The 1,153,433-nt window shown below is 38.6% G+C and overlaps 1 protein-coding gene and 1 long non-coding RNA gene across 2 annotated transcripts; one reads left to right on the top strand and one right to left on the bottom strand.

Annotated features, from left to right (window-relative positions):
- Nucleotides 1-225,866: 225,866 nt before the first annotated feature.
- LOC129658456 (contactin-associated protein-like 2) lies at nucleotides 225,867-1,062,554 on the bottom strand. The gene is made up of 11 exons (XM_055589413.1): nucleotides 1,061,145-1,062,554; nucleotides 854,708-854,818; nucleotides 780,197-780,390; nucleotides 597,912-598,059; nucleotides 534,628-534,831; nucleotides 530,107-530,291; nucleotides 522,993-523,136; nucleotides 518,106-518,370; nucleotides 329,210-329,359; nucleotides 225,939-226,110; nucleotides 225,867-225,876 (listed from the first exon to the last, which is right to left on the bottom strand). The coding sequence occupies exons 1-11, from the start codon at nucleotides 1,061,152-1,061,154 to the stop codon at nucleotides 225,867-225,869; spliced, it is 1,593 nt and encodes a 530-aa protein (XP_055445388.1). The 5' UTR covers nucleotides 1,061,155-1,062,554.
- On the top strand, nucleotides 404,827-488,105 carry LOC129659637 (uncharacterized). The gene is made up of 4 exons (XR_008718165.1): nucleotides 404,827-404,972; nucleotides 477,642-477,674; nucleotides 478,384-478,493; nucleotides 487,969-488,105. It is a non-coding gene; the product is annotated as an uncharacterized LOC129659637 (long non-coding RNA).
- Nucleotides 1,062,555-1,153,433: the final 90,879 nt, after the last annotated feature.

Here is a 1,153,433-nt window from a genome sequence, read left to right as displayed (position 1 = left end):
CAGAAAGTTAGTGGCAACAGAAACAGATTCACAGACATAGAAAATAGATTTATGGTTACCAAAAGGGAGTGGGGGGGGGTATAAATTAGGAGTCTGGGATTAACAGATATGAACTACTATATATAAAGTAAACAACAAGGTCCTACTATATAGCACAGGGAACAATATTGAATATCCTCTAATAAAGCATAATGAAAAGAAAATGAAAAAGAATATATATATATATGCATTTATATATATAAAACTGGATCACTGTGCTGTACACCAGAAACTAACCGACACTTTAAATCAAGTATACTTCAATCAAAAAGAAAAATCTGGAGCCCTTTTCCCTCCTTTCAACCCAAGCACCAGACCTGAAGATATTTTTTGATGATACAGATAATATTTATCACCTAGGAATAAAATCCCCAAATAATCAACTCCTCTAAGTATTTAATTTTCCCCATTAGCTCAGTTTCTATTCACTGAAGCAGCCCCATTGTGAGGAACATTAGCATGACAGTCTGACAGATTAAGTTCCTTGGTGAGGATAATTAGCTAGAAATAACTTTTTAGGAAAAGAACACCCTTAGTATAGCAGAATTAACATATTCAAAGAAACTAAAACTGGCGTTCTCACTTTAGTTTTAACAGAAGTACAAATGTATCAGCTGATTTCACTTAAAAAAAAAAAAAAAAAGACTCTCTAACTAAAATACTAAAGCACCTCTAAAACCCAGCAAATTCTTCCCCACCCTGGCCAAGAACACTCTCACTTGCCCTGGCTCTAAGTCCATCTGGTCTGAGCTTCTAAGTACTTTGCTAGAAAATATCACCCACTTCCCAAGCCCCAGTACCAGACCAAGTTCAGATTGGATATCCATCCACCTCCATCTGCCTCCCTAACAACCCAGTTATCCCTGGGTTTGCATTTCGGGCTACAGTCCAAAGGGTTGAGGAGTCAGACCCAACTGAGCACACAGGCATAGTTGCATTTCTCATATCGCACTTGGAACATATTTGTTGTAACCCCAACTCTGCTGTCCCTGAAGCAATATGGATATCCCTGAAGCCATATCATCTAACCAAGAGCCTGGTTCAGGTATTCAAGGGCTTAATAAACACTTGCTGAACTAACGAAATAGCACTGAGTTCAACACTGGGCTCAAGAAACAGATGCAGCTGAAGGATGCGGGCAGAACTACGGCTGAGGAGTCATTCGGCAAAGAGCATGAGACTGAGGAGCGCGGATAAGAAGCGCAGCATGATAAGCATGACAGGTTCTCAGCAGAGGCAATACAGTCCGGCTTCTGTTTTTAAAAGATGCCTCTGGCTCTTATTTAGAAAGCAGACTGGAGAGGGTTAGGGCAGAAGCAGACTGGCAATGTGTAGCTCTAAATACAGACAATGGCAGCTGGAATCAGGGGAGGTGAGATGGATGAATTTGAACTATATATGATAGAAAAAAGTAGAAAAGAGTGACTGGTTGGATATGGCAGGTAGTGGGCACAACAGTTGGGGGAGAGAGAGTGAGAAGTATGTAGAATGACTGCCAGCTTTCTAGCTTAAGTGAACAGGTAAACGGAAGGACACATTTTGCTGGTTGAGAGATCAAAAGTTCCATTTTTTAACAGGCTAGATTTGAGATGCCCTAGAGACAGTTAAATGCTGGCATCTGGTAAACAATTAGATGTAAACATCTGGGGATTAAGAGACAGGTCACAACTGGAGATGTTGAAGTCATACGTAGCAGATAATTGCATTAAGTGCCATGGAAATGAATGAGATAACCGAGGGGAGATGTTTAGAAAGAGAGCAAGGAAAAGGAAGTCCAGGACAAGGCCTGGGAGCTCCAACTTTTAGAGGTCACCGAGAGAATCTTCAAAGGAGACTGAGGCTATTTTAAATGGTGCTGTAATAAAACTAGAGTGCATGTATCTTTTGGCATTATGGTTTCCTCTGGGTATATGCCCAGGAGTGGGGTGGCTGGGTCTTAGGGTAGTTCAATTTTTAGCTTTTTAAGGAACTTCCACACTGTTCTCCATAGTGGCTGCACCAATCTACCTAGAGAAAATCAATTCCAAAAGATACATATACCCTAATGTTCATTGCAGTGGTTTTACAACAGCCAGGTCATAGATGCAACCTAAATGTCCATCAACAGAGGGGCAGATAAAGAAGATGTGGCACATATATACAAAAGAATATTGCTCAGCTAAGTGGAAGTCACTAAGTCATGCCCAGCTCTTTGAAACCCCATGGACTATATAGTCCATGGAATTCTCCAGGCCAGAATACTGGAGTGGGTAGCCCTTCCCTTCTCCAGGGAATCTTCCTAACCCAGGGATCAAACCCAGGTGTCCCACATTGCAGGCAGATTCTTTACCAGCTGAGCCACAAGGGAAGTCCAAGAATACTAGAATGGGTAACCTATCCCTTCTCCAGAGGATCTTCCTGACCCAGGAATCGAACTGGGGTCTCCTGCATTGCAGGTGGATTCTTCACCAACTAAGCTATCAGGGAAGCCCAATGGAATATTACCCAGCTATAAAAAGGAATGAAATTGTGTCATTTGCAGAAACATGGGTGGACTTAGAGATTGTCATACAGAGTGAAGTAAATCAGAAAGAGAAAAGCAAATATTGTAAATCAATGCATGTATGTGGAATCTAGGGAAATGGTACAAATGAATCTATTTGCAAAGCAAAAATAGAGACACAGATATAGAGAACAAACATATGGACACCAAGGGGTGGGGTGATGTGGGTTGAAATGGGAGACTGGGATTGATATATATTCACCACTATGTATAAAATAGATAACTAATGAGAACATACTGTATGGCACAGGGAAGTCTACTCAATGCTCCGTGGTGCCCTAAATGGGAAGGAAATCCAAAAATGAGGGGATACATGTATACGTATTGCTGATTCACTTATAATGTCCCAAGGTGGTGGAATAGAAGGACATGTGTTCATTTTCTTTTGTGAGAACTCCAAAACTGCAACTCCCCTGCTGAACAACCATTGATTGGAGAATGTTGGATCCCACCAAAGAAAGATATCCCACATTCAAGGGCATAGGAGAAGCCCCAACAAGACTGTAAGAGGGGTGAATTCGTGTTTAGAATCAAACTCCATACCCACCAGAGATGCCCAGAGGGCTCAAACAAAACCTTGTGTGCACCAGGACTCAAAGACCCCACGAGAGACTAAGCCAGACCTGCCTTTGAGTGTCTGAGTGTCTCCTGTGGAGGCACAGATCAGCAGTGGCCTGCCGCGGCAACAGGGGCTCTGGCTGCAACAGAACTGGGAGGTGCTGCATGTGGCATAAATCTTCTTAGAGGAGGTCGCCATTAGCCTCACCATAGAGCCACCAAGAAGAGCCACTAGAGAAGACAATGGCACCCCCCTCCAGTACTCTTGCCTGGAAAATCCTATGGATGGAGGAGCCTGGTAGGCTGCAGTCCATGGGTCGCTAAGAGTCGGACACGACTGAGCGACTTCACTTTCACTTTTCACTTTCATGCATTGGAGAAGGAAATGGCAACTCACTCCAGTGTTCTTGACTGGAGAATCCCAGGGATGGGGGAGCCTGGTGGGCTGCCGTCTATGGGGTCGCACACAGTTGGAAACGACTGAAGCGACTTAGCAGTAGCAGAGTCACCGATCAGATGACCCACAGACTGGAGAGTATTATATCAAAGAATTCCTTGCGCTGTTGCAAAAGTTCTAGGGCCCACAACAGATTCCCCAACCTGGGGATCGGGCAAAGGGACTGGGAACCCCCAGGGAATGTGACTTTGAAAGCCAGTGGGATTTGATTACAGAACTTCCACAGAACTGGGGAAACAGACAGTTGGAGGGCACAGACAAAATTTTGTGTGCACCAGGACCCAGGAGAAAGGAGCAGTGACCCCACAAGAGACTGAGCCAGACCAATGAGTGTCCAGGAGTCTCCGGAGGAGGTGTGGGTTGACAGTGGCCGGCTACAGGGTCAGAGGCACTGAATACAACAGTCCAGGGAGCCACGGGATGTGCTGGCATAAGTCCTTTTGAAGGAGTTCATCTCCCTCAGGTCAAACTAGACAGAGAGAACACAGCCCCAGCCATCAAAAGAAAATCGGATTAAAGATTTACTGAGCATGGCCCCATACATTAGAGCAAGACTCAAATTCCCCCATAGCCAGTCCCTCCCATCAGGAAGTTTCCAGAAGCTTCTTGTCCTTATCTATAAGAGGGCAGACAAAATGAAAACCACAATCACAGAAAACTAACCAAACTGATCACATGGACCACAGCCTTATCTAAATCAAAGAAACTATGAGCCATGCCATATAGGGCCACCCAAGATGGACGGGTCATGGTGGAGAGGTCTGACAAAATGTGGTCCACTGGAGAAGGGAATGGCAAACCATTTCAGTATTCTTGCCTTGAGAACCCCATGAACAGTAAGAAAAGACAAACAGATAGGACACTGAAAGATGAACTCCCCAGGTCAGAAGGTGCCCAATATGCTACTGGAGAAAGTGGAGAAATAGCTCAGCAAAGAATGAAGAGGCTGAGCCAAAGCAAAAACAGCACCCAGCTGTGGATGTGACGGGTGATGAAAGTAAATTCCGATCCTGAAGAGAACAATATTGTATCGGAACCTGGAATGTTAAGTCCATGAATCAAGGCAAATTGGAAGTGGTCAAAAAGGAGACAGCAAGAGTGAGCACTGACATTTTAGGAATCAGTGATCTAAAATGGGCCAGAATGGGCGAATTTAATTCTGGTGCCCATTACATCTACTACTGTGGGCAAGAATTCCTTAGAAGAAATGGAGTAGTCCTCATAGTTGACAAAAGAATGCAAATTGCAATACTCGGGTGCAGTCTCAAAAATGACAGAATGATTTCTGTTTGTTTCCAGGGTAAAAGCATCCAGTATCATAGTAACTCAAGAATATGCCCCAAGCATTAATGCCGAAGAAGCTAAAGTTGAACAGTTCTATGAAGATCTACAAGACTTTCTAGAAATAACAACAAAAAAAGATGTCCTTTTCATCACAGGGGACTGGAATCCAACAGTGGCAAGTGAAGAGATACCTGGAATAAGACACAAGTTTGGCCTTAAAGTACAAAATGAAGCAGGGCAAAGGCTAACACAGTTTTGCCAAGAGAATACACTGGCCATAGAAAATACCCTCTTCCAAAACACAAGAGAAGACTCTACACATGGACATCACCATATGGTCAAAACAAGAATCAGATTGATTATATTTTTTGCAGTCAAAGATGGAGAAGCTCTATACAGTCCACAAAAACAAGACTGGGAACTGACTGTGGCTCAGATCATGAACTCTTTATTGTCAAATTCATACTTAATTGAAGAAAGTAGGGAAAACGACTAGACCACTCAGGTATGACCTAAATCAAATCTCTTATGATCATACAGTGGAAGTGACAAATAGATTCAAGGGATTAGATTTGATAGACAGACTGCCTCAGGATCTATGGATTTAGGTTCATGACATTGTATAGGAGGCAGTGATCAAAACCATCCCCAAGAAAAAGAAATACAAAATGGCAAAATGGTTGTCTGAAGAGGTCATACAAGTAGCTGAGAAAAGAAGACAAGCAAAAGGCAAAGGAGAAAAGGAAAGATATATCGATCTGCATGCAGAGTTGCATTCACCATCAAAGAATAGGAAGGAGAGATAAGAAACCCTCCTAAGTGATCAATGCAAAGAAGTAGAGGAAAACAATAGAATGGGAAAGACTACAGATCTCTTCAAGAAAATTAGAGATACCAAGGGAACAGTTCATGCAAAGAAAGGCAAAATAAAGGGTAGAAATGGTATGGACCTAACAGAAGCAGAAGACATTAAGAAGAGATTGCAAGAATACACAGAAGAACTATACAAGAAAAGATCTTCATGACCCAGATAACCACGATGATGTGATCACTCACCTAGAGCCAGACATCCTGAAGTGAGAGGTCAGGTGGGCCTTAGGAAGCATCAATATGAACAAAGCTAGTGGAGGTGATGGAATTCCAGTTGAGCTATTTAAAATCCTAAAAGGTGATGCTGTTAAAGTGCTATACTGAATATTGCAGCAAATTTGGAAAAGTCAGCAGTAGCCACAGGACTGGAAAAGGTCAGTTTTCATTCCAATCCCAAAGAAAAGCAATGCCAAATAATGTTCAAACTACTGCACAATTGCACTCATCTCACACGCTAGCAAAGTAACGCTCAAAATTCTCCAAGCTAGGCTTCAACAGTATGTGAACTGAGAACTTCCAGATGTTCAAGTTGAATTTAGAAAAGGCAGAAGAACCAGAGATCAAACTGTCAACATCTGTTGCAACATAGAAAAAGCTAGAGATTTCCAGAAGAGCATCTACTTTTGCTTCACTGAATACAATAACACCATTGACTGTGGATCACAACAAACTGTGGAAAATTCTTAAAGAGTTGGAAATACCAGACCATGTTACCTGCCTCCTGAGAAATCTGCATGTAGGTCAAGAAGCAACAGTTAGAACTGGACATGGAGCAACAGATTGGTTTCAAATTGGGAAAGGAGGACATCAAGGCTGTATGATGTCACCCTGCTTATTTAACTTATATGCAGAGTACATAATGAGAAACGCTGGGCTGGATAAAGCACAAGCTGGAATCTAGATTGCTGGGAGAAATATCAATAACTTCAGATATGCACATGACCCCACCCTTATGGCAGAAAATGAAGAGGAACCCAAGAGACTCTTGATGAAAGTGAAAGAGGAGAGTGAAAAACCTGGCTTAAAACCCAACATTCAAAAAACTAAGATCATGGCATCAGGTCCCACCACTTCGTGACAAATGATGGGGAAATAATAGAAGCAGTCACAGACTTTATTTCCTTGGGCTCCAAAATCACTGAAGGTGGTTATTACAGCCATGAAATTAAAAGATGGTTGCTCCTTGGAAGAAAATCTATGACCAACCTAGACAACATATTAAAAAGTAGAGATGTTACTTTGCTGACAAAGGTTTGTCTAGTCAAAACTATCCTTTTTCCAGTAGTCATGTATGGATGTGAGAGTTGGACTATAAAGAAAGCTGAGCACTGAAGAATTGATGCTTTTGAACCGTAGTGCTGGAAAAGACTCTAGAGAGTCCCTTGGACGGAAAGTAGATCAAACCAGTCCATCCTAAAGGAGATGAGTCCTGAATGTTCACTGGAAGGACTGATGTCCAATACTTTGGCCACCTGATGCAAAGAACTGACTCATTGGAAAAGACCCTGATGCTGGGAAAGATTGAAGGTGGGAGGAGAAGGGGGCGCAGAGGATGAGATGGTTGGATGGCATCACAGAGTTGATGGACATGAGTTTGAGCAAGCTCTGGGAGTTGGTAATAGAAAGGGAGGCCTGGTGTGCCGCAGTCCATGGGGTCACAAAGAGTCAGACGCAACTTAGCGACAGAACTGAACTGATTCACTTTGCTGTACTGCACAAAATAACACAAAATTTTAAAGCAACTACACCCCAATAATTTTTTTTTTTTGGAAAAAAAGAGAGTGAAGTCAATGAAATCTTCTAAGAATTTAATAGTCAGACACAGCACAGCCTCAGTATCTGTCCTCTCTACTCCAAATTCCACAACTACAACTTCTGAGGAGAGTCTCAGGTCAGGTAACAAGGTAAAAGGTAAAAGCACCGTAAGACTTGTTCAACTAAAATGCTGTGTGCTCAAATGATCAAGTGCTGGCTGTAATTGGAAAAGCATTCTGAGAAATGAGATAAGGCTGTAAATTATTATGGGAAACAAGATAAAGAATACTCTTCAGTAGATCATTTGCTTCCATCGAATAAGTTCTTTCAAATGAGATGATGTACATCAGTAGGGGATATTTCAAACCACCTCACGTTTTTAAATGCCCCTATAAAAATCCTGAAACTTTTTTCAATTCATAAGTATGAGCTACATATCAGATAGAGAAACATTTATATCCAGACCTGCATAACATTTCCAAAACGATGCTTCTTTGGAGACTGGAAAATAAGGTGTAACAGTACAATTGCATGCATAAATTGGTGAATCATTTGAATGCTGAGGTTAAGAGATGGTAAATACAGATCACAGTTACTAAATCTAGATATGAGTCACAAAGTGAAGAAGGGAATGCATAAAAAGTTTACTGACTGTAGCTGTACAGGAGAGGAGCTGACATTAAGGGTAGAGGAAAATTATGGAAATACTCATAATCTCTTTGTTTGAGAGACTCATTTTGAACTTGTCTCAGACACTTAGTTCCCTGAAAACAATCTGGGTATTTCTACATTCTACCTGCACGTAGGATTTTGACATGAAAGAGAAGGTGGTGGGTGTTGGGTGGTGGAAGGTGGGAGGATTCAGGGAGCTCATGGATTTTGCTTTTTTCTCATCTTCTTGTCTTCTGTCATTTTCCATTTCATCTCAGTCTTGCTGCTATTAGGTTGATTCAAAAGTAATAGTGATTTATGTTGAACTTTGCTGTTTGATATTGGAATAAATTCTTAAATGTGGTTATGTTATACATAATTTCAATGCACATTTCTTGCTTTTTTTTGCTAATGACTTACAAATTGCTGTGTATTTTTTATTAATTTTAGACTAGGGAGATGATTTTAGAAAAAGCAGAGGAACCAGAGATCAAATTGCCAACATCCGCTAGATCATTGAAAAAGCAAGAGAGTTCCAGAAAAACATCTATTTCTGCTTTATTGACTATGCCAAAGCCTTTGACTATGTGGATCATTCTGAAAGAGATGGGAATACCAGACCACCTGACCTGCCTCTCGAGAAACCTGTATGCAGGTCAGGAAGCAACAGTTAGAACTGGACATGGAAAAACAGACTGGTTCCAAATAGGAAAAGGAGTACGTCAAGGCTGTATATTGTCACCCTGCTTATTTAACTTCTATGCAGAGTACATCATGAGAAACGCTGGGATGGAGGAAGCACAAGCTGGAATCAAGATTGCCGGGAGAAATATCAATAACCTCAGATATGCAGATGACACCACCCTTATGGCAGAAAGTGAAGAGGAACTCAAAAGCCTCTTGATGAAAGTGAAAGAGGAGAGTGAAAAAGTTGGCTTAAAGCTCAACATTCAGAAAATGTAGATCATGGCATCCGGTTCCATCACTTCATGGGAAATAGATGGGGAAACAGTGGAAACAGTGTCAGACTTTATTTTTCTGGGCTCCAAAATCACTGCAGATGGTGATTGCAGCTATGAAATTAAAAGACACTTACTCCTTGGAAGGAAGGTTATGACCAACCTAGATAGCATATTCAAAAGCAGAGACATTACTTTGCCAACAAAGGTCCATCTAGTCAAAGCTATGGTTTTTCCAGTAGTCATGTATGGATGTGAGAGCTGGACCATAAAGTGGGTTGAGCACCAAAGAATTGATGCTTTTGAACTGTGGTGTTGGAGAAGACTCTTAAGAGTCCCTTGGACTGCAAGGAGATCCAACCAGTCCATCCTAAAGGAGATCAGTCCTGGGTGTTCATTGGAAGGACTGATGTTGAAGTAGAAACTCCAATACTTTGGCCATCTGATGCAAAGAGCTGACTCATTTGAAAAGACCCTGATGCTGGGAAAGATTGAGGGCAGGAGGAGAAGGGGATGACAGAAGATGAGATGGTTGGATAGCATCACTGACTCGATGGACATGGGTTTGTGTGGACTCTGGGAGTTGGTGATGGACAGGGAGGCATGGTGTGCTGCGGTTCATGGGGTTGCATAGAATTGGACATGACTGTGTGACTGAACTGAACTGAGGGAGATGATGTTAGACAAAAAGCAAATTTGAGTGGATTTTTTTTTTAAATTCAAGTTCAAAACGGGTCATAAAATGGTATAGACAACTTGCAATATCAGCAACACATATGGCCCAACCAGCAATGACCAACTAAGTGTGGGACTGAGAAGAAGCTCCAAAGCACTTCCCAAAGCCAAACTTGTTCCAAAGAAAATGGTCATGGTCACTGTATGATGGTCTGCTGCCCCTCTGATCCACTACAGCTTTCTGAATCACAGTGAAAGCATTACATCCGAGAAGTATGCTCAGCAAATTGATGAGATGCAGCAAAAACTGCAACAGCTGCAGCCAGCACTGGGCAACAGAATGGGCCAAATACATCTCCACGACAATGCCCAAAAAGCACGTCGCACAACCAACACTTCAAAAGTTGAACGCATTGGGCTATGATGTTTTGCCTCATCCTCCATATTCACCTGACCTCTTGCTGACCTACTACCATTCTTCAAGCATCTCAACAACTCTTTGCAGGGAAAACACTTCCACAACCAGCAGAAGGCAGGAAATGCTTTCCAAGAGTCCATAGAATCCTGAAGTATGGATTTTTACACAACAAGAATAAACAAACTTATTTCTCTTTGGCAAAAATGTATTGATTGCAACGGTTCATATTTTGATTAAAAAAGATGTTTGACCCTGGTTCTAATGATTAAAAATTCACTGTCCAAAACCACAATTACTTTTGCACCAACCTAATAGTTCTCTTTCATTTACACTCTTCTGTCTTCTTTTCTCTGCTCATTTCCCCCCCCCCCACCAACACATCACTAACAGAAAAGCTTTCACTTTTAATGTGTGTCAAGAACTTTTGTTTTTAAGCATATTCTTTCTTACTCTATAACTTACTTTAGTTGCTTTCTGCTTCTAACTCTGATAAGATCTAACTTTATGCATTCTAGAAAAATGCTTCTATCTTTAAAACTTCTATCTTGCTAAGAGTTTCTGAAAATGTAATTTGAAACACAAAAGTGAGTAATAACTTTCAGTTCTAGTGAATATTTACCCTCCCTTCACTGGAGCAACATGACTTGGTCTAAAACTTCACCTAATGCCTTAGAAGAGATAGAGATCAGATTGAGATGTGAAGAACCTAGAGAAAAGACATAGAGTACTCCAAACCATTTTCTTGTTTCAAGGGCATAACTTACATATCATTGTATAGACTGTATGTTAATTTATAATTAGCTATACAAGACCTTCATCACAGGCTACATTTGTGCTCTATAAATCCTTGCTCACTGGGGTGCTTGGTGAGAGGTATGATTTGCCAGCCAGAGGGTTTGGAACCTCTCCCGCCACCAGGCAAGCCACTGTCAGCTCTGGGGGCCAAAGATCAGAAACCAAACATCAGATGGTGGCAAATCCTCTTGACTTGTGTTGGCAGGAGCTGGAGAAGTGATGTGTGTGTATGTTCATGCTGTCTTTGCGACCCTTTGGAATATGGCCTGCCAGGTTCTTTTCCATGGAATTTTCAAGGCAACAATACAGGAGTGGGTTGCCATTTCCTTCTCCAGGGAATTTTCCTGACCCAAGGATCGAACCTGCATCTCTTAGGTCTCTTACATTGCAGGTGGATTCTTTACCACTGAGCCATCAGAGAAGGAGGGGAAAGGTGTGGGTGATGGTTATAACATGTCTACACTAATCCCTCTGCATCTGTCTCCTCCCTGCAAAATGGGGACTATCACAGTGCCTACCAACCTGGTGAAGTTATTTTGAAGAATAAATGGGAGACTACACAGAAAGGGAAAAAAGAAAAGAGCTTGTCTCAAACCAGCACTTCTTGTGTCAACTATTGTTGGAGTTTAGGGCCCTCCTCTTCCTTTGTCAGTCTTCAAAATTGCTAAGAAACAGAGGTATTAAAACTGAACACAAAAAAGTCTGAGGCAAGAGTGTTAAAGGGACTATCTTCATCAACTACCAATTTGGATCTTTCAGAATGCCTTATCTCAAATAGTGGAATAAATGAGGACAACAATGAAAATAGGTGAGATCAGCATCATTTATGAACCTGGAGAGCCTTCTAATCAGTTTCTCATTTAACCCTAACATAACTTTACACTACAGGTACTTTGAAATTAGTACTTTATAGTTGAGGAAGTGGAGATTTCCACAGACTAAATAATTTATGCAAGATCACATTGATATGTGGTGAAAGGAATATGCAACACAAGTCTTTCTGACTGCAGAGCTTGCAGACAAATGGAATAACTGAAATTAATGACAGAGAAACGTCACTTATCATGAAATTCATTTCCAAGGTCGCTGGGAGAAAAGGGAATGACTACATTTACCAAGTCCCTTAGCGGCTCTGGGCTTTAATTTCAACCGTAAATGAAGCTATCTACAGGAGATGATCTGTAAGATTCCTTCCATCTCTGAAACGCTACAGTTCTATTATCTAGCCATGAAGATAATCAGCACATGAAAGAAAATCAGAGGGAAGGCTCCCAGAAACCATGCCATTATGATTTTATTCCTTCCTGAAAATTATAATGTCTATTCCTTTTTGCATTTCTCCAAAGTGAAAGTTATTCCGCAAGGTTGCTGTAAGGGCAACATTTTTGTTAGAGTTATAGAAAAATAAAATCATCTAGGTAATAATACTCTGTATGATGTAATTTTAATGAAAATAATGTTTTGCATGAGGGTTAATCTCTTTTTCAGCCCCTTGTCTTGCATCCTGCAGCTAGGCAGTATGTGAGCTGTGTGGAAGATGCTCACTTTTGTAGCAGCAGATGTGACCATTCTGAAGAGTTTTTCTATCACAGTAGATAATTTTAGGTTGAAGTAACCCCTGATCAAAGATTATACTCTTCATTTGTCTTCAGGGCCAAGACCTGGAGAAGTTATGAAGGCCTTAATGGAAATTTCACAGTGGGTTGCAGATATGTATCCTCCAAGTCTTGTTACATGTTTTATTTTGGTTCCCATGAAAATGCGGGTTTGTGGCAGAATAATTTGTTGCAGACGCTCCCCTTTTGTTTTCCAAACAATGAAATGTAAAGAAGAGGAGGATGTTAGGAAAAGGGTAAATTTGTTAACATGAGTTGGATCATGGGACATTTTATAGAACTAAGGCCATTTGAGAAATGCACAAAAGTAGGAAAATGTAAATAAATTCTATAGATTCATCACTTCTAAACAAAGAACACTATTTTAAAATATTGGTGTATTCATTTTCGGTGCCTTTGCTATAGAAATTCAAAATTTTTATGTATGTATGTTCATACCTTGTATGCCACTTTATTTTTAACTATGCATGCTAAGTCGCTTCAGTCTGACTCTTTGGGACCCTGAGGACTGTAGCCCACCAGGTTCCTCCGTGCATGGGATTCTCCAGGCAAAAGACTGGAGTGTGTTGTCATTTCCTTCCCTAGGGGATCTTCCTGACCCAGGGATCAAACTTGCATCTCTTATACCTCCTAAATTGGTAGGAGGCTTACCACTAGCACCACCTGGGAAGCTATTTTTAACTATGATTGATTACTTTCATGATGTTGGCATTAGAGTATTGAAAACACATACAAGAATATTCCTTCCAGCTAATCTTTTATCCATTTATTCATTCATTCGTTCACTTATGTATCAAATATTTACCAAGCACCTAAGAGGAGCAAGCACTTCTCTAGGCACTAAAGTGAAAGTCGCTCAGTCGTGTCCGATTCTTCAACCCCATGGACTATTGCATCCATGGGATTCTCCAGGACAGAATATGGGAGTGCGTAGCCTTTTCCTTCTCCAGGGGATCTTCTCAACCCAGAGATTGAACCCAGGTCTCCGGCATTGCAGGCAGATTCTTTACCAGCTGAGCCACAAGAGAAGACCAAGAATTCTGGAGTGGGTAGCCTATCCCTTCTCCAATGGATTTTCCCGACCCAGAATTTGAACTAGGGTCTCCTGCAGTACAGGCAGATTCTTTACCAACTGAGCTATCAGGGAAGCCCAGGCACTAAAAATACATGAATAAATCAAGACATGGTCCCTGCTCAGGAGGTGCCAATGGTCCAAGGCAGAAACAATTCTACTGTATCGTCTTGGTGATGCGGAAACAGACCGTGATGAGAACACAGAGGAGACACAGCTAACTTTGAGCACATTGAGAATGGTGGTCTCCTAATGTTTTTCCAAGATGATGATACTGAACTGTGCCTTTTGGGATATATTAATTAGTTATGTAAAAAGATTGGATTAGAGCAGAAGTGGCGTTTCAGGCAAAGAGAATTTGCAAAGGCCTGAACTGCAAGCGGTTTACTCTGGCTGCAGCTGAGTGGGTGAGCGTTTACTCGGGAAGAGAGAGGACTGGAAACGAACATGGGCGCCCTTCCTTGTGCACATAATATGGTAGGGGGCATTGTTCTGAAAACTACTGGGGAGATGATAAAGGATTCAAGCAGAATAAAACAAAATTGAATTTTCATTTTTGCATAATTATTCTGCTACCTTTGGAGAGAGTTAATCATGAGACAATAAAGCAGAATAAGGAAATTAATAAATAGAAATTTATTTTTATTTCTTAAGTAAGAAAATGTCATTAAAATGGAGAAGTTAAAATTAAGATCTAAATAAAATATACTGCTACAGGCTGAATTATCTTCTCTCAAAATTCAGATCTTGAAGCACTAATTCTTTAATATCTAAGAATTTGGGCTGATTAAGATAAAATGAGGCTGTTAGCAGGGTCCTAATTCAATGGGACTGGTGTCACTATTTTTACTTTTTTCTTTCCCCCTTTCTTTCCATTTCTTTTATTAAATTGAAGTATAATTGACTTACAATATCATATTAGTATAAGGTGTACAACACAGTGATTTGATACTAATGATCACCATGATAAACCTACTTCCCATCTGTCTCCATATAGTTGTTATGATATGATAACTATATTCCCTATGCTACATATTACATCTTTGTGACTTATTTTATAACTGGAAGTTTATACTTCTTAATCTCTTTCAGCTATTTCACTTATCTCCCAACACTTCTATCTGGCAATCACCAATCTGTTCTCTATATATGAATCTGTTTGTTCTTTGTTACATTTGGTCATTTGTTACTTTTGATTCCACATATAAGTGAAATCGTATGGTCTTTGTATTTTTCTGTTTTATTTCACTTATCATATTATATGCTAGATCCATCCATGTTGAAGCAAATCATAAAATTTCATTCTTTGTTATGGCTGGTTGACATTTTATTGAGTGTACAGGTACTGCATTTTCTTTATTCATTCACCTATTAATAGACACTTAGGTTGCTTCCGTCTCTTGGCTACTGTAAATAGTGCTCCAATGAGCACAGGGGTGTATATATATATATCTTTTCCAATTAGTATTGCTGTTTTCTTCAGAGACATATCCTGAAGTCGAATTGCTAGATCATATGGTATTTCTAGTTTTCATTTTTTGAGAAACCTCTGCACTTTTTTCCATTATGATTGCATCAAATTATATTCCCACCAAGAGTGCATGTGGGTTCCCTTTTTCACACATCCTCCTCAACACTTTCTGTTTGTTGCCTTTTTGATAGTAGTCATTCTGATAAGAGATGGTATCACACTGTGGTTTTGATTTGCATTCTCCCGATGATTAGTGTTGTTGAGTAACTTATCATGTGCCTGTTGGTCATCTGTATGTTTTCTTTGGAAAAATATATTTTCGGGTCCTCTGCCCATTTTTTAATTGTGTTGTTCATTTTTTGTGCCTCGTTTTGCTTTTAGATGTTGATTTGTATGATCTCATTGGAAATTCTGGCTATTAATCCCTATCAGATATATGGTAGTCTGCTGGTAGTCTCTTGTTTCGCTGGTAGTTTCCTTTGCTGTGCAAAGGTTTTTTTTTTGTTTTGTTTTTTTTTTTTTTTTTAAGTTTTATGCAGTTCCATTTGTTTATTTTCCTTTTGTTCTTTTGCCTGAGAGTGCTAAGTTGCTTCAGTCGCATCCAATTCTTTGCAACCTCATGGAGTGTAGCTGACCAGGCTCTGCTGTCCATGGGATTCTCCAGGTAAGAATACTGGAGTGGGCTGCCATTCCCTTCTCCAGGGGATCTTCCCAGGGATTGAACCTGCAGCTCCCTGTGGCTCTTGTATTGCTGGCAGATTCTTTACCATTGAGCCACCAGGGAAGCCCTTTTGTCTGAGAAGACATATCCAAAACATATTGCTAAAACCAATGTCAGACCATACTGCTTATGTTTTCTTCTAGGAGTTGTATGCTTTCAGGTCTTACATTTAAGTCTTTAATCCATTTTGAGTTTATTTTTATATTTTTGTATATAGCGTGAGAAAGTAGACTGGTTTGAGTCTTTTGCATGGAGCTGTCTAGTTTTCCCAATGTCACTTATTGAAGAGGCTGTCTTTTCCCCACTCTATACTCTTATCTCCTTTGTTGTATATTAACTGACCGTATAAGCTTGGTTTATTACTGGGTTCTCCAGCCTGTTGTATTAGTCCATGTGTCCATTTTTGTGCCAGTACCATATTGTTTGCTTATTGTATCTTTAAAGGATAGTTTAAAACATGAACTGTGATACCTCTAGCTTTATTTTTCCCTTCTTAAGATTGTTTTGGCTATTTGAGGTCTTTGGGATTTCCACGTAAATTTTAGAATTTGTTTGTTCTAGTTCTGTAAAAATGCTATTGGTATTTCGGTAGAGATTGCACTGAACCTGTAGATGGCCCTGAGAAGTGCTTCCTATACATGAGATGGTGTATGTTTCCATTTGTTTATGTTGTCTTCTGTTTCTTTCATCAATATCTTCAGATGTCTGAATACAGGTCTTTTACTTCCTAGATTATTTTTATTCCTAGGTTCTTGATTTCTAGTGCAAGTATAAGTGGGATTGTTTTTTCTTTCTGATACTTCACTGTTAGTGAATAGAAATGCAACGTATTTCTGTATATTAATTTAGCATCCTGCAACTTTACTGAATTCATTTATTATTACTAATGGATTCTTGGTGGTGTCTTTAGAATTTTCAATATATAGTATCATGTCATCAAAAAACAATTACAGTTTTACTTCTTCCTTTCCATTTTGGATTCCTTTTGTTTCTTGTTATCGACTTCTTGCTGTGGCTAGAACTTCTAAAACTATGGTGAATAAAAGTGGTGAGAGTGAGTATTCTTGTTCTGTTGCTGACCTTAGAAGAAATATTTTCAGATTTTCACCATTGAGTATGATACTTGCTGTACACTTGTCATACACGGCATTTATTATGTTGAAATCTGTTCTTGCCATACCCACTTTGTTGAGAGTTTTTTTTTTAAATCATAAATGGATTTTAATTTTGTCAAAAGCTTTATCTGCCTCTATTGAGATGGTTATATGATTTTTATTCTTCAACTTGTTAATGCGTATTACATTGAATAATTTGTGGATACTGAATAATCTTTGCATCTCTGGGATTATTTCCAATTGATTGTAGTGTATGTTTAATGTTCTGTTGAATTCATTTGCTAATATTTTGTTGAGGATTTTCTCATTTATATTCATCAGTAATATTGGTTTGTCATTTTCCTTCCTTGTGGTGTCTTTGCTTGGTTTTGGTATCAGGGTGATGCTGGCCTTGTAGAATGAGTTCAGAAGAATTCCTTCTTTTTCAGTATTTTTAGAATAGTTTGAGGATAGGTGTAAAGTCTTCTTTAAATGTTTGGTAGAGTTCATCTGTGAAACCATGGACTTGGACTTGAAACTTGGACTTTGTTGGGACTTTTAAAATTTTTGATTCAATTTCATTACTGATTATTGATTTATTAATATTTTCTATTTCTTCCTGGTTCATTCTTGGGAGATTGCACATTTCTAGAAATTCAGCTGTTTCTTCTAGGTTATTCACTTTATGGGCATGTGATTATTTGTAGTAATCACTTATGATCCTTTGTATTTCTGTGGTGTTGATTAAATTCTTCTCTTTCATTTCTGACTTTATCTGTGCCCTCTCTAATTTTTTGCTTGTTGGGTCTGGTTAAAGATTTATCAATTTTGTTTATCTTTTTATAGAAACAGCTCTTAGTTTCATCGATCTTTTCTATTGCTTTTTTAGTTTCTATTTCATTTATTTCCTCTCTGATCTTTCTTTCCTTCTACTAACTTTAGGTTGCTCAGTCTACTTTTTCTCATTTCTTTAGGTATAAAATTAGGTCACTTGTTTTAAATTTTTCTTGTGTTCTGTTTTTGCTTCATCTAATAGATTTAGGATCATTGTGTTTCTATCTTCATTTTTTCTAGACATGTTTTGATTTCCTCTGTGACTTCTTCAATATTTAGTGGCATATTATTTAGCTTCCATGTGTTTATGGTTTTCACAATTTTTTTCTTTAAGTTGATTTCTATCTCACACCATCGTGGTCAGGAAATACATTTGATATTTTGAGTCTGTAGTAGTTTGTTATGGCAGCCCTAGGAGACCAATACAAATAGTAAGGGAATAGAAATAGAAGTACTTGTTGACTGGATAGATGTTTGGGTTAAAGGGGGAGAAGAGAGGCAAGAAAATTCAAAGGGATTTGATTTGAGTGATAGGTTATTAGAGATGCCTTTTACCAAGTTGGGAAACTCAAGACTGCAGTAGATTGTAAATTAAAATTGGCAAATGGAGAGTTGCAGGCACTTGTGGCAGATTTGCAAAGTGGCCAGCATGGCATTAGAAATACAAATGTGAAGCTTGGGGGGTGGTGTATAGATTTGCTGGTATCTCTACTGAAATAGTTTCTTCTATGATACTTGCATACCTCAATTCCTCATTCAAACTAAGGGATCAGTTCAAATGTCATACTATTAGATAAGAGAACCTGACCATTCTGTCTGAAAAATCACCTCCTATCACCAGTATCCTCTTCCCTTGATTTGTTTTCATAGTACATGGTGGTGGTGGTTTAGTTGCTCAGTCGTGTCTGACTCTTTGTGACCCCATGCACGGTAGCCCATCAGGCTTCCCTGTCCATGGGATTCTCTAGGCAAGAATACTGGAGTGGGTTGCCATTTCCTCCTCCAGGGGATCTTCCCAACCCAGGAATCGAACTCAGGTCTCCTGCATCGTAGGCAGATTCTTTACCATCTGAGCTGTAAGGGAAGCATAACACCATTATTATGTATTTCAGTCACTGACAGAATCCTCAGTATTTGGAACAGTGAATGACATAATCTAGGTTATCTATAATTTTTTAAAATAAATTTAAAAAAGAATAGAGGAAATAAGGTAGGAAGGGAGGACATCAACAGTCTGCCACCTATTTTTAATACAACCCACAAACTAAGAATTTTTTTGGAACTTTATAATAGTAGGGAAGAAAAAGCAAGAATTTTGAAATGTGCAAAATTTATAAAATTCAAATTTCACTGCTCATAAAGCAGGTATTATTGGAACACAGCTATTTAAATGTTGTACTGACTGCTTCACCTATACTAGCAGAGTTGAATAATTGCCATAGAGACTGCATGTGGCTTCCAAAGCTTAAAATACTTATTTTCTAGTCTTTTATAGAAAAAGCTTACTGATCTCTGAGAGAGACTATAAGATATTACAAATTCATGGTGGGAGTCCACAATGGTTCTCCACTTCAGGATACATTTATTATTACTGTAAAAAGCTATATATTTGTGTAGTCTCTTACCTAACAATTCTTGCTAAGTATATACTCCTTATAAATTCCTGAATCTTTAGAACAACATTGACAAGAATATTCAAAGCAGCACTGTTCACAAGAGGAAACTTACAGACAGTACAAAAGCCTATTAATGGGAGAGTGAAAAATATACTTGGCACATACCACAATGTGGATGAAAGTAATATAGTAAGTTATACACAGCATGGTACTGTTTCTTTTTAGAAACTTAAACTGAAAATATATGCTTTTTAAGAACTACATCTACATGCAAGAAAACTATAGAAATGGCATCATGGAAATGGAGGCTTCAGATTGATGATTATCTCTGCGTGGCGGGGAGGATGGGGTAGGAAGGACTGTGAGTTTAGTATATGATTTATCTTTTAGGGGGATGGTGAGTTTTCAGGCCCTTATTATATTAATATTAAATAAAAATTGAATAGTTAGTGATGAATAATAAGAGTGTGGGGCTTCCCAGATGGCTCAGAATCTGCCTGCCAATGCAGGGAATGCAAGAGATGTGGTTTCAACCCACTGGCCCAGAAGACCTCCTGGAGTAGGAGATAGCAACCCACTCCAGTATTTTTACCTGGGAAATTCCATGGACAGAGGGCTGCAGTTCATGGGGTTGCAAAGAGCTGGACCTGACTGAGCACTCACACACAATGAGAGTATGACACAAACCAAGGACTATGATTAATACTATGCATGTGAGGTCCTGCTAGAGGGGCAAAATTCCCCCAAACTTGAGTTCTAGTGTTAACACTTTTAAGAAACAGCTATTTTTACAAATTTGCTCTAGTCTAGGACTAAGTTTCTTATACAAAATAAAGAGTAAAGACTCAATTATTTCTAAAGGGCTATTCAATTCTAAATGTCTGTGTTTCTATAAAATAAGGCAGGAGGAACAGTTGTTTTCAATTCACTATACAAGCAAATGTTAAACAGAAACAAATGGATCTTTTAAAATATTGGGTTTTGGTGGCCGAACATTCACTTAGGGCTTCGAAAACCAATTACCCTCTCTGTGAAGTAATCAACCTACCCCCTTATAAAGCAGAGTGGTACTCTTGACTTAATTGCTGGTTGCTACATCCTTTTTGTAGTCCCTATAATTAAAGAAGCTTTAAAATAAGGCAATGAACCAGTAAAAAGTGTCTCAAACATGAATAAGAGATGAGACCTCTGTCTGTAGACCAGCTGCTTGCCAGTGCTTGTTGTGAGGTTTGAATTAATTATGGATGTGTTACAGTAGCTCCCATAAATGGCATCTGTCTGAAGAGACTCAGAAGGTCTCTCTGTAGGCACCAGGCTGGCTCTTCTGTCCCTCCACTATAGCCTGATGCGATGATGTGAGGGAAAGAACATAATGGAATACATGAATAGTTTGATTCTAATTACTGTATCACTCTTCATGAATCATAGCCTTGTCATGGAAAAGGGACTTATGTAAGCTAATGAAGCTATAAGCCATGCTATGCAGGCCCACCCAAGATGGATGGCTCATGGTGGAGAACTCTGACAAAACATGGTTCACTGGAGAAGGAAATGGTGAACCACTCTGATATTCTTGCCTGGAGAATCCATGAACAGCATGGAAAGGCAAAAAGATATGATGCCATAAGATGAGCACCCCAAATTGGAAGGAGTCCAATATGCTACGGGGAAGAGCAGAGGGTGATTGCTATTGGCTCCAATAAGAATGAAGAAACTGGACCAAAGCAGGAATGATGCTCAGCTGTGGATGTGTCTGGTGGTGAAAGTAAAGTCCGATGCTGTTAAGAACAATACTGCATAGGAACCTGGAATGTTAGGTCTGTGAATCAAGGTAAATTGGAAGTGGTCAAGCAGGAGATGACACGAGTGAACACTGACATGTTAGAAATCAGTGAACTAGAATGGATGGGAATGGGAGAATTTAATTCAGATGACCATTATATCTACTACTGTGGGCAAGAATCCCTTAGAAGAAATGGAGTAAACCTTATAGTCAATAAAAGAGTACTTGGGTGCAACCTCAAAAACAATAGAAAAATCTGTTTGTTTCCAATTTGTTTCAACATCACATTAATTTATGACTATGTCCAAACCACAGATGCCAAAGAAGCTGAAGTTGATTGGTTCTGAGAAGACCTACAACACCTTCTAGAACTAACACCAAAAAAAAAAAAAAGATGTCCTTTTCATCATAGGCGATTGAAATGCAAAAGTAGGAAGTCAAGAGATATCTTAAGTAACAGGCAAGCTCGACCTTGGAGTTCAACATAAAGCAGGGCAAAGGTTGATAGTGTTGTCAAGAGAACACACTGGTCATAGCAATCACCCTTTTCCAACAACAAAAGACATGACTCTACACATCACCAAATGGTCAATATTGAAATCAGATTGATTATATTCTTTGCCTTGAAGATGGAGAGGCTCTATACAGTCAGAAAAAAACAAGACCAAGAGTTGACTGTGGCTCAGATCAACTCCTTATGACAAAATTCAGGCTTAAATTGAAGAAAGTTGGGATAACCACTAGGCCATCCAGACTTGAGCCAAAGCAAATCCCTTATGATTATACAATGGAGGTGAGGAATAAATTTAAGGGATTAGATCTGATAGACAGAGTGCCTGAAGAACTATGGACAGGTTCACAACATTGTCCAGAAGGCACTGACCAAAACCATCTCACAGAGAAAGAAATGCCAGAGGGCAATTGGTTGTCTGAGGAGGCCTTACAAATAGCTGAGAAAAAAGAGAAGTGAACAGCAAGGGAGAAAGGGAAAGATATACCCAACTGAATGCAGTTTTCCAGAGAATAGCAAGAAGAGATAAGAAAGCCTTGTTAAATGAACAATGTAAAGAAATAGAAGAAAACAATAGAATGGGAAAGACTAGATATCTCTTCAAGGAAATTGGAGATACCAAGGGAACAATTTATGCAAGGATAGGCACAATAAAGGACAGAAATAGTATGGACATAACATAAGCATAAAAAATTAAGAAGACAAAAGAACTAAACAAAAATGGTGTTAACACAGATAACCACAAGGTCATGGTCACACACCTAGAGCCAGACATCCTACAGTGTGAAGTCAAGTAGGCCTTAGGAAACATTACTATGAACAAAGCTAGTGGAGGTGATGGAATTCCAGTTGAGCTATTTCAAATCCTAAATGATGATGCTGTTGAAGTGCCACACTCGATATGCCAGCCAATTTGGAAAAGTCAGCAGTGGCCACAGGACTGGAAAATGTCAGCTTTCATTTCAATCCCAAAGAAAGGCAATGCCAAACAAGCTGGATTTAGAAAAGGCAGAGGAAAAAGAGATCAAACAACCAACATCTGTTGGATCATGGAAAAAGCAAGAAAATTCCAAAAATAAATGTAGTCTGCTTCATTGACTACGCCAAAGCCTTTGACTGTGTGGATCACAACAAACTGTGGCAAATTCTGAAAGAGATGGGAATCCAGACCACCTTGCCTGCCTCCTGTGAAATCTGTATATAAGTCAAGAAGCAATGGTTAGAACTTTACATGGAACAATGGACTGGTTAAAAATTGGGAAGAGATTATGTCAAGGCTGTATATGGTCATCCTGCTCATTTAAATTCTATGCAAAGTGTCTGTGTGCTCAGTCGTGTCTGACTTTGTGTGATCCTATGGACTGTAGCCCACCCAGTTCCTCCGTCTATGGGATTTCCTGGCAAAATACTGGAAATACCATGTCCTCCTTCAGGGCATCTTCATGACCCAGGGATCAAACCAGCATCTCCCACATCTCCTGCATTGCAGGTGGTTTCTTTACTGCTGAGCCACCAGGGAAGTCCCAAACTACATCATTCGAAATGCCAGGCTGGATGAATTACAAGTTGAAATCAAGATTGCTGGGAGAAATATCAACAACCTCAGATAGGCAGAAGATACCACCCTAATGGCTGAAAGAGAAACTAAAGAGCCTCTTAATGAGGGTGAAAGAGAAGAGTGAAAAAGCTGGCTTAAAACTCAACTTTCAAAAAACTAAGATCATGGCATCTGGTCCCATCACTTCATGGCAAAAAGAAGGGGAAAAAGTGGAAACAGTGACAGATTTTATTTTCCTGGGCTCCAAAATCACTGTGGATGGTGACTGCCATCATGAAATTAAAAGACGATAGTTCCATGGAAGGAAAGCTATGACAAAACTGACAGCATATTAAAAAGCAGAGACATCACTTTGCTGACAAAGGTCCATCTAGTTCAAGTTATGGCTTTTCCAATAGTCATGTATGGATCTGAGAGTTGGACCATAAAGAAGGCTGAGCATTGAACAACTGCTTTTGAATTGTGGAGCTGGAGAAGACTCTTGAGATTTCCTTGGGCAGCAAGGAAACCAAACCAGTCAATCTCAAAGGAAGTCAACCCTGAATATTCATTGGAAGTAAAACAGAGCAGGACTCTATGGTCCTGGTGCCCCCAGCCCCCGGCTCCATGTTTTCTGTCTGCCTTTTTTTCCATGGAAAACTTCAAAAGAAGTGAAAGAATACGTTTAATCAGGGAAATGAGAAATGCAGAAACAAAGAAAAACAGTCAAAGGGCATTAAATAATAACAATGTAGTCATTAACCATAGTCAAGGACTTTTACTTCTTTCTCAAGGGCTATAGATAAAATTCTGAGCCATATCCTGTGAGCTGTCTTATAAATACTAACACACCAGGTGGAGAAGTTAACTACATGGTGGCCAGACTGCACCCAGGACATGAGCTCTCACAGTTCCAAGAACTGGTCGCAAAGAAATCAGAACAAGTGGACCCTGGAACTGAAGATTAACTGTACCTAAAACCACCAACATAATGCCTGTCAGACCACTGATGACCAATCTAAAGATAACCATTAGAGCTGACTGTGCTTTTTCTGCACGTGGACCCCTCACCCCAACATCTCTGTCTATAAAGGCTCTTGCCCCACTGGTTGCCAGTGCAGGGGGACAAATGTCTACCACCCTTGCCCCACTACCCCCTCCAGTTGCAGGCTTCTGAATTATAGCACTCTTTCGTTTCCACCAACCTGGCTTGTTTATTGGCTTTTGAGCAGCAAGCAGCTGGACCCCACCATACTCTTTGGGTAACAGCGCTGAGCTGAAGCTGAAGCTCCAATACTTTGGCCACCTGATGCAAAGAGCCAACTTATTAGAAAAGACCCTGATGCTGGGAAAGATTGAGGGCAAGAGGAGAAGGGGGCAACAGAGGATGAGATGGCTGGATAGTATCACTGACTCAATGGACATGAATCTGACCAAACGCCAAGAGAGAGTGAAGGATAAGGAAGCCCAGTGTGCTTTGCAAAGAGCTGGACATGACTTAGTAACTGAACACACATATAGTAGTGTTATGGTACATTTATGGTTGGAAGTGATCTTAAGTTTCACGTGGTTCAATTGTCTCACTTTATAAATAAGAAAACAGAGGCCCAGAGAAGCAAACTGGTTTGTCTGTAGTCTTACAGTTATTCAGAAATCAGAAAAATATAGTTCAGAATTTCTGGCTCCTGGTATAGTGCGCTTGCAAATAATGATATTTTCTCCTTTCATTTCATGCTTTATAGGGAACAAACACATACACACAAAGAAATCTAAAGTAATTACAAATACTATGGTGTTCTAATACATTGAGTTCTCTATCACGGGGTCCCAAGTGAAATACCATTATGAGTCTTGTATTTGTCTTTACAAGAATGTCTTATCTTCAGGAGAGAGGTGGGCAGTGAAGAATGGACTGGCAGGATTTCACCAGGTAGCAATAAATCTTTGCTGTAGCTTTTAGATGAATGGTTCTTCAGCAGAGCACTTCCAACTCTGTAAGTCTGATTTTCAGTAGTAGTCTATGTTAGAGCTGAGTTTAGGTAATTTTTAGGGTTACACAATGTTAAATCTATATCAAGCTCAAAAATGAAGTTGAGAAATTTAAAATACACCAAAATGTAGGCATAAGCCAACAAGCAGAAACCAAGTTTGGAGATTCTCTTGTCTCCATCCAGTGCCTGTGGTAACCAGCTAATGAGGTTCGCAGTGAGAAAGGCTTGCCAACTTCATGCTGCAAAGGCATGGGTGTGAAATTCGTCTTGCAAAGCTAGCTGAAATTGTCACTATCATAAGAGCTCTGGACCTGGGTTTTATTCCAGCATCACTTCTGAACAGAGAAGACGCTATGAATGTTTTAGTCATAGTGCTAATTCTCAAGTGCTGACCCAACACGCTGTAAAGCACATGAAAAGTGAATATTTACTGAAGAGATAGCCATCCTCTAGATCCCCAGATGACCCTGAGGAAGCAGGCACACTAGCTTGCAACACTTTTTGCCTTTTTTCTCACTACTTTCTTTGAGATTCCTCTGCCCGAATTCCTTTGGGTTCTTATCTTGCCAGTGCCTACTCTAAATAGCAAAAAACAACCAATTAAGTTCCTTCACATGGAAGTGTCATTGGATTTTAAATGATGTGCTTGGAGATAGTAATGGATAATACAACAGCCTGACTTTCTACGGGTGTAACTCTAGACTCCGCATGGCCTGGGTGGGAAATGTGCACTTCTACTACTTGGGCCAGGCCTTTGTGGTGCCTGTATGTGACTTCAAGAAGGGTCACATTTACCCTGTAAATGCAGACAATGAGCCGGCACATGTTTCTGAGTGGAGCGGGAATTGACTGCGGCTCTGACTCACTAGTCTGGCTGCCTTGTTCAGGGAACAAGCCACACGACTGTATGACCAGCCTAGTGGCCACACGTATGTACACATTACGCTGTCATAGGTACTTATGTTTCTACCTCATTGTCTCCCTTACCCCATCTCTCTCCTTTTCTTTCATTCTACATATATATTGTTTAGAGGAGTAAAACAAAAGAGAAATTTCATAGAAAATATTTAAGATGAATGGTCAATTATTTCCAGTCTAAACCAGTTAAGGACAGAAGATAATAAGCATGCATAGGTTGGACATTACTTTGCCAACAGAGGTCCATCTAGTCAAGGCTATGGTTTTTCCAATAGTCATGTATGGATGTGAGAGTTGGACTACAAAGAAAGCTGAGCACTGAAGAATTGATGATTTTGAACTGTGGTGTTGGAGAAGACTCTTGAGAGTCCCTTGGACTGCAAGGAGATACAACCAGTCTATCCTAAAGGAAATCAGTTCTGAATGTGCATTGGAAGGACTGATGTTGAAGCAGAAATTCCAATACTTTTGCCAGTTATGAGAAGAACTGACTCATTGGAAAAGACCCTGATGCTGGGAAAGACTGAAGGCGGGAGGAAAAGGGGATGACAGAGGATGAGACGATTGGATGGCATCACCGACTCAATGGACCTGAGTTTGAGTGAACTCCAGGAGTTGGTGATGGACAGGGAGGCCTGGCATGCTGCAGTCCATGGGGTTGCAAAAAATTAGACATGACTGAGCAACTGAACTGAACTGATAGTTTGGACTCAAATGATCTCTTCTCATTGCTTATACATAGATTATACAGTAAGCTTATATATTACTTATACAGTAATGCTAGATATTATATTTATATATAAATACATAAATAATGGATATAATAAACAATATATTACCCATATTAAATATATTTTATTTGTATCTATCTATATAACTGGTGAATAAATTTTTATATGTGTAAAAGTTTATATATATAATTATATATTCCATTTAATGATATAATATAGTATACTTCATATACTATATATAATTTTTATATTATGTTGCTTTAAATAATTAGATCAGTATATACAATGATTCAGTATATATGGATATAAACTTAAAACCATACACCTTCATTAAAATCTTTAACTGGATAAGCCAAACCACACTAGTCTGTGAATATATATGTTTCTGACTTGCAAGTGTCATTTGGGGTGTGTGTGCTCAGTCACTCAGTTGTATCCAACTCTGAGACCCCATTGACTTTTGGGGATGTCACCTCAAATCAAATCATAGGAACAAGATTTATTGGGACTGCTTTTGCCTTTATGCCAGTGTTTCTGTCAATTAGGACAGTGCAGGCAAAAGGTCATGGGCAGCACAGAGATTCAGACACTCACTGAAAAGCGCTAGCAGACCCCTGAGGCCCACAGAGTGTCCCTGAGGTTCTCAGTGAGAGTCATGCGATCAATATCTCCCCTGCCTGCAGGCCTGCAAAGCCGCTCACCATCAAGGGCAGCCTTGTTTCCCGGACTGCTGAGCCAGGGGTTCCATGAGTCCTCCCTGTGGAGCCCAGCCCAGCAAAGCATCTTCTGGGAGATGCTTGCCTCCTGTAGTGGCTTCAAGCTGAAACATTCCTTTCCTGAGAACATCTGCCTCAGGGGAGAGGAAGAGGCAAGAAGCCCCACATTTTTCACATAAACAGTAGCAATACTGCCAACCTACTTTTCAGGAAATTCCATTTCCAGATTTAAACATGACATTTCCCTTCCCCTACTGCATTAATTCTCTACTATTTTTTCATATGCAGACCATGTGCATAATGGGTTTGACTATATAGTAATGTAGTAATTAAATAGCTCTTTATCATACTTCCTGGATAAAACGCTTTAATTTCCCATTTGCTATTTGGATAGAAGTTGAAAATATCACTTAAATTTACCCATTATACCTTTCAGAATAGGAATGATGATCTCCTGCCACCTTCCTTCACCAGGGAGTAAAGAAATGGAGATTTGTCCACCTCATAAAAGATGTTGATTCCAGCATAAAGATATCTAAAATGGCCAACATGTAGATGGAGATGGCATACTGCTTAAAATATATATTGCATTTCATAATTTAGAAGGTTATTGATCATAAGATATTCCACTAAGAAGGGAAAATTAAAACATTGCAAAAGAGCTCTAATTAATTTTATTTAATTATATTATCCTTCAGTTAAGTTCAGTTGCTCAGCCGTGTCCGACTCTTTGGGATCCCATAAATCGCAGCATGCCAGGCCTCCCTGTCCATCACCAACTTCCGGAGTTCACTCAGACTCATGTCCATCGAGTCAGTGATGCCATCCAGCCATCTCATCCTCTGTCGTCCCCTTCTCCACCTGCCCTCAATCCCTCCCAGCATCAGGGTCTTTTCCAATGAGTCAACTCTTCGCATGAGGTGGCCAAAGTACTGGAGTTTCAGCTTTAGCATCAGTCCTTCCAAAGAAATCCCAGGGCTGATCTCCTTCAGAATGGACTGGTTGGATCTCCTTGCAGTCCAAGGGACTCGGAAGAGTCTTCTCCAACACCACAGTTCAAAAGCATCAATTCTTTGGCGCTCAGCCTTCTTCACAGTCCAAGTCTCACGTCTATACATGACCACAGGCTCATACATGAAAAGGAAAATACTGTGAAATGAATTGGTTAAGGCTTCCCTCAACTTTCTTCACACTCATGGTCCAAATCTCCTGAAATACTTCACAGCTCAAATCACCAAGGTCCCCACAGAAAGGTCCTCTGTGTCTATAAAAACATTGGTGATAGGAAAGTTCTTAAAAGAGAGGACTCTTCCATTGCCTCTAGAATTTTCTTCTAAGCCACTGAACTCTAATTCGCAAGTTTTAACACTAGTGCCATATACACCCAGGCAAAGAAAACTCATTTCAAAATTGCTTCTTGGCCAAGAGAAATGCCAAGAGCTGTCAACAGCAAGACACGTTCTGACATCAGAGACACTGCAATTGTGGAAAACGGTGTGCGTTCAAGAATCCATGAACTACTGTTTTCACCGAGATTTTGACAATACATAGAATTTTTCCTATTTCAGAATGTTGTCTTACAGAGCACTCCCTCTCAGAGAACATGCTATAAACCCTTCAAGGCATTGTTGAGGACAGCCCTAAAAATGTGAATATGTGAGGGACAAAATTCCCCTCAGTGAGTTAAACTAAAGAACTGAGAGTGAATTCAAGTGGAAAATGCAAACTAATTTTAAGAGATGGGTTAATTTATAGATCTAGAAGCTCTAAGTTTAATGTCTGACATCATTTAAAAGTGAAGAAGAGAGAGACCTGGGTTTGATCCCTGGGTTGGGAAGATCCTCTGGAGGAGGAAATGCCAGCCCACTCCAGTATTCTTGCCTGGAGAATCCCTATGGGCAGAGGAGCCTGGGGGGCTACAGTCCATGGGGTAGCAAAGAGTCGGACAGGACTGGGTGAACTAAGCACAGTACAGCACATATGTAAAGGAAAAAATGGTCAGAATGTTATTCGTCCAATCTCGGAAACTTGGGGAGAGGAAGACTTGTAGAAGCATAAGTTATCAAATGGAGAGGGAAGTTTAGTCAACAAAGAAGTAAAATAATGCAGCCCACAGGCTTAGCCTGAGGTCATCACTTCAAGTGATTTGTGTAATTCCTTTTTATATTGAGCCCAAGCCTCCACATTGCCTGATTATGTAGGATTGCCAATAAGGGAGAAGATAAAACTCAAAAACTATTGAGTATCAGGTTTTTGAGTATCAGGTTTCAGGATAATTATTCCTCATTAGAAATTAAATTAATTGATGTTTTAGTTTTAAATATCAATCTACTGAGTTTTAGATATGGGTCATTTTTCTATGATTTTGCCACCTCTTGTTCAACAATGAGGCTCTCCAGACAATAATAATATAACCAATGTCATGGATATCCCCTTATGCGACTGCCTGGGTGTCTGCTTGTTTGGTTTCCAGGAACACACAAGTGCATCCTTTTTTTCTTTGGCCTACATACCAATTTTTTCAGCAATAAGATAGGCGATAGCAATAGTGATTAAATAGGCTGTGGGGATTAGAGTCATTAGTTAAATGGAAGTGAAAATTGTCTTGCATAAAGTCCAGATTAGTACTGGTAGCTTCAGGGACAGTTACTGTTGTATGTGTGGCTGACTTAGGGTGGGATAAGGCTGAGATCAGAAAGAATGTGTCCAGAACGACTCATGTCTTATAATGGATAATATGAAAATAAGCTGATACAATTAATAAGGGAGGCCAGAAGGAAGACTTATAAGCTTTTCATTTTCTTCTATTGTGATAATTATCACATAAAAGTCACTATTGTCACAGAGGCTTCCTTTACTCTTAAATCCCTGGAGAGAATGACTTATTCATTGTAGAGTCTCCAGAAAGAGTCTTGGAGAAACTAGATGTTGAATGACACTTGTTCTGTACTTTTCAAAGTATAGTCATTTCATATATATATATATATACATATATATATATAAATGTATAAAAACATTTTCATGTGTATCATTTAATTTGATACTTCTAAACAACACCATGGGTTGCATTTGAAATACCCAGAACTTGGGGCCTCAATCCACCTCTAGTCTCTTATAACTTCTTGCTGAGACTATAATGGCATCAAAATGGTATACTCTGTCAAATTTAGATTTGTAGAAACAGATTACATTTTAGTAAAGTGAACCCATACAGTATGATCGATAACCAGCTTAATGTAATCTCTCAATGTCACCTGCAATAAGAACATGCAATCTGCAAGTGCCAGGGTAAGCCTGCCTGGATGAAGAATGGAGGCTACAAAGCTAATTTGTGGCACCACAACTCTCATTATTATGGCTAGCTGGCAATTATATGCACTCACTCGTTTGGAAATTGAAGCTATTATAACAATTCTGTAAAAGTACCAAGTCTATTAGCAAAGAATTTCAATAAACTTCTAAGTTTCTCATAAGCTACAAAATTGTTTCTATCTTACTTTCTCTCCTAAAATCTCTTAGCTCAACTCTTATACACAAAACAACTATTTTGAATTTAGGCTAGCTAGCTAACTTTGCCTTAGTGGCCTCACACAAACTTTCATGTCATATTCCATAACTCATATTATTTACATGTTTAAATAGCTGTACTTTGTGACTATGTATTTTGAAATCAATCAGGAATGTTTATTTAATAAGTTCCTACTATGTATAAGCTCTTTGCTTTATATATAATGCATGCTTTCATAGCACTCATATTCTAGAAACCTTTTTGTTGTTGTTTTATCCCAGATAATTGAGCTGAACACACTGTTATGACTGACTTGCCCTGGAATTAGAATGAGCGATTATTTAGTGGATTTGGATGATAAGGGAAAGTCACCAGATGTAAGTCATAATGTCTTTGCCAGGAGAGTTCTACTCACTTTGACCTGCCGTAACTTGACCTTTAAAGGCTTCTGTCTCTGTTGACCAGGGGATTTAGGTTGCCTTATTTCCAGGAGTAAAAATGAAAATATCAAACTACAAACATTTCACTGATTCTGCAATTGTGCAAAGCAATGTGGGGTGTTTTGACTGAAAATATCTCCATAGAATGGATCATATGTCTATCAACGATTATGAATCTCTCTCTTACGAAAGCAGCCTTAAATTGTGAAAGGAGGCAAACATTATTCAGGTATGAATCTACTGAATAATAGTTTTACTTCTCACTTTCCAAGTAAACTGAAGACTTATTAAAGGTATGATTTGAGTCTTATGCATTTATATAGTGTCTCACCCCTCTAGCATGGCACCAGAAGAAACTGGATGCTATAATGAAGTGACAAAGATGGTGGCCTCCAAAGTCACACTAACCTGGTTTCCAAGATTTCACTTAACTATTTTGAATTTAAGCTAGTTAACTAACTTTGCCTTAGTTGCCTCACACATAAAAGTGGACAATAAAATGACCTAACTCGTGTGAGTTAGTGCACACAGAGCACAATTCTAGCACATAGTAAGGGTTTGCTAAGTATTCAGCTCCGTTCAGTTCAGTGGCTCAGTCGTGTCTGACTCTTTGCGACCCCATGGGCTGCAGCACGCCAGGCCTCCCTGTCCATCACCAACTTCCGGAGTTCACCCAAACCCATGTCCATTGAGTCGGTGATGCCATCCAACCATCTTATCCTCTGTTGTCCCCTTCTCCTCCTGCCTTCAATCTTTGCCAGCATCAGGGTCTTTTCAAATGAGTCAATTCTTCACATCAGGAGGCCAAAGTATTGGTGTTTCAGCCTCAACATCAGTCCTTCCAATGAACACTCAGGACTGATCTCTTTTAGGATGGACTGGTTGTATCTCCTTGCAGTCCAAGGGACTCTCAAGAGTCTTCCCCAACACCACATTTCAAATGCATCAATTCTTTGGTGCTCAGCTTTCTTTATAGTCCAACTCTCACATCCATACATGACTACTGGAAAAACCATAGCCTTGACTAGATGGACCTTGCTAAGTGTTAGTACTTTCTAATTGTTGTTGTTGTTTTAAAATGTGGGTAATGAATGACTAAGATTTTGGATAAATAAGTAATATGAATAACACAAGCAAAATAATTTTGCAAGCTGATTGAAAAAGAGATAGCAATATAAAATGCTTTTAGGAAGTGTTCAAAGTATTATTATTTGGGTCTATTCTATGAGCAAGCACACCCAATTTCAATCAGCATTACAGTTGGAAGGACAGGAAGAGGATGTCGGAAGGTCAGATGTGGGCAAAAAAAGACACATGGGTCAGCATGCATAAACTGTTAGCAGAATAGCAGATTAAGATCCAAGTTAATTATTTACTATGAAATTATATATTTTAAAATAAAGTTCTCTTTCTGAACATTTCCTTGAATTTAGGTAGATTTTGAAAGTTCATGAATTGTGCTAGTTACAGCCCTTGGTCCAAGGCCACGCAAGCTCACGGTTTCCCAAAAAGAAATATTAAATAGGGACAAGGGTTTAATTAAACCAGAATTTCCCAAAGAGTGTGCACCACAGAAACTTTGAGAAATTCTCTATCCTACTATATTAGTTGCATGTCTGCAAAATAATAATGTTTAAACAACCCATGAGGAGGAAAGCATCAAGTGTGCTAAAGACAAAATTTTATGGATATTTTTGTTTTTGATGAGAATACACTAAAAGAAAATGAGTTGACTTAAGGAAAAGTACTAAGTATTGGGTTGGCCAAAACCTTCATTTGGGTTTTTTTCCATAACGAACTTTTTGACCAACCCAATAATTGGTTGTCTGTGGGCTTTGCAAAACTCATGAAGATGGTATACAAATCAGAAAAGTTTGGGAAATGCTGACTTAAAATAATAAATGATTCATTTATAGATAGACTTTTATTATAAGATAATTATATATAAAATGACATCTATCAAAAATCGATATAAACAGCACTTTATAACTTCTCATTTCAATAATTAAATGTCTAATAACAATGACTTGATTACAAATATAATACTCTGTTGGATTATTTAAAATAATAGTATACATATTTATAACATTTTAAGCTCCACACAAACAGATGTCATGTTTAATACGGTTACTATTGTGCTCTTAGTGCCTGGCACATTATATGTGTTAAGAAATATCAGTTAAGGAATAAACAAACAACTATATAAACTTTAGGTAAACACATTAAAATTCTAAAAATTTTACCCAGGGGAAAGTATAGAACAGTAAACAGATATTTTATAAGACTGGCGAGTGATTCTCACTCTGTTAATATCTGATAGAACTCCATTATATTATAACTACCCTTAAAGTTGGAAAAGAAAATGGCAACCCACTCCAGTTACTCTTGCCTGAAAAATGCCATAGAGAGAGGAGCCTGGAGGGCTACAGTCCATGGGGTCGCAAAGAGTTGGACACAACTTAGCAACTAAACAACAAATCCTTAAAGTTGCTGCTAATCAAATCATAGAGTTCATTAACTGAAAAAAAAAAAAAATGACCAGAATTCGAAAGAGATCTAGAATCATGTCAATTAATGATCTACTAAATACCAAAGTAACTGAGAAGTCCAGGTATCAATTTAAAGATTATGTGAGGAGTCTCCACACTGTTCTCCATAGTGGCTGTACTAGTTTGCATTCCCACCAACAGTGTAAGAGGGTTCCCTTTTCTCCACACCCTCTCCAGCATTTATTACTTGTAGACTTTTGGATCACAGCCATTCTGACTGGTGTGAAATGGTACCTCATAGTGGTTTTGATTTGCATTTCTCTGATAATGAGTGATGTTGAGCATCTTTTCATGTGTTTGTTAGCCATCTGTATGTCTTCTTTGGAGAAATGTCTATTTAGTTCTTTGGCCCATTTTTTGATTGGGTCATTTATTTTTCTGGAGTTGAGCTGTAGGAGTTGCTTGTATATTCTCGAGATTAGTTGTTTGTCAGTTGCTTCATTTGCTATTATCTTCTCCCATTCTGAAGGCTGTCTTTTCACCGATCCAGCAATCCCACTGCTGGGCATATACACCAAGGAAACCAGAAGGGAAAGAGACACGTGTACCCCAATGTTCATCGCAGCACTGTTTATAATAGCCAGGACATGGAAGCAACCTAGATGTCCATCAGCAGATGAATGGATAAGAAAGCTATGGTACATATACACAATGGAGTATTACTCAGCCATTAAAAAGAATGCATTTGAATCAGTTCTAATGAGGTGGATGAAACTGGAGCCTATTATACAGAGTGAAGTAAGCCAGAAAGGAAAACACCAATACAGTATACTAACGCATATATATGGAATTTAGAAAGATGGTAACAATAACCCTGTGTACGAGACAGCAAAAGAGACACTGATGTATAGAACAATCTTATGGACTCTGTGGGAGAGGGAGAGGGTGGGAAGATTTGGGAGAATGGCACTGAAACATGTAAAATATCATGTATGAAACGAGTTGCCAGTCCAGGTTCGATGCACGATACTGGATGCTTGGGGCTGGTGCACTGGGACAATCCAGAGGGATGGTATGGGGAGGGAGGAGAGAGGAGGGTTCAGGATGGGGAACACATGTATACCTGTGGCGGATTCATTTTGATATTTGGCAAAACTAATACAATTATGTAAAGTTTAAAAATAAAATAAAATTAAAAAAAAATAAAGATTATGTGAAAAGAGACTGCTTTGTAAGAACATTTCAGAATTGATTTTTTTCTGCATATTTACTAAAGGTATTCGTATTCTTAAATAACTTCAGCTATATAGTTGAATCTAATGTAAAGGTCACATGATTAGTGTTTTCCAAGAACCAGCCTGCCAATGTAGGAGATGTAAGAGACCTAGGTTCAATCTCTGAGTTGGGAAGATACCCTGGAGGAGGAAATGGCAACCCACTCCGGTATTCTTGCCTGGAAAATTCCAAGGACAGAGGAACCTGGCAGTCTATAACCCATGGAGTCACAAAGAGTCAGACATGACTGAGCACACACAGCAACAAGTTTAGTAAAGGTAGATGGTGGAAGAATTACATCTGGGTTGGAAACAATTTTATAAAGAAATGATTTCTTTTGTAAAGGAAAGTTGAGACTTCCATTGCTTATACAATTTTAATGCTTTTATATGTTAGGAGTAATTTATAGACTAAATAATTTCCTACTATGACACAGAAAATTACTGCCTTGTTTAAAACAAGATTAATATCCTCTGGGAACATCTTCAATAGATTTGAGGTCTATAAAAACACCATAATATAGGAATAAGGCAAATGAAAGCCTTAGCAAGTTGACCCCTTTGGATATTGTTTTCTTTCCTTTATTATGCTTCCATGAAAGGAAGAGCGATCGATACAAATAAGGCCATGTCTATAAAGCTGAAGACAGATTGAACGGGCACCAAAAATTCATTTTAATGGCACTGCAACACAGTCAGGTGCTCAGTGGGGCCATAATAGTCCATCCAGATGTTTTCATAAGGTTTCTGCTCAGGGTTTGAAATGGGAAAAAGAAATATCGCTGGTTTTAACAGCAAATTTCTTCTCAACACAGCTTCTATCTTCCTCTTTTAAGTAGCAAAAACTATTATCCCCTTTTACTTTCCACTACTGCCCAAAAATATCTAAACAGGATTGTAATTACTGACAACCAAAACTGTACTGTGCAGACAAGCAACATGATGACAAAATTTCGGCATTCACAGGAGATTCTAAGCATTCAGGATTCTTCAGTTCAGTCGCTCAGTCGTGTCTGACTCCTTGTGACCCCATGGACTGCAGCATGCCAGGCTTCCCTGTCCATCACCAACTCCTGGAGCTTGTTCAAACTCATTTCCATTGAGTCAGTGATGCCATCCAACCATCTCATCCTCTGTCGTCCCCTTCTCCTTCAATCTTTCCCAGCATCAGGGTCTTTTCTAGGGAATCAGTTCTTTGCATCAGGTGGCCAAAGTATTGGAGTTTTAGCTTTAGCATCAGTCCTTCCAATGAATATTCAGGGTTGATTTCCTTTAGGATTGATTGGTTTGATCTCCTTGCAGTCCAAGGGACTCAAGAGTTTTCTTCAACACCACAGTTCAAAAGCATCAATTCTTTGGTGCTCAGGTTTCTTTATAGTCCAATGCTCACATCCATACATGACTACTGGAAAAACCATAGCTTTGACTAGACGGACCTTTGTTGGCACCATCTGCACTGATTTTGGAGTCCAAAAAAATAAAGTCTGTCACTGTTTCCATCGTTTCCCCATCTATTTGCCATGAAGTGATGGCACCCCTAAATACACACAAACTCTCACAATGTGTTGCCATATGGAGGAAGTAGTCAAATGTTGTATGAGAGTCACAGTATTTTACTTTTACATAGGAATGGAATATAGGATTTCAAGTATTAAAAATGAATATTGTACATGGGGATACTGAATCTTTCAATAAATAGCATCTAGAATTTTCAAAGGGAAGACAGAAGTCGGAGAGAATAGTGGTGGTGGAACTATGATGGATAATAGATGATTCTCTTCCCTGAGAGAGTAATTACTCTATTGCACAGTATGTTCCTTTATATTTTGTTTCCATGTAATATTTAATTTGATTTTTTGTCTCTGATCTCATCTTCCTCTAGCGTTTGTTTGTGGAGTATAGGAAATAATAGTGACCTGATGTAAAATAGATGTTGAAGCAAAGGTAAGAGTAATTAGTAATAGAAACAGGGCTTGCCAGCTCTCAAACAAAAACTTCACACGGAAGGTCTTTGAAAATCACTTGGGCTATTGTTTTCTGTATGCACAGGCAGGAATGACTTAGAGAACATTTGAAAATGTTCTGTTTGAAAATTCCTTCTTGATATTTTTATTCTGCTTGCTATTCTCTTTGAAATGGAAATACCATTGGGAGAGGTAACATTACATTAATATGTTAAAGTCATGTCAAATCTCTTGTCTTCTATCCAAAGGAGACCATTGTAGGGGAGGCTGTGGAAATAAGGACATAAGAAAGAAAGAAAGGAACAAAACAAAATGTAAAGGAAAATGGTTTCCATGTTTTCCTAGAACTGCAGTTAATAACCAGAGGCGTGGTCCAGGGTTATGATGCATAAGCATAGGAACATTGCTGATGATAACTATTCTGAGGACATAATGCTATGCTTTATTTACATTTAGCCAGTATATGAACAATGTTTTTTTTTTTTTCATGAATAAGTGGTGGATTTTATTAAATGCTTTTTTTTTTTAATTTTATTTTATTTTTAAACTTTACATAATTGTATTAGTTTTGCCAAATATCAAAATGAATCTGCCACAGGTATACATGTGTTCCCCATCCTGAACCCTCCTCCCTCCTCCCTCCCCATACCATCCCTCTGGGTCGTCCCAGTGCACCAGCCCCAAGCATCCAGTATCGTGCATCGAACCTGGACCGGCAACTCGTTTCATACATGATATTTTACATGTTTCAATGCCATTCTCCCAAATCTTCCCACCCTCTCCCTCTCTCACAGAGTCCATAAGACTGTTCTATACATCAGTGTCTCTTTTGCTGTCTCGTACACAGGGTTATTGTTACCATCTTTCTAAATTCCATATATATGCGTTAGTATACTGTATTGGTGTTTTCCTTTCTGGCTTACTTCACTCATGAACAATGTTAAAGTAACCATCTTTGGCAAGTTTTTTCCCAAATTTACAGCTTATGTCAATGAACTTTCTTTTACAAATTTTTGGTAGGTGACCTGGATGGTTATTCATGTGTTTTGTGGTCCACAAAGATAGTTTGATATAATTGCATGTGTATTAGATAGTTTATACCCAAGAGTTGGCATAGGATTGCTCAAAGCAGAAACACACATGTCATAGGTGGTTGATGAGCATTTAAAAAAAAATCAAGATTTCAGAAGCGGATACAAGTGTATATGTTGCATTTATCACTGCTTAGTACTTGATGCTTTATTAATTAGCCTAAGTTAATTTAATTTTAGTTACAATTTGGGGGATGCGTTTTTATTGGCAGATTACTGAGGTTCACCTAAATTCGTTGGCTAAAATAGAGACTCCTCTCGACTTTTGCATCAGAAGGATAAAGGAATCTAGGGAGACCTTTGTTGTTGTTCAGTCATTAAGTTGTATCCAGCTCTTTGCGATGCCATGGATTGCATCATGCCAGATGTCCCTGTTCTTCACTGTCTCCTGGAGTTTGCTCAGACTCATGTCCATTGTTGATGCTATCCAACCATCTCATCCTCTGTCACCCTCTTCTAGAAAGCCCCTTATCTTTTACTTTTCATAGGACCAAGGTTGGGTTCTTAAATAGTTCTTTTCATCAATTGAATCAGAGGATTCTGGTTGATTCTGATTATAAAGTAAACTCAATCTTGTTTCTAAAATTTTTCATATTTTCTGTGAGAGAAGCATCCACACAAGGAAAAGCTGGAAAGACTCATGGGATAGAGTTTGGACTTTCAAATTTAAAGAACAGGTTGTAAGGGCAACTTTTGAGCCTGTTGCTAATAAATATTTGCCTTCTGGTTGTAGGTGAGGCAGACTTTTGTCTCACACTGGTGTCTTACATAGAACTGAGATTGATGGAGAAGTTACTTAGACCTACTCATGAGTGCATGCTAAGTCACTTCAGTTGTGTCTGATTCTTTGTGACCCTATGAACTTTAACCCACCAGGGTCCTCCGTCCATGGGATTCTCCCGGCAAGAATACGGGGGTGGGTTCCCATCCCCTCCTCCAGGGATCTTCCTGACCAGAGATCAAACTCGTATCTCTTAAGTCTCCTGCATTAGTTGGCTGGTTCTTTACCACTAGTGCTACCTGGGAAACTCCAGACATACTCATCTATCTCTTACTAATGGTAGCTACTTATGTCAACTAAAAAGCCAGAGTGGCACAGCTCTATTTGGAACAATGCATCTATTAGTGCCAACTATATACCAGACACTGCTGGATTCAGGAGTGAACAATATAGACACCCCATCTCACATCCTAGATGCTCGTTAGTCAGGAAAGGGGAAGAAAACTTTTAAATAAGAATAGTAATAATAATTTATATTATGTTAGTTAAAAGAACCAAGGGTTTCTAGAATGTTTCAAGTTATTAAAAAGTTAAAAAGTGATACATTTATGCCACTAAAAGATAAGGAAGCCTCTCATTCTCTCATTGTTGGTATCATTCAAACCTATATTCTTTATGCAAACAGTTTTTTGTAAACTGCATTATAGATGCACCCATGGATGATAAGATGTTTAAACACTCATTAGCTGCTTGGAAAATTTTAAAACCTGTGTGTATCTCAGTTCACCTGGCTTCAAAATTGGAATACTAATACTTCCCCAGGTTATGGTGAGGAACAGATGAAATGGATAGAATACTATAATAGATGAAGGCATCTATCACATTCTCTCTTACAGAGAGTCAACAATAAACAGTTTAAAATGATGACATCTTTTAAACAAATAAGGAAATAATAATTTATATTAAAATTTGAACATTTTAATTTAAAAACGTGTTTTAAAAAACTGGTTCTAAGGCATTAAATCAGAGAATTACAAATGAATATTAGAATTACTGGTTAAGATGTTGAATAAAGACTGGCATCTAACTTTTTCCCTCCTAAAACTCCAGTAAAGCCAGAGTATATTTATGTATACATATACATTCATAAATATATATGATAAATGCATAGACATATTCAAACTAGGACAGTATTGAAAGTAAAAAGGAGAGCTACATCAGGCCAAAAAAAACTAAGATGGGATTATATTGAGCATACAGGACACATGGCCACTCTAAGCAAGTTGTTGTTCAGTCGCTAAGCCACGTCTGACTCTTTGCGACCCTGTGGACTGCAGCTTGGCAGGCTTCCCTGTCCTTCACCATCTCCCAGTTTTTGCTCAAACTCATGTCCATTGAGTCGGTGATGCTATAACCAAGAGTGAAGTTCAAAATCAACAAGACCCTCTAACTCTTAACAATAAACACATAGCTAGAAATTAGTAGGAATCTGTAGGTAACTGAGGAGATTCCAGGACACATAAAAAGGAGAGAAAATGAGCAGAATAAAGGAATTCAGAAAAAACTGAGGGAAAGGAAAAAATTCATTATCCTTAAGATACAATAAAAAGTCTGCCGATATGAAGAACAGTATGCTATTAAAATGGAACTTCCAAAGAACAAAAAGGAGCTCTTTGATTTAAAACCAGGATGAGAATCATTCTAAAAGGAGAAAACAGAGAAATCAATCAGGATTGAAAAATAAAAAGAAATTTGAGGAGTTGCCAGTGTGAAAGTAAGCACCTAGCCCAAGGATGAAAACAGACTTATTCTAATGCCTGTTGTGAAATTTCAGAATATTGGGGAATAAAAGAAAGTTCTTCTAATTTCTAGGGAGAAGGATAGATTTATTAAAGGATCGAGAAACTGTCAGAGAATGTGCTACCCCCAAATGAGGGTGTAAATTAACATGAAAAAGACATAGGAAATGGGAAGCATGAGGTCTGACATAGTGGGAGATGAGGAAATTGTTGGGTGAATAAACACAGGTGGGATGGGAGATTTCATGATGATAGGATGACCCAGATAGAGAGAGCAAGCAGTTTGGATTGGAGCAATGGAAAACATCAGCAAGACATCCTCTATTATTTTATAGTCTTTTAAATACTGAGAGCACAATATGTTGGATTCTACTCTGTACTTGGCTTGCAGCGATAATGCACTAATAAAATTCAAGATCTAACACCTGATGAGATGGCACTGATGTAATAATAGTAGAAATCAAAGCACAATAAATGTAATGCACTTGAATCATCCCCAAACCCTCCTACTACACCGTTTGTGGAAAAATTGTCTTCCGTGAAACCGGTCCCTGGTGCCAAAAAGGTTGGGGGCCTCTGAGCTACTGCATTAGTTCACCTGTCAAAAGTACGCTACCATCTCTCAGCCCTGGCACCTATAGGTAAACCAAGTGAGCTTAGAAATGGAAGGGGCAAATATGGTTCCTGTGAAGAGAAAATAAATTATACATATTTATACATCAAAAAGGGCTTCCCAGGTGGCTCCGGTGGTAAAGAATCCTCCTGCCGATGCAGGAGAGGCAAGAGATGCAGGTTTGATCCCTGAGTTGGGAAGATCTCCTGGAAATGACAACCCATTCCAGTATTCTTGCCTAGAAACTTCAATGGACAGAGGAGCCTGGTAGGCTATGGCCCAGAGGGCCACAAAGAGTTGGCCACAACTGAAGTGACTGAGCACACACATACATCAATAAAAGGAATAACTGTAATGATGATCACGATGAGGATCTAGTAAGTTCTTATATAGTCTTATTTTTCAATGCTGACTTTGTTCAAACATATGAGTAGAAACAGGATATGAGATTAATGATTATCTGAGGGGACACTCAGCCCTAATGACCTCCTCTGTCCATAAATACCACAAGATTTCTGACAACTTCATTCACAGGTATAGCTTTTTTCAGAGTTATTTTGTCAGTTGTCATAAATGAGACAAATGCTGTCATGTGACGTCACTTACGTTGGGCATGATGAGGTTTAGGCTTCTGCTTAAATCAATCCCAGAAGCAGGACTCCAATATTTGCAGTTTAGGCACCATGTCATACTAGGTAGAGTTTATTATTTAAGTTTCTCAGTTGCATCAATTAGACTAAGAGGAAAGATCAAAAGACAGACCCGTTGCTACATGAGATTCTCTTGCTAAAATTGCCAGGAATCTTTTGAAATGGAAATTGATTTACTGAGAAGGAATGAAAGGTGATTCAGCAAACTGGGAAACCTAGGGATTGGAAAGATAGGAGCTCAGGCATAGTGGCTTTAAGTTTAGTCAGAAGGGAAGAATTCCTAGTGAGTAAGTGTGAGGTTATTCTTGCACTTTTAGCTGATTTAACTGGATTTCACAAAGGCTTTTTTTTTTTTCCCCCACCTGCCAGATGTACAAGCTGATATCTGTAGACTAGACTAGAGTTTCAGACCCCAAATGACAGAGGAAGCCAAACAGTAGTCCATTGTCATAGACAGTGTGAAGCCCTTCTCCGTTTTTGAGCAGGTTTTGAAATTGCACAACCAAGATAGTGCTTTCAAAGCACCAAAAACACAGTGTGTTTAAAATTCTGTTTAGATTGGTGTGTAAAAAAGTTTGAAGGTGGGGCATTTGCATTCATGGTAGCATTTTGGAGGCTCAGAGGTGGCTGAGCTGCCTGTTGTAGATCTAAGACCATTCTGCCTTGGTTTCACATGGTGCCCTCCCTTCCCTTCCTGGCTCCTGTCTGACGGCGTGGGCTTCACCAGACCTCCTGTAGCTCCCCTCTCCCTTCCTTGATTTAAAGTTCGAAAACCACTTGAGGACTCTTATAGTATTAACCTATCACTGTGACTGACACACAATGAAGAGATCTCAAAGGAGCCTTGACAGGTAGAAGTCATCCGTGGAATAGGAGTGTGAGTCTGAATAGGAGTCTTGGGTGGGCGGGTAATCAGTTACAGAGAGGAGCTCTCCTTTTAGGCTGCGTTTGATCACTGAGTTGGTTCCTAGATTTTCAATTGAAGCTGTAGGAACAGAATTGAATTCAAAGATTTACACTGATTGTGAGGAACTGAAATAGCTGAGCGCATGAAGCAGGAGTTGCTGAGTGATTATAAAGGTTTATAACAAAGACAGCTTGTGAGAAGGCTATGAAAAGGCGATGATGTGAAAGAAGACAGAGAACTATTCTACGTGAGGGTTAATGTTAACAGCAGAGGAAGCAGACTGGGTTAGGAGACAGAAAGAGGAGGGCAAACACCTTTGATGGGAAAAAATAAAAATGAGTGGAGGGAATAAAATGGAAGAAGACAGTGTTTTGAGGCTTATACTTTAAAACGTGGATACATCAGAGAGAGAGTGCACGACACTCCAGGAACGTGAAGGGGCAGCGGCATCTTCCTGCCTGGCCTGTTGGGTGTTAATAAGCTTTCGGAGAGAAGAAAGCTGCATGTGTCTTCATTTCTAGCCAGTTTCCTTGCAAGAACAGGGAATGAGGCGCTGCAATCATATTAAATATTGCTGATAATACCCAACACAGTTCCATTCAATCTCATTACCTTCTCAAGCCAGATTTTGTTAGACTCAGTTTAAGATTTTTACACTGAAAAAGTAACTAGACATTGGGAGTAGGATTTAAATTGTCCTAAAACTCGGGCATGTATATCTCCTCTTTTTTGGATTTCCTTCTCATTTAGGTCACCACAGAGCACTGAGCAGCTTTCCATGTATACATACGGCTGATTCAGTCTGCTGTACCACAGAAATTGAGGCAGCAATGTATAGCAACTCTATAACAATAAAAAAAGTCAGGCTTAAAACCTAAGGAATAATTAACCCAAGTACACAAGAAATACAAAAGTTATTCTATGAAATCTCTCAGAAATTTGTACTCCTGGCTGAATTAAGAGCTAAAATTGATAATAATTGCTTAATGGCTTATAAACTGATTTCATTTAAAATGTGTTCTCTGATTAAAAACCCCAAGGCATCAGTGGGGCAGTTAAGAAGTAAATAGTTAATGGCAAAAATGCTGTCCTATCACAGATAATGAATTAGTTATGTAAGGAAGTTTTAATGATAATGAAAAGACATGAATAAGAGATGCTCGTTTCAGAAATCATATTTAAATCAGACTACAGAATCCAAAATGAGGAGTATGCACACATCTGGCCATGAGGATGAGTGACACACACACTCAGGCATTCATACACATACATCATGCATGCACACGTGTGCACACACACAGCAGCTACGAACTCTGGCTCCAGATCACACGATGTCTGTCTCCATAACCCACTAGATGTGTAACTTAGGACTTCATTTCTGCTTTAGTCTCCTCACCCAAAAATGGGAATAAGAGTAATATTACATATTCCATGGGGTTGTTGTGAATTATTAGATGAGTCAGTGTGTCTGATCCACTTAGAATAGTGCTCAGCATTTAGTTTCCCCTCAATACTATATGTATAACTATAAGCATAAAATATAAAATCTTATCGCACATCACCTAACCTGTTAGTAATTCTAATCTCAGCTGGTAAGCAATTTTTATTTTTGCAGATCTATATTTTCAAGTTTTCCTATTTGAACAATATGATAAAAACCACAAGTAATAAATAATAAACCTTAATTTTTTACAAACTAAGTTTGGCACTGTTACTCAATAGGTAAGACTCCATGTAGCTGGAGTTATGAATAGTATAAAGAGCGGGAAAAAGAATACAAAGTATTCCCCCAGCATTCCCAAATCCTGGTGTGTACTCCCTGATCCTATTCCTTGAATGTAGGTGAGAAGTGTATATATATATGATGGGTTATCACTACTGCAATTATGTTACCCTATACAGCAAAGGTGTTCTATGCTCTGTGATGACCTAGATGGGTGGGGTGGGGAGGGTGGCTCAAGAGGGCGGGGATATATGTGTACATATTGCTGATTCACTTTGTTGTACAGCAGAAACTAACACAACATTGTAAAGCAATTATCCTTCAATAAAATAAAATGACTAGCTGGTACAAAAAACAAAGCAAACAAACAAAAAAAAAGTGAAGAGATTTTGCTGGTGTCACTAAGTCCCCTAGTTGACTTGAGTTAATCGAACGAGTATTATACTGGGTGATTACGAGGCATGGCCTAATCACTTACACTCTTGAAAGCGAGTCTAGAGGTCAGAGATTCTCCCATTGCCATGACATGGGAAGGATGCACGGCTGGGAGCATCCTCTAGGAGCAAGCCACAGCCAAATGGCCAACAAGAAAATAGGACCCTCTGTCTTAAAACCTGAAGGAATTGAATTCTGTCAACAACCTGTACAAACGTGGAAGAGGATGCCAAGCCTCAGATGAGACCACAGCCCTGCTGACCCCTTCATTTCAGCCTGTAAGACCCTGAGCAGTCAACCTAGCTAACCTGTGCCAGAGTCCTGACCCATGAAAACTATGATATAATAAATTGGTGCTATTGAAAGCAGAAAATAGAGAAGGAACTGCTTTGCTTTGCTGAGGGGTAGGTGGGGGGTGATGGCAACAAGGAGTGTGGGGCAGGTTCATGAGTCTTTCTACTAGAGCCCAAGAGTCCCACCCCAGCATCCCATTGCCACCCCCACCCGCTACACTGCACTACAGAAACTTCTGAGAGGCATGTGATAAAAAAAAATTATACTACTGAGAGCAAGTGCTTAGGAACTTGAGTAACAAGCTCTCTATAAATATTAGATTAAAAAGACATGAACAGCTTTTACCATTATAAAGGATAATAGAATTTGATCAGCTAAATCCCAGGGCTTTATAAAGTACAAATTATGTAAACAAGCTTAATGGTTTTTTGATAAAACTACAAAAGTAGTGCTAGGAAGAATGCAGGAGGTATTCCTTACTTGGGCTTTAAACATCACATCAAACAGCACAGATGTTTACTTAATTTTTTAAAAATTAAATATGAATGCAAAGAGAGTTATAAAGATGAATTTGAGGATAGAATATTGAGGAAAGCACAGTTTTTGATTTAAGGATAAGCAGTAATTTTCCATGGATAATGGCTGGATCTGGCTTTATTTACTATTGATATTATTAATCCCTGGGAAGACAGAACTAAATGAAGCTTTAAATACAAAAACTCACGGTTTCTAGAAAATGTTGATAAGCATCTTAAGAAAATAGAAATAAGCTGAAGTGTTAGAAAAGTATTCAAATGAAAGAGGCAAATATTATAAATATATGATAATATACATTCATTAAAAATTATATCTATGACACCAAATTTTCAGAGAGAGAACAGAAATTGAGAGGGAGGGTGAGGATACCAATGACCACGTTTTATAATGTGCCATAAGATCTTAAAAAGGAAACCAGGCTTTGACTTGGATGGAATGATGAATTCTTCTACAGAAGATTCAATGAATACATGGTCTCCTTAGTGTCAACTGAGCACTTGAGATGTGTCATTTAGGGCACCCCCTAATTTCCAAGTGATGAAGCACTGAAGTACAGATAGCCAAAAGGAGAATTGCATGGCAGAGGAACTGCTTTATGATAAAAAATGAAAGTGCCAATTTACATCAAACATGGCCAAGAAATGAGTAAATTCAAGCTTGTTTGAGGCAAGAGGATTTTGTCTCTAAATTATGTGAATAGTGATATTTTTCTTTCATGTTTCATAGCAATAATAGAATTTTTCAGTTTTTTTAAGTATAGAAGGCAGTGTAGAGATCAACTCATTCCAATTCCTACTCTATTTACAAGGAAACTGAGACAGAGAGATTAATTGGGCTCAAAGTCTTCAGGGAATCTGCACAGTGTATGCCCACAGTACAGCTCTAACAGGCTGATTTACAGCTGCTGAAGGCAACATAGAGTCCCACCTTTTCTTGACCCATACCTGCTCTTCTGTACTCCAATGTATGGGTTTCCCAAGAAAGAAACTTGGGAATTACTTTCAATTCCAATCTCACCAGCCACAGTCTGGTCAACTCAACTTTCTAAATATCTATCAAATTAATCCTCTCCTTTACCTCCTGGCCTCCACCTTAAATCTCAGTTTCAACTCCTGAATTATAACAGTGACTTTCTGATTTGTTTTCCTCTCTTATTGTGTGGGTCTCCTTTGGAACATCCTATTCCCAGTTGCCAAAGCCATTCTTTAAAAATACAGGATCATCAATTGCTTCCTTTTCCCTGGTACCAAATTTCAACTGTTTTGTTACTAAACTAAACTTGTGTCCACTCACTGAATATGTAGCAAAGTTAGTCTACTGACACTGGATCCTAGTGAAGGAAAGTACAGTGTTTATTGCAAGGCACCAAGAAAGGAGTAAGGGCAGCTTATGTTCAAAAAACCTGAATTCCTCAATGGCTTTCAGGTAAGAAATGTTTAAAGGCAACATTAGGGGTGTGGTGCATGACCAGCTCCTGCACAGTTCTCTGATTGGGTTGATGGTGAGGTAACACAGAGATGTTTCAGGAATCTCAATTATCATCCTTTTGTTACAACTTGTCTGGGATATAGATACTGCTGGTCAGCATGCAGTTAACTTTTTTCCATCAGGTGGAGGTTTTAGAATCTGCAAAATAACTCAAGGAGGTGGCTCAGGATATTATCTATAGCCCTTGAAAAAGAACTAAATGTTCTTGGCTTTATTTTAAGGCTAATCTATAAAGAAAGCTGAGCACCGAAGAATCGATGCTTTTGAACTCTGGTGTTGGATAAGACTCTTGAGAGTCCTTGGACTGCAAGGAGATCCAACCAGTCCATCCTAAAGGAAATCAGTCCTGAATATGCATTGGAAGGACTGATGCTGAAGCTGAAACTCCCATACTTTGGCCACCTGAAGTGAAGAACAGACTCATTTGAAAAGACCCTGATTCTGGGAAAGATTGAAGGCAGGAGGAGAAGGGGACGACAGAGGATGAGATGGTTGGATGGCATCACCAACTCAATGGACATGGGTTTGAGTGAACTCCGGGAGTTGGTGATGGATAGGGAGGCCTGGTGTGCTGCAGTCCATGGGGTCTCAAAGAGTTGGACACGACTGAGAGACTGGACTGAATTGAACTGAACCTATTCTTATTTTGTCTTGCTTGAATATTTTCTTTTGTTTATGTCTTTTGTCATTTCTGTGATTAAATTTGCTCTTTGGAACTAAGGGAAGGCATAGGAGGTAAAGCTTTTTTACAAACAAGAGGTGGGGTGCATGGAGGGTGGGAGGAGTCTAACCTAGAAGGACCATGGGGCCTTTCTCAGTCATTATATACATTTCCATTGATTCAAAGTCATTCTCCATCCTCCCAATCTATTTTATAAATTTTAGGATCCAAACAGTCAATTCAACATCCACATGGATGACCCATTTGTCCCCAGAATTCTCTTAGACACTTTTCCTCCACTTATTACATTCTTGACACAAAGAATATTTCATCACTAGAAATCTGATCTACCTACTGAGTTCCTAGGACTACCTTCCTGGGATGACTTTTCCCAGTTTACAATCCTCTAAGTGATATTATCATTTCTCATATATTCATATGCTAACAATTAGCACATTTTAATCTCTAACCCAAACATCTTTTCAGGGCTTATTCAACTGCAAAATTTGCACGTCAACTGAGATGGCATATAGCACTTCATATTTAAATAGGTCAAAACTGAATTCTTGAAATTCCTCTAAATCTGTTCTTTCCTTTATTTTGCATGTCTCCAAAATGGCACTATAATTCACTGAGTTACTTAATCCATATATTCAGGAGTTATTCTTGATAACTCTCTTTAACCATTATTCTCCCATCCTTCACAAATCCTTCACTATTTCCTGGAGTTTGCTCAAATTCGTCTCCATTCAGTCAGTGTTGCTACCTAACCATCCCATCCTCTTCCTCCCTCTTCTTTTGCCTTCAATCTCTCCCAGAATCGGGGTCTTTGATGACAGTACTACCTTCAAAATACATCTGAAATGCATCTCTTTTCATCACTTAAACTATCACCAGCCAAGTCCAAAGAAGCATCTTTTCTTCCCTGGACCTTGACTATAGCTTCAGACCTGGTTGCGGTGCTTTCAGCCTGTCATTCGTGGTGCTCAAAGTGGCATTGATCTTGGTATTGATCTAGGGTGGCCCCGGCTTGCAGCAGCTTGGAGCCAGGTGTGGGTTCCCAGTCAGAGAGTTGCTGAGTCACACCCTCATGGCAGTTTGAATCACTTTTATGGGTCATTTCTTCTGGGTTTCCTTTGGCCAATCATTTTGATTTGCCTGGTTTGTAGTCCACATTTTGTGTATCTCAGGATCCTCCCATGTGCGCGCACATATTTGTTAGCCAAGCTGGACTCTACCAAAGAGGTATCTGGGTAGAACATCCCTTGACATCACTCCCCTTTGGCCTGCAAGGAGCCTTTTCTGTGCATGTGTGGTGGGGGAGGGCTCCTGACTTCGGAAATGAGAGATATGTGGTCTGAGCAGGCCTGTCCTCCTCCTTCAATTATCCTGCTATTCTTGTTTTGGAGTTTCTGTCAATAGAGAATGAATCTCCAACTGCTTTACCCTGGGGGGCCCATCTACCTCCTGCCTCAGTAGTTTTAACTGAGACCCACTCATTCCCCTGTTTAAAACCTTTCCATAGCTTCCCACCCACTACATTGAAATATAATTCAAAAAATAAAAATATTTTCTTCCCCCAGTACCACCATCCTTACTTCCTGATCTGCTCTGCTCCTGCCTGTCTCCTCCACTTCATTTTGGGCCCCTACAGTCTTATTATGCTTCAGTCACTTGGGTTTTAGTTCCTTCAAAGAAAATGACTTTTTTCATGCCTTGGAGTGTACATTTTCAGAGCTTCTCTTCCTTCCACACCTTTTTGAGTGCCTTGTCTTCATCCATATGCTGCATTTTGGCTAAAATGTTGCTTTCTAGGGAGGTTTTTCTTTTTTTAAATGCTCTATCCAAAATAAATCATTCTTCACAATTCCATTACTTTTCTCTGCAGAAAAATTACTTATATTTGTTTACTTTTTTTAGTGCTTGTTTTTATTATAAGTTGTGAACACCATGAAGGCATTTACGATATCGATTTATTCTCGCACAACACAATTTCTGACAAAATAGTAAATATATGAGTGGCAAAACCTAGAAAAAGGATCCTAGAGGTACACTTAAATATTCTTTTTTCTTTTCACAAAGTCTATGAAGAAATTCACATTTTTTTTCTTGTTTCTGTATCCATTACATATTTTAATTGCATTTTATCTTTTAGATAATGTAGATTTTATATATGCTGCTGCTAAGTTGCTTCAGTCGTGTCCAACCCTGTGCGACCCCATAGACTGCAGCCCACCAGGCTCCCCCGTCCCTGGGATTCTCCAGGCAAGAACACTGGAGTGGGTTGCCTTTTCCTTCTCCAATGCAGGAAAGTGAAAAGTGAAAGTGAAGTTGCTCAGTTGTGTCCGACTCTTAGCGACCCCATGGACTGCAGCCCACCAGGCTCCTCGGTCCATGGGATTTTCCAGGCAAGAGTGCTGGAGTGGGGTGCCATTGCTTTCTCCGAGACAACCTCACATTGGTCAGAATGGCCATCATTAAAAAATCTACAAATAACAAATGCTGGAAAGGGTGTGGAGAGAAGGAAAACCTCCTGATTGTTGGTGGGAATATAAAGTAGTGCAGTCACTATGGGAAACGATATAGAAGTTCCTCAAAAAGCTAAAAATAGAGTCGCCATATGATCCAGCAATCCAATTCCTGGGCATATATCTGGACAAAACCATAATTCAAAAAGATACATGCATCCCTATATTCATAGCAGCACTATTTGCAATAGCCAAGACATGGAAGCAAGCTACACGTCCAATGACAGATGAATGGATGAAGAAGATATAGTACACATACAGAATAGTATATTACTCAACCCCAGAAAAAGAATGAAAGAATGCCGTTTGCTGCAACATGGACAGACCTAACGATTATCATACTAAGTGAAATAAGTCCATATATCACTTGTATGTAGAATCTGGCACAAATGAACTTATCTACAAAACAGAAAGAGACTCACAGACATGGAGCACAGACTTGTGGTTCCCAAGCGGGAGGAGGTTGGGGGTGGGATGAATTGGGAGTTTGGGATTAGCAGGTGCAAGCTGGAATTTAAAGAATGGGCAAACAAGGTCCTATGCTATTCAGTTCAGTTCAGTTCAGTCGCTCAGTCATGTCAGACTCTTTGCAACCCCATGGACTGCAGCACGCCAGTCCTCCCTGTCCATCACCATCTCCCAGAGTTTACTCAAGCCCATGTCCATTGAGTCAGCATCACCAAATATGAGAAGGATGCATGTGTGTATAACTGAATCACTCTGCTGTAGAGGAGGGCCTGGAGTGGCCTCTGAGCTTCCTCTCCCATGTGCAGTGTGAGTGCTTTGAGAGGTGACACCAACCTTCCCCAGTCTAGGTTCTTGTGGCAGCTTCTTCATGGGCTAGTTCTTTCTGTGGACTTCAACCTTTCAATTTCACTTTATATTTTTTCCTCTACATGCTGATTTTTTTTTAATGCTAATTATTAACTGTTCAAATCAGAAGGTAGACTTTAAAAAAATAACAACAAAACTCAGTGTCAAACTACACTTCACCATTTAGCCTAACAAACCCAGCAGTATTTAGCTTCATTCATGTGTTGACAAGAACACAGCACAGAAGAAACAAACATCAATGGTGCTATTCATTCTCAACATATAGAAAAGCAATCTTCATGAAACATAAATAGGGCATAGTTACCTGTCATGTTGCAGTAAACTTTCAGAGGCCCCAGTGGTCCACTGCCATCAGGATCTATCCAGTAGTAATTTGAGGTCTGGCCCAGGTGTTTGTATGCTTCACAGGAAGGCTCATAGATGGCTGGAAAGAAATATCCTGCATGAGCTCAGCACCCAAAAAAGAGCCTCCCGAGATCCATGCCCCAGTTACAGACCAAATGCTACCAAACTGCTGATTAGGAGCATATCCTCATGTCAGAATGAGCCCTCTTTTTTCTACAAGTAAACTCACAATTTGATTTTTAGTCCACAAGCATTCTTTCTGACTTAACAAAGACATTGAGTTCCTCCTATGGCTTTATAGTTGGGGAAAGGTCTAAAACAATTCAATAAATTGTTGAATAAATGTAATGTTTGCTTAAAACAGGTGCTCGTGAGCATTGAAAAATATTTAGTTTATACTTATTTACAGATATCTCCTTACTGTAAGGGACTTAACTGAAAGGCCATGAATATTGACTGCACTGTTGGTCTATCAGCTAAGAGATCAGAGAAAATCTGCTCCCCGCCCAACACACACACAGACAAACAAACACACAGACACATTTTTGCGTATTTAGTGTAAATTTCCTACAAATAGCATGTGATTGCTAACCTTCATTTCAGGAAAAAAAGGAAAGAAATGCCCCTGCTTCATTTTGTTACAAGTGCTTTAATTACATTAAATCTAGTTTTTGTTAAAAAAAAAAAAAGATTTATGTAATTAGGTTGTAGCTTTTCATCATGTTCCTTTTTGTTCCCTTGCTCCCAGCACATTTTCTTTTCTCACAGAGAATGCACCTGATTTCAGTGGTGCAGAATGGACACTGACATACCTCCTTTATAGCTGGAACTTCTGAAACACTGTTGTGAAAACTTTTTAAAAATAGCTCTACACTGACTTTATGAAGGATTAGACAGTATTTAGCTAAGAACTACGGAGACAGGAGGTAGATGGCCCCTCACCCCAACACAGGGTAAAGCATTGGAGATTCATCCCCTATGGACGAAATTCCTAGCAGGGCAATTAAGCAAGGAGGTTGGGCCCTGCCCAGACCACATATTTCTCATTCCTGAAGTCAGGAGACTTCCCTGACCACACGTGTGCAGAAAGGCTCCTTAGAGGTCAAAGTGGGAGTAAAGTCAAGGGGTGATCAACCCATATGCCCTTGCGGTAGGATCCATCTTGTCAAAGAGATGCACGCACACACATGGAAGGGTCCTGCTGCTGCTGCTGCTAAGTTGCTTTAGTCGTGTCCGACTCTGTGCGACCCCATAGACGGCAGCTCACCAGGCTCCCCCGTCCCTGGGATTCTCCAGGCAAGAACACTGGAGTGGGTTGCCTTTTCCTTCTCCAATGCATGAAAGTGAAAAGTCAAAGTGAAGTCGCTCAGTCGTGTCTGACTCCTAGCGACCCCATGAACTGCAGTCTACCAGACTCCTCCGTCCATAGCATTTTCCAAGCAAGTGTACTGGAGTGGGTTGCCATTGCCTTCTCTGGAAGGGTCCTGAGATGCAGCAAATATAGACTGTGAACCAGGCAAATCAAAATGATTGGCCAAGGGAAACCTGGAAGCAATGCCCCACGTAATTGATTCAAACTTGCAAAGATTCTCCTTCTGAGTCTGCCTGAGTGTCTATATCCACACATATTGTATTCTTTTCCTCTTAATAAATACTTTACTTGCTTCACTGTTTTCTGTCTTTGTGGAAATTCTTTTCTGTAAAGCCAAAGGGTCAGGGCCCTTGTCACTGACCACTGGTCTAATGGCTAGGATCTGGTGCTCTTACCATTGCGACCCGGCTTCAGTTTCTGGTTGGGAACCCAAGCCCCTCTCTGAGCCATTGCTGGCCGAGGCCACTCGAGATCCTTACTATTGGTAAAAATCTACATACTGATAAGTGGAATCTTTTGGAAAAGTGCTCTTGAATTCAACACTCCCAGCATCTGCCCTTTCCTAAGTTATAAAGCGAAGGTCTGACTCTGGGGCTGCCTCTTTCTACTTCCCTCTCCCAGGTTCTTGGTGCCTCCCTTTGGCTCTCAATGTTTCTTCTTCCCAAAGATGCTAGACCTTAAATTCTATTTCATTTCAGCAAACACAGCACACTACAACAGTTTTGAAATGCTTTGATTTACTCAGGGCTTGCTTTCCACTTGCTTGCTTCCTTCTGCAACTACTCATTGAGGCCATATGATGTGTTGAGCAGTAGATTAGGTAAAACAAGTACAGCTGTGAACAGCACAGTTCAGGGACTTTTGGAGCAGGGGCAGTTCACTCAGTACTCAGCCACTGTTCATTCATGAAGTGCAACTGGAAGAAAATGTGGCTAGAGTGTTAAGCACAGCCACACACTTTTGTCCCAGTGATTAGTGGTAAAGAACACACCAGCCAATGCAGGAGATGAGGGTTTGATCCCTGGGTCTGGAAGATCCCCTGGAGAAGGAACTGGCAACCCACTCCAAAATTTACATGGACAGAGGAGCCTGGTAGGCCATGCCCAAGAGGTCATAAAGAGTCAGACATGACTGAGCGACTGAGCATGCAATTATTAATATGCCACTTTCTGCCTCCCAATTATCAAATTTAGATAATAAAGTATGCTTGCTCTAATTCTGAATGCCATACCAAGTAAAGTAAGGCAATAAAAGACAGTGAAGAAATATTTTTTAAACTTTCAGCAGAAAGATGATATACTTTGAGAGAGGTTTTATAAAGAAGGTTCCTTGTAGCAAAACACAATAGATCTTAGGGAAGTAATTCAGAAGGTAATGAGAGCAGATAGGCTACTTGCCATTTGTGTGCATGCTCAGTCATGTCTGATTCTTTGTGACGACATGGACTGTAGCCCACCAGGCTCCTCCATCCATGGAATTTTCCAGACAAGAATACTGGAGTGGGCTGCTATTTCCTCCTCCAGGGGATCTCCCCAACCCAGGGATCAACCTGCATCTCCTGCCTTGGCAAATGGATTCTTTCCCACTGAGACACCTGGGAAGCTCTGCTGCTGCTGCTGCTAAGTCGTTTCAGTCATGTCTGACTCTGTGCGACCCCATAGACAGCAGCCCACCAGGCTTCCCCGTCCCTGGGATTCTCCAGGCAAGAACAATGGAGTGGGTTGCCAGTTCCTTCTCCAATGCATGAAAGTGAAAAGTGAAAGTGAAGTCGCTTAGTCGTTCCCGACTCTTAGCGACCCCATGGACTGCAGCCTACCAGGCTCCTCTGTCCATGGATTTTCCAGGCAAGAGTACTGGAGTGGGGTGCCATTGCCTTCTCCGCCTGGGAAGCTCAATACTTGCCAAAGGGCTATGGTGAGATGGCCAGAGCTATTATGAGAATGGATAAAACAAATAAGACAGGATAAAATAGACGGAACTGATCACATGTTTAAGATCAGGAGGTGGACATAGTTGGAAAGAAAGAAAGAATGTGTTAAATTCACAATCTCTGAAACCAATTGCCATATTAACTTTTGACAATCTTCCTTCAGATTATTGCAATTATTATGTACAATTCAAAATCACTTAGAAGATCAGGTTTAAATTCTTAGGTTTTCCAATTAGCCTGTTCAGCTGATCTACCATTAAAAACTGTCATCTTTGTTTTCCAGCTTCCCTTCTGTCATTTTCCTTATAATCTGATATCTGGTTTATAGCAATCATTTTATTAACTGACTGCTCTACCCAAATATCGCTTCACTCCCCACCCAATTATGCTCTTTTAATCCAGTGTTGGTCTTGTCCTAATACATTGCTTTAAGTTAAATGTGTAATAGTGCTTCCTCATCTCTGACAGCATGTCCCAGATCACCATCTAAGCATGCAACACCTTCCAAAACCCTTACAGATCTCATTAGGTTTCAGCAACTTGCTGACATCAACCTTGCTCTCTGCTCAGGCGAATCTGACAAAGGAACTTTTTTAACCTATGTTTACCCTTTCTGGGATTGCCTGTGGTTTTCTACAGGCCTTTTTCTCAATCTATAAAACTTCTCAGTCAGAGTTAACTATGAAGGAACAAGTGTTAAGAAACAGGGCTCCAGTCAAACACATCTAAGTTTAAATTCTGACTCCACCAAGCACTAATTATATAACCTTGGCAAAGATATTTAATCTCATTTAGCTTTCATGCGCTGGAGAAGGAAATGGCAACCCACTCCAGTGTTCTTGCCTGGAGAATCCCAGGGACGGCAGAGCCTGGTGGGCTGCCATCTATGGGGTTGCACAGAGTCGGACACGACTGAAGTGACTTAGCAGTAGCAACGGCAGCAGCCTTGTCTAGGAAATAGGTTAGAGAAGGAAATGGCAGCCCACTCCATTATTCTTGCCTGGAGAATCCCACGGACAGAGGAGTCTGGCAGGCTGCAGTCCGCTGGGTCGCAAGAGTCAGACACAACTTAGCAACTAAACCACCACCACCAGGAAACAGGTATCATAGGTATATTAATTAATGGTTATGTGTGCTCAGTCATGTCCAACTCTTTGTTACCCTATGGACTGTAGCCTGCCATGTTCCTCTGTCCATGGGATTTTCCAGGCAAGAATACTGGAGTGGGTTGCCATTCCAGGGGATCTTCCCAAACCAGGGATTGAATTCACATCTCCAGCATTGACAGGCTGATTCTTTACCACTGAGCCATCAGGGAAGCCCCTATATTAATTAATAGGTGAAGTATTTATTGTTAATACAATAATTATTATTTGGGCACCATTGACCTTTTTCCTTTCTTAAGGAGACCTTCTCTAATCAATACATCCTGCTTTTTGTACAGTCCAGGGCTCATCTCACAAACTATAATGCTTAATTATAGTCAATGTAAGACTTGATTGATTGTTGTTAATTAAAACATATATGAAAGTTTTACTTCCTAATAAGATTGTGAACTGTCATGAGGACAGGGTCTAGAAAATGTGCTTTTCCTTTTTACTCTATATTAAGCTATGAATAACCTGGTAGGTAGTTAAGAAAGACTATCCAAATGAAACTTAAAATGTACCTACCCTTCATCCTGTTCTGATTTTGATAAATGATTAGTTGGCTTGCCAGAAGAAGTCTATCCATATGAAAGCACGCTTGGATGATAGTAAGGATAGGGAACTACTAACATTTCTGTGTAAGCGTACAAGCATTTTGAGCACACAGTTGAAGCATGTGGATGAGGGAAATTTGGATAAGCAAGAAGCTCTTTATTTTTCTTCAAAGTGTGACAATTATTCCGCTTGTCTGTAACCTAAAACAGGTTTACTGGCTGCTTTTGCCTCATCAACACAAATAGAAAGGCAAAACTTTAGTCCAAACTTTATCATGTGTGAAAAATCACCTGGAGAGCTTGTTAAGACAAGGATTCCTGGGCCTCACCCCAAAGATTCTGACTCAGTAGAGAATTTGCAGTGCTAACAAGATCCCAAGTGATGCTCATACTGCTGGTTCTGACTTCATTTTGAGAAGCATGGCTCTAATCATGAAAAAATAAAAATTAACTCAAGAAGGGTGGACTAATTCTTTATTTATATTTTAATATAAACAGGAAAAACAGGTCACTGCAAGGCAATACAGTACAATTTTAAATAACATAAGGCTAGACTGCCACCTCACTTCGCTCAGAATAATAAAAATAGAACTCTAAATAAGCTCTAAATAAAAATACATGTCAAAAGAAATATACTTGGATGGATGTGCAGAAAAATATTTGGAAAGAAATATATATGTTTCCAAAATACTGTTGTTACCTCTGTTACCATTGAGTATTACTCAAACGGTCACAGTGGTTGTCTTTCAACAGTAAGATTATGGATGATTTAAAACTTCATACTTTTCAGTGTTTTCCACACTATAATGTGCATAAGTTATAATATCATTAAAAATACACTTGCAAAATATATACATGGAATAATAACATTGAGACAAAATGGCAAGAACAGATATATATAGTGAAATTATATTCATTCTGTTCCTCACTTAGAAATTAAGAGATTTCTGTTCAAATCTCCTTTCTGTCATTTACTACCTAGACACTCCCCTTAACTTTTCATTTTCTCAACCATAAAATGAAGGCAATAGTACCTCCTCCACCAAGTTAGCATAAATATCAAGTGAAATCACACACTTTTTAAACTAAAAAGCATTGAGTGCATGGATATTTTAATGCACAGAAGTATTTAGTATTTAGCTTGCATGCCTCAGCCAGTTAACTCTGTACTCAGTGGAGTCCTGTCTGGGTTGCACAGTTTGTACATATCAAGCCCCAGGGAGATGACAGCACAGAGAGGGCTAAGTCAGCAACCACTGAAGAAAGAGAGGATCTGAGCTATTGCCAACGATCGAGCTTTTCTAGTAGACTGCAGGAGAACAGAAAGGCAATTGAACTGATGGCAAAATAAATAGACTCATCAAGTTCATTGATTTATTGGACGAGTAATTTTTCTGTTTCAACTCTGACTCCCAAACAAAAGTTCTCATATTATTCTACATATTCTTAAATAAATCTCAGGTGTTCAGAAATACGACCGTTGAACACATGATATTGAATTTCACAGCTTATAAAAATCCAGAAAGTGGCAAATCCTAAGTACTTATTCATTTTCATTAAATATTGAATATTGTCTGTGTGACATCATATTAGCTGTCGTGCAAAATGACAAAACACTACCGTACCAGTTTCATAGGGCTGCTGCAACAGTAGCCAAATGCCGGGAGCCGGCATATTGCATATTGAGTGCATATTGCATATTGAGTGCAGCACTTTCCACAGCATCATGTTTCAGGATCTGGAATAGCTCAACTGCAATTCTATCACTGCTGGGAGCCAGCGTGAGGAACTCCGCCCATGACAAAGGTCATGAGGAAGGAGTCTCGGCATACGCAAAGGCGGGATCGAGTCTCAGGAGTCCCCCTGGAAATTCTCGAGCATCTACCCCCAAAACCAGAGTCTGCCTATTTTCTGCTTTGTGCTTTCACCTACACCTCTGACTTTACGGGGGGCTGTCCCCCACTACCTCTCTCTGAAAAAAAGAGTTAGCTTACAGCTCCAGTTAATAATTCCTGGGTGTGGCAGTGTTTCAACCTACAAACTCCTTTGGAAATCCTCTAGCCTGCCTGAATAGGTTTTTCCGGCCACATGTGATTGTTCAGAGCCTCCCAACTGTGAGAGGCAGATGTTCTAAGCTGCCTAAACACAGATTCCTTTGAGTGGTTAAAAGATTGATTAGAAATTGTATTGGTGAAGGGTTTTTCACTTGTTGGGCCAATGTTTGCTGCTAAGTCTCCATACTCCTTACCTACTGTGTCCTTGGCAGTGTATTGATTGATATAATGGGTGTATAGAAATGTAAAATGAAGCTTTGTCCAATGCTTTTTTGGAGGCTGGTGCCTGACTTTGGAATAATCACCTTTAGAGAAAAATAAGTTTCTTAAAATGTTAACAGGCCTCCGGGCCAGAAGATGATGTCAATCACCTGAACTTTTGCATATGATAAGTTTGAAAGCCTGGCTTCGATTAGGACCAGGAACTGCTGTCCTTGCATGACTCCACCCCTTCCCCCATTATCCTCTATGCATAACTTAAGGTATAAAAACTACTTTGGAAAATAAAGTGCGGGCCTTGTTCACTGAAACTTGGTCTCCCCATGTCGCTCTCTCTCTCAAATTCTGGCTGAGTCTCCATCTGGAGCGCGGAACCCGCCATGCTTGCTAATTATGCCTGGGCTTCTAAGATCCGACCGGGGAGGCCTCAGTGTCTCCTCTCCTTCGGGAGAACGGAAGGACGCCTGCGGCCTACGCAAGTGGTGCAAACTTCTTGTCTTGAAGTTTTATTGGTCTCCCGCGTAAACCAAGCTACTCAGCCTCTTTTCTCCACTGAATTTTCCTACTGAGCTACCCTCATTCTATTACTCTTTATATCTTTAATTAATATCTAATTGAAGCTATTGTATCCTTTCCCTCGCCAACACCGTCCCCGCTTCGAATACCCTGGATCAGCCGGGGCTGGACCCCGGCAGCCAAATGCTTAGCGGGTTGAAACACATCTATTGGTCAGATGTTCAAAGTAGGTTTCACCGAGCTAAACAGGGCTGTGTTCCTTCTGAAAACCTCTAAGGGAGAATCCATTTTCTTGCTTTTCCCAGCTTCCGGAGTCTACCTGAATTCCTTGGTTCATTTTCCTATTTCTTCATCTGCAAAGTCAGCTGTAGTTAGTGGGATCTTTCTCATGCTCCACTCTGATTCTCTGCTTGATTGTCACCTCTCTCTATTTTAAAGAACTCTGGTTACATCAGGCCCACCCAGATAATCTGGGGCACTCTCTTCATGAGAAGGTCTTTACTTAATCATAGTCTCTTTGCCATATAAAGTAATATATTCACAGGTTGCACAGTTTAGGATATAGACATGTTTGGTGGAGAGAGGATTATCCTGTCTATCACAACTATATAAAAATACTGTGATTGTTCTATATAAAGAAAAATTCTTATTAAGTACCTAATGTACTCCCAGAGAAGGCAATGGCACCCCACTCCAGTACTCTTGCCTGGAAAATCCCATGGACGGAGGGGCCGGGTGGGCTACAGTCCATGGGGTTGCTAGGAGTAGGACACGACTGAGCGACTTCACTTTCACTTTTCACTTCCATGCTTTGGAGAAGGAAATGGCAACCCACACCAGTGTTCTTGCCTGGAGAATCCCAGGGATGGGGGAGCCTGGTGGGCTGCGTCTATGGGGTCGCACAGAGTCGGACACGACTGAAGTGACTTAGCAGCAGCAGCCATGTACTCCCAGTGTTGTTGATTAGCGAAAGATGTCAACACCTCACATCGGTAGAGAGAAGAGCAAAGAGCTTAAGAGCAAAGATATGAAATAGGTCTAAAGCATTAGTAAAGAAAGCATGACTTAAGGAATGTTTAGCATAAAGATAGGGCACAAACAAGGAGCCACCCCCAGGGAAAAGGATAAGTCTCAATAGTATGAATTGTTTTAGAAAATTGGAATGGGAATCAGGTCAGGGAAATGCTAATACATTTAATGAGCAGATTTGGGTGACTCTTTTAATATTTCTTGGTGGTAGCATTTGTAGAAACTGGATTATAAGAAAAGGAATTAGTTGGTGGAACGGGATGGGGGGTGACCACATTATTGTAGGAATTTAAACCATGAAAGGTAAAAAATTATAAAAAAAGTTGATTGAGATTGCTAAGTAAAAGTGAGGGAATTTTTGTTAGAATATGTGAGATAGATTCGTGTTTTTTTTTTAATGGTATAGTTTGTGGTTATAAAGAAAATTTATATTCCTTGGATTAATCCTGAAAAAATAACAAATAATTAAAAAAAAAAGAAACTTCTGTTTCCCTAGCTCCATAAGTAAACTTGAGGAAACTTGTGTTTCATTCTTTGGAATGCCAGGCCCTTCTCCTACTTCTTTTCTAGACTTTCTTCAAGTGTATGAGATGACCACGTAAACATCAGAATCCAGGATACATAATGGCCAGGTTTTACTAGTGGTTGTTACAGACTCATTACTCTGCTCACTATCGGCCACCGGGGAATAAGCTCTAAATCTGATGGTCAATTTCAGAGTCTTGATAATACTTAAACAACAACTTTGCCTGTTAATGCATCTTTACCAGCACCAGCTATATTGATTTAAAATAAAAGAAAAAGAAAAGTTTCTTACTTGGCAAAAAAAAAGCCAAAACTTTTCATTATTGTTTGATTTGAAAATTTACTTTCACATATACATTGGAAAGATTTAAAAATCTTCTATGAAGTGTATAGTTATGGCTTTTGCCCACTTATTTATTGTCAGCATTTTTCTATTGACTTAAATCACCTAAGATATAAACGCAGATTAAAATCTGCATCATCGTATTTGTCTTCCTTGGTTTTTGCCTTATCACCTTGAATATGTAGTTTTGGATATATAATATGTTGTTACCAACTCTATTAAGATTTCCCCTTTAAAAATGCTTTCAAAACTCTTAAGTGTATACTATTATCTTCCATTTGTGGCAGTAAAATTCTTGACTCTAAGACTAAGGAGTTAGTATTTACTCTGTAAGCATAGGCTAAAGAATTTAAAATAATGTAGTAACATCATCAATTTTGTGTTTAAGAAGTATCTCCTGACACTTGTGTGGACACATTACATGCTCAGTCATTTCAGTCATGTCCAACTCTTGAGACCCTATGGACTGTAGCCCACAAGCCTCCTCTGTCCATGGGTTTCTGCAGGCAAGAATACTGGAATGGGTTGCCATGGCTTTCTCTAGGGGATCTCCCTGACCCAGGGATTGGACCCACGTCTCCTGCAACTTCTGCATTGCAAGCACATTCTTTACCACTGAGACACCTTGGGCAGGTCAGGAAAGTTAATATCAACTAGGAGACTATTATGGGCTTCCCCAGTGGCTCAGTGTTAAAAGAATCCACCTGCAATGCAGGACCAGAGAAGGCAATGGCACCCCACTCCAGTACTCTTGCCTGGAAAATCCCATGGACGGAGGGGCCTTGTGGGCTGCAGTCCATGGAGTTGCTAGGAGTCGGACACGACTGAGTGACTTCACTTTCACTTTTCACTTTCATGCATTGGAGAAAGCAATGGCAACCCACTCCAGTGTTCTTGCCTGGAGAATCCCATGGACGGGGAGCCTGGTGGGCTGCCATTTATGGGGTCACACAGAGTCGGACATGACTGAAGCGACTTAGCAGCAGCAGCAGCGATGCAGAACATGAAGGAGACACAGGAGAAGCAGGATTGATCCCTGAGTCTGAAAGATCCTCTGAAAGAGGGCATGGCAACCCACTCCAGTATTCTTGCCATGAAAATCCCATAGACAGAGGAGCCTGGTGGGCTAGGGTCCATGGGGTTGCAAAGAGTCAGACACCACTGAAGTGAGTGAGCATGAGCATAAGGAGACTATTGCAAGCGGACACAGAAACTAATCATACATACACATATGATTGAGACCTAAGGCCCCTGGGAAAAAAAAAAAGAGAGAGAGAGAAAATCTGTGATTTGTGCCATGGCTTCATTTCTTACATAAACACCAATGCAAGAAGGGCACTTCTATGGGTTGAAATGTATCCCCTAATAGGTGTTGAAGTTCTAAACTTTATTTGCAAATAAGATTTTTGAAGGTGATTAAGTTAAGAAATCAGTCCTGAATATTCATTGGAAGGACTGATGCTGAAGCTGAAACTCCAATACTTTGGCCACCTGATGTGAAGAACTGACTCATTTGAAAAGCCCCTGATTCTGGGAAAGATTGAAGGCAGGAAGAGAAGGGGATGACAGAGGCTGAGATGATTGGATGGCATCACTGACTCAATGCACATGAGTTTGAGTAAGCTCTGGGAGTTGCTGACAGACAGGAAAGCCTGGCATGCTGCAGTCCATGGGGTCATGAAGAATCAGACGCGACTGAATTGAACTGAACTGAAGTTAAGATGAGCTCATTAGGGTGGCCCCTAATCTAAGGGGGCTGGTGCCCCATAAAAAAGGGGAAATTGGGACACACAGACAGATACCTATAACGGGAAGACAACATGAAGGCACAGAGATAGGGACTTGCCTGGCTGTCCAGTGGCTAAGACTCCACACTCCCAATGCCGGGTGCCCAGGTTCAATCCCTGGTAAGGGAGCTATATCCCACATGTCACAACTAAAGATCCCACATACCACAAATAAGACACAAACCAGTCAAATAAATAAATTAAAAAAAAAAAAAGACACAGGGATAATGCTAACCATAACCAAGGGATACTTGAGGCTCCCAGGAACTACAAGAGAAGTATGTAATAGATTCTCTCTCATAGCCTGTAGAAAGAACAATCAAGAAGACACCTTGGCTGCAGATTTATAGCCTCAAAACTGTGAGGCAATACATTTCCCTTAGAGTCATTCTGCTTGTTACTTTGTTACAGTATCTCTAGGTATCTAACACAGAAATACAGTTGCCAACTGCCTGAACTAACATCTCCACTCCCACTTCTGAGCTCCTCCAAGGTTCTTATAGATGATGGGGAGGACTCTCCACCATGTTCCTGAACCACCATTTTAATAAAGAATATCCGCTGATAAAATAGTTGCTTTTGGCCCACTCTGTGCGAGGTCTTAGGCTGGGTGCTCTGAATAGTACAAAGCAACAGCTCTCTAATCTCTGCGATGCTGATGAGCTGAGAAGGCTCTCCAAAACCTCTTCTATGTCTCATGTTTTGAGAGCAGCTATTAAGCATGTGGGATGCATCCCTTTTGTTACTACCTTCTAGAGCATACTGATTGCTTGAAGTGGGCAAGGATGAACCATGTTAGGAAGTTAATTGCAAGTCAAAAATGAACACATACATAAAGGTCACCTTTGGAACATCATAAGTAGTCTTTTCCTAATTGCACAGAAAGGGAAAAGTTCACTTCTAATGATTTGATATAAAACTGGAAAGAAGCATAAAATAACTTTATGGTTCATTTACTAATAAATGCTATAACATGACATTTTGAGTATTGATAGTTTATGAATAGCCTCACTTTCCTGCTCTCTTATATTGGAGGTGACCCAGAACTTATTACAAACTTGCTATGTGGATGTGAGAGTTGGACCATAAAGAAGGCTGAACGCCGAAGAATTGATGCTTTCAAACTGTGGTGCTGGAGAAGACTCTTGAGAGTCCTTTGGACTGCAAGGAGATCCAACCAGTCCATCCTAAAGAAGATCAACTGTGACTATTCATAAGAAGAATTGATGCTGAAGCTCCAATACTGGGGCCACCTAATGCAAACAGCTGACTCATTGGAAAACACCTTGATGCTGGGAAAGATTGAAGGCAGGAGGAGAAGGGGACGACAGAGGATGAGATGGCTGGATGGCATCACAGACTCAATGGACATGGGTTTGAGCAAACTCCAGGGATAGTGGAGAACAGAGGAGCCTGGCGTGCTGCAGTCCATGGGGTCACAAAGATCAGAGAAGACTTAGCAACTGAACAAAAACAGCAGCAATAGGAACTAGGTGTCAGAAGTCCTGAAAAGGGAGGTTGGTTTACTGAACACTCCACTCTTGAATTTAAAAACAAGTATTTTAATGGAAAACATGGATATAGCAGAAACAAACAAAATGGTAGTTGTAAGCCCTTGACAGGGGCTGGGTCATATTTGGGTTGGTGGAGCCCTCCTTATTCAGACCCTTTTTAATCACTGTACCACCTGTGATCTTAATCTGTCTTTCAAAAATAAGTGTCTCCTTTGGAAAAAGACATTTCTCATTGGAAACAATGACACTGACTTTCTGATCTCAATTAGACTCTAGCGGATTTGGTTGGAGAAACTTGTCTTTCTAGGATCTAATTATTCCTGTTAAGGTAACTACTGAGGTTTGTACACAGCCAGACTGGAAATCCAGAGAGGCACAGTGGCCTTGAGAACTTTCCCTGTGAAAGCTCCCTAATTCTAGGACCATGTAATTATTTTTAATTAGCACAATGTAAGCTTTACAATACCCAAGTCCTCATTAACACTTGAATATTAACCTGATATTTTTTCTGTCTCTTTGGATTTTTTTTTTTTAAGCTTGAATGAATGCCCTGAGTAAACTAGATTATTTCCCTGAGGAACTATTGTCTCATAATTGACACACAGCAAATAGTGGTGGGTAGAGAGAGTATGGGTTTAAAAGCAGATAGCCTGCATGCTAATATCATGTCATGATCTTTCCATGAATGTAATTTCTGTATGGGACGTTGTTCATTATCGTACTCTAATGGGATCTTTCACCTGTCCACGTCCCAAGGGAAAAGGGTAATCTAGAGGGAAAAAAAAATCAAGTTTTTACTTCCTCTTAATAAAACAAAAGTTTACAGCTTTCTTACCTGACAAGTCCTTCAAAAAAGTTTTGGAAATCAGAATAAAATCTACTCTCTCTCTCTATCCATTTCTGCCTGTGTTTGATCCTTCCGGAATTTCTCCATTCTTTGCACTGGCTCCAAGGCACTACTTTCCATCCACACCTTTGCAATACTAGCTACAAGACTTTCTACAACTCTTTGTCTCTGTACCATTACAGCTGCCTTATTCCTTGGTTATGTCAATATTTGTTGCTGTTACTCTTTGATTTTAACTTCACAGAACGTCACATTGTCCTTTTTTTAAACACTCCATCTGGACAAGCTGTACTTGTTATTTCCTTCATTATTACCTTTAGATTATAGAAGACTATACGGAGGGAAGAAAAACTATAAAACCAAGCGGGCATACTACAAACTCATGCTTCCTCATTTTAATAGGTCTCTACAGTGGAGCTCAAAAGTGAAAGTGAAAATTGCTCCGTCGAGTCCAACTCTTTGCGACCCCATGGGCTGTGGCCTGCCAGGCTCCTCTGTCCATGGAATTCTCCAGGCAAGAAAATCAGGACTCAGACCCAGATCCCCCACACTGCAGGCAGATTCTTTACCTTCTGAGCCACCAGCCATCTCAAGGACTTACTTAGATCCCATAGAGGCTGCCTACATGGTTTCCTGCTCCATCCATTTAATACCCTGGTCCCATTTTAACCTTTTCACTCCCATTTTTGAGACTAAAAACAGTGACCCAAGATGTGTTAGTGCCTATATTCCCCTCCTTCAATATAACTTTGCACTAATCAGGCCCTTTTTCCTTTCTTATTCCTAATTAATCAACTTATTTATTAATAGCTATTAATATAGTACTTGTCCTAATGCCATGTCTTATACTAGAAATTTGTAAAAATGAATGAATCTTAGATCCTGGCTCTGAGCAATCTGTTATCTAATATTTGGGGATGACATGTTGAAAGATAAAATATTATATAATTTTCTGTTATAAAAAAGATACAAACAAAATGCTCAGACAGGGTGGGCTTCCCTTGGGGCTCAACTGGTAAAGAATCCACCTGCAATGCAGGAGACCTGGGTTCAATTCCTAGGTTGGGAAGATCCCCTGGAGATGGGAAAGGCTACTCACTCCAGTATTCTGGCCTAGAGAATTCCATGGACTGTATAGTCCATGGGGTCGCAAAGAGTTGGACATGACTGAACAACTTTCACTTCACTTCACTTTGGATATTTAGGTAAGGGATTGGATGATTTGGTTTAGTACAGTCAGAAGATTTCACCTGTGAAGCCACCTTAAACTGAGTCGCAAAGGATGACAGGAGTTTGCCAGGGAGAGAACCCTTCTTTCCTGCTATTCCAAGAGTACTCAGGTAATTTAAGATGACTGTTTTCTTGGTTTTCCTTCTCTCTTTTTTCCATTGGTTCCATCTTCTATATCTGATAATATGCATTATCTAATCTGTCTCCACTATCTTGGGTAATAGGAAAGAAAAACAAAAGAAAAATATACATGTTGCTCTCTAGTCCCAACTATAAAGGAACTTCTGCGTCTTCACCACTTAAACCTTAACACCAGAAAGATTGAAAGTTATCATTTCCATTTCACTTCCAAGAATGTCAAGGATGTCTGCATTGACTTTTACTAAGTCCTTGTGCTCTGTGATTTAGGGAGGCTTGGTCGCTGTTGGCCATGTGCTCACGGCAGCTCATTCTTCTCTTACTTTCTGCACCCTACACTTGTCTTCCTTCTGCTGCCCCTCTGGCCACTCCTTTCCTGTGTCCTGCACTGTCCCTTTTCTCCTGACTCTAGAGCGAGTTATTCTCTTAGGGCTTGTCCTCAGTGTTCTGTCTCTGTCATCTGCATGGAAGGATTAGTTATTTTGTCCAAGATTGTTCATCTAGAAAAAGTCGGAACCATAATTGGAATATAGGGTTCTGCTTGCAAAGTCCCTGCTCTTCTTATTTTATTTTATTTTTGGCCGTGTTGTGCAGCTTGCAGGATCTTCACTCCCAGACCAGGGCTCAAACCCAGGCTCCTGCAGTGAGAGCAACAAGTCCTAACAACTGGACTGCCAGGGACTTCCCCAGAGTCCCTGCTCTTAAATTATGCTAAATTGTTTATACTAATCTCATCTTCGAAAAAGGGGTATTTTGTTTTTATTGTTGAAGGACAGCTTAGAGAAAAGTGAAAGAAGTATATTTCAATGTTGAAAAGCCTTTTGAAGGAAAAATAGATAAATAGAAAAAATAAATAAATAAGATTTTTCTTATTTATCTGTGTGTGTGTACGTGTATGTGTGTTGAGAAAACAGAAATGTAATGAGGAACTGCTTTTAGGTAAACAAAACTTTAACAAAAAGTTATATCTGGCTCTGATTAGAAAATGCTAATCTTTTTGGAAATGTCAGTCATTTTGAGTAAAGTTGTCCTGGTAATTCAAATAATAAAAAGATAATTATATTTTATACAGCTTTACAGCTTTAAAATGCTTTACTATAAAAATCTTTAGTATACTTTACCCAATTTAATGAATAAGGCAAAATGACTGATTTTAAATGACAAAGTCATTTGGATTTGACGGAAAAATAAACCATTTAAAAATATGAGCATTAAGGAGCTAGACACTGATGTACAGAATGAAATAAGTCAGAAAGAGAAAAACACATATCATATATTCAATTCAGTTCAGTTGCTCACTCGTGTCTGACTCTTTGCGACCCTATGAATCGCAGCACGCCAGGACTCCCTGTCCATCACCAACTCCCGGAGTTCACCCAAACTCATGTGCATCGAGTTGGTGATGCCGTCCAGCCATCTCATCCTCTGTCATCCCCTTCTGCTCCTGTCCCCAATCCCTCCCAGCATCAGGGTCTTTTCCAATATATTAATGCATATATATAATGTGAGTTAAACAATAGAACAGGAAAGACTAGAGATCTCTTCAAGAAAATTAGAGATAACAAGGGAATATCTCATGAAAAGATGGGCACAATAAAGGACAGAAACAATATGGACCTAACAGAAGCAGAAGATACTAAGAAGAGGTGGCAAGAATACATGGAAGAACTATACAGAAAAGATATTAGTATCCTGGATAACCATGATGGTGTGATCGCTCACCTTGAGCCAGACATCCTGGAGTGCAAAGTCAAGTGGGCCTTAGGAAGCATCACTAAGAGCAAAGCTAGTAGGGAGGTGATGGAATTCCAGCTGAGCTATTTCAAACCCTAAAAGATGATGCTGTTAAAGTGCTACACTCAATATGTTTCATTTTTCTGTTACTCAATGAGTTGCCAGATGACTTCATCTAAATTGCTAGTGATCAAGTGAAATACCATATATACACATTTAATATTGTTCTATTTCTTTCCCTTTGGTGAACACAGAAAGGCCAAACTCATCTTAATCATTAAACACAATATAAGAAGGATAAAAAATATTCTTTTAAAGCATTATATGCATTCCAAGATCAAATAGAAATATGCTGAGTGTAACCAATGTTTTGAATAATTCATGCTCTGCTTACCTTACTTTATTTTGTACAATTGAAAATTGGCCATATTGATTTCTTGCCCAATATACAATGAAACCTTATTTATCTGACATCATTTAGGAATGATCCATTCATAGAACCATAGAGTTTTTGTGCCTGAGAAGACCTGAATCGTCTAATCTATCTCCTTCATTGTGAATAATTATAAGATTTATAATTATATTTATCAATATATTTATAAATAATTATACAGCAACAATGGCTACTTGAGCCCTTATGAAAAATTATATTCTCTGCTGAGTGCTTGTAAGCAGTAGGCCGTTTGTTTTTCACAGTAAGCCTATGAGGTATGCACTATTAGCATGTGTTATTATTTCCATTTTACAGATAAGCAAACTGAGGCCTAGAGATAGTAAAATAACTGAAGGCTACATAGCTTAAAAGTAATGAAGCTGGGATTGTATTTGAGCCCATGACCCCTGTTTTTAGACAAAATATTACACCAGCTCTGAGAATCAAATATGATAATGTCTTACTCACAAAAATCACTCATTTATTTAGCATCAATTACTAGACCAGAACTTGTGTTTCCTGACTATCTATTATCACATTTCTTCTTATCATACAAACTCTAGCATATCTGGATCTTTAATATAAATGAACTGATAAGCTATGTTCCTTCCCTTAAGCACTAAAACTCATTTTATTTTAAATATTATCAGTGAAAATCATTCTAAAAGTTACTGAACAGTTTTCTGCTTCCTTAATCACACTACATTAAATATAAGTGCCATTTCTTGCTGACTCAAGTTTCATAATTACCTACATCAGTCATTGGATTATGTAATAACGACACAAGAGAGTCACACCAAATGATACCAGAAACCTTTATTTTATTGACTTGTTGGTTTCCCTTTTTATAAACTATGGATCTTTGCTGTATGACTTGGGATGTCATCCTGCTATTGTCCAATTTCAAACTGTACTTCTTGTCCAGACACACAGAAATAAAATTATTCTTTATATGATACAGGTTGGGAAACAATGCAGTCATGTTTGTTTATACTGGGTGTTTGAAAAATGAAGCAACAAATCTGACCATTAGAAGTCATATTCCCCTAGGGGGAATTAAGTTACTTTCTGAAGGATAAAGCAGAGGGATTCAGGAGAGGCCAGGGAAAGCACTGTGAAAGCAAAGACATAGGATGTTCAAAGGCTCAGACGCCAGAGTATGATGCTTTGGAAAGTGGGGGTGGGGCCCTGAAAGACCCTAAGTGAGTGGAGTCAAGAGTCCAAGACAAGCAAGTGGGAGGAGTTGAGACTAGAGTCAGTCAGGGGACCAGGTCTTCAAAGAACTGGTGCCTTGACCTCCAGGACTTTGACTGAGTCTGAGGGGTACCTAAGGAGTTTAAAGAAGCAGGATGAGATGATCAAGTTGTATTAAGAATTCTCTTTGGCTGTAATAGGCAGACTGGACATAGAGACCATCTACAAGGCCATGGCAAAGTTTTGAAACAAAATCCTCTCAGCAGAAATCAGTATCCTCATTTCTGTAATGAGAAGGGAGACACATTCCCCAAAGACCTCGTCCATTCTAAACCTATAATTCTGTGGTTCTGTAGCTTATGATTGTTTCCTAATACATGGCCAATGCTATGCAAAGAAATAAAGTCTTTGACCTGGTTTAGGACACTTTATCTCTACTTGACTGCAGCTGGAAGCTGATATCATCACTATGCTGGAGTCATAAATCAAGGAAGATCCCTTGGAAAAGGAAATGTCATCCCTCTCCCATACTCTTGCCTGGAGAACCCCATGGACAGAGGAGTCTAACGGGCCATAGTCCGTGGAGTGTCTAAAGATTTGGACATGACTTAGTGACAAAGCACACACAGTTGCCTTTTAAGGCTGTTCTGACACTGATTTACTCTTGTGGTCTGTAAAAACGTAAAGATTTGTGAAGACTGCGGTAAACACAGCACAGTTCAGTGTTCCAGAATCTCAGTTCATTTAGCCATCTGGTAACGTTCTGAGATTATGCTGGTGGTCCCTCAACAAGGTGCTAGTTAATGGGCAGTGTCATTGTTAAACCTGTCCTCTGACCCTAGAATAGTTTGACTCTTGGCTGCCTTCCTTATTTATGTGCTCTGTAAACTTAGCGCAGGGGCTTCCCTGGTTGCTCAGATAGCAAAGAATCTGCCTGCAATGCAGGAGACCCAGGTTCTATCCCTGGGTCAGGAAAATCCCCTGGAGAAGGGAATGGCTACCCAATCCTGAAGAATTCCATGGACAGAGGAGCCTGGCGCGTTACATCCATGGGGTCACAAAGAGTCTACACAACTGAGCAACTAACACTTTCACAAGCTTAGCACAGCACTTAACGTATAGCAGCTCAGTTCAGCTGTCTACAGAAGGAGGTTTACTCCCGAAGTCATGTCTGACTCTTTGCGACTCTATGGACTGTAGCCCATCAGGCTCCTCTGTCCATGGGATTTCCCAGGCAAGAATATTGGAATGGGTTGCCATTTCCTTCTCCAGAGGTTCTTCTTGACCCAGGAATTGAACCCAGGTCTCCTGCATTGCAGGCAGATTCTTTACTGACTGAGCTAGTAGGGAATCCCTCGTATCTGTAGTTAGTAGTAGTTTAGCCACCAGGTCGTGTCCAACTCTTGCGACCCCATGGACTGTAGCCTGCCAGGCTCCTCTGTCCATGGGATTCTCCAGGCAAGAATACTGGAGTGGGTTGCCATGTCCTTCTCCAGGGGATCTTCCCAACCCAGGAATCAAATCTGGGTCTCCTGCATTGAAGGCAGATTCTTTACCGACTAAGCTATGAGGGAATCCCAATCTGTAGAAGGGAGATTGTTTATCCAACCTCAGATATGCAGATGATACCACTCTAATGGCAGAAGAGGAATTAAAGAGCCTTCTTGATAAGGGTGAAAGAAAAAAGTGAAAAAGCTGGCTAGGAACTCAACATTAAAAAAACCAAGATCATGGTATCTAGTCCCATCACTTCATGGCAAATAGAAGGGGAAAAAGTGGAAGCAGTGACAGATTTTATTTTCTTGGGCTCCAAAATCACTGTGGACAGTGACTGCAGCCATGAAATTAAAAGGCACCTGCTCCTTGGAAGAAAAGCTATGACAAATCTAGACAGTGTATTAAAAAAGCAGAGATAGTACTATGCGAACAAAGGTCCATATAGTTTAAGCTATGATTTTTCTGATAGTCATGTATGGATAAGAGAGTTGGACCATAAAGAAGGATGAGTATGGAAGAACTGATGCTTTTGAATTGTGGTGCTGGACAGAACTCTTGAGGGTCCCTTGGACAGCAGAGTGATCCAACCAGTCAATCCCAAAGGAAATTAACCCTAAATATTTATTGGAAGGACTGATACTGAAGCTCCAATACTTTGGTCACCTGATGGAAAGAGCCAACTTACTGGAAAAGACCCTGATTCTGGGAAAGACTGAAAGCAAAAGGAGAAGGGAGCGGCAAAGGATGAGATAGTTGGGTAGCATCACTGACTCAATGGACATGAATTTGAGCAAACTCTTGGAGATAGTGGAGGACAGGGGAGCCTGGTGGGCTGCATTCCTTGGGGTCACAAAGTTGAACACAACTTAGCAACTGGACAACAACAATAACAAGAGTTCTATGAGTTGTGAACATTTAGCATCTTGTACTTATTGAGCTTTGCATTAGTACTAGCAGTTACTGTTTTAACTGTTATGGTCCTGAGTACCATGGCTCTAGAAGTGAAAGTCTTGTAAGTGCTAATTATAGATGGGAATTTAGCTTACGTTTGTTTCAGGTGTGTGGTTGTTGTTTTTTAATTGTTAAGTCGTGTCTGACTCTTTGTGACTCCATGGATTGCAGTACACCAGGCTTCCATGTACTCCACTATGTCCTGGAGTTTGCTCAAACTCATGTCCATTGAATTGTAGATGCTATTCAAATATCTCATCCTCAGTTGCCCACTTCTGTTTGACATATATAGGCTTCCCAGGTGGCACCAGTTGTAAAGAACCCACCTCTCTATGCAGAAGACATAAGAAATGTGGGTTTGATCCCTGGGTTGGGAAGATCTCCTGGAGGAGGTCATGGCAACCCACTCCGGTATTCTTGCCTGGAAAATCTCATGGATAGAGGTGGCTTGTGGGCTACAGTCCATAGGGTTGCAAAGAGTCAGACATGACTAACACTTTCACTTTCATATATATATATATATATATATATAATCATTCTTAAATCAGAAGGAACATCCTGAATAAAACCTAAAACCAATATTAAGCCTAAAGTTGACATCATTCAGCCGCTGTATCAGTTCTACTGAGAGACAGCTCACCAGCTCACTGTCTTGGAAGGAAACATATTAACTTTAAAGAGTTCTAACTGTTCCAAACTTCATCTAACACTAAGTTGAAATTGGACCACTATATTACAACCGATCTTAATTCTTCCCTTTGATGACCCCAAATGATGCAGACTATTTTTTAATTTAATTGCATGCTTTTAAAATTAGCTTAATATTTAATCCTCATGAAAATGTAAGGGGTTCCTAAATGCTTTGAATAACAATTACTCGCAGTCAGGACTAATCCTAAGTAAACGTGCAAACTAGTTCTCAGTTACCTCCTATTGCCCCACAATATACTACAGGGCGCTCCTGACAGTTGGTATCATTTCCTTTAAAACCTTCCTCCCAGATTAATACCCCAACCCCCAGTAAACCTCTAATTAGCTTTTCACTCAGTCTTTCCTAGTGTTTGTCACAAAGATATGAGTTCTGATAAACTAATTCACATTAAGATGTGAATAGCCCCAGACAACTTTCTTTGGATCTTTTTAAAAGGCTGTGATTTTGGAAAGCAAAGTACTCTTGCTTGCCACTAGTAAATTTCAGGGTTTGGGGCATACAGACTGAAAGGAACATTTAAATGCCACTGGCTTCCTAGGTACCCCCAAAGCTTACTAGTAAGGCATACAACAAAGGCCTAATTATTAGAGTCTCAACACTCTTAAGACCCAGACTCAGAAGGATAGCTGTGAGAGGGGAGGAAGGATAAAGAGATGACCACCCAGATGAAAGAAAACAGCTCAATAAGCAATCTTCTTTGGCCATGGTCTACTATCAATCTACCAAGTGAGAAGGAAGACAGCTGTTCACCAAGGGCAAATAACAACAATGTCAACAACAAAAACAATCCCCCACCACGCACATACCATTAACTGTAAAGCTTTAGTTGAGAAACTAAGTAGTGAAAGATAGATAGTGAAAGTTGCTCAGTCGTGTCCAACTCTTTGCGACCCCATGGACTATACAGTCCATGGAATTCTTTAGGCCAGAATACTGTAGTGGGTAGCCGTTCCCTTCTCCAGGGTATCTTCCCAACCCAGGGATCGAAACCAGGTCTCCTGCACTGCAGGCGGATTCTTTACCAGCTGAGCCACAGGGAAGTCCAAAGGAGTTAAAATATCCAGGAGTGGGGAGAGGGGGAACTGGCAGGCAGGTGATATCAATTCTTTCAGCTGAGAATTATAGAATGTTTTTTACCCTATTTTCTCCTGAAAGCTTAAGAATACAGATTTTGTTATGAAAATTTCAAAGATAGGGAAGCAATTTCTTTTTTACTGAGTTACTAACAGGGCTACTGTCACCAAAGGAGACAATTGGAAAGAGTGAAAAAGATGTGCCCTTCTCATGACTGTCAGCAAAAGGAAACCTTCCTCGGTCAACAACCACATTTCATTTATCATCCTCCAACTATCACTTGACCTTTAGGTTACCTTGATTTTGACTTTCTTATGCTGATCATTTTTCAGCCTTTTTTTGGTCTTAAAATTGGACTTTCTCATTTTGAGGAGTTGTCTGTTGAAAGGTCTTGTGGGACTCTTGTAAATATTCATCCAGAAAATCAGAATCAAGGAATAATCACTAACTCACTTTGCTGAGAGATTTATGGAGGTCTGTGAATTCTGGAATTCATATCAGAAGAAATGATGAAAGAAATAGAAAAAAAAAAAGACCCAAGAAATCTGTTAACATCTGGCATATCTTACCTGCTATGTTAGGTACTATTTATGGGGCAAAGAGAGTAAATGTTAAATACAGTCCTTACTAGCAGTCCATTTTATTTGCTGATTCATATCAGGGTGTCCATTTGCTGAGTCATGCAAATGCATGTCCATTTGCTGAGTCATAGCATAAACTTCTATAGCCTAAAACTATATGGCATGGGCCTCTGGACACATGGAAAACTGAAAATATAAGAGGCACATATGTTTCTGCAAAAATGCTGAAAGTTTTTAAGTTTTATCTTTAAATGAAAAAAAAAAAAATCGCACATGACCTAGATCACTACCCTGTGTAGGGCCCAAACTGCCTGTGTACTGCAGATATTTTTAGTGCAAAGCTACCACAATTTATATTGTTTAGTTGCTCAGTCGTGTCTGACTCTTTTGTGACCCCATGGACTATAGCCCTCCAGGTTCCTCTGTTCAGGGGCTTTCCCAGGCAAGAATACTGGAGTGGGCTGCCATTTCCTTCTGCAGGGGATCTTCCCAACCTAGAGACTAAACTTTAGTCTCTGGCATTGCAGGCAGACTCCTTACCAATGAGCCACCAGGGGAAGGCCCACAACAACTTATCAGTTCAGTTCAGGTCAGTTCAGTTGCTCAGTCGTGTCTGACTCTTTGCGACCCCATGAATTGCAGCATGCCAGGCTTCCCTATCCATCACCAACTCTCTAGCTGCTGCTAGGTCGCTTCAGTCATGTCTGACCCTGTGTGACCCCATAAACGGCAGCCCACCAGGCTCCCCCATCTCTGGGACTCTCCAGGAAAGAATGCTGGAGTGGGTTGCCATTTCCTTCTCCAATGCATGAAAGTGAAAAGTGAAAGTGAAGTCCTTCAGTCGTGTCCGACTCTTTGTGACCCCATGAATTGCAGCACGCCAGGCTTCCCTGTCCATCACCAACTCCCGGAGTTCACTCAGACTCATGTCCATCGAGTCAGTGATGCCATCCAGCCATCTCATCCTCTGTTGTCCCGTTCTCCTGCTCCCAATCCCTCCCAGCATGAGTCTTGTCCAATGAGTCAACTCTTTTCATGAGGTGGCCAAAGTACTGCAGTTTCAGCTTTAGCATCAGTCCTTCCAAAGAACACCCAGGAGTGATCTCCTTTCAAATGGATTTGTTGGATCTCCTTGCAGTCCAAAAGCATCAATTCTTCAGCGCTCAGCTTTCTTCACAGTCCAACTCTCACATCCATACATGACCACTGGAAAAACCATAGCCTTGACTAAGATGGACCTTTGTTGACAAAGTAATGTCTCTGCTTTTCAATATGCTGTCTGGTTTGGTCATAACTTTCCTTCCAAGGAGTAAGCGTCTTTTAATTTCACAGCTGCAGTCACCATCTGCAGTGATTTTGGAGCCCCCAAAAATAAAGTCTGACACTGTTTCCACTGTTTCCCCATCTATCTGCCATGAAGTGATGAGACCAGATGCCATGATCTTCATTTTCTGAATGTTGAGCTTTAAGCCAACTTTTTCACTCTCCTCTTTCACTTTCATCAAGAGGCTTTTTTTAGTTCCTCTTCACTTTCTGCCATAAGGGTGGTGTCATCTGCATATCTGAGGTTATTGATAATTCTCCTGGCAATCTTGATTCCAGCTTGTGCTTCTTCCAGCCCAGCGTTTCTCATGATGTATTCTGTATAGAAGTTAAATAAGCAGGGTGACAATATACAGCCTTGACATACTCCTTTTCCTATTTGGGACCAGTCTGTTTTTCCATGTCCAGTTCTAACTGTTGCTTCCTGACCTGCATATAGGTTTCTCAAGAGGCAGGTCAGGTGGTCTGGTATTCCCATCTCTTTCACAATTTTCCACAGTTTCTTGTGATCCACACAGTCAAAGGCTTTGGCATAGTCAATAAAGCAGAAATAGATGTTTTTCTGGTACTCTCTTCCTTTTTCCATGATCCAGCAGATGTTGGCAATTTGATCTCTGGTTCCTCTGCCTTTTCTAAAACCAGCTTGAACATCTGGAAGTTCACAGTTCATGTATTGTTGAAGCCTGGCTTGGAGAAATTTAAGCATTACTTAATTAGCGTGTGAGATGAGTGCAATTGTGCAGTAGTTAGAGCATTCTCTGGCATTGCCTTTCTTTGGGATTGGAATGAAAACTGACCTTTTCTAGTCCTGTGGCCACTGCTGAGTTTTCCAAATTTGCTGGCATATTGAGTGCAGCACTTTCACAGCATCATCTTTCAGGATTTGGAATAGCTCAACTGGAATTCTATCACCTCCACTAGCTTTGTTCGTAGTGATGCTTTCTAAGGCCCACTTGACTTTACATTCCATGATGTCTGGCTCTAGTAGCTTCCTTTAAAAATGGCAGAGGTAGACTTGATAGCTACGTAAAGACACATTATGGCATTTCCTGAAGAAGCTGCTTGATAGTAGTCAGTACCACATTTACATGAGAATAAACACTTTGCTTTAATGAAACACCATAATCACAATAAATATTGATCACTGAAAATGAATTAGACTTGTCATTGGTTTATATTTCATTTTTAAATATTTCCTTTTATGATTTTATGAAAGCTATAAGCATAAGGACTTATTTATATGTTTTGCAAGTTACTCAGTCTTATCCAGCTTTTTGTGATGTTCCAATGTATATGTTGTGTGTGGTTAGTTGCTCAGTCATGTCTGACTCTTGGCGACCCCATAGACTGCAGCCTGCCAGGCTCCTGTGTCCATGAGGATTCTCCAGGCTTCTCCAAGAATACTGGAGTGGATTGCCATGCCCTCCTCCAGGGGACTTCCCAACCCAGGGTTTGAACCCAGGTCTCCCTCATTGCAGGAGGATTCTTTACCATCTGAGCCATCAGGGAAGCATATGAATGTATATAAGTATACATACATATATTAGTACATAAATATTTGTATTTTTTTAAATTTAGTTATTTGAAAAATACTAGTAGAGAGTGTAACCATCTGAGCCACCTATTAGAAATTCTAAACTGTGCTTTCCACATGGCATTCAAGGCTGCAATAGAAGATCTGTATGCTTCTTCAAAGTCTGGGTGTCTATGGTTGAAAGTGCTAAACTGTGCTATGAAAGGTCAGAGAAGGGAACTCTCAGTGTGGGCTGGGTTTCTAATGAAACAAGGTGTGCAGGAAACTGGTTGAATTTGCAGAGTACAATGCTGGGCTGGAGGAAGCACAAGCTGGAATCAAGATTGCTGGGAGAAATATCAATAATCTCAGATATGCAGATGACACCACCCTTATGGCAGAAAGTGAAGAGGAACTAAAAAGCCTCTTGATGAAAGTGAAAGAGGAGAGTGAAAAAGTTGGCTTAAAGCTCAACATTCAGAAAATGAAGATCATGGCATCTGGTCCCATCACTTCATGGCAGATAGATGGGGAAAGAGTGGAAACAGTAGCTGACATTATTTCTCTGGGCTCCAAAATCACTGCAGATGGTGACTGTAGCCATGAAATTAAAAGACGCTTACTCCTTGGAAGGAAAGTTATGACCAAACTAGACAGCATATTGAAAAGCAGAGACATTACTTTGTCAACAAAGGTCCATCTTAGTCAAGGCTATGGTTTTTCCAGTGGTCATGTATGGATGTGAGAGTTGGACTATAAAGAAAGCTGAGCACCAAAGAATTGATGCCTTTGAACTGTGGTGTTGGAGAAGACTCTTGAGAGTCCCTTGGACTTCAAGGTGATACAACCAGTCCATCCTAAAGGAGATCAGTTCTGGGTGTTCATTGGAAGGACTGATGTTGAAGCTGAAACTCCAATACTTTGGCCACCTGATGCGAAGAGTTGACTCATTGGAAAAGACCCTGATGCTGGGAGAGATTGAGGGCAGGAGGAGAAGGGTATGACAGAGGATGAGATGGCTGGACGGCATCACCGACTCGATGGACATGAGTTTGGGTGGACTCCAGGAGTTGGTGATGGACAGGGAGGCCTGGTGTGCTGCGGTTCATGGGGTCACAAACAGTTGGACACGACTGAGCGACTGAACTGAACTGAACTGAACTGAAAGCTAAATGGCTGGATTTTGTATCAAATCCCTTACCATTATACAATGGAAGTGACAATAAGGGATTAGACCTCATAGACAGAGTGCCTGAAGAACAATGGATGGATGTTTGTAACATTGTACAGGAGGCAGTGATCAAGACTATCCCCAAGAAAAAGAAACGCAAAAAGGCAAAATGGTTGTCTGAGGAGGACTTACAAAGAGCTGAGAAGAGAAGCTAAAGACAAAGGAAAAAAGGAAAGATATACCCATTTGAATGCAGAGTTCCAGAGAATAGTAAGGAGAGATAAGAAAGTCATCCTCAGCGATCAATGCAAAAAAATAGAGGAAAACAAAAGAACGGGAAAGATTAGAGATCTCTTCAAGAAAATTAGAGATACCAAGGGAATATTTCATGCAAAGTCGGGTACAATAAAGGACAGAAATGGTATGGACCTAACAGAAACAGAAGATATTAAGAAGGGGTGATGAGAATACACAGAAGAACTGTACTAAAAAGATCATGAGCCAGATATCCACAATGCTGTGATCAAACTCACCTAGAGCCAGACATCCTGGAGTGCAAAGTCAAGTGGGCCTTAGGAAGCATCACTGTGAACAAAGCTAGTGGAGGTGATAGAATTCCAGTTGAATTATTTCAAAGCCTAAAATTGATGCTGTGAAAGTGCCACACTCAATATGCCAGCAAATTTGGAGAAGTCAGCAGTGGCCACAGGACTGGAAAAGGTCAGTTGTCATTCCAATCCCAAAGAAAGGCAATGCCAAAGAATGCTCAAACTACCGCACAATTGCACTCATCTCACACGCTGGTAAAGTAATGCTCAAAATTCTCCAAGCCAGGCTTCAGCAGCACGTGAACCGTGAACTTCCAGATTTTAAGTTGGATTTAGAAAAGGCAGAGGAACCAGAGATCAAATTGCCAACATCTGTTGGATCATAGAAAAAGCAAGAGAATACCAGAAAAACATCTACTTCTGCTTCATTGATTATGTCAAAATATTTGACTGTGTAGATCACAGAAAACTGTGGAAAATTCTTCAAGAGATGGGAATAGCAGACCACCTTACCTGCCTCTGACAAACCTGTATGCAGGTAAAGATGCAACAGTTAGAACTGGACACAAACAACAGACTGGTTCTAAATTGGGAAAGGAGTACGTCAAGGCTGCATATTGTCATCCTGCTTATTTAACTTATATGCAGAGAATGACATGGGAAATATTGGGCTGGATGAAGCACAAGCTGGAATCAAGATTGCTGGGAGAAATATCGATGCCCTCAGATACACAGATGACACCTTATGGCAGAAAGCGAAGAAGAACTAAAGAGCCTCTTGATGAACATGAAAGAGGAGAGTGAAAAAGTTGGCTTAAAACTCAACATTCAAAAAATGAAGATAATGGTATCCCGTCCCATCACTTCATGGCAAATAGATGGGGAAACAATGAAATGGTGAGAGGCTTTTTTTTTTTGGCTTTAAAATCACTGCAGATGGTGACTGCAGCCATGGAATTAAAAGACACTTGGTGCTTGGAGGGGAAGCTATGACCAACCTAGACAGCATATTCAAAAGCAGAGACATTACTTTGCCAACAAAGTTCCATAGAGTAAAAGCTATGATTTTTCCAGTAGTCATGTATGGATGTGAGAGTTGGACTATAAAGAAAGCTGAGTGTCGAAGACATTACTTTGCTGACAAAGGTCCCTCTAGTCAAAGCTATGGTTATAAAGAAAGCTTAGCGAAGAATTGATGCTTTTGAACTGTGGTGTTGGAGGAAACTCTCAAGAGTCCCTTGGACTGCAAGGAGATCAATCCAGTCCATCCTAAAGGAAATCAGTCCTGAATATTCATTGGAGGGACTGATGTTGAAATTGAAACTCCAACACTTTGGCCACCTGATGTGAAGAACTGACTGCTTGGAAAAGACCCTGATGCTGGGAAAGATTGAAGGCAGGAGGAGAAGGGGATGACAGAGAATATGATGGTTGGATGTCATCAACAACTGGATGGACATGAGTTTGAGCAAGCTCAAACTTGGAGTTGGTGATGGACAGGGAAGGCTGGTGTGCTGCAGTCCATGGTGTCACGAAGAGTCAGACACAACTGAGCGATTGAACTGAAGTTAGAGACCACAGTCCTGCTGGGTGACCCAGAACACAGGAACCAGGGAGTGGTATCCTGTTCTTTTTTTCCCACAAAGGACTCTCTTTTGTTGTTCGGTCATTGTTATTTCCGACTATGCAACTCCATTGACTGCAGCATGCCAGCCTCCCCTGTCTCCTGGAGTTTTCTCAAACTCATGTCCATTGAGTTTGAGGGATACTTTTGAATCATCTCATCCACTGTCATCCCTCTTTTCTCCTGCCTTCAATCTTTCCCAGCATCAGAGTCTTATCATATATGTCTGCTCTTCGCATCAGGTAGCCAAAGTATTGGAACTTCAGTTTCATTCCTTCCAATAAATATTCAGGGTTAATTTCCTATTGGGTTTTCTGGTTTGATCCCCCTGCAGTCCAAGGGACTCTCAAGAGTATTCTCCAGCACCACAATTCTCTGGCGGGTAGTCTTCTTTATGGTCTAACACTTGTGTCTCTCCAACTAGAATGGGGTTCCATGAGGGTAGGGACATTATTTACAGTCTCACTGCTATATTCCCAGGACCCTGTACATGGTAGATGCTCAGTAACTTGTTGAGAGAGTAAATAAAAGGAAATATATATGAACTTAAGCAGATGAAAGATAAATTGGAAAGAAATTTCAAAGAAGGAATTTATTTTCGAAGTACTGGAAAGGACATGAAGTGTTAGTCTAACCATTTGAACAGAGTGAAATGTAGTAATCAAAAAAGCTACCTAGAAAGTCCAGTCCCTGTCTAATTGAGTCGAAAGTTTAAATAGTCAGAGTTTGAGACACCTGTCCCTACCACTGCTGAGAGGAGTTTGCATGGATTTCTGTCTTCCTATCTGGCTAAACTCTCCTTTATGTGAAATGCTATGATCAAGGCTACGAGACTGTCTCTTGATATATTAAATGGGAATATAAAGGAATTTAGAAAACCCTCTATTTCTTAGCAAGGCCTGTTTTTAAGCACGTGAAAGGACATTGTTGGAGATTGGGAAAGCCTACTTTTTCACAGAGAAGGTGAATATTATCAACCTTTTCTTACTATTTGCATTCTTATTCAGAGTGTCTCAGTCCTCCGCTCCTCCACACTCCCCACCCACAAACGGATGCTTTGGGATAATTTAGGAGAAAGTCCTACAAAGAGACACAAAGGACCAAAGCACATTAAGCTATTTCAAAAATGTTTACCTTCACTACACATTCATAAGATCAGAACTTTAGGAGCAGATTAAGCTCTTTATTCATGCATGAGAGACTATTCAAAAAATGAATAATAATTTCATAGAAGTTATTTTGGATTTGAGGAACTTTTAAATTTCTTCTTCCCTTTAAAAATGGTGGAATATTAAAATTTGAGGGAATCTTAGACTTCCAGATTGTCTTCTCCAGCTCCCCATTTTACAGGTGAGGAAATGAAAACCTTGAGATAGTTGGCGTGGCCTGCAGAAATCAGCCAGTTACTAGAAACTTAAGTTCAGTCTTCCAACTCTTTTTTCCAGTAATAATTAGTTTTCCACTGTGATATTTAATTTCTACTTTTAACTAGTTGATGTTAACAGAGCCGCTGGCCACCTATTGTCATCAGATCTTTATTAAGCTGTTGTTGCTGTTGTTCACTTGCTGTCATAGCTGATTCTTGCAACCCCATTGACTGCAGCACACTAAGCTCCTCTGTCCTCCACTGTCTTGCAAAGTTTGCTCAAGTTTATGTTCACTGAGTCATTGACGCTCTCTAACCATCTCATTCTCTGCTGCCCCCTGTAGGTCAAGCTGTAGTTCAGTATTTATTTATTTATTTTAAATGTAAATTTATTTAATTGGAGGCTAATTACTTTACAATATTGTATTGGTTTTTTCCATACATCAACATGAAACCATCACGGGTGTACACGTGTTCCCCATCCTGAACCCCCCTCCACTTTCCTCCCCATACCATCCCTCTGGGTCATCCCAGTGCACCAGCCCCAAGCATCCAGTATCATGCACCAAACCTGGACTGGCGACTCGTTTCACATATGATATTATACTTGTTTCAATGCCATTCTCCCAAATCATCCCACCCTCGCCCTCTCCCACAGAGTCCAAAAGACTGTTCTATACATCTGTGTCTCTTTTGCTGTCTCACATACAGGGTTGTCATTACCATCTTTCTAAATTCCATATATATGCATTAGTATACTGTATTGGTGTTTCTCTTTCTGGCTTACTTCGCTCTGTATAATAGGCTCCAGTTTCATCCACCTCATTAGAACTGATTCAAATGTATTCTTTTCAATGGCTGAGTAATACTCCATTGTGTATATGTACCACAGCTTTCTTATCCATTCATCTCCTGATGGACATCTAGGTTGTTTCCATGTCCTGGCTATTATAAACAGTGCTGCGATGAACATTGGGGTACACGTGTCTCTTTCAATTCTGGTTTCCTCGGTGTGTATGCCCAGCAGTGGGATTGCTGGGTTGTATGGCAGTTCTATTTCCAGTTTTTTAAGGACTCTCCACACTGTTCATAGTGGCTGTACTAGTTTGCATTCCCACCTTCAGAATGGGAGAAAATAATAGCAAATGAAGCAACTGAGAAACAACTAATCTCAAAAATATGTAGTTCAGTATTTAATATCCCCCTGGATATTGACTAAATGCCAGATGTTGGGACTGTTTGGACTGGGTGCTGAGAGATGGCTGGGGAGGGGGGAGATGCTGAGTGGGTACAGAGGCCCCAGGCCCCAGTCTTCCTGGTGCCCACTGAGACTTCTGTTGATGAATTGCTGCTGCTGCTGCTAAGTCGCTTCAGTCGTGTCAGACTCTTTGTGACCCCAGAGACGACAACCCACCAGGCTCCCCTGTCCCTGGGATTCTCTAGGCAAGAACACTGGAGTGGGTTGCCATTTCCTTCTCCAGCTAGCGCCACCCAAGTTTATGTGACTAAGGAGAAATCCATGCTCATAGTCTGTATTCTGAAAAATTTGAAAACCCAACTTAGTATAAGTGAGAGGAGAGCAGCTGAAGGCATCATGAAATGGCACTCAGTATATTTTCAGGGCGAGGATAACGGTGCTAAATTCTTATCGCAAATGTGCTTCACCTCAGCTGTGAGTGTCAGAGTAAATTATCACTTGCTATCACTCCCTTTTGAAATCTGGATTCCTAGTTCTTTTTCCACCTGGAAACAACTTGTCTGTATTTTAAACTCTAAAAGTCAAATCTTTGAAATAGAGGTCCAATTTGTATAAAATCTACCGATTTTGCATACCTGCTAAAGACTCAAGTTTCAGCAATTTTCTTGGGAGCTGACAAAAGTGTCAGTCACTTCACAAGACCATCAGCCTGACAATCTCTTTGGCATTCAGAATAGTATGATTGCTCTGGTTTTGTCCTTTGAATGGGTACTACAGGCTCCTTCCTCCATACCCTAAGGAGGCTTGGGCCAGAGGAAATTGAGCTCTATCTTCTTAACAAATAGCATTCTAAATGGTATCATACCAAGTGATTTAAATAAAACATCTCCTATCATTAGTCAGTCTTATAGGCTTATACCAGGGTTTCTCAACTCAGCACCACCGACAATTTGGGCTGAAAAATTCTTTCTTGTAGGGCTGTCCTGTGGTTTGTAGGATGTTATCAGCATCAGGGGCTTCCATTCCCTACAGGCCAGCAGCATTCCCCCTTCCAAATGAGACAGTTACAAATCTCTCCAGACATGGCCATGTCTCCTGGGGGTTAAAATCACTTCTGTTGAGGATTGTTGTAGTCGTTCAGTCGCTAAGTTGTGTCCAACTCTTTGCAAACCTATAGACTGCAGCACTCCAGGCTCCCCTGTCCTTCATTATCTCCCAGATCTTGCTCAAATTTATATTCATTGAGTCAGTAATGCTACCTAACCATGTTATCCTCTGCCACCCCCTTCTCCTTTGCTTTCTGCCTTTTCCAGCATCAGGGTCTTTTCTTATGAGTCAGCTCTTCGAATCAGGGGGCCAAAGTACTGGAGCTTCAGCTTCAGTAACAGTCCTGTTGAGGACTACTGTTCTGTAAGATGCCTCAAAATCAGGCTGAGCCTCCAAGTTGATGGGGAATTGCATAAGAAAGTTAAGGGCAACACTGATCTCTTTAAACTACCAAAAAGCTGACTTAAAATAGCAAAGTTATTAAGTTCTCTGAACCTCCATTTCTTCATCTATAAGTGATGATAAAAATGAAATGGTATAATGCTAGTTATGGTAGCTTTGGGCTTCCCTGGTGGCTCAGGTGGTAAAGAATCTTCCTGCAATGCAGGACACATGGGTTCAATTCCTTGGTTGGAAAGATCCCCTGGAAAAGGGAAGGGCTACCCAGTCCCGTATTTTTGCATGGAAAATCCCATGGACAGAGGAGCCTGGCAGTGTCTGTAGGACTGCAAAGAGTCGGACATGACTGAGCAACTAACACATTCACTTTTCATGGTTCAGTTCATTCATTCAGTCACATCTTCTAAACACAGCTTCTAACTTCCTCTTTTAAGTAGCAAAAGCTATTATCCCCTTTCACTTTTCACTACTGCTCAAAAATATCTAAACAGGATTGTAATTACTGACAACCAAAACTGTACTGTGCAGACAGGCAGCATGATGGTAAAATTCCAGCATTCACAGACGACTCTAAGCATTCAGAGTTCTATAGTTCAGTTCAGGTCAATTGCTCAGTCGTATCTGATTCTTTGCAAGCCCATGGATTGCAGCATGCCAGGCTTCCCTGTCGGTCACCAACTCCCAGAGTTTACTCAAACTCATGTCCATTGAGTTGGTGATACAATCCAACCATCTCATCCTCTGTCATCCCCTTCTCCTCCTGCACTCAATCTTTCCCAGAAACAGGGTCTTACCAAATGAGTCAGTTCTTTGCATCAGGTGGCCAAAGTATTGGAGTTTCAGCTTCAGCATCAGTCCTTCCAATGAATATTCAGGACTGATTTCTTTTAGGATGGACTGATTGGATCTCCTTGCACCCAACTGACTCCCAGGAGTCTTCTCCAGCACTACAGTTGAAAAGCATCAATTCTTCGGTGCTTAGCTTTCTATATAGTCCAACTCTCACATCCATACATGACTACAGGAAAAACCATAGCTTTGACTAGATGGACCTTTGTTGGCAAAGTAATGTCTCTGCTTTTTAATATGCTGTCTAGGTTGGTCATAACTTTTCTTCCAAGGAGTAAGCATCTTTTAATTTCACGGCTGCAGTCACCATCTACAGTGATTTTGGAGCTCCAAAACATAAAGTCTGTCACTATTTCCATTGTTTCCCCATCTATTTGCCATGAAGTAATGGAACCAGATGGCATGATCTTAGTTTTCTGAATGTTGAGCTTTAAGCCAACTTTTTCACTCTCCTCTTTCACTTTCATCAAGAGGCTTTTTAGTTTTCATGGTAGTTTTGGTTAAATTAGTATTAATAATTAATACTTATTTTGTAATTGTATCTATAGTAAATATAAACTGTTACTACCAGTACAACTATTACCACCAGAACAACTATTACTACAAGTAATTATAACTGTTTACAACTATTACTACCAGTAATTATAACTGTGACTATAGTTAGACACCTTATTAGCCATTCAGTGGTGCTTGCTGTGCCTGGTTATCACTGACAGAATGGGGTAAAGGATAACTGATTTTTTAAAAAGTGATAATTTAATATATTCCTTTAAACATGAAGATTAACTGTGTGAACTTCTTTTTGATTTCTCAGCTGACTTTAAAATCTTTAATTCAATTTAATAAATTTTTAACTATATCCTATGTCTGTATCACTAAAAACATGTACAGTGGGTATTTTTCTGTTCCGCTCATTCTTACTTCTCATTTTCACAAAGTTTAAGGAAGTCAGTTCTGCGAAGAATTTATTCCAAAGGCTTTGATTACAAAGGGAGGGCACTTATGTAGAAATAATCAAGTTATTAATTGTTTTCATGACATTTGGTAACCTTTCAGAATTTTAGGCATGGGGCTATCTAACACTGTTGTTTTTGAGCTTAGAATGAAAGTGAAAATCATTTAGTACAATAACTGCCCCAACCCCTCCCTTAAGATCAAACTAAGATAAAATAACAGATGGTGACTGGAGCCATGAAATTAAAAGACGCTTGCTCCTTGGAAGAAAAGCTATGACAAACCTACACAGCATATTAAAAAGCAGAGACATCACTGCTGACAAATATTATTATACTCAATGCTATGGTTTTTCCAGTAGTCATGAAATGGATGTGATAGTTGGACCACAAAGACTGTTTTCAAATTGTGGTTATGGAGAAGACTCTTGAGAGTCACTTGGATAGCAAGGAGATCAAACTAGTCAATCCTAAAGGAAATTAACCCTGAATATTCATTGGAAAGACTGAAGCTGAATCTCCAATAATTTGGCTACCTGATGTGAAGAGCCAACTCCTTGGAAAACACCCGGATGCTGGGAAAGCTTGAGGACAGGAGGAGAAGGGGGCAACAGAAGATGAGATGGTTGGATGGCATCACTGACTATGGACATAGGTTTGAGCAAACTCCTGGAGAAACTGAAGGACAGAGAAGCCTGGCATGCTGCAGTCCACAGGCTTGCAAAGAGTTGGATACGACTTAGTAACAGACAACAAGACAAAACAATATTCCCAACTAAACTGGATTATGGTCATGGTTTTGTCATTATTATCTGTATGATCTTGCATATATCATTTAAACTCTTTCAGCCTAAGTATCTACATCAGTAAAGAAAGAGTGACACCTTCTTGTTTCCTGAAATTTTTATGAGAAACAAATTTGAATTTGAGAAACTGCTTGAGGAATCCTAGTGCTTTGTACAAAACTAGAGTACTATTATTATCACCAGCCCCATCATCATTAATTATACACTGAATATTCTGAATAACATTTGGGACCTTGCTTGAATAAGTATGTTAACACTAATAGGCAGGGAGATAGCTAAACTGTTATCAGACAGGAGCCTTTTCACCCCCAGGTAAGTCCTACATTTCTTCGTGACTGAAACAACTTTTCTGTGTTCAGCAACATAATGGAACCTTACGGAAATAGTCGGAAAAAATTTTATCCTGCGTACATCATTTTGAGCTCATTTGACAACGGATAAACTTATGTCTTCTTTGAAAACTCTAATAATAAAATGGTGTGGGCATTACATTTTTATTTTATGCAATCCTATAGCCCTAACATACAATAACAATACAAATATACTTTGATTCTTTATTAAAACTTGATTCCTTTGAGTTCCTGGATCTTGCTTAGTAAGAAAGTGATAGCATCACTATAAGAGCTCAATTTAAAGCACCATTATTACCCTGTTCAGGGAATAGGCTGCAATGGGAATAGTTCTCTGAAAAAGCCACAGGGTTCTGCTGTAGCCTCTTGATTACATCCAAGGGGGCAGAGACTTTGTGTCTGGTGTCAACAGCTGAGAATGTGTGGTACAGTGCCTGTAATATGGTAACATGAATGAGTGAACAATGGGGGGAAGGAAGGAAGGAACCAAGAAATGGAGGAAGGATCCTGTCTTACTGTGCTAGGGTTCACTTTAAAAACCAAAGTTAACCGCTAGAGCATTTATAAATATTAGTCAAATATAACTGCTAACTTTAATTTTCATCAGGAAAGAAAAAGCTGAAGCTTTCACTGAGAATCACATGGATAAAGTCTGTCCAAATTTTCCAGTATTCCTTTTCATGATTTGGTGCCATTAAACTCAGAATTTATAAAATATCAGTAGTATAATGTAGAAGATGCTAATGTATTCACATTTTTATGCACCATTTGATTCTGAAATGGACATAGTTCTTTTCCGTTTTAAGATTAACATAACTTTCTTACACTTTACTCCACTTCCACCCTAAAAGGCAGTTTCAGAGCTGTGACCTGGCTCTGTCTTTCTGCTTATCTAGTAGGTTCCAGACAGCTACTGAGTTCTATAGTATGTTTTGGGCTCATCCAATGTGTATTGAGCTTCCCAAGTAGCGCTAGTAGTAAAGAACCCACCTGCCAGTTCAGGAGATGTAAGAGATGCAAGTTCGATCCCTGGGTCGGGAAGATTCCTTGGAAGAAGGTATGTCAGCCCACTCAAGTATTCTTTCCTGGAGAATCCCATGGACAGAGGAGCCTGGCAGGCTATAGTTCAAAGGGTCTCAAAGAGACAGACATGACTGAAGCAACTTACGATGCACACGCGCACACAATGTGTCATTTCAAAAAGCACAGATGATATCCCTTCTTTTCCCTCCATTTGGTTATTTGGTGGAATACTGATCTGTTCTGGTCGACATTCTAGTGGATTTGTGCATGGGGTTAACTCTCCAGCTCTCTACCAAGCCCATTCTTGCAGGATTTAAACACCTCACATCTACCTACTCCCATTCGTGTGCATCAGTCCTAGTTCCTTCACCAGGAATACAGAATTGTTACTCACAGACAAAGGTCATCTTTCCTTTCTTTATGAGACTGGGAACATGTAAGATGCAGACAAAGCTGGTGTGTGTGTGTGTGTGTGTGTGTGTGTGTGTGTGCATGTGTGCACACATGCGTGTGTGTGAAGGAGAATGAGATGCTGGTACACTGAGGGAAGTTGAATTGGAGATAGAACGAGTCTTTACTGTTATGCATCCTTTCTGGGCCCTTCTCTGCCCTCGTGTGTCACAATTCACTCTTGCATCCTTTGAGAGCCATCCAAGTGGCCTTAGCACACAGGATGTTATATTACTGGCAACCAAAATGATCTTGGCTAATACAGTTTGCCTTTCAGCTGTGAGGCCTATAAACAAGGAAGTCCAACTTTATTTTTCTTTTATCCTTTCAACATATCTCCAAGTTCACATGTCACTGAGGTTTATTACTACTTCAACTATATTGACAGCTTCTGCCTCAAGCACCTGCCTCTCTCTGCAGACATTCCTGGGCTCAAAAGGAGCCAGCTTGGCCGCATCAGTCAAGAAGGGTATGAGAGTCAGTGTTCTCTCATTGAGAGAGTCCACCCTGAACCAGTGAGGGGCAGAGTCAGTGAATAAATGCCCCAGTGTCCCATGTATCACAAGATTTCTCAGAGATTCTCCAGGGGACTGAGCCCCAGTGATGACCGCAGTCACTCACTTATCTATGTATCTTTCATTACTCTATCTCTTGTCTCATCATCTCCACTCACTTGGGCTTTGCAGGATAATCTCCCAAATAAACTACCTCCAGCCAAGTCCAGAGTTTGAAGAACTGCTTGGGGGAAAATCTAAACTATGACAAGAGCCATTTTCTGTGGTGAAATGGCTTCATAAGGGGATTGTATTGCTATATGGCTAACACTTGCCATTCACCAATGTTCCTATCTAGTCTCACCTGACACCAAAGAGTAAGTGAGAAGACTCAGGCCATCATAGTAAATTTTGCTACATAATTTGGGCTGTGCTCTAGACCTACAAAGACCCTTGTTGTTGCTGTTTAGTTGCTTGGTTGTGTCCAACTCTTTGCAATCCTATAGACTGTAGACTGCCAGGCTTCTCTGTCCATGGAATTCTCCAAGCAAGAATACTGGAATGTGTTGCCATTTCCTTCCCCAGGGGATCTTCTTGATCCAAGGATTGAACCCAAGTCTCCTGCATTAAAGGCAGATTATTTAGAACTGAGCCACTGGAGAAGCTCTCATAATGACTCTCAGAACACATTTTAAAAATTCATTGAGAGTTTTCATTATTGGGGGAACTTTATACAGTATATATACATTTCTTTGTGATAAATGTTATACATGTGATTATATTTTAGGTAATTGACTTCATACAAATGCAGAGAATACAGAGAGGACTTAAACTGCACTTCCAATTTTGTACCTTTTTACTTTTAAGACCTCAGCATGATCTCTAAAATTTCTGAACCTTGGATTTCTGAGCTATAAAATGTGAAAAGAAATACCTAGCTTGCATAATTCATGGGACTCAGAAGTGTAGTGCTGAATTGGTTCAATAATTGATGGTGCCTAAATGACAAGAAAAAAATTTATGGCATATATTTTAAGAGAATAAATAGAAGTACGTACCAAAAAAGTCCAAAAAACCCACATGAGCTTTTTGGAAACGTCTTTATTCTATCTCATACCACCATGACATACTGGTGAAAAATATTAATTGCAGGCATGAGATTCTTCCATCTTCACCAGTTAGACTGGTTTCATCTACTTTGCCTGAACTCAAAGAGGTTTTCACTTTCATTTAAAAGGCTAATTGATTTGGCGAGCACACACAGAAATACCTCTAAGAATGCATTGACCTATATACTCCAGGTTCTAATTCTTACTAATGTTCAAGGCAAAAATGAACATTAGCCTTGAAAATTATGACCTTGTTAAAAACCATTCCTCCAAGCAATGTGCACTAAGTCATTATTAAAGCATTTCAAGTTGATTGTGTGTGTGTGTATATATCTATATATATATATATCACTTGTCACTGATTTAATCCTTGCGAGTGAAGCTTTACCTCAAGCTTGATATCTATATTCCAGACAGGCTGATTATAGGATATTTTCCCCTGGCTGCTAGAATATTAGTGCTAGAAGGAAGCACAGACACTATTTAATTTTCTCCTAACTTCTTAGTTTGCAAGTAGAAAAAAAAGCCCAAATAAATGAAGTTATTTGCCCAAAGTCACACGGCGAACTAGATGAAAAACCATGTTAAGGATGTAGGTACCTCTGTAAAACTTTCCAAACACAATTTCTAAAGCATGATCTGTGGAACACTGGTCCCTTAAGATTCTGTAACCCCCAGTTCTTTAAGAAAAGGTTTCCGTTGTAAAATAATTTGGGGAAACAAGGTACATGTTGAAATATGAAAGAATTCTTAAACTGATACAGATAAAGAATATGTTTACTGACCTAACTTGGCCATGGGAATTTCTCTTCTCCCCAGGCACAACCTTGTTACATTAGGAAAGTGAAAATGTTAGTCAGTTGTGTCCGACTCTTTGCAACCCCATGGACTATAGCTCACCAGGCTCCTCTGTCCATGGAATTCTCCAGGCCTATTATACAGAGTGAAGTAAGCCAGAAAGAAAAACACCAATACAGTATACTAACGCATATATATGGAATTTAGAAAGATGGTAACAATAACCCTGTGTACGAGACAGCAAAAGAGACACTGATGTACAGAACAGTCTTATGGACTCTGTGGGAGAGGGATAGGGTGGGAAGATTTGGGAGAATGGCATTGAAACATGTAAAATATCATGTATGAAACGAGTTGCCAGTCCAGGTTCGATGCACGATACTGGATGCTTGGGGCTGGTGCACTGGGACGACCCAGAGGGATGGAATGGGGAGGGAGGAGGGAGGGGGGTTCGGGATGGGGAACACATGTATACCTGTGGCGGATTCATTTTGATATTTGGCAAAACTAATACAGTTATGTAAAGTCTAAAAATAAAATAAAATTAAAAAAAAAATTTAATTCTACCCCTAAAAAAAAAAAAAAAAAAAAGAATACTGCAGTGTGTTGCCGTTCCCTTCTCCAGTGGACCTTCCTGACCCAGGGATGGAATCCAGTTATCCTGCATTGCAGGCAGATTCTTTACCATCTGAGCCATCAGGGAAGCCCATCTTAGGAAGTGCTACCCCATGAAATCAAGACCTTCTTGGATAAAGTTCAAAGCCTTAGGTTTAAGATACCCAACTTTGTATCACCAGCTTCTGCCTACCCACCCAATCTCACCCTTGCCAGTCCTCTACCTTCACCAGACACACCAGACACCCGAGTTCTCCCAGGGTGATAACACCTTACTTCTTTCAAATACACTTTTTAATCCACTTGGAAAATCTTTCAAGGTCTATGTGCATTGGTTTGTATTCTTTCCTCTTTTTCTGTTTCTTTGTGTCTTTCTATTCTCGCACACACACACACACACACACACGAATCATCTGCATAGGATAGGATGTGTTCTCTGTCCTTTGACCCAGATTCTCAATTTACATACATATAAGAGAGTTGGTGATAGACACGGAGGCCTGGCATGCTATATGATTCATGGGGTTGCAAAGAGTTGGACACGACTGAGCGACTTCACTTTCACTTTTCATTTTCATGCATTGGAGAAGGAAATGGCAACCCACTCCAGGATTCTTGCCTGGAGAGTCCCAGGGACGGGGGAGCCTGATGGGCTGCCGTCTATGGGGTCGCACAGGGTCAGACATGACTGAAGCGACTTAGCAGCAGCAAGAGAGTTGGTGATGGACAGGGAGGCCTGGCGTGCTTCGATTCATGGGGTCGCAAAGAGTCGGACACGACTGAGCGACTGAACTGAAATGACTGAAGAATATATTTAAAAATTACATTAAAAATGAATAAGGATGAACCATTCCCTGATAGCTCAGCTGGTAAAGAATCCACCTGCAATGCAGGAGACCTGGGTTCGATCCCTGGGTTGGGAAGATGCCCTGGAGAAGGGAAAGGCTATCCACTCCAGTATTCTGGCCTGACAAATTCCATGGAGTGTATAGTCTACGGGGTCGCAAAGAGTCGGACACGACTGAGTGACTTTCACACACACTCATTCCTTGATATATTCTGTCTCCTGTTTGTTGCTGTCATGCCTGCCAGAAATGCCAGTCAAAGCGATCCGCCAGTGTAGTTGCCAGTTCCTGACCATTCCTTCTTTCAGAATTCCACCAACAGAGTAGAAAGGGGCTGAGCATGGCTCTTCAAGGACTATTTAGGGATAGGAAACACTTAAGTAGAACAAATTAATAGGCTAGTGAATCAGAATTTTCTGGAAGTTAAAAACAAAATCTTGTAGGAAGCTTACAATTCTCAATGATATCCAATGCTCTTGACGAGTTTTGTGCCACAGTAAGCTGAAATTGCCTTTGACTGTGTGGATCACAATAAACTGGAAAATTCTGAAAGAGATGGGAATACCAGACCACCTGGCCTGCCTCTTGAGAAATTTGTATGCAGGTCAGGAAGCAACAGTTAGAACCGGACATGGAACAACAGACTGGTTCCAAATAGGAAAAGGAGTACATCAAGGCTATATATTGTCACCTTGCTTATTTAACTTATATGCAGAGTACATCATAAGAAACGCTGGGCTGAAAGAAACACAAGCTGGAATCAAGACTGCCAGGAGAAATATCAATAACCTCAGATATGCAGATGACACCACCCTTATGGCAGAAAGTGAAGAGGAACTAAAAAGCCTCTTGATGAAAATGAAAGTGGAGAGTGGAAAAGTTGGCTTAAAGCTCAACATTCAGAAAACGAAGATCATGGCATCCGGTCCCATTACTTCATGGGAAATAGATGGGGAAACAGTGGAAACAGTGTCAGACTTTATTTTTTGGGGCTCCCAAATCACTGCAGATGGTGACTGCAGCCATGAAATTAAAAGATGCTTACTCCTTGGAAGGAAAGTTATGTCCAACCTAGATAGCATATTGAAAAGCAGAGACATTTCTTTACCAACAAAGGTCTGTCTAGTCAAGGCTATGGTTTTTCCTGTGGTCATGTATGGATGTGAGAGTTGGACTGTGAAGAAGGCTGAGCACCGAAGAATTGATGCTTTTGAACTGTGGTGTTGGAGAAGACTCTTGAGAGTCCCTTGGACTGCAAGGAGATCCAACCAGTCCATTCTGAAGGAGATCAGCCCTGGGATTTCTTTGGAAGGAATGATGCTAAAGCTGAAACTCCAGTACTTTGGCCACCTCATGCAAAGAGTTGACTCATTGGAAAAGACTCTGATGCTGGGAGGGATTGGGGGCAGGAGGAGAAGGGGACGACAGAGGATGAGATGGCTGGATGGCATCACTGACTCTATGGACGTGAGTCTGAGTGAACTCCAGGAGTTGGTGATGGACAGGGAGGCCTGGTGTGCTGCGATTCATGGGGTCACAAAGAGTCGGACATGACTGAGCAACTGAACTGAACTGAACTGAAGCTGAAATTACTTTGTCTTAGGAACAGATGGAAAAACTGATAGCCAATCAATGCAGGTCCTTTGTTTCATTCTGGATTTCCTCCTCTATGTTAGTTAAATATCAGTGCCTGTGTCCTTGCAACTTACAGGAAATTGCCTTCGCATGTCATTCATCCAATAGCCAAAGTATGAAGTTGATGGAAGAAAGAAACCTGGGAGATGGCAACACGGGTATGCTATATCTTCCTTCAAAGGGTTGTGTTTAAAGGGCAAATGTGGTGAATAAAATCATCTGACTGAGTACACTAACTTAAAGTAGGAACCCTCTCTGTTTCTACCTGATTTAATGTTTTACCGGGAGCTAGCTATAACACACCGAGTTCTTCCTATGGCATCCCTAGACCTTTAGAGTGCTCGATCTGAAATACTATGGACATACACTAACTTTCTAGACATATCTTCAAATGTCATACGGACTGCCATGTGTTTGAGTTCATGAGAAAATTGAGTTTTCACACTCAGGCTTCCCATACTCCTAACATTTTGTCCCAAAATACAGTCACTGAATTCTGTGAAAGCAGTGAGGAGAGGAAGCAAGTGAGAAGGAAATAAAGAATAAAAAAAAAATATATTTCAAACTAAAACACAAAACACGTGCTAAAATAATACTGAGAAATCTTAAGATACGGAAGAAAATCTCTTTTCAGCAGGAAAAATGTTGACCTAAGGGTCCTTCTAAAACCTTGATGGTTCTTGGATGGTTATCATGCTTTATAATTTCTGCTTATGCTACACAGCAAGAAAATATTCAGTTTCATGAGTTTATGTTTGTTGTAGGCAGAATAATGCCTCCCCCAAAGATGTTCCCTCACAATCCCAGGAATCTACAATTGTCATACCTTTCCTGGGACTTGGCAGATGTGATAAAGTTAAGGATCTTGAGGTGAGAGGTTATCTTGAGTTATCTGGATGGCACTAATATAAAAACAAGAGTTCCTACAAGTGAAAGAGGGAGGCAGGCAGTCATATGAGAATAATAGGGTGTAAGAAAGACTGAGCCAGCCCCTGCTGGCTTTGAAGATGGAGGAAGGGGCGGCAAGCCCAGGAGTACAAGTGGCCTCTGGAAGCCGCAAAACACAAGAGAACGGATTCTCTCTCAGAGGATCCAGAAAAAAAATGCAGCCTTGTTGACCCCTTGGTTTTTAATCCAGCGGGATCCATTTCAGACTCCTAACCCATCAAACTATAAAAAAATGAATTTGCATTCTTTTAAGCCACTAAGTTTGTCGTAATTTGTTACAGCAGCATTAAAAATATAGAACCCTTCATTTTTTAATTCAGTAAGGTCTTCTTTAAGAGAAGTTGAAGATGAAGGCTCTGATAATGAGATTAGAGCACAGCATTGAAGGCTAGAAACAAGGTTGGCCTCCTCTGTTGAGTGCTGGGCATTTTGGCATTTATGACTTTTATAAAAACACCTGAGAGAGCAACCCACACAACCCTGCCCACCGGAAGACCCGAAGCAAAGTTTCTGGCACAGAAAACCATTGGCCTTTTCACAGAGGTGTTTTTCCTATGCTTGTGTGCTGGACTGCAAAAGCTAAAGGCGTGGTGAGAAGGAGGCCAGAGTGGGTCTCCGAAATCTGGGCTGAGACCAGGGAGTGATGTTGGCATCCAACTCCATTTCCTTCTCCTTTACCCTCCGCTTAAGGCTCTGCCTCCTGCCTGTTCTCACTCATTTTTTCTTTCTCTCTCAACTCACATTCTCTTCTTTTTCTTTCTGACTTCTTCTCCTGGCCATCATTTGGAACTAAAATCTACCTTACTTCTTCTATTTATCCAAAAGGTTGAATTTTCCTTACGTTTAATGTATTTTCATTCCTTTTCAATTGTGATATACTGAAGCTATAAAATAGTTATTTTTGAATATCTTTCCATTCTGTGTACTTAATTTTAATGGTAGCTACCAAAAATGAAATTTGCTTTTAATGAATTGACATATATATGGGCTGGAAAAAAAAAAAGAAATAGAAAGTGTGTCACAACAGATAATAGTGGTTATTTCTAGAGAGTGAGGCAATGGATGACTCTTTTTCCTTTTTTATTCTTTCCATTTCTCCCATATTACATATCCCATCTTGAAATAACATTTTTCTGAAGAGAGACTATCTCTTTTTAAAAAGATAACTTGCCCAAATCCCCCCACAAAAGCCCTATCCCCCTAATTCCATTTAAGTGAAAGTGAAGTGAAAGTGTTAATTTCTAAATAGTGTCTGACTCTTTGTGACCCCATGGACTATAGCCCACCGGGCTCCTCTGTCCATGGAATTCTCTAGGCAAGAGTACTGGAGTGGGTTGCCATTCCCTTCTCCAGGGGACCTTCCTGACCCAGATATTGAACCCAGGTCTCCTTCATTGCAGGCACATTCTGTACCATCTGAGCCACCAGATTAAATCTCTTTTTAGGATTTGAAATCTAAGTTTCTGGGACCTGATTAAATTTTTAACAAAGCAAAACCAATGCAAAATACATTGAGAGGTGAGTCTTATTCCATGCTGTACTCTTATTTACATGTGTGCAAAGAAACCGCAGTTTTTGTTTGCTTTCCTTCTTTATAATAATTTTCTACAGTAGGCTTACACTTGCTTTGCCACTGTAGAGCTACCTACTTATTGAGTGTTTTTAGAAATAATTTTCCTGACATCCATTAGTTGATCTTTTATGTCCCGTTTGATTATCATTTTTCAGCTGCTCACATCTGCCGCTTGCCATGGCATTTGTATTTGAGTTCTATTCTCCATGTATATACCACTGGTTCAGTACACAGCAAAACACGTGACAAAGAAGTTCTTCATACCCACTCCAGAAAGTATTTAAAAGTAGGAGGGTTTTCACTCCCCTCCTGTAGTCAAGGCTGCCTCTGAAGCATTAACAACTCTTTGTGAATACTTACGGGTCCTAGTTCATAACTTTCTCCTTGAATGTTATATTTCAGCAGGATTGATTCCAAATCTTAACCAAATGCATTACATCTTGACCTTGTCTGAATAGAAGATATGTGTGGGCTATCTGACATAGAAAAGAAAGAAGAAAACACTGGACACTGAAAGCTCCGAGTCGGTAACATCATAAATAGATTTGTCTGCATAGTTATTAATTTTCATATATAGTTGTACAGCTTTAATACTAGTTTATAATTTTATGAGCAGAATCAATGCTACTAAGAATTTGTACATATACATTGTTGCTGTTGTTGCTGTTTAGTCCTTCAGTCATATCCAAGTCTTTGTGACCTCCATGGACTGACTGTAGCCCGCCAGGCTCCTCTTTCCATGGCATTTCCCAGCCAATAAAACTGAAGTAGGTGGCCATTTTCTTATGCACGGGATCTTTCCAACCCAGGGATGGAACCCCTGTCTCTTGTATTGGCAGGTGGATTCTTTACCTCTAAGCTACCAGGGAAGCCCTGCATATATGTATGTATATATATATACACATATATTGTATAAATGTATATGTGTATATATATATACAAATACATTGTATAAATGTGTATTTGTATACAGATACATATGTAAGTCAAATGAAAAACTTATACACACACATATCATCAGAATATGGTAAAGCATTTTAGCAGTTTTTCTTTAACCCAAGCAGACTTATAAAAGCTAGATTTGAAAATCAACCTTAAATGCATTTTGTTCCCCTCATGCTTGTAAGTCGAATTTTAATATTAGCCACTAATAATATTTTGTAATTAACCAGCATTTTAACATTGAAATAAGCAATAAACTAACACTTTAACACTTTTTTAATTGAAAAGATTAAGAGAAAGCTAATTAATTTGTAAACTGTACATACTGAATCATTCTGAGTCTATGATTAATTTGTTCTATTTTTTTGTTCCACACATGAGTAGCTTTTTTAAAAAGTACAAAACAAGTAATTAGCAGTAGACAGTTTTCATCAACCCCTGGAAATATTTGTTTGTTCATTCAGTTCAGTTCAGTCACTCAGTCATGTCCGACTCTTTGTGACCCCATGAATTGCAGCACGCCAGGCCTCCCTGTCCATCACCAGCTCCGGGAGTTCACCCAGACTCACGTCCATCGAGTCAGTGATGCCATCCAGCCATCTCATCCTCTGTCGTCCCCTTCTCCTCCTGCCCCCAATCCCTCCCAGCATCAGAGTCTTTTCCAATGAGTCAACTCTTCGCATGAGGTGGCCAAAGTACTGGAGTTTCAGCTTTAGCATCATTCCTTCCAAAGAAATCCCAGGGCTGATCTCCTTCAGAATGGACTGGTTGGATCTCCTTGCAGTCCAAGGGACTCTCAAGAGTCTTCTCCAACACCACAGTTCAAAAGCATCAATTCTTCAGCTCTCAGCCTTCTTCACAGTCCAACTCTCGCATCCATACATGACCTTGACTAGATGGACCTTTGTTGGCAAAGTAATGTCTCTGCTTTTGAATATGCTATCTAGGTTGGTCATAACTTTCCTTCCAAGGAGTAAACGTCTTTTAATTTCGTGGCTGCAGTCACCACCTGCAGTGATTTTGGAGCCCAGAAAAATAAAGTCTGACACTGTTTCCACTGTTTCCCCATCTATTTCCCATGAAGTGATGGGACCAGATGCCATGATCTTCGTTTTCTGAATGTTGAGCTTTAAGCCAACTTTTTCACTCTCCACTTTCACTTTTAGCTTGGTTTATAATATTTTAATGTCAATATACCATTCCGTAACTATATCTTAATACAAGCTCTCAGTATTTTTGAACTGGAAATCTACTGAACTAACGTTTTGTAGGTCTAATTTCAGCCACTTCTAATTGCCTTGCTTCTCCAGCACAAATAAATACATTTATTTAATCCAATAAATATTTATTGAGGCCCTACTTCTGTGACAGGCATTATTTAAATTCTGCTGATATCATAACGAACAAAACAGGCAAAAATCCCCCGAACTCATGTAATCTACATTCTAGTTGCATAGGACAGATAGTAAAGCAAATGGATAAGGCAAGAATACTGTAGTGGGTAGTCATTCCCTTCTCCAGGGGATCTTCCTGACCCAGGGATAGAACCCAGGTCTCCTGCATTGCAGGCAGATTCCTCACCATCTGAGCCACCAGGGAAGCCCCCAAGTAAATCACATGTCATATTAAAGAATGATTAGTGCTATGAAGAAAGTTACATCCAGCAATGGGAGATGAAGACTAAAGTGAGTAAGTTTTAGGTATGATTCTCAAGGAAGGTCTTAGTGAGAAGATGACATCTGAAAAGTGACTTGATGGAGTTGATGGAGATGGCCCTGCTTGCAGATATGTTAGGGGAATAGTAAATGCATGGACCTGATATCTTTGTGGAATACAACATGCCTAGTATGGCTGAAACTGAGTGGGTGAGCAAACAAGTTATGCAGAGGGTAGTCAGTGCCAAGATCAAGACAGCAGCATCTTGGAGGCCATAGTCTTGGAAGTTTGACATGACAGCAACATATATGTTAACAGACTTGTTCTGGTTGCTGTAATGAGAGTAGACTGAGGTGTGGCAAGGGTGAGAGCAAGTAGGAGGTCATAGGAATAGAGGGTAAAACACAGAGGTGTTTGACCTGAGAGGCGGTAATGGCGGTAAAGAGAGCAGAACCAGCTGACGGATGGAGGTGGGGTGTGAGTGCAGCGAGCAGTCAAAGGGAAGTGCCTCCTGCCTGGTATGGAGACATTCTTAGTGGCTTATAAGACCCTCTCCTTTTCACCAATATAACACACTAATTCACTTTAAGTCTCACTTTTCTAAGAATCCTAATCTAATTAACCTCATGTTATTCTAAACAGTCCATTAAACTGCATTCCCTGAGACATATAAATAGGTTTATTTTGTGACTTTGTCCTGATTAAAAGGGTTTGCCAGCTTTGTAACATTATACATGTTATATATAATATATACACATATAAGATGTTAGAAAGCTGGAAAATTATATATATGGTCAATATATGTGGTAGAATATATATAGGGTAGATTTTTAAAAGTAAATTTCACTTTTAAATAATTCTGTAGATCTAACAAATTTCAAGCTACTCAAAAATCTACATATGTGCAAAATACATAAATACATATTTTATGCAAATATACAATCTAAAACAAATAATATAATGCATGCATGTAAAATGTATCTATACATCTATATCTGTCTATATTATATCTTCTTGTATCTAAACAATAAAAAAAATTTATATTTCTACTTAAAGGACTGAATAAGGAAATATGTTTGCCTACTTTTGTTCTCAGTGCCTAATGAGAGTGAAAGTGCTAGTTACTTAGTGGTGTATTTGTGACTCCATGGATTGTAGCCCGCCAGGCTCCTCTGTCCATGGAATTCTCCAGGCAAGAATACTGGAGAGGGTTGCCATTCCCTTCTCCAGGGAATCTTCTCAACCGGGGGACTGAACTTGAGTTTCCTGCATTGAAAGTGGATTCTTTACTGTCTGAGCCACCAGGGAAGCCTTAATATAGCATTATAATTATGATTATGGAAGTACTCTAGCAAAATCTACTATCACTGAATTTTTTTTTTGAATTGTTTCTTATTTTTTAAATGTGACACATGGATAACTCTTAATAATACTTGATATTTTTCTTAAAAAGTGGTGGAATTTTGCTTCAGCGGATTTGTGATTTTTTCCATGGTCATAGCAGAGATATGGTCAGAGCAGCACCTGATGCAAAGAACTGACTCACTGGAAAAGACCCCAATGCCGGGAAAGATTGACGGCAGGAGGAGAAGGGGATGGCAGAGAATGAGATGGTTGGATGGCATCACCAACTCAATGGACATGAGTTTGAGCAGTTTCCGGGAGTTGGTGATGGACAGGGATGCCTGGTGTGCTACAGTCCCTGGGGTCGCAAAGAATTGGACATGACTGAGTAACTGAACTGAACTGAGCAGAGATTTGAGTCAGAAGTACTGCCTTTCAGAGAACTTCTGATGAAGGGAGCTGATGGTTGGCCCTCATTCAGAGGAGGGCAAGCAAGGTAGTGTGATTTCAGTAGGGGTGGGATATGGGTTTGGGGGACTTTGGGGTTGCTCATCAACAGGAAACTCTGTGGCTGGTCATTATTTATCTTGCCTGATAGTTTATCTCTGGTGACAATGCAAATTCCACTCAGAGTAGGTTAAAACATGAGCCACTATTTCCATGAAATTAAATTTGGGTGAAAACTGGAGATAAAACAAGAAGGAACTGGACAATGAGGCAGCTGGCGGCCCTGAAATGAAGCAGGCAGCCCGATGGGCAGAGTGTGACTGCTTCTTGCTTCAGGGTTTTCCTTGAACCTTCCCAAGGGGTGAGGATCCAACACTGGCTCCATTGACTGCCCTGAGTATAACCACTGAGGTTAAAATTGATGTTCCTTTGTGCATGTGGAGTGCTTTTTATAGACAGTATGTCCTCATTTTAGGCTCACAGTAATCTGCAGCAAGAGGGGGAGAAAAACTTTCATTTATTTTATAGAAAAGAAATATGAGTCTCAGAGAGGGAAAATGACATAACCAAGGCTACACATTGATTCAAAATATATTTACCATGTATTCATTATTCTCCCATTCGCAGAGTATTGCAGAAGAGAAACAAATTACTATACTGTCGTTCTCCTTGAGGAGCTCACAATCCATTCAGGTTTTTGTACAAATACATATTTAAATTCTGATTAGGGATTGAAAATAGAGTACAACTTAATACCTGGTCTTTTTCTCCCCCCCCCTTTTTTTTTCTAATTACATTGTACATTACATATACCTGGGCTTCCCTTGTGGCTCAGCTGGTAAAGAATCTACCTTGCATCTGCTTTATTGACTATGCCAAAGCCTTTGACTGTATGGATCACAATAAACTGTGGAAAATTCTGAAAGACATGGGAATACCAGACAACCTGACCTGCCTCTTGAGAAACCTATATGCAGGTCAGGAAGCAACAGTTAGAACTGGACATGGAACAACAGACTGGTTCCAAATAGGAAAAGGAGTATGTCAAGGCTGTATATTGTCACCCTGCTTATTTAACTTATATGCAGAGTACATCATGAGAGTACTGGGCTGGAAGAAGCACAAGCTGGAATCAAGATTGCCGGGAGAAATATCAATAACCTCAGATATGCAGATGACACCACCCTTATGGCAGAAAGTGAAGAGGAACTAAAGAGCCTCTTGATGAAAGTGAAAGAGGAGAGTGAAAAAGTTGGCTTAAAGCTCAACATTCAGAAAATGAAGATCACGGCATCTGGTCCCATCACTTCATGGCAAATAGATGGGGAAACAGTATCAGACTTTATTTTTTTGGGCTCCAAAATCACTGCAGATGGTGATTGCAGCCATGAAATTAAAAGACGCTTACTCCTTGGAAGGAAAGTTATGACCAACCTAGATAGCATATTCAAAAGCAGAGACATTACTTTGACAACAAAGGTCCATCTAGTCAAGGCTATGGTTTTTCCAGTGGTCATGTATGGATGTGAGAGTTGGACTGTGAAGAAGGCTGAGAGCTGAAGAATTGATGCTTTTGAACTGTGGTGTTGGAGAAGACTCTTGAGAGTCCCTTGGACTGCAAGGAGATCCAACCAGTCCATTCTGAAGGAGATAAGCCCTGGGTGTTCTTTGGAAGGAATGATGCTAAAGCTGAAACTCCAGTACTTTGGCTATCTCATGCGAAGAGTTGACTCATTGGAAAAGACTCTGATGCTGGGAGGGATTGGGGGCAGGAGGAGAAGGGGACAACAGAGGATGAGATGGCTGGATGGCATCACTGACTCGATGGACATGAGTTTGAGTGAACTCCAGGAGTTGGTGATGGACAGGGAGGCATGGTGTGCTGCAATTCATGGGGTCGTGAAGAGTCGGACACGACTGAGGGACTGAACTGAACTGAACTGAACTAGATTCAATCCCTGGGTTGGGAAGATCCCCTGGAGAAGGGAAAGGCTACCCACTCCAGTATTATGGCCTGGAGAATTCCATGGACTATATAGTCCTTGGGGTGGCAAAGAGTCGGACATGACTAAGTAAGTTTCACTTTCACTTTCACTTACATATACCTATCTGGTCTTTTTAATCCTATTTAATTTTCTTTACCACAATGTTTAAAAAATAAAAAAGCTTATACTTTGTTGTAAAAAAGTAATTCATGTTTATGTAAATACAAATAAGGCAATATTTAAATATGAAAAACAGTTTTATGATCAGTAATCTCAGTGCTTGACAACAGTAATGTAAAATCATAAAATAACACTTTATACTTTCTCTTTACTTTTAGTTCATTCTGATTTTAAGTTTTATTCTCCTCATAGTGTAGCGCGAGTCTTATGGTTTCTGTGTCAAACAATATGGCTCCAGTTCATGACTTGAATAGTTTCCCAGGATGTCATTATATCATCATTTATTTTACTATACTCTTATTGGTGGATGTTACAATTTGCTCCTATTTTTTTTTCATCCAAGACTACATTGAGATAAAGATTATACATAAATATTTTAAATATGTTTAATTATTTCCTCACTATATAATTCCATAAATAAAATTGCTGGTCAAAGTTCATACTCAAGTTTAAAAATATTGGCCTCTGGAGCATGGCAGATCTTGATTTAAATTCAATTTATAATTCTTTAAATGAGAATGAAAACTTTTATTTTCCCTAATGGCTAATAACTTTTCAAAAAAAGCTAATGTATGAAATTTCTCTTTATAATATTACTAAAAATTGTCCTACAGCTTGGAATTTTTTATTTAGTTATGGGAAAAAAATCTTAGAAAAATTGAACATGGACAGAGTCTGAGATAGGTCTGAGTCTCTGTGATTTAAACTGAAGGCAGTCTGACTGAATGATAAAACGACAACGTGGATTTGTTATGTGGTATGAACAAAGATAAAACCATGACGTGGATTTATGTGGTATGAGCTTTTGTTCCCTACAGAAGCACTTTTCTGACATTGACGATGTGAGTATTCAGTACTGAAGATTTAGATCTGCAAAAATATTTTGAAATTCTTTCCATAAAAATACTCCCTGGTGGTTCCGGAAAAATATCTCAAAACAACGTGTTGGCAATTGGGAGTGAGAACCCTTTGCTGCTACATGCGTGCACGTGTGTTTGAGATCTATGGTCCTGGGTATGGCACAGAGCGTAGCAGACATGCTGTGCGCCTTAGGATATAATGTGCATTAACTGGAATACCCCTCCTGTAATTTTTCTCATCCATCTCATTTTATGTCTTCCCTTAAAATTTGCTGTTTGTCTCTTTAAAGATTCCTCCGAAGTAGTACAGGCTATGATAAAGCTTTGACAAGGTAATTATTTGAATCATGAGGCTACTAAATGGGATTAAAGACAAACATAAGCAAACAGAGTTTACTGAGGTATGCACTGGCACCTGGACCTCCCACAATGCAAACCACCCACAGGCATTCTTTGCTCACGCAAGGTTGAGGAAAATAGGTTATATTTTCTCCAAAGACAACCAGCACAGCAAGAATATTAGAAATAAAAGCTGCCTGGGCACCTCCCATAGTGATTTGCCTCTGATCCTTGTCATTTTGTGGCAGAGAGCTCTTTACCTTTATGTATACAGTGATAAGTATGTTTGGACGCTCTTAAATAATCCTCTTAAGCCCACTGGAGAGCTATGAGTCTGATTTTTTGCCTGTCTTTCTTGCTGATAAAAGTAAAAACAACAACAAAAAAATTAACTGGGCTTAGCTGAGAAACATTATGTACACATAAAAAATACGCACCACACGATGCTAGTTCCTGGATGAAACTCATTAACTTACTATTAGAAAGTTACTAAATTACTTCCTAGTTCTATTACTAAAAGCAAAAAAAAAAAAAAAATGTTGCTTTAAAGGATAATTAGCTTTTTTATTAAAAAAGAAACCAGCTCGAGGAGGAAAGAACATTTCAAGAAACGTAGAATTAAAAACTGTGAAATCATTATGCTATGAATTCTTGGTACTTGTATCACTCTTTAAATAGTGTATGAAGATCAGAACAAAAGGAGAAAGTGCTAGGTATGGTTCAAAGAAGTGCAAGGTTTGGTATTCATGATGTACTAAAATGTACTGCCTTTTGTCACTGACATAAAAAAGATAGCCAGAGGGGTGGAAAACTAAAAAGGCCTGGAGTTGTCTGTATGAACAGTCAGAGCAGTTCACTGTCTATTTGGTCTGGATTCAGAACAATGGAACATAATGCTTCCTCTGTTGTCATTTTTTTTTTTTTTAAGTTGTGAGTATGCTACTGAATGTGAAATCTGAACGTGTCAGAAATTAAGTGCTGTAATAAAACAATGTCTAAAACAATAGCATATATCACGTATTAAAATGTGTACAATGCATGCTTGAGAATTGTGAATTAATAATAATTCCAAATGTATGGACGTCACTTACTGTTAAATAAAACTTTTGGAGATTTTTATTTCTTCCTTCTTGGTATCAGTTGTAATTTTATTTTGAGGGGAGAGTTTTATTCCTGACACCACATGTAGTTATCTCAAACACCTTCAGCATTAAAAACAAAGATTTTGGATTGAAAGCTTCAAAACTTAAGCTCTTCTGTTTTTTACCCATTCACCATCCTCATGGCTGGGGTGTGAGGATTCTGAGGGACTGTCTTTCCTTCTGAGGTCCCCTTGACAGTATGCTCTGCAGTGGCTTGCTTTTTTGTGTGTGTGATTTCTTTGATTTTGTTTTCTGTTTTTTTGCTTTTTTAATGTTTTTAAATTGGAGGATGATTGCTTTATAATGTTGTGTCAGCGGCTTGCTTCTTGACCATGTCCTGAGACCTGGTGAAGATGAGGTGACGTAAGCTCATGATCACGAGGTAATGGACAGCCCATGTGGCAAGGGGCTGAACTGATACTAAGGCTGAAGTAAGACAGTGAATTTGCTCCATCAAAGGTCACTGAGTGATGGGTTTGGTGAACCTGAAGGGAAGGAAAGATAATGAGGAGAACTGAAGAGAGGCTCTATCTTCTGGCTGGAGGAAGAGAATGGAAGGGAAGTATTATCTACTCAAACTGGCAGGAGTCATTGCTCTAGAATCTTCTAGTAAGCTCATTAAAATGTAGATTTCCTGAGTCTGTTACAGACCTTATAAAACAGAAACTCTTGGGATGTTGCTCTGGAATCTGTACTTTATAGATTTACTCAGGTGATTCTTAAATTAAAATGCAAGAACCACTGGCTCAGAGAAAACAAAACAAAGAAAAAAAGAACTGATGGACTGACTGGTGGTCTCCAAGTTCAGTGAGTGAAGCTCAAATACTTCTTCCTTTCAGAAGTACCTAGGGATTAACTGCTAGATGAAAAAAACCTCAGAGAAAATCTCTGAACACATTCCAAGCAGCATAAAAGGATTAAATAGTATGGTAAGGGCTAACTTTACAAGTGAGAAAGCAAGGAGCAGTAAGGTTTTTCTTCCATGAGATTTATTTAACTGGAAACCTATTTTTCCTTTCTCAACTACATATCGGTTTAGTTCAGTTCAGTCACTCAGTCAGGTCCAACTCTGCAACCCCATGAACTGCAGCATGCCAGGCTTCCCTGTTCATCACTAACTCCCGGAGCTTACTCAAACTCATGTCCATTGAGTTGGTGATGCCATCCTACCATCTCATTCTCTATCGTCCCCTTTTCTTCCTGCCTTCAATTTTTCCCAGCATCAGGGTGTTTTCCAATGAGTCAGTTCTTCGCATCAGGTGGCCAAAGTATGAGAGCTTCAGCTTCAGCATCAGTCCTTCCAGTGAACATTCAGGACTGATTTCCTTTAAGATTTACTGATTTGATATCCTTGCTATTCAAGGGACTCTCAAGAGTCTTCTCCAACACCACAGTTCAAAAGGATCAATTCTTAGGTGCTCAGCTTTCATTATAGTCCATCTCTCACATCTATACATGACTACTGGAAAAACCATCGCTTTGACTAGAAGGACCTTTGTTGGCAAAGTAATGTCTCTGCTTTTGAATATGCTGTCTAGGTTGGTCATAGCTTTTCTTCCAAGGAGAAGCATTTTTTAATTTCAAGCCAGCTTAAAGTATAACCATTGGGAAATGTGACAATGATCGAATTCCACACACAACAAAAGAATTTCCAAATAAGTGACTGTTATCAGACCTTCCCTCATTTGACAGAGATTAGGGAGACAAAGGCTGCAGTCCATGGGGTCGCTAGGAGTCGGACACGAATGAGCGACTTCCCTTTCACTTTTCACTTTCATGCATTGGAGAAGGAAATGGCAACCCACTCCAGTGTTCTTGCCTGGAGAATCCCAGGGACGGGGGAGCCTGGTGGGCTGCTGTCTATGGGGTCGCACAGAATCGGACACGACTGAAGCGACTTAGCAGCAGCAGCAGCAGCAGGGAGACAAAGCACAACTATGGGAAGGGACAGAGAAAGAGAAGAACAAAGTTTAGCACAAACCCAGCTGCCTTTCTTCAAGCAAATGTCCTGCCAATAAGTAGTGTGGGGAGTGTCAGGCTCCCTTACACCCATTCACACCTGTTGCATAGCAAGCATTTGTGCCTACTGCACTAGTCTGGTCATGTGATTTAATTTATGAGTCAAATAAGGAGGGTTTGTTTTTGTTTTTGTTTTGTTGTTGTTGTTTTAATATCAAGAAGCTAATATCCAGGATCCAGCCATGCCTGAGGTCTACCCAGGATTTTTTTTAAAATCACATTCCATTTCCAAACTCAATAAACTCATTTCTCAGTGTGAAAAAAAAGACGAACTATCCAGTAAGTCTATATTGCCATTTTGTTGACAGGGTATATACAGTAGGCTGTGGGAGCACAGAGGGTAGGGTCCTAAATTAGATCTGTGATGATGGAATGTTTCCTGAAATAAATGGCATGAGCTGAGTACTACTGAAAACATGTGAAGGATGAGCTGAAGGCTCTCACACCCAGTTGGAAGGTCCCTGCAGTTGCTCAGAAGAGAGGAGAGGCTGAGCTGAGCGTAGCCCTGGAGATGGAGGTGAGGTATGAATAATGTTCCAGAGGTAGAATATATTGGACTTGGGGACTGATTCGATGTGGGGGTTTTAGGTAACTAGTATCAGTGACCGTGTTGGTAATGGACCATTTACATTTACAGGTGATACAGGAGGAATTACAAGTCTGGGTGGGATGAGGGAAAGGGAAAGTTGAATTTCAACCTGCTGAGTTTATTATAGTGGTGTAGCATGGAGGATATTGAGATGTTTGCATAATTCAACAAGTATTTATTAAATTCCTTCTGTATGCCAGTCAGTGTCCATCAGGTTAATCGATCCAACAGAATGTCTTGGCTGAGCAATATAGGTTGAGAAATCTTCATCATATAAACGGGCATTGAAGACATGGTTGGGGGCGTCAAGGGGAAGAGTATAAGTGAGAGGAAAACCTGAGGACCACACTTGGGAACGCTGCCCCAAGGGTGAGGCTAAAGGAAGAGTCCAGGACGCAGACTGAGAGACAACAGCCTCACCCAAACTGAACCCACTTGATCATGGTGTATGATCCTTTAAATGTTGCTGGGTTCTGTTTCCAAGAATTTTGTCAAGGATTTTTGCTTCTGTGTTCATCAGTGATACTGGCTTTTAATTTTCTTTCTTTCTTTTTTTTTTTTGGTGTGGGTGGTATCTGTGGTTTTGCTATCATGGTGATGGTGACCTTGTAGAATGATGACCCTACTTGCAGGGAGTGAATGGAGACACGGTGTAGAGAACGGACTTGTGGACACAGAGCGGGAAGGAGAGGGCGGGGCGGATGGAGCAAGACGCACTAACGCATATACTCCATCAAGCGTAAAACATAGCGAGCTTGGGGGCTGCTGTCTAACCCTGGGAACCTAGCCTGGCACCCTGTGGTGACCTAGAGGGGTGGGAGAAAGGAGGGAGGCACAGAAAGAGGGTGTATATATACATATATGTATCAGTTCAGTTCAGTCGCTCAGTCGTGCCCGAGGCTTTGCGACCCCATGGACCACAGCACGCCAGGCCTCCCTGTCCATCACCAGCTCCCGGAGTCTACTCAGACCCATGTCCATTGAGTCAGTGATGCCATTCAATCATCTCACCCTCTGTCATCCCCTTCTCCTCCTGCCCTCAATCTTTCCCAGCATCAGGGTCTTTTCCAATGAGTCAGCTCTTGGCATGAGGTGGCCAACGTATTGAAGTTTCAGCTTCAGCATCAGTCCTTCCAATGAACACTCAGGATTGATCTCCTTTAGGATGGATTGGTTGGATCTCCTTGCATGTGTATATATATATACACACACATATATACTATTATGACTGATCCATGCTGTATTTCAGAAACCAACACATTGCAAGGCCATTATCCTACAAATTAAAAACAAACAAACAAACAAACAAAACTGAACCCAAGTGAAGACCTTGTTGAGTCATGGGAAACAAAGAAAACTGCTACGAGAAGAAGGAGGCAACATATATTAAGTACAAATGCCCCATTTATGTTACTTAGAACTAGTTTGCCAACATAAGGTCAGTGATGAGAGCAGATTCATCGAAGCAGGGGAGATGAAATCCACATTGAGGGAATGACCGGTATTGGAGGAGGATATAGCAAGGAAGGACAACTTATTCTGGTTCCTTGGCTGCATGTATGAGAAGGGCTGAGAAAGATCTATCGTTTTTAAACACATACCATGCGTCATTCCTACCCTCTCTGCACTCCTGCATTTTAATCTGACATTCCTTACTTCCTTTCTCTCACTTGACTTTTGCTCACCTTCACGTTCAAATGTTAGCTATTTAATGCCCTCCTGAGGATAGATTTGTTACAAGAGGGCATACAGCCCCCCTGGGTGCCCAGGAAGTAAGATCCACCAAACACTGGTGATTGCTATTTCTGAGGGCCCTCCATCTGCCTGGTAATGAGCATACACTTCACACACACTTTAGATTCTTAAAAACAAAAACATAAAAGTATGCTGGGTAAGTATCATCATGTCTCTTATACAGGGAAGGGAAGAGAGGATCAAGAAGGCTAAGTCAACACCTTGGATCACACAGATAATAAGTGACAGAATTGAGGCTGGAACAGTCTTTCTTATTCCAGTATCTACTCTCCTTTTATTTTACTTTTTAACTTTACAATATTGTACTGGTTTTGCCATATATCAAAATGAATCTGCCACAGGTATACATGTGTTCCCCATCCTGAACCCTCCTCCCACCTCCCTCCCCCTACCATCCCTCTGGGTCGTCCCAGTGCACCAGCCCCAAGCATCCAGTATCGTGCATCGAACCTGGACTGGCGACTTGTTTCATATATGATATTATACATGTTTCAATGCCATTCTCCCAAATCATCCCACCCTCTCCCTCTCCCACAGAGTCCAAAAGACTGTTCTATACATCAGTGCCTCTTTTGCTGTCTCGTATACAGGGTTATTGCTACCATCTTTCTAAATTCCATATATATGCATTAGTATACTGTATTGGTGTTTTTCTTTCTGGCTTACTTCACTCTGTATAATAGGCTCCAGTTTCATCCACCTCATTAGAACTGACTCAAATGCATTCCACTCTCCTTTTAAAATCTCACAGGCGGGAAGGAAAAGTTGAATAACAGGGAAGTTAAGAGAGTTGAGAATCAATTTGATCGACACCCCCGTTTTTGTTCTGAATAGCAACAGCAAAGACAGTGAATGGGGCTGGCGGGCCACGTAGCTCACCTCCCAAATGCCAGCTCTGTATCATTTGACCAGATGAGTCACACCTTTAGGAAAGGACAGCTAATAGAATTTTAAAAGAGGCTGTGTTTGAAAGGTGAAGGAGTTGAATATGAGCCATTGGAAGAATATGTCAATATTTAGAACCTGAAGTTCATGAGGCTTCGTCGATGACGCTAGCTCTGTTCTCTCTTACTGAAACGTCTGAGAGTGGTCCCCGTGTTTGACTATGACTTTCTCTACTGCCTTTAGGCCTATATCATAGCGACTGTTTTCATCACAAACAGGAAAGTTGCACCAGAAGTTTCATGACATTTTCTTAGTAAGAACTGGTTTAGTCCCACATTATCATTCAAGTTGTTTGCCCCAGTCTGCTGAAATAACACGAGAGGACTGAGCCAGTTCTCATGAAGCTTCTTCCTGACGTGGGGAGAAGGAACAACGACACGTCCTCATTACAAGGTCTGATCCAGACCCATCTGACTCTGATCTTTCTGCGCCTGCAAAAGATCCATTTGTTAACTCAGATTTTTCTCAGAAGGACACAGCAGGGAGGAAGCGACAATGATTCTGACATGAAAAAGCTTTTACTGACTGTTAGTTTTATTTCTTTTATGATCTTCAACTCTACAGGTGGCAAAATACTTTATACTAGTTGGAACTACAGGGTTTTAGGGTCATTTTGTTTGGTAATCTATAGTGTTACATAAAAAGAAGCTGGGACAGAGAAAAAGTAAACTTAAGGAAATGGATATGTTTACTTCATTTAAATAAATCTCTTTGCTCCTCTGCAGTGTTTCTGTCCCTTACATCCTCTCAGATTTACAGCTAAGTGTTGGTAATTGCTGGAAATAGCCACGAATTTTGCAGAATAATTGGCCCTATTTTAAGACATACATTTTAGTGTGTACACTACATGGTGTGGCTATAAAGTATAAAATAGGTTTTTGCATCTTGCTTTTCAAAATCATTCCCATTATTTTCTGTCACATGTGGTATACATGTGTGAATGTAGCAACATTTTATAGTTTGAAGGTTCTTTATAGTTCTTAGAAGTTACAAAATAATAGAATTAATTGCTTCGAATTTAGTCATTTTGCACTGGGCAAATATTGATTTCTTTCCCAACACCTTTAATTTCTAATGGAGCTTGAAATTAACTTTGGATTTTAATTCTATTTTATTCTGGGTTTGTACATCAGAGCCATTAATAATGTCAGGAGACTGCTGAGAGAACTGTTTCTGAGCCAGGAGCCCCCAGAGAGCTATCAGCATTTGGGTCTCTGTCTTTTACAGAAAGGAAGAAAGTCTGAGTGGGAATGGATATCGTACTAGGATTTTATGGGGTCAAAAAAAGTAGCCTGTAAAAAGTCAGCCTCAGATCACTTGCTGAGGTTTGCATCATCCTGCCTGCATGTATGCATGTTTAATCAGATCTGAAATGGTCAGGGCAGCAAAGGACAGATTCTTTTCACCAAAAATGCCTGGAAGATGGTCTTTCTGATTCTATTATATATGTGTATGGTATATGCAAGTATACCGTAATGACTGACCAAGGGAATTGTTTCATTACTTATTTACTTTACAATCATATAATTTTAAAGTTGAAAGGAATCTTTCAGGTTGTCTAACTAGTGATTTGTCAACAGACTCAAAAACGAGGGCTTCCTAGGTGACACTGTTGGTAAAGAACTCACCTGCCGGTGCAGGAGATGTAAGAGTCGTGGGTTGGATCCCTGGGTCGGCAAGATCTCCTGGAGGAGGGCATGGCAACTCCAGTATTCTTGCCTGGAGAGTCCCATCTACAGAGGAGCCTGGCGGGCTCTACAGTCCATGGGACCACAAAGAGCTGGACATGACTGAAGCGACTTAGCATAGAATAGCATAGCATAGCATGGTACATGCACACACAACTATATTAATATAAATATATCACAAACTAAAAATTTTAAAATCATTTAAGTACAGTCTTTATTTGAGGTTTCAAAATGCTTTTAAATGTTATATCAGTTCAGTTCAGTCCAGTCGCTTAGTCAATGTGTGACTCTTTGTGACCCCATGGACTGCAGTACGCCAGGCCTCCCGGTCCATCACCAACTCCTGGAGTTTACTCAAACTCATGTCCATTGAGTCGGTGATGCCATCCAACCATCTCATCCTCTGTCGTCCTCTTCTCCTCCTGCCTTCAATCTTTCCCAGCATCAGGGTCTTCTCAAATGAGTCAGTTCTTCACATCAGATGGCCAAAGTATTGGAGTTTCAGCTTCAACATCAGTCATCCAATGAACATTCAGGACTGATCTCCTTTAGGATCGACTGGTTGGATCTCCTTGCAGTCCAAGGGACTCTCAAGAGTCTTCTCCAACACCACAGTTCAAAAGCATCAATTCTTTAGTGCTCAGCTTTCTTTATAGTCCAAATCTCACATCCATATATGACTACTGGAAAAACCATATCCTTAAGTAGATGGACCTTTGTTGGCAAAGTAGTGTCTCTGCTTTTGAATATGCTGTCTAGGTTGGTCATAACTTTCCTTCCAAGGAGTAAGTGTCTTTTAATTTCATGGCTGCAGTCACCATCTGCAGTGCTGTTATCTAGTCTCTAGTAAATCGGGTGATTATAATAAGCTGGTCCTGAGGCTCCTTGGAGGCCTATGTGCTCATATCCACTCACAAGCATTGGTGTGTCCCCCTGTTTTGCTCAGGGGCTCCTTAGCTGCTCCCACAGCCGCTGCCTTGAGGCTGATGAACATCAGTGGATGGAGACTAATGTCAGAAACTGTGGGATGTGGTTTCTCCAACCACATCTTTCAATGTAGAATCAACTCCTCAGGATCACTTCTCACAGCAGTCTCCATGTTCTAAGTATTTTAAATGCTCTGAAAATCAAAAAAGCTTTGCCAGAAGGAAGGCAGGCTAGCAAAATACAGATTTCACATAACATACAGTGAGGGTTTGAAATCTTGACCCTGCCCTGTACTTTCAACTTCAGTTTTTAACCTGTAAAATGGTTACACTCAGTTTTGAAGATCATATGACATGGCATATGCAGAGTCCAAAACGTAGCATACTTCCTTCCCTGTTCCCGTTGATTTTCTTTCAACGCACAGTACATGTTCAAAACTAAAGATTCAATCAACATATATGAATTACTAGGTTTCCCAAAATGTATGAGAATAGCTGGCCTCTGCCCACACAATTTACATTCTCGGGAAAAATTATGAACAAACATTTGGAAAAGTAATTAAGAGTATAAATTAAGCAGAAAAATCACATAGATAATACTTGCTATTGAAAAATAAGGAAAAAGGGGAAATCTCTTTTATCTTGAGTGATCTGAGAAAATTTCACAAAATTGAAGGACTTCCCTGGTGGTCCAGTGGTTAAGAATTTGCCCTGCAATGCAGGGGGCGTAGGTTCCATCTCTGGTCAGGGAACTAAAATCCCATACGCCGTGGAGCAACTAAGCCTACACGCCACAACGATGGAGCCCTTGAGCCATAATTAGAGAGTCCATGCACGATAATGAAAGATCCTGCCTGATGCAACAAAGACCCAACACAGCCAAATAAATAAACAGATATTTAAAAAATTCGTAAAATGGAAAGAGATATGAACTGGGATCCACAGAGCATAAATGTAGTGGAAGTGGGAAGAAGGACATTTTGGGCTGGATTTGGGAAGAGAGTGCAAGCAAAAAAAAATAAAGGAGACAGGAAAGCCTGAGGGGACGCATGACGCTAGGTATAGGGCTGGACAAGAGGGTAGAGGTTGAATTGTGTCCAACAAGAATGTGCCTCCACCAAGAAGTTCAGAAAGAGATTGTATTTGGAAAGGTCTTTGTAGATGTAATTACTTAAGGTGAATCATACTAGATGACTACAGGCCCTAAATCCAAAGACTGATGTCTTCATAAGAGAAAAGATGGAGATTAAGACACACAGACACCGAGACACACAAGGAGGAAGGTCATTTGAAGATACAGGTGGAGACCAGATGACAGAAGCCAAGGAGCACTGCCAGTTGCTTGGCAACCGCCAGAAACCAGGAAGATGCAAGCCCAGATTCTTCGCTAGAGCTTCAGAGGGAGCAGGACCCTGTTGACCCTGGATTTCAGACTTTCAGAACTGTTGAGAGGATATCTATTTCTTGTTTGAAGCCACCATGTCCGTGGTCCCTTGTTAAGGCACCCCATCTATTGGAGCCCCTTATAAAGAGAAGGAGAAAAAGTACCCCTCCTTCAATTTGCCTTTGGACACTTTCCTGATTGTGAATAAAGTAGGGGCTTTGCCTCATGTGTAGTTCTCTATAAGAATTTAGAGGGAGTTGGTTTTGTGGATAGTGAAGCCTCCTTTCCATGCAGTTTTCTACAATCTGTATGTTGGCATAAAGAACATTTCATGGACCTAATACCAGTAACATTAGGAAATGAAAAGAAAGTTAGTCTCTTAACTGAAAAACAAAACAGATTTTATTATAAGAAGCTCTTAGAGATTTTCCATCAAGTGGGCAGAGGGCTTGGTATGTTCAGAGCCTGATAAGCATAGTTGTTCAAGAGGAATGCTGTGTGTGCATGTGTGTATGTGTATATGTGTATGTGTATGTAGACACAATCACAGTTTAGTTGTGACTGATGACACAGATAGGGCCGGTGTGAAGTGTGCACCATTTGATTTGATTTCCACTTGAGATCTATCTAGTATGAGAGTTGTGACTATGCTTATCTTTGTGTCATAGATTTGTCAGAAACTTGACTGGTCTATTTTTGCATTAATAACTTTAATGCGAAAATGTCCGTGCTTTTGTTTTATATTTTTGTTTTATGTGTTTGCTATATTTTAACACCTGATTTTTAATCTTATGAATAGAATGCCTTTCTTCATATAAAGGGCTTCTCAGGTGACCCTAATGGCAAATAACCCACCTGCCAATGCAGGAGACTTAAAAGATGAGGGTTTGATCCCTTGGTTGGGAAGATTCCCTGGAGGAGGGCATGGCAACTCAATTCAGTATTCTTGCTTGGAGAATCCCATGGACAGATGAAACTGGCAGGCTACAGTCCATGGAGACACAGAGTTGGACACAACTGAGCAACTAGACACAGACAACATCTCTAATCTCAATACGGCATGATGTTAACAAGTATTTCAAAATATCCACTGAATTGCCCCTTCTCAAAATTTGTATATTTATTCTTAATTTTTTTTAGTCAATGGACAACAAACTCATTTTCCCAACCATCAGAGTTCTATTTGTTGCCCTACAAAAAAAAAAAAACAAAAATTTCCTCAAGATTCAAGCATGATTCTTCACTGGGCTCCTCATTAAAAAAACACAGTGAAGACACAATTTTCTTAAACTAATCAATAGAAAAACTGCTGGAATCTAAATGATCCCAGCATGAAAATTACAGTTTGTACAGATTAAAAAAAATTTACTACCGCGTGTGAAATTGATGTTAGTCAAATGTCAACATGAACACATTCCTTGGCTAAAGAACCACATGTGGTAGAATTTAGGGCCTGATATTCATTTATTTCATCTTAAGAAAGGTGCTACATGAGAAGCATATAGTGAGACAAGTAGCAAAAAAGAAATACTAATCTGAATGAAAACTGAAATCTTAAATCAAGATCTATAAATTTTAATATAGTAAATAAATTACTTGGGTTTTAAGGAAATATGCTTTTACTATGTATGAAAGTGTTAGTCCCTCAGTTGTGTCTGACTCCTTGTGACTCCATGGACTGTATCCTGCCATGCTTCTCTACCCATGGGATTTTCCAGACGAGAATACTGGAGTGGGATGCTATTCCCTTCTCCATGGGATCTTCCCAACCTAGGGATTGAACCTGGGTCTCTCACATTGCAGGCAGATTCTTTACCATCTGAGCTGCCCAAAAAGCCACATAATCTCTTTCAAAATCTAATCTATATGTATAAGGGACAAGGGGAAATGTTGTCTATTAATAAGCTTTACCATCTGAGCCACCAGGGAAACCCAAGAATACTGGAGTGAGTAGCCTATCCCAGGAATTGAACCTGGGTCTCCCACATTGCAGGAGGATTGTTTACCAGCTGAGCTACCAGGGAAGCCCTCTTCTGTGATTGCTAATAGCAATGCAAAGGCTCCTAAATAAATTTTTCTTCTATATTATTTCTGCCATATAGATCCTTTTGAATCATTATTTTTATTTCTAAACTAAAGGTTAGCCCCAAACCCTAGTTCAGGCTGTAGAAATAAAGCTTAGTGAAAATGACCACTTTCACTGGAGCCGTGGCAATGGCACAGAGGCAAAGCCGAAGTTGCAAGACAGGGTTGACAGCAAGTTTATCTGCTGATAGTGGAAAGTATGTGCTAAGTGGTGGATTCGGCATGGATGGGAAGAGGAGGATTCATCCATTCACCCATCACTGATCCTGCTTCCTCTCTCGGTCCCCTTTCACTTCAGCACCCTTTGGACAACAGGCCTGGCCTTGTGGCTAATCAGCTATGTGGCCAGCTGAGAAGAGAAGAAATTTCCTGTAACAGCTCAAGTCTCCCCACTATGTACCCTAATCACAGAGTAGAATATGCTCTTGCTCCAGTATTATGCTCCAGCTATATGCCCCAGTATTAAGAAAGTGTTGCTATGTTGCTACCTGGAGTTTCCTACCCACCTTCCTCAAAGCATCAATATGAGTACAACTTCAGTACTTCTCCCAGACCTGCTACATCACAAGAAGGCAAGACCGTCTCCATTAGTGGCCACTTCTCCCCTGTGGAAGATACTTTCTTCTCTCTCATATAGCTCAACTCAGCTTGATTTAAAAAATCATGCAAAGGAAAAAATAAACCTTTTGGAAAATGAATTAACCAAGCTCATTCCATTCACCTCACTCCAGGCAGTATAGGAAGAATCAATCTGGCCCCCCAAATTCGGGTTTTATTCATTCAGGAAGTCTGTATCCATGTCACCGAGACACAAGGGAGCCTTAATATGTTAGCCTTTTCTGAGTAGGAATGTGCTTTCCACTGAACATTTGAATGTTCTCTAAGTGGGGCAAACTCATCAACAGATGGCCATGTGGAGGAAAATACACACAGTGTTTTTGAGTACTCTGAATTCCATTGCAGGAACATGGATGGATATAATTTCTCTTTCCACAGCCAGACTCTTTGAAGTGTTTCTTTATCCAGTCTATTTGGGCGGCTTCACTTGGCCCAATCCAGCACATAGAACATTGATCACATGACTTGGCAAGCAAGGCGTGTTTAGTTGATGTCTCAACAGGCTTGGATATTGGGAAAGAGAATTATTAGGACATTTTGATGCCTGCTAATGAGTAACGACAGCAATTTTCTTGGTGTCAATATTGTCTGGCACTTGGTGCTGGCATCATGATGTCTAGGAAGGTCTTTCCAGAGTAGGCTTGGTGTGTTTTGCAGACTGGAGCCGCCATGTCAGCTCTGGGACAAAATTCCATGGTGGCCAAGGAACTGCAACCCCTTAGATCTTTCTCTTGCTTTATTTGATAATAAGACCACATTTTAAAACGCAAATCTGTATACATTTAGAGTATTTCACTTTTACTTGGTTTAAGATAAAAGGTTTTCAGATAAAACATTTCACTAAAATTTGGAAGCAGTCATATGTGAAACTACCCAAAAAGTGAGCCAGCAAAATTTTCTTGAAAACTGCTGCACTTTCCATGGGAAACTTTTGTATTAATGGAATTAGCCACTTACAACAAATACAACAGAAGAACATTATTTGGGTGGATGGACTTTTTCATTCCAGATTCCAACAATCTGAACCATACTGTGGTCAACGCTCTTTTGCCAGGAGGGAGTAGAAAGGAGGGAGCAAAGCAGAACGCGACAATGATAAGAAATGAAACGGAGAGAGTTCTTTGTTCACCACCATTTTATAATGATAGAAACAGGGGCCAATGATGCATTCTTCAAATTTCCATCATGTGAGTGGTGAAAAAGAAATCACAAGATTCATTATTGAGTAGTTTTGTTTTTTTTTGTTTTTGTTTTTTTTTTTTTTCACCGAGAGATTGGGAAACAAGACGAGGTATCTCGAATCTGAGGAGTATAAATTTGACTCTGCTGGGCCACAGCTGGAGGTACTCCTGAAGGAAGAAAGCATCTCCTTCTTTAGATTTAGGTTAACAATCACAAAATAATCTTAAAATTAACATTGTAGCCCAAGAGAACTAATTACTCATCAGTTGCTGCCTAACATTATATTATATCCTAAACAGTTGAGGCAAACTTCAATAATGCAGAAACACTTCTATCATTTCCAGTAAAAGAAATGTTGACCGTCGAATTGACATCACACAATCCAATGCCCTCCAAACATTATTTGGCAGTCTTCTAAGATTTTCGTAGTTCAGAGATTATTTTCAGCCAATAGTCTGCTGGGTAGACTTTAATGTCATTTAGGGATTGACCTGGTGAGGAAACTCTACTCTTTTCTTCCAGAGAATAAGTTTGTTTCATGGTAAAACTGAGTGATGAATAACTACATCTGAAGCCATACTTTGGACCTGAGGTACTGAAAGATCACTGTCCTCTGGCCGCTCATCCCACCCACTTGACTCCACATCCTGCTGCCCCGTTGGTGGGACCAGTCTCTTCATAGTGTGGCATTTGTAACTTTATCTATCACCTCTGGAGAATCACCTGTGTTGATTATAACTGTGATACCCCTGATAGCTCAGTGGGTAAAGAACCTGCCTGCAATGCAGGAGATTCTGGTTCGATTCCTGGGTTGAGAAGATCTGCTGGAGAAAGGATAAGCTACCCACTCCAGTATTCTTGGGCTTCCCTTCTGTGGCTCAGCTGGTAAATTCTCCAGCAATGAGAGATACCTGTGTTCAATCCCTGGGTTGGGAAGATCTCATGGAGAAGGGAAAGGCTACTTACTCACTCCAGTATTCTGGCCTGGAGAATTTCATGGACTATATGGGATCACAAAGAGTTGGACATGACTGAGAGACTTTCACTTCACTTCAGAGATTTTACACATCATATGTACCCTTCACAACAATGCTGGTAGGAGTTACTATTATTCTCCTTTTATTAATAATGAAACAGAGCAATGATACTCTGGTGAAACAGTTTTATAAAAAAAAAAAGTCTGGATTTCTAGGGTTTGTCAAGATCCACAGAGTAAATTCTCCCACTGTGCCTGGTTTAACCTACCAAGCTGAAACAACCAGTTCATAAAATTCCTAAACAATAATCTTGGCTGCAGTACACCACTCAAACAGGATGGTGCTAACCAGGGAGATTTAGCAACTTCCCAAGGATCGTATGATATATAGAAATCTAAATGAGTTTTCCCCTTGAGGTCTGGGGACTCAAAAGCTGGGTCTCCTTCCTAGCACACTTCTTCACAGCCTGTGTTTACTTCTGCACTTGGACTCTGCCTGTCCCAACTTTATTCCCAACCAAAGAAGGAATGTAGCCAGGGCTCAGGTCATCCTTGAACCCTTCCTGACCATTTTAGTTTGCATGGTTCTCTCTCGCACATTATCATGTATACACAGTTGCCTTTATACCAGTTTGGCACATCCGTTACCTTCTACTCATATATTAATGTTTTCTGTGTATTTGTCCTGCTTCTTTTTGTAACCACTTCATCTACTTCATAAAGAAGTGGGCTCTGATCTGTATTTCTGTATCCATGCAGTGTGCCACATACAAAATAGACATAATATTACTGAATGAATTGAAATTGTCTATGAATTAAAGATATCCCTATACACTAAGTTTGTAAAGCATAAGACTTGCAAACACAGTCTTAGGAACATAGTGACTAATGTAAATATGAAAGCACGAAAAAGAAAAAGTATGATTTGTGAGATAAATTCTCCTTTCTTGTGTTTTGAGTGTATGTAAACATCTCAGAAATTTCTCTCCTTATATTTCAATTAAACAGCCCTCTATATTCTTCCCCCTAATGGAGAGATTGGAGAAGGCAATGGCACCCCACTCCAGCACTCTTGCCTGGAAAATCCCATGGATGGAGGAGCCTGGTGGGCCGCAGTCCATGGGGTCGCTAAGAGTCGGACAAGACTCAGTGACTTCATTTTCACTTTTCACTTTCATGCATTGGAGAAGGAAACGGCAACCCACTCCAGTGTTCTTGCCTGGAGAATCCCAGGGATGGGGGAGCCTCATGGGCTGCCGTCTATGGGGTCTCACAGAGTCGGACATGACTGAAGCGACTTAGCAGCAGCAGCAGCAATGGAGAGATATGGACGTGGGTGTTTTCTAACTGTTTTTCTCTTCACTCTGAACCTTGGATGAAATAGTCAATGGGGTTCAAACTATAGAGGAGTTGAAGGAATAATGTTAATTCCCTCAAGACCTGGCTCTGGCATTTTATCACCTCTGAGACGTTCAGGATCACAGCTCCTCTGTTTGTAAAGTGGTATGCTTTTCAACATGATTTGCACATCAACTTTTGACAAAGGCTCTTTATTCAAAGAGAAAGACATATTTTTGAAACTATTGAAAGAGTCTCCGTAAAACTGAAATTAAATCCTTTCTTTCTATGTTTAATCTTAGCCATCTTTCCAAAGCAAGGCATGAAAGAAGGGATTAATTTGAAATTTGGGCTGCCTTAGAAATGTAAAGGTCCTTGGGCTGTGTTTCTTCAAATGACCTGCACTATTTTAATCCGATGTAATTTATTTGGCTGTAGCTGAGAGAATGGCCTCTAAATCCCCTTCCAACATTTCTACACAGGTAGCACTCCCCTCTCTCTCCATCTCACTTTATCTGCAGAGGCCAGGTGAAAATGTGAGTAAAGGAGCTGCTGGAATGATTGTTTCTTTTCCTAACAAGTGTGATTTCAGGAAGTGACATCACTTGTCATTCATCTTCTTTCCCCAAGTGCTCCAGCTTGGTGAGAAAGTGAGATTCTCAGCTAGAGAATATACACAAATAAGCACAAGCTTCCTAAGTTGAAACTGTACATATTTTATTGAAAACTGCTTTCTCTACCCAGCACCATACTGGAGCCATCTCACCCTAATTCGTCCCTGTCCATTTGATAAGAAAAAAACACAGAAGTAAACAAGTAAATAATGTGAAAAGATGAAACAGTTGCTTAAATCCAGAAAAAAATCTATGATATAATATTAAATAATTTCCCATACAATTATCTTTATATATATTTTGCAAACATGAAAATTACCAACCTAGACTGTAAAATGTAAACACACAGTTTAATTTACCCTCGGCTCACAATTCACAGCATCACAGTGAGATGGCTAGATAGCATCACTCACTCAGCGGACATAAATCTGAGCAAACTCTGGGAGATAGTGAAGGACAGAGAAACCTGGCATTCTGCAGTCCATGGGGTTGCAAAGGGTTGGACATGACTTAGCGACTGAACAACAGCATCAACACAATTCCAATGGACCAGGGGTGTGAAAATGAATGAAGAATATAAAAACCTGTATTTTTAATGAAATGATGCACTTCATTGGAGGGGGCTGTTTGCCTGCCTTCTTCCTTTCTTTTCTCCATACTCCATACCTGTCCTCTATGCAGGACAGAGTCAGCCCTCAACATACTGATGAATGAATAAAAAATGAACACATGATGCTGAGAATATAGATGGCTGGTTTCCCATAGTCCTCCAGTTTTATCCCACAGACACTTAAGTGACAAGAACAGACTGAACATCTGAAGCAGGTCTTGGTGTAGGGATGAAATGGGAGAACTTGTGGGGGGAGGTAAAATTGGGAGAGTTTGGAAACTGTTCATTTTATTACAAAGAAGCACAGTCTGGCTACTTAATGCCATGTCTAGATTAGAGCAGATTCATCCTGGGCATATAAATCAGTCAGGATAGCCATTATATTTGCTAATAAAGCCTTTTATCTTTTCAGTGAGTATTGGCTTAAATATTTAGAGGCTCTCTGATCTTTTCTTTGAGAATCAACTCTATCAGTATTCAGGCAAATAATTGGCTGGCTGTTTTTTGTTTGTTTGTTTGTTTGTTTTTTAGTTGAAAGATAATTGCCTTAAAGTATTGGGTTGGTTTCTGCCAAACATCGTGGCTGGCTGTTTTTTAAGACTTAGTACAATAAAAGTTACAACAAGATCTAGGATGCTTTCTCTTTTTACAAAGCACATTAAGAGGCAATTTTTCATTGAATATCCCAGAGGAAACTTAAGTTCAAAGAGGTTAAGTGATTGTCCAAAGCTAAGACAGCACAGAGGCTAAAATAAAGGAGGCCAAGAGGAAGTGAGTTAAACCCAATCCTTCTTGTTTAATTGGAGCTACTGACCCGTAACATGTACCTGAAGAGCCGACTTCACCCTCTAGGGGATAGATGAAATCCACACATTCTCTAAGAGGGTTGGAGGAAATAGAGGATTCATAAGTAGGGAAGAGTATTCTTTGCCAGTCTTACAACTAGAGAAGGTGACAAAGAAATAAGTCTGGCTGTACAGCCCAAGGATCTGAGGATTTGACGTTAGATCATCTGATCTCAAACACTGAGGTTTCTTTCCTTCTCCATAGTTTCCCGCTAGTAAGAATGCACGCATGATACTGCATGATAAATTAAAGGATTATGTTCAGCTTATTCACATTTATACTGTTTAAATAAACAAGTTTTTTTGCCATTTAATAGATAATCAATATTGAAACATACCTATATGTATTACTTTGGTCACCGAATGTGAACAGCTGACTCATTGGAAAAGACCCTGATGCTGGGGAAGAAAGAAGGCAGGAGGAGAAGGGGATGATAGAGGATGAGACGGTTGGATGGCATCACCGACTCAAAGGACATGAATTTGAGCAAGCTCCAGGAGATAGTGAAGGATAAGAAAGCCTGGTGTGCTGCAGTCCATGGGCTTGCAAAGAGTTGGGCATGACTTAGCAATTGAAAAACAAAAACAATATTTGTTTTAGAAAAGCTCATAGAATCAGCCACCAGAGTCGGACATGACTGAGCAACGGAACAACAACAAATTAAACAAATTAAAAGCAGAGGGAGCAGTGATAGACACAGCAGCACAAACAATCAAAACAGCCCTTCCCTGTCCCTGAAGGTCTTCCCTGGTGGCTCAGATGGTAAAGCATCTGCCTGCAATGTGGGACACCCAGGTTTGATCCCTGGGTCGGGAAGATCCCCTGGAAAAGCAAATGACCACCCACTCGAGTACTCTTGCCTGGAAAATTCCATGGACGGAGGAGCCTAGCAGGCTACAGTCTATGGGGTCGCAAAGAGTCGGACATGACTAAGCGACTTCACTTTCTTTTCTTTCTTTCATACAATCAGCAGGCACAAGAGTTGACTACAATCTGTTATCAGAGAGAGACCTTTTGCTGCTGTTACTACATTTTCTCACAAGTTTCTTCAACAAATGGTGTCTAAACACAGCAATATTCTCCTCAAATATTATTTGAAACATGTAGATTTGTTGGCCCATATATTGAATCCATCCCTATGATTTCTTGTAATTTTAAGCCTCTTTTGATTTTTTGTGCTGCTGTGTCTGTTACTACTCCCTCTGCTTTTAATGTGTTGTTGTTCAGTCACTTAGTCATGTCCAACTCTTTGTTACACCGTAAACTGCAGCATGCCAGGATTCCCAGTCATTCACCATCTCCTGAAGCTTGCTCAAACTCATGTTCGTTGAGCCAGTGATGCCATTCAACCATCTCATCCTCTGTTGTCCCCTTCTCCTGCCTTCAATCTTCCCCAATATCAGGGTCTTTTCTAATAAGTCAGTTCTTCTCATCATGTGGTCAAAGGATTGGAGCTTTCGCTTCAGCATCAGTTCTTCACATGAATATTCAGGACTGATTTCCTTTAGGATGGACTGGTTTGATCTTGCAGTCCAAGGGACTCTCAAGAGTCTTCTCCAACACCACAGGTAAAAAGCATCAATTCTATGGTGTGCAGCCTTCTTTATGGTCCAGCACTCACATCCATACATGACTACTGAAAAAACCATAGCTTTGACTAGAAAGACCACTGTCAGCAAAGTAATGTGTCTGCTTTTTAATATGATGTCTAGCTTGATCATAGCTTTTCTTCCAAGGAGCAATCATCTTTTAATTTCATGGCTGCAGTCACTGTCTGCAGTGATTCTGGAACCTAAGAAAATAGTCTGTCATGTTTTCCATTGTGTCCTCATCTTTTGGCAAGAAGTGATGGGACTGGATGCCATGATTTTAGTTTTGTTTTGTTTTTTTTTTTGATTTTAGTTTTTTGAATGTTGAGATATAAGCCACATTATCCACTGTCCTCTTTCACCTTCAAGAGGCTCTTTAGTTCCTCTCATTTTCTGGCATAAAGGTAGTGTCATGTGCGTATCTGAAGTTATTGATATTTCTCCTGGCAATCTTGATTCCAGCTTGTGCTTCATTCAGCCTGGCGTTTCTCATGATGTACTCTGAATATAAGTTAAATAAGCAGGGTGACAATATACAGCCTTGATGTACTCTTTTTTTTCAATTTGGAAACAGTCTGTTGTTCCATGTCCAGTTCTAACTGTTGCTTCTCGACCTGTATACAGATCTCTCAGGAGCCAGGTAAAGTGGTCTGGTATTCCCACCTCTTTAAGAATTTTCTATGGTTTGTTGTGATCCACACAGTCAAAGGCGATAGTGTAGTCAATAAAGCAGAAATACATGTTTTTATGGAATTCTCTTGTTTTTTTTTTTGTTTGTTTTTTTGTTTTTTTTTTTAAAAATCCAATGGATGTTGGCAATTTGATCTCTAGTTCTTCTGCCTTTTATAATCCAGCTTGAACATCTGGAAGTTCTTGGTTCAACGTACTGTTGAAGCCTGGCTTGGAGAATCTTGAGCATTACTTTGCTAGTGTGTGAGATGAGTGCAATTGTGCAGTAGTTTGAGCAGTCTTTGGCATTGCCTTTCTTTGGGATTGGAATGAAAACGGACCTTTTCCAGTCCTGTGGCCACTGCTGAGTTTTCCAAATTTGCTGGCATATTGAGTGCAGCACTTTCACAGCATCATCTTTCAGGATTTGGAATAGCTCAACTGGAATTCCATCACTCCCACTAGCTTTGTTCATAGTGATGCTTTCTAAGGCCCACTTGACTTCCCACTCTAAGATGTCTGGTTCTAGGTGAGTGATCACACCATTGTGCTTATCTGGGTCATGAAGATCTTTTTTGTACAGTTCTTCTGTGTATTCTTGTCATCTCTTCTTAATATCTTCTGCTTCTGTTAGGTCCATCCCATTTCTGTCCTTTATTGTGCCCATCTTTGCATGAAATATTCCCTTGGTATCTGTAATTTTCTTAAAGTGATCTCTAGTCTTTCCCATTCTATTGTTTTCCTCTATTTATTGCATTGATCCCTTTGGAAGGATTTCTTATCTCTCCTTGCTATTCTTTGGAACTCTGCATTCAGATATATCTTTCCTTTTCTCCTTTGTCTTTCGCTTCTCTTCTTTTCTCAGCTATTTGTAAGGTCTCCTCAGACAAACATTTTGCCTCTGCATTATTGTTCTTGGGATGGTTTTGATTACTGCCTATTGTACAATGTCATGAACCTACATCCATAGTTCTTCAGGCACTCTATCAGATATAATCCCTTGAATCTATTTGTCACTTCCACTGCATAATCATAAGAGATTTGATTTAGGTTATACCTGAATGGTTCAGTGGTTTTCCCCACTTTCTTCAATTTAAGTCTGAATTTGGCAATAAGGAGTTCATGTTCTGAGCCACAGTCAGCTCCCAGTCTTGTCTTGTTTTTGCTGACTGTATAGAGCTTCTCCATCTTTGGTTGCAAAGAATATAATCAATCTGATTTCGATGTTGGCCATCTGGTGATCTCCATGTGTACAGTCTTCTCTTGTGTTTTGGAAGAGGGTGTTTGCTATGACCAGTGTGTTCTCTTGGCAAAACTCTGTTAGGCTTTGTCCTGCTTCATTTTGTACTCCAAGGCCAACCTTGCCTATTACTCCAGGTATCTTTTGACTTCCTACTTTTGCATTCCAGTTCCCTATAATGAAAAGGACATCTTTTTTGGGTGTTAGTTCTAGAAGGTCTTGTAGGTCATCATAGAACCATTCAACTTCTTCTTCTTTGGCATTAGTGCTTGGCACATAGACTTGGATTACTGTGATACTGAATGATTTGCCTTGGAAATGAATAGAGATCATTCTGTTGTTTTTGAGATTGCACCCAACTAGTGCATTTCTGACCCTTTCATTGACTCTGAGGGCTACTGTATTTCTTCTAAGGGATTCTTATGCACAGTAGTAGATATAATGGTCCTCTGAATTAAATTCACCCATTCCAGTCCATTTTAGTTCACTGATTCCTAAGATGTCAGTGTTCACTCTTGCCATCTCCAGTTTGACCGCTTCCAATTTACCTTGATTCAAGGACCTAACATTCCAGGTTCCTATGCAATATTGTTCTTTATAGCATTAGACTTTACTTTCACCACCAGACACATCCACAACTTGGTACTGCTTTTGCTTTGGCTCAGCCTCTTCATTCCTTCTGGAGCTATTTCTCCACTCTTCTCCAATAGCATATTGGGCACCTACCAACTTGGGGAGTTCATTATTCAGTATCATATCTCTTTGCCTTTTCATACCGTTCACGGGGCTCTCACTGTAAGACTACTGAACTGGTTTGCCATTCCCTTTTCCAGCAGACCATGTTTTGTCAGAACTCTCCACCATGACCTGTCCATCTTGAATGGCCCTACAAGGCATGGCTCATAGTTTCATTGAGTTAGATGAGGTTGTGATCCAAGTGATCAGTTTGGTTAGTTTTCTGTGATTGTGGTTTTCATTCTGTTTGCCCTCTGATGGATGAGAATAAGAGGCTTGTACAAGCTTTCTGATGGGAGAGACTGGCTGTGGGTAAACTGGGTCTTGCTCTGGTCTGCCAGGCAGGGCCATGCTCAGTAAATCTTTAATCAAATTTTCTTCTGATGGGTGAGGCTGTGTTTCCTCCCTCTAGTTTGGCTTGAAGTCAAACCATGGTAGGGATAACAGTGATAATAGTGACCTCCTTCAAAAGGACTTATGCCAGCTGCTGCAACTCCCAGGACTGCTGTAGTCAGTGCCCCTGACCCCGGGGCAGGCCACTGCTGACCCTCACCTCTGCCCGAGACTCCCGGACGCTCACAGGCAAGTCTGGCTCAGTCTCTTGTCACTGTTCCTTTCTCCTGGGTCACGGTACACACAAGGTTTTGTTGTGCCCTCCAAAAGTCTGTTTCCCTGGGGGTTGGTTCTCAGTCCTTTTGCCAGATCCCCAGGTTGGGAAATCCGTTGTGGTCCCTAGAACTTTTGCAACAGTGTGAGATCTTCTTTGCCTAATTGTTCCAGTTTGTGGGTTGTCTGCTCGGCAGCTCCATAGTGGCACTAATGGTGGCGTCCTCCAAGAGGACTTAGGCCACGCGCTGGGCCTCCCAGGCCTGCTGCCGCCAGAGCCCGTCCCCATGGAAGCTCACTGCTCACCCACGCCTCCGCAGCGTCTAGGGGCCTCCTTAACCCAAGTGAAAGCGTATCAGGCTCCTCTGTCCATGGAATTCTCCAGGCAAGAATACTGGAGTGGGTTGCCATTTCCTTCTCCAGGGGATCTTCCCCACCCAGGAACTGAACTCAGATCTTCTGAATTTCAGACAGATTCTTTACCAAGTGAGCTACAAGGGAAATCCCCTGCTTTTAATTACTGCATCTTTTATTCTCTATGCTCCTTTCTCTGTTGTTTTTTTTTTTTTTTCTTTTCCCTTTTGCTTTACTTTCTCTTCATAGCTTTACAAGCCTCATAAACTTGGATAAAAGACATTGACTTTAAAAAGCTCTTGATGCTTCTTGTGTTCCCTGCCACTTATTTACTCTTGGATTCAGTGCGCATTCACTGAGCACATTTTTTTACAGCTTAAAATCTGGTGTTTATTAAATGTGCACAATATTTGGATATAATTGGCATTTTACAAAAATCAGTAATGCCCATTACAAATAACTTATTTGGACAGCCTCAAAAATAGTTGGTTAACCTTAAAATACTGAGCACATATTATAGACTGGCTGGGCTCTAGGAATAAAATCGTGGACAGAACCTGGCACTACCTTTTCTCAGGTAGTATAAGCCCAATGGAGAAGACAGACATTATTAAAGAATCACAAATAATAAATGCAAAACCACAGCCATCACTAACAGTAAGAGGAAGAGATATGTCCTTGAAATAAGAGGATTTGGCCTAATTACAGTTTCATGGAAAGTTTCCCCAAGAAGGTGACTACTGAACTGAGATCTCAAAGATGACTAGGAATATACCAAGCAAAGCAGAGAGAGGAAGTGCAAAAGACCTGCGGTTGTGGTAGTGGGAGGGGGAGAGGGAATAGTGCAAGAATACAAGGCACGTATGGAAAACTGAAAGGAAGCCAGTGGAACCAGCAGGGAGACAGGGAGGAAAAGTATGGCCCACAATCCAGGTTAAAGACAGTCATATTGAGTTCAGTTCAGTTCAGTCGCTCAGTCGTGTCTGACTCTTTGTGACCCCATGAGCTGCAGCACGCCAGGCCTCCCTGTCCATCACCAGCTCCCGGAGTCCACTCAAACTCACGTCCATTGAGTCGGTGATGCCATCCAAACATCTCATCCTCTGTCATCCCCTTCTCCTCCTGCCCCCAATCCCTCCCAGCATCAGGGTCTTTTCCAGTGAGTCAGCTCTTCGCATGAGGCAGCCAAAATATTGGAGTTTCAGATTCAACATCAGTCTTTCCAATGAACACTCAGGACTGATCTCCTTGCAGTCCAAGGGACTCTCAAGTCTTCTCCAACACCACAGTTCAAAAGCATCAATTCTTCAGTGCTCAGCTTTCTTTATAGTCCAACTCTCACATCCATACATGAGCACTAAAAAACCATACCCTTGACTAGACAGACCTTTGTTGGCAAAGTAATGTCTCTGCTTTTGAATATGCTGTCTAGGTTGGTCATAACTTTCCTTCCAAGGAGTAAGCGTCTTTTCATTTCATGGCTGCAATCACCATCTGCAGTGATTTTGGAGCCCAGAAAAATAAACTCAGCCACTGTTTCCCCATCTATCTGCCATGAAGTGATGGGACTGGATGCCATAATCTTAGTTTTCTGAATGTTGAGCTTTAGGCAAACTTTCTCACTCTGCCTTGTAAGCCAACAGAACTTACAGCTGAAGGATGGATTCCAGTTCCACAAGGCCATTCATCTGCCCAATGACTGCCAGGCTTTTTTTTTTTTTTTTTTTTTTTGGTAGCAAAATTCAAATTCCAAATTGTCTTCATTGGTGTCTAAATTTGTGGTAGTTTCAAATGGATGGTGGGTTCAAATATCCTTGTGCCAACAAGTCTAGGATCTTATGCCCTAGGTTCATGTGACTTTCAGCAGGTAGGGACAATTTCTTTTTAAAAAGTTACACTTTGAATTAAGCTACTTAAGGACATAATGGATTATAAATAACATGATGTGAGCTACTGAAAACCACTTTACTTTTTATGTGTGCAGTAATAAGGTGCAGTATAATTTATGGTTTACAAATTTATAGACCCAGAGTCAGAGCTCCAGAATACAGCATGTAGAATAGTTTACTTTTAAAAATTAATTTATTTGTTTATTTGTTTTCCCTGGGGAGCTACACTGAGTCTTCATTGCTGTGCTCGGGCTTCCTCTAGTTCCAGTGAGCAAGGGCTACTCTTTGCTGCAGTGGGTGGGCTTCTTATTGCAGGGGCTTCTCCTGTTGTAGAGCACAGACCCTAGAGTGCATAGGACTCAGTAGTTGTAGCACACGGGCTCAGTAGTTGTGACGCACAAGCTTAGTTGCTCCGAGGCATCTGGAATCTTCCTGGACTAGGGAACCCGTGTCCCCTCCACTGGCAGGTGGATTCTTATCCCCTGTACCACCAGGGAAGTCCTAGAATAGTTTCCTTCTAATTTTCAGTTTTCCTTCTAAAATTGGCTACTGAAAAATTTACTTTTGCATTTCTGTGGCAACACCAGTACCTGTTCTTAGTATATCAGAATTCAGAAATCACGCAATTTCAGAATTGGACGCGATCTCCATAGACCTTCTAGTTTGCCTCCTCTGGAAACAGTCATGTCTATCCATCTGGGCAAGGTGAAAGTCTTCCCTTTAATAAAAAGATATCTGGAAAAATATTTCCTCTCAGAATGAAGGTCTGATATGTAGCAATTCTTGCAGAGTTCCACCCCGAAACATTGCCTGTATTTGTCAAATATCCTCTTGTACTTGTGAAAATAGTCCCAAGTTTTCATATTATTGAGGATACCCTGGGAGTTTTTAGGGCAGTTCCCTAAAGGGGATTGATTGTGTATGTAAAGATGACTAAAACTTCAGCAGCATGAGAAAAATTATCTGCTAAGCCTTGAGATAAGGAATAGGTTTCTGAATTAATTTATGCAAACTAGACCCATAAATATGAAGTGTAAAGAACACATGTGAAAAATGGGATGATAATTAGATCATAAAAAGCATTTGATAGATCAGAACGTAAGCTTGGAGACTGAAAAGGGCAATCTGTCTTGCATCACAAACAGAAAAAGATTGTAAATAGAATAATGAAGTTTTGCTCAAAATAAAGACAAATTCACATACTTTTGAGGGAGTAAAAGAGGAAGTCTACAAGTAATAAATGCTGGAGAGGGTGTGGAGAAAAGGGAACCCTCTTACACTGTTGGTGGGAATGCAAACTAGACAGCCACTATGGAGAACAGTGTGGAGATTCCTTAAAAAACTGGAAATAGAACTGCCTTATGATCCAGCAATCCCACTGCTGGGCATACACACTGAGGAAACCAGAAGGGAAAGAGACACGTGTACCCCAATGTTCATCGCAGCACTGTTTATAATAGCCAGGACATGGAAGCAACCTAGATGTCCATCAGCAGATGAATGGATAAGAAAGCAGTGGTACGTATACACAATGGAGTATTACTCAGCCATTAAAAAGAACACATTTGAATCAGTTCTAATGAGGTGGATGAAACTGGAGCCTATTATACAGAGTGAAGTAAGCCAGAAAGAAAAACACCAATACAGTATACTAACGCATATATATGGAATTTAGAAAGATGGTAACAATAACCCTGTGTACGAGACAGCAAAAGAGACACTGATGTATAGAACAGTCTTATGGACTATGTGGGAGAGGGAGAGGGTGGGAAGATTTGGGAGAATGGCATTGAAATATGTAAAATATCATGTATGAAACGAGTTGCCAGTTCAGGTTCCATGCACGATACTGGATGCTTGGGGCTAGTGCCCTGGGACGACCCAGAGGGATGGTATGGGGAGGGAGGAGGGAGGAGGGTTCAGGATGGGGAACACATGTATACCTGTGGCGGATTCATTTTGATATTTGGCAAAACTAATACAATTATGTTAAGTTTAAAAATAAAATAAAATTTAAAAAAAAAGAGGAATAAGTCAACATAAGCAAATAAACTATCAGTATATAATATGATCAGTCTGCTCTTTGCATCATGATTTTATGATGTGATATGCTACTACTTCGTGCTTAGAGATTTACTGAGAATGGAATGCCTGCACAGGAGGTGACACGAGTCGTAAAGAGCACGCCTGCCAGCGCAGGAGACATAAGAGAGTTGCGTTCGATCCCCGGGTCAGGGAGATCCCCTGGAGGAGGGCATGGCAACCCACGCCAGTATTCTTGCCTGGAGAATCCCATGGACAGAGGAGCCTGGAGGGCTACAGTCCACAGGTTGCAAAGAGCCGGACCCGACTGGAGTGACTTAGCACTCATAAAACTGCAACAATGTGTCTGCATTTTGTCATAAACTAGCCTCTTTAGTTTGGGGACAAGAAAAAAAAAATTGTCTCCTTCTTGCCATCTGTGGCTTTCCCTCTGAGATTTCCTCACTCAAATTATGACACCCTGACTCCTCCAGGGAGTGGTTTGTAAATGACAATCCTCTGAGCCCCATATAGAATTTATTTGAAAATTAATTCCTCCATGTATAAGCAACCAATAAACAGATACAGGTCTAGGACATACCAAATAACCTTTAATGTCATTCAATTCTTCTGAAAAAAAAATAAAAAAAAAAAAAAACAAGGAAACTAATCATTCACTGCAAGCCCAAATATGCCATGGAAACGATAGCAAACAATGAATAGCAGCAAGAAATTACGTGACAGATTGTGTGACAACTATTAGTATAGAAATTCAGAGCAAAGGGATGATTGTTCCAAGGGCATGAAATGGCAATAATTTATTGAGTGCTAACATGTGCTAAAGGGCTTCCCTGGTGGCTCAGTGGTAAAGAATCCACCTGCCAATGCAGGAGATCCAGGTTTGATCCCTGGGTTGGAAAGATCCCCTGGAGAAGGAAATTGAACCCCACTCCAGAGAATCCCATGGACAGAGGAGCCTGGTGGGAGACAGTCCATGGGGTCGCAGAGTGGACATGACTTAGTGACTAAACAACAACATACGCTATGGCCCTTCTCAGTGTTCTCCACAAATTATCTCATTCCGTCTCACAATGGCCTAATGAGATGCTGGTGCTATTAATCTCAATTCACAAAAAAGAAAACTGAAGCTCAGAGGGTTTTAGTGCTCATGGTCACAAGTAAGTTGATCCAAGTTCAAACTCAGACAGTGTGACCTGTCAGATAAGGCTTTTGAGGCTTTATCTTGGACTTCAGCCACCTGGCAACCAGGGGTCACCCAAGAAAGAGCTTTCTCATCCCAAGCCCAGCTTTGGCCAGGGTAGAAAATGTGTTAAATGGTAACCTGACTGTAATGTCTGTGAAGCCCTCCTAAATACTTACATTTACTAAACTTCAGACTTTCGTTAGCTATTCTTTACCTTTTCAAACCAGTACTATTTAAAAATGTCCATAGCTCCTTTTCTTCTCTTTTTTTGTTTTAACATTTTGTTTTGTACTGGGGTGTGGTCTGCTAGCAATGTGATGGTTTCAGGTGAAGAGTGAAGGGACTCAGCCATACACAGGCAGCCACAGCTCCTCTTCAAAAGGTCTTTCACCAGATGATGTTTAATAATGCTAACAGAGTTCAAAACCACAGAATCAACACCTGGAGATCTCAGGTCTTTGACTCACAGAACTGTAAGAGACCTCAGCAGCCATTTAGTGGACAGAAGGACTAAGAATGTCCAGGAGAAGAGAAACGACTTCCTGCAAAGACACCCAGCATGGCAACCTCACAACCATCATTAGAAGCCAGGGTGGCCATCGACGCTGTAAGAATTACAAATTATTCATTCTGTATCAAGCTGAAGGGCATATCTTATATCTTATAATATCTTATATCTTATCTTATAATATCTTATAATTTTCACAGTATAATGTGTGGCGCCAGACCCTCCCAATTTTTAACTAGTTCATGGGAGTAACCAAGAGGTATAACAAGTCTTTTCGCTTATTTGGCAGCATGCACCATTCTATAAGCTACAAGATATATTTTTCATAACAAAATTGTATCCAATCTGTCCTTTCTTGAATTATGCAGGATGGTCTTCTAGCCTCTGTATGAGTTTCAACATTTTCATCTTATTTGGGGAAGACAACAAGCGATCAGGCTTTCATTGTTAAAAATGAATGATTCTACGTTTTGTAGATATAAAAATTAAATAAGCGATAAGTAGAATGAGCAGCAGGGAAGAAATAATTCCCTCTTTTATTTATATTATTTTTTTATTTTGGTAGAGCCCTGAGTTCATCTGAATGAGAAGCCCTGATTTCAGAGGTCTAAACTGCACTGCTTATTGAAATGTTTGGTTTTCTCAGGACAGCCTAAGGGATAGGAGGCTTGGGACTTGAAAAAGAGATGAGAGAGAGGTCCCAGGGTACTGATATAGACCAGCATGGGACAAGATGATCTGTGAGAACTTTCTAGGGGTAGGGGTGGCTGAAGAAATTAAAGACTTGTAGTGGGTAAAATCCATGTGCTGTATGGATATAAAATCCATGTGCCGTATAGATATACTGCTATACGGCAAGCGGGAACAAGGGGGCTCAGTGTCTGGTGAGAAGGTGTCCATGTGTAGGGTGAGCAAGGCAGAGAAACCAACAGCCACAGATGGAAGCAGGAGAGGGAGGGCAGAAGACTGTGCTTATTTCATAACATCAATACTAAATTTACAAGGAACAGGAAGCTTTACAGATGTTTCTGCTTACATTTTAGAATTCATTGCCCACATTTTATTTCTGGGCTGCACTGCCTGGCAAGCAGAGCATCTTAGCTCCCTGATGGGGGATCAAACCCATTCAACTCCTGGGAATTCCCTCCCTTTTTACGTTTATAACTTCCCATGGGTGCCAAACTAAACGCTCTTAGGACATTTCTAATATTTGTAAGTCATTAACTAAAAAAAAAAAATCTCAACTATTCAACCACTGTCATATATCTAAATTTTATTTAAAAATTAACGTTTTTAAATGTCTACTGTGTATTCAATGAAATAAGCAGCTATAGAAAGTTATTTGCTTTTACATTTAACAGCAAAGTGGTCATTGAGATAGGAAGCACTTGCAATCACCAGCAATTTTCTTTAGTTAGAATTTCCATTTTTAAGAAACAAGGTTGCAGCAGTTAAAGGCGGTATTTATAGCACATATAACACATTGTACACATTCTACTGGTGGAGTGAAAGTACTCAGTTTAATCAAAATTTTTTAATTCATCATCAGGTATCATACAATGAATGTCACAGGCTGAAAGTTAACATTTTGATGTGACTGAAAGGGTATATTATTAGTTATAAGTCCTTTATTCTAATTAATTTTAATGTCAATCATTTTTGTTCTTTATTCGTTGAAATATTTTACATACCTATACATAAATCCCTTATAGGTAATGAATCTACTAAGTGTCTGTTTTACCTGTCTTGTATATCTTCCTATTAATGTTAATTTTTCTAAGGGTTCTTTTTTGTCTCTTTTTAAAAAATATCCTCATAAACAAAATAATAAGTGCAGTAAAATAAATTACAGATATTTTTTCTTAGTTGATGTATTATAATACACACTGAACACAATGTCTGATTATACATTACTACTGAGTGACTGAACTGAACTGAACATTACTACAAATAATGATATGAAAAGGATCAGAGAACACTTTTGCATTTTTACTGTCACCAGAACCCTGGTGACAGTAAAAGTTTTGCTTGTTATTGTTTTCTAAAAGTGAAATGAAGAGAAAGCATTCTCTGTAATTAGAGGACTTAGGTATCAGGTTTCATATGGAGAAAAGATTGAAGACGACTCAATCTCTTTCCTCACTCCCTCTAACACACATGCACACACACACACACACACACACACACACTACATAACAGATGACCTTTCACGATTGTTTTATGGCAAATCTGTCTTCAAAAGTGCTTGGCAAGCAGCTATGCATTATTGGAAAATTAACATTACAATTATAAAGTTAATATTTACCTTAATATTTTAACTGCAAAAATTAAAAAAAAATTATTTAACTTTTCAGGGTAAAGCTATTATGTAAAACAAGGCACATTGTGTTTTAAAAGTCATTTTCACATGCTACTTTTTAGTTTTTGATATTTAAAAAAATTATAGTCTTGTGCTTTTACTTTACATATGCAACTCCAATAGACTTTGTTCCACTTTCCAGCTCATTTTTATGATCTAAAAAGTGTGGCCAAACAATCATAAAAGAGCAGGAGACACTACTGTCCAGAAACTAAATGTTCAAATTACACTCTGTCTGCCTTTCTGATGAATTGATAAATGAGAATCCAGTCAGAGACATCACAATAGCACAATTTTCCAAACAATCTATGCAGAAAAGACACTGCTTAGACACATAGAGGCACAGACAAGATCAGCATTCCCATCTCAACTGTGTGTTTACAGAACATCGGAAACACTGATACTTCTTTTTGAGTCATTAGGCTTGAGAGAATATATTTTGACGACTTGAATACTATTCTAGAAAAGCAACAAAATAAAATCTGGGTGCTTCAGAATCAAGTGATTTACTATGTGGATTATTCAGGTTGTTGGGCTTAAAATCGTAGCTGAAGACCTGGTATTGTCACGCAATTACACGTTTAAAGTGAGATAAATTGGCACTCACAGTTGTGGCAGGTGGCCCCACTGTATCCAGTCTCATCGCAAGTGCATTTGAAGCTGTCCCATGTTTGAGAGCACTTCCCACCATGCTCACAGTGATTGGGCACACATCTGTCAGAGAAAGAGACAAACAGAAATAAACCAACAAGCAAATGAGATTTATGAGTGGCCACATTCCAAGCTGTCTGGGCAATATATCATTTCAATGCCAGGTTGCCTTAACAAGGCAATTAATCCTTGTTAGTTTAAGCAGATTAATATGATTCATGATGGAAGGTGCCAAACACACAAAAGATGATGTATCACAGGCATGGTGTTTCCCATTTTTGAGTAAACAGTAGAAATTAACAAACAGTTGAGAGATTCATTTGCATATCACAGATTCATTTTATTTTCTTTTGCACAAAGACACTAGTTAAATTTCCTCCCAGTGAGAGACAAAACATTAACCATCTTGTTTTCTGCACTATCTTTTATCAAAGCCAATAGTACCAAGTGAGAAAGGCTTTTGTTTTTTAACAACAATTTGAGTTTCTGAAATGGTCATAAGAAATAGAATGTACTAGCCTTATAATAAAAGATTTCTAAGTCTTCCTTACCCCTTCTCTTATGCCCTTCTGGCTAAGAAAAACCACATACATAACGAGGTAGCAAGTATAATATAGGGGAAAAGTACAGGTTTGTATTCAAATCTTTGTTTTTGCATTTCCTTGATGGCCAATTGTGATAATGTAATGTAACCTTTCTAAGCTTCACTATTCTCATTTGAAAAATGAAGTAATTATACCTACCTGATAAATCGTTTTGAGGTTAGGAGATAATATTCATAAAGTAGGTAATTAATAAGCAAGAAATAGAGGGCCAATAAGCAGAAGCTATGAATATCTAAACTGCAACTTGCAGGGCACAATTTTATACTTTGCCTGTATCCTACATAGTTAAGTTGGAATCTGCACTGGAAAACTGTTTCAATAGCACAAATTAGTTTCTTCTTATGTATTAGCATTCAAAAAAATTTCTAGATTTGAATGGGAAACTATCTAAAGCAGAAAAGTCCACCCATATTAAAAAGGCAGAACCCATAATCATGGGTCACAGGTTGATTGACAGAGAAACACCCTTCAAACATCAATAATCATAAAAGCCTGGTAGTGTCTTGCTGCAAAAAATACTACTACTGACCGCAGAGATACTATTCTCCATTCCCTGTTCTTAATTTACCATCAGCCATGCCTAAAACTACCCTAGCAGGGCATAGCCCAATTTGGCATGAAATGCTGTTCCTCTCTAACTCTTTACAAATCTTTCATCAGGCAACAAACAATTATTGAGCACTGTGGGAAACAAGATAAATCAGATTCTATTTGCTGCCTTTCAAGAGCTTAAGCCTAGAAAAGTAAAACATTGTATCCACAAAAATCATCATATGAGGTGGAAATAAAAAGTGGCATGAGGTAGGGACTGGTAATGCACTATGGAGTTTCACATGAGGGATCTAGCTTCCAATGCTCCTAGTGGAGCCTCAGTGAATAGACAGACTGTAAGAGAAGAACATGAGAGGAAGAACATTATGAAGGGAAAGTACAGCATTGGAAGAGGATAATAATGGACTTTTATGAGGTGGGATGGAAAATTCACTCTACATTTAATAGGCACTTATATTCCATCTGAATTTGAACTGGGTGTTACTCAGGCTCCAAAGGTGTTTCTTCTCCAAAGACCCTATAACGTACATGGAGGTGGGAGATAAGATTGATGCAAAATGCAATACCAAGATGAATTTGATGAGTCATCAAAGCATATGAAATGTTACAGCAATGTGGAGACTAGAGTAGTTATGGGTAAAATATAAATAAAGGGTCTAATAAAGTTTACAGCATTTCAGTTGTGCCTTAAAAGAGGACTTGCATTTTTTATAATTAAAATGTTGAAAACTGTTCCCAGCAGAGGACTCAAGAAAGCAGCAAGGAGGAGGCAGAACCATGATCAGTGGGTGCGTGCTCTGGGGTTGTTCAGGTCTATGACATAGCAACTTCCCTCTACAGGTGTGCAGGCACAGACCTCAGCCGAAGGCATTCATATACAATAGTCCTGATTCTCCAGACCATGGGACGAAGCAAGGATACCGACACCCCAACATTACATAAAGCTAAAAATCATCCTTGATACTTAATTTGGGATTTCAGTACTTAAATGCTTTTGTATGGTATGTTTACCTTCTAATTTGTTATGTTTAATAATAACTCAGGCTAATAGTGAAAGTAATTTACATCAGATCATTATATCAATTAATTCAGGAGGAAGTAGTACAGAGTGTACTGTGTCTCAAAGGAAAACCTTGCTGGAATCTAAATGTGCTCTAAATAACATACAAATGAGAAAATCTACGTCAAAATGATTCAAATAAAAAGATTGGTGTGCACTCACACACACACAAGAACCATCTAATAGTCAAGTGAGATTAACTGAATATTTCTAAAATTCAGTATTAAGAATTTCTTTAAAAGAGATCTTTTATTCAAATAAAAGTTTAATATTACTAATGTTTGTTTCTTAAAATTTATATTTTTAAATTGACATTACCCTTATGTTGATTACTAGCATTTTAATTCTTAATGGTGATAAATGTTTTATTTCTATATCAAGCTGATTCAAATATATTTCAAACCATAATATTTTATCACTATATTAAAAAAATGTTAGGACCAGTTACCAAGCAAAACAAAATATGAATTAACCTAGCTTCCCTGTTCCTAATTATTTATGTCTTCTCTCACCCTCTTATGGAACCATCCATTTATGTCCAGTATACCATTGGGCTTCACAGGTGGTCACTAGTGGTAAAGAGTTCACCTGCCAATACAGGTGGACTCAAGAGACCTAGGTTTCATCCCTGGGTTGGGAAGATCTGGAGGAGGGCATGGCAACCCACGCCAGTATTCTCGCCTAGAGAATCTCATGGGCAGAGGAAACTGACAGGCTACAGTCCACAGGGTCACAAAAAGTAGAGTACAACTGAAGCGACGATGTGCACACACACACTGGCACAATATACTATTATCATGTTTAGTTATTATTTGTTTGAGCATCAGTCTCTTCTAAAGTGTGAGATTCTTCATTGAGGGATTCAGATCTCTTGTTTCTTAGCATGACAAGGTGTGTAGTCCATTCAGTACATGCCTATTGACAGGCTGAAGGGATGGATGAACTCAGTGTTAGGAATTTACACCAAAGAACTGAAATAATTTCAGAGAAAACATCTCTTTCACTACAAATGATATCGATTATTCCTATCTACGATTATAGTCTTAAATCCAGACTCTTGCTCTGGTGAACTAATTATTTTAGTAGGTCACAGGAAATGTATAATTTGTTTCAGAGCATGTCCTAACTTGAAAGTTTGGTTCACATCAAAAATGAATCAAAATGACTTTGCTGCCCCAACTTGAGGGCTACTTAACCAGGATGAGGAACATACAGGGGAGAAGCTGACAGGTGTCAACTTGCTGTGATCAAGGGGCTCCAGGAGAAGAGGTGGCATTCAGTTAACTCTGTCCTGAAGTTATTTGCAGCTGGCAAGCACTGGGCTGCCAACCGGGCAGTCTCAGAGACCCTGATCCTTCCTACACAGGGGTAGGGGGACAGAGATCATCCTGGGACTTGCAAGGTAGAGGAACATCTGGCCCAGTGGTCTGGCCAGGCATGCGGTGGCTGGCAGGCACTAAGGGAGACAGGACCACGTGCTCATGGATGGCCAAGACACAGCACTTGAAAGATAGGATGAGGGCCACAGGCTGGGCAGGATCCGGCCGCTCGGCCTCCTCTGGCTTGGCTGCCACTCCTCAGCCGGCGTGGCCCTGCCTTTTGAGGGCAGACATCAGGATCTTCTTGGACTCAGGGATCAGGTCACCTGCTACACGACACCACGCTTGTGCTTCATCTTGTACACCTGGCATCAGAGAGTCTTTCAGGCAGAATCCTCCTTTCAATTGTGGCAATTATTTCCAAAATGCTTCAGAACCCACAAGCTATATTTTGGAAGTTCAAATATATAACACCTCAATATAAAATCAATCAATATGAACAGAGGGACTGGACGGATGCAAGAACTCTATCCAGGGTTATGGATGACAGGTGCAGTTTAGTTTACCCTGAGTACTTCTTTTATTTCTATGCTTGATTTTAATTGTAAAGCACTGAGAAAATTGGTGTTCATAAATAAAAGAAACTGAAAATCATACCAGATGTGTCTGTAGCAGCTCACTTTGTAGTCCATGGATACTATTTAAACAGGGATGGTAGAATAAATTTTACTTCAAATCTAAAAAAATGTTAATCTGACAGCATAACTGAGTGCACTGGTACCCTTCAAAGCATTTTGAAGGTGTGTTATTTTATTCTCTACAATATTTTAAAGTTAAAATAGCTGTATTTATTCTTCAAAATTTATTTTATTGAAATATACTTCATTTACAATGCTGTATTAATCTCTACACTACAGCAAAGTGATTCAATTACTGTTGTTGTTCAGTCACTCAGTCATGTGTGACTCTTTGTGACCCCATAGACTGCAGAATGCCAGTCCTCCCTGTCCTTCACTGTCTCCTGGAGTTTGCTCAGACTCATGTCCATTGAGTCGATGATGCCATCTAACCATCTCATCCTCTGTTGTCCCCTTCTCGTCCTGCCTTCAATCTTTCCCAGCATCAGGGTCTTTTCCAATGAGTCGGCTCTTTGCATCATGTGACCAAAGTATTGGAACTTCAGCATCAGTCCTGCCAATGAACATTCAGGGTTGATTTCCTTTAGGATTGACTGGTTTGATCTCCTTGCAATCCAAGGGACTCTAAAGAGTCTTCTCCAACACCACAGCTCGAAAGCATCAACTCTTCAGCACTCAGCCTTCTTTATGATCCAACTCTCATATCCGTACATACATACATACATATATATATTCTTTTTTTATATTCATTTCCATTATGATGTATCACAGGATATTGGATATATTTCCCTGTGCTATACAGTAAGAACTTGTTTATCCTTTGTATATATGAGTAGCATCTGCTAATCCCAAACTCCCGATCCACCCTCCCCACCTCCTTTCCCCTGGCGATCACAAGTGTGTTCTCTCTATTGGTGACTGTGTTCCTGTTTCATAGATAAGTGCACTTGTGTCATATTTAAGGTGCTACTGATGAGCATCTTCTCTTGTTGGACACCTGTTTTTTCTTTAGAGAAATGTCTATCTATGCCTCCTGCTCATAACATAGTTTTAAATAAAATTAAAATAAAAGTTTTGCATTATCCTTACAATTCATGCAGCTGGTCAGAGATCATGGCTTTAATTACAAGCCTCCAGGGATTTCCAGTTTGCCACAGTAGGATCTCAAAGAAGGAGGACACCAGGAAAAGAAACGGCCCAAGAACAGAGGGAACAGAGAGAAGACAGCGTGCGGAAAGGGCACATTTGATTTATGCTGCCATTTATCCTGAGGCTGTACTCTTTGCGTAGGCTCTCCTACCATTTTTTTATATGAAGCATTCAGAGTGACAACATAATAATCTCCTAATCTCAGTTAGTAGGTTTAATCATTTCAGAATCTGACTATAGACCTCATGCAATTTATAGGAAGTCATCACTGACTACAAAGGCAGTTTCATTCCACCTTAAAATGAAGCTCCCTGTTTTTAAACTCAGAGTCAGCTGAGGTTCTCCAGCTGTTTCATGCTTGCAAAGAGGCCAATACCAAGGTACTTAACCTGCTTTCAGATTGCACAGATTTTATACCTGGACATTACATTTGCCACATTCTAAACTTTAGGGGAAAAAAAAAAACTCAGGTTACTTATACAGTATTTTGTGAACTATTGGAAAATTTAAGTGATTTATAAATTGCTACCTTAGCATAAATGAGCTTCTGAATTTATGATTTTTTCTGTTCATCACAGTTCCCAATTTTACTTCTGTTTATCAAGACAAGAAATTCATTTTGAAACTTTGGTTTCTTAAGTGTTATTTTTAATACTCCTGGCTCTCAGAGCTATTTCCGCTATCATGGCAGGGTTTTCTTCTGCATTACCTTCAATATTGATCTCAAAAATATTTTAGTACTTTTATTCTCACTCTAATTAGATTTTAATATTATTTGAAGGCATACTCTCTATGGAGCATATATTACTGCCTTATATTTCTTCTGTTCAAACTGAAATTATATAGAGAAATAATCATAATTTTAGGAACTAATTTAGTATTTCATTACTACATAACTTAGTTTTATAGTTGCATAACCAGAAAAGCTAGTGTTATATTGATGGAGCTCCTTCAACAAGCATTTACTTATAGAAATATTTAAATATAGATATGGGCTTGGACTGCAAGGAGATCCAACCAGTCCATTCTGAAGGAGATCAGCCCTGGGATTTCTTTGGAAGGAATGATGCTAAAGCTGAAATTCCAGTACTTTGGCCACCTCATGCGAAGAGTTGACTCATTGGAAAAGACTCTGATGCTGGGAGGGATTGGGGGCAGGAGGAGAAGGGGACGACAGAGGATGAGATGGCTAGATGGCATCACTGACTCGATGGACGTGAGTCTGGGTGAACTCTGGGAGTGGGTGATGGACAGGGAGGCCTGGCGTGCTGCGATTCATGGGGTCGCAAAGAGTCAGACACGACTGAGCGACTGAACTGAACTGAACTGAATGGGCTTCCCAGGTGGTGCTAGTGGTAAAGAACAAGCCTGCCAATGCAGGAGACTCAAGAGACACAAGTTCAATGCCTGGGTCAGGAAGATCCCATGGAGGAGAGCACGGCAACCCACTCAGTATTCCTGCCTGGAGAATCCCCACGGACAGAGGAACCTGGCAGTCTTACATTCCATAGGGTTGCAAAGAGTCGGACATGACTGAAGCATGCTCACACACACAAATGTGGATATATTTACTATACTTCATAAGTTATAAATTATGCCTAAAACTTCCATTAAAAATTATCAGGTATCTCTGGTTCATATCTGTCTAAAAATTGTATGTTTTTCCACTAACCATTTAAATCATTAATTTTAGCCTTACAATATAAACACCTTAAGAATAATTTATATTATAATAAATGTGAGTTTATTTTATTTGGTAATTTATTTTCAAGTAGAATTTTATAATTTTAAAACATGTTCCCCATAATTTTATGGATATAACATCTTTTAAGACATTATAGGCTCATAGGAGGAGAGGGAGATGCAAGATCATTAGTCCCTGTTTCCAGGGGCTGGAACACTCTGTTTAACCTGAATATACAACAGTAAGCTCTTTATAATCAGAACCTACTCCAGTTACTCTAAAACAAACTATGGAGAAGTAAAGAATAAAGCAAATTTTGTCCTTAAGAAATTGTACTCGCTTTTAAAAAATGTAATTAGCAAGTCAGGTCTCTCTATGCTTAATATTAAAAACTTTGCTACAGGATTAAGGCGATATACCACTATTATAAGAGTATACTGAGGTTTTATGGAAAAGTTCACTTCTTGAAAAGAAATATAGACTTAGCTTAGTCTGGAAAGTGGAGGAGCACCTTTCCACATGGAGGGAATCCAGGGGCCTAGGCCAGTATGACTTAGTACAAAAGGTGGGTATGCAATAATGGATTGTCAAATTTGGCTAGAGAGGAAAGTCTGCATTCAGGAGGGAGGGTTACAGCAGAAAGTATGGCTGTCTGACCAAGCCCTTTCCCCTTTCTTCCTTCCTATCATCACCCTGATATTTTCAGGTATCTTCTCTCCTTCTCGTGGCAGTACACTCTTGGGAGGGAGACTCTCCTAGTCTCCAGGGAACAGAAAGTACAGAGCCAGTCTTCTCAATTAAGTCATCAGCATGTTGCATGTTGTTCCCCAAATCTATGATCCCCTTCTCCTATGTGCATGCGTGAGTGCGTGCTAAGTCCGACTCTTTGTGACCCCATGGACTGCAGCCTTTCAGGCTCCTCTGTCCATGGGATTCTCCAGGCAAGAATACTCCAGTGGGTTGCCATGCTCTTCTCCAGGGGATCTTCCCAATCCAGAGGTTGAACCTGCATCTCTTATGCCTCCTGTATTGGCAGCAGGTTCTTTACCACTAATGCCACCTGGGAAGCTCCCTTCTCCAGTAGCAATGGGATTTATTGCTCTAAGAGCTAAAGATACCATTCTCCAGGCTCTTTGTACTTTAGGGGACAGGTGTTTTGTTTTGCTTTGTTTTGTTTTGCCCTCCTGATCTCCTTCCTACAATGAATCCATGATGGTGAGTGAGACCTGCAGCAGACATCTCAGGACACAAAAGGATGGCACAGGAAAATTGTTAGGAGACTGGGCTCTGGATAACATACCAGCCCTGAGCCACCTATGCAAATGTTGTTAAGAAATATAAGTAAAACAGGTGAGGTGATTTGGATCTTTATTGCAATAGCAGATATATTTGAATGAATACAGACCTTCAGTTAATCTACCCTGAGGTTGACCTACATTTGGCTTTCTAATATACACTTGATAGTTACATTTAAGTCTGTACATGCTGCCTTACACTACTTTAGGTGTAAACAGCCTAAACAACAAATATTACATTTATGAACCTAGTCTTAGTTCAGGTCATAGAGTGTGTTAGTCACAAAGTTAAGGATTTTCCTGGAGAATACAGCCTTGTTTACCCATTCAACATTTATTTATTGAGTGCCTATTAGGTAGAACAATCTGTGATGTTTTATTAAGCTTTCTTATCAAAAAGTTTAATTGCAAGAACTAGTATTTATGGGATATTGTGTGAGGAGGCATAGGCCATCCATTCCCCAAGAGATTCTGAACTTTATCCACATGAAAATAGAACCAGACTGTCAAAGAAATACATGGCAACATTCTATTACTTTGAGCCCTAATAAGATGACTTTCAGTAATTTGGGGACTTTTAGGACACTTTTTTCTAGCAATAAGAGTCATTGAAGACTCTTAAAAAATAACCTTATTTGGCAAATACATATTTTAAGATATTAAAATAGTAAGATTATGCAGAATAGATCGGAGAGGAAAAACTAAAGGCAAAAAAGTCACCTAAATAGCTGTTTTAATGTCCCAAGTAGAATATTATAAACTTCAGAAGTAGAATGAAACTGCAAAGAAGCAAAGGGATTAAAGAGACTATATTATTAGATGATTACTTGGAAATAAAGCAAGCAAAAATGTCTCAGATATTCTGTGTTTAGGAAACAGTGACAAACAGTGACATTTTCAGTTTGAGGTAACAAATTTTCTTATGTAACTAAAGGTAGGTAAATTTCAAATGCTATCAAAAATTTTAAGATATTAATTTTTAAATTTAAATTCATAATTAAAAAGTTTTCCAAATGAGCTAAATTTAGAATGGCTGTCCCCAGGTGGTATTAGTGGTAAAGAATCTGCCTGCCAATGCAGGAGACTCAAGAGGCGTGGGTTCGATCCCTGGGTTGGGAAGATCTTCTGGAGAAGGAAATGGCAACCCACTCCAGTATTCTTGCCTGGAAAATTCCACGGATGGAGGAGCCTAGTGGGCCACAGTCCACAGGGTCACAAAGAGCTGGACACGACTAAGTGCGTGTGTACACACACACACACACACAAATCTTGTTAGGAGAATATTAGCATAAACATGCCTAATGAGAAATTATGAAAGTCATTAAAATTCTAAAATTTATGTGGAAAATATATGCAACAACCAGGAACACTTTGACATTGATGCGTAACAGGGTAAGATGATTCCTAGTGAATAATAAAACACTAAGTGTCTATAATATGAAATTAAGATTGGTGCATTAAGAGAAAGACAAATTGAGAGAACAACTGTGAGAATCCAGAACTAAATACAATGACATATAAATTAAATAGATTAACAGTGGCAATGTTAAATAAGTGGGCAAAATGGACTGCTTAATAAGTAGTGTACAACAACCAACTACTCATTTGAGAAAGAATAAAGTCCTCACTTCATATTTGATACCAGGATAAATTCCACATAGATAAAGCTCTTAAATATGAAAAGGAAATTAAAAGAATAATAAAGTATGAAGGAGTTCATTTTGTAATCTGTAGCTCTAAAAATATTTCTAATGAGGACACAAACCCAGAAACCATAAAAGTGAAGATTAATAGATTTGACTTCATAAAAATTTAAAAATATATCTTTCACAGTCAAACATCACCAAGTTCAAACACTAGCAGCACACTGGGAAAGCTTTTTAATATGGCAGACAAAGAGCCCATTTCTTTTTGATATAAAGAATCCTTATTAATCAATAAGAAAAAAATCAATTAAAGCATGAGCAAAGGGCATGTATGAATGGGGCAGTTCACTCACAAAAAAACACACATGATTTTTAAACATATAGCAAAGTGTTCAGCATCATTCAAAATCAAAGAAGTACAGATTAAATTGGGCTTGCCTGGTGGCTCAGACAGTAAAGAATCCGCCTGCAATGCAGGAGATCTGGGTTTGATTCCTGGGTTGGGAAGATCCCCTAGAGGAGGGCATGGTGACCTGTTTCAGTACTCTTGCCTGGAGAATCCCTATGGACAGAGGAGCCTGGCAGGCTACAGTCCATGGGGTCACAAAGAGCTGAACATGACTGAGTGACTAAGCACATAGATTAAATTAGTGACATTTCATTGATCATATCTCAGATTCTTAAGAAAAGACCCTTCTTATATTCTCCAGAGGGCTTTCATGGTAGCTCAGATGGTAGAGAATCTGTCTACAAAGCAGAAGACCTGGGTTTGATCCTTAGGTTGGGAAGATCCCTTGGAGGAGGGAATGGCAACCCATTCCAGTATTCTTGCCTGGAGAATTCTATGGACAAAGCATCCTGGCGGGCTACATGGAGTCCATGCAGGTCTGTCGGGTCCAAAGAGTGACTAACACTTATGTTTTTTGCTTTCTGGAGCAGACTGCAAACTGTTTGGCGGGTTACTGGCAAATCATTAATTTCAAATTTTGGTTCAGCTAATTTATTTCTAAGAATTCATCACACATATACTAGCACACTTTTTCAAAGTCATATTTAAAACGTCTATTGAAGCCTTATTTATATCAACCAAAAATGGGGGCAAAAGATACTCATTGATTAGGAAGCCACTAATAAATGAAGGTAATACATAATGAAACCACTGAAAGCTGCTAAAAGGACAAGGCAGATCTATGTGCACTGATCAGATGCAATCTCTAAGATATATTGTCAGCAAGAGAAAGCAAGATGTATAGACCAGTGTTTATAATACGCCTCCATTTGTTTTAAATAACGATTGCTGTGGTGTTCGAGTGAATAGTGAAGTGAATATGATGATACATGAAGGTAGGAAATCATCCATTTGCAAAAGTTAGACAGAGAAAGACAAATACTGTGTGACTTAATGTAGATGTGGAATCTAAAAACACTGAACTCGGGACTTCGCTGTCAGTCCAGTGGTAAAATCTTTGCCTTCCAATGCAGGGAATGTGGGTTCAATCTGTGGTCAGGGATCTAAGACCCCACATGCCTCATGGCCAAAAAGTCAAAGCAAAATATGAAGCAATATTATAATAAATTTAATAAAGACTTAAAAACAACAACAACAACAGGAACTCATAGAAACAGCAGGTTAGTGGTTGTCCGGGGCAGGTGTTGGGGGTTGTAGTTAACAGGTGAATATAGTCAAAGGGTGCACATTTCCGGTTATGAGATGACTATGTTCTGGGGTCTAAGTTACAATATTGTTACTACAGTTAACAATACTATACTATATACATGAAAGAGGCTAAATGGGTGGATCTTAAAAGTTTTCTCCACACCAAAAAACTGTAACTATATGAGGTGATGTGTTAATTTACCACACTGTAGTAATTATTTCACACTATCAGTTCGGTTGCTCAGTTGTGTCCTACTTTTTGTGACCCCATGGACTGCAGCACACCAGACCTCCCTATCCTTCACTATCTCCCAGAGTTTGCACAAAGTCATGTCTCTTGAGTCAGTGATGCCATCCAAACATCTCAATATCTGTTGTTCTCTTTTCCTCCTGCCTTCAATCTTTCCCAGCATCAGGATCTTTTCCAATGAGTCGGCTCTTTGCATCATGTGACCAAAGTATTGGAGCTTCAGCTTCAGCATCAGTCCTTCCAATGAATACTTATGGTTGATTTCCTTTAGGAGTGACTGGTTTGATATCCTTTCAACCCCAGAGACTCTCAAGAGTCTTCTCAAGCACCACAATTTAAAAATATCAATTTCTTCGGAGCTCAGTTTTCTTTATGGTCCAATTCTCACATCCATACATGACTACTGGAAAAACCATAGCTTTCTAACACATATATACAAAATCCATAAAAATGCTACTAAAGAATTTATGTACAGGGCAACAATAAAGAAACAGACATAGAGAATAGACTTATGGACATGGGGAGAGGGGAGGAGAGGGTGTGATGTATGGAAAAAGTAACATGGAAACTTACATTACCATATATAAACTAAATAGCCAACAGGAATTTGTTGTATGGCTCAGGAAACTCAAACAGGGACTCCGAATCAACCTAGAGGGGTGGGATGGGGAGGGAGATGGGAGGGAGTTTCAAAAGGAAGGGGATATATGTATACCTGTGGCTGATTCATGTTGAGGTTTGACAGAAAACAACAAAATTCTATAAAGCAATTATCCTTCAATAAAAATAAATTAATTTAAAAAACAAACAAACAAACATAGCTTTGACTATACGAAGCTTTTTCGGCGGAGTGATGCCTCTGCTTTAATATCCTGTCTAGGTTTGTCAAGATTTTCTTCCAAGGAGCAAGTGTCTTTTAATTTCATGGCTACAGTCACTGTCCACAGTGATTTTGGAGCCCAAGAAAATAAAATCCGTCACCGTTTCCTTATCCCACATATATTTGCCATGAGGTGATGGGACTGGATGCTATGATATTAGTTTCTTGAATGTTGAGTTTTAAGCCAGCCTTTTCACTCTCCTCTTTCATCCTCATCAAGAGGCTCTTTAGTTCTTCACTTTCTGCCATTAGGGTCATATCATCTCCAGATCTGAAGTTGTTAATATTTCTCCAGTAATATTGATTCCAGTTTGTGATTCATCCAGCCTGATGTATTGCATGATGTACTCTGCATATAAGTTAAGTAAGCAGGGTGACAATATACAGCCTTGATGTACTCCCTTCTCAATTTTGAACCAGTTTGTTGTTTCACATAAGGCTCTAACTTGTTTTTGACCTGCATACAGGTTTCTCAGGAGGCAGATAAGATGGTCTGGTATTCCCATCTCTTTAGTAGCTTCCCAGTTAGTTGCAATCCACAAAGGCTTTATCATAGTCAATGAAGCAGAAGTAGATGTTCTACTGGAATTCCCTTGCTTCTATGATCCAATGGATGCTGGCAATTTGATCTCTGTTCCTCTGCCTTTTCTAAATCAAGCTTGTACATCTGAAAGTTCTCAGTTCACATACTCCTGAAGCCCAGCTTGAAGGATTTTGAGGGTTATCTCGCTAGTGTGTGAAATGAGGCCAATTGTGCAGTAGTTTGAGCATTCTTTGGCATTGCCTTTCCTTGGGATTAGAATAAAAACTGATCTTTTCCTGTCCTGTGGCCTTTGCTGAGTTTTCCAAATTTGCTGACACATTGAGTGCAGCACTTTAACAGCATCATCTTTTAGGATTTGAAATAGGTCATCTGAAATTCCATCACCTCCACTAGCTTTGTTCATAGTAATGCTTCCTAAGGTCCACTTGACTTCACAGTTCAGGATGTCTGGTTCTAGGTGAGTGACCACATTATTGTTATTTGCATCATTAAGATTTTTTTTTAATCATTCTTCTGTGTGCCAGTTATATTTCAATACAATTTGGTGAGTGTGTGTGGGGGGAGGTTGTACTTCAGAATCACTCTCAATTTTTCTTCACTCTGCTCTCAACTCCGTGAAGCAGATGCACTGAAAAACCCTAACTCCTATGATTTCATATTGGGTTTAACTGATGGGAGTCCATGGCAGGAGTTTGGAGGAAGAGAAAAGCATTGCATCGGAGCATTAATTTTCCTGGTTCTCTCCTTGTGTGGTTGTCGCAGTCTGGCCCTGCCCTTTGAAGATAATGTCCTCTCTCAAGTTTGCCATGTGTACTTCTGAGTTTTCTAACCTCACCCTCCCCTCATCCCTTTGAGTCTAAGAGTGGTGCCAACTATTTTGGTGCCTGGGCTGTTCATACCCAATCCCTTGGCACTCCATACATCCCTTGTAATTAACCATTTCTAAATAAGCGTCCTTTGAATTTTCTTACATTGGTCAGCACTTTCTTTTTGGCACTTTGATACAAGAAAAAATGGAGAAAATATATATATTTCATTTATGCAAAATATTATATATATATATATATATATATAGGACTTCCCTGATGGCTCAGACAGTAAAAGTGTCTGCCTATAATGTGGGAGACCTGGGTTTGATCTCTGGGTTGGGAAGATCCCCTGGAGAAGGAAATGGCAACCCACTGCAGTATTCTTGCCTGGAAAATCCCATGGACAGAGGAGCTTGGTAGGCTACAGTCCATGGGGTTGCAAAGAGTTGGACATGACTGAGCTACTTTATTTTCACTTTCATATATATATATATATGACAGACAAAAGGGACTTTCATGATGGTCCAGTGGCTTAGACTCTACATGTCCAACGCTGGGAGCCTGGTTGGATTCTTGGTCAGGGAAATAGATCCCATATGCCAAATAAGTAAACCAATATTTTTTAAAAAAGACAGACATAAGAATTCATTAATGTGAACAGAATATTTCTGAAATAAATATACTAGCTTCTGTAACAATGGTTTCCTTGAATAGGACCTGAGTTGAACAGAAACTTATATTTCACTAGATACCCTTTTGTATCATTAAATAAAAATTAAATCATAGGTGCTCATTAGTTTCTCTGTGAAGACAAATTCCTCAAATTGAAACAAAAATCAGGAGCTGGATTGAACCACCCACATAAAAACACAATGAGAGCAGGAGAACGTCCCAGGTTTCTGCCCACTGCCCACGTTTGTATGGATGTGCTCCACATCCTGGCTCCTCAGGCTTTTTCAAGGACTTAACACACTGAGTGGGAGAAGGCAATGGCACCCTACTCTAGTACTCTTGTCTGGAAAATCCCATGGATGGAGAAACCTGGTAGGCTGCAGTCCATGGGGTCGCTAAGAGTGGGACATGACTGAGCGACTTCACTTTCACTTTCCACTTTCATGCATTGGAGAAGGAAATGGCAACCCACTCCAGTGTTCTTGCCTGGAGAATCCCAGGGACGGGGGAGCCTGGTGGGCTGCAGTCCATGGGGTTGCACAGAGTCAGACACGACTGAAGCGACTTAGCAGCAGCAGCAACACACTGAGTCACTGCTTTCTCCACAATTATCAACTTTTCCCTCTCCTGAATTATTCCCTTCAATACACAGCAATTCATTTCACCTAAAGCAAAATCATCAAAGCTCTCCTTGTGACTCCATGTGTGTGTGAAGTCACTCAGTCATGTCCGACTCTTTGCGACCGCATGGACTGTAGCCTACCAGGCTTCCAGGCAAGAGTACTGGTGTGGGCTGCCATTTTCCCCTGCAATTCCTGACTGGATTTATTTACTTATCTGATCTCTTTATCCATTTATCTGATCCCTTTAACTACCAAACTTCTTAAAAATTTGTTTAAGCAAGTTACTTGCATTTCAGTCACCTCCTATCTAAATTCCACTCTTCTCTGTTCACAGAACTCCTTTTGTCAAAGGTGGTGTTGTTCAGTCACTAAGTCCTGTCCGATTCCTTGTGACCCCATGGACTGCAGCATGCCAGGCTTCCCTGTCCTTCACTATCTCTTGGAGTTTGCTCAAACTCATGTCCATTGAGTCGGTGATGCAATCCAACCATCTTACCCTCTATCGCCCCCTTCTCTCTCTGCCCTCAATCTTTCCCAGCATCAGGGTCAAAGACATGTATAATCCCAACTTCTCAGCCCATGGATGTATCTGAGCTCACAATATTGGTCTGAGCTGACCCCCACTTCCTGGTCCCACCTGATCTGCCCTGACTCTTAGCTGGGGCTCTTCTCAGTGCTCAGGGCTTGGTTCTGTCTATCTATAATGCCTCCAAGCTTGTAATACTAGCTCATACTTCAGATCCTGTGTCTCTAACTGGCTCTTGACACACCCACTTGTGTGCATCAGGGGCATCAGCATTAGCATGACCAGACATATATATTTTCATTTTACTCCTAGCTTTTTTTACCCCCTGCCCCCATTCAATCTCATCTCAGTTAATGGCACCACCATCTAACCTACCACTCACATCATAAAACTGGAAGTTATTCTTCTTCCTTCTACATCAATCATTAATAAAGCTTGTGAATTAAATTTCGGCAACTTGCCTCAAATCTGTCCACTTCGCTGTGTCTCTACCACCCCAGTTCGAGCCACCATCTCCTTTTACCTGGACTGGTTTCCTTATTCCTCTCCACCTTCTCCATTCTTGCCTTGCTTGAATTCACTCTCAGCAAACTGCCTGAGTGATACTTAGCATGATGTTATTCTACTGGTTTCAGCCCTTTGGTGGATCTCACTTCACTTTGGAAAGCCCTGAGCTCATGTATGCTTCTGCACTATTTGCTCTCCCACTTCTCTGCTGCCATCTCATCTCACGTCCTCCTGCCCACGTCCTGGTGTGGCTGTCCTCCTTTTCTTTCTCCAGCTGGCCATGCTCTTTCCTTTGTGTCTTTACACACACACACTGCTTTTTTTTGTTTGTTTTTTTTCCCATGCAGTTTTTCCTCTATTTCACACACAAAAAGTGTGTGAAAGAAATATCATTTGTGTGAGACAGCAAAAGAGACACAGATGTATAGAACAATCTTCTGGACTCTGGGAGAAGGCGAGGGTGGGATGATCTGAGAGAATAGCATTGAAATATGTATATTATCATATATGAATCAGATCGCCAGTCCAGGTTGGATGCATGAGACAGGGCGCTCAGGGCTGGTGCACTGGGATGACCCTGAGAGATGGGATGGGGAGGGAGGTGGGAGGGGAATTCAGGATGGGGAACACATGTACATCCATGGCAGATTCATGTCAGTGTATGGCTGCTGCTGCTGCTGCTGCTGCTGTTAAGTCGCTTCAGTCGTGTCCGACTCTGTGCAACCCCATAGACGGCAGCCCAACAGGCTCCCCTGTCCCTGGGATTCTCCAGACAAGAATACTGGAGTGGGTTGCCATTTCCTTCTCCAATGCATGAAAGTGAGAAGTGAAAGTGAAGTCACTCAGTCGTGTCCGACTCTTAGTGACCCCATGGACTGCAGCCTACCAGGCTCCTCCATCCATGGGATTTTCCAGGCAAGAGTACTGGAGTGGGGTGCCATTGCCTTCTCCCTATGTATGGCAAAAACCACTACAATATTGTAAAGTAATTAGCCTCCAACTAAAATAAATTAATTTAAAACTAAAGAAATATCATTTGTTTCCTTTAGTTCTCACCTTAAATATAATTTTTCAAAGTGGTCTCCTCTGACTTTCCAATCTAAAGTGGTCACCACCCTCACCTTCACAATCATTTTTTCACTCTTTTTGGAAGAGACCATGCCTTTTTGTTTATCGCTCTTTATCCATTGCCTAGAATTCTGTCTGCTATCGAGCAGGTGCTCAGTAAATAATCATTGAACGGATTTTGAATAAATGCATATCAATCAGTTTAACTAGTTGAAATGCCTTTCAGAACCCTTTTGCTAGTTTACAAATGCACAGAAATAGGGAATGTCTCAGGCTGCCGCATTTTAAGCAAGTTTTGGATTAGCTGTTCCATTTCTTTCAAATCCATCATATAAACGTTATACGATTAAACAATAAGTTAAACCGTCTGATCAAAGGCTTTGCATGATTTCCACTTCCACATCTACCAGAATATTATTTCATTTACAGATGAAAAAACATTATCTAACACAAACCTTTAAATCTGAAAGATTAATGAAGACTTTATGTATAATATAACTTTTAGAAAGCAAATCCAAACTTGGAGAAAGTCGCTAGTCGGGCAAAGACAGTATACTTACAAGCTAATTAATATACAAAAAAAAATACCAAAACAGTGACAAAATAATAGTTAATACAAGAATGAAGTCCCATACATTTACAGGTTTCTTACATTAAAGAAAATAATAGCATGAGTAATCTAAAGGGATAGGATAAAACTGCATTGCTATTAGATTAGGATGAATAAATATTTTAAACAAAGTGATATAATTAATAAAACTACCTTGAAAACAATAATAAATTACTTACAGTTTATGTTTTCCAAGGAATACAAGCAGTTGTCAATATTTTTTTAAAAACTGATGTAAGCTGAACAAATTAGAAAAATTTGCAAAACATTTAAGCTATTTGAAGAGCAATAAGAGAAGTTCACCACTTCTTACAACCCATAAATCAAACTGAAAACATCCTGTTATATAGGTATCATTATCTTCCAAATATTCACTAATGAAGAACATTTAAAATGTACTGTTTCAGTGTGATCAGGTTTAAAAAGTAGCATACAGGTTGAACTAATAGTCTAAAAAATAGGGAGACACAAACAGATTCAAATGGCCAACACAGAAAGCACTCACTTAAAGAAAATATTCCCAGGGCAGAAATGTATAATTAATAGATTCTTGTTTTCTAGGTATAGATATGACAATGTTTTCCCTTAAGCTTCACACACACACACAAACATATACACACACAAACAAGTTAGATGTGGTTAACTTTTTTAAGATGTCTATTCAATGCTGTAACCAGGAGATTCAATAAGTTTTAGATCTCCCCTTATCTCCAAATAATATAAAAGCCCAAATAATTGGTCTTCCCTGATAGCTCAGTTGGTAAAGAATCCACCTGCAATGCAGGAAACCCAAGTTCGATTCTTGGGTCGGGAAGATCTGCTAGAGAAGGGATAGGCTACCCACTTCAGTATTCTTGGGTTTCCCTTTTGGTTCAGCTGGTAAAGAATCTGCCTGCAATTCAGGAGACCTGGGTTTGATTCCTGGGTTGGGAAGATTCCCTGGAGAAGGGAAAGGCTACCCACTCCAGTATTCTGACCTGGAGAATCCCATGGACTGTACAGTCCATGGGGTCGCAAAGAGTCAGACATGACTAAGCGACTTTCACTACACCTTACCTCATATAATAACAGTAACCAGTGAAGAACTGAATCAAAGAAGAGACTTCAGTATTACATAATTTGTTAAATGAAGATGCCCTTGACTTTGGGACACAGAATGCCCACAGCTTTCCTAAGACAGGTAGACATTTGGCTCTAAACTTTGAAAACCAAAACTGACCCTGTCAAGCCAGAGGATCTGATGAATTTTGAAATATTGCTTTACACTTAAGTTGAGCAATTTGTATACCATGTAGACATGTTCTGCTGCTGCCGCTGCTAAGTCACGTCAGTCGTGTCTGTCTCTGTGTGACCCCATAGATAGCAGCCCACCAGGCTCCCATCCATGGGATTCTCCAGGCAAGAACACTGGAGTGGGTTGCCATTTCTTCTCCCGTGCATGAAAGTGAAAAGTGAAAGTGAAGTTGTTCAGTCATGTATGACTCTTCGCAACCCCATGGACTGCTGCCTACCAGCCTCTTCCGTCTATGGGATTTTCCAGGCAAGAGTACTGGAGTGGGTTGCCATTGCCTTTTCCAGTTCAGTTCAGTTCAGTTCAGTCGCTTAGTCGTGTCTGACTCTTTGCGACCCCATGAATCGCAGCACGCCAGGCCTCCCTGTCCATCACCAACTCCTGGAGTTCACCCAAACTCATGTCCATTGTGTTGGTGATGCCATCCAGCCATCTCATCCTCTGTCGTCCCCTTCTCCTCTTGCCCCCAATCCCTCCCAGCATCAGAGTCTTTTCCAATGAGTCCACTCTGCATGAGGTGGCCAAAGTATTGGAGTTTCAGCTTTAGCATCAGTCCTTCCAAAGAATACCCAGGACTGATCTCCTTTAGAATGGACTAGTTGGGTGTCCTTGTAGTCCAAGGGACTCTCAAGAGTCTTCTCCAACACCACAGTTCCAAAGCAGACATGTTCTAAATTTTTAAAAAGTCAACAACATAGAAACAAACTCAAATCTCTGCATGAAAAAGCAATTCATACAATCTCTAGGAGGGACTACTATCACCACTGTATCTACTCTCTGAAAAGAGCTGTAGATAGCAGAGAATCTCAAATGAAACACATATTACTAGAGAATTATTCATAATTAAGCCTCTTTGCCATGCAGATTATTTACACAGTCTCAGATATATGATGTTATTTCCATTTCCACACTGAATATTAAAGACATTTTAATTTTTGTTTCAAACATGAAGTTAATAACTTACTAAATTTACAATGCTATGAAATTATCATAATACATGTGTTGATATATTACTATTTTTTGGACTTTTTTAAATTGAAAAGTATCATCAGTTTATGTCTGCATTATAAGAAATTTCAAACCATTAAAATAGAGTGATAAAAATTTAGCTCTGGAAAAAATTATAGAATTTCTCGTTTAATTCCTTTATTTTTTAGATGAAGGAAATAAAAACTGGGAATTTCAGTGAAATTAAGTAGATCAAAGGTCACAGAGCATATTTGAGGGTTAGTCAGGTCTTGGGCACAGATATTTATCTACATAAATGCTATGTAACTGTCTTAATTTACAATATAGAACAGTAGTTGCAAACTAGATCTTGGGAAAGCACATAATTAACAGATGAGTAATTCTTACTTCCCCTTTTGCAGTGATAATAAGCAATCAAAGAAAGAATATGTATTTGTCTTTAAACAATTGGAGTGTCTGGACACAGTCTCTCCAATGTCTGGCTCTACCAGTCCTTTTTAAAAATTTTAACACTGGATCCATGCAGATATACTATATTTATGCAGATTTTAGTATGTGTACACAGAAGAAATTGAGATGAATATTTCTGACATTATTTTTATAGCTGATTCGAAACAAATACTATGGTAACTGATTTAAACAATTGATACAGTTTTGTTATTAATTTCACTGTTTAACTTGTGAGTTTTTTTTTTTTTTTTTAAATTTTGGAAAATACGCTAGTCTCTTTGGAATGCAGTGTTGTAAATTGAGTGGTTAGAAATCTCTCTATTGGAAGCAGTTTGTGAGAGATACTGTTTGCAGAAAGGCTGGATGTAGGTTTTGGTTCTCTAAGGAGGAAAGAGGGGCCTCTTCAGTGGCTCAGTGGTAAAGACCCGCCTGCCAATGCATGAGACTCAGGCTCGATCTTTGAATTGGGAAGATCCCCTGGAGAAGGAAATGGCAACCTTCTCCAGTATTTTTGCCTGGGAAATCTCATGGACAGCCTGGTGGGCTACAGTCTGTAGGATTGCAAAAAGAGTTGGATACGACTTAGCAACTAAAGAATAACAACAAGAACAGGAGTAAATAAAAATGACTTTCACTAATGGATATGGAGGATTTGGAAAACATTTGAGAGGAAGAAGGCAATTGTCCTTTAGGAGAGCAGATAATAATTGATTAAATGTCCCATAATAGATGGTTTTGTTTTATCCTATAATTATTTTATTGTACCTCAACTGGATTTTAAATATCTTTAGGTCAATTATTTCCATAAAACCTGGGTCAGCCCCTGAGACATAGTAGGCCTTCAAGAAATGAATGGCGATGAATTACTGAATCAAAGAAAACAGTACAAGAAACTTCTCATCTATTATAGATGTTCCAGCACAGAAAGAATCAAAGAACTTTCAGGTTGTAAAATGCTGGGAAAAAAAAAAAAAAAAAAAAAGAGAGAGAGAGAAAGAAAAGAAATCTGTTCTAAACACTTCCTTCAGAGATGCACATAATTCTGGGCAAACATACTAAACAGCTTTCCAAAGGTCTCACAGCTTGTTACTGCCAGAAATAAAATTCTCAGATTGATATCCTCAATCCTCATCTTCTTGGTTCACACTGTTTCTATTCTGTTAAAAAAGATAGAGGATTCCAGAGCACATCTGATATCATAAATGTCAATAAATAGTGGGAGGTGATTTGCACACTGACTCTTTTATCACAGTCTAGGATAATATTTTTGTAAAGATTGAACATAATCTGTTTAACAAGGTGTCAATTGAAATAAAATATTAAAGCATTTTAAAATATACTTCGCACTTTCAAAACCAACATGTTCACTACTGTTGCTGCTCCCCTTCATATGTTTACCAGAAGATACTCTCCAGTTGACTGCCCACTATTATCACCATTTATGTTAATATTCAGCTAAGCAAGAGCACAGAAATTAATCATTTCAAATGTATTTTCATTTAAGAGCTTTCACTTGTCTATAGACATCCTGGGTAGCATGCTGTGGAACAGTTACCTCATTAATCTGATTTTGTTCCAAAACAGACTGCTAAGTGCAGTTCAGTTCAGTTTAGTCGCTCAGTTGTGTCCAACTCTTTGTGACCCTATGGACTGCAGCATGCCAGGCTTCCCTGTCCATCAATAATTCCTGGAGCTTACTCAAACTCATGTCCATTGAGTCGATGCTGCCGTTCAACATCTCATCCTCTGTTGTCCCCTTCTCCTCCCATCTTCAATCTTTCCCAGCATCAGGGTCTTTTCAAATGAGTCAGTTCCTTGATCCAGGTGGCCAAAGTATTGGAGTTTCAACTTCAACATCAGTCCTTCCAATGAACACCCAGGACTGATCTCCTTTAGGAAGGACTGGTTGGATCTCCTTGCAGTCCAAGGGACTCTGAAGAGTCTTCTCCAACACCACAGTTCAGAAGCATCAATTCTTCAGCGTTCAGCCTTTTTTATGGTCCAACTCTCACACCCATACATGACTATTGGAAAAACCATAGATTTGACTAGACTGACCTTTGTTGGCAAAGTAGTGTCTCTGCTTTTTAATATGCTATCTAGGTTGGTCATAACTTTTCTTCCAAAGAGTAAGTGTCTCTTAATTTCATGACTGCAGTCACCACCATCTGCAGTGATTTTTGAGCCCCCCAAAATAAAGTCTGTCACTGTTTCCATTGTTTCCCCATCTATTTCCCATGAAGTGATGGGACCAGATGCCATGATATTAGTTTTCTGAATGTTGAGTTTTAAGCAGAAAAAGTGACAGGCTATAATTTGCTTCTGGTTAGAGGTTCTTGATCCTACTTTTATACTCTCTAAGTTGTTATGACATTACCATTTGTGTCAAAACAGTTGTCTTTCTCAGTGTTTCAGAAAATTAATAAACTATGTGGTTTTAGGGGTTTATGCCTCAGAAGCAAAAGTGTATTCCCAAACCTAATTATTCAAGCCTAAGCTCAACTTTACCACCAAGCATCTTATTTACATTTTTTAACGTTGATTGTTTTTGTTATTACTACAAAGTAGATCTCACAGGCACTTCCTTTTCAAGTCAAGTGATAGGTGTTCATTGTATAGGTATATATTAAAAACTAAAGGCAAGAGGAAGTCTTTAGTGTTTCCCTTTTATATACTTCATTTTTTGTTTGTCATGTTGGGAAGGTCCCCTGGAGGAGGAAATGGCATCCCATTCCAATATTCTTGCCTGGAAAATCCCATGGACAGACGAGCCTGGTGGGCCACAGTCTATGGGGTCACAAAGAGTAGGACACAACTGAGCAACTGAGCAGGCATACAGACATAAAGGCAAGCATGACTGAAGTTAGCTAAGGGTATATTATACCACGAAAATCCCTCCCCATCCCACCCACCTTGAAAAACAGTAAAAACTGTGCTTCAAACTAAAAAGTCAACACATTTAGCCAAGCAAATGCCCAAGTACAAAAATCAAAATTTCTGCTTGACTGTCCTAATCAGATGTAGAATACTCAAAATTCAATTACATATCACCTTGTATCCTTACCTTCCCTGACACATAGGCCAGGTAGGATTTATGGTTAATGCATATGAAAACCTTCCAAATAACCCATCTCCTCTTAGGTGTAACTCACACAGGGAATGAAATTGCAAAAACAAACTGAAACAACTTTTATTAGAACGAGGGCACTGGTTCTTCTCTGATGGGGCAAATCTGAGCTAGGTGCCTCCAACTTTAACTTCAAAATTAAAGTTGGTGGAAAACTCAGCAATGGTCACAGGACTGGAAAAGGTCAGTTTTCATTCCAATTACAAAGAAAAGCAATGCCAAAGAATGCTCAAACTACCACACAATTGCATGTATCTCACACGCTATTAAAGTAATGCTCGAAATTCTCCAAGCCAGGCTTCAGCAATACGTGAACCGTGAACTTCCAGATGTTCAAGCTGGTTTTATAAAAGGCAGAGGAACCAGAGACCAAATTGCCAACATCCGCTGGATCGTCAAAAAAGCAAGAGAGTTCCAGAAAAACATCTATTTCTGCTTTATGCTAAAGTCTTTGACTGCGTGGATCACAATAAATTGTGGAAAATTCTGAAAGAGATGGGAATACCAGACCACCTGACCTGCCTCTTGAGAAACCTATATGCAGGTCAGGAAGCAACAGTTAGAACTGGACATGGAACAACAGACTGGTTCCAAATAGGAAAAGGAGTACGTTGAGGCTGTATATTGTCACCCTGCTTATTTAACTTATATGCAGAGTACATCATGAGAAACACTGGGCTGGAAGAAGCACAAGCTGGAATCAAGATTGCCAGGAGGAATATCAATAACCTCAGATATGCAGATGACACTACCCTTATGGCAGAAAGTGAAGAGGAACTAAAAAGCCTCTTGATGAAAGTGAAAGAGGAGAGTGAAAAAGTTGGCTTAAAGCTCAACATTCAGAAAACGAAGATCATGGAATCTGATCCCATCACTTCATGGGAAATAGATGGGGCAACAGTGGAAACCGTGGCAGACTTTATTTTTCTGGGCTCCAAATCACTGCAGATGGTGATTGCAGCCATGAAATTAAAAGATGCTTACTCCTTGGAAGGAAAATTATGACCAAACTAGATAGCATATTCAAAAGCAGAGACATTACTTTGCCAACAAAGATCCATCTAGTCAAGGCTATGGTTTTTCCTGTGGTCATGTATGGATGTGAGAGTTGGACTGTGAAGAAAGCTGAGCACCAAAGAATTGATGCTTTTGAACTGTGGTGTTGGAGAAGACTCTTGAGAGTCCCTTGGACTGCAAGGAGATCCAAGCAGTCTGTTCTAAAGGAGATCAGTCCTGGGATTTCTTTGGAAGGACTTATGCTGAAGCTCCAATACTTTGGCCACCTCATGCGAAGAGTGGACTCATTGGAATAGACTCTGATTCTGAGAAGGATTGGGGGCAGGAGGAGAAGGGGACAACAGAGGATGAGATGGCTGGATGACATCACCGACTCGAAGGACATGAGTTTGGGTGAACTCCGGGAGTTGGTGATAGACAGGGAGGCCTGGCATGCTGCGATTCAGGGGTCACAAAGAGTCGCACACGACTGGTCGACTGAACTGAAGTGAACTGAAGGAAAAACTGAAACCAAATTGTAAAGCAAAACAAAATAATAAACATGAAGTAGCTTTTCTGCTTGTATTCAACTTATGCGGTTCACAGAGCAGGAGGGAGATGAGTGGGAAGGATGCCCACATTGTGTACTGGCAGATGCCTATACTGAACTGAATAGATGAAAGGCAGGGATAATTTACTCATGAGCATCGTCCTGCTCCAGAGGCATAATGGACTTGGGTGGTACAAGGTAAGTTGGCACATGCGTTACTACTAGGCACATACAGTTGAGTCCTGGCCCCTGGTGTGGAGCATCATTTCATCTATCTGCTCCACTACAGATCAAGGTACTGGGCACAGAAGATTTTCTAGGCAGCATATTAGCTTCCTATTGCTGCTGTACCAAAGACCATAAACACACTGAACAAAGCAATACACGTTCATTATTTCACAGTTCTGGAGGTCAGAGGTCTACAATGTGTCCATAGAACTGCACTCCTTGGAGCTCATAGGGGAGAATTCGTTTCCTTGATTCCCTAGCCTCACAGGAAGCCCACATTCCTGGGCTCACCTCTTCTGTCTCTAAAGCCAGCAGCCCAGGATCTCCTCTCCTGTCTGATTTCTGCTTCTGTCCTCACGGTCCTTCTGTCTTCTCTCAGCTCTCATTCTACTGGGCTCCCTCTGATCAGGGCATGTGATCACACTGGGTTCACTCAGGTAATCCAGAAATACCCCTCCATCTCAAAATCCTCAACTTATTCACACCTGCAAAGTCTTTTTGTGATGTAAGGTGACTTATTTACAGGTTTAGAAGGATGTCCCTGTGGGGGCCATTATTCTGTTTACCACAAGAAATTCTAATGCTTTGAAAACTGAATAATATATTATCAGTTGAACACATTATAATTTATTTATCTACCTGAACATGTTATAATTTATTTATGTAGTTGTTGAAAAGTGAATTTGATTCCATTTTTTGTTTTTAGGGAAAATCAATGGACTATTCTCAGGGCTGAGTTTTATTTCTAATTTCCTCCAAAATCCATAATCAAATTGCAGACTCTTCATTCCTGGGCTTTTAAGCATAGCAGGTGCCTACCTATTGAATTTATGTGTTGTAAACATGACCAAACTCTCCAGCTGCTTCTCTGTACCTTGTGCACTTCAGAATTTTACTTTACAACTGACTACTGCAAAAACAAGAACCAATTCCAAGTAAAAACAAGCCAATTATATTTATTTGTAACTTCCTCATCATTTAATGTGACTTCCCTGATAGCTCAGATGGTAAAGCATCTGTCTACAATGCAGGAGACCCAGGTTTGAGCCCTGGGTTGGGAAGATCCCCTGGAGAAGGAAATGGCAATCCACTCCAGTACTATTGCCTGGAAAATCCCATGGACAGAGGAGCCTGGTAGGCTACAGTCTATGGGGTCACAATGAGGGGAACACGACTGAGTGACTTCACTTTCATCATTTAATAGCAGATGATCAAGGTTTACTAGAAATACTGATCAAATATACAACAAACAAGTAAAAAAAAATGTTTCCTTTTTGTTCTCTTAAATGATTCTATGATTATAAATAGAGTTATAAGGACAGAGTTGATATCTTTATATTGGTGACACTTGAGGTAAAGAACCCATCTGCCAATGCAGGAGACATAAGGGACATGGATTCTATCCCTGGGTCAGGAAGTTCCCCTGGAGGAAGACATGGAAATCTACTCCAGTATTCTTGCCTGGAGAATCCCATGCACAGAGGGCCTGGTGGGGTACAGGTCATAGGGTTGCAAAGCGTTGAACACAACTGAAGCAACTTAGCACACAGCATATTTTAGATCACTTACAAATAGATTTGCACATAAATGATAATGAAATGATAAGGGCAGAGGAGAAATGTCATGAAATAACTCAATCTGGGATGCTACCTGAAAGTTTATATTTACAGAAATTTTTAAGTAATAAAATAAGGTTAAATTGCTTTTAAAATTTTAATTAAAGTTTAGCTCTCTATATGTCTACACAATTGGCACTGTTTCTGCTATATTGGATAACTTCTTTTACTGGAATTAATTGTTATGCTTATTTCTTTTATTGTCACATATATAATTTTATATATATACTAGGCCATGACTGGGCTTCCTTGATGGCTCAGCAATAAAAAATCTACCTGTCAATGCAGGAGATGTGGGTTCGATCCCTGGGTTGGGAAAATCCCCTGGAGAAGGAAATGGTGACCCACTCCAGTATTCTTGGCTGGGGAATCCTATGGACAGGCTATAACCCATGGGGTTGCAAAGAGTCAGACACCACTTAGTGACTAAACAGCATACAACAACAAGCTGTGATTATACACTCTTAAATAGCAAATGACTCTAAGCATCTTTTTGCTCATATGTGCTAAATATGAATACACAGGCTAAATCATGAAAATACTAATATTTTGCAATGGTACAAGGAGCTAATGAAACAGATTTTTCTTTAAAAGGAGTTTTTCTTTGGCTTTAGCAGAGAAGGGGATCCTAATAGATAGGCAAGACAAATTATTTAATGTGTGAAATACTGATAAGCCTATTGAAAGGGTAGCATGTCAAATGTGGATATATCTTCTCTGACTGTCTACATAATCTGCAAAAGGGAATCTTAGCAAGGTGCAAAATGAAATAGACATTTGAAGTCCATTTGAAATGAGAATATTTCTTTCAAAGAAATGTGAATGTGAGATATAAAAGTGTGACTGAAGAATAGTCTTACTCCACGTCTCCTTAGGATCTTTATGGGTTATGCTCTCATCCAGTGTGAAACATCAACTATGTAGATCTGCCAAGGTCCTCCTTTTTGGCAACCTACAACCAAGTCTCTCTTTTGTCTTGTGCGTGGTCATTTGCCTGTGATGATTATCCTAGCGGGACAGAACTGATCTCTACATCTTTCAGAAGTGGGCTATATATATATATCATCTGAGTAAAAGTTAGAAACAAGACATCCTCTCCTTCAAGAATTGGAGGAACCGAATGCAATAATGCAGTTTCTTAGAGCATGTCTCAGATTAAAAGCATAGATAATAAAGCTTTAGATTAAGAAAGATACTTATTTATGATTGAGGTGTGATCATCTAGAAAATTTGACAGAAAATGAGAAAATAAACTCTGATTCTTAGAATGAAGGAAATTCTTTTTCTTTTACCCCAAGGAGCTTGGCATTTTTCTTGCTTTTGTCTCTAAACACTTTTCAGGGATTCAGGCTTGAAATCACAAACATTCTTTGTTCCTTTATAGCTTTGAATCTTCAATAGCCAACATGATAATAGCCCATCACATTCGTTCTATTTCCAATTTTGCATATATCTATTTTTTTTTCACTGTTTTCACTATGTTAAGAACATAGCTTTCAGCAGTGTCCAGTGAATCCTCTTCACTTCTATCCCTAACCATCTATGGTAGGCAGGTTTCTAAACAGCCCCTAAGTAAGGATGTCTTGCCCCAGTTCCCAGATCCTGTGAATGTCACATCAATCCCATTACACTATGTTTTATGGTATGCCTGACTTTAAGATGATCCTAATGGGCTTGGTGTAATTATATGACCTCTTAAAAGCAGAGACCTATTTCCTGCTGGTGGCAGAAGAGGAGGTCACAGAGATTCAAAGCATAAGAAGAACTCAGTTTACCATTGGTGGCTTGAGGATGGAGAAAGCCAATGAGAAGGGACTCAGGTAGTTTCTAGGAGGAAAATAGCCTTAGCTGAATCCAGTGAGGAAATAGCTCTTAGTGTTACAGCCATAAGAACTGAATTTTCCAATAATCCCAAATGAGCTAGGAAGTGGGCTTCCCCTGCAGAGCCTTCAGATAAGAGTCCAGTCCAACCATCTTTGATTGTGGCCTTGAGAGAACCTAAGCAGGGAACCAAACCAAGCCCACATGGACTCCTGAGCTACAGAAACTGCAAAATGATAAAATTTGGGTTGTTTCAAGCTGCTGAGTTTGTAGTAATTTGTTACACAGAGACAGAAAACTAATCAAACTAAACCATATTCATCAGCTTGATCTTCATAAAAGACTATCTTAACTTGTAGATTTTCTGTGTGAAAATCTACAAGTCTTCTTATGACTTTGGATCAAATTCAACACCTTTATTCTGATTTTAAGTCACCTCATTAAATAGAGCCAAATTCCCCTATCTCCATCCTACTATACATTTTACTATTTTTTATTGTTCTTAAATGAACATGTTCCAGTAGTATATTGTTGAATTTGATCTTCCATTTGTTATGTTATTGGCTTGTTATGTTATAATTCTCCATGTATTTGTCTGTCGCCCCACTGCACTGAACACTAATTCTCTGAAGACAGGAACATTTTTAGGGGCTCAGGATCCAGCAGGCCATTTGGCACAGGTAGGTGTCAATCCCTCTCATGGATGAGCTTTAACCAAAATGCACCGAAGCCAGGCAATACCTTTACTGTCCCTTGACTACACCATGTCCATTCCTGCACCTCGGCCTTTGCTCGTGAACTTTCCTCAACTGGAATGTCCTGTGTTCCTTTCACCATCTAACAATGTTTTGAGGCAATAGTTAGTAGAGAACAGTCAATATAGAATTCCTTAGTCAGGTTAAAAAGCTACTCTGGCCTAATACCACTGACATTATTGCAGAACATAATAAGATCTGTGAAGAAATAAGAACACTATATATAATATAGCCAGAGTCTCCTTAATACGAAAAGAATATAAGGCTTTAAGATTCATTTGCTGTTTTCCTAATAAGACTTTGAATTGCTTGAGTGAAAGAACCACATTTTCTGGGTGAATTTGGATATCATTAATACATTCTGTTGCAATAGAATATATGCAAAAGGAACCAAATTTGTATCCAAGTTTCACAAATTTTAGAGAAATTTGTGCTACAACTATCCTACTGTTCATTTCCTTGATATTTCTCTGATTCAAACTCCCTATCTGTCTTGACTCACCAAACTGAGGCTGGGAACAGGAGAAAAAGTGGGAGTAGTAGCACGAAGAAGACCAGAGAAACTGGCCTTGGTCCAGGTCACACAGCTAGAATGAGAGGGACCCAGGATTCAAGGCTGTTCTCCGTGACTTCACAGCCTGTGTTCACCTCATCATCACGCCACACTCTCATTCACCCCGCCTCCACCCCACACTCCAATACTCAGGCATCAGCATCCTTCATATTCCTTCAGAGTGGTCAACACGGGGAGTGGAAAAGTGAGGAAACAACATGAAGAATTGGGTTTCCGTTAAGGATAGCACTGAATGAAAATTCTGGCCAATCCACTGTTTTAAAATGTTTTGACTACAGATGTTAGCATTTGAGACCAAAAAGGATCATGTAGAACTGCCTTTATGTGAACACACACACACACATTCAAACCATCTCCAAATCCTGAATGTTGTTGATGTTCAGTCACTAAGTTGTGTTCAACTCTTTGTGACCTCACAGACTATAGCATGCCAGGCTCCACTGTCCTCCACTCTCTCTTGGAGTTTGCTCAAATTCATTGAGTCACTGATGGTGTCTCATCATCTCATCCTCTGTCACTCTCTTCTGCGTTTGTCTTCAATCTTTTCCACGTCAGGATCTTTTCCAATGACTCAACTCTTCACATCAGGTGGCCAAAGTATTGGAGCTTCAGCTTCAGCATCAGTCCTTCGAGTGAATATTCAGGGTTGATTTCCTTTAGGATTTACTGACTTATCTCGTTGTTGTCCAAGGGACTCTCAAGAGTCTTCTCTAACACCACAATTTGAAAGCATCAGTTCTTTGGCACTCAGCCTTCTTTATGGTCCAATTCTCACATCTATACATGACTACTGGAAAAACCATAGCTTTGACTATATGCATGTGTTTGGCCAAGTGGATGCCTCTCCTTTTTAATACACTGTCTAGGTTTGGGAAAGCTTTCAAGGAGCAAGTGTCCTTTAATTTCATGGCTGCAGTCATCCTCAGTGATTTTGGAGCCTAAGAAAATAAAATCTGTCACTGCCTCCACCCTTCTATTTGCCATGAAGTGATAGAACCAGATGTCATGATACAAACTTTGTCAATGTTGAGTTTCAAGCCATCTTTTTCACTCTTCTCTTTCATCCTCATCAAGAGTCTCTTTAGTTCCTCTTCACTTTTCTGCCATTAGAGTGGTATCATCTGCAAGTCTGAGGTTGTTGATATTTCTCCCAGCGACCTTGATTCCAGCTTGTGATTCATCCAGCCCAGCATTTCACATGATATACTCTGCTCTACATGTAAGTTAAATAAGCAGAGTGAGAATATACAGCCTTGGTGCACTCCTTTCCAGTTTTGAACCAATCGATCAGTTATCCCACGTCCAGTTCTAACTGTTGCCTCTTGATCCAGGTTTCTCTGGAGACAGGTAAGGTGGTCTGGTGTTCCCATCTCTTTAAGAATTTTCCAGTTTGTTTCCACAGTCTTGGATGTATCACACCCTAATTCCTTAGTAGTTTCAAATACTTTCCTAAATAAATCATTTTTAATGTTAAATGGTATATGGCCTTGACAGAGTGCAAACCATATGGCTCTGCTGTTACTGTAATGTGAACTTTGAGATAGATTTCATAAATCAGAAATGACATTTAGATAATGTTTTTTATCAATAAATTTAATATATCTAAAACTACCTGAAGAAATTAAAAAATCCATTCAAAAGCATAATTCCAAATTAAATGGCTCTAATGCTTTTCCCCCGTAAATCAGCCTGATATAGTACAAATAAAAAGTGATAATGAGAAAATAACACACATGATGAAGAAAGGTTAATACTAAATTTTGCAAAAGGCAGTTGTACTTACTAATTGGATGTGTTATTAAGCATAATTTATATGAAATTGACCTTCAGATTTAACCTGATATACAGACTGTTAAGTACATTAGCTAGACTATGGCTAGACTATGGGGGGCGGTGGGGTCAGGTCTGCCTCTGATAACGTCTGAAATAGGAACTAGGAAAAAAAGAGGAAAAGGATAGGCAGAGAGGGAGAGAAAAGAGGAGAGAGGTCAGGAGGGACAATCCAAGGGCAGGAGGAGGTGGGAAAAGGAGACACAGAGAAGGAAAGGATGCTAGCACCTCACCCTCTTTTGCTCCTCTTCTCTGCAAAGACTAGTTCTTAGCTCAAGAAAGGGTTTGTCCTGAACTTGCCAACTTCTTTAGGTCTTACAGCAATCCAAACAGGAAGTGTTCCTCAGTCCCACATTCCAGGAAGATTCTGAGCTATTGTCACTCTGTCTTCCCTAGTTCCTCTAGTCTCCCTGAGAGTGAGGTGTAGGCTTGGGTTAGGAAACTGCTCTCATTCTGCCATAATAGTTCCTTCACTCATCTGTACCCTCCCTGTTAGAATGCAGTCTTCTTAAGGGGGGAAATGGTTTATTCATCTTGTATTACTGGAAGCTTGCATAGGGCTTGGTTCATAGGAAGCACTTGATAATTTTATAAATTGCCACTTCTAATTCTCACAATTAACCATGTGAATTTGGCACTATATTCCTCATTTTAAAAAAGATTAAACCTAGATTCAGATTATTTAAGGGATTTTCCCAGTATCATTAGTATCTGTGAGCCTGAAAATAATTCTTTGGTTTGTGCTAAGATATAAAACTGAGAGAATAATTCTGAGAATTAAAGAACTATTGAAAATCCCTTTGGTGTGTTTTAATCATGAATCTTTTTTTTTTTTTGAGAAATACATTCTTTCTACATATAAATCATAAGAAAGTTAAAACTCATGGTAATTTATGAAATAGGAACTTATGGTACATCATCTCTTATTTGTTATCTAAGAGAACTGATTTACAATACTAGAGCAAAAATAAACTTTTAAACATTCTATAACATAAAGCATTTTGTGCTTACATCAAACTTCCATAATTTTATATCAACAGAAGATTTATTTTTGCTGTGTTCTTTCACATATCTATTCAATAAATGTTTCCTTCCTATATATGCTAAGCATTGACTCTGTTTAATCTTACCTCAGTTTTAAACTTGTTAAAATATTATCCAATATATTTCCAAACCAAACATGAAATTTTCTTTGGTGATGTTTTAGAGTTTTTTTCAATAGTTTTTTTTTTTTTTTTAATTTTGCAACATGAATTCTAGTTTACTTGAAGTATGTATTCAGGCAAGCCAGAGCTGCATTCATCTAGTTTTATGAAATGCCATCAGTTATACAAGGCTTTCCCCTCTTCTATTGAATTATATAGTATTTTGTGATTGTCATTATTTTGTTTTAGAATTATGAAAAGGGGCATATATTCAGTATATAGTTTTACATTTGAGCAAAATCCCGATACACTAATACTGCATGAACAGTTTCCCAATAAAGGTGTGATTTCTGAGCATTTGCCCTCTATCTTCAAGAACACAACAAAATTTAATATAAGGATTTAAAATCTAAGCAGGATTGGTGCTGCTTCATCAGAAGTGCATTGGATGGTTTATAAATCAAACACCAAAATGACTAAAAAAGGCTTCTCCCAGAGCCCATTAACCTTCAAGAAACCTTAGCTTTTCTTTTCTGACACAAGTGAAGTGAACAGGATTTTAATAAAAGTCCTGCGGCAGATACACCTGAAGGGTCAGAGCTCATGGTAAAGCTGCCAACGCTGCAACTTTAAGGAAACATCCTGATAACCTTTAATATAGCACTGGGTCTGCCAGCACTCACGCTGCAGCATCTGCATTTGAAAATTCCATCTGAGAAACTGATCCCCTGTTTGACAGGATCATGGTTTTTAATCTTGTTTTTGGTGTGCAGGAGTTTACTGCATGTCCTGTAGAATCTAGCCTTTTGTATAGTTCTGATGACCTCAGGAAATACTTTTCTGTAGTGATAGACAGGCATTCTTGTCTTCAACTTAGACTTTCTGATCACCTATTTCATTAATACTAAGGGATCAACATCTTCTAAAAGTAGAAGAAACTTAATGTCACAGAAGTAGACAAGGTTCACCAAAGCTTCTGTTCCACATATTTTCATTTTTGTCCCTTAATCTCTCTTCAAATTGTTATAAGTTGAATAACCCCTGAAATTGGGAACTGATGATATACAACAATAATTTCCATATCTATGTCCGCACTAGTGAAACAAAAAGTAAAATTATCACCATAAACTTAACAAATGTTACAACTCCCATGTAATAGTGAGTAAAACCACTTAAAAAATTAAATAATTTGCTCAAGTTACCAGTAATAGTTAACAGTGCCAGAATTCACTGTTTTCAGTTCACTTAGTTTAAGAAACTCATACTATTTACAATCTTCAAGACATATGTCTACATTTATGACCTCATCATCTCAATTTAAATCAATTAAATGAACAAATAATCCTTTAAAAGCTTGGATAACATTATGGGTAAAGAGAAAATCTTGATTTAAATGATTTCAGAGCATAGAAAAAGAGGAAAACTTCCAAATTATTTTCATAATGTAATTTCAGCATTGACAAATCTGACATAGATTTAACCAAAACAAACACAAGCAAAGAGAAAAATAAAAAACAAACAAAAACGTTAGGCCACTCTTAGTATGGGGATCAACAAAAAAGTCTTAAATAATCTTAAAGAGAATTCAATGGCACATTATAAACAATATGTCATGAACAAGTGGGATTTTTCTAGAAATGCAAGACGATTCAATAGTAGGAAGTCTAATGATATGAGTCATCATATTAATAGAGTCAATGAGAAAAGCAGTATGACTATCTTCAGAAATGTTGTAAAGGAATTAGACAAAATTTAATTCAAACTCTCCAAACCACTTAATTAAATGGGAAGTGATGAATGCCTCTTTACTATGATCTTATGTATATGCACTTATATCTATATATCTATATCCATATGGGTTTTATATCTCTATCTCCAAAAGCCAGCACTGAGCCAGCATCTAACAAAAAAGGACACATTCCCACTGGAAGAAGTGGTACTTCCCACTGTTTTTAGTGTGATTTAACATTATATTGTGGAGAAGACAATAGCACCCCACTCCAGTACTCTTGCCTGGAAAATCCCATGGACAGAGGAGCCTGGTGGGCTGCAGTCCATGGGATCGCAAAGAGTCAGACACGACTGAGCAACTTCACTTTCACTTTTCACTTTCCTGCATTGGAGAAGGAAATGGCAGCCCACTCCAGTGTTCTTGCCTGGAGAATCCCAGGGACGGGGGAGCCTGGTGGGCTGCCGTCTATGGGGTCGCACAGAGTCGGACACGACTGAAGCGACTTAGCAGCAGCAGCAACATTATATTGAGGATATATAACAACTACAAAAAAGCAAGTAGAATCTCAGATGAATCCCCTTCTGCCTCTCCCCCCGCAAAAAAAAGAAGAGGTAAAACTACCTCTATTTGTAGCTGATATGACTATCTGAAAAAACGAGAGAAAAATCAATGGAGTTACATGTCAATCCTGGCTGCAAAGAGATAATTTAATCAAATAACAGGGCATAACTTTAACATAGAGAAATCGATAGTCCATATATAATTAAACAAAAACAGGTTTGAAGATATAATGGAAGGGAACAGAAAACTCCTTATTTCAATTTCAGATATTAGTTTTCAAGAATTTTTTCCCTCCTTTGGGAGGTAGGGGCAAATGTGGTTTGTGCAGAGAACAATGCAGAGATTGTGCATTTTAGGGGAAGGGGAAGGAAAGAGAAAGAGAGAAAACCCAATAGAAGACCTTGAATGGTGAAGAGTGAAGAGTGATTCTTATGATGATTGGAACCAAAACACAACTGGTTCTTGGGAAAAATTAACCATGGGAAAAGAAAAATACATCTGAAAAGATGGAAAGTGAAATTTAAAGTATTAGTGGCTTAGTTGTGCCCGACTCTTTGTGACCCTGTGGACTGTAGCCCACCAGGCTCCTCCGTCCAGGGAATTCTTGGGGAAGAATACTCGAGTGGGTATCCATTCGCTTCTCCAGGGGATCCTCCTGACCCAGAGACTGAACCCACATCTCCCATGTCTCCTGAATTGCCAGGCAGAGTAAAGCAGTAGTATAAATGGTCCTACATGTGTTCTTATCTCTTGCCCCCAGTAATTCAAAAGTTAGGACATAGTCAGGGGTCTTGCATGAAATCATAACTAACCAGACCAGAAATCTTTCTTCCCTGACATTGTCCTTCCTTCTTATACTTCTGTCTCCAAAAGTGAAATATAATTGGTTTTGTACAATATTAAGAAATATAAGGTACAAAAGGTGGAGAACAAAGGAAAAGAACAGATGATGTATACCTGTGGCAGATTCATTTTGATATTTGGCAAAACTAATACAGTTATGTAAAGTTTAAAAATAAAATAAAATTAAAAAAAAAAAAAAAAGATGAAAAATAACGTTGGAAGTTCCAAGGGAGTTCTGAAGTTTTTCTCAACCACTCACAAGGTGGAAGATGAAAATCATCAAAAATGTCTTTGATTCTACTTCACCCAACATGCTCCCACTTTAGGCATTTTCAGTTACTACTTAAGCTGGGGAATCTCTTCCTGCCATGTGTCTCAGCCCTGACCACCTGGCCAGATGCCTTGTATTAGAAAAGCTCACCCCTCACGGTTTACTCCCTCAAATTTGCTTTATTTATACCAGAGCACTTACTTGACTATACTTAGTTGTTTATTATTTATCTACTACCTCTAAACTATAAGATTACAGAAGGCTTGGTTTTATTTTTCCTGTTTCCTTTCTTTTCCTTCACTATTATATTCCCAAAGCCTAAAACTGTCTCTGTCACATAGTAGGCATCCAAGAAATAGTGTTGAATTAATAAATGATAAAATGAAGGAATGAGCAAGTTCTGGTAATAGTATCCTACAAAACTCTTGCAACCATATCTTATTTTACCCTTTTGAGAAAGGAAAAATATCTTGGCACATTTTCTCAAAAAAAGAAAAAAAACCTCTATAAGTTTGGCAGATTGGAAAAGACCCTGATGCTGGGAAAGATATTGAGGACAGGAGAAGGGGGCAAACAGGATGAGATGGTTGGATGGCATCACTGACTCAATAGACATGAATTTGAGCAAATTCTGTGAGATAGTGAAGGACAGGGAAGCCTGGCGTGCTGCAGTCCATGGGGTCGCAAAGAGTTGGACATGACTTAGTGACTGAACAAAAAAAAAGGGAAGGCAGAAATCCCTTGAATTTTAGCACAGGGTCTCCCTTTTCAGGTGGAAGCTTTGCTGTTATTTTAATTCATATGTTATTCTATTCTGCTCTATTTTAATTGACAAAGAATCTATTTGTTTAGTATAACATTATTTCCTTGTAGGAAAGTCTCATCCTCCTGATTTTTCCCTGTGGGAACAGAAGCATAAAAGGACAGATTGCAATATACTTTCCAAAATTTAAAACATGTTAATGTCTTATAAGTGCTTTCATCCCTTGCAAGCAGTTTGTTCTTTGTATAAGCAAGAAGGATTCATTTATAGAATAATTTTTAAAATTGTCTAGTCATCTAAGCTGCTGGAGACCTACAAATGATAAAATAAATAATTGCATAAATAAATATATAAATGAATAAGTAAATAGGCAATATCTGTGTTACACATATTTTTTTTAAAAGGAAAATAATATCCTGGGCATCCTTAGTTCTTAAGGTCACTGATTATTCCAGAGAGAGGAAGTTATTCTTTTTCGGGTGGGTATTGCATTTTTGACCGTCTTCTCCAGCCCTGCTCCAGACTGTTCTCTTTATTTTGTGTTTTTCCTTCCTTGAGGAAACATTCAGAACCAAAGCTCTCTATGGTTTTATTATGTTTTTTTTTTTTTCAGTATGGTAAAGAGAGCATTAAATTTTAATAATGGAGATAAAGGTTAATAACTGATACACTGTTTCTATTAATACTACCAGAAAGCACAAATATGAACAATTTTTTTTATGTTGCCCTTAATGTTCTGTATTCCCCTTCCTAAGTGATGGCTCGTCATTTTCCCCTTCATAGGTAGAAGGAGATAATCTGGGGAAAAAATAACTGTTAAAATTTAAAAACAAAATCTCTCTGATGTGAATTTTTAAATTTAATTCAGAGCTGTTAATTCATTCTAATCTAGCATTCTGGAGATACTTCCTATTAAATGTTATGTTTTAAAAATTAAAAAAAGGTTATTTACACTTTCAGAAACAGAGAAGATGAGGAAATAGAATTGCTGCATATCACATTCATTTGCAGGTCACCAACATTAATTTAATTTTGAAAACAGTTACATTACTGAATTCCAGTGTCATTTAATGCAAAGGACATTTAATTAAATAAACTGCACTATTAATTATTGCCTTCTTAATTTTTAAGTGATATACATAATTAATGGAAAAATTGAGAACCTACAACCCAAGAATTTACCTTTTAAAAATTATTTTTTAATATGTTAACCACTTTAATATAGTGGAGAAATGGGGAAGAGTTTAGAATTAGTTATGACTCTTGATACTAGGCCTGTTTATAATTTAATTTACACAATATTTTGTCAATAATTTACTTACCTTTATTATATGTAATATGCATTTAAAATGTTAGGTTATATATTAATAGCTTACTGCAGAATACTAGAAAAAGAGAAAACATAAAGAAGAAAAATTGTCCCAAATTCTACCACCTTTAATACAGTCATGTAAACATTTTGTTGTATTTTTCACACCATTTTCCCTAAATATATGCACAAATACACAGTGTATATCCATACATATGTATTTATGCTATGAACTGAATGTTTGTGTTCATTCAAAATTCAACTGTGTTAAAACTATAGCACCCAAGGAAATGTTTATGAAGGTGAGGCCTCTTTGAAATTGTTAGAAGACTGGGTGTCCACAGGGACAACTGCAAGTACGGTTGAGAGCAGCGAGCCTTGCGTGAAGTGCTCATACCTGAGAAATGTCAAGGGGGTGGGCATGACCTCCGAGATGGACACAGATTGAAAAAACCTATGGAATGTTCTCATCCACAGGCATGGCTCCTCAACAATCTTTCTCTAGCTGGTTTCTTTCCAAGTGTGTTCAGGCCACATATTGTTGCTGTGATTGAACGTGAAGTGAAAGTGAAAGTCGCTCAGTCATGTCCGACTCTTTCTGGCCTGATGGATAGTCCATGGAATTCTCCAGGCCAGAATATTGGAGTGGGTAGCCACTAAGTAGATGTTGACCAAAATAGCCTTCATGTTCTACTCAACTTGACTAAACTTTAGATGGATTTCTTTCTGACTCTGGACTCCTGACCCTGCTTTTCCTAGAGTGCTTACTTTAGAAACCTTGTAATTATAGATTCTTTCTCTGCCCCAAAGAGATGTAAAATTTTTAAAAAGCCTCTTACTAGGGTTTCTCTGGTGGCTCAGATAGTAAAGAATCCACCTGTTAATGCAGGAGACGTGGGTTCAACCCCTGAGTTGGGAAGATACCCTGGAGAAGGAAATGGTGACTCACTCCAGTATTGTTGGCTGGGAAATCCTATGGAAATGCTGCAGTCTATGGGGTCGCAAGAGTCAGACACCACGTAGTGACTAAACAGCACACAACAAGCTATGATTATATACTCTTAAATAGCAAATGACCCTAAACGTATTTTTGCTCATATGTGCTAAATATGAATAAATAGGCTAAATCATGAAAATACTAATATTTTGCTACGATACAGATAGTAAAGTGGCTCAGATAGTCAAGAATCCACCTGCAATGCAGGAGACCTGGATCCTATCTCTGGGTCAGGAAAGGCCCCTGGAGAAGGGAATGGTTACCCACTCTAGCATTCTTGCTTGGAGAATTCCATGGACAGAGGAGCCTGGCAGGCTGTAATCGATGGTGTGCAAAAGTCGGAAATGACTGAGCAACTAAGCATTAAGGTTCAGTTCAGTTCAGTTGCTTACTCATGTCCAACTCTTTGTGACACCGTGGACTGCAGCACGCCAGGCTTCCCTGTCCTTCACCAACTCCCAGAGCCTGCTCAGACTCATGTCCATTGAGACACTGACACCATCCAACCATCTCATCCTCCGTCATCCCCTTCTCCTCCTGCCTTCAATCTTTCCTATTATCAGGGGTTGTTCCAGTGAGTTAGTTTTTTGCATCAGGTGGCCAAAGTATTGGAATTTCAGCTTCAGCGTTAGTCCTTCCAATGAATATTTAGGACTGATTTCCTTTAGGATGGACTGGTTGGGTCTCCTTGGAGTCCAAGGGACTCTCAAGAGTCTTCTCCAACACCACAGTTCAAAAGCATCAATTCTTTGGTGCTCAGCTTTCTTTATGGTCCAACTCTCACATCCATACATGACTACTGGAAAAACCATAGCTTTGAATAGATGGACCTTTGTTGGCAAAGTAATGTCTCTGCTTTTAAATATGCTGTCTAGGTTGGTCATAGCTTTTCTTCCAAGGAGCAGGCATCTTTTAATTTCCTGACTGCAGTCACCATCTGAAGTGATTTTGGAGCCCCCCCCCCCTCCGAAAAATAAAGTCTCTTACTGTTTCCATTGTTTCCCCATCTATTTGCCATGACGTGATGGGACCGGATGCCATGATCTCAGTTTTCTGAATGTTGAGTTTTAAGCCAACGTTTCCACTCTCCTCTTTCACTTTCATCAAGAGGCTCTTTAATTCTTCTTTGCTTTCTGCCACAAGGGTGGTGTCATTTGTGTATCTGAGGTTATTGATATTCCTCCTGGCAATCTTGATTCCAGCTTGTGCTTCATCCAGCCCAGAATTTCACATGATGTACTTTCCATATAAGTTGAATAACCAGGGTAACAATATACGGCCTTGATGTACTCCTTTCCCAATTTGGAACCAGTCTGTTGTTCTATGTCCAATTCTAACTGTTGCTTCTTGATCTGCATACAGATTTCTCAGGAGGAAGGTCAGGTGGTCTGATATCCCCATCTTTTGAAGAATTCTCCACAGTTTGTTTTGATCCACACAGTCAAAGGCTTTAGTGTAGTCAATAAAGCAGAAGTAGATGTTTTCCTGGAACTCTTGCCTTTTCAATGATTCATTGGATGTTGGCAGTTTGATCTCTGATTCCTCTGCCTTTTCTAAGTCCAGCTTGAACATCTGAAAGTTCATGGTTCACTTGCTGTTGAAGCCTGACTTGGAGAATTTTTGGGTAAAGCCAGTAGCAAACACAGGTGGCTTACACAGATTCCCCTAGCCTGTGTTTCAGTGGAGTTGAGCTCAGACTGAGTTCTGCTCTCTTTTCTCTATTGCAATAGCCTTGAATAAAGTCTTCCCACTTGTTTAATTTTGTCCAGTGCAATGTTTCTTTGACAGTGTTAATTTCAATTTTATCTTGTAGTATTTAGATTTGTCTGTTTCTATTTCCATGTAATTTTTTAGTTTGCTTTTTCCTTTGGAAATACGGTGGTTTTGTCAGGTTACATGGTAATAAGCTGTGCTTTTTGTTACCCTAAAATATCATTAACTTTAGCCTTGCCAGGTGGCACTAGTGGTAAAGAACTCCCCTGCCATTGATGGAGATATAAAAGACATGGGTTGGATCCCCGGGTCAGGAAGATCCCCTGGAGGAAGACATGGCAACCCACTTTAGTATTCTTGCCTGGAGAATCCCCATGGACAGAGGAGCCTGGCAGGCTACAGTCCATAATGGAGCTGCAAAGAGTCGGACACAACTGAAGTGACTTAGCAGGCATCATTAAGTTTAAATACTAAATATGTTTTTAGAATGCATTTATTTTAAACTTATTTCAAAGTTAAACAAATCTTTTAAAATAATGCATTTATTTTAAATTTATTTAAAAGTTAAACAAACAAATCTTTTAAAATTGTTTTCAGTGTTACTCGATGGAAAGATTCCATAGCTTGTCACTAAGGATATTTAATCATTTGGCATATGCAATTGTTCCTTTAGTGAAGAATAAATTACATAACGGTTATTGAGCAATGAAATGAGATCTCTCAATTCTGTTAGTAGCTTCTAATCTTATTTCAGTTTCTTTGGATAATGCTGGAGAGTGCATTGTAACTTCTCTTTATCCCTTAGAGCTTGTATAAGTTTCAATTATAAATTAATAAATCGGCATGCTTGGGTGGTAGTGTGTGAGCCTTTAAATCCCTATAACAGCTAGCTATCAAGAAAATTATAATAATAAAAAGATAAGATGGAGAAAGACAGCTAAGTTTTACTAAGTATTTACAGCTTGTCAGACACTTCCAAATGTAGTGTATGTGTTATAAAAGAATCCTAATAGCAACACTAGGGCTAGGTGTTATTATTCCCATTCTATAGGTGAAAAAGCCATTGCTCCCAGAACATATATATTTTGCCCCCGATTGCACAGTTAATAAATAACAGAGCTGAGATTTGATCATCTAAGAAGTGTGGCACTAACCCCAACACATTTAACTATCACACCATATAGCATCGAAGTCTTGCAGCCTGTCAACATCAGTTCAGTTCAGTTCAGTCAGTTGTGTCTGACTCTTTTCAACCCCATGGACTGCAGCATGCCAGGCCTCCCTGTCCATCACCAGCTGCCGGAGTTTACTCAAACTCACGTCCATTGAGTCAGCGATGCCATCCAACCATCTCATTCTCTGTCGTCCCCTTCTCCTCCCGCCTTCAATCTTTCCCAGCAAGAGGGTTTTTTCAAATGAGTCAGTTCTTTGCATCAGGAGGCCAAAGTATTGGAGTTTCAGCTTCAGCATCAGTCCTTCTAATGAATATTCAGGATTTATTTCCTTTAGGATTGACTGGTTGATCTCTTTGCAGTCCAAGGGACTCTTAAGAGTCTTCTCCAACACCACAGTTCAAAAGCATCAATTCTTCAGTGCTAAACTTTCTTCATGATCTAACTCACATCCATATATGACTACTGGAAAAACCATAGCCTTGACTAGATGGACCTTTGTTGGTAAAGTAATGTCTCTGCTTTTTTAATATGCTGTCTAGGTTGGTCAACATCAGATAAGAGAAAATTGATTGAAATATGCTAATAGGCAAAATATGCAAAACCAGCTTAAATGGCTAGGTTTCTATTACAACCATGTTAAGTTACGATTATCCTTTAAAACAATTCTTTCCACTCCTTGCTGCAGTCCTATTTCCTAATCATTCAGAATGATTCTCAGAAGGTGGTCACCACAGCATCTGTATCACTTAGTTGTCTGTAAGAAATGCAAATTCTCCAGCTCCTCCCCAGACCTACTTAATCAGAAACACTCAAGGTGTATCTTAGCAATCAGCTCTACTGAGCCCTCCTGTTAATTCTGATGCTTGCTCAAGTCTGAGACTCACTGGTCTAAGGGGAATCTTGGCAGGGATCCTTATCTTGCTGTTGCTGTGGGCTCTTGTGTAGAATTATTACCTTAATGATAACTTGAAGTGATCTGTAGATTTCCAGCCTGAAGTGGGCTCCATCCATTTATTGCAGCAAAACCTACAGGAACTATATCTTTTCTGGGAAGATTTTGATCTTAAAGATCGAAAGACTCACATTTCAAAATCTTGTCATATACCACATTACCAAGAGCAGAGCACACACAAAGTGCTTTTTTTCAATACTATCTGTTGATGAATCAATAAATTATCTGCACTTCTCCCTCTCTTGTCCCCAGACTAAGACTATAAAGTTATTGAGAGAACTTGCACGAATCCACTGTATATCCTATCCCCTTTCTGCACATGTACACATACCTAGACCACAAATGAGACACAAGATTATAGTGTTTCTAGGTCACTGTCCCAGTTCAAGGAGGGAAAACAGCAGTCTGGCAGCTGTCTAGAACCCTGGCATTTGGTCTTCACAGCATGGCAGACCACAGCTAATTTATCTGAAGTGCTAAAACTTCCCAAGGGTAGCAGGCACCTCCATGTGCAACTGAAGCCACAAAATACTTTACAAGGACTCTGCAAATTTCTTTCTGTTGCACTCTTTCAAATAATAAAAACTAGCTTTCCTACTTGTGCTCATCAGCTTCTCTTTATTAACAGACACATCAATTATATGCAGAAAAAGCATAGCCTTAATTTTTAATATATGTTAAAAGTGCATATACAACCACATGCTAGATATCATGAATACTTATATACTAATATATTATTATTATTATTATTACTGTTGCTTTTTTCCTTGGAAAACATTGGATAATTCCATTTCTCCCTCAATATAAAAATTAGAAGGGAGATTTCAAACATTGAGATAAAATAAATATACAATGTCTAATTATTTTGGTAGGAAAAATTTATATTTGATTTTCAAATAATTGTCAAGGAACTTTTAAAAGTACTCTACATTACAATTATGGAAAAAATAAAAACTTTTTTTTCTAGTAGTCATGCATAGGATTCCATTTTCATGTGGCTACTTTAAATGAACATAAAAATTTAACATATTTATTTGAGGAAAAAATGTTTCCTTAAGGTGTTAAGCTCAGCAACTGTCGCATATTGCCACTGCAACTATTGACAAATTGGCAGACAGCATAACCTTGAACTTGAACCCTAGTTGAATAGTCATCAAGAACATATTTTCTACTTTCTACTCTCAATTTTAATCTTTCAGGCTCTGCGACCTTCAGTAAGTTTCAATTTCTCTCCATTTATTGCTATTAGTTATTCATTATTTTAATGGACTGATAATGTATTTTTAGAGAGTATTAAAAGTTTCTGAGTATTTTGAAATCTACATATTATTTAAAATGACAACAATGCATTACTATTTTAATAGATTCTAATTTCATGGCTCTTAAATATTCAAACACATCCAAATTTTGTCATTTTGCCATCCCAACCTAGGTCATAAAACATGAAGACATATCAAAGAAAACAGGTTGCTTTTAGGTTTTGATATTCCCACTCTCTTTTAGATGTTCACAGAGTTCCAGACATTAACAGAGTCATTGTCTACCCACAGGCAGTTTGCAAACACCCGGAGGCATAGGGCTTTACTGTAGTGTGTAGGACATGGAGGAGAAAGCACATTCACAACAAATTCTAATTGATGTGAAAAATGTGTAAATTTTAAAACAGCTTAAAAATTTCATAGGTAGCATTACATTCCATTTAAAATTCACAACCCATAATGCATAGAAGTGACTCTTGCTGCTGCTGCTGCTGCTAAGTCGATTCAGTCATGTCCGACTCTGTGCGACCCCATGGACGGCAGCCCACCAGGCTCCCCCGTCCCTGGGATTCTCCAGGCAAGAACACTGGAGTGGGTTGCCATTTCCTTCTCCAATGCATGAAAGTGAAAAGTGAAAGTGAAGTCGCTTAGTCGTGTCTGACCCTCAGCGACCCCATGGACTGCAGCCCACCAGGCTCCTCCATCCATGGGATTTTCCAGGCAAGAGTCCTGGAGTGGGGTGCCATCGCCTTCTCCAAGAAGTGACTCTTACAAGAAAGACTTATCTAGCCTGAAATGTCATTAGTGTCATCATTGAGAAACTTTGCTGTAAGTGCTTTAAAAACCTGTAGCAACATGTATGGACCTAGAGATTGTCATAGTGAATGAAGTAAGATAGAGAAAGACAAATACCATATTTGTATGTGGTATGTGCTTGTATGTGGAATCTAAAAAGAAAGGTTCAAATGAACTTATCTACAAAACAGAAATAGAGTTACAGATGTCAAAAACAAACTTATGGTTACTGGGGGGAAGAGGGGGAAAGGGACAGATTGGGAGATTGGGATTGACATATATACAATATGGGCTTTCCTTGTGGTTCAGCTGATAAAGAATTTGCATGCATGCAGGAGACCTGGGTTTGATCCCTGGGTTGGGAAGATCCCCTGAAGAAGGGAAATGTTACCCACTCCAATATTCTGACCTAGAGAATTCCATGGACTGTATAGTCCATGGGGTCACAAAGAGTCAGACATGACTGAGAGACTTTCAGATAACTAATAAGGATCTAGTTTATAGCACAGGGAACTCTACTCAATAATCTGTAGTGGGCTATATGAGAAAAGAATCTAAAAAGAGTAGATATGTATATGTATAACTGATTCACTTTGCCGTACCGTAGAAACTAACACAACATTTTAAATAAACTATACTCCAATAAAAATTGTGCAAAACAAAAAGCTAAAGGCATTTTTCATGGTCTGATAACCTAAAGTATAATAAGGTATTTGTGTACTTCCTATATAGAAAACAATGGGGAGAGCCAGATTTCAGGATGTAAGAAACAGCAAATGTGTTCAGTTTTGCAAGTGTTGCATTTGAGATTCCTATTAAGTAAACCCAGATATATTGAAAGGCAAGTCATGACTGGAAATTTACATTTAGGAATTTTTAAGAATGTGCAGACACTGAATCCATGGGTATGGATTAGATTGCCTAATTCAAAGAGGAAGTCTAAAAGGAGAAAGAAGTCTAAAAGGAGAAAGGAACCTGAGACTGAATTTTCAGGAGTCCTCATTGAATGACTAGATAAAAGAGAATGAGTCCCAAAAGGAAAATTAGTGGGAACAGGCAGAATTCAAAGAAATGAGAGAAAATAAGAAGTGTGTGATGTCATGGAAACCAATGAAAGAGATGATCTCAGGAAAGGAAAATTGATTTCTAGTGTCCAGTGCATCAGAGAGGGGAAGCAAGAGAACAGAAAAGTCCATTTTATTGAGAGATACAGAATCATTAGTGACCTTTGAGGAGGGCTGTCCTGGTTGAGTGATGGAGGCAAAAGCCAGACTGGAGTCACCAGGATTAAGTGGCAGTGTGCAACTAGAGATAACTCTTCTAGAAATTTTCTATCGTAAAGAGAAGCAGAGGTTATAAGGTCACATGGACGGAATCCAGGTTAACACGGACAGACGTGAGTGTGTTTAAAGGATGACAGTGATTTGATGAGAAGCTAGTGCTCTAGTACACGGGGGAGAAAAGTAAAAGTCTACAGTGTAAAGTTTCTCTAAAAATATAAGGGAATAGAATTCAAAAAGAGAGTTTATCTTTACAACTGAGGTGAGAGAAATCACCTCTATTGTAAAATGAGGAAGAATCCATAAATATTTTTAATGATTGGGTTACACAGAATTGACACACGATTTGCACCCTGTTGTGTAGCAATGAATATTTTATTTCTCAAAATAGAATGAGACGGAGTCAACAACACGATCTGCTACTATCAGAATTTCTGTGTTCCCCTAAAATTTGTTATGTTGAAATCCTAACCACCAAGGTCATGGTATTAGGATGTGGGGCCTTTGGAAGGTGATTAGGTCATGAGGGCAGTATGCATGAAATTAGTGCCCTTATGAAAGAGACCCAGGAAGCACCCTTCTTTTCTACTGCATAAGGTTTTCGTGAAAAGATAGGGGTCTCGGGAGCAGGATCTCACCAGACACCAAAGCTGCCAGCACCTTGATCCTGTGCTTCCCAGACTCCAGAGCAGTAAGAAACAAATGTTTGTTGTTCATAAGCCACTCAGTCTAAGGTGTTTTGTGATAGTAGCTTGAACAGACTAAGACATTTATCTTTTCACTTGTTCAAATCAATGTAAAGAGGAATTTCTGGAAGCCATTCATAGGAAATGCCCTGTACATTCCTAACCTGCTCCCCATGCCGTCCCTTGTCCTCTGGAAAGCATTCTTACGCCTGCAGATGGAAGCGGATCTTCCTCCGCCACGCTGAGTAGCGCGCACTACACCGCAGAGTAGCCATTTCGTCACTTGTTGAGCTCCGTCACCAGGTTGGGAGCTGTTCCCAGGTGTGCTTGTGTCACGCGCAGTGCTCGTTTCTTGGCATAAGCCCTTCTTAGAAGATGTGCTTTACTTCTTATTTTTCTTAAAAGTATCTCCCTGGTGGAATGCTATCTTGCACTGGCAAAAAAATGAACTCTAAAATTATACATTGAACGATCAACTCATATTTATATGCACACAGGAGTACCACTGAGAATAACCACTTAGTCAAAAGCTTCTCTACTCTAAACGGCTAAACAGATGGGTTAATCCTGAGTTAATTAGAAAATCCAGTTAAACAGAAATTCTGCTAACTGGAAGCCTCCACTTTATAATCAAGCTAATTAACTCAGTGATTATTGAATCTCTTCCCACACTGTGACCTCATTGAAGGTAAGATATTTTTCTCCATTTTTCTCATTAAATTAAATATAAAATGCATCTGTCAAAAATCCTTACTGAAAACAATAATAGGACTAGGCTTAAAGTACAATGGGGGAGAACAAGGCTTGGAACACCAGAATAAACAAAATGAGGTTTCTGATTCCAAACATCTACTCCCCTCTTTCATCTCTATATACAATAAGGTCAAACAAGCTTAGAAGAGCGGATGTCATAAAAGCAAAAAAAAAAAAAAAAAAAAAAGAAAGAAAGAAACAATGGGAGACTGCTTCTTATCCCTTTTTCTTCCTAAAATATAAACCTATGTTTTAAGTGAAAAGAAAAAAAGGCAATCTAAAAACAATTCAACTCATCAATGGACTCTAGAATTCTGTATAAAAGGGAGTGGCTGAATAAAATTATAAAATAAATGGAACAGTAATAAGTAGCTATTAAGCTCCCAAAGAAGGGTCTACTGTAAATTGGATCCTCTACTTTGAAGTAGAAGAGGGTATCAACTCAGGATACTTTAATTAATGCTATGATAATGGCTTCCCCAATGGCTCAGCGGGTAAAGAATGTGCCTGCTATGCTGGAGATGCAGGAGACTTGGGTTCAATCCCTGGGACAGGAAGATCTGCTAGAGAAGGAAAAGGCTACCCACTCCAGTATTTTTGCCTGGAAAATCTCATGGATAGATGAGCCTGGTGGGCTACAGTCCAAAGGGTTGAAAAGAATCAGACAGCGCCTAAGCAATGATATTGCAGTTTTTGTCATTAAATGAGAAGTTCAAGATTCAAGAAAAGTGTCAGATAGGGCCCTCATCTTATGCTATCTACTTAAGAAATAAGATATCAAATAGCAACACAGAGCAGTTTTATTATTAACTGCAAAATTATGAGGTAAAACTAATAAGAATAAAGCCATTTAGCAATATTGAGTAGGTTATAAGGCTTAATGCTTTGGTGAGGTCTGGAGGGTACATTATGGGCTAGATTTTTCTGGAAAGTCTTCCTGCAAAAATAAACTTGAGGTGGAATAATTGTGACGGGTTCAGTTTTCCCAGTTCACCATTTGTCAAATAACAAATCAATCTGTATTGTTAGTGTTGAGTATTTTTTTTTAAGTCAGCCAATTAAATCAGTATGCACTTTGATTTATTTGCACTATTTGCAATTTAAATGTTCTGTTTCAAAATGAATTTTGCTAAGTCTTTTGTATTCAGTTGCAACCTGAACCTTTGGAATATAACAAGCTCCCCCTGCCTCATGTCCTCTCTTTCATCATTCTCTTCTAAGAATTACAGATTTAAGTTCACCAGTAAAAATCGAAAGCCATCATGAACAAAACAACTGGGCTGTTTCTACCCTTTGATGCAGCTGTAACCTTGCCCTCTTCCTAAAGCCTAGGAAAGATAAAGGCTTGTTGCCTGGAGCCCTCCAGGAAAATGAATCATGGGCAGAGAAGTTCATGCGCCTGCATTTGCGAAGAATAAAAGCAGGAAAATGTCTATTTCCCATTAATACTTCTCTTCATGTACTTTGCTGTGGCCGCCATTTGATTCGACATGTTTTCAATGTGAATATTATGTATTCTATATACTCCCTGCTGTTTTTTCTATTTGTTACCTAGCCAGTAAAATGCCTGATCTCTGACTTAGCATTCAAAGTGCCCATAAAGTGTATCTGGTGGTTTTATTTCTATAGTATAGCTTGACTATTGTTCGAATTTCTCAGACTTGTTCTACATTCTCCCCCCATAGTCATCTTTGCCTCTGTTTCTACTGATTGGGCTCATTCTGCCCATATTCGTTTAATTTATCTTGGCTCATGAAAGAACCCATATTCCATAAAACCTTTCCAGTCACTCTCAGTTATGATTAGATGCTATCTCCTCTGAGATTTTTTTGGATACTTGTTACAAACTGCCTGACATGCATCTATTTGTGAAGATTTAATATCACTTATGTTTAGAGGATGAGTATAGGATCATTCCCTATACTCATGATGATATAGGATCATTCCCTATACTCATGATTCTGGGAAAGATTGCAGGCAAAAGGAGAAGGGGGCGGCAGAGGATGAGATGGCTAGACAGCAGTCCGGACTCAACAGGTATCAATTTGAGCAAACTCTGGGAGATAGTGAAGGACAGGGAAGCCTGCTGTGCTGCAGTCCATGGGGTCACAAAGAGTCTGACACAACTCAGTGACTGAATAACAACAATAACATAGGCTCATTCATCCACTCATTCATTCAATGAAAATTTGTTTTTATCCAATAAAAGTCTGTCAGGAGATTCTCCCCGGGATAGACACCGAAGATGGAATGGTAAACGAAATAGACTCACTCTCAGACCTCTTAAAAACATTACAAATTAATGAAGAGGAGACAGTCTATGAGTTGAAAAAGTTATAGGGCCTGAGGTGTAGTGATATGCCTATGGATACATAATCTTTCTAAACATTTTCTGTTCTATTCCTCTCATTAAAGAAAGAGATTCTGGTTTGTAGGACTAGACGTGTAGGGCACATTAGATGAAACTGACAGTCCTAGGGTGGAAACCTAAGGAGATCGCTTAGTGGAAAGGGGTATCTAGGCATTTTGACTGATGCTGATTTGAGGCTTCAAGCCTCTGGGATCTATGGTCAGAGGAAACATGCTGAGAAACTTTATAGTGCTCACTGTTTAGTGACAAATATTTATTTATCTATATCCATGACAAACCGCCACCTGCACTGCCCCTACCACCACCCAAAAGCACACTCAGCAGGAGAGGGCTTCAATTTTTAATACCAGAATCATGAATGAGTAAGGCTAAAGCAACTCCAACTCAATGGACATGAGTTTGAGCAAGCTCTGGTAGCTGGTGATGGACAGGGAAGCCTGTTGTGCTGCAGTCCATGGGGTCACAAAGAATCGGACACGACTGAGTGACTGAACTGAACTGAAAGCAACTCCATAAAGAAGAATGCAAAATTATAAATATTTATATATTTACACATGAGCTTTCTAATTATTTGTGCTTTTAAAAAACACACTGGGGACTTCTCTGGTGGTCCAGTGGTTAAGACTCCAAGATCCTGATGCAGGAGCCCTGGTTCAATTCATAGTTGGGGAACTAAGATTCCATATGCCACATGGTACGACCCAAAGACAACAACAACAACAACAAAAAATGCTGGCTTAGTAAAACAGGTACTATTATGCACATATCTTTGTATACCAGGCTTCATTGCTGACAGATACAAGGCACATCACTTCAGAATTAATTTTTCAACTCCTAATCTTAAAATAATGAGAACTGAGATATAAATATATGATATGTGCTTATAAAGATATACAATTAAAGGAAATCCTATACTAACATTTGAAATCAATGGACACTGAAGTTTTTGAGCAATAAAATTAAAACAAATTAATGAATACAGCTGACACAGATGGAGAAAACTGAGGGGAGAACATTTGGTTTTTCTTTGTTTTTTAGATTTTTTTAAAAGAATAATTTATCCATTTATTTTTAATTGACATACAATGTTGTGTTAATTTCAGGTATACAGCAAAGTGATTCATACATATATGTCTTTTTTTTATTCTTTTCTTTTAGAGGTTATTACAAAATACCTAGTTCCCTGTGCTACACAGTAGGTCCTTGTTAGTGATCTATTTTCTACATAGCAGGGATTGAGGGTTTGAGATGCCAATTAGATTGTGATGACTGTGGATTGCCAGTTGGATTTGAGGCTCAACAGAGAAGAAAGAGCTAGAGATAGAAATTTGTGAGTCCTAAGCATATAGATGGAAGATCTCCCAAGGAGCAGGTGTAGACAGAAAGAGAGAAACACCAAGTGAACACCAAGAAGACGCTTTAAGAAAGAAGGAATGGTCTGTGTCAAATGCGGATGATTAGTCAGGATGAGGGCTGAGAAGTCCCCACTGGCTTTAGTAACATGAAGACTGCTGGTGAAAAGATGAGAACTGCTCTGCTGTGTATGAAAGAAAGCCTTTTGGAGTAGGTTTAGAAAGAATTAGACAAAAGCAAGTGAAGGCCAAAAATATGACTAATTTAAGAGGGAAGGAAGAAATAAGCTGTTATTTTTAATGAATTGGGAAACAACTAGCTGAAGGGAAGGAGAACAGGTGGAGAGTGAGATGATGGGATGAAAGGGAATGAGGCAGGGTTGCAGCCACGGGATCCCATTTGAGTCAGCAGTCATGAATTTAAAGTTAGACCATCGGGACAGTTGTGCAGTTATCCTGGCTGCATTCCTCAGCCCCCTGGGGAGATACAAAGCACATGGGAACCTGCACTTCACCAGCATTGACATTCTTCTGAGGAAGTATAATGAAAGGAGAGAGGAACAAAAAATTGAGGATGACAGTATTATGTTCCCGGTGACAATGCACAGACACAGAACTAAAGTGAGGGAAAGGGAGTGAGTGCATGATGAAGCAAGTGTAGGAAAAATGTATCTTTGTTATGGTGGCTTTAGGGAACTGGAGATAAGGAGTAGCAAAATTATGGAGCAGTTATAGCTAATGATCATGTTGAGGTCCAAGGGATGACCTTGGAAGTCAGTAGCTATGACACGTTGGAGGATCATATCAATGGAGGAGAGAAAGTCCACTATTTGAGACAGATAGAACCTTGAAAGCTTCAAAGAACATGACAGGGGAGTTATTGGAGCATGTGGCAGTGGCCCAGGTATTGAAATCTGCAAAGATGAAGAGGTAATGGGCCCAACGTTTGTAAATATCCACAGTAAGAAAAGGTAGAATGTAATATCAGTTCAGTTCAGTCACTCAGTCATGTCCGACTCTTTGCGAACCCATGAATCGCAGCATACCAGGCCTCCCTGTCCATCATCAACTCCCGGAGTTTACCCAAACCCATGTCCATCGAGACGGTGATGCCATCCAGCCATCTCATCCTCTGTCGTCCCCTTCTCCTCTTGTCCCCAATCCCTCTCAGCATCAGTGTTTTTCCAATGAGTCAACTCTTCGCACGAGGTGGCCAAAGTACTGGAGGTTCAGCTTCAGCATCAGGCCCTCCAATGAACACCCAGGGCTGATCTCCTTTAGGATGGACGGTTGGATCTCCTTGCAGTCCAAGGGACTCTCAAGAGTCTTCTCCAACACCACAGTTCAAAAGCATCAATTCTTCAGCTCTCAGCTTTCTTCACAGTCCAAATCTCACGTCCATAGATGACCACTGGACAAATCATAGCCTTGACTAGACGGAACTTTGTTGGCAGAGTAATGTCTCTGCTTTTGAATATGCTATCTAGGTTGGTCATAAATTTCCTTCCAAGGAGTAAGCGTCTTTTAATTTCATGGCTGCAATCACCATCTGCAGTGACTTTGCTGCTAAGTCACTACAGTCGTGTCCGACTCTGTGCGACCCCATAGACAGAAGCCCACCAGGCTCCCCCGTCCCTGGGATTCTCCAGGCAACAACACTGGAGTGGGTTGCCATTTCCTTCTCCAACGCAGGAAAGATAAAAGTGAAAGGGAAGTCGCTCAGTCGTGTCTGACCCTAGCGACCCCATGGGCTACAGCCTACCAGGCTTTTCCGTGCATGGGATTTTCCAGGCAAGAGTACTGGAGTGGGGTGCCATTGCCTTCTCCGACTGTGATTTTGGAGCCCCCAAAAATAAAGTCTGACACTGTTCCCACTGTTTCCCCATCTATTTCCCATGAAGTGATGGGACCAGATGCCATGATCTTCGTTTTCTGAATGTTGAGCTTTAAGCCAACTTTTTCACTCTCCTCTTTCACTTTCATCAGGAGGCTTTTTAGTTCCTCTTCCCTTTCTGCCATAAGGGTGGTGTCATCTGCATATCTGAGGCTATTGATATTCCTCCTGGCAATCTTGTTTCCAGCTTGTGCTTCTTCCAGCTCAGCGTTTCTCATGAAGTACTCTGCATATAAGTTAAATAAGCAGGGTGACAGTATACAGCCTTGACGTACTCCTTTTCCTATTTGGAACCAATCTGTTGTTCCATGTCCAGTTCTAACTGTTGCTTCCTGACCTGCATATATGTTTCTGAAGAGGCAGGTCAGGTGGTCTGGTATGCCCATCTCTTTCAGAATTTTCCACAGTTTATTGTGATCCACAAAATCAAAGGCTTTGGCATAGTCAATAAAGCAGAAATAGATGTTTTTCTGGTACTCTCTTGCTTTTTCCACGATCCAGTGGATGTTGGCAATTTGATCTCTGGTTCCTCTGCCTTTTCTAAAACCAGGTGAACATCTGGAAGTTCATGTATTGCTGAAGCCTGGCTTGGAGATTTTTGAGCATTACTTTACTAGCATGTGGGATGAGTGCAATTGTGTGGTAGTTTGAACATTCTTTGGCATTGCCTTTCTTTGGGATTGGAATGAAAACGGACCTTTTCCAGTCCTGTAGCCACTGCTGAGTTTTCCAAATTTGCTGGCATATTGAGTGCAGCACTTTCACAGCATCATCTTTCAGGATTTGAAACAGCTCAACTGGAATTCCATCACCTCCACTAGCTTTGTTCATACTGATGCTTTCTAAGGCCCACTTGACTTCACATGCCAGAATGTCTGGCTCTAGGTAAGTGATCACATCATGGTGATTATCTTGGTTGTGAAGATCTTTTCTGTACAGTTCTTCTGTGTATTCTGGCCACCTCTTCTTAATATCTTTTGCTTCTTTTAGGTCCATACCATTTCTGTCCTTTATTTAGCCCATCTTTTCATGAAATGTTCCCTTGTTATCTCTAATTTTCTTGAAGAGATCCCTAGTCTTTCCCATTCTGTTGTTTTCCTCTATTTCTTTGCCTTGATCACTGAGGAAGGCTTTCTTATCTCTCCTTGCTATTCTTTGGAACTCTGCATTCAGATGCTTATATCTTTCCTTTTCTCCTTTGCCTTTTGCTTCCCTTCTTTTCACAGCTCTTTGTGAGGCCTCCTCAGACAGCCATTTTGCTTTTTTTGCATTTCTTTTCCATGAGGATGGTCTTGATCCCTGTCTCCTGTACAATGTCATGAACTTCTGTCCATAGTTCATCAGGCACTCTGTCTATCTGATCTAGTCCCTTAAAATCTATTTCTCACTTCCATTGTATAATCATAATGGATTTGATTTAGGTCATACCTGAATGGTCTATTGGTTTTCCCTACTTTCTTCAATTTCAGTCTGAATTTGGCAATAAAGGAGTTCATGATCTGAACCACAGTCAGCGCCCAGTCTTGTTTTTGCTGACTGTATAGAGCTTCTCCATCTTTGGCTGCAAAGAATATAATCAATCTGATTTCAGTGTTGACCACCTGGTGATGTTCATGTGCAGAGTCTTCTCTTGTGTTGTTGGAAGAGGGTGTTTGCTATGACTAGTGTGTTCTCTTGGCAAAAGTCTATTAGCATTTGCCCTGCCTCATTCCGTACTCCAAGGCCAAATTTGTTACTCCAGGTGTTTCTTGACTTCCTACTTTTGCATTCTAGCCCCCTATAATGAAAAGGACATCTTTTTTGGATGTTAGCTCTAAAAGGTCTTGTAGGTCTTTATAGAACCATTCAACTTCAGCTTCCTCAGTGTTACTGGTTGGGGCATAGGCTTGAATTACCGTGATATTGAATGGTTTGCATTGGAAATGAACAGAGATGATTCTGTCGTTTTTGAGATTGCATCTAAGTACTGCATTTCAGACTCTTTTGTTGACCATAATGGCTACTTCATTTCTTCTGAGGGATTCCTTCCCACAGTAGTAGATATAATGGTCATCTGAGTTAAATTCACCCATTCCAGTCCATTTTAGTTCACTGATTCCTAGAATGTTGATGTTCACTCTTGCCATCTCCTGTTTGACCACTTCCAATTTGCCTTGATTCATGGACCTAACATTCCAGGTTTCTATGCAATATTCCTCTTTATAGCATCAGACCTTGCTTCTATAACCAGTCAAATCCACAACTAGGTATTGTTTTTGCTTTGGCTCCATCCCTTCATTCTTTCTGGAGTTATTTCTCCACTGATCTCTAGTAGCATATTGGGCATCTACTGACCTGGGGAGTTTCTCTTTCAGTATCCTATCATTTTGCCTTTTTGTACTGTTTATGAGGTTCTCAAGGCAAGAATACTGAAGTAGCTTGCCATTCCCTTCTCCAGTGGACCACATTCCGCCAGACTGTAATATAATTAGCTTTAATCCTGATGCAGTGAGGAGGAAGGTTTCAGTTCAGTTCAGTTCAGTCACTCAGTCGTGTCTGACTCTTTGAGAACCCATGAATTGCATCACGCCAGGCCTCCCTGTCCATCACCAACTCCTGGAGTTCACTCAAACTTACATCCATCGAGTCGGTGATGCCATCCAGCCATCTCATCCTCTGTCGTCTCCTTTTCCTCCTGCCCCCAATCCCTTACAGCATCAGAGTCTTTTCCAATGAGTCAACTCTTCACATGTGGTGGCCAGGGAATTGTTTATTTAACAAATATACACACAGTGGAAAAAACGGTTTTGGAACCACTTCAAAAGATGTAGTATGTGCTTTATAGCTAAGATTATTAAAGGTGTGGTCACTATAGTAAACATTTTAATCGGATTTTTCTTGGGCATATAATACTGCTTGGCTGATTCCATGATTATTGTTGTCGAAAAAAATCAGCCTCACTAGGCTAACTTAATTAAGAGACTCCTGAAATTAATTTCCATCACTTATATAACCATGACAGACATTTCACAGAAAATCTAATTTAGGGATTTGGAACAAGGATCTGAAAGATGGTCAGAGGGTGCCTTTTATTTTTCATTATAAGTCATATTTAGAAGAGGCTGTTAGTGAAAAAAACCTACATATCTCAGCCTGTTATACAGGACATTCAGAACCTGTTCCTGACCTGCCTGTAAAGCCTTAATAAGCCCTATTCAGTGCAACCCAAGCATCTGTTTGCATTCCATGACTGGTAAGAAAGGTAGCTCAGTTGATCCTTATCTACAAGTGATTTCAAAAAGAGTTGAAATATAACTTTTTTTTTCCTTAGCAAACTCATATACAGACAAATGACATTAGATATTTACAATTAGAACACTCTGTTCCAAAGCATTTATAAAAGTGAATTTTATAAGTTTATAAAAATGTGATCAAATATTTGAAGTGTTTTGGGGTACTACATTTACTTCAAATACTATGTTACAGCAGGAATTCTGATGTTTCCATGTCCATGTCTGTGAACTAACAATTGATCTTCTGTGCGAAGAAGGTGTCTCACATTCAAGTACAAGTATGTTTACTAATTATCTGTGACTATTTTCGGCTTAGATGGGGTCACTATTTGTGATTCAGCTGAACCATCCATTTAGCTAGGGTGATATCTTAGTTAAGGAGATTGCATCTGTCAGGGTCAGAAAGGTCTAAACATCCCAGCAATGATGTTTATATCAGTGTATTTATCTATGATTTATATTTTAACATTTCTAAGTAGAAGGATGGATGCTGCAACTATATTTTGAATGAATAGAAATGCTGGTAATCCTTCAATGTAATCTCTCTATACAAGGAACTATCATTTATTAACACTTTGCTATAAAATTGTATCATACCGATCATACAATCCTATTTCTCTAATTTCAATATTTTTATATATACATAGATGAGTCACTAACAGAAACATACTTATTAGAAAATCTTCTCAGTGGAAATCAGCTTTTAAAATAACATTTTAAATGCTACTAAACACTACTTTTCAAAACACTGACTCGTGTTGCTGCTGAACCAACAAAGAGCCAGTAATAGCTTAATTCAAACCAGTGATAAAATACAATTCATAAAGATCAAAACCAAACTCTCTGAGTAGAGATTCCATCTGTGCCCCTCTTCAGTGTATTTCTATACTCCAGGGATAGGCTTTTTTGGTGAAGCTTGCATTAAAATTATTTTCAGTGATGATTTTTTTTCTGATCCTCTTTTGGGAATGAACTAAAAAACATTCACTAACCTCCCTCTTTGCCATGAATTTTGTATTCTCAGAGGACTAGGTGACAAATATTGACACAATTTTACAGTACTCATGTACAAATCCATGTCTGCAACTGAGTTTTGCAATTAGGATTTTTCGTTACTTTTGGAAATTGTTCATAATGTAACATTTATTAGTGTAGAGTAAAATTAACAATATTTACTAATATCAATCATACATAATGTAAACCCTGTGTAGAAAATTAATACAATATTAACATTTCATAACCCCTTTTAAAATGCATCAATTTAAGGAACTCTTTTGAGGGGCTAACTTTCAAACATTCATCCCTGCCAATGGTGACTTGTGGAAGAATGTGACAAAATGAGTTTACACACATGAACATCCTTCATTGCAGCACTGTTCACAGTGGTAAAGACATGGGAAGAACCCAAGTGTATGTTAACAGATGAGTGGATAAAGAAAATATGATACATATCACAGATCTATCTAGCTAGCTACACACACACACACACACGTACAGTACAATATGGACAGCATGTTAAAAAGCAGAGATGTTACTTTACTAACAAAGGTCTGTCTAGTCAAAGCTATACTTTTTCCAGTAGTTATGTATGGATGTGAGAGTTGGACCATAAAGAAAGCTGAGCGCTGAAGAATTGATGCTTTTGAACTGTGGTGTTGGAGAAGACTCTTTAGAGTCCCTTGGACTGCAAGGAGATCCAACCAGTCCATCCTAAAAGAAATCAGTCCTGAATATTCATTGGAAGGACTGATGTTGAAGCTTAAACTCCAATGCTTTGGCTGCCGGATGTGAAGAACTGACTCATTGGAAAAGACCCTGATGCTGGGAAAGATTGACAGTGGGAGGAGAAGGGGACGACAGAGGATGAGATGGTTGGATGGCATCACCGACTCAATGGACATGAGTTTGGGTAAACTCCGGGAGTTGGTGATGGACAGGGAGGCCTGGTGTGCTGCAGTCCATAGGGTCGCAAAGAGTCAGACATGACCGAGCAACTGAACTGAACTGACTGCGGGGCATTATACTAAATGACATAAGACGGAGAAAGACCAGTACACTATGATATCTCTTACTTTTGGAATCTGAAAGAAAAAAAAAAAAGTCAAACTTTTAAAGTGAAATGTTGGCTGCCAGAGGCTAGAGGCTGGGGGAAACAAGAAGATGTTGGTTGAAGGATACAAATTTTCAGCTATGACATGAATAAATTCTAAAGATCCTACACAGCATAGTAACTATAGTTAATAATTCTGTATTGTTTAATTGCAATTTCCTAAGAGGTTAGATTCTAAGCATTTCCACACACACAAGAAAGACAATAATGTGAGGTGATGGATGTGTTAATTAATTTGATTGTGGAAGTCCTTTCACAAGGTATATGTATGTCAAACCATCACATTGTACACTTGACATATAATAAATTTTATTTGTCAATTATATCCTAGTAAAGCTGGAAGAAACACAAACTGGAATCAAGATTGCGGGGAGAAATATCAATAACCTCAGATATGCAGATGACACCACCCTTATGGCAGAAAGTGAAGAGGAACTCAAAAGCCTCTTGATGAAAGTGAAAGTGGAGAGTGAAAGAGTTGGCTTACAGCTCACCATTCAGAAAACGAAGATCATGGCATCCGGTCCCACCACCTCATGGGAAGCAGATGGGGAAACAGCGGAAACAGTGACGGACTTTATTTTTCTGGGCTCCAAAATCATTACAGATGGTGACTTCAGCCATGAAATTAAAAGATGCTTACTCCTTGGAAGGAAAGTTATGACCAACCTAGATAGCATATTCAAAAGCAGAGACATTACTGTGCCAACAAAGGTCCGTCTAGTCAAGGCTATGGTTTTTCCTGTGGTCATGTATGGATGTGAGAGTTGGACTGTGAAGAAGGCTGAGCACCGAAGAATTGATGCTTTTGAACTGTGGTGTTGGAGAAGACTCTTGAGAGTCCCTTGGACTGCAAGGAGATCCAACCAGTCCATTCTGAAGGAGATCAGCCCTGGGATTTCTTTGGAAGGAATGATGCTAAAGCTGAAACTCCAGTACTTTGGCCACTTCATGCGAAGAGTTGACTCATTGGAAAAGAGTCTGATGCTGGGAGGCACTGGGGGCAGGAGGAGAAGGGGATGACAGAGGATGAGATGGCTGGATGGCATCACTGACTCTATGGACGTGAGTCTGAGTGAACTCCAGGAGTTGGTGATGGACAGGGAGGCCTGGCATGCTGCAATTCATGGGGTCGCAAAGAGTCGGACACGACTGAGCGACTGATCTGATCTGAAAGCTAGGAAAAAACATGAAGATCTTAAGCTGTATACAATGAATATTACTGTTTCTCTTCTGACCTTCTAGAAATATTGTTTAATGAATAAATTTATTCTCTGGGAAAAGTCAGGGCGCAGTGTCGAACACATCCTATGTCTAACTTCATTTTGCTCTTCTATTTGATTCCTCTTGAATGTACTGCAATACGTGGTGAAAATAGTTTGGTTTCATATCAAAAATTGCAGTCTTCAATGTGTACTTTGATTATTTTGTTTTCAGAACACCAAGAATACCTTTAAAAACTTAAACAACACTTTAGAATGAATTGACACTGCTGGAGACTTTTTTTTTACAACATCTCAATAGAGATGACATTTTGACATACAGTCCTCTCATTATACTGGAATTAAATAGTAAATAAAGATTACTGCTTTGATTTCTAGCAATATATACTTGGTGAATGGTGCAATTTATAATTTTAGGCAAAATTATGCCATTAGCAAGTTCAAATTTTTTCCCCTTGTCCCAACAGTTAGCATTGAGATTATTCACAAATATTCATTTGTACCTTTTTGTAACTTGTAGAAACTTTGCTTTTAAGGTTCCTTTGATAAAATTACTGGGTAGGAAAATTGCCTCCTTTGTCAGTTATTTTATCTGACATGGCAAGTGGCAAGCAAAGAGTCAAGAGAGAGCTCATGCATCAGATTAGTTAATTGTGAGGGACCACAACTAATGCACTTCTAGGGCTCCAACTCTGAATACATCCCACAGGCTCATGTGCCTCTGGTGGATATCTGAGCCTAGATCAAGAAGAATTCTCTCCAAATCCATGACAGCAATACTAGTTATATACTAAGCCAATACCCACGAAAATGCTGGTAAGCAGTCCTACGGGGAACCCCAGCTGCATGTGTTGGCTAATTCTACATTTCCAACAAATATAATAAAGCTTCTGAGAAACTTCAAGCCAAATTTCAAGCTCAGGCACAGGAAATATATTAACTTCTACCTTCTATTCTTCCCTTCATCTCAGTTTTCAATCTTAATTGGAAATAGTTTATAAGTAGAGTCATTAAATAAAAATATCACCCTGCCAGATAGTGTGTTAGGATGCAGAACACAGAGCTCAGGGCTCTGTTTTTGCTTTTATAAATATTCCTGCTAAACATCAGGAAAAGAATTTCTCCCCACATGCCTGGCCAGTTGTCTGCATCTATGTGGTAGAAAATAGGTCTCACCCAACTGAAAAAGGAAATCACTTTGAGGTTTTAAAAAATAGGAATTCACTCTGATGACCTAGAGGGGTAGGATGACCTAGGAGGGAAGCTTATGAAGGAGGGGATATATATATATATATATATATATATATATATATATATATATATATATACACACACACACACACACACACACACACACACATACAGCTGATATGGGCTTCCCAGGTGGCTCAGTGATTAAAAAAATCCACCTGCCAATGCAGGAGATGCAAGAGACGTGGGTTTGATCCCTGAACTGGGATGATCCCCTGGAGTAGGAAATAGCAACCCACTCCAGTATTCGTGTCTGGAAAATTCCATGGACTGAGGAGCCTGGTGGGCTACAGTCCATGGGGTTGCAGAGTCAGACATGACTGAGCAACTGAGCACAGCTGAATGCTGCCAGGAGCAGCAGCGGGGGTAGAGGGGGGTTGTCAGGGGCAAGTAGAGCATGCCTGTGGTGCCCACTTAAGTCTGAAAGCTTCTCCAGTCTGTGAGATGGTGAGAAGGTAAGCCATAGAGAGTCTGCCTGCAGGCTGGAAGATGCAAGGCAGGCCGTGGGTAGAGTGAAGACAGGATGGCAGGAATCCTCTTTCCTGGGAACTAAGCACTCACCCTGAATCTGCCTATTTGAACGACTAGTTATTTACTTGCTCAAATCACTCATACGACAGTTACAGACTCAAAGTTTGAAAGTGGCTGAAACTTTTTTGTAACACTGGTGTTGAAGGAAATTATTTCTTCATAAGCTAATCTTTTTTAAAGGAAACATGCTTTGAACCACAGCATTTCTGAGTCCATTAAATAATGAGCACTTTCACCAGCAGGTTCAGTAGAATTTTGATTCTCTATCAGTCACAGCAGGTATCAAAGCAAAGGGAGAAGGAAGTGCTTTAGACTCCATTCCCCAAAGCAAATAAAGCTGGTGCCCCCAGATCAGAGGCCCTGCCTAAAGTTTTCCTTTCCTTCAGATGCCAACCTAACTTGTAATGAAGCAGAATATTGGCTATTTATCCCACTTTATTTTCTAGAGAAAGTAACTTGTGTCCTTTGAATAACTCTAAACAATTATGAACAGATGACATTTAAAAGGTCCATTCACCAGTCAATTAAAATGCAGACTACTTTTCCCCTTTGGGTATTAAATATGCTAAAAGTAGACTTGTTTCCCAAGCCAGTCCACAAAGCCTAATCCTAGCTTTGTTACCATGGGGAAATGCATTTGTAAGTTTATAGTAGGGCTTTCCAATGAGTCAGCTCTTCTGATCAGGCAGTAGGAAAAGGAGTGAGAGAGGATGTGAGATGGCTGGATGGCATCACCAACTCAATGAACGTGAGCCTGAGCAAACTCCAGAAGACAGTGAGGGACAAGGAAGCTCGGCATGCTGCAGTCTATGCAGTTGCAAAGAGTTGGACATGATTTAGTGACTGGACACAACAACAACATTAGGACCTCAAGAAAACATTCCTCATTGTTGATGGCCCTCCAAATAACAAACTGTGTCAGAAGGATAAGGACAGATTTTCTTGGAAGCATCTAACCTTATTAGTTCACTGTGCATCTATGTCTATACAAGAAAATGGATACCCAAGGTCATTGTTCTGAATTGGAGAATGGAATTTTCACTGTGGAAATCATCAGGATGGGATGTGTGTATGTGTGTGTGTATGTGTGTGTGTGTGTGTGTGTGTGTGTGTGTTAGTGGCTCAGTCGTGTCTGACTCTTTGTGACCCCATGGACTATAGCCCTCCAGGCTCCTCTGTCCATGGGATTCTCCAAGGCAAGAATACTGGAGTGGATAGCCATTCCCTTCTCCAGGGGATTTTCCTGACCCAGGGATCAAACCCAGGTCTTCTGCATTGCAGGCTGATTTTTTTTTTTTTTTTTTTTACCATTTAAACAACCAGGGGTATTGAAGGGAAATTTTTACTTTTAGAAAATAGATAAATACCATAGAATTATTCCTTTTATTTGTGGGTATTGAAATATAATTCTTATACAGTTGTAAGTGACTTTTACAGAAGAAAGGGAAAAAACTGCCTAGAGCAACATGAATTAACTCTTATTTCACTATGTTACTAATGGACTTCCCTTACTCTTCAAACCAAGTTGATAGGAAACATTTTATAATAATTGCATTAACTTTTATGCAAATTTTAAATGGTACCCTTAAAAAATCTTTCCCTCAGTTTTAATTAATCTTGAATATTTAATTCACTTTTGCATAACTTAAGCAAAGGCTTATCTTTTTTTCTTGCCTAGGGCTCCTTGAACTTTAATTAGTATGCATCATATCTTAAAATTTTGGTGTTGCTTTTAAGGAGCAATAATTTTGATACATTTAAACTCACCATCATCAGATACAGGTTCCATATAATAATAATTACATTGCAAAAGGAAAGAATAAAAGTGAGAAAAATGAGGGAAGTTTTTCAAAATTCAAATTCTTATTTGTAGGTGTTCTCTTAAATGTAACAGATGAGCTATAGTATTTCTAAGTATTTCTATAGTGTTTCTGTGATGTGTGTATGTGTTAATTGCTCAGTCTCCAACTCTTTTGTGACCATCATGGACTGTAGCCTGCCAGGTTCCTCTGTCTATGGAATTTTCCAGGCAAGAATACTGGAGTGGGTTGCTATTTCCTCCTCCGTTTCTGTGATACATATCTGTAATTCAGATGTTCAGAAAAAAAGAAAAAAGCAAGGACTGTAAATAATACAGAGAGTGGAATTGTATCCTTTACAGATGCCCCCAGACCTGTCCTGCTTGTGCTCATGGGCGGACAACCACACAGGTCCTCTGAGGGGACTGAGCCCTCCCACTCAGCCTTCATGACAGGTTCCTACCAGCCACTGCCTTAGGAACAGCCAAACCACAGATTCATAACAACTATAATAACGAAAGCCTTGTGCAAAAAGATAAATTGACCCACCAAGTTTCCTTTCTAGAATTTTAAGAAATATAAACATAACTGGCCAGCTAGCAATGGTAGCTGAAACAAAGCTCATAATAGAGTTGTAGGGCCAAATATGGGGCCCTGTGAACACTGAGGTTACATTAGTTTGAGTGGTTTCACTTGCAAATAACAGAGAACAGCACTGGATCTGCCTTCACAAAAAAGGAAGTCAGTGGGTCCACCTAAATGAAAAGTACGGGGTTAGGTGTGGGCATGATCAAGAGGCTCCAGAAAGTTAGCAAGATCTGGCTTGTTGGTCCCTCTAAGGGCTCTCTCTCCACTTTGTCTTTCACCTAAGGCTGCCCCATCCATCATCTCAGAAGTCTTCCTGGATGGCTGGCCTGGATTATATGCATTTCTGTAAAATAATCTCAGCAGCCATGGGTTGAAATATTGACTGTACATGGAGACAGATGAGCTTGCTTGAACCCAAACAGAAACCAGATTCTGTTGAAAAGGGATGGGGTGGGGTTTGCCCACAAGAAATCGGTTGCTGACAAAGCAAGAAGTGTGTATCCATCACAGAATTTATGAGATTATACGAATTGTAAGCAGAGCAATCCAGTTGGTATGAGGATTAAAAGGGAAAAAAATGAGTGCTCAAATACATGACTGCAGAGCATTTTGGTTGATTGAGTTGTGTCTTTTAAACTGCCTTGAACCAAGAACTCCCTCTGGACCCAGTCTCAGCGAGATCCACACCTGTTAGGCAAGGTGACCATGCATCTCAGCTTGTTCAGCAGAGGACCAGTTCATCCCTGTTATACTCCTTTCATTCTCAAAAATGGCCCTGTTTTCTGGTAAATTATATGGTCATCCTACGGTAATGGTATCTACTTTGGAATTTCCACACATTTTTTCCCCTATTTTCATGCACAGCTTTACAATATGTTGGGTTTACATGGGTTTGTTTGAGGCTGCCTTTGTAGAAGGCATTTCTATCAGGAGGAAATTCCAAGATAAGTGGGAGGCCAGGCAGCACATTCTACTAAGGAGGACTAAGGTGAGAGAGTAAGGGTGAAGGTTCTGCAAGAAATGTCAGCACAGCCGATTGGATGCTCCCACCCAAAACGAAGGGCTTCTCTGGTAGCTCAGCAGTAAAAGAACCTGCCCACAATGCAGGAGATGTGGATCTGCAAGTTCAGTCCCTGGGTTGGGACGATCCCCTGGAGAAGGAAATGGCAACTGACTACAGTATTCTTGCCTGGGAAATTCCACGGACAGAGAAGCCTGGCAGGCTACAGTCCATGTGGTTGCAAAGAGTCAGATACGACTTAGCAACTAAACCACCACCTGAAACAGACTTTGAGGGGTGGGGCATGCAATGCGCAGGGTCATAGAGGATATCTGGGGGCCTGAGAGGTCTGAAACATTATGTTCTGGTGAGAGGTAACTGACCTTGGTTTTTCTTTACCCATCTTGGTTTTGTCTTTCATCAGTTCTGAGCTAGAGAATGACATTTCTTAAATTCACAAGAGTTTAACTTTATTTATTTGCTTGTTTATTTTTGCTAGTTTGTTGATAACCAAGATGCTGAATTGTAGAGTCCCTTGCTATGAATAGGCCAAATTAACACACAGTTGTTAAGAGAGAACCTAGGAATGAGTCAGTCAATAAGTCTGGAAAAACTACCATAAATTTAATTATTGTGTTATAGTATGAATATATTGTTTGTATCCTTTCTGTACATAGATACCAAGAGTGATTTATTTTAAAAAAAAAAACTTTCTGTTTTCCTTTTGAATAGTAATGTAAGTCAAGGAACTCTAAAGAGAACAGGTGATACAGATGAGAAACAGAACTTAAAGTTTTGAGAGAATGATCATTGTTTCTTATGTTGCTCCAAGCACTGTGCTGTCTTATGTGGTATCATTTCTATACCATCTGCTTTTTTTTCCTGGAGAGAAAATAGGCTTCTATCTTTTATAAGCCACAACACCTCAAAGGCCCACATCCCCATCCTTCCTTCTTACCACCTGACCTGTGTTTTCTACGAACTTGGGAGCCAAGGTGCAGAGGCTAGGTCTTTGCTACACTCAAGGTGTGGCCCATGGACCAGAAGCATTGGCATGCTTAGAACTTGTTAGAGATGTAGAAACTCTGTACTCACTACAGACTCACTGAAAATAATTCCTCTTCTCACAAGATCCCAAGTGATTCACAGGCATGTACAAGATTGAAAAGTCCTGGACTAAAACATTCTCTCTCCAAAAAAAAATTTTTTTTGGTCGTACTCATCTCTGTACCCCCGGTTCATCTGCTCATCTCTACCTTGTATCTCCATCCAACTCCACTATCATCCTCTCCTGATATTGAAAGTGCTCCTTCTTGGCACAGATATTCACCCTGTAAATAACTTTTGGACTTCAATTTTTATACTGATCATCTGTGCTACAGTGTTCCGACCTACCCTTTCAGGGGTTCTTTATAAAGTCCTCTTTTAGGGAAATATTGCTGGATTTAAACAAACTCCTTTTCACCTTGAACATTTTTATCCAGCACTTCTGTACATTTGTGACTACAAAATCTAGTTTCTCCATGCAGAAAGCATTCTAGAGTAAACTCAACAACAGAAACAAGTCATTTTCCTACTCTACTCAACTCATGATTAAAGAGAAGAGTTTATAACATTCCATAATTCTAAACCATTATTTTAAAAGATTTTCAGTAAACTCTTTTCTGATGTACCCATTTTTAGGATTTTCTAACCACTGACTCAAAAGAGGATGGGTGGGGAAAAAAGAAGCAGAAGAGTTTTAAGAATGAATGAGTTGAAGTGGGATTTCCTTCAAATGGGTAAAATCTGATGACTCAGTTCCTCTGGGATATACATACAGTTAAAAACAAGCCATGAGTAAGCTCCAAAAAGTTAATGGTTTTTTTGGCCTATGGACTACAGTACACATTCTGAGAATGTTTTTTCAGACATACTGAGAACTTGGGGCACCTTCCTATTTCAGCCATGATACATGCCTTACTTCAGGTTGTCCATTTTCCCAAGATGGTCTTGTTCCTTATCATCTGATGCTGGTTTTTATTGACCTTGAAGGACCAGTTTTAATTCTATATCTTCCCAATGCATTGCTTAACTCCAAAAATTATCCTTTTCCTTCTTTGTACTTCTATAGCTTTGTGTGTGTATGCGCTACTATTGCATTCATTCATTCATTACACACAAAAACATGTATTTAGAGCATATTGCATATCAGGCACTTTGTTAGGCACTGAAGTCAGAGTGGGGAGCAAGCTCAGATCTGTGTCCCAGTCTTATGAAGCTCAAAGTCTATAAGAGAAGACATACATTAAACACAGTCTTGAATGTGTGATTATAAAGAAATTTAAAAGAACCTGGCCTAGTCGTGGAAGACCTGGGATGGCTTCTCTGAGGGAGTCATCTTTGAATTTGCTCTAGGGATGGAACACAAAGCAGGAAAGGACCACTGAGAGCTCACTCCAGGCATGGACCGTAGGCAATACAGCAGGGGGTATGGAGAATGACGTAGGAGGGAGCTGAAGAGGGAAGCAAGGGCCAGGCAGGAAGAACCTTACACACCCCTTGAAAGGATCTAGGACTTCTTCCTAAGGACAATAAGAACTTACTGATGAATATCAAGTAGGAAAAGCATAAGAACTAGAAGTATAACCACCTCTGTCATTTTGCTATAAAACTGTTGACAAATATCTGTGCATAAAATTCCTGAAGTATCTTATTCTGCCTTGAATACCCTAAAATGCCTATTTACCAAAGATTGAAGTTTGGTAAATACATTCATTTTTGAACAGTTAGAGGAAAAATATAAAACATATAGCCTGAGTAAATTATACAAATGCTTCATTATATTTTTTTCCAGAAGCATAATTTTTAATTACGAAGACTTTTTAAGATATCAACTGAGCTATCAACTGCTACTTGTCTCTCTCATTACACCTTTTCTTTGTCCATCTCAGTAATAAACTCCCAAGTCTTAGCAAGAACATTACTACTTAGGCTAGGACAGTACTTCTCAGTCTATCTTCCAACTCACTGTTCAGTTCAGTTCAGTCGCTCAGTCGTGTCTGACTCTTTGCGATCCCATGAATCGCAGCACACCAGGCCTCCCTGTCCATCACCAACTCCCGGAGTTCACTCAAACTCATGTGCATCGAGTTGGTGATGCCATCCAGCCATCTCATCCTCTGTCATCCCCTTCTCCTCCTGCCCCCAATTCCTCCCACCATCAGAGTCTTTTCCAATGAGTCAACTCTTCGCATGAGTTGTGAATAAATCTGGCCAATGAGATGAAAGCGTTGCATAAAACATCTAAGAATACTCATTAAAAGGGGAAGTGGGCCCTCCTACTTTCTTCAGGAGAAAGCAGATGAAATGCCTAGAGTTGCAGCAGTCATTTTGTGACTGGAAGAATGGAAATCCTGAGCAAAGGAAATTAAAGCAGAATGGTAGTCTGGATCTCTGGTTGGCTTCAGGACTTATCATACAAGCTTGAATTATCTACTTCAGAAAATTCACATGTGAAATTAAAAATCTCAGATTGTTCTTAAAAACTGTAATTGATACAATCCAGCAAATCCACTTCTGAGTATTTTTAAAATTTTATTTATTTTTTATTGAAGGATAATTGCTTTACAGAATTTTACTGTTTTCTATCAAACCTCAACGTGAATTAGCCATGGGTATACATATATCCCCTCCCTTTTGAACCTCCCCCCCATCTCCCTCCCCATCCTACCCCTCTAGGTTGGTACAGAGCCCCTGTTTGAGTTTCCTGAGCCATACAGTAAATTCCCATTGGCCATCTATTTTACATATGGCAATGTAAGTTTCCAGGTTACGCTTTCCATACATCTCACCCTCACTTCTGAGTATTTATCTGAAGAAAATATTAACTCATTAAAATTAAAACATACTAAAATTAAAACATAGTAAAATTAAAACTCATTAAATTAAAACATATCTTGACCCCTATGTCCATTGCATTATTTATAGTGGCCAAGACATGAAAACAACCTAAGTCCATCAAGGAATGAATGGATAAAGAAAATGTGTGGTATTTATACACACAATGGAATATTATTTATCCATTAAAAAATGATCAAAATCTTACCATTTTCAACAACATGGATTGACCTTGAGGACATTATGCTAAGTGAAATAAGTCAGAGAAAGACAAATATCATATGATCTCACTTATATGTGGAATCTTAAAACAAACACAAAGGCCAAGAGCTCATGGATACACAGAATGAGTTGGTGGTTGCCAGAAGGGGTGGGTGGGGAAAGGGCTAAATGAGTAAAGGGGTGAAAATGTATAAACTTCCAGTTGTTAAATAAAGAAGTCGGCACGTACAGCATGGCAACTATGCTTAATTACACTGTATTGCATAATTGAAAGTTGATAAGAGAGTAGATCTTAAAAGTTTCATCAGAAGGAAAAAAAAAAACTTCTGTAACTATGTATGGTGAGGAATGTTAATTAGACTTATTGTGGTGGTCATTTCACAATATATTCAAATATAAAATCATTGCATAGCATACTTATGACTAATACAATGTTGTATGTCTGTTATTCCTCAATAGAAAAAGAAAGAAAGAAAGAAGAAACTGTAATTGTGTCTTTGTTCCTATCACTTGAAAGTAATTTCTAATTGAGACCCAGGCTTTTACTTCAGGGATGTTGATCTGTACACATTTGTATGACTGATGCAAGTTTTTGTGGGAGAAATTACTCTTTGAATTTTAACTTGTGCTCAACTGAAACACTGTCTACTTAATTTAGGTCTCATTTTTTTTCCATTGAATACTTTCTTTATTTTTAATGAATAGGGAATTAATATTCTAGAAGAAAAGCAACACATCTGGCTTCTAAGTCTGTAAAGATATTCTCTGGAGATAGTATTGCAAGCAGATTTAGGGATTAAGAAAACCTCTAACTAATTAAAAGGGACTGAGAATTTCAGAATGATGCCAGTCACAGACCTTTAGGGAATCCCCATTGTCTCTGAAATAGAATAATTCTAAAGGGCAACTTACTGAGTCTTATCAGAAGTTGCATGAATTTTTAAACTCACCTTTGGACAAGACCGACACAGAAGCTGGAGTGCTTTATATATAGCTGCACAGTATCCAACAGGATCTATCTAGAGATTCCAGACCAACACTGTTCAATAGAGATATCCCATAATCCACATACTAGAGGTAATTTTACATTTTATGACAACCACATTTTAAAAAGAGAAAAGAAAAAGGTGAAATTAATTTTAATAATATTGTATTTCTTTCTTTATCTCTACTAAGTATTCATGACCTAGTATATATTTTACACTTATGGCATATCTCAATTAGAGTAGTTTTTATATCCAGCAGGCACATTTGACCAGGGACCGATACACTCAACATACTTTGGCTACCTGATGCGAAGAGCCAACTCACTGGAAAAGACCCTGATGCTGGGAAAGATTGAGGGCCGGAGGAGAAGGGGGTGACAGAGGATGAGATGTTTGGATGGCATCACTGACTCAATAGATATGAGTTTGAGAAAACTTTGGGAGACAGTGGAGGACAAGAAGCCTGGAGCGCTGCAGTTCATGGGGTTGCAGAGTCAGACACAACTTTGAGGCTGAATAACAACAATAACAGCTCTTGATCTCTCCTGTCTTTCTCTTTATTCCACAATGTCATTACCTGCATTTCTAACTCAGCTCTTTCTTTCCCATTTTAACTTTCTTCTACCTCTCTCTCATCTTCACATTTGGGGCTTCACTGGTGGCTCAGATGGTTAAAAAAAAAAAAAAAATCCGCCAGCAATGCAGGAAACCTGGGTTAGATACCTGCATTGGGAAGTCCCCGGGAGGAGGGCATGCAACCCACTCCCAGTATTCTTGCCTGGAGAATCCCCATGGACAGAGGAGCCTGGGGGGCTACAGTCCATGGGGTCACAAAGACTCGGACACGACTGAGTGACTAAACACAGCACAGCACTGCTCAACTGCTTCACAATTTTTCTAGGTCCAAGTAAAACAGTATTCTAACTAATATGCAGCAGTTTAACCACAGGGGATACGTTCCAAGGTCCCCAGTGGAGGCCTGAAACTTTGGACAGGCATCCACTGGGGGCCTTGCGGAAACCTGTATATACTATGTTTTTTCCAATACATACATACCTATGATGAAGTTTAATTTATAAATTAGGCACAGTATGAAATCAACAACAACAAATAATAAATAGAACAATTATAACAATATAATGTAATAAATACCATGTGAATGTGGTCTCTCTCTCTCAAAATGTTTTATTGTACAAATTTAACACCTTGCCCAACTTAACTCAATACCTGTGACACAGGGTGGCTAAAACTTCTGCACGTTTGAGGTGTGACAGCAAAGCTACCACAAATTGGCTTTTCCTTCAGTTTCACAGAGGACTCACTCTTACCATAGAGCTTGGCAACTTCAGCAGATAGTTTTGTTTTGTTTTTTGTTTTCATCCCCTATTAAGTGCAGAATGCTGACCTTTTCACTTAAAGGGAGCACTTCATAGCTTCTCTTTGGTGTATCTGAATTGATGGCATCACTCCTCTTGGGCTTTGGGACCATTATTAAGTAAAATAAGGGCTTCCTGAATGAAAGCGCTGCAGTACCTGGCACGACAGCTGATCCGATCACACAGATGGCTACTCGGCGGCTGACGGGGAGGTGCACAGGACAGATACAGGATTCACGGTCCAGAAAAGGGTGGAGCAAGACGGCAGGAGACCTCATCATGCTACCAGAACTATGCCAGTTTAAAACTTCAGAATTGTTTCTGAAATTTTTCATTGAATAGCCTCAGACTACAGTTTACCACAGAAAGTGAAACTTTCACGATGAGAAGGGACCACTGTGCTCACTACTAAGCAGTTAATTAACTTAATATTCATGTCTGAATAACTGAATAACTTAAATATTCAGTTAAGACGTTGTTTAGGAACCAACTGGGGATAACGTGTAATCTTCCGTGAAAGCTTTTTCTCATTCTGAAATCAGTTTTTCTTTCCTGCAATACCTTCCTGACCTCCAGTGAGCTGGAGGTGAGCTCTCCTCAGTCCAGCTACTAAACACTTTGGATTGACCCGTTCCTGTCTTCTTCTATGGCTATGACCACAGCTCAGCCTCTCAGCACCTCTGCTCAGACAAACATCAGTAATGTAGAACTGACCTGCTTACAAATCCTTCAGTGATGCCTTACCACCCAGAGGATAAATTATGGTCTTTTTAGCATGCTTGTTTCCAGCTGATTCTCCCTAGATGTCTAGCCTCAGATCTCTACCCTGACTTTCTAGCTTAACACCAGTAGCTGTTAATCTCTGGAAGACTCTGCGACAAGCACCTGAGTTTCCTGCCGGTCCCCACATCACTCACATCTGCATCCTTTGCCATCTATTTTTTGTCCACCTGGGAGGTCCTTCCTGTATGCCTGTGAACTGCTCCTCCATCCTAAGCCAGATGCCAGGCTGAATCAGAGGTGCCTATGCAAACTTCTTAAGTGAATAATGCAAAGAAATAGAGGAAAACAATAGTATGGGAAAGACAAGAGATCTCCTTAAAAAATTGCAGATACCAAGGGAATCAAGATTGCCGGGAGAAATATCAATAACCTCAGATATGCAGATGATACCACCCTTATGGCAGAAAGTGAAGAGGAACTCAAAAGCCTCTTGATGAAAGTGGAAGAGGAGAGTGAAAAAGATGGCTTAAAGCTCAACATTAGAAAACGAAGATCATGGTATCTGGTCCAGTCACTTCATGGGAAATAGATGGGGAAACAGTGGAAACAGTGTCAGACTTTATTTTTTTGGGCTCCAAAATCACTGCAGATAGTGATTGCAGCCATGAAATGAAAAGACGCTTACTCCTTGAAAGGAAAGTTATGACCAACCTAGACAGCATATTCAAAAGCAGAGACATTACTTTGCCAACAAAGGTCTGTCTAGTCAAGGCTATGGTTTTTCCAGTGGTCATGTATGGATGTGAGAGTTGGACTATAAAGAAGGCTGAGCACTGAAGAATTGATGCTTTTGAATTGTGGTGTTGGAGAAGATTCTTGAGAATCCCCTGGACTGCAAGGAGATCCAACCAGTCCATCCTAAAGGAGACCAGTCCTGGGTGTTCATTGTAAGGACTGATGTTGAGCTGAAACTCCAGTACTTTGGCCACCTCATGCGAAGAGCTGACTCATTTGAAAAGACCCTGCTGCTGAGAAAGATTGAGGGCAGGAGGAGAAGGGGATGACAGAGGATGAGATGGTTGGATGGCATCACCAACTCAATGGATATGGGTTTGGGTGGACTCTGGGAGTTGGTGATAGACAGGGAAGCCTGGCATGCTGCAGTTCATGGGGCTGCAAAGAGTCGGACACTATCACTATCTATCCTTGGCACATGGAAGGAAATCAGTGAATGACTGTGGAATGAATGGATAGGTGAATGAATGAATGACTTATCTTTCCACCTCTTCCTTGATTCCTAATATAAACTTTCTGCTCTATTCAGTCACTTTACTGTTTCAGACATGACATGGTCATCTGTTCCTCCACAATTCTGTTAATGCTTTTGCTTTGGCCTGGCCTGTTCTTTCTTATCTGTGGCTACAGTTTCTTTAAAGGTCAACATATATCTGTGAAGCCTCCATCAGCCTCTTAGCCCACAGCAATTCTCTCTTCATTAATTTTCTATGAAAACCATTATCTGTAATGATTATGAAGCACAAGCTTCTTAATATAGCTCTTAAACTTCTTATGAATGCTTCCTATCTCCATGGCTGAATTAAAACCCCTCCAGTGAGAAGACACCCCATCCTGCATCTCTGGATTTCCTCATTGTGAACCTCAGTACCAGTGTTATTACCTTCTCGGGAGATTAACAAATGTCTTTTGAGTTGATACAGTTGTCCCTCTGTATCCACGGATTCCACATTTGCAAGTTCAACCAACCTCAGATCAAAAATATTTAGAAAAAAATTCCAGAAATATCCAAAAAGCAAAACTACATAGCATTTATGTTGTATGAACAATTGCTTACATTGAATTTACATTGTATTAGGTATTATAAGTAATCTAAAGATGATTTAAAGTTTATCAGAGGATGTGCATAGGTTATATACAAATACTACATCATTTCATATAAAAGACTTGAGCATCCACATATTTTGGTATCCTAGGGCGGGGTCCTGGAACAAATCCCCAGCAGACACAGAGGGACGACTTTACAATAACCAACCATGTGAAAAGAATTTGTGTAGGGTGCTTCCATCTAACTTCAGATATATCTTTCTTTAAGATTTTAAATATATTTTTTAAATTTACTAATTTTCAAAAGCTTGAAGTTTCAAGAAAAAATAATTTACTTTGAATTCATGTCCATTTGCTCAAAGGGGTCTTCACTGAAGTGTGTCCATGAACATCATTGTCATGTTGATGAAGCCTTTCTGGAACTATGCCAAAAGGTCAGAGATCATGAAACTACTGGAAGAGAAGTTTAACAGGCACCACTTGTGTAAGGCAAACTAAGTTAGTCTAATGTGGTACTGTACTTAGAGGGTCTCTCCTTATCACAACTGTAGATTCAATTCACTTCAGTTCAGTTCAGTCACTCAATCGTGTCCGACTCTTTGCAACCCCATGGACCGCAGAATGTCAGGCCTCCCTGTCCATCACCAACTCCCAGAGTTTACTCAAACTCATGTCCATTGAGTTGGTGATGCCATCCAACCATCTTATCCTCTGTTGTCCCCTTTTCCTCCCACCTTCAATCTTTCCCAGCATCAGGGTATTATCAAATGAGTCAGCTCTTCGCATCAGGTAGCAAAAGTACTGGAGTTTCAGCTTTAGCATCAGTCCTTCCAAAGACATCCCAGGGCTGATATCCTTCAGAATGGACTGGTTGGATCTCCTTGCAGTCCAAGGGACTCTCAAGAGTCTTCTCCAACACCACAGTTCTTGGGCGCTCAGCCTTCTTCACAGTCCAACTCTCACATCCATACATGACCACTGGAAAAACCATAGCCTTGACTAGATGGACCTTTGTTGGCAAAGTAATGTCTCTGCTTTTGAATATGCTGTCTAGGTTGGTCATAACTTTTCTTCTAAGGAGTAAGCGTCTTTTAATTTCATGGCTGCTGTCACCATCTGCAGTGATTTTGGAGCCCAAAAAAATAAAGTCTGACACTGTTTCCACTGTTGCCCCATCTATTTCCCATGAAGTGATGGGACCAGATGCCATGATCTTCATTTTCTGAATGTTGAGCTTTAAGCCACCTTTTTAACTCTCCACTTTCAATTTCATCAAGAGGCTCTTTAGTTCTTCTTCACTTTCTGCCATAAGGGTGGTGTCATCTGCATATCTGAGGTTATTGATATTTCTCCCAGCAATCTTGATTCCAGCTTGTGCTTCCTCCAGCCCAGAGTTTCTCATGATGTACTCTGCATATAAGTTAAATAAGCAGGGTGACAATATACAGCCTTGATGTACTCCTTTTCCTATTTGGAACCAGTCTGTTGTTCCATGTCCAGTTCTAACTGTTGCTTCCTGACCTGCATATAGGTTTCTCAAGAGGCAGATCAGGTGTTCTGGTATTCCCATGTCTTGAAGAATTTTCCACAGTTTATTGTGATCCATACAGTCAAAGGTTTTGGCATAGTCAATAAAGCAGAAATCAATGTTTTTCTGGAACTCTCTTGTTTTTTCAATGATCCAGCAAATGTTGGCAATTTGGTCTCTGGTTCCTCTGCCTTTTCTAAAACCAGCTTAAACATCTGGAATTTCACGCTATGCAAATAAATCTATTTACTGATTAAAGATACCACAACTGAAAAGAGAGACCACTTTTCAGATACCATAATTTGCTACAATTTTTTCCCGATTCACTTTTTAACAACATTCCAAACTAATGCACACGTATTTCCCACCTATTCCATCTGCACTTGCTCCTGTTCATGTAACATTCCTTTTGATGTAAACAAAATGAAATTCAAACTCTAATCAGTTCCTCGGTGAATTCATAGACACAAGACAACAAAGAAGTATTTATCTCAAATTTGGCAATAGGTACCTTACAGAATTTAGACAAGGTTATCTAAAATCTTAAGCTTGTTACCCTCTTTAAACTAGTTTTTAGGTAGTATAAATATAATTACAGGAAGAGGAAGTAGTTTTGTTCATTAACAAGTGAAATAATAATAAAGAAATGTTCCAAGTCTTAATAAAACTGTTTTCCTCGCACAGAAATATCTATGACTCCTCTCCCCTTCTTCTCAGGTCGTGGATTATTTAAATAGCAAAGGATAATTCTCAAAGAAAATGTCATTTTTAAACTGCCATAATAAATATTAATAGCCTTCTTTCATTTTTATCCTGATTTCTATTTTAATGAAAGTAGATAATGTCCAATATCAATAAACCAAAGAACAATGTGAATTAATAGTTTTCCCCTCTTTCCTTCCCTTCATCTTCCTTCCTTTCTCTTTTCCCTCCCCCACTTTCTCCTTCCATTATTTGAAATACAGAACACAAAAGAAAAACATGAATTCTACTTTACTTTTCAAATTAGAGAAGTAAAGAATAAAGAAAGTAAACATTAGATAGATACTTACTGTAATCATTTTAAATAACTTAAAACCCTTCATCATATAAATTCAATAACAACTTGCCAGAGCAATTTGTTCTGGAGTCATTGGTTATGGGCTTGCTGATTGAAACTGTACAATCCAATCAGCCAGGTTTTTTTATTTTTTTATTTTTAATGAACCATTTCCATCACCTTCAATTTCCAATCTTGATTTCTTTAAGTGCAGTGAAAACTAAAGTTACCAATGAACCTGTAAGTTTTGATATTTGCCATGGGGTCACAAAGAGTCTGACAGGACTGAGTTACTAACACTTTGTGCATATCTAAACTGATGGTTGGAGAAGGAAATGGCAATCCACTCCAGTATTCTTGCCTGGAAAATCTCATGGACGAAGAAGCCTGGTAGGCTATAGTCCATGGAGTTCCAAAGAGTCGAACCCGACTTCACTTTCACTTTCAAACTGATGGCTTTATTTATTTTGCCTTTCTAAAACCCTTTAATTTGGCTCCAATGGAAATGATTTTTTTTTTTTGTCCCTACCTACGTGAAAGTGTAGTTAATATTTAATTAGAGCATGTTATTACAATAATGAGTATGACTTGCATAAATGAATCTGGGAATGAACACTTGACTCCCACACAACACTTGGGGGAGTATGAGGAGTGAAAAATGGTAGCCTACTAGCTCCAATTCTTCATCCACCAGGCTATGGGATCACTACTTACATTTTAAAAAGCAAACAGTGAGTGTCTATTAATCCATAAAGTCAGTTTAAGGGTAGGGTAGTCAAATGAGTTCTTAGAGTTCATTCAAACTTTTGCAATATAACTAAGAAATTGACAAAAGCAATTATCTTAAGAAAATGTTTGTTAAGAAAGAGGTTTTAAATATATTCTTTAATCACTTGCTTTTGTTTTTAGCCTTCAGGTAATCTAATATCAAAAGCAAGAAATAAAATTTAATGACTCATTTAAATCTCTCTGTAGTTGATTTAGCTACATATTAAAATTATTTATCTTTTTCCTTCCTGCTTATCTTCAAACACATAACTGCTTTCTGACATTGCTTTTATGCACCAGGCCTTCCTTGGGATTCAAATGTCAAAGCATAGCTATATGCCACATCAAAATCAAATTCAGTTTTCTTTGGTCCTCATACATGGAATACATCAAAGAGGAATAAGGGTGCTGTTGAATCTTAAAATGGTTAATTCAAGCTTGTCTTCCCCTTTTTCTCCTGGGAGGGTTATCTCCTCTGACATTTCTCTACTACATTTTCTTATTAAAAACAAGTTTTGTCCCTCTAGTACTTTATTTGTACTTAAAAGTAAAGCCACTCTGAGATCACTTCAGAGAGGCAACTGATTTGAACATGGGTTCACCTGGTGTGTAATATTTTAGGTCACTGAATTTATATATATATATTTTGCTACAATAGATGACTATGGTTTGAATGTTTAAGTATAAACAGGTAACTCCTCTCTGGATCCTTCTAGAAGAAACCAAATGGCTCTGGCAATGCAATTAAAGACCAAAGGGTTACCCGGGGTTAACTTGGGAGTCCAAGAATGTTTATACAAAGAGACATGCTTCTAACACCAAAAATGAATCAGATCTAGCCTGAGAAAACATGGCTTTCCATGAAACTACCAATAAATAATTTTGACTTCCCTTGTGGCTCAGAAGGCAAAGAATCAACCTGTAGTGCAGGAGACCCAGGTTCGATCCCTGGGTCAGGAAGATCCCCTGGAGGAGGGCATCACAACCCACTCCAATATTCTTGCCTGGAGAGTCCCATGGACAGAGGAACTTGGTGGGCTTATGGTCCATAGTGTCGCAAAGTCAGACATGACTAAAGCGATTTAGCATGCATGCAGTAATACATAATTTAGCTCAAAGGAGGAAAGAACACAGCCATTTGCAATATAAAATGGATGGGGTTCCAGATGGGGAGTAAACGGAGATAAGGTGAGAAGACAAAGCAGGTAACAGTAAGGAAACACAGTATGAATGTCATGTAAGAAAATTACGACTGGATTAGGTAACTAGTCTTTTTAGTATTTTTTATTTTGAGCTGGGGATCTGGTTTTAGGACCCTGAATACCTTCTATCCTATGGGTATTTTTGAAGGGGGTTTCCTAAAAAGAACTCTAGCTTCACACCAGGAAAATTGCTTGCTGGCTCCAGTTCTCAGGGAATGAATTCCAGCTGACCTGTTCTTTGCTGCTTTGAAGTCTGATGGGATCAGAGCCACAATGAAGTCAGACTTGAACAGGCGTGAAGTTCCGAATAATGTGAAGTTCATCTGAGAGACTTTCTGCCTCTTTTAAGCACTTTTGCATAATTACTATGAAGGGAAAGTAAGATATTCCTGGAAACCTACACTTTGCTAATAAGAATCTAATGATAGAAGACAAAACGCTTCCCAGTGTAATAGAAGCAGGAGCACAGCTCGACACCAGTCTGATTGACATGAACATTTGTAGAGACGAATGGAAGGCATGGTCAGGCTGGAAATCTATGAAAAGATGTCAGGCCCACTGGGTGGTGATTTGTAGGCAGCAATATCCAGGGGCAACAGAAAATCTGGCATAAATAGTGTCACTACAGAAACACCCATGTTTGTGAGACACACTTTCCTTTTTCCTATAGTGGAAATAATTTTTAGATATTTCAAGTCAAAGTTTTGATTTTATTTATCTTTCTGGTTCAGTTGATCAATGCTATTTTTCACAAAGAGGCGGGGCTGGGAGAATTTACCTCTGGACACTGGAATAGGGGAAAAAACAAAAGCAAAAACTAGCAGATTCAATTTTGTGGATTCAATTTTGTGAATTGGGGTTGAAAGAGCCCTGTCTTTGAGAACAAAAGAGAGGAACGTAGTCTTAGGACAGCATAAGGTCTGATCAATGACCTCCCTCCACTAGCATTAAAGTTCCAGGAGGAAAAGTTCCCCGAGTGAGCCTCAGTGAGTGCATATTGACTGAATGGATCGAGCAGAGACTTACAAATCCTCTGGCGGTGGTGGCCGGTGCCTCCCTTTCCACATTTGGGAACCTGATTTCTAAGAGGCCCATGTCAGCTTGAGTTGTACAGAGTAGATATGGAGCTGAGGCAGAGGGGGCCCTAAGATAGTCATCCCCACTCCCCACACCCACAGCCAGGCACACACCATCATTAATTTCAGCTTGTACACAGTTTGCGAAAGATCTCAAAATCCCTGAGTGGCCCAGTGGGGTATGTGAAAATGCTTGGATGGCCGGTAGACAAGATAAAGGACTCAGGAGAAGATCTTTGCCTGGAGAGGACACAGATCTTGAGAGACCAACCATCTTGGTTTACTCAGAACTATGGGGCTTTCTCTAGGTCAAAGACTCTCAATCCTGAAAGCAAGATGGTCCCTGGCAAACTGGGATGAGTTACCTTCTTACCCCAATCCCCAAACCTGAGCCCAGCACAAGCCAGGGCTGATCCCACAGCCAGAAGGAAGAACTGCAGGGCAGTGGGACTGGCTCCTAAAGACCAAACTGCCAGGGCACCCTCAGGGGAGGCCAGAAGGAGCCTGAGCAGAGCATGTGAGTGAAACCCACTCCTCTGCTGATGTGACATAAGTTGCCTGGGCCTGACCCAAAGCTAAATGGGAAGAGTCAAGGAGAACACATAAAATGGGATAGTAGCCCCAAATGGGAGCTTGGCTTTGACTAAGTTTGAATTACATATTGACTTTTTATATATAGATATAGATGGATATATAGATAGTTATTAGGGCACCTGAATGTATGTGTTCCAATTCTTTTTGCTGCTATACACTGGAAATGGGAGCTTATGAACAAATGAAGATCAATTTTAAAAAATAAAAAAAGATGCTACATGCATTCTTCATCTCAGGACTGTAAATCTCAAACTTGTTGTATAAAGTCATGACCGCCTTCTGAATTCTTGGTATTAATCTACTTATGCAATGTTCACCTTTCCGGCAGAATTAGCTTCGTCTTGAAGCATCTCACGCTGTATCTATCCAACTCTCATTAAAGTGCTCTTATAAAAAATCATATACTTATTCTTTCCTTTCAAGGAAAAGCAAATCAAACAAACTTGGTAGATATTCTGGAAAAGAACGCATTGGATTAAAAAATAAAAACTGGATCTGTGATTACGCCCTGCCATCCAAAAATAAAATGAAGACTTAATTACTAACTCAGAAATAGGATCCAGTCTACTCAGTTTCTCAAGGGGTAATTTTGTGGGCTGCACTTAATCCGCGATGTTTACTCTTCCTTTTCCGCTCTCTGTGCTATCCAGACATTTCCTGGTTTTGTTTCTTAATATATTTACATGGGAGGTTATAGAAAAGGTAAAGAAGACTCTAGTTAACTGCTTTTTCTACCAGATGCTGATTAACAATATGAATTTGCTTTGTCCTCTAAACAGCCATTTAGTCCCCAAGTTCCAATCTCTAAAGGACATCACTGGCATGCAGCTTAATACATCTGAAAATAAATGTAGCATCTTCTCTTTCAAAGTCATTTTCATAATTAGGAATTTGTTCCTCTATGTTCTGGTAAAATGATGGTATTGGTTGATTTTAGACATGGAGGATGAAGAAAGCACAGATGCTTTCAGCTCCGATAAAAGTAATATTTGACTCACGGTGATTTAAACAAACAATGGTTGCTTTTCTTCCAACACAAAAAGGAGGGAAAGTGGTTACGGACTCTGGTTCACTGGAGCTTGGAGCTGTATGATCAAGAAATGGTTTCTATATTTGAACAAGGACAATGGCGGGGGGCTGGTGTGGAACCTCTGTATTAGAAAAACAAACGCTTTCTCAGAACACTTTATCTGACTTCTGCTTACCTGTCATTAGCTAGGACCATGACACATCACTGCTGTGGATGACAAGGAAAATCTCTCTCTCTCTGGCAGCTAACCTATGAGGGTGATCTTAGGTTTGATACAGAAGTCACAGCTAGCAAAACAGTCTTTTCTGCGACTCAAAACAAAAATTTTGTCTAACCAGTCATGAACACCACCTACTTAAACTCAAACTATTTTCACACCAGCTTCTTCACACGATGTGTCCTGAATTAGAATTATAGATAAACAAACCAAATACGAGCTCTACAGGGATTCACAAATTCCACCTTATGGTGCAGCAACTCTTGTAGTTTAAAAATTATGGCCAATACCTGCCGGGACCCTCCTAGGACTTACTCAGGCCCCCAAACCTCTTTCCTCACTCGCTTCCTCCTCCACGTCATCTGAGATGCCCCTTGGTTCTCTTTTGGTTCTCCCTTGCAGGAGGAAGTGCATAAGGCTAACTTTAATAGGGATGTTTCTGAAGGCTTTTTTTGCTCAGATTTTCACACCCAGAAAGAGGATAGAGGGAAGTGGGTGGAGGACAAGAGTTGAGTCGGGTGCCTGGAGATGTTTGCCACAGAGAAGGAAAAATGCCAGGGCACTAGGAACAGATGATAGATGGTACTTGTGCAAGGAGAAGCAAGATTATCTGCTAGATACACTCTGGCAACTGATGGTTTGATGAAGTCCTCTTCCTTAAGAGCAGGGTCTCACTCAAAGGGTAAAGCTACAGGCTTCTGATGTTGGAAGAGGCTTCTTGTCCACTACCTACCCTCTCCCTTTCCAGTTCTACAGCTCTTTATGAAATACAGCTGAAGAAACCAGAGGTCTTCAATAGATAAATGTGATGATCTTATCAGATGCAGCATCTCATTGCTTAATCGGCAGTTATGTGCTTGTGAGATATGTGTATCCAACTGTCTTCTTGAAATGTCCACTTAGATGTCAACAGACCTCTCAACTCATGCCCAGCACTGAATTCCTGATTTTTCCTTCTGCCCCATGACTAATCTTCTCTATCACTAGCCTTCTCATCAGAGGACATGGTAACTCCTTCCTTCCAGTTGCTGTTATCAAATCATTTGGGGTTATGTCTTCTCTTCTTCTCATGGCTGGAATCTAGTCCATTAAAAAGCCCTCCACCGTCTCAGTGTACTCAGAACTGACCACATCACACTATCTCTTGTGCTAGCACCGTGGTCTAAGGACACAGCATCTCTCACCTGGATTACTATCACTGCCCCCCAGCTTCTACCCTTCCTCTTCCCACAGACAAGGGTTAGCCTTCAAAACTATAAGCTAAATTGTGCCACTGCTCTACTCAGAAACCTGCAGTGCCTCCCTACTTCTCTAAGAATAGAAGCCAGATCCTTACAATGACCTGTAGGTCTCCAGGACCTGACCTCTATGATTGCCTTGGCCTCTTCTGGGGGTCTGCTCCTTGTCCTTCCAAACCTGCCACCCAAGCCCCTTGCTGATCCTAGATGATGCCAGGCAGCCTTGTTTCATTGACTAGCCTTTTTTCCTGGAATGGTTTTTCTCCAAATTGGTGAATTCTTTTACCTTTTTCGGGCTTCCCAAGTGATGCAGTGGTAAACAATCCACCTGGTAAACAAGTAGAAAGTGAAGTCTCTCAGTCATGTCCAACTCTGCAACCCCATGGACTGTAGCCTACCAGGCTCCTTTGCCATGGGATTTTCCAGGCAAGAGTACTAGAGTGGGTTGCCACTTCCTTCTTCAGGGGATCTTCCTGACCCAGGGATTGAACCTGGGTCTCCCGCAAACAGGTAAATACAAGAGACCTGGGTTTGATCCTTGGGTCAGGAAGATCCCCTGGAGTAGAAAATGGCAACCCACTTCAATATTCTCACCTGGAAAATTCCATGGACAGAGAGCCTGGCAGGCTCTATGAGGTTGCAAAGAGTCGGAAAACGACAGAATGACTGAGTATACATGCATACTTCTTTCAGGTCTTGAACTCACGAATGAAGCTAACATTAATCAACCTATTTAAACTACAATCCAACACCAATCTCCTTAAAACGCCAGTCCTCCTTGATTAGCCCAACTTTTTTTTAAATGTTAATAGCACGTATTCCTACTAACTTACTATACTATTTATTTATCACAACTTTGCTTCCTCCCCTTCTCCCAGAATGCAAGCTTCACAAGTGCAAGGATCTTTGTTTTGGTCAATGATTTGCCCTAAGTGCCTAGAACAGTGCCTGGAACCATAGATGCACTCAGAAAACACTACTGAAAACATAATTCTGTAGCTTGGCATGCTTGCTCTCTCCTTGATTCAATGTCATGTTCAGAAAATAAACAAAACAAGGTGCATGTAAATCCACTCCCCCCTCCAAAAAAAAAGAAAAAAATTCAAACCATAGAATATTTCAGTATCACACACAGCAAAACTCCTTTAGAATAACCTTCCCAAATTATTTTCCTAAGTTCTACTCATAAAATCAATGCAGCTGCTCCTACAATCTCTAAACATTTTATAAAAATCACACTTGTGATTTCTATTTTTTATTCTGTTTTCAATTTTCCCTTTTTAAATTTTTTTTCAAAAATAGCTCTCAAATCAATCAAGCTGAAATCTGAAAGGATAAAAGTAAGAAAGAGCCAGTGTAGGGCTGCTTAAGGAGAATTTAGGTAGTCTGAAAAGAAAATGGTAGAAAGACAGTTGCAAAGTTTCAGTTAGTAAGGGTGTAAGACCAAACCAGAGATGAGCCAGAGATGTATCATTAAGAAGTAATGGATGGGTCAGAGCTGTGTGAAGACAAGGTAATGGCCCTGGTACTCTCATACGCGAAGAAAGATTAAGGGTGTGCTCAACAATGAGCACCTCGATGATTTGAATAAGGTGAATATAGTTCTGAATTCTACATGCAAAAACACAACACTTCTCAGATTAAGACAGAACTGTGCACATTTTAGGTGAAAAAGGAATCTGCTATTTCATACACTGTTAATTACTGTACAGAAATCACTGCCCTGGTAACCATTTCACTATATATGTTGTACACCTGAAGCTATAATATAATGATATAGGGCAATTATATCTTAAAAAAAAAGAAGTCAATGCCCTCAAAAAATAAGACAAGCAGAGAAGGTATTCAATAGTGGATTTAGGAAACTTGCGATGCATCAGAGGTGATTACTTCTGCATAGGCACTCTTCCAGGTTAGCACCCTGCAGGATAAGAAAGATGTGTTTCTTGTTCTGTCAGCTACAGGGCACTCAGCAACACAGACAGTGGCATGATGCCAGTTTGGCAAAAGAACACTTTGTATATTCCTGTACCTGCCCCAAACTGAAATTTGCATCCCTAGTCTACACTGTCTCTTGTGTTCTTCTCCTTACCAGGAGAGCCTGGTTCATTTACCAAAATCTCACCCATTCTTTTGGAGACATTTTAACTTCTAATATTGCCATGGGTGTACAACAGTGAAATCTCAAAACTTCACCCACACTTCCTCGGTAGCAAACAATTTAAACACAATTCCCAGGAAACATGCTGTTTAGAGTGAAATAACAGCATCACCATAAAACCTAGCCAGTTTACAAAAGCTAGATGAACTAACTTGGGTATTATTGACAGAAATTATTGTATCATTAAAGTTACTGACATAGAAAATGAACAAGGTACTAAAGTGACTCATATACTGTCTATTACTAAGAGGGAAAATCTTCCTGTATGGAAAATCATTATGAAAATTTATGAATACACAGAGAATATCAGAATATTTGTTCTTAGAACATGCATTTTTCAGTTTTTGTGATTATTACCACCACTTGCTTTAGGCAGAAATAACAACTATATCATTATTGATGGTTCAACATTTAGGAGTATATTTTTATTAAAATTGTTTGTTGCTCTGTTTAAGTATAAACTGTTTAGGCTATAAGTACCTATATTTGCATAAATGCAATAAAAATAAGCACTATGCTATGCCTTATTATAAACATATTAAAGCTTTAAAAAGTTACATTCTACAGACATCATAAACTCTAATTTATCATTCACATGAATACTACTTTATTAAGATTATATAAAGCAAGCTTATTTCATAATAGATGATATTTTTAAGATTCATTATATGTCTATACATGACTTCCCCAAGGATCTTCTATTAAATGAAGTAAGGTTAGAAGAGACTTAAGGTCTATATTTTATTGGGGACAGACTGAGACTTATGGAACTTTAGTTTTCAAAATATAAAATTAATTTTAAAAATTTCAGAATAAGATAATCTTCTTATAAAAGATTTGAAAATAGGATAGACCATCACCTAAATCCACCAGATTACATTCAACCCATAGTTAGATGTAGTTTGTTTATGGGAAATACATCTCAAAATGAAATATTTTCATGTTGTAATAAAAGGAACTTCTTAGACGTATCTTATGGTAGTATATGTAACGCTGCCATAATATTTCATATAAAAGTTGTATCTTTCCACCATGTAAGAGGTCAGCTAAGTTTTTATAAAAAGTCACCCCCCCCCAGATTTGCAAAAACTTATAAGGATGAGATCTTGTAATATTTTACTATGTCAATTTTATAAGAAGACTCAACTACACTAAATATCCTACTTCAGTAAATCCCCATATTGCCTGCCAATAATTTTCAACATTTATTTTCCTCTAAGAGGGGGCTTTTTATGGGATCATACACTGAGGATGAGTCATGATCAAGACAAAGAGAAGGGGGACATTTCTGCTGTGGGCATAGTTTATACGCATGCTGCTGCTGCTGCTAAGTCGCTTCAGTCATGTCTGACTCTGTGACCCCACAGACGGCAGCCCACCAGGCTCCCCTGTCCCTGTGATCCTCCAGGCAAGAATACTGGAGTGGGTTGCCATTTCCTTCTCCAATGCATGAAAGTGAAAAGTGAAAGTGAAGTTGTTCAGTCATGTCCGACTCCTAGCAACCCCATGGACTGCAGCCTACCAGGCTCCTCTGTCCATGGGATTTGCCAGGCAAGAGTACTGGAGTGGGTTGCCATTGCCTTCTCCAGTTTATATGCATAGTTTATTTAAAAATAAACTGAATTCCATTCCCAGCTGTCACTTGCAAAATTAGATGCAAAATGATCACATTCACCAAGGAGGGTTGAATGGATTAATATGACATCATAGACTGTCATATATAACCATGCCCTGATATAAACATCACTTCTAGTATCACAAATATATACCACAGGCATGGCCAATGGCTCCTGCCACCTTGCCCCATATAGAGTTATACGTTTCAGAGTTTAACTTGTCCTACAACAAAAATATGAATTTTGAAAGTTTGGCAATTTGAGGTAGGAAGACAAACCACTTACCTGTCTATGATGGCACACATGTCAATGCTGACATTCGCAAAACTTCCAGGCCTCCTTTGCGCCACTTCGGATAAATTTACAAGTTGATCATCCACTTGAATGAGCTGCATGCATCCTTGGAATGAAGGCTGAAGGACAGAGTGACTTGAGTTATTCATCTGGTTCAGATAACCTGTGAGAGAGAAAAAAATGGGAATGTTCAATTCTGTGTGCCGCATGCTTCACCAGAATTCCTCTGGGTGGTTTTCCCTGACCACAGCCATCGCATCCAACTGCTGTGTTTTGTTGATCCTACTCATGTTGTATTCAATGTGGAAGAATGAATTCTTTTGAGAAAATGGTATTATTTCAGGGGAGGGTGCGAGGGTTGAACCTAGGTGAATGTTTGTCTCTGGGGCCTAACATCCTTCATATTTTCTCTTTTGACATCTTTTTCACCGTGTCAGATCTCTCTGTCCCTCCGTTCATTGCTATACTTCCTCATCTGACTCTGTCTTCAGAGATCAGGATGTACAATTTTAGACCTTTCTGAACTATCCAACCATCTTTCTTTTATAGCTTCAATATTTACTTCTGTTTTCTTAATTTCTTGGAGGCCTGTTATTCAGATGTCAAGAAGTTAAAACTTACTGTTATCAACTAAGGTCGGCTTCTTTTATGGATTAATATCTAATTCAATCCAAAGAGATATTTGCATTACAATTAATTTCTCAATTTATAAAACCCAAAGAAACATAAAAAGATAAATTTAGATATAAGGGTCAGTCACCCTTCTCTGAATATCCATCTCAGGTAAGGTACCTAATATGATATAATAGGGAGCAAAAGTGATAAGAAGTAAAACTAAAATTTTTAAAGGATGAATAACAAGGCAAGAAGAGAAAATTTCTATGAGGATTAGAAAGTATTGGTTCTATTATGGAGTAGAACATGCATATGCCAAGGCTGAGATTAGAAACTTTTTCAAAATTTTATTGCAAAGTAACTTTAAAATAGCATCAAAAATCAATTGCCTTATGCCTTTTCAATAGAAAAAATTGTAATACATGTTATGCATAAAAAACCTGTGGGACATATGGAATAAATCTTCTTGATCCCATTAAATATCTCCACAAAGTCCCCCAAAGCTACTTTTCATATTGTCCCCATACAAAATTCACCTACCAGAGCAAATTTAAATGGTAGTATTTTTCTGCTTAAAAATATCAAGTTACTGACAATCTTTTCCATCTAATATTATATTTACTGCAAAAAAAATAATTTATACAAAGTGGGTTGGTATCAAATGAAGTGAAAGTCACTAAGTCGTGTCCAGCTCTTTGAAACCCCATGGACTATACAGTCCATGGAATTCTCCAGGCCAGAATACTGGAGTGGGTAGCCTTTTCCTTCTCCAGGGGATCTTCCCAACCCAGGGATCGAACCCAGGTGTCCTGCATCGCAGGCAGATTCTTTACCAGCTGAGACACTGTATAGTCCATGGGATTGGAAAGAGTTGGACACGACTGAGCGACTTTGGTATCAAGATGTGCCATTAATTGGATAAAAGGGAATTTTCAATAAAAACTTTTTCAGAAATTGCCCATTAAGTGATTTTTTTAAATGTCCTATTTTGTTTGACTAGTAACAGTGTTTTAAAGCAAAAGAAATTTCCCTTTAATAATGGGTTACATAGTTAAAACCTAATGATAATCAATTGATTCCTCTTTAAGGATTAATCACAGAAGTGTACACAATCATTTTCTATCAACACAGTACTAAGTAAAAATAAGGTTATATGTAAGTAAATTTCTTGAGTTAAAAATACATATAAGGCTCTATTTCAATGTCAAACATATGGTATTCTTTTTTTTTTCTTCTTTCTTTTCTGAGTCACTTTCCCCCCCCCCATTTGCACTGACTTAATCCCCTTCAAAAATTGCTGATCTTAGCTAAATTGTCTATGTAGACTAACTGTATGCATACATATGATTTTCAGTCTGTCTAATCAAGATAAAATTGAATGGGGTTTAATGTCTAAACTTAGCAGAGAATAAACATCCAGCTGTAACTTTATTGACTATTATTAACAAGATGATCACTTGATTCTGGTTTTTGAACACTTGAAGTCTCTAAATATCCACACTCGCTTTGAAGTATTCCAAAACGGGTAGATGTATTGCGAGAACAAGATCTTCTCTGAAGCGAGGCAGCTGCATAACACACAGATCACAATGGAATGGGTATATTTAAGTTCATAAAACAAGACTTCTTCAGTTACTCATAACAATGTCATTTACTCCTGGTGAATTTTGGAGTTTGAAGTCATCAAGTCCTTTCGTTTTCCTACATGAGATACATTCTAGGAGAAAATATTTATAGTACAAATTTCTACATGTCCATTAAAATGTAGCCATGAAGATTTATGGCTCTTGAAGAGGTTGTCAGTAATGGCTGAAAGAAAGGTGAGGAAACGGTGTTCTCAGAAATGGAATAAACCTGGATCCTTAGTATGTTGCAGTGAAAAGTTCAGCAACACTGTGATAATATTGAAAGGAAAACACTGCACTTAATGAACTTTATCATCTAGCTGAAGATATTTCTGTGCATTGTATTCTGGCACCTTCTTTCTGTTTATAGGGGAAAAGAAGAGAGAAAAACTGTTAAATATGAGGAAGCCAGGTCTTAATGGATTTGAACATAAAATATTTTCTTAAACTTCAGTCTCTCCAGATGTTGAACAATGCAAAAATTAAGAAATCTCTTCAAGGCAAATTTCAACTACCAGGAAAACATGATCTAAAGATGATAATGAGGTGTGACTATAAAATCCATATTAAGACCTCCAACATATATTAGATAATGCTTCCAAGAACCATTCATTCAGACAAAAGAATCTCTATGTAGCTTAGTGGTGTGTCTTACTGAGCCCCTTATTTAAACAATGAAGATTCTAAAAATAATCTTCTTCAGCATATTAGCAGAAGCCCAATGTAAAAAAACAAAACAAAAAACTTATCTTTATGAAAGTGTGGATAAGGCTTTTGTTTAATGGAGTAAAGCTTAATTACATTTATAGGTATCCTACAAGTTTTTAAGAGAACTATACTAGAACATTGACCACTCCCTTATAGTTGGCAATGGGTTAAAGATGCTGTCTCTGATACTGGAAATTCCTGATACTCTAACCCATTCCCCCCTCCTTGAAATGAAGGACAGCATATAATTTATTTTCTGTATTAGTTCCCTTTATGTCAAATATAATTTCAGTAAAAATCCTAAAGCAATAGTATCTGTGATTCTTTCAATGACTACCCTAAAGTTCAGGATTTAACATTGTAGATTAATATCAGGGTTGTTTGGAGAAAAAAAAATGCATCTGGGATACTGAGGGTCAGAAATGAAGATATAAAATGGATAGAGGGTCAAACTTAATTAAAATTTGCTGTTATTATAAAAATTATATATAGTAAGAAAGTAAAGTAATTTGTTTCAGCTTAGAGCTTAAATTTATTATATCTATGGATTTGAAATAAAAAATGTAATGTTTATATATTGATTGTCATTATTGGGTTCTATGATCTGACAATATGTTGTAACACCCACAGTGAATTTTAACTGTGTCATTATCAATTGCATCTATCAGTGAGCTGGGCCATTGTTACCTTACTGGTATGTCTGAAATTGCCATTTAAATCTTAGCATATAAAACTTTTATACCTGATTTGAAGCTCAACATTTTGCTATTCTTATTGACAAAACAAACATGTGCATTTTCACAGTTTTAAAATTTTAACTCAGATATACATTAGTGAAAAATATGCTGGTATTTGTTTTGACATTGAAATGCCAATTTAACTTTTAAATTATAACGTTAACTTGATGGAACAAAAAACCAAACAATAGGCAACAAGGCTGAATATTTTACATGTCTGGAAGTACACACATACAAGATGACTCTTTACACTTATTTTAAAGTAGGGATGTTTAGGAGGCTGAGAGAGGCTAGTGAAATGCTGTAAAGATCCTCAAAACCATTTAGTGTCTTCCTTTCAGTACAATCTTGTGCAAAATTTCTACTAATCTCTACTGTTTACCAAATCTTTCTAAATAATTCACCCTGGTGGACGTTGGGGCCAAACAAGCAGTGTGTTAGACTGAGCCAGGAGTGAGCCCAGTGGTGGCTAATGTCTGCAGACAGCCAAACACACACCCACCTGGCATGGCCAGGAGACTGACTGCAATACAGATTGATGGAGCGAGCAAATAAATATATTGAAGATAGTGGGAGCCAGGAAAGGAGGGTACAAATGAAAAGTGGGAGATCTTGAGTGGGTCCTATGGGTTTAGATTGGAATTTATAGTGTGCACTTGTGGTTTTCGGTATATACAGATAGATATAGAAATAAATCTAGATGGAACTGTGTATATGGTCAACATACAGGCGGTTCCTACTATCCACTGAAGATGATCCGCAGAAGGATTACACCCAGAAGCAATCAGTGTCTTCTTTGTTAGTGCCCTAATTAAATGCTGCTGCTGCTAAGTCGCTTCAGTCGTGTCGGACTCTGTGCGGCCCCATAGACGGCAGCCCACCAGGCTCCCCCGTCCCTGGGATTCTCCAGGCAAGAGTACTGGAGTGGGTTGCCATTTTCTTCTCCAATGCATGGAAGTGAAAAGTGAAAGTGAAGTCGTTCAGTTGTGTCTGACTCCTAGTGACCCCATGGACAGCAGCCCACAAGGCTCCTCCATCCATGGGATTTTCCAGGCAAGAGTACTGGAGTGGGAATTAAATGCTAAAAGATGTCTATTCTTAACCTCCTCAAAAAAATCTGAATCACTTTGATATAAGCTGGAAACTAATACAACTATAATTAGAAAAAAAAAAAAAAGCTGTCTATTCTTGCTCACTATGCTTCAGCCATCCCATTCTCTTGTCTGTGCTTCAGAAAAACCAAGCCCGTTCTACCTGGAATTTTCTTCCTCTTTGCATTTTTCATGGCTGACTTATGATTCAGGTCAGTTCAAATATCACCTTCTGAGAGGTGACCACTTCAAAAACCATGGTACTTAAAATTATTCTATCCATTTTCTCATTCAAGTTCCTCAGCAACTTATTTCTTGTCATAGAATCTGTCACAATTTGTATTTATCTGAATTGGTTTATTTACTTACATGTGTGTGTGGTTCTGAATGTGTCTTTTTTCTCTTTGGTGTAATAGTTTCATGACATCAATTGTATTGTCTTATTTCTCTATGAATTAATAAAGTATTTGTTGAGAAAACCCCACATATGATAAAAAAATTACCAACCTACTTATATTAAAACAAGCTATGGGATACATGGGAGATGATCAAGATGCAAAGTGTCTTGATCACTTTGCATCCCAAGATACAAAGTATTTGGAAATAAATTACTTTTCAACAGATTGAAGCTCCACTTTATAACAATATAATCTCCATTTTAAGACTTTTATGGGTCCTTCTATACTTGTTAAGTGAATGATCAAGTGAGGGAATATGTTTGAATTTTTATCCTGGAATGAGGTGATATCTGGAGAAGGCAATGGCACCCCACTCCAGTACTCTTGCCTGGAAAATCCCACGGATGGAGGTGCCTGGTAGGCTGCAGTCCATGGGGTTGCTAAGAGTCGGACACGACTGAGCGACTTCATTTTCACTTTTCACTTTCATGCATTGGAGAAGGAAATGGCAACCCACTCCAGTGTTCTTGCCTGGAGAATCCCAGGGATGGGGGAGCCTGGTGGGCTGCCGTCTATGGCACCTTCACTTCCTTCAAGGCTCTATTTCAGTCACCTTATCAGAGAGGCTTTCTCTGATCACCAGTTAAATAACATTCTCCCATCCCTTTGGGATAAGATATCCGCTTATCGGATTCATCATCACATTGCATACTATATGTTTGTTTATTGTTTTCACTCTTTGTACTGGAATATAAACTCCTAGATCTCTTACATAGTAGAGGCTCAACTATTGTCTATTGAATGAACAAAAAAGCGTTGAAGAATTTTGAGCATGGAAATAATTTGTATTATGTTATTTTTCTCCTGGTGAAGATAGGAATAAGCTTATCTTATCAGAATAAGCTGGCAGAGGGAAACTGGAGGTGAGGGTTGCTTTACAAAAGAATCATTGGACAAATCCCAAATTCTTTATCTAAAGTATGTCAGTAAAGCTGATGTAGAGGGGATGGGTGAAAAATATTTCCAGGAAGATATGACAGAACTGACTGCTCGCCTGGATATGAGCACTGCACAGAGAAAGATGACTAGACTGACAGATTTCTGGGTGAGCAGCTGGATGGATGCTTTTGCCTTTATGAAAAAGAAGATGCAGGAAAAGCATCTGGTCTTTAAGGAGTGGGATGAACGGGGAGGAGAAATGGTGGGTGGTTCTGATGAGTTCAAAGCTAGCCTTTTCAAGTCTGAAGTATCACTATGATATCAAAGATAAAATATTCAATCCAGAGGTTGATATTAATATCCAGATGTCAGGAGAGGGATCAGAATTTGGAAATGATTTTTTTCAGTCACTATGTAATGGAGGTGAAAGAGACTGCATAAAGAAATTGTATAGTGTGCTAAGCAAAGAAATTCAAGGCTGGAACTCAAAAAATCATCTACATATCATGGGGAGAAGCAAGAAAACAAACTAGTGAAGAAAACCAAGAAAGAGGCAAGAGAAAACCCAAGGAGTGGCATCCAGGAAGTGAAGGAATGTGTAACAATATCAGAGATCACAGAATCCAAACTACAAAAGGCAGGGCTTGACTTAGGTTTACCATTTAGATCAATGGGAAACTGGAGAAATGAGTATGGATAACAAATTGCATTGTTTAGAGAGAACACCATTACTCATACTATGTATGAAGTAGAGAACTAATGAGAACATACTGTATAGAACGGGCAGCTCAACTTAAGGCACCATGGTGACCAGAACAGATACATGTATATGTATAGCTGATTCATTTTGCAGTTTAGTAGAAACTAACACAACATTGTAAAGCAACTATACTCCAATAAAAATTAATTTTAAAATTAATAAAAAGAACACAACACACGGGAGAGCAAAAAGCACAGCGATCCTAGCATCCCACTGTAAAACAGTGGCACACGAGTGAAAGGCTAACATCTTTGGAGGTAATTTTTATGAGTTAATTTTAATTATATAAATTATTTAATATAATCTGTTTGCTCTCTCAAATTTAGTGTGTCATTTATATTTATTGCTTTATGTTTATCTACTGTATATTTATAATAAATGAGTAGTAGATATAATATTAAGAATTTTGTCTCTATCAATTTTTTCCCATTGAGTAAATTAACTAAATGCTCTGTTTCTTTTTTCTTTATCTATAAAATAGGGAAATGTATAATGCTCTAGCACAGGAGGTTAAGAATTAGTAAGAACATAACTACAAAGTAAGTGCTTAGAAAATGCCCGTGTGTGTATGTGTGTGTGTGTATTAGTTGCTCAGTAATGTCTAACTCTTTGTGATTCCATGGACAGTAGCCCCCCTGGCTCCTCTGTCCATGGAATTCTCCAGACAAGAATACTGGTGTGAGAGCTATTCCCTTGGAGAATGCAATGGCACCCCACTCCAGCACTCTTGCCTGGAAAATCCCATGGACGGAGGAGCCTGGTAGGCTGCAGTCTGTGTGTTCGCAGAGTCAGATACGACTGAGGGACTTCACTTTCACTTTCCACTTTCATGCATTGGAGAAGGAAATGGCAACCCACTTCAGGGTCCTTGCCTGGAGAATCCCAGGGGATTCATCAGCCCAGCCTGGTGGGCTTCTGTCTATGGGGTTGCACAGAGTCGGACACGATTGAAGCGACTTAGCAGCAGCAGCAGCAGCAGCCATTCCCTTCTCTAGTGGATCTTCCCAACTCAGGGATCAAACACAGGTTTCCTGCATTGCAGGCAGATGCTTCTACCATCTGAGTCACCAGGGAAGCTCAGAAAATGCCCAAAGTATATATCAAAAGATCTAATAGAGATAATCATCATCACCATTTCTGTTATTCCAAATAGCTTAGTTTATTATTTCAATTGTTTCTGTATTTATCAGTGATCTATAACTATGTTATTTTTATCTTCAAGAATGCTCAAATCTCATTAGGAAGATAGCTCTCAGCATATTGAAAGCACAAGTATAACTGTGTGAAAAATGTTACTGTCTATCCAAATCAGTGTGTAAAATTCAAGTATCAGAAGAGCTTGAGAAGGCCATTCTCTCTCCTTAAACATTTCATCTCTTTCCTTGGCTAACAGAATATTATACTGTCCCAGGTTTTCTTTATACTTTTCTAGCAATATTTCAATTTCATTTACTGATTGCTTGCCATCTACCTGGAGTAAAAAGGTAGCAGTTCATCAAAGTTTGTCCTGAACTGTGTCCATTTTCTTGATAGTCTCTCTCCACAATAATAGCAAACTCAAACTCACTGCTAAACTACCTACTATATGAATAGGTCTCCAACGATATATCCATCAGAGGTCTTTCCTTTGAGCTCAGGACTAATGTTTCCAGAAGTTCTTGGACTTCTTCACTGTAATATCTCACACATGTTCAAAACTCAAGATATACTGTTCTTGATCCCAGGTGGTATTAGTCATTGTCATTGTCTCTATACCAACAGTCACTCAAAAAGTCAACTTCAATGACCTCATCTAAAAAGTTGCACATACTAAACAACCAAGAGTAATCCGTAGCACCTCCAGCCTCACTCCCTGTATGCACAATCATACTGTGTCAGCTCTGCCTTTTAAGTAATCCTCAGTCTCTTCCAGACCATCCAAGCTTAGACCATTACACCTTCTCTACCACCCACTTCCAATCCATCTCCAACATGAAACTTGAATGTTTTGTGTTAAAAATATTAATCTGATCACGTTACAACCTGATTGTGTGCTTAGTTTCTCAGTTACTCATTGCAACTCCTTGCACTGTAGCTCGTCAGGCTCCTCTGTCCATGGAATTCTCCAGACAAGAATACTGGAGTGGGTAGCCATTCTCTTCTCCAAGGGATCTTCCCAACCCAGTGATCAAACCTGCATCTCCTGCATTGCAGGCAGATTTTTTATCATCTAAGCCACCAGGGAAGCTATAACCTGATTAGGAGCCTTTATTTGATAAAATGAATTAGCAAGATTTTAAAATAATTTCCAAGGTCTTTCTTTCCCTCTAAGTCTGGTTTTCCAAGTGCAAAGTGTATTTATGGTGATGTATAAAATATGGTGTCAAAAAAAATAAAGAAAAATATGGTGTCATATATTATGAAAATAAAATTTTAATTATTTAAAAATAGTATGCATTAGTTTGATTTTCTGTAATTAAAATTAATTTCATAAAATTTATTATGAAATTATAGATTAATTTTAAATATGTATATATTAGAATATTAAAACTATATAAACATTACTATCAATATATTAAAAAACACTTTATCAAAACTTTATTGGCTCAGGAGGATCAAAATTTTTCAAATAAAATTATGAGTCTCCCCTCCTATTCTCATATAATACATATAACAAATATAAAATGTATTTATACCAAATTAGCTTAAATTTAGAAGATAGTGGACATATTTCAGAGTGTCTTTTAATAATCATGAAGAAAATTACAAGACCATAGGAAAACAAGAGGAAATCAGAGAAACACACTAGCTATCTGGACAAATTGGGATAGTTAGCAATTTGCAAATCAAATTGTACAATATGATTTTAAAAGCCATTTCTACCCTGGGGCCACCATAAGAAGAAGAGCAGAATTACCAAACTGAATAATTTAAATCTTTTATGTCTTTTTAATATTTATTTAATTTATTTATTTGGCTGTACTGGATCTTCGTTGCAGCCTGTGAACTCTTGGTTGCAGCATGTGGGATCCAGTTTCCTGACCTGGGATGGACCCCAGGCCACCTGCAGTAGAAGCATGGAGTCTCAGTCACTGGACCACCAGGGAAATCCCTTATGTCTTTTTTTAAATGTTATGTGATCTTTTAAAAAACTTAGCTGTGTATTCATACATAGAGAGTGCAAAATGCAAAATAAAAGACTTTATAGTTGATAACTTTAATTCTATATGACCATACTGTTAGTGTATGTAACATATAAAATAGACAAGAACATTCATATGTTCACAAAATAAAATAATATTTCCTTCTTGATTCTTCTGTGCAAGTCATTTGGTGATGTCTATGGAATTATATAATACTTTGAAAATATGATCTTAGTGGTCATGTGTATGGGCTTCAGAATAGCAAAACTGGTTGTCAACCCAATCCTGCATGTATTTAGTTACACAGTTATGCCTTGGGCAGGTCACTTGCCTTTTGCTTAATGTATTTTTTAATTAAATTGTATATATTTAGGGTGTACAATATTGTGTTTTAATATACATCTACATAGTTTAGTAAAACAATCTTGTGAAATCTGTATGCAGGTCAAGAAGCACCACCTAGAACGGGACATGGAATAACAGACTGGTTCCAAATTGGGAAAGGAGTATGTTAAGGCTGTATATTGTCACCCTCATTATTTAACTTATATGCAGAGTACATCATGCAAAATGCCAGGCTGGATGAAGCACAAGCTGGAATCAAGATTGCTGGGAGAAATATCAATAACCTCAGATATGCAAATGATATCACACTTATGGCAGAAAGCAAAGAAGAACTAAAGAGCCTCTTGATGAAAGTGAAAGATGAGAATGAAATGTTGGCCTAAAGCTCAACATTCAGAAAACGAAGATCATGGCTTCCAGTCCCATCACTTCATGGCAAATAGATGGGGAAACAATTGAAACAGTGACAAAGTTTATTTCCTTGGGTTCCAAATCACTGCAGATTGTGACTGCAGCCATGAAATTAAAAGACGCTTGGTCCTTGGAAGAAAAGCTATGACCAACCTAGATAGCATATTCAAAAGCAGAGACCTTACTTTGCCAACAAAGGTCTGTCTAGTCAAAGCTATGGTTTTTCTTGTAGATGTATGGATGTGAGAGTTGGACTATAAAGAAAACTGAGCACCGAAGAATTGATGCTTTTGAACTGTGGTGTTGGAAAAGACTCTTGAGAGTCCCTTGGGCTGCAAGGAGATCAAAGCAGTCAATTCTGAAGGAAATCAGTCCTGAATATTCATTGGAAAGACTAATGTTGAAGCTGAAACTCCAATACTTTGGCTACCTGATATGAAGAACTGACTCACTGGAAAAGACCCTGATGCTGGGAAAGATTGAAGATAGTAAGAGAAGGAGATGACAGAGAATGAGATGGTTGGATGGCATCACTGACTCAATGGACATGAGTTTGAGCAAGCTCAGGGATTGGTGATGGACAGGAAGCTGGGCGTGCTGCAGTCCATGGTGTCGCAAATAGTCAGACACGACTGAGCGACTGAACGGAACTGAATTGCAACTCTCCCAGTATCATTAGGAACCTGTTAACTGCACGGCTTTGATTAAGTAACATGGCAATTTCTCACATTCAAAAACATTTTAATATTTGAGAGGCTGGTTTTATTCACTAAAGAAAATTAGAATTAGATTCTCCTCATTGTTACTAAATAGTCCAATTTTGAAAGTATATTTTGAAGGAAGAAGACTCTGTTTTTGCTTATTAGTATTTTTGCCGGGGAAAAACGAAAGTAGGAATATAAATTAGAGTCACAACTATCCACATTACAATAATATGTACAGTCCAACATAATAAGGAATCAAATATAATTTCTACTTGGCTTTGGCATGCTCCTAATATGACTATATTTAATGTTCTGGAATTTAACTAGTTCATACAAAACCAGATTGTAAAGATTTATTTCAGGAGTTACTTGGAAATTGGAGAGGCAGGAAGTGCTTCATTTGTAAAACTGGCTCTTGCCTTTGTCAAACCGAAAACATTTTTCAGCCTATTCTGGCTTTGGTGCTTAGAAGGGTGCTTGGCTGAAAATAGGAGTCCATAACCCATTCTTTTCCTCCCCCTTCCTTTCTGCTTTGTTGTTCTGATTGTTGTCGATAATGATGATGTTATTACTCGTGATGTGATTGTTTGAGACTTCAACCTTCTGTACTCTGTACAATAATGATGATTTTCTTCAGTTGTGAGAATGTTTCCATGTTCATCAATGAAGTCTGACATTAGAGTCTTAAGGTAAAATACTTTTCAGAATGCTTCAAATTTCACTAACTCAATACTCTCCAAAAGGGATAATTTCCCCCAAAATGCTGACATTATCTATTATGAGTTACATAAAAAGAAAGACCTGTTCCATATAACTTCATTTGTAAAATTTTTACCGCATCTCAATTTTTTTTATCATAACACAAACTCTCGGCTATGAGATAATTTATTTAACAACATTTAACATTTAAGAATCAGAGAAGGCGATGGCACCCCACTCCAGTACTCTTGCCTGGAAAATCCCATGGATGGAGGAGCCTGGTAGGCTGCAGTCCATGGGGTCGCTAGAGTCGGACATGACTGAGCAACTTCACTTTCACTTTTCACTTTCATGCATTGGAGAAGGAAATGGCAACCCACTCCAGTGTTCTTGCCTGGAGAATCCCAGGGACGGGGGAGCCTGGTGGGCTGCCATTTATGGGGTCGCATAGAGTCGGACACAACTGAAGTGACTTAGCAGCAGCAGCAGCAACAACATTTAAGAATAACATATTATAGAATATTTAGGAAAGAGATAAAAATAAATAATCTCCAGATAATTCCATTTTCTATGATATGGTAATGTGAGGACCCTGAAGCTTTTTCAGTTCAAAACACATAGAAATGCCAGATGAAATGTAACACACATCCTTTTAAATTATATCTGTATGTATCCAATAAGGTAGGAGAAGTTTTTTTGGGGGGGGTTCAAAAAAAAAAAAACAACTAACTTTAAACTGCAGGGTGCCAGATGATGCTGGGCTATTAGTATTCAGAAGGTATTTGCTAATCTTTGTAATGCAAAGGTTTAGATTTTAAAGGCCAAGCAGAATTAGGAATCAAGTGTTGGACTTGTGCAAGGAATAACACCCTTCCCCTTGCCAGAAACACTAGAACATAAAGCCTAAAAATGCTAAAATCTCAGCTGAAGCAGATACTGGAGAAAAATTCACTAGTCAGCAAAGAAATGTGACAAGCAAATTTGTCTCTCTTCTACTGACCTACAGAAAGGAAACTACTTTCTGAGAATTCATAAGCCACAGGTTTGCTCAACAAAGTTATGGCTTTCAAATTTACAATGGTGAGATGGTATAACCCCCAAGCCAAGAAATTAAAATACAAAAAGTAGTTCTCAATTGTTATATTTTGAAGGAAGCATAAATTCTCTGAATTGACCCTGGAATCACAGGATTCCTGAAGATAAAAGCCGGAGCAATTTAAATACATAATCTGTGCATATTAACATAAAATATTAGAAAAGATGCATAATGAAAATGATTCAAAAGAAACACCACAAAAAAAAAAAAAAAAAAAGAAAGAAACACAACAGAGAAAAATTTGACCACTATGGATTTCAGATAAAATTTAGGATTGAGAATATGATAAAGAATTCAAAAATCACTTAAAGAAATAAAAGGTGGAAAAAATAAAGAAGAAAGTAAAGAGTTAGTATTAAATGGAACCTGTCATATTTGATAAATAATCAAATACTTCCTCCAAGAATAAAAATTCATTACTGAAATTTAAAACTTCATCATTTATGTTAGGCAGATGAGACAAAACTATAGTGTGTATTTGTGAATTGAAAGATAGACTGAACATCTAAAAGTGATTAAAAATATTCAATACAAATATTAACATGTGGAGGATGAAATGAGGTCTAACATTTGATTAACATTTCAGAAGGAGAGAAAAGAGAGAATTATGGAGAAGGAATTCAAAGACAGAATGTCTAAGAGTTTTCCAGAACTGACTAAAACTTTAGATTCAGGGAGGACTATAATTACCAAACAAAATATTTTTAAGAAATCAGTCTTTATAACGGACCTCTGTCAACAAAGTGATGTCTCTGCCTTTTAACATACTTTCTGGCTTTGTCATAGTTTTTATTCCAAGGATCAAGCACTTTTTTAATTTCATGAATTAAGATGTGACAAAGAAGGGATAGATTGATGGATCTTATGTGAAAATAGAAGCAAATTCAATGATTATTAATGAAATGATAGTTTATGCAATCAGAAAAACAATCCGTCTTACACAGAAAAATGTAAGAGCAAATCACCAAGAAGCATAAAAATAACAAAAGAGAAGAGAGATGACTCCTAAGAAACAATATTAAAGCAGACAGGAAACTTATTAACAAGGAGAAACAAAAGGTAGAATGCAGTAGAACAAGATACTGAAAATGCCTAAAGGAAATAAAATTCAAATCTAGAATTGCACATCAAGCTAAACTATCACACAAGAAAGAAGGAAATTAAGATATTTTAATAGAAACAAAATTGAAGCAGGTTGCCAACATTAAAACTAAAGAATGTGTGTTGAAGGGAACACACATCCAGAAAGAGGAGAACAGGAAGTCACAGTAAGAGAAAAAGTTGACAAACAAGACAAAACATGAAAATACAATAATGACATAAACATAAAATTATACAAATGATACTATTGAGGTTCAAAAAGAGGGAGAACTAGATTGTAGGACCAAAGTAGAATACAGGATGGAAGGAGATAATCATATTTATGTTAAACCAAGTGTCGTGGACTGAATTTTATTCTCCTCTCCCAATTTATATGTTAAAGCCCCAAGCTCTGGTGCAATGGTTTTTGGAGATGGGGCCTTTAGGAGATAATTAAGGTTAAATGAGGTCATGAGGGTGGGCCCCAATCCCATAGGACTGGTGTCCTCATGAGAAGAGCAACAGACCCAGAGATCTCTCTCTTCCATGTACCCAGAGGAAAAGCCATGTGACAATGTGGTAAGAAGTCAGCCATCTGCAAGCTGTGAAGACAGTCCTCAGTAGAAGCCAACCTTGTTACCCTGATCTTGGACTTGCAGCCTCCAGAACTAGGAGAAAATAAAATTTTTGTTGCTGAAGCCACCCAGCCTGTGGTATCCTATTATGGCAGCCCAAGTAATATCATGTTTCTTTCATAGTTCAGGAGAAAGATCAAAATGTTAAGTTATTTTTGACTTTTTAAAATAGTCACTTAAAATTATAAAGATAATCCCTAAAATAGGAAATATTGAATATATATATATATATATATATATATATATATATATATAAACATTGCATTTAGTGGTGGGGGAGATAAATATTTTTAAAAAATACTGAGGGAGCCAAAGGAAGGAAAAATGAGAGAAAAAACAGAACACAGAAGAAGTAGGACCAAAAGCAAAAGAAGATAGTAGAAATATACCCAAGTATAGCAATAACAAAAGTAGATTTTAATAACACTGAACTGCATATTGAAAAGACAAATGTACCGTTGAATTTTTTTTTAATCAAACAATAAACTATGACTAAGAAGCATATCAGAAACAAAGGAGCCAAGAAAAGTTGAGAGTAAAGGAAATGAAAATGATAAGCAAGGTGAATATAAGTAAAAATACAAGACATAGGTGTGTCTATGATGATATTAATATACTGACCTTAGTGATAAAATCCAAAAACATTGATACCTTGTATAATATTGGTATTAGTATCAATATGTGAAGTGATGTAGGCTCCAAAGTGAGTGTCTGAGCTTGATATTGCTTATGCTAGTTTGCCCAATTTATGTTTCACTAAATTACTTAAAAATTGTGCCTCATGGTTTTTCCTCTCTAAAAGAGAGAAAATAATAGTATCTACTTTATAGTATCATTTTGAGAATTGATTGAATACACACAAATTATGAACTGAATGCATGTACATTTTTTCCTTGGTGGCTCAGTCAGTAAAGAATCCACCGGCAATGCAGGAGACCCAGGTTTGATCCCTGGATTGGGAAGATCCCCTAGAGAATGGAATGACTACCCACACCAGTATTCTTGCCTGGAAAAGTCTCATGGACAGAGGAGCCTGTTGGGCTACAGTCAATGGGGTTGCAAAGAAATGGACATAAATGAGTGAATAAAACTGACATATGAATAAAAACTGACATATAGTAATACACACTGTTTCTGAGGAGGATAAAAAGGGATAAAGTGTATTTTAAAAGAAAACCAAAACCAAATGAAGGAAAAGGCACTATGAGGGATAAGAAAGCTTAATATATAATGACAAAGGTAAAACTCACTACAAGACAAAGTGAAAGTCGCTCAGTCATGTCCAACTCTTTGGAACCCCATGGACTATACAGTCCATGGAATTCTCCAGACCAGAATACTGGGGGGCATAGCCTGTCCCTTTTCCAAGGCATTTTCCCAACCGAGGGATCGAACCCAGGTCTCCTGCACCGATTCTTTACCAGCTGAGCCACCAGGGAAGCCCAAGAATACTAGAGTGGGTAGCCTATCCCTTCTCCAGTGGATCTTCCCAAACCAGGAATTGAACCAGGGTCTCCTGCATTGCAGGTGGATTCTTTACCAGTTGAGTTACCAGGAAAGCCCAAAACTCACTGGAAAGTTATAAATATTCTAAATATGTGTGCATCTAGTATTCAAATAGATAAAATAATTTTCAAAAAATGCAAGCACCACTCCCTCAAGAAAACCTTCCCAGATGATGTACTCCTTACCCCAAACTCTAGGTCCCTTTCCTCAGTGCTTCAGGAGCACACAGTGCATAAATTATATTATAGCCCTTATCACATTAATTATAATCCTTTTTTTTCCCCTCAGTTCTCTCCTACCAAGTGCCTTAAGCTCCCTGGACTACCTTCTTTGTTTTTAGTGCTAACTTACAAACATAATACTGAGTAAGCATCCAAAATATGCATGCTTGACAAATTGTAAAGAAATGGTTTTAAAAATGTTTAACAGACATAAATTTATTTTTCATAAAAGACTGAACTTTCTCAGTCTATGTAGGAAATCTCCACACATTATTGTAACTCTTCCTATCCTCCCATCTTATCCTCAACTCGGTATTATGCAGATTGTCATATGTACATACATTTCTGTGAAAGATGGGGGAGATGTCAACAAAGTTTTAAAAGATAATGAAGTAGGAACTTTCCTGGTGGCCCAGTGGTTAAGACTTTATCTTCCAATGCAGGGGGATGCAGGTTCGATCCCTGGTTGTGGACCTAAAATCCTACATGCCTTGCAGCCCCAAAACCGAAACATAAAACAGAAGCAATATCATAACAAGTTCAATCTAGACTTCAAAAATGGTTCCAATTTGTTTTTTAAAAAAAAATGACAATGAAGTAGATGAGGAGTGAAAAAAGAGATGCTGAAGAGAAAAACTACGGAAAGAAATACCCAAGAGAAGTGAGCCAGGCTGCAGGGCTGAACCTCAGAAAGGCTCAAACTCTGGAGATGCAAGGAGTCATGAAAGACAGCAAAAGCAGATGCTATCTCACCCTCTCCCCCACCTCCCCTAAAAGACTCCCCGTGGAAGCTGACACTGAGAATCCCAATTGGATTCCACCATCGGTGGAGAAGCGTGTGTGCCCTTGCGAGAGTGAGACTGGAAGGGTAACGAGAAACACTGCAATCTGGACAGTGGATTTCCCAGCTCCCTTCCCTTTCTGTCCTTCCATGCACAACCAGAAACTATCAGATCCTCCCAAGGAGGAAGCAGTCTCATAAAAAGATTTTGGGGTACAGATTATGGGCCAATTCACTGTCACTGATCATGTGATAAATCCAACAGTCAACAAACTTCAGTTGGAGACAAATACCTCTTCTAGGCACTTTGTTGTTTACTATACACAGGCACTGGAAATGCATATTACAAACCACATACAGATAAACAATTCACAGACCTTGGTTCAAATTGTTAAAAAATTTTTTTTAATTTTTATTTTATTTTTTAACTTTACAATATTGTATTGGTTTTGCCATATGGCATTGAAACATGTATAATATCATATATGAAAAAAAATTTTTTTAAACAACCCTGATTTCAAATAAATGCATTGGTTAAATTGTAGTTGAGGGAAATATAAGTGTCCATAGAAACCTATATATATATATATATATATTTTTTTTTTTTCTGGTAACAGTGCAAAAAACCAAAATGTTACACATAAAAAGCAGACATTCTGCCATTTAACTAAATACCTAAAAAGGGACAAATTCCTTCAAAGAAGACTATAACACTGGCAGTTTTTCACCTTCCTAGTCATATTTTGGGGAAAACAGGAATAAAGCCTGCTCCTTTATGAGTAAGGAGAAAAATGATAAAATTTGAATCACAGTCTGAAGGTTTTCAGTGCTCAATGCGGGTCTACTGGAATATCTGAGATTCATCTCTGTGGAAAGAGTTTTATTGTCAGTACGGTTTTCCATTATTTAGACTCAACTCCTACCACCTGCTAGAAAGACACATAAAACAAATGCATTTGCAGACTGTGTTTGCTTTCTTCTGATGAATGAATCTGTCCCCAGTCTGCTTTTTGGAAGCATAAGTAAAATATTGACAGTTTACATTTTTTAAATGTTTATTCTATCTCCAATGTATATTTTCTTCTGTTTATAAAACTGTGCCAAAGAAAATATAATTCTTCATGCAGCCAAAAAAAAAAATAAAAAGAATAAACAGGCTTGGGTACAGCAAACTAAAATGCTCCTACCCTATTGCTCTGTGATTAATACTCATTGCTCTCCAGTACAGGACTGGAACCTACACTTAATATAAAGATTGGTAAGTTCAAGGAAAGTTTCTGGAAATAGTATGTCCTATTTACTGCTCATTTCTAGGAACAGTTCAAGGGAATGATACGTTAATCAAATCCAGATCTCCTGTATAAAGTAACATTTACTCTCAAATAATATTTTAATGCTCTAACAATGAATTGTAAGATAATAAGACATGTCCTCTTTCCTATGGTTTTAATCTGTCAAAATAATAAACTAGTAAAAAAAATACATTTTTATAAAATTTTAATAAAACTAATTTAAAAAAATCCTATATTTGCAGTAAAGAATATGAAAATATTACTTTAAAATTTTCAGGGTGTAGTTATATTTGTACCACCTATCTTACTTTGTAGTTCAATGGAAGGTTTAATATAATGATTTTTCTTGGTTGAAAAAAAAACTAATAAGATAGATATTTTGATAATATGTACGTCACAGGAAATACGAGCAACTTGCAGAAAGGCCATTCAGAACGTTGAAAAAAATGGTATCCTAGGGGGACTTCCCTGGTGGTCCAGTGGTCAAGACTCCATGCTTCCACTGCAGATGGTGCAGGTTTGATACCGGGTAGGGGAACTAAGATCTTGCATGCTGTGCAGCCAAAGCAGGGAAAAAATGGTATCCTGTGTTAAAAACAGTTGCTGCTAAGTCACTTCAGTTGTGTCCGACTCTGTGAGACCCCATAGACGGCAGCCCACCAGGCTCCTCTGTCCCTGGGATTCTCCAGGCAAGAGTACTGGAGTCGGTTGCCATTTCCTTCTCCAATGCATGAAAGTGAAAAGTGAAAGTGAAGTTGCTCAGTCGTGTCCAACTCCTAGCGACCCCATGGACTGCAGCCCACCAGGCTCCTCCGTCCATGGGATTCTCCAGTCAAGAGTACTGGAGTGTGTTGCCATTGCCTTCTCCACAGTTAGGACATCCTTAATCTTTTCTCAGTGAGTCCTCTCCTATGAATTAGAGTGGAATATTGTGACTGGATATATTAATGTATATAAGGTAGAATGTGAACCAATGGAGGCTTTGTCAGCAAACAAGTGCAGAAGCAAAGAGCCACAGGGGAAGTGAGGCTATGGTTCAGTCAAGTGGCGCCTATACAGAGGGAGCTTTGCCAAGGAGTTTGAATATCCGATTTGCACTGGCTGAGTCATCATCAACAATGCAGAGGTGAGCGGAGTCTAGGCTAATGCTCTCAAGTGTTCCGATACCATTTGCATTGTGGAGATGCATGCAGCAGGCTTTCTAACTTGATGCCATTAAAAAAAATAAATCACATAACTGGCTGAAACTTTCTTCCTATTAACTTTCAGGAAGGATAAAGTCTCGGTATTAATTCTATCACTCAAAACAAAGCTGGAGATGCAGAGTAATTGTCAAACGTATAAGAAATAGGATTGAGTAAAATTACTTACTAAATTACAGAAGATTGATCTATTTCTCTTGACTTCTGATAAGAGTGAGGGAAAAAAGTTCCTAGGATACAATTCAGGAAGGAACAACTGAGTATAACCATTTAAAGTGAGGAAAATTCTGATAGAAGCCAAACAGAAGTAAGATGAAATGTTGCCAAATGAAAAAGCTGAAAGGGACGTTAAAATATAGCCAGGACAGCCAGTGTCTGTTCTTAAATGGTTTCTCAAAGCACATTCATCATCATACAGGTTTAGTTACGTAGAGCCTGGTGAACTGTTTCCACTCTAATAGGTTCAGAAGATCCACAGCGTCAGCATCCCCAAATCAGATTTATCTTTCAGGGGCAAGAGCACACCAGCTAAGGTTAGAGGAATGTTTGTTTATTAACATGCTAAAATGAGAACTATAACTATGACAGCTGGTGTAGCTTTCTCTCTCTGGGCAGGGAAGCTGTTTCAAATGCTTCAGTCTATCTCTGGGATATGTATGTGGGGAAATGCTCAAGATGGGATGCTGTATCTGCTCTCAAAGTTGCTGCGGTAATAACAGAATTTGCCATGTGCTGAAAGCTTTGCTATGCAATGCAGTTTAGAGACAGGGTTCCTCTCTGCACAGTACAATATATCACAACCATCCCTCAAAAATAAAGACACACACATAGGTATACATATATATATGATTATAATATATATTTATATGATTATAAATATATACTATAATCATAAGGCAATGGCACCCCACTCCAGTACTCTTGCCTGGAAAATCCATGGACAGAGGAGCCTGGTAGGCTGCAGTCCATGGGGTCGCTAAGAGTTGGACACGACTAAGTGACTTCACTTTCACTTTTCTCTTTCATGCATTGGAGAAGGAAATGGCAACCCACTCCAGTATTCTTGCCTGGAGAATCCCAGGGATGGCAGAGCCTGGTGGGCTGCCATCTATGGGGTTGCACAGAGTCAGACATGACTGAAGTGACTTAGCAGCAGCATGATATATATTTGGGCTTCCCTGGTAACTCAGACGGTAAAGGATCCTCCTGCAAAACAAGAGATGCAGGTTAGATCTCTGGGTAGGGAAGATCCCCTGGGGAAGGAAATGGCAACCCACTCCAGTATTCTTGCCTAAGAAATCCCATGGAGAGAGGAGCCTGGTTGGTTATAGTCCATGGCTGCATGCATGCTGAGTTGCCTTAGTCGTATCCAACTCTTTGCAACCCTAGGGACTGGTAGCTCAGCAGGCTCCTCTGTCCATGGGGATTCTCTAGGCAAGAATACTGGAGTGGGTTGCATGCCCTCTTCCAGGGGAAATTCCCCACCCAGAGACCAAACGTTGTTTCTTGTCTCCAGCATTGGTAGGCAAGTTCTTTACCACTAGCGCCACCTAGGAAGCCCGGGTTATAGTTCATGGGGTTGCAAAGGGTCAAAGGGTCAGAAATGACTGAGCCCTAACAGTTTCTTTCACTTTCATAATAATATATATTACTAAAATATGTAACAAAATACACACATTCACGCATACACACACAGAGTACACACACATGAATAAGTAAGCCTGGAGTGGCTGCTGGAGCAAACAAATTAGCCCTGAATTTCCTTTCATATTGAGTGAACCATACTTGGGTTTAACAGTGAAAAGATTCAAACATAGAGAATAGACTTATGGTTGCCAACAGGAAGGGACTGGGGGGAGGGAAGAGCGGGAGGTTGGGATTAGAAGATGTAAACTATTATACAGAATCGATAAACAGCAAGGTCCTACTGTACAGCACAGAGAACTATATTTAATACCCTGTGATAAACCATAATGAAAAATAATTTTAAAAAGAATGTGTGTGTATATATATATATATGAGTTACTTTGCTATATAATTAACACAACATTGTAAACTGTACTTCAATAAAAATAAATAAAATACTCTCATATAAATTTAAAAAATAGTAAAGTGATTAACATGATCAAAATAATTAACCATGCCATGATCAAATATTTTACACTAAATATGGTCTGTTAATGTAATATTTGTTAATAACATATTACTGATTGGTGAGGGCTTTCCTGGTGGTTCATATGGTGGCTCATTCCAGAATGAGTGGAGACCTGGGTTCCACCCCTGGGTCGGGAAGATCCCCTGGAGAAGGGAATGGCTACCCACTCCAGTATTCTTTCCTGGAGAATTCCATGGACAGAGGATCCTGGCAGATTACTGTCCCTTGCATCCCAAAGAGTCCAACATGACTGAGTGACTTTCACTGACTGGTGAAAACAATGTCCATTAAGATTTTTATCTGAAAATATCTGAGAGAATATAACCATTCTTCAATTTTACCAAGAATATTCTTTAAGCCCATGGTCATTGTTTGGTGAATCTAGGAGAGTTTTGTAATCAACAGCCTCTGCAATCTACTTAAGACTCAATTCAGTCAAGAGAAAAAGCATATGAGAATGGAAAAATAAGTTGTTAGGCAAAAATGTCAATTTTCATGAATTTCAAAACACATAAATTTAAAGGTCTCCTCCTGCAAAGTTAAAGCAAAGGCTAAGAGTTAAAGTCAATGTAATAATATTTTTTTATTATTCACTGGGCTATGCATTGTACATAAAATGAAGAAAAGTCAATAGCAGTACATAAAATAACCAAGTCTGAAAGGTGAGCTATACTGTCTTGGGAAATTAAATGGTGTCTCTACTAGATTATCATCCTCATAAATTTGTAGCAGTTAAATTATACCACAAATGAGATATACCAAAGTAGACCACACAAGTCACTGCATAGCCACATGATATATATAATTCCAGATTAAAAAATAATATTAATATCTTAACACATGTCCACATTTAAGTAATAGGTGTCTGGGCTGAATTAAATCCCCTTTGTGATGCTTAGTCCACAGTGTTAAAGTTAAAAACATCCTAGGATATTTTTTTTTTTTTTTTTGGAGAAGGCAATGGCAACCCACTCCAGTACTCTTGCCTGGAAAATCCCATGGACGGAGGAGCCTGGTAGGCTGCAGTCCATGCGGTCGCGAAGAGTCAGACATGACTGAGCGACTTCACTTTCACTTTTCACTTTCATGCACTGGAGAAGGAAATGGCAACCCACTCCAGTGTTCTTGCCTGGAGAATCCCAGGGATGGGGTGGCACAGAGTCGGACACGACTGAAGCGACTTAGCAGCAGTAGCAGTAGCAGCAGAATATTTTTACCTACCCATTCACTGATAGGAGAAGGCAATGGCAACCCACTCCAGTACTCTTGCCTGGAAAATCCCATGGATGGAGGAGCCCGGTAGGCTTCAGTCTATGGGGTCGTGAAGAGTCAGACACGACTGAGTGACTTCACTTTTACTTTTCACTTTCATGCACTGGAGAAGGAAATGGCAACCCACTCCAGTATTCTTGCCTGGAAAATCCCAGGGATGGCAGAGCCTGGTGGGCTGCCGTCTCTGGGGTCACACAGAGTTGGACACGACTGAAGTGACTTAGTAGTAGTAGTAGTATTCACTGATAATCAATTGTAGCATATACACTATAGCTATATCTCTTTAAAATTGGGATCAGTTCAGTTCAGTTGCTCAGTCGTGTCCGACTCTTTGAGACCCCATGATTCACAGTATGTCAGGCCTCCCTGTCCATCACCAACTCCCAGAGTTCACTCAAACTCATGTCCATCGAGTCGGTGATGCCATCCAGCCATCTCATCCTCTGTCGTCCCCTTCTCCTCCTGCCCTCAATCCCTCCAAGCATCAGGGTCTTTTCTAATGAGTCATCTCTTTGCATCAGGTGGCCAAAGTATTGGCGTTTCAGCTGCAACATCAGTCCTTCCAATGAATATCCAGGACTGATCTCCTTTAAGGTCAAAACCAAAAACGTCATAAACAGCATTTATTAAACAATGTCCCCAGGCAAAGACTAAAGTTACAACTGGTAACAAGTAAGAAAGGTCAAGTTTTGGGATGATGAATAAAAATTTTGATATTTGGCAAATCTAATACAGTTATGTAAAGTTTAAAAATAAAATAAAATTAAAAAAAATAAAAATAAAAAAAATAAAATATTGATATAAAATTAAAAAAAAAAATAAAATAAAGAGTCTGATATACTCAGCTTGAAGGGCCTCTGGGATATTTGGAAGATAGTCAATTAGAAGCTGGAAACAAAGAGCTACAAAAGGGAGACAGAAGGAATAACTGAGATCAATCATAGCAGTTTTTTTTTTTCAAATTAAAAAAACATGATTATAAAGTATAAGAAGTCTCTCGTGTTCTTTTTTCTTGCATAGACTAAAGTTCAGAGGTTCTTAACCCAACCAAGTGATTCTGCAGAACCTAACTGCAGTAAAGTGTTCCTTCCTTTGTTCCACATCTGTGCCCTCCATAAGTTTTGTATTTTAATGTATTGATTTACAGTTTAATAACCACATCTCTACAGTGATCCTCTGGAGGGAGGTGACTCTGACCTATTCATTTGGGCATCTTATCATAATAGGTGTTTATTGCTCAGTTGATCAGTCATGTCTGACTCTTTGTGAACCCATGGACTGTAGCCCACCCCCCCCCCCCCCCCCCCGCCCCCAGGCTTCTCTGTCCATGGAACTTTCCAGGCAAGAATACTGGAGTGGCTTGCCATTTCCTGATCCAGGGAATCTTCCTGACCCAGGGACCAAACCCATGTCTCTTTTGTCTCCTGCATTGGTGGGCAGATTCTTTACCACTAGTGCCACCTGGGGAGCCAAGGTGTTTATTAATTGTTTTAAATTAGGTTGATAAGTTGACAGAGATTTCAGAACTTTTTCATTGGGTGTTTCAACAATATGAGGAAAACATTACACTCGTAAGGAGACATTATGAAGACATGAATGGCAAAAACAACTGTGAGAAAATTCGCTCAGAAAAACCATGCAGCCGACACACATGGTCTTACTTAAATGGAAAGTACAGTACTAGAGTACAGAGCTCATGTAATTTTCCTGAGGTTCTCAACTGACTAGAGTAGCCCCCAAACTCAAACTGGTTCTCCTTATAGCACTGACTGGACCGTGGGGTCAGGGAACAGGGCAGGACAAATAAAGTACAGATGTTTGATCATCTCCACTGTAGGGTCTGCAGATTGTGACTTACCTTAGTGGAGTGTCTCAAAACATTAGACACCCTTACATTCAAAATTAAGGTTTCCCTGGTGGCTCAGCTGGCAAATAACTTGTCTGCCAATGCAGGAGCTGCAGGAGACCCGGGTTTGACCCCTTACTTGGGAAGATCCCCTGGAGTAGACAATGACAACCCACTCCAGTATTCTTGCTTGGAATATTCCATGGACAGAAGAGCCTGACTGGCTACAGTCCACGGGGTGGCCAAGAGTCAGACATGACTCAGCGCGCACGCATAGACACACACATTCCAAATAAGCAGAAAAGCACTATTAAGAGCTAAAGTTTCTAAATTAGCCACTATTTATATTAACGATAGAGAAAAGAAAACCCAAAACTTAACATTCCTTAGAATATCCTTCTGGATATCATATTTGTTTACTCAAGAACTGTTCTCAATCTTCTTCCATAGCGAGAGATTAGACCAGCTTTCCAGAATACAGTCTAAACATGTCAAACACTTGCTTATCTAGGATTCCATGTCACTAACCATAACCATGTCTAACAGGATCTGAAATAAAGTCTGTTAGGGGATTCTGGTAGCGTATTTTCTAAGGATGTGTGTGGCAGTGAGGGCCACCGAGTCTCCTGGTTGCATTTGTGTATAGCTGTATAAGAACAACCATGTCAGGAAAAAACCTGACTACAAAGGCTAGCATATTAAGGATGGTGATGTGAGAAATAAACTGCGTAGGAGCAGCGGGCCATAGAATTAGCCAAACCTGAACCCCTTCCCTGCAGGCTTCTTATCAGATGAAATAATTATGATAATTTTTAGTTCATTATTATTTAAGTATTCTGTTATCTGAAGCCCAAAGCATTAAACTCACACAATCATTCTGAAATGGAATGGTTTAGGTCCATCTATTTCATGAATAGCCAGAATGAGAGTAGGCAAATTCCTCTATTCCCTGAACGCATTTTGCCTTTTCTGTTGTATGGACGAGTTATATGACAGCACAGAGGAGTCTTGCTTCCTACTTCGCAGCTCTGCTTATATAATATTATTATGTCCTTTAATTATGTTCTGGTTCACGCTGGGACTAGCCTTAAAGCGATTTTCAAAGTTCTTTTTACAAAATCAATTAGAACTTCTATTCCTCGCATTCCAGATCTGGTGGCCATCTGGTCACACAACCTTTCCAGGATTTTTATCCTGCTATGAACCACCCAACTGCCACAGGCAAAGGAAACAATAGCAGCCAAACACTCGTTTTCATTTAACTAGTTCTTATTTTGCTGCCAATATAGAGGTGCAGCTTAGAACTGGGACTTCCCTATAACACAGTGTGGCCCTGTGCTGGGCTGTGCTTAGTCCCTCAGTCATGTCCGATTCTTTGGGACACCATGCACTGAGGCCCACCAGGCTCCTCTGGCAGTGGGGATTCTCCAGGCAAGAATACTGGAGTGGGTTGCCATGCCCTCCTCCAGTGGATCGTCCCAACCCAGAGAATGAACCCAGGTCTCCCGCATTGCAGGCAGATTCTTTACCATCTGAGCCACCAGGGAAACCCAAGAATACTGGAGAGGGTGGCCTATCCCTTCTCAATGGGATTTTCCGGACCCAGGAATTGAGCCAGCACCTCCTGCATCGCAGACTAATTCTTTACCAGCTGAGCTACCAGGAAAGCCCAGACTGTGGCCATATGGCCCAACAAAGACATCTCTCTTCAGTGAAATGAGATGCATTTTATTTTAAAAATAAATTTTAAAAGAAACTTGATCTTTATGAAAGAGTAATGGAAAGAATGAGGTAGACTGAGTTTGCACATATCTGATAAACATCAGTCATAAATTTTAAGAAATTATCTTGTTTAGTCCTATAACGATAAATAAACTAGACACTCAAGGTTCTTAAATATCATGCTTTGTCACTTTAGACTTGTCTGACTCTTTGTGAGCCCATGGACTATAGCGCACCAGGCTCCTCTGTCCATAGGATTTTTCAGGCAAGAATACTGGAGTGGGTCCCTATGCCCTCCTCCAGGGGAATTTCCAGATCCAGGGATAGAACCCACATCTCCTGCATCTCCTGCATTGCAGGTGGATCCTTTACCACTGAGTCACTAGTGAAGCCCTCTTAGATCTAAAGACGCATAAATAATTCTGTGCTCAACAGAGAACATAGGCTTCTCCAGAAAACACAGAACCTTTATAGAAACTGGCTTTCAAGTAAATCATAATTCAAGTATCTAAATTAATTTCCAAGAATTAATATAGCTGATTATAATGTGTTTTTAATAGAAATCACCAAAAAAATGCAAGTCTATGCATATGCACATCAAATTAAAAAAAAAAAACTTTAACTTAACACATTGGTTAATAAAAGTCATAATGGATATTAAAAGATATTGAACACTACTAAACAATAATGAAAATACTATATAACCAAAGTTGGAAGATGCACCTAAAAAAGACCTTTAACTGAAACTGATAGCTTTAAATACTTATATAAATATAAAGAATAAAGTATCAGTAGATTATTTTTGAGAAGTAACAAAAATAAAAGCTAAATACAAAGAAAGTAGGAAAAAGAATAGATTCTAATGATACAGAAAACTAAGTTGGGAAGAACTAGTGAATCTAAGAGGTTGTTCTTGAAAAGATACCAACGTTGACGGTAGTGAAAACAAAAATGGAGAAGGTGCAAGTAGAGGCAGGATTTTAGATCCACTCAACATTCTGAAAATAACGAGAACGCTATGGGGCTTCCCAGGTGGCATTAGTGGTAAAGAACCTGCGTGCTATTACAGGAGATGTAAGAGACTCGGGTTCGATCCCTGGCTTGGGAAGATCTCCTGGAGGAAGGCATGGCGACCCGCTCCAGTATTCTTGCCTGGAGAATCCCATGGACAGAGGAGCCTGTTGGGCTACAGTCCATGGAGTCACAAACATGACTGAAGCAACTTAGCACTCACATGGACAATTTTATGCCAAAATTTTGAAACTGTAATGAAATGAACAAAACCTTAGATTGTGAGACCAACTCTGCAGAGAACAGGATGCCTGAATAGCACCATTCCCATTGAACTAACAGTGTTTGTGAGTAAAAAAAAAAAAAAAAAACAAAGCTCACAAGAAGCTCATACGGTAGTACAGGTGAATTTTACTGTGTAAAAAGAATGCCGCCAGCCATTTTAGTAAACATAGGATATTGAGGCCATCAGACACTACAGCACCCTGACTGCACACCCTGAGGGGATTTAGGATGGAGGAAAAATAGGTACTGGCTTGCAAGTATCTGAGGTGCATATTAAAGGAATAATTTCTATAAGCCCAGACTCTTGTATTTTCCCATGAAATAAAAATGCACTGCATTCATTAACTTGAGATATCTGGTTTTCTTTAATCAGCAGTAATGTTTTGATGTCCTGCTACCTGTTTTGTTGTTGTTGTTTTTTTTTTTTTTTTTTTTTTCTTTTGACAAAAACTGTATCTTGGCTCAGAACAGTCCCTCAGGGCCATCTGAGAGGCTGTACCTTTGGCTTGGGTCCTCAGTAAATCTACTGAATAAAACGTAATTCTCAGTTTTTAGGTTGTGTTTTTTTTTCTCAGTTGACATTGCCAGTCTTTCAAATTCATTCCAATTTTCTGGCAACAGTGAACAGAAAAAGAAAAAAAAAAAAAAGGAACAGTTCCTCCTCAAATCATTTTTATGGATATTATAACTCTGACACTTAAAATTGTGACAAGAAACATATGAGAAATGACGATGTAAGGCCAATCTCATTCATGCAAATATCCAAGTCAAATATTAAGAAGACACATTTAAGAGTTAGAGAAAAAAATCCTACTAAATGTTCATCTTCACTAATGTCAAGTAGGTTATTTAAACCTATGATGGTGATTCAAAAAGGAACAATAACTAAGATTACTTAAAAAACTATATTTCTTCTAAGTGAAAAGCAGTGCGGTGAGCATCAAAATCATTATTTAACTGAGGACATTTGCTAATCCCAGCAAATATTGCCATTTTGATAACTTTTGTGGATGTAGGGAATCCAAGCTTAACAAATGTGGGGAGTTGGACTAGAGGTGCTCTCTTAATTGAGCTAAATGAGCTAAATGAAAGTGTTAGTCATTCAATCTCCTCTAACTCTTTGCAACCCCATGGATGGCAGCCTGCCAGTCTCCTCTGTCCGTGGAATTCTCCAGGCAAGAATATTGGAGTGGATAGCCATTCAGGGATTGAACCCAGGTCTCCTGCATTGCAGGTCGATTCTTTACTGTGTGCACTACCAGGGAAATCCCCTCACTGGGCTAGACTCCCCCTAAATTATACAGCTCAGGGTAAACACGAAAAAAATTTAACACCGCATTCTTATCCACTTTACAGGATGCCTTGGTGCTGAGTAAAGGAGGGAGAAAAGAAAATAGGAAACATCCTTTATTAAGACACTTGGGTCATATGCTGGTTCTCATGTGGATTTAGGACCAGCAACCTTAAGTCATAAACTTAGTTAAAAATGGTCCTCTAAAATAACTGGAAAAGTGAAAAAAAAAACAAACAAAAAAAAACACCTGGAAACAATGAAATAGTCCCATAATTTTTTATCTTCCATTAGCACATAAAAATGACCAATTATAAACTAATGAACACTATTTTGAATTTCATGATTTATAATGCAAAGTTAAAACAGATTAATGCAAAATAGTATTTATTAAAATTCTTGACATAATATAGAAAGAAACTGCATCCCTGTTAACACCAGAAAAAGGTAAATATATTAAATGACATAACACTTGGATGGAGTATATATAAGTGTATAGGTATGTAATTTTGTATGAGTAAATTTAATTTTATATAAATATAATTTTCAAACTTTTCAATATGCATATGGAAATATCCAAAGTAGCATACTTTGGAAATATTACACGACACTCATTTTTAATAATACTTATTACTCAAGTGCTTGAGATCTTAATCCACACTATTCTCAACAGCATATAAGGTAGTTTATGTAGGCAAACAGAAGATACAACATAAGCTTTCAACCTGATTATCTGACAATAGAGAATATCCATATAATCTGTTAACCAAAAGGAAAGCAAAACTACTAAAATCCTATTTGTTGTGCTTTTGTTTCCTACAAGTGTATCTCTCATTCAGTGAAATTCTACGAACAATTAAATAAGTTGAACAAAATAGGGACCAAACTAGTTATATCACTGAAGGCAGGAATAAACAAGGTCTATTGAATGGAATAAGTTTACTTTAACATCCACGTGTTTTCAGTGTCAGAAAAGGCATATCCAAGGTGAAACCAACTCTCTGAAACTTTGTGTTACAGAGGCAGTTTTCAGAAACTTGGCCTTGAGAATTGAGCCTAAACAGATGAAGAATTACTGGTGCATTTACTTTATTGCATATTTTCCTGAAACTCTATGGATACTATAAAATAAAATGTAGATGGTACTAGAAAATAGAAAAACAGTGGACAGGCAATTGGATAGGAAATGACTCTAAGACCAAACAAATATACAATATACATTTTAACAAATGATCTATCAGAGACAGCGGAGACCAAGTGGTAGAAGTTAATATCGAATCATGAATTTGAAGTGCAAACAGTCAAGAAAATACCTATGAAAATGTATGTGGTACAAGAAAAATCAAAGTGCAGCCATAAAAAATGCACATGATCATTAAACTGTGTAACGTTATTTGCATGGAAAATAATGCTCACATGCTCTTTAAAATGAGTAACTTCTATAAAGGTTAGCAGAAATAAAGAACATCCAGTGTTTCCTTGGGCAATACGGCAGTTTTAAATTATAGCTGTAAATACAACTTCAATACATCTCTCAAAGAGAGTTGTGGTCTATGTTCCTTCCCCAGGAATCTGGGTGGCCTTAACATTGTTACGACGGAGAGAGTATAATGGAAGGAATGTCATGGACTTTCAAACCTAGGAGTTAAAAGATCAAACACTCACTCATGGAGCCTGCACTGCTATGTACAATATCTGACTACCCTGAGACTGTCTGCCTGGAGATGCCATCTGTGGGGCTTGGGTCCTTGGTTCCAGCTAAACCCACCCTTCAGCCATCCAAGTGCAGGTCCCAGACACAGAAGTCAAGAAGCTGGTGGATGATTCAACTCCCAGGCTTAGAGTTACCCCTTAATCATTCGAGTCAAGTCATGCCGGCTGAGCTTGAAACATCACATAGCAGAGAATGAGCATCTCTGTGGTTCCCTATCTGAATTCCTAACTTGGAGAATCTTTGACCATAAAAAAAAAAAAAAAAAAAAGTTTGGCTTACCCAGTAAGTTTTGTGGTTACTATGCAGTGTTCTATAACTAGAATAGGCAACTATACACTAAATGATGAAATAATTTAGGACAATCTATTATTAAGAAGATAGCCTTCTCAGGTGGTGCTAATGGTAAAGAACTTGCCTGCCAATGCAGGAGGCATAAGAGATGTGAGTTCAATCCCTGGGTTGGGAAGATCCCCTGGAGGAGGAAATGGCAACCTACTTCAGTATTCTTGCCTAGAGAATCCTATGGGCAGAAGAGTCTGGAGGGCTACAGTCCATAGGGTCACAAAGAGCTGGACACGACAGAAAGCAACTTAGCACCATTATCAAGAAGAAGATAAAAAAAAAAAAAAAAAAGAAGATAACACATACCTGGAGCCCCTGGTGGCTCAGACAGTAAAGAGTCTGCCTGCAGTGAGGGAGACCAGGGTTTGATCCCTGGATCAGGAAGATCCCCTGGAGAAGGAAATGGCCACCCACTCCAATATTCTTTCCTGGAGAATCCCAAGGACAGAGGGGCCTGGAGGGCTACAGTCCATAGAATGGGGTCGAAAAGAGTCGGACATGACTGAGCAACTTCACTTTCACTTTTTTTCTTTCAATACATACTTATTGTCTAATGGAATATGATTTGAGTTAAATTATTTAGGTTATAGAATGTATTCCTAGAAATTCCCTGGTAAGCAAGAACAAAATGGTTACATCCAATAATGGAACACATTGATGAAAATGCAAAGCATGCCCACGAAACAGGATAGACTAACCAAACATTAAATTATTTGTGTTCACATCAGTATTCATATATCAAGACTCTTTAAAATTCATGACTGTTGGGAAATCATGGATGTTATTAACTGAAGGTGGGCTTCCCTGGTGGCTCTGCTGGTAAAGAATCTGCCCATAATACAGGAGACCTGGGTTTGATCCCTGGGTTGGGAAGATCCCCTGGAGAAGGGAACAGCTACCCACTCCAGTATTATTAACTTAAGGTACTTTTCAGAACAGAAGAAAAAATATCAGGAGCTTAAAAAGATTCCACATCTTAAATTAAAAAAAAAAAAAGTGTTTTCACAATTATTTTCCAAATTGATTCTCGTTGTGCAGCTCTAGTCCTTAGAATTCTGGAGTCTTTGCTTGATCTTTCTTGGTTCCTAGATTTTATTTCTGCTTATTTACTTTTGACTATAAGCACCAGCACTTTGACCCTTCTTGGCTTTCTAAGACTTCAGCCTTTTTTTCTGAGATTTCCTTCACCCTTCATTGTTGATCCTGGTTTTGGGTTCCCTAACCCTCATTTGGAGATTCTAAATGATGAATCCAACCCCTAGTAATGTCCAAGAAAACCACTTCTTTCCTCTGACCCCTTCTGCTCCACCTACTCTTTCTTTTTTATTCAGATCAGTTCAGTTCAGTTCAGTCACTCAGTTGTGTCCGACTCTTTGCAACCCCATGGACTGCAGCACGCAGCACACCAGCAGAATTTTGTTAATTCAGTCCTAATCTTTGCTGATTTAAATTTTTGGAGACAGCTGAGAATCCATTGGCATTTCTTCCTATATACAAAGTTGGGGCTTCCCTGGTGGCTCAGACAGTAAAGTGTCTGTCTGCAATGCAGGAGACCCAGGTTCGATCCCTGGGTTGGGAAGATCCCCTGGAGAAGGAAATGGCAGCCCACTCCAGTACTCTTGCCCAGAAAATCCCATGGACGGCGGAGCCTGGTAGGCTGCTGTCCATGGGGTCGCAAAGAGTCGGACACGACTGAGCGACTTCACTTTCACTTTCATACAAAGTTGATAAATATTCATGGACACATGGTGGTCATGGAGACAACAGAAGAACTACAATGTGATATCTACGTTCTTTATTCTTGATATAAAAGCACTATCCTCAAGAAAGGGTCTGATAAATTGAAGATATATGGAGACTGGAAAAGGCTCCATGATAACCTTATAAAAAGATTTCAAACAACACAATCTAGAAGTGAAAAAAAAAAAAAATGGCCTAATGGTCTCAATTATAGATGCTTGAAGAATACTGAAAAGGATCTCACATCTTAATGTTGAAGACAATTACGGTCAACATACTATTGGAGAAGGGATTAAAAGTTGTATTTTAAATATGTGAGTCAGGAAAGAAATTTGAGAAAAGTATACATTAAGATTATAAAATTCAATTTTAGGTTACATTAGGACATTGAAATGGAGAAGGAAATGGCAACCCACTCCAGTATTCTTGTCTGGAGAATCCCATGGAAAGAGGGGCCTGGCAGGCTACAATCCGTGGGGTCACAAAGAGTCCGAAATGACTGAAGTGACTTAGCACACATGCATGCAGGACATTGAAACCTAGTAAAAATACTCAGTTACCAACCAAGTGCAAAGATATTGACTAGACATTGCTGAACCACAAGAATGAGGACACAGAGTCAAGCTAAGGAGCCATATAAAGCAATTTGTGAAGATGCTAACTGAATGTATGAAAATGCATAAACATACTGGCTCCAAAGGCTCTAAGCCACATATGAATGGATGTTAGTAGTGGCACACTTAATACTCTCAGGATGTTATAAGTTCAGGAAAGAACTGTAGATTCTTTAATATATAGGTGTTCCCATGTGTCAGTCACTTATTTAGGGTCCAAGGATATGGAAATGAACAAAGTAGACCCCAAATCCTGAACTGTAATAGTTTTTATTTTAATGCAGGAGATAGACAATAAGCAAATAAAGGACACATATTAGGAGAGAGACAAGTGTAAGATAAAAATTAATTAGAAGAAAGAGAATAGGAGTAGAGGAGTGGGTGAGTGGCGTTGTTTCCACTTTAAATAGGATAGTCAGGGAGAATCTCAGCAAGAAGCTAAGATTCAGCTCTTCATTGGAGAAGAGGTGAAAGGCAGCCATGTGGACAAGCAGAAAAGCATTCCAGGCTGAAGGAACAGCGAGTTCAAAGATTCGGGAGCAGCATTATTCCTATCCTGCTAGAAGAAGTGTGTAGCTGAAGCAGAGATGATGAGCCATAATCAGGGGTGGGCCAGAGAAGTTCCAAGGACCTCTTGGGCAGGGCTTCAAATGCTGTTTCAAGGACCATGACTTCTTCCATAGTAAAATGAGAAGCACAGATAAAAGAAAGGGTGACATGATCTGGCCTGCATTTTAGAAGGATGAGTCTGACCATTGTCTTTTCTGCGGGGGAGCAAAGGCAGAAGTGGGGAGTCCACCTTAAAGATTAATGCCATAGCCAACATGAGAGACTGTTGGCTGCCAACAGTGGAGCAGAAGATTTTGAACATTTTTTTTTTTTTTAAGGTAGAGTCGGCAGGACTTGCTGATGGATTGAAGCTGAAGAGAAAGAACAATATCAAGGATAACTCCAAGGTTTTTGTTCTGAACAATGAGAAGAATAGTATTTCCATTTATGAAGATGAGGGAGAATTAAATGGAAGCAGGATTATTGGGAAATATCAAGAGCTTTGTTTTGGGTGATTTGGGATGCCTGTTAGGAATCAAAGTGAGATGTAGAAAATCCAGATGAATGTTGAGTTTACATCGAATACACATGAATAATGAATGCACATCAGTGGTAACTAATGTATAAATTCTCAAAGATTAAGTTGTGTAAATAAGGTTTAGAGACAGATATAAGACAATTACTTGTGAGCAAGAAGTGTCTTAATGGCCTTAAAATCCCTTTAGGGTAAACTTGGTGCCTAAAGACAATACTTCTGCAGGAAAGTTTTGATTCTCAGCTCAGTATCATCAATCAAAGAATAAATAATCTTTAACAAAGGACACAGCTCTCTACATTTTTGTGTAGGGAGTACACAAAAATGAATGACATTTAGAAATGTATGCTCAAAGTGATTCCAAAAAAGCCTGCAAGTATTTTTGAGGGATGGCAACATTATCAGAATAACAATATAGCCTTTAAAAACTGTTTTAGGAGAAGATTTTATTTTAGATGAGTAAAGTCTGCTGTCTTTTTGTTGTGAGAAAAGGACTTTTTACAGTCATTCTTATGTGTATTAATGTCCCACTCTGATGGACATGGGTATTCATCATCCACCCTTTACATTAATTAAACTTGATGCCACAATGACACACAAACAAAAACTATAGGCTTTCCAAACATTGGTCAAATTGTGTTAAAACTGAAAGATGTTTAACATTACTAATTATTAAATAAATGCAAATCAAAACTACAGAGATATCACCTCATGCATGTGTGACAAACCGCTTCACTCTTTGAGACCCTATGGACTGTAACCCACCAGGCTCCTCTGTCCATGGGATTCTCCAGGCAAGAACACTGAAGTGGGTTGCCATTTCCTCCTCAGGGCGTCTTCTGACCCTGGGCCAGCCCATGTCTCTTACGCCTCCTGCACTGGCAGGCAGGTTCTTTACCACCAATGTCGTCTGGGATGGCCATCATCAAAAAAATCCCAAAACAATAAATGCAGGAGAGAGTATGGAGAGAATGTAAATTGGTACAGCCAGTATGGAAAACAGTATGGAGGTTCCTCAAAAAACTAAAAATAGAGTTATCATATTGACATTGCAATCCCACTCCTGGGCATGTATCAATAGAAAAACATGGTCCAAAAGAACACGTGCTCTCCAATCTTCATTGCAGCATTGTTTACAGTAGCTAAGACATGGAAGCAACACAAATGTGCATCGATAGATGAATGGACAAAGAAGCAGTACGCACATACAATGGAATGCAATGGAATACAGTCATTAAAAAGAATGAAATAATGCAATTTGTAGCAACATGAATGGACCCATATATTGTTATACTGAGTGAAGTAAGTCAGACAGATATCATATGATATTGCTTATAAGTGGACTTAAAAAATGATACAAATGAACTTATTTACAAAACAGAAACAGACTCACATAGAAAATAAACATGGTTACCAAAGGTGAAAGCTGGGAGGAGGGATAAACTGGAAGTTTGGGATTGACATGTACACACTACTTTGTAAAAATAGATAACCAACAAAAACCTACTGTACAGCACAGGGAACTCTGCTCAATATAATAACTTAAATGGGAAACTAATTTGAAGAGAAGAGATACATGTAAATGTATAACTGAATCACTTTATTGTATACCTGAAACTAACACATTGTTAATTACCTATGCTCTAATAAAAAATAAAAAGTTAAAAAAATCCCTTAAAAATTATCAAAATTAATTGGCTACAACTCTTCAGTGAATATAATGAGGGTTTGCTTGTTATTATTGTTATTCAGTCAGTAAGTCATGTCTGACTCTTTGCAACATGATGGACTGCAGGACACCAGGTTCCTCTGTACTCCACCGTCTTCCTGCTGCTGCTAAGTTGCCCCAGTATTGTCGGACTCTGTGCGACCCCACAGATGGCAGCCCACCAGGCTCCCCCATCCCCGGGACTCTCCAGGCAAGAACACTGGAGTGGGTTGCCATTTCCTTCTCCAATGCATGAAAGTGAAAAGTGAAAGTGAAGTCGCTCAGTCGTGTCTGACTCCTAGGGACCCCATGGACTGCAGCCCACCAGGCTCCTCTGTCCATGGGATTTTCCAGGCAAGAGTACTAGAGTGGGGTGCCATTGCCTTCCACTCAAATTCATGTCCCTTGAGTCGTTGATGCTATCTAACCATCTCATGCTCTGCTGTCCCCTGCTCCTTTTGCCTTCAGTCTTTGCAAGTATCAGGATCTCTTCCAATGAGTCGGTTCTTTGCATCAAGAGGCCAAAGTATTGGAGTTCCAGCCTCAGCATAAGTCTCGCCAATAAATATTCAGGGTTGATTTCCTTTAGGATTAACTGTTTTGATCTCCTTGCTGTCCAAGGGACTTGCAAGAGTCTTCTCAGCACCACAGTTTGAAAGCATCAATTCTTCAGTGCTCAGCCTTCTTTATGGTCCAACTCTCATAGCCATACGTGACTACTGGAAAAACCATAGGTTTGACTATAGGGACCTTTGTAGGCAAAGTGTTGTCTCTGTTTTTTAATACACTGTCTAGGTCGGTCATAGCTTTTCTTCCAAGGAGCAAGCATCTTTTAATTTTGTGGTTGCAGTAACAGTCCACAGTAATTTTGGAGCCCAAGGAAATAAGATTTTGTTATAGCACTTATTACTTTGTACTCAATGTTTAGTGAAGTTTTAGGCAAGTTTTCTCTCATCTGCCACTATTGGAGCTTTTAAGGAAAACAAATGGTGTTGTAGTCTAATCAAGTACCATATTCATAGTAGAACTAAAATAAATAATTGTTTGATGAAGAAACACTTTGTGCATTCATAAAATGTACATATGAGCAATAGAGGAATGTTTTTTCATTAAGGGGAACATGATTTCCAAATTCAAATTGACATTTTAATGAAGTATAAATCACCTTTATTTCATCTCCCTCATTCAAGTTTAGTGCAACTTTCCCCTCCTCACTTAAAGCTGTGTCTTAAGTCACATTTTATTGCAAATTGAAACCAGGCCAAGATTGCATGGTCACCAGTTAGCAGTGAAGTCCTGAGAGATTTCTTCTGTACTGGAGCTTACCTAATACATTTGTAATTGTATCCTGGTCTTTCATTCAGATTTAAGCCTACATCTTTCTCATTGTAACACAGTCACCAAAATCTGCTGCTTTCAATGACTGGAATAGCTAATATTCTCTTGCATTATTTCCATGGGTTGATTTCCCATGGAAAGTGAAACTGAATGTCGTTCAGTTGTGTCCGACTCTTTGCAACCCCATGGACTATACTGTACATGGAATTTCCCAGGCCAGACTGCTGGAGTGGGTAGCCTTTCCCTTCTCCAGGGGATGTTCCCAACCCTGGGATCAAACCTAGGTCTCCCTCATTGCAGGTGGATTCTTTACTGATTGAGCCACCAGGGAAGCCCATAAAGCCTCACAAAAATCCTATGAGGTGAATTCTGTCATCATCGCTTGTGTATTTCCCCTGACTGTTACTAGGTCTCTCTTGGAGAGCTGGTAAGTGAATGTGACCTGACTATACATCTTGCTCATGGAACTTTATTCCCCTCATCTTGACATCTCAGTCCTCTGTGTTCCTGAATCTGGACTGAGTCCTGAAAACCTGAGCCCCGCTGTAGTGTCAGAACCATTTTCCTATCATTTAGGGTATCTTCCTGCCAGCAAACATTTCCTTCATTCCCTGGAGCCTGTTTCTCCTGCTCATGGGAATTCCCAGCAGTGTCAGATCTCTGTCTGCTGATGGAGTCTTTTGATCCTAGAATCAGCAGCAGTCACCACGGAGAGGAGTAACATTTAATTATTTCCTGCCTTTCTTCTTCCAGCGTAGTGATTCTAGATGATATGTGTGTGTGTGTGTGTTTTAAATCTTCTTTTCCTTAATTAGCACCTGTTAACTAAATGGATCAAAAAGCGTTACCCTGTCCATAACACTATTTACCTTGCTGGGCACAAATCTTGTTTTATGGTCTTGTTTATTAGAATTCCAGTCAGTTTCCCTCATACAGACCATCCAGTGGACACTTTTTGTATTGCAATTTTCTCCTTTTAGAACTTCATACTGTTAAGTACTTGCTGAACTTCAGGATTTTTTTTTTAAGTCAGAACAGTGGGAAATGAGTTAATAAAGCTTCTGCTTTCATTTTAAAGACCCCTGAGAGATATTTAACCAGTTGCCTGCTGCGTAAATGTTATTGAGAATGGAAAACATAAAATAGATTTACAGCTGCAGTTGTGTCCACATTTATTCCAAGCTATACACAATAACAAAAATAACATTTAGCACCTTAATGGTTATTTCTGTGAAAAGGCTTCATTGTGATTTATATAATAAATTAGACATGAAAAACTTTCACAAAACATTATTGCTTAAAATTTTGGAAATAAAGGCACCAGGGGTAAATATTACTTGAAAAATATCATTTTCTCTAAAAATTTTGGCTTTCAAGTATGCATTTTTTGCTAATTTTTCAGTAAATAGGTCATATTGCCATAAAAAATATGTATTGGTGAAAACTTCAAACATACTTGAAAAATCAACAGATTTCTTTTAAGGTAAAACCTCAGTTTTTGGTGGTACTAGTATTTCCCACTTACCCATAATAAACGTTTGCCCATGAAACAGATATGTATTTTTTTCCCACATCACCAGTGGTATAGCACCCTTAAGTTCATCCTGTCGGTATACTCAAAGCTACATGAGTTTGAGCAAGCTCCAGGAGTTAGTGATGGACAGGGAAGCCTGGCATGCTGACGTCCATGGGGTTGCAAAGAGTTGGACACAACTGAGTGACTAAACTGAACTGAACTGATGGTTTTTCCAGTCAGTAGTCATGTACAGATGTGACAGTCAGGCCATAAAGAAGAGCTGACTCATTGGAAAAGACCGTGAAGCTGGGAAAGATTGAGGGCAGGAGGAGAAGGGGATGATAGACGATGAGATGGTCGGATGGTATCACCGACTCGATGGACACGAGTTTGAGAAAACTGTGGGAGATAGTGAAGGACAGGGAGGCCTGGCGTGCTGCAGTCCATGGGGTCACAAAGAGTCGGACATCACTTAGCAACTGAACAACAACAAATAACAGAATTATAGTTTGTAAGAGGCAACTTCATATGAGGGACTAACTGCTATACAGAGAATTCAAAAGGACCAAAGACTGGTGCTTAAAGAAATCAGGTCTATCAGTAAAGTTGAAATAAATATTAGATTCATAGACTCATATTTTCATCTATTGTATTAAGTATACAAAGTAAATGATTATCTACATTACTATAATTTTGTTATTCAGTCACTCATTCATCTCCTAGTCTTTGCAACGCTATGGACTGCAGCACAACAGGCTTCCCTAACCTTTCCTATCCCCAGAAGTTTGCTCAAACTCATGTTCATTGAGTTGGTGATGCTATCCAACCATCTCATCTTCTGTCATGCCATTCTCCTCCTGCCTTTAGTCTTTCCCAGCATTAGGGTCTTTTCCAATGAGTTGGCTCTTTGCAACAGGTGGCCAAAGTATTGGAGCTTCAGCTTCAGCAACAGTCCTTCCAATGAATAATCAGGGTTGATTTTTTTTTTAGGATTGGCCTGTTTGATCTCTTTGCAGTTCAAGGGACTCTCAAAAGCCTTCTCCAACACCACAGTTTGAAAGCATCAGTTCTTCAGCCCTCAGCCTTTATGGTCCAGCTCTCACATCCATACATGACTACTGGAAAAAACATTGCTTGGATTACACAGATGTTTGTCAGCAAAGTGATATCTCTGCTTTTTAATACACTGTCCAGGTTTGTCATAGCTTTGCTTCCAAAGAGCAAGAGTCTTTTAAATTCATGGCTGCAGTCACTATCTGCAGTGATTTTGGAACCCAAGAAAATAATATCTGTCACTGTTTCTACTTTTCCGCCATCTCTTTGCCATGAAGTGATGGGATTGACACTATTAACAATCACATCAATTACTTAACTAGTGTCTAATTTATATAAATTTTTCCATGTGGGAAAACATACTTTTGCCCTTGAAACAGAATAATTCACTAACAGGCAATATATAACAGGCAATATAAATTAACAATGAGAATTCTACCACAGCCACAGGTCTCAGGTTTTCAAGAGAGAAAAGCTATGCTGAATCAATTAAACAGTTTAAATGTGCCAATGCCATAAAGTATAGCACCAGTTAGTTACTCACTTCTGTTTTATGAAGTCCCTGAACAACTTCTAAAAATTCTAGAGCTAATCTAAGATTTTCTCAAAGCAAGGACCTTTGACTTGACAATAGATAAAATGGAAACAATATTTATTTAACATGTCATTTAAATACCAATTGTGATTAAGATTAGAGGAAGAAAAAACTATCTTAACAAGGACAGTTAATTAAAATTATGATTTAGGTGAAATGTACATTATTAGTCCTAAGGGGAGCAAGATCATCTGCATATCTTTCCAGTACACTTGACACAGAGCACAGTGCTATAAATTATTTCCATTTCCATTATATTACAGTCATTGCAGTCAAAGTAACTGCACACTTGCTGAATTGCCTTTGCATAAAACTAACATATTATAGACATTTCTCAAATGTCTTGATTTCTTGTGCTATGACAGTCATGATATTTCTGAGAGCTAAGAAATCTGGGGACAAAATATATTAATACAGAGCAACAGGTGGACCAGATGACCTTTGCTGATGTTAATTATTCTTTTCTTTTTGATCAGCTAATTTACTCAAGGCAAAATAGTTTGTGACTTATCACTGAAGAATTGGCACATTTTTATTTAGTGACCACAATGCAATGTCTTTAAAAGGATTTCTTCATGACCGTTGAATCTTAAATCTCATGTTGCCTAATCACTTGCCTATTTGCCCTTAATTTATAGAACTCCTTGACTTGAGGAATCAGATTTATATAGTCCTTATCTACTTTTTAACTACCACTGAAGATTTAGCTTTGTAGCTTTCGTTTTAATAATTCTTTGTGATCGAACACTCTCAGTGCTTGCCTATAGGTCTAGTGCATCAGTGTAAGTTACTAGGCAATTGATTTATAAAAGAGAGGGCAAAAGCATGAGCTTAGAAACTGATGAATTAGGATAAATCTATTTGGTAACTTACGTCTTATTAATTAGCACTTTCAGTTCAGTTCAGTTCAGTCTCTCAGTCATGTCCGACTCTTTGAGACCCTATGAATCACAGCATGCCAGGCCTCCCTGCCCATCACCAACTCCCGGAGTTCACTCAAACTCATGTCCATCGAGTTGGTGATGCCATCCAGCCATCTCATCCTCTGTCATCCCCTTCTCATCCTGCCCCAATCCCTCCTAGCATCAGGGTCTTTTCTAATGAGTCAACTCTTCACATGAGGTGGCCAAAGTATTGCAGTTTCAGCTTTAGCATCAGTCCTTCCAATAAACACCCAGGGCTGATCTCCTTTAGGATGCACTGGTTGGATATCCTTGCAGTCCAAGGGACTCTCAAGAGTCTTCTTCAACACCACAGTTCAAAAGCATCAATTCTTCGACTCTCAGCCTTCTTCACAGTCCAGCTGTCACATCCATACATGACCACAGGAAAAACCATAGCCTTGACTAGACAGACCTTTGTTGACAAAGTAATATCTCTGCCTTTTAATATGCTATCTAGGTTGGTCATAACTTTCCTTCAAAGGAGTAAAGCGTCTTTTAATTTCATGGCTACAATCACCATCTGCAGTGATTTTGGAGCCCAGAAAAATAAAGTCTGACACCGTTTTCACTGTTTCCCGATCTATTTGACATGAAGTGATGGGATCAGATGCCATGATCTTAGTTTTATGAATGTTGAGCTTTAAGCCAACTTCTTCACTCTTCTCTTTCACTCTCATCAAGAGGCTTTTTAGTTCCTCTCCAGTTTCTGCCATCAGGATGGTGTTATCTGCATATCTGAGGTTATTGATATTTTTCCCGGCAATCTTGATTCCAGCTTGTGCTTCTTCCAGCCCAGCGTTTCTCATGATGTACTCTGCATAGAAGTTAAATAAGCAGGGTGACAATATGCAGCCTTGACATACTCCTTTTCCTATTTGGAACAAGTCTGTTGTTCCATGTCCAGTTCTAACTGTTGCTTCCTGACCTGCATATAGGTTTCTGAAGAGGCAGGTCAGGTGGTCTGGTATTCCCATCTCTTTCAGAATTTCCCACAGTTTATTGTGATCCACACAGTCAAAGGCTTTGGCATAGTCAATAAAGCAGAAATAGATGTTTTTCTGGTATTCTGCTTTTTCCATGATCCAGTGAATGTTGGCAATTTGATTTCTGGTTCCTCTGCCTTTTCTAAAACCAGCTTGAACATCAGGAAATTCATGGTTCATGTATTGCTGAAGCCTAGCTTGGAGAATTTTGAGCATTACTTTACTAGCATGTGAGATGAGTGCAATTGTGCAATAGTTTGAGCTTTCTTTGGGATTGGAATGAAAACTGACCTTCTCCAGTCCTGTGGCCACTGCTGAGTTTTCCAAATTTGCTAGCATATTTAGTGCAGCACTTAACAGCATCATCTTTCAGGATTTGAAATAGTTCAACTGCAATTCCATTGCCTCCACTAGCTTTGTTCATAGTGATGCTTTCTAAGGCTCACTTGACTTCATGTTCCAGGATGTCTGGCTCTAGGTGAGTGATCACACCATCATGATTATCTGGGTCGTGAAGCTCTTTTTTGTACAGTTCTTCTGTTTATTCTTGCCACCTCTTCTTAATATCTTTTGCTTCTGTTAGGTCCCTACCATTTCTGTCTTTTATCGAGCCCATTTTGCATGAAATGTTCCCTTGGTATCTCTAATTTTCTTGAAGAGATCTCTAGTCTTTCCCATTCTGTTGTTTGCCTCTATTGCTTTGCATTGATCGCTGAGGAAGGCTTTCTTATCTCTCCTTGCAATTCTTTGGAACTCTGCATTCAGATGCTTATATCTTTCCTTTTCTCCTTTGCTTTTCACTTCTCTTCTTTTCACAGCTATTTGTAAAGCCTCCCCAGACAGCCATTTTGCTTTTTTGCATTTCTTTTCCATAGGGATGGTCTTGATCCCTATCTCCTGTACAATGTCACAAACATCTGTCCATAGTTCATCAGGCACTCTGTCTATCAGATCTAGTCCCTTAAATCTATTTCTCAGTTCCACTGTATAATCATAAGGGATTTGATAGGTCATACCTGAATGGTCTAGTGGTTTTCCCCACTGTCTTCAAATGAGCACCTTAGACTATAGTAAATATATATTAAACACTGTTGTCCAGAAAGTTAATTACAGAAATATAAGAAAGCTTTGTTCTATATAATAAATATAAATATATATATATATATATATATATATATATATATATATATATAGCTTAAAAATACTTTGTAGTCATCTGAACTTTATAAAGCTGCTATGAAATTCCCAAAGTGCTCAATGGCTATTTTTCCTTCCCTTCCTTCCTCTTTCCCTTCTTTTATTTTTCATAAATTATGTATTGTTTTATGACTATTCTGAGATGATTATTTTAAAAAAGGAATCAGACTTAATCCATAGTTTAAAAAAGCTATAGGCTGTGCTTATAATATCTAGAAATTATTATAAGATTAATAAATTTAAATATCTTATTTCCCATATCATTGTGGAAATAAATCATTTATTTTCCATATCACTAATCCAGTTTTCAAAGCATAAAGAAATAAAGTACTGTATCCAAGTCCTATTAATAATATGTTGCAGAAATATACTGAAACCTAAAAACAATAACTTGAACCCAAAAAATAACTAGGAAAACACTGAAAAGAAGAAAAAGGTTTTGATACTGAGTTGAAGTTAGCAGATAACCACTAACTCAAAAGATAGATTGTGAAATGCAATGGTTTAGCTGAATGTACTGATTGATAAAGTGTTTCATTCCTTTTTATGAGGAAAATAATCAATTTATCTTAGGTGCTGTAAAATAATTTGGTCCAGGAATATTGACTAAGGGCAAGTATTTTCTGCTTTAAATGCAGGGTTGCACAAGTCTGGCTTTTAAAGCCACAATAAACAGGGTGTCTAGGTTAAGTCTGTTGTCTAAAATGTACCATCTACTCTACTGAATGCACATTTTATAGCAATAATATGTTACCATAAGGCAGCACTAAAGAGAAGAAACAAACATCCAGTTGTAGAAAGACTTTCTGATTCCACAAATATCAGCAAAAATAAAATAAATCACATATACACATACAAAAAAAAAACAGGTTAAAGAACTAAATAAAAATTTCAATGTGTATAAATTTTATTTTGATGCACAGAAGTTTGCCTTATTAAATCAAGAGTTGAATATTGCCCAATATTATTAAGGAATTTGGAATTATTTGTGGGAAATGGGTATTATGAAGTATGTAAAAGCATGTTTATCAGGATCCATGGTCCACTTTGAGGAGAATTACAAGGCACCAGGAATAGGAAAACTTACATTAATGTAATGGAAATGAGCCACTTCATTATGTGAATTAGTATGGTGTTGATTTAGTCACTAAGTTGTGTCTGACCCTTGCGACCCCATGGACCGTAGCCCACCAGGTTCCTCAGTCCATGGGATTTTCCAGGCAAGAATACTGAAGTGGATTGCCACTTCCTCCTCTCGGGGATCTTCCCAACCCTGGGGATTGAAGCCAGGTCTTCTGCACTGGAGGCAGATTTTTTACCAACTGAGCCACCAGGGAATTCCAAAATTAGTAAGATCTGCATGCAAAATTGTAAATTCTGCATTATTGCACATCAGAAAAGAGAAATTAGATGTTGGCATTTAAAATTCTACTCAAAATCATATTTTCTGGTTTTAATCAAATCTTTAGAAATACATAGATTGTGAATAAATAAAAGGTCTTTAGATTTTGCATCATTTATATCTCCCATCCAAGTACTAATCAGGCTTGACCCTGCTTAGCTTCTGAGATAGACAAGATTGGGTGCGTTCAGGGTGGTATGGCCGTAGATTACATCATTTATTTCTATAGCCCATTTCACATTCTCTTTTCTAACACCCATAATCAAGACAAAGGACTCTACACTTGCAAGTGAATAGCCTTCACAGAAGAAACATGACTGGAATCATAATTTATTAATTTGATAATTATATTTATGTAAACTTATTTTAAAAACTGTAAGAACTCAGGCATGTGAGATAATTCTTTTTTTCTCCACATAGTTCTGGTAACAATGAATTAGTCAGAGACCACAAAGTGGTGGTTTAGACAGAGACAATGAGAAGAGTATCACTTCTCACCCACAAGTTCCTCCATGACGTCTCAAGGTACATCTTTGATGATGCTTATTTTTTATTGGAATGTATGTTACTAATGTTCTTCCGGCTTTACATTCACCCAAAGTTTGGGGTGGTTCATATGTTTTTTGGTGCATTTAAAAACCACTTAAATAATCATTGTAGTAGAGTGGCAAATGAAAATCAAAAGACCAGATATCTGGCCTCTATCATCTTTTACTTTACAAACCAATTTCTAAGATTACCAATTTTCTCCTTTAAAAGAGAATATTAATGTATTTGTTTTATCTACCTTAAGGATTGTTCTGAGACCCAATATCATAATGTCGATGAAAAAGCACCCTGCAAAATACCAGGCATTTACTTTATTTACATCATTATCTTTAGAACCAAAAAGCACTGTCATACAAGGAAAATATTTTCTTTTTAATTCCTGAAAAGTACATTTTTAGAGTTGAACATCTCACAAACCAGTTTATCTACTTTTGGTTTTGCTTTTCAAGAAAATCAGGCAACTTCATATTTAAACTGCATGAGTGTCTTTTGATGATTTTGATACAGCTGATCATTGGGGCTGTTTGAGTAAACCTCCAGAGTAATGGGGCACACTAACTCAAACTGGACTAAATACGAAGAACATTTACACTCTTGATCACCTCACATAACAAAAAGTCCAGAGGTATGGCGATCTTCTCATCTTCAGTCTGCTTTTGTCCTAACATAGGATCTCTCTTAGAACTAAAAAACAACCAGCTGACCAAGATTGGCTCATAAGCATCTTCCTCACTCAGTCACCAGCAAGAGCAAAAGAATTCCTACGACTGGCTCATATTGATTTTTTTAACATGGAATTGTCACTTTTACTTTTTGTAGGAAAGGACTGACCATTTGTTGATCATCACCATTTGAAAATGGATAGGCTCAGCTTTAGACCTTAGCACTTTGCCTCTGCTGAAAATTCTTCCCAACACTGTTTGGATTACATATAAAAAAGGGTTTTGTTCGAATGTTTCCATGCTCTTCACTTCTCAATCAGCTGTGAGTACTCTCTCCAGAGTACCTTGTAAAAATAATAATATTTAATGATTAGTGAATAATATTGAGTCATGAAAGTAATCTATTATACCACATTAGATATATCGAGCAATTAAAATATTATCTCTTTATATGTGCTTTATTCCATGTATATATTTGGAATAAATATATTTTATTTTACCTGTACTTTATTTTTCCTAATCAAACACATTGTTACAGTCCTAGTACTTCTTTTCTTTCTTTCTTTCATTTATTTATTCAAATAGAAATGCTTATTATGCAACAACTATGTGTATAGACACCATACTTTCAATAATGTGGGCAGTTTTTATAATGCTTTCTTCAATATTAATGGTAATTGGGAAGACTATAAATGCACATTAAGTTGAAATAAATCCAAGATTTCATGATTTCTTTATAGAATAAGTAATACAGGCAATAAATTTTGTTGCAGTATATAGAGGGGAGAAGGAATTATGAGCTAAAATAAATATGGACAATATCATAAAAAGTGATATCTATAGCTTAGATAGGTTTTACATACTTGGAGAAAGAATACTTTATTACTACTTATCAAGATGTACTCTCAATACTTTATTTATACCTCTTCTATTAGACTCTGAGTTTCTTCATGCAAGAAATTATGTTTTCTTCATTTTTATATCCTCAGTACCTAGTATGTATTTTTGTTCATACCCAGGTGGCGTTAGTGGTACTGGCCTGCCAATGCAGGAGACATAACAGACATGGGTTTGATTCCTGGATCGGGAAGATCCCCTGGAGGAGGGCATGACAACCCTCTCCAGTAGTCTTGCCTGGAGAATCCCATGAATAGAGGAGATTGGCAGGCTACAGTCCATAGGGTTTCAAAGAGTCCAACACAACTGAAGTGACTTAGCACACATGCATGCACAAGTATAAATGGGTGAATAAATGAGTGAATGAATAAATAATTTCTAGTAGGACAGTAATGAATACAACTAAGAAATAGCAGGAATAATACCATGTTTAAGAAAAAGTGATAAAATCAATATCAACATGACTTCAATGGAGAAAATCAATGAAGCAAATGGTAAATAAGTTTTAAAAGATAAATTTAGGACAGATTGAACCAGCAACCCCCCTACTGGGCATATAGACTGAGAAAACTATACATTAAAAAGACATATATACCCTAGTGTTCACTGTAGTGATATTTACAATAGCCGGGATATGGAAGCAACCCAGATACCCATTGACAGATAAATGGAAAAAGAAAATGTGATGCATATATACAGTGAGATCTTATTCAGCCATAAAAAGGAATGAAATTGGGTCATCGGTAGTGATGCAGATGATCCTGCTGCTGCTGCTGCTAAGTCGCTTCAGTCGTGTCTGACTCTGTGCAACCCCACAGATGGCAGCCCACCAGGCTCTGCCATCCCTGGGATTCTCCAAGCAAGAACACTGGAGTGGGTTGTCATTTCCTTCTCCAATGCATGAAAGTGAAAAGTGAAAGTGAAGTCGCTCAGTCGTGTCCGACTCTTTGCGACCCCATGGACTGCAGCCTACCAGGCTCCTCCGTCCATGGGATTTTCCAGGCAAGAGTACTGGAGTGGGGTGCCATTGCCTACTCCTAGAGTCTGTCAAACAGAGTGAAGTACATCAGAAAGAGAAAAACAAATATTGTATAGTAACACTTATATGAAATCTACAAAAATGGTACTAATAAACCTATTTGCAGGGAGGGACAGAGACATTGACATAGAGAACAGACTATGGACACAGTAGGGGAAGGAGAGGGGGGACAGAGTAGCATCCATACAGACACTATCACGTGTAAAACAGACAGCTAGTGACGAGCTGCTATACAGGACAGGGAGCTCAGCTGGTGCTCTTTGATGACCTATGGGGCGGGACAGAAACAGGGTGGAAGGGAGGCTCCGGAGGGACAAGATGTGTATCTGTGTATGTATCGCTGATTCCGGTTACTGTGCAGCAGATACTAGCACAATATTGTAAGGCAGTTATTCTCCAGTTAAAAATTAATTAATTAATTTAAAAAATTATAACAGACTATCAGAGCTTTTTGCTAGGTCACTCTAGGAATTTTAAAATTTATTGTGTAAGTGTGGTACTCCCTGAAACATCTGAGCTGAGAATAGCATGATGAAATAAATTTTATATTTTAATGTCCCTTCACATTCACATGGATCATTTCTATATAGGCTGTCAAGTCTTTTTTGCATTCAATCTAATTTATATTATGGTCAGTGTTGATGAACACAATGAGGGGAACAAAAGGATTGATGATAGGGATGAATAAACTTTGACGCTGGGAAGTCTTAACTATTAATTTTTATAGGTTAAATTTAATTAACTTATAAATGTACTTAATTATTAATTAAGTAAGCTTGATAAGTATATAGAAATTGGCAAAATTTGGGAAAAGGCCCAGGGTGCTTAAACCTTCCTCCTCTTCCCACGTTTTATCTTAGTTCCTCTTTGTGGAATTACTATACGATGCTCTTCCCTGAAATGCAAATATGGAAATTCAGTGGCAAATTTAAATGTAATTCAAAATATGATGGATAATCTAAATACACCAACTTTGCTGAAGGAAGAGAAAAAGTAGAAAGCACATACTGTCTTTAATGAGACGAAAAGAACTATCACTGACAAAATTTTTTGAACATCACTTTTTCAATAGGCACCTTATCTTTAGCAAACATATGTTAGCCAGGCATGCTAGCCAAGCAAAATAAAGCCTTGCAGTTGAGCAATAACTGCCACCTTTTGCATACCATTAAACTGAATACGTAGCATTCACTTCACAGGTCCTAATAAAAAAAGGAAAGGAAAATATCTACACACATTTGATCCAAACAAGGAAGCAAAATGTTGATACAGGGACATTCATTTCCTAACCACCTATGTGTAACTAAAGAATTCCATTTTCATTCAACTAACTATAAAATAATTTGTCAGCTTTTATATAAATTTATAAAACTATCCCATTAAAAGATTATTTTTTGCTGTCAAATGAGTTAAAACCTGACAAAATCATATTGAATTAATATACCACTCACTCAGAATACACATTTTCATTGTTAACAATCCTATAATTACAGGTAAATGTGATGGCTTTGTATTTATACATGTCACTGGGAAATTTCAGTATGTATTATATACATTGGCTCATGAGTCCATAGCATATTCTTAAACTTTATAAATATGTCAAGTAATGTATATGAAAATAAGCATATAAAACTGGAAAAAAGCATATACTTTCCCTAAATATTTCATGTAACAATAACTTGGGTCTTCAGATAATGAACACATTTAATTTCAGTTAAAGATATTTAGCTATGTGGCATATATAAGGAAAAGAGATGCTGACCTGGATATGTAAAATTACACCGTTTCAGCTATATAATTTCATGGAGAGATCAACAGAAGAATCAGACATCATGTGGAATATTTGGATCCTACATGTAGGTTTAATGAAAGATTTTTTTCTCTTAATTTTCAGAAATATTAACAATAAAAATAATATAGCAGAATAATGCATTTTATTAACACTTTAAAGAAATAAAACCAGTAAAGGGAAGCTAGTTTTGCTCAGATTAATAAAAATGGATTCATAAAATGCACAATCATCTCTTTAATGCTGAAGTGCCTGCAAGAGATTCATCATGGGGTTCTACCATTTCTGGGCAAAGGACTTTTTTTTTTTAACAAGCTGAAAAATATTAAAGAATTTGGTTAAAAAATGTGTTAGAGAACAGAAAAGCTGCAAAGGGAATGCTGAGGTCACATTAAGATAGTATTTTTGGAGAATAGTGACCACCTCTTAGGGTGGGGCCACAGTGAGAAGAGATTGAAGTTAGCAGGAATCAGAAGCTGGAGGAAGAACCCTCCTGTAGTTGGGGTTCTGACCTCTCAGGAAGGCAGCGCCCTGGCTAGTTCTGTTATTTTTTGAGAAGACATGATTCTGAGAGTACTGGGGAGAAAAAAAGCAGGAGACTGGAAACTGTCTCCAGCAAGAGCAAGAAAGTGGGGAAAGACACTCGGTTTTTCCCGTCCCCCGTCTTCCTGTCTTCTTCTAAGGCCCCTGTTGATAAGCCCAGTAGGGAACCTGCTGGTAAGGGATAAATGTGGCTGGCAGAATTCTAGGTCCTGCATCACAAAGAGCATAGAGCAGCAGGCTTGGAGCTGACAGGCCACAGCTTGGGACATTAACGTGAAAGTGTTAGCCCCTCAGTCGTGTCCGACTGTAAGTGACCCAGTGGACTGTAGCCTGCCACCCTCCTCTGTCCATGGGACTCTCCAGGAAGAATACTGGAGTGGGTTGCCATTTCCTTCTCCAGGTCATCTTCCCGACCCAAGGATCAGAGCTGGGTCTCCCACATCTCAGGCGGATTCTTTACTGTCTGAGCCACCAGGGAAAGCAGTGTACTTGAGTGGAAAAGGCATGGGTTTTAGAATCAGAATGTCTTGGGACTTGATTTCACCTTTGAGACTTTCCAGCTTTGGTACCTTTGCATATTCACTTAACCTCCCTTAGCCTCAGCAAACCACCAACAAAGTATGAACAGCAAGGTTGATTTGAAGAGTAAATGAGAGAGCATGGGACATATCTAGACTATGCCAGGAAGGTAATAGATGATAAATACTTATCAGCACACTTTGACTCATCATCATATGACTAGTTGATCATTAAATCTAGTCACTTCAGAAGCACAGAGTTAGAAAGTGGAGTCTGTAGTTTTGATGCCTTCATTTATGTGTTTTTAGGAACACAGAGACACACATCCTATATGAGGACAGTAAGGAGAGAATTAAGCTAATGCATGGAAATGAAATGCCCTGACATCCACCTTTCTCCTGAAAAAAGGAAAGAATAGAGTTCAAAATCAGTGCTATCATTTCCGCAACAAGTGACTTTGGGAATACAAACTGATTCATAAAAGTAAAACTTGATATTCATAATATTGGAACTAATTTAACACTTAGTAATGTACTCAGTATATTTCAGAGCAACAAAATTAATGCTAGGAAATAAAAGTAAATAAAGGCTTTCTCAAGTGTACCGGGATGTACCAAAAGTAAAATTAAATATTAAAATGAGGTTCTGAGATAGTAGGCAATTCGTCTTTTTCTCCACATGTTCTACTTGCAAAGCCATATCTTATTGCCTGGGGAAGATGCATAACTTCAAGGGGGGAAAATGGCCAATTTCATTCTCACAGCTAACATTAGTATATCCTCTTTAAAAAGCAAGTTACTCATTATAATTGCATGTCATGAGTAATATTTTTAGCAGCAGACTAAGATTATGGCTAGGATAACTGCATTTCATATTGGTAAAATCTCAGAAAGCTGTGTTTTACTTTTGCTCATGCAGCAAAGAAAGCTGTTGGTTTTACCTTTTTTTTCTTAGTTAAACTGCTTAAGATTTAGGAAATATGTGGGGGTATGGTTGGCACAATTTCACCCATGTTTAAAAGTTCAATGCAATTCAACAAACATGCTTTGATTGCCTAGTATCTGCGAAAGGTTTGGCGTTACTAATCAGTGGACAAAACAAAGATGCACAGGCTCCAATAGATCAGAATGGGAGACAGGCATGTGCATTATTAATGTAAGAAATTTCATGGCCACTGCAGAAACTGAGATATAAACAAAAAGAAGGTGGGCATAGAGGAAGGGCTCGGAAATTTAAGAAATGTTTCTCAACTTTGGGGGCACCCTTTAGTTTTCTTGCGTTTCCCTGTTCTTTCTTTGTTTTTATTTCATTTCAGAAGTTCAACACTCTTTAGTAGTTTTAACAGTCGCATTTCATTACTGTTTTGTAGTAACTTGTATTTCAGATCGTCTCTTTATGTTCCGATTGCCCTCAGGTAAATGAGTTATTTATATTTTATTATGCCACCTGGGTTAAATCCTAAAACCTAATTTTGTCCTTGGATGAGCACAACTGAAATTGCTATGGGTTTCACTGAGTTGGCGCACCAAAGTAAATACACATTTCACGTGTAACCACATCTAGGGGCAGAATTTTCTTTTACAAAAACAATACAAATATAAGCTTGGAAACATGTCTGACATTAAACTGGACGGTGGTTGCAAAATCAGATAACATGTGAAATTACCTTGAAAAGAATAAAAAGCAGCATGAATGTAGTGTAATGTTATTGTCATTGAAGGGAAATAAGAGATCATGAACAAGCGTTTCTATAGCCCATCCTCATTTATAGATGGATTATTTATCATTGTTCAAACAAAACTCAGAGAAAGTGAAAGTGCTAGTCACTCAGTCCTGTCGAACTCTGTGCAACCCCATGGACTGTAGCTCCCCAGGCTTCTCTGTTCATGGGATTTCCCAGGCAAGAATACTGGAGTATTTTGCCATTTCCTTCTCCAAGGGATATTCCTGACCCAGGGATCAAACCCAGGTCTCCTGAACTGCAGGCATATTCTTTACCATCTAAGCTACCAGGGAAGCCCAAACCTCAGAGAGAAGTCCTTAAACTATAGAAGATAAAAAAATCACATGACCAAATATTACCTGTTTAATTATTATAACTTACATTCTTTTTTTATATAAATTTATGTATTTTAATTGAAGGTTAATTACTTTACAATATTGTATTGGTTTTGCCATACATCAACATGAATCCACCACAGGTGTACATGTGTTCCCCATCCTGAACCCCCCTCCCACCTCCCTCCCCATACCATCCCTCTGAGTCATCCCAGTGCACCAGCCCCGAGCATCCTGTATCCTGCATCAAACCTGGACTGGGGATTCGTTTCATATATGATATTATACATGTTCTCCCAAATCATCCCACCCTCTCCCTCTCCCACAGACTCCAAAAGAGTGTTCTATACATCTGTGTCACTTTTGCTGTCTCGCTTACAGGGTTATCATTACCATCTTTCTAAATCCCATATATATGCATTAGTATACTATATTGGTGTTCTTCTTTCTGGCTTACTTTACTCTGTATAATAGGCTCCAGTTTCATCCACCTCATTAGAACTGATTCAAATGTATTCTTTTTAATGGCTGAGTAATACTCCAACATTCTGCATTTAATGCATATAATCTAACTTCCTACCCAACTTTTAGAATGAATAAAAGTTTCTTATCCTTAAATGTGATGTGATACTGTGTGTGTGTGTCTGTTAGCCTAGGTCAGGATCTGACGATTTGGGTGATGTGAGGCGCTGCTTATGCACAAAGTAAACATTCACCTGGTGATACCAGTTAGATCTGTTAACCAGCCTTAAACAGGTTCACACTGCTAATTAAATGCAGGCCATACTGGGTACTTTCTGATTCTGAAAACGCATGCTCCTGAACACTAACTATGCTATATCAACTTCAATATGTTCAGCTATGAAAAAAGTTCATGAATATCAATGATACCACAATTAAAAACAAAAAGGAAAAAAATAGTTCATGACAAATTCATCCAACTTCTCAGACAATTCCATTTTTAATCCATACTTTCTTTCCACGGACAGTTTTTGCATGAGATACCAAGGGAACATTTCATGCAAAGATGGGCACAATAAAGGACAGAAAGATATTAAGAAGAGGTGGCAAGAATACACAGAAGAACTGTACAAAAAAGATCTTCATGACCCAGATAATCATGATGGTGTGATCACTCACCTAGAGCCATACATCCTAGAATGTAAAGTCAAGTGGGCCTTAGGAACATCATAAGAACAAATCTAGTGGAGGTGATGGAATTCCAGTTGAGCTATTTCAAATCCTAAAAGATGATGCTGTGAAAGTGCTGCACTCAATATGACAGCAAGTTTGGAAAACTCAGCAGTGGCCTGAGGACAGGAAAAGTCAGTTTTCATTCCAATCCCAAATAAAGGCAGTGCCAAAGAATGTTCAAACTACCACACAATTGCACTCATCTCATATGCTAGTCAAGTAATGCTCAAAATTCTCCAACCCAGGCCTCAACAGTATGTGAACTATGAACTTCCAGATGTTCAAGCTGGATTTCAAAAAGGTAGAAGAACCAGAGATCAAATTGCCAACATCTGCTGGATCATTGAAAGAGTAAGAGAGTTCCAGAAAAACATCTATTTCTGCTTTATTGACTAAGCCAAAGCCTTTGACTGTGTGAAAGTGAAAGTGAAGTCACTCAGTGGTGTCAAGACTCTTTGCAACCCCGTGGACTGTAGCCCACCTGGCTCCTCCGCCCATGGGATTCTCCAGGCAAGAATACTGGAGTGGGTTGCCATTTCCTTCTCCTGGGGATCTTCCCAACCCAGGGATTGAACCCAGGTCTTCAGCATTGCAGGCAGACGCATTAACCTCTGAGCCACCAGGGACTGTGTGGATCACAACAAACTGGAAAATTCTTCAAGAGATGGGAATACCAGACCACGTGACCTTCCTCCTGAGAAATCTGTATGCAGATCAGGAAGCAACAGTTAGAACTGGACATGGAACAACAGACTGGTTCCAAATTGGAAAAGGAGTACATCAAGACTGTATATTGTCACCCTACTTATTTAACTTATACGCAGTGTACATCATGTGGAATGCTGGGCTGGACGAAGCACAAGCTGGAATCAAGATTGCCAGAAGAAATATCGGTAACTTCAGATATACAGATGCTGCTGCTGGTAAGTTGCTTCAGTCATGTCCGACTCTGTGTGACCCCATAGACGGCAGCCCACCAGGTTCTCCCATCCCTGGGATTCTCCAGGCAAGAACACTGGAGTGGGTTGCCATTTCCTTCTCCAATGGCAAAAAGCAAAGAAGAACTAAAGAGCCTCTTGATGAAAGTGAAGAGGAGAGTGAAAAAGTTGGTTTAAATCTCAACATTCAGAAAATTAAGATCATGGCATCTGGTCCCATCACTTCATGTCAAATAGATGTGGAAACTGTGGAAATAGTGACAAACTTTATTTTTTTTGGGGGGGGGGCTCCAAAATCACTGCAGATGGTAACTGCAGCCATGAAATTAAAAGACACTTACTCCTTGGAAGAAAAGGTATGACCAACCTAGACAGCATATTAAAAAGCAGAGACATTACTTTGCCAACAAAGGTCTGTCTAGTCAAAGCTATGATTTTTCCAGTAGTCATGTATGGATGTGAGAGTTGGACCATAAAGAAACCTGAGCACCAAAGAACTGCTGCTTTTGAACTGTGGTGTTGAAGAAGACTCTTGAGAGTCCCTTGGACTGCAAGCAGATCCAACCAGTCCATCCTCAAGGAAGTCAGTCCTGAATATTCATTGGAAGGGCTGATGCTGAAACTCCAATAGTTTAGCCACCTAATGAGAACGGACTCATTGGAAAAGACCTTGATGCTGGGAAAGATTGAAGGTGGGAGGAGAAGGGGGTGACAGAGGATAAGATGGTTGGATGGCATCACTCACTCAATGGACATGAGTTTGAGTAAACTCTAGGAGTTGGTGATGGACAGGGAGGCCTGGCATGCTGTGATTCATGGGGTCGCAAAGAGTCGGACACAACTGAGTGATTGAACTGAACTGACAGACCAGATATTGTCCCTGGAGACAGAGTGATATACACACTATGCTGGAAAAGACAGGAATGCCTGTAGTTAGTGTGGAGTGGTATTACGCATGTGTTACAGAAATATGAACAAATTCTTACACAATGGATGGAGTATCTGACAGTGGATGTTCAGGGGAGCAGTGAGGAGAAAGGTCTTGTGAAACAGGACACGTAACCTCAGGAGACAAACAGGAGTTCATTACAGACAGAGTAGACAGCATTTGTAAAAAGAGCAGGAAAGGAGAGTGGTGTTTTTGGCACAGCAGGACCACTGAAAATATGGAAGGAATTATGAACATTAGTGTGAAATGATAGGAGTTTAAACTTCATCCAAAATTAATTATTTGAAAGGACATATGCAATTATCACTGTTTTTCTTTACAACATAATGTGTGAAGTGTTTCAGTGCTCTAATAGTTGGCCTGCAGAGGAATATCCAGTGCCTAGAAATTGACACGGAGAAGGCAATGGCACCCCACTCCAGTACTCTTGCCTAGAAAATCCCATGGACGGAGGAGCCTGGTAGGCTGCAGTCCATGGGGTCGCTAAGAGTTGGACACAACTGAGCGACTTCACTTTCCCTTTTCACTTTCATGCATTGGAGAAGGAAATGGCAACCCACTCCAGTGTTCTTGCCTGGAGAATCCCAGGGACGGGGGAGCCTGGTGGGCTGCCATCTCTGGGGTCGCACAGAGTCGGACACAACTGAAGTGACTTAGCACTTAGCACCAGAAATTGACAAAATCTTCAAACTTTGCAAGTACAGAAGATATTATGGGTGAGGTGTCCAACACATCTTGCCCACCAAGATAGGTTGCTCAATAAGAGCAAAGGTTATTGTCTTTAAGCCTAGGTGATGGCTGAGACAGTGGATTTATGTGGTTCAAGAGTATCCTACAGACCAGGAAACCTAAACCACTGAGAATCATCTACAAGGTTAACCCACATGATTGAGGTCATGGGGTGTGTGTATGTGTGTGTGGTTTAGAAGTGTAACATTTTACATAAGGGATACATTTCTGTCCTAAAACATTGCTCCTTTTCAGTACATTGGATAAGACAGCCTTGCTGTGCATGGGAAGACACCAGTGAGCAGATACCCCAAAACTTAGAGATAAGGGAAGCTACCCTGTGAGGGGTAACACATGTGGCATGGAAGACTGCTTTATGTACATTCAGGTAAAAACAATTACTGGGTAGTTCCTTTATCTGTGGCATAAATACAGGCCAGAAGTCTACCATTAAAAGGAAAATGGCAAGAGGAAAGTCAGAGGGAGACCTCAGTGGAGTATATTCCAGCGCCAGAGGTGAGAACATTGGCTGGACCTAGAGGTCCAGCATCTGGATGCTTACTGAGTGCAGGGACATTCCATCTGCAGGGAAGAGTAAGCTACCTTGACTTCAAATTTCAGCCCAGCCACATACTGTGACCTCTGGCCTGCTTACTGGATCTCTTGTACGGATGTGACAGTTGGACTACAAAGAAAGGTGAGTGCTGAAGAATTGATGCTTTTGAACTGTGGTGTTGGAGAAGACTCTTGAGAGTCCCTTGGACTGCTTAACTTATATACAGAGTACATCATGAGAAACGCTGGGCTGGAGGAAGCACAAGCTGGAATCAAGATTGCTGGGAGAAATATCATTAACCTCAGATATGCAGATGACATCACCCTTATGGCAGAAAGTGAAGAAGAACTAAAGAGCCTCTTGATGAAAGTGAAAGAGGAGAGTAAAAAAGTTGGCTTAAAGCTTAACATTCAGAAAACTAATATCATGGCATCTGGTCCCATCACTTCATGGCAAATAGTTCGGGAAACAGTGGAAACAGTGGCTGACTTTATTTTGGGGGGCTCCAAAATCATTGCAGATAGTGATTGCAGCCATGAAATTAAAAGACGCTTACTCCTTGGAAGGAAAGTTATGACCAACCTAGACAGCATATTAAAAAGCAGAGACATTACTTTGCCAACTAAGGTCCGTCTAGTCAAGGCTATGGTTTTTTCAGTGGTCATGTATGGATGTGAAAGTTGGACTATAAATAAAGCTGAGTGCTGAAGAATTGATGCTTTTGAACTGTGGTTTGGATAAGACTCTTGAGAGTCCCTTGGATTGCAAGGAGATCCAACCTGTCCATCCTAAAGGAGATTAGTCCTGGATGTTCATTGGAGGGATTGATGCTGAAGCTGAAACTCCAATAATTTGGCCACCTGATGCAAAGAGCTGAGTCATTTAAAAATACCCTGATCCAGGAAAGATTGAGGGCATGAGGAGAAGGGGACGACAGAGGATGAGATGGTTGGATGGCATCACAGACTCAGTGGACATGGGTATGGGTGGACTCCTGGAGTTAGTGATGGACAGGGAGGCCTGGTGTGCTGTGGTTCATGGGGTCACAAAGAGTCAGACACGTCTGAGCGACTGAACTGAACTGAACTGAAGACATTTTTAAAAGTGAGCAGAATCATTTTGGGATACGCAAAAGTATAAGTACCTTATCAGACTTTACCATGGCATAGATGAAAATGATTCCCCAATATTATTCATACCATTGAATACTAATTTAGAGTCTCAAGTAGATCAATAAAAAGATATACCTTTGAATCAGGTCAACAATGAAAAGCAGAAACATTACAAAGTATGGAGTAATGAACTGGTCTTTCAGTTTCATGTATCAGTCTCATTGAACTCACCTGGTCAAAGAGTGACATCACGGATGTCCTTACCTCTAAATAGACAATAAAGTTCAGCTTCAGGGTCTGTGGGTGTGAAGACTTTTAAAGCACAAAGTATTCATTGAAACGGTTCCTTTTTAGCCACCCAGATTACCTGGCTGGATAAATTTACTGTCCAGCTTCCTAAAATTTACAGAACAATGAGGTCTAAATAATAACAAAATAGGGAAGCTACTGATTTATCTGGAAAACTACCCAGAAGAAATAAATGTACTATAAGTAATTAGATTTTGGATATAAAAATTTTTCTCTAATTTTCACGGCTCAGCATTACAAATTTTAAAAATGACTTACAGGATATAAGACATGAATAACAGTTGCATATCAGGCCACATTCATTGGATCTACTATGTAACTTAAAAAAAAAAAAAAAGATACTTAAAGCTTGTTGTGTCCAGTTCTTTACAACCCCATGAACTGCAGCATGCCAGACTTCCCTGTCCTTCACTATCTCTCTGAGTTTACTCAAACGCATGTCCATTGAGTTGATGATGCCATCCAACCATCTCATCCTCTGTCACCACTTCTTCTCTTGACCTCAGTCTTTCCCAGCATCAGGATCTTTTCCAATGATCCTGCATTGGATCATTGTTCTTTGCATTGATCAATTGCATTGATCAATGCAATGTTCTTTGCATTAGGTGGCCAGATATTGGAGCTTCAGCTTCAACATCAGCCCTTCCAAACTTAAAACATGTAAGTTAGCTAATTAAATGATGGTTACTAAATTGTAAAGAAAGTGCTTTCCTGGTGGCTCAGACAGTAAAGAATCCTCCTGCCAATGCAGGAGACTTAGGAGACTCAGGTTCAGCCCTTGGGTTGGAAAGATCCCCTGGAGAAGGGAATGGCTACCCACTCCAGTATTCTCGCCTGGAGAATCCCATGGGCAGAGGAGCCTGGAGGGCTACAGTCCATGGGGTCACAGAGAGTCAGATACAACTAAGCACACACACAGAACTTAACTTGCTTAATGGTTTAAAAAGCTATTTTCAAATTGTAAAGGAAAATGAATATCCTGCTTTGATAAACTTTAGCTAGCTTTCTGAATACAAGGACTATCTTATTTTCTAACAATAATAATTATTAATTTAAATGTAAATTCACAATATGTACTTCAATGATAATAAAATTATGTTTATGAAGCACTTTGTATTTCTTCATGGGGGAACCATTTAAAATATATTTGACACTTAACAGTACTTTAGATTTTAATTTTATTAATGTTTAAGTAAACAAGTTGTCCATGAAAAAGAATTCAAGCAATACAAAAATGGAAAAGGCAAGAATAAGCACACCCCTCCACTCCAACTTTCCTCTTCAGAGATCACCATCCAAGGTTTGGTGCACATCCTTTGACACTTTCTGTAAATCTGTATGCACACACATCAGCAAACACTGATGATCACAAAGTATTTGCTCCTTACTTAAAGAAAAGGGAATTTTATAGAGTTGTTTTTATTTTCTTTCCTGTATATGGAAACACTGATTTGAAATGTGGATTAGCATGAAACAAGTCTCTTTTGGGATGCCTTAGTTATTCTTTATCGGAGAAGGCAATGGCACCCCACTCCAGTACTCTTGCCTGGAAAAATCCCACGGATGGAGGAGCCTGGTAGGCTGCAGTCCATGGGGTCGCTAAGAGTCGGACACGACTGAGCGACTTCACTTTCACTTTCATGCATTGGAGAAGGAAATGGCAACCCACTCCAGTGTTGTTGCCTGGAGAATCCCAGGGACAGCGGTGCCTGGTGGGCTGCCGTCTATGGGGTCACACAGAGTCGGACACGACTGAAGCGACTTAGCAGCAGTAGCAGCAGCAGTTATTCTTTATAATATGTTCAGTTTAAGTTAGACTTTAAAATCCTACTATTAAAAATTTGAAAAGACGTTTGCTGATCTAATAGGCTTTAATGACATATTATGTCAATTCTAACAGCTAGCTGTGTGATGGAACCACCTCTCTGACTTATTAACAGCGGAGAAGGCCTTTACTTAACAATAGAATAAAGAGCACTCTTAATAGAATAAAGAGCACTCTTAAAAAAAAAAAAAAGAGTGAACTGCCCTTTGTTTTTTAAAGGTCACTAGATGATCACTCTAATCTTACGATTCTGCATATTTTTTCACAGTGGGGAAAAGAAATATTTAGACTGAAAATTTCAAGTTGAGATTTCCCTCTGCACAGAAATCACATTGGAGTTGGTTTGAAGACCGGCACCCGAAATGTGCTGGGAAATTCCAAACTAGCCTAGTAGCTTAATATTTTGTTTTAGAGATGGGATCTTAACACTTCTATATAGTGAGCTTCTATGAGCCAGCATCCTATAATTTGAAAATTACAGGGAAACAGCATCTACCAATTCGAGCAGAAATGGCAATCCACTCCAATATTCTTGCCTAGAAAATTCCATGGACAGAGGAGCCTGGCAGGTCACAAAGACATGACTGAGCAACTGAACATACACACACACACACACACACACACACACACACACACACAGAGGTCATGAACATCTATTAAGACAGTGATGGGTGGGATTATAAGAGATATACATGCCTGAAGGTAAGGGAGCTGATATTTAGGCTTTGTAGTCTGTTGGGTCCCGAAGGTGGGCTGCCCAAATTATGCCCCCAAATGGCACTTGACTTATTGGAAAAGACTCTGATGCTGGGAGGAATTTGGGGCAGGAGGAAAAGGCGACAACAGAGGATGAGAAGGCTGGATGACATCACTGACTCGATGGATGTGAGTCTGAGTGAACTCCGGGAGTTGGTGATGGACAGGGAGGCCTGGCGTGCTGCGATTCATGGAGTCCCAAAGAGTTGGACACAACTGAGCGACTGAACTGAACTGAACTGAAGAAATGGCCGATACAAGAGGAACACTTTGATGCTCCTCTCTGTCTACCTGAAACCAAGAAATAAATATCCCCTGTGAAAGGTGCCCTCCCTTTACCAGGAGGCAGAAAGACATCCTTATCAGCAGAGACAGGGAATTCAGGGCCAAGAAGCCCATATAAACAAATCTTGTTACTTCTTTACTAATTTACTACCCAAGTCCAAACTGAGCTTAAATTCCTTACTAATTAAACAGCCAAACCTAAGTTAGCTGCCCTGTCAATTCTTCTCAAATTTATTGCTTCCTTGTCTCAAAAGTTTAAAAGCTGCCTGCTCTGGTCACCCCTTTTAGGTCCTATTTCTATGAGACCTCTGATATAAAGCTATTTCTTTTTCTCTTAATCTACAATGTCAATGTTATTATTAGTCCAACCATAAGAACTCAAGAGAGGTAGAAAGGGAAATCTCTTTCTTCCCAGCAAGCCTATTCCTTATATCCAGAGTGAAAATACAAACCCCATATTAACCATTGAAAAGCAGTGACCTGCTCTCTCAAATGTAATCGGCCAAGGTCAGTCCTCTTCATATGTAGACCTAGAATTTGCATTGAGAAGGTCTCATGGAGGAGTCAAATATTTCGATAATCTTATTGATGAATGGGGTTTTTTTTTTTTTTTAATTCTAGTGCTCAAACTAATCCTAATTGAAGCCACTTGCCATCTTTTGAATATTACATGTAAGTCTGAACACACAATGACCAAGTTCATTCTGAAGATGATGGTGGGTCCCAGTATAGATTTCATTTCAGATAAGAATTGCTGACTGGAATATCAAGGAATTCCAATAGAGACTGTGATACTTCATGATAATTTGTAAACAGACCTTAGAGTAATTCCTTTTGATGGGGAGGACTTCCTTTCTGAAGTTGATCTCAGTTAAAATATTGGTTCCCACTAAATTTTTACACTGCACTTCTTGACTAAAAAAGAACTAAATTTATTTTTATTTGTAAATTATATAATACTATCAGTTCAGTTCAGTCGCTCAGTCGTGTCCAACTCTATGTGACCCCATGGACTGCAGCACACCAGGCTTCCCTGTTCATCACCAACTCCCAGACCATACATATTCATATAAAGACAAAACTAGAAATTTTATACAAATAAAAGGTTTAATATTTTTACCATTTCTTCAGTTGATTATATTGCCTCTGTCCCAGATATACACACACTTTAGGAAAATAGGGGGTTAAAAAAAAATCTGGCTGATAATAACACCTGATCAAGTATTTATTTATAAAATTTTGCCAATTTCATAGTGGAATTAAGAGAGAAACTCCATGGTTGGTTCTATGGAGTAGTGCTGTGCCTGTTTCCATAGTTCTGGAGAATGGTGGGTGGCTGTTAACAATCATGAGTCTGAATCCACACTTTGATTTTACTTATAAATAATATACAACAAAATCATCATGATAATTATTAAAATCACTTGAAGATCAAGAGCTAACATATCTGTCTCCTGAAATTAAGTCTTTTTCACTCAACAGAGGTCACATCAAATAAACTGAATTTAGTCCTAATTCTCGACACGTCTATATTCTCACTGATTCAAATGAAAATGTGGGCAAAATGTCCCAGGATCAGATTTTCCCCACTATAAGATATTCAATCACTCAGCACTCTCACTGCTTCATACTGTGGCCATCTCACACTGCTCTTTGCTCTTCAGGTCCATGCTTTTTGACAAGTGTAATGGGATACAGCTGTGAAAATTTTTGTTCATCTCAACGTTTATACAACAATGACCTTTAGATACTAAATGTTAAGTTCCATGTTGGGAACAATAAGATTTAATTTAATAATACAGAAGTAGAGTAATCCATGCTGTGAAATCTAAAATATTATGACACAATTGAAATGATGGGTTTTGATTTCTAAGAAAAATAAGTATTACAAAGAAAATGTTACTCTCAGCTATATAAATAATTTATTTCTGTTTTAATTTGACTGCTTTGATCATAAGATTTCATCAGTCTCTGTTTCACTTTAAATGCTCAGATTAAAGCTTCTCATTGCCATTCGTTTGTTCAATCATTTATTTTCTTCGGGGGCTCAAGAACTCCTGATGATTTTGTTTTCTCTATGATAGTGGATTCTTTTTTACTTACACGCTGGAAGCCAAAAGATTAATCCTTTGGAATCTCAATGAACCATCTAATTAGTAACTTACTAAAAATGAAATAAGTTAATTATGTGTAATTTCTTCATAAAGATCAAATGACAGGCAAATCACTTTCCTAAGGCTATTCCCTTTATTCATAGCATAAATGAGGAAAACAGAAAGCAAATAAAGTTTTTACTAATGCTGATAGCGCCACAATATAATAGTAGATTTCTAGGTTATTCTATTAGAAGCATCAGCTCAGCATGAGTCCTTCCTTGTATATTAGTTTTTAAGAAAGTATCCTTCCCCAGAACAAGAATATACTCATTAGCCAATTCACTAAGATATACAGTAACTCTCAAGCTAATTAAGCTCAACTAATATAAACCAAGTACCTACTAAGGATAAGGTAGTATGAATTCCTGCTCCACCGCTTACTAGTTCTCTAACCCATAACAAGTCACTTAAATTCTCTAACCTTCAATTTCCTCAAAGGTAGAATAGGGACAATTACATGTGGTAATTCCCAGGATTAATGTGATGATAAAGTGAGATACAATGTGTGCTAGGTATAACAAGCACTGAAGAAACATTGCTGCTGTTTAGTTGCTAAGTCTTGTCCAACTCTTTGTGACCCCGTGGACTGTAGCCCACCAGGCTCGTCTCTGTCCACGGGACTCATCAGGCAAGAATATTGGAGTGGGTAGCCATTTCCTTCTCCAGGGGATCTTCCCAATCCAGGAATCGAACCTGCATTTCCTGTATTGGCAGGCAGATTCTTTATCACTGGAGCCATCAGGGAAGCCACAAACACCCCTACGGAGCCAAGTATTTCATTCAGTTGGTTAGATTTGCTGGAGAATTAGTGATCCCAGTGAAGGGATAGCATAATAGGAGGTATTATCTGCTGTCATCTCACTGAACTCTTCCATTCCCCACCTCTGCTGTTCTTTTCCTCCAGGATTACCTTCTGCATCTCCAAACTGAGCAGACTAATTCACTCCCAGACTTGTCTCCAAAGGGAAACCCATCAAGATTTTTCAGGAAAAGCAAAGGCCAAATGTGTAACAGTTTCCATCTTCTACAGAACATATTTATGGTTCCAAATAACATTTTACCTTCTTACTAGCTTATTGTTTTTATTATTAGAGATGATAGTAAGAGCCAGAACATAGTTCACCAACAAACAAGTGGCAAGTGAAGAAGGCAACAGATATTGAATACTTTTTCAAAAAGTTTCACCCATTAATTAATGAAAGAGGCTATTATTGTGAAGGAAGGGCAAGGTCAAGAGATGATTTGCAGTTTACTTGGATTTGTTTACTTGTGGAATCAGGGAAACTGGAGCATATTAAAAGATGGAGAGGAAGAAAGAGGCAGATGGGTTAATTGTAAGTCCATTTGATGTCCCAGAAGAGAGATGAGGGAGACTGGATTAAGTATGCACATTAGCTTTGAGATGACCAGAGTCAGACATGTCTTTCTTTTAGACAGAAGTGAAGACGTGAAGACATGGGCTAAGAATAAAAGGGTAGAATTTTTAGTACAGAATGCAGTTTAGGGAATTCTAGCACATGGCCTCATTGAAGCTTTTGGTAGCATTGGCTTACAAAAAACAATTCAGTCTCATCTTAGATCCAAAGCTCTTCAATGTGAGGGGTCCTGATTGATCTTTGCCATCCTGGGAGTCTGGGAGGCTAAATATCATTGTAAGTGCTTAACAGTGGTATCTACACTGTAGTCAGTGGACTACCTATATTTTACCATTTTCTACTTGCTAAAATTCACCACCTCTTTTATTACTTAGAGATTTATTTATTGGAGTTAATAAGGAAATATGTGTACTATGGTTTAGAAATAAAGAAGAATTAGGATGGCTATATTAAGCACTTTATTTTTGAAAATATACAGCATAAAAATTAAGAAAATGTCCCAATGCATTTATTTCTAACTCAATTATAGTTGTTTCATAATCTATCCAAAGTGAACAACTAAGTTTTTTTTTAATTGAGTAAAATTTACTATTGCCTTCAGCAGTGGTTCAGTTCTTTTATTATTGAAAACTGTTGAAAAGGAATTATTTTTTGTGGACAGCCCTCAAGAAAATTCTGCTTAATTACTCCCACTCAATGTCAATTTAATTTTATTTGATATTTATATACATAAATGGTATGTATTTTATGATTTTTGTACTTATCATGCATATGTAGACTTTATATAGACTTAACTTGTATCCACACAAATAAATATAAAAATGTGACTGCATTAAATCAAAATCACAAGAAGGCTCACCATCTTATATGCTTGTTTTGCCATTATTTTTGAACTAGATCTTCAGACTCCTCTTTACCTTCTGCAGATGATCTTAAACATTAATGTCAATTGAGTCTTCTCTCCAGACTCTTTTCCTTCTGCTTTACACCCTTTCAACTTCCCTGGTGGCTCAGGTGGTAAAGAATATGCCTGCAATGTGGGGGACCCAAGCTTAGTCCCCGGGTCAGGAAGATCCCCTGGAGGAGGGTATGGCAACCCACTCCAGTATTCTGACCTGGAGAACCCCATGGACAGAGGAGCCTGGCGGGCTACAGTCCATGGGATTGCACAAGAGTCAGACATGACTGAGCAACTCTCACTCACTCACTCACTCACACACCCTTTCGTATAGTTAGTGTCTACAAAGGGAAACTATACTATTTGTGTGTTGGCTACTGTTGCCTCTTCCTCCTCCTTTCTGCTCCTCTCTTTACTTTCTAGATCAGTTTTCTCAAAATGTCTTATGGGGAGCACTAGTGTTCAAGACATTCTGTGAATTAAAGGTCAAACAAATTTGGGGGACTCTGTCACTCAGACATTTGCATGTTAAAGACTGAGGAATTCTGCATCCAGGTAACTGCATGATTTTAAGCCAGCCTCTCCTAAGTCTATGTTTATGGGAACATTTGTGAAAAATCTATCAAAAAGATTTTTTAAACCCAGATGGATCATCACTGTACTAGAATTAGAGTCCTCTTTCAGCTCTTTTCTCTTTCCTGACTGAGCGGCCCTGCTAAAACTTTTTGATTGCTGCCTGGCAGTGCTTAACTTCTCTGGATGTCACGCATGCTTTTGCTGAGTGATCTGTGGAACGACCCACACTTTTAGAAAAGAAAGCAGAAGGGAATTTTGTCCAATTTGTTGCCATTATGGATATTTTCATCATATAAAAGCCATTTAGAGAGTGTTTTCCATTTCACCCTCTTCTGGATACATTCAAATGGATTAATTTTCTTAAAATTTGGCACCCAGAATAGACCATGGTATAATAGATATGGTTTAACTAGTGTAGAGAAAAATACAGCTATTGTTTCACATGGTCTTGACTCTTCCATTAAAACGGAATAATATCATCTGAATATTATATTTTAGCAGCATTATTGCTCTGTAGACTTATATTTAGCTTGGCGTGAAAAACAATTTTCCCTTTTCTTATGCAGATTTCCACACTAGCTATTGCCAAAGCCACCTCCCTTATGATGGACCTTATCAAGGAGAGAGGGTCAGAGAACAGTCTCTCCAAGACAGGTCGGTTTCATGAGAACAGCAAAGCCAGATGGTTGCTGGGGGACTTTTGAGATACTGAGGAAGCAGATAAGATCACGTCTATGTGAGGATGCTCCTGGAAAAGTCTTGGAGAACTGATCAGTGCTTAGTCCCAGGGGAGCTGAGATGAAGGAGGAGTAAAGGCTGGAGCATTTTCAGGTCAGTGACCAACAAGGGATGTTTCTATTTATCTTGGTGAATCTCTAGAGCCTCCCTTGCCAGACTTCACAGATTCTGATCCTTTCTCCTCCTTTGGGGGCTTCTGTACTCCCAGTGCACCATGGTTATTTGTTAGCTGCTCTACCTGCTGCTTTACTTATCCTCACAGTTTCGAGGTGGAGAGAGGTGGGGAGAAGTTGAAATCATAAAACTTTGTAAAGACATTACATTCCTTTTTCTTTTTCTCTTTATGTCTATTATGGCGGTGGCGGTTAGTTACTAAGTCATGTCTGACTCTTTGCGACCCCATGGGCTGTAGCTCATCAGGTTCCTCTGCCTATGGCATTCTCTAGGCAAGAATATTGGAGTGGGTAGCCATTCCTTTTCCAGGGGATCTTCCCTACTCAGAGATTGAACCCAGGTCTCCTGCATTGCAGGCAGATTCTTTGAATTCAAATTTGCAGACTGAAGGAAAAGTTACTGAACCTAATGAAGATTTTAAAGTTCAACTCGAGATTCTGTTATAACAGATTTGCCAAAATAAATCCAGTTAAAAGTTACACTGTCTATCTAGCTCTCAACAATCTTTGTCCCAAGACAGCTGCAGGATGCAGTACACTCCAGAAGCCTGGATTTATTTTAGTAGCAATGTTCAAATGGTGTGTATATGCACGAGAATCAGAAATTCTCCTCCACTGACTATCACTTGTCAATGAAAGTCACTTGATCTTTCAATTTATTAGTCCTATCAAAAACTACAACAACAAAAAAGTCCTGGAGCATTTTTTTTTTATAGTAAGATTCTTGATTGTTTCATTAATTGCCAAGTGATAGCTCAGTTGGTAAAGAGTCTGCTTGCAATGCAGGAGACCCTGGTTCAATTCCTAGGTTGGGAAGATTTGCTGGAGAAGGGATAGGCTATCCACTCCAGTATTCTTGGGCTTCCCTGGTGGCTTAGCTGGTAAAGAATCTGCCTGCAATGCTGGAGACCTGGGTTCGATCCCTGGGTTGGCAAGATCCCCTGGAGAAGTGAATGACTACCTTCTTCAGTATTCTGGTCTGGAGAATTCCATGGACTGTAGAGTCGGACACAACTGAGCGACTGTCACATGGATAAACCATCAGTTTAATAATCAATTTTTATAATTTTTCCAAAGAGTAAAGTGAGGCCTCCTTTGCCCTGTGGAAGGAAGGAACGTCCTTCCTAGACTCTGTCCTGCCCCACTTTATAAATGACCACCCGTAGCAGCCTCCGTCATTCGCATCTGTAACTGAGAGACTATCCATGATGACATCACAACTCAGCTATTTTAACTGCCAAATGCACAGTATGTAAGGTTTTGTTATTAACGGAAAGTTGAAGTTTATATCACTGATCTGCATCCTTTGCTAAAAGCTCTTCTTACAGGCAACTAGAAGTTTCTCTTTCCTTTGCTGATTTTAGATTCCAGTGTTCTTTGATACTTCTTTGTCCTTTTCTAGTTTGAAATCCTTTTTCCTTATAAAAGAACACTAAAGGAAAATAAGAGTGAAATAACCCACCTTGCTTCTTTCATTGAAACCACATTCGCATCCTGACTCATCTTCTGTTTATTCAAGTATTTTTTTTCCTCTAAAAATTGTCTCTTGATATCTTTCATAAGCTCCAGCTTTTTCAGGCCTATTAGACTTTGATGTTTTTCTTAGAGTTAATTCTTTCCAGATCCTTTTCTTTGTGATCAGCCAGTTCATGCTGAGGTGTTGATGGCTGAAAATATCTTAATGTGTCAACCTTTTAGGATTGATTTACATTTCTACAACTGCTTTTAATTCCTTAATGGAAGAGAACACATAATAGGAGATTTTAAAATATTCTGAAAGACAATAAGGAGAGAACTTGGGAAGGTAGAGAGTTTTTTCCTAAAACTCTACTAATCACACAACACAAATTTTTAAGTACTTATCTGTATGTAAATGTCTCATTCCTTTAAATAACATGAGAAAAGTCAGTAAAGGAAAATATAACACACATACATCATTGAAGACTTCAGAGAGCCTTGAAATAAAGGCAGGAACAACAGGAACAAACAGCAGGAACAAACTTTAGAGGTTTCTAATGGAGTTAGTCTGAGAAGGCAATGGCACCCCACTCCAGTACTCTTGCCTGGAAAATCCCATGGACAGAGAAGCCTGGTAGGCTGCAGTCCATGGGGTTGCTAGGAGTCGGACACAACTCAGTGACTTCGCTTTCACTTTTCACTTTCATTCATTGGAGAAGGAAATGGCAACCCACTTCAGTGTTCTTGCCTGGAGAATCCCAGGGATGGGGGAGCCTGGTGGGCTGCCGTCTATGGGGTCGCCCAGAGTCCGACACAACTGAAGTGACTTAGCAGCAGCAGCAGTAGCAGCAACAGAGTTAGTATGACTGTTCAGAACTTTTATTCTGGTCTGATCTATTTAATTTAAGTTATAATGTAAGGATGCTTTGTAGGGTATTTAAAGCAGTGATTACAATTTAACTTTGAAACGAAGAAAATGCTAACTAAGTTCAGGCATTCCAATGAACAAATACATTACGTTGATTAGGAATTTAGTGTCTGGAGTCAGACAAACCTTGGCTCACCTCCTATTCTAACTCTTAAGAGCTGAGGGTACTTGAGCAAATCATATAATTTGAGGCTTAATTTCAACTGCTGAATGGGGATAATAATAAAGGTAGCTGATAGGGTTGTTATGGGCATTTATGAGATAAGTAAAATTCTTAGAATAGTTTCTAGAACAAGTAAAAATTCAATGAATATTACTGTTGTGTGTATGTTTTTAAATAGAAAAACATACTAAGATTCTTCAAGTAAGGTTTGGTGTCTCAGGGGTCCTAGAGGTTTTCAGAGCTTGTCTGGTTGGTGATGGACAAGGAAGTCTGGCGTGCTGCAGTCCATGGGGTGGCAAAGAGTTGGACATGACTGAGCAACTGAACTGAACTGATCAACAAAAGGAAAATTAGCAGGTTTTGAGAAACTATGATGCATTTGTCTGTTTCTTCATTCATTTATCTTTTCTTCCATTCTTTATTCATGTAACATATGTTGCTGTTCAGTTGCCAAATCATGTCTGACTCTTTGCGACCCCATGGACTGTAGCACACCAGACTTCCCTGTCCTACACTGCCTCCCAGAGTTTGCTCATATTCATGTTCATTGAGTCTGTGATTCCAGCTAACCATCTCATCCTCTGCCATCCCCTTCTCCTTTTGCCTTCAATCTTTCCCAGCATCAGGGTCTTTTCCAATGAGTTGATGCTTCCCATTAGGTGGTCAAATTATTGGTGCTTCAGCCCCAGGATCAGTCCTTCCAATGAAAATTCAGGGTTGATTTCCTTTAGGATTGACTAGTTTGATCTCCTTGCATTCCAAGGGACTCTCAAAAGTCTTCTCCAGCACCACAATTCAAAAGCATCAATTCACTGGCACTCCACCTTCTTTATATTACGTTAAACAAGGACAATGCCTAAATGTGTCTTTGTTTAGCCAATGAAGTTGCTGTTAAAAAAAACAGCAACAATTAATAGTGTATTTGAAAAAAATAGTTTATTGTTAACATCGTTGTTGTTCAGTTGCTAAAGCAGCCCCATGGACTGCAGTGTGCCAGGCTTCCCTGTCCTTCACTATTTCCTAGAGTTTACTCAAACTCATGTCCATTGAGTTGCTGATGCCATCCAACCGTCTCATCCTCTGTCGTCCCCTTCTCCTCCTGCTCTTAATCCTTCCCAGCATCAGGGTCTTTTAAAGAGGCAATTTAAAAGATCATTTTTCTTTAAAAAACAAATGATGCATTAGAAAATGTACCTTTCCAAGGGACAATATAATCTTCAAACCTAAAAGTAAGTTTTAGAAAGAGTTACTGAAATTCTTACAAGAAAAACTAGAGATGTTTATCAAGGAAACACGAAGGTGTTCCACACTACGTCTGTAACCTTTAATGTTCACGTTGAGGAAAATTCTTGCCTTCTTACAAATTATAGTTCAATGTCACAGTAAGAGACAAAAATATAAGGTATAGCATGGCATCTTATACTTTTTAATAGCTAAAGAAGTGCAAAAGACAGTTTTAAACACACTCTATTGCCTTCTAGCATAAAATAATATAAAATTTTCTAACAGTAATTTTTAATGATATGGTTAATTAGCCTTATTTGAGCACCTTCCACATGTCAGACACTGAGACATATTTGTCTACTCTGAGATGAGTAAAGCCAAGGGTATTTCCTGCTCTCATGGAGCTTAAAGTCATGTTGTTTGTATGATACGCCTCACTTCTTTTCAAACTATAAGCTGTTAACCAAATCCAAAGACAGTTTTTCTGGTCCCTTAATTTCCATTTCTCCAGACTAAACAATCAGAATCACATCCACCTTTTCCCTTTACTTTCACCATATGCAAACTAAGAAATGTAGTCATTTACTTTCTGAGCTAAAGAAAAAAAAAAAAAGCTCTTATATAGCAAGCAGCATTAATTTCAATAAATTCTGGTATTTAGAGGAATGGTCAAATAACTCTTCTCTTTTAATTTAAGACAAGAAATTCATTGAATTAGAGTTTTTATAGGGAAGAGAAATATGCTAGGGAATAGCAGACAGATAAATACATGATTAGAGAATATTCTGGCCTTCTTGGGTGACTCAGACAGTAAAGAATCTGCCTTCAATGCAGGAGACCCAGTTTCAGTCTGGGTCTATCCACTTGGGAAAGCTATCCACTCCAGTATTCTTGACTAGAGAATTCCATGGACAGAGGAGCCTAGTGGGCTACAGTCCATGGGGTCACATACTTTTGGACATGACTGAGCAACTAACACTTTCTCTTCAGAGAACATTCCTTGCTTTTAAAAAACTATTTAATTTTGCTTCTATAAATCATTTGCTATAAAAAGCTTCAGGCAGGGATGATGGATAATTGAAAACTTGGAAAAGAAATGAATCCACTTAAATGTATTTCCCAGACTTAATATCTTTATATGAAACAACCATACACAAATTTTCAAAATCTGCCCAAGGAATGAATAATAATAGTAGATATCACTTTATTAAGTAAAATTGGGTACACAGACTATAATAAACGTTTAATATTTAAAGAGGAGTTTTTACAGATACTGCTAATTACCCTTCAATATTTATTATCCCCCTCTTGCAAACAGACATTTAACTGGGCACCCAGTTACCCAGTCTCCCTTGTCTGACCATGTAAGTTCCAGCCAATTCAGTGTTTCATAGGTAGTAATATGAAACTTTAGGGAGTGACCTTGCAGGAGGGGGCAGACCCTCCCATTCTCTTCTCTTTGCTTTTGCTTGGAGTTTGGATATAATAATCTAGATCTTAAACTGACAGCTGCAACCACAAGGCAGATACTAAATGTTGAGAGTGGTAAAGCTAAAAGATGGGAAAAGCCTGACTTTCTGACTCTGTGACTCCAGAGTATACCTTCTATCTTCTTTTATAGAAGAAAGAAGTAAGTCTCTACTCTGTTAATTGCAGACTCTGTCACTCAGAGCAGAACCTAATGCAAATGAATACTGTACTTGATACTATATTTAGAAATAGGATGTTACGTGTGACAGAATCTAAGTTCATGGAAGTACTTGCTGAAGGCAGTGGGCCCTGAAGCCTGGGATATTGCAGGCTTGGAAAGCTGGGGCCTTTGTTATTTGTAGCAAAATAATTGGTCATATTGTCAACTGCTGTTCCTTGAAAGGCAAAGCAGTTGCCAACTGAGACTTTTAATATTAGGAGCAAAGTTAGGAAAAAATTACATGCTGATGTGCACTGCCTCCTTCTTGCTATGTTCAGCAGTCTTCAAGAGAGAGATGAACTCGGTCTAGGACTAGCCAGCTGGCAGACTGAGATAAAAGTAAAAGCACTTTGAAATGGAAGGGCTCTCTGCTTCTTTGGGCAAACTAAAATGATGGAGAATCTTCAATTTTTGAACTTGAAAAAGTAAACAAACAAAAAACACACTCCAAGAAGCACCCTCAACACATACAAAAATTGTATCCTAAACTAAAAAGTTTTAGCTGTTCAGTCATATTCTACTCTTTGCGACCCCTATGGACTGTAGCCTTCCAGGTTCCCGTGTCCATGGAATTCTCCAGGCAAGAATACTGGAGTGGGTTGCCATAACATTCTCCAGGGGATCTTCTCAACCCAGGGATCAAACCCGGGTCTCCTGTATTGCAGGTAGTTTCTTTACCATGTGAGCTACCAGGGAAACCATCATTGTAAACTAAAGCACAGAAATTATAAGCCACAGCTCTGAGAGATAGCCTTAGAAGGAAGGAAAGATGTAGCCCGCAGTGTCTTTTATCACTGTTAAGGAAGGGTAAGGCTGGGGAGGGGGGGGAACCAAAAACCTGTGAGAAGTAGGTATCTTATTGATTAGGGCTTGTTACACTACGACTGAGGAGGGCATGGCAACCCACTCCAGTATTCTTGCCTGAAGAATCCCATGGACAGAGGAGCCTGGTGGGCTGCAGTCCATAAGGTCACAAAGAGTAGGATATGATTGAAGAGACTTACCACGCATGCATGCACTCTAGGATTAAATTCATACTTGATACAAATATATAACCATATAACTATGCTCAGAACTCTGCAAATACCCTGTTATTATACATAATAAATAAATAAAAATAAATAAATGAAAGGAACAGATATTACAACAAAAAGAGCTGTCTACTAGAAAGTGGGAAACAGTTCCACAGTGACTATCAGATTTAGGATATTGTCACAAAGCGTTATTCTTTCTCAAGACCTCAAGCTTGAAAGGGGACATAAATTGAAAGGAGGACAGAGAACAAAAGGATGGATCAGCAAGTGCTCTCGGAGAGAGATATGAGTGGCTCACCTCCACTGGGAACTGACAGAACACAGAGGTAAGTAAGTAAAAGAACAGAGTCACCGAGCTTAAAACTGCATCAAGAACAGGTATTTATATGGTTATTGTGCACAGAACGTCCTTAACGAAAGTAGATTATAAGACCACAGTGTTTTTGAGGGGACGGCATTGAAAGGAAACTACAAGTGTTACTGGATCCAAGCTTGCTCTGCTCACTGCAGGAAAGGCCAATAAATCTGAGAGATGAGGTGTTGAGGCAAAGAATATGACTTTATTCAGAAACCCAGCTGACTGAGAAGATGGCAGACTAATGTCTCAAAATAACCATCCTGTTGGTGTTTGGATGCCAGTTCTTTTATAGATGAAAGATGGGGGAAGGTGAGGAAACCAAGTAAAAAGACCATTTAATTCTTGTAAAAATCTCCTAGAATGGCAAGCCTCAAGCAGGGTGATGTTTTAGTTTTATCTTTCCTATAGTCATTCACAGGTAGGTAGGGTCAGATTTGGAGAAGGTGATGGCACCCCACTCCAGTACTCTTGCCTGGAAAATCCCATGGATGGAGGAGCCTGGTAGGCTGCAGTCCATGGGGTTGCTATGAGTCGGACACGACTGGGCGACTTCACTTTCACTTTCCACTTTCATACATTGGAGAAGGAAATGGCAACCGACTCCAGTGTTCTTGCCTGGAGAATCCCAGGGACGGGGGAGCCTGGTAGGCTGCTGTCTATGGGGTCGCACAAAGTCGGACACGACTGAAGCGACTTAGCAACAGCAGCATCAAGGTCAGATTATCTCCCTGTAAGCTAAAAAAGGTACTTTAGTTTAAGGGTCAGGAAGAGGGGCAGGATTCTCTGAGGCAGGCCATTATGTATGATTATAATAACAAAAGCAGCAACAAACAATAATTAAATTAAAACAAAACAAAACAAAAAACAGATCTAGCATAGAAGAGTCAAAATTCATTCCCTTATTAAACAAGCATGGCCTCCAAGTCATGCCCATTCAGTGACTAAAGTAGTCCTAGGAACTAATCTCTCTATCAGCAGGAGTCTGGAATGCATGCAATCCACCAAAAGGGCATAAACTAATGACCTTTCCAGATACAACCATGTAGGAAAAGTGGGCAAAGAGGAACCTCTCAAAGAGGAAAAACTTGGGTCATGGTGGGCACTGGAAAAATAGTCTCTTTTTAATAAGATTTGCAAATTGCTATGGACCAGTGACAACTGTATGTTTCTCATGCTTTTATTTTCAAAAGAGGAATATGTATATTGCAGCTATCAGGTCTTTCCTTTATATATCATTGGACCACAATTTTGATGTAGAGTTATTCAGAAAATGTGGATCTAAGTTGGATGCAGTAACATAAGATTTTATTTTTGTCTCACTTAAGACACATAAAAATGCTCTATATATGAGAAGAAGGGTGAAAATGGGTATTTACATTTGTTATATGCTGCCAGCTTTCCCCACTATCTGTTTGTAAGATCTTCTGAGTAATAAAGTCCCTTCCTTTTAGCTGGGCGGATGGCTTCTTTCAGAGCTGTGTTTCCCAGGCTGTGGTGCTACTAGGTATGGCTATGTGACTAATTTCTGGCTGACAGATGTCTGTAGAAGTGTCCTAGGTACCTTTCAGGAAATGCTTTTAAGGAGATAAGATCCACTCCTCTTTCTTTTTTCTTTCCCCAGTCTGGAATGGGGATGTGATGGCCAGAGCTTAAGAAGACATCTTGAACCATGAGAAAGAAGCAATGGAATTGTCAAGTTACAACTTACAGGATAAATCCAGTCTACCACTGTGTTTGTAAATAAAGTTTCATTGGAATATAACCACACCCATTTGTTTACATATCATCTAATGTCTCCATGCTACAATAGCAGAATTAAATAGCTGGGACAGAGTTCCTATGGCTCACAAAGCTTAAAAGTTTTACTCTTAAGAAAAAAGTGTAACTGAATAAGAAAAATAAACTGTGGAAAATTCTGAAAGAGATAGGAATACCAGACCACCTGATCTGCCTCTTGACAAATTTGTATGCAGGTCAGGAAGCAACAGTTAGAACTGGACATGGAACAACAGACTGGTTCCAAATAGGAAAAGGAGTACATCAAGGCTGTATATTGTCACCCTGCTTATTTAACTTACATGCAGAATACATCATGAGAAATGCTGGGCTGGAAGAAGCACAAGCTGGAATCAAGATTGCCAGGAGAATTATCAATAACCTCAGATATGCAGACGACACCACCCTTATGGCAGAAAGTGAAGAGGAACTAAAGAGCCTCTTGATGAAAGTGAAAGAGGAGAGTGAAAAAGTTGGCCTAAAGCTCAACATTCAGAAAACGAAGATCATGGCATCTGGTCCCATCACTTCATGGGAAATAGATGCGGAAACAGTGGAAACAGTGTCAGACTTTATTTTTGGGGGCTCCAAAATCACTGCAGATGGTGATTGCAGCCATGAAATTAAAAGACGCTTACTCCTTGGAAGGAAAGTTATGACCAACCTAGATAGCATATTGAAAAGCAGAGATATCACTTTGCCAACAAAGGTCTGTCTAGTCAAGGCTATGGTTTTTCCAGTAGTCATGTATGGATGTGAGAGTTGGACTGTGAAGAAAGCTGAGCACTGAAGAATTGATGCTTTTGAACTGTGGTGTTGGAGAAGACTCTTGAGAGTCCCTTGGACTGCAAGGAGATCCAACCAGTCCATTCTAAAGGAGATCAGTCATGGGTGTTCACTGGAAGGACTGATGCTGAAGCTGAAACTCCAATACTTTGGCCACCTGATGTGAAGAGTTGACTCACCAGAAAAGACCCTGATGCTGGGAGTGATTGGGGGCAGGAGAAGAAGGGGACCACAGAGGATGAGATAGCTGGATGGCATCACCGACTCTATGGACATGAGTTTGAGTAAACTCTGGGAGTTGGTGATGGACAGGGAGGCCTGGCATGCTGTGATTCATGGGGTCCCAAAGTGTTGGACATGACTGAGCGACTGAACTGAACTGAACAAGACCCTATGGAACCTTCCCATAATAGACTTCCCCACACCTTCTCTGCCTCTCAGTTGTAGATATGCTTTAGTCTTCCAGGCCTTCCCTGAGCCACAAAAGGATGGCTCAAGAATTAATGATTTCCAATATTCTGGGAGGTGGGTCATAGAGGATCCTGCTGTGATGTATGTCAGAGAGTGTTTTTCCTATGTTCTCCTCTAGGAGTTTTATAGTTTCTGGTCTTATGTTTAGATCTTTAATCCATTTTGAGTTTATTTTTGTGTATGGTGTTAGAAAGTGTTCTAGTTTCATTCTTTTACAAGTGGTTGGCCAGATTTCCCAGCACCACTTGTTAAAGAGATTGTCTTTAATCCATTGTATATTCTTGCCTCCTTTGTCAAAGATAAGGTATCCATATGTGTGTGGATTTATCTCTGGGCTTTCTATTTTGTTCCATTGATCTATATTTCTGTCTTTGTGCCAGGACCATACTGTCTTGATAACTGTGGCTTTGTAGTAGAGCCTGAAGTCAGGTAGGTTGATTCCTCCAGTTCCATTCTTCTTTCTCAAGATCGCTTTGGCTATTCGAGGTTTTTTGTATTTCCATACAAATTGTGAAATTATTTGTTCTAGCTCTGTGAAGAATACCGTTGGTAGCTTGATAGGGATTGCATTGAATCTATAAATTGCTTTGGGTAGTATACTCATTTTCACTATATTGATTCTTCCAATCCATGAACACGGTATATTTCTCCATCTAAATGACCCAATCAAAATATGGGCCAAAGAACTAAATAGACAGTTCTCCAAAGAAGACATACAGATGGCTAACAAACATGAAAAGATGGTCAACATCACTCATTATCAGAGAAATGCAAATCAAAACCACTATGAGGTACCATTTCACACCAGTCAGAATGGCTGCGATCCAAAAGTCTACAAGCAATAAATGCTGGAGAGAGTGTGGAGAAAAGGGAACCCTTTTACACTGTTGGTGGGAATGCAAACTAGTACAGCCACTATGGAGAACAGTGTGGAGATTCCTTAAAAAACTGGAAATAGAACTGTCTTATGATCCAGCAATCCCACTACTGGGCATACACACTGAGGAAACCAGAAGGGAAAGAGACATGTGTACCCCAATGTTCATTGCAGCACTGTTTACAATAGCCAGGACATGGAAGCAACCTAGATGTCCATCAGCAGATGAATGGATAAGAAAGCTGTGGTACATATACACAATGGAGTACTACTCAGCCATTAAAAAGAACACATTTGAATCAGTTCTAATGAGGTGGAAGAAACTGGAGCCTATTATACAGAGTGAAGTAAGCCAGAAAGAAAAACACCAATACAGTATACTAATGCATATATATGGAATTTAGAAAAATGGTAACAATAACCCTGTATACGAGACAGCAAAAGAGACACTGATGTATAGAACAGTCTTATGGACTCTGTTGGAGAGGGAGAGGGTGGGAAGATTTGGGAGAATGACATTGAAACATGTGTAATATCATGTATGAAACGAGTTGCCAGTCCAGGTTTGATGCACGATACTGGATGCTTGGGGCTGGTGCACTGGGATGACCCAGAGGGATGGTGTGGGGAGGGAGGAGGGAGGAGGGTTCAGGATGGGGAGCACATGTATACCTGTGGCGGATTCGTTTTGATGTTTGGCAAAACTAATACAGTGTTTGAGGTTTAAAAATAAAATAAAATAAAAAAAAAAAGAATTAATGATTGAAAGAATGTGAACATATAGTAACAACACAACAAAAACAATAGTTAAGCCAGGAGAATTGCTAACAATTTAAACGATAAATCAGCCATATAGAGTCACAGACTCTTTAGTTCCTCCCTGAAGGACATAGATAACAGTTTGATGTGCATTTCTGAGTTGTTCTACAGATATTAAAACTCTTATCATATGGAAGAAGTTAACTGCATGATGACCATGAGCACAGAGCACCCATACTGGCTGGAGCCTGAGGACTGATGATATTAACCCCAAGGATACCTGCTACCTTACTATTAACCAGTCAGAGAACTGTGCGCAAGCTGATCATCCTGCCTTTAAAACACGTTCCCTGAAACCCCTTGGGAAATTCAGGTCTTTTAGCATTAGCTTCGCAGATTCCTTGCCTGGCATCTGCAGTAAACATCGTGCTTTCTTTCATCACAACCCAGTGTCAATAGAGTGACTTTATTGTACCCAGGTGAGCAGACACAAATTAGGTTCAGTAGCAAAAGGTTTGATGATGCCTGAGACAGAAGAATCCACATTCCTCAACACCACAAAGATCATAGTAGCACTTTCAGACTGTTTAAGCCAGTAATCAGTTGAGTTTCTGTCAAATACTGCTGAACGTTATCCTAATACACTTGAATTTCTTTTTTTCTATCCAAAGATAATATTTTTATTGCTGTATTTTTTACAATATAGAAATCCTACATTTAACATTACTCACATGAACATGCAAAGACAAAATACATTTAACTGATAGTTACCATTAGACAGTTTTACATATATTCAAAAATTAACTTCCCTTCAGATAAAAGTGTATATATACTTAACATTTTTTAAGAAGTATAATTGACTAAAATTTTGGAAATTCTTGATTCAGTAAAAGCCTTCTTTTATTAAATCTATCTGACACACTGTGTTAATGGATATCCTATTTCAGGAAGCAGTATCTGTCCACCAATGGGCAAAAAACAAGTTTTGTTAAATAAAAATTTTATCAGCAATTTTCACAATAAAAATACACTATTAATGTTAAAATAATTTTATTTTGTCCATTTGTACTTTTAAAAATAATCCCAACAAACTGTATTTTCTCTCTCCCATTCTGCACCTTCTTATACTTGTTTTTAGGTGACTTAACTCAGGGCTTCCCAGGTGGCTCAGTGGTAAAGAAACCGTCTACAGTGCAGGAGACCTGGGTTTGATCCCTGGGTTAGGGAGATTCCCTGGCGAAGGAAATGGCAACCTGATTCAACCTGATCCAATATTCTTGCCTGGGAAATCCCATGGACAGAGGAACCTAGTGGGCTACAGTCCCTGGGATTGCAAAAGTGTCGGACATCATTTATTGACTAAACAACATCAACAACAACTTAATTCAGGTCTCATATCTTCCATGAAACCTATGGAAATTTTCCCTTTTAAAATTCAACAATATTGTAAAACTTTGCTTTGCTTTTATGAATTAAATTTTACTAAGATTCACTTTGTCCTTCTCTCTTTCTTCATACAATCACCTTACAAAACATTTCTATTTAATTTTAGAAGTTGTTTCTATCCATATAAAAATCTTCTTTAATTTTGATTTATCATTTCTCCCCAATTTTTTCTTTTGTATTTCTAATTTTCCAGTTGATGAGATTAGATTTGCATCATTACACAGTGTTTTATTATTTTCTAATGCTGAATTTTCCTCTCTTTTAATTTTAGCCTCCATTTTATGGAGTCTAGGATTTTGATTATCAGAATCCAATAAATATCTCTTTTCCTCCCGCATTCGCCCCAAATCATTGCCTAAATCAGTGTTTCTCAAAGTATGCAGAGAGAAAACTACAGGCACTGAGATCACCCAGGAAAATGTCCAGCTATCCCTCAAAATATTAAACATAGAATTACTATATAACTCAGAAATTTCATTCCTAAGCATATACTCAAAAGAAAGAAAAATAAGTGCATGCAAAATCTTATACACAAATGTTCACAAAAGCACCATTCATAATAGCCAAAAACTAGAAACAATCCAAAGTCACATCAATTGATGAATGGATAAATAAAGTGTAATATAAATGTAAAATAAATATTTTTTGCAAATAAATAGGAATAAAATATTTTATACATGCTACAATTAAACACATGCTGAAAACATTATGCTAAACAAAAGAAAAAAGTGAAAGTTGCTCAGTCACGTCTGACTCTGACTCCGACTCTTTTTGACCCCATGGACCATAGCGTTCCAGGTTCTTCTGTCCATGGAATTCTCCAGGCAAGAATAATGGAATGGGTAGCTATTCCCGTCTCCAGGGGATCTTCCCAACCCAGGGATGGAACCCAGGTTTCCCACATTGTAGGCGGATTCTTTACCATCTGAGCCACTAGGGAAGCTCAAAAGGAAAGAAGCCAGTCATAAAAGACAACCGACTATGTGATTCCATTTATGTAAAATATTCAGAATCAGCAAATCTAAACACAAAAAGTAGATTGGTAGTTGCCTATGGCTGGGGGTATTCTAGGAGAATGCTGAGTGGCTCCTAATGAATTTGGGATTTTTACTTGGGGCCGTGAAAATGACCAAAAATTAGATTGTGATGATGTTTACACAATGTTGCAAATACACTAAAAAGCATGAATTGCATACATTAAATGGTGGATTTTATGGTAGATGAATCATAGCTCAATAAAGTAGTTAAGACAAAAAAAAGTTGCCTGGATGCTTGACTAAAATGCAGATTTCTGGACCCTACCTCAGACCTACTGAATTAAATTTTTACCAACACTTAAACTCTTTTATAAAAAGCACTCTAGAATATTTTTAGGCTCATTAAGTTGTGAGAGCTTGTTCTAAATCATGTATTACCTTAACAAATATACAAATTCACTACTTATCCATACTTGATTCAGTGGTTAACTTTGCACCAGCCTGGCAAACAGTAGAACTACTTCTATTTCTTCTAAGCTCTGACTTGACAGGTTTTTACCTCTCAGCTTCACTCAGCCTGATTACTTGGATTTCCGCCCTGAAGAACTGAAACTTCTTTCTCTTTTGATCTTTCAATTTTTTTCCACATACAACATTAACAACAAATCTTCCAGAAGCCAGTCTCCCTTTACATATGCTTTCTGCCCTTTAAATATTCTTTTCTTTGACATACTAAACAAAGGTCATTCTAGTCAAGGCTATGGTTTTTCCTGTGGTCATGTATGGATGTGAGAGTTGGACTGTGAAGAAAGCTGAGTGCTGAAGACTTGATGCTTTTGAACTGTGGTGTTGGAGAAGACTCTTGAGGGTCCCTTGGGCTGCAAGGAGATCCAACCAGTCCATTCTAAAGGAGATCAGCCCTGGGATTTCTCTGGAAGCACTGAGGCTAAAGCTGAAACTCCAGTACTTTGGTCACCTCATGTGAAGAGTTGACTCATTGGAAAAGACTCTGATGCTGGGAGGGATTGGGGGCAGGAGGAGAAGGGGACAACAGAGGATGAGATGGCTGGATGGCATCACTGACTCGATAGACGTGAGTCTGGGTGAACTCCGGGAGATGGTGATGGACAGGGAGGCCTGGCATGCTGCGATTCATGGGGTCACAAAGAGTTGGACACGACTGAGTGACTGAACTGAACTGAACTGAAACCTAAAACCATGTATACACATTGAATTCTGGAGTCACATTACTTAGTTTGTTCAATAACCCACAGATAATAGAAAAAGGAAATCTGAAGATGTTAAAGAATTTAGTTCTATTGATGACTTTCTGGGGTGTCTAGATTTTCCCAATAGTAACATCACATGGTGCACCACTGGCAGAGAACATCTTCATTCGGATTTCATATTTGCTCACTGTTTGATTCATTAATGGTCTGTGAAAGCAGAGGTTTCCACCCAACCTCAGGCCTCTGTGAAATAAGAGTGAGTGTTCTTATCATTAAAGATTAGATTCACTGAAGCAATGATGCTGTAGCATTTTTAGCACTTATTATTTTTGGCACTAATTGTGTTAATTGCAAGGAAGGAAGATCAGAGGACCCAGATACTGGAAAGGCTTAGGAAGGTTTTGTGGAGAAGGCAATGGCACCCCACTCCAGTACTCTTGGCCTGGAGAATCCCATGGACAGAGGAGCCTGGTAGGCTGCAGTCCATGGGGTCGCTAAGAGTTGCACATGACTGAGCAACTTTGCTTTCACTTTTCACTTTCATGCATTGCAGAAGGAAATGGCAACCCACTCCAATATTCTTGCTTGGAGAATCCCGGGGATGGAGGAGCCTGTTGGGCTGCCATCTATAGGGTCGCACAGAGTCAGACACAACTGAAGCAACTTAGCCACAGCAGCAGGAAGGTTTTGATGGGAAAGCTATTAGAAATGATATAATTTAAGGGCTAGACACTGAATTTGATTGAGATGAATATTATTTGGAAGGTCTTTGACTTAAATTCTCACATTCTCAACCCCACTTCCCATATCAGAGAAGACTTGAAATTTTAACCTTAGAGATTCATCATATTTTAGGGTCTTAAAGGCAGAGTGCCTTACAAATTCCTTAATACTTAAACTTCCCTTGGGAAATAGATAGCAATTCCTAATTATTTGAGGGATAGCTAATCGCTAACATAGGCAAGTGGGAATCCAAAAGGTTGCCATTTCCTTCTCCACCAAAAGTAAGAGAAATGTTGGGGGGGAGGGGGGAAGGTGAGAAATTAGCAAATGCTCTACTTAGCTACTTGTTGGATAAGCCAGACTGGAAACACTAGTTTAAGTCTGCGGTCTTCTTTAAAAACTCAATGATGGGAAAAAAGAAAAGAAAAAAACAACTACACACCCAGAAAGAACTTACTTTCAAGTTGAAAAGGAAAGTTTACATATAAATAACTGACTGCTTAAAAGAGAAAATAATAATAAAACAAGGAGGCAAATACAATAAACAATTTGGTGGTTTAGTTGCTAAATCACGTCCGACTCTTGCGACCCCATGGACTGTAGCCTGCCAGCACGATTATAGGCACTGGATTCCATTTTGGTTTCATTTTTGCACATACAGGAATATTATTACTTGAATTTTCCATAGTTAAAAAAAAAAACCAAGTACCTAAATTCATTTCTTCTATTTGTTTGGCCATAGAAAATTAGGAATGTGGATAGAAATAGCAACTTTATTAGAAAACAAAATAAAATTTCTCTCTGGTTTAGAAAAAAGTTCTATGGGAGAACTTTCTAAAATTATCTTTTGTGTATCATTAATCAATAACTTGAGTGCCCAAGATCACCCAGGTGCCGGTCATGTCTCCCTTCCTGTTTGAGGAGCAGAGTTGGTTAGTCTAATTAAGGTCCACAGGTGTTCTCCTGATGAGGCCATGCTCCCCCAGGCTACCCCAGTTAAGTACTGGGAAGAGCAAGAGAACCAGAGTCAGGCCATTTGTGATGGATGTGGGACTCTAACAGTATTTTTTCAAGAACTCTGGCTGACACTGTCTCAGCACTTCGCCACAACCTGGACTTTTGCCTACACAGTCCTCCTTCTCCCTCACTCTTTCTTCAGGTATCAGACTTCCTCTTCCTCTTTCAGGTCAGGAAGATCCCCTGGAGAATGAAATGGCAACCCACTCCATTATTCTTCCCTAGAGAATCCCATGGACAGAGGAGCCTGATGGGCTACAGTCCACCGGGTCACAAAGAGTCAGACATGACTTAGCAACTAAACAACGACTAAACAACGTCCTCTTTTACTCCTCTGTCCTTTAGAGACGTTTTGCTCAGTACATCTTTCAGTATCTAATTCTGCCTTAACATCTGTTTCTCGAAGCACCTGAACTGACACATTATTCATGAAAAAAAGTATAAATGTCTTTTTCTTTTTTGGTAAAGCATTGTAAAATCAACAGAATAGGGTAATCTGTAGAAATATTATGTTCTCCAAATAATAACCCAAAGCACATATCTCATATTTGCATGAGACATACAAGTCATCACAGTTTTAAAATCTGCAAATTTTTTTCAGCTTAAAAGCATTTTAGATACAGAAAATAATTTCTAAAAGAGATATACAAAAAAATGATATTCAGTTTACATACTTATAGAGTTAACTGTGTTATTTCCGCAGCCAAAACATTATGCTCTTTGAGTGTAGTGATTGTAAAATAACAAAATTAATACAAGGAGGAAAACACTTAAAAAAAATCCAGAGTAACAACGATAAATAGTCATAAGGTTAAGACAATTTCTGCAAGTCAAAGAGTTTTTATAATTTCATGATTTGTTTTTTCCTTTGGAAAACTACTTACAATTCTCTCTTAAATCTGAATATTCCCAAGGCAAGTCAGTCTTAAGATCCAGAAAAAGGCAAGGACATGTAGAATATCACAATATTTCTGATGATAATTAGCCTAAATCATAGTTCTCATCAATTTTATTTCTAGGAGGTATAAAAAGCTCTTTGGAATTGGGGGCTATGCTTTGAGTATTTTCTTATCTCCAACAGAGAAACAGTTTCTGGTGTGGTTAATATATTTAATTTCACTGTGCAATTCCCTTCCTCTTCTGTGCCCTTTTCTTTTATGCATGTAATTGGAAAACAAACTAAAATGAACAAAAGTTCTTTAGGAATTGGATTGAAAAGGAAATGTCTTTTCATGTTAACATTCTCCTAATGGAAAGAAATGGCTTTAAAATGTATTTTTAAAAGTGGGGAAAATAATTTGCTTAGAATAGCAAATATTGATCTAATATTTTTATGGCAAGTAGTTGTTATTGAACAACCAAATTCTTTTAAAGAAATTAATAATTGAGAAAATATCTAGGTCAATTCACTACAGGTATGCAGATGACACCACCCTTATCGCAGAAAGTGAAGAGGAACTGAAAAGTCTCTTGATGAAGGTGAAAGAGGAAAGTGAAAAAGTTGGCTTAAAGCTCAACATTCAGAAAACGAAGATCATGGCATCTGGTCCCATCACTTCATGGGAAATAGATGGGGAGACAGTGGAAACAGTGGCAGACTTTATTTTTTCAGGCTCCAAAATCACTGCATATGGTGACTGCAGCCATGAAATTAAAAGACGCTTACTCCTTGGAAGGAAAGTTATGACCAACCTAGATAGCATATTCAAAAGCAGAGACATTACTTTGACAACAAAGGTCCATCTGGTCAAGGCTATGATCTTTCCAGTGGTCATGTATGAATGTGAGAGTTGGACTGTGAAGAAAGCTGAGTGCTGAAGACTTGATGCTTTTGAACTGTGGTGTTGGAGAAGACTCTTGAGAGTCCCTTGGACTGCAAGGAGATCCAACCAGTCCATTCTGAAGGAGATCAGCCCTGGGATTTCTCTGGAAGCACTGAGGCTAAAGCTGAAACTCCAGTACTTTGGTCACCTCATGCAAAGAGTTGACTCATTGGAAAAGACTCTGATGCTGGGAGGGATTGGGGGCAGGAGGAGAAGGGGACGACAGAGGATGAGATGGCTGGATGGCATCACTGACTGGATGGATGTGAGTCTGAGTGAACTCCGGGATTGGTGATGGACAGGGAGGCCTGGCGTGCTGCGATTCATGGGGTCGCAAAGAGTCAGACACGACTGAGTGACTGAACTGAACTGAACTGAGGAAAGACCAACTCCCTGAAGTTGAATAAGAGAAAAACAATCATGTGTAAGAATGAACCAGGGTGAAAGAATAAAAGCACACAGGAAAAATATAAAATAAAAATTAATGAATGCATTTAAAAGCAAAAAAAGAAAAATGAATTCCAGGTATTATATAATGTTCAGTTCAGTTCAGTCACTCAGTCATGTCCAACTCTTTGCGACCCCTTGAACACCAGGCCTCCCTGTCCATCACCAACTCCCGGAGTTCACTCAGACTTATGTCCATGGAGTCGGTGATGCCATCCAGCCATCTCATCCTCTGTTGTCCCCTTCTCCTCTTGCCCCCATTTCCTTCCAGCATCTGAGTCCTTTCCAATGAGGCTCTTCGCATGAGGTGGCCAAAGTACTGGAGTTTCAGCTTTAGCATCATTCCTTCCAAAGAACAACCAGGACTGATCTCCTTTAGAATGGACTGGTTGGATCTCCTTGCAGTCTAAGGGACTCTCAAGAGTCTTCTCCAACACCACAGTTCAAAAGCATCAAGTCTTCAGCACTCAGCTTTCTTCACAGTCCAACTCTCACATCCATACATGACTACTGGAAAAACCATAGCCTTGACCAGATGGACCTTTGTTGTCAAAGTAATGTCTCTGCTTTTGAATATGCTATCTGTGTTGGTCATAACTTTCCTTCCAAGGAGTAAGCATCTTTTAATTTCATGGCCGCAGTCACCATCTGCAGTGATTTTGGAGCCCCCCCAAAATAAAGTCTGCCACTGTTTCCATTGTTTCCGCATCTATTTCCCATGAAGTGATGGGATGAGATGCCATGACCTTTGTTTTCTGAATGTTGAGCTATAAGCCAACTTTTTCACTCTTCACTTTCACTTTCATCAAGAGGCTTTTTAGTTCCTCTTCACCTTCTGCCATCAGGGTGGTGTCATCTGCATATCGAGGTTATTGATATTTCTCCCAGCAATCTTGATTCCAGCTTGTGCTTCTTCCAGCCCAGCGTTTCTCATGATGTACTCTGCATAGAAGTTAAATAAGCAGGGTGACAATATACAGCCTTGACGTACTCCTTTTGCTATTTGGAACCAGTCTGTTGTTCCATGTCCAGTTCTAACTGTTGCTTCCTGACCTGCATATAGGTTTCTCAAGAGGCAGGTCAGGTGGTCTGGTATGCCCATCTCTTTCAAAATTTTCCACAGTTTATTGTGATCCACACAGTCAAATGCTTTGGTATAGTCAATAAAGCAGAAATAAATGTTTTTCTGTAACTCTCTTGCATTTTTGATGATCCAGCAGATGTTGGCAATTTGATCTCTGGTTCCTCTGCCTTTTCTAAAACCAGCTTGAACATCTGGAAGTTCACAGTTCACATATTGCTGAAGCCTGGCTTGGAGAATTTTGAGCATTACTTTACTAGTGTGTGAGATGAGTGCAATTGTGTGGTAGTTTGAGCATTCTTTGGCATTGCCTTTCTTTGGGATTGGAATGAAAACTGACCTTTTCCAGTCTGTGTCCACTGCTGAGTTTTCCAAATTTGCTGGCGTATTGAGTGCAACACTTTCACAGCATCATCTTTCAGGATTTGAGATAGCTCAACTGGAATTCCATCATCTCCACTAGCTTTGTTTGTGGTGATGCTTTCTAAGGCCCACTTGACTTCACATTCTAGGATGTCTGGCTCTAGGTGAGTGATCACACCATCATGATATATAATGTTAGCCAATCCAAATCAAATTAAACTATTAACAAATTGCAGGAATCCCTAAGGTTCTCATTTCTCGTTCTGCAATTTAACAAATTGTTAGTTGGGAAATCATGACTCTTGCCAATAATACTAAACTAGTCTTTTAAAGGGACAAATATTGCACAAAGTAAGATGGGCATCCAAATATTTTAATATTAATAAATGATGTTCAATACTATATAAATGTAGGTTATGGCTAACTTTCATTTTATTTTTTAAAGGGCAGTAAATAACTTATCTCTCAACCCCCTCTAAGCTCAGTATAGTCAGACCATGGATGGAAGAAAGACCAAGAAAACTGATTATGACTAGTGCATGCTTTCAAGTGAGAAGTCTATCCACTAGAAGTTTATATGTAAACTCACACGTTTAAAGGCCATTTATTTTATAGCAGTTGCTTAGCTTTGAGTCGCTGTTCTCCATTTGCCTGTTTCTGAGTGATAAATGCAGTCCCCAAATTGGAGACTGACTGTAATGTTAGTTGGCCAAGTCTGGTTTTAAATGCGTAGATTCTTGACTCTTGCTATACCCCTGATGTAATGCAGCACAAAGGGGATCAGGGCAAGACTTGAGAGGTTTGAAAACAAATTCAGAACCCGCTGAGGAGACAGAGGATGCAGGGAACTATGAAAGTGTGTGTGTGTGTGTGTGTGCGCGCGCGCGCACATGTGTGTGTGTGAATGTTGGGGGGATTAGTTCATGGTCCCATTTTGGGGAGGAGGAATGACAGGTTACTGCATGGATCCAACACCAACAGCAGTTTCTGATGCACAATCAGAAACAATCTTTAGGGAAATGTTGTCAGGTGGACCACAAAGCACAGAAGGGGAAAGGGAAGTGTGGAGGCAAGGGTGAGCTCAAGGCTTTTGGTCAGGCTGACTGGTGTCATCCTGACTCTGTTTTGTATATTACAGCCCATAGCTGACCTGTCAGCCAGTCCTACAGGCTTGACTTCCAACAAAGTATTCAGAGTTGAGCGCTTCGCACCTCTCCACTAGACTGTCTTCCTTTCTTCCCTTATCTTCTGGGAATATAGTCTCCACTGCTTTCACTAAGCTGCTCTCTCATCTGGCTAGAGTCTTTTCTTCCAAACAGCAGCCTTACAGATTAGATTAAATTATGCCATTCAGTGATTCAATCTTCAAACAGCTGCCCACCTCACTCCCCGACCTCTGGGGATATAATGTCTGATGATGTGAGGTGAAGCTGATACAATAAAAACACGAATAACGTGGACAGTAAGTGTAAGGCGCTTGACTCATCCCCAAACCATTCCCCTCCTCCCTGTCCATGGAAAAACTGTCTTCCGTGAAACCAGACCCTGGTGCCAAAAAGGCTGGGGACTGCTGGTGTAAAACACCCTACCCAGTCCAGCCTTCGAAGGCTCACATTCCTGAAGGTGTGTGCCCCCCTTTTCCCAAGGCCTCTGTGCTCTCACATCTGTGTAGTATTTACACGGCCTTTTCTCTCTACCAGAGATGCTATTCTCCACCTCTCCTCATGGTGTGTTTCCTCACCTCAGGTGCCATCTCCTCAATTCAGAATTCCCCCGCCAAATTACCTTAAAAAGTAATCTTCTACGTGGCCCTTCCATAAGACCTTCCTTACCCCTTATCAAATTTATTTTCTCCAAAATTTCACCAGTTTCTTTATCTCAATTGGAATGAAAGCGAATATTTTTTTTTCCTGAATGTACACTGCTCTAGCATGAATGACAATGCCCAGTTTTAGTAACTATTTAGGAAACAGAATTATTTGAATCCTAGCTTTACTCCTCATTAGCCATACAGTGGTATGCACACTAGATAACAAAAATTGCATCTGATCTAATAAAAATTATTTTATCTTTAAGACCCTGAAAAGTTATACCTATGAAATATAATACTGGAATACCAGTGGCTGTTCTCTGCCAGCACAATCGGTATTCTTTACCTAAAATTCCCTGCAGGGAGAGGCAAGTGCCAAAAGCTGATACCCTACGTGAGGAAGTCCTCTAGCCCTTTTTGCATGTAACCATTAAATGTACCCATAAGGGACTGCTGATTAATTTATTCAATTAATAAATACACAATGATAACTATTAAGCATCAGGCATTATTTTTCCAAATGCTTGAGATACACTAGAAAACAAAAACAACCAATATCCTTGTCTTATCACTGCTTATGTCCTAGTGGAGATTCTAATAATAAATAATGAATATATTAAAAAATGAAGGATGTAGAATGTTAGAAAGTGATGAAGTCTTATGTGAGGGGAGTGAAGAAAGTAGAGTGAGGCAACATGGATCAGGGATGTTAGGGACAGGAGGGTGTAGGGGACAGAATGTGCTGGAGCATATTTTTCAGAAAATGAATTTGATAAGGGGTTCAGTTCAGTTCAGTTCAGTCGTTCAGTCGTGTCCGACTCTTTGTGACCCCATGCATCGCAGCATGCCAGGCCTCCCTGTCCATCACCATCTCCTGGAGTTCACTCAAACTCACATCCATTGAGTTGGTGATATCATCCAGCCATCTCATCCTCTGTTGCTGGGAGCCGGCATATTGCATATTGAGTGAGGATCTGTAATAGCTCAACTGGAATTCTATCACTGCCGGGAGCCAGCGTGAGGCACTCCGCCCAGGACAAAGGTCATGAGGAGGGAGGCTCGGCATACGCAAAGGCGGGATCGAGCCTCAGGAGTCCCCCTGGAAATTCTCGAGCATCTACCCCCAAAACCAGAGTCTGCCTACTTTCTGCTTTGTGCTTTCACCTACACCTCTGACTTTACAGGGGGCTGTCCCCCACTACCTCTCTCTGAAAAAAAGAGTTAGCTTACAGCTCCAGTTAATAATTCTTGGATGTGACAGTGTTTCAACCTACAAACTCCTTTGGAAATCCTCTAGCCTGCCTGAATGGGTTTTTCCGGCCACATGTGATTGTTCAGAGCCTCCCAACTGTGAGAGGCAGGAGATGTTCTAAACTGCCTAAACACAGATTCCTTTGAGTAGTTAAAAGATTGATTAGAAATTGTATTGGTGAAGGGTTTTTCACTTGTTGCGCCAATGTTTGCTGCTAAGTCTCCATACTCCTTACCTACTGTGTCCTTGGCAGTGTATTGATTGATATAATGGGTGTATAGAAATGTAAAATGCAGCTTTGTCCAATGCTTTTTGGAAGGCTGGCGCCTGACTTTGGAATAATCACCTTTAGAGAAAGATAAGTTTCTTAAAATGTTAACAGGCCTCCGGGCCAGAAGATGATGTCAACCACCTGAACTTTTGCATATGATAAGTTTGCAGGAAGAAAGCCTGGCTTGCTGCATGACTCTACCCCTTCCCCCATTATCCTCTATGCATACCTTAAGGTATAAAAACTACTTTGGAAAATAAAGTGCGGGCCTTGTTCACTGAAACTTGGTCTCCCCATGTCACTATCTCTCCCAAATTCCAGCTGAGCGTCCATCTGGAGCGCGGATATCCTCTGCGACCATTTATTTGCCTGGGCTTCTAAGACCCACTCGAGAAGGTGTCTAAGGTGGGGCACCTTCCGCTATTCGAGAGGGCGCCTGCGGCCTCCGTGGTCAGAGCTAACCTGGTGTCACGGGTTATATTGATTTTCCGCGTAAACCAAGCCACTCAGCTTCTTTTCTCCACTGAATTTTCCTACTGAGCTATCCTTATTTCAGCCGCTTTTCTCCACTGAATTTCCTACTGAGCTATCCTTATTTCAGCCGCTTCTCTCCACTGAATTTCCTCACTGAGCTATCCTTATTCTATTACTCTTTGTATCCTTAATTAAAGTGTAATTAAGCAGTTGTTCCCTAACCCTCGCCTAGCCGTCTCTCCTTCGAATACCCTGGATCAGCCGGGGCTGGACCCCGGCACTCTGTTATCCCTTTTTCCTCCTGCCCCAAATCCCCCCCAGCATCAGAGTCTTTTCCAATGAGTCAACTCTTTGCATGAGGTGGCCAAAGTACTGGAGTTTCAGCTTTAGCATCATTCCTTCCAAAGAACACCCAGGGCTGATCTCCTTCAGAATGGACTGGTTGGATCTCCTTGCAGTCCAAGGGACTCTCAAGAGTCTTCTCCAACACCACAGTTCAAAAGCATCAATTCTTCAGCACTCAGCTTTCTTCACAGTCCAACTCTCTCACATCCATACATGAGTACTGGAAAAACCATAGCCTTGACTAGACGGAACTTTGTTGGCAAAGTAATGTCTCTGCTTTTGAATATGCTATCTAGGTTGGTCATAACTTTCCTTCCAAGGAGTAAGCGTCTCTTAATTTCATGGCTGCAATCACCATCTGCAGTGATTTTGGAGCCCAAAAAAATAAAGTCTGACACTAAGGAAGTATATTATGAGAAACGCTGGCTGGAGGAAGCACAAGCTGGAATCAAGACTGATGGGAAAAATATCAATAACCTCAGATATGCAGATGACACCACCCTTATGGCAGAAAGTGAAGAGGAGCTAAAGAGCTTCTTGATGAAAGTGTAAGAGGAGAGTGAAAAGGCTGTCTTAAATCTCAACATTCAGAAAACTAAGATCATGGCATCTGGCCCATCACTTCATAGGAAGTAGATGGGGAAACAGTGGAAGCAGTGTCAGACTTTATTTTTTGGGCTCCAAAGTCACCGCAGATGGTGATTGCAGCCATGAAATTAAAAGACGCTTACTCCTTGGAAGGAAAGTTATGACCAACCTAGATAGCATATTGAAAAGCAGAGACATTACTTTGCCAACAAAGGTCCGTCTACTCAAGGCTATGGTTTTTCCAGTGGTCATGTATGGATGTGAGAGTTGGACTGTGAAGAAAGCTGAGCGCCAAAGAATTGATGCTTTTGAACTGTGGTGTTGGAGAAGACTCTTGAGAGTCCCTTGGACTGCAAGGAGATCCAACCAGTCCATTCTAAAGGAGATCAGTCCTGGGTGTTCATTGGAAGGACTGAGGCTAAAGCTGAAACTCCAGTACTTTGGCCACCTCATGCGAAGAGTTGACTCATTGGAAAAGACTCTGATGCTGGGAGGGATTGGGGGTGGGAGGAGAAAGGGGCGACAGAGGATGAGATGGCTGGATGGCATCACTGACTCGATGGACGTGAGTTTGAGTGAACTCCGGGAGTTGGTGATGGACAGGGAGGCCTGGCATGCTGCGATTCATGGGGTCACAAAGAGTCAGACACAACTGAGTGACTGAATTGAACTGAAGGAAGGTCTTATGGAAGGGCCATGTAGAAGATTACATTTAACATAATTTGGCAGAGGAAGCCTGAATTGAGGAGATGGCACCTGAGGTGAAGGAAGACACCACGAGGAGAAGTAGAGAATAGTATCTCTGGTAGAGAGAAAAGGAGAGGGTCTGGCTGTCCTCCTGCAGGAGGTGAGATGAGGGTAAAGTCTCCAAGGAGAAGAGTAAACCAGAGAAGAGTCAAAAAGCAAAACAAAAATCAACAATGACAAAAAAAAAAAAAAAATGTTATAGGGACAACAGAAACAGAACATTTTGGTTGCCCGGGACAGGTTAGAAGTGAGAATTGACTGCAGGGGGACATAAGTGAAATTTCAGGAATTATTGGGGAAATGATTTAAAAACTAGACTGTGCTGATGGCTAACTACCGTATAAATTCATGGAATTGTACACCTGAAATGTGGATTTTAGCATACGTAAATTTTATCTTAGTAAAATCATTGAAAAGAGAGGGAATAAGAGCTATAACATTAGAAAGGATAAAATGAGACAAAATAGAAAAATATTCATGTAGAAGACTTAGAAATCATAATCATAAAACTGTAAAATCAGTTTCTTTTATTCCTTTATCTGTACATTAAACCAGACATCTGATTAAATTTTTATTTGATGCCTCAAGCCCAGAATCCAGGACACATAAAAGTACTTTGTGATAGTTTTGCCAACATAGATAGGCTCTGCTGCTGCTGCTAAGTTACTTCAGTCGTGTCTGACTCTGCGTGACCCCAGAGACAGCAGCCCACCAGGCTCCTCTGTTCCTGGGACTTTCCAGGCAAGAATACTGGAGTGGGTTGCCATTTCCTTCTACAATGCATGCATGCATGCTAAGGCAGTTCAGTCGTGTCTCTGTGCGACCCTATGGACAGCAGCCCACTAGGCTCCTCTGTCCACAGGATTCCCCAGGCAAGAACACTGGAGTGGCTTCCATTAATACCCAGTTATTTGATCAAACGCTCATCTAGGTGCTGTTGTGAAAGTGTTTTGCAAACGTGGTGTAACATCCACATTCAACTGACTTTATATAAAATAGATGATCCTTGACAATGTAACCCTCATCCAACCAGTTGAAAGGTCCTAAGAGCAAAACAGATACGGCTTAGAGTACGTATACATTAACAAGAGAATTGTACAAATAAAGTAAAATGATAACTTTATAAAGAGACACATGGTAATATGAGAACAAAAACTATAAATCCCATGAGGGTAGAGATTCTGTCTCCTTTTTGTATCAATAGGTCACCAGCATCTAGCATAAACCTGAGTTATATGAAGGGCTCCATGGTTTCTTTAGGTATTAATGAATAAATGTAGATCCCTGTTCTATAACAGAAAGATAAATGCATCTTTGGAAAGAAAGTCCTTAAAGATAACCAAGGATTTGGAGAAGCAGGCCAGAAAAAGATAAGATTTACTATTATTTCAACTAGTTAAGAGAAAATTGAACATTGATCTAATAACAGAGTTGAAGGATTTCAATTCCCAAAGTAATATCACATATGTTTTCTTTGAAGGCATTTCTTGTGAAAACACTTAATGTGCAAAACAGCACAGCTACTTGGTATTTATATTTCAAAGATAGAAATTGCCTTACTCCAGGAAGAGACTAGATACATAGCCATGGGTGTCAAGCATGTTCTTCCGAACTTTCCTGGCTGTTTTAAGATAAACAACTCTATGGGAACACTTTATGATATCTTCATGATTCTACGGTTCTATTTTACGGCTCGGTAGATGCACATTATACAAAATTCCAAGACCAGTACAGCATGCCATTAGGATGACAACTTTTTCTTAAATATGCACAATTTTGGAAAGGTCATGTAAACTCTAATGAGGAATGAAAAAACTGTGGGAATTCATCTTCTTTTCATGATACTCTTTTGTATGTGTGTGACTGTTTTATTTCCAGCATGATTATTATCTGTAGCCAGAGTCTACAATCTTCATTTCATTGGTAGTGATAGTTCTCATCATACTACAAATCAAGGTCAAATTCCAAATTCCTATATTTCTGAAAACTTCCAGGTCAGCTAAGCAGAGTGGGTAAACTCTCCCTGCCCCCACCCCCCATCACCTTGTACCTTGTCTTTACATATGGTCCTGCCCCAAGAGTTTGCTAACTCCAAGTCTGTGATAGTTCCTTTTATGTGTCAACTTGAGTGGGTTAAGGGATGGCCAGATAACTGGTAAAACATTATTTGTGGGTGTGTCTGTGAGGGTGTCTCCAAAAGAGATTAGCATTGGAATCAGTAGACTAAGTATGGATGATGGCTCTCATCAAAGCGGGTGGACATCATCTAGTCTGTTGAGAGCCCAAGAGGACAAAGGAAGGGCAAATTCTCTCTCTCTTTTTTTGGCCTGAGATATCTATATTCTCCTGCCCTTGGATGTTGGATTAGACTTTGGGATTTACACCAGCAGCATTTGAGACTAGGAGTTAAACCACTGGATCCCCAGGGTCTCAGGCCTCTGGACTCTAATGAATTGCACAATCGTATTCCTGGTTCTCTAGCTTGCAGACATCGGATTGTGAGACTTCTGGTCTCCATAACCTTGGGAACCTATTCCTATAATAAATCTTCTTTCTCACTCTCAGATATATATATATATATATATATATATATATATATATATATATATATAGTTATGTTCTACTGTCTGTTTCTCTGGAGATCCTGATTATTACAAAGTCTAAACTGTATGCTCTTATCCTCGCTAATTGTTTCTTGTACATGGGATATACTTACAAAACAACAATTGCTTTTCATGTCATTTGCACTTCTGTTTTATTTGCACAAAGCTTTCTAATATTTATCAGAGATGAGTTCTCACTCACCATAACTTAGTGTCGTCAGGGAATTTTTTCAGAAATATTTTGTATTGATTTCCTTAAAATTCTATGTGCTTAGTTGCTCAGTCGTGTCTGACTCTTTGCAAACCCATCGACTCTAGCCTGCCAGGCTCCTCTGTCCATGGGGTTCTCCAGGCAAGAATACTGGAGTGGGTTGCCATTTCCTCCTCCAGGGGATCTTCCTGACCCAGGGATTGAACCTGAGTCTTCTGCATATCCTCTATTGGTAGGAGGATTCTTTGCCACTGAGCGACCTGGGAAGACCCCTGCTAACATATCATATAATTTGATAAAACAGTTCTTCCTCCATTTCTTGTGGAAAGTAGCAAAAGGGGGCTAGAAAATATAACTCTGAACAACAGATTTTCTCATAGGTGCAACAACAGTTGGCTCTTCACAGGAAGGAAAACTGGACCCTCAACAGAATGGTCCTGCAAATAGTCTGGTGACAGCCGGGTCAACCCGGGAATTCCTGAGTAACCATGAGGGAAGCCTTTCATGGCTAAGTTGTGGTATGTTTTAGATCACTAAGGACTTCCCTGGTGGCACAGATGGTAAGGTAAAGAATCTGCCTGCAATGCGAGAGACTCAGGTTTGATCACTGGGTTGGGAAGATCCCCTGGAGAACGGAATGGCAACCCCCTCCAGTATCCTTGCCTGGAGAATTCCATGGACAGAGGAGCCTGGTAGGCTACAGTCTGTGCGGTCGCAAATGACTGAGTGACTATCAGATCATTTAGGAAACATTTAGACACTCAAAAGTGTGTGGGGCTGGTGGCATTTTCCCATAATAACAGCCAGCGAACACCAGAACTGGAAACAAACCTTTCATTTGCTTCAGTGAGAACTGCTTTAGATAGATTTATATTTGAGACAGGCTAAGGCCTGCAGCCTGGGATACTTGGCTGCAGCACTGCAATGCTTACATCTGGACTAAGGTCTCCTTGAGGAACACTATACAAAGGAACTATTAGGGAAGACTAAAAATTACTCTGTGCATTTGCAGTTAGGGCAAATTTATGACAAGAAGATACAAAAAGACAAAAAAAAAAAAAAAAAAAAAAACACCCACAACGTACCACTTCTGAAGAGCTGAGAGTAAAAACAGGGTGTTGGAACAAAAACAGAATTTTGGAGCAAAAGCAGGATACTGCACATGTCTCCTGCACTCACCACCAGCAAAGGGGTGGACAAAACACCTGAGCCACCTCTCTGCCCTGACTGGTGGACACACCCCTATCCTCTCCCCTTGTAAGGAACCAGCTTGCCTCACTTCCATAAGCAAGCCAGCAAAAGAACCTGTTGTTTTTCTCTAACTCCGACCTGATGCAGCAGGGGCTCCCATAAAACCTTGCCTGAATTTCCTATTTGGCTTCTGATCAATTTCTACTGACAAAGGAGTCTAAGAACCCTGGTGGGTAACATATTTACATATCAATCTAATAGCTATTTAGAATTCATGCTCTATTTCAATGAGGAGTAAAAGGTTATATGTATGTGGGCCTCCCAGGTGGCACTAGTGGTAAAGAACCTGCCTGAATGCAGGAGACAGGAGAGATTTGTCTGTTTGATCCCTGGGTCTGGAAGATCCCCTGGAGGAGAGCATGGCAACCCATCCAGTATTCTTGCCAGGGAAATCCCATGGCCAGAGGAGCCTGGTGGGCTACAGTCCATAGGATTCCAAAGAGTTGGATATGACTTAAGTGACTTAGCATGCACGCATATGTGTGTGTGTGTATATATATATATATATATATATATACACACACACACAAATGAGCTTAGATTTGTAACTGGGAGGGAATGTGCCCTTTCATTAAACTTTATTAATTCTATTACAATCAGACTCCAGCCAGCCCCCAATCCTATCCCTCCCCGCTTCTCTCTTGCCACTTTCACCTGGTCTGATATTTTGAGAGCTGCCACCGTCAATGTGTTCCTTAGAACTCCCTTTCCGAATAGATTATCTCTGGAACTTTCTTACATCTCCTCTTTGCCCCACAACTCCTTTGGCTTCGTTTCCTTTCAAATTAAAACACAGGGAGAATCAAAATAGCAAACCTAAAAAAAAGTTTTTAAATTTAAAAATCTTTCTACTCTCTCATGACCATGAGCCTTGGCCTGTATCAGAAAGCCAATTATCAGGTAAGCAGTCAATAATAAATTGAATTATTTTGTTTATAATTCTTTTGATTATTAAAATTAATGAAGTGTTATGAAAAGGAATTCAAGCTAGGAAATAGAGAAAAAAGCTAAATCAGTTAAAATAACTTTCTTTGAGGAAACATCCCAAATGAATAATCTTTCTTTTTCTGTTTATTCCCAAGGAAGAACAAGGCGAGGTAATTCTCTGAGCTTAAACCTCTGATTGAGAGTGTTACGGAGGAGAATTAAGAGCTTTCCTAGGATGAGCAGGGAGCAGGCGTGGAGACAGAGAGCTCCACACTGGGGGGTTCCGACATCCTCTGGTGGCAGAAGCAGCTGCGTGGACAGGACTTAACTTCAAATTAAGCAAACTGTGGACATGTTTAAGGGCAGGATGCCTTCACTTAAGGCTTTCACCCAGCAGGAAAGCAATTTGATTTTTACTGACTAAGGAGGAAGAAATGCTTTGAGTAGTCAAGCAGTTGGTAAGAGACCGAGATAAACACATGATCTGAAATCTGAAATTTTCCTTGGAAAGGGCTGTATTGAGTGAGTTTAAAAAAGACCCCAGGTGAACTAGAAAGGCAGTCAGCATTTAGCATTCCCTGGGGTCAGACCTTGTGTTTAACACGGTGATGCTGTATAATGTTCACAGAACAGATTCTATTGCCTATTAACAGATAAAGAAGGTAAGATAAATTATTAAAATGACCTATCAACTAAGTGAAGCCATGGCTCCAAATGAGGTGTGTATGATTCAAAGCTTCCATTGTAGAACAAAGTCAATTCTCTTTTCCACCAGACTAATATTCCTTAAGACATCATCATTACATCTGCGACTTTAAATTTTCAGCACAGATAGCATGAAGTTGCATGTGCGTATTTTAAGTTACAGTCCAGAGGCAGCTAGCATTCTAATCAGGCAGCCACATGCCAGAGGTGGTCACGAGCATGCTCTCAAACACACTGCAGCCACTCCGGACGTGACTGCTGCAGGATTGCTGCTAACTATTCCTGTCATCAGTTTCTGAAAGTCAAGTTGAGTTTTTATTTGTAAAAATGGTGGTTTGTCAATTAGCATAAGTGATAGGTTAATGTTAGGAAAGAGATCTCAGTGGTGAAATTAAAGATATTAAGGATATGTATTTTGGCAAAACATCTTTTAGAGACAGCCACAAGCTGTGAAAGCGCGGTAAGACTCCAGTAAGGTCTGTGGCCTGAGGCCACGGAGATGGTCCTAGATTCTGGATCAGTGACTCTGTGCCAGCTATTAGCGTAGGAGCTTTCTATTGCCTGGCACTGGCTCTGAGTGCAGCTGAATTCTGCCTCTAAAATATTGCTACAGCTGCCCGAAGAGGACAGTTTATTCAAGAGAAGGCAAGTCAGAGGGCGAGGACTTCAGGGACCTGACAAAGGAGTTTGTATTAACAGTGTTGTTCTTTTTAAATAAATGTTTGTATGGGCACCAGGGGCTTCCCTGGTGGCTCAGCCGTAGATAATCTGCCTGCCAATGCAGGAGACATAGGTTCAATCCCTGGGTTGGCAAGATCTCCTGGAGAGGGAAATGGCAACCCTCTCTAGTATTCTTGCCTCGAAAATCCCATGGACAGAGGAGCCTGGCAGGCTACAGTCCACAGGTTTGCAAAATAATCAGACACGACTTAACGACTAAAGGGCGACAACATGTGTGCCAGACCCTGACTGGGGCTTCCTTTCACTGTTCCATGGTGGAAAAACTTTCTGAGAGTAGCTATTTCTTACCTATCTCACTTGGCAGTGGCTGATGTTGTTTTTCAAAAAGAATCTAGAGATGAATGGAAAGAGTAGCAGGGAAGCATACACACTATCCTATGTGAAATAGATAGCCAATGGAAATTTGCTGTATGACCCAGGGAACTCAAACTGGGGCCCTGTAACAACTCAGAGGGGTAGGAAAGGGTAGAAAGTGGGAAGGAGGTTTGAGAGGGAGAGGACATATGTACTACTATGGCTAATTCATGCAGCTGTATGGTAGAAATAAACCAATATTGAACAGCAATCATCAATCAATTAAAAATAAATAAATATAAAAAGAATCTAATACTCATGCAAACTGGCTAAGTTAGATCTACAATTCTGTTCCTAGATCCCTTGCTTCAGAATCACCTAAAGTTTAGAATTCTTCAATTTCTTAGCATCCTTCATTTTGAAGTTCTAGGAGTGGGGCCTGAGAATCTGGATTGTGACAAGTTCCTCTAGTGATTCTCCTATGCTCTGAGGATTTAGCCAATGAAGATATAACCAAAGAAGCGTCATGATCATTTGATCACAGTATTTCTCCATGGTAGACCAAAGATCCAAGAGGGAGGAAATATGATCCTGCCCGCCCGGTCTGAAAACCAGAATCAGTAAAGCAATAGTAAATAGAACACTATAAAGCCCTCATATCCTATAAACTCTATGCCATAAATTTGTGTTATAGCTTTTTGCCTACCCATCTAGATGGAAATATATCAAAATTTGTCTTAAGCATTCACCAAGGTCATTCATAGCCAAAGATACTCCACTGTCCTTTGGATGAATCAGGATTATCAATAGCTTTCCAACTGACTATTGTGATCCATTTTCTGACAGCAATGAAATTGTTAGCCAAAAGCCCATCATGTTAAATATGATTTGGGAAAAAAACAAAAAACAAACAAAAAAAACAGTTTAGCTCTTAGGTTACTTTTTTTTTTCACATCAGTAAGTCCAGTTTATTCACTCATAAGACATCTTGTCTGGCTTTCATCTGCTCATCAAATATTTATTGAGAGACTTTTAAAAAACATGTAGCTCTAACTCCCAATGAACAGCCATGGAAGATTAAAGAAGTGGGAGTCTAGTTCAAGACTTCTATCTCTGAGTTGTCACTCATTATCACATTGTGATGGAGAGGGGAGAAATACCCTAGTGCAGGAGTCCAGGTCTTGAATTCTGTGGCTGGCTACAGACTCAGTTTAAGTCTGTAAGTTATACTGTAAGCTATACTGCAAGTCAGTATAGCTCTTAGGGCTTCTATTTCTTCTTTTAGATAATTACAAATAAAATGTTTGCCTCGCTTATTTTTCAGTTTGCTGATTCATTTATCAATATTTATGGGTCATCTACTATATTCCAGGAATTTCTATAGAACCTTGGGGGATACAGTAAGAAACAAGGTAAACAAGATGACTGTTCTCAAGTAGGCTTATTCTCATACTTAGAGAAACAGCCAGCACAAACGGTCAACCAAGTGAGTGTACTTTCTTGGACGCAGACCCTCCAGCCCAGTTAAGACTTCATATAACATAGCCATGGCCAACAACTTGAGTACAAGCTCAGAAGAGCTGAATCATTTCTGAATTTGCAATCTAGAGAAATTGTGAGATAATATTACCTGTTTGTTCTTTTAAGCCAAACATGAAACTAATTACTAAGGTTTGGAATAATTAGTAACACAGCAATAGATAAGTAATATATAATCCAAGGACATGATTGTTAAGAACAATATTTTAAGAATGAAGGGATTCAGAATCTCATGCTTTATACTTAGAATATTGGCACTAGAAGAAAATGTTGACAGCATGTTAATATTATCATGAAGAAATAATAAATTTACTACTCCTTTTAGTTCAGTAGGATTACAGAATTTGTCTGCTTTTACCTGAGATCTACGGAGTCCACTGAATCAACACAAATACTTCCTAATCAAACTTTATTGAAACTCCATTTTTAGCAATGCATTAGTTAGCCAATAAAAAAATGGTAGTCCTACCTCCGAAAAAGTACTTTTCACCAGTTTTAACTTGAAGAGGACTGTTAGTTCGAACTGCTGAGGCTTCATCTCCATCGATAGTGAGAACAGCAAAATTCTCCTTAGCTAGGAAACGGACCTCATGCCACTGGCCATCATTCAACCCAGAACCTGTTAAATACAAGAGGAAAGACCATTTTGTTAAAAGATTATTCAGTTTTAAATAATTTTTAATATCAACACAGCTTTGCAATAAAAATTAATATATTTTGATCTAGGAAAATTCAGTGTAGCTACAATTAATATCTCATATTTCTTTAATATTATAAATTATTCTTTCCTCCACTGGACCAAATAGGGCCTAGCTGTGAAGGAAAATAGAACATGCCATCCCAGAAAATGCTATTTCAGCATATTGATTATTTTGAAAAAAAAAGTTACTTAAGAAACAGCCAGCACAATAGGAATACTCTGACACCCTCTTTGTCTCCCTGAAAGCAAAAAGTAAGTCTTTCATGTGAAAAAATTCCCTGCCTGTACTAGGAGGGTAACAGGCTTCCTTATCACCAGGAAGAGAGAAGTTAGAGCCAAGAAGGCTGGATAAACAATCCTTATTCTTCTTAATTTGCTACCCCAAGCCTAAATTTTTGTCAATTCATCTTCCAGTTTTTTTTTTTTTTTTTTAATCTTTGTCTAAAAAGGCATAAAATCTGTCTACACTGGTTACTTCTTTGAGTCTCATATTTCTGTGAGCACCATACATACGAAATTATACTTGTTTTCCTGCTGCTAATCTATTTCAATTTAATTATTAAACCAGCCAAAGAACCTCAGTTCTGTTTAGTTTAGTTGCTCAGTAGTGTCCAACTCTTTGCGACGCCATGAATCGCAGCACGCCAGGCCTCCCTGTCCATCACCAACTCCCGGAGTTCACTCAGACTCACGTCCATCGAGTCAGTGATGTCATCCAGCCATCTCATCCTCTGTCGTCCCCTTGTCCTCCTGCCCCCAATGCCTCCCAGCATCAGAGTCTTTTCCAATGAGTCAACTCTTTGCATGAGGTGGCCAAAGTACTGGAGTTTCAGCTTTAGCATCATTCCCTTCAAAGAAATCCCAGGGCTGATCTCCTTCAGAATGGACTGGCTGGATCTCCTTGCAGTCCAAGGGACTCTCAAGAGTCTTCTCCAACACCACAGTTCAAAAGCATCAATTCTTCAGCGCTCAGCCTTCTTCACAGTCCAACTCTCACATCCATACATGAACACTGGAAAAACCATAGCCTTGACTAGACGAACCTTTGTTGCAAAGTAATGTCTCTGGTTTTCAATATGCTATCTAGGTTGGTCATAACTTTCCTTCCAAGGAGTAAGCATCTTTCAGTTTCATGGCTGCAGTCACCATCTGCAGTGATTTTGGAGCCCAGAAAAATAACGTCTGACACTGTTTCCACCGTTTCCCCATCTATTTCCCATGAAGTGATGGGACAAGATGTCATGATCTTTGTTTTCTGAATGTTGAGCTTTAAGCCAACTTTTTCACTCTCCTCTTTCACTTTCATCAAGAGGCTTTTTAGTTCCTCTTCCCTTTCTGCCATAGGGGTGGTGTCATCTGCATATCTGAGGTTATATTTCTCCCGGCAATCTTGATTCCAGCTTGTGCTTCTTCCAGTCCAGCGTTTCTCATGATGTACTCTGCATAGAAGTTAAATAAGCAGGGTGACAATACACAGCCTTGACACTCCTTTTCCTATTTGGAACCAGTCTGTTGTTCCATGTCCAGTTCTAACTGTTGCTTCCTGACCTGCATACAGATTTCTCAAGAGGCAGGTCAGGTGGTCTGGTATTCCCATCTCTTTCAGAATTTCCCACAGTTTATTGTGATCCACACAGTCAAAGGCTTTAGCATAGTCAATCAAGCAAAAATAGATGTTTTTCTGGAACTCTCTTGCTTTTTCCGTGATCCAGAGGATGTTGGTAATTTGATCTTGGTTCCTCTGCCTTTTCTAAAACCTGCTTGAACATCTGGAAGTTCACGGTTCACATACTGCTGAAGCCTGGCTTGGAGAATTTTGAGCATTACTTTACTAGTGTGTGAGATGACTGCAATTGTGCTGTAGGTTGAGCATTCTTTGGCACTGTCTTTCTTTGCGATTGGAATGAAAACAGACCTTTTCTAGTCCTGTGGCCACTGCTGAGTTTTCCAAATTTGCTGGCATATTGAGCGCAGCACTTTCACAGCATCATCTTTCAGGATTTGAAAGAGCTCAACTGGAATTCCATCACCTCCACTAGCTTTGTTCGTAGTGATGCTTTCTAAGGCCCACTTGACTTCACATTCCAGGATGTCTGGCTCTAGGTGAGTGATCACACCATCGTGATTATCTTGGTCATGAAGATCTTTTTTTACAGTTCTTCTGTGTATTCTTGCCACCTCTTCTTAATATCTTCTGCTTCTGTTAGGTCCCTACCATTTCTGTCCTTTATCAAGCCCATCTTTGCATGAAATATTCCCTTGGTATCTCCAATTTTCTTGAAGAGATCTCTAGTCTTTCCCATTCTATTGTTTTCCTCTATCTCTTTGCATTGATTGCTAAAGAAGGTTTTCTTATCTCTTCTTGCTATTCTTTGGAACTCTGCATTCAGATGCTTATAGCTTTCCTTTTTCTCCTTTGCTTTTCTCTTCTCTTCTTTTCACAGCTCTTTGTTAGGCCTCCTCAGACAGCCATTTTGCTTTTTTGCATGTCTTTTCCATGGGGATGGTCTTGATCCCTGTCTCCTGTACAATGTCACGAACCTCTGTCCATAGTTCATCAGTCATTCTATCTATCAGATCTAGTCCCTTAAATCTATTTCTCACTTCCTGTGTATAATCATAAGGGATTTGATTTAGGTCATACCTGGATGGTCTAGTGGTTTTCCCTACTTTCTTCAATTTAAGTCTGAATTTGGCAATAAAGAGTTCATGATCTGAGCCATAGTCAGCTCCCGGTCTTGTTTTTGTTGACTGTATGGAGCGTCTTCATGTTTGGCTGCAAAGAATATAATCAATCTGATTTCAGTGTTGACCATCTGGTGATGTCCATGTGTAGAGTCTTCTCTTGTGTTGTTGGAAGAAGGTGTGTGCTATGACCAGTGCATTTTCTTGGCAAAACTCTATTAGTCTTTGCCCTGATTCATTCCGTATTCCAAGGCCAAATTTGCCTGTTACTCCAGGTGTTTCTTGACTTCCTACTTTTGCATTCCTGTCCCCTATAATGAAAAGGACATCTTTTTTGGGTGTTAGTTCTAAAAGCACTTGTAGGTCTTCATAGAACTGTTCAACTTCAGCTTCTTCAGCGTTACTGGTTGGGGCATAGACTTGGATTACTGTGATATTGAATGGTTTGCCTTGGAAACGAACAGAGATCATTCTGTCATTTGAGATTGCATCCAAATACTGCATTTTGGACTCTTTTGTTGACCATGATGGCCACTCCATTTCTTCTGAGGGATTCATGCCCACAGTAGTAGATATAATGGTTATCTGAGTTAAATTCACCCATTCCAGTCCATTTCAGTTCAGTGATTAAGGGAATAAAGGACAAGTCTTCCTCCCCTACAGCAGTTATTTGTGCTCATTGACCACTAATAGGTATGACAAATGATACCAGGATTATCTAATCATTTACAAAAAAGCTATCATTATAATGAATTAGGTTATATTTAACTAGACACCAACTAAATAAATGAACACCCTAACAATCACATTTCACTCTTCTTAGTACAAAGATCTTTAAAAACAAAATCCATTTAGTTCTCCACTAGACAGAAAATAACTAATAGAAACTGTTCAGTTTGTATTCATTTTACAAAGAATAATTACAAAATAAGGAACAAAGACAAGAGAACAGCCTTTGAATAAAAGTACCTGGAAATAGTTCAAGGAATACTAAGATACACAGAAATCTGAGTCACAGCGGCTTTCTTTAACCTTACAAAGGCCTATGCAAAGGGAAGATAGTTTGTTCTAGACTGCTCCAGATAGCTGAATCTAGAATCCAGAGGTAGAAGATTGAAGGTGCACTTCAGCCTCACAAAAGAAAGACAAGCCTAGCACGGAAAAGTATCCAAAAACGGAATGAGAGAAAATTGATGAAGCAAGGATGATGGTTCCAAGCCTCTGATGAGAGGTCTGAAAACCAAAGCTTACAGACCAAATACTGCCTGCTACCATCTGTTTCTGTACAGCCTGGGATCTAAAAATAGTTCTCAGATTTTAAAACATTGAAAATGAATGAAAAGGATAACAATATTAAATTATTCAAATGTTTGTGTCCACATAAAATCTACTGGAATTTAGCCAAACTCATCTGGTATATATATCGTCTTTCTACAGAGTTAAACAATTGCTGTGGAGACTGTATGATCCACAAAACCTAAACTGTTTACCGAGTGATCCTTTTCCTTTACAGAATAAAGCCTAAACTAATGATTGGTGTACATTATTAAATAAAAATGTCATTTTAAAGAAAAAAACGGAAGGCCTCCTGGGGCTTGAAGACAGTCACATATATGTGGTATTAACCAACATTATACTAGTAAATATTATTGTGAATAATCACCCCCTCAGGTATTTTTTTTTTTTTTAGGATTTTAAAATTTTAACTAATACTTATTGAGCACATTTTATTTCAATGGAGGAAAACAGAAAACCCAGCCCGAAAATAATGAATACTAAATAATTTTCAAATTATGAAATGTATAATATAAACAATTACATAGATAAAAGTTTTCTGTACTCTGAAATTACTATGTAAATATACAGTCTTATTCTAAAACAGAAGTCAGCTGCCAGACAAGTAGTAGTGTTAACTGAAACAATTCCTTCTCTGTTAGGTTGCTTTTGGGTTCCCGCACAGAACTGATCCATGGACGATGATAACTTCAACATAACATTTTCCGTTAGAGTATAAAACTGGGGTTAAAGTTAATTAGCCACAGAATTGTATGGTTTTGATTTTGTTTTTGCCTCTATAGTGTGATGAACCCTGCTTTGAAACATATTTTGAGAGTGTAGGTCCCAAGCACAGTAATGTTACAAATCTTTCATCCTAAATAATAACACATTCAAAGAAAATCATTTACAAGCTATCTTAGGCAACTGGGCTTTCTGTTCTAAACTGTAGACCAGAAAGCCTTTCTAAAAAATTCTTACAAAAACTTCATCATAAAGTTAATTTATAAAGGAAAATCATCAGTTTAATTGTTCATGACAAAAAGGTCTATTATTCTATCAGATTCAAATTAAAAGATTATTTTTTTTCAAGAAATTTAATCACTAGAGAAATTGGACCTCAGAGAAAAGCTGCCTTATTGATAGCATCCACTGCTGCTTCTGAGCTTGAACTGTGATTTCTAGTCATTGTAATTCCAATTACTGTTTTGAACTGTTAATGTTAATGATCAAGAGTGTTTTTTTTTTTTTTAATAACATGGTTAAAGAGAAATTTTAAGAAGCAACATATTTTCCTTTGAGCAATGGGTCATTTTTGGCCCACTGAAAAATGACTCATTGCTCAAAAGAAAATTTGTTATATCTTAAAATTTCTCTATAACCACATGTTATTAAAAAACAACTCTTAATTTTTGGTTTATTATATTTGGGGCCCATTCCTATCAAATTGCTGAGGCATACCTCTTGATGATTAACAGTAAGAGTTCAAAACCGTATTCCCCCAAAATAACTTTTAAAATTACTATCCCCAAAAAATAGGTGGGAGAACTGAACATAACAGTGTTTAGGCATTCTATACATGGTAAATGGCAGAACTGGGAACTAGAACTTGGACATACCTAGTTCCAGAGACTGATTTCTTATAAACAGCAAACAAACAAGCAACAATTAGACATGGCATGTAGACTCTGTGCATCCATGATCAGAACTCTCTTAAACTACACACACAAACATTTCCATTTGCCACCAGCCTGGAGGGAGCTCAGCATCTGGGGTACCCTTGTTTCATACAGCATCAGAGTTGCAAATAAACCGAGACATCATCCAGCTTCATCTGCTAATTTTTAACATTTACATTATCTGATTTTTGTTGTAATGGAAGATCCCACTACCACATGTCTTTCCGTATTTTCTTACGTTGATGTTTTTTTTCCCTTAAAATGCAATACGAATGGGAATTTTGTACGTTTGAGAAGCAAATTCTAGCACTGTTTCCCCAAGGCATATTAAAGTAAGCCCAGGAGTATTCATTTAAATCATCTCTATACTTTGTGAAACTCAGCAAACAGAACTGTGTGCTCACTCCCTTCATGTTATAATGATCATGTTCAATGATCTTGAACATGCTATCTTTTGTCAGTTTGTTGGGCTGAGATCCTAATCTAGACCTTTTGTACTTGAACAAGTTTTTATCACTACTCAAAACTCAGTCATTAAATTTTTCGGCACACACACACAAAAAAGGAGATGCCACAGTTTCAGCATAATTTCCCTCTGCTTGTGTCCATTCCCTTCAGTGTAAGGGAGACCTGACACCTTTGTATGAAACACCACTAATGAGCTTGCCTTTATCATGTCCTGGGCCACCAGCCACCTGGAGGAAGTGGTAGAGAATTAATTTTGCTTCAGAGAAGCTATATGAAGAGCCTGAGGTATTTTTAAAAATAATATTGTTTAATATTTTTAAGTCATGTGAAATGGAATATTTGCAAAATTTAAGAGCTTTTGGAATTTAATATATAACACTTACTCAGAAGAGGGGTTTCCCAGGTGGCTCAGTGGTACAGAGTCCACCTGCTTATGCAAGAGCCACAGGAGAGGTGGGTTCAATCCCTGGGTCAGGGAGATCCCCTGGAGGAGGAAATGGCAACCCACTCCAGTATTCTTCCCATGGACAGAGGAGCTTGGTGGGCTATAATCCACGGGGTCACACAGCGCTGGACAGGACTGAGCACTCTGACATTCATTCAGAATACTACAGCTGATCATAAGAGATACACCTACAAGGATCAGTATAGTATTCAGGGGAAAAATGTCTCATTATTCCAAACTTTATTAGAATCCTGTGAGTCATAACCAACAAAGGACACATCAGCAAACAGGATTAAGGCATTGCTTCTCATTTGCTAGTAAAGCGCTAGTATCCCTTCACTCAGGATTCTAGAGCAACAAATGTCCCTGGGAACAGAGAGACTCACCAGGCACCTGATCCATAATCCTGGACACAGTGGTGTCTTGGTGGCTGGAGAGTGACTAAGGACCAGACCAAAGTAGGATGCTGTTAGTTGTTGATACTTAACAAAGAGACTCAAGTCTCATACAGCTAACACTTCCTAGGAGCCTTGGATGTGCCTGGCACTACCTAACTCGGTATGTGTCAATCTATTGCCTTTTCTCAGTAGTGGGCAGCAAGATGGCAGAAAGGCAGGGAAATAGTGTGGTAGCCCCAAAGGACTGACACGGGAGCCAGGCTGCCTATTTTTGCTCTGACCCTTGTCAGCCTGGGCAGTTTACTTAACCTTTCTGTGCCTCGGGCTCCTCTTCTCTAGAAAGCAAATAATTGTATCCATGTTGTAGGCTGGTTTTGAGGAGTAAGTAAATTAGGGATTCAATAGCATTAGAACAGTGCCCAGCACCTAGGAAACAGCATAACTGTATCTATATCATTAGGTCAAAAAACAAGGAAGGTTGATGAGTTCATTTTACAAAGAAAAAAAATCTGAGACTTGAACAGAGAACTTTTTCTTTGAGGGTTATTGCATTGCAATTACATATATTGGTGTAGTTATAACAAGCCTTTTAAATAAGACAGCGATATAACAACAATGTGGAGATGATGAATATATACAGATGAGACCAAAAAAAAGCGTCCTAACATTATGCTAATTGACACTTGAAACTTAGAAAATGTCCAGTGACTGCATTAGACATGGGGAAAATTTCTGTAATCAAACAACTTAGAGCTGAAGATGATTTGTTCTGCAAAAATGTGTTAGATGACTCACAAAGTTATGACAAAGATACTGATGTGAAGAAATTTGAACAAAACGATTTCCTAAAAGTGAGAGTGAAAAATGAACTTTCTATATTATTTATGTATGTGAGTAAAAAAATTAGTAATTAAATATTGGGAACATTTTTCACCCACAGCCCTAAGCAATTCTATATGCAAGTTAAGTCCAAAGGTACTCATATTATCTCCTTGGGAACATAGGAGTTTGTCTTACATTTGGGGTCCCATTGGCTTTAGGCTGACAAGCTCCATATGACATGGAGGTGGATTAGAAGCCAGGGGTATCTGACATACAGGCTGACCATCAGAGAGGCTGAACAGCGTAAGAGTCTAGAACACAGACTCTGAAGTCAGACATCTGGATATACATTTCATTTTTGCTCACCTAATAGCTGCACCTTCAGCAAGTTAACCACTTTAAGCCTCAGTTTCCTTTTCTATTAAGTGAGCGTACTGAAAATATCTACTTCATAGGGTTGTTATGAGGATTATGTGTATATACTGTTACTTAGAACAGTGTCTGGCACATGCAAGCTGGGGTTCCCAGGTGTCACACACATAGGCCCCAAGTGAGCTCTCAATAGATATTAGCTACCATGCATTGGAGAAGGAAATGGCAACCCACTCCAGTGTTCTTGCCTGGAGAATCCCAGGGATGGGGGATCCTGGTAGGCTGCTGTCTCAGGGGTCGCACAGAGTCGGACACGACTGAAGTGACTTAGCAGCAGCAGCAGCATTGCTTGTATTCAGTGAGTAAGACTAGCTCTCTAAATACCAACTTGGGTCGTTATACATAAATTCTATAAGTATTAACTATTCAGTTCAGTTCAGTCACTCAGTCATGTCCGACTCTTTGTGACCCCATGGACTGCAGCACTCCAGGTTTCCCTGTCCATCACCAACTCCCAGAGCTTGCTCAAACTCATGTCCGTTGAGTCGGTGATGCCATCCAACCATCTCATCCTTTGTCGTCCCCTTCTCCTCCCACCTTCAATCTTTCCCATCATCGGGGTCTTTTCCAATGAGTCAGTTCTTTGCATCCGATGGCCAAAGTATTGGGGCTTCAGCTTCAGCATCAGTCCTTCCAATGAATATTCAGGAGTGATTTCCTTTAGGATTGACTGGTTGGATCTCCTTGCAGTCCAAGAGACTCTCAAGAGTCTTTTCCAATATCACAGTTAAAAAGCATCAATTCTTTGACACGCAGCTTTCTTATAGTCTATTATGAAATGATTAAAAATCGGTTTTCTTCATGAATAAATACCTGCCTCCCCATATGAATCCTATAGTACAAAAAGTCTTGAGGAATTTGGGGGTTGGGGAAGATAGCTATATATGAAAAAGTAGTGCAAGTGTGAGTCGCTCAATCGTGTCTGACCCTTTGTGATTCCATGGACTGTAGCCTGATAGGTTCCTCATTCCATGAAATTCTCCAGGCAAGAATACTGGAGTGGGTTTCCATTCCTTTTTCCAAGGGATCTTCTCAACCCAAGGATCAAACCCATGCTTCCTGAATTGCAGGCAGATTCTTTACTTTCTGAACTACCAGGGAATTCCTAGTTTCTTGTTAATATCAAGGTCAAAAATTTCTAAAGCCAACCTTGAGCTATACAATAAAATAAGGCTTATTCCTTCATAGTTACAGATGCACTTTCACTTCCCCAAAATGTGTTTTTTTTTTTTTTTCCAAATACATTATTCAATAGGTATGGTTCTGAATGTCTTTGGAATATTTCCAAATACTAAATTCAATTCCAAGCAATGACTTCCCCTGATGACCAATTTTGAGGAGATTGATATAAACTGGAGTACATATTTTCCAAAGTATTTTTGTTTTAAAAATGTATACTATTGCAACAATTTTGTTGTATGTTTATAGAGATTATTTGAATATACTTTAGGATAGATACTTCCAGTTATTCACTAATTAATAATAATAAAAACTTTTAAACTGTACATTACAAAAGAAAACTTTTTACAAAGAGAATTTTTTAACCTAAAACCAACATCTTTGAAACCATATTCCAGCTTCTGGCTGCATTTTTCATAAAATAAATAAATTGTTTTATAATTTTTCCTCTAACATCTCCTTAACTTATAATTGCTAGAAAAACTTGTTTTGTATGCAAATGTAAAATGTTAATGAGGCATATTCTATCCAGGCTGACTTTCTAATGGTATTATTTTTAAAATAAGACTCTTGAGGTGGTTACTTTGATTGAACAAGAAGAAACAGGTGTTTCTCTTATTAGAGAGAAGAAGAAAAGACTGGTTTAATGAATACTGAAAAAAAGAAAGTATTTAAAATATAGTCACAAACCAAGATGTAACATCTGTTTGAAAATGCTTCAAATAAAATTACAGTGACTAGAGTTTTCAGTGTTTTTCTCAACATTTAATCTTGAGAGAAAAATCTCCGAGACTACAAATTCATCTTTAGGCAGTTAGAGTATTCTCTGAGGTGCTAATAATATACCTCATAGGTTACCAGTTTTCCATTGATACAGTATGAAGGAAAAAGGGAATATACATTTCTTTATAGATATGCCACATTTGCTGTTGTTTCAGTCACTAAGTTGTGTCCGACCCTTTTGCAGCCCCATGGACTGTAGTCCGCCAGGCTCCTCTGTCCATGGGATTCTCCAGGCAAGAATTGTAGAATGGTTGCCATTTCCTTCCTCAGAGATTGAATCCTCCAGGCAAGAATACTAGAGTGGGTTGCCATTTCCAGCCCAGGGACTGAACCCCATCCATACCACTGAGTCACCAGGAAAGCCTGATATGCCACATTCTATTTCTTATGTTATCTAAATAAACCTCATAAAGAAATTGATGCAATTTAATCGTGTATTTTTACATGTCAATCTGAACCATAGAAATATGACCAACTACAATCAGAAAGAAAATGTAATATGATGCTTGGGTAGGCACATAATACTTTTTTTTTAAGCTGAAGAAATTGTTAAATGACCTTCTATACAGATACAGAGAGAAAGTCACTTTGGAACATGTCTTCATTCAGAAACAACCCCTTGAACGGAAGCTTTAAGTTAGAAATATACATTGGGGAGAGCCGACTGTGTGACATTTTTTATGTGTTGCTAGATATGACTACTTCACTAACTTAATACATAGAATCTTAGAGATAGGATGGATTCTTTCCTTTCAGGCACCCAGAATCCTTTGAGAAAAAAAGAGCCTAGCTTAAGTGATTTTTTTTTTTTTAACCTTATATGCACCTTAGAGTCATCTGGGAAGCTTTAAAAGTTTCGCACTGAAACTTCTAAATCACTGCAGAGGAAATTAAAGACTTAAATAAACAGATATGTGATCCTAGTCAGAATTCCAATACTAGTCTTTGTAGCGATAAAAAGACAAGACTGTATAATTTATAAGGATTTTTAAAACCTTGAGTATTAAATATTATCAAAAGAAAAAACAAAAGTAGAGAACTTATCTTCTGATTTGAAGACTTATAAAGCTACAGTATTCCAGAAAGAAATTAGAACTAGATTCCAATATATGTGGTCCATTGTTTTGTTTTGGTTTGTTTTTTGACAAAGCCTCTAAGGCAATACTATGGAGAAAGAAAAGGTGTTTGTTTCTCTGCTTTGATTTTTTTCAAAACTTAGTGCTGAAACAACTGGTTAAATAAAGGGGAAAATGTGTCTCAATTTCTCCTTTACTCAAGACACAAGACTTAATTCTATGCATATTTTAGACCCAAACACAAGAGCCTAACTGTAAAGTTTCTGAGGGATAACATAGAATAAGTATCTTCATGACTTTGGGGTTTAAAGAGATTTCCTAGAGGACATGAAAATCACTTGATAAATTGGGCTTCATCAAAATTTAAAATTCCCTCTCATCAATAGACATGATTAAGAAAATTCAAGTCAAGACAGAGACTAGAGAAAAATATTTACAACACATTTATCTGAAAATGGAACATACTGAAATATAAAAAAAAAACTCTTATAAATCAATATTTGGGAGAAAAAAATGGGCAAAAGTCACAACACAAATAAAGGTAAATTCATTTACTTATAACCATGTGAAACATTTCTTGACATTGTCAGTCATAAGGGGAATTAAAGCCACACTGATATACAAGTTTATACCACTTCAGTGGCTAAAAATTAAAAGGACTAACCAGGATCTGGATCAGTTTGAACTCTCATACATTGCTGGGGGGATGCAAAATGGTACAATCCCTTTAGAAAACTCTTTGATAATTTTTAAATAAAGTTAAACATATATTAACTTTATGACCCAACAATTTCCCTCTTAAGTATTTCCCTCCGCAAATCAAAAGGCATGCTGCAAAAATACTTGTATAGGAATGTTTCACCAGCTTTACTCAACTGGGAATAATTGTATATCCATAGTATGTATATTCAAATAAGGAAATGTTGCTAAGTAATAAAGACGAATGAACTAGTGGTTCAAACATTGTTTTGTATGAAGATTGCAGAGACTCCATCAACAGATGAATGGATAAGAAAGTTACATATACACAATGGAATATTACTCAGCTATAAAAAGAAACACATTTGAGTCAGTTCCAATGAGGTAAATGAAACTAGAGCCTATTATACAGAGTGAAGTAAGTCAGAAAGAGAAAGACAAATATTATATATGAACACATATATATGTAGTCTAGAAAGATAGTACTAAAGATTCTACTTGAAGGGCAGTAAAGGAGACCCAGATATTTTGGACACAGTGGGGGAAGGAGAGGGTGGAACGATATGAGAGAATAGCATTGAAACATATACATTACCATATGTAAAACAGATAGCCAGTGGGAGTTGGTCCTATGATGCAGGGAACGCAAAGCCAGTCCTCTGTGATGACCAAGAAGGGTGGGGTGGGGAGGGAGGTGGAAGGGGTTTTCAAGAGGGATGGGATATATGTACACTAATGCTGATTCATGTTGGTGTATGGCAAAAAGCATCATAATTATTGTAATTATCCTCTAATTTAAAAAAAAATATCCTCTAATTAAAAAAAAAACAACAAACAGGGTTTCCCTGGTGGCTCAGAGGGTAAAGCATCTGCCTGCAATGTGGGAGACCTGGCTTCAATCCCTGGGTTGGGAAGATCCCCTGGAGAAGGAAATGGCAACCCACTCCAGTATTCTTCCCTAGAGAATCCCATGGACAGAGCAGCCGGATAGGCTACAGTCCACGGGGTCCCAAAGAGTCCGACAAGACTGAGTGACTTCACTTCACTTCACTAAAAAAATAAACAACTGTGCTGAAAGAAAAAGCATGCAGACACACACACACAAATAGCATACTGAATGAATCCTTTTACGTAAAATTTTAAAACAGGCACAACTCCAGTGATGTAAATGAGGAGAGTACTTGCCTGTGGGGGGAGGGTGCGGGTAAGAATGCACCATAAGAGGTACAGGGAAACTTTCTGAGGTGCTGAAAGGTTCTATATTTTGATTGGAATACCAATTGCTTTTGTGTACGTATGTATCAAAATCTATCAAATTATGCTTTTAAGATCTATGTATTTCACATAGAATCGATTCTCATTTGTGGATTCAGTATTTGTGGATTCACCTTATTGCTAAAATTTATTTCTAACCCCTAATCCATACTGGTTGTTCTTCCAAGGTCATTCAGGGACTTCTGCATGCAGAGATTGATGAAAAATTAGAGTTATCCAATATACAAGTTGCCAACTGAGGTCAAATAAGTAGGTCTGTCCACTTGTTTCAGCTCTCATCCCATAATCAGTGTTCTTTTTGCTATATACTTAGTGCCACGGTGTTTGTGTGTGTGTGTGTGTGTGTTTCTTTTTGCATTTTTGTGCTTTTGTCAATTTTATCATTTAAAGTGGTCCCAAAATGTGGTGCTAAAATAGTGTTTAGTGTTCCTAAGTGCAAGAAGGCTGGCCTGTCTCAAGAAGAGAAAGTATGTGTTAAGCTTCTTTTGCATGCAAGTTATAATCCTGTTGATTGTGAGTTTAATTTTTTAGTTCAGTGTTAATGAATCAATTATATGCATTAAAAGGTAACTTTAAACAGTAATATATAAATCGGGGTTATGTATTGATGTAAATGTTGTGACCAGAGGCTCTCAGGAACTTAACCCTATATTCCCTGTAGGAGTGATGGTTCAGTAGTCATTAATTCAATGTTTGCAATGATTATGCAGGACATGTGCAGGTTCTAAGTCGCTTCAGTCATTTCCGACTCTTTGCAACACTATGGACTGTAGCCCGCCAGGCTCAACTGTTCATGGGATCCTCCAGGCAAGAATACTGGAGTGAGTTGCCATGCAGTCCTCCAGGGAATCTTCCCGACCCAGGGATCTCATATCTACTGAACTGGCAAGTGGGTTCTTTACCACTAGCACCACCTGGGAAGCCCACGCATAACATAACTACCATAAATAATGAAGATCAACTGTATTGTATAATGTTTACTTCAAAAATATATAAACTTTTTCAGCTTTATTTTTTAATTGATAGAAAATTGCTCCAAAATTTTGTGTTGGTTTCTGCTGTACAACAACACAAATCAGTCATAATTATATACATTTCCCTTACCCTCCTGAGCCTCCCTCCCCTCTCCGACCCTACTTCTCTAAGTCAATACAGAGCACCATTCTGGCCTCCCTGTGTTATTTAGCAAATTTTCACTAATTATTTTACACATGAGAGTGTATATATGTCAACCATACTTTCTCATATAAGCATTTTTAATAGGATACAGGTAATGATGATATTCATTTTTAAATTCAACTAAATTTTATTCATTGACCACTTTATGCATTATCAAGCATTGATAATGCTTACTGCATTATCAAACAATGAGAAACCCACTATGAGGCATGCCATTATTTGCTATTATACAGGGGAAACACAATAAGACTCTGTATTACTATGTTTAACTTTTGAATGTCAATATTTTAGTATGTTAAAAAAACTTAAAATAACTACTCCAAGACTAAGTTTCCATGTAATGCTCTCTAAAATTTGTTTCAACCATTACTGATTCCCAGCCCAAAGCCAATTATTATTATACTTCAAAATCTCATTCAAAGATGTATGACTATTCTAATAATGACTCTTTTCTTGAGACAATCTTCCAAAGCAAGTGTCTTTAGTAGAAATATGATTATATAAATACCATCTTCAATAAATCTTATCAATCTAGGGCTCCAGTTCATACACATGTTTTAGCATATACATTCGTTCATCTCAGTGTTTTAGTCTATCTTAAATATAAAATGCAATAAAATTGCATTTCATAAGAAGTTATGACAATACTGAAAAGCAATTATCCTCCAATTAAAAATAAATTTAAAAAAGAAGTTATGGCTAGTTTAAAAGAAGTTTGAATTCATAGGACTTCTGATTAATGATTAATGTACACACACACACACATATATATATATATATATATATATATATATATAAGCCCAAAGATACAGTGTGGTACAGCAGTTGAAATAAAATAGTTATAGAAATAAATTTTTTAAAATAAATATGCCTGTTTGGTTTTAGACCTAAATATTTATTAATATAATTATTTATAGTCACTGTTTTATTTTTGTCTTAAGTAGAAAGTTGTAGAGCTTCCCAGGTGGCTTTGGGGCAAACAGATGAAAAGGAACATTTAAAGGTCAGTGGCTTCCCAGGTGGCACCAGTGTCAAAGAGCCCGCCTGGCAATGCGGGAGACACAAGAGACTGGCGATTAACCCCTGGGTTGGAAAGATCCCCTGGAGGAGAAAACAGAGACCCATTCTAGTATTCTTGCCTGGAGAATCCCATGGACTGAAGATTCTGGAAGGCTACATTCCATAGGGTCGCAAATAGCCGGACACTATTTGCATTAAGTGAATTAAGTCGTTAAGTGAAACGACTTAACACACACAGAAAGTTGTAGTTGTGAAACGATTATTATCCCATTTTGGAAAAATAAGTCATCATTGCTAATGCTCCAATTCATTCTTAAATCTAAATTAACTAAGTTATGTTTAGTGTTTTAGCCTTATTCTACATATGTCTCAGATAAATCGCAATATCATACAATATTTCTTTAAAGGCAGAAAAGCATCCTTATTTATAGGAAATCAACACTGTCTAAATGGCAAGGACATTCAAATCAATTCCTCCCCTTTTGGGGACATACCTGTGCAAAACATTATAGAGAATATAAACATAAATTTGATGACTCCTGGTCTCAAAAACTTTGTCTTACTGTACCATCTAATGAGGTTTAAATAACTTTTAAACATATTTAAAATGTTTAGAATATCTTTAGACATTTTTATAATTGCCATGAAACATTTCCCTGTATTCTATAAACTGGAGTGAGAGAGCTCAGGAAAAAGAAATGAAAGGTAAATGAAGAAGGCAAAATGTAGCTGAGATGATTTTGGAAGCCAACTAGGGTCTTGGACGAGAGGTAATACCAAAGGTTGGCACTTTCTTGTTTTCCACAGCCTTTCTATAATATGCTGTTGATCCTGTGACTCCCCACCTTCCAAACTGACATAACCCCATTTGTGAATATCAGAATGATTACAGAGTACTTTATCTCATCCATGTCCCAAAGGCACAGAGTTCCTGTCCTCTTACACATCAGGGAGTAAATAGAACTCCAACACACTATCAGTCAATGACTGTTTTTCTATTCTGTCCTAACAGTATTTTAGAAGTAATGAAAAAAGAATATCTTAGAGAAAGAATACTAGGAACATCATAAATGAAGATAATAACAGCAACTTAGCCTAGGTTACTGGAAAAGGGAATGGCAACCCACTCCAGTATTCTACCTTGAGAATTCCATGAACAGAGGAGACTGGCAGGCTACAAGTCCACGGGGTTGCAAAGAGTTGGACATGACTGAGTAAATAACACATACACAGCCTAGGTTAATTCTTTTTAATTTGATTAAACATTAAAAAATTGTTTTATAGTGTTGTGTTGGTTTCTGCCATATGACAATGCAAATCAGCTATAATTACATACATAGCCCCTCCCTCTCGAGCCTACTTCCCCTGCCCCATTCCATCCCTGCAGGTCACCACAGAGCACCACAGGTGGCCCCTGGGCTACACAGTAACTCCTCATCAGCTCTCCATCTCACACCTGATAGTGTAGGTTAATTCCTGAATCCATTTTCTCGTTTTTCTAAATTTTGATAATAAAACAAATGTAAAACATTAACAGTTGTCAGAATTTGAAAGACTGCTTTCCTTTAAAACAGTATGCAAAGCAAAATTCCCTCTTTTCTTCCAAACAGCTTTCAAAGTCTTAGTTTCATCATAACCATAGAGAGCTGTGAATATAAGTGGCTTTGATTAAAACAACCTTTTTTATACCTGTGTAAGCTGGATAACTAGGGTACAAAGACTGTCTTTAAATTAGAGAGGTTATCCAGATATTCAGCAGTTCAGAAATTTCTGATTTCAGAGAAAAATCATGAGCAGAGTCCTGGAATGGATTAGATATCTTAAAATATTATGTGCAGGAACAATCCCTTTGATTTGAATGTAAATCATTATTTTTTAAATTGCATCATAAAATTCATAATAAAACCAGAGCTTCTCATTTCATATAATTCTGCATTACTCCTGTTTAACAGAACTCTCCATGTTTATACTTGCCACTGAATAATTTTCATCCTTTACTCAAAGGCAGAGTCTAGCTCTTGTCACTAGGTCACAGACATAGGTAAAAGTCCAGTCTCTATGTTCTACATCTAGTTATTTTTCTGCCAACCTCTCTACTACTAGTTCTACTACGTGACTCCTAGCATGAGAAGTTGCTTCTGGGTGATTCAGCTCTGTGTCATTTCCTCCAACTGGACTATTAATAAGCACTGAACCATGAAGGGCACATCTCCCAGTATTTATGAACTGCTCTCTCCTGCAGTCTTTAAGTCAACAATCCTTTTTGAGTGCCAGTCACCTTTTAGTAGGTTCTTCTCATCCTTGCAGCAAAACAGGAGAGCAAAAATGGTACATACAGGTACGCACACTGAAATCACATTTGTATAAAAAATGTTGAGTTACAAATTTATCCCATCCATCCTTTCTTGTGAATTATAACCTAGACGTGATAAGCATCAGCTAAGATAAAAAATTCAAACCAATATTTTAAAAATTAATATATTATTATATCGTAAAATTTTTAAACCATTGATTTATTTTTAGTGTGGTTTCATGGGATTGCATTGTGTACACAAGTTGTGTGTGTGTGCACTTATGTTTGTATATATGTGTGCATATAAGTATGAAATTCACTACAGGACACATAAGATATGAGTACAGTGTGATACACTAAAATAGAGTCAGATTAAAATCTGGATAACATGGAAACATGTTACATTTACTCTCTGGCCCAGAAATCCTTCACTAAAATGAATGATTCATATCAGTTGATTACAAGATTCTTCTCAGCTTTAGACACTTAAGAGTACAGTACATTCACATACTAAAAAGGAGAATAGAAAAACCAATGACAATGTATCAATTTTAAAAAATAGTGTAATGTATAGCATATTAATAAAGTACATACTCATATAAATGAAGTTGCATATTTTGGTCAATAAATCTGTACTTGTCCTGATGGCTGACTCTAAACATTAAACACGATGGTCACAAACCATTCCGAGAACATGGAAGAGACTTTGCCTGAGGTGAAAAGAGAAGAATTCACACTGAAAAGATGAAGACATTCATTTGAGTTTGTACTTTAGTGGACAGAAGATGGGATTGCTTCACAGAAATGTAAGAGAGAATTGACCTTGGACCAAGTTGGAGGATGGATCCACCACTATAGAAAGAATTATTATGTTTCACTGTTTAAATTCTGAAAGAGAATTCTTCGCCATTTCTGTGATTTAACTTAAGAGGCAGAATCCCAGGGAGCACTGGCAAATTGAAAAAGAAGTAAGGTTTCTGGCAAGAGAATTTGCCCTTTACTAAAGAAATTCTCTGAAATACTAATAAAGGATTAGGAAGCAGATGTCACAGTGCAGCATCCCACAAAGGGGTTATCAGAGGAACTTTGTGGTAGATTAGATGCCTTAGAGAGCTTCCCTGGCTCAGGCAGTAAAGAATCTGCCTGCAGTGCAGGAAACCTGGGTTTGATCCCTAAATCGGGAAGATTCTCTGGAGAAGAGCATGGCAACCCACTCCAGTATTCTTGCTGGAGAAGAATCCCATGGACAGAGGAGCCTGATGGGCTATAGTCCATGGGGTCACTAAGAGTCAAACATAACTGAGTGACTAACACTTTTACTTTCAGATGTCTTATAGCATGAAAATTCGATATAGGTTAACATTTATCATTTTCTTATCCTAGCTATAGATAACATTACAAACATGTATACATGGACTTTTTTCATACCATATGGCACAATTGTGTTTTTTAGTAGTTATTTATTTATCATTGTTCAGCATTGGCTGTTAGATGGGCAACTTCTAGTCAAAATCAACTACTGACTTTAGAAGCAATTCGGTGTTGGTAATGATCTGTCTCTTGATATGAGTAAGGGTTACAGATGTATGTTTGGTTTTTCATAACCTCCACTAAGCTGTACATTCTTGATATGTGCATTTTATATGTGCATAGTATATTTTAATAAAAATAAAGCAAGATAAAAGTCTATGTGATGTATAATCTAATTGAAATAAGTAAACTGTAGATAATAGGAAGCCACTATTATCTTTAAAGAGCCATGAGATAAAAGCATAATGAGCCATCAAAAACTTATGAAGTATACACAGTTGTAGAATATTAAAACAATAGTAACTTGCAAAACTGATAGCTATTAATGTCATTCATTTAACATGAATTGTGGTGTATAGAAAAATAAAGATTACTGTGGACTATCACTAGGTAAAGACTTTACAAAAATTCTGAGGGGGACTTTAGGATATTTACTTTCAAGGGCTGTAAACTGTGATGACATTTTTCACATTACATCTAATTTCATTCTTCAATTTATGGTCTTTCCTGTTTTTGATTAACTTATCAACCATAATACTTTCATGTCTCACAGATACAGAGAATGCAAACTGCTTTCACTCAGAAAAAATAGTGAAGTCAAGTGGGCCTTAGGAAGCATCACTACGAACAAAGTTAGTGGAGGTGATGGAATTTCAATTGAGCTATTTAAAATCCTAAAAGATGATGCTGTGAAAGTGTTGCACTCTATATGCCAGCAAATTTGGAAAACTCAGCAGTGGCCACAGGACTGGAAAAGGTCAGTTTTCATTCCAATCCCAAAGAAAGGCAATGCCAAAGAATGCTCAAACCACCACACAATTGCAGTCATCTCACAAGCTAACAAAGTAATGCTCAAAATTCTCCAAGCCAGGCTTCAACAGTACATGAACCATGAACTTTCAGATGTTCAAGCCGGATTTAGAAAAGGCAGAGGAACCAGAGATCAAATTGCCAACATGCACTGGATCATCAAAAGAGCAAGAGAGTTTCAGAAAAACATCTACTTCTGCTTTATTGACTATGCCAAAGCCTTTGACTGTGTGGATCACAACAAACTGCAAAATTTTGAAAGAGATGGGAATACCAGACCACCTGACCTGCCTCTTGAGAAATTTGTATGCAGGAAACAAGCAACCATTAGAACTGGACATGGAACAAAAGACTGGTTCCAAATTGGGAAAGGAGTACATGAAGGTTGTATATTGTCACCCTGTTTCTTAACTTATATGCAGAGTACATCATGAAAAAAGCTGGGCTGGATGAAGCACAAGCTGGAATCAAGATTGCTGAGAGAAATATCAATAACCTAAGATATGCAGATGACACCATCCTTATGGCAGAAATCAAAGAAGAACTAAAGAGCCTCTTTATGAAAGTGAAAGAGGAGAGTGAAAAAGTTTGCTTAAAACTCAACATTCAGAAAACTAAGATCATGGCATCTGGTTCCATCACTTCATGACAAATAAATGGGGAGTATAGAAACAGTGAGAGATGTTATTTGTTTTAGGCTCCAAAATCACTGCAGATGGTGATTGCAGCCATGAAATTAAAAGACACTTGCTTCTTAGGAGAAAAGTTATGACTAACCTAGACAGCATATTAAAAAGCAGACATATTAGTTTGCCAACAAAGGTCCATCTCATCAAAGCTATGGTTTTTCCAGTGGTCATGTGTGGATGTGAGAGTTGGACTATAAAGAAAGCTGAGTGCCGAAGAATTGATGTTTTTGAACTGTGGTGTTGGAGAAGACTCTTGAGAGTCCCTTGGACTGCAAGGAGATCCAACCAGTCCATCACAAAGGAAATCAGTTCTGAATATTCATTGGAAGGACTGATGCTGAAGCTGAAACTCCAATACTCTGGCCACCTGATGTGAAGAGCTGACTCATTTGAAAAGACCCTGATGCTGGGAAAGATAGAGGGCGGGAGGAGAAGGAGATGACAGAGGATGAAATGGTTGGACGGCATCACTGACTCAATGGACATGAGTTTGAGTAATCACTGGGAGTTGGTGATGGACAGGGAGTCCTGGCATGCAGCAGTCCATGGGGTCACAGAGTCAGACACTGCTGAGCAACTGAAGTGAACTGTGGGACATCACTAAGTAAAGACTTAAAAATTCTGAGAGGGATTTTCGGACATTTACTTTAAACTGTGATGTCATTTTTCATATTATATCTAATTTTATTCCCCAACTTAGGGTCTTTCCTGTATTTGATTAACTTCTCAACCGTGACCCTTTCATTTCTCACAGATACAGAAAATGCAAACTGCTTTCATTCATAAGAGAATTAAAAAAACCTTCTGATAAATAAATATTCACTTTTCATTGCACTCTAAATTTTATAGTGCCTAACACTTATGCCTTTAAAATTTCACTTTTAGTCTTTCTTTGCTTCCATTTTTGTTGAGTTCACTATCTCTGTATCTTAGACTGAAAGGTAAACCAGATGGTTCAAATACTCTGCTTCACTGGTGGGAATGTAAATTGATATAGCCATTATGGAGAACAGTGTGGCGATGTCTTTAAAAACTAGGAGCAAAAGTACCATAGAATCCAGCAATCCCACTACTGGGCCTATATCCTGAGAAAAACCACAATTCAAAATGACACGTGTATCCCAATGTTCATTGCAGCACTATTTACAATAGCCAGGACATGGAAGCAACCTAGATATCCACTGGCAGATGAATGGATAAAGAAGTTGTGGTACATATATACAATGGAACATTAGCCATAAAAAAGGAATGAATCTGAGTCAGGTTTAGCAAGGTAGATAAACTTAGAGCCTGTTATACAGAGTGAAGTAGGTCAGAAAGAGAAAAAGAAATATTGTGTATTAATGCATATATTTGTAATCTAGAAAGATGGTACTGATGAACCTATTTGCATAGCAGCACTACAGACTTGTGGACACACCCAGGGAAGGAGAGGGTGGGGTGAATTGAGAGAGTAGCACTGAAATATATATGTTACCATATGTAACATGGCCAGTGGGAACTTGCTATGTGACACAGGGAGCTCAACCTGGTGTTCTGTGACAACCTAGAGGGGTGGGATAGAGGTTCAAGAGAGAAGGGACATAGGCATACCATGGTTGATTCATGTTGATGTATGGCAGAAACTAACACAACATTGAAAAGCAATTCTTCTCCAATTAAACATAAGTAAATTTTAAAAGTTATCCTGATGCTTAGTTTTCATGAAATCACCACTGTCACAGTTTACTTAGTTTGAAAGTTCACAATATTTTGTCAGCTCTCAAGTATCTGAGAGAATAACTTCATCGGAAACTATGTCTCTCAAGAGCAGTGACTCTCAATAAAAGGCCCAGCCTTTGTGGTTATGAATTTGGAAAAGCAAGGATGACTTGAGGAAAAATATCATGTGGCTTATAATTAATTTATATAGATTATACTGTTTATACATACAGGATACACAGGGCATATTTATTTCAGTTCAGTTCAGTCGCTCAGTCATGTCCGACTCTTTGGACCCCATGAATCGCAGCACACCAGGCCTCCCTGTCCATCACCAACTCCCAGAGTTCACTCAGACTCACGTCCATCGAGTCAGTGATGCCATCCAGCCATCTCATCCTCTGTCATCCCCTTCTCCTCCTGCCCCCAATCCCTCCCAGCATCAGAGTCTTTTCCAATGAGTCAACTCTTTGCATGAGGTGGCCAAAGTACTGGAGTTTCAGCTTCAGCATCATTCCTTCCAAAGAAATCCCAGGGCTGATCTCCTTCAGAATAAGGGACTCTCAAGAGTCTTTTCCAACACCACAGTTCAAAAGCAGCAGTTCTTCGGTGCTCAGCCTTCTTCACAGTCCAACTCTCACATCCATACATGACCACAGGAAAAACCAGAGCCTTGACTAGACGAACCTTTGTTGGCAAAGTAATGTCTCTGCTTTTGAATATGCTATCTAGGTTGGTCATAACTTTCCTTCCAAGGAGTAAGCATCTTTTAATTTCATGGCTGCAGTCACCATCTGCAGTGATTTTGGAGCCCCCAAAAATAAAGTCTGACACTGTTTCCACTGTTTCCCCATCTATTTCCCATGAAGTGATGGGACCAGATGCCATGATCTTCGTTTTCTGAATGTTGAGCTTTAAGCCAACTTTCTCACTCTCCACTTTCACTTTCATCAAGAGGCTTCTTAGTTTCTCTTCACTTTCTGCCATCAGGGTGGTGTCATCTGCATATCTGAGGCTAATGATATTTCTCCCGGCAATCTTGATTCTAGCTTGTGCTTCTTCCAGTCCAGCGTTTCTCATGATGTACTCTGCATATAAGTTAAATAAGCAGGGTGACAATATACAGCCTTGACGTACTCCTTTTCCTATTTGGAACCAGTCTGTTGTTTCATGTCCAGTTCTAACTGTTGCTTCCTGACCTGCATACAAATTTCTCCAGAGGCAGATCAGGTGGTCTGGTATTCCCATCTCTTTCAGAATTTTCCACAGTTTATTGTGATCCACACAGTCAAAGGCTTTGGCATAGTCAATCAAGCAGAAATAGATGTTTTTCTGGAACTCTCTTGCTTTTTCCACAATCCAGCGGATGTTGGCATTTGATCTCTGGTTCCTCTGCCTTTTCTAAAACCAGCTTGAACATCTGGAAGTTCATGGTTCACGTATTGCTGAAGCCTGGCTTGAAGAATTTACCAGACATCCTGGAATGTGAAGTCAAGTGGGCCTTAGAAAGCATCACTATGAACAAAGCTAGTGAAGGTGATGGAATTCCAGTTGAACTATTTCAAATCCTGAAAGATGATGCTGTGAAAGTGCTGCACTCAATATGCCAGCAAATTTGGAAAATTCAGCAGTGCCTACAGGACTGGAAAAGGTCGGTTTTCATTCCAATCCCAAAGAAAGACAATGCCAAAGAATGCTCAAACTACTGCACAATTGCACTCATCTCACACGCTAGTAAAGTATTCATATTACATACTGTAAATACAGAGCACACTCTAATAGCTAAAGCCAGTCTTTAGTAACTGTACTAAATATTCATACCTGCTAACAAATCCCCAAGACCAAGGTACAGTCTCTGAAAAACAAGGAAGGACAAGAAGATAGATTTCAGGGAGAAGAAGGTGTAACAGTGAGCCAGGATGATATGATTAAGTAGTTCTTTCTCTGAAGTTGACTTTGGCTTCTAACTTCTCTGCTTTTGGAAGAAAGGTGCTTTTCCTCCGTGAGCAGAGATTTCACAGAAGGATATCTGCACCTCCAGGGTGGTGAGCTGCAATAGCTAGTAGCCTATCTACCCATGATCATACCCATCAGAGTCAAGAGAAGCGGCTCTGGGTCAATTCACCGAAAACCAATTCTCTAAAAGTTATAGATCAAAAATAATTATCCAAAGAATCAATTCACAAACAACTAATTCACTAAATTCATCAGAGAATTGAGTTTAGGAATATTCTTCTAGAATATATTCCATGAATATGAATATATTCTTCTCATGAATATATTCATGAATATATTTCTCCTAAATAGGTTCAATAAATGTGAATATATTGGTAGTATTTTAAGGACTGTTCAGTTTATCAGAAGCTTAGGTCACAGGTTCAGTCTTTTAATGAATATATTCATAAAGAACTTATTCATGCGGAGTATAGTTATGAGCTAAACCATCCCATGAACATCGTGAAGAAGGATATAATCAGTGAATTCTTTCATTCACTTACTCAATATTATGTGACTGGTAATGTCTGGGACACAAGGGCTACTCCAAAATCAAAGTTCCTGACCTCATAGAACATAGATAATTAATACATCTATTGCCTTTAAAGAATAATCTTTAAAATAAGTTTTTGACAAATAGATTATGTAAATTTAGTGAATTCACCATTTCCAAGGGTGATGATAGTGATGCTGGGAACTCCTATATCACATGCTTTGATTTATTAAGAAAAATGTTACACCAGAAGTTCATAATATCAGTGTTTCTATATTATGAACTTTGGAGAAAGCTACATGTGAACATTATAAAACAAATAACTAGTCATTCTGTGGGTAACCGAGCTACTTCTCCACTCTGAAAAGGAAAAAGTAAGCAAATAAAGACTCAGAACGTGAAGAGGCCTGTCGATATCAACCAGTAAATTTCATAACTGGAAATAAGACCCAGTGGTATGGATTTCAAGTCAATGATTTTTTTCCACTTTTCAAAGCTGTGCTTACTATCAGTATTGCAACTTTGTACATCCCAAAGCTTGGGGGTTTGGTAGCTGGGCTTAACACTGACTATTAACTCAAATTTCTAAAATAACAATGAACAAGACACAATCACTCTATTTAAAACAGATAATCAACAAGAGCCTACTCAAAATTCAGGAACTCTACTCAAAATTCTGTAATGACCTAAATGGGAAAAGAATCGGAAAACAGTAAGTACATATATAACTGAATCACTTTGTGACACATCTGAAACTAACACAGCATTGTTAAAAGAAAAATATATTTTACAATGTTTGTTCTTTTTTCACATTTATATTTTCCAGCAACCTGTTTTTTTTTTTTTTAAAGCAATGGATCGTACACATATAATACATTAGAGCAACTTCTACGTTAAAGTGTGAAAATAAGGTTAATGTGAGTATAACAGGTATTGTTACTAATTTATTTTTATTAAGCAATGAATAGCTTCATTAAGTAATACATTAGTCCTTTTTTGGTAGTTTCCTGAGAGAGAGAACAATAAAGCCGCTTGAGTTAAGCTTTGTGTGGCTTTTAAAAGAGAAAATGTTCATTCCCAAAGGGCACTACAGGGGTATGGGGGGGATCTAAGCTGAACATTGTTATTCTCTGAGAAAGTCATCAAAACAAAATGAAAACGTTGGCATTTGAGTTGACCCGTTTGCATTTTACTGAGCACGACTTTCACCAGCTATTGTGGTCACTGGGGAAGAGATGACTGAATATGAAGCAGATTTGCTGGAGGCTCTCTGACCTCTGTTTTCGTCTCTGAATTGAGCAAAGGCAGAAAAGGGCTTCTGCTATTGTTTTCCTGTGTACAATCCACTTATTTATTTTTTTCCCAATAAGTTCTCAAAAGGAACTCGAGCAAACAGGAATTGGACACTAGACCTTCTCACTATTGATTTTGCTTGTTTAAAAACAGAGGTTTCTCAACTTTGGCAACATCTTGGCTCAAATGAAAACATAGGGTTACAGGGGACATAGTTTACAATCAAGCTCTGCTCATTTAGAAAACAATCACCACTATTTACATCAATTTAAAAAAAAAGGGACTAACCACTTCCCTTTCCTTTGGAGTTGCGTTAGTTCATTCTGCTACACAGTTTTTAAGGAAAAAATCCTATCCTTTAAGTCTGACAGTGCTTCATGTATGAGGAGAGACCTCTTTGAATCGGAGAAGGCACTGGCAGCCCCCTCCAGTACTCTTGCCTGGAAAATCCCATGGACGGAGGAGCCTGGTAGGCTGCAGTCCATGGGGTCGCTAAGAGTCGGACGCGACTTCACTTTGACTTTTCACTTTCACGCATTGGAGAAGGAAATGGCAACCCACTCCAGTGTCCTTGCCTGGAGAATCCGAGGGACGGGGGAGCCTGGTGGGCTGCCGTCTATGGGGTCGCACAGAGTCGGACAGAGTCGGACACGACTGAAGCGACTTAGCAGCAGCAGCAGCAGCAGCTCTTTTGAATACTATGTAAACAGTAACAATTTTCACTCTGAACAATGAAGCTTAGTAATAACACCTTCGTTCTAAGCATGGTGTCATCAATGATTTCATTCTTAGAGCACTTAGTGTTTAAACTGGCTAAGTCCAAGGTTGGTCTGGTGAGGTGGGGAGACCTCAGACAGCGTGTCACTAGCACCGGCAAAGCTTACTAATAATTCCCAGGAAATAAAAACAGAATCTGGATAATAAAATAAAGCCTTTTTTTTTCTTTCCCCTTTTCCTTTGTGCTTATCTAGTTTCACCCTCTCCTAGGGAGCCTCGAGCAGAGACCTCGCACCTGGCGCTTCAGACGGAGAGTTCCGGACAGACACAAAATGGCGGCGCCATCACCTCAGCCAGGCAGGCCGTGTGCAGAAGGACCAACTGCTGCAAGACGGCTCAGTCCAAGATGGCTGTGGTGGGCCGTGTGCAGAGACGCTGCGCTGGCCACTGCCATCTGGGGCTGTGAGCCGCACAGTTGCTCCAGCCACCGGAGAAATCCATGAGATTCCTAAAAGGAGCCTTTCCCACAGCATGGGGTCGGGGGGTGGGCTGAGAGGCTGAGAGCAGGTGCGTTAGTGCTACGTGTGCTAAGTTGCTATCATTGTGTCCAACTCTGTGTGACCCCACGGACTGTAGCCCACCAGGCTCCTCTGCCCATGGGCTTCTGCAGGCAAGAATAGTGGAGTGGGTTACCATGACCTCCTCCAGGGGATCGTCCCACCCCAGGGATGGAACCCGTGTTTCTTATGTCTCCTGCAGTGGTAGGCAGGTTCTTTACCACCAGTGTGACCTGGAGGTTAGAGCTTTGCTTGCACCTCTCCAGTCTTTCATGAGCTTTCCTTTGCTTCTGAATCCAACTGGGTCCCATCTTGGTCTATTAACGCAAGTGACACTGGGCAGGAGGAATCCTTGTGATGGAACTACTCTGTAACAAGCTGACCAGGATTATAAATTCCTGATGTGCGGTAGCAGGGTGGATCTTCTTGGGACACGTCTACATAGCAACACTAGAGCCCAACTATGATTTAAATCATAGGTAGTATATTATTGTTTTAGGTACTATATTATTGTTGCTCAGTCGCTAAGTCATGTCTGAATCTTTGTGACCCTGTGAACGGCAGCATGCCAGGCTTCCCTGTCCTTCACTATCTCTCAGAGTTTGCTCACACTCATGTCCATTATGTTGGTGATGCCATCCAACCATCTCATCCTCTGTCGTCCCCTTTTCCTCCTGCCCTCAATCTTTCCCAGCATCAGGGTCTTTTCCAGGGAGTCAGCTCTTCACACCAGGTGGCCAGAGTGATGGAGTTTCCAGCTTTAGCATCAATCCTTCCAATGAATATTCAGGGCTGATTTACTTTAGGATTGACTGGTTTGATCTCCTTGCTGTTCAAGGGACTCTCAAGAGTCTTCTCAGCACCACAATTCAAAAGCATCAATTGTCTGGCACTCAGCTTTCTTTATGGTTCATGTATGTTCTTACACACATACATGACTACTGGCACTCAGCTTTCTTTATGGTTCATGTATGTTCTTACACACATACATGACTACTGGAAAAACTACAGGCACTTCATAAAACTATAATTTTGTTGTTGTTGTTAAGTCACTAAGTTTTGTCTGACTCTTTGCAGCCCAATGGACTGCAGCACGTCAGGTTTCCCTGTCCTTCACTATCTCCTGGAGTTTGCTCAAATTCATCATGTCCATTGAGTCAATGATCTATTAGATCATGACAATGAGGAATTAAAAATGTAGATTAAGTCTCTGCCTTAGGGAAGTTAGGTGCTGGATGAAAATTTTGTTTTATATGATTATTCCATCTGATTGGCATAAAGAACACTGCCCATGGAACTGTGAGGCTCTGTTGCCTACTTTCATAAAATAGTTACTGAAAGTTTACTATGAGAAAGATATTTTTTTCAGCAAGATTTCTCTTCCTTGGTTGAGTCAATGTTTTAGGAATGAATGATAGACTAACTTCAGTCTGTTTGAAAAATTAAATCATGATCTTTTACTTTTTCCTTTGAAAATATAGTTTTTAACTGACTGATATTCTTTAGCAGTCATCCTGTGCAGAACTTTTTAATGCATTCTCTAAAATTCTAGTGTATCTATCACTAATAAATTTATGTAGATTATAACAACATATTGAAATTTAAATAAGTATTACTAACATATTTGGCATAATATTATAAAGATAAGTTTCAGAGTGATTAAATTTGGAGTCAGTTATTTAAACATCTTCATTATAATTCTTATTTCAAGTATGTATTTTTGGATGTGTCTAGCAAGCTATGTATAATTATCTATATTCAAGATAGAAGCTAATTTGTATGTATTAAATTTTACAGTAAAAAATGTAAGCTCCATTCTGGAAGTGCAAGGTTATAAAATCCTATAGATGCAAAAGTATAAATTTCACTTATTTGCAATTTTAGAGTCATTTTATACTAATTGTGCAAGTTTTATTTCTAAATATTTTACAAAAAGACAGACTGAAGTACTTCAAAATAATTAATTATAAGAGATTAGATGATATGACAAACAAAAGTGTATTGTATATTGTGGAGAAAATCATCATGCTTTTATTTATTATTATTTTCAATAGGAATGCTTCATTTTCCTTTATAAAAATAAAAATTTCATCAATATGAAATTGTATAAAATGTGGTGTGAATTTTTTGAAAGCATGTTGTTTTTCATGTCAATCATTGAATCATCTGATTTTATACCTACTGACATCATGGTTGAGAGAAATCCTAACTTTTCTTTCCTACACTTGTAAGGAGGAAATAAGAATGATTCTACCTCCAAGTAAACATGAATGTTTTACTTACTCAACAGATATGCAGTTTTTCTGCAGTTACAAATTCCTTGTGATTGTTGGGGAAAGGAACAATTTGGAACATTATCTCTGACTTCAGAGATACTGATTTTTGGAGTGCATATGTATGTAAATTAAGTACATATTGCCTAGTGCTAAAATAAATAACTGACAATGATCTTTGGAATGGATGGCTTATGTTCTCTTCAGGGGATTAGGGAGAAGTTCCACGAAAAACCAATAGGAAAGTTTTCATTAATGCATTTGGATAGTAAGGCTACTTGAAATGAAGGGATTGTTAAGAATAAAGGGATGGAAGTTTAGCAGGTTATTTTGTTTGCACGATTTCTGTCCCTTCCTGAGCTCCTTGAACACATAAATAAATATACATGAACTGCATATTTTATCTTTGAATCCCCAGAGCTTCAATGCGCAATGCGTGTTTGCTGAATGAACAAATGGACTACGTGTCCTTCGGTAAGAGCATTTTGCATGCAGGAGATGTGGCAAGAGGTACTGATTGATGCCGACTCATGATGGACTCTGAATTTTAAGTTAAGAAGTTTGAACTATATTTGGAAGAATTTCATGAAGTGAAGAAGTGGCATAGTTAGAGATATCTTTATAAGATTAATCTGGCAGTTATGGATTATAAGTAAAATAGAGGCTTGTTGACAACATTCTCACAAAGATGTTTATAACATGCACATGGAAAATTTTAAGATAAATGTATATTAATTATACTTAGAAATGTGAATTATGACCACTCCAAACCAAAAATCAGAGGGAAATAACTGAATAGGATTAAGCTAGAAAATTTACGTTCTCATTTTGATACTCTGTTCCATGATTTATTTTTTAAAAAAATTAACCTTATTCAGTCTTATCCTTAGCTCAGTAACATTATGGCTCTTCTCTTTTTTGTTCCCACTAGCTTTTATTTCTTTTCTGAATTGCTCAAACATTCACCATGTCTTATTATTATACATCCTTACACTCTCCTGCTATGACTGCATAAATGGAGAATGAAATCTGATTTTGAGACAGTCTTAAGTGTTCCTATTTATGTTTCAGCTACTCATGCATGAACCTGATTACAAGTTGTGTGTACAGAGCCATAGTTAGTGAATTCACAAAACATACCGCAAGCAAACCACATTTCCCTCAAAGGAACAGCAGAAAGCTGCCTGTCATTTTTGTTTTATGAAGATTAATCATCGAACCACAAAGAATCACGAGATGACTTGTAACACAGCACTTGCACTTCATCCCTGAAGGCACTGTGGCACTGTCAGTTAAACACCGGTGAGCGTAACTTAGTTCCCATTTCTAACAGCATCCTGGTCACTACTGACCACTCTATTTATTATAGGAGAAGTGGGTTCTTCCCGGGAAGCACAAAGCTAAATTGCATTGCACATTCTGTTGTTATTCACAGCATCTCTGCTTCATTCATGTCTATTTTTTTTTTTTGTCAATTGAACTCAGCATTAAAAAGAATATTTTCTTATAAACCAAAGTCATATATATTGTAAAAGCGTATCAATGCAAAACAAAACAAAAACCAAAACCCAACATGGTCATTGATTTTGCAAATCCATTCTCAAAACACTAGAAGAGCTTATGAACTCCCAAACACACTTATAATTTAGTGAAATGTTATGCCGTTACCATAGAAAACAGTGCTTCAATCTAATGAAGATCCAGAGAAAAATTGTGTCCATATTAGGACCATTTTTCTCCAATGTAAATTCCAACAGTGGCATCAAATTTGTTTTTCATTTGTTTGTTTTTGCATGCTATGGCCTCTGGAACATAGCTGAGACAATGGTTGTTTCTCTTAAGTAAATTTATGCCATGTCAGGGATAAAGTTATATAATTCAATTTATAAACATTTTATTCATCTTAATTGGGCTTAGAAATGTGTACGTGGGTTAAGAGTTGTGTTTAAAAAATGTTGCTTCTGAATACATATAGCTTGTAGCTTCAAAATAAAAGCATTCTACCATAGTTGTTGATGTTCAAACAGTAAGAATGGCATGGTAACATCAGTTAAAATAATACAAACAAAAACCAGAGGCATCGAACCTAAACCACAAACATTAGGTAGGATGGTGAGAGTCAGATGGGATCCAGTCTTGCCTTTAAAAGAACCTACAAATCCTGGATGGAAGGGATCTAAAGTGAAATTGAAAAATGAGAGTGTTAGTTACTCAGTCGTTTCCGACTTTTTGTGACTCAAGGACTGTGGCCCACCAGGCTCCTCTGTCCATGGAATTCTCCAGGCAAGAATACTGCAGTGGATTGCCATTCCCTCTCCAGAGGAGTTTCCTGACCCAGGGATCAAACCCAGGTCTCCTACACTGCAGGTGATTCTTTACCATCTGAGTCACAAGACCAGGGAAGCCCTACTGGACCGGTAAATACATGAGTAATCAAAGACATTCTCTGATTTTAAAAACTAGTCATGTAGTTCACAGATGTTACTGAACTACACAAGTAGCCATGTCAGCATTTCTGTAGGCTAGGCCAGGAAGCAGAACACGGGACTCCAAAGACAGACCTAGTAGAAGGTGAAACTGTAGACTATGCCCTTCCCTAGTTCAAGGTAAGCCAGCATCCAAGCAGCATGTAAGGAGGAAGATCAGATGGAAAGGTGAGTGTCCTAGAGGCCTCCCTGGAAGCCCGACAAATCATGTGGCCTTCCAATCCCGGATAGCTTTATTTAAAAGACATCAGCAAAGGGAAGCCTGTTAAAAGATAAGTTACTCAGGTGATGAAAGGATGTAGATGACACAGCTTGAAGAAACTGGGAGCCTGTGGCAACAGAAAAGTCAGAAGATGGAAATTCAGTAATTGTCTTCAAATATCTATTATCTCTACTCCTTGAAGACAAATATGAATTGAATTGAATTTCTCCCCTCTAGCGCTCCCTTCTAAGGAATGCGAAAGTGAAAGTTGCTCAGCCTTGTCGGACTTTTTGTGACCTCATAGATTATACAGTCCATGGAATTCTCCAGGCCAGAATACTGGACTGGGTAGCCTTTCTCTTCTCCAGGGGATCTGCCCAACCCAGGGATCGAACCCAGGTCTCCCGAATTGCAGGCAGATTCTTTACCAGCTGAGCCACAAGGGAAGCCCAAGAATACTGGACTGGGTAGCCTATCCCTTCTCCAGCAGGTCTTCCCGACACAGGAATTGAAATGGAGTCTGCATTGCAGGTGGATTCTTTACCAACTGAGTTATCAGGGAAGCCCTTTGTGAGGAATAAATATATGTAAATAACCTGATTTAGAATTCAGTGCTCAAGTAGAGTTAGATGAGATAACAGTGTCCAGGGGAGTTTGGGAAGTTTCACAGAAGAGGTAACATTTCGGGGAGGGGTGGTGGTGGGTTTCAGAGAGGATGAGTGGCAGTTTGTTAGATGGAGAGTGTTATGAGCCTCGAGAATGCGGAGAGAATGAAGTTGAATAGATAGAGCTGTGAAGAGGCCAGGAAGCACTGGGAACAGTGTGTGCACTGTGGCTAGTAACCAGGGTGCCTGGGCCAGAGGGTGACTTGGGAGACAGATGATGCTGGAACTTTATGTCTGGACCAGGATATGCATGACCACATGCCTTATAAAGACATTTGGACATTATGGCTACAGAACCTGAGACAGTTTTAGAGGTTGCTTGAATTTATTTAATGAAATCAAAAATCTCCATGAAGCTGGAGTTAAATGCAGAGAGAAAAAAATTCCCCTCTTACTCCTGCTGTTTCTCAAATGAATGATATTTTAAAGGAACATTAACTTACTTAGTAGTTAAGACAAGGATCTATTCAATTTAACAAGGTGTTATCATGATCTAGACAAGCTGTTCTTTCATGAAACGACTTAAAGTTCTATTTTTAAAACTTAAGTTCTACATTTGATAATATTACTCAAAATGTAATGAGCTGGCAGAGATACAAGGTCTTCTACAACTCCAAAGGAAGCTGATTTCTGGGAAGGGAAAAAAAAAAAAAAAAAGACCAAGCATACGAAGCAGTTCTATTTCAGTCTTTCAGTCTTTGCTAGGGACATCTTAAGAGAAAAAAAAGAGCCATGAATGAAAAGAACCACAAATCTTGATGGAGAGAATCCAGAATGAAGCTGCCATCCCAGTAAATACCTTAGTGACTAAACAAATGATCTGATTTTAAAATATAGTCACGTGGTTCACAGAGCATACCAGCAGAATGTGTACAAACACCCTCTTGTGGTGTCTGCCCCTGTCATCTATGGGCCCTGAGGTGCCAAAAGAGAATTTCTGTTAAAGTAGAAGGCTTCTACCAGATCTATAAATACAAGCCTGCATTTGCATGATTCTGAGTAGCAGTATAATCGACTTTTCTGGGCTACACAAGGAATCATTATTTTTCTCAGACTCTGGAAAGACTGGTCCCGCTGTTATTAACAGCCTTGAAATAAGGGCCACTTAAGAGTTTACTCAGGAAAACAATGGTAAATATCCATGACTGTGGATGTGCTAAATTAAGATAAGGAGATGCCTAAACCAAAGATGTTTTATTAATTGGAAATAAGGGTCATTGTAAAGGGGCTTCCCAGGTTGTGCTAGTGGTAAAGAACCCACCTGCTGAGGCAGGTAGATATAAGAGATGCCGGTTTGATCCCTGGGTTGGAAAGATCCCCTGGAGGAGGGCATGGTAACCCACTCCAATATTCTTGCCTGGAGAATCCCTTGGACTAAGGAGCCTGGTGGGCTACTGTCCATAGAGTGGCACAGAGTGAGACAGGAGCAAAGCAACTTAGCACACACACATGTCATTGGGGAAAAAAATGCATAGGGAGGCATGTGTTTGTCACTGTACCTGTCTAATACTATTTCAGTTCAGTTCACTCAGTTGTGTCTGACTTTTTGCGACCACATGAATTGCAGCACGCCAGGCCTCCCTGTCCATCACCAACTCCTGGAGTCCACCCAAATCCATGTCCATCGAGTCGATGATGCCATCCAATCACCTCAACCTCTGTCATCCCCTTCTCCTCCTGCCCTCAATCTTTCCCAGCATCAGGGTCTTCTCCAATGAGTCAGCTCTTCACATCAGGTGGCCAAAGTATTGGAGTTTCAGCTTCAACATCAGTCCTTCCAAAGAACACCCAGGGCTGATCTCCTTTAGGATGGACTGGTTGGATCCCCTTGCAGTCCAAGGGACTCTCAAGAGTCTTCTCCAACACCACAGTTCAAAAGCATCAATTCTTTGGTGCTCAGCCTTCTTCACAGTCCAACTCTCACATCCATACATGACCACAGGAAAAACCATAGCCTTGACTAGATGGACCTTTGTTGGCAAAGTAATGTCTCTGCTTTTGAATATGCTATCTAGGTTGGTCATAATACTATCTATTCCCTTCCAAATTAGACTTCAGCCCGGGTTCACACCAAGGGGAAGCCACAGGTGACCACGTTTGTATCTCACCAGCCTGTACTTTGGCAGATTAGACCAGTTGTTGTTGTTTAGTCACTAACCAGGGCCTGATTCTTTGTAACCCCATGGATGGTAGCCCTCCAGGCAAGTGTACTGGAATGGGTTTCCATTTCCTTCTCCAGGCATCCTCCCAACCCAGGGACTGAACCCCTGTTTGCTGCATTGGCAGGCAGATTCTTTACCAATGAGTCACCTGGGAAGGCTGTTGAGACCAAAACAGGTACCCTTTCTGAGTCTGGCCAACAGGGGCACAATGATGTGGAGCCTGCAGAAGGCGCCATTTTTATTTACTTAAATGATCTCCCTGGAGTTAGGCATTTCTCAGCCTGGGCTGCCACTGAAAGCACCCTTCTGGAAACAGCTTACCAGAAATGGTTTTGCTCATAAAGCTCTCCCACATAAACGATTCCTGGAATCAGACCAAATTCAAAGAGATAGCTTACCCAAGGCCTTCCAGCTGAAGGAAGCAGACCTATAACCTGTAATGCAGACAGCTGAGCCATTTACAGGAGTAGCTTGTGGACCACATGTGCGGCAATCACCCAGGTCATTGGCTGGAAATGCAAACTCTCAGCCGGAACCCTGAGAGGTCTAAAGCCCGAGGTCTACTGTGAGGTCTGTGGGTCGTGATAGACAGCAAGGGCTGAGATCCATCACTAAAGCAGTACCATCCCATAGAAACACAAAGACAAGTCACATCTGTAAGTTTCGATTTTCCAGTAGCTACATTTAGCAAAATGATAAAGAAACTGGGGCCTTAATTTTAATAATGTATTTAATTTGACACAATATATCCAAAATACCCTTTTAACATGTAACACATATGAAAAAGTTATTAATGAGATGCCCTGCATTTTTCCCCATAGGAAGTCTGAATCTCTCAAGCTTTCTATAGACACGTGTGGCTAGCACTGATATACTGGACAGTGCAGATAGAGGAGAAAGTCAGGATTTCTGCCTTCATTAAAGCTATTGCATCAATCCCAGGAGATTAGGATTAACATATATACACTATTGATACTATATATAAAATTAACAGTCCTGTCTGACTCTTTGTGACCCCATGGACTGTAGCTGGCCAGTCTTCTCATTCTATGGGATTTCTCAGGCAAGAATAGTGGAGTGGATTGCCATTCCTTTCTCCAGGGCATCTTCCTGACCCAGGGATGGAATCTGGATCTCCTGCATTGCAGGCAGACTTTTTACTCTCTGAGCCACCAGGGAAACAGAGTATAAAACAGGTAACCAATGAGAACCTACTGTATAGCAGAGGGGACTCTACACAATGCTCCGTGATGACCTGAATGGGAAGGAAATCCAAAAGGGAGGGGCTTTAAGCATATGTGTGACTGACTCGTTTTGCTGTAGAGTAGAAATAACACAACATTGTAAAACAACTATAATGAAAATTAACAGATAAAGTTATAGCAAGTCCTAAACCAGCCCCAGTTCTAAAGATTGAAGGCAGGAGGAGAAGGGGATGACAGAGGATGAGATGGTTGGATGGCATCACCGAGTCGATGGGCATGAGCCTGAGCTTGAGCAGGCTCCAGGAGTTTGAGTTTGAGCAGGCTCTGGGAGTTGGTGATGGACAGGGAAGCCTGGCGTGCAGCAGTCCATGGGGTTGCAAAGAGTTGGACCCAACTGAGCGACTGAACTGAAACCAGCCCAGGTTTGAGTTGTCAGGCTACACTGGTTTTTTTGTTATTCTTCCTCCTTAATCCCATGGCCTAAATTTCATATCCCACATCCCTACCACTTTTACCTACTAAATTCCTATCTTACACTTCAGCTCAAATAGAACTGCCTCTTTCTTGGTTCCTTTAGCCACTCTCATTTCCCAACCCCAACACCACTAAAAACAGCAAACGAGCATGTGAAGACAAGTCGGGGTACCTCGTTTCATATTTCCTTGGTATATACTCTCAGAATAGTGCATATATTTCATAAAAACTATCACAGTTGGCTCTGGTTTTATTTTTGTTATTGATAATTATTGACTGACTCTTTCTCTGTAAGGAATGGCACTGGATCAATATCTAGCAGAGGGTGTATATTCAAAATAATTATGTTGAATAGATGACAGAATTCCTGAATTGAGCCTTGGAGATGGCCACCCACTCCAGTATTCTTGCCTGGAGAATCCCATGGACGGAGGAGCCTGGTGGGCAACAGTATATACACAGATGCATACACATGCATGCACACACACACAAACACAGGTATTTCTTTTCCAAACCTAAAGGCCAGAGGGAAATTCAGTGTAAGGCTAATTAAGCTCAAGCTTCAGGATTCCTCAGTTATGGGACCACCATGAGATTGGACATTGCTAGCAGTCCCCTCTTTCCCTAGGGGGGGAAGTCAGGTAACATTCATTTCTGGTAAATCACCTAATGAGTTCTTATTGAGCTTTGAGGAGTCCAATAACTTGTTGTGAATTTTTTCTCATTCTATATAAAGATTCCACATTATATTTAATTTTGTATTTTTAATTCCATATTCCTTTCTTGTAAACAGTTTCCCCATCTCCAAATTGTATGAAGTCTCCTGATCCACAAAGCCTGGGTCTACCACTACAGAGAACATAAACGCTTTCATCTTTTCATCATTTTGTACATTAGGGAAAAAAGCAATCCTTTTTCCAAAAATTTGGATTGTAATGAACTTTCTTATCAAAGTGAAGGGTCAGTACCAAGGAGGCTGCATTCAGGTTAACAGTGCCAGAGGGAGAATGAAGTGGTGTGTCCATGGCAGGGCGTACATCCCATTGCTTCTTACACAACCCTAAATACCACTCCTAAAGACCACAGGGCTGACATCAAACTTTCCTTCCACAAATTGTACTCCTTTTCATTGGGTTAACTTCACTGGTTTGATAGAACAGAAGATTATGGAACTAGGGAAATGAAGATCTGCATAATCTAAAACATAGTCAGCACATGCAAAATTTAGGAGAGTACTATCACAAATGAAGTGCAACTTACATGATCTTCACTCGTACACACAACAAGTGAATTTCTAAGAAATACAAACAGCATAATAAGTGCTGGGTTGTGATAGGAGGTAAATGGATCCTAACCCTGCCGTCACTAAGTCTAGAGTCAGAGAAGGCATCATTATTATAAGAGTTCAGAGGACATAACCCTGGTCCTTGTTGTTAGGAAAGATTTTATAAAGATGGCAAATTTTGAAATAGATCTGTGAGAAGAGGAAAAATGTAGACAGTAAACATGAAAGGAAACAAGATCCTAGGGGAGGATATCACCATCACAGTTAATAATCTTATTGCTTTCTCTATCATTCATTGCATGCCATCCAAAGATATCAAATAGTAGGACATCATTAATAAGGTTTCTATTGCCTTTATTGTTGCCTTTTGAATGTCCATGCTTTTTTTTTTTTAAAGAAACTTTGTTGAGATTTTTGAAGTACTACAGGAATATGCAAGGTACACAGACATAATAAATATAGTTTTTATAGGAGGAACAGGCTTGGCAATGTAAAAAGCATGCTGCAAGCGCTGCCATAAGGCACACGTTTATTCTAAATAATTTTTGTGTTCAGCCTTCATCTCTTCTCCTCTTGGCCTGATTATCAGCAGCCTGAGATTGAGATGAGCAGGAAAGTCAGGAGACCACGGAAAATCTGCTGTTGAAAGTGAAGCCTGAGTAAACTTGAATTTAATCCTCACTGTTAAGTTGCTTTAATTTCAAATCATTTCTTCTATTTGCCATTTGCCATTTAACCACCATGCTCTCCTAGATCACTAAATAGCTTTTGCTGGAGTAAACAATATAGCTATTCTCTATTTAGAGACATAAAAAGGCAATACACAACGTAACAAAAAAACAGGTAAGTTAGAAACTTAAATAAAGAACTAAGGTTAGAAACTGAATTTTCCTTTTGATAAATGACTTAATAAAAGAGATTAAAAAAAGAACTGTTATAACTACTCCCACACCCCAGTTCTGCCATAAAAATAATGATTAAATCCAACAATAGGTTTGAAATCCCATTTATTCACTGTAATAATAGATAGGGTTTTAAAATCGTTTTTATGAAAGCACACATTTCTCAGTGATAGAACGCTGCAGAACTGCTCTCAGGTTGCAGGAATATCCTAGTAGAAATCTGTTCTCTGCAGCACTGGTCTCAGAGTGCTCAGATACTTGGAGTTCCTACAGCATGGAGATGTGTGCTTGTATGCTAAGTCACTTCAGTTATGTCTGACTCTGTGAGACTCCATGGACTGTAGCCCACCAGGCCCCCTCTGTCCATGGGATTCTCTAGGCAAGAATACTGGAGTGGGTTGCCATGCTCTCCTCCAGGGGATCTTCCCGACCCAGAGAATGAACCTGAGTTTCTTAGGATTGCTGCATTGGTAGGTGGGTTTTGTTTGTTTGTTTGTTTGTTTGTTTGTTTTTTACCACTAGAGCCACCTAGGAAGCCCATAGCATGGAGAGAGTTACCTGTCAGAGATTCCAAGACTGCTTCACCTGCCCAGGTTCCTGAAGATGATAAATTGTGTAAGAAAATGACTCAATCAGGCATCTACAACTTTTTTGCAAAATTGAAAATTGAAAAGAGGAAGCCTACGGGCCTCATAGCTTAATCAATTAAAAAGACATTTGTGGGACTTCTCTCATAGCTCAGTGGTAAAGAATCTGCATGTCAATGCAGGAGACACAAGTCTGATCCCTGATCCAGGAAGACCCCACCTGCTGTGGAGCAACTAAGCCCATGTGCCACAACGATTGTGCTCTAGAGCCCAGGAACTGCAACCACTGAGCCCACGTGCCGCAAATACTGCAGGTGGCACGTCCTAAGGCCTGTCCTCTGCAACAAGAGAACCCACCACAATGGAAGCCCTTGCATTGCGACTCGAGAGTAGCCCCCCACTCTCTGTAATTACAGAAAAACCCATGCAGCAACAAAGCCATAAATAAGCTAATTAATTAATTTAAAAAACACATTTGTCAACATTAGAAAGCAGTGACCCATCCTTTGGGTTGTTCACAGCCCTGCCTGGTAGGGGCTGAATTTCAACTCTCCTTACCCCTTACAGACAGTTCTTGTGCAGTGAACAGCCTGTGCAACTGTAAGGATGACCTCAACCTCAGTTCCCTAAGAGATAGGGCCCTTTGTATAAGCCAAGACACATCTCCTTAGGAGTTTATTGCACTTTGAAGAATTCTCAATCAACAATAACTTCTCCATCTAGAATTTGAACTCTCTGAATAGAAAAATACAGATTTTCCTTATTTTTCTGGATTTCGAGATGCCTTAGAGCTATTTAGGAATGATGACATAGCAAGCAGAGGGACATTGTTGAATCTGTAACTCTCATGAAAGTCTCACTGATACCTCAACGTGTCCTGTTTCAGGCTTCCACGTGTTTGTGATTAGATTCTTGCCATTCCTGCCATAAGGGTTCATACAGCTGTTAAGGTTCTGTTCTAACTGCTCCAGGCTGGCCACTGCTGAAGTCCTCCAGGTATAAGTCCAGTGGCCTGACCTGAGCTGATGAGACCCAGTGAGTGACGGCTGCTCTTTGAATGGTCTGTCCACCACTGTTCAGCACTCCTTGTCCACAACCCTTCACTGAAAATGCTTTCACTCTCCACTTTAAGCTGTGGGGGTCTTTTCCTCTCTATCTCATTCTACCATTTTACTCTACCTTTTTCCGTGGGGGAGAATGGATCTAAAAAACTCATTTACACTAAGTATTTGTATTTCGAAAGTTGCTTAAAATACTTCCTACAATAAATAAATATCTACTTGTAAAACTCCATGCTTCTTTGGGCAAACAGTTTTGGATGACAGTGCTTTGCTGAGAGGGCTTTCCAAGGGCACTAGTGGTAAAGAACCAGCCTGCCAGTGCAGGAGACATAAGAGACATGAGTTTGATCCCCAGGTCAGAAAGATCCTCTGGGGAAGGGAATGGCAACCCACTGCAGTACTCTTGCCTGGAGAATCCCATGGACAGAGGAGCCTGGCGGGCTACAGACCATAGGGTCACAAAGAGTCAGTCACGACTGAAGCAACTTAGCACACTTGCTTTCCTGAGAGCCTTTTATAACAATATGAAAGCAAGATCAGATTCAGGCTCTGCGTGAGGTCTCTCTTATTTTATGTCATCATCCCCCATGTCCGTACTTCCTCTTCTTCTATTTCCCTTGACTTTGGCCTTTTAAAAATAGAGTAGGTTCACCCCACACCTGTCTGTCCCTGTCATGTTAATGTCAACCAAATAGAGCCAATTTGTTGCTTATATCTATAAAGCTGGCAAGATTGAAATTCAGAGGCCTCCACTGACCGCTGAGATCAAGCAAGCCAATTCTCTATGAGTCATGAGAGCCTCCTGCTTGCTGTGGATGCTATGTCTGCATAGACTCAAACAAATACACACTCTCTCCTTTGAATGTCTTACTTGCAAATTGTTTTTTTATTTTATTCAAAGTGATTCCCCAAAGAATGAAACTGATTTTAGATTTTTTTTTAGGGAGATAGATAAATGAGACAGAAGGTCATATTTAAATATCAAAGAATCCATATGTATGACTCAAACTGAATCCAACAAACTGTGTATGATTTCTACACTGTAATATAACAGCATGAAGCCCCTTAGCCTAATTCATTTCTTCTGGGTACAGCACCCTTAGAATAAAGGAGATAAAAAGATATTGGAAAAATATACCATAATGTCACTCTTAACACTATTTAATACTATGTATATGGACTTCCCCAGTGGCTCAGCAGTGAAGAATCTGCCTGCAATATAGGACACTTGCAGGGGATGCCGGTTCGATCCCTGGGTCAGGAAGATCCCCTGGAGTAGGAAATGGCAATCCACTCCAGTATTTTTGCCTGGAAAATCCCATGGATAGAAAAAACTGGTGGGCTACAGTCCATAGGGTCGCAAAGAGTTGGACACAAAAGAGCAACTGAGCACACACATGCACACACTCATAAAGTTAAAATAACTCAGGCAAATCTTTGATCTGGTCCAAAGAAAAGTAACAGATAAATTATAGTGGAATCCTGACATGTTCCTGTGGTTAACTTTGTTTTTTTCTTCAAGGTGGAACAATGCTTACTGATGCTAGTGGTTAAAAATAGACAATTTTCAATTTAAACTCTCACTTCTTAGAAGACTTCACAGACTCAAAGATCATCCCTGTAGTCAGAAGCTACTTTGTATATTTATATTGTTTATATTTTAACTAACTTTTGTTGTAATATTCAGTTCATTTCCTAGTGTTTGTTCCTCTGAGGACACTGTCTATAGACAGTTACTGCCTATATTAGTTGACTAGGGCTGCCATAGCAAAATACACAGGCTCAAACAACACAAATTAATTTTCTCACCATTCTGGAGGCTAAAAGTCCAAAGTCAAATTTGTTTTCCTCTGACGTCTCTCTCCTTGACTCCATGGCTGCCTCCTGGGTGAGTCCTCAAGTCACCTTCCCGGTGTGTGTCTGGGTCCTAAGGTCTTCTGATGAGGACTCCAGTCATATTGGAGTAGGGCCACCCTGAAATCTCCCGTTGTGACTTCTTTCCCTCTTGAAAGGCTCTATATGCCCCATAGTGCCACATTCTGGGGTACTAGGGGTTAGGATTTCAACACACTAATTCAGGGGAACACAATTCACCCTAGAGGCTTCCCTGGTGGTTCAGTGGTACGAATCCACCTGCCAATGCAGGAGATGTGGGTCCGATCCCTGGGTTGGGAAGATGCCCTGGAGAAGGGAATGGATACCCACTCCAGTATTATTGCCTGGGAAATCCAGTGGACAGAGGAGCCTGGTGGACCACAGTCCATGGGGTCACAAAAGAGTCAGACATGACTCAGCATCTAAATAATAACAACAACAATTCATCCAACAACATTATCTTACACTCAGCTCCTTTTAATGCTTAATGTTCTGTATTCAGTCATTCCCTAATCTTCTCTCCGTATGAAACTAGTGCAGTTTTTTAAACTGAGTCATAGAATTCCTAATATACTCCACATTTGCTATCACTGCCCTCCTCTGAACTTAGCTTGTCTTACACATTCTTTTTGTATTGTGGTTGGTCCTTAAGAACAGTCTGCATTTTATAATAAAAGACTATTATCTTTTCTTTGTCACTTTTGCTTGGCTCCTAACACAATGCCTTGTGCAGACTAAGCACTCAAAAAATCTTTGACTAGGATAAGTAGAATAAATTTTGTCATTATACATGGTTTTAGTAATAAGTGTTACAATCCTGACTTATGTCCAGCTGATACTTAATTATGACTCCCAAACTATCTCTTGCTTTGCCAGCAAATAACCAATCATTTTTATTTTAATAGATGCTTGCCCATCTAGTGATTCATCAAAATCTTTCAACATCATTGCCCAACATCACAAAATTCTGAGTAACTGAGATTTTCAAACTTGAAGATGTAAAGCAAGTGGTTCTCATTATACCCTACACTTTTAATATTAGTGTAGGCTAATCATTTTTGCATCACTGAATATTTTTGAATTATTTTCCATTTTGCTAATCAAAATAATTTAAAAACACCACTTGAACATCATAAGTGTTGAAAGGTCACTTTTTTGACCTATTAATAAAAAAAATGCAATAGGAGAAGTAGTTCTAGGTGACAGATTTTTTTTTTTTTCTATCCCCTTACCACTTGACAAGAGCCAATACCGAGAGATTTATTCTCTAGAGCTTCAACATATCAAGATGAGCCCTGGCAGAACAATGTAAGTGTGGAGACTTTTAGAAAAGCAAAAACCCTATCTTAGCCCTTTTCAATCAGAATCCCTGAGGGTAGAGAGAGTATGTTTCAGAAGCTGAAGTGGCAATTTTTATGCATAGTCAGACTCCTGTATTCTTGAGCTTCCCTGGTAGTTCAGATAGTAAAGAATCTGCCTGCAATACGTGAGACCTGGGTTCAATCCCTGGGATGGGAAGATCCCCTGGAAGAGGGCATGGTGACCCACTCCAGTATTCTTGCCTGGAGAACCTCATGGACAGAGGAGCCTGGCGGACTACAGTTCATGGGGTTGCAGAGAGTTGGGCATGACTGAGCAACTGAGCACAGCATGCAGTCAGAGCTGATAGCTTTTGCTCAACCAAGAAATAAGGAAGTGGTCCTTATGTGTACATTGTACACTGGAATCGCCCGGGGAGCCTTGAAGCAAGCTGTGCCTGTGTTTCCCCCCAGGCATCAGGGTATTTAAAACATTCCCAATGCTTCTAATGTGAAACCCAAAGGACACATTGATGAGAAATCAGAAGGACATCACTAGTTACATATTTTAAAAATATATTTGAAAGTTAAAATAACACTAGGACTGATTCGGAAGAGCATACTTATTACAAACATTTCAGTATGACTTGCCAGAGATTGCACAACGTGGACATGGCTAGTCATGTCTCAAATTCTGCCATAGACTATACAGCAGCTGTTTCTAAAGTGTAACTGTTTTAGATCAGAACCCCCTGGAAGACTTACTATAGCATGAGTTGTTGGGTTCAACTCGTTTCTTTTTTAAATTTTTTATTGAAATATAGTTGATCCACAATGCTGTCTTAATTTCAATTGTACATCGAAATGATTCATATATATGGTTGGGCTGGCCAAAAAGTTCTTTTGGGTATCTCCATAACATACATGGCTTCCCCAGGTGGCTTGGCGGTAAAGAATCTACCTGCAATGCAGGAACCACAGGAGACATGGGATTGATCCCTGGGTTGGGAAGATCCCCTGGAGAAGGGAGTGCCACTCACTGCCACTCACTTCAGTATTCTCGCCTGGAGAATCCCATGGACAGAGAAGCCTGCTGGGCTATGGTCCATAGGGTCACAAAGAGTTGGACACAACCGAAGCAACTTAGCATGCACACATGCATGTAACATACCTATACAAAAAATATGTATATATGTTGAGTAACAATCCAATATATACATATATCTAAAAAATAATAATGTATAAAATACATGTGTATATATACACATATGTATATATATTCATCTCTGTTTATACTTGTAAATATTCATATATATACATATATGCATATATTATTTTTTAGATTCTTTTCCATTATAGGTTATTAAATATATTGAGTATAGTTCCCTATACTATATAGTAGGTCCTTGCTGCTTATCTATTTTATATACACTAGTGGGTATCTGTTAACCGCAAACTTCTAATTCATCCCTCCCCCTCCTTTCCCCTTTGGTAACCATAAGTTAGTTTTCTATGTCTGTGAGTCTTTTTCTGTTCTGTATATGAGTTCATTTGTATCTTTTTTTAAAAAATAGATTCCACACTTGAGCAATATCATATATTTTTTGCCATCTGCAGCAACATGCATGAACCTAAAGATTATCATACTGAATAAAGTAAGCCAACTCCAGTTTCTGATTCACTCATTCTGGGTTGGGCCCAAGAATTTGTTTTTTACAAGTTCTGGGTAGTATGGATACTGCTGGTCCAAGGACCACATTCTTGCATTTCTACTTCCATAAGGAGGGGGATATCCTTTCATGTGAATTTGACTATTGATTCCACCTCCCACATTTTGCAATGAAGAGACTGTTGACTCAAACTATATGCACTTATTTTCAAAGAACATTCTGCAATATGAATGCTACAAGAAGGTCTCACAGAATGCCACTATCCCTCCAAAATCTGAGAAAAAATTAGGATTAGGCAGATTCTTATGTTATCCTTCACTAGTATTTTTCACATTCTCTACAATATGATAATACTGAAACTGAAAATTGCTCAGCCTTCTCTAACTCTTTGCGACCCCATGGACTGATTATACAATCCATGGAATTCTCCAGGCCAGAATACTGGAATGGGTAGGTTAACCTTTCCTGTCTCCAGGGGATGGTCCCAACCCAGGGACTGAACCCAGGTCTCCTGCATTGCAGGCGGATTCTTTACCAGCTGAGCCAATAGGGAAGCCCATTAGTATAGTAGCTCCTCCATCCATGGAATTTTCTAAGCAAGAGTACTAGAGTGGGTTGCCATTTCCTTCTCCAGGGGATCTTCCAGACCCAGGGGTTGAACCCGGGTCTCCCACATTGCTACTACTACTACTAAGTCACTTCAGTTGTATCCGACTCTGTGTGACCTCATAGACGGCAGCCCACCAGGCTCCCCCGTCCCTGGGATTCTCCAGGCAAGAACACTGGAGTGGGTTGCCATTTCCTTTTCCAATGCATGAAAGTGAAAAGTGAAAGTGAAGTCACTCAGTCGTGTCCAACCCTCAGCAACCCCATGGACTGCAGCCTTCCAGGCTCCTCCGTCCGTGGGATTTTCCAGGCAAGAGTACTGGAGTGGGGTGCCATTGCCTTCTCCCACATTGCAGGCAGGTGCTTTACCATCTGAGCCACCAGAGAATCCTCAGTATGATACTAATGGTAAATTAAAGTGTGGATACTACACATTTAATCTCAGTTTATCATTTTACACTCACTAGCTTACGTTCAGAATTTTTCTCCCCAGAATTTTTCTCTCCAGGTAGGAATTCAATTCAAATTGTTTACAATAATGTATAAGCTAAAAGAATCCATTTCTTTTGAACTTTTTAAATATTTTAAAAATTGTTTTTGATGTTATGACTCAGAGTTATAGACTTCCATATGGCACATGATGTCTTTTCTGTGAAATGTAACTTACAGACTGAAATATAAAAAATATTTAGTTTTTTAAAATATTATTAAATTTTTACATTAACTGTCCTAGGGGACATTTCTTAAATTCCCTAACACATATAATTGGGTATATTTTCTTAGATCTCCTTTAAAGAAATTTCATGTTAAACTGCAAACTCAAAAGCTATGACCTCTCCACCTTTCTTTATATGTGGCTCATTACCTCCCTTTTCTTCAAGGTAGACTTTGCTTCTGTTCTTGATCTTTGCCATGGTTTCCTTGGAAAGACATATTCTGTTTAGCAATCCACGTTATTTTCCAAAACCTCTTGCTGATTGAGTCCAACATGTTTGACTAAATAATCAATCTAATGTTTTCCTTTTTGTGGGGGAGGATGGGAAGACAGTGGAAGATATATTCAACTACAGACATAAATACTAAATGTTCTCAAAGCTACAACTATGTTCTTAGCATTTACTGAAACCTTTTAGAACAACAACAAAAAGAACAAAAGGAAGAAAACATCACTAAGCACTGCATTCTATTTCCTATGATGCCCTCCATATAAGAAATTTTTCTTTGAATTTTACCCCATATAAACTTTTTATCTTCTCTGAAAAATTTGTATTTTAAAATATTTTATATGCATATATAAAATATTAAAACTATATATATACAATTATATATATACTACTCAGTTATATATATATATATATATATATATATATATATATATATAAAACTACCCAGTTAGAAAACTCAAATCTTACTTTGTGTCTTAGTATTATCTTCATATAAGATAATTTCCCTATTTCTACATCATTGAACTGGACTTCCCTGGTGGCTCAGTGGTAAAGAATCCACCTGCTAATGCAAAAGACATGGGTTCAATCCCTGGGTCAGGAAGATCTCCTGGAGGAGGAAATGGCAACACACTCCAGTATTCTTGCTTGGAAAATTCAATGGACAGAGGAGCCTGGCAGGCTACAGTCTAGGATGTTGCAAAAGAGTTCGATATGACTTTGTGACTAAAACAACAAAAACAACATCACTGAACTATTTTAAGGAAAGATAAAGTGGTTGCTGTATGGGCGCAAGAGGGCCAAGAGGAGCTACTCCACGATCAAGGTCAGGAGGGGCGGCGGTGAGGAGATACCCCTCGTCCAAGGTAAGGAGTAGTGGCTGCACTTTGCTGGAGCAGCCGTAAAGAGATACCCCACGTCCAAGGTAAGAGAAACCCAAGTAAGATGGTAGGTGTGGCAAGAGGGCATCAGAGGACAGACACACTGCAACCATAATCACAGACTAGTCAATCTAATCACATGGACCACAGCCCTATCTAACTCAATGAAACTAAGCCATGCTGTGTGGGGCCACCCAAGATGGGCAGGTCATGGTGGAGAGGTCTGACAGAATGTGGTCCACTGGAGAAGGGAATGGCAAACAACTTCAGTATTCTTGCCTTGAGAACCCCATGAACAGTATGAAAAGGCAAAATGATAGGATACTGAAAGAGGAACTCCCCAGGTCAGTAGGTGGCCAACATGCTACTGGAGATCAGTGGAGAAATAATTCCAGAAAGAATGAAGGGATGGAGCTAAAGCAAAAACAATACCAGCTGTGGATGTGACTAGTGATAGAAGCAAGGTCCGATGCTGTAAAGAGCAATATTGCATAGGAACCTGGAATGTTAGGTCCATGAATCAAGGCAAATTGGAAGTGGTCAAAAAGGAGATGGCAGGAGTGAACATTGACATTCTAGGAATCAGCAAACTAAAATGGACTGGAATGGGTGAATTTAACTCAGATGACCATTATATCTACTACTGTGGGCAGGAATCCCTCAGAAGAAACGGAGTAGCCATGATGGTCAACAAAAGAGTCCGAAATACAGTACTTGGATGCAATCCCCAAAACGACAAAATGATCTCTGTTCGTTTCCAAAGCAAACCATTCAATATCACAGTAATCCAAGTCTATGCCCCAACCAGTAATGCTGAAGAAGCTGAAGTTGAACGGTTCTATGAAGACCTACAAGACCTTTTAGAACTAACACCCAAAAAAGATGTCCTTTTCATTAAAGGGGATTGGAATGCAAAAGTAGGAAGTCAAGAAACACCTGGAGTAACAGGCAAATTTGGCCTTGGAGTACGGAATAAAGCAGGGCAAAGACTAATAGAGTTTTTCCAAGAGAATGCATTAGTCATAGCACACACTCTCTTCCAACAACACAAGAGAAGACTCTACACATGGACATCACCAGATGGTCAACACCGAAATCAGATTGATTATATTCTTTGCAGCCAAAGATGGAGAAGCTCTACACAGTCAGCAAAAACAAGACCAGGAGCTGACTGTGGCTCAGACCATGAACTCCTTATTGCCAAATTCAGACTTAAATTAAAAAAGTAGGGAAAACCACTAGATCATCCAGGTATGACCTAAATCAAATCCCTTATGATTATACAGTGGAAGTAAGAAATAGATTTAAGGGCCTAGATCTGATTATCTGACTAATCACAGACTAGTCAATATAATCACATGGACCACAGCCCTGTCTAACTCAATGAAACTAAGCCATGCTGTGTGGGGCCACCCAAGTCAACAAAAGAGTCCGAAATATAGAAGATATTTCGAAGATAGAGTGCCTGATGAACTGTGGAATGAGGTTCGTGACATTGTACAGGAGACAGGGATCAAGACCATCCCCATGGAAAAGACATGCAAAAAAGCAAAATGGCTGTCTGAGGAGGCCTCACAAAGAGCTGTGAAAAGAAGAGAAGCGAAAAGCAAAGAAGAAAAGGAAAGATAAAAGCATCTGAATGCAGAGTTCCTAAGAATAGCAAGGAGAGATAAGAAAGCCTTCCTCAGCGATCAGTGCAAAGAAATAGAGGAAAACAACAGAATGAGAAAGACTAGAGATCTCTTTAAGAAAATTAGAGATACCAAGGGAACATTTCATGCAAAGATGGGCTCAATAAAGCACAGAAATGGTATGGACCTAACAGAAACAGAAGATATTAAGAAGTGGTGGCAAGAATACACAGAAGAACTGTACAAAAAAGATCTTCGTGACCCAGATAATCACGATGGTGTGATCATTCACCTAGAGCCAGACATCCTGGAATGTGAAGTCAAGTGGGCCTTAGAAAGCATCACTACGAACAAAGCTAGTGGAGGTGATGGAATTCCAGTTGAGCTCTTTCAAATCCTGAAAGATGATGCTGTGAAAGTGCTGCACTCAATACGCCAGCAAATTTGGAAAACTCAGCAGTGGCCACAGGACTGGAAAAGGTCAGTTTTCATTCCAATCCCAAAGAAAGGCAATGCCAAAGAATGCTCAAACTACCGCACAACTGCACTCATTTCACATGCTAGTAAAGTAATGCTAACAATTCTTCAAGCCAGGCTTTAGCAATATGTGAACCATGAACTTCCAGATGTTCAAGATGGTTTTAGAAAAGGCAGAGAAAGCAGAGATCAAATTGCCAACATCTGCTGGATCATGGAAAAAGGGAGAGAGTTCCAGAAAATCATCTACTTCTGCTTTATTGACTATGCCAAAGCCTTTGACTATGTGGATCACAATAAACTGTGGAAAATCCTGAAAGAGATGGGCATACCAGACAACCAGACCTGCCTCTTGAGAAACCTATACGCAGGTCAGGAAACAACAGTTAGAACTGGACATGGAACAACAGACTGGTTCCAAATAGGAAAAGGAGTAAATCAAGGCTGTATATTGTCACCCTGCTTATTTAATTTATATGCAGAGTACATCATGAGAAATGATGGGCTTGAAGAAGCACAAGCTAGAATCAAGATTGCCGGGAGAAATATCAATAACCCAGATATGCAGATGACACCACCCTTATGGCAGAAAGTGAAGAGGAACTCAAAAGCCTCTTGATGAAAGTGAAAGATGAAAGTGAAAAAGTTGGCTTAAAGCTCAACATTCAGAAAACAAAGATCATGGCATCTCATCCCCTCACTTCATGGGAAATAGATGGGAAAACAGTGGAAACAGTGTCAGACTTTATTTTTTGGGGCTCCAAAATCACTGCAGATGGTGATTGCAGCCATGAAATTAAAAGACGCTTACTCCTTGGAAGAAAAGTTATGACCAACCTAGACAGCATATTCAAAAACAGATACATTACTTTGCCACAAAGGTCCGTCTAGTCAAGGCTATGGTTTTTCCAGTGGTCATGTATGGATGTGAGAGTTGGACTGTGAAAAAGGCTGAGCACCAAAGAATTGATGCTTGTGAACTGTGGTGTTGGAGAAGACTCTTAAGAGTCCCTTGGACTGCAAGGAGACCCAACCAGTCCATCCTAAAGGAGATCAGTCCTGGGTGTTCATTGGAAGGACTGATGCTGAAGCTGAAACTCCAATACTTTGGCCACCTCATGTGAAGAGTTGACTCTGATGCTGGGAGGGATTGAGGGCAGGAGGAGAAAGGGATGCCAGAGGATGAGATGGTTGGATGGCATCACTGACTTGATGGACGTGAGTTTGAGTGAACTCTGGGAGTTGGTGATGGACACGGAGGCCTGGCGTGCTGCGATTCATGGGGTCGCAAAGAGTTGGACAGGACTGAGCAATTGAAATGAACTGAAAGTGGTTGCATTGGTGATAAATTCCAATGAAGCTGGATACCAGAATTGAAAGAAAAATAAAAAGGCATAAAGAAACATACCAAGCAAAGTTCTTTATGATTTTCCACATTTTAATTTTATGTAACCCTCAAGCCTACTCCAACCTTAGATAGAACGATCTCTGAACTGACACCAGAGAAGTTTGGAGATGTGCCTTCAGCTAGCTACCTACTGCCAACTAAAAATTGTCACTCACTATCTGGTTCTACAAGAAAGAAGTCACCAGCCACTGGCTGGCCTTCCACACCACTGAAAGGAGTTCAGAGTGGAGGTCAGCAATGAGGCACTCTGGGCTCTGGGAAAAACTGGCAGAACAGGCCTTCAGATAGATATTTTCAGGAGAAGATTTTTAAGAAACCAAGTTCTTGCATCTCCTCATATCTAGAAAAGCACTAGAATCATTAACAGAGACATCTGTTCCTTGTGGCAAAAGCAACTTTCTGTCAACGTGTGTGCTTGATTGCACGTATTCCCTCTGCACTAAAACCACATATCTACTGACCTCCTCATTATCCCTTTGGAGCAGCTCCTCAGAGCTATCTGAGATGCTGTCTCCCAGGCTCCAGCCCTCATTGAACCCCAAATGACACTTAACTCACACCTGTTATGCTGTGCTTTTCTTTTCCTTTTTTTAAGTTGACACTAGTAAAATTCAGAAAACAGATTCAAATGCATGTTTCCTGCCTGTAACACCCATGCTAATCTTACTAAATCACCCTGAAAGGAAACAAATGGAAACCACACTCAGGATAATCCAATATAATTCTTCTTCCTCTAGATTATCACATGATAAGTTTCCTTATTTCCATTTCCTTTACATGCATAGGCAGGTTATGCCTCTTCTTCCCATCTCTATAAAATTGTTAAAATTTTGGCACAGAAACGTTTGCCCCATCAATGAAAGAGAAGTGATTGTGGAAGAGGGAATATGGGAGCATACATGGGGTCTCAGGACTAAAAAATGTTTGCTTTTTCCACTGGGATTATTAGAGACAGCCAGGGGTTTTGAAAAGAGCTCTCGACTTGGAATTTGAGTCCCTGTTGTCACTAAGAATGGCAGCCACTTCTCCAGCCCTCAGCTTCCTCATTCATGTTATTTATTTAACAAGACTTCTTCATCCTTGCATGGTACTGACCCAGCATGAAAGTGTTCAACTTGAGAATTTTCTCAAGTGCAATCAATTTGCATTGTTTTAATTATCTATTTTAATCAATCAAATCTTCATAGGGTATTTACCACATCCCTAAAATTTTGTTAAATGCTGAAAGAAACATCCAGGTAGGATGCAATCTGTTCTGCTGTCTCTCCCAACCTCTCATTGAACCTACACATGTGAGCAAGTCACTCAGTATATTACATTCCTGTGAGCCCCACATGATTCTTCATGCAGGTTGGATTTCAGGGTGAGCTATTTCACTGCCGTCTTTGTCATTACCCTGCATGTATAAGGTCCTTAAAACTTTTTCTTGCTCATATCTGACCTGGAGACACCACCCACCCCAGTCTGCCTATCATTCTCATTTTTTAATACATAGCACAGGACTGGAGAATATCATTACGCTGGGAATGCCTCATGGCAGTTCCACAGCTTGGGCCCTGAAGAGTGCGGCAACTATTCTAACTGGGTGGGTTTCGTAACAATTCATGGAATTGTTATTGGAGGTATCCCACTGTGAGAAGGAGACTAGGCAGGGCCTCCTGAGCTGGCCATTGTGAATCCCATCTCCTTGCACCTGAGTTGTTACCTGGGCAACCAAAGGGCTTGCCTCCTGGATATCAGGTGAGGATACTGAGTGGATTCCTGCAAGGACTCATGGAAAGGACCACCTGACGTCACCCTGTCTGGCATGTTTGTTTCCTATTCAATAGGCTTCTGAGTAAACTGGAGCTAAACATGGCCCAGCATCACCTTCTAAGTCTCAGTCTTTAATTGGACCCTGAATGACTACCTCATGGGCACTGCACTATTGTGAGTGAAGTGAAAGTCGCTCAGTCCTGTCCAACTCTTTGCTACCCCAAGGACTATACAGTCCATGGAATTCTCCAGGCCAGAATACTGGAGTGGGTAGCCTTGCCCTTCTCCAGGGGATCTTCCCAATCCAGGGATCAAACCCAGGTCTCCTGCATTGCAGGCAGATTCTTTACCAGCTGAGCCATAAGGGAAGCCCAAAGGGAAGCAACATCAGTACACCACTAAAACTATCTTCTCAAAGGTTGCCAGTGATTTATTTTCCTTTGTCTAAGTCAAAGGTTTTTTCATTCTGTTGATGCCCAAGTGTTTTTGACACTTCTCAGTGCTTCATGTTTCCTGAAATTCTTTCTTGGGTCCCATGCTTCCCTTTATTCCATTGGCCTCATAGCACTTCTAATCATTCTTCTCTTTGCGGGCCTGATTTCTTTTTTCTCTTATTTTGTAAGAAGGCTGGATTCTCTAAGAACCAGTCCTGGCATTTCCCCCTAGAGTTTTCACTCACAGTAAATCCACCTTACGACCTAACTTCTTACATGCAGATCTTCATTGCTACAGGTTTTCCGCCTCCCCACACTGCTTCCGTTGAGCTCTGCTGCTGGGTCTCCAAGTTCAAGGTGTCCATTCCGGTCCCAATTCCCATCACCCTCCTCAAACAGGCAGAGACATCACCTCTAGGAAGTGTACCTTCAAATGCTTGTCATTGAGTTTCAGACCCGGCATTTGCTGTTGGTGCTTTTCTCTCCTCCTAAAATTTTAGGTGCTTAGCTGGCGTGTCCACTTTCCCCTCCGAAATTTATTCCTACCGCCCTTCCTCTTTGTTCTCATTACCACCACTTAGCCAGGGTCATCCTCTGTGACTCCAGAGACTTTTGCTATGCTGTGTACTGCTTCCACATCTGTCATCCTTACCTCACTTAGGCCATTTTTATGCTCAGTGACCTATGCTAATATGACAAAGAGAACCATAATATTTTATGTCCCTAGACAAATGCACGCACCCCGCCCCCCCAACCCTTTTCAATGTCGTAATCAACACCACTTCAAATAGCCCTTTGGAGTTTTACTCTCTAAAGACGATGAGGTCCATCTTTCTCGCTCATGCTAAGAATCTCCCTGTGGGTCACACAGTCTTGCTCCCCAACAAAGACAGGTCCTGTAACTATGGTGTGTTTAGGAAATAAGACGTGATGCTCGCTTAGCCACTAACTCGTGAGCATCTCCCTTCTCCCTTACTCCAAAGTGGTATATGTAAATAACAAATTTATTTACATAAATAATTAGAATTTCTAATTTCTAAATACTAAATTTAATTTCTAAATTCTAATTTCTAATACTAAGCATGGGTCTTATTTTTCAAAACCCCATTCCACACATCCTTTTCCCTGTTAAAATATGGACAGAGATTTGTACCCATCATTTTTATGTAAGTGGGTAAAAGTGATTTTATTATATAGGTATCATCATGTTAATTATTCTCTATTTTTGACAGCATGAAAACTTTATTTAAATAGTTATAAAATTCTAGAACAAGTCAAAATAATAAACATGTTTAATTTTTGTTTAAAAATATTTAGTACTCACATGGAAGCAACCTAGATGTCCATCAGCAGATGAATGGATAAGAAAGCTGTGGTACATATACACAATGGAGTATTATTCAGCCATTAAAAAGAATACATTTGAATCAGTTCTAATGAGGTGGATGAAACTGGAGCCTATTATACAGAGTGAAGTAAGCCAGAAAGAAAAACACCAATACAGTATACTAACGCATATATATGGAATTTAGAAAGATGGTAACAATAACCCTGTGTATGAGACAGCAAAAGAGACACTGATGTATAGAACAGTCTTATGGACTCTGTGAGAGAGGGAGAGGGTGGGAAGACTTGGGAGAATGGCATTGAAACATGTAAAATATCATGTATGAAACGAGTTGCCAGTCCAGGTTCGATGCACGATACTGGATGCTTGGGGCTGGTGCACTGGGACGACCCAGAGGGATGGAATGGGGAGGGAGGAGAGAGGAGGGTTCAGGATGGGGAACACATATATACCTGTGGCGGATTCATTTTGATATTTGGCAAAACTAATACAGTTATGTAAAGTTTAAAAATAAAATAAAATTAAAAAAAAATATTTAGTACTCAAAGCCTAAAACATAATATTCAACACTGTAAGCAAATATAAGTGCTAAAAATGATAATCAAAAAGGTGAAGTCCAGATTGCTGCTCTAAACATTTCCTCTGCCTAAATAAATAATCGCATAAATAAACAGAATTCCCTTCCCTTGGCAGAAGATCATCATCTATGCAAACTTTCTCTTTGTTGCAGACTTTTTCCATCATAATTTTGTGACTAAACTGTTCACATGTGCTGCCAATATATGATTGTAATTATAATTTAAAAATAAAGGCAATTCTATGTTTCTTCCCCTTTCTGAGCAAGATAATTATATTTCTTTGGAATATAAATTGCCACCATTTTTAGAGTTAAAAATTCTTCAAAGAACAATTAAGTCTTTGCTGAAACATGAAATAGAAGATATTTCTAGAGAAGATTACAGCGTTTCAATTCAGTGCTTCCAATGAGAAGAAAAAAATTGGCTTAACTGTTGCCCAAAGTCAATGCTTCAGATTCTAAGATGTCAAGCTATATGCTTTGAATGAGCTTAAATATGTTCAGCAGTATAAGCGAGCCTTGTAAACTATAAAGCTATTGAAGTGAATCAAATGTTTATTTTCTCTACATAATCGAAAATAGGAAAAAATCATATGGTTGTGATATTAAACATCATGCACTTTTAAATAAAAGTTTAAAGCAATTCTCCATTACCTTGTTTCTCTTACAGGAAGAAGGAATCAGAAAACAAACACAAAAGTTAAACTCCTTAAAATAAGAGGATACAAACTTTCTGTAGTTCTGAAACTATTATCTGGTTCAAAAGCAGTGTTTTGAGAGCAGAACTTCATGCTTATGGCGGTGCTCAACTATACACTTTTCCTTTTCATTTCTGTAATACTTCGGAGATGTTAGAGCTATGTTTTTGCTGTTCTGATATAGATGTGAATACTGCATTGTAAGTTGCATTACAGGAAAGTTTATGGAAACTTTCACTAGAGGGAAAGAACCACTTAGTAGCTTTCTGGTGATTGGAAGATCTTCCCCAAATTAGAAAGTTTCTACTGAGTCAGTCACAGTGGAGACACTCTCTGCCTTACAACCTGACTGAAATCTCTCATTCTTATAAGTAAAACATGGAAGAGGGAACCCCTACATCCACACACACGTACACATCTGCACACAACGCTGGCATTATTTGAAAGCAATACAATCCCCTAAATGTCAAGGATTCAGAGGTACATCAGGTTAAGAGCAGACACCAACAGATAGGAGTCAGAGCCTCCTGAATATGTCAGGAGTTGGTGACAAATTGGAGTCAGAGAGATGGGTGAATGAATCCCATTTTCCCTACTTACTTAATGGGTGGAGTGAGTTCTTAAAGTACAGGATCCTCATGGGTAAAACTAGGGCTTCCCTGGTGGCTCAGACAGTTAAAAATCTGCCTGCAGCACGGGAGACTCAAGTTTGATCCCTGAGTTGGGAAGATTCCCTGTAGAAGGGAATGGTAACCCTCTCCAGTATTCTTGCCTAGAGAATTCCATGCATAGAGGAGCCTGCTGGGCTACAGTCCATGGGGTTGCAGAGTCAAACGCAACTGAGTGACTTTCACTTCATACTTCACTTGATGGGTGAAAGAAAAATAATTCTTATGTCATAGAAGATTAAGACCCGCCAATAAGATTTTGCAGCATCACAGTGCTTGACACATAAGATACCCAGAGAAAATGCTACTCTCCAATATATAATATCCAGAGGCCACTGGTCCAGCATGTAGCCTGAGGGTTGTCCCCAGTCATGAACATGATATGAACAGAATCATGTGTCCAACTGCCCAAAAGGAAGGCTCTTTCCACTTGAGCTCTGCCTCTCACACATGAAGAAGCAGTTTTACTGACAACAGTTGTATTGTTGCTCAGTCACTTGATTGTGTCTGCCTCTTTGCAATCCCATGGACTGCAGCACGCCAGGTTTCCCCATCCTTCACCATCTCCTTGAGTTTGCTCAAACTCATGTCCATTGAGTCGCTGATGCCATCTAATCATCTCATCCTCTGTCACCCCCTCCTCCTCCTGCCCTCAATCTTTACCAGCATCAGGGTCTTTGCCAGTGAGTCGGCTCTTCACATCAGATAGCCAAAGTATTGGAACTTCAGCTTCAGCCTCAGTACTTCAATAAATATTCAGGGTTGATTTCCTTTGGAGTAGACTGGTTTGATCTCCTTGCTGTCCAAGGGACTCTAGAGAGTCTTCTCCAGCACCACAATTCAAAAGCATCAATTCTTCAGCACTCAGCGTTCTTGATGATCCAACTCTCACATCCATACATGACTACTGGAAAAAGCTTTGATTAGATGGACTTTTGTTGGCAAAATTATGTCTCTGCTTTTAATACTCTGTCTAGGTTTGTCATAACTTTTCTTTCAAGGAGCAAACATCTTTTAATTTCAAGGCTGCAGTTACCATCCACAGTGATTTTGGAGCCCAAGAAAATAAAATCTGTTCCTAATTTCCCCCATCTATTTGCCATGAGTGATGGGACCAGATGTAATGATCTTCATTTTTTGAATATTGAGCTTAATCCCGATTTTTCACTCTTCTATTTTGCCCTCATCAAGAGGCGTTTAGTTCCTCTTCACTTGCTGCCTTTAAGAGTGGTATCATCTCCATATCTGAGGTTATTGATATTTCTCCCAGCAATCCTATTTCCAGCTTGTGATGTCATACACTTACTAGTTATTGCTATTATACCAGATCATAGTCTTTTAGCCTTCAGAGTCTTCAGAGATCTCTGGTTTCTTGTCCCCAACAATGATTCTTTCATTCTCAGACTTGGTGGTTTTTTAAAACCTCAAGGAAATGGCAGTGGCTCTAAAAACATTAAGGTAGTAATATCTCTTATCCAGGTATAGAACCATTTTTTATTTAAGAATAATGTAGAGAACCTGCTAGGTGACCAGCAGCATCTACAGTTGACTCTTAAACCATGTGGGCTTTAGAAAATCCATGTGTAACTTACAGTTGACTCTCCATACAGGGGCTTCTTTGGCATCTGTGGATTCAACCAACCACAGACTGTATGGTACTGTAGTATTTACTGGGCTTCCCTGGTTGCTCAGATGGTAAAGAATCTGCCTGCAATGCAGAAGGCCCGGATTTGGCCACTGGGTTGGGAAGAGCCCCTGGAGAATGGAATGGCTACCCACTCCAGAATTCTTGCCTGGAGAATTCTATGGACAGAGGAGTCCAGCAGGCTATAGTCCATGGGATTGCAAAGAGTCAGAGACAACTGAATGACTAACATTTTATAGTGTATACTATTGAAAAAAAAAATGTGTATAAGAGGGCTCAAGCAGTTTAATCCTGTGCTGTCCAAGTGTTAAATGCACACAGGTAGGGAGCCCTCATTTGTCAAGCGAGGGGTTTCTGGATCACTTTCTTGACCGTGTTCTGGAAGGACAAGGGTTGATCCTAGTGCCCATGGTCAGATCTGGTGTAGAAGTTTCAGTCCAGGGATAGATGACAAATATAAATGCACAAGCATTAGAACAGTATTCTTGCCTGGAAAATCCTATGGACAGAGGAGCCTGGCAGGCTTGGTGGGCTATAGTCCATGGGATTGCAAAGAGTCAGACATGACTGAGCAACTAACATACATACATTAGAGCAGGCAGCAGGCAATACAATTCAACAGAAAAAATGACCTAGGCTTTAATTACCTGGACTAGGTATTTCAGTCCCTGCTGCTGGGGTGCTTTAAAGTTCAACTTATTTAAGATTTTCTGTCATCGCTTGATCCCTGACAAGGCTCAACCTGACAGGTGGAGAATCAAGCAGAGGAATAGGATATTGATTAGTAAACTGTTTACTAAGCACATCCCGTGGATTGTGAGTTCAACTGTGAATTCAACTTCCTGAGTTCAAATTCAGACTCTGCCACTTACCAGACATTGCATCTCGACTGGTTATTTAACCTCTCATTATCTCAGATCTATCACTTGTAAAATGGAGAGAATATAATTGCACCTGCCTCAGAGGGTAAACATGCAGATTGAATTAGCTTTTGTAACTGCACAGGGCATGCGTAACACATAGCAGGGCTTCCTAGGTGGCATAGTGGTAAAGAATCCACTGGCCAATGCAGGAGACAAGGGACACAGGTTTGATCCCTGGGTCTGAAGATCTCCTGGAGGAGGAAATGGCAACTGAGTTCAGTATTCTTGCCTGAAAAATTACATGGACAGAGGAGTCTGATGGGATACAGTCCATGAGGTGGCAAAGAATCAGACACAGTTGAACACACACATGTCCACACACAACATTGCTGGAGCCATGTGTTTGATGGATAATGACATGAAATAAATAAATATACAATAGCTTGGCATTATGGTTGGATCAGAATCCAAGGATAGAAAGCTACATCTCATGTTACCATTTTCCTTTAATGCATAATTTTTATTAGTGAGTCATGACCTTGAAAGACTCTAAAGAGATTTTTTTCTAATATTATTCTTTCACTTGGGTAAGAAATTATTTCCCTGCTTTGTAGGTGGAGCAACTAAGATTCAGGAAGTTTAAATCACTGATTAAAAGTAAAACACAAAAGAAACTCTGTGAGAAGAGATGAGACTAAAAACTGACGAAAAAGTTGTCCTAAACCTATTGGAGGTCAGGACATTTTCTCAAAATGCAGTTCACAGCCCCTGCTGAAAGCAATTAGAATTCTGACAAAACTCCAGCAGTTTTCTAAGAGTCTTTCAAGATCCTTTCTGGAAATGTAGGGTCACCCTTCCTGCTGACCATCAGTTTGGAACTTGCTTACATTTTAATCCATTTTGGTATTAGCATAATAATTTCCAACCAGACATATATATGTTTTTTTAATTGCTGTTCCTCTCCTTTGGTGGCTTGGATAGTAAAGAATCCGCCTGCAATGCAGGAGACCCAGGTTCAATCCCTAGATAAGGAAGATTTAAATTGTTATTGCCTCTCTTTTTTCCTACAAATGATTTTTACCAGTAGGGAGCATCCTTGAGTGTGGTTTATAAGCAACCTCTCATGTGGCTCAGCTAGTAAAGAAGCCACCTGCAATGCGGGAGACCTGGGTTAGATCCCTGGGTTGGGAAGATCCCTGGGTTGGGAAGATCACCTGGAGAAAGGAATGGCTACCCACTCCAGTACTCTGGCCTGGAGAATTCCATGGACATACCAGCCATGGAGTTGCAAAGAGTTGAACATGATGAGCAACTTTCACTTCACTTCACTTGGAATAAAACTGTGATGTGAGCTGTAACTCATTGTATCTGAGCAGTTGCTGTTAAATATATACATATTTCCCAATATGTATATTGGGAATACATCATTCCTTCCTATATTTCTAATAATTGTTACTTTCTGCTGCTTTTTATTAATCCTAAACACTCAGGTACATGCTAAGTCACTTCTTTCATGTCCGAATTTTTTCGACCCCATGGACTGCAGCCCACCAGGCTCCTCTGTCCCTGGGATTTCCCAAGCAAGAATACTGAAGTAGATCCATTGAATTAGACAGAGTTGGACATCAACCATCAACCCATTGAATTAGACAGAGTTGGACATTAGTGATCAACTAAACCAAGTTTCTGAACTGAAAACAACAGTATTATTCTCAGATGCAACTATGGAGATCCAAAGAGAACTCTGAGCATAAATGTCTTAAATAAGGCATTACTTATCCTTTCTATGGGCAAACATGGTTTCTCTGTTTGCAGAGGGTTTGTTTATTACCACTTTCCTTACTATCCAGTATCCAAACAAATAGGAAATCCTTTCCTTCTTTCTTCTCTCCCTGCCTCTTTCTTACAGGGCAACTTATGGTAGAAAAGGAAGAGACTAGGGAAAACATGGGAGAAGGCAATGGCACCCCACTACAGTACTGTTGCCTGGAAAATCCCATGGATGGAGGAGCCTGGTAGGCTGCAGTCCATGGGGTCGCTAAAAGTCAGACACGACTGAGCGACTTCACTCTCACTTTTCACTTTCATGCATTGGAGAAGGAAATGGCAACCCACTCCAGTGTTCTCGCCTGGAGAATCCCATGGATGGAGGAGCCTGGTAGGCTGCAGTCCATGGGGTCACACAGAGTTGGACACGACTGAAGCGACTTAGCAGCAGCAGCAGGGAAAACATGAGACAGCAATTTTTCTCAAACCTGAATTTGCACCAGAACCATCTGGAGGATCTGGTAAAATTCTGATTGTGGGGCTCCACTCTGGAGTATCTGATTCTGTAAATCTAGAGTGAGGTCCATGAATCTGCATTTTCAGTAAGTGTCCAGGTGATAAAGATGGTGCCAGTCTACAATTAACACATGAGTTAAACCACCTCAAAGTAAATTCCCTTTCTGATCATCATGTTCAGGCCACACACACCTTTTCTTCCTCCAAATGCCAAAGTTCTCACTCCTGCGAGAGAGGGTATGAACAAGAGAGAAATATAATTTGAACACAGACATTGGGAGACTATCGGATTGGAGAAGGTACATGGAGGGTTAAAGGATGTGGTAGGAAAGGGTATCAGGAAGGTTCCTGAAGGACCTCAGTGGGAAGTTCCCTGTGGTAATTAGGTTCTTACCCTGAGAAGTCACTTCTGAATCTCCAGTATCTGGCACATGTTTTGTGAAAATTGGACTCTATCAGTGTAAACTGGAAAAAAATGAACTGGTTGACCATTCTTCAAACTCTCTTAGGGAAAGCTCAAGACTATTTCCCCTTTGAGCTTCAGCAAACTTCTTCAGGGGAGGAGACAAAGCAATCCATGCATGACCCCAAAAGTATCTTTGTTGGCTTCTAAAATATGAAGTCCCCTCCCCCTATCCCCAAAGGTCTTGTTCCCTAGAATACAGGGGTGGGGAAAACAAATGCAACCTGATTCTAATGTGGAGTCCTTCTCCCTACTTTAAAATTCCTGCAGGCGGGATTGATTTAAGAAGGGGCACCTTCTCTTAATCAAAATGACCCTCTGGAAGGTTCTCCTAGTTAGAGGTTATTTAGGGAACAGGTTTGACTTTTACAAACGCGTCACTCCTCCTCCACTCTCATCCCCCACAGAATCTAGTAACATCTTTAGATGTCACTAAATCTTCCCAGCCTCAGTGTTGTCATGAGCATCACACAGGGAACCTGGCAAGCTACCAGGCCGGGACTCTACCCCAGACCCATGCCATCAGAACCAGGATGCTGTGGTCTCGCATGAGAATTGTTAAAGTTCCCAGGTGACTCTGATATGCCTTCTAAGGTCAAAACATCCCGGTTTTAATCAAACAGCCAGTTAGATCTGTGGGAAAGCTGCCTGTCTTAATCTGGGTAGCGAGGGAACGCCTCCACCGCCTGCCAGGTGGGTTTAGGTAACAGGAAAGTGGCATGAGGTGCTGAACTTATGGGAAAACAAGTAAGAACGTGGTGGGAGAGCTCTTCTGAAAAGGAGTCATCATCACAGGCCAAGGAACTTTGGGAGAAACATCCAGGATTTTAGTAAAATTGCTGCTCAAAGTCACCAATGTCCTCAGTCAACTATGGTCTTTCAGGAAGTACAACGGAAAACACTAGCTTTCCCAAGTCCACCAGTTTCCATTCTAGCTCTGAATCTGCAGTGGGTCAGGGAGCCACTGAAGCTAAGTGCTTGAAACTTTGATCAACTTCAAAGTCTTCCTTTATTTTAGGGCAGGGGTCCCCAAACTCTGGGATGTAATGGCTGATGATCTGAGGTGGAGCTGATGTAATAATAACAGAAATAAAGTGCACAAAAAATGTAACTGGCTTGAATCATCCTCACACAAAGCCTCCCCCCACCACCCCCAACCCCTGCCCCAGTCTAGGAAAACACTCTTCCACAAAACTGGTCCCTGGTGCCAAAAAGTTTGGGGACCACTGTTAGAGCACAGCTTGTATTACGCTACCCTAGTTACAGCTTCTTTATAACGGGGAGACTGCTCCTGAGTGCTTAAAGGCACCAGTGCTTAGAGAACGCCTGCAAAAAGAGGACTGGTTATTTCACGCAAGATGAGGTTTTTTGGACATTGCTAAGAGCTGTGGTTTGAATTTCTCTTGGAGGGGGATGGGATGCATTGATAGTAACTTTGATCATTTGTGCCTCTTACAAGTTGAATAGAAAACAAATTTGAAAATCTCTGCCTATTCATGAACTTAAAACTCAGTGACCTGTATTGTGAAAAAGCCTACAGCCTTAGTCATAAAAGAAACAATTTCTTTTCTAAAGCCTATCTCCTGTCTAGCTGCTTCTTAACTCTTTGACCCAAGGAGTCCTCAGAAAATTTCCAGAAAATAGGTTCCTCTGGTGAGTATGCAGTACCTCAGTACCTCAACCTGTGCAAACGTTTCATTATTCACAGAGCTGGCTTCGTATTTTCAAATAACCAAGCTGGGTAGAATTTTCTCTCAGTATCTGGTATTCAGAAATCGTTGTTTTCCTGTAAGGCTTAAGTACTAAGTGTTTTTTTTTTGGTTTTGGTTTTTTTCATTCTTACAAAGAACAGGTAGATCATCCAGGCCAGAATTCTTTTCAAGTAACATATCTATGCTTAGTCATGCCTCCCTTATAAGTCACTTGGTTCCTATATGTTAATGAAGTTCTCTATAGCTTTAAATTTTTTTGTCACACCTGTTTGCAGAATGGGTAAAAGCAGTTAAAAAGTACAAACTCCAATAAATAAGTCATTGGGGTCATAATGTATCGCATGAGGACCATAGTTAATAATATGGTATATAATTTTAAACATCCCTTGGATATTATTAGGACAAAACACACTGTTCCAAATACTCATGTAAATGATGTTAAATAGAAAAAGAAATTAAAACAAAGGTATTTAAAAATATTCCTGCCTATTCTAATTGGGATTAGATGGGATTATTATGGGATTCTAAGAATCCCAAGGAGAGAGACTATAATTCTAATAATCAATCTTTATCCACCGTGTTTGAATAGTATTCAAAAATGCTTGACAGGGTGAGGGCTCAGTACATATTTTTCAATGAATGTATGCACAAATAAATGACCAAATGAAGGAAGCAATACTCATAGAATGTTTATAAATGAGGAAAAGGACATATAGATGGAGAAGTATAAGAGTTTGGAAGAAGGGACAAAATTTTTAAATTGAACAGTAATCAATAGGCCTATTTTAATCCACTGTTTTGATATGCATATTAATTAATGCTTGTCAGCTGGCAAAAGCGCAAGTCAATTCTACTGTTAGCAATAGTACTGCAAACAGTAAAATGCATGCAGTGGCCTATGGAAAGCAAGTGTATTAATTCAAATTACTAAGAATCCCAAGGAGAGAGACTATAAACTTCAATGAAGAAATGATTCTTTAATTAAAAAAAATTATGTAAAAATATATCAAAAAATATCCTGTAGCTGGATTATTAATTTCAAATTAAACTATAAATCTTTATAACTGTGAAACTGCATTCTATATTCACCACACAGTAGGGACTGAAACAGGGGCTTGTAAAATGAGGTAGAATGAAGTGAACCAAAAGCATCTTCCAGCTCTGTTTACCAATTTCCAGAACCTTCTTTCTTGAGGTGAGATGATGTTCAATAATTTTCTAAAATAATTTGCCTTTCATTATTTTTTGAAAATGCATGCCGGTTTTTAGCAGCTATTTTTAGTGTTCCTCTATTCTTACAGAAACAATGACCCAAGTTTGAAGATAAAAGCTGAAGTAATTGGATTTTATTCTAAGACGAAGTGTTATTTGTGATCTAGATCAGCACAAGCAAATGAGTTTCCTCGTAAAGACCAGGTCCAGTTGACCGGCAGAGCTGCCTGGGGCTGGCCCAGTGTAAGAAAGCCGCTGAGGCCAGGCTGGGGCTCCGTGACACTGCCCCACACACGCGGGAGGGTGGCCTGGAGCCAAGGGGTGTAGCTTCCCTTCCCCAGGAGACACAGCTCCCTCAGTGCCCGCAGCACGCCCCAGGAGCCGTCCTGGCCACAGGCTTCCTCCTGTGTCACAGCTCTCCAGAGAAGCTCAGCGTTTCACACTGAGGAAAAACTTTTCTTAAAAAATAGACATTATTTTTCTCCAATGGCATTATTAAAACAGTTTACCTTGTCATACTGAGTAAAGTAACTAAGGCAGAGGAGAAATATCATATGAAATCCCTTATATGTGGAATCTAGAAGTGATACAAATGGACTTGCAAAACAGAGCCTCACAGACTTAGAAAATGAATTTTTGGTTGTGGGGGGTGGTGGGGGGAGGAGAGAGGAAAAGGATAATTAGGGAGTTTGGGATGGACATGTGCACAGTGCTATATTTAAAATGGATAACCAACTAGGACCTATTGTACATCCCATGGAACTCTGCTCAATGTTCTGTGGCAGTCTGGATGGGATGGGGGTTTGGGGGGAGTGGATACATGTATATGTATGGATGAGACCCTTTGCTGTCCACCTAAAACCGTCACAACATTGTTAATTGGCTATAACCCAATACACAATAAAATGTTTAAAAAATGAGAATTAATAGTATTCTGGGAGCCAGAACCTAAAGAGAAAAGTAATGTAATTTATCTTTAGACAAAGTCAAAATTATTTTTAAAATCCACTAAGTATTTGAGGAAACGACAAAACTAAAACTCGAGAAGTAGAAAATATGTCCCCCTTCCCCCTAAAGCCTTATAATATTCTCAGTGTCTTCGTGTAGCAACATAAGTGTTTCCTTAACTGGTATTGTTCTGCCCAGTTGCTTTCTAGGGCAACTTCCTTTTTTCTTTTTTGGACTCTTATAGTTCATTCAAATGAGCAGCACTGAGTCTAAGATGCATTTCCATAAGACAAAATAATCTGAGCACTAGCACTTTGAGTCATTTTTAAATGAATGATTTTAAAATAATATGGGCAGTGGAAAGGGATTCCTTTGCTGGACAACCGTGAGACTACAAATGAAAACATCTCTTCATTCAGTCTGTAGCCTCAGAGAGGTCTGCTCTGACCCCTTTAAAAAAAAAAAAAAGTTTCTCTACTGGTGACTCAGCAGTAAAGAATCTACCTGCAATGCAGGAGATGTGGGTTTGACCTCTGGGTTGGGAAGATTCCCTGGCAAAGGAAATGGCAACTGACTCCAGTATTCTTGCCTGAGAAATCCCATGGAAAGATGAGCCTGGTGGGTTGCAAGAGTCAGACATGACTTAAACCACCACCACATCCTTTTTCCAGTGTGTATCTTTCCCAGTACAATGTAAGTTCCTGGAGGACTACCACTTCATCTCTCTTGCTCACTAGTATACCCCTAGGACCTAGAATGGTGCCTAAATATTTATTAAATTAGCAAATGGGTAGATGACTGGGGGTATAGACTACTGTATACCATAGACATTTGACCATTAAGAGAATTATTAAGATATCTGAGACATTATTTTGGAGGCAAAAAGAACTTATTTATTTTAGCCTGTGGGATTCTACTAAATTTCATTCCTTATAAATGAGCATCTGCATCCTCTTTTGTGGGGCTAATGTTGATTGCTGATCTCTGATCTCCGGGGGATTTGGTCAAGCTGAGAGGTTCACAAGGGTCCTTTCTTCCCTAGCCCTCCAGACTCTGAGGACAGGGATGGGTGGGTTCTTGTGTATTGCTACAATTCTTATATATTGATACTTGGAACAGGGCCTGTCAGCCCCAGGATGAAATATATACAGAGCAAGAATGGGGTAACGTGGCAAGTTTAGTTAAGCTACTGTGTCATTTATCTTAGCAATGGGAGATAAAGCTGGAAAGGAAGACTGAGGCGAAGAGTAAGGAGTTGTGGGAGAAGATGGTGGCTAGGGAATTTAGATTTATTAACTAAAAAATGGAATCCCCACTTCCCACCCTAAACAAGAGTGATACAAAAGTAGGATTGATTATGTATAAATGAGAGAAGTTCAGAGAAATAGAAATGCTCATTTCTTCATTGAAAGGACCTAATTTTCCTTTGAGGAAAATGACCACAATTATAAATTTTTATTTTGGCCTGTTCTTGATGCTGAGTGGTAGTCACAATGGTAAGCTTATAAAAACCTGTGTTCATAACATGGCCCTTTCAGCTCGGAAGACCTTATATTTTACTAAATGATACACTAAACAAATAATGAAGACATGAGGCAAATGTGCAAAAATTGGAGGCATTAATTTATAGGCTATTTAGTGAGGATGTACGGATGTGAGAGTTGGACTATAAAGAAAGCTGAGCCCCATAGAACTGATGCTTTTGAACTGTGGTGTTGGAGAAGATTCTTGACAGTCCCTTGGACTGCAAGGAGATCCAACCAGTCCATCCTAAAGGAGATCAGTCCTGGGTGTTCATTGGAAAGACTGATGTTGAAGCTGAAACTCCAATACTTTGGCCACCTGATGTGAAGAGCAGACTCATTGGAAAAGACCCTGATGCTGGGAAAGATTGAGGGCAGGAGGAGAAGGGGATGATAGAGGATGAGATGGTTGGATGGCATCACTGACTCAATGGACATGGGTTTGGGTAAACTCTGGGAGTTGGTGATGGACAGAGAGGCCTGGCGTGCTGCGGTTCATGAGGTCACAAAGAGTCGGACACAAATGACTGAACTGAACTAGTGAGTTTCTCATAACATTCATATCTATCTACAAATTTCTTATCAGCAAACAACCACCAGGAAGATGATGAAAAAGTAAGAAATCAGCAATAAGGTCTCTCTATAGTCACCAAGGGAGAAGGCAATGGCACCCCACTCCAGTGCTCTTGCCTGGAAAATCCCATGGACAGAGGATCCTGGTAGGCTGCAGTCCATGGAGTCGCTAGGAGTCGGACACGACTGAGCGACTTCCCTTGCACTTTTCACTTTCATGCATTGGAGAAGGAAATGGCAATCCACTCCAGTGTTCTTGCCTTGAGAATCCCAGGGACGGGGGAGCCTGGTGGGCTGCCGTCTATGGGGTTGCACAGAGTCGGACACGACTGACGCAGCTTAGCAGCAGCAGCAGAAGCAGCATAGTCACCAAACATTTAATAAAGTTGATGCACAGGTGAGTTCCTTAGGCTCTCACCTACTTCCCTTTACTTCCCCATGATCATTAAAAAATAGGGGACCTAAAATCTCTAATCAGAGACAAAAAAGAAATTAGGAAGCAGAAAGTCAGGGAATGATGCTGGGGGTAAGGAGTGCAGGATGGGGGGCAGGGTGTATGGGTCCATCTAACCTAGCACTCAACATGATAATGGAAAAATAGCTAAGTAGATTGAAAGAATGGTAATTTGTAGCATTCAACAAGAGAAAGAGTAGTGTGTAATGGCAACACTTAATGTATATGATATTTACTGATTCATGATTAAGTGATAACTATGCATCAACATTTTCTGCTTAAAGAGAAAAATGTAGTCTGTTTCAAGAAAATTTTAATGACATACCATCAAAATTGATGTAAAAATACTTTTGCTTTTACAGGACTGAGTCTGATTTATACAGGAAATTTCTTGGTAAAGCCGGTAAATATAATTACTTTATTTCAAAGCTCATTGCATACCCCATTTAAGAGTATATACTAATAGCCCACTTCCTTAGAATATTTCATTTGAGAGTTTTTTTTTTTAATTAGGAAATAACTATATGGGAAAAGATTACCATTTATTTAGTGCCCAAAATACATACCACACACTGGATTGACTGCCATAAAATGTTATATTTAGTCCTTTTGGAGGTCTGTTCAGTTCAGTTCAGTTCAGTCACTCAGTCGTGTCCGACTCTTTGCGACCCCATGAATCACAGCAGGCCAGGCCTCCCTGTCCATCACCAACTCCCGGAGTTCACCCAGACTCACGTCCATCGAGTCAGTGATGCCATCCAGCCATCTCATCCTCTGTCGTCCCCTTCTCCTCCTGCCCCCAATCCCTCCCAGCATCAGAGTCTTTTCCAATGAGTCAACTCTTCGCATGAGGTGGCCAAAGTACTGGAGTTTCAGCTTTAGCATCATTCCTTCCAAAGAAATCCCAGGGCTGATCTCCTTCAGAATGGACTGGTTGGATCTCCTTGCAGTCCAAGGGACTCTCAAGAGTCTTCTCCAACACCACAGTTCAAAAGCATCAATTCTGTTAGATATAGATTATTATTCCTGTTTTTAAAGATAATAAAACTGATCCTTAGAAAATCAATCTGTCAAAAATGAAACAGCCAGAACTTCATTCCCATGTAGTGTCTTTTCACTGTGTTATCATTCCATTAATTAAAAGTGTGGTAAGAGTTAAGATAGGTGGAAATAACAGCTTGAAAAATGAGTAGGTTGATCACAGAGCACATCCTATATGTGATCAGGAGAAAAAAAAAAGAAAAAAGATGTTAAGGAAGGGAGGGTTATCACTTGGTACTTTAGAGGAAGGGAGAGTGGGCCAGACTTTAGGGTTGGTGTAATAAAGAGGACTTCAAGTTAGGTGGTCTTGTTTTTAAATCATTAGGTGAAATGTAGATGGTGAATACTAACAGAAGGGAATGAGTCGAAGAAATACTGAATGGCAAAATGTACAGTTTTTATTTGATCCAAAGTGTCGTTAAAGAGAAGGATCTGGGAAGCAACATGATCGAAGTATCTGTCTTTAAAAACTGACAAGTATGCGAAGTGACCTGGAGCGGGGAGAAGCTGGAAAACCCACTAGTCAAATGGAGATTCATCTTTTCATCATGGTGCCCCTGATTTCAGGGGGAAAACACACAACGATTCTGCTTTAAACAAGAAATCCACAGGAAGTTACAGAATTGGACACATGTAAAGAAAAGGGAAGTAGTATTTATTCCAGAATACTGAGTGTGTAAAATAGAGAGATTATATTTTCCTTAACATAGTCTAAACTTGGCAAACAATGTCAGTGGAATGATAACCCTGTGCTATTAAACATTTGAGTACTCCTTAATAAACTTGGCATGAAGAGAAGATACAATAGTAATAAAATTTTTGGAATTTTTTTTTCACAATAATAAATGGTAGAAGTAATGCTGAGGTAGGAAAAAAGGAATGGGGCATTGAAGGTTAAACAATGCTGAAGCTGATAGCATTGTAAAGAGGCGGCAGACAATGATGAAACATTCATGTAGCAAGTAAATTCAAATCGAGAGGATGCCTGGCAATTTTGCACAGTGAGAAGAAATAAACACAGAAGAACTCACTTTTCATATGTTTGTTCTGTTTAATAAAGGTGTGTCAATAACAGATCAGGCTTGCCAGATTTAACAAATAACAGTACAGACCGAGGTAAATTTAAATTGCATAGGATAAACTTGGACAAAATCATTGTTTTCATTGTTGATCTGAAATTCAAATTTAACTGGGCATCCTGTATTTTGGCAATTCTAATTCAGATTCACTGAGATTTCAGCTCTCAATCATTTTCACCTCTCTTAATCAGTTTTACCCTAAAACAAAAGTTGCAAAAACAGAGGGCAACAAAAAGGCAGCCCCATAGGAATAAAAAGAAAAAAAAAAGATTTTTCTATAAGGAGACATAATTAGAGCTTGCATGTAGGACTGAACCTGAAATTCTACTGCTTTAATTTAAAGAGCTCGGCAGAAGGGGCCAGGATTTCAAAGATGGGAAAGTTATGTTTGTCCTTAATTTTAAAGGGAGAGGTCTTCCCCCAAGACAGAAGAGATTTCTGTAAAGATTAATCTGCTTCATACTGTACTGTGAAGCAACATCTCCTAATTATTTAGCCAGATCTCAGCTAGTAAAGACAAACCTGATGGGCTTTAAATGCGGAAGTGAACCCACTGGAAAGGTATGGGCATCGCCTCGGCATTAATATGTTTAGTCAGCAATACATACAAAGATTGAGCAATTTACTTTTGCAAGATTCAGAAAACAAAAGACACCAAAATAAAAGCTGCACCTCTCTTCTCTCCCTACACAAAAGTAAATCGTGTCTTGGCCAAAATGTTTCTTTGAGATTTCCTCCGAGCTGTGATAGAAAAACTTTTGTTTGTTTGAGTTTTCCTGCAAGCTGTTATAGAAAAACTTTTTGGCCAATCCAATAAATAGATGAGCCAAGATTTTGATACCCAAAAGTCTGTTTAAATGAGATGGAGCATAATGTGGGAATAATGTCCTTCTGTGCAGAATTTTAAATATGTATTTTTCAGTATTTGTTTTCTTTGACAAATATATAATTAAAGAGATGTTAGCACAGTAAACATGATGTGGGTAGTTCGCTGTGGGCCAAGCTGAGCGGCTGAGACCTGTTCAATATGACAAAGCAGTAGCTATGGTGAAGATGCTGAGTACTAGAGACGCGACCTACTGAGGGGTCTCAAGCATCACAAAGGTTGCTGGGGCTCAGCACTGAGTCCAACGGAGGGAATATGGAATGTCACTAGTTAATTTGTTATTAATTGTCTGCTCCACAACTGGAAGGGAAAATGCCTGGGGCTTGGGAGAGCAGATAGGGAAATCATCATATTTCCTTTATAGAGAGGTAAAATGAGCTAACGGCCTTATATGTTGACATCTTACACTCTAAAAAGTGTATCTGTATTTGATCATCTATGTGATATGAGTACTACTGTTGTCCTCATTTTATAGATAAGTCACAAAATTATGCAGTTTTTCGAAAAATGACTTGGCTAGCGGATGGCACGCCTGCTAAGTCATCTCAGTCACATCTGACTCTTTGCAGACCCGTGGACTGTAGCCCACCAGGCTCCTCTGTCCATGGAATTCTACAGGCAAGAATGCTGGAGTGGATTATCATTTCCACCTCCAGGGGATCTTCCCAACCCAGGGATCAAACCTGTGTCTCTTATGTCTCCTACATTGGCAGGAGGGTTCTTTACCACTAGCACCCAGGGGATGGCAGATTACATAGAAAGGTATTTTTACCTAGACACAATGCTCACACCTGTCATATTGCCACTTCACTCTACTATGGACAATGCCTTTAATTACTGAAAAGAGAATGAGGGTATCTATAAGATGTGTATGGTGGTGGTGTAGTTTCATAGACAATGATGCCACATTAATGGTTTGGGGCTTATAACATTTTTCCTGTCTGGTTAACTTATAGAAACATCAATAACACCTTACATGTTTATTAAACAAAATTCACTTGACTGTACTGAATTGTCCATCATAAGCACAACCATATTTTGTAGGCGGTTTGTACGTCCACTACGCTCAGGCATTATTGATGGTAAGTTTGCAGGCACAATCATGAATACCAATGAGGTGGCAAATGTTGAAATGCCAACTGAGTAGACATAAAAAACACTTCTGTGATACTTTCATCAAAGCAGAGAACCTGTGCAGAGAATTCTATCTGCTTACTGACTGCCAGATTCTTTGATAAGCTCTTAAAAAATTCCTTATCTATAAAATTGCCTGCATTTTCACTTCATTTCTCCTCCTTTGAGTTGGACAGTGAATGGATTGTCCATCTCCTTGTATATTAAACTGCACTGAATTATAACTGTTGTTAAGGATAGTTGCTCTAAATCTCTTATGGTTCATCCTGAGGCAAGACTTAACAGTAAATATTAAAACAGTAAATAATAAGAGCAAGACTTAAAAGTAACTCTTCCACTCTAAAGCACAGCAACTTAGTAGACTGGATGAAGCTTTTACAGCTTTTATTAACTTACAGGATGTTAATAGTTGAATCTATATCTGGTTACACAGGGAGGAGGAATAAATGGTTAGTAAAAGGGAATGTCTGAGCCTGAATTTGACTATGTTTACTGGGAAATAAAAACAAATAACAGGACTAAATCTTGAAGATCTAGTGTGGTCATATACAGAAGCTATATTGGGCACAGACATTTAGAGATAAAATCTATTCTCAGTGTTAAAATTAAGCAGAGGAGTTTGCTAACATTTATTGACTCTGATGCAAAAAGAAAGAAAAAAAAAAGAAAATTTTGATGGCATTCCAAACTAATATGAAAGCTGCTTCCTGCTTCATCAGAATTAAGATGACTGTTAAGAAAAAATTAAGGAAACTAGGGAGTATGCCCGCAGGAATGTAGGAGCGTGTGTGTGTGTGTGTGTGTGTGTGTGTGTGTGTGTTTCTGTTTACAGGAACGAAACTTTGATTTATATATCTCGTGAAAGTCAAAATTTAGTATCTACTACTATGCTTTCATCAGCACTCCCCCCATGGAGTTTAGGTTTCTAGACTTTATATTAACTTTTTATTGATTTTTGAATCAAGTTGAGTGTTTACAGCCTGACTAAATGTGTTTGTGCAGGACTGTTTTAATGAACAGGGATAATCATAACTCATATACTTATTTAAAATGTTCAGGAATGTTTCTATAACAATTTATAGGGATATATATCTGACCAAACTTCTGCCATTATTTTTGTGTGTGTGCAAATTTACTTGCATAGCATTATTTATTTAATAGCAGTAGCCATAATTTACGCATAAGAATGCCCACAATTGACTCTATTCATATTTCACAACATGCAGGTGTGTAAATGGGCTTCCCTGGTGGCTCGCTGGTAAAGAACCCACCTGCCAATGCAGGAGACGCAGGTTCAATCCCTGGTTAGGGAAGATCCCCTGGAGAAGGAAATGGCAACCCACTCAGGTATTCTTGCCTGGAGAATCACATGGACAGAGGAGCCTGGCGAGCTACAGTCCATGGGGTCACAGAGAGTCAGACATGACTTAGCGACTGAACAACAGTCTGTAAATAGGAACTGGTCATGTAGAAGTAAACAGGCATGGCCCCTGGCCTTAAGGAACTTGCACTTTACTAGAAAGACACTCAAATAAGTGTTTATAATACAAATTGAAATGAGCTGCCATGAAGTTGTATTCAGGTGCATTTTAGAGCACGGGGGAGGAAAGCCTCAAGACACCCAGGGAAGTAAGAAAATCCTTGCAAGTAGAGCTAGCAGGTACACTAGTTAGAGAAGAAACCAGGTACTCTGAGTATGTGCAGAACTTTGGAAAACTACAGAGTTATTGCTGGACAGAATTGAAGAGGTTAAGGCTGGAGGAAGTGACGTAATAGACTAGAGAGGCACGTAGGAAAAAAACAAATCACTGGTTTGGCCCAAACGTTCTTTAATGGTCTTTTTGGCCAACCCAATACAATGTTATTTGACAATCCAAAGGGTGTGGATTTTGTCTTTAAAGAACTTTAGGTGCGGCAATTTACAGGGCGAGATTTACAGTCAGATGAGTATAGAAGACAGACAAGGGAGGGCTGACTTAGAACACTGATGTGAGGATTTTAGGAAGCTGAGTTAAGAGAAATGAGTAATTATTTGGACGTGGGAGATAAGAAGATATAAGAAGTCTGACTTGTGTCTCAGGTTTCCTCGTATCATATGAAAGTCCTGCGGTAGGCTGAATGGTTGACAGTGCCCTGACTCCAAGCAGAAGAAAATAGGTCTGTTTCTAGAAAGAGCACACTCAGTTTAGATAATCAGGATTCTCGCAGGTTTAAGTTGAAACAAACTGTCAATAAAAACCTCACTAAAGGATGCCATAGTGAATGAGAGTCAGTAAAAAGAAGAAAAATTTAAAGCCTCTAATGATACAGGAATTATCACATATAGACTATCAGATACATGAAATGTTTAAAGAATAAAAAACTTAAGCTGATCAAGTACTTACATGAGACCATGGTCTTCTATACATAAAAATATACAAAGAACTAAATAGTGATGTGAATGTGTGTATAAGCGGATACCTACATGTCTACTTACGCAGCTACCTACCTCTGTACACCTACACATGTTTTCCCTGAATGTCCACTGAGGGAATCTGGGAGCAGGACCGTGATAGTAATGAGCAAGCACCCAGATGGTGACTTCTGAGACCATACTCCACCAAAAGGAACACAGACTCCCTGAAGAAAAGGCTGAGTCTCGTCTGGGGCAGGTAAAGTAGATGATCTTAAAACACCTGTTTGTAGCAAAAATCAGGAAAATGTTCAAAACATAATGGGACCATGATAAACAACACAGATACCAGCTGGTAGTTTTGAACATTTTCCAGCTCCCACTGGACAAATCTGTAACAACCTGAACATCAACCAAAAAAAAAAAAAAAAAATTGAAGTAACAACGGATTTTAACTCATTAAATAAAGTAGGAAACCATTCATCTATACCGATTAAAGAAGTAAATGGAAAATTCTATTAAGGTGAGGACATTTATATGTTTCCAAGAGCCTCTACAAAGTATTAATTATAAATGAAAAAAAAGTGAAATGCAAAGGAAAAAATAATTTAACATTGGAGAAGGCTGGCCAGACACCACCTTAATCAAGTGATCAAACCCCTGGGATGATTTGAAATTGTGCATCAGCAAACCAACCCAGCATCTCTATAGTGATACTCCTGCCAAAGATGCAAAACCTGAACTGAATCAGGAGGTAACTCAAGACAAAGTCAAAGTGGCAGAAATATCTCAAAATTAATGCCCACTAATCTTTAAAATGGAAAAGTCCTGAAAGGACTTTAAGGAAATACTGAGGAAGTCTTCTACATGGGAAGAAACCATGGATGAATGAAGTTAAATGCTATGTGTTACTAGATCCTTTGGCTTTAAAGGGTGTTACTGGGCCAAATAGTAAAACTTGAATGCAATCTGAGGATTAGAAGGAAGACTAAAATAATGAAGTAATACAATCATATTAATTTCCTGACTTTAATGGGTTAGTGGTTATATGGGGAGGTGTCCCTGTTTGTGGAAGAAGGCACTCAGTATTTGGGAATGATGGGATATCAGGTTGTTTTCAAATGAATCAGGGAAAACATTTTATACTGTGTCCTGCAGCTTGAAATTGTTTTAAAATGAAATAAGTGAAACATTAACTAGATTTCTTACTATTATTTTTTACTGCAGATATTTATCATAGTATTTACCATGCTAACTTGTGTTTTGCATTTTCAATAAAAAAATATAATATTTAGTATTTCCTACAGATTTTTTAAGCAAAGTATCTCCTGGAAAAGAGAAGTATTTAAAAACAATCTTTGTACTAAAAGTTATAAAGAAGCATAATAAATATACCAAATTCTGAGTGAATATAGCAATGAATTATTATGTAAATAGTAGAAATGTGATTGGGACTGACAGTTATTTAATCAAAACAGTCGACTAAAGAAGGAAATTATTTTTTAAAATTTGCTGAAGTATAGTTGATTGACAAGGTTATGTTAATTTCTGCTGTACAGGATAGTGACTCAGTTTTATATATATATATATATTTTTTTTTTCCATTATGGTTTATCATAGGATATTGATATTATTCCCTGTGCTATACAGTGTGATCTTGTTGTTTATCCATCCCATATATAATATTTTGCATCTGCTAATCCCAAACTCCCAATCCTTCCTTCCCTGCACTTGCCTTTGGCAACTACAAGTCTGTTCTGTGTATCTGTGAGTCTGGTTTTGTTCAGCAGGTATGTTTATTTGTGTCATATTTTAGATTCTACATATCAGTGATATCATACGGTATTTGTTTTTGACTTACTTCACTTAGTCTGATAATCTCTAGGTCCACCTGTGTTGCTATAAATGGCATTATGTCACTCTTTTTTATAGCTGAGTAGTGTTTCATCGTATACACCACCTCTTCTTTATCCTTTCATCTGGCGATGGACATCTACGTTGTTTCTGTGTGACGGCTGTCATCCGTAGTGCTGCCATGAACATGAGGTGCATTTATCTTTCAGAATTATACTTTTGTCTGGGTATATACTCAGGAGTGGGATTTAGTTTTTGAGGAACTTCCATACTGTTTTTCCATAGTGGCTGTGCCAATTTACGTTCCCACCAATAGTGTAAAGGGTTCCCTTTTCTCCACACCCTCTCCAGCATCTATCATTTGTAGATTTTTAATGATGGCCATTCTGACTGGTGTGAGGTGGGGCCTCATTGTTTTGACTTGCATTTCTCTAATAATTAGTGAAGAGCATCTTTTCAAGTGCCCATTAGCTAACTGTATGTCTTCTTTGGAGAAATGTCCATTTAGGTCTTCTTCCCATTTTTTAATTTTTTTTTTTTTTGCTTGTTATTGAATTGTAGGAGCTGTTTGCATATTTTAGAAATTAAGCCCTTGTGGTTGCATCATTTGCAAATGTTTTCTTCTAGTCTGTAGGTTGTCTTTTCATTTTGCTTGTGGTTTCCTTTGCTGTACAAAAGTTGATAAGTTTGATTAGGTTTCATTTATTTTTGCCTTGATTTCTATTGCCTTAGAGACCTAAGAAAACTTCGGTATGATTTATGTCAGAGAATGTTTTGTCTATGTTCTTTTCTAGGAGTTTTATGGTGTCTTTTCTTATATTTAAGTCTTTAAACCACTTTGAGTTCACTTTTGTTTATGGTATGAAGGTGTATTCTAACTTCATTCATTTACATGCAGCTGTCTAACTTCCCTAACATCCCTTGCTGAAGAGACTGTCTTTTCTCCATTGTATATTCTGCCTCCTTTGTCAAACATTAATTACCCATAGATGTATGGGTTTACTTCTAGGCTCTTTATTCTGTTCCACTGATCCATTTGTCTGTTTTTGTGCCAGCATCATGCTGTTTTGATTATTGTGGTCTTGTACTATTGTGAAATGCCTCCTGATTTGTTATTTTCCCTCAGGATTGTTTTGGCAATTCTGGGTCTTTTATGGTTCTGTATAAATTTTAGGATTAGTTGTTCTAGTTCTGTGAAAAATGGCATGGGTATTTTGATAGGTATTGCATTAAATCTGTCGGAGAAGGCAATGGCACCCCACTCGAGTACTCTTGCCTGGAAAATCCCATGGACGGAGGAGCCTGGTGGGCTGCAGTCCATGGGGTCGCTAAGAGTCAGACACGACTGAGCGACTTCACTTTCACGCACTGGAGAAGGAAATGGCAACCCACTCCAGTGTTCTTGCCTGGAGAATCCCAGGGACAGCGGAGCCTGGTGGGCTGCCATCTATGGGGTCACACAGAGTCGGACACGACTGAAGCGACTTAGCAGCAGCAGCAGCAGCATTAAATCCGTAGATTTCTTTGGGTGGTAGAGCCATTTTAACAATATTCATTCTTCAATCTAAGAGCATAGGATAGCTTTCCATTTCTTTGAATCATCTTCCATTTCCTTTATTAATATCTCATAGTTCTCAACATATTAGCTTCTCACCTCTTTGGTGAGGTTTATTCCTGAAAAGAAAGTGTTAGTCACTCAGGCATGTCTGACTCTTTGTGACCCCATGGACTGTAGCCTGCCAGGCTCCTCTGTCCATGGAATTCTCCAGGCAAGAATACTGGAGTGGGTTGCCATTTCCTTCTCCAGGGAATCTTCCTGACCCAGGGATCAAACCTAGGTCTTTTGCATTCCAGAAAGATTCTTTACCATCTGAGCCACCAGGGAGAGGATTATTCCTAAGTTATTTTAATTTTTTGGATGCAATTTTAAAAGGGATTGCTTTTTACATTCCCTTTCTTGTAATTCATTGTTAGTGTAAAGAAATGCAACCAATTTCTGTTAATGTTAATCTTGCTAAATTTATTAGTTTTAGTAGATTTTGTGTGGAATCTTTAGAGTTTTCTATATATAGTACTATGTTATCTACATATAATGACAATCTTACCACTTCTCTACCAATATGAGTACCTTTTAATTCTTATGTGACTGCTGAGGATAGGACTTCCCTTAGTAAGATGAAGAGAAGTACTGAGAGTGAGCATCTGTTCCCATTTTAGTGGGAAGGCTTTCAGCGTTTCACCATTGTCTATTATATTAGCTGTGGGTTTGTCATAAATAGCTTTTATTATGTTGAGATATGTTTGCTCTGTACCCACTTTTGTAAGGGTTTTTTTTAATCATGAATGCATGTTGAATTTTATCAAAAGCTTTTTATACTTCTATTGAGATGACATGGGGTTTTGTCTTTTGTTGATGAGTGTATCATGTTAATTTGCATATTGAAGGATCCATGTGACCCTGGGATGACTCCAACTTGGTCATGATATGTGATCTTTTTTATGTGTTGTTGGATTTGATTTGCTAATATTTTGTTGAGAATTTTTACATCTATATTAATCAAAGATAATGGCCTGTAATTTTCTTTTCTGTTAGTGTCTTTGGTTTTGATATCACGATGATGGTGGTTTCATAGAATGTCTTTGGGTGTGTTCCCTTCTCTCTAGTTTTTTTGGAAGATTTTGAGATGGAAAAGTACAAGTTTTTCTTTGGTAGCATTCACCTATAAAGCCATCTGGTCCTGGACTTCAGTTTTTAGGATTTTTCTTTTTAACAGATTTTATTTTATTTCTAGTGGTCAATCTGTCCATGTCATCTATTTCTTCACTAAGTTTTGGTGAGCTGTATGTTTCTAGAAAGTTCTCCATTTCTTCTAGGTTGTAAATTTGTAGACATATAATTTTTCATAGTATTCTCTTATTTTATTTTTCAATTCTACAAAATCAGTTGTGATTTTTCCTTTCATTTCTTAATTTGAGTCTTCTCTTGTTTATTCGTGGTGAGCCTGGACAGGTTTGTCAATTTTTTTTAACTTTTCAAGAAATCAGCCCTTCATTTTTATGTTTTTCTAATATTTTTGAATCTCTATTTTATTTTTTTCCTCTCTGATCTTTATTATCCCTTTCCTTCTGCTGACTTTTGGTTTTGTTTGTTGTTCTTTTTGTAATACTTTTGGTGATGGGTTACATTGTTTATTTAAGATTTTCCTTTTTAAGAAGGCCTGTATCACTATGAACTTCAATCTAAAAACTGCTTTTGCTCCATCTCATAGATTGTGTATGGTTGTGTTTTCATTATCATTTGCCTCAAGGTATTTTTTAAAATTTCTTCTTTGATTTCATCATTGATCCTTTGGTGTTTTAGAGGCATGTGGTTTAGTCTACTAGAGAAAGTTCTATGTGCACTTGAAAGGAATGTGCATTCTATTTTTTTTAATGTAACATCCTGAAAACATCAATTAAATCTAACTGTTCTGTTGTATCATTTAGGATCTCTGATAACTTACTGATTTTTTTTTTGGTCTCAAATATCCGTCCATTGATGAGAGTGGGGTGTTAAAATCTCCTATTATTATATGTTCTCATCTACTTCTTCCTTTGTATCTTTTAGGAAGGAAGTTATTTTAAAGTTGTAAAATATATATTTAACATATTGTATTATTTAAAACACATTATTTATTTAAAATATATTTAATTTTAACATTAATATTATTTATATAATATATATAATATAAAATATAATTCTATTAAAGAATGTAATTATTTAATATTATTTAAAATATATTAACTTTAAACATAAATTTTCAGTAATTTACCAATATTCTTATATAGGTTATTTTTCTCCCTTTCTCTCTCTTTTCTTTTTGAATGTTGCTCTCCTAATTGGATTTCTGCATAATCTTTTAAAAATATATGTGTATATGAGTGTGTTTAATAATTTCTCTATAAAGAAGCAAATAATCATCAGGTTGCTCTGTTTTTTTCTCACTATTCTTATGCTTTTTTTTGGCCATCATTTTGCAGTTGTCTCATTACAATAATTTGAGATAAGACTTGTAGTTATTCTTTGCTGGGAGTCTTCACATATCGTTAAAGTAGGTTTTCATGGAATATGTTTTCTCTATATACCATGTTTGTTAGGATTATGTATGAATTGTAGCATTAAAATGGCAATCAAGATGGTGTCAAATGTTAAGAGAACAAATATTGCAGAGTCCTGATAAGCAGTGTAGTTAGTGGGATCGGCAGCTTTGCCAGATGACTAGGGAACAGTCTGCGAATCAAATGTTCTTTGTCACGAACATAAACAGCCAACTTTATGGAGGGAAAATAGGAAATATTTGTTAATCTGGCAAAAAAGATCAGCAGAGGTTTTCTCTAGGGTAGGACTCTAGGTTATCTTGTACTCTCCCTTTATGCATTTTTCGTCTAGTTTGTTGATAAGGATATTCTGTTGATTTTATAATGGAAAGCATCTCTGAAAACTATAAGTAATCATATTGAAAGAATATATTTTTTTTTCTTTAATGTGGTTTTCTTTGGTCAGCAGCAATCTGAGAGGCCAAGTATCCAGCCATAGACTGGATCATAATACAGTCTGTCTGATTTGCTCATAAATATGGAAACATCAAACCATTGTTCTCAATTCTGAATTTCTAGAATATTACCATTGAAATGGAGGAGCCACATGACAGTCTATGGTTTGCTTGTTATTGTTCATTGTTCAGTTGCTCAGGCATGTCCTACTCTTTGTGACCCCATGAACTACAGCATGCCAGGCTCCCCTGTCCTTCACTATCTCCCAGAGTTTGCTCAAACTCATATCCATTGAGTTGATGATGTCATCCAACCAACTCATCCTCTGTCACCCCCTTCTCCTCTTGCCCTCCATCTTTCCTGGAGATGCCTCCAGCAACAGGGTCTTTTCCAATTAGTCAGTTTTTTGCATCAGGTGGCCAAAGTATCGGAGCTTCAGCTTCAGCATCAGTCCTTCCATTGAATATTCAGGATTGATTTCCTTTAGGATTGACTGGTTTGATTTCCTTGCATTCCAAGGGACTCTCGAGTCTTCTCCAGCACCACAGTTTGAAAGCATCAATTTGGCACTCAGCTTTCTTTATGGTCAGCTTCCCTGGTGGCTCAGATGGTAAAGCGTCTGCCTGCAGTGCGGGAGACCTGGGTTTGATCCCTGGGCCCGGTTCGATCCCTTAGTTGGGAAGATCCCCTGGAGAAGGAAATGGCAACCCACTCCAGTACTCTTGCCTGGAAAATTCCATGGACTGAGGAGCCTGGTAGGCTACAGTCCATGGGGTCGCAAAGAGTCGGACACGACTGAGTGACTTCACTTTCACTTTTCACTTTCTTTATGATCCAGCTCTCACATCCATACAAGGCTACTGGATAAACCACAGCTTTGTCTATATGGACCTTTGTTTGCTTGCCAGTTATGAATCATATAGCAATCAAGGTAATTTCAACAGGTGCTCTTCTTCAGAGAAACAAAACATAAAAGCTGACTCCTTTTGACATTTTGAATGTACAGTAAATTCAGGAAAATGATAAGAAGCATCAGATTTTCTCAACAGCATGTTCTTTTACCATTTGGTGAATGTATGAAGTAATAGTCATTTACTTAATTACACATTAATATTAGAAACATTTTTATGTTTGTAAATAACATTTATTAGTAAGTATATTTTTTCATGAAGATTGGTAGCTTAAGCCGAGAGTCATTACTAAGTCCCCATCACCGTTTTTGGCAGGATTTATGTTTAATATTTTGGAAAATGTTTTGAAATTACAGAATGTAAAGTATCAACACAGCCAAGGATTAGACGTTCCATTATTTTCTTATAAACCTGAATAGCATTTATTTTTACTTTATCATATTGGGGTTTCAGGTCTAACCGGCTTTCATCTATATCAGCAGAAAAGATAAAAATAACCTACCTTTACAAGTCCAACATGATGCCTTTGTCTACATAGACAAGAACATATTTTAAATGCAACAGTTAAGTGTTCAAGTACTCACTACTGGGATTTCTGCTAGGCCTAAAAAAAACATTGTATCTAGCTGTAATTCCATTAACCCAACATGATAAAATATGAATGACCTTTTCCACAAAGGTCATTTGAAACCTGCCACTGTGTTTGCACTATTATCTGTGGATTCCAGTTGAAACAACCTGTAAGTTAGAGTCCAGAGGTTTTGTTTTGGCTTGTGTATACTTTCCTTTTGTCAGGTCAGAGTTTTCACTGTGGCTCAGAGATAAAAAAGCATTTACAAATGGGCCACCCATTCTTGCTGGGCTTCCCAGGTGGCACCAGTGATACAGAACTGACCTGACAATGCAGGAGACATAAGAGACGTGGGTTCAGGCTCTGGGTTGGGAGGATACCCTCGAGGAAGGCATGGAAACCCACTCCAGTATATTTGCCTGGAGAATGTCAAAGACAGAAGAGCCTGGCAGGCCACAGAAAGGGTCGCAGAGTCAGACCTGGTTAAAGCAACTTAGCAAACACTCAAACACGTGCACGCATCCCCCCAACTGCCAAATCGTAATGCTGTCATTGATTTAAAACCAAAGAGTTTTCAAATCGTTGAGTTAGAAGTTTAAGTAATGAATTTAATTTTCGTGGTAGTTTGTAAAGAGTTTAATTCAAGCTATTCCTTGTGAATGAACTCATTTATAAACTGGAGTTGCTATAGTCCCTGTCAGAATACGTGCAACCGTGAATTCTGTCTTCCGTAAGTGGCACACATTTAAGCAGAAAAATGTTTTTTCCCAGGGTTATATTTGTATAGTAGGATTTCAGTTCAGTTCAGTTCACTCACTCAGTCGTGTCTGACTCTTTGTGACCCCATAAACTGCAGCACGCCAGGCCTCCCTGTCCATCATCAACTCCCAGAGCCTACCCAAACTCATGTTCATTGAGTTGGTGATGTCATCCAACCATCTCATGCTCTGTAGTCCCCTTCTCATCCTGCCCTCAATCTTTCCCAGCATCAGGGTCTTCTCCAATGAGTCAGCTCTTCATAGGATTTAACAGGCTCTAATTAATTTCTTTTCTGTCTCAGCAGAAAAATCTACTTCCTTCTCCTGATGGAAACTCATTTCAAATTGACTAAAATTGTATGATTAGACTATTACTTAGTTAGTATGGCAAAACCAATAGAATATTGTAAAGTAATTAACCTCCAATTAAAATAAATACATTTATTTTAAAAAAAGAATATTACTTAGTTAAATAGTATATCTAAGTATGACTGATCCTGGAAAGGCTGAGGACTTTACATTTATCCATTCATCAACATTCAACTTTCACATTTGTTAATTAGATCAACTCCTCTTTACTCTAAAATGGTTTTCTTCCCTTAAGCATTGAACCCTGACCCCTCCCACCTGCTCAAGGAAATGTCCATCCCTTTCCTGCATTATCAATTGTTTTCCTCTCTGATAATTGATTTCGATCATCATACAAACATGTTTCTTCCATTAAAAAAATCATAACCATTCTTCCTTCTCCAGCTATTGCCCCATTTATCTACTTCCTTTTGCAGAAAAACTCAAGATAAAAATAATGAGGATCTTTGCTCATGGATAGCAATTAATTTCCTTTCATTCTTTCTTGAAACTACTCCAAACTGGCACACCAAAAACAGCTCTTATGGTCATCTTGGACCTGGTATTGCTACGTGTAGTGGTCAGTTTTCAGCCTTCATCTTCTGTGACCCATAGGCAGCATTTGACCTGGTTGATCACCTGTATTTCCTTGAAACATTTTCATTGGTAGCATCTGAAACACTAACTCTGTGTTCTTCCTTCTTTACCTGCTTCCTCCTCATCCCACTAACTCTTGAATATTAGAGTGCGAATAAAGAACAGTCCTTGGACCTTTTCTTATCCTTTCTGCTCTTATTCACTCAGCAATCACATCCATTTTCACAAACTAGAACATCATCTAGATGTTGAGGATCCTCCCAGTTTTATATCCCCAGCTTAGACAACTCCCCTAAATTCCAGACTCCTATATCCAACACGTATATACTTATTCAACATCGCCCCTGGATAACTCAGACATCTCAGATTCAACATTCCTAAAATCAAATTCCTGATACGGATGCAAACCTTGCTCTGTTTTCAATGTTTGCCATCTCAATTTATAGCAGCTCTCAACCTTCCAATACTCTAGTCAAGAACCTTTGTGCTATCCAAGACTATAAATTTCTCATTCTCTCTACGATCCATCTGCTACCAAGTTCCATTCAGAATCCAGCCACGTCTACCAGCCTGACCAATGGCATCACATGGGTATTTGTAATAGTTTCCTAACTAGTCTGCCTGCTTCTGCTTCCCTTCCTTGTAGTCTATTTCTGACATGGCAGTTACAATGAACCTTTTAAAATCAAAAGTCATATAATTTCTCCCTCAAAGGCTCTATTCTCCATCTGCCTCTCTTCCCTTAATTGACTTTGACTTCATCTCCTTTAATCTAACCACACTGGTCCCCTTACTCTTCCTAGACCATGAAGGATAAACCTGAGGCCCTGCCTCAGGGCCTTTGCACTTTCAGTTTCTTCCATCCAGACTGCTTTACCCCTTTATATTTTCATGAACTGCATACTTTGACAATTTTATTCAGTAGTGATCTCAATGAATCTGTTCCTAACAAACATTTGACACTACAACTCTGCTTCCAGATATATAAAAAAAAATTTTACTGGTTCTGCTGGGTCTTCATGGCTGCGTGTGGGCTTTCTCCAGTTGTGGTGAGTGGGCTTCAGTCCATGGGTTTGCAGTGGGCTTGCAGTCCATGGGCTTCTTAGGGTGGTAGCTTCTCTTATTATGGAGCATCAGCTCTAAGGTGTCTGGACTTCAGTAGTTATGGCTCAAGGGCTCTAGAGTGCAGGTTTAGCAGTTATGGCATGCAATCTTAGTCAGTTCCTGGACCAGGGATTGAACTGGTGTCCCCTGCTTTGGCAGGCAGATTCTTAACCACTGGACCACCAGGGGAGTCCCTTCTGTTTCTCCTTACAGCACTTCATTCTAACACACACAGTGATTTGTTCAGTTCATTGTCTATACCCTCCCACTGGACTGTGAGTTTACTGAAAGCAGAAAAGTTTATTTTGCTTTCTGTTGCATATTCAACAACTAGAAGGGCACTCAGTAAAGGTTTGTTAAATTAGTATGTAAAACTTGAATAAATTCTGGGTTAAGTATACTGAAGTAGCATGAACTGGAGAAAGTATAGGAGAAGACTGATATCTTATAGTAATTGAAGAGGTTACTCCCCTGAAGGCCTCTACAAGAGGCAACTTGTAAAGCTCTGTGGTAGGATTGGGTCAAGAGGGGAGTTTGGAGAGAGCCAAACAATTTTCTTTAAAACTCTCCTTGACCTTAATAGTCTCCTTGACCTTAGTAATCGCTGCAGATGGTGACTGCAGCCATGAAATTAAAAGATGCTTGCTCCTTGGAAGAAAAGTTATGACCAACCTAGACAGCATATTAAAAAGCAGAAACATTACTTTGCCAACAAAGGTCCGTCTAGGTCAAGGCTATGTATGGCTTTTCCAATAGTCATGAATGGATGTGAGAGTTGGACTATAAAGAAAGCTGAGCACTGAAGAATTGATGCTTTTGAACTGTGGTGTTGGAGAAGACTCTTGAGAGTCTGTTGGACTGCAAGGGGATCCAACCAGTCCATCCTAAAAGAGATCAGTCCTGAATATTCATTGGAAGGACTGATGCTGAAGTTGAAACTCCAATACTTTGGCCACCTGATGCAAAGAACTGACTCACTGGAAAAGATCTGACTGAGTGACTGAACTGACTGACTGTTCATGGGGTTCTCAAGGCAAGAATACTGAAGTAGAGCAGGGCTGGGCAGGAATAGGAGATCAGAGAGGAAAAGGGCTCAGGGCTGTTTGTTCAGGCTTCATTTCCAAGCCAAGGTCTAACACTACATACAACTTGGGTTCCAACTGCAGGACCAAACCTTTGAGCAATTGATTGTTGTTAGACCAGGTTCCCCAAACAAAGCACTTTATTTTTATTGAAGACTGATTAGGAAGAAGGAAATAACCTCTTAGACCAAGAAGTAGAGTCGTCTCAGTATCTGATCAGAGACTGGCTCCGGGAACCTCTCAGATGCCAAAATCAGATGATGTTCAAGTCCCTCATATAAAAATGTTTAGTATTGCACATAACCTACACACATTCTCCCTTATACTTTAGATAGTCTCTAGATTACTTATAATACCTAATATAATGTAAATACTGTATAAACAATTGTGAGTACAATTTAACTGCTAAATGAATAATTGTCAGTGCATGGCAAATCAAAATTTTGCTTCTTGGAAGTTTTCTGGATTTTTTTTTTCTTTCTTATATTTCCTATCTGAGGTTGGTTGAATCCAGGAAATGGAACCTACAGGTATAGAGGGCTGACTATAGAAAGTTTTTACAGGGTCAACAAAGACCTTGATCAGATTACAACCAAAACAACAATATCCATTTATTGAGGGTTTACTGTGATCTGCTGTGTTTTATCAATTACAGTTGCTCCTTGAATAACATGGGTTTGGACTGCATGGATACACTTATACATGGATTTTTTTCAATCAATATATACAATGGTTCTCCAGGATATGTGTTTGGTTGGTTGAACCTAAGGATGTGAAACCATGGATATACATGACCAACTACAAAGTTAGACCATTTTTCAACTGCACATCAAACCCCCATGTTGTTCGAGGATCAACTGAATTTCTAATTTGAACAAGAACATTTCAAAGAAGGGATAATGATATCTTATGAGACCACTGAGGCTTTGAAAGTTACTAAGAAGGTAAGGGATGATATTAGGATTCAAATTCCTGTTAGAATGCCTGCATGTCCATTCTGTTGTACAAAGCACCAACAATTTCTTTTCTTTTATTTTTTTCCATTTAATGAATTCCTTGACGTGGGAGGAATTCTGGTCTCCAACACTGTAAAGCTAAGGAGATGCAGATACAAACCAAAGACAGTAAATCCTAATGAAGCTTCACATTAAGGCTGGTCTTATTTTTAAAGCCAATTTGGTCTGTTCTTAAAAAGTTTTAGATCATATCACTGACTGCAGTGATAGAAAGCAGCATGGGTGATGAATCATTCCAGTTGTACCCATTAATCTCTCTCCATATGGAGTGAGAAGGTCAAACTACAAAGAGCCTTTTAAATATAATTAAAACAAGATTTGTATTGTTTGGATGGGGTAACAATTATTTCCACATGAAGGGAGACAAAAGTCATTTTTCTAGGTATTATATTTATTCTAAGCACTTTTTTTAAGTAAAATGTTTTAGCAAGACAAATAATAAATCATGCTAAAAATACTTAGAAGTACAAAGCAAAGGAGATACTCCCCCCAAAAATATTTCCACTCAGTTACAAGGTAGTGCATTTTCATACTTCTCAGCATTGCCATGTTGCCACAGGAAACTGAATTTGTAATTGACACTTATACTTTGTAATGAACAATATGGCACCACACATTTATTCCTATAATTATTTTAGAACTTTTAAATTGTGGCTGCTATTTGAAAGGCCTCAGGAAATGATAAACACAGGCAAGATTATCGAGGGTTCAATGTTTGAGATGTTTTACTTAACTCTTAAGTAATTTAATTGAAGTCAATAAATATCAATGAAGATGTATCAAATAGCCTACCCTGGGCCTGCAACATTACTAGGAAATGGATGAAGACTGAAATTTGTATAAGATGGACTTGTCTCCACGTTTAAAAACATACATTGAGAAAAACATTTGAGTTCAAACTCAGTGTTCTGTGACAACTTACAGGGTGGGTAGGGGTGAGAAATGGGAGGAAGGCTCAAGAGGGAGGGGACACATGTATACCGATGGCTGATTTGTGTTGAGGTATGACAGAAATTAACACTACTGCAAAGCAATTATCCCCCAAGTAAAAATAATGAGTAATAAATTTAAAAAATAAATATTTTAAAAAGTGATATGCAAAAACAGAGGACTGCAGACCCCTGATATAATGTGTTTTCTTGATCATAAAATAGCTTTCCTATTAGTACACATATAAACTATCCCAAAAGGATATAATAATTGTAAATAATCATTTAGTACTTATTACCAAACATCATTCAATATACTTATTAATCAATACAAGTACCTTTAATCCTCAAGCCAACTCTAAAAGTAAGGACTATTACTGTCTCTGCTTCACAAAGACAGAAAGCAAGACAAAAAAATGAATAAAAGGCTTGGTGTCACACAGTCACGGGATCAGGCATAGTGTGCATGCTCTTAGCCTCTCTTCTTCACTGCTTGGCTGTCTGGTGGTGTGCTATATTTCCAGCTACAGAACAGGAAATTGTCGGCTATTTCGGTTCAGTCCCTCAGTCATGTCCAACTCTTTGTGACCCCATGGACTTCACCACCCAGGCCTCTCTGCCCATCATCAACTCCTGGAGCTTGCTCAAACTCATGTTTATTGAGTTGGTGATGCCATCCAACCATCTCATCCTCTGTCATCCCCTTCTCCTCCTGCCTTCAATGTTTCCCAGCATCAGGGTCTTTTCCAATGAGTCAGTTCTTCACATCAGGTGGTCAAGATATGGGAGCTTCAGCTTCAGTCCTTTCAATGAATATTCAAGACTGATCTCCTTTAGAATTGAGTGGTTGGATCTCCTTGTAGTCCAAGGAACTCTAAAGAGTCTTCTCCTACACCACAATTCAAAAGCATCAATTCTTCAGCTCTCAGTGTTCTTTATGGTCCAACTCTCACATCCATACATAACTAATGGAAAAAACATAGCTTTGACTAGAAGGACCTTTTTTGGCAAAGTAATGGCTCTGCTTTTTAATATGCTATCAATGTTGGTCATAGCTTTTCTTCCAAGGAGCAAGTGTCTTTTAATTTCATGGCTGCAGTCACCACCTGCAGTGATGTTGGAGCCCAAGAAAAAGTGAAAGTGAAAATCACTCTGTCAGGTCCGACTCTTTGCAAACACATGGACTATAGAGTCCATGGAACTCTCCAGGCCAGAATACTGGAGTGGGTAGCCTTTTCCTTCTCCAGGGGATCTTCCAAACCCAGAAATAGAAACCATGTATCCCACATTGCAGGCGGATTCTTTATCAGCTGTGCCACAAGGGAAGCCCAAGAAAATAAAGTCTATTACTGTTTCCAGTGTTTCCCAATCTATTTGCCATGAAGTGATGGGACCATATGCCATGATCTTAGTTTATTGAAAGTTGAGTTTTAAGCCAGTTTTTTCACTCTCTTCTTTCACTTTGATCAAGAAACTTTTTAGTTCCTCTTTGCTTGTGCCATAAGGGTGGTGTTATCTGAATATCTGAGGATATTGATATTTCTCCCAAAATCTTGATTACAGCTTGTGTTTCATCCACCCTGGCATTTCCCATGATGTACTCTACATAGAAGTTAAATCAGCAAGGTGACAATATACAGCCTTGATATACTCCTTTTCTTATTTGGAACCAGTCTGTTGTTCCATATCCAGTTCTAACTGTTACTTCATGCTCTGCATACAGATTTCTCAGGAGGCAGGTAAGATGGTTTGATATTCCCATCTCTTTCAGAATTTTCCACAGTTTGTTGTGTTCCACACAGTCAAAGGCTTTGGCATAGTCAATAAAGCAGAAATAGATGTTTTTCTGGAAACTTGCTTTTTTGATGATCCAACGGATGTAGGCAATTTGATCTCTGGTTCCTCTACCTTTTCTAAAACCAGGTGAACATCTGGAAGTTCACAGTTCACATATTGTTGAAGCCTGGCTTGGAGAATTTTGAGCATTACTTTGCTAGTGTGTGAGATGAGTGAAATTGCGTGGTAGTTTAAACATTCTTTGGCATTGCCTTTCCTTGGGATTGAAATGAAAACTGACCTTTTCCAGTCCTATGGCCAGTGTTGAGTTTTCCAAATTCACTGACATATTGAGTGCAGCACTTTCACAGCATCATCTTTTAGGATTTGAAATAGCTGAATTGGAATTATATCACTTCCATAACTTTGCTAGTAGTGATACTTCCTAAGGCCCACTTGAGTTCACATTCCAGGATGCCTGACTCTAGGTGAGTGATCACACTATCACGGTTATCTGGGTCATGAAGATCTCTTTTGTAGAGTTCTTCTATGCATTCTTGCCACCTCTTCTTAATATCTTCTGTTTCTGTTAGTTCCATATTTTTCTGTCCTTTATTGTGCCCATCTCTGCATGAAATGTTCCACAATGTATCTCTAATTTTCTTGACGAGATCTCTAGTCTTTCTCATTCTATTATTTTCCTCTATTTCTTTGCATTGATCATTAAGGAAGGGTTTACCTCTTCTTGCTGTTCATTGGAACTCTGCATTCAGATGGGTATCTTTCCTTTTCTCCTTTGCCTTTCACTTCTATTCTTTCCTCAGCTGTTTGTAAGTCCTACTCAGAAAACCATTTTGCCTTTTTCCATTTCTTTTTGTTGAGAATGGTCTTGATGACTGCCTCTTGTACAGTGTCACAAACCTCTGTCTATATTTCTTCAGGTACTCTATCAAATCTAATCCATTGAATCTATTTCTCACTTCCACTGTATAATCATAAAGGATTGATTTAGGTCATACCTGAATGGTCTAGTGGTTTTCCCTACTTTCCTCGATTTAAGTCTGATTTTTTCAAAAAGTAGTTCATGATCTGAGCCACTGTCAGCCCAGTCTTGTTTTGCTGACTGTATACACCTTCTCTATCTTTGGCTACAAAGAATATAATCAATCTGATTTTTGTATTGACCATCTGGTGACATCCATGTGTAGAGTTATCTCTTGTGTTGGTGGAAGATTGTTCTTGCTATGTTCAGTGTGTTCTTTTGGCAAAACTCTGTTAACCCTTATCCTGCTTCATTTTGTACTCTAAGACCAAACTTGTCTGTTACTCCAGGTAGTTCTTGAATTTCTACTCTTTCATTCCAGTCCCCTAGGATGAAAAGGACATCTTTTTTGGGGTGTTAGTTCCAGAAGGTCTTATAAGTCTTCATAGAACCATTCAATTTCAGCTTCTTCAGCTTTACTGGTTGGGGCATAGACTTGGATTACTATGATATTGAATGGTTTGCCTTGGAAACAAATATAGAGATCATTCTGTCTTTTTTGAGACTGAACCCAAGTACTGCATTTTGGACTCTTTTGTTGATTATGAGGGCTACTTCATTTCTTCTAAGGCATTCTTAATCACAGTAGTAGATATAATGGTCATCTGAATTAAGTTCACCCATTCCCGTCCATTTTAGTTCACCGATTCCTAGAATGTTGATGTTCACTCTTGCTGTCTCCTGTTTGACCACTTCCAATTTACCTTGATTCATGAATCTAACATTCCAGGTTTCTATACAATATTGTTCTTACAGCATCAGACTTTACTTCCATCACCAGTCACATCCACAACTGGGCGTGTTTTCACTTTGGCTCAGTCTCTTCATTCTTTCTGCAGTGATTTCTCCGATCTCCTCCAGTAGCATACTGGGCACCTACTGACCTGGGGAGTTCATCTTTCAGTGTCCTATCTATTTGCCTTTTCATACTGTTCATGGGGTTCCCAAGGCAAGAATACTGAAGTAGTTTGCCATTTCCTTCTCCAGTGGACCACATTTTGTCATAATTCTCTTCCATCACCCATTTGTCTTGAGTGGCTGTACATGGTATGGCCCATAGTTTCATTGAGTTAGACAAGGTTGTGATCCCTGTCATCAGTTAAGTTAGTTTCTGTGATTGTGGTTTTCCTTGTCTCTGCCCTCTTGGATAAGGATAAGAGGCTTTTGAAAGCTGCCTGATGGGAGCAACTGACTGTGGGGGAAACTGGGTCTTATTCTAATGGGTGGGGCCATGGTCAGTAAATATTAATCCAATTTTCTGTTGATGGGCAGGGCTGTGTTCCCTCCCTGTTGTTTGACCTGAGGCCAAACTATGGTAGGGTAATGAAGGTAATGGTGACCTGCTTCAAAAGGATTTGTGCCTGTACTCTTGTATTCAGTTCCCCTGACCCCCTAGCAGGCCACTGTTGACCCACACCACAACCAGATCCTTCTGGACACTCAGCAGCAAGTCTGGCTCAGTTGCTTGTAGGGACACTGCTCCTTCTTCCTGGCTCCTGGTTTGCACAAGGTTTGTTTGTGCCCTCTAAGAGTCTGTTTCCCCAGTCCCATGGAAGTACTGTATTCAAATTCCACTGGCCTCCAAAGTCAAACTCCCTGGGGGTTCTCAGTCCCCTTGCTGGATCCCGAGGTGAAAAATCCATTTTGGGTCCTAGAGCTTTCTTAACAGTGTGAGATTTTCTTTGGTATAAGTGTTCTGCAGTTTGGATCATTTGCTTGGTGGCTCTATGGTGGGGCTAATAGCGACCTCCTCCAAGAGGGCTTTTGCCACACGCTGTGCGACCTGGGTCTGCTGTGACCAGAGCCCTTGTCCCTGTGGCTGGCCACTACTGACTCGTGTCTCCACAGGAGACACTAAAACACTCAAAGGCAAATCTGGCTCAGTCTCTGTGGGGTATCTGCTTCCTGGTGCACATAAGGTTTTGTTTGAGTCATCCAAATGTCTCTGGTGGATGTGAGGTTTGATTCAAAATGCGATTTCGCCCCTCCTACCATCTTGTTGGGGCTTCTCCTTTGCCCTTGGATGTGGGTTTTGTTTTTGTTTTTGTTTTTTTTTGGTGGGATCCAACATTCTCCTGTTAATGGCTGTTCAGCAGCGAGTTGCATTTTTGGAGTCCTCGCAGGAGAAGATGAGTGCAAGTCCTTCTACTCCCATCTTTGTATCAGGGGAGGGCTATTTTAAATTTATAAACCTTTTAAGCTCTTTTAAATTTATAGGGATAATGTTTTTATGTGAACCAGTAAAGACAAATGCAAATTGTTCAATTTCTGAGATTATTTTGGGCAATTAAGAGTGTTTGAGACATGAAGTAATATACCGTTGAGGGGAAAAAATAGGATTGGAGACAATGTGTATTGTTGATAAGAATGACAGGAGTCACAAAAATGCTAATATAGTGTCCCTGGGATTGTGAAATTCTAAGTGTCTTGGAGAGTTAACTCATTTGACTTCCTGATGACAAAGAAACTTCACATAAAACACAGCAGGAAATTAAGTGTTTTACCATGAGTCATCTCTTAATCATCACAATGTTTTTCTATGTAAGAACTGTTAATATTTAAACTATGCACAGTCTCTTTTAATTCTTTGTATTTGTTTTTAATGTAATATGTGTGTGTGTGCTAGGTCATGTCTGACTCTTTGCAACCCCATACATTGTAGCCCTCCAGGCTCCTCTGTCCATGGGATTCTCCAGGAAGAATACTGGAGAGGGTTGTCATTTCCTCCTCCAGGAGATCTTCTCAACCCCAGGGATAGAACCCGTGTCTCCAGCATCACCTGCATTGGCAGGATTCTTTACCTCTGTGCCACCACAAATAAAAACTAATATTTATTATTCAAACTCATTTGTTAGAATGACTTAGCACATCTTTCTAGAAATAGATTGTGCAGTCTGTTGTACATGGAGAGGAGTAGAGTGTGGTTAATCAATTTGGTAATTACATCACCATTTGGATAATATTATGCAATTTCTTGTAAGATTAATCAATTAAATATATTCTTTTTTATAATGTGCTTGATAGATTAAAATACCTTAGTTTTTCCTTAATGTGACAACTTAATTCATTAGCAAGAAGATACTCATTATTTCTTTCTTTATTTATTTATTTATTTTTTAAATTTTATTTTATTTTTAAACTTTACTCATTATTTCTTAAAGCCTTATAATATTTTTATAATTGAGTTGTGCTTATTCTTTTGTAGAATTACATTTCTTATACCCTCTATCAGAGAAGGCAATGGCAACCTACTCCAGTACTCTTGCCTGGAAAATACAATGGGCAAAGGAGCCTGGTAGACTGCAGTCCATGGGGTTGCAAAGAATCAGACAGACTGAGTGACTTCACTTTCACTTTTCACTTTCATGCACTGGAGAAGGAAATGGCAACCCACTCCAGTGTTCTTGACTGGAGAATCCCAGGGATGGGGGAGCCTGGTGGGCTGCCATCTATGGGGTTGCAAGAGTCGAACACCACTAAGTGACTTAGCAGCAGCAGCAGCAGCATACCCTCTATAATTATCCATAGTATTTACATATATTAGAGACATTTTTGAATATATATGTATGCATGTGTCTATCATAACGATCATGAAATGGTCAGATTTGTGATTTTAAACCCAAACCCAGACTATATATGACCTCTTTAACTTTAAAAAAAAAAAAATTGATTTAACCTTTTCATCTAGGTGTTTCAGATGATCACATGGGAATGTAAATAAAACAATTCACAGTAATTTCTATATAGTCTTCCTTATTAGATTTTGTATCTTTGCCTAGAGATGTTCTACTCCACCACACTGAGCTGATTAAAAATCTTCCCTGACTTTTAAATGTTCTTACTGAAGCAGAAGTCAGAGGAAAGAGAGATCATGACTGAATTTTGAACAAAACCCAGTTTGCAAATGTTGACTGAAATTCTGTCTGGCTATGAAGTTGGAATAGAATAATGAAAATTTGATCTCTTTGCTGACCAAGGGATGCTCGCGTGTTCACCAGCACCACAATTTGAAAGCATCAATTCTTTAGCACTCAGTCTAAGGTCCAGCTCTCATATCCATACATAATTACTGGAAAAACCATAGCCTTGACTAGACGGACCTTTGTTGGCAAAGTAATGTTGCTGCTTTTTAATATGCTGTCTGGGTTGATCATAACTTTTCTTCCAAGGAGTAAATGTCTTTTAATTTCATGGCTGCAGTCACCACCTGCAGTGATTTTGGAGCCCAAAAAACTAAAGTCTGTCACTGTTTCCACTGTTTCCCCATCTATTTGTCATGAAGTGTTCGTCTAGTCAAGGCTATGGTTTTTCCTGTGGTCATGTATGGATGTGAGAGTTGGACTGTGAAGAAGGCTGAGCGCCAAAGAATTGATGCTTTTGAACTGTGGTGTTGGAGAAGACTCTTGAGAGTCCCTTGGACTGCAAGGAGATCCAACCAGTCCATTCTGAAGGAGATCAGCCCTGGGATTTCTTTGAAGGGAATGATGCTAAAGCTGAAACTCCAGTACTTTGGCCACCTCATGCGAAGAGTTGACTCATTGGAAAAGACTCTGATGCTGGGAGGGATTGGGGGCAGGAGGAGAAGGGGACAACAGAGGATGAGATGGCTGGATGGCATCACTTACTCGATGGATGTGAGTCTGTGTGAACTCTGGGAGTTGGTGATGGACAGGGAGGCCTGGCGTGCTGCGATTCATGGGGTCGCAAAGAGTCCGACATGACTGAGCAACTGAACTGAACTGAACTGAACTGATAAGATCAGATGCCATGATCTTATTTTTCTGAATGTTGAGCTTTAAGCCAACTTTTTCACCCTCCTCTTTTACTTTCATCAAGAGTCTCTTTAGTTCTTCTTTGCTTGCTGCCATAAGGGTGGTATCATCTACATATCTGAGGTTTTTGATATTTCTCCTGGCAATCTTGATTCCAGCTTGTGCTTCATCCAGCCCAGCATTTCTCATTATGTAGTCTGCATATAAGTTAAATAAGCAGAGTGACAATATACAGCCTTGACGTACTTCTTTCCCTATTTGGAACCAGTCTGTTGTTCCATTTAAGATTGTAACTGTTGCTTCTTGCCTGATAAACATGCATGTTTATCAGGAGGCATGTCAGGTGGCCTGGTATTCCCATCTCTTTAAGGATTTTCCACAGTTTGTATGATCCACAGAATCAAAGGCTTTAGCATAGTCAATGAAGCAGAAGTAGATGTTGTTCTGGAACTCTCTTGCTTTTTCAATGATCCAGCGGATGTTGGCAATTTGATCTCTGGTTCCTCTGCCTTTTCTAAAACCAGCTTGAACATCTGAAGTTCTCAGTTCATGTCCTGCTGAAAACTAGGTTGATGATTTTGAACATTATCTTACTAGCATGTGAAACGAATGCCATTGTGTGGTAGTTTGAACATTCTTTTGCATTGCACTTTTTTGGAACTGGAATGAAAATTGACCTATTCTAGTCCTGTGGGCTTCCCTGGTAGCTCAGACAGTAAAGTGTCTGTCTACAATGCGGGAGACCTGGGTTCAATCCCTGGGTCGGGAAGATCCCCTGGAGAAGGAAATGGCAACCCACTCTAGTATCCTTGCCTGGAAAATCCCATGGACAGAGGAGCCTGGTGGGCTGCAGTCCATGGGATCTCGAAGAGTCGGACACGACTGAGTGACTTCACTTTCACTTTCACTTTTGAGTCCTGTAGCCACTGTTGAGTTTTCCAAAAATGCTGGCATATTGAGTGTAGTACTTTAACAGCATCATCTTTTAGGATTTGAAATAGCTTATCTGGAATTCCATCATCTCTACTAGCTTCATTTGTAGTAAAGCTCCCTAAGGCCCTTGACTTCAATCAATCCTAAAGGAACTAAACCCTAAATATTGATTGGAAGGGCTGATGCTAAAGCTGAAGCTACAATACTTTGGCCACCTGATGAGAAAAGTTGACTCACTGGAAAAGACCCTGATGCTGGGACAGATTGAGGACAAGAGGAAAAGAGGGCAGCAGAGGATGAGATGGTTCAATAGCATCACTGACACAATGGACATGAGTTTGCACAAACTCTGGGAGATAGTGAAAGATAGGAAAGCCTTGGGTGGTGCAGTCCATGGGATCACAAAGAGTTGGACACAACTTAGTGACTAACAGAAACAACAATGGCAATTTAAAAAATCATATGCAAAGCAGATCTGAAGAAAGAATAACTGAAAAATATTGTCAGGGATAGAATGACCTGGAAAAACTGCTCTTGGGACTTGCACTCCCTCTGCAGACACCCAGAATGAGTCCACAGGGTAAACAATTCCATTTCAATGAAATACTTGCCTTATCAGACAACAACTAAACGTATGGCATAATTACTCTGCAAAGGAGAGTAATATGCTCCCATAATTTTTGTAAAGAACTGATTGCTATTGAAGATTGTTCTCCTGACAGTAACCTGTGACATCCATCTTGATAATGGACCAGATAACAGATGGTATTTCTTGAAGGACACATTCAAATTAAAGCCCTACTTCAGAGAGAAGCAACTTTATTTCTCTATTATCATGGGTATTGAGAAAACATTTTTAATTTTATGTTTTTTATAAGTTAATGAGATCTCTAGAGTAGTCACCTGGTTATTGGAAAAACCTAGCCATGAACATTCTCTTTCATTTTCAGACTACACCATTTATTTTAAAAATAACTATGACTATACTATAAGATAGTGTCAGTTGGCCAATGTTATATTTCAGAGTTGATTCCTACTGTGACATTAAGCTAAAAATATTAGAGCTATTCTCCAGGTTTTCTACAGATTACCTTAACAGAAACTTACATTTTAATTCAGATCCTCATTTTTAAAATGAGATTTTAGGGCTATTTCTGCAACATCTAACTGTGCATTTAGAAAAAGTTTACTATCTCTACAAAGTTGGGATCATATAGAATTATGCTAATGTTGTAGTAATGTAGGTTTATAGTATATTGCTTATAAGTGGGACTTTTTCATTTAACTAATACAGTGAATATTTTCTCATGCCATTGAAACATATTTCTCATGCATTGCAAAATAAAATATCTGATGGATGTGCAGAATTCCATCATAAGATACTAGTGCCATTCACACTGTTGACTTTTTTCTGTTTTATCAGAATTTCTGTTGATAATTCAGTACCATTACCTCCTCATCTAAGTTCTCCCTTTTATTAAAGGGTGAGACACCTTGGAACTGTGTTTCCCCAAATCATTGATAACAGGTTTCCACATTAGATTCTGTCAACAAGAGTCAGGGTCAGCGTTTAGAAGGTAAAAAGCAGAAGTCATTACTGCTCTTGTGTCTGCAGTGGACAAATATTCACCCACTTCCTTGTAAGGAGTAATCTCACCTCTAGCAGTTTTCTGTAATTCCCTAATTTCTAGTTTTCTGAAAGAAGCAGTAATTTCTCTCACCTTTGTTCTTCCAGTCATCCCAACGATTTGTAAATCTGATTCCTTGTATTGTATTTCATTCTGTTTAAAATACTAAAAGAGATGTTTCTGGTCTTCTGAGAGAACGTGGACTGAAACAGTCATGACTACGTACCTTTCCCCACCTTAATGTCATTGTATATGAAAATGAAAGGGTTAGCCGCTCAGTCATGTCCGACTCTTGGTGACCCCACAGACTGTAGCGTGCCAGGCTCCTCCGTCAGTAGAATTCAGGCAAGAATACTGGAGTGGGTAGCCATTCCCTTCTCCAGGGGATCTTCCTGACCCAAGGATCAAACTCAAGTCTCCAGCATTCCAGGTGGATTATTTACTGTCTGAGCTACTAGGGAAGCCCATCATTTAATATAGTTGTTTAAAAGTTTTTGCTAGTTAGTATCTTAAAACATGACAATATATTTGTTAATTTATTTCATGGTGAAGAGGTTACTGGTATTTTCTTACTTTGCAGTTTCTATTATTTGCTTCATATAGAATGAAAGTATCTTAATTCAAGATTCAATAGATATTTATTAAGAGAAATTTATTTCCTAGTTTCTTTATAAATACATCCTTGATCTATTTGATACCTGCTTTGAAAAATTGAGTTAAAGATCTAAATTTCACTTTCATAGTAAGACACATTTTCTAGGATCATATATTGAATAATCTCCTCCCCTATAATTTAAATGCAGTATTTATAAACAAATATTTTTGGACTCTAATTTGTTTCAGTGATAATTTTCCATTCTTGCTTCAAGTACTCATTGCTTTATGCATTGAATATTTAAGTAGGTTTTAATGTACATTGGTACAGGCTGTTTTCTCTTTTTTCTTTCAGAGTAATCTGATCATCTTAATAATTGTTCTTCCAGATTGAGTATAGAATCACTTTAGCTTCAAAAATCTTCCTGAAGCATTTATAATAATTATTTTATTTTATAGAAAGTAAAGAGCTTTACACTATGTACTTCTATGACAAAACTTTTCTCAACCTCAGATTTAGTTTATCATATTGTGTAGTCACCAACAATCTTTAGTTGCTTTTTATTCTAATTAATAATTAATAGGAGAGCATAGTAGGGGAATGCTTGCAATAACACTGTAATTAGCAGTTTTATTTATGTGTAAATATGATGTGTGTGCATTTGAGCTTCTATATCACTTAAATTTTACTTCTGTTTTCTAATTTTTCCTGTATGTAAGACTATGTTGATGCTGATGATAATATAAATACAAAATCAAACATTTTAAAGCATTTACTCTAATGTAATTTAAAACTGTATGAGGAATGTATATTACACGGTCTTCCCAGGTGGCTCAGTGGTAAAGAATTTGCCTGCCAGTGCAGGAGACGTGGGTTCAATCCCTGGGTTGGAAGATCCCATGGAGGAGGAAATGGCAACCCACTCCAGTATTCCTGCGTGGGAAATCCCACGGACAGAAGAACCTGACAGTCCATGGGGTTGCAAAAGAGTTGGACACGACTTAGCAACTAAAAAACAAAGTGTACGATAGCACTGTTCTGGAAAATTTTTTGAGTTATTCTCAAGTTATCTCTTATTAGACAATTTTAATAGATTTAAAAATTATATTCTAATACTGTTCTTTTTCTAATTGCATTGACTTGAAATTCTGAAATTATGGGTTATGGAGTTCTTTTAAGTTTAATAGGAATAGCTCTATTTCACCAGTTAGCATGTATGATTGATTTCAGATTGGTATTCTTTTTTCATGTTGAAAACATAAAATTCAATCCTAGGTTACTAAAAATTTTATTAAGAATGGGTACTAAATTTATCAAATTTTCATATCAATCTAAGTATTATATAAACTAATTTTACCTATTAATATGATATATTATACTATATCTCTATATAATTTGAATTAATTTTGTTTTCCTTTATATCAATCTTTGAACTTGTAAGTTTGGCTTAAAGCTTTTACTTTGGTAGATGTTCTTATCAGGTGTAGGAGTCAGTTATGGAGTATTTGAACATAAAGAGGATTTCTTTTTTTTTCCATATTTTCCAATGATTTGGAAAGGTATGTATAGTAAAGGCTTGATCCTTTTCTTGAAAGACTGACAAAACTTACCAGTAAATGTTCAGGGTCTCGTTTATACTTCTTGGAGGATCTAAATATTTTGGCTCTATGGCTATTAGATAGAGATTTTATCTTTCTCAATCTATATTTTAGTCTGTTTTAGTGATCTATATTCCCTTCAAAATAATCTATATTACTGACTTTCATATTTCTTTTTAGAATCATGAATGCTATTCTTTTTTTTTTGATTTAATTTTTTTTATTTTATTTTTAAACTTTACATAATTGTATTAGTTTTGCCAAATATCAAAATGAATCCGCCACAGGTATACATGTGGTCCCCATCCTGAACCCTCCTCCCTCCTCCCTCCCCATTCCATCCCTCTGGGTCGTCCCAGTGCACCAGCCCCAAGCATCCAGTATCGTGCATTGAACCTGGACTGGCGACTCGTTTCATACATGATATTTTCCATGTTTCAATGCCATTCTCCCAAATCTTCCCACCCTCTCCCTCTCTCACAGAGTCCATAAGACTGTTCTATACATCAGTGTCTCTTTTGCTGTCTTGTACACAAGGTTATTCTCTTACAATTTTCATTGTCTCATGTCTTAAATTATGTCTCTTTTTTACTTTCAACTTATATTTCATGTTCTTTTATTCCTATTTTTGGTTCTTTGGATTTCTTCTTTTTAAAAATCACACTAGCCAGGTGTTGGACTATATTACTGTTTTCTGAGCTTATCTGTTATGAGTATTAATTTCATTTTTCTTTTAATTTTATTAATTTGTGCCTTTATTATTTCCTCTTTCCTGCTATCTTGAAATTTTTCCTACCTTATTAAATCAAATATTCATTGTTTAGTCTTTCTTCTAATAATAATGCACATATTTATGGTTAGAAATTAACTGATAGATACAGATATGTTAGCATTCAATATAGAGTTCATTTATTCTATTGTGTAGGCTCTATGTCATCACTTCTGTTACTATATGTTCTAAGTTTTGCTACAATGGGAGTATTTTGTTTTCACTCTTTTTCTAATATATTACTTTACATGCACAATATTATGTCTTTTTTCATCATCTCTTTCCCTCTAAAAATGCAATTAAAACAATTAAAAAATAATATGACACTGTATATCTTGCTGAATTGTAACAATGAAATGGAGGCTCCGTGTTTTGCTTAGCACTGATCTCTTCCCCTTCACCTCATTCCTACCCAGATTAGGGGGGTTAGTGAGGTTTTTTCGTTTATCAACTGATTAATTCCAAATGGTACTACTGTTGACAATTGTCTTCCCCTTCACCGATGCCTGTGCACTGGGGAAGCTTTCTTCTAACCATGATCAATGCAGGAGAAAATGTGTTATTAATGATCTTTTTAGACAGTGTGATAGCAGAAACCAAGGTTAAATATTTCTTAGGAATATGATATATAATTAAGAGAATAAAAGGGCATGGCAACTCACTCCATTATTCTTGCCTGGAGAATTCCATGGACAGAGGAGCCCTGTGGACTACAGTCCATGGAATCACAAACAGTGGACATGACTGAGTGACTAGCACTTTTCATATGTTAATCCCAACCTACTAATGTATTCCTCCTTCCTCCTTCCCCATTGGTAACCATGAGTTGGCTTTCCATGTCTCCGGGTCTATTGCTGTTTTATAAATAAGTTCATTTGTATCTTTATTTCTAAGATTCCACATACAAGTGATATACGATACTTGTATTTGTCTGGCTTACTTGATTTTGTTGGATCTCTAGACCCATCCTCATCACTACAAATGGCATTATTTCTTTTTTTTTTTTATGGCTAAGCAACATTCCATATATCCCATATCTTTTCTGTACATTCTTCTAATTAAGCGTTTCCCATGTTTTGGCTATTGTAAATACTGCTGCTACAAATATCTCATCGAATGAGAGTTTTGTCTAGATATATGCCCAGGGGTGGGATTGCAGGATTACATGATAACTCTATTTTTAATTTTTTAAGGAACCTCTATAGTTTTCTATAGTGGTTGTACAAATTTACATTTCCACCAACACAATAGGAGGGTTCTTTTTATCTACATCCTCTCCAGCATCAATTGGCTGTAGACTTTTTGATGATGGCCATTCTGACTGGAGTGAGGTGATACCTCATTGTAGTTTTGACTTGCATTTCTCATATAATTAGTGATGTTGAGCATATTTCAATGTCCCTCCTGGTCATCTGTATGACTTCTTTGGAGAAATGTCTACTTAGGTCTTTTGCATGTTTTCTGACTTTTTGAAAATTTTAGTGAGCTGTATGAGCTGTTTAGATAATTTCAAAATTAATCACTTATTGGCTGCATCATTTGCAAATATTTTCTCCCATTCTGTAGGTTGTCATTTTGTTTATGGTTTCCTTTGGTGAGCAAAAGCTGTCAAGTTTAATTATGCCCATTTGTTTATTTTAGTTATTTCCATTACTCTAGGAAATGAATTAAAAAACTATACTGCTGTGGTTTATGTCAAAGAGTGTTCTGCCCAGGTTTTCATCTAGAATTTTTATAGTATCTGGTCTTACATTGAGGTCTTTAATCCATTTTGAGTTAATTTTTGTGTATGGTGTTAGAGAATGTTCTCATTTCATTCTTTAGATGGAGCTACCCAGTTTTTACAGCATCACTTACTGAAGACATTGTCTTTTCTTCATTGTATGTTCTCTCCTCCTTTATCATAGATGAATTGACCATAGGTATGTGATTTTATTTCTGGACATTCTATCCTGTTGCCATGGATCTACATAGCTGTTTCTGTGCTAGTACCATGCTGATGACTGTAGCTTTGCAGTATAGCCTGAAGTCAGGGAGTCTCATTCTTCCAGCTCTGTTCAAGATTGCTTTGGCATTTCAGGGTCTTTTGTATGTCCATACAAATTTAATTTTTTTTGTTCTAGTTATGTGCAAAATGCCATTGGTAATTTGATTTGGGGGAATTTGTGAGTGTGTATTCAGTCGTGTCTGACCCTTTGGGACCCCATAGACTACGGCTTGCCAGGCTCCTCTGTCCATGGAATTCTCCAGGCAGGAATACTGAAGTGGGTAGCCATTGTCTTCTCCAGGGGATCTTCCTGACCCAGGGATCAAACACGGGTCTCTTGCATTACAGGCAGATTCTTTACCATTTGAGTCAGCAGTGAAGTCTTTGATAGGGGTTGCATTGAATCTTTAGGTTGCCTTGGGCGGTATAGTCATTTTAATAATATTTACTCTTCCTAATCAAGAACATGGAATACCTTTTCATCTGTGTGTATCATTTTAGATTTCTTTCATCTGTGTTTTGTAGTTTTCAGAGTAGAGGTTTTTTGTCTCAGAGGTTTATTCCTAGGTGTTCTTTTTGATATGATGGGAAATGGGATTGTTTCCTTAATTTCTTTTTCTGATATTTCATTGTTAGTGTATAGGGATGCAACCACTTTCTATGCATTAGTTTTGTATCCTGCAACTTTACCAAATTCATGATGAGTTCTAGTAGTTTTCTGGTAGTGACTTTATGATTTTCTACATATAGTTATATGTCATCTGGAGGAAATGGCAACCTACTCCAGTACTCTTGCCTGGAGAATCCCATGGACAGAGGAGCTTGGCAGGCTACAGTCCATAGAGTCGCAAAGAGTCTGACACAACTCAAGTGACTTAGCACGCAGCCTCCAAATAGTGACAGATTTATCTCTTCTTTTTCCGTTTGGATTGTCTATTTCTTTTCCTTTTCTGTTTGCTCTGCCTAGAATTTCCAAACCTATCTTGAATAAAAGTGGTGAGAATGTGCATCCTTGACTGAAATGCTTTCAGCTTTTCATCTTTTGGTGTGATAATATCTATGGGTTTATCATATATGGACTTTATTATTTTGAGGTATGTTCACTCTGTGCCTACATTCTGGAGAGGTTTTTCTTTTTTTTTAAATCATAAATGGATGTTGAGCATAAAAGCAAAAAAAAAAAAAGAAGTTATCATCATCCTCATCTTTTGAAGTGAAAATATTATGCCTCCAAAATACTAGAAACTAACACAATTGGTGACTGGGACAGGACTAATTTATTTATGTTCTACACTGAGAGTATGTACAATAAAGATTATAAATCCCAAAGAAGTTATTCAGGGGAGAAAAAAATACTGATCCTCACAACACTGTCCCATACCCAGGCTAATGATTATTATCCTGTTAGCTTTAGGCTTCAGTCTGTGTTGAATGTAAAACACTACATTGAAGAATCAAGCATTAAGCCAGTACTTTTCTACCTTTTTAAGTCTATCTTTACTTTTCTAAAATATGCAAATATCAAAACATTCGAGTAACCCTCAGTTGAGAATGCTTCAATAATTCACATAATTGAACACGTCTCCACCACTCAAGATTTTTTTTTAAGTTTATATTTTATTTAAAATAAAACAAGATTTTTTCCCCCTCTTCCCACTGCAAATATGGAATTATTCTGTTGAGTGTACTTTATCAAATGTCCATTTTAACTGTGTACCCGGACTCCTTAGTAGACCCTTCCACACACACAGAGGGCATGCCTGTTAGGAGCTATTCTCTGGGAGCCTGTTGTGTTTCTGCCCTTTCTATGAGCACAGCAATGCCACCTTTTGTCTTGGACTTTTTCAGTCTATACTGTATCATATACAGTATGATATGTACTGTATATCATATCATATCATATACATGTCTGAAAGACAAAGCCTTGAAAGACAAAGGTAGTGTGGTATTTGCCTAAGCAGAATGTATGTGTGTTTGCTGTCCCCTCCAACTAAGATGATGTCCTCTTGGGGGCAGATGCTGGGCAGGTTTCGTTGTGGCCTTTCATAAAAGGTTGGGGTTCCCTGAGCTTGGGACTCATCTACTGACATGCACCCCCCTGTGTGGAAAAGCATCCTCTGGCCTCCATGGTGCCACCTGGTGGAAATTACGGCTCAGGGTCCCGGGACTAATGCTGACGCTCTGGCCACTGCTACTGACTGGATAATAAAGCGTCCTTTGTCCCTGACCCAGAAGCCAGGACCTCTGCCAGCATCTGTGGAGCTGTGGCGGGCCAACTTGTTAGCTGACGAGCAGGAAACAATCCCAGGTCCCTCGTGATGCCTGATGTTGCTCTATCAATCTGTGTTTTAAGATGGTTTCATTTAAATCCGTTTTCTTCTTTCTTCCTGAGTACTGGTGTAACTGGAGGAAACGGGGGGCGGAAAAGAAGCAGGTGGTCAAAGAGCACACCGGGTGCCAGAGGGGAAAGAAACCAGGCACAACAAATGGTGAGGATGGGCTCTGGAGAAGGTGGGGGATTAGCGGCTCCAGACACCACTCGATCCACTTCACAGCTGAGCCTGGGGCCCTTCCTGCTGTCAGCCTGCCGCCTCAGCGCGGCTCTCCTGAGTGTGGTTGCGGGTGATTAATCACGCCTCACAAGCATAAACCAGGCCTCTTAGCATTTGTTTATAAGAATTCTCACACAAATCCACTTCTTCAAATTAAAAATAAGACAACCATCTGCAACTAATTCCACATTTCCTAAGAGAATGAAACAGAAGTAAAGTGTTAGTTGCTCAGTCGTGTCCAACTGTTTTCGACCCTGTGGGCTGCAGCCCACCAGGCTCCTCTGTCCATGGGATTCTCCAGGCAAGAACACTGGAGTGGGTGCCATTCTCTTCTCCAGGGGATGTCCCAACCCAGGGATTGAACCCGAGTCTCCTGCATTGCAGGTTGATTCTTTACCATCTGAGCCACCAAGGAAGCCCAGGTAAATGCTTTTTAAAAAGAAAAAGAAAACGGCAACTACTTTTCTAACTCCTAAAAAGTAGCTTGTCTTCCATAAATCTCAGTGTACTCTCTGCTCCCTTCAAGGCAGCATGCCGACATAATTGTAACAGACGAACTTCATTTCTCTAAAGACTCTCTGCGTTCATCCTCAATCTCTGAGGAACTCGTTTAGCCAGCAGTTGAAAAAAACAAAAAAACTCAATCTTGAAAAAAATATACTCTTCAATCAAAACTTAGAAATGACCCTCACTTAAGTTTGAGTGAACTCCAGGAGTTGGTGATGGACAGGGAGGCCTGGCGTGCTGTGATTCATGAGGTCGCAAAGAGCTGGACACGACTGAGCGACTGAACTGAACTGAAGCAAAAGTAAATCATCTACAAAATAATCCATTTAAAACTCAGCAGGATATTGCTCTGTTTGAATAACTATTAAATAAGTTTGAAATGTAGTATATTATTTTAACTTTCATGGTGTATTTCCTGAAAATGGAAGTTTACATTTCATAATACCTACCATTTGAGTTGAATTTATTAATATTTTCATGGGATACCATGCTATGGAATTTTAATACTTTTAATTATACAGATTAATAGCCCTTATTCTCTGAGAGAAACTTTTATTTGACCCCATCTCATGGCATGATGGGCTTCCCTAATGGCTCAGTGGTAAAGAATCCGCCTGCCAATTCAGGAGACATGGGTTCGATCCCTGGGTCAGGAAGATCCCCTGGAGAAGGAAATGGCAACCCACTCTAGTATTCTTGCCTGGGAAATCCCATGGACAGAGGAACCTGGTGAGCTACAGTCATGGGGTTGCAAAAGAGTCAGAGACTACTTAGCAACTAAACAGCAATACCATGACATGATGCTAAAACTTTGATTCGTTAGAGTGCAACATTCCAGACTGCTGATCTTACTGGTTAAATTCTGGATCAGTTCTGACTAGTCAGAATTAATACTTTTCATTCGTTTCACCTGTTACACCTCTCAAAACTCTGTTATTGTGGCTTCTTGTGGCAATAAGTCTAAAGGAGTCTTTCCTTGGATGGATAAGGTGAATCACAGTCTAAATCCCGTTATTCATATCATCAGTTATCACTGGAAATCACTGAAAACACATGCTGTTACCGGGTTATCAGATGCTGTGCCACTGAGTTGCTTAACTTGAAGTTCATTAAACAAAACAGCAGCATGCTGAAATCCACCAATTTCAGTTTGTTTCTTAAAGGGAAAGAAAAAAAGGAAAACTTCAATTAGGAGGGCTAGAGGGCTTCTCTGCTGGCTCATTGGTGAAGAATCTGCCTGCCAAAGCAGGAGATATAGGCTTGATCTCTGATCTCCCAAGATCCCACATGCCTGGGGGCAGCTAAGCCTATGAGCCACAACTACAGAGCCTGTGCCCTAGAGCCCAAGCTCCAAGACAAGCGAAGTCACCAGGAAGAGAAGCCTGCTCTCTGCAACTAGAGGAAAGCCAATGCAGCGACGGAAGCCCAGCCCGGCCAAAAACAAATAAAATACGATAAAAGGAATAGTACGACTTTTCTAAATGTTTAGCCATAAAATACTATATTTTCCAGTTTATGAGGTGACTTTTGCTTAAATCTTTTAAAATCATTAAAAGCTGCCTTTAAATATCTTCAAAACTTTGAGCTCAAACTGCTTTTGACAATTTTAATTTTTATTGGATTATAGTTGGCAACCCACTCCAGGATGCTTGCCTGGAAAAGTCCATGGACAGAGAGTGGGCAGGCTATAATCCATGAGGTCACAAAGGGTCAGATGTGACTGAGCGGCTAACACTTCCACTTTCTTTCCTAGTTTATTTACAGTGTGTGTTAGTTTCTGTTGTTCAGCAAAGTGAACCTGTTATACATATACATTCCCTCTTTTTTTTGGATTTCCTTTCCATTTAGGTCACCACAGAGCACTGAGTAGAGTTCCCTGTGCTATATAGTAGGTCTCTTTAGCAATCTATTTTTGACATAGCTGTGTATATATGTCAATCCCAATTTACCAATTTATCCCACCTCCCAATGTTTTTGACAGTTTTAAATAGACAAAAGTAACTGGAAAAAAAAAAAAACACAACTGAATTATCTCAACTTTGGAAATAATACATACTTTAATAACAATGTTATGGAAAAACATGTGGCAGTAATAGAATAAATATTATAATGTTCTCAAACACTATGCTTAAATGTTTGAGCTGTGGGACAGAATGTGTGTGGTACTGAATCACACCAAATTTTCTACTCTCTGGAGGGTATTATTGGTTGTTCTAAGTCTTCTGAGAAAAATCCTTCCATTGGTTTACCTGCAGCAATTGAGGTGAGGGCAAGCTGCACACTTTATTGGCAATTTCTTCCCTGTCTCTCTCTGTAGGACAATGATACTGATCGGGAGGAAGCCACCTGCACAAGGAATCGTGAAATGAACTTCACACCCGCAACTCCCAAGTCTCAGATGGCACATTCCTGCTATTTTCAGCAGTATGTTCTTCACATCACTCAGGGGTGCTCTTTCACACTGGGTCCCTTCTGTAATTTGTGATTCTGTAGGAAATGGACAAAGGAATCTGCCTTTGCTGGTCTCTGTAGAGATGACTGCTCTGGATGACTGACTCTTAAGTGGGCATGAAGGACTCAGGAGTGCTGAGGTCGGGTCTCCTTTCTTTGTATTCAGGAGTGGGGCACATACTTGCACTCTCCACTTCAACAAGAGACAAAGACTGAAGGCAAGTTTGCACTGAACACAGCATTCCTTCATGCTAAGGGTTGAAATTCTGTCTGTTGTGCTGTTTCATCCTCCAGAGAGGTCTGTGTTGGAAGTGGGGAGACTGCTCGTTTTTTTTCCGTTACAAATGTATAAAAAGAAAATAGGCTTTTGGAATGACCATTGCTAGCTAACATTTCATTTTTAACAAACTCATATGCTCAGTGGGCCTGATGCTAGCTATAAAGGAATGCCTGGTACATAGCTGTTTCTAATTTGACTTGGAGCTATAATTTAAAATGTGTGTGTGTGTGTGTGTGTGTGTGTGTGTGCTCAGTCATGTCTGACTCTTTGTGACCCCCTGGACTGTAGCCCACCACGCTCCTCTGTTCATGGAATTTTCCAGGCAAGAATACTGGAATGGGTTGCCATTTCCTTCTCCAGGGGATCTTCCTGACCTAAGAATCAAACCCGTGTCTCTGTGTCTTCTGCATTGGCAGCCAGGTTCTTTTATCACTTGTACTATCTATGAAGCCCAATTAAAATATGGGAGATTTAAAACTTGTGTATTAGTTTGCTTGGGCTGTCATAACAAAGTACCACAGACTGGGTGGCTTAGACAGCAGAAATTTATTTTCTCACAATTCTTGAGGTGAGAAATTTGAGATGAAGCTGTTGGCAGAATGGGTTTCCCCTAAGGTCTCTCTCCTGGGCTGGTAGGTGGCTGTCTTCTCCCTGTGTCTTCACAGGGCCTTCCTTCTGTGTGTGGGTCTGTCCTCATTATTTATTTATTTTTTTCTACAAGGGGTTCCAGTCTTATTAGATTAGGGCTCACCTGTAGGGCCTCATTTTAATTTGATTACCGCTTGAAGGTCTTGTGTACAAATACATTCTGAGTTCCTGTGGGTGATGTCTTCAGCCTCCCTCCATGGTGAATTTTGTGTGTGTGCTTAGTCCCTCAGTCGTGTCTGACTCTTTGCGATCCCATGGGCTGTTGCCTACCAGGTTCCTCTATCCATGGGATTGTTTTAGGGAAGAATACTGGAGTGGGTTGTCATTTCCTCCTCTAGAGGATCTTCCCGATCCAGGGATCAAACCTGTGTCTCCTGTGTCTCCTGCATCGCAGGCAGATTCTTTACCCACTGAGCCACCAGGGAAGCCTTTTGTCCTATGGAGTTTATATTCTATACCTGTGGGGGTGTGTTCAGTTGTGTTAGACTTTTTGCAGTCCTGTGGACTACATACAGCCTGCCAACCTGCTCTGCCCATAGAATTCTCCAGGCAAGGAAACAAGGGTGGGTTGCCATTTTCTTCTCCAGGGGATCTTTCCAAACCAGGGATCAAACCTGCTTCTTTTGTGTCTCTTGCAATGGCAGGCAGATTCTTTACCACCATGCCAACTGGGAGACCAGATGAATTTTGAATTTGGGGCAACACAATTCAATCCAATTAGAACCCAGATAGCTGGTTCTTCTTAATAGAGCAGAATACAGAAAACTGAAATTTCTTCCAGTTTTCAAATCCATTCTCTGTACCGTTAGTATCACAGTCTTTCTAAATCTCATTGTTTGCTTAACACTCTTCCCAGACTCCCTGCTGCCTTCTGGATGGATTCCAATTCCTTAGCAGAACATGAAAATCCTTGTGGTCTTTCCCCTGCCCATTCTTGCTTCTCATCTCCCTCCACCATACTGAGTTTGAAGTTCAAGTGTGCCAAGTTTTATCAGGGTCTTCCCCTTGGCATGTGCAATTCTTTTTACCTAAAATGCCCTTTTCTGTGTTTGCTTTCTGTGATTTGTTTTCTGGCTGACTCTTCCTCTATCAAAACTGCCATGTCACTGCCTAGGAATCACAGAAGTGACTCCTCATCCAGGGAACATGCCCTGTACATTCTCCCTGCCCCGCCTCGACACTCTACATTGCGGTCCCTGAGCCACTGAAATGGTTTAGTTATGTGTTTCTCCACTGGAATGTGAGTCCTTGAGGACCTGTCTTTCTTCTCTGTGTTCCCAGAGCCTAGCCCCCTGCACCCCAGAAGGCGAGGGGCTTAACGAAATGCCTTGAATGAACTAATGAATACACAAAAGGACGAATCCACAGGCAACTCTCCCCAGCAGGTATCATTAGCAGCCTGTCCTACAGACTGAGACAGACTCTGGTTTGAAACCCAGCTCACTGCCAAGCTTTTAACTATAGTAACTTGGACTGTTCCATGACTTGAAGCTTTGATTTCTTCGTCTGAAAAACTGGAGTGAAGATTAAAATTACTTCATTGAGTTCTGTAATGTTTTAAAATGAGAAACACAGGAATAACCTTGCATATTGTGAAGAATTAAATTATTTATAATAATTATTATCCCACAATGAAGGAGGCAGGATCTTAACTGCAGTTACTGTTACTGATAGCAGTTTTCTATGACATCAATGATATGTATCACAGACTGAGAAAATACCAACCCTGTTTACTGAACACCACTGTACTTCTTCTCTGGACTAGTTCTAAGGCAGACCATTAGGATATGTCAGCTACAGTCAGAAAGAGCTAAAGAATCTAGAAATCCATTAATCACTAGAAATATTCTCCCAGGTTTAGGTAGCCCTGTAATTATATGGCAGCACTAAGATCCATCCAAATGTGTCATTTCTCAAAAGGCAAAATACACTGATGTGAAAAATTAGTAGGGTCGGAAGCAAATAGAGTAAGGAAAGAAGAGGGACCAAGTGCCTGGAGGAACCTGCCCGTCATGTGAATAGGGAAGGAAGCCTGGGGTTGTGGTGCAATTCTTTAAAAGGTGGAATTCACTAGCACTCTGGTGCTCAGATGCTGGCCTGCTTCAGAACCAGCTGGAGGGCTGGTCCAACAAGATAACTGGGCTCCAGGCCAGAGTTTGGTTCAGCAGGTCTGGGATAAGGCCAGAGAATGCATGCTGCTGGTTAGGGGACCACACTGAGACCTGCTGGATGAGAATATAGGAAGAAGACGTGAAACTTTCAGGAGAAAGAGAGTTTATAGTCAACGGTTGAGACAGGTTTCTGTGGCATGGGATAAAAGACACAAAGAGGAGGAGTTCATTTGGAAAATGACAAGGGCCGTCTCCTCCTGGGAGGCTAGAGGAACACACCTGGGAGGAAAGGAAGCCCAGGTGGGATTTCACCAGAAGGTGGAGCAGAATGTGATCAAGTACCTGCCAAAGCTCTGACAGCCAGAACACAGAAATGGATGCTGAGTCTTTCGAGCTCTGGCCAGTTTAGGGAGTGTAGTTGAGATCAAGATACTACATACTTCTGTTTCCTTCTAATTAAACATTCATTTCCTTTTTAAGAGCTGTGCATGAAACAATCTCTCAGAAATCACGGGTCTTTGGCAAAATGAATGTGGTCCATTATAATCATGTATGCCTGCATGCGTGCTAAGTTGCTTCAGTCGTGTCTGACTCTTTGCAACTCTTTGGACTGTAGCCCATCAGGCTCCTCTGTCCATGGGATTCTCCAGGCAAGAATACTGGAGTGGGTAGCCATGCCCTCCTTCAGAGGATCTCACTGACCCAGGGATTAAACCCACATCTCTTATGTCTCCTGCATTGGCAGGTGGGTTCTTTACCACTAGTGACACGTGGGAAGCCCATAATCATGTATAAACAAAGGTAAACCCCCCATCCTTCCAAAAACTTTGGCACACATTCCCCTCAGGATAATTTACTATCAGGCAAAAACAGGATCTTATGAGATAAAATTCAGCTTTGGTGTTTTAAAAATAAGATTGTCCATCTTATTATCTTGTTTACACTTCTCTGTCTGTGGCAGTGTTGTTTAGATGGGGTTAAGAAGTGTGGAGCATTTGGCAAATTCTGAATTCCTCTAGGGTTTGTACACTTGAGGCTCCTCTGAGCCAGTTAGAAAAGTAGAAAAATAAAGGCAAAAAATGAAATAAAGAAGAAATAGAAAACCCAAAGTTAACTGGATTGTTCTTTTCCCCTCCAGAAATAATATTTTTCAGTGTTTTATATATGAATGCCTTCAATAAAGCATGCCAGACTCGTGTCCAGGATATCAAATTGTTAGGCAGACTTTCCAGAGATCTAGGATATGACTGACTCCTTGCACTAGAATTGCGGCTCACAGCACAGGCCACCAGAAAATTGGTCCATGGCCTCCACTCCTGCCCTGTAAGCAAAGATCTTAGTTTTTGTGAGCTAAGCTTCTCAAGTACATAGTGTTTTTGTTTTTTATAAGAACCCCCATTTAAAAAATTTTTTTTCAGAACTTGGTCCTAGTTTGGTATATTAATGAAGTATAATGAAGTATATTTAACTTTAATTTTAATGCAAAATTTATGAAAATTGGTCTTTAGCTTACACCCTGAATTAAAATAACTCTGGGGTTTACTGGAAATATACTTTATTAGGAGTTAGGAGGTTGTTACTTGCAAGCTATTTTGCCTTGGGCTAGACTCTGACTTTCTGCAGACTTTGGTTTCCCATCTGCAAAATGTGAGGATCAAAGAGGATTCCCACGGCCCCTCAACTCTCTGCGGGCACCCCATTCTCCTTCTTGTTCTCTCCTTCTAGAATGTACAGAGTGAGTTATTTTTACATCCTTTCCCCGTCCTTTTTCCATCTTTCTCATTGAGAACATTGCCTCTGATACATATATCTTTCAATCTTCCAGGTAAGAGTCCTGCTTTTTTTCCTTATCATTTGAATTTAGTCCTTTAAAAACCATAATGAGCTTATGCCAGGAAAGGGATAATATTCAACCCAAGTATTATATCATAATCATTTTTGTCTTCTGAGATCAGTTCAGTTAACATTTTTCATATATCCTTCACAAAGCACTTTATGTAAGTATAATGTTACAGTGAATTTAATCTGACTAACAGTGACATAGTTTAATGCTTCATAAATTTTCTGGTTTGCCAGCTAACTGAATGCTGCAGACTAACTGAGAAAGTGATGGGTACACCGTTACTTGTAGTGATTTATGCAAATCGACTATAATTATTTTTTCTTCTTTAGGAATTGTCATGACTAGAGTGCATATCAATACCTCCAGCCTTCAGGCCAACACTACCACAATACTAATGTCACAATCAGTGTTTACTGCTATGGAAATTACATGCAGATGATATGTGATAATGACCTAAAGAACAACTGATACAAATTTCTTACTTTGACAATCTCTCAGCCAGAATTTGTAACACACTCTATTCGCAGAGAAACTTCATTTCCCGGCATAGCTTTAGCAACAGAACAATATAGAAAACCACATGACATTCCTAGTTTCCTTTCTGAGCACATCAAAAATATGTGCTCAGAATATCAGAATATCAAAACTTGTTTTCATATTCGATTTTGCCATATCAGCTTCTCAAGAACTAATTCCAGACTGCTTAAATAATAAATTATCTGCTCTTGAGGCTTTCAAATTGCCATATCATGATATAAGTAGGAAAAAAAAATACTTCTTTTTGAATCATAATGAACAGTATTGATATTAACCACTTCACAGATACATGGCTTGCAAATATATTTTTCCCATTCCCTAGTTTTATTTATTTATTCATTTTTTTGATCCTTTCTTTTGCTGTGCAGCAGTTTTTCAGTTGAATGTACTCCCACTTGGTTTCGATGCTGTTTGTGTTCCAGGTTTCAAATCCAAAAACCCATCGCCAAGACCCATGTTACGAAGCTTTCTTCCTATGTTTTCTTCTAGAAATTATAAGACTTCTGGTCAAACATTTAAGTCTTTAATCTATTTCAAGTTACTTTTTGTGACTGGTGTAATTGTGAGGTCTAGTTTTATTCTTTGACATGTGAATAACTAATTTTCCTAGTACCATTTATTGAAGAGACTCTTTCCTTCATTGCTTTTGCCTTTCTTGTCAAATAATAATTAACTATATATACATGGTTTATTTCTAGGCTTCCAATCCTGTTCCATCCATCTTTGTTTTTGTTTTCATGCCAATATCATGCTGTTTTGATTATCATAGCATTATAATATAGCTTGAAAATCAGGAAGTGTGATGTTTATCTCTTTGTTCTTTTTTCTCAAGATTACTTTGGCTATGTAGGTTCCTTTGTGGTTTCACACAAATTTTAGGATTGCTTTTTCTACTATAGTTTTATTATATATAAAACAGTGATTTTAATTCAGGGAGGAACCTTGATAGAGACTGCATTGACTCTGCAGTTGACTTTGAATAATATAGACACATTAACAATATGAATTCTTCCAATCCATGACCCCTGGCTACTTTTTCATTTGTGTCAGCTTTGATTTCTTTCATCAGTGTCTTACAGTTTTTAATAGAGAGATTGTTCACCTCCTTGGTTAAATGTTTTCCTAAGTATTTTATTGGTTGTAATGCTATTGTAAATAGGATCATTTTGTTTATTTCTTTTTTGGATAATTTGTTATTACTGCATAGAAATATTACTGATTTTTGTATGCAATTTGGTATCTTGCAAATTCACTGAATACAATATCAATGTCTAATTGTTTTAGTGGAGTCTTGGATTTTCTGTATATAAAATCATGTCATCTGAAAAAACAGAAACAGGTTTACTTCTTTCCAATTTTGATGCCTTTTATCAATCTGGCTAAGACTTCTAGTACCATATTAAATAGGAGTGATCGGAGCCTATGTCCTTGTCTTGTTCCTGATCCTAGAGAAAAAGTTTTCAACCTTTAACTTTTGAGTATAATGTTAGCTGTGGACTGGTTACATACTTTTATTAGGTCGAGGTGCTTTCCTTCACACCTAATTTCTTAAGCATTTTTAATATGAACAGAGGTTAAATTTTGTCAAGTGCTGTGTTTTTTTTTGCATTTATTGAGATGATCATATGATTTGTTTCTTTCATTCTATTAATGTGATGTATCACAGTGATTGATTTGAATATGTTGAACCATCCCTGCATTCCAGGAATAAATCCCACTTGATCATGGTAAATGATTTTTTAATATGCTGCTGAACTTTGTTTGTTACTATTTTATTGAGAATTTTTCCATCTATATTTATCAGGGATGACATCTTTTAGCTTCCTTTTCTAATAGTGCTCTTTTCTGGCTTTGGTATCAGGGTAATGCTGTCCTTATAAAATAAGTTTGGGAATGTTCCCTCCTCTTCAAACTTTTTGCAAAAGCTTGAGAAGTACTGATGTTAATTCTGGGCTTTCCAGGTGGCACTAGTCATAAAGAATTTAGCTGCCAGTGCAGGAGATTCAGGACACGCAAGTGTGATCCCTGGGTTGGGAAGATGCCCTGGAAGAGGATGTGAAATCCATTCCAGTATTCTTGTCTTGAGAATCCTGTGGACAGAGGAGCCTGGTGGGCTATGGTCCATACAGTCACAAACAGTTGGACACAATTCTATTTAATTCTACATTAAATGTTTGGCAAAATTCACCAGTGAAGCCATCCAGTCCTGGGCTTTTGTTCATTGGAAGATTTTTGATTACTGAATCAATCTTTTTGCTAATAATTAGTCTGTTCAGATTGTCAATTTCTTCCTGATTCAGTTCCGGTAGGTTGCATGTTTCAAAGAATTTTTCCACTTCTTCCAGGTTCCAGTTTGTTAGTATATAGTTATCACATTAGCCTCTTATGATCCTTTGTATTTCTTTGGCATCAGTTATAATGTTTCCTTTTTAATTTATACATTTGTTGATTTGAATCCTACCTCTTTTTCTCTATGTTAGTTCAGATAACAGTTTGCTAATTTTGCTTAATTTTTCAAAGAACAAACTCTTAGTTTTGTTCATCTTTTCTGTTGTCCTCCTATTCTCTATCTCATTTGTTTCTCCTCTAATATTTATTATTTCCTTTTTTTCTGATAATTTTGGACTTATTTTGTTCTTCTTTTTCTAATCCCCTTACTGGTGATCTAATTAATAGGATCGAGTGCTTACTTCTTTAAGGCATAGAGTTAGGTTGTCTGAGACCTTTCTTGTCTCTTAATGTAGACATTTATTGTCATCAACTTTTCTCTTGGAACCTTTGCTTCATCCCATAAATTCTGGTACGCTGTGTTTCAATTTTCATTTGTCTCAAGATATTTTTTCCCCTTTTATTTTATTTTTTGATCTATTGGTTGTTACCAGTCATATTCTATTCAGAATGCAAGTTGTCTTTGGATATTTTCTTGTTATTTATCAGTTGCTAAGTTGTGCTCAACTTTTTGTGATTCCATGGACTGCAGGACGCCAAGCTTCTGTTCTTCACTGTGTCCAGGCTTTGCTCAACCTCATGTGCATTTGGGTCAATGATGCCATCCAACCATCTCTTTCTCTGTCACCCTCTTATTCTTCCTTCAATCTTTCCCAGCATCAGAGTCTATTCCAATGAACTGGCTCTTCACATCAGGTGGCCAAAGAATTAGAGATTCAGCGTCAGTCCTTCCAAAGAATATTCAGGGTTGATTCCTTTAGGATTGACTGGTTTGATCTCCTTGCAATCCAAGGGACATTCAAGAGTCTTCTCCAATACCACAATTCAAAAGCATCAATTCTTCAGCACTCAGCCTTCTTCCAGCTCTCACATCTGTATATGAGTACTAGAAAAACCATAGCTTTGACTAAAAGGACCTTTGTTGGCAAAGGTCTCTGTTGGCAAAGATGTCTCAGCTTTTAATATGCTGGTTAGGTTTGTCATCGTTTTCCTTCCAAGGAGCAAGTGTCTTTTAATTTCATGGCTGCAGTCACTGTTCGCAGTGATTTTGGAGCCCAAGAAAATAAAATCTGTCACTGCTTCTACTTTAACTCTTCTATTTGCCATGACGTGATGGGAGCAGATGCTATGATCTTAGTTTTTTTAATTTTAAGCCAGCTTTTTCACTCTCCTCTTTCATCCTCATCAAGAGACTCTTTATTTTCTCTTTGCTTTCTGCCATTAAATTGATATTATCTTTATGTCTGAGGTTGTTGATATTTCTCCTGGCAATCTTGATATTTTCTTACCTAATACTAAGCATTGAAGTTTAGATATCATCTGCATTTTTACAATGAGGAAACACTCTGAAGGAGGTTAAATAATTTTTCCATGGTTACCATCTTGGTAAGAGAATCCCTGGTCAATTTTCTTTGTTGGAATATTTTCAACACCAGCCCTTTCTCTACCACAACCTAATACAACCATTCCTCTTTATAACAAAGTTTCTGTTCTTTGGTAACAAGTACTAAAACAGTTATAAGTTGTTGGCATTAGATACAAAAAATTGACTGCTCCACCAAGATAAAAGAATAGTAGTTTGAATTTGTCTTGTTATATAATGTGTGTATTTGGCTTTAACAATATGATTTTAAAAGAACTGTGGTTCACTTGAACTCAGGAGGTCTAGGGCTGAAGTCTGACTGCCTTTAATGTATCTGGGCAGCCAAGCCCCAATTGTCAGACTACACTTTGTAAGACCCACGGCTAAGCCAATGTATCTTTATAAATGGGTAGGACCATGAGACAGCTTACAGCAAAAGGTTGTGCCTGTATTCTCTGCAGATGATGTTGCATCTGATTGAAGCCCATAGGGATGGTCTTCTTGTGATCTCAGAAAGAACCTAGGTTTTGTTGAGGATCCTTAGACTATAAGAATAATTCCATGCACCCTTCCCCATCATCAGCATCAGGTTAGTATACTATTCTAACAGTGAGAAACCCTAACCCTGCCTGTCCTCATTGGTCTTTGATCTTCAATTTAATCCCTCCTACATCTTTGCAGGCCTGGAGTCAGCTGTAATAGTTCCTTGGATATTTTCCACATTTGATGAGCCTACATCTCTATGAAAGAGATATCTAACTAAGGACCAGAATATTTATTCTTACACAGATGAATATAGTCACCTAGGGGGTCAATGGAGAAGGCAATGGCACCCCACTCCAGTACTCTTGCCTGGAAAATCCCATGGGTGGAGGAGCCTGATAGGCTGCAGTTCACGGGGTCGCTAAGAGTCGGGCATGACTGAGCGACTTCACTTTCAATTTTCACTTTCATGCATTGGAGAAGGAAATGGCAACTCACTCCAGTATTCTTGCCTGGAGAATCCCAGGGACAGAAGAGCCTAGTGGGCTGCCATCTATGGGGTCGCACAGAGTCGGACATGACTGAAGCGACTTAGCAGCAGCAGCAGCTGAGGCGGGGGGGGGGTCAATAGAGACACTATGGAATACAGATATTTTATTCTAAAATTCAAATTGCTTTTTTTACACCACTTTAAAGGGATAGGAAAAAAAATCACATTCTATCTTTACAAATCTGAGCAAAACCTACATCCCATTCTCAACTGCTGTCTCATCATTCACTCCTTCTGTTCCACCACACTCAGTGTTCAACTGTTCTCACATGTCCTAGGTGTTGCCTCCTCTTCACATCTTTATCCAGATGGTTTTCAGTGGCTGGAACATCTTTTCTAACTTCTAATCATCTTATGATACTCAGTTCATATATCGATATTTTTGTGAATCTTTTTCTATGCTACTTAGTCTCCCTTCAATTTTTCATGGTATTTCACCCTTAGCCCATCTTATTCCATATTAAAGTAAGAGTCCACAACTTTGGCCTTAACTCTGAAAGATCTTGGAATCAGGAGAGACAGTACAATAAACAAAGGGGCATTGGAGCTACAGAGTAAATGGCCTGCACCCTAGATCTGTCATCCCCCTCCATAAAACTTATTTTCTTTACCGTTAATATGAGGGGATAAATAACTACCTCAAAAGTTTGCCACAAAGTAAATGAGATAATTTATATAAGGCATAAACAAGAATTTATATTCTATAGAACATAAAAATATAATTCTTCATGTAGTATTTGAAACCCACAGATAAGTTATATAATGTGTAGGTTATGTAGCATGACAATCAGACACCTTTGAATGTATCACTCAATGTAAGAATTGGGGTATTAGCACTAAAACTGATCTATGCTTGACCCCTGAACATTGAGGAATTGATATAGGTGCACTATAAATTGATATAGAATAGAAATTGATAGGGGCAATGACCCTCTGCACAAAAATCAGCGTATAAGTTACAGCTGGTCTGCTGTATCCACAGTTCCCCATAGATGTGATTCCTCTCTATGCATGTTTCCATATCTGAGGATTCAGCTAACCATGAATTGTGCAGTACTGTAGTGCTCACTATTAAAAAAGAAGGTGCGTATCAGTGAACCTACACAGTTCAAACCCACGTTGTTTAAGAATCAGCTGTACTGCGTGTCCTTCCATTTCCATCCTCTTTACCTGAAATTAACAACTATTCTGAAATGTATGCTTTTCCTTCTCTTCTTTTTCAGCATATTGTATTAACAGATGCATATTAACTGAAATTTATGGTTTCATTATATATATTCATATTTCGGTGTGTAGCTGTGGTCAATTGAATGCTACTATTCAGTTCAGTACAGTGGCTCAGCGTGTCTAACTCTTTGCAGCCCCATGGACTGCAGCATGCCAGGCTACCCTTTCCATCACCAACTCCCAGAGCTCGCTCAAACTCATGTCCATCAAGGCGATGATGCCATTCAACCATCTTGGCCTCTGTTGTCCCTTCTCCTGCCTTCAATCTTTTCAAGGATCGGGATCTTTTGTAATGAGTCAGTTCTTCACACCAGGTGGCCAAAGTATTAGAGTGTCAGCTTCAGCATCAGCCCTTTCACTGAATATTCAGGACTGATTTCCTGTAGGATGGACTTACTGGATTTTCTTGCAGCCAAGGGACTCTCAAGAGTCTTCTCCAACACCACAGTTCAAAAGCATCAATTCTTCAGTGTTCAGCTTTCTTTCTAGTCCAACTCTCACATGCATACATGACTACTGGAAAAACCATAGCTTTGACTAGATGTACCTTTGTCGGCAAAGTAACGTCTCTGCTTTTTAATATGCTGTCCAAGTTGGCCATAGCTTTTCTTCCAAGGAGCAGCATCTTTTAATTTAATGGCTGCAGTCGCCATCTCCAGTGATTTTGGAGCCCAAGAAAATAAAGTCTCTTGCTGTTTCCATTGTTTCTCCATATGGTCTACCATTTCTGCACTTCGATGTTGGGGGCCAGCGTGAGGCACTCCGCCCATGGCAAAGGTCCTGAGGAAGGAGGCTCGACATACGCAAAGGCGGGATCGAGCCTCAGGAGTCCCCCTGGAAATCCTCGAGCATCTACCCCCATAACCAGAGCCTGCCTACTTTACTACTTTGTGCTCTCACCTACACCTCTGACTTTACAAGGGGCTGTCCCCCACCACCTCTTTCGGAGAAGGAGTTAACCTAGAGCTCCAGTTAATAAAAACTCCTGGGCGTGACAAGAGTGTTTTAACCTACAAACTCCTCTGAAGGTTCTCTAGCCTGCCTGATAGGCTTGTCCGGCCACATGTGATTACTCACAGCCTCCCAACCATGAGAGGCACGAGATGCTTTAAACCTTCTAAAAACAGGTTCTTTAGAGAAGTTAGAAAATTATTAGTATAAGTATAATGGGCTGATTAGAAATTGTATTGGTGAAGGGTTTTTCATTTGTTGAGCCAATGTTTACTGCTAAGTCTCCACATCCCCTGCCCTTATACACATTAATGAATATATAGAAGAAATAAGTATTAACCTTTGATATAAATCACGTTAGACCTTAGGCCAAGTAAATTCTTTCCTTAACTAAAACCCACTACACCCTCACCCTATAGGAATGTAACTTTATTTGAGTGACGTCTGTTTTAAGAATAATCACCCCTGGAGAAAAAAGTGTCCTGGTTGACTGACCACTGTCACAAGGAGAGGGTCATAAATTGTCAGCAGGCCCCCCTGGCCAGAAGATGATGTAACACCCCTAAGACCTCTGTATACATTTGTATGAAGCACCTGACTTTAATAAAAGTCAGGACTGCTGTCCCCGTGTGACTTTTGTATAACATCTCAGTGTATAAAAACAGACTCTGGAAAATAAAGAATTGGGATCAGTTCCTCGAAAGACTGGTCTCCCCACGTCTCTCTTTCACTCTGGCTGAGCCTCCATCTGGAGCGCGGAACCCACCATGCTTACTAATTATGCCTGGGCTTCTAAGATCCGACCGGGGAGGCCTCAGTGTCTCCTCTCCTTCGGGAGAACGGAAGGACGCCTGTGGCCTATGTAAGTGGTGCAAACTTCTTGTCTTGAAGTTTTATTAGTCTCCTGCGTAAACCAAGCTACTCAGCCTCTTTTCTCCACTGAATTTTCCTCCTGAGCTATCCTCATTCTATTACTCTTTATATCTCTGATGAATAAATAATTAAATAGGTCACTGACGCCGTCCCCACTTCGAATACCCTGGATGAGCCGGGGCTGGACCCCGGCACATTATGCCTATCTTTGCATGAAATGTTCCCTTGGTATGTCTAATTTTCTTGAAGAGATCTCTAGTGTTTCCCATTCTATTGTTTTCCTCTATTTCTTTGCATTGATCACTAAGGAAGGCTTTCTTATCTCTCCTTTCTGTTCTTTGGAACTCTGCATTCAGATGGGTATATCTTTCCTTTTCTCTTGTGCCTTTAACATCTCTTCTTTTCCAGGTATTTTTAAGGCCTCCTCAGCGGCCATTTTGCCTTTTTGCATTTCTTTCTCTTGGGGATGACTTTCATCACAGCCTCCTGTGATGAAAACACTCTTGTACAGTGTTATAAACTTCCATCCATAGTTCTTCAGGCACTCTGTCTATCAGATCTAGTCCCTTAAATTTATTTCCCATTTCCACTGTATAATGGTAAGGGATTTGATTTACGTCATACCTGAATGGTCTAGTGGTTTTCGCTACTTTCTTCAATTTAAGCCTGAATTTGGCAATAAGGAGTTCATGATCTGAGCCACAGTCAGCTCCTGGTTTTTCCTGACTCTATACATCTCCATCTTTGGCTGCAACAATTATAATCAATCTGATTTTGGTATTGACCATCTGGTAATGTCCATATGTAGAGTCTTCTCTTGTGTTGTTGGAAGTGGGTGTTTGCTATGACCAGTGCATTCTCTTGGAAAAACTCTGTTAGCCTTTGGTCTGTTTCATTTTGTATTCCAAGGCCAAATTTGCCTGTTACTCCAGGTATCTCTTGACTTCCTACTTTTGCATTCCAGTCCCCTGTAATGAAAAGGACATGTTTTTTGGGCATTAGTTCTAGAAGGTCTTGTAGGTCTTCATATAACTGTTCAACTTCAGCTTCTTTGGCATTGGTAGATGGGGCACAGACTTGGATTACTGTGGTATGGAATGTGAACAGAGATCACTCTGTCGTTTTTGAGACTGCACCCACCCAGGTACTTCATTTTGGACTCTTTTGATGATTATGAGGGCCACTCCATTTCTTCTAAGGGATTCTTGCCACAGTAGTATATGTAATGGTTATCTGAGTTAAATTTGCCCATTCCGGTCCATTTTAGCTCACTGATTCCTAAAATGTCAATGTTCACTCTTGCCATCTCCTGTTTGACCTCTTCCAATTTACCTGGATTCATGGACCTAACATTTCAGGTTCTTATGCAATATTGTTCTTTACAGCATCAGACTTTACTTCCATCACCAGTCACATTCAAAGCTAGGTAGTGTTTTTGCTTTGGCTCAACCGCTTCATTCTTTCCTGAGCTATATCTCCACTCTTCTCCAGTAGCATATTGGGTTCCTATCTACCTAGGCTATTCATCTTTCAGTGTTATATCTTTTTGCCTTTTCATACTGTTCGTGGGGTTCTCAAGGTAAGAATACTGAAGTGGTTTGCCATTCCCTTCTCCAGTGGACCATATTTTGTCAGACTTCTCCAGCATGACCTGTCTGTCTTGGGTGACCCTACACAGCATGGCTCATAGTTTCATTGAGTTAGACAAGGCTGTGGCCCATCTGATCAGTTTGGTTAGTTTTCTGTGAATGTTACTATTGGATAATAGTCATTTGATAATTCATAAATTAGTTTGCAATATACTGTCATTAGTATAATGACAACATTTGGGTTGTTCCCAGATTTTGCTGTTATGAACAGTGGTTTTATAAATTGAAATATATGTGACACATAACACTGCATAACTTTAAGGTATGCAACATGAATTTGACATATTTACATATTGTAATATGAGTACCATTGTAGTGATAATTCGAACCTCTATCACATTACATAATGATCCTTCCCTGTCAGTGGCTGGAATCATTAAGCCCTAGTCTCTTACTAAGTTTGATAATATACAATATTGTTGCCTATATTCACCATACTGTTCATTAGATTTCTAAGGCTTACTTACTACTCATTGCAAGTTTGTACCCTAAACAACATTTGTACTTTCCCCCTACCCTGTCCATCCTCTGGTAATCACCATTATCCCTTTCTGTTTTTATGTTTGTTTTTTTTTTTTTTTTTTTTTTTTCGATTTCACACATAGCTGATACTACACAGTACTTGTCTTTCTTTGCCTGACTTATCTCACTTGGCATAATATCGAACAATGTTAATATGAACATTCTGTACAGGTTTCCTACTCCTATGTGAGAATTTCTCTACTGTATCTACTTAAGTTGGAGTTGTTGATCTATAGGTTCAGTTCAGTTCAGTTCAGTCACTGAGTCATGTCTGACTCTTTGCGACCCCTTGAATCACAGCACACTAGGCCTCCCTGTCCATCACCAACACCCGGAATTCACTCAAACTCATATCCATCGAGCTGGTGATGCCATCCAGCCATCTCATCCTCCGTCGTCCCCTTCTCTTCCTGCCCCCAATCCCTCCCACCATCAGAGTCTTTTCCAATGAGTCAACTCTTCGCATGAGGTGGCCAAAGTACTGGAGTTTCAGCTTTAGCATCATTCCTTCCAAAGAAATCCCAGGGCTGATCTCCTTCAGAATGGACTGGTTGGATCTCCTTACAGTCCAAGGGACTCTCAAGTCTTCTCCAACACCACAGTTCAAAAGCATCAATTCTTTGGTGCTCAGCTTTCTTCACAGTCCAACTCTAACATCCATACATGACTACTGGAAAAACCATAGCCTTGACTAGGCAGACCTTTGTTGGCAAAGTAACGTCTCTGCTTTTTTAGCACAAGTTTAACTATATGAAAGTGAAAGTGAAGTCGCTCAGTCGTCGCGACCCCATGGACTGCAGCCTATCGGGCTCCTCTGTCCATGGGATTTTACAGGCCAGAGTACTGGAGTGGGGTGCCATTTCCTTCTCCAGTAACTATATGAGGTAGTGTCAAATCTATTTCCAATATTAACATATTAACATTGTGTTTATTTGAATGTGTTCACTCTCTAAATTGGCCTTTGGAAAGAACTTGTGGTCTTTTGATCATCTTAATTAGTGTCTCCTTTTACCTTTATTGTTTATTCCTTGCTACTTTCTTAGGATTCATTATTTTGCTCTATTCCTTACTTCTTGAGATTGATATTTAATTTTTAACTCTTGTTTTCTAATATCAGTGTTTTTGAAGATAACATTCTATGTAAGAATCATTTTAGATGCCTTTCTAGTTTATAGAATTTTGGGGAAGATTCCCCTGGAGAAGGGAATGGCTACCCAGTCCAGTATTATCGAATGGAGAATTCCAAGGAGAGAGGAGCCTGGTGGGCTACAGTCCATGGAGTCATGAAGAGTCAGAGATGACTGAGCAGCTAACACCTTGGTCCGTATTTATCCTTTGAAAATATTTTATTCCAGCCCTAAATCTAAGATTCTATTGCTATTTTATATAGGCAGTATTTATAAAGTGACATCACCTACATTTTCTCAGTGGTATCAATGTTTTGGGGGGCTTCCCAGGTGGCTCAGTGGTAAAGAATCTGCCTGAGTGGATTCCAGAGCAGGAGCCACAAGAGACAGAGGTTTGACCCCTGGATCATGAAGATCCCCTGGAGGAGGAAATGACAACCCAGTCTATTATCTTGCCTGGATAATCCCATAGACAGAGGAACCTGGTGGGCCACAGTCCATGGGATCACAGAGTTGGGCAGGACTGAGCATACACTCACACATCAGTGTCACACATCAGTGTTTTAGTTTCGAATTGTGGTAGATAAAGATCACTGAGTTCTAAGTACTTCACATTTCCAGGATAAGTTATTTGTTCTGGGCATTTCGAAGTGTCAAATTTCCCCAATATGTCCTTTCTTTAAAAAAAAATGTTGTTCTTGATATTACATCTCCCTGTCTCCACTTTTTTCTCTCCCTTCCCTCTCTAGCTGTTCCCTCTAGCGTCTCTTCTCTCCCTTTCTCTCTCTCTGCGTCTCCCTTTCCCCCTCCTTCTCTGCTCTGTCCCCTGTCCCTCTGTCTGGTCTCCTCCTTCCTCCCTCCTTTCTTTACTCATTACCTCACTCAAGGAATATGAAGACTCACAAGTTCTATTCAGCGTGCCCATTGTTAGCCCAGCCTGGACTTCTACAGAGTAAGAAATGGCTGGACTTTGTACCATGATGCCTGGAGAATCCCAGGGATACAGAAGCCTTGTGGGCTGCTGTCCATGGGGTCGCACAGTCGGATACGACTGAAGCAACATAGCACACGTGCATGCATTGGAGAAGGAAATGGCAACCCACTCCAGTATTCTTGCCTGGAGAATCCCAGGGATGGAGGAGCCTGGTTGGCTGCTGTCCATGGGGTCTCACAGAGTCAGACATGAGTGAAGCGACTTAGCAGCAGCACCAGCAGCATACATATGTCCCCTTCCTCTTTAACCTCCTGCTCCCAACCCCCACCCCATCCCACCCCTCTGGGTTGTCACAGAGTACAAGTTGTGTTATATAGCAACTTCCCATTAGCTATCTGTTTTATATATGGTAATGTATATAATGTATACATTTCAGTACTACTCTCTCGACTTGCCCACCCTTTCCTCCTCTCACTGTGTCCACAGTCTTTCTCTATATCTGAGTCTCTATTCTTGCCCTGCACATAGGATCATCAGTACCATTTTTCTAGATTCCATATATATGTGTTAATATACATTTGTTTTTCTCTTTCTGACTTACTTCACTCTATGTAGTATCATATTTCTTAAAACCACTTGGGTGATAGGTCTGAGTCACAGACTGAATAATAAAAATATTATTCCTCCTAAGTATGAATATGGTTAATTTATATCCATTCTTATGTACTGAATACATGCTGCTTTCACAAACACTGAAATTATTTCTATCATGTAATACAGAAAATGGAGTACTCAACTCCAGGAAAAATGAATTACAAGATTGAAACAGAAGCAGCCTATTATATAAATAATGAAGTTTTAGACATAGAGCAGACAAAAAATATCATCCAAAAAAAAACACAAAGGTTCAAGGTCAACAACTTGCTTCTATACCATAGCAAAAGAAAAGATACCCCCCAAAAGGTACTTAAGTTTTAGTCTAAGGCCACTAGTCTTTCTAAGTGGTGTTAGAGATAAAGAACCCACCTGCCAATGCAGGAGATGTAAGAGACGTGGGTTCGATCCCTGGGTTGGGAAGATGCCCTGGAGGAGGAGATGGCAACCCACTCCAGTATTCTCTTCTGGAGAATCCCATGGACAGAGGAGCCTGGCAGGCTATGGTCCATAGAACTACAAAGAGTCGGACAGGACTGAAGCGACTTAGCACACACAAAGGCAACTAGTAGACTTGAGTAAATAATAGTACTTATGGGAAAATGGAACACTGGAAAAGAACTACAAATTGAAAAATAAGGTTCAAAAATTAAATTAATGGTTGATAAAGAGGTTATATTTGTTTTTTTAAATGTGCTTCATGATTCTACTTTATTTTAGGTAGTATAATTACTCCAGCCTCTCTAATGAAATTTATTAAAAAGGTAATTTAAAAATATAACAAATTAATATCAGTAGTCTTTAAAAAAGGACTTACAGAGGAAAAAGAACAGGTTAGTATTGAGTTTTGCTCTTTAATTAATAGGCTGCACTATCACAAGTGCGCAATGCTGGCTAATTAGTGTTAACGGGCTTCGCTTAAACAGAGTGCTTTGCTTCTGTCCTTATTTCTCTGGTTTAATATGAAGCTACTCTTGAGCACATTTGGCTTTGACAAAGACCTCCATTTGATTTGTAACTTTCAGCCCTTCTATAGAGGAATGCCTCAGAACATTTTATAGCATTTTCCAAAAGAACTGAATATTAAAGCCTCTCTGATACCCTGGCAACTCAGAGAGTGAAAAGAGCATTTTGATGAATTTCTTAATAAAGCAAAATGTCCTCCATCAAAACTCCTTTGTACCTCCCCTGCTTAATAAAAAAAAAAAAAAATCACCATTTCGTTCAATTCTTTCTCAGTGTTATTATTAATATATTCTCTTCTTGAGTCAATATCAATGATAGGTTTTGTAAGTTGGTATATATTTCCTTGAGTTTCCTTAAACCTGTCATATTTATGATCTAAAGATGTAGAGAGATTTATATTTTCTGAATGTGGTAAATGTTTTAAGTAATTTTGCTTTTAAATTTTAAGGAGGGAGAAAATATTTTTTCCTAATAAAATAATACATCTATGTGGATTCTAATGCCTAAAATATATGCTAAGACTCCCTCCACCCACTTCTAGGAGGAGGACCGCTTTAGGTATGATTCTTTGTTTTCTCTTCAGCATCTGCTCTGCCCCTTGCACGACAGTCATGAATTTTCTCTTATCTCTGGCCTCTGGTCTCTCTGTGCAACCCTGTTTCCAGATTCATCGTTCTGAAGTCAGCAGTGTTATAAGACTCCTTGTCTTTTATGATGACTTATTATTTTTTATAAATGTATTTATTTTAATTGGAGTCTAATTACTTTACAATATTGGTATGGCAAAAACCACGACAACGATGACTTATTTCAGACTGGACCTACTTATACTTTCCCACCTTTGCAGCATCCTCTGTCTCGTCTGTGTGATCCATCACAGGCTCTGTTTATGGCCATCCATCTGGAGTGAGACAGTGATGCTGGGAAGCGAGTGCCTGTGTGGACTGTGTCCTAGAATTGCCCGTGTCCAGCAGATGTGGCAGGGGTGTTGGTAGCATTGTACTGGGCTCTGGTCACTGGAACACAGGCAGAAACAATGTGCCCTTCCATGGCTAGACTCTAATCTATAAGCATGATCGCCATCCTATCTTTCCACTCCTGGTGTGGCTTTTACACCCTAAATGACCATGTAAAGGAGTGCTCCCCTCCCTGCATGCTGCCATGAACTGGGCTTTCAGCAAGTGAGAAGTAAACGTCTATTTTGTTAAAACCACTGAGATGTCAGGATTTTCTTTTACAGCGGCCAACAGACTACTGTCTATTTTAAATGCTGTCCTTCATAACAATTTCCCAGGTGAAGAGCATAGAATTCAATTCAAGTAAATTCTTCATCCAGTCTTAGAGTTTGTTCTTTGGGTACACTTAGCATGCAGATAACAGCTCATAAGAGATTTGTCTTGTTCAGCTGCAAAGTCATTTTTAACTCTTTGCAACCGCAAGGACTGCAGCACGCCAGGTTCCTCTATCCTTCACTATCTCCCCCAAGTTTGCTCAGATCCATGTCCACTGAGATAGTGATGCTATCTCACCATCGCATTCTCTGCTGTCCTTACAGCAATACAAAGGAGATACACGTGAATGAACGGTCAAAAGCTTAAATGTCCGTAAAATAGACCACAGTGATTGTTTTAGCATTTGTCAACTACCTGATTTCTTCTTATAAGGAAAATCTGAATGCAATCAGATGTAACTAATGTCTACAACAAAGTCATTGGTATAAAAGGGCCCCCCAAAATTGATGTTAAAATGAAGAGTTGATTTGTTAATTGCTTGTATATGATCTATATACAATGTGATATATAATATATATCTTACATATATGTGTGATATATGTATACAGTATATATATGATACAGTATATACAATACAACCTTCTTGATTGTATATGATCTACATAAAATTATACCATAACATACTATTTCAATGAAAAATTAAATATGCATTGTCATAAACTCAGAAGTGATCATATGTAACTTCTCTAAAGTATATTTCTGGGACTATCTCATCCTGATATTGCCATTTACTTAGAATAAAATCCCAATTCTTTACCACAGTATTCAAAGTCCAACATAATTTGGCTTCTGCCTATATTTCAGTCTAATCTTTTTCTTCCTCTCATTCCTTTTTTAAAAATTTTCCTTCTGTTAAATTATACACTATTGTCAGTCTTTCCAATTTTAAGTTGCATGCTCTTACACTCTTCATATTAAGTTATTTGTTTAACTCTTTATAGTCAGTATTTTCAAATTTGCCTATTGATTATATATAAAATGATACCTCATTTATTTATGTGATCTTTAATTTTTCCCTAACTCCAAATAATGTTAAATATGTTTTTTCATTAATTTTTCCCCTTCTAGGAATTGCTTGTTTCTCTTCTTTGTCTTTTTCCCCATTCATCAGTAGTGTTTTACTTACAGATTTACAGCTCTCTATATATCCTTATTATTAACTAATTGTCTGTTGGATGTAGATTTTCTGGCATTTTTTAACTTTTTTCACTTTCTTTAACATATCTTTTGCTAAGACAATTATTAAATGTATCAAGTTTTATAGTCAGTCTTTTGTGTCTTCCATAAGAAAAATTTCCCCAACCCCAAATCTAAAAGATACCTGTACATTTTTATAAGAATTTCAAAACTTTATTTTTTAACATTGAAGCCTTAAATGTCTCGAGTTAATTTTTTAAATATCTGCATCACTTGCTGGTGACGACTTCTTTCTTAACTCCACTTATTGGATGTAGATCTGATATGCCATCATGGTTAAAGACTCAGTCTTTTTCTGGGCTTCCTACTCTCATCTATCAGCCATCTTTCTTAGAATGCTGGCTTGAATCTCCAGTTAAAAATGGAATAGAAGTGCCTCTACTAAGCATCCTATCACAGGATTAAAATATATGATGGTATTTATATGTTTCAAAGATGGGTGTTATATATTATTAATATATATTCTGTATTTATTGGAATGACTGTTTTTTTTTCTTTTAGACTGGCAATGGGTTTACTATATTTATGGGATTTTCCAATATTGGTATGTCCTTCTATATATAGTCTAAACATAACTTAGTCATGGAGTAGCAAATTTTTCATAGATTATTGTATTTCCTTTGCTTATATGTCATCGAGGACTTTTATATTATGTCAAGTATAACATGGGCTTTAGTTTCTTCTCTCTTTAGTGACTTTATCTGGTTTCAATATTAAGAGTATTCCAGTCTTGTAAATGATTGTATTTTCAGGAAGAGTGCATAATATTTGGACATTTGCAGTCTAATATATTCTAGGGAATCTTTGTTATTTAATTCATCCCTGATATTATTTTACTTTATTTCCTATTTCATGAATCTGCCACTGTCTTCAATTTTCTTTCATCTGAGACTCATGTATCTCTTGTCATCACATGGTTAATTACCATCTCTGAGAAGTTTTTCCTAACCACGTATCCTAATCCAGTCTCCCACTGCTTCTCATGATGCTCTATTGTGTTACTATTTACCTTCTTCATGACACGGTCATAATCTTAAATTATATTTTTATGTAGTTTGCTTGCTTATGACCCAAGTCTTCCTCCTAGACTGTAGTGACCTCTGGGACTAAAGACCCTGGTTTTCTTCTTTATTCTTCCACATCCAGCCCAGAGAAGGGCTTATGGCATATAACAGAGAATCTGAAAGATGTGTTGATGAACTTTCTGCAATTTAGCTCTAGAAATTAACTGAAAACAAAAATTTTAAATGTTGACACTGTCCTCAGAAGTAGAAATAAACAAAAATAAACACATTACAGATCATTCTCAAAGCCCATCATTGTGTGTGTGTGTTTGGGTTTCCCTGATAGTGCAGTTGGTAAAGAATCCACCTGCAATGCAGGAGACACGGGTTCGATTCCTGGGTTGGGAAGATTCACTGGAGAAGGGATAGGCTACCTACTACAGTATTCTTGGGCTTCCCTTGTGGCTCAGCTGGTAAGGAATCCACACTCAATGTGGGAAACCTGGGTTGGATCCCTGAGTTGGGAAGATCAGAAAGGCTACTCAGTCCAGTATTCTGGGCTGGAGAATTCCATGGACTACATAGTCCCTGGGGTCACAAAGAGTCAGAGACAACTGAGCAAATTTCACTGCACTTTGGTGGTGATGTTAGTAAATTCTGTTACACTGGAATAAAATATAAAGTTTATGAGTTAACATGCTTTCAAAACAAGTAAGAACAATATAATTTGCTGTACATACAGTTTTCCTAATGGGATCTTGGAAGAAACAAGGGATCTTAGAAATTTTGTAATTTTAAGTAGTGATGAAGGTTCATTTCAATGTGTTGGGAATGTCCTTCAATAAACTCAAATCTAAATTTGGATTATAGGTGTGTATGTTGGTGTGCTCAGAGAGGTTAAATATTATCTCTGGTGTGTCTGTGAGGGTGTTTTGGGATGAGGTGGCGTCTGAATCAGTAGGCTGAGTAAAGCTGATTGCCCTCCCCAGTGTCTGTGGGCTTCATCCAATGTTGAGGGCTCAAAAAAACAAAAATGTGGGGAAAGCAGGATCTGCTCTCTCTTCCTGACTGAGTTGAAACATGGGTGCCCTCAGACTGGAAAATACAACTGTGTCTCCAGCTTGGAAATGAAATCTTTAAGCCCCCACAATTGCAAAAGCCAATTCCTTATTAAACATTTCTCTATATATAGATTGACAGACTGAAATCCTGTTAGTTCTGTTCCTCTAAACCCAGAAACATAGTGTAATGATTTCAGATGAGTTCAGGTATCTAATGGATTACCATTCGATGTACAGAAAATCTTAGAGTAATTTTTAGGAAATATTTTATTTAACTTAAAAATAATACCTTAGCCAACCATTTAAAATTCTTAGAAATAATTACTTTACTTTGCCCTATTAATTAGCCATCAGAATGTGTGTCTTTTCATTTGTTTAAATATGAATTTCATCTAAAAGACTAAGGGAAATCAGGAAAGATGCCTGGCCGGGACTAGCTCAGGGTCTTACATCAAATGGCAACAGGACATGATTATATGTGAATCAATTTATGCATGCTATTGATGATTACATACTATAATGCTTTGTTTTTAGACATCTTTATAATTCCATTTATTTGCATCATATAATTTAGCTCTCATAATTTCAGTGAGATACTGTATTACCGAGATTTTACAGCAGTGATAGCAGAAACTCAGGTAGGTTAAAAACTGTTGACATTCACATAAAAATCTGTTACAGATCAATAACACTGAAATATACACAGTTCAGGAAGTGACTTGGGAATATATATATATATATATATATATATATACACATCCACTGAAAGAAGAAAAAATGAACAGTGCAAGTAATATATGCATATATAAGCATGCGATACTAAGGTTTATTTTTAAATTAATGAATTAAAAAATCCCATCAGGCAATGAAAGAAGATTAAATAATTTATGTTAGAAATTAAAATATTACTTCAGAGTATTTACTGAGTATCCAGCAATGTTAGGTAATTATTAAAAAGAAAATGCAATATTTCTAATAGAATTAATATTTAATTCAATATTTTATACTTATATTTTTCAAAATAATTGGCTTATAATATTGGGTAAATATAACTAAAACTTTAGTATACATTAGAGTTGGAGAAATTATTTTAGTATGTTATGCCATAAATTATAACAACCAGTACATTACTGGAGCAAGCATCTGCAATGAGTGTGCCTGGAAGAAATGGTGGGAGGTGGTGAGTCGAGGTGCTATAATGTAGATGATTTTCTGGTGTCTGATGACAAAATGTACTAAATTATAGTTGTGATATACTCCAAAGTGTATTCAATGGAAATAGTAATTTCCAAGAAAATTAAGGTTCATAATGTCACATGCTTTTTGAATAATATGAAAAGGGTCTGATCAGTTGTTGACAAAAATTTCCAGGATTTTCAGCTTCCAAAAACAGAAAGGAAAGAACTTAAACTTTAAATTGGGGAGGAATTTAAAAAATACTGTTGTTGCTTTGAGGAAATAAACAAAAAGTGCCATGGGCTGGGTAGTTTGAGATTGTTTCTATGTTCCTGAGAACCCCTGAAAGCCAATGCCAGCTGCCTCCTCCCGGTCTTTCCGGGACAGGCTCTGATGGGTCAACATTTACTAGATGCGCATCACACACCTTGGCTTGCGAGGTTCTGACGACCTCCCCTCCTAACAACCGATTCCTCCAATTCCCTGACACTAAATTCCCACCGACACACCTGCATTTTCTTTGAATGGAAGTACAGTTAATTTGCAATATTGTGTTAGTTTAAGGTGCAAAGCATAGTGATTCAGTATTTTTGCAGATTATACTCCAATATAGGTTATTATACGTTGGTGGGTATAATTCTCTGTTCTGTATGGTATATCCTTGTTGCTTTTCTATTTTATATACAGAATTTTGAGGCTGTTAGTCCTATACCCCTGATTTGTCTTCCCCCTTCCCTTTCTCCTTTGGGAAATGCAAGTTTGTTTTCCATGTCTGAGTCTGCTTCTGTTTCGCATATACTTTCATTTGTATTATTCTTTAGAGACCACATATAAGTGATATTATACAGTATATCTTTGTAGATATAGTTGCTTTTCTGACTTTTTTTTGTTTTTAATCTACATACAGGTTTATTTAAGTGATCTTCAATCCTTTTATATATTTGCCTTTCCTATTGGAGTTATTCCTTTCCTATAGATTTTTAAAATTTTTTTTAATTGGAGTATAATTGTTCTACAGTTCTGTGTTTCTACTGTACAATGAAGTGAATCAGTATATGTGTACATACATCCTCTCCCTCTTAGACCTCTTTCCCACTCCACACCTCCATCCCACCCATCTAGGTCATCATAGAATGTCAAGCTGGGCTTCTGGTGCTATACAGCAGCTTCTAGCTATCTAGTTTATACATGGTAGGCCCATCAACATTTCTTTTATGGTATGTTTAATATTGCTGAATTCTCTTAGCATTTGCTTGCTTGGGAAATTCTCCTTCTATTCTAAATGATATTTTTGATGGGTAGAATACCCTCGATTGCAAGTTTTTCCCTTTGAGGACTTTGAATATATCATGCCACTCATTTCTGGTCTGCAGAGCTTTTGCAGAGAAATCAACTGATAGCCTTATGGGGGTTCCCTTGTAACTGATGCTTTTTCTCTTGCTGCCTTTAGAATTCTCCCTTTAACTTTTGCCATTTTAATTATAATATTAACATGTCTTAGTATGGGTCTATTTGGATTCATCTTATTTGAGACCCTCTATATCAATAAACTCAGATATGCAGATGACACCACCCTTATGGAAGAAAGTTAAGAGAAACTAAAAAGCCTCTTGATAAAAGTGAAAGTGGAGAGTGAAAAAGTTGGCTTAAAGCTCAACATTCAGAAAATGAAGATCATGGCACCCGGTCCCATCACTTAATGGGAAATAGATGGGGAAACAGTGGAAACAGTGTCAGACTTTATTTTGGGGGGCTTCAAAATCACTGCAGATGGTGACTGCAACCATGAAATTAAAAGATGCTTACTCCTTGGAAGGAAAGTTATGACCAACCTAGAAAGCATATTCAAAAGCAGAGACATTACTTTGCCAGCAAAGGTCCATCTAGTCAAGGCTATGGTTTTTCCTGCGGTCATGTATGGATGTGAGAGTTGGACTGTGAAGAAAGCTGAGCACTGAAGAATTGATGCTTTTGAACTGTGGTATTGGAGAAGACTGCAAGGAGATTCAACCAGCCCATTCTGAAGGAGATCAACCCTGGGATTTCTTGGGAGGGAATGATGCTAAAGCTGAAACTCCAGTACTTTGGCCACCTCATGCGAAGAGTTGACTCATTGGAAAAGACTCTGATGCTGGGAGGGATTGGGGGCAGGAGGAGAAGGGGACGACAGAGGATGAGATGGCTGGATGGCATCACTGACTCGATGGATGTGAGTCTGAGTGAACTCCGGGAGTTGGTGATGGACAGGGAGTCCTGGCGTGCTGCGATTCATGGGGTCGAGAAGAGTCGGACACAACTGAGCGGCTGAACTGAACTGAATACCTCCTGTACATTGATATGTTTCCTTCTTTACATCTGGGAGGTTTTCAGCCATAATTTCTTCAAATATATTTTAGATCCCCTTCTCTCGCTCCACCTTCTGGAACCCCTATAATGCAGATGTTGGCACATTTTATATTATCCCATAGATCCTGTATGTCATTTTCATTGTTTCACTTGCCTTTCTGACTGCTCTTCTGATTAAGGTGATTTCCATTATTCTATCTTCCAAGATCACTTGTGTGGCCTTCTGTGTCATTTAGTCTGGTATTCATTGTTTCTAGAGTGCTTTTATCTCAGAAACAATTATCTATTTTTGATTGGGTCTTCCTTCTAGCTTCTAGTTCCTTGTTAAAATGATCTGTGCTTAGATTCTGTTAATTAGCATTTTTATTACCAACTTTTTGAACTTATTGTCTGTTAGAGTGATTATCTCTGTTTCACTGTTTTTTTGTTGTTTTTTTTTTTTCCGAGATTTTCTCTTGCTCTCTAAACTGGGAGTAGTTCCTCTGCGTTTTTATTTTACTTAACTCTATAATCTAGATGGAAGTTATTTATTGTGGTCTTGAGTGGTTGTTTTCATGTGATAGCATACCTATGTAGATTGTGTAACCTACATGCAAGGCTTTTTTTATTTGATTTTTGATGCAAGGCTGGATTTGATGTAGATGTCCACCACATTTTTCCTCAGGATGTGCAGGCTGCTGTCACCTTGATAGGAAGTGTGGTTTGTGTTGCAGGATCTAAAGTCAGTGCTGAGTATGAGTGGAACTCCCTGGCAGTTGCTCTTTCAAGGGTGGGGTCTGTTCTGAAGTTGATGGAGTGGATGCCCTGAGGGTTAGGCTTATGCTAGCTCTGTTCACTTTTTGTATCTTCTGGAGAATCTGCCCCAAAGGAGGGGAGTGCTGTAGTAAATGGGGTGCATGTGCTTACAGAGATTGGATAGATAGATAGATATCCTATCTATCTATATAGGATAGATATATTGGATAGACAGATAGATAGCCTGTGTGGCTGTGACTCCACTCAGATGTAGCAATAAGGTTGTGTCTTTTCTCTTGTGATCATCCTACCTCTAGTGCAAGGCAGTGGTGTGGAGTGGGCAGGGCCAGAGCATTCCTTCGGCTAGCATTAGGGATCATGGCATTGTGGTTGCAGGAACTGAAGTGGCTGCTTCTGTGACACTGTTTGCGTAAGTTCCAACAATGGAAAGTGCTACTCGATCTGGAACACACCCCAAGTCCAGGGGCCATCACTGTGTCCCTAAATTGAGTCTTTTGCCAAGAACTGACTGCCTTAAATCCAGTACCAAGCCATGGCATGGAGTGAGTGGGGCAAGGGTTCACTCAGCTCAGATTCAGGAGCTCCGTGAGGAGGTATCCACCTCTCTTCACTGCTGATGGAAAGCCCATGCCAGGACCTGTGCATGAGTGGAGTCTAGGCTTCTCTGGCCTTTCTAACTGTCTCAGCAGTTTTCTGAGTAGCCAAGTGGGCTTGTCTCCTGTGCACAGACTCCTGGACTGGGATATTCAGTCTGTGGCTTGACCTGCTCACTGCCCAGGGTGAGTGTCTGCCTATGTAATTTTCCTTTTTCTTAGCCCCCTTCTAGGGGCATAGGTCCCAACCCGATGCTTTTCTTCCAATCCTACCCAGTGATGTGGGAACCTTTCTTGCAGCCTTGGTTGTACAGTTCTGCCCGTTTCCAATTAGTCTTCTATGAGACATGTTTTCGATATGTTTGTGAAAGAAGATGAAATTCATGTCATCTTACTCAGCCAACTTGGGCCTCAACTTGACCTTTTTTCATAACCTGAAACAGTACCACATCTGACATCTAGATTTCAAACCCCATTCTCTATAAGGCATCTCCCCCTCCAGATCACTTATTCTAGTACCTCTATTACTAAACTATTGTAACCCATGAAAGGTTTGATTGCATTGACTCTGTTCCCTTTTCCCCATTTATCAGCCTTCTCCTATATTCATTTCCTACCTTTTCAGCTTATATTCTATTGTCTATGAAGTGATTTACTACATCCCAAGGGCTCTCTTGTCTACTCTTTCATACTAACAAACAGAAACTGAATGTGTTGAAGCCAGTTTTCCACTCTTTCTTAGTGAAAAATCACAAAATGGGACAAGTAGTTCCACTTTAAGTTTATGATCCCAGACTTCTCACTCGACATTGCTGTGTAACAACACTGCTGGATAATGTCATCATTTCTCACTTTCTGAAGTGACTATTTCATATTTTTTCTCTCTCTCCTGAAATCAGATTCTCTTTCTCCCTCACTGCTTGTCATACCCTCTCAGTATCTTTTCCTGGTGCCTAAAATGTATAGATGTGAGAGTTGGACTGTGAAGAAGGCTGAGCGCTGAAGAAATGATGCTTTTGAACTGTGGTGTTGGAGAAGACTCCTGAGAGTCCCTTGGACTGCAAGGAGATCCAACCAGTCCATTCTGAAGGAGATCAGTCCTGAGTGTTCTTTGGAAGGAATGATGCTAAAGCTGAAACTCCAGTACTTTGGCCACCTCATGCAAAGAGTTGACTCATTGGAAAAGACTCTGATGCTGGGAGGGATTGGGGGCAGGAGGAGAAGGGGACAACAGAGGATGAGGTGGCGGGATGGCATCACTGACTCGATGGATGTGAGTCTCAGTGAACTCCGGGAGTTGGTGATGGACAGGGAGGCCTGGCGTGCTGCAATTCATGGGGTCACAAAGAGTCAGACATGACTGAGCGACTGAACTGAACTGAATCCTATACCCAGACAACCATTGGTTCCTAGAATCTGAGAGATGGTTTCATTTTAGAACTTCTGTGCTTAGTTTTCCTTCAGCCTAGAGAGTTCTTCCCCTAATGTTGCCAAGGCTAAGTAGTTCTCTCTACAGTTGCTTCATTATGATAATCATCTTTTCATTGGAGGGTTTCTTTCACTTCCTCCAACCATCTTAACTACAACCAGCTCTTTACTTTCAGTTCCTATAGTACAATCTCAAACTAAACTAGGGAGTTTCAATAGTTTACCTTTTTGTTTATTCCAAGAGCACCTTTGTCATTTTTCCAACCCTGGTAAATAATAATTTCTCAGTGCATAAACATTGAGATAATTAATGAGTTATTGGAATTATTGGCATACAGATTTGGAAGTGTCTTAAGAGGACATTACATACAATTATTTGAGTTAACAAATGATATGGAATCTCAGGTCAATTGACAGTCATAGGCTACATCACTGGAGGTGGGAGAAGAACTCAGCTGGCTTTCTATAGTGATAAATCCTCTGATTAAGATATAATAACTCCTGTCTAATCTGGAGCCCTCAATTCTATCAGAGTTAGCCTCTGGCTATGAACTTGGCAAATCAGATGTTAACTTCTCAATGTAGGTGATTTATGCTTTCATTAAGAAAAAAAGTAAAACAAACAGAAACAAACAAACAAAAAACCCATAAAACTTCCTATCTGAGGCAATAGTGATATTATCACTTTAACTTTTTCTAAATACACTTTTTCTCCTCCCTGTTTCTGAGGCCAAACTCTGGACTAAGGAGAAACTGGAAGTAGCTCTTCCTAAGCACAGAGATAGCATTTGGGTAGGGGTGGCAGAGTACTGCAATTTCCTTTCTTCCTAGCTTTATATATGCATTCAGAAACTTAAACTCTGAACATTATTTTGAATGGTATATTAATTTTCTAAATTGCTTTCATGCACAATTACCACAAACTTTATGCCTTAAAATAGGACAAATTTATTATCTTATACTTCTTTAGGTCAGAAGTCTGGTGTGAGACTCACTGGGCTAAAACCAAGGTGTTAGAACTGCTTTCTGTTCTGAGGGCCCTAGGGAAGATCGTTTTCCATCTTCTGAAGGTGGAGTGCATGCCTTGACTTCTGGCCACCTTCTTCCATCCTCAAAGCAACAGCAGACAGAGTCCTCAAGACTTTAACTACTCTTGCCTCTTCCTTATTTTCCCATCATTCTCAGACCACAGCCTGGAAAAGGTCTTTACTTTAAGGAACTCATGGGATGACTTTGAGTCTACCTGGCTAAACAAGGCAACCTCCCCACCTCAAGGTCTATAACCTAGACCACATCTGCCGAGTCCCATTTGCCATGGAAGGTAACTCATATTATCAGGCTCCAAGGAGTAGGACATGAACATCTTTGGGTGGGGGGTGGGGGTATTATTCTACCATAGAAGGAGTTGAAAGGTAGGGTGGAGACTAGTATATTCTCTACATGTAAAGCTTTATAATTAGATTTGTGATCAGAATAATATGTTCTAGATAAAGTATTTTAAATCTTTATAGGGATAGAGGCAACAAGCAATAGGAGATGAACTCATCTCAGCTCTTCAGGGTTGCACTAAATACTTATCTTTGATGTAAGAACTACACCCATAAGCCTACCCATATACCTAACTTGGGTGTCCTTTAATCTTTAAATGTACCTTACATACTGAAAGTGGAAATCAACTCACCTTGCCAACAAACACCAAGTTTATGTATTCCTCCACACATTTGGGGTTAAAGAGGAAAAGGACATCAAGTACTGTTATCTTAAAGTTAAAGAAGGAAAGTATATATCCACAAATCATTGAATGTAGGAGCAAGAAGTAATTGTTATAAAGTACTTGTTTCTCTCAGTAGGATGAAAGATATGGTCTCTGTGGAGGAGTAAAAAGACATGAGATTAACTAGAAAAGATAAAAGAATATGATTCTAAGAGAAGTTTGTATGTGTATGTGTGTGAGAGAGAGATCTATTTTGTACATTTCATATAACTAGCTAATGGCAGAAATGGGGAAAAGAAGAAAGCATATACATGTGCTGTAGGTACTACACATTTTCTGCTCTAAGAATATGAATCTTTAAAGTTATCGACCATCCACCTAACCACTACCTGACTTAGCACAAGTAAATGTCTCTCTAGTGATTAATTAAAATAATTAAACGGTTAATTACAGAGTAAGTGGGAAATGAAACTTGTATTAAAACTACAAGGCTAAACAGTATAGTAATTGCTGAAGTACTGAAGGCATCAAGTTTAATTACCCTTTTATGTTGAGGAATACTTATTTTCCAAGTGATGGGGTGAATGATCTTCATTCCTACTCAATTATGCCTTTAAGTTGATTCAGGGCAGGCTTTCACACCTTCCAAGAAAGTATCTTCAGAAAAGTCCTCATCAAAGGGAATCATTACCCTGAGAGGAAGAGGTTCTTTTCAGATGTAGCTGAATATGGAAATTCTACTAAATGCACAAGTTGGCATGTGAAGAGCTTCTGGAATCCTATCTGGAGTAGGGGCATAAAAGACTATTCCTCTACTCCATGTGAGCACTGATATTAGGATTAATTTGACCTACGATTGATCCAGATGTGCAGGTCATTCTGATTAGCTTGTGAAAGGAAGTTGGAAAAAGTTTGACAGATTTGCAAAATAATATTGATGCTGATTATAGACTGTTAGCTTGTTCTATTAGTCCTAACTGCTAAAGACTCTTACAGAGTTTTATCTGCTGAGCAGTATGATGATCACAGGAACTAGGAGGGTCAAAGCATTCCATCCCTTAAACTCCCATCCAACAACGCTCAAGAGTTCATCCTGAGATGTAGGGGTGCTGTTATTGCACCCCTCTCCTGTATTCATGCCTGCAATGCTGTGAGGCCACTAAGGGCCAGCTCCATGCACACTTGTGATTTCTTTCTCTGTGTCCCTCCTCATCCTTCATTATTTTTCATTGATTTCATGGTGTGGGGAGGGGCATATTCTGTGTATAGAGAGTCAGATTGATACATGTGCAAAAATATGCATAGGAAATGTACAGTTTAAAAGAAAAACAGAGTAATAGCATCTCACAGAAATATTCAATGAATATTTAATTCAAAGTCTAGGGTGTTGATGAAGGACTTCAGCCCAGAATAGTCAGAAAGGTTTTAAAAGGGGAAAATTTTGAAGGATGAATGGAATTTGGGGGGGAAATCAGAAGGGTCACATAGTTCCATTAGGTGTATCTGACTAGACAAAATTTTTGATCTTGGAAGGTTTAATTTTGAGTACTTTAAGACTGCACTCATCTCACACGCTAGTAAAGTAGTGCTCAAAATTCTCCAAGCCAGGCTTCAGCAATACATGAACCGTGAACTTCCAGATGTTCAAGCTGGTTTTAGTAAAGTTAGAGGAACCAGAGATCAAATTGCCAACATCCGCTGGATCATCGAAAAAGCAAGAGAGTTCCAGAAAAACATCTATTTCTGCTTTATTAACTATACCAAAGCCTTTCACTGTGTGGATCACAATAAACTGTGGAAAATTCTGAAAGAGATGGGAATACCAGACCACCTGATCTGCCTCTTGAGAAATTTGTATGCAGGTCAGGAAGCAACAGTTAGAACTGGACATGGAACAACAGACTGGTTCCAAATAGGAAAAGGAGTATGTCAAGGCTGTATATTGTTACCCTGCTTATTTAACTTATATGCAGAGTACATCATGAGAAATGCTGGGCTGGAAGAAGCACAAGCTGGAATCAAGATTGCCAGGAGAAATATCAATAACCTCAGATATGCAGATGATACCACTCCTATGGCAGAAAGTGAAGAAGAACTAAGAAGCCTCTTGATGAAAGTGAAAGAGGAGAGATAAAAAGTTGGCTCAAAGTTCAACATTCAGAAAACGAAGATCATGGCATCCGGTCCCATCACTTCATGGGAAATAGATGGGGAAACAGTGGAAACAGTGTCAGACTTTATTTTTGGGGGCTCCAAAATCACTGCAGATGGTGATTACAGCCATGAAATTAAAAGACGCTTACTCCTTGGAAGGAAAGTTATAACCAACCTAGATAGCATATTGAAAAGCAGAGACGTTACTTTGCCAATGAAGGTCCGTCTAGTCAAGGCTATGGTTTTTCCAGTCGTCGTGTATGGATGTGAGAGTTGGACTGTGAAGAAGGCTGAGTGCTGAAGAATTGATGCTTTTGAACTGTGGTGTTGGAGAAGACTCTTGAGAGTCCCTTGGACTGCAAGGAGATCCAACCAGTCCATTCTAAAGGGGATCAGTCCTTGGTGTTCATTGGAAGGACTGATGTTGAAGCTGAAACTCCAATACTTTGGCCACCTCTTGCAAAGAGTTGACTCATTGGAAAAGACTCTGATGCTGGGAGGGATTGGGGGCAGGAGGAGAAGGGGATGACAGAGGATGAGATGGCTGGATGGCATCACCGACTCTATGGACATGAGTCTGAGTGAACTCCAGGAGTTGGTGATGGACAGGGAGGCCTGGCGTGGTGCAATTCATGGGGTTGCAAAGAGTCGGAGACGACTGAGCGACTGAACTGAATTGAACTTTAAGACAAGGAGATTCCAGAATTAATATTTAACACACACTAACAAACTGAGTAACTGTTATACTGCCCATCCCCAGCAATATGTCCTCTTTCAACTGCACAACATTTGTACATGTCTTTATCTTCTCTAGGGAGGGAATTTTACTACATAAAAGACCCCTGAGATGTTCCCTCATTTGTAATGGAATCAGCAATGCTCTTGATGTGAGTAGTATTTCAACCTCAATTTCAGAGAACCCTGACAGCTTTCATTATTATTGCTTCTTATAGCGTGATGTATTGCAAATTTATACTCATTAGGATGTCCCCAATATTACAGAGGAGTAGTCTAAAGAGTTATAGTATACACAGTATTTGTCTTTTTAAACTGTCATGTATAAAAATTCTTTTTCTTGATGGTGAATGGCTGGCATAAGCAATATAGAGGCTCTTTATTTTTTCAAATGGTGCTGAGTCTAAAAATCTGAAAAACACTGGAAAATCAGCATTTCTATCATTTATGTGGATTTTTGATTCTCACTGTATTTCACAGGGCTACCCCATAAGTCATGGCTCTTTTTTTTTTTTTAATAGAACAAAAGGATCAGAAGATAGAAAATACAGTTGAGCCTTGTCTGGCTAGTAATTTAAGAGCTCTCAAGATTCATAGTGAAATATTGAAAAGCGTGAGCAGAGTGACCTGATCAGAGTTGTGCTTTATTTGCTACAGCTAATATGGTCATGCCAGATTTAAAATGACTTGAACAAAAAAATATATGCTGGATCAGAAATACCCTTTTGGAAGCTAATTCACTGATTTTATTCAGAGGTAATAGGATTTGGACTGTGGTGTTGCATGCAGTCAGGTATGAACCAGAATTTGGGAAGGAGGTGACTAGATGGTGGGAAGAAAATAGAAGCTGAGAACTCTAAGTCAGAATGACTATAATATTATGATGCCATGATTACAATTAAGGAGGTTAGCATCTTAATTAGTTGCTGCATCTAAAACAAACTTTTTTCCATCTGTACTCTGTCCCCAACCCCATGACAGTATTAAGTAATGGAGCCCATGAGAAATGGCAGTGGTATAGTGTTTCAGGAGATGCAAATTCCCCCAGCTCCCACAGCAGTCAAAGGCTGTCTGTTTACAGGTCTTCTGCATCCTAAGATGAAATCCCACCTCCATCTACTTCCAGTCATTATATGATCTCTGAACAGGAGTTGGAAGAAGGTGCTACTGGAGGGCTGGAGACATTACTCTGGCTACTTTGAAATGCCAGCATCTGCCAGGTGAATGCCTGTCTACCTTTATGGCTGGTACAGGCCAATCCTTTCTGAACTAAGGGACAGGAAAAGAAATGCAAACTCTCTTCCACTTCCTGGTGCCCACACCAGGCCTGTTTCTAGCAGAAACCTCATGTGTGGTCCCCACTGGTTTTTATAAATCTAGTATCACCGCCTTATAAGGAATGAAATTCCTGCCACACAACCGATCAAAGTAGTTCTACTTCTGTGTCTCACTATGATCTTCAACTTCTGTTTTCTAGGTACTTCTTAGGGATTTTATTGAGAAATGTAACAGCCTAAGGCAGGAACTGTTAAAATAAATGGCAGTTGGTTAAGACAGGAGATGTCACAGGTAGAAAACTAGTATATGTAAAGCTTAAGTAAATGCCCAAATATACCTTAGGCTTACTAAATCATGTGACTGACTCATTCATTAAAATAAAATTGATTTTTTCATACCAATTCTAGTTATAAGGAGGTCATAATAAATCTTATTGTATGGCGATTAAGGATAAAAATCTTAATGTTAACTTACTTAAAAGTTCTCTCTTTGGGACCTCAATATACTTTGAAGCCATTGGCTATCCAGTTTATAAAAAGTCTTTACGAAGAAAACTAAGAAACATACTCTCCTCAGTTACTTTACTATAAATTTTGAATTCTCTTAAATAGATTCTCAATTCCTTTATTCAATCATTTATTAAAAATATATTAAGCATTGCATGGACTTATTCTCAAATTATAAGAAAAGCAGAAACACAAATAAGCTATATTAAAATACATGATAAATGCAGTAAGAACAGGAGAGCATATCTCTACTCTCAAAAGATGAGCCAAAGAAGACTGCAGGCAGGACAGATGTCCCAAAGGGCTGTGGCAGGCTGGCAGGAAGCAACACTGTGTACAAAGGAAAATCCAAATAGCTGGGGGCTGGCACATTTTAAAATGTCAAGCAGGGTATAACACAGTTAGCTTTGCAGTTGAAGTAGAATAGAAGGTAAGTGGTCTGGAAGGAAAAAAAAAAAAAAAAAGGAATCTAAAGAAAACCTGGAAGTTAACTATAGATGGGAATAAACTATGATTATATGACTCACAGACATGACAGCCAAAACTCAGGGAAAATATAGTAAAGATGGAGAAAAACACTGCGTTATAGAACATTTTAAGAGATAAACAATCAGGAGGTCTTGGACAGGATAGTTGATTGAACACTGAAAAGGAGACATCAGAATGCTCATAATGGAAACCCAGGAGGACTGAAGAGAGTAGCATGTGAAGAATAAATAAGCAAGGTGTCCTGGAAATCAGGCAACAGAGAGTTCTGGGAGTGAGTAATTAACTGGTCCAGTATATAATGTAGCAGAGAGTGCCATGAGTTAAGAGCTAAACAATTTTCATTTGATCTGGGCATAAAAATGGCAAAATTTAAATCCAGCATTTCTGTTAAAGTAGTGAAGACAGCAGGTTTCAGCTGATCAGGAAATGAAAACTGAAACACAAATTTAGGGCTATGTTTTTATGGAACTGGGTGTGTAGGACCAGTGAATCAGTAGGGGTAACTGGAGTGGCGTACTGACCAGTTTATGGGAAGACAGATGGGAAGCTGAAGCAAATCAGTTTAGACATGGATAATCAGAAACCTCTATATCTGCATCATAGTAGAGAAGAGACTTCACTGGATTTAATTTTATGTCCTTAGAGTTAAAACATCCATTTCGGAATGTAGTGTCTTAAGAGTTGAGAATAGTGCCCCTTCTCCATCTTGAGACGCAAGCGAGAAGCTGAAGATTTTAATGCCATCAAAAAACATTTATTGCTTGAGGTATGGTTCTTTTTTCTGATAAAATCTATGTAATTTTTGTAGTTCCTTTTATGTCTTTCTGCCAACAGGTACAGAGTTAAATATGCCAAATTATAGAAAATACAGATTAACCCTGACAGTGTATCTTCTTTCTTTCCTTCTTGATTTATCTTCTGTTCCAGATTTATTAAGATGTTTTGTGGTAAGTGATTATACTTTTTAAAGAAGCGGGATAAACAGGTACCAAATGATGCAGATGGTACAGTGTCTGCCCTTGATGTCAGGATGCAGGTTAAAGTAGCTTTTTGAAGGAGCTTGTACACATGGATACAAAATCCAACATTAAGTTACAAAAACATCCTGAGCTCTTCTCTTAGTTTCAATTCTTGTGTTCAACTCCGAGATATCTAACAAGGTTTATTTTTCAGTCTGAATTTCTCCACTGGAAAATTTTGATAATTTTTTTTTAAAGTAGGTAATGACCTTGTCTTTGTGCCTAATTGTGCATAATTACCCAAACACTGGAATACCTTCCAAAGCATATATTAATATGAATTGAGAAATTGTAACAATGGAGTTACAAATGACTTTGAAAATATTTTGATCAAAATCGAAAGGTAAGTAATGGCAGTCATTCTACTGAACAACAGAGTGAGTATTAGAATCAATGCATCTGTTAGCCAGTATTTGAAATTAAAAGGGAATGCGTAATTCATCATTCCCTGGTTATAATTCAGTCAGTCAATTCAATGCTGACCTATAGAGAACCTTACCTTGCCTTTCACACTTTTAATGTTAAATGTTGGCCATTTGGAATAAATTTGATTTAGGTAACCTTTAGTGGAGTGCAGGTACATGGATGCCATAAATGTCAAGAAAAGAATAAAGCTCTGTCTCTTCATGCAGACATATAACACAGAATAAAACTGTCGTTGGTACACCTTTGATAGTCATGGAAAATCTGCTTATCTTCAGAGTCATCAACTGAGAAAAGCATCATCAAGAAAGGTAATATAAGTAGAAATTAAAATGAACCAATATTAACCAGAGAGGGCAGAAGTATCGTATTAATCACCTCTGTATCTTCAACAGCATCTAGTGTAATGCCTTAAATTTTTGGCACTCAGCAAATGTGTCTTGAATCAATGGCATTTTAAGTTATTCAATTGTAGGTTGTTGTTGTTGTTTAGTCACTGAGTTGTGTCCAACTCTTTGTGATCCTGTGTACTATAGCCCACCAGACCCCTCTGTCCATAGGATTTTCCAGGCAAGAATATTAGAGAGGATTGCCATTTCCTTCTCAGGGAATCTTCCCAACCCAGTGACCGTACCCAAGTCTCCTGCAATGGCAGGCAGATTCTTTACAACTGAAGCCCTTAATTGCAGGTATTCCCATTAATTGCATATCCCCTAAGATATATATTTCTCTGTTAGGTCTCATGGTCATGATGTAAAGAATAAAAGAATAAATAATTTATAAACAAATAATTCCTGATATTATTTTAATTAGAAGCTGGTTTTTATTTATTCTAAGCTCCAAACTCCTTGCTATGGATTGAATATTTTTGTCTCTCTCCTCTTTGGTTGAAACCCTACCCTCTGAATGTGATTGCTCCAAGAGGTGGGCCTTTGGGAAGTAATTAGGATTTGATGAGGTCATGAGGGAGGAGCCCATAGAAAATTCACAAAGCTCTTGCTTCCTCTCTCTGCATTCCAGCACATGCAGATATAAGCAGTCAGCTGTCAACAAGCTGCAAGAGGCCCTTACAAGAATTAGATCAGGCTGGCCCCCTGCTCTCAGACTTCCAGACTCCAGAACTGTAAGAAGTAAGTTTCTGTTATTTATAAGCCACCCAGTCTTTGGTTTTTCTGTTACAGCAGCTCAAATAGAAAAGGTATTTTATATATCACACATCACATACACAGTTGGAGAATACAGAGACTAAGGAAATTTTTCATGATACTTGTAACCAAACCAACCAGCCACATGATTTAAGCTTCAAAGGAAAAAAAAAAAAATAAATAAAATAGGAGAAAATACCCTGTACCATTTATCACTAAATTTATCACTTTTTGGTTATTTGTGTATTTGAACCTGAGTAAGTTCTCTGATTTGATTTCCTTTGCAGGAATCCTTGCTCATTGATTCTGTAAGATTTCCTTTTTATGAAACTAGAACTTAATATTTAAGCAAAGACTTGTGATTCAATAGTAGAGATTTAGCCACTCCAAGTCTATTAGTTTCCCTAGGCCAAAATGGTTTCATTAGAGTTGTACAGATGAACAGGAAAAAAAAAAAAAAGACTGGAATCCAAATTTCCATATATATTCAGAAAAGTAACACATTTATTTTCTTTTTACTAGTTTCTCACAACCATTATGAATTACACATTTGAGATTACTTAAAAGAGTAAAAATAATCACACTTGATTAAAAATGACTTGCATTGTTTAATCTGAGATTGATACACTGATTTTATCATATAAAGGTACTGATTTACCTTATTGTTGCTATAACCAGTCACCATAACACATTATCACATACGATGTAGAATACTGATTATAGTGCTGCTTTTCCCTCACTGGAGTCATATTTACAGAAGACGAACAAAGGGAATTGGAGAAGGCAATGGCAACCCACTCCAGTACTCTTGCCTGGGACATCCCATGGGCAGAGGAGCCTGGTGGGCTGCAATCCATGGGGCTGCGAAGAGTCGGACACGACTGAGCGACTTCACTTTGACTTTTCACTTTCATGCGTTGGAGAAGGAAGTGGCAACCCACTCCAGTGTTCTTGCCTGGAGAATCCCAGGGACGGGGGAGCCTGGTGGGCTGCCGTCTATGGGGTCGCACAGAGTCGGACACGACTGAAGTGACTTAGCAGCAGCAACAAAGTGAATTAGGGTTGGTGGCTCAGATGGTAAAGAATGGCAACCCACTCCAGTATTCTTGCCTGGAGAAACCCCATGGACAGAGGAGACTGGTGGGCTATAGTCCATGGGGTCTCAAAGAGTCAGACATAACTGAGCAACTAAGCACAGCACAACACAGGAAACAAACTAAATTTCTAGCTTATAATGCCTTGCGTTTGGCTTGTAACAATCTGTTGAAAAGAAGACAAATGCATTGATATGATTTTCTCATTAGCAATTAAGGAAAAGAAAACACACTACTTTCTAAAACTTTAGGTAGAGAATGTACATTTTCTTCCTAATATTACAGTAACTGGAAAAGGTTCAAAATAAAACTCCAATATAAAATACTAAAATCTAAAAAATAAATAAATAAATAAAATACTAAAATCTTTCAAATCCTCACATGAATTTCGTTCACTTTCAGAAAGAGCATGAAACTTCTCAGCCATTTTAGAAAAGAACTTAAACATAAACTTCATCATATGCGTTAACTGTAAATACTTACTCATACCAAAGCCCATTTAGGAGAAAATTAGGCAATTAGTAACTACTCTTATGTCTGAATTGATTAGAAACAAATCCATATTTACCATAGCAACTTCTTCGATTTCAAAACACATGATATTGATATTATTTTAAAAGCTTTGTATAACTCCTATCTTTTCAATTGCCTATATCTGACATGACACAGAGATGACATTTAAACATACCTTTAAATCTAGTTATGCATATATTTTGTAGTTTGCCGTCAGTGTTACAACTGAACGAGCGAATCAACAGACTAAAAGTGATTACAAATGTTAAAGAAAATCAACTCCATTTAAAAAACCTACTCCATGATAAAAAGTCCATCATTTAATATGGGAGGTAGACTATTATACCATCTTTCTCAGAATCCTGACAAACAATATTGAGATTCTAAAGTGTAAAAGCATAAAAAATATGGGGAGGAAAAAAGTAATGATACCAACCATTAGTAACAATCAAAGACATATGGATGAGAAAGGTTGAGAGACAAAAAAACAAAAACAAAAAAAAACAAAAAACAAAAAAAACAATTTCCGTAAGATCCAAATAAGAAAATGAAGAGGGGGGAAAAAGCAGTCTTACAGTGGGATTTGATTCCAGATATAATATTTAAATACTACTATTACATTTGTTTAAAACTTGGGCAAGCCATTTTTCTATTGGATACTAATTCTCTTAGTTTTGAATTAAGGATGGTGGGATTTATCAACAGCTTTTAACAAGGGGTCCATATTGGAATCTCTTATGGAGTTTTTCAATAATATGTATGTTGGCACTCAACTTTGCTCAGTCTCCTTGGAACAGCTAAGTCAAATCACTGTCAAGCAAAATTCAGTTTTTCACTGGCAAGCGTCTTGGATAATGAGATTAGGAATATAAGGAAATTATTTTCTTAAGGAAAGAAAATTATTCTGAAAATAACAAATTTTGTTATCAAGTCTTAGGTTTCATTTGAAAGCTTTACAGAAGCATAGGGTGCCAGTCTGGAGACTTGAACAGAGCAAAACATCATGGAAGGACCAATCTCAGCCAAAATTTTATAGTGACCCTTCATTCTGAAGAGTAAAATTAAGTTAGAATCCACAAGTAGAAGAGAATATGGCTTAAACCTTTCGTGACATCAATTTTCTTATATTTAGGATAAAGAGTATTGACTAAGCAGACTTAAATTTTATCTCCAAGGCTAAGTACCTATTTGCTTAAATATTCCATTTATGTAAATCTTTGTTGTCATTTTGTTGCTTAATGGCTCAGTCATGTCTAACCCTTTTGCACCCCTTGGACTGTATGCAGCCAGGCTCCTCTCTCCATGGGATTTCCCAGGCAAGAATACTGGAGTGGGTTGCCATTTCCTTCTCCAAGGGCTCGTCCCAACCCAGGGATCGAACCTGCAGGCGGATTCTTTACCAGTGAGCCATTTACTTAAACATTATTTAAAATGTTACATTCACTTAAATATTCTTCATCATCACATTTAACTATATTTTACAGTAAAGTATAAAATCAACTGTTATTTCATTAAGGAGTTTTTTTTTTAACTCTTCAGAACGCTTTTATTAGGGTTTGAGTTATACGCAGTAAGGTGCATACATTAGAAATGTACAACTCAACGAGTCTTCACTTTGTGCCCATCCATCTAACCCTCATCTAGATCCATTCACAGGGTAATTCCAGCCCTCCGGAAGTTTCCCTCTTCAAAGACAACCATTATCCTTATTTCTATCACAACAGATGAATTTTGTCTGTTCTGGAATTTCATAAACATGCAGTCACCTGGTATCTAGTCTTTTTTGTTTTCTGTCTGGCATCTGTCACTCATCTGCTTTTGGAGATTTATCCTTTGTGCACACAGCAGTATTCCTGAACTCTTTTTTTAGATTACAAATTTAAAGAGTCATGAGTGATCAATGGCTGTTGGTATGTAGTTTGGTAGTATTCTGTTCTTTTAAAAAATAACCACATGTTCTTAAAATAAAAGCACATTTAAATAGGAAACATGTATTCATGGAAATCCTTTTTAACCAGATTTGGAACCGAACTTAACTACTTGTTTTAACCACCATAAAACAAGGTTCTGTTTACCTGAGGATAGGCCTGGTGTTTGGAAATAAATAAGCAGTCTCTACTGGACCTGCTTTGTAAACTTGGTCCTATTAAATAATGACAACTGAAACAAGAGGCTTTCAAAATAGGAGAAACAGTTACAAATAGCCCCCGCCCCCCTTTGTTTTCTAACTTACCAAACTTTGAAAACAAGCTTTCTTTCAATTATGCCTTTGCTTTTTCAACATGAACATGCAAAGATCACTTGAGAATAAAATATTGCATTTATCTGTGGAATAGTTCAGGCCTAAACAGCAGTATGTAAAGCTCTGATAGCAAAAAAAAAAAAAAAAAAAGTCAGTATGTCTGCCTCCAGTTGTGGAGGGATTTACGACAGAGCAGATTTTCATTTTCTCGAGTTTCAAAATGCATCTTACTTTCATAAATTCAACCTTGTACAACTGAATGTCTGAGTCAAAAAGCTAAAACAATTTTGTTAGAAAAGAAAATGGGAAAAGGGTCGAGGGGTAAGTTCCACACTCTGTTCTTCTAGATAAGATGTCCAATTTAGAAATCATACAAGCTTATATATTTTCAAAGTAGGATGTCTGTTTCCATCATTAAGGTTACATAAAGAGAGAATACATTTGAACAGTAAGTAACGACAATTCTGGAGAGGTATAGAAATAAAGGACTGTCTTCCAATATCAAAGTGATTTCTCTAACACAAAGCAGTTAATGACTGTGCTTTGTTCAATGTGGCTTAATCTGTATAACTCTTGAACATGTTCTGATAAAAGACTTTTCTTGATTAAACATTGATATTGGACATACTCATTGACAGAAGTTTCTTCAACACCTAACTTCAAAGTAATCTCTTTGACACCACAGAAGATGCAATCTATCGCCTGCCTTAGAGAAAGTTACAATTTAATTACAGTGATGAAAAAGTCATAAAAAAATTTTGTGGCAAGATGAGATCTAAATAGTTGTATGCAAGAATAAAGGAGTTTTGCATAACATGAGAGTTCTTCCCCAGCTGCAGGAGATTAATAAATGTTTTGGAAGACAAAAGTCTAAGTAAGTTAGTGTTGACAAAAAAAAGGTAATAAGAAAATCTGTTAGAGTGTGTGTGTGTGTGTGTGTGTGTGTGTGTATTTAATTTTAATACCACAGAATAAGACTCTAAAAGGATATGCTACATATTACTATACAGTGGGCCCTGTGTATGCATGGGTTCTGTATGCACGGATTCCACCAACCACAGATACGGGAGGCTGGCCCTACTCCACCATTTTATTAAGAGTCTGAGCATCTGTGGATATTGGTATCTATGGGGGTTCTAGAATCAATTTATCATAGACACAGAGGATAACTATTATTTTACCTAGTTTGATAGATGAGTTTCAGAATATTTTTTTCCCCAGACATTTCAAGGAGAAGACTATTAAACGATTTCTTTCTTTTTACACTGAACATAGTAGTCCATTTCTTTTTACTTTTCAGGATGGAAGGGAGGGAAGACCCCTCCCTTCTGGCTCTTGCCCCTCTCAGCTGTACTAGCATACTGTGCCTCAGCTGTCTTGGTTCTCACAGAGAAGACCCCAGGGGGGAATAGCTATACAGCCTGAGTTTAGTTTTCCTGGCTCTCCTTCACCCCTCCCTAGTTCTCACAACAAAGGTTTGTGCTGTGTGGTCTGGTTTAGAGTATCGCGAGTATGCCATCACCGTGAGAAAAGCAGACCTCAGAAATTCACTGATCCCAGGATGAGATGCACATGGAAGGGACTTGAACCCAATCCCAGCTTGCGAAAACATCTGAGTGAGGAGAGTGAGTCCCTGCTGTTATAAAGTTTCTGTGTTTGTATAGCAGGGTTAGAGTGAAACATTGTTATTAATGCATTTGTTTAAGTCAGACTGTTGGGTGGCTTTTCTAAGAGTCTGACAAGTTTCATGCTTACTTAGATCAGCTTACATACATGAAGCAACATTACAGATATCTGTGCTTTGAGACTTGCTACAACTGCATAATGATTTGAGGGTGCTTTTAACTGTTACATCCAATCCCAAATTTGAGATGCCATGTGACCCACTGACAGGTGGAGATAGAGAAAAGTAAAGTGGACAGTAAATATGTATAACTATCACAACCAAACTTTTCCTGCATAATTATAGATGATATTTTCAATTGCTAAAGTTACACCTGTCTACACTCATGTGTTAAAACATGGAGAGAGACTGGCTTGCTTTTGCCATCGATGATGGATTGACTAATTATTCACAGATCAGAAGCAAGAACAGTCATTAGCTTATGAAGAGAAAGTGAGCTTTTTCTCTTATTTTGTCCTAGATAACATTATTCATCAGTTAAAGACAATTATTTTCCTTTACTAAGTGAGCTCTGCAGATAATCTACAGATTAAAATTTAAGCAGTGATAAATGGATGCACATAAACACTAAGCTACATAAGAATAAAGATGGGCCATTCTCTAGATTAGCTGTAAATGGGTGTCTCCACATGCTCAGAGTAGAACATGGATAAACTTTAGGAAGAAATGGGGAAACATTTGTTAGTATACAAAAAAAGCACGAAGAAATTACCAAAGAGACAAGACAGACTAGACACTGTGCATGGTTCTTGTTGTTTTTAAATAGAAAGATATTCCAGGCATACTACATGCTTTGGTCAAAAAAGGGGCAAATCCAAGTCCCTGTTGTGTGATAATCCAAGGGTTACAATATAACACAAACCCTGTCTGTGCTTTCATCTTTTGCTGTGGAGCAAGAGAGATGATCACAGTAGACAACTTATACCAAAGGAAAATACCATTCTTGATGAAAAGGATTAAAGGTTAATTAAATAAAACTTGTTAAGTTCTTTTGGGGACTTCCCAGGTGGCTCAGTGGTAAAGAATCTGCCTGCCAATGCATGAGATGCAAAAGACATGGGTTCGATCCCTGGATTAGGAAGATCCCCAGAGGAGGAAATGACAACCCACTCCAGTATTCTTGACTGGAGATTCCATGGACACGGGAGCTCAGCAGGCGACAGTCCATGGGGAAGCAAAGAGTTGGAAATGACTGAACACACATACAGAAGGTTTTCGTGGGATAAGATCTACATGATAGTGTATAAGGAAAATTCTGGAATGGAGCACTTTACAGGAAGAGAATTCAATTTTATGTAAAGCAGAAATAACATCTTCAAACTAAGGACAGGAGAGCTAACTAAATAAGGAGGTCTGCAGCCATCCAGTAAAGATGCCAGCATTTACTCAGAGAGCACGAAGTAGGCTGCATAAGCTTTTCTTCTCTTCCACTGGACTAGAAACAAAACAACTTGAACTGAGACACTCAGAAAAATCCCTCCTAGGGATAAATGCTGGGTAGATCCCAGAAATATCCGACACACTGGAGTTGAGTTTCTACTATGTGCCAGGCACTGCACTCCACCCCAAGTGCAAAACGATAGACTTACATAAGTTACATATGCATAACCATAGACATTTTTGTATGTACCTATGTGCGCCAAGGAAAGGCAGCTTAACAAAATTACTCAGGACATAAAGCACCCTCCCAGAAGGATTACATATCCTTACCCTTCATACCAACGTACCAGGAGAAGAATCTACAGTCTCCTACTTCTGCATAATGCAATTTGAGTTGGGGTGTCCAAGTAGCACTTCCAACACAACATGTCTTAAGCTACAATCCTCCTCATCTCTGTCTTCTGTATTTTGTATCTCTGTTATCAATATCACTCAAGTTACCTGTATCTTAAATCAGGGAACCCTCATCACCTCCCCTTTTCTTGCTTACCACACATCCAACTGGTCACCAAATCCTTTACATTTTTTCTGCTCACTATGTCACTATACTGTCCCCTTCTCACCATTTCTACTGCTGCTAATAGCAAAAAATGATGTGATTTTCAAAGCTTTTGAATGGTTTCCTAGTACTTTCAGGAGAGAAGCCAACTTTCTCTACACAGAGGCAAAACTTTTCACAGTCACTTCTCTACTTATGAACAGATGCAATGCTTACTTCTTTCTTCTCCTCCTAGGCTTCTGAGTACCAAAGCATCACTGGGAATTTGTGTATTCTGAGCTCACTAAAACCTTTATCTTTCCTCCTGCCCACACTGTTATGTGTACCATTTTTTTGTTTAAGCATTAATAATAAAAAAATAAATATCTCAAACCTCCAGTTTACCCCACCAACCCCCCTTAAGACTTGGTTGCTTTTTTTAAATGTATACTTATAGTACTTAATGTACAATATTATAATTTTATATCTTGTTTATTAAATTATGAACACTTTCAGGGTTTTAAAATCTCCATTTTCCGGTGATGAGCACACTGTTAAAGGGTCCATAGACAAGAAATGAAGCTACACACATACACAGAAAGGAAATATAAACAGATGGAACCAGTTGGGGTTGAGATGGAGAAGAATCTGACCTCCAACAAACCCTGAGTCTCATTATATGTTGATTTTACTACATGAGCACATTAAATGACACATCTCCCATTGGCCAAGACCAGATATTAAGGGCCAAAATAGGATAAAAAGGAGGTGGGCACGAAAAAGCCCGCTCCTTCCCTGATGGACTAATGCATATGCCACCACCCCCCCATCATTATTAGCCTCCCTCCTCCTCCCTTGTCTTTACTCTTTAAAATTAAATCACTCTCACCAGAAATGGGCAAGGAGTTAATGTGAACTTACTTCCCTACTATACATTTCTCCATCCTTTGGCCACTGAATAAAGCTTTTGCTGTGTTGACCTCAGTTATTCACCCACTGGAAGAAAAAGGAAAAAGAACCCTGCCCTGCCAAGGTAGAGACCCTCAGCCAGGTTAGGGCATGAGCAGTGTCCATACGATCAAGTTCAGTAATAATACCTGGGTCAATCATATTGTATAAATGAATGAATAAGTATAAATATATCTGTAGATCATGTACTGATTCTGATCTTTAGAAAATATAGTTATGGCTGAAAAAGATGGTATACTGTTCTTTGTTCATATATTTATATTAAATATATAAATGTTTATGTATTTACATATTTAAAATAAGATTGATAAATGTAATCAACATTGAAGAATGAGTGTAATCAATTATATGTCTTAAAAGTTTTCTTAAAAAGCTTAGCCAAATTACACAATATTTGAGCACCACAGATAAATAGGTATATCTGACTTTCTAAACGTTCTCTTTCTTTAGTTTTACCTTATTCTAGGCCCCTCATCTCTTGTAGAAATTTGAATAACTTGCACACCTTTAAAAAACTGGTGACATAAGTTAAATCCTCCTCAAAAAAAATCACACTTCTGAAATGCAAATTATCATGTAATCATTTGACAATATAATTATTTTACTTACATAGTTCTAAGAGCTACACACAGAATAAGATCAAAGTTCCCTAAGAGGGCACACAATACTTCCAAATTGAATACTGTAAGACATTTCTGCTTCTCTTCAGTATTGTTCCTGTGCTCCAAACACCCCTAAACTTCCTTGAAGGATCATGTAACTTTGTACCAGGCAAAGGCTGTTTTCTTATCTTGTCGAGACCCCCTGCTCAAGTTTGAACCCTGACTTCCCACTGTGTCTCAGGTCCCCCCAAGGAAGCAGGTATACTGCAGTTTGTATGCAAACAATCTATATGCATATTTAATAGAATTTGCAACACTACATTATACTTTTTTGTTTGAAATCTGTTTCCTCCTTTAGCGGATAAACTTACTGCTTTGATAACCTGTTTTATTTCTCTTTATATCTTCTAAGTGCATTTCTTGGTTCATGGTCCCCAGGAGATGCTCCACAGGACAGAATTCATTCCAGCAATGAGAGGAAGGAAGAATGACAGATATTGAAAACTCCGCCTTTGCAGCTTTTGCTATAGGTTTAGGTATTGCTGATGCTTTTTAATGCTGAAGAAAAATCACCCTGAGACACAAATATCTACATTTTAAGCTGTGCTAATGCTTCCATTAAACCACCACTTTATGTCCCATCTTATTCGCAACTAATGAATAGGTTAATTGTCCTGAATCTCAGGTCAGCAGAATAAGATGTGATTTAACTGAGCAGTATGAAAAGTGGTTTCTTTTCATAAACGAATGCAGCCCAAGGTCCTGTTGTGCATATAATCCATGATACGGAAATAAACCCTCTGAAGAACTATTAGCATAAATAGCATTATTAGGGATGAGCTGAACTTCATTTTTTTCAGCTATCGCTCAAAATGGATTTATAAAAACATAAAAGGTCTTTTGAGCTTGGTGGAAACTTATTCCATTAGAAGCTGATGTGGTTATTATTGGATGTTTCCATATGACTATCTTCCAGAGGCCCATGAAATTTTAATTTACTTGAAAATGCAGAGTTATTTGTTTTGACATTTTTAATCACTTTTCCATTTAAAAGCTAAAGATAAGAAACTGCTGGGGAAAGTTATAAAAAAAAGTGTCAGTATGAACACAAAGAAATGAGAGATTTGTAAATAAAACTTCACATTATTAAAATGTCGTTTAGTTGTAGTGTTTTTATTACTTTTTTAGAACATGAAAACCATATAAACTGTTTTTGTTATTGCTGATTTAACGTGACATTATTAACGTACTTAAAAAAATCAATATAGTGTCCCACTACATGGCCACTAATTGAATTACTGATAATGAAAACATAAATATGTAATGTAAAAATCTGAATAGAAGTTTAATAATTTATTATGCCTTTTCTGATAAATACAGGCATTTATATTTGGTGGTGTACAAGGTATCTGAAACTCACTCACACTATTTATTTGTTTACCTGTCTAGCCAAGTGCATTAAACATGTATATCTGTGTCTGGTGTGAGACTAGACTCCTGGGAAACAATGTGGAAACAGGATGTGGAATCCTGATTCTCAAAGAGCTTATGTTAGTAATAAACAAGAAACAAAAATGGAAGGAAAGCAATCACACTTAAAAAACAATAAAGGTGATAAAGAACCATACTGCAAAGCTACAGTAATCAAAATATCATGGTACTTGTACAAAAACAGACATATAGATCAAAGGAACAGAACAGAGAACTGGTAAATAAACCCTTCCATGTACGGTTAATCTACAACAAAGGAGGCAAGAATATACAATGGAGAAAAGAGAGTCTCTTCAATAAATGGCACTGGGACAACTGAACACTTACGTGTAAAACAATAAGAGTAGAACATTCCTTTATACCATATGCAAAAATAAAATCAAAATGGCTCAAAGATATAAATGTAAGACCTGACCACCATAAAAGTCTAGAAGAAAACATGGGCAGAACACTCTTTGACATAAATCATAGCAATAGTATTTTGGATCTTTCTCTTAAGACAAAGGAAATAAAAGCACAGGTAAGCAAATGAGATTTAACCTAAAAGCTTTTGCACCACAAAGGAAACCATACACAAAATGACAAGACCACCTATGGGATGGAAGGAAATATTTGTAGATGATATGACCAACAAGGGGTTAATATCAAAAATTAAGACAAAACGCGTATAACTCAACAACAGAAAAAAAAAATAATAACACCACCAACAAAGAACCCAAGAAATGGTCAGAAGACCTGAAGAGATATTTCCTTAAAGAGCTAATACAGATGGGTCAACAGGCACACACAGCTGCTCACTCAGCATCACTAATGATCAGGGACATGCAGATGAAAACCACCGTGACCAGCATGTTAGTGGGACATTATATTGATTTTTAAGTATATTAATAATGTCACATTAAATAAGCAATAACAAAAATGGTTTATATGCTTTTCATGTTCTAAAGAAGTAAAGAAAAAACACTGCCACTAAAAGGCAACTTAATAATGTAAAGCATTATCTGAAGTATTATCTCAGACCTGTCAGAAAGGCTATTGTCAAAACGTCTACAAACAACAAATGCTGGCAGTGGTGTGGAGAAAAGGAAGCCCTGCACACTCTTGGTGGAAATGTAAGCTGGTGGAGCCACTATGAACACAGTACAGAATTTTCCTCAAAACGCTGAAACTAGAACTACCGTGTAATCCAGCAATTCCACTCCTGGCTATATACTCAGAAAAAATGAAAACACTAATTCAAAAAGACACACACACGCCGATGTTCACAGCAAGATACAGAAGCCATATAAGAGCCAGGAGACAGAAGCAACCCTCCTGTCCATCAACACACAAATAGAGAAGATATAGAGTATATAATGAAGTATTAGCCACACAAATGAATGAAATCCTGCCATTTGCAGCAATGTAGAGGTATCTAGAGATTATTATGCTTAATACAATAAGTCAGAGAAAGACAGATATTGTATGATATCACTTATTGTGGAATCTAAAAAATAATACAAATGAATGTCATAGTAAAATAGACTCACAAACACAGAAAACAAACCAGTGGTTATCAGCGGGGAGAGGGAAGTGAAGAGGAGCAAGTTAGGGGTATGGGATTGAAAGATACAAACTGCCATGTGTAAAATAAATAAGCAAGAAGGGTATGTTGTACAACACAGGGAACTATAGCCATTATCTAATATAACTTTTAATGAGTATAATCTGTAAAAACACTGAGTCACTTTGGTGTACATGTGAAACTAATATTATAATCAAATATACCTCAAAAAGAGGAATGCTAAAGGAAATAAACAGAGTTCAATAACAGAAAATAGAGGTGAGCCTTGAGAAGAATGCTCAGAAAGCATGACTTGGAAAAGGGCCTCAAACCTGGAGAATGGAAAGAAACATGGGAGGACACCTGACAAGTGCATTTACAGGGAGGTCCTGACCTTTACCAAAGTTACATTTGTTTTCAGTCAGGCTAACTTTTTATCTTCCCTTTTCAGTATCATCTCCCTCCTGATTATTTCTGTTACACTATTCAGACCAAAATTGGTTCTCAGGGTAAATGACGTGAAACTTCTTCTGGAAGCATTTTAATAGGGAGTCAAAACTCCTGTTCATCATGATGGAAAAAAATCATGTTCTGAAACAAATGTTTCTGGCATTATGTGCTTAATACACTGTGGAGACCTGCAGGTGGGGTGGGAGGACTTTCTTGGCCACCCAGAAATGAGATCAAAGAGGCAATAACTAAAAGTCATTCTTGTTGACAATTTCTTGATGGTAGACTTCTTTTTTTCCTCTTGGAATGAGCAGAATACTAAAATCGTATGCCCAGAAACAATGGAGCATGGAGTCAGGTGTATTTATGATCTGAGTTTTACTGGAGAGGAATAGTGGACATGGACGCAGCCATAGTTCTTCTTGTAATAGGGAAGGACAAATCTGACTCCACGTTGAATCTCTTTAACTTTGGATTCTATAACCTTTGCTACAAGTTAATTACTAAAGGGATGCAGCTTGTAGCTTAAAGTATACACAGTAGCCCATCTCTGGGAGCCCTGTCTCCCATGCCTGAGCACTAAGCTAGAATACCTGTTTAAGTACAGCATCTATGAAATTTCAGAGATGAGATCCAGACATTCATTTATGTGTTTATTTCTCTCTTGAAGTGTAGGTATTGAATTCTCTTAAATGATCACAGAAACTTTTTTTTTTGGGGGGGGGTCCATCAATTTGTTTAATATCAGAATTAGCGACTAAACATAATTTTTAATTTAGGCCAAAACATGTACTTGAGAAGCCAAAAGATATTGTCCCTTAGGTCAAAAAAACTATGTTTCTCTCTTTCTTTTCTTTCTTTTTTTTGGTGGTGCTCCCTATAAGAGTGTAAATACTACATTTCTCCTTTTTTGTAGAATCAGCTGGTTCTATGTTAGATTCTACCAAGTGGGAGCTAGGGGAAGACTGTGAGACAGAAGGAGAAAGGAGGAGCTGGTTCCTTCTTCTTTAGTTTGCTGTTCTTCTCAGGGTTGCCACACAAGTGTCTCTTTACCTGTGTGCCTATAACTGGTACCGGTAGCACTCAGTTACCACCTCTGGATTTTCCCATACTCTGAGACCTGTCAGCTCACACCGGTAGGCATTTATCTTTAGAGGATCAATCCTGATCCTGAGAATCCTTCTTCCCATCTCAAGAGGTCTCAACAAAGCTGGCCAACATTTCCTCCTTTCCCACTAATATATGCACTGCTAGCATATATACAGTTCATTTTATGTAGGATGTAGTACGTTTTTTTATATATATCACAAGAATGCATTTATATGAGCATGTGCATGATAGCCTTGACAGGATATAATGCATATTATTTACTATATTTAATTATGCATAATATTGTCTCCATGAACATTCTTTATTAATGGTTATTCATGCATTTACATAAGGCATTAAATCCTTAGTGATAACTTGTATGTTCTATTAATTAAATCCCTGACAACGTTCAACTCATTTATGCAGAGGTCTGAGTTCTAGTTCTACAAGAGCCCTCCTCCAAATCTCTATCTTCTAATAACCCAATGTCTTCCCTGCATTTCTCAAGAATTACTATACGTGTGTTTCCTCAGTAGCTTCCTTTTGCTTTTTTTTTTTAGTCTGCCATTAGGAAAAGGAGTACGTCAAGGCCGTATATTGTCACCCTGCTTATTTAACTTCTATGCAGAGTGCATCATGAGAAATGCTGGGCTGGATAAAGCACAAGCTGGAATCAAGATTGCTGGGAGAAATATCAATTACCTCAAATATGCAGATGACACCACCCTTATGGCAGAAAGTGAAGAAGAACTAAGAAGCCTCTTGATGAAAGTGAAAGAGGAAAGTGAAAAAGTTGGTTTACAGCTCAACATTCAGAAACTAAGATCATGGCATCCGGTCCCATGACTTCATGGCAAATATATGGGGAAACTGTGGAAACAGTGGCAAACTTTATTTTGGGGGGCTCCAAAATCACTGCAGATGGTAACTGCAGCCATGAGATAAAAAGATGCTTACTCCTTGGAAGACAAGTTATGACCAACCTAGACAGCATATTAAAAAGCAGAGACATTACTTTGCCAACAAAGGTCCGTCTAGTCAAGGCTATGGTTTTTCCGGTAGTCAAGTATGGATATGAGAGTTGGACTATAAAGAAAGCTGAGCACCAAAGAATTGATGTTTTTGTACTGTGGTGTTGGAGAAGACTCTTGAGAGTCTCTTGGACTGCACAGATATCCAACCAGTCCATCCTAAAGGAAATCAGTCCTGAATATTCATTGGAAGGACTGATGTTGAAGCTGAAACTCCAGTACTTTGGCCACCTGATGTGAAGAGCTGACTCACTGGAAAAGACCCTGAGGCTGGGAAAGATTGAAGGCGAGAGGAGAAGGGGAAGACAGAGGATGAGATGGTTGGATGGTATCACTGACTCAATGGGCATGGGTTTGAGTAAGCTCCGGGAGTTGGTGATAGACGGGGAGGCCTGGCATGCTGCAGTGCATGGGGTTGCAAAGAATCGGACACGACTGAGCGACTGGACTGAACTGAACTGAACTGAATGTCTATTTAGTTATTTCTTTCTCTTGAGTCTCTTAGATGAAATAACTAGATGGTTTCTATTTCCTCACTCTGACTGATACAACAACATACAATGAATCGATGGCATCATCTAAATACATCATACCACATCACATATCATAACACAGACATAGTTTCTAATATTTATAATATTTAAAACATTCAGGAATTAGCAGTTTTAAAAGTTCTTGAAACAAGCGTGGTTTTAGAAGTTACTGGTTTCAAATAAAAAATTTTTTGGAAGGCAGCTGAAAACAGCCAATTTGCAATGGTACCCCACTCCAGTACTCTTGCCTGGAAAATCCCATGGAAGGAGGAGCCTGGTGGGCTGCAGTCCATGGGATCTCTAGGAATCGGACACGACTGAGCAACTTCACTTTCACTTTTCACTTTCATGCATTGGAGAAGGAAATGGCAACCCACTCCAGTGTTCTTGCCTGGAGAATCCCAGGGATGGGGGAGCCTGGTGGGCTGCCGTCTCTGGGGTCACACAGAGTCGGACACGACTGAAGCGACTTAGCAACAGCAGCACATTTTATTTTAATTTACCAGACGTGTTTGTGAGAGAACAGAATCAGTTATATTTTCTTAGCAACTAGAATGTGAAAAATAAAAGTGAAAGTTGCTCAGTAGTGTCCAACTCTGCAACCCCATGGACTATACAGTCCATGGAATTCTCCAGGCCAGAATACTGGAGTTGGTAGCTGTTCCCTTCTCCAGGGGATCTTCCCAATACAGGGATTGAACCCAGGTCTCCCACATTGCAGGCAGATTCTTTACAATCTGAGCCCCCAGGGAAGCCTAAGAATATTGGATTGGGTAGCCTATCCCATCTCAGGCAGATGTTCCCGATCCAGGAATCTGACTGGGGTACACTGCATTGCAGGGTTATCAGCTGAGCTACCAGGAAAGCCCAACTAAAAGATAGGGATAATTAATATAAAACTTAGGAATTATTTTAAAGTCAATAATTACTGTCAATATGGTAAGCATATACAATTTCTTATGATAGTACAGATCAACAAAACTAACTTTAAAATGATTTTAAATTCTAAGTGAAAATCAATTTTTCTTAAATGGCTAATCCAATCTAGAACAGATTCAAAGCTTCCATGATTTTGTACAACCTAGCACATCACTCCTTGACAAACTTTCTTTAAAAAAAAAAACTTTATCGCAAATTTCCCACCAGCTACTCATTTTATACACTATTCCCCATATAATGTTTGCAATCCTGATCTTCAATTTGTGATCTTACTATCTTTCTCAATTAAAACCACTTTACACAAGTGTTTCCTCTACCACCCCACATAATGCTCACTGCCTTCTCTTATCAAGATCTCTGATCTCTCATCTCAGTGGGCTTCCCTGGTGACTCAGATGGTAAAGAATCTGTCTACAATGCAGGAGACCTGGGTTCTATCCTTGGGTCAGGAAGATCCCCTGGAGAAGGGGATGGTTATTCACTCCAGCGTGCTTCCCAGTGATAAGGAACCTGCCTGCCAATGCAGTAGATGCAGAAGATGAGAGCTGGATCGCTGGGTTGGGAAGATCTCCTGGAGAAGGGAATGGCAACCCAACCAGTATTCTTGCCTAGAGAATCCAATGGACAGAGGAGCCTGGAGGGCTACAGTCTGTGGGGTTGCAAAGAGTCGGACATGACTGAGCATGTGTGTGCATGTGCACACACACGCACACACACACACACACACACACATGCACACTGACACTCCAGTACTCTTGCCAGCAAAATTCCATGGACAGAGGAGCCTGGCAGGCTATGATCCATGGTGTCGCAAAGAGTCAGACATGACTGGGGGACTACCAAACAAACAAACAAAATCTTATCTCTTTTCCTGATGGATGTTATCCATAGGATGGACTTAATTCTCAGTCCTTATCTGATTTGAGACTCCAGGAGTAACACCTGGTGGATCACTGCCTTCCTGAAACAATTTCTTTACTTTCTGAACCCCACATTTTCTTTGCTACCCTTGACTCTTCTCCTTGTCTTGTATAGTCTTCTCCTTGTCTTGTATAGGAGGGGTCCCCACCTCCAGGCCATGGACCAGTACCTCCAGGTTAGCAGTGGCATTCAATTAGAAATAAAGTACACAATTAATGTAATGCATTTGAATCATCCCGAAATCATCCATACCACTCCTGATCCAGGGAAAAATTGTCTTCCATGAAAGCGGTCCCTGGTGCCAAGGAGGTTGGGGACCACTCCTGTATAGAGTATATAATCTCTCAGGAAATTAACTTCAAATTATATCCAGTTCTCCACACTTTACAACTTCTGAGCTCACCTGGATGTTAACAGTTCTCAGTGTTTTTATAGCTAGTCCGTTTATTTACTTTGTATCTCTTCAACTGTATTAGAAAGTATTGGAGATTCTGACAGTGTCTTCTTTGTTTCCATATGAACAAGATGAGTAACAATAACATAATAAAATAGCACAGCCTAATATATGAGCTAGAGACTCTTCTAACCGCTTCATATTTACTTCTCAAGGCCAACGTGAGAGGTAGACAGTATTATCACCATCAGTTTTGCAGATTTGGAACCTGTGACACAGAGAGTTTAAGTAGTTGTTGGGTATAGAACATAAGGTAGATCTGAATTCTGGCATTTAGGTTATAGAGTCCAAGTTCTTGATTACAACACACTGATCCTTATCTAATTCTCAATACATATCAATTATGTAGGTAAGTGGAAGGCAGAAGACAGACAAATTAATAAGTAGGTGACTTTCTGATTATAAAATGTTTGAATGTAAATAGATTAATACCTGGTTTCCCGAAGGAGAATTCATCTCCTGTGTACACAACTCAACACTGTTACTACAAACTGTATCTGCTGGGTGCTGGTCTCAATTGCAACATTGTCTCGATCACTAAATTCAACATAGATATTTGAGGGCATAATATATGATGCTTCCTACCATTTCCCATGGACGAAGTTCAGCATAACACAGCTTTTCCGTGGCTGCATCAGGGAAAAGAAATTTGGATCCAAAAGTACATCCAAAATTCAAAATTAACAAGAGAGGCTTCCCAAAGACAGTTCCATTTCCAAATCAGTAAGTGGATGCCAAAGGAAGACCCAGCTGTTCTTCCCAGCTCTGCACCCCAGTGGCGACCATTCGGCAGCAGTGAAAACACTGGGGCGACGTGAGGGAAAAAAGAAAACAAAGCCCTGAAAAGAACCACTGTTTCGTTTTTTGCTTTGCAAACCAAACAGACTACCAAATACAAGCCAAATAAAATCTATGTTTTATACGTGCATTTTTTTTGTTACCCTTTAGAAACTGCTTTCCGTAAAATTAGTGGCAGAGAAACGAAACAATTGTGTTCATGCAGGAGAAACTGAAGAGGAAGTACTAAACTTAGGGCTCAAAATAGACTTTTGCCTGAAATATCCTGACAAGATATAACTATTCGAGCTATATCTATTAACAGAAATTATTTCAAGGTGTCAGCTGGTAAGTACATTTTATATTTGATTATACTTGGTTGTTATTATTCAAAAGCCTGCATGCTATAGATATATACCGACTTTATGATCAATTTACTGCCCATTTTTCATTGTTTTCTTACTGCCCAACCTTATGAAACAGTAATTCTATGCCTACTCATCATTTTCCTTATACCAGATTCCTCTTACTTACCCTTTGATTTACTGGATATCTCAACATTTCACCTAGCTTTTGGAACTCCTGCTGCTTCTTTCTTTCTTTATTCCTCTTTCCCCTTCCTTTCCAGCATGGGGGACTAGAAAGTACATGGTCTTAGGGAGAGAACCAAGTTCATTTCAAGGACTAACTCTGCCACTTTAGAGCTTAGAGAATGGGTATGATCTTCACAAGCTTTGCCACTCTCCTTATAAAAGGACAATGCCTATTTCAGGGTTTTAGGATTTGCTGTGACAAAATCATGTGAGGGAAAAATATATCAAGCCCCCAATATCTGTCACAGAGTACCCCTCAGTATCTTCTCGTTCTGTTCTTTCTCGTTGTTGCTTTTCATGAAACAGCATTGTCTTGGTTGTTCTAGTATGTTTACCTTCGAGTTCCTTTCAGGGTTTATCTCCTATCTCCTTCAATAGTCATTCCAAATAGGCTCAATGAATTTTCCTTATAGTAAAATCTCATTATTCATCTATTTTTACTTATTAAAATTTCATCATTTTGAGTATACTTATTGTGAATTCTGGGCTTTTGTGATAGCTCAGTTGGTAAATAATCTACCTGCAATGCAGGAGACCCTGGTTTGATTCCTAGGTTGGCAAGAGATCCCTGGAGAAGGGATAGGCTACCCATTCCAGTCTTCTTGGGCTTCCCTTGTGGCTCAGCTGGTAAAGAATCCTCCTGCAATGTGGGAGACCCAGGCTTGATCCCTGGGTTGAGAAGATCCCCTGGAGAAGGGAAAGGCTACCCACTCCAGTAATCTGGACTGGAGAATTCCATGGACTGTATAGTCCATGGGGTCGCAAAGAGTCAGACACGACTGAGTGACTTTCACACATTGTAAATTCTCATCAGAGGTGGCAAGAAGCTGGCTGAACAAGGAGTGGTCAGTACTAATAATATAATAAGGAATATTAAATGAACACACATATAATATAAGCTATAAGGGAAATAAGTAAAATATATGATAAAGAGTAATGGGTATTAAATTTATATTCAGATATAAAGGATAATATATGAGTCAGGTCTAGCTGGGACAGGAAAAACTTAAAGTATAAAGGTCCTACAAATGCAAAGAACTTGATTAGTCAAGCAATGTAAATACAGGGCAAGAAGGAAGAGCTGAGTTTGAAGACGTAGCTAGAAGCCAGATCACAGAAGGTGTAATAAGCTATGGTAAGAAGGTGCTCGGGGCTGGTGCACTGGGATGACCCAGAGGGATGGGATGGGGAGCGAAGTGGGAGGGGGGTTCAGGATGGGGAACACATGTGCACCTGTGGTGGATTCATGTGAATGTATGGCAAAACCAATACAATATTGTAAAGTAATTAGCCTCCAATAAATAAATAAAAGAAAGTTAGGGTTGAAACTCTCCAGGATTTCCTCTCAGGGAGTGCCACGATCTGATTTTTAAATGATCTCCCTGGCTACTGTCTGGATAACTGAGTAACTACATGATTTGTTGTTGTTCAGTCTCTAAGTCTAGTCCCACTCAATGACTCCATGGACCGCAGCACACCAGGCTTCCCTGTCCTTCACCATCTCCCTGAGTTTGCTCAAACTCTCATCCATTGAGTCAGTGATGGCATGCAACCATCTCAGATATAATAGATAAAAGGTTATAGAGTGGGTTTATAGACAGGGCACTGTTTATACCCTCAGGGCTTTAGCACATAGGAGGTACCCAAAGTGTATTAACAAATGAGTCAGAAAATAATGTGTATTGAGTACATTCGATTGTGTGTATGTGTGTCTACGGGCATGTCTGGAAGTATGTTTACAATCTGCAGATAAGATTGAAGTCACATAGGTGAGTAGCTTTTTATGGAAAACTGTGACTTTTCCCTTCTTTATAATTTCTCTTTTTTTTTTTATGATTCTCACAAAGTGGTGTGTGAATTTTTTGTGAAGGTCAAAACCAGGGTAATAAAAGGATACCCAGGGATATAAAGGTGGCAAGGAGAAGGCTGGGCTCTCAGCTTGCTCTGGGGGAGGACCAGTGGCTCAGCTGGCACCATGCCCTCCGTGAGACGAAGCCCACTTACGAGCCCATAACCTCAATGAAGAGCGCGCACAAGGAGGGCAAACTACCGCATTGACTCCTCAGAGAAGAGGATGTAATTCCTCTGTCAGCAGAAGCTGGATGATCATGGAAAAGAGTGCTCGCTCTTTTCCCTGCTAAATCCTCTTTTGACTTTCTCTTTTGCATACCTCTCTTTTGTTTCTCAGCTTATATTAGGTTTGCTGAAAAGTTTCCATAACATCTTACAGAAAAAAGCAAATGACCTTTCCAGCCAACCCAGCACATCAAAGGAATACATTTTGAATACGATTATAGTTCTGGCTCATCACTTCATTCTAAAATTCTCTTTCCCTTACCTTGGTTATAGTTAATTTTTTCTAGCACTTGAATCTAATATTGACAATCAATCATTTGACCATCTAGATAATTATCTGCTGCCTAATGCCTAATGACAAACTCACATAGAGACACAGAATTTATGTTTGTGTCTATTACTGATAAAAACAGCAGGAGCGAGTTATAGTGAACAAGGTACAAGAGCGTATACATATTTAGAAAAGGAGAGTTTAGAGTCTGTGTAAAAAAGAAACAGTAATAAAACATGATTCAGAATAGTGCAAAAGAGTATTTACAAAACCAGTCTCATTTTATGAGTTCTGACCACAGTAGAGAGGAACCAAAAGTGTCTCTTTGTTGTGTTGAAGTGCAAAAATGTCACAAAGAAAGCAAATGTAAAAAAGGATGTGTCTAGGGTTTTTCAAACTATATATAAACTGAGAAAGGGTAGTGGGGGGAAGAAGAAAGAAGCTTATAGCAGTATAGTACAAAATGATAAAGACAAGGGAAACTGAACAGTCCTAAAAGAACCTGTGTGGATCACAACAAACTGTGGAAAATTCTTCAAGAGATGGGAATACCAGACCGCCTGACGTGGCTCCTGAGAAACCTGTATGCAGGTCAAGAAGCACCACTTAGAACTGGACATGGGACAACAGACTGGTTCAATATAGGGAAAGGAGTACGTCAAGGCTGTATATTGTCACCCTGCTTATTTAACTTATATGCAGAGTGCATCATGAGAAATGCTGGGCAGGATGAATCACAAGCTGGAATCAAGATTGCCGGGAGAAATATCAATAATCTCAGATATGCAGGTGACACCACCCTTATGGCAGAAAATGAAGAAGAACTAAAGAGCCTCTTGATGAAAGTGAAAGAGGAGAGTGAAAAAGCTGGCTTGAAACTCAACAATCAGAAAACTAAGATCATGGCATCTGGTCCCATCACTTCATGGCAAATAGATCGGGAAACAAGGGAAACAGTGACAGACTTTATTTTCTTGGGCTCCAAAATCACTGCAGATGGTGACTGCAGCCAAGAAATTAAAAGACACTTGTTCCTTGGCAGAAAAGTTATGACCAACATAGAGAGCATGTTAAAAAGCAGAGAAATTACTTTTCCAACAAAGATCCGTCTAGTCAAAGGTATGGTTTTTCCAGTAGTCATGTATGCATGTGAGAGTTGGACTATAAAGAAAGCTGAGCACTGAAGAAATGATGCTTTTGAACTGCGGTGTTGGAGAAGACTCTTGAGAGTCCCTTGGACTGCAAGGAGATACAACCAGTCCATTCTAAAGGAGACCAGTCCTGGGTGTTCATTGGAAGGACTGATGTTGAACTGAAACTCCAATACTTTGGCCACCTGATGCAAAGAGCTGACTCATTTGAAAAGACCCTGCTGCTGGGAAAGATTGAGGGCAGGAGGAGAAGGGGACGACAGAGGATGAGATGGTTGGATGGCATCACCGACTCGATGGACATGGGTTTGTGTGGACTCCAGGAGTTGGTGATGGACAGGGAGGCCTGGCGTGCTGCCGTTCATGGGGTTGCAAAGAGTCAGACACGACCGAGGGACGGAACTGAAAACAACCTCAGGAAACAGCTTGTGTGTGCTTAGTCATGTCTGACTGTGACCTTATGGACTTTGTAACCCACCAGGTTCTCTTCCCAAGGAATTTTCAAGGCAAGAATACCGGAGTGGGTAGCCATTTTCTCCTCCAGGGGATCTTCCCCACCCAGGGACTGAACCCATGTCTCCTGCACTGGGAGGCTGATTCTTTACCATTTAGCCACGTGGGCAAAGATTAGCTTAACTTATTTAGCAGAGAATACAACATAAGTCCACATGCAGAGAGGGGAGGTGAGCCTGGACTCCCTTCCAGGCACTGGGCTTTGGGAGTGTCACAGAAGAGATTGCTCGGCTTGTGCACTATTGACATTTGGTGCCAAATACATACTTATGCGGCAAGGAGGAAGGTTTGTGCAGTATTTTGTGGGATATTTAGCGCATCTTTATCTTCTGTCCTCTGGATGATACTAGTGCATGCACACACACACACACACACCCATCCCCCAACTTATCACAAGCAGAAATTTCTCCACGTATCATCAAACATCGCCTTGGGTCAAAATCATACCCAGTTCAAGACCAGTACTTTAGAGGTTCTGTTCCTTAAGATTTCTTCTCTTCACCTCTCCATATTAATATCTACAGTCTCATTAACAGGGACAAAGGGAACCAGAAAAGCCAGGAACCCTTATTAATAATATTATTATTATTATTTTTTTTTTTTGTAAATATCCAAATGTGTCAGAAGAGGCAATGGAAGAAAGCAAGCACTTTAGAAAAGTTGAGGATGAGCTATAATTCTGACTTGTTTAATGTCATATCATCTTACTGATTAAACCTTTTCCCTTCTAAATCATTCAAACATGGCAAATGGAGGCATTATGGCACTCAATTAGAAACAGAATTATTGAATTTTAAGGTTTTTACTTCATTAAAAATTGATGCCTACACTCTCCCACACACCTATCACCTGTGTTCAGTACTGGAGATTCACTCGTTCACAGTAACAAAGCTCACACCCTGTATTTTGTTTCCAGTAGTGATGCCCATTGGCTGTTCTATGTAACAACGTGTACTGTGCATGACAGAGCTGCTCCAGGCAGTCAAAAATACATCAAGATATCGAGCACCCTCTTTCTCTTTCAGCTTCCATTTCTTATGGAGCCTATCAAGGGTTTTATTTCCCTCATCAAGCTTTTTATGAACAAATCATTTGTTAGGCATGCCTGTGGAGCTGATTATCCTGCAGGAAACAGAATACACAGCTCTTTGGTCAGAGAAGGTTAGGTGCATACCTGCCAACGCATCTACATGCATGACCCACGTCTCACATTTTCCTTGACAGCATTGCATCATAAAGGATACAGGACAAGAGAAGTTGTTAGCTCTGTTCTTCCCATCACAGTGAACAAAGTGTTCTGGAAGAACAGCAAGTATACACCATATGGTCCTCTGTGAACTTGGGAAACACAGGTGCTTGTTCTGGAACTGGGATGAAAGGATGAAGGATGGTGGAGGCACCATTTATTCTCTGTTCATGTGTGGTGTCTCCTATTAATTTACTCTGAAGTTTAGGTTTTATCGTTAAGCTAGCCTATAGAGAAAGGGTTAGCGACTGGAGTCAATAGAAGACATTGATAGAAGACAACACAATTTGATCATCCAAGACACCATTTCCCTTGGCAAAGCAACTCAGACTAGCCTCATACAACAAATGCAGGCTTTGCTTTAAGTAAGTATAGAACTGACTGGAGATCAGAGGTCTTAAGTAGAAGGTTGAAAAAACATTGATTTCCTTATTTTCCTGTGGCATTATCATGTCAAAAGCATTTCGAAGACTGAAGAAGAGAATAAAGCTAAATTAATTTTAATCATGCACATTTCTACTCTTTTGTATTCTGTGTGAAAAAAAAAAGGGAATATGACTAATTTCAAGGTTTTACTTCATGTCATGCTCCTGAGGATACATTTTTCAACAAATGTAGATATGCTTTTATTTTATTCATTTAAGAGTTTACCTAGTACAGCTCTAGGCTTCAGTATCCTAAAAAACAACTCTGGCTGCTATAAAAGTATCACATCAAAATTCAGGTCTTGATCAATTTCACACATATTAGCCTCCTACAGTTAAGCAATTATTTCCTTGAGATACTTGCAACTCTCATTTCACAATGAATTTGGTTCATATAAATTGATGAAGACAACAGAATTATAAAGTCACATTTGTAACATCTTGGTATCAGTTCATTAAAAAAATCAATCAACTGGATATTTGGAAACAGGCCACATATGAGTCATTGTGCTAGGCTCAGAGGTAGAGAGGCAGAATAAGAACAGGATTACTGTCCTACAAAAGCTTTAGGAGATTAAACCTTTTCAACCAAGGCAGCCAACACATCTGAACTACAAAGCACACAATGTCAGACAATTGAAAACAATACAAGTGATTTGAAATTTTAGAAGGATTTGAGGTCACCAAGGGATGAATGTTCAGCCTTTTTGTGGAAAACTCATGGGACTTAATCTTAAAAATTGAGGGCTTCATGGAAGAATTTCCAGTGGGAATATGACATAGTGGAAGCAGTTGCTTTGGAATTTTCATCAAGAGGGGATGTACAGAGTGGACTTGTTTAGAGGTAGGAGCCAGAGAGAACAAGGATACCACCACGGTCCAAGTGGAGCTCCAACAAAGAAAGATGTAAATATTCATCAGCTATTCTCTGCCAAGTGTTGTGAATTCTAGGAGTCCAGAGATGAGTGAGACATCATGATGAGGGAGTACATTACAATTTAAGTTGGAGCAAGAAAAGTTATTGTTCAGGATATGAGATGCTCTGCATACTAGAGGATGGTAGATTACTCTCTGGGGTTTGAGAGAGGAAATGATACTAAGTTATTACTAAACATTACTAAAACTGAGTCTTCAAGGATAAGTAGGAGTTGGCTGGGACAGCATATAGAGAAAGGGATTTTTAGCAGATAGTGGAGAGAAGCCAGAGTTTATGGTGTAGAGCAGGAGAAATGAAGCCAAATGACTCCAGCTGGGCTCAGTTAGTGCATACTCATAAAATTAGTATTCTTAGAAATGAGGACTTAAAGATAATGGAGAAGAAAATCAAAGTATTTTCCTTGCATTTTAGAAATATAAATGTGGATAATGCGAGAGAGAAATGAGAAACAGTAAAGGAGAGTATTTAACAGGCTCGTGGGAGAATCCCAATGAGACATGAGCAGGGTATCTTTGGTGTGAGGTGCTGCATTCAACAAATATATCAGCTGGGTCATATTCCACAATGCCTGGTCCTGGGTGAGTGAAGGCCAGTCTGCTAGATTAATGTGAGAGGCTGCATGGTAGAATAGCCAATAGTTCTGACTTCAGACTCATGTTCTGGACTCTTTTTCAAACTTTTCTTACTAGCTGTGATAGTCTAGGTGAGTTATTCCGTCTCTATGCCTGTTTCTTTACCTATATGAGGCAGATGACAATAGCCATTATACTGAGGAGCTGTCAAATCAAATCACTTAATAATTTGTGCACATTATCTTTGTTTAAACAGTGACTGAAACAGAGAGAGACCTCAATCAGTGCTAGCCACTGGGCAATCTGATTCCAGAGTTATATGCTTATAACTGCTATATCAGAAAAACAGGACAATGATAAAAAAGCAGCACTCATTTGGGCAAGTAAGATGGCTTCACGATCTTTTTAAGTGATGACTTTTTAAACTAGGATAAGGAAAGTAGTATTTGGTCATCCTGGCGGCTCAGATGGTAAAGAATCTGCCTGCAATACGGGAGACCCAGGTTCAATACCTGGGTCAGGAAGATCCCCTGGAAAAGGGAATGGCAACCCACTCCAGTATTCTTGCCTAGAGAATTCAATGGACAGAGGAGCCTGGAAGGGCCCATGGGATCACAAAGAGACAGACACAACAGAGAAACTAACTCTAAGGAAACGAATGTATAAGGCACTTCCACAGAACTGGTAGCACTTGCTATACCATTATACATGCCAGGCAAAGATGGAAAACACAATTTGAATTCTCTCAAGGTTTTGAACTTGGATCCCAGAAGAATGATTTTACCATTGCTATAAATGAGAAAGAAGGTTTCACAGTTGTATCTAATTCACAGGGTCACTGAAGCCATACACATATTAATTCATTGTAAAGGATTTCGCACAGTGATGGGCCTGGTGTAAGCTCTCAGGAGTTATCAGTGATCATCGTAAGACTTCACTGCATCTCAGGACGAGATGAGAGACACATCTGAATGACCCTGGAGTCCTATTTCTTGCAAACTCTTAGCGCCATAGTAGAGAGCTAGACCAGCAGATCTGAGTCAGCACAGAGGAGAAGCGACTTGGCTTATAGCAGCTGACAGCAGCCACTCGGCTCCAGCGGCCTCCCTTTTCTAACAAGGCAGATTTGTTTTGTTTTCACTCCTTCTGCCATCACGACATAAAGCTTAAAAGTGCAGGCTCCTCTCTACTGGAAACTTGGCTATGGTGTCAGCCAACCATCTACGCCCAGTCAAAGCTAAGGGTTTGGGGCATTGTATGTACTTTACTACTTCTCTGCTCAGAGTTCTCTCCATATCTCCCAATAAACTGTGTCATATCTACATGCCTAGAACAACAGGCATTTGATGACAGCGGGAGGCAGAGATTTGGCATAGGTCTGCGTGGATATTGAAAGCGGGATATCAGCTTGGGAGATGGTTGAAACTTAGGCCCACAGCGGTAGGCACTATCCCTAGGCAATAGCAGGCTGTAGTCTAGACTCAAATCAGAAATGGTAGGGTTAACATAAAATAGCACAGAGAGGGTGTGGAGAAAAGGGAAGCCTCCTACGCCATTGGTGGGAATGTAAATTGGTGCAGCCACTCTGGAAAACAGTGTGGAGTTTCCTCAAAAAATTAAAAATACAGTTGCCATATGATCTCCAGGGCATCTCACTCCTGGGCATATATTCAGACAAAACTATAATTTAGAAAGATACATACACCACTATGTTCATACCAGCACCATTTACAATAGCCAAGACACGGAACAATGTAAGTGTCCACTGACAGATGAATGGACAATAAAGACGTGATATACTGTATCTATCCATCTACAGCGGAATATTACTCAGCCATAAAAAATAATGAAAGAACGCCATTTGTAGCCACATGGATGGACCTAGAGATTATCACACTAAGAGACGCAAGTCAGAAAGAGAAAGACAAATAACAGATTGTATCACTCATATGTGGAATCTAAACTATAACACAAATGAACTTATTAAAAAACAGAAACAGCAACAGACTCACAGACACAGAGAACAATCCTGCAGTGACCTGCAGGAGGGGGTATAGCAGAGGGAGGGAGTTGGACTTCAGGGTTACCAGATGCAAACTATAACATATACAGAATGATAAACTCATATACAGAATGATAAACAAGGCCCTACTGTATAGCACAGGAATCCATATTCAAAATCCTGTAATAAACCATAATGGAAAATAATATGTGTGTGTATATATATATACACACACACATATATAACTGAGTCACTTTGCTGTATACCAGAAACTAACACGGCATTGTAAGTTAGCTATACTCCAATAAAACAACTTAAAAAACAAAACAAAAAAAGCAAGGGATTTGAATGAGAGACAGGAGGACTGCTGGGAAATCAGAGGTGAGCATACAGGATTCAGGCAGGACAGTGGCAGAATGGTGAAATGTCTAGGGGGAACAAGAGCCCTGCCTCTGGACAGAGGTTTAGCAGTAGAGATTTGATCTCTGAAATGATGCCAGAAAGAACAGAGGACCAGGAGAATGACTGGCAGATTACCAGCATCTTTCAGAAAACATCAGATGCTAATAATTAGTGCTACAGCAGAGATCTATGCAGAGCTTTACTTGTAAAATTTAGATCTTAAGGTGTGAGAAGAAAAAAGTGGTGGGAGAAGAAAGGACTCAGAAATAACTGCAGGAATTCAGTTATTAGAAGTAGGGTCTGTGCTTAAGTTACAAAGGGCGCCCCTGGTGGCTCAGCTGGTAAAGAATCTGCCTGCAGTGGGGGAGACCTGGGTTGGATCTCTGGGTTTGGAAATGTATCAGAAGAAAATAAATCATAAAATTGAATTATGATCATAGACTAGTCCATAGACATGATTACTTTTTCATACAATGTTACCAAAGGTAAATACTTTCTAAGTAATATCCTGTGGCTCCCTGACAAGTTCTCCTGTTAAGAGCTTTTAGAAACAAAGGAAAGAGACAAAGAAATACATGAGGCAAACATCTCAGAGGGCATCCAAAGGAATCTTTTTTTTTTTTTTAACATTTCAAAATTTGTTCTGGAGTATAGTTGCTCTACAATGTTGTGCTAGTTAGCAAAGTGGATCAGCCACACAGACTCACATATTCCCCCTTTTGGATTTCATTCCCATTTCGGCCACCACAGGGCACTGAGTAGATTTCCTTGTGCTATATAATAGGTTCTCATTAGGTATTTATTATACATAGAAGTGTGTAGATGTCAATCCGTATCTCCCAATACATCCCACCACCCCTCCCCACTTGGTGTCCATAAATTTGCTCTCTAAGCCTGTGTTGCTATTTCTGCTTTGTAAGTAAGACCATCTCTACCATTGTATTTTCAGATTCTTTGTTTATCTGTTAATATACAATATTTTTTTTCTCTTTCTGATTTGCTTCACTCTGTATGAGAGTCCGTAGGTCCATCCACGTCTCTGCAAATGACCCAGTTTTGTTCTTTAGGCTCCTCTGAAGTCAATTTCAGAGGTTGCCAGGTGGCTTTATGAAAATCAGCAGGGTCCCTCTCCCAAAGAGACTCATTTCCAAAACTAATTACAATAAAGTCATAGGTAAGCCAATGAGCCTAAATTCTTCACAGGTGGGATGGCTCGGATTGCTTAAATTCATCAAAGAAAAAGAAAGGTAGATGACAGTCAGATATACTATCTCCCAGTCTCAATTTGCTGCTTGAATGAATTACCCAGGGTAATGCTCATCATGAGATTAACCACAGACGTGAGAGTTTGGGTGGAAGTTCCAATCCAGTGAGTTTGCTTTGCATTATTTTGGATTATGAAGGTAAATCTCTTGATTTTTTTCTATGCCAATACTATTTTTATCTTGTTAACTATTTCAAACAAAATTATGCACTCAAGGGTAAAAATATGTACAGCTGATGTGGTGGTTAATTTCATGTGTCCACTTGACTTGGCCATGGGGTGCCCAGATGTTTGGTTAAACATTATTCTTGGACTTCCATTGGGGTCCAGTAGTTAAGAATCCACCTGCCAATGCTGGGGACATGGGTTTATCTCTGGTCTGGGAAGATTCCACATGCCACAGAGCAACTAAGCTTGCGTACCCCAACTACTGAGCCTGTCCTCTTCCTTACTTCTCTTCCACCACGACAGAAGCCACAATAAGGAGAAGCCCACACATCACAAAGAAGAGTACCTCCCACCTGCTGCAACTAGAGAAAGCACCCGTGCAGCAGCAAAGACCTAGCACAGCCAAACAAGCAAGAAAACTATTCTAGTGTGCCTGCGAAGGTGTTTCTTGGTGAACATAACACTTTAACCTGTAGACTTAGTATAATAACATGGACTGGTCTCCCTAACATGGGTGGGTCCCATCCAATACGCTAAATGCCTGAATGTAACAAAAAGGCAAAGTTTTGGGTAAAGTTATGGGCTTCCCTGGTGGCTCAGCTGGTAAAGAATCTGCCCACAATGCGGGAGACCTGGGTTCGATCCCTGGGTTGGGAAGATCGCCTGGAGAAGTGAAAGGCTACCCCCTCTCCAGTATTCTGGCATGGATAATTCCATTACTTGTATAGTTCATGGGGTCGCAAAGAGTCGGACATGACTGAGGGACTTTCACTTCATGGGTAATTACCTCTTTCTGCCTGATGGTTTTCCAGCTGGGACACTGGACTTTTCTGGCCTTCAGACTCAAACTCAAACACTGGCGCTCCTTTGCTCTTGAGCCTGCTAATTTTCACACTGTTTTTTATACCATCAGGTCTCAGCCTCCAGAATTGTATAAGCCCGTCCTTCTAATAAATTTTTCCTCTCCCTATATACAGTCTACTGGTTATTGCTGGAGAACTCTGACTAATATGGTTGGCTTTCCTCTCTCTACTGCATAAATCTATACTGCTTAAATTTACCGATTACTCATCTGTCAGAGAAGTTTCAGTCCTTAAAGTTACATGAAACATAACGATGGAGAACCTCTCAGCAAAGCTACCCTGTTCTGTGTCCTCCCCTCTCTTGCTTTGGAAACAAGCATATTCAGTGATTTATACATTAAATGTGGAGTTCCAGAGCTGTGTTCCTTGCTGGTCTTGCACAATTCATTTTATTCTCATAGTTAGTTTGTAGTAGCGATGACTTATTTTCTCTTTGATTAGCTTATTTGTGCAGTAAACTAAATAGTGAGAGGCAGGGAGACCTGGTGTGCTGCAGTCCATGGGGTTGCAAAGAGTCAGGCATGGCTTAGTGACTGAACAATAGCAACAACAGTAAATAAAGCTTTTAAAACATAACCTGATCCCCAGTGGGGGCTTTTACCTCCATTTTATTCACCTAAGTTTGCTAAGTTTTACCCTCTCCTTGCAACTTTAAAAAATTATTAAACACACAGGCACACAATCATGTTTTATTCATCTTCCCTGAATAAGGCATAGGATATTTTAAAAGGCCCCCAAACCCTGTGGAAGCTAGAGTGGGTATGGTATCCTGCTGTGTGATTATAAATTAAAATGTCCCCTTTCCTTCCTGAAGAATAAGTCAATACCTAATATCACAAAACTTTCCTCCCAGCCTCTTTTTTCTTTCATGTTGGAATATAATGTGTCTATTGATGTGAAAATGCACCAGCATGCATTGAAATATAATTCAAGGTAGATTTCCACTCAGCTGGCATGATGATAGCACAGCCACTTTGGGAATTGAAATATAATAAAAAGTCAGTTAGGTGACACTACCTGGGAGCAACACACTGTTAACTCAAAAGCTTTTTACTGGGTACCAGGTGATTCTCACAGCAAGTCTACTTGTGAACTTGGGAGAATAAAATCAGCCATCTGTGTTGTAGGTATATCCAAGGTGATCTATATTTATAGCTATAGATCTGAATCTATTGCTCTATATCCATCTCGCTTTTGGTTTTTGCTAAACAGGGGAGATATGCTCTCCTAGCCACATCTAAGCTCCTAATTAAAATGAGCACAACACTTCACCCATCAACCTTCCTCGGGCTCCCTCGTTTCCAAGAACTCAGAGCCGTATTTTGTCGTCAGCATCCTAAATGATGAATTTCTGTTTTCCTCGAACATTTTATGTATCTAGAAAACCATCCAAAAGTAGAAACTTCTTATTTTTTTAGATATTTTTTAGTAGAACTATACATATAGAAATTTTCACTCAGTTGCATCTGACTCTTTGCGACCCCATGGACTATAACCCACCAGGATCCTCTGTACATGGAATTCTCCAGGGGCCTGGTGGGCTGCCGTCTATGGGGTCTCACAGAGTCGGACACGACTGAAGAGACTTAGCAGCAGCAGCAGCAGCAGCAGTTAGTATTATCCAGATTTATTTCATTCATATCTCTTTTCTAGTTATCCATACATTTATAAAAATAATAATATTGAGGTTATATTCTACATAATTTTTGTAAACACACTTATTCACTATGTTTTCCAATTGTTATAGGATTTTTGAGAAACATGATTTCTTATGACATAATAGTATTCCACATAAGGATGTGCTCTTTAAAATAACCTCTTCAAGAAAATATTTACTTGTTTTCAATTACTTTTATTATTAAATATATACTGTGATAATATATCAATGTACATCTTTACTGAGAGTCAGTCATGTCCGACTCTTTGAAACCCCATGAACTATACAGTCCATGGAATTCTCCAGGCCAGAATACTGGAGTGAATAGCTATTCCCTTCTTCAGGCGATCTTCCCAACCCAGGGATCGAACCCAGGTCTTCCGCATTGCAGGCAGATTTTTAACCAGCTGAGCCACGAGGGAAGCCTGAATCATCATGACTCAAATTTAATTAAAGGATATGCAAAGACTTCTAATATGTTCAGCTTCTAAAAAACTATGGCTTAAATTTGAATTAAGGAATATAATATATATTATCAAATAATGCTCCATTTTGCTATAAGACAATGTAAAATAAATCACTTAAAGTATGTGAAGTAATGCCTAAACATTACTTAATTTTTGAGTTACAGAAATTTATTTTAAGAAAACTATAAAATTATATGGAGTTTGAAATTACAGAGCTGAAAATCAATTCTCAATAACTTAAAACATAAAAATATTATAAACAACCATTTTTCCTTGAGGCTTCCCTCGTGGCTCAGATGGTAAGAATCTGTGTGCAATGTGGGAGACCTGGGCTCTATCCCTGGGACAGGAAGATCCTTGGAGAATGGAATGACTGTCCACTGCAGTATTTTTGACAGGAGAATTCCATGGACAGAGAAGCCTGGGAGGCTAGTGTCCACGGGTCTGAAAGAGTTGGACATGAATGAATAGCACTTTTTTTTTTCTTATGTGAGGAAAAATAAATCTCATGATGCAAATTATCACTGAACTTAGAAATTGGTATATGGATCAATTCTTCCAAATATTAATATACTAACTACATTTTCAAATGTTTGTAAAATCAAGAGAAGAGATATTCTAATTGTAATAGACAGTGCCAGGAGCAGTCCTGGGGAAATGCATGTGCTGAGATTGAACTGGGAACTCGCCAGTATTTTCCAGCACATTTCCCAGCTATGCACAAAGCCAAGAAAATGTCTATTCCTTAGGCTATGGTCTGGATGTGTGTTGAAATTCATGTGTTGAAATCCTAATGCTCAGAATGACAGTATTAGTAGATGTGGCTTTGATAGGTGCTCAGGTCAGCAGGGAGGAGCCCTCAGGAATGGGATTAGAGTTCTTATAAAGAAGACAGCACAGATCATCCCTTTTACCACATGCTTGTTGTTGCTGTTGTTCAATCACTAAGTCATGTTCGACTCTTTGCGACCCTGTAGACTGTGGCACACCAGGCTTCCCTGTTCTTTACCATCTCTTAGAGTTTGTTCAAATTCATGTCCATCAAGTCAGCGATGCTATCTAAACATCTTATCTTCTACTGCTCTCTTCTCCTTTTGTCTTCAATCTTTCCCAACATCAGGCTCTTATATAATGAGACACCTCTTTATATCAGATGGCCAAAGTATTGGAGCTTCAGTTTCAGCATCAGTCCTTCTGATGAATATTCAGGGTTAATTTCCTTTAGGATTGACCGGTTTGATCTCCTTGCTGTTCAAGGGGCTTTCAAGAGTCTTTCCTAGTACCACAATTCGAAAGCATCAATTCTTCAGCACGTCAATGTAGGAGACATAAAGAGAGGTGGGTTTGATCCCTGGGTCAGGAAGAGCCTCTGGAGAAGGAAATGGCAACCCACTCCAGTGTTCTTGCCTGGAGAATCTCTTGAACAGAGGAGCCTGGTGGGCTACACTGCATAGGGCTGCAAAGAGTCAGACACAACTGAAGTGACTTAGCACACACACAGCCTTCTTTATGGTCCAACTCCCTCACGAGAACATAGCAAGAAGTCTGCAGTCTGCAACCAGGAAGAAGACTCTCACCACAGCTTGACCAGACTGGCACCCTGATCTCAGGCTTCCAGCCCCCAGAACTATGAGAAATGTGTGTGTGTGTGTGTGTGTAAAAATGACATAGTTAACAGATTTTGTTATGGCAGTTTGGGTGGACTAAGATACTTTCCCTTAAAGGACCCAAATGGAAATTTATCAAAGGTTTGCAGAGGAAATTCCCCTGCAAAACAGAAATAAAGCAAGGCCCCAGGAAGTTTCCCTTTGGAGACAGGAATACAGAGCTGATGTTTACTGAGGACAAGTTTCTGAAGCGGTGTGGATGTTAAGAAGCCATTCGATAATTGAAGCAATGTGGGGCTTTCCTGGTGGTTCAGATGGTAAAGAATCTGCCTGCAATTCAAGAGACCCAGGTTCGATCCCTGGGTCAGGAAGATCCCCTGGAGGAGGGCATGGCAACCCACTCCAGTATTCTTGCCTGGAGAATCCCATGGACAGAGGAGTCTGGTGGGCTACAGTCCATAGGGTCACACATAGTCAGACAAGATTGAAGCGACTTAGCACGCACTCACGCTTGCACTCTCTTCATAAACAAAACAATGAGGTTTGAACACTTCAACTTAGCAAACAGTTGATTTAGGAGGAGGGCATATTCTGAATGATTCTTCTAAAAGGTTTTGTTTTCATGGATAGAAATTGATTTTTTCTTCAATAGGTGAGAAAGGTCATTAACAGAAATCATGTTCCTTTCTCCATATAAATGCTAAACCACTTTCCATCACCTTATTAACAGGGCAGATGAAAACTTTATAGTGTATTCTAAGCATCTATTTGTAATTAGGGCATAAAATTGATGCATTTTGCAATTAAAAACTTTATTTCAAATAGTATTCAGATTCTTTGTGTGTCTGTGTGTGTGTGTGTGTGTTTTGTTTGGCTATGTATCAGACAATAATACACAGGAATACTTTTTCTCTTACTACTGTTACAATATTATAATATTGTTTCTGGAAGATACATTGAGTTTTCCATTATGAATTGATGGCATAAATACTCTCAGGTAATTAGAACTTTAAAAAATCCCAACTCTTCAAATGAGAAGACCAGTCCATAGGTCAGTGTTTTTCTAATTATGGGTTGCAGCTTGTTTTTAGGTCATGAAATTACTTAGTGGATCATGGTAATTTTAATTGAAGAGCAACAGAAGAGAAAACAACAAAATTATGAGAGCACATTAAAACATAAGGTAAATTATATTTCATGAAAACTTTGTTTCAGTAGGTATTGAGTATGATATAAAATGCTTTCTCATTGTTTTGGTCAAAATCATTTGAACCTGGAGGATGCTGTGCTAAACGAAACAAGTCAGAGAAAGATAGATACTATATGACCTCACTTACATGTAGAATCTTGAACTAGAAGCCATAGAATCAAAGAGTAGAATGATGGTGGTTTCCAGGGGCTTGCTGTATATTGGTCAGAGGGTACCAGTTTTCAGTAAGGAGACGAAAATGTCCGGGGGAATCTAATGTACTGCATGGTGATTTTAGCTAACAATACTGCGTATTGGAAATTTAAGTATACATCATGACAAAAATAAACTCAAAATGGCTTAAAGACTTAAATATGACATGATACCATAAATCTTCTAGAAGAGGACATAGGCAAAGCCTTCTCTGACATAAATTGCAGTAATATGTTCTTAGCTCAATCTCCCCAGGCAAAAGAAATAAAAGCAAAAATAAGCAAATGAGACCTAATTAAACTTACCAGTTTTTACACAGGAAAGGAAACCATAAATAAAATGAAAAGACAACCTACAGAATAGGAGAAAATAATGGCAAACAGCATACCTGACAAGGGCTTAATTTCCAAAATAAACAAATAGCTCATAGAACTCAATATCAAAACAACAACCCAATCAAGAAATGGACAGAAGACCTAAAGAGACATTTCTCCAAAGACAGATGGCCAACGGGCACATGGAAAGATGCTTAACATCACCAATTATTAGAGAAATGCAAATCAAAACAACAATGAATTATCACCTCACACCAGTCAGAAAGGCCATCATCAAACAATCTGTGAATAATACGTGCTGAAGAGGCATGGAGAAAAGGGAACCCTTCTGCACAGTTGGTGGGACTGGGTACTGGTGCAGCTACAATGGGAAGGTTCCTCAACAAACTAAAAATAGTTAGGACAGGCTCTGGACTAAAAATAGAACCACCATGTGATCCAGCAATCTCGCCTCTTGGCATTTATCTGGAAAAGACAAAACCTCTAAATCCCAAAGACATATGCACCCCAGTGTTCACTGCAACACTATTTACAATCACCAAAACACAGAAGCAACCTAAATGTCCTCTGACAGATGAAGGGATGAAGAGTATGTGGTATATAGACACAATTAAATGTTACTCAGCCATGAAAATGAATGAAATAATGCCATCTGCAGCAACATGGCTGGACCTAGAAATGATCATACTAAGTCAGACAGAAAAAGAAAATATCATATGATATCACTTATATCTGAAATCTAAAAAAATACAAATGAACTTATTTACAGAAATATACTCACAGATATAGAAAACAAAATTACGGTTACCAAAGGGAAAAAAAGGGGGGGGGATAAATTAATAGTACGGGATTAATAAACACACTGCTATACATAAGATAGCTAAGCAATAAAGATTAACTGTATAGCACAGGGAACTATATCCAATATCTTATAATAGCCTATATGGAAAAATATTCTAAAAAAGAAATACACATATATATATATATAAATATATGAATCACTTTCTTATATACCTGAAGCCTGAAGCTAACACAATAATAAAAATCAACTATACTTCATATAAAGAATAGGGTAGATATAACACAGAACAATTATCCTTTGTTAAAAGCAAATATCAGTGTACTCTATGTATGGGAAAAAAGGAAATCTTTGAAATGTAAATATTTCAATGGACTATATAGGAATGAGACTACAGAAAAATTCAAATATCAAATTCTGTTTTCCTTAATTTGCACAGATTCTAAGATAAATTAACAAAAACATCTAAAGTTTACTTTTATCCTATTTAAGGAAACTTATGAGGAAATGGTAACCCATTCCACTATTCTTGCCAAAAAATCCCATAGACAGAGGAGCCTGGCAGGCTACAGTCCGTGGGGTAACAAAAGTTGGATATGACTGAGCAATTGAGCATACACACACATTAAGGTAAATTAGTTGCTGTATATTGTATTCCTTTGTTTATTATATTTTAATAAACACATTTTAAACTAATTTAGAGTATCCTGGGGTCCTAAATTCGGAAAAGGCAATGGCACCCCACTCCAGTTCCCTTGCCTGGAAAATGCCATGGATGCAGGAGCCTGGTAGGTTGCAGTCTATGGGGTTGCACAGAGTTGGACACGACTGAAGCGACTTAGCTGCAGCAGCAGCAGCAGCAGGGGTCCTAAATTAGACATTAAATTAGCAAATGTTTATTGATTACTATGTTTAAGATCCTATTCTTTTAATTCTAATGGTACTTGTTACATGGAAAACCACCAGGAGTTTGGGTTTTCTCAGCGATTTCCAGGAGGGCGGACTTCATCTTGTATTTTTATATGTTTAGGCATGCCTAAACATCAATTTTAACAGAATCTAATGGGGAGTTTTTCAACGGTGGTAAATATTTGTATGTGTATTTGTTTTATGTGCTATTCTGGTCTCTCCAGATAAATTCTATTTGCTCTAACTCTCTCCACATGAATTTATACTGAGATGCAGTGATAAAATATGGTGATCAGTCATTTTCACTATAAGCTTTTGGAGAAAAAGCAAAACTAACAATGCAAAAAATGAAAAAATAAATATCTAGGTATTTTACAAGAGCTTTTGATTTCATTTATTAAGATACACCTGTGACATAATGCTTCCTTGTCTTCCTTGAGTCCTTTTCTGTAATAGACCACACAGCCAGCTCATACAAAAACACACAGCCTGTTGTATGAAAAGGCACATATCCTCAAGCAGGAGATATTCTGTAAACACTAGTTCATGGAGCCACAGTGCTGACCTCAGCAAACATTCCTGGGGCATCTCTTATGTTACAGGCATTGCTCTACGTGCAGGGGCATGGTCTCTGCCTTCAAGTAGCTGATAGCATACAAGAGAAATGAGATGGACCCAATCATAATAGTGTCACAAATGAACACAGAATATTTAGAAATCAGAGCTCACAGTCACACAGTTGAGCCTTCTGTTAGGAACTTTCTCTCACAGTATTTGGTACATCTGTACTAGGGGCTCCGAAAATACTCTTTTTCCTCCCATCTTCCAATTCTAAGTAGTTCATTACTTAGAATTGAAGTACTTACTTAAAACACTGCTTTCAAGAAACATCTAGAGAAATTTGATGATTTGTGTTTTTTTTTTTTTTTTTTTACTATTTTTCAGTCCCATACAAGATATCATTTTCTTTGTTTATGATATCTCGTTTGGCAATATCATCTTTCTTTGTGCCATCATATTCAAGGACTATTCCAAGGTCGACCAGTTTATTCAAATAACAACAATATTACCTAAGTCTCCGTTTATTCTGCCACTATACTGTCAAGTTTAAAAATCACTCTACTTAGCCAGGCCAGTCTTCCTACAGTTGATCCTTATCTCTTGTCATTCTTCTTTGTACTCATTTCCCTTTTTTTTCCCCCTAATACTTTGCATACATTTAGAAGACCACATTGAGCTTTTGATTCAAGCAGTAGAACTTACCTTTAAAGTCATAATTTACATCAACGCAAGCTTATTACTCGTAGTAAAAGGAATGTGAATGTCCATAAACTCAAAAGATACCAAGCACTCTTATGTTAATAAAACAATTATTCTTTGTTTTTGAACATATGATCTTAGAGGAATATCCACTGCTCAATGCAAGAGGGATTAGCATTTGTAAAAAGGAAAGGATTTCAGTCCTGTCAAGACAGGCCCAACCGACTTTCTTCCTCGCCTACCCTCATCCGCTCAGCGTTTCTAAGTTTCCCTCATTCAGTCTGCACTCAGGGAAGCCAAGGAAAGATCTCCGAGTCTGAATCCAAACATAATCACGAGAGTGTGCCAACAACAAAGTAAAAACAGAACCCTAGCTGTGGAAATCACAACAGCAGTTTCAGGCACGAACATCGAATAGATTCACTGACCTGACGAAATGTCTATCTGGTTCATCTTGGTCTGCGTGACGTTGATGTGAACACCAACTTTGCTCTCAGTGAGGTCAATCTCCACGTTGCCCAGGTTATCTGCAAAATGACTGAAAAGCAGGAGACCATTGGGGTTCCAAGTCCTGAACTGGAAGCTAACCGAAAACAGGTCCTGGTGAAGCCGTCCGGGCACCTCCAGATAACTGGTAGCGTTGAAAAAGACAGGTACGGTGTAAGGCTCCACACACGAGAAACTCAAATTTCCCTGGAAGACAGAAGGGCATGCTTTGAGGAAAATGTAGAATAAAACAAGCACCCATGTAAGACAGCTGACCAAGTGAGAGCTGTACACATTTCAAAGCAGAGCTTGAGCTGTGTGCAATTCCCATGTGCAGTCATGTGACACAGATTCATGTGTCCTTGAAAGGACATGTCCTGGCATGTCCTTTCTGCTGTAGCTAATAGAGTTCAGCAGCTGGCTATCAGACTGAGGGATTCATACAAGCACCTTGCATGATGGATTTGACAGACTGACAGCCTGGTGTAATGGGCTGGCTATGAAATGGATACATCCTGTGTGGTGGGCTTGGGAGTGGACCACTGGGCTTTCTGAAGAAAGCAAAGAGCTGCTTCCTTCTCCCCCACAACTGACGGTATATCAGCTAGAGAAGAGACGCCTCTGTCTTCTTTTGGATGGCCTTGGTCAATTATTTATTAATATATAAATCTAGTCTCACTGGGAATGATGATCTCTTGGTTGCTGTTTATTAAACTAGGATGGGGCAAATATTCTTGAGTCTTATCCCTGTACCTAATATACATGAATTAATATTAACTAGTTAGTCAAAGCTATGGGTTTTGCGGGAGTCATATGGGTATGAGAGATAGACCATAAAGAAAGCTGAGCACCAAAGAATAGGTGCTTTTGAACTGTAGTGATGGAGAAGATTCTTGAGAGTCCCTTGGACTGCAAGGAGATCCAACCAATCCATCCTAAATGAAATCACCCTGAATATTCATTGGAAGGACTGATGCTGAAGTTCCAATACTTTGGCCACCTAATGGGAAGAGCTGACTCATTAGAAAAGACCCTGATGCTGGGAAAGATTGAGGGCAGGAGGAGAAGGGGACGGCAGAAGATGAGATGGTTAGATGGCATCACTGACTCAATGGAGATGAGTTTGAGCAAGCTCTGGGAGATGGTGACGGACAGGGAAGCCTGGCGTGCTGCAGTCTATGGGGTCGCAAAGAGTCAGACAAGACTGAGCAACAGAACAACAGATTATTTTGTTATTCAACGCAAACTCTCATTTACATTCCCATGAAATGTGCATATATCATAATACATTAATGCTTTCAGAAACAGTGACATGAATGTACAAAAGGAAAAGGAAACTGTTAATTGAAGCTTCCTTCTCCCCCTCATGCTTCCTCTATTTGGTACAAAGAAATCTGATTATTCAGATACACTGAATTTTATATTCTAGTATCTAAGTGCCTTCCTTTTAAAGATATGAAAAAAATCTACATTTTTTGCCATCTTTTTTTTTAATTCCACTATACCTTGAGGAATATGATTTGAAGGCATTTTTTTCTTTATTGTTTCCTTAAACACCACCACATACTTATCCCCAGAGGCATAGTTCTTCCATTTTAGTACATTAACCATTTAACCTAAGTTAGGCTGACCCCCCAATTAATATTCAAATTAAATCTGTGCTGCACCGGCATATGCATGCATGCTAAGTCGCTTCAGTCATGTCCAACTCTTTGTGACCCCGTAGACTGCAGCCCTCCAGCCTCCCCTGTCCATGGGGTTCTCCAGGCAAGAATACTGGAGTGGGTCACCATTTCCTCCTCCAGGGGATCTTTCCCACCCAGGGATCAAACCAGCATCTCTTAGGCCTCCTGCATTGGCAGGCAGGTTCTTTGCCACTAGGGCCACCTCGGAAGCCCTGTATCTTCACAGATGATTAGATGACTGTTTTTAAAGGCTTACATTTCCCGATGAAAAGAGCTGCTTATGCACAAAAACTGACATGTCATAACTGACCACTTGCCTGTGTTGTGGAGACTGTCTTCCAGCAAAGTGAAAAGTTCTGAGTGATGGTGCTGATTCTGGAGTCAACATTTACTGAGGAAATGGGTATGTATAAGGAGAACGGTGCAGGATAAGTGCTGAGCCACTTACACAGAAATATTAGCACCCGACATCTTCAAAAGCAATTCTCCTCTGTAAATATTTGCTTTCGTAGAGCAACTTGCCAAATGTCCTGCCTGCCTCTATGCTGCCTAAACCTTTTAATACACATGTTTATTTTTGTTTAAAAGCCTTTTTTGTGTCTGCTCCTTCCATTTTAACAAATGTAATTATAGATAATTCAGGCTTTTTAAAATGTCTTTGTTATTCAGGTTAAAATACCATTTATAAGCAACAATATATTGTAGTAAAAGTTGACTTTGGAATGAGTCTCCAGAGTGCAATTCTCTGTAGTTTGAGAACCTAATGGATACATGTGAGGACCAACTGGGAGGTTTGGGGCAGAAATAACACTTTACTTCTTCTTAAAGGTGTAAATAATGGGAAGGGTATTATGATGATTTGGGTTCTGCATCTTTCTGTCTTAGGGGATAATTTCTGAGGAAACAAAAGGATTCTGATGCCATTTTATCCAAAGCTTAAAATAACATATATACATACATATATATATATATATATACTGCTCTAGATAAGAAATGACACAGCATGGAAAGAGACTATGACCTTGGGACTGTATACTGTGAATCCACAATCTTTGTTTCCCACTCATATGCGTTACCTTGGAAAGTTATTTTTCTAAGTTAAATCTCAGTTTTCATCTACAAAATGTTTATGACAACATCTCCCTTGTAGTATTGCTCTTAGAGTATCATAAAGGTAACAGGTCTCACACAGTACCTTTTACCTATACATGGAGCTATTATTTTTCCCTACAGTCAATATCTTATAAGAACATGTCACCAAAGTTCAATTTTTAACTGTTAGTATAAATTCATCATTAATTTAAGAAAAATAATCAGTAAAAACATTCTACATTCAACTATTATTTTATGAGCTTCACTGGTGACTCAGCGATAAAGAATAAGCCTGTGCAATGCAGGAGACACGGGTTTGATCCCTGGGTCAAGAAAATCCACTAGAGAAGGAAATTACAACCCACTCTAGTATTCTTGCCTGGGAAATCCTATGGATAGAGGAGCCTAGTGGACTACATCCATGGGGTCACAAAGAGTTGGACATGACTTAGAGACTAAACAATAAATTATTTTATAGTTTCTTATATCCAACCAGAACTCCTGTTTATTCACTGGGCATTTTCATTTGTCCCCTCATTTTATGAAAACCCCAGGCTCAAATTTTGGATAACAAATCCATCAAAGTCAGAACATTGTACAAACACTCATGACATTTTCTACTCCCACTGACTTCCAAATACATGGATATCTGGATTCCCAGGATCTTCCCATTGAACTTTGGGACTGAAGAAACTCCTGTTCTTGCAGAACCAGAAGGAACCCACATACCAGATTTATAAGTTTCTGGAGCAAATGGCAACCCACACCAGTGTTCTTGCCTAGAAAATTCCACGGACACAGGAGCCTGGTGGGTTACAGTCCAGGGGTCACAACGAGTCTGACGAGACTGACAGACTATACTTTCACTTTGAAATAGTTCAACTTGGAAACACACACACCAGAGCCAGGACCACTGTGAGTTTCTGAGTCACAGACTTCACTATCCAATCTAATTCATCTTTATTGAATTGCATAATACTTAGTATGTTTAGAGCTTTGACAAGAAGTTTATTTCTTTATATATCTGAGTGAATCAGCTTTGGAAACATGAAAAAAACTAATAAAGCTCCTGGCTTTTAAAATTTTTAAATACTGAATTACATCATCATCAAGAAATGTAGTACTCTATACAATGTGTCATTTGGAAACACGAGGCTGCTGATTTAAGGGCTGCTGAAGATGGTGACTGCAGCCATGAAATTAAAAGATGCTTACTCCTTGGAAGGAAAGTTATGACCAACCTAGATAGCATATTCAAAAGCAGAGACATTACTTTGCCAGCAAAGGTTCATCTAATCAAGGCTGTGGTTTTTTCAGTGGTCATGTATGGATGTGAGAGTTGGACTGTGAAGAAGGCTGAGCGCCGAAGAATTGATGCTTTTGAACTGTGGTGTTGGAGAAGACTCTTGAGAGTCCCTTGGACTGCAAGGAGATCCAACCAGTCCATTCTGAAGGAGATCAGCCCTGGGATTTCTTTGGAAGGAATGATGCTAAAGCTGAAACTCCAGTACTTTGGCCACCTCATGCAAAGAGTTGACTCATTGGAAAAGACTCTGATGCTGGGAGGGATTGGGGGCAGGAGGAGAAGGGGATGACAGAGGATGAGATGGCTGGATGGCATCACTGACTCGATGGACGTGAGTCTGGGTGAACTCTGGGAGTTGGTGATGGACAGGGAGGCCTGGTGTGCTGTGATTCATGGGATTGCAGAGTTGGACACGACTGAGAGACTTAACTGAGCTGAACTGAACTGTACAGTTGGGATGATTGTCCTTCTGTAATGGGAAATCTAGAAACTCCGGGGCTAAAATTCCAGGCCCCATCTGAAGCAGATTTACTATTTATAGTAATTTTAACTCAAAAATCAGTATCTAGTCTTAGAATACATTCAGTATCTCCATATTTTCAGGTACCTCTAAAGTTAGTTTTATATAGTGGAGCCCACAAGCCTAATAACAAATGCTATGATACTGTTGTCTATTAACAGTCCAGACAAAACAAAATTTCTTTGATTTTTCTAGGAACTGATATTATGGGGGTGGAAAATCTTACCACATTTGAGGGCTCCAGTTTCTTCCTTCTTGCCAGATCTGTTATGTTGATGCCATTGTAGTTGATGCTTTCCATGCAGCCTTTGAAGTTCTTTCTACTGCTGGAACTTGGTTTTCCAGAGAAAGGTATGCCTCCGAAGGTTATCTTTGAGAAAAAGATAAAATGTAAACATTCACACTGTATTTGGCTTAGAAAATAAAAACATTTACAATAAATTAGACAAAACTACTAACATAGCCAAAGTCAGCTATCGTAACCTCAGCCAACATATACAGACATTTTTTCTGTATATGACTCTAAAGTCTGTTGCATATTAAATTATGTTGTTTACTGAAGTATATACTGATTGTATTAATTCTGAAAATTAGATTATAACTTGAGCAAGAAAATAGCAACAACTTCTAAGCATTTTTAATACCTGGACGGTATTTTATCAATTTTCCTGAGAATGTTCTAAAAGATTTCACACAGCAACCATCTTTTATAAATATTAAGCATATATTTTTATGCTTATAGTATCAATAAATGTTACTAGTCATCATGAAATAACCAGAGCTAATATATTAAGTTTATGACTTCAGCCCAAAGGAAGGAATCTTGTATTCACCCTATTTAGACATTGTAGTCTAATGATCACTAGAGTAAAAAAATTGTTAGGCTTATTGTGAATACAGAATATAGTTCCAAAAGTCTCACTGCTATATTGATTAGAAATATCTTTGGGTTTGGAGGTTATAATTTGAGAACTACAGGCTTAAAGATATTATAGGTCTCCTAAATCCTGAGGAATAAGGTCAATGCTCCTTCCTGTGATTTTCAAGCAATTGTTAAAATCACAATAAAAAGAGAACATATGTTTTTCCAGATACCTTTGATCAAATTACATTATTATAACATTAATTTCATATAATAGAAAATTATACTTAATTATGTATTGCCAATAATGACATGTACTGCTAATAGTGAATGAATCTATTAATCATAGCTGTAATATCAAGATATATAATCCAGACATTATATTTCTTTTAAGTAGTATTCAATTACCAGTTTTTCCTACAAAGGTTGGAAAATGAAAGACATCTTTCAATGTCAAAACTTTATATTTGATATCTAAGGCAGAGATCTTTGGGTTTTAGAAGATATGTATTATGCCTCTGTTATACAGTGCTTTTACATTTTAGCTTTTTTAATGTAAATGTTTAAAATTATTTTTAACCGTTTCTTAATTTTTAGTTTACAATGTTGTGTTAATTTCAGGTATACAGCAAAGTGATTCAGTGATATATACATATATGTTCCTTTTCAGATTGTTTTACATTATAGGTTATTGAAAGATATAGAATACAGTTCCCTGGGCTGTACAGTAGGTACTTGTTGTTTATCTATCTTATATACAGCAGTGTGCATATACATTTTAAATTCTTAAACAGTTTTAGGGAAAAAAGCACAAATTAATAATAGTTTATGAGACAACCAAAAAAATTAAAAAACTCACTTAAAATGCAACTAAATGTATTAATAACAGCTGAATATACACTATATATTCAGCTTCCCTGGTGGCGCAGAGGTTAAAGCATCTGCCTGCAATGTGGGAGACCTGGGTTTGATCCCTGGGTTGGGAAGATCCCCTGGAGAAGGAAATGGCAACCCACTCCAGTATTCTTGCCTGGAGAATCCCATGGACGGAGGAACTTGGTGGGCTACAGTCCACGGGTCGCAAAGAGTCGGACACGACTGAGCGACTTCACTTCATACACTATATATAATTTACCTTAGAGTTTAACTATGGGAAGAAAAGAGAAAAACTACGAATAAACACTCAAAAAAGAATCAGGAGTCTACAAAAGGAAAAACAGGGGCATTCTGAAATACATTAGGGAAATATTTTCAAGTGGCACGGAACTGAACTTATTAGGTGCTATATACATATACTTAATATCATAGGTTAGGATTACTGAGACTTTAATGGAGTGTTGAATTTCCTATCCACAATTTATTTTACCAATTTCTGCTCCAGTTGATAGTAATAAAATCTTCCAAGCTTAATGACATGCAGCATCACACTGTGAATAATATTACTAAATACTATTATAGTTGAATGTATTGCTTTATTCCTTCTGGCTGTGCATAGTTTCTTTATTGGGGGACTCTTATTTTCCTTTGGGATGATGACTTAGACACTCCTTACAGTTTCTCTCTTTTCAGCAACCTTCAGCTCATGTCCTATCCTATAGAAGGTAACCTGGTGAAGCATCACAGGCTCAATTTACAAGATTCCTTACAATTAAGAGAAGCGGGTTCAAATCCCAATTTCTAATATAATTCATCATTTGATATAAGGTGGTCACTTCTTCTTTCTTGTTATATGTCCTCATCAATAAAATATTCTCTAATACTGTCATAATTCTCATGGTAAAAAAAATAGCTGCAGTTGTTAGATTAATAATCAGATATTGATATGACTAACATTATTGCTTTATTAATGACACTGTTGTTCAGTGACAACATTGACTCTAAAAAAGAAATGCATTGACCATTTTGTTAGCTGCCAAGAGTTTCGAAAGTGAGACAGGGCTTAACCAGATACCTCTGGGTGTCCTTTCTCCCACCATCTTTAAGAAAATAATACTACTTTTCAGCCGAGCACATGCTCCGCAGCCAATAGATGGCATTCACCAACCTCTTTGAACAAGATTTGGTCTCATGAGATTTAAGCCAAAGGGTTGCGTGTGACTCTAAGAACTATAATTAAAGAAGGGATGGGGGCACAGTGTTCTTCACTCCCTTCCTTCACACTGTCTGGAATGCAAAATGGAAAGTGAGTAGTCAACTTGGAGTGAGTTGCAGAGGGGATGGAGTAGCAGCGGAATAAAAGGAGACTGGGGTCTTGACCATCATGGTGCTGCCTTATGAGCCCAGGGCTAACTGCCTACAGGCCCCTTTTAGGTGAAAGGAATAAACGTGTCTGTTATATGCAGTCTAATTAATTATAACTGATACATGTAGTAATACTACGTATTACTAATAATATGTAGTAATATCTGTTATTCCCTGATGCCTCCTCTCAAACAAGCCATGTGTTACTATTTTCGCTTTATGGCAAGGGAATATGATTCATCCAATGTCACACAACCAGGAAGGGGCATAAAGGGATTTAAACCCAGGCTTAATGGCTCCAATTTGAGCTCATACACTTGATTTTCTCCAAAACTGCATCATGTTGAGATACAAAGGTAGATCCAGATATATTAATGTGCACCATCTGCCAATAATTGCAGTATCTAAGGAAAGTAATTGGATAGCAGCTCTACAAAGGGAAGTAAGCTGAGTCTCTCCTGACTCTCTGTCAATTTAAATTTCTTTCTACGTCTCCCTGACAAATATGTCTCAGGGATTTTAGTCCACAGGTGAGGTTCTCAAACATGGTATTTTATCTAGAAGGGCTCTGAAGTGTTGATGAAACTGCTGACCATATAGGAGGGGTTGTGTGTGCATGAATATTCATAGATTTCACCGCAAATTCAACAGGGACTATGATCCCAAATTTTTAATTCTGTTTTTTTGAAAATTGGAATTGTGTTTGTCCATTGCTAATGTTTTAGGATTTCTCACCTCTTCTAGAATACTTCAAAGTTTATTAATGTAGGAGATAGGTCTGTAGGAGATAGGTCACATAAGCCAAGATTAATACTAATTTAGAGAAGATAGGAAGTCAGAGAATTTTCACATTCTTTGCCTTTCAACAATAATTTTCACTTTACAGAGATGTTTTTTTGGGGGTAATTATTCCCTGATAACCTTAAATTTACTTTAATGTCAATAAAAGTCTCTGTATCAAAGTTTATATTGCATATTCCATTCTAAATTTCTGTTTAGAAATATATGTAATATATTCATATTATTGGACTTCCCTGGTGGCTCAGATGGCAAAGCGTCTGCCTACAATGTGGGAGACCCGGGTTCAATCCCTGGGTCAGCAAGATGTCCTGGAGAAGGCAATGGCAACCCACTCCAGTATTCTTGCCTGGAAAATCCCATGGACGGAGGAGCCTGTAGGCTACAGTCCATGGGGTCGCAAAGAGTAAAATAAAAGTCTCTGTATCAAAGTTTATGTTGCATATTCCATTCTAAATTTCTGTTTAGAAATATATGTAATATATTCATATTACAGAAAATTTAGATTAGAAGCTATTTAAACATATAAGGAAAATAAAAAAAATATAGTTGTAAAACCTGACTTTTCACATACTATTTTATGATAAGCACATTTTATGTTCTAAAAGATTTATGGGTGGATATCAATAATACCACTGACTCAATGGACATGAGTTTGAAAAAATTCCAGAAGATAGTGAAGGAGAGGGATGTTTGGCATGCTGCAGTCCATGGGGTTGCAAAGAGCTGGACATGACTTAGCAACTGAACAACAGCAATGGATAGCACACATATATGTGTATATTTATATATCTGTAATTTCAACAATGGGACCAAGGAACATTGAAATGGCACAGCAAAGTCATAGGGGTGTCCCAGTGATTAACCTGTTTTTACAGAACTTTTATTCCTACTTACGATTTACATTTTTGATGGACACTGTAAAGCTGAATTGCTCTCCAAAAAATTATTTAAGAAAAACTTTATATACCTCTCAGTGTATTATGAGAATATGTATTTTTACCAGACCAATATGATCACTGATTATTTTTAATCTTTAGTCATTTGGAAGGTAAAAAATATCTTTTTATTTAAGAACAATCTCTTTAAAATAGTCTGTATTTTTATTTATTTTATGACATTTATATCTGAGAAAATAGAACTTGTCAAAGGAACTATCTATAGTCATGAATTTATAAATGGTTTAATGTAGGATTTCTTATGCAATGCTTTCTAATAGATACTAGGCAATTATGTATATAACATACTGTATATTATCAAGAACAAGCAATTTATAATTACCAATAAAAAGACTATGACTTAATTTATTCTGGTTTTGTTAAATGGCTCTGATAACATAATAAATGGCCCTTTTCTTCAAATACATGCTACTTTGGTTCCAAGTTTTAAAAAATATTTCAATAACTCATTAACAATTTAAAATTTAATGAAATGACCTATATTAATAAATTAGGTTGTGAAGCTGTAAGTTTTCTTTGGAGAATAAAATGAAAATGGTAGTCTCTTATGATCCTTTGTATTTCTGTGTTGTCTGTTGTGATCTCTCCATTTTCATTTCTAATTTTATTGATTTGATTTTTCTCCCTTTGTTTCTTGATGAGTCTGGCTAATGGTTTGTCAATTTTATTTATCCTTTCAAAGAACCAGCTTTTGGTTTTGTTGATTTTTGCTATGGTCTCTTTTGTTTCTTTTGCATTTATTTCTGCCCTAATTTTTAAGATCTTGAGAAAGAAGAATGGAGCTGGAGGAATCAACCTACCTGACTTCAGGCTCTACTACAAAGCCACAGTCATCAAGACAGTATGGTACTGGCACAAAGACAGAAATATAGATCAATGGAACAAAATAGAAAGCCCAGAGATAAATCCACGCACATATGGACACCTTATCTTTGACAAAGGAGGCAAGAATATACAATGGATTAAAGACAATCTCTTTAACAAGTGGTGCTGGGAAATCTGGTCAACCACTTGTAAAAGAATGAAACTAGAACACTTTCTAACACCATACACAAAAATAAACTCAAAATGGATTAAAGATCTCAACGTAAGACCAGAAACTATAAAACTCCTAGAGGAGAACATAGGCAAAACACTCTCTGACATACATCACAGCAGGATCCTCTATGACCCACCTCCCAGAATATTGGAAATAAAAGCAAAAATAAACAAATGGGACCTAATTAACCTTAAAAGCTTCTGCACATCAAAGGAAACTATTAGCAAGGTGAAAAGACAGCCTTCAGAATGGGAGAAGATAATAGCAAATGAAGCAACTGACAAACAACTAATCTCGAGAATATACAAGCAACTCCTACAGCTCAACTCCAGAAAAATAAATGACCCAATCAAAAAATGGGCCAAAGAACTAAATAGACATTTCTCCAAAGAAGACATACACATGGCTAACAAACACATAAAAAGATGCTCAACATTACTCATTATCAGAGAAATGCAAATCAAAACCACTATGAGATACCATTTCACGCCAGTCAGAATGGCTGCGATCCAACAGTCTACAAGTAATAAATGCTGGAGAGGGTGTGGAGAAAAGGGAACCCTCTTACACTGTTGGTGGGAATGCAAACTAGTACAGCCACTATGGAGAACAGTATGGAGATTCCTTAAAAAACTGGAAATAGAACTGCCTTATGATCCAGCAATCCCACTGCTGGGCATACACACTGAGGAAACCAGAAGGGAAAGAGACACAAGTACCCCAATGTTCATCGCAGCACTGTTTATAATAGCCAGGACATGGAAGCAACCTAGATGTCCATCAGCAGATGAATGGATAAGAAAGCTGTGGTACATATACACAATGGAGTACTACTCAGCCATTAAAAAGAATACATTTGAATCAGTTCTAATGAGGTGGATGAAACTGGAGCCTATTATACAGAGTGAAGTAAGCCAGAAAGAAAAACACCAATACAGTATACTAACGCATATATATGGAATTTAGAAAGATGGTAACAATAACCCTGTGTACGAGACAGCAAAAGAGACACTGATGTATAGAACAGTCTTATGGACTCTGTGGGAGAGGGAGAGGGTGGGAAGATTTGGGAGAATGGCATTGAAACATGTAAAATATCATGTATGAAATGAGTTGCCAGTCCAGGTTCGATGCATGATACTGGATGCTTGGGGCTGGTGCACTGGGACGACCCAGAGGGATGGAATGGGGAGGGAGGAGGGAGGAGGGTTCAGGATGGAGAACACATGTATACCTGTGGCAGATTCATTTTGATATTTGGCAAAACTAATACAGTTATGTAAAGTTTAAAAATAAAATAAAATTAAAAAAAATAAATAAAATAAAATAAAAAAAAAAGAAAATGGTATATGAAGGTATATAATTAATAATAATTCAACAAGACAGCATAAAACCGAAGCAGTCACTTGATGCATGACAATTTACACAGCCTCAGGTTTACCTCATAGTCCAAATCCAGGTAGTCGAACTCCCCATTGGTGCGGAAGTGCTGTGTGCTTCTGTCCAGGGTGAGGTTGATGCTCCGGCCCTGGCGCTCAATGACCACAGAGTGCCAGTGGTGATCATCCAGCAGGCTTCCTGTCATCACGGACGTGTGGCCGTATATGGGGCCAAGCTGGTTGCTTCCTGAATCACGTGAATGGAAAAGGAACCAGGTAAAGACACTAGAACTCAAAAAAAAAAAAAAAAAAAAAAAAAGACCCCAGAACTCTATGTCATCTACTACACCATGGGCAGACATTTTTATGGCATCTGTCTATTGTAGTTTACATAGGACATGATACTTAAAAATAGTGGCATGTTCAAACTACATAAAAGCTATTAAAGATGGAAAAATCTCTGTTCCCTTAAAAACCATGAGCAAAACTAATACAGTTATGTAAAGTTTAAAAATAAAATAAAATTAAAAAAAAAAAAAACCATGAGCTTTATTATTTTTTTTTTTTTCAATTACTGAGCCATGAATTCTGCTAAGTTTGGTATATTCCTTATGAAGTCAGTGCCCAATGGGCTCTGCAGTCAGAGTCCCTGGATTCTGATGCTATTCCACCACCGGCTTGCTCCATGATCCTGGCCAAGGTGACTGCTCTCTGAGCCTCTCTTTGGTCATATGTAAAAAGGGAAAAATAATAGTACCTGCTTTACAAAGTTGCTGTGAGGATTAAATTAATCCATACAAGCAAAGAACTTATTTGCTGACATACAGTGAATGTTCATTAAAAGTTACCTGTTAATTTTTATTATTGTTGTTATTATTATTATTATTTTTGGTCAAGAAAATACAATATGACAAATATTTTCTGATTCCTAAAGCCATAATCTTAAGCAAAACATAATATTTAATGTCATGGAAAATTCACTCAAGTTATACTTTAAAATAAAAATCTGCAAAATTACATATGTAGCATTAGTTCAGTTTTGAAATAAGATCTCCATAGCAACAGGACTATAAATAAGAGTGGAAGATTGTGAAAGTCTGAAATATTTATTAAGGTCATCTCTGGATGATGTTTACATATTTTATACCATTTTCTATTTTGTCTAATCAAGCATTACTTTTTATGGTCAGGCAAAACTAAACGCTATAAAATAGACTATTGCTTCAGAATAAATAGCATAATAGAAATAAAATAAACATACAATTGACTGAAGAATTATTTCCTTTTTTCACATTTATGATGCTAATACACCTATACCTGACATTTTCTATGGGTCTCCTATATGATTTTTTTTTCCTTTTGGTGATGAAATCAAATGTTTCCCTGTGACTGTGATTATGAGTGTGTACATAGATAGGGATGGGAGAGGAAGAAAGAAAAGAAAGAATAAGTGTAAGTGAAAGAATACATTCAGTTCTATTACACTAAATATTTAGACTAGAAGACTAAGCAGTATCTAGATGTGCCTGTATTAAGGAAATAGCATTAAAACTGAGAGTGGATATCTGAATGGATGTGTTTCCATGGTTGTCATAAATTTGTCAATAATACTCTATGTAAATTGCTTTCCAATGACATGGTAATGATCTTTTTGTATGAGGCCATATGATCAGTTCTTGTTTCAGAATAGTAACATCACACTCTTACAAGGCCCAGCGGCTTTTAAAGGCTACTCTGTGTATTTCACTTTAAAAAAAAAAAGGAGAGAAGTTTGAAAAAATAAATTACTTTAGATATGATCCAATTTTATAAAGAATTAATATGTAAAGCATTAATCACTCTTTTCCACCACTAAAAATAGCGTGGTCTAGTTCTTCCAGACATTTTTTAAAATTATATAAATATAATCATATAATTCATATACATATAAAATATTGATATAACATTTATAATTTGCCTACTGTTTTAATTTAATGCCTGTCACATTCCCCAAATTATTTAACACATACCAATGTATTTGTATGTGTTAATTTTTTTTCTTTCAATATTTGTTATTGTAACTAATATCACAAAGTATACATTCTTGGACAGAAATTCTAGAGCTGTTTCTTATTATTTCTTTATGATTACAAAATATATAGAAAATTAAAATATCTGAAGATATATTATTAAATTGTTTTCTTGAAATATTTTTAGGACAAAGAATCCTTTTTATTGCATAACATACCGATACAGATATTGTTATTTTTAAAATTTATTTACTTGCTTGAAAAAATTGGAATCATTATTTTATTGTACATTTCTTTCATAGATAGCTTGATTGAGCATTTGGTGTTTATAGACTATTTATAATTTTTCTTCAATGAGTTTTCCTTACATTCAGTTCAGTTCAGTTCAGTTCAGTTGCTCAGTCTTCTCCTAAAGTCTTAGTACAGTTATAGAGTGGAATGAATTTTCATTCAAGAATGACATTAAACTTCTCTATTTGAATTCTCCCAGGTTTTGGCATGCATTTTTGTTTTACAATTTTAATATAAAAATTTAAATATCTTTGTATATTTTTAAAATCAGCTTTCTTGGACAGTTTTCTTATTATGGAAGCTATTTTTTCTATCAGATAAGATTTTGAACATGAAAGTTTTATAATGAAGAATAATCTTGTAGATACTATATTAAGTATTATCAACTGAAAAAAACTAACTGAAGTTGTATTTTTTAGTATACTACTGATTTTCAATGTAATAAAAGTTAATATATGGGAAACAAGCCATATTTAAGAAAGTTAGAACCATGTTGATAAGAAAATCAAGCAGGCAGAATCTCTTTGTGTTCTAATTTTCAGTTTTATAGCTTTCTATTGGGATGCATTTAACATGCAAATTTTAGTTATTGATATAATTTAGATTACAAAATCTTTATAGAATCCTAAAATCACTAAACATAAACATATGGAATATATGATGCCCTTCAAACAACTCTTGAATAAATTCTGAAAGTTTTAGGCCAGCAAGAAGAGGATAGATACATTATTGATTTGCATAAATTGTAACGCTGAATGTCAGTATCTGTCTTGTGGACCTTCCCTTTAGTTTTAAGTAAATCTTAACTACATTATCAACATACAAACATGTATTAGGCTTGTCCATTTAGAAACAACAACAAAAGCCTAAAACAAAATAGTACCTCCTTTGAGTTTCATCTCATTCTCTAATCAGCATATTATTTCTCTGATTCCTTTATTTCTAGTTGATTATAGTTAAAATAGTCATTTGCACCCTTTTTATCTTTTCTTAACTGATGACAATAAAACTACTATTCTTTATATTTTAATGAGAGTATATCAACAGTAACTACTATGTTGCCAGTGACCTCACTTTTCTGTTTCAAATGACATTTTAGGTGACTTCGACACAGTAGACCAGAGAGGACAGCCTCTTCTTCCCTGGGCTCTGTGATGCCATATACTCATTTTTCCCCCTATTCACTGTCTTTTCTCCTCCGGCATCATGAGTAGCACCTTCTCCTGGCAATATCACACACGGAACTCCCTAATAGAATCTCAACTTTGATGACTATCAGGCAGCAAAAATGCACCATGTCCCAACAGATCTCTAGACTTTCTCTATTGGAAGGAATTAGTACTCCTCCGTTAGAAGAAACTGAAGAGAAAATAAGGCTTTCTGTATTTCTATAAATGGTACAAATGTCTATTTGGAACTCAAGCCATACCCTAGGGTCATTCTTTATATGTTCCCTTTCTTTTTTACTCCATACTCCATTAATTACAAACCATACTAACTTTACAACCAAAACCATCTCCCAGGTGAGTCTATTTTTCTACATCTCCCCTGAAAGCCACCTATGCAAGCAGTGGTCATCTCTCAGTTACACCAAGCAGAAGTCCAGCTGTGACTCATGTTAATGAAAGCATTTTCTCTTACAGAAGTCTCAGTACCTTTCTAAAAATAAGATCATGAGGCCATATAGTTTAAAGTCTACCAACAGCTTCCCATTCTTAAAATAACATCTAATTTCATCTTCTATCCTATGAATACCCATACTAGCCTCCTCATCTTGTTCCTTGGGCAGATTGGGTCTTAGTTTCTCATGATTCTTTCTCAACTGCTTTGTCCCAGATATTTTCAGGGCTTGTTTTTGTCATCACTGAAACCTCATCATGAATATCTTCTTGGAGAGGACTTTCCTCACTACATATTCTAATATTTACCCCCTTGCCTATACAGTATCCTTTATCACATCAAGCTTATTTAATTGATTTCATACTACTCATCAGTATTTGAGGTCATTTCTTCTGATTTAGTTGTTTTAAAATAATAGATAATACAGTGTCCAGCTGAATGCCAAATGCTAATATTGTAACTGCATAGAACAGGTGTTGATAACATATTTACAAATGAGTATGTATATAAATATATATCAAGCACTATGAATTAAAAATGAATTGACAACAACATAATGTGAACTCTTTTTATAATTTACATTTTAAGGATTAAAGACCATTAGCATTTAACTAACAGGAATACCAATAAATGGAAGGAATGGTGTCAAAAATCAGAACATACCTAGGTTTAAACTGAAGACCAGCTTGGCTTTTTTGAGTTCCAAAGTAATATAATCCCCTTGCTGTCCTTCCCCGTGTAAGATTACCCCTTCACTTTCAGAAGTTTTAAATTTCAAGGCAATGACATCTTTCAGCGTTTTCATCTTCTTGTTTCTGAATCTATATGGTAACACAACATGGCCATCGAAGTTGATAACATCAGCCCCTAAAAGAAGAAGAAATAAATAACATTTTAGTTTTGTTATTGAATGTTGACCTTCAGTGTGAAGTATATCTTCTTCCAATGGGTGTCTGCACTGAATAAATGACAAAAAAAGGGTTTTTTTCTTGAAAACTCTTTAGTCCTGGGTTCTTCTTCTCTTTCTATTTTTGTTTTATTCTGTGTCTTGAAGTGGATTTTATGGAAAGGACTCATACAGAATGATGATAGAAAACCCTTAACAATTTAAAACTCTTTCTTCAACTGTCATACTAATAACATAAGTTCCATCAATGACTTATATGCTTCAAAATTTTGACTTAGAAATTTGGAGTTTACCGGAAAAGTAAAACTGTTAATCCCTGAGATATTATGAGACTTTAATATTTTCCTTCTTAAATGAGGCTAAGTGTTCATGATTTTAAATATATATTTTGTTAATAAGTTTTCTTTTCTATGACATAATAATAAAGGATCTTAGAAGGCAGAGTTTGTTGTATACTCATTTTCTAATATTTTTTACATTCTAATACATTTTCAGTAAACTTTATGGTAGTAACTAGAGTTTATAGTGAATTGAGCTTTAACTTGCTTTATCCCTTGCTCTTAGGGTTCACGTCTATTTCAAATTCCTTATTAACCCCTTGCCTTTCCAATAGAGAAGTGTGTTGCCCATGTTCTCAACTACTCTGAAAAAAAGACAGTCTCACCCATATGTGATTAGAAGAACACAAATCTAATCTATGCTGTGAGTAGATGTTATTTGATCTTAAGGAATTTCATTGAAAACATGAAATTATATAAACTTTAACAAAGTATGAACAACTTTTTCCCACCCTCAGAAACAGAGGATAGTGGGCAACAGTATAGTAACTGTTTCTTATTCACACCAGGAAAAGAAAATGAAATGGTCTTATTTATTATGCACTGTTGCTTCATGGGTTGCCAACCCACAGAATGGGTCAGTGATGAACTGCAATAATCCAGATCAAATTTTAAGTACAAACAAGAATCTTAGTCACCCTAATCAGACCTTTTTCAATAAGAATACTTTTAGCTTTTAAAGTTGTAAAAAAACCGAGTCACATTGGCTCTAAAAATGATGATGGTATGTGTGTTCAGTCGTGTCCAGCTCTTTCCAACAATACGGACAACAGCCCAGCAGGCTCCTCTTGCCCTTTCCAGGCAAGAAGCTGGTAGAGCAGGTTGCCGTTTCCGCCTCCAGAGGATCTTCCCAACCCAGGGATGGAGTCCGTGTCTCTTGGTCAAACCTAGTCACACTGGAAACCTAATCACATTCAATAGCTCTAATTATCTCAGGATTATAAGCCAGGATGAAGCCTGCCTCTAGTTTGGGGTAAGATTGTGCCAGAGAACCCAGACAGAGAGACACTGGAGAAAAACTAACAGCAAGTGGAAAACCTGGCATAAATATCTTCTTATCACACATCCTAGTTCTCTTGTTAGCTTCAATCAGTCTGGGGAATATTTTGGATCCTGGTAACAGTAACAATAGCCAGCTACATCATGGTGGTGAAGGTGCGGAGCTACCAGAGGTTATATTCACTCTTTTTTCTGTGCGGTATTTGCCAGCATAAGTTTTGCTCTTAACTAATGCCATAAAGTGAACTGTCACAAATCCACTTATTTCAAATATTGCTTAAAAGTATCTCTAAGTTTTCCCTTCAAATCAATAGACTTTGAATATTTTAAAAATATGATATATCTTGTTAGCAAAAACATTTCTGACTTTAAGTGACAGTTCAGAGAATCATTGCATTCTAAAAAGTTCACAGGGAAAAACATAACTTGGAACTTTGTTTTAATTCTCACAGTCAATTATTTACTATAAGACTTTATACAGTCATAAAAAGACTTTCTTAATCAACGGAATTCTGTTCTGAGACTGTGAATCACAGAGGTTTATTTTACTATGGAGGAAAAAAAGCAGACATTAAATTTTGGCTTCTGCTAACACTGCAAAGCCAATTAGATTTTAGCTTAATCATCTATACTGTCACAGCTGAATTCCAATTGCACTATCTTTATCATCTGTGATGAGAGATAAAACAGAGAAAAAGTGGAATCTGATTATCAGATCCCAGGTTGAATTTATAATCCAGCAGTTGGCAGAAATTACTTTTTGTCTTGCAAAGTGCATAAACAAAAAAGTCAGAAGGAGGGAGTAAATTCTGAATCCCAGAAAGTAATTCTGCAGTCAGTTTCATATCAGTTGACAGTTGAATAACAGACACATCATCATTTTATATACCTCCAATATATATTAATTGACAACAAACATTCCCCATTCATCTCTTAGGAAGTAAATGTTCCCAGAGCTTAGACAGAGGAAGGAATTCACCCCTCCCGTGTTTTCTCCTAACTCAAAATCTACATTCAGTTTTGGGCACAGAATAGTGATTTATACAAGTGTTGATGCCTTTCTTCCTTAGTTTTATGCAAATGAAAAAAGTGACAGGAAGGACGAGCATGTTTTTCCCTTCAGACAGTCCTAGGATAATAACAAAAACATGAAGAAATGTTATTCATGAGGATCAAATCTCATCTTACAGGTGGTCATTGGTCAGCTGAAAAACATATAGTACTCTCTGAGCCAGGTCTCTCACCTTACCACATCCAAGCTGTTCTTCCAGGAATGGGTTAAATGCTTGCACAAAGTTAGCCTATGGATGTGAACTCAGAGTTGGCTTTGAAACTACAAATTCCCAGAAGTAATCTATGGTATATAATTTATACATAAACATACACCATATACTTTTAAGAGTCTCCGAGATATTGTAAAAATCTATCAGAGTTTAGTTATTTTTCCTACAACATACATTACAATTTCATTTGACATCTAATAATACATTGTGCTTATTTTGGGATAAGCCACACTTTTCCCCCTATTACCCTGATTGCTTTTCACTCCTTAGAATAAAGTTTTCTCTGCAGTGATTAAACGTGTGGTTGAGCTGTTTAAGCAATCTGAGCTACAGTATGGCTAGTCAAAAAGTGAATGCAAAATCAGAGTGCCTCCATGATTTTGTTTCTAACAATAACTCAGAGAGGTTGGAGTGTGTCCAATTCATCAAATCATCATAGTAGAGAAAGCTTTTTCTTTTTTAATTTCATTGTTACTTACCCTTCAGTTTCTCTGAGTTTGTACATACTCAGATGAGATATTTTGGAAAAGTGTTTTTCATCTAAAGATTTTACGATTTTAAAAAGCGCCCTTGCTAATTTTTACTACAAATGTAATATATGTTTATTGTTAAAAAAGAAATTAAACAACATTCTTAAACAATAAGAAATAAAACAATACATTTCCACAGAATGTAGAAAGTGAATCCCCAAAACAAGAGATCAGCAGTGTTAAGTGGGTGACAGGTTGGTGCATCTTTCTGGATTTTCTCTCTCTCGCTCTCTCTAATGTATGGAATGATCTATATATTATTCCATATACGTGAGTGTGCGTGTGTGTGTATTTAGAGAGAGGGTGGGGAAGGGAAAGAGCAAGGAGAATGTAGTTTCATTTAATCATGGTTCAAAATGTGTTCCTGACAATGTGTTTATAATGTGCAAACCTGAACGTTTTAGTAAATTAATATATTTTAATGATCTTCATGCAGCAAGGTACTTAGAATAAGGTAAGAATGTATATAACTTGAAATAGAATTTATCTATTTAGTTGAAAAAATTAAAATGTATTTGTGTACAGCACCACAAAGTAAACAAATACTTGGAAAATACTTTTGTTTTCCTGTTTCCTCTTAAATATTTCCTGATAGAAAACTTAGAATAATAGGAAGATTTAAACAAGAAAAATAAAGGGACGATTCTATTTTCATGAAATATCCACTTACATTTATGATTATTTTAATTTGTATATATGCAGTTTGGACAAGGAAATGGCAACCAACTCCAGTATTCTTGCCTGGAAAATCCCATGGACAGAGGAGCTTGGTGGGTGACAATTAGATACACAGAAGGATCATAGTCCATATAGTTTTGTTACTGAACACTATGTTTATTTTTTTTTTAATCTCATTGTTTTCTTCCAAATCAGGATTTTAATTCGCTAAAAATATATGATCATTTGGAGGTCTGATTTCTTCAATGAGAATCTGTTTTACAGTTTTCTTTTTAATACACTTTTTATTTTAGAATAATTTTTGATTTAAAGAAAAGTTGCAAAGATACAATGGTGAGTTCCTACACACTCTCCACCCAACTTCCCCTAACATTAACATTTTATATAACTGAGTACATTTGTGAAGTCTAAGGCATAACTTGGTTGTTGTGATTTAGTCACTAAGTCATATCTGACACTTTTGTGACCCCATGGACTGTAGCCTACTAGGTTTGTCTGTTCACGAGATTTCCCAGGCAAGAATACTGGAATGGGTTGCCATTTCCTTCTCTAGGGGATCTTCCTGACCCAGGGATCAAAGTCACATCTCCTGCATCACAGGCGGATTCTTTATGACTCAGCCACTGGAGAAGCCCCAAGACGTAAGTTAAGTATATCATTATTCACTGAAATATACACTATATTTGGATTTCACCAGTTGTCACAAATTTGTTTGTTTGCTTTTCCTATTCCATGATCCAGTCCAGGATCTCACATTTCATTTTTGTTATCATCCAAAGTAGTGACTGACTCTTTGCAACCCCATGGACAGCAGCACACCAGGCTTTCCTGTCCTTCCTATCTCCTGGAGTTTGCTCAAACTCATTGAGTTGGTGATGCCATCCAACCAACTCATCCTCTGTTGCCCCCATCTCCTAATGCCTTCAATCTTTCCCAGCATCAGGGTCTTTTCCAATGAGTTGTCTCTCTTCGCATCAGGTGGCCAACATATAGGAGCTTCAGCTTCAGCATCAGTCCTTCCAGTGAATATTCAGGGTTGATGTCCTTTAGGGTTGACTGGATTGACCTCCTTGCTGTCCAGGGAACTCAAGAATCTTCTCCAGCACCACGATTTGAGAACATCAATTCTTTGGCACTCATCCTTCTTTACGGTCCAGCTCTCACATTACTTAGCTTCCTGAAACTCCTCCAATCTGTGATATTTCCTCAGTCGTTCTTTGTCTTTCACATCTTTGACACTTTAGAAGAGTACTGGTCAGGTTATATTTTGCAGAATCCTTCTCAGTCAGGCTTGGTCTGTAGTTTTCTTAGGACAAGACTGGTATTGTTTGGGGAAAAAAGCCTGGAGTTGGCGTGTCTTCATCACTCCCTATCCGGCGAGGCGCAATGGCAACATGACTTTCCAGAAGTGATACTGATCAAGGTGATGTCTGCCATGCTTCTTCACTCTAAAGTGACTATTTTCCCCTTTCCATACTTCATTCTGTGGAAGCGAGTCACCAAGTCCAGCCTACGTTTCAGGTGAGGAGAATTAAGTTCCACCTCCTGGAGTGGGGCGTTTATCTACATATATTACTTAGAATTCTTCTGTAAGGAAGATTTCTTATATTTATTCATTCATTCCAATACTTTGGCCACCTGATGTGAAGAGCTGTCTCACTAGGAGAGACCCTGATGTTAGGAAAAATTCAGGGCAAGAGGAGAGGAGGTTAATGGAGGATGAGATGGTTGGATGGCATCACTGACTCGATGGACATGAGTTTGAGCAAACTCCAGGAGATAGTGAAGGACAGGGAAGCCTGGTATGCTGCAGTCCCTGGGGTCAGAAAAAGTCAGACATGACTTATTAGCGATTGACAACAATGATTCATTCATTCAAACATGTATTTATATAATTATGGGACTGTGCATGTTTATTTCTTCTTTGACTTTAATTCAATACTTGCTCAAATGGTCCCATGTTTTTAGCCACTGGGAACTCTTAGAGGTTGGCTCCTTTGTCCATGTATCAGGATTAGCCCCCTGTGGCCCTCTCCTGCCCTTCCCCCTCCTTCTCTTCTTCTTACACGTCAGCCCCCTCCCTCCCCCTTCTCTTCCCCTCCCCACCTCTTCCTCCTCTTCTGAGTCCTCCTCAGCCTCTTGCTTTCTACTTTCTCTTCTCTCTTTCTGCCACTATATGATGCCCTAAGCTCATCTTGCATTTTCTTCTGCCCCAGACCTACAATCAGCCATTTTCCCAAGGAGCCGCCATTTCTTTCACTGTTGCATGGCACTGAGAAGCTTGCAGGTATTTCTTTTTTTACTTTATACATGATACAATTTCTACAAATAAATATAGTTGTCATCATCTACATGATCTATTCTTCCACAAAACAAATATTCAATGAAAAAGAATAAAAACTCATAAACCGTTACCTAGTTATCTATTTCATAAAGATTTGCAATGATTTTGAAGCTTTTTTCATTTTAATCAAATGTTTTTGCATAAACAGCGATTTTTAAAGGCCATAATAATTGCTAATATTTATTTAAGTGATTACTGATTACCACTTAAATACGTTGAAGTGTTTGTTAATATTTGTGTGGTAATGCATAGGGCTTAATATTTTAAAGTAATTTTTGTTTCATTATCATAAAATTAATATGTATTCACTGTAAAAATTTATGTCATATAAAATACAAAAACAATTCAATTTAAATTAGTTACAATCACACCACATAGATAGCAAAATACTTTTTGTACATCTAAGTTATCTCTGGTTTTCTACAAATCCAAACATTTCTATAATGAACATTCTTGCAGTGAGATTCCTGAGCACTGGAATAATTATTTCCTTACTTTCAATTTCCAAAATTCTTAATTAAAGCACTTTAACTGCTTAAAGATATCAGTAGAGATGCATGTTAATGAGTTACTATGAAATCTAACATTATGTAATGTATATAAATAAATACCCAAGTCACATTCAAGAGTTTGAAATGCATCTCTGAAACTAAAGTTGAAAAACACTAGAAGGTGGAATTTGCTTAGTTTTGCCAGCTTTTACATAGATGCAAATCTACATATTCTTTTTAAAATCAGTAGTCAATATTCTAGATATGTTGACCTTTCTTTGCAAAATACCACGTCATCATCTTCATCTCTATATTCACTCACCACCCTTCTTCTTCATAGCATTTATTTCTACCTAACATATTATTTGGAAAAGCTCAATTCTAGGAAAAGATCCTGATGCTGGGAAAGATTAAGGGTAGGAGGAGAATGGCAGTAACAGAGGATGAGATGGTTGGGCAGCATCACCAACTCAATGGACATGAGTTTGAGCAAACTCTGGGAGACAGTGAAGGACAGGGAAGCCTGGCATGCTGCAGTCCATGGGGTTGCAAAGAATCGGATATGACTTGGCAACTGAATAACAACAAAAAAAGCTCAGTACTTAGAACAGTGCCTTCGTCTATATTCATTAAGTATTTGTTAAATGATTGCATATTGTCAACTATATTCAGTGCATTAAAGTATAATAAACACTATTATTTTAAACTTTTTCTTTAACAATTTGAATCATAAGAATGGACAAAATTTCAAGAATCACTCTGATTCACTTTGGTGCCATAACTACTAATATAGCCAAGGTTTCAACTTATAGAGAAAAAAATGGTGATTTTATGCTACATTTTTTGTGGCGGAGGGAAAAAATTCATGCCATTATTTTAAACATTATTTAATGTCTATCTAATTGATAGACATTAACTGGGATAGAACCTTGTCCATCTCATCACATATGCAGACTGTTTCTATTTGATTAATCTCCTTCTTCTAACCTGCTGCCCTTTTCATTCAATATATCTGTGGTTTAAATATAAATAGTTAATAGATTCCAAAAGGTCAATAACAGCTAATTTAGAGTAACAGGAGCAAACGAGCCTTCTTCAAATCCTTTGAAAAATAATCTAGATATAGACTTCAAAAAAATCACTTCTACTTGGGGAAAAATAAAATAAAAACCATAAAGGCTCTTCCAGGAAGGTCAGCATCTCACATTTTGTGCAATATTTCTCTTTAAAATGTGTTGCTTTGCCCTTAAGTGCTTGATAGCTCATGACAGAGCAACAACAATCACATCAGAGGTGCCTGATATCATTTATCCATAACATTTGGACTCTGATATCCACATGGCCTTTCCACAGGCATGTCTAACTCGACTTGCTCAACACATAATTCTTCCTCCAGGCCTTATATCCATTATACAGTCACTCAAGACAGAGCTCTGGGCCTTTCTTTAGCTCCTCCCTGTCTTGGGGACCTACATTCTGTTAGTTCCACGTCTAATGAAATTTAGTACATCCATGTTTTTCAAACACATAGTTGACTTTTTATATGCACTGCCACCAGGTCCCCATCACCTCACATACAGTCCATTGCATTAACATCGTGAATGAGCAACTCCCAGCCTCCAGTTTTATTACCCTTAACTCTATCCTCCATACAGAAGCTAAAAAGATCTTTTGAAATAAACTCTTCTACTGAAAAACTCTTCAGTGTGGCCTGCAAGGCCCTCAGGGATAGAGCTGCGTTCCTGACACTCTTGCGTTTTAGCACCACCTTTCTTCTTGTAAACCTCCTGGATCCTTTGCTAATTTCACCTAATTTAATTTTCCTTTCCTCATGCTAAGTTCCCTTCCTTCAATGAAGAGCTATTTAAAAAAAAAAAAAACTAAATTTATGCTTATTATTGTTTAAGCATCTTCTAAGTTTCAGATAAAGCTTACCTACTAGACAAATTCCCTTGTGTCAACAGCCCTCATCCACAGAGGCTTCCAAGGTGGCTCAGTGGTAAAGAACCTGCCTGCCAATGCAGGAGATGCAGATTCGATCCCTGAGTCAGGACTCTCCCCTAGAGTGGGAAATAGCAACCCACTCCAGTACTCTCTCCTGGAAAATCCCATAGACAGAGGAGCCTGGCGGGCTATGGTCCATGGGGTCACAAAGAGTCAGACATGACTGAACACACACACATCACCCTTAGATATTTATCATACCACTTCTCATATTGAAAGTATCTCTTTATGGATCTGATTTCCTCTGTGGACTTTAAGCTTTTCTAAGGTACAGCTTCCGGATGGATTCTTCTACTTTGTATTTCTTAACACAATAAACACTTTTCTGTTTTTATTTTTTTTTTAACTTATTTACTGTTTGGCTACACCACAGGGAATGTGGGATCTTAGTTCCCTGACCAGGGGTCAAATCCATGACCCCCGCAGTGGAAGCACAACGTCTTGTCTAAACCACGGAACTGCCAGGGAAACCCCGATAAACACTTAAACTGATTTAAACATCACTGATATTTGCGACAACACGCAAAAGTGGAATTCCTCTGTTCCCACCTTCCTTCAAAACCATACCTGGGGCAATGCAGTCTGTTCTCTGAGAGTACCGACTCATATATGTTTTAATGATCGGCACTTATGTCAATACCATAATTGTATATTTCTGATATAAATAAATAACTTAAAACATCAAATGCTTTCATTACACTCATTCTGGAGTTATTTTTAATAAGTCAACATTTAAAGCATTTGACTACAGTATGAGTTTAAATACTATATATATATATATATATAGTATATATATATATATATATATATATAGTATATATATATATATATGTCTTTAAACTGAATGCATTTAAGACAAATGGTCATTTACACACGCAGAGGACATCAGAAAATCAGAGTGATCCACTTGAGAACAGGGTCACAGTTCTGATACATCTAATAATGCAGAGGTAATAAGCAATTTCTGAAAATTATCATTAAACATTAGCATAAAATCTATTTGTAATAAATCCATATTGAAGCTATTCTTATTTATTTTTATAAATCAAAGAGTCAAACAAATTAGACCTGTCTTCTCTGTGATAATATTACTCTTTACTGAAAAGAGCTCTACAGTTTTTTACCATACATAATCTATTTTTCTGCTAAGGAAAATACTATCTATAAGTATCAAACTATAAGACTATTAAACTTTAGAACTATAAGTACTAAATACATCTTCCACTAATGAAGAAAGGAACCAGACATCAAGAAATCTCCCAGAACGTTTCTTAATAAGAATTAGTCTCAACACTTATCTCAGATTTTTTAAAATCATTACTCAGTTAAACTTACTTTTTTTGGTTCCAAGAAAATACTGTTGTCAGTGTTGGATCCAAATTTCATTACTAAATTGGCTAAGGGATGGTAAGTTGATATAGCAATGTGTTTTGAAGCACTGTTTTCCTGGTAATTTATACAATGCTTAGGAAAAGATAGACAATCCACATAAATACAAGGGGAATGGTGAAAGAGGTGTCACATCCTGGAAATTTCTCAGAGCTACCAGGGCTAGCATCCACTTTCCCCTCAGTATTAACCATGTCTTCCATTTTCTGGAGCTTCCCTGGTGGCTCACACAGTAAAGCATCTGCCTACAATGTGGGAGACCAGGGTTCAATCCCTGGGTCGGGAAGGTCTCCTGGAGAAGGAAATGGCAACCCATTCCAGTACTCTTGCCTGGAAAATCCCATGGACGGAGGAACCTGATAGGCTACAGTCCATGGGTTGCAAAGAGTCGGACTTGACTGAGCGACTTCACTCACTCACTTCCGTTTTCTATATGTTAATGTGTTGACATGCAGGGCCCTGCTGATGACTCCAAGAGTGAGCCAGTTCCTAAGGATGTTCTCCAAATACAGACCAACCAGTCAAGAGTCCACAGCCTAGCTATCTCCTCTCTCTGGCTCTTACCCTCCAGGCCACTATCCATCTGCCCTAATCACTCCAGGGTCAGGAACCAAATAACCAGGGACAGGCCCCCTGTCCCAGAGCCTCTGAAATTATTCAAACTAGCCAATCCTTAACCAGCTTACTTGGCCTCACCTATTCCTTCCTGTGGAAACCACAATGAAGGCTTTTTTCCATCCTCCCCCAACCTCTCTGCCCTCCCCATCCCCCCCAGGGTAGACCTGCCCTCTCCTCCTCAGAAGTTTAATAATAAACTACCTTTTCAATGACAGTTGTTTCCTGATATGTTGGCCTTACTATACCTTAAATTTCCAATCAATATACCATATTTCAAGATACCCTTGTTGGCTTTGAAATAAAAGAAAGCGAAACTCACTCAGTCTTGTCTGACTCTGTGACCCCAAGGACTTATACAGTTGGAGGAATTCTCCAGGCCAGAATACTGGAGTGGGTAGCATTTGCCTTCTCCAGGGGATCTTCCCAACCCATGGATCAAACCCAGGTCTCCTGCATTGCAGGTGGATTCTTGACCAGCTGAGCTCAAGGGAAGCTTAAGAATACTAGAGTGGGTAGCCTATCTCTTCTTCTGTGGATCTTCCCAACCCAGGAATCAAACTGGGGTCTCCTGCATTGCAGGCCGATTCTCTACCAACTGAGTATCAGCTTTCCTATATCTCAAATAATCTATATTCCAAAATATTTTCTACAGAAAACCTTTTTACTATAATTAAGAAAAGAAATAGAAAAAATTTGGCCAAACCAAAAAAGAAAAAAAAAATCTTAAGATTATTGGTAAGAGTTATCCCTTAGATCTGAAAAAAAGAGAATTTGAGAAGTCACTAGGAAATTTCTGATGTCAACTAGCATTCACTGAAATATCCTCTACACCCATGTTATTGTACCAAGAAAGTGGGACTACTGAGGAACAGAGGTGAGTTTTATTAAAGAACTAATAGAGGAGCTCCTTTATTAAAAGAAAGTTAAGATTAAGAAAAATCCAGACAGATAGGGGAAGAGCATATGCAGTTTCCTTAAAGAGCTCAGTAGTTCTGCCTGAGTTTGATATATAAGGTTCATGAGTCCTATAAAGGTTTAAATTGGAAGATGAAGGGTCTACTGCTTCATATGGAAGATACGGGCCTAAGTGTTTAATTATGGTGTCCTAAGGGGAAGGCATAGGACCAGCATCTTGGAAAGGTAACCCCTATATTGATGTGGCAGGATTAGCAGGTTAGAAGACAGTGCAGAAGCAGAGAGAGCAAAGACCTCCCCGAGAGCAGCTAACCACCCAATCATGTTGATAAAGGTTAGACACAGCCAGACAATGAAGATAACTATGTCATTAAAGAATGCACATATGGACACCTTATCTTTGACAAAGGAGGCAAGAATATACAATGGATTAAAGACAATCTCTTTAACAAGTGGTGCTGGGAAATCTGGTCAACCACTTGTAAAAGAATGAAACTAGAACACTTTCTAACACCATACACAAAAATAAACTCAAAATGGATTAAAGATCTCAACGTAAGACCAGAAACTATAAAACTCCTAGAGGAGAACATAGGCAAAACACTCTCTGACATACATCACAGCAGGATCCTCTATGACCCACCTCCCAGAATATTGGAAATAAAAGCAAAAATAAACATATGGGACCTAATTAAACTTAAAAGCTTCTGCACATCAAAGGAAACTATTAGCAAGGTGAAAAGACAGCCTTCAGAATGGGAGAAAATAATAGCAAATGAAGCAACTGACAAACAACTAATCTCAAAAATATACAAGCAACTCCTACAGCTCAACTCCAGAAAAATAAATGACCCAATCAAAAAATGGGCCAAAGAACTAAATAGACATTTCTCCAAAGAAGACATACACATGGCTAACAAACACATAAAAAGATGCTCAACATCACTCATTATCAGAGAAATGCAAATCAAAACCACTATGAGATACCATTTCACACCAGTCAGAATGGCTGCGATCCAAAAGTCTACAAGCAATAAATGCTGGAGAGGGTGCGGAGAAAAAGGAACCCTCTTACACTGTTGGTGGGAATGCAAACTAGTACAGCCACTATGGAGAACAGTGTGGAGATTCCTTAAAAAACTGAAAATAGACATGCCTTATGATCCAGCAATCCCACTGCTGGGCATACACACTGAGGAAACCAGAAGGGAAAGAGACACAAGTACCCCAATGTTTATCTCAGCACTGTTTATAATAGCCAGGACATGGAAGCAACCTAGATGTCCATCAACAGATGAATGGATAAGAAAGCTGTGGTACATATACACAATGGAGTACTACTCAGCCATTAAAAAGAACACATTTGAATCAGTTCTAATGAGGTGGATGAAACTGGAGCCTATTATACAGAGTGAAGTAAGCCAGAAAGAAAAACACCAATACAGTATACTAACGCATATGTATGGAATTTAGAAAGATGGTAACAATAACCCTGTGTACGAGACAGCAAAAGAGACACTGATGTATAGAACAGTCTTATGGACTCTGTGGGAGAGGGAGAGGGTGGGAAGATTTGGGAGAATAGCATTGAAACGTGTAATATCATGTATGAAACGAGTTGCCAGTCCAGGTTCAATGCACGATACTGGATGCTTGGGGCTGGTGCACTGGGACGACCCAGAGGGATGGTGTGGGGAGGGAGGAGGGAGGAGGGTTCAGGATGGGGAGCACATGTATACCTGTGGTGGATTCGTTTTGATGTTTGGCAAAACTAATACAGTGTTTCAGGTTTAAAAATAAAATAAAAATAAATTTAAAAAAATAAATAAATAAAGATAAGGAAAACCAAGGAAAAAAAAAAAAAAAGAATGCAAAGCTTTCCGATGATGCATGGTTGATACTCAGAATCTCAAAGCACTTAAGGCTTCTCTAGTGATCGAAGGATTTCAGATGAATATTGTCAACCATGTTTTTCTTGAAAGATATGACAAACCCAACTCCATAAAAGCATTAGGGATTTGAATGGAATTGAGACTTCCCTAAAAACAAACCCAAATGTCAAACATTCTTCTTTGAAATCTGTTATATATATGGATTCACTTATTTTCACCACCTTAATTTTTAGATGGAATCTTTAGATGCCATCTTTAGCTATCACACATTAATGCTTTATCTTATTCAATTCCATATCTTAAAAATTCACATGAATCTAAAAATGTCAACTAAGTATTTTTCCAAACAGTAGACACTTTCCCAACAACTGCAAAGTTTCCTGGACAAGCAGCAATCTGTACTAGGTGACTAGTAAAGACGTCATTTTTATTTATTTTACTTTCTGTACTTTGCTGAAAACCCAATGAATCGGTACAAATGATTTGCACCTACTGGCAAGAGATTGGGACATATGTTTAGAATGTTTTGAGTTTATGCATAGGATGTAGTACATCACAGCTTCATTTTATTTTTGGTTTGATTTCACATACCTTTGGGTGAATCTTTTATCTCAGCCATAAAATAGGATTAATAAAGCTCAGAATGTGCACATGTTGTGACATGATGTGTTCTTTCCTCTCCGTTAGAGCAGTTGGGGCCTGTCTGATGAGATACTAAATGGTACTCCACGGCCCTACCATCAACACACCTCAGTGAATCGGGCATTGGAGGGGATCTGATTCACTGTGAACATGGGTGCCGTCCATTACTCCGTGACACCCACATGTCCACTGAGGCCCCTGTGAGCAGGCTGAATTCATTCATTTCCATAAATGAGCAATGCTTCCACCACTTGTGCAGAGAACCAGTCCTGACAAGGCTAAAATAATTGAAGTGCCTAAAACCAGAACTTCACTGGTCAGATGGACAGCAGTTCACATACATCGGGGCTGCTAGCTTGTAAAACTCGTGTAGCTCCACTGATTTGTGTTCGATTTTCTGACCTTCGAGAGAGATACTGGTAACAGAGACAATGTTCTCCTTGATTAAAAGATGAACACGGAGAAGATGCTAGGTTAACATCAAAGACACTTGGCCCTGCTTGTGGGAAAACAACAGGGAGTATTTGGGATATATTCAGGGTATGGGGGAGGTAGGGTCTCTCCACCTGGGGCAAATAGAAGCTATGCAGCAATTCTGATGTCATTCAAACAATCCATTTCCTAGAAAAGTTAGCAATCCAACATTGTAATGAATCTTCTCACCCTCTATTTTTAAATGTTGAGCAGCTGCCCTGGGGTTGTATTAAGCAGAGACTTCTAGTTAGTACCCTACAGCTAGGTTTTGTTCAGACACACATTCCTATGGGCTTCCCATGTGGCGTTAGTAGTAAAGAACATGACTACCAATGCAGGAGACTGAAGAGATGTGGTCACCTCTGGGTCAGGAAGACATCCTGAAGAAGGATCCTTGCCTGGAGAATCCCATGGATAGAGGAGCCTGGTAGGCTACAGTCCATAGGTTCGCACAGAGTCAGACATGACTGAAGCGATTTAGCATGCACAAATCCCTTTTAACTTGAATACTGTCAAAATATAAGACTAAACAGATCATAATAAGACTGAACAATTAAGTTTATTTTCCATGGTATCATAATTTACCTGTGAATGACCACAGCATGTATTGACAAGGAATTTTATTTCTTAAAAAGCAAATTCCTTGGAAAAGATGTTCAGTTCAGTTCAGTCGCTCAGTCGTGTCTGACTCTTTGCGACCCCATGAATTGCAGCACACCAGGCCTCCCTGTCCCTCACCAACTCCCGGAGTTTACTCAAACCCATGTCCATGGAGTCAGCGATGCCATCCAGCTGTCTCATCCTCTGTCATCCCCTTCTCCTCCTGCCCCCAATCCCTCCCAGCATCAGAGTCTTTTCCAATGAGTCAACTCTTCGCATGAGGTGGCTAAAGTATTGGAGTTTCAGCTTCAACATCAGTCCTTCCAATGAACACCCAGGACTGATCTCCTTTAGGATGGACTGGTTGGATCTCCTTGCAGTCCAAGAGACTCTCAAGAGTCTTCTCCAACACCACAGTTCAAAAGCATCAATTCTTTGGTGCTCAGCTTTCTTCACAGTCCAACTCTCACATCCATACATGACTGCTGGAAAAACCATAGCCCTGACTAGACGGACCTTTGTTGGCAAAGTAATGTCTCTGTTTTTAAATATGCTATCTAGGTTGGTCATAACTTTCCTTCCAAGGAGTAAGTGTCTTCTAATTTCATGGCTGCAATCACCATCTGCAGTGATTTTGGAACCCAGAAAAATAAAGTCTGACACTCTTTCCACTGTTTCTCCATCTATTTCCCATGAAGTGATGGGACCAGATGCCATGATGTTAGTTTTCTGAATGTTGAGCTTTAAGCCAACTTTTTCACTCTCCTCCTTCACTTTCATCAAGAGGCTTTTTAGTTCCTCTTCACTTTCTGCCATAAGGGCAGAAAAGATGTTGCTGCTGCTGCTGCTGCTAAGTCACTTCAGTTGTGTCCGACTCTGTGTGACCCCATAGATGGCAACCCACCAGGCTCTGCTGTCCTTGGGATTCTCCAGGCAAGAACACTGGAGTGGGTTGCCATTTCCTTCTCCAGTGCATGAAAGTGAAAAGTGAAAGTGAAGTCGCTCAGTCGTGTCCGACTCTTCGCGATCCCATGGACTGCAGCCTACCAGGCTCCTCCATCCATGGGATTTTCCAGGCAAGAGTACTGGATAGTGCTAAATGGAGAGTGAATGATTTAAAAAATAATTTTAATGATATTATATGATACAAAGATATAATACTCTATGCTGTGTCAGTAGCTCAGTGACCATCTCTTTGCAACCCCATGGACTGCAGCCCACCAGGCTCCTCTGTTCATGGGATGCTCCAGGCAAGAATACTGGAGTGGGTTGCCATTCCCTTCTCCAGGGGATCTTCCTGACTCAGGGATCGAACCTCATTACAGGCAGATTCCCTGCTGTCTGAGCCACCAGGAAAGCCCAATGCTCTTATTACCACATAACTATAGGCAGATAGTACACTAAATATAGGCGGGAAGGAAAGACAGAAAACACTATAAATCTGAGCTTCTTTACTGATTTACTGGATATATAAGCCTCTACCTAAAAAAGAAACATATATATACATATGTACATATGCATATTTATATGTGTGTGTGAATACGGGCTTCCCAGGTGGTGCTAGTGGTAAGGAACCCACCTGCTAGTGCAAAGACACAGTTTCAATCCCTGGGTTGGGAAGATGCCCTGGAGGAGGGCACAGCAACCCACTCCAACAACCTTGCCTGGAGGATCCTGTGGACAGAGGAGCCTGGCAGGCTACAGCTCACAGATTCACACAGAGCTGGACATGATTGACTCGACTTGGCATGCACGCAATCTATGTTTCCATGCTACTCTCAATTCTTCCCACCTTCTCCTTCCCCGCCGCCCAGTACCCTCCCCACCAGCCCCCATGTCTACAAGTCTGTTCTTTATGGCTGCATCTCCATGCATCCATTTCTTTAAACAGGAAAACAAAGGACTATTTTCAAAGAACCACATATATGACAGTGAAAATATAATCCATAAATATTTAAGTTATCCTATGGAAAATGACAAGGAACCACAGATCTCTTTATAAGTAAAAGTGATGCTACACATGGTATCATTCTACAGATGGACTCCTTTGTTTACTTCTCACTGCTTGGATGTGCATTTATTTCAGCACATGAGACTTTCTTGCAGTTTACAAAGGCCAGTCTCTCCTTCCTCACATGCTTATTGTAACTAAACTCTGTGATTTCCAAGTTTGATTATTAAAATTCAGTAGACACTTTATAAACAGTAAATCCAGTGTTAGCAATACATTAATGTTGAAGGGGTTCAGAACATGCCACCCCAAAACATGCCTCTCTGTATATTGACTATTGTGAACCGAAGGCACTTGAGAAACAGCAGATGCAGGCAGGGCTCTCTGATTGACCTCTTTCTACCAAAAAGCAGGTCCTAACAATTGCAATGAAACAGGCACCCTCGTTGCCCCAGGAAGAGAATTAACAAGATTCTTATCAACAAAGCATGGCAGACAAAGCCAAAGCAGGAGCTGGAAACTTAAAAACCCTATTAAACCCCCTTGCTTTTTAGTTGCTCAGTCGTGTCCAACTCTTTGTAACCCCATGGACTATAGCCCACCAGGCTCCTCTGTTCCATAGGAGTCTCCAGGCAAGATTACTGGAGTGGGTTGCCATTTCCCTCTCCAATTAAAACCCTTTATCTTTGATTAATTTCCCCAAATATTTCCTAATCACTGTCTCAATTAACTGCCCTCCAGCCCAAGCCCTTTGACTTATTACATCATTATCACTTATCATTGTTTAAAAAGGTATTTAAGCTTTTGAGCTTAATTGCTTCCTTGGGTCTTCATTTGCCTTCTGAATGCTAGTGGTAACAAACCCATGTACCTATAAAAGGTATAAAACCCATGTACCTATAAAAGGTATAAAACCCATGTACCTATAAAACCCATGTACCTATAAAACCCATGTACCTATAAAAGCTAACTCAAATGTGTATGCTTTTCTCCTTTTCATCTGTCTCATGCCAGTTTAATCTGCAGGCCCAGCCATAGACTCTAAGAGGGTGGAAGGCAGTTCTTTTCCCAATACATTGTGTAGAATCCAGATTCCTGGGGAAACAAACCACACTCACCATTTACATTTCCCAGAATTTTCCTTGTTTATTCAGCCATTTGATTATTACCCACTTTTTCTGACCTTACTGGAAAAATCCTCTTGAAATCTGCAGTATAAACATACAGACTTTATTGAGTCTACCCTATGGGAAGATTCATCTATTTTCCCTCTAAACCTTAAATTTACTTAAGGCTGTAAATAAACTTGAAGCTGACATTATATTTTAAGAATTTTAGATATTCTTTTGTATAATTTTATTTTATAATTTGTATAATGTTCAATAACATATATTATTGTGTAATTTATACTTTGAATTTATTTTCCTAACATAAATCAAGGGTTTCAGTGGCATTTTCTCTTGATAACAGTTACGCTATTAAAAAATTAGAATTAGAAAAGTTGCAGAATTTTTTAACTTCACAAAGGAGGGGTCATTTTTGAATTCAGGAAACAAAAGGGCAAATGTTACAAATTCACATGAATTTTTGGCAAGATTTTTTGTTGGTTTGGTTTGCCTTGGTTTGGTTTTGAAGAGCTAAAAAGAAAAGAATTTAATTTGGAAATAGGACACATTTTGACACAGTGCCTACACATCCTATTTTCAACTTTCTGCATTTGACATTTTTTACAGTCTAGGTCAATCCTAACAATTTATGCACTTCCCAAGGCATGACAGATATAAGGCTGTTACAAATGCTATTTATAGTAGGTCGGTTAAGTCCTTAAAATGTCAATGGTTGAGTTTCTCTTAATGTAGATCTAGAAGCAAAGCACACATTTTCATTCCAGGGGGATAAAATGCATGCTGTAGTAGGAGATTTATTAGGATGGTGTCACCTTCCTCATGACCCACGAAGTGTGGAGTGGAACCAATACCATCACGACCATCCCAACAGGCTGCAGGTGAACACTAGACCTGAACCCAGAGACCTCAGACCCGACCCTTCTTTATTTGCCCTCAGGGACATCAATTTACCCTCTGGGCCTGTAAAATGAAGGCAGAAAAAAAGTAAGCTCTGAGATTCCCTTCAGCTCCAAAATTAAGCATCTCTTATTATGGTTAACTTGGTCAAGCTTACATTCATTTTTATTTTGGGATTTTAAATCAGGTTCTAGAATGGCAGAATCTGAATTTTAGAAGCACATTCACACTTCCTGACTACTTTAGCACATTATCTCTTGGACATTCTCAAAGAGAATTTTAAAATATAAAATCCATAGATGCTGAAACATTTTATATGTGAATACTATGGCCTGCTATTTACAGAGTGTCAAAATTTGCAAGTTAGATTAGAGTAAAACTGTTATATTATAAACACCATTTATCATTAGCCATATTGTTAATTTAAAAAATAATAAACATTTATTATATGGAGTCTTGTAGAAGTAGAATCTAACAAAATGATTTATGAGATGATAGAATAATAATTAACCTATATTCTTAGTGCCTCAATAATGCTCAAACAAACATAATTAGTAAGATTGAATTATTTTAGGTCTAGAACATGGGGACAAAATTGCTTTTCTCAGTGAATTAAGGGACACATTCATGGCATTAAAGCCCTGGGGCCATTAAGGATGAATGGATGACCTTGAGAAGCATAAGAGTGCTGGCCGCATTCACCTATAATATTTTATGTTTCCTACTCTTTTTGCTATTAGTTAGTCTAGCACCAAAGCACAGATCTTTTAAATGTCAAACAATTCTAACATACACATTTTTTTCTTATATCTCATTAAAGTAAGATCATCTCAAATGGAGGGACTTTAGTGTCTTAAGTGCCACTAACTCTGGTTCACAGTAGCTGGAAGAGTTGACATAGTTTTACTTACACTACCAGGGTTCTAATTTCTGCTCTGTGCCTTTAAGTTATGTGACCTTCAATAAATCACATCTCTAAGCCTCAGTTTTCTTGATTGTCAAAAGGTAAAAGTGACGATGCAGCATTCTTTACAGAACTGTGAAGACTGAATGAGTTAAGGCATGGAAGGTATTAACAGTATCCTTAAAGCAGGATCAGGAAAATTTTAAACTGCTAATAAGCATTAGCTTTTATTGTTACCATATATTAAGTTTTTGCTTAATTGATTTAAACCAGTGAATAATCTGAGTACCTACTTGGTCACATTGACCCAGGCCTGGAAAGAGAAGAAGGTCCTATGGTTACAAGAGCATTAATGGACTTAGGAAAAACTGAGTTCCCTGCTTGGTGATGGAAGGACCCACTCTACTTCCTATTCCATATTTTTTGCTCCCCTCATTTATGTAGCTCATTTTGCTCCCCAGTGAGGAAGGCAGCAAAATATAGAGACATAAAGAGAAATATTCTGTCCCTTCCCTTCACTGCTCTACATAACAAGCATTTTGAACATCTTTTGGTAGCCTCCTCACTACGACCTAAGAAACTTGGGGTGCAGGATGAGGGATGGTGTCCTGCCCAAAAAAATATCAAATGAAGATTTTCAAACTGAGACATGACCTCAACGCCATCATCTGTGACTATCCACAGCAGCACAATATAAGCCATTATTTCTGTATAACTCACAAATTTGCTATCCAGAAAGCACCTAGCATTTATGAATGTAGGAACCCACCATTATAATGCCTTCCTCTGGAGAAGCGAATGGCCACCCACCCACTCCACTATTCTTGCCTGGAGAATTCCAGGGATAGAGGATCCTGTCCATGGGGTTGCAAAGAGTTGCACATGATGGAACGACTAAGACTTCCATTATAATGTCTGGTTGAATGAATGCATTAAATGTAATCAATTTTTTACACATTTAGAGTTACCAAATTTAGTTCACTCCAACCCAACATCTAGATTTAAAACAAGGACTTGCTTCCAGTTTTTGTATCTTACAACTAAATTCGATGAACCTCTGAAGAGTTCAAGATGAAAAAAAAAAGTCAGTTGCTAAATCAGAATGCTTAGGTTAAGAATATACTGGCTAAATCAAGCTGAAATTAAAAAAAAAAGGGGGGGGGCAAAATTTCAGACAGAGTGGAAAAAAAAAACAGATAAAAGTGCTTTTCCTCCAGTGGCTCTGTGGTAAGTGACAGTGACTGCAATTTTTAATGGTTTTACGCGTAGCGTGTGAAGGCTTGGAAAGAGGACATTCACTCTTGTTGTTCAGTGGCTAAGTCGTGTCCAGCTCTTTGTAACCCCATGGACTGCAGCATACCAGGCTCTGCTGTCCACCACTACCTCTCGAAGTTTGCTCAAATTCATATCCATTGAGTTGCTGATGCTATCTAACAATCTCATTCTCTGCTCTCCTCTTCTCCTTTTGCCCTCAATCTTTCCCAGCATCAGGGTCTTCTCCAATGAGTTGGCTCATTGGAGCAACAGGTGCCTAAAGTCCTGGAGCTTCAGCTTTAGCATCCATTCTTCCGTTGATTCAGCGTTGACTTCTTTTACAATTGACTGGTTTGATCTCCTTAAAGTCCAAGGAACTCTCAAGGGTTTTGTCCAGCACCACGACTTTTATAGTCATTGACAAACAAAGCAAAGGGCAAAGCTTAGTAATGATGGAGAGAATAAAGTAGGAGGGACAGGATCCTGATCAATTAAACTCCTAAAACTCCCAACTTTGTTTATAGCAGCAACAGTGGGAACAGTATGGCTCCCACATGACCCTGGTAGGAATCAAGCTCCTTTTGAGTCATAGAGCTAACGCATTTTGGGTAGACAATCCTGGCACCATGGTAGGAGAAGGCACCTTGCTTTTCAGAACAGATAGACGGTTTTTGGACCTGACATAGACTCTCAATACTCCATTGCTAAACCTTTAACTATATATTTTTTCAAATATTTTAGAAATTGCTTTGGTTTGGAAGAGTGACTGCTAAGTATTTCATCACTTGAATCACTCTGTTAAAAATAGGGTGTTATTTACCCTGTAAATATTATATATTCAAATTATACCATTAAAAAAGAGCTTTGGAACTCTTAGAAGTGTTTTTATATAACTCCTAGCTTTCTATTAATAATTTGAAAACTCTTGATTTTGCAAGTTGCCACAGAGAAGCTCTAATATTTGTACAAGTAACAGTCTCTTTTCCTGCTAGAGATGAGATCCTTGTCTTTATTTTCCAAGGTCCAGTTAAGACTTCTTTTTTTCCCCCAAATTTGCAACAACTGCTTGATGATTTGATAATGTTTCCCCTTGAAATTTATAAAAGTTTTGAAATGTCAGTTAGGAGAATGAAGATAAGAGTCCTGGGGTGAGGGTGAGTCATGGAGGCAAACAGGAATTTTTGTGCACAGTCCAAACTCTGCTGCATTACAGTAAAGGGATGACCTTTTTTTTTTTTTTAGTGGTTTTCCACTAAATAAAGCACAAATGGCCATGTTTAATATCTCCTACACTTTGTGTTTAAATTGTTCTTCTAGGAACAAGAATTAAATGCTGTTTGGCACTACCCATTTTATGAGGAATTCCATTAAAATGAAATAGAAAATGTCAGTAGCCAACATGTATAGGGTGAAATAAGCCATGCAATGAGATAAAATACTTATAAATATATAGCATGTATAAATTCACTGCTCTCCCTACACTCAAACACACATGTGCATATATGTACAGAAATCATTCTTATACTGCTTACATGTCTCTGCTAGAGCTGGCCACTGATTTTCTAAAACCAGAGTGATGGAAATGGATGTTTCTCTTTAATGTTCTTCTATTTCAGTCACTGTCCACTCCCCCTTTACCCACTCAACATGCTAACAGACACTGGACAAAGTATTTGATAAAAGGATTCATTCAGTTCAGTTCAGTTCAGTCACTCAGTCGTGTCCGACTCTTTGCGACCCCATGAATAGCAGCACGCCAGGCCTCCCTGTCCATCACCAACTCCCAGAGTTCACTCAGACTCACGTCCATCGAGTCAGTGATGCCATCCAGCCATCTCATCCTCTGTCATCCCCTTCTCCTCCTGCCCCCAATCCCTCCAACTATTAGAGTCTTTTCCAATGAGTCAACTCTTCACATGAGGTGGCCAAAGTACTGGAGTTTCAGCTTCAGCATCATTCCTTCCAAAGAAATCCCAGGGCTGATCTCCTTCACAATGGACTGGTTGGATCTCCTTGCAGTCCAAGAGACTCTCAAGAGTCTTCTCCAACACCACAGTTCAAAAGCATCCATTCTTCGGCGCTCAGCCTTCTTCACAGTCCAACTCTCACATCCATACATGACCACAGGAAAAACCATAGCCTTGACTAGATGGACCTTTGTTGGCAAACTAATGTCTCTCCTTTTGAATATGCTATCTAGGTTGGTCATAACTTTCCTTCCAAGGAGCAAGCGTCTTTTAATTTCATGGCTGCAGTCACCATCTGCAGTGATCTTGGAGCCCCAAAAAATAAAGTCTGACACTGTTTCCACTGTTTCCCCATCTATTTCCCATGAAGTGATGGGACCGGATGCCATGATCTTCATTTTCTGAATGTTGAGTTTTAAGCCAACTTTTTCACTCTCCTCTTTCACCTTCATCAAGAGGCTTTTTAGTTCCTCTTCACTTTCTGCCATAAGGGTGGTGTCATCTGCATATCTGAGGTTATTGATATTTCTCCCAGCAATCTTCATCCCAGCTTGTGCTTCATCCAGCCCAGCATTTCTCATGATGTACTCTGCATAGAAGTTGAATAAGCAGGGTAACAATATACAGCCTTGACATACTCCTTTTCCTATTTGGAACCAGTCTGTTGTTCCATGTCCAGTTCTAACTGTTGCTTCCTGACCTGCATACAAATTTCTCAAGAGGCAGGTCAGGTGGTCTGGTATTTCCATCTCTTTCAGAATTTTCCACAGTTTATTGTGATCCACACGGTCAAAGGCTTTGGCATAGTCAATAAAGCAGAAATAGATGTTTTTCTGGAACTCTCTTGCTTTTTCGATGATCCAGTGGATGTTGGCAATTTGGTCTCTGGTTCCTCTGCCTTTTCTAAAACCAGCTTGAACAACTGGAAATTCATGGTTCATGTATTGCTGAAGCCTGGCTTGGAGAATTTTGAGCTTTACTTTACTAGTGTGTGAAATGAGTGCAATTGTGCGGTAGTTTTATAAAGACATAAATATCTCAGAGAATTCCCTGGCAGTCCAGTGGTTGGGACTTCACCTTCAAATGCAAAGGCTGTGGGTTCAGTCCCTGTTTTTAGAGCTGAGTCCCATATGCCTCATGCAACCATGCACCACTCCCCCCACCCCCGACAAAAAAAAAGAACATTAAAAAAAAAAAAACAAAAACAAAACAGAAGCAATATTGTAACAAACTCAATCAGTTCCATTCAGTCACTCAGTCATGTCGGACTCTTTGTGACCTCATGGACTGCAGCAGGCCAGGCTTCCTTGTCCATCACCAACTCCTGGAGCCTGCTAAAACTCATGTCCATCGAGTCGTGATGCCATCCAACCATCTTACCCTCTGTGACTTTAAAAATGGTCCATACCAAAAAATCTTTTAGAAAAAAATGACATAACTATCTCATGATACTTAAGAGTTTTAAAGACTAAGAGGAATAGAACTTAACTCAAAACAAATAAATTAAACAGAGGGACCTTGAAGCCTCTGAGAACAGTGAATGAAAGAGGAGTTGACTGGAAGAAGAGTTCTTTGAGTGTTAAAAGATACGCAGAAAACAACCAACAGCACTGCTAACGGTGAGAACACATGTGAAACTGCAGACACAGTTAAACTCATTGATGTTTGCTTTCTCTCCATGACAACAGCTCTCCCAATCACAGCAGAGGTGAGAATACATTCAACCCCAGTATGAAAGGCTAACAGTCAAAAACTAACCATGTGTTTCTTTTTTTTTTTTTTTTTGATGGGGGTGGGGTACTTCCCTGGTGGCCCAGATGGTAAAGAATCTGCCTGCAGAACTGGGCTCAATCCCTGGCTTGGGAAGATCCCCTGGAGGAGGGAATGGCAATCTACTCCAGTACTCTTGCTTGGAGAAATCCATGGACAGAGATGTCTGGTGGGCTACAGTCTTTGGGGTTGCAAGGAGTTGGACACACCTGAGTGACTAACACTTTCACTTATTTTTTAAAATCTTGGAAGAATACTTTGCTGAGGTTTAGCCAATACTTTACTTTGACATTTTGCCTTATTAAAGGTGAAATCAGTTGTTTCCCTGATGAAAATTATTTGATAAGAGTTTCATGAGGGAGGGAGTCTGAGCATAAGTATTTTCCAGAAATTTATCAGAATGAAGATATTAATAGTTAAAAGCTGTTATTCTATTATTAAGAACAAGAATATTGTCGCTTTATTTTCCTTTATCAATTTCCCCTCTTTGCTTCTCTGTATCTATTTTCTTGTTTCTTACTCTTGTTTCTTTTCTTTAAACTCATACTTATTCTCCAAACCTCTCCTCTTCCAAAACTCATTAAGCCAAGACATATCCATTTTGGCTTTTTAAACAATGTGATTCAGTGTTTTCATTATATTCCCATTAAAATGCTCTTTAATAATCTCCCTATTAAATTTTTCTTAGAGGTTGTGCCATTGATTAGTATTAAAGTTGAAAACATTATAATGGATTTTTCTTGGAACTTCCAGTAGGAAACTGCTTTTGGTGACATGCCTCATGGAATTTCCTGTCATCTCAAGTTGTGATATAATGAGGCTCCAGGGTTAAAGGCAAATGAGTTTGGGAAACATGCCTACTGTTTGACTTACAGAACTTTTATGTGTATGGAGTGACTGGGTAATTACTACAGAAACATGCAGGGCATCTGGATTGCATATGCAAGTGATTTGCTCATCGCTATTAATCGTTTATATCTCCAGATCACTGGATCAGAGGAATATCATGATGGAAACCAACATACTTATAAAAAAATGAACAGGTATAAAGATAATTTAAAAATAGGTCATCCACTGTAAAAGACTGACCAAATGACATACTTTTATATTTTCCCAAAGACTATGTATTTCCAGGTTTTACAAACTTAAGTGTGTAGTTTTAGGAGAGAAAACATGCATCATTTTCTAACTCACTTTCTAACCTGACAAAAGGTATGCAAAGATGATAATATTAAGACATGGGTAACAAGGTCATTAAAGATGTTTTTTTTTCAATGTACTTTTCTTAAGCAAATTGTTTTTTTAATCAAAAGACATCAACTTCAAATTATACAATTTGTTTTCTAAAAACAAATATCTATGCTTCCTTAATTTTGAGAAAAAATAAGCTTGATTTTATATTTATAAGTAAGTTGCTGCATTAGTAAGTAACAAAAAATTAAATCATTATTTATTCATTAATGTAAATGTGAAGTATTAAATGGCATGGCTATAGTTTGTCAAGCTCACAACCACATACTCACAAAAGAAATTCAATAACCTTTACTTTTAATCATAAAGTGAGGTAGTCTCTTGAGGCTGAGACTAGCATTTACATAATTTTAAATTTAGCGTCTATAGAGGAATAAATGTCTAGCAGTAGTGGGAGTTGATATTACTGTTTGCTTCTCCAAATCCCTAATGAGAAAGTACAGTATTCTCCATATTTCACACATTAGTCTGTCATCCGTATTGTTCTTCCGGAAACAGGGACTTAGATTAGGGACTGTAGCAGAGACTCTGGTTTGCCCAGTAATTTGTTTTCTCTTTTGTTCTTGTTGGATAAAGAGTGGTGCCCAAATCTTCCCCATATAATTCAAGGGAAGGAGATGCTTGTTTCAGCAACACAGCCCATCATGAATGGACAAGTCAAGCATGGTGATCCTATTCCCTCTGACACTACTTGCTTTAAGGGCATGTGAACTAATCATGGCCACAGTGGATGAGGGCAAGGTCCTGAGAGGTCCTTATGGCTAAGGTCTCTTGATTCCTAAGGAGATGGCAGAACAGTCTGTCTCTGAAAACTGCAGAGTGTGAGTGTGAGAAGTGAAAGAGTGTGGCCATCTTGACATGAGAATGGGAACCAGACGCTTATATATATAGTGAAAAAAAGTGAAAGTATTAGTCACTCAGTCGTGCCTGACTCTTTGTGACCCCATGGATTGTAGCCCACCAGGCTCCTCCGTTCATGGAATTCTCCAAGCAAGAATACTGGAGTGTGTAGCCATTCCCTTCTTCAGGGGATCTTCCAGACCCAGGGATTGAACCTGAGTCTCCCCCAATACAGGCAGATTCTTTGCATCTGGGCCACCAGGGAAGCCCCAAAGATGTAAGAGAGCTTATAAATCATCAAGCTAAAAAATCAACTAACTCTGATATGTGCTCTGTCACTGAACTTCTCAACATGCATATCCTACTATTTGATGGATGATGACTCAGCTCTCTACGACCCGTGCCATGGGCCCTAGAATTAGCGTCTGGGTTCATGGTGAGCTCTACTTAGCTGTCTCATTTTAAGCAGGTAATTCAATTTCCCTGTAGCTTCAGTTTTCTCATCTACTAAATGTGAATCAGAATAGTATCTACCTCAACATAGTTAGTGATAATTAAATGAATCAAAGCATATGATGTCTTTAGAACAATGCTTAGAAAATACTATGCATCAGATATGCTGGTTATGTGTATTAAGAGGATAGTGAGAATAAATTAAGGTTTAGCATCAAACAAAATGAGACAAGAAGAAAGAAGACATGTACTAAATTAGACTAGAAAATGGAGTCCTTTCTTAATGAAAGAAAAATGAGGGAGACAGAGAATAAGGCTGTTTGCATTAAAGCATTGTGGGCAAGGGACCTATAGTTCCTGCCTGGATTGTAGCCAAAATACAACCTGTAGACATCAAGCAAGATCTGTTAAGAACTAAAGTACACCAAGGTGATAGAGACTTAAAAAAATCTGTGCTTTCAACAGCATCAGAATTCCCTGTCTAATCAGTAACAGCTTATCAAGCATGAGATGGGAGAAAAACAATCATCAGGACTCCAGATGGAAATGTTTAATGCATATGCCGTTTACAGGATGAATATAAATTGCAAACATGGTGGTTTGGGGTTAATCTGCTGAATAAAAAATATTGGATTTATTCTACTTTAATTAATGAGTAACTGAATATTTGACAGGGCAACACACTTAACCCTTTCCTATAAAGTCAACTGCCAATGATTTCGCAGATCATGTTGGCAATGGCAGAGTTATTCTCCGGACCAATGTGATTCTCTCAGAGTATGTTTTGCAGGAGAGGTGAAATCTTAGCTGCATTGCAATTTATTAACTCTGCACTGATGATACAGTAAGTCTTGATTGACCTAACTATGCAGACTACCCTGGAGAAGAATACAAGTTTTGTTTAAAATGTTCAGCACACCTTGAATAAAGAAAGAAAGGTAAACCAGATGTCATGATGAGGGGAATAAGGGATTTAATATTCCCTGTCAGAGGGTAACAAGAAAGCTGAGGATGTTAGAGGATAATAATGGGGAGTAAATAAAATGATACATTTCTGTTTGTCCTTGTTTCTCTGTTGGTTGCTGTCGTTGTTCAGTCGCTCAGTCATGTCCAACTCTTGGCAATCCCATGGACTGCAGTACAGCAGGCTTACCTGTCCTTCACCATTTCCCGGAGCTTGTTCAAACTCACACCCATTGAGTTGGTGGTGCTATCCAACTATCCTGTCCTCTGTCATCCCCTTCTCCTCCTGCCTTCAATCCTTCCCAGCATCAGGGTCTTTTCCAATGAGTCAGCTCTTAACATCAGGTGGCCAAAGTATTGGAGTTTCAGCTTCAGCATCAGTCCTTTCAGTGAATATTCAGGGTTGATTTCCTGTAGGATTGACTGGCTGGATCTCTTTGCTGTCCAAGGGTCTTAACGGTCTTCTCCAACACCACAGTTCAAAAGCATCAGTTCTTCTGTGTTTGGCCTTCTTTATGGTCAAAGTCTCACATCCAAAGCCTGTCTAAATTATAGTCACATTCCAGTTGTATATATTTTATATTTACATAGTATAGAACTTGGTTTATGTTCCAGAATCTTTTATAAATGTGAATTTCTATCATCCTCATAATAACCCAACAATATAGGAACTATTAATCATTATTCCCATTTTACAGGTGAGAGAACTAAGTGACAGAGAAGTTAAGTAACTTGCCCAAGGCAGCTACACAATGGCAGGCCTGGGCTTTGAAACTTGTATGCTTCCAACAATTTTTCCACTCAGCCACAACATAGGTGTCTATCTCTATATCCAAAACGCAAACTACAGATGTAGATGAGTTTGATATGTCTCCACTGACAGTAATGGCAGAAAAGATTAGAGGGAGAGTCAGAAAATACTTTGCTATTGGACTAAGTTCCAGAGAACATGGGTATTTGCCCACCACTACTGCTGCTATGAGGCTTTCCCTTTCCTGAGTTGGGGGAAAATAATCACAAGCTCATCTTTTTCTTTTCACTAAATAAAATGTGCAAACAGGAAAAAATAATGCATGTAGAGTTAATCACAAGTGCATTCCCTTTCCTCAAATACCACAGGGAAAGGAATTAAGCCACCTGTTATAAGGCAGCTAAAGATGCAAATGCAAGATCACTTTTATAAGGAAACAAAGGAGAAAAGTTAACCTTTTAAAACAAGTAGGTTGCTTCACTAAAAAACAAAAATGATTACAATATGAACTATATAAACAATAGGACTGAATTAGAAAACCATGAAAAAAATTTAGTAAATACTGTTTTCTCAAATTGAAAGTAGTTTGATTTTAAGAAGCTGAATGAAAAAATGTTTTCTAAGTAACAAAAGTTCTAAGGCCAGAAGTACAATTGGAAGAAAGAGGCACAGTTGTGCTTTAAACAAAGTCAGGAAACTAATAAGATGCTGCTTATTCACCAGCTGAGGGATTCTTGCTACAAACATTTGCAGTATTTGCTATTAGAAAAGAAGTAGCTATTTAAGAAACTACAATAGTTAATTTGACCTTGACAGTGATTTTTTTGTGTGTGTTTTCTTAAATTACAGTCCTTGCAGTTTTTTTGGAGCAAAGCCAGAACTTCTCTTAAAGTAGAAAATATAAACAGCCTAAGTATTGTACATTATCCATTGACATCCTCGTAATATGAATGAAACATGCATTGACAGGGAGAAGGGACTTCCAGAAGTCTCTAATTGATTTAATTTTTTTTAATTATGAAAAATCACAAATTTCCCCTATCAGCAGCAGATTCAAAATTCAAAGTTGCAGCTCATTCACTTAGAAGTTTATTCAGTTAGCAAGATCATGTTAAAATTTCATACACTCATTTACTATTATTGTTACAATGGAATGGTTGATGCCATGATCTTACTAATTCCTACCACCTTACCCAAAAAAGTCAAAAACATACCAGAATTCTTAGTGATAAAAGCCTTTATGCTTGATAGAGCTGGGGGGTGAAATGTATTATAATCTAGTCTGCACTTCATGCTACCACCTGTCATGGAAACTTTTAAAGTCTGAGATAAATGCATATATAAAAGCAAAAGGAACAGAAGCAATGTGGCAGTTAAGAGAACCCAGGCCTTAGGTGAAATCAGCACATCCCTCACCCGGTAGTTTCAGCCAAATGTGCAATCAAATACTGTTTTCTTGCACAAAATACATATCAATTTATATAAAGGGAGTATTTACTGTTAACATAAGATTTATGAGTGGATTCTTAAACCCCCACTCATTACTAGTTCCACTGAAGTCAACTCTGAGGTTTCATAGCTGTGAAGGACCATTTAAGACTTGCCTAGATTCAACAGAAACTATAACACTACTGTGTGAACTTAGGATTTGTGACAACCTCTCAAAATGGACAAGAAGTTCACATCTCGATCTCAGTTTAATGCACATCCACAAGGTCAGACCCCAAATAGCTGAGTTACAAATGCAGTGCCTTCAGATACAAGAGAAACACACTTCAGGAGGAGCAAAACATCTTTAGATGTGTGAAATACAGCTATTAGAACAGTTCAAGCTTTGAAATATCACACTTACAGCTCTAAGAATTCTTGACTCTAAACTCAGATTCAATAAAAATGTATTCGCAAAAAATAAGACACCAACTCCCCAATCTATGATGCAATTTTAATGTACCATAGCACTATCGTTATAAAGAACATTTTTAAATTTGATTTGCAATTTGATCTATCTTGTTTCACTGGCACAATTCTTTTCATATAATTCTATTTATAAAATTAACCATACAAGGAAGGTAGTTGGAGGGAAGGAAAGATAAAAAAGCAAATTTTCTACATCTGATCGGGCTGTTAAATCATGAACATGAAGAAATGCCAATCAGTGCATCTGACTACTGTTGCTATTTTTTTAAATGTCAATTGGCCAACTTTATAAATAGAAAAGGTAGGGGAAAACACTCAACAAAGATATGGAAGAGGAAAATAAACTGATGGGTTGGTAGAGGTGCCATATGCAGTCAGGAGGAAATGAACAAATATTATTTGTAGTCAAATGACACACATTATCTATAAAGGGGAAGGGGAACGTTATTATTTTCGTATTTAAATCCATCCCTTCGCTCAACCAAGTGCACCATTCAAGAATACCAGGCCAATGTTAAGTGAAAGAGCAGATGCAGGTCTTGAGAAACATCAGAAGCACAGAATGATTTTCAGGGAAACAGGCTGGTTTGGAGTAGGATTCAACTGAAAATTCTGGATTCTATTTCAGGTTCTTCAGGGGGACTAGAATGAAACAAATTTTAGAATGGAATAGCTACTAAATCATCATAAACTAAGAAACAATGAAAGCTTAATTCACAACTGTGATTTCAAAAGCAAAACTGTCCAGGGGAACAAACGAGCTGCCTGGTGCTCACCTTATCCTATGATCCATGTTTAACTCGGGATTGTCACCCCGTGTTTCCTGACAGCCTCTGAAGCTGTCATATACTTCTTAAATTATGCCATTCTGATTTTTATTCCCATGACTTTCATAAATAATACATGCTAAGGTCACCACCAAGTTCCATTTTACAAATCTAATGGACAATTTTTAAAATCCTCATCTTGAATAGCGTCTTAGCGGCATTTACCACCAAATCGCATGTCCTATCTTTCTGGGATGTTTGCTTGTCACATTACGTATGGATTTCCCCTGACGTTGTTCATTCTCTGCCTCCCTTGTAGCTTGTGTTCCATTGTTCAACCGTTAGATTTGGGGGTTCTCAAGGATCCATCTTGGAGGTTCTACTCTTTGCAAAGTTCATGGGGTCTCAAAGCGTCGGAAATGACTTCACAACTGAACGACAACAAAAAGCGATTTCACCCAAATATGGCTTCAATTACTTCTATCCATTGTTAAACCACAAATTTTTCTCCATCCCTATTGCCACTGAGTTCATGAATCCTTTATTAGTGAGTTGTTCACTAGATTGTGGATGTTGGAAGCACATTTCAGACTCAGCATTTAAAAACTCAAACTCATGATACTTCCTGCAGATTCTCTACACAGAAGTTTGTACTTCTGGATAAGGCATTGCCCAATAGCTGGTAAGGCCAGACAGACATGCGAGAGTCATTCTCAAGTGTTCTGTTCCACCAAAGTCCATATTGAATCCATCATCACATCCCATCATTGTTATCTTCTAGTATTTCTTAAATCCTTTTACTTACTCCTACCCTGCTACCAACATCCCAGTTCAGACTATCATCTCTCACCTGAACTAAAGCCACAGCTGACTTGTAGCCTCGAGTCTTCTGTTGCTGCTCTGAGACTTGCCCTCCACACTGCAGCCAGGGCAAGGCTTCCACAAAACAGATACAGACCCACCATAACCATCACTCCTGATACACACACACTTTTGTCTGAGATAATTCAGTGCCATCCCTTTGGGTTGTAATAAACCAAAAAATCAATAACCTGGCTTATCCAATCAGGTGTCAGATTCCCCCAACTCTCCAGCCTTATTCCATATCAAGGCACCCTTTAATTTCTGTGCTGCAGACACACCAGTCTTCTCTTTCTGCCTGTGGGATTTTGAATTTGCTCTTTTATCTACCTGGAACAAAGCTCAACCCAACCACCACTTCCTAATGGAAGTGTTCCCTTTGCTTCCCAGTGAAGTCACGTCTCCATCAGCATATTACCCTCAGAGCCCCACTGCTTTTGGGGGAAAGCACAGCTGTAATGCTACCTCCATTGTGTATTTCTTCTATGTCAGTCTTCCCCATGAAGGAAGAGACTGGTTTTCCTCCCTTCTACAATGCAATAGGCATATCATCCCTAGCACATGGTGAGTTCAAGCACTTTTTATTGAATACATGAGTACTACTATGACCAAACAAAAGTTATTGATACAAATGGCTAGAACCCCTAAGAATGACCCAAAACACAAAATTTTAGTCCTCTGTTTATTATTGCTTGTTCCAATATTCTTCAGTCATTAATCAACTGACAAGCTTATTTATTCTATCTCAGTCCTAACCACCTATGTCCCCCTTTTTAAAAAAAATGTCCCATTCTTACTCATTTTTCAGATCTCAGCTTAAGTGTTACTTTCCTGTATACGGACAGCAGATATTTGTTAAATGAATGATGGCCTTATTAAGTATTTATTGATTGCTGTAATTAGGTGCCAGGCAGCATACTAGGGCCTAGAGTTACACAAATTGATATGAAATATTTTCTGCCATCCAGAGCTAATTACATGTTGGGGGGTTGCACTCCTGCGGGGAGGTAATTAAAGCACAATATGAATGGCACAACGGAGGGATGCGCCCCCTGCTGGTTGAATGATGCACAGCGGAGCCCAGCTGTTTTCCCCACGGAGTGTGGTTGCAGGAAGGTCAGTTCAGTTGTGTCGGACTCTTGCTGACCCCACAGACTGCAGCACGCCAGGCTTCCCCGTCCATCACCAACTCCCGGGGCTTGCTCAAACTCATGTCCATGCAGGAAGGTATACATCTATTTTTTCAGGATAATCTGCTTTGTACCTGTTAGAATGAATTTGCTAAAAAGGTGAAAATCTACCATTTCAACTTACTGCTGGAAAATATCTTTCATGGAAAAAACATAACTAAACACATTGATGGGCCATTTGCAGATGAAAATGGTAGGCCCCAGGGCATCAGTAAGAAGACTAGACTGGGGTTCCCTAGTGGCTCAGTGGTAAAGAGTCTGCCTGCCAATGCAGAAGACATGGGTTCCAGAGAGCTCTGACCCAGGAAGATCCCACATGCCTTGGAGCAACTAAACCACAACTACTGAGCCTGCGCTCTGGAGCCCGGGAACCACAACTACTGAGGTTCACGTGCTCTAGAGTCCACGCTGTGCAACAAGAGAAGCGTCACAAGGAGAGGCCCGCACACCACACCTGGAGAGCAGCCCTCACTCACAACTAGAGGAAAGCCTGTGCAGCAACAAAAACCCAGTGAGGCCAAAAACAAAGAAATAAGATCATCATTATGATTTTTTTAAAGACTAGGTTGAATTGCTTTAACATGGAAAAATGAAAGGAATGTGGCTCTGGTGGAACAGCTGGAGAAGGAAGACCAAGCGTCCCAGAGATAGGACACCATGTCAGGAGATACAGCGAGACTCTGGAAGAAGAGGGGGTTGAACCACACACCATGGCCTGGGCATAAGGGAATACGTTCACACACTCACAAACAGAGGAATAGACATCCTTTGGCTAAGTTTCTTTTAAAAACAGAGGTATCATTATTTACTTTTATATTCTTGTGTTCTGACATAAGTCCTTCCGAAATAAGAATTCTTCTCTCACAATTCCTTATACCTGTCAGCCCCCCAATTTAAGTGTATTCAAGGGACATCGGTACAGGCTACTTAAAGTGGCCTGATCTGTATCCCCGGCTCTAGGGAGAGAATGGAAGCACAGAGCCTGATTCACCCTTCTCTGCCCTTGCATTCTCGTATTGCACCCTCTTGGCAAGACTATACGACTCTCACTTTCATGCCAAATGTAAAGCCCTTTAAATTCCTTGAAGGTTCGCCTTAGAGGAGAAGCAAAGATAAGCTCTGTAGAAATGAAAGGCTAACCATCCTAGCATTTGGGTGATCTCCGTATAAGACCAGCTGGTCTAGCAGTTTCTCAAGCTCTTGAGGGCCCAGTGTGTGTCTAGACACCCAACTGGGAATCTCAGAATTCGCCAAATAGCGAGTGGCTGACAGGTGTGGTTAATATTACAACATAGCTCAGGGCCTTGGAACCTTAAGATCAACTGTGGTGCTAGTGGTAAAGAACCCACCTGCCAATGCAGGAGACTCAAGAGACGCAGGTTTGATCTCTGGGTTGGGAAGATCCCCTGGAGGAGAGCATGACAACCCACTCTGGTATTCTTGCCTAGAGAAGCCCAGGGACAGAGGAGCCTGGCGGGCTACAGTCCTTGGAGTCTCAAAGAATCAGACATGACTGAAGTGACTTAGCAGTACACACACATATAAAAAACAGAACTGAGAGGCTGAATCACCTGGCACTAGAGATGTCAGCTCCCCAATCGCAGCGTGCTTTTTCTGCTTCTGTATTTATGCCTATTTCCATTTTATTTGATTGTTTCAGATAAATCTAGTCCTCCTCAAAAGACTGTAATTCCCATGGGAAAACAGCCTGTCATATACTTAATTTCCATCTCTGGTTGCAAACAGGCAAAGCATATTTTCCTTAAAGCAAAAAAAATAAAGCACGTGGAACTGTCATATGCAAAGAGCATAGTCCTGAACCAGTCTTTTTCATTTCAGGTTAGATGGAGGTTTTTCAGGTAATCTGTTGATTGAGTTCATGTTAATAAAACAAATGCTGAAAATGCAGACACATCACAGCTCTTACTGAAAACAAAATTGTCTAGATTTCTACAGAAGCCCAGCTGTGACAGTAGATTATTCCTCTAGAGCTGTTCTAACACTGCAGCCGCTGCCTACATGTGGTTACCGCGGCTTAGATTTAAATTAGTTACAATTAAATAAAATTTAAAACTTAGTTTTCAGGCATACTCGTAACATTTAAGTTCTCCATAGCTACATATGGCTGGTGGCTCTTGTGTTGGATGGTGCAAATATAGACTATTTCCTCCATCACAGAAAGTTTTCCTGGATAGCCTTGCTTTAAATATCATCGGGAACAGAGAATGAGAGTAAGCAAACAACTTTTATTTTTACAACTGAAGAGTTCTGGGCTGGATCAATAAATATCAACATGGATGCAACATCTTTTTCGATCATCGCCGCCCATACTGCATGACTATAATCACATTATTTTTGTGATCTCTTTCCCCACTGAGGAAGTCCTACTGCTTGTTCCCCATTGAAGAGAATTCACTGGGGGACAAAAAGAAAACTAGAGAATCTGTGGGTGACAGAGTTCTGACATGACCCCAAAATTCACTGTGTCAGGTGTGAATGATTATAATCCTCTGTCTTGAGTGTGAGCAGGATCCGTGAATGTGATGGTGGCATGCTTTGGTTACCTCTGGTAGCATGATATTATACAACAGAGAGAGGGGATTCCAGGGAGGGAAGTAAGGTTCTGTGTCGTGAGGGAGCCACTGGAGGAAACACACCAGGAAGATATACAGGAATTAAGAGACTCAGTTCAAGGAACCGTCTTAGGTGATAAGGCTTCTGGCTAAGAAAGTGTAACATCCATAGGACAAGCCATCAGGAAGGATAGAAGGTTAGACATCCTGAAGCCCTGCCCACAAGTAGAATCCCTGTTTTCCCCCAGAAACACCTCAGTTCTGCTCTAAGGTCTTGCAACTGATTAGGTCAAGACCACTCAGATTTTTCCAGACAATCTCCTTCCCTTACAGTGAGTTAATAGGGAGGTTAATCGCATCTATAAAAACCTCAGCAACACCAATATTAGTGCTTGATGGAACAACAGGGGAATACAGCTGAACTGAGCAAAAAACTGGCCACCAAGATCCCTGATTGGTCGATTTTGTGTTACTCAAGAGGGGGCCCTCCTGAGTGAGCCTGATCTGAGCAGGTGAGGCCTTTAAGTTAAAAGGGAGTCTGGAGATGAGAGGTGAGGCAAAAGGGTCTCTCTCTTCCACTGTCCCTGAAGAAGCAGGACACCGAAAGTTCTACAGCTGCAATGAAATGACTTCTCCCAACAGGGCTCGAGCTTGGAAGAGGGCCCTCAGTCTCAGCTGAGCCCACAGTCTAGGTCGACTCCTTTACTGTAGTGTTGGGAGATTCCACGCAGAGAATCCAGTTTAGCTATACCCAGATACTTGATCTGCTGAACAACGACACAGTGGATGTGTAGAGCTTTAAGCTGCTGCATTTGTGTTCACTTTTTAAGCAGAATAGGAAATGAAAAGGGTAAAGAAATATAAAATATATCCAGAGCACTAGATAAGCTTGGCACTGAGCTGAGAAGACTTCAAAACTTATCTAAAATATATGCTAATTAGCTTGTGGTGATCATTTCAAAATGTATACATATTTATATCAAAACATCAAGTTGTACACCTTAAATTTATATATAATTTTTATTTGTCAATTAAACCTCAAAGCTTGAAAAATAAATGTTTGTTACTTTAGGCTGCTACATAAAAGGTAATACAATCAAATAATGCTTATTTCAATCATTCCTTTTTTACCAATGAGAAATCTTTTTTTTTTCCCCATCTTTAAGGATAAAGAACCTGAATTTCAAAGACTAAGTAATTTTCCCACAGTGATACATTTCCTATTGTACTTAAGACTTGTATTCGAGAGTTTGGAATATCTATTTTATGCAGACACATGAATTATGTAGCGCAAACTGGTTTTTGGATTGTCCCTCTTTCATTATAAATATTGTGGCACAGTAATAAAAAGATAATCCTGATAAAATATCTTTCTTTCTAATAGTAATATATAGTTCTTGGCTTCTAGTGGATTTGGTCTAACGTGGTCTTCTAAATAAGAAAAAAGTACTCACCATGGTTGATATTAGGAAGACTGAAACTACTTAATTATTTATACCAATATTTTTCATCAAGACTATTCTACTATTAAGAGGTTTGCATTCTACTTAATTTCAGTTTCTCAGTAAAATAGTTAGAGTCTGGAGGAACTCATGCACTCACTGGTCTTTAATTGGGACCGATCACAGCAAGAATTTTAGGAAACCCAGTATTTTCCCATAATGTTGAAATAAAATTTGTATAATCTAATAGGTCAGAAATTGTTACAGATAACATCTGCAAGGCAAAAACAATTTCAACGTGATACGGTTCAGTTTTAAAATAAGGGAAGCCCACATATTTGGTGACTTTAGCTGATGATAAGCAATGAGAGGCAACAACCTGAGCTGTCACCTGGATTAGTCTTACTTCGATTTTGGCAAACAGAGGTGAGATTTTAACCTCTTAGCTGTACTGGTAGGAGGAGTACATGTAGCATCTTAGAACTGGCAACGACAATTTGCTAAAAAATACAGTCTACAGACGTGTTTAGTTCCGTTTAAAGAACTGTTATGGATCATTGAAAAGACTACTTTTTTTCGGTCTTATACTTGAATAATAATAGGTCAACATGTCCTTTGTTGCCTTAGAGTATTTGTACATCAAGCGCCAGCTACGGATGTCCAGTTTTTGCTCTCAGACTTCTGAGTTAACTTGACTAAGCTCCCTTACAAAACAACTTCTCCCACTTTAATTTTGCTTTAAAATTCAAAAAAGTCTATACATACAAAAAATGAGGAGTCAAAATTATAATCATCTTCTCCATTTTCTTGAAGACCCCTGACTTTAATATCCACAAAACTCTCGTCAAATCATAACTATAGTTCTAACCATTTCCATCTTAAAAAATCAACTTGATAATGAGTACCAACTTGATGAGAGGTATATTTTGGATTGCTGAAGACAGGAATGCTGTTGATAAATGGTTCATACCTTCGAGAAATTGATACTATACTTGAAGAACCTACTAAGGAAGCCTAATAAATTCTTCATGAAATTATATGATAAGGGGACAAAATAAACACATGATGTAAATGGGGGAAATTTTTCTACACGACAAACTTGCAGGTTCAATTCTGTAACTGCCACCAACCAGGTAGCCTGCAATCGATAAACTGCAGCCACTCTGAATTTCACTTACCTGGTGTCTGAGGAAGAGTGGACAAGATCACATTAAAATGCATATAAGATTTACACATTCTCAAAATTCCTTAATAGTTGGAACTAACAGGTTCATACGTAGATCACAAATTAGTCTTTAATTTAGTCTCATCCTGAACCAGTATATTTCTTAACTGAGAACACAAAATGTTCTCTAAGTCAAGATTTAAATGGCTATCATTTATTTTAAATGACTATGTATAAGACATTTTCTATTAAACTCTCAAACTAATACTTAGCATATTAAAAAAATATTTCCATATTCACCTTACAAAAAGAAAATTGATTCTAGAAACAAAGGATGACTTGTCTAAGTTTTAAGAGCCAGTAAGAGAGCAGCAATGGTACCCCACTCCAGTACTCTTGCCTGGAGAGTCCCATGGATGGAGGAGCCTGGAAAGCTGCAGTCTATGGGGTCGTTGAGGGTCGGACACAACTGAGCGACTTCACTTTCACTTTTCACTTTCATGCATTGGAGAAGGAAATGGCAACCCACTCCAGTGTTCTTGCCTGGAGAATCCCAGGGACGGGGCATCCTGGTGGGCTGCCGTCTCTGGGGTCGCACAGAGTCAGACACGACTGAAGTGACTCAGCAGCAGCAAGAGAGCAGCAGGAATTTGGGCAAGACTGTATGTGACAGCAGGTTTCCTTTCCTTTTCTGCCTTTAAATTCAATCTCATCTACCAGTTTTTCTATAGATAGCAGAAATCAGAAAGTAAATTATACAGGACAGAGTTACTTGATTACAGAGACATTCAAGGGTCCAGATTTTTTTTTCCCCCAACTTGGGCAGATTAAAAACACACTCATAGGCTTAAAAAAATCTAAGCTCTGGAAATTATGCAGAGTTGATGCGGAATGTAAAGACTTGTGGTCATTAAAATATTTGGTTTTCTAGATTAAAACAAGTCGGACAACTGTGAAGATCTTGCTGCTGCTGCTAAGTCACTTCAGTCGTGTCCAACTCTGTGCGACTCCATAGGCGGCAGCCCACCAGGCTCTGCCGTCCCTGGGATTCTCCAGGCAAGAACACTGGAGTGGGTTGCCATTTCCTTCTCCAATGCATTAAAGTGAAAAGTAAAAGTGAAGTCACTCAGTCGTGTCCGACTCTCAGTGTTCCCATGGACTGCAGCCCACCAGGTTTCTCCGTCCATGGAAATTTCCAGGCAAGAGTACTGGAGTGGGGTGCCATTGCCTTCTCCAGTGAAGATCTTAACAGTTTCTAATTCAGGATTTGTTATAGATATTTTGAGGATGGAGAGAATAGTCTCCATTCACTATAAGCCTTTCTTCCTCACTCCTCTTTATATGACGATATTTTGGCATTTAATAAAGTCCCCTATGATACATTGCGTGTTCCGTAACATTTATGGGAAAATATACTGTAAGCACAGTGGATTGGAGATGAGCCAGAAAGTAGAAGAGGAGAGAAAGGAGGCAGGGGTACATTCAAGAGAAGCCACACACCCCTCACCTTCTGTGAAGAGGCCACACCAAGCACAGGGAAATGTCAAATCTATACAGAATGCCGTGGTCAGTCGGAGAATTCTTCCAGATCAGTTAGCAGCTGAGATGCTACCTTTTCATCAACAAATAGTCTCTTGTTATAGGAGGAACCTGGCGGGCTACAGTCCATGGGGTCACAAAGAGTTGGACAGGACTGAGCGACTAAGAACAGCCCATAAGGAGGAGAATTTATACAGTAGAATACAAACTGCATAGCAGTATACTCGTGTGTGTGTGTGTTTTTTCCTTTTTCATAATGGATAGAACACTGTTATAGAACTGTCATGTGAATTCTGATATCAATCTGGTTGACGGAATTTTAATAATTCTTTGCTAATACTCACTCAATACATTTAACTAATAACTCTCCAAAATTAAAAATTAAAGCGACACATTAAATAGCATGGTGATGGTCACTTCAATCATCTTAAGCCAGCATTTTAATATTGAGAATATTAATTCTGGTACTTTAACAATGTCATTTCAAAAGGCAAAAGTGTTATATTTAAAACCACTGAAGGATATGTGCTGAAGATTGAGAACAGTGTTATGAATAAATATACATTTTGTATTAATGTTAATGTTTCCTTCTTTTTTCATTCTAGCTCTTTTTTCCCTCCTTAGATCTTTCTTTTTCAGCAGTTACTATAATTCCTAGTCAAATTACACATCCTGACTCCATTAAGTCAAAATAATCATAAAAATATCTTGAGAAATCAAAACTGTGGTTTTTATGTGTAGTTATCACAGTGGATTTATGACACTGGTTTACTGAACTTAATGCATTCTTTTCAAATATGCCTGTTTATAATTCCTTTTGGCCAAGTCATTGCTAATCATTACTTTTTTTTGCCTTTCATTCCTGGTCCCTGTGTGATTTAATTCGTTATTTTTAAAGGTGGCTTAAGCACGAATATTCTCTACCTCACTAGGCTCAATATAACCCTTCACAGTTCCACTGAGTTGGAAAAATTCTTTTCATTTTTCCAAAGAACTTAAGATTTTTTTTTTTTTGGCACCTCATCCTTAACTAAGTGTCAATAACATTCCCATGTTCAAAAAGCAGATCAACTGTGCCCCCTCTCTATGGCTGCACGATTATCCTCTGGCATACTAGTTATTTCTAAGCTTTCTACATATTTAATAGATAAAATAGGGATTCAGTCTCTCAAAAATACGAGAGGGAGCTCCCAATGCAAACTTAGGGGCTAGATTTTAGGGGATCCCCACAGGGCCTGCTACTCTGAACATTTTCTGGTTCCCTGACTCCTATTTTCTACTTTTCCTTAATGTCAATCATTTCAGAGGACCTCTTCTCTAAATAGTGGAAATTATATTTTGATAGGAAGGCAGCTCCTTTTCCAAAACAATTATTATTCTGTATGAGCACTATAAGACCTCATTTTTGATGCTTAATTAATGTTTAAGTCATGTTTTCTTATGAGGTTAAAGACAGATGTTGGATAATAAAATTCATCTTGGAACTGAGACTATGAGAAGTAAATGAACAGCTCCTAAATAATCCTATCAACGAGAGCAAGGAAACATGAACAACAGCAATAATGATAATAATAACAGCTGATGTTTATGAGCGTTTACCTTAAGCCAGCCATTGTGTTAAACCCTTAAACTTATCTCGCTTAATCCCCAGGACAAATCTATGGAATAAGCATGATTACTCCCATTTTGAAGTGGCAGCAATGGGAATCTTAAGCAACCATCACAAATCGTCCATTAAATAAACATCAAATTTATTTTAGATTTAAACCCACAGAATCAACTTCTTTCCTTGTATTCCTGCATTGTACTGCATTCATAAATAACAATGTTACCCTTCAAAATATGGTTAACACAAATAATCCCTATTATGTGCATATTGTTTTCAAAACTAAAATGTGATGCTATGAAAATTTAAAATTTTAAATGAATGCTGAATATGTTGATGAAATACAAAATCACCATGTCTCTATGCAAAATTGGAGATTGATGAAAACAAAGTATTGAATTTGAAAATTGATATTTTATAGGTCAAAGTGGGAAAAGTGGCATCCTTTTGTTTAAGATAACATTTTACCTTTTCTGATCTCAAGAATATGTTTTTATATTGTTTTCTTGTTACAAACAGTATGCTTATTCTTCAAATTATTACTAATAAAAGCATTCTATATTGAGACATAAATTATGAAAATATAAATCATAATAATATAGAGGCATTTACAGTGCTTTTCATAGTCACTTAAAATATAACCTTAAGTACATTTTTTATGGTATTATTAATTTTATATATAGCCTAAATAAGTTTTTGAATTATACTATTAGCATCTGAATACAAAATAAATGAGTTTATCCAGTTAACTTTATATTGAGTTGACCAAAAAGGGTGTTCAAGTTTTAAAACCCTGAACAAAGGTTTTGACCGGCCAACCCAACATTTTACTTCAAGTATAGTAACTGGCTGCTCTTTCGGGGTAAGGACTTTTAGGTGGACCATTCAATAGGTTCCCAGTTGGTTCAAGTACCCAGAACTGCTGGAGAAGCGATGGTCACTACACTTCGAGGGAGGAGGGGATGTGTCTGGGGTGTGGGCAGTCTCACAGCTAGCCTCCGTGGATAGACAAGTGTGTATGCACAGTGACACTGAATAAAACGCTAAAACAGAATGGCCACAAGATCAACTAAGAGTAAATTCCCCCAGAGAACATAAAAATGGGAGCCTGAAAGTAAAACTGTTGATAATGGGATGAGGACTTTCATGTATTAAGACACCTGAATGTGTAAATAGAGATTCAAATTGCGCCTACATTTGAAAACCGTATTCTGGTTATAGTAATTTCTGAATGCTAGTAACAGAGTTATAGGATATTAGTAATGCAGAAAAATATGTAAACAAAAGTTAAAGTTATCCACAACACCACCTCCCAGAAATAAATACGGTTAATATTTTGATGCATTTTTGTTCTTTGTATCAAACAACTGATAAGTTGAAGAGATGCTATTTTGTATAAACAATTTTATATTCTACTTTTCTTTAATACCCATATCATGACCATTTTTATTGTTTTTGAAAATTCTTTTTAAGTTTTTATAATGACCATACAACATAGTCAACCAGTTTTCTTTCTAGTACAACTTTCAAATTACAACTTTTAAGAAACGTTTTTATTTTAGGCGTATTATACTTTATTCGGGCACAGAAAATTTATTTTTTCTTTCCCAGTTGTTCCTATGGAAGCATTCAGAAATAGGCAATCAATAAACAAATACTTCATTATTCTGGTTTTTATATTCACTCGTTGAATGAGTAAACAAAAACTTATTTAGTTCCTAGTTTTCTCACTGGTAAAATGGAGATGATAATAGTTTCTAATCTGTAGCAGTATTAAGGGTTCAGTTCAATTCAGTTCAGTTCAGTCCCTTAGTCATGACCGACTCTTTGCAACCCCATGAATAGCAGCACGCCAGGCCTCCCTGTCCATCACCAACTCCCGGAGTTCACTCAGACTCACGTCCATTGAGTCAGTGATGCCATCCAGCCATCTCATCCTCTGTCGTCCCCTCCTCCTCCTGCCCCCAATCCCTCCAACCATCAGAGTCTTTTCCAATGAGTCAACTCTTCGCATCAGGTGGCCAAAGTACTGGAGTTTCAGCTTCATCATCATTCCTTCCAAAGAAATCCCAGGGCTGATCTTCTTCAGAATGGACCGGTTGGATCTCCTTGCAGTCCAAGGGACTCTCAAGAGTCTTCTCCAACACCACAGTTCAAAAGCATCCTTTCTTCGGCGCTCAGCCTTCTTCACAGCCCAACTCTCACATCCATACATGACCACTAGAAAAACTACAGCCTTGACTAGACGAACCTTTGTTGGCAAAGTAATGTCTCTGCTTTTGAAAATGCTATCTAGGTTGGTCATAACTTTCCTTCCAAGGAGTAAGCGTCTTTTAATTTCATGGCTGCAGTCACCATCTGCAGTGATTTTGGAGTCCCCCCCAAAAATAAAGTCTGACACTGTTTCCACTGTTTCCCCATCTATTTCCCATGAAGTGATGGAACCGGATGCCATGATCTTCGTTTTCTGAATGTTGAGCTTTAAGCCAACTTTTTCACTCTCCACTTTCACTTTCATCAAGAGGCTTTTTAGTTCCTCTTCACTTTCTGCCATAAGGGTGGTGTCATCTGCATGTCTGAGGTTATTGATATTTCTCCTGGCAATCTTGATTCCAGCTTGTGCTTCTTCCAGTCCAGCGTTTCTCATGATGTACTCTGCATATAAGTTAAATAAGCAGGGTGACAATATACAGCCTTGACATACTCCTTTTCGTATTTGGAACCAGTCTGTTGTTCCATGTCCAGTTTTAACTTTTGCTTCCTGACCTGCATATAGGTTTCTCAAGAGGCAGGTCAGGTGGTCTGGTATTCCCCTCTCTTTCAGAATTTTCCACAGTTTATTGTGATCCACACAGTCAAAGGCTTTGGAGAGGACTAAATACAGAACTGAGCACAATATCAGACATTGCCAATGTGCAGTCAATGCTGGATCCTTTCATATACATAATGATAATAGTAGTAATTATTATTACTATCCTCACTGTGGATCTCTATGCTCTGGTTTTAAGCTGTTTAGGAGGTAACATGCTTTGGTGGAAAGATTACAATTTAGACTGACAATGTTGGATATGTGGGTAAGATACTTTTTGAAATGCTGGTATTCTCTCATTTGCAAAGTGGGACTAGGCCATAAACACTAAATAAATAGTAGCTGTTTCTCAGCTTATAGATCCAATATTTCCTAGCAGATACATTTCTGATGAGCACTAGTGATAATTAATCTAAACGAATGATAGTTTAGTTAACCAAGTCAGCCTCTTGTTCCTTAACTGCAAGGTAAACATGGGGGGAGGGACGGGGGGAGAAGAATGGATTGGGAGTTTGGGATTAGCAGATGCAAATCAATACAGACAGAATGGATAAATAAGCAGGATCCTACTGTATATCACAAGGAACTACAGTCAATATCCTATGATAAAACCTAATGGAGAAGAATTTTTAAAAGAATGTGTAAATATATATATTTGTGTGTATTACTGAATCACTTTGCTGTATAGCAGCAATTAATACAACATTGTAAATCAACTATACTTTAATACAAGTAATAATAATTTTCAACTGTCTAAAGAGAACAATTGATAAAAGTGATAGATATATTGATACTTAATTTTGAAATGCAACCCCAGTATAATACAGGTTAGAAGATCATAACCAATAGCATTCCTATTCTTTACTTCCACCCGCCTAAAAGGTATTGAATTTCCTTTTACCAAAAAAGAAATCAATTTTGTGGTCAAGATTATTATGAAATAAGTGAATTATCTGAACTATGTTGAAGCTGCCTGGAACTATCAAAATAGCTCTGATTTGGTCAGTTCAATTTATAGCAATAAAAAAAATCAGCCAAACCAATGTAATGACATCATCCACTAAAGAAACTGCTTGAACCTCTATATAAAGCATAGTTCTTTCTACCTTTTATGCTCCACTATGTACATCTCTTAATAAACATGATTAAAATGACACAGCTATTTAACTCTCAAAACCCAAAAAGCATTCACTTGTAACTTCATTCCATTTCTTGCTGCTGCTGCTAAGTCACTTCAGTCATGTCCAACTCTGTGTGACCCCATCATAGATGGCAGCCGACCAGGCTCCCCCAACCCTGGGATTCTCCAGGCAAGAATACTAGAGTGGGTTGCCATTTCCTTCCCTAATGCATGAAAGTGATGTCGCTCAGTCATGCCTGACTCTTAGCAACCCCATGGACTGCAGCCTACCAGGCTCCTCCATCCATAGGATTTTCCAGGCAAGAGTAGTGGAGTGGGGTGCCATCGCCTTCTCTGAGTTTTGTTTCTTAGCACAGGCCTATGTGGTAGGGAGGGAGAAGGAGGCATGGCATGTCATATGGATTGGAAATATTTGACACAGATTACTGCATATATTCACAGGGTCATATGGAATCATGTGGCCAACGGAAGTGTTATTAAAAATACAAAGCCAGGCCTTTCTTCTTTCCTTAATCAGTAGTCATAGAGCCATTTGAAAAGGAAGTTGAGAAGTAGAATAAAGGTTTGTTTAACTTGTTTCCTCTCTTTTAGAGAAAATCAGCCTTCACACTATACATTAAAAGTCAATGTTTTGCAAGTCTGAATGGAGTGTGTGAAAACAACATGAATTTGTAGACTATTAGCGAGGCCTATTCTATAACATTTCTATCATTTTTAACTGTCTAGTGGCAAAGGTGAAATGCAAGGAACAGTCATACAAATATCATTCAACCTAAATGTTATAAAGGATCCAGTCATTCTTATTTTGATCTCAAACTTAAATTCACATTAGAGAAAATGTAAAAACAGTCAAGATAGAATACAAATTTATTCTAGCTGAATAGACTATACAACTAAAGACAAAGTAATGATGATCTGACCATTAATCAAGATAAAACAGTTCGTATTTTAGAAAATTAGGAGAAATTCCGCATGATTCTTCACAAATAGCACAGATAAAAGATCTGAGAATTCAACAGGTCATTTTTCCTTGCAATACTGATGTGAAAAAGGTGATAAGAGTGGTGTTTCCCATTGGTACTGCATACATAGGGGATTGATCTCTATAAGTTCAGTATAATACCATGACTAATACTTCCATCAATATTAAGTCTAAACAAATTTCAGCATGCAGAATATACTTTCTGCACATAGCAGGCACTAAAATATAGAAGAAAAATTAAACCGATTCTAAAAATGTATCTATTTTCTTATCTCAAACTGACTAACAATATAATGAATCAATTACAGTTGCTGACAAACACTATCTGTACTTGCAGAACTCAGCTGGGGGTGGAGGGTAAGCAATTTAGCCCCTCACCCCCAGGAGATATTTCCTAATGTCTGGTGTCAATTTTTGTGGTCAAAACTGGAGGAGGCAAGATGTGCAGCTAGCACCTAATACATACAATACAGGGATGCTGCTTAATATTCTATTTACAATGAGCAGGACAGCCTCTTTCCTGCCAAGTCCAACAGTGAATTATCTGGCCAAAAACATCAATGGTGTCAAGGATGAGGGACTTTGATCTATACTGATATTCTCTGCTGCCAGAGTATAAAATGTGATTTGCTTTAAAACATTCATTATTTTATTTTAGAAATATTTTAAAAACTAAGTGTTAGAACCAACCTAGATAGCATATTCAAAAACAGAGATATTACTTTGCCAACAAAGGTTCGTCTAGTCAAGGCTATGGTTTTTCCTGTGGTCATGTATGGATGTGAGAGTTGGACTGTGAAGAAGGCTGAGTGCCGAAGAATTGATGCTTTTGAACTGTGGTGTTGGAGAAGACTCTTGAGAGTCCCTTGGACTGCAAGGAGATCCAACCAGTCCATTGTGAAGGAGATGAGCCCTGAGAATTCTTTGGAAGGAATGATGCTAAAGCTGAAACTCCAGTACTTTGGCCACCTCATGCTAAGAGTTGATTCATTAGAAAAGACCCTGATGCTGGGAGGGATTGGGGGCAGGAGAAGGGGACGACAGAGGATGAGATGGCTGGATGGCATCACTGACTCGATGGACGTGAGTCTGAGTGAACTCCGGGAGTTGGTGATGGACAGGGAGGCCTGGTGTGCTGGGATTCATGGGGTCGCGAAGAGTCAGACACGACTGAGCGACTGATCTGATCTGATCTGAAAAACTAAGTAAAAAGAAAATAGAGAATAAGTGCCACAAACTAGAAAAACTGAAGGCAATGAGGTGATCTAGAGTGACATTGGAAGATCAGGTGAGAGTCGGAGGAGATTCTACCATCACGCTGAAAAGTCTGGAGCCAAGACCAGAATGAGTCCGCACTGTTCTGTGATGAAGGGGGAAACACAACGTGTTGTCCAGTCATCTTATGATCTTGAATTGAGTACCTCCTCGGTAGCATGGTTTTAAATGCATTTGTGTCTCATTTCACCTTAAACATGGTTGATGAAAGCTCAGCTGGAGGATGTCTTGAAACCCCTCTTTCTGCTGCAGCTCTCAGACCTGCTTCTGGACCTCTCCCTGGGTTGTGTTGTAATCATCACTGCACCTGCTCTTTGAATGCTGACTCTAGCATTAGTAAATATGCATTATTTTGGGTCAACTAAAACCATCCCCTGTAATAGATGGACATAACGTGTCTGAATTTGGAGTAGAGGTTAATCAGACAGGCCACTGAACCAGTTGTACTCAAATACTTGTAACAGTGAGTAAATTCAGTCACACTTTCACCTTATCCTGCATAACACAGGAAAGCCTTATGAAATGATATCAGGACAGGAATGATCTTTTGAATTTAAACGCAATGCCATAGGAAAGAGGATTCCCCTCCCAAGCACTGGAACATTTTCATTTCAAATTAATTGTAAGAAGGTACTTGTCCAATCTCTAGATTTATTTTGTATGGTACACAAATGCGGTTGCTAGAGAGTTTAAAATAGCACAAACTAAATATATACAACCTGATAAACAGTTGCTTAACTACAAGGAAGGAAGAACACTGCTTGAGGTTTTGCATGCTGTTGATTTGACCAAGTCTGGTAATTAATACAATCCACGTGGTAATATTTGGATTAGATGGTTAAATCACATTTATACAAATAAAGGTTTTATCCAGAGCCTAATTTTACCATAACTTTAAGAAACAAGTAATCGAGAGACTTTAATACAAGACCTAAAATTAAGGCCCAATAGTATGTACACTGACACCTAAAAAAAATGAGAAAGGTGTCAGGTAATTCAGATAACCTGCCACCGACTTCACCTCACACCCTGCTCCCATGTGTAAGGTCCCCCAGCTCAGACTGTTCCCTTAGCTCGGGGATGAGGCATCAAAGTGAAAGTGTTAGCCACTCATTCTTGTCTGAATCTGCAACCCCGTGGACTGTAGCCCACCAGGCTCCTCCGTCTATGTGCTTTTCCAAGCAAAAATACTGGAGTGGGTTGCCATGCCCTTCTCCAGGGGATCTTCCTGACCCAGGGGTGAGACATAGTTCCTACCTATTTCTGAGCATTCAGGTTATGAAACCTTCATTCAGCACCTCAATAATTACCTAGCTTAAGAATTATTTTTCAGGGAGCCATTAACATAAACCAGAGAAACTAAAGCAATCTAAAAAGGGATATACTATTCAAAACATTCCACAGATGAAGACTTTCCTCCTAGAAAAGATAATTATTTGGCGGAGCTTCCGGGTACCGTAATTGGAATGTTTAAAGAAATTGGCGCAGGTCAGCTGCCATCTTTCTTCCTTAAGAACATTTCCCCAGGAACTGGAAATGAAGTGAATCATAGAACAGCTTCTTTACCTTCTCCCAAAACAATCATGAAGGCTGAAAAGATCAACATGACATTGTTTGGAGCGTAAGAAAATATTGGGTTGGCCAAAAAGCTCATTTCAACTTTTCTGTTACCTCCTTTGGACAAACATGAATGAACCTTTTGGCCAATCCAATACTACATATGTTTTCCATCCATAATAGGAGTATAAAAAGGAAAACTGTGATAATTCTCTTCAAGTCTAGGTATAAATGATTGGACACTAGTTTAATAAGAATAAATAATCAAATGTTTTAAAATGACTGATTTCTAATTTTTAAATGATATGTTCAAGTAATTGGGATTGTTAGAATTATAAAAGTCAGCTTATTAAATGATTATTTTATTATATTATTACTTTCAATTCATGAAGGTGATAATTGCCAATTTAAATATTTGTTCTTCTCTCCCCCTAGCTAAGCTAATTTAAATAGAGATAATTCAGACTAACAACTCAGGAATAGAAAATGAATTAAAAAAAAAACTCAGTTTATATTTGCAACACTTTAAATTTTACTTCTTCCCTTGTATCAGACAAGAATTGTAAGAGAAATATTGATGAACTATATAACTGTAGCTTGAATTTTAATGCTGTTTGCAATTACCTAACATATATAAAAGAATTAATATTTATGTAAAAAGGAGTTAAAAGATCTCAGGAGCTAAGATTTTCTTGGAAACACACTAAGGTTGATAAACATTCTGCACCAAAAAATGCAAAGAAAGGTTGAGTTGTATTGTTTTCAAGTTGTCCTTAAATGTATAAATTTTGACAATCAGTCATTTAAATTCTCCTACTGGACATTAGGGATATGCAATATTGTTGAGATATTTTTCTTGGTAAATATCTCCTTGTATAGGTTTTTACAGTGAAAACCATTAAGAATGTTTATAGTCAATGAAATCTACAAATAATATTTTATGTAGGTCACCACTGTGATTATAAAAAGCCCTAGTGACTAGAGAAGAAGAAAAGAATAATTAATAAGAGGGGTGAGGTATCAAATGTCAAAGAGGAAGCATTGCTCTAGACTGCTTTGCAGGATTCCTATCTCTGCAATGAACCCCTTATGCAAATCACATAAATCTGTTAGTTTTGGCTTCCTCATTAGTAAAATAAGGGATTGGGCTGGAGGTCTCTTGGGAAGTTTTTCAAGTTCTGGTAGAGCACACATACATATTTTTTTTTTAATCAAAATGCCTTATTTGTAAATCACATTGAAGCATGGTTATTTTCATCATTTTATTTTCTTCAGCAAGTTATAAAATATTACGCTTTGCTTTAATATGCTTATTTTTTCTTGGAAAATTATCTTATGAAAAGAACTTTGGACTAACATTTTCAATAAAAATATATCATTTCTTATTCCACAATAATAGAAGTATATGATTATTCCTAATTTGGGACTGCAAACATGGGGCTCATGTGTTATTTGGTACTGATAATTTTAGTTTTCTTTAAATCAACACTGTTGATTTTATATGTGAACTCTTAAAATTCTCAAGAGTAAGTTTAAAGTTAGACTTTGAAATAAGCAATACAAGGAACATCTGTTTCTAAACCAGTGACTTACTAAATATTTTTCCAAAATACGAACTGTCATTTGTGACTGCCTTGTACTTAAAGTAGAATGCTACACTTGCTACGTCTTCTCATTGAACAGACTCAACAGTATCTTGCAAGTAAATAAATTACACTGGAAAAAATTAATTAAATGCTGAAAGCTAGTATCTCCATAGACATGAAAAATGAGAATGCATTTCTTTGTTTTTCATATGGTAAATTTCCTTCCAATGCAAATGTCAGCCTCAAATGTCAATCTACAAATGAAACTAAGTACCTGACTTTTTACTACATAAAATGATGCTTGTTATGTTTTATATCTATACTTCTAGATTGTTAAAAAAGTAAAGACCATGACACAAATGATCCAGTACATTTTCACCAACTCATCAAATATCGGACAGCTGCAAGAATGATCAATAGTGATGTTATCAACAGTGAGGTGATCCGAAACTGTTACTGAGTTGCTAAGTTGTGTCCAACTCTTTGCAACCCCATAGACTGCAGCATGCCAGGCTCCTCAATTCTCTACTATCTCTCAGAGTTTGCTCAAATTCATGTCCAGACCCATAATTAGATATACACAGTCTATTTCAAAGTATCCCAATTCCAGTTTGAAATACAACCTACCTTTTAAAGAATGGAATAACACTATTTGTGCTTGAATCAAAGTTTCATTTCTCTTAATAACAAAACTATTTCCGGTTATACACAGCAAATGCATTTATTTTTATCTAATTGCACACAAGCTAAAGATCACAGCATGTCCTTGCATATATAATATATTTGCATGACAATTTTAATTATCTCTTTACTATGTGTAACTTGACTTTGATAGCTATTAAATCTATTTTTTAAGAGATTTTTTTGATGTGGAACATTTTAAAAGTTTTTATTTAATTTGTTACAGTACTTCTTCTGTTTAATCTTTTAGCCTCATGGGTGGAACCTGCACCCCTGCATTGGAAGGCCAAGTCTTAACCACTGGGCAGTCAGTGCAGTCCCTATTAAATCTATGTTTATATTTCTGGAGAAGGAAATGGCAAACCACTCCAGTATCCTTGCCTGGAAAATTCCATGGACAGAGGACCTGGGTAGGCTGCAGTCCATGGGGTTGCAAAGAGTTGGGCACCACTGAGAGACTAAAACTTTATTAATTTACTTTCATTTACACATTACTTGATATAAAATTCAAGTAAATTAATGTGTGATATTCTTCCTTCTGATGCTAAACTATTCATATTTCTAATCCATGAAGCATCCTCATGAAATTGTGCTTTAAGATAACTTTAAATAGAAATAAAACAAAGTCTAGAAATGTTTAACTGGAGAAAGAAATACTGAAATACTGAGTTTTTAAGACTCTTTTGATACATCCATTAAGATATTCAGTTTAGCAATTATTTCAACATTCTGTGGGCCCCTTATATAACAGAATCATACTCTGTTCAACCAATGAAAGAATCTATACACCATCAAACAGTAATCAATTTTCACTGAGGGAATAAATTAGGTCTGTATCATTTAGATCAGACATTAGTTCAGTTCAGCAAACATAAATTGTATGCTGGGAATGTGCTAATTAGTGGAATGCAAATGACAGCTTAGATGACTCTCTGCCCTCTCCCTCCAATATCTTACAGTCTGCTATATTTTGGAATGTTTCGACAAATATCAAATATTTGATAAATAAATACCAGAAATATTTATTAGGTTGATGCAAAAGTAAGTGCAGTTTTGCACTGCTGAACTTTGCCAGTTGATAAAGGAATACATTCTTAAATAAACATATTCATGTTGTACAGCATTTTAATGCTCATTTCTTGCTTGTTTTTTTTTTTTTTTTTTTGCTAATGACATTACTTGCGGTGTATTTTACATTTATTTAGACTAGGGAAATGATGTTAGACAAAAAGAAAATTTGAGTGGCTTTTTTATTTGAGTTCAAAAATGGGTCATAAAGTAGCAGAGATAACTCGCAACATCAACAATTCATTTGGCCCAGGAACTGTTAATGAACATATAGTGCAATGGTGATTCGAGAAGTGTTGCAAAGGAGACAAGAGCCTTGAAGATGAGAAGCACAGTGGCAAGTCACTGAAAGTCAACAACAACGAAATGAGAGGCTCATTGAAGCTGATCCTCTTATAACTACACGAGAATTTACCAAAGAGCTCAACGTCACCCATTCTGTGGTGGTTTGGCATTTGAAGCAAATTGAAAAGGTGAAAAACCTCAATCAATGGATACCTCTTGAGCTCACCAAAAATTTTTTTAAAAAATTGTCCTTTCGAAATGTCTTCTCTTATGTCTATCCAACAACAATGAACCATTTCTTGACTGGATTGTGACATGTGATGAAAAGTGGATTCTATACGACTGGCAACAACCAGCTCAGTGGCTGGACTGAGAAGCTCCAAAGCAATTCCCAAAGCCAAACTTGCACTAAGAAAAGGTCACAGGCACTGTTTGGTGGTTTGGTGCCTGTTTGATCCACCACAGTTCCTGAATCCCAGTGAAACCATTGTATCTGAGAAGTATGCTCAGCAAATTGATGAGATGCACCAAAAACTGCAATGCCTGCAGCCAGCATTTGTTCAGTAGAAAGGACCCAAGTCTTCTCCACAACAATGCCTGACTGCATATCGCACGAGCAATGCTTCAAAAGTTGAATGAACTGGGCTACAGAGTTTTGCCTCATCCACCATATTCACCTGCCCTCTGTCAACTGACTACCACTTCTTCAAGCCGTCTTGACAACTTTTTGCAGGGAAAATCCTTCCACAACCAGCAGTTGGCAGAAAATGTTTTCCAAGAGTTTGTCAAACCCCAAAGCACAGATTTTTTTACACTACAAGAACAAACAAACTTATTTCTTATTGGCAAAAATGTGTTGATTGTAATGGTTCCTATTTTGTTTATAAAGATATGTCTGAGCCTAGCTATAATGATCTGATGCGAAGAGCCATGTCACTGGAAAAGACCCTGATGCTGGGAAAGATTGAGGACAGGTGGAGAAGGGGACAATAGAAGCTGAGGTGGTTGGATGGCATCACCTACGCAATGGACATGAGTTTGAGCAAACTCCCGCAGATCGTGAAGGACCGAGAAGCCTGCCATGCTGCAGTCCATGGCGTTGCAAAGAGTTGGACACGACTGAGTGACTGAATGACAATACAATGATTTAAACTTCATGCTCTGAAGTCACAAGTACATTTGCAACAACCTAATACATAGTAAAATACACTATGTAAAAAAAATGATGTGGTTCATTATGGAAATTCAGAAAAACCTTCTTCTTGGAAATCACATCTCAACTGAATCTTGGAGGATAAGACAAATTGATCAGGAAAATGATGGAGAGGGAGGATACTTTGAGTGAATGCAAGTTACAGAAGCAGGTCAGATACTCAGAAAAAAGGACAGTTTGTATAGTGGAGCACAGAGTACAACATGCAAATGACATGATGTAGCAGCAGAGGTAATAGGAAGGGCACTGTATTTCAAGCGAACGACTTAGACTTTCTAGGTAGGCTAGTAAAGTGCTTTAAGCAGAGGTGTGATAGGATCTGATTTGCATTTTAGATTTTAAATTAGTAGAATGCTTTACAAATACAATTCAACAAATGCTAATGAGATAGATGAATCTGTGTGATGATACATTGATTCCCAAAATTTAAACTTCATGAGTGTATGTGTATGTATGTATATGTGTATCTGATGAACACAAAACACAATAATACAAGTATTATGCAAAATGAAACATCTAATGTAAACAGGAAAACATGGGTTGACATTCAGAAGTATTTCTTATTTCTCTGCCCAACTGCACTGATCTTCATGGAAATTCTTACTTATCTTAATGAATAAATACTGCACTGGGTTGAATTACATTTCTCCCAAACACATAACCACCAAGAAAGTCAAAATGTGTCCTTACTTGGAAATAGGGTCTTTGCAGAGGTAATCAGTTCCTTCAAGATAAAGTCATACTGGGTAAGGGTGACTCCAACGACTGATGTCCTTGTGGGACAGTCAAGTGAAGACACGGAGATAGAAATACAGAGGGAAGACGGTCATGTGAAGGTACAGAGACAGACACACAGAGGCAAGAGATCCATGTAAAGATACCGAGACATAAATACATAGAGATAAGATACCCATGTGAAGATACAGAGACAGGCACACAGAGGGAAGACAACCATGTGAAGACAGAGGCAGGCATTGGATTGAAGCAGCAACAGGTCACAGAACACCAAGAACTGCTGACAACCACTAGACGCTAGAAAGACTGATGCTTAAGCTGAAGCTCCAATACTTTGGCGACGTGATGCAAAGCGCCAACTCATCAGAAAAGACTCTGATGTTGGGAAGGATTGGACGCGGAAGAAGAAAGGGACAACAGAGGATGAGATGGTTGGATGGCATCACTGACTCAATGGACATGAGTTTGAGTAAGCTCCAGGAGCTGTTGATGGACAGGAAAGCCTGGTGTGCAGCAGTCCATGGGGTCGAAAAGAGTTGGACATGACTGAGCTACTAAACACCACCACCACCATCAGATGCTAGAGGAGAGGTATGGGTCAGTTACTCCCTCTGAGTCTCCAGACAGAAACAACTATGCTAACACCTTAATTCCAGACTTATGTCTCCAGAACCATGAGAGAATAAATTTCCGTTGTCCTAAGCTACACAGTTTATAGTATTATTTTACAACAGCCCTTGGAACCTAATATACACACACATGGCAGCATCTCCTGTCTAGGCTGCAGGGGTGCTAGAGGAGTAGACTGTGGTCCCAAGAAGAGGATATTCCCATCAGCACAGCATGAAGAGGACAAAACACTGTCCTGCTACCACTTGTATTTGCCATCTCCTCATATGCCTTCCTCCCCCTCTGGCACTTATTTTCCACCTGGATTTGCATTGGGAAATATTTACAGGCTTTACTAGTTTTCATCCACACTGAATGCATATATAAAAATTACCTTGGTTTCTGTGTACCCTGATTTGCCAAGGTGCTGCCTTACATTTATGGAGACTCTGGTTAAAAGCTAATTCAGTATACGCTATAAAAAAACACTCACTACTTTAATCAATAAACCATGCAGGGCTTTTGTAAGATGAATGTTTGAGTGTTTCAGCCATAACTGATTTTTGAAAGTTATTAGAATGAGACCTCTCCCTTCTGCTTCATGCAGTCCCTTCGGTACAGAGTAAGAAGATTAGCATCAGTGTTTGGGGAGCAAGCTTACTGAGTCAGAAGACATGAGGAATATCATTAAGTTTTTAAAATAACAGCATGCACTTGTTTCAACTAAATTTGAGGGAAACCAAATGTAGAGGGAGCAGAATGATTTAAAATGAGTCTAAATTCATTGAAGTTGGAATACATATTATCATCAAGACAAGTCAGGAAACAAAAACAGCAGAGGTCCTAGAGGCTTAAAAGCAGTGGCCTGGAACTAAACTTCCTTCACCTGGAATAGAGTGAACTTCTTACTTTCAACCTTAAAAAGTACCTAATTTTTCAGATGACAGAGTGATTGTGGAAAGACTGCAGAGAAGAAAGTTGACAAATACAACGGGAATTACAGTAGGTATACGCTCCCACAGAAGCAGCAATCTATTGATGCTTTTTCTTCTCTAGTTCTTCTGGAAAACTTTGAAGGAAAAGAAGAACAACACCATTTCCTAACCTGCAGGTATAAGACAGATCTCAGACAAAGCCCCTAAGGGGTTTCTTAGAAGGTGAGAAAAATCATTCCTTTTCCGTGGGAGTGATGGAAGCCTAGATTCTCCTTGCTGGACCCTGGCAGGACTACTATTTTTAAAGGGGCAAAATATGACTGTTTCTGATTGAAATTTCCCCTCTCAAAGATCCATAATTCCCTTATCACTGAAATCTTAAAGCCCTTGAGACAAATCAATGGTCCAATAAATGAAAAAAATAAAATAAAATAGAAAGCCATCTAAAGGTCCACTTTAGTCTGAATTCCAATACAGGTAAATTTATCACACAGTAACCTTGGAAACGATTCCCATAATAAATATGTTTAACACATCATTTTCTTATTACAGACATGTATTTTTTTCTTTGAAAAAACATAAGTATATTTTACATTCTTCATACATAGATGTATGAGAAATAATGGGATCTGGATATCAGTTAGAAAAATCACCTGGTTAGAAAAATAACTTGGAGAAGGAAATGGCAACCCACTTCAGTTTTCTTTTCTGGAAATCCCATGAACAGAGGAGCCTGGAGGGCTACAGTCCATCATGGGGTTGCAAAAGAGTAAGACATGGCTGAGTAACTATATAGCAACAGCAACAGAGGAATGACTAGTCATCAAAGTTTTGATAGTAGAGACAGTTCCCATGATGATTAAAGTATCATTTTCCAAACTAGGAAAAAAATTAGAGATTTCCATTAGAAATAAGTATTACAGGCTGCTTAGATTATAAAAGGACACAGGAGGAAAATACGAAGTAGTTGCTTTGGTTCTTATGATCTGTACCATCCAATATGGTAGCCAATGGTCACGCTAGTTAATCTCCAATTCAAATCAATGGAAATTAAATAAAGCTTAGTTCTAAATTGTCTTAGCTACATTTCAAGTGCTCTATAACCACGAGTGGCTGTGTTTGGAGAAGATCTAGAACATTTACAACTTGGCATGAAGTTTTATCTTACTTTATGTGGTCAATTTATCATTTGCTCCACTGGCATCTATTGGCATAAATATTAATCCAGTTTCCCAAAGTGTAGGATTTTTTCCTCCAGAGAGGTGTATATACTAGGAAAGCCAAGCTTCCTATTTAGCTTCAAGTATGTTTCCTTTTCATCTCGTCATTGCCGAGTACCAGGCTTGATGGAAAACCTCATGATAGCACTCGCTCACCTTTTTACAAAGCTGCCTGACACGATTACAGAACACACTGTCATATTTTAAATCGCATTTGAGTCAATGGACTATATGACCTTTGGCACACCGCTTTTGCCATTTACTGTGGATTCGAAAGTACCTTCATTGATGGTGTTGGTTTTAAAATGGCTATGTTCAAAGAAAGCCATCTCAAAAGTAAGATGCATGTCTATATAGCATAAGGAGGAAGGGAAAAAAAAAGGCAGGGTTGGTTTTAAAAATTATTAGACAAACAAAAGACAATTCAACAGAACTATGAGCATGGTTCTCAACAATTCCTTCAAAAAAGAGGGTATACAAACTACCAGTAAGGATAACCTCTTTAAAAACTTGAAAAATGTTCATTAAAACTAACCTTCATATAACGAACATGCAACACCACAGCTAAAACTTTCAAACATTCATTTCTAAATGGTGGACTTGGGGCACAACGAGGGACTCTAGTACTTTGGTTTTGAGAGTCTAAATTGATCCAGCCACCTTAGGAAAATGCTGTATATCCTAATTTGGTATTAACCCTTGCTAGCTCTATACCATGAAAAATGTCTATAGCAATTCTACTGAAATAGCCAAAAACTGGAAACAACTCAATGTTTATCAACATGAAATGAATACATAATTGTAGAATAAGCATACAACAAAATAATATTACTCAGGAAAATAAACAAATACTTCAGATAACAAAATGGGTAATTTTTCACAAATATTATTTTGAACTAAAGAAGTCAGAGGGGAAATAATATGTAATTTATCATTTCATTTGTATGAGAATTTAAAATTAAAAAGACACACAAAAAAAACCCTTAATCTATGGGGATAAAAATCAGGTGAATTTAAGTAGTAGTAACTCAGAGAAGGCTTGGTGGCTGCTTCTGGGGTGTCAATATAATTCACTTATTGAGCTGGTGAACATCCCATGGAGTTTTTGTTAGAATTTAGGAATAGGAAGATAGCAGTGGTAGTGAGCTCTGGTTGTACCACCAGGATGTCTGGTTTCCCTTTCAGCTCAAGCACTCAGGCTGTGTATCTTTGGGCAAAATTTAACCCTCATAATTTGTAGCCTAACAGATACTCAGTCAGATGAGTCACTCAGTCGTGTCCGACTCTAGCGACCCCATGGACTGCAGTGTGCCAGGCTTCCCTATCCATCACCAACTCCCAAAGTTTACTCAAATTCATGTCCATTGAGTAGGTGATCCTATCGAACCATCTCATCTTCAGTCATCCCCTTCTATTACTGCCTTCGATCTTTCCCAGCATCAGGGTCTTTTCAAATGAGTCAGCTCTTCGCATCAGGTGGCCAAAGTATTGGAGTTTCAGCTTCAGCATTAGGCCTTTCAATGAATATTCAGGACCGATTTCCTTTAGGATGGACTGGTTGGATCCCCTTGCAGTCCAAGGGACTCTCAAGAGTCTTCTCCAACACCACAGTTCAAAAGCATCATTTCTTCGGTGCTCAGCTTTCCTTATAGTCCAACTCTCACATCCATACATAACTACTGGAAAAACCATAGCCTTGACTAGACAGACCTTTGTTGGCAAAGTAATGTCTCTGCTTTTGAATATGCTAGTCTAGGTTGGTCATAACTTTCCTTCCAAGGAGTAAGAGTCTTTTAATTTCATGGCTGCAGTCACCATCAGCCGTGATTTTGGAGCCCAGAAAAATAAAGTCTGACACTGTTTCCCCATCTGTTTCCCATGAAGTGATGGGACCAGATGCCATGATCTTAGTTTTCTGAATGTTGAGCTTTAAGCCAACTTTTCCACTTTCCTCTTTCACTTTCATCAAGAGGCTCTTTAGTTCTTCTTCACTTTCTGCCATAAGGGTGGTATCATCTGCATATCTGAGGTTATTGATATTTCTCCCAGCATTCTTGATTCCAGCTTGTGCTTCTTCCAGCCTGTGTTTCTCATGATGTATCTCAATAGATACCACTACTGGAATAACTGCTCCACTTTGTCTCTCATACCATGTTTATCTTATTCCCTGTGATACTACTAACATTGAGCATATTTCATGATCCATGAAAATTGCTCAATAAATAATTATTAATAAAATAGATTATACATAGCATGTTTCCATGGAGAATATTACTTCTTTTTCATTTGTTGAGAGCTGAACATGTTTCTTAGAAAATATGTCATGCAGACAAAAATATCACATTTTGTTTTAGTCCTCCCATCTCGATGCTGACAGCTAGAATAAGTGTGAACCCAGAGTTCTGTTCTTCCCTAATCTTCCCAGGTAGGTCAGTGGTAAAGAATCCGCCTGCAAGGCAGAAGACCCGGGTTCAATCCCTGGGTTGGGAAGAGCCCCTGGAGGAGGAAATGGCCACTCCAGTATTCTTTCAGAGTCAGACAGAATTGAAGGACTAAACACACACACAAGAAATATGATTTGGTCATCATTATAGTTACTAAATTCATACAGAGGTGAAATTTTTATATAGTTTGTATTATAAACTATCAAACGTTTGGTTACTTTTTATAAAGGTTTTTCAATAGGATATTTGCATTTTCTGATTTCAGTTAAGCTTTTGTTGTTATGGGTCTGTAGGCAGTGGTGGGGGAAAGTCTAGTAGGAAATTCCTTCTTGAAGCTGATCTAATTCCCTATGCTGTGTGTATCCAGCCTCACCTCTCCCAGCCAATTAGAACAGGCAGAAAAGCTTCCTGGGAGGAGAGGACCATTTTACCAGACAATTCATATTCTAAAGCTGGTGTTTGGAGGAATTCCCTGGTGATCCACTGGTTAGGACTCAGCACTTTCACTGCCAAGGACATGGGTTCAGTCCCTGGTCAGAGAACTAAGATCCTGCAATCCAGGCAGCACAGCTGACAATAAAAATAAAGCCAGTGTCTGCAAATCCTGTGTTTGCCAACTGAATGTGTAGTACCCACTAGCCTCAAAAAGCCTCAAGTAGTCTTTACAGTAAGTGTGTGTTAGGAATGCCTTCACAGAAACAAACAGGCAAAGATCCATCTTTTCCAGAAGCTACCATCAACCTCGGGCCTGAAAGGAGTTCCACAGATAATGTTTAGAAGAAACTGAGGTCACAGTCAAGAAGACGGATGAGCATAAAGATGAGGACAAGAAGGCCAGGCAGACGAGGATGTTAAGAAGAAATGAAGGTCTACAGTTCAGCACAGGGAGCTCCACTCAATGCTCCGCGGTAACCTAGAAGGGAAGGAAATTCAAAACAAGAGGGGGTATGTGCATACCCATGGCTCATTCTCTGTGCTGTGCAGCAGAAGATAGCGAAACACTGTAAAGCAACTATACTCCTATCTTTCTATCTATCTATCTATAAAATAAAAAAGGAGGAACAAGAGGAGGAGAAAAGAAGCACCCCTAACAAAACTGGCTGAAACAGACAGTAGAATGACAATCCCCAAAAATCCAAACATTGAAATCATTAGCCATAGATGTGATGACTAAAAACAATTGCAAAAAGATGATAAAAAACACAACTAAAGGAGAAGAAACTCTTCAGGTAAACAAGTAAGTTTTTAAAAGGAACAAATAAAACTTGTAGATATATAAAATATAATTGACATTAAAACTCAGTGGTTGGTTTTAAAAGAACAAAAGGTGAAACTGAAGAGAACCAGAAGGAAGTTCTTAAGACTACTTTCAAAATCTATTCCAAAAGAGTCAGAAAGATAGATAAAAGCACAGGTTTCTACTTTTCAAATATTTCAAAAGACTTCAAGCATTTTTATTAATAAGCTTTTCTCTGTAAATTATTATCTGTATTAATTATCTGTATTAATTATCTGTATTAATTATTAATTATATTAATTATACTGTATTAATTATACTGTATTAAATATACTGTATTAATTAAATATACTGTATTAATTAAATATATTAAATATACTGTATTAATATACTGTATTAATTAAATATACTGTATTAATAAATATATATATTAAATATATTTATATGTATATATTAAATATATTAATTAAATATATATTAATTAAATATATATTAAATATATTAAATATACTGTATTATTTAAATATACTGTATTAATAAATATACTGTATTAATTATACTGTATTAATTATAATAATCTGTATTAATTATCTGTATTAATTATCTGTATTAATAAGCTTTTTCTCTGTACTACACTTAACAATAACCATTTCCCAAATCCTCTACTAAAGGTATTCTTTGTTTATTCTTATATGTATATTTGTGTAAAAATGTAAATATATATTTAAAACATATGAACAACTTTATATGTTTTTTATATAAAGATACATGGCAATTCACTGTCAGAGAAAGCAACTAAAATAATTCAAAATAATGAAATTACTAACTAAATGAAGATGGCAAAAATCCACCACCAATTTCCACAGTATGGTACTTACAGTAAGAACAGCCGTAGACCTCAATCCTGAGCCCAATGCGGCCTTCTCCATTCCAATCCAGAGGCACAAAGCGGACGTAGCGGGCGATGACAGGATGCTGTAAATCGTGCCGGACAACACTATCAGAGTTGACGTTCCCAGGAAATGCCTGGCAAAAAAAAAAAAAAAAAAGAGAGATTTGAAAATTAGGGCAAACTACTTTAGAAACCGCCATGTACTCTATGTGCTAAAATAAATGTAAACTGTCTTATGCAATGGAGGTATTTTATATTCTCTAAACCATAAACTAATTGAAAAAAGCTTCCATACTTTCTTTATTTGAAAAACAGGGCCAATTTTAAATGCGAGCTAGGACAAAGTTTCCACGGGTTCTTTCATATATGGAAATGCATACACATGTTAAAAGAATGAAACACTCTGACATACACTGCAGTATCCAGTAAACAATTATGAGTTCTATTATTTTACATTTAAACTATGCAGTATACATTTTTTAAAACACACTCCAACCACATTTCTTGCTTTTTAAAAATCTTCTCTTCATGACTACCCATGCCATCATCAGAAATCTGAAAAAAAACTTTTCATCATTGAGTTTGGCAAAAAGAGCAACTGAATACACTGTCCAGAGGTCAGGGACTTCTACATTTTATTAGCATAACTATATGTGAACATATTTATTTCATATGTCTTATTAATAGAAGATTTTGTCAAGAATTATTTGCCACAATTTTTTTTTTTATGTTGAAAGGTCATATTGTCTATTTTTTTTTTTTTTTGGGCAGAGAACAAAAGGATTTTCTTTGGTCATGGCCATCATTCCTCAGCAAACATTTATAAAACATTTACTGCATAATAAGCATTAACACAAGGTAATATGGGAAACCCAGGAGTAAGGAAAGCCATAGATGCTACACTCAAAAAGAGTGTGCAATCTAATAACAGGAAAATATCAATATAAAATTATAACTTAAAGTAAAGAAGACTTAAAGCAAGAGACCAAAAATATTTTAAAATATGTCAAACAAATGAGAAATACATGTGTAAGCTATTTAAAACATGCTTTGTTGTTCTTGTTTAGTTTCTAAGTTGTGTCTGAGTTGGAGACTTCATGCCCTGTAGCCCTCCAGGCTCCATTGTCCATGGGCTCTCCAAAATAAGAACACTGGAGTGAGTGGCCATATCCTTCTCCAGTTTTAAACATGAGCTGCAGCCACTCCAGTGCTCTTGCCTGGAAAATCCCATGGACAGAGGATCCTGGTAGGCTGTAGTCCGTGGGGTCGCTGAGTCAGACACTACTGAGAGACTTCACTTTCCCTTTTCACCTTCATGCACTGGAGAAGGAAATGGCAACCCACTCCAGTGTTCTTGCCTGGAGAATCCCAGGGATGGGGGAGCCTGGTGGGCTGCTGTCTATGGGATTGCGCAGAGTCGGACACGATTCAAGTGACTTAGCAGCAGCAGCGGCCTTAATTTCATATACACATTCTAGCTGTCCCTATCTTAAATAACTTGAGTTTTTGGATAGCTATATTCCACATGAGATCCTCTTTTATATTTTTAAATTAATCTCTTAAACATTGAAATAAAAAATTTAGAAAGAACACTGAACATTTTAAGTCATAACATGATACAACATAAGCACTATATTACATGGCTAACCTGTTGCTTTCTTAACTGATATTTTGAATTTGTTTCTACATTAGATGAGGAGCTTTATCCCTTAAATGTATCTTTTACAATAACTTTTATAAGACATAAAATTATTATGAAGCAAGTAAAGAGATACCTTCAATAAAGAGTACATAGTAGCTTTGAAACAGAAGGCTCTGGTTTAATTGCACACAAATACATGTTTGCAAAAAAGGTATGTTGAAATATTTCCTCAAGATTTAAACTACTCTTTAGAACATTCAGTTGGCTCCAATAATCTGCAAAATGGGTAACAGTCTGTATCCGTGTGTGTGTTTGTGTGCGCACACACGTGCTAGTGTTCAGTAGCATCCTACTATTTGCTACCCCATGGAACATGGCCTGCCAGGCTTTTCTGTCCACGGGATTTTTCCAGGCAAAAATACTGGAATGGGTTGCCATTTCCTTCTCCAGGGGATCTTCCTGACCCACGGATGGAACCTATGTCTCCTGCATTGCAGGTGGATTCTTTATCAGCTGAGTCACCAGGGAAGTCCTAATAGTCTATAAAATATACAATTATATGCTTTGGAAACTGAGATATTCTTCAATAATGATTCCTACTGTGTTCTCCTTGGTTTTCCTGAAGCTGTTGTGTTGGCTGAAAGGTTCATTCATGTTTTTATCATTCATAAAATATTATGGAAAAAATCCAAATCTAAACTTTTTGGCCATACCAATACATACTACCACTGCCTTTCAAAATAGCCACATCCTCTGCAATTCTTCATTGGACAAAACCATTTGAGCTTTAGATCTTAAATTTCATCACATAAATAGACATCTTCTTTGCATCGTGCTGACAACATTTGATTGAGGAAAACAGATTTCTTTGTTCTTTGTAGGTATTTTTCTAGCCAGCTTTTAGTTTTACACAGAAGCCACAAGCTTACTTTATTAAACTGGCTGCATTTTAATATCATTATTGGTTGTCCTGGCTTCAAAAGGAATACCAGTGAGAATCCCTGAATTAATTCCCGAGTGCATATAGATTAATCTAAATATTATCTTAAATAAGATTCAACAAAAGCCAGCAAACAATTTTAACTTAAGGATCAACTATATGCTTAACATATATAGCTATAAGCTTCCATGTGGCTCAGATGGTAAGGAATCCGTCCTCAATGTGGGAGACCCAGGTTCGATCCCTGAGTTCATGGAAGATACCCTGGAGAAGGGAATGGCAACCCAATCCAGTATTCTTGTCTGGAGAATCCCATAAACAGAGGAACCTGGCGGGCTAGAGTCCATGAGGTCGCAGAGTCAAACATGACTGAGTGATTAACACACACACACACATATGCTTAACATGGTGCTAAGTGGTATAGGAATATTAAAAACAACACAGACAGTAAATAACTTCCTTAGAAATCTGTTTCTGAGACATTTCTAGTCTGATGAAGCCTGAAAAAAGAAAAAAAAATATTGGTCTGTGTTCTCCTGTTTTGCCTAATACTTCATTTCTGACACCAGACGTATGGGTTTTCCCACACGCCAGGCCATTCTCTGTGGACACCAGCCAGTGTTCCATACCTTAACTCAATCCTAACACTATCTACCTGGAGGTAGATTCAGATTCCACAGGTGAAGGGCTGAGTTCCTCAAGAGCACCCCCACTTCAGATGCCAATCTCCAGCCCAGTTTGCCACACATGCTTCTGAAAGACCATACATCAGAGGTCCCCACAACCCCCTCCTTAGGTTCAACTGCTTTCTGAGCAGTTTGCAAACTAGATTACTGGTTTATGCTGAAGGATTCCACTCAGGAACAGATGGAAGAGATGCATAGAGCAAGGTGGGTGAGAAGGGCTGCGGGCCCACTCCAGGGGTACCACCCTCCTAGCACCTCTATTTATTCACCAAGCATTCTGAACTCCTGAAATTCTAGATTTTTCTGGCAGCTACTGTGTGCATTTGTGAAGATCAAATCATTGGCCACTGGGGACTGAACTCAATCTCCTGCCCTGCTCTCCTTCTCAGAGGTCAGGATGTGGCTGAAAGTTTCAACTCTCTAATCAAATCACATGGTTGGTTTCATCTTAAGGTTATCAAGGGAATTTTAAAAAAATCACCTCATTGACATAAACTCAGGTGTGGGTTGAAAGGAATTTGTTATGAATAACAAAAGACACGCATTTCAGCTTTATCAAACTTATCACTTAGGAAATCCCAGGAGTTTCAGAAGCTGTGTGGCAGACAGCATGGATAAAGACCAAAAATATATATTTCTCACTTCAAATCCTGATATCACAGGCCTAAAGTAAAATATGAAAAAAAATGTTGCAAAAGACAGCATTTAAAGGAAGTACAGAAGTGTGTGGCATAGCTAGTGATTTCAATAATCCTTGGAATCCTATGAAAACAATGTAATCAGGAGAACTATAGAAAGAGATAGACTTTAACTGGATAGGAGGGCAGAAAGATGTTTAGGAGATAGAAAGGGAGAAGGACACAGGAGAGGACTGGGAAAGACTGGAATAAAGAAGGGACTCAGAAGTAAGTCAGAAAGAGAAACACCAAGACAACATATTCCATAGATATTGAATTTAGAAAGACAGTAATGACGATGCTATATGCAAGACAGCAAAACAGACACAGATGTAAAGAACAGACTTTTAGACTCTGTGGGAGAAGGCGAGGGTGGGATGATTTAAGAGAATAGCATTGAAACATGTATATTACCATATGTGAAATAAATGACCAGCACAAGTTCAATGCAGGAAGCAGGGCACTCAAAGCCGGTGCTCTGGGACAATCCAGAGGAATGGGATAGGGAGCGAGGTGGGAGAGGGTTTCAGGATGTGGGGACACATGTGCACCTGTGGCTGATTCATGTCGATGTACGGCAAAACACACAGTATTGTAAAGTAATTACCCTCCAATTAAAATTAATTAATTAATTAAAAATACACACACACACACAAGAAGGAACTCAGATCTAGGGTTGGAGATACCCTGAGTCTAGTAGTTGTGGTGAAATTTTGCTCTTTAGGGGTAACTTCTCTAGCCCTCATCTATTTTATTCCTTTTCTCCATGTCTGTCCCCCAAAAAGATTTGACTAGCCTATCTAAAAAATCTACTTTGGAACTAAAATTGCAGACTCTGAAAACATAAACTATATTCAGGAATTAGTGATAAGGACATAAATCTGACTGGAAGAAGCATTCATATTGGCAAATCATGAGTGTTTTAACAAGTTCTGATTGTGGACAGAAGAATACAGCATGTGTTTCTTTTCTAAATGATAGAATAAGAGCCATATTTAGAAGATCTTGGATGGTGGGAGATCAAGTAGGGGGCAGAAAGACGAGTCATAGAGTTCAAAGTCAATGCCACGTGGTGGGAATGGAAAACGTTTCAAAAGAAGAATTAATAACACTTTGAGAGGAGGGAGTACGAGCAATGATATAAACCAATCTATTTGCATATTGGCATTGGTGACAAAAAGAGGGAAGGGGGGATAAAATGGTAGACATCCATCCTTTCCCTCTCCAGCAACCTCTTCTCTCTAAGTAACAGCACCTAGATTTTCTTTACAATGTTATCGAATATTCAGTCTTAATCCACCTGATTCAAGAGAGGCAGGTGCCACACCGAGGCTCAACCTTAGCACTTCTGCTCAAAGTGCTATATATTCATATATCCCTTCATTCACTCAGGAGATACATGAGATCTTTTTATGCACCAGATACTGTTCAAATCACTGGGGAGACAGAAGTGGACAATACAGTTTCAGCTCACATGGCATTTGCATTATTAAAGTATACAGTATGCCAGTACAAAGTGGGGCAAATAATAAACAATATGCAATGGATATATTTAATATTTACAATAGCCAGGACGTGGAAACATTCAAAGTGTTCATTGACAAATGAATGGATAAAGATTTGGTATATGTACATAATGGAATATTACTCAATTATAAAAAAGAACAAAATGCTGACATTCATCATAACATGGATGGGCCTAGAGATTATAATACTGAATGAAGTGAGACAGAGAAAGACAAATATTACATGATACTGCTTATATATGGAATCTAGAAAAAATGGTACAAGTGAATTTATTTACAAAAGAGAAATAGAGTTATAGATACAGAAACAAACTTATGGTTACTGGTATAGGAAGGGTGGGAGGGATAAACTAGGAGATCAGGATTGATATATACACACTACTATATGTCAAATGGATAACTAGCAAGGATCTCCTGTGTAGCACAGGAAACTCTACTCAATATTCTTTAATGACCTTCATGGAAAAATAATCTAAAAAAGAGTGGATATATGTACATATACAATTGTATATATATTGTATATTGTATATATACAATTGATTCACTTTGATGTACAGCAAAAACTAACACAGCATTTTAAATCAACTATGCTCTGATAAATTGGTGGTTCAGATGGTAAAGCGTCTGTCTAGAATGCGGGAGACCTGGGTTTGAGCCCTGGGTTAGGAAGATCCCCTAGAGAAGGAAACGGCGATCCATTCCAGTACTATTGCCTGGAAAATCCCATGGACAGAGGAGCCTGGTAGGCTACAGTCTATGGGGTCACAAAGAGTTGGACACGACTGAGCGGGATTTGATATGTAAATTAAATACACTGAGTTATATAATATGTATGTATTGTTGTATATTATAGGTATGGCTCATTTTTTTGCTTCACGGATGCTTTTATAATTGAAGGTTTCTGGCACCACTGCCTGGAGAAAGTCTATTGGCACCATTTTTCCAACAGCATTTGCTCACTTCAGGTCTCTGTCACGTTTGGTAATTCTTGCACTATTTCAAGCTTTTTCATTATTATTATACTCACTATCATGATGCGTGGTCAGTGATCCTTTGATGCCACTCATGCAACTGCTTGGGGGTGCCTTGAACCACACCCATATAAGAGTGAATTGAATCTATAAACATTCTGTACATTCTGACTTCCCCACTGACCTGCCATTCCGCCATCTCTTTTCCTTTCCTTGGGCCTCCCTATTCCCTGAGACAGAACAATACTGAAATTAGGCCAACTAATAACCCGAGAATGGCCTCTAAGTGTTTAAATGAAAGGAACAGTCAACTGACTTAGCACACTTCATGTTGTCTTATCCTAAGAAATTGCCGCAGGCACCCTAACCTTCAACAGTCGTCATGTTGATCACTCAGCAGCATCAACTTTGATGCAAGATCCTCCTCCACCAGCTAAACGATCACAATTCCCCGAAGGTTCAGATGAGGGCTGGCATTTTTTAGCAATCAAGTATTTTTAAATTAAGATGTGGCCATTGTTTCTAGACAAAATGGTACTATACACTGAGCAGACTACAGTATAGTATAAACATAACTTTCACACTGCTTTATTGTGAAACAAAAAGAACTCATGTGACTCCCCTGATTGCAATATTCACTTTATTGAGTAATCTGGAACCAGACACACAATATGTCCCAGGTATGCCTGTAAATATATATGTGTGTGTATAATTATATATATACATATATATATATATATATAATATATATACAAGCAAAAGTAAGAAATGCAAACATCTTGAGTATATGCTGCATGTTTTGGGGGCAGGAAGGAAGCCAGAATTTATGGAGCACAGTGAAGAAGCAAGGAGGGCCTGAAGGCCATGACAATGTGGTAAACTTCATATTAATTGGGCCAAAAGAAAATTCACTGGAGTGTTTTCAGTAAAAATGTCACATAATTTAAATGTTAAGATTGGGGCCACTAAAATGGGATTCCCAGGTGGCACTAGTGGTAAAGAGCCTGCCCATCAATGCAGGAGACTTAAAGACACAGGATCGATCCCTGGGTTGGGAAGATCCCTTGGAGGAGGGCATGGAAACCCGCTCCAGTATTCTTGCCTGGAGAATCCAATGGACAGAGGAGCCTGGTGGACTACAGTCCATGGGGTCACAAAGAGTCAGACAAAACTGAAGCAACTTAGCACACACACATACCACTAAAATACAGTTCCCCAAATAAAGCAAAGTTCCTAGTATAACAGTAGAAGATGCCATAGCATATTATAAAATACAGGAGAGTGGTGGATGGGATACCCTGGTTACACGTGCTCTGGAGGAGTGAAGGTGTTAGGGAGAAGGTAGGAATGATGCTGTGGAAGTGAATGCTGGAGAGGAGCAACAGGACACGTCTTCAATCCTGGACCCCAAATGCACAACACGTGAGGAGAAAGCAAAGCAAAATACAGAACTACTAGGAATGGAAGCTCTCCATCCACTGAGCTCCCATTGCCCACTCTGGTTATCATAGAAAGGGATGGACATCAGAGGAAGATAAAGTAGGCCCATCTGTGATGATGTCATTTCAGCATCTAAATTCAGAGCCTGCAGAAGTAAATCTACAAGATTTTTGATGCTCTGACCTGTGTCCTCACTGGTTTGTATTTTTTTTTTAAAGCAACAAAGAATACTGACTAATACAAAGATATCTGAAGGGAAAGATAATTAGTGAAGATTTAAATATATTGTCTTTGAGATGTCTCCATGAAACTGAAAGGTCACACAGCAAATTTGAGATGTTCAGCATAGCTTTTCAGAAAGGGTAACATTTATTATTTATGAACAAATGCATGGCATATGGTATTTTCTTCAGAATCACAGCATCAGTAGACTGTGTTTTTTACACTTCTTTTCATTTCCAAGCATACTAAGACTTAAGACATTATCCTTAATTGAAGTTGAAAATATTTCAGAGGAATGATATAGGCGTTATTGATCGTTGTCTTGAACATAAAGGTGTAAATACATGTGAAATGTCTGTTCTATAACAGTATTCAGAAAAGTTAAGAAATTTAGAAGGAGGTGTAGTCATTGATTTAACAAAACAACATCCAATATTTATATATTACTTTCTTATTTAAAGCTTTCTAGTACACACGGTATGGTTTGTGCCTTATAGGAAATCCTAACTTTGGGAGGGATCTTATTTTTTCAAACCAATAAATTCAGGCTATGAGAAAGCAGAGCACTTAACTGATGCTGAACAGCTAGTCTGGGCAAACCAGGGCAAAGTAAGAAGTCCGTCCACTCCCACAATGACTTTTGCTTGAGAATCAAGTTTTCAGCAAGGAATAAAGATTTTTCTATTTAGGCACAACACATTTTTTTTTAATTTGATGTTACCTATTTGAATATCAAAGTTTGGTAGATCATTTTCATCAGATGTACATTTTGGGCATACACTTGGTTTCTGGCTCATTTATCAGGTGGGCTATTTGGCCTGTATGCCTTAGTTTTCTCGACATTTTTATGTACACTAATTTTGACAATATTAATATTTTCTTTTCTCAGAAGTTTTCTAAAAATATAGTCCTACTGTAACATTAGCCAGTTTTCCTGCAAATCTTAATATAAGTAATTCAAAAGCTGGAATGACACTACTTATGATAAAAAGAAAGGATAGTCTGCTATAATGCTGTATTTTTAAAGTAGCAATGACTACTTTGTCATAGGGCTTGAAAAGGAATTTATTTTTTCAAATAATTTGGCTCTTACAATTCTTGTACTTTTCACATGGATTAAAAAAAGGAACAGAAAAACAAACTAAGATATACAGCTGAGTTTTACAAAACCCCTACAATTTGAAAAAATGCATCGAAAATTGAAAAATTAAAATGAATTTGAACATTTCTTGAATAGAACATTATCCTTTAAAATTCAACCTTCATTTAGATAAATGCCACACAATAATATATGGTTCGTGGATACATGAGAGAGTCAGACAAATTCATCATTGTAAGACTGACAAATCAATTTACATAAGCTTGTAAATTATATGTCACTGCTATTAAATCTCCTGACATGGCTGTGATTTGTATATATGCTTAGAAGGATTTATTTTTTATTTTTACTAACATAGAATTTCTGTAACTCACAAATCGTCATGCTTAGTAAAATAATAAAATAAGGCTAAACTTATGGTGATTCTTTTGTTACTGTCCTAAAAACTATTAAAATATGCAGCAAAGAAGGCTAATACCTAAAACAGACTGATTATATTCTCTGCAGCTGAAGATGGAGAAGCTCTATACAGTCATCAAAAACAAGACTGGGAGCTAACTATGGCTCAGACTGCTGCTGCTGCTGCTAAGTTGCTTCAGTAGTGTCTGACTCTGTGAGACCCCATAGACGGCAGCCCACCAGGCTCCGCCATCCCTGGGATTCTCCAGGCAAGAACACTGGAGTGGGTTGCCATTTCCTCCTCCAATGCATGAAAGTGATGGCTCAGACTATGAGCTCCTTATTTCAAAATTCAGACTTGAATTGAAGAAAGAAAGGAAAAACACTAGACCATTCAGGTATGACCTAAATCAAATCCCTTAAGATTATACAGTGGAGGTGACAAATAGATTCAAGGGATTAGATCTGGTAGACTGAGTGCCTGAGAACTATGGATTGAGGTTTGTAACAAAGTACAGAAGGCAGAAACCAAAACCATCCCAAAGGAAAAGAAATGCAAGAAGGCAAAATGGTTGTCTGAAGTGGTCTTACAAATAGCTGAAAGAGGAAGAGAAGTGAAAGGCAAGGGAGAAAGGCAAAGATATACCCAACTGAATGCAAAGTTCCAGAGGGCAGAAAGAAGAGACAAGAAAGCCTGCCTCAGTGATCAATGCAAAGAAATAGAGGAAAACAATAGAATGGGAAAGAGTAGAGATCTCTTCAAGAAAATTAGGAAGGGAACATACCAAGGGAACATTCATGCAAAGATGGGCTCAATAAAGGACAGAAATGGCAAGCACCTAACAGAAGCAGAAGATATTAAGAAGAGGTGGCAAGAATACACAGAAGAACTACACAAAAAAGATCTTCATGACCCAGATAACCACGATTAGGTGATCACCAACCTAGAGCCAAACATCCTGGAATGTGAAGTCAAGGATGCACTTAAAGAAGTCAATGTGGGCTTTAAGAAACATCATTAGAACAAAGCTAGTGGAGGTGATGGAATTCCAGCTGAGCTATTTCAAATTCTAAAAGATGGTGCTGTTAAAGTTCTGCACTCAGTATTCCAGCAAATTTGGAAAACTCAGCAGTGGCCACAGGACTGGAAAAGGTCAGTATTCATTCGAATCCCAAAGAAAGGCAATGCCAAAGAATGCTCAAAGTATCACACAATTGCACTCATTGACATCCCAGCAAAGTAATGCTCAAAATCCTTCAAGCTAGGCTTCAACAGGGCATGAACCGAGAACTTCCAGATGTACAAACTGGATTTAGAAAAGGCAGAGGAACCAGAGATCAAATTGCCAACATCCATCAGAACATTGAAAATGCAAAAGAATTCCAGAAAAACATCTACTTCTGCTTCATTGACTATGCTAAAGCCTTTGACTGTGTGGATCACAATAAACTCTGGAAAATTCTTCAAGAGATGGGAATATCAGACTACCTTACTTGCCTCCTGAGAAACCTGAATACAGGGCAAGAAGCAACAGAGAGAACTGGACATGGAACAACAGACTGGTTCCTAATTGGGAAAGGAGTACATCAAGGCTGTATATTGTCACCCTGCTTATTTAACTTATATGCAGAATACATCATGTAAAATGCTGGTCTGGATGAATCACAAGCTGGAATCAAGATTGCCAGGAAAAATATCAACAGTCTCAGATATGCAGACGACACCATTCTAAAGGCATAAAGCAAAGAGGAATTAAGGAGCCTCTTGATGAAGGTGCAAGAGGAAAGTGAAAAAGCTGGCTTAAAACTCATAACTCAAAAAAGTAATATTTTGGTATCCAGTCCCATCAATACATGACAAATAGATGAGGAAAAAGTGGAAACAGTGACAGATTTTATCTTAGAGGGCTTCAAAACCACTGCAGATGGTGTCTGCAGGCACAGTATTAAAAGACACTTGCTCCTTGGAAGAAAAGCTATGACAAACCTAGACAGTGTATTAAAAAGTAGAGACATCACTTTGCTGACAGAGGGTCTGTATAGTTTTTCCAGTAGTGGTTTTTCTAGTAGTCATGTACAGATGTGACATTTGGACCATAAAGAAGGCTGAGAGAGAAAAATTTGATGCCTTCAAGCTGTGGTGCTGGAGAAGACTCTTGAAGCATCCCTTCGGCTGCAAGAAGATTAAACACGTCAATCCTAAAGGAAATAGAAAGTTCATTGGAAGAACTGATGCTGAAGCTGAACCTCTAATACTTTGACCACCTGATGCAAAGAGCTGACTCATGGAAAAGATCCTGATACTGGGAAGGATTGAAGGCAGGAGGAGAAGTATGTGACAGAGGATGAGATGGTTGGATGATACCACCGACTCAATAGACATGAGTTGGAACAAAGTGGGAGATTGTGAAGGACAGGGAAGCATAGACACACAAACACAGCACTAAGCCGTGTCCGACCCTTTGTGACCCCATGGTCTGTAGCCTGCCACGCTCTGTCCATGGGATTCTCCAGGCAAGAATCCTGGAGTGGGTTGCCATTTCCTTCTTCAGGGGAACTTACTGACCCAGGGATCAAACCCAGGTCTCCTGCATTGCACGCAGATGCTTTACCAACCGATCTGCTATTGGGCTGGTGTGTAAATGAATGAGTAGTAGTACTTGAGGTCAGAGCAGAGGGGAGTTTAGGATCTCCTAGGTCACACAGAGAAGCATGGTATGATGCAATTCATGGGGTTTTAGAGAGTCAGACTCAATTTATGACTGAACAATGAACAACAGCAAAGAACTTTTTAAAAAGTAGTGAGTTGTTCAGGATGCTAATTGTAGAATAATCTAAACACGACTGAAGTTTTAATAACTAAGATTTCCCCCCATGTGCACTAAGTATTTCTTCTAGTTCATACAATAGTTTCATTGATGTAAGAGAAGGGTAGAGGCAACCTTTTTCACTCTAAAGTACCAAATAGTAAATATTTTAGGTTTAGCAGGGTACAGACCTCTCAGTCCCAGATCCTTCTTTATCTTTTTTAGTTTTAGTTTTAGTTTACATTTGAAAAATGTAAAAGCCTTCTTAGTTCCCTGACTTTAAAAGAACAGGGAGAGAACTGACTTAGCCAAGGGGCTAGAGCTTGCCAACCCCTGGTCTGACACTCTTTCATATTAACAGATATTTCCCCAGATAGGGAGCCAAATCTAAAATCATTGGAAGACTTTTCAGCTACTTAGCATTTAAAAACCAACAAACTTCAGAAAAGCATTTTGTCAATCTTTGAAGCATATAATTTATCAGAGTTAAAGAAAATATATAAGGATTTAGAATATGCTCCCTTCAAATTCTTTATTATGGGGTTTGAAGTGCAACTTAGAAAGTGTTTTATGAGAGAATACATACATTTAGCCCTCACTAAAACCTCACCTTTTAGAAACCTAAAATAAGCGATCACGGGCTCCTGCAGTGAACGAAAGAAAAGGTATAGATACATCTCAGTGCAAAGGTTTTGCTTAAGACTGAAAAATGTGTGTAAAACACCCAGCTCTTGTGCAAGCAAGCCTAGGAAGAACTTTTATTACTACTAACAAGTCGCATACATGGGATATTATGTGAGAAAAACAACAATATATAAATACTTCCTAAAGTGAGATATTGTTATTTTCTTAAGACAGATAACATCTCCGCTGCTATAAAAACATATATTGATGAATCCTTAGGTTGATGTCGTAAACCTGTGATCACCATGATCACTTTTAAGTGAAATTTTATTTCTTGCTGGATTTTGAGCTTTATTGTCCCATGCCATCAATTCATATCGAAAGGTTAGAAATAGATTTCCCACTTTGCAGTCTTGATGGGAGTCTCGAAGCCTAAGTTACACTCCTTGCTGAGGCAGAAAGAAAAGAAGTGCCTTCATAAAGTATTGCATCTGTTACAGCCTCACTCTGGCCTCTTCACCTGAACATTCCTGCCGTCATCTTGATCAGGCTGTACTACCAATCCCGCAGAACTCAGCTTACATAGCACTTTCTGACAGTCAGTACAATACATCCTCTGACCCTCAATTGCCCGCCACTCTTCAGGGTGCCTCATAATATACTATGCTTTTTATTCCCTTCACTCAATTGTAATAACTTCATTATGCCTGTGATTATACCCCTCATCACTGCTTCAGAAGTGAGTCTGCACTGAAGCTTGTGATCAAGCCTCTGGTTCACCACTATTTTCTGATGCCCCAGTACAGTGTCTGGTGTTCAGTAAGCATCAGTTTACTGCCTAAATGAATAAATAAAATGTGAATTTTACATTTCATAGCTCTTGTTATTTCTGGCCGTACCAAAAACTAGTTCAGAAGCTATTTATAGTTAATAAGCCATAGGTTAGACAATATCCTACAGGAATTAGCTTGCTAGTCTGATTAAACCGGACACTAGGCTAATAAATAAAGTCTTCCCAGAGGTGTTGGGATGTCATTATCAGTATGCAAAGTGGCTGGGAATTCCAGACATGATGGGGGAAGTAAAAGGAAATGGTCATACAAAAATCATATCAAAATCAAGGGAGAAATGCTAGGAACAATGTGAAAATTAACACACACACACAAACCCATCCATCAAATCTATGTTCACTTTGGTAATGGACTTGAACTCTGCTAAAAGCACACTCGATGCAGTTGCTAAACCACAGCAAACATGTTGGGGAGAAAATGCTGCAACATTCTGCTATATAAGCAGCAGTGCTCTGGACGCTTCTGCTCCTGACAAATATTTCCAGTGATTTTCATTATGCCAAAGTTATGAAGATTTTTAAATTATTTTATTAGAGGAACTCTTCAATTTAAGATTCCTGCAGAGGATCTTCCTGACCCGAGGACTCTTGCCTTGGCAGGCGGTATCTTTACCACTATTGCCAGCTGGGAAGACTGCTTTTATATGTATCCCTTGCTTATTCCTTTTTATTGGTGAGTACTATTTCATTGTATAATTATATAACCATTGTTTATCCATTTTTCTGTTGACAGACTCAATGATGTTTTTAATTGTTTTCCTCTTATGAATGAAATTGTTCGAAGTATTTGTGAAAAAGCCTAGTAGAAGAATTTCTGAGCCAGAGAATGGATGAGTGCTTTAAAATTTTTAAAGAAAATGCCAGGTAGTGATTATAGCATCAGTCATATATCTTAAATTTCAGAGAAATCTGTATATTCTCTACAACTTAAATTCATTAATTTGTGTATTTATGTCATACTTTGCTCTAAACTTCTCTATATATTTTTCATCATCCTAAATGTCAAATTATAAGAAAGGGTGAAAGTGATTAGATAATGCTATCAACTGTCTTTTTCTCCAGCATTTGAAATCAATATATATACAAAGGAAAAAATACAAAAGGAATGCTGTCAAGCTTGACTGCATTAAAGTACCACACAGCTGATGGAGTCAGGAGATGGAAAAGTTTGAAAGAAGAGAGAAGGAAGAATATGATGAAAAAATTCATGTTTTTTAAGTAAAGAGTCAAAAGATATTAGCAAAATTTGATAGAAGGGCAAACCCACTTGTGAGTATATTATTACATGTAACAAAATTAACCCCCAAAGAATTTTAAACATTTGAGAAAATGTTGATATAACCGCTAAAAACAGGCCAGATATGGGGAAAAACAGCCTAACTAACTGCAAGTTCATCTGTCAAGAATTAGTAATCAGTAATTTCAAACTTGATAAATGAACAACCTGCTATATAAGGTATTGGAAGAATGGAGACAGGGATGGGGAGATACTGGGAAAGAAACTTTTGCTTTTTACATTTAATTCTTCATGTACTACTTGATTAAAAATGTTTCTTTATGTACTACTTTGATAAAAATAAACCACAAAACATATTTTTTTGGAGGGTTGTGTCTAAAACATTGGCTTTAAGATTCATGGCAAAGTATACAGACGGAGACAAGTTCAGTAGTGAGACCCATCTTGTCTGTAAAAATAAAATCTAACCAGCTGCTTGACAAAACAGAAGACTCCTGGTACTGAGCCCAGAAAGAGATTTCTCAAATGAGCCCAGTGTAAAAGGGACCACGCTACACAATGAACAGAGTGTTCAACAGCATCTGTATAAGAAGATAGCAACAACCTTCATAGGGAGCTTCTTAAAGTTTCTAAATGCTGAAACACAATTTTACAATGGAAATCAAAACTGCCAACGCAAGTTATTTAGTTCTCTGCTGGCTGGCTTAATCTAGAAACAGTTCAGAGTATTTAGAGGAATCAATGGATTGCACTGCCTTCAGTGGATCCCTTCCTAAACTTTGTTTTTCTCAAGAATTTGCTGTTTCAATGGCTATGAATTTGAGAATATACATGGCGGTACCCAGAATACATCTGGTTCCAAATGTGGAACCAAATGGACTCATCAGCATAAAATCAACGAAACGAGTTTTATTTAGGGGGATGGTCAGTATTAGCAAAGTAAGTTACCATCTTCAAAATGTGTCTCTCCCCTGGCGGCTAAGTGGTAAAGAATTCGCCTGCCAGTGCAGGAGACATGGGTTTGATTCCCTGGTCTGGGAAGATCCCACATGTCAAGATGCAGCTAAGCTTGTGCACAACTACTGCGCGGGTGCTCTAAAGCCCAGGAACCACAACTACTGAAGTCCAAGTCTAGATCCGTGCTCCACGACAAGAGGCATTACAATGAGAAGCCCGCGGACGCAGCTCGAGTAGCCCCAGCTCACAGCAACTAGAAAAAGTCCACACGGCAATGAAAACTCTGCACAGCCAAAAATAATTAAATAAAATTATTTTTTAACACTGTGAAATTCTTCATTTGGATAGCTTCATGCCATGAAATACTAACAATTTTGACACTAAATGTATCTCAAATTGCCCATTAATAACGACTTTATTCTTTCTCAATTTATACTCTATACCAAGATTAATACCTGGTAATGTTTCTTTAAGATACAGTGAAAGAGCCAAAATCACAAACACTTCTTGGGTTTTACAGAAGTTCCTATTTTTTTCCAAAATACTTGAATCTTACCTTTTATAGGGAAAACAAGAACACTATTTGTACATTATATTCCTCCATTTTTACTGGTCCGAGCTTTCTGCTCCTTTCCTTTACAAAATTTCTCAACTAAATGGTTTGGGCTCTGCATGTCCCTTTTTCTCTATGATCTGGTTGCTGCTGCTGCTGCTGCTGCTGCTAAGTCACTTCAGTCGTGTCCGACTCTGTGCGACCCCATGGACTCCAGCCTACCAGGCTCCTCCATCCATGGGATTTTCCAGGCAAGAGTACTGGAGTCGGGTGTCATTGCCTTCTCCAATGATCTGGCTAAGTTTCATCAATTTGTCAATCGCTATCTTTTGAAACGGAAATCGGAAAGACCACTAATGATGACCAGGTAAATTTTTTCTTGGTTTTTCAATTTATCTTCAGCATCCTTCATAGTTAGTCATCTTCTCTTTTTCAGGGTCATTTCTATTTTGCACATTTGATCTCAGATTACTTCTCCATCTTCCTCGGATATTTCTAGTTTCTCTGTGGATTATTAAAGATCCCGTCGTTTTCCTCACCCTCCCATAAGTGAGATCACCCTCTTGCTTGTCTTTTTTCTTACATTCTGTGAGGATAGCTTGCTGTCAATCTATTTCTTCCACTGCCTGGATTTATTCTCTAACCTCCTGGGAGCCTGAGTAATAGTGCAGCTAGCTCTTACAGACTGAATTGAACAGGTTCCCTTACTCTCTCCTCATGTGTGTGCTCAGTCGTGTCCGACTCTTTGCAACCCTATGGACTGTAACCTTCCAGACTCTTCCATCCATGGGATTTTCCAAGCAAAAATACAGAAGTGGATTGCCATTTCTTCTCCAGGAGATCTTCCCAACCCAGGGATTGAACCCAGGTCTCACACATTGCAAGAAGACTTTACTGTCTTACTCTCTGGCACCTGATTATATTCCACTTATAGGTCACATCAGCAAACCATCAACTCCTCTCAGGAGCCAGTCTTACAAGGGCCCAGCTCTCACTGGTCTTGATAATGTTTCTTCCATTTGGTCTGCAAGTCCCAAGAATGGTAATGGCTTCCCTGGGCTTATAATCTGTGAGTTTCTCATCTGCCCTTCTTCACTCCTTTTTAAACCTGGTCACACTTAACTGTGAAAGGTCCCAACTTCCTGGGTTGGGAAGATCCCCTGGAGAAGAGAAAGGCTACCCACTCCAGTATTCTGGCCTGGAGAATCCCATGAACTACAGTCCATGGGGCTGCAAAGAGTCAGACACAACAGAGCAACTTTCACTTTCATATTTAACTGTCCCTCCATTAAATTCTGTTTAGGTAAATCCTTTGGAATGATCCATCAGATTCTGATCAAAACATTGACTAGTAATGAGTACAAAATTCCTATTTAATTATAATCTCTCAATAACATTATTTCCAAGTCCTTAGAGTATATCCAGTTGAAAAGATATCTAGAATTCTAATTTGCCAATATCCCATTCTTCCTAAACTGTTTGGTTCTATTAACTTTACTTTCTTCCATGTTTTCATTATCAAATTCTGTTACTGTTCTTCAGATTCATTTATTTTTCATTCCAGGGTTTAGGCTCTTCTATTTGTTTCCCACCTGAGATTGTATAATTTCCCAGTTTTTTCCCTCGACTTTCAATCTTATTCTTCTATAATGCCAAATATGGTAATAATCACATCAAAGGATCCAACTAAAGTTTTTGGAGAAATTCCTACTTCTTAACCAAATAAAATTCAAATGGAATGTGCTATTAAAAAGTATCTTGCTATGATCACACAGTACCTGGAAGTTACTTGTTCTACCAAGCAAAGCTGTCTCTGAATTTTAAAGATTTCATTAAAGTATTATACTATAAAATTATTACAGTGTTTTGTCAAGACATAGGCATGCAATTTTAAAAATTACACTTTCAAATATACTAATGAGTAGTAACAGGATTCTAACAATCTGAACCCCCTCTTTTTTAACTTTTGCAGATCATTCTCTCTTATACTAAAATGAAAATGAAGCAAAAATCATCAGACATAAAATTTAGTTGCAAGACATTTAATTTTTATTGTTTTGTGTTTTCTCATGAGAATTATTAAGCTAAAAATACTTTGATGTCAAAATACTTTCTGTTAGGAAGAATTGAAAAAGATAAAAGGATTACCGAGACATTTAGAGTTGGGTGCCAATAGCCATGCAAATTGCCCCAAATTGTTCACTCTGTTTCATATGTACCTTTGCTTCCATTTTTGAATTTCATATTCTAATAGGTAAAGGCCATGTTTAAAGAAAATATCTACAAGTTGAAAGAAAATTTTCAATCAACACAGTCTGAGGTAGCTAATCAGATGGCATTATCAAATTTAAGAGTATAGTAACTACCTGATAAATTTAGTAATTTTATTTTAGATGAGGAAAAAGGAAGCAACAGACAAGTTAAGCTATTTAAAGACAACTTTTTAATTTGCTCTAAGGCCAAAGATCCACAGTTTAAATACCTACTCAATGGGATAAAGGCTATTTTCAGAGAAGCCTGTTTATTCTTAGGCATTAAAATAATATGCTATACAAGAGGCAAGATAAAAAGATGTACATTTGTAGAAATCACATAGACATATGCAAAAAGACTGACCATAATTTATGTCAATCAAGGTTGTTTCTCAAGTTGGCTAAACAACTTTAAAAAGTCATGAGAATCTCCACTCTGTTGTAGTTGCATAGGAAAGAGTTCATTTATGGTAAGTTCAATTTGGATACCTTTTTTCTTTTTCTCTGAATGGATTAACTAAATTCTGACTCTTCTGTGAAAGAATCTACACATTCTTACTCCCATGCTCTAAAAAAGTTTTATCTGCTCTCACTGGCAGGACCTTCATAAAAAAATGAGTAAAAGGAAATACCTTCTGCATTTCCTGTTATCTTTAAATAACTGCATATAGAAAATATTCTTTTGAATAACCATTCCAATTAGAAAGTTTCAGTAAGAATTTACTCATAAAAATCACTATAATAATAGAAATTTTAAACATATATCTTTTATGTATGGATATATCAAACAAAACTTACTAAAGTTACAGAGATTTAGATAAAAGAATAATCTTAAAAATCACAGATTTTTAAAACCCTACAAATATTTTACAAAGCATAGATTGAAAAATATATGGAAATTACATATTTTAAGCTTGAAGCAAGTCACAATTGATGGCTAAAAACTGGTATCATAAAAAATGCATTTTCAGAAGACAAGGCAATTCAGTTACATCGACTAAAGAACATAATTAAAACAAAACAAAAACTAGGCTCTAAAATTAAAAAAATATTTAATCTCAATGTGCCACCAACTGGTGGTATAATCTTGGATAAAGTCAAAGAATAAAGACACACAGGGTCAAATATGCCAGCTTGGTAATAAAAGGAAATCAAGTGGTATTAAAAACTACTGAGAACAAATTAGTCATAAATAGTATGAGATAGATCTGTGGCATGAAGCTAAAGTAGAATTTTGAGGAAAAATTAAAGACAATTTCGTCCAGTACAAAAGAAAAAAAAATGGTGAAAATGAATGACCTAAGCACATAGTTTCTGAAGTTTAGAGGAAAAAGACTATAATGAATTCAAAGAATGTATAAGAAAAGAATTAATAAGACTGTCAATAAATAAACAACCCACAACATTTAATAGAGTCAAAAGATGATTCTCTACAAAGTAGGTGAAATTGGAAACTCTCTGGTGAAACTAATATCCCAAAACAAGAGAAAGAAAAATTATCAATGTTAGGAATGAAGAGAGTATATAACTACACATAGAGACTAAAGATAAAATTAAGAGAATGCTATGAAGCTTTATGCCAAAAAAAAAAAAAAAATGTTAACTGGAAGTGAAATGATCCCTATAGCACAAAAAACATAATGTTATAAAAATGACCCAAGAAACAATATAAACAATAAAAAGTCTCATAAATATTAAAGTTAAACAGTTAAAAAATCTACCCCTTGCTGGGAAACAGATCAGGGGCTATGCTCAAGTTCAAGGATACCTTGTGAGCAGAGCTTTTGTTTGGGACCATCTTTTTAAGGGTGATTGCATAGTAAGCAGCTGTGGAGGTAGCTATAGTATTCCTTCTCCAGAAAAGGGCAGATTTGTTTACAGTCTCAGACAATAAAGATAATACCTTCTGTGGGGCTAAGCTCAGGTGGGTTTGCTTGCAACTCATTATAAAAGAATGATGTGTCTGAAGCCTCGCTGTCTTTAGCTGTGTTCCGAATCTGTTGCTCATGTAGGATCCACATGGGCCTGTCTGCATCATCCCCTTGGGTTTTAATGGGCAAAGAGAACTGATGTGCTATGAATATGAAGCTTATAAATAAAAACAAACCAAAAAAGAAAGCCTCTGAAATTACCAAGAGCTAATGGAAAAGCTGTGTAGTACAACTCTTGTACATCACTAGCAGGGATGCAAAGTGGTACAGCTGCCTGGAAAACAGTGTGGCAACTTCTTAAATGTACCCAGGAAGCCCACTGCTCAAGAAAAATGAAAATGCATCTTGACATGAAAGTCTGAATGTGAGTTTTTGTGACAGCTTTATTCATAATCACACCAGTCTAGAAACATCCCAAATGTCCATCAACCGATGAATGGATAAAGTGAGTGTGGTACATCCACAGATCACTGCTCAACTGACTCCTCCCACAGTCAACCAAAGGGCAAGTCTCACTCAGATTATTCTGACCCTTCATCTCATCTAACTCTTCCCTCCTTTTCCACTAGCCATGCTACCATGGTGCCTTTGCATTCTAATTAAAAAAACAAACAAACAAACAAACAAAAAAAACTGTCCTGGCCTCAACACTTTTCATAAAACAAATCAAGTGCTCTGTTTTAAATAAAAAGGAAAAATAAATTAAGAAAAGCAAAACAACAAACTTCTTTTAACCCTCCTCACTTCCTCCCTTCTGATGCCACATCCTTTACTGGCCTCCCAAATTTCTTGAAAAGGCAGCTTTATATTCAGCCTTCCAAGGGTTCAAGTCTTTACAATCACTTTTTTCTTATTCTCCTACTTTTAATTTCCTGAACGAATATAGTGCAATCCAAGACTTCTTATTCAGTTCTGGCCTTTTGCAACCAGTTTGGAGCTCTTGGTACCCTGATAGTGTTGTTTTCCTCTCTCAGGACTGTTTTCCCCATTAAGACTGTGATCTCATTTTGACTCTGAAACAGGAATCATTTCTATCTCCTTAGGTCTCTTGATTCCTACTCTCAGTCTTTTTCTAGAAGGTCTCATGCTAAACCAAATATTAGACTGCTGCTGCTGCTGCTAAGTCACTTCAGTCGTGTCCGACTCTGTGTGACCCCATAGATGCAGCCCACCAGGCCCTCCCGTCCCTGGGATTCTCCAGGCAAGAACACCGGAGTGGGTTGCCATTTCCTTCTCCAATGCATGAAAGTGAAAAGTGAAAGTGAAGTCGCTCAGTCGTGTCCGACTCTTCGCGACCCCATGGACTGCAGCCCACCAGGCTCCTCTGTCCATATATTAGTGATTTCCATATCTCTAGACCTAAGCTGGATTTTGACATCTAGGCCAGAATAACCAACTGTCTATCAGACATTTTTGTTGGATAACTGAAAAATATTTCAAATTAAAAAACAACAACAACAACAAAACAAAACAGAAGCTTCTGCCTTCTCTTTGCTCCATTTCCTATTTTTCCCATACTGTTTGTTAACACCGCCACCTCCTAATCTTCCAAGCCAGAATTTTCTATCACATCTGTATCTTTTTCTCTTCCTTACTCACATCCACAATGTCCCACATGGAGGTGGTCCTGCCTTCCAGTAATGGCTGTCCCCTCATGTGGCTATTGTACTTTTTCAACCCTCAGCCTCCTTGACATCTCTCAATGTTCTTTCTGCCTCCAATATCTTTCTTCAGTTTCCTTTATATATTAGCTGAAGAGGGATCTTTCTAAATTACAATCTCATTCTGTGAGAACCTAATTTCTTCACCCAAAGTATAGACAGGGGTTACCTTTGTTCACGTTGCCAACTCAATACATTGAAAAGAATAACCTGCACAATTATCACTCTTTGCTTTGTTTGTAGGATGCTAAATGATTCACTTAACAGATTCTTTTCAACAAATTAGCAGAATTGACTTTTCTGAACAAATATGCTTGTTATATTGGTGTCGTGATTCACCGCCATTGGGTTTTTAGTTAGAACCTGAGAGAAATAGCTAGTTACAGCTCCTGATTTACAGAAAATCCATACTGCAGTGTCCATCTTTAATTCTCTTTTTTCTTAACAAAAAGTGACCCATTACTTGTGCACTGTGGTGATTGTTTCTAGAGCCTGGTTATATTCCTCTGTGCATATGAAAATTTTATTTGCTTTCTGAATTAAATAATTTAACAATTCAAATGAATGATCACAACTTTAATTTCTGAACACATTTTCCTCAACTAAAAGGATGCGTATGTAAAATGTAGGACACGCGGAAGATAAAGAAATCCTCTGATTTTAACAAACACATTATTCAGAGCAAGGGTTTTTTTTTTGGTTTTTGTTTTTTTTTCCCTCCCCAAAGCACTCAGGTATGATGGATGCAGATTTGTACTAATTTTATGGATATTTTTCATCACTGAGATAATAAGCCATAAATTTTTTTAGCCAATTCTATAAAACCAGAGATTCTGGGAAACTAAAAATAAATAGAGAGCCTACTTTGACTATACCCTTTGAATAAATGTCAAAAAACAAAACTTAATAGCTATTAGGTTCCTTAAGGAATAAAACAGTGCCATTCAGGTCTATTTTATTCAACATATCTTTGGAAAATATCCTGTGAAATTATCTAGAGGAAAGATCGTTAACATGACAGAAAGAAAATAAAAAGTAAGTGTAATTAAATCTCTAATGGAAATTAGACATTAAAATAAACCAAATATTATTTGAAACTATGTATTAATTTTCCTATTTAACTTTTAGTGTGATATGAGGAAACCATTTACTTCTTGAATTGTATAAATATGATATAAATAAAAATGTAAGACACTTGAAAACCTAATCAAGAGATTAAACTAATGGAGCAATCATATACTGTTCATAATGTGGTTTAAGGAGTGATTTAGGTTCGGTGATATTTTGCTACTTTAATAAGCCAACGTAAAATATAAAAATCTGACTTTGCATTCCAGTCATCTTATTTACAGAGTTTTCCTATTAGTATTCTGCTGTCATCTCGTTCTACTCTGCAATGATCTGTTTATGTATGTTTCACATAAACACCTAGGTAGGCATCATAACATTTTCATGTACAGCTTAGGATCCTATCTTCAATTTTATATTCATCAAGAATCTCCCAGCAATGTAAATAAATTTAAGTTTTCTAGATTTAAAAACTAATGATGTCAAATAAGCATATGCATTGAGCTCCCTGAAACGTATACATGTAACACATACACAAGGAACGAGAGATTTAAGAACTTTAAATCATGTAGCAATCTATAAGCTTGACATTTTTTGCCTTTCAAATGTCTGTTTTGAAATAAAATGATGTAGTGGTTGGAAAAACAGTATAGAGAGTTCATATGAACTCCTTCCTCTGCCTCCTTCAACGGTAGTGAAAGTGAATGTGTTAGGTGCTCAGCCGTGTCTGACTCTCTGAGACCCCGTGGACTGCAGTCCTGCCTACTCCAATGGTAACACCTTACTTAATCCTAGTGCAATCATCAAAGGCAAAAAATTAGCATCAGCACACTAGGATTAACTAAACCACAACCTTTCTTCTGATTTAACTAATGTTAATATCCACTCTTTTCTGTGAGGTAGCACATACATGGTTTATCACTTGTGTAGATTCAATTTTATATTCATCAAGAATTTCCCAGCAATGTAAATAAATTTAAGTTGTCTAGATTTAAAAACTGATGATGTCAAATAAGCATATGCATTGAGCTCCCTGAGCAATTGTGATGTAGAATAATTCCATCTCACAAAAGGAATTCGTCCTTTCATTTTAAACTTAACAGCACAAATAGTAGAATGTGCTTAGAAAAGCCAGTTTTGCTCTTATTTCTGAATTCAGTCCTCACTGTAATGTACCATGTTCCTTTATTTCTTGCCACTTATGGGCAACTTGGTGGCTGTCACTGGAATAGTTAGCGGACACTAAGTGTAAATACTAAGGATATAAAGAAAACAATTGAGACTGTTTCTAAAGATAGCATTTAAACTCTAAGTGAGAAAATGTTCCCAACTGAGATTAAATTGGGATCAATATAGAGATTAGGGGAAATAAAGAGAGGAGTTCAAGAGTAACTTGTCTCCAGTTCAGCCCCATTGACTGCTCATGCAAATGAGAAAGTCGAGCATGAAGAAAATACTTATGGGAGTGATCAGCTTTCCTACAGTATTACTGTGAAACCTAAAGAGTTTTGGAACCAGGAGGACTCCATCACATCTCTTGCGGTGATGAAGGGATTCAAAAGGCAGCTGGAAGCACACACAACTTCGAGGGAGCACAGAAGTCTCCAAGTCATGGCAAGTGAGCAGCAGTCATATGGTGGCAGCTTCTAGCAGAGCAGATTTAGGATTGTATGCTCTGGTTTATGTAGGCAACAAATAAGTGACTCCTAGGAGTTAGGGAGGATCTGGGGTGAAAGAGGAGTAGGGTGGCTATAAAAAAACAACATGAGGGATCTTTGAGGTAATGGAGATATTCTGTATCCTTACTGTACACATTCAACATCTTGGTTTGGATTACTATACTATAGTTTTACTATAGTATAGTATTACTATACTATAGTTTTATAAGCTATCACCATTGGGGTGTTAGTTGCTCAGTCATGTCTGACTCTTTGAGACCCCATGAACTATAGCACTCCAGGTTCTTCTCCAAGCAAGAATACTGGAATGGGTAGCCATTCCCTTCTCCAGAAGATCTTCCTGACCCAAGGATAGAACCTAGATCTCCAGCATTGCAGGCAAAATCTTTACCATCTGAGCCACCAGGGAAGTTTTCCATCACTGGGGGAAACTGGATAAAAAAGGGATGTGGTATCTTTCTATATTATTTCTCACAAAGGTAGGTAAATCAATAACATCTCAAAATAAAAATTTAATATATTAAAGATTATATGTTAAGCATTGTGTCTCCTTGAATTATCAGAATCTGGAACTTAGAGATTTATTGTTTTGCCTAAAAATAATATGAAGTTCTCTCTTTTTTTTTCTACCTGGGCCACGTACATGACTTGCAGAATCTCAATTCACTGACCAGGGATTGAACCTGGCCTATAGCAGTGAAAGCCTTGAATCCTAACCACTAGGCCAGGAAACTCCCTCAAAATAAGATAAAATTTCTAAACAAATGTTGACACATATAGAGGAAGAGAAACAAATAGGAGATCATAAATTTACTCTTCAGACTTTGAAAGTATCAGTTGCTTTCCCTGTGTTCATCTCAGCCTTATTTCCACTTTTAATATCCCCAAAGTTCAATTAAAATGACAAGGATCTGAATGCTTCATTTTTTTATGCAAAAGTTTATCATAAATTGAGGAACCCAGTGCCCTGAACTACAACAGCCAGGCATCTGATAAGTTTGATTAAACTGTCTCTACAAGTGACTATAAGTTATGATTAATGGTTCTCAAATCCACAAATAACTAACTGGTGGACTTTATTGTAACAAGTAGAATCACTGAATACCAGATACATACATCGAGTATAAATAATCAGAAACATGCCAAGTGACCATCACTCTGATGACTATAATAAAGTTCTTTGATTAAAAAGAATAAATGTAAGACTTAAGAAGAGTCCCGTAACCAATGGTTTTCTAATTTGAAGGAAAAAAAAACATTCGGGCAAAATTCTACAAAAATGATATTCAAATCACAAATGGCTACTGTAAATATTTTGTTATGGATAGAACACTAAGTAGTTTATGTGTTTGCCTGGTACAAACATGTTAACAAAATCCAGAGATCGTATCTGAGGTTTATGTTAATGATGAAGAAATAGGAAAAAAAGGCACAATTTCTAATTTATGTTTGTAGACAACCTTAAGCACTTCAGCACAGTGAAAATCTAGGCCATTGGGGAAATCTTGCAATTAAATATGGATATGAGAAAGTGGCTTTAACATAATCAGTTTATGATAATTTTCTAAGGAAGGTGGCAACTTGTCCAAACTGATATGTCTAGAATAGTGGACATGTTACAACCGAAGACAGATTTAGGAGTCAATGTGGATAATTTCTGGCAGGCAATGACCCACTGAGCCCTCACAAGGAAGCCAACAAGAGGGAACGAACGAATGGGAAGCACCATTTCCCTGCAGTCAAAGACATCTTTATGGGATGCTATTTGTAATTCTGGTCACCAAACTGTAACAGAGAAATAACAGAAGTCTGGAAGGTCTAGAGAGGGTAACTGAGGTGGTCAACAGAAAATATTGTAGAATATTCCCTATGTAAATAAAGACTTTAAAAGATACTAATCAGCACTTAGGGCTTCCCTGGTGGCTCAGAGGTTAAAGTGTCTGCCTGCAATGCGGGAGACCTAGGTTCAATCCCTGGATTGGGAAGACCTCCTGGAGAAGGAAATGGCAACCCACTCCAGTATTCTTGCCTGGAGAATCCCATGGTGGGCTACAGTCCACGGGGTCGCAAAGAGTTGGACACAACTGAGCGACTTCACTGCTGAAGCTGAAACTCCAATACTTTGTCCACCTCATATGAAGAGTTGACTCATTGGAAAAGACCCTGATGCTGGGAGGGATTGGGGGCAGGAGGAGAAGGGGATGACAGAGGATGAGATGGCTGAATGCCATCACCAACTCGATGGACATGGGTTTGGGTAGACTCTGAGAGTTGGTGATGGACAGGGAGGCCTGGCGTGCTGCAATTCATGGGGTCGCAAAGAGTCAGACACGACTGAGCAACTGAACTGAACTGAATCAGCACTTAAAATATAAGGACTTAAAACATTAATTAGTAAAAATGATAAAAGAGGAGAACATAGATTTATACAACCATACTCAAAATACATTCATTCATACATCAGCAGTATCAGCTGGATGAGTATCCTTAATCCTGTGCTGGACAGTTCTTTCCTCAACCATCAACCCTCCACAAGTCAAAAGTCCATCTACATTTGATGAAGGCAAATAAGATACTGCTAGTAAACTCTCAAGAGATATAAAGCTTAGATAAATACAAAAACGTCATATGCTCAAGGCAATATTTGAAAAAAGAAAAAAACCACAAAAGGAAGCAAAATATAATGGTACCTGTTTGGTAAATAGAAGTCTAAATATCTTAATTAAAGTGAATTAAACCAGTAGGAAGAAGGACAGAGATGATTTAAGAACCTGTTGAGTTGGAAAAGCCATGAGGTTTTTCTTGACCCCAATTCATGGTGCGTTATCTCATATTTAAATGTGAAATGAGACATATGACAACAGCAAAATGGTTGTCTGAGGAGGCCTTACAAATAGCTGAGAAAAGAAGAGAAGATAAAGACAAAGAAGAAAAGGAAAGATACATCTATTCAGATGCAGAGTTTCAAAAAATGGCAAGGAGAGATAAAAGAAAGCCTTCCGGAGTGATCAGTGCAAAGAAATAGAGGAAAACAATAGAATGGGAAAGACTAGAGATCTCTTCAAGAAAATTAAAGATACCAAGGGAATATTTCATGCAAAGGTGGGCATAATAAAAGATAGAAATGACAAGGATCTAAGAGAAGCAAAAGAGATTAAGAAGAGGTGGCAAGAATGCACAGAAGAATTGTACAAAAAAAGGTCTTAATGACCCAAATAACCACAATGGTGTGATCAGTCACCTAGAGCCAGGCATCCTAGAGCGTGAAGTCAAGTGGGCCTGAGAAAGCATCACCACGAACAAAGCTAGTGGGGGTGTTGGATTTCCAGGTGAACTATTTCAAATCCTAAAAGATGATGCGGTGAAAGTGCTGCACTCAATATGCTAGAAAACTTGGAAAACTCAGCAGTGGCCATAGGACTGGAAAAGGTCAGTTTTCATTCCAATCCCAAAGAAAGGCAATGCCAAAGAATGCTCAAATTACTGCACAGTTGCACTCATCTCACACTCTAGCAAAGTTAATGCTCAAAATTCTCCAAGTGAGACTTCAACACTACGTGAACCGAGAATATCCAGATGTTCATGCAGGTTTTAGAAAAGGCAGAGTAATCAGAGATCAAATTGCCAACATCTGTTGGATCAAAGCAGAAGCAAGAGAAATCCAGAAAATCTACTTCTGCTTCATTGACTGCACCAGTCTTTGACTGTATGGATCACAACAAACTGGAAAACTCTTCAAGAGACAGGAATACAAGACCATCTTATCTGCCTCCTAAGAAATCCATATGCAGGTCAAGAAGCAACAGCTGGAACTGGTCATGGAACAATGGGCTGGTTCCAAACTGGGAACGGAGTATGTCAAGGCTGTATATTGTCACCTTGCTTATTTAACTTATATGCAGAGTACATCATGTGAAATGCTCAAGTGGATGAAGCACAAGCTGGAATGAAGATGGCAGGGAGAAATAGCAATAACCTCAGATATGCAGATTACACCACCCTTATGGCAGAAAGTGAAAAGGAACTAAAGGGCCTCTTGATGAAAGTGAAAGAGGAGAGTGAAAAAGCTGGCTTAAAACTCAGCATTCAAAAAAACTAAAATCATGGCATCTGGTCCCAACACTTCATGACAAATAGATCAGGCAACAATGCAAACAGTGAGAGACTTTATTTTCTTGGACTCCAAAATCACTGCAGATGGTGATGCAGTCATGAAATTAAAAGATGCTTGCTCCTTGGAAGAAAAGCTATAAACAACCTAGACAGCATAATAAAAAGCAGAGATATTATTTTACCAACAAATGCCATATAATCAAAGCTATGCATTAAGTATGTATGTGAGAGTTGAACTATAAAGAAAGCTGAGCACTGAAGAACTGATGCTTTTGAACTGTGGTGTTGGAGAAGACTCTTGAGAATTCACTGGACTGCAAGGAGATCAAACCAATCAATCCTAAAGCAAATTAGTCCTGAATATTCATTGGAAGGACTGATGCTGAAGCTGAAACTCCAATACTTTGGCCACCTGATGCAAATAACTGACTCATTGGCAGAGTCCCTGATTCTGGGAAAGATTGAAGGCAGGAGGAGAAGGGGATGACAGAGGATGAGACGGTTGGATGCCATCACCAACTTGATGGACATTAGTTTGAGTAAGCTCTGGGAGCTGGTGATGGACAGAGAAGCCTGGCGTGCTGCACTCCATGGGGTCACAAACAGTCAGACACGACTGAGTGAATAAACTGAACTGACTATGACTTTAGAAAGAATTGTTAGAAACAAGATATCCACCCCAAGGGAAATAGTAGCTGTACTGAGTTTTTACATAGGTCAGGGCTAAAGTGTACTGGAAAACATGCCATGTAGAGTACTGGCTTAAAAAAATCAAACAAATAAAAACTATATGAGCATTAATCAAGGCTCAAAATTCTACTCATATCACTTAAACAATGGTCTCTATAAAATGTTTAAATAAAAACAACCACTGCTGCTGCTGCTACTAAGTCGCTTCAGTCGTGTCTGACTCTGTGCGACGCCATAGACGGAAGCCCACCAGGCTCCCCTGCCCCTAGGATTCTCCAGGCAAGAACACTGGAGTGGGTTGCCATTTCCTTCTCCAATGCATGAAAGTGAAAAGTGAAAAGGAAGTTGCTCAGTCGTGTCCAACTCTTAGCGACCCCATGGACTACAGCCTACGTGGCTCCTCCATCCATGGGATTTTCCAGGCAAGAGTACTGGAGTGGGGTGCCATTGCCTTCACCGAAAAACAACCACACAGGGGCATATTTGATATTAGGAAAATAGACCAGGTTCTAGAACTTCTGGGTGTTCCTTGAACTTAAGTGAGTTATGAAATCATGAAATAATTTTAGGATCGTCATCAAAATTTGCACCTACAATTCTGGAGTACTGTGCAGATTCTCAGGCTGTCTCCTTTTTTTTAAATCACAAATCACTGAGCAATGATAATATGAAACATGTTATAGTAATGATATTTCTCAGTAAATGGAATAATTCTCCATCTTTGTCACCCAATATTGGTGCTCTCTGACTGAAGTGTGTCCCATACCATGCTTTCTTCTGTTTTCCCAGATTGTCACTGGCGTGAAGAAGTTCTAATGACTTCTGACTAGATTCATCTGCCCAGTCCCAGTATAGTTAAATATAATTTTTAAAGGTGACACTGTTAGAGAGCTTGGGGCGGATGACACACAAGTCCTGGGTCACTGGAAACAGAGCTGCATAGCATCACCCCACTGCTCTCTACAATTTCCCTCAAACCTGGACCTCTGGGCATATCTGAGTAGAACAAATGCTCTGGCAATGCAGCAGAAGGCAGCCAAGCCTGACTTTCTCCTCCAGGTAACAACTTTAAACAGGGCCACTCACATGAGAGCGCCTGCATCAAGGAACACAACCTGCTGGTTTTGTGGGAGGTGCAGTGTTCCCATCAAAGAGTTAAAAAGCAAGGTCAAGACACAGGTTGCCCACATCCATCATTGCAGGCCAGATACCTTCAACATCACCACCTCGCTATTGTTGTGGTTATATATTCATCCTAATTAGGCAATCAAACTCCAGCTTCACACTCTTTCAATTAAGTCTATAGAATAACAGAGATACAGTCTAAAATAGGTCATATAAAATATTCTGAAACTGTTTATATAAATATTCAAAAGCCTTCACTGGCATTTTGGTGCTTGTTGCATGAAGTGTGAATAAACACACACACACACACACACACACACACACACACCACCCCAGCCTAAGATTCAGGATTGTCTATGATAATCCCCAAAGTCTACTTTTCCCGATTATCTACCATCACCTACAGGAATTATGTATTTCATCCACACAGTGTTATGCCACTGTCTTAATCCTGATTGCTTCATGTTTCTCATTTCAGCCTTTTCTCATGTTGTGTGCTATAATCAGAACCTTCCTGACCACTTAGATTTTTTTTCCTTGCTAAATCTATCTATCCTTAAAGACCTACATAAACAACTCCCTCTTTTATAACTTTATTTTCTAACCACAAATAATCTGTTACGAGCACTTCGGGTTCTGAAACACCAGTCCTATACAAAATACTTTCCACTTTTCACTGTAAGAATTTGCACACTTGTTTTGTTCTCATACTATATTTGCAGCATGTTGAGTTGGGATCATTCATGTTTTTAGCATATCTTATTGTGTGTATGTATTTGCTTTTTGAATCCTACTTGTTTTTGTTATTAGCACTGAATAAAATTCCTAATTGGCATAAAAAGATAGGAAAAGTCATTATATATTTAGCACTATAGGTAGAATTTTTTAATAAACAGGGTAAGATGAAAATGGGAACACAAAATAGAAACAAACAAGCAACAGCAAAAAAACACTCTCTAATAAACTTAGTTTTCCTTTAAATATCCAAATATTACAATTAGATTAACAACTCTTTAGTAGTAATTAAATTCTATAAATTATATTTATATAATAATGTATAGATTAAATGGACTTCCTTGGTGGCTCAGATGGTAAAAGCGTCTGCCTACCATGTGGGAGACCTGGATTCGATCCCTGGGTTGGGAAGATCCTCTGGAGAGGGAAATGGCAACCCACTCAAGTACTTTTGCCTGGAAAGTCCCATGGACGGAGGATCCTGGTAGGCTACAGTCCATGGGGTCGCAGAGAGTCGGACACGATTGAGCAACTAAACTAAACTTCTAAACTTAAAATAGTTGTGCATCCCATTGGTTCCCCCATTAAGTAAGTATGCTGCTGCTGCTGCTAAGTGCCTTCAGTTGTGATGGACTCTGTGCGACCCCATAGATGGCAGCTCACCAGGCTCCTCTGTCCCTGGGATTCTCCAGGCAAGAATACTGGAGTGGATTGCCATTTCTGTCTCCAATGCATGCATGCATGCTAAGTCGCTTCAGTCCTGTCTGACTCTGTGCGACCCTGTGGACAGAAGCCCTCCAGGCTCCTCTGCCCACAGGATTCTTCAGGCAAGAATACTGGAGTGGATTGCCATTTCCTTCTCCCTTAAGCATATAAACCCTTTTGTTCTGTAGTCATTTTATATGTGAATGAGAACTATAATCTTTTCTTTTAAAAATATCTTAGAATTTAATGACAGGCTTCACTTAAGTGTTAGAATTCAACTGAGCTTGATTATTTAGGTAAGAAACATTAGGTCAAAAGGTGTTGGGAACAATGTCTTCTAGGAGAAGGGAAACCATGAGAGAAATGATGGGAAATGATATGATGTATTTATGAGCAGGAAGGTAAGTGTGCTTGGCAGTGGGGAATTTGGGAATATCAATCTGAATGCCATATTTAAAGAGAATTCATTTGATATATAAGTTAGAGGTTAAAAGAAGAGATTAAAATTAGGTTAAAATATCAGAAATTCCTAGTAATTGGAATAATTTGTGACATAACAATGCACATTTTACCCCCAAATTGACAATATCTAAAGAATGACTATGGGGCTCCCCAGGTGGCTCAGAGATAAAGAATCCAATCTGCTAGTGCAGGGGATCAACCATTTTGATTTATCTGTATTCCTTCTCACTGGATTTCTGCCTCAGCCATGTGAGGCAAATGGTCAATTAGTATAAAATAAACTAACAATATATCAATAAATAATATGCTAACATCAACATCATGTTGAATATTCTAATATTCACCTACTATAGTAAACATACTTGAAGTTTAACCTATAAAAGGAAAGCCTTTCTAGAAAAGTTATAAAGATACCAATACAGTTCTTTTCTTTCAGTATTTGCTTTGTGTTTGTTCTTGCTTTTCCTGTGAATTTTCAAAATAGCATTCTCAACTTATGAGATGTCATCTAGAGAATAGAGCCTTCCATCATAACTGCTGTTCAGTCAACTATTATATGCCTTCATTGAGTGTTAGAAGGTCAAACATTATATAAGACAGACCCAAGGAGATGGCACCACACCAAAATATAAGACCATTAAGAAATGCATCTCTATACTCAGCTACTGTTGGCTACACAGAGGAGAAAATATTTTCTCCATTGGAGGTATATGTTTTGTTTTTACCCTTGGGTTAAATAATCTCATTTTTATTATGCAGAGCCTATATAATACTACTCAATGAAAAGACATTTGTAGCTGAGATTAAATATATACATTACTATATATGAAACAGATAATCAGATAAGGATTAGGATATACTGTACAGCACAGGGAACTCTAATCAATACTCTGCAATAACCTATATGGGAAAAGAATCTGAAAAAGGAATGGAAATGTATAACTTAATCTCTTTGCTGTATACCTGAAAATACCACACCATTGTAAATCAAATATACTCCAATAAAAAGTAAAAATTAAAAAGAAGAAAAGATATTTGTAATAAGGGAAGATAGATAATATAGGGGGCAACCGAGGATGAGATGGTTGGATGGTATCATTGACTCAATGGACATGACTTTGAGCCAACTTCGGGAGATAGTGAAGGACAGGGAAGCTTGATATGCTGCAGTCCATGGAGTCACAAAGAGTTGGATGTGACTGAGCAACTGAACAACAACCAGCAAAACCAGACAGCTCATCTTCAGTTAATTACACAAATTATCCATGAGGTATTAGAACTATCATTCTCAAGACATGGGTTCAAAATCATTTTTTAAGAAGGCGATTCCTATGGGTCAAAGAGACAAGCAAGTTCTTACATGCTATCATGCCTGTAGTTTACCAAAACTGAGGAAACACCTGATTCTTGTTGGATTTTCGTAAGTTAGGCTTTGTCACTAAGCTTCCCTGATAGCTCAGTTGGTAAAGAATCCACCTATAGTGCAGGAGATTCCAGTTTAATTCCTGGATCAGGAAGATCTGCTGGAGAAGGGATAGGCTACCCACTCCAAAATTCCTGGGCTTCCCTTGTGGTTCAGCTGGTAAAGAATCTGCCAGCAATGTGGGAGACCTGGGTTCTATCCCTGGGTTGGGAAGATCCCCTGGAGAAGGGAAAGGTTATCCACTTGAGTATTCTGGCCTGGAGAATTCCAGGGACTGTGTAGTCCATGGGGTCACAGGGTTGGACACGACTGAGCGACTTTGACTTTCCCTTTGTTCACAAACTCTTAACTATTTCTTTAACTGATTCAGAGTTGATTTTTTCAAGATAACTATTTGCAGCTATATATGATCTTTAATTTCTAAGTCTCTCCTCAGTTTTAGATATAATGAAACCATTTTTCATCAAGGAGATCAAACCAGTCAATCCTAAAGGAAATCAAGTTAGAATATTCATTGGAAGGACTGATGCTGAAGCTGAAGCTCCAGTCCTTTGGCCACCTGATGCAAAGAGCTGACTCACTGAAAAAGACCCTGATGCTGGGAAAGACTGAGGGCAGGAGGAGAAGGGGATGACAGAGGATGAGGTGACTGGATGGCATCACCGACTCAAAGGATAGGAATTTTGAGCAAACTCCGGAAGATAGTAGAAGATAGAGGAGCCTGGCGTGCTGCAGTCCAGAGGATCACAGAGTCGGACATAACTTAGCAACTGAACAACAAGTATCAATACAATATCAGTCTGTCTATCAAGAAAGGAGAAATTCTCTGAAAAAATAGCATGGGTGAAGAAAAGATTTCCATTTATGTGTTTTTCCTTATTTTACCTATTTCCTTATTGAAAGCAATTTCCGAGTTAAAACCGTATCGACCTGTACACCACAGGAGGGAAATCACTGCATTAATCTCAACCAAAGAAAGGTGAGCTGTGCATGTTTGGTGCACATGGAAAGGTGGATTCTAGGAAGGGGCTGCTGCAGGGCTAAGAGCTCAACACTCTCCTTCATGGGGTTCAGTTTTCAAACAAGAAAGTAGGTTTGCCCTTCAACTCTATGCCTTCTTGGAAAATTCTGCACCTAAGCAGTGTGTTTGGTACTTTTATTGGCTATAATATGGATTGTATGTAGAAAATAGTCATAAAACTTATCCAAAGTTTGGAATTAAGAATAATGAGCGCATTAAATCACACTAAAGAATTCAACTTTTTATAGATTACTTAATAGAACTCTGGTTCTATAAAGACAGGTGTTAATTTATAGAAGATTCTCAATGGACATGAATTTGAGCAAACTCCAGGAGATAGTGAAGAACAGGGAAGCCTGGCATGCTGCTGTTCGTAGGACTGCAAAGAGCTGAAGACAACTGAGCGACTGAACAAGAACAAACACACTTCTATGCCAAAGAAATGACTATTATAGATTTATTGCCTTGTACAACATGAAAAAATTTCGTACCTAACATTTTGATGTTGTTTCTCTCACTGACCATATACAGTATTTTCTCATATCTTTTATTTTTGGAATCAGCTATAGTATCCTTCAGGTTTCTTTATTAATGAGTTAAATAAATATTTGATAACTTCTCATCACATATAAGAATGCTTTATATATACACTGAAATGTATACTTGGAAAGTGCATTGTGAAGAGTTATTCAGGGAAAATAGGTCAAGTTACTGTCTTTCATTTATTGTTTCTTAAGTCTTTTGCATTTGATTAAAAAAATCTGTCTTATATAGAGAAGATACTGGTGGTTATCAGAAGGGGAATGAGCAGGATAAAATGCACAAAGAGGGGTAAATTATATGGTGATGGATAGAAACTGGACTTTTGGTGATGAGCATACTGTAGGGTATACAGAAGTCAAATTATACTGTTGTACACCTGAAAATTGTATCATGTTATAAACCGATGTTACCTCAATAATAATAATTAAAAAACAATCTGTCTGTAAAAAAATTGAGTGGGAGATATTAAAAACTTACAGAGACTTTAAAATACCAAACTTTACTTGAGATACTTTTATGAAGCACTTCATAGCTTTCTTTTGTGTGTAAAAATGCAGTTATATAATAGAAACCACAGAATAATATAATTTCAGTAACCTCACTGCTCCAAGAAAAAATGCAGACTTCTAGAGCACTGTGATATAAGAAAGGACATGCTATTCTTGTTCCATGTTAAGAAAAGGCTGCCATACGAAGTTTTCTGGTTTATTAACGTCCATAAGGTTGGGAAATACAGTATGAGCCAGTGGTAAAGGTGGGTGGAAGGAGATGAATGGAGGATGGAGGCGGCAGAGATGAGGGGAATGGAAAAGGTAAAAAAAATAGTGTGATGAGGAAGCAGAAATGGAGGGACTGAAGGAAGAGTCCTTACAAATGTGTCACCTTATTTATGGTGGGAAAAGGGGGCAGGGAATCCTTTAAGTTGATTTTTTTCCTTCGCTAGTTTAAGTGACCAAGTTATGACTAAAAGCAAAACTGAGTAAACGTTCCTAGGGCAGCACCAGTCCGTCTCCCTCCCTGCGGTTTCTCCTGTCTCTACATTGTCCCTGGACTGGACGCGGGTTTTTCTCTGTGCCCTTCTCAGCACGGGGACTCTCCATGCTCTCTGTCATATCCAAGTTAACTTCTCTCTTGGCCCGTTCTTTCAGATTTCTATTCTTGATTGCCAAACAACTAGCTAATCTACAAATTATCTGGTGCTTTATCGACCTAAGTTTTCTCTATGAAGTAATATGGGAGGACTTCCCTGGTGGGGCAGTGGCTAAGACTCCACACTCCCAATGCAGGGGACTCAGGTTCAATCCCTGGTCAGGGAACTAGATCCCATGTGCCATGATGAAGAACGTGTGTGCCTCAGCTAAGATCCGAGGTGGCCAAATATATGAATAAATAATTTGTAAAGTAATATGGAATCTTGATGCCTCCCAGGGGGAAATAAAAAAGTCTTCAATATACAAGGAATTTGCAAACTGGAACTTTAGGCACTTTGGCAAGTCAAAGAAGAAATAATTTATTCAAAGGGGACCATCTGTCAATATAGCTTCAAAACAACCTATTTACTCATCAAACAGGACCCGTTCAGCCTAAGAAGTCCTGGGAATAAGGAGTTTGTGTGAGTTTATGATAATTTAAAACTTAGACTTTATTGTCTGTTTTTCAGTTCTGCCATTTCAAAGATTACCTACAGCAAACTTTATAATGGGCAAGAGGGGGAGATATTTGAATAGAGAAATATTTGATTCCTTGAATCCAACGAATGAGGAACTGTTGAGATTTATTACCATACTAAGTAAAGGAGCCCGCTTGGCTTGAACTCAGAAAAAAGAACAAAGATCCTTGCATTTCACCAATGACACTTAGACAAGCAATCAGATAGTAGATTAAAAGACTGTCATTGCTAACCAGTTTTCCATGCTTTTATCAATTGCAAGAGCTAGCTAAGTTCTACTCAAATTAGCACTGATGTGTCAGAAAGTTTTTGAAAAGTTGCACAGCTTTCAATCTCCTAGCACTCAAATAGAAAATTATCAAATTTCTAGCGTTCCCAAGGGATGAACACGGTGCACAAGCAATGAAAATCAGGTAAGTACTATAAAAAATATTCAATTAAAGTAGACTTTGCAACCGGATATACTTTATAATAAAGTCTATTGCTATGCAGAAGAGGTGACAGGTTCTTTGCCAGTCATTCCTAAGAAGGAAGAAATAGAGGGCCAGTGAAGAATTAGCTTCTAAGTTCTTACTATATTTAGACGGTACACCTTGGAGCCATATTCCAACAAGTCAGATACATATGAGTTAGAATTATAAGTTTGGTTGTGGTGTAATGGGACAAAAAGTGGTTTAGGAGATTTCTGGGACCTCTCTTTTCTATATTTATAATATTTCTAGTGTTTTTAATCTTTCTTAAATTAGAAAGACTACAACTTTCAGAAATGATGAAAAATGTGAAAAATTCTTGATAAAACAGTAATTCAATGACTCAAAACATATAAAAATATAAACAACCAAGAATTATTACAGCCTACACATTACCATGGACACATTAAATCACTGAAACTCTTCTTTATGAACCTTAACATCAGCTCAGCATCTCACTGACAGAGCCAGTGAGTATGAACACTTGCCCGTGAGAATTATATTATCACCACGTTCACTCACTAATGAAAATGAGTTTCTAGGTATTATAAGATCATGGTATTTCTAAATGGATAATTTTTCTAAAAATCAGAATGACATTGTTTTTGGATAATGTCAATATTCTGGCTACAGAATATTAAAAAAAAAAAAAAAAGAATCATCTACTGTATTTGAAGACAAAAGAAGACAATATAATTAAAAATAAAAAGTGCCAGAAATGTCTTAACAGCATCTTAATGTTTCTCAGTTCACCCACTGATCTTGCCCATTTTACAGATCAGGAAACTGAGGCCAAATGTTTTAGCAGTGTGCCCCAAGGTACTTTGTTCATCATTTCTACACCCTCTAACCCCAGCCTAGTCCTGAATCATGAGGAACTAAACTATATTAACCATTCCTTTGTCTCATGGTTTTCCTTTTTTATGGTCCCATGTTTCCCAAACTGCCTAAAAAGCAAATAGTATGAGGATTTAAAAAAAAAAAAAACACTCTGTAAAAAGCACTCATAAACATTCATTGAGCACAATTAAAATTAATAGATTTGCTGAAATAATTTAAGAAATTAATTCCTTAGCATTTACAAAAAATTTTACATGACATTTTTAGCAAGTCTTTTTCTTTTTTTTTTTTTTTCCATTTGGCATTAATGATCTTAAATTATGTATCAATTTGTCAGGCATCTCAATTAGAGCAGCCAACAAAAGGGAATAACATATTTGCATGCTTTCTTTTATGTTGTATACAAACAGCTGAAGAGTCTCTAGAGACCGATTATAGAAGAATACATATTATTTAGGCCTCTTCTTTCTATTTGTTTGCTATTGCCAAGACCTGAGACCTTTCACGACTGATTAACACTCTTTCCACCGAAGACTGGCAGAGGAGCTGAACGTTGTGGAAGCTAAGTCAATCCACTTTGGTGTGTTTCCAGCTGTGGTAGGGGAAGGTTCTTGGTGGGGGAGGCAGGGTTACAGAACATTATGGTAAACCACGGAGGAAAGGGGGAATATTTGGGTTATTTGATAACCTGTGAATTGCTTTTATCCATTTGATACCCTTTCTTTTGAGCTAAATACTAATAATGTTGCATTTGCTCTGGAAAGCTAACTTATTTGTTGTTGGATGATGTAATAAAACTTTCCATGACAACTGGTAAAACCTAAGCTACTGTATCAATATAAAATAGAGCATCAAACTCTTATATATAGAATGGATAAACAAAGCCCTATTGTATAGCAAATGGAACTATACTCAATATTCTATGAAGAAATATAATGGAAAAGCAAATAAAAAAAAATATGTGAAATAGGACATCATAAAGAGCTGCTCACAGAACCAGAGCGTCCCAGGTGGCTCAGTGGTAAAGAATCCGTCTGCCAATGCAGGAGACCAGATGTCAGTTCAATCCCTGGATCAGGAAGATCTCCTGAAGGCGGAAATGGCAACCCACTCCAGCACTAGTATTCTTGCCTGAAGAATCCCATAGACAGAGGAGCCTGACAGTCCACAGGGTCACAGAGAGTCGGACATGACTAAGCACATCTGCCCAGAACCAACCAGTATACCAAAAATTGCTGAGTGTTACTTTAAACCAGGACATGCACTGTAGCTAGCTAAATATATGTTTTAATTAGAAAATTTTGACTTATCAGAAATGCAGATAGTACAGAGTTTTATGATATTATGCTCCTGAAGTCTGAATCCCTGCTGGGAAAATGCATCTATTTTGAAATATAGAATAATTAACATTAAAATGAGCATCAATAATCCATAGATTGCGTTAGTGAGCTCATTTAATGATATCCAAGAACTCGGTTTCAGAAAAAGAAGTCTCCTGGTGAAGAATATTGTTAGTCTCCTTAAATGTCATGTCACAAGCATCATTCTTCCATCTGTAACTCTTTGTGCTTCTAATACACATAAATTTAGCAACTGCATTCATATCTTTAGATTGTCCCTCTCTTTAATTTATCTAAAATGTGTCTTCAATACAAAAGCATATGGGACAAGGAAAAAAAAAAGCTTTCTCTTCTAAGCAACTGGCACTGTATGTGGGTCACAATAGATGCTGGGTTAATATAAGACAGATTTCAGCATTCAAGAAGCTCACATTCAGCTGGAGAAGTGTGGTATCGGTAATGTCAGTCGCTCTGTTAGTTGCTCAGTAGTGTTCAACTCTTTGCGATCCCACAGACCGCTAGGCTGTCTGTGGGATTCTCCAGGCAACAATACTGGAATGGATTGCCATTCCCATCTCCAGAGTTTCTTCCCGACCCAGGGGTCAAACCCCGGAGACTTGTAGGCGAAGTTGAATAGTAAGACTCCATGATACCTCACAAAAGAGTGTAGGTGAAGCTGAATAGTAAGACTCCATGATACCTCACAAAGGAGTGAATGATTATTTGCTGAAGAAATCTTTGCTAATAACTTGTGCCATAAATATTCAGAGGGAGTAGATGGGTATGGACAAAATATTCCAAGAAGCTTCCAAGAAAATGCAGGAAATGGAGATGGGGAAAATGACTCAGAGGTGAGGCAAAAGAAAAGCATTTTAGCCAGAACAGCCAGTATCAAAGTGCTGATATGGAGACAGAGCGATTAGAGGCTCTATTTGATTAGAATTCAGTTTAAAAAGTTTGCTTAATGCAGGGAAACTATAACCAAAGGAAATTTTGGTGTCAGACTGAGGAAATATTTGCACAAAAGGTAAAAGCTTAGTCCTGATTCAGAAGACAAATGCAAGTTTTAACATAACCTTCACTCCAGCTCTGCTATACCTCTCTTGAGGTTTAGTAAATATAATTGCAAACACTACTCCAGATCTGTTCTCAAAAGTTAGTGAAACTGTCAACTCATTCTCCCAAAATCGTCTTGAGCTTTTGGATCCATCAACAAATAGGACCAGAGACTTAAGAAAATCATTCCATGCCATGCTTGCTGTCATGTAACTGACAGATTGTAACCCATAAATAGACTGGATTATTTTTCTCTACATATTTCTTTATGCTTATTTCCTTTCCCTCTTGGTCAAAAATAGCTTTAAGCACTTTTAAAAATAAGGGTCTATCAGTTTGACATGTTATCATCTAAAGAATTGTCAGTTATCTGCAAACATGGAGATTCCATCTTAAGCACATTCCTCCAGGCCAATACAAAAATGTCTATAATGATTCCAGCACCTGACAGATCCCTAAACATGTCAGTATTTAAATGTACATAGTCTGGGGCAGGATTGGGGAAACCTTTCATCTCAGTCTCCCATTTTCATTTCTAAGTTCATTTTATAACCAGGTCAAAGCTTTCAATCTCATTACAAATAATGTTTTCAAAAGGTTTTTCATGGAAACTTCTTAAATATGTTTTAAATGTCTAATCTGTTTCATTTCTTCTTGACTACCCTCAAGTATCAACATTCCCAATTTCAAACCAGTTAACTTTCAAATTCCCCACAGAATTAAAATTCTCTAGAATTATTTCTGTCACTTATGTTTAAGTTCTAACTACCTTTACAATTATTATTTATGTTCAATTCTGAATTAAACTTTCATTTCTTAACTCTGATACATTTTTCCTAAACCATTATTTCTCCATATTCCTATTATTTCATTTTAAAATTTGAAAATAATTTCAAATTTACAGAAAAGCTGCAAGAATAGTAGGAAGAACCTTTTTCCATCCTGAATTACCTGAAAATAAGGTACCAACATCCTTTCCATCCTCTCCAAATAGTACTGTATTTAATTTCTACAAAAAAAGAGTATTCTATATAACCAGAATGACTTTCAAAATTAGGACATTTATATACTAACTGCTATCATCAAATTCACTAATCTTATTTCAGTTTCACCAATTATGCCGATACTGTGCATACATACATGCTAAGTCACTTAGTCCTGTTTAACTCTTTGCGAGCCCTTGGACTGTAGTCCCCAGGCTCCTCTGTCCAAGGGATTCTCCATGCAAGAATACTGGAGTGGGTTGCTGTTTCCTCCTCCAGGGGATCTTCCTGACCCAGGGATCAAACCCGTGTCTTTTATGTCTCCTGAAATGGCAGGTGGGTTCTTTACCACTAGCGACACCTAGGAAGCCCCACTGCTGCTTGATGGCAAAAAGATCGATTTCAGAATCATGTCACATTTAGTTTTTATGCAGGAATCTAGAAGTTCTCATTCTTTCCTTGACAATTTTAAATCATAGTCCAGATTTTTGTAGAATGCCCTTCAATTTGGTCTCTCTCATCTTTCCTCACAATAAAATTCAAGTTAAACATTTTGGCAGGAACATCACAGAAATGAACCTGCTTACCTACAGGTAGTACATGATATCATTTGTCCCATTTACTAGTGATATTAACTTCGACCACTTGCCAGCCTTCCCACTATACAGTTTCCCTATTTCATATTTCAATTCATATTTACTTTGGAGGGAGGTACATATAGATTATGATTATGTAAACATTCCATTCTCCCATCAAATTTTTACACACTAGTTTTTGTTTCCATTATATTACTTGGCAGAATTAAAATTGCTCTGATGGCTGTCATACTCTAACTTTCTGATTCTCTCATTCCTTCTGCCTAGCTTGGTTGTCCATCTTCTGTAACAAAACCTTTCTCTTCTCTTTCCTTCATTGATTTATTCATATTTTTATTTATCACAGAAGTAAACAAGAATTCTTAACGCTATTTAATATTAGAATCCGTTACCATCATTATTTTGATGTTCAAACTGTTTCCGATTTGGCAAACAGGATTTCCTTTAGAGTAGCTCCCATGCACTTTGACTTAACACCATCCACCATCATTCTTGAGCACTTTCTTACTTTCTGTCTGACACAAGTAGACGTGTCAGACTCATCTTGTACTTTTCCTATGTTAGCCCTGAAATTAGCCATTTTTCCTAAGAAGCTGTGATCCGTTAGTGGAGAACAGTAATCAGGAACCAAGATCTACATTCCTGACATGTTCATAACTATTGGAGTGCTGTTGCTTGCGGTCCTTCCTTTGGACAGAGCTGAACATACATTTATATCAATATATATCTCTAATCATCTATAAACATTGGAAACTGAAAACTACTTTCCACAGATTGTAAAGAGGAATCAAGATAGATTCTGGTGTAATACCATGAAAGTCAACACCCTGAAATTCAAATTGATGGCTTTATATCACATCTGGAAATCTAGGTTGAAAATCTGCCCCTAGTTAGAGCTTTCATTCATGTTGCGAACAACATTGATAAACATTCTACTGCTGCTGCTGAGTCACTTCAGTCGTGTCCGACTCTGTACGACCCCATAGATGGAAGCCCACCAGGCTCCCCCGTCCCTGGGATTCTCCAGGCAAGAACAATGGAGTGGGTTGCCAGTTCCTTCTCCAATGCATGAAAGTGAAAAGTGAAAGTGAAGCCGCCCAGTCGTGTCCGACCCTCAGCAACCCCATGGACTGCAGCCTTCCAGGCTCCTCCGTCCATGGGATTTTCCAGGCAAGAGTACTGGAATGGGGTGCCATTGCCTTCTCTGAAACATTCTACTAGATGGTGAATATTCTGTGGTGCCTTTCTCCCCACCAAAAATGCTTTCTTTTTAATCTGAAATGATTCATATTTAAATATATTTTCTTCCATTCGATTGAATTGCAAACTCAAGATAAACACAACTTGAAAAGTCCACTGGCTACAGTAATACCCTTCCAAAAAGAAATTATTAATACAGCAAAACTCCAAGGGAAATGAATGCACAGCTCTGCAGCCAGGGTAAACACACATACTGAACTGAGTCTGTATGAAAAATACCCCTTTGTCAAATCTGCAATCTGATAAGCACTGATTCTGTTAGAAAACACAAGGCTTAATATTTTTAATCAGTGCTTTCCTCAATCAGACATTAGGCTTTTGGAAAATCTGGTGTTATAAAAGCAAAATGAGAAGGAACATCTGATGATTATTGGAACATTGGTCTTATTCCATTTTGGATCACTCCCACCACTACATAGCCTAACACATATTAAGCAAGAGGTGTTCTAAAATAAGTTTCATAGCTGCAACGAGCATGGAAACTTGACTACTTACATATACGTTAACATCTCAGTGTGTTAGCGTCTTCTATACATGTATGATCTCGATCCTTATAATGGATCTGTGTAATTTTTCCCATTTGTTATTATACTTCCTTGAGAATGGGAACTTTGCTTTTCAAACACTCTACACACTTTCCCTCTCCATCCTGCCAGAAATTCTTTCTCTTCTCTGTTATATCTCTGGTTTTCAGAATCCTCACCCTCTTTTCTAGATTTACTTCCTTATTTGGAAGAGAACATCTCTCATTAACTTCCATGGCATGATAGCAAAGGAGAGAAATAGCTGTATGGCTGAAAACAACTGAGTTGTAACTGGCTAGATATAGAATTCTAGGTTAGAAATCGTTTTTCTTCAGAATTTTCAAGGCAGTATTCTATTGTCTTCTTGCTTTTGGTCTTGCTGTGGAGAAATCCAAAACCATTTTGATTCGTGATCTTACATATGTAATAAGGTTTTTGTTTATTTTTAAGAAGAAGCTTGTGGTACCTTCATTTCATCCTGATTGCTCAGAAATTCCATAATTATATGCCTTGGTGTTAGTGCATTTTCATCCACTTGGCTAGACATTGTTCCTTGTAATTCTGAAAACATATGACCTTCAGTTAGAAAAAATATTCTACAAGTATTTTATAGAAAAACGCATCCCTTCTATTTTCTTTTTCTAGAACTTTTATTATTTAATATTTTTCATCTTATATTATTATCTTTCATATTATGTTTTCCATCTCATTGTCTTTTTGTTTCATTTCCTGGGTGATTTCTTCAATTTTATTTCTCAAAACTCACATTGAGCTTCTTGAGGCTCAAAATTCACATTTTCAAAATTTCTGCATTATATTTTTTAATTTATAATGGTTTATTTTAGATCTCCAAATGCCATTTACGACAGCATCTTATCCTCATTAATAGATAAGTTACTTTGTGTTCAACCAGAAAACATTACTCTTTCTAAGTCTTTCTTCCCTCTGTATAGTCTCTATTTCTTACAAATTTTTCTTTTTTTCCCCTTTTCTTTTTTTCTTTTTAAATCAATGTAAGAGATTTCCTCAGATAGCTGGAAAGCTATATTTGGGTAAACTGACTCAGAATCTTTCTGAATTTCCTCATTGGCTGGTGCAGTTTCTAAAGCAACTGGGTGCATGAATCCTATATTCTATGAAGTCAGGGCTGGGGATAAAAAAACATTGTGGAGATCAGTGTTTGAAAGATATTTAGAGCCATGGGAGTAAATAAACTTGTCTCGGACAAAAATGTAGATTGCGGGGGTGGGGGGCTCTCAGATCTTTTCAAGTGAGCCACACAGCAGGCTTTTCTATGTACTATGGGACTCACAGTGGTTTCTTTAAACTGATAGGTGGTACTTTGAAGAAATCCGCACTTAGTTCTTCTACATATCTGCAAAATAAAGAAGAGCTGTTCATGCACTTAAACTGCTTCATTTGAAGGCACCTAAAGGTCATAGAAGGGCTTCCCTGGTGGCTCAGAGGTCAAGAATCCCCCTGCAATAATGCAGGAGAGCTGGATTCCATCACTGGGTCAGGAAGATATCCTAGAGAAGGGAATGGCTACCCACTGCAGTATTCTTGCCTGGAAAATCCCATGGACGGAGGAGCCTGACAGACTGCAGTCCATAGAGTCGCAGAGTCAGACACAACTGAATGACCAAGCATGCAAAGGTCATAGAAAAACGATATCAGAAATAGTTAAAACACAAAACAACCGCAATAAGGAAAACTGTATTTAAAAAATAATAAATTATATTAATGCTCATAAAATAGATTTCATTAATATTGACAAATGTAGTGATTTCACATAACTTCAAATATGTAAAGCTGCCTTATTATAATTGAGTACCTGAAAATAATCTAATTACAATGTAATTAGCTAATCACTAATTACATTCTTGGGAGGAAGGAAAATAGATATATGGTTTAATATCCCCCCAAAAATCCAAAATCACATTTTATGAGTTACTGATTTATAGCAGATATCAGTCCCAAAATTTGCTACAATGTTTATTTTTATCTTTCATGTGATTGTCACTATAAAATTTAAATTCTATATAGCTAGAAAAAGGAGAAGGAAATGGCAACCCACTCCAGTACTCTTGCCTGGAAAATCCCATGGACGGAGGAGCCTGGTAGGCTACAGTCCATGGGGTCTTGAAGAGTCAGACATGACTGAGCGACTTCACTTTCACTTTTCACTTTCATGCATTGGACATGGAGAAGGCAATGGCAACCCACTCCAATACTCTTGCCTGGGGGGTCCCATGGATGGGGGAGCCTGGTGGGCTGCAGTCCATGGGGTCGCGGAGAGTCCGACGCGAATGAGCGACTTCACTTTCACTTTTCACTTTCATGCATTGGAGAAGGAAATGGCAACCCACTCCAGTGTTCTTGTCTGGAGAATCCCAGGGACCGCAGAGCCTGGTGGGCTGCTATCTATGGGGTCGCACAGAGTCAGACACGATGGAAGCGACTTAGCAGCAGCAGCAGCAGCATTGGAGAAGGAAATGGCAACCCACTCCAGTGTTCTTGCCTGGAGAATCCCAGGGATGGGGGAGCCTGGTGGGCTGCCGTCTATGGGGTCACACAGAGTTGGACACAACTGAAGCAACTTAGCAGCAGCAGCTAGAAAAAAATTGCTTCCCTAATTATCATAAAATTACACTTAAGAACTCCTCAAACCCTTAAAATTACAAGTCTGAAAAGGAAACAAAAGCTTTCTAGTAGAACTTTAACAGTAATACTCAAACTGTGAACAATAACACTGATCTATGCTTCAAACAATTCATAAAATTTCTTTCGTAAAAAGGAAAAATAGAGTGCAATAGAAAAAATTCCAAGAGTAAGATTACTTGCCTTGTGCTTGAGAGAAACCAAACAATTTTAGAACAATGGTTATTTAAAAAAGTATCAAATCCCAGAGTCTTATTTGTTTATTACTAGTAAGCTACAATGTCATATGTTACTTGTTCCTTTTCCCCATAGGCTGAACTTAACCTTTTAACAATCTTTATCAGCTAACACCTGTATTGTTGGTTCTAAAGGAAGTGAGAGGATCCCCAAGACATGCACTGCCTGCTTAGCACTAGAAAATAATCATAGTAATACATATAAGAGGACAGAGCAGATCAGGTACTAATCAATTCTACCTTCCTTAAGGGCTTATATACTATATCAAATGGTATTGGTTGGACCTCAAAAATATTAAGCATTTTCAGAAACTGTCAATTGCAATTTTTTTGTTTTCAACTAGAATAATATCACGACTCTCAAGATATTGGTAGTAGTCAAGACAAATGATGAATTTGCAGCATGACATTTTAAAACGTGTGGGCACAGAACAGAACATGAAAATCGAACCACTATCATTTATAAACCCTGTAACAACTTGCTACAGTGGGAGAAATACTTTCCCAGGAAAGAGATGAAGTGTCATTCTATTTTAAAATATCCTTCACAATTTCAGAGAGGAAATTCAAGCAAGGGATTTATTTAAAAATTCATACAGTAAATATTCTTATACGGTTTTGTTGCTACTTGTTGATATTCACATTAGAGTATTATTAGTTAATTCTAACAAAAGATTGTAATATGACCATGCTTTTTTCATATGTAATGACATTTTTCATATGTAATGACATTTGGTTTGGAAATAGGAAAATCTGGGCCCTAAAATTATTGTGTTTGTTGTCTTCACAACACTTCTGGGGAAAAGGTATCACTTTAGAATTAAACAAGCAGCCCATCTGCATTTTTTTTGCCCCCCCCCCCCCACCTCCCGGCTGTTTAAGATTTAAATGTTATAGTGACAATCACATGAAAACATAGAAATAAATCTTTTAGGAGCCTTTTAACATGACCGCACAGCAATACACATAAATACACATATCTAAGGGCTTTCCAGGTGGCTCAGTGGGAAAGTATTCTCCTTCTAATGCACAGGATGTGAGTTCAATCCCTCTGTCAGGAAGATCCCCTGGAAAAGAAAATGGAAACCCACTCCAGTATTTTTGCCTAGAAAATCCCACAGACAGAGGAGCCCGGCAGCCTACAGTCTATGGGGCCACAAGAAGAGTTGCACACGATTTAGTGACTGAACAACCAAGTGTGTACCTAAAGGACTTTCATACTGCAATTATTCCATGAACAGACTCAGAGCAGAAACACTTCCACGGGAGACGTGTGTGGATATAATCATCTTATTTCTCAGTTGGAATCTCTTGCTTGATATAACAACAGAACCTTGAAATGCACAGTGTTTGCTGAGCAGAGGAAAGGGACAAACATGCAGCTATCCTCATTCAGGCAGTAACAATACATTTATGCTAAAGTGGTAATTTCTTTTTCGTGAACTCTTATAAAGGCATTCAGCAATGGATAATCACTTCTCCATCATGCCATTCACATTGTTAGGCTCTGAATACACAAATCACCATAACAACAAGGAAAATGAAGAAATATGATCACTTTGAGTTTTGTTGTTCAACCATCTCAGCGATTTTCCTGATTCAATATGTGCTCAATTGTTCCTATGAGTGAAACCGAGTCATTTTCACTATTATGTTGCACTCTTTTTTTTTTTTTAAAGATGTAGCAAAGTCTTTAGAGAGGTTTACGTATCCCCAGATTTTCTGAATCTATTCCTTTATTGCTTCTAGAAATTATTATTACAAAGCATGAATTTGATGAAAACTACTTTTGCTCATAACTTCTTTTCTCCTTAAAACCTTGAAAATGTTTCATTAGATTTCAAGGTGTTCTGTCTCATGACAGTAATACTCTGATCAGGTAGAGTTATCTGCTTAAACATGTTGTGATATCCGTGGCCCTACACAGCCATTCTTTCTTCTCTGTCTTCATTTTCATTTTGCATTTAATATCATTTACATGCAAACTGCAGGACAGTGTCCCTCCTCTTAGATTTGAATTAAATTCTCTTGTTATACTCTGAAAAGACTCTGATGCAGGGAAGGATTGAGGGCAAGCGGAGAAGGGGGTGGCATGGATGAGACGGTTGGATGGAATCACTGACTCAATGGACATGAGTTTGAGCAAACTCTGGGAGATAGTGAAGGATAGGGAAGCCTGGCATGCTGCAGTTCATGGGGTCTCAAAGAGTTGGACAAGAGTTAGCAACTAAATCAGAACAACAATATTATGAATCAACTTCATAATATTTTAACAAATATTTTAAAGTTAAATGCTTTGTACTCATATACTAACTCAAACACTCTGATCAAATTTCAATATTTCAACTACAATTACTGTTCAATTCAGATCTGGCCAAACTTAATTTCTATTTTTTTTTCTGAATATGCTGTTTTTCTTGAATCTTAAGAAAAAATTTTAATCTTACGTGATTCATGCTTTTCTCTCCTAATTAGACTGAAATTTCTAAAATATAGACACATTCACCAATTTATTTCCCACAGAACACGGGAAATGTTCCTACAGAATGAAGAAAAAAGGAAGTATCGGGGGAGGCATTCACACCTGAACTAATTCTTGGGGGCTGCCTACGTCTCCCAGAATCCTTTGAGTATGGCACATACTCAGCAGAACCAGAATCTCCTTTGGCTGTTCTAATATGCTTGCGGTCCCCTCTGAGAATAGTGTGGAAATCTGAGAGAATTTTCCTTTGGGTTTAGTCCACAAGGGTTTCTTATTAATACTTCTAAATTATCACTAACCAAATACAAACACCACAAAATGTGTTTGTCAGTCAAAACCTAAATGGCTTCTAAAAACAAAAGCAGGAGGACAGAATCTCATCCATTCATTTGATTGCACAATTTCCCTGAAGGACCTAACTTAGGTAAGGAATGGAGAAAACATTTGCAAACCATGCATCTAACGAAGAGCTAATATCCGAACAAAACAAGGAATTCACACAACCATATGTGTATGTGTATATATATATATATATATATATATATATGAAAAATTACATGATTTAAAAACAGACGACCTGACTAGACACTCAACCAAAGAAGACAGGTAGATGGCCAACAGGTAAATGTTGAATAGATGTTGAACATCAATAATCAAGAGAGAAATGCAAATCAAAGCCACAATGAGATACCGCCTCACATCTGTTGGAATGACTACTAGCAAAAAGACAAATGCTGGTGAGGATGTAGAGAAAAACAAATCATTGTGTAGTGCTATGGGAAATGTAAACTGATATAGCCACTATGGAAATCAGTATGAACACATCTTGAAAAGTTGAAAAAACATCTATTATGTGGTCCTGTAATCCCACTGTGTAAATATCCAAAGAAAATGGAAACAAGAGATTGAAGAGATATCTGCACCACATCTTCCCTGCAGCATTATTCAAAACAGCAAAGACAAGAAAACAACTTAAAGGTCCATCTACAAATGAATGGACAAAGAAAAAGGGTTGGATACAAGAGAACATTATTCAGTCTTGAAAAGGAAGGAAACCCTTCCATTTGCAACAACACAGATAAACCTGGAGGACATTAGGATCAGTGAAAGAAATCAGACGCAGAAAGACAAATGCTCATTTTGTCAGTAATAGATGGAACCTAAAATAATCAAGCTATTAGGAGCATAGAGTAACATGGTGGCTGCCAGGGTCTGGGGAAAGGTAGAAATGGAGAAACGTGGTCAAAAGATATAAACCTTTGGTTCCACAAACAGTTAAGTTCAAGGGGTATAGTATAGTGACTGAAGGAGGAAAGGAACAGGCCAAGCTGACTCCATCTTGGAAAAGAAGAAAACTCCATCTTACATTCTCAGTGAACTTTGGACTATGTGCCTGGTAGCCATGGAGATAACATTCCTAAGATGGAACAGACCTCCAGGAATGATAAACACCATATTCTATACCAAGATTTCCCATCTCAAGAAAGAATGTAATAATCCCCTAGGTAGTCAATCACCTTTGTAATCTTTATGGCACCCATTGGTGTAGGCTATAATGTATAACCAGCTGATCCTTCTGATTATGAAATATGGCTGTAACCTGATTGTATCTCCCTTTGACATTTTCCAGAGTAGGACTGAGGAATATGGGAATGCGGGCTTGTGCACGTACACTTCGGGTATATAAGTAAGTAAGTAAGTGAAGTCATGTCTGACTCTTTGTGACCCCGTGGAGGTTTTCACAAAAATCTGTTGGGGTCCCTGGAGAGGAAACTCTACCTCGGACCTGCCGGTGTAATAAATGGCATCCACTATCCATGCTGTCCTTCTGAATGAGTTTGCTTCTCAGAATGTTTGGCTAGAACATGACTACAGTTAACAATACTGTATTGCATAATTGAAATTTGCTAAGACAGTAAATCCTAAATATTCTCACCATAAAAAAGTAACTATGGGAAGGAATAGATGAATTAACTAATCTTATTATGGCAATAAGATTCAAAAATATACATGTATCATATCATGCTGTACATCTGAAAGTTATGCAATATTCAAAAATATAATGTATAATTTCAAATATATAATTTCAAAATGTATATGCATGATATAATGTTAAATTTACATAATGCCAATTATATCTCAATAAAACTAAAGGAAAAAAAAAACTCTCTGCAGGAGAATTCTTCTTGCATTAGACATGCAGTTCTCTAATGCCAGCTTTTATCAAATATAAGCTAGATGACTCCTTGCTAGGATCACTCCTTGATTTACAGATGAATCAGAATATGAACAAGATTCCATTCAAAAAGTGCTCAAAAAATGATGCAGACATGTCAAAAAGCATAGGACTCAACTTGAAAGACTTCTTAGTGGCCAAATTTGAGAAAATTTTGAGAAAAAGATATTGACAGTAATACATTATAGCCCAGAGGATAAAATAAAAATCCAGGAGTACATATCGATAGTGAGAAGAGTTTGTTCTTCTTTATAATAATATCTCAAGTAATAAATGTAGAACGAATGATGGAAATGAATAACATTATTTGGCAAGCATCACAGTAATAAAAATCATTAATGCATCCTAAAATTAATAGACAAATGTTGGATGAAAAAGTATAAGGAGAAACAGGATACTGACACGGTCTTAAAAAATATTTCCCCACTAAGTCCTTATTGTGAAAGGAAAAAACAGTAACTTTAAAATAGAGAAACCACCTCAAGTGATCGATGTTAATTTCACCAGAAATGAGACATGGCAACGCCTTGTGCCTCTTGATACGATGCACCAACGATATGGCATCACTTACCAAAAATGCATAAACAAATTCAAAATGAGGGACATTCTAGAAAATAATTGTCCTGTGCTCTTCATGTTTATGAAAGACAAAGATAGATTGGGAAACCGTCCAAAGTAAGAGGGACATGGCAACTAAATGCAGTGTGTAGTCCTTGTCCAGAAAAAGACATTGATCAGGCAAGAGATGAAGTCTATAAACAGTAAGGTCTATAGATTAAAGTGGTCTATCAATGTTAATTTCTGGATAACTATCAATGTAATGTCATCATATAACAGGTTGACATGTGGGGAATCTAAGTTAAGGCTATATGGGAATTGTGTATTATTCTTGTAACTATTACGTAAGCCTGAAAAAATCCTGAAATGAAAAATTAATATGAATAAAGATCTATACCAAAGAGAAAAAAAAAAAGTGGAACTAGCTATGATGAAGTGGCAGTAGCACACAAGAAGAAATTCAAGGAATCAATGGCACCAAAAGAAGTAAATAAGTGTTTGAGGGAAAGAGGCTGCAATAGCTACATAGTACAGACAGTTGGTTCTTCAGCTGTAAACTCAAGAATTTGCTCCTGTTGCCGAAAGGAGAGCTAGTGAGAACTACTGAGCTCTCTAATGACATGGTATAGCAGAGTTCTGTGAGTTTAAAGAGCGTAGTGAAAAAACAATGGATTGGATTGGTCAGATTAAGCCCAGTTGGGAAGCCTCAGTTATCTCTAAGTGTCTAGATGTTAGGCACTATAAATGCCTAAACTAAGATGATGCTGTTGCAGTGAAAAGGAAACAAAGAAGAATGAGCTTTTCTCCTTCTCTTTCCTGAGAACAAAGAAGATAAAGAGAACCGTGAGCAGGCCTGAACATACTGTTTTTTACTTGAACTGCTTCTAATTCTGCATGTCTATAACTAAGCTTGCTTTCCTGCCTCCTAACTCTGTATGTCTGTAACTAACTTTGCTTTTCCGTCCCCTAACCCTGTAGGACTGCAGTTCACCTTTTCTCCTTTGACTCTATGCTAAATACATCCCCTATCAGGTGTTTGACTTCCCTGGTGGCGCAGACGGTAAAGCGTCTGTCTACAATGTGGGAGACCTGGGTTTGATCCCTGGATTGGGAAGACCCCTGGAGAAGGAAATGGCAATCCACTCCAGGACTATTGCCTGGAAAATCCCATGGACAGAGGAGCCTGGTAGGCTACAGTCCACGGGGTCGCAGAGTTGAACATGACTGAGCAACTTCACTATTCACTATCTGGTGTTTACCCTTCCCCTTGTAGTTACATATCAGAAAGAAGGCCGCAGAGACACTGAACTGCCAGACTCAATTACTGGGTTACTGTCGCCAGTTTATGAAGGTCTTTAAAAAAAAAAATGCAAGAGGAAGAAATCAAGATCCTCCCACCTTTGTTCTTGATCACCAACTCCTGATTGTGAGCCCTTGCCTTATAGAAGCCCCTAGACTCCTCATGGAGGGAGTGGGCACAGTTCTTGAGTCAGGAGCCCACTATGGCCCCCTCCGTGCTGCCTGAGAATGAAAGGCACCTGTTTATTTCCTCCAAACTCCATATTTTCTCATTAAGCTTCAGTGGGCAGAGAAGGCCAAGATTTTGGCCAGCAACAATGGTAGAATAGCAGGGTGGGGGCTGGAAATAAAGAGGCAATATTTTTGACAAATACCATCTTATTTAAGAAGATAAGAAGTCCACAGTAGAGACTGCTATGCATTGACCAGATAACCCTCCATGACTGAAGGGTCATTTCCCCCTTCAGAATTTTCTTGATGAAAGAAAGTCACTTTGACCAAGATCACGTCCCTCTCTGGAGGGAAACTGCATCCAGTAATTGTGAAAGTGGAGCAGCAAGCCCCACTCCCATCTCTAAACCTCAGGACAGGGCTGAGGGACCATCCTAGCTTTCAGCTTCTAAGGAGGTCAGCTGGGAGCTTTGTTAAGAGTATACAAGGCTTCTCTCACTTCCCCATCCTCCCTCCCTTCCTTCTCTTCTGTTCTACTCCAAGTGATCCCAAGAGCTCCTCTAGGAACCCCCTACATGCTCATCTCCATCTCACAGTCAAAACGAATCAGTAACCAAATTAAGGGTGATGCTGAGGTTATTCAAGCTTAAAAGGCCTGTGATACCACACACCAACAAGCTGGCTGCCAAGAACAGTTTGTGTGAGAAGTGAATATGGAGAGGAAAACATTGAGGAGTAGATTTCAGAATGCTAAAATTGAGGAGATCCTGGGGGGCAAGGTAGCAATACCCAGTGCTAATTGCGATATATACTGCTCAAATTCTGGAGCAAGTCATAACAATGGATAAAATGGTTGCCCTTTTCCACATACAGAAAATAGTTCAACTCCTGTTTTGAGGAGCGGTGTTGTTGCCCCGTTGCTTCTCTTATCCTGTGAGGAAATCCAAATAGCCTAAGATCTATTATCTGATTCCTGTAAGATTTCTTTTAAACTAAATTTTCTTTGGTCTGTGTGGTCATGTGTTCAAATGGTCTAGCTGAGGATTTAGATTAGCATCTTGGACAAGTTTTGAGCAATGTTAAACCATTTCATCTGTTCAAAGATACAAAGACTGCTGCTTTTTACAGCTTCCAACGAGATAAGAAATAACCCCCCACTCAAATAAGTCATTTTAGCCAGGGACAATAAAAAAGTTAGTGAAGCTCTGAATCTTAACACATAAGAAGTTCAAGGCTTTCAAAGAGAATCAAGCTATCAGGACTCAAACAGACCTTTTGGGAGTGATTTAAATTATTTTTTTTAATGCCTCTGTGAAGGATGGAACCTCAATGGTACCTAACTGTGATGTGAAAATAAGAGAGAAAATATATTCTAATCTGGATGCAAAATTAGTGCCTTGTTTTCTCATCCTGAGCACTTACCAAAAGCCATTTTAACTAGTTTCTGTAAAGATTTTCTTTCTCTGGTATCTCGAATTTAAGAATTCAAAAATGTTACATTCCACATTAAAGTTTTATTCATGTTATGTGAACATGAATTTTAATCTTGCACATTTACAGATACTTCCTCATATGGGAGTTTGATAGTAGGTACATTAGAAAGTGAACTCGAGAGGATATTTTCATTCATTCATTTGCTCAAATACTAATTGAACTAAACACTAAATCATACTATAAGATATGAGAGACCTTTCATGAAAAACACTGAGGCCTTGGAAAAAGGTAGAATTATGGGAGTTTGGACAAGAATTAAAACTTATTGAATGCCTTCAACTGGGTGTCACTGTATTACAGTAGGTTCTTTAGCAAAAGGTTATTTTCTTGAATTCTTATCATTATGCAATTGTCATATGATGGAAGTAACTGTCTTATAACCAACTTACAGTTATGGGTGTATTAAACAATAAAATTGAGACCAAAAAGAGGTTAACTAGGTCAAAGGTCATATTGATAATTAACTTTTCACTTGTCCCTGTTTCCATGAATGTAATACATAAAACATTCAGTACATTAGTTACTTCAGCATTGATACTATTAGAATCACATGTTTCAACTTATTTCCTTGATAATAATATCACAGTAAATTTATATCTGTCTTGAAACATTTTCAAGGAAGACAATACAGCAAGAAGTATTTCTCCATTTTAGATTAATTTGGAAACTTTTCAAATTAGTCCATGCTGAGTAACACTTGCAATTCATCCTAATCTGTATTACCTTGATTATTACTACTTGCTTAATCTCAGAGTATTCAAAATGTCAGTAGGGATACAACTATTTTCATTTTTTCCATTTATGCTTAATTTTGACTTCAAAAATACAGCTTTATTTCACAGGAATAGAAGTGGAAACAATGAGTACTAATTCATGCATTTCCTAATAATGAACACTTTTAAAATAAAATAACTCAAAAACTGTTATTCCGAATCAACCTTCAAAAAATAGACTAATAGCCAAAGTACACTTTGGATCTTTTCATTCTGGAGGACACTTATTAACTCATTTTATATCTAACATTGGCATCAAAAGACCAGCCTGGCATTTAAGTACTTAGTTATTTGTTTTGCTCAGATCAAGCCTTAGTTTGGATTTATTGAATTACTTGAGCTCTTTCTATATGCCAGAGTTCTTGTCTACAGTTTAATAAATATTATCTAATTACCAACAATAATCCTCTGGTAGATAATATTATGGGCTTCCCTGATGCCTCAGTGGTAAAGAATCCACCTTGCAATGCATAAAAAGGTGGGTTCAATCCTTGGTTCAGGAAGATCCCCTGGAGAAGAAAATGGCAACCCACTCCAGTATTCTTACCTGGGAAATCCCATGGCCAGAGAAGCCACCTGGTTATAGCCCATGGGTTGCAAGGAGAGTTGGACACAACTTAGCAAATAAACAACAAGAAGATAACAGTATACCTGATATGTAAACCACTGAAACCTAAAATGTTACAGCAACTGGCTCCAAACCCCACCACTTGTGACTGCAGATACACAACTACAGGCCATTTGACCTCAACACCTGCTCTAAACAAGAGATTCTAAGAATTTGCTACTTATTTCTCAGGAACACACTGCAACCCTTTAGTTAAAAAAAAAAAAAAAGTAAAAAATATGGTCAGACTCACTTAGAAAGGATGGTTTCTCAATCAGCAGTAGCGGCAACAGTGAACACTCATCAGAAAATTGAACTCTCCTGCATAGTTTTAAAGTTTTTTTTTTTTTCCTAAACTTCTCTTGATTCTCCTAAGTCAGTTCAGTTCAGTCCCGTCGCTCAGTCATGTCCGACTCTTTGCGACCCCATGGACTGCAGCACGCCATGCTTGCCTGGTTAAAGGTTACTCAGATTGGGACTGCAATGGGTTTTTTTCTTTGGTAACACCGGCTCTTAGTGGATCAGAGGAGGCTGTTATACTGGTGTGGTGATGCTTGGAAAGAACATCTCAGTTTTATGTTCGTGTCGGTCTTATTATAGTCAGGAAATACTCAGGGTCATGCATAGGCACTCAGGTGACGAATGTTTCCCCCAGTAGTCTTAGCTTGGGAGGCATTCTGGAAGGTACTCTGATTCACCCCGGGTGACATCAGAGGCAAGCAAGGTTAAAGGTGAAGAGCTGGACATCAAGTAGGGATGCTATCAGGTCTAACCCTGGTACATCCTCACCCCATCTCAGTGGTAGAATCGGGAGGGACACGGACTGCACCTGCGTCAGTAAGGGACAGACTAAGTTCGACCAGGAAAGAAAAGCTTTTGGTGCAACGTCTGTCTACACCCCCATCTAGAGCAGGGAGGGACACCTCCAGTAGAAAAATGGCCTTGGTCACTTTTTTTCTCTCTTACAGATGGGAGCTAACAATTCCAGCCTCACTCCTTTGAACTGTATCCTGAAAAACTGTGATAGATTTGATCCCCAGGGCTTAAAGAAGACACACCTGGTCTTCCTATGTGATACTGCATGGCCACGGTATCCATTGGAGGACGGCAAATAGTGGCCAGTTGGAGGGTCTCTTAAGTATAATACTGTTCTACAATTAGACCGGTTCTGTAAGGAACAAGGGAAATGGGTAGAAGTAACATGGCAACCCACTCCAGTACTCTTGCCTGGAAAATCCCATGGATGGAGGAGCCTGGTGGGCTGCAGTCCATGGGGTCGCTAAGAGTCGGATATGACTGAGAGACTTCCCTTTCACTTTTCACTTTCATGCATTGGAGAAGGAAATGGCAACCCACTCCAGTGTTCTTGCCTGGAGAATCCCAGGGACGGGGGAGCCTGGTGGGCTTCTGTCTATGGGGTCGCACAGAGTCGGACACGACTGAAGCAACTTAGCAGCAGCGGTAGCAGCAGTTCTTTAAACTTTTAAAAACTATTTTCCTTTCTTTACACATCACAGTAAGTAGAGAAAGGTTAAAGGTTATTTTCTCCAATAAAATGATTCTCTAGTTCCTTCAGTGACAGATACAAACTTATTTTTACATGGTAATTGGTAACTGCCAGATGCAAGTAAAACAAGTCATAATGATATAGGATAGACCAAAGATCTTTTATAAACTATTTCATTAAAAAAATTCATTTTGATATTTGGCAAAACTAATACAGTTATGTAAAGTTTAAAAATAAAATTAAATTAAAAAAAATAAAAAAATAAAAACCTAAGAGATACAGAAAATATTTTTTTAAAGAACTAAGGATTTTTAAAATGAACTTTAAATATCTAAATATTTTGGCAAAATTACACACACACACACACACACACACACATATACACACACAAAACTATAACTATATACAGGGCTTTCTTGGTGGCTCAGGGGGTAAAGAACCCACCTACCATTGTAGGAGATACAAGAGACCTGGGTTTGATCCCTGGGTCTGAAAGATTCACTGGAGAAGGAAACAGCCACCCATTCCAGAATTTTTGCCTGGAAAATTCCACGGGCCAAGGAGCATGGTGGGCTATAGTCCATGGGGTTGCGAAAGACCCAGACAGTGACTAAACAACAGCAACAAATAACAACATATATATTTTTAAGGTGCTGGATTTTGTACACAGGTCTTATACACAGTTAATAGCTGGCCAGGGACATTGTTTAGTTGCTTTAATATTGTCCAAAAGGAATATTAATTAAAATGCTTAAAATTTAAAACTCTTATTCCTATGCATAGTTTCTCTCTTTGAAAGGAAAAAAGGTAACTACTTAAGAAAAATTTCTTGACTCTGCTGATGGTTAACTTTACTGAAGATGACGGAACTGACTAACAAATTAGTTCAAAAATCCAAGTTAAGTATAATCATAAAGGGAGATTTCAAGCACTTCGTTATGTTTAGGTATTTTGCAGATAGCTTAACATCACCACTGATACTGAGACTAATGTCACAATGAGCTGGAGTTCCAGGTCAATGTTCCACACTTATCGATGACACTTTACAGGATAATTAAGGAAGCTTGATGTTTGCATCCTCTTTTCAGAACCGCTTTCATCACTCTCTGAATTAAATTAACAGTATTCACTCTCATAACTACATAGAAGTGATTCAGAACAGTGTGAAAGCTTTCGCCTAGAATAGTATGTTTTTGTGGTAAAAGGTTAATTTCACTGTATTCATTCCATTAGAATTCAAAGAGGGCTATTTCACTCAGATGTTGAAACAGATGAATTGGGACTGCCAAATGCAAATTCCACTAAAATTAAATGCCTACTTAAAAAGTATTCTGCTTGCATTTCAAAGCACTACATTTAGCTCATGGGATGCAAAATTGCCAGAATATAATACTGACTTATAAGACTTCCACTTACAGGAAACACTGGGGAAAATGAAGGAACCAGAGGGATTTAAAAGAAATTTGATCTTTTCACAAAGAAGAAAAAAATAATATTAGGGCTAGAAATCTTATTAAAATAAATTTAATGAGGTTGTGGAACTGTTTCGATGAACCATATTATTGAGAGAAGTAAGGAATCCTGACCTTGGAAGGATGCTGCCTTTCTTTCTTTCATTATCACCTTGTCTTTTCAGTAATAAGATGCATAACTTGCTGAAAAGACATCATGTCTAAACCAGAAGCCAGTCTTCAAGAACAAAACCACCTGTTCACACATATAGTTTTCTAATGGCTCATGATTCCTCATTTAGTTGGTAAAAGAGAATGAACCTGAAAGAAAACTCTCTCCAAGTAGGTCCTATTTTCCATGGGTATTAATAACATTTATTAATTCATTTATGAATTCAATAACTTGTTAATGCATTCAATACTTATTTGGGTCAATAATTACATGTGTTCTTTTTTGGGTTTCTGTAGTCTCTCAAGTACAGATTTCAGGATATGCTGAATTTCCTGAAACAGAGGATTGGGAAAAATATACCAACACTGATGCTTTACCTATAAATAGGGTTAAGGACAAGTTCAGAGCTAATCAGAAGCAAGGAATAAAGGTATCAATATTATTTCCTAGCCTTCAGAATCCCAATTCAGTTCAATAACCTCTTTCAAAAAAAAAAATGTGTAGCCCTTTCTTAAAACTTTTGCCTCAGAAATGATTATTAATAATTGTAGGGTAAAATGTTGAGAGTCCCTTAGACAGCAAAGAGATTAAATCAGTCAATCCTAAAGGAAAACAACCCAGAATATCCACTGGAAGGACTGATGCTAAAGCTGAAGCTCCAATCCTTTGGCTACCTGATGCGAAGAAAAGACCCTGGAAAAGGGTATTTCCCAGGACCCTTTGGAAAAGACCCTTTTTCAGGACTGTTGGAAAAGACCCTGATGCTGAAAAAGACTAAGGGCAGGAGGAGAAGGGGATTACAGAGGATGAGATGGTTGGATGCATCACCAGCTCAATAAGCATGAGTTTGAACAAACTCTGGGAGATGGTGAAGGACAAGGAATCCTGGAGTGCTGCAGTCCATGGGGGTCTCAAAGGGTCGGGCACGACTCAGGGACTGAATTGAACTGAAAAGGTTAAAATAGATGGCTGAAGGTCTTATATTGTGACAGCTCATCAGTCTATTATTTCAAGTGGGTAATTATCAAATAAAACTATTAATGTACATGAAGTTAACACTTTTAATATCCTGGTTTAATAATGAAGCTGACTTAACCATTAGCAAAAGATTTTCTGTATCTCTATTTTCCCTCTCTTTCTGCAGCCTAGGCAAAAATCCCTGGATACACGTAGGTAATAACAAACAAATATCAAACACATAAAACTTAAACAAGACCAAAGAATTGGAAATAGGCATTTATTTTCAATTGTTGTTAATCCGAACATAGAGGTAGAGCTGTCTTTTCTTCACAGACCTTTTGACATTTGCAGCAACACATTCCGCATTTTACCCTGTCATCTGTGATATTGGAAATGAAATGCTATGTCTGATCAGAAGCATCAAGCATGAAGCCAAGCAGAAGATACATAAGTATCTTATGGTCCATTGCCCGTGGTGATTGAGCTAGGGGCATCTAAAAGGGACACTGAGAGGTCTGACACACATCATCTTTCACTTTCAATCACACACACACACACACACACACACACACACACACACCAATGCACACACGCGTGAAGAAATAGCTTTCTTCTTCCGGTGGCTACTAATTGACTAATTGAGCATTAGGCCTTGAATGAGCACTAAACAGGAGTAGGACTGAAACTGTCTCCCACTTTCAACTGATTTAGGATAATTTCTTAGAGTTTCATCAATGTAAATAGCTTAAAAAGTGTGTGGGGGGGTTAATATTTATGTGATAGTACATATAACACCATCTCACATTTCATGTACTTTAAGCATGCATGTTATTCGATTCTAAATGAGCATATAGAATATAACAGTTAATGTGTTATGTTATAGTTCACACATTTTTTTGAATAAAGCTTACTGAAATTAGCTCTTACTGAAATCGTGTTCTTATTTTCTTCCCTGTATACCAGGGTGAGTGAACTAAATAAAAAGCCTGTGGGCCAAATCCTGCCTACCACCTGTTTTTGGATGGTCTAGGAGCACAAAGTGGATGTTGCATTTTTAAATGGTATGGAAATAAAAAGGAATGATGTTACACAACAGGTTGAAAGTTATGTGAAATTCAAATTTCAGTGTCAATTAATAAAGATTATTGAAACACATTCACACTCCCTGGTTTCCATCTCTCTTCATCTGCTTTCATGGTATAATGACAAAACTGAGTAATGGTGACAGAGATCAAATGTATCCAGCATATCCTAATGAGGCAGGAAGCAGATGGCCACCCTGCCACCCCAGAGTAAAGCGACTGGAGATTCATTCCCTATGAACTGCAAAATTCCAAGACAAAAATAGCAGGGCAATTAAGAGAGGAGGCTAGGCCCTGCTCAGACCGCATATTTCTCCTTCCTGAAGTCAGGAGGCATCTCTGATCACACGTGCACAGAAACAGCTCCTTGCAGGCCAAAGAGGGAGCAAAGTCAAGGGGTGCTCTACTCAAGACACCTCTTCGTTAGGATTCCCCTTGGCTAAGAGATGTGTGCACACACATGGGAGGATCCTGAGATAAACCAAATATGGATTGTGAACCAGGCAAATCAAAATGATTGGCCAAATGAAACCCAGAAGAAATGCCCCATAAAGGTAATTCAAACCTCCACTCAGAGACTCTCCCTCTGAGTCTGCCCATGTGTTTATCCACATGTACTATATGTTTTTTTTCCTCTTAATAAATACTTAACTTGCTTCACTACTTTCCATCTTTGTGGGAACTCTTCTGCAAAGCTGAAGGGCCAGGGCCCTTGTTACTGACCACTGGCCTAGTGGCTAGGGTCTGGCACTCTCACCACCACAACCCAGCCCAATCTCTGGCTGGGAACCCAAGTCCCGCACCAAGCTGTTGAAGGTTGAGGCCACCTGAGATCACTAAAATATCAACTATATGGCCCTTTTCAAAAAAAGAAAAAAGAAAAATCCAACACTTGATTTATACTACATCCATCTACAACAGTTGAAGCAGAAATAGTAAAGTCTAGCAGTTCCAATGTAAGCCCTTTTTTAGACATATTCTCTTCCAAAAGCTATTTCTTAATACAATAATTTATGAAAGTGTAACAGTTTCCCGGCTCTTTCTCCACCCCCAACTTTGGCTGAAATGATAATTTCTATTATATTCTAAGCCAGAACTCAAAATTGCTTACTCAACAATGAAATTGGAATATGCCTTTAAGGTTAAAAAATATATATATAATATATATATACAAATGAGGAATATAGGATTTTATTTACATAAGCCACACTAGAGTTTCAATGGGCTTGATTTCACACCAAGATACATTCTTGTACAAGTGGCTGAATCCAGTCAGCAGCAGCCTTTGATCTGGAAATGGGGAAGATTTATACAAGTGCTTGTCATCTGAAAATGGGAAAATGAGATATATCAAAGGAAAGAGTCTACATTTTACTAGTTTGCCCATATACAGGGACTCGTTTTCCAACATTCTCATCTATTTTTCCATCATAAAATTTACATGAATAAATCAGAAATAGCTTTGAATTACCATAATTTGTGTACATCTTACACCATCTAATAAATTATAACTTTGTGAGAATGAGCACAATATATTATGTAGCCTCATACTTCTAGATGATCCATGAATATTTATGAAATGAAAATGACCTCACTGCAGATTTCTCCACCATTCTAGAAGATTGGTCACTGCCTGTGATTATATACGCTCCCCCATCCATAAGAGCCGGACGTCCATCCATAGAGTACATTTTCTGGCTGGCTTTAATGGACACAGAGCCTTGTGCTCCCTGGGAACAGACTGAAGGCAAAAGAAGAGGGCAGCAGAGGATGAGATGGTGGGATGGCATCACCCACTCAATGCGCATGAATTTGAGCAGACTCTGGGAGACAGTGAAGGACAGGGAAGCCTGGTGTGCTGCAGCCCATGGGGTTGCAAAGAGTCAGACACAGCTTATCAACTGAACAGCAATTTGCATACTCTGCAAGCGAATGTGAGCAGAAGTGAAGAGGGTGATTTCTAAGTTAAGGAGCTTAAAATGCAGTTGTGCCTTGCCTTCTCTCCTCCAAATTCATTGACTGAATGCAGAGAACTCTGGTTCCCTGCATGGGATGGGGCCAATGGAAGAAAGGAATTTGCTGCCCTACCCAATCACCATAACAAAGACCACCTGCCAAACAGGTACGTTTGCTTTGGACTGTGTTGCAATTGACAAGTAAATGTCCCCTGTGCAAATCTCTGTCACTCAGGGATTTATTTGTTACAGCAGCTTGCATGACCTGACCCTAGCCCAAAACAGTTGCCAACTTTATCCCTGTTGCTACATATAAAGGCTATAAAGTGAAAGTGAAGTTGCTCAGTCGTGTCTGACTCTTTGAGACCCTGTGGATTGTAGCCCACCAGGCTCCTCCATCCATGGGATTCTCCAGGCAAGAATACTGGAGTAGGTTGCCATTTCCTTCTCCAGGGGATCTTCCTGACCCAGAGATCTAACCCAGGTCTCCCACATTGCAGGCAGACGCTTCAACCTCTGAGCCACCTGTGGAGGCTATAGTTTACCTTTTATCACTGTTAACCTGCCCATGGTACTAATACCATTCATCACTTGGCCCATTTTGAAATTCCTCTAACTTTGCCTTTTGAACTAGGACCATGCTGTACAACATTCCCTGCTCCCCTTTAACCTTCCTGGCTCCTCCTTTTTATCCTTCTTGGCCAGCTCCTCCTCTCTTGCCAAATTTCATATCCCCCCCAAAATCCTCTCCTAGGCCCTTTTCTTTCCCAGGGCAATCCGACCACACCAAACCTTTGAAAGAAGCCTCACTTCAACAACTAGTGTGTTCACCTGGAGGCAGGTGACAATTTAAGACTTAAACTATCTTAAACACAGAGGAGATGTAGGAAAATGTGACACCTTCCTACTGTGATTTATATTTAACTATTCTCTTTCTTAGCAATAGAGAATCTTCCTGCAATGCAGGAGCCACAGGAGACACGGGCTCAATCCCTGGCTCAGGAAGATTCCCCTGGAGAAGGGAATGGCAACCCACTCCAGTATTCTTGCCAGAAGTATCCTGCGGACAGAGGAGCCTGGTGGGCTACAGTCCATGGGATCACAAAGAGTTGGACATGACTGAAGCTCTGATTCTCTTTTAAGATCTTACTATAAGGAGTCAGTCATATAAAGACTTCAGCAAACATGGTCATTTTATTTTCCTTTTACAACTGTATCTTTTTTTAGCTCCTTCAAACCACTAAACCTTGTAGGCTCACTTTTACCCTATGCATAATCTATGGGAACCAGAAATCTTCATTCCTTCAACAAAGAATTAAGAATGTATGAATTGACATTGTTCCAAGTGTTATAGAGAGACAGTGAAGAGGCAAGTCAATATTTTTGCTTTGATGGAGCTTATTTCAAGTGGAAGAAAGCAGATGATAGACACGTAAAATAATTTCAGCTGAGACAAAAGGCTGTGGAAACCATAAATTGTAATCATGGGACTACATGAGGAAAACACAACCACAGGGCAAAGGCAAGTGTAAGAGACAGTCACAAGCTCTCTGAGGATACATTCCGAGATATCTGAATGATGAAAAGGCATCAGCCATGTCAATACCTGGGGGGAGGGAGTATTCCAGGCAGTGGGATGTCAGGTACATAAGAGGTAAGTGATCATACTTGAAAAAATGAAAGCCTGCCGTTGTGGCTAGTGATTATGATACAAGATGAGGCCAGAGAAGTAAAGAAGGAAATGGCATGTAAAGGAAACGGGGTTTTAGATATTCCAAATATACTGGACAGTAGCTGGAGAGAAGACACCTTGGGGGAATAAGAGAAATTAGGAAACCTACCCAGTTTATCACTACTAAAATGAGGAGCTGAGGAATGTTACTTAATTTCTCAGGCTTTTGGATTCACTTTCACAAAACACAGCAGTTGGTATTAATGGGCATTCATGTTTTGTCTGGATCTAGAAAATCGATCAGAAAATCAGCAGACCTTCAGAACTGCCACAAGCTGTGGATCTAAAACACAAGTTAACGGTGGTCAAACTGTTGGCTACCCGTCCATAGTTCTCTGGGACTCAATTCTATTCACACTTTTGCTTTCATACTATTGTACAATTTATCTTTCCTTATTTATTTTCCTAAATCGTCTAATGGCTACTTGAAAGACTGGACTTCTAATTTATTTGTGGCTCTATGAAATGAACATGTAATACTCATTCAACTTATATTTAATGGAATAGTAAACTGTGAGTTAATTATGTATATTTCTTCTGCAAAATGAAGACTAACAAAGCCCTGCCCCCTTTAATTCTTTTAATAATGTGTTCCCAAGGGTGAAGTAAGAACCACAGTTCCTTAGATTTTTACTTAGAAGAAACTCTAAAGACCATGTCATCTAGCATTATTATTTTATAGATAAGAAAATTAGTAATCAGGGGGTTTCCAAAATGCTCATATATTTGCAATAGAGAGAGTCATAATAGAGTATGTAGCACCATGGAGAATTAAGACATTATAACCTAGTCATTCCAATTCTCGGAGTTCTTATTAGTGGAAACAGTGCTAGCTTTCCTGGTGTCATTTGAAAGGATTCTGTGGCTGGTGACAATCAGTTTGTGCCCTAAGCATGCAGACTGGCCCCGCCCTGGACTGAAAATCAGGTCAACTGGCTGTGACCTTTGCTTATAAAACACCAGACCACTGTCACTCCCAGTGACATGCAGAAATGACAGCCTCCTATCTGCTTAGATACTGCAAAAATAACTGAATTTCATTTTAATTTGAATTTGCCCAAATTTTCAAAGATGATCCCAAATACTTTAGCTGAATGAGGGTGAAACCTAGAAATTAAGAGTTTGGTGAACTATAAAGGCTCCTAACCAGAGTCAATAGCCCAGTCCCAGGTATTATTCTATAGGAAGGAACTGCAAAAGGGAATGTAGTTTTTGCTTCACTGCTTAAATCATTTAAGTCCTTTTCTATATTTACTCCTATCTTATCTTCTCAAAAAATTCCATTTCTTTGCAGTGTTCAATCACCTTAAAAAAAAAAAAGCCCAATGTGTGTGTGGTATCACACAGATTTTTATACTGGAGTTTTATTTACTCTCTTGCACATCAACCTACTCAATTTGACAGGACCACTCATTTGAGATCTGAAGATCAGAAACTTGGACCAGGCTGAAGGCAATGAAAAGTCTGACAGGTACAGATTTCACTTGTTTGCCCAAACAAATATGTGAATAAATTAAAATGATAAAAAACATAAAATATAACATCCATGAGAATGTTCCACTAAAACAGTTTATACCATGTAAAAGTAGGGAAAAAAATAAAAACTAACAGAATGAACTAACAAAACATTGCAAATCAACTATGTGCATGCTAAGTCGTTTCTAGTCATCTTTGACTCTTTGCAACCCTATGGACTGTAGCCCACCAGGCTCCTCTGTCCATGAGATTTTCCAGGCAAGAACACTGGGGTGGATTGTCATTTCCTCCTTCAGGGGTTCTTCCCAACCTAGGGATCAAACCACATCTCTCTCTCTTTTTTTTTTTTTTTTACTTTACCATATTGTATTGGTTTTGCCATACATTGACATGAAACAAATCTCTTCCTCCAAAACAAATCTCTTAATTCATCTTATGTCTCCTGCTTTGGCAGGTGGGTCCTTTACCACTAGTGCCACCTGGGAAGCCCTTAAATCAACCATACTTCAATTAAAAAAAAAAAAAAACCCCAAAGAACAAAAAAACTAATGATGGAATTCTAAACAAAATCAACCCTGAATAGTCACTGGTATTCACTGGAACGACTCATGCTGAAGCTGAAGCTCCAATACTTTGGCCACCTGATGCAAAGAGCAGACTCATTGGAAAAGACCCTGATGCTGGGAAAGACTGTAGGCAGGAGGAGAAGGGGATGACAGAGGATGAGATGGTTGGATCGCATCACTGACTCAAAGGACATGAGTTTGAGCAAGCTCCTGGAGATGGTGAAGGACAGGGAAACCTGGCATGCTGCAGTCCATGGGGTTGCAAAGAGCAGACACAACTTAGCAACTGAACAACAATGATAACAATGAAATGGAATATCTAACCTACTCTTTCATGGCGAGGTACTCAGTGATCTTAGCTCTGCTCTCAACATTCTCTCTCTTTCTCACTCGGGGTGCAAATGCTCATGTGTGGCAAAAATGACTAATATGCCATGCAAGAATCCAAGATAATAAACATCCCCTGAGAGTCATGTCATATCTATCAACCCTTATCTATCATTTTTCATTCTCTCTTGAACTCTTGTTAGAATTCTTATATTTACACTCGTCTACTCATTCTCTTGGGGAGTTCATCTGTGAATAGCTACCTATGATATCTTGACGTCTTTCCTTTCATCTGTCTTTTATGTGCATGTGTGTGTGTGTGTGTGTGTGTGTGTGTAATGAACACCAAGAAAGAAGTATATTTCAAGTATTAATTCTGCACTCATTTTTCCATGCAAGTTTTACATGGAGTCATAAGCAATAGTCTTCTCGTTTATTTTTTTTAAATTTTCATGTTAATTCACACTTGAACTAACAAATCTGCAATAAATGTGGCACCCTATTTTAAATTGCATTTTAAGGGTTTCTGTTTTCAGATTTTCTGCTGGCTGTGCCTATAAAACTGTCTAAATAATTGCATACTAATTTCTAAGATCATTCCCATTAGACATTAAGCACTTGGCTTTGGGCCATCCATGTAAGACATTTGGTTCACTTATACTATCATCCTCCATAAATCCCCCCTCTTCTCTGAGATTTTAATTAGTTTTTATTTTTCTAGTACTTATCATATATCTTTAAATATTATTTTTGAACTTCTATTTCTTAATCCATATGTTATCTCAAAAACCTAAAAGTTCTACCTAGGAAGTCTCAGGACTCCTAATGTGCGTTCTGGCATCTCAAAATAATATTCTAGTATTATGCTTAAAACACATACTTCTGTAGTGAATTAACGAAGAGGTTCTATATCAGAACTGTCCAATCATAAAGAAATCAATCAAGAGGTGCTAATATTGTTCTCAAAGACTGAAGGTATGTCTTGTGGGTAGATATATCTGAGAAAAGTCCACTGTAAATGTAAAAGGGTATATTTAACCATTACCTAATGCTCTCCTTTGGTCCCAAAAGATGCACATCTCACATCTAATTGGGTGTCACCACTAGAGTAACTCATTTTTAACCACATATATACATGCCTCTTAAGTTTGCCTCTATGGAAACTGCCTCAGTGATTTGAGGAGGGAACTAGCATGTATCCTTGAAATTGTAATAGTTTATAATCAACACTGATGATCATGTAATGCGAAAGAAAAGTAGCCTGAAAAATAGCCACGTGTGGTTAGTGGCAACCACTGGATGGTTTTTGATAAATAATGATCATGCCAGGAGTCTTTTATTCATCCAAACAGTAATCAGAGACAGCCTTGCCAGTGTCCTGGAGAAGGAAATGGCAACCCACTCCAGTCTTCTCGCCTAGAGAATCCCATGGACAGAGGAGCCTGGTGGGCTACAGTCCACGGGGTCGCAAAGAGTCAGACACGACTGAGTGACTTTCACTTCCCTTTGGCCAGTGTCACTAGGCTGGCCTACAGTTGCCAGGCCAAGGGGACAACAACCTGGTGAATATTACAAAAAACAGGCGGACTCACCGATACACAGAACAGGCTAGCGGTTACCAGTGGGGAGAGGGAAGTGGGGAGGGGCAAAATAGGAGTAGCAGAGTAAGAGGAAGAAACTATCAGGTATAAAATAAGCTACAAGGATGGGCTTCCCTGGTGACTCAGATGATAAAGAATCTGCCTGCAATGCAGGAAACCTGGGTTTGATCCCTGGGTTGGGGCGATCCCCTGGAGAAGGGCATGGCAACCCACTCCAGTATTCTTGCCTGGAGAATCCCCATGGACAGAAGAGCATGGTGAGCTACAGACTTTAAGACTGTAAATCACTATATTGTACAGTTCAATTCAGTTCAGTTGCTCAGTCATGTCCAACTCTTTGTAACCCCATGGGCTGCAGCACGCCAGGCCTCCCTGTCCATCACCAACTCCCAGAGTTTACCCAAACTCATGTCCATTGAGTTGGTGATGCCACCCAACCATCTCATCCTCTGTTGTCCCCTTCTCCCACCTTTAATCTTTCCCAGCATCAGGGTCTTTTCAAATGAGTCAGTTCTTTGCATCAGGTGGCCAAAGTATTGGAATTTCAGCTTCAACATCAGCTCTTCCAATGAACGTTCGGGGCTGATCTCCTTCAGGATGGACTGGTTGGATCTCCTTGCAGTCCAAGGGAGTCTCAAAAGTCTTCTCCAACACCACAGTTCAAAAGTATCAATTCTTTGGTGCTCAGCTTTCTTCACAGTCCAACTCTCACATCCATACATGACTATTGGAAAAGCCATAGCTTTGACTAGACGGACTTTTGTTGGCAAAGTAATGAGTCTGCTTTTTAATATGCTGTCTAGGTTGGTCACAACTTTCCTTCTAAGGAGTAAGCGTCTTTTAATTTCATGGCTACAGTCACCATCTGCAGTGATTTTGGAGCCCCCCAAAATAAAGTCTGCCACTGTTTCCACTGTTTCCCCATCTCTTTGTCATGAAATGACACCTGTAACATATTTAAAATTGCACAGCAACTATACCTCAAATAAAATATTTCAAAAATAAGAATTCACGTAAGAGAAGATAAAGCATGGAAGAGTGAGAGGTGTACTGAACACATCTGCATTTCAGCTTTGGCTTTGCCATTTCACTAGCTGGGGTCTCTTTGGACCTTCAATTTCCTTATCCCTAAAATGGGAGAGATAATGCTAAATCTGAACGTGCATGAGGTTTTGGCGCAGGAAAACTGCCACAGGGTAGTTGTTTTGCTAACAGTAGCTAATATTATTAAGTTATTTTCTGCATTAATTATAATTACTTTGAAGTGTTTAAACAAACCATTCCACACAGGATTGTAATGAAGATCGAAAAAGACATGACAAAAAAACACTTAACTGGGTATCTGACACACAGTACCTGACCGCTCATCATTAATTCCATGAGATCACTCAACAATTCTCTTATTTCTTCCCCCCAGCAGCAGAAAGGCACTGTGGTTTCTTACCTGGGGCACATTTCACCTGCCTTCTGCTGGATGCTGTATTACCTAAGGTGCCTCTGCTCTCCAGAAAATTATATATTTCTCGACTACCATGTTTTGTGAAACAGCGTTTTTTCTTCCTCGCTTTGAATTACCCAGAATTTTAAATTGTCCATCTGATACTCTTTTGCAGTATTTAATATAACATCTGTAGGCTGAAGCAGATACTGAGTTCGGACACAGATCGTGGCAGGAATGATGCCTTCCTTGGCTCAAAGATACAGATAGTTGCCTGGTGAAAGGAATGGTACCTACCAAGACTAGATTGCAGGAGAAAGTATGCAAGCCTTCTGGACTGTCAGACCAGACTCAACCTAAGGCCTCAGTCAGAAAGATCAGCTGTGTCTGGGCACACCCTGACTACTTGGACACCAGGGATGCTCCCTGGTAGGAGATGTCTGTGTGCCATATGAATTTGCATGCACATGTGTATGTGTTAAAGAGCAAAAAGCCTACACCTAAGAGTGGTAACTATCTGGGCACAGACCATCTGTATCCCTCATTAGGCACACAGAGGAAGAGAAAATTGTCCCTCTCAGGTCACTGGAATCCTTCCTGCTCACTTCTATGTGGGAAAAACTAAGATTAGAAGGAACAAGAGCAAGATGGATAAGGCTTAGACTAGACATTCTGTACAGGACAAAGGACAATGACTTCTGTCCCCATTGTTAGCCCCAACATGAGTGGCTGAGAAGGCAGTTTTGTGCAGCAGAAGCTGTGGAACAGCCTGGCCCACCCCAAAAGGTATCTGTCCTTCCACTTCCCTAGGAGAGGTGGCACATGAGAGCCAGAACGGATGCAACAAATGACACAGGTACCTCTGAACAACCATGAAAATATTTGGGAGGAGACAGACTAGCAGACTGGAGTGCCCACTGGTCTGGCAGATTGCCTTCAAAATCACTGCCATGTGTGTACTGATGCAAATGACACCTGGTTTGCACTCAAACGTGCAGGTCCCCTGACATACCTGTTGCCTATTTCCATCCTTTTTCTCTAATTGTTTCTTCATCTTTATTTCTCTAAACATTTCAGCAAGTACAACATAACAGTTCTCTATAGCCTGTCTTTTAGAACTTTATCTCCAAAATAACTCTTAACCCAATGCCATACGTTAGAGATGGGCAAACTGTGCCCACCCCCCAACCCAGACTAAATCCAGCCAGTCTCCTGATTTTGTGAATTACATCTTTTGGAACACAGCCACACCTCTCTGAGTAGGTCTTATCGATGGCTCCTCTCATGCTACCATTGCTGCTGCTGCTAAGTCGCTTCAGTCGTGTCTGACTCTGTGCAACCCCATAGACGGCAGCCCACTAGGCTCCCCTGTCCCTGGGATTCTCCAGGCAAGAACACTGGAGTGGGTTGCCATTTCCTTCTCCAATGCATGAAAGTGGAAAGTGAAAGTGAAGTCACTCAGTCGTGTTCGACTCTGTGTGACCCCATGGACTGCAGCCCACCAGGCTCCTCCATCCATGGGATTTTCCAGGCAAGAGTACTGGAGTAGGGTGCCATCGCATGCTACCGTAGCGGAGTTGAAAACAGACAGTGATGGACAGACCCTAAAGCTTAGAGTGTTTATACTGGCCCTTTACAGAAAGTCAGGGGACCCCTGCTGTGTAGGAACAGGAGATTGAGTATGTATATGTTTAAAAATTTAACACTTGCTCAAAACTATTTCTAAACTCACAGAAAGAACAAATTCTTCCTCGGGATTGATTTCTCAGATTTACACTATATTAACACTAAAGAGAATCATCTGGATAAACATCAAGGTCCTACTGAATAGCCCAGGAAACTATATTCAATATCATGTGATAAACATAATAGAAAAGAATATAAAAATAATATATTTATGTATGTGTATGTATATATATATATACACATAGTTTGGTTTATATATATAAACCAAATTACTTACTTAGCTATACATCAGAAATTAGCACAACACTGTAAACTAACTGTACTTCAATAAAATACATTAAAAACAGAGTTTTCTTGTTTCTTTTAATACCAACTAGTGAGTTTAGTGTGGGGGATTCCCAGTGTGTACAGACCAAGCAGACCTATACTTAATATTAACAAGCTGCTCTCAATACATAACTTCATTTTGAATTTTTATTGTTGTCTTTTAAGACATCTGGGAATTACATTTAAAGAAAAAAATCTTTAAACATAAATCAAAAGAAAGCTTGATGGCATGATATTTTTCTGTTGAAGCAGATACTTCATTCAGTTAAGGGACAGTGGTAAGAAATGTTGCATGTTTAATAACATTTTGCAACAGGTTCCCTTGTTTTATAAACATGCACTAAGGGAGATCCAACCAGTCCATTCTGAAGGAGATCAGCCCTGGGATTTCTTTGGAAGGAATGATGCTGAAGCTGAAACTCCAGTACTTTGGCCACCTCATGCGAAGAGCTGACTCATTGGAAAAGACTGATGCTGGGAGGGATTGGGGGCAGGAGGAGAAGGGGACGACAAAGGATGAGATGGCTGGATGGCATCACTGACTCGATGGACGTGAGTCTGAGTGAACTCCGAGAGTTGGTGATGGACAGAGAGGCCTGGTGTGCTGCGATTCATGGGGTCACAAAGAGTCGGACACGACTGAGCGACTGAACTGAACTGAAGGTTTGGTTCTTGCTTGAGATAGTAGTCAAAACAAAACGATGAACAATTTAGTTTAATTCCTGAATAGTGGACTGAAGCTGTGCAAAGAGTTTCCAGTCCTGATTTGGGTTTTGAATGGGATCTTAATAAATCAAGAGGAAGAGCATGGATTTTCTCATTTACTGCCACTAACTGCTGGTGATCAGCACACTGGGATGGCTGGCTGCTCTGAGCCATCTTCCTCAGTATTTTCTCATCTTCCAACAGGGAAACACGCAACATAAATAATCATCCTGTCTTGCCTAATACAGGGAAATAAATAAACCAGCGTCTCCTTGCCTGGGAAGATGAACTTTCAGGTTGTTTCTTACAAATCAGAACCCCACTGCATCAAACTATTCAGATTTCATAAACTGTACCATACCCAAGGCAGCCTGACTCTGATAAGGCTGCTTTAACTGTTCAGTGATGTCTCAGGACAATATGAAACAATTTTTAAAAACTTAAACAAATAGTAAACACCAAATCAGTTTTTCAATGATATGACATCTCGCAAGATGTTTGTATTTACCTAACTGAATGTGGTTAGGCACTATAGACTGTATTTGCAAAAAATCTAAATAAATTTCATGGCTGCAAAGACACTGTGTTTTATTTCCTGAAATGAGCAAGCTAAGAGGGAATACAATGTTAATCTACTCTAAGACACATAAAAAAAGAGAGCAAGGCAAAAACTATCCTATGGTACTTAAAGCAGTATACTAAAACTCCTCTTGAAAATCTGAGTTAAATGAATAATAAACACTTAAGACCTTTTTTTTCCCTCTAATAAAGATTTTCTGAGGCTGGCTAAATTTTCAATGCCTTATGCAACAGCAGATATATACAATCTGGGATGAAATAGTTGCTTTTGGAACAAGGAAAAGTAAAATGAATATATAATTCATAGTCATTTAGATATTTAACAAAAAAATTTAGGGATAGATATATTTGAGAAAATTTCTAGTTGACTTTCATCAGTTTTATATCATCTGAGTTCTTTATTTAGAAACTAATTTTTATGGTAGTCAAATGGCTTCTGTATGAAGAATCCAACAATGCCCCTTTGGTGAGGTATCGCATCCTTCATACACCCATGAGTGCTTCCCCCAACATGGAGCCCTTGACACGTGCACTCTAGCTCAGGTATCCTGAAGGTTATCATTAAATGCAATTTGCATGCTCACCTGTTTGATTCTAGGAACATCCCTGCCTGCCTACAACATATCTGATAGTTCCTGATCTGGGGCGTGGAAGGTGGGTTGGAAATCTTGAACTGCATTGTCTGTAAGATGTTTTTAATTAAAATTTCTATCATGTTAACACTCATTTCACTGTCTCTTGTCTCTTAACTCCTTTTTACCAAAAGCAGCTGACTATACACCACATTACTGGTAAACTTTAAGACCTTGAAATTCACCTTTGAGCATTTCTTGGTCAGTTAGAAAGAGGATTCTGGACCCAAGGTCAAGCCCAGGTTGACAGGTACATTTGTCACACCGGGACATTTAACAATAACAATAGGATGTGTTAAAGGAGAAGTGTCTGTAAAACAGAGCTCTATTCATTTTCCCATTAGTTCAATAATTATTTTATCTACTAAGTCTGTTATTTGGGGCAACAATAAACAAGGCTTTTATAATATAAAAAAGAAATAAGATACAATGGTCACTGTCCTCAAGAATCTCACAAAAAGGATCAAGTTCATGTTAACAAATGAGTTATACTGAATGAACAATGTTATAAAATCTAAGTGACAGAAATGTGGTGTTTGTGTGTGCCAAGCTGCTTCAATCATGTCTGACTCTTTGGGACTCTATGAACAGTAAGTAGCCCACCATAATCCTCTGTCCAGGCAAGAATACTAGAGTGGGTTGCCATGCCTTCCTTCAGGGGATCTTCCTGACTCAGAGATATAACCTAGGTCTCTTACATCTACCTGCCCTGGTAGGCAGGTTTTACCACCAGCACCACCAAGTAATAGAAATGTGGTGTTTAGCATTATTTAAACAGGTTACAGGACTTCCCTGGTGGCTCAAACAGTAAAGCGTCTGTCTACAATGCGGGGGACCTGGTTCGATCCCTGGGTTGGGAAGATCCCCTGGAGAGGGAAATGACAATCCACTCCAGGACTATTGCGTGGAAAATCCCATGGACAGAGGAGCCTGGTAGGCGACAGTCCATGAGTTTGCAAAGAGTCGGACACGACTGAGTTTCTTCACTTTCTGTCTTTCTTTCTTTTCTTTCTAAACAGGTTACATGGGCTTCCCTGGTGGCTCAGTGGTAAAGAATCTGTGTGCTATGCAGGAGACCTGGGTTCAATCCCTGGAGGAGGGCATGGCAACCCACTCCAGTAGTCTTGCCTGGAGAATCCCATGGACAGAGGAGCCTGGAGGGCTGCAGTCCACAGGGTCACACAGAGTCGGACGCAACTGAAGTGACTAAGCAGCAGCAGCAACAAACAGATTACATAAGTAAACACTACAGAGCTCACATAGTTCATTTGACATCTTGATCATGACGACTTGCTGTCTTTTCTTGCCTAGGTTGCTCTGTGATATCAAAAGGCTGACTAGTTATTCTAAGTCTGTAGCAGATTCAGAGGCTGTAATCCCGACCACCATGGTGTTTCAGGAGTCAAATTGAGCCCACTCCCCTGAGAAAGATTCATATTTCATTTTCAGAGGATGAGGCCACACTGCAGCTTCCTAATTTCTTGTGAGCACCTTAAAGACAGTGTCTTGTGCTTTGTGCAATTTTCCGTTCCCAGTACCCTGGTCTGTGCTCAGCATTACAAATATTTTGTAGTTCAACAATGTCAGCTACTTCCCATGTCACCATTGCAAAACTTCCCATTTATCATTAAAATCTCCAGGAGAAGAGTCACATGGAATATTACAAAATACAGTGGAACAGGATACAAGGGCAGCGGCTGTAACTTCCTGCAAAATGTTACTAAAACAACCTTTCCTACTTTTCTATAAGTTTGCAAGAAAAAGGAAATGGGCCCTTCAGAGAGAAAACGGAAAATTTCTGAACACAAACCACCTCAAAGTTCTCTTTGCTTCAATCTTTACCACTCAAACATAGGTTACAGAGGTTCTTACTGTCCAGCATTCAGAGGTGGATGCATCACCTTGGCAAAGGTTATATAGGTTTGATACAGAGGTTCCTGAGTTCAATTCCTGCTCAGGAAGATGCCCTGGAGGAAGAAATGGCAACCCACTCCACTATTCTTGCCTGGAGAATCCCATGGACAGAGGAGCCTGGCGGACTACAGTCCAAGGCTTACAAAGAATTGGACACAACTTGTCAACTAAGTAGCCGCAGAGGTTCTTACTGTCCAACACCCATAGGTGGACTTATCACCTTGATAAAGGTTATTTAGGTTCCTAAAGGGCTTCCCTGATAGCTCAGTTGGTAAAGAATCTGCCTGCAATGCAGGAGACCCCAGTTCGATTCTTGGGTTGGGAAGATCCGCTAGAGAAGAGAAAGACTACCCACTGCAATATTCTAGGGCTTCCCTCCTGGCTCAGCTGATCTGCCTGCAATGCAGGAGACCTAGGTTTGATCCCTGAGTTGGGAAGAGACCCTGGAGAAGGGAAAGGCTACCCACTCCAATACTCTGGCCTGGAGAATCCCAAAGACTGTTTAGTCCGTGGGTAGCAAATAGTTGGACACGACTGAACAATTTTCACTTTGACTTTCACAGGTATGTGAGTGATCGCATTCATTAAAGCATCCACAGTGTTCCCTGGGACTAGTGACTGGACCAGCAGAGGTCACTGTAGGCTGAGAATTGACAGGGTGTCATCACCAGCCAACAAGGGAATGAGAACGGGTTCACAGGTCACTTCCTTTCACGTGGAAAATGACTAATAACTATGTTCCTGTGGGCTGGACAGAAACATGCTTCAGTGATTCCTTAAAGATTAATTTCTCATGATAAATGTAATTGTCTAAAATAATAGTGGGGAAAACCTATCATTCTAAGTGCAATACCCAGAGAATGAGTGGGTAATAGCTGCCCATTTAAAAAGGACAAAGGAATCAAAAGGAGTGGCCAGTATACCTTTAGCAATTCAACAGCTGCAGAAAGAACCTGCCGAATGTCTTCTCACACCTGGAGGTCACACACAGAAGATCTACCTATTTGATTTGTTTATGATGGGGCACAGAATGAAATAAGATCTACCAGAAGAGTAAAAAAAAATTAGCACATTCAATCTTTGGAGAAAATTAGCCTGGAATTGGGCTACTTAGGTGGTGCTAATGGTAAAGAACCTGCTTGCCAATGCAGGAGACATAAGAAATATGGGTTCAATCCCTGGGTCAGGAAGATCCCCTGGAGGAGGGCATGGCAACCCACTCCAGTGTTCTGCCTGAAAAATCCCATGGACTGAGGAGCCTGGTGGGCTACAGCCCATAGGGTCACACAGAGTCAGACATGACTGAAGCGACTCAGCACATAGGCACCCAGCCTGGGATTGACTGAAACTCTGAAATTCAACTGGGGGACTTAATTAAACTAAGAGTTTGAAGAAATCATAGGGTTTTTTTAAATCCCCTAATTTATCTAATGGTTGTGGCAATTAAAGAATGACTATTTTTTTGTTGTTGTTCAATTTCTTATCTATGGACCTGAGATTGTTGATAAACGTTTGAAGAAATCCTTATATTCAATGTATGACATAACTACCGTGGCTTTAAATAAGAAAAAAATTGCAGTCAAGAAAGCTATTTTTCCTTAGTGCACTATATTTCAAATGACCACTATGAATACTATAAAAAAGAAAGGCCACAGGCCAGAGTGTAATCAATATGGGTTCTACGCTGACAATTGTGCAAAGCTCAGAGCCCGCGAAAGAGAATTTCTCAGTCTCTGGGATCTCTCTCTCAGAGCCAGTGACCAAGGCTCCATAATAGGTCAATGCTGGAAAAATACAAACACTCCCAGAATAAATGGTAAGGATGTTTCAAGAAAACACAGTAACTTTTTACAACGGGAAGCATGTTTTGGACCTGGATGGGATGATTAGACATGTGTCTGTGTCAGGGAGAGAAGGAAACTGTTGTTTAGTTTCCCATTTCCCTAGGGAGGGCTGCAAAAGTTAGGAGAAATTTTTGCGAAAGGAAAAGTTAAGGCAAGGGGATTCAGTGGGAGTCAGGTGTAGCCCGGGAGAGTGGCAAGAGACGAGGTGACAATCCCTGGATTCCTGAGAAACAACCTGCTGGAGAAAAGTAATGGCGTGGTTGACAATGAATGGCAGGACAGTAAAATATCCAGGGAAGTGACATGCCAATATTTAAGAGCAGACAACCTGTGACCCATGGTCAAGAGCAAAAGAAATGCCCCCTGTGACAACCAGGTTCTGAATCCCCTGCTTGACTCTGCAAACAGCCATTACCCCTCCTAGTCTAAAGCGTCAATCCCTGTGTCTCCAATAATTTCCATCTTAACCTCAGCTTGACAACCGGAGGCCCATACTCAGTGCATCTGACCTTATCTTTCTTGAAGCTGTCAGCTACAAATTGGCACTTGCCATCTACCTCCACAAGGATTCAATCATGTGCTGCTTCAGTGGCTGGTTTTCAACAACATTTAAAAGAAGTTCAGGGTGGAGAGCAGAAATGATGGGCTCTGTGCTCCAGGAAAAACTGGCAGAACTGGTCTTCACATAGATATTTTCAAGAGGCAATTGTGTGGGCCCAATCTCATAGCTCTTCATATCTGTGCTCAGTCTCTCAGTCCCATCCAACTCTTTGCAACCCCAGGGATTATAGCTTGCCAGGCGTCTCCGTCCATTCCAAGCACGGATACTGGAGTGGGTTGCCATTTTCTCCTCCAGGGGATCTGCCTGACCCACGGATCAAACCCACATCTCCTGTGTCTCCTGCACTGGTAGGTAGATTCTTGACCACTGAGCCACCTGGAAAGCCCCATCTCCTCATATGCAGACAAGCACCAAAATCCTTCATGGTGACACCTGAACCTCATTACTAGCAGAAACCTTCGCGAGACTAGTAGCAACCTTCTGCAAAAAATATGTGCTTGATTGCATGAATTCCCCCTTCACCAAAATCACATATTTACTGATCTTCTCCCTACCACTTGAGAGAAATTTCTCAGGGCTATCTGAAATGCTGTCTCCTGGTCTACAGTCCTCATTTTGCCCCAAATAAAACAACTTGCAGTTCTAACGTTGTGCAGTTTTTTAAAAATCAGCAAAGTCTTTGCTTCACTTTGATTATGATCTCCCTATTTTACACCCTGTCTGGAAATCTGATTTCAGCTTGTATTTCTTTCTTTCTCTTAATAGCTTTGCCTTGGTTATCTTGACTGGGTATGGTATATCCCACTTTGAGTAGGGTCATAGCAATGAGAAGAAGATCTGATTCTTTTCTCCCTTTAGGTTATAAAAGAAGTCATGGTCCTGATTCAAAAAGTCATAAAAATCATGAGGGAAAACACACTGTATGATGGAAAGTCAATCTTCTCAGTGTTGAATTAAAGTAAGAAAAATAATGAGGAGAGGATTTCTATATGTAAGCTTAAGAAGCCTAATGAGGAGCAGCTTTTCTATTTCATTTGTTCATTCCTTCAATTAATTTTAATTGGATACTTACAACATGATAGGCAACAGTCTAAATTCTGCAGATGTATAAGATAGATGACAATAACTGAGATAATAATTAATTTAAGATATATACAAATGTGCTTTAAAAAAAAGCATCATTATATAACAACAAAAACAACAAATTTAGTTGCACTATTTCTGCTATATTTTATACCTGATGTTTGAGAACAAAACTTACTCCTTCATCCACCTGGATAATTCCTACTTGAATTTCTGGCAAGAGATCAAACATCGTTTTCTCAATGAAGTGTATTTATACTTACTCCACACACAGCAGCTCCTTAATCAGGTAACTCTGCAAAACTTCTCAGGCACATGTTAGAATTCCAGTAAATAATAGTTTCTGGTCCCTCCCTAATTATTCTCTGACAGTACCATGCAGTAGAAGCCAAATGAATAGATAACACCAAAAATATGTTTATTCGGTAATGCTCTATCTTACATTCAGGCTACAGTCCAATTGTTGTGCCTAAGTATAAATTCTATATATCCAAATCACTCTTGAAATTTTCACTAAATCACACATTATATATATATATATATATATATATATATATATAAATACTATATACATGGTTTTCTGTACACACATATAGATCCATCAACTCATTATTAATTGACTTTCTATGGCCTGCAGGTAATCTTTCACTGTCTATCCTAAGAAAGTCAAGAATAACATCACTCTCCTCTTTCCCAGCTGTTTAGGCAAGAAACTTTATTTTCTTTTCTATGGCCTGGGAAATTTTAAAGTCATGTGCACATTTATCTCATAGCTTTAGGCATATCTGCAATAAGTTTTTCAGATTTCACTGCATTTACTGTTAGGGTACATGCTTATAGAGTGGAGTTCAAAGTCAAGTGGTCTGCTTAATTAGATATGTTTTCTTTTACCCCCTTTCTTTCAGTGGGCATATAGTTAAATTCACTTGAGTTATAAGATAAATTCCCCCTACACTTTTCTTGTTACACTACTCTTCCAAATTCATTTAACCACTGATGTCATTTATATTTACCCAAATGTCAGCCTTTTAGTTGCTTACATGGGAGGACACTCACATTCCTTCAGTCTTCTGGGGGATATTACTTAAAATACACAGAAATCTATAACCCAAAAGAAGAAGTCCCAGAAATTTCCCTAAGTATAAAAAATAATGAATTCATTCTGTATTCATAATATTGTCTATTTTCTGATGCTGCACTCTTTTGGTAGAGTCTATTTAAAATTTCTCTTTGCTAGCACAGGCAGCAAAGAAAGATAATTACAGATTGCAATGTACTTTTGGCGTTGAGCCCAGCTGAAACAGAATGAAGAAGGGAGGAAGCACTTTCTCTTTCTTCACTCAGATCCAAGAGACACAAGCTAGCTAGTGGATAAATAAAAGAGTAAAGATAATATTTCCAATAAGTGGAAAGAAACATGTTGAAAGCCTGTAGATACTTATACAACCATTAGTATATGACTATTTATGCACTAAATAGATTCTAATGAAGGGCAGTGCATAACATCTCTGCTGGGATGTCTAACCAAGTTAAATCACTACATTTGTGAATATCAAGACTGTTACAGAAAGCAAAACAAACAAAGGAGAAAGTTAAAAATATCCTTTAAAACTTGTATTACAGCTTTGTCTCAGCTAGAAGAAAAATGACCTCCTGGATCTATTTCATTTTCAAAATAATGTGGGCTGGGATTGGGTATATGAGTTGGATTTGGAGGAGGAAAGCTATCAGTAGAAAGAAAGACCCACACTTAATAAGAAGGGATAGAAACCTATCAATCATGGCCTGTGTTCCATAGTATGTGAATTATCAACCTATCAGCTACTGACTGTTTACTGAGATGACTAATATATTTAATAGCGAGTAGCCACCTTAACTGCCAAAGGCAATGTGTTGAGAAATCTCCATCAGATTTCTGTCTCATATTCTACACTACATAAATTGACCTGCTAATAGAAAACAAAACCAAAACTAAATATTAAATGCAAAAAAATCATTCCAAGTTCCATAGATCTCTTTCAACAAAGACTAGTGAAGGAATAATGCATTTGCAGATAATAAATATAACATGTTTTAAAAATTATTTCTAGAGTTCTCCTAAAATGTGTTGCTGTTTAATGTCTAAGTTGTGTCTGACTCTTTGTGACACCATGGACCCCAGGCTCCTTTGTCTTCCACTGTCTTCTGGAGTTTGCTCAAATTCATGTCATTGAGTCATGATGCTATCTAATCATCTCAACCTCTATACAATAGACTGCCAACTAAAAATTGTCTCTTGCCACCTGCCTGTACAAGGGTTAGATCACTAACCACTGTAGACGCTGACCTTCAACACACCTGAAATGACTGTCTCCTGCACTATACTTCTCATTCTTGCCCAAATAAAACTTAACTCTAACCCCCAAGTTCTGCATGTTTTTTTTCAGTTGACAGCATACTTCTATAATAGTCTTACTTCTACAATATTGGATAAAATTTTCATACTTAAAATTGCTTGTTAACTTAACACAATAATAATACTCTTTGCCTGGTTCACCCTGGGGAATGACTATGATTCAAGTAGCTCAAAGTTTACAAAAAATACACTTCTGATTGGGAAACAAGATTTTTTTTCCCCCTACTGTCTTTGCTTTTTTCTATAGGAGTAGGACACTGAGTGACTAATATTTTCAGACACTTTTATGTGAAATATAGATCTCTGGGCCAAGAAAATTCTAAACAGCTTTTGAAGTAAAAGTCCTACAACTATGTGGATAAATAGGCTTTAGTTTCTAGGATATGCGTAGGACTTAGCAAAAGTAGATGGATATTACCAGCCATTAAAAGCAAATACCTCTTGACAACAGCACCAAGTAATCAAGAGTTGAATAGGGGTCCGGTGAGAGAACACAGCAGGGTGTGAGCCAACAGAGATAAGATTAAGGCTGTGGTAGCCGTTTTGTTGAAGTGGGACACCGTATTTTGTCAGAGCAAGAAATCACTTGTTACCAAGTCCAAGCTCACTATGCTTATCACACACGAGCCCAGTGAATCCAAGAGACGAGTTGCTGAGGCAGGGAATACAATTTTATTTGGAAAGCATGCTGACCGAGAAGATGGCAGACTAATGTCTCAAAATAGCAGTCTTGTAGCGGTCTGGATTTCAGGTCCTTTTATGGACCCGAGATGGGGGAAGGTGAGGAAACTAAGTAAAAAGGCCATTTAAACTTGCAAACGTCTCCTAGAATGACAAGCCTCAGGCAGGGGGATGTGTTAATTTCTTCCTCCCTGACATCTCCAGGTGCACAGGGTTCTGCACAATGGCACTTTAGCTTAACAGTCAGGCAGAGAGGCAGGATTCTGTGAAGTAGGCCTTTATATATGATTATAATAACAAAAGCGGCAAAAAACAAGGGGTAAAGACAAAGATTAAAGAGTAAAGGCAGTGATCAAAACCATCCCCAAGAGAAAGAAATGCAAAAAGGCAAAATGGTTGTCTGAGGAGGCCTTAAAAATAGTCGAGAAAAGAAGAGAAGCAAAAGGCAAAGGAGAAAAGGAAAGATATACCCATCTAAATGCAGAGTTCCCAAGAACAGCAAGGAGAGATAAGAAAGTCTTCCTCAGCGATCAATGCAAAGAAATAGAGGGAAACAATAGAATGAGAAAGATGAGAGATCTCTTCAAGAAAATTAGAGATACCAAGGGAACATTTCACGCAATGATCGGCTCAATAAAGGACAGAAATGGTATGGACCTAACAAGCAGAAGATATTAAGAAGAGGTGGCAAGAATACATAGAAGAACTACACGGAAAAGATCTTAATGACCCAGATAAACACAATGGTGTGAGCACTCACCTAGAGCCAGTCATCTTGGAACAAAAAGTCAAGTGGGCCTTAGGAAGCATCTCTAGAAAGCTAGTGGAGGTGATAGAATTCCAGCTGAGCTATTTCAAATCCTAAAAGAGGATGATGTAAAAGTGCTGCATTCAATATGGCAGCAAATTTGGAAAACTAAGCAGTGGCCACAGGACTGGAAAGGGTCAGTTTTCATTTTAATCCCAAAGAAGGGCAATGCCAAAGAACACTACTAACATTATTTGGATGCTGAATACAGTTGTATAATATCAGGTGGGGGTCCACCCACAAAAACAGAATTCTCAATCATGGTTAAATTACCAGGAGATTTAAAAATCTCCATTTTTGTTTTGGTCAGCAAAAATCTGGCAATCCCTTCATCAGTCCTTGGACTGACACTTGAGAGCTTAGTATGATAAGGTGGTACTGCAAATTAGTAAAGCCTTAATGGACTATTTAGTAAATGTTTCTTTGACAGTTTAATATGTACAGATAAAAAATAAAGCTAGGCCTGTATATTGCATCATATACTAAAATAAATTCAGGTGAATTAAAGTTGTATAAGTGGTGTTTTTAAATTTGAGAAGAAAACAGTGTCTTTTTGATATTTGAGCAGAGGATTTTTCTTGTGAGCAGTAACACACATCATAAAAAAATACTGATCAATTACACTAAAAAAAACTTTTGCAGTGATAAAACAATTAGAAACATTCTGATAAGACAAGACAAAGGTTGGGAAAAAAAAAACATTTTGAAGGCCATTAAATCCACCAGTTATAACAGCAAAGTATCTTTTATGAGGGAAGGAATCTTTCTGTCAAGCTACTGATTGATTAAACAGTTCTCTTTCAGATGTAAAATTTTTTATGTAAGGAAGTATGCCTTCTTTTTCTTTCCATACATATAATTTTTTGCCTCTTTCAAGTCACTTGAAAACATATACAAAGACTGTTTTCATCTATGCACTCTTTCCAAGTTTCAGGAGCCATCGTTAGCATAGCATTTCCATTACATTGGTCAAAATCATTCTGCTCCAACAAAGCATACATTTCAAAATGTAAAATGTGCCCCAAAAAGTAAGATGTGCCCAGTGTGTCCCCTCAATGCAATGTGCTAATTTTAGAAAAAAAAAGAACAATTACCCTTAATGCCATTTTATTAAATACTAGAGGAAACCATTATATGCTGGATTATAAGTTAATGAAATTTTATTGCAAAGGCATATAAATGCAAGAATAAAATTTCAAAGCAGGAAACAAGATTGCAAAGCCTCTCCCTATCAGTGCAGCAATTTAAGAAAAAAACAAATGAAATAATAATTGACCTTACTTGGAATGTTTAATAACATATCATATGGAAGCATCATAATAGTTGATTCTTTAAAACTAGTGACAAAAACTAGAAAGAATATATAGGCGAAACTACTGGTCTTCCATTACATTTCCATATGTGTGATACTGGGCAAGAAGGTTCCTGGTAGATTCATCTCCTACAGCTAGTAACAAAGCTGTCCCTTCAAAATGACATTGATAATTCTTATACTTTACCACTGATATAGACATTAGTGATGAAGAGTTTTAGCTATTTTTAAAATATATAACCAAGAGACAGATTGTTTCAGCCCTCAAAACTGCCTCTGAGCAGGTTACTGAATTCAATTAATGCCAATGCAAACAGTTGGGCAGTCATGTCTATACTAATATTTATATTTCACTTAATATTTTGAAGCTTGCGATATGATTATGATTGTTAGCTTATTCACTTTTTTGTACCCTGTAGATATCTTTTTCACAGTCACTTTTCTGTCATGTGGTGACTTTAATACCACAGCTGAGACTGTTAGTCTATTCAGCTTTTGCTAGCTTTTTTTCAGTACCATACTAGGCGTGGAGAATGAAGAAATGAATATGACATTTTTATATTCAACAAGTTCACAGCCACTTTGGGGCAAGGGAAAATGAAGTTAATAAAGATTTTTGTTTAGCAGGGAATATACTGTTTGATCACATATGATGCACAAGGCATTGCTTTATACATTAAAACATAATTTCTCATCTTTATTATAAACCTTTATTCTCTAGTTTCCAGAAAAGAAAAAATAAATAAATAATAGCATTTATTGACTGAATACCAAACACCAGAATTTTATACAGAACTCTGTGTTTTATTTTGTTTTACCTATTCAACAATCCTCTAAAACAGTGTTCCTATCACATTCTCTTTAAACAAGAGGCGATTCACTTAAGTTAATGTATCAGTCAAACTTCCCTAGAGAGACAGAACCAATAATAATTCTGGTCCAAAGGCTAGAGAACTCATGGTGAAGGAAAAACCAATGCCTCAGCTCAAAGACCATGAGTCATGAAGAATTTTCTCATACTTGGGTAGTTCAGGGGTTTGGTTCTACCCAGGCCTTCCTAGGAGAATGGGGCAACAAACGGTGAGATGGTTGGATGGCATCACTGGCTCAAAGGACATGAGTTTGAGCAAGCTCTGGGAGATACTGAAGGACAGGGAAGCCTGAGCACGCTGTAGTCCATGCGGTTACAGAGTGTTGGATGTGACTTAGTGACTAAACAGCAACAGCAAGGCCTTTATTAGGGAGGGCAATCTGCTTCATTCAATCTAACAATTTAAAGGTTAATTTCATCCAAAAAACAAAAACAAAACCCTTGCAGAAACACTCATATTGGTTCAAATACCTGGGCCCCCTGTAGTCCATTGAAATTGACACACGAAACTAACCATCACAGTTATTATCCGACACTCAAAGAGCCAGCCAATGGAGCTTGGAAACAAATCAGAAATCTTGCTCTTAAAAACCACACGAAGGTAGTAAAGTACTCTAAGACCCACAGCTAGTGACAGACACATATGTTATTCCAAAGAACATACTCTTTCCAGCATATCATGATGATTCTAACCCCTGAAATAGTATTTGTTCCTTGAGATTTATACTGCCTTGAGCAGCAAAAATGTTCATAAGACCAGTCGCACGTGTCTTTATTATCTGTTCCTGATTTACTCAGGGCTTCCCAGGAGGGGCTAGTGGTAAAGAACCTACCTTCCAATGCAGGCGACACAAGAGACAGGGGATTCGATCCTTGGGTTGGGAAGATCCCCTGCAGCAGGGCATGACAACCCACTCCCGTATTCTTGCCTGGGAAATCTCATGGACAGAGGAGCCTGGTGGGCTATAGTCCAGTGGGTCGCAAAGAGTCAGACAGGACTGAAGCGACAGCATACACACACATAGGACTGATATACTCAGATCTAAAGTCATACTGTGGAAAAGGAAATGGCAACCCACTCCAGTAATCCTGCCTGGAGAATCCCATGGACAGAGGAAGCTGGCAGGCTACAGTCCATGGGATTGCAAAGAGTCAGGTATGACTTAGCAACTATCACTCAAAGTCATACTGACCACTTGTGATGTCTCATTCTTTACCTAGATTCTGCTTTAGCTGAAAGCAACCTTAAGAGCTGAAAAATTCAGTGGTCTGTTGACTTACTTCCAAGAGAGTCAACAGAAGTAATTTCATATTCCAATGAATATAATCTTAACCACCAACACAGATCAGCCATCCTCCCAGAGCGCAGTCATTTAAGATAAACATATATGCTTGCTTTTCCTTTTAAAGGGTGCTGTGAAGATAAGTGCCAGGGACCAGCCCCGGCTGAGCCAGGGTATTCGAAGGAGAGACGGCGTAGGCGAGGGTCAGGGAACAACTGCTTAATTACACTTTAATTAAGGATACAAAGAGTAATAGAATAAGGATAGCTCAGTGAGGAAATTCAGTGGAGAAAAGCGGCTGAAATAAGGATAGCTCAGTAGGAAAATTCAGTGGAGAAAAGCAACTGAAATAAGGATAGCTCAGTAGGAAAATTCAGTGGAGAAAAGAAGCTGAGTGGCTTGGTTTACGCGGAAAATCAATATAACCCGTGACAGCAGGTTAGCTCTGACCACGGAGGCCGCAGGCGCCCTCTCGAATAGCGGAAGGTGCCCCACCTTAGACACCTTCTCGAGTGGGTCTTAGAAGCCCAGGCAAATAAATGGTCGCAGAGGACATCCGCGCTCCAGATGGACACTCAGCTGGAAGTTAAAGGGAAAAATGACATGGGGAGACCAAGCGTTGGTGAGCAAGGCCCGCAGTTTATTTTCCAAAGTAGTTTTTATACCTTAAGTTATGCATAGAGGATAATGGGGGAAGGGGTGGAGTCATGCAAGGACAGCAGTTCCTGGTCCTAATCGAAGCCAGGCTTTCAAACTTATCATATGCAAAAGTTCAGGTGATTGACATCATCTTCTTGCCCGGAGGCCTGTTAACATTTTAAGAAACTTATTTTTCTCTAAAGGTGATTATTCCAAAGTCAGGCACCAGCCTTCCAAAAAGCATTAGACAAAGCTGCATTTTACATTTCTATACACTCATTATATCAATCAATACACTGCCAAGGACACAGTAGGTAAGGAGTATGGAGACTTAGCAGCAAACTGGCTCAACAAGTGAAAAAACCCTTCACCAATACAATTTCTAATTAATCTTTTAACTACTCAAAGGAATCTGTGTTTAGGCAGTTTAGAACATCTCCTGCCTCTCACAGTTGGGAGGCTCTGAACAATCACATGTGGCCGGAAAAACCCATTCAGGCAGGCTAGAGGATTTCCAAAGGAGTTTGTAGGTTGAAACACTGTCACATCCAAGAATTATTAACTGGAGCTGTAAGCTAACTCTTTTTTCAGAGAGAGGTAGTGGGAGACAGCCCCCCGTAAAGTCAGAGGTGTAGGTGAAAGCACAAAGCAGAAAGTAGGCAGACTCTGGTTTTGGGGGTAGATGCTCGAGAATTTCCAGGGGGACTCCTGAGGCTCGATCCCGCCTTTGCGTATGCCGAGCCTCCTTCCTCATGACCTTTGTCATGGGCGGAGTGCCTCACGCTGGCTCCCGGCAGTGATAGAATTCCAGTTGAGCTATTACAGATCCTCACTCAATATGCAATATGCCGGCTCCCGGCAGATAAGTATTTGTAAATTCAGAAATTCTAGAGAATCCACAGAGGAAAAAATGTGGTATTAAAAACAAATCAACTGAACATCTTCAACCTCTATGCTTTTATAAATGCCCTTCCAAAATGGTTAAAAAGGAAAAGGGGCATTTCCTGAATAAGAATGGTGAAATTACAAATACCCAGGTTAGAAGGTTATTAATCATGCATCCTAAGTCTTTTATCAGCATTTTAAAATAAAGTTAAACCATATATAAATGCTCATGGACAATATGATTGTTCCAGAAAGTTGTTGGATGTACCTGTTGTTATATACAAGCAAAATTTTCCAATGAACTTTGGAAATCTGGTTCATGTGAGCCTTTGATATCTATGAAAAGACCACTGTTAACAACAGTAAGGTAGGTTTTTATCTTTGGGACCTAGTAATGGTGTACTGGACATGAATTTTTGCCAAATTTTCTGCACATATCATCATCAGAGTGCCGTTGCTCTTTTCCTCACTTAATAATTAATAAGTGATTGATAAGAGTGATGTACATTTCAAGTGAGTAAAAAATAATAATGAAAACACTGTACTCATCTCCTTTCCCTTAGAGTCTCTTCATCTTTCTTGTTTCAGCCCTGCCTCATATAAAGGGCCTTGGACAGGGAGAAACATTAGGAGCCCTCATCAGGTCCTAAGTCACTCAATTCAAGCTAAAGGGGCACGGAACATAACAATTCTCTTCTTTAAAGAATGGATTGGGAAACTGAGGCCTGAACTTCACACAGCTTCAGTCTACTGACTTAACTGTAAAATGAATGAAAAGACAAAACAAGACATTCAGAGGCCTTGGCTTGTCTCACTATTGCCAGAACCTTAGAGAATATATGTAAGCTGGTAAATTTCAAAAGCAAGGCTATGTAAAAGTGAAGCGGTGAAAAGAACAGCAGTAATGAAAATCAAAGGTTCTGGACCATTCAAGTTTACCAAGCACAGGGGAGAAGCCAGAGGGGAGGCTGAGGCAAAAGCTAAGGACCAGAAAACACTCAAGCATCAAACAGTTCAGAGATGATGAGGGGATAAGACCCAGGAAGAAATGTGATGTGATGGCCACTTCAGAGATGGGGCAACACTCTGGGTGGAAGTTTGCATGCATATTAACAATTTAATTTACTTCTGTTTTAAGATCATAATAAAATAGTTTGCTAATCTAGGCTTTATATTCTCTGACTGGCTTTTAAAATCATTTTACCCTTCTTTCTGTATGCTGATAGCAAAGATGGATACAAAGATGGAGGGAAAAGGAAACTTTAAAACCCTCACTTGCATGGTTTTTAAAGATCCACCAAGAGGCTCTAGCAGTGTATTCTATTAGCTTTTTTTTTTGCTTGTTTGTTTTTTAATTTGCAAAGTAATATATTTTAAGCAGTTGGCTATAACCATTGTCTTATTCCTATTTCCTGTCCACCACACTTCCTCTCATGCCTGGTAACATCAGGACTGATCCTCCTATCTTCTGGACCAACATACACAGCTTGATGACATGAATTACAGAGCCCGAGGCTGTATGATGACAGGCAAAAAGTCCCGTGGGACTTGGAACCATCAGCGTGTGCACTGCAAATCAAGAAAGTTCTGTGATGTACAGAGTCATTAGGTAGTCTGTGGATAACGCTTTCAAAAATCAGATGCACAAAGTTGTAATTAAGTATTTGGTTCAATGTCTCATCAAAAAAAGAGTTCTCTTACATTTGCTAATGTAACATATGCAATTATAAACTCAAAATGCAATTATAAACTCAAAATAACATATGCAATTGCTATATTGAAATAAATGGCATATTTTATTAAGCACTTCTGTCATTTAACTACAATGTAAAAATATATTTCAGAATGTTTCAATTTAAAAATTTGGAAAAAAACTTCAGTTTCTTGATTAGTCCCTATATAAAGATTATGTTTTCTATCAGATTAAAAGTTACCTCAAAGCACTGAAAGAAAGTTCAGGTGCAAAATAAAGGAATAAGAAACAAAGAAACAGATGAACAATAAAATTAACAGAAAGTATTCTGTATTCTGACACTGAGAAACAAATTGCAACAAAAGTTCTCTTACATCAGAGATTGACACAATCTTTAATTTTATTTTTTTTCTGTAGAGATTCAAACAATGACTATTTTAGACTTTTCAGACCATACACCCTCTCTGTCACAGGATTCAACTCCATAGTTACAAGGAAAAGTATACACAGGTAACATGCAAAGGGATGAGTGCGACCAATTTGGACTCTGTTTTAGAACATACTAAAAGCAGGACTTCATTGAGAGAAAGAGATGAATTGCAAACAGAAAAATAGGCTCTAAGATATTTTGACAGTCTAAGGAGTAAATCATAGGAACATCTTCTTCAAATATACTCTTTGCTCTTTTGATGATCCGCTGGATAGGAAAAAGCAACCCACTCCAATATTTTTGCCTGAAAAATTTCATGGACAAGAGGAGCCTGATGGGCTACAGTCCACGGGGTCGCAAAGAGTCAGCCACAACTGAGCAGGCACAGCACTACTACTACTGAATCAACAAAAGATAATATGCATATGCAGCTTATATTATGACGCTGCAAGGCAACAACAACAAAAAGGTATAAGTAGAGATTATTTGATTAATCACATCATAAAAGTTTAAATACTCCGAAGTCTTTCAACATGTATCTATGAAAGGAACTTGTTAGAAGTGTTCACAATATTGATAATAATCCTAAAAATTTACAAATTTGTATGACTTTACTACTAATAAGTTAAAAAGGTAAAGGAAAATATTTTAAAATATCAACAATTGAAAAAAAAGTAGACATTCTAGGGGAAGTACCAAATTATCTTTTCTCTATATAGAAAATTTTCTTAGAAATCATCATAAAAAATTGATAATGACAGGATTGTAGGAATAAATTATAGGAACAGAAGCATTTACAAAGTTGATATTTTTAAATTTTGTGAACAATTGTGTTTGTCTGCTTTTTAAAAAAATATCCATATGAAATTATTTCCTTTCTAAATTAATATTCTTTTAAACCTCACTGTGTATTAGTAATTTTGAATTATTTTTTTCTAACAGAAAGCTCACCAAATTATTAAACTTCTCCAAAACTTAGAAAAGTTTTTATTAAAACTCAATAATTAACCTTTAGATTCGAATATTTAAGATGAAATTTTAAAGTACTTTATATAATACCTGTTATATCAATTCTATATATATATAAGTACCTGAGAGTTGTTTTGTTAAAATATGTCATAAAAATAAAATCAGAAAAATAATCATAGAAAATGAACACGGTATTTCCAAGCTTTTGAAAATAACAGAGAGGGAAGAAGTAGTTTCTCTGAGCCTTTCTGCATCTGGTAGATTCAGCCTTAGGGCGCAGACATGCTTCTGATTCTACAGGTAGTAAAAAGAGTATATTGAAGTTTAAAAAAAAAGAAGAGGAAGAAAGAAAGAACAATATGAATAGTATCATTTTAGTTTTACTGGTATAAAAACCCTCCCAGTGTCTCCCCTTGAATCCAACTTTCCCTGTCCTAAATTAGGAAGAAAGATTTGATGATTGCCTGGGCTTCCCTGGTGGTTCTGCTGGTAAAGAATCTGCCTGCAATGTGGGAGACTGGGTTCAGTCTCTGGGTTGGGAAGATCCCCTGGGGAAGGGAAAGGTTACCCACACCAGTATTCTGGCCTGGAGAATTCCATGGACTGTACAGTCCATGGGGGTTGCAAGGAGTAAGACACGACTGAGTGACTTTCACTTTCACTGGGCATGAAGAGGTTTTATTTAACACAAGGGCAGGGTTGGTGTTATGGGGACTGTTCAATTACAGACCGAGAAACAGGAGGATTCTTGTATCTCATCTGGATCCATTTTCTTCTGTACACTATGAGGGATTAAATAAAATGGTTTATAATTTTCCTTACATTTCCAACATAGATTCTAAGAAGAGCAGCAATGTCATCCTTAATAGTGTGGGGTTGATTGCAGTTAATTGTAGAAACCCACAGAGACGAGAACTGATCAGCATGAGTCTGAATCTAGCGACTGTGCTAAATACACAGTCCTAATTCTCAGAGAAGAGGCACGGGATGAGCGCACTAAGTGATTCCCCAAGTGTAGGCAAAGAACAGGGTTTTCAATTAAAGATGTCTCCCAATCCGTCAAACGAGATGTTTTTTGTTGTTCTTTTTTTTCCCCCCTATTTTCTATTTTTTATATGAAGCCAATTCAAGATATGATGAGCTATAAATACTTGAACCTCAAGAATGTAACTGATTTATCCTGGTGGAGAAACAGATATCCCTGAGCTAAGTCAAGGGAAAAAACCTTACAAAAATCAAGGCTGAAACACTAGCTATGCTTATTTAGTGGCAGGTATATCACACATGGTTACATTATAACTTAAAAAGTGGCAGTGTCCTATTCTAAGAGTTTCTCAGCTAATCAGTGATCCAGATGCTTTATAAAGAAGGGTACAGAGGACAATAAGTACAGACAAGTTACTTTTTACGAATGGAATTCTCATGCCTATTGCAAATTATCTCAAAAAAAAAAAACCAAAAAACACCTGAGGGCACTTTTCAAATGTCAATGAGACTATACATGATGCTCTGATACGAATATTATGATTTGCACTTTTTTATTTTAAAAGTAGCAGGTATTCACAGGAGAAAAATATAAAAAGATATACCAACAAAAAAGGAAGAAACACAAAAGATTTACAATCTCACCATTTTGAGAAACTACTAAATTACTGTATATAACTGCAAAGTACCACTATGCTTATAAAGATCTATTTCATACATTAATAATTTTGCAAATGTAGGGATATTGTTTTTTGGTATCTTACTTTCTTAACATTGTTCTATTACAGGTATTTTCTCATTTATTACCATATTTAACGCTGCACTTTATTTTACTGTATAGTTTTAATCATCTGTAATAATGAACACTTTTTTCATATTACAAACTATGTTACAATAAAAATGTTTCAATGCCATTTAAGAATTTAATCTTTTTTAATAATAAATGTAACACTTCAGTCAAAGTATAAGCCCATTTCAAAGTTGATTCATGCTGCCAAACTACTTTTGCGGAGATGGCACCTATGAATATTGGCATTAGCCATTCCTCTCAACACACTAAAATAAGTCATTAAATTTTCTCTGAGCCAAGAGGCTGTCATGTTGTTTCATTTACAATTTTTATTATTGATAGATTGAAGGTATATATTTTTTTGGCCACTACTTTGTCATTTTGGTATATTATCTATGCATACTTTAAAATGTTTTTTCTCCACTGCACTTTTGGCCTTTTTATTATTAAGTTGTGCAAGTTATTTATGTTTTCAATGTTAACTAATGTGTAAAGCAACAGTTAGAACTGGACATGGAACAACAGACTGATTCCAAATAGGAAAAGGAGTACATCAAGGCTGTATATTGTCACCCTGCTTATTTAACTTATATGCAGAGTACATCATGAGAAATTCTGGGCTGGATGAAGCACAAACTGGAATCAAGATTGCCAGAAGAAATGAAATACCAATACCCTCAGATATGCAGATGACACCACCCTTATGGCAGTAAGTGAAGAAGAACTAAAGAGCCTCTTGATGAAAATGAAAGAGGAGAGTGAAAAAGCTGGCTTAAAACTCAACATTCATAAAACTAAGATCATGGTATCTGGTCCCATCACTTCATGGCAAATAGATCGGCAAACAGTGGAAACAGTGGCAGACTTTATTTTTGGGGGCTCCAAAATCACTGCAGATGGTGACTTCAGGCATGAAATTAAAAGACGCTTACTCTTTGGAAGGAAAGTTATGACCAACCTAGATAGCATATTCAAAAGCAGAGACATTACTTTGCCAACAAAGGTCCATCTAGTCAAGGCTATGGTTTTTCCAGTGGTCATGTATGGATGTGAGAGATGGACTATAAAGAAAGCTGAGCACAGAAGAATTGATGCTTTTGAACTGTGGTGTTGGAGAAGTCTCCTGAGAGTCCCTTGCACTGCAAGGAGATCCAACTGGTCCATCCTAAAGGATATCAGTCCTGGGTGTTCATTGGAAGGACTGATGTTGAAGCTGAAACTCCAATACTTTGGCCACTTGATGCGAAGAGCTGACTCATTGGAAAAGACCTGATGCTGGGAAAGATTGATGGTGGGAGGAGAAGGGGACGACAGAGGATGAGATGGCTGGATGGCATCACCAACTCAATGGACATGAGTTTGGGTAAACTCTGGGTTGGTGATGGACAGGGAGGCCTGGCGTGCTGCGATTCATGGGGTAGCAAAGAGTCGGACACGACTGAGCAATGGAACTGAACTGAACTTAGTCATAACATTTCCAAACATTTGCTCCAGATTCTTTGAATTATGTCCTGTCCTTCAATGACATTCTTCACTGACTCAGTGGACAGGAGTTTGAGCAAACTCCAGAAGATGGTGATGGACAGGGAAGCCTGATGAGCTGCAGTCCATGGAGTTGCAAAGAGTGGGAGACTACTGAGTTAAGGAACAACAACAATCATGGAGATTGGTTCTCTTGAACATTAACTGTCCTGAACTTCTTGCAACTCCTTGGCACTTTGCAGTATATCTACACATTGATATCCATATAGATTACTTTGAATCAATACAACAATATTCAGCCTCATCCTTACCCCTGTCTTCTACTTGTGTCTCCAAATCCTAAGTTTCAGAGGCGGAGGAGAACAGGAAAGTGGGGGAGGGGAGAAGCAAGGAAACAGGACCAAGTCTATCAGTCTGTCAGTGTTCAACCCCATCGTCATTGTTGCTGAAATGTTATCTGCTAAGTTAAATCAGTTATAAATAGAATTATAAGAAAAATATAGTATAAAGTATATCATAATTAAATATAATGTGCATATAACATATAATTTAAAAATTATAGATTTAAATTTATAATTTAAATATAAATAAATGTATATTTTGATTATAATACAATATAATACAAATTATCCAACCAGTCCATTCTGAAGGAGATCAGTCCTGGGTGTTCTTTGGAAGGAATGATGCTAAAGCTGAAACTTCAATACTTTGGCCACCTCATGCAAAGAGTTGACTCATTGGAAAAGACTCTGATGCTGGGAGGGTCTGGGGGCAGGAGGAGAAGGGGATGACAGAGGATGAGATGGCTGGATGGCATCACTGACTCAATGGACATGAGTTTGAGTGAACTCTGGGAGTTGGTGATGAACAGGGAGGCCTGGTGTGCTGCAATTCATGGGGTCGCAAACAGTTGGACACAACTGAGCGACTGAACTGAACTGAACTGATACACAAATTCAGATAATGCAATAGAAACAAATGCCAATATTTCATATCAAAACTTTGTTGAACTCACTAGCTAATATTTATTAGCTATTCTCTTTGTTCTTGAGGATTAATACTTTTCACTTTTTAAAATGTTTTTTTTTTTTCCTTTATTCCTATATGGGGGAGGCTGCCAATATATAGGACTAAAATTACAGAAAGAACAAGATCTTGCAGAAAGTTATAAGTCATTGTAAATTTATGGATTTTATTCTAAGTGAAATAAGTCATTGAGATTTGACATGGAATGATTAATGCTTTCAAAAGATTATTCAAGCTATTATGGAGATAATGTATAACTGGGTGTCCAAAATATAAAAAAGAAAGAACAGTTTGTAGGAAATGAAGTTCAGATGAAACATGATATTGTCTTGAACTAGCTTGTTAGAGAAGGAGATAAAGTGGAATCATTTAAGATTCAATTTGACAGTTGAACCAGCAAGCCTTAATAAAAAAATGGAAGTGGGAGGTGAGGAAAAGAGTGATAGGGATTCCTAGGTTTTTGGTTGAGCATTTGGTGTATTTTACTTGGATAGGAAAAAAAAAACAAAAACAAAAATAGTATGTCCTAGGAGAAGTTTATTAAACTTTCTACATCCTCTTTGTACTTCTAAGAGCTCCTGGCACATATGAGTTAATGGTACTTTATTGTATATTTCACTCATCATCTTCAACTCTTGTTATTTACTGCTCCTTAACAAAGGTCCATCTAGTCAAGGCTATGGTTTTTCCTGTGGTCATGTATGGATGTGAGAGTTGGACTGTGAAAAAGGCTGAGCGCTGAAGAATTGATGCTTTTGAACCGTGGTGTTGGAGAAGACTCTTGAGAGTCCCTTGGACTGCAAGGAGATCCAACCAGTCCATTCTGAAGGGGATCAGCCCTGGGGTTTCTTTGGAAGAAATGATGCTAAAGCTGAAACTCCAGTACTTTGGCCACCTCATGCGAAGAGTTGACTCATTGGAAAAGACTGTGATGCTGGGAGGGATTGGGGGCAGGAGGAGAAGGGGACAACAGAGGATGAGATGGCTGGATGGCATCACTGACTCTATGGACATGAGCCTCAGTGAACTCTGGGAGTTGGTGATGGACAGGGAGGCCTGGTGTGCTGCGATTCATGGGGTCATAAAGAGTTGGACACGACTGAGTAACTGAACTGAACTGAATAAGGCTTTATATTTTAAATTCAATTTTGTCTGAATCCTGGTTTATTTCTTTTGGTACTTCCTTCTTTATTCATTGTTAGCTGTTTTGATTGACTTTCTTATAGAAAATCTATAGTTTTTAAAAATTAACTTTTTTTTTTAATTTAACACTTTTGTTTATCTCATTGGCCCTTATTGCTGAATCAGAATGACTGCTACTTACCACTACTTACTTACCACTAAGATACTACCATCTTAGTGTGAAAAACCATCATCTCTCAATTGACTATTGAAATTTACTCAATGCTGCCATCCTTGAATTCCTACAGAATATTTTCACATAGTTCCTAACTTGAATGCCTTAATCAAAAGTCAGATCGGGTTAAATTCCTAGGTGGCTTAGTGGTAAAAGAATCCACCTGCCAATGCAGGAGACTCAAGAGATGCAGGTTTGATCCCTGGGTCAGGAAGATCCCCTTGACTAGGAAATGATAACCCGCTCCAGTATTCTTGCCTGGAAAATTTCATGGACAGAGGAGCCTGGCGGGCTACAGTCCATGAGGTCACAGAGAGACAGACATGACTAAGAACATGTACACTTCTCAGATCATGCCACGCCTTCTCATCAATAAATAAGTAAATGAGCTAACCCGGGTCTTCTGCATTGCCAGTAGGTTCTTTACCACCTGAGCCACCAGGGAAGCCTATGTAAATGACAGAATAAAATAAATCTCCAATGACTTTTCATCACACGCAGAATAAAATACAAACCTCCACCACAGTCTATAAACTCTGTGTGGTCTCCAAATCCTGCCCCCATCTCTTTGATGTCATCTTCTAAAATTCTGACTAACCTTTACTGTTTCTAGCTAGCTTGGCCTCTTGGTGATCACACCAGTTCCACTCCCACTCCATAAACTCCAGCCTCAAAATCTCATTCATTAATTTTTAGTTCAGTTATCACCTTTCCTAGGAGGCTTTCGTGGATAGATCAGAGACTACTGACAAGAATATCACAACAGCTTGGTGAGCATGTTGCCTAAAGTGCACTGATTAAAATATGGCTAGGAGATTTGTAAGAAGAGCTTCAAAACGTTCATCATTGTCAATGTTTGCTGACAAGGAAGTTGTCTAGGTGACAAGCTTTGTTAGTTGATTTACTTTTAATCAAATACTTAATAGAGAAGGTGCAAATGATGAATGTCAAAATTAAAATGATAAAACCTAAGGAAAAACTAAAATATCATCATTTTTTAAAACGTATTTTGGCACCCATATGGAGGTGACCTGTTAACACTCTCTTTTACAGAAAAAGCAAATGAAAAGTTTGACTTCAAATCTCTGAAATGGATAGTCAGTTTTGAATCTCATAAATTGTATATAAAACATCATTTATTGAAAGAAATCTAAATTTTGACTAATCTTGAAAAAAGTCATTGAAAATGAGCTAATTAGGTGGAAAGAAATATATATTTTTTCATTTCTTTATAGTCCTCTTTCTGAACTTCCATGCACAATTAAAAATCATTTGGAATATCAATGGATGATTTTAAACAGAAAATAAAATTAATGATTTTAAACAAAAGAGAAATATATTAAATCTAAATTATCCTACCTCATTTCAGATGATGCCAACTAATGACACCACAGCTGGGGAAGCTATCAGCATTTCACTAATGTAATGACAACTGAAAATGATATTTTAAAATGGTCACTTTCTAGCTCTAGACCAAAACAAAGAAAAAATATTATGATGAACTGCCATTTTAAAATCAAGACAAATACCAAACCCTGGTAGGTCCTTTTCTATGACATGGATACTTGTCATACCTGTAAACTTGGGGAGAGGGTAAATTACAAAAGAATAACAGCTGCAGACCTTTGTTCCCTACCCTAAGGACATACGAAGGACGCTGGTAGGCCAACCAGCATAAGAAAATGACAACTGAAAAATATGATGTGACTACTAGAAATTGTTGAGCTTCTAAGTAAATGTGATGCAAACAGGTAAGAAAAAGGGACTTTCTTGGCAGTCCAGTGGTTAGGACTCTAAATTTCCACTGCAGAAGGCATGAGTTCAATCCTTGTGCCATGCAGTATGGCCAAAAATCATTAAATAAAAAGAGTAACAGTGTTCTATTGATTCAAAAAAAAAAAGTCAAGCAAAGAAGACCTTTACAATATCTTGTGCTTAAATTCTTTCAAACCACAGTTTGGGCAACAGAATAATGGGAGAATGGCTTCCCATCATTATGTTTATGGTGCTATCAGACACACATACATTCACTTGATTAGGATTTCCCCCTTCTATCTTTTAAAAGAAAGGAGGAAAAATATAATACACTTTCTTTTTTCAATGACATAATGAAAGATTGAATTTTAAAAACATATACTGCAGAGGGAGAAAATTCTCACACTCCGGCAACGGTGAGCTCTATTACTCTTTTCTGGATTTACAAATTAGTAATTGCATTGAAACACTATATTTTCTGTAAAATAAACCAGATCTTAGAGTTAGTTTGGCAACACTTCAAAGTCTGAGGCAAGCATCAGTCCTGTGAGATTTCAATAAGCCAATAACATCCACAGGAATTTAAAACAGTTGGAAACAAAAATGTCAAAAACTTGGGGAAAAATCTTATTTATAGTAGGTTAAGGAAGAATTTCAAAGTATTGAAAAGTATAATCTTTAATGTGTTTTGGTTTCTCTTGGGCTTTCATTTTTCCTAAGTTGATTCAATTTTTCTCCAGGTACTAAAATCACCAAGTTCTGCTTAAAAGGAAACGTTTTGCCTACTCAGTCTGGAGTCTGTAACTGTAAAATTGGGATGCACTTAAGGTTCTCAGCTCCTTTTATTGCAGGCACATTAAAAATCCAAGGGGTTACAAATTGAGTATCACAAAGAAAAAGAACATCTAGAAATCCGAAAAGGTTCTCTTTTTCATGGGGATGCTGAACTTACGGAGGTAAATGACAATCACATTCCTACAGCTATTACAGTGCTACTAAATAGACAATATTTCAAGCTGTAATTTTCACCAGAGGAGAGAGTTCAGAGAACGAAGAGAAAAAGAGTAAACTTTTAGTATCTTTTTTTTGGTTACTTATGTGTTGCTCAAAAATGGATGAGAGACAATTTTGAATTTGCTGTAGACATATTTGATATATTGAATCTTTTGTCTGCTTCCAAGAATTGTGGACAAATGGATGAATGTATTCTCCAAGTGGAGAATGAGCCACAGAGAAGAATTCAAAACAAACTCCCATGGTGAATTTCTGAGCTAGACTGCGAAGCAAGGAACAAAACTATGGATCAGTGCTTGCATAGGCTTACCAATACTACTCATGCAGGGAAAATATGTATTTTTTCTCATTTCAGGGTGCATATATAGTTGATGGTGTGTCTCTTCTTTAGTCAATATCTAGAATTTGTTTTCTATTATTTCCTGTGCTGTTAATGCTAAATGTTTGACCTCCTTGGTACATTTCAAAATTATACATTTGTGTAAATCTTGTTCCCATTTGTCTTACAGTGAAAACTAGTCTCCACTGGCATCCTCTTTCTGCACCCAGCTTAGGTAGGACAATAATGAATTCGTAAATTTGCCTCCAGTAATCTTTTGTCAGAACTGTCATATTTCTGAGACTATCAATGTCTAAATCATGATCTGATATAGAGGAAGCTCCACAAATATTTGGTGAAGGAGTGAATAAGATGCTATCTTGGAGATGAAGGACAAAAGATAATTCCCTAAGTTGCTGACCCTCAAGAAGCCGATGAGCTAATGAGGAATATAATAACAGTAAAATTAGTATGACAATTTTGGAAGATTATAAAGCAAAATAATTTTACATGCAAAAGAGAATTAGCAAAATATAAGCAAAAGACTCTACAGTAAACAGAATTTATGGTTTAAAATGAACAAATATGAAAAAAAGCACTAATGGAAAATTATTGATGATGACACAGATGAGGAAGAGAGGGATTTGTTCAGTTTTCATCTATGGATGTGAGAGGTGGACCACAAAAAAGGCTGAGCACCAAAGAATTGATGCTTTCAAACTTGTGCTGGAGAAGACTCTTGAGAGTCCCCTGGAGTGCAAGGAGATCAAACCAGTAAAGGAAATCAACCCTGAATATTCACTGGAAGGACTGATACTGAAGCTGAAGTTCCAATACTGTGGCCACCTGGTGCAAAGAGCCAACTCATCGGACAAGATCCTGATGCTGGGAAAGATTGAAGGCAAAAGGAGAAGAGGGTGGCAGAGAATGAGATGGTTAGATAGCATAACCAACTCAGTAGACATGAATTTGAGAAAATTCCAAGAGACAATGCAGGACAGAGGAGCCTGGCAGGCTACACTCCACAGGGTTGCAAAGAGTCACATATAACTTAGTTACTGAGCAACAACAAAGGACAGCATTCTCAGGTGTTGAAACACAATATATTGAAGAAGTGCTATATATAAATGATACATAGTATATAATACATATAGAGCAATATAGTTTTAATGTAATTATATTTATGTATGTCACATGTATATACATAATTACACCATTTTAACATCCTCTCTTTGCCTGGGCTTCCCTGATGGCTCAGAGGGTAAAGCATCTGCCTGTAATGCAGGAGACCTGGGTTCGATCCCTGGGTCAGGAAGATCCCCTAGAGAAAGAAATGGCAACCCACTCCAGTACTCTTGCCTGGAAAATCCCATGGACAGAGAAGCCTGGTAGACTACAGTCCATGGGATCGCAAAGAGTTGGACACGACTGAGCGACTTCACTTTCTTTCTTTGCCTGTACACTTTTAGTAAACTCAAAATAGGGATAGCCAGTGGCAATTTCAAGGACAGGCTTGGGATAATTTACCACCAGTTTTGGTAGTCTCACCCTGGCCATGCACTATAAACCCAAATAAACCTCAAATACTCAAAGAAATGCAGCTCTAAGGAAAATCTGCCATTGTCCATTTACACACAACCAAACTGCTTTTCCTAAATAGAAATAAACCCTGAAGCTTATGAGACTAACCTAAACTAAAATTCTTATGGGACTAACCTAAACTTTAAAATATGCATCATTTTGTTGTTTTTTTTTTAATATAAATTTATTTATTTTAATTGGAGGCTAATTACTTTACAATATTGTATTGGTTCTGCTGTACATCAACATGAATCCACCACACCTGTGTTCCCCATCCTGAACCCTCCTCCCTCTTCCCTCCCTGTACCATCCCTCTGGGTCATCCCAGTGCACCAGCCCCAAGCATCCTGTATCCTGCATCGAACCTGGACTGGCGTTTCATTTCATATATGATATTATATATGACAAGTTTTAGCAGTTGACTTTCACCTTTTAAAATCTCTTGACATGAGACAATTTTAGAGAAGTTCCTGAACACCATTTTCAAAGGAATTAAATGTAGCTTTTCTTGATTTTTACAGAACTGCCATAAACACCCTGATACGCATGTCTAAAACATTCTTAGACTTTCACCATTAATGTCACATTGGAAAATGGTCTGTTTAGTCTACTGATTGTTATTTATTTTGCTCTGAGTGAATTAAATTCTAGAAGGATGATGATCATGAAGTTGCATGGTCAATGTCAAAGTTCATGTGATATTGCACACTGATGCTCTATATGTCTCTCTTCATTCAGTAAGAGGCAGAGCTTGGAAATGACCAATTATCGATTTAAAAGCCCTCTCTTCCCAGCACTGAAACTGATTCAATCACAAGTCAGTTAAAGTAATGGCTGTTTTTTGGCAGCTAAAAATAGTTTAAAAATTGAATTGTATATTTTTTCTCCTTAAAATTCTATATGTAAATATATATCCACTGCTGAAAACTTGGAAATTACAGAATAGTTAAATCACGAGGTAAAAGAACCTTTGAACCCATCATACATAACTACACAGCTAAACATTTTGGTATGTTAACATACCTACAACAATAGTGCTTAGAAGATAGTACAAATGATTTTATGGACAACTGTTGAAATATATTTCCTAAAGTGAAAGTGAAGTTGCTCAGTTGTGTCTGACTCTTTGGGACCCCTGTGGAATGTAGCCTACCAGGCTCCTCTGTCCATGGGATTTTCCAGGCAAGAGTACTTACTAAAAGTGCAATTAAATACTAACGGCAGTTTTTTTTTTTTTTTTCCCTTTAAAATATTATGGAATAGCAGTACAGTTGAATAGTGTTCAGCCAATGAAAAGTGTAGGGACTTACTTGTCAAGTGATATCACCTGGTTTTGAAGGGAAGGTAAGAGATTAAACAGAACCCACGGATGGTTCATGAAATTCCACTAACAATGAAGCATTTCCTTTGAAGACAAAAATAGATACAGAGACCGAAACTGTTGCAGAGACAACAGGACAGAAAGAGGTTCACACAATAGATCCTGGAAAGTAGAGTGAGTGCTGGTTGGTTGAGCAGAGCGGAGAAAGCTAAACTGGAAAGGTCAGCTTTGGGTTGTAAGAGTGGGTGGTGAAGGATGGAGAGCAGGGTCTATTTGCATTGAAAAACCCTGGTAAATTTGCAGAGCTCAGGAGTCAAGGCTACAGGAAGCTCTGAAAGTGAAGGTGTCCATGAGACCAGGAAAAAAAAAACCAAAGGTTGAAATTCCGGGTATGAGATAGAAGATACACAGTTCCCTTGACACTCTGCACAACCACGCACCCCACTACCTCTCTATGGCAGAAGATGGAGCCTTACTTTCTAGAGTGGGTGGGAAAAATCTGGACCTGAGACACCAGACACAGTGAGGAAGGCAACCCCTCCCAGCCCTACTCAGTTTCCACAGCTCAGCAATCAGACTTATCCAAACAAGCCTAAGATGGAAGATTTCTTCTTTGAATGGAAGACTTCAAAATTTTTACTTTGTGATAATTTTTTTTTAAACTGCTGAAGAATGTACCTGCTGAAAGAGAAAATGAGTCCAAAAAGACTATGGATGACCTAAAATTTGGGACATGAGTCCAACCAACACTGCTTCAGAAATTTCACAGACGTGAAGGGAATGCTCAGGATGATTGCAGAGAAAAATCTAGGAATTGCCAATCCAGATAGGAGCGGGCAGATGGTGGTCTACAGGGAGGCCATTTCAGGGGAAAATAAAGGAATACTTATACAAAACTATACAGGTGTATAAATACCTGGCCAGGCTGCACTGCAACTCTGATTTGGAGGCGTGAGGAGGCCTCAGGAGGAGTGTTTGCTTGATAGCAGGTGAGAGGAGCACTCCGTGTAGACATTCAGGGAGGAGGGTCTCAAGGGTTTCTCATCGATTCCCTGCGAGCTCCCCAAGCTCTGTTGAGATCCCACGAGATTGGACTTCTTCTATAAAGTGAGACTGAGCTGCTTCTGGGAGGGGTGCTCCCTGAACCTGTGAGTCTGAGGCCAAGTTCTTCTGTTCCTCAGAGCCCGTGACGTTCAGTGCGTCCCAGGCTGGCATCTGCCTGCTGCTCACACCATGGAGCCCATGTTACTTGCCCCAGTGCACCTGAAGCCACAAAACACACCCTTTGGTCTCCTAATGCACCTGGTTTGCCTTCTTGGAAAATCCCACATATCACCTACTGGGACCAGGCCCCGCCCCAACCAGTAGGCAACTTCCTTTAGCTCAAAAGAGAAGACTTTTCTCAACTTGCATGCAGAGGCCTGCTCCCTCACCTGGCAGTTGGCCTAGGCAAGAAAGAGAAAGTGATTACCCAAGGTAGGTCTTCAGGGAAAAGACTACACATACATTATTATTATTATTATTATTTTCCCCTGCAGTCTTTTCCCTGAAGAACAGCATCCAGTCACTCTCCCTTTCTCACCTGGGACAACTGCCAGGTGAGGGACCAGGCCTCCTCACCCAAGCTAAGAAAGTTTTCCTCTTTTGAACTAAAGGAAGTTGCCCGCTGGTTGGGGTGCGGGGCTTGGTCCTGGTAGGTGGCGCTAGTGGTAAAGAACCCACCTGCCATTGCAGGATACATGAGATGTGGGTTCCATGCTTGGGCTGGGAAAATTCCCTGGAAGAGGACATGGCAACCCACTCCAGTATCCTTGCCTGGAGAATCCCACGGACAGAGGAGCCTGGCAGGTTAAGGTCCATAGAGTCACAAAGAGTCAGACACGACTGAAGTGACTTAGCTCATGAGTGTACACGCGCACACACACACACACACACACACATATATATTTATACTGATAAGTTACTTAATAAATTTCATTATACTGGGAGGACACAATATTTTGATGGAGACTTTAGAAATAAATAGGTACTAATAGAAAACTAAGCTTTAACTCCAAGAAAAGAGAGTATTCATAAGGAAATATGATCATTTTTTAATACTTTGGGTTCCAATGTAAAAATATAGTATCACAATGATATATCATGAAAGTTTGATATAATCATATTTACAAGTTTTGCAGAGAGGTGGCAGAAATAGAAGTCAGTACAAAATATTTTAAACTAAAATATCAAGAAAATGCAAATAGTTTATCATTTATAAATATGGATGCATTCATTATAAGGGTAGCAGAACTGCAAGATGGTCCCTAGAGAGTGGGCATAAGGGGTTGGAATAAGTGAGGCAATATTACTTTTAGTTGTAAATCTTTAAAAACAATTTGCTTTTTTTTATCATACATATGCATTACTATGATGAAAAAACAAAGACAATAGGCATGCTATTTTTATTTCATGTGCAATGTTTTATATTTTTATACAAATAAGAATTTATACTATGTTTTAAAGTTAACTTGTTAGGTACTTACATACTTTACTTGCAACATAAGAACATCATATATGTTCTTAATTCTGGAGAAACCACAGAATCTTCTTAATCTGTTTAAGTAAATCAGATTTACTTAATCATAGCTAGATCACTGTGGTCATGGTCAAGGATTGTCACAAGGTATTAAGCAAAATCAGCTACATTCGGCAAATTTAGTTTTCAACATTAAGTGAATAAAGACAGTTTCTACAACGTATTTAAAAAAAATATAAAACCTTCCCTAGTCTCAAGGTTATATGCCATCTGCCCTTGGAACTATTAGAACACACATCCAACACAAAGAAGACAGTTTAACAGTAAACAGATCTAGAAAACTAAAGTTTTGATGACATAAAGATAATAAGACTCTATTGAAATCTTATAGTCAATGGGCTGCCAAAATTTTGTCTTTATCTAAATAAGGAAAGACTCAACTCAGGACTAACCCAAAGCTCCTGTGTCAACAGTTTCTTTGCCAGAAATTTCTCTCAAGGATTTCTCTTTCATTAATAGTGGGAACATGTGGTTTCTGATTTCACAAATAATTTTCAAGGCTAAATCAAAGTTATTGGTGATTTATTTTATTTCTACATCCATTGTGAAATAAAACCTCAAAAATACTTCTTATAATATAGGCCTCCTAACAGTATAAATGACTTGCATATTTTGTGATTCTATGCAGAGAAACCCTGTTTTGTTTTGGAAGGAGTTCCCTTACAACTCCACAAAGACTTCATAGTTGTTACATCACTCCTACCATAAACAAAAAGCAATTTAAACACTACAAAAATATTATAATGAGCAGAAACCTGGTTATGGAGTGACCACTGAAGTTGTAGAAGTAGGAACTTTCAATAACTTTCCATATTCATTTATTTGGAGGTTTATAATGTGCCTCAGCAGTAAAGAATATGTCTGCAATTCAGGAAACAACACTGCAGGAGCCTCGGGTTGGATCCCTGGGTGGGAAGATCCGCTGGAGGAGAAATTGGCAACCCAGGCCAGTATCTTTGCCTGGGAAATCCCATGCACAGAGAAGCCTGGCTGGGCTACAGTCCATGGAGTCACAAAAGGGTTGGACACGACTTAGCGACTGAACAGCAACAACAAATAATGTTTCAGGCTCAGGCGTTGGCCTAAGTGCACACGAGTGTCGTACCTACAAAACCCACGGCCCAAATGAGGAAAACACACCAGAAATGAAACTGAACTGGGATTTTAAATTAATAGCAGAGAGGGAATTTTTCTACACAAGTTGGACAGGTGAGATTTCATTTATACTTATCTGTCCTATAAATATTGGCAACTAAGAACAGAACAGATTCAGTTTAAAGTGTTAAAATTTTGCTATATTGTCTATAAACACACACATACATCTCAGCTTAATTTTAATATACAGTTTGAAATGGCCTAATCAGAAATACAAGAATCCATTGTTGGCTATTTAACAATTAAGTATGCTGAAAGATTGCTTAGTTAGCAACTAAGAATTTGAATCAAAAGGCCAACCACAAGAGCCAGCTAATGTCAGAGGCTTGGTAAATAAACACAAGCATTCTTTCAGATGAAAGAATGCTGCTGCTGCTAAGTCGCTTCAGTCATGTCCGACTCTGTGCGACCCCGTAGATGGTAGCTCACCAGGCTCCTCCATCCCTGGGATTCTCCAGGCAAGAACACTGGAGTCGGTTGCCATTTCCTTTTCCAATGCATGAAAGTGAAAAGTGAAAGTGAAGTTGCTCAGTTGCGTCTGACTGGTAGCGACCCCATGGACTGCAGCCTACCAGGCTCCTCCATCCATGAGATTTTCTAGGCAAGAGTACTGGAGTGGGGTGCTATCGCCTTCTCCGCAGATGAAAGAATAAATGGTTGATATTCCTGGTTTGCACTGGAAATGCCACACAAACACTTCTGCCCCTACAAGAATAGTGTATAGTCATCTAGGGAACTCAATAATCTATAATCCTTGGGACTGGCATCCTACCCTTAAGATTTGAATTGGTACCTTATTCAGAAGCCTATTGAAGGATTTCATAGTCAGACTTTTACCAGGTTAGCTGGATGTTGCTGAGAGAATATTATGGCTTATGTATTGAGTAAACAAACATTCAAGGTGCTGACAGAACATCAGATAGAGAACTGGAATTTAATGGAGTTTAGAGAGTTGCATCGGAGAAGGCAATGGCACCCTGCTCCAGTACTTTTGCCTAGAAAATCCCTTGGACGTAGGAGCCTGGTAGGCTGCAGACCGTGGGGTCGCTCGAGTCGGACATGACGGAGCGACTTCACTTTTACTTTTCACTTTCATGCATTGGAGAAAGAAATGGCAACCCACTCCAGTGTTCTTGCCTGGAGAATACCAGGGACGGGGGAGCCTGGTGGGCTGCCGTCTATGGGGTTGCACAGAGTCGGACATGACTGAAGCGACTTAGCAGCAGCAGCAGCAGGAGCAGAGAGTTGCATAGGGCTTCCCTGATGGCTCAGCAGGTAAAGAATCCGCCTGCAATGCAGGAGACACAGGAGACCTGGGTTCAGTCCCTGGTGGGAAGACCCCTTGGAGGATATGGCAACCCACTCCAGTATTCATGCCTGGAGTATCCCACGGACAGAAGAGCCGGGTGGGCTACAGTCCATGGGGTCACCAAGAGTCACAAGACTGAAGGGACTTAGCAGGCCCAAGAACAAGTCATAAATGATGGATATATTTTAAAGTCACTTTGATAATTTACATAAATATTTTTCAAAGTTTACATTTATGTTTATTTTGCTCCATTAAAAAGAGAATGAGGTGTTGAAATTCAAAATCCCTGCCCTTTCCACCCGGTATGCAAAAATAGCTTGAAATACAAAAGACTAAGTCAAGCAATTATGTTATCACGAATGGCTTTACAATTGGTTTGACTAGTATCTTTTACCCTCCACAAAAAAAGTAGATTGGTTGAATAATTAATTAAATTTGAATCCTTAACCTACTTATATTATGAATTTGTCAAATGTATTCCAGGTCTCTCAGAAACACAGATTAGATTTGTTTTTCTAACTTTTTGATTTATTAAAAAATTGATACAATGTAAATAATTGTAAATTATTTTATTAAATTGTAAATAAAAAATGCAATTTAAATAATAATAATTTATAAAATTTTATAGAATATAACTTGTTCCTGTGAATTATAAAGAACATACATAAAGGAAAATTTGGAGTTATAGGTTTTATACTTTTTTCACATATTAACCTTAAAAACTGATAATGTCAAAATGGATATAATTTAGGACCAGGCATTGGAATTATTATTATTATATCATTAAAACTATATTCATAAAGTGGGACTTCTAATGATATTTATATGATTTCTTTTTGAAAGTAAAATGAGTTATGACATTTAACGTGTTGTCTGGTGGTGGTGGTGGTGGTTTAGTTGCTAAGTCCTGTCCAACTCTTGTGATCCCTGAACTGTGCCCACCAGGCTCCTCTGTCCATGGGACTCTCCAGGCAAGAGTACTGGAGTGGCTTGCCACTTCTTTCTCCTGGGGATCTTCCCAACTTGGGAATCGAACCTGGGTCTCCTGCACTGCAGGCAGATGATTTACCAACTGAGCTATGAGGGAAGCCCTCATAACATGTTGTCTGGAATACATTAAATGTCAGTTCATTTTATTATTTAGAGAAGCATATCAGGTTATTTCATTAAGTTATATCTGACATTTTGTAGTACGGTAGATGAGTGGAAAAAAATGAATGAGCAATGCAAAAATATTTCTTATGTGTATTATTACTAGAGTAAGATCACAGGAAAGCATGTTTGGTAATATAAGGGGAAAAAAAATGTTTTCAATCACTTTGTAAGACGGCACAGCAGATGTACAACGGACTTTGAAGTCGTACAGATCAGGACTCAGATTCTAGCTTTGACACCCTCAGCTATGTCATGTGCGGCAAGTTACATAATCTTGTAAAGTTGAGTTTCCTTTCTGTGTAACAGAAATTATAAAATAATTTCCCTTACAAGGTGGTCGTAAGAATCAAAGGAGAGATTAAGCAGAATATCTAGTATGTCATTAGAGTTCAGCAAATGTAGGGATCAACAGAATGTGCTGCTGCTACTTCCAAGCCAATGAATGCAACGTTTATTCAGTATTGTTTATTGAGTGCTTTGTATGCACAAGGAACCACGATGAAGTTTGGATGATATCAAGATGCACAGGCATTTTCTCTGCATTTTAGACTTTACTACGTTATTGATGGACTGACTTCCATAGAGGAAGGGACTGAATCTTATTCTTCTCTGTATTACATTGCCTGGCATAGTTCCAAAAATGTGATACATGTTCAAAAGCATTTTTAAGTTAAGTGGAGCCTGGCGGGCTAGAGTCTATAGGGTTGACATGATCGAGCGCGATGACTAAGCATGAATGCTAAGTGTGTGTGTTTTCTGTTCCTATATTTTTTTCCATGTCTAGAATGTCATATTGTGGAATAATATACTGTGTAGCCTTTTGAGTTTGAGTATACATTCTTTACTACTTACATAATTTTCAGTTCAGTTCAGTCGCTCAATCGCCCCAACTCTTTGCGAGCCCATGAATTGCAGCATGCCAGGCCTCCCTGTCCATCACCAACTCCCAGAGTTCACTTAGACTCACGTCCATCGAGTCGGTGATGCCATAATGTTACCCTAGAATTTACTCTCCACCTTTGTGTTATCTCATTTTTGTTATAGCACCTATTATTCCCTGAAGACGTTTTATTTGTTTGTGTTTATTATGCACTTTCTTTGCTCTGAGCTGAGGCAGCTACATATGTGACACTTTTATGCAAATTAGATACTTTTATTTCAGATTTACCATCAATTCAGGTGAAAGTAAGGTGTTAGTCGCTCATTTGTGTCTTTGCGACCCCATGGACTGTAGCCCTCTAGGCTCCTCTGTCCATGGAATTCTTCAGGCAAGAATACTGGAGTGGGTTGCCATTCCATTCTCCAGGGGATCTTCCTGACCCAGGGATGGAACCCCAGTCTCCTGCATTACAGGCAGATTCTTTACCATCTGAGCCACCACTTAAACAAAATGTAGCCTTCAATGGCCTTTCCAGGTGAAAGATTAGATGAAGTCCTCAATCCTCAGAGTGGGCTGGTCAACATTCAATGGGACAATTTACATATAGATAATATACATTTTGAATAAAAAAGCAATGCAATGAAAGAGCCAGAAATGAGTTATAGATTATATATGAACTTATTTATGAAGATCAGTTATTTAGAATATAGATTATCAACAGAGTAACTAAAAAAAAGTTATGTTTGTCCCTTGTCAGAGCTTTTGTGAAAAGCAGACTCCCATATATGATGAGTTCAGAGATATGTATTTATAAATACTGATCAGTAAAATACACACCAGGCAAGAAGAGGATGAAAATAACTAATAATGATACCATCCATCACCAGTATTTTATATGTTAAATAGTGGCAAATTAAACAAATATTCTAGACCCAATTACTGTGCTAGATCAATGCACGATTAATGGAAAATTTATTTAAGAACCTACAGAAAGTAGAAAGAAAATTTCTGGGACCATATGACAAAGGTAACTCTTGATGTAAATCATGCTATAAATAGCCATTGTTAGAGGAAAAAAAAAATCTGGTTGTTGGTTTTATGACTCATTGGTAAAGAACAATTTTAGATACATGTCCCTTACCTATTACTCTTACTGTGTAAAAGGAATTTTAAATGTGACATTTTCTATTTTCATTTCATCTAAGTTGCTAAAAGTTAACAACAAAACATGAGGTTCTATAACCCCAATATTCAAAACCAGACTACTACAATATTTACATGGGTCCAGCAAAGGGAAGATCCGAAAATCTCTCTCCCTTATTATTCTATTTACTTACATATTGATAAACTGGAAAGAAACACATTAAAAATGAGGAAAAAAAATCACCCAAATTCAGTTATGTAATTGTTCTATTTCTTTTTGTTTTCCCTAAGTTCTTTTGTATGGTTGCATAATCCTTATCTCATGAAGCCGTATCTTTAGGTTCAGAGTTATCATGCTGTCTTAATTTTTCTATTAATTTTCTGACTTTTCCATGTATGTGTGCGTGCATACATGTGTATGTATATGTGAGTTTGTTACCCTTCTTTCTTCCACTCTTAAATGTAGATGAAGTCAACGTTTAGCTTATGTTTTTTTCTCTTCTTCCTCCTTGAAAGTTTAACATGTCTATGTCTGTCTGTCTATATATCTATCCGAACTCCAGAGATTCATGAAAATAATACTTACCTGTGCAAACTAACCTTTGTTTGCATATTTCTGTCCATTTCATCCAGGCTCAGAACTACACTCTAATCTGATTGTTTCCATGCAATCTCAGTCTCATAAAATGTTATTCATTAGACCCTGACCACATTCTCTACAATGCTTCTTGTACACAGTACTTCCTCTGCATTTCCACCTTAGTTAAGACCCATTTTTTAATACTTTAACCTCTCAGCGATTACTTTTAAAGCAACTACACATATTTTCTGTTGTCAGACTTTCCTATCCACTTATGAAATCATGATTTTGTTAAACCTCACTTTCTGTCCTCTGTTTAAAAATACACATCAAACTTCCCCCTTCCACCTCCTATACAGAAACTCTCAAATCTTTTAGCCTGGCACCACTTGCCTCCTCCATATGTGGGAAGCGTTGATTTTGCAGTCTCATCCTTTTCTGTCCTCCCTCTTCCTTTACAGACACCATGTGCTCCAGCTAACATGACCAATAAATCCTTGGTGAACTCTACATTTTCCACATGCACATTAAAAAAAAATCTATTTATTATTCAGGTGCACCCCCGTGGCATGTGGGATCTTAGTTCCCTGACTAGGGATCAAACCCATGGCCCCTGGTTTGGGAGCACAAACTCTTAACCATTTCACCACCAGGGAAGTCCTTCCATATACACTTTTAAAATGTGCCCTTCCTCCATTGGATACTTGGAGCATAGTTAATTTTCAAGGTCCAGGCCTTCTTTCTCCATGGAACTTTGGTGGTTTACCTAAACCGATAGTCTTATAGACTTCATTCATCATATACACTTTTGTTATAAGAAGCTACCAATGCCACTGTAACCGAGAGAAAAGAGCCAATAATTGTCCTAAGATATAGATTACATATAACTGCAAAATCTAAAATCAACAACTAAGGGAGCGAACTGTGTAAGATACATCAATTGCTGTGCAAGTGGTCAAAAGGAGGCATATCAAAATGACCAAAAGAATAAAGGGGAGTAGCAATCTGTGATCAAATGCCTGGTTTAATATTGGCACTTAACCATGAGGTTTTCATTCTCAGTCTCAAATGCATCACATTAAAATACTTAATTTTTTTCTCTCTAGAAAAATGATGTTTTAAGTGTAAGAAAACTATACCACAAATGTGAAAAATGAATATATCAGCCAATCACAGGAACTAGAATTTGGGAGTGTTGCTTAATTTGTGGGAGATGCTACAAATCAAGTAAAACAAGGTTTTAGCCCTAAAGCTATTTTGTTAAAATTTGATGTTAACTATAAAATATACTCAAATACTGAATTTGAAACAAAATGTCATCATAAGGCCCCAGTAAACTTTTAACACTCAATATCCAATGTAGTATTTTCCACACACACAAAATATTACTTTGATTTATATTTTCTTATTTGGAATATTTTCATGCACTTTCTGGACTTCCCAGGGGGCTCGAGTGATAAAGATTCCACCTCCCAATCAATGCAGGAGACATAAGAGATGCAAGTTCAATACCTGGGTCAGGAAGATGCCCTGGAGGAGATCATGGCAACCCACTCCAGTATTCCTGCCTGGAGAATTCTGTGGACAGAGGAACCTGGCAGGCTACAGTCTATGGGGTCACAAAGAATGAGACACAACTGAAGCAACTTAGCATGCACTCATGCACGTGCACGTTCCAAATCATTAGACATAACTGATACACACTGATATGGGACTTTATCAGTACTCAGGTTTGAGAAGAAGAAGGAAGTTTGCTTAAACTAATAGGGCCAGGGCTTTCTGGGTGGCTCAGTGGTAAAGAATCTGCTGCCAAAGCAGCAGATGTAAGCTCGATCCCTAGGTTGGGAAGATCCCCTGGAGAAGGAAATGATAACCCACTCCAGTATTCTTGCCTGGGAAATCCCATGGACAGAGGAACCTGGCAGACTACTGTCCACAGGGTCACAGAAGAGATGGACAGCACTTAGCGACTAAACAACAAGTACAATATGAGCAGAGGCAAGAGAATTACATTTTCAAAAAGCATTGTAGTTACATCTATTTTTTAATTCTTTAGAAGCACCTGTCAGCAAGAACATCTGCATCCTAATAGACTATTTTAAGGAAATTTAAATCATTCTTATGCTGACAAATATAGCCATATTCCAAATATGTACATCTCATAAAAGTAAATACATATTCAATGACTCATTAAAATCAAACTTTAAAAAACATCATGATTCAGGAACCAATACATATTTTTTAAATAAAAATATTTTAATGAAAGAACTGTATACTGTACCTACGCAAATATTTATCTCAGTTAATAATGATTATCACTATAAAAATGCCTCTTAATCAAAGGAAAGAAACCATTACACTTCATTCTCAACAAAATTATTTATTCCTCTCTACAAAATACAATGTGTGTTTGAGATACTTGAAAATTACCATATATTACTTACATAACACTTATAGTGCTCTTGAAGACTGTAAAGCAAATTTTATTGTTCCTATTAAGTGCTAAAAATTGTTGTAGTTTTATTTCTGTGATAATGATAATGCCCATTGGTTTGTCATCTGATTATCCACTGGGTTCCCATACTCAAACGGAGTGCAAATGACAGCTATAAAGGAAAGATGTTCGACTGTTGTATCCGACTTGTATGAGTCTCTGTATGCAAAAGGCCTTGAAAGCTAGTCTTTGTGAAAGGTAATAGTTTCTAAATTCCGTAAGCTCCTTTTAAAAATCAGACTTGGCCAACTCTGATCAAAGAATAAAACTCCAAATCCTTGCTAGGATGACCTCAGGAGAGGATGAAAGGGACAGTTATTTCAAATAGAAAGTAGAAAGAATATCCATATCAAGAGAAATCAACGGTGAACAAATGAAAATGAAACCTGACTCTCTAAGAGGAATGATTTCCCAATTTCCTGTATTTCAAGCAGAAAGGTGGGGTTGCTGTTGTTCAGTTGCTAAGTCGTCTCTGACTCTTTGTGACCCCATGGACTGCAGCACGCCAGCTTCCCTGTCCTTCACTAAGTTTGCCTGAACTCAAGTCTCTTGTGTCGGTGATGTCATGCAACCATCTCATCCTCTGTTGCCCCCTTCTCCTCCTGTGGTCAATCTTCAGTAAATTATATTGGAGAAAGAAATGGCAAGCCATTCCAATATTTTTGCCTTAACAATCCCATGAACAGTATGAACAGGCAAAAAAGGTGGGGTGGGTAAAGGCCAAATTATAAAACCCTTGAGGATATACCTATAGCCCTCAAAGGTTGAGGAAGGTCATCTAGGTCATGGATTAGTCCACCCCCCACATGCCAGAGAACTTTTGGGGATGACAGGAGACATTTTTGATTATCCCAGTCAGGGAGTGAGGGTCACCTCTGGCAACTGGCATCTAAAAGATAGAAGCCAAGGATGCTCCTGAATAATCTACAGTAATGACAGCAGTCCCCTACCATAAAGAATGATCTGTTTCCAAACTCTTAATCCCAATATCTGTTATTGTCTCATTGAGGGCAGGTAAAATCAGTTGTGATCCAGAATTAGTCTGCATTCTCTATTTTGTTGTTGGTTAGTTGCTAAGTGAGTGAAGCACTGGCTGGTATCAAGATAGCCTAGAGAAATATCAATAACCCCAGATATGCAAATGGCACCATTCTTATTGCAGAAAATGAAGAAGAACTAAAGAGCCTCTTGATGAAAGTGAAAGAGGAGAGTGAAAAAGTTGGCTTAAAGGTCAACATTTAGAAAACAAAGATCATGGCATCCAGTCCAATCAATTAATGGCAAATAGTTGGAGAAACAGTGGAAACAGTGGCAGACTTTATTTTTGGGGCTCCAAAATCACTGTGGATGGTAACTGCAGTGATGAAATTAAAAGACACTTACTCCTTGGAAGAAAAGCTATGACCAACCTAGACAGCATATTAACAAGCAGAGACATTACTTTGCCAACAAACGTCCATCTAGTCAAGGCTACAGTTCTTCCAGTAGTCATGTATGGATATGAGAGTTGGCTATAAAAAAAAACTGAGCACTGAAGAATAGATGCTTTTGAACTGTGGTGTTCAAGAAGACTCTTGAAAGTCCCTTGGACTGCAAGGAGACCCAACTGGTCCATCCTAAAGGAAATCAGTCCTGAATATTGATTGGAAGGACTGATGTTGAAGCCGAAACTCCAATACTTTGGCCACCTGATGTGAAGACCCGACTCATTTGAAAAGATCCTGATGCTGGGAAAGATTGAAGGCGGGAGGAGAAGGGGACGATGGAGGATAAGATGGTTGGATGGCATCACCGATTCAATGGACGTAAGTTTGAGTAAACTCTGGGAGTTGGTGATGGACAGGGAGGCCTGGCATGCTGCAATCCATGGGGTCACAAAGAATCGGACATGACTGAGCAACTGAACTGAACTGAACTGAGTTGCTAAGTCACCTGAATATCTGAGCTTATTGATATTTCTCTCAGCAATCATGATTCCAGCTTCTGCTTCATCCAGCCTAGCATTTCGCATAATGTACTCTACATATAGGTCTGTCTAGTCAAAGCTATGGTTTTTCCAGTAGTGTGGATGTGAGAGTTGGACCATAAAGAAAGTTGAGCGCTGAAGAATTGATGCTTTTGAACTGTGGTGTTGGAGAAGACTCTTAAGAGTCTCTTGGACTGCAAGGAGATCAAAACAGTCAATCCTAAAGGAAATCAGTCCTGATATTCATTGGAAGGACTGATGCTGAAACTGAAACTCCAATACTTTGTCCACCTGATATGAAGAACTGATTCATGGAAAAGACTCTGATGGGCCAGGGCAAGGGTAGGGGTGAGAGATTGAAGGCAGGAGGAGAAGGGGACGACAGAGGATGAGATAGTTGGATGGCATCACTGACTCAGTGGACATGAGTTTGAGCAAGCTCCAGGAGTTGGTGATGGACAGGGAAGCCTGGCGTGCTGCAGTCCATGGAGTCACAAAGATTCAGACACAACTGAGTGACTGAACTGACTGAGTTGCTAAGTCATGTCTGATTCTTTGTGACTCCATGGACTGCTGCATCCCAGGCTCCTCTGTCCATGTGATTCTCCAGGGAAGAATACTGGAGTGGTTTGCCATTTCCTCCTCCAGGGCATCTTCCTGACCCAGAGATCAAACCCATGTCTCCTGCATTGACAGGCATATTGTTTACCACTGAGCCACCTGGGAAGCCCCATTTTCTATTTAATCATTTGTTTTTTCAGTAGATGATCAGATTGATATGATTCATCATCTCCATTTTACTGTGTAAATTAGAAATATTCTGAGTACTGTCAAGTATTCAGATACATATGCAAAAGTTAGGCATATACACATATGTATTGATAGACATATATATAACACATGTTAGCTAGCATGGTATACACTTAGTATAAACATTAAAGAAAGTGAAATAGTTAGGCAATAATGAACTAAGATCCAAATAACAGGAGAAAATAACTTGAGGCTATTCATTCTGCCAAATAATACAATTTTTTTAATGCAAAAGATTTTATAAGAAAGAAAACAATTAAAAATAACACTAACATGTAGGAAAATTTTTAAAAGGCCCCGAGAGCAACAGATGTATTGCATTGGCCAAAAAGTTTGCTCAGATTTTCTGTAAAAATCTTATGAAAAACCCAAATGAATTTTTTGGTCAACTCAATGTTTTCCTTGGAATTTACACTACTAAAAGTAGGAGAATAAATCATATAAGTAAACGTTTTAAAAACTGTTTTTGGAACTCTGATATTTTCTCAAGTATCTAATATAATTGACACCATCTGTCATTTGGTTTTCAACATCCAATCCAAGGAAGTTTCAACGTTTCACTTTTGATTGCAACACATTCATCAAATATTTACATTTTTCCTATGGAAAATTCCGGAAAGGATTCAGAGCACACACATAATTTTAGAAAGTTCTTTTGTTTGATTTATGTCCTTTCACTTTTATTTTTCAGTTTTAAGTCAGATTTCATTTTGTAGGACATTACATGTTCAATTATTTACGATATTGATAAAGTGTAATGGTATTCATTTCTCTCCCCAGGGACTAACCCATGTATGCAGAATATCTGAGAAATTATACAGAAAGCCATTTTTTTGTTTTTGCCTTTTGAGACCAGATTATAACACATATATTTTATTTTTAGTAAACATCTGGAAAGAATCGTTGTTTATTTTCTATGGAAACATAAAACTTCATTGGGCATATGGCTTTTACTCAGCAGTAATTGCTACGGCTTGAGTGAATTAAGCACAATACCAGAACTATTTTCTCTGTATTACTGCTCTATTTATATTTTGGTAAGTAGCTGCTGTTTGAACTAAATGAGTTCCCTGTCTTTTAGTTTCATACAGATCTTCAAAAATAGCTTTTTATGCTACCAGAGTGTTGACAGCATAGGCCCACAGATAAATCAACTTTATTACTATTATTATTGTTACTATTTTAATCAGAACAGCATTTACTAGATTCCATATTTTCTGAAGGATAATTACAGAATAGAAAATAAAACACCTTATTAAAAGGGTAGGAATTCATTTGTTCATTGAATAACAAACTAATATTTATTATGTATTGACTATTGACAGGAATGATGCTAAGCACTGGATGAGTAGAAGAGTCTACACTCTCAAGATCCTCAGTGCAGGTAGACAGGAAAGCCAAGCGGACACACGAGTGGATGAAAGTCTGTTGTTCTATGTGCTCAGACAGCAGTATAAACAAACCATCTTGTAAGTTCTCGAAAAAGCTCAGAGAAAGCTAGTTGAGGGGCTGCCTTGGTAGAACCTGGAGGGAAACACAGGATGGATGGGGAAGTATGTATGTGTGTGGAGGGGGTAAAGGGTGGTGAAGTGGGGATGGGATGGGGTTAGTGACAGAAAATGAGATTGGAAACAGAGGCTGGGACCTAACTGGGTAAGATCCTATCAGCTGTACAAAGAAATGTAGATATCATTTACAATAGTCAGAATGTAGAAGCAACCTAAAAGTCCATCAACAGAGACATGGATAAAGAAGATTAGCCATATACATATATACAATGAAATACTGGTACATATATTCAATGAAATATTACTCAGTCATAAAAAGGAACGAAACTGTGACATTTGCTGAGACATGAATGGACTTGGAGACTGTCATACAGAGTGAAGTAAATCAGAAAGAGAAAAACAAATACTGTATATTAACACATATATGTGGAATTTAGAAAAATGGTACAAATGAATCTATTCGTAAAGCAAAAACAGAGACATAGACATAGAGAATAAATGTAAGAACACCAACCAGGGAATTGGGGTGTGAGGTGAGTTGGGAGATTAAGATTGACATATGTGCACTACTATATATAAAATATATAACTATTGAGGACCTATATAGAGCACGAGGAACTCTACTCAGTGTTCTGTGGTGACTTAAATCAGAAAGAAACCCAAAAAAGATGGGATATATGTACATGCATAGACGATTCACTTTGCTGTACAGTAGAAACTAACACCACGACATTGTCAAGCAACTATCTTCCAATAAAAATTTAAAACCAAAAACCAATGAAATATAGATTTTATTCTAGCACAAGCTGAAGGACTTAGAAATGGGGTGGGGTGGGGGTAGGGATGGAGGGAAGGTCACATAAATAGATTTCCCTTTTGGAAGGATCTATAATGATGAATTGACTTGCAGATGGTCAGGACTGGAAGGAGGAAAGCTATTTAGGAAACTATTCAACTAACTTGAGTTGGACCATAACAGGGCTTCAACAAAGACAGAAAGATGAAGAACATTAAATCTATTCTAGAGGTATCACGATGACAGAATTGACAGGACTTGATGATTGATTATGCTATCTATAGGACAATATTGGAAAATATCCTGTGGGCCAGCAAGCTCCCGACATTATATTTAATAAACCTTCTTTTCTTTTTTTTTTTTACTTTCAAGAAGCCATTTAAGACTCATACAAATAGTACTGAACTTACAGTTTGAATTATCTGTTTGTGAAAAATGACTATATACTAAGTAAAAAATGTAATTGATTTATAATGGATTATGTGAGAGGAAACTTCAAATAGAAGAAAACTATTGTTTTTCCTCTAACGTTCCTCCCCACTGCAGCCACAGGTGCATCTATCTTCCAGGGACTAGATTAATAATATCCAAAAGTTACCATAAATGGCATTACTTTGCTCTTATAATGCACTGTCACACTGGCAGGTTGCTAAGAACTTGTGAGGGGCAGCTGATTCTGACAAAATGCCCATGGCTAGCTTCTGTCCCTGCACTGACTCTGGGTCCCCTGGATGCTGATGTTGTGTTCCTGAGATAGAGAAACCTCTCCTGGAGGACCTGTCCTATCGCTTAGCTGCTCTGCTTTCTCTTTCCTCACCATTCTATCTAGACCTAGCGGGAGGCTCCCGGTGGTGATGCATGGAGAGCAAAAACCAACCATCATTTATTGCATATGCTCAACTGCAGCCCACCCTATTTTATAGGGCACCGTTAGGTAGCAAGGAACCCAATTGCTAACATGTAACCTCAGGTGCCAGAGAAGGCAATGGCACCCCACTCCAGTACTCTTGCCTGGAAAATCCCGTGGACAGAGGAGCCTGGTATGCTGCAGTCCCTGGGGTCGTGAAGAGTCAAACACAACTGAGCGACTTCACTTTCACTTTTCACTTTCATGCATTGGAGCAGAAAATGGCAACCCACTCCAGTATTCTTGCCTGGAGAATCCCAGGGACGGGGGAGCCTGGTGGGCTGCTGTCTATGGGGTCGCACAGAGTCGGACACGACTGAAGCGACTTAGCAGCAGCAGCAGCAGCAACCTCAGGTGCAAATTTGAGACAAGAGCCACAGGGTGGAGGGTCAATGCAGCAAGAACAAAAGGGCAAGAGGTCAAGGATGAATCTGGTTTCTAGATTTTGCAACTGGAAGCTCTGCTTCTAAGTTTTCAATACAGAGCAGAAGCAAGTTTGAGGGTCTGGCCTAGCACATGATGAAGGATGGGCATGAACTCTATTCATGTTATTTTCAGGACCCTGCAGTGAAGTCTTATTAACTTGTTCTGCGGGCAACTAAGTACGTTTCTTGAGGTGAGCAGAGGGGACTAGAATTGAGATGTTCTTTTGGAAGTTAACAACATGTAGTTGAAGTTTAACTAAAATTATTCAAGAAGAGCGTGTGGAATGAAAAGATAAAGCAGTGAACTACCTTTTGGGAAATACAAAGACTAGAAAAGGCAGGTCTACAAAGGATTCAGAGAAGCTGGACAACGAGGTTGGAAAAAAATCAGGGAGAAGATATTTTAAGAATCTGAGAATGAAGGAAAAGTGTCCAGTGTCACACAAGGTCAAATACGTGACTCACTTAAAATGTGTTTATTGGATTTAAAAAAAGATGCTTGTTCCTTGGAAGAAAATGACAAACCTAGTGAAAGTGAAAGCCACTCAGTTATGTCTGACTCTTTGTGACTCCATGGAATATACAATCCATGAAACTCTCCAGCCTAGAATACTACAGTATTCTCTAAAGGGTAGCCTTTCCCTTCTCCAGGGGATCTTCCCACTCATGGATTGAACCCAAGTCTCCTGCATTGCAGCTGGATTCTTTACCATCTGAGCCACATGGGAAGCCCAAGAATACTGGAGTGGGTATCCTAACCCTTCTCCAGTGGATCTTCCTGACCCAGGAATCGAACCAGGGTCTCCCGCACTGCAGGTGGATTCAAGGGACAAGAGTTTGAGGAAACACTGGGAGATAGTCAAAAACAGGCAAGCCTAGCGTGCTGCAGTCCATGAGGTCACAAAGAGTCAGACATGGCTTAGAGGCTGAACAACAACACAACCATGAGAAGACAAGAAATGATTTTACAAAAGCAGTTTCAGTTGACTGTTTGAGATAGAAGCAAGAAGGTAGAAATGACACATGAAAGATAAATGGCCAACCACACAATAGAGTGAAATAAGAGGGACATTTTAAATTTTTAATGACGTACATTGTTTTTCTAGACAATTCTCAAAACAGCTTTACAATGCTGGTAAAATTGATCTCTGATGGTGTGTCAATAAATCTGGGATTATTCGTTTGGAAGGAAAAAGAAATTGTTTTGGTCACTGCACAATAAACTATGCAAGATTCAGAGGTTTCAAATTACAGCCATTGTATTATTTCTGTGACTCTGGGAGTCACAAATTCAGATATGAAATAGCACAGTTCGGACATCGAAGGTAGTGTCGTCTAGATTTAGTGCCTGGGCAGTCATGCTTCCAGTGTCTCTGTCTCTGCAGTACCTTCTTCGTGTCATCCCTCCAGCAGACAAATCAGATTTCTGATGAAGGTTCTCAGGGATCCTCAAAACACAAAAGTGGAAGAGACCAGGCTCTTTTTAAGTTTAGTCCTGGAAAGGGCACAGTGTCACTGCTCCCAGGACAGCGTTCTGCTGGTTAAGGCAAGCCACAGCCTAAGTGCAGGAGGGGACCACACAGAGTGGTAAGACCTGGAGCTGGAGCTCCATGGGACCACCTCAGAGAAGATCCACTACAGAGATAAAGATGAACATATTCTGATACCAGCATACATTTTATCCAGCATGCAACTATAGTTACTTTTTATCATTCATCAGATTATTTAAACACACATACCTCAGAGATTTCATTTCCTTAGGCAGTAAGTTTAGTTATGAAATACCAGTGGCAAAACTTGTTTAAAATAAAGTGTTTGATGGTGAACTATATTCAGTATAGTGAAATAAACCATAATGGAAAAGAATATGAAAAATAATATATATCTGAATATATCATATATACCTTATAGTAGTTTTGATTTGCATTTCTCTGATAATGTGTGATGTTGAGCATCTTTTCATGTATTTGTTAGCCATCTGTATGTCTTCTTTGGAGAAATGTCTATTTAGTTCTTTGGCCCATTTTTTGATTGGGTCCTTTATTTTTCTGGAATTAAGCTGTATGAGTTGCTTGTATACACTTGAGATTAGTTGTTTGTATATCAACATGCTGTGCTGTGCTCAATTGCTTCAGTCGTCTGACTTCAAATGTCCAACTCTTTGAGACCCTATGAACTATAGCCCGCCAGGCACTTCTGTCCACAGGATTCTCCGGGCAAGCATACTGGTATGAGTTGCCATGCCCTTCGCCAAGGGATCTTCCTGACCCAGGGAATTGAACCTGCTTGCAGGCAGATCCTTTAACCACTAAGCTGCCTGGGAAGTCTATGTATCTACCAATACATATGTATATATCCATATGTATATATACATATCAAAATATATGCACATGTCAACATATATGTGTATAACAATACATAATGTATATACAAGTATTTGTATATATCTATATATTTCAATATATGTATATATCTATATATTTCAATATATATGTATATATCTATATATTTCAATATATTTGCATATATCTATATCTGTTTCAATGTATATGTATCAGTTCAGTTCAGTCGCTCAGTCGTGTCTGACTCTTTGCATCCCCATGAACTGCAGCACGCCAGGCCTCCCTGTCCATCACCAACTCCCGGAGTCCACTCAAACCCATGTCCATCAAGTCGGTGATGAAATCCAACCATCTCAAACTCTGTTGTCCCCTTCTCCTCCTGCCCTCAATCTTTCCCAGCATCAGGGTCTTTTCCAATGAGTCAGCTCTTTGCATCAGGTGGCCAAAGTATTGGAGATTCAGCCTCAACATCAGTCCTTCCAATGAACACCCAGGACTGATCTCCTTTAGGATGGACTGGTTGGACCTCCTTGCAGTCCAGGGGACTCTCCAGAGTCTTATATAAACATAAGAAACAATCTGTGCACTGAGTAAGAAGTCAATGTGTGGACACCAATGTGCAGGAAAGCTTGATTACTGTTGGATTCTGCCACAGAGATCTCAGGCTGGTGGCTCTCAGAAATAATGAACAAGACTGTCTCACTCAATTAAAAATAATTTTAAAAAATTTATGTCAACATTTTTGAATCATGATGTTTCTTTTTTTTTTTTTAATTTAAATTCTGATACCAAGAATCTCTTAAAACACCAACAGATTTGGCAATGCTGGGCTCCACATTCACTAATGGTCTAGCTCATTCTGTTATCTTGACTGCCTTCGGATGTGTGCAGGCATTGAATTTTGAGACTCTCAGCTTAATAAGAAGTACCAAAAATATTATATGAAACTTGAAAGTATGCAAAACATAGCATTGGTTATCATCTCATTGCCATGTTTATTAGGTTATTTTACATATATTTCTGTAATAGTGGAGAGTAAGAGAGTGATTTAGAGAATTTTTTCTAGTAGAGACACAGACTGAAGTTACTTATACTGAATATGAAACTAATCTCTGTATAATGGAATAGATAATCTAAAAGTTTATAGCTTATTTCTCCTTCTATTTTATTTCAGCTTTATATCACAGCCAAAAATATCAGCTTAATACATATTTATTAAATGTTCTCTATATATCTAATTCCTTAAATATACTTTGGTCCAATTTCAACATCTTTTAAGTCCCCTTATTAATTAAGTTAAATGAAATCTTAGACTAGTTTTTATTGTATATCTGTCTAGAAATTATCATTTTTCCTTGTTAAAATTATACTTTAACAGAACATAAGCCAATTGACCCAATGATCAAAGTTAAGTACTGACTTAGCTAAAAGGTTCATTTGGGTTTTTCCATAATATCTTATGGATACAGTACAACAGAAGATTTTATTTTCTTATTACACTTTGCTGGAGTTTAGACTTCTATTCTACCTCATGCTCTTTGGTTTGCCCATTAGTCATACTGCATTCTATGAAGACACAGTCTAGCTCTTGAGTTCAAGGCATAGTGAAAAAGATAGTAATTATAATGCAAAGGGTTAAATGAAGAAATAGATATTCACAAGATATTATGCAAAAGAGAAAAATCATGTATTTAAACTGAGTGTGTATGCATGGGAAGGTGGTTGGGGAATTTAGGGAAGCTTCCCAGGGGAGATAATAAATGGACCTTGACACAAGAGATGAGTAGGCGTCATCGAGGTAAAAAGGAGAAAAAGGTAGTCACTCGTGCAGGAGTAAGACATAGGCATTGCCTGGAAGGGTATGTGTAAGCACAGTGTGGAGTGATAGTAAATAATCCCTTCATCTGTCGTAATTATAGGAAACCAAAGACTAAGAGATGAAGTTATTTTTGTTAGATGTGTAAATTTTAATGTCTAGGGCTTCGCTGGTGGCTCAGTGGTAAAGAATCTGTCTGCCAAAGCAGAAGACACAAGTTCGATCCCTGGGTCAGGAAGATCTCCCTGGAGAAGGAAATGGCAACCCATTCCAGTATTTTTACCTAAGAAATCCAAAGGACAGAGGAGCCTGACAGCCTGCAGTCCATGGGTCACAGAGTCGGATACGACTTAGCAACTAAACAACAACAAATGAATGTCTGGATTCTAATGTGATTCTGAGCCATTTTCTGCCGTTCTGAAGCTCATTTTATCTTTTAACCTAAAGCTGTCTATATTTATGGTGTTTCATGTCATTATATATCCCAATAGGTTACCTTAACATTGGCGAGAGTAACTCAGTTCTGGGAGGAAGCAAACTGACATCTTCCTTGGATTCTTAATTCATACCCAGATCTCCAGCAGTTGTGAAAATGCAACATTTTTTTAATGATAAATTTTCCATAGACATATACCTTAGTAAGTCTGATTATTTCAAATAGTATAACTACTAATGTGGAAATGGGAATGTATTCTGCCAAGAGTTGGTATTCAAAAGAGCTTAAACCAAGTCCTTTGGAACCAGGAGCTACTGGGTTAACTTTTGAAATATGAAAACTTCAAGGGTCTCCCACTGCATTTAACTTTTCAAAAAATGATAAGGTCTTTTCTCTAGAAAATTAAATATATGTGTCCATAATGCTATTGTATTCATCTAAGATAGATAGTTCATCTAATAGTATTTTTATGTATTTCCAAATGGGTCTAAATTCATGTATATCAAAGAGTGTCAATCTAGTGTATGTACAACATGACAGATAGACAGAATTTGGTTATGGTGAATTGTACTCAACACATACAGCTCTTATATCCTTCCTTATTATTTATACTTTTAGATCATAGGTGAATCTCAGTAAAAATCAGTCAAAATGATTTTGACTTGGAAAGCTTTGCAATATAAAGAAATGACTTGAAAGAAAAAATAAAAGCATAATAAAGTTGAATAAATTGTACATTCCACAGTTTGTTGTGATCCACACAAAGGCTTTGGCATAGTCAATAAAGCAGAAGTAGATGTTATTCTGGAACTCTCTTTGTTTTTTTTTGATGATCCAACGGATGTCGGCAATTTGATCTCTGGTTCCTCTGCCTTTTCTAAATCCAGCTTGAAGATCTGGAAGTTTTTCCAATAGTCATGTATGGATGTGAGAGTTGGACTATAAAGAAAGCTGAGCACTGAAGAATTGATGCTTTTGAACTGTGGTGTTGGAGAAGACTCTTGAGAGTCCCTTGGACTGCAAGGAGATCCAACCAGTCCATCCTAAAGGAAATCAGTCCTGAATGTTCATTGGAAGAACTCATGCTGAAGTGAAACTTCAATACTTTGGCCACCTGATGTAAAGAACCGACTCACTGGAAAAGACTCTTATGCTGGGAAAGATTGAAGGCAGGAGGAGAAAGGGATGAAAGAGGATGAGATGGTTGGATGGCATCACCGACTCAATGGACATGAGTTTGAGTAAACTCAAGGAGTTGGTGATGGACTGGGAGGCCTGGCTTGCTGCTGTCCATGGCGTCGCAAACGCCAGTTGAACACGACTGAGCGATTGAACTGAACTGAACTGAAATTGTACATTTCTTGAAGAAATAAATCTTAAACAAAAATATAGGATTTAGAACTATTTGTTCTTCTTTCTTTATAGTGTATGGAAGTATTGTTGTGTAAGAAGAAAAATTAGTTCCCTATAGATATAATTCCAAGTACAATAGAGAAAAGAGATTCACTTCAGTAAGAGGTGCTGGGGAAACTGGACAGCTACATGTAAAAGAATGAAATTAGAACACTTCCTAACACCATACACAAAAATAAACTCAAAGTGGATTAAAAACCTAAATGTAAGACTGGACATGATAAAACTCTTAGAGGAAAATACAGGAAACACACTCTTTGACATAAATCACAGCAAGACATTTTTTTGACCTACCTCCTAGAGTAATGAAAATAAAAACAAGCAACTGGGATCTAATTAAGTGTAAATTAATTATCAGAGATATTTTGCCATCTGCTATTATAGGGGTGTATACCAGGTAATAAGAAAAATACCAGAATAAAAGGCAAAACTAACTCTGTAGCAGGGATGTGCAAGTGAAGAAACTGTTCAAAGTTGTAACTGTAAATTTATTAATTTTTTCATGGTCAACAATTGGGGCAGCTGCATTCCAAGCTCAAAAACTTGCTTGTGCAAAAGCATGGGGAAAAAAAAAAAGCTGGTTTAAAGAACAACATAAAACAAATCAACCATAGAGTTAAAAACTGCTAAAGCGGAGGATAAACGATGGATTAGGAGCAGAAGATTAACTTGGAAGTATAAAGGGAGACAGATTTTGAAGGGTATTGATTCCCACATAAAGCAACCTGGCCTCTATTCTGTTGACTGATCTAGGTTAAGGAATAGTTGCCCAGAACACTGAAATATCCCAAAGGCATTAATATGTCACCAGAAAGTTAGGAGACACACAAAATTTTGTTTACTTTATGCCTTTTCCAGGTAAATGTTACAAATGTTTGGAAGAAATGGTTTGGAAAGTTGCTTGTTGTGGAGCAGGAGGGCACCAGTAAGTTGTAACTCAGTGATAACAGGCGGCTGCAACACCTTTATAGATAAGCTGCTTGCACGTAGCTTCTACAGACAGTACCCACCATCTTCCTTATATAAATAATCAACAAACGTTTCAAGAACATAGTTTAAAGGATAGCCAAAATATTAAATTCTCCATAGCTCATTAGCATCGACTTCCAAAAAAATGAAGTTGATCACCTATAACAGCTTTTTACATCATGCTTTAGGGCTCCTTCCTCTACACTCAGCCAATTGTTTGAGAGAGTAGCATATTAACCCTCAATTCACAGATACACAAACAATCCCTGAAGGCAGTGTTTAGTATTTCGTAATAGTATTTAGATTCCTTGAATACCATACTAAAGAGACAGGTGGTTTATGTGGCAGCCTGGATGGGAGGGGAGTTTGGTGGAGAATGGGTACATGTATATGTATGGCTGAGTCCCTTCACTGTTCACCCGAAATGATCACAAATTGTTCATCGGCTATACTCCAACACAAAATAAAAGGTTAAAAAAAGAGACAGACAGGTAGCACCAACTGGTTATGGTTGCTGCCGATTCAAACATTTAGCCATCATTCACCAAACTTCTTGCCAGACAGGAGGCTAGGCACATAAGCCATATCTACTATGCGCGCTTAGAAAGGTCCTTTTCCTAACCCGAATATGCTTCTACTTCAGGAGAGAGAAAATTTGTTTTTTTCCTGGAAAAAAAAATACACTGCATCACTGGATATTCTAATTTTCTTCCTTCAGCATTCTACATTTTCTCTGGAATGGATCTTCCAGCCAAATCTATAAAATTGAAAGACTCAAATAAGCTGAAAGGAATGTATTAGGATGCCTTGAATATCATTATAAAATGACATATGAGATGACTCATTTCATACCAGTCTTAGGCAGAAAGAATAAAGGGAGGAAAATATCACCTCTTTCTCCCAGCACAGAAATAGATAATATAATACAGAAGATATAAAACAAAAGCATTTAGGTTAACTATATACAAATCAGACTACAAAATCTCTTATGTGTAAATATTTTTATGGGAAATACATCTATTTTTGTTTACCAATTTCTGTCAGGATAATGTATCTTAGTTTTTATGAGTTTATATATGTGACATCTCAGTTTTGTTTCTGCATATATATATATATTAAAATTTTAACATATAAATCTTCAAGAAACGTAATCAGATGTGTATACTTGAGATATCTTTATAAATACACATTTTATTTGCTTGAGTTGTCTAACTTACACACAGAAAATTAAATCACTAAAGAAATTTCAAAATGTAATTCCTGTTTTTCTGTCTGGCAAGGTATTTGGTAAATGATGGCTACATGTTTGCAGATTGGATCGGCAGCCACCGTACCCAGTTACACTTCCGCATCTCTCATCTCTTATCTTGAGATATAAATATCAAGGTGAATTAAAGTGAAAGTCACTCAGTCGTGTCCGACTCTTTGTGACCCCATGGACTACACAGTCCATGGAATTCTCCAGGCAAGAGTACTGGAGTGGGTAGCCTTTCCATTCTGCAGGGGATCTTCCCAAACCAGGGATCCAACCCAGGTGTCCCTCATTGCAGGCTGATTCTTAACCAGCTGAGCCACAAGGGAAGCCCAAGAATACCGGAGTGGGTAGCCTATCCCTTCTCCAGCAGATCTTCCCAACCCAGGAATCAAACTGGGGTCTCCTTCATTGCAGGCGGATTCTTTACCAACTGAGATATCAGGGAAGCACCCCAAATTAAATTTGTGAATTAAAGATGACGACAAATTCTTTGGCACACTTCCCGTTAAGAAGTGGAGTCTATGTCTCTGTCTCTTGAAACTGGGTAGGCTCTGTGATTGCTTTGAACAATAGAATTAGAGGGATCTGACACAACGTGGACTATGTAATGCTGATAGTTTCTATGGAGAGGAGGACCACAGAGAGGCCCGCATGACGAGGATCCATGGACCCAGCTGAGCTCTTGGGTGACAGCAGCTTCGACCTCCCAGCCCTGGCAGGAAACCTCTCAGAAGAGGCTCTTTGATTCCAGGTTGGGCAGCTGCAGCTGATGCCACGTGAATTAGAAGGAAGCTGTGGTCATCCACCCACCCAAACTGTAAACTCATGAGCAAATGAATGCTGTTGTTTCAAGCAACTAAGTTTTGGGCATGGTTTATGATTCAGCAATAGATAACTGAAATCTTTGTTCCTTTTGGATAAAAGCATCAATCAGTGGGTTGCAATGATAATGAGGATTAGCATCTGTATGATGTTTATGTGAATTTTACCATAAACACTGTCAACAAAACAACAGCAGTGATACTTAGAACAGTGGCAAAATAGCTATGAGTTCTTGTGCCAAATTCACAGAGACGTTGTGACTTTGGAGTGCTCTGTTGACAAGGATGGTTATGACAGCTGGTTTCAGCAGGAAACCTGATTCTGATTGATTAGCTCTCTTTATTTGTCATTAACAACCTTCAGCGATTGGCCCATTTTGGGAGTTGCTATATTCAAGTTGGAGCTTCCCAGGTGGCTCAGTGGTAAAGAATCTGCCTGCCAATGCAGGAGAGGCAGCTTTGATCCCTGAGTCAGGAAGATCCCCTGAAGAAGGAAATGGCAACCCACTCCAGTATTCTTGCTGGGAAATTCCATGGACAGAGGAGCCTGGCGGGCTACAGTCCACGGGGTCGTAAAGAGTCAGACACAAAGAGCGACTGGGCATGAAATATAATTGAACTAAATTTATGTGTTATTTTACGTGTTAGTCGCTTCAGTTATATCTGACTCTTTTGCCATCCTATGGACTGTAGTCTGCCAGGCTCCTCTGTCCATAGAATTCTCCAGGCAAGAATACTGGAGTGAGTAGTCATTACCTACTCCAGGGGATCTTCCCATCCCAGGGATCGAACTGCAATGCAGGTGGATTATTTACCGACTGAGCCATCAGGGAAGCCTCTGAGCCACTAGGGAAGCCCCTAAACATTATATTAATTCCATGCGCACAATAGAGTGATTTGATGTTTTTATTCATTGCAAAATGATCACTACTTTTTAATTAGCTCATGTTCATCAGAAATTCTGACTAGAAGTTATACATACTTGAGTAGTAAAAGTAGGAATATTAATTATAACTTAATAAATGAGAGTTGATAAAAAAAATGTTTAAAAACATGATATCTGTGCATGAACTTAAGTGTTAGTTGTCAGCCAAAAACATTGGAGCTATTTCTATGTTGTAAAGACAGTGCCTGCAAATGAAGGTGAGTGTGTGATATGGATTCTGCCTCTGTTTTTGCCTTTAAATGTCTTTGAAGCTCTGGGCAGATCATTTCACCCCAACTGTCTTCTTATGTAATACACCAGGACAATGATTCCTCACTTAACTCACTATTTTTTGAGAGGTTGAAATAAAATAACATGCAAAATGAAATACTTTAGTGATCTAAAGACATTCTCTGAATGTGTATTGGTAGAAAACAAGATTGGGGTTCTAACTTGAATATGTCCTTTTTTTGGAGATGAAGAACTTTAGGACCCAGATGGTGCTTTCATCTTTGCCTCTGATGGAAGTTGGGACTTTGGAAGAAAAAGGATGCGATGGGGGTATGTGTATCTGGCTAAATTGCTGACTGGCAGCACTTAATGTGATTTGGCTTTTTATCCAACGAATAAACTCAGAGTGATAGACCCTTGGCTGAGGCACCTGAGAGCTTCTAATGAGGAGCAGAAAGGAAATATCTGCCTGGAAACTTGCCGACTTCATCAATAAGACTCAGATCTAAATTAGAATCAGAGAGAGGGAAAAAGTCCCAGATAAAATTATACAACCAGATACCAAAAAGGACATGGGGAGTAACAGAGGAATATCAAGACAGACATGCCCAATAGTTTATATGAAAATATAACAAGAAAGGGTTTCAGGAAAACATTCTATGGACTCTCTTGTCTATATACAAATAATATGTGAGGAAAAACAAAGTATTCTGATTTTAACAAAGGAATGTAAACATAAAATTCCAGGTAAAATCAAGACTGATACGATACAGATAAAATCCCAACAATGGTTGGGATTCAACTAGAAATTGATACTGGGAATGGATACTTTACTATATAGAGACTGTATCATTCAGACTGAAACAGTTGGTTGTGAGTAATTTTGTATAGAAAAAAAAAGATGAAAGCATCTATTTCACTTTAAAAGTGAGAAGCTGGAAACTTCTAGAATATTGGATTAAAAACTAGAAAGAAAATATTTATGGGTCATATACTCCCCATATCATCCCATATTATCCTCACCATGTACCTGTGAAGTAAGGAGTAATGTAGCCTTACTGACATAGGAGGACACATGTGTGACTCATTATAGAAACAGATAATAATTATTGAATATAGTACAATAGTTATAGTACGACAATTAGTTTTACTTGCCTTTCTGTTTTCAAATTATACCTAATAACCAAAAATAACAGAAATGTTAGGACAGTAGATTTTGGCAGCTTTGAATGTGAGGTTGGGTAATATTCAGGTCTAAGAAATATTCCTATTTTTTTTTTTGAAAAGTAGAATGAAAGTGCGCAGCAGAAGGGAGAACCTTATAGTCGGAAGAATTCAGAAAAACAGTACCGAAAATCTATGAAACAAAACTATGGATTTAAATTCTCCCTTCTTAAATCAACTTAGACTTTACACTTGAGGGGTGTATTAAGAAATAATCCATTCACTTCTGTTTAAAGGCCACTAGAGGAAAATTGGGTTAAGTTTACAAAAGCTTGCCTTAAGCAATTAATACTTGAATGTACCTATTTTTTAAATCTGGGAAACAGAAAGATGAAATTGACAGAGATACACACACGCACTCACTCTGAGTAAAGAAGCAAATCAAGTATGACAAGTCCAATCTTGCGCAAAATAAGCACAAGTCTTACTGAATTGCTCAGTTTACAATCAATGTTGAAAAAAAATCTTTTCAGTGATAAGGCAGCTGTCAAAGCACTAATAAAGCACCATCTAAGAGAATATGGTAATTAAAAAAAAATGACAAATACAATCACTTACATCTTCTCTTTGGGCCTTTTCTATGCCTGTTCAACTACATTGCTTTGCTTGCAAAAGGAAGCTCTGAAGGCCATAAGAATGATTGCTGCAACTTTCCATGTAAGATTAAAATCTTAAATAATTAAAGTCATCCATTTACATGATCTACATTTATAATTCATTGTTCCTGCTTTGTTTAGGGAGTGCTGGAGGAAGAAGCTAGATTTAAGGAATAGCAATGTGTGTGCAGCTTTACATCAGATAGGTAAAGGTTTGTTTTGCCAAATCTTTGACATTTTGAGCTCCAGGTCATGTCATTCATTTGATTCTCTGTGCAAATATTAGTATTAGATTACTGTCCATTTGTTCTTGCCATAACATAATATTTAAAATATGTTCCTTATGCAAAAAATAAAAAAGCTATATTTGACAGAGGCTGAAGAATTTTTGTTGGGAAGATTAACAATACAACTAGCCAAAGATGTTACAAACAATATTAACATTCAGGGATAAAAATATGATTCATTTTATTTACAATATTTCTGTCTTCCCTTAAAATTTTATTTCTGGTAGTAACTACAGAATCATTAAGCACTTAACGATGCTAAATATGATGTAGGTAACATAGCTGATTAAATAGTTTTGCACATTCAGCATTATTATCAATCAAAATGGGTCATGATTATGGCTTTTAACCTTCAAAACATTATTATAATTAATAAATAATACTTCAGACACATAGATTATTTCACATATTAGAAAGCAGAAAAATTTAAAGAAATTAACAAATTCCCTTTATGTTAAAATAATTGCTTCAAAATATTCTAGATAACTGATCCATAGAATGATACAGAAAAATTGGAGAAACTTTGTAAAACTGTAACTTGTTCTGACTTTTTGTCAATAACTTTTATCTTTTTTTTAACATGAATCTGCTCATATGTTCAAAAAATAATAAGGGTAAACCAGAGATTACAAAATTGGATACTGTATTAGTTTTCTATTGCCACATTTAGTGACTTAAAGTAAAACCCAGGTATTAACTAACTGTTCTGAGGTCAGAAATCTAGATGGGCTTGACTGAATTCTCCGCGGAGAAGCTCATAAAACCAACTTCAAGGTGTCAGCCAGGCTGGGTTCTGGAAGCCTTGAGGAAAACCCACTTCCAAGCATATTCGGGCTGCTGCCAGAATTCCGTGTCCTGGGTTTGTTGGACTTACCTGCCCAGCTTCGAGGATCTGCCTGTATTCCTTGCCATCTGGCCTGCCCCATCTTCAAGCCAGTAATGATGTGTCAAGTCTTTGTTTTGTTTTCCCTGTTTTTATTTCTTCTTTTGATTCTAGGCACAGAAAACTCTGATTTTAAAGAAATCATGAGATGAACCGAATCTTCCTTATGCCTTATAAAGTAACATAATAGCAAGAGTGATTGTATAGTCACAAATTTGATAAACATTCAAAAGATCAGGACATACACAAGGGCTAAGGTCATTAGCAGTCATTCTTAGAATTCTGTTCACCATAGGACTAACAGATGAGTGAGAAGGAGGCTCAAAGCATAGATGGAATGGAGAAAATGGCACTTTTATGCACATATTTATTGTATGGTTCTGACTTTTGGAATCATGTTAACATTTTACATAATCAAGAAAAAGTCAGCAATGAAGTAAGAAAAAAAAAATCCCAAAATGCAATTTAAAGAAAAGCAAATGAATCTAGTTAAATGTCAAATTAATAATATAACTGTATTAAAGTGGGAAAGAAAATATAAGCTGAATTACTTCTGAACATACAATGCCCTAAGGCTAAAGGTAAAAAACCTTTAAACAAAATTAAACTCTAGTTAGTAGACTTTTTTTTTAATTCACAGAGGCATGAGTTAGCAATTTTGAAAATACTTCCTTGTGTATTTTTTTTTTTTTTTACAGCATTGTGTTGGTCTCTGCCATACAGCACTGTGACAGGAGCTATTATTTTGTAACTAGTTTGTCCTGATGTTTTCTTAATCCTTTCAGTGAAACTGTTACAACTTAGTAGGATGAGGTTTCATAAGCAAAAATGTATATGAATTGGCAGCACGTGGTTATGGGTTTGAGAGATGAAGCAGAGAGGTTGAGACACATACATTTGCTAAATTTCTATTAATTCTTCTCTTCATTGCTATGAATTACTAATTAATAAATCAAGTTGTTTTAAGAATCAATACTCCAATGAGAATAAAAACTATTTAAGTAAACCTCCCTTGAAAATTTAACACAAATTTAATACATAGAAAAATGTTTGTCTTCCTGAGAATTACTACTAACAATTAAAGAAAAAAAGACAGTAATATAAGTAATTAAAATTATGCTAAAAGCTTAAGTATAATTTTTAAATTATCTGTAAAATTATGGGTAATATCTATATAGGGATTGTTGTAAAATAGCATTGAAAAGAATAATATGCTATTTTCCAGCTTTAACATAAATACATTTTTTGAGAAAGAATATGTGCAAACATATTCATGTATGAAATAAAATTCATTACTTTTGCAGGTGTTTAACACAACAGTTATAGAAATTAAACAATATGCCAAATGACTTAAAAAGAATAAAAATCAGTTCATTAAGCACAAATGAAAAATCTGAAGAGTTTTATGGGGGAACCATCATATATATATATATATATATATATATATTTATGTATATATATATATAAAACATACATATTATATATATATATATACATACACATATATGTATATACACATATATATACATATTGTACTTCTTTAGTTTATGGACTATTCAGATTTTCTATTTATTGTGTCAATGTGTATTAATTTATGCTTTTCAGAAAATGTTGTCAAATAAAATAACCAGATATGTTAAAAAATATTTTATCTCCACTATTTTGCAATTTTGAGAGTTTTCAGTTTTTATCAGTTAAACTAGTGAGAAAATGGCAACAATTCTAAGGCACTAGTTTTTAATTGAAGGCATTTTTCTTTGATAGTCTTTTTTTATTTTGCCTTTTCCCCCATTTTTTAAATTCTTGAGTGAATACTCAATTTATTTTTTTGACAAAAGCAGTTAAAATTTTATCCCAAATAAAAATTCAGGCATTAGTCCATACAGTTTTGAGATATTCAGCTACAGGTTTCATAATATTTTCAACAAACCACTAAAGATCAATCAAAGACATATTTTTAAATACAAAATACTTTTTGAGGGGGATAGTAATGGCAACTGGTACATTTTAAGAATTTATTTTTAGTATCATAATATTCTTAATCTTGAGGTATAAATAAATGACCAGTATAATATCTGATTATAATCTATCCATGTTGTTTTATAGTGACAATAAATGATCAAGGTGTACTTAAAATGTAGATGTACTCTTGGGTTTTTAATGTCATATAAAAGCAGATTAATTTTTATTGCAATAATATTATTTTTCCCTTCTATATCCTTGATTTATTAAATATTGATATTGGTACATTTAACTTTTTGTTCACAATTTTTATTAAATCTTAATATATGATATCTTTTTTGATGTATGTATTTCAATTACCATCCAAGTTTTGCAACTCATACATATTAGTTATAAACACTGATTTGGTAATATAAAGTGATCCTGTTTCTCCTGTTTATTGCTTTTATGTTTTTGGTTTTTAAGACATTATTCAAGAAATAATTTTGAGTGCCTACTATGTGCCAGACACTCTTCCAGGTTGTGTGAATTCAACAGTGAATAGTACAGACACAACTTCCTGGTCTCCTGGAGTTTACATTTTATGATTCCTATCTTCTTTCTCTTTGCTGCTTTGTCTGATTACATTCATCTAATCATAATGGGTTTTTGCAAGGTCTTTCCATAGTATGCTGCTTTGTCATTTTAATAAATATTTATATTAAATAACATATGTGTATATATATTCATGTGTATATTATTCATTTTTAAGCACCTTCTGACAGTCTTTTTCACTTAAGAAAAGTTTTAAATTGTTTGCATATAAATCATTCATGATCCATGCTGTGTTAATGGATATCTCTACTCTTGCATTACTCTTTATGTTTCCTATTTTGTGAAATATGGATACCATTTTACATGCTTCTAATCCCTAGATTTAAGTGAAGGCTTTACGGATATTCAGTTCTATTGCTTTTTAAGGACACATGTGAACTTATATTTCTCTAAATATTATAAACAATAAAATCAACTCTTCCCTGAACCCCTATCTTAAGTACGGTGAGAGGTTATTTTCTTTCTTCTAAATATACATAGCAAACATGTACTTTTGAGTCTTAGATAAGGTGATCTGGAATTGCAGATTCAAAGTTTCATTTCTATATTATTCCATCTTCAATTTGAAGTTTTCTACCCAGAAAGTTTTCATTTCTTATTTAATGCACATCCAGTGGATACCAAAATCAAAGTATGCACAAGTCCCTTGCATAGGTGATATTTGCAAATAACCTGTGCACATCCTCCCATATACTTTACATAGTCTCTAGGTGACTTACGATATCTAATTACAATGTAAATCTATGTAAATTTATGCTGGCAGACAGAAAATTCAAGTTCTGCTTTTTGAAACTTTCTGGATTTTTTTTTTTTTTTCTTTCTGAATGTTTTCGAACCATGGTTAGTTGAATCTGTGGATGTGGAGGGCTGGCTGTATTTTCAGTGCTCTAGAAAAGGATGGAAGTAGAGCTCATCTTCTATGCCAAAGCCTATCTGCTGGTCATAGTGACTAGAATTAATTTGCAAGGAGATTTTGAATTAGATCGACTCATATATGCAGTGATTGACGGGTGACGCCTGCCACAAGGTAATGGAATGGTGACACAGACACTGGCTCAGCAAATCTATTGATGTGTTTGCCCAGCAATGCGTTTCATTTAACAAATATTTATTGAGCAGTGACTACAGCCTACACTGGTTCTTAAAATGTGGTTGTAAGCAAGCCAAGGTCCTTTCCCTTGCAGAGCTAACATTGCATTGAGGAAGACAAGTATTAAATGAATATACAAAGTTCATCCAAGGTAAATGTTACAAAGCAAAGATACATGTTATAAAGCAAAGTAAACAGAAAAAGGTGTTGGAGTGAAACTAGGGATCCTTTGAAATGAGCAGCCAAAGCTGCTTCGAGGGTAATTATTTGAATGAGGAGTTGATGAGATGGAGGGAGGCTTATGAAGATAAGCAGACAGAGCTGCTTAGTGCAAAGGTCATGAGGCAGGGGGAAAAAAAAGTTCATCTCTGAGTAACAGCAAGGAGGTTGAAGTGTCCAGTGTTGTGGAGACAGCAGTAGAAAAGAGGTCAAAGGGACAGGTGCCACTCAGTTTATGGAAGGCCTGGTGATAATGAAAGGAGTTTGGATGTTATTCAGAAGAGGACATTAAGCTGTTAAAAGTTTTCTTTTTTTAAGATTCTTTTGATGTGGACCATTTTTAAAGTCTTTATTGCATTTGTTACAATATTTCTCCGGTTTGATGTTTTGGTTTTCTGGCCCTGAGGTATGTAGGATCTTAACCCCCTGACCAAGGATCAAACCCGCACCCTCTGCTTTGAAAAGTGAAGTCTTAACCACTTGACCATCAGGTAAGTAAGTCCCAAATGTGTTTTAGAAAGAGAATTGTCAGAGTCAGATATATGTCATTAAAAATCACTGTCTCCTAACTCCTAGCTAGATCACCCTACTCCTAACATATCCTCCCGGCTAGAGTAATCTTATTAATAAGACCAGAAGTAAATTCTAGGAGAGGGGAAGGGAGCTAAGTACAACCCTCTTCAGGATTTCCTAAATTACTAGCAAAATGAATCTAGCCTCATAGGGGTAAAAAAAAAAAAAAAAAGACATCATTACTTTCCTCTTTCTCTCTCATCTCCTACCATAATTCTCTCCTGGCCAAATTCAAGGAAAAGCTTGAGGACAAGGAAGACCATAGAATCTATAGAAGTCAACTCCTGAGCAGATATTAGGATAAAAGTAGTAGAGTAAATTGGGAAGAATAAATGGAAGATATCTAGAACTCAGATTAAGGTGGTGGTCTTTGCATGAACAAATATCAAGATTATACAGCTGTAATATTTAAGACCACTGGTTCATGAACAAACAGCACAAACTCCAAAATAGAGAAGTAAATTGCGAAAGAAATTTTAAAAAGAAAGAAAATAACTAAAATTTAAAACGTTAAAAATAACAAAAAAAAAGACTTTAAAAAATAAGTTAATTATGTATGCAGTAGCCATTTTAAAGTGTAAGAGTACACATTTGTTCTGAAGCCTTTTCTGTGTGTTTTATTAAATCTTTACTATGAATTACTTCAAATATACAAATAAGGACTGGACATGATATACATACATCTAAAACAGTATTCTGAAGAGGAATAATTAAAGAAATGCATACTATGAGTAGAGGTAACTTGGTTTAATAAAAATGACTCAGAATTTCCAGTTCTCATACTGTGCAGGTTTTAAACTGAGAATCTCCTACAACAGAAAAACTATCATGGAATTTGACATCATAAAAGGCACTTTTCACATAATCTTGCTTCATGCAAAGTAAATAATCTGAATGGCACCAAAAGCTGTAAAATTCCTTCCCTCTATGTTTAATAGATAAAATAAATTAGTCTTTACCTTCTTTTTATTAACTTTCATGTTCCTATTTTTGGATGCAATTTGTTGTTATCCCTTGGTTGATATCCAATTCCTTTCTTAACATAAAATACATAATAAGATTTTGACATCTTTAGTCAGACTGAGCATATGTTAATGCCATCTCTTAGATTTTGATGTCACCAATGAAAACCAATTACAGTAGTGGTCAAAAGCAGAAAGTTACAAATATATCAGTGAGCAGAATGGTAAAATATGAAAGTAAAATAATTTATTTCATATTAAGTTTACTTATTTGTTTAAGCCAGAGCAACAAATATGCCTGCATATCCTAGACAAAAAAAGGTTCTATTTCTCCCACAGTCTTTTCTGAGTCTTTCACATTCTCTGGGTCAGCAGCTCATAATGTGTACTAGGTCAACATTGCATAAAAATGATCTGGAGGGTGATTCTGCAATCTGACAATTCATATTTTAAGTCCTATGTGCCTAGAATGGTTCCTGGCACAAATTTAAAGGTTCAGTAAATGGTTATTGAATGGGTGATGATCAGAGAAGCATTTCAAAGCAAAATGAAGTTATAATTTTTCTAGGAATCTTCCAAAGCTTTAGCCAGTCAAACTGCCTTGTGGGATTTAAAAAAAAAATTATTGTATAGTTTTATTTCCTTTGTTTTGTATAATCTCAATTACATACGTTTTGTAACTGAAGTTATAATCCCAATAATATGAAAACATGTTTTCTTTACTAGGGAACTGATTAAGCGTAAAATAGAGGAATGAAATATCACAAAATGATATATAAAAACCAACTGAATGTACAGAAGAAGGGTACAGAATATGTCCTGTGAGACTTATCAGCAATTCTTAAATCTTCAATAAGAACATAAACCTCAGAGTCTGTGGTATTTTTCAGCCTGGGAAGATTCAGGTGATAAAAAGATGTGTGTTGTGCTCAGTTGCTCAGTCATGTCCGACTCTTTGCTGTCCAAGGACTGTAGCCCACCAGGCTCCTCTGTCCATGGAATTTTTCCAGGCAAGAATATTGGAGTGGGTTGCCATTTCCATCTCCCCTGAGCCAGGGATCGAACCTTCTTCTACAGTCCTTTGCCCTGGCAGGCAGATTCTTTACCACTAGCGCCACTGGATGGGCTGGATATGATCTTACCAAGACTCTATGTGCCAAACAGATGGAAGTTCTCTGAGTCCCAGCTGATCTGATTGGTTTCTTATATGTTCTGTCAAAGAAAAAATTGCACTAGACAAAGTTAAACTGGCAAGGAATGTGACTGAAACACGGCAATCATGAAAGTCAAAGTCGCTCAGTCATGCCCGACTCTTTGTGACCCTATGGACTATGCAGTCCATGGAATTCTTCAGCCCAGAATACTGGAGTGGGTAGCCTGAGTGGGTAGCCTTTCCCTTCTCCAGGGGATCTTCCCAACCCAGGGCTTGAACCCAGGTTTCCCACACTGCACATGGATTCTTTACCAGCTGAGCCACCAAGAAAGCCCAATCATGCTGCAATCATGGGGAGAGGCAAAACCCAGCTTCAGCTATACTTCCCACAAATAGGGGTAGGGGTGGATCTTAGGCCACCTGTTTGTTAATTGACTTTACACAGAGGAAAGGTCAACTTTCTCCCATCTTCATCAATGGAGGTAATTTTCCAACTTGCAAGTAACAAGTCCATCAAAGTGAGCCCCTGTTCTCCCAGTTGAAACTGGGGGGTTGGGGTGCTACTCTCCTTGATGTTTACAGTTCAGAGATGGCTCCAAGGCACTCGAGGGAATGTCCTGGATTACAAAACAGGCAGAAGGCCGGTATCACGACATTTACATCTAAAAGGAGCAGAGAAAGGATTTATAATTACAAGAGTTCTAAAGTAAATGCCCTAAGAACAAGCAGACTAGGAATCTAGAGCCAGGAAGGAGGCTGTCTAAAGTTTACTCAGGATGAGGGCACCAGTGAAGACCATATTGGTCAGTTCCTAAGAAATAACCTGGTTAATATCCTGGTTAATATCTATATCCTCTTTGTAGGAGAATTATTTATTTGTAGCCCCTCAGTTATGCATTTGTACAGAGAACTAAAACTCAACTTCTCATAAAAATATGTTTAAAATTGGTTACGTTAAGTTCCCCATTCATTATTTTCTGCTATTTTACACTAAAGCCTACTTTTGCTTTTCACATCAATGATAATGTATTAGTCAGTTATTCACTGATTATAATGCAAATTAAGTGTAAATTGACTATGAAATGAAATTGCAAATGTTTACAAATCTTGTTATGGTGATCAGTTCACAGTATACACAAATATTGAATTGTTATGTTGTATCCTTGAAGCTAATATATTATGATATGTCTATTATACCTCAATCTAAAAAAAAAAAAAGCAGCAAATGTTACAGGAGTCTTGGGGCTTCCCTAGTGGCTCAGAAGTTAAAGAATCTGTGTGCAATGTCGGAGACCCCAGCTTGATCCCTGGTCGAGAAGATCCCCTGCTTACCCACTCCCATATTCTTGCCTGGAGAATTCCATGGACAGAGAAGTCTGATGGGCTATAGCCCATGGGGACACAGAGTTGGACACAACTGAACAGGAATTAGGACTAAACAGAATTTCTTCTTGAAGAAATAAAACAATGAAACTGCAAGCTGTACTATCAATAGTGGCCTTTCTAAAATTGTTGGCACTGATGTGAAAGAGTTCAAATCACCAATGTTAGACCAATTCTAATGAAGGGAAATTGACAGAAAGGATAACTTAAAAGACATTTCAAAATAAAAGTATTTGAAGAATCAACAGAGTTTATTGGAATAAATAATAATGCTCTTCAATTGGTGTTAAGATGTCCCTCATGGTGATGTTGCTGCAAAAGCAGAATGAGCTGTCACTCTATCAGTCAATTTTATGAAAGAATCATGCCATAAGTTTGGCAGATAATTAATTTGAAAAATTAGAGTATAGGTGCAAATACAAAACTCTGTTACAAATAAAGATAAGCATTTCTTAATCTCTTTTATTGCTTTAGACAAAGTTCTAATGGATTCTCTTTTTCATTTAATTATGCCATGTTTTTTTCCTATCAGAAGTAAATTCACATTAATGAACTCTTCTCACAGAGAAGTTACCTTTCAATTTCTTTTTTATACAAATTTCTCATTTCTGGTCTCTGGCTTCAATTTCAGAGTTGGTATCTCCAGCTCTCTCTGTCCACTACCCTCTCAGATTTAAAAAGTGGTCTTGATTGTTGTCCCCTGAATCAGGCCTTTCCCAGTAAGTCCGCTTTGTTTTGGTTTCATTCTCCTGAAATGTGTGTTACTGTTCTTTCTATTCATTACTTCCTTTGGTGCCCTCTCCAAATCCTAATATATGAGGCATATAACAGATGCCCTATTTCCTAGGAAAACATAAACTATTTGTAAGTATTATTTTTAAAGCAACGTAGAAAGGAAAGACTGCACACCTGCTCCCGACCTGTGTGGCTTTCTAGCAGTCTGAGGTTAAGGCAAGTACTAGTGCGTCAAACTCTGAAGGAAAACTTGTATGAACAAGACATGACCTAGACCCTCTGAGACTAATAATCCCTGCCTCCTGCACTGGTAACCACAACATCTGCATCTTTGCCTTCACCCTCATGTCCATGGGGATAGAGAAGTAGGAAATACCTTGTAGCTCCCCATATTAGCTCTGTGCGCTATTCTCGAAGCTTACCATTCTTCACACACACACACACCCTCTTCCCCATTCCCTTGATTTACAGTCTTTCATAATTCCAGTCCTCCGGGATCCCATCTCTGACCTACAGAAGGTTACATGTGCTCTGAAACATGTGCGCTTTCAGGTAGCCCCTTGAACCTCTGAACCTCACAAAGTACCTGACACACAGCAGGTAACTAATTACTGTACTCATTCAACAAACATCCTGAACAGCAACAGTGATGCATAGCACATCCTCTGAAATATTAATTCTAAAATAAGAGTCAGACCAGGTTGGGAAAAAGAGTTGTTTAGAGAAAAAATAAAAATTGGCCATTCAAAGAACACAGATACTATTTTTTCAGTAGCAAGTTGTTATAGTTCCTCCTTGCTTTGTGTCAAAATCTGTCCCCTGCTTAAAATTCTTATTGCGTTTATATAGAGAGGAGGGAGCAGGAATGAAAATGGCTATTTGTAGTAATACTAGCTTAAACCACACACCATGTACAGGGTGACTAGGCAGTTACACAAGAAAGTCCTGGTCAAAATCCATCTGCTGCATTTAAAAGACATCAAGAATTCTCCAGGGTTGGGAGTTTAAATCAATAATTACTTAAATGCTCAGACATGTGAGCACAGTTTCTCATGGGTCAGAATATTGGAAAGAAGCCATAAGTATTTATAAGGAAAATATAACTGTTATATTGGAATAGCTAGGAAAAAAATGTTTCCATATGAAATAAAAGATACCTCAAACTTTGGTTAAAATGTGCTTTTCCCCAGACAATACTCCTCAGATAAAAAGATACACTGAACCATTTGCCTGTCTATCATATTTGCTAAAATAATACAGTATTCTTAAGTCCATCATTTAAGTATATGAAAGAACTTCGCTGAACATTTTGTACACACAGCTCTTCTAGGATAGATGTTAGGCCTTCTAGCTATTATCTTCAAACATGCAGTACATACAATGCATTTGACAGTTATTTTGATATGTCTGGGATGCAATCATACATTCCAGGTAAGCATAAGCTATTCAAATTGGAGGCCTTAAACAAGCACCCAGTGTTTTTGAGAGCTTATTAAAACTTGATTATTAGTACAACAGCCGTACCATATTACTGGCTTGATAAGCAACTCAATCACTGATACTGTCTGTCTAAGTCTTTCAAGTGACGCTTACAATTAAGCTGGATGGAAACCACTACCCTCTGGAATTTCTTTTTAAGAAGAAAACAAAATAGTAAGCATGAAGTGCAGGGTCAATTTTGTTAAAGTGGAGGCAAAACCTGGACTCTGTCACAGGTTTTCAAAATTTCAAACTTTCCTTTTCAATCAGAAATATATTTATATTTGAAACACATATTTTACAATATTTACTTTTTTTGAAGGGGGTAAAATATATTTACCTTTTTTCTTGTGAGAGCTGTTTTCATATAGATGGATGATGACTATCTTCCAATGAATAATTCAATAAATAAAAATGAATCTAATAATTTAACTTGCCCAAAGGGGAAGAGAGATAAGTAGTAATATAATTAACTCTATTTTTTTTTTGATAAATCCCTAGCAATCGCTTTTTATTATAAACTGGCATCTTCCAATCAGCCAGCAGTTCTTCCAGGCAATTTTCAGGCAGACATCATGTTGTTTATTAGGGCAGTGGCAATGAACTTTAATATTGTTGAGGACAAAATGTAATTAGGAAAGACATTCTTTGGGGAACAACGATATGTGATGAATCAAGTTGCAAAGCAAAAGAGTTACAGCCTGTTGTTTAAATTTACTTACCCTGATAAAACTTAGAGGAAGACTATCCTAAATTTTTCATATTTTCTCATGCAAATAGATTACTGTCATTGACTTAGGATAATTTTAATTAAATCATAAATTACATTCATTACAGCCAAAATATGGCCATGCCAGCTACTTAATTGTAACTATTATCATAAGATGAGGGATACCAAAGGTTAAAGTGATTGTCATGGAAAAATAACCCAGAAAAGGAAAATCAAATCAGAAAGTATTTCTTAGCAAATGTCCCTCAAGTCTGCCCCAAAGATGACAGCTTCGTTAACTGTGCCCAAAATACAGTAACTTTCTTATCTGTAACAATCTATACTAGTGGCTTCGCTGGTGGCTCAGACAGTAAAGAATCTATCTGCAACACAGGAGATCTGGGTTCGATCCTTGGGTCGGGAAGATCCCCTGGAGAAGTATTCCCACTCCAGTATTCTTGCCTGGAGAATTCCATGGACAGAGTAGCCTGGCAGGCTATAATCCATGAAGCTGCAAAGGGTGGGACACAACTGAGCAATAAACACTTTCACTTCCGTCTATACTAATCTTTTTTTTTAATTGGAGTATAATTGCTTTACAAAGTCATGTTAATTTCTTCTGTCCAAGGAAGTGAATCAGCTATACGTATGCATATATCCCCTCCCTCCTTAAGCCTCCCTCCCTCCCACCCCCATACCACCCCTGGAGGTCATCACAGAGCACTAAGCTGGGCTTCCTGTGCTACATAGTAGCTTCCCACTAGCTATCAATTTTATACATGGTAGCGTATATATGTCAATGGTACTATATCAACTCATTCCACCCTCTCCTTACCCCAAGTACCATCTCCACATGTCCACTCTCTATATCTGCATATCTATTGCTACCCTGCAAATAAGTTCATCAGTATCATTTTTCTAGATTCCTTTTCTAGATTTTCTAGATTCTAGATTCCTATCATTTTTCTAGATTTTCTAGCATTAATAAATGATGTTTCTTTCTTTCAAACTTATTCACTCTGTATGACAGACTCTAGGTTAATCCAAATCACAAATGATCCAGTTTCTCCTTTCTATGGCTGTATCCCAGCCTATCTTTGATGACTGAGCAAAAACAGCTGTTTATGAAGTGGCATGAATAAGCAAAATTAGTAAGTAGGAATGAAATGGCTCTATTATTTAATTACAAAGACACATGCTGCTGCTGCTGCTAAGTTGCTTTGGTCGTGTCCGATTCTGTGCGACCCCATAGACTGCAGCCCACCAGGCTCCCCCGTCCCTGGGATTCTCCAGGCAAGAACACTGGAGTGGGTTGCCATTTCCTTCTCCGAAGACACAGGCTAGAATTCCCTAATCCTTAAGGTTTGGGATATTCATTTCCTATTGCAGATTTTACTTTCACCTTGGACTGTCCTTGTGCTTGTGAATGTACTTTAGGTATATTAGCCTGATGCCATTCCGATTTTTATCATTAAGAAAGTAAAACAAGTAAATGGAAACTATCAGGGGAAAATACTAGTATTAAAAGTAACTGTATATGGAAAAACACTAGAATTATATGAAAAGTAAATTCATTACATAAAGCAACCTTCGAATGACAACAGAAATTGGTGGATTTTATCAAGAAAGAAAAGAAGAATAATGTGTTCATTTGGGTCTTCTGAGAAGGAAATACCAATATAGTATTAATTGTGCAAAAAAAAGAAGATGGTTTTATTAGGAAAAAGGGGTCATTGTACATTTGCATACAAGGCTTTTGCAAGATTTATGTATTGTGAACGTTTTCCCAATCTATGTTTTGGTCTTTTTATTTCTGTAAGGGGATCCTATGAAGAACAGATACTTCACAATTTTATGTACTGTACTTCTATCAAATTTTCTCCTATTGCTGCTTCTTTTTTGTCTTGTAATAAATTGTTGACTACTCCAAGATGGTGGAGATTTTCTCCAATGTATTCTTCTAGAAGTTTAAAAATAGTAGTTTCTACCTTTAGGTGTATGATCCATTTTTAATTAGTTGTTGTGTAGAGTGTGAGGTAAAAGTCAGCATTTATTTTCCCCACATACATATTATGGTCCCAGCACCATTCATAGAAAAACTATCCTCTTTGCCACTGAATTGTGTTGGTAGCTTTGTTAAAAGTCAACTATCCACATATATGTGAGTTTTTTGTAGAAACTCACTTTTTTACTCTTTATCTATCTGCTGTGTTTATATCTATAACACGTTGGCTTTATTACTACAGCATCATGGTAATTCTTTAAAGTCCCATAAACCTTTCAATTTTTTCAGAATGGTTGTACATATTCTAAGCCTTTAGTGGTATCAAATTTGTAAATTATGTTGCAAATTTCTTAAAAAAAAATTTCTAGAAATATGATAAGAATATATTGCATCTATAGATCAACAAATTAACAATAATGTGTCTTCCAATCAATGAACATGGTATCTCTTCAGTTAGATGCTTTGATTTCTTACAAAACATTTTGTAATTTTGAGAGAAACTTTTTATTATATTTTTTACATTATATTTAACCACTGGCATTTTGTCTTTAATGTTATTTTAAATGATGTTACTTTTGTAGGTTATATTTTCAAAGTACTCAATGCTATTATATAAAATATTTTTGCACTAATATTGTATCCTGTTACCTTGTTAAATTTAATAATTACTTATAATAAGAGCTTCCCTCATAGCTCAGTTGGTAAATCATCTGCCTGCAGAGCAGGAGACCCAGGTTTGATTCCTGGGTTGGGAAGATCCCCTGGAGAAGGAAATGGCAACCCACTCCAGTATTCTTGCCTGGAGAATCCCATGGACAGAGGAGCCCTGGCGGCACAGTCCAAAGGATTGCAAGAGTCAGACACAACTTAGCGACTAAACCACCACCACCATAATAGATATATTTAAACAGACTATTTAAGGTTTTTTAATGGAATATCATATTTTCTATAAATATGGACTGGTTTATTTCTTCTTTCCCAAACTTTATACTTGTATTTATTCTTATCTTGTTTCACTGGCATAATCTCCAGTATAATGCTGAAAAAAACAAAACCAAAACCAGATATCCTTTTCTTGTTTACAAATCCAGGGGAAAATGCTGTTTTTCACTATTAATAGTATTACATCAGTGATAGGTTTTCATGGATGCTCATTAACAGTCTGATGTAACTTCCTTCCAACCAATTTTTTGTTGAGTGTTTTATCATTTATAGATGTTGGATTTAGTCAAGTGATTCTTTTTTTTTACAGCCACTGAGATAATTGTTGTTGTTCAGTGACTAAGTTGTGTCTGATTCTAATTACATATGATAATTTGCATTGATTGATTTTCTAATGTTGGACCAACCTTGCTTTCCTAGGATAAATCTCACTTAGTCATAATGTATTATCTCTATATAAGTATTGCTAGATTTAATTTTCTAATTAGTTTTCATGCCTTTATTCATTATAAACATTGATCTGTAATTTTCCTTTCTTGCAATTTTTATCTGGCTTTGGTAAATATTCTAATGCTTTAAATTGTTGAAAGAGAACTGTAAAGCTATTGAATGAACTTGCCAGGCTCCTATGTCCTTGAAATTCTGCAGGCAAGAACACTGGATGGCAGGTATTCCATTCTCTAAGGGATCTTCCCCACCCAGGGATTCAGCCCCTGTCTCCTGCATTGCAGGAAGATTCTTAACTGCTTGAGCCACCACACAAGGGAAGCCCATTAAGAAAGATACACGCTTTAAAATTTCTCATGGTAACCATCAAAAGTGTTAGAGAATTTCACTTCTTCAAATAAAAGAAAAAAAAAAAGGAATAAGAACACACTATAACTTGAAACTTGAGATTTCAAATCAATAGCAAAGAGAGAAGAAAGAAAACAAAATTTAAAATCTCTTGATAAATATGTCAGCATTTATGTATTTGTTTAAGGTAGGTTTGTTTCCTGGATTTCTTTTCCCATCCTCTAATAGTTAATTAATACTTTTTTCCTTAATTAGTCTGCAAGGAAATGCTGGCAAGTATTTTATCTTCCACTATCTTCTGAAACCCTAAATTGCCTAGTTCAGTATGTTGGAAATGTTATATGCTCAGGAAAGCTTTTTTGAGTCTTCTCAAGGTTAAATACTTGGTTAGTAAATGTCTAGTAACAACGGAGGAAAGCAAATACCATATTCTTTCATTAGGATTATATGTTTTATATATTTTCATTCAAGTCTGATAATTCTTTCCTTAATTAACCATCAGTGACTTTTACTGAATCACATTCTGTATTTAATTAGTATTTTTGAATTCAGCCTATTTCTCATTTTACAAGTTAACTGTGGAAATACCTTTTAGACATTTAATTAATACTTTAAAGCATAGAGTCATATGAAAGACATATCTCTTATCTTTGATAATTATCAGTTTTTGATAAGTATGCATCCCTACTGAATAAAGCATTTGGTAGAATGATTATAAAATGGTAAGTAAGAATAGGGCTTCCCTGGTGTCTCAGATGATAAAGAATCTGCCTGCAATACAGGAGATCTGGGTCAGGAAGAAGTCCTTTTACTGGATTCAGCAAAAATCACTGATCATTTATTAAGGAAAGAATTATCAGACTTGAATTAAAATATGTAATACATAGAATCCTAATCAAAGAATATGGTATTTGCTGTCCTCCTTTGTCAGGAAGATTCCCTGGAGAACAGAATGCCTAACCACTCCAGTACTCTTGTCTGGAGAATTCCATGAACAGAGGAGCCTGGTGGGCTACAGTCCATGGGTCACATAAGAGTTGGTGTGTGACTAACGCACACACCAAATAATGACGATAAGCAAGTACTTATTTGATGTTTTAATGAAACTCCTCCCTCCATTCATTTTATTTTCTTTAGTTATTTATACCTTTATTGTAGCATAAGAAAATAAATCACCTTTCAGTACAGTCGAAAATGTCTACTATTGAAAGATATTAAACATAATTTTCAGTTATTGATTTTCTTTTAAATCTATGTTCACTGTTCACTTTACACCTTCACATAACTACTGATCTAAAGAAGAATTTTCAAGTTATCAAATAATTATTTTTTACAAAAGATACAGTAAGCAATTGATAATTCACTACTTTTTTGATATTTAAGGTCAATGTATAAAACCATATACATCTAATACAATAGCAATAAATGGTGTGTCTGTGTAAGTCACTCAGTTGTTTTCGACTTTGCAACCCCATGGACTGTACCTCACCAGGCTCCTCTGTCCATGGAATTCTCCAGGCAAGAATATTAGAGTGGGTAGCCATTCCCTTCTCCAGAGGATTTCCCCAACCCAGGAACCAAACCCAGGTCTCCTGCATTGCAGCAGATTCTTTACCATTTGAGCCCCCAGGGAAGCTGCAGCAAATAACATATTTGCATGCATTAAAGTTTACTCAAGCACAGGAGTTTGATACTGGCTCAGTTCTGAATATGTTTGAGATAGTTTAATAGCTACAGGTGCCAGAATGATCACATTAGACCAAAGAGTCTCTACTATATCACTGTACCATACAAGAGCTACAGGGAGAGACCATGTCTGTATGCATGGGTACACACAAGTGCAAGAATATGAGTGCACATGTATGTTTCACAGAATTTTGAATTCCTAGCCAAGTTAAAGAAAATCTTCAGATTTAAAAAAAATGAAAATAGCATCTGAATAATAGCATTTGCTTTAACTTTTGAGGGCACTCTGAGAAGTCTTAAGACCACCAAGCAACAATGTACCTTTCCCCCTAAGGGACAAAAAGAGTATTATAAATAAATATCAGTTTTCATTCACTAAGGGCTTCCCTGATGGGCTCAGATGGTAAAGAGTCTGCCTGCAATGCCAGAGACCTGGGTTTGATTACTGGGTCAGGAAGACCAAAAACAAATAATATTAATAAATATTAGTTCTCATTCATTAAGAAACTAAATGTGTTACAATAAGTGTTATTTTTCCTGGGTAAGATTCCCAGATATCATGGGGCATTCGTCTTCCGATAGTTACAAGGAAACGTGATAGGAAGTGATTCATTATTTTTTTCCAAGAGATAACACACTATACTTTGGTCACCTGATGTGAAGAGCTGACTCACTGGAAAAGACCCTGATGCTGGGAAAGATTGAGGGCAAGAAGAGAAGCGCGGGACAGAGGATAAGACAGTTGGATGGCATCACTGACCTAATGTACATGAGTTTGAGCCAACTCTGGGAGATAGTAGACAGAGAAGCCTGGGGTGCTATAGTCCGTGGAGGTCACAAAGAGTCGGGCACACCTTAGTGACTGAACAATGAGCAACAGGAGGAACTGGCCAAAATATACAATATTTTCATTTTCTCTGTCACAGGGAGAGGTCCAGATGTCATAGACTCTCTAATGTTACAAAATCTGAACATGACATTTGGAACATAAGATTTAAGAAAATAATTCATTCAATGTATCAAATACTATATTCCTTAATTGTCAAAATTTTAAATTATTTTAAATAGAGTAAGTGACTAATATGAATGAGTAATCTAAACAGCTGGCAGGGGAAAACATTCTAATTTCTTAGGTCTTATCACTGCCATGGACTTTGCACTAAATCAATTATTTTACCTTTATTTTTCTCAATATTCTAACTGAGAAAATGGGCATGTTAGCCTTTATCTACAATAGGATGCTTCATAGGATGAATTATTAAAAGGGTTGGCAAATGTTTTTTAATTAGAATGGTTACAGAATTGCCAACAAATAATAACTCCTTCATTCAGAATTTAATGCCAGAGGTTAACTAATTTGCCAAGGTCTCAAGCATTATTAATATGCATCTATATTCAGATCGCTAAATAAATTTACCTCTTCAATATTTATGAGGCACATTGGTCCAAAATTAAGTAAATTATATAAAAGTATTTGCTCTTTATTTGATCAGATGTAATTTAGTTCTTTAGCCATTTCATGTAGGCAGGTGAAGCAATGTTAATACAACCCTAATAACCTTGATTAAAAAAGAGATACCAGGGTCATAGAATGTTTGAGCTGAAATACACTAATCTCACTGAATGTTGATCAGCTTCTGATTATAGTTCTTAAATTAGGAGATTTTCATAGTTACCCCATGCTTACAGATAGACTCACAATCTCCAGGTGTTCGGAATTTAGGCTTAATTAGAATAATACAAATTAGAGCCCTTATAATACAACAGCATGCTCCTTTATTCTTTACTAATGGCTTTCTATCAATTTTATCAAGTAAGCAATTTTACAAAATTGTCGGACACTTAAGATAGCAGCTCATTATAAGATAATTGCTAAATTTTGAGTTTTACAATATGTGTAAGAAAATAACATGTAAAAGAAAATGTGAAAATAAATTAGAACAAAAAATCCACATAATGCAAAAAATAATCAAACAGCAAAGAAATTTAGCCCATAATTATGCAGTTTATGGATGTTCTATCAATAGTAGGTGTGATAGCTGGCAGACATAAAGAAGAGGTATAGAAACATGCCACTATACATCATGGTTATTGAACTTCTTTTCATTCAGAGAAGGGTTTTATTGTTCTTGGGCTAATTCTGTCCTTAAAGCCCTGGGGTGGGTGTGTGTGTGTGTAAACAGATTTGATCAACAGTATCACACTTGTTAATAAAAAATGTTGTTTTACATTTCAAAAGATACTTTTCAGTTATTTAAATAAATCCTCTAAATGAACTTAGATGTTTTGTTAAGGTTTAGCAAATATGTTTAAAATTAATATAACTAATATAGTTGGTAAACATACATTTACTTATAAGTAAAGAAAACAGAGTACCTTCTCTTCAGTCTTCATAAGCATGATTAGAAGACAAGCAGACATTTTTTTCTTTCAAATAAATATGCTTCTATTTTATTTATGTTCTTGCTGGACTATCGAGGCTATTACAGAACTTTTCTACAACCAAATAATGTGTGGCAGAGTGCCTGAAACATGACAGAATTTCTATAAATCAAAATATCCTTGTTTCTAGCCCACAAACTCTAGCACCCTCAGTTCCTTTCCAATGACGCTTATTTTATAAACATGTTTGACTTTTTCTAATCTACAAAAGATAAGTTATTTATCTTCCCAAGTTATTTATCTTCTTCTCTCCCCCTCTCTCACATATCCCATCCCCCACTATTTTTTGTTGGTGGTTTAATCACTAAGTTGTGTCTGACTCTTGCAACCCCACTGACTATAGCCAGCCAGGCTCCTCCATCCATGGGATTCTCTAGGCAAGAATACTAAAGTGGGTTGCCAGTTTCTTCTCCAGAGGATCTTCTGGACCCATGGATTGAACCTGGGTCTCCTGCACTGCAGGCAGATTCTTGACCAACTGAGCTATGAGGGAAGTAAATATGTTTTATAATCATACCTTTTTAGTCTAATTAGTTGTAATCTTCATGAGGGTAGAAACTACATCTTTTTATTGGTCATTGTTCACTGTGTCCTCTGTTCAGTAAGAATGAACTTGATAAATATTTGTTAATAAATGAACCCTCATCATGTATTTGTACTTGCGTGACTTCTCTATGAATTATTCTATTTAACATCCTGCTCTAAAGTCTGACCGTGAACCCACCTCTAAAGGTAATCTCGCGTCTCATGTTCTTGAAGTAAATGTGTCTCCTTCTCCCCTGCATGCTAGTTTTCTTAGCATTTCTGACTACATTTTTGTTTTGTTTTGTCTTGTTTTAATTTCCTCTTGCATGGTTTTGTAGTCTGCCAACTGAGTTTAGAAGTTTCCCTTGAATTTATCACTGGCTCTCTCTTCTCTTTCTATTTATCCACGGGATAATCACATATGTCTTCATCATTGATCACTCATAATTCATGGCTCCCACATCTGTTTTCAGCTCTACTCTTTCTCCAGAGCTTGAGAACTCAATGTCTTATTGGCCTGCTACACACTTTCTAGATAACCCACTTTCAGTACAAATCTCTGGACTCCTGTCTTTTCATTCTTGGCTTCTGTACATGAGAAGGTGGACAGAAGGTTTCTGTAGCTTTTCATCAAGCCCTCTTTGTAATTTGCCTTGCCAGTCCCCTATCTTAGGTTCTTCATATCATTCCCTAAGTTATTTTCTTGTTCACTCTGATCCTCACAAGTATTTCTATACTTTTATATGCTTTATGCTTCAAAGCTTTAAGAAACCAAAAGCCTCTTTTTAGGGGTATTCTTAGAACTAACTTAGAAAGACTTTGAAAAAAAAAGGTTATGAAATAATATACATTAAGACATAAGTTCTTACTAGAAGAAACAATGAAAGTAATCAAGGATTTCAAATGCAAATAACATTCTACTTTTTAAAATAATTTCCTTATATTTATAACTAGTTTCTATTTCCATTTATAAATACACAGTCAATAAATGTGTGAAGAGTTAATTGAAATTTACTTTGGTTTTAAGAAAAGTAAAAGTCATTGGAGGGCTAGGCCTTGAGGGCTTAACATCCATGCTCTGTGAAGGTCATCATGCTTGAAGACAATGACACAAATTGATATGGTGACAATTGCTCAAATTGTAGCTACAAGATATTTTTGTTTTGGAAGTCCTTTGAGGAGCTGATAGCAAAGGAAGTTTTCTCAATTTTCCATTCTGAGTGATAGGTGTTGCTTGCTGATGGTTGCCTGGAGGCATATGCTAAATTAGCTTTTGGGGTTGCTTCCAAGCTCAGCAGGAAAAATTGCAATAAACAAACAGTAATATCTATATGGGCACTAGGGATATGAAAAATGGTTGGTTCTGTATAATAGCATCTTATTGGTTCAAAAGCTTTTTCAGGTTTCCATGAGCTACCTCATCAGGACTTTTGCTGAGTTTTCACTGTAATCACACAAAATGTGATTTTATCAACTATGGCTTTATTTCCACCTTTTTTTTAATTTTCTTAATTATTTGTTTATCCTTAAATATCTTCTATATTACACACTCTTGCAGAAAGGGCATACACAACATATTGCCATACCATCACCATTCCACTGAGTTACAGAGCTGTCACTGATTAATTCAACTATAGTTACAGTTCAGTTCAGTCGCTCAGTCATGTCCAGCTCTTTGTGATCCCATGGACTGCAGCACGCCAGGCTCCTGTTCATCACCAACTCCTGGAGCTTGCTCAAACTCATGTCCATCAAGTTGATGATGCCATCCAACCATCTCGTCCCCTTCTCCTCCTATCTTTAATCTTTCCCAGCCTCAGGGGCTTTTCAAATGAGTCAGTTCTTTACATCAGGTGGCCAAAATATTGGAGTTTCAGCTTCAGCATCAGTCCTTCCAATGGACATTCAGGACTGATTTCCTTTAGGATCGACTGGTTGGATCTTGCAGTCCAAAGAACTCTCAGTCTTCCCCAATACCACAACTCAAAAGCATCAATTCTTTAGCACTCAGCTTTCTTTATTGTCCAGCTCTCACATCCATACATGACTACTGGAAAAACCATAGCTTTGACTAGATGGACCTTTGTCAGCAAGGTAATTCAACTACCCAAATCCAATATAATTAAGGGACCTTACACATATTCTTTTTTCTCTGTCTCTCTCTCAATGATAGTATTCTTTCTGATATTCCAAATTCCTCTTTGGTATTAGCGCCATATTTTGCCAACATTCTCTTGGTACAGAAGAATTACTTCTGGGTTCATCAATTAATAAAAAAAAGTCAACAACATGAAGATGTTTGAATTACATTTCTATATATTTGTTTACTTTTATCTCTTATTTGCAAGTTTACCTGCACTTTTGAAGAGCTAAAGAAAATTCCTCAAAATAGTCTTCATCTTTTAAAGCTACCTTTGAGAAAGAACTGAGAATTCCTCAGTTCAAAAACTATACGAAAATCTAAGAAAGAAAACCAATTTGGCAGTATTCCATGTTTTTCATTTCTTTTTGAGATTTTTACATGTTTGAGTTTCTCAAGATTCAGTATCAGACCCTTCTCATCACTATTCTCTTTGACTGGTTATGAACATGATTGCTATGACTTTAAATAACATCTACATGTTCATGACTCTCAATTATCTGTCCAGTCCAGACTATATACCAGTTCTAGACCCTTTCATCTGACCACCTGTTAGGCAGAGACAATCAACTACCCAAACACATGCTTCCCTTTCCATTGTACAAGGCTGTAGCTGGGCAGTGTCTGACTAACCAGATCTACAGATCCAAGCACACCCTTTCATAGAGGTGTGGCCACACAGCTAATTCACATAATGGGATGGTAGTGTTAAGTGATGCATATGTATTCCTCCCTGGCCACAGCTTTTAAGATATAGATTCATCTTTTCCACATTCTATATTCTTTCAAGATACTAAGATGGAACTCATAATAAACTTTGGAAGCTACATCTTGATAATAACGGCATCCAAGGTGACTTGAACATGTCAGAACTGCTGAGAGTTCCTGAATGACTGGTTGGAATGAAACTGTCACTGGCACAGCTCATGAGCAATTCCCAGAAAATAAACATAATAATTGGATAATAAAGTCTAACCTTTTTGTATGTTTCTTTTCCTTTGAATTTAGTTGAGTTTCACTCATCATTGGGTGCCATGTGTAGAGGCTTCAAACCCAGCACTTCAGACCAGAGTTTCTGGTGTGAAGTACCCGCAACAAGACCTCTGCTCAGTAGGCCTTTAGCATACGACACCTCAATCCAAGAGGGTGGCACCGAGCACTGTGACCTGGAGCATGTGCAGCACGGCTCTGCCTGGCCCCCATGAATTCCACCCTCTCCCCATGATGAAATCCCTATACAGCACCCCTGACGGTGGCTTGTTGGGAGAACATGCCTCCCAGAGGACAAGCTCAAACCTCTCCATTCTTTGGTCAAAGAATGAAACTTTCCTTTGCTTCTAAGAACAAACCCCATCTATTCCATCGGCTCAAACTACACCAGGCAGGAAGATCCTTGTTGGGGAGTGATTAGGGAGGGTCTGTAATAAAACTACCCCGCCCCCGTTTCCAGGAACCTTGACCTGGGATGCTAGGGGGTTTTCCATGTGAAAAAGAAACATTCTGCACTCATTGAGCAATAATTCATTTGGGGGGCACTGCTGGCATTTGCGAGCTAGTATAAAGGTATATTCTCCTCCTTGTTTCACTAGTATGACAAAGTCCAAACTTGATTGTTGCCCCTAAACCTGTTTTCTCTTCCACTTCTTCCCATTGCAGACATAATTTTTATGTATTGGCTATGTTTCCAGTAATGTTCTAAGAACATTAAATATATTTATTCATTTAGTTCTTATAATAACTCTTTGAGAGAGGTACTGCCTTTATCCCAGATTTTACAGATGAGGAATCAGAAGTACAAAAACATGGAGTTATACAGCAACAGTCATTCAGCAAGAAAGTATAAATGACAGGAATCAAATCCAGAGTACTGGCTGCCTGCCCCATTCTCGTCATCATTTCACTATACTGCCTCTGACTAGAGGGAAAGGTTTTAAACCAACAAATACATTATTTTTAAAATAGTTAGAGGAGTTGGAGTCAAGAAAAATATAGGAGATAATAAGGCTAGACATAAAGATAACACTAGAAATATTTTGACCATATGCTAAACAATACTACAGAGGGAGCTGTAAAAAATGGCTTTTATCTATCCAATTAATCCTTAAATTACTTAGTTGGTAAAATAAAGTTAAAAAAAAGAGATTACAGTATTAATATCACTACCTGAATAAGTAAATAAAAATTACTTTCTCAAGTTTTTAGAATTCTGATATCAGAGAGATTATTTTTCATTTCCAAAGTCAAAAGGATATCAGAGTAAAGAACATTCTGGATAAATATCCAGTGCAAGAATCCTAAGCCAGGGGCATTCCTAGAACGTCCTAGGATCAGTGTGTCTGGATCTAAGTCAGGAAGGCGGACAGTTATCGTTGAGATAGGAGAAGTGGCGTAACGGTCCTTTTAGGGAATCATAAAGACACTGGCTCTTACTCTAAGTAAAATGCTGAACAGGTGCAGGGTTCTGAGCAGCAGAGTAGTTACATGATGTGACTCATATTTTAAAAAGTTAATTGTGGCTGTTCTGTTGGCATCTGTCTATATGGGGGCAGAGGTAGAAATAGATCTGTTGAAGTTTTTTATAACTATTCTTATAATTATTCTCATGTCAAATGAGAGAGGCAATAAGTAATTGGATCATAGGTATATTTATAAAGTTGAGCAACAGGATTTTCTAACAAATTGTATATAAAGTGTGAAATGAAAAAAAAAAAAAAAGAGTCAATGATAACTCCAAATGTTTCTCCTGATCACTCAATGCTGCTGCTACTGCTGCTAAGTCGCTTCAGTCGTGTCCGACTCTGTGCGACCCCATAGATGGCAGCCCACCAGGCTTCCTCGTCCCCGGGAATCTCCAGGCAAGAACACTGGAGTGGGTTGCCATTTCCTTCTTCAATGCATGAAGGTGAAAAGTGAAAGTGAAGTCGCTCAGTCGTGTCCTACTCTAGCGACCCCATGGACTACATGACATCAAAACCGACTGCTATTTGCTAGCTCATGAACACAGCTATGGTTACTCCCCATATACAAATGTACTGATCTTCAAAGCCTGTAAGCCTCATTCCAGAAGCTCAGAAAGATTCCTACTAATTTTTTCCTCCTTAGGATACAGTTTTCTCGTCCTTTGGTACCGTTTCTTCACTCAATAGTGGAGTTCAATTCAAGGGAGATGGAGAAGGTGAATATATCTTATTTACATTCATAAGACTGACTGGGATCTCCAAGGAAGTGAGCAAGAATACATGAAAAGAAGAGAAAAACAAGGACTGAGTCCTGGATCATTTCAACAGATTAAAAAAAAATATATCCTGTTTACAAGGAAAATCCCACTCAGGAGACTGAGAGGGAACAACTAGTTAAATAGAAGGAAACAGCCTTGAGATACTCCTTTCCCATTCTGGAACCAGTCCATTGTTTCATGTCTAGTTCTAACTGTTGCTTCTTGACCTACATACAAATTTCTCAGTAGGCAAATAAGGTGGTCTGGTATTACCATCTCTTTAAAAATTTTCCACAGTTTGTTGTGATTGTAAAGTAACTATTCTCTAATTGAAAAAACAAAGTCAGACATGACCTGGTAACTAAAGTTATCTATCTTTCTGTCTAATTTATCTCTCTTCTCTACAGCCTTAAGAATTTGCATTAATTTTCCTAGAGGTTTGTAATCCATTACGGTCTTTAATTATTTTTGTGCTCTAATGGATTTAGCCAATATAAGTTTTTTTCAAGCTGAGCCTACTGTCTTTTTGTCATTAATCATCTTTTTTTTTTCTTTTCATTCTTACATAAAAAGATATTTAAAACTCAAATTGCATGTTATGTGATCAAAATCATATATAATTTCTCCAATATGATCTTATTCCTTTTAGAGAGTAATGGTATTAGTAACTAAGGTCTGCACTAGGTAAGCTCATTGCTACTGGAATGTCTTCATTTCTCAGTTCAGTTCAGTCGCTCAGTCGTGTCCCACCCTTTGTGACCCCATGAATCGCAGCACACCAGGCCTCCCTGTCCATCACCAACTCCCAGAGTTCACTAAAACCCATGTCCATTGAGGCGGTGATGCCATCCAGCCATCTCATCCTCTGTCGTCCCCTTCTCCTCCTGCCCCCAATCCCTCCCAGCATCAGGGTCTTTTCCAATGAGTCAACTCTTTGCATGAGGTGGCCAAAGTATTGGAGTTTCAGCTTCAGCATCAGTCCTTCCAAAGAAATCCCAGGACTGATCTCCTTTAGGATGGACTGGTTGGATCTCCTTGCAGTCCAAGGAACTCTCAAGAGTCTTCTCCAACACCACAGTTCAAAAGCATCAATTCTTTGGCACTCAGCTTTCTTCATAGTCCAACTCTCACATCCATACATGACAACTGGAAAAATCATAGCCTTGACTAGATGGACCTTTGTTGGCAAAGTAATATCTCTGCTTTTCAATATGTTATCTAGGTTGGTCATAACTTTCCTTCCCAGGAGTAAGCGTCTTTTATTTTCATGGCTGCAATCACCATCTGCAGTGATTTTGGAGCCCCCAAAAATAAAGTCTGACACTGTTTCCACTGTTTCCCCATCTATCTACCATGAAGTGATGGGACCAGATGCCACGATCTTAGTTTTCTGAATGTTGAGCTTTAAGCCAACTTTTTGACTCTCCTCTTTCAACAACAAGCTTTTTAGTTCCTCTTCACTTTCTGCCATAAGGGTGGTGTCATCTGCATATCTGAGGTAGACCCTTTCAATATTCATAGCTAGGAAATATATATAGACATAGATATAAATGTGAAAAGTGTTAATTGCTCAGTTGTGTCCAATTCTTTGAGACCCCAATAGTTTGCCAGGCTCCTCTGTCAATGGAGTTGTCTAGGCAAGAACACTGGAGTGGGTTGCCATTCACTTCTCCAGGGTATCTTCCTAAACTAAGAATTGAAGCCAGGTCTCCTGCATTGTAGGCAGATATTAAGCCACCTGGGAAGCCCATATTGCAACTATGTATATACATATATGTAAATAGTAGATATAAATATGCATATCCACAAATTTTTAAATGGGACTTTTTTTTGTTTTATTCCATTCCTTATTTACTTCTTACTTCCTTCATAGTGAGAACCATAACTTCCAAAAACCACCAACATACTCACTCATTTGCTCCATCTACAATATATTCAAATATTTTCAGAATTACTTCAACCACATATATGTGCTTCATTTCTTTTTTTTTTTTTAGGACTTCCCCTTTATTTTTTTTTAATTTTATTTTATTTTTAAACTTTACAATATTGTATTAGTTTTGCCAAATATCGAAATGAATCCGCCACAGGTATACATGTGTTCCCCATCCTGAACCCTCCTCCCTCCTCCCTCCCCATACCATCCCTCTGGGTCGTCCCAGTGCACCAGCCCCAAGCATCCAGTATCGTATATCAAACCTGGACTGGCGACTCGTTTCATACATGATATTTTACATGTTTCAATGCCATTCTCCCAAATCTTCCCACCCTCTCCCTCTCTCACAGAGTCCATAAGACTGTTCTATACATCAGTGTCTCTTTTGCTGTCTCGTACACAGGGTTATGGTTACCATCTTTCTAAATTCCATATATATGCATTAGTATACTGTATTGGTGTTTTTATTTCTGGCTTACTTCACTCTGTATAATAGGCTCCAGTTTCATCCACCTCATTAGAACTGATTCAAATGTATTCTTTTTAATGGCTGAGTAAGACTCCATTGTGTATATGTACCACAGCTTTCTTATCCATTCATCTGCTGATGGACATCTAAGTTGCTTCCATGTCCTGACTATTCTTACACACAAAAGTTAGTACAAAATAAATGCTCTTTGCATTTTTCCTTTTTACACTGAACAATATATCCAGGAAACCTACCCTGTATCAACCCTTAGAGATATTTCTCAGTGTCCTTTAAAGCCTCAATGTATCCATTTTGAGAATATAGCCAAGTTTATTCAACCAATCTCCTGCATTTGGTCATATATGTAGTTTCAAATATTCTGTCATTTCAAATAATGCTGCAATGAATAACCTCATGTATATGAGTTTTCATATTACTGTAGCTGTATTTTTAGGGTAAAATCCCAGAAGTGAGATGGATGGGTGGAAGAGTGAATGCCTTTATATCTATTGTGTGAGCTCTATTCATAATTTTTGCCTCCCCTTCTACATTTCCTTGGTTTTAATTGGGGAGACATTTTAGATATGGAAACTTTCTCTGTAACTGTTAACATCCATCATACATAGATGACAGTTATAAGTATAAAATTGAATTAAATTTAGTGGGTTTTGGCATTCATCTTACGAGTAGGAAAAAACTAACCTAGGAGCAGGCAAAGACTGGCTTAACTGCCAGATCCTATGCACACTGGCTGGAGATAATGATGTCTGTTTTATATGCACTCATCTTTGTTCAAGCCAGAGGCAATGAGAGCCAGACATGACAATTCTTTAGAAATATGCTCTTCATTACCAAGTACGAGATTGTGATGTACCAGGTACCCATGTGTTATATGTGAATAGAGCCCCATGTATTCATATAAACGCTGAACTGACAGAAAGACTAAAATAACCCTCCCATGGGTTTCAAGTAGGCTTTTAAGATGCTTCGCTAAGTCCCCTGGTTGTTCCCTTTTGCCTGGACCACTGGTTTTGTCCTACAGTTATTTTCAGTACTGGAGAGCAATTATGATTCTCTTCTCTCAGAAATGGATCTCAATTTCAAATCTGATAAAACTGTCTTCCAAACCTTATTATTGAATTTCAACATACACAAAGAAAGTGCACGTCAATTTATAGCTTGACGAATTTTCACAAGGGTAACACCACCCTAGATCATGGGACAAACTAAATTATCAACACAAAGTCTCCCTTTGTACCTACTCCCTTCCAAGCATACCCTCCTGCAAATAAAACCATTATCCAGACCGCTTACAGCATAAGCTTTAACTGCTTATGTGCTTTGGACAAATGGAAATATAAAATATATAATATATTCTTTTGTGTCAAATGTAGTCCTTTTGTACAGACTGTATTGCTTTCCTGCACCCAGCGTTTGTGAGATCAGAAACCTCTCTCTACTGTGACCAGGTTCTCTGTACCGACCCAGGGTCCAGCTCAGATTCAAGTTGGCCACATATGATTGCATTTAGCATTAGCCCTTGACATCTCAGTTTGCAGCCCTGAGCTGCCTCCAGGTCTGGGAGGCAGGTATACTTTGCTGCCCTGATCAGCACCCCCAGCTTTTCCTCATAGCTATTTGCTACTGTGACTTTTGCTACATGTTCTCCCATAGGAAACTTTTGAGCTTTTCACATGTTCCCACAAATGGGAGTTTAGACGCTTTGCTCCTTTCAAATAGGTGTAGGTGTGTGCAACATTTGTCAGTATTCACTAGATAAATGGAAATCAAGAAAATTAGCATTATTCTTTACGAAATGTATAACTAAGTATAACTACCTATGTGTGCTCGGCCCCTCAGTCATGTTCTACTCTCTGAGATCCCATGGACTGTAGCCTGGCAGGCTCCTCTGTCTATGGAATTTTCTAGGCAAGAATACTGAAGCAGGTTGCCATTTCCCACTTCAGGGGATCTTTCTGACCTAGGGATCAAACTCATGCATCAGCAGGCAGATTTTTTATAGCCGTACCACCTGGGAAGTCCTATACCATGCCTATAGGGCTTATGACTGCTTACACAAATGTCCATTAAATCCCATTATTCAGTCAATCTGTCATCAAACACTTACTGAGCACACTCAGTGTGCAAGGCACTGTCCTAGCTTGTGAGTCTCAATGTTTAAAAAGACAAATAAACCTCTTTCAGAACTTGGATATAGTCTATCTTTATATCCTCTTAGACCAAAAACAAGAGAACACAGAAACCAAGAACCAACTTCGGACTCTCACCATCCCAGATCTTGTCATAGAATTGGACCCAGAAAGTACTTTTCAGGTAAGTGTTCAGTGAATGGTAGTTAGTATTAGAAGTGGTGCTTGATATTAATCAAAATGCCTAACACCTCTGCACTTCAATAGAATCAGTTTAGAAATAGATCTGATTCTAGTAAATAACCACAGATTTTACATGATTGAAGGAAACTAACTATTATTTTGGGGGCTTCCCTGGTGGCTCAGAGGGTAAAGTGTCTGCCTGCAATGCAGGAGACTGGGTTCGAATATGTGTGTGTGTATTATTTTATTATTACTTACCCCAACTTTAAACATAAAATAATGATCTGAATACTATTTCTTTGGTCTTTGACTTTAAAAACCAAATGACATTGACATTACTGCTTATTTTAAGTAAAGGTACAGTGTATACTCTTATCTATTACTATTCCAAGAATAAAACTGTTAAATTACCCATGTTAAATATACACTAGCCTTTTTATATAATAAGTCTTGTGAAAAAATCATTGTATGTACCTTCTGGTATCACATCAGAAAATCCTTTCAAAGGGACAAGAAATTTCTCCTGCATTTTTTTTCAGCTCTGTTATCAAATACTGGTTTGTGCCAGGATAAATCTAAACAGCTTGAATAATTTTATGATAAATTCACAGTCTTTTTCTGTTGCTCTAGGCTATCACACACAGCTCTATTTTCCACTTTGTATACTGTAACAAAACTGAAAAATGCACAAGCCGGACAGTCACTGTGTGGACGGAATGAACAATTGCGCTTGCTCTGTGCACATGATGAATAATGCCTTTGCCCTGGGCAGCTCAGCTTTCATACATGAAACAAGGGGAATGTGTTTCTTAACCTTCTCTGAAAAATACTGTAAGAGCTAACAAATGAAACCTGTTGTTTTCAAATAGATGCTCTTATACTCCAAATGAAATTATTAATTACATCTCAAGATGCAACTGGAGGAAACTGTTTTAGTTTCAGGAGAGCTCTTTTCTTTGCTGATGGAAGAAATGTCTATAATTGTTTAGAATGCATGTTCTCTAGAGTCCAGGTTTTAATAAATAACATAGCTCAAGGAATTAGATGATGTTGATTAAATGATGTTCATGTGTCACGTGGTGTTTAATTCAGAATAAAGTGCTATATGAGATTTAAAACTGGGACATTTTTTAAAGGCCAAATATTTCTCCTGGGGTGGGTTGAGGGGTTGGTTTTTAAAAGCATTTTTGAATCATCTGTCCCCTATGAGAGGAATAATTCTCAAAATCTCTCTTTGAACTTTTGCTTGTAAATAATTGAATGCAGAGAATCATATATAATTAGTTATCACTCAACTCTTCATGGTTTGACTCAGGTCTATTTTCTGAGTTCATGAGGACAGACATACAATTCTTTTTAGAAGCCACTGTCTTTCTTATAAAACCATCCCCTACTCTTCAAACCGTACACAACACTGCCAACACCGCAGTGATAGCAACTAAGTTTTATTGGTACAGCTCTTACAGGGAAGAACGAATTATGATTCTATGGTGGATCTGTTTCTTCTTCTTTTTTTTTAACCTTTGCTTCCCATTGCTTTTTTCACTAAAAAGATACTGTTTAAATGTAATGGACTGCCTCAGGGAACCCTGCCCCTCTACCTAAATATTAAACCAAAGTGCCTCTTTGTTCAGGACCCTGTCCACCTGAGGGTGGCTATAAGAAGGAAGAAATTAACACCTCCCTCCTTGAAGCTTGCCATTTTATTTGTAAGATTAATGGCCTCTTTGCTTTATTTCCTCACCTCCCCACTTCTCTGTTCTATAAAAGAACCTGGCATCCAGACTCCAATAAGATGGTTATTTTGAGACATTAGTCTGTCATCTTCTCAGTCTGCCAGCTTCCTGAACAAAGTAGTGTTCCTTGCCTCAACACCTCATCTCTGATTTTACTGGCCTGTCATGCACCAAGTAGATCTGACTTGGACTCAGTATTGTAACTTAATAAAGTACTTTTCTAACAGTTAGGTGTTATGGGTTGGGCTGTATCCCCTCCCAAATTCATATGTATAAGTACATCCTCCAGGACCTCAGAATGTTCTCTTATTTGAAAACAGAATTGTTACATACAAAAGTAGTCAAGATGAGATCATACTCAGGAGATTTGGTGCCTAATCCAGTATGACTGGTATGGCTTTATAAAAAAAAATAGATGGTACGTTTGACACTCCCTCACATATTTGTGCAGCCCATTACAGTTAAAATGTGATAGTCAACTAGTTTCCTGTGGGCAGTGAAAAGAAGAACCAAGGAGGGTCATGGTGGTGAAGGTCACAGGCAAATTAGACAACCCTGGTTTCCGGTTCCAAATGTTAATTCACCATGTACATCAGGAAATGAACTGCCTTCTATAATCCTCAATTTTCGCATCTACAGAATGAGCTTAATAATAATAAAAGCCAGGCTTCTTTGATGACTCAGTGGTAAAAGAACCCAGCTACCAAAGCAGGAGATACAGATCCCATCTCTGATCCAGGAGGATCCTACTTGCTGCAGAGCATCTAAGCCCATGTGTCACAACTACTGAGTGTGCTCTAGAGCCTGGGAGCCACAACTACTGAGCCTACACGCGGCAACTGCTGCAACACCCTAGAGCCCATGCTCTGCAACAAGAAAAGGCACAACAGGGAGAAGCCCATGCACCACAACTAAAGTATAGCCCCTGCTCGCCACAACTAAAGAAATGCCTTACAGCAACAAAGACTCGGCACATCCAAAAATAAATAAATACAATTATAAAAAAATAAAAACCTATGTATGGAGACAGTAGCATGGAAACATAGACACTACCATATGTAAAAACAGATAGCCAGTGAGAATTTGCTGCATAATTCAATGAAATCAAGCCATGGCTCTGTGACAAGCTAGAGGAGTGGGATGGGGTAGGAGGTAGGAGGGAAGTTCAAGAGGCAGTGAACGTGAAAGCATTAGCTGCTCAGTTGTGTCCAACACTTTGTGACCCCATGGACTGTAGCCAGTCAGACTCCCCTGCCCATGGAATTCTTCAGGCAAGAATACTGGAGTGAATAGCCATTTCCTTCTCCAGGGGATCTTTCTGACCCAGAGATTGAACCCAGGTCTCTCACATTTCAGGCAAATTCACCATCTGAGCCACCAAGGAAGCCCTCAAGAGGGAGAGGATGTGTTTATAATTATGGCTGATTCATGTTGACATATGGCAGAAACCAACACAATATTTTAAACCAATTATCCTTCAACTAAAACAATTAAAAAAAGACCAAATTTAAAAAAATTGTGATTTTAGAAAAATAAATAAAGTCTGCATCATCACATTTCAGTTATTTTGAGCATTAAATGAGTTAAAGCAACCTTTTTAATAAACCTCAAAAATGCTGGTTCTCTCTTATTATTTATTCATTGGCACAAATAGAGTTTTTTGAACCATTCTGCTATATCACAGGAAGGTATTTTCATACATTACACTCACAAAAGCTGCACATTAGCATGATTCAGTTCAGTTCAGTTGCTCAGTAGGGTCCGACTCTTTGTGACCCCACAGACTGCAGCACGCCAGGCTTCCCTGTCCATCACAAACTCCCAGAGCCTACTCAAACTCATGTCCATCGCGTTGGTGATGCCATCCAACCATCTCATCCATTCTTGGAACAATATAATATAATATAATATTATATATATATATATATAAACATGATTATAAACCATTTAAAGGGCAATACAACTGATCCACCATCTCATCAAAATAGATCAGTCAAGTTCATGGAAGAAATAATGATGTTTATCTCTAATAATCTTTTCATTTTGTAAGTACAAACTAATGTTTCTAGAAAGGCATCTTTTCTCCTCTAGGCTTCTGAAAAATCATTGATGCTGAGTGAACTGTTCAGACAACCCATCAACACGACATCTCATTGCCAGATTGATAAAACAGCCTGTAATTAAGCAAGTTTATTCAAGCAAACCAAACGTATTTGCTAAGACATTTTAACATTCTATTAGTTCTTCCTCAAAGTCAACATTGACTAAATTAGTTACTTGGCAAAACTGTGTGCATAAGTGACATGAGTAATACAGATATGCTCATGGTCACCAGGGACACAAGCATATGAAAGTCACCCAAGATGGCCAGCTTTTATTCACAGTTATTATAGTGATTTTTACTGTCATTATAACTCAATCGTACTATTCTTGAAGACAGATAAGGCAACTAAAGCCCATAAGTGGTCGATTAACATGGTTAAATATTCAGTTACAAAGTGTTAGAACAGGGTTCTGATATTTCAAGTCCAGCTCCAAAGCTTGCACTATCTTGTTTTATAAATATTATATATGAATTTTGATTGTTTTCATTTAGTCAAAATAAGCAAATAGTCATTATAGTAATGATGCTTATTGCTAAAACAAACAAAGAAAAATGGTTTTTGTCTCCATATTGAGTATTGGGTCCAATATATCTGGATTTGTGACTCAGATATAAATAACATCATGAATTTCAGCTTCAGCCCATTTGCCTTCAGAATGAAGTACTTCATTCAATTCTACACTCTTAAGCATCTGTTCTGTGCTTGCCCATGAACTCAGTTCTAAGAGTATTTCTGAGATGTGCCGTGAAGGACTGCACCAACTCCAACTTTCTCCCAAAGGTAGAGAATTCATATTATATAACTTAAATATTACTGTTTTAAAGGATATGATTTCAGAATTCTTATAAAAATTTACTTTTTATTCATTTGTTTATAATCTGAAAACTGAGAAAGGGCCATGATTATGTATATGTATAAAATATACACTCACTATCCATTCCTACCTATGTCAGGACAAGAGTCTCTGCTAGTAATGACTTCCTGTAACAGAGGAGAACAAACCCAATGCCATATTGGATCTATCCTTCAGCTCTAACCTTTGTGCTGTATTGTCTGTGCTTAGTCATGCTGATTCAGCACTTTTAAAAAAGAATGTTACCTATAGCATGAAATATACATGAAAGCCCATTCTCCAGGCTCTACCCCCCAGGCTTGACCTTTAAAGGTTTAACACTTAACATTCATATGATAAAAAGTTCTCTCATATGAGATAAAAAAGTTGGGAAACAGAGAATGACACTTGTCTTGTTGGAGGTTTAAGGGAACACAAGTAATCTGATTTACATGGACAGCCAAACAAAGGACTTGGGTGCTAAGAAGTTTACAGTGATTGACCAGATCCTTTCCTCTTTTAGTATAAAAGAAGCCTGAATTCTAACTTGGGTAAGATGGCTTTTGGGGACATTAGTCCCTCATCTTCTTGGTCTGCTGGCTTTCAAAATCACAGCAAATGGTGACTGCAGCCATGAAATTAAAAGATGCTTGCTCCTTGGAAGAAAAGCTACAACCAACCTAGACAGCATGTTAAAAAGCAGAGACATTACTTTGCTGACAAAGGCCCGTATAGTCAAAGATGTGGTTTTTCCAGCAGTCCTCTATGGATGTGAGAGTTGGGCCATAAAGAAAGCTGAGCACCAAAGAATTGATGCTTCTGAACTGTGGTGTTGGAGAAGACTCTTGATTGATCAAACCAGTCAATTCTAAAGGAAATCATTCCTGGGTGTTCATTGGAAGGACTGATGCTGAAGCTGAAACTCCAATACTTTGACCACCTGATGAGAAGAACTGACACACTTGAAAAGACCCTGATGTTGGGAAAGATTGAAGGCAGGAAGATAAGGGGATGGCAGAGGATGAGATGGTTGGATGGCATCACTGACTCAATTGACATGAGTTTGAGCAAGCTCCAGGAGTTGGTGATGGACAGGGAAGCCTGGTGTGCTGTAGTCCATGAGGTTGCAAATAGTTGGACATGACTTAAGTGAACTGAGTCCATCATCTTCTTGGTCTGCTGGCTTTCTGAATAAGGTCTCTACTTCTTGTCCCAACAGCTCATCTCTCGATTTATTGGCCTGTGATGTGGCAAGCAGTCCTACCATGTTGTCCCTGATAACATTCCCACTTTTCTTCATAGCACCAATTTTTTCTCTACTTAACCAATAATACTTAGCTCCCCTAGAAGGCTTTACTGACCATGACCCTCAACAATTCTGAATGAATCCATTTTCTGTGTGTTCACAGAACAACCTGTGCAAGCTGCTACCCATTAGGACACATATAGTCATTCAAAATAATTTAAAATTTATGTATTTAGCATTACCACTAGATTTTTTTTTTTTTGCCCTAGAAGGCAGTAATTGTGTTTATCTCCAACTTTCAGTAAATAGTAGGTGCTCAGCAAGTACCTATCAAAGCTGATTCCCTTTTCATGATAAGTCTGTCTGAAATTTGCACTGAAAATTCTAATTCTTCTAACTTTGCCTTCGGATTTGGAAACACCGGGTTCAATGCTAATTCCTCTTTCTCATGAGAGCTACTCAAATATTGAAAACAGCACTGTCTTTAGTATGTACATGAATCATTTGTGGATATTTTTTTAACTGAAGTATAGTTTATGTACAATATTGTGTTAGTTTCAGGTGTACAGCAAAGTGATTTGGATATACATATGTATATACATATATACTTTTCTTTCAATTATTTTACATTATAGGTTATTACAAGCTATTGAATATAACTTTCTATAAATTCTTATGCTTTCATCTATTTTATGAATATATATGGCAGTGTGCATCTGTTCATCTCATACTCCTAAGTGTATATTTTTAAGCTGTAGATTCTGATTAGAAAGATCTGTGATGAATTCCTGAGATTCTGCCTTTCTAACACATTCCCAGGTGATGCTGCTGCAGAGAAGTCTTGGCGTATCTGGCTTGCACACTTCATGTGGGCTCTCTAACTCCATAGATAATCAGCAGACTGTTTCAGCGAATACTCATAAGTCTGTTTTGGAGTCTGCTTATTTTGACATTTTTCAATTAGCCTAAGATGATATGAAGGAGGACTGTAGTCAAAATAGGTTACATATTTTCCTTGATTTCCAAAGTTAATAAAAGCGAATTTTTAAACTAAATCTAAGGGAAGCATTACTGTCATATTTTCACTGAAGTTTAATACAAACATGTGAAAGATCTGTCCAGACACAATTTGTACTGCAATGAACGGGACTCCATATGGCAATAGGATCATGATTCAAATGACATAAATTCACATGCTCAGTTATACTTAAAAATGAGTTATTAGTTATTTCAGGTTGAGATGCATGACATAATGTAATATACATGCCAATATGTTAATAGAGAAAAGCTACTGTGAGGTGCCAGTAACAGGCTCTTTTGAAATTTCAAGAACAAATCTAATATAAAATATTATGGTGATATATCTATGAGTCACAAACCCATAAATTTAATAAGTAAGGGGTTAATATGAGCCAGTTATTGTCTTAAGATCTTCATATGGATTGTTGATTTAATACTGACAGCCATAGAGGTAGGTACTACTGAGGTGAGTGAAGGAGGTACTGTTACTAGTGATTTTACAGATGAGGAAATTTAGGCATAGAAAGTTTAAGGAATCTGCCAAAAGTTACACAAATCTATGTAGTAAAGTTATGACGACTGGCCTGGGTGGTCTGATTCCAGAATGTACCACTGAGCTATTATTTCCATTGCCTTTTGGGGGCCCACAGCCACACAAGCAGCGTGGCTTCCCTTGCTCTCAGTTCCCTGCTGTAGGTTTCCTGGGTGTGTGTGGGTGTGTGCACATGTGAGTGCATGACCTCAGTGTGTCCGACTCTTTAGCAACCCCATTGACTACAGACCACCAGGCACCTCTGTCCATGGAATTTCAAAGGCAAGAATCCTGGAATGAGTTGCCAGTTCCTCCTCCAAGGGATCTTCCAGACCCAGGGATCAAACCTAGGTCTCTTGCATTTCCTGCATTGGCAGATGGATTCTTTACCACTCTACCAGCTGGGAAGCCCATCCCAGTGTTCCTCTATAATCCACTAAGTTACCACTTGAGCAGAGACATGCATCTTACGTGAAGGAATTGATATTTATTCGAAATATTTGTAGGTGCCTATCAATATGGTATATAAATCTGCATTCACCTGGAGTCATTTAACTTCATGTCACCTAACTCCAAGCTTGATCTGATAAGGAAGTATTAGCATCTCCATCATTTCAGTCCAGAGTAAAACAAAGCACCTGAGAACGTCCTTATGCTTAACGAGAACATTTCTTCCTTCAGAGAGTTCTCCAAGAAATCAAACACGCTTTAAAAAATTACAACAATGATTACATATATTCTGTTTCATCTCATACAAGAAAAAATACTAGATGGTGAATGATTATATATGGTTATTTCATTGCCTGTAAGAAAATGTATAAGATTATATCATTTTCCTTTGCCTAACAGTTGTATGGCAATAATATATTCACTATTATTAATAACATAGTATTTTTATCTTCTAAATTTTGGGGGGAGGGGATTAAACATATAACGATGTCAATTATAATGGTTCTACATATGTGTAGACTAGTGAGTGACTCACAAATTGACACCAGACAAAATCTCATAACCTCTTAAAACACACATGGTACAAATGTGTATTTAGAAAGGTGATCAAAATTCACTAGTGGAGGCATTACAGTATATGCAAAAGGATCTGCAATACCCACTCAACTTATTAAAATTCATGAGACTTTAAAAATGTCACCCATCCTAAGAGGGGTGTACGCAGAAAAATCTATTTCACAGAAATAAGAAGCCTATTGCAAACTCACCTTGGAAATTATTTTCTTCCATACAATTCCTAAAAATGTCTTACCCTATTTATTTCAAGGGTCATTTCATAAACGGTTTAATGCAGATTACTCTGATATGTTTTATTTCTCAATAAACTATTTATAACATTATTTTAAATATATCCACCTGGCTCATTTCCCCAAGTGGCTGATTGCAGCAACAATGCATGTGTGTACATAAATAAGCAAGAGACATTCCTACCCATTGGTGAAAAAAATTCCGTTAGTGTCCTAAATGTAGAAGAGGCTGTTATTAATTCTATCTGATGGATGAGATAGAAACAAGCGATGAGGATGGGTGTCTTCCTCAGTGTCATACGCAGGAAAAATTCTAGATTTTTTGGAAAGAATTTAAGTATACTATTGAATTGTAAAATAGTTATGTTTTACATGTAATTGGAACAGATTTTAAATGATTTGGAAAACTTGTCCAACTACTACAACAAATGGTTGAAAAGATAGAACAGAATAATCCATTTGTTTTTAAACAATATCCCTTTACATGGCTCATTGGACCCATGGTCATTGTTATGGAAACAAATAATTTGTTATAAGCACTGCCAGGGCACTTGGCTTGGAGCGAGGTCTGTTAGCCATGCCTCCCAAGCCTGCCGTGCCCCGGCAATGGCCACTCCACTTGTGAACTGGAAAACATGCCAGAGATTTGTCCACATTACACTTCCTTGTCATAATATTTTCATCAAAAATATTGTCAGATATTATAATTCTTGAATAAGAGTAAATGGGTCAACTGGATCTGGAAAGGAGAGAGGGAGGCTAAAAAATCTGGAAATTATAATAGACTATTGTCACTGAATACAAATACTACACTAGTTTTGTAAAATGCTTCTGAGATTGGCAATCAATAATACATTTCTAAATCCTCATAGTTTGCAAAATTTCTTACATAATTTCACTTAAATATTTCAAAAGGCATCATTCCTATTTCTCAGAGAAGAAATCTGAGGCACAAGGGACTTCTGCAATTTTATAAAACCAAATAAATGAACCTATATACTTGAATTCAGAACTTTGGAATCCATATCTTGGTTTTCTCTTTCCAAACACATAGGCTAAGAAGGATATTTTAGGAAATTTATATTATGCAAATCTTGGCTGATGTGCTATTTGATTTTATTAAAAAAGTAGAAAATGCATGTTCCAGCTATTGACTTGATAGTCATAAAATCAAAGAATTTACTAAATCAATCTGCTAACTACTACTTACTTTCCAGATTTTTTTAATGTTTTAAAGTTATTAGAAACAATTAAGTTTTGTGTGTCTATGTGTATATATATACACATATATATATGGAAAGTATGTAAGAACAAAGAGATCTGAGTTTTTTTTTAACACATCTAGGAAATTAATACTCTACTTAATATTGCTTAGAGAATACAAACTTACATATTACTATATCCTTGATAAGTATTTAACCATGCAATTTAAATACGATAAAACATTTCTGTTCCGTGAGACTTTCCATTTAATGTATTCAGTGATTACTGATCCTAGTCTGATACTATTAACAGAAGAGGTAAAAAACTATTTTAAAAAAATAATTAGGAATATACAAGCATTTTCTAACCATTAAACAACATTTTTTAAGAGAAAGAAAAACGGTTTACAAGTCAATTTGTAATATGTTACTATCCTGCAAATTGGAGAAGGAAATGGCAACCCACTCCAGTGTTCTTGCCTGGAGAATCCCAGGGACGGGGGAGCCTGGTGGGCTTCCGTCTACGGGGTTGCACAGAGTCGGACATGACTGAAAGCGACTTAGCAACAAAGCAACTATCCTGCAAAACAGTAATAGTATATAAAGAAAGCACTCACTATTAATACTCCAATTTCCTATATATATACATTCAAAGCCGGTAATAGAATTTCCTAAGCAAAACTAAATGCAGCTTCTTAGAAAGACCTGTTGGAATTTCTTACTGAATGTAATGTTTAATGGACTTTTGATAAGAAATGCTTATATATAATCCTTCCTTTCTCTCTAACAGATTGTACTGAGGAAATCTGAAAATACCTTGGAAAGTATGCAAATTAGAGTTTGTAGAATATGTAAATGGAAAATTTTTCTTTGGCAATTTTACCAACCTGCACATATTTTCCTTTTATATTGGAAAGAAAATTCTAAATAGAAGGAAATGGCATTGTGGATAAAGTGTAAAGGATTCTATAATGCTTTAGTATCATCAAAGAGCAATAAGAAGGCTTGACTAGTTTAGCACATTTATTTAATAGCAACTCACATATTTGAGTATTAAATATTCAGATAAACTCTTCTTCAGAAGTCTCTTTAAGAATCATTCTCATTCCACAGTATGAGATTGATGACTTTAAAATCTTGTGAGACTGTTGTAATTTCTTATTTGCATGACCCATTCTTCACTTATTTTAACATTATCATCCAATGGTCATAAAATAATTCAGAATCTCCATACGGGTATTTAACAAAAATATAATAAAATTGATCATGGTTGTCCATTTCTGCAACCATAGAAAGAATAACCATTGACATTTGTTAAAAACAATACTAAACTGATTGAATGGACATTACACTGCGTTCTCCTCAGGTAACCAATTTTTTTAGGAAAGGATAGTTAAAGTAACCTTAAAACTTCATCAGCTTTGAAATCTTTTTACTCTAAAACTTTACATCAGATAAGGTGTTGTCTATTAAAAAAAAACATCCAATCTTATCTATGTGAGAAATCTCTTTTAATTGCAGTATACATTATGTTAAACAGTTAGATTAAAAGAGATATCTAATTACCATTTTTAATAAATTTAAGGTTTCCCTGATAGCTCAATTGGTAAAGAATCTGCCTGCAATGCAGGAGACCCTGGTTCAATTTCTGAGTTGGGAAGATCCCTTGGAGAAGGGATAGGCTACACAATCCAGTATTCTTGGGCTTCCCTTTGTGGCTCACCTGGTAATAAATTTAAGTCAAGTATATTTTTGGTTGAGATCTGTAAGTGCTAAACTTTAATTACTTAATGCATGTTAAGACATAAGTTCAAAAGTACTCAAGAACTTTTAAGAAACAATGAATTTTATCTTTTATAAAACACCAAAGCAATGAACTATTTTTCATACTAGCAAGGAAAAAACACTTCTTCAAAGATTTTTTGGGTTTTATTGGCCACGCTTTGATTACTGTGGGATTTTAGCCCCCCAACCAGGGTTCGAACTGGGGCCCCCAGCAGTTTTAGTGGAGTCCTAACCCCTGGACCACCCAGGAATTCCCTGTCATAGATTATTAAAGTAATGTAAACTTTATTGCAGGTTCATTGGCATTTAAGTATATTTTTCAACATTTAGCTTGTGTCTCAAATTTGTTTTGATTTATAAAATTTTATAATTAACTCACCATAGTTTTATCTACAAATAATCATTCATTGCTTATCATGTTCTTAGTTTTAATGAGAAGTACATGATTTGAAAGGAAGAAACAAACATAAACATCAGAAAAGCAAAAAACTATAGAAATACACACTTTATCACCATCAGAAAAAATTGAGAGTCCTCTATGTAGATGAATTAATAGCTTACCTTCACAATTTGTGATATTTTCACTGAAAGACCTTGTCTCCCTGACTCAACCTCTGGCATTTTATATAACTCAGAAAAAAGTACAAGTCATGCTGGAAAATGTCACCCTTCTTAGTTGTTTGAACTCATGTCTCTGTATTTAGTCAAAATGAGACCCTCCTTTACTGCTAACTGGGTTTTCCAGATGGTGCTAGATCTGCGAATGTTGGAGACAGAAGAGACATGGGTTCAATCCTTGGATCGGGAAGACTCCCTGGAGCAGGAAATTGCAATCTGCTCCAGTATTCTTGCCTGGAAAACTCCATGGACAGTGGAGCCTGGTAGGCTACAGTACATGGGGCCAAAAAGAGTCGAACATGACTGAATGACTGAGCACACACTTACTGCCAGTTATCTGGTAAATGAAGTCCTAATATCACTGCATTTTAGCAACCATCTTGAGGGCAGCCATCGTTAGAGCAGACATATTTAGGGCAGCCATCTTTATAAACTGTCTGAGTGAATTATAAACATCACTATGAACAAAGCTAGTGGAAGTGATGGAATTCCAGTTGAGCTATTTCAAATCCTAAAAGACGATGATGTGAAAGTGCTGCACTCAATATGCCAGCAAATTTGGAAAACTCAGCAGTGGCCACAGGACTGGAAAAGGTCAGTTTTCATTCCAATTCCAAAGAAAAGCAGTGCTAGAGAATGCTCCAACTACCACATAGTTGCACTCATCTCATCCCCTAGCAAAGTAATGCACAAAATTCTCCAAGTTAGGCTTAAAACCTATATGAATCATGAACTTTCAGATGTTCAAGCTGGATTTAGAAAGGGCAGAGGAACAAGAGATCAAATTGCCAACATCTGTTGGATCATCAAAAAAGCAAGAGAGTTCCAGAAAAACGTCTACTTCTGTTTTATTGATTATGTCAATGTCTTTGACTGTGTGGATCACAACAAACTGTGGAAAATTTGTCAAGAGATGGGAAAACCAGACCACCTGACCTGCCTCCTGAGAAATCTGTATGCAGGTCAGGAAGTAGCAGTTAGAACTGGACATGAAACAACAGACTGTTCCCAAAGTGGGAAAGGAGTTCGTCAAGGTTGTATATTGTCACCCTGCTTATTTAACTTCTATGCAGAGTACATCATGTGAAATGCCAGGATGGATGAAGCACAAGCTGGAATCAAGATTGCTGGGAGAAATATCAATAACCTCAGATATGCAGATGACACCACCCTTATGGCAGAAAGTAATAAACTCAAAGAGCCTCTTGATGAAAGTGAAAGAGGAGAGTGAAAAAGCTGGCTTAAACCTCAACATTCAGAAAACTAAGATAAAGGCATCTGGTCCCATCAGTTCAGTTCAGTTCAGTTGCTCAGTCATGTCCGACTCTTTGTGACCCCATGGACTGCAGCACAATAGGCCTCTGTGTCCATAACAAACTCCTGGAGTTTACTCAAACTCATGCCCATTGAGTCGGTGATGCCCTTCTCCTCCCTTCTTAAATCTTTCTCAGCATCAGGGTCTTTTCAAATGAGTCAGGTCTTTGCATCAGGTGACCAAAGTATTGGAGTTTCAGCTTCCACATCAGTCCTTCCAATAAACACTCAGGACTGATCTTCTTTAGGATTGACTGGTTGGATCTCCTTGCAGTCCAAGTGACTCTCAAGAGTCTTCTCCAACACCACAGTTCAAAAGCATCAGTTCTTCAGCACTCAGCTTTGTTTATAGTCCAACTCTCACATCCATGCATGACTACTGGAAAAACCACAGCTTTGATTAGATGGACCTTTGTTGGCAAAGTAATGTCTGTGCTTTTTAATATGCTGTCAGGTCACCATCACTTCATGGCAAATAGATGGGGAAACAGTGGAAACAATGACAGACTTTATTTTCTTGGGCTCCAAAAACACTGCAAATGGTGACTGTAGCCATGAAATCAAAAGATGCTTGATCCTTGGAAGAAAAGCTATGACCAACCTATACAGCGTATTAAAAAGCAGAGACATTACCCTGCCAAAAAAGATCTGTCTAGTCAAAGCTATGGTTTTTCCAGTAGTCATGTATGGATGTGAAAGTTGGACTATAAACAACGCTGAGCGCCCAAGAATTGATGCTTTTGAATTGTGGCGTTGGAGAAAACTCTTAAGAGTCCCTTGGACAGCAAGGAGATCCAAACAGTCAATCCTCAAGGAAATCAGTCCTAAATATTCATTGGAACGAGCGATGTTGAAGATCAAACTCCAATACTTTGGCCACCTGATGTGAAGAACTGACACATTTGAAAAGACCCTGATCCTGGGAAATACTGAAGGTGGTAGGAGAAGGGAACGACAGAGGATGAGATGGTTGGATGGCATCACCTACCAAATGGACATGAGTGTGAGCAAGTTTTGGGAGCTGATGATGGACAGGGAAGCCTGCTGTGCTGCAGTCCATAGAGTCGCAAAGAGTCGGACACAACTGAGTGACTGGACTGAACTGAACTAAACTTAACTAGTCCATTATGATAGGAGAGGATTTAACAGTTTCTCAATTTTGGAATGAAAACTTTACAGAAACATAAATCTGAAAGATAGTTTGGAGTCTGGCTGCAGCTCTTCAAATAACTGTAGTTTAGAGAGAAAATAATGATTGATCTTCTGGAAAAGCTTGTGATCTGAGCCTTAATTGTCTACTCCCAGTTAGCTGGTTTGTGTAGTCACTTGGTCAGTATCTCTCTCTTTCTGCTCAACTTTAAGGAAGCTCCTTTCTAATTTTCTGTTTTGCCATTGTTTTTCACAATAGACCTCCTCCATGCCCATTTGGTAGCAGTAGTGTTAGTCACTCAGACTCTTTGCAATCCCACCAACTGTAGCCCACCTGGCTCCTCTGTCCATGGGAGTGTCCAGACAAGAATACTAGAATGGATTGCCATTCCCTTCTCCAGAGGATCTTCTCAACCCAGGGATTGAACCTGGGTCTCCTGCATTACAGGCAGATTCTTTACCATTTGAGCTATAGGAAAGACCTTCATGCCCATCTTACCTACAGGCTGAAAACCAATCTACAATAGGGTTCTCAGTGCTAACTATACATTAGAATGACTGGGGGAGCTTTAAAATCTTAATGCCTAGGTTTCATCTTAGACCATCTAATTTCAAATCTCTGGAAATGAGACCCAAACATCCATGTTTTAAAGCTTTATAGGTTATTCCATTGTGTATGCAGGGTTGAAAACCACTTTTTTTAAAAATATAAATTACACCTGTTATTTAAACTTAGCTTAATTGTGAGATGAAGACTTTCCATGAAGAGAAATTTTCCTCCTTACTTGCTTCCTACAATTTACACAGCCCAATATACAAATCTTCTTGCCATGTAATCAAGGCTTAATAGAACTTATTTCTAAAGGACTACTCTGGTATATGTGCTTTTTATTATCAGAGTATTATATCCTTATTTCACATGAAAGTTATGATCATGGACAACTGCTGTGGAAATGACCACCTACTCAAGTTCAGAGCACTAGACTCTGCCTGCTCACAAAAATTACTTAAGAGTTTTAAACTATAACCTTTCTGGGAGTGGGCCCTGATCAGGACAAAAATCCCCAGCATTCTGTCTAATATATAAATTAAAAACAAATTCCTCCCATTCCTCCTTCTCCTCCTCCCACTTCATCCTTTTTGTATCTTATTGATGATTTTACTTGATTTTGGTTATGACTGCCTTAAAAAAAATAAAATAGATCCCTTAAAATTTAGTATTTTATAACATTTATAATTAATTTATATGTTGTGAATATTTGATTGAATACACACAACTTTCCAATTTAATTAATATAGTTTTAAGAGTAAATGTATTATACTACCTTTTTTCCTCAGAATAAAAAAAAAAATAATAAAATGCCTACAGATCTGTAATAGGGTTTAAACTACTATTATGTGTATTTTCTTTGCTATATCACTGCTCCTATTCCTCTAAATTATTTCTTTATAATTTCAATATTTTACTCAAATTGAAGATCTCTGTTCCTAAAAAATATCAGAGTCATTAATATAAAATACTACTTACATGATTCTAATTTAATTTGCCTGGGTGGGCCTGGCATTCATATACTTTAAATTCTTCTCAGGCAACTCAAAAGCATAGCTCAGATTGAGACTCATTGCCCTAAGCCTTGGATAGAAACTGCAGCCTAAAGAAACATTCTTCAACCAACAAGAATGTATGAATAAACAGCCTCTTGGTGATTTTTAATACATAAATACAGACAAGTACACACACCTTAGAGTGAGGACTAGTAATATTTTAAAATATTTAAAATTGAGAAGGGGATGCTCATCATGGTGTCTAATGTACTCCAAAGCTATGGCTGGTCTATTTGCTTTTTCTTTAAAACTATTTTTCTACCTTATTGTCCTCCTCATACATATGGTCAGTAGCTACGGAGTGGTTCTAAACCCCTTCATGATGACATCGGCTCCTCGAGACTAGCAGAAAACCTTTCATAAAATGAGCACTTAATTGTATTGAACTCCCCATTCACCAAAATCTAATAGATTGACCTTCCCCCACTGCCTCTTTGGAGCAGTCTCTCAGAGCTATCTGAGGTGCTGCGTCCCAGGCTGGAGCCTCATTTTGCCCCTAATAAAAGTTAACTCGCAGGTCTCAAGTTGTGAATCTTTTTCAGTTGGCAGAGGCAAATAAATTTTTTTGTTTTTTCCTTCTATTTACTTAATTCTCAGTTCAGAATTTGCATAGTTTGTTCATTGCAGATCTGTGCTACAAACTAAAATACAGTTACTTAAAACATTGTGCTTAAAGAATTCTATTATTAAAGTATTTACCTATTTTTTTTGTTTTGTTTTCAGGTTTCAACACAGTTTTATTGGGTGGTCTTATTGTCTGTGAAATACACCAGAGGTTGGGGGAGGAGACACCCATTGCATTGACTTTGCAAGATAAGGGGTTTTCATCACTAAGAAAAGGCTTGGGGTGGGGCAGGGTAGGGCATTTTGGGTTTGGTTTCATTTTCCCATCTTCTTTTGCTTTGTTCACATTTCTTTTCTCTCTCAGAAAGTACCAGAGGACACACACACACGGAAACAAAAATAGCAAGATCAGTCTCCAACCACTTCACTCCCAAGCCCTTCCCCAGACTGTACCAGGGATGGGAGGAGTCAGATAGCTACTCCTCAGCCAAAGAACACACCAGAACCCACTACCTTTTTCAAATATCTGCAAACTCAATTCTGTGTCTTTTTCTGACAGTGACTCACCCAGATATTCCCATCTTGATGGTAGGGTTTCCAGTTTCTCCCAGTGTCACTGTACAGCATGCGATATTGGGTCACCCAGTCGGAGCTGCTGTATCTGCCTTGAGTCGCTATGGCACTGAGCTGCTTCCGGTTGCCAAAGTTAACCTGAAGCCACTGATAATGGTCACTGTCTGATGGAGACCATCCCCCAGCACCTGAATAAGGCAGAGACAAGAGGAGGGAAATAGGTATTTAATGTTGAACTTCTACAATTGCCAATGGATCATTCTACATCTTTTAATTGGCGTTGGAAGTACTATATTTCACAGATACATTATCAAGCGTCCTTTATAGATGCCACAGGGATTTCGACTAATATTCTTCTAGGAGGGTAACATTGACACTCTGACCCCTTTATGGTGTAATTATGTGCTCATTTTCTCCTGAGCAAATGTCTTCATAATTCCTCAATTAGATCTTATTAGTACATGTCAAACTCTAATTGGCTGAGGCTTGATCAATTTACCATGAATTCTTCAACTAAAAATCACTAGGAAAAGATATGTAGCAATCTAACATTTCCTCATGTAAAGATTTATCTTTAAGTAGATCATAAATGAAACAAAATGCAACCATACACACTCTAAAATATATATTTACTTTAGAAAGTTCAGGGTTGAAAAAACACTACTAGGTCTCAAGACGAGGCCTCATCTTACATCGACTCCTGAGACCTAAAATATACAGTAAATTAGTCAATATGCTCATTAACACTTAAGAGCCATACAACCAATGACTCTAGATGAACACATTTCTAGGAAAATCATAGAGTCACTAGATGAAGTGAAGCTTTTTTTGGTAAAATAAAGTAAACGACTGGCAAAGAGTAAGAATGTGAAAATATCCATTAGAGAAACAGCACTAACCTAGAACAAAAAGACTCCTAATTTATAACACTATGTGAAATAACTATGATTGCACATAAATAGATTACAGAAAATATGGCATGATGCTCAGTTCTAAGAAGCAATATAATTTTTTGAGTGAGTTTGATTACTAATGGTAGTAAATAATAGGAAAATAGTCAACAAATTATCCAATGTACAGTATATGAGAACACATGCCTCACTCTTCAAATGAGGAATTTAAAAGCTGACAATAAAATAATTTATTTTATGAAGTCTATGCTAATAAAGATCATTTTGAAAATCATCACTGATATATCACTCATATAATGATATTTACAGGGCTTATTTCTGTTCTCAACTATGATGGAATAGCTCTCCCACCACAAAGAATTACAAATCCAACAACATGTATAGGATTATACTTTTAGGAGATTAGACAAGACACTGTACTGCACTCTGATTCATGAGATAAAATAAACAAATGAGGTGAGCCCTGCCAGCTTCCTGGCTTTCTTCATGGTTCACTTTCCAGACCATGGCATTAAAGAATATTCTGGACAGACGCAGAAGCATCTCTGAATTGAAGGCAGAGCAGAATCAAGGCTCTCAAGGAATCCAGAATTCGTAGGACAGAGTATCAGGGACGGGGCAGCTGTGCAGAGAGGAAGCTTTGGGAGTGTCCATTGGGTCACCAGTGAGTATCTTCACTTCAGACTTTGGACGAATGCTAAGCTGTGTATTTGCAGACTAAGACTCAACAAGACAAAGAGAAGTGAGATCTGAAATGAACAACAGCCAGAAGATGCACAGTCCTGGGAGTAGTTTGATTTCAGACTGGACAAGATTGAGAGTATTTGAGCAACCTTAGGCATTCAACCCTAGGAGAAGGCAATGGCACCCCACTCCAGTACTCTTGCCTGGAAAATCCCATGGGCAGAGGAGCTCGGTAGGCTGTGGTCCATGGGGTCTCTAAAAGTCGGACACGACTGAGCGACTTCACTTTCACTTTTCACTTTCATGCATTGGAGAAGGAAATGGCAACCCACTCCAGAATTCTTGCATGGAGAATCCCAGGGACGGGGAGCCTGGTGGGCTGCCGTCTATGGGGTTGCACAGAGTTGGACACGACTGAAGCTACTTAGCAGCAGCAGGCATTCAACAGAGATCTCAGAAAGGGAGCAGAATAATTTTATCCTAAAATAAGGATTCTAATTCTAATCCTACTCTGAGTGAGTGAGTGAAGTCACTCAATCATGTCTGACTCTTTGCAACCCCATGGACTGTAGACTACCAGGCTCCACAGTCCATGGGATTTTCCAGGGAAGAGGACTGGAGTGGGTTGCCATTTCCTTCTCCAGAGGATCTTCCTGACCCAGGGATCAAACCCAGGTCTCCTGCATTGTAGGCAGACGCTTTACCATCTGAGCCACCAGAGAAGCCAATTCTATTCAGAATACATCTGAAAAAAGGTTGGTAATAAGTCTGAAAGGATCATTCTGATCCACAAATGAATTAACCCCTTGGTTGAATGAAACTCAACACTCCCTTACAGAGACCGTGGAAGTTTATTTTTTCATGAGATTTCCATGAAAATATGAAAGAGACTCAACAACATAGAATCCATAATGTCCAGTAAAAACTTTTTTTTAATATTAGATATTTAGGTAAGCAGTAAAATATGACTCATAACCAGAGAAAAGTCAGTCAGTGGTAATAGACACAGATGATGAAATTAACATAGCACAACTTTACAAGAGAGATTATAAATTAGTTGCCTTACTTGAATAAGAATGTATAAATATTGAAGAAACAAATATGAAACCTTAATGGAGAAAAGAAGCAACAAAGGAAAACAACATGGGAGTTTTGGGACTAGAAATTATATCTGAAATAAAACATTTACTAGATGAGCTTAACAGCAGATTAGAAACTGAGAAGAAAATAGTGCATGCTAACTCCCCTCAGTCCTGTCTGACTCTTTGCACCTCCATAGACTATAGACTACCAGGCTCCTATCTCCATGGGGTTCTCCAGGCAAGAATACTGGAGTGGGTTGTCATTTCCTTCTCCAAGGAATCTTCCCAACCCAGGGATCAAGCCCGCCTCTCTTATGTCCCTGCACTGGCAGGCTCTTGACCACTAGCACCATCAAACTGAGAAGAAAATAGTAGTGTACTCAAATATAGGGTCAGATAAACCATTCAGGCCTAAGCTCACAGCGGGTAATATGGCTTAATAAGGAACAGTAGTCCAGTAACCTGTAGGATAACATTAAATGTCTTAACAATCATGCAAATGGAGTATGAAAAGCAGAAAGGGTAGAGACTGAGGCAGAAAAAAAAAATACATTTGAGGAAATAATAGTTGAAAAATACAAGCCTAAATATCTGAGAAATTCACTGAAGACCAGGAAGAGTAAATAAAAAGAAAAATACACCAAGGCACACCATAAATAATTGCTTAAAAAACCATGCTAAAGAGAAAATCTTAAAAGTGTTCAGAGGGCAATAACATCTTAACAACAGCAGTGCGAGCCAGTGAACAAAGAAATGAAGTGATGAAAAGAAAAGAAAAAGAAAGTGTCAGTGTAAAATTATACATCTAGCAAAAATACCCTTCAAACATGAAAGCAACATAACGATACTTAGGACAAATGCTGAGAAAAGTTATCATCAATAAGCACGTTGTATAAGAAACGGAAATTTTTCAGCTCCAGGGAAACCTGGCCATGCTGAAATCACATGAAGAAACAAATGCTGAAAATGGTAAACGTGTCAGTAAGTACGAAATACTTGTTAATGCTTTTAAAATTTCTTTAGAAGATAATTGCTTGGAACAAAATAGCAACAATGAATAAGAGGGTTTATAACAAATGTAGACGTAAAATGTTTGATTACCATAGCACAAAGGATAGGAGGCAAGGAACAAGTGCACTTTACTGAGTTTCTTTTACTACATTTGAAATGATACGGTATTACTTGGAAGTAGTAAACCCTAGATCAAGGGTCTGCAAACTTTTTCTCTAAGGTTTAAACACTGAGTATTTTAGGCTTTGCAGACCATGCTACCTACGTCTATAACTACTAAACTCTGCTACTGTAGCATGAAGCAGCCACAGAAGATCCAGAAACAAGAGCGTGACTGTGATTCAATCAAATTTTATTAATAAAGACAGGAGGCTGGCCAGAGAGCTGTAATGTGTTAACCTCTGCTCAAAAGCAACTTCTCTTTTACATCTGTGCATTTCACTATATCTAAATTATACTTCCAAAAACATTTTGAAATGCTCCATCTATATAAAGTGTGTGTGTTTAGTTTACATGTATACTATCTATAGAACGTGTGTATAACCACCTCACAACTACCTTCTCAGTCTTCATTCCCCTATTTATTCAAACTACACTTGTACACGAATGATGTTTCTATAAGGCAGATCTAATCATAGTTAATCCTAGTTCAATATTTTTCTTTCTTTTTTATTTTTTTAAATTTTATTTTATTTTTAAACTTTACGTAATTGTATTAGTTTGCCAAATATCAAAATGAATCCGCCACAGGTATACATGTGTTCCCCATCCTGAACCCCATCCTGAACCTGAGTTCAATATTTTTCAACTGATCCTCATTACCTCCAGAAATAAATGGTCCACGCCTTCACAAACAAAAGACTCACGTGGAACACACCCTCTATACCTTCCCAGATCCTCCCTCAACTTATTATGATACTCCCTCAAAATATTATTTCTCCTTCAAGGATCAGGAAGTTCACTCCAAATATTACTTCTGCAATGGGTGCTGTGATTTGCCATTTTGCTTCTAATATATGACTGGAGGACTTATTCTTTCAGATATTTACACTGCTGCTGGAAGACCAAATGTAGCTGTGATTCCCCTCAGGAATTCCCTGGGTTAAAAAAGAGGCATTTTATACAAGGTCATGCCCCTTCCCAGGGTTATGCAGATGTAACAATGGGCTATCTAGGGGCTGCTGCTGCTAAATCACTTTAGTCGTGTCCGACTCTGTGCGACCCCATAGACAGCAGCCCACCAGGCTCCCCCGTCCCTGGGATTCTCCAGGCAAGAGCACTGGAGTGGGTTGCCATTTCCTTCTCCAGTGCAGGAAAGTGAAAAGTGAGAGTGAAGTCGCTCAATAGTGTCCGACTCCTAATGACCCCATGGACTGCAGCCTACCAGGCTCCTCCATCCATGGGATTTTCCAGGCAAGAGTACTGGAGTGGGTTGCCATTGCCTTCTCCAATCCAGGGGCTAGAAATGGTCAATACCATTGTCCCAACTGGGGAAAACTATAAATAGTCACCACAGTCTGGTCTCAGAGCTCCCTGAGAAATTGGAAGTTGAAGCTTCCATGGAGACTGCATCGCATGTTGACTACTGCCTCTGCCTATTTCTATTTCCTCCCCTTCCCTTATCCCAGTTTTCATCCTGAAGGTACTGCCTACAAAATCTGCACTTCTCTGACTCATAATTTTTATCCTGGGAAATCCAGTCTGCAATATTTTTTGGAATCACTTTCCTTATAACCTGCATATGAGTTTGTTTTCCCAGCTTTGTACTTCATTTGCTATTTCTATGCTTTCTTCCTTTTTGTAGTATTTAACATTTCCAATAGCCATATGTCATCCATGTGTTGATTTTCCCGAGAATTCTGCAAAAATTTGGAAGAGCCATAGATTAATTTTGGGGTCTTTCTGGTGGCTCAGATAGTAAAGAATCTGCCTGCAATGCACGAGACCCGGGTTTGATCCTTGGGTGGGGAAGATCCCTTGGAGAAGAGGATGGCTCAGTTCAGCTCAGTTGTTCAGTCATGTCTGAAACTTTGTGACCCCATGGACTGCAGCACATCAGCCTTCCCTGTCCATCACCAACTCCCGGAGCTTACTCAGACTCATGTCCATCTAGTCAGTGATGCCATCAAACCATCTCATCCTCTGTCATCCCCTTCTCCTCTTGCCTTCAATGTTTCCCAGCATCAGGGTCTTTTCCAATAAATCAGTACTTCACATCAATATTGAGGTTTCAGCTTCAGCATCAGTCCTTCCAATGAATATTCAGGACTGATTTCCTTTAGGATGGACTGGTTGGATCTCCTTGCATTCTAAGGGACTCTCAGGAGTCTTCTCCAACACAGTTCAAAATAATCAATTCTTCAGTGCTCAGCTATCTTTATAGTCCAACTCTCACATCCATACATGACTACTAGAAAAACCATAGCTTTGACTAGACAGATCTTTGTTGGCAGGTTAATGTCTCTGCTTTTTAATTTACTGTCTAGGTTGGTCATAACTTTTCTTCCAAGGAATAAGTGTCTTTCAATTTGTTTATGGTCCAACTCTCACATCCATACATGACTACTGGAAAAACCATAGCTTTGACTAGATGGACCTTTGTCAGCAAAGTAATGTCTCTGCTTTTCTAATGTGTTGTCTATGTTTGTCATAGCTTTTCTTCCAAGGAGCAAGCATCTTTTGATTTCATGGCTACAGTCACCATCTGCAGTGATTTTGGAGCCCAAGAAAATAAAGTCTGTCACTGTTTCCATTGTTTCCCCATCTATTTGCCATGAAGTGATGGGACCAGTTTCTAAGATCTTAGTTTTTTAATGTTTAGTTTTAAACCAGCTATTTCACTCTGCTCTTTCTCCTCATCAAGAGGCTCTTGAATTCTTCTTCACTTTCTTCTATAAGAGTGGTGTCATCTGCATATCTGACATTATTAATATTTCTCCCAGAAATCTTGATTCCACCTTGTACTTCAACCAGCCTGGCATTTCACCTGATGTAGTCTGCATATAAGTTAAATAAGCAGGATGACAATATACAGCTCAAATGGCAGCCCACTCAAGTCTTCTTGCCTGGAAAATCCCACAGACCATGGAGCCTGGTAGGTTACCGTCCATGGGGTCGCAAAGAGTTGGACACGACTGAGTGACTTCACATTCACTTTCTCCCAATTTGGAGCCAATCCATTGTTGAATGAGTAGAGAATGGATACTCACTCCAATAATCGTGCCTGGAGAATTCTATGGATAGAGGAACCTGGCAGGCTTCAGTCCATAGGGTTGCAAAGAGTTGGACACAACTGAACAACTAACACTTTCACTTCCATATATGAATTTGGGGGATACCAGTATCTAGTCATCAAGAGATAATAAATATATTTGCTTATCTGTTAGATCGTTCCAAACTTTGGAAAAATCCTATACCCAGCTGCATATGAATTTCTCTATATGCATTACTAAAAGCAACAGGATGGTTTCGGTTATTGAAATAAAAAAGCAAGCATTACTGTGAGTAAAATAAGAAACATATGTGCATTTGATTGATGCAATTTAGAATATTTCCCCTAATTTTGCAAAATGAATTTCAGGATAAATTTTCTTAATTTACCTTTTTTTTTTTTTTTTTTGCTGTTACAATTTTTCAATAAAGAAGCAATTAACAGATAGCTACTTAATCTCATTTACCTCATTACTTAAATAAATGAATTTATGGTCAACTTTAAGGGAGGCAAAAGTCTAAAAGCAGTAAAAATGTAAGTTAAAACTTACTCCTTAGCCGAAGGGAATGTGAAGAGACTAGTGATCAACCTCCAGGGGAGGGCAAATGTCAGGCTTTCATGAGAAGCATGGTGGAAAGATCGATGGGAAGTTCTCTGTTTCTCTTTGATCTCTCTCACAATGTAATTTGGGGAAGTTGATTTCTTTGTTCATTTGGCTTGTGAAATGTGTAACCTCTATCGATCTAAGGATTAAGAATGATACCTCTTTCATGACAAAAACCTCAGGAAATGGTATATAAGAGAGCAGAAGGGCTCCCCCAAAACACTATGGAGAATATATGAAAGAGGACAGAAGTGTTTCCCAGTGGATACAGTAATAGCTCAAGAGAACTAAGTGGAAAGTCAAAGAGGAGAACAAGAAGGCAAAGATAGTGAGCAGTCATAAACTCTTAGATTCTAAGATGATTTAAGAATAACTTTTATCTAGGAATAACAGAGCCAAATTATCTATTAGGTAGCTAATAAATTGTTACAGTGACTTGAAAGATGTGTCCTTATACAAAACTCCTGCCATTCCCTAAACACTGAGATGCTGTTCCTGCCCTATATTTTCTTTCCTCTCTCTCCATCTTCCTCCACCCCTTCATCTCTCTCTCCTTTTTTTCTCTCTTGAATACACATATTTTCCCCCTCCAGATATGTGTGTGTGTATGTGTGTGTGTGTGTGAACTATAAGATACTCAGCGTTTGCATTCTGGATGTTCACCCCCACTGGGGTTACCTGAGTAAAGAATTATAATAAAAAACTTGGAGAAGTGGAAGAAATCAGCACTCTAAACTAGGAGATAGGTTATAACTGTGATAGCCATTTCCTCTTTGTAATTTGCACCTCTGAGAGCTAACAGAAACAAGAAACTTTGTGTGTGGTTCAAGAGAGGGCATGGAGTTTCTTTCCAGTGATAAATGGCTCTTGCATAAACCTGATGCCTAGGTAAGTGGCTATAACACCACTGGAGACTACAAGCCTCAATTCTAATTTAACAGAAAAAGGTAGAAAAGAATTCAATTAAGGCTAGAACTACCTTTAATAACTGGTTGAGAAATATGTATCAGATGAAAAGGATAAATTGAAAAGGAGACTTGAAGGCCAGATAGCATTATAAGTTCAGGCTGGGAGACCTCCTGCTCTAAACACATAGAATTTTTAGATAAGACAGATAAAAAGAAAATTGAAAAGACATATCCAGGATCAAAAGTATGATAAGCTTCTCCATACACAAGAAATGCAACCAAAATGCAAAGTGGTAAGTAGGACCATAACCAATTCCTGCTGGAGTCAGGGCTGAGGACAGACAGAGGGACACTGGGTTCCTGGGGAGTGTTGGTGAATGCACATCCCTGTGTGTGTTACCAAGAGGAAGCCTGGGACAGAGCTGAAAACCAAACGAACCCAGGACTAACTTGCTGTGAAAAGAGACTGAAACAACTGCTTACTGACTTAGAGATGTAGGTAATAGGAGACTGTATAGTCCAGGGGGTCCCAACTTCCAGAAGCTAATGCCTGATGATCTGAGGTGGAACTGATGCAATAATAATTAGGAATAAAGTGCACATTAAATTTGATGTACTTGAATCACCCCTAAATCATTGCTCCCTCACCGTTGTCTGTGGATAAACTGTCCTCCATGAAACTGGTCCCTACTGCCCCAAAGGTGGGGGACCACTGCCACTTAAGAAATTTGGAAAACAGGCATATCTAAGCCAAGAGAAGGTACCCATTGGCTTGTTGACTGGACTTATGATTCCCTAGTAACACTGGCAGGCAAGAACACAGGGTCCTCCATGTAAAATGTGTTTCTGCACTGAGGACTAGGAAGCTGAGGATAAAAATCACCAGATTATAGAGAAGAAAAGAAAAGAGGGTGAGAGACAAACAGCTGACTGCAAAGAACCTAAAAAAAAAAAAATAGCAAAATCACAGAAAAAATATGCTGTAAGTCAGCTAACAAAGTTAAAACGTCAATGCAAATGTCTCCAGATATAATAGCAAGCGAAGAACAGGGGAAATAAAAGGCTCAGGTGCTCAAAAATATAACATAAGTAATGCCATCCATTAAAAACCAGCAGTAATGATCACATCCAAGAGGGAGAAATAAAAGATTTACAGATAGATACTAAAAAGAACTAGATAGTGATCTCAGAAGTAAAACAAGTAGACTTTGACAGGAAAATAACCTCATGAGAGGAATATCCTGAAATTATCTGTGTGTGTTTAGTCACTCAGTCATGTCCGACCCTCTGTGACACTGTAGCCTGCCAGGCTCTGTCCATGGGGATTCTCCAGGCAAGAATCCTGGGGTGGGTTGCCATGCCCTCCTCCAGGGGATCTTCCCAACCCAGGGACCAAACCCAGGTCTCCCACATTTCAAGCAGATTCTTTACCATCTGAGCCACCAGCGAAGCAAAGAATATTGGAGTGGGTAGCCTATCCCTTCTCCAGGAGAACTTCCTGACCCAGGAATCAAACTGGGGTCTCCTGCATTTCAGGTGAGCTATCAGGGAAGCCATTCTATAACCATATAATGGAAGCTATTCAGCAATAAAAAAGAAAGGGCACTGATACATGTTACATCAGTTAAGTACAGTTGCTCAGTTGTGTCTGACTCTTTGTGACCCCATGGACTGCATCATGTCAGCCTTCCCTGTCCATCACCAACTCCCAGAGCTTACTCAAACTCATGTCTATAGAGGTGGTGATGCCTTCCAACCATCTCATCCTCTGTCGTCCCCTTCTCCTCCTGCCTTCAATCTTTCCCAGCATCAGGGTCTTTTCCAAAGAGTCAGTTCTTTGCATCAGATGGCCAAAGTACTGGAGTTTTAGCTTCAGCATCAGTCCTTCCAAAGAATATTCAGGACTGATTTCCTTTAGGATGGACTGGTTGGATCTCCTTGCAGTCCACAGGACTCTCAAGAGTCTTCTCCAACATCACATGTTACATGATCAGTCTCAAAATAACTATGCTGAGTGAAAGAATCCAGAGAGTAAAAGTACATACTGTACAATGCAAATAAAGTTCTAGGAAATGCAAATTGATATACAGGAATAAAAGCAGATCAATAACTGAGTAGGGATGGGGGACCAGAAGGAGAAGAAAGGAGTTATAAAGTGGAAAAAGAAAACCTCTTGAGGTGATGGATATATTCATTATATTGATTGTGGTGATGGTTTCATGGCTGTATGCATGTATAAAAATGAGCAAATGGCACAATTTAAATAGGTACATTAGTATACATCAGTGATGTGTCAATTAAACTGAAAAATTGTGGGAGTAAAGAGATAAATAGGTTAAAGTGTGAATTTCAGTGATAAGACTTGAAGTTCTAGAATAAAACAAAGGCACAGAATATAAACATTTGAAGAAGTAATGACTGATTATTTTTTTCAAAATTAAAACAACAAAAAAAGATACCCCTCAAAAATTAAAAGGATTCTCTGAAAATTGTAAAGCATACATGAAATGGGCATATTATGAAAAGTATGCAATGAGATACAAATGAAAGCTGCTCTAAAATAGTAAGATTGATGAATTGTGACATTTAGAATGTAAAATTCAAGTATATAAATTGTGAATTATCTCACTGATAAAGAAAAAAGTGTTGATGTCTTAAGAAGTGATAAAATCTGCTTGCTAATGACTTCAGATTTTATTTACAGTGGGAACAGCTAGAATGTGTGGCATATGACCTACCTATGAGAAGGCTATACTTATTAAGATATACTTAATCTACACAATTAAGATCATGGCATCCAGTCCCATCACTTCATGGCAAATAGATGGGGAAACAATGGAAACAGTGACAGATTTTATTTTCTTGGGCTCCAAAATCACTGTAGATTGTGACTGCAGCCATGGAATTAAAAGACACTTGGTCCTTGGAAGAAAAGCTATGACCAACATAGACAGCAGAGACATTATTTTGCTGATACAAGTCTGTCTAGTCAAAGCTATAGTTTTTCCAGCAGTCATGTACGGGTGTGAGATTTGGACCATAAAGAAGGCTGAGCACCAACGAACTGATGCTTTCAAACTATGATGTTGGAGAAGAGAGTCCTTTGGACTGCAAGGAGATCAAACCAGTCAGTCAATTCTAAAGGAAATCTATCTTGAACATTCATTAGAAGGAATGATACTGAAGCTGAAGCTCCAATACTTTGGCCATCAGATGAGAAGAGCTGACTCATTAGAAAAGACACTGGTACTGGGAAAGGTTGAAGGCAGGAGGAGAAAGGGACCATAGAGGACGAGATGGTTGTATGGCATCACCAACTCAATGAACATGAGTTTGAACAAATTCCAGGAGACAGTGAAGGACAGGGAAGCCTGGCATGCTGCAGTGCATGGGGCCGCATAGAGTAGGACATGACTGAGCGACTGAACAACAGCAAAATGAGAAGTAGTGTAAATAATCAAGTATGGACAACCAAGTGTAGACACTTCTTGATTGGAAGTAGCCGGAAAAGAGAACCTTGGCCATCTATTAATGTTTGTCATGAGCTAGAGAAGGAAAAACAGCCATGCTACCATCATTCCTAAAATATGGAATAAACTGATAAAATAATGCTAAAATCAAAGTGTAAAAGCTAACTTTGAAACAAAACAGAAGAAAAAAAAAAAAAGACATGATTTTTATCAGAGTACAGGAAGTTATCCCCAGAGACAAATTAGGATGTAATTAAAGAACTATAGATGCTTTAACATTTTGAAACATTCAGATTATATCTCAAAGGACTGGTATTACTCATAAAAGTAATGTTAGCTTCCTTGAATACTTATCAAAGGAGCTGCCAGAAAAGTAGAGGTAACTAAAAACAAACACAAACCAATAACATCCCCCTTCAAAAAAAAAATACATTTTCTAAACAAAGACTTGGAAAAAATAGACAAGAAGAGTGGTGGTGGTGATGGTGGTGATGGTTTAGTCGCCAAGTCCTGTCTGATTCTTGTGACCATATGGACTGTAGCCAAGTAGGCTACAGTCCATGGGATTTCCCAGGCAAGAATACTGGAATGGGTTGTCATTTCCTTCTCCAATAGACAAGAAGGTTCTTCTTTAAAATCTGGTGTGTGAGTTATGAACATTTAGAATAAAAGTGAAAAGTGGGGAGTTATTCATACCAAAAAGTGGGGAGTTATTGATACCGGGGGTGGTGTTGGTGGGTTATAAGGATTTCCTGTTTTGATCATGTTCCTCTTTAACATGAGACATTAAATTTCACAGCTGTATCTTCAAGTTAACTTTTGCAAAGCATTTTGGCAATATTCTGTTAAGTATAAAATAGTAAAATGTGGTCTAGGAAATATTTTTGGTAAATTCAAAAATGGTTAATAATTATGCCTCAAATACATTGATTAATGACTATGTCAGTTTGAAGAGAGGTCCTAATGATGAGCGACAAGCTTTGGTCTTGTATGCTGTCATTTTTAATATTTTTATTATCTAAGGCATGGAAAACATGCTTATGAAATTTGTCAATTACATAAAGCTGGAAAAGAGACCTAATACTGTAACTAGCTGAATTATGATGTTAAATGTTCTTGACTGGCTGGAAATCTGAGCCTCTCCTAGCAAAATTTATTTTAGCATCAGTAATAACCTAAAATGCCCATTTTGAACAAATGCATTATCAACTTTATTATTAAGGTATATAATGCTTATAAATAATTATGCAACCTTAATTTACTTTATCACTGACTCAGTGGACATGAGTTGTTGAGCAATCTCCAGGTGATAGTGAGGGACAGGAAAGCCTGGCGTGCTGCAGTTCATGGGGTTGCAAGAGTCAAACATGACTTTGTGACTGAACAACAACAATTTACTTTATGGGTAATGCAGTGTTAAAATTATGGCATCTATGATACTATATTTACACTATTGCTTCAAAAATTTTTGATACATTTTAATTAAGTCTTTGCACATAAATAAGAACCTAGGAATTATCACACAATGAACCCAACCATACCATCACCACCCAGATCTATAAAGAAACCACTGCCAGCAACACAGGCGCTCTTACTACGTCCTTTTCCAAACACAGTCACCTCTCTTCCTCAATGAACTGCCCCAGAGATTCATCCATGTGGTTGTGTTTAGCTGTTGATTCCTCATTTCCTTGTTGTCTAGCATTACATTATGTAGTATACAGCTCTTTATTGATCAAGTCTAGGGTATTGTTGAACATGTGTATATTTCCAGTTTGAAGTTGTTATAAATGATGCTGCTATTAACATCCGTGCTCATGTCTTTCACCAATTCTTTGTGGTTTTCTCTTGGATACATGCCCAGGAAGAGAATTGTGAGTCCAGAAACTTTTGTATATATATTTTTAAAAATTCTATTTATTTTTTCAGCTGTGTAGGGTCTTAATTGTGGCATGTGGGATATTTTTCACTGTGGTGCATAGGCTTAGTTGTTCTGTGGCATATGGGATCTTAACTCTCTGACCACAGATCAAACCCACATTCCCCCTCACTGCAAGACAGATTCTGAACCACCGCACCACTAGGGAAATTCCATGTTTTTTAAATTTAATCAATTTCGCCAAAATTTTAAAAAGTAGTTGAACTGATACACCAATCAGAGGGATGTATGGGGAGGGAGGAGGGAGGAGGGTTCAGGATGGGGAACACATGTATACCTGTGGCGGATTCATGTTGCTATTTGGCAAAACTAATACAATTATGTAAAGTTTAAAAATAAAATAAGATTAAAAAAAAAAAAGTTTCTGCTATTCCAAATCCTTGCCACAACTTGGTGTAGTTAGCCTTCTTTTTTGTTGTTGTTTTCTAGCAAAACAACAGTTTGTTTGCAGTCTTGCAGGTTTGACTTGTATTTTCTTGGTAACCACTTTCATTCTGTTGATAGCAAGACTCATTATAAAACTATTGTAAACTAAGACAAAATGTTATTAGTGCAAATAGGCCATATAAACAAAACATAGATTCCCTAAAATAAAACTACATGTATACATGTGTATGCTGCTGCTGCTGCTGCTAAGTCGCTTCAGTCGTGTCCGACTCTGTGCGACCCCATAGACGGCAGCCCACCAGGCTCCCCCGTCCCTGGGATTCTCCAGGCAAGAACACTGGAGTGGGTTGCCATTTCCTTCTCCAGTGCATGAAAGTGAAAAGTGAAAGTGAAGTCGCTCAGTCGTGTCCGACTCCTAGTGACCCCATGGACTGCAGCCCAGCAGGCCCCTCCGTCCATGGGATTTTCCAGGCAAGAGTACTGGAGTGGGGTGCCATTGCCTTCTCCGATACATGTGTATAACTAGCATGTAAATTGTGACAAAGGTAGCATAGGAAAATAGTAGAGAATAAAGGTATTTTTTCAATAATAAATTCAGGATCAACTGGATATCCATGTGTAAAAAAGTGAAAGGTGGCCTTGCCTTATAGTATACTGAGATCAAGGTAAAAATGTGTAGCTTTAATTGTGAAAAGTAGAACACCAAAGCTTATAGAACTTGATTTAAGAGAATAACATCGTATTCTTGGGGTTGGGAATGATTTCTTAAACAGAAATACAATCATTAGCTATAAAGGGAAAGATGCATAAATTAGGTTATATTAAAATTAGAAATTATTATCAAAAGACACTAATAAAAGAGTGAAATGGCTAACCATGGATTTGGGGCAGCATATTTTCAAACATCACTGACTCAATGGACATGAGTTTGAACAAACTCTGGGAGATGGTGAAGGACAGGGAAACGTGGTGTGCTGCAGTCCATGAGGTCATGAAGTGTCGGACATGACTGAGTGACTAAACAGCACATTTCCAAACATGTAAGCAAGGAAAATGCTCATATCCAAATGGTAGGGTGCGCCAGTGGCTAGGGATCTGCCTTGTAATGGAGGGGGCGCTTGTTCAATTCCTGGTCGGGGAAATACCATCCCACATGTGCAGGGCATCTACTGAGGCTGGGTGCTGCATAAAGATCCTGTGTGCCACACCTGAAACCCAGTGCAGCCAGATAAATAAATATTTAAAAACACAACAAAATGTATAAACAAGGCCTGCAAATCAATAAGACATATTCAGACTTCCCAATTTTAAAAATGGATGAGGAACTTTAACAGGCAGTTCCCAAAAAAGGACTATACGTTACAAAACATATAAAAAGTTGCTCAACTTCAAGGGCTCGACATTTTTAGAAAACAATTTAAAAACTAAGAATATTCAAAGAGAGTAACATCATTATGAGAGGACTTAATCTTACATATTACTTTGGGGAAACCAAAGATGCTTAAGTTTTGTAAGAGGAAATAAAGGAGTAACTTAATTTCCATCTTCTACTATTTAAAAGCCTAAAGATATAAAGTTTCCCAGTGATGTTACAATACAAAATATTCCAAATGTATATATGCTTCATGTATAAAGATTATATAGTTTTAACTTATTTTTTTGAAATGAAAATTTTGCTTAGACTAAATGAAAATTTTATTTTTTAACTCAGTACTCTCAATTGGATTTGTCTGTCCACATATTTCTCAGTATACAAGTTCTTTTCATTTTGGATTTTGACCAAAGAAGAAAATTAAATATCAAACTGATTTTAACAAATCTGAAACAAGTGCTTTTCTGGAAGAACAAAAGTTTCCTTGTCAAATATGATTTTCCTTCAAGGGTCCAGCATACTATACGATACTATGCTGCTGCTACTGCTGCTAAGTTGCTTCAGTCATGTCCAACTCTGTGTGACCCCGTAGACGGTAGGCCACCAGGCTCCTGAGTCCATGGGAATCTCCAGGCAAGAGTACTGGAGTGGGTTGCCATTACCTTCTCCAATGCATTAAAGTGAAAAGTGAAAGTGAAGTCACTCAGTCGTGTCCGACTCTTAGCGACCCCGTGGACTGCAGTCTACCAGGCTCCTGCGTCCATGGGATTCTCCAGGCAAGAGTACTGGAGTGGGTTGCCATTGCCTTCTCCAATACTATACTATAGTATATAAGAAAATATGCAGGGATGTTTCTTTACAATGTTGATATTATCCAGATATGAATTGTCTCATTAGAGTCAGTACACTTCATGTGATTAGGAAAAATCACAAGCAAATTCATCTGTCAAGATCTCAGTTTCATATCCATCACTCCAGGGGTAAATGACTGTATCTGAGTTGTGAGAAACTGACTTTCTGCAGAGCAAGTCTGCGCTGTGCTGTGATTAGTCGCTCAGTCGTGCCCAACTCTTCGTGACCCCGTGGACTGTACCCCGCCAGGATCCTCCATCCACGGAATTCTCCAGGCTAGAATACTGGAGTGGGGCGGCCATGTCCTCCTCCAGGGGATCTTCCCAACCCAGGGATTGAACCCAGGTCTCCCACATTGCAGGCGGATTCTTTACTGTCTGAGTCACCAGGGAAGCCTGGGAGGGCAAGTTTATTTTCATGTATTTTTCAAAAATATTAAGTATTTCCATGGAATTTCACCAGTAAGTTATATTAAGATCTTTGATTCAAAATGTCAGTTTTTCTTAAAATATCAATTATTACCTTAAGATTGTGCTATAGGATATAAGAAAATAAAAGCTACACAGAAGAACTATATGGTTGCATAAAACTTCATTAAGGCTAGATAGCAGCTGAAACTAATGTGAATCCCATATTAGCTTCTTTTTCTGCATATTAGAAAATCTTGAATATGTATATAACCTGTAATTCTTAAAGTTACTTACCAAATAGTATAAATGATATATGGTCTTATTTTTTTTTTTTTAATGTCCTAGCCATACACAACTGGGTGAAAGCAGACTCTCGTGTGTATTATTTCAGGTGATTGTATTAAGAAAAGAAATTGAAAGTTATAGATGGTCAGATTTCATTGTAACAATTTTTAAAACATCAAAGCTGATAACACCAGCAATAGAAAGGATTATCACCATCATTAGTGAGCTCTCCATTCCTGGAGATACTCAAGTGAAAGCTGGAAAATAAGAATTTCCTCATAGCAAAATATTACAGAGTCTGATAGTAGACTCAATGTCCACTAATTTCATTTACTAAGAAAGCTGAAATGGAATACAAACTATTCAGCTCAGTTCAGTCACTCAGTAGTGTCTGACTCTCTGCGACCCCATGAATCGCAGCACACTAGGCTGTTATGTTGAATTTTTTATCAAGTTTTAACATTTTTTCTTATTGCCTTTAAAGTAACAGTTATGATCCAAATTTTGGTTGATCTATTTTATTAACATCAGGGCAGATTTCATTTCTACCACTGCTAAGTAACATGTGACTATATATAACTTTCATTATTAAAAAGTGGATGGCCATTTCCATTTTTACTGTGAATAACTCCCCTGGCTCATTTATTCAACAATTATTTACAGAGCACTTCTATATACCATTCTTTGGGATTGGAATGAAAACTGACCTTTTCCAGTCCTGTGGCCACTGCTGAGTTTTCCAAATGTGCTGGCATATTGAGTGCAGCACTTTCACAGCATCATCTTTCAGGATTTGGAATAGCTCAACTGGAATTCCATCACCTCCAATAGCTTTGTTCATAGTGATGCTTTCTAAGTCCCACTTGACTTCACATTCCAGGATGTCTGTCTCTAGGTCAGTGATCACACCATCGTAATTATCTGGGTCATGAAGATCTTTTTCATACAGTTCTTCTGTGTATTCTTGCCATCTCTTCTTAATATCTTCTGCTTCTGTTAGGTCCATACCATTTCTGTCCTTTATCAAGCCCATCTTTGCATGAAATCTTCCTTTCGTATCTCTGATTTTCTTGAAGAGATCCCTAGTCTTTCCCATTCTGTTGTTTTCCTCTATTTCTTTGCATTGATCGTTGAAGAAGGCTTTCTTATCTCTTCTTGCTATTCTTTGGAACTCTGCATTCACATGTTTATATCTTTCCTTTTCTCCTTTGCTTTTCTCTTCTCTTCTTTTCACAGCTATTTGTAATTGCACTCATCTCACACGCTAGTAAAGTAATGCTCAAAATTCTCCAAGCCAGGCTTCAGCAGTATGTGAACTGTGAACTTCCTCATGTTCAAGCTGGTTTTAGAAAAGGCAGAGGAACCAGAGATCAAATTGCCAACATCCGCTGGATCATCGAAAAAGCAAGAGAGTTCCAGAAAAACATCTATTTCTCTTTATTGACTATGCCAAAGCCTTTGACTGTGTGGATCACAATAAACTGGGGAAAATTCTGAAAGAGATGGGAATACCAGACCTCCTGATTTGCCTCTTGAGAAAACTGTATGCAGGTCAGGAAGCAACAGTTAGAACTGGACATGGAACAACAGACTGGTTCCAAATAGGAAAAGGAGTACGTTGAGGCTGTATATTGTCACCCTGCTTATTTAACTTATATGCAGAGTACATCATGAGAAATGCTGGACTGGAAGAAACACAAGCTGGAATCAAGATTGCTGGGAGAAATATCAATAACCTCAGATATGCAGATGACACCACCCTTATGGCAGAAAGTGAAGAGGAACTAAAAAGCCTCTTGATGAAAGTGAAAGTGGAGAGTGAAAAGGCTGGCTTAAAGCTCAACATTCAGAAAACAAAGATCATGGCATCTGGTCCCTTCACTTCATGGGAAATAGATGGGGAAACAGTGGAAACAGCGTCAGACTTTATTTTTCTGGGCTCCAAAATCACTACAGATGGTGACTGCAGCCATGAAATTAAAAGATACTTACTCCTTGGAAGGAAAGTTATGACCAACCTAGATAGCATATTCAAAAGCAAAGACATTACTTTGCCAACAAAGGTCCGTCTAGTCAAGGCTATGGTTTTTCCTGTGGTCATGTATGGATGTGAGAGTTGGACTGTGAAGAAGACTGAGCGCGGAAGAATTGATGCTTTTGAACTGTGGTGTTGGAGAAGACTCTTGAGAGTCCCTTGGACTGCAAGGAGATCCAACCAGTCCATTCTGAAGAAGATCAGCCCTGGGATTTCTTTGGAAGGAATTATGCTAAAGCTGAAACTCCAGTACTTTGACCACCTGATGTGAAGAGTTGACTTATTGGAAAAGGCTCTGGTGTTGGGAGGGATTGGGGGCAGGAGGAGAAGGGGATGCCAGAGGATGAGATGGCTGGATGGCATCACTGACTCGATGGATGTGAGTCTGAGTGAACTCCGAGAGTTGGTGATGGACAGGGAGGCCTGGTGTGCTGCGATTCATGGGATTGCAAAGAGTCGGCCACGACTGAGCGACTGATCTGATCTGATCTGATCTATATACCAACCATTAAAGGTTTTTTTTAAAGAATTTTTCATAGGCAATTTCTACTAGACCTTTTTTATACTTGATGATACAGTTTATGTATTTGGAAAATGTACAAAAATCTTCTTTATCTCATAAGCATTTTATTACTGCAAAAATCAAATAACTAACATACTTTTAATGTGCATAGAAATGAGATTTTGTTTGAAAAAAAAAAGGCAAATGAAAATATTATACGAAAGTCAGGGTCAATGAAGTCATGTTTCTTCTCTGCACCTACTAGGAAGCTGCTCTTTGATCCTTACCTGTAGGAAAGGCTGAAGAATTTCACCTTGTAATGTGAAATTCAAGTGTGAGCCAAAGGTCAATTTGATGTTTGTAAATCTACTGTCTAATTCATGTTCTTCATCTCTGGTCTGCATTCTTATTAAAGTCTACAGAATTTGGAAATAATATGATTAATTAGAAATGATTTGCCAAGTGCTCTAGTCAAGTGCACACCCATTGGGATTTTCAGAAAATGCCATCATTCTCAAGATGTCATTCTTTGTGATAAGAAAAGAAAAAACATTGTTATCTGTGCAGCTCACAAAACTTTGTTTGGTGGGGGTGAAGGAGATAAGTTTATAGGTTAAAAAAGGTTTCAGCACTCAAATACACATCTTTAGGTTATCAAATACATCTAACCTCTATTCATAGAGTGAACTGAAACAGAGATATAGCTGCAGAAATCAACTAAGTGATGTAACTCCAAACAAATCCTGAATACATGAATAAGTAAATTCAGGATAGCCCACTTTTTTGAGTCAAGGAATGAGTTTTATTTGTCATTTAACAACCACCACCAAGTATGATACCCTACATACAGCACTCAATAAATACATGTTATATATGAAAATGATACCATTATAATGGCAGAAAATGAAGATTAACTAAAGAGACTTTTGATGAGGGCAAAAGAGAATGACAAAACTGACTTGAAACTCAATGTTAAAAAAAAAAAATATCATTGCATCAGGTCCCAAAGCTTCATGGCAAATAGAAGGGGAAAAAGTGGAAGCAATGACAGATTTTATTTTCTTGGGCTCCGAAATCACTACAGAAATTAAAATAAATTTGCTCTTTGGAGGGAAAGCTATGACAAAACTAGGCAGTGTATTAAAAAACAGAGACATCAATTTGCCAACAAAGGTCCATTATACTCAAAGTTATGGTTTTTCTAGTGGTCATGTATGGATGTTAGAGTTGGTCTATAAAGAGAGCTGAGTGCCAAAGAATTGATGCTTTTGAACTGTAGTGCTGGAGAAGACTCTTGAGAGTCCCTTGAACTGCAAGGAGAACAAACCAGTTAGGCATTCCTAAAGGAAATTAACCCTGAATATTCATTGGAAGGACTCACATTGAAGCTGAAGCTCCAAAGCTCCAGTACTTTGACCACCTAATGCAGAGTTGACTCATTAGAAATGATCTTGATGCTGGCAAAGACTGAAACCAACAAGAGAAGGGGACAGAAGAGGATGAGATGGTTAGATAGCATCACCAACTCAGTGGACATGGATTTGAGCAAACTTCAGGAGATAGTGAAGGACAAAAGAACCTGGCGTGCTGCAGTCCATGGGGTCATAGAGTTGGACATGACTTAGCAAGTGTACAAAACAACAAAGTAAATGAATTTCAGAATTGCTTGCTTGCTCAGTGTGTCCCACACTCTCCTTCTGCTGCTGTGTCCACAAGTCTGTTTTCTATGTCTGTGTCTCAATTCCTGCCATGCAAACAGGTTCATCAGTATCGTTTTCCTAGATTCCATCAGTTCAATTCATCAGTTCAGTCGCTCAGTCATGTCCGACTCTTTGCTACCCCATGAATCACAGCATTCCAGGCCTCCCTGTCCATCACCAACTCCTAGATTCCATATGTATACATGTGTGTGTGTGTGTGTGTGTGTTTGTGTGAATATACGGTATTTGTGTCTCTCTCTCTGACTTACTTCACTCTGTATAACAGGTTTTAGGTCACCTCAGTTCAACTGACTCACATTTATTCCTTTTTATGGCTGAGTAATATTCCTTGGTAGGGCTTCCTAGGTGGCACTAGTGGTGAAGAATACGCCTGACAATGCAGGAGAAGTAAGAGCCACAGGTTGGATTCCTGAGTCAGAAGATTCCCTGGAGGAGGCATGGTAACCCACTCCAGTATTCTTGTCTGGAGAATCTCATGGGCAGAAGAGCCTGGGAGGCCATCATCCATATAGTGTTGCAAAGAGTCAGGCATGACTGAAGCAACTTAGCACACACACATACAATATTCCATTGCTTGTGTGAGCTTCCCAGGTGGCTCAGTGATAGAGAAAAACTCACCCTGCTAATGTAGAAGACCCAGAGATGTGGGTTTCATCCCTAGATGAGGATGATCCCTTGGAAAAGGAGATGGCAACCTGCTCCAGTTTTTTTGCCAGGAAAATTCCATGGACAGAGGAGCCTTGCAAGCTACAGACTATGGGGTCACAAACAGTCATACAAGATTGAGCGACTGAGCATAATATTCCTCTGTACATATGTACCACAACTTCTTTATCCATTCATCTGTTGATATCTGTAGATATCTAGAAAGTAGCATTGACATATATACACTACAAATAGATACATAGTAGGAAGCTGCTATATAACACAGGGAGGCCAGCTTGTGCTCTGTGATGACTGAAGGGAAGGGATGGAGGGATGGGAAGGAGGCTCAAGAGGCAGGGGATATATATGTGTATATATATATATATATATGTGTATATATATATATATATATATATAGTTGATTTGAATTATTGTATTGCAGAAACAACAACATTGTCAAGCAATTATCCTCCAATTAAAAAAGAATTAAATTATAAATGAATATATGAATGAACAAACTGATAAATGAATGAGATCCTAGAAGTAAAAGCCCTGAAAGAAGAGGGCAAAATCCTTGGCCCCAAGGATCTATGCAAGAAAGGCACAGATCATGAAAGGCAAATATAAATGGATCAGTAATAAAAAATAAAATTTTAATAATGCTAGTGATTTTCATTGTATCTTCAACAAAGAGGAGCTGAAATTTTTCCCAATGCACTCACTATATATATTCTAAATACTATTCTTGGGTTAAAAATAGTTCATTCTCATTAAAGAATATTTATTTTAATTTTAAAAAACATTTGATGGTCAGTGTCAATTAAATTTTCAAAAATTATTAATACATATTTTAGCCATTATCTTCAAAAGGATCTAAGTGAAAGTGAAGTGTTAGTCATGTCCTATTCTTCACGATCCCATGCACTGTAGCCCAAGAGGCTCCTCCATCCACAGAATTCTCCAAGCAAGAATACTGGATTAGGTTGCCTTTCCCTTCTCCGCAAGATCTTTCCGACCCAGGGATCAAACCCAGGTCTCCTGTGTTGCAGGCGGATTCTTTACTGTGTGAGCCATCAGGGAAGTCCTTCAAAAGGACCTATGACTTGAAACCCTAGCACTCAGAGTGAACAAAACTAGGAAGGGAGTAGCTGTCTAGAATACCATTTTTACATTTTTTTTACGTGGTCTACAGTTATTTCTCATGCATTAGCACAGTCCATTCTGCAAACATGATAACAATCACTTCTTTAGCACGGCAGGAAGCGATCAACCAATCAGAATCAGCAGAGTGAGCTGGACAGTGTATTTTGAAAAGCTGGAAACAAGCAAGGTCTTTCTTAGTTTTTTCACAAAAGATGGGAGATCTTGGGACTGGCCTGCTCCAGAGGTACCCAGGACACTTGACTGAGAGAATGCACAATTCAAAGTGAAAGCTTTAAGAATTCAGATGTTAACTCACCACAGTAGGAAATATCTTTAACTTCTGCAGCAGTTTTTAGCTCAGTGTTTAAAATTGAGTGAATTTAAAAATTGATTCTCATGTATATCATCAAAACCTAGGCTCCCAGCTAGAATTTTGTACAAAATAAAATTTGGTTATTTATTGTTTCATTCACTTAAGAAAGAAAGGAAATCAGAAGCACATTTACATAATGGAAATGTTCTCACTGGTAACTAAACATAGTTTATTGTTTATTAACAAAATAATTAAGGATGCAAATAATATCTCCATGCCATCTGCCTCAGGGATCTCTTTATTGAAGGCTCATTATTTTCTGGGGCAGAGGCTTTGCCATAAAAGAGATCGCATGAAGAAATGCAGAATTGCAAAAAGAAATGCACACACTGTGCATTCACAAAATCTGTCACTGTGTATGCCATCATGTCAATGATAGAAGCAAAACTGTATGGAAAATTGCGGTGTGTACAGTAACAGTCAAGTAATGAATGCAGATTTTATATGTACATTGGTGTCTGCACAATGCAAAGCTGTTCTATGCAAAGATACAAGGGAAATATCTTATTGCATAAGCAATGATTTCTAAGCTAGGTCCACATGAAAATGCAGAAACATGAGGCCATTTTCCCCAGTGACATACCATGATAATTGAGACAGATATTTCTACTGACTTGAAGTGGAAAATTGCCTTGTATCTCCACTTTTCAAATTTGCACACTCAGGCTCAGACTAGTTTTGGAGCAATTCCAAATGTTTGAAAACATAGGTTATAAAGACTTTCTCTGCTAAAGTTCTGTTTTGTGTTTTTTTGTTTTTTTGTTTTTTTTTTTAGAGAGAAGATGCAAAGAGATTATGCTGAAGATCAATATAGTTAAGTATAGTAAATATATCCTTTAGATAAAATTCAAATGTCTTTTATGAGTTCTCTGATCTTCCCCATAACTCATGCATAATAAGTAACTTCCTTCTCTTCGGTCAGCACATTTTGTGCACATTTTTTAAAATTTCAATTGTAGTCTCGGTTCCTGGATGGCAGCAGGCATCATGTCATTACCAAGTTCACGCTTAGAATTCTTATTATCAATTTGAAGGTGTACAGTATCATAACAGGCTCTTTCAATAAATACCTTCTGTAACTACAGAGTCTATTTTAGTAAAGAGGAAAGGTTTTTGGCATTGGTACAGCTGGCAACATGAAACTCTCACCAAAAATGTAGTGGGTGCATTTTGATACAAATAGAAAATATTTATAGTAGCCCCAACTTCTTAGGCTCTGAATCAGTAGAGAAACAATACTAGGAGAGAGATACATAACAAATGGAACTTGGAAATACAGTTGATTTTCGTACGATCTTCTATAAATGTGATCTTCCTATACATAAACTCATCAGTTTTCCTTGCAAAGAACTTAATGGGTTTTTCCATAGGGCAAGCTTGAAATTGGCTGTTCTAGCAATGGGATAGAATGAGAGAAAACAGGAAATAAAAAACAGTATCAAAACAAAACAGGACCAAAAGTTTTATTCGTCCTCATAGAGTTAACACATTCCTCTTTCATGAAAAAATGTCTCCCATCTTCATGACCACCACATCATTAATTTTGACTCTTCAAAATAGATTTAAATCTATAGCTTGAAATTGAGGGAATATAGTATAACAGAAAGCCCACTGGATTATATTAAGGAAGGAATGAGTCCCTTTTTAGTGCTAAAATAAGACCACCACAGACAGGGTGTTTCTGTAGTTCTAGATGACTACAGCCCTGAAATTAATAGATGCTTGCTCCTTGGAAGAAAATCTATGACGAACCTGGACAGTGTATTAAAAAGCAGAGACATTGCTTTGCCAACAAAGGTCCATACAGTCAAAACTATGGCTTTTCCAGTAGTCATGTATGGATGTGAGAGGTGGACCATAAAGAAGGCTGAGCACCAAAGAATTGGCACTTTTGAACTACAGTGTTGGAGAAGACTCTTGAGAGTCCCTTGGACTGCAAGGAGATCAAATCAGTTAATCCCAAAGGAAATCAAGCCTGAATATTCTTTGCAAGGACTGATGATGAAGCTGAGGCTCCAATACTTTGGCCACCTGATGCAAAGAGCCAACTCACTGGAAAAGACCCCGATGCTTGGAAAGATTGAAGGCAGGAGGAGAAGGGGATCACAGAGGATGAGATGGTTGGATGGCATCACCGACTCAATGGACATGAATTTGAGTAAGCTCCAGGAGATGAGGACACAGAAGCCTGGTGTGCTGCAGTCCATGGGGTCACAAGGAGTCAGACATGACTGAGCAACTGATAAACACCAACAACAGAGTTTGGCAAGTCTAAGATCAAGGCACTGGCAGATTCTTGGTCCAGTGATAGCCATCTTTCTGGGTCATAGATGGGCGTTTTCTCCCTGTGTTCTCATGTGGTGGAAGAGGTGAGGGCCATCTCTCTCTGGGGCCCCTTTAAAAGTGCACTAATGTCATCATGGGTGTCTCAAGTGGCTCAGTGGTAAAGAATCTGCTTGCCATTGCATGAGACACCAGAGACACAGGTTCAATCCCTTAGTCAAGAAGATCTCCTGAAAGGGGAAATGGCAAGCTGCTTCAGTATTCTTGTGGGGAAAATCTCACAGACAGAGGAGCCTGTCAGTCTATGTGGTCACAAAGAGTCAGACACGACTGAGTGACTGAGCACAATGTCATCAGGAGGGCACTCTGATGACCTAAACACCTCCTAGAGACCCCAGATACCATCGCACTGGTGAGGTTTCAACAGGTGAATTTCAGCAGAACACAAACATTCAGTTTTTGGCAGGCTCTGCATCAAGTTACAAAATAAGCCTGTGTTTTCATATGAAATATGGTGTCTGAATGATAAGCATAAACATTTTGATTCAGTCATAATAAAGATTCAAAGAAAAGTCGTAGTAGTTTTTAATAAGGATCTCTATAACAAGAAGACATAATATTTCTGGCATAAGTGCTTTGATAAGTAATGTTCTTGTGATTTTGTTAGCCATCTCATCCACAAAACATCACATAAGAAAAATACTTTAAACTCAATGATTGTAGGAGTCGAGCAAGAGCAGTTTTAGAGACAAGACTGGATGAGAAAGGTATCTAATGTACATTTAAAAATCTGTATTTTTGGTCAATTTTCTCCATTTTTCTTTTTATTTATTGACTTACAATATTTTTATTTATTAAAGAAGCAAGAAATGAAGGCATTCAATGGCTAACTAGACAGTTTTTGATGAATTCCTCTCAAACATTATCTTCAACTTTATCATCACCAGAGTTTATAAAAGTGGTTGTTGTAGGAAATAGAATATTCATATTTCAAACTACAAATGAACACCAGTTTTGTATTAATGAATTTTATCAATATAAAGAAAAAAATCCACAACTCACTAGCTTTAGGGAACTTGCCCTAATATCTATACTATACACTTTCTCTAGTATTTCTGAAAGCATAAGATAAACAACTTCTGATCAAATTACAATGGTAACTTTGATGTTGGAAAAAATACCATTGTAACTGGTACATGAAGAATAATTCTAACGGAATACAGAGGCTAATAGCAGAAGTGAAAAAAAAATCATAGGTGACTTGGTTTAAGGCTGTATTGGCAGTGGGTGCAGAGGGAAGTGATGGACGGGAGGGTTGATAGAACAGGCTGCTGGGGTGGACTTCAGGGTCAGGGCGAGTGGCAGCAATGGCAAGGAAAAGGAAGAATCAAGAACGGCTTCTAGAGATTTGGCTTGAGGGAATTCGAGTGTGTTCTGTGTCAATTCCCAAGACTAAAAGACAAACAACAAAAACATATTAGAGAAACACATCTGGGGAAGAAAATCAGGAGTTGTGTTTTCACTTTAAATTTGAGATGTCTAGTAGACAGTCAAGTCAAGATTCCAAGTAGCAAATATGCATCTGGATCTCAGGAAGAAGTCAGGAATTAGGATAGAAATAAAGAAGTCATGGACTTCCCTTGTGGTCCAGTGGTTGAGAAGCCACCTGCCACATGCAAGGGGACATGGGTTCAATCCCTGGTCTGGGCAGATTCCACATGCTGCAGCTGAACCCATGAGCCACAAGTACTCAAGTCCATGAGCTCTAGGGCTCACGTGCCCTAACTAGAGAAACCTGCACACCCTAGAGCCCGTGCTCTGCAACAAGAGAAGCCACCGCAGTAAGTCTGCACAACACAACTAGAGAGAAGCCCCCTCACACCGCAACTAGAGAAAGCCCTCGCGCAGCATCAAACACCCAGGGCAGCCAAAACAAACAAATAAATAAAAGCCATCAGTATATGGATGATATTTAAAGATGACATTAGAATGAGATGATCTAGTGAGAGAAGTGAGGAGGCTCCAGAATGCCAGAGGACAGGCAAGATTTGATAAATATTTATAGAAAAAGGAAATAGAAAATCCAACTGAGGTACGAATAAAATTAGGAGAGTATGGTGCTATGGAAAACCAAATATAAAAGCTAATCTAGAAAGAAGAACTGTTAGTTACATACAGATTTTTTGAGACAAAGTGGCATCATGCTTTTTTCAAGAGTCAAAATATCATCATGCTTTCAGTCTATTAAATCTACCTTGCCAGCACTGAAATATTTTTTCCTGTAGGAATAACTCTTATTGCTCACCACCATTCTCTCTCCTGATGGTCTTTGTTCCATTATATCACTATTTAAAATCAACTGAAAATGAGAACATCTAAAATTGTATATATGAGGGTCAGTTAGGAAATTTTGGACAAAGCAATTGTATAGAATGCTTTGTTACTAACAGATATAATAACAAGTATCATTTTCAAATTATTTATGAAAAGCATGGAATATTCTTCAATTAAACTAATAAACATTGATTAAAAATAAGTAAAATTATGAAAAATATGGTCCAGGATTAATATAAAATTTCATCTTTACTAGTTCTATTTATCATTATTTTTAAAAGTAAAAAGTTTATCACCATGGTTTTACATTTTTGCATGACAATTAGTGTTGTTAAATATTTTACACACACACAAATAATAAAGCTTCTAACTGAATAATCTCTATGATTCTTGTCTATTGACTTATCGATATCTTAATGATTTTCTAATCTTATTTAGTAAGCTTTTTAAAAATAACAGAGATGCTATTCTTTCTACTCTTACCCATATACATAAAATGCTAATTTTAAAAAGTATACATTCAATGATCTTATATAATAATAGATTTGAACATTCCCAATTTACATGTGTTTATAAACAAAGTCTTAGAGAGTTTAGACGCCCCTCCCAAGGTGCAGAGAACAAAAGGGTAGAAATCATTTTGACTCTTGATGATTCTGATTGCAAAGCTCATGCTTTCTTTCTCCATGAAAACAATATTTTCATATGGGCTATTAAAATAAAAGCAAACTGTTGTAACTTTAAACTCTTGACATATATCTTTTGTTATAAAATGTGGTTTCAGTCAATAAAGAAACATGAAAAATATGTTAAACAGAGAGTAATAACAAAAATACTTTGACTTTCTTAAAAAACTGAAAGTAAAGGGATTCTATGAACTCATTAATAGGCAAATCAAATTCCTTTAAAAATTAATGATGTGTCACTAGTTTAATACTAAAATAAAGGCAAGAAGCATCATGCTTCATTAGGAACATGGTCACCTGTTATTATTTGAATTTGGGGTTAAAGATGAATCATTCTCACCATCTATTGACAGAAAACTTGCCAATTCAATGCAACTATTAAAACCATCTGGTACAAGAACTAATAAGGATATCTAATACATAATAAATATTTATAATAACATCTTAATAATAATATGAGGAAAATGATATAAGCTCATGAGGAAAAATAGAAAATATAGCAATGCTTAATTATATTACTAAATTTAGTTCTAAATTTTTTTCTACTCTCTCAAAAGTTTTAAATGTACATGCTGCTGATAAGGAAGTATAATTTTATTTAATATAATTAATATAACGCTGTATGGATAGACTTATGGATAAGATTCTTATGGATACAAGAATGTTTTTATGATAAAGGCATTATCATCTAACTTATCACATCTACTGAATTTCTGAAATTGCTACTACTCAGCAGTGAAGCAACATGGTGTGTGGTGTATTTGCTACAATCTTGTCAATAGATTAACAAGGCAAGATAAGAATGTGCACTTAGCACTAATTCATGGGAAACAGCATTTAGCATCTTAAAAATATGCTCTCAGATGCTATGAAATTTCTTGTCTAAACAGTTTGTGACTTCAATGAAATTATGGGTCACTGAATTGCAAGGTACACATTCAATAACTGAAAAATAAATTTTTGAAAACATGAGACCAAATTACTTCTTTAAATTCATATATTTTTTCTTTAAAAATATATACTCTAATTTCAGGAAATGTTACACTATGTCATGCTAATAAGTTGGTGCATTATAAATTTTTTTTTACATAATAGGGGCTTGTGGGATATATCTGGTTGACCATAAGTGAATGTAAGATTCATCTTGGAGCTGGCTTTGCATAGCTAATCATTATTTATATATATTCCTGGTGGCTCAGATGGTAAAGAATCCGCCTGCAATGCGTGAAACCTGGTTTCAGTCCCTGGGTTCAGAAGATACCCTGGAGTAGGAAATGGAAACCCCTTCTAGTATTCTTGCCTGGAGTATCCCCGTGGACAGAGGAGCTTGGTGGGCTACAGTTCATGGGGTCACAAAGAATCAGACACAACTAAGCATTTAAGCATACACACACACACACACACACACACACACACACACACACACACACACACATATGTGTATATGGGATGCCCCAGTGGTTCAGGGGCAAAGAATCTGCCAGCAAAGCAGGAGACACAGGATACGAGAGTTTGAACCCTGGGTCGGGAAGATCCCCTGAAGGAGCGCATGGCAACCCACTCCAGTATTCTTGCCTAGAAAATCCCGTGGATAGAGGAGCCTGGTTGGCTACAGTCCATGGGGTCACCAAGAGCTGCACAGGAGCATGAAGTGACTGAGCACAGCACAACACATATCTATACATGTGTGTTTGTACATATCTATCTATCTATCTATATGTGTGTGTGTGTGTGTGTGTGTATGTGTATATATATATATATATATATATATATATATATATATATATTTAAAATTATCCTTTAGGGTAGCTTTAGATTGTTAAGGCATCTGAATACAATGTGGGAGACCCAGGTTCAATCCCTAGGTTTGGAACCCCCTGGAGAGGGAAATGGCAACCCACTCCAGTATTCTTGCCTAGAAAATACCATGGATTTAGGAGCCTAGTAGGCTACAGTCCCTGGGGTCACAAAGAGTCAGACACGACTGAGCGACTTCACTTCACTTAGGTTGTTAAATACAATGAGTGTGGCTAAAGCCCATGCCTTCTTCTGTTCACCTATCCACTCACTGTTATCACTTCAAGGTTAACTTTCTTTTCAGAGTGCTGATTCTCCTGCAATCCCAACAAATTCTACAGATTGTTTATTGTCAGGAAGCATTTAACAGGAGGCTTCCTGTGTGCTGTTTTGGATCTGTCAGGAATTCTCTGCTCCTTATTAATTCCTCACGAATTAAGAGGAGAGGCAAGCTTCTCCCAGGACTGAGGAATCCAGGCATTTCCTTCATTAGCGTTTCTTTATGGTGATAAGTACCCTCTTTCTTCATTTGAACCATACGGTAAAATTAATTGTTTACAAATCTCTCTCTTTAATATGGATTGCCTATGTTTTGTAAGTCTGGAATTTTAATCTTTATCTTTGCTGAGAATAACTACTTTGTAAGACAGTATATATGCCCACACCATGTTGATTAAAACACCTTTGCTCCATCAGAGCTCTGGTCCCCATGTCTGTCTTTCTCTCTCTCTCTTTTTCAGGCTGATCCCCTGGAGCTCAGAGGCTCTCTGAGTTCACTTTCCTGCCCGGGCTTCTAAGACCCTCTCGAGAAGGTGCTCTGCTCCTTCACCCCATCGAGAGGGTGCCTGAGGCCTTCGTGAACAGAGCAAGCCCCATGCAGGGTCTTTATTGGCTTTGTGTGTAAACCAAGGAATATCAGCCTCTTTCTCTCCTTTACTTTCTTATCCTCAACTCCGGACCACCAAGTTCCGGTCCATTAAAGGACCTCAACAGTTTATGGACGAATACTAATCATTAATTTCATGGCTGGTTTTGAAAAGCTAAATAACATGGGATCCACAGACTTGGTCTACAGTTTGTGATCTCTTTTTAGAACTGCTACATGTGCTGTGCTCAGTCATGTCCGACTTTGCAACACCCAGACTGTGCCTGAGACCCCCAGACTGTGCCTGCGACCCCGCCAGGCTCCTCTGTCCACAGAACTGCTCTTATTCAAACACAGTGAAAGAGTTCTATATTACTGGTTTCTTGTTGTTTGTTTTTTTTTTCTCTACATTTGCTTCTTATTTACAGTGTGATAAGCATTGAGCTAAGCGGCTGTGACGACCGGCGCACTAAGAACGGGCGGCTGCGACGACCGGCGCACTAAGCACAGCCGAGAGGAGCTACCCCACGTCTGAGGTCAGGGGCAGAAGCCAGGAGGACCCCATGCCCGAAGGGCGGTGGCCAAGAGGAGTTATCCCACGTCCGAGGTAAGGGGCAGCGGCCGAGAGTGCCAGGCTGCGACGGCGCAGGAACTGCCGAGAGGAGCTACCCCGTGTCCAAGGTCAGGGGGGAGGAGCCGATAGGAGCTACCCCGAGTCCGAGGTCAGGGGCGGCAAGGAGAGGAGTTACCCCGCGTCCAGGGTCAGGGGTGGCTGCCGGGAGGAGCTACCCCACGCGCCCACGCCTGAGGCCAGGGGCTGCGGCTGGGAGGAGCAACCTCATGACGGAGGCCAGGGGCAGTGGCAGGGAGGACCAACCCCACATCCAAGGAGCCCTGGCTGCGCGGGTGCAGGAGGGCCTAGAGGAGCTATCCCACATTGAAGGTCAGGAAGGGCAGCGGTGAGGAGATACCCCTCGTCCAAGGTAAGGAGCAGGGGCTGCACTTTGCTGGAGTAGCCGTGAAGAGATACCCCACACCCAAGGTAAGAGAAACCCAAGTAAGATGGTAGGTGTTGCAAGAGGGCAGACACACTGAAACCATACTCACAGAAAACTAGTCAATCTAATCACACTAGGACCACAGCCTTGTCTAACTCAATGAAACTAAGCCATGCCTGTTGGGCAACCCAAGACGGGCGGGTCATGATGGAGAGATCTGACAGAATGTGGTCCACTGGAGAAGGGAATGGCAAACCACTTCAGTATTCTTGCCTTGAGAACCCCATGAACAGTATGAAAAGGCAAAACGATAGGATACTGAAAGAGGAACGCCCCAGGTCAGTAGGTGCCCAATATGCTACTGGAGATCAGTGGAGAAATAACTCCAGAAAGAATGAAGGAATGGAGCCAAAACAAAAACAATACCCAGCTGTGGATGTGACTGGTGATAGAAGCCAGGTCCGATGCTGTAAAGAGCAATATTGCATAGGAACCTGGAATGTCAGGTCCATGAATCAAGGCAAATTGGAAGTGGTCAAACAAGAGATGGCAAGAGTGAATGTCGACATTCTAGGAATCAGCGAACTAAAATGGACTGGGATGGGTGAATTTAACTCAGATGATCATTATATCTACTACTGTGGGCAGGAATCCCTCAGAAGAAATGGAGCCATCATGGTCAACAAAAGAGTCTGAAATGCAGTACTTGGATGCAATCTCAAAAACGACAGAATGATCTCTGTTCGTTTCCAAGGCAAACCATTCAATATCACAGTAATCCAAGTCTATGCCCCAACCAGTAATGCTGAAGAAGCTGAAGTTGAACGGTTCTATGAAGACCTACAAGACCTTTTAGAACAAACACACAAAAAAGATGTCCTTTTCATTATAGGGGACTAGAATGAAAAAGTAGGAAGTCAAGAAACATCTGGAGTAACAGGCAAATTTGGCCTTGGAATACGGAATGAAGCAGGGCAAAGACTAATAGTTTTGCCAAGAAAATGCACTGATCATAACAAACACCCTCTTCCAACAACACAAAAGAAGACTCTCTCTACACATGGATATCACCAGATGGTCAACACAGAAATCAGATTGATTATATTCTTTGCAGCCAAAGATAGAGAAGCTCTATACAGTCAGCAAAAACAAGACCAGGAGCTGACTGTGGCTCAGATCATGAACTCCTTATTGCCAAATTCAGACTTAAATTGAAGAAAGTAGGGAAAACCACTAGACCATACAGGTATGACCTAAATCAAATCCCTTATGATTATACAGTGGAAGTGAGAAATAGATTTAAGAACCTAGATCTGATAGAGTGCCTGAAGAACTATGGAATGAGGTTCGTGACATTGTACAGGAGACAGGGGTCAAAAACATCCCCATGGAAAAGAAATGCAAAAAAGCAAAATGGCTGTCTGGGGAGGCCTTACAAATAGCTGTGAAAAGAAGAGAAGTGAAAACCAAAGGAGCAAAGGAAAGATATAAGCATCTGAATGCAGAGTTCAAAACAATAGCAAGAAGAGATAAGAAAGCCTTCTTCAGCGATCAATGCAAAGAAATAGAGGAAAACAATAGAATGGGAAAGACTAGAGATCTCTTCAAGAAAATTAGAGATACCAAGGGGACATTTCATGCAAAGATGAGCTCGATAAAGGACAGAAATGATATGGACCTAATAGAAGCAGAAGATATTAAGAAGAGATGGCAAGAATACACAGAAGAACTGTACAAAAAAGATCTTTACAACCCAGATAATCACGATGGTGTGATCACTGACCTAGAGCCAGACATCCTGGAATGTGAAGTCAAGTGGGCCTTAGAAAGCATCAATATGAACAAAGCTAGTGGAGGTGATGGAATTCCAGTTGAGCTATTCCAAATCCTGAAAGATGATGCTGTGAAAGTGCTGTACTCAATATGCCAGCACATTTGGAAAACACAGCAGTGGCCACAGGACTGGAAAAGGTCAGTTTTCATTCCAATCCCAAAGAAAGGCAATGCCAAAGAATGCTCAAACTACCACACAATTGCACTCATCTCACACGCTAGTAAAGTAATGCTCAAAATTCTCCAAGCCAGGCTTCAGCAATATGTGAACCATGAACTTCCTGACGTTCAAGCTGGTTTTAGAAAAGGCAGAGGAACCAGAGATCAAATTGCCAACATCCGCTGGACCATGGAAAAAGCAAGAGAGTTCCAGAAAAACATCTATTTCTGCTTGATTGACTATGCCAAAGCCTTTGACTGTGTGGATCACAATCAACTGTGGAAAATTCTGAAAGAGATGGGAATACCAGACCACCTGACCTGCCACTTGAGAAACCTATATGCAGGTCAGGAAGCAACAGTTAGAACTGGACATGGAACAACAGACTGGTTCCAAATAGGAAAAGGAGTACATCAAGGCTGTATATTGTCACCCTGCTTATTTAACTTCTATGCAGAGTACATCATGAGAAACGCTGAACTGGAAGAAACACAAGCTGGAATCAAGATTGCTGGGAGAAATATCAATAACCTCAGACATGCAGATGACACCACCCTTATGGCAGAAAGTGAAGAGGAACTAAAAAGCCTCTTGATGAAAGTGAAAGTGGAGAGTGAAAAAGTTGGCTAAAAGCTCAACATTCAGAAAACGAAGATCATGGCATCCGGTCCCATCACTTCATGGGAAATAGATGGGGAAACAGTGGAAACAGTGTCAGACTTTATTTTTCTGGGCTCCAAGATCACTGCAGATGGTGACTGCAGCCATGAAATTAAAAGACGCTTGCTCCTTGGAAGAAAAGTTATGACCAACCTAGATAGCATATTCAAAAGCAAAGACATTACTTTGCCAATAAAGTTTCGTCTAGTCAAGGCTATGGTTTTTCCTGTGGTCATGTATGGATGTGAGAGTTGGACTGTGAAGAAGGCTGAGTGCCGAAGAATTGATGCTTTTGAACTGTGGTGTTGGAGAAGACTCTTGAGAGTCCCTTGGACTGCAGGGAGATCCAGCCAGTCTATTCTGAACATCAGCCCTGGGATTTCTTTGGAAGGAATGATGCTAAAGCTGAAACTCCAGTACTTTGGCCACCTCATGCGAAGAGTTGACTCATTGGAAAGACTCTGATGCTGGCAGGGATTGGGGGCAGGAGGAGAAGGGGACGATAGAGGATGAGATGGTTGGATGGCATCACTGACTCGATGGACGTGAGTCTCGGTGAACTCCAGGAGTTGGTGATGGACAGGGTGGCCTGGCGTGCTGTGATTCATGGGGTCACAAAGAGCTGGACACGACTGAGCGACTGAACTGAACTGAACTGAAGCAGTTTATTTCTTTAATACTTCAGCACAGCTCTAAGAAATGCATGTTATACCTACTTAAAAGAAGATGAAATTAAAAATTAGAGGGGTTTGGTGATTCTCCCTGGTTTGCACAGATGGCTAGGGGAGGGGGCCTGGAATCAGATCCAAGACTGTGAGATTCTAAACTCTGTGCCCAAGAGTCTATCAATATCAGTCAAACTCTGCTGTGGATTTTGGTTTATTACCTAGTAATTTCTTTCATTTATATCTGGATGTAGCAGAAAAGAGTTTTTTCCTAGTAAAGGGAAAGAACTGAATAATAAGATGAAGTGTAAGAATGATAATTATATCAGAAAAATTAAAGTCAGGGGTGAGCAAAACCAAAAGTCTGCAATCTCTGTTCTTGGAAGGACATTTGAAGCTTAGACGGATAAAACCATCTAAGTTGAAGTGAATTCTAGCCACACATTACCATTTAGTTTACATTCTTTGCAATGCTCTCGATCAATGCACAGAATCTTGTTATATTACATGAAATACAAATTGCAAATATCTATAGCAGAATTATTTGAAACATATAATGTTGTTGTCTTTGGGGTTTAATTTTGTATATTGTAAGGAGATGAAAATAAACCTCTAAGGCAGAAACACAATTGTATGCTTCAATGAATAAATTATATTAGGGAATGTACTTGAGAGATGGCAAGGAACATAAGACAGCCTGCTTATGTAATAAACTCTGTCTCCAATGAAAAGTAACAGACTTTGTAGGCTGCTGTAACAACATCATATCAATAATTTTGCTATTTTCCAAGACACTTATTATCTCTCCACATTTAAAACCAAAATGAAAATGCAGTTTTCTGGAGGACCACTACCAGCAAGATCACAAGCAAATGTAATACACCAGAACAGGGAACCTGGATCTGAGAGATTCTTAATTACAAATGAAGGAGGGGGTCATCACTTTGGAGTTAAATTCCATCTAGGAATTCCACGAATATTGGAAGACCCTACATCTCCATATGCCTTCAGCAACACTGTCCTGATAAAAAGGACAGGCACGCAGAAGAAAACACAGAGACAGAAAGAATATAGATCAGGGGAGAGAAGTGAATCAGGCATTGAGGGTGTGGAGGGAGGGAAGAGACGTGATTGGCTCCCAGGTGTGGGTGGATTAAGGTAAATGGACCTGGTATAACTCTGTTAGGTGGTCACAAGGAAAGGCAGGCAGTGGTCATATTACAATTGCAAATCAATATAACATTTCCAGGAATAATTTTGGCAGTATTTCTCTAAGATCTTTAACATTCCTTTTCTTCATCCTGCAATTTCATTCCAGGTGTTTTCACCCTCCATAAGTCTTTGCAAAGACTTATGCAGATAATGTTTATTACAGCATTAATACCTAATAACAGGGCATCATCTAATAATAGCTGTGGACGAATGTCACCTGACACATCAGGAAACAAAGGATGTTTCAGCCATCAAGCCCTCAGTACTGCAGTTGCCCGAGGACAATGCACCCTGAGGGGGGTCAGGAGGGAAAAAGCAGGATACTGGCTTACAATAGTTAAGATGCATACGAAATGAATTATTTCAGTGAGCCCGGACTCTTGCATCTTCCCATGCACAGAAAAGCACTAAATTCATTGATCTGAGGTGTCTATTTTTCTTTAATTAAAATTAATCTTTTCATATTCCCTACTACCTGTTTTTGTTGTTGTTTTCAAAACTCCTATATATCCTTGCTGCCCTCTTACCTCTTCAGAGCGGTCACTCAAGAGTTTTATGAGAGGTTGCCTTCTGGGCTTAAGTCCTCAGCAAGAGGGCTGAATAAAATATAATTCTCAATTTCTAGATTCTGCTTTTTTTTTTTTCAGTTGTCATAGGGAATTGGTTTAATAAATATCTTATTAACAATATGTAGGACTATGGGATCATGCTTATAAAATTATAAAAAATAAAATGACATTATGGATAATACACCCTGTTATATTGTAGGATTCCAATTTTGCTTGTAAAAACAGAACAACACACAATAAAATAGTATCAGTAGTTAATCCCAGATAATAGGATTATGGTCATTTTAAATTTTCTTTCTTATTCCAGTTTAGTTTCCAAACTTTCTACAATGAGTATGTATGTAATATTTATATATTTTTAATTGATATTAAACATGAATGAACAAAAGTTTTTAACATCCACTTAAAACTGAGGAAGATGTTTCATTTACTTATTTATTTGTTGGTTTTTTCTCTCATTTAACGAGTACTTCTACAGTAACTACAATGTGCAAGCCATTATTCTAAACATTTCACAAATATAAACTAATCTTCCCATAAATTTTATACCTTTACAGGTATGTGCCAGGGCTGGATTCTGAAATTAGGGAGATTCTGAGAGTCCCTTGGACAGCACGGAGATCAATCCAGTCAATCCTAAAGGAAATCAACCCTGAATATTCATTGGAATGACTGATGCTGCAGCCTTTGACCACCTGAAGCAAAGAACTGACTCATTGGGAAAGACCCTGATGCTGGGAAAGTTGAGGGTAGAAGGTGAAGGGGATGACAGAGGATGAGATGCTGGGATGGTATCGCTGACTCGATGAACAAGAGTTTGAACAAACTCCAGGAGATGGTGAAGGACAGGGAAGCCTGGTGTGCTGCAGTCCATGGGGTTGCAGAGTTGGACACGAATTGGTGACTGAACAGCAATAGACTCAGAACCTGTCTTAAGCACTACACTCTGCTGCTACGTTCTGACTGGACCAGATAAAGGTGCCCATTTCAAGGGACGCTAATGTGGATCTTCCTCCAGACCAGTGGTTCCTCAGTTCGTTCTGTGCATATTTGATCAACAGGCAGATTAAGCTGAAAACAGAACAAATCCTGAGGCTACGCACATTTGTGACTATGTGCCTCACATGTATTGCAAGTATATTACTGAGATCTTTGCCCACCCTGGCAGTCACCAAGACTTACCCTATTGTAACAGCTACTATGGGATACATTATTAGTGTATTAACATAAAGTCTTTGACAGGCATTTGTAACACTCCTGGAGCAAAGAAGAGTGACGAGAAGTTGTCTAATTCACAACGGCATGCTGCTAAATGAGATTGACCTATCTTGTGTCCAAAAGGGCCTTAATTCCTGACTTACCAGAACCTGAAAATATGAAAACGTACAGCTTTAAATATTTTGGCCAGCTACATTTTTTTTTAATTTCATTTCTGTTCCTTATTCTTATTCTCAAGTATAGTAGCCATGTTAGTCTGGGTTAATAATAGGGGGCTAATACAAAAGTTCAAATTAACACAAAGCTTCTTCCATGGTGCAGACTCTCTATCCATTGCTCACCTTCTTTTTCCAATAAGATTGACCCTACTTTCTCTGGCCAACATTTCCTACTGGTTATGGTGGGGCTGCTTCCCTGTGGACTCAGAAATTAATATTATGATAGATCTGTAGTACAGACTGTTGGGCACTAATGTTCCTTCCTAGGTATCCATCTTCCTCTTCCATTCCTGCCCTTACCCCACCTTCCTTCTTTCATTTGTTACTTTACTTCTTTGTAATAAGCAAACCTCAATTTTTTTCAGATTCAGTGATCAATTTGATATAAGCCTATCTTATGCTCAATGATTTGCTTGGCACTCTGAGTCTACAATAGCTGTTTCTCCATGATCCTGAGAGTTTAAACACAGGAAATGTGGGCTTTTAAGCCCATAAGCTGATTTGAAGAGTTACTGGTCACTAGCTCTTTTCTAGAGTTTCCCTGGTGGCTCAGACAGTAAAGAATCTGTCTGCAACATAGGAGATCTGAGTTCGAGCCCTTGGTTGGGGCTCGAGAAGGGAGTACCCACTCCAATATTCTTGCCTGGGAAATCCCATAGACAGAGTATCCTGGTGGGCTATGGTCTTCTCTAATGCTGATAATTGGTTCATATCTTTCTTTCCCTCCCCTAAGGACCCCAAACACTATTATTCCTTCCTGTATTCCACTGAGATGAGCTAGAGAAACCTTCTTTCATAAGGCCACTGACTGCCTACTCTCAGTCCTTCATGCCCCTCTTGTTTGAATCTTGAATTTCCATCCAGTGGAACTAAGAAAATGTTTCAGGGAGTGAGTGGTGCTGATATCAGCAATGATTGGAGAGAATTAGAAGGATGCCGATGGGGCTTATGATACTGAACCTTCTTCAGTACCACGCGAGGTGGATTATGGGTAATAATTAGGAAGGAAAGATGGAGAACGTCACTGAGACTAGGGTTCGTGTGACTCTGTCACTTTACGGACACTTTAGACCAGTTGAGTGTTATTTCCTGTTAATTAAACCTCTTTATAAAACTTCATAAAGTATAGCTAGAAGGAGTGTTTATGAGGCCTTTCTGTAAGATTTATTTTTCCAGGTGCTGAATGGAGATTAAAGCCAAGTGACATCTGTGACATTGGTATGTAATTATTTTTATATTTTGCTATATCCAAACTTGGCTCAGTGGTAAAGAATCCACCTGCCAATGCAGCAGATGTATGTTCAATTCCTGAGTTGGGACGATACCCTAGAGATGGGAATGGCAACCTACTCCAATATTCTTGCCTGGAGAATTCCACGGACAGAGGAGCCTGGCAGGCTATAGTCCATGGAGTCACAAAGAGTCAAACATGACTTAGTGACTGAACAACAATACCCAAGCTCATATATAACCAAGATTTGATGTATTTAATGTATTGCACTTTGAATACTCAGAGCGTTTCTTTTACTCTTTTATTTTAGTACATTTTTCCATCCAGAAGGAAAATACATATTTATCTCTCCTTCTTAGTAGATTAAAAGTCCCTGGAGGACCAGGGCTGTATCTTACTCATCTTTGCATCCTTCCAATACCAAACACAGAGTTGAGCCAAAAGCATTCAACAAATATTTGTAAACCTGAGATGATTTAGGATTCTGAGGGTAGAATAAATTTTACTTTATAAACAAACATGATGAATAAACCTGAGTCAAAAACGTTGTTTTCTGAGCAAATAGATCATTAGTATCTACAAGCAGGATCAGTGAGTTTTTGTTTTCTGTGACTAAAAGTATAAACAATCCTGTGATATGTCTCTTCTTTTTGCAGAGAGGGGAGACCCTTGTTGATGAAATCTCTGCTCTTTACTTCCGTGGCTGTACCATCTCTAAATCTCTGCCTGCACATACACAATTAGAGGGTGCAGTCAGAGGTGTAGGCTACTTCTAATGGATTTATCTCAGGTAAAACTCAACAACTCTGAAGTCCAAAGAGAAAATTTATATCTGTAAATTGAAAACCTGTTACAAACCTCAGCCTAGAATTAAACTTTCCCACCCTCTATTTCTCATTCTAGGGATGAAGCACCTTTGAAATCAAAGGGACCTCTGTAAGGAGAGGAGGAAGCCAGATGAAGGAATTCAAGGCTTTAAATTGCATTCCGGCATTATTTGAAAATATGCAGCTCACATAAAACTATACCAAGGCTTTCCTTGGAGCATACATTTTAACACCCAACTGAATATTGTATCATGCATGCAGGGACACTGTTTCTAAATAATTCACTGCCACTTTTACAATTCTTTTAATATTTCATGATTATATGTTTGAAATGATATGCATCTGTGTTTCTGGGAAGAGTAATCTATCAAGTTCCCACCAGACCAATCCCTGGTACTAACAGCTCTTTTTTTGTTGGAACAGATTACACCCTATTATCTGCTTTATTTATTCATTTAATCCAAATCACCCCCTCAAATTTTATTTATTTAAAACTTATTGAGTACTAACTGTGAGCTGTTGCTCGAAGATTCAACACACCGTTGCTGCCTTTGTTTGGCCCACTATCCAAGACAGAGTTGTGCAAACAAGAGGCGATGCACATTAAGATATTCTCCCATAAGCCTGTGTGAATAGAAGACTTCACACGTTATTCCCCCGTAAGCCTGTGTGAACAGGAGACTTTGCACATTAATGTAATCTCCCATAAGTCTGTGCAGACAGGAAACTGCACATTAATCTCCCATAAGCCTGTGCGAACAGGAGATTTTTGCACATTAAGGTCTTCTCCCATAGCCTGTGAGAACAGGAGACGATGCACAATAATTTTCCAGTAAAGCTTTCCCCTTTCTATCCCATTCCACGTTCCTGAAGCCATACTTCCCACATAATCTGCATCCTCATCCTCTTGGCATCCCATCTTTTCACTTAATTGCAATGAACCATTCCTCAGAGGAGCGGTTCCTCCCACAGTGAGCCTCTCAGAGTGTGGTTTCTGTTGGGCCCACTCTGCTGGCTACCTGGGGCGGTCAGCTTATTCTTTCTCCCTCCCTGCTGCCATTTCAGGTCTGATGCTGGACCGCTTACTCATAAATCTTGCTTCTTAATTTTAAGTTGATGCCGTTTGATCTGGGGCTGCCTCTCCCTCTTCTCCACAGAGGACATTCTTCCTTTCCCTCTAATGTCATGACTTGTCACATAAACAGGTGCACATTAAATATCAGTTAACTAGGCACATTCAGATTCAGTCCCAAGATCACAATTTTCCTTTATTTTTTCTCTCTTCTTTTCCCATCTTTCCACTCAGGCCACTTTGAGTGCCTTGGCATCAGAGTCACATGACATTCTCAAGCACAACGATGTCAATTTACCCTTCCTCTCTCAATCCCTGATATTTACTTGATGGGTGAAATTTAAATTTTTCAATACTTGATTTTTACTTTTTTAAATCTGTAGGAGCTCAGATTTTTCATTTTGGTTGTCTCGATATACTTCTTGATTATATCATTCATTACTCTTCCTATCACTTCTAGGAGTGTTACTCTTAAATCTGTATCTTTAATTTCCATCTTCTTCCCAAGTTCCAGAGGGCACTTCTAACTGCCCATCATTCCCCTAGGACTCTCAGATGGCTCCAGGGTTTCCTGTCCTAAGGCCTGGGACTATGAATAGGAAGAGATAGCACTACCACAGTTGTGTTCCATCATATGGCAAAGGGCATTCTACAGATTTTCAGTTACTAATCAGTTAATCTCATGATAGAAAGATGATTCTGGAGGAATTAATCTAGTCAAACAAGCAAAGCGAAAGTGTTAGTAGCTCAGTCCTGTCTGACTCTTTGTGACTCCATGGACTGTAGCCCACCAGGCTCCTCTGTCCATGGAATTCCCCAGGCAAGAAAACTGGAGTGGGTAGCCATTCCCTTCTCAAGGGGATATTCCTGATCCAGGGATCCAACCTGGGTCTCCTGCATTGCAGGCAGATTCTTTACCACTGAGCCACCAGGGAAGGAGAGAGTTATCTCAAATTGATAGCAGAAGCAGAAATCAGAGAGACTCCAAGCATGAGAGACATCTGATATGAGGGCAGCTCTCTATCACTGAGGCCCACAGGGGTCTCAGCTCTACAGCCGCAAGGAATGGATCCATCAACCCGAATGAGGTTGGGGCAGATTCTTCCCCAAAGCCTCCAACTGACTCAGTCCAGCCAACATATTCACTTACAGCTTGGGATGCCTGGAGCAGAGAACCCAATCCAGCTGCATGAACTTCAAAAGCCAAGGGGAGGGGGTGGGGGGAAGATGTGTGCTGATAAATGGGTGTTGTTTTAAGCCACTGAAAGTGGAAGTGAGGTCGCTCAGTCGTGTCTGACTCTTTGCAACCCCGTGGACTGTAGCCCACCAGGCTCCTCCATCCATGGGATTTGAGTTTGTGGCAATTAGTTAAAGAGCAACAGAAAATAAGGGCTTCCCTGGTGGTTCAGGTGGTAAAGAATCGCCTGCAGTGTAGGAGACCAGGGTTCCATCCCTGGGTCAGGAAGATCCTCTGGAGAAGGGAATGGCTACCCACTTCAGTATTCTTGCCTGGGAAATTCCAGAAGAGCCTGGCGGGCTACAGTCCATGGGGTCTTATACAGTCAGAGACCACTGAGCGACTAACTAACAGAAAACAAATAAACACATTAAAATAAACACAATTTATCTAAGCTAATGATCTTCCTCCACAATATGGGTGCCATGGCTTTTCTATGGATGTTAATGACACCACTGTTCTTCCAGCATGGGCCCCGAGACTCACACCTGCCTTGCTCCCCACATCTGCATAACTGCCGAGAACCATGGCAACCCCATCATCTGCACCTCCCTTTCCACTCTCTTCTCTTCACCCTCATGCAGTCAAGATCCTCCTTATCTGCTGTTTGGGATAATGAAGTCGTTTTCTAATCGGTATCATCACTTTCAATCTAAGACTCTGTCAGTGGAAAGTTCCTGCTTTAATCATGTCAGTCTCTCTGCTGGAAAAACAACAGCAAAATGATAAAATGAACTTCAGACTTAAGTCCTCTGTTCTGGCATTTAGCTTCACCCCAATGTATTACTGGGCCCAAGCAACTTTTTAGGCCAACTGAACAGCCCATCTTAGCTTGAAAATTCTCTATATTCCCACATATATAACTTTGGCAATAAAAAATATTCATTTATTAAAAAGAAAATCCTTCACTGGCTGTAGACAATTGAGCATTTCCATGAAACATATATTGCTGGACTTTTAATCTTCATTTTCTCTGTGAAAGACATTCAGACAATGTTTGCACAAGGAGCAAATAAATACCTCCTTTCCGCTTGTTCTCCTTGAAGGAAGACACTTCTTTCAATGCATTTCCAGGGCACTTTTGCTTCCCACATGACTTGTGACATAAGGCACAGTCTATTCTTTACACCTGCCTTACATCGCTGTAAAGTGCCAAGCAGGGTTATCTTATTGTTCTCTGAATCTCGAGTGCAAAGCCTACAGGAGGTTGTATCCAGCAGATTCTGCTGAAGGTTTTTCGAATCTGTGCAAACATTGCAGCACTTCAACTCAATGTGAGAGCTCTACTTACTGGTACTGATATAGGAGGCACCAATCATCTCCATCAATTAAACTCGCCCTGAAGGTTCTTATTTGGACTGGTTGATGAGTCCTCTTCAGTGTCATATGCTTGAGGACATTATCCACACCCTCTGGTCAGGGGAAAACTATAAACAGCCTGCCTATCTGGGGAATTTCAGAATTTCAATTTTTTTCAACTTTGCTTGCAGCCTGGGTAGAGGCATGTGAGTTAAATCTGCCCAACAAGAAGTAGGGACACAGGATCTTGTTCTGGAAGAGTATAAAGTAGAAGTGGTGGCTGGGCAGAACTGGTTTTCTGATAAGAGTGGTGTGGGGAACTGCCTTTGCAGTCCCAAGTGGGGTCCTGGCATCAAGAGGTGTCCGTGAAGCGGGAGAGGCCATGCTCACCTCACAGGAGCAGGGGAGTCAGTGTGTTTTCTTTGCTGGCAGCCTGTCCATGCTGACTCTAGCTCTCCAGAAATTTCTGCAATTCTCTAATATCCTTTAATAAATTCTTTTCTGATTGAACAGCGAGTATGGCTGCTCTTGTTCACAACTAAAATCCTGAGCCATATGTGCCTAGAAACGAGGAAAAAAAATGTAAAGGAACAGGACCCATGGGGTTCTCCCAGAATGGACCTCTCCCCCATATTCTCTGCTTTGTATCTGCTCTGAAGGACCTAGAAAACAGAATCTGATGTACACTTCCTGAGCTGTGTTACATACGCTCAAACCACCACCAAATGGAAGAAATTAATGACTTGATGACTATGAACAGGGAGCCCCTGACCTACTGGCACCTAAGTATTGATAATGTTAACCCTGGTGACACCACCCTGCAGTGAATCAATCAGAGAATTTTTCACGAACTGATCTCATACCCTGAGACACCCTTTCCTTACCTGACTTTCAAAAATGCTTTTCTGAAACCCACCATGAGTTTCAGGCTTTTTAGCACTACCTGTCCCAGACTCCTCATCTGGCACCTGCAATAAATGCTGCATTTTCCTTCACCACAACCCCGTGTCAGTAGAGTGGATTTACTGGGCATGGGACAGGGGACCCAAGTTTGGTTCAGTAACAGAACACTTACTCAAAAGAATATGCCATATTAGTTATTAATAATGTCAAATGCATCCTCTACTATTCAGAATTAGAATATGGTTACGTCTTCATCAGTATAGTAACAATATAGATTTAATTGTCATATCAATTGCTTTGATGTGACAAAAATGGTTAAGACAAAAAAGTAAAAGATTAAAGCTTTTGATAATCCATGTAGTGAATGTACACACACATATACCTGAGACTTTTGGGGGGGCTGGAGGGGTTTGTTTTGTTGCCTTATCCACAGTTACAGAAAAAGAGACTGAAAAACGTCAATGAACAAGAACATTCATCTTGAATGCACCAGCTCATCCCGGATGTATCTTAGTGAGAAATAAACCTGCATTGTTCAAAATCACTGAGATCTGGGATGTGGTTTCTCCTGCTGCAGTTTTGCCTCTTTTTCTCTTTCTACATCCAAAGCAAATCAATAATGGAGGATAGTTAATTACAAAGAAGTGACCACTTAATCTCCCCTCTTTCTTTATCTACTGCTTTGCTTAAGTCCATCAATATTTTTCACTTGAAATAGCTTCTGAGTGGTCTTCTTCAGACAACTTTGTCCTTTTTCAGTTCATCCTCTAAAAGGCATACTTGGTTATATCCTAACTAATATGATTAGGCTGGGCTTCCCTGGTAGCTCAACTGGTAAAGAATCTGTCTACAATGCAGGAGACCCTGGTTTCATTCCTGGATTGGGAAGATCCCCTGGAGAAGGGATAGGCTACCCACTCCAGTATTCATGGGCTTTCCTGGTGGCTCAGATGGTAAAGAATCTGCCTGCAATGTGGGAGATCTGGATTCAACCCCTGGATTGGGAAGATCCCCTGGAGGAGGGCATGGCAGCCCACTCCAGTGTTCTTGCCTGGAGAATCCCATGGACAGAGAAGCATGGCAGGCTATAGTCTGTGGGGTGACAGTCAGGCGTGACTGAGCAACTAAGCACAGCACAGCAGCAATCTGATTAGGCTACATGATGTAGAAACTCTTCAATGCATCACAGATACTTCCAGGACAAAATTCATATGCATGAAGCAGGCTCACTTGATATCAAGGCATCTTCTGCCTCTTCCCATACCATCTTCCTCAACATGCGCTAACATCCCTTCATCCATTTTGATTCCTGTGCTTTTCTACATGCCAATTTCTCTGTCCAAAGTGACCTTTCTCATCCTGTGTTGATGGATGATCCCAAATGAAAACTACTTTAATATGTCTTTTCTTAAAGGTGAAACTGACCCACCCTTTTTTAGTGAAATCCAACTCCTGGATGATGAAAAGAATGCCTGTTTAATGAACAAATGCCATGGTTCTGTTGTGCTTGAAGCATTTTACATGTATTAACTCATGCAATCTTCACAAGTGAATGAGGTACGTAGCATTATTATCTCCATTTTTTAGATGGGGAAACTGAGGTTCCATGAAATTAACTTTTCCAAGGTTACTCAGCTATTAAGTGTCCTGGTCTTATCTCTAACAGAGTATTAGTTTACCCTCTAAGCCTCTGCACTGTTGTATCACTTCTTTAATTATAGAACTCTGATGTTGGAAAGTAGGTCTTATTCAAGTTCATATCGTGTGTTTCTACAAGAAGTCTTCACTCCTGGTCAGCACTCAAATATTTGCTGAGTGAATGCATTATGGATGAGTAAGCTGAAGGGAACCCATGACTTTCTCTCTCTCTCTGTCTTAAGCTGGATAAAAGCTTTTTCTTATAGATTGTCAGTGATTTTTTGAGTAACACAAACAGAAGAAAATAGATATGTTAAATTTAAAAATAAGCCCACTAATTTAAGATATAAGAGTCTTTTCAACCCCTCTGAAACCCCAGTGTGTCCCAATACCAACCCCTCCCTCCACTGAGTAATGATCAATATTCTGTATTTTCACATGAGCTTTCTCTTCCCTCTCTCTGTTTATGGTTTTATTACATTGCATACATTCCTACATAATATACTGTTGTGTTTTACCTGTTTTTGAATTTTATATAAGCGGAATTATATTGTATATATTCTTCTGTGACATATTTAATCCACCTTATGGTTTTTGTATTCATCCATGCAAATGTGTTTATCTGTAGTGCATCATTCACTTTCAACTATAAATTCTTTCTCATTCTATAAACAGAGTTTACGTTTTCTAACAGTGATGCTATTGAGGGATTTTGGGGGGGGTGTTTCCACTTTTTTGGCTATCATACACAATTTGATACATTTTTTTGTGCATTTTAACACATATCTTCTGATGAAAATGTACAAGTATTTCAGGAGGCGATCTCCTCTTACTGGAATTGTTCGAGCATAAAGCACGGACATGTTCAACCTCATTAGGAAAGAGCCAGCCCCTGTGTCTTCAGAATGACCTCAGGTTGTCAGAGCTCACCTTAAACGGACACTGGAGAGCTGAAATTTGTGAAAAGTACCACTGTCTGAAGGATGTATTCTAGCTCCCAGCCAGAGTTTTAGACATTTCAGAGATGTCACCTGTCCACAGAGCTGCCCTGGGGGGTCTGAGCCAAAGTCACATCCATGGAACTGGACTGGAGACCACCCACTGGCTTCCCTTCCCCATCTCACTCCCCACACCCTTGCTACTTTTCCCCAGGAACCCTTTCATCTTCAGTTGAACCTCCATCTTAGCAGTGATGCATTTTGTACTTTTAAGTATTTGGTGCTCAGATATTGATTTCTGAGGTTACAGTATATTATGGGAAACACTATGTGAGGCTTTAACGGAGCCAGAAGGTTAGCATGAAAGTTGACAGTGAAAGTGTTAGTCACTCCAGTTGTGTCCCACTCTTTGCGATCCCATGAAGCCCGCCAGGCTCTTCTGTCCGTGAAATTCTCCTGGCAAGAAGACTGGAGTGGGTTACCGTGTCCTCCTCCAGGGGATCTTCCTGACACAAGGGTTGGACCCAGGTCTCCTGCATTGCAGGCAGATTCTTCTCTGAACCATCAGCAAAACATCAACATACACAATCCAATTGTCTAAACTATCAACAGCACAGTCTCTTTTTTTCAATTCTCATCAATTACATTCCAATTCCCTAAAAAGCTATATAATGTAAGAAAGTATGCTTTTTATTATGAGGATTTGTCTTCATTGATTTTCAGATTTAAGGGAAAAGCAGTTATATTCATATGCTTACATTATGTCCATGATTAGCATCTTTTATTTTTTATTTTTTTTTAGATTTTATTTTATTTTTTAATTTTATTTTTAAACTTTACATAATTGCATTAGTTTTAATTGTTCACTGAAAACTCCTCAAAGGCAGTGGATGCTCCTAATTTCTACTTTCTCTGACTGCTCTGTTTATAGCATATAAAGCTGTAGGTCATATTCAGAGATGCTGCGTTTTAGAGCAGAACCTGATGAATATACAAGGCATTACATAATTAATGTTTCAAAGCCCTCACACAGTATTAATATTTTATTTTGCCACTTTTTTGTTTGTTTTATACATTTGCTTTATGAAATGCTGGGACAGAATTTTGCCACTGGAAGTTCTCTCTTTTTTTTTTCTGGATGAATAATTGGCAAAGTGCCATACATTACCTGTAGCTTATTATGGTAGCTTTGAGGTGTCCCTGGTTGCAAGCAGCTTCTCATTGTGAAAAAACACAAAGGTAGATTTCAGTTATTAATTATGGCTTCAGCACACATGTCTGTGGAACTTTGGGAGAATTAATTTATCTGTTTCTCAGTTTCCACCTCTGCAAAATTATGTCTACCCCATGATGACGAATACTTTAATCTCCATTTGCGAACTATAAGTCATGACTGATATCTCGGGTCATGCTATTTATGACACTGATATTTTACAGCGAAGAAATAATTGAATGATTTTTATTTTTAATGCGGTACATTATCCTTGCTAAAGAATGCATTCTCTTATAATTATTAAGTAATGTCCTCCTGTCACCTGTTAATCATCAATTCTCTGAAACTTAATAGAAATGATGCATATGCAATGACTTGGACAAACTTTTTGACTATGATACCAAACAGGAAGTTCCATAGAATGTTCGGATAGGCGCATGCAGCACTGCCCCCAACATAGGCACAGGGTTCAGTCTATGCCTTAGACTGATTAATCCACATTGCTAGGATTACAACCATGAAACCAAATATCCAAAGGCATCTGGTCCAGTTTTCACTGAAAGAATATCATGCTCTCAAACATCAGGCATCAGTCTGGTTTCATTAGAAGGATTTGCCTGCAGCTGCTCAAAAGAAAGATCCCAGTTCTTCATCTACAGAAGCCGAAGTTATCTCTGGGGCCTGATGAAAGAGTTATGGCTGAGCACACCCCAACATGATCTTGGTAAACATCAGACAGCATATACAATGTTCTGGAAAAGAAAGGCTACCCCTTGGGTTCCAGCCTCTTCAACAGCCAACAGAGTTCCTTACTTTAAAGAAGCTCTTCTTCTGTTCCCTAGAGTTGTAATCCACACACTACCTGCTCTTCTTTAGCTCCAAAGCATTCTTCCCGACTCCTCTCCTGTGACTAAAATCCAGTGTTGAGCCAGAGGCTGCACTTATCCCAGCAGCCTCAAGTCTGGAAGAGGTACTGACTTTCCATCTCAGACACTGAAAAGGAACCTCCGAATCTTGTACGTTCCTAAAGAATTTCTAACACGAAATAGCAGCTACCTGTGACTTCCCTGGCAGTCCAGTGGTTAAGACTCTGCATTTTCTATGCAGGGGGTGTGAGTTTGATCTCTGATCCAGGAACTAAGATCCCACATGCCATGTACCAGTAACCAACAAACAAAAATGAAACTGCTATCTTGTTCTGTCTCTGACATTGCTTTCCCCGATAAGCTGAGGCTGCCATGAAAGGTGGTATAAAGCACTTAGCTCTCTCCCTAACGCTCCAGTTATTACAATTCTGCTGTCTCCCAGCCACCACTTGGCTGTAATTGAATTTTGACTCTTCCCCAAGGATCAGTGTCACTGCATGTGGTTATACAATGCAAATCCCAAGAATCAACATTCACGCAGAAATAGGCTAACCAACATATATGGCTACCAGGCACTTGACCTGTGACCATAGAGATGACCACCTATTCCAGAGACTGAGGAACTAAATTTAAAATTTTTATTTTCATTAATTTAAAATTACATTTCAAAACTGATACTCATTTCAGCTATTGATAGGTATTTTCAGTATTCTGGGCACAACTTGGGTATGTGAGTTTAGCTGTCCAATGGTACATTTTAGGAAACTCAAATGGAGGTTAAGTATTCCTAATGAATATTTAGCTTCTGAACTAAGATGTGCTATAAAAGTGGTATATATGCCATCCTTTAAAGATTTACTATGAGGAAACAAAATATCAGATTAATAATGCTTATATTGATGACATGTTGAAATGAGATTTGGATAGTTTAGATTAAAAAGAACATCATAAAATGTATTTCACCCATTTCTTTTTATTTTTTTTCCATATGCTGCTGCTACTGCTGCTGCTGCTGCTAAGTCGCTTCAGTCATGTCCGATTCTGTGCGACCCCATAGATGGCAGCCCACGAGGCTCCCCCGTCCCTGGGATTCTCCAGGCAAGAACACTGGAGTGGGTTGCCATTTCCTTCTCCAACGCATGAAAGGGAAAAATGAAGGTGAAGTTGCTGAGTCTTGTCCAACTCTTAGCGACCCCATGGACTGCAGCCCACCAGGCTCCTCCGTCCATGGGATTTTCCAGGCAAGAGTGCTGGAGTGGGGTGCCATTGCCTTCTCCATTTTCCCATATGACTATGGGATAACTCAGTACATATGAGGCTCACTTTATATTTTACTGGATGGCACTACCATAGACCGTAATGTGGATGTTGCCCTTTAGAGTCATGCAGTGTACAAACTACACAATCAGACTTGTTGACTTTATCAATGACAGTGACTCCTCTGCAGCTCTTAGATCTGTGTAGTAGAGTTCAACATCCTTTATCCTTTATGGTTCTAGAGGACCACTTTTCTCATTTTCTAGAAACATTTTCCAATGAAGCAAACAAAAGTCACACAAATTTTTGTCCATTGATGTTAATGCCACCGGGTTCTACCACCTTCTAGCATTTCTTACTGTCATCTACTGAGCTCGTGGTCATTCCCCTCATTTCTTGAAGACATTAGAATCTGACTCAGTTTTCCTGGTGAACTCAAGATCCATCTACATGGTGCCTTTGCTGACTCTCCAAAATAACAGTCTCAGGCTTTTTGACATCCTCACCTTAGATGATTTTTCATACCCTGGTGATCTACCACCATGGCCATGCCCTGGACTTAGTCATTCCTCAGATGTCTGGTTTCTCTGAAATCCTATACTTCAATAGCTGACTATCTGGTTGTAATTACCTGTTCTAGTTCTTCCTTGTCTTTGGTTGTATTATTCACAGTGTTTGGTTGCTAAGTGACACCCTTGTCATGATGCTTCCACTTTCTCTCATGCAGCCTTCTTGGAACTGCTCACATTATCTACACAGATGTAATCTCAAGGACTCTTATCTGAACATACTTAAATTCCTGATATCCTGAACTTCATGTAATATACCCACAGAACTCAACCTGTCTTCTCTCTTCTACTGCTTTATGAATAAGCGCAGCTAGAGAAAAATGACACATTTTTACATATCCATGCCTCTATAAGTCACAAAATTGATGATCTTCAACAATTGTGCCCTTAAGGATGTCTACTAATATTACAATAGTTTTGGTTTGAGTCCTTTACATTCCTTTCTATAAGCTTTCCTATATGTATATATGTCGGCAAGTTTCTCGATCTTTCCCAATCTACTCATAGAAGAATTCTTCTTAAACATTACTGAGAAATCTAAATTATTAATTGTGATTGTCTTTCAATTATTTTTTTCTTCTCTATTACTCTTATTATGTGCTGTGCTTAGTCACTCAGTCGTGTTCAACTCTTCGCGACCCCATGGACTTTAGCCCACCAGGCTCCTCTGTCCATGGGGATTCTCCAGGCAAAAATACTGGACTGGATTGCCATGCCCTCTGCTAGGGAATCTTCCCAACCCAGGGATCGAACCCAAATCTCCCACATTGAAGGCAGATTCTTTATCATCTGAGTCACCAGGGAAGCCCAAGAATACTGGAGTGGGTAATCTTTCCCTTCTCCAGGGGATCTTTCAACCCAGGAATCAAACTGATACATGCATGCAGGTGGATTCTTTACCAGCTTGTATATCCACACAGATTCTTACCTCTCTTCTTTCAGTGCATGCTCAGTCACTCAGTCACGTCCAACTCTTTGAGACCCCATGAAATATAGCTGGCCATCCTCTACTTGTGTGGAATTTTCCAGGCAAGAACACTGGAGCGAATTGCCATTTCCTACTACAGAGGATCTTCCTGATCCAGGGATTGAACTTGCATCTTTGTGTCTCCTGCATTCGCAGAATTGTTTACCACCGAGTCACAGTGGTGCTATGGTAAAAAAAACACACACACACACATACACACAACTGCCTGCCAATGTAGGAGACATAAGAAACAGAGGTTTGATCCCTGGGTCAGGAAGATTCCCTGGAGGAGGACATGGCAACCCACTAAAGTATTCTTGCCTGGGAAATCCCGTGGACAGGGAAGCCTGATGGGCTAGGGCTACAGTTCATGGGGTCTCAGAGAGTCGGACACGACTGAAGTGACTTAGCACGAGCCACCTGGAAAGCCCTCTTCCCCCAGCATCAGAGGATAATTGTATCCTTTTACACTTAGTTTAAGTTCAACTCCTGTATCTGTATTTACAATATCAATACATATAATAATACATAAAACAATCTTCATTTTATGATAGCTAACCTTGTTCCAGGTAATGTGCTGAGTACCCTACAAAAATTAACCTCATTTATACTTAAAAATTTTTTACTTGGGAGATATTATTATGCCCATTTTATGTATGAATAAACAAAGTGGACAGATGTTTAATGGCTTTGCTAAAATTATGTAGGTAATATAATTTAGGGGCAAGTTTCTAAGTCAGGTCTGAATTACTCTAAAGGCTGTATTCTTTAACAGTGTAACATAGCAGCACATAATAGACCTCTAAGATCTCATAAACTTTACTCCATAAGTTGTAGAGTTTCTTGTCTATACTTTTAACTAACTTTCCACTTTTTTAGGGGTCTTTTTTTTTTTTTTAACACATTCTTATATCTCACTCATGCTAAAGAAGAAAACACATCTTGGTCACATTCCATCTCTCATCTTATCTAATTTTTCTTTTATCCCCCAAATCTAAAAATATAGTCTAAATGTGCTGTCCCCACTTCTTTAACTTAAATTTATTCTTCTTTCCACAGAAGTTTTGATGCTTCCACCAAAATTCTAATGAAACTACTCCCAAAAATGGCATAAGTGACCATCATATTGACAAATATACAAGATCTACGCTTCATATTACAAGACCTCTTTGCTGTGGATGACTTTTTAATTCTCCTGATCAAAAAGACACCCCAATCTTTCTTGGCTTTCTCATTTTTCTGTGATCTCCAAGTTGCTGTGAAGGCTTGCTCTTCCTCTAATCCTTAAACATTAAGCTTTCTTGATGTTCTGTGTCCAGTTCTTCTAACTCTCCACTAAATAACTGAAATATTTGCACATCTAACATTTCTGCAGAGACCATGGACACCCAACATCATATTTAATGTTGGATTTCTATCCTGAATTTCCACTTGGTATGTGTAAATTTGAATCGTCAAACATCTCCCTATATCTGTTCCCTTTTTCCTCCTTAACTGTGTTTGCTGCACTCAGAGGCAAAACCCTCTTATTCACCAAAGATAGCAACTTGGGTGGGGGGTCTTTTATTCCTTCTTCTATATGTTTATTTTTCCCCCTTGTGTCTCCAACTACCATTTCCTTATTGTTTTTGCTCTATAAATGTTTTAAGAATTTATCATCTCCCTCTTTTTAGAACTGTGAACCAAGTCTAGCTATAAAAAGCACATGAAGGAATTTCCTTGGCAGGTCATTGGTTCAGATTCTGTACTTCCAATTCAGGGAACATGGGTTCAATCCCTGGTGAGGGAACTAAGATCCCATATGCCATGAGGTTTGGCAAAGAAATAATAAAATAAAATTAAAAGAATAAGATGGAAAAGAAATGAAGGGCAATGTCATTGGAAGAATAGGAAAGGAGTGGAAAATTTGTATGAGTTAGTCAGATAAGGCTTCTAGAAGGTGGTATCATTTGAGTGGGAACTTGAAGGAATTGAGGGTGATAGTATCGTGAACAAAATTTTAGGTCACGACAACAGCAAGTACAAGAAATAGCAAGGGGGACTGTGTGGCTGGACAGAGGTGAGAGACCCTAGGACATGAGGTCAGAGAGATGAGAGTAGAAAAAGATAAATAAGGCAAGAGCTTATAGGTCCTTATGAGGTCTTTGGAGGTTTTTACTCTGAGTGAGACCCAAGTCTGTTGGAGAGATTTTTAAATGGAAGAATGGCAGGTTCTTCTCTGATTTTCAAATGATTATAATGCTACTGTGTTGATGAACTGTCTAGGGCAGTAAGAAGGGGCAATAATAGAATCAGGGAATAAAATTGAAAGCACATTATACAAATAAGACAAAATAGAATGCTGGACTAGCTCAGGTGTTAGTGGGGATATTGTAAGAAATGATCAGATGCTAAATCTCTCTTTCTCTTTTTAACTGGGGTGTAGCTGCTTTACAAGGCCGTGTTAGTTTCTACTGCACAACACAGTCCACAGGCTATATGAGTACATAAATCCCTTCCCTCTTGGACCTGCCATCCCCACCCCCATCCCACTCACCTAGGTCACCACAGAGCATGGAGCTGATCGCCCTATGCTATAGAGCAGCTTCCTTAAAACTCAGTGAGGTATCATCTCACACTGGTCAGAATGGCCTTCATTTAAAAAAAAAATCTACAAATAATAAATGCTGGAGAGGATGTGGAGAAAAGGGAACTCTCTTGCTCTGTTGATGGGAATGTAACTGATACAGTCACTATGGAGACCAGTATGCAGGTTCCTTAAAAAACAAAAAATAGAGCTACTGAATGTTAAATCTCTTTTAAAGGTAAGAGCTGGCAAGCTTTGCATGTGAGGTATGAGTGAAGGAGAGGAATGATGGGAGATGTCAAGGTTTCTGAACCAGCTGGAAGGTGGAGTTGCCATTTATTGAGATGGAAAAGATTCCAGGCCAAGGGTGCTTCACAAATCAGGGGTTTTGTCTTGCTCCCTCACATGGCAATCAAGTACCCGACCTCTGTCCATCTGAATCCATACATCTTGCCACATGCTAACTCTTGCCTAAAATTCCAGCAAAACCAATTACCAACTGATCCTTTAACAAACAATCTTTCTGACTTTGATATATGGGATTATCCTAAACACTTTACATGAGATTCTACACAGTAAATTCTATTACAACTTCCTCAAGAACTATTCCCTGAAGACTCCTCAGCAAATTAAACCATCAGCGCTCTATGATGCCAGAATCATCTTTGTACTTATACAATTTCACTGCCACAGAGTGGGATAGTCCTTTTGCAATCATCACGTTCACGCCATGCCCCCAGCCCAGTTCCTCAGTCGATGAGCTAACCAAGAAAGCTCATTGTTTTATATAATACTTCTGAGTCACCAGGGAAGCCCTAAACCAAGGAAATCAACCCTGAATATCACAAGAAGGACTGACGCTGAAGCTGAAGCTCCAACACTTGTACCACCTGATGTGATGAGCCAAGTCATTGGAAAAGATCCTGATGCTGGGAAAGATTGAAGGCAAAGGAAGAAAAGGGAGGCAGAGGATGAGATAGATAGAATCACCAAGTCAATGGACAAGAATTTGAGCAAACTCTGAGAGACAGTGGAGGACAGGGAAGCCTGGCACGCTGCAGTCCATGGAGTCCCAAAGAGTCGGACGCGACTTAGCAAGTGAAAAACGACCATTAGAAACAAGTGGGCATTTAACAAATATTTGAGTGACGTGAGTATATAAGGAGGGAAAGAAAAGAATAGAGCAAAGAGAGGAAGAGGTCGTTTTGTCTGTTCTCCCAGAAAACTCAGGTCTCTCAATGGAGTAACGGGGGAAAACTCTTTAATAAGCCCCTTCATTAAGATACATGTCTATGTCCTTCTGATTGACACTCATATGTCATCTAAGCCTTTTCTAAATGTGGAACTCACAACACTCATCAGTGGGCTTCAGACAAACAGCACCTCTCCTCACAATTCCATTTCACAGTTCCTAAAAGGCTCCCTTGTCAACTCTTCAGATATTTAAGTCCCACATGCAAACGTATCTGTAGTGGTGATGGGTACTCAGTTCAAAGCATGTTTATTAACTTGCTGGGCTCCCTTATTCCATCTAAACTGAGAAGCATTTCAAGTCTTATTTTGTTTCTTACTTAGTCTTCTCTGTTAGGACTTTCCAGGTTTTGACATGTGTCACTGAGAATTAGAACTACTTGAGAGGTCCATGGTTGAAAGAATCAATGGTGTTATCAGATCAGAGTCCATATGACCATTCTAACAGAATTGGTCCTAGTCCATTTGTTCAGATGGCTTCTTTGAATAGCTGAACGGACCATGTTTGCCTTGTTTTGTTGGAGATATAACAAATCTTAATTAGTTAAAATTTGGATTTGCATGCAGCTGACAGGGTATTTTTTTCTTTTTACAGTTGTTTTGGGCCTTCTTTTAGATACAGGACGTGTTAATAATAAAGAAAAAGAATGATTGCTAATGCTGTTTCCCAGTCTGAATAACTCAGAGTTACATAAGTGTTTATGAATAATGAATGTCTAATTGAGGTGCCTGAAATATGAATAACTGTACTATTCCAGACTACAGTGAGATGTAGAATTCTCATTCGGCAACAGGATTTTTATGTCCCCCTCTCTGCCTTCTGCTATCCCCACTGTTGGGTGTGAAACTAGCACAGATAACACTTCAGAGCTTCTGAAGGAATCAATCTCACTTTTATTCCGTACCAGCTAAGCCATCCAAACAAAGAAAGCAAATGGTAGTGGGAGATCTCTGTGAGTTGAGAACAAAGTCACCCTTAAATCTTGATGAATGCAATACACAGAAATAGAATCATAGGATTTCAGATGTTAGTCTCAGTGAGAAATCTATTTGAATGTAAATTGTTGGCATTCCAGAAGCTGATTAGCATGTTTCAGACCTTTAATAAAACATTGTGCCTGTCTATCTCTCCTTAGTGAATCCTTGCCACTTTATTGATAAATTGCTAAGAAAAATTGATTATTTCCAAACATATGTCATATCAATAGGAAGAACAGTTCCAAAGCTCTCACAATAAATTGAGATGGAACTACAACAAAAGGCTAGCATCTTTTCTCTCTGTCTTACTCATTGAACAGTATCCCTTGTCTCTCTGAGCCCTCCTCCCCAGCAATGCAAGAGGCACGTGGGGTCCTGGTGGGCATCTCTGGGCCTGCCCATCCACATTTCTCCTCTCTCTGAACCACAGGAAGCTGGGATATGGACTAAGAAACCCTTAATGAAATCATGCAAGTTGAGGAGTATTTTTCCTGGAATCATAGCACATATTCAAGAAGCACCCCTAATATGGGTCACTTGGGTGTCTGCTCCAAAGTCTGACAGCAACTGTTTGAGAGTCAGGCGCTTGCTTACAGGGAGGAGGTTAGGCTATTGGCGGGTTAAGTAATATCTCTGTTCTCCATTTGGGCTTCCCTGGTGGTTCAGAGAGTGAAGAATCCACCTGCAATGCAGGAGACCTGGGTTCAACCCCTGGGTTGGGAAGATCTCCTGGAGGAGGGCATGGCAACCCACTCCAGTATTCTTGCCTGGAGAATCCCCATGGACAGAGGAGCCTGGTGGGCTACAGTCCATGGGGTCAAAAAGAGTTGAACACGACTGAGTGACTAAGCACAGCACAGAACACTTCTCTGTTACTGATGCTTAGTTGGTGCTAGCCCTTTCAGTATAAGACTCATAAACAGTATTTGTTGTTCAAAATACAAGCATTTCAAATTTCTCTTTCAATTGTGGAAATTCAAGCACAATAGTATGAATTAAAACCCAAAGGCATTTTGGGCTTCTCTGAAATTCTCTTTGAAGTGAAGTGAAATTGCTCAGTTGTATCCGACTCTTTGAGACTCCATAGACTGTAACCTGCCAGGCTCCTCCATCCAGGGAATTTTCCAGGCAAGAGTACTGGAATGGGTTGCCATTTCCTTCTACAGGGGATCTTCCCGACCCAGGGATCAAACACGGTCTCCCGCATTGCAGTCAGACTCTTTACCGTCTGAGCCACAAGGGAAGCTCCTGAAGATCCTGAAATTCTCTTTAGAAAATTATTTTCCATCATTCATGATTAAGTCTTGAATTATCTGTAGAGAGGAGAGGCAACAATTATTTTGAAACAATTGGCCAGATCTCTGTTAATTAACTTATTCTAATACGTGGTAAAAAGAAGTTGGAGGAAAAATGGAATAAATTCCCTTGGCATTCTCTATAGGTTTCCAGGAAGCATGATCATTCTACCAAACAGTAACAAAATGAAAGGCAAATTCTAACAGTGCTGAAACCTTCCTTTGAAAGAAACAACTCAGTGATTAAGAATGACCATACGGGGGGATATTGTTATTACTAATCCCAGGTTATTTCAATCTCATACCAAACAGAGATCCAGCTTATGGCATATCTAGTAAGATCTCAGACATTTTCTATTTTGTGGTTGAGTTTTATTCCTGTTATTCATTTCCTTTCACTTTGTACTGACTTACAGCTTTTTCTCCATGTGTGTTTTGAATATTAAAAATGTTAGTGACTTAAAAAATATTGTTCTGTCAGTTTCTAGCATATTGGTGCTGCACATCGATAGTTTTTTTGTTTTGTTTTGTTTTGTTTGTTTGTTTGTTTTTGCCTTCTTATTTCAGCATTTTTCTGGAAGACAGAATGTTGCTCTCATTGTTTTGTTTCAATCTTTGGCTGTTCTCACATATATAATATTTCAAGTACAGTAATATCTTTTTTTTTTTTTAACCTACCACCTCATATCATCCAAATACAGAAACAAGATTGAAGGAACATAGCTTTGGGCTAGCTTTTGAGTGTAAGGGGAAAAGAAGGGGGTGGGTTTTTAGAAATTATTATTACATGTAAATATTTAAAATAATGTCTTTATTACTCTTTGAACACTTAAAGCAAGATAACAAGCATGAAAATAAATCACATAGTCAGTATATACTCAGGAATAAAATAGAGAAATATGTCTGTTTATTTTCTTAGCCTCCAGTGGGAAAAAATTTACCTGTTCTAAAACCAACTCAAAAAGTATTATAATTTTTCCTAAAGAGAAGCTCACATAGGCACAGAAACATGTGGAGAAGAAAACAGTGAGTGATTTTTGAAATCAGAAGAGTCTGTTTCAAATGCTCAAATCTGCTTTCTCTTAGCTGTAGCCATGGGCAAGAATATAAACTTTCTTGAATTTAAGCTTTCTTATACATAAAACAGAGCTGTACTCCTGCTAAATTCTTTCCTAGGGTTTTTTGTCAGGCCCCAAGGATAATGTGTGCATGCCAACAACTGTTTCTATCTGTGAGTATTTCTTCTGTGCTAGGCACAATTGTAGATGCTAGAGATGGTAGGGCTTGTGTTCCATTCACATCCAGCTTCATGGACTCAGAGAAATAAGGCTACTATCCAAAACTGTTTACTAAGTTCTGAGATAGGAAAAAAAAAAATATATATATATATACACACACACATACATACATATATACATATACGGCACACCTTAAAAGACCTCACTTAGCCACCAGGGATGACTTTTGGACAACTATTGAAGGACAAGCAACTTAAAAAGGGTCGATGCTATGTATAAAGAACAACGTATATAATTAAAATCTGGAGGCCCCTAAGAACTGCTGGTAAGTTAATACAGTTAAGATGTGGGCTGGCTGGGGTGGGGGCAGTGGAGAAACACTTTGCCTTCCTGGCCTCCCTGGGAAGCATTTGCTGTGGATTGCTTGCCCTTCCAAGGTGAGGAAGGGTCATCGCTTCTACTCTGTCTATGTGTTCCTCCTGTTGGAACTATTCAAAGCACGGTTTAATCATTCTTTTTCTGGGAACTCTATTTGACCCTATAGGAAAGCATGGCCTTATCAAAGAAGAGGCTCCAATAATTACTTATGAATCTCTAATACCACAGAAACAGGTAGACCGCAGAAGCACATGGTTTTGACTTCTGCTCTCTTTAGAACACTTGAGAAGGAACCATAGGGGAGGAAACAGCATGTTTCATCATCTTAACAGTACAGCCTTACAGGGCTTATCTCATGTTCTAAGCATCAGTTGAAAGTAAAATAAAAGCAAATGAACAACAACAAAAAAAAAAACTTCAATCAATAATCCTCTGATATTCATATGTGCCAGAAATTGGCTAGGGAAAAGTCCACAAAACATGTGTACTTACTCATCATTCACACATATGCTCTGGCACAAACCTTTTAACACAGAACAGTTCACCCTGGAGGCAGAACAGTCTACCTGGCTGCAGATGTCTGGTGACATGGAGACAGCAGATAATTTCAGACAAGGACCCTCTAACTGAGATAAATAGCACCACCCACCAATTTTAAAGTGGAAAAACAGGTACAAAGGAAATAAATTCCAGAAGCTACTGAGGAACAAAACAAAGCAAAATAAAAACATACAACTTGAATTCCTTGCATTGCTAAGAAAATAAAAATAGCTAAGAAAAAAAGCAAAATAAAAAGTGACCTTGGAATAAAAACCAGAATAAAGCTTTCTACAATTTGTGTTTGCATTTTAATGTTAAAGAGGCAAGAACAATAAAAGTAGACTGTTTTGAATGTCATGGTTTATTGTCAGCAATATTCATGTCAAACATATATCTTGGTTTTAAAGAAAGGAAATGAGTAAACAATGCAGATGTGGATTGCTCATTTGCAGAGTACAGAAAGGGCAATGCACCAACGGAGGCTGGACTGATTTGAATTGTTATTAGTGACAGTCTTTTCAGAATTTGTATTGCAAGACGTGAATATAAAAGAGCGGGTGATTCTCATGTTTTTATTCTTCCCATTGAAAAATGGGTGGAAAAAGTCATTAATTTGCTCAAGGTAAAAGGCAAGGGCCTATTCATTGTGATAAGCATGACCTAACCAGGTTCCTAATAGAGCTATTACTAGATTAAATCCTCCCAACTGTCTTGGAAATAACTTGGCCTCTTTTTTCTCTTATTGAATGAAATAAGGGGGAGGAGGCAAACAGGCAAAAAGCATGGAACGTTCTCTAATCATAGGAGGAGATATTGAAAGTTAATGAAGAGTCACTCATCTGTTGCAGAAGGAAGGTAATTATAGGATTTGAAGTGTATTTTTCCCACGTGTGGCTGTTTGTGCCGTAATCACGTTGAATGAATCGGTGCTCTTGTGCAGTGGCCCTCACTGGGCAGTGACCTTCATATGATCAGTTATGTGAAATTCCCAGACAGTAACTTGAAGGCATGCCCTGCTCATTTCTGACCTTCCTTTCTTCCCAGAGCTACACTGTGGCAAAAAGGACTCACAGTGTATTCCTCATGGGCGAGACACAGATGAAAGGACTGATGGAACATGCTTTGGCACCCAAAGGCACCTGTTACCACGTGGATGTAGCAGCTAAAACCGAAAGCCTCACCTGTGAAAGACATATCCTGAAATACGAGGGGCATGCTTTACCAACTCAACATCATTACCCTGATGGTAACTGTTACCCATTTTAAAAGCACTGGGAGAAACCAAGGGGACCATTTCTCAATTGATCTGCATGAAGACTCTACAAAACTGATATATATATATATATTTAGAAATGATGATAATAGCAGTTACTATGGCACTTATTCTCTATTATTGTCTGGACCCCAGTTGGCTACAACAGGGACTAAATAACTTGTGAAATAATTTTTTTGAAACTGAAAAATGTTAGCAAATACCCACTCTTGATTTAACAAATTATCTCAACAGAGAAGCAGCAAGCCTCTGAAGTTTAAAGTGAATGGAAATCTACACAATAAATATAATTCAATATACTTGTTCATTCATTCAGAAAATATTCTTTGAGAGTTGACCACAATACTGTGTTAAAGTGCTTTGGGTTGATGCCAAGAATTATCTTTTAAAACAAATACTTCTGATCAGGTACAAATCATTCACATAAATTCTCCACTTTCTTGGCAGAGATGCGGAAAGTATTAAGGTCTCTCTTTGAATACACTTAGCAAAGAGCAAAGGGATAATTAAACATTTGATCTCTAAGCATACCACTGGCATCTATTTTGGAATGGTTTAGAAAGAAAAAAATTCAACTTGTAGAAACTTTATTCCATAAATGTTTTCTCCCCAGATATCCTGGCTACTTTCAAGTTATTTAGTGGGAAATACTTCTGTGCACAAAGGAAGAAGTAGTCCAGACCATGAGATTCCGTAAGTGGCTCATGAAGTTTTAGACTGGGGAATTGTGATCGATCTTGGCTACAAGGTGAGGGTGTTCAGAGATGGCAAGGTCCCAGAGATCATCTCATCCAACTTTCTCATTACAGCAGTGACATACTTAGGGAAATTAAATGAAGGGAAGAAGTAGCTCAAGGTCTCTCCAAGGGTAAAAGAGAAACCTACCTCCTCTAACTCCATAGCAACACATTCACAAAGAGATATTTAATCTGTTCATCTTCTCAAAATACTATTTAAGTGTATTTCTTTCCTTCAGATGTCAAGATTTCCCACCCCACATGCCCTAAACTTATAAGGCAAGTACCAAACGGCATGGTTTTCAATATTGTGTGGAAAGGAAAATTAGAACACATAATATAGATTTCAGTGTAGACAATCGGGTATTAATATTGTGATATAAAGAGAGTGTTAGAAAAGTAATCCCAGAGTCATTTAGAAGATGGCAGCTTATGATTTTCTCGGTGGGAACTATGCACTATGGACATGGCAAAAGAGCAACTTCCTTCAGACAATTAACATTTCTTCATTTCAAATGCCTGGAATCTAAGAACTCCCTTTCTCTGAGAATAGCATGGAAACAGGTACATACCACATGTAAAAGAGACAGCAAGTGAGAATTTGCTGTGTGACCCAGGGAGCTCTCAACACCTTGCTCTGTGACAACCTAGAGGGGTGGGATGGGGAGGGAGACAGGAGGGAGGCTCAGGAGGGAGGGGACGTATGTATATCTGTGGCTGATTCTTGTTGATGTGTAGCAGAGGCCAATACAATATTGTAGAGCAATTATCCTCCAATAATTGTATTTTGTTCTATACTTCTCAGTATTATACAATTATAATCTTTGATAATTAAAAAAAATCTGCTAAACCAAAAATCATCATCCATCATATTCCTATCATACAGCCTTGAAAAGCAGTATTTTTAGAAACAGTAAGTAGTGAACTCATGGGACACAACTGTAATTCCAAGCATAGTAAACAAACCCTGTTGAAAACCATTAATGTACAGAATGTTTGGCTAAATGTTATAAGAGCTTCTTTCAGAGTGAGACTGTGTTCTGCTGGCTCTAAAGATATTTCATGATGAAGAGACTCTAGTTCCTCTAGAGAGTATCACCATACCCAGTATTTGCCTGGCTGATTTAACTGTGAAAAATGAAAGTGAAAATGTTAGTTGCTCAGTCTTGTTGGACTCTTTGCGACCCCATGGACAATAGCCTGCCAGGCTCCTCTGTCCATGGAATTCTCCAGGCAAGAATACTGGAGTGGGTTGCCATTTCCTCCTCCAGGGGATCTTCCTGACCCAGGGATCGAACTTGGGTCCCCTGCATTGCAGGCAGATTCTTTACTGTCTGAGCCACCAGGGAAGCCCATAATTGTGGAAAGGCTGTGTATATATGTGTGTGTTCATAGCTTGGATTCACATCACACACCTTGGGAAACAGTACTCTATGAGAAATGCTACAAAAACCAGCATATATTTCTATAGGGAACACAAAAGAAGGTATTACAATTTCATCATTATAAAATTTTATGCCGAGCAGAAACATAGCAATATTATTTGCGAATTAAAAAGGCATGTCTAAACAAATTTATGAATCATTCTCTAGTAAACATGCTTCCAGCATTCAGTAATTTTTCAAACACATATCAGTGATACAAATGTATCCTCTATTGCACATTTAATTTTTCAAAACTCCCAGTGAAGTAAAAAATTTGATTAATATTTGAGAATTAAATTTAAAAAATAAATTAAAATTTAGTATGTTAGATGGCAACTCGCATTCAATTGAAAAGGTGAATATAAAAACCTAATATGAAGAAGACATTTCAAATATATTTTTAAAACTAGTCAGAATTTTAAAAGATGAGGGGAAAATGATATTTTTATTCTCCCTAAAGTCCAGAACAATTATTTTTGGCTTTTCTGTGTATCTGAAAATTAATAAATATATATATAAGATTGGATTCTATAAGATCTAATTCAAATGATATACAAATAGTAACAATAACATTTGAAAATCACGGATGTCAGTTCATTTTTACTGAAAGGATTTGAGGTCAAAATAGTAGAGGGACATTTAAGCAATCTAAAATTTGTGTAAAAAATCATGAAAAAAATTTAAATGGTATTTTATTAATCTTTCAATTATTACAATATCATTTTTTATGTGATGATAGAAGAAAAACACATACATTGGAAAATACACAAAAGCTAGCAATCTCTTTTTAAGGAGGCATTGTTTTTGTAATGAGATACATATTTCATGTAATCTGTGTTATAAAGTATTAATATATGTGGTGCCATTTAGTTAGTTGAGGGTAATTGATCAGAAAGAAAATATTTAAATGCAGTACACTTTGTGTAGATTATTTAATCTTCACAATGGCTCTGCAAAATTATATAATTGATTACATTTCAGAATATAAACAGGGGCACCATATCTGTAGAATTTCCCTGGTAATACATCAGGAAGCTGAGACACAGAAAGTCAAAATAATTGACTAATACCATCCTCACCCTTGGTTGATTCTGTATTGGAATCTAGTTATGCATGGATACAGTCACTCTTTTTCCCCTACTTGGCGCCACATGAGAGCTGGCAACATCAGCAGGGCTTTGCAGGAGAGTAATTTGAAGATGAAGAAGTATAACCTGTCCAAGAGGAATGTCAAATATCCTGAGAAGCTACATAAGAAAAACAGTTCTCTGGACTTATTATTATTATTTCTTCTTGCTCCCAAAGATCTGATCTTAAAATGCAACCTCTCCTAGTAATACTTGGACCAAAGAATTCATATTAAAGCACAATCAATCATCAGTGAGTGGATTAAGAGAAATACTGCATAAGTGGTAGAGGCTAGAGAAGGAAAAAGAAGGGAATTAGTGGAGTGGAAGCTGAAAAAATGGCCAGGAGCATGGCAAGTGGAAACTTTAGTCTACCTCATACTAAGCCTGGATGCTGTAGTCTAAGGAAGAGCTTTCTCATACAGATTGAGTACACTACCTGATCTGGCGGATACTAATGGCCAGGCCTGGGCAATGGAGAACTGAGGAATGGATCAGAGGTTGGAGAGAGCAGCAAAGCAGCAGCGGGAGGCATTAATGGCACCAAGTCCTCATGGAATCATTGTAGCCTATTTCCTAATTCATAGCGTACCAGCTACTGTTTGGGGTTTAATTCGTTGTGACAGCTTCTTTTACTACTTAAAGCAGAAAGGGGAGAAAGAATAGAAAGAGGCAAAGAAGGGCTTTCACAGCTTAACTCAGGGACATGAGAACTGACAGTGCAACAGAGGAGAGAAAGCTCCACTTTCCACGAGTAGCAGGAATGAAACTTGGAAGAGCAGACAAGGTATGGTATGATGACTTGCTGAGCCACCGGGTGCTGCAAGAGGCAGTACAATATGTGTAAGTGTGAGAGTGTGAACTGCAGAAGAGGTTGGCATTCTGCTAATTGCCCTCTTGGCCAACAGGAAGCAGAAAAATGGCGAAGGCAATGATGGGACCAAGCTAAGGCATCAAGGCATGATAGGAATGCTTTAACTTCAGTGCTATATTTGAAGGAAAGGGAAGAGATGGACTGTGGTTCTTTTTTGGATATAAGTATGAACCATTAAGAGGCCTGATCCAGTGGTCTTTCTAGATTGACTCTTATAGACATATTCCTCCTCAAAGTGCTCGTCACTTCTATGGCCTACAAATGCAATCTGTTCTCCCTGCTGGAGGACCTAAAGGATGTACATGTTCTAAGTCGCTTTAAGTGTGTCCAATTCTTTGCAACCCTATGGACTGTAGCCCACCAGTCTTCTCTGTCCAGGAGATTCTCCAGGCAAGAATACTGGAGTGGGTTGCCATGCCCTCTTCCAGGGGATCTTCCAACTCAGGGATCAAACCGCATCTCTTATGTCCCCTACATTGTCAGGTGGATTCTTTACCACTAGCGCCACCTGGGAAGGCCCGCCACCATTACAAATCTCTGCCCTTGGGTTTAAGAGAGAAGGTGACAGGTTCCTAATAGAGAAGGGATTATCTAAGAAGCAAACCTAAAAATCTTTTTTTGTTTTTTTCTCTAAAAAGAAAACATCTGAGGAGCAGCAAGCAGTTCAGTATCTACTAAGAAAAAGTAAGTGGCAAGGGGGTGAAACTCTTGAGAGTCCCTTGGACTGCAAGGAGATCCAACCAGTCCATCCTAAAGGAGATCAGTCCTGGGTGTTCATTGGAAGGACTAATTTTGAAGCTGAAACTCCAATACTTTGGCCACCTGATGCGAAGAGCTGACTCGTTTGGAAAGACCCTGATGCTGGGAAAGATTGAGGGCAGGAGGAAAAGGGGACAACAGAGGATGAGATGGTTGGATGGCATCACCAACTCAATGGACATGGGTTTGGGTGGATTCCTGGAGTTGGTGATGGACAGGGAGGCCTGGTGTGCTGCGGTTCATGGGGTCACAAAGAGTCAGACAGGACTGAGCGACTGAACTGAACTGAAGGGGGTGAAAGAGACTTGTTGCAAAATCTCCATCTCTTTTCACATTCTATCTTTGGGTTAATTGCAATGCAGCACTGATAACATTTCATGGTTTTTAATCAGGAGTTCTTTGGTAACTAGATTTATTACAATCAGCTCAGACCAGAGGAGGTGATTATTAGAATTAAAAAGGTGAGTTTCCCAGGTGCAAGGAGAAGTGAGGCACACAGGCAGTGGAAGAGGAATGAGACCGGGGACTTTTCTATCCTCTACCTAGACCCACGTGCCCCAGACCCTTCATCTCTTCTCCAGCATCTGCGTCACTCCTGTCTGTCTTATTTATATGTGGCCTGCCATGCTTTGGGGGCTTCCCTGCTGGCTCTGCAGTAGACTCCGCCTGCAATGCAGGAGACGTGGGTTCAATCCCTGGGTTGGAAAATTTCCCTGGAGTAGGAAACAGCAGCCCACTCTAGTATTCATGCCTAGAAAATGCCATGGACAGAGGAGCCTGGCAGGCTGCAGTCCTTGGGATTGCAGAGTCAGACAGGACTGAGTGACTAAACCAACACCACCATCACGCTTTACCCAGTAGTTCTCTTGGTTCCTGAGTTTATGTTGCACAAATAAAACAGAGGTTCTGATGGCATCAGTTGAGATCGTGGGTTCTCTCTCATCACCTATGGCTACATGGAAGAATGACTGTCCCTTAGGGGAAGTAGACAGTAGAAGGCATGCGGGGAAAAAAGTTTGGGAGAAGAAATAGTTGGCATCTCTAATGTATTTTTTCTAAAAAGGTCATTGTGAAGATCAGGGGACATTTAGAACCTATATGAAGGCATTTTATAATCTGTAAAGTACTATATGATAAGGCGATGGTTATCTCACACAAAATTCTCAAAGGTTTAATATCTGTGCTATGTTTTGGAAAGAGTCATCCATCTATTTGCTATTGAGTCAGAATGACACAAGCCTGGGAAAGCATCAGTGAATTAAGATAAATCCAGAACACAGACCATAAGAGGTAGATATTGTTCCAACACAAACAAAAACTCTTAAAGCAATAGGCTTCAAAAGACATGATAGAATTACAAGTGGATTTTTTCATTTAAACATCTTGTCCCCCACCCCACCCCCAGCTTTGTCATGTTTCTGTCCCTGACACCAAGCTTGCAGCAGATGGATTTGTATCACAGGAACCCAAGAGCTAAACTCCATTCTGTAAACGTGTGTCAATCTGTCATCCGAATGTATATTTGCTTTTATACTCTGCTTTTCTATGTATTCATAAATCTAGCTCTCTAAAATGTATTTGAAGAATATCATTTAAATAAATGATAAAACTTGAAGCAATGTTTATCAACATAATGCTTAACTGAATTTGTTCTTTTCTGTATTTGTATAATTAGTAAATTACACTCTTTTATCCTTTTCTGTTAGTATAAGATCTCCCTGCTTTCAAATGGTTATGTGGTGTATAAATCAGATGATTCTTGCCAATAGTCAAGTAAGAAAATATATCTCTAGCATTTCTTGCCTCCCTGACATATTCTTTATATTTTTTCTCCCTGTGGAATGCTCTGTTGGCTTTAATTTTAAGATACATAATTTTATGCTGCACGAAAAACAAAACAATTCTCAATCAATGCTGGTTATTAGCCACTTATATCTTAAAATGAATTTCAGTCAACGTGACTTCTCTTCCCAGGGTGTTTGCATATAAAATTTATGATGGAATAAAAAACTTTGTTTTTAATTGAAAGAACCATATGTGGATTTTTTTTTTCTTTTCTTCTAGAGGAAGTAATCCTCCTCTCTGATACTTGCTACCTTGATCCACAGTTATTAACCAGGGTCAAGCTGGCCCTGCACATGGGTGTCTTTTATGTACATGCACAGGAATGGTGACATGATGAGTGCAGATATGGCCAGTGTGTGACAATTTCAAACAGGTAGATAACGTGGGATGAGCTAGGGGAGGGCATTATGGGCAACCAGGCACGTACACCACTGAGAAGCAAAAGAGGTCTCTGCGAGGTAAAATATAAGTAAATAAAAATCCTTGCAGAACAAATGTTGGTAAGATGGGCCATAAGTAAGTGCAAGACTATAACACAGACAAGGCTTTTCCCCTATGAACTACAGCATCACATTTTTACCCCAACACATGATAATCCACTGTATCAAAAATCAGAGAGAAGCTGCCAGTCAAACAACTAAGAAGCCACAAATATTTAAAATAATATTTTGCTTTTGAAACAACTATCTTACAGGAAATGCATTGTATTTATGCTTCTATTTATATACATGTGCATCTTGGGCTTCCCTGGTGGCTCAGACAATAAAGAATCTGCCTGCAATGCAGGAGATCCAGGTTCAATCCCTGGGTCAGGAAGATTCCCCTGCAGAAAGGAGTAGCTCCCCACTCCAGTATTCTTGCCTGGAGAATCCCATGAACAGAGGAGCCTGGCTGGCCACAGTCCACAGGTTCACAGAGTCAGGCATGACTGAGCGACTAACACTAAGTACTGTAGATATAGATGCATACATTCTAGAAACTATAAAGAAACCTGCTAAAAAGAAGATGAAGACATTACTCAAATGCCATCTTCCAGGTTAAAAAAGAAAGTTAACATTTTGGAAGTTTAATTTTAGATACCTCACTTTACATATATGAGTAGATAAACACCTCTAAATAATTCAAAGTGGCATCCTGTAATATTTTTAAAACAAAAATATTTTAATGTAACTTTACTAGAATGAAAGCAACAATACAAATATTGATGTTTCTTCAAAAACACAAAAACAAAATAAATCTGCACTTAAAAGTTATAGCATCCAGTGGCCTCCTGCTCTGAAAGTTTGGGGAGAAAAAGCATATATCTAATCCCATAGTTTGGTATTTAATATTTTAGATTCCACATCTGTAACATTTATGCTCTTTCTACAACTGTAATTCCTAGTTGTCCTGTTGTTCAGTTGCTAAGTTGAGACTGACTCTGCGACCCCAGAGACTGCAGCACACCAGGCTTCACTGTCCTTCACTATCCCCTGGAGTTTGCTCCAATTCATACCCACTGAGTCGGTGATGCTCTCTAACCATCGCATCCTCTCCTGCCCCCTCCCTTTTGGCTTCAGTCTTTCTCAGCCATCAGGTCTTTTGCAGTGAGTTGACGATTTGCATCAGGTGGCCAAAGGACTGGAGCTTCCACCTAAGCATCAGCCCTTCCAATGAACATTCAGAGTTGATTTCGTTTAGGATTGACTGGTTTGATCTCTGCTGTCTAAGGGACTCTCAAGAGTCTTCTCCAGAACCAATGTAGTCATGATCTTATATTTAAATGATTCATTGCTCAGTACCCATCATTGGATCATGGTTTCTTTATTTTTTTTTTTCACTCATCTCACTGTTGGTTGGGTTGTTTCATTTGTATGCCCAAAGAAGTCACACTCTTGACATAACTTGACTTTCTCAAATTCATTAGGTATAACATTTCATCGGTATTCTTTTCCCACAGAACTTCCTAAAAAAATATTTTGAGATTCTGCTTCCTTTCATTAAAGTTATTTTTGATCTTTCAACATCATGCTACTTCTTTTAGGGAATATCACATCCTCTTGATATCAGGAGGTATATGTATGATTTCTTTTCCCTTTTATATGTTGTCCCACATTTATTAGTACTGGACTGGTCTGCATCATAATTATGAATTTGGGTATGGCAAGTTTTCTGTTTTTTTGTTTTTTTTGAGGGAGGGGGTTGGTTTAGTTTTATTTAATTTAATGGAAAAGGAATACATTAAATTTTTCATTATTTGACATATTGAAGGAAAATTTTTGAAAACTTGTTTAGTAGTTCAGTTGTGTCTGACTCTTTGCGACCCCATGGACTGTAGCCTGCCACGCTTTTCTGTCCATGGAATTCTCCAGGCAAGAATACTGGAGTGGGTTGTCATTTCCTGCTCCAGGGGATCTTCCTGACCCAGAGATGGAATCCACATCTCCTGCCCTGGCAGGCGAGTTCCTCACCACTAGAGCCACCTGCTGCTGCTGCTGCTAAGTCGCTTCAGTAACTTCCGACTCTGTGCGACCCCGTAGAGGGCAGCCCACCAGGCTCCCCCGTCCCTGGGATTCTCCAGGCAAGAACACTGGAGTGGGTTGCCATGTCCTTCTCCAATGCATGAAAGTGAAGTCGCTCAGTCGTGTCCGACCCCTAGCGACCCCATGGACTGCAGCCCACCAGGCTCCTCCATCCATGGGATTTGCCAGGCAAGAGTGCTGGAGTGGGCTGCCATTGCCTTCTCCGAGTGCCACCTGGGAAGCCCTACTCACATAATAAAAAGAATGACTACACAGACACAGAGAACTCTCTGATGGTTCCCAGAGGCAGGGTGTTGAGAGTTAAGTAAAATGAGTGAAGGGAGTCAAAAGGTATGAATTTCCAGTTATAAAATAAGTCTTGAGGATATAATATGCAGTATGCTGACTATAGTTAACAATAATGTCCTACATATGTGAAAGCTACGAAGAAACTAGACCTTAAAGTCCTCACTGCAAGAAAAAATGTTTGTAACTGTGTATAGTGATGGATGTTAACTAGGCTTACTGTGGTGATCACTTTTCAATACATACAAATCTGCATACATGAAATCATTATGCTGTACATTTGAAACTAACATAATGTTACATCAATTATACCACAATTTTAAAAAACAGCACATTGAAAAAAATAGCTGATGAATACCACTTTTAAATCAAAGCTGTATGTATATATATACATATATATATATATATATATATATATATATTGAAACATGTAAAATATCATGTATGAAATGAGTTGCCAGTCCAGGTTCGATGCACGATACTGGATGCTTGGGGCTGGTGCACTGGGACGACCCAGAGGGATGGTATGGGGAGGGAGGAGGGAGGAGGGTACAGGATGGGGAACACATGTATACCTGTGGAGGATTCATTTTGCTATTTGGCAAAACTAATACAATTATGTAAAGTTAAAAAATAAAATAAAATTAAAAAAAAATATATATATATATTTGAAATTTATATTCATCTATCTTTACCTGTCGGAGAAGGCGATGGCACCCCACTCCAGTACTCTTGCCTGGAAAATCCCACGGACAGAGGAGCCTGGTGGGCTGCAGTCCATGGGGTCGCTAAGAGTCGGACACGACTGAGCGACTTCCTTTTCACTTTTCACTTTCATGCATTGGAGAAGGAAATGGCAACCCACTCCGATGTTCTCACCAGGAGAATCTCAGGGATGGGGAAGCCTGGTGGGCTGCCGTCTATGGGTCACACAGAGTCGGACACGACTGAAGTGACTTAGCAATCTTTACCTGTGTGATTTCTTTCACCAATTGTTTTCTGATTATGATAACTTTATACTTTCAGGAATTTCTGTATATATATATTATTCTATTTTTTCCTTATGTATTCTTTTCTCCCTTTTTTTCTGATTCTCTCTGATATTTTTTTCTCTCTTTGCTGATATGTTTTCTTTATTCCCATCTTCTTTTTTCCTCCCCCTTTGGGTTTTCTCCAATTTTCTTTTTTCAACCTTTGTTTATGCTTTTTTCCCCTGTTTTCCTTCCTTCTTTAATTTTTTACATTTTTTCCTGAATTTGTTATGATTTAAGCTTAGCATTCCTGTTTTATTGAATAAAAATTATGGCCTCTGTCAGTTAATACATATTTATCTAAGAAAATACTGTATCTTTCCAAGTTGTCGTTCATTGATATTTATACCAGAATTTCTTTGAAGCAAAAGAGTTTTAGGTTTCTGTTCTTAATTATCTTCTTTTACTTTCTATTAGCTGCTGTCCATTTTGAAATCATCATTTACTAATTATAATGGTACTATGACTTTAAAGTTTAAAAGTAAAATTTTAGCTGCACATATACAAATTTTTTCACATGACTTTAATAACAAAGCTAAATTCTGGGTACTAGGGGAGAAACTGCAAAGAGTCATAATTTTTCATCCTGCATTTTCAATAGAAACTAAATGTGTACATTAATAAAAGGAGAAAAAGCAGTTAATACAAAGTATTCTTCCTCATGCATGGTACACATATTTGGAACCTATTCTTTTTAACATCTTTCTAAATGATTTTAGGATTAACAAGCATTTCCTTAACTCAGAATTTTTATGTCATTTTGAATTCATTATCATATAAACTCCAAAAATTCTTCCTCTTCATTTTACCATCTCCTATTTGCAGCTCATTTTTTTTTTTTTTCTATATCACTCCACAATGGTTGTTGCTGTTTAGTAGCTCAGTTGTGTCTGACTCTTTGTGACCCCATGGACTAAGCCCACTCTCCATGGGATTTCCCAGGCAATAATACTGGAGTGGTTTGCCATTTCCTTCTCCAGAGAATCTTTCCAACGAAAGGATCGAACCCACATCTCCTGCATTGGCGGGCAGATTCTTGACCATTAGGGCCACCTGGGAAGCCCTCCATAGTGGCTGCAAAAAAATTCTTCCTCTTTAATACATCATCTGTTATTTCCAGCCCAATTTTATCGATATCATTCCAAAATAGTGGCTATGAAACAGGCTTATAGGAAGTGTCTGTGACTGTCAACAGAAATGGGAAGAATGATTTTGGTTGCCAGCCACTTAGCTGTTGTACAATAAAATATACTTTAAAAATGCCTTGTAAATATAATATGTTCTTACGTAACACATTTGTTGACAAATGAAATTTGCCTTACCCCCTCGCTTGTTGATCTTGGCATAGCCAGGTGAATAGCTCCCAGACATGGAGGATGAGCTGCTGAAAGCTGCATGGTGTAGTCCAGACACAAGGGGCTCATCACATTTTTCTGAAAAGAAAAGAAAGCCAGATTTAATAAAGACTGAATAATCACTGGCATATTTTTTGTTAAAAATCACTATTGACTACAATGAAAATTTCAAGATACATGATATATATAGCAAACAATTATAATTTATACAACTTAACACTGATGATTCTAATGAACCCTAGCACAATTTCAATAGCCTTCTGATTTTCAAGTTATAACTATGATAAAGTTATATATCATATTATTATTCCAAAAGACTTCAATGCAGGCCTGCTATCTCAGAATCATGAATAAAGTTGTGGCTGGTTATTTAACAAGATTTGGGATTTGGGGGTCTTGTCAAAATCTTCAGTTATTTATTCACTCTAAGGATGCAGGGTTAGAAATATGAGCTTGGAGGAGGGAAGACCAGGAGAAATAATACTCAAACTAAAAAATTAGGAAGGAGGTACCAGTAAGAAAGAACACAAGATAACCACCAACACGAAACCACTGCTGTCTAAAATATTAGTCAGTTCTCATTATACTTGACCAATGATCTGCTCTGGTGTTCTAATTTTCACTTGGCTTCTGCACTGACATGAACTATTTTTTCCCCCTCCTTCTTTACTACTGCTGACTCTCCCATTCCACTTTGATGGGTGGTTCTCACCTTCCTAGTGTCTATATACATTAAAGTGCCCAGGACTCAACCCTTGGAGCTCTTCTCTGCATCCTCTTGGTCTCCGGGAGACTGCATCAAGTGCTCTGTCTTGTCATACTGGAGTATCCCCAATCCTACCACCTCACTTTGCCCGATCCCCTGGTCCAGGCAGCCATCAGCCGTCACTTCTGTGACTGCACAGTCTTCCTTCCTCCTCCTCTGCCATAGTCCTTCTGTACACAGCAGCCGAAAGGGCAGTTTAAAAAATACGCAGGTGGGTAAGGTAGTTCCTGCACTCAAAATATCCTCTGGCTCCTGCTCTCAAGTCACTTGGAATGAAGTCCAAGGTCCCCCAATGGCCCACGGCAGCCTCTGCACTGCTCACATCCTCCAGCATTCTTGTCCGTTACCGTCCAGCCACCCTTTCCTTCTGACTGCAACTATAGACCTGCTCCTGCCAGGACCTTTGCTGTCACTCTTCCGATGACCTCAAGGCTCATCCCTCACCTCCCCCAGGCTCTGTTTAGTGTTATCTCTCACAGTGCAGACAAGTTTTCCTAGTCCACCCAGCTATACAAGCACTCACTGCCCTCACTCTCTGTACCACGCCTTGCTCTATTTTCTTTCATCGCATTTACAGCCATCTGATATGTTGTGTTTTCATGCATTCAGTTGTTTGATTGTTTTTCTCTCGCATGAGATTAGAAGCTCCATGGAAATAAAGGTTTTGAGAGTTTGCTTAATGCTTCCTTTCCAGTGATCTGAATAGCACCTGACACTTGACATACACTCTAATGACATTTGTAGAAGGAAGGAAGCAAGGGAGGGAGGGAGGAAGATGGGAAGGGAGAGGAGAGAGAAAGGGAGGATGGAAGGAAGGGAGGAAGAAAAAACAAGGACAACTAAACTTGACAGACTCAAAGAGTCTCAAAGCACGATGCTACATTACAACAGGACATAGCACCTAAGTTTTAGAGAGATGGTCCTAAATCCCCAACAAGTGTTTACATGTGCTCAGTATTTCGTTTAATATGACACAGAACTACACTGTATATTCTAAATGACTTCTCTCTCAGATATTCATATACAGGGGAAAAACAAAAAACTAGCAATAGAAGGAATGAACTAGTTTTCTTGAAAAGCCATTCAAGTGGAGTGAAGTCCCCAGTGATCCTGGGGAAATGAATTAGTTTTCATTATCTCACCACTCGAGTGTGTACAAAACTGAAGTTAAGAGGAACACATCCGTCCTTGTAAAACATAGTTAGATTTCTTACTTTTCTCAGTTATGCTGCGCGTGCCTCTGAGCAATGTGGCATGTAGTGTGTGAATATATTTCCCAGAAAGTTAAATGTAAATGACTGAAAAGAGGAACATAACATTTATTTTAAAAGTATCAGTTTACAAAGTGAGGATCCACAGTGAAGGGTTTCATATTAATTGTTTAAAACTTACTATTATTTTAGCTGCCATTGATCACACATATAAAACCCTGATTTTCTAACTTCTGTCTCAGTCTAACTTTGTAAAACTTTTTGATGTAAGTTCTGCTTGAATTTTAACGAGCAACTATTACTTCAGAATTTTCCATTATACTAAAAATGTGCTAATGTTTAGTCATGTTTATTTTATTCATTCAAATAAAACAAAAATTTTTGACATATAGACACTATTCTATACAAAATACACAAGCAATAACCAACAAGGATCTACTTTACAGCACAGAGAACTACACTCAATCTTTTGTAAGAACCTATAAGGGAAAAGAATCTGAAAAAGGTTCCAAAACACTTTGCGGTAACCTGAAATCAACTACACTTTAATAAAAAATAAACTAGATTTTAAAAAATTTAAAGAAGAACCTATGTTGTGTCAGACACAGGAAATGCAGCAGTAGATGAAACAGTGCTCCTGTCCTCACGTAATTTATGTTTCAGTAGAAACTAAAATCTAACTAGAACAAAAACAAACAGGTAAAAACATGAATTAATAGGATGAATTCATAGGACGGGATGGTGATAAAAACTACCAAGACACCCTAAATATGAAAGAGGGGCTAGGAGTCTGTGGGTAGGGCAGAGGTTGAGAGAGTTGCAGGCTTTGGGTGCCTAGCCAAGAAAAGTCTCTTTGATTGGGAAACACCTGCATAGTAACCTAAGGAAAAGAGGAACATGCTGTGACAGAGCTCAACAGGACCATACCAGGAGAAACTTTCTGTCCAAACCTGCTCAGTAGGACTAACCTGATACTCCTTGGAGAAGGAAATGGCCACCCACACCAGTATTCTTACCTGGGAAATCCCATGGGCAGAGGAGCCTGGCTATAGTCCATGGGGTTGCAAAGAGTCACAACTAAACAACAATACCTGATAACAAGGAATAATACATTATCCAAAATTCAGTATTCACTGAATATACAGCTCCATGTTACACATGGTAAATAATGAAAATGAAGTTGAATAATCAAGTGATCCATTTAACTTGCTTAAATTTAGAACTTAAATATAGCAGTTTATAAAATCCGAGGATAGTTTATCCATATTAGTTATTTTCTTTAAATTTGATTTCCATAACAAATTAATCTTTATACCAAATTAAATTTTTTTCACTAATTTTAAAGACTCATATAAATCAGAATAACAAAATTAGTGTAAAACGGAGATCAAGAAAGATAACAGATAAAAGATTATTTATTTTTAAAAAGTACTATAGAATTATTATAATAATTTAAGGATCTAAGTTGAGACAAAATCTATAAGTGCATAATTAAGCAAGAAAAATGCCACATGAATTATATGTTCTCCTGAAAGATGGTAGTCACAAATATTTATTATGCTCTTATTCCCTGCTTTGCCCTGTTCTAATCACTTTGGGCAATAAAACATCTATGTATCTATTTCCCATTCTCTCATGAGCAGTAACAATATATGGACCCACATAAAGTAATTAAACATGAAACAAGAAAATAATACCAGTCTGTAATTCAGTGCTGACTGGAACATAATCAAATCCTGAAAGTAACAAGTAAATTAAAAACACAGGACTGTGGTTTAGGTGACCTTGTCACTCCTGGCTTTCTCCTGTGTGTGACCCTGAGTACGTCAGTTAACCCCCTTTCTACAGATGAAAGTGTGAAAGTGTTAGTCACTCAGTCATGTCCAACTCTTAGCAACTCCATGGACTGTGGCCGGCCAGGTTCCTGTCTCCATGAGATTCTCCAGGCAAGAATACTGGAGTGGGCTGCCGTTCCTTTCTCCAGAGGATCGTCCCAACCCAGGGATCGAACCGGAGTCTCCCACATTGCAGGCAGATGCTTTACCATCTGAACCACCCTGACTCACACATAATATGAAGAAATTAGCTAAATTTCTCTCAAACTCTAATGCCCTCGAGCACTGTCTAGGACAAAAGTCCACAACTGTGTCCCCCAGACCAAATCTGGCCCGCTGCTCGCTTTTGTTAAGTAAAGCTGTGCTGGACCACACCCCCATTCACTCATTTATGTCTGCTTTCACATCCCAGCAGAATGTCACAAAAAGAGACCACACAGCCTCTGCAGCTAAAGGATTTACTATCTGACCTTCTACAGAGAAAGTTTTCCAACCTCTGGTTCAATATAATGAATATTCCATGTATCCACAAAGAAGAATGATTAACGATCATTTATGGTAACACAAATAAGACCTGAAGAATTGAGAGGATATAGATGAAGAGGGTTAAGAACACTATAGAGACAGGAGAAGTTTTAAAGCTACAATGAGGATGAAATTTCCCCGTGATGGCTGTAGCTATACTCCACATGTGCCCATATTGCCAGACTGACTATTAGGATGAATGATCCATTTTTATCTCCAACTGTAATAATAGTTATTACACCTTCCATCTTCCAAAGAGTCTGATTGCTTGTTGTTCTAGAGCATGCGTCTCAATACTCTGCAGACATTAAACATTAGAAAATCAAACAGATCCCTGGAGAAAGTTAGGATTTTTATACTAGTGGTAATAGTAGTAGAGAAAGAGGGAGAATGCTAACATTTGAAATAATTTAGTATTGTATTTTTCCATACTGGGATGTCTTCCAAAACTACAGCCACATAGTCATGGCAAATATTTGGTCTCCAGTGTATTTCCCTTCCAGGGAATCCTGGATGAAAACTAGAAGAGCAGATGGGCCTTGAGTTTTATTTTCACACAATTTCAGTCAATCAGGAAGGCAGACTAGCTGTAAGAATTCTGTATGAATTCAAGCTGGAACAGAGGAAGTGATCGGCAAAGTGAGACGAAATGGCTGTGGCCCTTCACCTCCAAGAGCATGGCTGAGAGTGATAGTTCTTGGCAATGGGGATGGACAGCAAGTTCGCGAGGTCAGAGGACTTTAGAACATATGTCATTGACATCAGAGTAGCATTCAAATGTTATCTCTGATTAAGAAATAATGTTGGAAAACATTCACCACATCTTTTAAAACCACAGCACTTACAATATATGTTTTATATCACACATTTAGAAATACAAGTAAATACCCAGAAAATAAGAATGGCAAAGAACTCCAGAACCAAACAGTGCTACCAGAATGGAAATCCTATTTTTTAAAATTTTTATTGGAGTTACTTTACAACGCTGATTAGATTCTACTGTACAGCAAAGTGAATCAGTTACACGTATATCCCCCCTTTTTTGAATTTCCTTCCCGTTCAGGTCACCACAGAGCATTGAGTAGTGTTCCCTGTGCTGTACAATCGGTTCTCATTAGTTATCTATTTTATGCATCATATCAGTATCATATATCATATCATATCAATACATCATATCTATCCCTACCTCAATCCATCCCATGCCCTCTTCTTCCTTTTGTATCCATATTTGTATCCCTTTGTATCCATATCCATAATGTATCCATACATTCTAGAAACATTTGATTCACACTCAGAACAAAAAAAAAGGCACTGTAAAAGGCATACTCTCAAGGGAATACATCATAAAATGTTCTCTTTATTTCCTGTGCATTCAACTCCTGACTTTTGAATCTAGAACTGTATGACCATCAGCCTCAGGTTTTATGACTCCATTGTCAGGGCAAAGTTAAGAGGCCAGACCTCCCCCTAAAGTCTTCTGTTTCCAATCAGTAGCCTCCTGCCTGGCTCCTTCTGGCCAAAACTATCTCAAATTGCAAGCTAAGTGGTGGTGGTCATTTCCTTCCCTGGCTCCCCTAAGAGCATCTCAGTTGTTCCCAGAGATGGCCTGTCTTTCTTGTGGCGATGCTCATTTCAAGGCCTAGAGGTCCATCTCAGTGGGTGCTCCAGGACTGCATGATGCCTCCCACTCCTGACTTTCCTTCTGCTCTGCTTGCTCCCCAAGGTGTCCAGCTACAGCCAGTCGGTGTCCTCAGCTGAGTCTACAACTGCCTGAGTCTCCAGCCATTGTTGAGGATGTTATCCTCTGTGCCATTTCCCTGAATTCCCGGACAAAGCATGCTTTGGCTACATTGTTTCATAGACAGTGGAAAATTCTTTGGACAAATAAGGTGCTATTTCTTATCTAGCCTCAGTTCAGTTCAGTCGCTCAGTCGTGTCTGACTTTTTGCGACCCCATGAATTGCAGCACGCCAGGCCTCCCTGTACATCACCAACTCCTGGAGTTCACTGAGACTCATGTCCATTGAGTCAGTGATACCATCCAGCCATCTCATCCTTTGTCGTCCCCTTCTCCTCCTGCCCCCAATCCCTCCCAGCATCAGAGTCTTTTCCAATGAGTCAACTCTTCCCATGAGGTGGCCAAAGTACTGGAGTTTCAGCTTTAGCATCATTCCTTCCAAAGAAATCCCAGGGCAGATCTCCTTCAGAATGGACTGGTTGGATCTCCCTGCAATCCAAGGGACTCTCAAGAGTCTTCTCCAACACCACAGTTCAAAAGCATCAATTCTTCGGCGCTCAGCCTTCTTCACAGTCCAACTCTCACATCCATACATGACCACTGGAAAAACCATAGCCTTGACTAGACGGACCTTTGTTGGCAAAGTAATGTCTCTTCTTTTCAATATGCAATATAGGTTGGTCATAACTTTCCTTCCAAGGAGTAAGCGTCTTTTAATTTCATGGCTGCAGTCACCATCTGCAGTGATTTTGGAGTGGATAGTTTTAGGATTTGGATGAAAAAGAGACTGAAGCCACGACTCAGGTGTGTTTCCTGAGGAATCACTGAGATTAATATAGTCCTGTAAATGCTTCACAAAGTATAACGAATGTCAGTTTCCACACTTAGATCAAACAAAGGCTGGTATGGGATCTAGCACTGCTTTAGAGACTGTATTCCCAAGACTATGATTCCATGTGTGCGTGTGTATGTTTTAAATATTCTTCTCAATAAAGAGGAGAGAAGAGGAGAGGAAGGGAGGTAGGGAGGAAAGGAGGGAGGAGGAGAGAAAAATGAGAGAAAAAAATGAGAGAAAGAACAAGAAAGAAAAAGAAAGGAAGAAAGGCACAGCACTAACAATAACTTCACAATCTGTTTCTCCACATTTAAGGCAGTCCCACTATTTTTATTCCCTATAAACATAGGCCACTGGTTCCAGAAGTCTTTGTTTTGATGCACTTAGAAACGTGGTGCTTTGTCTTCTTTCCTTAGCACACATTCCTTGCATAGGCTCTGTATTTTTCACCTCGGAACTTTGCTAACTTTAGCATTCTATTAAAAAACCCAAACAAACTGAGCTCATTTCCATATGCCATCTGTGGAAATCCCATACCCCACTTACTTTTCTCTATGGAAAAGGTGTAATTCTACCTGGGAGCCAAATGTCTTTGAATTGAATAATGTACATATACATTTTGATGTTTAAATACTGTATTACTCCTTGAATGTATGGCCAGTACCGGAAATTGAAACATGACATGCTCTTCCAGTATATTTTATAACTTTTTGTAAGTTCAGTTATTTTAACTTAACCTGATCTAATAAATAATTTCTAGGATAGTTGTGATTTGCAGAGATTAGTATTAGACTGAGGTTTTCCCAATATTAGCACATGGAAGAGAGCATGCTCTTTACAATTAAAAAAAATGATATTTTATTCCTAGGGGTATGAATTTGGATGACTAAGTTCCATCTTATCCAGAATGTCTTCAGGTTTGTTTGTTTGTTTGTTTGTTTTTCATTATTTCAAATGGCCATTTCTAATTTTGGATAAGTTTTTCTATGATTTCCTACATCATAGCAATAGACAGTAAATGGTTTTAAAAATCAGTAGGATAGGAGAATTCTGGAAAAAATGTTTGCTCTTCCTTAGGGCAAAATACTGATGACTCCAACTCAACTCTAATTTTATATATCTTCATTTTCATCATAATTTCCTCCCGTACTGTTTATGATTCATGCCTTGCTTTGTGTACTTCTTGCTCAAACATCCCTAGCCTACTCTTTGTCACTGGAAATAAGATTTCTTTTTTTGCCTGATCCTATAAAATTCCATACAATACAGAGAAAGAAAGGATTTTTCACAATCCACAGAAGTAATCACTGCTACTAGTTTTCACATACACATCCACACACTCACTACATTTGATACAACACGTATGTTTCAATGCGTGAGGACACTGACAATCTGGTCTTTAGCATACACTGACTTATCAAAGAAATGTCCATACAAATATTTCCTTTTGTTTTAAAATAAAAATAAATATTGCTTTGTATTTCATTTTATGAAGGGATCTTTTATTATCTACATCTGGATCTTCATAGCAGGGTTAAACTCCTTTGCACAGAAAATGCAGGAATGTTAGTTCATTGGGAAAAGAGATTATATATTTAAATTCAGAATTAATTGTCCTTTCATACAATGTATGGAGAATTTATCTAGTTTTCTTTACTTAAGGCATCTCACAAAAGACATGAAGCCAGCAATCATGAAGAGAAGTATAATTAGTTTGCCATTAAATGCTAATTTAGAAAAAGGTAAAGATAATAAATTTGGAACTAAATCAACTGAGTGGACATGTTTTACCTGACATATAATGAAAATCAATAAGGGAAAAAAGGAAACCTGTCTCTCCCCTTTATCTTCTCACTGAAACTTTCCTCTTTACACCTTCACGGAGGGGACCCTACTTTCCTTTTTGTTCATTTCCACTCAGTGGGAAACAACCAAATGTGCTGCCATATGCATTACAGCAGCCTTGAATTCAATGAGGCAGTGCCCCTTTTCCATCTCAGTAGCATAAACTGTAGAAACCACTAAGCCAAAATCAGCAAATAAATAGTAATAGTAATCATTTTTGAGTACTTATGGGGCAGGCAATGCAGTAAATATTCTGCGAGAATACTCTCAGTGAGTTACTTTATTTAGTAAGCCTTTGACATTGATATCATTACCATTATACAGATGAGGAAGCTTGAGACATCACAGTTAAAGAATAATAGTGAAAGTGAAGTGAAGGTCGTTCAGTCATGTCCAACTCTTTGCAACCCCATGGACTGTATAGTCCATGGAATTCTCCAGGCCAGAATACTGGAGTGGTTAGCCCTTCCCTTCTCCAGAGGATCTTCCCAACCCAGGGATCAAACCCAGGTCTCCTGCATTGCAGGTGGATTCTTTACCAACTGAGCTATCAGGGAAGCCCAAAGAATAATAGAACAAGGACAAAAGCCAAGTTGTATATGATTACAAGTTTTTGAGGTCTACCATCTCCAGGGTCACTTTGGATAAAATCTGTACACTGGATTTATTCTTGAGTGTGTAGATCTCCTAACAAAAATGAAATGGTCAGATTTTTCTTGCTGTTGTTTTTTAGCCACTGAGTCATGTCTTGACTCTTTTGCGACCCCATGGACTGTAGCCCCTGCAGGCTCATCTGTCCATGGCATTTTCCAGGCAAGAACACTGGAGTGGGTTGCCATTTTGTTCTCCAGTGGATCTTCCCAACATAGGGATCCAACCCATGTCTCCTGCATTGCAGGTGAGTTCTTTACTGCTGAGTCACCAGGGAAGCCCAGATTTTTCTTACCACTTCCCATTTTGATCCCAGGAATTTACTTGAAGTGATGCCCCCTCTGTCATGCAGCAATTTTAAGGTCTTCTGTCCACAACAAACCCATATCTTTCAAATAAAAGGAAGAGACACCCACAGTTTTAAATAGGTGTTCTCAGAGAAAATCATACAGGATCAGCATTTCAGCTCATATGCCTACATCCAATAAATATAATGTTCAGCACAGTACATCAAATTTATTCCATTTATTCATGTAATAAATATTTATTGGGCACTTATTTCCTGCTTCAACCTTTATCCCTTCAAAATCCATTTTCTTTGTACTTGCCTGATGGATCTTTTAAAAAGCAGATCAGATTATTCCTGGCCCTTGTTCCTGAGGGCTTCCCCTTGCATTGAGCATGGAACCTTAACTCCAGCAGAGCCTGTGATGGCTTGGCTCTCAATGATCTCTGGAGTTATTTTATTTCACTCTTCTCCTCTGAGTCGCTAAGCTCCAGTTTCACTTTCCTTTCTCTTTTTCAGACACACCAAGCACATTCCTGCTAAAGTGCCTCTTCCTCTCCCTGCCTCCTGGCTGGAATTCTCTTCATCAGCTCTAAAGAAGGTGGACTCCTTTCCAGACAGCCCCCAACTCAAATACCAGCCCACTCTTTCTCTGGCCAGTGTCTAAATGCATCAACTCAAATTCCAGCTTCATATTGGTATTTGACATTACTTGGTATTTGATGGCACGGTTTTATTTTGTTCATAGCACCAATGATAATCTAAAATATTCTCTTTTTACAATAATCATATAAAATGAGTAAATTTTTAGAAAAATATAACTTTATCAAATTTGACTCAAAAAAGAAGTCAAACACCTCATTAATGCCATAGCCATTAAAGAAACTGAGTCAGAAGCTTAAAATCTCACAAAGAAAACCTCAGGCCCTATATAGTTCACAGACAAATTCAACCAAACTCCCAGGTGGCTCAGTGGTAAAGAATATGCCTGCCAATGTAGGTGACATAGGAGACAAGGGTTTGATCCTTGGGGAGGGAAGATGCCCTGGACTAGGAAATGGCAGCCCACTCCAAGATTCTTGCCTGGGAAATCCCTTAGACAGAGGATCCTGGGGGGCTACAGTCCATGGAGTCACAAAGAGGTGGACACAATGGAAATGACTTAGCACACACAAATAAGTTTTATCAAACTTTCTTTTAAAAAATTACTTTTGTTAGGTAGGCTGTTTTTAACTTTTTATATTATACTAGAGTATAGTTGATTAACAATGTTGTGTTAGTTTAAAAAAAATGAAAATAAAATAATCCTGATTGTTTATCTTTTAAAAATGTTTATTACTTTTCTGAATTGCCTGGGATCAGGGTATGTGCCTGTCCTGTTGAGCCTGTATTCCCAGGGCCTAAGAATCTGGCATGCAGCATGAATACCATATAGGGCATTACTGACAATGATAAGTAATAAATCCATCTAAATGTGAGCAGGGCAAAATAGTTCCTAGATTTTGGCAACAGAGATGTATTTACTTTATCTAATGGACATTTTTGCATTTTCCCATTTTTAAAAATTGCTTGTGCAAAAAGAGTTGGCTTTATCCCATGATGTTACATGTAGAGCTTCCTCACTATATCCCACATAAGTAAGATCATCTCTCTGATCTTTATCAACTTAAAATGATTTGTCATGTGAACCTTTGTATTATACTGAGGGTTTTTCTACATCATCAGTACATGCCTTTAGAATTTTTAAAATATCTTGTCTCCAGCAGTGAATTTTGTAAGAGTTGAAGCTACTGACGTTTCTGAGAGTACTCTTTCAAAACCCCTTTTGTTTTTCTTTGTTTGCAAAAGAAAATAAGAATTTGGTATTTCTAAAATAACACTTTCCTCCTATATCATTGAAAACACACTGTGATAAGTATTTGGTTATATGTTGATCTCCCTGCTATATGGTGATCTGTTCTGAAGGAAGGGGAGTTTTTTACATTCTCAGTATATGGAAAATATAACGTATGGTAGGGATCTTCACATCCTTTGAAAAATACTGAACATAATCAGTATAGTAGCATCTGTTAATGAACAGATTCAATGTTATCATCTTAAAAAAATCAAATCAAATTTTTTCCTTTTTTTTTCAGTCTAATAGCTATGTTCACAAAACATTTAAGAAAATATAGCTAGAGAATCAGCCATGTTTGCAAGAATCACAGTTGTAAATCAAATAGGAAATTGTCTGCTCTGCACATACCAAGGGTGAATTACTCAAGAATTGCAGTTCAAATTATGCTGGACATTTAACAGCTGCAGCACATTTCTGACAGATGGTTTAACAGATTAATCAGTTTCAAATTATCTACGAAACTGTTATATACCAGGAAAAAAAAAAAAGATTTGTGAGAATAAAAAAGTTTTTTCTCCTCTAAGTCAATATTTTAATTTCAGAGAAATAAATTCTGTCACACCAAACAATAAAAATCAATGTTCACCTTTTGTACAATATAGAAAACATCTTGAAAATTGTATTTATATTACTTCATGCTAAAAAGCAAATGGTATTCAAAAGTAGCATCAACTAAGGATTTAATCTCTAAAATAAGGGTGAACATGGTCTTTTTTTCCTCAACTTATATTCTATAGTCTCATGAACAGGCAGAGCTACCCTGAAATTTTAATAAAACAGTAATTTGAAGAGTGCCAAGGTCAATTGTAGTGTGAGTAAATGAACCTTAGGCCACTTCTAGCTGTCATCGGTAATCTTCCTATGGACAAGACTCTTCTAGATTGCAATTTGTTGGTCCACTGGTAAACGACTAGATTTCTGACTCGGATCTAGTTTCATTTACTGGTTAACTCCAAGAGAGTATTCACTGATAAAAAGCAGTGTATTTATTGACAATCAAGTCTATATCCTAGACTATTTAATCCACTTCCATTTTTAATTAATTAACTAAAGGGCTTTATTTAAACCTCCTCCAGTGTTCCTGACTCAAGTTATATCAGATTTGATCATGAACTTGATTGGTCCAAAGTGGACAGTGGAGTACCAGACAGTCAATAAAGCAAAGCTGTCAGAGAAGGTTTAATTAATTAACATGCATTTATGGTATGCTAAGGTAAAGGAAAATGGGCCATGAAACAGTGTTTGTAATATAATCCCAATAGTATATACACATTTATATGCAGAATACATTATATGAATGCTGGGCTGGATGAATCACAATCTGGAATCAAGATTCCAGGAGAAACATCAATAAACTAAAATATGCAGATTATAACACTCTAATGGCAGAAAGCAAAGAGGAACTAAAGAGCCTCTTGATGAGGGTGAAAGAGGAGAGGGAAAAAGCTGGCTTAAAACTCAACATTCAGAAAACTAAGATCATGGCATCTGGTCCCATCATTTCATGGCAAATAGATGGGGAAACAATGGAAACAGTGGTGGATCTTATTTTCTTAGATTCCAAAATCACTGCAGATGGTGACTGTAACCATGAAATTAAAAGATGCTTGCTCCGTGGAAGGTAAGCTATGACAAACCTAGACAACAAATAAAAAAGCAGAGATATCACTTTGCCAACAAAAGTCCATACAGTCAAAGCTATGTTTTTTCCAGTAGCCATGTGCGGATGTGAGAATTGGACAATAAAGAAAGCTGAGCACTGAAGAACTGATGCTTTTGAGCTGTGGTATTGAAGAAGGTGCTTGAGAGTCCCTTGGACTGCAAGGAGATCAAACCAATCAATCCTAAAAGAAATCAACCCTGAATATTCATTGGAAGGACTGATGCTCAAGCTGAAGCTCCAATACTTTGACCACCTGATGCAAAGAACTGACTCAATGGAAAAGACCCTGATGCTGGGAAAGACTGAGGCAGGAGAAGAAATAGGGGCAACAGAGGATGAGATGGTTGGATAGCATCACTAACTCAATGGACATGAGTTTGAGCAAACTCCAGGAGATAGTGGAGGACAGGGAAGCCTGGTGTGTTGCAATCCATGGGGTGACAAAGAGTTTGACATGACTTAGTGACTGAACGGTAACAACCAACTTTATTACAAAAACAGTGAAAGTTTAATGTCAATGGTTCAATGTATTTCTATAAGACAAGTTTTTATAGAATTTTTATGTTTAGAACAAATTTAAGAGGGTGATACAGAGGTTTCACATACATCTCATATCCCAACACATGCATAGCCTTCCCCATTATCAATGTCACTCATAGAATGTTACATTTTTTACCAGTGTTGAATGTACATTGACCCATTATAATCATCCCAAATTCATGCTTTACCTTAGGATTCACTCTTTGCATCATATGCATGATGAGCTTGGACAAATTATGATGACATATATCCATCATTAGAGTGTATGCATGCTCAGTCATGTATGACTCTTTGAGACCCCATGCACTGTAGCCTGCCAGGCTCCTCTGTCTGTGGAATTTTCCATACAAGCATACTGGAGTGGGTTGCCATGTCCTACTCCAGGGGATCTTCCTGAGCTAGGAATCAGACTGTGTCTCTCGTGTCTCCTACATTGGTGAGGTAGATTCTTTTACCACTGAGCCACTTGGGCAGATCCATCATTATAGTATCATAGAGGAATCTTTCTGCCCTAAAAATGCCCTTTTCTATATCTGTTCATCTCCCCGACCCTAACCCTAAAAACCACTAATTTTGTTTACTGTCTCTATAGTTTTCCCTTTTCCAGAATGTCATATAGTTGGGATTACATGGCATGAAGTCATTTTGGATTGACCTCTTTCACTTGGCAGCATGTGGTGACATTTCCTTCATGTCTTTTCACAGCTTGAGAGCTCACTTCTTTTTAGTGCTAAATGATATTTCCTTGTCTGGATGTATCACAGTTTATCCATTTACCTACTGAAGGACATCTTGAGTGCTCAAAACTTTTGGCAATATGAAAAAGCTATTATAGATATCCAAATGTGGGTTTTTGTAAGGGGTAATGACAGTTTGATGTTTTAATATTTAAACATAAAAGTGGGAGGATAAGAAAAAAATGCATTAGATAGAAAATAGAAGAGAAAAACATTCCAGACAAGCACATCATTATCAGTATTACAAAAAGGGCTAGGGTTTTAGGGTGAAGGTTAGGGTTAGGGTAAGGGTTATGGGAATGCCTACTGACTTTAAGAAGGAATAACTAGCAGAATCTTAAAATAAAATAAAACAAAAACAACCCCAACAACTTATTGCAGCTGCCTAACACACTCTTCTCCCAATTTCCACTTGGAAACTTATCACATCTTCAATCAAATGCCAGGAAAAGAGATCTTCTCCAACTCTACCATACCTCAAGCTAAACTCAATCTGCCTCCCTTTCTCAGAGAACCCACTTCCTTTCCTTAGTAGCAACGCTGACAAATAGGAATCATGCACTCATCTGTGCATTTGCGTGTTTAATGGTGACTCCACCTTTGAGTTGCTCATCCTCACGGATGAAGCTGAGGATTGTTTTCTTTGTGTCTGCGTTCCCAGTACATGGAACAGTGATCGGTGCCCAGAATGAATGAACAGCAGATGGTACAGAGGGTAGCAATCATTGAATTCACAGAGGGATTTATCTGCATAAAGATGCTGAGGCCAAATTGTGTTGCAAAATCTCATTTGTTCATTCCTATTTTGCTTGTTCTCAATTATTCTTTCAACAACTGTTCACTGGGTACCTATTCTGTTTAAATCTAGGTTCCCTTTATCCCAGATTTCACAGTCTGGTGAAATCCATGCTAAAAATGTGGGTTATATTTCATGGACCTTGGGAAACCACTGATACGGTTTGCTTAACAGGGTAGTGATATGATCCAATCATAGCTGTATTTTAAAGCAAGAAAACTTTGATAGGAGGGCAAAACAGACTAGGAGGTATGTTCTGAAAACAACAAGAATATTACAACGTTGAAAATCTGAAGAGGCACACAGATGATTGGAAGCCAGTGACAGTGGCCTTATAAGAGGGGAAAGATGCAAAAGATATTTCTGAAGGTGACTGGCTTGGTTTTACAGGATGTATGAAGTAATAGAAAAAAGAAAGGTAGAAATTACTGAGATTTCTTTTGTGGGTGACAGTATGGTGTGAAGTCTTTCATCAAGTAAAGGCTATAATATATGCTATTGGACTAATTTGCTTAAATCATTTAATAAAACAAGATGTCTGAGTCATTTAAGAGCATATGCAAACATTATATCTTTAGTTAAAAGTTAGGCTTTTAACTAAAATACCAGTCATGGGTTCTGCATTTCATTCGTTGAAGCAATCAAGTCCCCTGGTGGCTCAGACGGTAAAGCGTCTGTCTGCAATTCAGGAGTCCCGGGTTCGATCCCTGGTTTGGGAAGATCCCCTGGAGAAGGAAATGGCAGCCCACTCCAGTATTCTTGTCTGGAAAATCCCATGGACGGCAGAGCCTGGTAGGCTACCGTCCATGAGGTCGCAAAGGGTCGGCTACGACTGAGCAACTTCACTTTCACTTTCAGGAATTAGAAAGCCAAGAATGTAGCACATTAAAATTTCCCCAAGACCCTTCAGATTCTCAGTGACCACATTTGAGACAAAACTATCCAGCACTTGATTTTACATCTACACATTAAATTGTAAAAATCCATCTCTTTCACTGGGGTACTTTGCTGATGAGTAAGATTGATTCAGCATGTACCAGGTGATTCGGTGGTAAAGAATCCACCTGTCCATGCAGGAGACATAGATTTGATTCCTGGGTTGGGAAGATGCCTTGGAGGAAGGCATGGCAACCCACTCCAGTATTATTGCCTGGAAAATCCCTTGGACAGAGAAGCCTGGTATGTGACAGCCCATAGGGTTGCAAAGAGTCGGACAAGACTGAAGCAACTTAGCACACACGTACAAACAGCTGGGCATGAATGCCTGTCCATTCCATTTTTTGATGGACCTTTCTCTCACCTTTCTTTCTTTCTTCTTATAACATTTTTTGTCGTGTCCTTTATAATGCCTCTGGCTTTCAGCAAATGCAAATTTCCCTATTTTAAGAAGGAATACTTTCAATGTCACCACTGGTCCTTCCTGTCAGAACCAGGCGCCTTGAATGAGAGTTTTGTATGCCACCACTAAGGAAATGTTCTGGGAACTTAGGACAAATCTAAAGAGAAAAAGATATTATATTGATATCCAGGGATACATTCTATTCCAAAGAAACCTGCCTGCTTTGAGATATATTTGATAATGGTTAAATTCTAAACAGATATAGTTTGTTTGTTTGTTTGTTTTTTTCAGAAGGCTTCTATGAAATGCTTGGGTAGCATCGCCAACTCAATGGACATGAGTTTGAGGAAATTCCTGGAGATAATGAAGGACAAGGGAGCCTGGTATGCTGCAGTCCATGGGGTCACAAAGAGGTGGACAAGATTTAGCGACTAAACAACAATGAAAAGGCAAAATCTATATCAAATGAAAAGAAAATGGAGACACAGTAATTCTTCTCAAATATACACAGGTAGATGTGCACTGATCTTAGTCAGGAAAGGAGACTGGATCACTTTTTGCCACCATTCCCAGTTACGAATGGCAATGGATGGTGTTACTTCACTAGAAACACCACCTGCAGGAGGTTTTGGAGACAAGCAGATGGGATCTAAGCATGACTCTGGTCTTACATAAAGGACAGGATGGAGTCAAGTCTAGAAAATCCAGGTCAGGAAGAAAGAATCCAAAAGAAAGTCAACTACAGGCAAACAAGGAGCAGAACCCAGCCAGACTGTGGACACCCAGTCCTGGGAGAAGATATTTCATCGCTCTCATTCTTTACACAATCTGCTGCACTTGAGAAGAGAAGCCCTACAATTTTAAGGATATTTAATAGTTAAAATGAGATCTTCCACCTTTCACAGAGAGAAAGAAAGAGAAACCACAAGCAAGCAAAGGCCCAGAAAATGAGATTAATTAGAGGTTACAAAAAGTAAGTTTGATTACTATGCTAAATGTGTTTGGGAAAATGGTAAGGAAGAGGAATTGAAAGTAAGTAGTATGTTGCGCCTTGAAAACTAAGCAGCTAATTTTCAATCTTCTGCAGAAGGGAACAAGGCACAATTAAAGGTTTCTAAACAGAGAAATTGCAGAGTAAAGTACAGGGAAAGTTACCAAAAAAGAAACACTGTTTGGGTCTTAAGCATCTTTAGAGAGGAGGTTCCCAAAGTATGAATTTCAGATGGAAAAAGAAAATGCATCTTGAGAAAACAATGTGATCAGAAATAAAGAGGAAACTGAGACAACCCGATTTACAGAATTCTACCCTGCTGAAGTTCATACAGCTATAGAGATGTGGGGAGTGTTGTTGGTTTTACATTCTGAAATGACACAGAACCATAGCAACAGTAAATAAATGAGACATATATATATTCATAACCATCATGATGGAGAGACAGCTTCAGTCTCAAGCAAACAATCATATTATTTCCCAACACACCTACACTTTTCCAAAAGCTGGCCTCAAACCTGAATATAGAAAACCCAAGTTCTAATTCCTATTCAGTCTCCAACTCTCTTGAGCAAGCCACATATGCACATTGAATCTCAATTTCTCCATCTGCAAAACAGGAACTATTGGACATACAATCCTCAGGGTCCCTTTCACGGCTGACATTCCTGGATTCTCTAACGTCATAAAGTGCTCTAGCGTTAGTGCCAGTGTTCAGTCGCTCAGTCGTGTCCAACTCTTTGCGACCCCATGGACTGTAGCCCACCAGGCGCCTCTGTCCCTGGAATTCTCCAGGCAAGAATACTGGAGTGGGTAGCCATTCCCGTCTCCAGCGGATATCCTGACCCAGGGATCAAACCCAGGCCTCCTGCATTGTATGTGGATTCTTTACTATATGAGCTACCAGGGAAGCCCTGTTATAGAGATATAAATGTTTCAAGAAAGTGACATGGGTGCATAGAGGTGGTACAACTAATTCTACGTAGAAGATAATATCACCCAAACATATCACTATGAGTCATGGTGGCTCAGACAGTATAGAATCTGCCTGCAATGAGGGATACCCGGGTTCAGTCCCTGGGTTGGGAAGATTCCCTGGAGAAGGGAATGGCAACCCACTCCAGTATTCTTGCCTGGAGAATTCAACGGACAGAGCAACCTGGCATGCTACAGTCCATGGAGTCGTAAAGAATCAGATATGACTGAGTGTCTAACTCAACACAAGCATATCAGTACGTTAGTGGAGAGTTCTATGAAATTATATAAAAGAAGATGATTTTTAAACTATAAAGTAACATACAAATACTAGTTTCTAATATAATTGAGTAAACAAAACTAGAGTTGACTATTTGATAGTTTTCAGATTTGCTATGATGAATTCATCTTAAAACATGAGAGTATAGTTAGGAATATAAAGATATACAGTTAGTTTTTGCAGGTAGTTGAAAATATTTAATTGTTGCTTGCCCTCCATTGTGTAAACATTGGAGTAGATCACAGTATTCTTTTCACCTATTTTTTAAAAATAGAAAATCCACTGAGACCTTAGACTCTAGACTTGCAAATTGATGGTTAATTTGGAAGAAAATGCATGTCAACCACTGTCTTCTAGAGAATTTCTTCAGCTAGCTGCCCACTTTCTATTCATATTCATGTACGCATGTGTGCTAAGTTACTTCAGCTGTGTCTGACTCTGTGACCCCATGGACTGTAGCCCGCCAGTCTCCTCTGTCCAGGCAAGAATACTGGAGCAGATGGCCACACCCTCCTCCCAGATATCCTCCTGACCCAGGGACTGAACGTGCGACTCCTGCATTGGCGGGTTCTTTACCACTAGCGCCACCTGGGAAGCCCTATTCATGTTCATAATTATTTCTAAATCTTTACTAAGCATATTCTCTTTTGAGAAATGCACCATCTCAAGGCAAATAAACCTGTGTTATGGAACCACAGCTGCCCATCTGCACTGGAGACTCCACAGGACAGGAATCTTTTCTATAATACCTGCAGGAATATCTATAGCTGAGTCTCCCAAAAATAGCAGTGTATTACTGAATGTTTCAATAAATCAGTTTACAGATGCACTCTGCACAGTTACACTGCCTTGATACATTTTATGACTCGATGTCACAAGCTAACCTGAAAAGACTGGAATTCTGTGTTTGTTGTTAGGTCTTCACTTGACATTTCGTATTTCTTATTGTTTAGAACAAAAGAATGTGCATGTTTATACATTTTTCTAAGTTCCACTTATTGGTGAGTGTTATTTGAAGCATAATATGAAAATGCACTTGACAGGTTACCCTGGAGGTGACACAGCAATTTACAAAGTATGAACATCCTGTATTCAGGGCAGAGCAATGCTCCCCTTTTGATTTAAGTTTTCTGATATCTGTAAATGCCACTATACTCCAATAATTATTTAGTTTTCAGTGCCACCATTGGTCATGTGGAAAATATTTTTTTCTGGATTTAAAAGAGCACATACATTCACACATATGCTTACAGCCTGTCCTCATTCAAGATATAATTTCAGGCAGATTGCAGATACTCTCCACTGTGTCTGACTGATCTCAGTTTTCACACCTCTCATAACACCAATGGTAGATATATGTTTGCTGGATGATCAAACATATATCTGTTAATTCCTATCTCTTAGGATGGGAGCCTGTGGGGTTTACAGACACAAACTCCAATTACATCTCCAACTAGCCCAAACCCTAGATATGCTAGGCTCAATCCTATTGCAGGAGAATGCCACCCCAAAATACTCCAGAAGAGTGTATTTTAGGGTTTACTCCATCTATAAATTAGGTACATAATCCAGGTATAATGGAGAAAAGACTACCTTTGTGAAATTTGAAGTAGTTTTCTCTTGGAGTAAAAGCAAATTTAATGTGAGCAGCAGCATTTTTTGTTGTTGCTATTGAGAATAATCCTTTACTTTGAGATGATTAGAGTAAGTTTTGAGGGAGAGAATGGAAAATAATTTTGAGAATACAGTGTCTGGTTTCCTGAAAATTGCACTTCTTAGAAACAGATCACCTAAAAAGTATTTTTCCATCCAAAACTACACAGGCAGAATAAATAGCATCTCTTTCCTAACCCCTGCCTATATCTGCTACACTTTTGGTCCAAGAATTCTGAAAAGACCTGCAGAGACACTGTTTGGCTCAATGGCACAGCGATAGAACTAGCACATGGAGATAACTCCGTCAAGGTCAGTATAACTACTGTGGTCAGGTAGATGCAGTATGCATTATTTAATTTTCTTTCTCATCGGATAAAAGCTATGATTGTTTGTGTGTATGACAAACTTTAGTCAGTTGCTGTGCATTTTTATCCCTCTTTCCAAGGATAGCAAACACTGCAATAAAGGATAAATCAAAATGTATTTAGTTGACATCCTGTTTTCTTCTTGAGCTTCCCTTGTGGCTCAGCTGATAAAGAATCCACCTGCAATGCAGGAGACCTGAGTTCAATCCCTGAGTTAGGAAGATCCCCTGGAGAGGGAAAGGCTACCCATTCCAGCATTCTGGCCTGGAGAATTCCATGGACTGTAGAGTCCATGGGGTCACAAAGAGTCGGACACGACTAAGTGACTTTCACTTTCACTTTTCTTCTTGGAGGAGAAAAATGTTTTAACCTGACTTTGCTCCTTTAATTGTTTACTGGAGGCTTAACTCTACATGTTAACACATCTATTTGTCTCAGGGTTTTATCCATTTTCCTTCAGAATTTGATTCCTACTATAATTAAAATGTTTCTGGGACAAATATCACTGGGAGGTATTATCAGGTCCTGAGAAAGTAGGCTTTGAATGCAACCTTTCATGGGTGATTGGGATGAAAGAGATGAAAGAAACATGAAAATATGAGATATTAAACTTCAAGAAGAATAAAATTAGGTATTGGCTGGAAGCAGGGGGGCCTATTACTACACCACCAGTTCATCTCCCACTAGATCTGTTTGTACATAATGTACCTATGAAAATGAAAGTGAAAGTTCGCTCAGTCCTGTCAGACTCTTTGCGACCCCATGGACTATACAGTCCTTGGAAATCTCCAGGCCAGAATACTGGAGTGGGGAGCTGTTCCCTTCTCCAGGGGATCTTCCCAACAGCAGGGATCAAACCCAGGTCACCTGCATTGCAGGCAGATTCTTTACCAGCTGAGTTACCAGGGAAGCTCTGGTATCCATGTATCTAATGTATCTATATGTTCACAGAAAAATCAGGAATTAATGTAGACACAGCTGATATTTTTCTCACATAATAACCTAAAAACAAATTATTAAGCTTATGCATTTTAAAAAGATTTTGTAGACTGAATTTTTGTAAAGATTCCAAACATTTGGACCTCCATGGAATTTCACCCTATATCCTACCCATCCTAAACACAGCTTTCAGTATTATAGATTAAATTAAAAGTAGTACCAGATGGTAAAATGATGGCTAAGAAAAATTCAGGAGACCTGGTAACTATTCTTAAGATGGAAACTTTCAGTAATAAACTAGGTTGAAACTGGTTTGAGTATCAAGGCATATTTGTGAAAATTATTTTAAAAGAAATCAATTTTTACTTGTATATTCTCTAAGGAATCGATGTTGTTCTAGTAATATATAAGAGATGAAGTTCAACATGATTTCTGTATGCTTCGATTTTTTTTAATCTAAATTTTATACAATTGGGTCTAGAGTGTTAAAAGTCATTCCTATAGCATTTTAAATTTCATGGAATTAAACAAATATACAATAACAAAAAAGAGCAATAATATGCTTTTCAAATGAAAGGTACCACAGTGAAATATAAGGAGACTTCCTCTGATCTGTTGTTCATTTCATTCCTGAAATCTGATTTGACTTAAAGAAGTATGTGCCAATAGGTGCACTGGAAAATTTTAGAAAATAAGATATAAATAGAAACTTTTATAATGTGTTTTAAAAATATATCTTACTCTGATCACATGTTTACATATAGCTTAAAGACCTTCAGGGATCCTACCTTAAAAAGAACAGTTGTTTTCATCTTTTTTATAGGCTTCTTTTGGAATTTTTCTCTATTTCCTTAATTAAATAACATGCTTAGATTGTTATGGGCTTCCCAGGTGGCGATAGTGGTAAAGAACCTGCCTGCCAATTCAGGAGACATAAGAGATTCAGGTTAGATCCCTGGGTCGGGAAGATCCCCTGGAGAAGGGAACAGCAACCCACTCCAGTAATCTTGCTTGGAAAATACCATGGACAGAGGAGCCTGGGGGGCTAGAGTCCATGGGATCACAAAGAGTCAGGCGGGACTGAGAGACTAAGACACACATAGATTGTTATACACCAACTTTTCTATCTTAAATATCTATGGACTCCCCACTATGAAAGATGAAGATTTAGTTCTCTCTCGTTCCTTCACCCCACCACACATAAATATCCTTTTTGTCTATTACCCCACATCTTACTAATCACACTTGCCATGACATCAGCATACAATATTTACATCACTGTGTGAATATTATTCACAGCTGAGTTAAGTACTTATGCTATGACAACTTTTCCTTTCCTGCATAATTTTTATTTTCTCTAGTAAAACTATTTCTTTCTTTAAAAATTAACATAAAGTTATACAAATAAAATAAAAAATTTTGTATTACCTAACAATGCTCCCAAATCTTTCGTGTCAATGACAGTAGAATTTATATAGATCTGCTTGATCAAGCATGATGAACTTTGGTCAGATAATTTGTACACAACTTGCAACATGAAAAGCAACTCTGTGGACCCCACAATGACCTCTGGTTGTAAAGAGACAAGTCCAATGAGACTCACTGACTTTCCATTCACTCTACAATTTTCATCTAGATTCAACCTTTAACATCTAGATTTAATCAAGAATCTTAGATGAGTTCATGGATAACTGGAAATACCCATTGTGTGTGTGAGGGGGAATCAGAGTGTGATCAAATTGAGGACTCAGGAGTTTCTTTAAAACTAGAAACCTAGGGCTTCCCTGGTGGCTCAGTGATAAGGAATCAGCCTGCTAAGGCAGACCCCTGATCCGGGAAGATTCCACTAGCCGCAGAGCGACTAAGCCTGTGTGCCATGAGTACTGAGCCTGTGCTCTGAGCCCAGGAGTTGCAACTACTGAAGCCCATGTGCTCTAGAGTCTGTGCTCAGCGACAAGAGAAGTCACCACAATGAGAAACCCTCGCAGCACAACTAGGGAGTAGCCCCATCTCACTGAAATAATTAAATTAAAAAACTAGAGACATACATTTATATCCATGCTATACCTGGGAAAACCTTAGGAATCGTTTAGTCTAAAACACGTACTTACTATTTGGAAACAGAGACCCAGAAAGGTACCTGATTCGGAGTCCATTAAAGTGTGTGCATGTATACATAGTTAGTTTCCATGTAACATTTCAAATTTCAAGTTATGTAGATAACTTACAAAGTACTTTATAGTAGGTAATCTGTAATTATATGCTGTTCTCACATAAGGATGTTAGGCTAAAATAAAGGTAAGGCTATTTTTATTAATTAGCATATATTAATGTTAAAACATTCCCCAGGTTGCTTGTCAAATTTATTATATGTCTGGGCAATAAAATTATTTTTTCTACACTATTAACATTCCTTAAGATAGTACCACATTAATCATCCAAGCACCATTTTATTATTATAAAATATTGTTGGATTTACTTCCAAGAAAACATAAAATTTCATTGTCCTATGTTATTAGAAAACACATTCTTTTGAATATAAAAGGGAAAGAATGAGTAACAGCACTTTATAATTTTCCTGTTTATTTCTATCAGCACTGTTCTCATAGTTCAGGAAACTATAATACACAATTAACCTCTATATAAATACTTAAATTTTCATGGAAAAAAATGACAGATTCCTGTTTCTTAATTTCTCAAGCAATATACTTACTAAGCTATATGGTTAAGTGAGTCATGTAAGGCAATAACAGAAAAGATATAAGAACTGTATAAATTTCTGACTGTGCCACCTCCCTGTAGTCATCAGGAAAAAATGAGTTAAATATCAATTTCAATGAGATGTTACTGAGGTTAATTTAAATATTATGGCATTTTATATTTGGAGAGAAAAGATAAAACCCTGACCAAAAGTTAGATTGTCAGTTGCAACCTGTTCACCAGGGCCATTGTAACATTGAAATCTTTAGAAAGGCAGTGACTAAAAGCAAGGACTAAGAGTTCAAGCACAGGACCAATCCAATGAGTCAAGGTTCTCTTTTCACTGAAGCAATCGTAGAGTCAAAATTAAAATCAATAATTGTATAATGAGCAACTGAGAATGTAAGGCCAGAGAGGAGAGAATATGAACACATCTCAAAGGATTCAGTCTCTAATAATAAGGGAGGAAAGTCAGGTGGGGCTGGAACCAGATGGGTTCCAGATGGGGCTGGGAAAGCAGATGCTTGAAATTTCAAATATGAGAACAAAATGGAATCTGCACAAAGACCATAGAATTTGGATTTCTTGGGCCAATATTTGATCATTCAGTCGTGGCATGGTGATCCTTTGACTTATACTACTAGGTACATCTTTTTTTTGTTTGTTTTTTTTTCATTATGTTATTTTCTTTTCCTTTTTTTTTTAATTTTATTTTATTTTTGAACTTTACATAATTGTATTAGATTTGCCAAATATCAAAATGAATCCGCCACAGGTATACATGTGTTCCCCATCCTGAACCCTCTTCCCTCCTCCCTCCCCATTCCATCCCTCTGGGTCGTCCCAGTGCACCAGCCCCAAGCATCCAGTATCGTGCATCGAACCTGGACTGGCAACTCATTTCATACATGATATTTTACATGTTTCAATGCCATTCTCCCAAATCTTCCCACCCTCTCCCTCTCCCACAGAGTCCATAAGACTGTTCTATATATCAGTGTCTCTTTTACTGTCTCGTACACAGGGTTATTGTTACCATCTTTCTAAATTCCATATATATGCGGTACATCTTGATATTAACAGGTGAGAAGGACCATTTACAAGTTCCAGGACCTCATAGACTTGGGAGTGTATCTGAGAAAACATAAAAGGTAACTTGTGGGTCATTTTCAAACACCATGAAACTATACCTTTCATCACTCTACCCACCAACCAGATTATTGTCTGTCTTTGAGAACAAGCCATGGAATCAGTCAGGTGAAATACAGGGTAAATTAGAAGCTATAGAAATAATTGTAACTCCAAGGTCTTCCTGTCAGTGATGGAAAATGGCATGAAAACTGATCTTTCAGATATTGAGGGATCAACACTATAACCCCTGTTTGAAATCCATATTCTACATATAAATATTTATGAAATTCAATTTTTTTTTTCTAATTCAGCAAATCTTCTTAATCCTTTGGGCTGCCCTGGTGGCTCAGATGATAAAGAATGCACCTGCAATTTGGGAGACCTGGGTTCAACCACTGGGTTGGGAAGATCCTCTGAAAGAGGGCATGGAAACCCACTCCACTATTCTTGCCTAGAGAATCCCCATGGACAGAGGGGCCTGGTGGGCTACAGTCAATGGGGTCGCAAAGAGTCAGACACAGCTGAGCGACTAACAGCACAGCACTTCATCCTTTATTCAGGCCTTTCTCCATAGCTGCTTTTATTCAAGCCTTTATCATATCTTTTCTGGGAGTATTTTAGCTCTCTCATGAGAGAAACAAAAGATGTTCTAATGACTAAGTTTCATGGATGGCCACTTTTTGCTTTCTGTTATGACCGGACTTTGTTTTGTTTATATCATAGAAGATGCTGAATATCAAAGAACCTGATGACAAAAAAGTAAAGCCTAAAACTAGTTTAACTAAATGTAATATAATCAAATTGTTAAGAGTAAAGCCCTTCATATCAATTATACAAGAGACAGTATAATTGGCCTGTAATCTGGCCTGGAGAATTCCATGCGCTGTACAGTCCATGGGGTCACAAAGAGTAGGACATGACTGAGCAACTTTCACTTTCATATAAGAGACAGTTGTTTTTAGGCTTAATAAAGTTCACTCATCTCACACTCTAGTAAAATAATGCTCAAAATTCTCCAAGCCAGGCTTCAGCAATACGTGAACCGTGAACTTCCAGATGTTCAAGCTGGATTTAGAAAAGGCAGAGGAACCAGAGATCAAATTGCCAACACCCGCTAGATCATGGAAAAAGCCAGAGAGTTCCAGAAAAACATCTATTTCTGCTTTATTGACTATGCCAAAGCCTTTGACTGTGTGGATTACAATCAACTGTGGAAAATTCTGAAAGAGATGGGAATACCAGACCACTTGACCTGCCTCTTAAGAAACCTATATGCAGGTCAGGAAACAACAGTTAGAACTGGACATGGAACAACAGACTGGTTCCAAATAGGAAAAGGAGTACGTCAAGGCTGTATATTGTCACCATGCTTATTTAACTTACATGCAGACTACATCATGAGAAACGCTGGACTGGAAGAAACACAAGCTGGAATCAAGATTGCCGGGAGAAATAACCTCAGATATGCAGATGACACCACCCTTATGGCAGAAAGTGAAGAGGAACTCAAAAGCCTCTTGATGAAAGTGAAAGAGGAGAGTGAAAAAGTTGGCTTAAAGCTCAACATTCAGAAAACAAAGATCATAGCATCTGGTCCCATCACTTCATGGGAAATAGATAGGGAAACAGTGGAAACAGTGTCAGACTTTCTTTTTTTGGGCTCCAAAATCACTGCAGATGGTGACTGTAGCCATGAAATTAAAAGACGCTTATTCCTTGAAAGGAAAGTTATGACCAACCTAGATAGCATATTGAAAAGCAGAGACTTTGCCAACAAAGGTCCGTCTAGTCAAGGCTCTGGTTTTTCCATTGGTCATGTATGGATGTGAGAGTTGGACTGTGAAGAAAGCTGAGCGCCGAAGAATTGATGCTTTTGAACTGTGGTGTTGGAGAAGACTCTTGAGAGTTCCTTGGACTGCAGGGAGATCCAACCAGTCCATTCTGAAGGAGATCAGCCCTGGAATTTCTTTGGAAGCAATGATGCTAAAGCTGAAACTCCAGTACTTTGGCCACCTTTTGGCGAAGAGTTGACTCTTTGGAAAAGACTCTGATGCTGGGAGGGATTGGGGGCAGGAGGAGAAGGGGATGACAGAGGATGAAATGGCTGGATGGCATCACTGACTCGATGGACGTGAGTCTGAGTGAACTCTGGGAGTTGGTGATGGACAGGGAGGCCTGGCATGCTGTGATTCATGGGGTTGCAAAAAGTCGGACACGACTCAGTGACTGAACTGAACTGAACTGAAAGTTACAAATAAGCATACACATGTGTGTATGTATTGGTAGATATATATGCACATATAAAGAATACATGTGTGTATATATGAGTCTACAAATAGCACGTATATGTAAGTGTATATATTTTGTATAGATAGATATTGAGAAAAGAGGAACAGACACACCTCATAATACTTGATATATTGTATGCCCTTACTACATAATATATTTAGCAAGAGAATATCTTAAACTTTAAAGGGTTTCAAGAGTTTTGAAACGAACTACAGGTGATTTATAGTTAAATGGCTGAATTATAGGCTTGCTGAACATACAGTCCAAAGACCACAAGCCAGAGGCCTATCTATTTAAGAAACAACAAAGTCACAAACTATTTATATCTTAGAAATCAGTTAGTCCCCCTCTCACTTTAAATAGATATTCTCTGGCCTTCTTGATGAAAGGCCATTTAATCTTCATTTGATCAAAAATTTTACTTTTTTTAAAATGAGTCATTGCCGAACAGTTCCATTACAAATGTTTCATTACATCCTAAATGTTGTCATTATATTGAGCTAAATCTTCAGTAAATTTTGTAGTTCAAAGTGGTGACAGGTGACTCAGGATATGCAAAAAAATCATACTTTAGTATAATTATAATCAATGGCCTTAAAATTTGTGCCATCATCACCTTTTTAATTGCCTTTTTTTTTAGTGAGAAGAATTCACATCTGAGAGGAACAAAACTGGGTCTGAAATTCCAGCAATTATACCTAAAAGCTGTATAGACTTGAACAAGCTACTTTATTTACTCTCTGGATTTCAATAATCTCACTTCTGATTTCAGAATGGATGGGGAACACATGTATACCTGTGGTGGATTCATTTAGATATTTGGCAAAACTAATACAATTATGTAAAGTTTAAAAATAAAATAAAATTAAAAAAAAAAGAAAGAAAGGAAAAAGAAAATAGAAGGGAAGAAATATAATTAATATGTTCTCTGTGAGTATGCTAAGGCGCTTCAGTGGTGTCCCATTCTTTGTGACCCTATGGACTATAGCCTGCCAGGCTCCTCTGTTCATGGGATTCTCCAGGCAAGAATACTGGAGTGGGCTGCCATGCCCTCCTGCAGGGGATCTCCCCAGCCCAGTGATCAAACCCGAGTCTCGCATGTCTCCTTCATTGGGAGGCACGCTCTTTACTACTAGTACCACCAGGTATTATCAAATATATAAAGTTGAAAAAAGCAGTTCTGTCAAATTTATATTAAATTCGCTACACTTATAAAGTTAGAAAAACATTTGTGGTTTTGTTTTATCTAAAACCATTATGCTAGAACTTTCCAGAACAAATTTCTAAGAATCTGCATTCAGAGGAATCAGTATGTAGTACTAGTCTCAATAACTCATAAAAAAAAAAGAAAGAAAAAATGCCTCAACTTATATTAACACAAATTTCAATGTGTTATTTTGATCTTTCGGAGGCTCACTTTTTTCCTCTGTAAAGGGATGATCAAACTATCTACCTTGTGTTTCTTTGTTTCAGATCAGATCACATGTGTGAACGTTCACTAAAAACTATTCAAGTACAATGGACTATTATCAGACAGCCATGCAGGTAAAACAGCCACATATATATTCTATTTCAAACATTTTAACACCTTTGCTGCTGCCGCTAAGTCGCTTCAGTCGTGTCCGACTCTGTGCGACCCCATAGACGGCAGCCCACCAGGCTCCCCCGTCCCTGGGATTCTCCAGGCAAGAACACTGGAGTGGATTGCCATTTCCTTCTCCAATGCATGAAAGTGAAAAGTGAAAGTGAAGTCGCTCAGTCATGTCTGACTCTTAGTGATCCCATGGACTGCACCCTACCAGGCTCTTCCACCCATGGGATTTTCCAGGCAAGAGTACTGGAGTGGACTGCCATTGCCTTCTCCGTTTAACACCTTTAAAATGTGAGTAATGAGACATTAGGTACTATGCCAGGTGTCAAGGCTACAAAGATGGATAAAATATGTTCCCTAAGCATTCAGATACTCCATGTCAGGAGCTTCAGACATATTCATATTCTTTGATTCAATAAATCCAATTCTGGGGGTTATTTTAAACAGAAATAATCCTAAATATGGGGAAAATATCCTATCAAAAGGTTGTTGTTGCATGGTTATTTATCAGTCAGTCAGTCAGTTCAGTCGCTCAGTCATCTCTGACTCTTTGTGATCCCATGAAGCACAGCACTCCAGGCCTCCCTGTCCATCACCAACTCCCGGACTTTATCCAGACTCATGTCCATTGAGTCAGTGATGCCATTTAACCATCTCATCCTCTGTTGTCCCCTTCTCCTGCCTTCAATCTTTCCAAACATCAGGGTCTTTTCTAATGAGTCAGCTCTTCACATCAGGTGGCCAAAATATTGGAGTTTCAGCTTCAACATCAGTCCTTCCAATGAACACCCAGGACTGATTTCCTTTAAGGTATACTGTTTGGATGTCCTTGACTAGACAGACCTTTGTTGACAAAGTAATGCCTCTGCTTTTTAATATGCTGTCTAGGTTGGCCATAACTTATTGGTTGGTTATTTATAATAGCAAAAATATTTGAGATGGTACAATTATCAACTGTATGCATATAGCTAAATTATATAACTTCATTTTCTTAATAAAATAGTAGAGTCAATAAAATTATAATCATTAAGAATATGATTGGAAAGTGCTTTGATCTCATGGTTAGTAGAAATAAACAGGATAGAAATTGTGAGTTAACTATAATTACCTGTAGGTAAAATTTTATAAAATGAATATTGTCATGTGGGGAATAAATAGTTATTATTACTAACTTTGGTTGGCAAGATTATGTGTGAAATTTCAATAGGGGCCTCATTTCTCTATTTTGCAATTTTATGATGGATCTACTATACTTATAATGATTTTTATTATATTTTTATTATATATTTGCATATTTTAAATGTTTTTTAATTATAGAGATAACATGATATGAAAGAGTGAGCTGAGTAATAGATTATATTATTGCTGAATATATGTAAAACTCAGATATTAATAATTTGATCATACTTACCACAGAAATCATTGGAAAAAATAAGTCTATTCTCTATCTATGTTTCTCCACTGCTAATATACATCAAAAATTTCCCAGAAATTTCTTTTAAAATATATAAACCATGCTTTAATTAACAGATAGCTGGGTTAGCAAATTAAAAAAAAAAAAAAACAGTTTTCTTATTTCTACTCATTATGTCCCCAACATTAATTTAAACTGTCTTAATTTCTTTTACAAAGTTAACTTTTATGACCAATGCATTTTGTCAAGATCAAAATCTAAATGCATGAAGAATTAACCTTGTACAATAATGAATTAACAAGATCTGAAAAAGATAAAATGAATCACTAAATGATTATCGTTAGCAAAAAGTTCCACTCTGCTCTCTTAGGGGGAATGATGGAACACTCTTTTATTGAACCCCATTATCCTAATGAGAAGATATTCTACACTTGATCATAGCCAAAGGCTGGAGAAGATATTGTAATGACTTACTGCCAGTGCTTAATGAAGACATTTTATAATTATTGAAGCCACATCTGTTTGATTAACGAGTCCTTTCCAAGATCCATGCATCCTCTGCTATTTAGTGGATGGCAGAATGCACAGACTGCGAATAAACTCTGGTTTCTCTTCTTTCATGAAGGGAAACCTTATCTGCCAATGGCAAATGTTGCTCTTAATGAACTTTAAAAAGGCTAATCTCCATTTTGTGCACTTTGTTTAAATCTTAGTTCAGTAACTTCTATCAGTGGGCTTCCCTGATAGCTCAGTTGGTAAAAGAATCCACCTGTGCAAGAGACCCTGGTTTGATCCTGGGTTGCAAAGATCTGCGGGAGAAGGGGTAGGCTACCCACTCCAGTATTCTTGGGCTTCCCTTGTGGCTCGGCTGGTAAAGAATTCACCTGCAGTTTGGGAGATCTGGGTACGATCCCTGGGTTGGGAAGCTCCTCTGGAGAAGGAAAAGGCTACCCACTCTGTTATTCTGGCCTGGAGAATTCCATGGACTATATAGGCCATGGGGTCACAAAGAGGCACAATGAGTGATTTTCACTTTTAGTCACTTATTGATTTGTGGCATTGGGCAGGTCACTTAATACTCCATTGCCTTAGTTTCTTTTTCTGGAACACATAATACTAATTTTATAGTGCTATTGTCAGGATAAAAGGAGATAATAAATTCAAAGCTCTTAAAATAATGCTTGGGCTTCCTGGGTGGCTCAGTTCTAAAGAACTTGCTTGCCAATACAGGAGATGTGGCTTTAATCCCTGGGTTGGGAAGATCCCCTGGAGGAGGAAATGGCAACCCACTCTAGTATTCTTCCCTGGGAAATCTCATGGACATAGGAGCCTGGTGGGCTACAGTCCATGTGATCGCAAAGAGTTGGACATGACTGAGCTCAGCACAGCCATGGCATCATAATAATGCCTGCATAAATACTAATTCTGTGTACCAAGCACTGGCCATGATTCTAAATAAAGTGAAAATTCTGTACTCCATCAGAACCTTGATATTGTTATTGTGTACATAAATTAGTAATGTATTAGTCATTCTTTCTAAAGAACACAATGGTATGATTCTTTTAATGTCTCTATACAGAGAAGGCAATAGCACCCAACTCCAGTAGTCTGCCTGGAAAATCCATGGAGGAGCCTGATAGGCTGCCTTCTATAGGGTTGCACAGAGTCGGACACGACTGAAGCGACTTAGCAGCAGCAGCAGCAGCATGCTCTTCAAATGACAGTCTCACAGACATAGAAAACAAATTTATGGTTACCAAAAGGGAGAGGGAGGGGGGTACAAATTAGAAGTATGGAATTCACAGATACAAACTACTATACATCAAGTAGATAAGCAACAATAATTTATTGTATAGCACTGGGAATTATATTCAGTATCTTGTAATGGTCTATAATGGAATATAATCTGAAAAGCATAAGTGCATCATTTTGGTGTACACTTGAAACTAATATAGTATTATAAATCAACTCTACTTCAATAAAAAAAGAAATTTAAAAATGAATGTTCTCAGTTACTCTGACTTAGAATGCCCTAGAGCAAGCAACCTTGAAATTCCAAATTTGTTCTAACAGAAAAGGGATTGGAAAAGCAAGTTGCATATTTACAACTTGATTGTAAAACATACACACACAGTAACCACATGAATTTCACTGGCCTCATAAAACCCAAGTATTATTTCTACACAAGACACATTCTTCCCATTGTCTTTAGCCCTCAGTTACAAAGGTAGGAAAAGTTGGACTAAGGCTTTACGTAAGCTATAGGTTTTTAGGGAAAATTGTCTATGTATAAAGCTATATTAATACTGAGGCCACTGGATATCTAAGCCTGCTTCATTGAATTCAGTCATGTAACCGGGTTCCTCTGGAAATATGTTTACCACCAAGATAGGAAGTAAGTTTACCACCAAGATAGAAACTTGAAACAGCCATGTGTTCTACTGGATGTGTGTTTAAGATGAAGGGAGTTCCAACCTGGGAGGTCTAGGTAAACTACACTAAACACACAGGAAACGTTATGCATTTTGAGTTTTCTCTTAACAATTCTGTTTTCAGGCAATGCAGGTACACCAATAAAAGCAATTTGCTCCTTGAAACTTTGCATCATAAAATCTCCAGCACAATGAAAAGTACATAAAAACTACTTGGTAAAGATTTTCTAATTAAATGAAAAAAGTAAGTGAGCCAGAATCAGTTTCCAGTCTTTCTACTAATTTTAAATAGTGAAAGAAGGCTTGAAAATGGAGGTCTTTGAAATTATCTCTTTAAATAAGGTTTACTTCATTGATGATATTCATATATATTTAAAATTACTCATTTGATATTTAACCAGGTTGCCAAGATTCTTATTAAAATGGAATATAAAATTAAATATATTTTTGATTGAGAAAACTGTTCATTTAAAAAAGAAAACTTTTCCTAAACCCTTGCAAATTTAAGTGAAAACATTTGCAATTATTACCACGAGTTAATGCTCAAGTATTATTTCTCAGACTGCTTCTGATTCTGTCATGACTTATGGTTGGCTTGTTTATTGCTATTGTACCCTATGACATAGTATTTAAAAATATTAGTTCTCCTTTATAAACATCATTCATTAGTGCTACTAAGTGAAGGCCATATTACATTATGTAATTGTCCTATTACAATTTTATTCATGTAAACTTATCCAGAGGCTTGTCCCATACATGCTTATGATTTTCAGATATATGCTTAAGACACATATTAAAATAAAATTTCACTGCATAGGCAGGGATTGCAAAGAAAACAGTGAATTACAATGGAGTTTCCAAAATGTCCTTCTAAGAAGAGTGATCTTTCTTCCTTTTTTTTTTTTTTCCGAGCTAAAGACAAAAATATATACACGCATATACATGCATGACTTGATCTAATCACCAGAGTATAATAACAAGATGTTTATAAACATTCTGAGGATGACAGATACCCCTGGTGAATAAGGCCATCATGTCAAGTTCAGAAAAATAGGCATCTACAACTTCTTCCATTACAGTCCACCAAAGGAGGCACGCGAGCCACCTTGTCAAGTCCCTTGTCATATAATACCTATTTGTATTTCCTCTGAACTCTGACATGCTTTCCTCATACAAATAAAAAGGGGAAATACTAATTCTAATTCACAAGCACTGCTCTTCACTAATCAATTCCACTATGTCAGAGTTGATAGCATATTGACTGATGTACCAAAGTTAACTCTGGATTTCAGATTACAAAAAAGAAGTGGCAGGAAATACCTATCAGGCTTTCAATGCAGATATTTGAAGGAAAAAAAAAATTTTTTTGCTATCTTCAGTCAAATATTTTCCTGCAAAAATTATGTAATTTCTATTGACTTCTATATTTTTTTAAAAGATAAAAGCAATTTAACTTTCAGAATTTCAATGTCCTTTATGGGACCTAAACCATCATGGTATGGGAATATTGGTACTGTCTTTAAAATATTTGTGCATTGGTCAGTACTTCTCCTAGGGCTGAAAATCAGTGTGCCTAAAATAAACACACAGTTCTCAGCTTCATATTAGTTCTCTTCCTGAATATTTTCATTTACCTCACTAGTCATTTCAACTCTATGTATCAGTCATCTTTTCCTCCATTTTTATATCTAGCAAATCAACAGTTTTTACTGTTCTGTCTTTATCTATTTAACTCTTCTTCACTTCCAGTGAAATCAATTCACATTTATGTGACTGGTTTCTGGTTTCCCTCTCTACTGCTAATCCTCTCTCGAGGTCATTCTAAGAGCTCCCACACACCAAGCTTCCTAAAGCGTCCACTTCACAGGCTCACCTTCTACTTCAAACTTTACAGTAGTTCAAGATCACTCTTCTGTCTGGCACTGAAGACCCCGAGTACTAGTTCTTCCCTCACTATTTTCCATAAGTTATGTGTATGAACCTTATGAGCAGATTCATCTTGTCTATTCCTTCATGAATCAGGAAAACTGAGGGTCCGTATACTGGTGGTGGGTCGTCAGAAGGGGACCCTGCAAAAGTGCTTCCAAAGAAGAAGGCTTGGGAATATGGGAACTGATGCTGGGTATCTATCCTCATTCTATTTGGCTGCTGTGCTAAGTTGCTTTAGCCCTGTCCAACTCTTTGCGACCTTATGGACTGTAGCCCACAGGCTCCTCGTCCATGGGATTTCCCAGACAAGAATACTGGGGTGGGTAGCCATTCCCTTCTCTAGGGGATCTTCTACTTTAAATAAATAAATATTATAATTTATGTTCTCGAGAAATAAATATATAGAAGAAGAAGAAGAAAAAAAAAAGGACTGCAAACTAAGCAATCAGGAAACGATGAAAGAAGACAGATGGACAAAAATTCCACAAACTGGCTCACTGGAGCACTGCCAAAGCAAGCTTCCACTTATTTTTTTTTTTTTTTAAACACAATCTAAAAGGGGAAGCATGAGAGTGAAAGCACATAATTATTACTGCTATTATCATCACTATACTCTATAACAGTTGTTTAGTAAGGAGAGTTTATTATATGGTTTGCAAAACAGGCCAACACATTTAGCTAAGTTAATCACTTCACGCCTCGATTATTCTATTGTCTCTTCTTGGGTTTCTTACTTTCAATCTCTTCTACTTCCTATCCATTCTCCAATCCCATCCTTCCCAGACCCATATCTTCCCCATCCCTGTTGCTATCCCAGTATATACAGAGTGTGCTCTGATTTCGTACCATCTACAGCTTCACTTTCAGCACCTGGACAGCGCTCACCATCTGATGAGACTTTTGTTTCTTTTGTTTTCCAGATTAACCTTGACCTTTGGTTATTCATATATGATTTCCTTCCCTCCAGGCTCAGGTCAACATCAGATTTCGCTCACGATATTTTCTCCATTGAAAACAATCTTCAGGTTCCTCACCATGGGTCTACATCCTGTGTCCTTTTAGGAATGCGCTCCGGGCTTTCTAACTTGTTTGCTTATCTCCTCTGTCATGTTTCTTGATAACACTCTACCATGTATACAATGTATTAAGCCACTATGTAGCTCTTAAATTAAAAAAAAAAAAAACAAAAAACTTTTCTCATGTGAAATTCATGTCAGTCATGTCTAGGCCCATATCTATGTCCTATATAGCTCATAACAGACAACATAACAACGAGCAAGTAGTGAGCAGCCAAAAATGCCTCACAATTGTTTTCTAAAGTAACTTGCCAGAAGCAAAAATCCTAGCTCATCTTATTGGTTCTTTACAATTTCAGATAAATATCATATTTTGGATTGCTTTAGTTTTCCTCACCTTTTGATTAGTTCTTTTCTTAATGGAGTACAAACTCATGGCTAAAAGCTCCCTCTACTGGTTTCCTTTAACATATCAAGAAGAAAATTTAAAAACAATTATCCAAAATATAGCCTTCTCTGATGGCTCAGACAGTAAAGAACCCGCTTGCAATGAGGGAGCCCTGGGTTGGGAAGATCCCCTGGAGGAGGGCACAGCAAGCCACTCTAGTATTCTTGCCTGAAGAATCCCATGGACAGAGGAGCTTGGCAGGCTGCAGTCCACAGGGTCACAAAGAGTCAGTAAGACACAACTGAGCGACTAAGCACAGCATCCAAAATATATTTCCTAAGAAGTTGTAATTAATTTAAGTAATTTAGAAAAGTCATAGTGATATGAGTCATGATTCGTCTATGCTTTTACTCATATGATATATTTTCTGAAGAATTTATGCTACTATAGTTTGAAATCAGTTATTTCTTTCGATGAAATATTTAGTTTTTCTTCTGGCTATCAGTGCTACTATGCCTCATTCTGTACATTTGAATCATTCTTACAACTCCAATATTTCCTGGGAGGCGATACAGCACAGTGGTGGAGCACTGGGGCTCACGAGTCTGGGTAACTTCCTCTGCACTGCCTTTAGCTTGACCCTTTATTATCATCAATTAACCTGATGAATTTATTAACATCCGCTTATCTCCCTTTCTTCACAAAAGAAATGGGGATAACAGTGGTTCTCTCGTACTATTGTTGCAGGTTTCAAATGTTCAAGCAAAGCGCTCAGCATAAGCAAGTAACACATCTTCAGACCCCGGTAAGGCCATGACTCACTACTTCATCAAAAGCAGAGAATGAACACAATTTGCTGAGTTGTTTTCCTAGTGTCATTGACTTTTTTTATTCTCTCAACTTTGCCATGATTCTGTTGTCAATATTCTCTATCTTCTCCCTGGTGTTTCCCAATAATCTTGTTTGTATTGCCTTCAGTTTATTTATTTTTTTATCACTGTGGTAATCATCCTAACAAAATTTTATTTGTACAATACAATATTTTTATCTATATATAAAATGTTGTATAGCAGAATTCTTGAACTTATTCATCTTGCATTAACTGAATTTTTATCCAAAAGAACTAGGAATCAGGATCTCATAGAGATATTGTTATCCCCACGTTCACTGAGGCACTGCTCACTATAGCTGATATGTGCAAACAATTAAGTTCACTGATGGATGAATGGATTTAAAAAGTGGACTATATCTACGATGGGATATTCAGCATTAAAAGAGAAGCACATTCTGTAATGTGTGACAACATGGATGAACCTTGAGGACATTATGCTAAATGAAATAAGCCAGGCACAGAAAGACAAATACTGCATGCTTCATGCTTCTACTTAGATGTGGTATCTAAAATAGCCTTCCCCATATTTTTAGATGTCTTTCCATTTACTTGCTAGATATCACCCCAAATGGCTCATACTCTGTGCAAAAAAATAACTGACCTGTTCCTTGGATGAAACACAAAGGGAGTTGGCACACATTTTCATTAGAGTCTTATTTTATCCTTTTCATTATGTTTCATTGAAGTCGATAAACAGGCTTTCAACAAGAACAAGTTGATTTAATGATTACTGGATTTCAGAATCATGGCTGCCAACTAAGACACGTTTTTTTCAACTACAGTCCATAGGTTTAAGAGCATGTTTATTGATGTGAAGTATATCATTTGCAGAATGTAAGGTGAAGCTTGTGGACCCTGAGGACAGCACTACTGTTCCCATAACCTGTTTATCTTTGGCAGTTTGGTAACCTTGTCCTTCAACTGTAAAATAGGCATTATCCTCATTTCAATTATTTGCATATAATTACAGATTATTGAGGTAGATTATCATGCAGCCTGGTTTTAAGTCCTACTTATAGTCTAGCAGATATATAGATAAAAATATCTGTAATGAGCAGTGCTGGTATGATTAAATATGAGGTATTATCACAGTATATATTTAAGTATAATATATATATATATTTCAAACTAAGTTTTTATACTTGAATTCATAACAATTTTGACTTGGTTTTTGTTAAGAATGATATCCTAGGAATTTATATTTATCACTCACTGGTAAAGTTAGGATGATAAAGAAAGAGTACTTTTTACATAAATCTCAGAATGTTGATATTATTCACTGTGAAGGTCACTTCAACAGCAATTTATTTTCATCTTCATGATATTTTGGAAACATTTCAGCACATTTGCAAAAGACTGTTTCAAATTTAGATTTCATGGTTAAACATCTGGGTTTCTTTCTCGGTCCATTTAGCTGCATTTCATATATATACCCTCTACTCCTTCAGAAAATAAAAATAGATTTTTTTTAAAACTCAGGAGGTGAAAGACAACAACATTACACAAAATTAAGGGGTTTGGGTGACTTAGTTTTGGATAGTCATTCTTAATTCTAGAAAATACATTGAGATTTCTTGAGGAAATGATATTAAACATATTTTAGCATCAATGTAAAGGCAGAGTTTTAGAATTAGAGAATACATCTAAAATTCACTCATTCAAACACACGAGCATCACTGTATTTAAGATTGTTTAGCATTTAATATTACTAATCATCCACTGTACAGCCCTAAATACTTGATCCAGACTCCTTCCCTTTATACCAGCCTACCTTGTAACCTATCTTCTTGACAGTGGACAGTTTGACTTATGCAGACTCTATACTGTCTAAATTTTATGCAAAAGTTATAATTAGCTCTAGAATCTCACAGGAGATAAGTTTCTGTGTTCATAAATCTGTTGCTTTTCCTATGTAAAAACTTTTGAACTGGGTTATTGAACACTTAAATCTTCAGATGTGGTTTAGGCTTTTATCTTGTTATTTTTCAGTGGCAATGTATTTACAGTAAAGTTGGGACTCTGAATCTCTTCTTTCTTCTACAGTTACCCCCTCTTTAGGTGTATACCTTAATATGTGTTTTTGAAAACTGTTTTAAGGTTCCATACTTCTATCTTAACAGATTCTTCTAGAGCAACTTCCTTTTGATAATCCTTCCATAGTTTCCAAATTAGACACCAAATGGATGTCAAGAAGCACCCAGATGTTGAGAAAATGTAATTTCTATATTTATGTACGACTGTGTGCAGCCTTGTTTCAAGTTAGACTAGAGCTTGATCTATAGTCAGTACTTCATATTAGTTATTATTATTATCATCATTATTACTGAATGCATTAATATCCCTGCCCTTCTAAAGGGAACTCAGGCTTCGATGACATAAATGAAGATTACGTGGGGAGCCAGTAGCTCATCAGGTAGACAACTCTGTATTTATCCTTGGAAAATAGAAACATATATTCCCTCAACTGAGGTCACCTAAAGGAAAAATTAAGTTTCTGTCATCTTCATTTTCATCTGAAATGAAAATTCAGTACCAGTAGGGCAGTAGAGAAATGTGTCATTAAGAGATTATGGTCCACTCCACTCTCAGAGATTTCAGTGTAGAAAAGATTTGTCTGACCTACTGTTCCCAAATGAGTCTAGTTCATCTTTAGTAACATTGCATAATGGATAAAATATTTCTTTTGGTGATCAGAATCATGGATATAGATTGTCAACATCTTGTTTATTATTTTAAAGAAAGCAATGCCAGACAGACTTGAACTGACTTATTCAGTCATCATAATAAATCAATATGCTAATATTTCCATTAACACTCTAAGATTATTAGTGGATGGTAGTGTTTTTGATTAGAATATCAACTTTTGAGAATGTAGTTTCTCTTCTATGTATCTTAAATGTATTATTTTTTTGTATGATGGTCAAAGCAATTTTAAAGAAAGGTTGGAAATCTATAACTTAAAGAATAACAATATGGGTAAACCTGAAAATTATACATGCACCAAATTTCTCTCTCTTCTTTATAAAAGCCATAGAATATTATATAACATTGACAATAAAAGCAGAAGACAATTTCAACAAAAGCAAAAATGAGGCTAGGCCAGGTAGCTGATATAAAATACTTTCTTCACTGACAAAGGATAGCATCAAGGAAGGCCTGATGAACTCGGAGTTTCTCTGAAATAGCAAGGTAAACTCATTTGAAGTTGAGACAACGTCATAACATTTGACAGGAAAACAAGTTTTAGAATATGTGAAATGAATGTTTTTGTATAATGAGCTTTTATACATTATCTGTGCTAAACATAAAAATGATACCTGAAAAATAGTGAAGTTTAAATTGCGTGAGATTTATGGAAACCAATTTGAGGCTGCTACTACAGAACTCTTTTAAAACGTCTCCCTGAAGTTTCAATTCTGGCATTAAATGTTCACAAGGAAAAACAGGATTTACTTGAAGATTTCTAGCCTCTGTACAAAGCGATTTTCAGACTAATGCCCTGATGTATACCAGATGATCACTGGGGAAAATTATGTAATTCAAAGCGGGTAGTCAGCACTAAATGTCATCCTGTTTTCTAATATATTTGGGTGTTTAGATGTAACTAAAACTTTAGAATATACGCAATTATTCGACTGTGCTCAGTCACTCAGTTGTGTCCGACTCTTTGTGACCCCCTAGACCGTTGTCTGCTAGGCTCCTCTGTCCATGGAATTTTCCAGGCAAGAATACTGGAGTGGGTTGTCATACTCTCCTCCAGGGAATCTTCCCAACTCAGGAATTGAACCTGTGTCTCTTGCATTGGCAGGCAGATTCTTTACCACTAAACCACCTGGGAATTCTCCATGCATGATTTTTACCATAAATTAAATAGCTAATGAAAATTAAAAATTATGAAATACATACTTATACATTTATTCAACAAATGATTTAACACTTTCTGCATTCCAGGCACTGCCCTGTATTCTGGGTTTCCATGATGAGCAAAAGAGAACCTCAGCCCTAAAGCAACTTTGGTAAAAAAGTCAAAGAAATCAAATCCCAGGCACAAATGGTAGTTTCCTACTTTCCTGAACCACGTGGTTCTGTGCTGTTTAGCTTAACAAAATGCCTGGCAAATTCTCAGTCTAAGATTTTCAAGTATTCCTCAACAGAAGATAACAAATTTCCAGGCTGCCAATCTGCTACGGTGAGTTATATCAAAGGACTGCAGACCATGCTCTAAATTTAGGCAAGGTTTCTTGATTCACTCTCCTTGTATTGCTTAGGTCTTTGAAGCCAAGTCTCTAGGGCTCTGCTTACTAAATGTTCCTCAAACACGGAATTAAAAGCCTGATGGAAATAAAAAGCAGCGGGCAAATATTCATGTAATTCCACATTTCCCTGTTCCCCGGTCTAACAACTCTGGCGCCTTTGGCCTTCTTCTTATCCTAAGCTGTCATTCAGTTGCAGCCTGAGACATGAGTAGCTTAGAAATTGTGAGGACTCGTGTAAACTCTGGACATAGCAAGGCCTGGTGGACTTTGGTTTCAACCTCAGTTGCCACTCATGAGTGGTCTGACCTTTGACAAATCATTTAACCTGTCTGGCGTTCAGTTTTCTCCTGAGCAAAATAAAAGTTTGTCTGAGATGCTCTCCAAAGTCACTTCGAGCTGGAAAATGTCATGAGTTTATGAACACAATAACCACAGGGCTCCTGTCAGTCTACCACAGTCCTAGTTCGGTTTTCGTGGCTGGAAAATGCCTTTAAAAATAAGCTAATATCGGGATTCCCCTGGCAGTCCAGTGGTAAGACTCCATGCTTCCAATTCAGGGGATGTGAGTTCAGTCCCTGGTTGGGGAACTACATGTTCTGAGGCCCACCAAACAAAAAGGAATTTAAATTGCATTTGATTAAAAATAAATATCATTTGTCAATGTGATAACTTTTTAAGGCAAAGGCATAAAGACAATCATTAAGTGGGGAGAGGGGCTTCTTCGGTGGCTCAGTGGTAAAGAATTCTCCTGCCAAAGCAGGTCTCTGATCTGGAAAGCTCCCACATACTGTGGAATAAGCAAGCACATGTGCGGTGACCACTGAGCCTGAGATCTAGAATCCTGGAACCAGGACTACTGAGCACACAGGATGCAACAACCGAAGCCCAAGCACTCTAGAACCCATGGTCAGCAACAAGAAAGGCCACCACAATGAGAAGCCCGCACACCACACCTAGAGAGTAGCCTCTGCACGCCGCAACTAGAGCAAAGCCCACAGGGTGTCCAACAGCCAGCACAGCCATAGATGAAAAAATAAATAAAATTAAAATGTCAAAACAGTAGGGACAGAATAACAAGGAATCGTAAGGAGAAATGAACGAAGTAAAACGTTTTGAAAGTCACTAAGCCAGTGAAACCGAGGGTGGGAATTCTGTTCACCGAACCATCAGTTACTCACTGGGAAATTTTTATTGAGCATCTATGTGCTAAGTATGGTTCTTGGCCCTGAGGACACAGCTGTTAGCAATGCACATAAGGTGTCAGTCCTTGTATATTTACAGTGGGCTTCCCTGGTGGCTCAGGTGGTAAAAAAATCCACCTGTAATACAGGAGATGCAGATTCAGTCCCTGGGTCAGGAAGATCCCCTGGAGAAGGAAATAGCAACCCACTGCAGTATTCTTGCCTGGAGAATTCCACAGGCTGTACAGTCCATGGGATCGCAAAGAGTCTGACATGACTGAGCGACTTTCACTTTCACTTTACTTTCAAGCAATTCATAATTATAATGAAAAGTCTTAAGGTTAAGTGAAATAGGAAATGTTTGACAGAAGAATGCAAGATCTAGAAAAGTCCATATTTAGTCGTATTTATTTGTTTGCAAATGGAGGAACTATTGCATCATTGCATTGTGAGCAGTACATTTCACTTTTATTCGGAGTCACAGTGACCCAGATTATAACCCACTTCCCTTTCTAACATGGGGGCTTGTTTCTTTATCCTTCAGTAGTAAAGAATCTGTCTGTAATGGAGGAGACACAGGTTTGGTCCCTGGGTTGGGAACATCTCCTGGAGAAGGGAATGGCAATACACTCCAGAATTCTTGCCTGGGAAATCGCATGGACAGAGGAACCTGGGAGCCTGTATGGGACAGAGGATCCCTACAGTCCCTGGAGTCACAAAGAATCAAACACGACTTAGCAGCTAAAACAACAAGCAACAACATTTTCTAATGTTAACAGTTAAAAACCTAACAGTCTAAGTTAACAGTGGCTTCAGTGAAGGTGGCAGAGATGCAAGTTTCCAACTGAAGTCGTTTGGAGGAACAGTACCGATGTACTGAAAATCCATGAATCCATGTTTACCTTGTTTTTACCCCAAGGTAAACAGTACAAGTGAGGGTATTTAAGGAATCAAAAACTATTCCCATGTCCTGCTTGGCTCAGGTTAAGTTGGAAAAAGAGATGGTATCAAGATTTGTAATACCCCTTGTCCTGATGTTTAAGCAAACACAATTTTATAACAGTGTAATTTCCTAGTCTGTCCATTATTCATCTAAAAGAGAAGTTACCCCATTTCTCAAAAGAAGACATACAGATGACCAATAAGCACATGAAAAGATGCTCAATATAGCTAATTATTAGAGAAATGAAATAAAAACTATGAGGTATCCCTTCACCCTGGTCAGAATGGCCATTACTAAAAAGTCTACAAGTAACATCTGCTGGATCATGTAAAAGCAAGAGAGTACCAGAAAAACATCTATTTCTGCTTTATTGACTATGCCAAAGCCTTTGACTGTGTGGATCACAATAAACTTTGGAAAATTCTTAAAGAGATGGGAATACCAGACCACCTGACCTGCCACTTGAGAAACCTATATGCAGGTCAGGAAGCAACAGTTAGAACTGGACATGGAACAACAGACTGGTTCCAAATAGGAAAAGGATTACGTCAAGGCTGTATATCGTCACCCTGCTTATTTAACTTATATGCAGAGTACATCATGAGGAACGCTGGGCTAGAAGAAACACAAGCTGGAATCAAGATTGCCGGGAGAAATAACTTCAGATATGCAGATGACACCACCCTTATGGCAGAAAGTGAAGAGGAACTCAAAAGCCTCTTGATGAAAGTGAAAGAGGAGAGTGAAAAAGTTGGCTTAAAGCTCAACATTCAGAATATGAAGATCATGGCATCTGGTCTCATCACTTCATGGGAAATAGATGGGGAAACAGTGGAAACAGTGTCAGACTTTCTTTTTTTGGGCTCCAAGATCACTGCAGATGGTGACTGCAGCCATGAAATTAAAAGATACTTACTCCTTGGAAGGAAAGTTATGACCAACCTAGATAGCATATTCAAAAGCAGAGACATTACTTTGCCAACAAAGGTCCTTCTAGTCAAGGCTATGGTTTTTCCAGTGGTCATGTATGGATGTGAGAGTTGGACTGTGAAGAAAGCTGAGCGCCGAAGAATTGATGCTTTTGAACTGTGGTGTTAGAGAAGACTCTTGAGGGTCCCTTGGACTGCAAGCAGATCCAACCAGTCCATTCTAAAGGAGATCAGTCCTGGGTGTTCTTTGGAAGGAATAATGCTGAAACTGAAATTCCAGTACTTTGGCCACCTCATGCGAAGAGTTGATTCATTGGAAAAGACTCTGATGCTGGGAGGGATTGTGGGCAGGAGGAGAAGGAGACGACAGAGGATGAGATGGCTGGATGGCATCACTGACTCCATGGACATGAGTCTGAGTGAACTCCGGGAGTTGGTGATGGACAGGGAGGCCTGGCATGCTGCAATTCATGGGTTCGCAAAGAGTCGGACAGGACTGAGCAACTGAATTGAACTGAACTGAACTACAAGTAACAAATGCTGAAGAGAAAGTAGAGCAAAGGAAACTTTTTTACACTGTTGGTGGGAATGTAGGTTGGTGCAGCCACTATGGGGAACAGCAAGGAGATTCCTTAAAAACCTGAAAACGGAGTTGCCCTATATCCAGACAAAACTGGAATTCAAAAAGATACATGCACTCCTGTATTTATGTCAGCACTATTCATAACAGTTGAAGATGAAAACAACCTAAAAAATCCATTGACAGATGAATGGCTAAAGAAGATTCAGTAAATGGAATACCATGTAGCCATTAAAAAGAGCAAAATCACACCATTTGCAACAACACGGATGGACTTAGAGATTATCATACCAAGTGAAGAAAGTCAGACAGAGAAAGACAAATACCATATAATATCACTTATATGTGGAATCTAAAATATGACACAAATGAACCTACCTAAGAAACAGATACAGACTCAAAAGACACAGAAAACAGACTTTTAGTTGCCAAGGGGGTAGGAGGTAGGGGGAATAGGAATTAGAAGATGCAAACTATTATATATAGAATAGATAAACAATAAGGTCCTACTGAATAGCATAGGGAACTGTATTCATTATCCTAAGATAAACCTAAAGGGAAGAGAACATGAAAAAAGCAAGCAATATGTATATAACGAATCAGTTTGCTACACAGCAGAAAGTAACACAAAGTGGTAAATCAACTATACGTCAATAAAAGCTAATTAAGTAAGTAAATGAGAAGTGACCCATTTTATTCCTTATTTGATTCTATCACGGATTCATTCAGAAATCCACACTGCAGTCATGTACTGTCAGGTTCATTTGAAGACAGTGAAGCTACCAAGTCACTGAGAAAATGTCACCAGCTCAGTTCTTTTCATCTTAACTGTAGATATTTATTTAATATGTCTAATGTGGGAATGGGACAAGGGATTGCAATAGATGTTCAAGACACAGGGGCTTAAAATCTATTGGGGAAAACAAGGCACATATGGAACAATTAAATGACAATGAAAGTTAATGTGATATTAAAAGACAAAATTAGTTACAGAGACAATCATATTATTAAAGTTTGGAGAAGAGGAAAACAATAAATCGGGTTTGTCGCCAATCAATTCCAAGCAGCCAGTGAAAACAGTTTTATGTGCTAGAAATATTATTTTCATCATTATATTCACAGAATGTTGCTTCTGATTTTTGGTTAGGAGAGTGTTGTAAGGGAAATGATCAAATTATATTATCAGTTGGTAAAGAAACATAAACTTAATAGCTGTTTGGACGTAACAGATAATGGCAAGATGTTGCTGACTTACAGTTAATAGTGTACTAAGAAGCAGTCTTTCCTGACTGGCGATGATTACCTACCTATTAATCATCTGATTGTTAAACTGATTAGCTGCAAACTTGCTAGCATTTTAAATTAGCTTTACTGCCCCTCACCTTTCATTGCTATGTAACTTTTTAAAATATATTAGAATTTGATTAGACAAACAACAAGCTGTCCGTTTTATGTTATTTCCGAGGTGAAGAGTGCTTCACAGGGTTTTTAGAGCGGTAATTTCTCCCACATTTTGCACAGAAATGAATGCAAACAATAAACAAATGAGAACAATCCAATTTAAAGGCATAATGAGCCTTTAAACTAAGCTCATTAGATGAGTTACTAATTTAATAAACTCCTAACCTGTTTTCTATTAGATAGAAAGATGCATTACGTATATATCTTTGTATATACACATATAACTACTTACCTAACATACAGCATAAACACAGTAGAAATATATGCTCATGGTGGTTTACTCGCTGTCATTTCCAACCCTTTTGACCCCATAAACTGTGGCCCACCAGGCTTCTCTAATAATAGGATTCTCTAAGCAAGAACACTGGAGTGGGTTGCCACTTCCTTCTCCAGGGCATCGTCCCCATCCAGGGATCGAACCCACATCTCCCGCCTTGCAGGCAGATTCTTTTACCACTGAGCCACCACAGAAGCCCAGTAGAAAGGTATATAGGACCACGAATATGTATGTCAATGCATATATGTTTAATTTACATATCTATGCTAGTAATTGTTTAACACAATTTCCTTTTATTCGTTGAGTCATACACAGTATAAACATGCCTTTCTCTCAATTTCCTCTTTTTCTTCCTTGGTAGAATTGGCTTAGTATTCATTGTCAGAATAATCTTCTGGCTGGCCTCTGTAATCTTCTGGTCCTTCTCAAATTGCTCCTTGCCCATTGCCTTCAGCTTTCAAAAACTGGCATCTCCTAACATCAATCCCATATTTAAAACTTACTGTTGCAATGTCTACATTTTATTTTTAAAATACTTTTGCCTCAACAACGTGATGCACGTGTATACAGTGTTTCGATCTGTGCCCTAGAGCCGGTAATTCTGACGCTGGGAAAGCCTGAAGGCAAAAGGAGAAGGGGGCAGCAGAGAAGGGGATGGTTAGATAGCATCACGGAAGCAATGGACGTGAATTTGAGCAAACTCTGGGAGACAGTGGAAGACAGAGGAGCCTGCGTGCTGCAGCCCATGGGGTTGCAGCGTCGGTCACGAATTCATGACTAAACATCAACAGAGATGGTGAGTTAACGTAAGAACTCAAGTGGAGAATGGGGTTGCTATGCTAGAGAGTTCGCCACCAATGGAAAGACTAAACAGAAGTCCACTGACCTGACGTGGTCAGCCCTGGAGAACTTACTGGGATACTGAATGATGGAAATGATTTTTCACAGGTGAAATGAGAGGCATTCAAGATAACGTGGCGACTGGTGATACTGTGTGAGCATCTCTCCCCCTTCCTGAACAGGGTTTAAGAACCAAAGCCAGTAGTCTACACCAAATATAATCTTTCCATTGAGAATAATGATCCAGCCTAAATGCCCCTCTCATTCTCCCCCTAAGCTGCTGACAGAGGATTATGCTGCTTGATTCTGACTCAGTGTAGCCAAGTACTGCTGCTTGAATACTGTCACATCTGAACATGAGCCTGGAACTGAAGATCTTGTTAGAGTGTCTAGAAGGCCAGAAAGCTGAGGCTTTCATTTCATGCACGGAACAGTGTGACTGCTTCTTGTTCAGTTCAGTTCAGTCGCTCACTGCTTCTTGTTACCACCACTTAATAAAATTTTCAATTTATAGCGGAGTTAGGACCGAGGCTTGTTTTCCTGTTAACTAACGGTAGCCATCACCTGCCTCTAACTATTGAAAGTTATGGATATCAAAAAAAAAATGAACAAACCTAAAAATGTGAATGGCCAAATTGGCTTACATTGTTTACAATACACCACAGGGCATGCGAAAAAGGTGAAACTCACTTTCCAGTCCCACAGGCTTTCCAAGACCTGTCCATTACCTCACTCTGAAGAATCTTAATAACATACTGGGCATCCGGTACCGTTACACTCCCATCCCTCAAACCCACCCCCACGAACCAGCATATCTTGGTTCCTGCAATCTACCAGGATGTTCCCTTAAGTGGAACACTACACTCTGTACTGATCTAAATCATCTGGACAACTCAATTTAGATATTGTCTCCCCCACAATGCATCCCAGGCTTTGAAAGCTGGGTTGACCACCTCCTCCATCTGCTTCCAGAGTACCCTTCTGATAACCATGAGTCACAATGTGTTAAAACTGTTTGGCCAATGAATCCCCTCTCTCTACTTCATGAGTGTCATGAAAGCCAGTTCCTTGGCTTTTTCTGACATTCATAATATTCAGTAAAATGCTCGTTGATCCGGACACAATCCCCTGTGAGTACTTCAATGAACATTTAGAGAAGAAAATCACTGCCTCCCTTGTCCAGAAAAAATATGGTTTTGTATACATGCTGTCGAAGTGAGCACCAAATACTGTTTACAGGTTCAGTTCAGTTTAGTCTCTCAGTCGTGTCCGACTCTTTGCGGACGACTGTACCCACGAACTGTAGTACACCAGGCTTCCCTGTTCATCACCAACTCCTGGAGTCTGCTCAAACTCATGTCCATTGAGTCGGTGATGCCATCCAACCATCTCATCCTCTGTCTTCCCCTTCTCCTCCCACCCTCAATCCTTCCAAGCATCAGGGTGTTTTTAAATGAGTCAGTACTTCCCATCAGGTGGCCAAAGTATTGGAGTTTCAGCTTCAGCATCAGTCCTTCCAATGAATATCCAGGACTGATTTCCTTTAGGATGGACTGGTTGGATCTCCTTGCAGTCCAAGGGACTCTCAAGAGTCTTCTCCAAAGAGCACTTAAAAAAAAAAAAAAAAAAGTTGGCCCGTTTTTTAAAGATGTAGACCAGCAGAGCTAATACAATCATCTTCAGATATCTCTGTTACTATCAAGGATAGATATATTACATGAATACTTAGTGGATAGATCCTACCATTACAAATTTGAAGGTTTACTTACATCATGCCAAACTGTCCTAGACAAGTTGACACTATATGTGCAAGATTTGCATTGAGTCCAACATGCCAGTGAAGATAGCAGCTGCTTGTGAATATTCTCATAAACTATAAGCGAGCTATCCAAATCATGTGATTTTAGTGTGTAAAGACACATGTGCATTGAACATTTCTTCTGCAAGGAACACAGAAATTGTCTCACCATCTGTTAGCTAATGGACATGGTTTACAAATTACCTCATCCCTGTATCTTTCTTCTGGCCTGGATCTAAAGCAGCATTCTCTTCAGGGGTAGTAAATTACTGACTTTGATTATCTTTAAGGATGATAACATCAGCTTCATTAGTATGGGCATTTAGATTCTAAATGCACAGCCTAGGCTTCAGTGAGTCAGTTATTGCCTGGAAATTTGCAAAACAGGTGTGCATAACCTGTCTTGTTATCCTTCACAATGCACAGGACACTGTACAGCAAGCAATCGTTCCTGGACAAGAACAGTATCATAGGTGGCACTTCTCTCATTTATTCTATTAATCACCTGAAAACTACTGATGGCGCTTTATAGGGCCAAGTGCTTTCTGAAGAGATCCTCCTTCATATAGCAACTAGATTTACAATCACTCCAAATTCAGGCATTTATAACCTCCATACAAAAAAAAAAAATGCTCAAAGCACATAAGGTCCTGTGATCTCCTCCCCACCGCACACAAAGCAAAACCCAAACAGTAATATATACCTCTTTATTTAATCAGCATGTCTGAGTGGTTTATTAAAAAAATGGAGAAGGGAAGAGAATATTTGTTTTACATAATAAATATCCATATTTTGAATCCCTATTATGTAAAAATCTCTGTTACAGGCACTTTAGCAATGTGAAATATCTTAACTTGGCAATGGTATGATGACCATATATTGATATTTAATCTTAATTTATAAATGAGTAAACACATTTAAGGTCATTTACAATCCAGGACTTTCTTATTATTTTACCATATCGATTTTGGAGGTATTTATGAAAGTTCTAATTTTTAAGAATAGCTATATTCTATCTGTTGGCATTTGTTTCATTTAGAAAATTTATAGACACTTCTTTGGAAAATGAGGAAAACAGATTTGCATGCAAAAATATTTAGAGTTTAAAATATCTTAGCATTCAGTTCATCTAATCTCTCACCTAAAAAAGAAATTTAAATAATTGATTACATATACTGGTTGAAAACTGAATGATACTTTAAAAATATTGAACAGGTCAAAATATAGACATATGTGTTTAGTCGCTCAGTCATGTCCGATTCTTTGCAACCCTATGTACTGTAGCCTGCCAGGCTCCTCCATCCATGGGATTTTCACAGCAACAATTACTGGAGTGAGTTGGTATTTCCTTCTCCAGGGGATCTTTCAGATCCAAGGATCGAACTGGAGTCTCCAGCATTACAGGCGAATTCTTAACCTCTGAGCCACCGGAGAAACCCAAAATAGAGATGAAGACCCCCAAATAACGAAGAGTAGAAAAAAAAATGTTTTTATTATGAATTTCACTTTTTTCTCATATTTCTTCCTTAAAATTGGAAATTATAATCTGTGAAGTTTATCTTATAATTATAAAATGTTTAAATACAGCATTAATATAGTGCCACCTAGGTATTGATTCCCTATATAGTTTCTAAAACATTTGCACTAGAAACATTGAGGAAAAGGCTATATTTTTAAAGAGGATATTTTCATTTCTGTACACCAATGCTGAACTGCATTAGTTCAGTTCAGTCTCTCAGTCCTGTTCAACTTTTTGTGATCCCATGGACTGCAGCACGCCAGGCTTCGCTGTCCATCACCAACTCCAGGAGCTTACTCAAACTCAAGTCCATCAAGTTGGTGATGCCATCCAACCATCTCACCCTCTGTCATTCCCTTCTCCTTCCACCTTCACTCTTTCCTAGCATCAGGGTCTTCAACAATGAGTCAGTTCTTCGCATCAGGTGGCCAAAGTATTGGAGTTTCAGCTTCAACATCAGTCCTTCCAATTAATATTCAGGACTGATTTCCTTTAGGATTGACTGTTTTAATCTCCCTGCAGTCCAAGGGGCTCTCAAGAGTCTTCTCCAACACTACAGTGCATAAGGATCAATTTGTCCATGCTCAGCTTTCTTTATAGTCCAAATATCAAATCCATACATGACTACTGGAAAAACCACAGCTTTGACTAGATGGACCTTTGTTGGCAAAGTAATGTCTCTGGTTTTTAATATTCTGTCTAGGTTTGTCATAGTTCTTCTTCCAAGGAGCAAGCACCTTTTAATTTCATGGCTGCAGTCACCATCTGCAGTGATTTTGGAGCCCCCCAAAAATAAAGTCTCTCACTGTTTCCATTGTTTCCCCATCTATTTGCCATAAAGTGATGGGACCAGATGCCATGATCTTAGTTTTCTGAATGTTGAGTTTTCACTCTCCTCTTTCACTTTCATCAAGAGGCTCTTTAGTTCTTTTTCACTTTCTGCCATAATGGAGGTGTCATCTGCATATCTGAGGCTATTGATATTTCTCCCTGCAATCTTGATTCCAGCTTGTGTTTCATCCAGCCTAGCATTTCACATGATGTACTCTGCATATAAGTTAAATAAGCAGGGTGACAATATACAGTCTTGATGTATTCCTTTTCCGATTTGGAACCAGTCTGTTGTTCCATGTCCAGTTCTAACTGTTGTTTCTTGATCTGTATACAGATTTCTCAGGAGGCAGGTCAGGTGGTCTGGTATTCCCATTTCTTTAAGCATTTTCCACAGTTTGTGGTGATCCAAACAGTCATAGGCTTTGGCATAGTCAATAAAGCAGAAGTAGATATTTTTCTGGAACTCTTTTGATGATCCAGCAGATGTTGGCAATTTGATCTCTGGTTCTTCTACCTTTTCTAAATCCAGCTTGAACATTTGGAAGTTCATGGTTCACATACTGTTGAAGCCTGGCTTGGAGAATGTTGAACATTACTTTGGTAGCATGTGAAATGAGTATAATTGTTCAGTGGTTTGAACATTCTCTGGCATTGCCTTTCTTTGAAATTGAAATGAAAACTGACCTTTTCCAGTCCTGTGGCCAGTGCTGAATTTTTCAAATTTGCTGGCATTGACTGCAGCACTTTTACAGCATCAACTTTTAGGATTTGAAATAGCTCAATTGGAATTCCATCACTTCCACTAGCTTTGTTTGTGGTAATGCTTCTTAAGGCCCACTTGACTTCACATTCCAGGATGTCTGGCTTTAGTTGAGTGATTACACCATTGTGATTATCTGGGTCATGAAGATCTTTTTTGCATAGTTCTTCTGCATATTGTTGCCACCCCTTCTTAATATCTTCTGCTTCTGTTAGGTCCATACCGTTTCTGTCCTTTGAACTGCATAGCACATCTCAAAAGTTACAATAGTCTGCATATTTATTGTTATAAAAAACAACTTTGAGGTCCTCAAAAAGCTCTGAAGTGTAGATACAAGATAGTTGTGCGCTAAATTAGGTGCCCCCCAAATATATATCAGAGTCCTACCCTTCAGTACTGTGATGACCTTATTTGGAAATATAGTCTTGACAACCATCAAGTGGAAATGAGGTCATAGTGGATTAGGGTGGGCCCTGATCCAGTATGATGGATGTTCTGATAAGAAGAGACCTAGGCTCCTCTGTCTAGGGAATTCTCCAGGCAAAAATACTGGAGTGGGTTGCCATTTCCTTCTCCAAGGTAGCTTCCCAATCCAGGGATTTAACCCATGTGTCCTGCATTGGCAAGTAGGTTCTTTACCATCTGAGCCACCGTGGAAGCCCTCAAGAAGAAGCACAGACACACACAAAAGAGAAAGCCATGGAAAGATGGAGGCAGAGATTGGTGTTGCTCTGACACAAGGTAAAAAGTACCAGCCAGATATCCCTAAGGAGCATCAGAGATCATTCAGAGATCCCTAAGGGATGCCAGAGTTGGACCAGAGATTCCTATCACCAGAACCCAGGAGAGGCATGTACCAGATTCACCATCAAAACCTCTAGAAGAAGCCAATCCTTTCAATCCCTGCATTTCAGACTCGCAGCCTCCAGAATGGTAAGGGAATAAATTTCCTGTTTTAAGCCACCCAGTATGTGGTACTTTGATACAGTAGCCCTGGGGAAAGAATACACTGGTGATGTCAGCATCCAGATTCAACAGGAGGACTTTCGGATGTTTCTAATGTCAGATGCCTCACCAGGCACTAAATCAAGAGCTTACAGAGTGATTAAACAAAAGGGAACAAAACAAACCAAACAAAACCCATCTTTTCTTCACAGAGCTGACATTTAGCATTCACAAATGGATTAGAGAGGATAGTTATTAAATTCAGGCACGCAGCCGTCTCTTGTATCCTGACTTGGAACACAAGATAGTTCTCTACTAAGCATTATATTGATGATGAAAAAAAAATCTTATGCAACATTTACAGGGCCCTGACTATTAAACAGAAACCATTTCAACACACACAGTGGGCTACCTCATTTAATTACTAAAATCTCCCTAAGACTTGAGTAAGTACAAACCGCTCCAAAAATCATTACAGACCAACTGAGATAGAAAGTAGACAGTAAGTAGCAGGATTTAAGTTAATGTAGACACTTTCTGGTGATAATTCTTTGCTTTCTCCTCTTGGGTCTCCTGAATATGACTTTTACCCCTACTTAGGTTGCCACATCTAGCAAATGAAGATACAGGACAGTTAGTAATATTTGAGTTTCAGATAGTGAATATTTATTTTAGTACAAGTATATAGAAATACTGCATAATGCACATTTATACTAAAAAAAAAAATGTGTGTAGTGTGCTGTTTACCTGAAATGCAAAATTTAACTAAGTCTTCTTTATCTTACCTGGCAACTCTACTCCTATAACATCTGAGCTTTGGAAAAACAATGTATTACTAGCCTGCATAGAATTCTGAAATTTCACAAAAGATTCCCCAAAGGAAATATCTGCTCTTTGTTACACACAGAACCTCACGTCTTATTTTTAACCTCTCGTCTTATTTATCTTTGCATCCTTATTTTTCTGGAAGAAATGGGGATAGAATAAATTCACTAAATGTTATTGAACAAATCGACTTGACCATTTTAACTAATTTCTCTAAATACAAAATATACTCTTCAAATAATCTTAATAGTCCTTCCCAGGTCAGTCCCTAGTGACAAAGCTTCTCATCTGCAGTTTATTAATTGAATCTAATTGCACCTTTAAATGCCATAATTCTGCTCAACTTCTTTGATCCAACTTGTGAATATTTTATAACTGGTATGCTTCTAAATGTTAAGGAAAAGGTTACTAAGGACATTAGTTTCCTAAGGCTACTATATTAAGGTACCACAAACTGGATGATGGAGAGCAACAGAAATATATTGTCTTGCTGTTCTGAAAACAAAAGTGTGAAACCTACTAAATTCACGTGTGGGTAGGACCATGCTCTCCCTCTGCTCCTTCCGCACCTCTTCCAGGTTCTGGGGGCTTCCAGGTGTTTCCTGACTTGTGACAATGCCACTCTGGCTTCTGCATGCACCTTCACATCACTGTACTCCCCCTATACCTCGGTTGCCATGGCATTCCCTCTTTTATTAGGATACCAGTCAAGCTGAATACACCCACCCCAATGACCTCACTTTAACTGGATGACATCTGTAAACAGCTTATCTCCAAACAGGCTCATGTTCACAGGTACCAAGGTTCAGGTCTTCCCCTTTCTCTGAAACACAATTCCACCGATAACACCAACCCATAATACAATTTTGGTATAATGCTCACTGTCTTCTAATAATGGCAATTTATCCAGTAAATTTTCTAAATCACCAATCCCTTGGACCAAGGAGTCCTATCTGTATCAATGTACCTCACCAGCTAGAACTAGATTAAAATTCCTTAGATCATTCATGCCTTACGGATAAGAAACAAATATTGTTGCTGGTTCTACATCTTTGCATTTATCTCTGGATTCTCTTTCTAACGAAATAGAACAATGATCATTGTTAGTAGGGCACTGATGAACTTCAGTACAACTCAGTACTAATCTCTCCTCTGCCCCCATGGGCCAGAAGATCCTCTGGAGGAGGGTATGGCAATGCACTCCAGTATTCTCTCCTGGAGAATCCCATGGACAGAGGAGCCTGGCAGGCTACAGTCCATGGGGTCACAAAAAGTCGAACATGACTAAAGCGACTTAGTGTGCATGCACAATGCTTGGGAGGTAGAGATCATGGTTAAGCATTATGGGGTGCAAATGGGCCAGGGTTTATCTAAGGCAGGGTCCAGATGTCCCTCTCTCAGCCACTGTTCATGTTGTATGCCTTACAAAATAGTGCATACTCTACAGGTTGACATGTTTAAGCAGATAATCTCTCTCTTTGTACAAACAGGGTTGGCCAAAAGGTTTGCTTGGGTTTTTTCATAATATCTCGTGGAAAAGTCCGAATAAACCTTTTGGCCAGCCCAGTAATATCTTAGTAATAATGTTTTGTTTGCTTTCTGTATTTAATACCTTACACCTTTTACAGATTCAGTAATACACTATTAACATACACCATAAACAGCAAACTTACAGAACTAAACCAAAGAAAGGAACACGATCTACTAAAAAAGCATGAATGCATAACACACGCTGTGTGGGAAGGGAAGTGAGATACTCCAAAATAGGTGTCTCTTTTATTTTTGAGTTCCCTTGAACATTAGTAATCACCATGAAGATGATTCAATATTTGCAGTTCCCCTAGAAGAATAATTCTCTAGCAAAAAAAAAAAAAAAAAAAATGTGGTGTTTTTAACCTTCTATCCAGAACTCAATTTGTATTTGTCGGCATCTAAAATTGATCTGGGTCAGCCCCAGCATGAACGGAGTTTGTAGGCACTTTCCTGCATGAGCTGTTTTTTGTGTCCCTGAAGCATAATAGATAATTGCCTTCTCTAGGGAGGCTAGCAGGCTCTTTTGTATTATGGAAAGTCACAACATTAGCAAGCTCAGGTATTCTAAAGTGAGCGAGGAGAGAGGTGCTCCTCTATAGGATGATAAATGGGGTTGGAAAAACCGTGCTGATGGCATTTTGGAGTAGACAATGCGGATAAGAACTACAGACATCAGAAACGTACACCAAACCAGAGGCCTTGGTTCTCTCTTGCTAACATAACTGAAAAAAAAGTTTTATAGAAGGATAATAAAGCAAGAGACTGCAGAAGCACTTTCCTTTATAAACAATTGTGAAACCAGAAAATCCCCCTTTTTTTTTTTAAGTACTGGACTCAATACATTCAGTTCAATAGATGTTTCTTGCCATATGTCAACATTTGGATCACCATGCATCTTTATGTAATGGAAGCCAGAGGTGCTGGAAGCTGTTCCCTGGGGTTTATGCTATAAAAATTGTTTTGGGACATCTACCAGTTTATTATAGATATTTTTGTTCTTGTTTTTTGTTTTTTTCAACAATGGTTTCTTTTTGGAGAATAACAAAACCAAAAAGTTACCTACTTTAGACACAAAATATTAAAGAGGGGTAAACAGAGAGAGAGATTTCAAATGTCTTTGAGAATTGAATTCAAGGACAAACAAGCTGTGCCTTTTCAGTTAGAAATATGTAATATGTAAAGATAGTAAAAACATGAAGCAAACCATGGAGAGATAATGAAAAATATGAATAAAGTCTCAGGTGTTCTCAAAGACAGAGGTAACTGCTAAAGTGGTTTTGTTTTGCTCTGTTTTAAAATCTGTAAATCTGCCTGGGAACTGAAATGTGGATTTCTAACAAAATTCCAACTCATTCATGTTGAAGTCTGAAAAAAAAAAAAAAAAACAGGCAATAAAAAGAAGAATTGCATCACATTGGATGCCACATTTATCTTCAACTCTTTTCTATTTCTCTCAGTTTATTCCATTTAGAGTTGTTTCAGGGCATACAGATTAGAACTTGCTAAAACTGCATTTTCTCAGATCGGCGGCCTTGGTGTTGTTTGTGACAAGTCCAGCTTAGCTTTTCTCTTTTATGTTAAAAGCCAATGGTGGTACTGGACATATTCACAGTCTCAGCAAATGTGACTATTGGACTAAAGAATTAAAAAGAAAAATATGTTGAAGCCTAGAATGGAACAGAACTGAAAGGGCCAAAGAAATGGCATGACCATCCACATTCTATGCAGGCAAGCTTCACTTCTTATGAGGACTGCCAAGAGGCAGAACCTTTGGCATTAGGGAGTAGTGGGAAAAAATACTATTAATGCTTTAACATGTATAAGGGAAAAACAAGATTTAATGAAAAATGGAGGGATATATTTTTGCATAAACTCAGGGAGATAGTGGAGGACAGGGGAGCCTGGCAGGCTATACAGTCCAGGGGGTCACAAAGAGTTGAACACAAGTTAGGGACTGAATAACAACAAATATTTTTGTGACAGACATTTTCCTTTGCTAATCATGTGAATCATCTTAAGACTATGAAAATTCTAGAAGAAAAGCAGATGCTACTTTCAATGAATGAATGGAAAATCACTATAAAAATAGACCACGTTCAAGTAATAAATGTGAAGACAGAAGTCATAAGTTTAATTTTGGGCAGATTTGGAACACAGAGAGAAGCCTTCTCAAATAAATAATGGTCAAAGAAACCAAATAATGAGACAAATGTGAGTGTTCTGGGAGAAGAGGCTATTATTTTCTCTGTATTTATGATTTCTTGTTGGGAGAGAGGGGAAGCTCCTGTTAGCAAGTAATTAACTATCAAAAAATAAAATGAAAACCAAGAAAAAGAAAATGGAGACAGGTATGTTCTCAGCCAAACTGCAATGATTATTTAGTTGAATGATAACAGATAGTGTCAGCTGGACTCAGAGTTATTTATTGCTCCTAAGTTGTAAAAGTAAAACTTGCTGTTTTCAATCATTTCATTGCTCTTTAGGTGAGCATAAAATCCAGCATCCTTCATTATAATTACATGGAAAATTGTTTAAGGAATAAATGCTGTTTTTGGTGGCTGAATGCCATTTTTCCTTACTTATCAGACTTACAGAAACCCTGGCACTCACAGGCACAGCTACCCACCGAGAGACACAAGTCTTCCAGTCAATTAGCCTACTGACTACCAGCCATGGAATCTTTTATTCCAGTCCTTAGTTTTAAGAACCTATTCTTTGGCGGTCTGGTTGGGGGGTGGGGGCGAGGGGTGGGGGAGTAGCCTAAGGTTGCTGAGAACAAAGAGGAAATCCATGTATTTCATTGGTGAGTAGACAACTTGTGCAACTGTAGGAAAACAACTGCGATTTTTATCATGTGACAGTGTAAATATTTAGTCCAGTCAATAACATGTGCACTGACTGTTTACAGCTATGCAGATGGTAAACAAAACGTACGAGCATATGGAATATTAAAAGAACACCTGAAGTTGGAAGCGCCCACAGCAAATGAAGATTGTGCGTGTTAATATTTGGCTCTTGGGTTGCTGCCTAAAATGTGTTTTCTATTTAGTATCATTTATTTGTTAAACATGCTGAATAAGCATCAGAAATCAATTTCAAATAAGTTGCTTAATGATCTGAAGTCATTTCATTCCTATTTTGACAAGGCTTTGGTCATTTGTATGACTTTGAACAGGCAACTAGCATCGCTAAGCCTCTGTTTCAGCATCTGTACAACGTGGATTAAATGTTACCAAATCGCCAGGATCAGTGGGGTACTATAGGAAATACTAAGGAGCTGTAAAGCGTGTCTGGCTTTACAACCAAAAAATGGCTATTTTCTGTCCTTGTCATTGCCATCATTACTCCACAAATACAATCAAGGTGCCCTAAAGGAAAGTGCGTCCGATTTAAAAGGAGGTTTAAGTCTAAACATTTTGTGACATAAACCAATTCACATCCCTCTGAATATTCTGATGTCTCTCTTGTTGGCAATTGATAGTCAACTATTTGTAAATAACATGTGAACCAGACAGAAGACTCTTCCCCTCTGTGGCTGCACCCAAGAAAATCCACCCAAGTGCACGTCTACTAATACAATCAATAAAAGCATTTCACAGCCAATCAATAAAACCTACCGGACTTGTTTTGCATCTTGCCACAGACTTCTCCTGTAATAAAAGTCTGTCTTCTCGGATGTCTTTCTGGATGTAATTGGGGGCCCCGTTTATTTTAATTTTCCTGATTACTGAAGGCATTGTATTATACAATACTATAACTGCATAATAGAGGTATGACCTTATCTGGCAGTTACCTAGTGCAGGCTGCATCGTTCCTCACTAATGAACACTTCTTCCTGCTTAAAGACTGCAAAGCATGCTCACATATTGATCGCCTTTGATCCTAATAACCATTGATATAGGCAGACAGGTATTATAATTACCGTCTCCACAGGAGAGACGGGTAGACTGGGACTCAGCGACATTAAGTAACTTGTCCAAAATCACCCAGGGAGTCCATAGAATGATAGACTCCTAAAATGTTCACCTGATTATCTGGCCAAGGTGTATCAGACAAATGCATGCAAGGGGCAAACACAACATAAAGGCATTTATCAAGCCCCGTTGAGGTGTCAGAAGAGAAGCTGGTTGTATTGTAACAAAGCACAGCTGTCTCGCAGCATTACCTTTTTAGAAACACACTGTGGGTAATTTAGAAGTGTTGACCAAACAAAAACCTCTCAGGGCTAAATGTTGTTGGGGGGTCTAGAGTTTTTATCTCTGATTTCTTGAACCTTTTCAGTTCAAGGAGGGAAATAGCAGTTTCAAGTACATCTCACCAACATTGGATACCCTGAGGCTAGGCTGAGGTTGGGCCTCCTTGCAGCCCAGTCAGCCCAATCTACCCTTTTCTCTGCAGACTTAGCCTTTTTGTCAGTGGGTCATACAGCTCAAAGCTGTGATCTGGGCAAAGTTTCAGGCCATAGTTTAGCTGTAAGTACCATCATTGAGGTTTTTTGTCCCTTGTGCCAAAAACCTGTGTTCTTTCTACCTGGTTCAACCTCAATGTTGTAAGTAGGTGAATAACAGAGACAGCATGTTAATGACCTACTGCTACTGCTCTGCCCCTCTCCTGCTGGGTAAGTCATCACTCCCTGAGAACCAACTCTGCAATGAAGATGTCATTAGGAGCAGTTGAACATTTTCTGAATCCTTGGGTCATATCTTGGAGCCAACACTGGGGACAGAGAAAGGACTATGACAGACCTCCACATACCAAGAGCTCACAGGGTGCTAAAGGAGGGACTCCTGTGTTTTCTACAAGTCCTTTAGATGTGCTCTGGGATCAGTCACTCAGCTGTATTCGACTCTTTGTGACCCCATAGACTGTAGCTGGCCAGGCTCCTCTGTCTCTGGGATTTTCTAGGCAAGAATACTGGAGTGGGTTGCCATTCCTACAGCAGATCTTCCTGACCCAGGGATAGAATCTGCATCTTCTGCACTGCAGGCAGATTCTTTACTACTGAGCCACTGGGAAAGACCCAAGTCCTTTAGATAGGCAATTAATACTCTTTAGGCTAAAATATGGAAATACAAAAGGGCCTATATCTTGGCTTCTACCAATGGTCTTTTCCTACATAACAATTGCTGTGATCCTGGAGAACCCTGCATTCGTGATTCATCAAAAGCAACATGTTTCTGCCTATCAATCTGAGCAGGGTGATATTCTTTTTTCTCCCAGTGGTAAACGAAAATGACTTCAATATAAGGTCTATGGAGACTTGTTTGCTGCTGAAACTGTACATGAATCCAAACTACAGCCACTGCAATGTGAGAGGTCCAGCTACATTAGCCCCTGAAAAGATGAGAGAGGTGGCAGACAAATAATCCTGGATAATAGATGAGGTCTTGAGTGACAGGCCCTTCTTGCTGTACATATACATCAAAGCCCCAGGGACTTGCTCTATTTCACAGTATCTGGAACTTTATGGAGTTTCAGAGCATTAAAAAACTTGTACTTGCTTTATCCCATTTTCTTCTCACAGGTACCATTTTCACAGGTAGGGGAGCATCATTACTTCCTATTTACAGATGAAAAAAATTGGCAAGCAAAGAGATTAAGTGACTGGCTTCTGATGGTACATTTAACAGGGCTAAAACCTAGAGTCCAGAACGTTAAACTTGTCAAGACCATCTATCTAGCACAGTGCTTCCCTCTGTGTCACATATTCTGAAGGAATAGTGAGGAAATTCACTAATGTGGCATCAGGCATTTGTATAAGCATGCCTTGGTTTTTCTCAGTTACCACCAAGGAAGTCCAGTAGGCAGAGTCTTGAGAGAAGAAGTCATCTGTCCAGTGTCACACAGCAAGTGGCCAACAGAGCCAGGATTCAGCTTAAATCTACTGAGTTTAGAACCTTAGTTCTATCCGAGGTCTCCCGAGCTCTATGCTGGGATGGACACAAACGATGACCAGGAAATCCTGGCTGGAGTCACACTGGAAAAAAATTTGTTATAATTCAAAGGCAGTATAAAATTGGCTCTGCCAGCAATTTCGGCAGGAAGAATCCAAGTAAGTGACCACACTGGGAACAGTGGATGGCAAGGGAAGTGCTGAGGTAAGAACTGGGATTTGGGAACAAAACTCTCAACTTTCCCTAGAGCCAGCACGGCTTAAGGACAGTGTCAGGCTGATCATTTCGTGCGGAATGATGAACCCGAGGACAAGCTGAATCATTTCCCATTAAGAAGCAAGCTACAAAGCCAATGGCCTGTCAGAGAGGCAAAAGAATCGATCGGGCATTTAGTGCAAATGATGGAATACTAATTAATAACTGAAGCTGTCAGGAAGCAGAGATTGTTTGCTTTCCTTATAGATTTCTTCCCCTCACTTTCATTGGCTTTAACGTTCAAAGCTTTGTTTGATGTGAATTTAATACTTCCTTTTCTCATCCTGTTAATTCTTAGAGTATTTTATACCATACCCTTTTGTAAATGCCTGTCTTTATATGTTTTTTTCTTTTTTTTCTCTCTTGCTTCCCTGATATTGTGTTTAGGATCTGGAAAGTCTGAGATTTCTTACAAGTTTTAGTTTTGAAAACCAAATGAAGTACTTCAGAGAGGCAAGTGGACTTCAAGGTAAAGGTTAGGAAGGGCATTTCATCTCTGGCAATAACTTTGAAGAGTGGAACACAGGTCAGCACGAAGCGATCAACATCAAGGGGATGTGTACATATTAAAAGAAAACAGTGAACCAACAGAAAAAATACAGGTGATACAAACACCCCAAAAAAATTATCTAAAATATATTATTATGAAGTCAGAGTGGAGACTTTCGAATTCAGGGACAGAAAGGGGTAAAATGTGAAAGGTACATTGCAAAAATCAAATAAGGTGTAATTTGAGGGGGAAAAAATGTTGTTTATCATCAATTTTGACCAAGATGTGTTGTGGATGTTAGGCTACCTATTTTATCTTAAACTGAAAAAAATGATCAGAATTCTAGTGGTAGAATTTTTTTTTCTAAAAAAAAGAAAATAAATTGGCACACAAGAGGGCAGAATAACCAAGTATTTGTCATTGTTCAGTCAGTAAGTTGTGTGTGTCTCTTTGCGACCCCAAGGGCTGCAGTATGCCAGGCTTCCCGATCCTTCACTGTCTCCCGGAGTTTGTTCAAATGTATGGCCACTGAGTTGGTGATGCTATTCAACCATCTCATCCTCTATCACCTCTTTCTCCTCCTGCCCTCAATACTTTCCAGGATCAGAGTCTTAGGCTTCCCTGGTGGCTCAGACAGTAAAGAATCTGCCTGCAATGTAGGAGACCAGGGTTCAATTGGGAAGCTCTCCTGGAGAAGGGAATGGCCCCATTCTATTATCCTTGTCTGGAGAATTCTATGGACAGAGGAGCCTGGTGAGCTACACTACATGGGGTCTCAAAGAGTCAGACACAACTGAGTGACTAACACAAAAATCAAGTATTAATACTCTTTTAAAGGTAATACTTTTATAAAAATTATTCTTTTTCTCCAACTATTTTCACAGCTATGGTGGACGGATCGTAATCAGATACTCAATTCAAATACTCCAAATGATTATCTTTCATCTTTCTCTTCAATACTATGGTAACATGCATTTTTATATGCTTTTCATTTTCTGCATATATATATATTTTGTAAAAATATACATAGAGCCTTTTCAATCTGGATAGATAATAGATACTTTTACATATATACATATATTATTCATATATAATAATTATGTGTATATTACCTATAGGCCAAATAGATGTAACATTTTTGAAAGAGGACCAGTGACTATACCTTGTCCAACTCTGTATCCTTCCTAGACCTGAGACATGATATGAGAGAGAAGGTCACCAGGCTAAGTGAGGGATTAGTGAGCAATCAGCCCCAGGGAACCAGGGACACACCTGAACCTTCACTCTGTCTGCAGTGCTTCGTAATTGGCCAATGGGAGACCTTTTCCCTTGACTAATGATTCCCAGTGCCACGACCAGATGTATTGATCTGTCTGAAGAAAGGAGTCCTAACCCTTTATCCTGAACTATCATATAATCTTGTGACATAGTTTTGAGAGGTTTCCAATGGTCACTGATTCCAAGTTAGTGACCACCTGGATGAAGTTAAGTAGCATCTGCAAGGACCACTGTGTATACAGACACAAAACAATTAGAGAGTAAATTACATGTAAAAGACCAGATAAGAAAGTAGAAAAGAGAAATAAACCCACCTTAGTGAAGGTTTGCCAGGAGAAATATCAATAATCTTACATATGCAGATGACACCATTCTTATGGCAGAAAGCGAAGAGGAATTAAAGAGCCTCTTGATGAAGGTGAAAGAGGAGAATGAAAAAGCTGGCTTAAAACTCAACATTCAGAAAACTAAGACATGGCATCTGGTCCCATCACTTCATGGCAAATTGATGGGGAAACAATGGAAACAGTGAGAGACTTTATTTTCTTGGGCTCCAAAATCTCTGTGGATGGTGATTACAGCCACAAAATTAGAAGATGCTTGCTGCTTGGAAGAAAAACAATGACAACCTGTAGAGCATATTAAAAAGCAGAGACATTGCCGACCAGAGTCTATCTAGTCCTATGGTTTTTCCAGTAGTCATATCTGGATGTGAGAGCTGGACAATAATTCGGCTGAGAGCTGAAGAATTGATGTCTTCTAACTGTGGTGTTGGAGAGGACTCTTTTGAGAGGCCCTTGGACTGCAAGGTGGAGAAGGGAATGGCTACCCACTCCACTATTCTGGCCTGGGGAATTCATGGGGTCGCAGTCCATGGGGTCCCCACAGTCCATGGGGTCGCAAAGAGTTGGACACGACTAAGCGACTTTCACTTTCACTCAACTGCAAGGAGATCAAAGCAGTCAATCCTAAAGGAAATCAGTCCTGAATGTTCACTGGAAGGACTGATGCTGAAGCTGAAGCTCCAATATGTTGGCCACCTGAGGCAAAGAGCCAACTCATTGGGAAAACCCTGATGCTGGGAAAGATTGAGGGCAGGAGGAGAAGTGGAAGAGAGAGGATGAAATGGTTGGATGGCATCACCGACTCGATGGACATGAATTTGAGCAAACTCTGGGAGATGGTGAAGGACAGGAAAGCCTGGTGTGCTGCAGTCCATGGGATTGCAAAGACATGGACACAACTTAGTGACTGAACAACAACAGTGAAGGTGGGAGGAAGGGAGGTCAGCAGACAATGCTTCAGGTGCTCCTAAAGTCTTTGCCATAGACTTTCCATACACTGTCCACCCTTTCTCTGCTACATCAGAAAATGAAACAATGAAAACAACAAAACTGTAAAGAGCTGACAGCTGTTGATTTTACTTACTTATTAAGGTGTGTGTGCAGGGAAGATATGGTTCTGATGGCTAATTTCAAACCGTACCTAAAATGCACATCAGTAGGAGGGAGATATTGAGACAACCAGGTACCTTGTTCTATACTTTCCCACATGTACGCTTGTCCCACTTGTGGGATCAATGCAGCAACTTCCAAACATTAGCTGTTAAGTTCCTTTGAGACTCAGTTCTGAAGATCCCACCACCACATTCCTTTCTGTCTCCCAGAGCTGACTGGCCATTGTCAGCTTTTGTATTTGTGTCCCAGACTCGATCCAAATCCATAGTTCTCCCCTCCTCTCCCTTGTTTCCATGCACCTCTTGTGTGTGTGTGCGCGCACTCAATCATGTCCAACTTTTTGTGACCCTTTAGACTGTAGCCCACTAGGCTCCTCTGTACATGGGATTCTCTAGGCAAGAATATTGGAGTGGGTTGACATTGTTTCCTCTGGGGATCTTCCTGACCCAGGGATCGAACCCATGTATCCAGCTTCTCCAGCATTGGCAATTAGATTCTTCTGAGCAACCCAAGAAGCCCTCATATGCACCTCTCACTCCTCCAAAACCACATTCCAGTGTGAACCAGCCTTCCTGCCTTGGTCTCTGGCCAATTCCTTCCTGCCTTTGCAATAGCCCTTGTTCAAACTCGCCCTTTTAGATCCTTGTGTCCAGATCCTCATCTTGTCAGGCTAAATCCTCTAATCTCTCAATGGGTTGTGCAAACAGGAGCTTCAGCTCTAAAACACTGACCTTTGGACTGCTCTAAACCTCTGAGTGTAGAGCCAGCCTGTGCTTTCCCAAACTGCCAGATGTCAGTTCCTGGAGCCTGAACAGAGCTTGGGCAGCAAAAATCTGCTTTTCCACCTGACTCCCTTCCTGCTCTGAGCTCCTCTCAGGATACCCAGCACACCCAGAGTTCTTAGTTCTCTCAATCTGGCTTTCTTCAGCTTGCTGAACTCTACCATCATCTTACTTACCTACTGAATCACTAGAAGCTGAAACCACGAGTGGAGACCAGAGTATTCGCAGGAATCAAACTTAGATGTGTGCAGTGCTTCTCATTATCCTTTCTGCTTATGCCTCTGTGCTATTTAGCTAAGTGATTCTCTGGACCTTTCCATCCATAATTGTGTTTTCCACTCAGTGACAGAATAGTTATGACCTGGGCACAACTCAGAGCCTGAACTGGCCCATTTCCATGAGAGGGTCTTCCAAGCCTTCTGGCCTGGACTGCTGAATCCAGACACAAACGTCAACCACTACTGTGATTGATCTCCCTCTATTTTAGGTTTCTGACTTATTAACATCAGTGGTTGGCATGGAGCGGTGGATCTGCATTGGTTTTCATGAGTAGGACCCATGGTGGTGAGGATGATGAAATGAGAAGGCACACACGCTCTGATTCTGCTGCCTGCTCGTTAAGGATTTGGGGCAAATCCTATGACAAGTCCACAGTTCCCTTGTTTCTCAACAAAAAGGGAATTAAAATAAACTTGGCTTCCTCTAGAATGTTTTAATTCCATAATACAAAAAAAGAAGTATGTGATCCACATAACATAGCCTTCTCTTTGTCTTCACAGATGAAGTCACAATTTTGTTACCTAGATACATGCTATTTATGGCTGTGATTTACTTTATCTGCTCATATATAGAAAATAATCCCCTGCAAATCTCTTAAAAGATCATACTTAATTCACATAGTGACTTGGAACCTTTATACTTCTGAAATTTAATTCATCTTTCATTCATAAATCAACCAAGGTATCTGAATTTAAGAATCAACCTTTTCTTTTTCTTTTCTTAAACAAAGATGAGAGCAAAAAACTGCCATTTTAAGGTACAGTAATTCAATTTCTTAACACTTTCACTTTCAACATAATTTCTAGAAATAGCATGCTAATGCTTCAAGCTAAAAAGCTCATTTATATGTACTAATTAATGCAATTATTTCAAAATTATTTTAAAGTATTTAACCTTCAGCAAAAGAGTTTATCAAAAGGGAACATAAACGATACTAAAAAAGTGTCAAGTGGTACCTTATTTTCTGTTGACATGTATATATGCTAAACAATTTGTTCAACATGTAATTATTGAAGACCTGTTCCAGGTGAGGTGCTGAGCCCTGAAACGAAGGGGGCTGTAGCAGCAGGTAGCTGAGTTCTTCATAGCTCAGGGGGGAAACAGAGGTGTCTAAGTTATATAATATTAGGTAGAAAGTAATACACTCTTAGGTAAAGACACAGGCTCTTTCTTGTTTCATGTTTATCTCTTTGGCATTTTTATAGAGTTTTGTTTTCCCTAGTTCTTTTACCAAACTGTCACTTCTCAGGCCTCAGGTGTGAATACAGTAGCTTTATTTTTGGCTTATAAGCCCATCATTCATGTAACAGATACAAACAGGTGCCATAAATCATAGCTGCTGATGCATACATAATCAAAACTGTCACTTTGTGTTCCCTGTTCCCTGTGTGAAATGGCAAGAAAAGCACTGTGCCTACCCTTCAGACTTCTCTATCAATTATCAAGATCAAGTGGGACTTTATGGCTGGGCCTGCAGAATTAACCCTTGAAAGACTGAGTGAACACTCTTATTTTGGTTATCAAACAAAGGTATGGCACATAAATTTTTTCTGTGACATAGGATTTTCCATCAACTGAACAGAAAGTCGAACAAGAGGCCTAAAAAGAAGGAAGAGGAACCAGATAAAGTGAAACCTGACCATGTCAAAGATTATTTTGAGCTAAAAATTCGAGAAGCAGGGGCCCTGCTGACACGTGGAGATCATCTCTGGGACTCACAACGGTTAACCAGGCTGTCACGATTCAGGACAGCCAGCCCCACACCTGGAACATTAGGAGTCAAGAGGGGATGAGGTGGGCATATGAGGTGGCCAAGAATCAAAGCGGAAGTTGGCATTTATATCCTGTTAACTTATAAGCCTTCTCCTAAAGAATCCAGGTACACACATGAGGTCTTGATCCTGGCTTCTGGAAATGCCCTCTAATACGTCACCACTACCTAAATAGATTATTAGAATAATCCCTGAAATTTCTGAATTCACGTAGAGTCAGGCTTGCTAGCTTTTGCAAGGGAGACTTTCATTGCAAGGATGTATTTTGCTAGGCCAACCCAAAGCTCCATCACTGAATTTTGCAGTTTGTACCTCAAGGCAATAAAATTTAATGCATTTTAATCTCAAGCATCCTAAATTTGTGCATTTAGTGGCCTCTCAATTTATTTAGATTAAACTCTTGATTTATTAGCATGGCATGCTTGAATCTGAAAGATTATGGTCCTTCCAACCTCAATTTGTACCATTGTTCCCCTTACTCATTCTGATTCAGCTATTTGAATTTTTATGATTCCTCTAATGCACCAAACTCTTTCCCTCAGCCTTCTTTCCTCCCAAAATTGATTTTCCTACAAGAAATCATCTAGTGGCATCTCAGGTCTCAGAAGCTTTAGGGATCTGAGCACCTATGTAGAAGGAAACGCCCTTTCAAAGAAATGTTGCCAGCAAAGAAGATTTTGGTGAGATTTCTGCCCCAGTCTTAGAGCCATAACTATGCTTGGGTTTTGCTCACCTTATAGAGTCAACAGATGGTACCTAGATAGATTTCAAGGATGTTTCTATCCTAATATCCTAATAGAAAACCTGAGTGAATTTCTACCTTGTCAATTACTCAAAGCTCCTTGACTGTCCCTGTTTGTTTTCAAGTTCACCTGACATATGTAAGATTCCAGAAATATTTGACATCAACCAACCACACATTGGCTTCCCAGGTGGTGCTAGTGGTAAAGAACCCTCCTGGGAATGCAGGAGATATAAGAGATGCAGGTTCAATCCCCAGTTCAGGAACATCCCCTGGATAAGCGAAGGGCAATGCACTCCAGTATTCCTGCTTGGAGAATTCCATGGACAGAGGAACCTAGTGGGCTATAGTCCATGGGGTCTCACAGAGTCAGATATGATGGAGTGCGCATATGCGTGTGAGCGCACGCACACACACACACACACACACAACTGTACATTAGTTTCATGTTCTCTAGCTTATTTGGCAAATATAAGACCCAGTTTATATTTAAGTATTTAATATTTGTAAGAGTCTGATAATATGAACTTTAGGATCTTTCTATTAATTATATTCTGACCTTGAACAACTCACTTGTTCTATCTTTACATCAGCTTATCTGTCTGTCAAATAATTTCTAAGATTCCCTCTAAATTCACCATTCTATACAATAAAATTGTATCTGTATTTACCAAATTTCCATCCCAAATCATGTTATTTAAAACATCCTTTATCCCCCTCCCCCTGTATATCACTCCTAGAATATAATTTCTGGGACAGGGCAGTGAAGTTAAGCTTACAATGCATGTGGCACCCTGGAGACTGTTGGCATAATAAAGCAATTTTTTACAGTGAGTGGAAATGACATACTTTAAAATTGACCATGTGTGTCAGTGCAAAAATATTCTGTCTAAATGCTACAGGGTATAAAATGTATTTACTATTTGACATTGTTTCCTTCCTTTTAGAGGGCCATCTTTTTGTTATCAATTTATTCAAAGGCAATTTTGAAATATGATTCACTTAGCAATCAGAATGAATGGATATATGACCTATACAAGTGTCTCACTTAAAAATACTTGAAGATGAAAGGAGAGAAAGCATTGATGGAACAAGTTTATTACAGAAGAAAATAAAAATGAGAGACTTGGAGGAAAGAAGGGAGAGAGACATTGAAAGATAAAAGGAACAAGAACAGAAATAAAGTATATGCAAGACAACACTAATACACATGAGCTTGCAGCCTATGTGAGGCCACAGATACTTCTTTTATTAGATGATAGATTTACTAGCTCTAAATATCATCTACTTGGTTTGATTTCTGCAGTTATGCCATGAGGCTATTATGCTTGACCAGCTCTCCTGGAATTCCTTCCAGAAAATGGCCATTCTCTCTATTTCACTTTGTTGAGGCCATGTGGCTTATTTTAGTTTAGGATATCAATTTGTCAGTAGAACTGGAAATAATAGTGTTATTGAAGTTCCTATTAATTGACTAAATGTTAGTGTACAATAGGTCCAGGAGAGCTTACAAGCGGAGAACCTATCTTACATCTGCTGACTCTGCTTTCTCCCCTATAACAACAAGGAGTTCAGAATTTATTGGAAGGATAACTTGTTTTGTGAGAAAAAAAAAAATCTTTATGTTTAAAGATTCCCTTGAGGATTTGTTTCACAAAAAAACCCAGACACTATCAGTATGCATGGATGATCAACAGCCAAGTTTGCCTGGTGTATGTTAGCAATGTGGTCAGTGCTTGTATTATCTGAGTGTGTGTTTTCAAAATATTTCTTTGGCTGTGCTGGGTCCTAGTTGCAGCATGCAAACTTTCAGTTGCAGCATGTGGGATCTAGATCCCTAACCAGGGGTCAAACTCAGACCCTCTGAATTGGGAGCCCAGAGTCTTAGTCACTGGACCCCCAGGAAAGTCGCAATGTATGTATTATTTGGATGGATATAAATTTGTTTTAATTTTGAAGTTTTCAGTATCTTTACATATGTTTGGTATGTTCAAGGTTCTTAAAAACAAGATCTGAAAATTAAAATGGAAGACATGAAAAATTATTAAAACACAAATTCTGACACTATTAATAATCATTCAGAAATGGGAGACTCTGGTTAATGGATTACTAAATAAACTAAAATGAGTTACAGATAACTAAATTTCAGATAACCAAATTCAGAAATATATGGTGATGTAGTCCAACCAAGAAGACTCTTGAGAGTCCCTTGGACTACAAGCACATCCAACTAGTCCATCCTAAAGGAAATCAGTCCTGAATGTTCATTGGAAGGACTGATGGTGAAGCTGAAGCTCCAATACTTTGGCCACCTGATGCGAAGAGTTGACTCATTGGAAAGGACCCTGATGCTGGGAAAGATTGAAGGTGGGAGGAGAAGGGAACAACAGAGGATGAGATGGTTGAATGGCATCACTGACTCAATGGACATGAGTTTGAGCAAGCTCCAGGAGTTGATGATGGACAGGGAGGCCTGGCATGCTGCAGTCCATGTGGTCTCAAAGAGTTGGACACGACTGAGTGACTGAACTGAACTGTTGTCCAAGGAAATGCCTTAGGCACATGAATGGTTTAATGTAAATTTAAGATAATTAAAAATGAAATTTAAAAATAACTTGCCACACTTGTCATCTCTAGGGTTTGTGGCTACTGGCAACTGTATGGGATAAAGTAGATATAACATGTTTCCATAACTGTAGAGATTCTATTGAACAGCTCTGAGTTAGAGTATGGAAAATCTTTCTCAAAAGAACTCTTTCTAAATAAGTTTGCAATGTTCTGCCCTTTTAATAGGGGAAATTAATACATATTTCCTGATTTCTGTTCATGTATTTTGATACAATGCTTCAGCAGTAGTGAAGTGCACAGATGTAGAAATAAATGGATATCAACTTGAATGGTTTCTCTAGAACTTACCTTCAAGAAAAGTTATTTAATATCAATTAGACTTTGTGCTGTTTTTTCACAATGAAAAAGATTTGCCTTTACAGGCTTTCAAAGAAAGTAAAACATAGCTACTGGTCTTCAAAATTAAACATGTAACCAAAAGCAAATCTTTTCCAAATGATTAATTCACTCTTCAACAAAGCTCATCCTCCTCCCTGACTCTTGTTATAACTTCGTTTTGACAAGAACTTCAACTCAAATAGTGTTTTTTTTTTCACCACTTTCCAGGTGGATCACATATATATTTTGTATTTTTTTTCCACTCAAGATTATTGAGCTGCTTGTTACTTAGATATTGGAAGACATCTCCTTTGTGCTTGCAAGACTTGGCAGAAAGAATATTTTGGGGATGGCTTACTTTAAAACCTACACATTTATCAACTTGAAAATAAATCTGTCAATATGATACCAGAGTATATATCATTCTATCTGTTCTGCTTTGGAAATATTATATATGATATTGAATAATATATTGAATAGTATATATGTGTTGTTCAATAATAATAATAATGAATACAATATATTGTATTATTTAATACAATATATTGAATAATATATACAATTTTAAAAATCATATTTAATGATATCAGTTGCATCCAAATGACTGAAGGATTGAAAGTAAAGGTATGAAACTCTAAATGGCACTCTTGTCTAAGGTTAAATCACTAAAATAATTTTTAAAGATGGGGGGGAAATTTCTTGAAATCATACCCAGACACCATAGTTTGCTTCTTCTACAATTTAAAGGATGATATTCCAAATATCTGTCAACCAGTAGGACTTCCCAGGTGATGCCAGTGGTAAAAAAACCTGCTTGTCAATGCAGGACACTTATCTTTTTTAAAAATTTATATTAATTCATTCATTTTAATTGGATGCTGATTTCTTTACAATATTGTAGTTGTTTTTGCCATACATTGACATGAATCAGCTATGGGTGTACATGTGTTCCCCATCCTGAACCCCTTCCCACCTCCCTCCCCATCCCATCCCTCAGGGTCATCCTAGTGCACCAGCCCTGAGCACCCTGTCTCATGCATCGAACCTGGACTGGTGATCTGTTTCACATATGATAATATACATGTTTCAATGCTATTCTCTCAAATCATCCTACCCTCGCCTTCTCCCACAGAGTCCAAAAGTCTGTTCTTTACACCTATGTCTCTTTTGCTGTCTCGCATACAGGGTCATTGTTACCATCTTTCTAAATTCCATATACATGCATTAATATACTGTATTGGTGTTTTTCTTTCTGACTTACTTCATTCTGTATAATAGGCTCCAGTTTCATCCACCTCATTAGAACCGATTCAAATGCATTCTTTTTAATAGTTGAGTAATATTCCATTGTGTATATGTACCACAGCTTTCTTATCCATTCGTCTGCCAATGGACATCTAGGTTGCTTCCATGTCCTGGCTATTGTAAACAGTGCTGCGATGAACATTGAGGTACACGTGTGTCTTTTAATTCTGGTTTCCTCGGTGTGTATGCCCAGCAGTGGGATAGCTGGGTCGTAAGGCAGTTCTGTTTCCAGTTTTTTAAGAAATCTCCACACTGTTCTCCATAGTGGCTGTACTAGTTTGCATTTTCACCAACAGTGTAAGAGGGTTCCCTTTTCTCCACACCCTCTCCAGCATTTATTGTTTGTAGACTTGTTGATGGCAGCCATTCTGACCAGCGTGAGATGGTACCTCATTGTGGTTTTGATATGCATTTCTCTGATAATGAGTGATGTTGAGCATCTTTTCAAGTGTTTGCTAGTCATCTGTATGTTTTCTTTGGAGAAATGTCTGTTTAGTTCTTTGGCCCATTTTTTGATTGTGTTGTTTATTTTTCTGGTATGGAGCTGCATGAACCGCTTGTATATTTTTGAGCATATTAAAAAGGACACATTTGATGAGTCAGTTCTAATGAGGTGGATGAAGCTGCAACCTATTATACATAGTGAAGTCAGAAAGAAAAACACCAATACAGTATATTAATGCATATATATATATGGAATTTAGAAAGATGGTAACAATGACCCTATATACAAGACAGCAAAAGAGACACATATATAAAGAACAGACTTTTAGACTCTGTGGGAGAAGGCGAGGGTGGGATGATTTGAGAGAATAGCATTGAAACATGTATATTACCATATGTGAAATAGATGGCCAGTCCAAGTTCGATGTATGAAACAGGGCACTCAAAGCCAGTGTACTGGGACAACTCTGAGGGATAGGATGGGCAGGGAGATGGAAGGAGGCTATGGGACCAAGGGACATATGTACACCCATAGCTGATTCATGTCAATGTATAGAAAAAACCACCACAATATTTTAATTAGCCTCCAATTAAAACGAATAAATTAAAAAAAAAATGATGCAGGTTTGATCCCTGAGTTGGGAAGATCCCTTGGAGGAGGGCATGGCAACACACTCCAGTGTTCTTGCCTGGAAAATAATGTGGAGAGAGGAGCCTGCTCCCATACGGTCACAGTCCAGAGGATCACAAAGAGCTGGACAGGACTGAAGTGCCTTAGCACAGCACACACAGCATGGACACTGGCCTGCAGGACACACGTGAGAGTAGGGTAGAGGCAGAACGGGGGCAGCGAGTGCGCCCTGCAGTTCAAAGAGACAAGGATGAGGGACTTCCCTGGTGGTCCAGGATATAAGACTCTGCACTCCCAATTCAGGATGTCTGGGTTCGATCCCTGGTCAGGGAACTAGATCCCATATGCCACAACTAAGAGTTCATATGCTGCAGCTGAAGGATCCCACATGCCTCAACTAAAACCCAGTGTAGCCAAATAAATAAATATATTGTTTAAAGTCCAGGTAATCTGAAGAGACTTCCAAAAATGGTTAAACAGCAAGGAGCATGTTGAGGATGGAGGTTACTGGCTTAACTAAACATTGAGAAAAATATTTTAGTAATGGTAGACATTTCTTAAAGGATACTAGCTGACTATCAGCCCTGCTCAACCGTCCAGCTAAAGAATAACTTTGCCGCCATCAGATAAGCCTCTGGTCTTATTTATTCTTCCCCCTAAAGAACAAAATGTTGATAAAATCACTTAGAAAAGAAAAGAAACAAAAAAGTCCTTGTTTAATCTACTTTTTGCCCCCAGAGCCTTGACTCCATATTATTCAGGTAAATGATACTAAGTTGAACCTAAGCAATATTCTGTGCACATTCTTTTCAGATTTTTCACTGCCCTTGTATTTCTTTGATAAGGCCAGAATAATTTTAGGGATGCTTCTCACTTTTCCTTAAAGGATGCTGGGATCCTTATCACTGGTGGACTTGCAAGCATATGTTCGGTCTGCAGTGTTTGATGGATTGTGCCTCAGTTCTGAATTGTGCTATAGGAATACCAACCCTGCATTGCAGACTTCACTGTGCATTTGGTGTGCATTTATGGTGGTCTACCTGCATGCAGAGGTGACTAAAGAGACTTGAGATAAACAAAGATTGATATGTTATGGTTTCTTTTCTATAGGAACACATAGCTATTGCAATCAAAGATGCATTGCAAAGATGTAAATACATCTATGACTTCTTATTCTTTAAAACCTTCCATTGAATGCCCTGCACAATATATTTTCAGTGCCAAGAAATGAATTTTTCACTGTCAGATGTAATTTTAATAAACCTATATGCACTGTGCCTTTATGTATCATTGGGCTTCTTAAAAGCCAGGCTCTCAGAAAACTAAAGTGTCATCTAGTTGTTGCCAATTTACTTTTCTTTTTCTTTTTAAAAAAGAAATTAGTTTGTTCACACGTGTAAAGGGCTTGAGAATCATTAATCTAGTTCTCATAAGAAAAAAACTGAACAAACAAAAAGTCAGTAATTACTCGTAGCTTAATCAGAGAGTTGATGTCACCAGGCAAACCAAAGAGACAGGTAAATGCATAGAATCACAACACACAAGGCATAGAAATCACTACTGGAGCCAGCCAGTAGGAAAACCTAAAGACTAATTGACTAGTTATTGGAGACCAGTGTGGACTAGCTTGAGAGATTAAAAACCCCTAGGGGCTCAGCTTTGGGAGGAAGAATTCACACTTTCATGCGATTGACCCCAGGGAGGACCACCAGGTTCTTAGATTAAAGACAGGATGAAAATCCTGTGTTTCCACCCAGGGAAAAGGAAAAGTAAACCTGAAAAGCAACTAGAACATCATGTGTTCCTTTAGAAAAGGCCTATCCTAGACTTACTTGGATCTACACTCTGGGGTTTTCCTAGAGTCTAACCAGTCTTGGGGAAGAGAAATGCCCAAGTCCAGCCTCCTATAATTTTCCCTATGGTGGAAGAGAAATTACCATTTTCAACCACCTCTAATCTTCCTGTCTCACACAGAGGAGAGAAAAGTACATGTGAAGGTCACAGACCAGAAGCCCATATTCATTATAAGACTGAGACCTAATCCCAAAACTACTGGGGACTACATGGGGGAGGGAATGCTTGCCCTTCCCCAGACCAAATCACACATCAAGAGTACTCCTCTATAATCACAAGAATACAACTGCAATATCTGTACATCTCAGATTAAACAATATGCCACTAAATAACCAGTGGATCAAACAAAAAGTCAAAAGAGTAATTAATCTTGAGACAAATGAAAATATAACATACCAAAGCTTATGGGAAACAGAAAACACAGTCCAAAGAAGGAAATTCATGGCAGTTAAATGACTACATTAAGTTAAAAGAAAGAAATGAAGTAAGCATCATAACTTTACATTTCAGGGAACTCAGAAAAGAAAAGCAATCTATTCCCAAAGTAGCAGGAGGAAGCAGGAAATAACAAAGACTGGAGTGACATAAATGATGTAAAGCATAAGAAGACACTAGAAAAGATCAATGAAATTGAGAGCTGGTTATTTGAAAACAAACAACATAGAGAAAACTATAGCTGCACTTACCAAAAAACAAGGACTAATAAAATTATAAACGAAACAGGAGACATTACAACTGATATCACACAAATACAATGGAACCTAAGATACTGGTATGAACAATCATACAACAGCAACCCATACAATCTAGAAGAAATGGAGAAATCTCTAGACGCACACAACCTGTCATGACTGAATCATGAAGAAAATGAAAATCTAAGCAACTAATTACTAATAAGGAGATTGAATTGTTAATTTAAAATCTTCCAACAAAGAAAAGTCCAGGGCCATATGGATTCTACCAAACATTTAAAAAAGAATTAAAAACAATCCTTAAAACTTCCCCGAAACTGAAGAAAAGGGAATATTTCAGACTCCTTTTATAAGAGCAATATAAACCCAATACCAAAACTAGAGCAAAATATTACAAAAAATTAAAATGACCGACCAAAACCTCTCATTAGTATAAATGCAAATATCCTCAACAAAACATTAGCAAATATAAAGCATCAGTGTATGAAAAGAACTCTAAACCATGGCTAAAAGGGTTTCATTCCAGGTATGCAAGTTTAATTCAATACTCAAAATTCAGTTCATGTAATCTATCAAATCAGTCAGTTACAAAAAGAAAAAATAATGCAATCACATCAACAGGTAACAAAGACTGAAAAGTTAGCCCTTTTATGATAAAAATTCTTAGCAAACATGGCATAGAGGTGATCTTCCTCAACTCGATAAAGAATGCCTACAGCTAATAGCATATTAAATGGTAAAAATGATTTCTTCTTAAGATAGATAGCAAGACAAGGATGTTGACTATCTCCACACCTATTCAACATTGTAAACTGAACTGAACAAATCTAATGCAATGAGATTAACAAATTAAAGTTATACACATTGGGAAAGAAAAATGGAAACTGCCTTTGTATGTAGATCACCTAATTGTTCATGTAGAAAATTCCAAAGAATCACCAACAACAAACCCCTGGAATAAATGATTATAGGAGTTTGCAGAATTCAAGGTTAATATATGACAGTCATTTGCTTCCCTATCTACCAGCAGTGAATAATTAGAATTTGAAATTAAAAACACAAAACAATTTACATTGGCATATGAAAAATAAGATACCTAGGTAGACACCTAGCAAGATATGCTGAAGATTTATATGAGAAAAATTACAAAATGTTGATGAAATAAATAAAAAATTAACTAAGTAAATGCAGAAATAATCCATTCTCATGGGTAGGAAGACTCAGTCTCGTTAGGATCTTCTTTCTTCCTAATTTGATCTACAAATTTTAAATAATTATATATATATATATAAAATATAATTAAATATAATCCCAAACAAAATTCCAGTAATTTATTGTGTGGATATTAATAAGTCAATTTTAAAGCTTATATGGAAAGATCTAGAATGGTCAACACAGTATCTCCGGAAAAGCTACAGGACTCACAGTATCTGATTTCAGGACATTAGAAACTTACAGTGAACAAAGCAGTACAGTACTGGTGAACGGATAGAGGAATAGATCAGTGAAACTGAAGACAGAGGCCAGAAATAGACTCACAAATATAGTCAAATGTTCTTTGATAAAAGAGTAAAGACACATGGAATAAAAAAAAAAAAAAAGGATAGATTTTTCAAGAAATGGTGCTGGAATAAGTGAAGATCCATGCATACATTACCCCAACTACTTTCACAGAAAAACTCTTTTCTTTATTGCTTATAAACAGTAACTCTCCTCTTCAGCTCTCTGGAGGGTCTGTGTTTTAATTTCATCACTTGCTTTTCCTACATCAACATTCACCTTTCAAATTTTGTGAGTATTTTCTTAAAGTATTTCATTTTCCCTTAAACTCAAAATATTAACTTCAGCTACACAAAACGAGGCGGCAAATATTCAAACTTCATGTATACTAATGCCTTTATTCTGGTATTCTTTAGTAACACTACTTTCTAATTTGAAATACACTTAATTGCTCAAGATTTCATTTGCCATTGATAAAAATAGCAACATTAGTAACATCATTTAATGGATCAGAAAACAACAGGTCAAAAAGCAGAGGTGACTAGTCAAAGGTCATAATGATAGCTCAGTTCATTTTAGTTGCCGAGTCCTGTCCAATTCTTTGTGATCCCATGGACCGCAGCACACCAGGCTTCTCTGTCCATCACCAACCCCCAGAGTTTGCTCAGACTCATGTCCATTGAGTCAGTGATGTCATCCAACCATCTCATCCTCGGTTGTCCCCTTGTCCTCCAGCTTTCAAACTATCCCAACATCAGGGTCTTTCCCAATTAATCAGTTCTTCGTATAAGGTGGCCAAAGTACTGGAGCTTCGGCTTTAGTCCTTCCAATGAATATTCAGGACTGATTTGTTTTAGGATGGACTGCTTTAACCTCCTTGCTGTCCAAGGTACTCTCAAGAGTCTTCTCCAACACCACAGTTCAAAAGCATCAGTTCTTCAGCACTCAGCTTTCTTTATAGTCCAACTCTCACATCCATACATGATAACTGGAAAAACCATAACTATGATAGACGGACCTTGGTTGGCAAAGTAATGTCTCTGCTTTTTAATCAGCTGTCTAATAGCTTGTCTTCCAAGGAGTAAATGTTTTTTAATTTCATTGCTGCAATCACCATCTGCTGTGATTTTGGAGCCCAAGAAAATCAAGTCTGTCACTGTTTCCATTGTTTCCCCATCTGTTGGCCATGAAGTGATGGGGCCAGATGCCATGATCTTAGTTTTCTGAATGTTGAGTTTTAAGCCAACTTTTTCACTCTCCTCTTCCTCTTTCATCAAGAGGATCTTTAGTTCCTCTTTGCTTTCTGCCATAAGGGTGATGTCATCTGTTTATCTGAGGTCATTGATATATTTGCCCTGGCAATTTTGTTTCCATTTTATGCTTAATTCAGCCCAGGATTTCATATTATGTACTCTGCATGTAAGTTAAATAAGCAAGGTGATATATATATATATATATATAGCCTTGATTTGGAACCAGTCCATTGTTCCATGTCTGGTTCTAAATGTTGCTTCTTGACCGGCATACAGATTTCTCAGGAGGCAGGTCAGGTGGTCTGGTATTCCCATCTCTTTAAGAATTTTCCACAGTTTGTTGTGATCCACACAGTCAATGGCTTTGGCATAGTCAATGAAGCAGAAGTAGATGTTTTTCTGGAATTCTCTTGATTTTTCTATGATCCAATGATGTTGGCAATTTGAGTTCTGGTTCCTCTGCCTTTTTTAAATCCAGCTTGAACATCTGGAAGTTCTCAGTTCACATACTGTTGAAGCCTAGCTTGTATAATTTTGAGCATTACTTTGCTAGTGTGTAAGATGAGTGCAATTGTGTGGTAGCTATAACATTCTTTGGCATTGCCTTTCTTTGAAATTGGAATGAAAATTGACCTTTTCCCATCCTGAAGCCACTGCTGAGTTTTCCAAATTTGCTGGTATATTGAGTGCAGCATTCTTACAGCATCAACTTTTGGGATTTGAAATAGCTCAACTGGAATTCCATCACCTCCACTAGCTTTGTATTGATGCTTCCTAAGGCCCCCTTGACTTCGCATTACAGGATGCTGTCTCTAGGTGAGTGATCACACTATCGTGGTTATCTGGGTCATGAAGATCTTTTTTGTATAGTTCTTTTGTGTATTCTTGCCACCTCTTCTTACTATCTTCTGCTTCCGTTAGGTCCATACTGTTTCTGTTATTTACTTTGCCCATATTTGCATGAAATATTCATTTGGTATCTCTGATTTTCTGAGTTATCTCTAGTCTTTCCCATTCCACTGTTTTTCTCTAACTCTTTGCATTGATCACTTAGGAAAGCTTTCTTGTCTCTCCTTGTTATTCTTTGCAACTCCATATTCAGATGGATAGATCTTTCCTTATCTCCTTTGCCTGCCTTTTGCTTCTCTTCTTTTCTCAGTTATTTGTATGTCCTCCTTAGACAACCATTTTTCCTTCTTGCATTTCTTCTTCTTGGGGAATGGTTTTTACCACTGCCTCATAAACAATGTTATGAACCTCTGTCCATAGTTCTTCAGGCACTCTATCACATCTAATCCCTTGAATCTATTTGTCACTTCCACTGTATGATCATAAGGGATTTAATTTAGGTCCTACCAAAATGGTCTAGTGGTTTTCCCTACTTTCTTCAATTTAAATCTGAATTTGGCAATAAGGAGCTCATTATCTGAGCCACACCCAGCTCCTGGTCTTGTTTTTGCTGACCGTATAGAGGTTCTCCATCTTTGGCTGCCAAGAATATAATCAATCTGATTTCAGTGTTGACTATCTGGTGATGTACAAGTGTAGAGTCATCTCTTGCATAGTTGGAAGAGGGTGTTTGCTATGACCAGTGCATTCTCTTGGCAAAATTCTGTTATTTTTTGCCCTGCTTCATTTTGTACTCCAAGACCAAATTTGCCTGTTACTCCAGATATCTCTTGTCTTCCTACTTTTGCTTTCAAGTCCTCAATGATGAAAAGCATATCTATTTTTGGTGTTAGTTCTAGAATGTCTTGTAGGTCTTCATAGAACCTTTCAACTTCAGCTTCTTCAGCATTAGTGGTTGGGGCATAGACTTGGATTACTATGATAGTGAACGGTTTGCCTTGGAAAGGAACAGAGATCATTCTGTCGTTTTGAGGTTGCACCCAAGTACTGTATTTCAGACTCTTTTGTTGCATATGAGGGCAACTCCATTTCTTCTAAGGGATTCTTGCCCTAAGTAGTAGATATTATAGTCCTCTGAATTAAACTCGCCCATTCAGGTAGATTTTAGTTCACCGATTCCTAAAATGTCAATGTTCATTCTTGCCATCTCCTGTTTGACCTAATCCAATTTGTGTTGACTCATGGACCTAACATTCCAGGTTCCTATGCAATATTGTTCTTTACAGCATCAGACTTTACCTCTATCACCAATCACATCCACAACAGCATGTTGTTTTCACTTTTGCTCAGCCTCTTCATTCTTTCTGGATCTATTTCTCCGGTCTTCTCCAGTAGCATATTGAGCACCTATTGAGCTGGGGAGTTCATCTTTCAGTGTCCTATCTTTTTCCCTTTTCATACTGTTCATGGGGTTCTCAAGGCAAGAATACTGAAGTGGTTTGCCATTCCCTTCTCCAGGATACCACATTTTGTCAGAACTCTCCACCATGACCAATCTGTCTTGGGTGGCCCTACACAGCCTGTCTCAAAGTTTTATTGAGTTAGACCAGGCTATGATCCAAGTGATCAGTTTGGTTAGTTTTCTGTAGCTGTGGTTTCCATTCTGTCTGCCCTTTGATGGATAAGGATGAGAGGATTGTGGAGGTTTCCTGATGGCAGGGACTGGTTGTGGGGGAATCTGGGTCTTGCTCTGATGGGCGGGGCCATGCTCAGTAAATCTTTAATCCAATTTTCTGTTGATGGGTGGGGATGTGTTCTCTCCCTGCATGTTCCCTCATCTTCTGTGAGAGAACTCCACAACTGCCACTAACTGCTGAACAATCATCAACCAGAGAATGTTGAATCCCACCAAAAAAGATATCCCCGTCCAAGGGCAAAGAAGAAGCCCCAAGACAGTATGAGGGGCAAAATTTTGTTTAGAATCAAACCCCATACCTGCCAGGGATGATGGGAAGGCTCAAACAAAACCTTGTGCTCACCAGGACCCAAGGACCCCACAAGAGACTGAGTCACAGCTGCCTTTGAGTGTTTGAGTGTCTCCTGAGGAGGCACAGATCAGAAGTGGCCTGCCACAGGGACAGGGGCTCTGGCTGCAGCAGGCCTGGGAGGCACAGCACATGAGCCCCACCATAGAGCCACCAAGCAGACAGCCCACAAACTGGAGAACAATTATACTAAAGACGTTCTCGCACTGTCACGAAAGTTCTAGGACCCACAACAGATTTTCCAACCTGAGGATCTGACAAAGGGACTGAGAAATCCCAGGGAATTTGACTTTGAAGGCCAGTGGGGTATGATTACAGAGCTTTCACAGGACTGGGGAAACAGACTCTTGGAGGGCACAAACAAAACCTTGTGCACACCAGGACCCAGGAGAAAGGAGCAGTGTACCCAAAAGAGACTGAGCCAGACTTGTGTGTGTCCAGGAGTCTCCAGCAGAGGGGTGGGTTGACAGTGGCCTGCTGAGGGGTTAGGAGCACTGAATAGAACAGTCTTGGCATAAGTCCTTTGAAAGAGGCTGCCATACTGATAGAATTAGGAACTAAATCAATGATTTCCAGCATCTTTCCCTCTTCTAAGGACACTGGAGCCTAGGCTAACTTAGTAATAATGTATACCTCAACTGTTTTCTCTTGCCTGGAAAATCCCATGGACGGAGGAGCCTAGTGGGCTGTGGTCCATGGGGTTGCTCGGAGTCAGACATGACTGAACGACTTCACTTTCACTTTTCACTTTCATGCATTGGAGAAGGCAACAGCAACCCACTCCAGTGTTCTTGCCTGGAGAATCCCAGGGACAGGGGAGCCTGTTGGGCTGCCGTTTATGGGGTCGCACGGAGTCGGACATGACTGAAGTGACTTAGCAGCAGCAGCAGCAGCAGCAGCAGCAACTGTTTTCAATAAAAAGAACTCAAATGAAATGAAAAATTAAAAGAGGAAAAACTCAAAAATGCATTAGAGAATATGAGGAAAAAATTCTAATGGATTATAGAAATCTGACTGAATAAATTAATTTTTTGCATATATATATGTATTATTTTTATTATTATTATTTTGGCAGACAGTGTCCAAAGCAGACAACTAACTCAAAGCACTGGGATAGAATATTTGATATAAAAATAAATCAATTTGTGAAAGGAAACAGACCTAATTCCAAGTATAAATTTCTGAAGGCATTTACTACATTTGGCAGTTATTACCATTAAGTAAACACTATTAAATGCTGAACTATTAGCAAAATGCAACCTTCTTTGATATTATGTAGCTCTCCCAATGATCTCATAAAGTAGGTCTCTATTTTATAGCTAAAAAGTCTAAGGTTCAGAGGTGTTAAATGATTTGCTCAAGATCACACAAGTAAACATCAAGACCAGAATTAAAACTCACTTTCCTGATTTCAAATCCAGAGCTCTTTTATTGTATATTACAGCTCAATGGAAGGAACCTTGGTGAATATGATGGATTGTGTGTTTCATAGCAGTTTTACACCACACTGATTGGTTAATTGTAAGGTAAACACAGGATTACATTTTGATTGGTATTATGGTAGGATGAGCATCAAGGTGATTAATATTCAATTTAATAGTCATAATACCCATCACTTCTTGAGTAGCTGTCATATGATTTACACTGCATTAGGCCATTTAGAGCTTCTGTCTCATTTCTCCTTTGATCCTGGGGTTGGGAAGACCCCCTGGAGTAAGAGATGGCAACCCACTCCAGTATTCCTGCCTGGAGAATCCCATGGACAGAGGAGTCTAGTTGGCTACAGACTATGGGGTCACAAAGAGTTGGACACAACTGAGCACACACGTATGTTGCACAGACTCATCTCATTTCCCCACCACACTTAAAAGCACGATGATCTTCAATTTACAGACAAACCAATGCTTAGAGTAACTAGGTGACTTGTCCAAGGTCAGACAGCTCAATGTCTGAATGGAGGTCTGTTCTTTGTGGGTCCACGCTCTTCCTGATATATTAATATTTTAATTATTTCTTAACTGCAGTTAAAATGGTCATTTTCATCCTTTCTATTTTCCCTGTTTGACAATAGGTTAAAATTGCAAGTGCAATTAAACATTTCTTAAGTTTGCTGATAATCTGCCTCACTGCACACTCCAGCTGAAAGCACCTACAATTAGCCAGTGCTGATTAGAAGCTTAGACAATCTAAGGATAGATTTCCTAAAGGAAAACTTTTAGTAAGCATAAAAGGAGGTCAGCTCTTAAGAGGCTGGCCTTTATTGGTATATGTTTTCAAGGTTTTTATGTAGGGAAAATGTCAATTCAAATATAACACAAAGTTGCATTTTCTAAATGCATTTTAAATGCTTGCAACTGTGACAGGTCTTCATGTAAATGTTTATCATATGAAAGCATAAACTGTGACAGAAAAGTATTTCTACAAGACAACAGGGAGTGTAGGAGACTAGATAAGACTGCTGAGATGACAGTAACTAGAGATGAAAACCATAAATGTGCCTGTTATCTCCAGGAACCTGAAAAACACATTCCTTATTTTCTGGTTACGATGTCATCTCTGACTAGTTTAAGGAATTTTAAAGTCAGCGATTTTACAAGTATCCCTGTGCATTGGGAGATGTCTCAGCAGATTAGTAATGGGCTTCAGGACCTGAAACTTCTAGGTCACTGGTTTGAATCTAACCCAAGTCATTACCATTTAAAGGCTACCCATTGTGAAAGTAGCCATTGAAAACTAATTTGCCTATTTCATACATCTCTTAACACTGTTGAATTTACACATTAAATTCTTGTATTCCTGCCAACTTGACCACTGCATGATGCACAGATTTGAGATGAGAATGAGTGAACAATGTGGAAAGGGTAATTTGAGGGAGTAGATAGTAAGAGTAGAATTCACTGCTCAGTCTAGTATTCTAACATTCAGGAAAAATATCAGGCACATATAAGACATCCTCTCCTACCTTCTGGTTGAAAGAAAAAAAATACATGTTTTTCTCAGTGAAAAATTTACTTGGAGAAAAGAAAAAAACCCAAATTACTACTTTCTTCTTCATTGTGATTTTTCATTATTTTCTTAAGATGCTGCTGAATACCCAATGGAAATAGTAAGAAAGTTGAGAAATTTGCTTTGTTAAAGTGGTTATCATTTGCATGTAATTTTTGCTAGTAGTCATGTACAGATGTGAGAGTTAGACCATAAAAGAAGGCTGAGCACTTAAGAATTGATGCTTTTGAACTCTGGTGCTGGAGAAGACTCTTGAGAGTCCCTCAGACTCTCAAGGAGATCAAACCAGTCGATCCTAAAGGAAATTAGTCCTGAATATTCTTTGGAAGGACTGATGCTGAAGCTGCAGCTCCAATAGTTTGGCCACCTGATACAAAGAGCCAATTCATTGGGAAAAAACCCTGATGCTGGGAAAGACTGAAGGCAGGAGGAGAAGGGGATGACTGAGGATGAGATAATTCGATGGCATCACTGACTCAATGGACATTAGTTTGAGAAAACTCAGGAAGATGGTGAAGGACAGAGAAGCCTGAAATGTTTCAGTTCATGCAGTCACAAAGAGCTGGACACAGCTGAGTGACTGAACAACACGTACATATGGAGATGCATCACGTATCACGTAGGTATTAATTTGGAGCAAAGTTCCAAGACAAACTAAATTTAGGAATGAATCCATTTTCCCAAATCATAATATAATCAGAAGATTGGAAAATTGTGACTAAGCATTCATTTGGAAACTGTTTCCAGTGGCAGTTTTCAAGTTCCCTTAAAAAATTATTCTACACGTTTTTAAACAGGAGGACAAATGTAATGTATTCTTTGATTCACAAACTAAATTTCATTTTCTCTTTTATACCTCAAAGAAACTGGCTCAGAGATTAGAAAAAGAAAGAAGAAGGTGTTTAAAAAAATCATCTGTCATGATGCATTTCCCTTTTCTTGATAATGCATAGGAGCATAAGAAAATATAAAACTACTTTTTACACAATTTTTGGCAAATGCTACAATCACTTTCTCCCAGTTAAGTACAGATTCTTGCTTCAGTAAGTATCATGAAACTTGCAAATGAGAACATTAAAAGGCCTGGAAACTTTTCAGTGGTATAAAATATTTATTCCAATCTCCGGTAATTTTAGTTTCCAGACTCTAGGGCAACCAAAACCTATTAATAACCGTGTGCTAAAAAGACCTATACTGTATGATATCACTTACATGTGTAATCTTAAAAATACAACTAACTAATGAATATAACAAAAAAGGCGCAAACTCATGGATACAGAGAACAAACTAGTGGTTACCAGTGGCAGAGGGAAGAAGGGAGAGCTAATATAGGGGAGACGATTAAAAGGTACAAAGCCATTAGGTAAAGGGCTTCCCTGGTGGCTCAGATGGTAAAGAATCTGCCCGCAATGCGTGAGACCTGGGTTCGATCCCTGGGTTGGGACAATTCCCTGGAGAAGGGAATGGCAGCCCACTCCAGTATTCTTGCCTGGAGAATCCCCATGGACAGAGGGGCGTGGTGGGCTACAGTCCACGGGGTCGCAAAGAGTCCGACACGAGTGAGCGACTTTCACTCCATTAGGTAAAAGGTAAGCTATAGTGATATATTGTACAATATAGGGAATATAGCCAATATTTTATAATAACTATAAATGAAATATCACCTTTAAAAATTATGAATCACTGTATTATACATCTGTACCATATAATACTATACATCAACTATATTTCAATTAAAAAATATAAGATGGTAAAAAAAAAAAGCAATAGTTAAAACAGCTCAATAAAGAAACAAAAGACTTCTAAATGTTGGAAACAAAGTGGACTTAGCCACAGGTATTCTGAGCTCTCCGACTGGCCAGAACAGCCTTCTGAGGTCTTGGCCCTGTGTGAACTGAGTAATAGATGCTCTGTGACCAATCACCGCCTGACTCGGAAAGAAGTGACGTGATTGGTTACTTATCACGATGAGCATCTGTTCCTTCTGTATCTAGGGACTAAAGCGCTGGCGGGGACCTTTATACTTGATGCAGTCACACTTCAAATGCCCTCTTTCAAAATGCAAACCCAGTTGTTGGGACACTGGTGTTTAAAGAGACCATGGTAAATGAAATCGCTCAGACAGGAATCTTATAAAGAGAAGACTTCCTGTAACTATGTGAATCATACTATATTTAAGCTCTTGTGTGAGGTTATTTGCAAAAAAAAATATCTCCCTAGAGATTAAGAAATTTAAAAATTGTATTTCTATCAGCAAATTAAATTTTGATTAAAATGCAGTTCCTTATCTTATAGGGATCCTGTCATATGGGAAAACTTGATATTTTAATAACAATTTATTTAGATATCTTGCTCACTCTCTTTTACAAGAGAGAGAGAAAAAAAGATACACCATATTTCTGCATGACAAAATGTTGCATATTCACATAAAAGACTCCAGAAAATAATTCAAATTGTGGAACGCTTTTGATTCCCCGAAGACCAATTATATTCTTCCATGTACCTCACAACTGCAGCTTTTTATCAGATTGTTTTAATAATGGCACCACTGTTCAATTTGTTATATTTCATCAGGCATGCATGGCAGTCAGTATAAAGGAGAAGTTAGACTTTAAAATGAAGTGTTCAAATCGTCTGATAATAAAAAGAGAGTGGCAGGTGTAATTGTAAAGCAGTGACAGATAAATGAGAGATTCTGAAGGACGTTGGTGGCCTACTCTTTAGATCTTAAGGAACAAATTGCCCCCAAGAAAATTCCTTTTTATTATAAGAAAATCCACTCATCCATCTTTTTCTTTTTTCTTTCTATTTTTCATGTAAATTGTTTTTTTTAAATTTTATTTTATTTTTAAACTTTACATAATTGTATTAGTTTTGCCAAATATCAAAATGAATCCGCCACAGGTATACATGTGTTCCCCATCCTGAACCCTCCTCCCTCCTCCCTCCCCATTCCATCCCTCTGGGTCGTCCCAGTGCACCAGCCCCAAGCATCCAGTATTGTGCATCGAACATGGACTGGCAACTCGTTTCATACATGATATTCTACATGTTTCAATGCCATTCTCCCAAGTCATCCCACCCTCTCCCTCTCCCACAGAGTCCATAAGACTGTTCTATACATCAGTGTCTCTTTTGCTGTCTCGTACACAGGGTTATTGTTACCATCTTTCTAAATTCCATATATATGCGTTAGTATACTGTTCTATTTTTCGATTTCCATAAGGTTCCTGCCTTGATGATCTCATGATCAATGAGTGAGATTTACATGTAGTCACATTCTTAAAATACAGTATAAAAGTGATAATTAACACACAAAGAATTTCATGGCATTTTTCTGCTTTATAACTCATCTATCTCATTTGGCTTTCAGAAGACAGAGTGGACATATGGAGGATCATTCATAAACAGGGAAACTAAGGATCTGCAAAATGAAATGTTTTTTCTCAAGTCCATTTGTTCATCACAAGCCAAGTCAAAAAGTAAACAGTTGACTCTTGACTACAAGTGCTGTGTCTCTTTCCTTCCAACTATAACAAGGTTTTCATATAAAATGGTAGAGAAAATGTTTTGAAGATGCCAACCTGAGGAAATGTTTTTTAAAATGCCAACATTTACAATTATTTTGATATTTTTGGAAGCATCCTGTAGGCTATAGACAAAAGGTAAATGCAGAAAGTTTTAACAGCTATATATCTTTAGTTCTGCAAATTGTAATTAGCTTAACAATTTTATACATGTGTACTCTAATCAGCTAATAAGAGTGGTAGTTAACTGATGAAGAGTTTTGATATCCTTCCCAGGATAATTAGCATAATCATTAATAGTTTCTTCCTTCTTCATTTTTATGTCATCTCATGGCAATATTTTCCAGTGAGTTTGTGATAACATGATGAGACAATAATTGTTATAGAATTCATAGCAGAACTTGTAGAAGAACAATTCTAATGATTATTGGTGTATCATTAAATAAGTTCACTCTGATTAATATCACTAAAGTAAATAGCACAGAAATTAACAATGGTTCGGGTCGTACTTTAAATTGGTGCCTCCCTTATAAATGAATCACTTCATTGCAGAGCTGTGTCAAAGACAGTCTCTTTAACACCATGGGATTTCATCTCTACTTTCGGTCAATAATAGTTAGGGAATCAACTGTGTCTGTCTGGTGAACTCTTCACCCTCAGCCATTTTAAGGCACAGAAATTAAATTTCTGCATTATACCCTGCCCACCATGAAATATAATCCTTAATTGATTGTCATGGGGAAAGTCTGTGTTTAGCCAAGTATAACATAAGAAAACTTGAAGACACACACACACATGCAGGCACATTGATGTCCAGCCACCTCTTTCTACTGAAACTTCTAGAGAATTAAAGGAGTCAAGTCATATTTCTTATTACTGCACAGTATTTTTAAGCACCTGTACAGAGGCCCCCACATCATGGGTCATAGGCCTTCTGTGGTGAAGGGGCTTTTGTAACTCAGTGCCAGACTGGATGAATCACAAGCTGGAATTAAGATTATTGGGAGAAATAGCAAAAACTTCAGATGTGCAGATGATACCATTCTAATAGTGGAAAGTGAAGAAGAACTAAAGAGCCTCTTGACGAAGGTGAAAGAGGAGAGTGAAACAACTGGCTTAAAACTCAGCATTCAAAAAGCTAAGATCATGATTTCTACTCCCATCACTTCATGACACATAGAAGGGGGAAAAGTGGAATCGGTGGCAGATTTTAATTTCTTGGGCTCCAAAATCACTGTGGACAGTGACTACAGCCATGAAATTAAGACACTTGCTCTTTGAGAGGAAATCAATGACAAATCTAGAGAGTGTATTAAAAAGCAGAGACATCATTTGCCAATAAAGGTTGATACTGTCAAAGCTATAGTTTTTCCCGTAGTCATGTATGGGTGTCAGAGTTGGACCATAAAAAAGACTGAGCGCTGAAGAATTGATGCTTTTGAACTGTGGTGTTGGAGAAGACTCTTGACAGTCCCTTGGACTGCAAGGAGTTTAAACTAGTCAATTCTTAAGAAAATCAACTCTGATTATTCACTGGAAGGACTGTTGGCTGAAGCTGAAGCTCCAATTCTTTGACCACCTAATGTGAAGAACTGACTCATTGGAAAAGATTCTGATGCTGGGAAAAATTGAGGCAAAAAGAAAAAGGAGCGGCAGAGGAGGAGATGATTAGATAGTATCACCAACTCAATGGATAGGAATTTGAGCAGACTCCAGGAGATAGTGGAAGACAGAGGAGTCTGGCATGTTGCAGTCCATGGGGTCACAAAGAATGGGACACAAGTTGGCAACATAACATCATCAAAACAGAGGCCAATGTTTTGTGCTAGGGGCTTCCCTGGTGGCTAGATGGTAAAGAACCCGCCTACCAATGCAGGAGACATAAGAAATGTGGGTTCAATCCCTGGGTCAGGAAGATCTCCTGGAAGAAAGCACGGCAACCCTCTCCAGTATTCTTGCTTGGAGAATCCCATGAACAGAGGAGCCTGGCAGGCTGCAGTCCATAAGGCAGCACAGAGTCTGACGTGACTGAAGCGACTTAATCATGCACACATACGTTTTGTTCTAATATGCTATGTGAGAAGCAATGTTGTAGAAAGTCATCAAGAATGAGGAGAAATATGAACCTTAAAACTTATATTTCAACTTCCTTTTCTACTAAGTCAATGGACTAGAAAAGAGGGCAGTCTGGCTATATGAATGGAAGAAAAGAAAGGAAGTGAAAGTGAAATCGCTCAGTCGAGTCTGACTCTTTGTGACCCCATGGAGCCTGCCAGGCTCTTCCGGCCTTGGATTTTAGGCAAGAACGCTGGAGTGGGTTGCCATTTTCTTTTCCAGGGGAATCTTCCCAACCCAGGGATCAAACCCAGGTCTCCCACATTGCAGGCAGACTCTTTACCATCTGAGCCACCAGGGAATCCCCTGAATGGAAAGATATCCAAATTAATTAAAGATAATTGAAACTATTTTTTAAAATCGGTGGCTAGTTGTTATCCTGTACAAAATTAATAAATGCTGTTCTCCTGTATAACAACTTTCTTTTACATTACTAGTCCATTGATCTGGCACTACAGAGAAGGAGATTATTTTCAAATAAAATTTTCATAACAACTGACTCATTTAATTAGGCTAGGTATCAACACTTTTCAAAATGGGAATCCTTTATAAGCCAATGATAAGAAATATTAAAATGCATCTGGACATAAAACAACACATCTATGAAGCAGGCATAGCATTGCTGCAATTCAAACTCTTGGATGTAATGATTACATATTCCTCTCTCTTGTAGAAAATAGAGCTGTCCACCAGAATGTAAGGCCAATGAGAGCAGGATATGAGTCCACATTTTACCCCAATGCCTAGCACATATGTGTTTATAACTTGAGAAATGAGTGCAGGAGAATCTTACTGAAATTCAAAAGTACTTGTGGGATTATGATGCACTCACTGTATGCAATGCAGCAAGCTCAACCTAGCAACACTGTTACTCAACTCTGTTACGCTTCAAAGGTTGTTTTGGATTATTTGTTTATTAACATTGCATGGTCAATAGTGTGGGTGTGCTTTATCGCTCAGTCGTGTCCAACTCTCTGCAACCCCATGAACTGTAGCCCACCAAGCTCCTCTGTTCATGGGATTCTCCAGGTGAAAATACTGGAGTGGGTAGCCATCCCCTTCTTCAGGGTATCTTCTAGACCCACGGATTAAACCCAGGTTTCCTGCACTGCAGGCAGATTCTTTAACGTCTGAGCTATCAGGAAGTTTAAGCTTGATATTACCTTTAAGTGTTATTAAATATTGAGTTTTAGGTAAACCAAATAAAGGAAACAAATGTTTTCTAGTACCAGTTACTACTACTGGACACCTAATTTATGAGATTTAGACTGAATGTTTTCCACTTTAAGTTCATTTTCAGGTATCTGCATTACAAACCATTCTTTTATTTGACAGATAATTATTTCTAAGCTTAATGGAAAATATACCAGTAAGTGAAATGGATATATACATCTATTCGATGTCAAAAACATTCCTTCTAATTACACACCCAGAAGTCTTTCTCAAATAGTGTATTTTACTTTATGACAGAATAATTACTCCTTTCCACATTATTATTCCACCAAGATTTTTTTCATTCAGAGGATCTTTATCTAGTGCCTGTTACATACAAAACACAGTTATATGCATTAGAAATGCAGAGATAAATCCCGTGTGGATTATTTCCTTGAGATAGTAACTCAAGTTATTTCTGAGAAAGGCACTATTTTTCAGGTTCTTCATCCTTCACCACAACATATCAACCAGTTGGTCCCAGGTTGACCTAAAAGATTAACCATGTCCCTGATGATGCTATGTTTCATCCAGTAACCTGAGATTCATGTTGTCAATTGTGGCATCTCAAGTGCCTTGGCAATCAAAAATCAATCTTTGTAGAGGTATGTTGCAGGTTTTATATCTCCTTGGCTTTTTTGTAAGAAATCAAGTGGCATGTTACCATGCTATTAAAAATAGCTATGCTAGAATATAGGGATAACTTAGTGGTTATGAACACTGCTATTCTCATACATCAACTTGATTAGGCTTAGGACCATGCTTCTTCTCAATCAAGCTGTGTGATCCTTATACCTTAGTTTATTCATCTCTAGAATGCTGAGAAATATGGTACCTTTATTCTTGTTTCATGAGGATTAAACTGTTCAGCATTAACGATTACTTGGTATTACCCTGAGGACCATTATTTTTAGTAATTTGACATCAGCCTTCATGCCACATTTTAAAAGTTACAAAACTCTTTAACATAATGCCTTCACTTGTACTGTCCAAAAACTCAAACCTGCTGCCTACAGTTCTAGGGTCATGCATTAAACAATGCCAGGGGGTGCATTCACTAGATTATAATATGAATGGAACTTCCAGGAGTTGGGTAGCCTGATTCTCTGAAAATAACCCTGTGTGGCCATTGGTATCTTTCTTTGTGAACTTAAGTTATATGATCTGCAAACATTAAAGAGGTGAGACAATTTTTACAAGGTCACACAGTCAATACGTGAGAGTTGGGGATCCTATGGTCCTTTGCTTTCTGCTACATCTATTGTTCAAAACTGTTTGAGGGCATTGAATTCTGTGATGGAAGCCTTCTCATTGTATAAACACTTAAACTTATCATTTTCCATTTATTTGACCATACAACTTACCTTTCACAAGTCACAGAAGTCATATGCCACATGATTGAGTAGCATGAGGATCTGGTCAAATGAGTTTTAAAATGGAAAGATAAGAAGTTTTAACAGATAATGGCTTTGATCTCCATTTTACTTGTATATATACATATATATATATATATATATATATATAAAGTGAAAGTGAAGTTGCTCAGTCTTGTCCGACTCTTTGCGACCCCATGGACTGTAGCCTACCAGGCTCCTTCGTCCATGGGATTTTCCAGGAAAGAATTCTGGAGTGGGTTGCCATTTCCTTCTCCAGGAGATCTTCCCGACCCCGGGATTGAACCCGGATCTCCCACACTATAGGCAGATGCTTTACCGTCTGAGCCACCAGCGTGTGTATATACAACTGCATATGTATACATACATATACAAGTAAAAATATACATATATATATATGTATTTGTAAAAAAAGTATACATATATGTTGTATAAATGTATATATATATGCATATATATGTATAACATATTGCACATATATACATACGCATGTGTGTGTGTATATATATATATATATATATATATACATTTTTTACAATACATATATACTTTTTACAACACTTTAAAAAGTGTTCACTACATACCCTTTGCTAAGTAAACAGGGGTCATAGTTTAACTAAATTCTATTTTTGGTACCACTTTGCTCTTATTTTGCTCATTGATAACAGCAGTTCTGAACCCTGCCCTTTGCCCTCAGGCTATTTCACATGCATTCTTCACCTGGTTGGTGCACTGGTCTTCTACTTAGTACACAGTATAGTATCCAGCATCCCCATGCCTGGGAAGCAGAAGGATGAGACAAGAGGTCTCGTGAAGGACGTAGCACCACTGAAGTTAGAGTCAGCTCACAAACAGTGGCTCAAGGGGGTTGTTCACAGAGGCAGTGTACTGACCAACTTGCTGTCTCTGGAGCACTGGACAGAAAGAAAAGGGATAGGTTTGCCAAAGGGGAGCAGAAAGTTTTGAACTGGAAGGTGAGAGAAGAAGCTGGGAAAAATTCCCTGGGTTATATGAAAAGGGTGGCTGTCATGACTAGTTAAAGGATGCCAGAAGTCTCAGGTGGAAAGATGAAGTCAAGCAGAGTAACAAACCTGCAAATGCAAATAACAATGGTCATAAATCCATCATAAGAGCAGAGTGTGTGTCTTAGGAACCTGTATCTTACATAACTTGTACCATATGCCACATGTGATACACTGCAATGTCCCATCAATAGGAGAATCATTTCACCCATGATCTTCAGGCATTTTTAAAATCTAAATTCTTCAAATACAATAGGCAGATCATGGTTCTTTTAACACACATGAAAATGTTTAGTACAGAGTAAATGGGAAGTAAACTATTTGCATACTTCTCTGTTTTTGTGGTCTGTACAAAATAATTCAAATAATTTGGAAGCCAATTAATGTCCTGTCTAGTATGACACACTGCTTATGTTTGATGTGTGTTTTATAGAACTGAGTTTCACTAGTTCTCCATGGATTCTGAGAGCTTCAAGTATAGTGAAAAACATGAAAGCGTTAGTCACTCAGTCATGTCCAATCCTTTGAGACCTCATGGACTGCAGCCCACCAGGCTCCTCTGTCCATGGAATTCTCCAGGCAAGAATACTGGACTGGGTAGCTATTCCCTTCTCCAGGGAATCTTCTGGACCCAGGGACTGAACCTGGGTCTCTTGCATTGCAAGTGGATTCTTTATCATCTGAGCCACCAGGGAAGCTCTCATGTACAGTGATGACCACCATAAATACAAAAGGGAGATATTTATGGAGGAAAGCAAAATTATCTGATAGTTTTATAGTTTTTCTGAGGACATTTTAAGGAAAAAGGATCGCTCAAATATCTTCAGTTAGGAAAGGAAATGTTATATATTTAATGATAGCTGTATGGTGTGTTTGCTTGGCAATGCAAAAACCTTGGTCCTGAAATGTCTATTGAGTAAAATCTCCCTTTTTCTGGGCATATTCTGCCTATTGCTATAACTTTTTCAGGCCTTTTACAGAAGAGGATTATCCTTAGATTTGTAGCTTAATATGTGTCTGTGGTTTGTGCTGCGTGAATAAAAGAAATTTTCTCTACTCTATGCAATTTTGTAGATTTTCACAGTATTACGCTTGCAACCCAACCATAAAGACAACTCATGCCAAGTAACCAGAAAACATATATTAGGTTTTAGACTTATAGACTAATATTCAGCACTGTAATCATGATTTGCTTGTTATGATCCCCTGGAGAAGGGAATGGCTACCCACTCCAGTATTCGTGCCTGGAGAATTCCATGGACTGAGGAGCCTGGAGGGCTACAGTCCATGGGGTTGCAAAGAGTCAGACATGACTGAATGACTAACACAGGCACTTATGTAATAAGGCACAGATAAAACCTGTTTACATGGTTATTAGTGTAATTGTTCCCCAAACTCTTATTTACTGAGCAGTGTTCAAAGATCAGCCTGATATATCCTTTGTTGGCTGAGAGTTATCATGTTCTTATCGTGGGTTTATTGCTCTATTGTAAGAATTTGAGTGAGAGCAATCTTACCTTTAAAATGTGTGTGTGTGTGTGTGTGTGTATGCACACAAACATATGCATATATAACTTTCCATAGTGAGGGAACTAGGTCAAAACTCTAATTTACAATTTGATACAGATAATTTATAAGATTAAATTATCTTATGTATGTTAAATATGTGAAATTCACTTTCTCATTTCAAAAGTCATCATTTTTATTGCCTTAATCTGAGTCATGGTTCTGTGACTGAAAACATCAAAGTGACCATATATTAGTATGTAACTTATATCTGTATTTCTGTGTTTTCAACCTGTGAAACTGTGGGTGGTTTTATACTAAGCATGATGGATTAAAATAGTATTCTGAGATACTATGTGGAATATTGGAATGTTGTTGTTATTCAGCCACTAAGTTGTGTCTGACTCTTTTGTGACCCCATGGACTGCAGCCTGTCAAGCTCCTCTGTCCATGGGATTTCCCAGGCAAGAATACTGGAGTAGGTTGCCATTTCCTTCTCCAGGGAATCTTCCCCACCCAGAGATTGAACCTGTGTCTCCTGCATTAAGGGTGGATTCTTTATCACTGAACCACTAGGAAAGTCCAATATTTGGATACAGAACATGAATTAAAACCCCAGATATTATATTAGGAAAGGAGAAAAAATCCTAAGAGCCCCTGGTTTGTATATATGATGCAATAGTGTGTGTGTGTGTGTGTGTGTGTGTGTATATATATATATATATATACACATATATATAAGTTTTAGCAAGGCATTTATATTTTTGAAGCCTCCATATTCTCACATATAAAGTAGGAATGACAACAATCTTCTTCCAACCTAAAAGCTGAGTTGAAGATCAGAGGATAAGTAGATGTGAAAGATAATTCAATATACTCAAAGAAATACTTATTTGTGTCAGATATGTGCTAGGTCTTAAGCAGTTAGAAAAAGGTCTAAGAGGTCCTCAGATGGATAAGCATATGTTCAGCTAAGCTATGGCAAAGGTGGACACAAAGGAAGCCTTTGGGAGAAAGCAAAGCTTCTTGTGAAAGATGGCCAAGTCCATTAGTGTTAACAAGCAGAGACATGTTGTAACAGAGATAAAGAGAAAGACTGAAAAAGAAAATCTAACATGCTGAAATTCAACAATCACCTGAGGTTATAAGGCTTCACCTAAGGGCCAAACTCTATGTGAAACCTCCCAGTAGAGATTTTTAAAAAATGTGTTCTATTATTCCAACAATACGTGTATTTCCAAAATGAGCAAGGAGATTCATAAAGGATAAAATCACAAAATGTGGTAAAAGTGTGTTCATAATTTGCTTAAAGACTAAATACTACAGGTAGGGAATAAGAAAACAAATGAGAAAATTATGACGTTTTACCAGTTTATATAATTTTCTGCCTCAGCAGACCCTGAAGCATTCTGTAAGTTCATTTAACATAAACTTTACTTGGATATTTAATTTAATGCATTTTTACAAATGTTATTTCAAGTATCAATACTACAACCATCGACCTTGAGAAATTAATGAAGTAAAATTTTCCTTGGGTTTAAAAGAAATCACAGCAGTAGTTCAAATTACCTTCACAAACTAAAGTTCTTTATGAGAAGTGAAAACTGTCTACAAACAGAAAAAAATTTTTCTTGGTCTTAAACTAATATTACTTTACATATGAGGACCATTGACAAGTAATGGCATACCTACATACACTAATCTGAATATGCAAATTATTACATTTAAAATAATTTTTGATTATAGAGATCAAGATTTATGGCAGACTCTAGATACACAGTATATGTCAACAATAAAATTATGAAAGTTAGACACCTATTAGTTTTTTATACTTATAGGCAATACTTATTTATAAAAGATTTGGGTACACAGTAAATGTGTAGCATCTTCAAATTTGATTGGCACCTACTGAAATAAGGGATCCCACTGTTTCCCTATAGCTCTGATCAATTCATTTCTAACCAATGTCTTTCTTTTGATTGTGCACTGGGAGAGGGGATAAAGCCAATAATTATAAGAGTTAGTCTAAACTGTGCAGTTGAGAGAAAAGACAATAAGCGTTGATCGTTTCCAACCTGTGGCAAAATTCTTGACAGTGTGCAATCAAGACTGGTCAACCAACAACCTGCTTTACATGTGCCATAGATAAGGGAAATATAAATAGTGTATCTCCAGAAATGGGCTTCCCCATGACTCAATGCTAAAGAACCTGCCTCCCAAGGCAGGAGATGCAGGTTTGATCCCTGAGTCTGGAAGATGCCCTGGAGAAGGATATGGCAACAGATTCCAGTATTCTTGCCTAGGAAATCCCATGAACAGAGAAGCCTGGTGGGCTATATTCCATGGGGTTGCAAAAGAGTTGGACATGACTTAGTGACTAAACAACAACAATCTCTAGAAACAGGTTACTTGATTGGCAAGTACTAACACCCTGCACTCACACACACACACACACAGATGGAGGAGGAAGCAAGAAAGACAGAGGAAAAAAGGGATTTTTAAAAATACTTTGCAAGGGACTGGAAGAAAAAACATTCTTCATTGAACATTATTATACTTTGAAAAGAACGCTACACTGAGCTGAGTGAATGGAAAGAACTAACATGAATAGAGGTGCTAATATATTTCTGGAACATAGTTGGCTTTTAGGTCTGTAATCTCACAGTAGAGAAAAACAAGAGGGATAGGTTCTTGAAGAGATGTTTTCAACATCTACAGGAAGAATTGTAGGGAGAATGAAAAAGAAACAGCTTGCACCGATTCCTATTCTATGAAACCATACTATCTGCAAAATCACAAGTAAAATATAGCTTCTAGGGCATAATGGGCCATTATCTCCCTATATATAGAATCAACTATGGATTTAGCAACTATTATGCTATTTTTAATCATCCTGATTATGGAAAATGGAAATGAGGAACAAGGCAAGATTGAGGTTTGAAGGTGGGGGCAGGGGAACACTGTTTCAAAAACCGTGATCAAATCAACATTTTCAGAAGAAAAAGCCTTAATAGAAGATCACAGTGTTTTCCAGGTTCCTCAGAACAAAACTAACAATTTTGTACCATTCAATTTTTACTCTATATACACGCACATAGAAAATATATGTTATATATTCATGTTTTATACATGTATATTTATATATTCAAGTGTGTGTGTGTGTGTGTATATATATATATATATGAAAGTGAAAGTGAAAGTCACTCGGTTGTGTCCGCCTCACACCCATACATGACTACTGGAAAAACCGGAGCTTTGGCTCTATGGATCTTTGTTGGTAAAGTAATGTCTCTGCTTTTAAATATGCTGTCCAGGTTTGTCATGGCTTTTCTTCCAAGGAGCAAGTATCTTTTAATTTCATGGCTGCAGTCACCATCTGCAGTGATTTTGGAGCCCAAGAAAATAAGGTCTGTCACTGTTTTTATTGAAAACACATATGTAGCACCTACTCTGTGTCAGAAATGATTATAAGAAGCACTTCCCAATATTAATAGATGTAATTCTCATAATTAAATCATTAAATATGCATATCTTATTCTTCTGAAGTAGGTATTGCTGTTATGACCATATTACAGCCAAGAAACTGAAGCACAAGGAGATCAAGTAATTTTTGTAAAGTAGTCAGTTTGTGAGCCATAGAATTAAGATTCAAGCTTAGGCTGTCTGTAGTGTGTGTGTGTGTGTATGTGTTAGTCAGTTGTGTCTGACTCTTTGTGACCCCATGGACTCCTCTGTCCATAGCATTCTCAAGGCAAGAATACTGGAGTGTATTGCCATTTCTTTCTCCACTGGATTGTATAACCATATATTATGCATGCAGAAGAAAATAAAGAGGAACAAATAAAAAAACCCAAGTAACAAAAAGCAAACAGTGCCCCCAAACAAAAATTATGTGCTAAACCCCATTTTCTAGGCTAAGTCAGTATGTCAGCTGTCAGAATCTATGCTTATTTTTTCTTAGCAGCTTTGTGGAGGTGGCTGTTGAAGAAAATGGAAAACCTTTGTAATATTGATCACAGCAACTGAAGAACTCTGGAGAGAAAAGATGGAAGCTATGGCTTTTATTAATCTTTCTCTTATTCTGTGTCTTAGAAGCCATTTCAGTCTAACACCTGCACTAGTCCATTTTATGGGAAAATACAAAGCATTCAAGCCCACTGTTACATCATAACGTTAGCACAAATTGACTTTATGGGGTACAGTTTTCTGTGTGTTCCTATGAGTCAGATTATAATTTGTTGACACTGTCTGTTTTCCCTTGTGTAGTACACGAATGGCAGAAATGCAAGATGTAGCAAAGCCACATGATCAAGACATGCTGTAAAGACAATGTTATGGGGCAAACAAAATATGGGTTTTTGTATGGGTTCTAATGTATGTATTAGCTGTTCACAGAAATTGGATGAAGAGATTGTAAGATGGATGGCAGTGATATGAATTATTTGGGAGACCTCATGGGAAAGCTAGTGAGGTAAACATGAAAGACCCTTGATCAGAGTTTGACACTCGCCCTTTAAGAGGCTAAATCTACTAATGTCACAATGCTAGAATCTTTGAATATCCTAAAATAATTCTAGTGGCACCTGTTAGCACATGTTATGCTAAGGGATCAGAGAATGATACTAATTGTGACTTGAGGGTCACAGAAACCTTTAAAGAAAAGGTGACTAAATATTGTGGAGAAGAGAGAGAAGTAAAAGAGGGTCTAGCATATGTATAGTCATGGCATGCTTGGAAGACTTTGGAACTCTGTATGGTTAAGGTATGTGCAGGGTGTGGGGGCGGTTAGAGAACCTGGGATTAGAGGAAAGAGAAGATATTCAATATAATAGTTAAGTTTATAAGTTGCAGTTAATTTTTCCTGTTTAGAAATGCTGTTGCAGCCATTGAATTCATGTGTATAAATATACCATACACACACACACACACACACACACAGGGATTCTCTTGTGGCTCAGCTGGTAAAGAATCCGCCTGCAATACTGGAGACCTGGGTTCAATCTCTGGGTTGGGAAGATCCCCTGGAGAAAGGAAAGGCTACCCACTCCAGTATTCTGGCCTGGAGAATTCCATGAACATTATAATCCTCTGTCCATGCAGTTCTCCCAAAAAGTATACTAGAGTGAGCAGCCATTCCCTTCTCCAGGGGATCTTCCACATCCAGAGATCAAAACTGGGTCTCTTGCATTGCAGGAGGATTATTTACCATCTGAACCATCAGGGAAGCCTGTATCATGATATAATCACTCTTTATACCTAAAAAATTGAGCATATTTCTTAGATGTTGTTATTATTTTTATTATTAATTTGTATTACAAGGCAAAAATCTCTTTAAAATGGTTTAGAATTAATTTCAAATATAAACAAGTATAAAGATTTAAACTGAAAAATTCAATGAATTTATGTAAATTAATGTTACTGCTCGGTTTGCGAATTCAGGTGAAAGAGGAAAGAAGGAATAATGGAAAAAGAGATTGAAAAATAAAGAAGAAAATGGAAGGTGGAAGACTGAATGACAGAGAGAAGAAAGGAATGAGGATGGAAGGTAGGCAGGCTGGCAAGTAGAAAGGATGAACATAATATATCTGAAGATAAGATGAGCCTGGAAAGTTGACATAATAGTCGAAATACCTAAATTAACATAACTTTTATGATCATGAGAATGGTGTTTTGAAAAACTAATTTACAATATAAAGGCAAATTAGTTGTTATGAGTGTTACAATACAACTTCAAATTATTTCACCTACTTAACTTGTCCATGATGCTAAAGCTGAAACTCCAGTACTTTGGCCACCTCATGGGAAGAGTTGACTCATTGGAAAAGACTCTGATTCTGGGAGGGATTGGGGGCAGGAGGAGGAGGGGACGACAGAGGATGAGATGGCTGGATGGCATCACTGACTTGATGGATGTGAGTCTCAGTGAACTCCGGGAGTTGGTGATGGACAGGGAGGCCTGGCGTGCTGCGATTCATGGGGTCGCAAAGAGTCGGACATGACTGAGCAACTGAACTGAACTGAACTTGTCCATTAACCTTACAATATTTAATTAATCCATTTCAAAACATTTCATATTAATTGTCCAAAATAAAAAGGAAAAAAGAAAAATGAGGATGTGTTAATGTATTTTATAATGTTTGAATGAAACTAATTAGATATTTTCATAGACCTTTTATGCAAAGTTTGCTTTCTTTGAAAATACATATACTTTAAAAGTATATAAGCATTAATTTATAACTTTCCAATATAAATTATTCTAATTAAACCTAATATGTTCTACTGAGTGTTGGTATTATTATTCCTTACTAAATTATATATGCAAATTTTCAAGTGTATATTGAGCTATTCTTAAGCTACATTAAAAAGAAAATATTTTGCATTTGTTTGTTTCTTTATATTTGAATACTTCTTGACTTGATTTAAAATATTACATTTGAAAATTATAAAGATCACACTAAGAAAATAAGTATGTTAACTGTATGTACAGAAAACCATATTCATAAGTATAGTTATACTCAAATAACTAAACATCCAATAGCAGAAACTCTAAGCCAATGTATTGCATTCTCTAATACATTTCTTAATGGATATTTTTTGACAATTACACTTAAATTGTTGAATTATCTGGAAATAATAATATGATGAATTATATACAAACTGTGTTACAGTATACATTTTATGTTTAGTCCCAGTTCAGTCGCTCAGTCATGTTCAAGTCTTTGTGACCCCATGGACTGCAGCATGCCAGGCTTCCCTGTCCATCACCAACTCCTGGAGCTTGCTCAAATTCATGTTCATCAAGTTGGTGATGCCATCCAACCATCTCATCCTCTGTTGTCCCCTTCACCTCCTACTTTCAAACTTTCCCAGCATCAGGGTCTTTTCCAATGAGTCATTTCTTTGCATCAGGTGGCCAAAGTATTGGAGTTTCAGCTTCAGTCCTTCCAATGAATATTCAGGACTGATCTCCTTTAGGATGGACTGGTTGGATTTCCGTTCAGTCCAAGGGACTCTCAAGAGTCTTTTTCAACACCACAGTTCAAAAGCATCAATTCTTTGGTGCTCAGGTTTTTTTTATGGCCCAACACTCACATCTATACATGACTACTGGAAAAACTATAGCTTTGATTAGATGGACCTTAGTTGTTAAAGTAATGTCTCTGCTTTTAATATGCTGTCTAGGTTGGTCATAGCTTTTTTTCCAAGGAGCAAGCGTCTTCTAATTTCATGACTGCAGTCACCATCTACAGTGATTTTGGAGCCCAAGAAAATATTTAGTAGGCCTAATAAATGCTTTCCTGAAAATATTACACATTATATAATTTTATGTATCACGATGCTATATGATTAGAAAGTATTACAGAGCATAGAAGATTTGGAATTTTTATCCAAAAAATAATTCAAATTAGCATAGAAAACTTTTACCAACATAGCATGAGGAAGTAGTTCAAGCATTAAATTTCACTTTGAGCATCGTGGATCAAGAGAACTAGGAAAGAGTATAGGGCATGCAACTCCCCTTGACTTATCGAAGGAAGCATATGTATTGATATGAAATGAAACGTTTATGTCACTGAATTGATAACAATGAAAAGCATTTAGGATATTGCCTCCAGTAATATACATATTTATGGCTCATTTACACGAGAACTTTTTAAAAAGCCAATGGCATAATAAATTGTAACTAGTATTTGTGTTGTGGAATTGTACTTACATAATAACCATGGCTAAGTTAATGAGCTCTTACTATGTGGGCATTCTTGAAACATTTAATACATATCAGCCTATTGAAATTTTACAATAACCAAAAAAAGTAGATACTATAAGGCATGCATTTATTCAACCATATGCATTGAACCAAAGAATTGATGCATTTGAATTATGATGCTGGAGAAGACCCTTAAGAGTTTCTTGGACAGCAAGGAAAATGAACCAGTCAATCCTAAGGGAAATCAACCCAAATACTCACTGGAAAAACTGATGCTGACACTGATGCTGAAGCTTCAATATTTTGGCCACCTGGTGGGAAGAGCCAACTCATTGGAAAAGACCCTGATGCTACGAAAGATTGAAGGCAAAGACGAGGGTGGCAGAGAATGAGATGGTTGGATAGCATCACTAATGGACATAAACTTGGGCAAACTCCGGGAGCTAATGAAGGACAGGGAGGCCTGGCATGCTGCAGTCCATGGGGTTGCAAAGACTTGTCCACAACTTAGCGACTGAACAACAACAACAATGCATTGATTACCAGTTTCATCCTAGGCGCTTAGAATTCATAAGTAAACAAAATGGTGAAAAAGCCTTTCCAATTGTTTTACATAAAACAACAACAAAACTGAGATTTCATAGAGTAGGGAATCTGAGGTCACAAATTGAGTCACCTGGTAGAGCCACTCTTTTAATCCAGGCAGTCTGTTTAGCCTTTCTTACAAATTAAGCCAGATGTGCTTCAAATATGTAAATATAGATTAGTAATACATGTTAGCATTTTTGTAAATCCATTTCAAGTAAACAAAGATCAATTTTCTCTGACCAAATGCGAGGATACATTGCCTGTAAGAGAAAAATTAGAAGGGGAGGAAGAGCCAGTTTGGGGTGAAAATAACCAAACTCCCCAAAGCCAAACATATTAATTGATTGATCCTTCAATTTATTTGTCTTTCTCAAATCTCCACAGAGTACCTATGCTGAGCTAGACTTTTTTTTCTTGGGCTTCAAAATCACTGCAGATGGTGACTGTAGCCATGATATTAAAAGACGCTTGCTCCTTGGAAGAAAAGCTATGACAAACCTAGATAGCATATTAAAAAGCAGAGACATTACTTTGCCAACAAAGGTCCATCTAGTCAAAGCTATGGTTTTTCCAGTAGTCATGTATGGATGTGAGAGTTGGACCAAAAAGAAAACTGAGCGCTAAAGAACTGATGCTTTTGAATTTGGTGTTGAAAAAGACTTAAGAGTCCTTTGGACTCCAAGGAGATCAAACCAGTCCATCCTAAAGGAGGTCAGTCCTGAATATTGATTGGAAGGACTGATGATGAAGCTGCCGCTCCAACACTTTGGCCACCTGATGAGAAAAACTGACTCATTGGAAAAGACCCTTATGCTGGGAAAGATTGAAGGCAGGAGGAGAAGGGGTCAACAGAGGAAGAGATATTTGGATGGTATCTCCAACTCAATGCACATGCATTTGAGCAAGCTCCGGGAGTTGGTGATGGACAGTGAAGCCTGGAGTGCTGCAGTCCATGGGGATGCAAAGAGTAGGACATGACTGAGCGACTGAATTGAACTAATGCACCGTTTCAGACACCAGAGATGTGTGAATGACTAAGATATGATGTGTCTGCCTTTCAAGAGTCACAGTCCTGCTGGCTACTGCAGTGCTGTGGCAGAGTCACTGCTGACAATTCAATGAATAAAGTACAACTATGTCCATAGGCTTTGGACCATGAGGTAGGGAGACAGGGTACCCATCTGGCTTGTGGGAAGGGACAAGAACACAGTCCTGAATGTTTTAGAAGGAGTTTGCAATCAACGTATCAAGTATCCAAAAATTAAGACAAAAGTGGTTAAAGATGTCAACTACAAACTGGCACTTGCCATCTACCATGGGCAACATGGGCTCTCACCAGCTACCACTGCAAGGAATAAGTCATGTGTGGCTGCTGCTGATTTTCAACACCACCTGAAATGAACTCAAGCAGAAGAGCAGAAATGAGGCACTCTGTGCACAGGAGAAATCTAGCAGAACAGGTCTTCAGATTTTCAGAAGCCGATTTTATGAGCCCAATTCTTGCATCTCCTCATATCTAGAAAAGCACTAACATCCTTTCTGGTGGCATCTGCTCCTTGTCACTAACAATAATTTTCATGACACTAGAAGAAACTTGCAAAAAATGTGTGCTTGATTGCACGTACTCGCCATTCACCAAAACCAAAACCACATATATACTGATCTCCCCACCCCTTTACCCCTGTCTCTTTGGAGCAGTTTTTTGAGCTATAGTCCTCATTTTCCCCCCAAATAAAACCTGACACAGTGGTTATCTGCCTGCTAATGCAGGAGACACAGAGATGAAGGTTCGATACCTGGGTCAGGAAGATCCACTAGAGAAGGAAATGACAACCCATGCCAGTATTCTTTTCTGGAAAATTCCATGGACAAAGGAGCCTGGCGAGCTACGGTCCATGTGGTCTCAAAGAGTCAGACAGGACTGAGCACAGCCTAGTACAACTCTCATGGTTTGCATTTTAAGTCAACAAGCATAATTATATTTAGAATGTAAAAGAGAAAAGCAAGCCAATCAATCTTATTAGATAGCCACAGAAAGCAAGAGACAAAGCAGATAACAGAGCAGAAGGGAAAGAAGACAAGGGGAGAGGGGAGGAGAGAGAGATTTGATTAGCTGACTAGTGAAAGAACCTAGAGGAAAACGTGGGTGAGAAGGATTAGTCAGAACTGGGATCAGTACTGGTTTTTCCATCTAGTAGTCTGCAATGTTTTGGCTTCCTAGGTGACCCTAGTGGTAAAGAACCTGCCTGCCAATGCAAGAGACATAAGAGACACAGGTTCAACCCCTGGGTCAGGAGGATTTCCTGGAGGAGGGTATGGTAACCCACTCCAGTATTCTTGCCTGGAGAATTCCATGGACAGAGGAGCCTGGCGGGCTACAGTCCATACTGAAGTGACATAGCATGCATGCAGTCTGGGATATTAAAAAAACTTCTTACCTCCCCTCAGCCCCTGTTTTCTTATTTATAAATCTAGATAAATAATCGGAGAAGGCGATGGCATCCCACTCCAGTACTCTTGCCTGGAAAATCCCATGGATGGAGGAGCCTGGTGGGCTGCAGTCCATGGGGTCACGAGGAGTCAGACACGGCTGAGCGACTTCACTTTCAATTTTCACTTCCATGCATTGGAGAAGGAAATGGCAACCCACTCCAGTGTTCTTGCCTGGAGAATCCCAGGGATGGCGGAGCCTGGTGGGCTGCCGTCTATGGGGTCGTGCAGAGTTGTACATGACTGAAGCGACTTAGCAGCAGCAGTAGCAGCAGCAGATAAATAATATCCATTTCAAAACATTGCTGAGAGAGTGAATTTACTGTTTAAAAATATCTGACACCTAGTTGTTCAATAAAAGGACTTTTCTCCCTTCCACTATATCTATTATTTTGGATAAACTCTTAGAGATAGTTTTGAGGTCTGGTAAGTGACAGGGTTCCATCAGGACTCACTACCCCTATATTTGACATACTGCATATTTTAAGATAAAGGAATTTGAGAAATGGTAGGTCCTGGAAGGACTTTCCAACCTTCCCCTGGAAGTAGGTCATAAAACCGTCAAATGAAAGGTGCCCTTGAACAGGACTAGCTAAGTCTTCCCCCGTTCACTACACAAGGCTTAGACCTCTGGGTCTTATCCTGTTTTCCCATAACTTTCTACTCTTCATCAAACCCAGGATAAAAAGGCTCAGGTGCATACCCTCTTCCTTGGGTCTCCATTTCCTTATGAGTTTCCCATGCCATGTAAGGGCCTCCCTGGTAGTTCAGCTGGTAAAGGATTGCCTGCAATACAGGAGACCCCGGGGTGATTCCTGGGTAAGGAAGGTAGAAAGGATAGGCTACGCCCTCCAGTATTCTTGGGCTTCCCTGGTGGCTCAGCTGGTAAAGAATCTACCTGTAATGTAGGAGACCTGGGTTCGATCCCTGGGTTGAGAAGATCCCCTGGAGAAGAGAAGAGAAAGGCTACTCACTCCAGTATTCTGGCCTGGAGAATTCAGGGTCGCAAAGAGTCAGACATGACAAGTGATTTTCACTTTCACACCATGTAAATTTAAATAAAAGTGTATGCTTTTCTCTTGTTAACCTTTCTTTCATTATAGAGACCCAGACAACAGCCTAGAAAATTTTTTTTTCCTTTTCTATAAAACAGCACTAATTTGCACTATTGAAGATTTTAGAAATTTCTCTTTAAATCATGTTAGCTTAATAGGTGTAGTTGGTAATGATTAATTCATTCAGTCTTTCATTTGGCAACTACTTATAAACAAGTAGCCTTCTTTGATGCTGCTGCTGCTGAGTCACTTCAGTTGTGTCCGACTCTGTGCGACCCCATAGACGGCAGCCCACCAGGCTCTCCCGTCCCTGGGATTCTCCAGGCAAGAACACTGGAGTGGGTTGCCATTTCCTTCTCCAATGCATGAAAGTGAAAAGTGAAAGTGAAGTCGCTCAGTCATGTCCGACCCTCAGCGATCCCATGGACTGCAGTCTTCCAGGCTCCTCCATCCATAGGATTTTCCAGGCAAGAGTACTGGAGTGGGGTGCCATTGCCTTCTCTGGGCCTTCTTTGATGAAGTCATACTAAATGCCACAGGATCAAATTAGTGCCTGAGAGGAGTTCAAAATATTCACAAAAGTAACTACACAGAAATATTCCAGTGCAGTGTGGGGTTGGTGGGGGTGACTCAGTGATGGAAAACAATCTGTTTGCAATACAGGAGTTGTGAGTTAGATCCCTGAATCAGGAATATCTCCTGGAGAAGGAACTGGCAACCCACTCTAGTATTCTTGCTGGTAAAATTCCATGGACAGAGGAGACTGGATGGCTCCAGTCCGAGGGGTTTCAAAGAGCCAGACAGGACTGAGCTAGAAAGCACTCAGTAGAGAGTGTACCTAGAACACAGATGCCTGAGTAATTTGATCTGGGCTGTGCTTTGTTACTGTTGTTTGTGCTAGAAATAGGGGCTCCCACAGTACATGAAAGTAACATTTCTTAAGGACATATTCTTCATTGGCTGAAATGCTTTCTTTCCTAAATTAAATCTAGTTTGTGGTTCTAATAATGCAATTCTACCCCGGATAACAAATGATTGGCAGGAAAAATTGTACAGGGCAAATCCTTCTAAGAAATAAGTGGGTTAAAATGTAATTTCTGAGCACAGTCTTGTTCCTGAGTTAATTTAGTGTGCCTGAATTTGTGTAATTTCACATAGCCACAGTTAACTAGGTCGAGTGCAGGGTGGAAACTTTGTTTTATTCCCCTAGATATCTGATGATTAAGTCTTCTAACTACTATTTGTGCTGCTGACAATAATTTTCAGCTACTGCTGCCTAGTTTATGTGGATTCCATCAAATTTCTTCTCCTATAACTCAAACATAGATTTTTGCATAACATTTAGACATTATGTAATATATAATAGCATACAATACCATTCCATAGTCATATCAGTTAATAGATATCAATAAGAATCCCTGATTATAATAAACTCCCACTTAACACAAATATAAAAAATATTAAAAGTAGGAGGGGAAGACAGTAAAGTTCCTGGTCTTGTACAATTTACAGGAAGTAAGTGTGTGTGTGTGTGTGTGTGTGTGTGTGTGTGTGTTGGGGGGTGGGCAGGGCATGCTGTGACTATATAGGGGAGAGCCAGATTACTTAGTAGTATGATTATATTTATGAAAACATAGATATAAGTTTTCAGCTCCCCTTTCAGCTGCTTCACTTTGCTTCCATCTCTACAGAGAGACACCCCACTGGATGTTAGGAATAACAGACTTCATGGCCACGTCCAATGGCCCTTGAACTCATTCTCTTGGATGCTCCATTACCCTTGCCAGTTAAAATTCTTTAAAATGTTCTCCTGAGTATTCTTTTCTTATTTGCTTTCTAACATGCCTTTTCTTTCTTTGGGATTTGTGATTTTTGTCTAATAAATGTTAAAGCCCTGGCTTCTTTACTTAAAATTTTAATGTCTTCTTCCAGTTTTGCTAGCTTCTGCAAAATGGATAAATCAAATAGTTCATTCTCTTGTCCTCTAGCTTAACTAGGTCTTTTAGTCATCCCTCTTCAAGTGCTTATGGGCCATTCCCACTAGCTCTTCTAACCAATAAATATCATTGTTCTCCTTAAATACCTTTCATTTCTCATTTCTTTGGTTTGTCTCTAATGATTCTTCCTTACTTCCATTTCCAGAATTTGTCAATGGCTTTCTGTCACAGGCATCTCTCTTTTCTTTCTTGTCTTCATGTCTGTAAAGTTTATTTATACTTCTTATACACTTCTACTGGATTTCTAAGATTTAATCATAATTCTCCTTACAATATGATACTGGAAGAAACAGAATTTTAAATGGCTTTGAAGATAAAGCCATGACTTCTGAATCTGGAATTCTAGGCCATCTATTACCTTAATTTTTCATGTGTATACTTAATAATAGCTAAAGGTACCTAAACCATGAACACGATCCTTATTGATTTCTTTGCGTGTATTTCCATTTCTCCTTCATAAAAAAACATGAGATAAAGATGATTTCTTTGCTCCTTTTAGAGAAAAAGAATATGAACTTTGGTAAAATACCATAATTCAAGTCACAGACAACCAACGATTGGTGGAGGAGAAGTGCTCTAACCTAGGTCTGCTGCTGCTACTAAGTCGCTTCAGTCGTGTCTGACTCTGTGCGACCCCATAGACTGCAGCCCACCAGGCTCTGCCATCCCTGGGATTCTCCAGGCAAGAACACTGGAGTGGGTTGCCATTCCCTTTTCCAATGCATGAAAGTGAAAAGTGAAAGTGAAGTCGCTCAGTCGTGTCCGACTCTTCACGACCCCATGGACTGCAGCCTACCAGGCTCCTCCGTCCATGGGATTTTCCAGGCAAGAGTACTGGAGTGGGGTGCCATTGCCTTCTCCAAACCTGGGTCTACAGAGACCAAATAATTTGCTGGACCTTTCACTGCCTCTTCAATACAATCAAGTGGAATTTCAGTTCTAATAAGTTCAGCATCTTCAGTTGACCTCACATTTATTTCTATCCCACCTCCTAACTCACCCTTGTTTCCTGCATTTAAATACCTGTCTCCTACTTCTCTAAAAGTATATATCCAACATTTTCCTCAAAGCCTAGTTCAAACTTATCTTTTTGTGAACTCTTCTTAGAAAACTCCTACCTTAAGTAATATTTTTATTACTATGGTCTCTTTGCTACATTGGCTTACAACATTCTTTGATACAATTTAATTCTGAAGTTTGGTTTAAGTTTCAGGAGAACAGGAAGCATATTTTCTAGATTCCTTTTCTGAAGCCAGAGGGTAAACAGGACCAGGCTGGAATGTGTCTGTGGAGTTATGTGAGTAAGATATCCTTTTTCCAAGAGGAAATGGAAAAGGAGGTGCCCTGAGAGACACTATCCAGAGATGGGACCTATCTCCCTCAGGGCTGGACACATCAGCCAACTTGTCACCCATCAAAATACATGAAAAGTGAAAGTGAAGTCACTCAGTCCTGTCTGACTCTTTGTGATCCCATGGACTATAGCCTGCCAGGCTACCCCATCCATGGGATTTTCCAGACAAGAGTATTGGAGTGGGTTGCCATTTCCTTTTGCCAGGTCAAAAGGCATGGGCGAAAGACAAAGTTGGATTAAAAGTCAGAAATAAACTATTTAACAATTAAGAAAATGATCAAGGTTTTACTCTGAATTGGATCTTAGAACAGAAGCTGGTAAAACTCAGATGAAGTCTGTAGTTCTCTTAACAGTAATGCACAAATATTAATCAGTTTGGGGAAAGAGACATAAAGGATTTTAAGGACACATTTTGAGCTGAGGCAATGTAGGAAAACTTAAAAAGTTTTCTATGGGATGATTTGGCTGTAGGACATAATAGATGCAAACCTTTTTATTTAAATCAAAACATACTTTATTTAATAAAGGAAAGCAGAAGACTCTACTTTATTCCTGGTATAACTGTTATATATAAGATGCAAATACTTCTATTATATATTTTAAACCTACCATTATGTGTGATATATTCTGACCGAACTTTAGTTAAAATCAGAATGAGCATCATGATGAGCAAAATTTACAGATAAGTGATTTTTGAACATAGAATGGATGACTTACAAATTACTGAAAATAACACAAACCAGAAGAATTCAATGACAGGAAATAATGGATTCTGAAATGAAAGTTCTAAAATATCAAAACCAGTGAGGGTCATTTGAATATCAAAGAGCCTATGCATGAATCTATGATTTTGAACTAATGTAAGAAGAAAAAGTACTCTCCTGAAATTTACACCATTTAATGGAAAAAAATTAAGAAGTAAATCAACCAGGGAGAATTTTGATAAGAAAAAAAATTGCTGAGCAATAGGCAGTAACCAAAGCCATAATGACAGCTTTAAGTGGAAAATTACATTTATGATTTTAATACATTCAGATTACAAAAATAAAAGCCCAATAAAAAATATTGGTCCTACCAGTATAGGAACAAAATGAGACAAAAATAAATGATTCTAACACAAATATGCTCACTCACTTCAGCTGTGTCCAACTCTGTGATCTCATGGACTTTAGCCCGCCAGGCTCCTCTATCTATGGGATTCTCCAGGCAAGAATACTGGAGTGGACTGCCATTTCCTCCTCCAGGGGATCTTCCCAGCTCAGGGATTGGACCTGCATATCCTGAATCTCCTGCATTGTCATATGGATTCTTTACCACTGAGCCACCTGGGAAGCCCAGCATATACAATTGCCACCTCTTATTTCTGTTAGAACATCTTCCCAGGTAGTTCAGTAATAAATAATCTGCCTTCTAATGCAGGAGATGCAGGAGAAGTAGGTTGGATTCCTGGGTCAGGAAGATTCCCTGAGGGAGTAAATGGCAACCTACTCCAGTATTCTTGCCTGGAAAATCCCATGGACAGAGGAGCCTGGTGGGTTACGGTTTATGGGGTTACAAAGAGTCAAATGCTACTGAGCACACATATACCAACAACAAATTGTACAAGTTAAAAATATGTCTTATCAATAGGTGATTGTTTCATTATTTTAAAAATAATCTCCAGTATTGCAGTACCTTGTAGTTACTCGAGAAGTCCTAAAACTAAGGCTTTGCTTCCCTGGTGGCTCAGATGGTAAAGAACCTGCCTGCAATGCAGGAGACCCACGTTCGATCCCTGGGTCAGGAAGATCCCCTGGAGGAGAAAATGGCAACCCACTACAGTATTTTTGCCTGGGAAATCCCATGGACTTAGGAGCCTGGCGGGCTAAGTCAATGGCATCACAGAGTCAGACATGACTGAAGTGACTGACACAACAGTAAGACTTACAATGTCAGTGATGCCAATTATTTGCCAAGAGGAGCATAGTCAGTGCTCCCACTCCCATAAGCCCTTTTGTGCTGTGATTTTATCTCCCTTTCCATAAAAGCAGGGATTTGTTTCTCAGTCCCCTCCCTCATCTTTAGTCCGGTTTTGGCCAAGAGAGCACTGGAGATGCAGATATGGTCCTAAATGGCCTAAAGTTCTGAGTCTTAGAAAACCTCACTGGTTCCATTCTTCAACCTCTTGGCCATCTGCCTTTGTTCACAGATGATATGACTGTTTATGGAAAATATCCCAAAGGGTCAACATCAATGACAACAAAACCTGGAACCAATAAAAACTAATTTTGTATAAGAGTAAAGTGGGAAAAAAAAAAAAAAAAGCAATGGGGGCTGTTTCAATGAAGAGGTCTGCAGAAGAAGAAAGCATGATGACTAGGCTTTGGGAGGGTTAGGTGTAACCAAGTGGGGAGAGAAGTTCTGTTGAGGGTATGCGATGTGAGAGAACTTCAAATGAAAAGGCCATATTTGCTCAAAGGTACAGCTATTTTAACTAGAATAGAGGGAGAAATACAGGGCTAAACGATGGCTATTTAGTTTTACTCTGGTTTCAGCATTGTCCTATGGGCTGTGTGTGAATTATTTAACTTGTTTATTACAAAAAATTACACAAGTTCTGCATTATTAGAATTCACTTTACAGGTGGGGAAACTGAAGCTTAGAAAGTTAGGAGCTTACAGAAAGCCCCAAATTCTAACCCTGAATTATGGTTGATGCTTTAGTCAAGAACCAGTAGACATGAAATGTGTGTGTGTGTGTGTGTGTGTGTGTGTGTGTGAGAGAGAGAGAGAGAGAGAGAGATAAAGACAGAGAGAGGGAGGAAGGGAGACTTAGCTTAGCGAAGCAGCATGCTAATAAAGATAGACATTAAAATAGCCCTCTTCTTCTTTTATTTACTTTGTTCATCTAGGTATTTGCACCTTGACATCACTTGAGGGGTCATGGAAAATCCCAGTGTCACTAAGAGTGACCTCAGTAGAAGGATAGACAAATAATGTCATTGTCTAAGGAAAGGGGAGAACAATTAGTTCGTTTTCATTTTGAAGGTTTACAAAGAAAAACTACTTAATCTCAATGAGGACTTCCTGGAGGGAATGCTTGGAAGTTTATTATGTTAGTTAACTTGTTTCGGTTAAGTATTCAAGGAGCTGGCTGGCACCAGGGAGACTGGTTGTGTATATGACTTGGGAAATCTAATGCTAACACTTGTCCCAGTTGGAGAGCATGAGCAGAGAATATCTAATTAATTAATAATAAAGGAGCGGGGTTGTCTTCTCTCAAAACCCTGGGTTCTGAGTGAGGCTTCATCTTAATAATGGTCCCTCAGAGTGAGCATGCCAAGTGGTTGCCAGTACAGGAATGGAACCTATGACTCTGAGGGGATGGACAGCCCCCTTATGGCTTGGACTGTGTCAGTACCAGGGTTCTTACATAAACGTGGGTGATGTGATCAAGATGGACATCTGGAATTTTCTTTTAAAAAGACATGTGATAGTGCAGCCATTAAGAGGATAACCTTCAAATGAAGTGCTTATATTAACATCTCAAATTTGTGGAGCAGGCTTTATCTGTTTTATTTTGAAATAAACATAGAGAGTATCCTTAATCATGATGTACCTCTAAACCTACTTAAGTAGGCCAGGGAATTTCAACATTTCCTTTACCAGACTTCACACACCTAGAAGTGAGAGTTTTGTTTTGTCCTCTGGGTTCAATTCTAGGAACATCTCTGGCTATGACTGTCATAGATATAGAGATGCCATCTATGACAAAGACTGGTATTCATTAGAGGTAAGACAGACAAAGTATACCCACAGGTCAGCATTTAGTTTCTTCTGCAGCCTATGGTTTCTACAAGTGATATTCAAAAATGAGGTTTTTCCAAAAGTCCTCTTATTGAAGATTTTAAAAACACTGAGGTGAGCAGCTTGGAACTAGTTCTATGTTCTTATTAAGTGTTGCCTAAGGAAAAGTGAAAAGCCTGAAATTTCTAGTTCATCAGAAGAAATTTACTGCTCTGGTAGCATATGATTCTTCTTAAAATATTACATAATCTTTAAAAAAAGAAAGACAAAACTACACTGAACAAATGCACACACGAAAGCATCAAAAGAGTGAGAGAGATGCCTTTGTATTTATTCCTTTAGAGGGATACTGGCAAACTGAATCATTTTTGAACAAAACGTGAATTTATGCTCTTTTAAAGATAACAAAATCTGATTCTTCTCAAAGAGTTTGAAAGACAAGAACTACTAAAAAGCTGTGTTAATTCCTTTTTTTTTTTCTGTCGCTGAGCGTTCTCTAAAGAAAAGTATTGCTATAAAGTGGTTATTAAGAATAGAACTGCATGGCTGCTTTTAAAAATACTGTGGTTCTCATATTAGAGTTTAAAAGAAAAGGCTGAAATAATTTTTAATACAGGGCATTGATTTTTCTTGAACTCTTTTAAATGCTCATTTTTAAGGTGGGAGAAGACAACATGACCTTTACATCTTCCCAGTGTTTACACCTGAAGTGTGATCCATCAGCCCTGATCTTCTGGGAGGTTTCTACATGTTGGTCCAAAACCAAAATCACCAAAAATGTGATATATTTTAAAGAGCATTTTCCACAGAAGGTGGAAAATATACTTTTAAAAGCACAAATAAAATCCTAAGCAAACATAGATTTGCTTTTGGAGTGTGATTGGTTGCATGATTGATATTATAATGGAATTATATTTGAAAAAACATGACCCTTAGGCTCTCCCCTGCTTTGAACATTACTGTAATCTGTGATCTACAGTAAATAGGGATGAGGACTGACAAAATCTGAAATGTAGTAGTTCTATTTTTTTTTTATCATTGTGTCAAAACAATTGCAGGTAAACCACTACATCAATATGATTAGAACATAGTAATGGAGGATGTGGGTTATTGAAAATATATATTTATTGCTTCTTCTCAATTTGTCCTTAGGTGGCCTCAATAACTCAATTTCAAGACCTTTAGAACAAAGGGAAACACTCTCCTTTCAATGTAGTTGGGGCAAAAGTTTCCATAAAGCTCCTGGCCTAATTTTTTGTAAACTACAGGCATCAATAACTCTTATACTTTTTATTTTTCCTATATCTTTCAAAATATGTTTGCAAAATATACCACCATATCGATTTACTTGATCTTTATATAATACCCAGAACAGGAAAATATATAAGTACAGATGGAACATTCACCAAAACAGATCCGATCCTGAGATATAAATCACACTGTAACAAATTCAACATAAATAAAAACATACAACGTAGGGCCTTCCCTGGCAGCCCAGTGATTAAGAATCTGCCTTGCAATGCAAGAGACGTGGGTTCAATCCCTGATTGGGCAACTAACATCTCTCATGCCTTGGGGAAACAAAACCTGAGCTCTAGAGCCCGCATGCCACAAGGAAAGATCCTGCAAGACTCAGTAAATCAACTAACACCTGATGGCATCAAATAAATAAACATTTAAAAGAAAACAACATACAGTGTAAACACTCTAACAATAAAAAAAAAACAGAGAAAATCAATAACAACAAAAAAATCAATAAGAAATCTAAAATTTCCAAAATATTTGAAAAAATATTTTAAAATACACATATTTCTAAATAATCCATGGGGCAAAGAGCATTCAGAGGGAAACTACCATTAGAAATCCATAAAAGTTTTTAAAGATTTTAAAACTACAGAAAAGAAGTAAAACCACTGGTTCTGTTGATAATCAGTGATAATGTTAAACCTCTAGTCAGACAAACCACAGGGAAAGGGCGGAGGGGAATAGATTACCAATATCAGGAATGTAAGAGGGAATACCATGAGGATTCTGATGCTATTAACAGGATGACAATATTATTAAAAAGTGTATGTCAATAAATTTAGCAAGCTACTTGAAATGAACACATATGCAAATATATAAATTACTAAATTTACTCAAGAAATTGATAACCTGAATAATCCTTTATCAATTAAAGAAATTAAATTCATAGTTAAAATCCTTTCAAAAAAGTAAATTTTAGAATTTGATGGTTTACTGGTGAATTCTTCAAAATGCTGCAGAAAGAATATAACCTCTATACAAATCTTCTTGAAACAGAAAAGCAAGAAAACCTTTCCAATTCATTTTGTGAAGCCAATATATCCTACAGCAAAACTTGTCAAGAAATTATATAAAACAACAGACTAATACAACTAATGCATTTCATGATATGACACAGAATTTTTATGAATATTAACAAGTCAAATCCAACAAATTATGAAAATAATAATATATCATACCATTTATTCTAGGAACATTAATACTCAAAAAATCAATCAATATAATTTATTGTATCAACTAATTAAGAAGAAAAAGTGTATGATTTTTTTCATTACATATACAATATATATTTGACAAAATTCCACTCCTAATAAAAACTCCCAACAAACTAGTACTAGAAGGGAACTTCTTCAACCTGATACACTATCTCTACAAAAAAACCCTACAAATAACATAATACTTCATAGACAAAGACAATGCTTTTTCCCCTAAGACTGGGAACAAAGCAAGAAAGTCTGCTTTCACTACTCTCATTTGGACTACATTACCTGCCTTCTGTGAAACCTGTATGTAGGTCAAGAAGCAACAGTTAGAACTGGACATGCAACAACAGACTTGTTCAAAATTCGGAAATTAGTACATCAAAGCAGGTTTATAAAACCCTGCTTATTTAACTTACATGCAGAGGACCTCATGAGAAATTCCAGGCTGGATGAAGCACAAGCTAAAATCCAGATTATGGGGAGAAATGCCAATAACCACAGATATGCAGATAACACCATCCTTATGGCAAAAAAGCTAAGAGGAACTAAAGAATCTCTTGAGTAACGTGAAAGGAAAACAACTCAATTAAAAAGCAGACATAACATTTGAACAAATACTTCACCAAAAACAGACAAAGATGGCAAACAAGCATGTGAAAAATGGTCAACATCATTAACCATGAAGAAATTTCAATTTAAAACCACGATGAAAAACCGTTACATACCTATCAAAATGTATAAACATATATATAAACACACAGTACCAACTGCTGATGAGGATGCAAAGCACCTCACCTTTTTTTTTTTTTCCTGGTGGAAATACAAAATGGCACAACCAGTGCTTGGCAGCCTCTTATAAAATTAAACATCCAAAAAAATAAATTTACCATACAACCCAGCTACCCTATCTAACAACAGTCACCCAACAGAAATGAAGGATTCTGGCTATACAGGAATCTGTTAATGGAAGCTTACAGCATCTTCATTCAAAATCTACAAAACCAAGAAAAAAACCTCAAAAGCCTATGATTCAGTAAGTGGATAAACAAACTGGTAGAGTGACAAAGAATGAAGTACTGATACATGCTATGCTAGAAACAGGAACTGTAAGAGCTTTAGGATAAGTATAAGAAGAAGCAAATGGTTACAAAGTGCATGATTACTTCTACATAACATCCAGGCAAGGGTAAAAACGATAGAGACAGAAAAGGAAAACAGCTGTGTCATCCAGATTTGGGGACTGAGGGAGGCACTGATTACAAAGAAGCCTGAGGGACTTTTAGGGCAGTGGGACCAAAATCTGGTTTTGGCACAGGTTGCTTGACTATTTACCTTTGCCAAAATCCATAGAGTCATATGCCTGAAAAGGGTGGCTTGTGATGCCTTAGAGTATGATTTAATGGACCTGACTTACACGTTATATATTATAATTAAGTTATAATTAAGTTAGCTTAGGTATGGCTTAACCCAGAGGTTGTCTATAGGCATTTAAAACCAAATGCTGAAGAGTTAAGAATACATGATTTTCAGACAGAAATAAAAAAACACAGAAGACTGTGTTTTGGGGTAAAACCTCTCTGGAAACAGAGGAAGCGCTTACTCAACCTCTGAGCCAATCCAGGTCAGAAGCAAAATATGGAGTGACAGTTCAGTGCCTTTGGAGCCATGCCCGCCTCAGAACTGTCTAAGTATCAGGAACAGATAAGCTGTTGAATCTCCCAGTCCACAAATAAAAACTAGACCTGTTGCAACATGTTTTAACCCTTCGTTTCCCACCCTCATCTCTGCGCTTCAGTCACTTAATTGCAATCCTTTTACATGGCCCAGTCTCGCTTCATGTTCAGGACATCACTCCTCCTGAGGATGGTGGGATGACTGCAACAGTGAAATATGAGGAAAAGATGAGGGGCTGCGGATCTTTAACCAATGAAAGGAATGATGAGTGAATTTATTATTCCTATCCTCAAATGTTTGAAAGACTGTCAATAAAAGATAAAGTACCTTGATATCATGAAGCTCCCAAGCCATAATGAGGATAAGTGGGCTCAAGTTACAGGGAAACTGAAATTTGTTTATTTAAAGAAAACATCTATAGCCCCATAGGCTTCCCTGGTGGCTCAGAGGTTAAAGCGTCTGCCTCCAATGTGGGAGACCTGCGTTCAATCCCTGGGTTCGCTCTCTGGGTCAGGAAGATCCCCTGGAAAAGGAAATGGCAACCCACTCCAGGACTCTTGCCTGGAGAATCCCATGGACGGAGGAGCCTGGTAAGCTACAGTCCACGGGATCACAAAGAGTCGGACACGACTGAGCCACTTCACTTTCACTTTCTATAACCCCTTAAAGCTTCTAAAGAATAATAACAACAGTATCCATACATTGAGATAATTTTATACACATTATCTCTTTTAACCTTATAATAGCTCTTTGAAGGAGATATTTATAGATGACATAAAATACTTAAGTTCTTAGAGCTAATGAACGGAATGGCAAAATTTTGAAACCAGATCTTTCTTTGCTCAGCTATCCTATCTCCCAGTGGGTTGCATAGGGTGATCCTGACTTCCCATCATCAACTCTACTCAGACCTACTGGGAACCACTTGGCTGAGGTATTTTATAAGGGATTCTAAAGTGGATGAGCTGGGTACCATCCACTTGCTACTTAGATATCATCAAATCATGAGATACCGTAAGATTCTTTACTGCTATATTTTCTTATTGACATAATAATAATAAATAATTTGGAACTTTCCTCTTTCCTTTCTGTGTGTCCATTACTTTTCAAGTTGATTTCTCTTACATGTAAGGGAAACACATCCTCCTTCTTCATCACCTTGACCCACTAGAGTTATGTTCAGGTGAAAGAGAAGGATTTTCAATCAATAACAGCATAATCGCATCCCTGCCAGTGAGTGAAGTTTGCCAGTGGGATAATCTGCTCTCACACACAGATGCTGCTCCTGGCCCTGACATTTGAGGCTGGCAAGTTGGCTGCCACCCTTCGGTACTGTGCCAGTGTCTGTGTGGAATCTTCCTACCCAAACCTTGCATAGAACCCCCACAGGCTTACTTGGAGCACTGATGGATATTTATAAGAAAAGTTCAGAATCCTGAAAAGGGCTGATAAGAAACGCTTCATGATTGTTTCCTCTTTGTGTACCCATGCTTCCCTGGATACTGAAACATGTTGAATATATTCAATTCTTTGCATTCGTTTCTTTTAATGTTTTGGATATTAATTTGTCTCCCTTTTCTATTTTGTTATTTTTAGATGAATGCTTTAAAAGTCATAAAATTGTAAAATTTTAAGGACCTCTTAATGCCATTCAATCCCATCTACCTCCTACTAGAAAAATCCTTTGAAGAGCATCCATTAAAAAAAAAATACCATTACATTTTTGCTTTAACACTTCACTTAATGACAGAGCAGATCATTCTGACACGTACTCAAGTTAGGAAGAAGTGACTTTTTTAAATAAGCGTCTAAATTACTTCTCTATAACTGCCTTCTCAGGGAAAGAAGGAACATCTTTTCTCTGCCTTATATCTGAATATTAGATATGAATCCTTCAATGACCATTTCAGTGGTTGTGTCTGCAGATTCTGCCCAGGTCTCCATGTGTGTGTGTATGTACACGTGTGTGATCAGTCATGTCTGACTCTGCATCTCCATGGACTGTAGCCCACCAGGCTCCTCTGCCCATGGGATTTTCCAGGCAAGAATCTTGGAGTTGGCTGCCATTTTGCACTCCAGGGGATCTTCCCAGCTCAGGAACAGAACCAGCGTCTCCTGATGTGGATTCTTCACTACCACACCGCCAGAGAAGCCCCTCTCTTTCTATAGCAACTTGTAACCCGATTTGGGCAAGTGGGCAACCAGTCCCACACCTGCCCCTCCATCATCTCCCCTGTGCACTTTTGCTGGATCACTGAGAATGAGGACACTAACATTTCCAAGAGTCCATTGCCAGTTGGACTTGATCAGGTTTGGAGGTTAGGCTGAAGGCCAGAGGAGATAGAAGACTGAGTTTCACGCCAGCAGTCCCCTGAAGTACCGGCAGAGTCTCTGCCATAACAGCGGCAGTGGTCTCTCCCAAAACCAGGTAGAGCAGGTAGCTCCTGCTCAAGGGAACAGTGAATGTGGGGTCCTAGGTTCCAGGTATAGCTCCCCAATCTCTAATAGCACCTTTTTCCCTTTTCCCTGTATCTCATCTCTTTCCACCAATAATATTTAGATATATTTGTTCTCCTGACTGTACACTGACTAAGAACCATTATAATACCACATTCAGCACCGTGGTACAGGTTTCTTTGTTCACGCCTTACCTCATCACTCCATCAGTCATGAGGATGACACCTAGCATTTGATTGTAAATGGAAGGTTGCATATTTTTTGTGTTATTCACGATCACATTTCCCCTTAGCTGCTGCTGCTGCTTCAGACTACACACACTCAGTGTACTCACTGATCCCCACAAAGCATCACTTTCAAACATCTCATCTACCTGAGGCTCCTCCTCACATCATTCTCACCCTATTTTAGTGGCTGTGAAAATGTGAAAATGAACAAACCATTCTGGACATGGGCTAATAATAACAAGACTTCAAAATGAGAAGGATGAATACTACTTCCATTATCCAAGTTTTCTCTGTTCATTAATGCAAACTTTGATTTTGTTTGCTTTTCAAAGAAACCACATAGCATAAAAACTCATTAAAATGCTGCTCAAAAACCAGCACCATAAATTAGCTTGGAATCCCAAGCTCTCAAGATAATTTCAGTTGTTCATTCTTTTATCTTTACCATTTGTAAATTTAACAAGCTGTCCTCTGCCCTCATTCAAAATATTGAGAACATGTTGAATATGACCATCCTGATACAGAGAATACTGTGCAAAGCTGGTGAATCAAGCCTCATTACTGACCATGAGTTAGACTGAAATAGTGGGCTCTTTTCTTCTCTCCACTTCATTACTCCTCTACGTGAAGTGATGTTCTCAATTTCTCCCTAGTCCAGAGTTTCACAACTCAAAGCTTATTTTGAATATGACATTTATTTTTCAAATATACAAAAGCTTGAATTTACAGTTGAGAGTCTAAAAATGTACTTTTAGGATTTGGCACTGTAGATTTTCTAAATAATAAATTCCTTTTTTCAAAATGAAAAGGATAAGGTATATCATTTGTTTCCTTGTTGCTGACGTTTAATAAAATTGAATTTCCTAGATATTCTGTATTCTCAGAGGATATTTGGTGGGGGGGCAAACCATCATTTTAAAAAATGAACTCCTCTTAATAATGAAAATTATTGATAGGATGGACATACGGTTCATGAAAGGGCACACAGGACACCCTGTAGAGAAATACCACATTGTGGTTTTGATTTGCATTTCCCAGATAGTTGTGATGTTGGCACCTTTTAATGTACCTGTTGGCTATTTGCATATGTCTTTGGAAAAATGTCTATTCAGGCCCTTTGCCCAATTTTTATTTAATTATTTGGGTTTTTTCTATTGCCTTATACAAATTCCTTACATATTTTGGATGTTAGTCCCTTATCAGAAACGTGGTTTGCAAATATTTCCTCCCATTTTCTAATCTGCCTTTCATTTTGTTGATAATTTCTTTTGCTATGTAGAAACTTCTGGTTTGGTGGAGTCCAACTGTTTACTCTTGCATTTGCTGCTTGTGCTTAGGGTGTCATATCTGTAAAATCATTGCCTTATATGTGAAATCTGGTGGGTTGGCCCAAAAGTTCATTCATGTTTTTCCATGAGATCGTATCAAAAAAAAAAACAAACAAACGAACGAAATTTTAGGCCAAACCAACTCAAACACACACACACACAAACATTCATAGAAGCTGTTCCCAGGGGTAGGGTGTTGAGAGAATGGATGAAGGTGGTCAAAAGATATGAACTTCTAGATATATGATGAAAAAGTCCTGGGGATATTACAGTTAACAATATTGTATATTTGAAAGCTCCTGAGAGAGTAGGTTTTAAAACACACACGTACCATATAACTTGATGAATCCATTAGCTAAGGTTACTATGGCAAACATTTCTTTGTATATACATACATCAAGTCATTGTGCTGTACACCTTGAACTTACACAATGTTCTATTTTCAATTATACCTGAATACATTCGAAAAAGAATATTGCATTAAAGAATACTAAGGATCAGGCTGGAGATTTGTAAACCGAGGCTGAGGAACAAAGTACAAGACCCAGAAGAACTTTAAATACCAGTACAAGGCAACCTTAAAACATACAAAGCAACGTTATATAGATAGATTGGAATATGGAGTGAGTTAGAAAGAGGATAAAAGCTCAGGAGACAAACATATTACTTCTTAACAGAAGAGTTAAGTGTTAGAAGTCAAGTCCAATGCAGGAACAAGTAAGAAATTAATGTGAGGACCATGGAAATAATTTTGGTTATTAGTTTTGGGTTGGCCAAAAAGTTTGTTTGGGTTTTTCCATTAAAAAAAGATAATCTATAGAAAAACTCAAACAAACTTTTTGGCCAATGCAAATAGATGTATACACATATACACGCACATACAGGCAATGAAGTACTTGGCATATCCCAGGGAGTAGCTCAATCTGTGGGCACAAAGGGATAATGTCTGAAGCTTTCAGTAAGATATGGAAAAAGATGGAGTCAAGATTGTATTGAAGCTTCAATGTCCAAAAAATGTTTAGTCTATAGGGCATGAGAAAATATTGAAGGGTTTTAAATAGGAGAGTGATATGATGAAACATAATATGCCGATTCTTTTTCTTAATTATCAGAAAGGCTCTGGTCAATGATACAGTCTCTCAGGCAATCTGTCTAGAGATAAATATTCATTGATTAAAGGGCTTGTAGTCTGCTTTTTTGAAGCCAGAGAGCAAAGAAAATATTTTGAGAATATTTTGCCAAAGGTGACATATTTTAATCATTGATTCAGAGAAGACGTTTGATGGGTAAGGTCTTGGCAAAATCTACCCAAATCCCCTAACAACAGCAGCTTTTGTGTTTCTTGTGTGCGCTGGCACACCTGTCAAGCCGCGAAGCCTCTAACTGCTCAGGAAACCAACACTTATTTGGTCTGGGAAAGACGCAATCTCTTCCGGATGCTAAAAATTGGCCATTTAGTAAAATGTAAAAATAGACTGCTTTAGTTTTGCTTGCTGAATCTGCCATGGATCAGTGGCAATTTCCAATACGAACAGTTTCAGAGGGTCAGATATATTGATTCAAGTTATTGTTTTCAGTATATATTATAAATTTTTTGGTTGTTACCTCTAATTTCAATGGCCCAGTATTTGCAAGATGAAATGAATAATAATGAAGATGGAAAACACCTCTGCTTAGTTCCTTTGCCAGGTGAAACTGTTTGGCATGCAAAACAAGTGTGGGTGCAATGATCTTTGGAGACAGAAAGAAAACAGCAATAATGGATGAATTTCGGTCTTCGGCCAAAAGACCATTAAGGGTGAAACATGCAAAACCGGTCAGAATGATTGAAGGTTGTTTGGGTGTTTAAAAGGGGTGCAGTTTTACTCAGTGTTTTGTCTTTACTGCAGGATAGTAAATTACAAATTTTCTAATACTGCCTGTTTGCCATCTGCTTTTTGAGAAATTATGTCTGATAATAGATGATACAAAATCATGACCTTGCTAAGCTTCAGTGGAAACTACCCAAATGAAACCCACTGCACATTTTCCCCTTATTTCTAGAGAGATATTCAGAGAAGACAGGGAGAGAAATTTGCAAATTAAACCATACTGACATTAAATATTGTTTTGTTTATTTAAAGGGGGATCACAGAATGCTGGCCTTATAAAGACTCTATTTTATAATTAGCCATGGTTACATGGGATAGTTTCCATAAATATCTTTAAAAGAACTTAAGCAATAAAACAGAAAATCAACTAGTAATATATTTTCAAATGTCTGTGTTTGTCAGAAACACCTATTGTATTACATCAGAGTCCTTATTTGTGTTTATCTTAAAGAATATTCAGAATGATTGAATATTTGCTATATTTACAAGCTTTGATTTCAACTGGCATTTATCTGCTTCCAGAAATCAAATACACCTTGGAATGGAAAAAGATTTTCACTAAGGATGACTTTCAAAGGAATGTATCTGCAGACAGTGCAAAACAAGGCATGATTTTAGGCAATGAAAGTGATATCTTTGAAAAATGTACATAGTTAGAGAAACTGCATTCTTCTATACTGTGTTCTTTATGACTTGAGTATACTTGGTAAATAACTATCACGTACATTTATAATAATATAAGTTAATAACATGCTATATTGACATGCATAATTATAGATTTTTCATAAATGTGTCTATTGTGGAAAAGGGCATTTAATTTTTTATAAGAGAAATCTACTTAATCTTCCAATGAAAATATTCAGAAATGCAATTTGGATTTTCATCAAAGTTCCTAGCTGTCATATGACTATAACAAATGCCTAAAACTAACCTTAGAACTCAAGAAAAATGGTTATTGGAACTCTTGAAATGAAAAAAATATATATAAAAGGAACCTTTTCTCTAAACCAAACACCTTATTTCTTAAAATGATATACCACAAATGATTTCATTCAAAAAAATGCTAAATTAAAAAGCTACAATATGAATATTAAAATATGAAACGAAATTGATATATGAAACTAAATTCAGTCAATGCTTCAACAACAAATTACACAACCCCAAATAACTGTTTTGGACTAACTCTTTATGTTCATAATACAGAATCCTTCTTACCACTTAAAATGTATGTCATTTTATCTAGCTGTGAATTGCTTTCCCAGGAATCAAATCATGTACTTCTGGGGAGTCAAGATATGAGGCTACTTGTCTCTCAATAGAAACAGAAAGACACATTGTAGAGAGAGTTACACCTGCTACAAAACCCACACAGCTCAATATAATGATGCGGACGAGGGATGCCACACACATTCATCTGTGTAAATGCAGGTGACCTAAACACACTGGACCATCTATCTACTTCAAGCTGCCATCCTGCTCTGTCCGGTCCAGCTCCCTGACAGTAAATCTTTAACCATTATTTCATCCCCGGTGCTGACAAGACATCTCATGCTGTGAGTAGCCAAATGTTTATGAGCAAGGACAGCATGTCCATTATTGTTATTAGTTCTCTGCCCCCATGCATGCACAAGCAACATTAAAGGCCAAATGGGTGAGAAAAATAGTTTTCCTGAGCCTCTGCTTTTCAAAGGGAGCCTGCTTCCTACAGGATGTGTGGAGGCATTTATCTTTTTTTAACTTTTTATTTTGTATTGGGGTACAGCCGAAGTTGAACGGTTCTATGAAGATCTCCAAGACCTTCTAGAACTAACACCCAAAAAAGATGTTCTTTTCATTTTTGGGAACTGGAATGCAAAAGAGGAAGTTAAGAGATACCTGGGGTAACAGGCAAATGTGGCCAGGGAGTACAGAATGAAGCAGGGCAAAGGCTAATAAAGAGAATTCACTGGTCATAGCAAACACCCTCTTCCAACAACACAAGAGAAGACTCTACACATGGACATCACTAGATGGTCAGTACAGAAAAGAGATTGATTATAAGCTTTGCAGCCAAAGATGGAGAAGCTCTGTACAGTCACCAAAAACAAGACTGGGAGCTGACAGTGGCTTAGATCATGAACTTCTTATGGCTAAATTCAGACTTAAATTGAAGAAAGTAGGGAAAACCACTAGACCATTCAGGTATGACCTAAATCAAATCCCTTATGATTATACAGTGAAAGTGACAAATATATTCAAGGGATTAGATCTGATAGACAAAGTGCCTGAAACTAGGGACGGAGGTTTGTGACACTGTACAGGAGACAGGGATCAAGACCATCCCCCCAAAAAGAAATGCAAAAAAGCAAAATAGCTGTCTGAGGAGACCTTACAAATAGCTGAGAAAAGAAGAGAAGTGAAAAGCAAAGGAGAAAAGGAAAGATATACCCATTTGAATGCAGACTTCCAAACAATAGCAAGGAGAGATAAGAAAGCCTACCTCAGGGATCAATGCAAACAAACAGAGGAAGACAACAGAATGGGAAAGACCAGAGATCTCTTCAAGAAAATCAGAGATACCAGGAGAACATTTCATGCAAAGATGGGCTCAATAAAGGACAGAAATGGTATGGACCCAACAGAAGCAGAAGATATTAAGAAGAGGTGGCAAGAATACACAGAACTATACAAAAAAGATCTTCACAACCCAGGTAATCACGATGGTGTGATCACTCATCTAGAGCCAGACATCCTGGAATGTGAAGTCAAGTGGGCCTTAGAAAGCATCACTATGAAGAAAGCTAGTGGAGGTGACGGAATTCCCATTGAGCTATTTCAAATCCTAAAAGATGATGCTGTGAAAGTGCTGCACTCAATATGCCAGCAAATCTGAAAACCTCAGCAGTGGCCATAGGACTGGAAAAGGCCAGTTTTCATTCCAATCCCAAAGAAAGGCAATGCCAAAGGAAGCTCAAACTACTTCACAATTGCACTCATCTCACCAGCTAGTAAAGTAATGCTCAAAATTCTCCAAGCCAGGCTTCAACAGTAGGTGAACCATGAACTCCCAGATGTTCAAGCTGGATTTAGAAAAGGCAGAAGAACCAGACATCAAATTGTCAACATCTGATGGATCATCAAAAAGCAAGAGAGTTCCAGGAAAACATCTACTTCTGTTTTATTGACTATGCCAAAGCCATTGACTATGCCAAAGCCTTTGACTGTGTGGATCACAATAAACTGTGGAAAATTCTGAACGAGATGGGAATACCAGACCACGGGGCCTGCCTCTGGAGAAATCAGCACGCAGGTCGGGAAGCAACAGTTACAAACAGACATGGAACAACAGACTGGTTCCAAATAGGAAAAGGAGTACATCAAGGCTGTATATTGTTACCCTGCTTATTTAAGTTATATGCAGAGTACATCATGAGAAACACTGGGCTGGAGGAAGCACAAGGTGGAATCAAGATTGCTGAGAGAAATATCAATAACCTCAGATATGCACATGATGCCACCCTTTTGGCAGAAAGTGAAGAGGAACTAAAAAGCCTCTTGATGAAAGTGAAAGAGGAGAGTGAAAAAGTTGGCTTAAAACTCAACATTCAGAAAACTAAGATCATGGCATCTGGGCCCATCACTTCACGGCAAATAGATGGGAAAACAGTGACAGACTTTTTATTTTTTGGGCTTCAAAATCAATGCAGATGGTGATTGCAGCCATGAAATTAAAAGATGCTTGTTCCTTGGAAGAAAAGTTATGACCCAACTAGACAGCATATTAAAAAGCAGAGACATTACTTTGCCAACAAAAGTCTGTCTAGTCAAGGCTATGGTTTTTCTAGTAGTCATGTATGGATGTGAGAGTTGGACTATAAAGAAAGCTGAGTGCCGAAGAATTGATGCTTTTGAGCTATCGTGTTGGAGAAGACTCTTGAGAGTCTCTTGGACTGCGAGGAGATCCACCCAGTCAATCCTAAAGGAAATCAGTCCTGAATATTCATTGGAAGGACTGATGCTGTAGCTGAAATTCCAATACTTTGGCCACCTGATGGGAAGAATTTACTCATTTGAAAGACCCTGATGCTGGGAAAGATTGAAGCCAGGAGGAGAAGGGGATGACAGAGAATGAGATGGTTGGATGGCATCACTGACTCAATGGACGTGAGTTTTAGTAAACTCTGGGAGTTGGTGATGGCAGGGAGGCCTGGCGTGCTGTGGTCCATGGGGTCGCAAAGAGTTGGACACGAATGAGCGACTGAACTGATCTGAATAGCCGAATAACAATGGTGTGATAGTTTCAGGTGAACAGAGAAGGAACTCAGCCATACATAAACATGTATCCATTCTCCCCCAAACTCCCCTCTCATCCAGCTGCCACTTAACACTGAACAGAGTTTCCTGTGCTATACAGGAGATCCTTGTTGGCTACCATTTTAAATAGTGTAGTGTGTCCATAAAGGGAGCTAAAAATAAACAAGCAACAGTTCTGAATCTGTCATTTTTACCAGGCAGTCCATGGGGGAAAAAATGAATTCAGAAGGGTACAGTAATGGAGATTATTCTAGATCAAGTGGTAAGAGATGTAAGAGATGTGATTTTTCTCTTTGCCAGGAACCAGCTACATGACCTCAGCAAATCTCTCACTCTTGTTCTTCATTCTCTTCTCTTTCTTTCTCTTTAAATGTGAGGCTTCCCTTCAGCCTTTCCAAAAAAAAAAATTGTATTAAAGACTAAATGCTCAATAATTCCCCACTCATTGCTCTCTATAAATAAACTTTCAGGAGAATTTCCAATACTTCCTAAGGTAATTTTGTCAAGTGATTATGATACAAGGGTACTCAAGGAAACTCTTCTAAACTGTTTTCAATTACTCTTTTCCTAGGTATTTGCCATTGTGTTGGCATTTATCTATTGACTAATCTGGGCTAATTTTAAAATATAGTATTTCTTTTACAAAAAAAATGCTTTGAGACTTTGTATTCTTTTCAAAAAGTAATTTACAAGTGCTGATAAGTATCAATATGTGTTGTGCTTAGTAGCAACATGCGGGCATGCTAAATCGCTTTAGTCCTGTATGATTGTTTACGACCCTATGTATTGTAGCCAGGCTCCTCTGTCCATGGGATTCTCCAGGCAAGAATACTGGAGTGGGTTGCCATGCCCTTCTGCAGGGGATCTTCCCAACCCAGGGATCAAGCCCTCATTTCCTATGTCTCCTGCACTGGCAAGCAAGTGCTTTCCCACTAGTGCCACCTGGGAAGCACAAGTATCAATATACATGTCCCATTTCTGTTAAAACATGAACAATCACTCTATGTTTAATTTTTACACAAAACTTTGTGTGGGAGACACAACGGAGGCAGTGGCCATGGGCATCTTGTTCAGTGTTAAAGTTTTAGTCTGCTAAACAAGACACGTGGCACACAAAACGTGCTCAATAAATGCTGATAACAGAAACTGAGGTGGAACACCATGGCTAAAAGTAAAGGTATGAATGAAGAGCCAAACTAGTAGTCAATAAGAATGAGTGCTGCCCCAGCGACTTGAGACGTTAAGGAAAGCCTAGCATGGAACAAAAATAGAAACACACCACTCAGTGGGAAAGAAAAGCATATAAATTGGCAAGCCTTCCAATCTTAATCTTCTTTTCATCTGGAAGCAGTTTTTGTTGCAATCAAAACACTGTCCTGTTAATATGGACATCCTGCCAACTAAAGGGAAAGAAAAGGCTTTTTCTACCATGTTGCTTCCAGAAAGGAGTCCTTATTCTCCATTCTCTGGATGGTAACAGGAAAGCAGGAGCACAGGCAGGCCAACCTTCATTTCCCATCACAGTTAAGTCTTCATAGCTACTTACAGATAATTGTTTTTTTGTTTTTCTCCTTTTGTATACAAAACTGCAATGGCCAATAGAAATAGACTGAAATAACTCAATTCTATCACTTCATTGTAATTTCACATTTTGCCTGTTGAGTCTGAAAACATCCCTGTGTTCAAATAGTCACATCTCTTAAGTTCAAAGTTACTTTAAATGGCTTGACTTAATATGCAAGAAGTCCATAATACCCTTCTATGTCTCTTGTCTTAAGTCAGCCATTAGCAATTATCCAAACTGAAAATCCACCTCCAGAAGTAAGAAGATTTTTAAAAGGGTCATGACAGTAAAACTTTTTGTGAACTTAAGTGTTCAGAAATTTCAGAGGAGTTTACACATAAGTTAATTCTGACAGCACTCTGGTTTTAGGTCTATATCACAAGTAATGATTGGAAGAAGAGGTAGCTTATAGTGAGATAACCAGAGAACTAATAATCTCAGGTCAGTTTGCAAAAGTCCATTCTGCATTCTATTTTTTCCATTCTTGAGAAAATGTTCTTTAGAGTTACTACCACTTTTTGTGTCATGGAAATCACAAAATAGGATAAGAGAGCTTGAAAAAAAATTTTTTTCTGAATTCCTGAGATCCCAGCAATACATTATCTAAAAATAATATGATAATCTTACAGAGGATTTATTTGTTTTCTCATGTGATAAACTTTCAGAGTAACTAATGTATCCTCCTGCCAAAACCTACAATTACATATTTATGCTTATTATCACTACTTTTTCATTTTCCCTGCAACTGAAATGTGCGTCTTACACCTACTTTTTCTAACACATTGTTGGGTGTAAAATGATCAGTTTTGTAAAGAGTTGACCTTTAAACAACAGAGATTTGAATTGCATATGTTCAGGTACATGTGGATTTTTTAAAAATAGTAAATATTACACAATTTGTGGTTGGTTGAATTTGCAGATATCAAACCAGAGATAGAGAGGGTTGACTATAAGTTCTATCCAGATTTCCAACTGGGTGGAGGGTTGGAACCTCTAATCTCCCTCCACAAATTTTAAGGGTCAGCTGTATTTCTTTTCAGGATCTCCCAGACTGCAGTATGGAGGAAGATAAGACATAGAAAGAGGAAAATTCTTCTGATGATACCTATAATGGTCCAAAAGAAAAATCACGGCAGTGGTGGTGGTAGTTTAGTCGCTAAGTCGTGTCCGACTCTTGCGATCCCATGGGCTGTGCCTGCCAGGCTCCTCTGTCCATGGGATTCTCCAGCCAAGAATACTGGAGTGGGTTGTCATTTTCTTCTCCAAGGGAGGTTCCTGATGATTTACCATAGAAGCTATGAGGGAAGCCCATTAAATCACCCATTAAAGATACAGAGGAATCAGCAATATTAAATAAAGGACTTTTCTCATTGAGAAAATGTAAATTTGGGGAAAATTTTTAAGTGAACTTATTTACTAAGAATGGATTCTTAGTTGCTCAGTTGTGTCTGACTCTTTGTGACCCCTGGGACTGTAGCCCACCAGGCTCCTCTGTCCATAGGATTCTTCAGGAAAGAACACTGGAGTGGGTTGCCATTTCCTTCTCCAATTTAATAAGAATCATTATTCATATTTTTAAAATGTACAATATTCAGAATAATTCTCACTTTCTTCCAGTTTATTTTGGGCCAGTATTTTTTTTTTTAAATCTTAAAAGTCTTAAAACAACAGGGAAGAATGCATGCACTTATTTCACTGAAGTTTGAAACCATGGCAATATGCAGTTACATGAAATTAATCTTCTAGTTAAGTAGTCAGATGATTTCAGTTCTGTTATTTTATACATTCATCACACTCAGTATGAATAAATGTATCGCCAGATTTCCCTGAGGGTCCAGTGGTTTAGACTCTGAACTCCCAATGCAAGGGGCATGGGATCGATCCCTGGTTAGGGAAGATCCCAGGAGCTGTGCAGCCAAAAAATATATATATATACACACATATATATGTATATATATCAAGCTAAACTGCACAGATTTTCACTATTATTTTTTTGGAGATTGCCATTGATTAACAGAACTGGTTTTGCCACTGTTCTAATTATTCAGCTAAACTTAGCCACTGTTAAACACATGAACAACATAAAGTCTTGAAAATACTGGCCATTCAACAAATAAATATATTTATCAACTTTATGAATGCTTTTCAAACTAAAATTCATTTTCTAACTCATTTATCAAGTTTTCATTTGAGATTGCAAAAGGGTGGTATCACCTTCAGAGGTTCATTTTGGTTTCCACTGGCAGTTTACTCTTTGATTTACCCTACTGACATTCTGGCTTGTTCTTTCTATTTCTCTCCTCTCTCCGTCACAAAGCACACTGCATTTCCCATCATCTGTCTGCTAACAATCAGTGTTAATGTGGTTAAATTGGGAATTATTCCGTGAACTATAGTCAGCAGCCATTTCCCCCCTCTGTTGATTTGATTCATCCCTTTTCTTCGATTTTCATTTTAATAATTATTTTATCATTTCACATTAATCCACTTTCAATAAATTAAATTAAATGCATCAAAGGACCTCAAAGTAAATTAGCTTTTTGCTAAGTTAGGTCTTAAAGATCCAAAAATGTGATTTTGGTTTTCACTCTGTAAATTATAAATATGCATTACACATTGGGAAAATAGCACTTTCAAATTCATTTTCCATTGCTTCTAAAATATCTGAGAATTCCTTCAAGGCCACAAGCTACATCATGAATCTATTATGTTTTTTAGACTCAAAATCTTCATGAGGGAATTTTATTTTAGAAAAAATTAGTTTCCTTGTAAAAAATTTAAAAACCTTTGAATGATAAACATTTCATTCACAGGCTAAACATCTGATTTTTAGCTGTTTCTTTTTCTGGGGAAAGAGTTGCCTAATTTAAAATGTAGCCTACTATTTTTTTTAATAGTTTTCAGTTTCTTTTTTAATTTTTATTTTTTAACTAATTTATTTTTTGGCCACCACTCACAGCATGCAGGATCTTAGTTCCTTGACTAGGGATCAAACCCACAGCCCCTGAAGTAGAACTGCTTAACTGCCAGGCAAGTCCCAATGTCCTCCTACTATTGCTTTCATTATTTTATCCTTATTATAATAATACAGAGAAGAAGGCATTTCTTTAAATGTATAAGAGCTCCATCCTTTCTTATGGGGAAAAGAATTATTTCACTGCCCACCCCCCACCCTATATCCTTGGGACACAGAAAGGTACAGATAGTTTATTACAATGGATCTCTCAAAAACTTCTATAAAACTGAAAACCTATCTTTAAGAAGACAAGACATTTCTTTATCCATTCCTCTGTCCATGGGCATTTAGTTTGCTTTTATGTCCTGGCTGTTGTAAACAGTGTGGCAATGAACAGTGCAATAGCCAAGACACGGAATCAACCTAAATGTCCATCGGCAGAGGACTGGATAAAGACGTGGCACATGTACACCATGAAATGTCACCTGGCCATTAAAAAGAATGAAATAATGTCATCTGGATGGATGCAACTAGAGATTGTCATACTGACTGAAGTAGGTCAGACAGAGAAGGAGCAATATCATATGGCATTCCCTGTATGTGGGATCTAAAAAGAAATTATACAAATGAACTTATTTATAGGACAGAATGAGACTCACAGACTTAGAGAACAAACTGATGGTTGCCGGAGGGGGGGTGGTGCAGGGACAGGAGGAAGGGATGGTTAGGGATTTGGGGAATCAACATGTACTTGGGCAAACTTCAGGAGAGGGTGAGGGACAGGGAGGCCTGGTGTGCTGCAGTCCATGGGGTCACAGAGAGTCGAGCAACTGAGCAACAACATCGGTGTACACAGTGGTAAATTTAAAATGGATAACCAAGAGGGTCCTACTGTACAGCCAAGGAACTCTGTTCAATGTTATGTGGCAGCCCGGGTGGGACGGGAGTTTGGGGGAGAGTGGATGCATGTACATGTGTGGCTGAGTCCTTCTGCTGTCCACTGGAAACTATCACAACATTATTAATCAGCTGTGTGTGTTAGTCACTTAGTCGTGTCTGACTCTTTGTGACCCCATGGACTGTAGCCCATCAGGCTCCAGTGGTGGAATTCTCCATGTAAGAATACTGGAGTGGGTTACCATTTCCTTCTCTAATTGATTAACTGATAGCTGATTAGCTAGTCTCCAATATAAAAAAATTTTTTTTAAGATGCAAAACATTATATTTAAGTTTCTGTACTAGTCTCCATGATACCACTGAAGTGGAGAAATATGAAAGTATTTTATCAGAAAGATTTATCCACCAGTAATACTCAGGGCAGATTTCCCTATAAGATAGAGTTCCCAGCTCGGAGGTGATCTATGAAGGGTCTGTGGACAAGATCCAAGCTTTGGTAGGATAAGGATTGTGCTGGGTTTGAGTGATGAGTTGCAAATGTTGGCAGCTGAGAAACAATGGGGGATAAGTCCTAACTTAGATGTTCATGAATTCATTCAGCGTTTATTGAGTGCCTCTCATGCCACGCTGCTATCTCCCTCTGGCTTATGAATATAAAATGTATTTTTCTTACATGAGAGTCCCTCTCAGGATAAATATAGCTTAGTAGAGTAGTATAACATTCCCAGAAAACTCTAGTTAAAAGAATAGATGAAAAGATGAACGTTTAGAGGAGAAAGTGAACACTTCTAACTGCTGGGATCAAGAAAGATAATCTGGAGTTCGAGCCCGGGGTTCCCCCAGACCAAGCTCTTTCCCAGATTAGTCTTTATTTTCTTCTCTTCAGGCCCCCACGGGGATTCCTACACCCAGTGCTCCTTGCTTCCCATCAGTTCCTCTTTCATTGCTCAGTGGGGGATGAGGTGGAATTTTATATCTTTTTGTCAACAAGACTAAGCAATTGATGTTTTATTCTATTTTTTTTTTTAGCGGTATAGTAACAAAGAAACAGAAAAGAGAAACATACTTACGTGTTGTGTCCTTAATTAGTTACTATTTTTTTTTACCTAATCCTTCAGACAAGATTCTGACAAAGATACGATCAATTTTTCTCTTCTAACTTATAGAAAAGACCAAAGTAAGTTATTTTCTCTCTTCTGTTTCCTTTTAAACAGAAAGATACTATGCCCAGGTTTTTGTTGTTTTTTGTGGCATTTCTTTATAGGAATTTGGGTAAGGCAGAGACCCCAGATAAAGTCCAGAATGAGAAAGAAATTATAAGAGAAAGAAATTAGATTCTGGGCTGAGATGCTGCAGAAACTCACGATTCACCTGCTGTGGTAACTAGCAACAGCTGCTGGCATTCATTGTCATTGACACGGCTGACTCTGCCCTCAGCCAGGCCTCTGATAAGACACGGACATGTCATGGAGCCCCTGGGCTCCTGCAGTGGCTGAACTGGTACCCAGCCTCAGAGCCTCCTTGGCTGAAGAATAGTCACATGCCATTTCTCTCCAGTGCCCTCCCAGGACTTGCTTTCAGATCCATCCCATGGCAAAATAGCTGGATTCGGACTACTTCATTCTTGTCCTTCTTCCCTAGTCACTAGCTCTGTGTCTGCTGCAGGCCTGTGTTTTTACCCCTCTTTCAGGTTCACTGGCCAGGGATCAAACAAGTGCCCCTGCCTGTGACTGTCATGTTCAGATGGCGTATCCTGGTATAATCAGCGAGTCAAGACCCTACCATTAATTAGATTACCGACCAGACACAAATCCAGTCAATTTTGGATAATAGCAATGACTTTAAAAGGAAACCACTGTGTTATTGATGCCCAAAAATTTGAAGATTCTGCTTACAAGTAGGAGAACTTTCAGAAAAGTTTAAGAATGAATTCACGTCCTCAATATTATTTGACTTAATTAAACAATTTTTAAAAATATAGTATGTGCTGCACTTAGTCATGTCCAACTCTTTGCAACCCCATGGATTGCAAACTGCCAGGCTTCTCCATCCATGGCGATTCTCCAAGCAAGAATATTGGAATGGGTTGCCATGCCCTCCTCCAGGGGATCTTCCCAAACCAGGGATTGAACCCAGGTCTCCTGCATTGCAGGAGGATTCTTTACTGTCTGAGCCACCAGGGAAGCCCAAAATACAGTATATCACTGATTAAATCTATATTATTCATGTTGACACACACATACTTATATAAACTATATATTACATCATACACTTATAATGATTTGTATATAATTATCATATATTGTATATTTCATGTAATAAAGTGCCTACTATATTTTATTTAGTATATATGACTAATGCCATATATATTTGTACTGGTTATATATGTTATTTATTTCTGAACCCTGTAAAGAATGTTCTATATATAACTAAGTTGAGTAATTTTCCTACTGTAAGTATATATATAGATAAATATTCATGTATATGTGCATGCATGCAGACACGTATGTTGCATACTTCTCTGGTATATAAACACAAAAGCAAATGATAAAAATGTTGGAACTCCCTTCTGGAATGTAGAAGTGAAGTACATTATGTTAGTTTCCAAAACGAGGCTTTCTCTACACCTTATTTTGCCAGGCTTTTAAATAGTTATGTTTTGGCTTTTTAAAGACTGAGGCTTAGTTAACCTTGAGAAGGCATTTATAAGTTGTGAATAAAAGACTGTACATCATTAATGTGAATTTAGTATTGGAAACCTTTTTTTGATGGTTTTAACACTGCAAGTCATTTTTCACCTGAAACAGTGATGTATGTGAATATGAAATTCCAGGGAGTATCTTCAGATTAAAATGTTAGTTCAGGCAATTCCCAGGGAAAATATACTGATTTTATACAGGAAGGACCAACACTTCTGAAGAGAGATCTGGATGGCCTAGGACACAGTGTCCCTCCCCCATCATGCACACACATTAAATTCACACGTATGTGTACACATGTACACGGGTCTACGCACATCACACATATTAAGATGCACACACACGTAGATTATCTGAGCGCTAACCCCAGGTCTGACTTAGCTCAAGGGAGCATAACTCTGTACAATACTGAAAGCCATTGAACTGTATACTTTGAGTGGGTCAGTTGTACGGTATGTGAATAAGTATATCTCAATCAAACTATTAAAAAAAAAAAGTGATGCAGCTACTGTGTTCCTGAATACCCCTCATCAAGGTACTTTCTCTGTTTCATGGTCTCATACTTTCTGCCCTCACTTCCTGAAAATACATAGAGCATTATCAGAGACCCTTCTCTCCCAGAACTTTGACCTTGAGGAATGCAGACGTCCTAAGCCTGATATCGAATGAGGGTGCAGGTCATTGTGTGTCCTCTACTGCTTCTTTGATTTTAAGTCCCTCCATCCCTGTCCCAAAGATCGTATGAGTTTAGGTCCCCCACAGCCCCATCCCAATGCTGCTGCTGCTGCTCCTGCTGCTGCTGCTGCTAAGGCGCTTCAGCCGTATCTGACTCTGTGCGACCCCATAGACGGCAGCCCACCAGGCTCCCCCGTCCCTGGGATTCTCCAGGCAAGAACACTGGAGTGGGGTGCCATTTCCTTCTCCAATGCATGAAAGTGAAAAGTGAAAGTGAAGTTGCTCAGTCATGTCCGACTCCTAGCAACCCCATGGACTGCAGCCTACCAGGCTCTTCCATCCATGGGATTTTCCAGACAAGAGTACTGGAGTGGGTTGCCATTGCCTTCTCCCAGTGAGGCTAAGTTAGATCCCTACCCTACTTACCTTTACCGGTGAATCTCCCTTGACACTGCTGAATGACAGCAATGTCTAGGACTTTCCCCTGTGAAAAACATACTCATTCAATGAACTGTGCATCAGGGTGAATGTGGAGACAAAGCAGTGAACAAGACAGATGGTGTTTTCACTCTTGGGAGCTATGTTATCAGAGTATACAGTCCCTGGGTATTCTAAGCTCTGTTTTCAGAAGGACTCGCCAATTTTACTTAATTGAATTTTTAAATTTCTACTTCTTTAATAAGATATGGCTTGCTTTCCTTCCCTTTCTTTAAAAAACAGCATGTATAGCTGCACCCACGTAGAAGTTCTCTTCCATTATATATATTTCATATCAACCATCATTCTTATTTTGTTTCATGATTTCTTTTCTTGGATGTTTTCATTTACAAACTAGAGGTGATTTTTTAAAAATCCAATATCTTGTAGAGTTTAGAGTAATTTTATCTTTACAGCTGCTGTACCAAGTTTACAAATAATAAAAATTAAAGCACCCAACAACTAGATTTTAGTATGTTCACTCTTGGTTAGGCATACATTTTTCTGTTCTGAATCTGCAATGTCTGTGTGAAATTGTGTTTCTTTCTGAAATGCCAAAATTTTTAGGGAAAACACTGTTTTTTGCTCTCTCCTCCCAAACACCTGCACAGAACTCTCGAGTACAGATCAAAGAGAATATAATCTATTAGACTGTCATCGGCAATGGGCCCTGTCACACTAACACCTGCCTTTCAGAAGCACACACTAAAAAGCATAAAGAGCCAGAGATTGAGGCTGAAAGAAATAGTTGTAGAAATAGACAATAAATGAGAAGCATGAAATCCGAGAGAGGAAAAGACAGAAACAAAATGCATTGTCCTCCTACTCCTTACTAAAACGGACTTGCATAATAACTAAAATAAAATGCAGTCTCTTATAAATGATCAGTAGAGAAACAGCCAGGCATTTGAACTTCTTCTAAGAGAGGTTTATTTTCCTTGCTCTGAAATTCCAAACTATTGCAGGGCAGGCTTCACTTTATTCCCAGTTAGGTTTTTACATGTTTTAGGCAATTTTCCCCCTCTAACTCAAGCATTAGTAGATAAGCCCTATTCACCAGAAGCTGTCTTTCTTACGCTTGCTTGTGATTCTTTCCACATGACCTCTAACAGCGAGATTTATTTCCCTTTTTCTTTCTCTAAGCCTATCTATTATTTTCTCTTGCAGAAAATCAACATCACTTCATCCTTCAAACATTGGAGTTTAAAATTCACCCGGCTAAGATGCTTTATATTAAAGAGGGGGAAAATCCACCAAAGAAGAGCTGATCTGTGCAACCGCAGGGCTATTGGCACCTTTACAGGAAGCGATTACAGTGGACTGTCTGGATAACCTCAGCTGAAAAGAAACAGCACCGCAAAATCCTCTTTTAGTCAAATAGAAGTCCTCAAATAGATACTATAGGGTTATTAGACTAATTTGTTAAGTTTATCCCTTCAGGCACAGTTTGCTACTCTCTATGCAATGCAGGTTTGAAACTTGGGTTCGATTTCTGGGTTGGGAAGATCCCCTGGAGGAGGGCATGGCAACCCACTCCAGTATTCTTGCCTAGAGAATCCCCAGGGACAGAGGAGCCTGGCGGGCTACGGTTCATGGGGAGACAAAGAGTCGGACAGGACTGAGTGACTAAGCACAGCACAACACATGCAATGCAGAAACAAAGGAAAAAAAGAAGGAAGGGGAAGAAGAGGGAAGAGGAAGAAAACAAGTCACACATCTTCAATAAGGTATCAGATCACTTCACCAAAGATGACCTTCTGGCCTCTAAGGAGGTCTTTAGTAATTGATCTATAATATACAAAATATCCAACAACAGTGCAAATTATAAACATCCCCCAAAGACACGCTCTGTAAATGACTTCCTGACATTTCAGAACATTAGAGGAGAAGCCTATCTTTCCTTTGGGATTCACATGAATGTTAGGCCTAATTTCCTTGCAAACTCCCAAGAAGAAAATAACAAACTGATAACTATAACAAGAGGTTTGTGTTTCTGAAGTAAAGAGGTTTTGCTCAGATATTTCATGAAAAGCAGGTGAGAGGAGTGTCCAAGAGGCAACCTGTCACATGAGTTCAGAAGCTCCAGGGAGACCCACTCTTATACAGGTTCCCCCCACTATCTGAAAGTTCTATGACACCCACCCCCAAGTCAAAATGACATGGAAAGAGACTCAATTACCTTAGGACACATCTATGTTTGCAGAAAACAACAAAAACCTGCAAAGCAATTATCCTTCAATTAAAAAATTTAAAAAAATTATAAAAAAGCTGCATGACATAAATTGAGATGAAGGACAGATGCTTACAGGCACAGTTTGAAGCTGTGGCAACTGGGTCCTGAGATGCTGAGCGTGGTTCCCAGGAAAGGAGCCTGGGTGGTGTCACTCTCATTGCCTGGGGTGTGCACCATCTTGAGAACAGCTTGATGCACAACAAACACTAAACACAAGTTTTGTTTTTCATCTTTTTTCACATGAGCAAAAATTCTCTGGATCTCTTTCAGTTAGCAAAAACAGGTACTCACTTATATAGATCTTTCAGAAAAGCAAAGCAGCTTAAGGCAAACTTTTGAAAAGTGGTGGGTGGGTACCTGTACTCACTGAATTCACACTAAAAAAAAAAAAAAAAAAACCCAAAAAACGCAATAGTGAACTTCATAAACTACTAAGACTGGAATGGTGGTGTTGGCTACCTCCAAGTAGTTTTACTAGAACAAATTCTAGAGTCAGGTTCCTTCTTTTCCTCTTCTGACTCTGTCACATTTTAGCTAAAGTGAAGAGGAATTAAAGAGCCTCCTGATGAAGGTGAAAGACTAGAGTGAAAATGCTGGCTTAAAACTCAACATTGAAAAAATGAAGATCGTGACATCTTGTCCCATCACTTCATGGCAAATAGATGGGGAAACAATGGAAACAGTGACAGACTTTATTTCCTTGGGCTCCAAAATCACTGTGGGTGTGACTTCAGCCATGAAATTAAAAGACACTTGCTCCTTGGAAGAAAAGCTATGACAAACCTAGACAGCATATTAAAAATCAGAGTCATTATTTTGCTGACAAATATCCATCTAGTCAAAGCTAAGGTTTTTCCAGTGGTCATGTATGGATGTGAGAGCTGTACAATCAAAAAGGCTGAGCGCTGAAGAATTGATGCCTTCAAACTGTGGTGTTGGAGAAGACTCTTGAGAGTCTCTTGGACAGCAAGGAGATCAATCAATTCTAAAGGAAATCAACCCTAAATATTCATTGGAAGGACTGATGTTGAAGCTGAAGTGCCAATACTTTGGCCACCTGATGAGAAAAATTGACTCATTGGAAAGGACCCTGATGCTGGGAAAGACTGAAGGTGGGAGGAGAAGGGGACGACAGAGGATGAGATGGTTGGATGGCATCACTGACTCAATGGACATGAGTTTGAGCAAGCTCCGGGAGATAGGAAAAGACAGGCAAGCCTGGCGTGCTGCAGTCCATGGGGCTGCAAAGAGTTGGACAGGACTGAGCAACTGAACTGAACTGAACTCAGATCAACTCCACTCCCTGAGGGGGAGCTATGAAATCTGAAATTACAAGGCTAATGCAGAGATGATAACATTGATGAAGTGATTGTAGTAAATGGATCAGGATAAAGGTGGTGAGGAGCAATGAAAAGCTATTTTACCCTCAAGGCAATTTTATTTTAATCTCTGAATTTCCATTCCCTTCCCTAAATGGGGATAGTATCAGGATCCCTCTTAGGTGATTCTTGCAGGGATGCGGGGATGACATGAGAGATCATGCTTACAAAGCTCCCGGAACACACAGAATGTGGCACATTGTAAAGTGCTCACTGAAGGTCAGTGGTTATCAAGTGTTTTCTTTCTTACAAAGAATGATGTCATGTTCTGCTTTCTATAGTATTTTTTTTCTTTTTTAAATATTGGAGAGGAGAACAGTACATTTCATTAGATTCTTTAGGACAGAACAGTGTGCTTACCATCTATCCGTCACGCTAGATTACCTAGGAGGAGTAAATAACAGGAAGTTTGAATAACACTGAGCTACCAAGCTCCCGGATGGGGCTGCATCTTCAAGTGTGAGACAAAGACGGAGACAAACTCCACTCGTGAAAAAATACAATTTTAAGTTTGGGAATCGAGGAAGAGAGCAAGGATCTGAGAGAACCAAGGTACACAACTGAACCATGCTGCCAAGCACAGAGGAGGGAGAGGACCCAGATGCAGAAAAGCAGAGGTGAACCATAGCGAAGGGAAGACTTCAGGAATAGGGAGCAGACCTTTGGGCAGCTCAGAGCTTCTCTAGGGCATGGATGGAGGGTCTCAGACAACTCTAGACCCGAAGGACTGGGTGGTCCCTACTGATACCAAGGCCACAAAAAGGAATAAACTCCAACTTTTATATCTTCATATTTCTATAAGCCATTTTTAACCCGCTGTTTGAGGATAGTTTTCCTATGTTTCTGTAAGCTGCGGCTATCTTATCTGGACTCAAACCCAGACTATGGTTAAAATTTACATGATCATAAAGAGAACTCTAAATTTAGGGAGACCTTGAGGAAAACTCTTGCTCCACCACTACTCAGATGGAAGACATTGCCAACTCTTACACATCCCTGGACCTCAAGCTCCTCATTAAAGTTATAAGACTAAATGATTAATACATGCTTATATTAATAATTTATCTGTAGTCTTAATTTCCTTCACTGGAAAGGGTTACATAATGAAGTGAGAAGGAATATAATTTGAGAAGTAAAATGACATGGTTTTAAAAAATATATGTATATATGTATATATAATATATATATACACACACATACAGAGAGAGGGAGTGTGTATACACACACACACAAACACCAAAATATTGGACCATTGGCCCGTTAGCTTCACATATGTAATATTCATAGACATGTCTGAACTAACAGATGGAATCAAAGATATAGCACTGAGATAGAGCACTTAAAAATGTCGTCGTCAGATCCATGAGGATCTGCGTATTTTTTGACGGACTGCCAAGAGAGATTTCCAGTGATAGTTTCCACAGCCCAAATAGAATATGTATAACGGGACTACCTTCACATCCTCACCTGTCATGTCCAACAAGCTAGAGGTCATTTGTCAGAGCCTCAAGGAACTCAATGTGTGAGCAAGACAGGGATCGCTTGCAATGCTTAATAATTTAAGTGCTTGTCAGTTCTTCCTTTTGGATATGCTACCATTTGGGAATAGTCATAAACTCCCCTTTAGTTCAGTCAGCTTCTTTTAACCTTGATATGAACTCAGAGACAGGAATATAAGAATACTCTATGCAAGCAAAAAAAAAAAAAAAAAGCTGGGCTTATCACTAGAACGGACTTGGATTGACATACAACTTGTCTATACAGCATGAGTATCTAGGAATGGTGTGCAGATGACTTAATATAAAGTTCCCTATGTGACCAGGATAACAGACAATAATATGAACTACAGATACAGATGATTCTATAGAAGAATGCAAGCTTCTACAACTGAAATAATTTAAATAATCATATTTAACCATTCATATAGTTTTTAATTTTCTTTTTTAAAAAAAGTCAGGAATAAGATACAGATGGTTAATGTTGACTTGAATAAACTACTATATTAATATTTTCTGATATCTTAGTATTTTGAAATTTCACATTCGATTGCCTTTCTAAAGCAATCCTATCCTGGCCCTGAGCAAATTAAGAGAAGATCAAGTCTAAGAGCATTCTCTAATTGTGATTATATAATTCAAACAATATTGAGCAAGGGTAATAAACACACCTGAGCTACCTCTGAGAGACAAGTGGTGAGGTGTAATATAAAGCACTTAGCTATAGGGGGAAACCCAGGCAGTGGGTATAAAGCTTCCTCTTAAAAAAGAAAAGAAAGAAAATACTAGTGAAGACACAAGAATGAAAATCAAAGCATGGGACCCAATGAGGTTTCAAACCATGGCTACAAAGAATATTTTAGGAAATGTATTGTCAATCAAGGAGTAAAGCCAACCTCAAAATTTCCTTTCTTTAATATAGGATTTTCAAGTAGCTTTCCTTTGTAATATGCATCAAAAATGTGAAATAAAAAAGTATGTTTTTATGTTTCTTCAGTTTCACTATTTTACAAGGTGTCCTGATTAATGTATCAGGGAATCTACTGGTGATATGACTTATGATGCTGCTGCTTGAGTTATATGAAGCATTCAAAGTGAATGCTTTGAATCATTTAAAGTGAGCTACTAGGCAAAATTTCATATTAAATTTTCAGAAAGAAGTCCCAATTTCTTCTTAGGTTTTTATGTAATTAAATTTGTTGCTAATATTACCCAAATTGTGAATTCCATATTAATTTTTTTTAAGATGTGCTATTTATATGGGCATGTCCAATGATACTATGAGAGTATATTTTTGTCTATGTTTGCCTCTGTCTATGACTGTAAGGTCAATTTCAGTTTTAAGTTTGGAACACAGTTGAGAAGGAAGGCAATGAGAGGATTTTGAAATCACAGCTCTGACTTGGCAAAAAGAGTCCTAACATTTTCTATACAAACAAATGAAATGCCAGAGCAGACTCTCAATGTCAGAGCTTTTGAAAGAAATCTGGTTTGGCTCAACTAGAGTTAGCTGTGTGTGCTGAGACAATTTGACCTAGAAACAAAATGCTCTCTGCAAATGATCAGTGAGGCTGAAGGGAAATTAAAATGATTTTTAGTGTTTGACCTTAGTTGCATGACAATTATGAGAAAATAATTATTATTATCTGAGCATAGATTGTGGAATAAAAACCATTGCTAGTATGAAGTTGCCTAGTAATTTCTATTTATTTAGTTGTTTAAACATCGAATCATGAGAAGCAAGAACTGGAAAAGATATTGGAAATAATAGTCAGTTGCATGATGTTTTCGGAAAAATTCAGGCTTCTTTCCAATAATATTCTATATATGAATAAATATATGAATCTTTAGAATCATAAGGCAAAATATTTCTTAAAAGTTTATTTTTAAAATTAAAGTATAATTTATATTACATAAAATTCATACTCTTTAGTATAAAGTTCAACAAGTCTTGACAAATGCAAAAGTTGGGGAAACTTTTGCACATTCAGAACAGTTCTGACATTCCCCAAAATTCCTCCCAGCATCTTTGTAGTCAACCCCAACTCCAAGTCCTGAAAAACAATGGTCTGCTTTCTATTTCTATAGCTTTGCTGCAGAACCCACATTTTAATAGCAGAAAGTGCCCCTGCCTATTTTTCAAGATGGTTAAAGGAAACAGGATTATAAAACTCTACTTATACATCAGAAGGCAGTTTCCTAAATGTCAACAAGCAGTATCTAGGTGAATCTATTTGCTGGTACTTGAACCGTAACTCCTTCTTCTGGCTTCCAACATGGCTCAGCAGTAAAGAATCTTCCTGCGAAGAGGAAGATGCAGGAGACCCAGGTTCGGTCCCTGGATGGGGAAGATCCCCTGGAGAAGGGCATGGCAACCCACTCTAGTATTCTTGCCTGGAGAATTCCATGGGCAGAGGAGCTTGGTGGGCTACAGTCCACAAAGTTGCAAAGAGTCAGACATGACTGAAGCAACTGAGCACACATGCATGGGATTGCAACTGCTCCTCCCTGCCATACTTCCAGACCCAGGGTTGGAGAAGTGTCATCTGATTCTTCAGTTCAGTTCAGTCACTCAGTCATGTCCAGCTCTTTGGAATCCCATGGACTGAAGCATGCCAGGCTTCCCTGTCCATCACCAACTCCCAAAACCCACTCAAACTCATGTCCATCACATCGGTGATGCCATCCAACCATCTCACCCTCTGTCATCCCCTTCTCCTCCTGCCTTCAGTCTTTCCCAGCATCAAGGTCTTTTCCAATGAGTTTGTTCTTTACATCAGGTGGCCAAAGTATTGGAGTTTCAGCTTTAGCATCAGTCCTTCCAATGAATATTCAGGACTGATTTCCTTTAGGATGGACTGGTTGGATCTCCTTGCAGTCCGAGGGACTCTCAAGAGTCTTCTCCAACAACACAGTTCAAAAGCATCAATTCTTCGGCACTCAGCTTTCTTTATAGTCCAACTCTCACATGCATACATGACCACTGGAAAAACCATAGCTTTGACTAGACAGACCTTTGTTGTATGATTCTTCTTGGCAGATTAATTTGATATGCCTTCAAACTGAGACTCAAAATACTTAAACATGTTTTTTAGAGAAGCCCAGAACCTGGTTGAACACAAAGATGGAAAAGGAGGATTTTGAAAAACAGTACCTTTTCTTTCAGTATAGTCCACTTAGCCAAACATACAATTAACCAACAATCCACAGACTTCCCAGGTGGTGCTAGTGGTAAAGAACCTGCCTGCCAATGCAGGAGACATAGAGATATAAGAGACATGCGTTCGATCTCTTGGTCAGGAAGATCCCCTGGAGGAGGGCATGGCAACTCTTTCCAGTATTCTTGCCCTGAGAACTCCATGGACAGATGAACCTGGTGGGCTACAGTCTATATGGTCACAAAGAGTTGGACACAACAGAAGCAACTTAGCATGCAGGCATAGACATACAAACTTTGCTGTGAGCAGAATAGAAAAGATTGTTTTACTGTCTCCCCAAGGCAGTTTAAGCCAGAATTCCTTTTAATACATCCAGTGGTCTCTTTAGGAAGAATTCTGATAAATAACAAGTATCTTCTTTGCTTTCCACTTTCAGGAATGTTTTATTGCTTAGTGTTCTAAATTATTGCCAATTTGACCTTTCTCTACTATGTATTAGCTCTACATCTCACCTATGGAGCTCAACTAGCCATCGAGGTTCCCCTGACACTTTAGGACTCTCATTCTCTCCCCTAAATCCCATGGTACCCTGAGGGGTTGACCAGAGGAGCAGGAAATAAGCACACACCCCTCCCCTTAATTACTGGTTGCTAAGAAACAGAGGGGTGGAAAGAGGGCTCTTATTTCTTAGAATCAGCATGGAAACTTCCATTAAGTTATCATATTGAAACAGAGTTTAAATCATTATTACTTTTTTCTACTCTAATTGTGCAACATGTTCAGGTATTTTTGTTTCTTTGTTTCTCCCTTCTTTCATTCATCCCTGTATTGAGTGCCTGCTATGTTTGAGGCACTGCACTAACTAGAAGCATCCTTTGCCCTCAGATAACCCAAATTCAGGGAGGTTAAGGCAGCTTGGACAAGATGACCTAAGATCTGATCATGCTTTGTTAAATTGTGTTGTATGGAAAACATGTGACTCCAGTTCCAAACAGTAGATTTATAAACAAAATTTGGCAATCCCCAAAATACATATCAATTTTGAGTTGCTGGAATATTAGAAATAAACATCCTCTATTGATCAATAATCGGAGAAGGCAATGGCACCCCACTCCAATACTCTTGCCTGGAAAATCCCATGGATGGAGGAGTCTGGTAGGCTGCAGTCCATGGGGTCGCGAAGAGTTGGACACGACTGAGTGACTTCACTTTCACTTTTCACTTTCATGCATTGGAGAAGGAAATGGCAACCCACTCCAGTGTTCTTGTCTGGAGAATCCCAGGGATGGAGGAACCTGGTGGGCTGCCGTCTATGGGGTTGCACAGAGTTGGACACAACTGAAGTGACTTAGCAGCAGCAGCAGCATTGATCAAAAATATGACTCATTTTTGTTAAAGCACCACAGATTTAACTGGAGTAAGGGAGTAAAAGTGGATTGCTATCCCTGAATTTTGAATTTAAGAAATTCTCTTTTCCCTTGCTACAGATATGTGCAATGTGAGAGTTAACAAGAAGAAATATGACTCAACTATTAAACTCATCTTGCTTGCTTCCTCTTCCCTCACAAATCAGGATTGGAAGCTTGTCATCAACATTACATGATTGGTTGCATTTTAATATTCAGTGTCTAATGACTGGCATGTGATAAGTCGCTCATTAAAATGTTCATGAATAATCAGATTAAATGTCACATCTCTAAAGAAAGATCATCTGATCAGGGATAACATCAGTTAATTTCTTTATTTGTTTGTAGAGCACTATTAAAGTGAAAGCAATCAGTATGAAAAACCTTTATATTGCTGTGTGAATTACATACAAATTATGTGTTGTCTTGCACTTGGAATAGTAGAGAAAAATCATAAAACACTATTTCCTCCATTTTCAAGAAAAATAAATGGGAAGGATCTATTTTCAATGGTGAAAAAGTGGTAACAAATCCACCTGCCAATGTAGGAGACTCAGGAGACTTGGGTTCGATCCCTGGGTCAGAAAGATCCCCTGGAGTATTTTTCCACTCCAGTACCCATTCCAGAACCCACTCCAGTATTCCTGCCTGGAAAATCTCACAGACAGAGAGGAGCTTGGCCTGCTACAGTCCATAGGGTCTCAAAGAGTTAGATACGACCAAGCACACACACACACATGCACGTATTTTCAATAATGCTCGAATAATTGTTTGCACCAACATAGTGCTTCTGCATTAACTGCCACAACTTTTCCAACTAAGGATTAGGAAGAAGAACTCTGATTTTCGGAATGATTTGAGAATAAGACACATTGAATAAGCAAATGTTTTGGTTGTTAAACCAATACCATAATCTTGTAATAGGAAGGTGACTTCAATGAAAGTCTTTGTGCTTAATTTGGCAATTATGTACCAACGTGCACTACATAACTGAAGTAAAAAGGATAGAGTTAGGTGGTGTAAAGCTGGTGTCCTGAAGAAAGGCACCTGACCCTCTCTTCAAGGAGAGCTGAAAGTGCCCCAGAGCCTGCCCATCGGAATGCTCGGTGCCAGGCCAATCACTTTGTAGCCACCTTGTCAGAAGGTAAAAGGAGAAAAGGCTGCCATTTCTTTTTGAGGGGACTCAAAAATGGGACCTATTTATCACGTCACACCAGTCAGAATGGCCATCATCAAAAAGTCTACAAACAATAAATGACAGAGAACCTCCTATACTCTTGGTGCAGCCATGATGGAAAAGAGGATGGTGGTTCCTTGAAAAAACTAGAACTGTAGTTGCTATATCAGCAACCCTGCTCTTCGGCATATATCTGAAAATAAAGAGAAAACTTGAATTCAAAAAGATACATGCATCTTAATGCACAATAGCCAAGAGATGGAATCTAAGTGTCCACTGACAGATGAATGGATAAAGAAGATGTGGTATATATATATACACACACACACACAAAATGGAATATTACTCAGCTATAAAAAAGAAAAAGAATGAAATAATGTCATTTGCAGCAACACAGAAGGACCTAGAGATGATCAAACTAAGTGAAATAATTCAGACAAAGGCAAACATATGATATCACTTGTATGTGGACTCTTAAAAAAATGACACAAATGAATTTATATAAAAAACAGAAATAGACTCACAGACACAGAAAACAAACTGATGACTAGAAAGGAGGAAAGGATAAATTAGGAGCTTGGGATTAATGTACATACACTACTATGTATAAACTAGATAACCAACAAGGACCTACCATATTGCACAGGGAACTATACTCTTACAATGATCCATAAAGGAAAAGATTCTGACAAGGAATATAAATATGCATATATGTATGTGTATGTATAACTGAATCACTTTGCTGTACACCTGAAACTTACACGAAATTGGAAGCCAAGTATGTTGTTGTCGTTCAGTTCCATCTGACTCTTTGCAACCCCATGGACTACAGCACGCCAGGCTTCCCTGTTACATGCGCACATGCTGAGATGCTTCAGTCATGTCCAACTCTTTGTGACCCTATGGACTATAGCCCACCAGGCTCCATAGTCCATGGGACTCTCCAGGCTACAATACTGGAGTGGGTTGCCATGCCCTTCCAGGCTAATCAACTACATTTACATTTAAAAAATGACACTTAGTAACACTCTACAGGTTGACTGTCTAGCACTCTACATATGACTTTCTAATACAGTAGCCACATATCTATTTTTACCAAAATTTTACATTTATTTTCCTTAAAGGTTACTGATATAAAATACTAGTATGTATGTTGTTCAGATAATAACAGCATCTATATATGCAATTTATTGTGGAATTATATGACAGCCTATCATGTAGCTTGTGATTTACGTCACACTAACATCAAAGCCATATGGTGTCCTACCCATTTACTGAACAAAGCTCTCTCCTTAATGTCATCTATTGTAGGTTAATTTATGATTTGGCAGAAATGCTATAGAACACTACCCCTTCTCAGAGGGAGAAATCTTTAGCAAATAGAAATGCATTAGTTTTGTTAATTTTCACCCTCATTCCATCCAACACTCAATGGTTCTAGTGTCAAAAGATATCTGTCCTCAAAATGTCTCACTTTAGTTAGAGTTATGGATACATTTGCTAAACCTTGTTTAGAAATGCATCTAGTCTGAAAAGTACATAGAAAAATATTCCCAGGATTGGAGATCTACTGGGAAAAGAAAAGTGTCATATTATAAAACCAGAGGCAAAGAAGTTACTGAAAAGGGAACAAAGGAAGAAAAGACAATTCACTTTTATTTCAGAATATCTTCTTTTTCCACAGTGTTGCCTGGGGAAGAGTGTTCATTTTCATAATTCAGTGACTTCATTCAATATTTAAAAAAAAAAGTTTCTTTGCTCCTGATATTCTCTTACATGTAAAGTCACTTAAATGACTATTATCATTTACATATCAGCTCATTCATGTTGCTAATCCAGGTAAATAATAAACCTTTCATTATAAACCCAGAATCTTATTAAATCCCAATATGGCTTTCCATCTCTATGACATAGATTATTATTTTATATCTTTCATGACTCCCTGGTTTCAATTTACATTTTTTAATTACACTAGAAATTAATATATCCTATCTAAATATATATGGATGTAAGAGTTGGACTATAAAGAAAGCTGAGTGCCAAAGAATTGATACTTTTGAACTGTGGTGTTGGAGAAGACTCTTGAGAGTCCCTCGGACTGCAAGGAGATCCGACCAGTCCATCCTAAAGGAAATCAGTCCTGAATATTCATTGGCAGGACTGATGCTGAAGCTGAAACTCCAATACTTTGGCCACCTGATGAGAAGAACCAACTCACTGGAAAAGACCCTGATGCTGGGAAAGATTGAAGGCGGGAGGAGAAGGGGATGACAGAGGGTGAGATGGTTGGATGGCATCACCGACACGATGGACATGAGTTTGAGTAAACTCCAGGAGTTGGTGATGGACAGGGAGGCCTGGCATGCTGCAGTTCATGGGGTCACAAAGAGTTGGACAAGACTGAGCAACTGAACTGAATGGATCTAAATATTTTGTCGTTGGAAAAGTCCCTGATGCTGGGAAAGATTGAGAAGGGGAAGAGGACGTCAGAGGATGAGACGGCTGGACAGCATCACTGATGCAATGAACATGAACTTGGGCACACTCCGGGAGATGGTGAGGGACAGAAAGGCCTAGTGTGTTGCAGTCCATGGGGTCACAAAGAGTTGGACATGACTGGGCAACTAAACAAGAACAATCTAAATACAGGCCAACACTTATGACAGTCTTTGCAAATTTCAAGTTAACAGGCAAAGATTAAAAAAAAAAAAATCTAAATTACAAATATAATTTTACATTACAGTTAAGATTTTTTTTTCACTTTTGTCCAGAATTCTTTGTTAATTTTCAAGGAAACTAAAAAAAATAAATCAATATTTTATATTAAAATTAAATCTTTTAGAACATGTGACCAAAGTTTCTTGAGTCTGATTAGAATTGTCAATTGTCATTTTTGCCAAACTTGCTATCATTGGATGTATTAATAAATGGACTTGAGACATTTTACTTTGGTTCTGAAAATTGCATTTGCTGAACTATGTTGCTTAGATTTTTTAATATCATACTTTCTTAAGTGTAAAATTAAAAAAAAAAACTGTATTCACATAAAATGAAAATTGCAGTTATTTCCGTTATTTAAAAAAATTTCAAACCTTAAAATCTCTGGAGTACTTTTGGCAATAGGTATGGGAATTTATGAAAGAAAAACATGACTTCTAAGAATCCACTTAATCCACTGACTTAGTCATTCTTTTCGAGTCAAATAATCAAATGTGCTCATTCTTCACTTGAAGAACATGAAGCACACAGAAATATAATGAGACATCCATGATGACCTCTGTGAAACCAAAGCCAAGTCTGTCTTAGTGACAGACACTGTTTTTCCTAGAAATGTCCCTGACACATTATAAGCATATCAGATGTATTATTTCACTATATAATAGTGTATTTATAAACAAATGACTTTAAAATGAAATTTTAAAAGTATTTCCTGAAATCTTCTGGGCAGACTTTAAACAGGAGACTGATTGTAAGATATTGAAACTTTGTAGTTAGTGGAACAACTAACTGACATATTTATACTTGGAAATTGGTCAAGTGAGTCATGGATGTGAATGAAAGATTCTTAATAGCTACCACCCAGCATGCAATTCACCATGAGCTAATTTAAGAATTACTTGAAAGTGAAAGTGTTAGTTATTCAGTTATGTCTGACTTTTTGGGACCCCTTGGACTCCATAGACCGCTAGGCTCTTCTGTCCATGTGATCGGCCAGGCAAGAATACTGGAGAATTTATATGACTACCTATAAAATGTACTCCTTTAAAAGAAAAGATATTTGTAACCAGAGATGAATAAAAAGAATTCTGAGATGACTAGAAACTTTCTCTTCTGAAGAACAACTGAAAGAAAACAACATGACTTCTAAAAATCCATTCAAGTGTTAGTTAACACGGCTGGTAAAGGCATCTTGAAGAAAGCATTCTGTATCCATCAAGTCATCAAAAGTTTCCCAGGTTGAAGAGGGTGCAAACTTACCCTGGAGCAGAACTAAGAGTACGTGGGGGGATAGCAGGAGAGAGAGATTTCTAGCTCAGTGCAAAGGCATTTCCATAATAAGTATCCACAATGGAAATGGGTCCCAAACAGTATAATTTCCAGAAATAATATTGCAACCACACGGACTGTAACCTGCCAGGCTCCTCTGTCCAAGGGATTCTCCAGGCAAGAATACTGGATTGGGTTGCCATTTCCTCCACCAGGGAAACTTCCTGACCCAGGGATCAAACCTGCATCTCTTACATCTGTTTCCTGAATTGCCAGGTGGATTCTTTAACGCTGCACTATTTTACAAGCCCCACCCAATATCTAACTCTTCTTAAAATGTGAAGCAGTTTTATTTTAATACAAAGTTTATTTCTCCCTAATATTATCACAGCATTTCTTATGTTAACTATCGGTGGCAGTCGTTGAATGAAATACTTCCAAAAATTTACGGTTCTGATTTGATTTGGCCACTATTACTCATGAGCAGTGTGTAGTAAAGCTTTGGCATTTTTCTAGTTAATAATTTGTCAAAAATATTTTCTACTGCCTATTTCATAATTTCAATAACAAGCAGCAATCTCTCCAAAACATATCTTTGATGATGATCAAAGGTCATCCAAGGTCAATGGAAATTTTAGATAATCAAGGGGAAAATATTCTGTTGCAGGAAAGCATATGCATATGAAACGATATAGTCTTTGGTGTCAGATACTCCATTATTTAAACTGTTTTACATACTTGTATACACAAATAGTATCGAAATTATATGCCTAGGGAAACCATTCAACTGCTCTCTTCTACCTTTTAAAATATACTGTATTGTTTTATAAAATTAAGCATTTAAATGAATTTTAATAAATCACATTTAAGATGATGTGATGTTAATTTCCTATGAGTTTTAGCAGGCAGTAGTACTAAGACTCGGAGAAGGCGATGGCACCCCACTCCAGTGTTCTTGCCTGGAGAATCCAAGGGACGGTGAAGCCTGGTGGGCTGCTGTCTATGGGGTCGCACAGGGTTGGACATGACTGAAGCTACTTAGCAGTAGCAGTAGCAGCAGTACTAAGACTACAAGTAGTATGGCGAAGACACTAAATCATGCCTGCATTAGCACTAACTTTCTAGATTGTGTGAATTTCCCAATTTGGGCTAACTAGGAGAAGGCAATGGCACCCCACTCCAGTACTCTCGCCTGGAAAATCCCATGGACGGAGGGGCCTGGTGGGCTGCAGTCCATGGGATCGCTAGGAGTCGGACACGACTGAGCGACTTCACTTTAATTTTTCACTTTCATGCATTGGAGAAGGAAATGGCAACCCATTCCAGTGTCCTTGCCTGGAGAATCCCAGGGACGGGGGAGCCTGGTGGGCTGCCATCTATGGGGTCGCACAGAGTCGGACACGACTGAAGCGACTTAGCAGCAGCAGGAGGTACAGGGTAATTGAAGACAGGAGACTCGGGAAAGTAGCTTATTGTCAACCAGTAAAAAATTGCTTGCAACTTGCAATGTGTGACATGCATCACATTACTTTTCAGGAAGCAGTTATGTGAGTATGAAGATAGATAATACTGCCCAAGAGTATGAATCACAACATCAAATATATCAAAATCATTAAAACAAAGGATTCCTTTGGTAGACTGGAATTTTAGGCTATCTCATAAGTATGTAAAAGTTCAAGGATGCACTCATCATATATACTTGTTTCTTTACATTCAGGTCAGTTCAGTTCAGTTCAGTCTCTCAGTCATGTCTAACTCTTTGCAACCCCATGGAATGCGGCACTCCAGGCTTCCCTGTCCATCACCAACTCCTGGAGCTTGCTCAAACTCATGTCCATTGAGTCGGTGATGCCATCGAACCATCTCATCCTATGTCATCCCCTTCTCCTCCTGCCTTCAAAATTGCCCAGCATCAGGGTCTTTTCCAATGAGTTTGCTCTTCACATCAGGTGGCCAAAGTATTGGAGTTTCAGCTTTGATCTTTAAAAAAATATTTATATATATATATATATATATATATATATATATATATATATATATTTCAGTTTGATCCTTATATTACACAGAATTAAAATGATATATAATAGGGTAGATTGTTGTGAATCTTCACTTTCATTCATAAAAAAAAATAATAGCCTTCAAACAGCATGGCCAAAAGGCCATCTGGAGGAGGTATTTGTTAGTGCCCCAGTTTTGCTTGCTTTGATCTGGTCTGTGAGGGATGACTTTTTGCTTCAGGGCTCTTTTCACTAGGTCCCTTCTGCTCATGTACTTGCTTCAGGTAAAGTGTCTAAACACTGACTTACTAATTTGACAGGAAAGTTCTCGCTCCTTCCAAAGTGGGCCAAGGTTTATATGGGATAACTGATGTCTGCGTGTAGAGTTCTCTAATGCTATGCTCTTGATCTATAAGCAATTCATCATCCCTTCAGGGACCAATACGGCCAGCATGCTGTTATAAGGGGAGCGATTTTAAGCCTATTTCAGTCTAAGGAATTACTTCTTGCTTAAAAGAAGTAGAAAAAGGCATGTGCACAAACATGAGTGACATAGAATGTCTACATACCCCTCTCAAATATATCCTTGGAAAAACCGGATACAAATGCTATTGTATTATCAAATACACATATATGTAACCAAATCTCTCTCACAAACATATATGCATGTACTTAATGTAGTGTGTTCCAAAACCAAACAGAACAACAAAACAGAAGAATTAAAGCTGAAATTTAAAACCAAATTGCATAAAAGGAAACAGTAAGTTTAGTCATTGGTATATTTTACTCCTTATGATGCTCTCATTGAGCTGAAAACAGTCTTTTAAATTTGAAAATGTATTTATATTCTAGATTTTTTAAACCTTTTTGACCTAAATAGTCAAGTTGGTGAGAAGAATATTATAATCACAATTCAATCCATGAATTGAATCCATCCAATACATTAATGATGCCCTAAAATAACAGGTCACAAAATAAACCCTATTAAGGTCATTATAGATAATGTTTAAGTTCCTTGGCTGAAAATTCAAATTGTATTCTAAATATTAGCAAAATTAGTTCTCTTTGAGGTTTTTAAAGAATCAGGCATGATAAGAGAATGATATGAAGAGGTAATTTTTATAATTAGTATCTCTCTAAAATTTTGGTTTGGGGTCTCTTATTTATTCTTTAATTCTGACCAATGAAGCATCTTTCCATAGCTATGCTACAAAATTGCTTTCCTCAGCATAATAAGTTCAGTTGAGTTCAGTCCAGTCACTCAGTCATGTCCAACTCTTTGCAACCCCATGAACTGCAGCACGCCAGGCCTCCCTTTCCATCACAAACTCCCAGAGTCTACCCAAACCCATGTCCATCGAGTCAGTGATGCCATCCAACCATCTCATCCTCTGTTGTCCCCTTCTCCTCCTGCCCTCAATCTTTCCAATCATCAGGGTCTTTTCAAATGAGTCAGCTCTTCACATCAGGTGGCCAAAGTATTGGAGTTTCAGCTTCAACATCAGTCCTTCCAATGAAAATAAGTTAGCTCTTGCTTGATCAACTAATCAGTTAACATGAAGTGATATGTATTTTCACACAAAATGTATAAAAACATCAAGCCATCAGTTTAGGAAATGAAAGGAAACAAACCTAGAACTGCAAAAGAAGCAAAGACTTGTGGCATTAGAAATGACCTTAAAGAATGACTCTGTAGAGTGACCTCTATTTTTCAAAAACATAATTGAAATATAGTTGATTTACAATGTTGTGATAATTTCTGCTGTACAGCAAAGTGACTCAGTTATATATACATATATGTGTGTGTATGTGTGTGTATATATATATATATATATATATATATAAAAATATAAATTTTCACATTCTTTTCCTTTACATTAATCACAATATATTAAATGTAGTTCCTTGTGCCATATAGTTCCCTGTGCTATATAGTGGGGCTTCCTCGGTGGCTCAGTGGTAAAGAATCTGCCAGCAATGCAGGAGCCACGGGCAACTCAGGTTAGGGTGGGTCAGGAAGACTCCCTGGAGAAGGGAATGCCAAACCACTCCAGTATCCTTGCCTGGAGAATCCCATGGCCAGAGAAGCCTGGTGGGCTACAGTCCTAGGGTCTCTTCCAGTCAGATACCACTGAAGAGACTTAGCAGCACGTGCTATAGAGTAAGACTGTATTTTAAGGTATGTTGGACTCCATTAAATTTTTAATATTTGTTCTTATTATTTATAGAAGCCCCTAAACCCATCCTTTCAGAAAAGAGTAAGAGATATAATGAGCTGATTTGCAAGCCAATGCTATTTTTTTATAATGATACCATTAATTAAGATTGTGGATGTCTTACAACAAAAATACTGGCTTATAAACAGAATGCAGTACAATGTTGCTTTAATATGCAAGTGGGCGACTTTAGAAAATGTTCCCACTTACATGATACTGTTAATGCGTTTCATTGTTAATAGCTATCACCTTTAGATATGGCAGTTCATTTGTTAGGGGCTTTGTGTTTGTGCTACATTTGTGCATGCTACTGCTCCAATTACATAAATCACAAGTCTGAAGATCTGAAATTGGAATTTAAAGAAAAATGCAATAGTATGTCTTTAAAAGGAAAAGAGAAATGATTCACCCATTTCCTATCTAGTGTATGGAAGATAAATAAATTCTCATCATTTACCACGTAGCTCATAAGGTACGTATTGTGAGTGTGGCATTGCAGCTATTAGGAAACAGTTATTTTGCAGTTTGGAGTCCCCAACAGCATCCTGGCTTTTGTGGGTATATTGAGAATAAATTATTCCTTTGTAGGCGAATTCATTACCAGTGGTTGATGACGCATGGCTGGCTTACCTATGGAAATTACTTAAACCATGTTTTTCTGAAATTAAAAAAAAAGATCTTTTAAAAACCAAACCTTTTGCTGGCATGTTAACACCTGAATTATTGTTTGGAATATTTACTTTCTCATATATCTTTGTCAGCTTCACTTTCTATTGTATTTTGGAACTTTAAAAAAAGGTCAAGACAATGCTCTTTAATATGCTAAGAACTCATTTAAGTATATAGAGTTTGCAACTTTCAGAACAATGATAAGGTATTAATTTGAAAATAAACATTTAGATTCAAATACTAGTATTTTATGCACTAAACATTCTAAAATATTGGTTTGGCCAAAAGTCTCATTTGTTTTTTTCCATAAGATGGCTCTAGTATTGCTAAGTTGTTTTTAACTTCATTTGAAATGAGTTTTTTTTTTTATTGTAATTGTGACTGCTGTCATATCAGTGTACATGAAAAAAAAAACTGATCAAAATTGGTGAATTTTTGTGTAGCCATTTTAATACTGAAGGTGGAAGGAAAAAAAGCAACATTTTTGGCATAGTTTGTTTTATTATTACAAAAAAGGAAAAACACAATTGAAACATACAAAAAGATTTGTGCCATGTAGGGCAAAGGTGCTGTGACTAATCAAATGTATTGAAAGTGGTTTGCAAAGTTTTGTGTTGAAGATTTCTTGCTAGACCATGCTCCACAATTGGGCAGACCACTTGAAATAGAAAATCATTAAAATGAGACAGTAACTGAGAACAATCACCATGTCGAAGATAGTCGACATACTCAGAACATCCATATATAGTGCTGAAAATCATTTGCACCAGCTTGGTTATATTAATCATTTCAATGTTTGGACTCCACTTGTTAAGCAAAAAATAAAATAAAAAGGCCTTGAGCATATTTGTGCACTTGAGTTTCTACTTAAACGTATTGAAAACATTCCATTTTTAAATCAAATTGTGACAAGTGATGTAAAGTGGATGCTGTACAATAATGTGGAATGGAAAAGATCATGGGCAAGCGAAATGAACCACCACCAACCATAACCAAGGCCAATCTTCATCCAAAGAAGGTGATGGTATGTATATGATCGGATTGGAAGGGAGTCCTCTATTATCAGCTTCTTCTGGAAAGCCAAATAGACCAACTGAAAGTGAAAGTGAAGTCGCTCAGTCATGTCTGACTCTTTGCGACCCCATGGATGGTAGCCTGCCAGGCTCCGCAATCCATGAGATTTTCCAGGCAAGAATACTGGAGTGGGCTGCCATTTCCTTCTCCAGGGGATCTTCCCAACCCAGGGATCGAACCTGGGTCTCCTGCATTGCAGTCAGACGCTTTATCGTCTGAGCCACTAGGGAAGCCAACTGAAAGAAGTACTCAAAAAAGGGTCTAGAGTTAGTCAATGGAAAACACATAACCTTCCATCAGGATAAGGCAAGACAGCCTGTTACTTGGATGACCAGGCAAAAACTGTTACAGTTTGAGTGGGAAGTTCTGATTCCTCCACTGTATTCATCAGGCATTACACCTCCAGATTTCCATTTATTTAAGTCTTTACAAAATTCTCTTATGGGAAAAAACTTTCAATTCCCTTGGAATAGTATAAAAGGCACCTGGGACAGTTCTTTGCTCAAAAAAGTTTTCAGAAGATGGTAATATAAAGTTGACTAAAAATGGCAGAAGGCAGTGGAAAAAAGTGGTGAGTACACTGTTCAATGAAGTTCTTGGTGAAAATGAAAATTGTGTCTTATTTTTACTTAAAAACTGAAAGAAAATTTTGGCCAACCCAATATTTTGATCATTGCTTTTCAAGTTTAATTTCTAGGGTGGAGAAGAATGTTACTCTAGGCCATTCTTTCAGGCTCCATAACTTGAAATTCTTACCTATTTTCTTTAAAGTATTCTTTCCCATACTCTTTGTTCTTTCTGCATCTCTACCACAAAGAAATTATTTCAGTTTTTTCTAGTTTACACCACCCAGAGAGCTCTGTATCTGGCTTCCTCCATGATCTAATATACAATAAACACTGCTCCTTGAGACTTCTTTTTTCTCTTACTATATGTGGCAATGTATGAATAATGAATTTCAAATTCATTAGTATCTATAATATTCAAAACAGACTCATAATTAATATAAATCCAAATATGTTCTAATAAAGTTCTCATATGAAAACATTTGGAAATGAATGAATCAGATGTTTGCATATCTATTTAATCTTGAACTTTATTATTTGCTTTATGCTGAAAATGTCTTTTTTCCTCTTCTTGAGTTAATGATTATATATTTAATATTATACATTTAATGGGGCAAATACACATTTTATCAGATAATAGTACAGAAATTTGTATTATTTCATAGGATCAAAACAAAAGACTATTGAAAATACGTTTCATGTTCATGGGTGGTTAGGCTCAATATTGTTAAATGTCAATTCCTCCTGCATGCATGCTCAGTCACTTCTGTTGTGTCCAACTGTTTGCAACCCCATGGACTGTAGCCCACCAGGCTCCTCTGTCCATGGGATTCTTCAGGCAAGAATACTGGAGTAGGCTGCAATGCCCTCCTCCAGGGGATCTTCCCCACCTAGGCATTGAACTCACACCTCTTAAGTCTCTTGCATTGGCAGGCAGGCTCTTTACCTCTAGTGCTACCTGAGAGGCCCCTATACAATCCACTCTATGTTTGTCACAACCCATAGATCTTGGCAAAAGAAGGAATGAACTTTAATATGAAAATTACAAAATATGTAGGAAGTCAGGGGATCACAGGATGGAATGCACAAGGGAACAAGAGAATCTAGCTAATGACAGTGTGTTAAACAGCCACAGTGATATGGGAGCAGGGGGACAAGATTCTGACTGCGGTAACTTTGGAAATGAGTGGAGTTTGTAAAACGAAATCTAGAAGTAACTGCCCATAAATGCTGTAGTCTAGTTGATAAAGTTGGGGTTTCCCTGGTGGCTCGGTGATAAAGAATCTGCCTGCCAATGCAGGGAATGTGGCTTTGGCTCCTGGGTCGGGAAGATCCACTGGAGCAGGAAATGGCAATACACCCAGCATTCTTGCCTGAAATCTCATGGACACAGGACCCTGGTGGGCTATAGTCCATAGTATTTAACTTACAATAAGTTAAAAATGACTTAGCAACGGAGCACACATGCAGCTGAGAAAATTACTCCCCATGCAAATATGAATAAACAATTCTGAAACTATTTTACATATGGACTGGAACTGAATAATTACTTAAATGGACAGAGGATGGTGGGATCCACACTTTCTACTGCTAAAGTGAGAATTTTCAGATAAGCAGTGGGTAGCAGGCTAGAATGACTGAAGTGGTAATGGAGCGTTGATACTAGTATTAAGCCGATGTTAGTTTAATACAGATACAGATAGGCAGAAATAGATACAGGTATATATAGAGATATTTGCACATATATTTATACATAAGGGTTAGTATATGCACATATTGATATATTCTCCTGCTCTATCAGCCAAGAAGGTCTAGAAGTAAAGACACACCAGTAACAATGAGCACGCCTAGCACCCAGATCTCGATTTTAGAGTCCTAGCCTCCAATAAAAAGAGCAAGGATTCCTTAGAGAAATGGCTGACTCTAGGACTAGGGCATAAGATATTAAAGGTTAGCCTGATGCATCAGAGACATTACTTTGCCAACAAAGGTCCGTCTAGTCAAGGCTATGGTTTTTCCTGTGGTCATGTATGGATGTGAGAGTTGGACTGTGAAGAAAGCTGAGTGCCAAAGAATTGATTCTTTTGAACTGTGGTGTTGGAGAAGACTCTTGAGAGTCCCTTGGACTGCAAGGAGATCCAACCAGTCCATCCTAAAGGAGATCAGTCCAGGGTGTTCATTGGAAGGACTGATGCTAAAGCTGAAACTCCAATACTTTGGCCACCTCATGTGAAGAGTTGACTCATTGGAAAAGATTCTGATGCTGGGAGGGGTTGGGGGCAGGAGGAAAAGGGGACGACAGAGGATGAGATGGCTGGATGGCATCACCGACTCGATGGACATGAGTTTGAGTGAACTCCAGGAGTTGGTGATGGACAGGGAGACCTGGTGTGCTGCGATTCATGGGGTCGCAAAGAGTCGGACACGACTGAGCAACTGAACTCAACTGAACTGAACTGATGCATCTTGCAGTGTCAGGAAGTATGGACGTGCTTTAAAACTTCATTGATGAAGGTATGTCAAAAGGACACAGGGCAACTGAAGTGAGAAACATTTGTGCAACAAATAAGTAAAGCTGGAGTAGACTATAACCACAATATAAAATCAATACTGATGTACCCATATATATATATATATATATATATATATATGTGTGTGTGTGTGTGTGTGTGTGTGTATAAAGGATTAATTAAATATGGTGAATAGATGCATTTTTTATGCAGAATACGTCAAAATAATTTGTGTTGATTCTGTGTCTTAAAGAAGTAGGTCATACTTTCTCACTCCTTAAATAGTGACTTCCTTCTAAAAAGGGTCACCAAACAAACCGGATCTCAGCTAGGTAATCAAGATTAACACTGACATGCTACATAGCAGCTTGAATGTAAAGGGAGTTTGGGGAAGAATGGGGAAGAATGGGAGTTTGGGGAAGAATGGATACATGTATATGTATGGCTGAGTCCCTTCACTGTTCACTTGAAGCTGTAACAACATTGTTAATTGACTATGTTGTTTAGTTGTTAAGTTATATCTGACTCTTTGGTGACCCCGTGGACTGTAGCACTCAAGGTTCCTCTGTTGGTGGATTTTCCAGGCAGGAATACTGGAGTGGGTTGTCATCTCCTTCTCCAGGGTATGTTCCCCACCCAGGGATAGAATAAGCAGCTCCTGCATCAGCAGGCAGGTTCTTTACTGTTCAGCCACCCCAATACTAAACTAAAAGTTTTTTAAAAAAGGTTTAACATGGACAGTATGTACATTGATAGTATGTACCCTGGATATAATATGATGAGAATAGCATTTTACTTGTATGACCATCCTCTCCAAACCCAGCAATACCAGTCTAATCATGAGAAAAATATCATACCTATCTCACTTGATGGGCATTCTACAAAATTCCTAACCAGAACTCCTCAAAATTGTCAAGGTCATCGAAAGCAAGTTAAGTCTGAGAAACTGTCATAGACAAGAGACCCTGAAGGAGACGTAGTGACTAAATGTAAGTGGTAAATTGGATGGGACCCTGGAACAGAGAAAGAATTAGGTATGGCTCAGATGGTAAAGAATCTGCCTGCAATGCAGGAGACCTGGATGCGGAAGATCCCCTGGAGAAGGGCATAGCAACCCACTCCAGTGATTCTTGTCTGGAGAATTCCATGCACAGAGGAGCCTGGCAGGCTACATACAGTCCATGGAGTAGCACAGAGTCAGACACGACTGAGAGGCTAACACTTCAAGGAGACTGGAATAAAGATTGAATTTAGCAATAATATATGAGCATTGTTTTTTTTTAATTATCATAAATGTTAATACACTAAGGTAAGTTTCTAAGGAAAGTAGAGAAAACTGGTCATTGACTAAATGGGAAATGAGGACTCTCTACTGTCTTCACAACTTTCTGAAACCTAAATCTATTCTAAAATAAAAATAGTTTAATTTAAAAAATGGGGTTGTAAAACTTTATACTGGCACATAACAAAGGGGGATTCTTTATCACTGTGCCATCTTAAATTTCATGAATTTGCCCTGGGAGAAAACTGAGTCAAGGTCAAGATCAAAATTGGGTATCGGTTCCAGTCAGTGTGACTAAGTGAGGAAACGTCTAAAGTACGGCAGAGTATCAAATGACAAAGTTATGGAGAAGATAAAATATCACAGGTTTTAACAATTTCAGAATGATGTAAAAGGTCACTTTATTTCCTCCTCTCTCACCACTTGATATTTAAAATTACTTGGTTTTCAATTTTTTTAAAAAAAGTAGTCTATTAACTCTTAGGCATGAAGTGAACTCCTAAAGACAGAAAGAACCTGGAGTGGGGCGAGCAGACATAGAAGTAATATTAATAACAATGTACAGCAGTGTCATTTTCAAATTGCCCTCTCATACAGAATCTCATTTGATCGCAGTGTTCTTCTCTGCTGCTGCTGCTGCTGATGCTGCTAAGTCGCTTCAGTCGTGTCCGACTCTGTGCGACCCCATAGACGGCAGCCCACCAGGCTCCCCCATCCCTGGGATTCTCCAGGCAAAAACACTGGAGTGGGTTGCCATTTCCTTCTCCAATGCATGAAAGTGAAAAGTGAAAGTGAAGTCACTCAGTCGTGTCCAACTCTTCGCGACCCCATGGACTGCAGCCTACCAGGCTCCTCCATCCATAGGATTTCCCAGGCAAGAGTACTGGAGTGGGTTGCCATTTCCTTCTCCAACGCATGAAAGTGAAAAGTGAAAGTGAAGTCACTCAGTTGTGTCCGACTCTTCGCGACCCCATGGACTGCAGCCTACCAGGCTCCTCCGTCCAGGGGATTTTCCAGGCAAGAGTACTGGAGTGGGGTGCCATTGCCTTCTCTGCTAGGGGAAGTATAATATTTACAGTGTATTTCAAGGTAAATGTGACATAATACATGTAAAGCATACGGAACTGAACTTTAAGGATTTATAAAAGGCTTGTAAGAATTTAGCATTGTATATCTACAAATACCACCCAATCTCTACATTTCAGGACTGGAGATGTGGATCCTAGTAGAATTCTCAACCCATAGGTCCCTTAGTGATACCGAGTTACCTCCTTCAGTCTCTATTTCTCATAAGAAGAACAGAAATGCTCAAGAAATGCTTCACAATCAAGGCCATGATTAACATTTATGGGAAGAGAGGTGAAGGAGCTAGCTAGTGATTATCAGTGCACCATGCTGCTTTACATTTCTGACAAGAATGTTATTGGATCAAGTATACAACACTGTCAGCCATAAGCTGCCAGAGTCACAAAGAGACTAAAGGTCTTCACAAGACCAACAGGTGTCATTGCCACACCATGTCAGATGCTGGAAAAATGCAGTCATAATATAGTCAAATCACTCTCATGGATTCTTATATTATACTAACTTCTTAATTTCACTATTCAGAGAAAAGAATTGGTAATATAGATACCCTGATTACAGTATGATCAAATTTCATACTAGTAATGACTGAATAGACTCCCTTTATAGGAATAATGAAAGTCAACTAGGCTACAGAGACTGTACAAATTCATATAGGGAGTTAACTTTAACAAAGACTATAACTATATCTTCTTAACTCTTGCTAAGTAAAATAAGTTTTCCACTACTTCTTTAAATACAACAGAAAATGTATAGAGATTAAAGTACAAAGAGAATATTTTTCTTCAAACAATATCTTGAATTTGGGTTTAATCTAATATTAGGACCCAGTATACCTTATATTTGACAAGTGGTGTTGAAGATATTAGGAAATTATATGAGTATAATTTAAATATTACACACTAGTCTCTGACTCATTAATGTTAAAATTAGTTTCAATTCAATAACTTTCATGACACTTTCTTTACACTTCCAAGATTTTTAAAAGGGAATTTTTTTTTTTAAATTTTAGGAACTCCACTTGTATTTTTCTTTTTATAAAATGTTTGACACAGTTATCCTTACTTTTACTGGGCTTCAATAACTTTGCATAAACATTTATACACTTTTTTCAACAAAATGAGTTCAGATTAAGTCAAATATCTACTTAAAAAAAAAAACAAAACTAGCCCTTTTGCTCTTTTTAAGTAGAAAAGCATGGTACAATAAAAGACAGAAATGGTATGGACCTAACAGAAACAGAAGATATTAAAAAGAGGTGGCAAGAATACCCAGAAGAACTGTACAAAAAAAATCTTCATGACCCAGACAATCATGATGGTGTGATCACTCACCTAGAGCCAGACATCCTGGAATGCGATGTCAAGTGGGCCTTAGGAAGCATCACTATGAACAAAGCTGGTGGAGGTGACGGAATTCCAGTTGAGCTATTTCAAATCCTAAAAGATGATGCCGTGAAGTGTTGCACTCAATATGCAAGCAAATTGGAAAAATGCAGCAGTGGCCACAGGACTGGAAAAGGTCAGATTTAATTCCAATTCCACAGAAAGGCAATGTCAAAGAATGCTCAAACTACCGCACAAAAGCACACATCTCACATGCTAGCAAAGTAATGCTCAAAATTCGCCAAGCCAGGCTTCAACAGTACATGAACCGTGAACTTCCAGATGTTCAAGCTGGTTGTAGAAAAGGAAGAGGAACCAGAGATCAAATTGCAAGCATCCATTGGATCATCAAAAAAATGAAAGAGTTACAGAAAAACATCTGCTTCATTAACTATGCCAAAGCCTTTGACTGTGTGGACCACAAAAAACTGTGGAAAATTCTGAAAGAGATGGGAATACCAGACCACCTGACCTATCTCCTGAGAAATCTGTATGCAGGTCAAGAAGCAACAGTTAGAACTGGACATGGAAAAACAGACTGGTTCCAAATCGGGAAAAGAGTACATCAAGGCTATGTATTGTCATCCTGCTTATTTAAATTCTATGCAGACTACATCATGAGAAACTCTGGGCTGGATGAAGCACAAGCTGGAATCAAGATTGCCAGGAGAAATATCAATAACCTCAGATATGCAGATGAAACCACCCTTATGGCAGAAAGGAAAAAGAACTAAAAAGCCTTTTGATGAAAGTGAAAGAGGAGAGTGAAAAAGTTGACTTAAAACTCAACATTCAGGAAACTAAGATCATGGAATCCGGTCCCATCACATCACGGCAAATAGATGGGGAAACAATGGAAACAGTGACAGATTTTATCTTTTGGGGCTCCAATATCACTACAGATCGTAACTGCAGCCACAAAGTTAAAAGACACTTGCTCCTTGGAAGAATAGCAATGACCAACCGAGACAGCATATTAAACAGCAGAGACATTGCTTTACCAAACGAGGTCCATCTAGTCAAAGTTATGGTTTTTCCAGTAGTCATGTATGGATGTGAGAGTTGGACTATAAAGAAAGCTAGGCATCAAAGAATTGATGCTTTTGAACTGTGGTATTGGAGAAGACTCTTGAGAGCCCCTTGGACTGCAAGGAGACCCAATCAGTCCATCCTAAAGGAAATCAGTCCTGAATATTCATTGGAAGGACTGATGCTGAAGCTGAAACTCCAATACTTTGGCCACCTGAAGCGAAGAGCTGACTCATTTGCAAAGACCCTGATGCTGGAAAATATTAAAGGTGGGAGGAGAAGGGGATGACAGAGGATGAGATGGTTGGATGGCATCACCAACCCAATGGACATGAGTCTGGGTAAACTCCAAAAGTTGATGATGGACAGGGAAGCCTGGTGTGCTGCAGTCCATGGGGTCGCAAAGAGTCGGACATGACTGAGCAACTGAACTGAACTGATGCTTACAAAGTCACAGTTCCTTTGGTGCCTCAAAACTGCATCTTAAATGTGGGCTAATTATGTTTGGAAAATCTACTTGGATTTCGAAAATATATTTATTCATGGATATTCTTTGGTGGCTCAGTGGTAAAGAACCTGACTGCCAAGACAGGAGATGCAGGTTCAATCCCTGGATCTGGACGATGCCCTGGAGAGGGAATGGCAAGCCTCTCCAGTATCCTTGCCTGGGAAATCCCATGGACAAAGGAGCGTGGTGGGCTACAGTCCATGGGGTCACAAAGAGTCAGATATGACTTAGCTATTAAACAACAACATTTTTTCATACACATGGGAATATACTTCCTAAAAATTATGGTGATTTTCTTTTCTCAGATATCATCTCAGTGTGATACAGATAGATTGTAAATAATTTGAAAACAGTATCCTAAAATAATACATATTGTGATCTCTGGTTAATGTTGTTAATATTTGGAAAGAAAATCCTAAAGTGTAAAATTCAAAAGCTTTATCTTAAGGAGTGAGCATTTTGAGAGAAACAGCATGCTTTCTAAAAAAAAGTAATTATGTAAAAATTACATGGGTTAAAGATATTGAACCTCCATTACTATATTAACCTTGCATTTCTTTGAACAAGTGCCTATGGAACAGGTGATTTTTCTTCTGAGCCACAGTCCATAAAATAATTGAACTTTCTTTCAATGAGGCAGCATATCAGATCAGGCTGAGAGGTGAATCTGAAGCTCCAAAGAGTGATGAACATCTGATTCAAAGAATTATTTCCTAAAGTGTCTTTTTAAACTTGTTTCCTATATTTTTATTTCCTTGTCTTAACCCAGTAAAAAGCAAGCAGGAAAGAAAAGCAAGCCAAATAATGACCTCACAACAAAAATCAAATACATGTTATTAAGAGACATACAAATAATATGAATGAGGTAGTATTAAACTTAGAAAAATAATGCTTGATTTCTTTAAGTATTCATTTTATTTTAGTCATTTTTATAAGTGGTCTATTTATTCAGCTATTTACATTCTGAAGGATCTGAGAATTTTACTTTATATACTTGATTTTCACAAGCCTCCTAAAAGAAAAATACCTTGATTTTTTTTTTCTTTTTACTTTAGACATGGCTACTAGGAAATTTTTAAATGCCACATTTCTTGATATTTTACATGTATTTACGTACATCTATACATCAGTTTTAGGTTGTCCTAACATTGAACAATGGGTCTACTTTAATTGTCAAAGAATCTAAATTATGCTTTTATATGTGAAAACTGCATGGTTGATAAACCATTTTTTTCAAGTTTTTGTGTACTGTTGATATTTATTTAAGGGACAAATTTGTTTCATAAAAATGGCTGTACAAAATCGCTATGGAGGTAATGTGTCATAAAAGTACAAAGCAAAGAATATCAGACAAAAGTAAGACCTCCAAGGCATTACAATCCAGAAATTCTTAAAATGTTCTGAATACCAGAATCCATTGAGAATCTGATTAATAACTGTTCTCTCAGGGGGAAAAAAAAGTGTACAGGTTCACAAACTTTTGCATTCAGTTCCACTATATTTGAAACACAACTTAGATTTCTATTCATGGACCGACCCCAGGTTGTAGAATGTTGGGGCATCCTTCAAGCTCCTAAATTTACAGATAGAGCAACCTGGTGGTTCATCAGAGTGAACAGCTTTCCAAAGCTAACCAGCTAGTTCCGACTAGTTGTGGAACAACAAGAGGTTCCCTAGAATGAGCACTTTTTCTGTTATACTCAATATTCTAGTGATAGTCAACTAGAAAGAAGGATTCATTATAATACAGCCCATTACATAATTTAGCTTTTATTCCATATAATGAACTACACCTTATTTCATCACTGCATGTTTCAGTATAAGTGATAACTGTGTAGAGATCCTGATTCCTCTAGTGAAATTAAGTAGTCCCTGATATAGAGCAGGTACTCTATAATGCCTCTTGAATTGCTTTGAACAGTGGAAAAGGACTGTTGGAAAACTGGCATAGGTTTAATATAAGAGATGCTAAATCCCCTAAACTATATGTTTCAAGTTTAAATTATATTACAAAGTATTAAATTGGTATGACGATGTAAGCTGATGGCTAAGAAATGCCTCCTTAGGCATCAGTTTAATTTTTCTTCTTTAATATGTACTTTCACAGAATGGGTGGGGACTATAGATTGGCACAATCCAAACTCATCTCATCCACTCCCTGAGAAATACCTTATCATCTGCACAACTTCGGCAATGCTGGGGTTAAGCCATGGAGAAGTAGCTTTACCCTGGTAAGCGATCTTGATTACAAAAGTCCTTTCTTATATTGAACAACCAACATCTTCACGGGAAACTTCATTTGTCGAAATTCTACCACCCAGACCAATACACATAAAAATGATTCCTTTTCTCCTCTCTCTCTTTCATATTTGCAATCACTCTGTTGTTCACTGTCCAAATTTTCACCAAGCTATTCTAACATAATCTACTTTCTGCCAACATACCTCAATGACTCCTTGCTTTCCTTGCAAATTTACTTTGCTCAGTCACGTTTCCTAGGTTTGACTGCCTCTTTCTTTTCACTTCCCCTTTAATTTTCCCTTCCCATTTCTCTCCCACCCTCTCTCACTCTTAAGGACCCTTTGCCCTCTTCCTTATGGATTATCCTTCATTCTTTTGCTACATTGGGTGGGTGGGGGTTGAGGGAGAGGCTAGTGATCCTTAATGAAATCCTCAAAGACTGCCGATTCTGATTCTGATGTCAAAATTCCAACTTCCAGAGCTAGGATTGCAAATTAAGTTGAATTCCTGCAGAAGACGATCTTGAACAAATGTGTGAATGCCAGTATTTTTATTTCGGGAGTGATCCCAAGGATCGCCAGTAAGGGCAGCAGGGAGCGCTGGGGACGAGGCACAGGATAGAAGACATCTGCAAAGCATGTTCTCTGTGGGTACTTGAAGAACTTCTGAACCCAATCTCACTGGACAACTCTGGGAGACAGCACAGCCAATGCCTCTTTACCCCATCCAAGGAACAAAGGAACGAGGATATTTATCCACCAGTGCTGTCTGTCATGGATCAGGGCTGCTCCCTGGTGATATGAACCCCTGGCACTTCTGTGTGCCCTTGTGTTAAGCCAGATGCCTTGTCCAGAAAAGCCTTCAGAAACAGTCCCAGGTGTTACCAGTTGGAAAGTCTAATAATGGTGTGCACTGAGGAAATATGAGCTAGATACAGGCACACCTGCGACAATTACTTTCTGGCTATATTTTTGTACGTGCTGCACTTAGTCGCTCAGTCGTGTCCGACTCTTTGCAACCCACTGGACTAGAGCCTGCCAGGCTCCTCTGTCCATGCGATTTTTCAGGAAAGAATACTGGAGTGGGTTGCTATTTCCTTCTTTAGGGGATTTAGCCAATCCAGGGATCGAATCCACATCTCCTGTGACTCCTGTATTGCAGGCAGATTCTTCACCTGTATACTTTAATTCTGGAGAAGGAAATGGCAACCCAGTCCAGTATTCTTGCCTGGAAAATTCCATGGACAGAGGAGCCTGATAGGCTACAGTCTGGGGTTGCAAATAGTTGGGCACAACTGAGCGACTTCACTTTCTTTTGTTTCTTTATTTCTGATACAAAGTCGACTTTAATACCTAGTTTTCGACTTTAATACCTAGTTTCTATATTTACTGTTTCACTGTGAAAATCCCTTGGCCTTGCCATCTGGCTCTAACTGTTGATTCAGAAACTTGTGTCTATGAGTACTGCACCCAGAGCTCTTTTAAAAATCGTCATGTCTTGCTTCTGTGGTATAGCTTAATTTTTTTAAAACAACAAAAATGTACTGCACTGTGAGAAAAAAAAAACACAAACATTTGCTTTATTTAATGATATGTATGCTTTTCTCCTTCTGTAAATAGACAGCAACTTTTTTGTAGATAGTCAAAAAGAAGTGTGAATAGTAGTGAATCTAGTGATTCATAAGAAGGCATGACATGCTATGTGCCTATTAAGGAGTGTAAGTGGCAAAACTCAGAAGTGAAATTTCTGGTTTTATACTGGCCTAGAACCTATGTGCAATGAATGTGGGCTTTGCAATTGTATGAGCCCAGTTTTTCAACTGAACTCCTGTTAATAATTATGGAGTCTTGTGCAATTTAATTTCTTTTCAGCTTCAGTGTCCTCATCTTCTGGGAAAAGATATTTATAGCACACAACTGTTGTGAGCATTAAAAGAGATGGAGACAGACAGAAGAACATAATTTTGTTACTTAGTAGATGTTCAACTGTTGATTACTTTCGTTCCCCCACCTTCACCCTAAATCACCATGATTAGGGTTTTACAACATATGGAATGAAAATGGTAATATCATCCTGTACCTTTTCTCAAATAAAGGTCTGATCTGATTTTTATATGCTCTCATAATCTGTGAAATATGGATATAGGCAGCCTCTACCATTGTATAGAGTGATGGATAGAAAAGTAAAAAGAAATCACCCAGTTATTTTTTTTTTATTTGTATCATAATGGCCACAGTTTGCTGATTTCTGTCATGCTTTCCTCTTAAACTTCCATTTTTCTAGGTCACCCATGTGTGGTATTTTATACCCAAAATTGTTGCAGTGAACTGCAATAGAGACTAGTTTTCATCTCCAGGATGACTATACACTATTAGGGCCATATTGACTTTATTATCTTTCATACAGGCATGCAGAGAAACAGATGACAAGCGCAACCTTCAAGTCTACCTTACCATTGTCACTGCGGGTTCTTCATTCAGCTGGATGGTTATAGTGTTACAAGGTAAATCCCCAGTAGACACAGTTGTGGCTTTTTCTCCATCACTCCATCACTTCTTCACACCTGAGTAACCAACCACAGTCCCTGACTTCTCTCACTTTGATTCTGGCTTTGCTGGTTACATTTAAGTTTATCAAGTGAAAAAATGTTTTACTAAATTTTCTAATCAACTTTATCTATGAACTTAGGTTACTGGCAAAATCCACACTTGGCTAACATTTATATGTATTTCTTTAACCCTTTAGGAAGTATGAAAATGCATATTATGTAAATAAAGTCAATCTATGAACTATCATTCATAATGTAATCAGTTATTAGTCAATTTATCTATTTTTTTACATCATGACCATAAAAATACATTTATGAGATGAAGTCTAATAGCAGGAAATGAAAGGTTAAGTATTAGTAAAAACAGAAAAATTATACTAATACATTACTTTAAAATAAAATAGGACTTATAGGATATTACAATAAAAGTTTCAAATGTATTTAAGTGTATCAGTGGGAGAGTAACAAAGAAATAAGTGGTGTTCCCTGATGATAATAATAAAAGGGTATACATTGGGAATACTTTCCAAAAGCAGATAGTATATGATAAGAAAAAAATGAATTACCTTATCCTTTACTACCAATGACTTTAGGGTAATATCTACCTTTCACTTGTGTCTTGGAACATATAGGTTAGAAATCTAAAAATCATTCAGTAGAAAAATGTAAAAACTAAATTGAAAGGAGTCATAAAGATCATCTTATCTATATTCTTTTGTTTTGCAATTGATCCTTTACTGACCAAGATGGTACTGACAAGTCAGCATTACTATTAAGCATTTGAATTGTAGGTAGTTCAAACCGAAATGTGCTGGACATGTAAAATATACCCTAAAATTGGAATAATTCATTTTTAAAAGTCATATATTGCCTCATCTTAATAATTTTATATTTATGACAAGTTAAAATTATAATATTTTGGATCTGCTGGATGAAGTAAAACACACTCATAAAATTGGTTTCTTTTCTTACTTGTTTTTAAATGTGATGACTAGAAAATTTAGAATCACACATATGATATGCATTATTTTTCTACTGGACTGCTGGGCTTTATTGTAGGCAAAAGTTACATCATGAGCCAAATGAACAAAATAAATATGACTGTATCATAGAGAATTGATGACAACCTTCTTTCTTTAAAACAATTATTTTAAAAAAATTATTAAGGAAGGAAATTTGGAAACTGTTGACAAAAATGTAAGCATCATTCTTAAGGAATGTTTGCCAGAGGCCTTTTGTGTCCGAGCCTTTCTGTGACCACCATGATAGCGTTTGTTCAGGAAAAGTCTTCCAGTCATGACTGTAGGAATTACAAACGAGTCTTATTGGGACAGTGGAAAAACTAACTGGTAGATACAACCGAGATAATGTGTCTGTAAAGGTTTGACGCTTCTCATTGAGCCCTTTGATGAAAAAGACATAGAGAGCAAAAATATATTGAAGTCAATTAGCCTGACAACAAGTGTCTTGACAAATTGCCATCATATTAGTCACCTTGGTAGTGAGTGAAAAGGCCATTAAAAAAAAAAAAAAAAAAGGATAACTACTCGATGCAGAAACAAAAGAAAGAGCTTGTAGCAAGACATATACCCAGGTATGTAAGTAAAAGAAAAACTGTCTCCAGATATAAGCAGTACGTGCTAATCTCATTTAACGTTAATCAACCCTGAACAATATCCTTTAGTATTTTTGGAAATGAAATAAAGAAGGGACATCACAAAAAATACATTTGCGTTTTATAAGACAATGTTTTTTATTCAGATTAAGGAAAGGCCAAAGTAATGAATGGGCTTCTCTGGTGGCCCAGAGGGTAGAGAATCTGACTTCAGGGCAGGAGACCTGGGTTCGATCCCTGGGTCAGGAAGATCCCCTGGGGAAGGGAATGGCAACTCACTCTAGTACTCTTGCCTGGAGAATTCCATGAACAGAGGAGCCTGGTGGGCTAAAGTCCATGGGGTCACAAAGAGGTGGTCAAGACTGAGCAACTAACACTTTCACTTTTCAAAGTAAGGAATAGATATTCAAGTATTTTTCTATGCATATGTGGTGGTGGGGATGGTTGGGAAGGGAATGACGTATAATTTTTTTAAATGGCTGATAAAAGCAGTTCCCATCATAAGAATCGGTCTCAAGTGTTGAAATCAACAATACTTTTTCAGAAAATAAAAAAATAATAATATAAAACAAAACCTTATTACCGTCTGTCTTTTGGAGTTCTGACTCCTTTGTTAATTGTCTTAAATAATAAATAACTAATGTCTGGCAAAAAGAATGCGATCCAAGATAAACTCTAGCCAGATTTCCTAAGAATATTTCCTTTTTGTTCTTTTGTGCTCTAAAACCAATGATTGTGTTCAGTCACTAAGTCATGTCCAACTCTTTGCAACCCCTTGAACTGCAGTGAGACAGGTCTCCTTGTCCTTTACTATCTCCAGGAGTTTGCTCAAACTTACGTCCGTTGAGTCAGTGATGCTATCCAACCATCTCATCCTCTGTTGCCTCCATCTCTTCTTGTAAAAACTCTTTTTAAAATACAAAAGTAAGCTGAACATTTCCCTTTATAGTTTCTTAAAATATTGTTTATCTAAAGGAAGAGAATATCTGAAATAATCTCCTTTCATTTTTTATTGTCCTTCTGACCTGAAAACTAATTTTGCTGTTAACATTGTATGCAGTGAAAAGGTCCATACTTGTATATGAGAGAGATTATGCCATTTTATAACTTAAAGAATACAAATCATGTATTTAATATTAGTAGCAGCTGTTTTTATTAAATGATGATCCTGTCTACTAGGGATAGTTCTAGAATCTTTAAAAAAAAAATTCAAAATCTAATTTAATCTTTAAAACACTGTGAGTCTATTATTGCCCATTTAAAGACATATCAAGTACATATTGTCAATTTAAAGGTATATCAACTCATTATTGGAGAGATTAGGTACTATAGAACACATTGCAAAAAGAAATTTCAAAATAAGACTAGTTGAAACTAACATAAGAAATCTAACATAAGGATATTTAAAAAATGCATCCATGAACTAACTTACTTAGGAGGTAGCCCGATTCTGATATCTGTGTTTGAAGCATCTCCTCTGCAGAGCTCAAAATAAAGCTCGGGGATGCTTTCTGATATAACAATTAAAGCCTCATATTTTTGTCCAAGAATGTATTAAAAATATACATGTCCCATTGACTCACCTGTGAATAAGAATAATATTTTCTATGCTTTATGTACATATGAGGAGAGAACAGGAAACTTTAAACAAATCCTCCTCAAATTGAAAGGTCTGAAAGATAATTTAAAAACTTTCTGTTTGGCCTGAGGACAACGCAGGTGCCCTGATAGCCTGGGCTGGGCTAGCTGCTTGAGTGTTAGGGTGTTCTGAAAGCCCAACACATATGAAAGGCATCACTGCTATGGAACACTTGCCTGAACTTTTACCAAAGAAACAACTTATGTATTGCATTTGCAGTTTTAACAATGATTCTCATTGAAGGGAGATATAGAAAACAAAAGAGAAAATCTTACTTCTAAAATGTCTATCTTAAATGTTTAAAGAAATATCCATTGTAGAAAGATTATAAAATTATAGCACCATAAGATTCCTATTTCAGTAATGGTGAATCTGCTTTTTTTATTTTTTTCCACGTCAGCTATTTCTGCTCTTAGGTCTCAGTTATTTTCACATAGACGGGGCAACAAATTTTAAGAAATAGGTATTTTCCTCCTTTCACCACATTTCTACAAATAGAATAAAATAGAATATTTTTCCATTTAACACTCTGGTGGTGTATTAACTTGTAAAGCAAAATGCATTAATGGCTTTGCTTATAGATCCACAAGTATCATCTAAATGCACTTTAAAATCATTATAAATTTTATGGGCAATTTCGGCTACCATTTTTGATGCTCTTTTAGCTTGTTTTAAATTCCTGACTCAAATCCCACAGGTTGGGGCTTTCTTATTTGCATTAATATACTTTCTTCTTAAACATGTAAGAGACTGACTAATGTGTAAACAACATTGGGGCACCCCAGGCTCAGGGCAAGAATATAATTACTCCAGGGACAGAACATTTTCAGAACTTATTCTAATTCAAAATAGGTTTATGTGCGAATGCGCTAACAAATGACTAGAGTCATTTCTAAATCTAGAAGTAGTCCTTGACCTAATGCGCTCAGAGACCAGACTCTTGGTTGAAAAAAAACTAAGCATGTATTGAAAACGACGGAAACTTTTTAGGGTTTAGATTTGTACAAGTATACTGCTGCTGCTGCTAAGTCACGTCAGTCGTGTCCGACTCTTAGTGATCCCATGGACTGCAGCCTAGCAGGCTCCTCCGTCCAGGGAGTCTCCAGGCAAGAGTACTGGAGAGGGTCGCCAGTGCCTTCTCCGTTGTACAAGTATAAATCAAGGTTATTTTGGAAGGAGATTCTAGTTAAAAGGAATGTAAACAGGTCTCAAAAATGAGATTTAAAATATTGATGCATTTTGAGATAATAATAGGAAGTCTCAATCAAGTTAATTACTTTTACTAATACTGATTTTATTGGGATTGTTCTTTCTCTTTTTTCTGAAATTATCGGTATCTGTTTAGAATATGTTACAACCTTTGAATTTCTGCTACACTTTTAGCATTACCTCACCTCACTCCAAACTAGAACATATGAATACACACAAGTAAACGACAAAGCCAGTTTTTGTATTTAGGTACACAAAGTTCTCCAAACCTCTCAGACTTATTCCTTTCTCTGCCTTGTCAAGTCTGCTAAAACTGTATACATGGGTGCTGCCCACATTCCATAGCTTTCCAATATCTTACTTTTTTAATTAAAAAAATCTTCCATGAAGAAATAATTCTGGTTATTTGTACCAAAACCAGGATGCAATCTAACCACTTCTGGAGAAAGTTTTTAAAGTATATATACTACAAATTGTTGCAACTGTGAAAATTTAAAATCAAAAATAGAAAAAAAAAAAGGGGGGGGTGGGAACTAATGTCAAGAAAAAGAAGAATGGAATGCATTTAAATAAAATGGAAGAAATCATTAATTTACAAATAATAATTTACATTGAAGGCCTTTATAACTACCCAACTGGTTAGTGGGAATACTTGGGGGACAAACAAAAATAAGTGGTGAAAATTTCCATAGCACAGAAAGATAATTTGTTCTACTTACATTAGTTATTTTGAATAGTATATTCTGTGAGACAGGGATAAAAATACAATTACATTGCCTCATGACTTTCTGTAACTAAATACCCAACAATGTACTTATTTTATACAAAATAAAAAGCTTAACTGAAGTGTGTAATATGTACCTCCATTATTATCTCAATGAAAAATTTTACTTTCTCTTGACCAGCTTCCTAGCACATATTTTCCTTCTACAGAAGCAAAGTAAACTTTTTTATTTGCAGTTAATTCAAACAGATATGTATTACTCAGTGCATTCATTCCACAACTAGTGAATTAACATTATAAACTGTATTTGATCTATCTTCTACAAAGAAACCTGTAAGCATGTGCCTTGGCCTTAAAGTACTTTACATCTGGCAAAGGGAAAATATATTTGCCTATATACCTCTAGCTAATTATATGTGGCATTCAAGTGAGACTGAGAGTGTTGGGCAGGAGGAAGGAAATGCTGCTGAAATGATCAAGGAATTCTGGATGATGGAGATGATTGTCTTTTTAGCTTAACATTAAAAGATGGAGAACATGAAGTGTATCTCAAATGATTAATACTGCTTGAAGCTGGATGATGTCTCATGGGATTTCTATGCCCTTTTAGTGTATCTGCTTTTCCTATTTTCTTTAAATGAATGTGTCACTGTTACATATTAAAGAAAATAATAAATACTATTAAAGCAAATAAAGGAACTGAAGGCAAGGGCAACTGTAAAGAGCCAATGAACAGGATCTGTTAACTGATTAAGATTCTGGAGGTAGAAAAAGCAAAGCATCATGTTTGGTTAGAAACTCATGGCAAAATACCAAGTCAGTATTTGAGTGATTTGAGAACACAGAGCATACATCTTCTTTTAGGCTTGTTTAGTTGGTGTTTACAAAAGAAAGGAGTTTGGGTGGTGTTGGAAGTTCAAGAATTGGAGGGGGGGTCATTGGATTCATGGGACATAATTAATGTTTGATTGAGATACACCCAGAATCATACTGAAGACTGAACCTTGGAAAATATCTCCACAGACAATTAATATCTGACCTATTGTGTATTTTAAGTGAGCTCAAAGCCTGACAGACTATCGATGTTTCCATTGTATTTTCCCCCTGTAGGGCTTCCAACTAATACTAACAGTAATCTAAGATCTTTAGCGTAAGTAGGAGAAACACATGCTTTCATCTCCTCCTTTCTTAAAAGAAAGAACGTGACTAGTACTGTGCATTTAACTGTGAATTCTTCATCAGAGTAAAAATAAGCAGCCTGACCTTCGCCCTGGTACACACTGCTCTGCTGTAGAATTCATAGCTGCACAAAAGAGCAGACAGGGTTGTCAACACCATCACATTTAATTTCTGCCCTGCCTAACTGAGCGAACTCCATGGAGATGATGACAGCTTCTTGACATCATGGGCACTCACTGACTACTTATTCACTCATTGACAGTAAATGAGTGTCAGCTGCTAGAAAATGGGAAGAAGGAGGTCTACAGGAGAAGACACTGCCTTAAAATGATGATAATTTCAAGTCCTCAATCTCAGGCACCTGCTGGTTTTGTTTTGTAATTCCTCAAGCAAAATAAGATTCTATTTCTGATTCTTGAATTAAACATTTGAGGTCAAAGTAACAGAACAGGTTCCAGATAATCATGCAATAGGGATAAAACATAAAAGTAAATGCTTGATCTATTCAGTTGGTGCAAACATAATTGCGGTTTCAGACCATGAATTTTAAATCATTATAATTAGGCTCAAACACATTTTTGTTCATCAAAATAGGAACCGTTACAATCAACACATTTTTGCCAATGAGAAATAAGTTTGTTTATTCCTGTAACATAAAAATCCATGCTTCAGGAGGATTCGACAAACCCTTGGGAAGTATTTTCTGCCTCTGGCTGGTTGTGAAAACGTTTTCCCTGCAAAAAGTTGTCAAGAGGCTTGAAGAAGTAGTAGTCAGTTGGCGAAAGGTCAGGGGAAATGGCAGATGAGGCAAAGCTTTGCTGTGCAGTTTCGTTCAGCTTTTGAAGTGTTGGTTGTGCAACGTGCAGTTGGGCATCATCAGGGAGAAGAACTGGGCCCTTTCTGTTGACCAATGCTGCTGCAGGTGTGGCAGTTTTCAGCGCATCGCATCGATTTGCTTAGCATACTTCTCAGATGTAATGGTTTTGCTGGGATTCAGAAAGCTGTAGTGGTTCCCATTGGTAGCAGACCTCCACACAGTGACCAGGACCTTTTTTTGGTGCAAATCTGGCTTTGGGAAGTGCTATGGAGCTTCTTCTTAGTCCACCCACTGAACTGGTCATCACCGATTGTCATAGAAAATCCACATTTCGTTGCATGTAAAAATCCGGTTGAGAAATGGTTCAATGTTGGAGTATAGAACAAGAGAAAATGACACTTTAAAATGATGATAGTTTTGATTTGCAGTCAGCTCAGGACCCACTTATCAAGCTTTTTCACCTTTTCAATTTGCTTCAAATTCTGAAAGACTGTAGAACGTTCACAGTGGAGTTCTTTGGCACCTTCTCGTATTATTGTAAGAAGATCAGCTTCAATGATTGCTCTCAACTGGTCTTTGTCAGCTTTCAATGGTGGCCACTACACTCCTCATCTTCAAGTCTCTAGTCACCTTTGCAAACTTTCTTGAACCACCACTACACTGTATGTATATTAGCAGTTCCTGGACCAAAAGCAGTTCCTGTCCACTGTGGATGCTGCAAGCTGTCTCTATTGCTTTAAGACCCATTTTGAACTCAAATAAAAAAATCACTCAAATATGCTTTTTGTCTAACATCATATCCATAGCCCAAAATAAATAAGATAAATACCAAGCAATAAGTCTTTAGCAAAAATAAGCAAGAAATGTGCATTAAAATGATGTATATCATAACCACATTTAAGAAAGTATTCCAATATCAATCGGCAAATTTCAACAATGCAAAACCTGCAATTACTTTTGCACCAAACTAATAGCTATCTATCCATTCATCCATCCATCCATGTATATATCTATCTGTCTGATTTCAATGTATCTATAGACATATATATCTAGATATAAACATCTAGGCTTAATTGACTGCATCAACAAAATATGGCAATATGACCAATATTTTCAATCTTCTCAATAACAAACAATAATACATATTTAAGTGTGTTTCTTGGTAGAGTTTGATGTTGGCTCCCTATCAAAAAGTATCTTTATGTCACCTAATTCCTTCTAAAGAGTAAAGATTGTTGTTTAGTTGCTAAGTCACATTCAGCTCTTGATGTGACCCCATGGACGGTAGCCCACCAGGCTCTTCTGTCCCTGGGATTTCCCAGGTGAGAATACTGGAGTGGGTTGCCTTTTCCTTCTCCAGGGAATCTTCCCCACCCAGGGATCGAACTCACATCTCCTGCATTGCAGGTGAGTTCTGAGCCACCTTAAAATCTGATGACTACTAAAATAATGTACATGAAAATTTCTTGAGTATTATGTGAAATTCCATTAAAAATTATGTATAGATAGCTTGCCTGACCCACTTTATTCATGATGTCTGGGTCTAAATGACTATTTTTTCTCACTTCTCACAAGATTATGTAATTTTATGTAACTATTATCTATAATAACAAAGCACATGTAAAATATAATACAAAGCTGGAGAAGATTTGTAGTATGACTCATTCTAAAGATTTCCCTAAGTCAACTGAAATCCTTAAATTCAATATGATATACGTTGAGGGTTAAACAGAACCTGATAGATTTACACCCCTTAGAAGAAGCCAGCTCACCACTTTAGGACTTTTCAACAGTGTCCAGGACAGACAATCACCTGCCCTCTGCCTGATCACTAGCAGGAAGGACTGATCACATCAGTTATTTCACTACATCAGTCATCCAACAATGTTCTCTCTATTGAATTAAGATGTGTTACATTTACCATACTTGGTTTTAAGTACCTTTTTAAGATTCAAATAAAAAAATAGCAAAAATAATATTTATGCATGATCAGTATCATCCATCTATGATATCACAACCTTAAAATATTTTAAAGACCTTAATATCTCACTTATTCTTGGCTCCACATTGAACATCTATGGTTTATTTTTTGTCAAAACTTGGCTCTGAAACCCTTTAGCATCTTAGACTCCTTTTTTTCTGCTAAACTATAAATATATTAAAGGTTTAATACATTTAGGTACTAGGGTAACACTACAAGAGGCTAAAAATTGGACCTTTGGGGTCAAAGTGTTAAGTTTGATCTTGAGAGAGTTACTCAAGCTCTGAGTCCATTTCCTCACTGGTAAAACAGAAATTACATACTAACAGTAATGACAGTAATAATAATAAATGTCAGTTTAGTTGATAATGCTGAAGTATAGAATAAATACAATAACATATAAAATATTCACCAAAGCTTCTAACTGTATAGAAGGATGAATACAGATATAGAAACAAGACATGGTCCTTGCTTTTCACATTAGAAAAAAGACAATCACAAGTAATAATGTAAAGAATTATGTATTAGAGGGAAGACTTAGCCAACATTTTTATTTATTTATTTATTTTTCAATTCTGAGTCCACTTTTAATTTAGATCATATTCACCCAAACCCCACAGTGAATATTCCAGCCCCACGACCGAGCGTGGGACTCAATTCCAGGTACAGGTGGTCCCAAGGCGTAGGGTGAGGCCATCCTCACCGGCTTAGCCAACATTTTTAAAATTTACACAGTTTACTAAATTAAATTTAACTGTATGTTTCTTAAGTGCAGGGTCCCAAGCTTGCATAGATATGTTTTATTAAGATTTATTACACAATATGATTATATTTCCTCATATTTTAATGCATTTGGAAATTAAATCAATGGCAAGATGATGCTGTTGCTAGGAAAAGAATAAGGAACTAGGATATGGAATCCTAAAATCCCACCAAGGTGGGATCACCTCGGTGAATTTTAATATTACTTTACATCCTTTAAAATATGCAATCTTTGGCATTTCAAACTTGAAAATTTCCTTCTACATTCTCTTTCATGTCATTTAGAATGTACTGAATAATACTCTTGCCAGAACTGAGTCCTGCTGCTGCTGCTAAGTCGCTTCAGTCGTGTCCAACCCTGTGCAACCTACCAGGCTACAGGCTCCTCCATCCATGGGATTCTCCAGGCATGAGTACTAGAGTGGGGTGCCATCACCTTCTCCAGAACTGATTTCTAGTAGATCCCTATATAACATTTCTTCACCTCCTGAAATAAATGGTTCCACCTGTGTATTCCCTAACTTCCCCTGTAGCTCAGTCAATAAAGAAACTGCCTGCAATGCTGGAGACCCGCATTCGATTCCTGGGTCGGGAAGATTCTCTGGAGAAGGAAATGGCAACCCACTTCAGTACTCTTTCCTGGAGAATCCCATGGACAGAGGATCCTGGCAGGCTACAGTTCATGGGGTCGCAAGAGTTGGATTTGACTTAGCAACTAAACCACCATGTGTATACCTAACTGGTGCAATTTTTATTTTAACTAGGGGCAATATTTGTAATATTTGACATTGATAAGACAAACATTTTTGAAATGGTGACATCAAAATACAAAGCAAATAGACCCTTATAAATAATCTTCCTTTAAAGATCAGGTAAACAAAATTTTTTGAACAGGAAATAGAGGATAAAGTTAGACTGTGAAAAACAGAACATTGTGTGTGAAAAATAGAAACACCATCTTCCTGCGTCCCTGTTTCTCCACCTTTGCATCTCTTGTCCCACTCTGCACATATGGTGGCCTCTTTGTAGTATTTGGTGCTGCTGGTCACCTATACATTCTTTAAACCACCTTCTCTCCCAAGCTAGCATTGTGTTACTCTCTTGTCACATTTCTTCAGCAGCTACAGCCAGTTCAGTTTTAGGGTCTTAGCTCTTTCCCCTGCTAAGTCACTTCAGTAGTGTCCAACTCTGTGCAATGCCATAGACGGCAGCCCACCAGGCTCCCCCATCCCTGGGACTCTCCAGGCAAGAACACTGAGTGGGTTGCCATTTACTTCTCCAATGCATGAAAGTGAAAAGTGAAAGGGAAGTCACTCAGTCATGTCTGACTCTTCACAACCCCATGGACTACAGCCTACCAGGCTCCTCCATCCATGGGATTCTCCAGGCATGAGTACTAGAGTGGGGTGCCATAAATACCCACATATAAGACTTCACCATGCAAAGTAATTTAAACATTTTCTTAGCCTCAAACGCAATTTCTATGCTGTGCATAGGATGCCCCCAGGTTTCTATCAACTTAAACTCATTATTTCCTCCAACTCAAACCAGTTCTGATGCCATTCTCTGCAACCTCCTCCAAATAATAATATTTGTCTTCACCTATAAGTTTCTGTTGATTTTTGCTCGGAATGACTTGCATACTGGTTTTCCCTCTGTCTAATAAATTATAGTTACTACTCCACTTGCCACCACTTTAGTATATCCTAACCTTTGATCTTCTTGAGTAAAAACTCAAGAAGTCTGTATAAAGGGCTGAGATACAGAGACAATTTTGTTCTACTTTTTCATTGGCATTCACACCATTTTCCACATACACAAATTTTTTTCACATATATTTGGGTGTGTTTTTATTTTGCTTGTACCAGTTCCCTACTGTTTTAATTACTGAGACTTTATCATGTATGTTTTAATAGCTTACAAGGCTAGCCTTCCTTCATTGCTTCTCTTTAACAGAATTTCCCCCATTTTTCTTGCAAACCTCATTCGCATATAAACTCTAAAATAAATGTCTCTAGTTCAAAAACACTGTTGATTTATTACCCTTTATTTCAGATTAACCTAAATATGAGTTAATACAGAAAGAACTGGCATGTTTGTGATATTGAGTCTTCCCATTTACAACCAAAAATAATGATTAACAATTACATTTTTACTCTGAGATAATTATTAGTATAGTACCTTAAGGACCATTGCATTTTCTTTATTTTTTAATATTTGAAACTTTTATTTATTTTTTATGAAGAATAATTGCCCTATAATATTGGTTTCATTTCTGCCATACATCAACATGAATTAGCCATAGGTGTACATATGTCCCCTCCCTCTTGAGTCACCCTCCCACTTCCCATCCTTTCCCATCTCTCTAGTTTGTTACACAGCCCTGGTTTGAGCTCCAAGTCATACAGCAAATTTCCATTGGTTGTCTGTTTTATGTATGGTAGTGCATATGCTTCCTTGCAACTCTCTCCATTTGCCTCACCCCCTCCTTCCCCCCACCTGCCCATGTCTGTTCTCTATGCCTGTGTTTCTGTCACTGCTATGCAAATAGGTTCATCAGTATCATCTTTCTAGATTCCATGTATATGCATTAACATACAGTATTTGTTTTTCACCTTCTGATTTACTTCACTCTGCATAATAGACTCTAGGTTCATCCATCTCCCTAGAACTGACTCAAATATGTTCCTTTTTATGGCTGAGTAATATTCCATTGTATATATGTACCACACCTTCTTTATCCATTCTTCTGTCAATGGACATCTAGTTTTCTTCCATATCCTACCTATTGTAAATGTTGCTGCAATAAACATTGGGGTCAGTCAGTCAGTTCAGTCGCTCAGTCGTGTCCGACTCTTTGCGACCCCATGAACTGCAGAACGCCAGGCCTCCATGTCCATCACCATCTCCTGCAGTTCACTCACATCCATCGAGTCAGTGATGCCATCCAGCCATCTCATCCTCTGTCGTTCCCTTCTCCTCCTGCCCCCAATCCCTCCCAGCATCAGAGTCTTTTCCAGTGAGTCAAATCTTTGCATGAGGTGGCCAGAGTACTGGAGTTTCAGCTTTAGCATCATTCCTTCCAAAGAACTCCTAGGGCTGAGCTCCTTTAGAATGGACTGGTTGGATCTCCTCGCAGTCCAAGGGATTCTCAAGAGTCTTCTCCAACACCACAGTTCAAAAGCATCAATTCTTCAGTGCTCAGCTTTCTTCACAGTCCAACTCTCACATCCATACATGACCACTGGAAAAACCATAGCCTTGACTAGACGGACCTTTGTTGGCAAAGTAATGTCTTTTGAATACGCTATCTAGGTTGGTCATAACTTTTCTTCCAAGGAGTAAGCGTCTTTTAATTTCATGGCTGCAATCACTATCTGCAGTGATACATGCGTCTTTTTCAATTTTGGTTTTCTCAGAGTATATTCCTAGCAGTGGTATTGCTGGGTTGTATGGTAGTTTTATTCCTAGTTTTTAAAGGAATCTCCATACTATCTTCCATAGTGGCTGTATCAATTTACATTCCTACCAGCAATACAAGAGGGTTCCCTTTCCTCTACACTCTCTCCAGCACTTGTTGTATATTTCTTTTTCTTATGCTATGAATTTGTATTTATATCAATATATTTTATTTGTTGATATATATTTTTTAATTAATTTATTTTGATTGGAGGCTAATTACTTTACAATATTGTGGTGGTTTTTGCCATACATTGACATGAATCAGCCACGGGTGGACATGTGTGCTCCCATCCTGAACCTCCCTCCCACCTCCCTCCCCATCCCATCCCTCTGGTTTGTCCCAGTGTACCAGCTTTGAGTGCCCTGTTTCAAGCATCAAAACTTGGACAGATTATCTATTTCACATATGGTAATATACATGTTTCAATGCTATTCTCTCAAATCATCCCACCCTCACCTCCCAAAGAGTCCAAAAGTCTGTTCTTTATATCTGTGTCTCTTTTGCTGTCTTGCATATGGAGGACCATTGCATTTTCAAATCCTCCCTAAGTATTTAGTTAACAAAATAACTACTGTCATTGTTTACATCACATAATTTATTTATAAATTTAAGCAGAAATTTGTTTTTTCATATATGCAATTTATCTGCACTCTCTCAGGAAATAATTGTGCCTGTGTCCAGAGTTGGTTTGACATATAAAATGAATTCATATCTTTCTCAACCTAGGCTCAAGACAAATAATATCATAGTTGCTTTGTATTTCTCATAAGGTAGTCTAATTCTAAAACTGAGGCATTTGAGAAATCAGGGGAGAGATGTAAAAAAGAAAACACTGGGGAAATTAGTTTGTTAATATCTTAATGTTAGAAAGAATTATGTGTTTTTGTATTTGTTAGTTTCTTAGACTAATGATGCTAACGATCAGTACAGCACTTCAAGAAGGGTTTAATATTCAGAGTGTCCCATTTGGAAACCACAGAATACCATTCAGATACTGCAGAATTAGCATAATTTAGTTTGCAAAAAGCTGGCTTAGTGCAATACATAGCACTAAAGATCAATTGCAACATTTATTTTTTATTGACTGGCTATTACATGTCAGGCAATGAGGAAGATTTTGGAAATGCAGAAATTAATAAGAAAATAAGTCCCATATTTTATTTTGGGGCCCTCAGTATGTGGCAAAGTATATGTCTTTCCATTCTTTGTTGTTGCTGTTCAGTCACTAGGTCGTGTCCAACTCTTTGCAACCCCATGGATTGCAGCACACTAGGCCTCCAGTCCCTCACTATCTCCTGGAATTCACCCAAGTTCATGCCCATTGAGTCGGTGATGCCATCCAACTGTCTAATCCTCTGCTGCCCTCTTCTCTTCATGCCCTCAATCTTTCCCAGCATTAGGGAAAGCATTAGTCTTTTTCAGTGAGTCAGCTGTTTGCACAAAGTGGCCAAAGTATTGGAGAGAGAGAGAGATATATATATATATATATATTTGTGTGTGTATAGTATGTTTTATATATATATATAATTTATGATGCAATGTAACACTAGAAGTATGAAAAAGTACAAAATACACACATATACACATACATATGCATACACTTATATGCATGTACGTAAAGAACCTGCCTGCAATGCAGGAGAACAGGGTTCGATCCCTGGGTCAGGAAGATCCTCTGGAGAAGGAAATTGCAACCCACTTCAGTATTCTCGACTGGAGAATCTCATGGACACAGGAGCCTGGCAGGCTGCAGTCCATGGGATCGCACGAGTCGGACATGACTTAGCGACTAAACCACCACCATATGTGTGTATGTGTATACACATAAAGCACAACATGAAAAGATACTGTAAGCAAATATTTTAGGATTGGTAACTTTGGTCACCTCATCTTTTAAATTTTTGATTGTGCAAAAAAAAAAGAAAATAAAAAAAAAACCTTGGAAATAAAAATAGTACTTTGTGAAATCAATGAATTATATAAATATTTTCTAATTTAGGGACTAATGAGTACAAAAACTAAGATTATGTAAACATATCTTTAAGTGGCAATATAATGTCATGTCAAAATACAAATCACAAATGTACAGTATATAAGTTCTAATAAAAAGAAAACGTCCTCATTTCTGTTAGTAAACGCGGTCAGGACTTCAAGAGTACCCTAGAATTAGCAAGCCCTTCTTTCCACCTCAAATTGACTGAATGGAGTGTTGTTAATAAATAGTTGAGGGTCACCTGGGCATTTAAATACCTCCTTAATGGAAGCTGTGGGAGAAATGAATGGGGCTACACTGCAGGCTTACAAAGAGAAAATGCTCTTAAGGATAGATGTTTGACCCCTTAAGTGTGTTTAAGGTCATTTTATCCCCAGGGAAACATGTCTCTGAAAGCAAAATGGAAGCTAATGGAAAAAATATAAATATACATTAATCATCATTTTGCACACAGCTTTACAGAATATCATCAATAGCACAGAGTACAGGAGCACTAAGTAATGACTTGCTTAATTAATTCATTCACAAAATTATTGTCAGATTTCACACATTATTGTAAGCACTGGTGAATGAACATTAAATAAAACTAGTTATTTATTAAAAATTAATTTTTTTGGCGGGAGGGTTCACATAGCAATCAATAAATTGACAATAATCCACCAGTGTGGTGAGTTCTATAGAAAACACTGAAATAAGGGAAGAGGAAGAAGGATGTTTCAGTAGCAAACGAAGGGTGACCACATCTTTATGTTTATAAGATGATTAAATAAATGGCCTGATTTGAGGGCATATTTGAAAGAAGAGAGGGAAAAAGGCAGGTGGATAGTTCAAGGCAGAATAAAGAGCAAGTCTGAGGTAGAACATGCCTTACCAAGAGGCAGAGTAGCAGACAGAGAGATGAGAGCATAAATAGGGGAGACACGTGGAGCCATCCTGAGACTTGAGCTTTATTCGGAATGAGATACTAAACAACTGGAAGATTCTGAGCAGAGAAGATCCAGCATGACCTTACTGAAGGATCTATTAAATCTATTCTACTCATTGAGCACAGATGACTAGATAACAGCAAGTGTAGAAGCAGAGGGAAGAGTTAGAAAGTTGCAATAATTTAAATGAGGTGGTGGTTGTCTGCATTTTTCTAATAATTAGCAATGTTGAATGGCTTTTCATGTGCTTGTTAGTCATCTCTGTGTCATCTTTGGGAAAAAAAAAGTCTTTAAGTCTTCTGCCCATTTTTATTGTTTTCTTTTAAATATTCTATTATATGAGCTCTGTTTATATCTTGGATATTAACTCCCTGTTTGTCACAATGTTTGCAAATATTCAGCAGTTCCACTCCTGGGTGTGTGTGTGTATATGTGTGTGTGTGTGTATGTGTGTGTGTATATATATATATGGAAAAAATGAAAATTCTAATATGAAAAGATATGTGCACCTCAGTGTTCACAAGACCACTATTTCCAATCACAAAGGCATGGAAACACCCCACACATCCATCAGCAGAGGACTGCCCAAGAGGATGTGATGCTTGTGTGTGTGTGTGTATATACATACGATGGAATATTATTTGTCTGTACAATATGAAATGCTGCTGGTTGCATCAACATGGTTCAACCTAGAGAACAGTGATTTTAGTGAAATAAGTCAGATAGAGAAAGACAAACATAACAGAATATCACTTATATGGAAACTCTAAATATTAATACAAATGAATCTATATCCTCCCAGACATAGAAAACAAACTTACTACCAAAGGGGAGAGGAAAGACGTGATGGGAACAACAGATAGAAATTACTACAGATAACAAAGGCAAGCCACAAGCATGTATTGTATAGCACAGGAAATTATGCTCAATATCTTGTAATAACCTATAATGGAAACTAATCTGCAAAAAAATCACCATGCTGTGCACCTGAAACTAACACACAATACTGTACATTATACATGCTTCAATAATTAAAAAAAAAAAAAAGTGGTCATGAAGCTCAAAGGAAACTAGTCCTGCAAGGTGGGTGTTTTTCTCTGGCCTTAGCTGCCTGTGAGAAGGAGCAGAGTAGGCAGGGACTGAAATGCATGTGAATCGGGGTTTCTCCTGGTGAGATTGACATTAGAAGAGAGAATGCACCCAAGCCCAGCAGGACGTGATTTGAGGAACAGTCAACAACCATTGCTTAAGAAGGCTGTAGGCTCCAGGGAGCAGCCATGAATCAGAGTCCAGATATGCGCAGCACACTAAGAGCAAAGGGATGGTGCTGACGGCTAGGATTCCAGCAATCTTGTAAATGAATATTTAATAGTTTAATCAGGGCTATACTACTTTTTTAAATTAATTTTTATGGGAGTATAGTTGATTTATATTGTTGTATTAGTTCCTGCTGTACAGCAAAGTGAATCAGTGGCATATACACATATATCCAGTATTTTTAGATTATTTTCCCTTATAGTTCATTACAGAGTATTGAGTAGAATTCCCTGTGCTATCCAGTAGTTTCTTATTAGTTATCTATTTTATATACATTGAGAAAAAGCTATGACAAACCTAGGCAGTGTGTTAAAAAGCAGAGACATCACTTTCCTGACAAAGGTCCATATAGTCAAAGGTATGGTTTTTTGAGTAGTCATGTACGAATGAGAGAGTTGGACCATAAAGAAGGCTAAGCACTGAAGAGCTGATGCTTTCAAAGTGTGGTGCTGGAGAATACACTTGGGAATCCCTTGGACAGTAAGGAGGTCAAACCAGTCAATCTTAAAGGAAATCAACCCTGAATATTCATTGGAAGGACTGATGCTGAAGCTGAAGCTCCAATACTTTGGCCACCTGATGGAAGAGCTGACTCATTGGAAAAGACCCTGATTCTGGGAAGGAATGAGGGCAGGATGAGAAGGGGACCACAGAGGATGTGATGGTCGGATGGCATCATCACTCAATGGACATGAGTTTGAGCAAACTCTGAGAGATAGTGAAGGACAGGGAAGCCTGGCATGCTGCAGTCCATGGGGTCACAATGAGTTGGACACAGCTGAGCGACTGACCAACACCAAATAAATGTCAGGACTATACTACTCATTATTTATTCTATCAAGATTAACATACAATATTGTTAAATTAGATAAATTAGCATTAGGTTTTCTCAAAAGTATTGATCAATATAACCAAGTCTTTTTCCAACTTTATTTATGACTCAAAAAGTAATATTCCCAGAAATCTTGATATTTTCAGAGTCAACAATAGTTGTTTGGTTTTCAAATCATAAAATAATATCTTTCAATTATTTGTAAGTTAAAGTGCAGAGAAGACGAAGGATTAACAAAACAGTGGGGTTTTCCTAGTGTTTCAGTTGTAAAGAATCTGCCTGCAACGTAGGAGACCCATGCTTCATCTCTGGGATGGGAAGACCCCCTGGAGAAGGAAATGGCGATCCACTCCAGTATTCTTGACTGGAAATCCCATGGACAGAGGAACTTGGAGGGATACAGTTCAAAGGGTCACAGAGTCAGACATGACTTATCGACTGAGTATGCAAGAGTATTATGCAAAACCATCAAGAAAGAGCAAAAATTGAGTTGTAAAGTACATGTGACAAAACAATTAAGATGTACAGTTGAGGCTCAGGGTTCTGCTAAATGTATTCATTTTTTAATGGCCACTAGGTACTATAATGCATTTATTTCATCTCTAAAGCTAACATTAAATCATTTTCTGTGGCTGTGTAACCAGAGGATGCACATTCCTTAATATTACAGCAGACATCCCTATTATAGCAGAGGACACTAAATAATCCTTCAAATCTTATCCAAATCTATAATTCTATGGTGATGACGGACTTCCAATGCCACGCCTCTGTGGAGTACTATGCGAGTTCCTTAAAGAGAATAAAGCATTCTGTACTGCAGTAACAAGGTTTTCCATCTCCATCTGAAGGAACCTATGCCCTGTTCTGTGGCTATTTTGGAAAATGTCTCTGATGGCAGTGTGAATTCACTCAACCCCAGCATTTATGGATGCTATTTGCCACCCTATTTTCCAGGCAGTGAGGATGAGAATAACAGTTAACTTTGGGGAACATTTTCATCATGTTGGCACAGTGCCTAGGGCTTTCTTTGCATTTTTTCATTTTTAATCCTCATAACCTCTTTATGAGCTAGGATATCATTTTAATCAGCATTTTACAAATGAATAGAGAGACACATAAGAGGTTTAAGTGACTTGCTCATGGTCACACAAGTAGATAAATACTGGAGCTCCTATTCAAACCCATGCAGGCTGCTGCCTGAACCCAGGTTCTAAACCAATATGATATGGTAATAAATAAGTCCACCTAGGCTCACATTAGCTTCCAAGTCATCTATTCTTTTTTTTTAATGTGTTTTTTTTTTTTTGAGTGAATGCTGCCAAAAATTGTTTGAAAGGGTTCTTTCTGGGTTATAACTGTAGCTACATTTATAAAAAGGGATGGTTTTTATAGCTTAGGCTCATCATCTCAGAGCTTATGTACTCTTTTTAATCATCATGGCCCTGATTGCTGATTATTTACTCTTCTGCTTGTTGCTGTTTCCTCTCATGATTACACAGCCTGCTATGGAGCCAGGCATCGTGCCTCTGTGAGTCCCTGTAGCATCTCTCTCCACTTTAGTTTGTCATAAAGCAGCTGGTTTCTTCTCTCATCCATCCACTAAGTATGCCCTGCAGAATTGTCTAACCAAGATTCTACATGATATGGTTGCATTCTACTCACAGCAACCTAAAACCTACATGGCTATAGTTTCAATACACGGGTCTACAGCAGAAGGAAGACTACTGTTATTTTCTAGATTGTTCTGGAGGATGCTGCTACACTGGTACATGATCTCAAGGTGTTGAAGATAGTGGCCTACTACTTGATTTATACACAGCTTCCATAAATTTTAGATAGTCCAATGACAATTTTCAGTGCTACAAGGCTAATAAATTTTTTAAAGGTATTTGGGATAGCAAATTTCTTTATATAAAGGCCTTAGCAATGACCACTTATACCCGGACATGTTAAAAGCATGCCTAGAAATCAATACCAAATAGAACAACAAAGATCAATGGTACTAAAGAGCCTCTTGATGGGGATGAAGGAGGAGAGGAAAAAAGCAGACTTAAAACTCAACATTCTAAAAAACTAAGATCATGGCATCCAGTCCCATCACTTCACAGCATGTAGACGGGGAAAAATTGGAAACAGAGGCAGATTTTATTTTCTTGGGCTCCAAAATCACTGTGGATGCTAACTGCAGCCATGAAATTAAAAGCTTGCTCCTTGGATGGAAAGCCACGACAAACCTAGACAGCAGTTTAAAAAGCAGAGACATCACTTTGCTACAAAGGTCTGTCTAGTCAAAGCTACAGTTTTTCCAGTAGTCATGTACAGATATGACAATTGGACCAAAAAGAAGGCTGAGCACTGAAGAATTGATGGTTTCTAATTGTGGTCCTGGAGTAGACTCTCGAGAGTCCCTTGTACAGTAAGGAGATCAAACCAGTCAATTCTAAAGGAAAATAACCCTGAACGTTCATTGGAAGGACTGATGCTGAAATTAAAGCTCTGATATTTTGGCCACATGATGCCAAGAGCCCACTCACTGGAAAAGACCCTGATGCTGGGGAAGATTGAAAGCAAGAAGAGAAGCGGGTAACAGAGGGTGAGGTGATTGGATGGCATCACTGACTCAATGGACGATCTGAGCAAACTCGAGGAGATGGGGAAGGATAGGGAAGGCTGCCCTGCCACAATACCTGGGTTTGCAAAGAATTAGACACAACTTAGCAACTGAACAAGAACAACAACAACTTCAGGAACAGCCACTGAACCAGGCTATAGCCAGAGATGTGTAGAGAAACAAAATTTTATATATATATATATATACACACACACACACACACACACATACATATATACATGAAATTAAGAATTCACTCTACCTCAGAGCAGCATTATAGGAAAATTAAATATGCATAGAAAGACTAGGTTTAATAAGCAACTACTTGGGTGTGTTTGATGTTATGAGATCAGATGCTGGTTTAGGAACTATCTGGTAGTTACCCTGACTATAAGCAACTTTGTACCTTGGTGAGTAGGTTTTTTCTGACCGTTTTCAGATTGACTCATTGCAAAAGACCCTGATGCTGGGAAATATTAAAGGTGGGAGGGGAAGGGGACAACAGAGAATGAGATTGTTGGATGGCATCACTGACTCATGCACATGAGTTTGAACAAGCTCCAGGAGCTGGTGATGGGCAGGGAAGCCTGGCATGCAGCAGTCCATGGAGTTGGAAGAGTCGGACACGACGGAGTGACTAAACTGAACTGATAGTTATTTAAATTTAAGTGTCTGTGAACCACCATGGACAGATGAATGGATTAAAGAAGATATAGTATATTTATACAATGAAATATTACTCAGCCAAAAAAGAATGAAATGCCATTTGCAGCAACATCGATGGACCCTGCATTCTGATGCCCCTACTCCATCCCTAAAAAGGAAGACCCAGGAAACTGAAGGACTTATTAACCCCTAACCAGATATGCAATCAGCTGTCTTCTTCTCAACTGCTGTATGTTTACTAATGGATGGGCCTAATTTAGGGCTGCCACCAGGAATCAAGTTTTTCAGTTAATTGATTATAGATCAATGTTCTCAAGATACATACTATATGATACTGAGTTTGTCAGTATTATTCTTAAAAAATTATTCTACTGTAAAGTTTTGTAAAAACCATCAAAATCTCTCAAGACAATCACTGAAACCCATCTATAATCTAACTATGAAGCTGTAGGAATGTTCCAAGATGGCATTAACCCTCAGAGAAAGATGCTGAGGGCTCCACCAATCAGGTATCAACATGCCCATGTCCAAGTGACAGCATTAACAATCGGGAGAAATATGCCCATGCAAATGAGGGAGAAAGATGAAACTGGAGATTTCCACCTGCATTTGGGCAGCAGTCCCGGTCTTGGTCAGGAAGTGTATTTCTGGACACATGGTACGTTTCCACACACTTTAAGCTGGGGAGTTGTTTTTTGAATTCTCACCCTGGTTCCTATTTGTTCCTACAATATTTCTGTACCGGGAAGTAGGAATCTGGAGGGTTTCTCATGTACCAGGAATAATATCTGGAAAGGCTGAATTCTTGGGACTTGAAGCAACACGTGGCTCATGCATATGGTTCAGAGGGCACACACTGGCAAACACTGCTTCCACGCAGCCTTGTGCAGATCTTCTGAGAGCCTCTTGTCTTTCTCTTTTCACAGATACGCTCCCTGGTCATTCTCATCCCAGGTGCACCGGGATCCCCAGCCCAGAATGAACTTTCTCTTCAGGAACCTGGTAGCCTTCCTAGCCATGGAGATCTTCCATACTGCTGAATTGGCACTGGCTTTCTTTTGCCATCCAGATTTCACAACAGTCTGACGTACTAGGCACAATTGACCAAAGCAGACATCCCAGGCTCAGAGTCAAAACTCCTTCTCTTGGTTGTGGCCAATGTGTCAGAGGAAATGAAAAAAAAATTATTTGAACTTTTGTTGATTTTGGCAACTGGTGGATGTTGATACCAGGATTAATGCATAGGTTACTGAAGAAGAAGGATGAAGAAAGGAAGGGGAATTATTCTAAATTTAATCTGGGGCAGATTAAGTCTCAGGTAGATTTAGAACATCTTTTGAGTAAAGACCAGCACAGAAAATAATCACATGTCAGAAAAGAAGACATGGCTGGAATTATAAACTGGGCACATTTTACTTACTGATGATTTGTGATGTTGTGAGAGTAGAGAAGTCACCCAGAAAGAGCTAGTTGAACACTAGGAAATTAAGGGTAAGTATATTTATATGCAGAGTACATCATGAGAAATGCTGGGCTGGAAGAAGCACAAGCTGGAATCAAGATTGCTGGGAGAAATATCAATAACCTCAGATATACATATGACACCACCCTTATGGCAGAAAGTGAAGAGGAACTCAAAAGCCTCTTGATGAAAGTGAAAGAGGAGAGTGAAAAAGTTGGCTTAAAGCTCAACATTCAGAAAACAAAGATCATGGCATCTGGTCCCATCACTTCATGGGAAATAGATAGGGAAACAGTGGAACAGTGTCAGACTTTATTTTTTGGAGCTCCAAAATCACTGTAGATGGGGATTGCAGCCATGAAACTAAAAGACGCTTAGTCCTTGGAAGGAAAGTTATGACCAACCTAGATAGCATATTGAAAAGCAGAGACATTACTTTGCCAGCAAAGGTCCGTCTAGTCAAGGCTATGGTTTTTCCAGTGGTCATGTATGGATGTGAGAGTTGGACTGTGAAGAAGGCTGAGTGCAAAGAATTGATGCTTTTGAACCGTGGTGTTGGAAAAGACTCTTGAGAGTCCCTTGGACTGCAAGGAGATCCAACCAGTCCATCCTAAAGGAGATCAGTCCTGGGTATTCACTGGAAGGACCGATGCTAAAGCTGAAACTCCAATACTTTGGCCACCTGATGCGAAGAGCTGACTCATTGGAAAAGACTCTGATACTGGAAGGGATTGGGGGCAGGAGGAGAAGGGGATGACAGAGGATGAGATGGCTGGATGGCATCACTGACTCGATGGACATGAGTTTGGGTAAACTCTGGGAGTTGGTGATGGACAGGGAGGCCTGGCGTGCTGTGATTCATGGGGTCACAAAGAGTTGGACATGACTGAGTGACTGAACTGAACTGAACTGAAACCTTGGAGAACTTTTAGGTATAAACATTACATTGCATCAATTCAGTTCAGTTCAGTCACTCAGTCGTCTCTGACTCCTTGTGACCCCGTGAACCGCAGCGCGCCAGGCCTCCCTGTCCATCACCAACTCCCAGAGTTTACCCAAACCCATGTCCATCGAGTCAGTGATGCCATCCAACCATCTCATCCTCGGTTGTTCCCGTCTTCTCCTGCCCTCAATCTTTCCCAGCATAAGAGTCCTTTCCAATGAGTCAATTCTCCGAATGAGGTGGCCAAAGTACTGGAGTTTCAGCTTTAGCATCAGTCCTTCTAAAAAACACCCAGGACTGATCTCCTTTAGAATGGACTGGTTGGATCTCCTTGCAGTCCAAGGGACTCTCAAGAGTCTTATCCAACACCACAGTTCAAAAGCATCCATTCTTCGGTGCTCAGCTTTCTTCACAGTCCAACTCTCACATCCATACATGACCACTGGAAAAACCATAGCCTTGACTAGATGGACCTTTATTGACAAAATAATGTCTCTGCTTTTGAATATGCTGTCTAGGTTTGTCATAATTTTCCCTGTAAGGAGTAAGCATCTTTTAATTTCATGGCTGTAATCACCATCTGTAGTGATTTTGGGGCCCCAGAAAAATAAATTTAGCCACTGTTTCCACTGTTTCCCCATCTATTTGCCATGAAGGAATCAACTGGAAAACACCGAGGTAATCCAGTGATAAATGATGAAGAAAGATGGAAGCAGTGTTTCTCCTACCAAATAAGATAGACATAAAAATAATTTTAAGTGTACTACATTGCATGCATTGATAGTGATATCTTGTAGCCAAAAAAGAGGGGCCTTGATCAAGATTGTATCAGGAGAGAGCTAAGATACCACATGCATTTTTACAGTCAGATATCCTTGGCCATTTTCTCAGTTCACATCCAATGACAGTTTAAGCTACATATCCACAGATTATTTTGACCCTTTAAAAGTCGCAATGAGTTGCTTTGAAGAACCATAGTTTAGCTTCTGTGGTCAAGGTATTGACCACATGTAGGAGTATTATCATTGAGAGTTAGAGGGTGGGAATTGTTTTCATTAATTAAACAAATACTCTTCATGCTCTAGGCTTTTTTAAAGGAGTTGTGGCGTAACGGAGGGTTGGTAGGCAAAGCAATTGCTTTTAAATGGTTTACAGTTTAGTTGAGGAAATAAACATGCATCAAATGGTATTACAAATGTTATAGCTGTGTGTTATGAATAATAATACAAGGCACCATAAAGCAGACATCCCTGTAAAATAAATGCTTGACTTGAGTCTAAATGAAAAATAGAAGTGAACTCATTAAACTAGGTGCAGTTAAAATCATTCCTTGGAAAAAGAGTATCTTTTTCTGTATCAGGATCCTATAGTGCCTTCTGAAAACTAAAAAGAAAAGAAAAAGGTCAACGTGGGTCAATATGCATAGAACACATGGTAAGAAGACATGGAGGTAAATGAAACTAGAGAGTTAGTTAGATGTCAAGTCATACAAGCAGCGTTCACTTTTCTTCCTGGCCCTTCCTCAGTCTCATGGGCAGTTAGAGACTGAGTTCCTGCCAAAGTAATATGAGTTTCAGTGGCACATGCTCCTTCTACAGTTCAGTTCCGTTGCTCAGTCGTGTCCAACTCTTTGCGACCCCATGAATCGCAGCACACCAGGCCTCCCTGTCCATCACCAACTCCTGGAGTTCACTCCAACTCATGTCCATCGAGTCAGTGATGCCATCCAGCCATCTCATCCTCTGTCATCCCCTTCTCCTCCTGCCCCCAATCCCTCCCAGCATCAGAGTCCTTTCCAATGAGTCAACTCCTAAAACCCCTTCTCATGTGATGTCCCACTCTCTTTCTTCTTTATTTTCTATTTGTATGAAGAGCGACCAAGGGAGAAATTTGGTTCCCTGTGTGACATGGAGGAAAGCCTTCCACAACCCATGAACATACACTGGAACTTTGAGTGAGAAAGAAATTTACATTGCACAGATCTAGTCTATATTTTGGGACTTTTATTTTACAGCAGCTGCTGTTGCCCTCATTAACATACCTATTTTATGGTAAGTATTACCTCCACTCCTCCTCCAATTGTATTCTTAGAACAACATTCATACGTCTCAAAAGCAATGTCCTATAAAAACATTCCACCAGTTTACTAAAACTGGAATGGGAGAGCTTGAGAGTATATGAACTAAAGTTACAGGAATATGCAAGGAGAGGTTCTGTGGCAATTGTTGAGAAAGAGGAAAGATATTGAATAAGGTGCCTGTGGTTAATTTTATGTGTCAACTTGATTGGGCTAAGGGGTGAGCACAGATGGTAAAACATTATTACTGGGTGTGTGTATGAGTGTTTCTGGAAGAGATTAGCATTTAACTTGGTAGACTGAATAAAGAAGATCCCCATCTCCAACGGGTGAGCATCATCCACTGTGTTGAGGGCTCTAGCAGAAGAGAAAAGCAGATGAAGGCTGAATTTGTTTACCTGCCTGTGCCGGGACATCCATCTTCTGTCCTCGGACACTGATGCTTCGGTTCCCCAGCCTTTGGACTCCAACTAGGACTTTCAACATTGGCTCCCCTAGTTCTTAGATCTTCAAGTTTGGGCTGAAATTACTTCACAGGCTTTCCTGAGCCCACAGCCTGTAGATGGCAGACCCTAGGACGACTTAGTCTCCATAATCATGTGAATCAATCTTTATGATAAATATCTTTCTATATAACTACATATAGCCTATTGGTTGTATTTCTCTGGAGACTAATAACAGATATTTTTTAATGGTTTTCTATTTCTACCCATGAAGTTTTAGTTCTCAGTATTCCAAAAATAAACTAGTAGAATTAAAGAAAATTTCTAATCTTATAAACTAAAGGATGAGTGCTGTACTCGTAAAATGGCCAACACTAAAATTTACATACATTTAAGATAAATGTAACCTTTTGATATATCTTTAAACATTTCAAAAAGATCCAGAATTATTTGAGTCCCTCCTTAAGCTATAACAAATTATACACTACACCAGAATCTCTACCTATTGACAATTTCCGAAGGTAGGCGGGAGCCAAATTAAATGCTAATCTCTTCCAGAAACACTCGTAGACATACCCAGAAATGGTGTTTTACCAGCTTTGTGGTCATCCCTTAGCCCCATCAAATTGACACATAAAATTAACAACAACAGGCACCTTTTTTACTACTAGTGCCACCTGGGAAAATTAGCTTACAGCTGATTTTCTAGAGGATTCTGTAAAGCAATTGGAATTAAGATTGGGCTTATTATAAAGCAATTTGTTTGTATTACCATTGATATCTACATGCATACATATATGTGTAGATCTGTGTATATAATATATAATTTAATCAAGGTTCTTAGAAGAAAATCAGCCAACATCATATGGTGCTTTTACATCACAGTGCTAAAATGTTATTGGGGCAATTAGCATGATGTGCACCTGACAGGTGAAGGTGCGGTGTTACCTGGGCGTTAACACTCTCACAAGGCTGACAGTCTAGCAGGGCTCTACACTGAGCCTCTGGAGACCATGCAGATGATCCCCTCAGTGACACTCAGCATTTCACTGAGCTCCCAGGATTGCATTAGGTTAATAAAAGATATTTTGTGAGAAGCTGTAAAAATGCTTCATAAAATGCTATGTTAGCAGTGAAAAGGAAATTAGAATAATGGAGAAAGAATACATTTACAACAAATAGCAGAGGATTGAAAACCAATGTAAGTGCCATTTGGTAACTTCAAGGACCTTGGTTGGATGAGAGATTCAGAAGTTGATGGTGGTTCCTATACGTAAGCGGGCTTCCTCTGACAATCAGCTGAGCTGATTTAATCTGCATTTAACCCAGCTGGATCTTATCTAGCCTGCCTGTTAATAAGCATGTATTATTTTGCCAGCAAGGGCACAATCTCTAAAGTAATAATTATCAGGGTCATTTTTTGCTAAGAGCAAAATCTCATTTTGACATAAGATGTGCTGCTGCTAAGTCGCTTCAGTCGTGTCCGACTCTTTGTGACCCCATGGACTGTAGCCTGCCAGGCTTCTCTGTCTGTGGGATTCTCCAGGCAAGAATACCGGAGTGGGTTGCCACTTCCTTCTCCAGGGGATCTTTGCAACCCAGAGATCGAACTCTCGTCTCTTATGTCTCCTGCATTGACAGGTGGGTATTTTTTTTTTTTTTTTTTACCACTAGCGCAGCCTGGGAAGCCCCTTGACATACGATATCATCTTTTAAAAGCAAAAATAAGAATGCCACAATCATTGCTAAATACTGCCTATTAAATATAATGTTACCATAGTTTTACTTTCTTACTTTTATGAACTCATTCACAGGTCTTCATTCAAAGTTTTACATTTTAAGGACATATAGTGAAGATTAAGTGTTTCTTCCCATTTGCTTCCATGAGATTTGGCATCACTGAAAAAGGCACATAGGTATGTATACATGATATGATGCATGCCAAGCCATTCCTTGCTTGGCAACCATGATACATGTGCCTGCCTTTTCTTAATGCCACTATCATATTATACAGCATTTAATCATTAGACAGAAATATATTCTACTAGACTCTCAGCTCCTTGAAGGTAAAACTTATTTTTTTCATTTCTATATTCCCAGAATTAAAGTTGGTTTATCACATCTTTAAAATTTGGGCATCACTTTCCTTAATAAATTAATTAAAGTAATGCTCTCACAGAATAAAAAGTTCTGACTTGAGATGCAGATAAAGGTGAAGTCAGAAATGTCGCCAGACAGGATCTGTAGTATTTGATGGTGAGAGAGATTGTTCATATAAACAGATTGATTTCCTGAAGCTGATGCCCTTAAACAAACTTTAGGAAAGTAAGTGCTTCATGAGTACCATCTTAGGTGTGTGTTCATATACACACACACACGTTCATGCACTCATCTTTTCCTCCTTTACCAAAATGTAAAATAATGCCTCCACAGACATTATTTACTATTGGTATTCTGTACAGTAGATTATTGGGTAGGTGTTTAACTTAGGGAGGACTCCGTATTGAGGCTTGTCTTTGACCATATATCAACGTCACTCCCCATCACCACCTCGGGATTATTTAATGTGGCATTAGTAAGAGCATAATGTAACAAAGGTATATCTATAAAATCAGTTTACCATTTCAAATACCTTGTTTAACTTCATGTGTGTTAAAGCATGAGCACAAACTCATTTCATTCTATTACCTTATTTAATACTCAAGTACCAAAACAGGTGATGAGGGTAAGGCAAAGCCACTAACACACGTATTGAGCCAAGAATGGAAGATCACTGAGATATTTTGATCCAGTACATGAATTGACATCAGCCCAGAGGGGTCTCACCCTTTGGCTTCACTTTTTGGTGGGAAGGATTTGGGGCCCAATATGAGGGGGATTATAGCTATTACTTAGATGCATAATCAGCACCCTGCTAGCCTTTCCAAATTGAACTGTAATATTTTTTAGGGTCTTTCTCTCTTTCACACAGTGATTCAGTGTCCACTGACCCAATCTCCAGCTCCAAAAATGACTGACCAGACAAAGAATAATTCCCGAAACTCTGCAATAGTTGATTCAAGAACATTAGCCACTGTTAGAACATGCCTTTTCCGCAGCCAGAAGGACTGCTACAGAATGGGCACATGAATATGGAAAACAGTATGGAGGAGCCTTAAAATATTAAAATAGAACTCCATATAATTCAGAAATTTCACTTTCAGGAACATAGTAAAAAAAAATGAAAATACCAACTGAACAGATAGGGGCACTCCATGTTGAAAGAACCAGTATTAATAGTCAAGACATGGAAACCATGTAGGTGTCCATCAACCATTGAATGGATAAAGAAGCTGCAGTACATATACACAATGAAATATTATTCAGCTATTAAAAAACAAAGAGATCCTACCATTTGTGACAACATGGCTGGACCTTGAGGGGATTACACCAAGTCAAAGAGTAAAACAGATAAAAACAAGTACACTATGATCTCATTTATATGTGGAATCTAGAACAAACAAACCTCACAGGAAAAGTGACCAGATTTGTGGTTACCAGAGGCAGGGGTGGGGCCGGTGGGAGGGGTGTACTGGAGAAAGGTGATGAAAAGATACAAACTCCCATTTGCAAGATAAATAAGCACCAGTTAACATTGTTAACAAGAGACTGGTTCCAAATAGGAAAAGGAGTACATCAAGGCTGTATATTGTCACCCTGCTTATTTATCTTATATGCAGAGTACATCATGAGAAATGCTGGACTGGAAGAAACACAAGCTGGAATCAAGATTGCCGGGAGAAATATCAATAACCTCAGATATGCAGATGACACCACCCTTATGGCAGAAAGTGAAGAGAAACTAAAAAGCCTCTTGATAAAAGTGAAAGTGGAGAGTGAAAAAGTTGGCTTAAAGCTCAACATTCAGAAAACGAAGATCATGGCATCCGGTCCCATCACGTCATGGGAAATAGATGGGGAAACAGTGTCAGACTTTAGTTTTTGGGGCTCCAAAATCACTGCAGATGGTGACTGCAGCCATGAAATTAAAAGACGCTTACTCCTTGGAAGGAAAGTTATGACCAACCTAGATAGCATATTCAAAAGCAGAGACATTACTTTGCCAACAAAGGTCCGTCTAGTCAAGGCTATGGTTTTTCCAGTGGTCATGTATGGATGTGACAGTTGGACTGTGAAGAAAGCTGAATGCCAAAGAATTGATGCTTTTGAACTGTGGTGTTGGAGAAGACTCTTGAGAGTCCCTTGGACTGCAAGGAGATCCAACCAGTCCATTCTGAAAGAAATCAGCCCTGGGATTTCTTTGGAGGGAATGATGCTGAAGCTGAAACTCCAGTACTTTGGCCACCTCATGTGAAGAGTTGACTCATTGGAAAAGACTCTGATGCTGGGAGGGATTGGGGACAGGAGGGGAAGGGGACGACAGAGGATGAGATGGCTGGATGGCATCACTGACTCGATGGACGTGAGTCTGAGTGAACTCTGGGAGTTGGTGATGGACAGGGAGGGCTGGTGTGCTGTGATTTATGGGGTCACAAAGAGTCGGACATGACTGAGTGACTGAACTGAACTGAACTGAACATTGTTAACTGTGGTATCTATGAAAACTACTGAGAGACTAAAACCTAAGGGTTTTCATCACAAGGAAAAATTTCTTTTCTTTTTTTTTTTTTTTTTTTGCTTCTTCTTTTATAGTATCTATATGAGATGATGAATGCTAACCAAACTTTCTGTGGTAATTCTTCCACAATATATGTAATTCAAACCACTATGCTGTATACCTTAAGAAAAAGAAATGGTCATATGACCCTAAATCAGGGTCATTTAGACATAAAGAAGCTTCTGGGAAAAGAAGTTTCCTTATACAGCAAAAACACTCAGGCTCTCTCTTCCTTTGAATAATGAGAATGTGAAGCCAGGTTTCTATGAAGAAGACAAAACAAGTACATAAAGGAATGAACCATATGAGAAGGAAGTGGACTCCTCAGCTCACTTTCCAAGCTATCAGAGCAAATACATCCCCTAATTATTTAAAATTCTTATATTACTTAATTGGGTTTTCTGCTATTCACATATTTCTGCTATTTTTGCTATGTTGTGAGCACTCTACTGAGCTCCCCTGGTGGCTCAGACTAAAGAATTCACCTGCAAGGCAGGAGACTCAGGTCCAATCTCCAGGTCAGGAAGATCCCTTGGAGAAGGGAATGGCTACCCACTCCAGTATATTCGCCTGGAGAATTCCATGGACAGAGGAGCCTGGCAGGCTACAGTCCATGGGGTCTCAAAGAGTTGGACACAACTGAGCAACTAAAACTTTCAATTTCTTTCAGGCACTCTATTAAACATTGTTTAACTAAATTTTTATAACAACCCAATAAGGTTGATTATCCACATTTACATATAAGAAAACCAAAGTCCGGGGTCACACAGAGAGCCATCATTTTAAACAAGTTTTTTTTTTTTTTCTTTCTTTCTTTACTCTAAAGCCTATGAGTTAAGCGGTTTCACTTTGGGGGAAAAAACTCCGAACAAATTATTTCAATCTTCCTACATCAGTGCTTGCATAGTTTATTAATAATTTCTGAAATGTTATGTCTTACAAAAATGGATATGAAAACTTGGGCAGCTAGGCTCGAAGTTAAACTGGTGCTATAAGCATAGATTTATAACCACATCAGATAATACCAACATATAGAAGACCCATAAGCATGCCTGCAAAATAAGTGGCATACAAAAATACATTTACACCAAAGGGACCTCAATTCCAAGACACTACTGTAAAACCAGTCCACTTGTACCAGGTAATGTCACATAACTGTATATAAATATATCTCATGATACATTTAGGGTAATTTTCCATATTTAATTTTAAAGGGTTATTCCATTCATAACATAAGCAACTATGAGTGAAACACAAGGGCAAAGTCATTCAAAAGTAAACCTAAAGAAAATTTATAAGCAGCAAACTGCAGTATTTTTAAGAATGGAAAAATGAATAGAATGAGGAGGACATGAATCTTGTCACTTCAATGCTTTATAGGAACTGATTAAAAATATGTAATTTATCCTGCTGTTGTATCAACATTATCTTGTTATATGCGCTTCTCTCATTAGTCTATAAAAAGAATTCAGCCACTCATTTAACAACAAAACCAAAGCTTTTCTGACCCACCTCCCCAAGGGTCACAAGTAACCTGGGTCCTTTTTTTGTCTTCCTTCTGTCCTCAGATGCTAACCTTCAACTTCATTCCCTCTGAGCTGCACACATCTCACTATTTTCCCTCACTGAGCTTTAGAAACTGCTTTCACTACAGAGAAATAATCTAATTGGAAATGCCAACCAATACATATGGTTGATCTCTGATCAACCTCTCTGATCTCTAGGTCTTCCCACGTGGTATTAGTGATAAAGAATCCACTTACCTAAGAAGGAGATGCAGGTTCCATCCCCGGGTGGGGAAGACCCCTTGGAGAGGGAAATGGCAGCCCACTCCAGGATTCTTGCCTAGAAAATCCCAGGGACAGAGGAGCCTGGCGGGCTACAGTCCACAGGATCACTGAGTCGGACACAACTTAGCAACTGAGCATGTGACCTGAGGCTGTTTTGTGAGATGCCCACCTGCCTTCATCTCCAGGAAGCCATGTTCTCCTAGAATTCCTTCTGGCTGCTGCTTTTTCTCAGTCTACTTTTCAGATTCGTCTTTGTCCATCCTTCAATGCCAGTTCCTCAAAGGCATGTCATTAATTTTCTTTAATTCTCATCTGACCTGTTTCACCTGAGCAACTACCCACTCCCAGGCTTCAGTGTTCATCTACACACTGATGACGCTCATTGCTCCCAGGTGCTCATGACTCCACTCTGTATTACGTGGAAACAATTTCCAAGTTATTTACAGAAAGAGAGGCCAAAATACCATGGTGTTGCCTAGTTATTTATAAATGCATATTTTATGTATATCAGGAGGAGGATACTAAAGAGTTACTCAGAAAAAGTTCTTTAAAAAAAAAAACAGGAAGATTGATCAAACTTTCCTTTTGACAAACTTTCCTTCTGCATTTTCCTAGATCCAGTTATATTCAGTAAAATCTATGAGAAAGAAAGGTGTTTAGAACAATCTGGTCTCTGCAATGCTTGTGACAACCTTTGCCAACATTATATCAGTATCTCTCTGCTATTACTCACTCTGGATAGGGTTTCTAGAGTCGCCCATGTGAGAAACACCTTTATTGCTAATCGGCACCTGAAATTCTGAGTGTCTGCCCTTGTGACTTTCAAATCGAGGCTCGTGTTATAAATCACTGTTTATTTTCTCTCCTGGTAGCATCTTCGTATCTATGGCACGTCTCTTATGATCAGCAGTTACAGTATTCTCCAGGATGATAACCTATGTCTTTGGGGTGTCTTTTAAGCCTGCCCACGGTGATCTTGATGACACAACCTCTATTTTAAAGCTATGCTTAGTTGCTCAGTCATGTCTAACTCTTTGTGACCCCATGGGGGGTCGCCTGCCAGCTCATCTCCAAGCAAGAATACTGGAGTGGGTTGCCATGCCTTCCTCCAGGGGACCTTCCCAACCCAGGGATTGAACCCAGGTCTCTAGTATTGCAGGTGAATTCTTTATTGTCTGAGCCAGGTCATCCTAAAGTATCCTCTAGGAAAAACCCATCCAGTTGCTTTTGTGTAACCCAGAAATAGAAACAGGGAGAAACTTATGTTTATTTATGAGACATGTAAGACAAAAGGCAGTAAAAATAAAATCTCAGAACCTTTGGGAAGCTGTAATTGTTTTGCTATGATGAAATCTTTCCTTGAAGACACCTGAGATTAGATTTATTCTGATGTTAGAGAACCTGTTCACTAGAGATCCAGCAAAAGTTTGTTTATAGGGGAAGGAAATCTCATTTTCCCTAGAGAAAGATGACTCCTCGTTCTTCATTGTTGCCCCAGTCATCTTTACATTATAGCTACTCATGCATGTGAGTATTTCTAGACTGTGGAATCCTCTATGTCAGAAACACCTTATATTACCCATTCCTGCCCCATCATTTTGTGCAAAAGGAAAGAAAGCACTGGAGAAAGATGCAGTGAGCTTGAACAACACCATCTACTTGCTATTTGCAATTACTCTGAAACCCAGCGGGCTTCACAGGTGGCCCAGTGGTAAAGAATTCACCTGCCAATGCAGGAGACCAAAGATGTGGGTTTGATCCCTGGGTCAAGAAGATCCCCTGGAGGAGGAAATGGCAACCCACTCCAGTATTCTTGTCTGTAGAATCACAAAGAGTGGAACTCAACTCACAGAAACCTATTTCCTCTGCAATATGTTCAACTACACCAGAGTGATGATTAAAAAACATAAATATTCTCTTTAGAAATTTGAGAAAAGAATATTGTCTCAGAGAAGGCAAAATAAAGTTAGAAAATTCAAATAAGCTGTTTTTTTCTTATACTAAAAGTAGTTGTCATTTTCTTGTTTATTATTACACATTATAATAAGCTTTAACTTTTGAAGACTCTTTTAAAAAACAATGTTGCATTAATTCACCTGATATTTTGTGATGTAAATTTTCTCTGCTTTTTCTCAATATGGGTCACTTTCAATATTCTATCAGTTTAAAGTATTATTGTTTTCATAAAATCCCAAATCTAAATCAGATTTATCTAATTGTGAAACAGTTCAGTTATTGCTACTATCATTTTTCATTGTCTTACTTCTCTTCTTTCATAACACTGAAATATTAAATATCATTGCAAAATAACAAAAAAATTTTTAAAGCTATTTTAGGGGACACAAATTCTGACCTTGCTATTTTCTATGGGAGAAAAGCATAAAAGTTCCTTTCATTTATTGCATACAACTTCCTGTAAAAAAGCTCCTTTTGAAAACTCAAGTTTTAGTCACTTTGCAATGGAGACTTTACAATTCAAGGATAATTTACCATTCTGATAATGAAACTAGATTTCCACCAATTCTTTAATCTGTATATTTTGTAGCATTGATCACCCAGAGAAGGTACATTTGTCAGACAGCCTTTCCTTGGATGGCTTGAGGCTGCAGGTAGCCCAGAATTTTAGTCTCAGCTCTCCTTTAGTGGGTTCCCCTCTTGGTAAGGAGCCTGCCTACCAATGCAGGTTAGACATAAGAAATGCAGGTTTGCTCCTTGGGTCAGGAAGATCCCCTGGAAGAGGGCATAGCAATCCACTCCAGTATTCTTGCCTGGAAAATCCCATGGACAGACGAGTATGGCAGGCTGCAGTCCACAGGGTCGCACAGAGTCTGACACAGCTGAAGTGAATTAGCATGCATCGTTCAGTCATATGGTGGTGAACCAAGTCTTATTTGACAATTAGTTCCATCAGCGAAATTAATTTTCCAATTTTCTCGAATGGCTTTTTATATCTTGGGGTGGTTTTTAACTCATTTGTGAGGTAGGAGTGTCATTTAGCCAAATGTACACATTCAATTTATTCAATGTATATTACCAATTTCCTGCTATTTTTCAGGCATTGATCTTGGAAATGGGAATAAATTGAAAGAAGAAACTAATAAAAGTATTAGTCAGTGAGTTGTGCCTGACTCTTTGCTACTGCATGGATTGTAGCTTCTGTCAATGGAATTCTCCAGGCAAGAATACTGAAGTGGATAGCCATTCCCTTCCTCAAGGGATCTTCCCAACCCAGGGATCAAACCTGTGTCTCCTGCATTGCAAGCGGATACTTTACAGTCTGAGCCACCAGGGAAGCCCTGCTGCTGCTGCTGCTGCTAAGTCTCTCCAGTCATGTCCGACTCTGTGCGACCCCATAGATGGCAGCCCACCAGGCTCCGCCGTCCCTGGGATTCTCCAGGCAAGATCAGGGGATAAAGTTCCGGTTAAAATTTTACCAAATTTCTAGCCTGCATTGAGATTACATTTCAATCATCTTTATCATCACATAGTTGCTTAGCAATCCCAACCCTTCCTAAATATGATCTCAATAGACAGCATTTTAGGTAGTAATTCATTACAGGTATTTAACAAACTAAACATCAAACATTGAGACAAAGCCTAAACTGATGGGGTACAAGCTAGCAAAGAGAACAGAGCAGCAGATGATAGCTGGGGCTTTGCTCTCAGAAAAACCTGGGCTTCTGTTTTAATTTTCTTCCTCATCTTGAGATCTCACTGAGTTATTTAGTAAACCTACCAAGTCATCAGTTTTTGCTTGTTGCTTTTTAATTTAATAATATATTTCAATCCAAAAGCTTCCAAAATTAAAATACTTCAATTTTCACCATGCAACAATTAATCGCGATAAGGATGATTTTAAAAAAAAAAAAAAAGGTAATAGTCACTGCCTACTCCCTCCTTTAAAAACTTTAAAATCTAATTTGAGATGCAAAGTTCAATAAAAACATCAAAGCACACAAAATTATTATGTCATTTTCAACACAAAAAATCCCCTAATTCTGATTGTCTAAGCATGAAATCAGATGTTGTGGATAAATTATCCCTGATACATGCCCCTGCTACAGAATTACCCTATTAGACTGAAAAAAAAAAAAAAAAAAAAACAGAAAAGATAAACATTGACATTTAGTATTTAGACATTAGTATTTAGTGTTTTTTTTTAAGTCATTTAAAGAACTATGTGCCTTATGGATAGAAAATGGAACTAACTATGTGAAGGCAAACAGTGTCACTTGTGGTCATTTTTGGAGGTATTTCTTCAGTTTGGTCTGAAAGTGCAGGACTCTGAGCAGCTAAAAGCATCATGTAAGATTTGGGAAACAAGATCAGAAAGAGATTCAGTAGCATGTGGATTAAAAATGGGAGGGGTTATCCTTGGCCATATTATACAGAAACAACATGTTACACAGAAACTTTAAAGCAGGCTGTTATTTTCACGATGATGTGTTGTTTGCATTATGTAATAATGAGTACCAGAAATTATTTTCCACTCAAAGCCATTCAGATTGTTTTTGGTCACCTCTTACATTCATGTTAGCAGGATGGAACTAAATAGCTTGCATAGTGATGATTAGTCTCTTCCTGGCACCAAACCTGTGGGATGATCAATGATGAGCTGTGTGTCTCTCAAAGAGTGAATCTCTGGCGAGTCGTGAGTAGCAAAGAGAGCACCAGCTTGACTGATTTGAAAGCTTAAGGGAAGGTTAAGAGTCTGTTCAATATATGTAGCTTTCTGGAGGGCTGCAAACACTGTTAACCATAACATTAACGCCTCAGTGCGCTGGCATTTTGGCACCTAAAAAGGTCTGAGGTGTTTCATATTACAACATTCTCATTAGTGTGTGTGTTGCTATTAATATCAATATAATCCATCTAGGATTTCTAGGGCCTGATTGCTTATTTATAAGCAATATAGTATCTTAGAGTATCAACAGTATCTTTCCTTTATAGAGCTCAGCAGAGAATAAGATTTTGAGGAATATCTGTTTGAGATCTGATACAAATATCCCTTGTTCACAAAATGTTTCATGAAGAGGAGGGGCTGAGAGCAACTAGGGTGTTGACTATTTTCCCAAGTCAAATATCTCAAGTCTTGAAATTCCTCTGTTGGATCAAACATAAAATGAACCCATCTGAGAAAGTGACTTCAGACTGTCATAGTCAGTGGTTTTTACCAGCTAGAATATTTATTAAATAGATAAGCAAATAAACTCAGTTTAGCTATAATTTTGAAAACCCAGATCTCAAGGGAATGGTTATCTACTGCATACTGTCAAAGATTGTCTAAAAGGCGTCCCCATTTGGAGAGTGATGAGTGATACTCTCAGAAACAGAAATAATTGAAAGGGGAGTTTAGGGAACAGAAAAAAAAAAAATTAAGAAATCTGAGTATAACTCTTATTTACTAAATGTTTAGAGTAGTAACAAAGCCACAACTATAAATATATTCATAAATAGATAATTCAGAGTATGGGTTTTGGAATTGATATCCTGATGCTTACCAGTTAAGGGCTGGAAGACATTGAGCATGATAGTTCATTTCCCTAAATATTTTTATTTATAAAATTATATTTAGAGGACAATTACACTAGAGGGTCCAGTGTGAAACAAACGAAATCCCATCCCTGCTGCTAAGACCCAACACAGGCAAATAAATCAATAACTTTTTTAAAAAGAGTAGTAAAAGGAGAAACAAAATGTAAATACACTGAATGTGCGTGCTCAGTTGCTCAGTCATGTCCGACTCCTTGCGATCCCATGGACTATAGCACACCAGGCTCCTCTGTCCATGGAATTCTATAGGCAAGAATACTGGAGTGGGTAGCCATTTCCTTTTCCAAATACACTGAATACATTGCAACAATTATGGAATCCCTTCTTCTTTTCAAAATAACATGATACTACTCAAAACAATTAAGGACTTCATTTGCAAAATGAATCTTGCATAAGATTCCCACGTATCTTATTTAAGCATGTATTTTTCTAAGCAGAAGATACAAAACAATGCATGTGTCTGAGATGCAAGTATGGGATCCCAGTAACAAATATTCAATAATGAGAAGTTAAATATTCAGTGCCTCAAACTTTATCTGAACAAAATTTAGTACAGACTAGTTAACACATGGGCAAGTGGAGATTTAATCACAGTTTTAGGCAAAATGACCTCACTCAATTAAGATGACACAGCTTAAATTCCAGTTGGTGGGTTTACTTTCTTTCTGGAAAATATATTATGACTTAAAAGTATTATGTAGTGGACAAAAAAAAGAAAACTTTAAAATACTTTAAAGCTATGAAAAGCAGTCAAAATTAAAGAATCTGGCAGAAAAAATTAAGGGTATTAAAATAATTAATAACCAGTTATAAAAACTTAAAAGTATAGTCTATAGAGAAGAATCTGATGAGAACTCCTGTGTAGCTACCTCTCTGACCTAGGTTATTCCCTACTATTTGCCACACCTATGAAGAAAGCTGAGCGCCAAAGAATTCATGCTTTTGAACTGTGGTATTGGAGAAGACTCTTGAGAGTCCCTTGGACTGCAAGGAGATCCAACCAGTCCATTCTGAAGGAGATCAGTCCTGGGTGTTCATTGGAAGGACTGATGCTGAAGCTGAAACCCCAATACTTGGGCCACCTCATGTGAAGAGTTGACTCATTGGAAAAGACTCTGATGCTGGGAAGGGTTGGGGGCAAGAGGAGAAGGGGATGACAGAGGATGAGATGGCTGGATGGCATCACTGACTCGATGGACGTGAGTTTGAGTGAACTCCAGGAGTTGGTGATGGACAGGGAGGCCTGGCGTGCTGCGACTCATGGGGTCACAAAGAGTCGGACACAACTGAGCAACTGAACTGAACTGATGCCTCTAGCTCTCTAACTGGATCCCCATTCCTCCCAAGCAACTCTAAGTCAAAAAGCAAAAAGAAAATCACAGACCTTACATTTCACTTTCAAAAGTAGAGAAAAATGAATACATTCAATATTTACTTGTATCCATCTAATTAAAAATTAAATTAAGTATTAATGTGTACAAATCCTTAATATGCATTTTTAATGAGCAAGGGAGATAATAGATATGAATTTCACTTAAGCCATCATATAGTTAGTCAAACATTTTATCCTTACATACTAAGCTTCTTTTGTATGTTGTCTAAATAGAAATTTCCTTATTCCTTTTTTTTTTTTTTTAAGTTGAAAGTTTTCTGATTGGCTTGGTGTGCATTTTAGATTTAATCAAGCAACAAAATTTTAAAAATCTAGTTTGATGATAACTTTAATATCATGATAGAAATGTTAGATTATTCACAATAACCTCAACCATTGCTTCTATGATCACAGTAGAAGTTCTTTACATTTTGAGGTTTCTTTTCTTTTGGCTGTGCTGCATGGCTTATGGGACTTTAGTTCCTCAACCAGGGATGGAATCCAGGCCGTTGGCAGTCAAAGCACAAACCTAACCATTAGACAAACAGGAAATTCCTTACATTTTGAACTTCCTAAAAAATTAAAAAGAGATTTGTGAGGTCCAGCTTTGATATGTATGTTGGTAAACAGGCAAATTTCCTCCAAGAGGGAAACTCGAAATTTAGTCTCAGCACATAGGTTGAAAACCTACATGCCAACCAAACAGAAATCACAGATATTTATTTCTTGTGCATCCATGCAAGCAATAATCCTGTTTTACTTTATTGGTTAACTACTGTTTTTAACTAACCAGGGCATCATGGAATCCACTCTACACTTTTTATTTTAAATATTAATAAAAATTATAAAATAAGAATTTATTAACTTGTTTAGATTGATCTAATCCAGGTACCTAAGTTACATAGGGTATTTAAACTTTACAAAACCAGATGTGGCCAAATGCTAAGATTATCAGATATCAGATGCTGTTGTTCAGTCACTAAGTTGAGTCCGACTCTTTGTGACCAGGACACCAGGCTTCCCTGTCCTTCACTATCACGTGGAGCTTGCTAAAACTCATGTCCATTAAGTCAGTGATGCCATCCAACCATCTCATCCTCTATCGCCCCTGCGCCTTCTCTTTTAAATTTAGTAATTCAAAAATTCTAGAAAATTAAAAATGGGTGTATCCATAAGTTATTATGGAGTCCTCATCACACTTAGTATCTGGAGATTTTATCAGTAATTTAAATACAATATTTTATTTTTTTAAATTTATACCAGGATTGTTATCTTGACACAGGAAGGGGGCAGGGCACAATCTTTAGAAGAATGATATAGACCGAGGACATAAACTGATTAGAACCAAATAGGTCCAAGATGGCAAGATCTTGAGCCTCAGAATATGACCATTGTAACATAGTACAAAGAGTCAGACATGACTTGGCCATTGAACAACAGCAACAGCAAACACAGCAGCAAGCTAAATGACCCATCCACCAGTGACATGAGCATACACGTCAAAAGCCGACAGGGGCTCAATTCCTGGAAATCCCCACCCTTTCCCCAAGAGAGCGCTGAAGAATTGATGCTTTGGGACTATGGTTCTGGAGGAGACTCTTGAGAGTCCCTTGGACAGCAAAGAGATCAAACCAGTCAATCCTAAAGGAAATCAACCCTGGACATTCATTGGAAGGACTGATGCTGAAGTTCCAATACTCTGGCCACCTGATGTGAAGAGCCAACTCATAGGAAAAGACACTGATGCTCAGAAAGATTGAAGGCAGGAAGAGAAGGGGGCCACAGAAGATGAGATGGTTGGATGGCATCACTGAATCAATGGACATGAGTTTTAGCAAACTCCAGGAGACAGTGAGGGACAAGGAAGCCTGGCATGCTGCAGTACATGGGGTCACAAAGAGTTGGACACAACTTAGCAACTGAACAGCAACAATAAAAAAAAAAAAAAACCACTGACAGCTGCATAGCCAGTGCCTCTCTTACCTTCTGAACTGCCCCACTCTGCCTATGGAGTGTGTTTCCTCCCTGAATATACCTCCTTGCACTTTATTATGGCTCAGTCTTGAATTCTGTCCTATGGGAGGCCAAGAAACCACCCTTGGTGGCCATCCCAGGGACTTCAGGGTGGTCTGGGATGTGACCATCTTTTCGTACCCTACTCTCTTTCCTGCAACAGTTTCATTCACTCAATACATTAAACTAGAAAATTTGTCATTATCCATGGTGACAGATAGAAACGAACTATTTCACAACGCTGCTACTGAAACCGAGCAGGACCTAGTACGGCTCCTGGGCATAGGAGCCTTTCCAGGTCCCCTGTTTGTTGTTTGTAGGCAACTAACTCTAGTCTCCATGACCTCTGAGCTCCAAAAGGCATATGTGAACAGCTGCTAATCAGAGAAGGTAATGGACAGAGGACTGTTGGAGGGCATCACTGACTCAACGGACATGAGTTTGAGCAAGCTCCGGGAGTAGTGAAGGATAGGGAAGCCTGACGTGCTGCAGTCCATGGGGTCACAAAGCTTCAGACACGACTGAGCAAGGGAACAACAGCAACAATCAGAGAAGGGAGGATGTGCAGAGACAAGGCAGGAGCAGCTGAGAAACAACAGTGCAGCCCTGGGGTGGGGTCCTGGTTCCTCCTCAAGGGATACATATACCAATATCTTTAAGCTATTTATAGAAAGAAAAGTCCCAACAGATGGAAGACTTCAGTATTCTTCATTCCAGATTAGAAGAACCAGAGAAGCTCTTCAAGAGACCACCTGCAGCCAGATTAAAAGAACCACAGAAACTGATCAGATTATGTATTGTTGTTCTGAAAAAAGATCTGACAAAACATGGTCCACTGGAAGAGGGAACAACAAGCCACTCCAGTATTCTTGCCTCAAGAATCTCATGAACAGTATGAAAAGGCAATAAGATATGACACCTCAGGCCCCGAACACACTCAAATTTTATGAGTAATTCCACTCTTGAATCAATTGCTATAAACTCCTCATCAAGTCCTCCTGGACTGGGACAGTTTTCCAGGGTAGGAGCCCACTGTGTCTTCCTCACAATCTTTGCCCAGCAAACGAATAAAGCTATTCTTTTTTTTTTTTTTTTTTAATGGAAAGTATATCAATGTTGGGGTCTCCCTGGTAGCTTAGTCAATAAAGAATCCATCTGCAATGCAGGAGACTAGGGTTTAATCCCTGGGTCAGGTAAGGTTCCCTGGAGAAGGAAATGGCAACCCATTCCAGTATTTTTTGCCTGCAAAACTCCACGGACAGAAGAGCCTGGCAGGTATAGTCCATGGGGTCACAAGAATCAGACACAACTTAGTGATTAAACCACCACCACATACCAGTTTCACTTTATTAGCCTAATTTAGGAATGGGATGAGGACAATGGGGTCAAGATCAGGTATGAAGAAAGAAAGCTAAAACTTGTGACAGCAAGTTCAGTTCAGTTCAGTCGCTCAGTCATGTCTGATTCTTTGCAACCCCATGGACTGCAGCACGCCAAGCTTCCCTGTCCATCACCAACTCCCGGACCCTAGTCAAACTCATGTCCATTGTGTCAGTGATGCCATCCAACCATCTCAGCCTCTGTTGTCCCCTTCTCCTCAGCAAAGATCCCTTCAAAAGTCTTATGTAGTCCTTAGTTACTGCAGCCTAACTGTCAGTCAACAGAGTTGAAATCCAGAATACTGAACGCAGATTCACCCCAAACTCTGTCTACAAGATATGATTTGGCACCAGGGCACAGAGGCCAAACTTTCAGCATCAATATGGTCTGAATGTGTGTCCCCACAGGATTCGTATGTCAAAATCCCAATGCCCGCTGTGAAGTATTACGAGATGTGGTCTTTGAGACTTGCTTATGTCATGAGCTTCTCCTGTGGCTCAGCTGGTAAATAATCTGTCTGCAATGCGGGAGACCTGGGTTTGATCCCTAGGCTGGGAAGATCCCCTGGAGAAAGGGAAAGGCTACCCACTCTGGTATTCTGGCCTAGAGAATTGCATGGATTGTACAGCTCATGGGGTCGCAAAGAGTTGGACAGGACTGAGTGACTTTCACTTTCACTATGTCATGAGGGTGGAGCCCTGATGAATGAGCCCTTTCAAAAGAGATCCCAGAGATATCCTCTCTCCTTCCACCTAGAGAGGGAAGACAAGCATGAAGTCAGAAGTCTGCATTCCAGCAGAGTGTGCTCATCTGACCATGCTGTACCCTGATCTCAAACTTCCAGCCTTCAGAACAGTGAGAAATAAATATCTTGTTTATAAGTTACCTGTGCAGTGGTATTTTGTTAGCCATAAAGGACTAATGCAAAAGTAATCTCTGGAATTCTGGTATTTGGGGGTGAGCAAAAGAAGGAATCTTGGCACACAGAACTTTGGAAAAATGAGAAAAGGGTAAAGAGAGATTGGGAGTGGGGCTTCCAAGGCCCCAGGTGTTCATCTTCCTTTTTTACAAAAATGTTGGAAGAAGTGTTAAATTTCTGGTGGGAACGTTACCATACCTGGCACCTGGGTCAGAAGGAAACAAGGCAAAATGATGAGGTATTGCTTAAAATATCTTAGTCATTCCCACAGTCCAGGAGCACAAGAGCTGCAGGATTTTTTAGAGACAGAAGACAAGGAACCTGACATGCCTGTCTGACTGCCTTGGGCTGCCAAGCAAACATATCTGGGACTTCTGCCCATGCCCTTGATTCTTCAAAACTGGCCTGGTTGAGGGCACTGCAGGGAATGTAAATCTGAGTAGTTTTAGGATGTCTGTATCTACTATGGAGAAATAGTAAGAATCTGAAGACTTCCCAGGTGCGCTAGTGGTAAAGAACCCAGGTGCCAATGCAGGAGACTCAAGAGACGGGGGTTCAACCCCTGAGTTGGGAAGATTCCCTAGAGGAGGAAATGGCAACCCACTCCAGTATTCTTGCCTAGAGAAATTCATGGACAGAGAAGTTTGGAGGGCTACAGTCCCTAGGGTTGCAAAGAGTTGGACAGGATTGAAGCAACTTAGCACTGAGCAAGAACGTGGAAGGTGTAGCCTGGTCAGGAAAATCCTCCCTTTTAAATAGAGCTTTCCTTCAAAAAGTAGCTTATAATGATTACAGTCTATTAAATAATGATTCAAGATGGAAACATAATGGCAACCTGGAAAGAAAAGCCCAACAGGTCTTATCATCTTGTCACATGGGAGTCACATGTCCCAAATTATCCATTCATTATCTCTCCTCTGAATCCTTTTAGGGGCTTAACAAGGTTGTATATTTTGTGACAGTATCCAGTTCCTCACTGTCAGGGTCTCCCACTGCAAATTACAAACAGATGTTTGTTGTTTTCAAGCCAGATGCCAGCACATCAGCAGGTGTTGAAGCCTATTTATTTGTACACAGAATATGCTGCACCGAATCACAATTAAGGTGCGTTTTCACCTTCCTATTATGTTCACTTTCTCTGTTTTTCCTTTTTCTCTTTCATTAAGCCATTACACAAATAAGAGTTAAGCTGTTTAGTCATTACTATTCTTGGGTTAAAATGCTCCCCCCACCCCAAATGCCAAAATTAACTGCCATGTGGGTGCTAGGAAGCTGCAGTCTTACGGTAGTCTTCTACCAAGTTTAGAAAATTTTTATTGCCTTTGAGTCTTCGGCAATAAAATTTTGTTGCAGCCCATTCAAACTTTGTTCCCACTGATGACATAGTTCAGTCTCAAAAGTTGACAATCTGGCCTTTTCCACCAGCACTAAAATTCCCTGAAAAAGAATTCACCAGCGATGGCTCACACCTTTGGATAACCTGAATAAATTAACACATGAGTTTAAGTGATGTTTACTCAAATATACTAATGTAATTATTAGACCAGTCCTGAGTACTCCTATTTTCAAAATCTCTTTCCAAATTTGTGTTCCTGCTTAGTCACGCAGTTGTGTCTGAATCTTTGCGACCCCATGGACTGTAGCCCACCAGGCTCCTCTGTCCAGAGAATTCTCCAGGCAAGAATACTGGAGTGGATTGCTATTTCCTCTTCCAGGGGATTTTTCCAACCCAGGGATTGAACACAAGTCTCCTGCATTGCAGGCAGATTTCTTATTGTCTGAGTCACCAGGGAAGCCATTGGGGAAGCCACTCCCAAATCATTACTTATCAATAGATACAGATTAATACTTACTCAAAAGTAGGCTTTAAAAAAGTTCTTATTCTGAAATATCAGGGCTTAAATTGTAAATATGAACAGTCTTTCTATAAATGAAGGTATTGGGGTTCTAAATTTTTATCTGAAGCCATTGGTCTTTTGCCAAAACCAATCAATTTCTGAGACAGGAATGCATGAGAGAGAAGTTGAAGAAAAAAAGGGGACAGGGAGTGAGCCAAAAGGAGAGTCTGCAAATTTGTTGGAACCCTGCTGTTTCAGGATGTTTTGTTTTGTTTGTTTGTTTTAATCTGGAGGTAACAACCTCTGGGACTGAGGAAATCTCCCCAATTCTGTCAACTAGCAGTTCATTACTTACTGCCTCTACTATTTAAAAAGAAAAAAAGAAAGAAAAAATTAGACTTTTGTGTCACAAATACGTTAAAAGCAAATGTATTGCGTTTATGAACCAGTTTGCATAAATGAACATTGTATTTTTGAGCCTGATAAAACACTTTAACTTTTTTTTAATGTCAAAAGTGGAATTACTAAGTCATGTTACTACGCGTGTATGTATAAATGTGTGTGTGTGTGTGCAGAATCTCCGATTAACAAAACATACTATTGAATTTCATGAAGCAACATGAGTATCGTTTCTGTTTGATGCTTGTCGTTTTCAAACAGGGAGAGATGAAGTGACAGACAAGCATTGGAAATAATCTTGACGGGCTAGAATCATGATATAAAGATATGGAATGAAGTTTACAGATTTTTAATTCTTCCATGTTTCAGAATCTCCTCAATGATAAACCCATTAAGAGACTTCTATGCCTCAGCCTAAAATTATGCAATGGTGGAAAACATTGACCTTCCTAAACAAAATTTTAAACTTAGTTATTCTCCCTGTCATCACAAAGATTAAGTCTCAAGTGTTTTTATTCAAGTTCCAAGGGACCTAGGTCTTCTTTAGTCTTAACATCTCTAATTTTACCAAACATGCCTCATATGCATTCTCTTTTCCCTCCTCTTAACATGTCCTAATTAGCTTTTATTTCTTTGTAAATAAGGTGCCCAGAAACAAACTCAAGTTTCCAGATACAACCAATTGAGACAAAATACTTACAACTAATATATACGGAAATATCAATAATACCACATTTATCATAGGCCAGCCACTGTGCTATGCAATTTATCATTGATCTCTTTTATTTTTTAAAAACAATAACCATTTATTCAATTTGTGATTCTGTGGGTTGATAATTTTGTCTGGGCTCAGCTCCATACTTCTTCACATTTCAGCTGATTTTTTTTTTTTAATTGTATATCTGTGGTGGATTCATTTTAATATTTGGCAAAACTAATACAATTATGTAAAGTTTAAAAATAAAATAAAATCATTGATCTTTTTTAATTCTCTTAGTTACCCTAGAGAGAAAACGCTATGGGGAAAGAGTGAATTAAAAAGCACTGAATAAACTGCCTGAGAGCAAGCAGCTCCTGTTGAAGCCTGGATTTACACCCAAGCAGTTTGACATCAAAGCCTCAGGAAGACAAAATCGCCACACCAATCTGTTCTAAGCCTGATAACTAAAAATAACTGAATCCCCTTTATGCATCACTGCTAAATCATTCTAGTCCTCATGTGGGTGTTCTTTTCCAACCAAATGTAGGTAGGACAATGCACTTAAACATTAGTAAACACGGCATTTTGAAACTTCAGTGTCCCAGGGGCCTGAGTTATGCTTTTAGGTCATGGTCCATCATATAATCTTGAATCATCCTCCAGATTTCTTCATGTCATCACTGGAAAAAAAGTGGGAGGAGGGCATATATGTATGTGTATATATATATAATATTTTATAAATTATAGAAACAGAAGGGCGCAGAAAATGTCACATGCCATTTACCTGCAAGGTGGTATCACGTATCAATACTTTTTTGCACACTGCTCCATTATTCACTAATTTAATTATTTCCAGCTCCTCTGCACAGTTATCAAGGATCCATATCATCAACCTGTTAAACTACCCTCTTTTTCTTCCATGAACATTTCCTTTCCTGCTTTTCTACTTTTCATTTTACCTCCAGCCCCAACTCCTCTTATACAAACCATATTTTTGTAGAATATGGTTATTTGACTCAAGATCATACATAAGATTAAAAAATAAATCAACTGTATTATACACTGGGAAATTCAACACACCAAAAAGTGTCATCCTTTCTTAAGTACTTTTTGTGACTTTGTTTTTTCATACTGTTTTATATGACATATTTTCTTACAGTCTTGATAGCCATAATCGCCACATAGTACCCTGTAAAAATTCTGTTGCGAATCCCTTGTTTTGGAAGAACATGTTAGGTGCCCCCTCCAATCCTGTCCCTTGGGTTCTTCGTGATTTCCACTACCAGGATTCTCAAAGTCCTTTCTACTCGATGTTCCTAAGGATTACCAAAACAACCACCACAGGAAAAACAGCAACAACAACAACATAAAAAATCAGATTTATGGTCAATTAAGTTTAGGAAATTCTAGATTATACAGTCTAGGCTAAGCAAGACTCTGAACTTCTTGACCTCCCACAAACAATAATTAATAATAATGTCATTTTGAATCCCCAAGACTGTTAACAGAGTGTTTAGTATCTTTAAATTCAAATAAGCCCAGAATTCCAAAGGCAAAAAATGTTAAATGTACACATTTGTTATGGAAATAACAAGTAACCTGCATAAACTTTCTATTATTTGTAAAAAAGAAAAAAGTAAAGTCTGAGTTTCAAAATTGATAACTTTCCTTAGTACAGAAAAAAACTAAAAACTCTGAAGAAAACATGATATGCAATAAACATATACACAGATATCAATTAGCTGATACAAGATGAGGCACTATCTCTGCACCCACTCACTATATTTTCTTCTATTAGAAAGCATTATATATATATACATTAATCAGTGATTACTGGTCAGTCAATTATTCTTTGATAATTGTTCTAAATTTAGAACAGTGAGGCCACACCCACTTGCTGGATTTTCTTCTATTAAAGAACATTATATATTAATCAGTTATTACTGGTCAATTAGTCTTTGATAATCAAGGAAAGTAAAAATGAGATGCTCTTTATCTAGAGATGACTGTACTGAGGCATCTGAAGTGAAGACTCATAGAAAATTCCTCTGCAGTACTGACTTGTACTTAGGTACTAACAGTACTGAAATGGAGCAGAGAACTAGGTTAGCTAATCTCAGAAAGAAGTATAAAAAATACAACTTCCCTTGCAAATGTCAGTGAAGTGACTTGCACACCTTGATATGTCTTTGAAGAGGGAAAAATATGCATGTAGACCCTGAAATGGGCCTTGGGAGCTCATGCATTTAATTACTGTCAGATCTGTAGAAAGCTACAATGACTTTTCATAAAATATTCAAATATACACTTGTGAGGCCATCTCATTAACAGAACTTGACATTACGGTGGCAGATAGGAAAGTTATAACAATTTAGATAAGGCGACACGTGACACTGTCTTATAGGAAACTCATTTGACCATCTGCCTACCCGAATAGATATCGTGCTTGCCTTTTCTGTAACCTCATTCACAAGGAGCAGAAAAATGCCTTTTCATACTCATCTGTGAGCCTGGAAGTCAACTGAGCTCTGAGCTATGCTAGCTAGACTAGTTTTCACTGCACTTATGAAAATAAAAATTATGATATTGTTTTCCAAAAAGAACTAAGATGGGGAGGTTATTTTTACTGGAAATGAAAATTAAAATTTTCACAAAGATATCAGGAACTAGTAATATATCAGGAGCTAGCCTTCCTTTCTTTTCACTCAAGTTAAAGTATGCAAGTATAAATCAGATATAAGTGAGTATGAAACAGAGCCCCATAGGGAACTAATGTTTATCTAATGTTAGAAGTAACCAGAGAGAAAAAAAGAAATGGCAACTTATTATTTACTTGACTTGGGGGCATGCTTAAGTAAATTATCTCATTTGAACCTAACCACCACTCTGGAATAAATATTACCATCATATGATCTCCATCTGGGCTTCCCTGGTGGCTCAGACAGTGAAGAATCTCCCTGCAATGCAGAAGACCCTGGTTCAATCCCTGGGTTGTGAAGATCCCCTGGAGAAGGGAATGGTTACCCACTCCAGTACTCTTGCCTGGAAATTGTTAAGGTTATAGAATGAGGACTTTGGGAACCAGAAATCAGATGCAAGTCTTCCTGACTTCAAAATTCAACTTCTTCCTTTAGACTATTTGTAAAGAGTTTTTCATGTAGTACACAGGTGAAAAGTTGGTTGCTTCCCAGTGAAAATCAGGGAAAGCTGTGAAACTCCTCCTTGAGGCAAAAGTATGGAGGCAGAAGAACCCTGAATCAAAAATTCATAGGCAGCCTTCACAGGTATATGGCATAAGAAGAAGGGGATTTGTAACCTACAGAATTCAAAATATAACATTAGAAATCAATATTATAGAGCTATAGAAACATATTCAGGGGAACGTCCATAGTGGTCCAGTGGCTAAGACTCCATTTTGCCAAAGCAGGGGTCCCAGTTCAATTCCTGGTCAGGGAACTAGATCCCACATGCCATAACTAGAGTTTGTATGCTGCAACTGAAAGTTTCCTCATGCTGCCACTAAAAGATCGAAGATCCCACAGGGTACAACTAAGACCCAGCACAGTGAGATAAATAATTTTTTTACAGTAATAATAAATGCCAGAAAGAGAAACATAGTTTGTGAAGAACTATGTTTTAAAATGGAATGTTGAGTAAGGAAAGAGATTGATAATCTAAAACATCATTATTAATCAGTAATTATTAGTAATCAATTAATCATCTAATTAATGATTAGATTAATACAGTATTACTATCAATATAAAAAACTGCCAATTTGTATTAATCAAAAGGTGGACTAAATGTCTACCTCTCTGAAGGAGACTAAGAGAAAAACAGAAAAAGAATGATGAGACATGGACAAGAATCTGGCCAGAGACACTGCTTCATCCAGGTTCTGACTAAAGGTTTTATCACTACTTGAATTAGAAGTCTTAATAGGAGATTGTAGATGCTGTTTAATGGTAAGGTTTTATCCTTACTTGCATTGATCCTTTGTCATCTTTATTAATCCTTTAAAAGCTGAAGTTGGAAGAAACCATGATAGATCTACCGTTACCTCTGCAGTCAAGATGCCAGGGCCCTGACTGGTTTGTCATACAGGGTGTTAGCACAGGTCAAAATCTTGGTGCTACTTAAAGTATGCATGAAAGTGGAAAAGCGTCAGTGCTCAGTTGTGTTCAACTCCTTGCAACCCCATGGACTGTGGCCCACCAGGCTCCTCTGTCCTTAGAATTCTTCAGGCAAGAATAATGGAGTAGATAGCCAATCACTTCTCCAAGGGATGTTTTAATGCACACTTCTCAAAATTAAGTATTCAGAATGAATTTTACTTTGCCATATAATCCAACTTGAAAAATACATCAATATATTAAAATGTTCCAAGTATACTCACACTAAACTTAATCAAGCTGAACGTTCACTAAACAGCATTAATATAACTATTTAAACAGTGAAAGTAACAATTTACTTTCACTGGGTTTTCTGATATATCCTTGACAAGAATTAAACTAATCAAGAAAGGAAATATAATTAGGTAATTTAGTACAAAAATAAACCGAAACCAAATTACCTCAAAGTATAATCCTACTTTAAAATTTCTTTTTTGTAAAAAGTAATGAAAACAGTTGTTGGACTGTGCTATAATAATTAAAACTATATCTTTTTTATGACTATCCTTTCAAATATTAAATTGATTTATGTTCAAATCTATTTGTTTCAGAAATTTGCTTTGAAAGGTCTAACATGGTTAATTGTTAATTTTTTTTGACACATAACACTTTAAGGTTGAAGGAAAAGAAAAAATATATTTTTATTAATATGTGACTTCTTTTTAAATAACTTTTCTTGAGAAAGAGCACAGTACGCCAAGATTGACACTGAACTGATTCTTATATTGACTGGGAAATGTCTCAATGTAGTTTTCTTTCACTATCTTATTATTCTTTTATTTGGTATCATTCCTAAGTCATTTGTTACAGAAATGGCTATGTGTTGGAGAAGGGACCTTATTTAAATTTCAGTTCTGTTTCACTGTCACATTGTCTACTGAGAAATGTATAGAATAACTATACTCCATCATTTCAACCAGAAGAGGAACATCTAATGTAGCTGTCTATAGTTTGCTGTGAGATTCCAATCAGCTTCTATCAAGGCAGAGAAAGAAGTAACTTTTAAAAATAATGACTTATAATTGGAGCTGGAGTGTGTTTTTCTTTTATTTTTTAACTCAGACACAAAATTGCAAAGGCATCCTTACCCTGTGAAGAGCTTCCCAGGAAAATGGAAAAGAAAAAAAAAATTTGGCAAGAAGAGGATTATAATCCAGATTAGGTTACTTGCAAAGTTTATGCTATCAGTGGAATCCTTTATTATAGATTAAAAACTCTATTAATATAGTTTTTAATTTGTAGAGTTTTAATAGACTAATAAACTCTAGTCTATTAAAAGTCTACAAATTCAAGGAGTGAGTCTTAGAAAAGTAATTACTATGAGATGCATTTGATTCTAGAAAACAACAAAATATCTGATCCCTTGCTTCATGGAAAGAAAAAGATAAAATCTTTATTAAAAATATAAAAGGTCATCTCCCCTTAGGAGAACTACAGTTGCAAACTGGATAGAATTTATTGCTGTGTGCTCACTCTCTTGATAAATGTTGCATTGTCTTGAGGAAGATTAAAAAATTGCAGATTGAAGGCCCTGTAGCAGCAAATTTTAGTGAACGTTACATTGTCTGGGAACTAACGTGACCTGGATGTGAGCTTAAAACAGCGACAGGTGGCCGGCTGGTCACCTCTGTCCTACGGTAGCTCCCAGGCAAAGAGGCCACTGCCATTGAAGAATCACTGAGTGATTTACCAGTGAATATGCATGAGATGCTAATTTGCAAGGATTGGGGGAAAAGTAAGTGTTTTGATGAGGAAGACTGAAATAACAAGAAGGGAGGAGTGAGGAAATGGGATAAATATACCATAAGCCTTGATTACTCTTCAAGTACAGCAGGCATCGAGTTATCTTTTCCTTAAAGCTTGCAGTTTTATTTCCTTGTCTATTTTCAGCACTACATGGGCCACAGAGAGAGGGGAGTCAAAACCACTCAGTTTATTTTAAATGGAAAATAAACAGGTCATGGGCAGATTTTCTCTGACAACTTTAAAAAATAATTTTAGGCCTACATTTTGAAGACCTTAATTTTTTTTTTTTTTGGTTGTTAGCAACAGACCTTCTAAAACTGGTTTTCTACATCTTATCAGTCTTATTCATTAGCTTTACACTGGTTCTTAATTAAAAAAAATAATAATGTATTAAAAAATAAAGCTAAAAGCAATTACAGACATGGAATAAAAAAAGCACAACAATGTATGATTTTCTCCCCTATATCATTATTACCCCTGAAATTATGGTATTATTTAATTAACTCAGTCATATACTATACATTCATCTGGAACAGAGTCTGTTATTTAAAACCAACAAGGAAGAAATGGTTATGAATATACCTTCAAATAACAGAATGAATTCTCTAAAGAGGACTCCTAATACTTTTCTCCTTTTAATTGACCTTTCTCTACATTGTACCAATTAAAACCAATTGAACACTTGCTCAGCAAATAAATAAAACTATAGAAGCTCTCACAGAAGATTTACCTTGTACTAGATGTTCAGGAATCTTGAAACTGCATATCCTGCCCTGAAAGGTAGGGGTGGGTGTGTGTGTGTGTGTGTGTGTGTGTGTATACGTGTAACTTCACAAATATCTGAGTCTAATTTTTAAGAAGGAAAAAGAGATAACTAGAACTGAGTTAAAAATAAAAAGACAGAGTGAATGGAAAAGGCAGAGTTGATTATGGTGGAAAAAACACTGGATTAAGAATTAGCAGACAGTTTAAGTCAACTCAATCATCTGAACTTTTGCAATCATATAATCTTTCAAACACTCAATTTCTTATCTACAAATATGTGTTAAAAAGACTGTTTTTCCATAAGTGAGTCTTAGGAGGATAAGATCCAATGACATATGTCAATGTACTTTGTAAACTACTAGGGGCCACTCCCATTATGTTTCCTATAAATTCAACTGATAGTGTCTGATATTCACATCTTGTGCCTCAGTTTTCTCATCAATAAAATGAAAGCAGTGGGATTAAAGGCTTTCTCAGCGTTGTTAGGCGATCCAACTGTAACGGATTTATTATATATCTAACATATATATATTATATATATATATAAAATTTAATTTTGGTTCCACTGCATGGCTTGTGCAATCCTGGTTCCCAGTCCAGGGATCAAACCTGGGCCTTTGGCAGGACCAGCATGGCCTAACCAGTGAACCACCCGGGAATCCCCTGTAATGGTTTAAATAGAAAATAAGTTTGGGGATGAAGGCATGTGCTCAGACAATTGTAAATTCAAAGGGGAGGGACTGAAAATACAGAGAAGGTTCAGAGCAATGAGTTGGAGCTACCATTGTGGGAGAGAGGGGAGGTTAAGGAAGAAGAAACCAAGATAAAGGAAAATGTATTAATTAGTATTAATTATGACTGAAACAATGGAATCAAGTCTACTATTGATAAGAGGTAAGTAACAGATGCTATCTTATTATATTTAGTAAAAATTAATTCAGGAAGAAATATTACTTAGATGGCCATCTGAGACTTGGATGTATTGACTTGGTTTCCTTGTATGTCTCTGACTGGCTTTTTATTAAATTTAGACCTCTCTTTTTCTCTCTCTGCTTCCATCTCTATTGCTAGGTAGGCATATTAAGCTTCCAAATCCCACCATTTATCTTTATGTACACAAAATATGGGGAGTATACATGAGAACCTCCCTTCACTTAGATGCTATTAATTGTAGCTTTTAGATGCTGAAATACATTCTGACACAAAGACAGGAAATCACACGATCAATGGCCAGGAGAGAGATCAGGCACCCAAGACCAATACTGCAATCCAAATCATAAATATAGCAGATGTCTGATCTTAACTTGGTAGAAAAAGATGCAGAATTCTCTCAAAAGGAAGTAAAAAAAATAGTGGAAGAAGCCCATTCATGAATGAACTGTGTGGCAATCTACCAGGATGATCATTGCCCATCAGGTTGGGGTTGGCCTAGTAAAAAAAATATATTTATTAACCACTTACTATGCACCACTTAGTAAGGATCTTCCCTGTAGCTCAAAAGGTAAAGAATCTGTTTGCAATGCAGGAGACCTGGGTTCAGTCCCCAGGTTGAGAAGATCCACTGGAGAAGGGAATGGCAATCCACTCCAGTATTCTTGCCTGGAGAACCCCATGGATAGAGGAGCCTGGCAGGCTACAGTTCGTGGGGTTGCGAAGAGTCGGACACAACTAACACTAACTAACTGTGCACCACAAATTATCTAATTTAATTCTCACAGTGACCTTAGGAGATACAGGCAATTAAAGGCTCAGATAAATTAATCACTTCCCCTAAGACAATACTGGGAGTAAATAGAATAAAGTTTCCACCTCAGCACCCTAAAATCTTATCTCCTAAGTAGCATTGCCTTTCTTAGGCATCAAACGGCAGAGTTCCACTCTATCCTCAGTTTTACCCATGTATCTGGTCCTTAGATTCTCCAAGAGTTTATCTTCAGGGAAATTGTATTCCTCCAGTCTATTACAAAATGTTAGCATGAACTTCTTTTCTGATTTCTTGACTAGATTCTTAAAAAGAGCTTGATACTTAACAAAATACTTGATAAACTCTCCTCTATTGCCCCCTGGGTGATCTGTTGAATTCACAGAACAGGAGTATTTAATTTATCTGTTAATGCTGGACATTAGGGGAAATATAAGAATACCTTTGGGTCTAAGATCTAAAACAGGATCATTGGACAGTGTCTTTAAAGATAAACATCTTGAATAAACTAGGGGGACAGTGGTCCATGTAAAGGCTCCCTGCTACAATCTTTCCTGAAAATTCATCCACTGCTTACAGAGGGAATTGAGAATATGGGTGTGAGGCTAAAATAAAAGATTTAGTGATGGAGCAGAGAAGCATAAGCTTGCCAAACTTTGCACAAAATTAATTTATTTGAACTGGTGTTAAGATACTGTATCACCTGTTCCCATGACGTTAGCAGACACCATGAGATCAAGAAGTGTACTTATATTCTGTGAACTGTTCTCTAGCTGTACCATATTATCTATCACTCAATGGAAGCCCAAACTCCAGCAACTGGTAGTAAATAAATATTGACTGGATAATTTCTATGTGGCAAATTCTTCAACATGCCTTCTGAATAATGAGAAAGGAGGCAATGTGTTTTGTGTCTCAGGATCTAATAGTGTGTGGTATTAAGGACACCATAAGATGAGTCTAGAAGTTCTCTAATGAATGTAGGTAAGCTCTGTGAGAGTTCATAAGGCAATGCTTTGGAAGTCTTCTGTAAGCTTACTTGAGCTTGTAGCTTTCACTTGGCCTTGAAGGAGGAGTAATACTTAAAGGAGGAAAAAAAAAAAAAAAAGAATGAGCTCTTCCAGACATGAGGAACTGCAAGAATAAAGCTGCAAAATCGGCAACAGTGGTCATATTCAGGGGGCTGAAAAACAAACATCTAGCTTTACCAGAGGGTTCATATTGCAGAGTATGTTCCTGAAAATGTAATTGAGAACCAAACTGGTTAACTTGTCCACATTTCTTAGCCAAATAAATGTGAGTTTAAACCCCACGTGTGCCACCCTGGACAAGAGTGTCTTAATTTTTCTAAAACTGTATATTCTAAGTGCAATATAAGTATGCTTGCTCTCAGAGTAGGAGAAGAAAATGTGATTCTCTATATAAATAATCTAATAGAGTGTCTGGTGTGTAGTTTAGGCATCTATATGGTTTTCTAAAGTAATGATAATAATAAGTACACCAACAGAATTGGATTATCCTCACCAAATTGAATTCTAGTTTTAATAATGTGATTGAACTAATTCTTTGATTGTTCTCTAGAAAGCCTAGAAATGTAGCTTGTTTTGTCTCCGGATTTAGTACAACTGAGGTTTTAGCTCCTGAAAATTTTCGTTTCTTTATCATGAAAATGAAAGCTAATGGCCATAAAATTTGACTAAGGTTTCAAGATACAGAGAGTAGCATTAATATTTTTTAAAATGTTAAATCATAGTTGTCATATAGTGTTGAGCCAAAGTCCTGTCTTAATAAATTCAACCAATGTTTCTTTTAAATTAGACTATCACCAGCATATTTTTGTATTTATTATGCATTTGTTTTTAAATATGTCACATTGTTCCTTTTCCAACTTAATTTTAGTTCTATTTATGAAGTACACATTTTATCAGTTACTCTAACATGTACATTTTCTATATTGGGAATTTGTTAAAATTCAAGAGCTTATATTTTTCACCACTGAGAACAACTTTTAATTAATGGAAGCCTTGATTCTTATTTTAAAAGTTAACCTGTCCAAAAAACAAAAATTTACAATACAAGTAAAATGCATTTCATTAATATACTTTTCGGAAAAAGTCATTCAGATTTAAAATTCTATTATAACTTGAGAGCATTTTATATTAATCTTGTTAAGAACCAGAACAACTTTAATGCCTATTCAAATCCTCTTTTTAAGTAGTTAGTGGAAATAAGACTACTCATTTATAAATAAGTTAAAAACAATAAGACTCAAAAATGTTTTCATAAGAAACTTTTATTCAAAAACAAGTTTTTGTCATTTTCACATCTGTCATTTAATTATTTTCACCTTTCGTATACCTACTGCTATTATGCAAGATGATACTAATTTTACACATGTCCGAATGGAGAGGTTCTACTTAGAAAAAAAAATAAATATCATTTTGCATAATAGCAGTAGGTATACTAATGTTTCTTATTCCTTGTGCCTACCAGTAAGGTAAGTTCCATTCATAAGATTAGATATTGCCTTCATGGGATTCTTTGAAAGGTATCCTAAGACATTTACTGACCTAGAAGGAGAGGGTCCTTTCCTACTGAAGTTCTATTATTAAGAAATCATACAAGAGATTGAAGACCCTACTACAATTCTCAGAGTAATCTGGGAAGCAGTGGGCAATTTCTTTCTGCCTTTTACATTATAGCACAGATGCATTTTTAAATGTTTTCATTTGTTTACAATATATATTTGACACTGAGATTGTAAGCTCAAGAATGTTCCACTTAATTTCCTCTTTAATGAAAGCCTACTATGCACAAATTCTTCATGATAACATAAACATGAAGGAGAAAATAAATCAAGGGCCCTTGAGCTGACATAAGAGAGGTAGAGACCAATATTTAATCAAATCACGGCAGCATTGTGCATTGAAATGCTGGAATAGAGGTATGGATGAGGTGTTAGTGGAGTCCATCGGGAGAAGTGACTGACACTTCTTTGATTGGGAAAAGACCCGAAGAGAGCTCAGAAGCTTCACCTTAAAGTTCTCAGACATCAGTCTTTTAAAATAACAAGTGACAAGTCCCACCTCTACTCAGCTGACACAGAAGTATCATACATTATTCCTACTCTACTATAGCAGATTCTGAAGAGACTTCAGAGATGGCTAGCTGTTATGGAGCTTGGGTTGATAGATGTTAAAACTATCAGCAACAGTATCTCACAATGAATTTCCCCAAATAAACAAATGCTTAGCCATATGAGAAGTGCTTATTTTAAAAAATGTCTATCCCAGTATGTATATACCATCTGGCTATATTCCATAATAAATGACCTGATTCTTTAGTGAGAGTAATTTATATAATCTCATTTGTATTTGCACAGATCCACTGACATTGAAAAGGAACCATCGACCAAGATGGCTTATTTAATGCATTTTCCACCTGTGTACATGTTGACTCAGTGGAAGCAAGGCAGGATCAGATAACAATCTAATTACCTTGCAAAGGCGTTTAGCAATTGGCAATGGGATTAATATAATAATCAAATTCCAGCTGGAATTGACTGCAGTATTTGCTAGTGTTTCATTAGAAAATGGTAACATTTCTGCAAGTAAATTAACGCACTGGAAGTAATGTGAGATAATAATTATGCATTTTAAAAACTGAATAAAAGGGCTAAAATTACAATCCGTGAGAGGAGGTACATGACCAAATGTGCAGATGTGTAAATGTGTGTGGTTGTGCAGAGAGGAGGGGAGATATTTAAAGGATTTGAAACAGAACCCTGCTACTCTTTTTATGTAATTTAGATGACAATTTAACAACATTTACCAAGTATATGAAATGTGTTTTTAAAACAAGGAGCATGGATGGTTAACAACAGGTTGAAGTATACCTAAAGTATGATTGAACTAAGTATCAAAATGTATGATATTCAAGAGAAGATTCTACTTTACATGAGCCTTCCACAGCAAGGAATAAATAAACAAGGAATAAAAGAATTAGAAAGATGTTCTTGATTTGTTACATTTCTAAAAATAGAATTTCATATCCATTTTTGTTAGTTTTGTGTGACAGAGAACATCTGTCAACAGAGCAGGCACACCCCATAGGTTGGTAGCATTTGGCATGTGGTTATTATAATGGTTCAACTATGCTGATATCTAATAACCTCAAAAGCTTCTTCATTATCACCTTAGAGAGAAGCAATGATTTTTCATCAGTGAGATAAATTTCATCAGTGAAGCAAGGCAAGCACTTGCTAAGATAGCCCATGAAGGACCCTACCTTACCTGGACAATATTCAAGACTGACTGAGCCTGGTCTCCTCTACTCTTTGCTGCTGGCTCTGGACACAAATTTCATCAGGTTCCAAGAGCAACCATCTCCAGAGGATGCTTGGGTCTTGATTCCAGCTAATTGGTAACTAAACTCCTAACTCTCATTGATGGGGGCTTCCCTGGTGGCTCAGATGGTAAAGAATCTGCCTGCAATGCAGGAGACCCGGGTTCAATCCCTAGGTCCAGAAGAACACCTGGAAAAGGGAATAGCTATGCACTCCAGTATTCTTGGGCTTCCTGTGGCTCAGATGGTAAAGTGTCTGCTTGCAATGTGGGAAGACCCCCTGGAGAAGGAAATGGCAACCCACTCCAGTACTCTTGCCTGGAGAATTCCATGCACAGAGGAGCCTGGTGGGCTACAGTCCATGAGGTCACAGAGTCGCACAAGACTGAGCAACTAACTCTTCTCCTCATGTATCATGTTTGTCAAAGTACACAAAAAGGCAAAAGGTTGGAATTTCATGAATCTCTCAGGGTAAATTCCACGACTTTTCCTATTTGATTGCTAGGAAGAGATTGAATGTGTAGGAGAATGTGATTTCTGAGATTAACTCTCATTGGAATACGAGATTATAATGTAATTGGGCAAGAGAAGAATTATAACTTGCACTTCTAACAAGAGAATACAAAAGGAGACTTCCCTGGTGGCCCAGTGGTTAGGAATCTACCTGGCAATTCAGGGGACGTGGGTTTGATCCCTGGCTGGGGAACTAAGATTCCACACACCATGGGGCAACTAAGTAGGAAGGCCCACTACTGAGCCCACATGCCACAACTAGAGAGCCTGTGTGCCCCAAGGAAAGAGCTGGCATGACACAATGAAGATCCTGAATGCCACAACTAAGACGCAACATGGCCACATTAAAAAAAAATTCATTAATTAAAAGACCAAGGGATGTTGCAAAGGAAGTTATCAACTGTGGACAATCAAACTGGCTTAGGTCAATCTGCAACATAAACACTTACATAGAGAGAATGCGAATATCCAGGTTTGTCTAACTAGTGAGTAAGGAAATAATTAGGAAATTGATAAAGAAGAGTATTAGGATATTGGGCCCTAGTCTTCAGTTCAGTTCAGTTCAGTTCAGTCGCTCAGTCGTGTCTGACTCTTTGCCCCATGAATCACAGCACGCCAGCTACAGCCCTAGTCTTAGTCTAGTCTATTCTGAGTCACAGGCAATTTTCCATTAAACTTTTCATTCCCTGAGAATTCTGGACTGTAGAACTCTTGGGCTACTTTCAACCCTAAAAGTTTGTAAAATATTACCCAAAACGTCATATCCCTAACTGTACTCTAATCAGTTCAGTTCAGTCACTCAGTCGTGTCCGACTCTTTGCGACTCCATGAATTGCAGCACGCCAGGCCTCCTTGTCCATCACCAACTCCCGGAGTTCACTCAAACTCATGTCCATCGAGTTGGTGATGCCATCCAGCCATCTCATCCTCTGTCATCCCCTTCGCCTCCTGCCCCCAATCCCTCCCAGCATCAGAGTCTTTTCCAATGAGTCAACTCTTCGCATGAGGTGGCCAAAGTACTGGAGTTTCAGCTTTAGCATCATTCCTTCCAAAGAACACCCAGGACTGATCTCCTTTAGAATGGACTGGTTGGATCTCCTTGCAGTCCAAGGGATTCTCAAGAGTCTTCTCCAACACCACAGTTCAAAAGCATCAATTCTTTGGTGCTCAGCTTTCTTCACAGTCCAACTCTCACATCCATACATTACCACTGGAAAAACCATAGCCTTTACTAGACAGACCTTTGTTGGCAAAGTAATGTCTCTACTTTTCAATATGCTTTCTAGGTTGGTCATAACTTTTCTTCCAAAGAGTAAGTGTCTTTTAATTTCATGGCTGCAATCATCATCTCAGTGATTTTGGAGCCCAGAAAAATAAAGTCTGCCACTGTTTCCACTGTTTCCCCATCTATTTCCCATGAAGTGATGGGACCAGATGCCATGATCTAAGTTTTCTGAATGTTGAGCTTTAAGCCAACTTTTTCACTCTCCTCTTTCACTTTCATCAGGAGGCTTTTTAGTTCCTCTTCACTTTCTGCCATAAGGGTGGTGTCATCTGCATATCTGAAGTTATTGATATTTTTCCCAGCAGTCTTGATTCCAGCTTGTGCTTCTTCCAGCCCAGCATTTCTCATGATGTATTCTGCATATAAGTTAAATAAGCAGGGTGACCATATAGAGCCTTGATGTACTCCTTTTCCTATTTGGAACCAGTCTTGTTCTGATTAATGATAAACACAACTCTTCTGGAACAACCTTACAGAATATAGTGAGATTCACCCTCAAGCATTCCTCTCTTTGATTCTAATTCCGAGTCCTCCTGAAATGGTCATCAACCAGTTTTATAAATGTCAATAGACTTCCTGCCTGGGAAAGTAACAGTGAAATGGAGCAGGACCCTATGGTCTTTGTCCCCCATGTTCTCAGCCTGCCTTTTGTCTGAGGAAAAACTTTAGCGAAGACTAAGTTTAATCAGAGAAGTGAGAACATGCAGAGACAAAAGGTAACAATGGAGACCAGATAATAATGCAATCCTTAAGCACAGTCAAAGACCTTTAGTTCCTTCTCGAGGGCTATAGATAATATTCATAGCCATATCCTGTGAGCTGTCTTATAGATACTGAAACTCCAGGTAGAAGAAGTTAAGCACATGATGACACACTCTAGGCAGGACATAAGCTGCCACAGTTCCGAGAACTGGCCTCTAAGAAATGGAGACAGGCAACACTGGCACTGGAGATTAACTGTGAAACTCTTAGTTGTTGTGTCCAACTCTTTGTAAACCCACGGATTGTAGCCTGCTAGGCTCCTCCGTCCAGGGAATTCTCCAGGCAAGATTACTGGAGTACGTTGCCATCCCCTCCTCCAGGGGATCTTCCCAACCCAGGGACTGAACCCAGGTCTCCAGCACTGCAGACAGATTCTTTACTGTCCGAGCCAACTGTACTCAAAACAATCAAGATAATGCTGGTCAGACCACCAATGACCAATTTCAAAATGACTGTCAGAGCTGACTGTGCTCTATCTGCACGTAGCCCCCTCCCTCTGCCTACAGAAGCTCTTGCCCACTGAGTGTCCGGGGGATGGGGGAACGGCCTTGGGACAGGCGTCCACCTTCCCCACTGGCTGCTGGCATCCAAAATAAAGCAAACTTTCCTTTCCACCAACCTTGCCTCTTTAATGGCTTTTGACTGGCAAGCAGCCAGACCCTACTTCTGGTTTCAACAGCATATTACATACTATGCCTACCTTCTTTCCTCATGCCCTTTGACCCATCCCTTTGTAGCCCCCTAAAAAGTTTCATTCCTTCCATAACCTAAATATCAAGGGTGAATTTGATGTACAAGTCAGCCCCATATAGTTTTAATGGCATTATTTGGAGAAAAGTCAGAAAACATGGACTTCAATCCAAGCGATCATTAGGAAAATAACCATCATCATGTGCAACTATATTAATTTAAATTGCATGTTGCTTTGAAATCTTTCATCCCAGGAGGACACTGCTGCCCATATGCCGACTCCAAATCTTAATATTTGTACAATGTTAGAAGGGTTATTTTCCCTGTTTGTTTAATCAACTGGAATTATCTGAAAAGGACTTGGCTGTGTAGAGCAAGATCCCTCAAGTCTAATGCTCCTGGTGTTTCTCTTCCATGTGGAGTAATGTGTATTGAAAGCTAATCCTTTCCACTCAGGGAAGTGAGATTTACGAAGTAGTGCCAGCTCACAAATGTCAGATTTCACTAACTTTGCTGGCTGCTTTGCTTCCTAAATAAATTGTGCAGCCATTCTTATGAGGAATGCTTGTTTGGGGCAAATATTGGTTCCAGTGAAATGATTAGAATTTTCAACCATCTCCTCTTCTCTATATGAATTTTTCTCACTGAATCTTTTTACATGCCTTAGGACTGCTGTTGTGCTCCTCTGGTTCCCAGAGATGTTAAGGATAGGAATGGAGGAACAGAAGAAGTGGAAAGAAATGCAGGGCTGGGATGGGGGAAGGGATATTCACAAGGGAGGGGGTATATGTATACTTATGGCTGATTCACACTGCTGTACAGCAGAAGCCAACACAACACTGTAAAGCAATTATCCTCCAATTAAAAATATAAAAAAAGAAATGGAGGAAGGGAAATAAACATGAATTAAACATCGATCCTAATGCTAGCCCTATTCTACATCATTCACATTGATTATTTTAGTGCTTTTTACCATCAGAGCTGTGAGATAATTATTATTTTCCTTATTTTATGAATGAATGTGTGAAACCTTGATGAGATCAAGCAATTGATCCAAAGTTATAAAGCCAGTAAGGATCAAAGCCAGGAATCAAGACCACATGTGTCTGGGACACAATTCTTTATACTTTGATTGTGTTTTGCCATCTCCTCTGTCTCCCACTTTGAAATAACTCAAAGGAACATAACATATAGTATTTTTAGGTGATATTCATATTTCTAAAGTAAGTTTTCAACTGCAACTTGAGCAAAAAAATGGCCTGACATTATACATTAGAGAAAAATGCAACAGTGAAAAATCTTATTTCTCCAAGCATTGCTTTAAAGAATATTTTTTGGGATTCAGTTGACACTGTTGACATCGTATTGGTAACTAGTGAAGTCATGAGGTTTTCCTGTTTAATGATTAACAATTCCAGGTGTGGAAAAAAATAGCTCTCTCTTTTCAGTGTGTATTATACCTTGTGCACTGAGCTTCAGTTCTACATACGTTACTACTTCTGTAAGTGTATGAGTATCACTTTGGGCACAATAGGTTGTGTGATGCAGAAATTAGGTCACTTAGATCAGTCTGATATTAATTGACAAAGCCCATCATACACTCGGCCTCTGTAACCAAGGCCAATACTTTCAAACCACACTACAGACTGTCCCTTAGACATCACAACACATGACCACACCACATGCTGCATGATGATTATATTAAATGTAAGAAGTATAATACTACTGTATATACTCTTAAGGCTTCCCTGGTGGTTCAGATGGTAGAGAATCTCCCTGCAATGCAGGAGACCTGGTCTTGATCACTGGGTCGGGAAGATCCCCTGGAGAAGGGAATGGCAACCCACTCCAGTATTCTTGCCTGGAGAATTCCACAGAGATGCCTGGTGGGCTATAGTCCATGGAGCCATATACTCTTATCATTCTCTAAACTTCCCTGTATATAAATATATCTCTTTCTAAATTTCCTTTGTGGTTGTTTGTGTGGTCTGTGTGTATGTGTATGTGTGTGTGTGTGAATTAGTGTTTTAAAATACTTGCTGCATTGAAACTTGATAATTTTTACATGGAAAGATAGATAGAGATAGACAGGGCAATATGTATAATCCAATACAAGACTTAAGGAATGTAAACCTAAAGCAAAGTCAAGTTTATTTTCAAGGAGTAGGTGGGCTGGGGTAGGGAGGTAGGTCTAGAATCAACTGTTATCACACAGCATATTGAGCTCCTCAGGTGATTTTACCGGATGTGGGAAGGAGAACAGAGGAATGGAGCGCTTTGGATCCATTCACTGCAGGACATAGCTCAGCAACAGAGGACACTGAGCCGCTGATGGAAGACTAAAGAACTTTCAGGCTTAAGATTTGAGACCTGATGCTCTCTCTCCTTTGGCACATAAATTAACCTCTCTTAGCCCCCATTTTCTCCAGTTGGAACAGGAGGGAAATAATACTTAGGTATTGTAGGTCCAAGGATTATTATAAGATATAAAGGGAAAAAAGTTAGGGAAACGCAATCTGAGAACACTTCAGTGCTATAAAGTGCAATTTCCTCGTTTTCACAGTGGCGAACGCCTGTTTTATCAAAGAGGTTTTGATGGCTCTTGCCCTGACCTGCCTCTGGGACCCTGTGCAGGGCAGGCCACCTGTCTGGACAGCTGTCTATGGCCAGTGCCCTGCATATCGAGTTTAGAGTGAATAATAGCAAGAGTGGGAGCAGGGCCAGACTTTGCTCTATGTCTGCTTCTCTACAGAAAATCAAGGAGGCCAAACATTCCACAACCTTTAAAAAAATTATACCAGTCTCACCTCCCTACACACAAACAAAATAAGAAAGCTAACAAAATAAGAAATAAGCTAATAAAAATAAGCTAACAAAATAAGAAAGAATAGAGGGAATGGGAGAAAAAGTTGACGGGATTTTTGAGGAACTTGTAATGGAAAAGACATAAAAACAATATAAAATATCATTAAAATATTTATCTTAATTTTGTTACAGGAAGTATTACAAAAAGAAAATGGTTTCCAATGAAAAGTATGTTGTATGATTTATTTGTTTTCGAGTGAAATCACCTTTAAGAAAATGCAGGTTGAAATCAGCATAAACGATATCTAAGACTTTAAGGGTTAAGGAACGATTCCCACACTGAGGATAAATTACTGTTGTTAGAAAATGTAAGATGAGAATTTGTTAGGAGTTTCAACTCTCACTACCTCAAAGCAAGAGCACTGGCAAAGTTAAATGCCAGGACAGAAGGTAGAAGTCACTCAGTCATCAGAGACCCTCTGAAAATTGTGTGAGCAAGATTCCAGGGGTGTGCGTGTTCTTTCTGGCTTAGATTAATCATTCGTAACATGGCATTTACATCAGCTTGAGGGAGAGGAGAGAGTGTTGATGTTTGACCACCGAATGGAATGCCCCGAAGGACAACTATGTAACTCCCTTCTTTATGTGTGTGTGTGTGTATGTGTTTACACATGCCTCTCATTTATTTAAACGAAACTACACAATAACAATGTCATGCCAGTAAATGTAGATAAATCACGTAACTTATATATTTACCTAATTAAAGCCAGCACTTCTGGAAACAGATCATAAGAACATGGATATTGGCAAGGTTCTCACTTCTCTCTCAGAAGTGAAAGAGCTCACACTGACATGGGAACACATTTTTTAGAAAAACGAAACCTCAACATTTTCATAGCTTCCACTGAAATGTTCACAAAGTGATATGCCAACTTATAAAGGTATCATATTGAAGTAGTAACCTTTTTATAGCAACCTAAATTGCATTAATCTAAATTTTCTTTCAAAATTAATAGTTAGTCTAAATTCTATGAATGCCAACTATTTCCTTGAAGTAATTGGACTACCATACCGCAAAACAAAAAACAATTTCTGCATCTAACTTCTTTTAATTTGAAACATTAGTAAGTAAATATGTATTCTAGAAAATGCATTTATTTATTGCATTTAAACTTTTTTCACAAGCATATCTAATACTAAATGCTAAATGAAAAACATTCAAAACAAATAAACCCACTGCTAGAAACTAATACTGTCATATTTACATCAGCATTTTCAAATTTGTATTTTTTAATACTAAAATTCAATCAAATCATATAAACTGTGAAGTAATATAGTTTTTAATAGATTTCCTACATGTTGAGGTTAGAAGATAAAGATAAATCTGTTTTAGTTTTCCAAATACAGTGAGAACAATGTCAAATATTACCATGTAAACTGTGGATACAATTTCACATAACCATGTATTCAATATATATTTATTGAGTACCTCCTAGGTATTAGGCACTATTCTAGTGAAGGGGTTACAACAATGAAAAAAAGAGGCTAAAACAGATTTTCCTGGAGCTCGTTCCCCAGTGGAGGAACAATAATAATATGGTAAGATGAAGAATATGAAAACATTTTGGAGAGAACAGATTTTACTCACTAAATTGTTCCTAAATACCTTCTCTTGTTAATTGATTTACTTACTGAGTATCGACTATGAACAGAACAAACACTGTACTGGTGGTCTCTGGAAGCAGAAAAAGAGAGAAAAAAAAACTTTTTAAAGAATTTCTTGGCCTATTATTCCAAAAATCTTAATATATGCAAATTTGGAGAACGAAGTGGCAACCCAGTCCAGTATTCTTGCCTGGGAAATCCCGGGGACAGAGGAGCCTGATGGGCTACAGTCCATGGGATGGCAAATGAGCTGGACATGACTTAGTGACTAAACAACCACCTTGTGATATATGTAAACATCAGAACCACATATGTTATAATCATAACTCTGAAGAGTGAACAGTTGTTAGCATCTTGGTAAAGAGAAGGGAGAACACACACACACACAAACACACATGCATACACATACCTTCCTACTTAGGCTGCTGCTGCTGCTGCTAAGTCGCTTCAGTTGTGTCCGACTCTGTGCGACCCCATAGATGGCAGCCCACCAGGTTCCTCCATCCCTGGGATTCTCCAGGCAAGAATACTGGAGTGGGGTGCCATTGCCTTCTCTGCCTACTTAGGCAACAATGTCATAAAATCAGGAATTCTGCATAATGTTTCCTAGGATAGAATTTCCCAAGCATCTGGGTTATCAGAATCACCTGGAGGTGTTTTATAAAATGGATACAGATGACGGAATCCTACTGCCATAAACGCAGGCACTCTGAGCTGCTGGCCCTGCAGTCTGTATTTTAGAAGCACCCACTTTGATGTTGATGATGAGCCAGCTTTGATAACTAGGAGAGTCTGAGGCAAAGGGGGCTGAACCCTACTTGCAAGCTTCAAATTTCTGACTCCTGGATACTGGGGGATAAGTCATTTCTCTGCACTAAAACAGTCTGTACAAGTCTTGAGTATAGAGGTGGCACTCAGAAAGGACTCAACTGGTCTTCAAATAACCTACATCTCATGCCTAGGCATCCTGCTCCCCCAAATCCCATCAATCTAATGTTAACCCTTTTAATTTTCACACTTGAAAACTTCAAAGTGACTTCTTTGACAGGAGCTCTTAAGGTGACAAGCTGTCTCTTCTGATGTTTACTTTAAGTGGATCCAATCCTTTGAACCTTAGAATACCAAGCTAATGCCATAGAGACTTAACCAATATATAGCATTAAAGTTTTCCTCAACCTGTTATAGAGCTTGTTCTTCTGTCTGCATGATGTCCTTGCCATGGAAGTTGATATATGGATGTGCTTTATCTGGACAGGCTTCTGCCTCTCAGGGCAAGAATTTTCAGCAAATGACTATTTTATTTATTGATGTTCTTTCAATCTTTCACTCTGCTCTTTCTTGTAAAAAGATCAGTGTGCTCTGTCCCTAGATTAACAGGATAAATTTAATTTAATGAGATTTGTCAGGTACTTCAAATTCACATTAACATGAATTTATAGAAAACAAGAGCCTTCTTCTGTGAAACTCAAAATACTTTTCAAGTAATAATTCGATGTCAGGAAAGCTGCAAACAGATCTATGCATACTCCATGATCTGATAGGCAAACTCAGTCTCAAGTGACTCAGTCAAACTATGAATCAAAATAATTGCTACATTATTGTTTTAACCTTATTTACTGGTAATTTCTAAGGTTTCCAGTAACTTGATTAAGCCTCCAAGCCAATATGTTTTCCCTTATAGCACAGATATTTAAAACACATAATCTCATTTTTGTGTAAAGATTTCCTTTAATATTGATGCAATATAAATAAATAAAATGTGTTTTGCTCTGTTAGAGTTAAATCAAAATGGTACTGAAATACTAAAAACTGTAAAGGATTACAGTAAAGAGATCTTACATGAGAACTAAATGTGGCATATGTTATCAATTTAGTAACTTAAACAATCTTAAGCATATGCTTTCCTCATAAAAATGTACAGCATCAACAATTCTCATTAAAATGGCTTGAAATGCATAAATTAAGAATAAACATGAGAAGAATTTTTAAAAAGTTTGAGATCAGATGAATTTGCAAGCTAAGGATTAATTAAAGTTTCAAAATAACAGAAAAGAAAATGATCATAAGAATTAAAATAATTGTGATGTTAGATCATACATAGATTCTTATGTAAAACAAGAATGCCACTGAAAGCCAGAATTGGATACTGTTGTTGTTCAGTCGCTACGTCATATCCAACTCTTTGAGACCCTGTGGACTGCAGCCCACCAGATTTCCCTGTCCTCCACTATCTCCCAGAGCTTGCTCAAATTCATGTCCTTTCTGTTGGTGATGCTTTCTAACCATCTCATTCTCTGCTGCCGCCTTCTCCTTTTGCCTTCAGTCTTTCTCAGCATCAGGGTCTTTTCCAATAAGTTGGCTCTCTGCATCAGGTGGCCTAAGCATTAGAGCTTCAGCTTCAGCACTTCCAATGAATATCCAAGGTTGATTTCTTTTAGGATTGGCTGGTTTTATCTCCTTGCAGTCCAAGGGACTCTCAAGAGTCTTCTCCAGTAGCACAGTTCAAAAGCATCAATTCTTCGACACTCAGCCTTCCTTATGGTCCAACTTTCACATCCGTACATGACTACAGGGAAAACCATAGCTTTGACAAGACAGACATTCTATTTTCCTTTTAGATTTTCTAAATTCTTTCTTCGGTAGCTCATCTTACTATCCACCCAACAGATCTCTGCATTGTACAACACTTGAATGTCACACACACACACACACAAAACCTAAACATGCTTGCATCAGGCCCCTTTCCTGCTCAAGAAGAATGTGAGAAACTTCCTACCAAATCAATTTCAAAATCATTGGCTCCTTTCATAAGCCTAGGACTTCCCTGGTGGCTTAGATGGTAAAGAATCTTCCTGCAATGAAGGAGACCCAGGTTCAATTGCTAGGTCAGGAAGATCCCCTGGAGAAAGGAATGGCAACCCACTCCAATATTATTGCACATCTTATGATTTTTAACTCACAGTTATCTCTGGTTTTTCCACTTTTCCAGTATTACCTGTCAAAGCCAACTGACACACACCAAAACCAGCACAGTCAAATGGTTGTCAAGCTATACAAGGAAATGCACCCCAGCAGAACCCAGGGATTTCTCTAAAGGGGAGATTGCTCTTAGGGTCTGGGGGCTAGGGGAATTAATAGGGTGGTCTGAGCTGGGGCTGCTCTGAATTTATAAATAAGCAGACTTGCTGAAAGAGGAGGACCAGTGGTAAATAAAATCCACCTGCAATGCAGGAAACTTGGGTTTGATCCCTGGGTTGGGAAGATCCCCTGGAGGAGGAAATGGCAACCCACTCCAGTATTCCTGCCTGGGTAATCCCATGGACAGAGGAGCCTGGCGGGCTACAGTTCATAGGGTCACAAAGAGTGGGACATGACTGAGCACAGCACACACCTGCAACAGGACTCTTAGAACACATGTCTCTACATTCTGATCCAGAAAATCCTGGAGTTCCTGCTGGATCAGTTTGCCTCGAATCTTATTTCAAAACACAAAAAAGGAGCCCTTAAAAGAGGAGCTAGTGCTTAGAACACAGGTGATGGTGGTCTGAATTGGTATAATACAGATGTTTTGTAAGTTGTAGCTCACTTTATTTTGTCCACTGTGGTTTTTATTTCAATGCTCTGCAACTCCCTGAGAGTCTAGCTGCCAGCTGGGTTGTTTTTTTCTTTTTATCACATTGAATTTATAGAACCCAAATATTTTCCAGAGCTCCTCATCAAATCTAATTTACAGAAGAACTAAACAAGAGACACCAGAACAGAGAATCCAAATGGGTTTAATTTCCTTGAGAGACATGAGCCACCTTTCCCTGGCCGCCTGCCACTTTCTGGTAAGCACACGTCACCTAATTCTTCAGGACTTGAGTGCCTGAGGACATCTTTATCTTCATGGCTAAGATTAAAATAATAATTTCCGCCCTGAGGTGACTGTAGTTTTCAGTTATATCAACCCCAATCACAGCTAGTTTTTCTTACTATTAATATTAACTTAGCAACATGGGGAATTCAATAATATCCTGGCAATAAATCATTCATGGATATCATGTCCAAGGCAGGGCCAGGGAGGACCTTTCTGGTGAAAAAGTTACTTAAAAGATTCCTATCAGCTTTATGGGATCGTGTGCTCCTTTCCCTCATAAGTGGCAGGAAGGTACACAAACACCATCCTGTACAACAACATCTTTCCTAGACAGTCCTCTTTTACAAAAGGCATTTGTAAACATGTCTATGTTTTGTTGCGGCTGTTAATAATATAATTCTCACATACCTAAAAGCATTGAAAGGGAATAACAACTAAAAACAGGAAAACATCAGGCCTGCGAAAGCCCACGATGTAAGCAATATTCCTGGAGAGCCAGAACGAAGTGCCAGAGACTGCCTGGAAAGTCTTACTCTTACACACTGCATTTTTATTTAATCATATACCTTTCTCATTGTATTTCATGATTTCAAACCATAATGATGCTCTTCCAAAGATCTTCCTTTCACAATGGATCACATATATAAAATCAACACATTGTAACTTCAAATTCTGTTTCTTTTTTAAATATCAAATTTATTTAGTATTTATTATGTGGCCAACAGTTTTATATGTATCAGTTCAGTTCAGTCGCTCAGTCGTGTCCGACTCTTTGCCACCCCATGAATTGCAGCACACCAGGCCTCCCTGCCCATCACCAACTCCCGGAGTTCACCCAGACTCAGGTCCATCGAGTCAGTGATGCCATCCAGCCATCTCATCCTCTGTCGTCCCCTTCTCCTCCTGCCCCCAATCCCTCCCAGCATCAGTCTTTTCTAATGAGTCAACTCTTCGCATGAGGTGGCCAAAGTACTGGAGTTTCAGCTTGAGCATCATTCCTTCCAAAGAACACCCAGGGCTGATCTCCTTCAGGATGGACTGGTTGGATCTCCTTGCAGTCCAAGGGACTCTCAAGAGTCTTCTCCAACACCACAGTTCAAAAGCATCAATTCTTTGGTGCTCAGCCTTCTTCACAGTCCGACTCTCACATGTATACATAGAGATAAATGTGAGTGTATGTGTGTGTGTGTGTATTTATGACTTACAGATATTAGCATTGCCTTATGAGGAAAGTACTAGTAATATCTCCATTTTATAATTGAGGTAAATAAAGCTTGAAGGTTGACAAGCAAGAACACAGAGTTTGAGTTTGCGTTCTACCAACCTATGACAAATCTGATATCTTTGAATAAGATTTCTCCCCCCTTTCAGAACTTACTTTAGTCAAAATCTATGCTCGTTTTCTTGAATCAAAGTCTATAAGGCAATGGCACCCCACTCCAGTACTCTTGCCTGGAAAATCCCATGGATGGAGGAGCCTGGTAGGCTGCAGACCATGGGGTCGTGAACAGTCAGACACGACTAAGCGACTTCACTTTCACTTTTCCCTTTCATGCATTGGAGAAGGAAATGGCAACCCACTCCAGTGTTCTTGCCTGGAGAATCCCAGGGATGGGGGAGCCTGGTGGGCTGCTGTCTATGGGGTCGCACAGAGTCAGACACAACTGAAGTGACTTAGCAGCAGCAGCAGCAGCAGCATATGTGTGTAAGTTTTACAAAAGGCAGAAGAACACAATATTAAAAATATTTAATAGCAGATATGTTAGAGTTAACTGATATTAAATTCTGCTTCTTTCACTAAGCACCTCTGAAACGTGGAAATTACTTAACATTTGAAGGGATCAAAGTTGCCTCATCAATGAAATAGAATTGACTTGAGGAATTCAAGTTTTATTTCCTAATTATACTTCAGTCAAACTAACCAAACAACCAATGAAAAAACAAAAGGAAACTATCTTAATGTTAAAGCCACAGTAGCTGATAGATCTTTCCTATTAGATCTGAAAGAAGAAATGTGGGATGAGGTATTTTTTATTCAGTTGGTAGATCAACAAATATAGTATATAGGAAATCCTCCATGAGTCTTGTATTATATTATAATTTCAGAATATTTCTCTCACCAAAACTCTTGACAGGGCAATTACTGGATCTACTGTTTCTCTCTCCTGACAGAAGCAATTTTGTATTCATTCCTTTTCATTTCTGAAACACAGGACTAGGAGCAGGATGGGATGAAGGCAGAGGTGATAAATTGTTCCTGTTTCCCTATGTTCTGAAAAAAACAGGCACTATAAAGGATCCATGGTAGAGTTATCTTTAGCTTAATTATGATTTACAGGTTTTCTGGACTCAGAGGAATTGCCATCAGAAATCCAAAATGACAGAGACAAGTTTTATATTTGAGGGCACCTTTGGGATGTGAAACTTGACAACCAAGTTCTCCTTCGGTCAAATGAAACAACTTGCAAATTCTTCAACCATGGGATGTTCAAAACAAAACATATCATAAAATGAAAACAGTTCCCAAAATGCAGTAGACAGTTTTCCAATAGTGTGAAGGATGTTTACTAGAAATAGAAGAAACAGGGGTGTTCAAGAGTTCTTATGCCTAGCCTCCTAATTGTCTTAGCCCCCAAAGGGTGGGCTTTCCCACTGGCTCAGTGAGTAAAAAAAAAATCCGCCTGCCAATACAGGAGACAAAGGAGATTCAGGAGGGAAAAAGGCATTCTACTCCAGTATTCTTGCCTGAAAAATCCCACAGATAGAAAAGCATGGTAGGCTATAGTCTAAAGGGGTGCAGAGTCAAGAGTTTTACACAACTGAGGACCAGCAGCAAAAACAGACACAGCAAACCAAAGAGCAGCACTGCATGTCACATTGCTTGATGCATTTCTTCTTTTTGGCAACCCAGGAGTTTGTGTAATGCCCAGCTTCTAACCAATGCGGGTAGACTATAATTGCTTCCTCTCCTTGGGGCACGTAACAGTGCCACATTTGGGGACTTACATGAGTTCAACAGACAGACAAAATGATCATTGATGGGGCTAGAAAAGCAGAGAAAGGAGCTCCATCAGTATTAATGTCAAAACTTTTCTGTCTTTTAGACAACAGGCTAATTGCAATCTTTCTATTATCAACCTCCTATGGAGAAGGCAATGGCACCCAATTCCAGCACTCTTGCCTGGAAAATCCCATGGGCGGAGGAGCCTGGTAGGCTGCAGTCCATGAGTTCGCTACAAGTTGGACACAACTGAGTGGCTCCACTTTCACTTTTCACTGTCATGCCTTGGAGAAGGAAATGGCAACCCACTCCAGTGTTCTTGCCTGGAGACTCCCAGGGACGGGGGAGCCTGGTGGGCTGCCATCTATGGGGTCACACAGAGTCGGACACGACTGAAGCAACAACAGCAGCAGCAGCATTGTTTATAATACAATGACAATTTCAGTATTCTGTTATTTCTTTTCTTTTTCCTTATTTGATTTTGTGTTTGTAAGGTTTTATTGAGATATTATAATTCACATGGGCTAACAATTCACCCATTTGAAATCTACAATTCAGTGTTTTTGAGTTTCATCCTTTCTTGATGAGATGTCTGGCAGAGAATGAGTTCAGAGAGACTTTACTCCTCTGGGACATGGAGTAGATTCTTCCAAAATCTCACAGAGTTGGTAAAATTTCAATAGAGTTTAGACTAATACAATTCCCTGGCCCAGTGCTGACTAATACTGAAGCCAGTAAAGATTGTTTAACTGCCTGCTTCTGAAGATAAGGTCTCACCCCCATGTGTACTCAGTCGTGTGACTCTTTGCAATACCATGGACTGTAGCCCACCAGGCTCCTCTGTCCATGGGATTCTCCAGGCAAGAATACTGGAGTGGGCTGACATTTCCTCCTCCAGCGATTCTTCCCAATTCGGGGATCAAACCTGCCATCTCTTGTATCTCCTGTGTTGGCACATGGACTCTACCACTGTGCCTTAAGGTCATGAAGCAGCTAAACAGCTTACCTGTCAAGACTAAGGTCTTTGCTCATCCAAACACTTTAAGACTCCCACCTCACAGTGCTCACAGATCCCAAAACTATTTATTACTCACTGACTCTTCCCAGTCCTAACCAGCACTCCTGATGCAAGATCGACCTTAAAATCACTCAGCCCAATACCTACACCTCTATAAATATCCTCCTCCAACTTCTCCCTTCAAGACACTGCACTGATGAGGTAATGCTCTCTTTTAGTGCTGCACATCTAATAAACTTAGCTTTGTCTCATCAACAGGTTTTTTTTTTTTTTTAGTTATTTTTTTTTTTTAAAGAATTTGACAGTCAACACAACAAACATCTCTTCAGTCACGCAACTGCTGACTTTGGCAACTATATTATCATCAAGTGAGAAAATGAGCACCACTCTGGACTCAAAGGCAATCTTAGGCAGACATTCGAACACAAAAACAGGAAAAAAAGGACAGCTTTCATGCACAGAATTCTTAGATGGACTTTGAGCGTCTGTGAAACTGAAAGAGTATATTTATAGTTTCATGTACTTACTTTAAAAAATCATTTTTGAGCATTACTAGTATCTAGTGGAACTTTTACAGATATTTAAATCTGTCACCACATAGCATAAATATAAATTTCAATGATAAATAACTGTTTCCCTTTTTTAAGGGAGTTGTACAAATTCTTTTATTTTCTACTCATCAAGTTGTGATATTCCTTATCTCCTCTAACTCTTACTAGTAATCATTCATAAATAAAAAAAATTATACATTAAAAAAAAATGAACTGCTCCCTCTTTGGAGCACCAGCAGTTTGGGGAGCTAAACCCGTTTTCCATTCCATCACATTTAAATGCAGGGTTCTCAGCATGTTGGTAGAAATCCACTTTAAAAACAAACCAGAAACAAAAACAAAAATGTCTCAAGCCCCACACTGCTCTATGAGGTGCACATTTTAATCCTGTTTTCTCCTCTACTCTGCCAGTCCTCCCATAGCCTATACGTACATTTTTTTTTTCATGTTTCAGTCATAGCTTTGTGTCTCTGAGTAATCATGAATAGATATTTAACCATTTTACCAGCATTTGCAGCCTAGCAAAGGTTGAGTTCCACTGAACTGGCAGATTGCTTTTTAATTTTCTCCTTGGATGGGTTGTTTTTTTTTTTGTCCTGTAGTTTCCAAAATAGCTTATGAGTCTTGATGGAGAGGCTAAAATGCTTGCAAATTTTGCTGATCTCTGCCAAAACCTGATCAACCCTCCCTCATTCTTCAGAAACCCATGTACCAGCAGGCTTAAGTGATGTAAGAAACATGCAAAACAGGACTTTCACAAAGGCTGCAAAATACTACTTGTACACAAGGGATAAGTACCTTGGTAATTATTCTGTGCAGTTTTTATACTGGCTTTCTATTTCTATCGTGGAGAGCAATATTTATGACTCTTTAAGTTGTGAAGTGAAAGGCTGCTTCAATATCACTGTCCCCTTACATGCAGCTGATGATCTGTGAATAACAATGATATGACTTTGAAATGGGCCACCTTTATGATGGCAGATATTTCCATGACACCATGTTAATTGTGCTGAACTACGTAGTTATTTCACTTCAAATGATAATGACCTGCTACCTTGGTTATCCTGTGGTCCTTTTACAACTGATCAGACATCCAGAATAACGTATTTTCTATATCTCACAATAATTTTTTAATGCTTAAAATAACTGAAATAATGTGACATCATTATTATCATTTTTAACATATATTTTTAAGTCTATTCCCACTATCGTCTTTCCCATCTCAGTGGACCACAACTCTTGCTGGTTGCTCAGGTCAGCCAGAAGAACCAGATTTTTCTCTCAGTCTGTGATGAGGCAGGTTGTATTATAGTTTCCAATGACTTGCTCCCTTCTCTGTCACATAAAGAGATCTGGAGGTCCTCCCCAAAGGAGGAGTGTCTGTGTCCACCCCGCTGACCATGGACTTGGCAATGTTGCTTTGGGTTAATGAGATGCGAGCATTAAGATGTGTTTGACACCTCGTCTCCACACAAATTGTAAGAATGCCCACTTTTAAGAAGATTGGAGGGTCACTAATTGGAATTGCTTCTCCAACCTGGATTCTGGGATTCATGGAAAACAGGAGAAAGAGCCACGCAGAGTCAGGCAGACTCACTGGTGACCAAACTCGCAGCTGCCTGAGCAAGACATCAATGCTTTTTTGGTAAGTTTTTGTAAACTTCTGAGATCTGGAAGAATATTTGAGGTGGTCTGCAATTGCAACATAAAGTTGACAAACATAGCACCTATCCAAGTGTGTTTGTGTGTGCCCGGTCATGTCTGACTCTTTGCGACCCCCTGGACTATAGCCCGCCAGGCTTCTTTGTCCGTGGGATTTTCCAGTTATGAATACTGGAGTGGGTTGCCATTTCCTCCTCCAGGGGTTCTTCCTGACCCAAGGATTGAAACAGCATTTCCTGCATCTCCTGCATTGGCAGGCAGATTCTTTACCACTGCACCATCTAGGAAGCCCAGCCCCTATCAAATATACTGGCTAAGTTTGTATCACCTTCTTCTAAATTCTTCCAGTACCAGACCACGTCTCACCTCTGCTGCTATTCCTATGGCCAAGGCCACTAAGCGAGCATAAGTGATTATGGTCATAGGTTCCCAATGAGCCTAAATGCTTCTTCCCTTATCATTTGACTCACTGCCTGTTTCCAACATGGTGCTAGAATAATTCTTTTAGAATGTAAATCACATGGTACCAGTCCTGTGCACCAATCCCTCTAATAGCTTCCCAACATCACCCAGGTGATGCCCAAAAGGCTGACAAGGCTCAAGTAGCTTTTGGAGGCTCCCACAGAATGCCTCCCTCTGTGCAGCCCTCCCCAGACTCACCTCCTTCAAATGCCCTTGTGCTCACCTCACCCAAGCCCTCTGGCCTCACGGCTTTCCATCAACCTGGCCAGCACCTGCCTCCCTCAGGCCATTTCTTAGTTCTTCATTCCTTTCAGCTCTTTACTCAAACAGCATCTATTGGGTGACATCTTCTCAAACCACCGAATTTATTTATTTTTTACCTTTTTATTGCATATCGGTGTATAGGTGATGAACATGTTGTGTTAGATTCAAGTGTACAGCAAGGTGATTCAGTTATGCATATACATGGATCTATTCTTTATCAAATTCTTTTCCCATTTAGGCTTAGTTCCATAATATGGAACAGTACTTCCCTGGCTCAGACAGTAAAGAAATTGCCTGCAATGCGGGAGACCTGGGTTCAATCCCTGGTTTGGGAAGATCCTCTGGAGAAGGAACGGCCACTCACTCCAGTATTCTTGCTTGGAGAATCCCATGGACAGAGGAGCCTGATTGGCTACATTCCATGGGGTCGCAAAGAATTGGACGTGACTGAGCAACTAACAGAAAATCACAAAACCCTCCACTCCTGAGGCTTCCTCCCTCCCCTCCTTTCACTGTCTCCTTGGCACTCAAATCATCTGACATGATAGCATTTGTTTATTTATTTACACATAACTCTACTAGATTGTAAGCTTCATGATGGTAGGAATATTATTATTTTTTGCTGTTTTGTTTTTAGCTGAGGTCTATAATCTTATCAAGAACTTAGTAAATAAATGAATGTGTTGATGGATGAAGAAAGGAATTATATTTCAGGAGATAAGTGAAGCACTATATTATCTTCATATTTTTTCTGTGCTTTCTCTCAGAGATAACTTTTTTCCACTTATTTTCAAAACGCAGTTTTTAAATTTAACATTTATAATAGCAGATAGCGATGCTGTGTCAGGTTTATCTCCTAAATACCTTGCATCCCTCTAAATAGAAAACATCCATAAAGTTGATAGGATAAAGATGTTGTCATGTACATTTCAGAACCCAACGAAATTTCTCTTATATCAAAAATTACTACCGTATTTCTGCAGACGTGCATAGCACTATATATTGTTAAATTTCTCCACAAACCCAGCCCTTACATTATTAAACATGAGGGGATGTGGGTAATAACCTCAACCCACCAAACATAAATGTCTTTCCAACCTATACAAAACTCACTATTAAAAAACAGCCAATTTCAAGCTTGGAATTACTTTTATGGTTAAATTTCCATATACTTGGTTGATAAATAATATGCTTTTTCAGTGATTACAAATAAAGACATTTCCAAAGTTAATGACAATGATTTTTCTTTTTTACCTGCTTATTAGGCTTCCCTGGCGGCTCAGATGGTAAAGAATCTGCCTGCAATGTGGAAAACCTGGGTTAGATCCTGGGGTGCGGTAAATTCCCTGGAGAAGGGAATGGCTACCTACTCCAGTATTCTTGCCTGCAGAATTCCATGGACAGAGGAGCCTGTTGAGCTACAGTCCATGGGGTCGCAAAGAGATGGACACAACTGAACGACTAGCACTTGCACTACTTGTTTTCACTTTCACTAGTGCACTGAAGACATTTATCATCATCTGTGGTAGATACAACTGTCTACGGAATCATGTCGTCCCTGTATCCTTGTCCCTTTGCGATGTGCGTAGGGATGTCTTGGGGCTACTTCATTAAACAGCAGTAGATAACAGATGCAAGGACAGTATTTAGTTTTTCTGCTGCAAATGCATTATTTTCTCCTTTGTAAAGTGTTAGTCACTCAGTTGTTTCTGACTCTTTGTGACCCCATGGACTGTAGCCCACCAGGCTTCTCTGTCCATGGAATTTTCCAGGCAAGAATACTGGAGTGGGTGGCCATCAACCTTTAAGAATTGGTTAAGTGATGGGGTGGTGAGAAAGCTAGGTGAACAGTGAGCACTAAGTTTATTATCAGTGTAGTTTTTCTCATCCATCTTTATTTCTCTTCCACCTCTTCCCACACACCACCACCCCCCACCACCTACTAGCTCTCCTTTAACACACCGTTAAAACTGCAGAGGAAAGTGCTCAGTGAACTCCCTGACTCTTCTTCCTTCGGACCGAAGCACTTAAATCTCAAACATGAATCCCAACTGGAGAGGAAACTCATTATTAATACCCATATTAAATCACAGACAATCAATTTCTCTTCCAAGTTTCTATCTTATATGCATATGAGTTGTGGCAGGCATTGCTTCTAACCAGGAAACAACTGCAGAAAGGAAAGAGGTTTAGATAAGAATATACAGCTCCCAATGAATGTTGTATAATTCTGAGTGCAAATCATTGTCCTTGTTGAATATGATTCAAAATCACAATCTTTCATCAAATGGCCGAGCTTCAAATTGGATTAGGATCTATCCCTATCTGCTTTTGTCTCAGTTATGGAACGGAGGAGGAAGAGGAAAATGAATGTCGTCTCTGATGGTTGCATATGGTCACAGCACATTACTTTTTCACTAAAGTTCCTGATGAAGGGGATCCTTTCCTATGTTCCCTCTTTTAACCTTAATTTTTGTAACCATAAATCTTTATGGGAATAATTAGATTCCATTATAAATAAGCACCCTCACTCATCTATTGAATGACTTCAAAAGAGGGAGCACAATCTCTGTGAGATGAATTTTTTAAGCATACTTTTAAAGGATTTATGTACCATGCTTATCAGAGTAGCCCACTGTGTCCATATACACAGATCTTTGCTTTTTATTTGTATTAAAAGGGTAAGTGAATACAAAAGATGAACACAGGATGCCTAAGTCAATCACCCACATAGAATTTTAGAATTTGTACAAAATATTTATTTATGTTATACCACAAAATCTTTATGCCTAACCATTAAGAATTATAATTCTTGGACTTGCCTGGTGGTCAAGGGGTTAAAAATCCATCTTAAAATGCAAGGGACACGGTTTGATCTCTGGTCCGGGAAGATCGTACATGCTGTGGGGCAACTAATCCTGTGAGCTGCAACTACCAAGCCAGTGCTCTAAGCCCGGAGGCTGCAACTCCTGAGACCACGTGTTGAAGCTACTGAAGCCCCTGTGCTGACACCAGAAAGATCTTTGCAATGAGAAGCCTGTGCCCCACAACAAAGAGCAGCCCCCGGTCACGGCAACTGGAGAAAGCCTGTGTGCAAAAATGGAGACTCGCCACAGCCACACATATACACACACAAAAAGAATCATTTTTATTCTAAAATAATTATTTTAAATGTTTTTATTTCTGTGATACAGAAAGGAAGAAAATCAAAATTCTGATTGCCTAAGACCGTGAAGGAAGCAAACTGCTCAGCTTCTGTTTGAATCAGTCTCGAAAATAAGGCACGCATTATAGAGAGACAGGAGGTGTTGACTTTGGAGGATGGAATGTGATAGAATTTTACTGGTTATGTATGAATTTCCTTATGTTACATCTAGGCCAGAAAACAAGCCTTTATTATCACTGTAGATCGCTTATATATGCATTTTACAAAATATGAAGCCAGGTTTCTGAGGACAACTATCTCTGTGGTCAGGAAAGATTAGACACATATTATTGTCCTTTCCCTTTTATTACTGAGCATATAGTTTAGAGAAACAAAACTTTTCTACATACAGGCCCTTTTATCTGGGCCAAACACCTTTCCAACACACTTCTTGACAGATTGCTGGTTGTATACATAGTACATTTGCAATTGATAAATGCAGAGACTGTCATAAGTAAAAGGCACTCATATTGCATCACTGTTATTTTGGTGTCAACCAAGTCCACTTCCATGACAGCTGTTCCAAAAGCCTCAGAGGCCTTGGAAGTTTCTGTTGCTGTCTTTGTCAGTCTGCATATTTCACTTTCTTTAACTACATTACAAAAGAATTGTCTCCAGTATAGGAGAAAAAAATCCACAGGGGAAAAAAAAATCTGGTTTGATTTTAGTCAGAGACTTGGCTTCTATTTTTTAAGGCCTGCAGTTCCCCAATTTTCCCCTTTTAAATCTGTTTTCATACCAGGAGTCCTTCAAATGCAGTGAGTCAGCTATTGGCTCATCCTCTTAAAAAATGCAAATGTTCTCTGCAGATACCACACAACTACTCACTCTTAGTCATGGACATATGATGAATTAGTTTATGATATATCATCTAAAATGACAGGTGACTTATGAGTGGAACCTCAATTTAGGTTTGATGTGCCCAATAAAATTAGAATTTTGCCTAGATGATAAAACTACATGTTTAACTACACTTTAACACTATGTCATTGTTTATGTTACTGCCAGTGATATCTAATACATGATTTGTAATTAATATTTCTTTTTTTTATGATTTGTAATTAATATTTCTTTACTGAGAAAAACAATTGGCAATTTAGGAGTAAAAAAAAAAAGGCTAAATAGGAAAATCTTTAGAGTGTTCAGAATTGTTTCCTTGTAGGAAAATCAGTCCTGTCTGAAACATACACAAGACATTTGGTCCACACCAAACATCTTTGAAATTTGGTTCTATTCAAAATGATCATAAGAGACCACTAGTAGGAACTGCACGAATTGGAGCAAACTCTAGGAGATAGCGGAGGACAGAGGACCCTGGCATGCTGCAGGCTATGGGGCTGCAAAGAGTTAGACATGACTTAGCAGTTGAACAACAACAACAATAAGGAACTACTGTCAATCAAATGCACAACTGAGAAGAACTGGACAAGCTCTTAGAAAGGTACCATCTCCTACGACTGAAGTAGGAAGAAACTGAAAATATGAACAGACCATTCACAAGTACTGAAATTGAAGCCATGATTTAAAGAAAACTCCCAACAAACAAAAGTCCACAAACACATGGCCTTCAGATCAATTCTACCAATTCTACCAATCTCCTCCAGGGGATCCTGGAGAGTAGGTTGCCATGCCCTCCTCCAGGGGATCTTGGAGGAGCGCATGGTGACTCACTCCAGTATTCTTGCCTGGAGAATCCTTGGAGTGAAGAGCCTGGTGGGCTACAGTCCAGAGGGTTGCAAAGAGTTAGACATGACTGAAGCGACTTAGTACAATATTTCATTGTATGTATGAATTATTACTCATATGTATCACATATGATACAGTCCATGGAGTTGCAGACAGTCAGACATGACTTAGCAACTGAACAAAACAACACAAAACAGAAACAGACTTATGGATTTAGGTTACCAAAGGGGAAGGTGGGGAGGAATAAATTAGGAGTTTGGGATTAAGATACACGTAGTACTACATGTAAAGCAGATAATCAAAGACCTACTATATAGCACAGGAAACTCTACTCAATATTTTGTAATAAATCTATATGGGAAAATAATCTCAAAAAGAATAGATATATGTATATGTATGTGACTGAATCCCTTTGCCTTATACCTGAAACTAACACAATATCGTAAATCAACTATACTCCAATATAAAATAAAAATTAAAAACAAACAAAACCAAAACGTCCATGAGCCCATTTGGTCCAAATGGTTGTGGACATCTCCAAATATCAGGGACCTACTTGCCTGAATCAAATATCTTATGAACATTTTGGACAGGACAGAATAGCCCTGAAAATACTGACACCTTTTGGTATGAACCAAATGTCTTATGGATCTAATGCTTTCTGGACGTTTTAGACAGGATCAAATCTCTGCTAACCAACATGGCATATCTAGTGACCTACTCAGAAATAGAAAGAAAACAAACAAAAGCTAGATATTACATACACGGTTGTCCAACAAAACTCAAGAAATTAAGTTTCCCATATCCCATACACATAGAAACCTATGAGCACTAGGAGCCTGAGATGGAGTCAAGAAGGAGGAAGGTGGCACAGAGGTGGGATGAGAGGTCGCTGAAAGGGAGTTGGGGTTATGGGATATTTTCCAGACTGGCTTCGGAGAAAGAGTGAATATAACGAGTAACAACACAAACCTAAACTTATGCTTCAGCACACAGCTATATTCACAAGACTGTGTGCTTTGTAATAAATTATTGTCCGACCAGGAATAATCACATTTTCTTTAAGACTGCAATTCTCCCCTGAGCAATGCACAAATGGACACATTCAATAACACGGGATATAAATTAGTTTAATAATCTGTAAGGATTACATTTTCAGTGTTTTCCTTTGATTACTTTGTTCTCGTCTTTTTTACAACATGATTAACTTTTCTGGATAGCCTGTTTCCAAATTCTTTTACCCACATAAAGCCTAGAGTAGATTTACACTGAAGCAAAAAATCTTTAAGCTTGAAGACTGACCACCTCCAGATCCCTTGCAGTGGCACTAACACAGTTCCACACGATGTATGTTGTTATAAAGTATGAAAAAATGGCCTTTTTTTTCCCTAAAACCGCAGTTCACTGAGATGGCCACATTGCTCTGCACTGACTTCCTTCCATGATACTTTCCTTATATTAGACGGCCCTAAGCCCATCATCAGAAGAACATGGGAATGAGAGGAAAAGAAGGTTTGAAATGTTCAGAGCCAGAAGCTAGTTTGTGGACAAACCTCAAAGCAGTTGCATATAATTGTAGGCAAAGAACTTGTATCTCTTTGATAACTAGTTAAAATGAGTTCTCTTTGGTAAACATAAGTTTTAATATTTTTCTTGGGAATCATGCAATAGAGAATGTATTAAAATCTCTGTAGTTCGGAGGTATACACTGTAGAATATTAGAAATATAAATTCCAATTGACCATCCAAAAAAGACAGGACTAAATTGTCTGTTTTCCCTGTTAAAGTGAAAAAGGGATAGTCACTCAGTCAAGTTTGACTCTTTGCAAACCCATGGACTATAGCCCTCAGGGCTCCTCTGTCCATGGACTTCTCCAGGCAAGAACACTGGAGTGGGTAGCCATTCATTTCTCCAGGGGATCTTCCCAACCCAGGGATGAAATCAACATCTCCTGCATCTCCTGCATTGCAGGCAGATTCTTTATACCATCTGAGCCACCAGGAATATTAAAAACTTATTTTCATATTAAGAAATAAAAAGTATAATTTATTGTCATTTCATTCATTTTAAATATTCATTTATGCCTAATTATGAATGACCATTTTTGTCATTTTCTTAAATTATATAAAATTTGATTTCCCCTACATTCATCCCAAATCACTAAGACTAGGATTTTATTTTCCTTTTTCTTTTAACTAGAAACTGTCATTACTTCCCAATATGTGTCCACAATATTGTTCAATTGGACACCATGCTATTTCATTCAATAACAAGACACTGCTGTGTTTTGCTTCTTACATCTTCCCCCTCACATAATCAAAACGTTGATTTAATTTAAATAAACTATCCATGATTTTCATCTTTATGGCATTCTAAGTCAATTTGCCTCTTTCAACTTTAAAGATTACTTCAGCATTATTAGGGGCTTCCTTGGTGGCTCCAACAGGAAACAATCTCCCCGAAATGCAGGAGACCTGGTTTCAATCCCTGGGTTGGGAAGACTTGCCTGGAGATTTCCATGTACAGAGGAGCCTGGAGAGCTACAGTCTAGGTGGTTGCAAAGATTCAGACATAACTAAGAGACTAACACTTTCACTTTTAGCATTATTATTTGCAAGGCCATGAGTCTGGGATTTCTTTGGAAGGAATGATGCTAAAGCTGAAACTCCAGTATTTTGGCCACCTCATGCGAAGAGTTGACTCATTGGAAAAGACTCTGATGCTGGGAGGGATTGGGGGCAGGAGAAGGGGACGACAGAGGATGAGATGGCTGGATGGCATCACTGACTCGATGGACGTGAGTCTCAGTGAACTCCGGGAGTTGGTGATGGACAGGGAGGCCTGGCGTGCTGCAGTTCATGGGGTCGCAAAGAGTCAGACACAACTGAGCGACTGATCTCATCTGAGTCTGATGCATATGCTTTGTCTTTGAATATAACTTTCCTAGATTTTCTTTGGAAGGTTTAACTTTCTCTATCTGTCACTCTGCTGCATTCTATAGCACATGCTAAAGTTTTTTCTTGTCTTTCAGATTTTCTTTTCCTCAGAAAATTTCTTTTCCATCTAATTTTTCAATATTAACCAACACAATATGTTTTACTTTGCCTTCGCTTTCCAGATGACCTTAAGGATGTTTTCTTCTGACCCTTTAGAAACTCCATTGAAAGTGAATCCATAAAAAAAGATACTTGTATCATGTATGCATTAGTCATATTTAATTATTTTTCTCCAGATCAGTTGTTTCTTAGCTTTTGAACAGAGAAACAGAAATAGGCAAAACACTCTCCAACATAAACCACAGCAGGATCCTCTATGACCCACCTCCCAGAATATTGGAAATAAAAGCTAAAATAAAGAAATGGGACCTAATTAAAATTAAAAGCTTCTGCACAACAAAGGAAACTATAAGCAAGGTGAAAAGACAGCCTACGGAAAGGGAGAAAATAATAGCAAATGAAGCAATGGACAAAGAATTAATCTCAAAAATATACAAGCCCCTCCTACAGCTCAACTCCAGAAAAATAAAAGACCCAATCAAACAGTGGGCCAAAGAACTAAACAGACATTTCTCCAAAGAAGACATACAAATGGCTAACAAACACATGAAAAGATGCTCAACGTCACTCATTATCAGAGAAATGCAAATCAAAAACACTATGAGGTACCATTTCACGCCAGTCAGAATGGCTGTGATCCAAAAGTCTACAAGCAATAAATGCTGGAGAGGGTGTGGAGGAAAAGGAAACCTCTTACACTGTTGGTGGGAATGCAAAGTAGTATAGCCACTATGGAGAACAGTGTGGAGATTCCTTAAAAAACTGGAAATAGAACTGCCTTATGACCCAGCAATCCCACTGCTGGGCATATACACCAAGGAAACCAGAATCAAAAGAGACACATGTACCCCAATTTTCATCACAGCACTGTTTATAATAGCCAGGACATGGAAGCAACCTAGATGTCCATCAGCAGATGAATGGATAAGAAAGCTGTGGTACATATACACAAAGGAGTATTACTCAGCCATTAAAAAGAATACATTTGAATCAGTTCTAATCAGGTGGATGAAACTGGAGCCTATTATACAGAGTGAAGTTAGCCAGAAAGAAAAACACCAATACAGTATACTAACACATATATATGGAATTTAGAAAGATGGTAACAATAACCCTGTATGCGAGACAGCAAAAGAGACACTGATGTATAGAACAATCTTGTGGACTCTGTGGGAGAGGGCAAGGATGGGATGATATGGGAGAATGGCATTGAAACATATAAAATATCATATGTGAAACAAATTAAAAAATTTTTAAAAATAAAAATAAAGAGTTTAGCAAAAAAAAAAAAATGTCCTTGAAAATCAGATGAAAGCTATGGGCTATCTCCTTAGAATAACTCATACACCAAACATTTTCCATTTAATCTCAAGGCTACTGGCCCCATGTAAAGAGCCTCTGTTCTTGACACAGAGATTCAAACCATACCCTGAATATTTTTTTCCCAGAGAAGCATAAAGTCATCTACCAGGTGATGGAGTTTAGTTTTATTCCTCTTACTTTCAGATACTTTCTAATTTTTTTCTTTGTGTATAAACGGAAAAAGTAAGAACATTTTAATTGAGATTTAGTTGATATATTACATGGGTAAAGAATATATTATTCAACCATGAGAAAGATGGAAACCCTGCTATTTGTGAAAACATGGATGAACCTTGAGAGTATTATGCTAAGTGAGATAAGTCAAATGGAAAAACTGAAAACATGTATATTGAAAAAATTTCAAGTCTTTCAAAGGAGGATCAAATGTTGTGGACTCTGATGGGAGAAGATTCATATGAGAAACGTACAAGTAAAATAAAAAGAATACACTTCTATGTTTTTCTGCAAGGATACTTTCATGTTTATTTCAGTTAGTCTATAGTTTCAGCACTATCGTTACAATGTATGGGCCTCCTCAGCTGGTCAAGAATCCGCCTGCAATGCAGGAAACCCCGGCTCAATTCCTGGGTCAGGAAGATCTGCTGGAGAAGGGATAGGCTACCCAATCAAGTATTCTTGGGCTTTCCTGATGGCTCAGCTAGTAAAGAATCGGCCTGCAATGTGGGAGACCTGAGTTCTATACTTGTCGAAGATCTCTTGGAGAAGAGAACAGCAGTATTCTGGCCTGGAGAATTCCATGGACTGTATAGTCCAGGAGAAGGCAACGGCAACCCACTCCAGTAGTCTTGCCTGGAAAATCCCATGGACAGAGGAGCCTGGTGGGCTGCAGTCCATGGAGTCACTAAGAGTCGGACACGACTGAGTGACTTCACTTTCACTTTTCACTTTCATGCATTGGAGAGTTGCAAAGAGTCAGACACAACTAAGCGACTTTCACTTCACTTAAAAGGTACACCAAAAATACATCTTGCTCAGACCCTTCTTTATAGATAGAATATCATGATATTTCCCTTCTGTTTCTTTCTTATATCTTCCTTCAGTCTTCTTGATATCTTTTTCATACACTCTAACTAACTCCTTTATTCCTATTCTGTAACTAGAGTCTGATAATGTCAGCATTCAGTATAATTGGGCTCAGCCTGCATTTCACTCTTTTTTTTTTTATCTTGACCTTCCACTTCTCTTATGTTTGACAATAATTTTCTTATGAAAGGCTATGCATTCTCTAGATACCATTAGTATCAACTAAGTCTGTGAACCAGCCTCATCTCCATTTCTCTCTTGCTCTGCGTGTACATGTGTGCTCAGTCAACTCAAACTTTTTTGTGACCCCATGGAGTACAGCCTGCCAGGCTCCTCTGTCCAGGGAATTTTCCAGGCAAGAATACCAAAGTGGGTTGCCATTTCCTTTTCCAGGGGATCTTCTTGACTCCGGGATAGAACTCCCATCTTCTGAATCTTCTTCTTTGGTGGGTGGGTTCTTCATCAGCTGAGCCACCAGGGAACCCACTGGTTTATAATATCCTCATGCATCTCGACAGATTTTGTACTATCTGTTTGCATGGACTTGAAGAGAGAAAAAATTCTCTCTATTCCTTACTTGGCTAATTAACGGCAGTTAGTATAATAGAAACATGGCCCATATTGATCCCCAGTCCTACATAATGCTTTGTTCTTAACACTGAATGAGAGATTTCTAGAAGGCTTGCATATTGCTAATGCTTACTTCTGGGGTTATACTATAAACCTCCTCAGTCATATTTGTCAGACAATATGCTAAGTGCATTTCATGGCTTATTTTATTTAACTTTTATAATAACCATAGTGACTATTACCCTGCTGTACAGATGGAAAAACTAAGGATTACAAAGAGAGAACAAAGCGTAGTAACTTAGGAATTGAACCCAACATCTTTTACTCCGAAGTCAACATTTTAACCAATACTCTCTAACCTGACTATACAAATTTTGCATCAGCTGCCACCTTTTCTGGGTCATTTTTATCTCTGGTCCTCCTAATTCCATAATGGATTTCTCTATAAAGTCCCCTATGCTTTTTCATCCAGTCCTTCTTAAGAGGCATTAAAAAAAGGATCCAGGGTACCCTAGCATTGTTTTTAACACTCTCTTTAAGAAGATTCTGGAAAGGTTTTGAATAGAAAGAAGATAATAAAAAATAAAATTCCCCTTTCTATTCATTTGCTTTTCATTGTTAACTATAGCAGTAGATTAAAATAAGACAAGCTATTCCTTATAATATAGAGTTAAATTTCCCTAATGAGGATTTTGATTAAGAAAAATATATCCTGGACATCAGTACCTTTAAGTGATATAATTTTACTCTTACGGAAATAAAACTAGCAATTCCATTTCAAATGATTTAATCACAATTAATGTGTAGTTCAAACATCCCATCAATGAAATTAACCACTTGTCTAATATTATGGTTTTATGATTTGATGTTAACCTCTAAAGAAAAGAATGACAAATGTTATACTATTTTTATTTCATTATTTCTTATATGGGATTTTATGCATAAACTTTCAAGAGATAACTCATTTTGAAGAAACTGAAATCCAGTCTTCAAGCGTGACAATCAGAAAATTAATGTGCAATTATCAGTTTCCAAAATCAACTTATTTTGTGGTCTATAGGTAGCATCTATAAATACCATTTGTCTACAGATGAATTCCAGATATATGAACCTGAGCCTGATATCCACAAGGTCCCCTTGCTTATTTCTGTCTCATGTATGAGATTAAGAACCCTGTCTATCCCAACTTCCTCTGCATTCTCAAAAACTGGGAAAGTGCCTACTATATATTATGTATTCAACAGTGATTCACTGAACAAGAGAACAAACTCTGCTTTCAGAGTTCACAATTCACTAGAAAGCAAGTAGATGATTACTAAATGCTTATAAACATTCTGAGCAGTATTCTTGGTGGTCCTCACATTATTTTAAGGTATATAGTGAATATCATCATGATATCTTTCCAATGGTGGTACTTTTGCAGTTATGTAGACCGCACTAGTAACTGAAGTTGAAAAGAAGCAAATAATTACATATTTTATGAGCAAAGGAACTGGTTTCCTAAAAAATGCTGTTAGAGAAGTTATTCATCATAACGACTGTTGAGTGATGGTCACAATGTAAACTGAACAAATTTTTTTCTCAAGTTGTTTGTCAGCATATGTAATGAGTCTTAAAATGTTTAAATTTTAATAATCCTCACTTCTAGAAATTTAATTTGAGGAAATATCACAACATGTTTGGGCTTCCCTGGTAGCTCAGCTGGTAAAGAATCTGCCTGCAATGCAGAAGACCAGGGTCCAATCCCTAGTTCAGAAGATCCCCTGGAGAAGGAAATGGCAACCTCCTCCAGTACTCTTCCCGGAAAAATCCTATAGAGTGGAGCCTGGTGGACTACAGTCCATGGGTTCACAAGAGTTGGACATGATTTAGCCACTAAACCACCATCACAACATGTTTCGATATTTCCATCTATACTGTCTACTAGAGAATGATTTTCAATATCAAACAGTTGGAAATAAGCTAAATAGTCAAAACTCAGCAGAAGTGTAAACAAATAATTGCACATCATAAAGAATGTCATTCATACATACAGATGCATATCAAAAAGAAATTTATATGCAGCTAAAATTCCAGAAGTACTTTTTTTTTCCCAGTGAGGAAGCCAAGAGTCCCTTTAATAATTCATATATGTTTCTAGTTTTACTTCTATTCCTGATTTTCTACAGTAATACAGGTTTCCTTTCAAAAAAGGGAGAAAAACACATGTATTGGGTTTGTTTCACATTTATGTATAACAGTTACATTCTCCGCACTGACAAGGTGAGAAGGCTGATATCCCAACGGGACAAATGTGATATAAAATCAAGTCCCATGTCCCTAACCTCAGTTATTTCACCAGTCTAACAATTCCACAGGTGCCTTGGAAGCAGTCAGTGGAAGACATCAAACCACCATCCAAGGCCAAAGAAATGGCACTGAACCACCAATCTTCTTTTACATAATAATTCCATGCCTACCAGAATAAATAACACATATAGGGTGGCTCAGTGGTAAAGAATCCATCTACAGCACAGGAGACGTGGAAGATGCAGGTTCGATCCCTGGGTAGGGAAGATTCCCTGGAGGAGACGGGGTAATTCACTCCAGTATTCTTGCCTGGAGAATCCCCATGGACAGAGGAGCCTGGCAGGCTACAGTTCATTGGGTTGCAAAGAGTTGGACACGACTGAGGAACCGAACACACACACATAGACAGATAACTAGAAAAAGAGAAAAAGCAAAGGATCATTTTAATTCTCCCTTGCCATCACTTCATTACACTTGCTGAGCTAAACATCCATCTCTTATTCTCTTTCTGACATACTTGATGCAGAGACTTGGTGACTTTGGCCTGGAAACACATTTTTAACACTTACACCATTTGCCTATTCTAGCAATAATTCTCAAAAGTAAACATGGCTCTGTTACAAAATATATTTTTTACCAGTGATGGACAAGGACAAAGAGCTTCATTTCTGTCTTTGAAAATTACAGATTTTAAGATTGGTTAAGTGAGAACAGGGGCTTTAAACTATGTACACAGGATTAACAAGGCTATGCCCCAACAATTCCATTTTACTGATTCACAATCGAATTATAATCTACTTAGCCATGATCAACTTTTCTCATTTTTGTCCTTTTCTCATTTTGGCTAAAATAATCACCAGGACTCACTGGTCCTGTACACTCTTTACTCTTGAAAGCAGCACAGATTTTCAGTTGTTTCTGGGTTGCTCTGCTTTTCACATGAAAGCTTCCCAATTGTATGGTAGGGTATGATTTGTAGGGACTCCAATGAAATAGTTTTTAAAGACTAGAAAATTTAGGCATTTTGAAAGCTTACTCAGAAGTGAGGTAAGCCCTTGAAAGAGTCTCCTCACTTGAAATAATTTTCGTGGAAGAAATGAAAATATATTGTATCAAGGAAATGCTCTTCATGCTCTCCAGTTGATTCTAAGGTGTCATAACTACCTAAGTTTTGCATCCTGTATTTTATCATCCTCTTACATCTCCAAAGAGTCCTGTAGTTCAAATAACACAAAATGTAATATAAAGTCACTGGAGACACACAAAACCTTCTGCTCTATGATAAGGCATTGGAGTGAGGGGAAAAAAAAAAGCTCTCCTTATTTCTGGCATGTGAGCATTCATATTTTATGTTGAGTGATGTAAATTGTTAGGGGGCAAAGAAAAGAAGATAAGGTCAGATACAAGTGTGTTCTTTTGGCACCAATCAAAATCTTTTCTTTTCTATGACAAGACAGCAATTTCAGTGAGTAACGAAGACTCTTTGATAGGCTACCATGTAAATACGCTGCCGTGGCACAAGGGCACAGGCTCGGAGAAGAATGAAATATGGTGGGTATGGTTCCTACCCTTGAGACTCCTTGGGATGAGAAGAGATGATCCCAGATATCTGTCATCCGTTTTTTAACTCTCTAATATGACTTGAGGGAAGAGAGAGAGCAGATATTTTACCAGAGATAAAGGAAAGTGATAGGATTACAGATTCATAACAACTTTTTAAGTGCTCGGAATTTTCTTTATGAGTCTCACATGGGCAATAGACATAGCTGCCTATGTTTCAAGGAACCAGGTGACAGACTCATATGATACTCTTGTGAACAGAATGGCAAAAAGTTTGGCGGCGTTTTAATGGATTTAGTAAGAAAGCCTGGAATACTGGTTAGTGCTTGATGTACACGTGGAGTTTAGCTTACTGGAAGTGTGCCACAGAACTTTTCTTGGACTTTTTTTTGGACTCGAATTTAATCAACAACTTGAATGCACGTGCCAAACAAACATAATTAAATTTAATAGGAAAAAAATAGAAAGTACCATATTTAGAGAATCAACTCCATAAACATGGAATCTAGCCATCTGGTGGCTTAATAATACCTCAAGTTAAAAACAAATATTCTTAGGGATTTAATTGAAAAAGGTCATAATTAGCCATTAATTTGACAGGGTTTCTATCGAAGCTTTTAAAATCTGAGGTTTTATTAAGAGGCATTTACTATTTAGTTCAAAAACATACTTGTACCACTTTGCCATCCTCACACTCTACTTGTATTATTCTATTTGATTTTATATACATCTTTTAAGACTTTGATTTAACAACAACAAAAGAGGTACACATCCAACATTATAATGACAAAAAGGAATTATAAACCTCATAGTAAGACAATGGTTAAAAGAGGTTAGAAGGGTTAGTTAGGAAAAAATATGACTGAGAAATGATAGTGGCAATTCATTTTATTTAAATATTTTGAAAGCTATTGGTGAGAAGAGAATAGACACTCTGTGATACAATAACGGACAACTAGGTCCAGGAAGTAAAATTATAAGAAGCCACATTGTTTCTGAGTGAAAATATTTCTTAAAGAAATTTAATCATAAAAATGGACTGCTCTCCATCTCTGGGGGGAATATATATATATATGTGTGTGTGTGTATGCTACATTGATTCTGTCGAGTCCAACTCTTTGCAACACAATGGACTGCTAGGCTCCTCTCCAGGCAAGAATACTGGAGTGGGCTGCCATGCCCTCCTTCAGGGTATCTTCCCAATGCAGGGATCTAACCTGGGTCTCTTACATCCTCTGCATTGGCAGGCAGGTTCTTTACACTAGTGCCAACTGGGAAGCCCTATATATATATATAATGTATATTTTATATAATTATATATAGTATAGTTTATATATATGCTATATATAGTTTATATATTATAGTTTATTATATTAACATTATTATTATGTTAATAATTATTAACATATTATATATGTTTTCTATTTGTTTTTTAAGAAAGTTAACTATCAAATTTAAGGAATAGCATAAAATGTTTTGAAACTGAGAACTGGACCAAAATTCCACTAAAGATATACAAATATTTAGCCATCTAAATGTTTATGCCAGCCATTATATTGAAGATAGTAAAATATTTATATTGCATAAAATCATTTCAATAGCCTTAAGCAAGTTTCTAACACTGTTGGGTAATTTTCTTTCCTTATGTTTTCCAAATAGTGTGTAATACCTAAAATACTTTCCTGGAATTGCAAAACTTGATTGTAACATGGAAACCACCCTGCCTTGATTTCAAGATTTCAACACTCATTGGTGTGCTGAGGCTGGGCAGCTCAAAAACGTTATTATGGGAAACAAAGAGAAACTGCTTTCAGCGAACATCTCTCCTCTTTCCTCTGGGGTTGTATGACGTAGTTATGGAGCTTTCAGGAGGCAAAGAACCTGCCTGCCAATGCAGAAGACATAAGAGATGTTGGTTCAATCCCTGGGTCAGGAAGATCCCCTGGAGGAGGGCACGGCAACCCACTCCAGTATTCCTGCCTGGAGAATCCCATGGACAGAGGAGCCTGGTGGGCTATGGTCCACAGGATCACACAGAGTCAGACACGACTGAAGCGACTTAGCACACAGATGCGCAATATAGTTCTGGCACACTAGTGATGTGGCCAAATACTGACACCCACTTTGGGAATGAAATGTAAAGCTCTAAAACACTGAAGTTCACCATTTCTATTTGGAAATCTACAGCCTGACTTAAAATAACGAAATTTTAATAAAATTTGATAGTTTTGTCTCCAGTATGACAGAGTATTTTATGAACAACAGGTGCTTCAATAATCTCTCTGAATAGGAATTCATAATCTCAGAGAACATCATTCTACGTTATCACTCAAGGAAAGAAATGTTGAAACATTAACTTGGGCAATTTTATCTACTGCAAACATCTCACTAAATGGGCCTCTTCTTTGAGGGAAGAATGGCAACCTTTGAAGGAGGAGAAGCTGGCTCTTAAAAGCCATCTGAAAATTATTGGAAAAAGGAGAGTACAGTGCTTCTGTTTTACAATATGCTCTATGGAATAAAATAAAAGTGAGAATTGCTCAGTCGTGTCCAACTCTGTGACCCCATGGACTGTAACCTACCAGGCTCCTCTGTCCATGGGAAGCTCAGATGGTAAAGAATCAGCCTGCAATGCATGAGACCCAGGTTCAATCCCTGGGTTGGGAAGAACCCCTGGAGAAGGGAATGGTAACTCACTCCAGTATTCTTGCCTGGGAAATTCCATGGACAGAGGAGCCTGGCAGGCTATAGTCCATGGGATTGCAAAGAGTCAGGCACGACTGAGCAACTAACACCTCTCTATTAAATGACCATGCTAACTGCATGGATTTAGCATGTATTCCTAAAAACAATGAGAGATGTCATCATTTGTGCATTTTACAATGACTAAGAATTGCCGCTGCTACAGAATTGTTTGGTTCTGAAGAAGGAACAGAGAATTAAAACCTGTGAGTGTGTTTTAGAATTTTTTAAATCTAATATTCTTGTAGTCAGCTCAAGATTTGGAAGCCGTTGACCAAAGTTCATACCTTAGATTTGCGAAATATTTCCTATGATTAGGTCTACTTTATCTTTCTAAACCTGAATTTCCTTAGTTGGGAAGTGGTGGCTGGTTTTTAAATTAGATTAAATATTTGTTGGATCTAAATATGACTGATTTTCCATAGGTATCTGATAGCTGGGCTGTTGTCTACAGAAATACGGTGGTGGTGGTGTAGTCAGTAAGTCATGTCTGACTCTTGCAACCGTATGGATTGTAGCCTGCCAGGCTCTTCTGTCTAAGGGATTCTCCTGGCAAGAATACTGGAGTAGGTTGCTATTTCCTTCTCCAGGGGATCTTCCCGACCCAGGAATTGAACCCAGGTTTCCTGCATTGCAGACAGATTCTTTATGGACTGAGCTATGAGGGAAGCCCAGAAATAGAGTAATTCCTGTTTTTAACACAGGGAGAGGGATACTCTTCTACTATCAGATAATGTTTATTTTGTGTTGGTATTTTTTGTGACCTTCCTCCCTATTTGTGACCTTCTGGAGAGGTTATCCCCCAAAGAAGGGAATGACAAACCACTCCAGTATTCTTACCTGGGAAATCCCATGGACAGAGGAGCCTGGATTTAGCTATGGACTAAACCCCATAGTCCATGGGGTCGCAAAGAGTTGGACATGACTGAGTGACTGACAACTAACTTAGAGAGGTTATAGCAGAATAAATAACAGAGACAAAAAAAAAGTAAAGCATTCCAAGTTGCTATTGTAAATTCCTGACAGGGAGAAAAAAAAAAAAAAGGTTGAGTGGAAGAGCTGCTTTGTACCAAATTCAAAGTTTATGCCATAAACCAGGAGCCAGCAAAATATATTCTGCAGAGCGGATTCAAGTCACCACCTGTTTGGTAAATAAAGTGATCCGGGCATGGTCACAGTCATTCATTTACATCCTGTGATGACTAGCCTCATGATACAATGGCAGAGTTTAGTGGTTGTGACAAAGCTTTACATATTGAAAAGCCTAAAATATTTAGTTTGGTCCTTTACAGAAAAAATTTGCCCAACCTCTGCCCACACTGCAGATCACATAAGTAACATACTGGGAAATAGCCAAATCTGCCATCTTTTCTCTTTCATGTTACTGCTTCACGTGTTCCTAAACTGGGGAGAGAAGAGGGATTTTAAAAGCCAAGTTTTATAGCAGATTGTTAAAACCTCAGATAAATTTTGAGTAACTGGAAGAAAAGACAGTATCAGTGGCAGAGTCCTAACTGGAACATGAGAATCTAGAAGTCTCCCAAAAGTTCCCCACAAGAACACCACTACATCTGGTAATGTCAGCGTGGGTAGAGATGGTGTCTGGTGCCAGGAGCAGAGATAGTCCTATGTCTCTCAGAGCCAGGGTGACCCAAGTTGTGTGCACTTAGTCACGTCCAACTCTGTGCGCCCCATGGACTTGGCTCACCAGGCTCCTCCGTTCATTGGATTTTCCGGCAAGAATACTGGAGTGGGTTGCCATTTCTCTCCTCCAGTAGGGTGACCCAAGGGAGAAGTCTAATAAGAGACCAGGAGGAGCCATGGGCATTTTGGAAGATGCTGTTATGCAACAATTTCAAGCTTTTAAGGAAGACAGAACAGGGGGCATTTCAAGAAGCTCACAACATTCTTGAAATCTAGGTACTGCAAGTCAGGTGACACCAAGCAATTCCTAAAAACAAAATTCTTTGCCAAATAAAAATTATGATGGAGTGGCTGAAAACACCTTTATTGCACTGTGTATGTAATATAAGTTTTTTCTTTATCATTATTGTGAATGCACTGAAATTTGGGGGTTTGCTAAAGCAGTTAGCATTACTCTAAGTACATGTGTTTGTTGTTGCTGTTAGCTTTTTGGTTTTTTAAATTACAGGTAGCTAAGAATATAAGACATTCAACAAGGCCTCTATGTAAGGAAGGACAACATCCTAAGTGTTTAAGAGCCAGAGGTTGCTATGCAGTAACAGTAGGCTCAGATGATGCAATTAGAGCAATTTTGGTTTTAAAAGTTTGAAAACTAATTAAAAGCCATATTGTGAAGAAACTTGAATGTAAGTATAGATTTTATCCTACACGCATTCAGCAGCCACTTTTCTTTTTTCGACTATTGTTATGGGATCAAAGAACTTGATTACATGGAATAGAGGCAAGGGAAAATGGAACCAAGCAGTTAAAAAAATAGTAAATAATAGCAGGATGGATAAACGACAAGGTCTGTATTCAATACCCTACGATAAAATATAATGTAAAAGAATATGAAGACAATATATGCATGTATAACCAACTCACTTTGCTGCACAGCAGAAATCAAACACAACATTGCAGATCAATTATACTTTAATAAAATTAAAAATAAAATAAGTAAAAATTTAAAAATAACAGTAAATAATAAAATAATTAGAATAGCTCTGGCATAAGGTGATGAGCAAATTTCAAAGACCTTGGGACCAATGACTAAATTTTACTTATTGCTGTACTTCAGAATCAAGCATACTGCTTAACAAGGAAAGAGGTTCCAATAAAGTTATTTTATAAATAGATGTGTGGCTGTGCAACTAGAAGAGGCTATATACAAGGTAGGATTTGATAAAAAGACTAAATGATAGAATTGGAGAAGGAAATGGCAACCCACTCCAGTGTTCTTGCCTGGAGAATCCCAGGGATGGCGGAGCCTGGTGGGCTGCCGTCTCTGGGGTCGCACAGAGTCGGACACGACTGAGCGACTTAGCAGTAGCAGCAGAGAGAAAGAAGAGTCTTAGAGGACTCCAAGACTTTAATTCTGCCTGATCAAGATAGGAAAATCTGAAGAAGGACCTGTTTTGTGTTTAAAGATAAACACCGCATCATTTGTAAAGTACAAGGCAGCTTTTGGAGTACACTGGATCACTGCACATAGAAAGCTTTAAAAGTTATTATCACTTCAATGCTCCAATGAGTTAGAGAATCAATCATAAACATTGTAACTCTAAAAACTTTGTGTTTTTTTAAATTTTCTCAAAATGGAAGCCAATGACTAATTTTATCCATATTAAAAGATAAGCTTAGGAAAATGAACAGAGATAAGAGAAAGTCATTAGGATTGCATTCTGGCTTTCTCCAACCCTAGAGGTCAGCCGCATTCAGTTTTTGAACTAATGATGTAAGGAAATAGAGGAACACAATCTCTTCTTAGGAACATCCAGAATAGAATTTTAAAACTTTTTTTAATTCAAGCCTTTTTCACAGTTCACTATTGTTAATAGTTAACAGAATGTTAAGTTACAAATGTATTCATTTTGTCATATAATGCATCTCTCCACTTAACTATGAGAGGCACAACTATAATTTTTAGTACCAGAATTGCTTCTGGGATTAAATGACCAATTTCCACCTCTCATATAAAGAGGAGCTGCTGCTAAGTCACTTCAGTCGTGTTCGACTCTGTGCGACCCCATAGACGGCAGCCCACCAGGCTCCCCAGTCCCTGGGATTCTCTAAGCAAGAACACTGGAGTGGGTTGCCATTTCCTTCTCTAATGCATGTAAGTGAAAAGTGAAAGTGAAGTCGCTCAGTCATGTCTGACTCCCAGCGACCCCATGGACTGCAGCCTACCAGGCTCCTCTGTCCATGGGATTCTCCAGGCAAAGGTACTAGAGTGGGATGCCATTGCCTAGGAAGGAGCAATTTCACTACAAACAGGATTTAGTCTTTGCTCATCAACAGAGATTCTAGCTTACAAAAGAACTATGGTTTGGAACAGGTCATCAGACTGCCTTATTTTCCTCACAAAATTTTCACTTTCTGCAGTTTCCTTGCTTAGAGTCCATACCAGTCTCACTATCCAATTAGAAGAGGCTACATTCATTCAATTTAATTCAACACATATCTGTTGAATATCCAGCATTATCTCTCCTCACAGTGATGGATGTCGTTTTTGACTTCACAGATACGTGTCTTAATCTTTAAGTGGCAATAATTGTATCTTAAGATATATTTGTACACAAAGCAATGTTTAAATATGATGTTATATACACAGGGGAGACGAAAATTAATAGATTTTGCCTAAGTTTATAACATTATTGTCAACATAATTAGTTAGCTTATGCCTTTCCTTTTCTTGTCGGAGATTTCAAACTGTGGCAGAAACTGGAAAAATATAAAAAGTGGGCAAAATGGTTGCTTGTATCTTCATGGGTAATTATTAGATGAAAGAGATTAACATTCATTTGATAGGCTGAGAGTCTTTGAGAAAAAGAACCAGTGTGTTTAATATATTTTAATATACCTGATTCACTCATTCTGTATGGTTTTTATATACATTTTAGCAGTTTCAAGTTTTAAGATTCCCCCATACAATTCCTTGAATTCTCAGAGAAGTTGCAAAGGTAACAATGCAAAATATTAACAGGAGATACATTCTGTTATGCTGATATATACTTAATTCATGGAGTTTCATAATTAATGAATTTATAAACCAAAGAACAGATTGCATATGTATGCACTACACAAATGCTAACTTCAGATTTTCAAGTATCATCAGTGAGATGCTTCAGTAAATATCTTCCCTTTTTATTCATTTACTGTTTGATTTTTAGTCCTTAAATTGCTATATTTCTAGCTTTATTTTACATTTCAATTCACTTCTTAAAGTCAACAACAGAAAATCTGCAGCAATGAACTCAAATGGAGTATAAGCAAGCAAAAAGAACTCTAAAACCTCTTTCTGTAGCACACGTGGTGAAGAGTTGACTGGACGTGAGAAATACCTCAATCCAATATATTCTGTTGAGCCAGACTTTACTCTTTAACCCTTGGATCCCCAAGTGATAGTGCTAAACCTAACAGACCTATTTTTAAAATTCCTACTTTGAAATGTAGAGCCTTAGACAAGTAGAACTGAAAACTTCTTGATTTCCCCCATCCATCCTCCTTCCCCCATTTACCAGCTCTCCCCAACCTGATTTACTCTTGAGCCAAGTGCAGTCTCAGATGGTTAATGATTTACCCAAAGGATTATATTTCAACTAGTAGGAATGGAGACTCTTGAAAACTCTTCCATTTTAGAAGTGCAAATTCCCCAAACACTTCTTAGCAGTATCAGATATTCAGAAGACATCACAGACTGCCTTGCATTATTATTTGTCAGTTACCAATAATCCATACGGATCATGCCTAACAGTGTTTCAGACATGATACCTGGCACTTGTGACACAGTCATCTCCCTGAAGGACCTCATGGTTTTACAGAAATGCAAATGTGTATCCAAACAGGGATAAATACCAAGGCTTATAATCAATTCTATTTGATGTGGAACGAAAAGCTTCACAGGTATGACACTAGTAAACTGAAAGATCATTAGTAAGTGGATGTCCAAGAAGGTAAAGATGGGCATTCCATGCAAAAAGAATAGCACATACAAGTCACCAAAACATCAGCGTGTGGCCTTGTATTCCCAGGTAAATTATAAATATATTGTAAACAAGGACTGTGGAAGATGTGTTTTGAAAATTACCCCACCTTCATTCTGTTTCCTAACTCATTAAATAAGTGAGAATTGATTGACTCCTGCCCAGCAAATAAGTTGCTATTATTCATTCCTTTTGAGTTTCCTACATCTGAGGCTTTCTTCCAAAGTATATGAGATGTATTCTCTTTATGCCTCTGTTCAAAACCAAAATGTTTGAATTTTTAGGCACATAAATAATTTCTTCTAATATTTTCCTGGCTCTTACAAAAATTAGTTTTATGCAAAAGTAAGCAATTTCTCCAAATTAAGCATCTGCCAACTTATTTTCTACATGCAGAGCTCATGGAAGATTTAGGCGATTCATGATAAAGTTGAACATTTTAATGAATATAATGAAAGTTAATAATAAGCATAAAAATGAACTGCCTCTTGAAAAATTTACTGGATGCATAACTTTTCATTTTAGGTTGAGCTCTGAATTATATAGCCAAAGTTTTTATGGGTTTATTTAAGTTATTCACATTCTCCTGAGTTTAATTCTGAATTAAAGCCAAAGAGAGGTTTAATTATCAAATAACCTCTGATTCCTACAAGATATTCTGACATTTCTTCAAGTTTCTCTTACTCCAGTATAAACATGAAAATTTACATTAAATTCTATAGTGATGTTAATACATATGTTAATATATATGAAGAGTATTCTGTATTTGAATTATACACAAAATGCTCTTCATACACCATATTCTTATTTTAAAAATGAAAACTGTATTGTTACAGAGAATGGTTTATAAAGTTAGGATGGCTAAAATATCATTCTTTACTACATACAGTAAGGGTTATACCATATTCCCTTTCAATGGATATTCACAGGGTCCCAGTGATGCAAAAGAAGGTAATTTGAGGAATAGGAACTCAATAGTAGATTTCAGAATACATATTGATTTCTCAGATTTTAAATTACCCCTTCCAATTCTAAATAAGTCATGGTACATTCATACAATGGGTCATTATGCAGCTGTTAAGCAATACACAAATCATCTGGCAGTCCTCCAAAGTATCTTAAATCAGGCCAGTTCTCTCCCATCTGCCTCTCTACTCCCTCCTCTCTGCTGTTTGTGCTCTTAACTGAACTAACTCTGGAGCCTCAGGGGTCATCCCGCAGCTTCCATTATTGCCCATCAACCAGTCCTTTCTCTACAAAGTTGCCAAAGTGAACTTTAAGACACAGATCCTATTATATCACTCAGCTGCTTGCTTACCTCTCCCCAGTGGCTTCCAACTCCTTTTACAATTAAATCTAACTCTGCTCCCAAATCTTCCATCATCTGGGCCATGTCTCCACCCTGGCGCCCTTTGGATCCCGTTTCTATCCATTTACACCTGAGTCACATCTGACTTTTTCTGTCACTCAGATCAGATTAGATCAGTCGCTCAGTCGTGTCCAACTCTTTGCAACCCCATGAATCGCAGCACTCCAGGCCTCCCTGTCCAACACCAACTCCCGGAGTTCACTGAGACTCACGTCCATCGAGTCAGTGATGCCATCCAGCCATCTCATCCTCTGGTGTCCCCTTCTCCTCCTGCCCCCAATCCCTCCCAGCATCAGAGTCTTTTCCAATGAGTCAACTCTTCGCATGAGGTGGCCAAAGTACTGGAGTTTCAGCTTTAGCATCATTCCTTCCAAAGAAATCCCAGGGCTGATCTCCTTCAGAATGGACTGGTTGGATCTCCTTGCAGTCCCCTTTTTCACTTTATGTTTCATCTTTCTAGATTACTATTCTCCAAGATCAACACGTATCTGATAGGCCCTCCATGGGAGCCCATGGTTAAAATGGCCCATTATTTTGACTTTGCAAACAAAGAATAAGATCACAGTGACCCTTGAGACTGACCAAATTGCCCAAACGACATTCTATTTTCCCGCTGGTGCCTACCTTCTCAAGGCTATGAGACCACCGGATTCCAGACCTCCTGCTACATGATCACAGGACTCAACTACAGGTTAAAAATTAACCATGCCTTCAGAGAATTTTTCATTGGTGGTATATAAGAAAGTCCCCATTAGAAAGGGAGAACACTGGCTCTTCTCAAGGGCCAGTCACCATCTCGTCCTCCCTTTAATAAATTTCCCTTTTCTGGCCTGACTGCCCAGGTCACTCTCTTTTTCTCTGCACTCGTCTTACAATCTGGTGCCAAAACCCGGGAGGGGAGATCCACTGCAACTGGGTGGGTTTCTCTGACAAGCCCACCTCTGGTGGTCCCCTCCCTTGGACCTCGCCGAGAAACTGAGGCGAGCCACGGGATGCGACTCTCCACTTGCCTTGCTGGATTGACATCCACACACTGGCCCATGTTACATCCATCGGTTACAAGGGTGAGTGAAATCCCATCCTCTCGGATTCTCTGTCTCACCTCATTTCCAAGTCCCCTCGGGCCCACAGCTGTGTGCCCCGTCTGACTTTGCAATAGGGGATGCCCATTTCAAGGCAGACTATTATTCCTCTCTGAGAAGGTCTTGAGAACTGGGACGCCTTTCTCTCGGACCTTTCTCCTTGCTTTCCCTCGCCCCTGTCTAACCTTCCTATTTGGCCTCAATGGAAAATTCTCAATCTCAGCCCCCAGAATCTACTCCTCTAGGATTCCTTCTCTGAAACCTAAAAGCCTTGGGCTTCCAAGGGGAGAATAGACCAAAAAGACTTATTTACTATTCTAACACTGTCTGGCCACAGTACACTTGATAATAAGTCCCAATGGCCAGAAAACAGAACTCTGGATTATAATACTCCACGGGACCTCGATAACTTCTATCACCACAACAGCTAGTGGTCAGAAATCCCTTATGTTCTCCGCTCTTCACTCTCAATCCTCTCTATGTGAATCCTCTTGAAAGTAAAAGTGAAGTCGCTCAGTCATGCCCAGCTCTTTGTGATCCCATGCACTGTAGCCCACCAGGCTCCTCTATCCATGGGATTCTTCAGGCAAGAACACTGGAGTGGGTTGCCATTTCCTTCTCCAGGAGATCTTCCTGACCCAGGGATTTGAACATAGGTCTTCCACATCATAGGCAGACGCTTTACCGTCTGAGCCACCAGGAAAGTGTCTTCTACTTTTCAAATACTCTTAGCCCACTCTGGGCCACCTCTTCCTCATATAATGTCTCCCGATGCCTGCTCAGACTTTTGTTCTTCTCCTTCCTTTGACCTTTCGGACCACAGCCCACCCTCTATGGCTCCCAATTCTGTTGAAGCCGCTTCAGATCCAGTTCCACAGCCTCCACTTTACGTCCCCTTCTCCCTCCTTCATTCTCAAGTGCAGGCCATGGCCACAGCTCCTGAACCCCCTCCCCTGCCTGTTCCAGAGGCAAGCTCTGAGACCTCACCCCACCCTCTACCCCGAGGGTCCCAAGGTTCTACCCCAACCTCCCTAGATCCCCTCCCCATACCTGGTCCCTAACAACTTTAAAGCAGGAAACTTCACTGCAGGACCTCGCTCCTTCGCCTGCTCATTCCTCCCTTTACGGGAAGCAGCTGGAGCAGAAGCCATTCCTTGGGTTCATGTCCCATTCTCCCTCTCTGATCTGTCTCAAATCAAAAAGCATCCTGGCTTCATCTCTTCAGACAATAAAAGTATCTAAGAGAATTTGAATATCTTACCCAGTCTTATGACTTAACCTGGCATGATATTCACATCCTTTCCTCCACTCTTCTCCCAGAGAGAAGGAATGAGTATGGCAAGCCTCTTGGGCACACACTGATGAAGATACACAGGACAGACAAGACTAAGCCCGAAGGGATCATGGCCGTCCCCCGAGAAGATCCCAACTGGGATTACCAGACAGGGAGACCTGAACAGGCAGTGTGTAATCAATCATATGGTTGCTTGCCTCATTCTGGGACTTAAAAAGGCAAGACATAAAGCCTTCAACCTTGATAAGCTTCAGCTAATAACTCAAGGACTAGATGGAAACCTGGCATAATTTCTAGCAGTTAATGAAGCCCTACAAAAATATACAAGATTAGACCCCGCTTCAACAGAGGGCACCATTGCCCTTAAGACCCATTTTATCTCCCAATCATCCCCAGACATCCAAAAAAAACTAAAAAAGGCAGAAGAAAGCCCTCAAACCCCTCAACAAGACCTTTAAAATTTATTCTTCAAGATTTTCAATAACCAGGAAGGACAGGCAGAGCTAGAGAAGGCCCAACGAGATCAGGCCAAATACCACTTTTTAGGCACTGCCCTACGTGGCTCCAACCAACACAGACAGGAAGCCACCTGGGCCCTGCTTCAAATGTGGCAAAGAAGGCCACTGGACCTGCTCATACCTAAAGCCGAGGCTCCCTCCAGGTCTGTGTCCCAGCTGTGGCATAAAGGGACACTGGAAAGTCAACTGCCCAACCCCCCTCTAGGAATCTGGACATCCCCTCCTGGTCCTGAGCACGAGTTCTCTGACCTAGCTCTACCCAGCCTCCTCAGATTTGCTGCTGAAGGTGCCCAGGGCTCCAGGCCCTGATTCTCATCACCTCTATGGAGCCCAGGGTAACTCTCACAGTGGCAGGTAAGACAATCTTTTTTCTCATTGACACAGGGGCCACTTATTTTGCTATGCCTGCCTACTCCAAAAAGAAACAAAGTCTCTTAGATCTCTGTTTTGTGGGTTGATGTTTTAACATCTATACCACAAATAACCAAGCCTCTACCTTGCACACTTCAAGATACCCCATTTTCTCATTCTTTTCTCATACTCCCAAAATGCCCCACTCCTATTCTTGGAAGAGACTTTCTCTCAAAATTTAAAGCTTCTATTACTGTCCCAACCCACCTTCCAATCTAGCCTGGTTACTGCTCTGTAACACCCGCCACCTCTGATGTTTGTGTACAACAGGCTCTTTCTGTTTTTCTAGACAAAGCTCTATGAACAATTCTTACCCCCACTAAGAACTATACCACCACATCTCTGTAATCACACTTCACATCTCTCCTTCCTGTTAGGCTGATCCGTCTACAACATCTCAGGAACTGCAAGATGTTCTTTTGCTTTCTCAGGGAAACTCCCTTCTGCATATATCATAAATATGCCTCTTGTAGGGGCTACATGGGCAAATTCACTGTCAGTTTCAGAGACTACTAACAAGTTCCCAGAAAGACTATTTGCTATCGATTTCAGCTGTTGTCTTCTTACTCCTGAAATATTTTTCTTATGTGGAAACACCACCTATTTATGTCTTTCTACTAACTGGACAGGAACATGCATCCAGGTATATCTAGCCCCAGATATTTCTATTGCTCCTAAGTAGCAGACTCTTCCTATCCCACAAATTCATAACTTACGCAAGTAGGTGATTCAATTCATTCCTCTATTAATCAGTTTAGGAATAGCAGAAGGGATTGGAACACGGACTGCAGGACTCACAATTTCTTTAAATTACTACCAAAGCCTTTCTAAAGACCTCACTTAAAGCCTAGAAGAAATAGCTACAAGCATTATCCAAAACCAGCTAGATTCCCTGGCAGCCGTGGTTCTCCAAAACAGAAGGGGATTAGACCTTCTAATGGCAGAAAAAGGGGCCAATGTCTATTTTTGGAGGATTATTGCTGCTTTTATGCTAACAAATCAGGCATTGTAAAGGAAGCAGCAAGAGATCTGACAAACAAGGCCTCAAGAATACCTCAACACCTCAGTAATTCATGGGAAAACTGCCTAAACAATTGGAATTGGATGTCCTGGGTCCTTCCTTTTCTAGGCCCTCTCTTTCTACTTACCCTTATTCTAACTTTTGGCCCATGTTTAATGCATCTTCTTTCAAAATTTCTTTGGCACCGCTCACAAGATTTCATCAACCAAACTATCCATGAGCTACTTCTAATTCGCTCAAATTATCAAAAACTTCGATCCCACAAAAATCTCATAGGCCCACATTCCAGCCTTTTCTTATCTCACCCCCACAACACCTCTGACCTGCAGGAAGCAGTTACAGAACAGTTATGGAAGACTGACCTTTGGCCCTTATCCTAAATCAAAAAGGCTGGAAAGATAGGGCCGACATGGGGTCTCATGGTTGAAATGGCTCATTATGTTAACCTCACAAAGAATAAAATTACAGTGATCCTTGAGACTGCCCAAGCTGCCCAAACAACATTCTGTTTTCCCTCTGGCGCCTACCTTCTCAAGGCTATGAGACCACCAGATTCCAGAACCTTCAGCTATGTGACCACAGGACTCAGCTACAGGCTAAAAATTAACCATCCCTTCAGAGAATTTTTCATTGGCGGGGTATAGGAAAGACCCCATCAAAAAGCGAAGACACTGGTTCTTCTCAAGGGCCAGTCATCGTCTTGTTTTCCCTCTAAAAAATTCCCTTTTTCTGTCTGACTGCCCAGCTTGCATTCTTTTTCTCTGCACTTGCCTTATAGTACCTAAGTGTAATTTAACTTTTAGCTGAAATGTCTTCTTCAGAGGTTCCTCCTAATTGTGAGACCTCTCACTGTCCCTCTTCTTCTGTCTCTACCACATAATAATAAGTTATGATTATAATAATTGTTTAATAATATGCACCACTCTCTGAAAAGGAGGGTAAATGACATCATATATATGAGGTTTTCATTACAAGTGGGATTTTGAGTTTCTCTAAGAATTGTCTGAATTTTATTTACAGCTGAGAAGTACTGTCAGAAAAGCAAAGCAGATTTGTTAGGGAAGGGGAAGGTGGGCAAAGAAGGGGAGATGAGTAAATCTACTGGCCTTCTTCAGCCACATTTTCACAGCCTAGAATAATGGAGCTCACTCTGTGTTGCCTTGACAACGAGGCACCCCCTCACATGGCACCAGTCCGAAGAACTATACCCAATCTCAGTCTCCCACGGGACCAGTGGCTTCCTTGCTCTGGCAGAAGGAGCTACAAGCCTCCACAGGGCCCAGGCACTAGCGTATCAGGCATCTAAAAATCCAGTGCTGTCTAGCAATCAAGACAATATTCAATACTCTAGGTTGCTCTTAAGATTCCCTTCATAAATAGGGAAGGCAACAAAAGGGGTAGGGGCGTCTTCTCCTAATTTTTCTCTGTCTGTAGACAGTCAGGAGCTTTGACATGTATTAATACATTCTCTCAAGAGTCTATTCCTCAAATCATGCTGTGTGGTATCATAATACTGGTCCCAAGTCTGATGCATGACATAACCCATCAGTTAGCAGTAGCCAGGTGATCTATGGCACGTACATGCATGCTAAGTCACTTCAGTTGTATTTGACTCCGTGTGACCCTATGGACTGTAGTCTGCCAGGCTCCTCTGTCTATGGGATTCTCCAGGCAAGAATACTGGAGTGGGTTGCTATTTCCTTCTCCAGGGCATCTTCCCAACCTAGGGATCATACCCTATTAATTAATTACATACTTTGAAAAAGTTGCTTGGGTATTCAGTTTTTGGTACTTTCAACATGATATGGAAATTTACTATGCTATAAAATTAAAAGGAAAGCATAACTATTTTCAATAAGATATAGTAAAATAGTAAACTTTTAAAAATCACTATATTTTCCCCTGCCTGACTTGTCTTTTGTCTTTTCCTTTTCCTTATCTTTATTTCCCTAAATATTAATAATGACCTTTCAGAACAGCTCTCAAGCAGAAGAGAATTTCAGATTTAATCATGACCAACTGCTTTCTTGTGTTATCATTAATTAGCTTAACCAACAGTTCATTTGAAGAAGGTTCCTAAAATGCTCTACATCCATAGTTCCCAATTAAATGATCCCTTTTTCTGATTCTTTTAAGAACAGCTTAAGGAGGATGCCTCTTTTTGGCTGGGCTGCACAGTATGGGGAGTGGCATGGGGAGGACGGAGAAAAGAAGGGAACTTGATATTGATCGTGAGTCCTTGAAAGCTACAGATGCTGCGTAGGAATCACTTAGCATATTAAATTGCAGTGGTTTGAGCTCTGGAAAATATAATGAGGAAAAGGTTGAGAGTGTATAATGCTATCTTACTTTCCTGTAATGTGCAATAATGAGATAATTTGGGCTGCGCTAGGACAAGACTAATCAACTTGAATTTCCACCTGATTTAGCCAAGCAGAATCTGACATCATTTCCTATGTTACAAAGATTTCATTTATCTCTCATTTAGTTACATATATAGAACTAAGCTTTACTCTTTGCCACATCCACATTGTGGCTTAATTAGTGCAGAAATGCTGCAGGATATGCTGTTTTGTCCTAACTCAACACAAAACACAAATATTAGCATCCATAAGTAGCACTAGATAAGCAAGTGGTTCAGAAAGGAGATATTAAAACAGTTCAGTTTTTGTTATAGCATACTGTATGATGAACATTCCAGAAATGCAGTGTCCCAACTCGGACTCTGATGCCTGAAGTCACTGTTCACAATGTACAAGCAGATAGTTGACCTCTGACCCATGTCTTTCTTTCCTGCTACACTAAAAGTTTTTTTTTGAGAAAAAGCACTGCATTTCATTTTATATCCTCTGTGAAAAATCTAGTGTTTGGCACATGGCTGATGATCAAGACATGCTTGGCGAATGTGTGGTGATCAAGAAGTGCTTGGTGAATGTGTGGTAATGGTGTCCTTTAGCTGTTAAAATCACGTCTGACTCTTTTGTGACCCTATGGACTATATAGCCCACCAGGTTCCTCTGTCCATGGGATTTCCCAGGCAAGGATACTTGAATGGGTTGCCATTTCCTTCTGCAAGGGGTCATCCTGACCCAGGGATTGAACTCATGCCTCCTGCATTGGCAGCTGGATTCTTTACCACTGAGTCACCAGGGAAGCCCAAAACAGTATCTGTAAGTAGGTTTAAAGAATAAGAGTTGTGAAAGTTGTACTTTGGGCTACAATTTTGGTCATTGGTAAATATGCATACATTTTGTGATTCTGAAGGGTAAAGTCTCTAATTATCAAATCGAATTCTGATTTATTCTTTATAATTTTCTTTCTAAATAAGTGCACGGTCCTGTTTATAATTAATCTAATACTGAACTACAATGTAAATTTATGACTTAACTTCCTTAAACAAATACAATTTTAATGTGATTCAATACTAGATTACAATAATGTTTATTTGAATGCCTCAATAAGTAGACCACGTGAAAAAGAGCTCTACATAGCAGAGTGGCATTTGTTCCTAAGAATAAAAGACTACCCTTTTGCCTTTTTTCTCTTCTGAACTCTATTTAGGTGCTAAATTGACAGATAATGGCTAAAATGTCTCCTCTTTTTGAAGATACTATATTTCTCCAGAACCTTGACAATAGTATGTAAAAGAAATAGTATTAAAAGATACCTAGGTTTTTTTTTTTTTTTTTGGATACTTAGTTTTAACTGCTAATTTAAAGCATTCTGCAACTGCTATCTGTAGTGAACACTGAATAAATTTAATAAAAATACAATGATTTGTAGCAAAAAGGTGTAACTCAGATCTACATTGGCAATCTTTTTAATATTTATTATTTCTCTTAATAATGTAATATTACATATTAAAAGTCAGAGTAAGCATATGCTTAAATAAAATCAAAGACAAAACGAAACACTAAGTCACAAAGTCATGAATCCTGGAAAATAAATCTGAAGATCAAGAGATTTAAATAGAATACCTTTTAAAAGGCCATTCTTATAAATGCCTCATAATCACTAAGAAATGATCATCATTTAAGATCTGAATGGAACCATAGAGACCACAGTCCAATACCCTCGCTTTCTAGATGATACTAACACAGACAGAAAGGCGGACTGAATGGCTGGGAGGACACCTGGCTAATGGGTGGCTCACTGGGGACAAGTTAAAAAGCATCTCCTTTCACGGTTCCCAAATGGCAGTGTAGAGACCTTTAGAATCCACTCCTTTATAAAAACAGGAGGAAGACTGGCAAAAAAAAGGAATTGTTTTTCAAAATCAACACTTTCAACACTCTAAAGATTGACGTAAGGATTATAGTAATTGAAGGAGAGTTAATTCAAGAAAAACGGCTGAGTCATCATAAGAGAATCGAGCTTTGTGACACTTGAGCTTGCCATATTTCCATTCCTCCTCTCCCCAGTTCCAGGGAAGAATCAGCCTACAGCCTCACAATCATGTAGTCATGGAAACCAGCAGCCTCTGGGTCACCAGAGGGGTAAAAATGGTTTAGAGAACCGCTAAATCTCCATCCTCAGAGAACTGTCACAGCTTGACCTAGATGGCAGTCCTAAATACTTGCACTCTTAGGGCTTTTCTTTATTAGATCTAAGAGCTGTCCTTGAACAACCACCACTATCCCTGGAATATTTGTCATAAACAATCAGGGGCAAGTGTTTAACATCTCATGTGGGTGGGACAGTGACTCACTCCAGTTGAGGCTAAGGAAAACATAACCAAAACTTTTAAAAGGAAAGGGCATAAGATGTCCATAGGAGGCTTTGGAAAGCTCTATCATACTCCTAGGAATCCAGAGGCTACTTGCATGTACAGGGCTGTGAGTATGACCCCAATTTCTCACCACTAACTGACCACAGCCTCTGCACAAGTAGGAAATAAAGCCTCCAGAGTTGTAAATGACATGCTTCAACACACAGTGTGCCGCGTAGAAAGGGCTGGGAGATTTGCTGTTTCAAACCATTTAAGGAAATATTCACCCACTCTCTGCATCACAAGCAAGCTAATCATGCAAATACTTTAGTGGTACACATAACAAAGAATACAGACTTCACAGAATTAATCCAGGAAAGTCACTAAATGAACAACTAGCATGAGCAATAACGGAGAGAGAGATGGAATGGAGAGAGAATGTCTTGCCAAATTATAATTTCAATACAATTCAAATTATAATAATATAATAAATAGCAAATTATTCTTTTTAAATTATATATATGCATGTATATATATATATATATATATATATATATTTCTTTTTTAAATTATGGGATATGCCAAAAAAGAAAACATTACCTATACCCACCTCTAATGCTGGGAGGGATTGGGGGCAAGAGGAGAAGGGGACGACAGAGGATGAGATGGCTGGGTGGCATCACTGACTCGATGGACGTGAGTCTGAGTGAACTCCGGGAGTTGGTGATGGACAGGGAGGCCTGGCGTGCTGCGATTCATGGGGTCGCAAAGAGTCGGACACGACTGAGTGACTGATCTGATCTGATCTGATACCCATAAAAAAAGAAGTCAATAGAAACTATCCTTGAGGAAACCCAGATACTGGACTTACTAAAAAAGACTAAATCAGCTATTATAAGTACGCTCAAACAACTAAAGGCAGCAATGCCTAAAGAAGCAAAGGAAAGTATGAGAATTTCTCTCACCAAAAAAAAAAAAAAAAGAATATCAACAAAATACATAGATATTTCAAAAAGAAATAGCAATTACAGAGTAGAAAAGTATATTAAGTGAAAGGAAAAATTCACTAAGGATTTACAGTTATTTGAAATGTTAGATAAAGAATTCATGAACTTTGATACTAGTCAGCTGTGATTATTAAGTCTGAGAAACAGAAATAAAGAAAAAAAAATGACTGAGAACATCAATATAACAAAATATGGGTAACAAGAGTTTCAAAAGTAGAGAAGGCAGGGAAAGGAACAGAAAGAATATTTGAGGAAATAATGGCTGAAGAATTTTCAAATTTGATCAAAAATCTTAATCTGAACAATAAAAATCTCAAGAAAATTCAAAGAAGATCCAAGGGGTTCACAAGCAGATCAGCATCTAGACACCATGGTCAAACTATTTAAAATCGAAGACAAAGAGATATTCTTAAACACTCATCATGTAAATGTAATCCTCAGTAGGATTAACAGCTACATTCTCATCTGGAAACCATGGTGGTCAAAGAGCAGTGGGATGACATTGTACATCATGAAGAGGAAAAAAAAAAAGGACTGTCAACTAAGAATCTTATATCAAGCAAAAGTAGACAAAAAATGAAAGAATTCACTGCTAGCAGACTTTCCCTTGAAGAAATACTAGACAGTCCTTGAGGGTGAAGTAAGAGGGATGTGTACCTAAGGGGAAAATGTGTGTGTGTTTGTGTGTGTGTGTGTGAATGTGTGTATACTTCCCTGGTGGCTCAGACGGTAAAGAATCTGCTGCAATATGGAGACTTGGATTCAGTCTCTGGTTTGGGAAGATCCTCTGGAGAAGGGAATGGCTACTCACTCCAGTATTTTTGCCTGGAGAATTCCATGGACAGAGACTACAGTCCATGGGGTCACAAAGAGTAAGACATACCTGAGCAACTAACACTTTTTTCATATATATATATAAAATATATAGTACAACCCAACAATAAAAATATAAATAACCCAATTAAAAACATGCAAAGGTCTGAACAGAACTTTTTCCAAAGAATATATATAGACACAATACATATGGAAATATACTCAATTTTCTTCTCAAGGATTTAAAAATCCTTAAGTATGCTTAATGACCAAACTATCATTATGTAGTCTTGTTGCACGGGTTTCCTTTGTTTCTGCATTTTCTCACTTCTCTGATTAAACTTATTCTTTAGCTAAATGTTTTCCACAGAAAAAAGGCAGGCAGAGGATATGTGAGGGATGGGGAGGACTATGGGCCCTACTCCAATTCACTATTTGATCCAAGTCCCTGACTTTAAGGGAAAAAGCCTGTGGAATTTTAAGTGATGTGAATTCAATTGATTTATCTTACAAGTAATATTTTTCACAAGATACAGAAAGTCTAGTTTCACAGCATGATTTCAAATAATCACTGGTTATTTCAGCTAAAATATAGAAATCTCAAGAACATCAACAAAGCAAACTAGAGCAACTTACAGTGCAGGAAATTTGAATGTTTTTCTCTAAGAAGTGCTTGCAAGCATACTCCCAATTCTCTTATCACACCCCTGAAATCCCATTCTTTGTGGGTAAATGTGCATGTGGTCCAGGCAAACTCATCCTATATATCCTCCTCAAATATTCTTCCCCACCTTTAAATGTCCAGATCCTTTATATTTTGTAAACAACTCAAATGCCAGCTGCCCTATATGGTTCTCCAAGATCCTCTCCGGATATCAGTAATCCCTGCTAATACTGACTCAGTTCTTATCTGCATCAACCGCATGCATTTATTTATTACTTCCTACCTTTAATATATCTTACAAACTTGTAATTCATTTTATTTCTGCTTCTTCATTCTAACAGTAGTGTGGTACCTTGCTTTTAGTGAGTAATGACTACATATATATATTTATGTGTTTGAATAATTTTTTGCATGTGTGAAAAAGGCATATGACTTCAGAAGGGGAATCTGAGAAATTACAAGGCACGAATTCTTCAGTATGAATCAATTTAACAAGACACAATCTTCTCATTCTGAGGTAGAGATGAACATTGGAAAGGTGGTAATTGTGATAAAGGGCTTGAAGTGTAGAATGCATATGGACCATGGGGTGTCTATTTAGGACGACAAGTTTGGGTGGGCCACTGTAATTGAGGTGCTCAGAAACCTGAAGCTGGCTGAAATTGTTGGCTTTTCTCAAGAAAGGAAAGTGTTGTTTACTGGAAAGAAAAAGGACCCTACATCACTATTTATTAATAAATAGTATATGGAAGACTGTCAAATTTAAATTGAAGCATATGTTACACCAAAATCTTAATAAAATATACAAATGATAGATTAAGAATACACTATTTTAACTGTTAAAAAAAAAAGTAAAATCCTTTAAGAGGCTGGGGATTTACTAAATTAAGATTTCTTTCCAATATTTATTATTCTTCATCAATAAATGCAACTCCAATCAGAATTTACAAACAGAACAGACAAAAGAGTGAGTTCTCTGACCACATCAAAGACATAGAAGTATTAAAACAGTATTCACACAAGAGAAAGAACAGAGACTAAGACAGCATTCACGTTGAGCCTCAGTTTTCTCAATTATAAAATATGCACACACAAAAAAACCCAGCTTCACAGAATCATTAAGAAGAGGAAAAGAGATTTTTATATACAATGTAATTCATACACAGTAGGCATTCACTAAAGGATATATATGCCCACTGTAAAATTCAAATGGGCATTTTCTGAATGTCTCCCTTGTAAAGGGAAATGGCATTAGGTTCATTATAACTAAAGTACTAAAGATGTATTAGCAGGTATTCTGTAGTTTGATGACATAACTATATATTGTTGTTCAGTTGCTAGGTCATGTCTGACTCTCTGTGATCCCATGGACTGCAGCACACCAGGCTGCCCTGTCTGTGACTATCTCCCAGAGTTGGCTCAAGTTCATGTCCATTGAGTCAGTGATGCTACCTAACCATCTTATCCTATGTCGCCCTCTTCCCCTATTGCCCTTAATCTTTCCCAGCATCAGGATGTTTTTCAAAGAGTTGGCTCTTCATATCAGGTAGCCCAAGTATTGGAGCTTCAACTTCAGCATCAGTCCTTCTAATGAATATTCAGAGCTGATTTCCTTTAGCACTGACTGGTTTGATCTCCTTGCAGTCCAAGGGACTCTCAAGTCTTCTCCAGCACCATGGTTTGAAAGCACCAATTCTTCGGCACTCAGCTGTGTTTTGTCAGAACTCTTTACTATGATGCATCCATCTTGGATGACCCTGCATGGCATGGCTTATTGCTTAATTGAGTTACACAAGCCCTTTCACCACAATAAGACTGTGATCCATGAAGGGGACAAATATACAGAGTATGACAAAATTAAAAACACACTATTTACTTCCTTTTTTTTTTTTTTAGACTTCAGTGGCTAATATGCTCATTAGGCTGTTATCACAAACACCATCTTCTAACAGACATTCTATCTCCTGAAATTCATGGTAAAACCTGTGAAGGTCCTGGTGGACAAAGGCTTAGTGTTTGACATTGACATTGGAAAAAGAAGGGTTTTAGGGGATGAAATAAATAAACATCAGGACCACAATATGAGCTGTTCAGCTTATCAGATCCTTGGAGGACAGAACTATTCAGTGAAGATCCCATGGGGTATTTTATGACATTTCTAGCTTCACAAAATTCATATGTGTTATTTATTTCCTAGTTGGTTGTGCTTTCTTTGTTTTATTTCAATTGTTCTCCCATAAAATCTTCCATAATCACTAGACAGAAACGGAGCCACTGAGGTTTTGTTGGTTTGTTTTTAATAGCTATTAGTCAGGCAGGATCGGTTTCAATGTATTTACCTCTATTTGGTAAATGGTGAGATGTCTCATAAAAAGCAAAATTTTAAGACTCAACAAACTGACTAAGCATATAAAAGGCTTTTCTTTTTCAACTTTCCTGTGCTTTCGTATTGTGTGTGTGAACGCGTACCCATTAGCTTGACTAGAAAAGCACCTTTTAAGAAGTCAATTTTGTATTAGCATTTGCACCTACAAATGTATATTTCTTATGCTTTCATTCTCCTCTACTCTTCTCCCAATTTTCTTCACTCCCCTGCTTACATTTTTGCACACAGTTAAGTATTCTTAGAAGGCAAATGGAAATAAAACATTTTACAAGCTACCATTCCATCTCAAATAACTAATATAATCTTATCTCTATGCCATTCTCATCCTTGAAAATACTCAGCATGCCAAAACAAATTTAAGGATTGTCTGTTAATACTTTCATTGAAGCAGAAAGGAATGACACATTACAGGTGGCGGGGCTCTTTCATATGGCTCAGAACATCTTCATTATTTTGCAGTGAAGAATCTAAAAAAGAGTAAAAGTGCTTCCTCTAAGGTCAGAAGGTAACTAAGTATCACAGGCAAGGCCAGGACATGTATGGTTTCCCTGAATTAATCTTGTTGACTTTTCTCCACTTCACCAGACTCGCATGAATTTCTGTCTCCAATCTGTGGCCAGCCAGAATATATCTTACTTAGCAATCAACATGTAATATATTTCTTACTTATTCAACATGGAAATGGGAAAGCAACAAGGGGTTTTATTAAGAAAGCTGTCTCTTCTTTTGGATCTAGGGGCAAGTCAAACATAAGAAAATGTCATTGTAAGTAGGGTCCCAGAGGAGGTGACCCTGCCTAACCGCATCACAGGCTTACCGCAGACTTGACAACCTCGGTCATAATTTTATCAAGAGATGCTCTATTTCTACATTGCCTAAAGCATTTCCTTCAATTTAATCACTTATAAAACTCCACGGCTTTTGCTAGAATGGATGATAAATTGATTTTATCCTCTGGTAGTTGGGACGCACTAATCTTGTTTAGCTTTTGCTATGAGCAGTTATATGGAGTTGACAAATACACACAAAAACACACACTAGATTTTCAACATTTTCCTAAATGGGAAGGTGAAGTGCCTTTACAGAATAGTTCATTTTATTATTTGTGAGTGGCAAATGAAACGATGTGATCAAATCTCCAGTTAAGTGAATATATTTAAAAGCATTATATCTTTTAGAGGGGATATTCTCAAATATAAAGTGAAATAAATGTATCACAGCATAACTATTAAGCACAGATCCTCTGTAATCTTGTCTGGTTAAGTAATTTGCATCTTGGTCAGCATAAAAAGGTCCACAGCAGTGATTATCCATCACTACATGCTCTAACTCCTGCTTATTTGAATACTGAATATATTCATATTCAAGGTTCATCCTGTTCTCTTGACAGGGTATCAACACTATTTTATTTCATTGAAAATAGTAATTTATTGACAACAAAGTATTCTGTAACAGAGTTTGGGAGATGATATTCTTGATGCTTTCAGAAAACTTTTATTGTTACTGCTTAACTGTTTCCACTTAACATTTTCATCTTCTAGTATTTTGCTGCATACAAAGCATTTTATGTCTAATATGACCTAATTTAATGTCCCATTTTATAGTGAGTTGTAGGTTGAATTTGGTAGAGTGAGATTTCTCAAAAATTTGCTTCTTTTCATTTTATTCTTTCTAGTTTTCCTCAATAATACCCTTATCAGTATTTGTTTTGTAGCAGGAACTCATCCAAAGATAATGGTTTTCGATAGTAGATGGGCAGATAAGAGGAACCTCCCAAGGCACTGTTAACTGGCTTTTATAACCCTTGCTCAGTGTAGATTTTTTTAGACCCAGGTTCTTTATTTCCTTTTCTCTCCCAGAAACCCTAACATGCTGTTTTCTGCTCCCTAATTACCTTCTTCCATCTCCTGTTATGTTCTTTTCCAGATCACTCCAAACAAACACTACCTAAACAACAGAAATAGAAATACAACCTTATCTCAAACCTATCAAATTTTATTTTCAAACTCCTTAAAGTGATTTAAGACAGGACACAAATATAACCCCAAAACAATACCTTCATTTTAGAGATTCTAGGAGCTTCTATTCCACAGGTTATTTTCTTTTTTAGAATTTTTGAAATGATACTAGACAATAACAGTAAAAGTAGGCCATTTGTCAGGGATAGATTTGATGTCATTAAACAAAACTGAGATACAAAAGTATACAGGTAAAAAGAAAATGTGTGATATTCAAGATTGATCTCAAACAGGTTTCCTGGCAAGGAAAATAAACTACTGCTTTACTTAGAAGGTTCATTATTACTTAAATATATCTGCCTGGAGTGTAAGCTTATTAAAATAAAAAATGTGCTTATATTACTCATTATATCACAGATCTCATTCTGTTTTGCTTTCCCAGTAATAATGAAGGCCTTGTAAATATTTGCAGACCTGCCATTTCAAATAAAACCTTTGCACAATGAGGCAAACCTGAGCCTTTACAACCACCACTAACAAATGTTTAGCTTTTAATAAGTGTCCTTCCCCCATGAAGGCACATTATGATATAATCAGCACACACATAGCTATGTGCAGAGGTATCAGTCCATGAGTCTCACACATGTCCATCTGTTCTAGAGCTGCTTACAGAGAATTCCGCCCAGGGAGTCGGGTTCACACTGGTTTAAGGAAGATATGAGAAGATAGACAAAGGGATGTCTACAATAAACAACTCAAGAAGCAAAGAACCATGATCGTACTCCAAAATTTTTTAAAAGATCGATTAATTCATGATGTCTAACCTAAATAAAGGAGTTTACCAAAGTAATTCCTAAGACTAAGACAAATGTGAGGATGAATACAGCGTTTGCCAAGGGAAAGCTGGTTTGTCAAAAAGCTGTGTTTTTATACTGTGGATATCAAAGAAATCGCCTGAGTCTTTCTTCCTCTCTCTCTTTCTCACACAGACACATTTTCTCTCACACACACATTCTCTCTGTGTCTCTCTTTCTTTCTCTCCCTCCCTCTCTCACTGTCTTTTCTGTGTGCGTTTGTCTAAGCAAACATTTCCAATTGATACCGGGCCACTGCACTGTATAAAGATGAAACCTAGCAAGATAAATATACTTTTTGGTTTTGATGTTGTTTACTCCCATTCCAAGCACCCGTCTTCTAAGATGGCATTTCTCTTAGCTCAGTGCAGAAGCCCATAGCAGTATGACCCTTCGGAGACCCTTCTGAGAGTCAAGGAAGAAAGGCGCCTAGCCATTTTCCCACATTTCTAGCAGTCAAAGCCAATTTGCATCCCCGCATCTTCAGATTATGGATTCAGTTTATGTGCAGGGCCATTCTTGGATATGCTTAGATAGGATATTCTACCGGCAGACACATAATAACAGCAGACAGCCACCTTGCTCTGAAAATTGTGAGAAATACTCTTTTAGGCAGTAGGCTGGGTCTGATTGCACAGTCCCTAATTCACGGTACAGAAGCTGACACTATCTTTATTTCCTCTACCCACAGGTAAGCAGCATTAGCTCCATTTCAGGTTCTGCATCCATGGAAGATGCACCCAGCAGCATTGGGTTTCTCAGGGACAAGGGGGCTCGTATGGGTGTCTGGCCTCCTCTCCAGCAGCCTTCTCGAAAGACTGAAGCAAATGAAGCTTTCCTGTACAGCCCTAGGACTAGTCACTGATTACCCTGAGGGTGGTAATCTCTTGCTACTGCAGCTCAGAGATGAATTTTAAAACATGCTAATCTGAACGGAAAAAGTCCCCTTGAGGGGGAAAAAATAAATATGTTAAAGAAGAAGTTCATTTTTTGATTTCTCCTCACTTTGGACTTTTTTTTTTCTTTAAAAAGAAGAAGAAAATGATCCATTTATTATGAACATCATTATGTTATATAAGAGAAATGAGCAAAGCTCAGTCCACCAAATCTCATATGCTGCTGCTAAGTCGCTTCAGTCGTGTCCGACTCTGTGCGACCCCATAGACAGCAGCCCACCAGGCTCTTCCATCCCTGGGATTCTCCAGGCAAGAACACTGGAGTGGGTTGCCATTTCCTTCTCCAATGCATGAAAGTGAAAAGTGAAAGTGAAGTCGCTCAGTCGTGTTGGACTCTTAGCAACCCCATGGAATGCAGCCTACCAGGCTCCTCCATCCATGGGATTTTCCAGGCAAGAGTACTGGAGTGGGGTGCCATTGCCTTCTCCAAGTTCATATGAGGGTTAAGTTAAAGGAACTCTCTCAGATTCCATTCTGTGATGGAGCTTCATGTATAGAATACCACTAATAAGTACATGATAACATTGAAATTGCATAAAAGAATGTATTTTCATACAAAGTCCTTCTAATTTCTTCATTTGCATTTTTCTTGATTTGCAGAAATTCACATGTTCTTTTTCATATCAAATGCCCTCTAGACATGATAAAATTTTAAATAATAGTGAGAGATAGGAAAGGTGCCATTGCACCGACTACATAAATGTATACTAGCGGACACGCCATATTTTTTCCATTGGGCTAATTATATAGTTGGCTTAGATTTTACATGGATGGGCCACCATCGCCGAACAAGAAAAACTTCGCTGCTTCACCACTGGCAGCTTTGGCACCCCCAAGACAAATACAGAATCTTAGCTGCCAGAGTGCTGAAACCTGTATTTTACACTGGATTCAGAGGTCCAGAAAAATTTCAGCGTGAGTTTGGTAATTTAAAGAACATACTAGAGGCAATGGCACCCCACTCCAGTACTCTTGCCTGGAAAATCCCATGGATGGAGGAGCCTGGTAGGCTGCAGTCCATGGGGTCTCTAAGAGTTGGGCACGACTGAGCGACTTCACTTTCACTCTTCACTTTCATGCATTGGAGAAGGAAATGACAACCCACTCCAGTGTTCTTGCCTGGAGAATCCCAGGGACGGGGGAGCCTGGTGGGCTGCCGTCTATGGGGTCGCACAGAGTCGGACACGACTGAAGCGACTTAGCAGTAGCAGTAGCAGAGACACAAACCTATCCTCACCTCAAGGGATCAATTCTTATTAAAAGTATATGATATTTTAAGTGCAGTTTTTCACCTTAGTACTTTATTATTGCTAGTAGAGGACCTTATGTATAGTCGGGGTACCACAAATAAAATTTTAAATTGAATTTTGCACTAAAATCTCTTCCTTTTTCTTGAAAATAATTGCTTCATTCAACAAAGATTTGTTGGGCTTTATGCTTAATTTACTGTTTCAGTAAGACTTACCCTGACCACTCTTTCCACACTCTACCCTTAATAGTTCATATTCCTCTCCTGTGAGATCCTTCCCAGCCATAAGTTACCATTACTTACCATACTTCATGTTTTTTTCTTATTTAACTTATTTATTGCTCCTTTTCCCATTGAGAACATAGTTTCATGAGAGCACATATGTTTGCTTTATTCACGGCTATATATTTATGGGGATTCAATCCTTGAGTCAGGAAGATCTCCTGGAGAAGGAAATGGCAACCCACTACAGCATTCTTGCCTGGGAAACCCCATGGACAGAGAAGCCTGGCGGACTACAGATCACGGAGTCGCAAGAAGTCAGACATGACTTAGTGACTAAACAGCAACATATATTTTCCCTAGTGCTTAGAACACTGTCTGGCATACAGGAGACAAACTGTATAAATAAATATTCAACAAATATTTGTTGAATAAAACAGATTAATAATTATTATTGAAATCTGTGAGGTGTCACACAAAATGATGATAAAACAAAAACATTTTTTTAATAGTATGTTGTTTCAAGTTAACTGTATACCTGACCATCATTAATGTAAGAGCAAAAAGAAAAAAAAAAGTTCAGTTTTCATTAATTTCCTTGTTTAAGGCCTGTATATCCTTCTATTCCATCTCCTACTTTTTTCCAAGACAGTACTTGAAATACTGAAATGTAATTAGAGAAAGAAGATCCTGAAGGCAATGAATAGAAGCTAAAGCGTTTTGAGATAAGAACTACTCAAGTAATAAATTGTTGTTGGACAGTAGCACTTAAAATGCAGATCTGGTGAAATGGCCCCAAAGCTACTGAGAGACGGAAGGTAAGTTAAGAAATTTCAGATAGATGTGACTTCATACCCCTCTGGGGTGCTGTGCACAGCTGTGCTAAATGAAATCATTGATGTCACCAGGTACCTAGTAAGATTTCACTGGGGAAGGCTTTTCTGTCTCTAACATGTTAAAAAAAATACTGTTTTATGCAGTTTCATTAGGCAGCAGCATATGGTTGATCGAAGAAGGAATATACACAGGGCTGATTGAAAAAATCAAAGTAGGGGGACCAGGTGGGAAATTCTGGAGGCGGTGTAGGAGGTCCTCATAAATCGAGGGTGTGGTTTTAAAACGACTACTGATACTATGTATAAAGGGCTTCCTTTGTGGCTCAGCTGCTAAAGAATTCGCTTGCAAGGCGGGAGACCTGGGTTCGATCCTTGGGTTGGAAAGATCCCCTGAAGAAGGGAAAGGCTACCCACTCCAGTATTCTGGCCTGGAGAATTCCATGAACTGTATAGTCCATGGGATGGCAAAGAGATGGACATGACTGAGTGACTTTCACTTTTCACTATGTATAAAATAGATAACTAATGAGAACCTAGTATATAGTTCAGGGAACTCTATAATCAGTGTCCTGTGGTGACCTAAACAGGAAGGAAATTGAAAAAAGAGGAGACAAATGTATTCATGTGGGCTTCCCTGGTGGCTCAGCTGCAAAGAATCCACTTGTAACTTCAGGAGATATGCTTTCGATGCCTAGGAAGATCCCTTGGAGTAGGAAATGGCAACCCACTCCAGTATCCTTGCCTAGGAAATCCCATCAACAGAGGAGCCTGGTGGGTACACTCCTATGCGGCTGCAAGAGTTGGACACAACTTAGCAACTAAACCACCACCATGTATATGGATAGCTAATTCAATTTGCTGTACAGCAAGAAATTGACCCAACGTTGTAAAACAACTGTACTCCAATAAAAATTAATTAAAAAAAGCAAACAAAAAATTAAGTAAAATGACTACTCATCCCAGAGACCCAGCAGCCATGATTCACATACATTTACTCTTCAGTAAAGGTGATGTATGTCTTGCCTAAATACATCTGAGGCAATGCCATTCCTTCATAACTGTTCAATAATAAATGCATGCATTAAATGAAAGGAAAGAAGGAAGGATGGAATTAAGGAAGGAAGGAAGGAAGGAGTGGGGAAGGAAAGAGTGAAAATGAATGGAAAAAAGTAAGGAGGGAAAGAAGAAGAACATACGGATGCAGCTCCCTGCCAGGATTGTGACTGTGGAAAATTCTGCATGTATGAAAGAGTCTGAAGCAAGACAAGGGCAGCTCCAAGTCTAACTAGATGTGGAGAGACAACAGCTAGGGGGAAAAATAGCATGATGTGTTCCAGATTTTCAATTAAGAAATTGGAATTAAGAAATTTTTTTTCTGAAAAGAAAAAAATAAATAAATAAAAACCCTCTTGATGGTCAGCTTGATTGGGAGAAATACCGATGTCTGGATTTTAGCCAATAGTCTCATGAACACGTCTCATGTTTGCTGAAGAAAACTCTCTGAATATTGACTTCGTGGTTCTATGAGGCTTTATGTCCCTTCAGATTTGTTTGGGACTCTCTCTATCTAACGTACCTAATGTGTCCCGCAGCCCCCATTCCACTCGACAGTATGGCTGTATCTAGGCAAGACTGGGAATTCAGCCGTCTGACTCAGGTCTCTGACACGCATCCCCTAATCTCTGCCTCAACACCTTTCTTCCAGTACCAAGCACTGACAGACTTACTATTCACTCATCACCTTTTTTACTTCCACCGACTCTACTTTAGTACACTGCCTAAGCCCAGAAGCTCCAAACAGTGCCCAGACATTATAGGGGCCATGGATTCTGAATCTTAGAATGGTCCCAAATGTCAGTCATCCCCTTTTCTTATATAAGTTTGCTGTTGGTAAAATTATCACCAAGTCACTCCTCTTTTTACTTTCCCCTCTCCAATGTAACTCATCTTAACTACTGGTAAGGTGGCTCAGGTGCCACCTTACAAGGGTTTGATCCCTGGGTTGGGAAGATCCCTGGGGGAAGTAAATGGTGACCCATTCCAGTCCTCTTGCCTGGGAAATCCATGGACAGAGGAGCCTGGCAGGCTACAGTCTGCAGGGTTGCAAGGAGTCGGAGACAACTTAGCAATTACACAGCAACAACAGAGAAATTAAATACATTAGGATTAAGTTGCAAATTCCCTCTAGTAAGAGGTTGCCAGCCACAGCTGCCTTAGAAGGCAACTACACTCTTACTTAACATAAATCCAGACATGCCTGCCAGAATAAAACCAGCATCAGCATAAGATGCGGAATGAAATTAAGCGTGAATCATTGTTTGACACCGAAACAATTCAGAATTTATTTTGTAGTGTATCATAATCAGTTTTTGTTACTTTCCAAATGGAAAAGACCCTGATGCTGGGAAAGACTGAAGGCAAGAGGAGAAGGGGACAGCAGAGGCTGAGCTGGTTAGATAACATCACTGACTCAATGTTGATGAAATTGGAGC

The sequence above is a fragment of the Bubalus kerabau genome, chromosome 8 (genome assembly GCF_029407905.1).
Source record: "Bubalus kerabau isolate K-KA32 ecotype Philippines breed swamp buffalo chromosome 8, PCC_UOA_SB_1v2, whole genome shotgun sequence".
Classification (NCBI taxonomy): Eukaryota; Metazoa; Chordata; class Mammalia; order Artiodactyla; family Bovidae; genus Bubalus; species Bubalus kerabau.
This window is presented reverse-complemented; position numbering and strand designations above follow the sequence as displayed.

What these genes read in the sequence shown, in the direction of transcription:
- LOC129658456 (XM_055589413.1), bottom strand. An exon ending in AACTGGAGCCCTCAAATGTG is followed by an intron (nt 518,371 to 522,992) that starts GTAAGATTTTCC and finishes TCTGTCTTCCAG; the next exon opens with GGAAATTTGAGTTTCTCGTG. An exon ending in CCAGATAGACATTTCGTCAG is followed by an intron (nt 329,360 to 518,105) that starts GTCAGTGAATCT and finishes TGTATTTAACAG; the next exon opens with GTTCTGGGTTGAATGATGGC.